The sequence below is a fragment of the Heterodontus francisci genome, chromosome 31 (genome assembly GCF_036365525.1).
Source record: "Heterodontus francisci isolate sHetFra1 chromosome 31, sHetFra1.hap1, whole genome shotgun sequence".
NCBI classification, from domain to species: domain Eukaryota; kingdom Metazoa; phylum Chordata; class Chondrichthyes; order Heterodontiformes; family Heterodontidae; genus Heterodontus; species Heterodontus francisci.
In genome coordinates, this window is record NC_090401.1 from 49,449,947 (window position 1) to 50,581,628 (window position 1,131,682).

Consider the following 1,131,682-nt stretch of genomic DNA (forward strand, 5'->3'; position numbering starts at 1 on the left):
TCATTTTCAGTGGCAGTGGGACGAAAGGCCTCCGTCTGTTCTGGATCATCTTATGATTCTGAGTTGAAAACCAACAATGGACACAGCTATTTAGAACGCATTTCTCAAATAACAAACTATGAAAATTAATCATAGAATAATATAGCAACGAGGAAGCCCTGACCCATTGGGCCTGTTATGGCTGTTTGAAAGAGCTGTACAATTCGTCCCACTCCCCTGCTTTTTCCCCATAGCCCTGCAAATCTTTTCTTTTAAAGTAAAATCCAATTTTCTTTTGAAAGTTACTATTGAATCTGCTTCCAGCACCATAGGCAGTGCATTCGAGATCATAACAACTCACTGCATAAAATAATTCTAATCTTCCTGCTGTTCTTAAAATTATAGCCTAGATTTTTTTGATTAATTAACATTAACTTTTGTTTGCCTACAGAAGATAAGTGATAAAGGAAAGATGATTTTTGGATATCCCCAAATGCCATTTATTCATGAAATTGTATTAAATTTATGATTCAATCTCAAAGGGGCTATTGCCCCAAATATAGTCAGATTTTTAAATAAAAAATTTAAATATAACATTCAGCAATACTTGAATTCGCAAGAGGCAGCATAATAATGATTAATTTTCAAATATTTTAATAGATTCTGCTTTTCCCCAGCTGTCCCAATCATTTTTGATTTGGGATACCAGCTTGTTGTTATACGTTGAAGGTCCAGTAAGAAAAGAACTCTAGCATAATTAAACCACAATTAAATTAACGTGTGCAGGCAGCTTTCACTAGGCATCACTGAAGCAGTTCAGGAATACGCTTTGTGGGTGGCAACTCCATTCTCCCTGTGTTAAGACCCGAAACCATTTTATGCTGTTAAGAATCCCAAGGCCCAATATGGTGAACGTCACTAACATCGAAAAAAGCTGAGGACAGAAGAAAAATTGAGAAAGAGATCAGCTGCACCTAACTCCCATTTACGGGAGGAAGGGGAGACTGAGAAAGGTAATAAATTCCATAGTTGTGACATCTTGGGAAGGAACGTTTGGAGCAACAACAACAACATGCATCTACATAGCGCCTTTAACATAGGGCTGAATTCTATATGACCGCTGTTGGAAAAATGGCAGCCTGTGTGTAAGCACAGCAGCTCATTTAAATAGTTGCCTGTGCGCAGGCGTGACGCAATTTTTAAAAGGCATCAGCCCGACTGGTACATTTAAAGATAGATTAAATTAAATTAAATAAATATATCTCTTTTGCCCCTCTTCCATCCCCCAATAACAATTAAGATTATTATTTGCCCTTTCCCCCCAAAACACTTACCTTACTAACTGACCTTCCCCTCCCCAACTGCACAAACTTTAAACTATAACCCTTCCCACCATTCCTTACACCCATGACGCGAATTTGACCCCGTCCCACCCCCTCCTGCACTGACAAACTGACCTCCGCGCCCCCCACCCCACCCCACCCCACCCGACCAGTGTTGCGTCTCGTTTCCCCTGATGGGGATCCGAAGGCGCGGCAATGCCGGCCGCCAGGGTGAAGCTCGCAGCGCCACATCAGGAGGTGATGGGAGAGTCATTAATTCAGGTATTGTAATTTATTTTAATATTTAAATTGCAGTCCCGTCGCCAAGTGGTTGTGGGGGTGGGGGGCCACCACGAGGTCTCACTGCCACCAGCAATATCGGGCCAGGCCCTGCCGGCGTCAAAGTTCCTGGCAGGCCTCAACTAGGGCCATCTTCAGGCTCCCCTCCACCACGGATCCCAGCATCGAGGGCTCTATAGAATCCAGCCCATAGCAAAACATCCCAAGGCACTTCACAGGAGCATTATCAAACAAAATTGGACACCAAACACCACATAAGGGGCTATTAGGACAGGTGACCAATAGCTTGATCAGAGAGATTGATTTTAAGGAACTTCTTCAATGAGGAAATGGAGAGGTGTAGGAACGGAATTCCAGAGCTTCGAGTCGAGACAGTTGAAAGCACAGCTGCCAATGGTGGAGTGATTAAAATTGGGGTGGGTGGGGTGGGTGGGGCAAGAGGCCAGAATTGGAGGAGTGCAGAGATCTTGGATTGATTGTAGGGAGGAGGTTATAGAGGTAGGGAAGAGCGAGGTTATCGAGGGAGGGAGGGAACAATGAGTCTTGATTTCAACAGTTAGGTTGCAGTGTATGGGATGGCATATTTGTAACTAAGGAGGAAGTTAGGAAGCAATAGCTATAGCAGTAATGATGAAACAAGGTGATAGGTATATTGCAATAGAAAAAGAGATTAGAGGTGAGGGAGAGTTTGCCTGTCAGACAGTTGTTTTTCTGGAATCCTGTCCAGATGTTTAGGAGACGTGCCGGAAGAACGTCGCCAAATGAAGAAGTCATATTTAACTCTTCGGTGCTCTTGGGCTTTATGGGGAGGTGAGTTATTGAGAGGGGAAGAAATGTTTAGCAATTCTTGAGGTCACTTTAGCAAAGGAGAAGTTACGAGAATCAACTTGAGATCAGAGAAGCTCATGAGGCCAAGAATATACATATAGATGACAGGGCACCAAACCGGCAGCCTTCAAAGGTTAGAGATGATAACTGTTCATTGGACTCCGAAACACATCAAGAAGCACTTTTAAGAATATATATCTATGACATACAATAAAACTCCAAAGACATTTTGATTGAAGGTTGCATAAATTTATAACCTTAACATCTCCTTCTTTGTCTGATTACACCTCTTGAGAACATTGGAACATTTTTCTATAGAATGGAAGTTGTTGTTGATGCCCCCAAGTTGACCAATGGAATATAGGCTTCATTATTTGAACAGTCATATCTAAACTGCTGACTGATGGCTATCTGCAGTCTGCGATCAGCCAACAAGGAACTCAGCCCGTCCGCTTCATCCTTTTGTGTTTTGTTTCATTCTCTTTCTCTTTGCTGTTGTGTGAATTTCTCTTTCATTGCTTCATGCGCTCTTTCAGTTCTTCAGTTTTTTTTTACTGGACACACAAGTAGGGGCATGCAGGAGACACCAGAACATGTACAGGGCAGGACAGGCAACCTGTGGTAAGATCTCAGCAGCAGAGAAGAAATGGAGGTGTGATAGAGACTCAGAGAAAACAGCAAAACAGGGTATATCAGTATAGTCAACCAGCATCACCAAAGCAGATTATATGGTCATTTAGTTCATTGCTGTGTGTGGAAGCTTACTGTGCACAAATTGACTGCCGCGTTTCCTACATTGCAACAGTAAACACTTCAAAAGTACTACATTGGCTGTGAAGTGTCCTGAGGTCATGAAAGGTGCTATGTAAATGCAAGTTATTTCTTTCTTTATGATTAAAATGGCCTTGAGGATTGTTGAAGATGCAATTGAGGCCGACCTACTTTCCCTAAGAATCTCAGCAGCATTTTTAGAACTGGTAAATTTCTCACGAAGATATGGATAGGACTATGTTGAATTATCAGATCCCAGTGGTGGACCACTACAATTAGCCTCAATATGCTTCTGAATCAGTATCCGGAGATTTCTGGAAAGCGAACATGGGTGTGTGTGAGTACATGTATTGCCATGTTGTGTGTGTGTTTTTTGTATCAATATGAGTGAATGTGTGTGAGTGCATGCGTTTATGTGCAATACCATTCGCAACTCCTCAAATACTGAAGTAGTCCATGCTCACATGCAGCAAGAGCTGGGCGACATTCAGGCTTGGGCTGATAAGTGGTAAGTAAAATTTGTGCTACATAAGTGCCAGGCAATGACCATCTCCAACAAGCCAGAGAATCTAACCATCTCCCCTTGACATTCAATGGCATTACCATCGCTGAATCCTCCATTATCAACATCCTGGGGTCACCATTGACCAGAAACTGAACTGGACCCGTCATGTAAATACTGTGGCTACAAGAGCAGGTCAGAGGCTGGGAATTCTGTGGAGAGTAATTCACCTCCTGACTCCCCAAATCATGTCCACCATCTACGAGGCACAAATCAGTTGTGTGATGGAATACTCTCCACTTGCCTGGATGGGTGCAGCTCCAACAACACTCTAGAAACTTGACACCATCCAGGACAAAGCAGCCCACTTGATTGGCACCCCATCCGCCACCTTAAATATTCACTCCCTCCACCACCGATACACAAGGGCAGCAGTGTGTACTATCTTCAGGATGCATGGCAGCAACTCACCAAGGCTCTTTCGACAGCACCTTCCAAACCTGTGAGCTCTACCATGTAAAAGGACAAAGGCAGGACATGCATGGGAACACCACAACCTGCAAGTTCCCCTCAAAGTCACACACTATCCTGACTTGGAACTATATCGCCGTTCCTTCACTGTCGCTGGGTCAAAATTCTGGAACTCCCTAAAAGTGTACCTTCCCAACATAGACTGCAGCAGTTCAGGAAGGCAGCTCACTACCACCTTCACAGTGGCAATTAAGGATGGGCAGCAAAGGCTGGCCTTGCCAGCGACGCCGACATCCCATGAAAGAATAAAAAAAGTTCTATGAGTGCTTGTGTCATGTGCAAACATGTCGTGTGCACGTGAACTTCAGATGAGCACATGATCAGCCACTTGAAAACAGTCCTGAAGAACTGTCACCATCTGTAGAACTATATCTCAGCACTGGTCGGTATTGTGACAGATATGTAGCAGTTCTCAAATGGTTTTGATCTTGTAGCTGTTCTTTTAAACCAGGCACAGCGTATAAGCTTTTTAATAAACTTAGCTGCATACTAGATCTATTTTGTTGCATGTTGTTTCGAAGTTTGTTGTGATCGTCTCCCTGGTAATAGGCTCAAGAGGAAATGGCGCACACGATTTTCAAAATGCACACCAACTTCTTTGCTGCTTTAGTTCAGTTTTGAACAGGACGGATTGTTTTTTAAAAATGAGGCTGGTGCTTAAGAATTTCTAACAAGGCTTGGCAACAGAATGAAACCACAAAAGTGGGCTGAATCAAAAAACTGATATTTTTCATAGAAAGACAGATGGATTTTTAGCAAGCTTCCATGGAGTTAAGGAAAAATAAGATGGGGAACTGTGTGCACAATCATAGTTCTTTATAGAGAAGCAGGTCAACATTTAGACTCCTGGCCATTTGTTATTTTTCTTTTTAAGGTACCAAGTGATAGGATATCTAATGTCATGTCATTATTGTTCATCATTTATTTAATAAATTTGCTAAATAGTTTTACCATTACACTGAGTTAGCTGTGGCTCAGTGGGTAGTACTCCCACCTCAGTAATCAGCAGATTGTGGGTTCAAGGAGACTTGAAAGAAAAAACTTTGGCTGCTTCTCCTGTCTAGTGTTGAGAGAGTGCTGCACTATAGGAGGTGCTATCTTTTAGATGAGATGTTAAACCAAAAGTCCTGTCTGCTGTCACAGGGGAACATAAAAGATCCCGTGACATTATTTTGAAGAAGAGCAGGGGGTTCCCCCAGGTGTCTTGCCCAATATTTATCCCTCAATCAAGACCACTGAAAAAACCCTGGATGATCTGGTAATTATCACATTGCTGTCTGAGGGAGCTTGCTGTGCACAAATTGGTTGCTGACATTACAAAAGTGACTACACTTCAAAAGTACTTCATTGGCTGTAAAGTGCTATGCGATGTCCTGAGGTCGTGAAAGGCCTAATATAAATGCAAGTTCTTTCTTTCAAATAGTCTGGTGGTGGCATATGGAGGACTCGAGATAGATGTTGTTGAAACACAAGAATAGTTCCAGTCACTTAAAAAGCTAACAGTCCGGGGTTATTCTGTTCATTGTTCGAGGTAATTACTGAATGTTTACTGAGTGAGCGAAGGTTAGTGAAGACATTCTCAAACGCCTAGGGAATCGGTCCACACCCGTGAGAGTAATCAAAGATAAAAGACCTGAAAAATGTGATGTATAAATGGGGTAGCAAGATCCCAGAAACTATCACCTTCAGAAGAGAAATGACTAGAGCATAATTTATGCATATTGTTCCAGTTTGCCTGTGTACATACAGTTCTTGAATTTGGCACACAATTCCTTTAAGCGTCCTGATTGCTTCATGTCACACTTCATTGTACCTTTGGACTCACCATGAGCAATGCTATGGGAGTTCAGCTAGTACATCAAAACCTGTGGAAAATTAACTCCAGAGTACAATGTAGTGGAAATATGCCTTAATGATGCTGTAACTTAGCAGAAACACCAACAGTATTTGAAAAAGAATCACCACATTTTATTCTAAGAGGCAGCAATAAAATCTACTTTTTCCAGCTTGTTTCCACGTGATTTGAAGCTCATTTGCAAGAGGCACCGCCATGCAGTGACATGTTAACAAACTAACTCTCTGGTAATTATGTGTTTCTGCAGTTCAGAATGTGATTGAGCTCACGTGGCAGTGATATTATTAGGTTAATGCGAGACAGCAATTTACTGAGAAATGGAAGTGGTCCCATTTATCAGTCAGGCCCGGGATCTCTTTTTAAACTAATACTTCTTATATATACAGTGCAGATAGCACAAGCTGGAGGTGCATGGAACAATAGACTGGAATCCAAATACAGTCTCTCAACCTTCCTGGGAATGACAGGTCCACCTTCCAAAAGATTAGTATTGTCCTGAAACCTCTGACAGGTTTAATTTCACACAGCCCTTTGAATGCATATCCTGCTCAATTTACACACTAATTTTGACATTGACGGGTAGTGTAGAAATGTGCAATAACAGCCTGGCCCCTGTTAAACACCTCTTCTGATTTTGGTTTAAAACAAAAATCGGGAGAGGTGTTGGTCGAGCCAAAATCACACGTTTGCACTATCTCCGAAAGTCTAAATTACCCTCATTATCTGCCAGATAAGAAGTTGAAATTGATTTGGAACATTTGAACTTCAAAGGGAAGGGATTTGAATCTACATATATCCATGTTTTCATCCCTATCGAGCATCATTAGAGTTGGGGAAACATTCTTGCAGTGAGCAGAGTTAATTAAAGGGGCATTTCCAATGCCATGAGTTTATTATTAGGTTTTTTTATTTCCAAAATATACTTTGTTTGTAAAAAATACATTACAAAACAGTTCAAAAACAGCACCAAGTCAACAATACAAAGGAGATCAGTTTCCTTCAATACAGGAGTGAGTTGCCTCACAACCCTTCCATTTCATTTTACCTGCCATGTACTTATTGCAGCAAACAAATATTTTCTGGATAGAGCCCGAGGGGTTTTCCATGGATCCAGCCCCTCAGTTCACCTTGGTGGGGGGACCTTACACAGTGGTCTTTCCCCATTGAGTCTTTGCCGCGGCTGCCCCAAGCTTTAGTGCGTCCCTCAGCACGTAGTCCTGGACCTTGGAATGTGCCAGTCTGCAACATTCGGTCATGGACAACTCTTTGCGCTGGAAGACCAGCAAGTTTTGGGCACACCAAAGGGTGTCTTTCACCGAATTGATGGTCCTCCAGCAGCAGTTGATGTTTATCTCGGTGTGCGTCCCTGGGAACAGCCCGTAGAGCACAGACTCCTGTGTTACAGAGCTGCTTGGGATGAACCTCGACAAAAACCACTGCATCTCTTTCCACACCTGCTTTGCAAAGACACATTCCAGAAAGAGGTGGGCAGCAGCCACCTCGAGGGCATTGTGCGGAGGGTGTGAGATTCTGGGAGTGCAGGAAAGATCTGACGAGGAGGGCTGTTCTCACCACCAGCCAAGCTACATCTTGGTGCTTGTTTGAAAGTTCTGGTGATGAGGCATTCCGCCAAATGACTTTGGCAGTCTGCTTGGGAAACCATCCGACCAGATCCACCATCTCCTTTTCCCTTGACGACATTCTGTGCAGACCACTGCCTTACGGATTGGTAGTCAAAGTTGTTTTTCCGCAGAAACTTTTCCATGAAGGATAGGTGGTATGGCACGGTCCAACTGGATGGAGCGTTCCGTGGCAATGTGACCAAGCTCATCCTTCGCAACACTGGGGACAGATAGAACCGCAGCACATAGTGACACTTGGAGTTTGCGTACTGGGGGTCTACACACAGCTTGATGCAGCCGCACACGAAGATGGTCATCAGGATGAGGGCAGCGTTGGGTACATTTTTCCTGCCTATATCAAGAGGTTTGAACATCGTGTCCCTCCGGACCCTGTCCATTTTGGATCCCCAGATGAAGCGGAAAATGGCTCGGGTGACCACCACAGCGCAGGAGTAGGGTATGGGCCAGACCTGCGCCACGTACAGCAACAACGTGAGCACCTTGCATCTGATGACCAGGTTCATACGCACAATGGAGAGAGATCGCTGCTCCCACATGCTCAGCTTATGGTGAACCCTGGCTACTCGCTCCCTCCAGGTTTTGGTGCACGCCCCAGCCCCTCTGAACCATATCCCCAATACCTTCAGGTAATCTGACCTGACGGTGAAGGGGACAAAGGATTAGTCAGCCCAGTTCCCAAAGAACATGGCCTCGCTCTTGCCATGGTTAACTTTGGCTCCCGAGGCCAGTTCGAACCGGTCACAGATGCTCATCAGTCTGCGAATGGACAGCGGATCCGAGCAGAAGACAGCGACGTCATCCATATACAGGGTGGTTTTGACCTGAGTGCCTCCACTGCCTGGGATTGTCACCTCTCTTATGCTCGCATCCTTCCTAATAGACTCAGCAAAGGGTTCAATACAACAAACAAACAAGACCGGGGAGAGAGGACAGCCCTGTCTGACTCCAGATTGGATCAGGAAACTTTCTGATTCCCACCCATTGATTGAGACTGTGCTACTGATGTTTGTGTAGAGCAGTTTGATCCTATTGCAGATTCCCTCCCCAAACCCCATTTTGGAAAGCATGTCCATCGTGTAGGTGTGCGATATCCTGTCAAAAGCCTTTTCCTGGTCCAGGCTGATGAGGCAGGTGTCCACCCTCCTGTCCCGTACATAGGCAATCGTATCCCTGAGTAGCGCGAGACTATCAGAGATCTTCCTGCCGGGTACAGTGCAGGTCTGGTCAGGGTGAATCACCAGCTCCAGAGCAGACTTGACTGGACTGGCTATGACTTTAGACAGAATCTTGTAGTCTACATTAAGCAGTGAGATGGGCCGCCAATTTCTGATTTCCGCCCTCTCCCCCTTCCGCTTGTAGATGAGGGTGATGATGCCTTTCCTCATGGATTCTGACATGTTGCTGGCCAGGAGCATACTCTCGTATACTTCCAGCAGGCCTGGGCCGACCCAGTCCCACAGGGCCGAGTAGAACTCAACCGGTAAGCCGAGTTTTACTCGTCTCGAAGGACTTGACGGCCTTTATCAGCTCATCCAGGGTTAACAGCTTGTCCAGTCTCTCCCTCATGCTGTCATCTAAGACCTCTATGATAGATGACAGGAAGGACTGGGAGGCTCTGCTGTCTGTGGGCTTCACGTTGTACAGCCCAGCATAAAAGGATTTGCTGATTCTTAGTATGTGCTATGGTGAATGTCCCAGTAATTAGAGAGAAGCACGCTGATGCTAAGGAAATGGCAAAATCAATCAATCTTGGCAACTAACATCATGGTCAAGCAATCACTTTTCAGGTGTAGGATTGCACAGATTCAGTTTAAAGCTCCCACTACCATATATACCTTAATCTCAAGATCAAATGAGCTCTCCTCCCAACTTTCTGCTCCAGTGTAACCCTCCCACTTTCCATTACAGTCTAAACTGCAGTGCACAAATTGACTGCCATGTATGCTTAACTAAAAACAGTAACAACATGACAACGAGTTTTAGTGATCCATGAATATTAATTCTTTTTCCATGTACCTCGCTAAGATTTTTCCAATTAGGACAGGTTTTTATTGTATATTCCTTTCCAGAAGAAATTGGATTGAGAATGGACAACTTCATTTCACTTTGAAGCCTCAGTGACCACTACAGAGGGTAGGAGGTTTCCATCTGTCTGGGTTGCATTTGAACCAAGGTTGCAAAAGTGACCATTGCAGCCCCATCCATCCCCTCCCTCGGCATGTGTGCGTTGATCTCCCCATAAGTTTGTGGTTACTTAAAGAAGCAAAGGCTTCATTTCAAGCCCATTGTCCTAAACTCGAATAGGAACATGGAAGGTGATCAGTAGTTTTGAAGCAGCCAACCCACCCAAAATTCACATGTCTTCGATTAGAACTAAAGTCTGAGGAGGAACAAAACAATGAATTTGATTGGTAGGTAAAGTCTCTCGAGGCCACCAGAGAATTAGACATTATCCAAGCTAACAGAAAAGATTCCCTACAGACCCCCAGGTCAAAACAAGGAGAAGGAAGACAGCTTCCTCTATTACAGAATAAGAAGGATTTGTGAGAACAGGAATGTTATGTCAATGGGAGACTTCAACCAACGAAACCTATGACATCTACTACCTAGGTCAGCAGGAACATGGGAACACCACCACCTCCAAGTCACGCACTATCCTAACTTGGGAATACATCACACTTCCTTCATTGTTGCTGGGTCAAAATCCAGGAACTCTCTCCCTAACAGCACTGTGGGTGTACCAACACCACTACAGCAATTCACCACCACCTTCTCAAGGGCATTTAGGAATGGGAAATAAATGCTGGAATGGATCAATTTTAAAAATCAATTAGTTTGGAATCTGAGCTGGTAAACGTAATGCAGGATTGCTTCATGACTCAAAGCATATGGGACCCACAGAGACAGTGCTAACCTTGACCCGGTATTCGTAAATGACTTAAATAACATATAGAAAATGGAAGTTGTAGCATCCCTAGAGGATAGTGACCACAGAATAATCAAGTTTAACATGATCTGGGTTCCACTCAATGAAAAGGACAGGGACTAGGTTTATAACTTTAAGAGAGATGCAATGAGAGTAATTATTTGCAGGAAAACATTATTAAACATTTCCTCTGGTGGGGGAGTCCAGAACAAGGGGGCAAACCTTAAAATTAGAGCTAGACTGTTCCCGGGTAATGTCATGAAGCACTTCTTCACACAAAGGATAGTGGAAATCTGGAACCCTCGCCCCTTAAAAGCTCTTGAGGCCTGGAGGGTCAATTAAAAATTTCAAAACTGAGATTGATAGATTTTTTTTTTATTCATTCATGGGATGTGAGTGTCGCTGGCAAGGCCAGTATTTATTGCCCATCCCTAATGCCTTTGAAAACATGGTGGTGAGCTGTCTTCTTGAACCGCTGGAGTCCATGTGGTGTAGATACACCAACAGTGCTGTTAGGAAAGCAGTTGCAGGATTGTGACCCAGTGATAGCAAAGGAACTATGATATAATTTCAAGTCAGGATGGTGTGTAGCTTGGAGGGGAACTTGCAGGTGGCGGTGTTCCCATGCAACTGCTGCCCTTATCATTCTGGATGGTAGAGGTTGCAGGTTTGAAAGGTGCTGTCTAAGGAGCCTTGGCGAGTTGCTGCAGTGCATCTTGTAGATATCACACACTGCTGCCACTGTTCACTGCGGAGGGACTGATTGTTTAAGGTGGTGGATGGGGTGCCAATCAAGCAGGCTGCTTTGTCTTGGGTAGTGTTTAGCTTCTTGAGTGTTGTTGGAGCTGCACTCATCCAGGCAGGTGGAGAGTATTCCATCACACTCCTGACTTGTGCCTTGTAGATGGTGGACAGGCTTTGGGGAGTCAGGAGGTGAGTTACTCGCCGCAGGATTCCCAGCCTCTGAACTGCTCTTGTAGTCACAGTATTTATGTGGCTGGTCCAGTTAAGTTTCTGGTCAATGGTAATCCCCAGGATGTTGATGGTGGACGATTCAGTGATGATAATGCTGTTGAATGTCAAGGGGAGATGGTTAGATTCTCTCTTGCTGGAGATGGTCATTGCCTGGCATTTATGTGCCAATTAGGTACTTACTGAAACAGCAACAGGCCTTCCCTGGAATTAAGGATCCCGGTGACAGAGGCCCCGCCTGCTGAGAGCAGCTGGCCAGACCGGGACTGGCAACTCTCTTACGTGTAGGCAATGGCTGCTGCAGATAATACACCCACCAGTATCCGTAGATTGATGAGGGACCCAGGCCACAGGTAAGTCAGGCGGGAGGGTTTTTGTGGGGTGGGGATCGCAGGAGAGGGGTTGTATGGAGATCAGCAGCAAGGGAAGGGGGGTGCCTCTCAGCGGGCAGCCCCCCCCCCCCAACTTCCTGATGCCAGGTCCTTTGATCAGGCACTGAGTGCCTTTTAACGAGGAACCCCCCCCCCCCTCCAAGGTGACACTAATAGAAATGAACTGTTTGCTACATTTTTACTAAAGCTATGCGTAAAAAGCTCAAAGCTCTCAGAATGGAACGGCTCAGGCAAATAGCATAGATGCATTTAAAGGTAAGCTAGATAAATGCAAGAGGGAGAAAGGAATAGAAGGTTATGCTGAAAGGGTTAGATGAAGTAAGGTGGAAGAAGGCTTGTGTGGAGTGTGGTGCATAAACACAGACACAGACCAGCTGGGCTGAATGGCCTTTTCTATGCTGTAAATTCTACATAAAACGGCTACCCAATGTCATTTGATCTGCTCTGAGCATATTACTGAAACATGCTGTAGTTCAAATGTATTTCCAAATCTTTTCTTCTGTCTCTCTAACTGAAGTATGCAAACCTTGAATTAGATGTCTTTTTTTCTACACATGCTGATACACCATCACTGTGCTTGAACATAGGAACATTCGATACCTCATTTTGGGGGAAAGGAAGAAAGGATTTTGATTTTTATAGCACTTTTCATGACCTCAGGATAACCCAAAGCACTTTACAACTAATGAAGTACTTTTGAAGTATAATCAATGTTGTAATGCAGGAAATTCAGCAGCCAATTTGCGCACTGCAAGGTCACACAAATAGCAAAGAAATAAATGAACAGATCACCTGTTTTAGGTGTTGGTTGAGGGATGAATATTAAAGGGCACCGGGAGAACTCCCCTGCTCCTCTTCAAATATTGGTGTGAATAGTGCACTGGGACTTTTAACAGCCACCTGAGAGGGCAGGCTTGGCCTTAGTTTAACCTCATCTAAAAGATGGCAGCTTGGACAGTGCAGCACTCCCCCACTACTGCACTGGAGCATCAGCCTAGATTCTTATGCTCAAGTCCCTGGAGCGGGACTTGAATTCACGACTTTCCGACTTGGATGAGCCAACGCTAAAAGGACAAAATTGTCTCTTTTGTTTGTAAAGTGGCTTAGGTCTTTTTGAACAACCAGACAACCTTAATCATTAATGAATTTTCACTCTCGGCTTCTAATAGAAAGCTCACCAAAAATTGTATTATTCTTAAATTATGTTGTTAGGGTTCCCATAAATTGATCATCAAATATTTTTTTAAAAACTAGATTATGGTTTGAAATTAGATGCCATAAGGCTGTTTTCCCACTGGAGAGCCTAGAACTAGGGGTCCTAGTCTCAGAATAAGAGGACTGAGATGAAAAGAAATTTCTTCACTCAGAAGGTTGTGAATCTTCGGGTATCTCTACCTCTCAGGGCTTTGGATGCTCAGTCGTTAAATATATTCGAGACTGAGATTGATAGATTTTTGGACATCAAGGGAATCATTGATATAGGGTGGGAAAGTAGATTAGCCATGGTTTTATTGAATGGCCAAGCAGGCTCAAGGGATCTTATGGTCTATTCCTGCTCTTTAATCTTATGTTTTTATACATGAATTCACAAAATGCAGCATTCAGCAGCTGCTGTTGCTCTGGGGCTGAAACTACTTATCCTTTCTGGCACATTCAGGCTGCAACTCCCCTGGGAGTGTCGTAGAAAGGCACGGGAATTTGGTTGGGACTCAGATACACCAGGCCCTAGTCTGTGCTGGGAACCCTGCTTGGCTTTATAAGAGGTGTTGCCAAGGGTGAGACCAGGCCAGGGCCTCCCGGGAGTTTCTTCACCCCTGGTCTGTCTGAGGCCTAGCATAAGACTGGGAACTGGTGCGCCTGTGCCAGTGAGATGAAGCCTCCGGACTGGTGCAAAATGGCCCATGCCATGGAAGTAACCTAGATACTTGAAGAAGGCTAAGTTCTTTTTTTGTTTTAAATGTTTCTGTTGGTGTCCTTCTGGCCAGATGAGGGTAGATCAGGTCTCTGGTATTTTTGGGCATTGTCAGATGGTGGCCAGGTGTGAAGGCCTCTGTCAACATGGGGCCGGTGAGCACTGGAGAGCTGCCTGTACTAGTACATCCCCAGGTAAATTAGGTCCCTTCCCACAACTTGAATTTAGACAAGGTCTTTCACAATAAAACATCCCAAGGCAGTTCACAGGAGCAATCATCAGACAAAAAATTGACACAGAGCTGCATAAGGAGATATGAGAACACATGACCATAAGTTTGGTCAAAGAAGTAGTTTAAAGAAGCGTCTTAAAGGAGGGAAAAAGAAGTAGAGAGGTGGAGAGGTTTAGGGAGGGAATTCCAGAGCTTGGGCCCCCAGCAGCAGAAGCCACAGTCACCAAAGGTGGAGATATTTAAATCAGGGATGTGCAAGAGGCTAGATTTGGAGGAACGCCGAGACCTTCAGGGTTGTAGGACTGGAGGAGGTTTACAGAGATAGGGAATGGTGAGGTCATGGAACAATTTGAAAACAAGGATGGGAATTTTAAAATCGAGGTATCACTGGACCGGGAGTCAACATAGCTCAGCGAGTACTAGGGTGAAGGGTGAACACGACTTGTTTGCGAGATAGAATATGAGCGATGATGTAAGTTATGATGCTAAAGATCTCAGCCCTGAAATCCCACTAGGGTTCTCCTGTTGCCATAGCTCTGGTAAGAGATGGGCAGAAAGATTCTGTCAGTCTCCCAACAGAGTTAAGTAAGAGTCTGTGGAAACCCCTGCAGAGCTTAGGTTCCTGATCTTCTCTCTTCGTTCAGTCAACTATGTCAGTTTCATGAGTGCCATATTTGATCAAAGTCAATGCATTCCTACAATCCTTTGGATGAGATATTAATCTGAGGCCTTCCCTGCTGGTTCAGGTGGAAATAAACGATCCCATAGAAAAGAAGAACTTGCATTTATATACCACCTTTCATGGGAACATTGGAATGCAAGCAGGCCATTGAGCCCCTCGAGCTGGTTCCATCATTCAGTTAGATCAATCCTGAGCTGTACCTTAACTCCATTTACCTGCCTTGTTTCCATGACCCCTAATACCCTTACTAAACAAAATTTATAAATCTCAGTTTTGAAATTTTCAGTTGACTCCCAACCTTAACAGCATTTTGGGTGAGAGAGTTACAGATTTCTACTACCCTTTGTGTGAAGCAGTGCTTTCTGCCATCACCCCTGAATGGTCTAGCTCTATGTTTAAAGTTATGTTCCCTTGTTCTGCACTTTCATGACCCCCACCCCCCACCCCCAGACATCCTAAAGCACTTTACAGCCAATAAAGTAACTTTGAAATGTAATCTGAGCTGTAATGCATGAAATTCAGCAGCCAATAAGCACACAGCAAGGTTCAACAAATAGCAATGTGATAATGATCTATTTCATGGAAGTTGGTCAAGGGATAAATATTGGCCAGAACACTGGGGGAAAACTCCCCTGCTCTTCTTCGAATAGTATCATGTGATCTTTTACGTCTATCTGAGAGGCCAAATGCAGGTTTAGTTTAATGTCTCATTCAAAAGACGGCACCTTCGACAGTGCAACACTCCCTCAGTACTGTCTCGATTTTGTTGAGTTAGGGCTAACACCTTACAATCAAAGACAAGCAAGGATTTCTTCCCATGTCCTTCAACCAAAGCCACCAGAAAGAGATTAACTGGGACGTTGAGAAGTGGGGGAGTCTAGGACTGGGGATATAGTCTAAAAATTAGAGCCAGACCTTTTAGAAGTAAAATTAGGAAACACTTCTACACAAAGGGCAGTAGAAGTTTGGAATTCTCTTCCGCAAACGGCAATTGCTGCTGGATCAATTGTTCATTTTAAATCTGAGATTGATAGATTTTTGTTAACCGAAGGTATTAAGGGATATGGGCTATAGGCAGGTATATGGAATTAGGTATCAGATCAGCCATGATCTCATTGAATGGTGGAACAGGCTTGAAGGGCTAAATCTCCAACTCCTGGCGATGTTTCTCTGTTTCTAACTGGCCATTCATTTCATTATAAGATCCTACTGTCTGCTAAATGGCTGCTGCTTTTGCCGAAAACAATGAGAGACATTGTACTTCAAAGTCATTCATTATTATCTGTGAAGGATTTTGAGATGTTTCTCAGAGATGTGGCAAGGCACTATATAAATCTTTCTCTTTTTCTTTAACAGTTTTGCTTTTACAATAATTTTATCAGAGGATAGCTTATTATAGGCGAAGTTATCCCTTCAAACTGGGATTTGGAAGAGCGGAACACGTTAAAGGGAGATTCCAAGTTACCCCAGGGATCTGGAAATCCTACATGTGTCTCATCGCAGGACATTTTCTTTCATGCAAACAGTCTAAAGGTTAATTTTGTTAAGACATTGCTAGTGCTGAGAAGCTCTCTACAAACAGGAAGAGATTTTTTTGGTGCTGTTTCTCCTCCACGTATTCTGTCTGGGAAAATGCCTTAGGTAGCTGAATACTACGAACACAGTTGGCTTGATCGACAAGGGAAAAATGTTTTAGCATTGAGCTAAATGCATGCCACAGTGGCTGCTGCTCCCGAGAGAGTTCCCTAGGAAAGAAAATTCAGGAAAGACGTAATAGTCCATGTGCTCGAGGCTAAAAACGAATGACAGCACATGATCTAGTTATAAATGCTTGACTAGGTTTTGCCTGGGAATTGTTCCAATTTCAGAAACTCTGGTTAAGGGGATGGAAGCTCTCAGCTGTGTGATAAAGGTGCTCGACAGAATTTAAAACCATCTAACTCCAGACATTTAGCTGTAGCCTTGCAACAAAGCAAAAGTGAATTTCAAGTGTTGTGGTTCATTCGTGAATGGTTGAGTAAAAGCTGAGCTTCCATTTGGTTATCTGGCATTCACGAAGTCGTGTTCACGGCCAATGCATTTCAACATCAAAAACAGCACAGCAAAAATTATGATGCAAGATCCAATTCCTGTTTACTGTATGTGTAGATAGATGGCTGGAGAGGTGAGGAAAACAGGATTCACTTCCTTAAATCTAGAACACTTTAATCTGATTGGCCAAACAGCAAAATGCAGCTAAGGGCCATATACAGTCTTAAAGCCTGGACAACTCAAACATATTTTCATTTATATTTCTTATTTTATATTTCTTAAGCCTGGAGGCTTGTAAAGGGCTGTTTCGAACAACATTTGCCTCAATGGTGAATACATCAGAAAGGGAAAATGACTTGCTTTTCTGTAGCACCATTCAAAACCTCAAAGCATCCCAATGCGCTTTACATCTAATTAAGTATTTTTGAAGTGTAGTCACTATTGTGATTTAGGAAACAAGGCAGTCGAATTGTCCACAGCATGGTCCCACAAACATCAATGTGATAATGACCAGGTCATCGGTTTTTCGCTGTTGCTTGAGAGATAACTGTTGGCCAGAACATCAGGAAGAATGGCCCTGCTCTTCTTCAAATAGTGGAGTGGGATCTTTTATTTCCACCTGAGACAGCAGGCAAGGGCTCGGTTTTTATGTCTCATGTGAAAGTCGGCAACTCCAACAATGCAGCAGTTCTCTCAGTACAAGATTGGACTGTCAGCTTTGGCTTTGCGCTCAAGTCTCAGGAGTGGGACACGACCCTGTAACCTTCTATCTTGAGGCAAAAGAGTATCCACGGAGCCATAACTGACATCAAGATATGTCTCTGCAGCAGAAAAGTACAAATCAATGGGACTACTGATTTAAATTTTCCAAGTGGTGCCTAAGGTCCTGGCTCTACATGTGCCTATGTGGTCCACAAAGACTAATACGTTTAGTAAGACCTGGATTAAAGATTATGCGCCATATTTTACAGACAAAACAGCAACTGATGGACGCACACCCTGATTAATGTGCAAATCAGCTAACAACTTGAGATAGCCTGTGAATTGCAAATTGCTGTATGTTGCTGGCTGAAATGCACTGCTCCAGTGTTAGGTTTTCAAAAATGCCATTTCACCCTTAACTGCCCTGTGATTTTGATAGAGTTGCTGCATTTGCTAATTAATTGCCCATTTATCAGACTGTTCAGTCTAGTAATTAACAGCGTAAGTACCTTTTTAAAGACATGATAACTGTTAATGACCACCAATCAGCCTCTCTTGCCCAGAAAGTGAACAATTAAAAATCTGGAGTCTTATTACTTCAGTTTGTGAATTATTTAGGACATTTTAAAAATGTCAAGTTTTTAAATGCAACATTTTTTCTCCTACTTTTCCTTGGTCACTTTTTTCTCTCTCTTAATCCAATCTTTTTTCCCGCTCTTTATCTGATTCAATCTGGAATTTACACACTCTAATAGACCCTGCTTCTCAGTCCTTCCTCTGTTTATTTCTCTATGCTTGAATCTCATTGGTTAAGGAGATACACCATATGTTCCATTATTCACCACGGTCTCAGATGCTCTGTTACCTTTGCTGTGCTGTTATAACTTGCACTTCCAGCAATTTTGTGAGCAAAAGATTTTAAAACACTAACCGTTCAATTGTAAGTCTAACTAATGGTTCATGCTGCGAGATTTCCCACTCCAGCAAAAATTTGTCCCTATATTATGTGACTGAGTATAGGGAGATTCAAGCTGATTGAAAGAAAGAACTTCATTTTAAAGCATCCCTCATATCCTCAAGACATCCCATTGTGTGCCATTAATGGCTTAATTCTGAAGTTCAGTCACAATTGTCACATAAGAACGCTATGTTTCAGTCTTCCTGCTGGTAAAACAGCTCTTTTTGCTTTGCATGTCACTGGAATTGTGCAAAGAAGTCTAATGAAGAACAGTAGGGCTTCCAACTGATGAATTCTATCCATGCAGTTCTACACAGATGTCACAGCACTGATCTTGCACAGCAAAGTGACAGATCAGCTGCAATAATCACCGTGGTAAAGAACAGCCGCTTTCCCCCACCATGAGGTTTACATTTGATCAATTGGACCAGATGTTCAATTCATTTGTCAAAGAGAGCAATTGTTCAATCATCCACTTTTTGAGTGGCCGATTCTTCCTATAACATGACTGCTGATAGTCAATGATCGTCTTACTAATAACTTACAAGGGGCAACAATTTAAATATTTTTATTAAAGCAAAGCCTTTTTATAGGTGTAACTGACTTAAAATTAATGGTATTCAGAGGAAACTCTTTTGCAATTTCGATTTTGCTATTTTAAAAAAATTACCTTGTTTAGTATAAAACTCAGTCTAGTCAAATCCAATTGGTGGGTGTCTTTGCATTTTGCTTGGATCAAGCCAGGATAGAAAATAGTCACAAAAAAAATGATGTTTCTGGGAGCCTAGTAGCTTGGTAAGCAAATGTTGAGTTCAGATAATTATCTATGACTCAAATTATCCATCGCTGAGTGTCAAGCATCATGTGCAATTTGCAGTCGGTTTTTTACAGCTTGCTTCTTCCTCCCTCCTCAGAAACTCCCACAAATCTTTCATCAAGGAAGCACAGTTGCCTCTCTCATGACAAACTCATCTTCTTTCCTCAACAAGTCCTCATCAAGTCCAAGGCCATGCAAGACTTGAGTACTGTTCTGAGGTTCCTGACGAACCTCTCGTATGAGGCAGGAGACAGATAAACCCCTCAGGCCCTGATCTCTTTCTTCCCCCATAATCTTATTCTATTTTGTTACTATTTCTATGGCCAGTGCTACTCCTGTCTTATATAATAATAAAAGCAAAATACTGCGGATGCTGGAAATCTGAAACAAAAACAAGAAATGCTGGAATCACTCAGCAGGTCTGGCAGCATCTGTGGAAAGAGAAGCAGAGTTAACGTCCTCTCTTGTTCCTTTCATTGTGGCTTTCTGCACTATAAGACTTGGACATTCACATTTGTGTCTCAATTTGAAAGAAGAGAGTTAAAGGAGATCAAATCCTGCAGTCATGCATTACACGAAGGATTTGCCATGCAGTTCAATAGAAATTGCAGAAGACCCGACTGAAGGACTATTATTAAAATCCTACACAGACTGAAATATTTGTTTTAATTCAATGAAGTAGGTGGAACATACTGATTTTATTATATATAAAGTAAATATGAATTATTAAATGCGTCTTGTTGAACCATACATTGTTATGTGCACCAATGGCTTAGTGCTTAATTCAGTAGAAGCTACAGAATATATCTTCAGCTTGAGGGCTACAATGGTAATCAGCTCTGATTTGCAACATCGCTGTTGGGATGAAACAGCAACAGCCATTCCACAGATAGTGAGATTGAAGGCTTCAAGACAAAGCAGCCAGCTTTGGTCACTGAAAATTTGCAAATAACCTTCAGATACGGTATGCTATTGTTCTATAATGTTGGTAACTAAATAATTGCATAGAATGTACAGTATCAATGTGTGAGTATCAGCTGTGGTTGAGGTGGTGGCAATTTCGGTTCTGAGTCACAAAGTTTTGGGTTCAAGACCCGCTCCAGGGCTTGAGCACAAAAATCAAGCCGAACACTCCAGGAGAGTGCAGCACTGGCAGAGGTTCTATCATTTGGATGAGGCCTTGTCTGTCTGCTTGGGTGGATGTAAAAGATCCCATGACATATATTGAACAGCAGGGAATTTATCACTGGGTGTCCTGGCCAATATTTATCCCTCAATCAACATCACAAAAACATATTATCAGGTCATTATCACATTGTTGTTTGTGGGAGCTTGCTGTGTGCAAATTGGCTTCTGTGTTTCCTACATTACAACAGTGCCTACACTTCAATAAGTACTTCATTAGCTGTAAAGCTCTTTGAGACGTCCGGTGGTTATGAAAAACGTTAAAGGCAAGTCTTATTTTCAGAAACAGGCCACTCGGGCTAAATGGCCCATTCTGGTGTTTGTGCTCCTGATGAGCCTCCTCCCACCTCTCTTCATCTAACTCTATCGGCATAACCTTCTATTCCTTTTTCCCTTATATGGAGCTAGCCTTCCCTTGAGTGCTATTGGTCTGAACTACTCCCTCTATGACTCTAAGTTCCACATTCTAACCACGCTCTGGGTAAAGAAGTTTCTCCTGAATTCCTGATTGAATTTATTAGTGACGATCTTATCTTCATGTCCCCTAATTTTGGAGTCCACTATAAGTATAAGAATCTTTACGCCTACCCTATCAAACCATTTCCTAATTATCAACCATATCTGACCATATCTGTGTTGTCTCTAAAACTAAGAGCGGAATTTCATTGTCTCCCAAGCAGCAAGAATGGAGGCCGACTGTTGGGGGTGGGGGGGTGCGGGGGAGGGGAGACTGGTTGCCGGGGAGGTTTCCCAGTGGCAGGAACGGCAGCGGTTTGGTTGCTCGCTGAACGGAGGCCGGCAGCCAATTTGAATGAATATTGGTGCAATTAAGAGCAATTTTCCCAGACCACTGGCCTTTTGGCAGTGGTGGGAAGCACCCCTTCGCATGGGGAGGCTGCCAGCTGCATGGAGCCAGCCTCCCAGTGTCTTCCCATGATGGCCAATGGAGCCAGAGGCTCAATGCCAAAAGGAGGGGGCTGCCTGCAGCAAATGGCCTCCCCCACCCTGCAACCCAGCCCCAACACTTCTCCGGGCTCTGCCTGCTTGGCCCAGGTAAAAATTTATTTAATACTCACCTTTTCGTGGGTACCTCGGTGCCCTCGCGTTCTCCTTGCTGCCTCACCAGCAGCCACCTCTCTCAGTGGCGCTGCTGAGGCTCCAGATCTGCCGGCCTACTGATTTGACTGGTAGCGCGGGAGATCCACCGGCCATCCTTAATTGGCTGCCTCCCCCACCTGTCCGCTCTTAATTGCCTCATCCTGGCAATATTGTGGGGGAAGTCCCAGCTCATTCCAGATGACTGCACCTCCATTGCCACAGCACAAACTCGCCCTGAGACTCTCACTGTCCCATTTTAAAAAAAATATTCCTTCTTGGGATGTGGCCAGTGCCAGCATTTATTGCCCTTGAGAAGGTTGTGTTCCTTTTTCTTGAACCTCTGCAGTCCTTAACGTGAAGGTAGGTGGGGAGTTCCAGGATTTTGACAATGAAGGAACAGTCGATATATGCATTATTCTAAATGATTCTCTCATATTCACATATTGAAAACCATGACTTGCAAAATTTGGCTGAATGTTTTTTGTACAGTTTCAAAGGATTTTTGCTGAATGTTGAAGTACTTTGCAGACTTACCTGTGTGTGTGTGTTTTCCTTAGGGCAAGGCGGTCTTTGCAGGCTGGTCCAAGTTTGCAATCTCCGTAACAATTAATGGGATCACTCCAAGTTCCAAGCAGCACCTCCCCATCAGCAATGATGTCAGCACAACTATCAAGCAAGGGAACTGAAAATGGCCAATTTCCACCAGGCAGGAAATTTGATTATTTGTTTAATTTTTTTTTTAAGTGTTTTTGAAACAAATTGCGAGAAGTACTCTGAACAAAATTACTTGCACTGGACTTTCTTTCCTCCCTAAGTCTACTCAAACTTTTCAGTTAGATTCCTTAAAATCAAGCAACAACAGCCTTTCACAGTGGCGCAGTAGTTAGCACCGCAGCCTCACAGCTCCAGCGACCTGGGTTCAATTCTGGGTACTGCCTGTGTGGCGTTTGCAAGTTCTCCCTGTGTCTGCGTGGGTTTTCTCCGGGTGCTCCGGTTTCCTCCCACAAGCCAAAAAGACTTGCAGGTTAGTAGGTAAATTGGCCATTATAAATTGCCCCTAGTAGAGGTAGGTGGTAGGGAAATATAGGGACAGGTGGGGATGTGGTAGGAATATGGGATTAGTGTAGGATTAGTATAAATGGGTGGTTGATGGTCGGCACAGACTCGGTGGGCCGAAGGGCCTGTTTCAGTGCTGTATAACTAAACTAAACCCCATCAGATGGATGCCTTCTATTGAGGTAAAGCCTGACTCGGGTATAAAATCAAAACCCGACCTGGGCCTGACCCGACAATAGCCAACCCAAAATAAAAACAAGAAATGCTGGAACCACTCAGCAGGTCTGGCAGCATCTGTGGAAAGAGAAGCAGAGTTAACGTTTCGGGTCAGTGACCCTTAATCGGAACCCAAACCCAACCCAGGCCCGACCCGACAATAACCAACCCAAACCCGAAACAAAACAGTACAGTCCAGTCTGACCCGACCCGAGCCCAAATGCTGGATGCAGAATACAGACCCGACCCAACCTGGACCCAACACATGTAGGGTTTTAGTGAGGTTTGGGTCGGGTAGCCAGGCTTTAATTTGAGGTATGAAAGACAATGTTGTAATTTCATCACCAAGTCATCATTACATTATCTTTTAAATTGGATATTTGCTGAGAGGTTTAGCACCAATGTGAATTGATTTTAGCTTTGCAAACTTGCATGATGTAAATTGGGAGTTCAGGCCTGATCTGACTCCAGTCTAAAGTGACTGAGACTCTCTGAATCATAGGGCAGGATTTTCACTGTGGGCTTCTGAACCCTGCCGTCAGGGTCAAATGGGGGTCAGAAGTTCACACTTTGTGGGGAACTCAGCTGTGATTTTCCAAAATTGACCAATTAGTGGCCAGACGGCCAGCTCACCATCCAATTAAGGATGGTAGGTGGGCTCTTAAAGCTGGGGAGCCAATAGGAGGCCCTCCAGCTAGGAAGGAGCAGAAGCTGGCCTTTCAAGGGGAGAGAGGGCGCCCAAAGATGGAGGCACTCTTTCTCCAACTTTTGTTAAACATAAAATAAAAAATAGATTGAGTAGCCGGGCCACCACAAGGCAGCCTGTGTCTGCAGCTGGAGTCGGGCAGGCAGGAGGGCCTCTAAGCCTGCCTGGAGCACAGACCCACCCCCAGTTTGCCGCTGGAAGCTGCCTCCATGCAGCGACACAGTTTCCCTCTGGGGGCCAACTGGAAATTTCCAGACGGTTTCTGACAATCAGTTTTAATAGACCCTTTACAAGGTCAATTAGCTGCCTGCCATTTGCAGACAGGTAGCTGTACTGCCCCCCCCCCACCCCTCCATCCTGCCTCCAGGAAAATGGCCCAGGATGGAATGGAGCTGGGGAGCCAGCATGCCAGCTGGCAGCGCAAAATTCCATGTCCGCCCACCTCTGTGCCTGCCCCAATTATGGCCTAAAAATCCACCCCAGAGAATCTTACAGCACTTATTTACTTATCTTACTGTGCTCCCTGTGCCAGTTCTTTGAAAGAGCTGTCCACTATAGTCCCGCACCCCAGCTTTATTCCCGTAGCCCTGCAAATTAGTTCTCTTCAAATACATGTCCAGGGAATTTCACTCCACTTCACTCTGTTAAGTCAAGCCCTGAGCCTGGAGAAAGGCTGCATTCATGTTAGTGTTAAGCAAAACTGCTTCATTTCAATGCCACAACTATTGTGTAAATTAACCCTTAACCATTCAGTGAACTCCTCTAACACTCTGAATGGCCTACTCCTGCTCCTATTTCTTATGTTCTTTTTTCTAAAAGTATTAGTCAGAAAATAAATGCAATAAAATCATTAGTATTTAACTAAAAGCATTAAACAACATTTTCATTCTTGTTTTCTTTTTCAAAGGAAGCTAACTTGGCACCAAAACAGGAACAGAAGAAACATTTGGCTGCTTCTGGTCTCTCCAGTGTGAGTGTAGTGAGTGAGCATCACAGATAGATAATTCCATTGCTTTCTCTGCTTTGATTTATCTGGATCAAGAGGTGCTCATGACATACCATTTATCATCGGCATATGTCTCTCATGATGCCCATTGTCTCTGGAAACTAATTGAGGAACATGACTCTCTAAATAAAGTCAATTAGTTATTTCATTATTTTTACAATTGAGGTATGTGCTGTGTATTTGCAATCAGGCTACTGCGTTAAAGAAAAGATTTGCACTTACAGGACATCCCAAAGTGTTTTACAGCCAATGAAGTACTTTTGAAGTGTAGTCACTGTCGTAAGCAGGAAAGATAGCAGTCAAATTGCGCACAGCAAGGTCCCACAAGCAGCAAACTGTTAATCACAAGATAATCTGTTTTAGTGATGTTGGTGAGAAATAAATACTGACCAGAGAACTCCAAATAGTGCTGCGAAATCTCATGTCCACCAGAGACAGCAGATGGGGCCTCAGTTTAACGCCTCAGCTGAAAGATGCGTTATGTATGTGTTCATCTTTTTGTGTTTGAAGGATGAACTTGTTAATTAAAGAAGAAATCAAAGCTTGCGTATTTGATTATCCGATGCCAAGTACCCTTTTAAGCAAAAAACACACCATTCCGAGCAGTCTGCACCCCAAATGTCTCCTGTCAACAACCCTGTCTACATTAAATGGTAAAAGTTGTTGCTTGAATGTGTAGTCATTTTAATTGATGAACATTAATGGAGGTGAGGATCCCAGTGGTTCTGTGGGCGAATACACTGCTTGCTGTGATAATCAGACAAACAGAGCAAGAAAGTCAAAGAAACATAGGAATTGCAAGACAAATCAATCTCCATTATTTTTTATTCATTCATGGGATGTGGGCGTCGCTGGCCAGGCCAGCATTTATTGCCCATCCCTAATTGCCCTTGAGAAGGTGGCGGTGAGCTGCCTTCTTGAACCGCTGCAGTCCATGTGGGGTAGGTACATGTCAGGCATGACTCAGTGGCAGTACTCTCACCTCTGATTCAGAAGCTTGTGGGTTTAACTTCAATCCAGAGATTTCAGCTCATAATCTAGGTTAACATTCCCAGTGTCAGTACTGAGGGAGTACTGTACTGTCAGGGGTGCCATCTTTCGAATGAGATGTTAAACCAGGGCCCCTTCTGCCCTCTCCAATTGATGTAAAAGATGGTATGAGTAGGGGCGTTCTTCAATATTTATCCCTCACCAACATCACATATTTTGCTCATGATCGCATTGTGGGAGCTTGCTGTGCAGAAATTGTCACTGTGTTTCCTCCATTTCAACACTTCTTAACTTTTTCATTGGCTATAGAGGTTTGGGACATGACATGTCTTGAGGTCGTGAAAGGCACTATATAAAATGCAAGCGCTTTCTTCTTAGTCCACTACAGGCCCAAAAAATGACATGAGGGAAACCCCCAGTGGTGGACAGCTTCAAAAGTCACCTTTTCCTTCCCAAGTATGCTACACTCACCACAGGTCATGTCTCATGTCAAGTCCTCGATTTCACCCTGAATTTGTGCTGAGTTACTGGTCTTGGCTAGGGCAGTGGAATTGGCCTCAATGTTCTGGGCTTAGGAGGAAGTAAAACAGTTTTCCCCTTCCTGATCTCTATCCATTGACCCAGGCTGAACCTGCCTGGATAAAGGATAAGGGCAGCATTGGGCTTAAGGGTGTGTTCTCCAGAGTTGGGTAGCCGGCCAATACTCACTAATTAAGCTTGCGTATTGGTCACATTGGAAGGCTGCTTGTATCACACCGCAGCGTGACTAACCATCTTCAGGAGACAGCGAGAGAATTTGCACTCAGGGCTGTTGGTTTACAGGCCAATTATATGTCGACTACATTAAAAAAAAAAATTCATAATGGTTAGAAGGGTTGGTTTATTACCGGGATTTGAACCAATTTGTTCAAATTGTGGTTTCTTTGACTGCTATATTTTTCAGTCTTTCTACACTTCAGATTCTTCTTTGAGTTGTTGGCTCAGTTCCTCTCTCAGCACTTGGCCCAGTAACTGGTTGAAGTTTGTTGGAGACAATTTCAGGCAAGTAAAGTGCCCTGTGGATTACTGATCAAAGAATCACTATTATGTAAAGCAGTAAGATGGATAAATTGAGTTAAAATGTGTTCTCAAATGTATGCTGCCAGGTTAAAATTATTTGGAAATGCAAAAAAAAAAAAGCTCACATTCCTTTTACTTTGTTATTTTACAAACCCTGGCTCTCTTCCTCCTGACTGATACATGAAAGATCACTTCATAGCCGTGAAATCCAATAAAAAGCCTGGGGTTAGCGTAGTTTATTTTCTGCTGATGATGGTGTTGGCCAACCAGCTTTGGGTGTGATGACGAGTTCCAAAGGGGCTGCTGCCCTTCTGATGTCTGAGGCCGAGAGCTAGCTGATTTCTCCACTTTTGGCAGATTCTTGGGCGAGATTTGATAAGATATTCTCTTGGTGATAGTTGGCGAAGCAAGTCTAATGGCCGGGAGTCAGCTTATTCACGAGAGAGGCAAACTGCTGGCTCAGTGTAGACTCAATGCTCAAATCAACCATTCAAGCCAAGATGAAACCATCCTTCTTCATCAGCCTGACTGCATCTTGTGAAACTACACTGCTTTAAACCGACAAGAAAATGGAGAGTCACTCAATTGTTGTAATACTGAAGTATTCCCGATTTGGGAAACTTTGGGGATTTGGCCCTGTGGAGGGTGAGCCAGGAAGATGGTTAGATGGAAATAGGACAGTACTGAGTTAACTTTCACTAGATATCCCAATCAGAAAGGCAACTGCTCTGATCACCTTTGACGGGCCTTGTAAAAATCGTATGCTGGGAGTATTGAATGGTTTTCTTTCTACTTGCACCAAAAAAATGCACCCTTTAAAATAAATCCATTATATACATAGTAAGGGGAAAGAAATTTTGTGTGTGCTTTTATGTAAAAGAAAAGTTGATTGCTTGGCTTATGTCATACATGAAATCTTAGAACACAAAAACACAAGAAATAGGAGCAGGAGTAGACCGTATGGTCCATCAAGCCTGCTGCACCATTCAATACGATCATAGAGTCATAGAGTTACACAACACAGAAACAGGCCCTTCGGCCCATCGTGTCTGTGCCGGCCATCAAGCACCTAACTATTCTAATCCCATTTTCCAGCAATTGGCCCATAGCCTTGTGTGCTATGACATTTCAAGTGCTCATCTCATTACTTCTTAAATGTGGTGAGGGTTCCTGCCTCTACCACCTCTTCAGGCAGTGTGTTCCAGATTCCAACCACCCTCTGGGTGAAAAATATTTTCCTCAAATCCCCTCTAAACCTCCTGCACGTTACCTTAAATCTATACCCACTGGTTATTGACCCCTCCGTTAAGGAAAAAGTGTCTTCCTAATTAACCTATCAGTGCCCCTCATAATTTTGTATACCTCAGTCATATCTCCCCTCAGCCTTCTCTGCTCTAAGGAAAACAACCCTAGCCTTTTCAGTCTCTCTTCATAGCTGAAATGCTCCAGCCCAGGCAACATCCTGGTAAATCTCCTCTGCACCCTCTCCAGTGCAATCACATCCTTCCTACAGTGTGGTGCCCAGAACTGTACACAGTACTCCAGCTGTGGCCTAACTAGCATTTTATACAGCTCCATCATAACCTCCCTGCTCTTATATTCTATGCATCGGCAAGTATCCCAATTGCTTACCTAACCACCTTATCTACCTGTGCTGCTGCCTTTAGTGATCTATGGACAAGTACACCAAGGTCCGTCTGACCCTCTGTACTTCCTAGGGTCCTACCATCCATTGTATATACCCTTGCCTTGTTAGTCCTTCCAAAATGAATCACCTCACACTTCTCAGGATTAAACTCCATTTGCCACAGCTCCGCCCATTTTATCAGCCCATCTATATCGTCCTGTAATCTAAGGCTTTCCTCCTCAGTATTTACGACACCACCAATTTTCATGTCATCTGTGAACTTACTGATCATACCTCCTATATTCATGACTAAATCATTAATGTACACTACAAACAGCAAGGGTCCCAGCATCGATCCCTGCGGTACACCACTGGTCACAGTTTTCCACTCACAAAAACAACCCTCGGCCATCACCCTCTGCCTCCTGCCACTAAGCCAATTATGGATCCAATTTGCCAAATTGCCCTGGATCCTATGGGCTCTTACCTTCTTAACCAATCTCCCATGCGGGACCTTATCAAAAGCCTTACTGAAATCCATATAGACTACATCAACTGTTTGCCCACATCTACACATTTCGTCACCACCTCGAAAAATTCAATCAAGTTAGTCAGACACGATCTCCCTCTGACAAAGTCATGCTGACTATCTCTGATTAATCCCTGCCTCTCCAAGTGGAGATTAATCCTGTCCCTCAGAATTTTTTCCAATATTTTCCCTACCACTGATGTTAGACTCACCGGCCTGTAATTACCTGATTTATCCCTGCTACCCTTCTTAAATAATGGTACCACATTCGCTGTCCTCCAGTCCTCTGGTACCTCTCCTGTGGCCAGAGAGTATTTGAAAATTTGTGTCAGAGGCCCTGCAATCTCCTCCCTTGCCTCACATAACAGCCTGGGATACATCTCATCTGGGCCTGGGGATTTATCCACTTTTAAGCCTGCTAAAACAGCTAATACTTCCTCCCTTTCAATGCTAATATGTTCAAATATATCACAATTCCCCTCCCTGATCTCTACACGTACATCGTCCTTCTCCATAGTGAACACAGTTGAAAAGTAATCATTTAAAACCTCACCTATGTCTTTCGGCTCCACACACAGATTGCCACTTTGGTCCCTAATGGGCCCTACTCTTTCCCTGGTTATCCTCTTGCCCTGAATATACTTATAAAACACCTTAGGATTTTCCTTTATCGTGACCGCCAGTGTTTTTTCATGTCCCCTCTTCGCTCTCCTAATTACTTTTTTAAGTACCCCCCTACACTTTCTATACTCCTCTAGTCCCTCCACTGTTTTCAGTGCTCTGAATCTGCCATGAGCCTCCTTTTTTTTTTAACTGATCCAATCCTCCATAATCCCTTGACATCCAGGTTTCCCTGGACTTGTTAGTCCTACCCTTCACCTTAATGGGAACATGTTGGCTCTGAACTCTCACTATTTCCTCTTTAAATGACTCCCACTGATCTGATGTCGACTTTCCTACAAGTAGCTGCTCCCAATCCACTTTGGCCAGATCCTGTTTTATCATATTGAAATCGGCCTTCCCCCAATTCAGTACCTTTATTTTTGGTCCATCTTTGTCCTTTTCCATAACTACCTTAAATCTTACAGAGCTATGGTCACTATCCCCGAAATGTTCCCCCACTGACATTTCTACCACTTGTCCAGCTTCATTCCCTAGGATTAGGTCCAGTACTGCCCCTTCTCTTGTATGCATTTTAGGAATTCCGCCCCCTTTAAGCCTTTTGCACTAAGACTATCCTAGTTGATATTGGGGAAGATGAAATCCCCTACTATTATTACCCTATTATTTTTACACCTCTCTTGAGATTTGCCTACATATCTGCTCCTCTATTTCTCCATGATTGTTTGGCAGCCTGTAGTACACTTCCAGCCAAGTGATTGCCCCCTTTTTGTTTTTAAGTTCTGCCCATATGGCCTCATTTGAGGAACCTTCTAAGATATCATCCCTCCTTACTGCAGTAATTGACTCCTTTATCAACAGTGCAGTGCCACCTCCTATTTTACCCCTTCCCCTGTCATGCCTGAAGATTCTATACCCTGGAATATTGAGCTGCCAGTCCTGCCCCTCCCTCAACCACATCTCTGTGATAGCAATATCATAATGCCATGTGCAAATCAATGCCCTCAATTCATCTGCCTTACTAGTAAGACTCCTTGCATTAAAATAGATGCAATCCAACATTGCATTGCACTTGTGCCTTAACAGGTCTATATGTGCTCTGCCTTCCAGACTGACTCATTTTCTCTTCTATATTTGACCTCCTACTGTAACTCCACTCTGTATCCCATCCCCCTGCCAAATTAGTTTAAACCCCCACCCCACCCAACAGCACTAGCAAACCTCCCAGCAAGGATGTTGGTCCTGTTCCGGTTCAGGTACAACAAGTCCAACTTGTACGGGTCCCACCTTCGCCAGAAACAGACCCAGTGATCCAGGTAACTAAAGCCCTCCCTCCTGCACCACCTCCTCAGCCACGCATTCATCTGCTCTATCCTCCTATTCCTCTACTCACTAGCACGTGGCACTGGGAGTAATCCAGAGATTACAACCTTTGAGGTCCTGCTTTTTAATCTGCTACCTAGCTCCCTAAATTCTTGTTGCAGGACCTCATCCCTCTTTCTACCTATGTCGTTGGTACCAATGTGTACCACGACCTTTGACTGTTCACCCTCTCCCTTCAGAATGTCATGGTTGATCTTAGGCTTCAATTCCACTTTTCCGCCCACTCCCCATATCCCTTGATTCCCTAAGAGACCAAAAAGGTCTATCCCAGCCCTAAATGTATTCAACGATGGAGCAACCACAATCTCTGGAGTGGCGAATTCCAAAGATTCACAACCCTTTGAGTGAAGTAATTTTTCCTGATCTCAGTTCTAAATGATCGGCTCGTTATCCTGAGACTGTGCCCCTGTGTTTTAGATTCCCCGACCAGCGGAAACAATCTCTCAGCATCTACCCTATCCAGCCCCTTCAGAATCTTGTATGTTTCAATGAGATCGCCTCTCATTCTGCTAAACTCCAGAGAACAGAGGCCCAGTTTACTCAGCCTCTCATCATAAGCAACCCTCTCATCCCAGGGACCAATTTAGTGAATCTTTATTGTACCGCCTCCAATGCAAGTATATCCTTTCTTAAATGTGGAGACCAAAACTGCACACAGTACTCCAGATGTGGTCTCACCAAAACCCTGTCCAGAGCACAGAAGGAGACCATTAGGCCCATTGTACCGGTCCCAACAGTTTGAAACAGCCATCCAGTTCGATCTGCTGTTCATTAACAATGCTTCAATTTGCTTGGTTAAGGAGATACACAGTTGTTTTCCCTGTTCGCACAGGACCCAGAAGCCCGATAGAGGGCACTACGCCATTTCCATTTCCCACAAACAGAAAATTGTCATGCAAAAGCTCTTGGAAGTAAAATGGACAAGGCCGTCCAACGTTTTAAATTTAAAATAAAAGATCCCTTAGCAGGCAGGCCATTATTGTAGAGGGGGAACCCCTCCACAGGGCAGCCTGCAGCTGCAGCTGAAGCCAGGCAGATGGGGAAGGTCTCTGGGCTTACCTGGAGTGCTGGCCCCAGGGCTGCCGCCGGGAGTCCGTCTTCAGGCAGCTACACTCTTCCCAGTCAGCCTCCAATAATGGACATTAATAGGCCATTATCAAGCTGAATTGCCTACCCACTGTTTGCGGGCAGGTATCCCTACCGCAACCCCACTATCCCACCTCTGGAAAAATGGCCTGGGGCTGGGATGGTGCCGCGAAACTGGCATACCAACCAGCAGCGCAAAATTACGTGCACACCCACCTCCGTGCCCACTCCCATCAAGGCCAAAAAATTCAGCCCCTGATCAAAGGCACAGGTTTGGAAATTGGATACTTTCGGGACACATTGCCCAAGGAAAATGTTGGGTAATCAGGTGGAAGGATGGTGACCAAAATTGAGGTAATAACAACAGAGCAAGAAAATTACAACATGAAGGATTACTATTCCATATCTAATGATTGGAAAGCGATGGACAGAGATTGGGCTGGAAAAAGACTTTGGCCGTGTAGCATTAACTGATTGAGTGAACCTCAAGTTCTTTCTGAAGAACTTGCTCTCTTGTATCTGGACTTCTTAAAATATCTAATGTAACTGGAATTTCCAACCCACTTGCTGCATTTTTGGCCAACTTTTTGCATTGTCCATGCTGGTACTTGCTGCTTGTACAGTGCCTGTCCTTGATGACTGATGATATTCACACAAGAATTTTGACTATTTATGTTGTAATTATTGCAACTACTGGTTGATTACTGTGAAATTTAATGTCGCATCTATAGAACAGAAGTATTGCGAACATGGGTTCGAATCCCACCACAGCAGAAGTGGAATTTGAATTCGATTAATAAATCTGGAAGTAAAAGCTAGTCTCATGGTGGCCATGAAACCATTGTCGATTTTTGTAAAAACCCAAAATAAAAACAAGAAATGCTGGAAATACTCAGCAGGTCTGGCAGCATCTGTGCAGACAGAAACAGAGTTAACGTTTCAGGTTAGAGACCCTTCTTCAGAACTGACAAATATTAGAAATGTAAAAGTTTTAAGTAAAGCGGGGATGGGGCAAGAGATAACAAAGGTGAAGGTGTTGACAGGACAGGGTCACAGAGAATAACTGACCAGAAAGTCATGGAACGAAGGCGAACGGTATGTTAATGGTGTGCTGAAAGACAAAGCGTTTGTACAGAGAGGGTGTGAATGACAGTAAAGCACAGAGCATACCAAGCACAAACATAAAAAAACACATTAAAAAAAACCAAAACAGTGGGTAAACAAAGTGGAAACAAACTAAGCAAACTGAAAAACCTAAAATAAAATATCAAATTAAAAAATGAAAAAGAAAAAAAGAAAAAATAACTAAGCAAATAAAGGGGGACCCATCACGCTCCAAAATTATTGAACTCAATGTTCAGTCATTCAGGCTGTAACGTGCCTAATCGGTAAATGAGGTGCTGTTCCTCGAGCTTGCGTTGATGTTCATTGGAACACTGCAGCAATCCCAGGACAGAGATGTGTGCAAGAGAGCAGGAGTGTTGAAATGGGCAGCAACCGGAAGCTTGGGGTCATGCTTACGGACTGAGCGGAGGTGTTCCGTAAAAACCTATCTGGTTCACTAATGCCCTTTAGGGAAGGAAATCTGCTGTCCTTACCTGGTCTGGCCTACATGTGACTCCAGAATCACAGCAATGTGGTTGACTCTTACATGCCATCTGAAATGGCCTAGCAAGCCATTTAGTTGTATCTAACTGCTACGAAGTCAATAAAAAAAATGAAACCGGACGGACCACCTGGCATCAACCTAGGCACCGGAAATGACAACGAAAAACCCGGCCCTGTCGACCTGCAAAGTCCTCCTTACTAACATCTGGGGGCTTGTGCTAAAGTTGGGAGAGCTGTCCCACAGACTAGTCTGACAGAATCATACTCACGGAATCATACCTTACAGACAATGTCCCAGACACTGCCATCAATATCCCTGGGTATGTCCTGTCCCACCGGCAGGACAGACCCAGCAGAGGTGACAGCACAGTGGTATACAGTAGTGGGGAGATGCCCTGGGAGTCCTCAACATCGACTCTGGACCCCATAAAGTCTCATAGCATCAGGTTAAACATGGGCAAGGAAACCTCCTGCTGATTACCACCTACCGCCCTCCCTCAGCTGATGAGTCAGTACTCCCACTTGGAGGAAGTACTGACGGTGACAAGGGCACAGAATGTACTCTGGGGGGGAGGTCTTCAATGTCCATCACCAAGAGTGGTTCGGTAGCACCACTCCTAAATGAGCTGGCCGAGCTCTAAAGGACATTGCTGCTAGACTGGGTCTGCAGCAGGTGGTGAGGGAACCAAGAGGGAAAAACATACTTGATCTTGTCCTCACCAATCTGCCTGCCACAGATGCATCTATCCATGATAGTATTGGTAGAAGTGACCACCGCATAGTCCTTGTGGAGATGAAGTCCTGCCTTCACATTGAGGATACCCTCCATCGTGTTGCGTGGCACTATCACCGTGCTAAATGGGATCGATTTCAAACAAATCTAGCAATGCAAAACTGGGCATCCATGAGGCGCTGTGGGCCATCAGCAGCAGCAGAATTGTACTTAACCACAATCTATAACCTCATGGACCGGCATATCCCCCATTCTACCATTACCATCAAGCCAGGAGACCAACCCTGGGTCAATGAAGAGTGCAGGAGGGCATGCCAGGAGTAGCACCAGGCATACCTCAAAATGAGCTGTCAACCTGGTGAAACGACAACAGAGGACTACTTGTGTGCGAAACTGCGTAAGCAGCATGCAATAGACAGAGCTAAGTGATCACATAACCAATGGATCAGATCTAAGCTCTGCAGTCCTGCCACCTCCAGCCATGAATGGTGATGGACAATTAAACAACTAACTGGAGGAGGTGGCTCCACAAATATCCCCATGCTCAATGATGGGGGAGCCCAGCATATCAGTGCGAAAGATAAGGCTGAAGCATTTACAACAATCTTCAGCCAAAAGTGCCCAGTCGATGATCCATCTCGGCCTCCTCCTGAAGTCCCCAGCATCACAGATGCCAGACTTCAGCCAATTCAATTCACTCCGTGTGATACCAAGAAACGACCGAAGGCACTGGATACTGCAAAGGCTATGGGACCTGGCAATATTCCGGCAATAGTACTGAAGACCTGTGCTCCAGAACTTGCCACGCCCCTAGCCAAGCTGTTCCAGTACAGCTACAGCACTGGCATCTACCCCAGCAATGTGGAAAATTGCCCAGGTATGACCTGTACACGAAAAGCAGGACAAGTCCAACCCAGCTAATTACTGCACCGCCCCCCCCCACCACCGCCCCCCACATCAGTCTACTCTCATCAGTAATCTACTATCATCAGTAAAGTGATGGAAGGTGTCATCGACAGTACCGTCAAGCAGCACTTGATTAGCAATAACCTGCTCAGTGACGCTCAGTTTGAGTTCCGCCAGGGCCACTCAGCTCCTGACCTCATTACAGCCTTGGTTCAAACATGGACAAAAGAGCTGAACTCAAGAGGTGAGGTGAGAATGACTGCCCTTGACATCAAGGCAGCATTTGACCAAGTATGCCATCAAGGAGCCCTAGCAAAACAGAAGTCAATGGGAACAGGGGGAAAACTCTCCACTGGTTGGAGTCATACCTAACGCAAAGGAAGATGGTTGTGGTTGTTGGAGGTCAATCATCTGAACTCCAGGACATCACTCAGGGTAGTGTCCTAGACCCAACCATCTTCAGCTGCTTCATCAATGACTTTCCTTCAATCATAAGGTCAAAAGTGGGGATGTTCGCTGATGATTGTGCAATGTTCAGCACCATTCGTGACTCCTCAGATACTGAAGCAGTCTGTGTAGAAATGCAACAAGACCTGGACAATATCCAGGCTTGGGCTGATAAGTGGCAAGTAACATTTGTGCCACACAAGTGCCAGGCAATGGCTATCTCCAACATGACAGAATCTAACCATCTCCCTTCGACATTCAATGGCATTACCATCTCTGAATCCCCCACTATCAACATCCTAGGGGCTACCATTGACCAGCAACTGAACTGCAGTAGCCATATAAATACCGTGGCTACAAGAGCAGGTCAGAGGCTAGGAATCCTGAGGCGAGTAACTCATCTCCTGACTCCCCAAAGCCTGTCCCCCATCTACAAGGCACATGTCAGGAGTGCGATGGAATACTCTCCACTTGCCTGGATGGATGCAGCTCTAACAACACTCAAGAAGCTCAACACCATCCAGGACAAAGCAGCCCGCTTGATTGGCACCCCATCCACAAACATTCACTCCCTCCACCACCGATGCACAGTGGCAGCAGTGTGTACCATCTACAAGATGCACTGCAGCAATGCGCCAAGGCTCCTTAGACAGCATCTTCCAAACCCGCGACCTCTACCAACCAGAAGGACAACGGCAGCAAATGCATGGGAACACCACCATCTGCAAGTTCCCCTCCAAGTCACACCATCCTGACTTGGAACTATATCGCCGTTCCTTCAAGACACCATTAACACATTGTTTGCCTTTGCTCCGTGACCTTTTGGTCAGCTATGTGGCCTGGTCCAATCTAGACCTCCTTTGTTATCTCTTGCCCCACCCCCACCTCACTTGCTTATAACCTGTGACTTTTCTAATATTTGTCAGTTCCGATGAAGGGTCACTGACCCGAAACGTTAACTCTGCTTCTCTTTCCACAGATGCTGCCAGACCTGCTCAGTGGTTCCAGCATTTCTTGTTTTTATTATCGCCGTTCCTTCCTTGTCGCTGGGTCAAAATCCTGGAACTCCCTTCCTAACAGCACTGTGGGTGTACCAACCTCACATGGACTGCAGCGGTTCAAGAAATCAGCTCACCACCACCTTCTCATGGGCAATTATGGATGGGCAATAAATGTTTTCCTAGCCAGCGACACCCACATCCCATGAATGAATAAAAAAACAGCTGAACAAATATCTAACTAATGTCATTGGATTAATTCAAAATCAGGATATCTTTGGATGACTAAAAATGACCAATTTTATAGACTAGAATCTAAACCCGATTACACTACTCTCCTATTAGTCTACATCACCACAATTAATCAGTCTATAACTAAGTCTAATTAAAATGAGGCTCTTGGGAGAGACATACAGATGTTAGGGGTAAATTTGGAACAAAAGATGGAAATCCAGATGGCCTTGAATGGGGAACTCCAAATTGGGTCCAATCTAAAATAAAAACAGAAAAAGTTTGAAACACTCAGTAGGTCAGGCAACATCTGTGGCGAGATGGTATCAGGAAAGATTGAATAGGCTGGAGCTGTTTTCTCTTGAAAAGACTGAGAGATGACCTGATAAATGTCTTTTAGATTATGATGCGATTTGGTAGAGACAAATTTCTGCTTGTGGGAGAATCCAAAAGTACAGGTCAAAAATATAAGATAGTCACTAATAAATCCAATAGGAATTTAGGATAAATGTCTTTATTCAGAGAGTAGTTATAAAGTGGAATGTGCAACCACATGGTTTAGTTGAGGTGAATAGCATAGATGCATTTAAGGGGACGCTAGATAAGTACATGAGGGAGAAAGGAACAGAAGGTTATGATGACAGGCTTATGAGGATAGGGTTCAATGAAGTAGATTGGGAGAGGCTTGTGTGGAGCATGAACACCAGCATGGACCAAATGGCTTATTTCTGTGGTGTAAATTCTACGTAATTTTTATTACGTAGTTATGCAGGTTTGATTGCAGAGTAGATTGTTTGGCATCAAAAGAGAAATCGGCATGTGCTGCACTTCCAACATGAGACTGGAAGCCCTGCAAATACACAAAAATAAAAGCAAAATACCGTGGATGCTGGAAATCTGAAATAAAAACAAGAAATGCTGGAAATACTCAGCAGGTCTGGCAACATCTGTGGAGAAAGAAGCAGAGTTAACATTTCAGGTCAGTGACCCTTCTTCAGAACTGGCAAATATTAGAAATGTAAAAGGTTATAAGCAAGTAAAGCGGGGGTAGGGCAAGAGATAACAAAGGAGAACACACTGAACCTTTATCTCCAGTAGCACCGCCTCACCTTATCTCAAAGCTGTTCTACTCTGCAGTTTCATTTCATCCTTTGTCTCACCCGAAGGATTAACAAAAAACTTTTTTTCTTCCTTTCAGATGTCAAGGAACGCAAGCTCCCGCAGCTGATGGGGACTAATACCACTCCAGATCCTTCTTCCCCTTCACTTCCCTCTGACCCCACCCCTTCTGATCTGACCCCTTGCTGTGTATCCACTATACCCTCTGACCGTTCTGTACTCAGCAAAGGTCTCAGTTTTATCCCCTTACGTCCCCACCTCAATGAATTTCGCGCTCGGCACGACGTTAAGCTCTTCTTCCGTCGCCTCTGCCTCCAGGCTGACTTCTTTGACCAGGAGTCCTCCTCCCGACCAGCAGACCCATTCACCTGCCTCCAGCATTCTCCCTCTACCTGGACCCCTCCCCCTGGCCTCTTCCCCGCTCTTGATCTTTTCATTGAAAACTGTTGGCGAGACATTGGTCATCTCAATTTCTCTGCCCCCTCACTCACTCTAACCTGTCCCCCTCTGAACTTGAGGCACTCCATTCTCTCAGGTCATCAAACCTGCAGACAAGGGTGGTGCTGTTGTTGTTTGGTGTACTAACCTCTACCTTGCAGAGGCTCAGCGCCAACTCTCAGACACTTCTTCCTACTTCCCCCTGGACCATGTCCCCACCACCGAACATCAAGCTACTGTCCTCAGGACTGTCACTGACCTCATCTCCTCTGGAGATCTTCCCTCTACAGCTTCAAACCTCATAGTCCCGCAACCCCGGACAGCCCGCTTCTACCTCCTTCCCAAAATCCACAAACAGGACTGTCCCGGCAGACCCATTGTGTCAGCCTGCTCCTGCCCCACTGAACTTATTTCTTCCTACCTTGACTCTATCTTTTCTCCTCTGGTCCAGTCTCTTCCCACCTACATCCGTGACTCTAACGCCCTACGTCATTTTGACAATTTCCAGTTTCCTGGCCCCAACCGTCTCCGCTTCACTATGGATGTCCAATCTCTCTACACGTCCATTCCCCACTAGGACGGTTTGAGAGCTCTCCGTTTCTTCCCTGAACAGAGGCCCAACCAGTCCCCATCCACCACCACCCTCCTCCGCTTGGCTGAACTTGTTCCCACATTGAACAACTTCTCCTTCAACTCCACTCACTTCCTTCAAGTAAAAGGTGTTGCTATGGGTACCTGCATGGGTCCTAGTTATGCCTGTCTTTTTGTGGGATATGTCGAACATTCCTTGTTCCAGTCCTACTCAGGCCCCCTCTCCCAACTCTTTTTCCAGTACATTGATGACTGTATCAGTCCAATTCCTGCTCCCGCCCTGAACTGGAAAACTTTATCAACTTTGCTTCTAATTTCCACCCTTCTCTCACCTTTACATGGTCCATCTCCGACACTTCCCTTATCTTCCTCGACTTCTCTGTCTCCATCTCTGGGGATAGGGTGTCTACTAATATTCATTATAAGCCCACAGACTCCCAAAGCTACCTCAACTACACTTCTCCACACCCTGCCTCCTGTAAGGACTCCATTCCATTCTCCCAGTTTCTCAGTCTCCGACGCATCTGCTCTGATGATGCTACCTTCCATGACAGCGCTTCTGATATGACCTCCTTTTTCCTCAACCGAAGATTTCCCCCTTTCCCCCCACTGTTGTTGACAGGGCCCTCAACCGTGTCCGGCCCATTTCCCGCACCTCTACTCTCACCCCTTCCCCTTCCTCCCAGAACCGTGACAGGGTTCCCCTTGTCCTCACTTTCCACCCCATCAGCCTCCATATCCAAAGGATCATCCTCCGCCATTTTCGCCACCTCCAGCATGATGCCACTACCAAACGCATCTTCCCCTCCCTTCCCCTGTCAGCATTCCAAAGGGATCGTTCCCTCTGCGACACCCTGGTCCACTCCTCCATTACCCCCACCATCTTGTCCCCTTCCCATTGCACCTTCCCCTGCAATCGCAGGAGGTGTAATACCTGCCCATTTACCTCCTCTCTCCTCACTATCCCAGGACCCAAACACTCCTTTCAGGGGAAGCAGCGATTTACTTGTACTTCTTTCAATGTAGTATACTGTATTCGCTGCTCACAATGTGGTTTCCTCTACATTGGGGAGACCAAATGCAGACTGGGTGACCACTTTGCGGAACACCTCCGCTCAGTCCGCAAGCATGACCCCGAGCTTCCTGTTGCTTGCCATTTCAACACACACCCCTGCTCTCATGCTCACATCTCTGTCCTGGGATTGCTGCAGTGTTCCAATGAACATCAAAGCAAGCTCGAGGAACAAAGAACAAAGAACAAAGATAATTACAGCACAGGAACAGGCCCTTCGGCCCTCCAAGCCTGCGCCGATCCAGATCCTCTCTCTAAACGTGTCGCCTATTTTCTAAGGTTCTGTATCTCTTTTCTTCCTGCCCATTCATGTATCTGTCTAGATACATCTTAAAAGACTCCATCGTGCCCGCGTCTACCACCTCCGCTGGCAACGCGTTCCAGGTGCCCACCACCCTCTGCGTAAAGAACTTTCCACGCATATCCCCCCTAAACATTTCCCCTTTCACTTTGAACTCGTGTCCTCTAGTAATTGAAACCCCCACTCTGGGAAAAAGCCTCTTGCTGTCCACCCTGTCTATACCTCTCATGATTTTGTACACCTCAATCAGGTCCCCCCTCAACCTCCGTCTTTCTAATGAAAATAATCCTAATCTACTCAACCTCTCTTCATAGCTAGCGCCCTCCATACCAGGCAACATCCTGGTGAACCTCCTCTGCACCCTCTCCAAAGCATCCACATCCTTTTGATAATGTGGCGACCAGAACTGTACGCAGTATTCCAAATGTGGCCGAACCAAAGTCCTATACAACTGTAACATGACCTGCCAACTCTTGTACTCAATGCCCCGTCCGATGAAGGAAAGCATGCCATATGCCTTCTTGACCACTCTATTTACCTGCGTTGCCACCTTCAGGGAACAGTGGACCTGAACACCCAAATCTCTCTGGACATCAATTTTCCCCAGGACTTTTCATTTACTGTATAGTTCACTCTTGAATTGGATCTTCCAAAATGCATCACCTCGCATTTGCCCTGATTGAACTCCATCTGCCATTTCTCTGCCCAACTCTCTAATCTATCTATATTCTGCTGTATTCTCTGACAGTCCCCTTCACTATCTGCTACTCCACCAATCTTAGTGTCGTCTGCAAACTTGCTAATCAGTCCACCTATACTTTCCTCCAAATCATTAATGTATATCACAAACAACAGTGGTCCCAGCACGGATCCCTGTGGAACACCACTGGTCACACGTCTCCATTTTGAGAAACTCCCCTCTACTGCTACTCTCTGTCTCCTGTTGCCCAGCCAGTTCTTTATCCATCTAGCTAGTACACCTTGGACCCCAAGCGCCTTCACTTTCTCCATCAGCCTGCCATGGGGAACCTTATCAAACGCCTTACTGAAGTCCATGTATATGACATCGACAGCCCTTCCCTCATCAATCAACTTTGTCACTTCCTCAAAGAATTCTATTAAGTTGGTAAGACATGACCTTCCCTGCACAAAACCATGTTGCCTATCACTGATGAGCCCATTTTCTTCCAAATGGGAATAGATCCTATCCCTCAGTATCTTCTCCAGCAGCTTCCCTACCACTGACGTCAGGCTCACCGGTCTATAATTACCTGGATTATCCCTGCTACCCTTCTTAAACAATGGGACAACATTAGCAATTCTCCAGTCCTCCGGGACCTCACCCGTGTTTAAGGATGCTGCAAAGATATCTGTTAAGGCCCCAGCTATTTCCTCTCTCGCTTCCCTCAGTAACCTGGGATAGATCCCATCCGGACCTGGGGACTTGTCCACCTTAATGCCCTTTAGAATACCCAACACTTCCTCCCTCCTTATGCCGACTTGACCTAGAGTAGTCAAACATCTGTTCCTAACCTCAACATCCGTCATGTCCCTCTCCTCGGTGAATACCGATGCAAAGTACTCGTTTAGAATCTCACCCATTTTCTCTGAGGAACAGCATCTCATTTTCCGATTAGGCACACTACAGCCTGCCGGACTGAACATTGAGTTCAATAATTTCAGAGCATGACTGGCCCCCCATTTTACTTTTATTTTTGGTTATTTTTCCTTTTTTCTTTTTTATATATTTTTTGTGTGTTTATTTTATTTCATCTTAGTTTGTTCAGTTTGCCTACCCACTGTTTTTTCTCATGTTTGTACTTGCTGCTGTTCAATTTTCAGTCCGTTAGCACCCTATCTGTACTGATGCTTTGTCTTTCAACACACCATTAACATATTGTTTGCCTTTGCTCTCCACCTTCTCCTTTGTTATCGCTTGCCCCACCCCACTTTACTTGCTTTTCACCTTTCACATTTCTAATATTTGCCAGTTCTGAAGAAGGGTCACTGACCTGAAACATTAACTCTGCTTCTCTCTCCACATATGCTGCCAGACCTGCTGAGTATTTCCAGCATTTCTTGTTTTTATTACTGCAAATACACAACATGGCTTGTTCTCCAGTTGAATAATTTATGCCTGGCATCATGAGAACTTCTGGTTTGGCTGTTGTTCTTTAGAACTACACTAAGTGTGATCATAAGGCAGCTTCCCCCACTGTACCTGCTGCGAGGGGTTGTGATAAAGTTTAATCGGTGTGTTGTTCATTCATAATTCACAAAATCGCAGTGTCTCACATTTTTCGTGCTAGTTATGCAATATCCCACAATGAATGAATAAATAATTGATTTCAACTTCAACAAAGGCACTTCTTTGAATTATCTATTGGAAGATTAATAATTTATTCCCATTTATAACAAAAAAATAAATAAGTCCTGGAAGCTTGCCCTCATTAGAGATTTTTGCAGCAAATACATTAGCATGTTTGATGCTATATTGAGCTGTACAGGTGTTTAGAAATAAGGTGGGAACAATGGTATAAGGACCACTAAAGTTCAGGTTAATGATTATTACCAGTGATTGATACTGATAGGTTAACCAAGGCTTGAAGACAACATCTCCATGATTCCACTACCACAAGAGCCAGGAGAGGCAACATACCTGCAAACACTCTTGTTAAGGTTCCCACCCTCTGTCCAGGAAATCATCCATGTCCAACTGGAACTTTTTTTAAAAGCAAAATACTGTGGATGCTGGAAATCTGAAATAAAAACAACAAATGCTGGAAGCACTCAGCAGGTCTGGCAGCATCTGTGGAGAGAGAAGCAGAGTTAACGTTTCAGGTCAGCGACCCTTCTTCAGATACCGACACATTAACATGGAACTTTTTTTGCTCACTATTGAAAATAAACAGAAATGGGGGCACAATCTTAACACTAGAGACAGGCCATTCGGGAGCGAAATTAGGAAGCCACGACGCTTTTTGTGAAGAAATGCTTCACAGGAAGAAGTGCTTCCTGACATTAATTCTGAATGGCCCAGCTCTAATTTTACTACTCCTGTTGTTATGCAAGAGCAGCCAATCACTTGGCTTATTTTGCGACATGAATTTGGCAAAAGGCTTAGCAACAGGAGACATTCTATGCCAACATTTATGCAGCGTCTCAGGGTTGCAAAGGCCATGGTTCCAGTACAAGATTGCTTTCAGATTAGATCAGGGATGAATGGAAATTAAATGTGCCAGGCATGATCCTCTGCCTGACTTGTCGTTGCCCCAGGTGGTATTACATGATGCACACACAAGGCCTTTCATTGTGTTTGAGAAAAAAAGATCAGGCGATATGCTTATGTTAGTCTTTACATCAAACTTATGAAAACTTCCGAAGGAACTAGAAAGTTGTATTTCAAATGGGAGTGAAAAGCATCTCCCCATGATTGAAATTTCCATTTTTATGGTTGACTAGCTATAAAGGTGCAACAGCATGACCCCCATGGTGGCTTACTTGCGCTGGAAAGAAAGTAAGTGAAAGAGAGAAAAAGACTTGTATTTATATAGCCCCTTTCACAACCTCAGGATGTCCCAAAGTGATTTAGAACCTATTTACTCTGAAGCCTAGTCACTGTTTTAGTGATGTTGATTTAAGAGTTAAGTATTGGCTAGGAAAGTGAGGATAACATCCCTCCTCTTCTTCCAAATAGTGCCTTGGGATCTTTTACATCCATCTGAGATGGCAGACAGGGCCTTGTTTTAAATAAAAACAAGTAATGCTGGAAATACTCAGCCGGTCTGGCAGCATCTGTGGAGCGAGAAGCAGAGTTAATATTTTAGGTCAGTGACCCTTCATCAGAACTGGCAAAGGTTAGAAATGTAATAGGGCTTTATTTTAACTCTCATTTGAAAGATGGCACCTCTGACAGTGCAACATGCCCTCCATACTGCACTGGAAAGTTAGCTGGATCATGTGTTCAAGGCCCTGAAGTGGAACTTTAACCCATGACCCAATGACTCAAAGGTGTGAGTGGTACCACTGAGTCACAGCTGACACTACTATATTGGTGTATGGTTCTACAGGCACAAGTAAACTTCTATTTCACTCCGAAGACCCTTCTTTGCAAAGGCTTGGAAAGTAAGTTTTGGTGGTCTATTTTAGCAGAGGCCTTCATGGCTTCCTGTCTTCACTGGGCCTCTACTGTCACTTGGACAGATCAGGAATCAAGACTGCCACTTCCCTCACCTGCATGCTTCGGAACATAAGAAATTGGAGCAGGAATAGACCATTTGGCACGTCAAGCCTGCTCCACCATTTAATACAACCATGGCTTCAACTCCACTTTTCCACTCACTCCCCATATCCCTTGATTCCCTCAGAGACAAAAAATCTGACTATCTCAGCTATAAATATATTCAACAATGGAGCATCCACAACCGTCTGGGATAGAGAATTCTAAAGATTCACAACCCTTTGAGTGAAGAAATTTCTCCTCATCTCAGTCATAGAATTATACAGCACAGAAACAGGCTCTTTGACCCATCGCGTCTGTGCCGGCCGTCAAGCACCTATCTATTCTAATTCCATTTTCCAGCACTTGGCCCGTAGCCTTGTATGCTATGGCATTTCAAGTTCTCATCTAAATACTTCTTTCTTAAATGTCCTAAATGATCAGCCCTTTATCCTGAGACTGTGCTCCCATGTTCTAAATTCCCCAGCCAGGGGAAACAACCTGTCAGTGTCTACCCTGTCAAGCCCCCTCTGAATCAATGAGATCACCTCTCATTCTTCTAAATGCCAGAGAATATAGACACAATCGTAGAACAACCCTCTCATCCCGGGGGCCAATCTAGTTTACCTTCGCTGTACTTATACTGCGAGTATAAGTTACACACTGTTTGTTTAACCACCAACCAGCCAATTCTGGAACGGTTGGGTCAAAACTCAGTAAAATATTGAACATGTTGAATTAGTCTGAACCCATGTTACACTCAAGAGACAGTTTCCCCTCTCATTTCTAGGCAAGTGAGAAAGGGTGTCACTTGGCACTGAGAAACAGCCAAGAGATGCATTTTAACAACGATTGTGAAAATGATTGTGTTTATGACAGCATCAGACACAATGGTGACGAAATAGCAGATTCTGTAAATCAATTCCTGTAGCTAATCATACTTTCTTGTCTGCAGACTAACAATTATGCACCATGAAGCTGTCAACCTCAGGCACATTTAAAAGGTGAGAGAGAGAAAGAAAGCAAAAACACAAAGCAAAATGAATCCCAGAAGCCTGAAGTTGCATAGTTAAGAAGTTCAGGTTTTCCAGTGGCTGCATAGGGCTCTATTTGTTGCAAGTTCTGCAAAGGTAGGAACCTGAGATATCCTTATGGGGACAATTGACAGCATCTGTGACACACAGCAACTATCTCAGAATTAACACTTTAAGAGCCAGCATGTCGCTGCTAGCCTATGCTATCTTTCTAGCTTCCATTTGGCCATGAGGTCATCAGACTCAAATTTCCCAATTTTATATTATTAGCATGGTAGCTGGCCAACATTGAGAACCAGGAATGCTTTGCTATCAAAGGAAACTTCCTCCTTCCACCATAGCTCCATCCTTTTCCCAGTTGACTAAATTTGAATGTAAGGCCGGGGAAACTTGATGAGTGAAATGGATGCCAACTGGTTACCCATTCTCAGCAAAAGCAATGGAGTCTTCTAACACAATAGAGGCACTCACATAGCAGCTCCACCTGGTTGGATGAGTTGGGGGTACATGCGTGTCTCAGTGACTGGGTCCAGGTTTGAATTTCCCCTGACATGAGGCAGGTGGGTGCCAAATATGTGCCCAAAGTAGCATTGGTGTCTGCTAGTCTAATGCAAGAAAGGCCCCCTCCCACTCACCTTACAAAACCCCCCATCGAGGTCAGTGTTGGAAAGCATCAGTTAGCACAATCCAGCCTAATTACCTGGATTGGCACCTGTAGAATTCCAGGGCCAGTGTGTGGATACATCCAGCTTGGGCAGGATTGAGCTCAGCTGCAATTACTGTGAATCTTGCCATCAGTCAAACCAAGATTTACACACAAATAATGGCCACATCAATCCAAATGCTGGAGAGCACTGAGCGCCTGTGTAAGCATACCTCAGTAAGTATTGAGGCCTTCAGGAACCTGGGAGAAAAACTAGTTCAAAAATTTGGAAGAAAAAAAGCACAGTGGCGCAGTGGTTAGCACCGCAGCCTCACAGCTCCAGCGACCCGGGTTCAATTCTGGGTACTGCCTGTGTGGAGTTTGCAAGTTCTCTCTGTGTCTGCGTGGGTTTCCTCCGGGTGCTCCGGTTTCCTCCCACCGCCAAAGACTTGCAGGTTGATAGGTAAATTGGCCATTATAAGTTGCCCCTAGTATTGGTAGGTGGTCGGGAAATATAGGGACAGGTGGGGATGTGGTAGGAGTATGGAATTAGTGTAGGATTAGTATAAATGGGTGGTTGATGGTCGGCACAGACTCGGTGGGCCGAAGGGCCCGTTTCAGTGCTGTATCTCTAAACTAAACTAAACTAAAAGCGCGAATGGAACTCATCTTTGCCTAGCTCAGGGAATCACTTCCTGATCAAGCAGGGCGAAAGGTGTGCGCTTAGTATCAATGTAGGTAGATTTGACTGGGCAGTGATATGTGAATGGGCTAAGTGGGTTAAGTTATGATGGAAGGTCATAGAGTCATTTATGGCACAGAAGGAGGCCATTCAGCCCATCAAGTCCATGCCGGTTCTCCATGGAGCTATCCGGTCAGTCTCACTTCCCCGCTCGATCCCCGTAGCCCTGCAAATCTATTTCATTCAAGTGGCCATCCAATTTCCTTTTGATTGTCTCCGCTTCCACCACCCTTGTGAGCAGTGAGTTCCAGGTCATTCACAGTTGCTACGTAAAAAAGTTCTTCCTCACATTACCCCTGCATCTCTTGCCCAAAACCTTCAATCTGTGTCCCCTAGTCCTTGTACCATTAGTTAATGGGAACAATTTTCACTTGTCTAATTTATCTAAACCTGTCATAATCTTGTACATTTCTATTGAATCTCCCCTCAATCTCCTTTGTTCTAAGAGCAAAGCCAGTTTTTCCAACTTAACCTTGTAACTAAAATACCCCATGCCTGGAATCTTTCTGGTGAATCTCTTCTGCACCTTCTCAAGACTCTCACATTCTTCCTAAAGTGTGGTGAGCAGAATTGGACACTTTGGGGCCTAACCAGAGCATTAGAAAGGTTCAGCGTAACTTCCTGACTTTTGTACTTAATGCCTCTGTTTATGAAGCCAAAGATCCCATATGCTTCACTAACCACACTCTCAATATGCCCTGCCATCTTCAAAATCGATGCACATGCACCCCCAGGTCTTTCTGTTCCTGCACACTCTTTAGAACTGTGTCATTAAGAATATATTGTCTCTCCCTATTACTTCTACCAAAATGCATCTCACACTTGTCAGCATTAAATTCCATCTGCCACCTGTCTGCCCATTCTGCTAACCTATGTCCTGTTGTAGGTAGTTCATATCATCCTCACTGTTTGCCACACCTCCAAGTTGGTGTCATCAGCAAATTTTGAGATCCTACTCTGTAATCCAAGATCTAAGTCATTTATATATAGTGAAAAAGCAGTGGTCCCAGCACTGACCCTTGGGGAACACCACTGTCTACCATCATCCAGTCTGAAAAACAACCAGTTACTACGATTTGCTGTTTTCTGTCCTTAAGCCATTTTTTAAAATTGAATTGGACACTGGCCCTCCTATTCTATGAGCCTCAATTTTGTCAACCTGCCTTATCAAACGCTTTCCTAAAATCTATATAAACAACATCTACCGCATTCTCTTCATCAACCTTCTCTATTACTTCATCAACCTTCTCTATTACTTCATCAACCTTCTCTATTACTTCATCAACCTTCTCTATTACTTCATCAACCTTCTCTATTACTTCATCAAAAAATTCAATTAGATTAGTCAAGCACGATCAGCATTTTACAAATCCATGCTGGCTATCCTTAATTAACTCAAACCTCTCCAAGTGTGTGTTGATTTTTTCCCTAATTATTGTTTCTAAAACCTTACCCACCACTGATGTTAAACTAACTGGCCTTGTAGCACAGATGAGGCTTGTATTCCCCTGAGTATAAAAGATTAAGAAGTGATCTAATTGAAGCATTTAAGAAGATTAAAGGATTTGATAGGGTAGTCAAAGAGAAACTATTTCCTCTGTTGGCGGAGTCCAAAACAAGGGGACATAACCTTAAAATTAGAAAAGCAAAATATTGCAGATGCTAGAAATCTGAAGCAAAAGCAGAAAATGCTGGAAATACTCAGCAACTCAGACAACATCTGTGGAGAGAAAAACAGAGTTAACGTGTCAGGTCCATGTGACCTTTCATCATCTGTTTTTTTTCTCCACAGATTCAAGTTAGGCCATTTAGAGTTGATGTCAGGAATCACTTCTTCCTGTGAAGCATTTCTTCACACAAAGGATAATGGAAACCTGGAACTCTCCCTCCCCCAAAAGGCTTTGAGGCTGGGGTCAATTGAAACTTTCAAAACATATTATCGATAGCTTTTTGTAAGGCAATGTATTAAGGGTTATGGAACCAAGGCATGTAAATGGAGTTGAGACAGATCAGCGATGATCTCACTGAATGGTTAAGCAGACTCAACGGGCTGAATGGCCTCCTGCTGTTCCTATTATCCTAAGACTAATAGACAAGCAGCTAAATAATGAAGCAGCCTTGATAGCTGATCAACTTTTTATCAGTCCCTGCTTTTCATGTTCTTTCATGCTTTTATCTTTAATTTCCAGCCAGTCCCATTATCAACAAATAACCTAAAGCAGCAGAGATGGTGTGTGTGGTTGGGCCAGCATTAATTTGAAAGCAATTTATTCACTAGAAAATAAAATTACCTTGTTCAGATTCAACGCAGTCATAGGCTGCCAAGAGTTGCAGAATATCATAGTGATCATCCGCTATTTTTAGACCACCTTCCTGGGTCCCATCATGCTAAGTCAATGGCCCTGATGGGTATGTCAGACTAACACATCAGTGTCATTTATAAACTGACAGTAAGTGCTGCACACCAGCACTTAGTGAGGTGATTTTCCACCTACGCAGTGACCAAAAGACTAAAGTAGCTCACAAAAACATACTCATTGAATTCTGGTTTACGGAACCATTCTCAAATCTGGAAAGCGTGGCGTGAAAGGGTGAAAAGTTCATTAAATGATACCTGGGCTAAAACGGTTAAATTATATGAGGATTAGTTTCATAGATTCGGCTTGTATTCCCCTGAGAATAGACGATTAAGGGGTGATCTAATTGATGTGTTTAAGATGGTTAAAGAATTTGATTGGGTAGATAGAAACTATTTTCTCTGATAGTGGGAGTCCAGAACAAGGGGGCATTCTTTCTTTCTTTTGGGCCTCCTTATCTCGAGAGACAATGGATACGCGCCTGGAGGTGGTCAGTGGTTTGTGAAGCAGCGCCTGGAGTGGCTATAAAGGCCAATTCTGGAGTGACAGGCTCTTCCACAGGTGCTGCAGAGAAATTTGTTTGTTGGGGCTGTTGCACAGTTGGCTCTCCCCTTGCGCCTCTGTCTTTTTTCCTGCCAACTACTAAGTCTCTTCGACTCGCCACAATTTAGCCCTGTCTTTATGGCTGCCCGCCAGCTCTGGCGAATGCTGGCAACTGACTCCCACGACTTGTGATCAATGTCACACGATTTCATGTCGCGTTTGCAGACGTCTTTATAACGGAGACATGGACGGCCGGTGGGTCTGATACCAGTGGCGAGCTCGCTGTACAATGTGTCTTTGGGGATCCTGCCATCTTCCATGCGGCTCACATGGCCAAGCCATCTCAAGCGCCGCTGACTCAGTAGTGTGTATAAGCTGGGGGTGTTGGCCGCTTCAAGGACTTCTGTGTTGGAGATATAGTCCTGCCACCTGATGCCAAGTATTCTCCGAAGGCAACGAAGATGGAATGAATTGAGACGTCGCTCTTGGCTGGCATACGTTGTCCAGGCCTCGCTGCCGTAGAGCAAGGTACTGAGGACACAGGCCTGATACACTCGGACTTTTGTGTTCCGTGTCAGTGCGCCATTTTCCCACACTCTCTTGGCCAGTCTGGACATAGCAGTGGAAGCCTTACCCATGCGCTTGTTGATTTCTGCATCTAGAGACAGGTTACTGGTGATAGTTGAGCCTAGGTAGGTGAACTCTTGAACCACTTCCAGAGCGTGGTCGCCAATATTGATGGATGGAGCATTTCTGACATCCTGCCCCATGATGTTCGTTTTCTTGAGGCTGATGGTTAGGCCAAATTCATTGCAGGCAGACGCAAACCTGTCGATGAGACTCTGCAGGCATTCTTCAGTGTGAGATGTTAAAGCAGCATCGTCAGCAAAGAGGAGTTCTCTGATGAGGACTTTCCGTACTTTGGACTTCGCTCTTAGACGGGCAAGGTTGAACAACCTGCCCCCTGATCTTGTGTGGAGGAAAATTCCTTCTTCAGAGGATTTGAACGCATGTGAAAGCAGCAGGGAGAAGAAAATCCCAAAAAGTGTGGGTGCGAGAACACAGCCCTGTTTCACACCACTCAGGATAGGAAAGGGCTCTGATGAGGAGCCACCATGTTGAATTGTGCCTTTCATATTGTCATGGAATGAGGTGATGATACTTAGTAGCTTTGGTGGACATCCAATCTTTTCTAGTAGTCTGAAGAGACCACGTCTGCTGACGAGGTCAAAGGCTTTGGTGAGATCAATGAAAGCAATGTAGAGGGGCATCTGTTGTTCACGGCATTTCTCCTGTATCTGACGAAGGGAGAACAGCATGTCAATAGTCGATCTCTCTGCACGAAAGCCACACTGTGCAACACAGGGGGCATTAGAGCTAGGAATTAAGATACAGATCAGCAGTGATTTAATTGAATGGTGGAACAGGCTCGAGGGCTGAATGGCCTCCTCCTGTTCCTATCTTCCTAAATTATAACAATCAGCAGCAATGAAGTCCGAGAGTTGCAAGCAACTCTTAACTGGGACAAGGGTTTGTTTTCCCATCTGTTTGAATAATGCTTACAGCTAGCTCTCGGTGCATACAGGCTGCATTATCAGGCTCTTTGCTAGTTACATGCAAATCTGCATATGCTTCCCCCCCTATTCACAGACTGAAGGTGATGCCGGCACTCCACCCTACTGAAGGTCTTTCTGCTCCTTCTCCTGAAAAAACAATGAACAATGGCGAAAGTGGTTCCAAAAGTGATTATATTTTTACGGAACATTGCATGCTCAGCATCCCTTTACAAACTGGAATACCAGGAAGAATGAAAAAGAGCTTACATTCATGATTTCAGCACATCCCAAAGCGCTTTACAGCCAATGAAGTGCTCTTGAAGCATAGTCACTGTTGTAATGTAGAAAATGCTGCAGCAAGCTCCCACAAACAACGAGATAAACAACCAGATATTCTATTTTAGGTGTTAGGCGAGGGAAAATACTGCCCAGGACACTGGGGAAGAATTCCTCTGCTCTTCAAAATAGGGCTGATCTTTGACATCCACCTAAGAGGGCAGTCAGAGCCTTGGTTTAACACCTCATCTGAAAGACAGCACCTTCAATAGTGCAGCCCTCCTCAGTACTACACTGGGAATGCCAGCCTTGATTATGTGTCTCAAGTCTCTGGAGTGGGACTATGAGCCGACAACCTTTAATTCAAAGGTGAGAGTGCTACCCACTGAGCCACATTTGACACCAGTTGCTAGAATAATGAAGGTAAGAAACACTGGCTGAACAGATGAGTGACACAGCCTACAAACACACTGGGGTGCTCTAATTTTCCTGAAAACATGGTATAGCACTGCACACACACCACTGTGATTAGGCACATCACTCAACTACAGGACCAGGCACAATCCCCATCAGTAAGTAAGCCAGCTCTGGTTTAATATGTCTACATCACATCACAAACAAATTAACTGGTCACTATCATGTTGCTGTTTGTTGGATCTTGCTATGTCCAATTTGGCTGTGCATTTCCTACAGTACATTTGTGACTACACTTCAAGAAGCATTTGATTGCACATAAAGTGCTTTGGGACATCCTGAGGTTGTGAAAGGTGCTATATAGATGCAAGTCTTTTTTTTCCTCTTGCACTGATGCCTTGAGCTGCTGTTAGCATAACAATTACCCGAGAGAAGCACACTTTAGAACAGCAAGGGTGAGACAGCGATTGGAGAAGAGCCAAATTTAATGAGGGGTAAAAATAGTAAATGATAATAATGACAGAACAGTTCCCATAGCAACAGAGCAGGTAAGCTTGGAGCAGAATGGTGGCAAGTAGCTTTGACAAAGATTAATAGCAACGTTAAGGGGGAAAGGCGATTTTCTATCTGTCTTTATTAAAGATCAAAATCACTCAGTGAAATAAACAGCCCAGCATGTGCAGGTGGGACTATGTTAAGAATGAGAACATGCCACTGAATGTATTGAAGACATAAAGTTAAGGGAAAGTAAGTTGAAAACCAATGGTCTAAAGTAGGCGGTTTGGTGTATTTGGGAATATTTGTTTAATTCTAAATAATGTTAAGCGCCAACTGAAAATTGTACCGCATGTTAAATCTAGCAAAAATGGACCTAAGTGTTGCAGAAAAGGAAGGAGGAGACCAGACACACAACAGGGAGTGGAAGAGTGCAGGACTGTGACCAAAGGCACTGTCCAAAAGGAGTTTTTGAGATAACTTCTGATGCAAGAGAGAGATATGAATGGGCAGAAAGGTTTAGGGGTAACTTCCAGACTGCAGGGCCAGAAGCAGAGCGGCAGAGGCAGTATTGCTTGAGATGGTCAAGTCATATATCATGGTGGATAAGCAGGCCCATCATGTGCCAGTGACTCAAGTTTGTAGCCTTCAGATTTAAGGATGAGGAGGGTGAAGTTGTACCAGGAGCAATAATGGGAATGCAATACAATGAGTGATTTGGTGGGGATGAGGGGGTTAAAGTGGATCTATGAAAGTTGTTAAAAAGTGGGGAGCATAATAGGGGAGAATTGATCATTAGAGAGAGGATGCTGATGCGGGAGTTTGGGGTTCATTTTTTCCAATGTGCAGAGAGAGAGGGCAGTGATGATGAAGGTGAGCAGAGAGACGTGAATGTTGAGGAAGCTGAGAAAATGATCAGACATTCGGAGGTGGTAAGGCCTCAACAAATAACAAAGGCAAGGAAGTGGCTGGAGGTATGACTGGGAAACCTAATGAGCAGGGTGAGATTAAGTGAGTTACAGAGGACAGAGAAGTTGGAGAGAAGGGACAGGGGAATTTAGATAGAGGTTAAAATTGCCAAGGCGGAGGAGTCATTTAGTAAAGGACCTAAAGCAAGGAGTATAAGGAGGACCTCTTGTTAGAAAGTTACTGTCCGGTTGGATCAGTAGACAATGAGGCAGGAGAGATGGAAAAGACGGAGGTGCTCAAATAAGGTGAAAATGCTGGGGAAATAAGATCACAGTTAGGAATGGGATTTCACAAAGAGATGGTGGTTTGTGTGGGAAAAGTAGCTGGGTGGAGTCACATGATAAGTGGGGAAGAGTCCCCATCAGTGGGTCAAATTTGGTTAGAAATACATCGCAGTTACAGCATTAAAAACAACACAATGTACCCAGGAACTAATCACATATCCAAGAACTAATCCACAGCATATACACGGGAACATATACACAGCACCTATATACAGTTGTGGATTTGTTCATGTGTATATGCTGTGAATGTGTTCCTGAGTACCTGCTCCTCTGAATGTGTCATTCTACCCAGAATGAACAGCAAGCAAATGGAAGGAAGGAGCCCACCTAATAGTGAAAAACTGTACAATGCCGAGACCTTAACTGTTGTTGGTCCTCGTATAGTACTTTACCTTTCTTGTTGTTATACAAGTTTCACCTGCAGAGTATTTATTTTGAAAGTATTAATTATTAACTTTATCATCACTATAAATATGGTGTTACTTTAAAGTAACAAAAACTGTTTAAATTCACCCCTCAGTGAGGTATTATGGTGCCAATCTAGCTTATAATGGTGGGCCTTGAGTATGTGGGATGATTGTGACATACAAAGTAACTCAGATAGTTCAAAATGACACCAATGAATGTTATTAGTTAGATTATCCCACAACATGGCAAGATATATAACAGAGAATGTGTATTTGCGTGTGTGTGACTGAAGTATAACATTAAACATAATGCTATAATAAAAGCAAAATATATATTATATATTATTATTAAACATAATGCCTTGGTAATGATCATTGTATAAGTGCAGCTCTCACTATGGACTGTGCTTCGGAATTTAAACAGCAACGCAAACCACTTAGTGTCTTGTGAACTGCCACCAGATTTTCTAGCTCCACATCTGTCCAGTGGAGAAAGGCACTACATGATAAAGTACATTGGACAGAATGTTTTAAGGATAGTTCGTAAAGCTTCACACTTTTGAAACCAATGCTGCAATGAAGAGTTTCAAGCCAGGTGAATTACATGGGAAGGCAGTGCACTGGCAGTGGACATGTTGATGACCAATAGAACGAGTGTGAGGATGGGATATTTGGAGGCAGGAGGTCATGTGATGAACCTTCCAGGAATTTGTGTAGGTGACCTTTCACTGGATCCGCTCGGGGTCCTGGTGCAATTGAAGGTAAGGCATGACCCAAACAACTCTTTAATCTTTAGTGAAAGAGATACAGACATGGTAGGGTCTTACCGTGGACTATTCCTTTAAGAGTTAACTTTCCTTTCTGGCTGCATCACCAAATATTCCCAAAAGTAGTTTTGTGCATGTCAGATTTCTTTGCAACTGACATCCCAGACTAACCACAAACATACCAGACACTTCAGTCTAGTCTGGATGCAACATCAAATAGGATAAAATGAACCTGAATTAACTTTGGAGGCAATGCACTCGACTGCCAGATATTGTCAATGGCCACATCTGGACTGTTAGAAAACACTTTTACTGAACAGCAGTAGGTTATTGGTGAAAAATAATAATTGTTAGATTTCCCTGTGCTGAGGTCTCTGGCCAGGGCAGGGGATTGTAACACAATGTGTCACTCCGCAAGCTGCCCAAGATTCCCCAAAAAAACACAAGAAGCGTGGAACAGGCAGAAGGTGAGTGTGTCGGGTTTTGTGTTGGCTGAGTTGTCGTTTATGATGTTTCCAATGATCATGCAGAGTAAACAATGTTAATTGCATATTAATTGTGTTTAATCGTATGCAGGTGGTGGGTATTAACTGAGGATTCACTTGAGCCCTATTAAATAGGCATAGAATAAAACTGTAGTTGTTGGGCTAGGAGATGTATGCTTGTAATGTGTAATTCTGTAAATAAATATAAAAAGTGTGTTAAGATTGGCTCTAATTTGAACCTTCACCAAACTGACTTTCTGGAATAGAACAAATAATACCTTGAATTGGATGCTTACTGGATCTCCAGTCCTGCTGCAGGATTTAAAGGTCTGTAGCAGCATCTTAAGAGGCAAGGCTTTACTTTTACAAGGAAAAAATTTCATTAATTTAATTTCAATATTTGGATGGAGCAGAAAGGTGGGAATGCACATGTCCAAAGCTTTTATTTTTAGTTCTCTGAATGTGGCAAGGCTCAAAATTATAGCAAAGGCAGTGGTGAGTCTCCTCCTGATGCTTCAGGGGATATATTACTGGAACAAATGAAGCAGAGGAAGGTGGCCATCCTTGGCACACCGGGTCAAAAATCTAGGTAGGTATCACAAATTGTATGGCAAGAGATGCTGAGTATATAAGGGCTCAAAACAAGACCCAGAAGATGTGGATGCAACTGATGAAAGGGTTAAGCAACTTTGTTAGGTTAGCCAAAATAGGACTGCCCTCTACTACCTCACATGCACTAGGCATGTAAAGTATGTATAACATGCGATAGTCTATACTTTCCTTTACACTATCTTATAGTACTTTGAATTATCATGTATATTATGCAGGTGGGAAGACTTATTCAGCAATCAGTACCTACAACTCTTCCAATCTTCTTCTTACCCTAACTCTGTCGAAATCATCCCTCTCATCTGAGCATGGCTGTAAATTGAATATACATATTAGCACATCCATCATGATCTGTCACCGTGTGTGCTTCATATAATTGGAACTTCCCATCTCATTCCTTGCATGCAGGAGAAGGGTGCACACAACAGGTGAGAATAATCTCATTGACTTCCAATACATTAACAGATTTTGAAGAGGTTGCCTTTGAGATTGTGACCCGGTTACTTTTAACTTTTTTTTCTAACTTCAGCACAGTGCCAAAACAACTATAACAACAACTTATATTTATATAGCACCTTTAACATAATAAAACGTCCTAAAGCACTTCATAGGAGCATTATATAAAAAAAATGAGCCACATAGAGATATATCAGGGCAGGTGACCAAAAACTTAGTCAAAGAGATAGGTTTTAAGGAGTGTCTTAAAAGGAGGAAGACGAGGTAGAGAGGCGGAGAGGTTTCAGAAGAGAATTCCAAAGCTTAGGGTCGAGGCAGCTGAAGGCACAGCCATCAATGGTGGAGTGATTAAAATTGGTGATGCTCAAGAGGCCAGAATTAAAGGAGCACAGATATCTTGAAGGGGCTCAAGGAGATTACAGAGATAGGGAGGGGTGAGGCCATGGAGGGATTCGAAAAGAAGGATCAGAATGATCAAATTGAGGCATTGCTGGCCATAGGCAGACCTGACAGGCCTATATGAATCTTAACCTGCTCACTAAATGCAGCAAGACCCAGACATCAAACAGAAAACCCTCATAAATGTGCTCCAACTTAGTAAAAGAAATCTCATGTCGCCTTCTTATCTCCTTGTCTTCAGTAGGTAGAAGATTTACTATTCTCAGCATGGTGAAAGCTATAAATCACTAGTAGCATTTATGGAAAATTGCACAGATAGATGAACAGTACTCAGTGCAATAAGTATAATTACAAACTCTACAAATCTTGAAATAAAAAAAACAAAGGAGCTTCCCCTGTGCTAATTCTCAGTATAAAACTCACCCCTGAAACTGTGCACCACCATGAAGTGGGGTAATTGATCCATCCCTTACCTCTACTGGCTTCTCACTGATTGCCAACTTTGTGGAAACTTCTTTGAAGAGGTTTAGCTCTAAACAGCTTGAAGAAGATCCAGAAGAAACAGAATTAAAACTAGCATTTCTTATGGCTACTTGGAGGTTATCAGACATTCACGGGTTGTTTGTATTTGAACTGAATGGTTTGACACCTTTCGTGAGAAGCTCATTGATCTGCTCCAACCTCTCTGAACAACATTGGACTGCAGGAAAGAATAATAGTGCTGAGGCTCTGAACTTAGCATACATTAACATATTAAACTGTCTTTTGTTTCTACAGATACATGTTATTACCTATGAAATAGCCAAGGCAACCTGTAGCTGGCAGAAACAACTAGCAATAACTAATTTTAACTTGAAATGTGGCCAGTAAGGGTAAAAATTATGGGCACAAATGTTTCATAGGATTATACAGAATATACAGCACAGAAACAGGCTTTTCAGCCCAACCAGTCCATGCTGATGTTTATGCTCCACTTGAGCCTCCTCCCATCTTTCCAACTCTAAATCTATCATCATAACCCTCTATATCCTTCTCCTCCATATGCTTGTCTAGCTTCCCCTTAAATGCATCTATACTATTCGCTTCAACCATTCCTTGTGGTAGCGAGTTCCACATTCTCACCACTCTCTGGGTAAAGAAGTTTCTTCTAAATTCCCTATTGGATTTCTTGGTGACTATCTTATATCGAAAGCCTCTAGTTTTGCTGTTCCCCACAAAAGGAAACATTCTCTCTGTGTCCACTCTATCAAAATCCCTTCATAATTTTAAAGACCTCTATTAGATCACCCCTCAGCCTTCTTTTCTCAAGGGAAAAGAAACCCAGCCTGTCAATCCTTTCCTGATATGTATACCCATGCATTTCTGGTATCATCTTTGTAAATTTTCTCTGCGCCCTCTCAAGTGTCTCTATATCCTTTTTATAATATGGTGACCAGAATTGCATGCCGTACTCTAAGTGTGGTCGAACTAAGATTCGATACAGGTTTAGCATAAACTCCTTACTTTTCAATTCTATCCCTCTAGAAATAACCCCTAGTGCTTGGCTTGCTTTTTTATGGCCTTGCTAACCTGTAGCACAGGTGATAGGCGTATTTATACTCTGAGATCCCTTTGTTCTTCTACCCCACCTAGACATGCACCTTCCAAATAATAAGTGATTTCCCTATTCTGCAGACCAAAATGTGCTGCCTCACATTTATCCATGATGAACTTCATTTGTCCATTCTGCAAGTTTATTACTGTTGTCATGCAGGCCCCCACCTGCCAAGAATGAGGAATATTAATTTCACCACATGAACATTAATTTTAAACTGTCACTGGCGTGAAGAAAGAACTGGTTAACAAAAAAACCCACAATGTATCATTGGCTGGAGAGACATTTTTGCATATCAACAGACAGTACTTGGAAAGGACAAAGGGGCTACTCCCTGCTCCAATTTAATCCACAATGGGCTTTTGATTACCAGACATTGAGGGTGGAGGAGCTCGCATTCCAGGTTAACTGCTAAAGTGGCCGAATACACAGAAGATGTGGTCAGACCAGTTTAGTCACGTGATTAACTGTCTGTTGCAGGAATTTGAACTTGTCACTGAGTTTTGAACTCCGAAAGCTGTTTGCTCCTGGACTGAAAAGACCTCTCGTGGCTGGCTTGCCGCAGCCTCTCCTGTCTGCTCATCTCTTTCTCACCAGCTTTGGAATCCATTAAAGACACATGAACCCCAAGAGAGAAAAGTCTCCTGCAGTGAACAAGGTTTAAAAAGAATACTGGGCCCCAACAAAAAGCAAGAATTACCTACAAGCAAGGACTCTACAGTGAGCTCGAAGCACAGTAACAAGAAACTCTTCAGATATTGCCTCAAACCTCTCCACTTTATTTTTCTTCTACTCTTTTCTGTCTCTATTTGCACGTGTAACGCGTATGCATTCTAGCGTGGGCACGTTGTGTATCTGTAGGCGTCAACCGAATTAGAGTTAAAGTTTTAATAAATTTCACCTTTCTTCTTTAAACCTAAGAAAGCCTGTTAGTGCTCATTACTTTACCTTCTCATTGGAAAGTGGTGAACAAAGATTCACAAAGGAGGAGCTAAAAATAGTGTTTAAAAATAAAACCCTGTTACAGTAAGACCAGTTGAAGGCTGAAAGGGACCCCTAGACACCTTTCTCACCTGGTCATAACAAATGTCCTCCTGTAATTTGTTGTAGTCCTGCTCAGTATTGATACAGCCTCTGAAGGCTTTGCAGATAAAATCCTCCTCCAAACACCATCACATCATGTTTTACTTGTTCAGTTCACTCACCCCATCTCCCTGTACAGATAACCAAATTCAATACCATTCAACACTATCGTGCAAGGCTGTGATAACATCAATACAGGCTGAGGGTGAGGAAATTGCTGTACGCCTTATTAGGCAGGAACTGTCTAGTTTATTTTTGTTCTCAGGGTGTGTGTTACTCTGGCAAGGCTGCATTTACTGCCATCCCTAGTTTTCCTGAAGGCAATATGAGTCAACCATGCAGTGTTGGGCTGCAGACCTGGCTGATGTAGTAATCCATTTCCTAAAGGACATCAGTAGGGGTGATTTTTATGACAGTCCAGCTGTTTATTTGGCACCAGATTCTACAGAATTCAAATTCTCATTTGCCATGATGGGATTTGAACTCAGACCTAGAAATGCTCAAGGATTGGTACCATAGCTACTAGGCTACCATACCCATGGCTCACTGCTTCCAGTATCATCCATTCTTATCCACTCAGGCATGATCACAGATACATTCATACTGGGAAAGTTAGGAGGTAATGGATAGAACACAGCTGTGTAGAAGCAGGTGATGTCAATACAGAAAGTGAAACTTTGCCCATTTCCAAACGATGAACTTAGAGACCCCAACCTCATAGAGCCATCATTTAAAAGTATGCTTTCTGACCACAAATCATTGATAGTTACTGGAGTGGCAACCAAACTAGCTGCAACAGGTGAGAGCTAGTGCAGAGAACTCCATTATCTGTATCTGAGCAGTGGTATGGCTCGTAACTCCAATGACATCTACAGCGGAGCTCCCTCTCACAAAAGGTCAATGGCCAAATATTGTAGTCACAAGGACCACTGAAGAACTAAAAAGTGGAATGGGCTGTCTGCCCCAGCTTTAGTTGACTTGGGCATCAGATAGAGAGAACCATGAGTCAGGGACATGGCTGAAATTAGGCATGATTGATGGTGCTGTTCTCATAATGCCAACTCACATGCTAACCAACTCCTCTGACTACAGATATGGCAGAAGGCAAGAAGTTCAAGGGAACAAGGGAACATAGGAACAGGAGGAGGCCATTCAGCCCCTAAAGCCTGTTCCACCATTCGATGAGATCATGGCTGATCTGTGATCTACCTCCATATACCCGCTGTTGACCCGTATTCCTTAATACCTTTGGTTAACAAAAAGCTATCAATCTCAGATTTAAAATTAATAATTGACCTAGCACCAATTGCCATTTGTGGAAATGAGTTCCAAACTCTTACCAACCTTTGCTTATAGAAGTGTTTCCTAACTTCTGTCACAAAAGATCTGCCTCTAAATTTAGGCCATGTCCCTTAGTCCTAGTCTCCCCAACCAGCAGATATAGTTTCTCTCTATTTATTCTATCAGTTCCCTTTAATATCTTGAAAACTACAAAAACTGAGATCTAGGCAATCTGCTGCAACAAAACAAGTAGCTGGGTCGTCTCCAGGCTCAATTCACAGAGGTGGAAGGCCAGCGTAATCCAAAGAGTTTTTTTTTTTAAAAAGGTGGATAGTACAGAGCATCCTCTCTCATTCCAATCTCTGGGGGAATCATTCTAAAAAGAGCATCAGATTAGGTTCACAAAACATTAACAAGAGGCCAAGGGTTCTAGAATGTGGGCTGTCCTCTGCTGGCATGATGTCACTGAAATGGCACAACTCCCTCCCTCCCCCCAAATTTTAGTTGTTCCTCCTCTTCTCCAATAAACATAAATAGTATGTTTCAAGATGGTAGGATGGTTCAAGAATTAAAAGAACAAAATGAAAATGGCAGTTCCAAAATACTTGGCAGAAATATTCACAGTGAGGGGAGGGGGTTCTAAAGCAGCAGTCAGATACTGTTGTACTGTCAGATCCAAAAATATTAATCCAAATTGTTTCCCTTTAAGCTCTCACTGCTTTCAAGACAGAACCTAGCAGCCATAGATACCTGCTTTATAGGTCCATCATCAATCTTGCGTGCATTCTCAGAGGAAGTACATGCCTTCAATAAACGTAACATTTGTATATGTAAATTAAGCCCCATCTGTTGTCAGTAGGAGCTTCCTGCATTCAAGTCCCATCCAACCAGAAATGTGCATGTCACAAATTATGGCTGGAAATCCAGTGACCATGATTTCCACCCTCACCTCCAGCCCCAAACAAAGAACAGGAATAATGTGTTCATTAAAAATAATTTCTACAAATGTTTAGGAATGATGATTAAATAGATTTCGAAGCTGAATAAAATTGAGTGAGCTGACTGAACACTGTACATTTCATTGAATAAATTTAAATTTCTCCCAATTTTCTCCCCCTCCTCTCCTGAAGAAGCTCACTCACGCTAAGGTCCTGTTCTGTGTGTGCTGGGTGCCTCCAAATCCTTTTCCTCAGTGGCCAAACTTCTTGTCCGAGGCTCGCCAATGACCTTCAGCAGAAATTCATAGTATAAAGGGGTACAAAATCACTACCCAATCTGAGTCACCTTCACATCTGATTTTTCAATTCCAGAAGCACTGAAGCTAAACGTAGCACCTGATTTCCAACCATCTGAGAGCACCTAACTCTACACACTCCACAAGTTCAAGCCTGGAATCTTACTGATTTGTACAGCTCACTTCCACACTATACACTGTTAAACTACAGAAAGCTGGTTATGGAAGGATAATGCTGGAGCCTATATCTACTCAGTTTCACATTTATTGTGCAGAGTACAAACATGTAACACCTCACTCAAAACACTCCACCTGTTTTAGTGAGTGTCTGCTTATAAGTGCTCAACTAAGACCCCAATTAACACCTTCATCTGCAAATAATCAAACCATTGATACACAATTAACAGATTAACATGCACTACCCAAACACACCACCAAGGGAGCTATCAAAGGCAATTGTTCAAAGCAATTGAGAATACTTGGTCTAATGGACTAAATCACACAATATTGGTTTAAAGGCTAGAGGAATGTTAAGTACATGTCTCAATTGAAATAAGGTGTTCCATTTTATTACCAAAAAGATATGTTTTAATAACAAGGCCCTGAGTCCACCTGTGTCTCCTCAGATTTCTGGTAGAGCAGGTACAAGAGTCTGCCATTGCCCAATTAGACAACTGCAGAGAGCTCCCCTGATGGTTTAGTGGCTAAGTGTATTGTTGGACTCCACAGTTTGCGAAGGTCTCAGCTTTGATCCTTTATCTGTGATGAGTTAATTGATCCCAGCCAGGGTGTCAAAATCAGGCTCAATGCCCCTGGGCTACGGAGGTGGGGGGAGAAAATAAATCAGCCAGAATTCTTGGTCCTGATTGTTCTCTAGTGCTTCCTACATGGAGGTGAGCTGGGACAGTTCAAGGGTTAAGCTCCCCTTGCTGTTGAGTACTTGGCCGACACTCACTCACTTGATCTTTAAAAGAAGAAAGTCCACCTAGACAACATTCAGTGCTCATGGAGCAATGTTTCAATGCCTTTGGGAGCATTGGGAAGAAAATGGAGGGAAGGGGTTTAAAATTATTAGAAGTACCATCAAAGAATAAGCTTTCCATTTGAGGGGTCAAGGTAGATACATACTTAAATGAAAGGTATTTAGAACAGAGGGCATGAGATACTTCTTTGCACAGACAGTTGTAAGGCTATGGAATTCACTGCCTGGGTTAGTGGTTAAGAAAGAAACTACGTCAACATTCAAGTTTAGATTGGATAAAAGGAGTTGAAGGTAAAAGGAAAGATAACTATGATTGGAACTATTTGTACATGTGGAGGCCAAGCGAAATACCTGAACTGCAGCGACTAAATGGCCTCTTTCCATGTTGTAGCTTCTTTTATTATTTCTATGTATCAATTAAACATTTCAACATACATCTGGAAAACTGCAGGGTCACCTGATAATTTTAGATGGCAGCAGTGAGCCTTGGGCAGGATTAAGCGACGGACACCCTTATTGTTTAAAGATTGCGCGTGGAATTAGTTTACGTTCCAGAAACTGAAGTAAATCTCTTCAGTTGTGAGTTATGATCCACAGAGATAGGACCAGGAGTAGGCCATTTAGCCACACGAGCCTGTTCCGCCATTCACTAAGATCATGGCTGATCTGTATCGTAACTCTACTGAACTGCCTTACTTCCATGACTCTAATACCCTTGCCGAACAAAAATCTATCAATCTCAGTTTTGAAATTTTAACTTGACCCCCCCCCCCAATCTCAACAGTGTCTGAGGTGAGCCAGGGAAGAGTTTGAGATTTCCATTACCTTTTGTGTGTAGAAATGCTCCCTGACATCACCCCTGAACTGCAGAGCTCTAATTTTAATGGTATGCTCCCTTGTTCTAGACTCCTTCAGTAGAGGAATTACATTCTCTCTCACAGGCTGGGGATCCATGTTTAAGGGGTTTGATAGGGTACATAGAGGGAAAGTAATTCCTCTGGCCCCCAATCTCTTCCCAACTCTTCTGATCTCCTCCATGAAGCCTCCAATCTCCACCCCCTCACCCCCGACCCTTCACATCTTCATCATTTTGTTTTTGTTATTGTTCCAATCTATAAAATTAAAATGGCAGATAAATCCTGTAACAATTCTCTGTTTTCTCATTACCTCATTGTCTCTTTTAAAATGGGACTAAAAACAAAAATATTGCAAAGTCTTGTGCCACCTAAAGGCTGAAAGCTTCAAAACAGCTGGCAGCAGCTGCACTCAAACGGACGTATAAGCAGAGTCCAACACTGAGCAGACATCATCATGACTGTAATTTGTGATGGTGTGATTCAAAATGGAGCTTGCCAAGCCTTTTTACATCAGTGCATCAGTGTGAAACAAAAGGAAACCAGACTAAAAGTCTTCATAGCAGCTGTGAAAAAAATCTTCCAGTAACATTCTTCCAATGGTCTTTCAGTACTTTGCTGGTCATTATCGAACTGACAGTCAATGCAAGTTGAGGTAATTCTTTGCAGGCGGGGCTGTCAACTGTTTTGACATGAGAAGATACTGTTCTAACTAAAAGTCCTTTTATATATTTGTTGTTTAAATTAACTGGGAATAGAATGCTCTGCCTAGTCTAATCTAATCCCCTGTTTCAAGAGAAATTCCATCTGCTTTCAAAAAAAACAAAAAATTGAATCTATGCGAAAAGCTTAATAGCCCTAGGGGCTACAGCACTGACTTTCAAATTCAGTGATAAGTGTATAATGAGTCTCAGGGGTTGGTGGTCACTCTAATCACCCTGATGTAGTCAGGACAGATTCGATTGCTTCTCAGCTGTAACATGGTGGAATTTTTTTTTTTAATTGAAAAATGCAACTGAACGATCAAGATGCCACAATATTGAAAAGAGAGATGAGGTAAGTCAGGAAGTAGTCAGTACATGATGTCAAGCTCCAGTCATGAGATCATAAGAGGGACTATATCAATGCAAGTTTGTCCTTTAGGGCAAAAACCAGTTCAAAACCAGCTTTCAAGCCTACAGAACACAACTGTGCTCTGTTACTCACACACAAACAGACCAATGATGCACATCACAGATCACAGGAGTACACTAGAATGGAATTGTTCATTTAGGAATCTCAGTAAAGCTTCTGAATGATAAAACTCACCCAACCCAACTCCCAATTTGTTTCCAAGCTCTGGCAATTTCACAAGTGCAGTGACATGAATGAATAAAAAAGGCTTTAACTTATATAGCAACTTTTGCATTTATATAGCAACTTTCACAACATCTCAAGGCATTTTACAGTCAATGAAGTGCTTTTGAAGTGTAGTCACTGTTGCAATGTAGGAAACACAGCAGAGAATTAGCTCACTGCAAAATTCCACAAACGTCAATGAGATAAATGACTGAATAGTCAGTTTCAGTGATGGTAGTTGAAGGATAAATATTGGCCAGGACACTGGGGAGAACTCCCCTGTTCTTCTTCGAAATAGCACTGTGGGATCTTTTATATCCACCTGAGAGGGCAGATAATTTAATGTTCTTTAATGACGGGTACTTACTATTGCCCATTGTGGAGTATGGTTCAACCTCTCTCACCCTTTGGAATATCTGTGCACTGAAGAATCCTATGGCAAATCCCTGAATACAGCTGCGCAGCTGTTTGAGTCCTGCTGAGGGGGGAAAGATGTCAGTGCCTCCTCGAGGGAAGGAAAGTTTGACACAACACTGGCCCCCACACCGCACACCCCACTCTGCTCAGGTGACTATTGTTGCCTATTGGAAGGAAGGTGAGATTAAATTCCATATTTAACAGTTGCCAGGGGAATTCAGGGACATGTTGGTTGCTACTCATGATTTATTTCTTTGATAATGGTCATGGAATCCATTCCTGATCCAGATGTAGTATTCCAAGCCACTTTCCATTCACTGTCCATGCAGTATCTTTACACATAGTCCCTGATTCTGGCACAATTAAATGCAGAACACCTGCCACTTATACAATGTTCTAGTTTTAACTCTTTTGGCACACTAATTATTTGGCATTGCCAAATAGTGCAACACAGCAGCATATTTTGGGGACTTAAATGTTTTCATGTTTCAGTTAAGTTTGAGGTATTTTTTCATTGTTTTTGCTTAGACTGAGTTGTCGACTGAATGAATTAATGAATGGGCTATGGAATGAGAATTTGCCAACTGGCTGTTTTTATTCCCAATTTGCAGAGGCCTAGATCTAAGAAAAATACTTCCTGGCGAAAGAGCGATGCATCTGTCAAGATTTAAACCGTGCATCACTCTGACCAGTCAAGGAGCAATCTCTTGAGGTTGTGACTGAAGTGCATTGTCAGGTCAGTGTAGGGAAAGGGCAGCTGATTTTGAACATTACCGCACTGTATTCACGCCATCTATTGGCTTAGTGCTAGCACATGTGCTACTAGGAGAGAGAGATTAACCGCAGGGGCCTGTCTTCATTAAGCATGGCTTGATGGTGGTCTATAAAATGATGAAGAGGTTTCATAGCCTACCATGGGGCAAATATTCCATTTGTGACGGAGACCAAAACTAGAGGACACAAATGTAAGATAGTCATTCATAAATCCATGAAGGAATTCTGGAGAAACCTTTTTACCCAAAGAGTGGTAGAATGCATAACTTGCTACCACATGGAGTAGTTGAGGCAAATGGTATAGATGCAATTAGGGGGAAGCTAAATGAGGGAGAAAGGACTAGCAGGCTCTGCTGATAGGGTGAGATGAAGACAAATGGGAGGAACCTCGTGTGGAGCATAAGCACCAGCAGAGACCGTTTGGGTCGAATGGCCTGTTTCTGTGCTGTAAAAAGTCTCATGTACCCTCTTCTCCTGCCACCACATATTCTAAGGTATAAATCTCACTTCATCCACCTCAGAAATTTAACTAGACCAGCCATATAAATACAGTAGCTACAAAAGAAAATCGGAGGCTGGGAATTCTGCGGCGAGTAACTTACCTCCTGACTCCCCAAAGACTGTCCATCATCTACAAGGCACAAGTCAGGAGTATGATGGAACACTCTCCAATTGCCTGGATGGGTGCAGCTCCAACAACACTCAGGATGCTTGACACCATCCAGGATAAAGCAGCCCGCTTGATTGTCACACCATCCACAAACATTCACTCTCTCCACCATTGGCGCATAGTGGGAACAGTGTCTAAAAGATGCACTGCAGCAGCTCACTAAGGATCCTTTGACAGCACCTTCCAAATCTGCAACCTCTACCACCTTGAAAAACCAGGGTGGCAAATGCATGGGAGCACCACCATCTGCAAATTCCCCTCCAAGCCTCACAACATTCTGACTTGGAACTATATCGCCATTCCTACACTGTCGCTGGGTCAAAATCCTGGAAATCCCTCACTAACAGCACCGTGGGTGTACCTATCCCACATTGGACTGCACTGGTTCAAGAAGGAGGCTCCCCACCACCTCCTCAAGGGAAACTAGAGTTGGACAATAAATGCCATGCTTGCCAGTGACACTTACATCCCATGAATAAATTTAAAAAAATAAGAAAAACTGAAAAAGCCCTGCTGGGACTCACACCGAAAACATCCTGGCCCCCATGTTCAAGACTTAATTCTGACTATTTAACCAAACCAGCATGGGACAATGCAAGATTTTTTTACAGCCAATGAAGGAATTTGGAACTGCTGTAATGTAGCAACAGTTTGTGAACAGCAACCTCCCACAAACAACAGTGTGACAATAATACTGCTTTCCAAGATGTTGGTTGATGGATAGGTTTTGGCCAGGCCACCAGGGATAACTCCTTTGCTCTTCTTCAAATAGTGTCACAGGATCTTTTATAACTACCTGAGAGGGCAAACAGACTTCCTTGCAACATCTCATCCAAACGATAGCACCTGCCTCTGTACAGCACTCCTTCCAAATTGTACTGGAGTGTCAGCTTTGATTATGCACTCAAGTATCTGGAGAAGGACTTGAATCAACAATCTGTTGATTCAGAGATGTGAGGGAAACCCACTGAGCCATGGCTGACATTACATCTGTGCCTGAAAATTGTTTACAAGTTATTTTAAAATTGTACTTACAAAGTAGTCTGAATAACCATTCAGAGATCTGAATCACCCTTGAATGTCAATAATTCTCCAACTTTCCTGCTTCGTAGTTCAATTCAATTTGATTTTGTCGTGCACTCAAGATTTTTTTAAACTTTCATGGGATGTGGTTGTCGCTGGCAAGGCCAGCATTTATTGCCCATCCCTAATTGCCCTTGAGAAGGTAATGGTGAGCTGCCTTCTTGAACCGCTGTAGTCAGTGTGGTGAAGGTGCTCTCACAATGCTATTAGTGTGAAATAAGGGATTAGTAATCAGGGATTGAGTGACACAGTGGATTTACCAATTGTCCTATCACCTCTGGTACCTGGGTACAAATCCATGCCACACAGGTGAGATTAATGTCTTCTCCAACACTTGAAGGAAACTTTGCATGAAATGAACCTTGGGTTGTCTCAGCTAAACTTTTAATGGGAAAAAAATGACACTGAATTTCTACAAATGGAAAGTGTTTTAATCACCAGTACAAACACCTTAAACCTTGCTCAGCACAAAATTCACCGAAAGTATAAGCCAAAAGTAAATTTAAAAATTAGAATGAATTTTTTTTACAGTATGACTAACATCAACAAGAAGAAAAGTTAAATTTGATGAATGTGGAAGAGGCATTAATTTCACAAAGAATTCCATCGCCCTCAGCATCAGTTCCTGCCCTTTATGCAGCCTGTTTTAATTATTTTATAAGTTGCTACTGCCTCCTGATTATTCTCCCTTGGGTAACCACCCCCACTTACTTCACCTCTATTCACTTCCCTTGAGAAGGGTTTCTGCAATGTTTATTTTTATTATGAGTTCAGCTTCTGAGAATTTTTGGTGTTGGAGTAACCCTCTTTCAAGTGCTTCCAGATGGCATGCATAGATAAATAGGAACTATACATTACATCATTGTTTAAAACAAAACCACCAAAAAAACCCTCATGATGGGACAACGTCCTTGAAGTTGCTATTCTCTTCGGGACATTCTGGCTGATTTTCAGTGGGACTTTAGCAGCTCATCACCAGGTCCTGGCAATTGTACATGTTGCAAGCACCTTTAATGTGACAGTTGAAATTATTTGTGATTTATATTATTTGAATGCACTTTTAACCCTATCCTCATTACTACATAAGCCTTGGGTGCATTATAACAAGGTGGCTGCTACAGGAATATTCCATTAACAGAGCATCAAATGTTCAGTGGGAACACTGTGGCAGCCAAGGTCCCGGAGCTCACACAACAGTGCTATAATGAACATGTGGTTGTATAATCGCAACCAAACGTCAAGCAATTTAACATTTCAATGGAAAATGTTCTATTTCCAATCACCAACATCTCTCATCTTGTAGATTGGAAGGGCAAGAAAGCTGAAAAATGTTCTACTTTTTCAGTTACCACTCAATGTTTCTGTATAGATTTATCTTGGGACTGGGTGAAGCCCAAGGTTTTGTCATTGACCTTTGACCAGAGTTCAAGTCCAGCCCAGACAAATGGGATTAATGTTTACTGGTTATACGCAATAAATTTCTGGAGTCTTAACCCAATTGTTGATGGGGGTATGCCCACAACACAAAATTGAAATTTTAACTCTCACTCAAAGGCCAGAGTGGAGAGATGGCAAAATATAACAGTAGAAAACACTGTTCTGAGTTTGGTGTTCAGACACATAATTGAGACAAGCTAGAGGACACCCTGGGCCACTCCTCCATCACCCCCGACACCTCGTCCGCATCCCACGCACCTTCCCAGGCTATCACAGGAGGTGTAACACCTGCCCTTTTACCTCCTTTCTCCTCACTATCCAAGGCCCCGAACACTCCTTCCAGGTGAAGCAGTGATTTACTTATACTCTATTCGCTGCTCACAATGCGGTCTCCTCTACATTGGGGAGATCAAACACAGATTGGGCGACCGCTTTGCGGAACACCTCTGCTCAGTCCTAAAGCATGACCCTGAGCTTCCAGTTGCTTGCCGTTTTAATTCACCACTCTGCTTTCACATCCACATTTCTATCCCTTGACTGCTGCAGTGAAGTTCAACGTAAGCTTGAGGAACAGCACCTCATCTTCCGATTAGACACTCTACAGCCTTCCGGACTCAATATTGAGTTTAACAATTTCAGACCATGAGTGCCCATTTTGATTGTTTTTTTACCATGTTCCCATCTTAAATTTGTTTTTCATGTTTTTGCTTTCAGACGGAGCTGTTCATTATTCTGCCATTAACGCTCTCTCTGGATGCTTTGTCTCTTACCAAGGCTATTACTACTATTACTACTCCCTTTGCCTTTTATTCCATGATATCTGTCATTTAATCTCTCCTACCCTCTGCCCTATCACAGACCTTCCCTTATTATTCTTCTCCAACACCACCCCCCTTTCACTTGCTCAAAGTCTATTACATTTCTAACCTTTGCCAGTTCTGATGAAAGGTCACAGACCTGAAAAGCTAACTCTGTTTGTGTCTCCGCAGATGCTGCCAGACCTGCTGTGTATTTCCAGCACTTTCTGTTTTTATTTATTATATATTATATTAGACTATGTTCAGACTGGCCAAGAGAGTGTGGGAAAATGGCGCACTGACACGGAACACAAAAGTCCGAGTGTATCAGGCCTGTGTCCTCAGTACCTTGCTCTACGGCAGCGAGGCCTGGACAACGTATGCCAGCCAAGAGCGACGTCTCAATTCATTCCATCTTCGCTGCCTTCGGAGAATACTTGGCATCAGGTGGCAGGACTATATCTCCAACACAGAAGTCCTTGAAGCGGCCAACATCCCCAGCTTATACACACTACTGAGTCAGCGGCGCTTGAGATGGCTTGGCCATGTGAGCCGCATGGAAGATGGCAGGATCCCCAAAGACACATTGTACAGCGAGCTCGCCACTGGTATCAGACCCACCAGCCGTCCATGTCTCCGTTATAAAGACGTCTGCAAACGCGACATGAAATCGTGTGACATTGATCACAAGTCGTGGGAGTCAGTTGCCAGCATTCGCCAGAGCTGGCGGGCAGCCATAAAGACAGGGCTAAATTGTGGCGAGTCGAAGAGACTTAGTAGTTGGCAGGAAAAAAGACAGAGGCGCAAGGGGAGAGCCAACTGTGCAACAGCCCCAACAAACAAATTTCTCTGCAGCACCTGTGGAAGAGCCTGTCACTCCAGAATTGGCCTTTATAGCCACTCCAGGCGCTGCTTCACAAACCACTGACCACCTCCAGGCGCGTATCCATTGTCTCTCGAGATAAGGAGGCCCAAAAGAAAAGAAATTATATTAGAGAATCCTCTATTCTGGATTTTACCATGTTCCACTCCACCTGGGAATACCTGATTCCAACAGTGGGCAAACAAAATGGCAAGTGCTCCATTCCTCAGGAGCAACATCCCTCACCTTGATATGTGCAAAATTCATTTAAAAATCTACGTTAAAACATTTATATGCTTGAACTAGCTTCTAAATGTATTGCTAAATTCCCATCGAACTATATCAACAACTTGCATTTACATAGCGGCTTTAACATAGTAAAACATCCCAAGGTGCAGGAGAGCTTTCAAACAAAATTTGACACTGAGCCACATAAGGAGATATTGGGACAGATTAAGCTTGGTCAAAGAGGAAGGTTTTACAAAGCATCTTAAAAGGAGGAGGTGGAGAGATTTACAGAGGGAATTCCAGAGCTTAGGGCCAAGGCAGCTGAAAGCAAGTCCACCAATAGTGGAGCAATAAAAATCAGGGATGTGCAAGAGGCTGGAAATCTATAAAAAGCTTTGGGAGCACTCATCAAACTTTAGCTGTCACACTCTTAAAACACCAATTAATTGCAACTGAACAATATTGTTAAGTACACACAAAAAAGGACCTGGTTAATCCTCATTTTTGTAGTAAAGCTTGTTGAGATAACCAGGAGAGGAGACAAACATCTGCCAATCTAGAAAAACTTCCAATGACATTATTCATCCTCTAACTAACCTACAGACCTATTTAGACCTATTTCTTTAGAAAGGAGAAGGCTAAGGGGTGACCTAATAGAGGTCATTAAAATTATGAAGAGGTTTTGATAGGGTTGACATAAGACAATATGTTTTGACTTGTAGGGAGTCCAAAACTAGCAGTTATAAATATAAGATAGTCACCAAGAAATCCAGTAGGGAATTCAGGAGAAATGTCTTCATCCAGAGAGTGGTGAGAATGTGGATCTCACATCCGCAGGAAGTAGTTGAAGTGAATAGCATAGATGCATTTAAGCAGAATCTCAATAAACGCATGAGGGAAATAAAGAATAGAGGGTTATGCTGATAGAGTGAGACGAAGTAGGGTGGGAGGATGGTCATGTGGAGCATAAAAACCAGCGTAGACCAGTTGGAGCAAATTTCCTCTTTTTATGGCGTAAATTCTATGCAATTCTCTGTAGACCAATTTTGCTGCAGCAAATACCAGATTGGCCCATAAAGGAGAAGCCAAGTTTGTAGCTACACATGCACTAGACCACTCATAAGCAACACAAGTAGACATTGGCTAGGCGTTGATGAATTTAAAGGGGAGCAGCCATTCCCCTATTCCAGTAACAGTAACTTGAGTGTAAATTTCAGGATCTCTAGAGTCTATACGCCATTTCTCGAAGAACAAATCAATGAAAATGAAAATTTCGTTGGGCCCTCAAGCCCATTCCCTCCACAACCAGGTGCAATCTGCTGTATCATGGCCCATAGCCAACACAAATGATTGTATTATTTATGTCATGCATTTAAAATGTAGGCACTGCATTCAGAATCCTGGCCACAATTCTACTTCCCCTGATCCTGTACAGAACATCATGTCCTGTTCAAGCCTATACAGTTGATATGAGATTAGTGAGTACGTACACACAGCATATTTTTAGTTTACGTTGACAGCCAATGTCTCCACCAAGACATTTCGGGTATTTATTTCTTGAAATCATTGGGATCACTGGAACTCACTTTTTTTGGGAATCACTCGATCCTGGCGTATGTTTTATATTTATCTTAGCAAACCCTATGACATTTTTTATACAAATGTTCCTTTCCTATTGATTTGGCTCCTTCACAATACATCACTGAACAGAATCTTATCAGCCCCATGGTGGCAGCACCTTTGGAGACTCAAGGGTAGGGAATTTTTGAAAGTTGCGCATTGGATTGTCTACCCGCGCATTCCCACCTCTAAGCGATCTTGTCGGAGGTGAGTCAGTCTGGCACTAGTTACCCACGTAGCTAATTAGTGACAATTAAGGGTCCACTTGGGGGTAGATTGGAGACACTGTCGGGATCTACCCTGCTGAAGCCAAAGCCCGGAAGATGGCTGTAGGCCGCCTCCTGGGGGCAGGCCAGAGGGACGGCGAGGCAGCGAGGGTACCTTTAATTCTGCCCCCACCAACCCCCAGGAGTTGGGTGCCAGAGAGCTACAGCCGCAGTCACAGGCCATCCTGTGGAGTGGTTTCCCCCTCCACAATGATGGCCTGGCAGGTATGGTGGCTCTTATTTTAACCTTTTTCTGAAATCTTCAGAGGGCGTCTCCCACCTTGGGGCGCCCTCACCGTCTCCCACCTACATCGGCAGCTCCAACCTCTGCTGGTGGAGCTGCCGTCCACCCACAACCTTAGTGCTCCACTTGGCCCCTCCCCCACCTGTGGAGCCTGCCATCTATCCCTAATTGGACGGGGCTCCCGGAGGTAGCCTGTCAATTGGCCATCTCCGAGAACATTGTGCAGGTGGGTGGGACTCGGACTCCGTCAGGGTCGGGAACCACATGTGGTCCCAAAGCCTTCTAAATTGATAAGATTCCACCCACCCTGTCTGTCACTCACAGCAGTTCCATGGTTAAGTCTGTCAAGAATGAGATACATCTGCCAAATGTTTCAGATTAACGCTTCAAGAAGAAAAAGTATACTTAAAACCAAAATAAGAATCAAACTGTGTAGATAAAATACTCAGCAAAACTGTGTCAGCTTGGCCTGGTTGGTAATGCACTTACTTCCAAGCCAGAAGGTTCTCTCATTCGTGACTTTGGCTTATGTTGTAGTGTTGCATCGAAGGAGCTTCCCTTCTAAAGAAGAAATGTTGAACCAAGCCACTTTTCCCAGTGGTTGGGGTGAATGTCAAGATCCCAGGGCAATACTCATTGAAGAAAACCAACATTCCTCTCTTAACCAAAACTACCAAGATGACTTTAACTGATGATTGATCTTTTAACTATTTGTGGAAACTAACTGTCCACAAACTGCCTGGCCCGTTTGCTCATTTCACAACAGACACTGCACTGCCAAGTAATTTGTTTTATGTGAAGTGCCTGGAAACATTTCTAAGAGATGTATATAATTACTTTCAGTCATAACTATCACAACTGATGAACACTGTTACATGGGCAGCCTCATTCAGTGATTGCGTATTTATATGGCATGGCCTTTGTCTATTTTATTCCCTTGTCAGAGTGCTCAAGTGAGTTAGTTTTATGTTTTAAATCTAAGGCATTGATATGAAGCCACAGACAGAATGAGCTTTGCAGTTTGGGAGGATTTCCACTCACATTACACAGAGAAAAACTGCTGCAAAGTTCTCGTGAAGCCCAGGCTCCAACTCTCGCATGCACCCCCATGCTCCAAGCATATGAACATACGAATTAGGAGCAGGAGTTGGCTACTTGGCCCTTGGAGCCTGCTCCGCCATTCAATAAGTTCATGGCTGAACTGATTACTCCACATTCCCACCTACCCACAGTAACCTTCCACCCGCTTGCTTATTAAGAATCTATCTACTCTGCCTTAAAAATATTCAAAGACTCTGCTTCCACTGCCTTTTGAGGAAGAGAATTCCAAAGACTCACGACCCTCTGAGAGAAAAAATTTCTCCTCATCTCTGTCTTAAATGGGTGACCCCTTATTTTAAAACAGTGACCCCTAGTTCTACATTCGCTCACAAGGGGAAACACCCTTTCCACACACACCCTGTAAAGACCCCTCAGGATCAACTTCAATCAAGTTGCCTCTTACTCTTCTAAATTCCAGCTGATACAAGCCTAGCCTGTCCAATCTTTCCTCGTAAGACAGCCCGCCCATTCTAGGTTTTCATCTCGTAAACTTTCTCTGTACTGCCTCCAACGCATTTACATCCTCCCTTGAATAAGGCGACCAGTACTGTACACAATGCTCCAGATGTGGTCTCACCAATGCCCTGTATAACTGAAGCATAACCTCCCTACTGTTGTATTCAATTCCCCTTGCGATAAACGATAACATTCTATTAGCTTTCCTAATTACGTGCTGTACCTGCATACTAACCTTTTGCGATTCATGCACTAGGACACACAGATCCCTCTGCATCTCAGAGCTCTGCAACCTCTCACCATTTAGATAATATGCTTCTTTTTTATTCCTCCTGCCGAAGTGGACAATTTCACACTTTCCCACATTATACTTCATTTGCCAGGTTTTTGCCCACTCATTTAACCTATCCATATCCCTTTGTAGCCTCCTTATGTCCTCTTCACAAGTTACTTTCCTCCCTATCTTTGTGTCATCAGCAGATTTAGCAACCATACCTTCGGTCCCTTCATCTAAATCATTTATATAAATTGTAAAAAGTTGAGCCCCAGCACAGATCCCTGTGGCACACCACTCATTGCATCTTGCCAACAAGAAAATGACCCATTTATGCCTACTCTCTGTTTCCTGTGAGATAGCCAATCTTATATCCATGCCAATATATTACCCCCTATACCATGAGCTTTTATTTTCTGCAATAACCTTTGATATGGAACGTTATCAAATGCCTTCTAGAAATCTAAGTACAATACATCCACCTGTTTCCCTTTATCCACAGCACATGTCACTCCCTCAAAGAACTCCTATAAATTGGTTAAACATGATTTTCCTTTCACAAAACCATGTTGACTCTACCTGATTACCTTGAATTTTTCTAAGTGCCCTGCTATAACATCTTTAATAATAGCTTCTAACATTTTCCCTAAGACAGATGTTAAGCTAACTGGCCTGTAGTTTCCTGCTTTCTGTCTCCCTCCCTTTTTGAATAAAGGAGTTATATTCGCTATTTTACAATCTAACGGAACCTTTCCCGAATCCAGGGAATTTTGGAAAATTAAAACTATCGCATCAACTATCTCACTGGCCACTTCTTTTAACACCCTACGATGAAGTCCATCAGGACCAGGGGACTTGTCAGCCCGCAGCTCCAACAATTTGTTCAGTACCACTTCCCAGGTGATTGTAATTTTCTTGAGTTCCTCCCTCCCTTCCATTATTTCTTAATGCCAAAGGGATCAAGGGATATGGGGAGAAAGCAGGAATTGGGCACTGAATTAGACAATCAGTCATGATTTTTTTTGAATGGCAGAGCAGGCCCAAAGGGCCGAATGGCCTACTCCTGCTCCTATTTTCTATGTCTACGTATGTTTTCTACTTCCTGATTTGTTACTTGTATCCTCACTAGTGAAGACCAAAGCAAAATATCTGTTCAATTTATCTGCCATCTCCTTATTATCCATTATTAATTTCCCTGACTCACTTTCTATAGGACCAACGCTCACTTTGTTAACTCTTTTCTTTTTTAAATATCTATAGAAACTCTTACTATCTGTCCTTATATTTCTAGCTAGCTTTCTCTCTACTCTAATTTTACCTTCCTTATCAATCTTTTAGTAATTCCTTACTGTTTTTAATATTCTGTCCAATCTTCTGACCTGCCTCCTATCTTTGTGCAATTATAGGCTTCTTCTTTGTTTGATACTATCTTTAACTGTTTTAGTTAACCATGAATGGCAGGTCCCACCCTTGGAATTCTTCTTTCTCATTGAAATGTATCTATTCTGTGTATTCTGAAATATCCCTTTAAATGTCCGCCACTGCATCTCTATTAATCTATCCCTTAACCTGATTTGCCATTTCACTTTAGCTAGCTCTGCTTTCATGCCCTCATAATCGCCCTTATTTAAGTTTAAAATACTAGTCTTGGACCCACTCTTCTCTCCCTCAAACTGAATGTAAAATTCAATCATATTATGATCGTTCCTACCACATGCATGACCCCTGAATGCAAACCCCATGTGCACCCTATGTTAATCTGTTAATTGTGTATCAATGGTTTGATTATATGCAAGTGAAACGTGTTAATTGGGGTCTTAGTTGAGCACTTATAAGCAGACACTCACTGAGACTGGTGAAAGGTTTGAGTGAGGAGCTACAGGTTTGTAATATTTTTACTTTGCAGAATAAATTTGAAACTGAGTAAATATAGGCACCAGCATTATCCTTCCATAGCAAGCTTTCTAGAGTTTAATACCCTACTGTCCTAAATAAATATGACAATTGAGGAACTCAACCGTAGTAAGGAATACTAAATGAGCCATAAATTGTTCAACCTTATGCTACCAGGTATTGGTCACATATCTGTTCACAAGCAGTAATCAGAAGCCAGGTTCTTGCCTGCAGAGTGGGAGGCAAGACCATCCTGGGATGTGCACATGCATTAAGTCATCATCTGTCTAATTTAGAACCATTGTCTGGAGTGGACTGCAATGCAGTTTGTAAAATACCAATGTCTGTTATCTTTAAATAAAAGTTTTTTTTTTAACCAATGCTATTTATAATATGGAGACATTACTTGTTTATGCGAATAAGGTTTTTAATGAATTTTGCTCTGCCTTGCCATGATCTTAACCCTTGCTCCGATGGGTTTTGGCAAAGTTGACAATTTTACTCATGCATCTACCAGCAGATGGTTTCAGGTGACATTGGCACAAATCTGGGAGTAGGTTGTCCACAAATCTCTTGACTGGAGTTAATGTGCAGCACAGAAGAAGGAAAAATAGTTTTGAAAGTGCACAGGTCCGTTTGTTACAAACATACTGCAGGTACAAAACATAACTGTTTTCAAAATTTTATGTTGAATCTCCTTTGTACTGCAGTGGCACATTTAAATCAAAAAGCATAAGTACTGCCCTTTTATGTTTCCCCTCAAAATTATTAACTCAAAAATAATTTCTTGTTTTTTTGAAATTTTGTAAGTAATATTTTTTCCAACCAGTTACAGATATCAACCAACTGTTGATGTCACAACATTTCGGGTGTGCTCACCACTGCGTGCAAGAAAAAAATGGCTGCCGATGGGAGGGAAGTGACAACTGTAGGGAGAAGGTCAAAGTTCCTTTTTTTTACACTACTAAAAGCCTTTTTTAAAAGAAAAGTGCAACTGTATTTTTTGCTGAAATAAGATAAAACAACCGTTTTTTGTTAATCTAAGTGAAGTTATTGTTCAAAAGTATGACAGAAGGCCCAATGAATTTCTCCTTGTACCAGACACATTTATAATGGAAAGTATTATGAGGTTTGGCCTATAAATGCTGTCTCTCCAGATAAAAGTTTATCAAAAAATACACATTGCTGTGTTTACTTGAAGTGCTTTCTTATGAGTAATAGAGCAATAGACATTTTATATATGGACTTTCAGAAGGCATTTGACAAAGCACCACAGAGGAGGCTTATTAAGAAGCCCATGGAATTAACGGGAAAGTGACAGTATGGCTACAAAATTGGTTCAGTAACAGGATGCAAAAGGTGGTGGTGGGAGGATGTTTTTCAGATTGGGAGATGGTTTGCTGGTGTTTCGCAAGAGTCCGTTTTGGGTCCATTACTCATGCAATTTTTGCAATTTTATAAACGATGGTGCAGCGAGCAGCATTATAAAGTTTGCAAATGATATGAAGTTTGGAAAAGTAGTAGATCATGATCAACATAGTTATAGTATAGCATATAAAATAGATAAGATGGTGAAATGGGCAGAAGCTTAGCTGATGGAGTTCAATTGGGAGAAATGTGAAGTGATGTACTTTGGGAAGACTGGTATGGAAAGACAATACACTGTAAATAGCACGATTTTGAAAAGCGTAAATGAGCAGAGAGACCTTGGTGCCTATATACACACATCCTTAAAGGTGTCACAACAAGCTTTTTAAAAAAGCATATGGTTTACTTGGGATTATAATTAGAGGAATGGAATATAATAATAAAGAGGTCATGCTAAAACTTTATAAATTATTGGTTAGGCCTCAGCTGGACTTCATTAAATAAATGTGGAATAAATAGCTAGTATCTGAAATGGTGACCATGAAACTATCAGAATGTCGGAAAAACCCAACTGCTTCACTCCATGTCCTTTAGGGAACAAAATCTGCCAGCCTTACCCGGTCTGGCCTATGTGTGATTCCAGAACCACAGCAATGTGGTTGACTCTTAACTGCCCTCTGAAATGGCCTAGCAAGCCATTCAGTTTTATCCAAAAAAAACACTAACACTGTGGGAGTGCCTTCAACATTCAGACTGCAGTGGTTCAAGAAGGCAGCTTCCCCACCAACTTCTCAAGGTAGCTAGCAATGGGCAATAAATTCTGACCTTGCCAGTGACGCTCACATTCCAAGAATGAATAAGTTAAAAAAAAACATGGACTGCAGCGGCTCAAAAAGAAGGCCCACTCCCAACTTCTCAAGGACAACTATGGATGGACAATAAATGCTGGTCTTGACAGCAGCACCACATCTTGAGAATGAATAAATAAAAAAAGTGGTCCAAGAAGGTGGCTCACCATCATCTTCTCAAGGGCATGTAGGGATGGGCAATAAAGGCTGGCCTTGCCAACAATGCCTACTTCCCAAGAATGAATTAAAAAACAGCAGAAGAAGCAAGAGAACTATACACAGGAGCATTGTATTAGTGGGCGCTTTCAAGCCTCACTGAAAAATAAGTGTTGCAGTACAGTTAGTCAAAGGAATGAACTCTCAGATATTTACCTTTCATTCTCTTAATTTGACACAATATGTAAAAATGTGCTTGCAGCGTTTAATAATCTGAAATGCGGCCAAAAGCAATAATGCAATATTAAACTGGAACTATCTTCTGGCAGAGTGTAAATTCTTCACTAATGACTGCATGTCCTATTTTTAGACATCCTATTATTCTAATGTCTAGACCTGGCTTCACAGTTCTGAATGATAAGGCTAACATATCCTGGAAGCCATGGTAACGAACTAGGCCCTCAGTTTCTACAAATAGGCAGCACCTCCCACAGTGAATGTGAACACAATTAAACGTGATCAGAGCCTGTCCTCAGTTTTTCTAATTGATGGGGTAAATTCATTCCCTCACTACCCAATCCCACCACCTCTCTCCACATCACCCCACCCCCCAACACCAACCCCCTACCCCCCCCTCCCCCAACACCAACCCCCCCCCCCCCCCACCCCCCGCACCCCCTCCCCACCCCTGCCCCTGATACTTTAAATGCACTGGAAATTGTTGCTCTTGGAGAAACTGATTTAAATTTACACTGTTCTGGAAGAAGGCATCATTAATAACCTCCTGCATTTATCAGTGAATCTATTTACAGTGATCAGGTTGGCTTCATGGTCCTGTTTGCAGGCATCTGGCAATGCAAAATATATGCAAGTTGTGCCAATGTTTTGCACGGGTTATGTGCAGCTTTTCTGTAGCAACACACAAACCCAGTGGTGTGAGGGATCACACTGCTCTCTGCAGCCACAATAATATAAGAAAGCATAGAATGAGAAAGGGACATTCAACTATGAAGGCCACTCCTTTTACAGAACATGTGCAGTCTCATGATGGAAAGTGGTGTAGAAAGCAAGCATGCAGGATGTTCATCCACCATCACATCTCCATCATTTAACACTGACCTTCTGCCCTCCAGGGCTTTCTGCAAATCCCCCTTCTCCCAACTCTAGCACCCAAGGAAGATCAGCTCCATCTCTACCTATCCTTATTGTTCTACAATTCTTATTTGCAACCATATATTTATCCAGCTCCTTTACTCAAGGAGTTAAGCACATAGCCTCAACTGTCTCAACATGACCTTCAAACTGCAGGTGAAAGCATGTCTGCCTCCAGTGCAAGTTGAAGCTTAAATAAAAACAGAAAATGCTGGAAATACTCAGCAGGTCTGGCAGCATCTGTGGAGAGAGAAACAAGAGTTAACGTTTCAGGTTTGTGACCCTCCATCAGAACTGAAAGGCCATCGATCTGAAACATTTAACTCTGGTTCTCGCTCCACAGATGCTGCTAGTATTTCTAGCACTTTCTACTTTTATTTCAGAGTTCCAGCATCTGCAGTATTTTGCTCAAGTTGCGAATTGTTCATTGAAATCTGTAGCCTCCAGTTCTGTGCTTGTACTCTTAATTCAAATAGCCTCCCCACTTCCATGTCATCTCAGCATTTTAAAGTGCTGGATTATGTTATCACAGCCTAGAACATGTCCCTCTTTTTCATTGAAATTTAGTTCTGCAAGCTTTTGCTCGTAACTTGGCCCTGTGTGTTGGAGCTCGAACATCCAGCTCACATTAAGGACAATCTCTGGTTTCACTTCCTCATCTGAGTAAGGAAAAACAAATGGCTTGGATCAACAACAATGTGGATTTGGAATCTCTGGTCAGCAGTTGTGATCTTCTTTCTTAATGCCACTGAATACTCAAGTGGACTCTATAGTGGTGCTGCTCTGCTTGTCTGATGCACAGAAGGCACAGTAGAAGTCTAGCTAGAAAAAACACATTTTCAGGTGTATCTGGGACAGAAGCCATCTGTGGACAGTCACCCTTACTGAATCCCAGGAATGCAGGTTACTCGGGATTGAAAGTTATGAAGTCCATTACATATTAGAAAGAAAGACTTGTATTTACATAATTCCTTTCATGACCTCTCGACGTCTCAAAGTGCTTTTGTAGCCAATTAAGTAACTTTGAAGTGTGATCACTACAGTAATGTAGGAAACACAGCAACCAATTTGCACACAGCAAGTTCCCAACAACAGCAATGTGATAATGGCCAGATAATCTGGTTTATGGATACTGATTGACCAGAACATCAGGATAACTCCCTGCTATTCTTTACATTGGATCTTTTACATCCACCTGAGAGAGCAAACTGGACCTCAGTTTAACACCTCCTCAAAAAGGATAGCACGTCCAGTAATCCTCTGGAGCATCAACCTAGATTTTTGTACTCAAGTATCTTTTGAGACTTGAATCCACTACCATCTGACTCAAAGGCAAGAAAGCTACCAATTGAATCACAGCAAATACACAGATCTATAAACTACTAGCCAAATGGACCAGTCAGCGGCTTGTCAAACAGAGGGTGAAAATGGATTCCACAAGCTTCCAAACACTCCAATCCACATGGCACAGATGAGATGCATAACAGCAGCTCTGGAATAGACATTACTGTGAGAAATATTTTTTAATAGTATGATCTACTTCAGGAAAGGAAATCTGACATTGGCTTTTATTTTAGAAAGTAATTTTCATATTGTCCTGCAATGAAACATCACTAGTGACTTTTGTGGGATTGACTGCATTGTGTGAAGACACTTGGAGGCTGGAGACTGGTGTGGGAGAATGAGGCCAAAGTTGACCTGTATGTGAGAGGGGACTAAGGGACCCTACGGGTTTATTTATGAGCTCAGGGAAGGCACTGTTACCATGTTTTTTCCGAGCATTTAAGTTTCTAGACCTGTCTGCACTATTTGGTCTCTCAGGCTTTGGCACTGTGTTTGTCTGTGCTGCTAGCAAAATGAAGATATCATTTATAAAAGGTAACCTTGCATGCCTACCCAGGAATGAGGTTAAGGAGTCTAGTTTGACTTGCCTTTGGAAAACTACAGAGGAAATTCTGCTTTCCTTTAGTAGATTGAATGATTTGCGTAGAGTCCATAGTACAATTGATTGACATATGGAGGAGTGAACTTGATGCCCTCAATAGCCTTTACACTCATTCCATGTTTTCTTATGTCCTTAACATTGGTTGCCTGAGTAAGTTTTTATCGACAATGTCTTCATTACTTTCTGATCATCCATTGTCAACTTTTCTTTAATTTTTTTTTATCTGTGTTGGGAAGATCAAGTCCTTGATATCACTGATCCTGTCCTTACTCCCAACATGGCTTTCAGCTCTGAGTAAAGTGACTCTTCAGACTTTGTCACAGTGAAAATACCCTTAAAGAAAAAAACTCTCTTGCTTTGCATAAGAACTTGCAAGACAACCTGATACCATGTGCACGTCCACTTCACAACATCACATTATTTTTGGGACCTTGCTGTGTTGGCTGCCATGTGTACAGCCAGGTAAGAAAGGGGTCTAGGGTTCCCTCTTTTTGTCTTCACCTGGTCTTACTGTAACAGGGTTTAATTTTAAACACACTATTTTTCTTAGCTCCCCCTTAGTGAATCCTTGTTCGCTAACTTCCAATTATAAGGCAAAGAAACTAGCCAAGCAGATTTTCTTAGGTTTAAAGAAAAAATGTTGAACTTTAAACTTAAACTCTAATTCAGTTAACGCCTACAGATACACGACGCGCCCACGCTAGCATGCATACGTGATACACACATGCAGATAGAGACAGAAAAGAGCAGAAGAAATAAAGTGGAAACGTTTGAAGCAATATCTGAAGATGGCTTTGGTTACTGTTCTTCAAGCTCGATGTAAAGTCCTTGATTGTAGTTAGGTCTTGCTTTTTGTTGGGGCCCAGTATTCTTCTTAAACCCTGTTCAATGTAGGAGACTTTTCTCTCTTGAAGTTCATGTGTCCTCAGTGGGTCTAGAGGCTTGTGAGAAAGATAGGAGCATAGGAGCAGACAGGAGAGGTCTTCTCACTCCACGAGCAAACAGTCTTTCCTATTTCAAGTTCTTTGTACAATTCAGAAAACCCCAGGTTTCCAAGCAGGTTAGTCACGTGACTAGCTTGTCTGACCATGACTGTTTGTGGATTCTCTTCTCTTAGCCAAGCCTGGAATGTCTCTTCTCACACACAATACCTGGTGCTCAAAGTCCATTGTAAGTTAAATTGGAGCAGCGAATAGCCCCTTTGTCCCTCCAAGCACTGTCTGTTAGTATGCAAAAATGTTTTTCCAGCCAAGTGTCTGATGATTTTTTTACAAGTCCTTTCTTCACTCCAGTAACAGTTTAAAATCAACGTTCATATGACAAAATTAATATGCCTCATTCTTGACAGGTGGGGCCTGCATTACACCTCCATACCCAGTGGAATGAAATGCGATTTGAGAAAAGCACATTTCATTAAATAGGTTCGAGAGCGAAAATATGATACAGGAAAAAGCATGAGTCTCTTTTTCTCAATCATTCACATTCATTCATAAATGCTAAGACTTATTACAGCCTGTCTTTTCTTGGTAGTAGTGTTGCTTTAAACTTTCCTTTTTTTGGCATCCCAATAAACATGTGGTTCTTTGGGGATGTTTTCCTTCAGTTTGCCCATTTCCATGACTGCCTAGGGCCTTTGTTCCTGTTGAGATCGGCAAAGGAGGAGGGTTAGGTTTAATTAGCTCTAAGTTGGAATTCTTTTCCAGGAGAGTCAGTAGTGGGCGGGTCTATCCTGAACTCTCTTTCAATGCTTTGCTGAGTCATGCAAAGACTTTTGACTTCAGGGAATGGGTGGTTCTCTTTTTTTCTGACTGTGGGGGAGGATTCTTTGCTAATCTTCCCTTTGTCCTCTGGGACATTCCTGCCTGCAGGTGTTTGTGCAGACTCTACTGCACTCCCCTGTGGTACTTCGACTCATCACCCTCACGGGTCCTCTGCCCCCTACAGGTCTTTCTTTTTCTCTGCAGGTTCCTGTAAATGCTGTTAGCAACTCTGGTGGCGTACTTCTCGTGTCTGCATTTACACAAGAGGATGCGGGATCTAACTTTTCAAAGTTTTCGGGGTTGGCTGGCCAGACAGTAGGGGTTTTCATCTGGGATTCCTCCCGGACTTCCTTTAACCTGCCCTCTTGGTCACTTTTACCCCTTCCCTTTCTAAACTTTTGCCAGCCTCGTGACTGCTGTCCCCTTTTGTTCTCGGCGCGGGTCCCTTACAGTTCACCAGCCCTCTGCTGGAGGGTCTTCCTAACTCCAGTACAGGACTGAGGGGTGCAGGTTTCATTGTAGGTTGGGGTTTTCCCTCAACCTGGCACATGTGGCAACTCCTGCAGTACTCCACCACAACTTTGTGGAGTTTTGGCCAGACAAACTGCTGTCTTATGTGGGCTTTGGTCTTTCATATACCAGCATGTACAGCCACTGTAAGTTTATGGGCCCTTCTTAATATTTCTCTCCAGTACCTTTCCTCATCAGTACCTCATTCTTTAAATAATAGCAATCAGGGACTCCCTCTGCTTCACTTTCAGTCTGGGTAGCCTGTTCCAACTCTTGCAAAACTGGGTCAGCTCGCTGAGCCTCAGCTAGGGAAAATTTATTTAATTCACTCCCTGGATTTTCTAACTTCCCAAAGAAAGTCTCAGACAGACAGACCTCATGGTCGTCTGCCTGCAGTGCCAATGCAGTCTCCTCTGGGGGAGCTGGTTTGATCATGGCCTGATCCACTATGCATTCAAGGGAACTGCAGGGGACCGTCTCCTGCCACTGCCCTGTCTCTCTGACCTGCTGTGGTCTTTCTTTCACAACTGTGGGAGGGGCTACCACCTTCACCCCCACCAGATCATTACCTAGGAGCAGGTCAACCCCGTCCACAGGCAAACTAGGGACAATCCCTACGGTCACCAGTCCGGAAGCTAGGTCGCACTCCAGGTGCACCCGGTGTACAGGTACAGGCATAGGGCAGCACAGTGGCGCAGTGGTTAGCACCGCAGCCTCACAGCTCCAGCGACCCGGGTTCAATTCTGGTACTGCCTGTGCGGAGTTTGCAAGTTCTCCCTGTGACTGCGTGGGTTTTCGCTGGGTTCTCCGGTTTCCTCCCACAGCCAAAGACGGAGGTTGATAGGTAAATTGGCCATTATAAATTGCCCCTAGTATAGGTAGGTGGTAGGGAAATTGAAGGAAGGTGGGGATGTGGTAGGAATATGGGATTAATGTAGGATTAGTAAAAATGGGTGGTTGATGACCGGCCTTTCCCAATAAAAGGGATCTATTGGCCCTTGTGTCCTTGAAAATTACTATGGGCTTGCTTGCCCCACTCAAGGGGTATGGGGTTACTTTCCCTCCAAACACAAAACCCTGATAGCCTTCAGGAATCCTATTAACTTTTTCTGCACTTGTAGTAGTAAACTTCCTGGGTTGCACTCGTACTGCAGTTAAAGCTACAGTTTGCTCTGCTGTGCTTTCCCTCAGGTTCGCTTTGTTACTGAGCGGATGTGCCCTGATTAACCCTACCGGTTTTCCCTTTAGTTTCCAGCAGTAAGCCTTTAGATGACCTGCCTTATTACAATGGAAGCACACAGGTCTCCGGGTCTCACTCCTGCTCACAGCACCTTGCTTTTTAGCTAAAGGAGGACCCCCTGTGTCTCCTGCTTTTCTTTCTCTCCAGGACTGCTTGGGCTCCTATCACCTTCCCACCCTTTGTCCTTTTCGGATTTGTGGGGATGACGAGGAAAGGTTCTCCCCTGGGAAACTGAATTATAAATTAAAGCAAACTCATCAGCCAGAACTGCTACTTGCCGGGCTCTCTAGACCCGCTGCTCCTCTACATCGGTCTTTATGGAGAGTGGGAGAGAGTGTTTAAATTCCTCTAACAGAATTACTTCTCTGAGATTCTCATAGCTGATCTGTACTTTAAGAGCCCTCAGCCACTGGTCAAAAGCCAGCTGCTTACTTCTCTCAAACTTCAGATAAGTTTGATTAGCTTGTTTCTTGAGGGTTCTAAACTTTTGGCAATGGGCTTCAGGTACTAATTCATATGCCCCAAGGATAGCATTTTTTGTCAGTTCATCATTTGATGAACTCTCATCTGGCAACAGGGAATAAACCTCATGGGCTTCTCCAGTTAGCTTGCTTTGTAATAAAAGAGGCCAGGTCTCAGCTGGCCATTTTAGCTGCCTTGCCAGTTTCTCACACTCCTGACTTGTGCCTTGTAGATGGTGGACAGGCATTGGGGAGTCAGGAGGTGAGTTACTCACTACAGAATTCCTTGCCTCTGACCTGCTCTTGTAGCCACAGTATTTATGTGGCTGGTCCAGTTCAGTTTCTGGTCAATGATAACCCCCAGGATATTGATAGTGGGGGATTCAGTAATGGCAATGCCATTGAACGTCAAGGTGAGATGGTTAGATTCTCTCTCATTTGAGATGGTCATTGCCTGGCACATAACTAAAGTGTGCCAAGTATCCACTTTTAAGTGTGTCCGTATTACCTTGCCCCAAACAAGTCTCCGCCCACAATACTGGCCAGACCATAATACCCCCTAACCCCCAGATCTCAAACACAAGTATCCTCATATTGCACTTTTTAAGCAGTGAAGGTGGGTGGGGGGGAGCTGGGGTGTCAGGATACTGAAAAATTAGTGGAAATTCCAAATTCCAAATGTTGGTGGTTAGTGGATGAAGTTCTTAATAACCAAAGTGCATAATGAATTATTGAGGGTTTTGTGTGACAAACTTTGTCTGAAGCGCTGGAAGGAATTTAGCTATTTTCCATTTATATATAAAGACTGTAATTACAATGGATCATTAACCCATTATTGACTTTTCTGTTAACCACGTGTTAAAAGCAGCAGTGTGAAACTGCTTTTCTAATCTTTACAGATGGTTTGAGATGATGCCCAGCTTGAGGGAAAAAGAAAAATGAAGCTACCGTATAGTCTTTTTTTTAATAAGAAAAAAATGTAATATGAAAATTAGAATTGTGTATATTGGAAATGAAGTGACGAGGTAATTTTTAGAGAATAAAATACTTGCAATTATCTCATCGAAACATGTAAACGTCCTTCACACAGTCAATTACCTTTGGACTATGCTGATTGCCCAATGGGCAAAAAGGGCAGCTGTACTGTGCAATTCAGGACAATGAGATGAGTAACCAATTAATTCATTTGGTATTATTCTGTCAACTTGGTTCACTTGGGAGAGTTCTTGCTTCTGAAGCTGTGGATTCAAACTCCACTATGGATTTAAGCCCATAATCCAGGCATCATCAGGACTGGGGGAGTGCCACATTGCCAGAGGTGACATCTTTCACATGAGATGCTGAATCATTTTTATTTGCGTAAGGTTAATACTACAGTGCAAAAGGTCTTCCTGACGCTTAAGTAGATTTCTTCAAAATAAATTTCTGCAAAATTAGGGCTTGTTTCTGTATCCTTATGCATGAGGTAAAAAAAAAGCTTTAACATCTGAGTGACCCTGACAGCTTGGAATATTCCTGGACCTGACAATGATCTAAGGATTCAGTTCCCATTACGCATCCTGACTCAAATGGATGAAATATTCTGGTTATTCCCAGGCTGAGCTCCCACTCAGCAGAATGAATTACTCACACGACACAATGTAAATGTTTTAGAGTCAGTACTGAATAGTTTGCACAGCAATATGGAAGTTAAAGTGCATTGTTTATTCCACGTAAGGTCGAAACAGGAAATTTGAACACTGAATAATGGGGGTAATTTTGCCTTATTGCTTGAGTGTAAAGTTGGTGATAGCGAGTTGGTATCTCGTTTTGCATCTTTCTCCATTTTATTTCTATTCACTTCATGCAGTCTCCTGGATGCGGTAAAAGGGAAATAGAAAAATATATCCAAGGCCAATAAGGGAAAAAGCTACTCTCTAAAATTCCTCTCTGACCCCTCAGGCAATTGAAAGCAGTCCAGGAGATCACGTGGGCCAAGTGCTGTCCATAACAACACTTAACTCTTCTATGATGTGATCTCAGTCCCAACCAAAAGCCCCTGCTTTCTCCAACTACGTTCATTTTTACTGCACCAAATATTATATTAAAAGTCATAGACATAACTTTAAAGCTTTAGGTGAATGTTTGACATTAACATAGGGCAGGAATCCATAAAGTGATTCATTTTGGTAGGAAGAACAAGGAGAGGCAATATAAATTAAACGGTACAATTCTAAAGGGGTTGTAGGAGCAGAGGGCCTGTGGGTATATGTGCACAAATCATTGAAGGTTTCAGGGCTGGTTGAGAAAGCGGTTAATAAAGCAAATGGGATCCTGGACTTTATAAATAGGGGCACAGAGTACAAGAACAAGGAAGTTAAGATAAACCTGTATTAAACACTGGTTCAGCCTCAACTGGAGAATTTTACTGCCCCCCAATGAGCAGGCTGGTGGTAGGGGGCCGGAAAATTGAGTGGACGGCGGTGGGGGGAGGGTGCCGCTCCCGACGTCTTCCTGCCTCCACTGCAATTTTATGCGGGCGGTGGCGACGGGAAACAGCATGTCCGCCCCAGGCCACTTAAGAGCCACCTCCTGCCACCACAGGTATTTTACCCATGGCGGGCAGGTGGCAAATGCCCCAAGAACACTGCCAGATAAAACCTGGTGGCCTTCTTGCGGGCTGGGGACCTCCAGATCGGGCACCCTGTGCTTCACGGAGGGTTGCCCCCGAAGCCCCAACAGGCCCCAATACACAACACTACCCCACACCTCCCCCAACTGACCCCCCCTTACGTTGCTAGGGCCTGGCCGATTGTCCCCGGGGAGGCTCCAAAAACTCACCTTCTATCCAAGGCCGTCCTTCCTCTTCCTGCTGAAGCTGGGTGTAGTCCCAGTAGTAGCCACTGCTCCTGATGGCACTGTGGGGACAAAGAGATGCCAGCCCACTGATTGGCTGGCAGCTCCAGTAGGTGGGACTTCCTGCCTCAAGGGCTTGGGGTGTGAAAAATCCTAGTTTGCCTCCCCAGGCTCGGCAGAGGCGGGCTCACCACCAACTTTTCAGCTGGTGGGCAGGGCCTCCCACCCTTTAGGAAGGAGGAGAAGGCATTAGAGGGGGTGCAGAGAAGAGTGACGAGAATGGTGCCAGGGATGAGGAAATTCAGTTACCTGGATAGGTTGGAGAAGCTGGGTCTGTGAAGATTAAGAGGAGGTTTGATAGAGGAGGTTTGATAGAGGTGTTCAAAATCACGAGGGGTCTGGATAGAATAGAGAGGGAGAATCTGTTCCCATTGGTGTAAAGATCGGAACCATCAGGGAGAAACTGCTGCAATTTGTGGAAGTATCCAGAACCAGAGAATGTTGCTTTAAGGTGATTGGCAAAGGAAGCAACAGTGCCATAAGGTAAAACTTTTCATACAGCAAGTGGTTAGGATCTGGAATGCACTGCCTGAGAGTGTGGTGGAGGCAGATTCAATCAAAGCATTCAAAAGAGAATTAAATAATTAGCTGGAGGGAAAAAAACTTTCAGGGCTATGGGGAAAAAACGGGGCAGCGGGACTAGGTGAATTGTTCTTGCAGAGAGCTGGCACAGACATGACAGGCCAAATGGCCTCCTTTTGTACTGTAACCATTCTATGGTTCTATGAATATCAGGAGAGCGGATCCTGCACATTAGTACTAGTTTTAGGGGCAAGTAACTGGGGTGTTTGCCCAGGGTGCCAGGTGATGGAGGGACTGGAGTGGAAGGGGAAGGTCCATTAGGCTAAGTTAGCAGTGCAAGTCACCGAAGTGGGGGTGGGAGAAGGAGGGGGAGGGTCCCACTATTCAGCCTCTATCCAGGGCCCCCATGAATCTAACCCCAGTGCTGCTGACCAAGAATATTTAGTTTATAATTGTCCCCACTCAGAAGTTGATGTGCCCTTTTACTGCTTATCGTAAGACACTACTTATGATTCACTCAATTTAGGAAAACAAGCTTTTGATCACAATATCCTCAGTTAATTGGACTGTTTCATTCAATCTATCTGCTAATAAAGCATAAAATTAGTATAAATAGCTAATAGCCCATCACTGAGGGCAGTGTAGACCCAGTAATAATCCAAAACCAATTTATTGCTGCTCATTAGGAGATGCATGCTACAGTGGCTGGAGGTAATATGTGAGAAAACTTTGAAATGACCTCTGCTAAATGACAGGAGTTAACTTATTAATAATAGCAAACGCCATTAAACTTGATATTTCCCCAGCAAATTCTGGGGCCTCTTTTATTTTAAAATTATATGAGGTCGTCTTTTTAACTGAGTGTTTTGACAGATTTTTATACTCATCGATGGGAGGGGCGGTAGTGTTGGGAAATTAAATATTTTCAACATCAATCAGACAAAGATCAAGTCTAACAGAAGCAGGGTTGTCGGGGTTTATCCAGCAAGCCTGCATTTGTCAGACCAGAGGAGAGAGTGGGTTGGAGAATTAGTGCTTCAGTGTCGTTGCCCGATCATAAAACTTTGTGCTGGAAGTGCAGAATCACTGAATATACCCCATGGAATCCCTTCTACTCTGCTTCAATGATATGACTTACCTTCAATCCACAGAAACATCCCCGAGTGCCCATTTTCTGCAACTGCCATCTCCTCCCAGCCCCACAACCCTACAAGATTTCTGCACCCCTCCAATTCTGGTCTCTTGCATGTCTCTGATTTTAATTGATCCACCATTGATGGCCATTCCTTCAGCTGCCTAGGCCAAATACTCTGGAGTTCCCTCCCTAAACCTCTCCTCTTCCTTTAAGGTGTGCCTTAATGCCTACACCTTTGGCCAAGCTTTTGGTCACCCGTCCTAATATCTCCTTATGTGGCTCGGTGTCAAATCATTTTTGCTAACATTCCTGTGATGCGCCTTGGAATGTTTACTATGTTAAAGGCGCTATATAAATGCAAGTTGTTGTTTGTAGTCACTGTAAGCGAGACTGATGATTTAGAGCGAGTTTGTGGTGAGTTGGTGGCTACACTCAAAATGTCTGAAAATCAGTTCAACCGGAAACCCTTACAACTTGCAAAGAAAAGACTTCCATCCCACCAGCTTGGGCTGCAGTCAAACCCAGTTTTAATATAATGTACCCCAGCTCTCCTCCCCAAAATTAGATGGCCTTCATTCAATAATACTTAAGTATTGAATTGAAATATTTCTCAATAATGCACCTCCCTTCTAAGAGGATAGATTGGATCTAATAAAGTCTACTTGTTAAAAATAGCAACTTCCATTGTGAAGATGCCCCATTTTGTTAAGGTGCCATTGCACCAGAGAACAATTACGGCACAGAAGGAGGCCATTAAGCCCATCGTGTCCGTGCCACTCTGTGTAACCAGAGGCTTTTTGCTTTAAGTCATTATTGCTGTTTCTGGGACAATCCCAGATTAGTTGACGTTGAGCACGCATTGATAAAGGAAAATAACTGGTTTTCCTTTCTCATTTTTTTGTGTCACACAGAAGGTTGCACACACATTAAAGTGTCACACCTGAAGAATGATGGGTGTGTCTCAAAGCTTTGCTTTCTCCTTGTTTCCATAGTTCTTCTTGCCGCATTATTCGAGTAGGAGAAACTATCAGGGAGTTTTAAGGAAAAATACTGGATAAAACTCAATAGTTGATCCTAATCTTGAAGCAAACACTATCTAGTCTTCATAGAGAAGAACTCCAAAGGCTGCTAGCACCAAACGTAGCTATGATTTTACACAGAATGGAAAATGATGGTTTTCACTGTTCTAGGAACTGAACCTATGCTCAGAACTCTATTTTAAAAAATAGACGTTTTAAGCATTGCAGAAAACAATAGGAGAAAGCTATCAACACAGGATGTTGTGAACAGGCAATTAATAAACGTTGGATTCTCCTAAACCCTGGTGCCAATTCCTTTCTTGGGGGTGGGAGGGGTAGTGGAGGGGGTCAAAGGTTGTCAGTTAAGCTCATTCGTTGTACTTAACCTCATCTGTTGCCATGTCATCACCTATTTGTTTAAGTAATCCTAGCTACTGAAGTTTACTTGTTGCTATGCAGTATTCTCCATAGCCTTATTGAAAATAATTTCTTGATGACTTTTCCATTCTCCCTAACGTTTATCTTGATGTTTATGTAGATGTTGTGAATTTTGTTCCCAAGGCAACATTGCTATTCAAAAAAAAAATTTTTTTTGCCATATTTCCACGTGTAACGTGAATAAAGGAAATACCTTTCATCTCACGTTGGGGAATTGCTAACCTATGACCAATTGCTGTCATTGTAAAGAATTTTGTTTGTTTAAACTGAAGTAAAGAAAGTAAAGACTATTTCTAGCTTTGGATCCTTGTTTTTATTTAGAGATACAGCACTGAAACAGGCCCTTCGGCCCACCGAGTCTGTGCCGACCAACAACCACCCATTTATACTAACCCTTATTCCCTATCACCTACCTACACTAGGGGCAATTTACAATGGCCAATTTACCTATTGTGGTAGATAACATCACTTTACCAAAACTCAAATGAGTCATTGACATCCTGGAGCCACGGAGGAATGCACCCTCAAGAAACTGAATCACCGAATGGAATCTTATCTTCTGAAAACTCTTATCAGGTTCTGACAAGTATTGACAAGTGATCAAAACAGAAGGCACTGGTACATGATGAATCATGGTGCTAAGATGTCGGGTAGAGCTCCCCAGTGGTTTAGTGGGAACATGCAGTGCTTGGTGTGGCACTCAGCCACAAGGACCAAGAATGTCCCAGATTCCAGGTTCCTGGGATGATGGATTACAATTGCATGGATAGACTGGAGAATCTGGAGTTGTTCTCCCTACAGCAGAGAAGGCTAAGAGGAGATTTGATAGAGGTGTTTAAAATCATGAAGTGTTTAGTTAGAATAAATAAACTGTTTCCATTGGCTGAAGGGTTGATAACTAGAGGGCACAGATTTAAGGTAATAAAAGCAAAATACTGCGGATGCTGGAAATCTGATCTCCCTACATAACTTCAGCAGATCCTCCAGAGAAATGACATAGACATTCGTAGCTGCAAAGATACCAGGCTCAGGTGAAGAGGTGAACAGGCTCTACGGTGATGTCTCCATGGCCAAGCAGCCTTCTGACACTCACTGCTTAGGTCCACCTCCACCACCAGAGGAAAACTGTGGCTGCAGTATATAGGATCTGCAGAACTCACTACAGCAACACAACAAGCTTATTCCAACAGCAACTCCCAGCCTCGTGACATCAACCACCAACAAAGGCAAGAACAACACAATCCTGGGAACACCAACGCCTCCATGCTCCCCTCCAAGTCACACACCATCTTAACTTGCACATTAATCATTGTTCCTGCATTGTCACTTGCTCAATATACTGGAATTCCATACATACCATCATTGTGGGAGCACCATTAGCATAAAGACTGCAGTGGTTCAAAGAAAAAGCCCAGCATCAACTTCTGAGGCCATTTGGGAAAGACAATAAAAGGGTAGCTTTATCAGCATTGTATACATCCCCAGAACAATTAAGCAATAGATAATTTCAGATTTGTGTGATCCATTCTGAATGAACCTTCATTAATTCAATTTAGCGTTAGCCTCCTTAAGCTGATCTACAGCGACTACTGTACAGCTGATGAATGCAACCTACTTGACATCCAGTTAAGAAATAAGGACAGATCTTTGGGAAAAGGAAAGCAGCCATCTTTAGTGGTCGAGTGGAGGGTGACTTATGACCATTCGATAAGGGAAAAAAGTCTAGACAAACCATAGTGCATTCTCCCGTGATAGATGTCATCCATAGACAACTTCATGATACCTTCAGAGGGAAATGGCATTTTCCAATCGAATATCAACACAAAATGTTAAAGATACACCCTCTTGAAGCTCGTTAATGAACTGTGTCCCAAATTTTCTTGTACAACTTCTCAAAGGCTGGCAATGCCTCTTGTTGCTGTGGAGTTCAGCTGATTGCTTTTTGTCCTATTTTGTCTTCTCTCCATTTTTCACAGCTGCAGTCATCTACATGACCATTTCCCTCCTCAGGGAGACTGAAGCCTCATTTGACCTCAGCTGTAAATTTACATTTGTGCCAAATTTACAGCTGCTTGCAATTATAATACGGAGTGTAAATGGTAAATTAATTATCTCTGATCCTCAATCCAAGTACAATGTTTAGTATCCTGATGCTAGTTTAGTATTTACTCAGGAGCAAGTGGATTCAAATCAGGCATCAGTCTGCTAGTTGTCAGAGAGAAAGTGCCCTTTTCTCATTCCATGTCTGCTTTCCCTATATTAATAATGCTTTTGTTGGACAGATAGCATTGTATTAGGTTATCTGGTGAGGATGCTTCATAATTGGATTGAAACCAGGAAATTGAGCATTTTGTGTTCATTCCTTACTGGCTACATCTGTGTTCCAGAGATGTTTTCAAAAAAATCTGCTGCCCCTGTCCGACCTCCCATTCATCCATCGGCTGGAATTTTACACCACCCCAGCGGGTCGGATGGTGGCGTGGAGCAGCGTAAAATTGAGCGGCAGGCTCCGGGAGGGCTAACCGCCCTGATTCCACCTCCGACCAAGTTTACGGAGGTCCGGCGAGGGGGGGGGGGTGCGGTAAGAAGCCGCTCGCCCGCCCAAGGCCAAACAAGACCCTTAAGTGGCCACTTAACGGCCACTTAAGGGCCCTTGCCCGCCTCCACAGGCATTTTGCCGTGGCAAGCGGGTGTCCCGGGGACGTGAAAGGCCACCCAGCCTGAGCTGCCTGCCTTTCCACACCCCGGGGGGGAGCCTGGCAATCGGGCACAGGATGCCCGATTGAGGGCCGCCCCCGCCTCCCAACCGAACCCCAGGATACAAGACGCCCCCCTCCCCCCAAACAGCCACCCTAGCCTCACCAGGGCACGACCAATTCCCCTGGTGAGGCAACCCAAACATACCTTCAGTCCCGGCTCCTTGGTATCCTCCTCGGTCTGCTGGGCTGCAGTCCCAGCATTGGCCACCGCTCCCAGTGGCACTGCTGAGACTAAGAGCTGCTGGCCTGCTGATTGGCCGGCAGCTCACTGAAGCAGGACCTCCTCCCTCAAGTGGGTGGAAGTCCCGCCTTGGGCCAATTAAAGCCCGGGGATCCTTAAAATACAGAACGGATCCCCAGGCTGGGCGGAAGCGGGTTCGGCACCGACATTTACGTCGGAGTCTGGCTCCCATCCGTCCACTGTAAAATTCCGGCCATCATCTCTCTTCTCGCTAACTTATGTTGGCTCCCTGTCCATCAACGTCTCTATTTTAAAACTCTCAACCTTATTTTCAAACCCTTTCATGGCCTTACCCCTCCCTGTCTTTGTAACCTCCTCCAGCCCTTTAACCTTCTGACGTCTCTGTGCTCTTCCAACTCTGGCCTCTGACACATCCCCGATATTCCTCACTCCACCATTGGAGGCCGTGCCTCCAGCTGTCTCGGCCCTCAGCTCTGGCATTCCCTCGGTAAACCTCTCTACTTCTCTATCTCTCTCTCCACCTTTAAGAGGTTCCTTAAAACCTATCTCTTTGGCCAAACTTTCAATTACATCTCCTTCTGTGTTTGATAATCGCACCTGTGAAGCAACTTGGGACATTTGTACCAGTTAAATGTGCTATGTAAGTGCAAGTTGTTGTTATAAATTGCAACACATTCTCATTGGAAACAAAAATTGGGAGATCTCTTTTCGGCCATTTTGGACTATCACCAAAAGTTAAAATTACCCCCACTATGTGTTTGATTAACAGCTTCTGTTGAAGTTAACAGACAATCATTTACATTTACTTATCCCTGGAACCTTTTGAATGCATTTATCATGCAGTTTCTATTTCAAATTGGGCAGTCTGTTTGAAGTCATCAAAGAGAGTTAGCCAAGGGAGATCGTTTCTGTAGAAGAACCACTACATAAGAATATTACCAATTATCGTTTTTCACAGCCATTGTTAACCAATCATTATTTTTTCTTGGATGCTAAACTTAAAAACTACTCTAACATTTATCCTGTGTATTGCTACCATTCACTTGTTCTTTCACAGATAAATAACTTTAGTAGCTTAAATCAATGTGAAATAAAAAAGGAAGAGTTGCATTTATATAGTGCCTTTCATGACCTTCAAACATCCCAAAGAGCATTTACAGCAAAGTACAGTCACTGATGTGATATAGGAAACACTGCAATTGTTGGGTGAATGGGACTTGGTGCGAGGTCAGATATGGGCAGCAGATTTTTTTGAAAACATCTCTGGACCAGAAAATGGTCTGGATGTGGCCAGTAAGGAATGAGCTTGAAATGCTCAATTTCCTGGTTTCCAGTAATCCAATTATGAAGCGCACAACAAGCTCCCACAGGCAGCAGTTAGATCATCTGTTTAATATTGGCCAGGAAATCAGGGAGCACTCCACTACTTTTATTGCTATATTTGCACAGGATCTTTTACATCCAACAGCTGAGACCTCTGTTTAGCATCTCATCCAAAAGAGAGGACCACTGATAATGTAGGGCTGCCTCAGTACTGCATTGAAGTATTGTCCTAGATTATGTGCTCACGTCTCTGGAGTGGGACTTAAACCCACAACCTCCTGATTCAGGGGCAAGAGGGGCAACTGAGCCACAGCTAATACCAATACAAATAAAAACCATACACTCAAGGCCTAGGCATTAATATGAACATCCACTCCAAAGTCCCCACAAACCTTACCTGGGATCAAAGGGTCACTAACTGCTTTCAGGTTATAAAACAATTACATTAAAAGCATTCTTTTTTTTTAAAGCTGCTGGATCCATGACATGCCACATTCTTTTACCTTCCCTGAACACAGCATGAGCAAGAAAATAGCCCTTTTTGTTTCATTGAATTTGATGATGAATAATATGTTGCATTCCTTCATACTGAATGTTGGCCTCTGCTTTTTGCATTCTGGATGTCTGTTTTAGTGTCATTTTGCTGGATCATGTCTGCCATCTTGTGGCACAAAGCCTACCACAAATCGAGAGACTTATTTTTCCTTAACCGTTCCTTCAGACTTAATTAAAGCAACATTTATCATAAGGCTCCATTCAGCCTTTAGGAGAAAGTATTGCGAAGTTAGCATTAAAGAAAATCAGATTGGTGTTCATTCTTGCCTGCCTGAAATGACACCAAATTCCTAAAGTATTAATTACTATGTGACTATTCTTAATCTGAATAAATTTAACGCTGCCTGAAAGATGGGATTTGTCCAAGCAAAAAGAAACTACTGTCTGTCAAAGTTCAAGGAAGAAATTCTATCATAAATATCATGTCTTATCTCAAGTAGAAGAAAAGTACAGAAGCTGCTATTTAATTGCTTATCTGTCCGTGCCTACTTCACCCCATTTGCTGGAGGTGCATTTTTGTTCAGTGATTTGAGGCAACTTGTTCTCCTGGTTGTTCCTTCTCCCTCAGTGTGAGCGTCCACATACATCTAGTCAACAGTTCAAGAACTCACAAATATCATGCTGGTTGGGATTCAGACGTGAACCTTTATTGTCAATCTACTGTGCACTTCTGCTTTGTCTCATTATTTAATTACAAATTAAAACAGGGAAGCAAATTTCCCCTCCCTCAGATACCAAAAATGCACCTCCTACAAATTATAGAATCATAAGGATGATATAGCACAGAAAGAGGCCATTCTGCCCAACATGCCTGTGCTGGCTCTTTGGTAGAGCTATCCAATTAATTCCACTCTCCTACTCTTTCCTCATAATCCTGTAATTTTTTTCTGTTCAAATGTTTATCCAATTCCCTTTGACCGTTACTATTGAAACTGCTTCGACTACTCTTTCAGGCAGTGCACTGCGGATCATGACAACTCACTGGGTAAAGAAAATGTGTTCTGATTTGATCTCTGGTTCTTTTGCCAATCACCTTAATTACTGGTTACCTACCCTTCTGCCACTGGAAACTGTATTTCCTTATTTACTCTGTCACATCCGTTCGTGATTCTGAACACCTGTATCATATCTCCTTTTAATCTACTCTGCTCTGACGAGAATAATCCCAGCTTCTCCAGTTTCGCCAAATAACTGAAGTCCCCTCATCCCTGAAACCATTCTAATTAATGTCTTCTGCACCTTTCTAAGGCTTGATATCCTTCCTAAATTGCGGTACCAGAATTGAACACAATACTGAGGCTTAGCCAGTGTTTTATAAAGTTTTAGCATAACTTCCTTGCTTTTGCACTCTATTTTACTGTTAATAAAGCCAAGGATTCTGTGTGCTTTTTTTTTAAACAACTTCTCAACTCACCTTCAGAAATTTGAGTACATACACCCCCAAGGTCTCTGTTCCTGCATCCCCTGTAAAATGGTTTCATTTTGTTCATACTGCCTCTTCTCCTTCTTCCCAACACTCGGGCAGGGAGTGGGAACAGAGAGATATGAAATTAAATCACTGCTTCTGTAACTTTCCTCTAACTTGAGATAAAACAGATGACATTTGGGTAGAATTTCTCACTTCTCCTTTCTGAGACTTGCAGTCATCGGCTATGTTCCTGAGCAAATCACTTTTGCCAAAAAAAAATCGAAGATGGCAAGCTGCATCTGTCACTTTGGCCAGAAAAACAGCCAAGTGCCTATAATGAAGACAGAGTATATACATTTGTAACAAATTATCGCACTCTTTGTAGCACTTTGCATTCAATGGATTACTTTTTGAAGTGTAGTCATCGTTGTTCTTCTGTGGCAAGCATGGCACAGCAAGATCCCACAAACAACAACTGAGACAAACAACCAGATAAGCTGCTTTTTTGTTCGTCGAGGACGAAATGTCGGCAGGAAAACTCCCTCATCGTCTTTGAATAATGCCTTAGAATCTTTTACAGCCAGCTCAACAGACAGAGAGGGTCTCGGTTTAACTTTTCAACAGAAAGGTCACTCCCTCAGCTCTGCACTGAAGTGTCAGCCTGGGTTAACTGCTCAAATCCAAATTGGAGCTTAAAGGATAAGACAATAAACAAAAGACCCATCATCCCTCTCAATTGGATATAAAAGATCCCATGACACTATTTCAAAGAACTGTAGGGAAGTTCTTCCTATTGTCCTGCCATTTACCCTCAACCAACATCATTAAAACAGATTATCTGGTTATTATTACATTGCTGTTTGTACGATCTCGCTGTGCGCAAATTGGTTGTTGCGTTTCCTACATTGCAACTACACTTCAAAAGTACTTCATTGGCTGTAATGTGCTGTTGGACATCCTGAGGTTGTGATAGGTGCTATATAAATGAAAGACTTTCTTTTTGAACCTACAACTTTCTGACTCAGGAAGTTCTACTAATGAGCCAAACTGATACCATCGCTTGCATGTGAGTAAAGCATAATTCTTGTAACAATCAACAATATATTACACTTTTTGTAATAATGTATTAAACGTCTTGATATATTTTCTTCACTATTTCTTATCCCTTCCTCCAGTCTTCCTCCTTTTTCTTTCCTTCCATCGTTCCTGTATTTCGATTTGTTTCTAAAATTACTCGTTGAATTTCCACGTTTCATCTTTCCACTAGTTAAATGGAGTCATGAACCCATTTATTTCAAAGGGTAACCCCTTCGTTAAAATTGCAGGGATGAATTTCAGACAAACGCATTAAGTTTTCACACTAATATCCCCCTCTTGCAATATTCGGGTCTCAGTCATTTTGCAGTCCACTCAGCTGTGGAATTGGTAAAGGGTTTTCAATTGCTGGCAGAGGCCAATTTCAAACAAGTTCTGGCAGCTGATATCTCAATCTACTCATCAGCTCCTCCACCAACACATACCTAATAAGCCATAGTATTTTATTTTGGTTCATGTGGGGAAGAACAGTCCAACGCCTTAGATTTTTGCCTTCACTGTCTGGACTGGGGGAGGTGGGGTAATCAGGCAGTGTGGACCGTCCGCCCACTATAAAACCCACCTGATTTTCATTCCACTGATTTCTGTTCTGCCCAATTACTCCCCAGCGGGTTGAAGATGAAAATCCACCCGTGATCCATATCCATGTACACATTTGTTGGGAAACAAAAGTGGAAAATAATAGAGATGTGAAAGCGAGATTTGGAAAATATGGAGGGGTGGATTTTGGTCTGGCCACATTTGTGGGACCTTGTGCACAAATTGGCTGCCGCACTTTCTACATTCCAATAGTGACTAGACTTCAAAAGTACTTCATTGGTTATAAAGTGCTTTGGGATGTCCTGTGGTTGTGAAAGGCACTTTATACATGCAAGTCTTTCTTTTCTTTATATTCCTGTATGTATTCAGCATGGGAGGAGAAGAAATTGGGAAGATATATACAGCTTCGATAAGAATAAAAAAGAAATTTTTAGATTGTCATTAAATTAGGAAATGAGCGCTAATTAAGTGGAAATAGCACCAAACAAGAGAGCAGACTTTGACACACCAATAAAATATTACTGTAAAATTTCCAAACTGATACCATCACCATTTTCTGCAGCTCTTTCCAGTTTAAGAATGTAATGGATATATAATTGATAAGGAATGAATTTGCAGGGCTATGAGGAAAGAGCGGGGTGTGGTCATTGGGGATAATTGGTTCACTCTTTCAAAGAGCCTGCACAGGCACAATGGGCCGAATGATTTTGATTCCAAGAATGCTGCAATATTTGAACTTGTGAAGTTTCTGAGATTCCTGATGACCACGGTGCTGACAAAGTGTAACTCCAGTCGGATGATCTGTCAAAACGTGGTGCCAGCAGTCTTGTGTTTTGAATCATTTCTAAGGTTGGCCGACCGCAGAGAATTCAACATGTAAATAAACCAAACAGAGAAGGAATTTAAACAAAGGTAATGAATCAGTGTAACTACACATCCTTCTCCAATGTACAGTATGTGACAGGCCAGGCTCTGCTGATGACAATGCTTTCTGAACTTTCTATATATTATGCAATGAATCACAAGATGTAATGTCTTCTTCTGCTAAAGCCTTTAGCCTGAGGTTCATGAGTCACACCTCGTACATTTATTGCTGTTTTTCTACATCTCTTTGCAGTTTTAGTTTAATTCATTTTCAGGCAATTTCAAGCACTCTGAACTAGTATTTAACACAAGCTTTTCTTGTTGTGATCAATCCTTTGAAGCACCTTGCCCAGCTTCCCATTCCAGTTCTGACAAAGGGGGTGAAACTGATCTTATCTGGTAGTGCCAAATGGTCTCATTGTGAATTGGCAGCCTGCCTTACACCACCACAATGGAAAAGAAATTCAAGACAGAGGGTAAAACCACCTGCTGATTCGCTACAACGCCATTTCGCACATTGGCAAAGACCAATTTCACTCCCTGAGTGTCTCTACCTGAATCATTAACCTGGCTTTTCCCTTTCCATATTTTGATGGAACTGCTGTGTATCCCCAGAATTTTTCACCTCTATTTTGGATATTCCACATTTCCACTTTTGAAAATCTCTCACATTCTAACTAGTCCTTTTCCAGGAACACAAAACTGTAGAACCTTTTACCTTCCTCACTTCCCCCTTCCTCCTAAAATCTAAGGCCATTAAAACCCAAGTTTTGAATCACATAATCATGTTTCTCGATTTATCTCATTATCAGCCTTGGGCTTATCCTGCCCTTCAGGCCTGGACTTCTTAGCTTAGCCTTTCAATTTTAAAAAAAGAGTAAGAATAATTAACTCGGGGAAAGCCAACTTCAATGGGTTAAGAATGGAGATGGGGCAAATAAATTGGAGTCAAAGGTTGGCAGGAAAAATGGTAGCTGAACAATGGGCTACCTTCAAAGAAGATATAGTTCGGGCACAGTCAATGTATGTTCCCTCGAAGGGGAAAGGTAAAGTAAACAAATCCAGAGCTCCCTGGATGACAAAAGAGGTAGAGATTAAGATAAAGAAGAAAAAGTGTGCTTATGACAGATGCCAGGTCGAAAATACTATTGAGAACCAGGCAGAATATAGAAGGTCCAGAGGGGAAGTGAAAGAACAAATAAGAGAAGGAAAGAGAGAGCATGAAAAGAGACTGGCAGCTAACATAAAAGGGAATTCCAAAGTTTTCGATAGACATATAAATAGTAAAAAGGTGGTAAAAGGAAGAATGGAGCCAATTAGGGACCATAAAGTGGATTTACGCATGGAGGCAGAGGGCATAGCTGAGGTATTAAATGAATACTTTGCATCTGTCTTTACCGAGGAAGAAAATGCAACCCAGGCAATAGTGAAAGAAGAGGTGAGTCAGACACTAGAAGGGTTTAAAATTGATAAAGAGGACATATTAGATAGGTTGTTTGTACTTAAAGTGGATAAAGCACCAGGACCAGATGAGATGCATCCAAGTACACTGAGGGAAGTGACGGTGGAAATCGTGGCGGTACTTGTCATAATTTTTCAGTCTTCCTTAGATCTGGGGGTGGTGCCAGAGGACTGGAGAACTACAAACGTTACACGCGTATTCAAAAAAGGTTGTAAAGATAAGCCCAGCAACTACAGGCCAGTCAGTTTAACTTTGGTGTTGAGGAAACCTCCAGAAAGAATAATTCAGGACAGAATCAATAGTCACATGGACAAATGCAAGTTAATTAAAGAAAGCCAACATGGATTTCTTAAGGGAAAGTCATGTTAAACTAACTTGCTAGAATTTTTTGAGGAGGTAACAGAGAGGGTTGATGAGGGCAATGCTGTTGATGTGGTGTACATGGACTTTCAAAAGGCATTTGATACAGTGCCACAAAACAGACTTGTGAGCTGGGGTGAATAAATTAGATTATAGGTTATAGTTCGTGGAATAAAAAGGATGGTAGCAACATGGATACAGAATTGGCTGAATGACAGGAAACAAAGAGTAGTGGTCAATGAATGTTTTTTGGGCTGGAGGAAGGTTTGTAGTGGAGTTCCCCAGGGGTCAGTGTTGGGACCCTGCTTTTCCTGATATATATTAATGACCTAGACCTTGGTATACAGGGCACAATTTCAAAATTTGCAGATGATATGAAACTTGGAAGCATTGTGAGCTGTGAGGAGGATAGTGTAGAACTCCAAAAGGACATAGACAAGTTGGTGGAATGGGCAGACAGGCGGCAGATGAAGTTCAATGCAGAGAAATGTGAAGTGATTCATATTGGTAGGAAGAACATGGAGATTCAATATACAATAAAGAGTACAATTCTAAAGGGGGTACAGGAGCAGAGGGACCTGGGTGTATATGTGCATAATTCATTGAAGGTGACAATATAGGTGAGAGAGCAGTTAATAAAGCATACAGTATCCTGGGCTTTATTAATAGGGGCATAGAGTACAAGAGCAAGGAAATGATGTTGAACTTATATGAGACACTAGTTCGGCCTCAGCTGGAGTATTTGGAGTATTGCATCCAGTTCTGGGCACTGCACTTTAGAAAAGATGTGAGGGCATTGGAGAGAGTACAGAAAATATTCACAAGAATGGTTCCAGGGATGAGGAACTTCAGTTATGAAGATAGATTGGAGAATTTAGGACTGTTTTCCTTGGAGAAGAGAAGGCTGAGTGTTGATTTGATAGAGGTATTCAAAATCATGAGGGGTCTGGACAGAGTAGATAGAAAGAAACTGTTCCCACTCGTGAAAAGATTGAGAACGAGAGGGCACAGATTTAAAGTATTTGGTAAGAGAAGCAGCTAGTGGTTAAGGTCTGGAATGTGCAGCCTGAGAGTGTGGTGGAGACAGGTTCAATTGAAGCATTCAAAAGCGAATTAGACTTTTTTATGAAAAGGAAAATATGCAGGGTTACGGGGAGAAGGCAAGGGAATGGAACTGAGTGAATTATTCTTTCAGAGAGCTAGTGCAGACATGATGGGCCAATTGGCCTCCTTCTGCATTGTAACAATTATGTGATTCTATGAAAAGCCATAATTATAAGTTAAAGATGGATGATTCGTGTTTCCAGTCTTCATGAAGACAGAGCAGACCATCCACAACTCATAATGTAAGTCTTACATTCCTTAATACAGTTAGACACTTTGTAAAGTACAAAGTGAATTTTCCTAAAGCTCTGATGCCTCCTGATTGATCTCCAGAACCAGAAAGGATGCTTTAGAATCATAGAATCTTACAACACGGAGAGAGGTCATTTGATCTATCATGGCAGTACCGGCTAATTGTAAGTGCTTTCCAATCTGTCCCACACCTCCACTCTTTCCTCATAAACTTCTCCTTTCCAAGTATGTATTCAATTCCCTTCTGCAGGTTACTATTGAATATGCTTCCTCCACCCTTTCAGGCAGTGCATTCCATTACACCAGTGACTACACTTCAAAAGGATTTCATTGGCTGTAAAGTGCTTTGGATTCTCCGGAGGTCATGGAAGATACTGTGCAAGTCTTTCATTTTCAGGAGAGGAGGAAAAGATTTAAGTTACATAGAAACATCAAAATCTACAGTGTAGAACGAGGCCATTCAGCCATTGTGACTGTGCCAGCCAAAAAAAGCTATCCAGCCTAATCCCACTTCCCAGCTCTTGGTCCACAGCCGTGTAGGTTACACCTCTTAAAGTCCATATCCAAGTATTTGTTAAGTGTGTTGAGGGTTTCTTCTTCTACCACCCTTACAGGCAGTGAGTTTCAGATCCCACTGCCATCTGGGTGAAAAAATTCACCGCAACATCCCTCTAATCCTTCTGTCAATTACTTTAAATCTATGCATCCTGGTTATTGACCTCTCTATCAACTTTATCTAGGCCCTCATAATTTTGTACACCTCAATTAAATCTCCCCTCTCCCTTCTCTGTTCCAAAGAAAACAACCCCAGCCTATCCAATCTTTCCTCATAACTAAAATTCTCCATTGCTGACAACATCCTTGTAAATCTCCTCTGCACCTTCTCTAGTGTGATCAGAATATTCCTGTAATATGGTGACCAGAACTGTACACAGTGTTCTAGCTGTGGCCTAGCTAGTGTTTTATATAGTTCTACAGTTCTATCATAACCTCCTGTTCTTATATTCTATGCCTCGGCTAATAAAGGAAAGTATCTTGCATGCCTTCTTAACCACCTTTTCTATCTGTCCTGCTACCTTCAGGGGACTGTAGACATGCATTCCAATATCCCTCTGTTCCTCTATACTTCTCAGTATCCTAGAATTCAATGTATATTTCCTTACCTCTTTTCCCTCCCCAAATGCATGACCTCACACTTCTCTGGATTGAATTCCATTTGCCACTTTTCTGTCCACTTGGCCAGTTCATTGATATCTTCCTGCCGTCTACAGCTTTTTTACTCACTGTCAACCACATGGCCAAATTTTGTATCATCTGCAAACTTCTTAATCACACCGTCTATGTGCCTACATGCAACATGCAATCTTTAGCCCTCAGACTCAACTCTTCTACTCCATGAGGAGCATAAAAAGCTGATGTCAGACTGCGGTGCAAAATGGGTCTGGATTCAGAGCAATGTCTTTAAAGGTGTGTGAGTTGTGCACCTGGGATTGCAACACCAAGAATGTTCCACAGGTTTGTATCTTAATCGGGATCTGATGGAAGCAAAATAGTCGCTATAAATCACTTCAAATAAACTGGTGTCTCATCAGATTAAAATCTGGGAAGGGCAACAAAGCCTTGTGTTGGTAAAGGCTTTCCTGTGAAAATGTGAATGACTACAAAGACCAGTCAGAGTTAAGGCATTTCCATGAGGTGAATGGAAGAAAACAAAAGACAGACTCAGAAAAGGGTCAAACCAAAATTAATTTCTTAAAGTTCCATTCTAAGCCTCTTACAAACTTATTTATTAATGAATAAATAGTTTAGTAGGACTTTGGTCTTCTCAAGATTAATTTTTGTTCCTTAATGTTCTCCCAAAGCTCAAGGCTGTGATCTTCCTCACTCACAGATTTCATAAAGTTCAGAAATAAACTGATCTGTGCTAAAATATGAGGCCGATAGGCACTTAAAATTCAATCTCGTCATCAATCTGCTCGTTGATCTTGAGAATGTGAAAAATTTGAGGAGAAATTATTTGATGAAATTCCTGCACCTGTAAAGAACCCAAAAAGGAAAGATACAAATGTTGAAAATCTGAAATAAAAACAGAAGAGAAAGAGGGTCTTTAAACACAAAGTTAACCTGCCCTCTCTCTTTTCTGACAATGCATTTACAGCATTTTCTCCTTTCACTGCAGCATGTACTTAAAATATTACAGAGTATTTACAACACAGAAACAGGCCATTCGGCCCGACTGGCCCATGTCAGTGCTTAGGCTCAATATGAGCCTCGTCCCACCCCTCTTCATCTAACCTTACTCCTTCCTCCCTCATTTGTTTATCTAGCTTCCCATAAATGTATCTATGGTATTCACCTCAACTACTCCCCGTGGTAGCAAGTTCCACATTATAACCACTCTCTGGGTAAAGAAGTTTCTCCTGAATTCCCGATTGGATTTATTAATGGCTATCTTACGGTTATGGCCTCTAGGTCTGGTCTCCCTGCAGGTGGAAACACCTTCTCTAAGTTTACCCTACCAAACTCTTCCATAATGCCAAAGCCCTCTATTGGTGCCCCAATGAGCCAGAGCAAAATCTTTTTGTTTAATCCAATGGGCATGTGCCTTTTAATTTTTTACACATTTTACTTGAGTGGATCAATGTGATATTGACATTTTAAATCAGATATTATTAGCAAAATGCAACTGATTGATGACCCTCTCCCATTTTAAAATGATGTTCTTCCTGAGTAAGAACAACAACTTGCATTTGTATAATGCCTTTAATATAGGGGTGTTCCAAGCTGCTTCACGAGTGTGTAATGAGACAAAAATTGACACTGAGCCAACAGAGAAACCTGGGTAATTCAAAGCTTAAAGAAGTGGGTTTGTGGGTTTTAAGGAGGGGCTTAAAGGAGGCAAGAGAGGTGAAGTAGGTGGAGAGGTCTAGAGCTAAACCTATGGGGCACGGCAGCCTATTGGTACTGTTACTGGATTTATAATCCAGAGGCCTGGACTAATAATCTGGAGATGTGATTTCAAATCTCACCATGGCAGCTGGTAGAATTTAAATTTAATTAATAAATCTAGAATAAAATGCTAGCCTCATTAACTTGTTGCCATTCACTTCCATTGAGGTGAATACCATAGATACATTTATGGGAAGCTAGATTCTGGTTCACTAATATCCTTCAGGGGAGGAAATCTGCTGTCCTTTCATGGTCTGGCCTACATGTGACTCCAGACGCACGCCAATGTGGTTGACTCAACTGCTCTTTGAAATGGCCTAGCAAGCCATTCAGTTGTAAGTGGTTCACCACCACCAGCTCAAGGGCAATTAGGGATGGGCAATAAATGCTGGCCTTGCCAGCGACACTGACATCCTAAGAATGAATAAACAAAATTTCCAGAGTTTGGGGCCTAGACAGCTGACAACACGGATATGCTGCTCCCCATCCTCCCAGTGGTACTGTCTAATCAGCAGATAGGAAGGTGTTTTAGACTTAATGTCCCATTGACCCCATTCTTCCCTGATGAGCTGCACTTCAACACTTAGGGACATTACAGCATGCATGATTTGTGAAGCTTTGTTACCTGCTATCCTCAAGATTGCTTTCTACTATTTAAGGAAAATTCCAGCTCTTGTAATCATTACATCCAGTGCTGTTTTTTGATAATTTTATCAACTTCTCACCTGCAGCACAGCCTTACGCTGCACGAGGATACAGGTCATTGAAAAAGAATAAAACACATATAAGAAAGAAAGAATATTTTCCTGAGCAGATTATCAGTATCAAAAATATTGTAGTTGAATACAGTAACACACGTCCAATCATTGGAGAGTGCAGACTCCTTGTAAGGTATCAGCTTGGCTCAGTTGCTAGCTCTGGGTCAGAGAGAGTGTGGGTTCAAGCCCCATTCAAGGTATTGAGCACATAATCTGGGCTGACAATTCAGGGCAGTACTGAGGACATTTTGTATTGGCAATGGTCCCATTGCTTAGATAAGGGATATGATAAATAGATGTGAAAGGTCCTGTGACATTATTCAATGAATTGGGTTTTCTCCTGGTGCCCTGGCCAACACTCATTACTCTTGATTGATTAACCATTCATTCATCACATTTACTATTTGTGGGGCCTCGCTACTGCACTTGCTGACGGCACAACAATGAACTTCTAAAGTAATTTATTGGCTGTGAGGTACTTTCGGACATCCGGAGGATGTGTACAGTGGTAAATAAATGCAAGTTCTTTCTTCACTTATATCAGTAATCGCCCAAAATGTCTTTTCCCTTTCCACTCAGACCGTCCCTTCTGTTTAAAGTGTATGCCTTACACCACTTGATAGAGACACAGAAGCAACCAATGTTCTTCCAGAGCTGATCAGTATCACAGTTCAATCAGTGAAATCCAATTCTTGGGTTTGTATTTCTAAATGTTCACTGGGTTACCAAGTAAATAACTGCAAAATTATTGGTAGACTAGCATCACACAGGAGGCCCTTGGACTTCATGCTTTGGAGTTATTGTTGGACAAGACTGAGTTTTCTTTTCAATCATTTTAATTGAATTGTTGGATGTATGGAAGTAATAATATTTCTTTTTGGACCCTGTTGTGACATTCCCATTTAAAAATCAGACCTTCTGAAGTAGTTTTGTTTGATCTGGCAAACACTTGCCCTTACTCCCTCTGCCAACCCCCAAACAAAATCCAGCCTATGCCATTGACTTCCAAGAGCTCACATGGGCTATAACTGTTCTAGCTGCCAACACTCACACAAATTAAAATGAGTGTGTTGCCAGAGGTAAGGTTGCCAACTGTCCAGGATTGGTCCTGGAGTCTCCAGGAATTGAAAATTAATCTCCAGGCTATGGCTACGAGCAAAACCCGGGAGAAAGGTCATAGGGACATTTTTAAAAATTGTATGCTTTTTAAAATTTTCTTTGAAAACTTTCCCTTGTTAGTTACAATAAAAGTTGGAGATAGGGGAAAAGGGCTGATTGATTGAAGTTGAGAATCATCCAGTTGGTTAAAGAAGAGTCTATTCGCTTTTCAATTGGCTGTGGGAAGGCTAGCTGCCGTGAGGATGGACATGTCAGGCAACCAATGGCGGGAGGTGGTGCAGGGAAGTGGGAGACGGGAGGTCATGTGATGAAACCTACCAGAATACGTCCACTCAGGGTTGGCAACGCTAATCAGAGGGTACTTGTTGTCCATGCAACTGCATTTGTGACAAGAACCAGAACCTTCAAGAAGCGGAGGACAGAAAAATAGAGAGAAAAAATATTTTAATCCTAAACAGTCAACCCATCAAAGGATTATAGCGGGCTGCCTCAGTTCCTTGCTATAATCTCAGTAAAATGATTGCATTCCAGCCGCCTCTCCAGGCTCAGAAAAAGCATCGAAGGATCAAGTGACTGGGCCTTTGAAACCTTGATGAGATTATGCCACCTCTTTCTAAGGGGCGGTATTGTATACCAGCTAACCATAGGCCAAAGTCTTCCTCTTATTCAAACAGAAGGGCAGGACTTTTGGGTCAATGATTCTGTGGCATTCAGGTTTACAGCAAGCAGCATATTAAAAAAAAAAGCCAAAAAAATCCCAACTGTTGTCTTTCATCTTTTCTTTGGACAGGTAATATTTGCTTTGATTAGTGTAACAGCTCATTTGTACAGTTTTGAAGTTCCACCAGTTCCGTTTTAATTCCTCGATGCTTTCCATGAAATCTTCTAGTTTAAACAAAACCTAATGATCCCCCTCCATTGCATATCACCACTTTCATACCCCACCCAGTGAGTCTCCATTTCAAATGGAGGCAAGTTGCTCCTCTCTCTTCACCACGAGCAGGAGTTAAAATTAGTGGGGCCTTACCCTACGAGGATCAGGTGTACTTCCTAGCAGACTGGCCTGGGGGCTCTGTGATGCAAGTAGGGAACCTCAACAATTGAGAGCTACCCTTCCCCTTTACAGTGTACTGACACGAAACTGGTGTTCATGAGGGCCCCGGTGAGAAATCTTTTCTGCAGCTCAAATCTCTGTTGCCCTGAGCCATGAGGAGGGGAACAGTTGTTGCCAGGAGTGCCACGAGCTGAATTCAAAAGCACATGATCAACATACAAGGTGCTTGAAAGACCCACAGGCAGAGAGCTGGGAGCATTGGCCAGGCAGTGAGACTTTGTATGGAGTGACCATAAGAAATGGAAATTATACAAAACCGTCAAAATACAGTTTCTGTCACAATTTGGATGTTCTAAACTTTGCTTTGACTATTGCAAAAAATCTTTAAACAAAATTTTAAAAGCTACAACATCCAGTGATCTTTTTTGCAAATTCGGAAGCTCGAACTGAAGCAAACAGTGACCTTGCTGGGTCATTTTTCCACAATTTTTATTTGTTTCCCTGTTCAAAAAACATATTTTAGGAAGGATGAGAAGGCATTGGAGAGGGCACAGCAGAAAAGATTTACAAAAATGGTACCAGGGATGAGAGTCATCAGTTACATGGATAGACGAGAGAAGCTGGTGAACTGGGAAGGTTGAGAGGAGATTTGATAGAGGTGTTCAGAATCATGAGGGGTCTGGTAGATAGGGAGAAATTTTGCATCGATGGAAGGGTTAAGAACCAGAAGACACGGAATTAAAGTGATTAGCAATAGACCAGAGGCAACATGAGGAAAAACGTTTTTACGCAGTGAGTGGTTAGGATCTGGAATGCACTGCCTGAGAGTGTGTTGGAGACAGATTCAATCATGGCTTTCAACAGGGAATTGGGTAAGCACCTGAAGAGAAAAAAAATTGCAGGGCTGCGGTGAAAAGGCAGGTGAGTGGGACTAACTGAGTAGCCCTTACAGGGACCTGGCACTGACACGATGGGCCGAATGGCCTCCTTCTGTGCTGTAACCATTCTATGATTCTATGAAATCTTCTTGTTGTCACAGGCTATTCCCACATCTGATCAGTTATCCGGACAGCTGAACCTCTGGCAATATTGGCCTGGCCTGTTAGCCCTCTAAGATACTAAGTGAGTGGCTTGTGGATTTCCCTCTTCCAGGGGAAAATACATTGATGGCAATTTTCAACTGTTTATGCTGGTCAAAATAAAACAATCACCTTCCCCTCTGAATGCCCAATGTGACTTTCAGGTGAGCCTGTGAATGGGTGAACATAGAACATAGAACATAGAACAAACAGTACAGCACAGTACAGGCCCTTCGGCCCACGATGTTGTGCTGACCCTTTAACCTACTCTAAGATCAAAACTACCTACATTCCCTTCATTCTACTATCATCCATGTACCTATCCAAGAGTCGCTTAAATCTCCCTAATGTATCTGCTTCTACTACCACCGCTGGCAGTGCATTCCACGCACCCACCACTCTCTGTGTAAAGAACCTACCTCTGACATCTCCCCTAAACCTTCTTCCAATCACCTTAAAATTATGCCCCCTGGTGATAGCCCTTTACACCCTGGGAAAAAGTCTCTGGCTATCCATTCTATCTATGCCTCTCATCATCTTGTACACCTCTATCAAGTCACCTCTCATCCTTCTTTGCTCCAATGAGAAAAGCCCTAGCTCCCTCAACCTTTCTTCGTAAGACATGCCCTCCAGTCCAGGCAGCATCCTGGTAAATCTCCTCTGCACCCTCTCTAAAGCTTCCACATCCTTCCCATAATGAGGCGATCAGAACTGAACACAATATTCCAAGTGTGGTCGAACCAGGGCTTTATAGAGCTGCAGCATAACCTCGCAGCTCTTAAACTCAATCCCCCTGTTAATGAAAGCCAACACACCATACGCCTTCTTAACAACCCTATCAACCTGGGTGGCAACTTTGAGGGATCTATGGATGTGGACCCCAAGATCCCTCTGTTCCTCCACACTACCAAGAATCCTGTCTTTAAGCCTGTATTCTGCATTCAAATTCGACCTTCCAAAATGAATCACTTCACACTTTTCCAGGTTGAACTCCATCTGCCACTTCTCAGCCCAGCTCTGCATCCTGTCAATGTCCCGTTGCAACCTACAACAGCCCTCCACACTATCCACAACTCCAGCAACCTTCGTGTCATCGGCAAACTTACCAGCCTTCCACTTCCTCATCCAAGTCATTTATAAAAATCACAAAGAGCAGAGGTCCCAGAACAGATCCCTGCGGAATACCACTGGTCACCGAGCTCCAGGCTGAATACTTTCCATCTACTACCACCCTCTGTCTTCTATGGGCCAGCCAATTCTGTATCCAGACAGCCAAGTTTCCCTGTATCCCATGCCTCCTTACTTTCTGAATGAGCCTACCATGGGGAACCTTATCAAACGCCTTGCTAAAATCCATATACACCACATCCACTGCTCTTCCTTCATCAATGTGTTTTGTCACATCCTCAAAGAATTCAATAAGACTTGTGAGGCATGATCTGCCCCTCACAAAGCTATGCTGACTATCTCTAATCAAACTATGCTTTTCCAAATAATCATAAATCCTGTCTCTCAGAATCCTCTCCAATAATTTGCCCACTACCGATGTAAGACTGACTGGTCTGTAATTCCCAGGGTTATCCCTATTCCCTTTCTTGAACAAGGGAATAACATTTGCCACCCTCCAATCATCTGGTACTACTCCAGTGGACAGTGAGGACGCAAAGATCATCGCCAAAGGTACGGCAATCTCTTCCCTCGCTTCCTGTAATAACCTTGGGTATATCCCGTCTGGCCCCGGGGACTTATCTATCCTCATGTCTTTCAAAATTTCCAGCACATCCTCCTTCTTAACATCAACCTGTTCGAGCATATCAGCCTGTTTCACGCTGTCCTCACAAACGACAAGGTCCCTCTCACTAGTGAATACTGAAGCAAAGTATTCATTAAGGACCTCCCCTACCTCCTCCGACTCCAGGCACAAGTTCCCTCCACTATCCCTGATCGGCTCTACCCTCACTCTGGCCATCCTCTTGTTCCTCACACAAGTGTAGAACGCCTTGGGATTTTCCTTAATCCTACCCGCCAAGACTTTTTCATGTCCCCTTCTAGCTCTCCTAAGTCCATTCTTCAGTTCCTTCCTGGCTACCTTGTAACCCTCTAGAGCCCTGTCTGATCCTTGCTTCCTCAACCTTAAGTAAGCTTCCTTCTTCCTCTTGATTAGCTGTTCCACATCTCTTGTCATCCAAGGTTCCTTCACCCTACCATCCCTTCCTTGCCTCATCGGGACAAACCTATCTAGCAGTCGCAGCAAGTGCTCCCTAAACAACCTCCACATTTCTGTCGTGCATTTCCCTGAGAACATCTGTTCCCAATTTAAGCTCCCCAGTTCCTGCCTAATAGCATTGTAATTCCCCCTCCCCCAATTAAATATTTTCCCATCCCGTCTGCTCCTATCCCTCTCCATGACTATAGTAAAGGTCAGGGAGTTGTGATCACTATCACCGAAATGCTCTCCCACCGAGAGATCTGCCACCTGGCCTGGTTCGTTGCCAAGCACCAAATCCAACATAGCCTCCCCTCTAGTCGGCCGATCGACATATTGAGTCAGGAAACCTTACTGGACACACCTGACAAAATCTGCTCCATCCAAACTATTTGCACTAAGGAGGTTCCAATCAATATTAGGGAAGTTGAAGTCACCCATGACAACAATCCTGTTACTTCTGCAACTTTCCAAAATCTGCCTCCCAATCTGTTCCTCCGTGTCTCTGTTGCTAATGGGGGGTCTATAGAAAACTCTCAATAAAGTGACTGCTCCTTTCCTGTTTCTGACTTCCACCCATACTGACTCAGTAGACAAACCCTCCTCGACGACCTCCCTTTCTGCAGCTGTGATACTATCCCTGATTAGCAATTCCACTCCCCACCTCTTTTACCTCCCTCCCTATTCCTTTTGAAACATCTAAACCCCGGAACATCCAACATCCATTCCTGCCCCTGTGATATCCAAGTCTCCGTAATGGCCACAACATCGTAGCTCCAAGTACTGGTCCATGCTCTAAGTTCATCACCCTTATTCCTGACACTTCTTGCGTTAAAATAGACACACTTCAACCCATCATACTGGCTGCAACTTTGCCCTGTCAACTGTCTAACCTTCCTCACAGACTCTCTGCACTCTGTATCTGCCTGTTCAACAGCTACCCCATCCACTGATCCGTAGCTCCGGTTCCCATCCCCCTGCCAAACTAGTTTAAACCCTCCCGAAGAGCTCTAGCAAACCTCCCGCCCAGGATATTGGTGCCCCTCCAGTTCAGATGCAACCCGTCCTTCTTGTCCAGGTCCCACCTTCCCCAGAAGGTATCCCAATGATCCACATATCTGAAACCCTCCCTCCTACACCAGCTCTGTAGCCACGTGTTCAGCTGCACTCGCTCTCTGTTTCTAGCCTCACTAGCACGTGGCACCGGTATCAATCCTGAGATTACTACTCTGCTCGTCCTGCCTTTTAGCTTCCAACCTAACTCCCTATATTCGCTTTTCAGGTCCTCATCCCTTTTCCTAGCTATGTCATTGGTACCGATGTGTACCACAACTTCTGGCTGCTCCCCCTCCCCCTTAAGAATCCTGTAGACTCGATCCGAGACATCCCTGACCCTGGCACCCGGGAGGCAACATACCATCCGGGAGTCTCGTTCGCGACCACAGAATCTCCTGTCTGTTCCTCTAACATTGAATCTCCTATCACTATCGCTCTCCTATTCTCCCCCCTTCCCTTCTGAGCCACAGAGCCAGGCTCAATGCCAGAGACCTGGCCGCTGTGGCTTTCCCCTGGTAGGTCCCCCCCCCACAACAGTATCCAAAACAGTATACTTATTATTGAGGGGAACGGCCACAGGGGATCCTTGCACTGTGTGCCTATTCCCTTTCCCTCCCCTGACGATCACCCAGCTTCCTTTATCCTGTAACATAGGTGTCACTACTTCCCTATAACTGCTCTCTATCACCCCCTCAGCCTCCCGAATGATCCGAAGTTCATCCAGCTCCAGCTCCAGTTCCCTAACGCGGTCTGTGAGGAGCTGGAGTTCGGTGCACTTCTCGCAGGTGAAGTCAGCAGGGACACAAGTGGTGACCCTTACCTCCCACATCCTGCAAGAGGAGCATTCAACTGCCCTAGCTTCCATCCCCTCAGCTCTAAATTGACAAAAGAGATTTTAAAAAAATAAAGGAAAACCTTATTTTACCAAACCCTCCACACAAGAGTCCTTTTTGTTTGGTTAGAGGAGGAGAATGGGTGAGAGACACTACATGTGTAGTGTTTCGGGTTTAGCCACTGCCCGAATATATAAGTTCACTTACCCAGCAGTCCCCGTGTCCACGTCCGCCGAATCACGAGGTAAGTACTTTATAGCTCAACTTACCCTCCCGGCTGCCCCCTGGCTCGCGCTCTCACCACTCCCGCTGCTCAAATGGAAGGGTAACCAGAGATTTCATTTGAAACAAGAAAACTTCAACTCAACTGTGCAAATTGGAGTCTTTCAGGGGTTGAAGGGCACCCGTTTGCAATATTCAGGCCAAATGAGGCAGAGCACGGGTCACACACACTCTGCCTATTGGTACTGGGCCCTCAGCCGAATAAGCAGTGGTCCTTAAAAGGACAGCTGTAGGCCATGCACGCGACGGCAACTGAAAGTTTTCTGTGTATTTTTTGGGGGGGAGATGGGGAAGATGGGTGAGGGTGAGCAGCGGGAATTCTTCTCCTGCCCCCAGAAAGGTAACGTGCCCTGCCGCCGGCTGCTCAATGTTCGAACCTCCCACTCCTTTTTAAAGTCTTCTTCCGGCTTGGCTGTGCCACAGAGCTGCCAGATCGCACACCCATCATTGTTCACTGACCACTCAGCAGATCACCAACCGAATGCAAATGGGTCCCCACCTTGAAAGTATTTGCGTCTCCCACCATAAACTGCCCACCCAACACTAACGATTGTTGAAAATGGCTCCTCATTTCCTCCTTGGAATGTTAAGTTACTGCAGTGGCAATGATGGATGGGTAGGAGGGACTCGAATGGATCCGTGACTTCAAAATTTAAGTCCTGCAAAGCAATGTTGGCAAGGTGTCAGCTGTGGCTCAGTGGATAGCACACTCCTCTCTGAGTCAGAAGGTTGTGAGTTGTGAGCACAAAATTCAGGCCGACACTACCAGTGCAGTACTGAGGGAGTGCTGCCTTGTCGGAGATATCAGTCTGAATTTTACTAGACCCTCGAGGTTGAGGGTCGTGGCTGGGTGGGGGGGGGGGGGGGGGCAGAAAATCCTTCCAGGAGAGGCCCACCAGGGGCCTCAACGCCGGGAAGGCCCCGCCCCATTTTACTAGCAGTGGTGAGGCCTCGGGGCAGAGCCACCACAGCTCGGTTAAAAAAAACCTAATTACCATATTTAAATAAATGATAAATAAAGAATAATTACTTACCTCGTCACGACAGCCATCCCACGCCGATATTCTGGCCGGTTGCCGGAAGTCCCGTGCCTTCGGATCGCCAGGCGTAACACTGGTGGGGGGGGGGGGGGGGGCGGAGCGAAATTTTCAGGTGGGGAGGAGCAGGGAAAACTCCTACTATTGGCTAGGGGGATGGTGGGAAGGGATTGAAAAGCAAAGGAAACAAAGTTCGGGGGTTAAAGTTCATGCTGGGACAAAAAAAAATGTTTGTGTGGATGAGACAATAAATGAAATGTTTGGTCATTGTGGGGTGGGAGAGGGGCTTCGATCTTTTATTAATTTTATAAATTTAAATGTTTCCTCCATTTCACTTTTAAAATTCTAATGACCTGTAAAGGTTTGGAGCCCTTTAAAAATGACACCGGACACCGTTGCTGGGGACAGCGCGCCTGCCCCCTCTAAATCATCGGGGGCGGTCGTTCAACCCCCTCCATATTAATGAGCCGCCATGCAAAATATCGCAGCAGCTCCGCGACGTGCAGTCCTTGGCAGCGCGCAGGTAAAATTCAGCCCATCGTCTTTTGGATGAGACATTAAACTGAGGCTCTGTCTTCCCTCTCAACAACGTAAAAGATCTTATTGCACTATTTCAGGAAGAATGGAGGAATTCTCTCTGGTGTCCTGGTCAATATTTATTCCTCAATCAAAATCAGATTCTCTGGTCGTCATCATATTGCTGTTTATGTGAGCTTGCTGTGTGAAAATTGGTTGCCATATTTCCTATATTACAACACTGACTACACCTCGAAGGTACAATGGCTGAGATACGCTTTGGGATATGGCAGTGAAAGGTGATGTATAAATGGAAGGTCTTTCTTTTCAATTACACAATACACTGGAATATAATTTATAAGATTCCTTTTTACAAAGTGAAAAATACCTGAGGTATTGGAGTCAGAATATTTCAATCAGAATGTGCTAGGTTGTTTTTTTTTTGGGTAGACAATGACTGACCTTGCTGTGCATGTCCTTTACCAAATTTCAGGGTATGGTGACTAAGGGATGCTACATGACACTAATATTTATCCAAGTTTGCTGAATACAGTGAAACATTGGATCATGTGTGATGCATAGTTTACCCTGCAATATGAGGTTGACTCTTAAATGCCCTCTGAAATGGCTGAGCAAGCCACTCAGTTCAAGGGCAATTAGGGATGAGCAATAAACGTTGGCCTAGCCAGTGACGCCCACATCCCATGAACAAATAAAAAAAAGGCCTCAAGTCAGAAGTCTCCTTTGGATCTGAATGATTTTACCTCACTGGGTCTGTCATTTCAACGAAACAAGTTTCAAGTAGGCAACTAGCACGTTGGAGAGATTTTTCACACACCCAAGTCAGCTTTGGTTTTGTCTCACCCCAATTGCTATGACTGCTCATTGACATAAAGGACAATATCTACCTCCGCTCCTGGGTACAACACAAGCCTGTTGCTTGGTAAACAAACTCTAACTCCCATTTCCTCTGTCTCTGTCCCTCACACTTGAGCACAAAAATCAAGGCTGACATGGCAGTGCAGTACTGCACTGTCTGAGGGGCCTTCTTTCAGATGAGATGTTAAACCAAGGTAAGAGCAAAATACTGCGAATGCTGGAACTCTGACATGAGAACAGAAAGTGCCGGAAATACTCAGCAGATCAGGCAGCATCTGTGCAAAGAGAAACAGAGTTAACGTTTCAGATCTGTGACCCTTCATCAGGCGGCACCTCACACAGTGCAGTACTGCACTGGCATGTCAGCCTTGATTTTATATGTTCAAGTGTGCTACCAACTGAGTCATGGCTGTAAGAGACAGAGGAAACGGGAGCAAGAGTTTGGTTATCAAGCAGTAGGTTTGTGTTGTACCCAGGAATGGAGGTAGATATTGTCCTTTATGTCTATGAGTAGTCATAGTAATTGGGGTTAGGTTATCTGATGAAGGGTCACAGACCTGAAACGTTAACTCTGTTTCTATTTACACAGATGCTGCCTGACCTGCTGAGTATTTCTGAGAACTTCCTGTTCTCATTTCATGTTAAACTGCAGCCCCATCTGCCTGTTTGGGTGGATGTAAAAGTTCCCATGGCACTATTTTGAAGACTAGCAGGAGAGTTATCCCTGGTGTTCCGGCCAAAATTTATCCCTCGATCAACATCACAAAAAACTCATTTTCCGGTCACTACTACATTCCTATTTGTGGGAGTTGCTGTGCGCAACTTAGCTACTGCTTATCCTACATTACAACAGTGACTACACTTCAGAATTACTTCATTGCCTGTAGAGCGCTTTGAGATGTCAGGTGATCATGAAAGGTGCTATATAAATGCAAGTCTTTCTTCTTATTTGATTTGATCAATATTATTGTGTTCTCGGATATGGTCTTGTTCCTTCCAAGTGCCAAACCTGCCATTCTATACTGTCTTCCTCTACACCTTGGGACATTTTAGAGGCATTATCTCGCTGTTATTGCATCCTCTAATGTTGAAACCACAATCCATTTTAGTTTGCTCCACTAACTTATTCATTCTCAGGCTATCAAACAATGGAATTCGTACTTCTGTCATTCCTTCCCCTTAAAAATCTTCAGGCTTTTCAAAATCGGTTAATGTCCACTTTCTAATGATATCTACTGTTGGTTTTCTCAATGGAGGGAAGCATAATGGCAATAGACATCCCTCACAAGCAATTTTCTCCTCTTCCCTTCCGCAGGCGTTGACTTTTGCTGGGATATGGTTTCCTGGGCACTAGGTGCATTCTAATACCTCACCTTACTTATGCATGTGTGAACCTTCATAGTGTGCTGGAAGGATGCTTGAATGGGAGGGGAAGACAGAGGCATTAAACCTGAACCAAATCCCATCCCCACTTAGCATTCACACACACCAATGGGGCAGGAGGGGGATTAATTTTAACTGTAGGCGATGATATAAAATGAGAGAAATTAAACTGGCCGCCCATTGTACACCCTGGGAAATTTTTCTTGACACTAATGTCAATAGAAGAAAACAGCAGGCAGCTAAATTGATAGTGCCTATTTTACAGCACCATCCACATTTAAAATTACTCCTCAAGTGTTGCTTGATAGCAACCAACATGGAGAAGCCTGGCTAATTTCCATCTCCCTAGCACGGGAACACGGAGGATACTATAGAACCCAAACTGAGATTGTCTAATTTACCAGGGATAGAAACTAGGATTTTCATTAGGGCTGTGTGGTTCATTCTCACTGGATAAACTTCCTGTGCCACTGTGAGAGCCCAATTTGCATGTATAAAGGCTATCAATCCCCCCAGCTACATAAATAAACCCAGATTCCAATACTCGACTCTTCTGAAATCAGACCCAGCAGTAGAGGAAGTGTGTGCAGCCATCAGATCAGCAGGAACTCAAGAAAGCATTCCTTAGTTTACTGTGGTCCTGTCTCTGGCTATCTCCAGCAATAATTAAAGCAGCACTGTCATTATTAAAAAGCAAACTTGTTTTTCTTTCTTTCTCTTTGAACGCACCTGGCAAGGTTGCAGCAAATCACTTTGCGATCCATTACTGCATCAATTCTATGTAAGTATTCATATTAAATAAGACAGAGCTCTTTTAAGCATAAAAGCAACAGAAATGCAACTGAAAGCTTTTTTAAAGTAAAAAAAAGGCTAAATAATATAGACAACAGTGGCACCTGCTGGCAAAATCCATTGCAGCAACAATATAGAATGAGTAAGGCTTTGCAGCTTATTTGATTTTGCCTTCGAGATCCCAGGCTGCTGTCCCTCTATTCTCAGGGGTGGCATTAAGAGTGTCTGGGGAAGATGATATATGAGGTTAACCCTTAAACATCTGCAACACAACAGTAGACATTAAGCAGTTGTACAATGATTGACAGTATTTCTACGCTTGAGCAATTTCTTGAATAAATCCAGTATCCTGGAAACCTGCTACAGCTGGTGGCAATGCTCTGTATACTTCCATCACAACTCTGAACTTGCACCCTCTTCTATCTGAATGTATTATTTTGGGTTAATTTTCTCAATCCAGTTACATTTATTAAATATCTGTACAAGATACTCTCAAGATCTCTACTTCCAAGGTGGAAGAGCCCAATTTTCAAGTCTTCATAGCTCTTCCCTCTGACTCACGGATCAGCCTTGTTGCTCTCCTCTGGCGTCCTTACATCAAGATAATATGGTTCGAGTTGGACTGCCACCAGATATCTTTCCATGTTTCTTGCTTCCTCTGGAATTAAAGCATTATCTTGTGCACATTGTACCTGTTATTGTAACATGACTGCAGTAAATAGTAAGCCCCTTATGCTGCTGCAAAACAGTATTTCTATTATGAACAGTATTCTCTATTGTTCTTACTTTCTCCAGTTGGCTAATAACACCCGTGTATGCTCCAAATCAGGTTTATTAGCACATTTAGCAAAAGCAATAAAAAAAAAATTATAAAATCCGCTTCAAAATAAAGTATCAAAATGTCTTCTTCTGCTGTAACCATTTACACCTCTGTACCATCTCGTTTCTTTTTGTCCCATTACCACCCTCACTGTCAACTAATCACTCATGCCATACACAGATGGCATCCACAGATCCCTTTGTTCTTTCTTGCCTTTTTCTTCCAAGCTCTATATTTGTTTAAAAGCCGTTTATCTCTAAACTTCTTCCAATACTGATGTGTTATCAACCTAAAACGTTGCTCTCCGCACAGATGCTGCCTGACCAGCTGAGTGTTTTCAGCATTTCTCAGACTCAACAAACTGCCTCAAGAACACATATGCTTCATAAAGGCCAACATCAAGTCATAAGGGCAGAATGTGCCCATGTTTGTAGATACTATACAGAAAATGCTTTTAACGGTGTCCATAGATGATCATCCAGGGTATAGACACAGTAAGCGACAGCAGGTTAATTTCTGACTTTGTGATAGTCACATCAGAATTGCTCACTTCAATTAAAAGATCAAAGAAAGCAGCATGTACTGCCACCAGAAAACTCAAACCAAAAGGCAGGCTCATCTTGCCCAGCATTAAAATGAATCACTATATCTTAGACATAATCAGATTCCAAAGAAATGATTTCAAAGCTCAAGCTCCACATTTGTTGGTTAAAATTCAACCATGTGACAAGATGGAAAAAGATGCAACACGCAAATCTAAAAGAAAAAAATCCATAGCAAGTCCACTTAGCAGCTGAAAAGAGGAAGTCAGGCTAGCATTTCAAAGTGACTCAATCATAACTGCCAGTATTAGCTTAAAACGACAATGTCATTCTGATTCAGACATTCAGATCGATTTGAACAGGAATTTGTGTTTCCCTTTTTATTGTTCAATTAGAATTTCAGCCTTCATCGCAGAAAATCACTGAACTTGGAAAACAAAGTCACACATCAGACTTGGAGGAAAAGAAAAAAGGATCTTTATTGGTAAAGTCCCGTTTAAATTTATGATACATATATTACAAATACACCTATCAGAGAAGGAGTGACTGATCATGCCTACAACTGGTTAAATACATATATTTCCATTTTCCTAATCATTGATCCTATTCCCAAAAAAATGCAAAAACATTAAATCATTATTGCTTGTGACCGTTTTTGAGCAGCCTCCTTCTTTAACAGTCGGCAGTAATACATTGCAGCAAAATGCTTTGAAGAAAGCACAACTATTATATTGAAAAGCCCTTTCTCACCCTATAACTCTTGTTGCAATTACTTTGTGGTGAAACCATCTTTGGGCAAGTGATTCCAAGTGGTGCAACATCTTGTGGCAAATGGACATTTGTACAATTACTGTGTGGATTTCTATGCTTGCAACATACAGCACAATTCGGTGCCTGAATTTTGCATAAAAGATCAGAATGGGGGAGGCGGTGAAAATAACCAATCTCTGAACGGTACGAAATTATTTGCCTTCATTAACAAATGAAATGCACCAAACACAGCATCTTCTGAAATAAGCACAATTGGTAAGGCATATTTTTAGTTTTGAAAACCAACATTAAGTCTCCAGACTTACCATTTTTTACAACTGATTAAAAAACATCCTCCAGGGGATTTTAAACAGAGAAATCAGACAACTACATTAGGTACAACTTTGATTATAAAATGTCAAGATCATTTTACTTTATATAAAAAAAATTTAGATGCCTTCTACTTTTTCATGAGACAGGTTTATAAAGAGTAGATACATTCGTAATTTTGAAGACTTAAACTAGTACTTTTGTGTTCAATACAAGCAGTAGCAGACATTACAAATCTTTACTGCTCTAAACATGCTGCATCAGGTCACAGTGAATCAGATGACTACATAGACAATTACTGCCCAAACACAGACTAGATCACTGCCTCCGAGATTTTCCATTTCACAATGCTTTTAAAAGAATCAGAAATTGACTATTTAGAAAATAATTCCTTTAGTGTTTTACCTCAAAAATAAATAGCAACTTCCCCCACAGTTGCTTCCACATGATTGATCCAGTTTCCTATGACATGTGGAGTAAGGAACACTCCTCTGTTACACCCACATACACAACACGATTAAAAATTCCTACCTCCCAGCATACCCAAAGTAAAGATACTACATAGGAAGCATATCATTCCAACTTCAGAGTTATTTAAAATCTGACAACTCTAACCTATCCCTGTTTTGCTTAAGGGGATCAATGTGGGAAGAGGTATCAATAGAAAATGCCCGTACCTCATCATTGTGCTGTCCTATCTTTTAATGGGTCATCCCAGTCGTAAGCCTAACTGAACCTCGTCATTTTAACGCTCCCACTAGCAACATGCAATAGTGGTACTAGCAGACCATTATCACAATACAAAAGCAGCTGTACTCTTCTAGGTAAAAGACAGCCTTCTGACAGTTTAATATCCTTTCTGCATCCTACGTATTACAAATTCAACTCACAAGTATGTCTTTTTAACTACTGAAAACTCCCTTAAAAAGCTTTCTAACCTACATTACTCCTGTGTTTTCTTTAGAAAAGATACCATAATCACTTCAGCACTTTGCATGCTGTTTCTGTCTTTTATTCTTGTGCTTTATTTGTAAACAAACCTCCAATCCTTGGTTCCATATCTAGTCAGTTTGTCAAAAAGAAAGATCCTTCATTAACCCCAGGTCACAATCCTTCCCCCACAACCTCACAAACTTCTCAAAGTTCACTGACATTCCTCAAATAAATACTGACAAGGCATCAATGATCTCCCACTTTTTAATCAATGATGTGATGTATATGTTTGGTAATATTTTGTGATTAGAATTTTTTTTTTTTGGACAATTTGCAGCTGGCTAAGCTAGACTTAGTTTTTCCTTTTTAAAACCAGGTCATTTCCCATGGCACTGTGCATGGGGAGTGAAGACCAGGTGTAGTCTAAAAAATGAAGCACAGTTAGATGGCAAGAGATAATTGGACTAAGGCACACAGGCATAATTCAGCCCTTTTAAAGTAATACCATCTGCCTTTATATTTCCAATAAAATTGCTATGTGCTCATAATGAAAACTGTCTATGTAAACATGTATACGTTGAATCTCCACTGGCAGGAGGGTGTAATTACAGCACAATCATTTTCCATCGGCAGTTAACATCACAAAATGTGAGCACAGTAATTATGCATGAAAACAGCTGGCCGACCATAAGTGCGTGCAGATGCGATATTTTGAATACATTGTATCAATGGTTTAAAAGAGCAGCTTCAAACACTACTTCGTCAAATAGGATGGGAAAAAAAGGTTTCATTATCCGTATTATCACTTATAGAAGTTCCTGTGCACAGGGATGGGGAAAATGAGCATCAAAAAGTTACAGTGCAATGCATAAAAAGACATCCTGATAGGAAACGACTAGCTCAAAATGGTGTGCTACAGCATTTTTTATAAGTATTAAGTTTCCTTGTAAGTGATAAACCATAGATAACTTTATTTACAATCAAGGCATTGGAGGAATTTAGCCTAACGTAGAGGGTATATAACAAAAAAGGTAAGTGGCCGTAAGCAGTGCCTTTTACTGCTTAGCTGAAGTCACGATTCGACAGAATGAGAGGAGCAATCAGAGTCCACAAGTACAACAGCAGTCCAATCCAGCTCGAGGAGATCTTCACCCAGACTGCCGGCCAGGGACTTTGCACAGTTGAGTAATCAGAGCTAGGGCTAAGATGATAGCACAAGGGTTAATAAGTAAATAAAATTCATATAACTGCCAGTTAATAATCAGTAGCAAGGGATATTAATGCAATACACTGGGCTGACATTTACTCTAGTTCTCAAGCCCATACAATTGAGTTAGTAAACAGAATTTACAATTTAAATAGGTTACAGGCATGCTTACAAGTAAACTGGAAACTGAGAGAAATATGAACAGTAGAATTAACTGAAGCAAATCAAGAGAGTCTGCAGGGGGCAGTGTTAAGTATAAAAAGATCGGAAGAAAAATAGCCTTCCTTTGCTCAGATATTTTCTTTGAAAATTACTAATCTAAAGGCTGAACAAAGCCATGTTTTAGTCCCTTTACAAATTCAAGCAAGTAATATATGGATGAAAGCTGGCAAAACCTGGGGTACAACTCCAGAGGCAGTACCTTCGCTAACTGGCCACCCATCATACAAGGTAAGCATTAGCAGGCTACTTATATCCAAGCCCTATTTTATTCCTTTCAGACATACTTGCATGCTTTCCAAGATGAGTCATTGTACAACAATGAGGAGCAAAAACGGCAGTTGAATATTTTTACATTTTAAATGTCCCCTTAGCCTAGAGCTGCTGAGACCAATTAACTCAGCTGTAATAAGTGAATGGCTGCGATTGCTGACAACTCCACCACTAGGTGGTGCTGCAATGGCACATGCGCAAATGCAGCCTGTGCCACTAAAAGATCACCATCTGTGACGTCAGGCAGCTGCCAGGATTAAAGATGGTGCTGCTCAAATAATCACACGATGGCAACCTAAACACATGGCAGCACACAATGGCCGGAGGGGAGGAAGCGATCGTGGAGGGGAGCGAGCGGGCAGGGAGGTGGGGGGGCAGTGAATGTGCGGGCGGGTGGGTGAGCAAGCGGGCCAGGGGCTGTGGGCGAATGGTCGGGGGGGGGGGGGGGGGGGGGGGGTAGGAGGAGGAGAGCGCACCCGCCACCAGAAAGCTCTTGGGCTGTGCTCTCCCCACACCCGTTCTCTACCAGCTCCCCACACCCCCTTCTCCCCACACCCCTGATCTCTCCGGCCCGGATACCCCCACCATCTACTCGCGTTACGCGATAACTTCATCTGCGCATGCACCAACCAGTCCTGGCACTGCGGAACACAGCGCACGCGCAGAGGGTAGGAACCAATCTGCGCATGTGCGCAGGTTGGTGCAGTCGGATGACGTAAGCTGCCGGCTGCGTTGTCAGTAATCACTTTGTAAGTGAATTGAATATAGAATGCTCTGGGCTGTGTGGCTTAATGCTGTACTGAGTGATGAGAGGAGTAACAAGGCCAAATATGAGCCAGTCATTACAAGGTGGCACTAAGTGGCTTTAGGTAACTGTTCCTTCTAATTTTTGCTCTTTACATCCTTCTGGGCAAATACTTAACTTCTCAACTTTACCTGCCCAGTAAAATGTATTCTAGATGGGACCAGAATCCTGTCTTGAGCAATTAATGGAACCAAACTACATTATGCCATTTCATGGCATGCTCCTTCAGCCTTCTCTCTGAAAACTAAGCCATAGGCTTAAGTTTTATTTAGTATGCAATGTGGTAGAGGGCACCTTTTCTATATTTAGCATTGCCTGGTATTGATCTAACAATGCAAGACATACCGGTACCAGTTTGTAAGTGTCATCATGATGTAGAGGGAGGCCAGGAAGAGGCAAAAATGGAAGAAGGAATAGCTGTAGGTAACTGCATCCTGCTCGTTATCCTCTGCACGATGAAACCCATCTTCACGGGGTGCAGAGAACTCTCCCATCGTCCCTTCGCCTTCTTCAGTCATCAGCAGCTTGTTAACTTGAGCATTAGTAGATGATCGGATACTGCAGGACAAAAAGAAATTGTGCTATCAGGGAAAGTTGTTTATGGTACAGTTCCCTTTGTGTTTTTTATTTCAAAAAAAACTAAAGCTCACAACCAACAAACTTGCGTTTGGCGTATACCTCATTTAACATGATTCCTTTCTCATTCTCTCTCCAATTTTTTCTGATTTAAAGACAACAAGCAACTCCTTTAAGTACATTTCACTGTTCTGATTAAATATCTGAACACTTTAAAATGCAAAGGTTGCTATGGATGGCAATAAAAGGAACTGCTTGGCAAACTAAAGTTGAAGAGTTCAGATGTAGAGCTCTCCAGAGGAAGCTAGGCAAGGCAGCCAAATGGATAGCAAATAATTGATCTGTCTTTACTTCACTGAATTAGTCTCAGTTTCCTGTCCACCATACTTAAATCAATACTTTAAAAAAAACACATAAGAAAGAAAATAATGCACAAGAGATTGTTTGCTCTGAGAAAACAGGAGAGTACAATGCACAGCACAGAGAACTGGCTGGATCAGGAAACAAGGGAATAGTGCACAGGAAATTGGTGGAGGGCCCTCTGAAAGAAAAAAAAATCAACCAACAGTGCAGTGAACTAATATATCTAAATAAAATAATTTTTATTTCACTTCAAAAAATGTTTTAAATCTGGAATGACAATTTTCATTAATGGCAATTTTCATCCCCAGAATTGTGTGCGGTGAGGGAAGGATAGGGAAGACTACAAACACCACTCCCTCCCCATCCCTACAGCTGTCATCTATACCGCTGCACTGCTGACAGGAACGGATATTGTGCGGTCCACTGGTGAGCTTGTTCCCACAGCCGTGAAGGAGACCACTGCCAACAGCATTCCATTTAAATGAGAACCAAGAAAAGGGAACACCTTTTCATCACTAACTAGTTTGCAATTAGTTGAGGCCTGGATTCAAACTCCTAACTTGCTTACTGAACCCCATATCTGTTGTGTTTTTAAGATAAATTTTATGGAGACTTTTATTTGCAGAGGAAATGCTAAAAAAACACAGAAGGCATGCAGATACTGACCTTGCATAAAACACACAAAGGAGGAAGATGATCAATCCTACAATGCTCTGGGCATCCCACCACTGGATTACTGAACTGGAGGGTGGAGCAACAGTTGAGTTGCTGGTTGTTTGTTGGACAATGCTCAGTAGACTGGGGTTACACTTTCTTTCTGCACAGAAAGACAGAAAATACTGTAAAACCCATTATTCCCCAATTCACAAATCTATGCTAAGCAGTGAACAAAACAGCCTTTATTTTTTTTTAAATCTTTGAATGCTTCATTGCCAAGTCCCTTGAAAGCACTCCATTATTGCACCATATGGACCATTTCCATCACCACAGCCAGCCCCCGTGGCAGAATCCACCAGCATCAAACTGCCAGTAAGGTTTATATTGTTGACTTTTGTCAGTGGGATCTGGATTAAGACTGCCCAACTTCATTTCAGACCACAGATCAGAAATAGTGAGACAAGAAAACAATTGCAGGGGAATTCGCACTGTATTTAACCATATTTAAAGATGGCCCTTCTCTTCCTAGTACAGAAACTGATGTAAAACTGCAAAGTTAAACTTACCTGGTTCATTGGTCATGGCTGACCAGGTCACATACATTGTATAGAGAGTAATGATAGAGGCTTGCAGCAAACCTGAATGAGGCTGAGCTTCCTGCAGAAATAAAATGAGAAGTAAAGAATGCAGTAAACAAGTAGGCAAGCTCCCAATTTGCACAAGTGACTAATTATATTAAAATAAATAACAAGTAGCACTCAGGGGTGGGGGGAGGGAGCTGCAAATGTATACATTGTCTACCTACATCTTGAATTAAATTATTAATTGGCTTTATTAATAGAGGAAGAGTACAAAAGCAAGGAAGTTATTTTAAACCTTTATAAAACACTGGTTAGGCCTCAGCTGGAGTGCTGCGTGGCACCATGCTCTTGGATGAAAGGTTGAAGAGATTTATTAGAATGATACCAGGGATGAGTGACTTCAGTTATGTGGAGAAACTGGAAAAATTGGGGCTATTCTCCTTAGAATAGAAAAGGTTAATCACTAATGATGAAAATAGGGGAAAACAGGGGGGACGGTGGCATAGTGGTATTGCCACTGGAATAGTAACCCAGAGACCCAGGATATTAATCTGGGAATAAAAACAAGAAATGCTAGAAATAAGCAGCAGGTCTGGCAGCATCTGTGCAGAGAGAAGCAGAGTTAACGTTTCAGGTCAGAGACCCTTCTTCATAACTGACAAAATATTAAAAATGTAAAAGGTTTTAAGCAAATAAAGCAGGGGTGGGGCAAGAGATAACAAAGGTGAAGGTGTTGATAGGACAGGGTCAGAGAATAACTGACCAGAAAGTCATGGAACGAAGGCGAACGGTATGTTAATGGTGTGCTGAAAGACAAAGCATTAGTACAGAGAGGGTGTGAATGACTGTAAAGCAGAGCACTCCAAGCACAAACATAAAAAAACACATTAAAAAAACCAAAACAGTGGGTAAGCACAGTGGAAACAAACTAAACAAACTGAAAAACCTAAAAGAACCAAATAAAAAAAAAATGAAAAAAATAACCTGAAACGTTAACTCTGCTTCTGTCTGCACAGATGCTGCCAGACCTGCTGAGTATTTCCAACGTTTCTTGTTTTTATTTCAGATGTCCAGCATCTGCAGTATTTTGCTTTTATTATATTGATCTGGGGACATGGGTTCAAATCCCACCACAGCCGAAGGTGGAATTGGAATCTGAATTCAATTAATAAATCTGGAATTAAAAGCTAGTCTAATGATGGCCATAAAACCATCGTCAATTGTTGTAAAAACCTATCTGGTTCACTAATGCCCTTTAGGAAAGGAAATCTGCTGTCCTTACCTGGTCTGGCCTACATGTGACTCCAGACCAACAACAATGTGGTTGACTCTTACATGCCCTCGGAAATGGCCTAGCAAGCCACTCAGTTGTACCTAACCGCTACAAAGTCAATAAAAAAGAATGAAACCAGATGGACCACCTGGCATCGACCTAGGCACCAGAAACGACAATGGCAAACCCAGCCCTGTCAACCCTACAAAGTCCTCCTTACTATCATTTGGAGGCTTCTGCCAAAGTTGGGAGAGCTGTTCCACAGACTACTCAAGCAACAGCCTGACAGTCATACGCACGGAATCATACCTTACAGACAATGTCCCAGACACTCCCATCACCATCCCCGGGTACATCCTGTCCCACCGGCACATCCTGTCCCACCGGCAGGACAGACCCAGCAGAGTGGTAGCACAGTGGTATAAGTTGGGGGCGGGGGGGTGGGGGCGTTGCCCTGACAGTCCTCAACATAGACTCTGGACCTCAAAGTCTCATGACATCAGGTCAAACATGGACAAGGAAACTTCCTGCTGGTTACCACCTACCGCCCTCCCTCAGCTGATGAGTCAGTACTCCTCCATGTTGAACACTGCTTGGAGGAAGCACTGAGAGTGGCAAGGGTGCAGAAAGTACTCTGGGTGGGGAACTTCAATGTCCATCACCAAGAGTGGCTCAGTAGCACCACTACTGATTGAGATGGCTGAGTCCTAAAGGACATAGCTGCTAGACTGGGTATGCAGCAGGTGGTGAGGGAAAAACTTACTTGACCTGGTCCTCACCAATCTGCCTGCCGCAGATGCAGCTGTCCATGACAGTATTGGTAGGAGTGACCACCGCACAGTCCTTGTGGAGACGAAGGCCCGCCTTCACATTGAGGATACTGTCCAACGTGTTTTGTGGCACTATCACCGTGCTAAATGGGTTAGATTTCAAACAGATCTAGCAATGCAAAACTGGGCATCCATGAGGCACTGTGGGCCATCAGCAGCAGCAGAATTATACTCAACCATAATCTACAACCTCATGGCCCAGCATATCCCCCACTCTACCATTACTACCAAGCCAGCAGACCAACCCTGGTTCAATGAAGAGTGCAGGAGGGCATGCCAGGAGCAGCACCAGGCATACCTCAAAATGAGGTGTCAACCTGGTGAAGCTACAACACAGGACTACCTGCATGCCAAACTGCATTAGCAGCATGCGATAGACAGAGCTAAGCGATCCTATGACCAACGGATCAGATCTAAGCTCTGCAGTCCTGCCACATCCAGCCGTGAATGGTGGTGGACAATTAAACAACTAACTGGAGGAGGTGGCTCCACAACTATCCCCATCCTCAATAATGGGGGAGCCCAGCACATCAGTGCAAATGATAAGGCTGAAGCATTTGCAACAATCATCAGCCAGAAGTGCCAAATTGATCCATCTCGGCCTCCTCCTGAAGTCCCCAGCATCACAGATGGCAGACTTCAGCCAATTCGATTTACTCCGCGGGATATTGAGAAACGACTGAAGGCACTAGATACTGCAAAGGCTATAGACCCTGACAATATTCTGGCAATAGTACTGAAGACCTGTGCTCCAGAACTTGCAGCACCCCTAGCCAAGCTGTAACAGTACAGCTACAACACTAGCACCTACCCCAGCAATGTGGAAAATTGCCCAGGTACGTACTGTACACAAAAAACAGGACAAGTCCAACCCGGCCAATTACTGCCCCATCAGTCTACTCTCAATCATCAGTAAAGTGATGGAAGGTGTCATCAACAGTGCCATCAAGCAGCACTTGCTTAGCAATAACCTGCTCAGTGATGGGTTTGGGTTCCGCCAGGGCCACTCAGCTCCTGACCTCATGACAGCCTTGGTTCAAACATGGACAAAAGAGCTGAACTCCAGAGGTGAGGTGAGAGTGACTCCCCTTGACATCAAGGCAGCATTTGACTGTGTATGGCATCAAGGAGCCCTAGCAACACTGAAGTCAATGGGAATCAGGAGGAAAACTCTCTGCAGGTTGGAGTCATACCTAGTGCAAAGGAAGATGGTTGTGGTTGTTGGAGGTCAAATCATCTCAGCTCCAGGACATCGCTGCAAGAGTTCCTCAGGGTAGTGTCCTAGGCCCAAACACCTTCAGCAATGACCTTCCTTCAATCATAAGGTCAGAAGCGAGGATATTCGTTGATGATTGCACAATGTTCAGCACCATTCGTGACTCCTCAAATACTGAAGCAGCCCATGCAGAGATGCAGCAAGACCTGGACAATATCCAGGCTTGGGCTGATTAAGTGGCATGTAACTTTCACACCACACAAGTAACCAGGCAATGACCATCTCCCCTTGACATTCAACAGCATTAGCATCACTGAATCCCCCACTATCAACATCCTAGGGGCTACCATTGACCAGAAACTGAACTGAAGTAGCCACATAAGTACAAGAGCAGGTCGGAGGCTAGGAATCCTGCGCCGAGTAACTCACCTCCTGACTCCTCAAAGCCTGTCCACCATCTACAAGGCACAAGTCAGGAGTGTGATGGAATACTCTCCACTTGCCTGGATAGGTGCAGCTCCAACAACACTCAAGAAGCTCGACACCATCCAGGAAAAAGCAGCCCACTTGATTGGCACCCCATCCACAAACATTCACTCCCTCCACCACTGACGCACAGTGGCAGCAGTGTGTTCCATCTACAAGATGCACTGCAGCAACGCACCAAGGCTCCTTCAACAGCACCTTCCAAACCCGTGAACTCTACCAACTAGAAGGACAAGGGCAACAAATGTATGGGAACACCACCACCTGCAAGTTCCCCTCCAAGTCACACACCATCCTGACTTGGAACTATGTCACCGTTCCTTCACTGTCGCTGGGTCAAAATCCTGGAACTCCCTTCCTAACAGCATTGTGGGTGTACTTACCTCACATGGACTGCAGCAGTTCAAGACAGCTCACCACCACCTTCTCAAGGGCAATTAGGGATGGGCAATAAATGCTGGCCTAGCCAGCGATGCCCACTTTCCATGAATGAATGAAAAAAAAGAAAAAAATAAACTTTTCAGTGGTAAAGGGTCAGTAACCAGAAGACATAGATTTAAGATGATTGATAAAAGAACCAGGATTTTTTTTTTTTTTTTGCAGTGATTTGTGATCTGGAACGCATTGCTTGTAAGGTTGGTGAAAGCAGATTCTATAGTAACATTCAAGAGAGAATTGGATAAATACTTGAAGGAAATAAATTATGGGGAAAGAGCAAGGGACTGGGATTTACTGGATAGCTCTACCAAAGAACTGGCACTGGCACAATGGGTCAAACAGCTTCCTTCTGTGCTGTATCGTTTTATGATTCTATAACATCCATTGATCTTGGATTAAGTGATACTAATACCATGCTTCCGTTAATACAGAGACGACAGATTTTCACTGGTCACAAAGTCAGTCTTTCAGAAACCACACAAATTGAGCTGTAATGAACTGGGTTCCGATAAAGGGTCACTGACCCGAAACGTTAACTCTGCTTCTCTTTCCACAGATGCTGCCAGACCTGCTGAGTGATTCCAGCATTTCTTGTTTTTATAACCCATCTATTTAATTTGTTCCTCAATGAATCCACGTTTGTCAATATTACTGTAACATCCTAGGACATCTACCCACTTGACCCATTTTAATTTATGATTATTTATGTCGATATGAAGTCAGATTTAGTTTATAAAGGATCAATTCCCAGGGTTGCAGTATTTTTGATACCTTACATTATTAAATGCCTGTAGTTACTGGACGAAGGTTGGCTGGGAAATTAAACAAAGTGATTCCTGACAACACAGCCCGCCACTGATGTCATCAGGCTGCGTCGCGGTGCACACATGCGCAGACGGTCTCCTGCTCTCTGCGCATGCGCTGCGTTCCGGCTTGCCAGGACTGGTTAGCTGCATTTGTGCATGTGCCACAACATTGCCCCCTAGCGATAGCATTGTCAGCAAATGCAGTCAATTAAATGAGCTGGCGTGAAGGGAAATGATACAACTATTAACCTGTTTGCTTTTATGTCTGAAGCAGCATTGGAAAGTCAATGAGCATCTCAGCAGTTCGAATGGTAATGGAAGTTTGATTTTCATCCATTGTACATCAACAAAGGGCTTAGCTGAACAGACAAAACTGAGGCTCTGAACTTATGGCCATTAGAACAGTGAAGTTTCTTTTATATAAGTACTTAATGGGCTGTAAAGCACTTGGGAAATTGAGTTTCTGAAAGAAAAAAAGAAAAAGAAAAAAAAGACTTGCATTTATACAGCACCATAAGGTGCTTTACAGCCAATGAAGTACTTTTTAAGTGTAGTCACTGTGTAAAATGGGAAAGACAGCAGCCAATTTGTGCACAGCAATGGGATAAAGACAGATAATCTGTTTTTGTGATATTGATTGAGGAACAAATATTGGCCAGGGACACCGGGGATAACTCCCCTGCTCGTCTCTGATATCGTGCCATGTGATCTCTTATGTCCACCTGTGGGCAGAGGGGGCCTCGGTTTAATGTCTCAACTGAATGACAGCACCACCAAAGTGCAGCACTCCCTCAGTACTGCGCTCTAAGTGTCAGCCTAGATTTTTGTGCTCAAGTCCTGGAGTGGGACTTGAACACACAACCTTCTGACTCAGAGGCGAGAGTGCTACCAACAAAGCCACTGCCGACATGGTCTATATATCTAAGGGGCTATATAAATGCAAGTTTGTTCTTTTGTTTACATAGCATTTCACATATGAAAGGTTAACCTTTCAGATTGAAACTCTATCAGAAGTAAAGGGTTCAGAACAATCTCCATCTGAAACTTCAGCCCAACTTTTTCTCAGATTCTGACAAATACCATAGATTTCCATCATTTTTCTCTTCATTTCAGATATGGTAACTTCTCTTGCTCATGTTAAACCTCATACTATGCTCAATATTTCACTCAGTTTAATGTTTATACACCAAGCAATATCTACAGAGCAGGTAGCTACTGACATTTTTCTTTTTAAAAAGGTGGTTTATGGAATTGTACAAAATTTACTGACAATTGGCTGAGTGATGGCACATCACAGGTTACACCCAGACCTAAATCTGCCGTCACTTGACAATCAGGCACTTTCCAATATGGATCAATGGACAGTAATCAGGAGTGGGAACCCTGGCTGATTTTCACTTATGTAGCCCAGGGATGCAGAGGCCAACTAAAGCACCCAGCTGATATCAGTCAACTCAGCACAGGTCAGACTCAAACCAGGAACCTTCCAGGTCGAGATGATTTACCATACCGAGTAGTGCATTTACCCACAGCGGCATCAAGTAGTTGTGTTTGTTACAACAGAAACCAAAAATCAAGCTTAGATTTATATAGTGCCTTTAACAAAATATTCCAGGACCTGCCAGTGTAGGGTCAGAAAGCCTAGTTATAGAACAGCTGGTGAATTTTTGACAAGTAGATAGATATTTATTTCTGTACCAGTAATGCAGATCATGCTCACAAATTCTTCAGGTCATGTTCTTACCTGAATCTTTGGCAGGATGGACACAATGGAGACAATGATGCAGAAGATGAGGTTCAGACTGATGAAGACCTTATTTGCTGTACAGTCATCAGGCTTAGTGTAAAAAAGATACAAAACCACGACTGCAGCTATTGAGAGGATGTAGTTAAGGGCCGTAAAGAAAAGTAAGGCTGTAATGTAGGAGGGAAGACAGTATAAAAATGTGCACATTGATTTCAGAACTATGTTAATCAGATCAATATAAATAGATATTATAAAAAATGATACAAGGTATTATTTAGGTCAATGATACTATTTGAAGTAAATGACAAACTGGTCCTAATCAAAGTGGAAAATGCTTGCAATATTTTGTCATATTCCTTCAATGCTGTCACTGAGGTGGCACTAAGCATGAATATTTAACACACTCATTCATCATTATGACTATATTCACTTAAATTGTGAAAGACACCTAGCAATACAATGACAGATTTTGCATTTCCAAACTTGGGATGTGCCTGGAGAGCATTTTGGGCAACATAATACCAGGGCAAAGTTCTGATAAGTTACAAGCTTGTCAGTTGCTGCTGGGATCAGAAGAAAATTTGGTCATGCATATCAACAAGGACAGCAAAACCTCCATATTCTGTATACGTTAAAATAAAGTTCACGGAACTGTGAAAATAGGGATTAGCCAGTTTAGGAACTTGACAATTTCAAAAACAAACGTGATTAAATTGACAAACAGCAATAGTAGAGTGCCACTAATCCTGCTTATTCCTGCAAATCCAGCCTATACTTTCTACCACAGTTAGGCATGTGGTAGATTTTCTTGGCTTATCACAAATTTGACACATGTATATTATGTACCATGACATACAGCCAACCAATTTCCTATTACAGAAACTAGTTAACTTGTTTGTACAATAACAAAATACAAAGAACGTCATTGCTGAGTTTATTTAAAATACAGTCACCAATACACAAGAGGGAAGACATTCTTTAAAGCTGTGCAGTATGGTTCTTGAACAATATTAATTCAAAACCTCAAACTACTCCCACTCCTAATTCATCCTAGCATTTAAAAAGCTCCCAACACTCTCCCCATGTGAGACTGAAAGGAAAAGCAACAGTTGCACTATTTGATGTTTGTTACAGTTCAAATGGACAAAGTGCGACAGCTTCATACACTTGCCATTATGCCTTACTGAAATTCTGGTGGTGTCCCTGAAGAGTAAAGACAGCATAATGAATTGGTGCTCTGATCAACAAAGGTCACCAATAGGAGGAGGGTCCACACTATGATTCCCAACACAATGAGTTCTAGATCTCAGTTACTGGATCAAATGCGGTAATTAAAGAAAAATAGCAGGCTAGTCACTCGTGTCCATGTGGCCCACGAGTGAACAAGACAATGGTAGAACTGGAAGAGGCTTTGAACGGATTGTCTCCTTATCCTCTCAACAGCCCATGATTGGCGTGTGAGGCAGGCATCTTTTAAAAGCATTTTCATAGTGGAAACAAGGAGGATAAAAATTGTTGACATTTTTACATACCAGCAAACCAGCATTTGGCATTTCCCTCTTCCATGTTCTGAACCCACGACTGGCTCCAAGAGTGAGCAAAATCGATGAGAAGTATCAGCTGGATGAGAATGAAGCAGAAAGCCCCAACCACACCAAAGTAGAACCACACTAAGAAAATATAAAATATAAATTAGCTAATTAAGACAAAGGACTTTAAAAAATACTAGTGGCCTACTGGGTAAAAGACCTCGCTTCAATTCTTAGTCAGTGCTAAGTTAGTTGATCTGACCAACATCAAATGACCTGCTGCAGTTGGCAGCAGTCAGTCAACAGCAATCCTGCTCCTGATAATGATCTGAAGACTGCTTTTAGAAAGTAAATACGTGAGGATGTAGGGTAAGAACATGACAGGAACATAGGAGCAGAAGTAGGCCATTCAGCCCATTGAGCCTGCCCCGCCATTCAATACAATCATGGGATCTTCCACTTCAATGCCTTTTTCCCACACTATCCTCATATTCCCTTATGTCATTTGTATTTAGAAATCTGTCAATCTCTGCTTTAAACATACTCAATGACTGAGCTTACACAGCCCTCTGGGGTAGAGAGTTCCAAAGATTCACAACCCTCTGAGTAAAGAAATTTCTCCTCATCTCTGTCCTAAGTGGCTTCCCCCTTATTTTGAAATTGTGTTCCCTGGTTCTAGACTCCCCAACCAGGGGAAACGTCTTACCTGCATCTACTCCTGCTCCTATGTTCCTGTCATGTTCTCACCCTACATCCACAGGTACTTACTTTCTAAAAGCATTTTGTAGGTTTCAATTAGATCACCTCTCATTCTTCGAAACTCTAGAGAATACAGGCCCAGTTTCCCCAATTTCTCTTCATAGGACAGTCCCACCATCCTGGGAACAAGTCTGGTGAACGTTCGTTGCACTCCCTCTATGGCAATAATATCCTTCCTAAGGTAAGGAGTCCAAAACTGCACACAGTACTCCAGGTGCAGTCTAACCAAGGTTCTATACAATTGAAGCAAGACTTCACTACTCCTGTACTCAAATCCCCTTGCGATAAAGGCTAACATACCATTACCCTTCCTAATTGCTTGCTGCACCTGCATGTTAGCTTTCAGTGACTTACTGACAAGGACACCCAGGTCCCTTTGTACATCTACATTTTCTAATCTCTTACCATTTAAGAAATATTCTGCACATCTGTTCCTCCTATCAAAGTGGATAACCTCACATTTGTCCACATTATATTCCATCTGCCCCATTCTTGCCCACTCATTAAGTCCGTCCAAATCCCCTTGAAGTTGCTTTGCACCTTCCTCACAACACACATTCCCACCTAGTTTTGTGTCATCCGCGAACTTGGAAATACTACATTTGGTCCCCACATCCAAATCATTGATATATATTCTGAACAGCTGGGGCCCAAGCACTGATCCCTGCGGTACCCCACTAGTCACAGCCTGCCAAGAGAGAATGACCCATTTATCCCTACTCTGTTTTCAGCCAGTTAACCAGTCCTTAATCCATGCCAGTACATTATCTCCTATCCCATACAGGAGTAGGTCATTCAGTCCCTCGAGCCTGTTCTGCTATTATATTAAATCATGGGAGCAGGGAGAGAGAGATGGTGCTGTGAAGGTCTGGCTTTTAACATTTTTCACCAGCTCTTGGCTTCACTGTTAAGAACATAAACCCAGCTCCTGCTGGCAAGCAACGATGCAGCTGAAATTCAACTGAAACGCCTCAATTCTTATACTTACAAAGATGAAAGTGTGACCAAATAGCTGTCCCAAAGGATAATTTTCTTCCATTTAAAAAGATATTCATCATATGACAAGAAATTAAGTTATTCAAATCAGAGCTTATTTGATCCCCACTCTTGAAAGCTGATCTCAGTCAGGATGTTGGTGGGAATGCAACAACTGACCTCAGTTCCATAGGTTTGGGACAGGGAATAAAATCTGCCAACACTTCTACTCTTGTTTCATCTCTGATAGACATTGCTTATTTGGATGTCAGCAGAAGCCAGTGTAGGGGAAACTGGCATAGGGAACCATGGGATATTTGAGGTAACTTAGGTCCCTGTAACTTGAGAAAGCTTGCCTGCAAGAAACACGAATTATATGAATACATATGAATATATGAACTATATTGTATGCTATGGCATTTCAAGTGCTCATCTAAATACTTCTTAAATGTTGAGGGTTCCTGCCTCTATCACCTCTTCAGGCAGTGCATTCCAGATTCCAATCACCCTTTGGGTGAAAACATTTTTCCTCAAATCCCCTCTAAACTTCCTGCCCCTTACCTTAAATCTATGCTCTCTGGTTATTGACCCCTCCGCTAAGAGAAAAAGTCTCTTCCTATCTACCAAATCTATGTCCCTCATAATTTTGTATACCTCAATTAGGTCCCTACTCAGCCTTCTCTGCTCTAAGGAAAACAATCCTAGCCTATCCAGTCTCTCTTCATAGCTGAAATGCTCGAGCCCAGCCGACAATGTGGTGAATCTCCTCTGCACCCTCTCCAGTGCAATCACATCCTTCCTATAGTGTGGCGACCAGAACTGTACACAGTACTCCAGCCGTGGCCTAACTAGCGTTTTATACAGCTCCATCATTACCTCCCTGCTCTTATATTCTATGCCTCAGTTAATACAGGCAAGCATCCCATATGCTTTCCTAACCACCTTATCTACTTGCGTTGCTGCCTTCAGTGATCTATTGACAAGTACACCAAGGTCCCTCTGACCCTGTGTACTTCCTAGGGTCCTACCATCCATTGTATATTCCCTTGCCTTGTTCCTCCCAAAATGCAACACCTCACACTTCTCAGGATTACATTCCATTTGCCACTGCTCTGCCTATCTTACCAGCCCATCTATATAGTCCTGTAATACAAGGCTTTGCTCACTATTTACGACACCAATTTTCCTGTCATCTGCGAACTTACTGATCATACCTCCTATATTCACGTCTAAATCATTAATGTACACTACAAACAGGAAGGATGTTTTGAGCACAAGGAAGATCAAATCTGTAATCTTGTGCCACACATCAACAGTGTACTAGTCCACTGATGAAGCGTTAACTCTGCTTCTCTCACCACAGATGCTGCCAGACCTGCTGAGTATTTCCAGCATTTCTTATTTTTATTTTATTATTATAGCACTAGTCCACATGCTTATCTGCTGACCCACACGGGGATATTGGATAAAATTGTCACATGCAGTTTTCAATGTGACAGGAACGAGACTGAGATTGACAAATCATATTGCACTTTTCATACAAATGTTTCTTTACATAAAGTTAGTATTCACAATACCTGTTGTAAAGGTTCCATCAGGAATGAAGAAAGCACCAACAGTGATTCCCACTAACGCCAGAAATTTGAAAAACCAGAATCTAAACAAACACACAAACAAATACCCGTCATCATGAATGCTTACCCACAGCAGGGGTTACCAAGACATTACGCACTCAACTGAAAATGTGGACAGCTGGTTAGTTCATTTCAAGATTCCTCTTTCACTACTTGGTCAGTTGGCAGTTTGGAGACTTAGCTGATGTCACAGCCTACAGCTGCCCCCTAATACTAAGGGCTAAACAGAAGAAAAACAAAAATCAGCCAGAATTCTGGGCAAAGATCTGGCAAATGGAGTATAATGTGGGAAAATGTGAAATTGTCCATTTTGGCAGGAGGAATAAAAAGCATCTTATCTAAATGGTGAGAGATTGCAGAGGTCGGAGATACAGAGAGATCTGGGTGTCCGAGTACAAGAATCACAAAAGGTTAGTATGCAGGTACAGCAAGTAATTAGGAAAGCTAATAGAATGTTATTGTTTATTGCGAGGGGAATTGAATACAAAAGTAGGGAGTTTATGCTTCAGTTATACAGGGCATTGGTGAGACCACATCCAGAGTACTGTGTACAGTACTGGTGTCCTTATTTAAGGAAGGGTGTAAATGCGTTGGAAGCAGTTCAGAGAAGGTTTACTAAATTAATACCTGGAATGGGCAGGTTGTCTTATGAGGAAAGGTTAGACAGACTAGGCTTTTATCCACTGGAGTTTAGAAGAGTAAGAAATAACTTGATTGAAACATACAAGATCCTGAGCGGTCTTGACATGGTGGATGTGGAAAGGATGTTTCCTCTTGTGGAAGGATCTAGAACTAGGATCACTGTTTAAAAATAAGGGGTCGCCCATTTAAGACAGAAATCAAGAGAAATATTTTCTCTGAGGATTGAGTGTCTTTGCAATTCTCTTCCTCAAAAGGCAGTGGAAGCAGAGTCTTTGAATATTTTTAAGGCAGAGTAGTTAGATTCTTGAAAAGCAAGGGGGTGACAGATTATTGGAGGGTGTGCGGGAATGTGGAGTTAAAGTTACAATAAGATCAGCCATGATCTTGTTGAATGGCGGAGCAGGCCTAAGGGGCTGAGTGGCCTACTCCTGCTCCTAATTCGTATGTTCCTATGTTAATTCCCAAATTGCTATCCAGCAACCCCTGCTCAAAAGCGTGTAGATGTCAAGCAAGGACAGAACTGGTCTTGGCTGCAATGTCCCCATGGATTACCAACACTTGTGTCTGGGCCATTTGGGCGAGTAGGTATCCAAGGGTTGCTGGTGGCCGTGGATGGTACCCCAGCAAGAATTAATGCCATCACAAGAGTTCAGGTGATTCACCATGGGCTTTAGACCCTGTAGTCTTTCCACTATTTCAATACTGTAAGCTCTTCTGATAGTTCTCCCAGTGTTTTGGCCAATATTTATCTTCAACCAAATCCTAAAACAGATTATCTGGTCATTATCACATTGCAGTTTGCAGGACCTTGCTGTGTGCAAATTGGCAACTGCTTTTCCTACAACAGTGACAACACTTCAAAAGTAATTCGTCTGTAAAGCACTTTGTGATATTCTGAGATCATGAAAAATGCAATACAAATGCAAGTTTTTCCTCTTTCTTGCATTAATTTTCTGATCTTTGCTGAAATTTCATTCTACACCCTTGGTTTCCAAACTGGAATAAATTAACTTGAGGTGGGGGTCGCAGGGTGGGAGGTGGGGCTGGGGAGTGGTGTAGTATTCATGGTGGCCCCTATTTCAGAATTTATCTGTACTTTCCAACTTATTAGTATGTTATTTCTGTTTTTGCATACTGGTAAAAAAAAAAAATGTTTTTTGCTGGTGACAACATCTCTATTGATATTAAATCAGGTCTTTCACACAAACCAGAAACTCCTCAAAGCCAGTTTCGTTAATGTTACTGCTCAGATTATGATCAAACAGATATCTTCTATTTGAAGTGGCTCACCCATTCTGCAGTGCGCCCCTTGGGTCTTTGCTGCTCTTCACTTGGATCATAATCAAAGCAAAGAAGAAGAAGAAGGCAGCCAGACCAAAGCACATGCGATACACGGACTTATAACCCACAATGACATCACAGTTAACATGCGCCTGAATGAAGGGAACACCTGAACTTCCTTCACAAAATCCAGGAATCTGAAAATAAGAGATAATAAAATTAATGTTACATGGTAACCTTGGATCATTTTTTATTGTTTATAGACAACCTCCTCCACCACTGAAAACTGCTCTATGAGGGGATGCAACTTGACATTTAAAAAGATAACAGCATTGACTGAGGACAGCTGTAATGCCTCCCATGCTCAAATTGCCAGCTTACAATTCCTCTTCAGGCTCACACATTTATAATGGCTGTTTTGGCTCACACCCAGAGGACCATGCTCCAACATAAGACATACCTTCAAGACGGGGGGGGGGGGAGGGGGAGGGGAAGTGGGGGTTGGCAGGGAGAGAGGGGAACGCAGTAGAAATAGAGAAAAGGAAACTTGGGGGGAAAGAATTAGTCAAACATGCAACTGCTTTCTAAACAATTTAGTCCTTTGAGGACTGTAGCAGTGGCTTTTTTTTTATTAAGTCTTAAGATACTGTGAAGGAGAAAGTAAAGAAGGTTCTAGCCTGTCTCAATAAGTACAAGAATAAAGCCTTTGTAATTCAAATTCAAACATAATAACCTTAAAGGGTCCTACAGTACCAGTTCCAGTGACATCATGTAATAAGAACATGGTTACAGCAATGCTAGACTTGGTATGGTAATCTTTAATTCACTTTATGAATTATTAATTGCACATGTTTAAAGCAGTACATCACAATGAAAAGACTCATTTTCTCCCCAGATGATATTTGATTATCTCATCAAATGCTCAAACACCCTTCAATCTCTGTTGAGTTCAGATGTTGTAACTTTCTTGTAGGAGTGGCACTGGCTAAAGTGTTGTGTGAACCTTTGGGTTTCTACAGCATATGCTGGCACATTTTGGGGGTAAATCATAGCATGGTTACAGCACAGAAGGAGGCCATTCGGCCCAATTGGTCCCTGCCAGTGTTTATGCTCCACATGAGCCTCTGCCCACTTATCTTGATTTAACCCCATCAGCAATAACCTATTCTTTTCTCTCTCATGCCTTTATCTAGCTTCATCTTAAAGGCATCTGTGTAATTTGCCTGAACTACTCCAATTGGTTTTACGTTCCACAGTCTAACCCCTCTCTGGTTAAAGAATTTTCTCCTGAATTCCCCACTGGATTTATTAGCGACTATCTTATACTTACAGCACCTAATTTTCACCTTCCGCACAAGTGGAAACATCACGCCAACTGAAAATTCTCAATCTCTGACCCAAGTTTGCTGCTTCTTAAATTTAAATTACTAATACAATATTATTTTCCAAGAATACATGACTCATGATTTTGACTTCAGCTCAAAATGGATGATTATGGTTGATAAGACAACTAGAAAGCTTCCAAACAATGTCGAAGCCTTATGGTTTACAAAGTCTCCAAACATAGCAAATTCCAGACCCAGTCAAAGCAGCTTAGCCATCTACTTGATTCTCAGTGGCATTGTCAAGATCAAGTGAAGCCTTCAAGTGACGAAGGGTTAGAGGACAGGGTATAATTGAATCATGGTGCACAGAAGTAATTCAGATCCCATTCTGTCATATATCCTGTCCTTATTTTTGTACAACACTCTGACTTTGTACTGAAAAGCAAAACCTATACCAATTTTGGGGAGCTGAGTTGGTTGGAGTTTAAGAATTTCTCTGCATTACAAGTTGAGCTGGAAGATACAAAACTGAAGCACAATAGCACCAATGATAGTGGGGTATAATCACAGCCTGACAAGCAGGCAGTTTCTATTATAAATGGTGGGCATAGGAACAGAAAAAAGATATAGAGAAATGGGAGAATTTACCTGTATTAAAATAGCCAAGAGATTTCACATGAACATGTGAATTAGGGGCAGGAGTAGGCCATGTGGCCCCTCGAGTCATTTGATAAGATCATGGCTGATCTGATGTGGCCACAACTCCACTTTCCTGTCTGCCGCCATAATGCCCGACTCCCTTGTCTACATATTATGCATACATACATTTATATTAAGCAGCATAATTTTGTAGCCACAGTTTAGAATCTACGCTACCAGGACCAAACAGAATATACACCAGGATTTACAGAAAGTCAGAAGAGGCTCCAGGTGAAGATTTCAGGAACTCCATGAATACACAAGTCACACCTCAAGACTGGAGTGTGTAAATAAAATATTTTAAAAAGGAATGAGACATGAATCAGAGAATTATAGGCCATTCAGTCTGACAATGGAAATAAATAAGAATGTTGTCAGGCATTTTTAGGAAGTATCAGTATAGAAGAGATACCAAATGAATATAATCACTAGCAAAATGATTTGTTGTGACAAGAGATGAATTTTAGTGCCTCGGACATTTTAATAGAAAATTATGGTACTTGGCAAACACATTGTGCTACAAACATGTGTAGAAATTCTGTTTTTCTGTCAAGTACACTAAAACTCTCAGAAGACATTTTAAAAATATGAAGGCAATTACAGTTAATGTCAACATAGCCAGACAGACTGAAAACTAAACAAACAGAAAAAACACAGAAGGCTTTGATAAGTAAAGATGTTATTTGTGAGGACAGCTCTTGCTGCTCTACTGCTTACACCAAATATAAAAACAGGAAGGCGATTTTCACATTAAACTAGCCGATGCTATCAAGTATTTTATTAGGTGTTACTATGGAACATACAAAGAGGTCTGTTGAAAATAAACAGACGCACGAAGGTGTGTCAAATGTTGCATAATCTTAAAAATGTAAGGTACACAGGAAACATGAAATCTGTGCTCAGTGGATGGATGCCAACTGGCGAAAATAATGATGATTTGGGTATGATTTCACTGTAAAGATTCAGCTAAAATAAGCTGGCTGTCAACAACACTAATTAATGCTGCAACACATCCCTAGGATATCTGACGACAAGTCAAACAAGTTCTACTCTTGTAGAGCTAAAAAAAATTCTGCTTAGTATACTGGGAGCCATTTCGAGCATCTTGTTTTCAAAAGGAAATTGGTATACTGCAGGAAGTTTAGGGCAAACTGAGTGCCAAGGAAGATTCCAAGACATAAAATGCCAAGCTGCGAAGATCAAACTGGACTTGCTTATACAGAAAATAGTAAAGAGGACTATTATCTTGGCCCTAAATGTTGTGTGTGGATATTATGAACTTTTTTCCTCAAATCTGAGCCCCTCTCTTGAAAATATTGACTTGCTGGGATAGGGTTCCACATGCCAGAATCCCCACCCTTGCATCATTCTTCATGTGCCATGTTGCAGGTCACACACAAAGAATGGCTATTTTCAGTGAGGTATTTGGTAGGCTGCTGGTTTCCATCAAACTATATCCTAGCAAATGAGAGGGGCTTCAGGAGAGAAGATGGACTAAAGTGGAAGAAATATATATATTTAGATAAATTCAGTACTTACCTTCTTCAGTTGGGCCTCTATGCCTGGCGCAATCAAGATACAGGAAACAATTGTTCCGAGAAGCAAGAAGAAGCCGTAGGTGAGGCGAGTCACCACCGAGTTCTTGGTTGAGGGACAACAGCCAGAAAGCAGGCATGGTGCACTTCCACATAGACACGAGGCCTAAAATAGAAAATATAATCAGAATTATAACTCAATGCAACTTCCAATTTATCTTTTAAACTTGTATTTATGGAGGTGCCTTTAACGCAGAAAAAAATACACCCCCATGGCATTTCACAGAAATAACTAAAAGAGTCATTGTTATTTTATACAGACAAAACACAATAGACCTCAAATCTTTTTCATTCCCTTCCTTGCATAATGAAATCAAATTACTCCACTTTCCCAATAATTGCATCCTGATTATGATTGCCAACTTCATGCCACTTCTAAGTCTTAGTGCTTAATCTTGGCTGAGACAAGCCCAATATTGGGAGAAGGGATTCAAGAAGAGAGGAGAGAGGAAAAGTCATGAAAAGATTGACCGTTCATCACCAAAATGTTCCTTTCAAAATATTAGGCCAACAGAGAGCCTTATTTCGATATATAATTCACTTCTTCTTCAAAACCACTGGCCCAGATTTAGTGTTGAGAATAATGGTGAAGCCAACAGCGCGCACTGTTCTGATGCAGTATATTGGACAGCAACTTCCAGAGTAAAGGCCTGCTCAGGTCTGGAAAAAAAAAACCCGACCCAACCCAGACAGAACCACATCGGACCTGCGCCTGACCCGACCACCGGAATGTTCACTTTCTCCAGCTGATAACATTCGTTTTACATCCATAGTGCACTCACTGTAATTACCACTTTGGGATGGATGGAATGGAAGGAAGCTGCAGCATGAGCGCAATGACGTCAGAGATGTTCACTCGCTCACTGCGCAGACTCAGTCTGTGGACTCCGGATGCACGTTTCCCTCCTTGACATCCCGGACTCCCAGCTCAAGCAGGCTTTTCAAATTTTGACGCTTACTTACTCAACTTCCCTTTTCCTCCCAGCAGAGCAAAAGGTAGTACTGTGTGTGTCCAACCCGGACCTGGCCCGACCAGAGTCTGAAAGCTAGACATGGAACGATGACCCAACCCGAACCCGACACATGTCGTCGAGTCCCATCGGATTTGGGTCAGGTAGCAGGTCTTTATTCCAGAGTACCCACATGCACAATTAAACGTGGAAATGCAAGATTGCAGTCCGAGTTATCCTGCTCCTCCACAGGTTGAGCTATAACAGTACCTCACCGAAAGATTCGTGTAGGGGTGAAGGAGCGGTACCCACTAAACAGAAAAAGTTGCCACGCTGAATCAGATGCCCAATGTCAGCAGGTCTCCACTCAAAATCCCACAAAGATTCTATGGGAAGCTGTCAGCATAGTGATGGCGAATGACATTTCTTCTTCACTGACCACAAAATCCAAGCCATTAATTAAGTGCTAGGCAATGATCATCGTCAACAAGAGAGAATCTAACCATTCCCCCCTTGACAGTAAACGGCATCGCTGAATGACCCACCAATATCTTGGGGGTTACCATTGACCAGAAACTGAACTGGACCAGCCTGGTAAATACTGTGGATACAAGAGCAGTTCAGAGGCAGAGAATTCACTTCCTGACTCCCCAAAGCCTGCCCACCATCTACAAAGCACAAGTAAGGAGTGTGATGAAATACTCTCCACCTGCCTGGAAGAGTGCAGCTCCAACAACACTCAAGAACCTCAACACCATCCAGGACAAAGCAGGCCACTTGAGTGGCACCACATCCACCACCTTAAGCATTCACTCCCTCCACTAACGGTGCATAGTGGCAGCAGTGTGCTCCATCTGTAAGATGCAGTGCAGCAACTCGCCATGGCTCCCTCAGCAGCACCCTCCAAACCCACGACCTCTACTAGAAAAATAAGGGCAGCAGACACATGGGAACATCACCACCTGCAAGTTCCCTCCAAGTCACACACCATCCTGACTTGGAACTATATCACTGTTCATTTACTGTCGCTGGGTCAAAATCCTGGAACTCCCTTCCTAACAGCACTTTGGGTATATCTACACCACATGGAGTGATTCAAGGAGGCAGTTCACCACCACCTGCTCAAGGGCAATTAAGGATGGGTATTATATGCTGGCCTTGCCAGCAATGCTCAAATCCCAACAATGAATATATTAAAAAAAACAACCAACTTGGAACAAGCCTGGGAACCTTCTGGTTTGAATGGTTGTTGTCAGTTCTCTTAAACAAACTTATTAACTACTGGGCATCTCAATTGGTTATAACATAACCAAAAAAGCTGCAGAAAGAAAGAGAAAGAATGAAACAAAAATTAAAATTAGTAATATATTTTCACAGGTTAAAAGTTGGAATATTACAGACCACTTAAAATGTATAACTCTCAGTCTCTGGCACTAAGGCCTATTATATTGAATGCTTTTTCAATTCATTATAACACCATGATCATGAATTATGACCAGTATTCTGGAAACAGCAGCATAGAAGAAACATGACAGCATTGTCTGTGGGTTTTTCCATCAATACTTGGAATACATATACCCCCCTCCTCTGTATCACTGTAAAGTCAGGAGAAGAAATGAATAATCTGCTCTCAGCTCTGCCAAAGTTGTTCTCCCACCAGCTGGTATGCACAAATATCCTACTGGAAAGCAGCACTAACACAGACAGGCATGAGCATTTCTGCATCTCTGTGTACATTCTCTATATCAATATTCTCCATTCTGTAGAATTCATATCTTTCCCCAAGGTATGAAAAACAATTCTCTCATCTGGATACACACACCAAGTCCAAAGACCAACAGGTTTATTTCAGACATCTCAATACAAGTTTTTGTTTTCTGCCAGTTCTCTTATCTCCAGAGACTAAATTAATTAAGCACCTGAACAGATGAATAAATAGAAAATCTCATGCATACTTCAACAAACCAACATTTGAACTGCACGAGCTTCAAGTAAAATGCTGGCTTTCTCTTAGTTTAATGTAATTACCAAAAAGTCATTGGGTACTGAGTTTGGATGATCAGCCATGAATGGTGGTGCAGGCTCCAAGGGCCGAATGGCTTACTCCTGCTCCAATGTTTCTACGAATAAAGAACTTGCATTTATAAAGTGCCTCATCATTTCTCTCTCAAGCATCCCAAAAACACTTCATCTACAATGAAGTAGCTATCACACAGCTGATCCATCATCAAAACCACTTTTTCACCTCCAAACTATCACCTACCACCACCCCAAAGCTCCAAGCCATGCTTTTATGACATTCTGGCTAGGCCTCTCTAATCCTCTCCCAGGAATACTAGAGAATCAAGGGACTATCAAGAATGAGGAACTGAAAGAAATTAGTATTAGTAAAAAAAAGTAGTACTGGAGAAATTAATGGGATAGAAAGTTGATAAATCCCTTGGATCTGATGATCTACATCTCAGAGTTGAAAGAGGTGGCTGTCGGGACAGTGGATGTGTTGGTGGTCATCTTCCAAAATTGTATAGATTCTGGAACAGTTCATGCAAATTGGAAGGTCGCAAATGTAACCCCACTATTTAAGAAAGGAGGGAGGGAGAAAATGGCGAATTACAGACCTGACATCAGTAGTAGGGAAAATGCTAAAATCTATTATAAAGGTGTGATAACTGGACACTTGGAAAATAATGGTAGGATTGGGCAAAGGCAATATGGATTTATGAAAGGGAAATCATGTTCAACAAACTGGTTGGGAATTTTTTTTGAGGATGTAACTAGCAGAATGGATAAGGGGGAAACCAGGGGATGTGGTGCATTTGGATTTTCGGAAGGCTTTCGATAGGTGATTAGTAAGTAAAATTAGACCACATAGGATGGGGGGTTAATATACTGGCATGGATTGAGAATTGGTTAATGGACAGAAATCAGTAGGAATAAACGGGTCAGTCTCAGGTTGGCAAGCTGTGACTAGTGGAGTACCGCAAGTGTCGGTGCTTGGGCCCCAGCTATTTACAATCTATATCAATGATTTGGACGTGGGGACCAAATGCAATAATTCCAAGTTTGCTGATGACACAAAACTAGGCGGGAATGTGAGATGTGAGGAGGATGCAAAGAGGCTTCAAGGGGATTTCGACAGGCTAAGTGAGTGGGCAAGAACATGGCAGATGGAAAATAATATGGAAAAATGTGAAGCTGTCCACTTTGGTAGGCAAAATCGAAATGCAGAGTATTTCTTAAATGGTGAGGGATTGGGAAATGTTGATGTCCAAAGGCACCTGGGTGTCCTTGTTCATAAGTCACTGAAAGCAATTAGGAAGGCAAATGGCATGTTAGCCTTTATTGCAAGAGGATTTGAGTACACGAGTAAAGAAGTCTTGCTGCAATTGTATAGAGCCTTGGTGAGACTGCACCTGGAGTACTGTATAGAGTTTTGGTCTCCTTACCTAAGGAAGGATATACTTGCCATAGAGGGAGTGCAACAAAGGTTCACCAGACTGATCCCTGGGATGGTGGGATTGTCCTATGAATAGAGATAGAGGGGACTAGGCCTATATTTTCTTAGAGTTAGAAAAAAAGTGAGATGATCTCATTGAGGTATACAAAATTCTTAGAGCTTGATAGGGTAGATGCAGGAAGGATGTTTCCCGTGAAGTGTGGCTAGAAGGTGGGGGTGGGGTATCTAGAACCAGGGGGATACAGACTCAGAATAAGAGGCAAGCCATTTAGGACCGAGATGAGGAGGAATTTCTTCACTCAGAGGGCCTGGCAGGGTAAATGCTGGAAGGTTGATTTCTCCTGGCTGGAGAGTCTAAAACTTGGGGTCATAGTCTCAGGATAAGGGTTGGCCAATTAAGACTGGGATGAGGAGAAATGTTTTCACTCAGAGGACTGTGAATCTTTGGAATTCTCTACTCCAGAGGGCTGTGGAGGCTCAGTCATTGAGTATATTCAAGACAGAGATCGATAGATTTCTTGATATTAAAGATATCAAGGGATATGGGGATAGCGCAAGAAAATGGTGTTGAGGTAGATCGGCCATGATCTGGTTGAATGGCGGAGTAAGCTCGGGTGACCAAATGGCTGCCTTCTGCCCCTACTTCCTATGCTCCTACATTTGTCATCTTAAAACTTAAATAGCAGCAGGAGTAGGCAATGCAGCCCCTCGAACCTGCTCGTCATTAAATAAGATCGTGGCTGATCGTAGAATAATAGAAAGTTAAGGCACAGAAAGAGGTCATTTTGCCAATCGTGTCTGTGCCAACCGAAAAACGATCCACCTATTCTAATCCCACCTTCCAGTATCTGGTCCGTAGCCCTGCAGATTACAGCACTTGAGATGCAAATTCAGACTCCTTTTGAATGAATTGAGGGTCTCTGCCTCAACTACCCTTTCAGGCAGTGAGTTCCAGACCCCCACCACCCTCCAGGTGAAAAAGGTTTTCCTCATCTCCCCTCTAATTTTTCTACCAATCACTTTAAATCTATGCCCCATAATCACTGACCTCTCTGCTAAAGGTGAATAGACCCTTCACCTCCACTCTATCCAGGCCCCTCACAATTTTGTACATTTCAATCAGATCTCCCCTCAGCCTTCGCTGTTCCAAGGAGAACAACCCCAGCCTATCCAATCATTCCTCATAGATGCATTTTTCCAGTCCTGGCAACATCCTTGTAAATCTCCTCTGTACCCTCTCTAGTGCAATTACATCCTTTCTGTAATGAGGTGACTAGAACTACACACAGTACTCAAGTTGTGGCCTAACCAATGAGTTATACAGTTCCAGCATAACCTCCCTGCGCTTATATTCTATACCTCGGCTAATAAAGGAAAGGATTCCATATGCCTTCTTAACCACCTTATGGACCTGTGGACATTCACTCCATGACCCCTCACTACTTCTACACTGCTCAGTATTTTCCCGTTAATCATGTATTCCTTTGCCTTGTTTGACCTCCCCTAATGCATCACCTCACTTCTCCAAGCTGAATTCCATTTGCCACTTTTCTGCCCATCTGACCAGACCATCAATATCTTCCTGCTGCTTATAGCTATCCTCCTCGCTATCTACCACACGGCCAATCTTTGCGTTGTCTGCAAACTTCTTAGTCATGCCCCCTACATTTATGTCCAAACCATTTATAAACCACAAAAAACAGGGGTCCCAGCACTGAGCCCTGCGGAATGCCACTGGAAACAGCCCTTCAATTACCTTTGTTTCTTGCCACTGAGCTAATTTTGTATCCACCTTGCTGTATTTCCCTGGATCCCATGGGATTCTATTTTTTAACCAGTCTGCCATGTGGGACCTTGTTAAAAGGCTTGCAAAATTCCATGTAGACCACATCAACTGCACTACCCTCATCTATCTTCCTTGTTACTTCTTCAAAAAATTCCATCAAGTTGGTCAAACAAGATCTTCCCTTAACAAATCCAAGCTGACTATCCTTGATTAACCTGTGCCTTTCTAAGTGACAGTTTATCCTGTCTCTCAGAATAGCTTCCAATAATTTGCCCACTACTGAGGTTAGACTGACTGGCCTGTAATTATTCTGTCTATCCCTCGCTTCCTTTTTAAACAGAGGTACATTAGCAGCTCCCTAATCCTCGGGCACCACACCTGTATCCAGTGAGGACTGGAAAATAATCAGACCTTCTGCTATTTCCTCTCTCGCTTCTTTTAGTAGCCTAGGGTACATTTCATCCAGCCCTGGTGATTTATCAGCTTTCAAGGATGTTAATCCCATTAATACTTCCTCTCTCCCTATGTTTATCACATCCAATACTTCACACTCCTCCTCCTTAACTACAATATCTGCATCATCTCCCTCTTTTGCAAAGATAGATGCGAAGTATTCATTAAGAACCATACCAACATCTTCCGCCCCCTACACATAGGGCCCATAAACGTAACCTACTCTCTCCTTAGTTATCCTCTTACTCTTTATGTATTGGGAACATCTTGATTTTGCTTGCCAATAATCTTTCATGCCCTCCCTCCCATTGCTTTCCTAATTTCCTTTTTGATTTGATCCCTCCACTTTTATACTCCTCTTGGCTTTCTGTAGTATGGAGTTCTTGGTGTTGTACATAAGCTTTCCTTTTCTGCCGTATCTTACCCTGTAAGCTCCTTGACATCCATGGGGCTCCAGCTTTGGCCATCTCACCCTTTTTCTTTATGGGAACATGTTTACCCTGAACCTCTTGAATCTCCCCTTTGAATGCCTCCCACTACTCTCACACTGATTTACCTTCAAATAGCTGTTTCCAGTCCACTTTCGCTAAATCACTCCTCAGTTTAGTAAAATTGGCCTTTCCCCAATTGAGAACTCTAACTCCTGTTCTATTTCTGTCCTTTTCCATATTTATGTTAAAAATGACTGAATTCTGATCACTACCAACAAAATGCTCTCCCACAGCCACACCTTCCACCTGCCCATCTTTATTTCCTAAAACCTAGTCTAAAACTATGCCCTCTCTTGTTGGACTTGCTACATACTGCCCAAAAAAGGTTCTCCTGAATGCACCTCAAGAATTCTGCTCCCTCAGTTCCTTTCACACTAAAACTATCCCAGTTAATATTGGAGTAGTTAAAATCCCCTACTATTACTGCCCTATTGTTCTTGCAGTTCTCAGAGATTTGCCTACATGTCTGCTCCTCTATGTCTCGCTGACTGTTTGGGGGTCTATAGTACACCTTAGCTCAATCCATATGGCCTCATTTGATGAACCTTCCAACAAATCATCCCTCCTCACAGCTGTAATAGTTTCCTTAACCAAAATTGCCACTCCCCTTCCTTTCTTATCCCCCTCCCTATCGCATCTGAAAACCCTGTAACCAGGGATGTTGAGCTGCCACTCCTGACCCTCATTAAGCTATGTTTCTGTAATAGCAATGATATCATACAGCTATGTGTTTATCTGTGCCCTCAACTCATCTGCTTTATTTGCTATACTCCTTGCATTGATATAGATACCCTTGAGCAGTGCCACTTTTTAAAAATTTCTAACCTTTCTTTCCTCGGTCTTCCAGACTCACCCATTAATTTTCTGCCTTCCATTTTCATTTCTGATTTTGTCCCAACTGAGTCTACCCTCAGGTCCCCAAATCGGTTTACACTGTACCCAACAGCACGAGCAAAACGTCCCACAAGGAACTCAGTCCCGGCTCTGTTCAGGTGCAACCCGTCCACCCTGTACAGGTCTCATCTCCCCCAGAACCTGTCCCGATGTCCCAGGAATCTAAAGCCCTCCCTCCTGCACCATCTTTCCAGCCACACATTCATCGGTCTTATCCTTCTATTTCTATACTCACTTGCACGTGGCACTGGGAGTAATCCGGAGATTACTACTTTTGAGGTCCTGCTTGCTAATTTCTTACTCCCTAAATTCTGACTGTAGGACCACATCCCTCTTTCTACCTATGTGGACCACGACTGCTGGCTGTTCACCTGCCTCTTCAGGATGCTCTGCAGCCACTCAGACATCCCTGACCCTGGCACCAGGGAGGCAACACACCATCGTGGATTGCAGCCACAGCAACTCCAGTCTGTTCTGCTGACTATTGAATCGCCTATCATTATGGCTCTTCCCGTCTTCCCTGTACCTGCCTGCGCAGCTGAGCCACCCATGGTGCCATGGACTTGGCTCTGGTTGCACTCCCCAGGTGAAGCATCACTGTCCTCAGTATTTAGAACTGAAAACCTGTTGGGAGAGTGAGATGCACTCAGGGGTCTCCTGCACTACCTGCCTGATTCTTTTTGACTGCCTGGTAATCACCCATTCCCTCTCTCCCGGCGTACTCTTAAGCTGTGGGGTGACCACATCTAGAAACGTGCTATCCACTTAGCTCTCATCCTCACGAATACACTGCAGTGTCGCCAGCTGCTGCTCAAGTTCCAAAATCCGGAGCTCAAGCTGCTGCAATTGACAACACTTCCTGCACAAATAGCTCTCCAGGATACGGGAAGCATCCTGGAGCTCCCACATGGCACTGGACGTGCACTCTCGAGGTTGAAGCAGCCCTGCCATTCCTTTATTAGTTGACCCTTTGTTACTGCTAAAAAAGCTTACTGATACGACAACACCTTAGAACTATTAATAAAACTTTATTGGAATGATATATCCTACTAAAAAAACACAGTTCACTAGTTAAAATAAACCTTACTCAAAAACTCAGCTACTCACTTGTTATCCTTATTATTAACACTTACGTTTTACTCTTTATTAGTCTACCAATTGTTGAGACGCTATAACCCAGCTATTTACAACACACACCCTAACAGTGATGCACTAACCCAGCTATTTACTGATACTCCCTAACAGCAGTTATTCACCAACCAATCACCTTGCAGCTTTCCTGTGATGTCACTCTTCACTTAGTTTTCAAACTCCGGCGCACCTAGACTCCTGTCGGTTACTCTTGTAAACTCTGCTGGTCTCACTCAGTTTCGCTCCTTCCCGCTGCTCTGTAAATTCTGCCAGTCATTCTCAGTCTTGCTCAGTCCCACCACCGCTGCTCTTTTAAACTCTGCCAGTCTTGCTCCTTCCCGCCGCCACTGTTCTTTCTTTCAAAATCCACCAGTCTCGCTCAGTCTCTTTCCTTCCCGCCACCACTGATCTTTTAAACTCTGCCCGTCATGCTCCTTCTTGCCACCGCTGCTCTTTTAAACTCCGCCGGTCTTGCTCAGTCTCTCTCCTTCCCACTGCTCTTCTAAACTGTGCCAATCTCATTCAATCTCTCTCCTTCCTCCCCGCTGCTCTTATAAACTCTGCCGGTCTCGTTCGGTCTCCAATCTCTGATCTTTTACTCAACTCCACCTTCCTACCCTATCACCATATAGAATCACAGAATGGTTACAGCAACGAAAGAGGCCATTTGGCCCATTTTGTTCATGTCAGCTCTCTAAAAGAGCAACTCAGCTAGGCCCACTCCCTCATGCTTTCCCTGTAGACCGGCAAAATTCTCTCCTGGGGCTTATCCAATTCCTTTTTGGAAGCCTCGATTATATCCGCTGACACCACACACTCAGGTAGCGCATTCCAGATCCGAATCACTTTCTGCCTAAAAATGTTTTTCTTTGTGTCACCGTTGATTCTTTTGCCAATCACCTTAAATTGGTGTCCTTTGTTTCTCAACCCCTCCGACAATGGGAGGTTTCTCTCAATCTACTTTCTAGACCTCTCAAGATTTTGAACACTTCTAGCAATCTCCTCTTAATCTACTCTTCTCCAAGAAGAAGAAACCCAGCTTCTCCAATCTATCCACGACACGAAGTCTCTCATCCCCAGAACCATTCTCTTAAATCTTTTCTACACCCTCTCTAAAGCCTTCACATCCTTCCTAAAGTACCCGGATTCTCTTAGTGCCCAAAAATTTCAGCCTTGAATATACTTGACAGCACCATAGCCCTCTGGGGTAGAGAATTTCAAAGATTCACAGCTCTCTGAGTGAAGAAATTTCTCCTGATCTGAGTATTAATTGGCCAACCCTTATCCTGAGACTATGACACCAGACTGCGAACATTTGATTCCCCACACATTGTACTTTCTTTGTTAAAAATCCATGGCATTAAAGTACAAGATATGGCCAGACATCCAAGAAACAACAAATAAGAGCAATCATCTCTGCATACTTCCCGAGATACATTTTTTTTTGTGAATAGCTCAGTCATCCAACAAAAACTAAACAAAAATACCACCCGCACTGTACCTCACACAGACAAGCTTATTAAAAATGTCTGAAACTAGGGAGACCTTCTATAAGGCACCATATAGCAGACTCACAACTAACATCAGAACATGTGGAGTCCAGGGATAAGTAGCAGAATGAATAACAAGTTGGTTACAAAACGAAAGAGAGATTATGGCTTAAAGGTAGTTTCCCAGACTGGCAAAAGGTGGAAAGCGATGTTACACAAAGATTGGTGCTGGGACCACTGCTGTTCTCCATTTAAATAAACAATTTGGAAATAGAAATTTTAAGTAAAATTTCAAAATTTGCAGACAGGAGGACTGCGACAAAATACAGGAAGACATTAATAAACAAAACGCAGAATGGGCGTGGAATTGGCAAATGAACTTCAAATAGATAAGTGCGAGGTGGTACATTTTGGTAGGAAGAATAAAGCAGCCACGTACTTCTTGGAAAATAAGTGTTTAAATGGAGTAGAGGAGCACAGGGATCTGGGGGAGGGGCTACTGGTACACAAATCACTAAAAACAGCGACACAGGTTAATCGGCCGTTTATAACATATAAGCACTGGGGTTCAGTTCTAGAGGGATAAAATTGAAAAGCAGGGAAGCTGTTAACCTTGTAAAGAACCTTAGTTAGACCACAGCTGGGAGTATTGTGTATAGTTCTGCATTATAAAAATAATATGGAGACACTGGAGAAGGTTCAAAAGTAGGTTGACTAGGATACTACCAAAATGGAGTGGTTATACCTGTCAGGAAAGCTTGAACAGGTTGGAGTTCTTTCCACTAGAAAAAAAATAGACAGAGTGTGACCTGATAGAGATCTTAAGATGATTAAAGATAAGTTAGATGTAAGGAAAATGTTTCCACATATGGGAAAGATCAGAACTAGGGGTTATGAATATAAAATAGTCACTAATAAACCAAATGGAGAATTCAGGAGAAACATCTTTATCCAAAGAGTGGAACTCACTACCACAAGAAATAGTCAAGCAACTAACAGATGTTATTGAAGGATAAACTAAACATATGAAGGAGAATGGAATAGATGGATATGTTGATGGGGTTAGAAGGGTGGGAGGCATCTCTAACACGGACATGGACTGGTTGTGCCAAATGGCCTGTAAATACTATACACTATTAAATAACATTTTTGGGAACAGTTTGGGAAAACATCCCTATTCAGTTAAATGAATAAATCAGATAGATGGTTCCATATCAATTCTAATTTTATACTGCAAAAAATGAATTTAGTATGATAAACCAGAATAAATAATTATACACTCATGACATACAGGCAGATCTAGACAGCTCCACTGACTAATCAACTAGTCATAGAATCATAGTCATTATGTCACAGAATGAGAGGTCATTCAGTCCATGCCAGCTCTCTGTAGAGCAATCCAATCAGTCCCATTTCCCTGCTCCATCCCTGTAGCCCTGCAAGTGCGCATCCAATTTCCTTTTGAAATCAATCATCTCTGCTTTTACCACCCTCATAGGCAGCGATTCCAGGTCATCACCATCCAGTGTGAAAAAGTTCTTCCTCACCTCCCCACATTATCTCTTGCCCAAAACCTTAAAGCTGTGACCCCTAGTCCTTGTACCATCAGCTAATGAGAATAGTTTTTTTTTTGTCTACTTTATCTAAACTTGTCATAATCCTGCACACCTCTATCAAATCTCCCCTCAATCAGCTTTGCCCCAATCTATCCTTAGAGCTAAAATCCTCATCCCTGGAACCATTCTAGCAAATCTCTTCTGCACCTTCACAAGGATCCTCACATCCTTCCTAAAGCACTGACCGGAACTGGATGAAATACTCTAGTTGTACCCTAAACAGAGCATTATAAAGGTTCAGCATAATTTCCCGGCTTTTGTACTCAATATGTAAAATTATGAAGCCAATGATCCCATATACTTTGCTAATGTGTCCTGCCACCTTCAAGGATCTATGCACACAATTCCCCTATCCGTGCCATTTAATATATACTGCCTCTCCCGAACCCTTCTGCCAAAATATGCCACCTCACACTTGCCTGTATTAAATTTCATCTGCCACCCATCTGCCCATTCTGCTAGCCTACGTTCTGTTGCAGTCATTCTCACTGTTCGCCACATCTCCTAGTTCGGGTTCATTGGCAAATTTTGAAATTTTACTCAGTATTCCAACATCCAAGTCATTTACATACATCAAAAAAGTAGTCCTCGCACTGAACCTTTGAGAACACCATTGTCTACCATCCTCCAGTCTGAAAAACAATTTACCATGACTCGCTGTTTTCTGTCCTTAAGCTAATTTCTTTACCAATTGGGCACTGACCCTCCTATTCCATGAGCCTCACTTTTGTTCATCAGCCCTTTATGTGGTACCTTGTCAAACGCTTTCTTAAAATCTATATAAACATCCATTACATTCCTTTCATCAACCCTCTCTGTTACTTCCACCAAAAAATTCCATTAGTCAAGCACAATCTGCCATTTACAAATCCATGCTGGTTCTCCATAATTAACTCAAACCTCTCTAAGTGCCTGTTGATTTTTTTTACTCTGATTATTGTTTCTAAAACCTTACACACAGCTGACCAGCCTGTAGTTACTAGGAATATACTTACACCTTATCTTGAATAACTATGGGGAAAAAAATTGTTCAAAAACATTAGGCCAGATTGTGATGGGCACAATGTCCTAGATTGGTGCAATGCAGTTTTGATCCTCCACTCCCAAATCCCCAATCTCAGTCACTCAGCTGCTGATGTCAGGCATCCGGAAAAACGGGGAAAAAATGATTAGGTCAGCTGCAACCAAAAGCAATACTTGGTGTTTGTCCTTTGAAGCAAAGATGACCATGTCCATCATCTGGGGTGTTGGTAGGGTTCCGGTGGGTACGTAGGTGACTGCTAAGGCCGATCTGTGCCCGGAAGGTTCTACTGCAAATAGGGCAGGATACAGTGCTGGCTCCGGATTTCCTCGCCTTTTCTCTCTGACTCTGATATGCGCTTGCTTTTGAAGGAGGCCACACTTATTTTAAAAATTTGGTTACGGCAAGTGCAGCGATCCAGGGCAAGCTTATCCCAGGACTCAGGGTCGATAAAACTCCTAAGCAAAGCCTTTGATCGCCACGAGAGCGCACCCAGACTTAAGCTCTCCATAGATGATTAGCTTTGGTAAGCGAGTGTCAGGCATTCTGGCTACATGAGCCCAACTCAGCTGTGACTATCTCAATATGGCTATGGATGCTTGGCATGCCAGCTCGGGTGAGCACCTCAGTGTCTGGTATTTTGTCCTGCCATCTGCTCGAGAAGCTTCCAAAGGCAGCTCAAGGGAAAGTGGTTGAGCTTCTTGGCATGACACTGGTACACAGTCCAAGCCTTGCATGCATAGAGCAGAGTGGGCAGGACTATTGCTCTATAGACTTTCAGTTTGGTAGGCAGACTTACACCTCTTTGCTCCCAGACACAAGAACACATGAAATAGCAGAAGTAGACCATATGGCTCATCGAGCCTGCTCCGTCATTCAATACAATCATAGCTGATCTTGGGCTTCAATTCCACTTTCCCGCCCGCTCACCACATCCTTTGATTCCTTTCGAGACCAAAAATATATCTATCCCAGCCTTAAATGTATTCAATGACGGAGCATCCACAACCCTCTGGAGTAGAGAATTCCAAAGATTCACAACCCTGAGTGAAGTAATTTCTCCTCATCTCAGTCCTGAATGATTGGCCCCGCATCCTGAGACTGTGTCCCGTGTTCTTGATTCCTTCATCAGTGGGAACAATCACTCAGCTTCTACCCTATCAAGCCCTTATCAGAATCTTTTATTACTCAATTAGACCGCCTCTCATTCTTCAAAACTCCAGAGGATATAGGCCCAATTTACTCAGCTCTCATCATAGAACAACCCCCTCATCCCAGGGACTAATTTAGTAAATTTTCACTGCACTGCCTCCAGTGCACGTATATCCTTTCTTAAATGTGGAGACCAAAACTGCACAGAGTATTCCAGGGGCAGTCTCACCAAAGTCAGTACAATTTTAATAAGAATTCTTAATTCCTGTACTTCAATCCCCTTGCAATAAAGGCCAACATGCCATTTGCCTTCCTAATAGCCTGCTGCACCAGCATGTTAACTTTGTGTGTTCCTTGTACGTGTACTCCCAAGTCTCTCTGAACATCAACACTTACCAATTTCATACCTTTTTTAAAAAACAAAATATTCTGCTTTTCTATTTTTACAACCAGTGAACAACTTTACACTTCCCTACATTATACTCCATTTGCCATCTTGTTACCCCCCTCAGTTAACCTGTCTATCTCTTTGCAGCCTCTCTACATCCTCCCCGCAGCTTACATTTCCACCGAGCTTTGTAGCATCAGCAAACTTAGATAAATTACTCTGTCACTTCATCCAAGTCATTTAGAGTGTAAATAGCTAATCCTTGCAACACCCCACTATTCACTGCCTGCCAACTTGAAAATGCCCAATATATGCCACTCTGCTTCCTGTTAACCAATCCTCTATCCATGAGCCCTTATCTTGCCTATTAATCTTTTATGTGGCACCTTATCAAATGCCTTTTAAAAATCCAGGTATACTATATCTACTGGTTCCCCTTTATCTTCCCTGCTAGTTACATCCTCAAAAAACTCTAGTAAAACTATGCTGACTTTTTCTAATCATATTATGCTTTACCAAGTGCAATGTTGAGTCTTCTTTAATAATAGTTTCCAGCATCTCCCCAACGACTGATTTTAGGCTAACTGGCCTGTAGTCCCATTTTCTCTCTGCCTTCTTTCTTGAAAAGCGATGTAACATTTGCCAACTTCCAATCTGATGGGACCATTCCTGAATCTAACGAATTCTGGAAAATCATAGCCAGTGCATCCACTATCTCTGCAGCTATCTCTTTTAGGACCCTAGGATGTAGGTCACCTGGTCCCAGAGACTTGTCAGATTTTAGTCCAATGTTTCTCCAACACTTTTTCTCAGCTGATATCAATATCCTTAATCTCCTGACTCTTTTTAGCCCCTAGGTTACTGCCTGTTGCTGCTATGGAACTTGTGTCTTCCACTGTGAAGGCAGACACAAAATATTTGTTCAATGCCTCTGCCATTTCCTCATTCCCCATGATGATTTCTCCTGTCTCTAAGGGTCCAACATCTACTTTAGCTACTCTTTTCCTTATTATATTCGAAGCCTGCCAAAGGCTACACTTACTTTAACAATTCATACATTTGTCTTGTCAGAGATATAGACAGCTCGAGAGACTGTGCTACGAAATAAGTGAGCTTATCGGCAGCTGACAGGTCCAGGTCATGGGCTGAAACATGTCAGGTTTCAGTCCAAGTAATACTTACAAGTCAAAAACATGCACTTGCTCCACCCAGTATTCCTACTAACTGTTAAGAGCTGTAAGTGTCCCTTTAAAAGGACACTGCCCCAGTGATGCAGAAGATTAAACACCTGACTGTGATGATGCAAATGACAAACTCCATCAGGATCAGAGTGACTCTAAGAAAATTAGCAAGCTCTTATTCGTCCACAAATAAAATACACACACCAAAAAGTGTTTAAACAAAAATAAAATTACAAAAAAAAACAATTTCAAAATGAAGAAAAAAGTTATGAGGAAACGAAAATTGGTCTGACACCAACTTCCTCAAACAGGAAGTGAAAGATGAATTATAAACATAAAAACAACTTCAGTCCAACTGTGCAAATTCCCAGCTCTTGGGGGGGGGGGGAAAGTCGATAATTAAATGCAGCTTTAATACAGAAATGAAAAGGTATTTCTGTCAACATTATGGGGAATGTCAGGTCTGTGATTTACGGTCAAGAAACCCAACACAAACCCACTTAAACAAACGGGCTTCTTGCTAGGCTTGGGAACAGGCCGTCAGGCCTGCTCAGAGGGGGAGAGCCCGGGGCAGGAGAGAGAGAGAGACTAGGCATGGGAAAGGTACTCACACAACTGACCACAGAGCAGATTCCTAGACAGGCTCCCATATTAACCGATCCCGAACTCTCGACCTCGCCACTGAGAAGACTCCGTCACAGCTGCTCACTCTCCCAAGCTCCGGTGACTCTGCCTCCCCCTCGGCTCTTTCCGGAAACACTCGGCCAATCGGAGTTCGGCTTCAATCGTCGCTGCAGCGCCACCAGCAGGCTGGGAGGACCTCTGCCCAAATACTCCCCAGTCAAGGAAAGGCAAATTGTGCTGACTCCACAGTAATCTCCTCATCCTCACAATGTCACAAAAAAGTTTTACTTGAACTCAAAGAAAATTACAAAAAAATAAAATTTCAAAATAAATAAATGAAGGCAGAAAGTCAGGAGGTTGCAGCACTGATGGCGTTAATACAAAAGCAAAATATTGTGGATGCTGGAAATCTGATGAAAGATCACAGACCTGAAACGTTAACTCTCGTTTTTCTTTCCACAGATGCTGCGCATTTCCAACATTTTCTCTTTTCAGTACTGGTGGTGTCCTGTTTTTCATCTGAGACTTTAAACCGAAGCCCTGTCAGCCCTCTTAGTTGGACATAAGGCGCCATTCGAAAATAGCAGGGGATTTTCCCCCCAGTTTCTGGTAAATATTTATCTCTCAAACAACATCACTAGAAAAGAAATATTCTCATTCATTTCATTGCTGTTTTGTGAGAGCTTGCTATGTGCAAATTGGCTACCACATTACCTACATTACAACAGTGACTACACTTCAAAAGTACTTCATTGGTTGTAAAGCACTTTGGGATGTCCTGAGATCATGAAAGGTGCTATGTAATTGCAAGTCCTTTTTGTCTTTCTATTCCACCCTGACAGGTTGGCCTTTGCAGATCATAGAGTCCTAGAATCATAGAGTTATACAGCACAGAAACAGGCCCTTCGGCCCATCGTGTCTGTGCCGGCCATCAAGCACCTAACTATTCTAATCCCATTTTCCAGCACTTGGCCCATGCCTTGTATGCTGAGGCATTTCAAGTGCTCATCTAAATACTTCTTAAATGTTGTGAGGGTTCCTGCCTCTACCATCTCTTCAGGCAGTGCATTCCAGATTCCAACCACACTCTGGGTGAACATTTTTTGCCTCAAATCCCCTCTAAACTTCCTGCCTTTTACTTTAACTCTATGCCCCCTAGTTATTGACCCCTCCGCTAAGGGAAAAAGTCTCTTCCTAGCTATCCTATCAATGCTCCTCATAATTTTGTATACCTCAATCATGTCCCCCCTCAGCCTTCTCTGCTCTAAGGAAAACAACCCTAGCCTTTTCAGTATCTCTTCATAGCTGAAATGCTCCAGCCCAGGCAACATCCTGGTGAATCTCCTCTGCATCCTCTCCAGTGCAATCACATCCTTCCTATAGTGTGGTGCCCAGAACTGTACACGGTACTCCAGCTGTGGCCTAACTAGCGTTTTATACAGCTCCATCATAACCTCCCTGCTCTTATATTCTATGCCTCAGCTAATAGAGGCAAGTATCCCATATGTCTTCTTAACCACCTTATCTACCTGGGCTGCTGCCTTCAGTGATCTATGGACAAGTACATCAAGGTCCCTCTGACCCTCTGTACTTCCTAGGGTCCTACTATCCATTGTATATTCCCTTGCCTTGTTAGTCCTCCCAAAATGCATCACTTCACACTTCTCAGGATTAAATTCCATTTGCCACTGCTCTGCCCATCTTACCAGCCCATCTATATCATCTTGTAATCTAAGGCATTCCTCCTCACTATTTATGACACCAGTAATTTTTGTGTCATCTGTGAACTTACTGATCATACCTCCTATATTCACGTGTAAATCATTAATGTACACTACAAAGGCTCCCAGCACCGATCCCTGCAGTACACCACTGGTCACAGGCTTCGACTCGCAAAATCAACCCTCGACCATTACCCTCTGCCTCCTGCCACTAAGCCAATTTTGGATCCAATTTGCCAAATTGCCCTGGATCCCATGGGCTCTTACCTTCTTAACCTATCCCCCATGCGGGACTATATCAAAAGCCTTACTGAAGTACATGTAGACTGCATCAACTGCTTTACCCTCATCTACACATCTAGTCACCGCCTCAAAAAATTCAATCAAGTTAGTTAGACACAATCTCCCCCTGACAAAGCCATGCTGACTATTCCTGATTAATCCCTGCCTCTCCAGGTGGAGATTAATCCTGTCCCTCAGAATTTTTTCCAATAGTTTCCCTACCACTGATGTTAGACTCACCGGCATGTAATTGCCTGGTTTATCCCTGCTACCCTTCTTGAATAATGGTACCACATTCGCTGTCCTCCAATCCTCTGGTACCTCTCCTGTGGCCAGAGAGGATTTGAAAATTTGTGTCAGAACCCCTGCTATCTCCTTCCTTCTGGTCCTGGGGATTTATCCACTTTTAAGCCCGCTAAAACAGCTAATACTTCCTCCCTTTCAATGCTAATATGTTCAAGTATATCACAATCCCCCTCCCTGATCTCTACACATACATCGTCCTTCTCCATAGTGAACACAGATGAAAAGTAATCATTTAAAACCTCACCTATGTCCTCCGGCTCCACACACAGATTGCCACTTTGGTCCCTAATGGGCCCTACTCTTTCCCTGGTTATCCTCATGCCCTTAATTATAAAATGTCTTAGGATTTTTCTTTATCTTGCCTGCCAATGTTTTTTCATGTCCCCTCTTCGCTCTCCTAATTACTTTTTAAGTACCCTCCCTACACTTTCTATACTCCTCCAGTGCCTCCGCTGTTTTCAGTGCTCTTAATCTGCCATAAGCCTCTTTTTTTCCTTATCCAATCCTCTATATCCCTTGATATCCCTGGACTTGTTGGTCCTACCCTTCACCTTAATGGGAACATGTTGGCTCTGAACTCTCACTATTTCCTCTTTGAATGACTCCCACTGATGTGTTGTAGACTCTCCTACAAGTAGCTGCTCCCAGTCCACTTTGGCCAGATCCTGTTTTATCATATTGAAATCGGCCCTCCCCCAATTCAGTACCTTTATTTCTGGTTCATCTTTGTCCTTTTCCATAACTGCGTTAAATCTTACAGTTATGGTCACTATCCCCGAAATGGTCCCCCAATGACACTTCTACCACTTGAGCGGCTTCATTCCCCAGGATTAGGTCCAGTACTGCCCCTTCTCTTTGGGACTTTCGATGTGCTAGCTCAAAAAGCTCTCCTATATGCATTTTAAGAATTACGCCCCCTTTAAGCCTTTTGTGCTAAGACTATCCCAGTTGATATTGGGGAAGTTGAAATCCCCTACTATTAATACCCTATTATTTTTACACCTCTCTGAGATTTGCCTACATATCTGCGCCTCTATCTCTCCCTCACTGTTTGGAGGCCTGTCGTACACTCCCAGCCAAGTGATTGCCCTCTTTTTGTTTTTAAGTTCTACCCATATGGCCTCATTTGAGGAACCTTCTAAGATATCATCCCTCCTTACTGCGATAATTGACTCCTTGATCAACAGTGCAATGCCACCTCCTCTTTTACCCCCTCCCCTGTCACGCATGAAAATTCTATAACCTGGAATATTGAGCTGCCAATCCCCTCCCTCAACCATGTCTCTGTGATAGCAATAATATCATATTCCCATGTGTTAATCAACACCCTCAATTCATCTGCCTTACTAGTAAGAGTCCTTGTGTTAAAGTAGATGCAATCCAGCATTCCATTTTTCACTTGTGTCTTAACAGGTCTATATTTGCTCTGCCTTCCAGACTGACTCAGTTTCTCTTCTATATTTGACTGTGCATCACCCGCTACTGTAACTCCACTCTGTATCCCATCCCCCTGCCAAATTAGTTGATACCGCCCCCAACAGCACTAGCAAACCTCCCAGCAAGGATGTTGGTCCCGTTCCAGTTCAGGTGCAACCCGTCCAACTTGTACAGGTCCCACCTTCGCCAGAAACAGACCCAGTGATCCAGGAAACTAAAGCCCTCCCTCCTGCACCATCTCCTCAGCCACACATTCGTCTGCTCTATCCTCCTATTCCTATACTCATGAGCACGTGGCACTGGGAGTAATCCAGAGATTACAACCTTTGAGGTCCTGCTTTTTAATCTGCTACCTAGCTCCCTAAATTCTCATTGCAGGACCTCATCCCTTTTTCTACCTATGTCGTTGGTACCAATGTGTACCACAACCTCTGACTGTTCACCCTCCCCCTTCAGAATGTCCTGCAGCCGCTCCGTGACATCCTTGACCCTAGCCAGGGAGGCAACATACCATCCTCGAGTCATGCTTGCGGCCAAGAAACGCCTATCTGTGCCCCTTACGATAGACTCCCCTATCACTATAGCTATCCCACTCCTTTTCCTCCCCTCCTGTGCAGCTGAGTCACCCGTGGTGCCACAGACTTGCTGCATTCCTCTGAGAAGCTATCTCCCCCAACAGTATCCAAAGTAGAAAATCTGTTAGATAGGGAGATGGACCCAGGGGACTCCTGCACTACCTGCCTAGTTCTTCTACTCTGCCTGGCGATCACCTATTCCCTCTCTGCCTGAGCAGTCTTTACCTGCGGTGTGATCCCCTCCCTCGTGCTATCCACGATGATCTCAGCCTCGCAGATGCTCCAAAGTGTCTCCAGCCGTCGCTCCAGATCCGAAACATGGATTTCGAGTAGCTGCAGCTGGAAACACTTCCTGCACACGTGTTCGTCCTGGACACTGGAAGTGTCCCTGACTTCCCACATTGCACAGGAAGAACACTCCATATTGTCATGATCACCACTAATAAAGAAACTGTGCTTCCTGTAATGAAACCTGAACTACTGTCTATGCTTCTTCAGTCTGACTAGAAACTAACTGTGAATATATTGTGACCCAACAAACATAGTCTTCAGAAGAAGGAATTTTCCTCCACACAAGATCAGGTGGCAGGTTGTTCAACCTTGCCCGTCTAAGAGCGAAGACCAAAGTACGGAAAGTCCTCATCAGGGAACTCCTCTTTGCTGACGATGCTGCATTAACATCTCACACTGAAGAGTGTCTGCAGAGACTCATCGACAGGTTTGCGGCTGCCTGCACCGAATCTGGCCTAACCATCAGCCTCAAGAAAACGAACATCATGGGACATGACGTCACAAATGCCCCATCCATAAATATCGGCGACCACACTCTGGATGTGGTTCAGGAGTTCACCTACCTAGGCTCAACTATCACCAGTAACCTGTCTTGATGCAGAAATCAACAAGCACATGGGAAAGGCTTCCACTGCTATGTCCAGACTGGCCAAGAGAGTGTGGGAAAATGGCACACTGACACAGAACACAAAAGTCCGAGTGTATCAAGCCTGTGTCCTCAGTACCTTGCTCTACGGCAGCGAGGCCTGGACAACGTATGTCAGCCAAGAGCGACGTCTCAATTCATTCCATCTTCGCTGCCTCTGGAGAATCCTTCGGGTTCCGAAGAAGGGTCACTGACTCGAAACGTTAACTCTGCTTCTCTTTCCACAGATGCTGCCAGAGCTGCTGAGTGAATCCAGCATTTCTTGTTTTCGTTGTTAATTACAGCCCTGTTAGCCTCCTTCCAATTATAAGTAAAGTGATGGAAGGAGTCATCAACAGTGCCATCAAGCAACAAGTTTTGAAGGTTGAGGGGTGATTTGATCGAGGTGTTTAAATTGTTAAAAGGATTCGAAAGGATAGATACAGAGAAACTATTTGCTCTGGTGCAGGGAAATCAAGAACAAAGAGACATAATCTTAAAATTAGATCTAGGCCTTTCAGTGACAGTGCCCAAAGATTCATCTTCTAATCCAGGAGAGTTGGCAACTCTACGGAAGAGTTACAACTAGTGGGTGCCTAAGATCTCATCAGAAGGAGTGCATGTCCAGCAATGTAGCACTTCCTCAGTATTTTGCTGGATTGCCAGCCTGGATTGTGTGCTTATGTCCCAAGGATCAGAGCAACATAAATTACAAAATCATCTTCCTCAAAAGGGCGGCACAGTGGCGCAGTGGTTAGCACCGCAGCCTCACAGCTCCAGGGACCCGGGTTCGATTCCGGGTACTGCCTGTGTGGAGTTTGCAAGTTCTCCCTGTGTCTGCGTGGGTTTTCTCCGGGTGCTCCGGTTTCCTCCCACAAGCCAAAAGACTTGCAGGTTGATAGGTAAATTGGCCATTATAAATTGTCACTAAGTATAGGTAGGTGGTAGGGAAATATAGGGACAGGTGGGGATGTTTGTTGGGAATATGGGATTAGTGTAGGATTAGTATAAAATGGGTGGTTGATGTTCGGCACAGACTCGGTGGGCCGAAGGGCCTGTTTCAGTGCTGTATCTCTAATCTAATCTAAAAAACATCTTCACAACAGATTATACTGTCAAGACCTTTTGGAGCAGGCAGCCTTCCTTATGTTGGTTTCCCACAATAATTGTTCTCCAAAGGTTTATCTTGGAGGCTTCCGAATCCCAATATAAATATAGGCGTGAAATGGAAACTGTTATGTCTTTCTTACAAGTCATATTATTTCAACAATTGCTAATAATTAACAAGAGGAAAATGGCAAAGGGTTATGAAATGCAAAATTCCACTTGTATGTCAGAAATAATAAATCACAGCTTCTCCAGTTTCAAAATGGATTGTCTTACTTCCAAATATTGGTATAAATAAGGAAGTCAGTTCACAATCCACCTGTACCGAAGGGTGTTCTTTTACTCATACTATATACAGAGGAGCTGACTCTGAGACATTATTGTTTATACGATGTCAGACAGCATTGATTTGTTACCCCTTACCAGCGTAACTCCAAGTTTATTTCCATTAAGCTTAATGGATTTGTTATTTGGTGACATTGCCAAGCAACCCAGGAACTACAGCACAACAGAAGACTTTTCAGCTCCAGCAATAAATGCAAGAGGCCTATGTGTGTCTGAAGAATTCTCTGCATGGGCTGATTAGCAGCCAGTGTAAACAAAGGTCTCAAGCTGTGATCTGAGTACTTCTTGTATAATGATGATTATCAATCATCTTGTGTTTTTCTCAGCAGTCTAGACACTACACTGTCTGTAATCAGTGCAGCACTTCAACACTGAGTAATGAGCTGCATCCAGCTTACTTGTCTCCTTCAATAACCCCCACAGCTATTTATGGGGTAGGGTTTTGCATAAGAGCAGAGGATTAAGGGGAGGAAAAACAGTGAGAAGTCCCACTTCTGATCACTCTCCATTGACTGGGGCTGAAAAACATGTGTGTGTTGGCATTGGTAAAAATAGGATTTGCTGTGATGCACTGTCTACTAAGGCCAAATACCCTGCCAACACTGACTGGGCTCATATGTGAAGATGGCCATTTGAATGAGGTTTGGGAAGGCTGCCGGTGTTTGTGGAATGGAATGCCAACAAATGTCTGCATCTTCAGGAGAGAAAGGAAGAAATTAGGAAACAAACTGGCGCAAAATGAGTAGTAGCTGTTAATTGGTTTGTTGGATCTAATGGCTGCTTCCTCTTTCTAAGAACTTTTATGCGCTATTCTGATTCAGCACAACTCAAACAGCTTATAATCAATATGAAAATTAAAAATAAGGTGAAAGTGCCAAATATTTAAAACAATATACATAAAAGGACCAATTTCCGGATGTTGCACTCAATAAGTGGTCATTCACAGTCGATGTGGGGTCTACAACGTTTTGTTATTTTAAAGACCTAAAATTGAATGCAGTGGGAAATAGGCAAATGCCACACTTTCCCTTCCTTATCTCTTGATTTTGAAGCTTTTTGGATGCTGCATTTTTATTATTGAGATATGGACATCACCAGCAAGGCTGGCATTTATTTGTCCTTGACCGGTGGTGGTGAGCCTTCTTCTTGAACCACTGCAGTCCATGTGTTGATGATATTCCCACAGTGCTATTACGTGGGGAGTTCCAGGATTCTGACTCAGCAACACTGAAGAAACGACGATATATGTCCAAGTCGGGATGGTGTATGACTTAGTGGTGAACTTGATAGTGTTTCCATACACCTGCTGCTCTTGTCTTTGTCCTTCTAGGTGGTAGAGGTCACGGGTTTGGAACGTGCTGTCACTCGAACTATCTGCAATAGCTTGCTGCTGGCTGACTTGGATGAAAGTGAACGTAAGCTGGAGTTTGCATCAACATTTGGTATTCTCGGCTGCATCCCAACTAAATGCCATGGGCTTCTTTCACTAGCTTTTGCTTCTTTTTTATTCCTTCATGGGTTGTGAACATCGCTGGCAAAGCCAGCATTTGTTGCCCATCCCTAATTATCCTTGAGCCATGAGAAACTATCAAGAAGTTGTAAAGGTTTGAGTGCCCTGAAAAGATTACAGCAGCTGAAAATAACATTTATAAATCTTAGATTATTAAAGCTAATATGAATATTGTCACAGTTCTGTCACTTCACGCTGAGTTGTAAAGTCCAAGCAGAATCTGTAACATCATATTTCTTTCTACCTGTGCTCTACGTGCATGGCACTGATGGAGGATGCTGTGCCCACCCTGGGATTGAGCAGGGCACCTGTCCTATCTTAGTCTTTTTCTCTTTATATACATTCTGCTCAGCTTTGCCGATTGATTCTTGTTTCTCTTTGGTGAGTTATTTGGAAAAGGGGATTGCATTGAATATAATGGTTCATTTACAGTGATGGCCATACTTCAGAAGTAATCCATTGGTTTATAAAGCACTTTGGGATGAATTGAACACTTAATGAGGTAAATGCAAGTTCCTTTTCTCATTTAAGTATTTCCACCACATCGTTTGCTGTTTACATATGCAGTTGCATGTTCCTACAGTTAAATGTCTGTTAATACAATTTGCATTTCATTACAGAAAAGGTAAAGTTTTATGAATCTTAAAATCGCTTTGGTGTTTGGGAAGACAGTGGGGTAGAAATTTGTCTCGTGCACAAAACAGGGGGGTATTGGATCGATTGTCCGTTCTATACCGTGCTAAGTAAAAAAAAAAATTTTATTCATTCATGGGATGTGGGCATCGCTGGCTAGGCCAGCATTTATTACCCATCCCTAATTGCCCTTGAGAAGGTGGTGGTGAGCTGCCTTCTTGAACCTCTGCAGTCCAGGTGGGGTAGGTACACCCACAATGCTGTTAGGAAGGGAATTCCAGGATTTTGACCCAGAGACACTGAAGGAACGGCGATTATAATTCCAAGTCAGGATGGTGTGTGGCTTGGAGGGGAACTTGCAGGTGGTGGTGATGTTCCCATGCATCTGCTGCTCTTGTCATTCTACGTGGTAGAGGTTTGGAAGGTGCTGTCTAAGGACCCTTGGTGAGTTGCTGCTGTGCATCTTGTATATGGTACACACTGCTGCCACTGTGCGTCGGTGATGGAGAGAGTGAATGTTTGTGGATGGGGTGCCAATCAAGCGGGCTGCTTTGTCCTGGATGGTATCGAGCTTCTTGAGTGTTGTTGGAACTGCACCCATCCAGGCAAGTGGAGAGTGTTCCATCACACTCCTGACTTGTAGATGGTGGACAGGCTTTGGGGAGTCAGGAGATGAGCTACTCGCCTCAGGATTCCTAGCCTCTGATCTGATCTTGCAGACATGGTATTTATATAGCTACTCCAGTTCAGTTTCTGGTCAATGGTAACCCCCAACATGTTGATAGTGGGGGATTCAGCAATTGTAATGCCATTGAATGTCGAGGGGAAATAGCTAGATTCTATCTTATTGGAGATGATCATTGCCTGGCACTTGTATGGCGTGAATGTTACTTGCCACTTATCAACGCAAGCCTGGATATTGTCCAACTAATTATTTAATACAGTTGACTGCAGTGGAACTGAATATCAGGGGCTGCATATAACAGGCAGGGGCTGATCAAATAATGCCCGCTTAGTGCCACCCCCCGAGATGAACTTCTACCCCAGTATGTTCAGTGACTCCATGTGGAGTGCCACATAAAAAGCTTGTCAGAAAAGTTGAAGCCCATGGAATAAAAGGGACAATGACGGCATGGATATGAATTTGGCTGGGTGACAGGAAACAGAAAGTAATGGTGAATGGTTGTTTTTTTGAGCTGGAGGAAGGTATATAGTGGAGTTCCACAGAAGTCAGTATTAGTACCATGTTTTTTCTTGATCTATGTTAATGACCTAGACTTAGGTGCTCAGGGCACAATTTCAAACTTTGCAGATGACACAAAACTTGGAAGTATTGTGAACTGTGAGGAGGGTTGTGATAGGCTTCAAGAGGACTTAACAGGCTGGTGGAATAGGTGGACACATGACAGATGAAATTTAATGCCGAGAAATATAAAGTGATACATTTTGGTAGGAAGAACAAGGAAAAGCAATATAAAAGAAAGGGTACAATTCTAAAAGGGGTGTACGAGCAGAGGGATTTGTTGTACGTGCACAAATCATTGAAGGTGGCAGGGCAAGTTAAGAAAGTGGTCATTAAGGCATATGGGATCCTGGGCTTGAAAAATAGAAGCAGAGAATACAAAAGCAAAGAGGTTATGGTGAATCTTTATAAAACACTAGTTCAGCCTCAGCTGGAGTATTGTGTCCAATTCTGTGCACTACACATGCACATGAAGGATGTGAAGGCATTGGAGAGGGTGCAGAAAATATTTACAAGAATGGTTCCGGGGATGAGAGACTTCAGTTACAAGAATAGATTGGAGAAGCTGGGGCTGTTCTCTTTAGAGAAGACAAGGTTAAGAGGAGATTTGATAGAGGTGTTTAAATCATGAAAGGGTCTAGAAGGTTTCTAGAGAGAAACATTGGCGGAAGGATTGAGAACCAGAGGACACCGATTTAGGCTGATTGGCGAAAAATGCAAAGGTGACATGAGGAGAAACTTTATTAATGCAGTGAGTGGTTAGAATCTGGAATGCGTGCCTGAGAGTATGATGGAGGAAGATTCAATTGTAGTTTTCGAAAGGGAATTGGATAATTATGGAAAGAGAAAAAATGTGCAGAGCCAAGGGGAGAGGTAGGCGAGTGGGACTAGGTGAGTAGCTCCTACAGGGCGCCGGCACAGAGAGGATGGGCCAAATAGCCTCCTTCTGTGCTGTAACCATTTTATAACATTCTATAACCCAAAAGCAACAGCAACAGTTCTGAGGAAGGGCCTGTATTTGGAAAAATTACGTTGGTATCAACCTAAACAAAAAGAGATCCTATGACTAGAAGAGCAAGCAAAACCTTTAGTTTATTGTTTATTTTTTCTTTTCAGAGATTGATGGAGCTGCTGTGTATTTTCAACATTTTTTTTCTTTTATGACAGGAACCAGAATGTTTTCCAATAAGCTTCACAATGACTGCAGTATTGAGATTCATGACATGTGGCCCCTTCTCCTTTCCTCCAAACTTGCCTGCAGCCAAAGCAGATTACAACAGTTCCATTATACGCAAGGACAGCAGGCAAGGCTTGTTTTTCTAATTTTTCAGTTTAAAGCTTTTCTTTCAAAGATGGAAAAGTAACATAACACTCACCTTAATGAAACACAGTCACACCATACGTCAGAATTACTCAGTTGATAGAAGCCCTTCCAATTCACTGTAACAACTATTTTCAGAGGGAGAAAAATATTTCAATCCAAAAGGAGGCAAACATGGAAAATATGTGATTTTTAGACAGAATGCTTTGGTCGATTATGTTGGCATCAATCTAAACAAAAAGAGATCCTATGACTAGAAGTGCAAGCAAAACCTTTGGTAAGTACCACTGGCATACTCCCAAAACCATTCAAGTCTGCTCTGTGGGTGCACTGGAAGTGTATTTGGGAAAGAAGATGTTTAAGCCTCAGGTTTGATGATCTCAGTTGAAGTGTTGGGGTGTAGGTTCACTCCCAAGACCTTCCATATGATCTCAATCTCAGCGAGATTACCAAGGATTGAAAATAAGCTTCGTCCCACACTTTCTAGATTGGCCTAGATTGGGAAATGGTTAGGTACATGGCAATCGGAGACTTAAACATTGGTTAAATTATAATAGCACTTAATGATGCAGCCGCTTATCCCCATTATATCTTTGAGCCTTTTCTTCCTGTCCCATTCTATATCTGTCAGCTACTGTAGTTTAGACTGTTTATACATGCTGACAGCCTCAAATGTACCTTCACTGCTGCTGATATCCAGCTAAGCTTTGGTAATACGCCAAGGTTAACAAAGAAAACGTTTCCAAAATTTTCTATGACTACTGCATCTATTCAGTGTGTCCACAGAATCCTTCTGATATCTTTGAAATGTGGCAGAGTATCACAATGTAAGAACATAAGAAATAGGAGCAGGTGTAGGTCATACAGCCCCTCGAGTCTCCTCCACCATTCAGTAAGATTAAGGCTGATTTTCTACCATAACTCCACTTTCCTGCTCGATCCCCTTATCCCTTGATTCCATTAGTGTGGAAAAATCTATTGATGTCAGTCTTGAATATATTCAACAACTCAGCATATACAGCCCCTCTGGAGTAGTGAATTCCAACGATTCACAACCCTCTGCATGAAGAAATTTCTCCTCACCTCAGTCGGAAATGGCTGACCCCTAATCTTGAGACTATGCCGCCTAATTCTCGACTCTCCTGCCAGGGGAAACAGCCTTTCAGAATCAAGACTTCATTTAAAACTTTAACTATCAAGCGAGTTTATTGAACTGTTTCCCATTTCTACTGTGAAAATAAATGTGCAGAATCTTTTCAAAGTAAACAGATAGTTACAGATCTACAAGCATGGTTGGCGACTGAATATATTGTGGGTGGAGCTCGGATGAGATTGGAATCCTATTGGATTCATTCAGGCTAACTGGCAGCCTAAGCTGGTCATATTCCATCTATCCCTGTCATTTATTTCCTCCCCTGACTTCTCCCTTTTTCTAAGGGCACTGACTTATTTTGGGATATGGTTCCACAGGCACTGGTAGTGCTCCAGTTCCCCATACAATCAGCCACACCCAGTGAGTGTCAGTAGGTTATTCCATCTTCAGCTGATTCGATCTTCACCCAACATCTGCAAGCTATCCAGCAGAGGTCAGTGTAGATTGATCGGGAAAGGGAGCCATGGTTGAATTTTATGCCCCCACAATCTTGAAGCTGATTGTAGAACACCTACTGCTACCCAATCCGAGACCAACTAATTAATCAGAAAATCTTTAATCCAGTTCTTAACCAGATACTTATCCAGTTCCTTTTTAAAGGAGTTAGTCCTACACTTGATAGTCGGCAGAGGCCAGCTCATGTTATTGGTAAACAATAAACAGCACCACAGTATCCAGATCTCCTTGTTCCTTTCTTCTTCAATCTGTCCAGTTTTGTAACAATGCTCCTTGCATTCTAAAAATTCTGCTGGCTGTTTTATGCAAAACGCATTATATTTGTTTCCACCAGAGCTCTTCCCTATCGGGGGTGGGAGATATCCTAAAGGAGCAACTCCTCAGGAAACCCCATCTCCATGTGGACGATTTCGGTGACTGGCAAAGAGGAAGGCTGGATGTCACTGCATTGGCACACAAGATATCCTGGCATTAGGTCCAGCCTGGGGCTAAAGCAAACCAGGTGCTAAAAAGCTACATTTGGCCCTGATTCCACTGAAGGTGTCAAGCAGGCTTGAGTGTGTGGAGAGGTCCTGTCCGGGCTGACCCCCAATTGGACAGAATTTCTCATTGGCACGAGGCCCTGAAACCTCCCTCATGAGGCTCCACCTCACAAACTTGAGCTGTCTCTCGGAAATTCCCTCCGTGTCATTTCACCACGCTCAGAGAGGTCTCCTGTACAGCAACTCCTGCACACTCCCAATTAACTCACCCTTGTCTTCCATCTGGGCACACCATAGCGTTCATTCCTGATGTCCAACAGAGGTGGGAGGCCCCAGTGGAGGGGTCCTTCCTGCACTATCGGGGATTTTGGGCAGAGAGTGTTGAACAGTACAGACAATACTTTTTCAGGTCACTTAATAGAGTCCCAGGCCACCTGTAACTTTTCCAGCCTGGGTGAGTCCGTGTTTCATGTTTATATGGAGTGTGAGAGAGAGTGCAGCTCTATGAGAAGGAACGGCTGCTCAATTTCTGGTTGTGGTTCATTCCCACACTCCTGATCTTTGGCCATCTGGTACTGAATTGGGCAGGCAAGTCAGAGGTCCTCCTTGTGGGGCTGCTCCTGGGCCTGGCCAAGTTGGCCATCCACAGGTTCAGGTTGGACAAAGCTCATGGATGTTGTATGATTGTCTTAAGTGATGTCCTTTTAAGATCTCAGTATGCTAATGAACTGAGTACCTTGAAGTAGTCATATGACTCAAAGCCAGAGTCACTTTGCAACTGTAGCACCCAGATGAAGGTTCTGTAAATAGTTAGCTCTGTACAGTATATAATAGCTTAGCTTTTAATAAACCTGTTTGAGATCTTCAGCAAACTGGACATCTCATTAATGTTGCATCAGACAACATAAAGGACTCATTACAGTGGGGTTGTTTGCTCTGGCTGCCTGCCGCTCTTCTGTGACTTTATCCACACCCAGGAAGCCCTGGGGAAGGACCATGCTTTGTCCACCAGTATGCTTGTGGAAATCATAGAAATCATAGAAAGTTTAAGGCACAGAAAGAGGTCATGGCCTATCGTGTCTGTGCCAGCCAAAAAATGATCCACCTATTTTAATCCCACTTTCCAGCATTTGGTCCATAGCCCTGAAGATTACGGCACTTGAGGTGCATATCCAGACTCCTTTTGAATGAGTTGAGTGTTTCTGCCTCAATTACCCTTTCAGGCACCCACCTCCCCCCACCCCCCCACCCCCCACCCCCACCCTCCAGGTGAAAGATTTTTCTAATTTTTCTACCAATCACTTTAATTATATGCCCCATAGTCACTGACCTCTCTGCTAAGGTGAATAGGCCCTTCACTTCCACTCTATCCACGCCCCTCAAAAATTTGTACATTTCAATCAGATCTCCCCTCAGCCTTCTCTGTTCCAAGGAGAACCCCAGCCTATTCAATCATTCCTCATACTGCATTTTTCCAGTCCTGGCAACATCCTCGTAAATCTCTTCTGTACCTTCTCCAGTGCAACTACATCCTTTCTGTAATGAGGTGACCAGAACTGCATACATACTCAAGTTATGGCCTAACCAATGAGTTATACAGTTCCAGAATAACCTCCCTGCTCTTATATTCTCAACCTCAGCCAATAAAGGAAAGGATTCCATATGCCTTCTTAACCACCTTATCAACCTGTCCTGCTACCTTCAGGGATCTGTGGCTATTCACTCCACCTTGCTACATTTCCCTGGATCCCATGGAATTTTATTTTTTTAACCAGTCATCCATCTAGGATCTTGTCAAAGGCCTTGCTAAAATCCATGGAGACCACATCAACTACACTACCCTCATCTATCTTCCTTGTTACTTCTTCAAAAAATTCGATCAAGTTGGTCAAACAAGATCTTCCCTTAACAAATCCATGCCGACTATCCTTGATTAACCTGTGCCTTTCTAAGTGACAGTTTATTCTGTCTCTCAGAATAAATTCCAATACTTTGATCACTACTGAGGTTAGACTGACTGGCCTGGAATTATTTGGTCTATCCCTCACTCCCTTTTTAAGCAGAGATACAACGTTAGCAGTTCTCCAATCCTTGGGCACCACACCTGAATCCAGTGAGGACTGGAAAATGATGGTCAGACCTTCTGCTATTCCCTCTCTTGCTTCCTTTAACAGCCTAGGGTACATTTCCTCCGGCCCTGGTGATTTATCAACTTTCAAGGATGCTAATCCCATTAATACATCCTCTCTCCCTATGTTTATCACATCCAATACTTCACACTAAAGGCCTGCTCAGGTTTGGAACAAAAAACCCGACTCGAACCCAACAGAACCACATTGGACCCGAGCCCGACCTGGCCCGAGTCCTTCCATTTTTTCCCACGCCCGACTCGAGCCGCGCCCGATCCAACCCGAGCCCGGCCCAACCCAAGCCCGACCTGACCACCAGAATGTTCACTTTACCTACCTTCCGATTCGGAATCCATTTTTCACTTTTTCAGTTTGTGCAGATAAGCAACAAAAACTGTAATTGGACTTGAAAGGTTGTTTAAAAAGATGAAGATTGGAGCCACAACGTCAGTGATTGTTTGGTCATGAGTTAAACAGAAATCCATGGAGTTATGCCCAGACAGGTTGTGCCACACTGTACCAGTATCTGTACCAGTACCTTTTGCTTAAAATAAACACAGCAATTGCCCGAAGTACTGTACTGTATGTGTGTAGACTAGAATCCTGACAGTGATCATTTTATATTTTTTATATAAATACTGTTTATTTTATAATAATTAATCACTCAGGACCTTCCTGGTCTCTCCATCTCAGCCGCTCACTGGATAAACTTGCAGCAAGTATTTCAACCTGTAAAGCAGGAGTCTAGGTAATGTATAATGATATTCTGAGCCTCTCTAACAAGTATACCGTTTTGGATACTGTTGGGGGGGATGGCCTATCAGGGGAAAACAGCAGCAGCCAGAGCAGTGGCACCACGGCTGGCCCTGTTGTTCAGCAGGGAGGGACAAAGCGCAGAAGAGCAATAGTTATAGGGAACTCTATAGTCAGGGGCACAGATAGGCGCTTCTGTGGACGTGAAAGAGACTCCAGGATGGTATGTTGCCTCCCTGGTGCCAGGGTCAAGGATGTCTCTGAACGGACAGGGGGCATTCTGAAGGGGGAGGGTGAACAGCCAGAGGTTGTGGTACACATCGGTACCAACGACATAGGCAGGAAGAGTGATGAGGTCCTGCAGGGGGAGTTTAGGGAGTTAGGTAGTAAGCTAAAAAACAGGACCTCTAGAGTTGTAATCTCTGGATTACTCCCTGTGCCACGTGCCAGTGAGGCTAGAAATAGGAAGATAGTGCAGCTAAACACATGGCTGAGCAGCTGGTGTAGAAGGGAGGGTTTCAGATATCTGGATCATTGGGTCTCTTCAGGGACAGATGGGACCTGTACAAGAAGGACGGGTTACATCTAAACTGGAGGGGCACTAATATCCTGGCTGCAAGGTTTGCTAGCGTCACTCGGGAGGGTTTAAACTAGTGTGGCAGGGGGGTGGGAACCAGAGCAGTAGGACAGATAGTGAAATAAATGAGGAGGACATAGTAAATAAGGCCAGTAGGACTAAGAGGAAGAGCAGGCAGGGAGATGTTGCTGAGCACAGCAGGACTGGTGGTCTGAAGTGCATTTGTTTCAATGCGAGAAGTATAACAGGTAAGGCAGATGAACAGAGCTTGGATTAATACTTGGAAAAATGATGTTGTTGCTATTACAGAGACTTGGTTGAGGGAAGGGCAGGATTGGCAGCTAAATGTTCCAGGCTTTAGAAGCTCCAGGCAGGATAGAGGGGGATGTAAAAGGGGTGGGGGAGTTGCATTACTAGTTAAGGAGAATATCACAGCTGTACTGCGAGAGGACACCTCAGAGGGGTCATGCAGCGAGGCAATATGGGTGGAGCTCAGGAATAGGAAGGGTGCAGTCACGATGTTGGGGGTTTATTACAGGCCTCCCAACAGCCAGCGGGAGGTAGAGGAGCAGATATGTAGACAGATTTTGGAAAGATGTAAAGGTAACAGGGTTGTAGTGGTGGGTGATTTTAACTTCCCCAATATTGACTGGGACTCACTTAGTGCTAGGGGCTTGGATGGGGCAGAATCTGTGAGGAGCATCCAGGAGGGCTTCTTGAAACAGTATGTAGATAGTCCAACTAGGGATGGGGCCATTCTGGACCTGGTATTGGGGAATGAGCCCGGCCAGGTGGTCTAAGTTTCAGTGGGGGAGCATTTCGGGAGCAGTGACCATAATTCCATAAGTTATAAGGTACTTGTGGATAAGGATAAGAGTAGTCCTCGGGTGAAGGTGCTAAATTGGGAGAAGGCTAATTATAACAATATTAGGCAGGAACTGAAGAATTTAGATTGGGGGCGGCTGTTTGAGGGTAAATCAACATCTGACATGTGGGAGTCTTTCAAATGTCAGCTGATTAGAATCCAGGACCAGCATGTTCCTGTGAGGAAGAAAGACAAGTTTGGCAAGTTTCGGGAAGCTTGGATAAGGCGGGATATTGTGAGCCTAGTCAAAAAGAAAAAGGAAGCATTTGTAAGGGCTGGAAGGCTAGGAACAGATGAAGCACTTGAGGAATATAAAGACAGTAGGAAGGAACTTAAGCAAGGAGTCAGGAGGGCTAAAAGGGGTCATGAAAAGTCATTGGCAAACAGGATCAAGGAAAATCCCAAGGCTTTTTATACATATATAAAGAGCAAGAGGGTAACCAGGGAAAGGGTTGGCCCACTCAAGGACAGAGACGGGAATCTATGTGTGGAGCCAGAGGAAATGGGCGAGGTGCTAAATGAGTACTTTGCATCAGTATTCACCAAAGAGAAGGACTTGGTGGATGATGAGCCTAGGGAAGGGAGTGCAGATAGTCTCATTATCAAAAAGGAGGAGGTGTTAAGTGTCTTGCAAAGCATTAAGGTAGATAAGTCCCCAGGGCCTGATGGGATCTACCCTAGAATACTGAGGGAGGCAAGGGAAGAAATTGCTGGGGCCTTGACAGAAATCTTTGCATCCTTATTGGCTACAGGTGAGGTCCCAGAGGACTGGAGAATAGCCAATGTTGTGCCTTTGTTTAAGAAGGCAAGGATAATCCAGGAAATTATAGGCCGGTGAGCCTTACGTCAGTGGTAGGGAAACTATTAGAGAGGATTATTCGGGACAGTATTTACTCCCATTTGGAAACAAACAAACTTATTAGCGAGAGACAGCATGGTTTTGTGAAGGGGAGGTCGTGTCTTACTAATTTGATCGAGTTTTTTGAGGAAGTGACGAAGATGATTGATGAAGGAAGGGCAGTGTATGTTATCTATATGGACTTTAGTAAAGCCTTTGACAAGGTCCCTCATGGCAGACTGGTACAAAAGGTGAAGTCACACGGGATCAGAGGTGAGCTGGCAAGATGGATACAGAACTGGCTCGGTCATAGAAGACAGAGGGTATCAGTGGATGGGTGTTTTTCTCAATGGAGGAATGTGGTGTTCCGCAGGGATCAGTGCTGGGACCTTTGCTGTTTGTAGTATATATAAATGATTTGGAGGATAATGTAGCTGGTCTGATTAGTAAGTTTGTGGATGACACAAAGGTTGGTGGAGTTGCGGATAATGATGAGGATTGTCAGAGTATACAGCAGGATATAGATCGGTTGGAGACTTGAGCAGAGAAATGGCAGATGGAGTTTAATCCGGACAAATGTGAGGTAATGCATTTTGGAAGGTCTAATGCAGGTGGAAGGTATACAGTAAATGGCAGAACCCTTAGGAGTATTGACAGGCAGAGAGATCTGGGCGTACAGGTCCACAGGTCACTGAAAGTGCCAACGCAGGTGGATAAGGTAGTCAAGAAGGCATAAGGCATGCTTGCCTTCATCGGTCGGGGCATAAAGTATAAAAATAGGCAAGTCATGTTGCAGCTGTACAGAACCTTAGTTAGGCCACACTTAGAATATTGCGTGCAATTCTGGTCGCCACACTACCAGAAGGACGTGGAGGCTTTGGAGAGGGTACAGAGGAGGTTTACCAGGATGTTGCCTGGTCTGGAGGGCATTAGCTATGAGGAGAGGTTGGAAAAACTCGGATTGTTTTCACTGGAACGCCGGAGGTGGAGGGGTGACATGATAGAGGTTTACAAAGTTATGAGCGGCATGGACAGAGTGGATAGTCAGAAGCTTTTTCCCAGGGTGGAAGAGTCAGTTACTAGGGGACATAGGTTTAAGGTGCGAGGGGCAAAGTTTAGAGGGGATGTGCGAGGCAAGTTTTTTACACAGAGGGTGGTGAGTGCCTGGAACTTGCTGCCAGGGGAGGTGGTGGAAGCAGATACGATAGTGACGTTTAAGAGACATCTTGACAAATACATGAATAGGAAGGGAATAGAGGAATATGGGCCCCGGAAGTGCAGAAGGTGTTAGTTTAGGCAGGCATCAAGATCGGTGCAAGCTTGGAGGGCCCAATGGCCTGTTCCTGTGCTGAACTGTTCTTTGTTCTTTGTTCGGGCAATTACTGTGTTTAGTTTAAGCATACTGGTACAGTGTGGCATAACCTGTCTGGGCACAACTCCATGGGTTTCTGTTTAACTCATAACCAAACAAGCACTGACTTCATAGCTCCAATCTTCATCTTTTTAAACAACCTTTCAAGTCCAATTAATACTGTGTGTGTCCGACCCGAGCCCGAAAGCCGGACCTGGAAGAGCGACTCGACCTGACCCAAACCCAACACATGCCGTAGGGTCCTGTCGGGTTCGAGTCAGGTAGCAGGCCTTTGCTTCACACTCCTCCTCCTTAAATACAATATCTACATGGCCTCCCTCTTTTATGAAGACAGATGCAAAGTATTTATTAAGAAACATACCAACATCTTCCACCCCTACACATAGGTTACCTTTATGGTCTTTTGTGGGCTCTACTCTCTCCTTAGTTATCCTCTTACTCTTTATGTATTGATCAAACATCTTTAGGTTTACCTTGATTTTGCTTGCCAATATTCTTTCATGCTGTCTCTTTGCTTTCCTAATTTCCTTTTTGATTTCACCACCCCCACACCAACTCCACCACTCCCCCACCCACCCCACCCCCATCAAATTTCTATACTCCTCTTTGCTTTCTGTAGTATTAAGTTCTCGGTGTCGGACATTAGCTTTCCTTTTCCGCCTTATCTTACCTGTAAGCTCCTTGACATCCATGAGCTCCAGATTTGGCCATCTCACCCTTTTTCTTTGTGGGAACATGTTTACCCTGAACCTCTTGAATCTCCCCTTTGAATGCCTCCCACTACTCTCACACTGATTTACCTTCAAATAGCTGTTTCCAGTCCACTTTCGCTAAATCACTCCTCAGTTTAGTAAAATTGGCCTTTCCCCAATTGAGAACTCTAACTCCTGTTCTATTTCTGTCCTTTTCCATAATTATGTTAAAAATGACTGAATTCTGATCACTACCAACAAAATGCTCTCCCACTGCCACACCTTCCACCTGCCCATCTTCATTTCCTAAAACTAAGTCTAACACTGCACCCTCTCTTGTCGGACTTGCTACATACTGCCCAAAAAAGATCTCCTGAATGCACCTCAAGAATTCTGCTCACTCAATTCCTTTCACACTAAAACTATCCCAGTTAATATTGGAGTAGTTAAAATCCCCTACTATTACTGCCCTATTGTTCTTGCAGTTCTTAAGAAATATGCCTACATATCTGCTCTTCTGTCTCCCTTTGACTATTTGATCTATAGTACACCCCCAGCAGTGTGATTGCCCCTTTTTTGTTCCTTAGCTGAATCCATGTGGCCTCATTTGATGAACCTTCCAACATATCATCCCTCCCCACAGTTGTAATAGTTTCCTTGACCGAAATTTCCACTCCTCCTTGTTTCTTATCCCCCTCCCTAACCTGTCTGAAAATCCTGTAACCAGGGACGTTGAGCTGCCATTCCTGTCCCTCCTTAAGCTATGTTTCTGTAATAGCTATGATTTCATACTGCCACGTATCTATCTGAGCCTTCAGCTCATCTGCTTTATTCATTAATACTCCTTGCATTGTAATAGATACCCTTGAGAACTGCCAAACCTTTTTATTTTCTAACCTTTGTTTACTCTATGTTCCAGACTCATCCATTAATTTTCTGCCTTCCATTTTCATTTCTGATTTTGTCCCAACTGAGTCTACCCTCAAGTCCCCATCCTCCTGCCAAACTGCTTTAAATCCTCCCCAACAGCACTAGCAAAACGTCCCACAAGGAACTCAGTCCCGGCTCTGTTCACATGCAACCCGTCCAACCTGTACAAGTCCCATCTCCCCCAGACCCAGTCCCAATGTCCCAGGAATCTAAAGCCCTCCCTCCTGCACCATCTTTCCAGCCACATTGTCTCATCCTTCTATTTCTATACTCGCTTGCACATGACACTGGGAGTAATCTGGAGATGACTACTTTTGAGATCCTGCTTGCTAATTTCTTAAACAGCTCCCTAAATTCTGACCGCAGGACCACATCCCTCTTTCTACCTATGTCATTGGTTCCGATGTGGAGTTCCATAATAGGTGTTGGTGTAGGGTTGCCAATTCTTGTTCGAGATATTCTTGGAGGTTTCATTACATTGTATCCAGCCTTCCACTGTCCCGTCCCTGCCACTGGTTGCCCAACATAGCCATCCACATGGCACACCGACTTCTGACATCAATTGGCAAGCGAACAGACTCTTTATGACTCAATGTGATGATTCTTTACAGTCTTTTGTCCCCAGCTCCTATATTTTTTATAATTAATGAATAAAGGTGTTCAAAGAAAATGGGAAAAAAACACAATTTTTTAATTCCCCATGTGATTTTTCTCCCTCAGCTTGCTTGCAGTAGTGTCCTGAAGATTAATTTTAAATTTTTGGTGGCTCCAGGATTTTCATGGAGGGTTGGCAATCCTAGAGCAGTGCTGCTTTTGGAAATGGAAAACAGTCACACTGATGCAGAAGCGAAAGCCCTTCTCAAATAGGGGGGGCAGTATTTTAGGGTTTGGGTCGGGACCCCAACATCGGGGCCAAATGGGAGCCACAACCCTGCACTGTGTCAAGAGCAATCACCTGGCAGTTATTTTTCCCGAATAGGCCAATTAGTGGCCAGAGGGTTTGGGGCAGGCTCTCGAATAGGAGGCTCTCCAACTTGGAAGGAGTTGAATGCCATTTTAGGTAAGGGAAAGAGGTTCCCTCCATCTTGAGGTGCCCTCTCAGCAACTTTTAAAACTTTTAAACTAAAATATGGCCACAGCTGCCAGATCGTGGAAGGAGAGCCTCTCCACAGACCTCGAAGCCTGCCTGGAACGCTGCCCTCCCCCCCCCCGCCCCCCGCCACCAGTCTGCTGCCCAAAAGCTGCTTCCAGGTAGCTGGCCTGTTCCCAACGCTAGGGGGGGCCCCACAGGCCGACTGGAAAATTCCAGTTGGCCTCTGGTAACTGGCCTTAATTGGCCATTAACTTACCTGAATTGGCTGTCCACCAATGGCCCGGGAATGGGATGGTGCCTATAAACATGCATGCTGGCCGGCAGTGGAAATTTCATGCCCGCTCTGCCTCCGTGCAATTCTGCCCAGGGTTTCTGGTTCTCATTGGATGTATTCCTGGAAAGTTGATCAGCTGACATTGGATCATATGGCATCTGATCACATGACATCTGATCGCATGACACTTGCGCACAGTTTGCAGTTCTTATCGTGAACGTTGAATGTCTTTGCTCTTGGATGTGTGTGAGCAATTGCAGTGGTGAACCTCCAAGAATGAGAAGGCCGCTCGTGAGTACATGCCAACCCACAGGGGTGCAGCTCCAAAGTAGCAAGTTCCTGGGAAAGAATTCAGGAATCTGGAATTCAGGGGAAACAAGAACATTCACACAACCATAACAGTATTGGAAGACAGGAAAGGACATAATAGAGAATAGGAGGTCAGAGGTAAGATTCAGACCTTTATGTTGGATCCATTCTGGGAGTGTATTAGAGAGGTTGGCACAGGTAGAGACAGGAACTGTTGAGGGGAAACGAATTGCTTAGTATGAAGGGAGATGGTGAGTTTTGGGGCAAGCTGGGAGAGGAGGCAGCTTCAGCAATGCAAATGGCACGAGTGATGTGCGAGTGTCGGCTCATGAGTTTTTGACTTTGTTAGAGTTTGTCATTGGGCAAGGTGAGTGTTAAAGATAGTCTCACTCACTGGTTTTCAGTCACTGAAGTTTTTATTGTGTTTTAGCTGTGGATAGTGTTTCTTCCCACATCCAATTGAACTCCCCCACCTCCCTACCTGTCGCTGGAGCACTTTCTTAATACCAAAGAAACAGCGAGGCCCCAATGGATATCCACAATTGCCTGTGCCCCTGAAACCGCTCTATTTGTTTGGATGGGGTAGTGTTTGTGCAGTATGTCCAGGAAGCTTTTCTGACTCAGTATGTAGACTGCCCGACCAGAGGGGAGGCAATATTGGATTTGGTACTAGGTAATGAACCAGGGCAAGTGATAGAGCTGTTGGTGGGCGAGCACTTTGGAGATAGTGATCACAATTCTGTAGCATTCACTGTGGTAATGGAGAGGGATAGGTATGTGCAACAGGGCAAGGTTTACAATTGGGGGAAGGGTAGATATGATGCTGTCAGGCAGGAACTGAGGAGCATAAGTTGGGAGCATATGCTGGCAGGGAAGGGCACGGTCGAAATGTGGAACTTTTTCAAGGAGCAGATAGTAGGGGCCATTGATAAGCATGTCCCTGTCAGACAGGGAAGGGATGGTCATGTGAGGGAACCGTGGTTGACAAGAGAGGTTGAGAGTCTTGTTAGGAAGAAGAAGGATGCGTATATAAAGTTGAGGAAAAAGGGCACAGGCATAGCTCTGGAGGGATACAAGATGGCCAGGAAGGATCTGAAGAAAGGGATTAGGAGAGCTAAGAGAGGGCATGAAAAATGCTTGGCGGGTAGGATAAAAGAAAACCCCAAGGCCTTTTACGCGTATGTCAGAAATATGAGGATGACTAGGGGGACCGTAGGTCCGGTCAAGGACAATAGCGGGAGACTGTGTGTTGAGCCGGAAGAGATAAGTGAGGTTTTGAATGAGTACTTCTCTTCGGTATTTACGAATGAGAAGGGGTGTATTACTGAAGAGGACGGTGGGAAGCAGACTGGTAAGCTCGAGGAAGTGCTCGTTAGGAGGGAAGATGTGTTGGGGTTTTTGAATAACTTGAAGATAGACAAGTCTCCCGGGCCTGACGGGGTATATCCAAGGATGTTATGGGAAGCAAGGGATGAAATTGCAGAGCCGCTGGCAATGATCTTTTCATCTTCTCTGCTGACGGGGGTGGTACCAGGTGATTGGAGGGTGGCAAATGTTGTGCCCCTGTTCAAGAAAGGGAATAGGAACAACCCTGGGAATTACAGGCCAGTTAGTCTTACTTCAGTGGTAGGCAAGTTGATGGAAAAGGTGCTGAGGGATAGGATTTCTGAGCATCTGGAAAGACACTGCTTGATTCGGGACAGTCAGCACGGTTTTGTGAGGGGTAGGTCTTGCCTCACAAGCCTGATTGAATTCTTTGAGCAGGTGACCAAGCAAGTGGATGAGGGTAAACCAGTGGATGTGGTGTACATGGATTTTAGTAAGGCATTTGATAAGGTCCCCCATGGTAGACTTATGGAGAAAGTCAGGAGGCATGGGATAGTGGGGAATGTGGCCAATTGGATTAAGAATTGGCTAACTGATAGAAGGCAGAGAGTGGTCTTAGATGGTAAATACTCAGCCTGGAGCCCAGTTACCAGTGGCGTGCCGCAGGGATCAGTTCTGGGTCCTCTCCTGTTTGTGATTTTTATTAACGACTTGGATGAGGAAGTCGAAGGGTGGGTCAGTAAATTTGCAGATGATACAAAGGTTGGTGGAGTTGTGGATACCGAGGAGGGCTATTGTCGTCTGCAAAGGGACTTGGATAGGTTGCAGTGCTGGGCTGAAAAGTGGCAGATGGAGTTTAACCCTGAAAAGTGTGAGGTCGTCCATTTTGGAAGGACAAACATGAATGCAAAATACTGGGTTAACGGTAGGGTTCTTGGGCATGTGGAGGAGCAGAGAGACCTTGGGGTCTATGTGCATAGATCATTGAAAGTTGCAACTCAAGTGGATAGGGCTGTGAAGAAGGCATATGGGGTGTTAGCGTTCATTAGCAGAGGGATTGAATTTAAGAGCCGTGAGGTGATGATGCAGCTGTACAGGACCTTGGTAAGGCCTCATTTGGAGTACTGTGTGCAGTTCTGGTCGCCTCATTTTAGGAAGGATGTGGAAGCCTTGGAGAGGGTGCAGAGGAGATTTACCAGGATGTTGCCTGGAATGGAGAATAAGTCTTACGAGGAAAGGCTGAACATTCTAGGCCTCTTCTCATTAGAAAGGAGAAGGATGAGGGGTGACATGATAGAGGTTTATAAGATGATCAGGGGAATAGATAGGGTAGACAGTCAGAAACTTTTTCCCCGGGTGGAGCAAAGCGTTACAAGGGGTCATAAATTTAAGGTGAAGGGTGGGAGATATAAGGGGGATGTCAGGGGAAGGTTCTTTACCCAGAGAGTGGTCGAGGCATGGAATGCCTTGCCCGGGGAAGTTGTTGAGTCAGAAACTTTAGGGACTTTCAAAAGGCTTTTGGATAGGTATATGGATAAAGGAGAATGATGGGGTATAGATTAAATTGTCCTTGACAGAGGACAAAGGATCGGCACAACATTGTGGGCCGAAGGGCCTGTTCTGTGCTGTATGTTCTATGTTCTATGTTCTATTGTGTGAGTCAAGCACACGCTAATGCTCTCTGTGTTGTCTGAGGGAGTAGGCTGTACCGAGTCAGGAAGGAGCAGGAAAAAGAATGAATTGCTCCCCCTTCAGATACAGCAGTGGTGATCAACTGTCCAGCTTACAGATGTTTCTGCTGTGTGGTTTGCAGCAGTTCCCGGAAGATCAATCCTGAAATCCACAAGACTCCAGGACAATTTGGGAGGGTTAGCAACTCTATTCTAAGGGGTTGGTTGAAGACTGAAGTTGACCATGTTCTATCTGATCTGACTCATGCTGTCATCGTGTGCATTGGTCAATGGTCTGTCATGAGAAATTTTTCATTCTGCTTTATTTTCATGATGCTGTATAAATTCTGTTCTTCTGTTACACATGATCACCTGATTAATGTGTTCGCTATGGTGTATACACAGGAGAAAAGTGAAGAGAGATTATTAGAAGCTACACTTTCTACGGTTGGTTGATATTTCCTTTATTTTACAGCACTTGCCAGGAGACTGATATGACATTGTGACATGGGTTATAAAGCTCCATTGATTATCTCAATGATAGAAACACATTTTCTGTGTTCTTTCTTATTTGATGTGTGCAGATGTGATTAATGAGCTAAGAGAAGTTGCTGAAGATCATTATTCAACTTTTACACTAACTCATAAGTTGTCCCATGCCAGGCACCCAAAAGACAGAAAGACTTGCAATCATATAGAGCCTTTCACAACCTCAGGATGTCTCAAAGTCCTTGACTGCCATTGAAGTACTTTTGAGGTGTAGTCACTGTTGCAATGTGGGAAGCGTGGCAACCAATTTGTGCATAGCAAGCTCCAACAAACATCATTGTAGAATGATCTGATCATCTGTTTCTTTTTCAGTGATGTTGGTAGAGGAATAAATGTTGGCCAAGACATTGGGGAGAACTTTTCTGCTTTTCTTCAAAGTAGTGCCATTGAATCTTTTATGTCCACCTGAGAGGACAGATGGAGTCTCAGTTTAATGTCTTGCCTGAAAGGCAGCACCTTCAACAATGCAGCAGTCTCTCAGAACTGTCAGCCTAGATTTTGCACTTAAACAATGACCTTCTGCCTCAGAGGCAAGTATGCTACCAACTGAACCACAGCTAATATCTACCATGGCTTAGTATGATTCTTCTAAAAATAAGTGTATGTATTTTTAATTTTTCCATTTCTGAAGGTGGAGACATCAGCAAGTTGAAATGGAATGCTTCTCTACTTTTGGAACCCAGTGTCAACTTCAAGTACTCCTGAGAGAAGTACAAGACAGGTTATCTGGAGGGTAAGTTGCTCAAATGACAGGGTAGAAATTCCACTGCACCACTCCTGAGCTACAGCAAGTGCATACTAAGCTGCCTGGAAAATTGCAGTCTGGTAGTTTGCAATGTGCACTCCTACCATGAGTCAAGAATGGCAAGTTAAATTTTTATCACACTGTGTTTTGCTCTGCTATTGTGACATTTTCCTTACTTTACACCAGGCAGTGTATGGCCTTCATGAGTGAAATTATAAATGTAATGGTAATTTGTGATAAATTATGGATAATGCTTGCACTGTAAATCTGTGCTGAATAGGGAGTGTGTTAAAGCTGCCCAGCCATTTTTGTAGCTGCCAGTGAGAGGCATCAGTATTAGATTTGATCCCAAGAGGTCAAAGAGCAATATGATAACCTATTGCATCACTTGAGCCTTATACCACTCCTAAAATGTCATCTAATCACTGCTCAATCTCAGCTGTATATTAGGAAAACCAGCTTCACTGTAATAATGTATTCTTTACACTACAGCCTAGATATCTCCCTCAGACACTGATGGAAGAAACACGGCCAGACCTTATGGCCTCTGTTATTGGAATCTCCACCAGAAATCTGTTCAGAGATTCCTGGAATTACCACAGGAACAATGTGGACTGATGTGCTGAGACACCATCTATCAGTTTTACTGGCCAAATTCCATATGCCTCTCAGGTTGGTGTAGACTGGAGACCACATCTTCCCTGCTTATTGTTAACACAGAAATCAGCTCAGCAATGGCTAGTTAGAAAGAAAGAACTTGCATTTATATAACATCTTTCACATCATCAGACTCTCCCTGAATGCTTTACAGCCAATTAAGTAATTTTGAAGCATAGTTGATTATAATGTAGGAAATGCGACAGTCAATTTGTACACAGCAAGGTCCAACAATCGCAATCTAATAAAGAGGAGTTCATCTGTTTTTAGGTGTTGATTGAGAGATAAATAGTGCCATGGGATCTTTTACATATACCTGTTAAGATATTTTATAATGTTGTATTTGAAAAGTTAACTTGTTTGTTTCCATAAATGGTGTGAGTTAAAACTAACCTGAAGTTAATATAGAAACTCAGGTCAGTCTTTGCTCCTGTTCTAGTTTCTTTATGTATTTCTCTGCTAACCACTTTGATTATGCTTTTATCACCTTGTTTGGCGCTTTCTCTTTTTTAAAGTCTTTTTTTTCTTTGTCTGGAGAGTCTGTCAGTCACCTCAAATAGCTCCTATTTCTTTGTAGCAGGCTTGCAATTAGATCTGCATTGATAGCTCAAGGCTGTTCCATAAATGTAATGTAATGTGAACCAGGGAACATTCATAGTGCCTGTGCATTTCTCTCAGTCTATTTTAGAACATTCAGCACCAGGGGCTTGCAAGAATTTTTTTTTTACATGTTACATAAAGGAACAAAGTGCATTATGAAGCTGAAATATTTCAGTGCTTAGACAGTTAATTTTCAGAATTACTCCTCCAAAGTGGTTTCATCCAGTTATCAAATGTGCTTTTTAAAAAAGTATAGAATAATTTTCTTGGGGATTTTAAAGTTATTTTTAAGTGCAATGTTTTTGTGTTCAAGAGGATGACTGATATCACTGTTGGTGTGTGGAAATCTTATTTCCTGGTTTTTGCACTCTGTCAACATGGTCCAGGTCAGGTGTTCCACAGGTAACACACAAAGCAAAATTACATCTATTCAGCCTCAACAACATCACTTACTGCACCAGTGTGACATGTCTTTGATTTCCCCACATGAGCTACTACTTAATTCCATACAAGTTGTCAATTTTGTGTCAATTTGTGCCATTATATTTCTGCACAATTGAGTTCCTTCCAATTGGTTTAGTAGGTTGGGACACTACTGTTTTGCCCAATACAGACACAAGGACTTAACCAATGAATGGGAGTCTCCCACATGGAAGAACGGAAATTGGAAAGCAGGTCAACACAGTCTGTTCCTGCATGCCTCCCAGAGACAGTCACACACCATTATTCTCAGCATGAATGGTGTGTGGTACAGAGACTTAAAAGACTGGAGAAAACAGCAGAAAACTAAGACTCAAAATATTTAATGACTATAAAATGCGCACTGGATGTATTTATCTCGGTCTATGAAGAGGAACATAATTTCACAGATTGAAAGTGCCTGATATTTTTCATCCCCTTTCCTCCTCTATTACTGGAATACCTCACCCAAATGATTATTCTTTATGTGTTAGCTTGATCAATCAGTGTCAGCAGTCAATGCACAGCCAAGTTTGATCTTGTCCTCACCCAATATCCACACATAGGCACTTTTCAAGAGTAGTTGAGGATAGTAGTTGGACTGAGAAGCATGTCTGAGGCCAATAGTACAGTACCAGCTGCTGCCTGGCTAAGATGAGCAAACTCAGCCCAGACACAGGATTGAATTTGGGATGCTCTGGTCTGATAGGCAGATTAGTTTGACTTCGATCATAGCCGAGATGTTGGAAAGAATCATCATAAGAAGTGTTCTGTATGATCACATGAATAGAGAAGGAGCTAGCAGAGATACTCAATATGGCTTTTTTGGGGAAAGAAAAGGTTTGTGTCTTACTAATTGAATTTTTTGAAGATATTACTTGTTCGTGGACAAGGGTAGCCAGTCAGCATCATCTACTTGAAAAATGTTCAGACGAAGGCCACAAGAATGATTTCCAGTTCAGACATAGTTATCCAAAAGGCTTGAAAAGCTGGATGCATATACTTTAGCAATGTGTAGACTCCAGGGTGATTTGATAGAGGTGTTTGAAGGGACTCGACTGTGTTCTTAATTGATAGAATATTTCAATTAGATAGAGAGGAATGAGGGGTTGTGTGTGTAAGTTAAGCAAGGGTAGAACTAGGTCAGATGCCAGGAGGTTCTTCTTTTTGGAAGAGGCTAGTAGACCCGTGAACCAAGTTTCCGGCCCCTACAGTGCATGCTGACTTTCTGCATGCTTTCCAAAGAAAGTTGGACCGTTCCTGGTTAGGACAGAAATCACGGAATATAAAAGGTAGGTGGAATACTAAGTACATGGTCAATATGTTCTTTTGGACTAGTTTTGATTGCCTAAGGAGTTTAGACAGGAATTTTCATGGTTTTTCCCCAAGACTGGCCATGGGGTTTTTAATGTATTTTGCCTCTCCCAGAAGAACACATGGCCACTGTCTGGTGTTGGTTGTTATGACTCATGAATCGGGGCAGGCTCAATGGACCAGCTAGTCTTTTCTTTTCTATCGTATCTGTATGTTTGTATATAAAGAAAGACTTGGGTTTATATAACACCTTTTACAACCTCAGGACTTTCCAAAGCACTTTACAGCCAATAAAGTACTTTAGTAGTGTAGTTACTGCTGTAATGTAGGAAAACAAGGCAGCCAATTTTCACACAGCAAGGTCCCACAAACAGCAATATTATAATGACTAGATCATCAATTTTTTTTAGCGATGGTAGTTAAGGGATAAATATCAGCCAGCACACTAGGGAGAACTCCCCTGCTCTTCTTTGAATCGTGCCATGGGGTCTTTTATATCAAGGGACCTTTATGAAATGTCTTCTCTGAAAGATGGCAACACCTGGCAGGTTTGTCCAGGCGGGGAAGCCATCACTGCTTCCACTTTAAGGCTAAAATGGTGATTATGTCATTGGAGCCTGATTTGCATATTTAAAGAGGACCCTGCTCTCTTAGACGGGTGCCATTGCTGTCTGTAATTTAAAATTGAAGCTGGCCAGCTAGGGGCAGGAAAGGAGTGGGCGAGTTCCTCGCTCTACCTTAACTGCCCCATCAGCCTGGTTTCCACCAAGAGTTCAAAGGAGTTAAAATTAACCCCATTGTATAAAACCTTTGTCGATAGTAATGTACTAATCTTGCAAGTAACTCCCTTTCTCTCCTCTCAGTCTGTGCCATTGTTAAAACTGTAATATTGTGAGCAAGTATAAATAGAATCATTATTTTACGTTCAATACATTTAGTATTCTGAAAATCTTATCCAGGATTAGTCACATAAGAGAACGATATATTCACAGCAATGGGATATGATCATCTGAAGCGGATACATCACAGTTACTTTAACTGTTTTAAGTTTAAGACCTTCTGTGAATTCAGCAAGTTTTTTGCATGGCTAAAAAAGATGTAACTGGACTGGAATCTATTTGTATGGTCAAAATGATTGAAAAGGTTTCTTGCAGATTTATAAATAACAGGCTGGCAAATCATTTACTGACCACATGAGGAACAAGACTGCGACACATCAGCAAGAAGTTCCATCTATTGGAGCATTGTCACAAACTGCTGACATCAAGATTATATTTTATCTGGACATAATTAGAAAAATGAAATGCTTGAGAAAAACTTTCACACACAGTATTGTTTATTGCCAGGCTAAATGGAGCAAGTCAAAGAAAGTATTTGATAACACTATAGGCAAAGGATATTGAACTGCTTGTTTAGAGTTTACAAAATTCTGTCTCAAAAACAATGTGGATAGTGACTGTATTCAAATCTATGGGGCCAAAATTCAACAATGTTGTGCTTTCCTACAGGCATAAAATGGGTGCAATAATAATCAATTTAGCAGGGCAAAGATCCACACCCAAACTACATGGTTGTTGGAGCCATTGCTAAATTGGTCAGGGCCTTTATTTAGAAGGCCATGGTGCCCAGCTAAAATGAGTGCAGGCTTCACTTCAATATTGACATGAGGCTCTTGTGCCTATTTCTGACCCAGATTCCTCATATTGTTTAGAATAGTCTCACTTCAACTAGTATTTCTGTATTTTGAGCTGCCTAACCAGGCCAAGGGATTGCTGAGAAGCCACCCCAAAAAAGGCCCCAAAACTACGTAAAATTTTCTGAGGAAGCAGACAGGTACCACAAAACCATTGCAGGCCACTACCGCAGTTTGCTTGCATTATGATGTTCAGGCCAGAGCACAAAATTAGTTTGATCTGCCCTCTACATTCTAACATGCAGTTGTTGTGACCACCTCAACCCAGTTTGGGCGTGAGCTAATTTAGGCCCCGCTGTGTTAGGGAAAAGCTGCGAGCAACTTTTCTTCAGCTCCTAATGACACCTTTCCAAATGCTCCACTCAGGTGTGCCGGGCTGTAAATTGCCTGGGTGCCGTACAATTGCACTGGGGGGGGGCTCCAAATGTGCGCAGCGGGGATCCCCCCGCCTTTTCGGCCCAGCGCTGGGAGCACCACAAAATTCAGCCCGTTAATTCACTTCTCCTTAGATTCTGCCAGAGCTGCTGAGTATTTCCAGCATTTTCTGTTTTTATTTTATATGCCATTGTAAACTATCATCTTGCACCCAACAACACAAATAGACAAGTATTCTTCCTGTATCGAAGACAGCTTCACACTTCCACTGGCCCGTTTTTATCACTTTTTAACTACAAGCCTGACAAGAGAAACTTGCATTTATGTAGTGCCTAAAGCGTATTAAAACCAAGATGCTTCACAGGAGCGATATCAAACAAAATTTGACATCAAGCCACATAAAGTGATATTAGGACAAGTGACCAAAAGCTTGGTCAAAGACGTGGGTTTTGAAGAGCAACTTAAAGGAGGAAAGGTAGAGTGGCAGAGAGAATTAGGGAGGCAATTTCAGAGCTTAGGGCTGAGACGGCTGAAGATATGTGTGCAAATCATGCAGTGAAGTAAAGCGGGGATGTGCAGAGATCTTGGAGGGTTGTAGGGCTGGAGAGGGCTACAGAGATAGGGAGGAGAGATGCCATGGAGGGATTTAAACACAAACAGGAGAATTTTTAAATTGGTATTGCTGGATTGGGAGCCAATATAGATCAGCAAGCACAGGGGTGACAGTCATGGTACTAAGTGTTCGATAACAAGACTTGCCCTTTCACCTCTGGGACCTGTATTCAATTCCAATTCAAGTCAATTTGCCTCTCTGCTCTCCTGTTGAAAGACTTTATGACAGTCCAGTGCAGTACTGAGGATGTGCTGTACTGTCAGAGTTGCAGTCTTTCAGATGAGATGTTAAACTAATGTCTGCTCTCTCAGGTGGATGTAAAAGGTCCCCTGGCACAATTTGAAGAAGAGCAGGTGAGTTCTCCCTGGTATCACAACCAATGTTTAATCCCTCAAGAAATATCATTTACACGGATTATCTGGTCCTGATCACATTGCTGTTTGTTGGATCTTGTTGTGTGCAAATTAGCTGCCATGTTTCCTGCGTTACAACAGTGACAACACTTCAAAAGTACTCAATTGGCTGTAATGTGTTTTGAAACTTCCTGAGGTTCTGAAAGTCACTGTATAAATACACATTCTTTCTTTCTTCGTGTAAAATGAGTTTGGACAGGAAAACTCAATTCCTAGTGGGTGTGAGCTCATAGTACAAAACCCATTTGCAATTTGCACCAAGAAGCCCCACCTAGATACTGACAAAACTCACCCACAAAATGTTTATTGAATCAAGGTGAAGAATGCTAGTGCATGGGTATGGAATACTTTTCCCATTTTGATGCACGCTGTCAGAATTAACCATGAACAGTTCAGATATAAAAGAGACTAAATATTGTGCCTCAAAAATGTTTTTTCTGCATCATCATTTTTTTTCATTCTCCAAGCTGGACATGCTAGTTAGTTCTGAATAACTTGTCAGTTTTGTACCATAGACCTGTGGCCTCTCGGAACCAGTTTAATATTGCCCAAACTCATTTCAGATAGGATCCTTTAAATCAGCAGAGGGCTGATCTGGGCTGAAGCTCAAGACAGACCCTGGAGTTCCAACAGGCTGTAGCAACACAGGAAATGGAGTAGGCCATTCAGCTCCTCGAGCCTGTCCCGCTATTCAGTTAAATCTGTGATCTGTAGCATACCTGCCTTGGTTCCGTAACCCTTAATACCCTTGTCTAACAAAGACCTATTAATCTCAACTTTGAAATTTTCAATTGATCCTTAGATCTGGGGGAGAGAGTTCCCAGAGAAACAGGCCCTTCGGCCCACCGAGTCTGTGCCGACCATCAACCACCCATTTATACTAATCCTACACTAATTCCATATTCCTACCACATCCCCACCTGTCCCTATATTTTCCCTACCACCTACCTATACTAGGGGCAATTGCTAATGGCCAATTTACCTATCAACCTGCAGGTCTTTGGCATGTGGGAGGAAACCGGAGCAAACCCACGCAGACACAGGGAGAACTTGCAAACTCCACACAGGCAGTACCCGGAATTGAACCTGGGTCGCTGGAGCTGTAAGGCTGCAGTGCTAACCACTGTGCCACTGTAATGCAGGGAAAATCTGTGTAGTTTCGTACTTAGTCTAGTGGCTGTGACCAAAATTTTATTTTGCCCTTGTTCAGGCACTGAGGGAAAGATTTCCACCAGTCAATGTGTGTTCCTGAGATTGTATAATGTAATGTGAAGATCTCCCATGTGTATTATTTCTAGTATTTCGGAAAGGACCTTATTTATGATTTTGCTGGAAATTGCAAACAAATAAATTCTTAACTCTGAGTTTAGGATGTCAGACGTATTGTAACCAGACAAAATATTCCAACAGCATCCCCAGGAGTGATCATGGAACATGTGGTAATGGGAGCGAAGCTGGTTGAGGGACTGATTGAGGAGAGAATGATACTACCACTATAATATAAACAAAAAATGCCAGCAATAGTCAGCAGGTCAGGCAGCATTGTGGAGAGAGAAACAGAGTTAATGTTTCAGGTCGTTGGCCTTTCATCACAAAATAAGAGCTCATAGAATCATCGAAAGTTTATGGCACAAAAAGAGGCCACTTGGACCATCCTGTCTGCTCGGCTAAAAAAAAAAGAGCCACCCAGCCTAATCCCACCTTCCAGCAAAAATGTGGCAGATGGAGTATAATGTGGGAAAATGAGAACTTGTCCACTTTGGCAGGAAAAATAGAAAAACAGTATATTATTTCATTGGAGAGAGATTGCAGAACTCTGCGGTACAGTGGGATCTGGGTGTCTTGGTACATGAATCACAGAAAGTTAGTATGCAGGTACAGCAAGTGATTAAGAAGGCAAATACGTACCAACATACGAATTAGGAGCAGGAGTAGGCCACTTGGCCCTTTGAGCCTGCTCTGCCATTCAATAAGTTCATGGTTGAACTGATTATTCCACATTTCCACCTACCCCCGATAACCTTCCATCCCCTTGCTAATCAAGAATCTATCTACCTCTGCCTTAAAAATATTTAAACACTCTGCTTCCATCACCTTTTGAGGAAGAGAATTCCAAAGACTCATGACCCTCAGCGAAAAGACTTCTCCTTATTCCTGTCTTAAACGGGCGACCCTTATTTTTAAACAGTAACCCCTAGTTCGAGGTTCTCCCACAAGAGGAAACATCCTTTCCACATACACCCTGTCAAGACCCCTCAGAATCTTATATGTTTCAATCAAGTTGCCTCTTACTCTTCTAAATTCCAGCAGATACAAGCCTAGCCTGTCCAATCTTTCCTCATAAGACAGCCCGCCCATTCAAGGTATTAGTTTAGTAAACCTTCTCTGTACTACCTCCAACACATTTACATCCTCCCTTAAATAAGGAGACCATTACTGTACACAGTATTCCAGATGTGGTCTCACCAATGCCCTGTATAGCTGAAGCATAACCTCTCTACTTTTGTGTTCAATTCCCCTCACGATAAACGATAACATTCTATTAGCTTTCCTAATTTTAGACTGTACCTGCATACTAACCTTTTGCAATTCATGCACTAGGACACCCAGATCTCTCTGCATCTCAGAGCTCTGCAATCTCTCACCATTTAGATAATATGCTTCTTTTTTATTCTTCCTGCCAAAGTGGACAATTTCACACTTTCCCACATGATACTTAATTTGCCAGGTCTTTGCCCAATCACTTAACCTATCTATATCTCTTTGTAGCCCCATTATGTCATCCTCACAAGTTACTTTCATACCTATCTTTGTGTCATCAGCAAATTTAGCAACCGTACCTTTGGTCTCTTCATCTATGTCATTTATATCAATTGTAAAAAGTATGAAATGTTGTTGTTTCTTGCAAGGGGAATGGAATATAAAAGTAAGAAAGTTTTGTTACAGTTGTACAGGGCGTTGGTGAGACCACATCTGGAGCACGGTGTGCAATTTTGGTCTCCTTACTTAAGAAAGGATATAATTGCATTAATAGCAGTATAAAAAGGTTCACTCCACTGATTCCTGGGATGAAGGGATTATCTTATGAGGAAAGATTGGACAGGTTGGTCCTAAATCAATTGGAGTTTAGGAGAAGGTCCTGAGGGGACTTGACAGGGTGGATGCTGAAAGGATGTTTCCCATTTGGGAGAGACTAGAACCAGGGCACACAGTTTAAAAATAACAGGTCTCCCATTTAAGACGGAGATGAGGAGAAATGTTTTCTCTCAGACTGTTAGGCTGTGGAATTCTTTTCCCCAGTGAGCGGTGGAGACAGAGTCATTGAATATTCTTAAGGTTGTTAGATAGATTCTTGATCGACAAGGAAGTCAAAGGGTATCAGGGGTAGACAGGAAAGTAAAGTTGAGGCCACAATCAGATCTTATCAAATGGCAGAGCAGGCTTGAGGGGCCAAATAGCCTACTCCTGCTCCTAATTCATCTGCATGTTTGTATAAGTCATTTATTTATACAATTAAGTAATTAAGGTAACCACACTTTAATGAGGTGTGAAGAGCTAATTGAAGCTGCTTGAAAACCAGACTTGACCCAAAACACAGTAACCAGAGCTCTTGGCATCTATGGGACAGGCAAATGGCTATCACTCGTTGTACAGGGTTACCCATAATAACCACGAATGTTTAAGTAATGGGAATAGTATTTCATCCATCCCCAACAGCTAATCTTCTATGTTTCTGTTAATGCATGAGAAATATTTTTTAAAACCGGGACAGAAAGATATCCCATTGGGATTGGGAGTTGGTGGTGCTGTAATAGGAACAAATTGTGCTCCAAATGGGAAAAACTGCTAAGTAAATAAATGAATATGATTCATAATTCTGGCGAGGAATTACAAAATCATTGCAGAGGAGCAGCCTGTCCATAAAACTGTGTAACGTTTCCAAGTTGCATTCCTGGCTTATGGCCAGGTAAAAAGAAAAGCTGGTCATTACCTCAAACAGAATGTTAAGATGCTAAGAGACCAGCCTCCTGGGAAACCCTCTGAAAAACAAAGGGTTGAAAGGTTAAAAAAAAGAAGGGATTGAAAATGGTAAAAAAAAATTAAATCAATGCAATGCACAGCTGTGAGCAAACAAAAGCAAAATACTGCGGATTCTGGAAATTCGAAATAATAACAGAAAATGCTGGAAATATTCAGCAGGTCTGGCAGCATCTGTGGAGAGAGAAATAGCATTAACGTTTCAGGTCTGTGACCTTTCATCAGAACTCAGAAAAGTTAGAAAAGGTTTTGAGAACTTGAAAGAGGAGAGGGTGGGAAGAAGAACAAAAGGGAAGGTCTGTGATAGGGTGGAGGGCAGAAGAGATTAAATCACAAAAGGTTTCATGGTGCAAGGCCAAAGGGAGTGTTAATGGGAAAAGTAAAGAAACGAAAGATGTGTCGAGAGGAGGTGTGAATGGCAGGACAGCTGCCATCTGAAAACGAAGTAAGGGAATTAAGAAAGAAAGGAGAGAAAAAACAAAGTAGCAAAGAAATATGAAACAAAATGAGGGCAGAGGTTATAATCTAAAATTGTTGAACTCAATATTGAGTCTGGAAGGCTGTAAAGTGCCCAGTCGAAGGATAGAGGTGCTGTTCCTCGAGCTTGCATTGAGCTTCATTGGAACACTGTAGCAGGCCAAGGACAGAAAGGTCAGAGTGGGAGCAAGATGGAGAACCAAAATTACAGGCACGCTTTCGGATTGAACTGAGATGTTCTGCAAAGCAGTCATCCAGTCTGCATTTGGTCTCCAGTGTAGATGAGACCACATCGTGAGCAGTGAATACAGTACAGTAAGATGAAACAAGTGCAAGTAAATTGCTGTTTCACTTGGAAGGAGTGTTTGGAGCCTTGATGAGAAGGGACGAGGTTAGAAAGTCAGGTGTTGCATCTAGAACATAGAACATTGAACAGTACAGCACAGTACAGGCCCTTCGGCCCACGATGTTGTGCCGAACCTTTAACCTACTCTAGGATCAAACTACCTACATACCCTTCATACTACTATCATCCATGTACCTATCCAAGATTCGCTTAAATCTCCCTAATGTATCTGCTTCTACTACCACCGCTGGCAGTGCATTCCACGCACCCACCACTCTCTGTGTAAAGAACCTGCCTCTGGCATCTCCCCGAAACCTTCCTCCATTCACCTTAAAATTATGCCCTCTGGTGATAGCCCTTTCCACCCTGGGAAAAAGTCTCTGGCTATCCACTCTATCTATGCCTCTCATCATCTTGTACCCCTCTATCAAGTCACCTCTCATCCTTCTTCGCTCCAATGAGAAAAGCCCTAGCTCCCTCAACCTTTCTTCGTAAGACATGCCCTCCAGTCCAGGCAGCATCCTGGTAAATCTCCTCTGCACCCTCTCTAAAGCTTCCACATCCTTCCTATAATGAAGCGACCAGAACTGAACACAATATTCCAAGTGTGGTCTAACCAGGGCTTTATAGAGCTGCAGCATAACCTCGCAGCTCTTAAACTCAATCCCCCTGTTAATGAAAGCCAACACACCATACGCTTTCTTAACAACCTTATCAACTTGGGTGGCAACTTTGAGCGATCTATGGACATGGACCCCAAGATCCCTCTGTTCCTCCACACTACCAAGAATCCTGTCTTTAAGCCTGTATTCTGCATTCAAATTCGACCTTCCAAAATGAATCACTTCACACTTTTCCAAGTTGAACTCCATCTGCCACTTCTCAGCCCAGCTCTGCATCCTGTCAATGTCCCGTTGCAACCTACAACAGCCTTCCACACTATCCACAACTCCAGCAACCTTCGTGTCATTGGCAAACTTTCTAACCCAGCCTTCCACTTCCTCATCCAAGTCATTTATAAAAATCACAAAGAGCAGAGGTCCCAGAAAAGATCCCTGCGGAACACCACTGGTCACCAAGCTCCAGGCTGAATACCTTCCATCTACTACCACCTTCTGTCTTCTCTGGGCCAGCCAATTCTGTATCCAGACAGCCAACTTTCCCTTTATCCCATGCCTCCTTACTTTCTGAATGAGCCTACCATGGGAAACCTTATCAAACGCCTTGCTAAAATCCATATACACCACATCCACTGCTCTTCCTTCATCAACGTGTTTTGTCACATCTTCAAAGAATTCAATAAGGCTTGTGAGGCATGACCTGCCCCTCACAAAGCCATGCTGACTGTCTCTAATCAAACTATGCTTTTCTAAATAATCATAAATCCTGTCTCTCAGAATCCTCTCCAATAATTTGCCCACTACCAATGTAAGACTGACTGGTCTATAATTGCCAGGGTTATCCCTATTCCCTTTCTTGAACAAGGGAATAACATTTGCCACCCTCCAATCATCTGGTACGACTCCTGTGCTTGCATGGAAAGGTGCTGTAGGAAAGGGAGAGGGTGTTTGGGGTCACTGAGGAGTGGGCCAGGATGTTGCAGAGGGAATGATCCCTTTGGAGTGCTGAAAAGGGAGGGGAGTGGAAGATGTGTTTGGTGGTGGCATCACATTAGAGGTGGCGGAAATAGCAGTGGTTGATCCGTTGAATACAGAGGCTGGTGAGGTGAAAGGTGAGGACAAAGGGAACTGTATCATGGTTCTGGGAGAGAAAGAAAGGGGTGAGAGCAGAAGAGAATGAAATAGAACAGTCATGGTTGAGGACCTGTCAATCATGGTGGAAGGGAATCCTCGGTTGAGGAAAAAGGATGACATTTTGGAAAGTTGCATTATCTGAACAGATGTGACACAGATGGAGAAACTGGGAGATCAGAATAGAGTCCTTGCAGAAAGCGGGGTGTGAGGAAGTGTAGTCAAGGTAACTGTGGGACTCAGTGGGCTTATAATGAATATTAGTTGATAACCTATGCCCAGAAATGGAGATAGATAAGCTCAGGAAAGGAAAGGAAGAGACAGAGATGGACCATGTGAAGGTGAGAGAAGGATGGAAATTGGAAGTAAAGTTGATTACATTTTCCAGTTCAGGGCAAAACAGGGATCAGCACCAATATAGCCATTAATGTACGGGAAGAATAGGTGAGAGAGGAGACCTGAGTAGGGACTGGAACAAAGAATGCTCCACATATCCCACAAAAAGGCAAGTATAGCTAGGATCCATGTTTATGTGGAGGAAGTGGGTGGAATTGAAAGAGAAGTCATTCAATGTGAAACCATATTCAGCCAGGTGGAGGAGGGTGGTGGTGGATGGATACTGGATAGGCCTCCATTCAAGGAAGAAACAGAGAGCTCTCAGACCATCCTGGTGGGGGATGGATGTGTAGAGAGATTGGAAGTCCATGGTGAAAAGGAGACGATTAGGACCAGGAAAATGTTGAAGTGATGGAAGAGTCATGGATGTCAGTTGGAAGAGACTGGACAAAGGGAGTAAAAATAGAGTTGGGATAGGAAGAAATCAGTTCAGTGGGGCTGGAATTGGCTGAAATGATGGGTCTATCAGGACAGTTCTGATTGTGAATTTTGGGAAGGAAGCAGAAGCGGGCTGTTTGGGCTTGGGAGACTATGAGTTTAGAAGCCATGGAGGAAAGATCTCTGGAGGAGATGAGGGCAGTGACAGTCCTGCAAACAATGGCTTGATGTTTGATGGTCGAGTCATGGGTGTGGGGAGGTCGGAGGAAGTGTCAGAGAGCGAGGATAAGGCACTCCTCAGCTTACTTTCCAGTATTTGCTTACGGTTGTAAATGGTAAGCAGGACGGCCCCGTTTCTTTGATACGCTGGAAAATAATCATCATTTAGCTGCTGGCTACAAGCATAAAATTAACTTTGCTCCAGCTCAGAATTTTGCTCCTCAGTAAAACTGCAGGCTACTCATCCTAAAGGTCATTGAAGAACAACAGCTAGAGTTTGGCTAAGTGACGGGCATTGAGACGGCCCTTATCAAAGTTACAAATCACATCCCTTCTGACAGTGACTTTGGTGCACTATTCTTCCTCATCCTTCTCACCCTCTCTACAGTCTTTGACATGGCCAACCACACCATCCTCCTCCAGTGCCTTTTCTCCATTACCCAGCCGAGTTCCACTCTTACCTATCAGTCATAGCAGGAGAATCCCCTGCAGTGATTTCTCTTCACTCCCCAACTGTTATCTCTGGATCTATCCTTTGCACCCTCCTATTTCTCATCTACATGCTGTCCCTCAGCGACATCATCTGACTGCATGAAGAGAGGTACCACATATACGCTGATGACACACAGCTCTACCTCATCAGCCCCTCTCCCAACCCCAACTACTACGTCACTGCTTGTCTGACATCCAGTCCTAGATGAGTCTCAATTTCCTCTAATTAATCATTGAGAAGACCAAAGCCATTGTCTTTGGCCCTCACCACAAACTCCATTGCCTCATTCCATTCTCCATCCTCCATCGATTCCATCCTCCCCCATGACCACTGTCTCAGGAGACCATTGGAATCGTTGAGTCTGGAGATAACAAAAGTGGGAGTGAGGGTATCAGAACAGATAGGCTGAGGCAAGGATGGAGTTGGGCAATGGTACTGAGGTGGAAGTAGGCGGTCTTTTATAATGGAGAGAATATAGGGTTGGAAGCTCAACTCAAGGTCAACTCGGATGCCGAGGTTGCAAACAGTCCAAGTGCAAAACTAATTGAAAGATATTGATTGCTATGATTAGTCAGCATCTCCCTATTGCTGTACATTGCGACAGGATGATTGAAAGCGAATTAGATGGACCTTGCTCTTTTTTCTATCAATTCCAATGTTCCTAGCGAAGGAGTCAGCACATATCCGAGAAGAGAATAGGGGAGGATAGAAAATTGGAGGAACGTTGTTTTTTGATGGTAAGCCAAACATCTGGCACTTCTTAAGAAACTGACTGGTGATTTTTCAAACTCAGACCACAGATCCATTTGGATTGGTGAGTAAAATGCTTCCAACAAACATAAACATCATCAGTTAAGTGGCCGGAAGAATCGTGTGCTGCACTGACTGTTTGCTGAATACAATAATATTTACCACACTGGAGAACATTAGCAGTAGTTCTGAGAACCTGGCTGTGTTATGATTAAATTATGTGGACGGGATTGGGCTGGGTAATTTGTTATTTATTCTCTAAGCTTAGTATTTGTCTAAAGGGGCACTCTCTTCATTACCTGGCAGGGAGAATTGCTGGCCTAGACATGCATCATTTTCATTATGAGGTTGACCTTCACAAGTGGCACTATGATACCTTCACAGAAAAAGGACACGTTTATAAAAAATTCTATTATTGCACCAAGTTATTGATAAACAAAAGAAAAAAGGTTGCCACACCCTTCTAATAAAGACTTCCCCCTTAACGTCTGAAAGAATGTCACATCCTCATGTAGTCTGGATGTTCCAAAGTTCCCTATAGCCAAGGAATTACTTCTGAGGTATAGTCACTGTTATTTTTGTAGGCATATGCAGCAACTAACTTGTTCACAGTGTTATGCCCAGTAAAGAAGATATCATATTCCTACTTCTAAGATATGAACTTTATTCAATGTGGACTCTTTGAAATTAAGTTTTCTTTTTAAAAAAGTGGACACTGTGCTGCAAGAATGGCCACCGAAGGTCAGATGACCTGGTCTGTGTATTCAAAAACTGCCTCACTGTCTCGACAGGACAAACGGATACTTTCCAGACTAAGAGGTGTGATCTACATCCATCCTGAAACCATCAAGAAACATTCCTGAACTGAACGGTCTTCTTCTGAGATAAAGAAGGTGTGAAGGAGCCACATCAAAATAGAACAGTACCCATCCAGACATCCATTTGTAGCCATGGATTCCACATCCTGGTCCATTGTTTGGTCACACAGGGGAGAAGGCCATGTGTCAAATAACAGAAATGCTAATGTGATGAATCTTTACCTTAAAAGCCAACCCTCTGGAGAGACAGAGGAAAATCACACCAACATTACAGAAAGCAGTTCAGCCAGGGGCTGGAAGAAGCCCTGCTACTAATTCTACACTTCAATCTGCTGCAGCAGAGAACTGAAAATGACCACCACCTCCAGTCTGAACTCTTAACCACCAGAAATCTACAACACCTCAACAACTTCAAGACTACAAAGTTAAGTTAACCCAGGCCTGCACCTTTAAAAGAGACTGTTCCCCTTAGAAGATTTGACAGGTTTACTGTTAGTCATGAACACCTACCTCATTTTAAACCACTTATCATTTTCCTCTCTATCTATCTATTCTTGTGTATGTGTGTGTGAGTGAATGTGTGTGCAAGCTGCAAACATTTTGGGGAAGGAATATTGTTTAATAAATAGTTATTTGTCTATTTACCTGACCCTAAAAACACTCAGTGGCTAACTAATAATTTTTAACAAAATATGATTGCAGTCGTTTGGAAGGTGAACAGTGCGAACCACTCACACCCCGTACCACCTGTCTGTAACAACAGCAAAGTTCTGTGAACAACAAATGAAGTAAATGGCCAATTAATCTGTTTGGTGGTGTTGGTTGAGAGATTAATATTGGCCAGGGCATCAGGAGAACTTCCTGCTTTTCTTCAAAAAGTTTCATGGGATTTGTGTCCATCCAGCTAAACAGGCAGATATGTCCACAGTTAAAATCTCATTGCAAAGACAGCACCCCCAGCAATGCAGCATTCCCTCAGTACTGCAAAACAGTATCAGCCAAAATTATGTGCTCAGCTGCAGTAACTGAGCTTGAATACATAACTTTCTCAGAGACAGAAGTGCTACCACTGAACTAAGCTGATATGAATTCTGTAAATTATTTTGATCTACTTATCCTCTCAAGGCTAAACTATAGGTTAAGATAAATTAGGTCAATAGGATTGTGTAGAACTACAAGTTATTACAACTCTATTCACTTATCCAACCTGGATTCAAATCCAAACCCAGATCAATGGGATGAAAAACTCCTGACAGTCAGCTGCACAATTCCTGTGTGAAATTAGGCTGGACATTCATTTAAAAACTCAGCACTAAACACTGTTTATTACAGATGCAAATCACAATCAAAATTAGAGAAACAATAAAGATGGCTGGTGTAGGATGGGATCTTTTACAGAGGTTGCGTCTGAGGTATGTTGTTCGGGAAAAGTACAGGCACTTTATTCTACATCTGGTTGTGTTATACTCAACATTAGAACAAAAATTGTAGGAATCGTTCCCTTCCACTGACACCTCTCATGTGGATGAGCACAAAAAAGTTAACAAAAATAAGTCAGGTTACAAGCTGTAACTCTTCATGATCTTGAACTACAACATCTCATATTTATATAGTGCCTTTCATGTAATAAACCGTGCTTTACATGGGGTATTATAAAACAAAATTAAACACCGAGTCATGAAAGGCAATATTACGACAGATGGCAGGTAGCCACTGCTTAAGTTGCAAGAGGGAGGAGAAGGTGCCTCAATGGTGAGGTCCCCTTGGAAACGAGGTAAGTTTTATTGAGGCAACCAGGGCCTGGCAGGCAGACCTTGGCGATCGTTGGGGGTGGGGTAATGTGGGTGCTATTCTACCAGTGGCACTTTAGCTGTGGGGGCAGCCATTGCCGGCAAGGGGTGAGGCCCTCTGTGGGCCATGGAGTGGCCGTTAAGGAGGATTCCCCCCCCCACACCCAGTGGGAAGCCTCCAGGGTTTACTGCAGCAGTGGACCCTCCAATACGGGCAAAATGCCGGAGAAGGCAGGAAATTGTTCTTAATTGGGCCCTTAAGTGGCTCAATTGGATGCTGTGGCAGTGCCACAGAGGTTCCCACTGCAATATGCCATGGTGACAGGAAGATATCAGACTCCCCTCCCGGCACCTTCACCTGCCATGTTACCAGCCCTGTTACCTTCCAACCATTTCCAAAGGGCTGGGAGAATTCAGCCTATTATATTTTCACAAAAAATTCTCTCAATGGTGTCATAATTGATATATTTTACATAAAAGTACAGAACACAAGAAAGTCTTGAATGAGAAAAAAAATTGGCCATAAAATCCATTGCAATCTCTCCTTTATCTGTTTACCAAATACATTTCTTCTGAGGACATATTCTGCACCATCCAAAATTAAACCAAGATAAACGCTATATTTATGTATATATATATATATATATATGTATGCATATATCTGTTCTTACATTATAATTCTTATACTTCCATTGATATCACATTTCCAATGCGTGAGCATGTTAGAATTAGAATTAGAACATTACAGCGCAGTACAGGCCCTTCGGCCCTCGATGTTGCGCCGACCATCTGACCTACACTATTCCATTTTCATCCATATGTCTATCCAATGACCACTTAAATGCCCTTAAAGTTGGCGAGTCTACTACTGTTGCAGGCAGGGCGTTCCACGCCCCTACTACTCTCTGCGTAAAGAAACTACCTCTGACATCTGTCCTATATCTTTCACCCCTCAACTTAAAGCTATGTCCCCTCGTGTTTGCCATCATCATCCGAGGAAAAAGACTCTCACTATCCACCCTATCTAACCCTCTGATTATCTTGTATGTCTCTATTAAGTCACCTCTCCTCCTCCTTCTCTCTAACGAAAACAACCCCAAGTCCCTCAGCCTTTCCTCGTAAGACCTTCCTTCCATACCAGGCAACATCCTAGTAAATCTCCTCTGCACCCTTTCCAAAGCTTCCACATCCTTCCTATAATGCGGTGACCAGAACTGCACGCAATACTCAAGGTGCGGCCTCACCAGAGTTTTGTACAGCTGCATCATGACCTCGTGGCTCCGAAACTCAATCCCCTACTAATAAAAGCTAACACACCATATGCCTTCTTAACAGCCCTATTAACCTGGGTAGCAACTTTCAGGGATTTATGTACCTGGACACCAAGATCTCTCTGCTCATCTACACTACCAAGAATCTTCCCATTAGCCCAGTACTCTGCATTGCTGTTACTCCTTCCAAAGTGAATCACCTCACACTTCTCCGCATTAAACTCCATTTGCCATCTCTCAGCCCAGCTCTGCAGCCTATCTATGTCCCTCTGTACCCTACAACACCCTTCGACACTATCCACAACTCCACCGACCTTCGTGTCATCCGCAAATTTACTAACCCACCCTTCTACACCCTCATCCAGGTCATTTATAAAAATGACAAACAGCAGTGGCCCCAAAACAGATGTTACGAACCATTGGATTTGATTATCTCAATTATTCTTGCTACGCTCAATCCCAAGTAGAATCCCAATTGGCTTTTTAAAAGGAGGTAAATTGATCCAGTATTAACTTCTCCATCTGGGAATCTATTCTGCAAATGCAGCATTGATAAATCTAAATCATCTTGCTCTTGTCCTATGTGAGACTTGTTAATTTTATACTCATGTCCTCAATAATGATATTCCTAGTAAAACTCATTTTTATATATAGCTTTATTACAGAAAAGCTTTTCACTTAATTAATTACTTTTGAAGTGTAGTGACCATTGTACAGCTTAATAAACTTACAACCTAAGTTAAATGACTTTAACAATGTTTGAATTCAGCACATTGTGTGTACAAATTTGTCAGTCTTATAGTGGGCCATTCCTATGTTTCATAAGGGTCATTCATAATTGTAAAATATTACTCAATACAATTGTAGCTAAGTCATTACAAAAAATAGCCAGTTTAGGGGTTATGGAATCATGGAATTTCCTCCCTAAACCTCTCCGCTTCTTTGCTGGTCTCTCCTTTAAGACGCCCCTCAAAATCTACCTCTTTTACCAAGCCTGTCCTAATATCTCCTTATGTTGCTCGTTGTCAAGTTTTGTTTGATAAAGCTCCTATGAAGTGCCTTGGGATGTTTTACAATGGTAAAAGTGCTACAAGTTGTTGTTGTGAAATATTATAGTGATATTAAGAGGTCTGTTGATTAAGAGATGGTAGCATCAGTACCCTAAACCTATTTAAAATACACCCTTGTAGCATACTTCATTGTCAGTAAGGAACTGTGAGATACATGAAAGTAATCTCACAAAGACATAGCCACAGAGCTCAAATCCTCAAAGTCACATCCCCACAATTAAATTGTTAATATTACTTCAACATTACATGTTGTATTCCTATGTCAGCACAGCACAATCATTTCTGGGGAAAGAAATTTCTTATTGCTTTGAAAGTGTACAACTTGAAAAGCCATTAGCACTACTTCCAGGTCATGGAATGAGCTTCCAACCAAACATGGTGATCAGGAATCATTTGGTCCCTGTGTTAGAGTGACCTTGTAAAGATCTTGACTGAAGGTTTCTTGTGGGTACTTCTTGTGAAATTCTAAACGCGCTCTTTTGGAACTGTTGTCTGAACTTGTGTGATATAATTAGCTGCAGGAAGGGTGGGATGATAGGGGAGGTACTGTTTTGCTGAAAATTGTGTGATTTTATTTCTAATCAAACATAAATTAGATTAATGACACAAACACTTTTAATTGGCATTACATCTCTCTAAAGGAGGCTGCCGTTCCAATAAGGCACGCATTTTATACATAGATTTGAGAGCTGCCAAGTCAGGAAGCACTGACCCAGGGTACAAAACATAAACATGCGTGTTTCAGTGAAACTGCATTTTATCTTGGGGATGGGGGAGAAGTTGCCAAAAATAGTCACTATTCGGAAAGTTTAAAAATTTGGCTTTATCTTTCTCTCCGTGATTCCTTAATCCTCCGTGTCATCTGCAGTCCATTACTGCTACAAAACGTTGAACATGGTCCAGCCATTCAGGGAAATCTGCAGGAATAGTCTCCGAGATCTGCAGAAAGCAACCGCGCCGAGAATCCAATATCAGAACAGTCCAACACACGATCACAGTCAAGACAAAAAAAAACTGGTTCCAGCAGAGATCCCACATCGCAGAAATCCAGCTTTTATTTGATTATTTGCATGCACATTCACAAAGTAGCTGTTTGTTGGTTCCAATTTATCACAGTTGTGCGTGAGGATTTGAACTGCGTGCTTGGTGCTGTCTTCCCAAGTTCCCTTCATTGTCTCCATTTGCTCCGTGTATTGTATTTGGCAACGCGGCTAGAATGCAAATACATGGGGCATTGTTGTGGAGCGGGCCACTTTTTCCAGACAGTAGGGGTGACATCAGATCTAAACATCAAAACCGAGCAAAGAACACTCCCTTTTAGGATTCAACACGAATAACAGTAGATTTTTTAAACAAATAAACACTCACTATAGCAAAAGACGGAGCTCTGCTCAAACCCTGATAAATATCCTGGACAGTAACCGCGCCTCCTCCCCCCGCTGCTGCGATGGTAGTGGTAAAGACACTGTCTTGGTTCCCGATACATTGTGTCACTCGTGAAACCTTGCACAGAATGACGCGATGTGGATGTGTGAATTGTAGGGGGATTCCTGCTTTCTTCCTAACTTGATCTGCACCCAGTATCTTTTCAGCTCAATGATAATTTGTTCCTTGCAGTTTCATTTTCATCACTCAGGTAAGAGATACCGACTACAATACTTCATTTTTTTTAATTGGATGCCAAACTTGCGTGAATTGCATTCAGGGTTATTAATTGTCAGATGCAGGAAGCTGTTTTCACCATTTTTTCCTCCCTATAAATGAAGACATTTCCCCCTCTATTTTGAAAGCCACGGCAGTCTCATAACCGACTTATTTCAGTCGAATTGGTGTCAGTTTCTTGAATTCAGGACAACGGCTCCCTGCTCGGATTAATTTAGAAGCAAGGCTGCGAGTCAAAGAATTACACTTAAATATCAGTGGGCCAACTGGTACTAGTCGAAGTAATTGCAGAAATACAGCGGTGGAGATTTTTTCAATGGCTTTGAGGCAGAAGGGATTCGTAATGTCTAGTTTAAAAAAAACTCGTCGCTCCTCCCCCCACCAACCTCCAGTAAATCTGTCCTGTAGGACACGAAATAGCTCCAACTAAATTTTGAGTTCCCCTTAGATTCGTTAGTGACTACATGGAAATCACATGCATTTGTAAATCATGTGATTGGCTTGTCCCTGAAGGAAGTGTGGCGTGCTGTGCTAACTGGTAAGTGAGAGGATTTACTGCCAAGGGTATTTCAAGATTTTGGGTGAAGTTGTCTCCTCGGAGCAGAGTTATTTAATTTCATATATTTTAACTTGTAATTTTGTAATGGTCCATTCTAATCATAACACCATGTTTAGTTACTAATTTAATAGGTATTTAAAATAATGCTTATAGCAACTGGAAATGAACCTATCCCACTGTTGACGTGTCTTGGTTTTATTGCGTTTCGGAAGTTATTCTCTGCTCATAGTTGGCTTCGCCACTGTTTACATTGAAACTGTAAATATTGGTTTATTCCATATTTCCAGCTGTTTCTCAACTCAAAACGTGTCGGTCTGGGGGTGTTTTTTAATATATATATCCGTTCTTAGGATGTGAGCATCGTTGGCAAGGCCAACATTTATTGGGAATTTCCAGGCAGGCAGAGTTCCTGGAAGACTTAGAATCAGATTTTTCCCATAAAAATTTACAATTTCGAGGTGTTGGCCGGCCTTAGCAGATATTCTCCTGCAGCAGAAATGTACTTGGGCGGTGTGAATCTTTGTAGTGCAGTCTTTTCATTGCTTGCATTAACATGACCCCAATTGGTGCTGTGTATACTTCTAAAAGTTACTGCACTTCAAAATAATTGTATGTGAAGAGCTTTGAAAGATGTGATAAAATGCAAGCCTTTTTAAGGAAGCGGTTTGTAGTGGTGAGTGCAAGGGACTAAAATATGATTTCATCACTAACAGAATGACCCTTTGTGTCTTCTTCTAAATAAAGACTTGCTTTTATATAGCGCCTTTCACGACCCCAGGACGTCCTAAGGGTTGTCCAGCCAATGAAGTACTTTTGAAGTGCAGTCCTTCTTTCAGGAAACTTAGCAGCCAATTTGTGCACAGCAAGCTCCCACAACAGAAATGCAATACTCGCCAGATTCCCTGTTGGTTAAGGGATAAATATTGACCAGGACACCAGGGGTAACTAAATAATTCCATGGGATTTTTTTTATATTTGCATAAGAGGGCAGATATTGCTTTGGTTCGATGTCATCTGAAAGACTTCAGAGTGCAACATTCCCTCAGTCCTGCACTGGAGTGATGGCCTATATTTTAGATGTTGTAATGTGTTTTACAATCTTGCTGTGATGATGCCGCCTTTCAGTATTTCTGGTTCATGAGGGATACATGTAAAGAAAGTTTTCTGTCTCTGTACAACGCAATGTCTCAGTAAGCTTCATATGGAAGTTTATTTTTGTCTTCGGGACTTTCTTTTTTAAAAGGTGGTGTTAAAAGGTCGAAGGGCTTCCTTCTTTTCCCTCTCCCTTGTTTTACCACAGCCGGTTTAATTCTTTTTCTGAAAGTGGATATAGTGGCCAATTCAGTGTTTGGTTCTTGTTATGATCATTGCAAGTAAGTAATCGGACAGGTTGTTGTGAATTTAACAAAGAAAATGGTTAACTTTATTGTACCTAATCGGAACTAATGAAAACAATAAACTACACGCAACTTTCTCACATGCTTGAGGTTTACACACACCCACAAATAGGTTAGAGTGGGGAAAGTAATTCGGTTGAGTTAGTCTCCATAGGGGAAAAAAGGGGTATACAATCTGTGGTGTCTGGTGATTCGGCTGGCTTCTAGCTGAATTCAGTGGCCCTGAGGCTTTTTAGTTTGAAGAGGTAGATGACTGGTTCAGTGGTTCTCTTGGAGACGGGGCGATGCAGATGATTTCCTCGAATGGGGTTTCTGATTGTAGCCAGAGTATGCAAAGGTAATCAGTCAACAGGCAGGATTTGAAAGCTTTAAAGCTGGAATAGAGGTTTTTCAGACAATATATAAATGTAATTTGTTGATGTAAACAACAAATGAAAGAGGTATAAATAAACCCAATAGTCAGCTTTTCCTGCAAACTATATTATAGTGGTATTTGGAGAATATCTTTCCATCATTCAAATTTAACACATCTGGGTAGAAGCCACTATGGAAAGTAGAAGTTGTGGGCTTTTTATTTAATAGGTATTTCATCACATTTTATTCTCTAAAATATTTGTCATTCCTTCCTAGAAGTAGTAAGTCATGAACAGAAAAATGTAGTAGCATGCAGGAGAACAGATTCTTAAGTGGGACATTTTCTTCCTCCAAATTGGTGTTTAGGTAATACTACTAACTGAGATGACTGAGATGGTGGTAGGGAATGCAGTATGTGGCCTTGGTGTCCCTGAGTTAGGGAAATTGTGGGTCTATGATGGGTTTAGCTTTGTCCACGAGCGAGGAATTTCCATTAAAGGCTGCGGCAAGGTTGATGCCCTGACGGCTCAGCTGGTGAAACCAGGGAATATTTGAGCGATACGGAGGAGAAAGGTCCCAGCTTTGATTCTTGGTCTGTGCAGTATCAGCTCACCTCAGCATGGAGAAAAATAGGGATGCTAAACCTGTCCTTGGCTTAGAGAAATTGCAGGTATACATGAAGCTGTCCTCCCTCCTTCCCTTCCTTTCACTGGCTAATTGCCAAGTTGCCTGCTGACAACTGACTGTAAATGTCCACATATGAATAATCACTGGGAATGAGATAGTGGAAGGTGTGTAGCAGAGTACTCAGAGAAACTAGGATAGAAATAAATCTTGGGTAGTATCGCAAAGGTCACCTGTTGTATGCCCTGCCCAGTATTGAGTTCCATCGATTGCTGGAGCTGGATATTGATTTGTGTATATAATGAGCAGGCAATGTAATACAGCCCTATTTGTGTTATTGCCAAAGACACATTTCTACCACAATGACCTCAAAAAAAAAAAGACATCAACAAATGAATAAATAGCTTGGGGCAAGATAGGCTGCCCCAGTAATTGCGGTGATGGACAATGTGTAGAGAAGCAAGTAGTCAAGACTGTGGAAAATCTTCAGGGAAAAGAGATGGCAGGGAAAGAAGGGTGGGGAACATACTTTGGGAGAAATAAAATTAGGACAGCGTTTTAAGCATTTTAATTGTTTTTTTTTGGTTAGGTGTTCTATTCCTATCACAATTGCTGAGTGGTTTTGTACTGTATATTAAGTAAAAGATTATTTAGCTCATCCAGCTTGCTCTATTTATAGCTTCACAGCCAGGATCCATTCAGATAATTTCATCTATTTCCTTTCCAGCTGTTTTTGACAACCTTCATTCGTCGTGAAATTGTGCAGAGGTGGGAGTAGTAGCCTGGAATAAGTGATAAATGAAGCAAAAATTGAACACCACTCTCTGCAAATGTAGTCCACAAACTGAGAGAAATAAAGAAATATGAACAACAGTTGGAAAATCACCTGAGTGATCTTTAGCTTTAACTGGAGTGCTTTTGCTGAATGCACTCTACATTTATAACTCTTCCTGACATCATTCATAATTGCGTCAACACTGTTTGAATTGAATTAGATTTCCTGTGCAATTATGATTGTCCAGAATACCCCCCTTTTTGTATCCTGTAGACCATTCGAATAGATTCACTTGGTATACTGTACTGTCATTTAAGACTCTTCTATAGCCTAAATGGCCTGAGAGGAAGTGCCACAGCCACTGAAAGCCGACCACGAGGTAGTTTCATGCTGTGCCTTTGGAGTTTAGTTTAGAGATACAGCACTGAAACAGGCCCTTCGGCCCACCGAGTCTGTGCCGACCATCAACCACCCATTTATACTAATCCTACACTAATCCCAGATTCCTACTACATCCCCACCTGTCCCTCTAATTCCCTACGACCTACCTATACTAGGGGCAATTTTATAATGGCCAATTAACCTATCTGCAAGTCTTTGGCATGTGGGAGGAAACCGGAGCACCCGGAGGAAACCCACGCAGACACAGGGAGAACTTGCAAACTCCACACAGGCAGTACCCAGAATCGAACCCAGGTCCCTGGAGCTGTGAGGCTGCGGTGCTAACCACTGCGCCACTGTGCCGCCCTTTGAAGTGGCATTGATAACAAAGGTCAGGATGCTGCCACTGATTATTTCCCATTGTGTCTGCCATGTTGATTAAGACCATGAGTGGGTAGTTTTAAAAAAAAAAAGGACCATCTTCACTGGATGGAAGCCACACTATTAACGTTCCATAATAAAACGAGATTGAGTGTCAGCGTGTATTAATTAATCCCTTCAATTCATAATTAGTCTGCTGGGAGATGTATGCGGCTGTTTCAAAGTACATATTTTGATAGTGGCCTCTCTTTTGCCACCAGTGTCATCCATCATAATGACATTGGAATGTCGAGCTCAGGATGTGAATATTCCAGTTCTTTGATAATCCTGATTGCCCTTCTCTAACCAATGTTGGGTGTCATTTTGTTTCTTTAAATTCTTTTGTAAAGAATATAAGAGACTCGAAGAAAGGAATATTTGGTTAATATCTCCTGACCTGCAAATTAAGTTCCCATGGAGACACGATCCTCTCAGAGCTCCAGTGCTAATTTGACATCAAACTCAAAGGTAATTTTTTTTGGTCCTGAATAAATTGAACTGAGAAATGTTCTTGGATTCTGTTGATTTTACAAATTCCACCTATTTTGCTTCTGTTTTGTATCTATTCACTCCAGTTATTTTTCTTGCCATCTACGATCACCCTATGTCATTCTTCATAGGAGAGGGTCGGACAGGTGATCAACTCCTGGACCTCTGCTGCTCTGAACCTGACCAGTAGGAAGTGATCATGAGTGACCTAGGTTGCATCTGATCCATGGGCCAGCCAATTGCTTGGAGCCTCTCCCATTCTACTGGTGTTAGTTTGCCAGAAGTACAGTGGAAGCCCATCTAGCTACACAAATGGGATTTCCACTGCAGTACTGGCAAATAAATGCTAATAGTGTTGGAACAGCTAAGAGGAAATTCCTGACTCAACTAATCGGAAGCTAAATGAGTTTAATGCACATTAATGTGTAAATTCAGCAAATGATGGCGACGAAGAGATGTGCTGTGATTTGCAAATCGCTCGATGGTTTATGCCACTCCACCACTGGCTTTGCAAAAGCAGGAGCTTGCTGTCAACCTTCCCATGATTGTAAAGAATTTGCTGCATTTGCGTTGTTAAAACAAATTGAACATGCTGCAGCAAGTTAGGGCTTTTCATGATGAGAATTGTGTTCCTGCAACGTCAATAATCCTCTTCAGCCCAGAAAGAGAAGAATTTAAACTGTGGAGTCGCATTCCTGCCGGTAAGTTGTTCAAGGTTTCTAAAATTAAATTTTTTTCTTTTCCTTTCTGACTTTTTTTTCTCTGCAATCTTTCTTTCTTTCTTTCCTTCTCTAATTTCTTTCTGTGCTTAATCAGACTCTGATTCACCTTATTACCTTCTCTCGTTGCTCTGTTCCTTTCTTTGTCTCCATATTGAGATTTAAAGATAAACTGTTGGTCCTGTTGCCTGGCATGGTCCCAGATGCCCCATTGACCTTGCTGTTACCAGCTCGCACCTCCAGCGATTTGCTGTGAAAGTACTGTTCCAGCTGAAGAGCAAGGGGAAAAAAATCCAACGAATGGATATGCCGCAAGATGCCTTGCTCCAGCAAATTCTGGGCCATTTTTCTTTCTCCCTCTGCCATCCTGCTACACCCATTTTAAAAACCACTTGAGAACTTCACCAGTGAAACCCTGTTATGACCTCTCCATGCCCCAAGTTTATGGTATGCTGTTATACAGCTGCATCTCCTCTTCCAATGTTTGCAGGGTATTTCATGTGTGTGGATGTCATTATGCTGTTTGACCATGGCTGATTTTTGTTTTCTCATTCTTAGCTTGAGGATATTGTCATTACCCATTAGTACAGTTCACTTCTCCCTTTTTTTAAACAGACATTCCTGGAATGATTTAATTTGTGTTTCATTTATATGGCTAAATTTATTCTCTGCACCTTCCACAGATGAAATATAATAAAGCAATCCTGCATTTTCATGATGTAATACTTCCTACATTACAACTGTGACTGTACTTTTAATGTACTTAATTGGCTGTAAAGCACTTTGGGATATCCTAAGGTTGTGGAAGACGCTATATAATTGCAAGTCTTCCTTTCTTTCATTAAACCAAATTAAGCAGGCAGTTCTTTAAAAGAAAAAACCCTCCAATTTATGCTTTTCTTTTAAGACTTATCTTGAATGAACATAGTACAGGATGGATGAAAGCAAGAGCTTTGAAAATAGATTGAATTAATCATCTGTGCACCAGTCTCCTCACCACCTGGCTTGGAAACAGCACATGAGCAGGACCAACAGCTGAATCATTTGAAAATACACCAAGGTACAAAAGTCTTTTTCATGAAAAAATAAAATCCTTCAAAAAGGATGTTTGCTTTCAACAACATGACTGAAAATAGGCCCCAAGGTATTTAACCCTCCCCAATGAAAACGGTAGTACATCAATTCCCAAAGCAAATGCAGATGAATTCCAACTGTCACATTGATTTTCTTTGGTAATTTTTATAACCAATTTTACCTTGCAGTATTGGCATTATGTCACTGTCGAGTACAGCTTTGTGGCAGCTATTAAAAAATAGACACTCAAGTTTTTATTAACTCCACAATAGGCAGAGATACCACTTGGTTCTAAGCCTGCTCATTGTATGTCCTCAGAAAGAGGACTGTGGTGAAAGAAAGAGTGGGACAGACATGATAGCTGAATTGCCACCTGTGCTCTGATTCTAGAATAAACTTACACTAGAAAATTTACAAAATGCTTGATGATTTACCCTTTGACTGATACCCAAGAATGTACTTCAATGTGTATTTGAGACATTGTCTAATTCCCAGAGGTAAATTGAGTTTATGAAGCTTGCTTCAAGAGGTAACTGGCGCCACTATCTTCAAGCATATGGCAAATCTTATTTGCTTCAAAGGTAACAGACATATATCATTTTTGTGAAGATGACTTTGCACATAACTGATAGTGATGCATTTGACATGGCTAAAAGTAGTATCAACAGAGTCCTGGTTTTCGGCACAGACTGCTGGCTAGTCCCTCTCACGTTGGCAATATCAAAACACACAGCAAACTTCAGGCTTGGCCTTGTATCATTACATCTACCAGCAGAACAATTCACATCTTGCATACAGCAAAAGAACCAACTTGATGGTCCTGACCTTTATGGGGAGGTGGGAGAGACTGAAAAGTGGAGAACCTGGTAAGGCTGGGGACGTGGAAGTCCTGCTGAACTTAAAGCAGGACCTTGGTGTATGCTTTTTTCCGATTTCCCACTTGGTGACCACCTAAATTGACAGACTGGCGGATTGGAGAAAACAGTGGGGGTGGGCAGCCCCAGAAAATTGGTAGGGTGAAAGGTCAGTATTTGGGGGGTGGGGGGGGGAGTAGTTGGGGGAGTGTCATAGGCTGCAATTGGCTAGAGGAGGAGAGACAGACCATTGGGGCCGGTGAGGTGGCAGCAGGCAATGGGGGGAGAGAGGGGCTGTGGTTGGAAGAGGGAGCCTATTGGCTTCCTTGATGGGCTGGGGAGCACTCTTGTTTCTTGTATTGTAGAGCTGTGGCAGCTCTTGCCTCCCTTTTCGCTGCTGGGTTTCCTGACCTCTTGGAACCCATGTTGCATCTGTAAAATGTTAAGTTGGGCTCCCAACTGCACAGTTAAAAACAGCAACGGGTGTTTTACGTGCTGGTTTGGGGTTGCATTCTTGGTATTTTCAGTTTTAACCCCATGACCACCTCCTGCCCATCATTGGGTAGTGGGTGGGGTGTTAATACCTAGGTCAATATGTCCAGTGCTCATCTATCGCACTTTGTGAAAAATATTTTTTAAAAAAAGAGAAAGAAATTGGGCATTCAACCTTGCTGCTTTTGTCCTGGAGCCTGAAATTTACACACCATCCATTGCAACTATTCAGATGTACTAGAAGTCAGCTTCAATGAATGAGATTCCCATTAGGATCTGTTGCTTTGTGCTTATAAAAGGGCAGGATAAGGTAAAGGCTAAACACTACAATTGTACTCAAGACCTCTGATTCCATGTGAGCAAGCCACAGGAGATCTGGTAGCTTCCATATAGCATTTCCCAAAAACAATATTGCTGTCATTAATTACTGCATATGTGTTCCTAATAAATGGAGTAGAATATATAATAAATTAAGAGTAAACTATTACAACAACTTGCATTTGGCTGGCACTTAGGATGTAGAGAAACATTCCAAGATGTTTCACAGACCAAAATGAATAATATATGTTGACACGCATTGTGTTGGGCACAATAGGGTATTTTAGAATCCATCAATTGGTGGCTGTTAAGTCTAATGGCTGGATGTTAAACTGTCAAATAATTAAGGAATTGGGTGTGCAGTAGCTTAGACACTGGCCTGCGACTTCTGTAGTGTGGGTCATCTCCAGCTGAGACTGACTGTCTGAGAGTGTTCTTTCTGCTGACTAGAAATGCCCTGTGTGAAATGAGTTTGCCCAGGCTTAGCCAACAGCACAAGACAGCCTGTAATTTGGTACTAAAGTGATAATCTCCTACAGAGAGGCCACGGGATGTAGGACATCCAAATTGTCTTATGGATGCATTAGTGGTTTGGAACTGAAATACATTGGGGTAAAGTGGAGGATGCCATACTCCATGTCTAACCATGCTGTATAAAGTGTTCTATTCTTTGGCAGTAACATGCTGCATCTTGTTGAGCTTCAAAATTCACAAGGACATTAAGATTAAAAATAAAATTTGTGGGTTATTACATTACAAATTAGGTAGCATTGCCACTTCTGCAGAAAACGAACAGTAACAATTTCACAAAAATAAATTCTAAAGTTCCAAAAAAAATGCATTCACAGAATGAATAACCTATACAGCTGCATTCTGGAATATTCCTTGAATAGTCATATCTCTACAGCCTCCCAAGTAGCATTCTACAGAAATTTAATACCAACAGTAATGGAAAGGACTGAATTAAGTCTGCATATTCAGCAGAGAACTAAGTAGAGTTCACATCCAGATGAGAGGATTAGCTTTATTTAGCACCAACCTTGCTGCAATAAAATCCAGCCAATGTAATAACTGAGGATTTAATATATGAATGAGGTGCAATTATCCTAGAATAACTGCATTAGTATCAAAGCAACTTTCTCATTGCATTTCTAAAGCAACTTAACTGTCTTCTGTTTAACTTGACGTGCACTCAAAGAAACATTTTAATCTAAAATTGGATTAAGGCCGTCTTTTTTTAAAAAAAATGAATTTTTGCCTTTATGAAAGTGTGGGATGCTAGAGCCGGGGAATGGAATGGTTTCCATTTTGGTCACCTCCAGTCAGGTATGAACATGTGAAAATAATGGACAAAAAAAGACAATTGGCCCATCAAGCTTGCCCCACAAAGTAGTGATGCCTTATTAGACCCCCTATACCCACCAGAAGCAGGTAATCTCCGAGGAGCAACAAAACCAGATTAAAACACGAGGCTAATCTGGAAATAAAAACTAATTGAAGATTGCAGCCAGGAGACCATGTTGTCTGTGCTTATAAGGTAGATTAAATACATGATCTCTGCCCCAGCCAGGGATTGACCAGCTCTCTTTTTGAAGCTATGTGTAGAGTCCGCACTTGCCTTGCGAGGCGGTTACCTGTTCCATAGGTCCCCTATTCTCTCGAAAAAGATAGAAAAGCAGGAAAAAAAATGTTATAGACGTTTAGGGAGCGAATTCTAGAGCTTAGAGCCTTGGCAGCTGAAGACACAGCCACCAAAGATAGAGCGATTAAAATCCGGGATACTCGAGGCCAGAATTGGAGGAGCATAGATATATTAGAGGAGATTAGAGATAGAGAGGGGGCGAGGCATTTTAAAATCGAGGCATTGCTTAACCTGGAGCCGACTTATAGGTCAGTGAGTACAGGGGTGACGTGTGAACGGAACTTGGTGCGATTTAGGATATGGACAGTAGAGTTTAGGATGTGTTCAAATTTACAGAGGGTAGAAGTTGGGAGGCTGGCCCGGAGAACATTGAATTAGTCAAGTTTAGAAGTAACTAAGGCGTGGATGAGGGTTTCAGCAGCAGATGAGCTGAGGCAGGGCAGAGTTGGGCGATGTTACGGAGATGGTAATAAGTGCCCTTCGTGTTAATGCAGAAGTGGGAAGCTCATCTCTGGGTCAGTTATGACACTGAAGTTGTGAACAGTCTGACTCCGCCTCAGACCGTTGCCAAGGAGAGGGATGGAGTTGGTGGCTAGGGAACAGAGTTTGTGGTGGAGACTGAAGATAATGGTTTTGGTCTTGCAAATATTTAGTTGGAGGAAATTTCTGCTGATCAAGTATGGACAAGTGATCTTACAAGTTAGAGACTTAGAGGAGGGATTGAGTGAGGTAGTGGTGAGGAAGAGCTGGGTGTCATCAGTGTAGATGTGGAAACTGCTGCTGTGCTTTTGGATGATGTCACCGAGGGGCTAAATGTAGATGAGAAATAGGAGGGGACCAAGGATCGATCCTTGGCGGGGGGTGGGGGGGACAAACTAGAAGTAATGGGAGCTGGCTATGGAACCAGATGATGATGGAGAGGCATTGGAGGAGAATGGTCAGCCATGTCAAAGACTATAGACAGGTGAAGGATGAGGAGATTACATTTGTCACAGTCACATAATATATCATTTTTGACTTTGATAAAGAGCTGTTTTGTTACTGCAGCAGAGGCAGAAACCTGATGGAAGTATTTCAAAGATGGGAGTTCTCTGAAAGATGGGCATGGATTTGGATGGCGATGAAGAACTTTGGAGAGGAAAGGGAGGTTGGAGATGGAGCAGTAGTTCTCAAGGACAGAGGGGCCAAGGTTTTTTTTGAGGAGTAGGGTGACGACAGTAGTTTTGAAGGACAGGGGAAGAGGCCCTGAGGAGAGAGAAGCATTAACAACATCAGCTAATGTGGGAGCCAAGAAGGGAGGTTGGGCAGTGAACAGTTTAGTTGGGAATAGGGTCGAAGAAGCAGGAGGTTGGTCTTGTACAAGATGACTTGGAGAAGACATGAGGGAAGTTAGGAGAGAACTACAGAAAGATGCAAGTTCAGGTTTAGGGCAGGGGGAACCTTCCAGAAAGATTGGCCTGATGGGCCAAGGGAAGGGTAAGAAAGAGGCAGCTAATTTGGTCTCCGTCTTGGTGATTAATGAACTCCTTGCAACCGAGCCATACCCTTGTGTAACTTGTACATGTGTCCCTGTTCTTCCCCCTATTGATCAATAGAAGCATATTCTTATCCTTCATCTATTTTTCTCTTTTTAAAAAAAAAACTTTATCAAATCACTGAGACTACGCATCTCTAGTGAATAGGCTTAAACAGCTGGTCTATCTGCATAACTAAAGTTTTTAAACAATGAAGTGAGATGTAAAGTTAAGTTCCCATAGTTCTGCCCAAAAATGTCTTCAGTTTAAACTGTAAAAAGATATGCATCACAATTACATTTTTCCATTTACCCCATTGGTTATCTGGTGAGCTGCATGAATGTCAACGGTGTCAGTCAGTGCCAAATTAGGAGTAATGTTATGCTATGGCCCCTTGATACAGCAGTAAACGACAATGAAAGGATTAAATGATAAATCTATTGGGTTAATACCTTTTGTAAATTAAGCCACAGGGAGTAGGGAAAAATGTAGTTATATAGATCGAGTTGGGGTAAATTGGATAGCTCTTTCATAGTGCTAGTGCAGGCATGATGGGCTGAATGGTCTCTCTGTGCTGTAAGATTGTAAGACTCGGAATCATCTTAACAGCTTATGGAGAACTTCAACATTAATTCATTGAAGCTCAAACTATCCCAGTGTTGAGAGGGTGGGAAATTGCAAGCCTCCACTGTTACGTGCCAACAGAACCAGCAGCAAAACCTTACTGTTTATTCCATTAATGCCTGTTAAGAATAACTCTGGCTGTGGCTTCTGGCTAACATTACCAAGGAAAGGAAGTATTAATAGAACTGTTATGTACTGTGCCGTGTGATTATTGAAGAGATTTTTTGAGGATTTACTAAAAGGATATTGATGTCCTGGTGAAGTGACTGGAGTTGCTTGGCATTAAACTGGTTGCAAACAAAAATGCACAGTCATGTGATTGGCGATGGAGTAGTATTGTGCATTACTGGTTGAATGTACACTAGAATACCACCTTCTCAAGGGCAGTTAGGGATGGGCAACAAATGCTGACCTCGCCAGTGACACTCACGTCCTGTGAAAAGAAGAATAAATTCATGTAAGAGAAAAATCCCAAGTTTCCACAATGGCTCAGTTGGTAAATCTGCTGAGCCACACAGATAAAGAAGGTTCCATTCTCATTCTGTGCTGAGCTAGTTGATCTGTCAAAACAGTATGAAGGCTTGTACAATTGGTCCTTTTGGATTAGTAGAGAAATGTCAGTGTGGGCCTCCTGGTTCTCATTGCTCTCCTGAGATACTTGTTGGAAAGAGTGCGTATGTAAATATCAGGTAAGGACACCATTTTTGCCTTTTCTCCCCTCCCTGCTGTAGGCCAACACTCATTCCCTATTCACACGAGGCATATGCTGCAGGTGGACAGCGCCTGTGGAACTTTAGCTCTGTGTGCTGTCAACAGATTTAGGGGGAAGGTGGGGAATTTCCACTTTTCTTTAATAAATGCTTGTCAGAACATTTCATTCTAAAGTTACAGCAGGTCTATTGGAAGTGAACTTTCTCAATGGATAACATTGTGGCTGAGAGTGGAGCTGACAAAGCAGACTTATCCTTGCTGGTCCAGGGACTAAATCCGCTTAAAGTTGCTGAAAGTATAGTAGCTTAGTGTTAGATCCCTAACTAATCCATTCATTGACATAACCAGTTATGTGGCTACCTACTAATTCTTTTTATACTTCCTTTTTATTTTTAACAGAACTTGGCTTTTGTTGGCCTCTTTGGCTAATGATCCACTATCATGACTGAGTTTTTGTTGAGTTTCCAGTGGGACTATGCCAGCTGAGCAGTTATCAATTATTCCATTGAATATTATGAGATGAATCTTGTATTTAGTAACTTTAAATCAGCATGAAACTACCAAAAATGCTGTGGTTTCCATATGGAATGTGCTTTCAGTTACTTGTTTAATAATACCTTGCTGTCAAACTATTTGTTGAATTCAGTTTCACAATTTGCCAAGGTGGGTCTTGAAGCTATGACTCTTGGATTGTTAGTCCAGTACTGTAACCAGGTTACTGTACCTGTGAGATGATGATGGCTTCATCACTATGGGAGTACCCATAGGTGGAACCGAAACACAGGGTAGGAATTCCCCAAACCCCACCAACATGCCCATTAACCATTTCATTACTCATTATTGCTCAGTGAGCTTTTCTTACAACAGGTTTATGTTCCAAAAAGCAGCATGTACCTGGTTTTAAGGAACCTAAACATCATTTTGACTTGTTGCTGATACTCCTACACCTGGTTCGAAGAATTTAACCAGTAGCTTCAGTCAGTCTGGACCGGCTATCACACAGCTATCTAGGAGCAGCTGGTCCACGGTTGGCAGCCATCCAGCTGCAGCAAACCACCAGCCATCCAGCTGCAGCAAAATGGGGTGAGGGGAGGAGGTGGGTTCATCTCCTTTTAGAAGAGAAGTACGAGTCAATTGGGTGAGGGGGAGTTGCCAGAATTGGGAATAGGGAGACAGCAGCAACAGCACAAGTACAGTCGAAGTTAATACCAAGCGTCAAACGGCAAAACAGTGCAACGCTTTTTCATTCAACAGAGACACACGAGAGAGAAGAGCAACAACAATGGCAAGCATTTTTAACACCAACGAACATCCCTGAGTGCTTCAAAGAAGTGTGCGAAAATGAACACTGACCCAAACCTGGAGTTATTGGGAAGGGTGAGCAAAATTCTGATCAGTTATAAAGAGGGTTTTCAAGGAGATCAGAGGGAGATCAATTATTTCTCTGTTTTACTCCATCTCCCTAAGCTGATTTATCTTTATAATTCTTTCTTTCTCTTTATGTACACCTGCTGTATCCACCGAATTAGTTATATGAAGTGTGGGGCATGTGGTACAATTGCTACTAGCAGTTCTAAATATTAATAATTCCTAAATATTAATAAAAGCTAGAGCAATGAGCTAGGTTCTGGAGTATCTGTGTGCTTTTGTTCAGTTTCAGTTGTCTCCTATTCTTGTGTTGTGCAATCAGTCACGTGTGAGACTGCTCCAGTTTGAATTTCGTCTGCAATTTCTCAGTCATGTTATCAGCATGGAATTCTTGCATGTTGCCTATACTACAGTGTGTGTGCTCCTCATACCTGGGGCTGGTTTGTGTTTTTACATTGTTAAATGTTGAAGTGTTGCTGCCATTCTGGCTCCTTGTATTGATTAGGATTGGATGTTCGTTGCCTGCTGTTAACTGTACTTCTTCATTACAAAGTTACCTTATGAGGTTGTAGTCTATAGTTTCACCATACTTTTGGAGTTTGTGTGATAAGGCCCAGTATTTTTACTTGTACCTATGTTAGCACAAGATTACATTTTACCCCTTCCACTAAACAGAATAGATGGGGGCTCCTCCTTTGTCCATTGACCTGACCAAGGCCTGCAACACCATAAAACTGTCAAGGTCTGTGGAAGGTGCTGTTCAAATATATGGCTGCCCTGAAAAAATAATCAGGGTTATCTGTTCATTTCATGACTGCATGATGGTCGTGTGAATGGTGCCTTTCCTGTCACCAATGGCACTAAGCAAGGCTGCATAATGGCTCCAGTTCTGTTTGCCATCTACTTTTCGGCCATGCTCTTGTATGCACTCAAAGATCTTGACATAATATACATTCAGTTCAGGACAGATGGCAACCTCTTCAACGTGCAAAGGCTCAAGGCCCACAAAGATCAAAGAACAGCTACTAAGTGAACTCTTGTTTACTGATGACAGCTCTCTTAGCACACGCTCTGGAGGACATCCAGCTGCTTGACCACTTTGCCCATGCCTCAGAACACTTTGGCCTTCCGCAAACCTTCATGGTTTATTATGTTGTAGGCCTTGGTCATATTTTAGAGCCAGCTGAGCATGAGGCCCTGTGCCGTAGGATGTTGCAAACTTGGATACAGAGACATTCTGAAGTCAATGTCTTGGCTGTAAGTTGGACCCCACGACATGCAGTAGGGGTGGGGAGAGAAACAATCATGGACAGTTCCAAAGGAAGATGTCTACTATCAAAGCAATCTCAATATTTTGAGAAGAGTCGGGTCCCTACAGGACAAGTGAGCACACTACAAAGCCAGTGCCTTCACCCAACCCTTTGACAGTGACTTCAGATGTAATATGTGCAATCTGATCTGCAAATCAAGATTTGGTTTAATATCACATTAGATGACACCAATCTGGACAGTGAACGACCACTCTCCTTGCTGAACACTCATCTGTCGAAGCAATGGGAGAATCCCATCACTTTTCGCTCCTCCCCTGTCTGTGGACATTTTGAGACAGGTCAGTGGGGAAATTGAGATATTCAATTTTCCATGGAACATTGGTCGCAGCTAGCAGACAATGTTGGAATGGTATGTTTTGGAGGTGAACAACCCAGGGTTGAATCATGAAGATGTGCATATGGGAGAATATTCTGAAACTTCCTTTCAGGGATTACTAGCATTTTTCCAAAACTGTCCCTCAGGAAGTTAAATACATTGATAGAGAATTGCGTTTATATAGCACCTTTCATGATCACTGGACAGCCCAAAGTGCTTTACAGCTAATTAAATATGTTTTAAAGTGTAGTCACTGTAATGTAGGAAATACAGCAACCAATATGCGCACAGTAAGCTCTCTCAAACAGCAATGTGATGACCAGAAAATGTGTTTTTGTGATCTTGATTAAGGGATAATTGTTGGCTAGGACATCAGGATAACTCCCCAGCTCTTTGAAATAGTGCCATGGGATCTTTTACGTCCACCTGAGAGCAGAGGGGGGCCTTGGTTTAATGTCTCTTCTAAAAGACAGCACCTCCAACAGTGCAGCACCCCTCCGTACTGGAGCATCAACCTTGATTTTAGTGCTCATGTTCTTGGAGTGGGATTTGAACCCACAACCTTTTTTGATTCTCAGGAGAGAGTGTTACCAACTGAGCTACAGCTGCCACCTGATGACTGATTAAAATCATGCTTGGACTGTGGAAAGAGTGGACTTTTGGTCACATGGCCTGTTCCAGCTTTATGTTCATATAGTTGGTAAAACTTTTTTTGTAAAAATCAGGTATAATTGAAATCAAAACATGGCAGTGATCAAACAAAAGGCTGTCCAATTTAACGGGGGTGGGGGGGGGGGGAAGAGAGAGAGGGAGGAGGCCATTTTTAATGTGATTTCAGGTTTCTAGCTGTGTTGGGGTGATGGGTGCCTTGAGCAGATCATGTGTGAATGATTACCTTCTAAGTGGTTTCAGTGAACTGCACTTTGTTAATTAGCATTCCTGTGAGCCCAGGTAGAAAATAGGCTAATCCAGCATGGGGAGCATTGCAGGCAGGTCAACTCCAGTCCTCGGGGGTGAAGAGAGAGGCGGGGTAGGTAACTTTGTAATGGGGAAAATCCCATTGAGATGCCTTTTCAAGGCATTCCAGAATGGTGATGCCCAAATAAGGAGTGTGTAATGTAGGTAGCAGCTTTAATATGACTTGAGTGTTTAGATTTTGGTCGTTGCAAAAGTTTGTGTACTATTGAGTTCATCGTACATTTGTATGACCTAAACAAAATGGGCCATTTACAGGTTTGTTTCCTTGCTTTCATTCTATTTTTGGATTAAGTTTTTATGTGGTATTTATCCCTACGTTGAAGCATTTTTTTTTACTTATTCCCTGGCATGCAGATGCTAAAATAGCTCATAGTGGTGAATTACAGTCTGTATTCCAATTTTTAAAAAAAAATTAATTTTCCATTTTCATACTTGACAACCTTCTGTAGGTCAGTTTCATTGGCATTGAGGCAATTGGTCAGAAAAACAGATGACTGACTTGTGGAAGCTATTTTTCACTTGAAAGAGAAAGCCAAGACCAAAATGAATTGATTGTAGCCTATTTACTCCTTTTCTGTTATTAACCATAACTCCATATTTGACAGTCTCCTGACCATCTGTTAATAGTTCCTGTTTCTTCCAGCAGCGTCTTGTATAGATGTCTGATTTATCGATTCTCTGTATCTTTGTTCCAACATCACAACAGTGCCGACACTTCCAAGTGCTTCATTGGCTATGAAGTGCTTTTGGGCATTGTGTGGTCATGGAAGATGCGATAAAAATGCAAGTTTTTTTCATTACCTATGCAACCTCAGTGCTGCCCTGCAATATGGGCCTTGGCCCTTAATCCAGTGCTTTCCAATTTATTAAAACAAACTTGTCTTTATTGCACTTTTCGGTTAGCAAAAATCTCCAGGGCACAGTGCGTTATTCCTTGTCAGAATGTCACATGCAACTGATCTAGATGCATAACTCTTGCTCTGCTGTGGAAACCAGATGTTTTTTTTAAATGGACAGCACAATTCCAGATAAATCTTTCAAAGACAATGGACTGAATAAGACTGAGAACTTTAGTCTATCTAGCTTGTCCCATCATCCAAGTCATCTTCAGGACCTGATCTGACTTCATCGTCACAACGTTTGTTTTCTGGGAGCGTGATGACAGCCTTCCGTTCCTCACCAGCTGTACAATGCTTTTTGCTTGAAACCTTCACACTAGCAGTCCCACTCCAAGCATCTTAGTCTTACTTAACTACCCATGTGTAACGTGTACACCTCCCACACATTCATACCATTCTTGGCATTTTCTGAGAATAAATTGCATTTCAATCTGTAGCACACATGCTGCCCTCAAATGAGCTTCAATTTAAAAAAAAACTGGCATAGCTTCAGAAAAGTTGTCAACTCAATAAATGGCTAGGTTATCATGCAAAACATGCAGCAGGGTAAAAGCTTTACTGTAATTTAAGTAACAAGAATTTCCAGCATTCCACATGTATAGCTGAAGAAATAAGGGCTAAAGTACACACAAAGCAGTTTGGCGCAGAGATTTGAGGATTACAAATGTCTAAAGGAAATTGGCAAGCACCAAAGGTGCACTAATTTATCTTCTGTTGGGGTTTTGATCTAGGAGCATCTACCCTGAAAATTCTTCATTTTATATTCAACATTGCCTCTGGGGCCATGTGCAGCGAGTCCTTGATTCTGTTTTGTTATTTTAGGTGTGTTTTCTGTTGGAACTCTTCTATGCCAAAAATAACATCCTGGAACAATTGCATTTATTTTCAACAGGAAGTTAGACTTTAATGATTTTACAAGATACAGTTGCTTCTGTCAGGAATTTAACTTCCGATGAGCCTTGCTAATCTGTTAATTTTAATAGCCAGTGCCTACAATATGCCAACCAGTGCCTGATCAGCTCCAATGAAAGCTGAGACTGGATCGAGCCCTGCTGATGTCACTAATGGGCACTAAAATGAAGCTTTTACCCTGCTGCATGTTTTGCATGATAACCCTATATCCAGAGCCATTTATTGAGTTGACAACTTTTCTGAAGCTATGCCAGTTTAAAAAAAAATTGAAGCCAATTTTGAGGGCAACACATATGCTGCAGATTGAAATGGCATTACTAGTATGTCGATGTAAATGTGGCAGTGTATCTGCAGAGAGGGGCTAAGAGCTGAGTTGAGTGTCAGCCTGTTGGTGTGACTGTGACATCCACCTCCCTAGAGCACCTTCATTGCTGCAGTAACTGTCTGCTGTCACAAGTTTACACTGTCAAATTAGTAAGGATGATGCTACCACATTCCCAGAATCCTCCCCTCAAGAACAGATGAGGGTAGTTAACTGTTTCGTTTTAGTCTGAAACCCAGTCTGTGCACTACACTACACTGTCAGAACTTTGTTACTAGGTTTTTATTATACAAATCAATCCCCAATGGTGGCAAACATGTTGGGAGCCATGGAATTGCACCCAGCCATTGCCACTGATGTCTAGGTCCATAGTGTGCTTATGTGTTGCAGAGAAACACACATTGTTCAAGTTAACATGATTTTCCCTCTTCCTTGCCTCCTTTCAACATCAAAGTTTTCAACCATGTGGATCCATAATTCCCAACCCCATTTCGTAACAAATTGGAAACTAGAGCTGCGAGCTATTTTATTTCCCCTGCCTACAAGGCAGACAAGGTATCCAACACAACAGGCCCTGCTCAGTAGACCACCAGTCAACATTTTTAAAAAGATTTTATTTTTATGAACTATTATTTGCTCCTTTTTCATTTGGTTCCCTTTCCCCTCAGGCATTAAGACTGGCTCATGCTCCACCCACTACCTGGGCTGAGATTGGCTAATACAGGACGCTTCTGGTCTGTATACTGAATAAACTCTGATATCAAGGAGGCCATATGTTTAGCTTCACAAAACTGTAATTTGGATATTTAGGATGGGCAGCACTTTGTTTGATTGCAAAAGGGTATATTTTCAAAAGTGGATATGCTTACCAATTCAGTGAGTGTTTTACCATTTACATGCTATGACCATAAAAGAACCAATCAAAGGTTTTCTAGTTTAAACAGAGGTTAGTTTTATTGTACTTGAGGAAAAAACACAACTGGTCTAAGGAAAAGAATAAACTATGTTCCAACTTTCAAGAGCACAAATAGCTTACAGTGGAGAAGAATAGATTGGTTGGATTAGAGTCTGGAACAATAAAAATATATGGTCTGTGGAGTTTGTTAACAGTTGTCTTCCGGCTGAACTTGGTGGTCCTGAGATTTCTGGCTGGTAGATGTGGCCAATGTTTCAGGGTTTTCTTCATGGGATCTCTGTTTGCAGCAATGATGGGCTTGGATGGTTACAGCCAGTAGGCAGGGTTTGAGCTTGCAAGGTGACCTAGAGACTTGTGTCCTTTAATGGTCAATCTCAGTTGCCTGTCTGCCTGCAGAGAGCACAGCTAGTTTCACACACAAGGTGGGTTTGTCACCTGATGGCCCAGTGTATTCTGGCTCTTGCAGCTTAATTAGATCATGTCTAAGAATTCCAATCTCACTCAGGGTCCTATGGTTCCAGTGATTATCCTTTGGGTGGTCCGTCTCCACCAGCATTTTAATATTCCAAGATTACCTTTAATGTCTTGTTAATGAAGGCAGGATAGTTAGCCCATTCAAAATTCTCAGGTCATTGTTCTGATCAGACCCTAAGTCTCCACCTTGATACATTGGAATGTAGGGTATTTTGATGCGAATTGCAGTGGCCATTTTAGCTGCTAGCAGCAGTCATCTTTTATCAGTCCCTTTTTTCTCTTTTTTTTTAAAAAAAAATGTTTAATTCAGGTTTCCAACTGGTTTTTGTTTAAAAAATCATTCGGCATAGGACGTGTTCATGCCAAACCCAAAATACTGGAAATGTGTTTTGAGGAAGGATTTACCTCCTGAAATGTGTTCTCGTCGTTTCTCTAAGATATCGAGTGATCTGTTGTGCACTTCTATTCTATTTGAGTCAGTGATGTGCTGTTGTCTTGGAGTGGGTGGGGGGGAGCGGAGTGTTGTATAATGTTCAGAAACCTGTTTCTTGCTCCCTCTCTCTCTGTACATTTATTGATTTAAGTACAGAGGATGTTAGATGTATATCTTGCAGCTTTTCAGACTCTGTGCTGGAATTTACAGTGTTGGCACTTTGCTCTGTCTTAGCAGTTGGCAGGAAAAAAGACAGAGGCGCAAGGGGAGAGCCAACTGTGTAACAGCCCCGACAAACAAATTTTTCTGCAGCACCTGTGGAAGAGCCTGTCACTCTAGAATTGGCCTTTATAGCCACTCCAGGCGCTGCTCCACACACCACTGACCACCTCCAGGCGCGTATCCATTGTCTCTCGAGACAAGGAGGCCAAAGAGAGATTAATCACTGGGATCAAATGCCAGCATTTTAAGTGCCAGCATAAAATTTCATTTGATTTCTCTGAACATTGTTTTCTAGATCACTCTCTCTGGATTCCTTCACTTTACTCCTATCTCTGCCCTCAAACTATCAGTTCATTTTAGATGCCAGTTTTCTTGACCTGTTTCTTGAGTCCCCATGCACACATACACCTACATATGTCTTCTCATGTGTGCCTGTAGTGCAGGATTGTCCACTCTGGTTAGTCATCAGAGGTGTCATCACATGACTACCTGCTTCCACCCAATCCACCTCTACATTCCTGCCATTGGTTGCCTGAAACCTCCGTAGTCATGATGCACCACCTTCCCATGCCAATTAGAAAGCAAACATCATCTCCATCCCGATTGGATGATTCTTAACTGTTGGTCAGACAGCCTTTTTCCCATGTCCAATATTTTTTTTTTTACAAGCTAAAAAACTGCTTGAAGCAGTTTTCTGGAGATTAATCTTTAAATTTCTTGAAGACTCCAGAGCAATGTTGGCAACCCTACAGTAGTGCTGCTGCCTCAGGCTCAGTAAGGCCTCGAGAAATATGTAAATTTGGGCTGGGCCCCATTGACCAGCTGGAGCACCTGAGCAGTGGTCCAGATACTCAACGCTCATAAAATGGATGTAAAGGAAGCCCATCCCTCAGTGTTGGGGACCATTGCTCCTCAAGTAACTTGATTTGTTTATACGTGCCTGCACTTTTTGCGCATTTTCCCACCTGTTGCACTGCTTCTTTGCTCGCTGTTTCGCTGATTTGTTATTTAGCTGTTTTGCTATAAAGCAACAGAGCTTATTTAAACTACACTTCAATTCCTAGCTAAGCCAGTTTCCTTTGGAATATTTAAGTGTGCCACCAATACAAGTACCCTTCTGGGCATCCCTCTGTAATTGCAGATTTTGGTATAGGATCTGGAGAGGCATTAGAGTTGGCAATCCTCTAGAATTCTCCTGGAGTCTCTAGGAATTGAAGATAGATCTCCAAGACAGGAGAAAAATCCCTATGTTTTATGTTTCTGGGGCAACAAAAAAAAATGTGGTACAAAGGCAAAACACTGAGGATGCTGGAAATCTGAAACGAGCAGAAAATGCAGGAAATACTGAAGTCGGGCAGCATCTGGAGGGAGAAATGGTATGTGTCAAGTCGATAACTTTTCATCAGAAGTGGCAAAGATTAGAAATATAATAGGTTGTGACCAAGTGAAAGGGAGGAGGGAGGAAAGAACAAAAGGGAAGGTCTGTGATGGGGTGGAGGGTGGGAGAGATTAAATGATAAAAGGTTGCAAGGTACGAAGCCAAGTAAAGAAACAAAAGATGGGTCTATTTGAGTTGCAGATGGCTGAATAACAGCCGTCTGAACACAATGGGATTAAGAAAGAAACAAAGTGGGGTGGTGAGGAAGGGATGGTATACAAACCAGTTTAAAAAAAAAATGGGGTTATGATCTAAAATTATTGAACTCGATGTTGAAATTGGAAGGCTGTAAAGTTCCCAGTTGAAATATGAGGGGCTGTTTCTCGAGCTTACATTAAGCTTCATTGGAACACTGCAGCAGGTCAAGGATAGTTCAGAGAGAGAACAAGGTGGAGAATTAAAATGGTTGTGCTTGCGGACTGAACAGAGGTGTTCCATAAAGTGGTCGCCCAGTCTGTGTTTAGTTTCCCCAATGTAGAGGAGACCAGCGAATACAGTATACTAAATTGAAAGTACAAGTAAATTGCTGTTTCATTTGGAAGGAGTGTTTGGGGCCCTGGATGGTGGGAAGGGAGGAGGTAAAAGGGCAGATGTTGCATCTCCTGTGCTTGCATTGGAAAGTAGCTGTAAGAAAGGGACAGAGTATTGGGGATGACTGAGGAGTGGGCCAGAATGTCAAGGAGAGAATGATCCCTTCAGGATGCTGAAAGGGGAGGGGAGTGGAAGATGTGTGAGGTGGTGGAAATGGCAGAGGATGAGCTGTTGAATATGGAGGCTGATGAGGTGGAAGGTGAGGACAAGGGGAACCTAGTGTGATTCTGTGAGGGAGGGGAAGGGGTGAGAGCAGAAGTGTGTAAAATAGATTGGATAAAGTTGGCCGGGGGTGGGGGGGGAATTCTCACTGAGGAAAAAGAAAGGCACGTCGGAAGCGCTAGTATGGAAGGTTGTGTTGTCCGAACAGATGGACAGAGATCGAGGAACTGGGAGAATGGAATTAAGTCCTTGCAGGAAGTGTAGTCCAGGTAGCTGTGGGAGTCCATGAGCTTATAGTGAATGTTGGTTGATAGCCTATCCCCAGAAATGGAGACAGCAAAATCGTGGAAGGGAAGAGTCGGAGATGGACCATGTGAAGGTGAGGAAAAGGGTGGAAATTGGTCACAATTAATTTTTTCTGTTCAGGGTGAGAGGAGGAAGTGGCATCAATATAGTCAATTCACTGTAGGGAAGTGAGGGAGGGGACCTGAGTAGGACTGGAACAAAGAATGTTTGACATAACCCACAAAAAAGGCTAGTTTAGCTGGGATCCATGCAGGTACCCATAGCAACACCTTTTATTTTGAGGAAGTGAGTGGAGTTGCTGGAGAATTTTTTTTCTTCCCCAACTCCGCCTTGTTTCTTAATCCCTTTCCTTTGTGTTCAGATGGCAGCTATACTACATATATCTACACCTCATCCAGATACGTCTTTTTGTTTCTTTACTTGCCTTTGTATCATGAAGCCTTTTGTCCATTTAATGTCTCCTGCCCTTCTCCCTATTACGGACTGTTCCTTTTGTTTTCACTTGCTCAAAACTTATTACAAATAAAGGTGGCATGTTTTCATTTCTTTGAACACTTAGTAATTATAAAAATATTGGAGACGAGACAAAAAAATTAATAGGCATGCAGCAAGCAATTAGAGCTTGTTTGTTTCCAATTGGCACGGGAAGGTAGTGCACTCTGGACAGGTTGAGCAACCAGTGGCCGGGATGGGTTGGTTGGAGGTGGGAGCTCATGTGATGAAACCTCCAGAGTTGACAACCCAAGGTAGCAGCCAGACAGATGTTTGCACGTTCAATTTTGACACTCCCTTAAGTTGCCAGCCGTATGTACTGAACCAGATAGTCATACCTAGACATATCCAAAGGGAGCTGCATGTGGAGTATAGAATTCTCCAAGGAGGTCATCACTGAACTTTGCACAGCTCTGCAGCCAGAACAGAGAACCAATTTCACCAGAGTAACCATTCCGTCAGATTGTGAAGGTAGTAGCTGTGCTTAACCTTTATATCATTGGGTCCTTCCAAACAACAAAAGGAGATATCTGCCAAATTTCTCAACACATGATGCATAAGCCACTAATTTACGTCTTTGTGATTACCACTTTCAGATGCAGGAGGAGTATTTTTAAAATGCTATAACTGTTTTTGAAAATGAAATTATTGGGAAAGTTTAGTTTTTTAAATGTTTTGTATAACTGCTGGTCAAATTATGTATTGACACTTTTTTGAGTTGAGCACACATCCCCAGCCGAAGCTTTAAACCAAATCTATTATTTAACGTGTACTCTTTGGCCATCTGACTGTCCTGCTCAGTCCATGTTAGCTTCCAGTGATCTGATTGATCCATGGGAATCATGTGTTCTGCAACAGTGTGGGTACTCACTGACTTATTTTCTTGTAATGGTGATCACTCTTGTTGCTTCATCTCTTCCCAGCACTGCAACCACCTCTATGCCATCTTTTGGGACTACAGGTATCCTCCTCAGCTGCTGGTCTTGCTCTCTGACCTGTTCAATAAAGAATTTTTGTCATAATTAAAAATGTTATATTCGGCACTCTGCTATATTCACCTGGCATTAAATATAAAAAGAATAGGAACACAGTCTGCCTGCACTCTGATCCAGGCTTGACAACTAGTTCTCTCCAGCTGTGACCTTCTGCTCAATCCTTTCCTCCCACTAGCAACTCCAAGCATTGACCTTCTGCTCTCACCACTCGTGACCTTGAATGATCGGCTCCCTCCCTCCCACAAGTGCTCTGAGACTTGGAGTAGCAAATCGCTGGAGAGCAAGTTGGCCTGGGAGAGGAGCTGAGAGAGCTAGATACTGACCACTGAGCTTTATTGGTGTATTTACTTTTCATAACCAACCATAGAAGAAATTGCATGGGAGATCCATTACCTTTTTGTCTTTTCGATGAATGGGAAACGATATAGTTGCAGCAACTGGGTGTGAGCCACCTATATAGCACCAGTGATTGAGAGTCTGCCTGGTGTCATTGACCTCATGGTTTAGCCTTCTGTGCTTGGCCTCACTTGGAACCAAGCTCGTACACAGCAATACCTCCAGCACTGTGTTTAAAAAAAGACTTATATTTATACCGCATCTTTCACCATCTCCATATGGTCCTTATTTCCCCTTTTTTGGTAATGGTTACAGCCTTATCACTGCCATCCTTTATTGTCCCCTTCCCTCGCTGTTCTGTAGCTCTCTGTTCTTGACTTTAACGCTACAACCCCTCTGCTTCTGCTCTTAGTTCCACTACCGGTGCCATTTGCTTCATGTCCTGGATGTTCCTCCAGAGTTTATGCTTTACCAGATCAGGAGGTCTTGCACCATTGGTCAGTTCTCTTCTCCCTGCCAGCTCCATTCTTCATTTGAAGTGCTCTACTCCAGAATCCCATGTTCACCTTCCCTACCTAGTTGCTTCACTGGTAGTCCTATTCTCTAGACTACCCAAAAGCAGTGCCATGGGAGATCTGCTAATTATTGTTTGCATGACAGAACAGTATTAATGTGTATCTGCAGATAAAAGCACAGGTGTAGGGAGAAAAAGCAAATCCAAGTAAAAGGTAAAGATGATATATTGGGGAGAGGCAGAAAATTGAGAAAAAGCCAGACACACATGCAGAGTCATGGACATAAAGACAAAGACAACAGAAGCTCAAAAATAAGAGATTAAAGACTGAGAAAGGAACAAACGAAGAGTGAGATTAAAACATGAAGACCATAGGAGCTGAAAGAAAAAGAGAATGAGTTTGAAAATGACAAAGATAAAAGCATGGGGGAAAGCTTGTATACAGATAATGAAAATAGTTGCTGTGCAACTCTGCAATGGCACTGCAGAATAACCCATAGTATAGCATGTAATTGGTTTTTGGTAGTCACTGTTAGAATTCTTTAGGGAATGTGTCAAGGTGTTCAGGGTTGAAATGAATTGTTACAACAGGATGAGAAAGGTGTCCAGGGGTCCCTTTTTAGCCTTCACCCGGTCTTCCTGTAACAGGGTTTAATTTTTCAGTGTTTTAGCTCCCCCTTGGTGAAACTTTGTTCACCACATTCCAATTATAAGGCAAAGAAATGAGCACAAACAGGCTTTGTTAGGTTTAAAGAAAAGTGAAATTCATTGAAACTTAAACTCTAATTCGGCTAACGCCTACTTACATGCCGTGCCCCAACTAGCATGCATATGCAAGTGAAAATAGAGACAAGAGAGATGAAAAATAGAGAGGTTTGAGGCAATCTTTGAAGAGGGGTTTTGTTACTGTGCTTTGAGCTCGCTGTAGTCCTTGCTTGTAGGTAGATCTTGCTTTTCGCGAGGCCCAATGTTATTCTTAAACCTTGTTCACTGTGGGAGTCTTTTCTCTCTCGGGGTTCATATGTCTTCAATGGTTTCCGAAGCTGATAAGAGCAGACAGGAGAGAGGCGGCCGCAAGCCAGCCATGAGAGGTCTTTTCAGTCCAGGAGCAAGCAGCTTTCCTGCCTTCAAAAACTTTGTGGCAAGTTTAAATTCAAAAAATCTCAGGTTGCCCAGCAGGTTAGTCATGTGACTAGTGGGTGTGACCACGTCTGTGTATTCGGCTATCTTAGCAGTCAACCTGGAATGCGAGCTCCTCCACCCTCGAGGTCAGGTAATCAAAAGTCCATTGTGGATTAAATGTGTCAGGAAATGCTCTTTTGTTCCTTTTGAACACTGTCTGTAAATATGCAAATGTCTTTTCAGTCAAGGATCTGGTGTTGCCTTCTTTTAAAAAGCAAGTTCTTAATTGCAGTCCATGTCTCCGTTATAAAGACGTCTGCAAACGCGACATGAAATCGTGTGACATTGATCACAAGTCGTGGGAGTCAGTTGCCAGCATTCGCCAGAGCTGGCGGGCAGCTATAAAGACAGGGCTAAATTGTGGCGAGTCGAAGAGACTTAGTAGTTGGCAGGAAAAAAGACAGAGGCGCAAGGGGAGAGCCAACTGTGCAACAGCCCCAACAAACAAATTTCTCTGCAGCACCTGTGGAAGAGCCTGTCACTCCAGAATTGGCCTTTATAGCCACTCCAGGCGCTGCTTCACAAACCACTGACCACCTCCAGGCGCGTATCCATTGTCTCTCGAGATAAGGAGGCCCAAAAGAAGTAATTGCAGTAACAATTTAAAAATCCATGTTCATGTGGCAAAATTAATGTGCCTCATTCTTGGTAGGTGGGGACCTGTATAACACATCCTTTAACATGGTGGCTGCAATTTACATACAACTGGTATCCCAGCATGTGCACTGCAAACATTTTAAACTCCAGATTGGCCGCATTCTTGTTTACAGTTACATTGCCTGAAGCAGTGTTAAAATCTTCTGTGTAACTCTAGAAGTTGGGGATCTGCAAAATAACACTTCACAAACCAGCAACTAACTGCTGCAGGTATTTGACTGCAGGATAATTTTTAAACCTACAAATTTGTTTGCCTTATTTCATAATTGAGGATGCAACAGCTAATATTACCAATGTGTCTGTCACTAATACTAAAGCTGTGCTGTTACCAGAGCACAGGTATCAGTGTAGCTGTATGTTTGTGGATTTTTCATACTTTTGTTGCACACAGTACCTAAAAACAATCAGTAACGTCGGTATTGCTATTGCATACTGAGAGAACAGCCTGCAAACACTGATCTTGGCTCACGCAGGAAGTACAGCCACTTGGGTGAGGTACCAGAGACTTAATAGTGACTGTAAAATGGTACTTGGCAAGGGCTAGCATATTTCGGAATGAAGAGAAAATAAACAACTGAGCAAATGCAGAACATATCTGTGTGGTCACTTCTATGTTCCACTAACAATCTTGCTATCCAACTTTCATTTTTCACAGATTGGCAGCAGTCAATATAAAGATGAGAAGAGTCTAATTTTGGAGTACAACAGATCGGGACAGAGCCGCTTTGGAGAGTGCTGAATAATAAGAGTCTGTGAGGAGGTAGGTTGTGTTTTTTTTCCCCCCAAAATTATTTCGATACTTTGCACCACTGAAGAATCTTCAAAAGATGTATTGATTAGTGCAACAAAGAAAGGGGGAGGAGACAGAAGCTAATTGATATTTTTAGATATGTTTTAATTTGACTGTACGGGCAATTGTGTTGAAATAATCGTCCTGTACTATAACCCTTCTTTCAACAGCAATAACTTGTATTTATATAGCGCCTTTAACATAATAAAATGTCCCAAGGCACTTCAAAGGAGTGAGATGAAGCAAAGTTTGACACTGAGCCAAAAGTGTAGCCAAAGAGAGAGATTTTAAGGAGTGTCTTAAAAGAGGAAAATGAGGTAGAGAAGTTTAGGTAGGGAATTCAAGAGCTTGGGGCCCAGATCGCTGAACGCATGGCCACCAATGGTGGAACAATTAAAATCAGGGATGCATAAGAGGAGTGCAGGTTTCTGAAGGTTGTGGGGCTAGAGGAAATTAGAGATGGGGAGGGGTGAGGCCATGGAGGGATTTGAAAACCAGGGTGGGAATTTTAAAATCGAGGTGTTTAACTGGGAACCAAGTAAGACCATGAGCTCAGCAGTAATGGGTGAACAGGACTTGTTGTGAGTTAGGACATGGGCTGCAGAGTTTTGGATGACGTCAATTTTGTGGTTTTGCAAAGCCTCTGTTAATGGAAGCTGATGCCTTCAAACAATATAAAATCAACTTAACTGTCCCAGGATAGCACCAAACTACATTTTGAACTTCCTGAATACTTGTCATCTTGTATACCAGATGGTTCTAAACAGCAACTGTCCTATTCATTTTAATGAAAATCCTTTCTATTACCTGCACTAAATTTATTTTTTTCTAACTTAAAATTTATGCCCTTTGGTCCTCCTAACTTTTCTCTCAACATTCAAGTACAATATTTTAAGTGATGCTCATTAATCTGCTTTGTGAAGTATTGTTTTTTCTCTTGCTGCTGTGTAATTCAGTGCTTGTGACAGTTTGAACATTCCCTTTTCAGATGCATCAGTGCTGGTCAGTCAATTGCATATTTCTAGGAACATGGGAACAAAGGAAATAGAAGCAGGAGTAGGCCATTCGGTCCCTCAAGCCTGCCCTGCCATTCAACCAGATCATGGCTAATTCCCTACCTCAACACCATTTTCCTGCACTATCCCCATATCCCTTGATATCTTTGTCATGAATATACTCTGAGCCTCCACAGCCCTCTGGGGCAGAGAATTCCAAAGATTCACCACCCTTGGAGTGAAGAAATTCCTTCTCATCTCAGTCTTAAGTGGCTTACCTCTTATTCTGAAACTCTGTCTCCTGGTTCTAGACATGCCCCCCAAAGCCAGGGGAAACATCCTTCCTGCATCCACCCTGTCAAGCCCTGTAAACATTATGTATGCCTCAGTGAGATCACTTTTCTCATTTTTCTAAACTCTGGAGAATATAGGCCCAGACTCCTCAATCTCTCCTCCATAGGACAATCCCACCATCTCAGGGATTAGTCTGGAGAACCTTTTGTTGCACTTCATCTATATCAAGTATATCCTTCCTTAGGTAAGATGACCAAAACTGTACACAATATTTCAGTTGCGGTCTCACCAAGGTTCTGTAGAATTGCAGTAAGACTTCTTTACTCCTATACTCAAATCCTCTTGCAATAAAGGCCAACATAGCATTTGCCTTCCTAATTGCATTCTGCACCAGCATGTTAGCATTCAGTGACTTATGAACAAGGACAACCAGGTCCTTTTGGACATCAACACTTCCCAATCTCTAACCAGTTAGGAAATAATCTACTTTCTGTTTTTCCTACCAAAGTGGACAACTTCACATTTTTCCACATTATATACCATCTGTCATGTCCTTGCCCACTCACTTAGCCTGTCTAAATCCCCTTGAAGTCTCTTTGCACCCTCTTCACAACTCTCAATCCCACATTTCTGTCAATCCTTCTCTTCAGACTACACTTGCAAGGGGCACGATGAAAGTAGTAATGCTCTGGACGGCATGTGCAGCAACATTGTAAATATGTTCCATGGTGACCAAGGCAATAACTTTCCCTACTGCTGCATTTATTTTTCCCACTTGCTGTTATTATAATGTATATTTTACCAATTGATGTTGGCAGTGCTGAGCTCAGTGTAGGAAACCAGTCCTAATCTGCGATTTCCCCGCACAGTGGTTTAAGTACCTTAGCCTTGCCATTTGCAGACATCCTTTCTTGCAGAGATGGAGGAATGTTAAATATTTACATAGAATGTACAGTACAGAAATAGGCTACTTGCCCCAACTTGTCTGTGCCAGTGTTTATGCTGCACATGAGCCACCTCCTGCCGCATTTCATCTAATCCTATGAGCATAACTATATTCCTTTCTCCCTTGTATTTAGCCAGCTTCCCCTGAAATGCATCTATGCTATTCATCTCGACTACTCGTTGTGGTAGCAAGTTCCGCATTCTAACTACTCTGGTTAAAGAAGTTTCTCTGAATATCTTGTATAGTTGGCTTCTAGTTTTGGTCTGCCCTATAAGTGGAAATATCTACCTACGTCTATGCTGTCTGGTCATCCTTTGGCTTTTATTTCCTAGAGGGGGGAAAAAAGCCTCAGCCTGTTCAACCTTTCCTGATGAGTTAAATCCTGAGAGGTTACACCTAAAATAGGTTATTCCCTTGTATATCCTGGTACCTGACCCTAACAGAGTGGGGAGAGACCAAAAAGATTGCATGCATCTCCTTTTGGCTGGGCAGATACATGGTAGGGAGAGGAAAAATTAAATGGAATATGAATGGCAATATGAGACTTACCTGTAAATATCCCAAAGGTAATTATTGAACTGTGCTGCTCTTCACTAGTTTTAATCAAAGTATGTAAAATCCCAAATTAATGACATTTAATGCCGTCGAGTTTAAAGTGCCTTGGGTGCAGTTGCAGACTGTTTGGGGCCACGCAATTGTGATTAGGATGTTCAATATGGCAAAGGCAACCGACTTGTTGGGTGAAATAGTTCGAGGCTAATTCAAAGAAGTTGGGGTAGAAATACGATGGTGCTAGTTTTTGAGCAAAGACAGAAATCCAGCCACAATGCATGTCTGAACTGGGAGGCCTAAGATCTGCCCCAAGTTGGGCCACAGGGGTCTCCTCTTTAAAAAAAAAAGAGAACTGCTGTCACTTGCCATGACCTCATGGGCATCTCGCCCTTCAGATGCTTTGAACTGCAGGCTGCCTACCTAGCCAAAAACAGTCCTCAGCTAAGTGTGGGGGATGAAAGATTAGGAAGAGACCAACGCGTGCCATGAACAGCTTTCTGGAGGACTCCGAACAATTCGGAATGGACCAGCCGACTCTTGCCTCGCTTATTGCAGGCCAGTTCCTAGCAAGTGGGCCCTAAAACAGGAATAACCCCTCATTTTAATGTGTAAGGGACTTGACACCTGTTTTAGGTGGCTGCCAGGGATACCTGAAAATTGACCCAACCCAATTTTGGACCTTTTTCAGACATCATTGGGACTTGAAATTGGGTCTCGTTGCACCCAATAAAATGAGCATAGTGAGGTCCATTTTCTATTCCTGTAATTTGCAGTAGTTGGGTTGAATTGATTTCAGACAAACCTGAGTATTATTTGGGTTGGAGCTAACAGTGCAGTAAATGGTCATACAGCTGAATTTATTATATTTGTGAATACAAGCAGGTAATATTGAAATTCTCTGCATTTTAAGAGTTATAAGGCTTTTTGTTCACTTTTCCATTGTTGCTACGGTGACTGGACTGCTCTGTTTGCACTCAGCGCTCTCACTTGCTGCAGTAGTTCTCCCGACATCCATAGTGTTTTATGATATATCTGACCATGCTCTGTGCCTTACAGGCAATTAGATTATCTCCGTATGTTTGTGTGCCAAGATGATGTCACTTCTGAGTATATTTTTAGAAACAACCAGATATCAAGCAACACTTGTCGAATTTTCACAATTTATGTTCCTGGGGGTCATGGTGTGCAACCAGGTGCTAAGTAGCTAAAATAAAAGCAAATACTGCAGATGCTGGAAATCTGAAATATAAACAGAAAATGCTGGAAATAGTCATTGGGTCTGGCAGCATCTGTGGAGAGAGAAACCAAGTAAACCTTTCATGAGAAGTGGCAGTGAATTAAATACTGCAGATGCCCTGATGAAAGATCACGGACCTGAAACGTTTACTCTATTTCTGTCTTTACAGATGCTGCCAGACCTGCTGAGTATTTCTAGCGTTTTCTGTTTATATTATGGTAAAGAGCTATCATGGCTGCAGTTCAAAAGTGTATTTGTAGTGGTCATAACAAATGCAGCCTTCAATAGATTCATAGGTGAGTCACAAGCTTGACATTGCTTTGATAAGGTGTTTTAAATTGCTATCCTTTTCCACTAGATGGTCAAGCCGATACAAGTTGTTCTACGATTGAGTCAACAGAGTACCAGGGCTTGAAGGGTTAAATTTGAGGCTAGGTTACAAAACCTTGGTTGTATTCCCTTGTGTTTAGAAGGTTGAGGGTGATCTAATTAAGGTATTTAATGCAATTAAGGCATTTGTTGGGATAGATAATTTAAAAAAAAATTAGGTTCATTTCCTGGTTTGTGCTTAGTTAACTGATCTCAATCCGGGCAATGGTGTTGGTGGTACTATAATCTTTCAATGTCATCTGGCGTCGGTCAGGGGAAAATCAGTTATTGAACCTGATTCCTATACAATGGACATCGGGTATGCACAGGGACAGGTTAGAAAATAATGGCCTTCTGTGGTGAGTAACCCACAATCATTGTCCAAGTTCACGTGAAGAATGGCCACTGAGTGTCAAGTACCAGAGGGCTATTGCTGTCTAGAGGATTGTACCACATATAAAGAGGAGGGGGATAAAATAGAAAATTGGTAGGGAAAATGAATGAGGTAAATATCTTTTATGAATTAAGGCAATACCTGATTTCCACCCCCCCCCCCCCCCCCCCAATAATGTTTGATACAAAAATCAAGTAATTTGCAAGGTGAATAGATGCATAAAAATCTGTGAGCCATTATTTTTCTGCAAGCATTAAAACTGTTTTTAAAGATGGGTCTATCACAAATATGAAAGGAAGCTTGTGTTTCACAGTTTGCCTTTATTGTATATCAGGATGAAATATCTAGGGGCTAGATAAATAGGTTTGATATTAAGCTTCTCAAAAGGTGCATTTATTATTTTTGAAATGCTGTGTGGTGTTCAACAAATGTGGGCTTTGTTTTTGAGCCCCTGATGCATGTTGACTTCGCTTCCATATTTTATCATCCGTGTGCTTTATGCAACAGAACAAAATGGGGTTAGACATAAAAGCTTTTCCCCTGCCTCCTAGAGCACTGGAACTCTCTATTGGTTTGATGATCAAAAATCTGGTGAGTAAACACAAACTGGGTCTGTGGGAACGTATTTCTTTTTTCACTGCGCCGGTCAGGGAAAAACTCAATCGATCCCGCTGCATTGGTGTTAGTTCACCAGAAGTTATTGCTGCTTTTTGAGAGAACAGGTGACTCTGCATAGATGCCTTCCTGAATGAATCAAATTATCCAGGGATGTTTGGACATGAGAATTTGAAGTTAAACTTTTGCACTATATAACATACATTCATTTTCATAAAATCCTAAGAAATATCAGCTGGGTCTTGTACAAGTTGGCATGCACTTATTATGTTAGTCATTTGAACAAAGTGCTTTGTACCATTTAACACTTTCTCAAGTTGGCATCTAAATAGCAATGACAGCTCATTGCTAATCAGTCAGGCTGAAATGCCTTTACTTATTGGATAATTGTTAGAACATCAAGAAGCAGACTCAGCATAAGCCACCCTTGGTCATACAGTCCACTTAATTTCTTTAGAGGCTTCAACTGGATTAAAAAGTGATTGAGGTATGTTGAGGATCTTAAGGGTCTATCATCAGTCCAGATACTTCAATTTCCTTTCTTGGATGCCTAAAAACAATTTGGAAATTTTACAACAGTGACATTATTGGAGTATGTTGATGACTGACTTTTTTTCTTTCTCCTATCTGTTTAATGTTTTTTTTCCATTTCTCCTTTTCTGTCATTATTTCTCTGTTTCTTGATGGGTGAATTAGCAAGAAACTTAATTCAAATAGCAATTGCATGCTGGCCAAAAACATGAGAGGGTTGGGGAGAGGGAAAGGAAATCATCTTGGTAACAAATTTACTTTTGGGTTTTAATCAACTAAAAATAATGAGTTGGCAGATTCACCTTGGCTTCCTTTGTTGTAAATTGCATAGGGTGGTGTTTTTATAATGAAAGGAGTACTATAATCATGCAACATATATGTTAGATCCTGTGGCCTTAAAGATATCTAATAGCTATAAATAGGCAATTTGTGAGCTCAGTTGCATGTTAATTGCTCTGTATGTTGGCTGCTAGTTGTAAATCTGTAGCTATTCGTTAAGGTCAAAAATACCAGCAAGAAATAACTGGCTTTCTTTTCTAAATATTGTTTTTTGTCTAATAAAGTGAAAGAGTTTGGAATGTGACCAGACTGGAAATTTTTTAAATATACATTTAAAACAAAATGTTAATTTTCAAAGTGTTTATATATTTGGGATCCTTGTGTTATTGTCAGTGTCCCCTAATGCACTCTACCATTGTGGAACAGCTTAGCTCAGGCATCACTGTTCTACAACAGTGACTACACTTCAATAAGTACTTAATTGGCTGCAAGGCACTTTGGGATGTCCTAAAGTTGTTAAAGACACTATATAAATGCAGGTTCTTTCTTACTATGCAAGAGACTTCTCTTCCTTCTCCTGCACATTTACCTCTGGTGTCCCCAAAGATCTCTGCTTGGTTGTCTCCTACTTCTCATCTACATGCTGCCCCTCTACAATATCATCCAAAAACATGTCAGTTTCCACATGTACATAGACACCCATCTCTACCTCACCATCACCTCTTTCGATTCCTCCACTGTCTCTAAATTATCAGACCGTTTGTCTGACATGCAGTACTGGATGAGCAAAGATTTCCCCCAATTAAATATTGGGAAGACTGTCAGTCCCTGCCACAAACTCTGCTCCCTAGCCACTGACTCATCCATCTCCCTGGCAAATGTCTGAGGCTGAACAAGACCCTTCGCAACCTTGGAGTCGTACTTGACCCCAAGAGGAGCTTCTGACTACATATCCGTGAGGTCACTGAGACTGCCTATTTCCACGGCTGTAACAATACTCAACTCCTCCCCTGCCCGGCTCATTGCTGAAATCCTCATCCATGCCTTTGTTCCCTCCAGACTTGACTGTTCCAGTGCACTCCTGGCTGGCCTTCCCATTCTACCCTCTGTATACTTGATATCATCCGAAACTTTGCTGTCCGTGTTGTAAATCTCACCAAATCCTATTCACCCATACTACTGTGCTCGCTGATGTACACTGGCCCCTGGTTAAGCAAAGCGTTGATTTTAAAATTCTCATCCTTTTGAAATCCCTCCATGGTCTTGTTCTTCCCCATCTCTGTAATCTCCTCCAGTCCCACAACCCCCTGATATTTGCATTCCTTTTAATTCTGGCTTTGTGAGCATCCCTGACTTTAATCGCTCAACCATCGGTCGTTCCTTCAGCTGCCTGGGCTCTAAGGTCTGGAATTCCTTCCCCAACGTAAGCGTGCTGTCTTGCGCTCTTCCCACCCCCCCCCCCCCCCCCCAAACCTTGAAGATGCTGCTTAAAACCTACACCTTTGACCAAGCTTCTGGTCATCTGTTCTAATATCTTCTTGCATGCTTTGGTGTCATACTTTTGCTTTATAATGCCCATTTGCAGTGCCTTGGGAAGTTTTATTACATGAAAAGTACTGTATAAATAGAAGTTGTGACTGTGAATGGTGTGCAAACTATGTAGGTTAGAATGTACAAAATGCAATGCTTTGCATGGAGTAGCTACATCGTGGCTTATACTGTGCAACAGTTTAATTAAAAATCAATAAATGGAAAATTTCTCCAAGTGTTTTGAGTCAAATCACTGGCTGTTCAACAATCATTCTGAATTGAAGCCAATCCCAGACTTTAAAAAAAAAATGATTTCAACAAGGGAGTAACTCTAGATTGCATCATTTAGGTTCATGGGAAACACAAAATTATGGATCAGTTTTGGACCATTTTGTTTCCAGCTTCACTCATCCCTGTCGAACAGTGGAGCAGTACTTGCACTGGGTATTTCTCCGGTGCTGTATATATTAATGAGCAACCTAAAATGAAGTGCCTCGTCCGGTACACCACCATGAAAGAAGAAAATGAGGCAGATCAAGAAGTAGATGTTCGGTAATGCCGAACATGGGTTCTAGGAGAAATGGATTGAGGGAAGCGAGGGGTTTGACAGCTCTGAGGTCCTGGAAGGTGGAGTAAAAGGTAATTTGAGTCTTGATCTCAACATTCTGAGAATGTGGGGAAAGGTTAATGTATTGTAATTGGTGCAATACGAGAGTAAAGATCACAGGAGTGCATCATAATGTGAAGTAGAGAGGTGTTTCCCATCTAGTCACAGGCCTGTAGGTTACAGTTTGTCATCTATTTCTTTGTCTTTTGACTCTATTAGTTTTAAAAAATATCTCTCCACCATATGATGAATTTGAAACATTATCTTCTCATGAAAATTTTCTGCTGTCTATCCTGTTATTTTCCCTAACCTCTTGCTGCCTTGTTTGAAGCATGAGGATACAGCATTGACCATGGTGAATATTGTGGCACTGGCTATCTGTGAGGTACAACCAAAGGCACTGCTAAAATAAACATTGAGTGTTTTAACAGGGGTGTTTATTTTGGCATGTAACACTGGCTTTGAAAATGGCCTTTTTGTAATACCTTAAGAGTCAAACAAAATGACTTGAAGCTTGGCTTTCTGTGAGTATGAGGTTTGCAGCACATAAGTACTCTGATTGATCTGGAGCATGAAAACGAATGGATAGAGGTGTATTCTACTCTAGTTGGGGTTGAGATTCACTAATGGAGAAAATATTTTGGAAACGTTTGTGACATCTGATAGCTGAATGCAAAGTTGAATTTTTTAAGTAAAATATACCCTACTCAAGCTTGGACTTGCTATGTAATATGATATTTTCAAAATAAATACAGGTTACAGAAATGGTAAGTTTGAGATTTTCTTTTCCTGTATGTTTTGAACAAAAATATTTAAATTCAAGTATGTATAGAATCTGTTTTTGCATACCTGTTTGCCAAGAGTCTTGGAATGATGGATTCTTGAATATTTATCTACATTTTATATTTAAAAACTTTTTAAAGTTTGTTTTATTCAAAATGGTTTTATACTGAGTGAGCACTTAATTTGCAGGATATGTCATTCCTCCATTGGTTTCAGTGTATGCATATTGCAAGCAACCAATAAGCATTAAGGTATAATGCATCCACGAAATCTGAGCTGAGTATTTCAATTTCAGTCAATTTGAATTATTTAGTTAGCTGCTTTTTTTTTCTGTGGTAGAATTTGAGCACGCAGCTTTGCTTCTCTTCCTCTTACTGACGCGAGAACCTCACAACTAGGTGCAATGGAAATCTGATAGTACTGCTGTTAGTTGCTAACAGCACTATTTATTTCACAATGAATGCATAAAATGTGAAACAGAGCACAGTGATTTTTTTTTAAAAGACTGAGCTTCCAAAACGCAAACCAATTTGGAATGGATTAATTTTTCTCAACTTTTCTGGGCCTTGATTTTGGTTTTAAATTTTTCGGCATCTGTTTATAGCTGGTATTTGTGCCATTCCTGTCACCTCAGTTATCCTTTAATGTCCTGAACTGTTCGTGTTCCCCATAACTTAGTAACTCCAACCTACCGTAAAATTTAAAACTCGTCTCCTAACAAATTGGCACTATACTATGAAGAGGGTACTTAGACTTGCAATTGCTGTGAGAAAATGTTAAACCTAACTTTAATATTATTCCTTAAAAACCAAACTAACTCCTTTCCAGTGATATTTTTAAATCCGTATGCTGTGTGAAGCATTGAAGTGTATTGAAACACCTATATTTGACATGTGAGTTTTGATTTGTGAGGGTGGGGGGAATGCTTTTTGGGGGAGAGCTGGAGGAGTGTGGGTTCAGTCCTAACATTAAAAAGATTCATGCAGGTTGAAACTTGGATATGCACTGGACTGTAGCTATACTAGTGTGGGTACTGTCATGCAGGCCCCCACCTGCCAAGAATGAGGCACACATTATTTTGCCACATGAACATTAAAAACTTTAAAATGTTGCTGGGAAGAAAAGAGGGTCTATCACAAGGAATTGTCCATGTTGGAAAGACCTTTTTTTTTTAATTCTAGCAGACAGTGTTGGAACAAAGGACCCAGTCCCTGCTTCTCCAATACACACAAGACCTGGTCAGACCAGTTTAGTCATGTGACTAACTGGCTGTTTGAATTTGAACTTGCCACAGAGTGCTTGAAACTCATAAAGCTGTTAGCTCCTGGACTGAGAACTCCTCTCTCCTGTCTGCTCTTATTTCTTTTTCATTGAAATGAAAACCCATTGAAGACACATGAACCCCATGAGAGAAAAGTCTCCTCCAGTGAACAAAGTTTAAGAAGAATACTGGGCCCCTACGAAAAGCAAGACTACTTACAAAAGGACTACAGTGAGCTCTAAGCACAGTAAACAAGAAACTCTTGATATTGCCTCAAACCCCTCCTTTTATTTTTCTTCTCCCTTCTGTCCCTTTTTTCATGTATGTATCGCGTGTGCATGCTAGCGTGGGTGCATCGTATATCCGTAGACGTTAACTGTATTAGAGTTTAAATTTTAAAAAAATTCACTTCTTTAAACCTATGAGCATAAACAGGCTCTTTTCTTTACTTTATAATTGGAAACTGGTGAACAAGGATTCACCAAGGGGGAGCTCGAAACATTGTATAAAATTAAATCCTGTTGCAGTAAGACCAGGTGAAGACTAATAAGGACCGCTGGATACTTTTCTCACCTGGTTGTAACAATACAGTAATCATAATGCAAGACTAATGCAGTCAGCAGTCAAATTGCCTGCTGAGTTATACACTCTTTTATTGTTGGATGCATGTTAGTAAATTCTAATTGTCCTGGGAACCCACCAAAGATAGATTGGCACATGAAGTAGGAAAGGAGAAAATAATAAGGTAGAGGGAAAACAACACGTGCAGGTTGAATTTTGTGCATAGTATTTTTAGGGAAGATGCAAAGACTATGTAGAGCAGAAGAGATTCATCAAGATGAAAGCAAAGGTATGAAGCTTTGAACGAGGCTCGAGAAACTTGGGTTCTTTTCATTTAAAACAGAGAAGGTTGAGAGGAAATCTGATATTCAAAATTGAGGGATTTTCTAAAGTAAATTGAGGGGGAAAATTGGTAATGAAATGCATGAATTTAACACCATCACTAAAATTAAGGGACAGGAAATATTTTTACACAGGGCTGTTGAGACATCGTCCAACAACAGTGGAAATACCATCCATAAAAGCTTTGCAAAAGGAAGGAGATAAATATTTGAGGAAAAGACAGGGGAATGAGACTTGTGGATACCTCATTTTAGAGAGTTGGCACAGCACAATAGCCCAAAGGACAACCGCCTGTGCTTAAAAATTCTATAAAAGTTATCCAAGCTGTGTAGCTATTTTCAGAAAGGCTACTGCTGCAATAGATCGCATGTGATTGAGATTTTTAAAAAATTCATTCATGAGATGTGGGCATCACTGGTTAGGCCAGCATTTATTGCTCATCCCTAATTACCCTTGAACTGAGTGGCCATTTCAGAGGGCATTTTTTAAGAGTCAACCACATTGCTGTGGATCTGGAGTCACATGTAAGCCAGACCAGGTAAGGATGGCAGATTTCCTTCCCTAAAGGACATTAGTGAACCAGATGTGTTTTTTTTTATAACAATCGACAGTGGCTTCATGGTCACACTAGACTAGCTTTTTAAATCCAGATTTATTAATTGAATTCAAATTTCACCACCTGCCATGGTGGGATTTGAACCCATGTCTCGAGAGCCTGGGCCTCTGAGCTACTAATCCAGTAACATTACCACTACACCACTGCCTCCCCATAGCTGCTGGTTAAAGGGCAGCATGTCCCTTCAGTCTGCTTACAAGTTTTGTCACTTCTTGGTTGTCTCACTAAATTGGGTACTGTACAGTGGCAGGATATTCTAGCTTGGGGTTGAGGGACGGGCGGAGCAGAAACTAGAAAAAATATTTGCCAAAGCCAGTTACAAATGCACTGTGTGGGTTGATCACAAGACTGGTGTTGACTGCAGCCAAAGAGCAGTGAGCAACCCACGCTACTGTCTGGCACTGTGCTACTGTTGCAAGGAAAGAGTTAGATGAAAGAATAAACTGGATTATAGTGCAGAACTGTACATATTAATCTTGCTCAAAAATACTTGATGCTGAAGTAAATTATAGTCTTGCTTCCTATGATAGCATACATTAAGTATCATACAATTATAGTGTTATCAGTTGATAGCGATCAACTATTTATAAATTCTAGGTGTTTAGGCTGCTTGGGAACATGGTGAACTTGCAAGTAGGCATTTCTCATTTCACAGTATTATACTGTACTGTTGCAAAACACAAATGGCATGCAGTGATGTGAAGTACTATTTCTGAATAATATTTTTTTTCACCTAGAATTTCATTTCCTACAAAAAAATGACGGAAGGAGATACTTTTGGAAACTGACAGTATATTATCAAACCTTGGTATTCCAGTTTACGGGCTGCCAACAACTTTATACTGGGATAACTTTACACAAATGAAATCATTCTGATTTTAAACTATAGTCTTTGCCAGTTTGCTCTGCTCTGCAGTGCCAGCCCTTAGAAAGGTAATAGTTTTGGCTTCAGACATCCAAAACAAGTGTCCTGGAATCTGAGCTTCGCTAACAGCACGCTTAACAAAATTCAGTACTTACTGAAATTTCTGCTTTTGAAAACATCAGTGTCTGAAATATACCTGTAGTACTGGTGGGCAATAGAAGGAAGAACATTGGAAGTAAATCCTATGAAAGAGAGGGTATGAGTGAGATGAGCTTGGATGGGCTAATTTGTTGTTCGGCACAGACTCGGTGGGCTGAAGGGCCTGTTTCAGTGCTGTATCTCTAAATAAAATAAAATTGACCTTTTCTTGGTCTTATTATGAGTTGAACAAATAATAAGGTGCCTAATTAATCCGAGTGAATCGATGTCATTGTTCACTGAAAGCCAAGAGAGTAACGTGGATGTGATATTTGGGTTTTTAAACATTTTTGCATGGAATTATCCAATAAATGTGCTTGTGCTCAGCTTAAAATTGGATTTTAGCCATTGAATGTACTTGGGGGTTTTACTGCTATTAATCTGGACTCAGCACTGTGTGTAATTGCAGACATTAAGCATTACCCCCAGTAGAAAATCAGCAATTAAACCTCTAATTTGTAATCATGATAGACAAAATGATGTCTGAACAACTTCCTATCAGATTTTGAGCAGGAATAATAGTTTTAATTGCACTCTCTTTAAAATAAAATTTGCTTCTTTACAAATCAGCAGCCAAGCATTTATTTTTACTGCTACACATGAAAGTGCAGTATTTTTAGAATTGAGTGACATTGACTGGGCTGCAATTTGGAATTTGAGGGCTTAGACCCGAGCCTTTTATCTTTGGTACTGAGTTGATAACCAGCTCAGACGCTTTGAAAGACTGCTTGATGTGGGTTGTAAGAAACAGCCTTCATTTAACAGTTTTCAATTTATAAGGCTAAAAATAATCATGCCTTTACCCAGGCAAAATCAAATTCAAAGTCAAATTTGAAGGGTGCCCATTGGAATGATTTGGAAAATGGAAATTGGGGGAGAAATAGAAAACTTGCTGGGTTCACTGTCCAAATTCTGTTATAACCAGATTAAATATTGTATGACAAAATCCAGTGTGTATTCTATAGGGTGCTTTTTCAGGAATCTTGTAAGTTTTACTTTGTTTTAAATTAGATATCTATTGCTTAACTTGCTGTTTACAGCGTGTGTTTTGTATCCTATTATACTCCCATCTGCTTTTGCATGATATCTAAAATTTTCTTTCCAAGTGAAAATTTAACTGCCTTTTTTTTTCTTAGCAGAGGGGTCAATAACCAGGGGGCATAGATTTAAGATGAAGGGCAGGAGGTTTAGAGGGGATTTGAGGAAAAATTTTTTATTCAGAAGGTGGTTGGAATCTGGAACACAGCCTGAGGGAGTGGTAGAGGCAGGAACCCTCAACATTTAAGAAGTATTTCGATGAGCACTTGAAACGCCAAAGCATACAAGGCTACAGGCCAAGTGCTGGAAAATGGGATTAGAATAGATAGGTGCTTGATGGGCTGAAGGGCCTGTTTCTCTGCTGTATAACTCTATGACTCTACTCTGACTCTACAAGCATGAACTAAGTTAATAAAAAATTAATTGGTTTCTTATCATATGGCTCATTTATATAGTGTTCATGAATAGAATATTAAATGTATGCCATTTTTTTGTTTGAAGATGGCCACGGGGATTTTTTCATATCGACAAATTAATCTGAATGTTTTACTGAAATGTGATGTAACCTTGCATTAAAAAGTACCTGTTTTCTTGCCATTTCCCTCCAGCATCCAATATGTGAATCCATGTAGCAAACTCTCTGCTTTTCTTACTACTTTGTCATTCTCCAGTCCTTTTTTTGCAAGTTTTTTAATGCTTTTTTTAAAAAAATGCTGCTGAATAACTATTTATGAAGGTTGCAAAATGTCCCAAGAAACTTCACTAGGGAGGAACCTACTTTCAACTTACATGGACCTCCTGGGTTGGCATTACATTTGCTGTGCCATTCCCCCAACTCCTTGTGGTGTGTATGTGTAAAAAATCTGATCATTAATCGGACCGTTCAAAAGTCACCTGCCTAAATTCTGAGCACCAATATCTACTGATTAGTTTTTTGATGGATGGCACTTGCATCAATTGTCAGTGTTCAATAACAGCTGTATAATGTAAGGACAAGCAAAAGGCCTATGTTAATGAGTATTATAATTGGCAGACAGCAGAGACAAAATGTCAGTTTAAAGAAAAGATAAAGTTTGCTATGTTTTGCTCCTCAAACAATATCGCAACAATGCTACTCCTCCTAATTTTTATGTTCATATAAGTGAGGGGGTGAAAGGTTATTGGGGGTAAGTGGGAATGTGGAGTCGAGGTTACAGTCAGCTCAGCCATGATATTGAATGGCGGAGCAGGCTCGAGGGACTGAGTGGCCGCCGCCTCCTAATTCGTATAATCCTTTTCAGTGGCTTAACCTGAATTTCAAGTTATACTCCTGGACCTTGATTGAAATACATGATTTCTTAGTATACCATTAGTTTAATAAGATACATCTACTTAAGACAGTTGAGGATTTAAAATAGAACCCCTGGGCTGCACATTTTAAAATTTAGCCACTGAAATGATTTTCAGCTGCTGGAGAGTCTATTGAGTAATAAATGTATTAAAACAATTGAAAAGCAGATTAAATGGAGGAAAAACCTTCATTAAATTCACCTCCAGTTATTTAATTCAGACACAAGTAGTGTAAAGCAGTCCCTCTTTGAATTACATAGCAATTAAAACACTGAAATGGAAAAACCAGTCCATGTTGGTGTTTATTCTCCAGATAAGCAATAATCCTAATCCCACGTGCCTGTCCTGTTCCTCTATCCCTCATTTAATGCTGTCGTCTTTTTAGTGGAGTTTTTCAATATTTCCTAGTGGCTGTTGAGTTGCCATTTAGTGAAATCTGCTCTTAAATTGACAAAACTGGACAAATACAAAGAATCAAATAAATTCTGATTCCGAAATTCATCCTCAGTCAATACTTACATGATTTACAAGCTGAGGCATTGTAGCTGTGTATTACTGAATGCAGGTACCTCCTGTTAAAAGCCTGCGTTGGTGGAAGCTATATGGAAAGATGGGAAGTGGCAGTGTTGGAAGAATAGCTCGGGCACTTCGGCAACGGAATGCAAGCTCTATAATTTGTATTATTGACTTCAGGACTAATTTGTTCTCAATTTTTGTACATTTGTACATATACAAATATTTATTTCACAGCTTTCGCAGCAGCTTTGGAGCCTCCTGTTCCAACTGTTGCTTCCTTTTTTTGTTTTTTCTCTGTGTCTCGTGAGAGTCTCTCTTTGCTGCTGTTTGCCACAGTAAAGGAAGACAAGTATATGGACACTGACCCAGTATCCTGTAGGTTGTTGCTTTCACCACTTCAGTTCCTTGTTTTTCCACATTGCTGATTTTTACCGATGCTAATGTCTTTGTCTTTCTACTCATCTGACTTAAGACAAATATGCCATTTTATATTGGTATCAACAAGCCATGTCTCACTTGATGCTTCCTCATGTCACTTCTTTATAAAAAAAAGCCAATATTTAGTTGCAAAAAAATTGCATTTTCAAGCTGTAGTGTAGCTTAATTAAATGTTATATACAGATACAGTGGTGCTAAAAGCCTTCCTGTGTAAATATTGTACTATCCATATTAACCATTTGGAACACCTCTTGAAGTACAATGTAATCAGTATCCCATGTATGGCACTAAACTCTTCTTTCTTGGGTTCTCATCCATAGTTAGTAAAATTCTGGTTGAAGAATTGAGTTCAATGCCATAAGTAAGTTAACTATGTAGAGCTGGTATTGTGATCTGCAGAAATAATAAATCCCCTCCCCAATTTTCTCCCTTCATCTCTCCTATCATAACGGTACTGAATTTTGCTGGGATATTGCCAATTATAGCTTGCAGTACCTCATGGAAGTGGCCATTATTCATTTGTCAACCACAAAAGTGAGTTATTAGCAAATGATTTGACTCAGGAGAGCATCACCGCTCAGTATAATCCAGTTCTTAAGCAGTATCCAAACACAGGAGTTGCTGTGCCTAGTGACCAGGAGAAGGAACTATAACTGTTCTCCAGCCTCCCCCTCCCCTCTGGTACAGGTAAGGTGGCATAGTGGTTATGTTACTAGACTAGTAATCCGGAAACATATGTTCAAATCTCAACATGGCAGCTGGGAAAATAAAGTCAGTAAATTAAATAAATCTGGAATATAAAGCTAGCGTCAATGATGGTAATAGTGATTATGAAACTAACAGATTGTCATAAGAACTCACCTGGTTCACCTAAAGTCCTTTGGGGCAGGACATCTGCTGTCCTTTGCTGTCTTGCCTATATGTGACTCCAAACCCGCATCAAAGCGGTTGCTGCTCTTTGAAATGGCTTAGCAAGGCACTCGGATTAGTGTTTGTTTTTAGTTGTATCAAACGCTACAAAAAAAACGTGGGTGTACCAACGCCACGTAGACTGCACCTTCTTGAGGGAAATTAAAGATGGGCAATAAATGCAGGCATTGTGACACCCACATCCCATGAATAAATGAATTTTTTGAAACAAAAATACAGCTCAGAAATGTAGTCACGAGTTATAACACTCCATCTAACTCAAAGATTCGGACCTTCTGGATGCATGGCTTGGTTCCATACCAGGTAGTACATTTACTCAGTCAACCAATGGAGAGGCCTTTTTCCCTCTTGAGGGATTTGCCCTTTAAATGATTTTGGAACAAATCCAACAAGGTCCCCTCAGCAAGCAGGGGTTTATGACCTTCCTCTAATGTGATCAGTATTTTAAAGAACAATGGGAATTATATTAATTGCTGCACTGTACCTGACTGCAATAGTTCCAATCAAAACAGAAGGGATTATTAAACAAAATAAGCAAATTTTGCCATGATCCAGTTTTCTATTTGTACTACTGTAGCGAATTAGTCTGCTGCCTTAAGCAAAGAGCAGTGAATTCTCAACTGAGTGTTAGCTCAGAGTAAATGCCCTCTGTGAATAGCTGGCTATTCTTTAGATATAAGCTGCCAACTGCTGTGTTACTGCATTTTATTGGCTGATTTTTGAAGAGATGAGGTGCCTGTGGAGCTGCAAGGATTTTGGCAGATGTCTCCACTTCTTATTAAAGTGAACTCATGCAAATTAATTGCATATTGTAGCTTGTTTGGTTGCTGGTGCCAAATAATTTCAGGGAAACTTTCCAACTCTGATTAACCAAATCGCTGAATATTGCAAAGAGTCACTGCAGAAATTGAAGGTAACTTTTTAAAAGCCGCTACAATAGAGGCCCAAATGTGTTCCCTGCCCAAAAAATGTAAACGTGTGTGGGTAATTTGGAGTAAAGAACTGGAGTTGCAAGTTAGGTTGGGAAAGGAAAATAGTCATTTCTATATAAGGGAGCCCAGCACCCCACCCCCACCCACCCACCAAACTGTGGTAATGAAATTAACCTCCGGTTCTTTTTGTTTCTCCTCCAATCCTGAAGTCTGAGGTTTTCAGAACTACAGTTCCACTGGTGCCAGTTGCTTTCTTGTTCATTGTCCATACTCAAGAAATGAGCAATTGGACAATGAGTGCTGGCAAGTTATTCAACTTTGGAGGGCATCACAGCTGAGCACAATCCTATCCTTGTTTGCTTTTCACATCCCAACTGAGATCAACAAATGGCGCTTTAAACCTAGTATGTATATATAGAGCAGCTACTCTATGCTTTATGGCTGAGCCATTTTGGGGGTGGGTGGCAGGAACAGATATCTTCACTTGCCACCAGCAGCTAATTTTGGGTCAGTAAATAGACAGGCATGATGACGCTGCTCTGTCAGATCATCATATCCTTGTTTGCTTTCTGCCTGCACTTAACTCCTGGTGATGCATACTTAATACACACAGAAATGACCATAGGAAAGAACCTGAACATTTCCAAATGCCAGACTTGGTAATTGTAATGAGTTAAAGTCTCAGAGAGAGAGAGAGAGAGAAAAGGCAGCTGGAGCATAAGATTAATTTGTACTCTTAATTCTAATCAGTCCTGAATATTATCCCCTCATACTGGGGAGGGGGGAGGTGGTGTAAGATGGTATGAAATGGCTTGCGTAATTGGACAATCCAGAGATTGGAAACCTGAGCATGAAGTGATATGAGACCTGTGGGGGAGAGGGGATATCAATTGTACTCTGGAAATAATCTAAAAGGACAAAATTGAAGAATTATTTATCACCATGACGACCAGAAGTGGTGATTAGACATTTGGATTCAGTTTTGTATCATCTTGAATGGAACTAAATAAATTTCAGCTCAAATTACTTTCCATTTACACAGGAACATCCGCTAGTTGGGTAGATCATTGAAGTGGATTGTATAAATGGGTTAAAGAAGCAATTACATGTGTTTCTAGAGAAAAGATTGAGGTCTGATGTAAAGGCAGCTTGTTAGAGTTGATTCTCATCAAAATGTGAAAGGCTGTAATAGTCACCTTTTTTATATTCTGAAGAATTCCTGTGTTAATACTTGTGCCCAACCTCAATGGAGGCTTGCTGAGTTTAGAATTTGTGTTAGGTTTGGACATATTTATTCACTAGAAGCACTGAAGTGCGCAAAAGGGGACAACAGAGGTAATGGTACAGGAGCAGGAAGAGAAGATGCTGCAGCTGATACTCCACATACGACTGGGTAGATAAGAATGGAACCAGGCAAATGCAGTTCCACCCAATTGGACAACAGCAGAGGGGGCATTGAGGAGGATGGTGTAGTCAACCGTTTCATAGTTAGGAGACAGGGTGTGAAGGGATAGTTTACCTTTGTCATTGTCACAGAGGATGTGGAGGCAATAGTGCTACCAGTGAGCCATGGCTGACACCTCTGTCAGGTGATCTACCCTGGTAGCAGATGTTCCTGTGTAAATGGAAAGCAATTTGAGCTGAAATTTATTTCGTTCCATTTTAAAGATGACTATCGGTGTCATTTCCTGCTCCCGCCCTGAACTGGAAAACTTTTTAAACTTTGCTTCCAATTTCCACCCTTCTCTCACCTTTTACATAGTCCATCTCCAACACTTCCCTTCCTTTCCTCGACTTCTCTGTCTCCATCTCTGGGGATAGGCTGTCCACTAATATTCATTATAAGCCCACCGACTCCCACAGCTACCTTGACTACACTTCACACCCTGCCTCCTGTAAGGACTCCATTCCATTCTCTCAGTTTCTCAGTCTGTGACACATCTGCCCTGATGCAACCTTTCACAACAGCGCTTCTGGTATGTCTTCCTTTTTCCTCAACTGAGGAGTTCTCCCCCCACCACCTCTCCTCCCCCCCCCCCCCCCCCCCCCCCACTGTGGTTGACCGGGCCTTCAACTGTGTCCAGCCCATTTCCTGCACTTCTGCCCTCACCCATCCCCATCCCTCCCAGAACCACAACAGCGTTCCCCTTGTCCTCACTTTCCACCCCACCAGCCTCCACATCCAGAGGATTATCCTCCGCCATTTCCACCACCTCCAGTGTGATGCCACCACCAAACGCATCTTCCCCCTCCCCTCTCCTGTCAGCATTCCCAAAAGATTGTTCCCTCCACGACACCCTGGTCCACTCTTCCATTTCCCATGGCACCTTCCCATGCAATCGCAGGAGGTGTAATACCTGCCCTTTCACCTCCTCTCTCCTCACTATCCAAGGTCCCAAACAGTCCTTTCAGGTAAAGCAGCGATTTACTTCTACTTTCAATGTAGTATACTGTATTCGCTGCTCACAATGCAGTCTGCTCTATATTGGGGAAACCGAATGCAGATTGATTGACCGCTTTGAAAAAAACCTCCGCTCAGTCTGAAAGCATGATCACGAGCTTCTGGTTGCTGGCGATTTCAACCCCCCCCCCTGCTCTCATGCCAACATTTCTGTCTTTGGCCTGCTCCAGTGTTCCAGTGAACATCAACGCAAGCTTGAGGAGCAGCACCTGATCTTTCGATTAGGCACTCTACAGCCTTGCGAACTGAACATTGAGTTCAATAACTTCAGAGCATGACTGGCTTTTTAAAATATTTTTTTAACCATGTGCCTGTTTTTCATGTCAGAGCTGCTCATTATTCTGCTATTAACACACTCTCTCTGGACTAATGCTCTGTCTTTCACCACAAGCATTAACACGCTCTTTGCCTTTGTCCCAGGACAGCTTTGTTATTTAATTTCTCCTGCCCTCTGCCCTATCGAACACTTGTTTTGTCACTCCCATCACCCTCCCCTTCACTTGCTTAAAACCTAATTCTTTTCTAACCTTGGCCAGTTCTGATAAAAGGTCACAGACCTGAAACGTTAACTTTGCTTCTCTCTCCATAGATGCTGCCAGACCTGCTGAGTATTTCCAGCACTTTTTGTTTTTATTACCTGTCGGGTGATGGATTTCTTCAGCTGTCCTCCCTCAGAGGAATTGCCATTGGGAATATCAGAAGAATTATCAATGCAGAACCCTTGCTAATTTCTTGGTTCTTCATTGTCAACTTAATTTTCCCTTCTACCTTTTTAGTCACTGCCTTGCTTACAGAATTGAAGTCATGCTTGACTGTTGGTTGTTTAAATGTTAATTCATTTAAGCCTGTATAGTATAACAATTTGTTTCTTGCATAGAATTGTGGATGGCTTGGATTGATGAAGGAAAATTTTATCATTGAGGCATACAGACGATATCAACCTCAAATAGATAATTTTCATTTGGGACACTGAGAAACAATTTTCATTGTAGTTTTCATCCACCAATTATATCCCTGTAATTAGGGTTGCCAGTCCTCCTGCATTGATTGGGAGTCTTTAGAGATTGAGGATTGATTTTTATGGGCACTGTTGTGAACAACACAGAAGAATAACTTGGAAACTGGCCTGTTGTTGGAATGGGACAATTTGTGCCTTCCTAACTTGGTTCAACTCCTCCCGCAGCCAGCCCAGAGACAGTCTGTGCACGCATAGCTAGTGCCCTCAAACAGGAGAGCAGTTTCGGTGGTGTATCCATTGTGGGCCAACCTTGTGTCCTCTGTTTTGATATCGGGTATCAAATAATCCGATATTGCATGATCAAACCTTCAGGCATGTCCATGATATCTCCATCTAACCTTATCAGCGTGCCTCCTGGTTTGTTCTGGAATAGAAGATTATTAATCTGAAAACTACTGTGAGAATTGCAAACAAATTTTACATGTTTGTGGTCATTTCATGTTCTCAGCCAGGCGCACACACCTTTGAACTAAAGGCAGCGCTACAATGTGCCCAGGATGTACTCTGCCCTTGCATATGTACACTCTAACCAACAAATGGATAGAGCACTTTCTGGAACTTTTAGGATTATGGATATTGTTGCCATTATTGACTGCTGCATGAGTGAGTAATAGCAGGAACATGGTGGTGGGGTGATTGAAGGTGGAAAATCATATGGAACATACTAAAATATATCTAATCAGGGTTGGCAACTCCATTTGGAGAGTATCACTGGGAATGACATTGCCCTATATCTCAAACTTATCTGTTTAAATATCTGCCTGCAAATATTGACTTACTTATATGTTCAGAAACAACTGGCCTACAATCATATAGAGATGAGAGTGGACGAATGCTCTAGGTGCTTATCTTAAATTTCTCGGTCAGCTATTTCAGCAGCTGCTATGAGTTAACATCTCCGGTAAAATAGCAGAGAGAATTTCAGATGAACATGTGAAGTGTTTGTCCAATAGTAACCCAAAGTATAGTTTCAGGGTCAATGTCAGGTATCCAAAGGAAAATTAAATTATTATACAGAAATGTACTAGCAAGTCAACCGAAACCTAATGACAACTCTATAGCCTATAGGGAGGAAGGGAGAGTGCCAGCATGGACTGGCAGGAGCGGACTGAAGAACCATAATTCGGCACGTGGGCAGAGAGGGCTATCATGAACTGAGGACCTTTTGAGGGAGGGAGAATGTCTCTGCTTTTGGGCTGGTTGGAAGTGACTTGACATAGCTTTGGTGACTTGATTGTCTGATTAGTCTATTTAATACGCAATTATCAACTTATTTTTCCATTTTTCAGTCAATTTATCAATTATAATAGATTATTTGACATTAACTAGTGTGCACTGATTTAATGTAAAACTAACATTTGCCAGGGCAACCTGTTCCCAGACACCTAGAAATTCATGAGCAGTTGGTGCAAGGGATTGGGTCAGGTCAACATTTTGAAGGACAATTCTACCAACAGACTTAGCTAGAAATGGTCAAGAAGGCCAAAAAATTGCAGTGGACAGCAAAACGTTTGTCACAGGTTTCATTAACCATTTTTTAAATTTAGAAAGCACTGATGCCAATGCTTGTTTGTTTAAATGGTTATGTAAAATCTGAGATAGGCTGCATTATTGTGAGTTTGCATTTAAAGGTATAACTGAGTTTCCTCCCTAATCAGTAAACCTGAGTGTCAATTGGTAAAAATCTTGCCCCTAAATCAGAAGCTTGTGGGTTCAAGACTCACTCCAGAATGTGGAATTAGGTTGACACTTGAGTGCAGTACTGGAGTGTTATAGATCCTGTCCCTCAGATGAGCTCTGATTGTTGATGCGATTAAATGTCCATCTGACTCTCAGCAAGTTAAACAGCAGAGAATTCTCCTGGTGTCCTGGCCCAGGTTGCTCCTTTAAAATCTCAATGCTATATATAAGTGCAAGTCTTTCTTGTGAGTTGAGCTACTTAAGCACTTGCGTGTGTGTCCCTGTCCCTTTTTTTTTGTTGTATGTTGCTCTTAAAATCACTGGCTGGAGCTGGTCTGGAATTCTGTCTAGAACTTCCTCGGCTCTACCAAACCCTCATGAGACATCATGAAGTATCTGACCTAGTGATGCCACGAAGAGAAAACGCAGTGCAGCGTCTCCACCCGTGTTGCCATGTGAGTTTTCTACAAAATATCATCTTCCAGGCTCCTCTGACATGGTTCTAAAGGATAATAAAGTAATAATATGTGATTAAGAATTGGTGTCCCTACGTAGAACATGTAAAGTAGTGTCGCAATTTAGAAGCATGTGCACTTCCTCTTTAAGACCATATTTTAAACTTAGTGTTATGATGGTTCTTCTATATTTTGTTTTTTTGAGGACTCTTATTTTAGAATTATGGACGTTGTTTAATTTGGGAAAACTGAAAAGGATTCCATGGCTGTCTTTTTTTCACGGGTTATTGAAAGGACGCTGAGGAGTCTTGTTTGAAAACATTTGCTGGAAGTCACCTGTCTTCAGATAAATACCCACCTGGGGCTTTTTGACTTGATGTTTGCAGAGAAGTGACAGGTCAAGGTTTATACGGGTCAAGAGGCTTGACTCTTGAGATATTGGGCTGAATTTTATTAGCGTGCTACACATAGCGGCGGCAGCGTGCTTTGAAGTCGGTGGCCTTCAGAAACAGAAGTGCCGCCGCTGAGACCTTGCGATATTTTGCGTGGGGTCTGATTTAAATGGAGGGGGTGAAGTGGCCACCCCCCATGTAGTGGGGGCAGCCGTTCCATCCCCGGCAATGGCGTCCGGCATCATTTTTAAAGGGCTTCAAGCCCTTAGCAAAAATTTTAATTTTTAAAGAAAAACTATTGGTCATTTAAAAAAAAAATCAAAAGCTGGAGGCCCTTTCCCACCCCGCGCCCCCTGGGTTTTTTTTTATAGGCCAATATGACAAACATTAACTTTATTCCTACCCCGAACTTCTCTCTCTCTCTTTTCTCCCCCCCCCCCCCCCCCACCCACAAGCAACCTCATTACGTTAACCCTTCAACCCCTTCCCACCATCCCCACAGCCAATAAAAAAAGGTTTTCCCCACTCTCCCTCCCCACCCTGAATTTCAGTCCAGCACCCCTCCCCACCAATGTCTTGCCTTGGAACTCCTTACAAATCGGTGTGGGACAGCCGCTGGAACAAGGCAAGTTGATTTTCATTTCTTAATTAATGTATAAATGAAGGCCCTGCTGCTTGGGGGGGGGCGAGGCGGGGCGCACCGAGGCCTTGTCACTGCCGGTAACATGCGGCGGGGCCTTCTTGGTGTGGGGGAGTTGTGGTGGGCCTCCCCCAAACGAGGGGCTGGTAAAATCCAGCCCATTGTTTTTGGTTTCACTTTGGGCAGTGTGTTGGGGGTATGAATTGTTTTGAAGGCAGTTGGAGAAAACTAGCCAACAGAGCAGTCACCATCGACATCCTGAGAATCAAGTGTAAGAAATAGAGAAACTGATGCTGCACATCCTCCTGATAATCTGATAATTTTGTTTGTTAAAGAAACCTGGTTGGTGTAATTTATTCTGGGATAAAGAGTAGAGTCTATGATTGTCTGTATCGGTAACTGGGTAAACATTTAAATATATTGTTACGACCAGGTGAGAAAGGGTTCTGGGGTTCCCTCTCAGCCTTCACCTGGTCTTACCGTAACAGGGTTTAATTTTAAACAGTTTTTTTTAGCTCCCTCTTAGTGAATCCTTGTTCACTAACTTCCAATTATAAGGCAAATAAACTAGCCAAACAGGTTTTCTTAGGCTTAAAGAAAAAAGGTTTAACTTTATTAAACTTAAACGCTAATTTGGTTAACGCCTACGGATATGTGACACGCCCACGCTAGCATGCATACGCGGTACATGCATGCAAATAGAGACAGAAAAGAGCAGAAGAAATAAAGTGGAAAAGTTTAAGGCAATATCTGAAGATAGTTTTGGTTACTGTCCTTTGAGCTCACTGTAAAGTCCTTGATTGTAGGTAGGTCTTTTCATTGGGGCCCAGTATTCTTCTTAATCATTGTTCGAAGTAGGAGACTTTTCTCTTGAATTTCATGTGTCCTCAGTGGATCCAGAGGTTTGTGAGAAAAAGATGGACCAGACAGGAGAGGTCTTCTCACTCCACAAGCAAAACAGTCTTTCCTAGTTCAAGCTCTTTGTACAATTCAGAAAAACCCAGCAGGTTAGTCATGTGACTAGCTGGTCTGACCATGTCTGTTTGTGGATTCTCTTGTCTTAGCTGACCCTGGAATGTCGTCTCTTGCACACAATACCTTGTGTTCAAAGTCCATTGTGGGTTAAATTGGAGCAGGGAATAGCTGCTTTGTCCCTGCTAGCACTGTCTGTTAGTATGTAAATGTTTTTTCCAGCCATGGCTGATGTGTTTAACAAGTCATTTCCTCACTCCAGCAATAGTTTAAAATCAGTGTTCATATGAAAATTAATATGCCTCATTCTCGGCAGTTGGGGGCCTGCATGACGATATGTTGTGACCTGTGGAGAAGTGGAACTTGAAAAGACTGTGCACTAATCCCACCTCGGTCGTAAAAAGAAAAAATAGTCGTCATAAATCAACTGCACAAGTATTGTTGGAATTAATTCCTGAACTTGTAACTGTTGAAAGAAAAAGGAAGTATTTGAAATGTAAAAATGAGTCTTCCTGTAGTATTACCTTGTGGCTGTATGTCTTGTGCTAGCAGTTTGTGTGCTTTTATGTTGGACCTCTTTGTGCAGCTGTCAGACATAAATTTAATTTTAAAATTTGAGGTTGGTGCTTATTAACGTAAGGTAAAGGATGTTGGTGCTGAGTAATGCAACACTTTTCAATTTCAGGTTCCCAGTCTCTACATCAAGCACAATTATGAGTAAAACTTTTTTCTACTTTGCCTCTACAATGTGCCGCCTCTTCAGCCATAGAACACCCCCTACTACAGCAGTTAATGCCAATCTGTGCCCTTCTGCAAGCAATATTGCCAGTTCATGTCAAATCAGAGCCTGTTCTGTACTGTGGGCTCATGCTTGCTAGAAACTGGATTGGGACTGCCAGAGTTCATTTCATAGAAGATTTGACCAGCCAGCAAATAGAACAAGTGCTGTCCCATTAACTAATCTAAAGTGGATTTAAACACAGGGTGCAAGAGTTAAGATGCCACTGTTTAACCCATTACACAGAGCCCTTTTTGCAGCCCAAATTCCACATCATCCATTTTCAGTGGGGAACATTGGTATATGTTGTTCAGACACAACGGACTAGAGAAATTTTAAAATGTTGGAAAACCACTATTTCCTTTTTATAACAGCAAAGATGCATTGGCGTTTTGCTGTCCGCTTGCCTGAACACAATATAGTACTCTCAGTGATCCGCTTGGTAGTTCAAAATTGTTCGGTTTTACAATAAAAAGCCATTTTAAGGAACAGTTTGTGCCATTTACTAAGAGACTCTGAGAATCTTGCACATCAATTGCTATTGAAACTCGCAGAGACCAAATGCAGTTAAACATCAGTGAGCGTTCAATGGCCAAGCCAGTAACAGAATGACATCGTGCTATAAATGCATTTATCATAGAAACATAGAAAATAAGAGCAGGAGCAGGCCATTCGGCCCTTCGAGCCAGCTCCGCCATTCATAATGATCATGACTGATCATCCAACTCAGCCTGTTCCCGCTTTCGCCCCATGCCCTTTGATCCCTTTAGACCCAGGGGCTATATCTAACTCCTTTTTTGAAAACCTTCAATGTTTTGGCCTCAACTGCTTTCTGTGGTAGCGAATTCCACAGGCTCACCACTCTCTGGGTGAAGAAATTTCTCCTCATTTCAGTCCCAGGTAAGTCAGATGAACTTAGAGCTTGGATTAGTACTTGGACCTATGATGTTGTTGCTATTACAGAGACTTGGTTGAGGGAAGGACAGGATTGGCAGCTAAATGTTCCAGGATTTAGAAGCTTCAGGCGGGATAGAGGGGGATGTAAAAGGGGTGGGGGAGTTGCATTACTGGTTAAGGAGAATATCACAGCTGTACTGCGGGAGGACACCTCTGAGGGGTCATGCAGCGAGGCAATATGGGTGGAGCTCAGGAATAGGAAGGGTGCAGTCACGATGTTGGGGGTTTACTACAGGCCTCCCAACAGCCAGTGGGAGGTAGAGGAGCAGATATGTAGACAGATTTTGGAAAGATGTAAAGGTAACAGGGTTGTAGTGGTGGGTGATTTTAACTTCCCCAATATTGACTGGGACTCACTTAGTGCTTGGGGCTTGGATAGGGCAGAATCTGTGAGGAGCATCCAGGAGGGCTTCTTGAAACAATACGTAGATAGTCCAACTAGGGATGGGGCCATACTGGACCTGGTATTGGGGAATGAGCCCGGCCGAAGTGTCAGGGAAGCATTTCGGGAGCAGTGACCATAATTCCATAAGTTTTAAGGTACTTGTGGATAAGGATAAGAGTAGTCCTCGGGTGAAGGTGCTAAATTGGGGGAGGCTAATTATAACAATATTAGGCAGGAACTGAAGAATTTAGATTGGGGGCGGCTGTTTGAGGGTAAATCAACATCTGACATGTGAGAGTCTTTCAAACGTCAGTTGATTATAATCCAGGACCAGCATGTTCCTGTGAGGAAGAAGGATAAGTTTGGCAAATTTCGGGAAGCTTGGATCAGGCGGGATATTGTGAGCCTCGTCAAAAAGAAAAAGGAAGCATTCGTAAGGGCTGGAAGGCTAGGAACAGACGAATCCCTTGAGGAATATAAAGACAGTAGGAAGGAACTTAAGCAAGGAGTCAGGAGGGCTGAAAGGGGTTATGAGAAGTCATTGGCAAACAGGATCAAGGAAAATCCCAAGGCTTTTTATACGTATATAAAGAGCAAGAGGGTAACCAGGGAAAGGGTTGGCCCACTCAAGGACAGAGAAGGAAACTATGTGTGGAGCCAGAGGAAATGGGCGAGGTACTAAATGAGTACTTTGCATCAGTATTCACCAAGGAGAAGGACTTGGTGGATGATGAGCCTAGGGAAGGGAGTGCGGATAGTCTCAGTCATCTCATTATCAAAAAGGAGGAGGTGTTGGGTGTCTTGCAAAGCATTAAGATAGATAAGTCCCCAGGGCCTGATGGGATCTACCCCAGAATACTGAGGGAGGAAAGGGAAGAAATTGCTGGGGCCTTGACAGAAATCTTTGCATCCTTATTGGCTACAGGTGAGGTCCCAGAGGACTGGAGAATAGCCAATGTTGTTCCTTTGTTTAAGAAGGGTAGCAAGGATAATCCAAGAAATTATAGGCTGGTGAGCCTTATGTCAGTGGTAGGGAAATTATTAGACGGGATTCTTCGGGACAGGATTTACTCCCATTTGGAAACAAACAAACTTATTAGCGAGAGGCAGCATGGTTTTGTGAAGGGGAGGTCGTGTCTCACTAATTTGATTGAGTATTTTGAGGAAGTGACAAAGATGATTGATGAAGGAAGGGCAGTGGATGTTGTCTATATGGACTTCAGTAAAGCCTTTGACAAGGTCCCTCATGGCAGACTGATACAAAAGGTGAAGTCACATGGGATCAGAGGTGAGCTGACAAGATGGATACAGAACTGGCTCGGTCATAGAAGACAGAGGGTAGCAGTGGAAGGGTGCTTTTCTGAATGGAGGGATGTGACCAGTGGTGTTCCGCAGGGATCAGTGCTGGGACTTTTGCTGTGTGTAGTATATATAAATGATTTGGAGGAAAATGTAGCTGGTCTGATTAGTAAGTTTGCGGATGACACAAAGGTTGGTGGAGTTGCGGATAGTGATGAGGATTGTCAGAGGATACAGCAGGATATAGATCGGTTGGAGACTTGGGCGGAGAAATGGCAGATGGAGTTTAATTCGGACAAATGTGAGGTAAAGCATTTTGGAAGGTCTAATGCAGGTGGGAAGTATACAGTAAATGGCAGAACCTTTAGGAGTATTGACAGGCAGGGAGATCTGGCCGTACAGGTCCACAGGTCACTGAAAGCGGCAACGCAGGTGGATAAGGTAGTCAAGAAGGCATGCGGCATGCTTGCCTTCATCGGTCGGGGCATAGAGTATAAAAATAGGCAAGTCATGCTGCAGCTGTACAGAACTTTAGTTAGGCCACACTTAGAATATTGTGTGCAATTCTGGTCGCCACACTACCAGAAGGACGTGGAGGCTTTGGAGAGGGTACAGAAGAGGTTTACCAGGATGTTGCCTGCTCTGGAGGGCATTAGCTATGAGGAGAGGTTGGATAAACTCGGATTGTTTTCACTGGAACGACGGAGGTGGAGGGGCGACATGATAGAGGTTTACAAAGTTATAAACGGCATGGACAGAGTGGATAGTCAGAAGCTTTTTCCCAGGGTGGAATAGTCAGTTACTAGGGGACATAAGTTGAAGGTGAGAGGGGCAAAGTTTAGAGGGGATGTGCGAGGCAAGTTCTTTACACAGAGGGTGGTGAGTGCCTGGAACTTGTTGCCGGGGGAGGTGGTGGAAGCAGGTACCATAGAGACGTTTAAGAGGCATCTTGACAAATACATGAATAGGATGGGAATAGAGGGATACGGACCCCGGAAGTGCAGAAGGTTTTAGTTTAGGCAGGCATCAAGATCAAGTAGGCTTGGAGGGCCGAATGGCCTGTTCCTGTGCTTTGCTCTTTGTCCTGAAAGGTTTACCCCTTATCCTTAGACTATGAGCTCTGGTTCTGGCCTCCCCCACCATCGGGAACATCCTTCCTACATCTACCCTGTCAAATCCCTGTTAGAATTTAATAGGTTTCTATGAGATCCCCCCTCACTCTTCTGAACTCCAGCGAATATAATCCTAACCGACTCAATCTCTCCTCATATGTCAGTCCTATCATCCCAGGAATCAGTCTGGTGAACCTTCGCTGCACTCCCTCTATAGCAAGAACATCCTTCCTCAGATAAGGAGACCAAAACTGCACACAATATTCAGGTGTGGTCTCACCAAGGCCCTGCATAATTGCAGCAAGACATCCCTGTTTCCTGTACTCGAATCCTCTCGCTATGAAGGCCAACATACCATTTGCCTTTTTTACCACCTGTTACACCTGCATACTTACCTTCAGCGACTGGTGTACGAGAACACCGAGGTCTCACTGCATATTCCCCTCTGTTTATAGCCATTCAGATAATCTGCCTTCCTGTTTTTGCTACCAAAGTAGATAACCTCACATGTATCCACATTATACTGCATCTGCCATGCATTAGCCAACTGATTCAACTTGTCCAAATCACCCTGAAGCCTCTCTGCATCCTCCTCACAACTCCTCCTCCCACCCCTCATCAACTCTACTAGTTACATCCTCAAAGAATTCTAGTAGATTTGTCAAGCATGATTTCCCTTTCCTAAATCCATGCTGACTCTGCCTGATTCTGCCACTGTTCTGCATTGCTCTGCTATAAAAACTTTGATAATGGACTCTAGACTTTTTCCCACTACTGATGTCAGACTGACTGGTCTATAATTCCCTGCTTTCTCTTTACCTCCCTTTCTAAATAGTGGGGTTACATTAGGTACCCTCCAATCTGTAGGAACTGTTCCAGAGTCTATAAGAATCGACCACCAATGCATCCACTATTTCTAGGGCCACTTCCTTAAGTACTCCGGGATGCATACCATCAGGCCCTAGTCAAGTTGACTTCCATTTTTAATATTGAATGAAACTATAAATTTGAAAGCCAGCCCACACAAACAAAAAGTACATGCTGTAAATAACTAATGCAAATAATTATCACCTTATGTCTGTGCTACATGTGATTTTGAACACTTAAGACAAATGCCCTTAGGTGAATCTCAGAACATATTTCTCTCCACTTGCCTGGCTATGTGCAGCTCACAACATAAATAGGAGCAGGAGTAGGCCACTCAGCCCCTTGAGCCTGCTCCATCATTCAATTAAGATCATGGCTGATCTTTCTCCAATCTACTTTCTCACCCTATCCCCATATTCCCTTAGTGTGAAAAAAATCTGTTGATCTCTGTCTTGAATACCTCAAATGACTGAACATCCACAGCACTCTGGCTACAGAATTCCAAAGTCATAACCCTCAGTGAAAAAAATTCTTTGCATCTCGGGTACTAAATGACTAACCTCTAATCTGGACATCATGACCCCTAGTTCTAGACTTTCCAGCCGGGGAAACCGCCTCACAGCATCTACCCAGTCAAGCCCTCTCAGAATCTTGTTTCAACACAAATCACCTCATTCTCCAGAGAATTCTGCTCCATATCCCCTTATAGGGCAACCCTGTCATCCCAGGAATCCGTCTAGTCAATGTTCATTGCACCCCGTCTAAGGCAAATATATCCTTCCTTGGGTATGGAAACCAAAATTGTACACAGTACTCTAGGTGTGGTCTCACCAAAGCCCTGTACAATTGCAGCATGCCATACTTACACTCACTCCAACCCCTTGCAATAAAGGCCAACATACAATTTGTCTTCTGAATTTCTTGCTGTCCCTTCAAGTACCCCTACCCCCCTGCAGCCCCCTTCCCAGCTCCCCCTCGCACCCCTTCCTCCCACTGGCATCCACCTATGCCTGAGCAGGGGCCCTAACAACCCCACTGCCATGTGGGAGTCTCGGGAGAGTCCAAGGCTAAGGGAGTAAACCCTAACAGAAAATCCGGAGCGGAATCCCGTAAGCGGTCATGTGTCACCTTTGGCATGTTTCCGGCAGTTCCTGTAGCCATACCGGTGCCAAACGTCGTGCTCTGCACTCCTTTGGATCCCACCAGAAAGGCCGAGAGGGGGGTTTTGACGCTTGGGCAACTCACAACCCCCATACGTTCGCCCAGGCATGTGCCATGGAGAGGTCACTCCATAGTCACCTCACAGCGACCGAAACAACACGGAAGGAGTCTGTCAGTCTAGAATTGGCCTTTATAGCCACTCCAGGCGCTGCTCCACAAACCACTGACCACCTCCAGGCGCTTACCCATTGTCTCCCGAGACAAAGAGGCCAAAGAAGACCTTCAAGTTAACTTTATTTTGTGTACAAGGACACCCAAACCCTGCTGAGCACCAACATTTTAATAGTTTCTCACCATTTAAAAAGTAATGTTTTTCTACAAAAGTGAATAACCTCATTTCCTCAGATTATACTCCATCTGTTGCCATTTTGCCCATTCACTTAACCTATTGTTCTGCCAATGTCTTGTTGAAAATTTTCTTAAATTCAGACCTCCAGTCAGTGGATTAATTTTTTTTGCAAGACCAGCTGCCAGCATAGCCATCCTTTCAGCTTGAGATGATTACCTAATTAGCAACACTTTATCACTATCCTACACTGCAATGCTTGTGAGGAGAGAGGCAAAATGTTTGCATTTCCCAGCAAAAACCAAAATGCAGGAAGTTTAAAGGAGCTACCTGTTATCTCGGCAAGAAGAAGAAATAGTACTCTGCCATGTTTGAATTGGTGTCATGTGACAAGCCCTCCCCCCATCTGTGGTTTTAAGCTGCTGTTTTCTCTGCAGCAGGAGAGAAGCAACTGGACTCTGACACATGCAGACCCTAAGTGAGGTCAGTGTGTGTGTCTGGGGCTCTTGCTCTCTTTTCCTCCGCCCCCCCCCCCAATCCCCCGTTCCAGTTTGAACGCTTCCAGTTTGACCGACAACCTTTGCATACTCTGGATCCAATCAGAAAACCCTGTTGGAGGAAATCACCTGCATCGCAGTCTCCAAGAGACTCACTGAACCAATCATCTACCTCTTCACTAAAAGCCTTAGGACCACCGAATTCAGCTAGAAGCCAGCTGACTCGCCAAGCTCCATAAACTGTATACCCTTTTTTTTCTATGGACTCTAACTCCCCACTGTAACCTATTTGTGAGTGAAAGTTGGCGCATTGCTTATTCTGTTTAAGTACAATAATGTTGACCTTTTTGCTTAAATCAAGAAAACCTGTCCGATTGGTTCTTGTTATAACTAGCAAGTAAGGAATCAAACACCTACAGAATTGGCCAGTACATTCACTTTAAGAAAGAATTAAACCTGTTGTGGTCAAACAGGAGAGGGAAGCCCTTCGACCCCTCCTCACTTGACCGTAACACTATCTATATCCCTTTGCAGCCTCTTTGTGTCCTCCATGCAGCTTACTTTCCCACTTTGTACTGTCAGCAAATATGGATACATTACACCCGGTTCCTCATCTAAATCATTGATAGATTGTAATAGCTGAGTCCCAAGCACTGATTCTTGTACCCCACTGGTAATAGCCTGCCAACCTGAAAATGATCTGTTTATTCCAATTGTTTTCTGTCCTTTTTAAACCATCCTCTTTTCATATTAATATATTTCCCCAACGCCGTGAAGCTTTATGTTATGCAATAACCTTAGGTGTGGCACCTTATCAACTGCCTTTTGAAAATTCAAATATACTACATCCACTGGTTTCTCTTCATCTAGCCTGCTGATTACATCCTCGAAAAAACCTTTTTTTTTTTGCAAACATGATCTCCCTTGCAGTTATACCATGTTGACTCTGCCTAATCATCTGATTTTTTTCCAAGTGCCCTGGTACCATTTCGTTAATAATGGCTTCTAACATTTTACCTAACAACTGGCCTGTAATTCCCTTTTTTTGTTCGTTGTCTCCTTTTCAGAATAGAGCTTTTACATTTGCTACCTTCCAATCTACTGGGACCATCCCAAATCTAGGAAATTTTGGAAGACCACAACCAGGGCCACTACTTAACCACTATCTCTGCAGCCAGCTTGTTTAGAACACTAAGATGTAGGCCATCGGGTCCAAAGGATTTGTTGGCTTTCATTCCCATTAATTTCTCCAGTACTTTTTTTTCTTTACTAAGTACTTTAAATTCCTCACACTCTGTAGACCTTAATGGGCGGCACAGTGGCGCAGTGGTTAGCACCGCAGCCTCACAGCTCCAGGGACCCGGGTTCGATTCCGGGTACTGTCTGTGTGGAGTTTGCAAGTTCTCCCTGTGTCTGCGTGGGTTTTCTCCGGGTGCTCCGGTTTCCTCCCACAAGCCAAAAGACTTGCAGGTTGATAGGTAAATTGGCCATTATAAATTGTCACTAGTATAGGTAGGTGGTAGGGAAATATAGGGACTGGTGGGGATGTTTGGTAGGAATATGGGATTAGTGTAGGATTAGTATAAATGGGTGGTTGATGTTCGGCACAGACTCGGTGGGCCGAAGGGCCTGTTTCAGTGCTGTATCTCTAATCTAATCTAATCTTAATGCTATAGCAGTTAAGAAGCTTGATCCAAGTATCTTGCTCTTTTCAGCTCTTGACCACTGACCTCCAGTGACAGCAATTTTTAGCTCATGAAGTTGATCACAACTTATTAAAATGAATACCCCTCCATATGTCTTTGTTTTATGTGTGACTTTCTGTCCCTTTTGGAATTTCTTGACTGAAGATCCATCATCTGTTGTTAAAACTGCCAAACAATATGTGATGTTTAATTAAACTCTTGTGTGCCATGCCTTGCAGCTTATAATTTGGTGACAGTATAGCAGCCAGCTCTGGGGTCTTCATAACCTTTTGCTTGTTGATTATTTGGATTAGAGAACTTCATGAGACAGACATTCTGACTTTTTTGCTTTTATTCCATCTCGTCTGATTACTTGCATGTTTAAGATTCGGAGGTTGTTTGCAAGAATAACCAAGAATTCCATAACAAAACAATTTTCTGTCGACATCCCCATTTCTCAGAGCAAAGTTCAGGATTTTGTGTTTGTAGTGAGAGTGCCACATCACTGTAGGTGGTTGTTTTTTTTTTGAGTTCTTTGTTTGGAATTTCCTCACATTATTCTGATGAGAAATGAACTCATTCGCTCGTATACAAATCTTTTTACAAGAAAAGCTTAATGAATAACCAGATCAGTGACTGATTTATTGTGCTGGCACGCAGTAATGAGGATTCATCATTGAGCAAAGATTGTCACTAAACAAATACAGTAGTGATTGAAATTAATTTTATAAACTGGTGGGGTTCTAAATGTTAAACTAAGGCTTGATTCCTGAAATATTTTATTAAAATTTGTTTTGTGTTCATCAAGGTTAATGCTCGAATAGAACACTTTCATTTTGGACATCAAGGTGGTGATTCTCTCTCAACCTCAGTCAGCTTTTTGATGTAGTTCAGGGTTGCCCCGTGGAATGTACAGGGAAGGCCAGGACCAGCTTAATTTGTGGCTGTTCCACTACATTCTCACCAGAGTGACAATGCAACTGCACAGACCTCTGGATTCAGCCCAGTTGACTTAGCAACTCAGAAATGATACTCCCTAGTCAAAAACTCTTGAGTTACATGTGAACACCTGCACCTTGGATAAGTCGTTACAAACTTTATGTTTATTGCATCAGGCTGCATACTACATAGAGATTGTGAAATAATATTGCTTACTAGACCATAATCTGTAACTGGGAACAAGAACCAATGCCATCCCATTTTGACTCTGAAATACAGTCACACAAAACTGTGACAGATGATCCAGTGACCGGAAACTACATAAAGAGGAGAGACATCAGAGAAACAAAAACATTCACATTAGAATTTTTCTTGAAGTACTGTGAATGACTGTTTACCTATTAAGAGGTAACTTGTTTTCGTACGATATTAGAAAGATTGTTAACAGGGAAGCTGCTTTATTAATTGCAGACGACCAGTTCTTAGCTGGCAACTGCTCCTCATTACAACTTTTCCATTGTCAGAAATACAATGAGTTCTATGAAAATACCCACAAAAGTATTTGTTATTACTACAAGTTTGAAGACCTCTTAGCTTTTCCATCCCTTCAGTCAAGAACTTGGACAACTGGCACTCTTTTCATTAGAATAGAGTTAGAGATCTGAGGAAGGGGTCCAACATTATGAAGCATTTGGATGAGGTTAATTTCTATTGGCTACTAACTAGTAGATTTAATTTAAGGATATTAAGGGTGAGGTTGGAAAAATGTTTGTTCTCATGCAGAGGATTGATATTACTGGTAGGGCATTCCATGTACTGATACTGGAAGCAGAATCAAATAGCTTTTAAAAGGAATGTGATCAAATATTTGAAAAAAATAATTTCAGATGGGGAATAGGATTTGATGGATAGCTGTTTGATAGATTTGGCACAGGCACGATGGGCTGAGTGATCTTGTTGCAAAATGCTACAATTAAAAGTCCCTTTCTCTTTCTCCCCTCTTCCCCACCCCCCTGCTGTGGTTCAATGCATTGCCTGCTGTACTGTGCCAAACAAACCAATGTCATATATGTCTAATGTTTGCTAAATTGGATCGTAATTAGGGCACCGGTGAGGGTGCTAAATTTGCCCTCTCTGTCCCTGCGTTAGGGAGAGGAAAACAATTGGCCAGTGTTGCTGCTGATTTTTATTGAAAGTGACATTTTATTTGCAAATTAGCAATTCATAATTTTTCTTGATCTTCAGGAAGAAGTATTTAAATAATCTGTTACTAGCAGAAAAAAAATCTGAATTTGTTTTCTTTTTAAAAAAAAAATGCTTGATAAAGGATTTGTCTTATTGACAAGATAATTCAGCCTGGCTTCCAACTCCTCCCTCAGCTACACTTGTTTCCCCAAATTGCACTCACTTCAGTTTCCACTTGGCTTCTTTGCATATGGACAGCTGAAGGAAATTTGAGGTTTTATCAGTTGGGATATAGACTACAAAAAATTTAAGGCAAATTTGTACAAGTCACTAGTTGTTCCACAGGTGGAGTACTGCATATAGTTTTGGGTGCCTCATTTTAGAAAAAGCATTAAAAGCCATAAAGAGCATATGTAGGTTCACCAGGACAATATTAGAATGGGAAGTTGCAGCCAGGAGGAGAACTTGACATACTGAGAGTATTTCAACTGGAGCAGAGAAAGCTTACAGCAGATTTAAAAGAAGTTCTCAAAATTAAGAGTGAATTGGAAAAGACTATTGATCTCCTTTAGCTGGGGAGTCAATGATGAGGGGTCATTAATTTAAAATGGTCACTATTAGATTAAGAGGAGCTGCTAGGAGAAATTTCTTTATGGAGAGAGTTGTTGGAGTATGGAGTGCATTTTCACAGGAGTAGTTAAAGCAGAAAATATGACCTTTTAAGAGAAAAGTGAATAAACTGTTGCTTTGCTGCATTACAAGTTACTATATTTAAAATTTACTTGATTGACCGTAAAGCACTTCAGGACATCCTGACGTTATGAATGGCAAGTTCTTTGAAGCAAAGAAATGTATAGGCTGCAGGGCAATGCAATTAGTTTTGGGCTGTTCAGCAACGAATGGATTTGATAGGCTGAAAAGTTTCCTGTGCTGTAAACTAATATTCTAAATAATTAGGACTTCAAGTTGGATCAGGCCTGAGACCAAGGGTTGTGGTGCCCAATTTTGGAATATTTAATGTTTTTATCAGACTTCCAAAATTAGCATGGAAATCTGACATTTGGTGGCCACACGATTTTGAGTGCCCGAAGTGTAAGTTGAGTTCTGTTTGTGTAAATGAGTTGTGTGGTACAGGATATAGCTAGGGCTGTTAACATTGGTAAAAATCAAATTTACTATCAACAAATTGGAGACAGACTGCAAATGCATTAAACACTGGCGTGGGTGGGGTGGTGATTTTCCATTTGGGCAGATAGTGTACGTAGTGGGTGGGGCAGTTACATCAGTTGTATATTGGGAAGCCTGATCAATTTTGGTGATCAGGGACCTCGTTTATAATATTGGCAAACAGCCTGTAGTAGATGTGAACTTGCGGGTAGCTTGCTGATTGGGCAGGGAGAGAATCTTGCAACTCCTCAAGTTTGCCTGTAACAACTTCTTCCTGGCAAGCCATTAGCTTCAAAGTACTGGGGTATTTCTGTGAAAAAGTATTATTCTATCTCTTAATTTGGTGGTTTGCATCATCGAATCGAACACAAGTAAGGTTGTCTGCATGTGTCTTTTTGAATACTGATTGCATTTCTGCTTGTTGAATAAATGTCTTAATTCCATTTTCTGCATGCAACAAAGAGCCGATTGATTTTGTGCCTGCAGTCTAATTATAGCTCTGGGGTATTGACTGTTTTAATTTTAAACACCTACAAAGCTGTGTTGCTCCTTTATTATAAGCACAGTATCCATTTCAGATTTTTGAAACCGTTCATTGCTACTTTCTGCATATCTGCTGACCCCTAAAATAAAAAGGAAATACAGAATGATTAGCATCTGAAAAAAAAGATGTATTCCATTTCGCAAGCTCTATTGTGTTGACATTCTAAGAATTAAGCACTTGGATTTTATTTGTGATAACTGTACACATTTAAATCCTGTTTACAAAATGAATACAGTTGTCTATGGGCAGAAACAGAATTGAGTGGAGTGCCTCAGGAACCAGCAAATTGTCTCGTGAAGAACCACGATGGGTAGAAGGGTGGCATTTTGATATTCAAGAATCAACATGCATGTTTTATACTTCATCCCATGCGGTTAAGTTGCCACAAAGGCATGTAGGCCTGTTATAGGACACCGATTGCAACTTTCAAATGGGCAGAGCAATCACAGTCCATAATAAAAACAAGAAATGCTGGAAATACTCAGCAGGTCTGGCAGCATCTGTGGAAAGAGAAGCAGAGTTAACATTTCAGGTCAGTGACCCTTCTTCAGAACTAGCAAATATTAGAAATGTCAAAGGTTATAAGCAAGTAAAGCTGGGATGGGGCAAGAGATAACAAAGGAGAAGGTGTAAATAGGACAAGGTCACAGAATAGCTGACCAGAAGGTCGTGGAGCAAAGGCAAACAATATGTTAATGGTGTGCTGAAAGACAATGTATTAGTACAGATAGGGTGTTAACGGATTGAAAATTGAACAGCCGCAAGTACAAACATGAAAAAAAGTGGGTAAGCAAACTGAACAAATGAAGATGAAATAAAATAAAATAAACACAGAAAAAAAATTTAAAGGAGAAAGAAAAAAATAACTAAAAATGAAAGTAAAATGGGGAGCCCATCATGCTCTGAAATTATTGAACTCCGTGTTCAGTCCGACAGGCTGTAGTGTGCCTAATCGGTAAATGAGATGCTGTTCCTCAAGCTTGCGTTGATGTTCACTGGAACACTGCAGCAATCCTAGGACAGAGATGTGAGCACGAGAGCAGGGGGGTGTGTTGAATGGCAAGCAACCGGAAGTTTGGGGTCCTGCTTGCGGACTGAGCGGAGGTGTTCCACAAAGCGGTCACCCAGTCTGTGTTTGGTCTCCCCAATGTAGAGGAGACCAAATTGTGAGCAGTGAATACAGTATAACACATTGAAAGAAGTACAAGTAAATCGCTGCTTCACCTGAAAGTGTTTGGGGCCTGGGATAGTGAGGGGAGAGCAGGTAAATGGGCAGGTATTACACCTCCTGCGATTGCAGGGGAAGGTGCCATGGGAAGGGGACGAGGTAGTGGGGGTAATGGAGGAGTGGACCAGGATGTCACGGAGGGAATGATCCCTTCGGAATGCTGACAGGGGAAGGGAGGGGAAGATGCATCTAGGTGTTGGGCTTAACTGGCAATCCTTAAAGGAATTGCTGGAGGCAATAAGATATTTGTGGGCCCCACAAAACTCTTCCAGCCCATTCTATGGGCTCCTTGCACTATGCTGCCATGATGGGCCTTATCTACTAGCCAGCTGCATGTTGCAGCCAGCCAATTTTCCAGCTTGGAAAACGAGTAAGGTGTAATCATGTGCCTGTTTGCCCCTAGGTCACCAACAAATTGTTAATGTGGCTCAAACTTGAAAGTGGTTCAGGTCGCTCAACTACAGTAAATGGCCAGGACAGCAGGCACATAATTAATAGTAATATCTGTCCCAGGAAATGAAATATATCCACTGGGTGCCCAGATATGATAGACAACAGAAAGAAGATCGACTTGCATTTATATAGCACCTTTTTCTACCTTGGGATGTCCCAAGATACTTTAGAAACAATGAAGTAAAAGCAGAAAATGCTGGAAATATTCAGGTCTCGCAGCAATTGTGAAGAGAGAAAATAGTTAATGTTTCAGGTCAATGACCCTTGATCAGAACTGGGGAAAAATTAAAGATGTCTGATAGGTTTTAAGCAAGTGAAAGAAGGGAGGGTGAAAAGAACAACAAAAGGGAAGGTCTGTGATAGGGTTGAAGGCAGGAGAAGTTAAATGACGAGCATTCAGAGTGCAATGTCAAAGGGAGTGGTAATGGGATAAGTAAAGAAACAAAAGATGTGTCTAGAGGAGGTGTGAATGAGAATTGTGAACAGCTGCTGTCCAAAAGCAAAAGGAGAGAAATAAGAAAACCAAAACCAGCAAAGAGAAAAACAAAATGGGGGCAGAGGTTATGATCTAAAATTGTTGAACTCCATGTCGACTCTGGAATGCTAAGTGCCCAATCAAAAGATGAGGTGCTGTTCCTTGAGCTTGTATTGAGCTTCATTGAATTTGGCCTGCTACAGTGTTCGAGTAGGAGCAAGATGGTGAATTAAAATGACAGGTGACTGGAAGCTTGGGGTCATGCTTGCAGACTGAATGGAGGTGTTCCGCAAAGCAGTCACTCGAACTGTGTTTGGCCTCCCTCGTAGAGAAGACCACATTGTGAGCAGCGAATATAGTATAGTAAATTGAAAGTACAAGTAAATCACCTACACCTGGAAGGAGTGTCTGGGGCATTGGATAGTGAGAAAGGAAGCACAACCAGGTTCCACAAACAGCAGCAATGAGATAATGACCAGATAATTTGTTTTTAAGGATATTCGTTGAGAGATCAAAGTTGGCCAGGATACTGTATATAGCTCCCCTGCTCATCTTCAAAATAGTGCCATGGAATCTTATGCCCACTGGAGGGGGCAGATAGTTCCTCAGTTTCTCATCTGAAAAATACATCTCCCTCGGCACTGCAATGAAGCATCAGCTTGGATTTTTATTGGCAAAACTCGAGTGGGAATTGAACCCACAACCTTTGGATTCAAGAGATGAGTGCTATCACTGAGCCAAACTAATTAACAGACAAACAGTTGTTTAGTAGTACAGAACTTGAGAATTGCTGAAAATAGAGACATGTTGTTGAAGCTTTTTGTCTTGCACTCATCAGGGCAATCGCAAGAATAACCAATGTAAAGGAAAACAACAACTTATACAGCATGAGAGTGCTGATTGGCAAGTGAGCTCTGGTAGAGATGTTGCCATGGCGAATGCGTCAGTTTACAGTGACTGACAGTTAACTCCCAAACTTTGTTTAAAATTTAAACCAGGCGGCTTGACTCTGGTCAAAGCATTGCCCTGAGGAATGAACCAGCGAATAGCTGTCACTTATTTTGTTCAGCTGAAACAGGCGCAATGTGTGTACATGTTCTTTGTGTCTGCAAAGAACAGGGCCCAGTGTATTAATAAATGTAGCTTCCAGTGCGTGCAAATGCGCCACACTGCGAGCCCTACTGACTATCTTAAATTAGTTGTCAGCGTAATTCTCAGCACACTGGATTATTTCGCAAATGTTGTCCAATCGTGGAATCACATCTAATGTTGGACACTGTTTTGAGTTTTGCAAGCATGGGCTGGTTGGGTACGGCCCCTATCTTGCCTGTTGCGAACAGCTGAAGGGACATGCTTAATACGATCTGCCAGTCTTTGGGATGTACGGCCTATATACCTAGCATCACACTGGCATTGAAATTTATATATATCATTACTCATTTATGTGATAGGCAGGACGTCTTTTTGGCTTGATGGCAGCATCCTGTTAGTGGCGAACACCACATGTGTTGCTACTGCATAATAGGAGTGTGAAACGGCTAGCTGTACCTGTTGCTCAAATTTTTGGGATACAGTGCTCTTCCATATCCCTATGTTAATACACAGGGCCCTGTTCTTTGCAGACAAAGAAGGTATGAACATTGCGCTTGTTCCAGCTGAACAAAATCAGTGACAGCCATTCGCTGGTTCATTCCTCAGGGCAATGCCTTGACCAGAGTCAAGCTGCCTGGTTTAAATTTTAAACAAAGCTTGGCAGTTAACCATCAGTCACCGTACACTGGTGCATTCGCCATGGCAATGCCTCCACCAATCAAAGTTCACTTGCCAACCAATCAGCGCACTCATGCAGTATAAGTTGTTGTCTTCCTTTACATTGGTTAGTCTTGCGATTGTCCTGACGAGTGCAAGTCGAAAAGCTTCGACAACATGTCTCTATTTTCAGAAATAGTCAAGCATTTGCTCTGTCACCAGCTGGGGGTGGGGTAATTGATTTCAGTATTCCTAGGTTAGGGAAGGGGGGAAAAATTGGTTAGAAATTTCCCATATTCATATTTTGACCTTGTACAAAGGCAGTTTTAAAAGGATAAGCTAACCAGGACCCAAAAGGGCTTTGGTCTAATTGCTCACAAATTTGTGTTCTCATTAAACCAAAGTGAAACAAATCACATCTGCCCACATTAAGAAGTCAGTTTGGCTTGGGGAACTAGTCATTCTGTACAATAAGACAAACATTTGATTTAAGTTTGAACTTAGTTTATTTTCTCAATATATCTCTCTAGTCTTGCGTGATCAACCTTCTCCAGCCAAGAAGACAGGCTGGATAAGTGAGGCTTCTGCCAACATTGCTGTCTATTTTCTAAGAGGTTCACCAATCTTTCCTCAGATGGTCCTTCAAACTTCCTGCTTTCTCTGCAACACCCTGAGGCTGCCTTCAGTGTTAGATCAGAAACTTGCCATTTAGCTGCATTCTATATCTGTGAGGAATAGGACTGAACCTTCAATTACTGCCATGCAAGTTCTGTACAGCAAAATATCATTTAAGGATGTTTCAGTTTTGAACAATTTTTCAAGATCATCTGTTTACAAATGTTTGGACTCTTAACCTTGTTTAACAATTGTTTGTACAGTTCTTTTCCCAGCTAGAAGTCGTGTCATAGTCAATTTTGATCCCTTTAAAGGGATAATTGGTTGAGTGCTGTGACTTGCCTGATGTAGTCAGTTGTTAAACATCTTGGTTATAGTTTTGAAGGATAGGACTTGACTTGTTTCTAATAAGCTCCTCACTTGAATTGGGATTAGCTTGATGTCTCAAGATTTAGTGGTAAATATAGCAGTCATTTTACAGCATAGGCCATTAGTCCATTGAGTCCATGCTGGCTTTCCACAGAGCAATCCAGTCAGTCCTACTCGCGCTTGATCCCCATAGCCCTACAAATTATTTCCTTCAAGTGCCTATCCAATTTCCTTTTGAAATCATTGTCTCCATTTCCACCACCCTCGGGCAGCAAGTTCTGGGTTGTTACCACTTGCTGCGTTTTTAAAAATAAAAAATACTTCCTCTCATTCCGCCTGCATCTCTTGCCCAAAACCTTCAATCTGTATCCCCTAGTCCTTGTACCATCAATTAATGGGAACAGTTTTTTCCTTTTCTAACTTATCAAAGCCTGTCCATCTTGTACACCTCTGTCAAATCTCCCCTCAATTTCCTTTGCTCCAGGGAGAACAACCCCAGTTTTTCCAACCTAACCTTGTAACTAAAATCCCCCCCATCCCTGGAACCATTCTGGTAAATCTTCTCTGCACCCCTGAAGGACCCTCACATCCTTCCTTCCTAAAATGTGGTGACCAGAACTGGATGCAATGTTCCAGTTGGGGCCTAACCAGAGTTTTATAAAGGTTCTGCATAACTTCCCTGCTTTTGTACTCTATGCCTCTATTTATGAAACTCGAGATCCCGTATGTTTTGCTAATCTCTTTCAAAATGTCCTGCCACCTTCAAAGATCGATGAACATGCACCCCTAGGTCCTTCTGTTCCTGCAGGGTCTTTAGAACTGCGCCATTAAGTCTATATTGCCTCTCCCAAACCCTTCTGCCAAAATGCATCACCTCACACTTGCCTATTAAATTTCTTCTGATAGCCTATCTGTCCTGTTGCAGTTGGTTTGTGTCATCCTCACTGTTTGCCACTCCTCAAGTTTGGTATCATTGGCAAATTTTGAAATTCTACTATTCTCCAAGATCCAAGTCATTCATATATCAATAAAGCAGTGGTTCTAGCGCTGACCCTTGGGGAACACCACTGTCTGTCATCCTCTAGTCTGAAAACAAACCATTTACCATGACTCTCACTGTTTTCTGTCCTTAAGCCAGCTTTTTATCCAATTGGACACTGACCCTCCTCTTCAATGAGCATCAATTTTTTTTGTTAACGACCCTTTTATGTGGCACTTTAATAAACACTTTGCTTAAAATCCATATAGATATCATCACTGCTTTCCCAATAACAATAATTGTTTTAAATTAACTGAACTCTGAAGCTAGCAAAACATTCATTTACTGAAGCTTGCATGTACTTACAAAGAAAAATGCACTGAGCAATTTTTTCACCTAGTTTCTCTAATGTTGCTCTTTGTTCAGTTACTCAGCAGTCCCTTAACCATACCTAATCAATTTTTGTTATCCTATAAGGAATGAGAAAGTTGCAGTGCACTCATCTTGAAATTTCCAACTGATTTTTGCACATTTCAATATGCATTATTTACGCTTCATGACAGACACACTGCAGAATACCCAAATATTTACCAAGACTGACTGACTTATTTATTTAGCTGGAGGAATGAGAAAGCTGCTGGGAGTTTTTAAGAACAGTAAATTCCTGGAATAGCAAGGATAGGCTTGCTTTTAAAAGGATTAAAATCCCTTCTGTTAGCGGTCACAGTGTGTCCGTTCTTCAGCTTGACATTTTACCATTTGGTAAATCCAATCAATATTGCTTCAACTGAGCCAGCAATAAGCATCCTTTGGAGGAAGAAATATTAATGCCAGTTTTACACTATTTCCTCCTCGCCAGCATGGGGAACATTATCACCATCTCACAGATTTAAGGTGATTGGCAAAAGAACCAACTTGGACATGAAGAAAAACTTTTTCTGCAGCAAGTTGTTAGGATTTGAAATGCACTGCCTGAGTGTGGTGGAGACAGATTCAATCGTGGCTTTCAAAAGAGAGTTGGATAAATGCCTGAAGAGGAGAAAATTGCAGGGCTATGGGGAAAGGGCAGGGAGTGAGCCTAGCTGAGTTACTCTTGCAGAGTATGGGCCAAATGGCGGCCTCCTGTGCTGTAATCATTCTATGATTCCATAACGGCTACAACTCAGAACTAGAACTCCAAGAAAGTCTGTCAGACCCCTTCCATTTTGTATTTTAGCCATGTAAACCAGTATCTGCTTGGAGGGAGTCATTTCAGTTTTGTATCACTGAAGCCATTGTTCCGTTAAACTCATACAAATTGTTCCTTTTTATGCATTGTGTTTTGATTGGATCAATTACAATATACTGGCAAATGATTCACTTTTTCCATATCTTATAGGGCAGTAAAGCCATAATCATCTTGTTTGAGAGTGTGTTATAGTGATTTGAAACACTAATCATGGCCTGAGTTTCGTTCATCAGCATTCGGAGGTAATTCAAGGTCCGGGTTCGTGCAAGGAATGGTAGTTAGCCAACTATACTTGATAAGAAAAGAAGGGTGCATTGCCTGAGAACAAGATTACCTTAATGTATGTGTTGTGGAAACAATATAGTGATGTAAAAATCAAGACAAATGTAATTTTTAAAGCAAGAGAAATTTTAGTGTCGGAAAGGAATTGTATTTGCTGGTATAAAGTTAGTATATATATTTTACATGCTATTACTGAATACATTGATAAATATTCCAATAATTTTATCAATTTATTCATGGTACTGTATACAGTATTAACACCTTGTATTTGTCTATTGCCTGTAACACTGTAAAACATCCCAAGGTGCTTCATGGGAGCAATATCAAACAAAATTTGACATTGAGCCACATGAGATATTAGGACAGCTGATGAGAGCTTGGTCAAAGTGGTAGGTTTTAAGGAGCCTGTTAAAGGAGAAGAGAGAGGTTGAGGGAGGGAATTCGAGTTTAGGGCCTAGGCAGCTAAAGGCCCACTTACCAATGTTGGAGCGATTTTAAAATGGGATGCGCAAGAGACTAGAATTGGAGGAGCGCAGAGATTTAAGAAGGGGATGGGTGAGGGATTGGAAAATGAGGAGGAGGCTTGTGTGTGCACGAGCATTTCACTCCTCACCAGTCTGATTCTAATTTGTAGAATAAGCCCCCTAGTCCTAGATGCCCCAACCAATAGAAATTGAAGCTATCTGTACCCCTTAAGCCACCATCAGCAGATGACCAGTAAATTGATTGAAATTAAACCAACCCAAATTCTTAGCATTAAACACAAATGATACAGCAGTGAGTTTTCATTGTGACAATATTTATATATACTAATTACTGATACTATCACTTTGCAATAAAGCTACAAAAATAAGTACTTTTATACTTTTCTGAGTTGCATTTTCTTTATTGCAAGTCTTTGTCCTTCAACTGCAAGCAGCCAGGAGGACCGTCTTTGAGCCATTAGTGTCAGCTGTGGCTCAGGTGGTAGCACTCTCACCTCTGAGTTGCAAGGTTTCAGGTTCATGTCCCACTCCAGGGCTTAAGCACAAAAATCTCCACTGACACTCCAGTGCAGTACTGAGGGAGTGCTGCATTAGTTGGAGGTGCCGTCTTTCAGATGAAATGTTAAGCCAAGGCCCCATCTGTCTGCTCGGTTGGACGCTAAAGATCTTATGCTGCTGTTTTCAAAGAAGAGCAGGGGGAGTTATCCCTGGTGTCCTGGCCAATATCTATCCCTCAACAATATAAAGATCATGGAAAAAAACATTATCTGGCTATTTCACATTGCTGTTTGTGGGAGCTTGTGGTGAATAAATTGGCTGCCACTTTTCCTACATTACAAGAGTGACTACACTTCAAAAGTACTTCATTGGCTGTAAAGCACTGAGACATCCAGTGGTCATGAAAGGTGATTCGTAAATGAAGTTTTTTTTTCATCAATCTCTCCACTGAAGAACAGCTCCTTGATTAGCAAACAGGAGCGATGCCTGGGCTGGGGGAGCAGTTTTTTATTTGTTCAGGAGATATCAGCATCACTGACGAGGCCAGCATTTATTGCCCATCCCTAATTGCCCTCGAAGGGGGTGGTAAGCCACCTTGAACCACTGCATTTCATGTGGTGTAGGTATACCCACGGTGGTGGTAGGGAGGGAGCTCCAGGATTTTGACCCAACAACACTGAAGGAACAGCAATTGAAGCAGCTCAACATGATTGGGCCTAGTACAATACCCTGAGGAACTCTTGCAGTGATGTCCTTCCTGACACCTCTAACAACCATAACAATCTTTCTTTTTGCTAGAGGTCTTTCTCCCTTGAGGGAAAATGTTCTGTTGCATGCAGTACCCCTATCTGGAAACTTTTCTGAAAACTGCCAAACTGGTCCAACAAGGGCAAAAAAAAGTGACAGTCAGCTGCGGGTAGGATTTAAGTTGCTGTGAACTCATGTTTGCGATTAAAAGTCTGCGTGATTACTAATTCCCAGGCATCATCTCCCAGTGGTTTGATTTTTTAAAAATAGGTATTAAATTGCAGAATTGGATTTAAAAAGTATAAACTATTACTAGGTTAACTATTTTAAGTGAACATTACTTGATCAGAATGCTATTTAGTTGATATGTATTGAGGCTAAGCATCTACCCAGTTGCTGTATATATTACTTTACATCCACAGGTGTACAGTAAAATATGATGTAACTTTGCTCTGCTAAACAGGCGAATGTCCAGTCACCAAAATGAGGAAGCCGATGACCGTCGCTGATCCACAACTCTTTTATTGGCAATTCATAGATCAGTCCAAACATCAGTTCCCACTCTTTCCTTCTATATTAACACTCTGTCCAGAGGCAACTCTCAACTGGGCAAAAACCCAGCCCTTAAATACAAAACTATAATGAGCATCACCTGCTCTCTATTAACACTGAAATGAGTCCTGTTTAATTAAAGGGACCAGCATTTTCAATATTGTCATGCTGTCCTATTTCAATGGGAAGTTGAGCCAACTCTGTAGGTTACACAAAAAGGTTTCTGTCATAGACAGACACTCTTTCATATTTTGTTTGTGTACACAATAAGGGTAAGGTTGCATTAAATGTGCTGTCTTTTCCATGCTGTGGTGATTGGGACACAAAAAGAGCAGGAAATCAGAAGAATGTTGGGAGTGTTCTGATAAGAACAGCCATCCAGAGGGCACTTTCCAACCATTTGATTTGCTGTCCTTAAATTTTGATTTGGCGCCATCTCAGTCTTTGTGTTCCTCATAGTGTCAGTTCATATGCTGAAGCTAAATTGTACAGGATGCTGAGATATCCATTTATTTGAATAATGTGTGATGTCTGCTAGCATTTCTGTAGAGCCCAGCCTGCAGACATCTCCACAGATACCACCAGCAACTCTGAGCGATGAACGTTAATTAAGGCTTCATTAATTTTCTCTTCCTCCTCAAACAATCCAGTTGAGACTTACTGAAATTCACTGTTAAGACAAAACCCCCCGCAAGCATTTTAGCCTATGGGATGATTTGAACTTAGCTCCTGCAGTTTGGAGCCTGGTACCCTTTAATTTTGCTCGAGCTTTTACTGAAATGGGGTTATTTTGTAATCAGAAAGCAAACGGGTCGGTTCTACAAAATACTGTACATACATGTGGATGAAAAATGACAGATAAAGTTCATATTTTTGTGTATATAATATTCAGAGCAGACCAGTTAATAATGCAGGCTGACTTCTGTAAAAAGAGGTTAGAATCATCAATCTTTCGCATGACTTGTACTTTGTGTGTTAAGATGATCCAGGTAATTACCATAAACAGCTTGGAGTAATGCAGATGTCTTAAATTAATTATACATAATTTGCAGCAAGTAGTTTAAGTCTAATGACTGCTTGAATCAGAGACAGAACCTCTCCGTACAAGTGGACTAAAAAAGCAGCTTTAGCACTAAAGCAAAAGTGATCACTACAGTTTAATTTCAATTAGCTGCACTTCCATATTATTTTGAATAATCTGTAGTTGGATTGTTACATTGGGGTTTAAATGGACGAAAAGATGACCATAAAGGAAAGGAACCTTGGAAAGTACAGCTATTTTGAATAGGAATACACTTGTATTTTACCTCTATCAATTTTGTCTGCATTGATCACTTTCTATACAGACCCCATGTCCTCGTTATGTACTGAAAGCGATTCAGTAATTTTGACTTTTGTACAGTGCAATTTAATGTAACAAAGTTGGGTTAGTACCAAAAGATATTCAGTGCCTCAAGTCACTACTGTGAGGAACGTTGAGGCTCCTCGTCCATGTTTTCCTCTTTGCATTTTCCATCTACTTGGATTTGATTCTGATTCTTGCTCTGCTTATCACACAATGGGATTGGCTGACTAATAAGTGTTATCTCTTTTCTGAAGGTTTTTGCTTGTTGGTCTGTGTCTGATCTACTGCCACTCCTAATCATAATAAATTATGTAAGACTATGACTCGGCTGTCTTGAAACTTCTCTGATTTTATAGTTGAGCAATGTTTGCTCATGATCTTTTTGATCCCTGGTACTTTGGGGAATAATAAATAGCTTTATAGTAGAATGCATTGCCCCACTACTATTTTAAATTCTGTATCACAGAATTGATACTTGGATGTTGATTCAAAAGCCACTTCCAAATCTGACAAGCAGATGCTGGAAATCTGAAATAAAACAGAAAATGCAGGAAACACTTAGCAGGTTTGGTAGCATTCGTGGAGAGAGCAAGAGAGAGTGTTGATGTTTCAGGTTTGTGACCTTTCATCAGAACTGAGAAAAGTTAGAAATATAATTTTTGAGCAAGTGAAAGGAGGGAGGGTGGGAAGAAGAACAAAAGAGAAGGTCTGTGTTGGGGCAGAGGACAGGACCGATTAACTGACAAGGTTTCATGGTATAAAGCCAAAGGGTGTGGTAATGGAACAAGAAAAGAAACAAAAGGTGGCTAGATGAGGTTTGAACAGTAGAATAGCAACCTTCTGAATGTAAAGGGATTAATAAACGAGAAAAGAAGTATCAGCAAAAAAAAAAACACAACAAAATAAGGCAAAGGTTATGATCTAAAATTGTTGAACTCCATGTTGAATCCAGAAAGCTCTAAATGCCCAGTTGAAAGATGAGGTGCTGTTCCTCCAGCTTGCATTCAGCTTCGTTGAAACACTATCGCAAGCCAAGGACAGAGGTCAGAGTGGGAGAAAGGTAGAGAATTGAAATGATAGGGAAGCTCAGGGTCATGCTTTCAGACTGAATGAAAGTGTTCCGCAAAGTTGTTACCCAGCCTGCGTTTGATCTCCCCAACGTAGAGGAGGCTATGTTGTGAGCAGCAAATGCAGTAAACTACACTGAAAGAAGTACAAGTAAATCGCTGTTTTACTTGGAAGATTGTCTGGGGCCTTGGACAATGAGAATCTGACATGGAGTATTTTAGAACAATCTACAGATGGCCTTAATTTTTTTAGTACATTCTGGAAATCCTGATCTATTCCAATATTTATAAAATCACTTGGCGATCGTAAGGGCAGAAGGTTGATGAGATTTCCTTTGGTCAGATATTACCATGTATTTGTACTTGTATATCAAATGACTGACATACTGTTGAAAATTGAATCATAAATTCTTGCTATAATTACATTCGTAAGCAATCAATTGAACTTTTTAAATATCGTATTTATGAATGTGACTGTTCTAATGCCTAATTTTTTTCACTTTTTTAAAAATTAGAGTGTCAATTAAAGCTAAGGAACAAAAAAGGAGCAATTACATTGCTCGGCGTGGTCGAAAGGCCACCAACTAGTGGAAAGGATGAAGAGGAACAAATTTGCAAGGAAATTAGAGAGGTGCGAGAATTATGGAGTAGTTATAATGGACTTTAATTATCCAAATATAGACTGGGATAGTAGTAGTGTAAAGGGCAGAGAGGGGCAGGAGTTCCTAGAGTGCGTTCAGGAAAATTTTCTACCATGTATTTTCAGTCCAAAGAGAGGGGAGGCACTGCTGGACCTGGTTCTTGGGAATGAGGTGGGCCAAGTGGATAAACATCAGTAGGTGAACATTTAGGGTACAGTGATCACTGTATCATAAGATTTAGGTTGGTTATGGAAAAGGACAAAGAACAATCTAGTGTAAGAATAATTAACTGGGGGAAAGCCATCTTCAATGGGGTAAGAATGGATCTGTGTTGAATAAATTGGAAACAAAGGTTAGAAGGAAAAACAGTAGTTGCACAATGGGCTACCATCAGAGTTCAGACACAGTCAAGGTATATTCCCTTGAAGGGGAAAGGTAGGGCAAATAATTACAGAGCTCCCTGGATGACCTGAGCTAAGGATGAAGTAGAAAAAGTGTGCTTATGACATGTCGGGTAGATAATACAATGGAGAACCAGGCTGAATACAGAACGTTCAGAGGGGAAGTGAGAAGCAAAGAGAGAGAGTATGAAAAGAGACTAGCAGCTAACATAAAATAGAATCTCAAAGTCTTCTATAAGCATATAAATTCTTTTCTTTTGGGCCTCCTTATCTCGAGAGACAATGGATACGCGCCTGGAGGTGGTCAGTGGTTTGTGAAGCAGCGCCTGGAGTGGCTATAAAGGCCAATTCTGGAGTGACAGGCTCTTCCACAGGTGCTGCAGAGAAATTTGTTTGTTGGGGCTGTTGCACAGTTGGCTCTCCCCTTGCGCCTCTGTCTTTTTTCCTGCCAACTACTAAGTCTCTTCGACTCGCCACAATTTAGCCCTGTCTTTATGGCTGCCCGCCAGCTCTGGCGAATGCTGGCAACTGACTCCCACGACTTGTGATCAATGTCACACGATTTCATGTCGCGTTTGCAGACGTCTTTATAACGGAGACATGGACGGCCGGTGGGTCTGATACCAGTGGCGAGCTCGCTGTACAATGTGTCTTTGGGGATCCTGCCATCTTCCATGCGGCTCACATGGCCAAGCCATCTCAAGCGCCGCTGACTCAGTAGTGTGTATAAGCTGGGGATGTTGGCCGCTTCAAGGACTTCTGTGTTGGAGATATAGTCCTGCCACCTGATGCCAAGTATTCTCCGAAGGCAGCGAAGATGGAATGAATTGAGACGTCGCTCTTGGCTGGCATACGTTGTCCAGGCCTCGCTGCCGTAGAGCAAGGTACTGAGGACACAGGCCTGATACACTCGGACTTTTGTGTTCCGTGTCAGTGCGCCATTTTCCCACACTCTCTTGGCCAGTCTGAACATAGCAGTGGAAGCCTTACCCATGCGCTTGTTGATTTCTGCATCTAGAGACAGGTTACTGGTGATAGTTGAGCCTAGGTAGGTGAACTCTTGAACCACTTCCAGAGCGTGGTCGCCAATATTGATGGATGGAGCATTTCTGACATCCTGCCCCATGATGTTCGTTTTCTTATAAGCATATAAATAATAGGGTAGTAAAAGGTGCAGTAGGGCGGATTAGGGCCCAAAAGGGGGATTTATGCATGGAGGCAGGGAGAATAGCTGAGGTATTACATGAATACTTTGCATCTGTCCTTACCAAGGAAGAAGATGCTAACTAGGCCACAGTGAAAGAGGAGGTAATTAATACACTAGAAGGATTTAAAATTGATGAGGTATTAGATGGGCTGTCTATGCTTAAAGTGGTTAAGGCACCAGGGCCGGATGTGATGCATCCAAGGATACTGAGGGAAGTGAGACTGGAAATTGCGGAGGCACGGGCCATAATTTTCCAGTCTTCCTTAGACTCGGGTGTGCCAGAGGAATGCAGTATTGCAAATGTTACACCCTAGTTCAAAAGAAGATGTAAAGATAAGTCCAGCAACTACAGGCCAGTCAGTTTAACTTCAGTGATGGGGAAGCTTCTAGAAAGAATAATTTGGGACAAAATTAACAGTCACATGGACAAATGTGGGTTAATTAAGGAAAGCCAGCATGGATTAGTTAAAGGAAAATCATGTTTAACTTGCTGGAGTTTTTTTTTGAAGAGGTAACATAGAGGGTTGTTGAGGGCAATGCTGTTGATGGGGTACACATGGACTTTGAGAAGGTATTTGATACAATGCTGCAAAACAGACTCAGCAAAATTATAGCTCATGGAATAAAATGGACAGTAGCAACATGGATACAAAATTGGCTGAGTGACAGGAAACAGTAGTGGTTAATGGATGCTCTTCAGGCTGGAGGAAGGTTTGTAGAGGAGTTCCACAGGGGGTCAGGTCAGTGTTGAGACCCTTGCTCTTCCTGATGTATATTAATGACCTAGACCTTGGTGTGCAGGGCACAATTTCAAATTTGAGGATGATCCGAAACTTGGAACAATTGTGAACTGAGAGGGTTAGTGTAGAAGTTGAAAGGAATATGGACAAGTTGGTGGAATGGGTGGTCAAGTGGCAGATGAACTTCAATGTGAAGTGATTCATTTTGGTATGAACACAAATAGGAGCAGAAGTAGACTATATGGCCCTTTGAGCCAGCTCCACCATTCAATACAATCATGGCTGATCTAGGGCTTCAATTCCACTTTCTCTGAACATCAACACTTACCAATTTCACATTTTAAAAAAAAAAAAATTATTCTTCACTATTTTTACGACCAAAGTGAACAACTTCACACTTCCCTACATTATACTCCATTTGCTATCTTGTTGCCCACTCACTTAACATGTCTATATCTCTTTGCAGCATCTCTACGACTTCCCCGCAGCTTACCTTTCTACCGAACCTTTCATCATCAACAAACTTAGATACAGGAGTCTCTGTCTCTTCATCCAGGTCATTAATATAGTGTATAAATAGCTGAGGCCCCAGCACTGATCCTTGTGGCATCCCTCTATTCACTGCCTTCCAACTTGAAAATGCCCCATTTATGCCCACTCTCTGCTTCCTGTCTGTTAACCAATCCTCTACAACAAGTCAGCATTGTTTTACTAAAGGGAGATCCTGTTTGACAAATTTTAGTTTTTTGAGGATGTAACTAGTAGGGTAGATAAAGGGAAACCAGTCGATGCTGTATACCTGGATTTCCAAAAGGCATTCGATAAGGTGCCACATAAAAGATTAATAGGCAAGATAAAGGCTTGTAGTGTTGGGGGTAATATATTAATGTGGATAGAGGATTGGTTGGGACTCTTTTCCTTGGAGAAGAGAAGGCTGAGAGGAGATTTCATAGCAGTATTCAAAATCATGAGGGGTATGGACAGAGTGGATAGGGAAAAACTGTTCCCACTTGTGAAAGGATTGAGAATGAGAGAGCACAGATTTAAAGTGATTGGCAAAAGAAGCAAAAGCATAGAGTCATAATTATACAGCACAGAAACAGGCCCTTCGGCCCATCGTGTCCGTGCCAGCCATCAAGCACCTATCTATTCTATTCCCATTTTCCAGCACTTGTCCCATAGCCTTGTATTGACACTTCCGCTATGGGAAATAGTGTCTTCCTATCTACCTTATCAATACCCCTCATAATCTTGTACACCTCAATCAGGTCTCCCCTCAGCCTTCTCTGCTCCAAGTAAAACAACCCTAGCCTATCCAGTCTCTGCTCATAGCTGAAATGCTCGCGCCCAGGCAACATCCTGGTGAATCTCCTCTGCACCCTCTCCAGTACAATCACATCCTTCCTATAGTGTGGCGCCTAGAACTGTACACAGTACTCCAGCTGTGGCCTAACAGCTCCATCATAACCTCCCTGTTCTTGTATTCTATCCCTCGGCTAATAAAGGCAAGCATCCCATATGACTTCCTAACCACCTTATCTACCTGTGCTGCTGCCTTCAGTGATCTATTGACAAGTACACCAAGGTCCCTCTGACCCTGTGTACTTCCTAGGGTCCTACCACTCATTGTATATTCCCTTGCCTTGTTAGTCCTCCCAAAATGCATCACCTCACACTTCTCAGGATTACATTCCATTTGCTACTGCTCTGCCCATTTTACCAGCCCATCTATATCATCCTGTAATCTAAGGCTTTCCTCCTCACTATTTACGGCACCACCAATTTTCGTGTCATCTGCCAACTTAATGATCATATCTTCTATATTCACATCCAAATCATTAATGTACACTACAAACAGCAAGGGTCCTAGCACCAATTCCTGCGGTACACCACAGGTCACAGGCTCCCAATCGCAAAAACAACCCTCTGCCTCCTGCCACTAAGCCAATTTTGCATCCAATTTGCCAAATTGCCCTGGATCCCATGGGCTCTTGCCTTCTTGACCAATCCGCCATGCAGGACCTTATCAAAAGCCTTACTGAAGTTCATGTAGACTACATCAACTGCTTTACCCTCATCTACACATCTAGTCACCTCCTCGAAAAATTCAATCAAGTTATTAAAAAAGCAACATGAGGAAAAACTTCTTTACGTAGCGAGTGGTTAGGATCTGGAATGCACTGCCTGTGTGTGGTGGAGGCAGGTTCAATCGAGGCATTCAAAAGGGAATTCGACTGTTAACTGAAAAGGAAGAATGTGCAGGGTTACGAGGGTCAGGCGGGGGAATGGCATTAAGTAAATTGCTCATTCGGAAAGACACAATGGACCGAATGGCTGCCTTCTATGCTGTAACAATTCTGTGAATTGCATCTGTTCTTAATCATGCTGCTCTAACACTTTGCTATTTGCAGCTATAGGAGACTTGAAGTTGTCATAAGCTTTAGTAATTTTGGTTGTTTATCCCCCAACTTGGGAAATGCTACAATGGGAAAAACAGTCCAGTCTGTAAAGTAGTCAGGGTGTAATTACCATAATCTGAGAAATATCAATGTTTCTGTCAGTGATGTTTCAATTCTGCAATTTTAATCAAGGTTGCGTTCCACTTGTTAATGATACAACTGAGCTGTTTTTAAAAAAAAAAAAGGATGAAAGAGAAAATTGGAAAACTAAAAAGCATTCCCAAGTATGTAATTAAGGTGATGGAGACATCAGAGTATGTGAAGAAAATATCGTGTTGCATTGCTGACTGGAGTGCTTTAAGATTCATGCTGTGGAACTCGATGGACAAAGTGATGACCACAAGTCTGACATATAGTTGCTTTAAATCCATCCAGTCCTTTTTATAAAAAAAAAAAATGATCTGAACATCACAGTCTTCAGTCAATTAGAAATAATACAATTCGGGGGTACCTGTTTTTCATAGACCCGTCATTTGAATACTCAAATGCCTTTTTAAACTGACAGTTTTCCTGAGTATATAACTTGGAAGGAGGATGATAGTATGTTGGTGAACATAATGGGCATGATTTTCAACTGTCGACCACTCGTTTGTCACTGGGTAGCCAGCAGTTGAATATTGAGTAGGGGGGGAGGGAAGCACCTTGGCCAGCCCATTGGCAACCAGGGCCTGTCTGACGCAGTATTTAACTAGGCCTGTATTGAGCCACAGATAAATAAATTAAATATAGAGGGCAAGCAGCAACAGTACTAGCTTTTCAAGGGAGTTGAAAAGCAACTTTATTCATCTGAAAACATGAATTGATAAGCCGAACCATGTGCGTAGGGTGTGGTTTCCTCACCAGATCTAAACTTCTGAACGTTCAGCTGGTCTGATATTTTGTGGGAAGGTAATGAATGGTTCCTGTTTGATCAAAGCTGGACTGTCCAAGAGAATTTCCAGTTGCTGTCAATGCTGTGTCTGTTTTTGTCTTTAGAATTAATACTAAAACAGCATTAAAAGTAAGTATCATGGACTATGATTCTCAAACATCACCTCTCCTCATATCCCCTCCTTTTGAGTCAGCATCCTTTTTTTGATTGTCTCTAAAGTGCTTTGAGGTGTCTTTCTATCTTGAAGGTGTTTTACAAATACAGATTATTTCTTGCTGAAAATTGGGTCTAGGGGTGCACTTGTATTGCATCAGTGACCTTAGCATGGCATGTGTATGCTCATAGCATGAATGTGATCTGTACTCATCTGTATGCATCTCTTTTTGTTTTTTGATAAAACAATGGAAAATTTTGGGATTTCTTTTCCTCTTTCTGGGGAAATTATTTTTATTAACCAATTTGCCACTACAAAAATAACGTAAGATCTTTAGGAAATCAGTTTATTAAAAAAAAAATGACTTTAAAGATTCTTCCTTTATAAATAACGCACTGTTGTAAATCTTTGAAGACTAGACTGGGAAAAAATTGTAATGGATTCCCAACTCAGGACCATCTTGGGTGTTGCAGAACACTTTGCTGAAGAACGTAAGAATGTTTTAGGGATAACAAAAGTCCTTTGGCCCAAAAAGCCTTTTTGATTGAGGCACCATCAATATCCCATAAAATATCTTTCAATGCCTTCCCTCTAGTGGGAACCACTAATCCTATATGCTTGGATGACTGTTTTACACCACTCTTATACCATTTTTACACCCTTCTTACTCAACTTGAAAATAGTTGTCTTGTATTTTCGGATATTTAAATCGTTTGCCACAGTGACCAATTTGCCTTGCATCAGCAATTTCTAGTGTTCAAATCATCAATTCCAGTTTTTTCCCTCTATTTTGATTCATTTCCCCATACCATACATTTTTTTTAAAGCAAGAATCTGGGCACTCTACTTGCTCCCAGGCCTTGGCTAATCATAGCCTATGAGCTTGTTGCTGGCAAGTAAGCAACATAAAGTGCAACTGACACATCCTCCAGCGATCCCATCTTCAGTTTTTTAAATTCTGAAAAGTCGGGAAGAGCCTAAACCTATTGTATCAGACAATGCCATGGTTGAACAGAGAAGACAAGAAACATCAAAAGGATAGTGTTTAGTTGAATGATACAAAATTTGGATTTTGAAAGTTAGCCTGGACATTTCTGTATGATCTGCTTTGCCTCAGTTCGTGCGCGCACTCTATCAGCCAAGCTAAGACTTGGAACATGCTTTGTGGGGAAGCAAAGTCACATATACCTTCTGCTACCTAGTGGGAAATAGTGCACTGGTATGCCAATGCTTAATGCAAGTGGTTCCCCAAGCCAGAATGCTATTCTCTGCCTCTTCCCTTCTTCCAGAGGCATCAACGGAGCAGTGAACCTAAAATTGGTATGTTGCATACACCAGTTAATAAGCCACTGAGCGCTCCTTTTCATAAAAATCATGGCAAACTGGCAAGGATTCAACATTGACCCATAAAATTCTCAAACAAATTTATGTTTTCATTAATAATGTCAAACATTACTTAAAAACTCTTGGTTCCTCTGACTTCCCAGCAGGATCCCATTCTGCAGGCTGCTATTGATGTCTGGACTGAAAGCAAAAGCCTCAAGTTTTTTGCAATTAAACAAATGTTTTTAAAAAGTTGTCAAGGAGAGAATAATACCACATCAAACACTATACATAATTATAAAAACAGAAAATGCTGGTCTTGGCAGCATCTGTGGAGGGAGCAACAGAGGTTACGTTTCAGGCAAATTAACTTTTATCATGACCTTTTTTATTCATGGGATGTGGACATCGCTGGCTAGGCCAGCATTTATTGCACATCCCTAATTGCCCATGAGAAGGTGGTGGTGAGCCGCCGCCTTGAACTGCTGCAGTCCTTTGGTGTAGGTACACCCACTGTGCTATTAGGAAGGGAGTTCAAGGATTTTGACCCAGTGACAGTGAAGGAACGGCAATATAGTTCCAAGTCAGGATGGTGTCTGTCTTGGAGGAGAACTTGCAGGTGGTGGTGTTCCGATGCATCTACTGCCCTTGTCCTTCTAGATGGTATAGGTCATGGGTTGTGAAGGTGCTGTCGAAGGAGACTTGGTGAGTTGCTGCAGTGCATCTTGTAGATAGTACACTCTCTTTCATCAGACGGTCATCAACTTGAAACGTTAACTCTGTTTCTCTCCACAGATGCTGCCAGACCTGTTGAGAAATTCCAGCATTTTCTGTTTGGATTTCAGGTTTACAATGTCTGCAATATTTTGTTTTTGTACTAGTAAATAATAACCTTTATGTTGAAACTGACAGCATATTGACCTTGTCCTCTTCTATGTAGTATAGAAACAAACAATGAATTGTATGCCCAACTTAGATCAAATACATATCAAATTCAATAAAATATTAAATTCCGCATCAGACTGTAGGGAACAATATGTCATTGTACAAAACTAAGGAAAGTTGGTTGAGTGAGTTCTCTTTTCATGAGCAGAATAATGAACTGGAATAATAGTGTTGTCTTGTGAACTGTGCCACATGTTACTGTAATGCGTCTTTTTAATATTACTATTTAAATTCTAAGCTCAGTTTTGATTCAGCGCCTCCTCATATTATCTGATACTCAGTTTTTCACCACATGATAGCTGCCTTTATAACAAATTATAATGAACATATTGAATCATCAGCTGTCTTCTGTGATCAGGCTTTTGAAACTCAAGCTGGATGTTACCTAACACCACCTTCCTGCTTTATGCTGCAAATCCATCAGGATCTTTAGACAGAAAAGATAGCTTCCTTTATAAGAGCTGGCAAGGTTGTACACTGAAAAGATTAATCTGTCTTTCTGCTTACAAACGCTGATTGATCTGCCATATGTTTCTGGCATTTTGTGTCCTTTTTTTTCCAGCTATGCAGCATTTGCAGTTTTCTTTATTTCTCATGATTTACTGGTCCTTGCCATTCAAACTTTGGGCTCTGTGCTTTGAGGCTGGATTGATAGGCTAAGCTTCTCAATTTAAAAATAAAATGTTGAATATATGTCTCTGTCCAAATGCAATCCATTTCCCCACTGCAGCACTGAAATTTTCTATGCTCCCTTTAGCTTTTGCTCCACTGGACAAAACTTCAGTGCTTGGCTATGTTTTTTTTTTTAAAAAACGCAACTAAATGGGATTACCAATTTTTGAATTACTATTAAGTTTTTCCTTTTTTTTTGAGCCTCCCACTTTTTCAGTAACCATGACAGCATACTGGCTGATCCGCTATCCTGGTGAGTTGCTTGCAGGCATTCCTCAAGATAAATTTTTTGAGCTGGTTGCCAGAACAAGGAAACAATATTCTGAGTTGATTCCTTGATTTGATTTGACTTTTTTTTTCCTCCACCGCCTCTCTTCTTTCAACCCCCCCCCCCCCCCCCCCTCCCACCGGCCCCAAGGTAGCTCACCCTGGCAACTTGGGCCATTGTAATCTGGTTGTTTTGATTTGGCCATGCATACTATCAACAACACAGTACTTTGCACCAGGTGATCATTTTAAAACGTGTCTTCAAAGGGCAAGGCCCACTGCCATTTTCATTGCATGCCTCTTTTAGGGTTTTTTGCCTTGGATGTTTATAGAGCACAACAGCTGATCGCATTAGCAACATGACTGCTGACAAAGCTGGGAAACAGCATGGCTAGATCAGTATCAGTGACAACTCAATTGGTAAATAACACACTAGCTTCTGATACCAAAATGAAAATACTGAGGGGGTTAGGAACAAACAATGGGCTCTAGCTACAAGTAGGTTTTGGGTGAGCGGGTCGTGAAGTGAATTTTACAAAATTGAAGCTTTGGCTATTTTAACTCAAAGGCTTCATTTAGATCCCACTCGCTGACTTCCCACCTAGAACAGCCAGCATCACATAATGGCTAATAGGTGAAAAGCGAAAATTCAGATCCAGCCTGTACCTGGAGCCTACTAGCTTCTGGCTGCCAGAACATCAGGCAGCCTGAATGGTCTCCAGGCTACGAAAATAATAGATCTGGGGTCGTGGATCTGTTCTTGGTTAGGGACCTGCTGTGGTTGCAGCCCAGAGGAACAGTCCCACTCCTTCTGGTCCTGCAAAAATAAATTAAAACGTATCTTCACAGGATCCTGATTTGCATAGTAAAAGCACTTACCACCTGACCGGTGGTACAGCAGCAGTGAGAACAGTGCAGTAAATTTATATGCCACCATTTTCAGTGTGCTATCGCCTCATTTTCTGCCAGACAGAAGGCCTCAAAATCTCAAACATAGATACAAATCTAAGGGGATAATTGTACAAGCCTGTGCATCATTGTTCACATTCAAAATTTGCTAGTGTGCTGTTAACAATTTGCCAGATATCAATTTTATTGTTTGGAAAATTGTGGGCAATATATGCCTGGATTTTCAATGTGCATTGCCTACAGACAATGCTTTTCATCAGGAGAACGAGCCTGTAAAATTACCCCTCAGGTATCTGTCTTAGTGTCTGTATCTGAATATATTGGTTTGTCTGTTTCTTCACCTGTGTGACTTTGTTTTTATCTGTGGGACAAGCAACAGTGGCAGGCAGTAATGCATTCAAACCTTGCTATCTAGCCTGTTTTGTTATTAGTCTTTTTACTGAATATTTTGATATTGGAGAAAAGACTTTACAGGAGGTGTTTACTTCCAGGATGGTGTATAAGTTTTTTTTTCTTATCCTGCTGGGGTAGCTGAAAAAGCTGTCAAAACATAGTGAAATTGCTGCTGAAAGTGTGCAATTTACACCCATTTTCAGAAAGGTCAACAATGAAACACGCTGTTTTTGTCCCTAGTTGCTGATTTATCCGTTGTACAGACTCAAATAATTACCTCCCCAGCCTTTAGTTTTCAGTTTTTAATTTTTGTGTGTGCAGCAGTGAATGTTAAATCAATTTCTGATGACCAATTTGCAGCTAGTAGATAAAACAAAACCTCAAAAGTATGTTATGGGAGCATCACTGGGTTTTGCTGAATTTGAACGTATCTAACAATTAACTATTTCCGTGATATAATTGAGCCAACATCTGTCTATATTTGTGTAGTTGTATTCAGCTGAACATCATTTTGCAGAAATGATGTCAAATCCCCATTGATTATGACTCATAATTATTGGACCATGGAGCTTCAGTGCACTGAGACCAGGATTGATTCGAGCTGGTTCCTGTGATTTGCTCACCAATTCGTTACAATTTTTTTCACATGGGAAGGAATAAGTGGATAAAAGACTAGAGAACGATTCCCCTCCATTCCATTTTGGCCAATCTCGCACACTTCCTATCATCCAATAATGTCATTATTACATTGATAGTGTACTGTCAGTAACGAGAACAATACTTCTGTCAATGGTGGCTGCTATTGATTATTAAGGGGACAGACTCTAACAGCTCCCTGAAAGCTGTTGAGTGCAACATCTGAACCTTCTTCCGACTGACCCCAGAGGAGAGGATAGTGCTCAAATGTGACGAATCTTGACTTTCTCCCCCCCCCCCCCCCCCCCCTTTCCCTGCCCCCCACTCAAAAAAAGACATACTGCCTGTCAGGACTGGAAACACATGAGAACACATAGCTTGCCAATAGAATGCAAATGAGGCCTGATCAACAAAATGGTTCAGGCCATGAATCTAGCAACATTGTGTGGAATGTGCTGATTGTTTGTTTGCCCTACTGCCATTCATGAACGACAGAGATAAAAACTGATTCTCTGATTCCCCGTTGAAAGAAAATCTTGGCTTTTCTTAAATTAACTTATGTGGATTATCCCTGCTCATGCATGGGAAATGCATTTGCAGTAACATTTAGAAGTATTCTTGCTGACACCTGAAAATAGCAGGTCTTGCTGCATATGGACACGGGCTGCTTCAGTATCTGAGGAGTTACAAATGGTGCTGAGCATTGTGCAATCATCAGTGAACATCCCCACTTCTGACCTTTTACGATGGAGGGAACGTCATTGAAGCAGCTGAAGATGTTTGGGCCTAGGACACAACCCTGACGAACTCCTGCAGTGATGTCCTGGGACTGAGATGATTGACCTCCAACAACTACAACCACCTTCCTTTGTGCTAGGTATGACTCCAACCAGAAGAGAGTTTTCACCCCGTTGACTCCAGTTTTGCTAGGGCTCCTTGATGTCAAATGCTTCCTTGATGTCGAGGGTAGTCACTCTCGTCACCTCTGGCGTTCAGCTCTTTTTTTTCTATGTTTGGACCAAGGCTGTAATGAGGTCAGGAGCTGAATGGCCCTGGCAGAACCCAGACGGAGTGTCAGTGAGCAGGTTATTGCTGAGTAAGTGCCACTTGATAGCACTGTAGATGATCCCTAAATCATTTTGCTGATCAGGAGAAGACTGATAGGGCGGTAATTGGCCGGGTCAGATTTGTCCTTTTTGTGCGCAGGACATACTGGACAATTTTCCATATTGGTGTACTGGAACAGCTTGGCTCGGGGTGCGGCTAGTTCTGGAGCACAAGTCTTCAGTACTATTGCTGGAATGTTGTCAGGGCCCATAGCCTTTGCAGTATCCAGTGCCTACAGCTTCAAATATATGTCTGTCTCAAGGTATTTCACCAGGGCTCTGTGTAGAGGAATGCACACTAATTCAAGCAATGATGTGATTTCTGTATTTGCATCACTGGTGTATACAATATATTCATTTCTCCCCACCCACATTTGCTACTGTTACAAAGGTACTTACATTTTTTTAATTTTTTTGAGAATTTGTGTTAAAACTGGAAAGATTCCGTGGATATGTTTCTTTTTATCAAGTTCACTGAAAGAACACTTGAAATGTTATTTGAAAACGACCTGTGCTGGAAATCATGTGCTTTTAAGCTCAATAAACAGAAACCTTGGTGACCTGTGGAAGATGTTTGCAGAGATGCATATCAAGGGTTATGGAGGTCAGGAGGTTGACTTTCTGTTTGGGGAAGATATTGTTTTCAGGTCAATTGGGGTGTGAACTGTTTTGAAGACTGTTGGTGTTTTGCCTGCCAAGGATAAAGAAACCACCCAGCTCACCTCTTTCTCTACCTCTTTAAGAAACCTTGAAATGATGCAGTGTGAGAGCGCTAAAATCCCTGGTGCTGCATCTCTCCTGAGAAGCTGGAAAAACCTGCCAGATTAATTCTCAATGCTGCCTGAAAAGAACTGCTTTGGAAAAGATCCCAATGACTCATCTCCGTATATCCAGATGCTAGACCAAAAGGGACAACAGACTTCCTTCATATCTTCAAGAATTAGCAAGTATTTGGCCAAAGTATTCTTTTTTTGTCTTGTAACATACCTCTGCAGAGAGAATTTCTGTATTTTTTGTGTGTGGGGAATTTTAAAAAGGGAACTTTCATATTTCAATCCATTGATTCTTTGCTTCATTACTGGATAAGTCTTGTTTTTATAATAAACTGATAATTTTGTTCATTAAAGTAACCTGGTTGGTGTATTTTATTCAGGGATAAAAAGTAGAGTATATGATTGACTGAATCTGTAACTAGGTAAACATTTTTGTAATTGTTGTGACCTGCAGAGAAGTGGGACTAGAAAAGACAGTGCACTCTGCGCACCTCGGTCGTAAAACTGCCTTATCTTGGCTCAGTTGGTAGTATTTTTTCCTTTTGTGTCAAATAGTTGTGGGTTTCAGCTCAATCCAAGCTGGCAGTACGGATAAAGTGTTGCATTGTTGGAGTTTTAAGATCTTGTTGCCTGTTCTGATGATTCAGGTCGATGAAGTCTTTTGACTATTTGAAGATATCCAGGGATTAATGTAGTGTCTTGGCCAACATTCCTACTTCACCAATAATACAAAAAGTAAATTAACTAGTCGTTCATCTCATTGTGTTATGTGGGATCTCGTTTTGCACAAAATGCTCCCTTGTTGACATATCAGTCAGTGCATACTTGTCACATGGACTGAACTAAAAGGAGTTTTTTTTTAAATAAGTACATAAGCTTACAAATTTAAAATGTTTTGTGCTCCTATATTTGCCTTGCACAGAATAACAACGCCTTGTTTTATCAGTTTAGATTTTTTTGATCATGTTACACATGCAAGTAAGCTGTAAAATGAAACTGCAAAGGTATTCTTTTTGCCATTTGTCTGAACATGCATGCCTTGACCTAGAAGAAGGCTGGTAGAATTACTGCTCATTATTTGTTAACTCTAATTTATTCAACCTCTGTGTACAGTATTCATTACTCATACAAAAATGTTAGTGATTTGCCAAATACAGAATCTTTTCTGATTTAAAGTTTTTTTTTATTGTACACACAACATTGCAAGTTGAAGAAGGCGCTTCAGCCTATTTAATTTTATTCTTCTGGAATACCAATCCCACTGTCTTCTAGCTCCTTCTAAAATGAGCCTTGTGTCCTAGGTTTAACTACGCCAGTTCTTAATCATTCTGCACATAGGACAAATGTTTGGAAGTTTTCCCTTCACAGGTCAAAACTTGTGCCCTCTTGGCCTCCTTTACTGGAATAGCAAGTTATATTTGTGCAATACATTGACCAGCTTCAAAATAAAAATTTCCACTGCCTCCACATGATCTTCAGCAGGACCACCATTGCCAAATCCTCCAACATCAGTCTGGAAGCTGCCAATGATCAGAAGCTTAACTGGGCCAGTCAAATCAACACCATAGCTACAGAAGCAGGGCAGAGGCTGGGTATTCTAACTAGTTACTCACTTCCTGGTCTACAGGAAAGACTCAAACATCTAAATGACAAAAGTCAGGAGGGTGAAGCATGCAGTGACACAATGCTTGAGAAACTCAAACTAACAAAAATTAGTGGTTGCTTTCCAGAATTTCCAAGATATCCAGAATATTGGAATGTGCTAAGCTTGCCATATCTCTCCCAACCTATTGTCATGGGCATCCTTCCCAATAATGGAACTGGATTGGTATTGAAAATACAGGAGGAATCCTAATCTGCCTCTTCCCTGCCTCCATCAGAGAAGATGGCCAGAAGATCAGAAGTTGAGCACTGGGTATTACTTATGAAATGGACTTTACTATTTTAAGTTTGCTCTAGTGAATTGTCAAATAGTCTTGGAAATGTTGTATAGGCACCTGGATATTTAATCTCTCATTGCCACTTGTTACTGCATCTTATGTTTTGAACTGTTGCTTAGAACTAGTCTAGCAGCAAATAGCTAGAGAGTTATTTTGAAGTGGCATCATGAAATTCTGCTCATGATTATGAATGGAAGTTGTGGGAATATTCACGTAACGCTTAGATTGTAGAGTATTCTGTTTTAAAGCAATGGATTTCTGCTTGTTGTAGCTACAAATAGATATTTGTCTACGTTCCCCTGTCTTGGAAAAATACCATCCTTCATTGTGCTGAAACCCACCCCTCCCCCCCTCTCTCTCTCTCTCTCTCTCATATTTCAAATGTCACTCTTCTGACATCTAATGAGTGTTACCTCCAGCATCAATTCACTTGATCAGTTGCATCTCCAGCTGGCTGGAAACGAGACTGGCTGTAGCTCTGCCCAGATGTGGGGTAGACACAGACTTTTTTTTTAAAAAAGGAAAATCAGGGTTGGGAGTGGAGAGGCTGTGGAGGATTCAAAGCTAGTTTCTATTGCCTCAAATATGGTGACATGTGCACATGAGATCAGCAAACTAACAAAACCAATCCACACACCAAACCACAAAGAATGTTGCTTATAAAAGGCTTGCATTCTGTGGTATGTTGCCACAGATACATGATTACCAGAAATCACAAGTAATGTTGACAAATGGCCAGGAAGTAATTCAGAACATCTGAGGTGGAACTAAAAAGTATCTCTGTTTAGGTATGTTTGTTTTGAGTCTATCACCATGTAATGTGCATCTATTATTTTCTAGCTAAGGAGCACTGTGATTTGCCTGACCTGTTCCTTTTAAGTCTCATTTCAGAGGTTACACTTGATGTTCCAATCCACTTCCAAGTGCCAAAGTATATTTGAAAGAGAAAGAACAGCTATTGTTGATTGCTGATTTTCTGTTGACCTGGAAATTTATAAGCGCTTGCTTACCAGTTAACCTTCCTCCAACAGCAGTTCACCCTTAATTGACTTCTGGATATTCAGGAATTGGATTGTGTGGACTTAAAGGGACAATTGCATATCTTGCATCAAAGTATGTAGGGTTAACATAAATCTACCTGAGCAAATTAATAAATTTGCATTGCATGGTATAACATTCCTGTTATAAGCATCATTCACAACACCAGGAAAGACCTGACTATGCTGTATCTGCTGGATATATATGTAATTACGTGGTATATAACATTTCAATTTGGGAAACCCAACCTGACTGCCTGTAAAATTCATTGCCTCAATGAATATGTCTCGATAGTTATTGTTATGACCGAGGCGGGACGAATGCACTGTTTATTCTAATCCCACTTCTCTACAGGTCACAACATATATTTTAAATTTTCCCATTTACTAATAGTTAATCATATACTCTCTTTCCCCCAGAATAGAACACACGAACCAGGTTTCTTTAATTAACAACATTATCAGTTTATTATAGAATAAGTCTTAACCAGTAATGAAGTAAAGCATAAACACACATTAAAATAAAGGTGACTTTAAAATTTCAACCTTAGCCCCTCACACTCGTACACATTGGTTAACCGGAAAAATAAAAGGGATTTTTTTGGCTCCGAGCTCTATTACGGACAAAAAAAACCAGTTGGACTGAATACTTGCTCATTCTTGAAAACAGATGAGATGTATTGTGTTCCAAAACTGGCATACAGTCTAACTTCTGAGTACACTTAGACAGGTTACTGGGATCTCTTAGAACAGTTCTTTTCAGCTGGTGTTGAAAAGTAATTTAGCAGGCTTTTCTTTAAAGACAGGAGATGAGATGAATTGACAGTGGACTTCTCCGGGGCTTTCAGAAAGTTGCTGGAAAGTGAACTGGGTTGCGGTATTCTCTCCTTCCTTGATACTTCAGCAGCAGGCTAACTTTATCTTATTTCAGAAGGTAAAACACACTGACGCTACAATCAAAGGCTTGTGAGTTTGCTGCCCCCTTAGGTGCACTCTGCTGCTCCCGGGTTTGTCCTATCAAGGGGCATCTGTCACTTCTCTGCCCACATCTTCCCCTGGTTACTGGGTTTCTGTTCTGTTTTTAACTTGAGTCATGTGACAACCAGTAAACATTGTTGCCAAACCAGTTTTTTTGTATCCCTTTGACTCTCTCGGGGGAAAAAAACTGGACCAACATTTCTTCAGTTTGACTATGAATTCCTCAAAAAAAAAATATGAATAATAAAAACAGAAGCGTCTTCATAACAACATGAACAAGTGCTATCCTGAATGATTTAAAAAAAAAATCCATTGGTTGGAAATCTGAATTAAATGTTAAAAACGAAGGGAAGGAAGGGGGGTGGGGTGGTGGTGGTGGGGTAGAAAGAACTGATAAAAGGTGACTGCTAGCAGCTAAAATGGCCTCTGCAATTTGCATCAAACTACCCTGCATACCAATGTATTGAGCTGCAGACTGACAAGGTCTGGTCAATCCCCATCCAGAACAGTGGCCTGGGAATTTTGAATGGACTATATATCCTGTCCTCATTAACAAGACAAAAGCAATCTTGGAACATTGACGCTGGTGGAGATGGACCACTCAAAAGGTAATCACTGGAATAATGGTACCCTGAGAGAGATTGGAATTCTTAGACATAAACTAATGAGGTTGCAAGAGAGTATGCACACTGGGCATTGTGACAGACCCATGATCTGTGTGTTAAGCTAGTTGCTGTCTGCAGGCAGACCAGCAACAGAGACTAACCAGTAAAGACTGTAGTGGGGTGTCTCTTTCTCACTCGCTTGCTCCTTTCCCCTCTCCTTTTCTCTTTGCCCCTTCACCACCTCGCCCTCTCTAGACCACCTTGCAAGTTCAAACCCTGCCTGCTGGCTTTAACCATTCAAGCCTATCATGTCTGCAGACGGAGAGCCAGTGAAGAAAATCTGCATCGCTGTCTCCAAGAAAACCCTGAACCAGCTGGCCACATCTACAAGCCAGAAAATCTCAGGATGACAGAGTTCAGCTGGAAGACAACTGAGTTACCAAACTCCACAGACTGGTGCCTTTTTAAAAATCCTGGATCTAATCCAACCAAAATAAAAGCAAAATACTGCAGATGCTGGAAATCTGAAATACAAACAAAGTGCTGGAAATACTCAGCAGGTCAGGCGGCATCTATGGAGAGAAGCAGAGTTAACGTTTCAGATTTGTGACCTGTTCTGATGAAAGGTCACAATTTATTCTTTCCCACTCTGTAACCTTTGTGTGTGTGTGAAAGTTGGATCTTTATTATTATTTTACTTGGATCGTTTTTAAGTATAATAAAGCTGACCTCTTGTTTAAACTCACAAAAACCTGTCCGATTGGTTCTTTTATGATCATAGCACGTAAATGGTTTCAACACTCACTCAATTGTAAGCATGTCCACTTTTAAAGAAAGAAACCCTGTTGTGATCAAACAAGGCGAGGGATAAGAGGGGAGACTTTTGACCCCTGCTGACCTGATCGTAACATTATTAACTGAGTTCTTGTGAAGTTTTCTAATAATTACTGGACAACTTTGGACATGAAACAATGACTTGAAATGGAAAAAGTATATACTTATTCTTTAATATATGTAAGAATGAATAATAAAACAGCCATTTTTACATCTAGGGTGCAATCTAGTTGTTGCAATACAGATTTAAAATGTCCTGTATTTGCTGAGGACATGCTGTTTCAATAATGAAAATAATTGCGATTTTTTTTTTTTTACACACAGTTAGCGACGACTGAATGTAGACAAATTTAAAGTAAAAGAATTTGTATTTATTTAGTGCCTTTCACGTCCTTGGGATGTCCCAAAGCACTTCACAGCATTGAAGTACTTATGAACTTTAGTCACTTATAACATGGGCAAATATGGCAGCCAATTTTCACACAGTAAGGTCCCGCAATGAGATATTTGACAACAGGATTATCTATTTTGGTAGAGGGATAAATGTTGGCCATGCACTGGGAGCACTTTTTTCATTTTTCAGATATTTTATATTTTATGCTCAACTGAGGGCGCAGACTGTACTTCAGTTCAACATCTCAGCCAAAAGATAGCTTAGTTTTTTTTCTTAAATCTTCATGTTCATATCAGAAAATGGCCTATATATTCTTGGAGAGTTTGCACGCTGACCTTTTATCAAAATTAAAATCTATTTGGCCGAATGTATGCCTGTAAAATTGGAGGCTTCATATCAGGTGGTGTCTGGTTCTTTAATAGATGCTTGCACTGTGCTGAAGAGTCCACTGAAGCAGATAAAAATGACAAGACATCGATAGATTTTGCTGTTATACATGGTAAACAGCAAATTTGTGTTGTGTATGACATACAATTGATTGTTTTCATATGTATAGCTATCAGTCATGATGACCATATGGAATTTTTTTAAACCTAGCATTCTAAACAGTTAGCCACCATCAATGATAACCTGCTATACTAATTCATAATCTTATATGCTGATAGTGCCAGACTTCGGTGTCATTCAGATTTTCAACATCTGGACAGAAGACAGATATAATTTACATGAATGCCCTTTTTACTCTGAACGGTAACTTGGACTGAAAGGAACTGTGGTAGTGGTCCAACTTGTCTTTGTGTTACAAATGGATTTTTTTTAGTTTGTAATTTAGAACCCATTTTTATTTACTGGTATTAAAAGGAGTATTACAAATTAATTTTCTATTGTAATACAAACTGTACAATTCACTTTTAACTTAAGAATTGCATTTTGGTTCTAATGAGCAGGAGCTAAATGAAGCCACATGGATTGCCACCCAAATGCACTTGGATGATATACGGCTAATGGGAGTTTGTCTCCTTAGGTGATTTTCAATTGCATTCGGTCAATCTCAATTAATATACAATCAAGAGTTAGCCAGTCTTGTATTAAAAATGGATCCTGTATCTCATTAATACAAGTTAGCAGAGAAGTGATGAATACAATTTAATATAGAGATATCTGAAATAGTAGGTTTTTGGGGAGAAGATTATTGAAGGGGTGCATAATTTTATATTGGAGAGGTTCTTGGGGCTGCACTTTAGTGGTTGGGTTGTGACCCCGATATCTGCCTCCATTCCAGGTCAGGAACCCGGAAGTGGCTGTGACAAGATGTCTGTCACGATATTCACGGAGGCGGCCAATTAAGAAGCCATCTCTGGGAGCCGCATCTAATTTAAGTTCAGTGGGCAGACCAGGGAAGTTTTTTTTTAATTTCCAAAATCTACTTTATTCATAAAAATCTGTTTTTAAAAAAAAAAAATACATTACCAAACAGTTTCAAATAGCACCAAATCAAAAATTACAAACAGTGGAAAGGAGATCAGTTTCCTTCAATACAAACATGAGTTGCCTCTCAACCCTTCCATTTCATTTGTCATGCCAGATACATTTTTACATTTTACAGCACACAAAATTTTCCCAATACAGTTCGAGGGGTTTCCCATGGATCCAGCCCCTCAGGTCTTTCCCCATTGAGCCTTTGCTGCGGCTGCCCCAAGCTTTAGTGCGTCCCTCAGCAAGTAGTCCTGGACCTTGGAATGTGCCAGTCTGCAACATTCGGTCGTAGACAACTCCTTGCGCTGGAAGACCAGCAGGTTTCGGGCAGACCAAAGGGCGTCTTTCACCGAATTGATAGTCCTCCAGCAGCAGTTGATGTTTATCTCGGTGTGCGTCCCTGGTAACAGCCCATAGAGCACAGACTCCTGTGTTAGAGCTGCTTGGGATGAACCTCGACAAAAACCACTGCATCTCTTTCCACACCTGCTTTGCAAAGACACATTCCAGAAGGAGGTGGGCAACCGTCTCTTCCCCACCACAGCCACCGTGAGGGCATTGTGCGGAAGGGGTGAGACTTCGGGCGTGCAGGAAGGATCTGACGGGGAGGGCTCTTCTCACCACCAGCAAAGCTACATCTTGGTGCTTGTTTGAAAGTTCTGGTGATGAGGCATTCCGCCAAATGACTTTGGCGGTCTGCTCGGGGAACCATCCGACAGGATCCACCGTCTCCTTTTCCCACAGGGCCTTGAGGACATTCCGTGCAGACCACTGCCTGATGGATCGGTGGCAAAGGTGTTTTTCCACAGAAACTGCTCAACGAAGGATAGGTGGTACGGCACAGTCCAACTGGATGGAGTGTTCCGCGGTAATGTGACCAGGCCCGTCCTTCGCAACACCGGGGACAGATAGAACCTCAGCATATAGTGACACTTGGAGTTTGCGTACTGGAGATCTACACACAGCTTGATGCAGCCGCACACGAAGGTCGTCATCAGGATGAGGGCGACGTTGGGTACATTTTTGCAGTCTTATCCAGAGGTTTGAACATCGTGTCCCTCTGGACCCGGTCCATTTTGGATCCCCAGATGAAGCGGAAAATGGCTCAGGTGACCGCCACAACGCAGGAGTGGGGTATGGGCCAAACCTGCGCCACGTACAGCAACAACATGAGCGCCTCGCACATGATGACCAGGTTCTTACCTACAATGGAGAGAGATCGCTGCCCCCATATGCTCAGCTTGTGTTGTACCCTGGCTACTCCTCCCAGGTTTTGGTGCACGCCCCGGCCCTTCCGAACCATATCCCCAGCACCTTCAGGTAGTCTGACCTGACGGTGAAGGGGACAAAAAATCGGTCAGCCCAGTTCCCAAAGAACATGGTCTCACTCTTGCCGTGGTTAACTTTGGCTCCCGAGGACAGTTCGAACTGGTCGCAGATGCTCATCAGTCTGCGCACAGACAGCGGATCCGAGCAGAAGACGGCGACGTCATCCATGTACAGGGAGGTTTTCACCTGAGTGCCTCCACTGCCTGGGATTGTCACCCTTCTTATGCCGCATCCTTCCTAAAAGACTCAGCAAAGGGTTCAGTACAGCAAACAAACAAGACCGGGGAGAGAGGACAGCCCTGTCTGACTCCAGCTTGGATCGGGAAACTTTCCGATTCCTACCCATTGATTGAGACTGCGCTACTGATGTTTGTGTAGAGCAGTTTGATCCAATTGCAGATTCCCTCCCCAAACCCCATTTTGGAAAGCACGTCCATGTAGGTGTGCGAGATCCTGTCAAAAGCCTTCTCCTGGTCCAGGCTGATGAGGCAGGTGTCCACCCTCCTGTCCCGTACATAGGCGATCGTATCCCTGAGTAGCGTGAGGCGATCAGAGATCTTCCTGCCGGGTACAGTACAGGTTTGGTCAGGGTGAATCACCAACTCCAGAGCAGACTTGACTCAACTGGCTATGACTTTGGACAGAATCTTGTCAACATTAAGCAGTGAGATGGGCTGCCAATTTCTGCCCTCTTTCCCCTTCCGCTTGTAGATGAGGGTGATGATGCCTTTCCTCATGGATTCTGACATGCTGCCGGCCAGGAGCATACTTTCATATACTTCCAGCAGGTCCGGGCCGACCCAGTCCCACAGGTCGAGTACAACTCAACCGGTAAGCCATCGCTTCTGGGAGTTTTACTCTTCTCAAAGGACTCGACGGCCTTTGTCAGACCAGGGAAGTGGGAGGCCCAATAGGAGGGCTCGCAGCACCACCAAAAGAGGTAAGCACTGATGGAGAAGAGGGAGACCTGGGGTTGGGGGTAGCACCTCAAAGTGCAGGCGCTCAAAGTCCATCTCCTGCAGCTGAAAAAGAAAGGCACAGTACTGTGAGGGGCCTCGAGGTGGAGGGGTAACCTCTCCAGAAGAACGCCTGCAGAATGCAGCCACTCCTGGACCCCTGTGAGCCTTGCAGCCTAGCAATTTAATGCAGCCTGTGGTGGCCCTCGGCTGGAGCCCGCTCCTGACAGTAGGAACTGCTGACCCCCTCGGAAAATAGCCTCTAAGCAGGGCCTTAATTGGACTAATTGGCTGCTCGCCTCCATAGAGAAGGCTGCTGACTTTGTTCCCAGCCCACCCTGGGGCATTTCCCCAGAGGCGAAAGGCAACAGGAAGCTGTCCTGAAGCGGTTTCATACTACTTTCTTGGCCCCCACCCCGAACCCATCTCCACAGGGCTGGGAAAATTCAGCCTTTAGATTGCAAGAGGAAAAATCTAAAAGGGAAACTTACATGGATCTTCCACAGATGGGAGTGGAGATGGAAAAAAACTACAGAATGGCAACTTTGATTCCAGGTTTCATTGTGTAGGAATGTTGAATACATAAGACAGCATATTGAATTTGTAGGACATTAGTTAGGCCAGGGATGACGTACTATGAGCAGTTCTGGACCTCCTCTCTCCTGCCCGCCCCTGCCCTGAAGGCCTGAGAAAAAGTGACGATTCATTTAAAATGATTCTAGGATTAAGAGGTTATACAGAGGCAAATTAACAAGTCCAAAAGTTATTTCCTCTATGGTCTGTTAGATTCAGTAACTTACTTTTAATTCTGAAAGTATGCTGTGGTTGTTGAGGCAATTAGTAACAAACTAGAAAAGATTGCAGAGCTGATCAGTCATTATTGGTACACAACATGCAGCTATCAATCTCCAAAACCTTTCAAGATCAGTGGGGAAAAGTTAGGAAACTTCCTGTACTTGACTATGGATAACAAGTTACATCAATTATGATGCACTAAGTATTTGAAAGGCAGCTAATAAAACAATTGGAGTGTGAGCTTGGTTAATTGGTAGCACTCTCATCTCTTACTCATGAAATTGTGGGTTGAAGAACACTCCAGAAGGTACACATCATCTAGGCTGACACATGGGCTGGAATTTTCCCATGGACCAAATTGGGGTCTGAACCCGCACTTAATGGCAGCGTGCCTGTCAGCACAACTTTACGTGAGGCAGCCTCCTAATTAGCTGCCAACGCATTTGCCATCCAATTAAGTATGGTGGGAGGACTAGGGAAGCAGGGGGCTCAATAGGAAGGCCCACAGCATGTCTGGCTGGTAGACCCACTGGGAGAGGTGAGCGCTGCTGGAGGAAAGGGAGACCAAAGGGGTACCTCAAAATGGAGGTGTTCACGAAGGCCTTCTCATTCATCTGAAATAAAAGGCACAGTACTCTGAGGGCCTCAGTGGAGGAATAATGCCTCCGGAATGCTTTTTTAAAAATTTATTCATGGGATATGAGCATCGCTGGCAAGGCCAGTATTGCTTATCCCTAATGGGCCCTTGAGAATGTGGTGGTGAGCTGCTGCCTTGAACCACTGCAGTCCATGTGGGGTAGGTATACCCACAGTGCTGTTAAGAAGGGAGTTCCAGGTTTTTAACCCAGCCACAGTGAAGGAATGGTGATATAGTTCCAAGTCAGGATGGTGTGGTGCTTGGAGGCGAACTTGCAGGTAGTGGTATTCCCATGCATCTGCTGCCCTTGTCTTTCTAGGTAGTAGAGGTTGTGGGTTTGGAAGGTACTGTCGAAGGATCCTTGGTGAGTTGCTGCAGTGCATCTTGGAGATGGTACATGCTACTGTGCGCTGGTGGTGGAGGGAGTGAATGCTTAAGGTGGTGGATGGTGTGCTGATCAAGTGGGCTGCTTTGTCCTGGATGGTGTCGAGTTTCTTGAGTGTTGGAGTTGCACCCATCCAGGCAAGTGGAGAGTATTCCATCACACTCCTGACATGTGCCTTGTAGATGGTGGATAGGCTTTGGGGAGTCAGGAGGTGAGTTACTCAAGCAGAATTCCCAAACTCTGACCTGCTATTGTAGCCACAGTATTTATATGGCTGGTTCAGTTCAGTTTCTGGTCAATGGTCACCCCCAGGACATTGAGATTCAATGATGGTAATGCCGTTGAATGTCAAGGGCTGATGGTTAGATTCTCTCGTAGCAGATAGTCATTGCCTGGCACTTGTGTGATACAAATGTTACTTGCCACTTATCAGCCCAATCCTGAATGTTGTCCAGGTCTTGCTGCATGTGAGCACGGGCTGCTTCAGTATCTAAGGAATCGCGAATGGCACTAAACACTGTGCAATCACCAGCAAACATCCCCACTCCTGACCTGATACAGGGAAGGTCACTGAAGCAGTTGAAGATGGTTGGGCCTAGGACACTAGTCTGAGGAACTCCTGTAGTGATGTCCTGGGACTGAGATGATTGGCCTCCAACAACGGCCAATCTTCCTTTTGTGGTAGGTATGACTCCCATAAAGTGGAGAGGTTCCCCTGATGCCCACTGACTTCAATTTCATTAGGGCTCCTTGATATCACACTCAGTCAAATGCTGCCTTGATGTCAAGGGCAGTCACTCTTATCTCTCTGGAATTCAGCTCTCTCTCCCTGTTTGGACCAAGGCTATAATGAGGCCTGGAGCCAAGTGGCCCTGGCGAAGCAGGTTATTACTGAGTAAGTGCTGCTCAATAGCACCGTCAATAATGCCTTCATCACTATGCTGTCGATTTATGAGTAAATAGGATGGTAATTGGCTGGATTGGATTTGTCTACTTTTTGTGGACAATTTTCCACATTGTGGTAGATGCCAGTGTTGTAGCTGTACTGGAACAGCTTGGCTAAAGGCGCAGCTGTTCTGGAGCACAAGTCTTCAGTACTACAACTGGGATGTTGTCAGGGCCCATAGCCTTTGTTGTATTCAGTGCCTTCAGCTGCTTTGTGATCACATGGAGTGAAATGAATTGGCTGAAGACTGGCATCTGAGATGCTGGAGACCTCAGGAGGAGACTGAAATTGATCATCCACTTGACCGTTCTGGCTGACAATGGTTGCAAATGCTTCAGCCTTCTCTTTTGCACTCATATGCTAAGTTCTGCCATCACTAAAGATGGGAATGTTTTGGAGACTTCTCCTCTGGTCAGTTGTTTAATTGTCCACCAAAATTCATGACTGGATGTGGCAGGACTGAAGAGGTTTGATCTGATCCATTTTTTGTGGGGATCACTTAGTTCTGTCAACAGCATGTTGCTTCTGCTTTTTAGCATGCATGTAGTCCTGTGTTTTAGATTCACCAAATTGGCACCTCATATTTTTAGGCATGCCTGTGCTGCTCCTGACCTGCTTTCCTACACTCCTCATTGAACCAGGGTTAGTCGCCTGGCTTGATGGTGGAGTGAGGGATATGCTGGGCCGTGAGGTTACAGATTGTGGTTGAATGCAATTCTGCTCATACAGGGCTGTGGGTTTAATGTGAATCAGTTGAATTTGTTGAACAGATGGTGCATCTAATATTCTGTGGCCGTCGAGTAGCATTCGGCCTAGATTTGTGAATCAGTCCCGTTTCAGTGTGTTTCACCAGTTCCCCAGACTCTGGTATCCTTTGTATCTTCATTCCCTCTGCTTAATCCCAATGGCAGAGCTTTCAGCAACACTCTCCTAAACCCTTCTACTTTACTACTGTTGCTGCCTTCAAAAGCCTCTGAAAACCTTATTACTTTGATTTTTGTATTTCTACCACCTCTTCGAGTCCTTGGTTATTTTTTCCTCTCAAGTGCTTTGGGATGCTTTGATGTTGAAGACCCTAAATAAGTTCAAGTTGTTGAAGTATTACTTTATCATCTACTTTTCAGGTGGTGTAGAGACATTTTGCTGCAATGACTGAGGTGGAGCCTGTGCTGGACTTTGCTACGTCGGGACGGACAGGCCGAAGAAATGCTTTGCCTGACATCCTGGGCTCACCTGCTGGGGTCAGTCCATCAGAACTTCCCATGAAACTGGCAGAACTATCCATTAATGCGGGTATGATCTCTCTTCTGTGAGTTGTTTTGTGTGGTTTTTGAAAGGAATGTACGTAGTTACGGACACAGTTGTTGCACGTATGCGCAAGCTTTTTTTGTATCAATATTCTGTTAATTTGTTGCATTTTATTTGGAAATAATCAAAACATTAATTCAAATGAAAATTCCATAGTTCAAATTGAGCATTTATCACAAAAACAATAGTTTTACAGGCCACTGCACTAGGGAGCAAGGAGCAGCAAAATAAGTTTGCTTCATGCATGAATTGTTTCTCTCTACTCATTTCTATGACAAAATTCCTATTTTAAAAATAAGCTGCTGCTCTTATAAGCACCTTTTCTTTAGGTAGAGTGCACCCCAGTGATTGAAGATGGTATTACTACTTTTACTGTGTTCTAAATTTTTTCCCTATCTTTACTGATGGTACTGACTTTTGCAGTGTACAGTTTCATGCCCTCTGCTAATTGGCCAGCTAGCTATTCTTCTTGGATGAGTTAAGAGGGGCTTCACTAGATTCCTGGCTACAACAGGCAGGAGTCACTGCATAGCTATCTGGATTGGGCCTTGGCTAATTTTTGCCCTCACTCACCAATTGCAATTTCTAAACTTCTGCCCCCAGCTAACCTAGCAGACAACATCTGGTCTCTGTGACCTTAGTATAGAAAGTTTTCTTTTGTAAGTTACATTTACTGTAATATTCTTTATGCTATTAATCATCTTTAAAACAAATGGCTTAAATGCAATTTCACACAGTGCAAAAAGATTTAGCTGTTTTAAAGATGTGTTGCTGTCATGCAAAGTGGCGGTGATCTAAAATGAAAGAATATTTAAAATGGGAAAAGTCCATTAGCCTTTTTAAAAAAAAAAAATTATCCACCCCTACCTAACTTTTCATAATATCCCTCAATCCCTAATTGTTTCTTAAACTGCTTTTTGTTTGCTTCAGTGGTCTTGTCTGGTAGTGTATTTCACAATTCTGTGCTCAGTTAAAATGCTCTGCCTGACTTCCCTTCTGCTCCAAACTTTCTAACTTCTAATATCTATCCTCTGGATAGATTTGAACTTCACAATGAATGATGATTCCACCATGAATAACTATCTAGCATATTGATGCTGATCACTCTGCGCTCACACTGGGAAGAATCTGCCCTGTCACACTGTTTATAACATGGCAGTCAGGAGAGACTTTAAGTGTACATTCCAAGTCAATGATCCAGATAAACAGTTTGTGAATACGTTAGATGTCCATGTACTGGTTGGAATGAATGACTTTTTTTTAATTCAAATTTTTACATGCTTAACCAAGACTATGCACGTATTGATAAATCAGTAAGATTTGATTAAATAAGATATTAAATATGACTTGAATATCTCTCATTTCTTTACAAGTGTTGCGTCACTTCTCTTTTTTTTTCTTTCAAAAATGTTTCCTTACAGTTCACCTGGAGTTTGTTCTATAAGTCTGTACCATAGGCAATTAATATGCCAACTCGAGTAGAATCTCATTTTCCCAGTTGGCCTTTTTATAGTTAATACTTATTTGTTTTCTTGGCATGAGTTAGAACAGCTTCCCTGATGGCTCAGTTGGTAATGGCAAAGATTATTTATTAGGTTTAACAATCTTGACTCGAGCCATATTCCTGGGCTGAGGAAGTTAACGAAGGTTCCTGGTCACTATCCAGTGGATTTTTTGCTGAAAGGGATAACGTACATGTGGGTAAAGGAAAGATGTGTGCTACAGGTGAATAGCCTGCTAACACACGCTGTCTAGGCTCACAAACCAGGAATCACGAGGGAGGTGAGGTACTGATTAGCACTTGTGCCTGTGGAACTAAACTACAGCAAATCAGTACCTCAAGAAAAGTACAGTGGAAATGTCTTTTAAAAATGTTACATGGCATCATGTAAAGTACAGACAGAAGATGCTAGAATTATACTGTTGTAGTTAATATACTTAGACATGCTCATGAATATTTCATGCCCATAATATTTATATAATTACCTACTTAAATGTGTTTGACCCTTGCTGACTCATAATTATAGAAGGCCTTTTGGTGGGATAATCATTATGGAGATTAAAGGGATGAGATTTGGTTTAGTTAGCTAATTTCTTAGTTGGTACAACATGTACTGTATTATTAGCTAAGATGAAACAAACATAGAGATAAGGTACTGGAAACTTTTACATATCTGTTGTCACTGAGTTCTGTAAGGAATCACAATAGAGGAGTTCATTCTTAAGACCTAAATTTCAATTGGACGCTAAAAAATACTTTTTAATTATTCTTACTGTTCTGTTTTGAGTAAAGAAGGAGCAGAAGGAACTCTGACACCATCAACAGAGGTACCACCTGAATCAACAGAGAGTCCGGAGCTGAAAGATGCATCATAACATGTTGAGGAAGGACGTTTATACTAAAGACTGTGTGTGAATAAAGCTTTAAATCAAATGACCTGAAAACTATCCGGATTCCTTGACTCTTGTCAGGTTCACCTGAGTCTGGCGGGTCAAAAGGGAAGGCAAGGTGTGGAGAAAAATTACAGAACTGAAAACATTAAAATAAATCAACGTTATGACTTGGAAAGGAAGCCTGGAAGATGATTAAGATGAAAATGAAATTGAGAAGTTAATCTTCAAGCCTAACATTTAACGAACTACCACCACGGATTAAGCCCTTGAGAATGATAGAAAAGATAGTTTCACAGTTGATTGCCAGCTGTCGGTTCCTGTGACTGCTTTGGTGCAAGTTTTTTCCTTCATGTAAACCTTTATAATCTGTCAATGCAGCAAAGAAACATACACAAGCATTGCTAAATGTATAGCAACCTGTTTTAAAATCACTAAATCCAATTTATGGACTTTTTCTGGCTTTAAGCCACTAAACATGCTTTAGAAGACCACATTTGACTTGCAACATTTTGCCTTCATTCTTAAAATGGTCCATTTTTGTATGTATATCCCTTAGTTAACATTTAAGACATTCAATTTTCAAGCAAGAACTTCATTGGGGGCAAAATTGTGCTAAGTTGTATGAAATTCTTCTATTTCAAACACTAACCTGTTTGAAATTACTGCTTAAGTTTACCCCATGTTGTATTATTTTGTTACTTGTTAGCTAAATCCTGCAGTTTATACTACCCTTCTACCACCCGCCCCCTCCTCCGCCGCCACTGTCTGTCATTTAGTCAATATAGCATCACATCATGTCATTTTGATCTGCTCTACCTCCCTCGATCAAGAATTAAAAATATCTTTCAGCCCAGTATTTGAGGAAATCCAGTAATTCTTAGAACTACCAACATTATGGAAAAGTTGTTGGTGAAATTTATGATCAAAAGAAGTGAAACCAATTATAAAACCATTTAAATACATAAGCTATGTTTATTTTTAAGGAGTGAAATACATCAAAATAGGCTCAATTTCTAAACCAAAGTGAATGAATCTTCTTTGAGTGAGAGTTAAGTTTTTTTTTCTAATATTGTAAGTTGCATATGTGTGTACTGCTCCAACAGTAAGTTTGTTGGTGTCAGTGGAAGCTTTAATTAAGCTTCAACTTTCTTTCGTTCCCCAGCCTTGCACTCCTCTGAAGCTGGTTAAGAACTACTTTGAAACTGTGGGTGGCATTGACACTGAAGTAAGGTAAAACTTACCAGACTGTGTTAACTTTCTGCAAAGTTTTCAGATAATTTTTTTTCCTTTTAAAACTGCCAGAACAGGAAATCATGTCAATGATATCCAGCTGCGCATATTGAAGCATTGTGACATATACACATAGGGTTTGCAATAATGGAATTTCATGGAAATATCCCAGCTGGGTATATCTGAAGGTTCTGGATACATTACAAATAGAGATTTTGAACAGACTTCATCTCTCGAATATATCTAATTTTTAAATAAGTCTTTGTTTTGAGGTTTATGCCCAAGAAGAATAACACTTTGAAATAGGTTGAAAGTCGTGCATTGGGGATTTAATTATGGGCTCTAGATTTAAGATCCTATGAGAATGGGGATGGCTGAGAAGCTAACTATGCTACACACTAAATAAAAAGTAATCTCATACTGTGTAGCTAGTGCACTTCAGTGCCAACCCCTGTACTTTGTACATTGTAAATTGGGTAGTTTATGCCTATAATTGGGAGTTGATAGTTTAGAGTAGAACAACCTGTGTTAAGTACTGCCAGTGCTTCTATCATCTTTCAGTATCTCAAATGCATATGAATGATGAAAATTTATATATTGTACAAATTGTATATGGACCTTGAAACTGCATATAACTCCAATATGACATCTGATCGCTGTACTGTGGTATGTTGTATAAGGTGTATCTAGGCTCTTGTGAATTTGTCTGCAAAAGTGAGTGAGTGTGTGTGAATGATTAAATAGCCTAACAGTGTGTGTGCAGTATACTTTGGATTAAGTTGTACTGCGCTTAAGAGGTACATCCCAGAGTTAAAAACACATGCCGGCATTTACTTTAACGAATCTGTAATTAACAGTAAATCTCAATGTATATTCCAGTTTCAGAGACTCAACAGTAGCAACAGCATTGCTAACTGATTACAGCCCAGATACAAAAGGGGAAAGGCAATTTTTCCTTAATATTTTAAGTTTTACGTTCTTAATGTGAATTTGTGGGTATGGAGTAATGTAAACCCGAGTGTGAAAACAAACCTTTTTTTGGGAAGGGAGAACTTTTCCAGGTAATTTGTAATTCTTGGTCAAATCACTAAACAACCTTTAAATTAGCCTTTGTTTACTTTATTAAAATTCAGAAGTTGTTTCATATTAAATTCATAAGTTGCTCAAAACCTACAATCTTGAAGGTAATGTCCTCTAATATGAAGCATTGTAATTTGATAAGACATTAACTGATTCATGTCAATGATGTGATAACCTGCTCTTATATAATTAAATCTTAATTCAAAATTTAAAAAAACTTTGCAAAAGTTCTCTGCATTTTGGATATTAGCTGTTGCACTGTACAATTGCTCAGTGTCAAAAAGGTCAGAAGTCAGGCAACTAGGGTTACAACATTATAACCTTATATCTAATTCTGCATTCAGTGACACTTTGCTAGAAGTGTAGGGTCGCCATTAGTCCAAATATCTCAATCCCTATTAAAAGGTGGTCAGCGTTTTGCTCATTTCTAATAGTTGATCCTACTCGTGTTGTGGGGTGGGGGCCGTGGGGGAGGAGAAATAAATGCAAAAAAGTCAAGCGAACACTGGTTCAAGCTAGTGAATAGCAAATTCGGGACTGATATCAGGAAGTTTTTCTCACACTGATCAACACATGGAATGGAATGTGAGCTAGAGAGGTAGAGCCCAAAACCCTGCTATCAACTGGCGATTGCAATGGTGGGTGTGGTAGTTAGACCGAGATGAAACAGGATGGTGGAATGGCCTCCTTATCCTTAATCATATGGTGGATTAACTGAGTACAGTAGTGCTAATATTGATTTATTTATAGGTTGCAAAGCTTTTAACTTGTGTTTATGTTCACCCACTTGGCTGCTGTGGGAATGCATGCAGACATTTGAAAAGGAAAGCAGTTAACTGATAATGGATCCAAAAGCAGAGGATGCCCACGAAGACGATAAGGAAAATATTGTTTATACTCTGCTGACTGGAATATTTTCTAAAGTATGATGGTTATATAGTCAAATCAACAAAACGTTGCTTCTCACTCATTCCAATGAATAGTGGAGTGACAGGCTGCAAACAGATGCGGATGGGAATCCTTTCTTCCTTATTCTAGGCATTGGAGCAGAAATCCAATGAATATAAATTTGTAGCCATCAACAGTAATAACTCCATGATTTCAGAGGACTTGTATGAGGCATTTAGGAAGTTTATTTTACATTATTTCCATTTTTCTGGCTAAAGTATATATGGAATATTAGAGCTGAACATTTAATTCTGGTGCATCATTTGAGAATAATACTTTGCTAATTCTCAACATATCCTTTCAGGAAAGGAAAATGTCAATTTCTTAATGCCGTGTCTTTCAAAGTATCCTATGGGGTAGATTCTCATGTCTGCTGGAGTGACAGGCTGGTGCAGTGGATCACACGGCCCTGCCAGATTACAGCGAAGGTAGTAAAGATGAAAATATACCCCAGTAATACCATCACTTAAAAAAACATTTTCAATAATACAAAATTTTAAAAGATGTTTAAGTATCCTTCATGTAGCTATCTGCACCTGGAAATTTCAATTGTGCCACTGTACTGTCAGATGTGGGGCTGGGTGGGACTTCTGCCTATCAGTCTAACCCTGGTGTTCAATATCTCTCAAACACAGGTGGGGTCATTTTCCTAAAGGAGAAGGTACCTGAGCCATTTACGCCATGCCCTGGGTATCTACCAGTGGGCATAGGGAGGCAGCTGCTCCTTCTCGTCATTGCACTTTGCTAATGGCAATTGATCTCTCGGGGAAATAGCACTGAATCATAAAATGTTATAGCACGGAAGGAGGCCATTTGGTCCATGTCTGTATCAGCTCTTTAAAAAAGCTATTCAATTAGTCCCTCTCCCTGGCTCCCCATAGCTCTAATTTTTGTTCTTCAAGTTTTTATTTAGTTCCCCTTTGAAAGTTGCTATTAAATCTGCTTCCACCACCCTGTCAGGCAGTGCATTTCAGAACATCATAACTGGCTGCATTTTAAAAAAAAAAAATCCTCATTGCCTCTGATTATTTTGTCATTCATCTTAAATCTGTAGCCTCTGGTTACTGATCCTTCTACCATTGGAACCAATAAATAATCATAGTTTTGAACACCTCTATCAAATCTCCACTTCACCTTCTGTGCGCTAAGGACAATCCCAACTTGTCTAACCGCATTACTGAAGCATTCCGTCCCTGGTACTATTGTAGTAAATCTCTTCTGCACCCTGGTGGGTCCTCTTGTAGGCTTAGCTCTATACTGAGTGGAACTGATAGAATTTATGGGATTTCCCATCTGAAAACTCTTCCTCACCGTATTGTTTCTTACTGTGATACATGAGTGGGGTGCAGCCTGTGAGGGGAGAAAGTGCCTTTACCTGCTCGATCGGAACTTTTGAATGTGGCCAGAAAGGGGTGGAAACAGGTTCTGCCCTAAATTCCTTTCTTCCCCCGACCCCCTCCACCTGCCTGCATAATCTCTGCACCACCACTGGCAGGAGGGTGTAATTAAAGCATAAAGATTACACAGGTGGTTCCACTAAAAGGTCGACATAGGAACTTACAATACAAATATAAAAATAAGACTATTACTTAGAATAGAGACTGAATTATATCTGCACACCTTTGCATACTAACCTCATGTCACTGAAGATGACACTTGGTTTTGACTCCCCATGCACAATGGCATGGGAGATCAATGCGTGGTCCAATAAATACCTTGGTAGTAAATGGATCTTTAGTGAAGCTGAGGAACTGATTGCCTACTCAGTCAGTTGGAATCAGGTTAGCCCTTGCAGAACCAGTGGTAACTGGGGAAGAAAAGGGGTATTTATTACATTCCCCAAAAAAAGGCAGACATTGCCTTTGAGCAACATAAGCTACAACACTTTTGCTGATGAGCTTTTTTGAATGTGCTTCAAAATTTGTCATGTCCACTTTGTGTCTGTAAAAATCAAGCTGTATTTTTTTTAATGGTAGACAGTGACCTCTGCTGGTGAAATGTTAGTCTAGTATTCTTATCAATTTGTTGGGCTTGTTCCTAATATTTTAAACAAATATTCTAAAAATTTTGGCAATGTATATCCAATTAATTTATATATTTTTAAATTGGCTTTTAATACCTTTTATTTGTATAAACTTACATTGTGAAATGGCTATGTGGTTTTCTATAGTGTAGCTCCCAATAATGCTATCATTTTATAATTGAGAGGCACTTCTGATGGTGGGATGGGGGTGGGGAGAAAGCAATAAAAATGGTGTTGGTGTAGTTTACTAAGTGCATGGGACTTTTATAAAAATTTTCTACTCTCCTGAGAGTAATTATTCGTCTGATGTGCCACATGTGTCTTTTAAGTTTATTTAACATTGTGTCAATTGGATGCTATTCCAATAACTGAAAAGCGTGGTTAAATAACTGAAGTAGAAATTAACTGCCATTAGCTGTACTCACTTGGGAAGATCAAAAATAACTTTGATTTTCCTTTGGCTTAAGCCACAAGCCCTCAATCACATAAATCAGTGAAAGGAAGCTTGGATTGTATTGCTTGGAAATCAGATGAAAAGTAAATTATTTTGGTAAGTAGAAAGATCAGCTGATAGACTATCAAGACTGTACTATCTGACTCTACCACCGGTGCAATCCATAGTGAAGAAAGTGGTTTGTTTTCAAAAATTTTATGAACTTTTATTATATTGATGGAAGAATCACTGATTCCAGTGGACTTGTAGCCCTGAGACCTATCACTTTGATCTGTGCTTGATAAATATTGGATTCATGTGATACATTTGTGATTATTTTCTTTTTGTCAATTTTCCTATGTTGGGGAATGGGATATGGGGCATAATCTGGTTTTTAAAAAAGGATTGTTAGAAATTCTGCAAGCTGTAATTACTGAATCTGAACTGTCACTATTAAAATTTTGGATGAATTTTGTGCTCAACGTGAAGAATTTTGGGGCTGATAAATGGAGCATCTTCCCATTTTTGATTCCCATGTCACCAGCAATTCCTGCCTTACAAAATACAGCCCCCTCCACTCTACCTAATAATTTTCTGTAGGTCACACCTCCCTGTTGTATCAGTGATTTATTTTTCTCCATTTCATAGAGAGAGAGAGAGAACGCCTCACTTTGTCGTTTTGGACTGCATTGAAACTCTGATTCCAGCAGTGAAAAGGATAATCAACTACTGACATTTTGTAGTGCACAGTCTGTAATAGTTGGGCAACTGACTCTGCTCAATTTTGGCAACAAGTTTGGAAAACATTCCATTTGTTTGTATTAAATATTTGACATGGATGTATTGCACAAATATTGCTATAAACATTTATTCAGTTACTTTATTGACCCAAAGACACTAAAATCTTAACGTCTTTAAAATTGTAAATTGATATGTAATGGTATTTTATGTACAGATGGTAATATGATTCCATTATTTCCATGATTTCCCCTTCAAGTAATTGTCCAATTCCCTTTTTAAATTTACTATTGAATTTGCTTCCACTGCTCTTTCAGGCAGGGTATTCCGGATCATAACAAATCATTTGGCAACCATTATACTGATGCAACTCATTACACCAATCAGCTGCCTTTGCCACTTCCCTCCCTTCCCCAGCCAACCGGGGGGAACTTCCTCTAAGGTTCTCTCCTGTCGTAGCCCTGAACTGTATCTTTCTCTAGTTTCTCTCCTCTCATGCCCTTTCTGAACTCATCTTGTCTATGAGATTGACCTCCTGCTCTCGACCTTATTCCCACTAAACTGATCACCCAACTTCCCTACCTCGCTCCCATGTTAGCTGACATTATTGGTGTTCTCTCCTCAGGTTCTGTCCCGTTCTTCAGGTCTGCTGTCACCACCCCTGTCCTCAAAACAACCCTTGACCCCTCCGTCCTGGCAATCTACCGACCCATCTCCAAGCTCCCTTTCCTCTCCAAAGCTCTTGAAGTTGTTGCTTCAGAAATTAGTGTCTATCACAAAGTGCTTTACAGCCAATGAAATACTTTTAAAGTTGTTACGACGGCTTGCTCAAGTCAAAGCCCCCAATCAAAATATACGATTCTGATTGTCCCTCCACAGATTGTCTAACATTTTAAACTTTCTAAATTAAAGAAAGACCCAGCCAAATTGTACTGTCTATTAACCCCTGAATGAGGCTAACCAAACCAGGTGTCTTTAGATTGCTAATTAAACAGTTAATTTGTTAAAACTAAATTCTTAATGGTGTTTAAGATATAAACAACATTTAAAATAGAAAAATTAGTGTCCTTGCGTATTTACGCTCTTGTCGAAGTGAAATCTTCCAATGTGGAATAGTGCAAGGTTGCTTGAAGTCCTCACAGCTGTCTGATGGGGGGGGGGGGGGAAAAAAAGGTTCTTCGACAGAAGAAAAGTCTTGTCTAATTCAGCGGTTGAATTGATGCTCTTCTTTTCCAGTTCAGTTGTTAAAGGAATTGGTTATTTTGTTTGAAGAAATTAATCTGGTTTGACATCAGAATTCTCGGAGTATAATAAATAGGGTTTAAATAAAATGAGAGAAAGCTCTCATTTCCTTCAGTATATGGTGGTCCAGCTGTCTGTCTGTCTCTCGAAAGCCAGTATTTTCAGCTAGTTTTAAACATCCATTGGCAACAATGTATTTCGTGTCCTTGTTCGCTGACAGTATCCCAGTAACGAGAATGCATTTTATTTATTTTTTTAATTTATTTTTATTTAGAGATCCAGCATTGAAACGGGCTCTTCGGCCCACCGAGTCTGTGCCGACCAACAAGCACCCATTTATACTAACCCTGCAGTAATCCCATAATCCCTACCACTTACCTACACTAAGGTAAATTGGCCATTGTAAATTTCCCCATCAACCTGCAAGTCTTTGGCTGTGGGAGGAAACCGCAGGACCTGGCGAAAACCCACGCGGTCACAGGGAGAACTTGCAAACTCAGCACAGGCAGTACCAGAATCGAACCCGGTCCTTGAAGCTGTGAGGCTGCGGTGCTAACCACCGCCGCATTATTTGACTCAGTCGCGGGAGCTTGCTGCCTTAAAGCAGTACTGCTCCTTTTCCAGCCTTAAAGGCACACCGCATTCTTCCTGAAAAAGAAAACTACAGGGTCATAAAGTGTCGTCACTGTTGTAATGTAGGATATGCGGCAACCAAGTTGTGCATAGTAAGCTTCCATGAACAGCAATGCGATAATGACCAGATAATCTATTTTTGTGATGTTAGTTGAGGGATACATATTGGCCAGGACATCAACGATAACTCCCCTGCTCTTCAAAATAGTGCCATAGGATCCTTTACATCCACTCGAGCAGACAGATGGGATCTCGGTTTAAAGTCTCATCTGAAAGATAACACCTCCAACAGTGCAGCACTCCCTCAACATAGCACGGGCAGGTCAGCCTTAATTTTTGAATTCTGTGTTTGAATCCCTCCAATCAGGTTTCTGCCCTGCCACAGTACCAAAACGCTTCTTAAAGTCGCAAATGATTTTGTTTGTCAGCTGTGGCTCAATTGGTAGGATTCCTGCCTTTGATTCAAGATTCCAGGTTCAATTCCCACACCAGGACTCGCGCACAAAAACGAAGGCTGACACTGAAGGAGTGCTGCACTTTTGGAGGTCCCATCTTTCGAATGAGACTTTAAACCGAGGTCCCACCTGTCTACTCGGGTGGATGTACCTATGGCACTTTCAAAGAGCAGGGGAGTTAGCCCAGTGTCTTGGCCAATATTTATCCCTCAATCACCATCACAAAAATAATTATCTGGTCATTATCACATTTGTCATACGAGCCCCCACTTGCCAAAAATGAGGCACATTAATTTCACCACATGGACATTAAAACTTCAAATTGTTGCTGGGAAGAAGAGAAGGCCAATTATAAGGGTTGCCAGACTGGCTGGAAAGACATTTTTGAATATTAACAGACCGTACTAGAAAGGACAAAGGGGCTATTTCCTGCTCCAATTTAACCTACAATGGACCTTTGATCACCTGGTATTATGTGCAGAGGAGACATTCCAAGTCACGACAATCCACAAGGGCCAGGACTGGTTAGTTGAGCTGGTCGCATGACTAACCGGCTGTTGCAGGTTTTTTTGAACTTACCACAAAGAACCTGAACTTGGAAAGCTCTTGGCTCCTGGACTGAAGCAGACATCCTCTCCTCCTGTCTGCTCCCATCTCTTTCTCACCAGCTTCAGAATCCATTGAAGACACATGAATCCCAAGAGAGAAAGTCTCCGACAGTGAACAAGGTTTAACCTACAAGCAAGGGCTCTACAGTGAGTTTGAAGAACCGTAACAAGTCTTCAGATATTGCTGCAAACCTTACCACTTTTTTTCTGCTCTTTTCTGTCCCTATTTGCATGTGCGCATCGTGTATGCATGCTAGCATAGGCGTGGCCTGTATCCATTGGTGTTAACCGAATTCGAGTTTAAGTTTTAATAAATTTCACCTTTCTTAAATGTAAAAAAGCCTATTTGTGCTCATTTCTTTGCCTTATAATTGGAAAGCGGTGAACAAGGATTCACCAAGGGGAGCTCAAAACATTGTGTGGTTAAGATTAAATCCCGTCACAGTAAGACCAGGTGAAGGCTGAAAGGGACCCCTAACCACCTTTCTCACCTGGTCGTAACAGAAATGTGGATACTAGCGTCTGGAATTTTGCCCACAGACAAACGAGAGAAATTGGAAGTGGGAAGCCAAATTGTTCCCAATCAAAAAAAGAGCAAAATTAATACAGATTTTCTTGTGGTTGTGTGTGATTGAATACTAACATATCTGCAACTGAGGCTAGTTGCTCCCCAAGCCAAGGTGAAGTAACTTGGGATAAGTTAAAAGCACTGTCTATGGAAGAGTTGAAGAAAATGGCTGAGCAGTGTGGGATCACTGTACATAGCAAGGCTAGGAAGTCTGAAGTCCTAAGACCAGTGGCCACCCATTTTTCCCTTCAATCTGAAGAAGCAGAAGCAGTGTTAGAAGTAGACCCAGACAGGGTACTGCTAGCAAAGATACAATTGGAACAAAGGAAACTTGAATTAGAAGACAGGGAAAGACAAAGGGGGAGAGAGAGAGAGAGAGGGGCAGGAGAAGGAGAAAGAGAGCGCCTTCCCGAAGGAACGTGAAGAAACAAAGACAGGAGAAAGAAACAGAGAGGCAGGAGAGAGAGAGAGAGAGAGAGAGAAAGATGCTTCCAGAAAGAATGCAAAGAAAGTGAGCTGAAGGGGCTTGAATTAACTAGGGGACAACCGAGTAACCCCAGTGAAAGCATAGCCAATATGGAGGAGCACGATTCAGGGCTGGGTACAAAATTGCTAAAACTCACTCAACTAATTCCAAAATTCAGTGAGGAAGATGTGGAGGTTTTTTTTGTGTCTTTTGAGAAACTGGCAAGACAGCTAAAATGGCCAGTTGAGACCTGGTTTCTTTTGCTACAAAGCAAGCAAACTGGAAAAGCCCATGAGGTTTATTCACTGTTGCCAGATGAGAGTTCATCAAGTTATGAACCGAACAAAAATGTTATCTTTGGGGCATATGAATTAGTACCCGAAGCCTATCGCCAAAAGTTTAGAACCCTATAAAAGCAAGCTAATCAAACTTATCTTGAGTTTGAAAGAAGTAAGCAGCTGGCATTTGACCAATGACTGAGGGCTCTTAAAGTACTATGAGAATCTCAGGGAAGTAGTTCTGTTGGAGGAATTTAAAAACTCTCTCCCACTCTCAATAAAGACCCATATAGAGGAACAGTGGGTCCAGAGTGCCCGGCAAGCGGCTGTTCTGGCTGATGGATTTGCTTTAATTTATATGTTGGTTTCCCAGAGGAAAACCTTTTCTAATCACCCCTACAAATCTGAAAAGGACAAAGGGTAGAAAGGTGATCTCCACCCAGGCAATCCTGGGCGAGAAAGGAAAGCAGGAGATATGGGGGCCTTCCTCCAGCCAAAAAGGAAGGTGCTGTGAGCAACAGTGAGACCCGTGTGCTTCCATTGTAATAAAGTAGGGCATTTAAAAGCTGACTACTGGAAACTAAAGGGAAAACCGGTAGGTTTAATCAGGGCACACCGTTCCGTGTAGAAGAGAACCTGATGGAAAGCAAAGCAGAACAAGCTGTGGCTTTAACTGCAGTAAGAGTGCAACCCAGGAAGCTTACTACGGCCAGTGTAGGAAAAGCTAATAGGATTTCTGAAGGCTATCAGGGTTTTGTATTTGAAGAGAAAGTAACTCCATACCTCTCAAGTGGGGCCAGCAAGCCTATAGTGATTCTCAGGGACATGGGCAACTAAATCCCTTTTACTGGGAAAAAGGCCTGACCTTTCCCCCAGAGAGTTCAGTGAACACCAAAATGGAGGTGAATGGTATTGGAGGACAGTGTATGCCTGTACCTGTACACCGGGTGCACCTGGAGTGTGACCTAGTTTTGGGACCGGTGACCGTAGGGATTGTCCCTAGTTTGCCTGTGGACGGGGTTGACCTGCTGCTAGCTAATGATCAGGCGGGGGGTGAAGGTGGTAGCCCCCCCAGTAGTGAAAGAAAGACCGCAGGAGGTCAGAGAGACAGGGCAGTGTCAGGAGACGGTCCCCTGCAGTTTCCCTGAATGTGTAGTGGATCAGGCCATGATCAAACCAGCTCCCCCAGCGGTGACTGCATTGGCACTGCAGGCATATGTCATGAGGTCTGCCTGTCTGCGACCTTCTTTGGAAAGTTAGGAGACCCAGGAAATGAATTAAATGGATCTTCCCTAGCTGAGGTTCAGCGAGCCACCCCAGTATTGCGAGAGTTAGCACAGGCTGCCTAGTCTGAAAGTGAAGCAGAGGGTGTCCCTGATTGCTACTATTTAAAGAATGAGGTACTGATGAGAAAATGGAGTTCTCCTCACAGACCTGAGAGCAAGGAGTGGACGGTAGTTCACCAGTTAGTGGTGCCACAGAGAGAAATATTAAGAAGGGTCCATGAGACCTCAGTGGCTGTACATGCCGATATACAAAAGACCAAAGCCCGCGTAAGGCAGCAGTTTGACTGGCCAAAACTCAACAAAGATGTGCAATACTGCAGGAGTTGCCACATGTGCCAGGTTAAGGGGAAACCCCAACCTACAGTGAAACCTGCACCCCTAAGTCCTGTACCTGTGTTAAGAGGACCCTCCAGCAGTGGGCTGGTGAACTGTAAGGGACCCCCGCTGAGAACAAAAGGGGACAGGCAGGCACAAGGCTGGCAAAAGTTTGGAAAGAGAAGGGGAAAAAGCGACCAAGAGGGCAGGTTAAAGGAAATCCGGGAGGAATCCCGAATGAAAGCCCCTACTGTCCAGTCAACAAACCCCGAAAAGTTTGAAAAGTTAAGATCCCACATCCTCTTACGTAAATGTAGATTCTAGAAGCACCCCACCAGAGTTGCTAACAGCATTTACAGGAACCTGCAGAGACAAGGAAAGACCTCCAGGGGCCAGAGAAACTCTGAGGGTGATGCCTCACTAGTGAAAGTGCCACAGGGGCATACAGTAGAGTCTGCACACATACCTGCAGGCAGGAGTGTCCCAGAGAACAAAGAGGAGGCACAGACTCGGTGAGCTGAAGGGCCTGTTTCAGCGCTGTATCTCTAAATAAATAAAATAAACAAAGAATCCTCCCCCACACAGAGAAAAAGGGAACCACCCATCCCCTGAAGTCAAGAGCTTTTGCATGACTCAGCAAAGCGCTGAAAAAGTTCAGGATAGACCCGCCCACTACTAACTCTCCTGAAAAAAAATTACCTCAGCAGGAACAAAGATCCTCGGCAGCCATGGAAATAGGCAAACTAAAGAAAAACTTCACCAAAGAACCACATGGTTACTGGGATGCCAAAAAGGGGAAATTAAAGCAGCGCTGGCACCAAGAAAAGACAGGCAATTTTGATAAGTTTCAGGATTCATGAATGAATGGGAATGAATGAGAGAAATGCATGGTTTTCTGTATCTTATGTTTATTTCTCAATCCTTTTCATGAAATGTGCCTTTTTGTCAAATCGTATTTCATTCCTCTGGGTGTGGAGGTGGTCATGCAGGCCCCCACCGGCCAAGAATGAGACACATTAATTTTGTCACAGAGCCATTAAAACTTCAAATTGTTGCTGGGAAGAAGAGAAGGTCTATTACAAGGGCTGCCAGACTGGCTAGAAAGACATTTTTGCATATTCACAGACAGGGCGGCACAGTGGCGCAGTGGTTAGCACCGCAGCCTCACAGCTCCAACGACCAGGGTTCAATTCTGGGTACTGCCTGTGCGGAGTTTGCAAGTTCTCCCTGTGACCGCGTGGGTTTTCGCTGGGTGCTCCGGTTTCCTCCCACAGCCAAAGACTTGCAGGTTGATAGGTAAATTGGCCATTATAAATTGTCCCTAGTATAGGTAGGTGGTAGGGGAATGTGGGGATGTGGTAGGAATATGGAATTAGTGTAGGATTTGTATAAATGGGTGGTTGATGGTCGACACAGACTCGGTGGGCCGAAGGGCCTGTTTCAGTGCTGTATCTCTAAATAAATAAATAAAATAAATAAGTACTTGACAGGAAAAAGGGGCTATTCCCTGCTCCAATCTAACCCACAATGGACTTTTGATCACCAGATATTGTGGTGCAGAGGAGACATTCCAAGGTCTGCTAGGCCAAGCCAACCCACAAGGGTCAGGACTGATTAGGTGAGCTGGCCACATGACTAACCGGCTGTTACAGGTTTTTTTGAACTTGCCACATAGAATTTGAACTCTGAAAGCTCTTGGCTCCTGTACTGAAACAGTCCTCCTCTCCTCCTGTCTGCTCCTATCTCTTTCTCACCAACTGTAGAATCCATTGAAGACACATGAACCCCAAGAGAAAAAAGTCTCTTGCAGTGAACAAGGTTTAAGAAGAATACTGGGGCCCCTACGAAAAGCAAGAATTACATCCAAGCCGGACTCTACAGTGAGCTCGAAGAACCGTAACAACTCTTCAGATATTGCCTCAAACCTCTCCACTTATTTTGTTTTCCTGCTCTGTCTCTATTTGCATGCGTGTACCACGTATGCATGCGTGTGTGGGTGCATCGTGTATCCGTAGGCGTTAACCGAATTAGAGTTTAAGTTTAATAAATTTCACTTTTCTTCATTAAATCTAAGAAAGCCTGTTTGTGCTCATTTCTTTGCCTTATAATTGGAAAGCAGTAAACAAGGATTCACCAAGGGGAGCTCAAAGTACGGTGCGTTTAAAATTAAATCCTGTTGTAGTAAGACTGGGTGAAGGCCAAGACGGCCCCCTAGACATCTTTCTCACCTGGTCATAACACATTGCTGTTTGTGAGACTGTGCTGTGCACAAATTAGTTGCCACACTTCCTACATTACAACAGTGACTACACTTCAAAAGTACTTCATTGGCCATAAAATGCTTTGAGAAGCTACTCCATATTCACCCAGATAGAGATAGCTACATTTTCTGTTTATTTTACTGTTAGCCAGTAATAAGTAACACAGGCCTAACTCAGACTGCTTCTGAATATCCCCGGACCAATAAAACACTGCAGGGTGTAACCTGCCTCAAAATCACAGCAGCACAGGATAGTTCCCCGTAATTATCCCCTGCATAATTTAGAAATTCTGGATTGGTAGGCAAATTGCAAGAATATTGCTTGCCGGGGGTTGCATGATTCTTGCAAGCTGGGTGGGGAATTCCTTGCGGGATTTATTCCTTGCTGGATTGAGTTTCCAGCTCAGTTTTAAGCGTCCGGATTGAGATCTGGGATAAGCAGCTGGAGAGATGATGCAGGGGAACTAGATTTGTTTTCTTCAAACCTTCGATCATTACTACAGTGATGCCAATTGCAGAGATGCAGAAAACTGCAGAGCTTCTCACTCCATCCAGACTCGCCTCTTGCAACCCGACCTTCCCTACCCTGTAACACGAAGCAGGGATTCGGTTCCTTGGAATTAACAGCCCTGGAGTCCACCCCATGCTCCAACTGAAGTTTTTTTAAGGAAATCCAAACCACTAATCTACTGAATTAATGGCAAATCCCAGCCCGCAATATACTTTGTCAAATATTTCACCCTGATCAGTTTAAAGTGCAGCATTTTAACTCTTTGCTCTGACAGTTAACGCCCTCCCACCCCTCTGGAGGCAAAGGTGTTACACAGCCATGAGTGTGTGTGTGTTTTAGAATGTTAGAATAATTTATTAGAAAGCTGTGGAGAATTATGAAGGGTTAAATCTCAGGACTTAAATGACTGCAAAAATACTGTTTAACCCAACTCTTGTGATTTAATAGAGGAGTTCAAAATCATGAAGGGTTTTGATAAGAGTAAATAAGGAGAAACTGTTTGTGGCAAAATAGTTGGTGACCAGGGACAGATTTGAGGTAAATAGCTAATGGGGAAATGAAGAGGCATTTTTCGACAGCAAGTTGGTGTGATCTGGAATGCAAGCAAATTCAATAGTAACTTTCAAAAGGGAATTGGATAAATACTTGGAGAAAAAATTTGCAGGGCTATAGGGAAACAGCAGGGGAGTGGGACTAATTGGGCAGCTCTTTCCAAGAGCCAGCACAGACACAACAGGCTGAATAGCCTCCTTCTGTGCTGCATTATTTATGATAATTCTATGATTGTGGAAGCTTGCTATGCGCAACTTAGCTGCCACGTATCCTACAAGTGACTACACTTCAAAAGTACTTCATTGGCTGTAAAGTGCTTTAAGATGTCCTTTGGCCATAAAGTGTTAAATAAATGCAATCTTTCTTCTTTGCTTGTGTCACAGTCACATAGGATAAACTATCTTCTCTCATCCTTCTTTACCTGTCTGCAGCCTTTGGCATAGTTTGACCATGCCATTCTCCTCCAATGCCTCTCCATCGTCCAACTGGGTGGGACCACACCCACCTGTTTCCATTCTTATTTATCTAATCATTGGTAAAGAATCACCATTAATGGCTTCTATTCCCATTCCCGCATAGTTACCTGGTGTCCTCCAAGGATCTATCCTTGGATCCATACTATTTCTCATTTGCATGCTGTTGCTCCGTAACATCATCCAAAACACAATGTCAATTTCCACATGTATGTTGATGATACCCAGCATTACCTCACCACCACCACCACTCCTCTTGAACACTCCACTGTCTCTTTGATTGCTTATCCAACATCTAGTCCTGGATTAGCAGACATTTCCTTCATTTAAATATTTGGAAGACTGAAGCCATTGTCTTCGGTCCCCACCACAAACTCTGCTATCTGGCCATCAAATCCATCCCACTCCCTGGCAACTCTGGGGCTAAATCAGACTGTTTGAAACCCAAGTGTCATATTTGACCCCCGAGATGAGCTTTCAACCACATCTGCACCATCACTAAGACCACCTATTCCCACCTCCGTAATATCGCCCATCTCCATCCCTGCCTCAGCTCATTTGTTGCTGAAACCCTCATTCATGCTTTTGTTACCTCTAGACTTGACTATTCTAATGCAATCCTGGCCAGCCTCCCACATTCTACCCTCCATAAACTTAGAGGTCATCCTAAACTCTGCTGCCCATGTCCTAACTCGTACCAAAGGCCATCCACCCATCACCCTGTGCTTGCTGCCCACACTGGCTCCCAGTTAAACAATGCCTCAATTTTTAAATTCTCATCAGTTTTCAAATCCTTCCTTAGCTTGGCCCCTCCCTATCCCTGCAATTTCCTCCATTCTACAATCCTCAGAGATCTGTGCATTTCTAATTCTGGCCTCTTGTGCATCCCTGATTTTAATCACTCCACCACTGATGTCCAGGCCTTCAGCTGCCCAGGACCTAAGTTCTTGAATTCCCTTCCTAAACCTCTCTGCTTCTACTTCTCTTTCCTCCTTTTAAGACATTCCTTAAAACCTATCTCTGACCAAACTTTTGATCATCTGCCCTAATATCATTTTTGTAGACATGTGGCTTGGTATCATATATTGTTTTATAATGCCTCTGTGAAGCGCTTTGGAACGTTTTATAACTTTTAAGGCACGACACAAGTTGTTAATATTTTTGCACAGACTGTTTTTATTTTCTGTTACCTTTCCAAACCTACTTTTTCCTGTAGCAATGTGTTTAAACAGATTCTAGGCCAGCAGGAAGTTGGCTTCTCTGATCAGTTAATCCACTGGTAGTGAAATTGCTGCCAATTTCAAGTTTACAGTCAACATTAATGATTAGCAGTCAGTAAGACTTTAAGAGAAATTTTTCAAGTTAAAGCTTTCAGGTATCATTTCATTGTTAAATACTGTCAGTGTCTAGATAAATTAAAAAAAAACATGAAATTGGCTTTAATGCCACCAGCCCAAAACATGTGTTTTCATAGCTACACTATGTTTGCAGCATTGAATTCATGAAAAGCACTGATCATACAGCAGCAAAACATGTAAACTGACATATTTACTCTCAAAACAGAGCTTACTGGCTAACTGCTAACTATAAGGCTTTTTCTCAGGAAATTTCAGTTTGTTCAGATTGCCCTACCTATCTATCCTAATCAAAGAAAATATTAGTTGCTGTTACAACAACTTGCATTTCTATAGTGCCGTTAACATACTACAATGTCCCAAGCTGCTTCAAGGGAGAACAATCAGAAACAATTTGATATGAAGCCAAAGGAGGAGACATTGGTCAAAGAGGTAGGTTTTAAGCAGCATCTTAAAGAAGGAGAGAAAGATGGAGAGGGAATTGGGAGATGCACAAGAGGCCAAAGTTGGGGACATGCAATGTTCTTGGAGGGTTGTAGGGATACAGGTTACAAGAATAGGAAAGGGGACATGCAGGTATTTGGACTTAAGGATGAAGAACAGTGAGGAACTGTTCAGATAGGTCATTGACCTGAAATGTTAACTCTTTCTCTCTCCACAGATGCTGCCTGACTTGCTGAGTATTTCCAGCATTTTCAGTTTTTATTGCTAACTTTCCGTTCCTTGTCTGAGTACACCTAAATCTCTGAACATCAACATTTAAAAGTTTCACGCCTTTTAAAAAAATATTGTCTTTCTATTTTTACTACCAAAGTGAATAACCTCTCACTTCCTCCACAATATACTCCAACTGCCACCTTGCTGCCCACTCACTTAACCTATCTATATCTTTGCAGCCTCTGTGTCCTCACAGCTTACATTCCCACCTAGCTTTGTATCATCAGCAAACTTGCATACATTTCTCTTGGTGTCTCCATCTAAGCCTTAATATAGATTGTACCCCAACACTGATACTTGCAGCATGCCAACTTGAAAATGCCCTGGTTATGCACTACCTTATCAAAGGCCTTTTGAAAGTCTAAATATATTGCATCTACTGCAGGACCCTTATCTGCCCTTTGTTGCTTCTGCAAAGAATTCAATAAGGTTGGTCAAGCCTGGTCTTCCCTTCTGAAGTCTAGGTGTTTTTCTATTACATTGTTGACCCTTTTTCTCTGTAGGGTATCAACTGACGTGACGGACAAAGATACACTGAAACTAAAGTCTCGTACAACTTCACTTTATTAGTACTAAAATCACTTAAAGCATACAAATGCTTATAACAGTTTTATTTAGACACCAAATAAGTACAAGACTCACTTCTTGTACAAGATACTACCCGTCAACACAGAGGTGATCAGTCTCTTGTCACGGTTGATCACTGAGCCTCCAGACTCAGGGTCCTGCCTTCGAGAGTTGTTCCCGGGTTCTCGCCAAGAATACCCTCCAGTGTTAACCCTTATATATTCTTTGAAGGCTCCTTGTTCAACCCATGACTCACATGATCTTGTTTTGCACAAATCTTCAAGCATTATCTCATCTTTGGCAAGCATTAGCCATTTAGCCACCTGGACAGAAGTCCAGACTTGTTTACAATAACCACCGTTCGTTCCCCTATATCTGTTCCTCTTTTATCTATTCTTGTTCAACACTCTAGTCTAACGGTCACATATCCCTAACCATAAACTTCGACATGTCTGTTAACTTACTTCAGCAAGTTCTGCACTTGTCTTTAGCTGCCTTAGAGCATGCTGGGTATAAAGTATTACTTGACCAACTTTTCAGGGCCGACGGTATCTTTGGGTAAGAATTCCATTCTCTTTCCCTCTAGCATTAAGCTAATTGGTCTACAGTTCCCTGGACTGTTTCTGTCTCCCTCTCTAAGTACAGGAATCACATTAGCTGTCTGCCAGTCATCTGGCACTATTCCATTTTCTAATCAATTTTTATAGTCCGCAATAGTGCCTCTATCGCTTTTCTAACTACTTGTAAGATGTGCGGATGCAATCCATCCAGACCTGGGGTTTTATCCCTTCTTAAGTTTGATTACTTTACCAATTATCACCCCTTTTCTATCTTAAATATCTTTTGTCATCTCTTCTAATGTCATGTCCACCATATTAGTCTCCCTGGTAAATACTTTTGTTGTATGTGTACTTAGTGTATGTCTTTCTTCAGTTTGTTTTTTCCCTTATTTCTCTGCCTTTTAAACTGTCGATGCTCGGGGTCGGGGGGGGGGGGGTCCTGCTTTTTAAAAATCATTCTTAATTTAAATAACATGTATTCTAACTACTACCCAGCATATCTAATCCCTTTGCCTCAACGAAGGCCCCCTCAGCTTTCCACTTAACAAACTTGACTGCCCTTGCAGACTTCCTGTTTCAAAAGGTTGTCCTTTTGGAGCTTTTCCCTCTTTCAGCAACTTCTCTCCTCTCTCTTGTCTCTCATTTCACAGACACAGATCAAAGGGATTTCAGCACAATTTTAATGGAGAGCAGGATGCATGTGGCTGGTCAGCCTGCCAGGTTGGCTACAATGGCTTCCTCGCGCAGGCTTCCAGTTAAGAGTGCAACTGGGCCCCGATGACATCACTTGTGCTTGATCTGCATATTTAAAGAAGGAGCTCTCTGTCTTCTGGCAGATTTCCCTATCACCTGCTCAAAAAAGCAAGTTAATAATGGAACCTGAGAGAAGGCAGCAGGATCGGAGGGGGTACAACTTTTAACTGCCAGTCTGCTTGCACAGACAGGGTTAAAATTGCCCTGTTAATGAGTCTGAGGTGATTTTTGATCGCTAGACAATTTCATGATTTTCTTATTGTTTAGTCTGTGGGAGAAATAACTTTCATTTAGCATATTAACCACTTTTCATCTCAGCCTTTTTAAACTTATGGAAATACACTTGTTAAAAAAAGTAATAATTTACAAAAACTTCTTGGAAGAAATGGTTTAAAAAAATCCTGAGATGTGACAATATGACACTGATGAATAAACATACAATCTTTATTGAATAGCAATATAAATTTTAAAGATCGTGCATTCAATTCTGTAAATGATGCTATTCTGTTACTAGAAAAATCAATGTAAATCAGATTCTTTTAAAAATAAAATTACATTCCAGAAAACGACCGAAGGCACCTTACAGGGGCACTTCAATATAAGACTTATTCGTATAAAAAACATATTCAGGGTTTTGACATTAGCCAGCAACTATAATTAGTCAGAGTGCAATTGAAACTGCAATGTGACACGATTTTGTCTTTATACCAATTTTGCAAAATCAGTTCTTTGTTTTCTGGGCACATTTCTGATGCTGTGCCAATTTCACAGTAACACAGTTGCAATAAAAGTAACTGATATTTTCTATGCCAAACTTAGATTTTAGTTTCCTATTTGTTTTCTGAATTCATTTTAGCACCACAAAGGATTTTGACATGTGGATGCAGTACTGTCACACAGTCAATTTGGAATGAAGTATTCAGATGGAATGTCATGAAATAAATAAGCTTGGCTGATGTTCCAAATGCTGGAGCATGCAAGACAGTTAATCCACGCACTTCCTTCAAGTAAAAGGTGTCGCTATGGGTACCCGCATGGGTCCTAGTTATGCCTGTCGTTTTGTGGGATATGTCGAGCATTCTTTGTTCCAGTCCTACTCAGGCCCCCTCCCCCAACTCTTTTTCCGGTACACTGATGACTGTATCAGTGCCGTTTCCTGCTCCCGCCCCGAACTGGAAAACTTTTATCAACTTTGCTTCCAATTTCCACCCTTCTCTCACCTTTACATGGTCCATCTCTGACACTTCCCTTCCCTTCCTCGACTTCTCTGTCTCCATCTCTGGGGATAGGTTGTCTTCTAATATCCATTATAAGCCCACCGATTCCCACAGCTACCTCGACTACACTTCTTCACACCCTACCTCCTGTAAGGACTCCATTCCATTCTCCCAGTTTCTCCGTCTCCGACGCATCTGCTCTGATGATGCTACCTTCCATGACGGTGCTTCTGATATGACCTCCTTTTTCCTCAACCGAGGATTTCCCCCCACTGTTGTTGACAAGGCCCTCAACCGTGTCTGGCCCATTCCCTGCACCTCTACCCTCACCCCTTCCCCTCCCTCCCAGAACCGTGACAGGGTTCCCCTTGTCCTCACTTTTCACTCCATCAGCCTCCATATCCAAAGGATCATCCTCCGCCACTGCCACTACCAGTCGCATCTTCCCCTCCCTTCCCCTGTCAACATTCCGGGGATCGTTCCCTCCGCGACACCCTGGTCCACTCCTCCATTACCCCCACCACCTCGTCCCCGTCCCATGGCACCTTCCCCTGCAATCGCAGGAGGTGTAATACCTGCCCATTTACCTCCTCTCTCCTCACTATCCCAGGCCCCAAACACTCCTTTCAGGTGAAGCAGCGATTTACTTGTACTTCTTTCAATGTAGTATACTGTATTCGCTGCTCGCAGTGTGGTCTCCTCTACATTGGGGAGACCAAGCGCAGACTGGGTGACCTAGCCCATAGCACCAAGACTGCCCTTTTCATGACCCTGGCAACTTTTGTGACAGTGACTGCAGTGTGCACTCCTTCCTTCCATGTCAAAAATTCTTATATTTTTGATCACTAGGAGGTTGGGGGGGGGAGAGGGAGGAGGTGGGTGGGGTGGGGGAGAGGGAAGAGGGAGGAGGTGGGGGGGGGAAGAGAGAGGAGGTGGGGGGGGGAAGAGAGAGGAGGTGGGGGGGGGAAGAGAGAGGAGGTGGGGGGGGGAAGAGAGAGGAGGTGGGGGGGGAAGAGAGAGGAGGTGGGGGGGGGGGAAGAGAGAGGAGGTGGGGGGGGGGGAAGAGAGAGGAGGTGGGGGGGGGAAGAGAGAGGAGGTGGGGGGGGGGAAGAGAGAGGAGGTGGGGGGGGGGAAGAGAGAGGAGGTGGGGGGGGGAAGAGAGAGGAGGTGGGGGGGGGAAGAGAGAGGAGGTGGGGGGGGGGAAGAGAGAGGAGGTGGGGGGGGGGAAGAGAGAGGAGGTGGGGGGGGGGAAGAGAGAGGAGGTGGGGGGGGGGAAGAGAGAGGAGGTGGGGGGGGGGAAGAGAGAGGAGGTGGGGGGGGGGGAAGAGAGAGGAGGTGGGGGGGGAAAGAGAGAGGAGGTGGGGGGGGAAAGAGAGAGGAGGTGGGGGGGGAAAGAGAGAGGAGGTGGGGGGGGAAAGAGAGAGGAGGTGGGGGGGGAAGAGAGAGGAGGTGGGGGGGGAAGAGAGGAGGTGGGGGGGGAAAGAGAGAGGAGGTGGGGGGGGGGAGAGAGGAGGTGGGGGGGGGAAGAGAGAGGAGGTGGGGGGGGGGAGAGAGGAGGTGGGGGGGGGAAGAGAGAGGAGGTGGGGGGGGGAAGAGAGGAGGTGGGGGGGGGAAAGAGAGAGGAGGTGGGGGGGGGAAAGAGAGAGGAGGTGGGGGGGGGAAAGAGAGAGGAGGTGGGGGGGGGAAAGAGAGAGGAGGTGGGGGGGGGAAAGAGAGAGGAGGTGGGGGGGGGAAAGAGAGAGGAGGTGGGGGGGGGAAAGAGAGAGGAGGTGGGGGGGGAAGAGAGAGGAGGTGGGGGGGGAAGAGAGGAGGTGGGGGGGGAAAGAGAGAGGAGGTGGGGGGGGGAAAGAGAGAGGAGGTGGGGGGGGGGAAAGAGAGAGGAGGTGGGGGGGGAAAGAGAGAGGAGGTGGGGGGGGGGAAGAGAGGAGGTGGGGGGGGAAAGAGAGAGGAGGTGGGGGGGGGAAAGAGAGGAGGTGGGGGGGGGAAAGAGAGGAGGTGGGGGGGGAAAGAGAGGAGGTGGGGGGGGAAAGAGAGGAGGTGGGGGGGGGTGAAGAGAGGAGGTGGGGGGGGTGAAGAGAGGAGGTGGGGGGGAAGAGGAGGTGGGGGGGAAGAGGAGGTGGGGGGGAAGAGAGGAGGTGGGGAGGGAGGGGAAGGAGGTGGGGAGGGAGGGGAAGGGAGTGGGGGGGAGGGGAGTGAGGAGTGGGGGGGAGGGGAGTGAGGAGGAGTGGGGGGGAGGGGATTGAGAAGGAGGGGAGTGGGGGGAGGGGAGTGAGGAAGAGTGGGGGGGAGGGGAGTGGGGGTGAGGGGAGTGGGGGGGAGTGGGGGGGAGGGGAGTGAGGAGGAGGGGAGTGGGGGGAGGGGAGTGAGGAGGAGTGGGGGGGAGGAGAGTGGGGGTGAGGGGAGGTGAGTGAGGGGGGGAGTGAGGAGGAGTGGGGGGGAGGGGTGAGGAGGAGTGGGGAGGGGCAGATTGCAGGACCCTGTGCACTGGGTCATATGAGTGAGTGTTTCTGTATTTCCAGCAGTGAGGAAGGAGGCTCCCTTCTTCTCCTGTCTCATTTACCGGCCTGTAATGATGGAGGCGTTTGTGGGCACCTGGAGGCTGGTGGACACCCAGAACTTCGACAATTATATGAAGGAACTGGGTGAGTGGCGGCAGAGAATCAAATCAATAAAGTCGGGAGAAACAGTTAAAAAAATCAAAACTAAACGGCAACAAAAAAGAAAATAAACTGTAATTAAATTAAAAGCCATCAAAAAAAATTGCTCAAGACCATTTGTAAATGAATTCCACGAATAATAAAGATTAAATATCAAAAAAGTTAAATACCAAAAAATATATAGCATCTCAAAGGAGCCAAAGTGCAGTCCAAAATAACGATTTTAAAAAGATGAGGATTGGTAATAAATAAATGAATGAATTTACCTTATCTGTCACGGCTGATGTTATTGATCTTTTATCGATCTGTCGGGGGTCAGTAATCAATCAGTGGCTCGAGCGCGGCACCAACGGTTCTGCCGCTTCCCGCCGTAGGGGAGGGGAGACCGTTAGCTTCCCCCGCCCAACATGCACATCATCAATAACCCTCATGGTCAGTATTAACTACCCTCAGCAATCATGTATTCTCTTAATTCTCAATTTTCAAAAATATGGTGAATTTGTGTGTTTTATCAATAGACATGCTGTTCTCCCTTCGTCAGATACAGGAGAAATGCCGTGAACAACAGATGCCCCTCCACATTGCTTTCATTGATCTCACCAAAGCCTTTGACCTCGTCAGCAGACGTGGTCTCTTCAGACTACTAGAAAAGATTGGATGCCCACCAAAGCTACTAAGTATCATCACCTCATTCCATGACAATATGAAAGGCACAATTCAACATGGTGGCTCCTCATCAGAGCCGAAACCTATCCTGAGTGGCGTGAAACAGGGCTGTGTTCTCGCACCCACGCTTTTTGGGATTTTCTTCTCCCTGCTGCTTTCACATGCGTTCAAGTCCTCTGAAGAAGGAATTTTCCTCCACTCAAGATCAGGGGGCAGGTTGTTCAACCTTGCCCGTCTAAGAGCGAAGTCCAAAGTACAGTAAGTCCTCATCAGGGAACTCCTCTTTGCTGACGATGCTGCTTTAACATCTCACACTGAAGAGTGCCTGCAGAGTCTCATCGACAGGTTCGCGGCTGCCTGCAATGAATTTGGCCTAACCATCAGCCTCAAGAAAACGAACATCATGGGGCAGGACGTCAGAAATGCTCCATCCATCAATATTGGCGACCACGCTCTGGAAGTGGTTCAAGAGTTCACCTACCTAGGCTCAACTATCACCAGTAACCTGTCTCTAGATGCAGAAATCAACAAGCGCATGGGAAAGGCTTCCACTGCTATGTCCAGACTGGCCAAGAGAGTGTGGGAAAATGACGCACTGACACGGATGTCCTCAGTACCTTGCTCTATGGCAGCGAGGCCTGGACAACGTATGTCAGCCAAGAGCGACGTCTCAATTCATTCCATCTTCGCTGCCTCCGGCGAATACTTGGCATCAGGTGGCAGGACCATATCTCCAACACAGAAGTCCTCGAGGCGGCCAACATCCCCAGCTTATACACACTACTGAGTCAGCGGCGCTTGAGATGGCTTGGCCATGTGAGCCGCATGGAAGATGGCAGGATCCCCAAAGACACATTGTACAGCGAGCTCGCCACTGGTATCAGACCCACCGGCAATCCATGTCTACGCTTTAAAGACGTCTGCAAACGCAACATGAAGTCCTGTGACATTGATCACAAGTCGTGGGAGTCAGTTGCCAGCGTGCGCCAGAGCTGGCGGGCAGCCATAAAGGCGGGGCTAAAGTGTGGCGAGTCGAAGAGACTTAGCTGTTGGCAGGAAAAAAGACAAAAGCTCAAGGGGAGAGCCAACTGTGTAACAGCCCCGACAAACAAATTTCTCTGCAGCACCTGTGGAAGAGCCTGTCGCTCTAGAATTGGCCTTTATAGCCACTCCAGGTGCTGCTTCACAAACCACTGACCACCTCTAGCGCTTATCAATTGTCTCTCGAGATAAGGAGGCCAAAGAAGACTGCTGTTTTTAGTGTTATTTCATCAGTGATTATTTTATACATGTAATTTATATAACTGGTTTGGAGTTATAAGATGTATTTGTTACATATCTATTGCTTTGGAAGATAGGAACAGGAGTAGGCTATTTAGCCCCTCCAGCCTGTTCCGCCATTCAATGAGACTCTGACAGTATCTTCCCTGCCTTTCACAGAATCACAGAACTGTTACAGCGCAGAAGGAGGCCATTTGACCCGTCGCGTCAGCACCGGCTCTCCGAATGAGCAAGTCACCTAGTGCCACTCCCCCGTTTTCTCCCCATAACCCTACACATTCTTCCTTTTCATTTAACAGTCTAATTTCCTTTTGAATGCTTCCAGTGTTACACTGTCTGTGTGAAAAAGTTTTTCCTCGTATAGCTTTTGCTTCTTTTACCGATTACTTTAAATATGTGCCCTCTCGTTCTCAATCCTTTCATGAGTGGAAACCGTTGTCCCTATCTACTCTGTCCAGACCCCTCCTGACTTTGAATACCTCTATCAAATCTTCTCTTAGCCTTTTCTCCTCCATGGAAAACAGTCCCAACTTCTCCAATCTATCTTCATAACTGAAATTCCTAATCCCTGGAATCATTCTCAGTCCCATATCCCTTAATATCTTTGGACAACAAAAATCTGTCAATCTCCATTTTAAAATTAACAATTGATATAGCATCGAGAGTTCTAAATTTCCACCACTCTTTGCGTGAAGTGTTTCCTAATTCCACTCCTGAAAGGTCTGGCTCTCATTTTTAGACTAAGCTCCCCCAGTCCTAGACTCCCCAACCAGCAGAAATAATTTTCCAAATCTGTCCTATCTGTTCCCCTTAATATCTTGAAAACGTTCCTTAACCTTTTAAATTCCCTGCAATACAACCCTAGTTTGTATAATCTCTTTTTGTAATTTAACCCTTGGAGTCCGGTATCATTTTGATAAATCTACACTGAACTCCCGCTAATGCCAGTTGCAATTGTTATTTAAAGTATTCGTTTTCTTTGATTAAAACAGATTATTTTATTCTATATATATATCTGGTTTGCAGTTTTAAGATGTATTTGTGCTTGTTGCATATAAATGAAGAATATTTACATATTTATTAGTTTTAAAGTATTAATTTTATTTGATCAGTAGTTCAATACATTATTTTATTAATCTTCTAAGAAGAAAGTCTTGCACTTCCATCACCTTTCACAAACTCAAGACATCACAAAGTGCTTTATAACCAATGTACTTTGCAGCGTAGTCACTGTTGTAATCTAGGGAAATGTGGCAGCCAATTTGCTCGCGGCCAGCTCCCACAAACAGCCTCTCTTCCCCTCCCTTTTCTTGTCTCCTCCCCCTCCCATAGAGCACAGCGTACAAGTTGACCCCATTTTTAGTCAGAATCATTTACGGCACAGAAGGAGGCCATTTGGCACATTGAGTCCATGCAGTCAGTCCCACTCCCCAGCTCGATCCCTGTACCCCTGCGAGTCTATTTTCTCTCAGATAGCCATCCAATTTCCTCTTGAAGTCAGAGATTGTCTCCGCTTCCACCACCCTTGTGGGCATGGAACAATATTTGGAGGTTTCAAAGGTTGACTTGTATGCAGTGATTATATTGTAGCCTGTCTGCTGGTTGAGAAATAAATAATGGCCAGGACACGAGGGACCATTTCCCTGTTCTTCTAAATAGTGCTGTGGGACCTTTTACATCCACGTGAGAGGGCAGACAGGGCCTCGGTTTAACATCTCATCCTAAAGATGGCACTTACATAGAAACACACAAAATAGGAGCAGGAATAGGCCATTCGGCCTTTCGAGCCTGCTCTGCCATTCATTATGATCATGGCTGATCATCCAACAGTAACCTGTTCCTGCTTTCGCCCCATATCCTTTGATCCCTTTAAACCCAAGAGCTATATCTAACTCAAACATACAATGTTTTGGCCTCAACTGCTTTCTGTGGTAGCGAATTCCACAGGTTCACCACTCTCTGAGTGAAGAAATTTCTCCTCATCTCAGTCCTGAATGGTTTACCCCGTATCCTTAGACTATGACCCCTGGTTCTGGACTCCCCCACCATCGGGAACATCCTTCCTGCATCTACCCTGTCAAGTCCTGTTAGAATTCTGACAGTACAGCGTTCCCTCAGTTCTGCACTGGAGTGTCAGCTTGGATCTTGTGCTTAAGTCCTGGAGTGGGACCTAAACCCACAACCTTCTGACTTAGAGGCGAGAGGTCTACTAACTGAGCCAAGGCTGGCGCATATTTATATATGCATGTTTTTTTTTACTTGTGCACAGTATGTGGGTGATGTTGACTAGGCTGCACTTATTGCCCTCCATATTTGGCCTGAGATGCTGGTGGTTCTTGAACCACTGCAGTATTTTCTGGCAATGTTGCTCCTACGATGGTATTAGGTAAGAAATTCCAGGATCTAGACCCATAAGAATGAATGTTAAACTGAGGCCCCGTCTGCCCGCTCAGGTGGATGTAAAAGATCCCACAGCACTATTTAGAAGAAGAGCTGAGGAATTGTCCCTCGTGTCTTGGACAATACTTATTCCTCAACCAGCATCACTGAAACAAGATTACCTGGTTATTATCACACTGCTGTTTGTGGGAGCTTGCCATGAGCATATTGTACCAAGTCAGGACAGTGTATAACTTAGAGGGGCACTCAGAGGTTAAGTGTTGTTGCTCTCATCTTAGTGACAGAAGTTACACTGTTGACAGCTTTTGTTGAATTAATCTTGGTAAATTGCTGCAGTGCAAACTGGGTGATACCTACTGCAGCCAGAGTTGGAGAGGGTGGATATTGGGTCCAGTGACAGTGGTGTCAGTTATAGTACATATTATAACATGTGTTTGTTTATGTAATAATTGCTGTGTTTATAGGGCTTATTAATTGGCTGTCCAACTTAGGCATCCCCTTCTCTAGGTTTGGGGCTTAGAAGGACGTGCTTCAGTCCTTAGTACTAAACTGTTCACATTTTATTTGTGAGCATGTGTTTATAATACTTCTGACTCGCAGCAATGAATGATAACTATATTTATGTAAATAATACATTATGCTTATATTTATCCAACAGTGTGGTGCATTTGTATTTGTCACAAATTTATGATTGCTGTTTATTCAGGATCATGAGTAATGTTCAGTGCTGTTGTTATGGTTTGCACCAGTTGCATTATTGCTATATTTATAGGTTTTTCTGCTTCCTGACCTCAGGAGTGGACTTTGCAACCCGACAGGTGGGCAATGTCATTAAACCCACCTTGGTCATCAAATTGGATGGTGATAATGTTATTCTGCAAACCAAGAGCACCTACAGAAACACAGAAATAATCTTCCAACTTGACAAGCCATTCATTGAGCATACCATGGATGATAGAGACTGCAAGGTAAGGGTATCGAGAAGGATACACTGTCTACTCCCCTTCCATCCCCTTATGCCACTTCATGCTGAAAAAACAAATGTTATGTACTTTCAGAGAATTTTTCTTGCTGCATTCAACCAAATTCATGAACTGTAAAATATTTAGTCTTAATTAAATGCACATGTAAGTAAGATGCATTTGATTCATCTGCACCTATGGCATGTAACATGAAATCTATATTGAAATGAATAATGCACGGATAGGAGGGACAGCAATATCCATGATGCTTCTACAATCATGCACTTTAATTAGCAGCTTGAAAAGAAAGGAACATCTAAGAACACTACTTTCTGTCCAAAGTATTCAAATGTTTTACATTGGAAAAATACATGAGTCTGGTTTGACTGTTTTTTGGAAGTAGTAGTTTTCTGAGTTGTTTTGCTGCTAGGCTGCTTCATGATCTCACCAACAGGTAGTAAGTAGCCTGCGCATTGTGCAATGGTTTTATCAGACAATCAGGGGCATAACTTGAGATTGGTATGCTAGTTGCTGTGGAGCCAGTTGAAACCAGGCATCCAAACAGCAGGCTGGGGTTGCATTTATTTAAATGAAGACATTCTTCTAAATTATATTTTTCCCATTATAGTAACAGAGATTAGACATGGGTAATGCAGTAGGTGTAATTTTTTTTCAAAGTGACTCCTGACAAAGCAGAGCATGTGCAGAACGATCGCGGACGTCATCAATGCATGTGAATGTTTGCCAGCCTGCCAGTATGAATGCGCACATGCGCACGCATGACATCACCACTCAATGACGTCCTCAGCCCTCAATAGCCGTCTCCATTCACTTGTCTTCATTCACCCTAACAGTACCCCTCTCCCTCCCACCATCCCTGCTTCAATCGACACCTCACCCTGCTCGATCCCTGCCATGCCTCAACCACTCGCTTCCCGCCCCTCAGCTACTTACTCCTGCCCTGCTGGTCCCTCTACCCCTCAGCCAATCGCATTTTAGCCTCTCCAGTTTCTACCCGCACCAGCTGTCCCCCCTGAGCCGCTCGCACCAGACCTTGTTACTGCTCCCGTCCCCACGCTCCTCGGCCGATCGTTCCCCGCTCCTCGCTTCCCCCTCCTCCCACAACCCCGCTCTCCGGCCCCTTGCTCCCCATTCACCCCCTGCCCCACTCCAGCCGCTAGCTCCAGGCCACGCCGCTTCCGTCCTCTCGGCCACTCGCTCCTACGTCGTCCCATCAACCCTTGTGGCCAGCCTTGCTTTTTCGGGCGGCGTGCAGAGAACAATTGAATGTGGGAGCGAGTGGCCGACAGGAGGGAAGCGACGCGGCCTGGAGCTAGCGGTGGGGGGTGGCGAGGAGTAGGATACGATTGGCCAAGGCTGGGTGGGGGGGGGAGAAGAGCAGTGGTGAGGTCTGGAACGAATGGCTGGGGGTTGGGGGGGTGGGGAAGCGGGGAGTGAGTGGCTGGAGATGGTGGGGGGGGGGGGGGAGCAGCAAGGCCAGAGTGAGTGGCTAAGGGAAGGCAGCGGGGAGCCAGCAGCGAGAAGACAGGCATGGAAAAGAGAAACGCAATGGCAGGAGGGAGTGTGGGACTGTTGGAGGCGGCAATGGCAGCCATTGAGGGGATTTTCGGGTTGAATTTGTTTCATGTGATAATTGAGCAGTGCCATCTTTAATCTTGGCAGCTGCTTGTAATGTTGCAAACAGTGACGTATCAGTGGAAGAGGCCTCATTTGCGCATATACTACTACTGTGCCACCTACTGGTTGTGTTGTCAGCAAACACAGCCTTTTTTAAAACTCATTCATGGGTTGTGGGCGCCATTGGCTAGGTCAGCATTTATTGCTCATCCCTAATTGCCCTTGAACTGAATGGCTTGCTAAGCCAAGATATCAAATAGGGAATTCAGAATAAATTTCTTTACCCAGAGAGGAGTTAAAATGTGGAATTTGTTACCAAAGGGGTAGTTGAGGTGAATAGTATAGATGCATTTAGGGGGAAGCTAGATAAGTATATGAGGGAGAAGAGAATAGAGGGTTGTGCTGATGCAGCTAGATCAGGAAGGATGGGAGGAGACTCGAGTAGAAAATAAATGCTGGCCTGTTTCTATACTGCATGTTCTATGTAATAGAGTGAGGGAGAGGGCTTTGAACAAAAGGTACTTCCTTCAGACTTTACTATCCCTTCAATCGTGTGTGCGTGTGCTGGAGTTCCTGAGAGATTATTTAGTTGTCTTTTTGATTTAGTTGCAGTCGAGTGATGAGGAAAGTCTTAAGATGGCAGCAGAGTAGGGACAGTTAGAAACAGAGATGGTACACAATAGGCAACAGCAGAGAAACCAGAGAGATGGAATGAAAATGTTACAAAAACTTCAACAAAGGGATAGAAATCTAGAGAGAAAAAACAGTGCAGAGTCACACAGACACAAGAGCAGGAATAAAAAGATGCCAGAGAACAGGAGATAGTTACAAAAACTACAGGGGAGTGAGAATGAGGAACATATGGAAAATATTGCAGAAATTGCAATCTGAGAAAGAGCAAGAAAATGAATGAGAGAAGCTGCTATAATGAGGAATATTACAGAAATTATTTGCTGTCTTTTAACTGGAACAGCAAAGATGAGTCAATATTTTATTTTCTATTTTACATTTAAGAATAACCAACTTGAGGACTTGGCAGGGGGAGACCATGAGAAAAAGGGAGCTATGTTAAGTGGAAGGCAGATATGTTCTGTTTTGTGAGTTGTTGAGAGTGAAAGAACTGGTTATGGCTAGCTCCCTTTTAAAGCAGAGAAAAGAGAGAGGTGTTGGTGAATGAGGGAAGGGTGGGGCTGAAGCTGTTGCTGTCAGAGTTTAACAGACTTGCACTGTAAAACTATATCCCCTCTGACTTATGACAAATGCCACAGGAGATCCACTGGTAGGTATTTTTCAAGAGTGATGTACCATTCTTTTCCCCTTAAAGCTATGATATGAGCAACTTTAAGGAACATCTGCGGAGTACTGACAATGGAGTTACTGATAATTTTGAAATGGTGTTAAGAAATGTAATATACTTGCTGTTCTGTGATTAATGTTGGTAGTTCCATATTCTAATTGCAGTGAATAATCAACACTACATAGGCCCAGATTTTGTGCTGGTAATGGTGGTGAAACTGTTAGCGTTTTCCATGCTTCCTTTACTACAACTGACAGCAACTTCTGGAGTCCACACATACGCAAAATAACAAAATTTCAGAAGTTGCTATCAATGATTCTACACTTATCCAGAGGGTGTGCTGTTGAGACATTCCCTCCCGCTCTCCCCCACCGCTCCCTCCCCCCACCCCATAAGAACATAAGAAATAGGAGCAGGAGTAGGCCATTCAGCCCTTTGAGCCTGCTCCACCATTCAATGAGATCATGGCTGATCTTCTACTTCAACACCATTTTCCTGCACTATCTCCATAACCCTTAATGTTTTTAATATGTAGAAATCTATCGATCTCAGTCTTGAATATACTCAATGACTGAGCCTCCATACCCTCTGGGACAGAGAATTCCAAAGATTCACCACCCGCTGATTGAAGAAATTCCTCCTGATCTCAGTCCTAAATGGCCATCCAGGGGAAACATCCTTCCTGCATCAACCCTGTTGAGCCCTGTAAGAATTTTGTATGTTTGAATGAGATCACCTCTCATTCTTCTAAACTCCAGAGAATAAAGGCCCAGTCTATTTAATCTTTCCTCATAGGACAATCACTCCATCCCAGGAATTAGTTTGGTGAACCTTCATTGCACTCCCTCTATGGCAAGTATATCTTTCCTTAGGTAAGGAGACCAAAACTGCACACAATATTCCAGGTGCGGTCTCACCAAGGCTCTATATAATTGCAGTAAGACATCTTTACTCCTATATGCAAATCCTCTTGTAATGAAGGCCAACATACATTTGCCTTCTTAATTGCTTGGTGTACCTGCATGTTAGCTTCCAGTAACTCATGAACAAGGACCCCCTAGTCCCTTTGAAACTCAACACTTCCCAGCCTGCAATCAATGAATCTTATGAATTGATGAGAACGTTTTCTGTTTGTCTCACTGTAAAAACCTTTGAAAAAGTTACACCTTGGTGAATGAGGTGTAACTGTGTTTTTTACAGCATACTAATTTGATAATTACTGTTAAACATCCTCATCCCTTCCACATTTAAAAAAATAGTTTTTAGAAATGTTTATTTTAATTTTAATTTCTATCTTAATACAATGATAGACATTAATTTCACTATCTGAAAATCTTTTATGATAATAGTTTCTGTCTTTTTGTTTTATTCATTCATGGGATGTGGGCATCGCTGGCTAGGCCAGCATTTATTGCCCATCCCTAATTGCCCTTGAGAAGGTGGTGGTGAGCAGCCTTCTTGAACTGCTGCAGTCCATGTGAGGTACGTACACCCACAGTGCTGTTAGGAAGGGAGTTCCAGGATTTTGACCCAGCGACAGTGAAGGAACGGCGATATAGTTCCAAGTCAGGATGGTGTGTGTGACTTGAGGGGGAACTTGCAGGTGATGGTATTCCCTTGCATTTGCTGCCCTTCTCCTTCTAGTTGGTAGAATTGTGGGTTTGGAAGGTGCTGTCTAAGGAGCCTTGGTGCGTTGCTGCAGTGCATCTTGTTGATGGTACACAGTGCTGCCACTATACGTCGGTGGTAAATGGGGTGCCAATCAAGCGGGCTGCTTTGTCCTGGATGGTGTTGAGCTTCTTGAGTGTTGTTGGAGTTACACCCATCCAGGCAAGTGGAAAGTATTCCATCACACTCCTGACTTGTGCCTTGTAGATGGTGGACAGGCTTTGGGGAGTCAGGAGGTGAGTTACTCGCCGCAGGATTCCCAGCCTCTGACCTGCTCTTGTAGCCAGGATATTTATATGGCTAGTCCAGTTCAGTGTCTGGTCAATGGTAACCTGCAGGATGTTGATAGTGGGGGATTCAGCTATTGTAATGCCATTGAATATCAAGGGGAGATGGTTAGATTCTCTCTTGTTGGAGATGGTCATTGCTTGGCACTTGTGTGGCGCGAATGTTACTTGCCACTTATCAGCCCAAGCCTGGATATTGTCCAGGTCTTGCTGCATTTCTACACAGACTGCTTCAATATCTGAGGAGTTGTGAATCATGCTGAACATTGTGCAATCATCAGCGAACATCCCCACTTCTGACCTTATGATTGAAGGAAGGTCATTGATGAAGCAGCTGAAGATGGTTGGACCTAGGACACTACCGTGAGGAACTCCTGCAGTGATGTCCTGGAACTCAGATGATTGACCTCCAACAACCACAACCATCTTCCTTTGTGCTAGCTATGACTCCAACCAGATTTCCCCTTGATTCCCATTGACTTAAGTTGTGCTAGGGCTCCTTGATGCCATACTCAGTCAAATGCTGATTTGATGTCAAGGGCAGTCACTCTCACTTCACCTCTTGAGTTCAGCTCTTTTGTCCATGTTTGAACCAAGGCTGTAATGAGGTCAGGAGCTGAGTGGGCCTGGCGGAACCCAAACTGAGTGTCACTGAGCAGGTTATTGCTAAGCAAGTGCCGCTTGATGGCACTGTTCATGACACATTCTGTCACTTTACTGATGATTGAGAGTAGACTGATGGGGCAGTAATTGGTCGGGTTGGACTTGTCCTGCTTTTTGTGTACAGGACATACCTGGGCAATTTTCCACATTGCTGGATAGATGCCAGTGTTATAGCTGTACTGGAACAGCTTGGCTAGGGGTGCAGCAAGTTCTGGAGCACAGGTCTTCATTACAATTGCCGGAATATTGTCAGGGCCCATAGCCTTTGCAGTATCCAGTGCCTTCAGTCATTTGTTGATATCACATGGAGTGAATTGAATTGGCTGAAGTCTGGCATCTGTGATACTGGGAACTTCAGAAAGAGGCCGAGATGGATCATCAACCCAGCACTTCTGGCTGAAGATTGTTGCAAATGCTTCAGCCTTATCTTTTGCACTGATGTGCTGGGCTCCCCCATCATTAATGATGGGGATATTTGTGGAGCCACCGCCTCCTGTTAGTTGGTATTGGGATTGCTTAGCTCTCTCGCATGCTGCTTACGCAGTTTGGCACGCAAGTAGTCCTGTGTTGTAACTTCACCAGGATGATGCCTCATTTTGAGGTATGCCTGGTGCTGCTCCTGGCATGCCCTCCTGCACTCTTCATTGAATCAGGGTTGGTCTGCTGGCTTGATGGTAGTGGTAGAGTGGGGGATATGCCAGGCCATGAGGTTACAGAATGTGGTTGAGTACAATTCTGCTGCTGTTGATGGCCCACAGTGCCTCATGGATGCCCATTTTTACATTGCTAGATCTGTCTGTCCGCAATTGTTTGGTTGGTGGGTTGAATTGATGGGTGGAGGGAGCACTTGGAAAGATTATTGGCCACATTTTGCACTGCGAGGGAGGTGAGTTGTGTAAATGAAAACTTTTTTTAGCTTTTAGATTTGGCTCCAAACAAGAGATCACGTCTACAGTGGATATGTTCAAGCTTTTCACATGTACAGTGAGAGGTGAGTTTAGTATGCACTCGAGAGACAATAATATAAAATTGAAAGAGACTGAGGTAAAATTTAATTAATGTTATATCAAATAGAGACTGACGTAAAGGCAGCCCGAGAGCAATGCAGCAGAACTATCAAGATGTTATGACAATTCTAAGAAAATATGTGACGCCGGATTTATTTATTATACTTACTTGCAATCCAAGACGGACCAAACTTGCTAAAAGCATTAAATTTTATCAAGGTGCAGAATGCATGCTAGTTATTGTTTCAAGCGGCTTTCACATGAAACTAGAAGAGCTGCTTCATGATTTAACAATTAAAAATATACTTGGGAAGCCAGGTGCTTTTCTGTATGTAGTTGAATTTCAAAAAAGAGGACTTTCACATGCACACATATCAATAAACTTAGTCAGTGAAGACAAAATACAGGCCAAAGATGATTTCGACAAGATTGTTACAGCTGAATTCCTCGAGCGACAAGGAAGGCTCTTCGAGATTGTCAAAGCAAACATGGTATATGGCCGATGCAATGCTCTCAATCCAAATTCATCATGTATGCAAGATGATCAATGTCGTAAAAAAAATTCCCCAAAGAATTTATTAACAGAAGGGAAGAGAACACCGATGGTTATCCCCGATATAGCAGACGCAATACAAACGTCAGTTAACGTTGGAAAATATGAAATCGATAATCGGGTAAAACTTAACAACCCATACTTAATTTTAAAATGTAACGCTCATTAATGTTGAAGTTTGTTCATCTATACTGTAAAGTACATATACAAGTATGTTTACAAGGGGTATGACTGTGCGAGCATAGAAATGAGACTGCACACGGAAGAAATCAGCGAGTTGGTATGGGATGAAGTTGCAACATATTTAGAAGCTCATTATGTTAATGCCCCCAAAGCGATATGGAGACTGTTAGAAAACAAAATGAATGATCAATCTCATACAATCATCAGAATGCCATACACTTACCTGACATGCAAGTGGTTTACTTTCAAGAAAATCAAGAAGCCATCGCATGAGCAGCAAACAAAAATCCTATGCTGACAGCTTGTTTCAAATTGAACAATGACGATACATCCGCACAAGAGTATTTTTACCATGAGGTATCAAGTCACTTTGAGAAACAGTGAGGCATTTGGAAGAGAGGTAAGCAAGGAGGTAAGTCAGTCAGAGGAAGAATGATTACAGTGAGCTGAAGAAATGAAGAATGCTGTTGTTACTTGTTAAGGGGGCTGTCATGCTAGGCCCCCACCTGCCAAAAATGAGGCATATTAATTTTGTCATGAACATTGACTTTAAACTGTTAGTGGAGTGAAGAAAGGGCTTGTTAAACAGATCAGCCGTGGCCAGAAAAGACATTTGCATATTAACAGACAGTGTTTGAAAGGACAAAGCAGTCATTCCCGGACATACTCAACCCACAATGGACTTTTGATCACCAGACGTTGAAGGTGGGGGAGCTCGCATTCCAGGTTGACTGCTAAGATGGCCGAATACACAAATGGACATGGTCAAACCAGCTAGTCACTTGACTAACCTGCTGGGCAACCTGAGTTTTTTGAATTTGTACAAACAGTTTGGGCAGAAAGCAGATTGCTCCTGGACTGAGAAGTCCAGGCTGGCTGGCTCACCACAGCCTTTCCTGTCTGCCTGCTTCCATCTCTTTCTCACAAGTCTCTGAATCCACTGAAGACACATGAACCCTAAGACAGAAAAGTCTCCTACAGCGAACAATCTTTAAGAAGAATATTGGGCTCCAACAAGAAGCAAGATGTACCTACAATCAAGGACTCTATAGTGAGCTCGAAGACCCGTCACAAAAACTCGTCCGATATTGCCTCAAACTTTTCCACTTTATTTCTTCTGCTCTTTTCTGTCTCTATTTGGATGTGTGTATCGCATATGCATGCTAGTGTGGGCGTGTCGTGTATCCGTAGGTGTCAATCGAATTAGAGTTTAAGTTTAATAAATTTCAACTTTTCTCTTTTAAACCTAAGAAAGCCTGTTTGTGCTGGTTTCTTTGCCTTGTAATTGAAAAGCAGTGAACAAGGATTCACCAAGGGGGAGCTAAAAACAGTGTGTTTAAAATTAATTCCTGTTACAGTAAGTCAAGGTGAAGGCTGAAAGGGAACCCTAGGGCTCTTTCTCACCGGGGTCGTAACAGTGCAAAATCGTTTCAGGATCTGCTGTTACCAAATCGAATGGTGACCAGAAAGTGTATTCTACATTTGAGTATGCAGCAATTGAATGAGCTCTTTTGGATAACGATTCTGAATGTGAAAATACTTTATCAGATGCAATTCTGTATTCACCGCCTTCTCAGCTTCTGATGAAAGGTCATAGACCTGAAAAGTTAACTCTGTTTCTCTCTACACAGATGCTGCCTGATCTACTGAGTATTTCTGGCACTTTCTGTTTTTGCCTTCTCAGCTTAGAACGCTTTTTGCTATTGCTGCGTTTTTGAAATCCGAAAGATCCTCTAGCACTATGGAATAAATTTAAGTGGGCAATGAGTGAAGTGTCAGCTGTGGCTCAGTTAGTAGCCCTCTTGCCTCTGAGTCACAAGGTTCCGGTTTCAAGCTCCATTCCAGAACCTGAGCACACAAATCAAGGCTGGCACACCAGTGCAGTACTGAAGGAATGCTGCACCGACTGAGGTACTATCTTTCAGATGACACGTTAAACCAAGGCCCCATCTGCTCGCTCGGGTGGATTTAAAAGATCTCATGGCACTATTGCAAAGAAGAGCAGGGGAGTTATCCCTGGTGTCCTGGCCAATGTTTATCCCTCAAAGATTTTCTGGTCATTATCACATTTTTATTTGTGGGAGTTCGTTGTGTGCTGTCATGGGTGTGTTTTTTTTCTCTGTTAAAAAACTAAAGGTCTGTGTGCCTTTAAGACTGAGAGCAGTTTTTATATTCTCTGGGAACAGTGTGTTTGCTGCAATCCTGTTTCCTAAGCAAGAGCAAGAGAGAGAGATTACATGCCGTATTGTGTCATTTTGACTGTATGTAAAGACTGGCTAGAACCGGTTTGAACTGGCAGGCCAGCGAAACATGCTCTCCTGAAGGAAGGAAGAATTTGTCTCTCAGCAGAAAATCTATATTGGCCTACAGGCTGTGTTTCACCTAAAGAGGAAAAGCCCCCTGGAAAGGGAAATTTGTATTACTGGAGGTAGCAAATTCCTTTTTACTTCTGTCTCTAAGAAATCTCTGCCTCAGGAGTGACTTTCTGTTGCCTTTTGTGTTCTGGAAGTTCTGGAAACTCAGTAAAGTTTCTACTGATAGTCTGCTAATCCAAAATCCAAATAGACCTGTTGTTATACTCCTTGTCAAAAGATCTGTGTGCCGCCTACTGCAGCCAAAGTATTGTGAACACCTATCCATTACAGACTGTTCATCAGACTTGCCTGGAGACTTTGAATGGCATCTGACTACTCGACTCTGGGGCACCTCACTGAATCAGGAACGTAACCCACCCGTTGTTTTATTATTTCGAAGAAACAGCTCTAATTTAAAACATCATTTTAGAACCGGTTTTTGAATATATGTGTGTGTATGAGGGTTAGGAGGAATAAGAAGTTATAAAGTCTTTTCAGACATAGATTTATCTCAGTATTGTTTAAGATTTAGTTTATTAATAAACAGTTAATTTGTTGTTGTCTAAAGATACCTGGTTTGGTGTGTTTTATTCTGGGGGTTAATAAAGTGTTTAATTTGGCTAATTTCCGGTAGGTAGGAAACTTTAATAATATGCTATGACCTGTGGAGTAATGGAACTGAATTGACAGTGCATTACTCCTGCTTCGGTTGTAACACATTAATTGGGGGCTTGATCATTCGGGACCCAAATCCAATGCCAATTACATGAATTATAAGGGAAGTAACAATTTGAAAGAAAAAAAATAAAAGGAACCAAATTTCATATATAATAGGGTAAAGGCTGTACCATCGGAATGCCATTAACAGTTGCAGCAGTTTTTCTGGGAAGGGAGAATGTGTCCCTCAGTGACTTGACAACTTTAACTAAAAAATAACTAAAAGATTTGGCAGCAAAATTGGGGTTAGAGTTGAAATCAGGTGCTAAAAAAGCAGAGCATTTAAAATTGGAAGAAGAGGAAGAAGAAGATAGTAAGTCAGAGAGTGATGCAGTGGAATTGGCTAAAATTCAGTTAGAAACGAAAAAACTTGAGCAGGAGCAAGAAATGAAAAAGCTTAGGCTTCAACAGGAAACAGAGAAATAAATAGCAATAAGAAAACTTGAACCTCAGAGAGAAAGTGAAAGGGAAGAGAGGGAACTTAGATTAAAAGAGATGGAACTAAGACAAAGGGGTAGTCTTGACTCCAAGGAAAATTCTGGTCAAGAAGAATCTGAATCCAGCCCAGGACGCAGCGAAAAGCTGTTTAAATTCATATAAGCTCTCCCTGAGTTTGAGGAAAGGGATGTAGAGGCATGTTTTATATCTTTTGAAAAGATAGCCAAACAAATGAAATGGCCAAAGGAAAGCTGGACACTGCTTATGCAAAGCAGGTTAATGGGCAGAGCTCATGAAGTTTATGCCATGCTCCATGAAGAGGCTTCTGCAGATTATGAGATCACAAAAAAGGCTATTCTCGCTGCATATGAGTTAGTCCCTGAAGCTTACCGTCATAAGTTTTGGAACTTAGGGAGATTGGCTGGGCAGACGTATGTAGAGTTTAGGAGGGTGAAGCAAATTAATTTTGACCGTAGGATATGGGCATTAAAGATGGAAACCACGTATGAGAGCCTTAGAGAATTGATTTTCTTGGAAGAGTTTAAAAATTCTATCCTTTCAGTAGTGAGAACTCATGGAGATAACCTGAAAGTTATAGAAACTAGGCAAGCAGCGGAAATTGCTGATGATTTTAAGCTTGTGAATAAGCCAAAACCTTTTGTCCGTCACCCCCATAAACCCGAGAAGGATAGAAAGCGGGAGAGTGAAACAAAGGCAAGTAGCCTGGGACAAGAAGGAACAGCTGGGAATGCCTCAGGATCACGTCCTCAGGCCAGAAAAGAAGGTACTGAGGGTAGAAGTGAGGTTCGCAAACCGAAGTGTTATCATTGCCACAAGATGGGTCATCTTGTTCTGAATACTGGAAATTGCGAGATAACCTTGTAGGACTTGTTGGGGTACACATAGCTACTGCAGAGAAAGGAGTTCTGACAGAGTACTGCAGACCAGGCTGTAGCTTTAATGGCAGCTGTAAAACCAGACACTAAAAACTAAAGTGAGTGGAGACATTAAGAATAAGATACCCGAGTGTTATAATGAATTCTTGTCAAAGGGAAAAGTGATTCCATATCCTTTAAGTGAAGCAGGAAAACCTACCATTATACTCAGGGATGCAGGAGCAACCCAGATACATTTGCTGGGGAAAGGTATAATGTTTCCACCAGAGAGTGCACTGAACACTAAAGTTTTATTTAATGGAATTGGGGTGTATATATCCATACCGTTATGTAAAGTACATCTAGAGAGTGACCATAGTTTGCCAGTAGAGGGAATTGATCTACTCCTAGGAAATGATTTAGCCGGATCAAAAGTATCAGTTTCTACTATAATTACGGAGAAACCAAGTGAAGTTAAAGAAATGGAACAACTACAGGAACAAGTTCCAAGAATATTTCCTGCTTGTGTAGTAACCCAAGCAATGGCTAAACAGGATCCATTGTCGGAGGTAAAATTGGCACCACAAACAGATAGCCGAGCACCTGAAACCTTATTTGGGGATTTAGATAATCCAAGTGAGATGTTTAACAGATCTTCTATCATTGCAGCACAGCAAGCTGATCCAGAGTTATACAGAATAGCACAGTCGGCTCTGAAAGAAGCTGAGGTGAAAGGAGTTCCAGAAAGTTATTATATTGAAGATGGGGTTTTGAGGAGGAAATGGAGACCGCCTCATAGACCTGTGGATGAAGACTGGACAGTTGTTGAACAGATAGTGGTACCACCTAAATATTGCCAGGCATTATTAAGGTAAGCACATGACATTCCTTTTGCAGGACATAAGGGAATTCGGAATACAATATCACGTATAAGTCAACATTATTGCTGGTCAGGCCTTACAAAGGTCGTGAGGCAACTTAGGACATGCCATATATGCCAAATGGTGGGAAAACCGCAACCTCCCATAAAACCGGCACCACTAATTCCCATACCAGTGATTGAGGAACCATTTAGTGGGGTATTGATAGGATGTGTAGGACCCTTGCCAAAAACAAAAGCAGGACATCAATACATACTTACTATCATGGATATGGCTACTTGATTTCCAGAGGCCATTCCTTTGAGGACTATTACTGCTAGAATAGTCATAGAAACGTTAAACCAATTCTTTACGAGATATGGATTACCACTTGAAGTTCAGTCGGATCAGGGTTCTAATTTCAAGAATTCATGGGCAATTTGGGTATCAGACAATTGAAATCTTCAGCATATCACCCACAGACACAGAGCTTTAGAGAGGTACCACCAAACTCTCAAAACAATGATTAGAACGTCCTGTCACATATATCTGCATGACTGGGATAAAGGGCTAGACTTTATTTGCCATGAGAGATTCACCGAATGAGTCTACAGGTTTCAGTCCTTTTGAATTGGATTATGGACATGAAGTAAGAGTTCCTCTATAACTCATCAAAGATAGTTTCTTAGAACAAAGGAATGAATCTTCAATACTGGACTATTTTTTTCTGTGTTTCAGGAAAGGCTCACGAAAGCTTGCAGTGTGGCTCAGGAACACCTTAAAGCATCCCAAGCCAATATGAAAAAATGGGTAGCCAAGAATGCAAAGACCCGCAATTTTCAACCAGGGGATGAAGTATTGGTATTGTTACCATTACAGGGTGAACCATTAAAAGCACAGTTCAGTGGCCCATATAAGGTGATCAAAAGATGGGTACGGTAGATTACTTGATTGACACCACTGATCGCTGGAAGAAGAATCGGTTTTGTCATATCAATATGTTAAATCAATATTATCGCACAAGAACAATAAGCCAATACAGGTATGTCAGGTAATGGGGACTGTTGAGTAGGAAAAGAATAGTGCGGATGAGGCCAAAGGAGGCCTAGACAATCCTCCGATTGAACCTGCAGCTATCCGGTTAGCGAATACAGAATGGCTAGGAAAATTGGACAACATGCTTTTGCACTTGGATGCAAAACAACGTGAAGACCCAACCAGGCTTTTCACATTTAAAAGAGTCTGTAGGGATAAGCCAGGATGTACAACCTTAGCCACACATAATATGGATATAGGGGACTCGATTCCTATAAGACAACATCCTTACTGCTTAAGTCTGTACAGACAGGCTCAGGTAAAAGCAGAAATCCAATACATGCTTGTGAGGAAAACCACATTTGCCAAGAATGAGGCATATTAATTTTGTCATATGGAACATTAATTTTAAACTCTTACTGGACTGAAAACATGGCTGCACCTGCATTCTGAAAGGACAGTGGCTGGAAGCATTTGCTTTCTAAGAGAATGGAGAAGACAATGGAACTACTCCCTGATTCAATTAACCAAATGGATTTTGATCAAAAGACATTGAGTGTGTGAAGGTCAGCATTCCAGCCCCCTACTGAAGATGTCTACTAAGATTGAAAGAATCCACAAAACCTCGCCGGGCAGATTTTCCCGAAAAAAAGAGCTAGTCACATGACTGGTCTGCTGGCCCAGGTTTGGTTTGAGTTGTGTTCACAGAACAGTTTGAGGTCAGAATGCAACTGAACCTGAAAGGAGACAGCATCTCCTTGTCTCTCTCTCTCTCACAAAAAACAGAGACTGCAACTCGATTGCAAGAAGATAGAAAACCATCGAAACCTGTTTGAAAGTGTGTACTGGGTCCCAACGAGACAGCAAGATTTAACTGCAACCAAATACTTTACATCGAACTCAAAGGACAGTAAATGAACTCCAGCTATTGCTTCAAACCTTTTCCCTTGATTCTTTCTCCTTTTCTGTCTCTATCTGCATTTGTGTTTATCGTGTATGCATGCTAGTGTGGGGGTCGTGTCACGTATTTTTAGTAGTTTTAACTGAATTAGAGTTTTAAGGTTAATAAACTTACACCTTTCTTGTTTAAATCTAAGAAAACCTGTCTGGTTGATTTCTTTGCCATTACATTTGGGGAGCAGTGAACATGGATTCACTGAGGGGAAGCTAAAAACACGGTGTTTTAAAAATTAAACCCTATTCCGGTCAAACCAGGAAAAGGCTGAGAGGGAACCCCTAGACCCCTTTCTCACCTGGTTGTAACATGCTGGAAAACAACTGAATTGAACTTGGTCAAAGCAGTTGGAGTTCATCAGTAGTTTTAGTGCCTAAACTTGATGGGTCAACCCAACTTTGCATAGACTGCAGAAAAGTCAATGCAGTAACAAAGGCAGACGCCTACCCAATTCCTCGCTTAGAAGACTGTATTGATAGAGTGGGCAGTGCTAGGTTTCTTACAAAGATCAACTTGTTAAAGAGATACTAGCAAGTTCCTTTGACTCCTTGAGCTAAGAAAATATCAGCTTTTGTCACACCAGACGGTCTTTATCAGTGCTGCGTGATGCCATTTGGGCTAAAGAATGCCCAGCCACTTCTCAAAGATTAATGAATCAGGTGGTTGCCAGTGTTCCCAACTGTGTAGTGTATCTGGATGATGTACTAATAATCAGTAACACCTGGAAAGAACACTTAAACCAGCTAAAAACTCTGTTTAAAAAAACTGCAAGTAGTGGACTTAGTGATAAATCTGGCAAAAAACAAATTCGGAAAAGCAAGAGCAACTTACCTCGGACACATAGTAGGACAAGGATATTATTGCCAAGAACGGCAAAAGTACAAGCCTTAGTAGAGTTCCCTATTCCCGAAACTAAATGTGAAATCGTGAGGTTCTTAGGAATGTATAGTTTCTACAGGAAGTTTGTATGGAATTTTAGTGCTGTAGCTGCTCCATTAACCGATTTGTTACAAAAAAAAGTATTATGGTCAGATGAATGCCAGGAGGCTTTTGAAAAGCTAAAGGCAATCTTAACTAATGAACCAGTATTGGCTGCTCCAAATTTTTCTAAACCCTTCAAAATAGCGATTGATGTTAGCGACCTGGGAGTTGGTGCAGTTCGATTGCAGGAAGACGAATCGGGCATAGAAAAACCAGTAGGGTACTTTTCAAGAAAACTAAATCGCCACCAAAAAAAGTATTCCTCTGTAGGAAAAGAAACATTAGGACTATTGCTGGCTCTTAAACATTTCAAATGTATGTCCGCCAAGAATATAAAGAAACACTAATCTACACTGACCATAACACATTAACATTTGTAGAAAAATTTAAAAGTCAAAATGCTAGAATATTCAGATGGAATTTGTTATTGCAGCCTTATCATTTGACGATTGTACATATTTTGGGAATAAACAATATTATCACTGACGCTTTGTCACACATTTAACCTTAAGTTACATGAATAATGATGGTACAAAGAAAAATTCTATTAATTACGAGTAGATTGAATGGGGGCTTAAAAGCGGAAAATATGTTGAGCGTTTTTTCAGTTTCTGTTTTGCATTATACTGAAACGCATTTTAAGAATCGTGTTCCATTCGGCCAAGGGAGGAGGTGTCATGGAAGTGTTTTTTTTTCTCTGTTTAAAAACTGAAGGGGGCCTGTATGCCTTTAAGACTTGAGAGCAGTTTTTATATTTTCTGGGAACAGTGTGTGAGCTGCAAGCCTGTTTCCTAAGCAACAGCAAGAGAGAGAGATCACATGCCGCACTGTATCAGTTTGACTGTGTGTAGACTGGCTAGAACCGGTTTGAACTGGCAGACCAGCGAAGCGTGCTCTCCCGAAGGAAGAATTTGTCTCTTTCAGCAAAAAATCTACATTGGCTGACAGGCTGTGTTTTGCCTAAAGAGGAAAAGACTGCTGGAAAGGAAAATTTGCATTATTGGAGGTAGCAAATTCCTTCTTACTCCCATCTCTAAGAAGTCTCTACCTCAGAACATAAAAAATAGGAGCAGGAGGAGGCTATTCAGCCCCTCAATCCTGCCCCGCCATTCAATAAGATCATGGCTGATCTGCCCCAGACCTCAACTCCTCTTTCATGCCAGCTCCTCATAGCCCTCAACTCACTGATATTTCAAAAACTCTATCTACCTCCTCTTTAAATATTTTCAGTGATCTAGCCTCCACAACTCTCTGGGGTAGAGAATTCCAGACATTCACTACCCTCTGAGAGAAGAAATTCCTTTGCATCTGGGTTTTAAATGAGTGTCCTCTTATTCTGTAACTATGTCCCCTAGTTTGAGATTCTCCCACTACTGGAAACATCTTCTCAACATCTGCCATGTCAAGCCCCCTCAGAATCTTGTACGTTTCAATAAGATCACCCCTCATTCTTCTAAACTCTAATGAATAAAGGCCTAACCTATTTAGCTGTTCTTGATTAATCAACCCCTTCATCCCAGGAATCAGCCTAGTGAATCTCTTTTGAACTGCCTCCAATGCCAGTATATCATTTCTTAAATATGGGGGACTAAAACTGTACGCGGTACTCCAGGTGCGGCCTTACCAACACCCTGTACAGTTGCAACAAGACTTCCCTATTTTGAAACTCCAACCCCCTAGCAATAAAGGCCAAAATTCCATTTGCCTTGTTAATTACTTGCTGCACCTGCATGCTGACTTTTTGTGTTTCATGCACAAGAACACCCAGATCTCTCTCTGCTGCACTTTTTTGAAGTCTCTCTCCATTTAGATAATAGTCTGTCTTTTGATTCTTCCTACCAAAGTGCATCACCTCACACTTTCCTACATTAAACTCCATCTGCCAAGTTTCTGTCCACTCACTCAACCTTTCTATATCCCCTTGCAGATTCCTTATGTCCTCATCACAACATGCCCTCCCACCTATTTTTAAATCGTCAGCAAATTTGGATATATTCAGATATACTCTGCCCCCTCCTCCAAGTCATTAATATAGTAAATAATTGAGGCCTAGGACTGATCCTTGTGGCACTCCACTAGTTACGTCTTCCCAAGCTGAAAAAGACCCATTAATCCAGACTCTCTGTCTTCTGAGTTAACCAATCCTCAATCCATGCTAATACATTATCCCCAATATGCTATTTTCCAATCCGCTGGGACCCTCCCGGAATCCAGTGAGTTCTGGAATATTTCAACCAATACCTCCACTATCTCTGCAGCCACTTCCTTTAAAACCCATGGATATAGGCCATCAGGTCCTGGCGACTTGTCTGCCTTTAGTCCCATGAGTTTGTCAAATACTTTGTCCCTCGTGATAGAGACTGTTAGAGTATCTTTCCCCCCATTAGCTCCTTGCTTACCTGATATCTGTGGGATGTTAATAGTGTCCTCCACCATGAAGACCAATGCAAAATATTGGTTTAAATTATCTGCCATTTCACTGTTCCCTGTTATCAGTTCTCAAGTCGCATCCTCAAGGGTCCCACGCTCACTTTAGCTACTCTTTTTACATACCTGTAGAAGCTCTTGCTGTTTGTTTTTATCTTTCTTCCCAATTTACTTTCATAATCAATTTTCTCCCTTTTTATTGGGTTTTAGTCACCCACTGCTGGTTCCTTAAAATTCCCAATCCTCTGGCCTACCACTAGTTTTCGCTGCTTTGTATGCCTTAGTTTTTGATTGGAAAGTCTCCTTGACTGCCTTTGTTAATCATCGGTGGTTCATCCTTCTCATCGAGTCCTTTTTGACCTGGATAAATTTTTGCTGAGCATTATGAAACATCTGCTTAAATGTCTGCCACTGCTCATACACTGACCTTCCCCTTAGTCTATTTTCCTAGCCCGCTTTAGACAACTTTTTCTTCAGATCTCTGTAATTGCCCTTGTTTAAGTTGAGGACACTGGTTTGAGACCCGAGTTGCTTGCCCTCAAACTGAATTTGAAATTCAACCTTGTGGTCATCGCTACCCCCTCGAGGATCCTTAACTACGATATCTCTTATTAATCCTACCTCATTACACATTACTAGATCTAAAATAGCCTGTTCCCTGGTAGGTTCTGCAACGTATTGCTCAAAGTAACAATGTTTTAACTCTTTATAATAGACACAACGCGCCCCCTTCACGAAATGACGTGGAGGGGGGCAGGATTTCCAGCTAAGCATCAAGTGCTGGGGTCCTATTAAAAGGGCAGTCAGTCCAGCAGTAGTGTTTGAAAGTCTCAGAAGGAAGCTTCAGACAGAAGATATGAAGTTTTGTGCTCCTGAAGAAGATATTCACTTTTTGCACAACCTCAAATACAGAAGATGACAGAGGGGCATTCCAGGGTGGCCCCACAGTTCAGTGATGCCTCCCTGCTCATTCTCCTCCAGGCTGTGCGGGCAAGGCAGTAGGTCCTCTTCCCCAGCGGCGGCAAGAAAAGGCCCTCCCGCCTGATCACGGCAGCCTGGCTGGAGGTGGCAGAGGAGGTCAGTAACGTTGGGGCCATCCTGTGTAACTGGGTACAGTGTCGCAAAAGGATGAACGATCTGCTCCGCTCCACAAAAGTAAGTGGCACTTTGTATCATGGCTCCACTGAACCTGGGTGTGCCCACACAGAGTGGCACATGTGTGTCACTGCCATGCCAAGACATGGAGGTTGGGCAGGGAGGAATGATGTGAAATCAATGACTGTATGCATGAAAGAACTTACCCTTGTCTGCTGGACAAAACATGACACATACTTGAGTGGCTCACTCAGTAGTGCATACCAAGCATCCCCAACCTTTGTGCCCAGCACCTCTCTTGTGACATGTGTCGTATTGTTGGTCTGCCATGCTTATTATCTGTCTCCTTGCTCCTCCAGACTAAGAGGACCCACAATGCAAGGGAGGCAAGCCTGGTGGAAGAGTGCCAGATCTGAGAATGCTCACAGACGCTGAAGAGGAGGCCCTGGAAATTTCCGCAATTCATGTGGACCACTCATTCAGTGACCTGGAGCTCGGGGTCCTGCGTGAACATATAGCCATTTGATATACACAATGATCACTGTGAAATTGTTATTGTTTAAGACAATGCTATCATAATCGTCGCACATGCAACATTAAGACTGACTGTGTTCTTCTCATTGTACCTTGCAGGTCAACGCTCTGAATCGACCCCGGCAGCCAACGACACCTCCCCCACCTCAGAGGAAGGGACATCGTCCGAGGAAGCAGCGTCCCATGACACTTCTGCACCTTCCACCAGCGCAGATACAGTCACCTCAGTGGGAATGTGATCGGCCATAGAGTGTAGTTCACAAGCTGGTAAAAGCATTGCACACGTGCCCGAGCAGCTGACTGAGGCTGAGAAAGCTGACACCGCTGACAGTTGGAGGGTTGTGAGTGGCCAGGCCCATGCTGAGCCCCAGGCTACTGATGACCCTCTGTTGTCGACAGCACAGAGCATGAGCCTTGAGCGGAAGATGGGGGAGTCCATCCAAGCCATGACAGCTGCCATGTCCCAGGCATATGAGCGCATAGCGTCATCCATTGAGAGGATGGTGGCCCTGTTGGAGAGCCAGATTCCAATGATTCACACTGACCTACAATCCCTCGCTGAGGCCATCAGATCCTCAAGTCAGTGGCAAGGCGAGAGAGGGACCACTGGCATGAACACTGTCCCTGCCCCTGGTCCTTCCCAGAAGAGCACAGAGGTTCAAATGAGCCCTGAGATGGAGGAGGTGAGCCTGCGCGCCATATCTAGGGTCCCCCCTCGAGATGATTCCAATGTGGACGCCAGCCCTTCCGCCGCTGAGTCAAGCTCCAGCAGTCACGATGCCTGAGAAGAGTTCTGCATTGATGCAGGATTCCCCCAGCCAGCTGGGGCCCTCCATGCCTCGTGCGCGCAGAGGACGACCGATAAAGTCATCCACAGCCAAAGGACAAGCAGATCAGCTGCCTTCCTCCAGTCAGACTGCTAGCGCAGAGGTGGCACCGCGAAGGAGCACTCGCAAACGTTTTAGAAAAACACCGTGACACAAATGGGTCTGGACGGGTGACATTACACTGTAAAAAGTTATTTCACTAAATGTTCTTCACTAACGTGTGTTGTTTTTACTGTGTGAAGGATGTTAGCACCGCAGCTTCACAGCTCCAGCGACCCGGGTTTGGTTCTGTGTACTACCTGTGCGGAGTTTGCAAGTTCTCCCTGTGACCGCGTGTGTTTCCTCCGGGTTCTCTGGTTTCTTCCCACATGCCAAAGACTTGCAGGTTGCTAGGTAAATTGGCCATTGTAAATTGCCCCTAGTGTAGGTAGGTGGTATGAGAATTGAGGGAAGGTGGGGATGTGAGAGGGAAATGGGATTAATGTAGGATTACTATAACTGGGTGGTTGATGGTCGGCACGGACTCGTTGGGCCGAAGGGCCTGTTTCAGTGCTGTAACTCTCTATGACTCTATGATGTGGGCCAACATGTACCGCTCCTGTCTCTACCCTTTACATCAGAATTGCCAATGTGTGGAATAACATCATTGCCATGCCAGCATTACTCATGTGCGTCTCCACGGATGCAGTAACATGGACAATGCTCAGTATGCTGCCGCCAGTGATAGTGGAGACAAAGATGTTGCAGATGTGGACTGCTGCACAACAAGTGAACGGGGTTGCTGTGTGGCTTGCAGAGCACATGGTGTTGTTTATGGCCTGGAGAGCCTTTGATTAATAAGGTGCTGCCGTGCATCCCTTGCTCGCTGCCCACCCTGCACGCAGCACCTGGATAATCTCTGTCATCCCATGCGTCTTTCCTGCTGTAAATCCTCATCGTCTGAGGGGGAGTCCTGCTGACGTCTCTCCTCAACCTGCAAGGCCTCCCCCCTATTGAGTGCATAGTTGTGCAGAGCACAGCGAACAGTTACAATATGAGCTACCCTTTCTGGTTTGTACTGCAGGACACCACCCGATCTATCCAGGCAGTGGAAGCACATTTGCAGCATGCCGATCGCCTGCTCAATGGTGGCTTTTGTCGTGCCGTGGCTGGCGTTGTATCTCTCCTCTGCATCAGTGGTGGGGTGTCTCACTGGTGTCAGGAGCCATGTCTCCAAGAAGCTACTCCTCGATGTGAGCCAGTTCACTGAACAGCAACAGCAGCTGGGACTGGCGCAGGATGAAGGCGTCATCCCAGCTGCCTGGAAAGCGGGCACAGACTTGTATGAAGCGTTTCCGGTGATCACACACTAGCTGTACGTTGAGCGAGTGAAAGCCCTTCTTGTTTACATATGCAGCTGGTCACCCGGCGGGAGTCTTGATGGCCACATAGATGCAGTCTATGACCCCTTGTGGGAATCCTGTGATGGAGCTGAAACCGATGGGCCTCTGGGCATGGCTCTCAGGATCCATCGTGAAGTGGACATAGTCACCTGCCCTCCGGTACAGGGCATCGATGACCTCCCTGATGCAATGGTACACTGCTGATTGTGTGACCCCACAAAGGTCCTTGGTGGGCTCCTGAAATGCTGCAGAGATGTAAGCCGCTGTCACTTTGAGGGCCACAGGCAAAGGATGTCCACCGAAACCCATCGGCTACAGTTCATTGTTGAACAGGGCACAGAGATGTGTCACTGCCTCTCTCGACATTCGCAGTCACCTCTGACATCTGCAGGTATGTCATGTGGGACCTGTAGATGCGCGGCGATCTGTAGTGGCGCGCTTTCCTTGAGGGCTGCTGCTCTCACGACCGGGGGCTTCTACGTGAGTTGCACCTACCTTTTGGTTTTGCCTGCAGCGCATATGGCTCCTCATGACAAGCAGATCAATGAATATAGGGTGTACCATCCCCATCTTCAAGTTGCAGTTAAACTCTGTTCCTTCACTTCTTCGAAGGTACCTAACAGGGCAAAGAATGATGTTGACTGGTACATCAGGTGCTTTCATGCATTGCCCATCTTAGTTTCCACTAAGAGTGGCACAGCATGACCACATTCAGATTGTAGCAGCTGCATCGATTGGCCCACCAGCCAGATTACCTTTACACGCCTACCATTTATGGCACCCTCCCCACACAAAGGGTTCCCGGAGTGCCATTGCTTCTTCACTCGCACAAACATTCAATGGCGCAGAGTGCCCCCCTTTACGGAGGGAGGGTACGCAGTAGCTCCCTACCTGTATGCAGAATTGTGCCCCCAAGTAAGACCATCCCCCCCCCACCCCCCTACACCTCTGCAGAATTGTGCCCCCAGTAATATCATCCTCCCTCCCATCTCCCTTGATGCCTGCAAAGTTGTGCCCTTGATAATACCATCTCCCCTCCCCAAGATCCATCTCGCAAGACTTACCTTCACAGGCTTCGAGGACTGCAACTGTTGTCCCACCAGCTTTTATTAGTCGGGAACGGGATGGCACGTGATGGACACCTGTTCACCGGAACATGCTGAACTGTTGAGTAATAGGCAGTGAGATCCATAATGAGGCAAGGTAAGTAGCGCTTTGTATATTTAAATTGGGCTCCTGCCGCCAAGTGGTGGGGGGTGTCATTCTGAGGCCTCGCCACCGCCAGTAATATGGGGAGGGGCCTTCCCGGTGTCGGGGAGTGTGGCGGGCCTCTCCCGGAAGCTACCCAACTCAAACCCGACGACGTGTCGGGTTCAGGTCAGGTCTGGCTTTCAGGGTCGGGTGGGGCCGGACACACACAGTAAGTGTTCTGCTGGTAAGTATTAAAAATAAAAAACTTAGCTGAGCTGGGAGTCCAGGACGAGACTGAGTCTGCGCAGTGAGCGAGTGATGTCACTATGATGTCATCACGCATGCGCTGCAGCTTTGTGGAGCTTCCCAGTTGGAAGGCAAGTTGAGGGATGGTCGGGTCAACTCGGGCTCAGGGCGGGTTCTTTTTCCCGACCTGAGCAATCCTTTATTTTCCGGGCCCCTCCGCCACAACCCCCTACGTCAGGGGCTGGTAAAATCCAACTGTATGTATCCATTCTGGCGATGTCATTGACCCATTCTGCAGCTTTACCATCTAATTGCGGCCACTTGCCAGGCTTTCCCCTGTTGGCACTTTTATTCTTTGGCATCTTCATGAACTTGTGAAAAGCTTTCTCTGATCGCTGGCATTCTTCTCTGATACTTTGAATTCTCTTGCTGCCGCACGATTATTCACCTGCTCTGCATATGCGATGACTTTTAGTTTAAACTTTGCTGTGTATTTGTTCTTCCTTGGTGCCATATTGAAAAAATGTGGGGGTACCCCTTAACATTAGGCCTAATTCCTTATAACTTACCTTTTTACTAACTGAAAACATCTTAGATACTCCCTTCTGTGCCCACTGATGTAAGGTAGTAATCTTTATATGACTGGACTACTAAAACTGCACATAGTAACCCACATGGGATCTGCCCAAAGCCTTATGCAGCAGCCTCCTTTAAATTACACTCCATCCACTTGTTCATTTAACCCAGTGCTTTTTTCCCCCCTAATTTTTCTTTTCACTCCATCTAAGTATTGGTTGATTTGATAAGCTGATCCTGACTAACACCTACATTTGTTTCCTGAATGGCATGCTGCCTGGACGTTGCATGTAACATTTTGTTCCCTCTTTTAACTCAGTTTACGAATCACATCTCTACTTTGAAATATATCTGCCACCTACTGGACCAGTTATCTAAAAATGCCACCTCTACTCATTCTAGTTGCACAAAATTGCACAAGCATGTACTGTTCCAGTACAACTACAACACTGGCATCTACTCGACAATGTGGAAAATTGTCCAGGTAGATGCTGTTCACAAAAAGCAGGACAAATCCAATCTGGCCAATTACTGCCCTACTCTCGATCACCAGCAAAGTGATGGAAGGTGTTATTGACAGTGCTATCAAATGGCACTTACTCAGCAATAACCTGCTCACCAATACTCAGTTTGTGTTCTCCCAGGAGCGCTCGGCTCCGGACCTCATTACAGCCTTGGTCCAAACATGGACAAAACAGCCAAATTCCAGAGATGAGTGACTGCCATTGACATCAGGGCAGTATTTGACTGAGTGTGGTGTTAAGGAGTCCTAGCAAAATTGATGACAATGGGAATTGGGGGAAAACTCTCCACTGGTTGGAGTAACAACTAGCACAAAGGAAGGTACAACCATCTTCAACTGCTTCATCAATGACCTTCGCTCCATCATAAGATCAGAAGTAGGGACATTTGCTGATGATTGCACAGTGCTGAGCACCATTTGCAACTCCTCAGATACTGAAGGAGTCTATGCCTGTGTGTAGCAATTCCTGGACAACATTCAGGGTTGGGCTGATAAGTGGCCGGTAACATTCGTGCCACCCAAGTTCCAGGTAATGACCATCTCCACTAGAAAGAATCAAACCATCTGACGCTCAATGACATTATCATTGCTGAATCCCTCATCATTAACATCCTAGGGTTTACCATTGACTAGAAACTTAACTGGACAAGCCATATGAATACTGTGACTACAAGAGCAGCTCAGGCTGGGAATTCTGCAACGAGTAACTCACCTGACTCCCCAAAGCATATCCGCTATCGACAAGTCAGGAGTGTGATGGAATAATCTCCACTGGACGAGTGCAGCTCCAACACTCAACAAGCTTGACACCATCCAGGACAAAGCAACCCACTTGATTACTACCCCATCCACCACCTTCAACATTCACTCCCTCCACCACCAGCACACAGTGGCAGCAGTACCATCTACAAAATGCATTGCAGTAACTCTCCAAGCCTTCTTCAACAGCACCTTCCAAACCCATGACCTCTACCATCTAGAAGGACAAGGGCAGCAGACGCAAGGGAACACCACTGCCTGCAAGTTCCCCACCAACCCATGCACAATTCTGACTTGGAACGCTTTTGCTGCGTTGAAATCCTGGAACTCTCTTCATAACAGTACCTACACCACATGGACTGCAGCAGATTAAGAAAGTGGCTCGCCACTACCCCTTCAAGGGCAATTAGGGATGGGCAACAAATGCTTTCCTTGCCAGAAACACTCACATCCCATGAACTAATTTTAAAAAGACTTTCTCATTAATTTTGGTGTGATCTACCAATTTGGAGATATATTCTTGCAATATCTTTGCCCAGGGCATTTGTACATAGCATGGGGCCCCATTTACTGACTGCAGGCATGCCCCACTTACAAACTCTTTACAACTTGAAAAGTTTCCATTTTTTTATAGCTCCAAAATGTTGTATGGTGGTGGGGGGGGGGGGTGGGGTTGGATTTTAAATCAAAATGGGTTTCTGATGGGACCCTTATTTGTAAAAGTGCATCTGGCCTATGCCCTCTTTAAGCAGGCACCTCAGCAGGTGATGGGAAATGGGTGAATTTTGAGTATGTAACTAACCTGCTCAGTTTTAACTGCTCACTCACCCAGTTTCTGCTGGGCAGGTAGTCTTAAGATCGGCACCATGTTTCCATTGCACATAATATTAAACCAGTGAATGGACCTGACTGGATAACGCAGACGTGACTTAATTCTCTTGATAAATATTGTCCTGTACAAATACTAGACTCTTTCTGTTTGCACTACAGTTCACAAGTATTCGAAATCTGTTGGAAATCCATTGTTGTAGCGCTGCAGAGAGGAAGAACATAGTGATTATTGAGGAATGTCAGTCCATTTGTTTGAATTGCCTTGTCCAATTAGGCTAATGAGGTTCAAACTTAAATTTTACTTGGATGATCTAACAGGTTAGACAGTTGACAATTTTTTGGTTCTGTTCAGAGAAATATCTTTAATGTTGATTAGGGTGAACAAGATCTCAGTGTAAAATTTCTGTAAATGGTTTAATTAACAGCTGTAATAGTTTCTTCATTACCTGTACTGCCTGATCTAATTTTAGTGGTGTTATTTCTGTAATGTTAAATTCAACTAGTTAGCTTTAAACCAGAAGACACAAATCCAGAGTAATTTGGAGTTTTATTTAGCAAATGAATGGAAGCACCATTGTGTACAGTTTCAAAACATTTCATGCTATTGTCATTGAATGGTTCATGGATGACATCGAAGTGGTTAGCATCAAAACAGCTTGTTTATACAAGATTCTGTAGCTTTGAAACAACGTAAATATCCCAGAAAGTCAGTCAGTTGAAAAGACCAATCATTGACAAGCATCTTATGTTAATTATCAGTAAAGAATGTCTGTATTCAGTAGTGATGGTCAACTATTCTGGGTCAATTAAATAATGAGAAATATGTTGTTTGCTCTTGGTTCCAAGGATGGGGTAGGTCCAAGTTGGAATCCTTAATAGCTGACAGCTCAATTGTTCTAAACCCTTGACCTCACAGCCCTGAGGGATGCATTCTCCCTCACGCTCTTGCTCGCACTCTGATGTAGAATGGGTTTGTGAACCTAAGCAGCCCTCTAATGAAAAGCTAGAGCCTATTAATTTTGGAGTAGTCGACTTGAAATTAGATTGTCTTTGGATTGTCATTAATGTCTGACATCTTTTATGAAGTTGGGAAATTGACAAATCTCACTAAAAACTGTATTCTGTTTATTCTTGCATTTAATGTAAAGTAAACCAGTTAGTTATTTTGCAGTTGTGCCTTGTCTTAGAGTGCTTTACAGTCCATTCTCTGTAAAGAGAACGTGGCATATTTCAGTATTGTACTTGGTTCTATATTATGATCTATGGGTCATGTTTTTTGTTTAACAAGATATAGGGCAGTAAAATGTTTACTCTGATCATAGGGCATCCAAGGTCTACTGATGGAAGTGACCACTTTTGCTGAACCAAGAATATTTTGCAGAAAATCCAAAATTTGTGACACCCTGCTGAAATAGTCTTGATTAGAATGACAGTATTGTTTTTGAATTTAGTTTAGATCACAATTAACATTTTTTTCTAAATCTGCCAAATAAGATAGCCTGAAAAAAATTATTATTGATTGAAAAATCTGAGTAAATTTCATGTAGTTGTGAATGGTGTTTTTCAGACTGTAGGAAGGTATATAGTGAGGTTCTCTAGGGGTCAGTGTTGGGACCCCTGCTTTTCTTGCCATATAGTAATGACCTAGACTTGGGTGTCCATGGCACAATTTCAAAATTTGCAAATGACACAAAACTTGGAGGTATTGTGCTGTGAGGAAGATAGCGATATATTTCAAGAGGACTTAAGACAGGTTGGTGGAATAAGCAGACAACTGGCAGATGAAATTTAATGCAGAAAAGTGTGAGGTGATTCATTTTGATAGGAAGAACGAAAAGAAGCAATATAAATTAAAGGGTACAATTCTAAAGCGGATGCAGGAGCAGAGGGACCTGGGGGTATATGTGCACAAATCATTGAAGGTTGCAGGGCAGGTTGAGAAAGTGGTTAATAAAGCATATGGGATCCTGGGCTTTATAAATAGGGTATAGAGTAGAAAAACAGGAAGTTATGATAAACCTGGATAAAACACTGGTTCAGCGTCAACTGGAGTAGTGTGTCCAGTTCTGGGCACCACACTTTTGGAAGGATGTTAAGGTAGAAGAGGGTGCAGGAAAGATTCACGAGAATGGTTCCAGGGATAAGAAACTTCAGTTATGTGTTTAGGCTGGAGCTGTTCTCCTTGAAGATTCAAGAGATTTGATAGAGTTGTTTAAAATCATGGGTATGGACAGAGTAGTTAGGGTGAAACTGTTTCCATTAGCACCAGGACACTGATTTAAGGTGATTGGCAAAAGAAGCAACAGCGTCATGAGGAAAAACTTTTTTTAGGCAGTGAGTGGTTGGGATCTGGATTGCACTGCCTAAGAGCGTGATGGAGCCAGATTCAATCGAGGCCTCAAAAAAGAAATGGATAATTATCTGAAGAGAAAAAATTTGCAGGGCTATGGGGTAAAGACAGGGGAGTGGGACTAGGTGAGTTGCTCTTGCAGGAGAGCTGGCACAGCCATGATGGGCAGCCTCCTCCTCTACTGTAACCATTCTATGATTCTAAATAATTGGGGAAACTTCCTAATAATTGTATGTGCATGTGTGGAGCATCATTGTATGTAAGTAAGAATTATGCCCACTTCTGAAGTTATAAATATTGGACATTAAGTGTGGAGAATCTTTGTGGAATATAGAGAACCTAACCTCTATCAACTGCAGAAGAATAATATGCTGGCTGTTGTTGTTCCAGACAGTTATATCATTGGAAAGTGAAAAATTGGTTCAAGTTCAGAAGTGGGATGGAAAACAATCAACACTTACCCGAGAAATCAAAGATGAGAAACTCATGTTGGTATGTTGAAGAAAGAGAGCAAGATTTGTATTTATATAGCATCTGATCATGAATTACTTTAAAATTAGGGTTATATTCAATATGAGAAACATGAATTACTTTCCTATTAGGGTTATATTCAATGATGAAGCCGGGCACAGGTTTCAAGAATGATTGGTGGTGTCAAGCAACCCCAGTTCAAGGTGAAGCTACTTCTTCGCTGTCCCAGTAATGTGTCTTAGCTAGAACCTCTGAATCAAAGTACAACCTTGCACTTTTTAAAATGAATTTCTGTGCTCATCAAAATGAACACTGGGAAACAACCCAGCGTTAGTTTTAAAGCACTGCAAATCAGGTATAGACCAGTTAGAGCAAAGCTTCTCTTACTAACTCTCGTATTCCTCAAATGTTAATTTCAAGTTCCTATTGCACAATTGTAACAATATTCCATTTCCCACATTATCTATCCAGTGTGTCTCTACATGAGATTGTCAATTTGCAGCCCATTTGGGCCAGCTTTGTTTTGTTGGTCCATGCCCTCTAATTCGATTGACATTGCCAAAACTTATTTTATAGGATCCTTACAACCAACAGACGGGGGACCTTTTTACTCCTCTGAGCTGAGGAAAGTGCATTTTGTATAACTTTGCATTTAAACTAAAAAGTGTGCACACTTTAACTCACCAGATTTTGTTTTCTGACTAATCATATTGTTTTATTTTTCTAGACTCTTATCTTAAATGATGTAGTTTCTGTTCGCACATATGAGAGGGAAACTATATGAGGAAGCTCCTTTCTTCAGATTCCTTTGTTATTTGATGCATCGCCTTGTGTAATAACTTTACATGTAAAAAACTATTGCTTTAAAATGCAGATGTCTTAATACTGTACCAGTGATGATTTATGAATTGTGAAATAAACCTAATTTTTTTCATAACTGCGACCTTCATCATGGCTCATTTGTGACGTGAAATAACAAAAGTCCATTCAGCTCAACAGTCCCAACAACAGATTATATATAAATTCTGTCCTCTGCTCTCCCAACTTGTTTATTCTGAAGCTTAGGAGATTTAAGCCTTGTATATGGAGGGTACTGAATGATTTGACTTTTAGTTCCTTTTCAAAAAAAGGAAAAAAAAAACAATGGCCACATATGTATCCTCAGTAAACAACCAAGGAGCTAAATCAGAGTACACCTACATTAGTGTTATTAACACTCATTGAGCTGCTAACCTGTACTGATACCTGCAAAAGTTGGCAAATTCCCTTTTTATACTGTGTACATCTCCAATTGTTTTTGTTCCATATATCCAAGATGAAAGCTTCCTTGCTGCCTCGTATATCTGGAAAAACAAATACAGGTCCCAGAATATTTTAAACCACTACACAGCCCAGTACCCTAAATACAGATTTTTTTTTTTCTAACTGAAAGAGAAACAACTTGCTGGAACTGAGTTTTGATTTTAGTTCAGAGAACAAAAAGCCATCCCATTAGAATCTGCATGGTTACACTGGCGAAAATGTATCTTTGGATAAGGTGGTGTAACAAAAACATTGAAAATTGTTAACACAGTGCAGTGGACTGGTAATGCAAGGCCTTGGAATTGTGATGTTAGTGTAGGAATGCTTAATATATTGGTCAGTTCCTTTTTCTTTTGCCTAGTATTTTAATGAAGATATTAATTCATTTAAAATAAGCAGTTTCCGACACCATTAAAGTAGCGGGCAAAGGAATTTCATACGAACTGGGTTAAGTATCTCTACGTTAATATCTCAGTGCAATTGCAGGGCCAAAGTATTCACTGAGAGAGCAGCCACTGGTCATCCCCAGAACATCGAGGTGTGCTTAAACTGGAAAGTTTTTAAGAAGGAAAATACATGAACTATTTCATTTTGGCAATAACATTTTGCTACAACAGAATAATACATTGTGTATTTTAAATGTGTTTCAGCCTAGGGGTGAATACAATATATAACAGTCAATTATTCTGAAAAAAAAACACATCCTTTCAACTTCCTTCAGTGTTGGGTTTCATATACCAACAACTTGATCACAAAAAGTACGATTTCCAGTTTTCTACACTGGATAATCTCTCTTTTTGGATTTCTTATGCTTGTGTTTTTTATGTTTTTTCTTCTTGTGTGATTGTTCAATCTTTTCTGAATGCTTGTGTATTTTGGTATCTGCACAGTCCTGCTCACCGTCTGAGTCAGACATCTCAGAAGAACAGGACTCGGAAGAAGATAGCTTGCCTTTACTCTTCTTCCGTTTCTTCTTTTCTTTTTCCTGCAGAAGATCAAACTTTTATTTGCACCAACATTGATAAAACAGCTATTTCCTTTCAGACTGCAAGTTCAGAACTGCAGGACTCTTAAAACAGGGCTATGCTTACTTTTTTTTTCAATGTTATCAGTCTTTCCAACCCTCCAAATCTCACCTGATGTGAGATTAGCATGATTGAATCCTTGAATATTTTACAGGTCACAGTTACCATCACTCATCCACCACATCAGAAACACTTGCATTTCCTCCTTACCTCAAACAAGAATGCAAAAGTTCTGTGTTGGGCACCAGAAGCATCAAATTGGATCAATATTCAGGTGTGGCACTCAGCAATCTCATTTTATAGCACTGCAGCTACTGAACCATTTTCAAAGTATTTGTATGACAGGTTTGAACAATTTCGCAAGATTTCAAAGTTAAATAATAGGCGTTACCATCTTCTGTGCAACTGGAGAAACCTTATTAAATCAGCAAAGGTTAATTACAAACATCCATTTTTTTTTATTCATTGGATTCTTAAGTCACCATGGACAGAAATATTTTCCTTCTAAATTAACTTTAAACCTGCCACAGACTGTGATAATAACATAAATACTATCAATTGAATAAGCCTCTGAACAATCTATATAAATGCAAGTTAGTTTTTTTTTAAAATAATGCATAGCTGTTTTTAAATTTCCTCATCAACATTAGCAGTGTACAATTAAAATTTGTTCAAATACCAGGATGTAATTTTTATGAAAACATTCTCCAAAGGATTTTTATAACATTACAGATATCTTAAATGTAAGTTTGTCTAAATTGGATAATGCAATGTTTTCTGGAAGGCTCCTATATACAATGAGTATGTATGGGAGACATTTTTTCACATATCTGGATAACAAAGTTATTCTGAGGTCTTAATCCAATGAAATGAATGCATATTCCCATGGAAACATAAGCTTCCTTTTGTTAACAACTGCTTCAGAAGTTAGCGGAAATAATTATTTTTACCTGCAAGGAATCCAGCAATAAGTGCAAATTATATGATACAGCTTTTACTTATACTAAACAATAAACCTTAAAGCTGCACTGTACTGTAATGTAATACAGGGTACCTAGAGAATAGAACCAAATAAGCCTACACATGTCATAAAGATTATAGGCATATTATATGTGTATGTGTGCATGGGGAGGCAGGAGGGAAAGGGGATTTAATATCGGCCATTTTATTTTCCCTCTCCAGTTCCCATGGTCAAGGTATTAAAATGCTGGGTGTAGTTCCACGAGGGTTGGCAGTGCTCTAGTATCTTGCCCAAGAGGCCATCCATGCGTGATCACACATAGTGACCACTGGTAGGTTATTTGACTAAAGGGGCATATAGTCAAGCTCAATCCCTTCCTGAACTGATGCATACATACCTTCCAGCAGGGTGTAATGAATAGCAATTAGTGGGAACCCTGTCTGATTTTGCCCTCCCTGCCAAGCAGAATTAGCTTTTTTGAATGTTTTGTCAAAAAAAATCCATCATGATTACAAGTAACAGACAAATATAGGGACCTATCAAACTGCATTCAACCATACTTGATGCTTTGGTAATAAAAAAGATTCAAGGAAAGCAGGAGACTATGCTTGTAATAACTCTTCCAATGCTTTTCCTAAATAAGCACCTCAAATATAGAAGAGTATTACAGAACTTTTTTTTTTTTTAAAAGACTTGTTTAATTCTTCCTCAATTTAACAGCCAGCTGCTTGTTTGAATTACTGCTTGGGTCCGATGTCGCAGAGTACACGTGGTTCATATCACCAATTTGCAAAAGATACCAAATTAATGGTCCTCAAGGATCAGTTAAAGAACCAATCTTTTTTCATCTACATGGACCATGGAAATTCATCTGTGCTGATGACAATGCCTTTGCTCTCTAAGTTTGCACGCAGACTAGTGACTTTTCCATCCTGCAACCCACACCTACTAATGATATGAAACTTACGCTAGAGTCCCAAATGAAATGGCATCTTCAACCAAGTACCACAAAGACTGTGTCCTCTGTCTTTTACTTGCCCAATGCTAATACATCTCATGAACTCACTTACTTAGTTTCATCCTAAATGGTCAGCTTCTGAAATCCTAAATACTAGAGCATCACCCTCGACTGACCGCTAACCTACAAATGATGAACAGAATTTGTGACGACATTATGTTGCCCATTCGCTGATTTGTTCTAATCATTAATCTGGACACCAAAATCTTCCCTGATAGCTTTGACTTTTTCTTAACAATTCACTGGCAAGAATAGAGGACAGCAGATGCTCCTATAAATCACCAGATCATCTCTGACCCTAGGGACCATCAACCAGGATTCAACTGGCCACGTCAGTGCTAGATACTTCTCAACCGCTTTCGAACCGGACAGGCAGTCAATGCACATCAAATCTTCACCTACTTTGTGTGTATGACAAATGTCCTGGCAGACAAATACAACCAAATCCCATGTCATTGAATCACGGCCAATAACTAAACTGTCTTGACGCTTTGCAGGCTGGCGACGATAATGCTCTTAAGATGGCTGGAATTACAGGCCGAGTCTGCATTTGCTGAATAGCTACCTTCTTTTTCTTCTTTGGAGGTTGAAATTCAGATTGGCTGGAGCAGTCCGCTGGTTCCACCTCATCATCAGGAACTAGGCTATATTTAACGCCCCCCGGCTGCATGAAGCAATCTTTGGCAAAATGTCCTGGAAGGAAAACAAAGGTAACCTACCAGTCATTGTGAAGTTGTGTTGCGCTCTTATTCAATGCAAAAGAATTTACTACACCGGTGTCGTGTAATGTGGGTGCAGTTCTCCGTTTAAGACAAAAGGAACAACGTAAACCGGAACACAATGGCCATCGCCACTGGGTCCAATCTTGCCCTTAACCATTGTGTGTGTGTGTGTGTGTGTGTGTGTGTGTGTGTGTGTGTGTGTGTGTGTGTGTGTGTGTGTGTGGGTGGTGGGAGGCAGGTTGTAGGGGGTGGAATGTCGGTCAGTCACTAAATACAATCACCTAACTAATGTTCCCCTTCCGAGCCAGGGAACAGTGGGCCTGCCATTGTATGTGGCGAAGAACTGTGACCTCTATGGTCTGTCCAGCTTAGAACCCCACCACACAGTGAATGGAACCATCAAAGGAGGATTTTTCCACCTTATGTCTTCCTACTAACTTCATCCTCACTCTTCTGCTCCCAACGGCTTTGGTTTATTCTGGAGTATAGTTTCATAGTCACTGGTCTTAATATTCACCAAACAGCTGGAAAAGGAGTCGATGGATAGCAATCAACAGCAGGGAAATGAAGAAGGATTTAAGTACCACAACAAAGAAGAGCTCAGCTTTGAAAGGTTTGCATATTTGATTTTATTGTTTCCCCTCCATCTCCTTTATCTCCTCATACTACACATAATACCCCTAGACAGGGTTGGCATAAATACACACCTCTTAACAATGTTGCTCTGAATCCAGCAAGACATTTCCCCATGTTAAAGGTGCTATATAATGCAAATTGTTGTTGGGAGATATACAGAGTATTCAGGCCCCCTCCTTTTTCTCATCTACATGCTGCCTCTCTGACATCATCCGAAAGAACACAGTGTTAGTTTTCACATGTACACTGGTGACACCCAACTCTACCTCACCACCACCTCTCCCGACTCCTCCATTGTTGCTAAACTATCAGACTGCTTAACTGACACCCAGTACTGAATGAGCAGAAATTTCCAGCAATTAAAAATATTGGGAAGACTGAAGCCATTATGTTCAGTCCCTGCTCCAAACTCCATTCCCTAGCTACTGACTCCATCCCTCTCGCTGGAAAGTCTGAGACTAAACAGTCTGTTTGTAACCTTGGTGTCACATTTGAGCTTCCGACCTCATATTCACGCCATCACCAAGACCGCCTATTTCAACCTCCATGACATCGCCTGACTTCGCCCGTCTCAGCTCATCTGCTGCTGAAACCCTAAATCATGCCTTCGTTACCTCCAGTCTTGACTATTCTAATGCATATTGGCAGGTCTCCCACATTCTAAACTTGAGGTCATCTAAAACTCTGTTGCCCGTGACTTAACTTGCACCAAGTCCTGTTCATCTATCACCCCTGTGCTCACTGACCTACATTGGCTCCTGGTCTCATCCTTGTTTTCAAATCCCTCCTTGGCCTCGCCTCTCCCTATCTCTAATCTCATCCAGCCCCACAATCCCCCAAGATCTGTGTTCCTCTAATTCTGGTCTCTTGAGCATCCCGATTTTAATCGCTCCACCATTGGTGGCCACGCCTTCAGTTGCCTACACCCTAAGCTCTGGAATACCCTCCCTACACCTCTCCACCTCACTTTCCTCCTTTTATACACTCCTTAAAACCTACCTCTTTGACCAAGCTTTTGGTCATCTAACCTAATATCTCCTTATGTGGCTCGCTGTCATATTTTGTTTTATAATGCTCCTGTGACATGCCTTGGGATAGTTTATTATGATAAAGGTGCTATATAAATACAAGTTGTTGTTGGTACCACGCGCAGAGTATCTTGGCCTGACAGTCGTTGCAATTGTTCCCTCTCTCTAAGAAGTGCTCAGCCCCCTTTCAAAAGATTCCACTATCTGAGCTAGCGTTCATTGTAAGGGAAACTACCTGTAAAAATGTTTTAAATTACGACTGCCCCTGATGTCATCACAGTCGAGTTCAATCCTGCTCTAAACCACACATCTTGCTGACAATTCCATGCACTATGCTATCTTTGGTCGATGCCGTCCTCAATCACATAAAAGTAGCAAACTCTAATGTTCAATCATTGTAATCACCATCAGTCCATTCTCAAAGCATCCCATTCCCACACATGAGAAATTGCATGAGGTGGTAAAGATAATGACGATTCCCTGTTAAGACAGTAACACATCTTTCGGACAACTACCACAAAATATCATTCAAACCTCTGTGCTATTGCCTTTTCGTTCGCTGGGGACATCTATATTATCTAAATATACAGTAATGTTTTAAAGCAGGTGTACATCAGCACAACATCACTGCACAACCATTCAACTTTATTTCAAAATGCTAGGTACAAGAGGAACATTTAAAGTTCCTGTACATTCTTATAATCCCAGTTTACAAGTTTCAGAAATATACCAGATTGAGATGATTCAGGACAGAAAAAGGTACATTTGAAAAGCTTCCAGACACTAAAAGGATCTCACCACGTTATGAGCCCTTCCAAGTGTCGGCCACACTCCAAATTAAACCATGCAACACAAGTTTGATTTTCCAAATAATATTCTCTCCACCATCATAAAGCTGACGGCTGACCATAATATTTTAATTTACAGTGGCAGTCGAGTTCCAAGAACTGACAAACAGCTGCAACATCAATTTTTGAACTAGATCACTGGAGAATGCTACTCATCTTTGCTACTTTTCCTCAAATTTATAGCTTTCAGTTATTTGTGCTTGAATAAGACCTGTGGTGTTATCTGCTCAAATTTTATTTGGCTACATTAATTTACTTTCTTCCCTAATTTTGCAGACAATGTACACCCACGCCACTACCTGTATTACGCTTGAGCCAGTGACTCACTGCCCTGCGATGATCCTCTTTCTCTGGGAAAAATAGATTTTCTATACCAGGATTCTAATCCAACAGCAGTCTTGACTAATTCTCTGCAAGGTGAATTCACTGTGCACTGTATGCAAATCCACTGAACCCACTGTTCATCTACCTGTATATTTTATATATCTGCAGCACCTGTGGAAGAGTCTGTCACTCTAGAATTGGCCTTTATAGCCACTCCAGGCGCTGCTTCACAAACCACTGACCACCTCCAGGCGCTTACCCATTGTCTCTCGAGATAAGGAGGCCAAAGAAGAAAAAAAAGCATGGTAAACACTACACTACCTTTTTCCATTCACCAAATTACTTGTTATGACTACAGAAAATTTAAAGAAAAACACTGTGGGAGAAGGATTTTGATATCTGCCAAATTGTCAAAAACCCTGAATTCTGGGAACCTAAGCAATAGATTATAACAGCTCAATTCTTTCGCAATAATCATACTGCATTTTTTAAAGATTGAAGATGATTGACTCCAGACATCACACACCATCCTTTACATTGTGTTGCAGGGTGCATTTACAGACCACAGGTTTTAAGTTGATGCAAAGCTGAAACCACTTTGCATCATTACTAAATTGGAGTGTCAGATTGATGACATTCTGAACTCGAGCTGCAAATACACTATAACACTGCAGCATCAATGCAAAGACAAACTGCTCTGTACCAACACTACAGCTGCAATGCATTTCCACCCATAAATGATTAACAATCTTAAAAAAGGAGAGAAAAAAACATTTATTGCTCTGGAGCTTGAACTTGCAAGCAATTTACTGGCCTCTAATTGACTTCAGCTATAATTTACCTGGATCCCCATAGGGTGAATTTAATCTAGTTTTTTTAATAAACAAAACTTCTAACAGAAAATGAAAAAAATTATGCATGCATTACATACCTTTACATCCACATTTTTTGCAGACTGTGTTTAGAACAGCTTCAAGTGTTATCTTCTGCCCTGTGAAGTCTTTGAACTTGCGCTTTCTTCTCTCATCCCGGCTGCAAACAAAATCACAAAGGTGGAATTAATCCCCCGTGGAAAACTTAAACAGATTCTATTCTATTTGAGGGGGTAGCATCCTCCATCTACAAGAGCTGTGGTCCATTTTTATGTGTAGTGTAGCATGGTAAGTCATTTGCGCAGCGCCTGGCTGTTCTTTGTGCAGTGCTTCTGGCTGCTTTAAGTGCTACGGATGTTAACTCGCAGGGGGCTTTCTTGTAGTTCAACAGTGCAATGCGCTTAGCGGCTATGACAGGTTCCAGCTCTTCAATATGAGATTGAAACCTATGCAGTCATATTCAGCTGGCCTCAGACACCGGAAACATCAGAGGAATGTATGATGGCATTAAGAGAGCTTTTGGGCCAACCATCAAGAAGATCGCCCCCCTCAAATCTAAATTAGGGGACATAATCAATCACTGACCAACGCAGGCAAATGGACCGCTGGGTTGAGCACGACCTAGAGCTGTACTCCAGGGAGAATGTTGTCACTGAGACTGCCCTCAATGCAGCCCAGTCATGGATGAGCTGGACGTACAGCCAACAAAATTGGAACTCAGTGATGCCATTGATTCTCTAGCCAACAGAAAAGCCCCTGGGAAGGACAGCATTACCCCTGAAATAATCAAGAGTGCCAAGCCTGCTATACTCTCAGCACTACATGAACTGCTTTGCTTGTGCTGGGACGAGGGAGCAGTACCTCAGGACATGCGCGATGCCAATATCATCACCCTCTATAAAAAGGGTGACCGCGGTGACTGCAACAACTATCGTGGAATCTCCCTGCTCAGCATAGTGTGGAAAGTCTTTGCTCGAGTCGCTTTAAACAGGCTCCAGAAGCTGGCCGAACGCGTCTACCGAGGCACAGTGTTGCTTTCGTGCAGAGAGATCGACCATTGACATGCTGTTCTCCCTTCGTCAGATACAGGAGAAATGCCGTGAACAACAGATGCCCCTCTACATTGCTTTCATTGATCTCAGCAAAGCCTTTGACCTCGTCAGCAGACATGGTCTCTTCAGACTACTAGATAAGATTGGATGTCCACCAAAGCTACTAAGTATCATCACCTCATTCCATGACAATATGAAAGGTACAATTCAACATAGCGGCACCTCATCAGACCCCTTTCCTATCCTGAGTGGCGTGAAACAGGGTTGTGTTCTCGCACCCACAACTTTTGGGATTTTCTTCTCCCTGCTGCTCTCACATGCGTTCAAGTCTTCAGAAGAAAGAATTTTCCTCCACACAAGATCAGGGGGCAGGTTGTTCAACCTTGCCCGTCTAAGAGCGAAGTCCAAAGTACGGAAAGTTCTCATCAGGGGACTCCTCTTTGCTGACGATGCTGCTTTAACATCTCACACTGAAGAGTGTCTGCAGAGTCTCATCGACAGATTTGTGGCTGCCTGCAATGAATTTGGCCTAACCATCAGCCTCAAGAAAACGAACATCATGTGACAGGACGTCAGAAATGCTCCATCCATCAATATTGGCGACCATGCTCTGGAAGTGGTTCAAGAGTTCACCTACCTAGGCTCAACTATCACCAGTAACCTGTCTGTAGATGCAGAAATCAAGAAGCGCATGGGAAAGGCTTCCACTGCTATGTCCAGACTGGCCAAGAGAATGTGGGAAAATGGCACACTGACACGGAACACAAAAGTCCGAGTGTATCAAGCCTGTGTCCTCAGTACCTTGCTCTATGGCAACGAGGCCTGGACAACGTATGTCAGCCAAGAGCGACGTCTCAATTCATTCCATCTTTGCTGCCTCCGGAGTATCCTTGGCATCAGGTGGCAGGACCGTATCTCCAACACAGAAGTCCTCGAGGCAGCCAACATCCCCAGCTTATACGCACTACTGAGTCAGTGGCGCTTGAGATGGTTTGGCCATGTGAGCCGCATGGAAGATGGCAGGATCCCCAAAGACACATTGTACAGCGAGCTCGCCACTGGTATCAGACCCACCGGCAATCCATGTCTACGCTTTAAAGACGTCTGCAAACGCAACATGAAGTCCTGTGACATTGATCACAAGTCGTGGGAGTCAGTTGCCAGCGTGCGCCAGAGCTGGCGGGCAGCCATAAAGGCGGGGCTAAATTGTGGCGAGTCGAAGAGACTTAGTCGTTGGCAGGAAAAAAGACAGAAGCGCAAGGGGAGAGCCAACTGTGTAACAGCCCCGACAAACAAATTTTTCTGCAGCACCTGTGGAAGAGCCTGTCACCCTAGAATTGGCCTTTATAGCCACTCCAGGTGCTGCTCCACACACCACTGACCACCTCCAGGCACTTACCCATTGTCTCTCGAGATAAGGAGGCCAAAGAAGAAAAAAAAGCATGGTAAACACTACACTACCTTTTTCCATTCACCAAATTACTTGTTATGACTACAGGAAATTTAAAGAAAAACACTGTGGGAGAAGGATTTTGATATCTGCCAAATTGTCAAAAACTCTGAATTCTGGGAACCTAAGCAATAGATTATAACAGCTCAATTCTTTCGCAATAATCATACTGCATTTTTTAAACAAACAAGTCAAAGCCATTCACAAGAACACATACTCAAGAGCAACATTATTTGGATCGAGGTCCTTCCCAGATCCTTGATTGACAGCCTTCATTGAAAGGGAAAGCTTGGCTTTGCCATCCTTTACCTAAAAACAAAAGCTTGGTTTTAATTATAGTCAGTCAATTATCTTACATACACAGGGTTTGTTAAAAAAAAAAAATCTGCTGTAGCATCAAGCATGTAAAGAGCAGGGATTCTACAATATAGAGAAGCACAGACTTATAGTTAATTTCCACGCACCACCCCCCCCACCCCGCCCACCCTTTCCATGCCTATATACTTGCTTAAAACCTGTTACATCACTAACCTTTTCCAGTTTTGATGAAAGATCACCATGCTGAAATGTTAACTTTATTTCTCTCTCCAAGGTTACTGACTGACCTGCTGAATATTTCTAGACTTCTGTTTTTATTTTGGATTTCCAGAGGAAATAGAACAAAAGGGAAGTTCTGTGATAGGCTGGAAAGTAGCAGAGATGAAACAACAAAAGGGATGATGGTGCAAGGCAAAAGGAGATGGTAATGGGACAAGTAAAGAAACAAAAGATGAGTTTGGAGGAGGTGTAAGTGGGAAAAGCAGAAAGATCACCAACAACTGCCGTCCAAATATAAAAGGGCAGGGGTGGCATAGATTCTGATCTGAAATTGTTTAACTCTGTTGATTCCAAAAAGGCTGTAAGGTGCCCAAAAGGGGAGTTGTTGCTCCTCGAGCTTACGTGAGCTTCAATGGAATAGCGTAGGAATCCGAGGAAAGAGAGATCAGAGTGGGAGTGGGGGGAGAATTTAAATGACAGGCACCGGAAGCTTGGAAACACGCTAGCAGATTGCACGGGTGTGTTCCATCAAGTGGTCACCCAATCTGTTTTTGGTCTCCTGCATTGTGAGCAGCAAATACAGTATACTAAACTGAAAGTACGGGGCTGAGAGTAGAGATGTGGGAAGTGGAATGGCTCTTACTCCCTTCCTCTCCTTCCCAGAACCACAATAGAGTTCCACTTGTCCTCACCTTCTATCCCACCAGCTTCCACATTCACACAGATAATCCTCCATTATTTCTGCCACCACCAAACATACCTTCCCTTCTCCTCCCAGCATTCCCAGGGAACTGGTTCCTCCACAACATCCTGGTCCACTCCTCAATCACTTCCACCATCTACCCTCCTTCCCATGTTACCTTCCCACGCAAGCCCAGGAGACTCAACACCTGCCCTTTTATCTCCTCCCTTCTCACTGACCAAAGCCCCAAACACTCCTTCCAGGTGAAACAGTGATTTACTTGTAGTTCTTTCAATTTAGTATTTATTTAGTAATTTATTTGCTGCTCACAATGTGGTATCCTCTACACTAGGGAGATCAAACGCAGATTGGGTCACCACTTTGCAGAACACCTCCATTCAATCCCCAAGCTTCCAGTCGCCTATCATTTCAATTCTCTGCCCCACAACCACAATGACCTCGGCCTCCAATGAAGCTCAATGCAAGCTGGAGGAACAGCACCTCATCTTTCGATTAGGCACTTTCTAGCCTTCCGGATTCAATATTGAGTTGAACAATTTCAGATCATAACCTGTGACACCCCGCCTGTTTTTATTTGGACAGTTTCATGATGATTCTGCTTTACCCATTTACACCTCTAGACCCATCTTTTGTTTCTTTACTTGTCCCCTTTTGTCTTGCACCATCATTCCTTTAGTCCCTTAATCTCGCCTGTCTTCCATCCTATCACCAACCTTCCCTTTTTTTTTTAAGATTAGAGATACAGCACTGAAACAGGCCCTTCGGCCCACCGAGTCTGTGCCGACCGTCAACCACCCATTTATACTAATCCTACAGTAATCCCATATTCCTACCAAACATCCCCACCTGTCCCTATATTTCCCTACCACCTACCTATACTAGTGACAATTTATAATGGCCAATTTACCTACCAACCTGCAAGTCTTTTGGCTTGTGGGAGGAAACCGGAGCACCCGGAGAAAACCCACGCAGACACAGGGAGAACTTGCAAACTCCACACAGGCAGTACCCAGAATCGAACCCGGGTCCCTGCAGCTGTGAGGCTGCAGTGCTAACCATTGCGCCACTGTGCCGCCCTTTTGTTCCTCCCCGCTTCTCCCTGTTGCTGTGCTTGCTTAATACCTGCTAAATATCTAATTTTTTTCCAGTTCTGATGAAAGGTCATTGACCTGAAATATTAACTTTTCTCTCACTCTCTCCACAGATGCTGCAAGTCCTGCTGAATATTTTCAGCATTTTCTTTTTCTATTTCAACAAAAACACATATCAAGAGGTTTTTATCTGCACTATGAGAAACAAAATTGTTAGTCCATTTATAACAAATATCTAATTCTGTTGCATATTGCACATTCAGCAAATCTTCCCCACAGATTATCAGAGGAAAGGAGCAGGGTAAAACTCTCAAAATCACATGCAGCTTTGAGAAAGTCCAGGGATGGCTGCCATACCTCTCTACCAATGACTTTAACCCAAACCTTTTCTCCAACATCAACAATCTCAGACGGATTATCCACCCGACTTGCTGACATGTGCGACTTGTGAACAAGACCTGCAAAATAAAACAAGTATTCAGTGAATTGATCCTAGCTACAGTGCCAACGACCCATGGCTATTGGGTCCATGTAGTCCAGTAACTTGCCCTGCGATGGCACGGCTCTCTGCTCGGTTTCTATTTCTTATTTATACCTCTAAGTTTGTTGTCTTGAACTTGTAAAAGCTAGCTTGGAAAATTCACAATTGGTAGCAAATATTAATCAGGTATTTTGCAAGAGTCACAAAAATAAAAATAAAACATGGCACAAGTTCAGCATTATTCTGTGAATGGAAAGGATTTCTGTGTCTTACCAATAATGCCATCTACATATATTTAAATACAAAACAGTAAGATATACATACTGTGTATAAAACTGGTACGAGACTGTACCTTGTCGTTTGCAGCCAGGGATTTTAATAAATGCTCCATATTCTGTTACAGATGCAACCTGAAAAATTAATTTGAGCAGACTTTTTTCGCAGCCAATAAAAACGGAAAGAAATTTGTGTACATTTAAAGGAAGAATCTGTGTATATGTTGAAAGATATACCTCGCCCTGGAAGATTATGTACATTTCAGGCAAGTCCTCCATCTTTATACAACCTGCAGTACACGAAGGAAAGAGAATAAACCTTGCAAGATTCTTGAGATGATCATATTCCTGGTAAACGTTTATTTCATAGTGTCTTCTTACACTTTGTCAGGAAGATCTAGATGAAGAAATACATACACAATTTAAAGAACACTTGTGGATGTGGTGCAATGCTGGCAAGGTTGCATTTATTGCTCATCCCCGGGTGTCCTGAAGGGGTGGTGATGGGTCTTTCTGAACTGCTGCAGATAATGCAATCTCACTAATGGCAATTAATGTTCCCTAAAGTAAGATATAATTATCCCAAATCAGAAATGTCCTACTATGGTCAGGCAACTCTTATGGGGTAAATAATTGTCACATTACATCAGATCATTTATTTTGCTTTGCTGGCCTTTCAAAAAAAAAAGTTGGAGTGAACAGAATACTCAATGCCTCCTGGTGTAGTTTTTTTAAACTCCCATTCATGGAATACTGTTCATGAATTAGCCAGTCAGCCTCACCGGTTGAAATGAAAGTTGTGACTTTCAGAACTTCACAGGCATTCTTCACCAAGAATAAGCACTCTATCAGTATTGGTAGAGCCACTGGAGTCTCTACTGCAACAGCCAAATCAATTCAGTATTTACAACATGAGTAAAATTGCCCTACAATCTGAATATACATTTGCCTATGTTAACTGGCCATTTTTGTAGATTACTGGCTGCAACATTCTTCTCAAAACCCAACTGATTGATTGTCCCGATGTGCTGTAATGCTAAATTTCTTTCCAATCCTATATACTGACAAAATAGTGAATGTACTGAATTCTGCAGCATGAAAAGGGGCATCATATTCACCAACTGGATACTTCAATAAATGGACAATTAACCAATTAACATCATTGTACAATGTAAAACCAGTAGTGCATTTACTAGTCAGGTGTGCACAAACCCAGATGATTACATTTGTATATAGATGACATCAAAAAACAGACAAGTCTTCAATTAAGTGTATAATTTCACCAATGCATTAAAATTAACACATTCAGGTAAGATTAAGCATAGGGATGAAGAAATCCTCTGGATGCTACATATGGTCATTGCAGGGAATGAGTTTCTGATTTTGCCAAAAATTTTGAAGAAAGGAAATTGTCACAAACACATGATGTTGCCACACACACAGTACCCGAGGAATTCTTAGCCCCATGCCATTCAATTCTGCTGTATTGTCTAAAGTATTTTCATAATAGATACTAAATGTATTATTTCCGTTACATGCAACCCAATACTCTTCAGGCATTTTGTTCATAATTGTGAGTTTCATATTTGCCAACCCATCTCAGTGATAGGTTTGCATATATCTAAGGCTGCAGTTATGTCACTAGTCGTTCTGATATACAGCATCTTTGGTTACACATTGGCCAGAGTTTTTGGTCAGCAGCGAAGAAACGGCACTCACCGCTGACATCAAAGATCTAGCGATCTCTGTGGTATGGCTTTCCTTTTTCCCGATAGCTGTTTAAATCCACCGCCAAGTCAAGGGGATGTCTTGGTGTGCAGCAGCATTGATATCAGCAAGCAAATAAGCAACCAATTACAGTGAAGTATTTGCACACAGTAAGCCAGGAAGCCAAAAGCACGTAATATCCATCACTCTTAATTTAAATCTTCATATAGCAAAATAAATGATTGTGATTGAATTAAGATGGTAGCTAAAATAAAGATTAAACAATTTTTTTAGAAATTTGTAAATTGTATCAACATGGGAAAATCTGGCATTCTACAGTGAAGAAGTGGGCGGCACAGTGATTAGCACCGCAGCCTCACAGCTCCAGGGACCCAGGTTCAATTCTGGGTACTGCCTGTGCGGAGTTTGCAAGTTCTCCCTGTGACCGAGTGGGTTTCCGCCGGGTGCTCCGGTTTCCTCCCACCGCCAAAGACTTGCAGGTGATAGGTAAATTGGCCATTGTAAATTGCCCCTAGTGTAGGTAGGTGGTAGGGAATATGAGATTACCGTAGGCTTAGTATAAATGGGTGGTTGTTGGTGGGCACAGACTTGGTGGGTCAAAGGGCCTGTTTCAGTGCTGTATCTCTAAATAAAAAAAATAAAATATAAAATTAGCTTCTCAGAGTGTTTAGCAGTAATTATGAAGCGAAGACGCTGTTAAAAAGCCAGTTACACCTCCCGAGGTGTAGCTTTTTCAAAGGTTTTTACAGCAAGACTAACTAAGAGTGGAAGTTCTGGTCAATTCCTTAGATTTCCTATTGGGGAAGTGAAGAATCAGTGACCGCAACGTCTGGATTTCAACGTTATTCTGCCCACTCCAGAAGTTGCCAGTTTCATTCGAATAATATCAGTGAACAGTGTAACCGTCATTACCACCGCAGAATCCAGGCCATAAAAGTGAAAGGACAACACAGCTGTCATATCCCAATCGAATATCAAGTGGAGAGAGACTCCTTTAAAGGACCATCTCCCTCACCTGATATAACACCAAAGTGGTGTAACTCCAACCTGATGTGAACTGGTATTTCCAAAGTAGCTCCGGCCTAGGGACTCCTTTGTAGCTGCTGATGCACAGCCTGCGGTATAACTTGAATCCAGTAACTGCACATCGCACTTTACAAATACCTGTTTCTGCAGTATAACTGCAGCCTAACTCTCACATAAAACTGCAGAATAGTTGATCAGAAAATCAAATGAATTGACGAGATAAGGGAAAATAATAATTGAATAAAATCCACAATACATTTACAAACCAAGGCAACGCCATCTTGCAGCCCAGGCAGGAGCCAATGGCGAGAGCCTTTACTCAGCGCGGCACCCACTTACTAGCAGATTGACATCCGTATTGACCAATCGACTTGCAAGAATTGTCCGGTACCGCCCACTGCAGCAGTGATTGACACTAATCAGCCAATAGAAAAAGAGAAGAGGCGGGGTGACGTCGGGCGAGTAAGCAATGAGGAGCCGCGTTGTTGGGCGTTGGATGGGTTGGCCTTAGCGACAAGGCGGCGTGTTAATTTTAAGTTGAAGGTGGAAGTCGCGCTGGCCAGTGGAATACTCACCGCGGGCAGAAATGATCGATCAGAAACGCAAGGCGCAGGAGCTGGCGCTGGTGCAGGCCAAGCGGCCGAGGAATGAGGCGGCGCAAGGGGCCCCGCAGCAGGCTGTGCTGCCGACGGTGAGCTATGGCTCCGGATGACGGATTTGGGCCGGGTGCGGGCGGGGAATGGAGAGTCGGGCTGTCCCCGACATGTCTCCGGTTTGCAGTGTTTTTTCCGCCAGTTGAAGGATCTGAGAGTCCCTGTGACATCATCACCGGGCGCCGGTGTAGCCTCAAGAAGCTAATGTAATCCTGGAACTCAGCACAAACTATTATAGAAAAAAACATGAGGTTGTATAAGATTTAAAAAAAAATAGAAAATGCTGGAAATACTCAGCAGGTCAGACAGCATCAGTGGAGGAGTAAGCCCTTCGGGCCTGCTCCGCCATTCAAAAAAGATCATGGCTGATCATCTAATTCAGTACCCTGTTCCCACTTTCTCCCCATATACCTTGATCCCTTTGGCATTAAGAAATATATCCATCTCCTTACTGAATATATTTAAAGACGGCCTCCACTGCCCTCTGTAGTAGAGAATTCCACAGGTTTACCACCCTCTGAGTGAAGATGTTTCTCCTTACCTCGGTTCTAAATGGCATACCCTGTATCCTGAGACTGTAACCCCTGGTTCTGGACTCCCCAGCCATTGGGACCATCCTCCCTGCATCTATCCTGTCTAGTCCTGTTAGAAATTTATTGGGTTCTATGAGATCCCCTCTCATTCTTCTAAACTCTAGTGAATATAGACCTAGTCGACCCAGTCTCTCCCCATACGTCAATCCTACCATCCCCAGGAATCAGCCTAGTAAATTTTCTTTGCACTCCCTCCATGGCAAGAACATCCTTCCTCAGATAAAGAGACCAAAACTGCAAACAATACTCCAGATGTGGTCTCACCAAGACCCTGTATAACTGCAGTAAGACATCCTTGCTCCTGTACTCAAATCCTCTTGCAATGAAAGCCAACATACCATTCGCCTTCCTAACTGCTTGCTGCACCTGAATGCTTGCTTTCAGCGACTGGTGTACAAGGATATCCAGATCTCATTGCACCTCCCCCTTTCCCAATCTAACACCATTCAGATAATCTGCCTTTCTGTTTTTACAACCAAGGTGGATAACCTCACATTTATACATGTTATATTGCATTTGCCCACTCACCCAACTTGTCCAAATCACATTGGAGCCTCTTTGCATCCTCCTCACAGCTCACATTCCCCTGCCCACCCCCCCCAAACTTTGTGTCGTCTGCAACTTGGAAATGTTACATTTGGCTCCCTCACCCAAGTCATTAATATATATTGTGAATAGCTGGGGCCTAAGCCCCAGTGAATAACTGATCCCTGAGGTACCCCACTAGTCACTGCCTGCTACCCGGAAAAAGATCTATTTATTCCTGCTCTTTGTTTCCTGTCTGTCAACCAATTCTCAATCCATGCCAGTATATTACCCCCAATTCCACGTGCTTTAATTTTGCACACTAACCTCTTATGTGGGACCTTATCAAAAGCCTTCTGAAAATCCAAATGCACCACATCCACTGGTTCTCCCTTATCTATTCAACTAGTTACATCCTCAAAAATCTCCAATAGATTTGTTAAGCATGATTTCCCTTTTGTAAACCCATGCTGACTTTGTCCAATCCCCGTTTATGCTTTCCAGGTGTTTTGCTATCACATCTTTTATAATAGACTCTAACATTTTCCCAACGACTGATGTAAGGCTGACTGGTCTGTAATTCCCTGTTTTTTCTCTTCCTTCCTTTTTTAAATAGTGGGGTTACATTTGCCACCCTCCAATCTGTAGGAACTGCTCCAGAGTCTATAGAATTTTGGAAGATGACCACCAATGCATCCACTATTTCCAGGACTGCTTCCTTTAGTACTCTGGGATGTAGATTATCAGGCCCTGGGGATTTGTTAGCCTTTAACCCCATTAATTTCCCTAGCACTTTTTTTTTTACTAATACTGATTTCCTTCAGTTCCTCCCTCTCATTAGACCCTTGGTTCTCTTAACATTTCTGAGAGGTTATTTGTGTCCTCCTTTGTGAAGACAGAACCAAAGTATGTGTTTAATTGTTCTGCCATTTCTTTGTTACTCATTATAATTTCTTCTGTTTCTGACTGGAAGGGACCTACATTTGTCTTCACTAATCTTTTTCTCTTCACATGTTTATAGAAGTTTTTATGTTCCCCGCAAGTTTGCTCTCATACTCTATTTTCACCCGCTTAATTATCCTTTTTGTCCCCTTTTGCTGAATTCTAAACTGCTCCCAATCCTTGGACTTGCTGCTTTTTCTGGCTATTTTATATGCCTTCTCTATCTCTAATTTCTTTTGTAAGCCACAGTTGAGCCACCTTTCCAATTTTATTTTTGCGCCAGACAGGAATTAATAATTGTTGTAATTCGTGCACACGTTCTTTAAATATTATCCATTGCCTATCCACCATCAACCCTTTTAGTGAAGTTCCCCAAACTTCCATAGCCAAATCACACCTCATACCTTCGTAGTTTCCTTTATTTAGATGCAGGACCCTAGTTTCGGATTCAACTACTTCACTCTCCATCTTAATGAAGAATTCTATCATGTTATGGCCGCTCCTCCCCAAGGGACCCTGCACAACAAGATTGTTAATTAATCCTTTCTCATTGCACAAAACCCAGTCTACGATGACCTGTTCTATAGTTAGTTCCTCAATGTATTGGTTTTAAAAAACTGTCACGTACACACTCCAGGAAATCCTCCTCAACAGTATTATTGCTAATTTAGTTTGACCAATCTATATGTAGATTAAAGTCACCCATGATTACAGTTGTACCCTTATTGCATGCATCTCTAATTTCCTGTTTAATGCCGTCCCTTACATCTCCACTACTGTTTGGGGGCCGATAGGCAACCCCCACCAACGTTTTCTGCCCATTGGTGTTTCTTAGCTCCACCCAAACAGATTCCACTTCATAATATTCCAAGCCAATATCCTTCCTCACTATTGCATTGATTTTCTCCTTTACTAACAATGCTACCCCACCCCCTTTCCCTTTTTGCCTGTCCTTCCTAAATATTGAATATCCCTGAAAGTTCAGTTCCCAACCTTGGTCACCCTGCAGCCATGTCTCCGTAATCGCAACTATATCATAACTGTTTATATTTATTTGCGCTGTTAATTCATCTACCTTATTGTGAATGCTCCGCGCATTAAGACACAGTGCCTTTAGACTTGCCTTTTTAACATTGTTAACCATCTTAGCTTTATTTTGCACTTTGGCCCCTTGAAGGGGCACTTGGGTGCATAAATATTAGCATGGGCTGTTTCTGTGTTGTTAATTTTATGTAATAATTTACAGCATTGAAATGGTCCATTTTGGCCCAACTTGTCTATGTTGGTGTTTGTGCTCCACATTAGCCCTGCATTCTAATACCTCTTCCCACCCTGTCCCCTTTATTTCCCGTGTCCCTCATGTATTTTGCTTCAGCCACTCCATTGTTCAGTGAGTTTCACATTATCACCACTCTCTATGTAAAGAGATTCGTTCTAAATTATTTATTTAATCTGTCAATGGCTGTCTTGTGTTTGTGCCCCTTTGCTGCCCTCACCCACAAGTGGAAACAGTTTCTCCACATTCACCTTTTTGAAGTCCTTCCTAATTTTAAAGACCTCAATCGGTCATTTTAATGTTGTTCAGGGTACTAAATCTCTGACCTTTGAACGATGCCATGGGAACTTTAATGTTGATGTGTGCTACAAGAGCAAATAGTTGGAATGTCATTTAATGTGTCAACTGAAGGGCAAGTACCTTTAAAAGTGCATCAGTCCCACAATACTGGAATGGACTGGACATTAAGCTCAAGCCCTGTACCGTGGCTTGAATCTTCAACCTGTCCTGGCCAACATTTATCTCTCAACCCGCACCACTAAAACAAATTATCTGGTCCTTTTATCTCATTGTTATTTGTGGGTCTTTGCTGTGTACAAATTGCTGCTGTTTCCTATGTTGCAACAGTTACTAAGATTCTAATGTACTTTATTGGCTGTAAAGTGTTTTGGGTCATTGTGTGAATACAAAGGCATTGCATAAATGCAGATTTGTTCTTTTCGTTGTGCTGAGAATGTCATCACCTGAGACAAGCTGAGAGTCAATTTTTTAGTCCTATTGCTTCTATTGTAGGATGTGGAAACATTCATGTTTAAACTTCATAAAGTTTGCAGCTGATAATGCACCGCTGGCATCTAATTGCAGATTTTCAGCATTCCTGAGCTTTCTTTTACTGAAGCACAGTTTGCTGCAGCATTTGCCATTATTTGCTGACTTGGGATCATTGGAAGCTGGCTTTTATTATAGGAATAGTAATTTGGAAGTAAATACATTGAAGTGAATAGTGCTGGGGTTAATGTTTGCACTAATATGCAGCACATATTGCATTTTCATGAGCCTGCTTATTTATTTAGAGATACAGCACTGAAACAGGCCCTTCGGCCCACCGAGTCTGTGCTGATCAACAACCACCCATTTATACTAATCCTACATTAACCCCATATTCCCTACCACATCCCCACCATTCTCCTACCACCTACATACACTAGGGGCAATTTACAATGGCCAATTTACCTATCAACCTGCAAGTTTTTGGCTGTGGGAGGAAACCAGAGCACCCGGCGGAAACCCACGCGGTCACAGGGAGAACTTGCAAACTCCGCACAGGCAGTACCCAGAAGTGAACCCAGGTAGCTGGAGCTGTGAGGCTGCAGTGCTTGCCACTGTGCCGAACTTCCACTTATGTGGAAGTGGCATTGTTCAGTGCTTTGTCGATGTAGCCTCTTCATCAAAACTGGCGTCTAATGAATGACCCAAGATATTAACCAGTTTTCAGGTGTTGAAAAACCTGTGTATTTCCAGCACTTTTTTTCTTTCAAATTTCTTGTATTTTCAGTTTTTAATATTTGTCGTGAAGTTACTATTGGATTGTTGCAGCAATTTGATTATCGCTCAGCATCTGATTTGCTGAGTTGCAAGATGGGTTTTTTTTTTGCAGGTTGGTTGAGTCTCGAACCTTTTGTTTGGTTGTGGGAATGAATTTCACTGGTTATGTATGAACTAGATGAATAATGTGATAAAGTAAGTTCCAACAATTGTTAGTGTCATGCTTTTTATATTTTTAATGGGAAAACCTCCAACACATCCTCTGCTTAATATAGATTATTTACAAATTTCAAACTAGCCAGTCACATGTCAATGCCACAGGAAAAATTGGCTCGTGGGGAGGATTTTATAGTCCTTCCTTCACTCACAGTGACATCTGTGCCTTATGTGGCCCATAACACACGTGCCCAAACTGCCTGTGAACCACGTGCAATGCTTGAAGCCCAGTGATGCTTAGTGGTAGCACTCTTGCATCTGAGTCGTAATGTCATGGGATCAAGTCCCAGTCCAGAGACTTGAACACATAATCTAAGCTGACACTTCAGTGCAGTACCGAGTGAATGCTGCACTGTCAGTGGTGCCATCTTTCAGATGACACATTAAACCAAAGCCCTGCCTGTCCTTGTAGATGAACTATATGATGAAGAGCAAGAGTGTTCCCCTGGTGTCCTGCCTACCATTTTTTAGCACTCAACGCTTAAACCATGTTATCTGATTATTACCTTGTTGCTATTTGTGAGACTTTGTTTTGTGTAAATTGGCTGCCATGTTTCCCAATGTTACAATGGCAACTACACCTCAGAAGTATTTTATTGGCTCTAAAGCATTTAGGGATGGCCTGAGGCTGTGAAGGGCACTATATGAATAGAACTTCTTTATTACTATTTGCTCTTATATTTCTGGTGTGCTGGTTTTCCATGTTTAAATTTTGTGGGTCTGGGAATGAGGATAGGCTTGCTTTTGGCACAGTTGCCTAATTCATGGATAAATCATGAACTGCATCACCAAGTATGTTGGCTTCAGAACTTGTGATAATGAGGTTTAAAGGGAAGATGGATTTAAAATTTATATCATGCCCCAAGGCTCCATTGTATACATCTTTGAGGCCCATAAGGACAAAAAGCTGGGACAATTTTGACCTAATGCTTAGTGTTTGGATATTTTTTGCTCTGCCTCTGGAAATTTAATTTGAGGCATAGTGCAAGTATGGACCCAGCTCTGGTTGTAAAACGGTGATAATTGGGGTGCAGCAGGATGAACTCTGGTTTCTAAATTTTACACTAATATGAATTGGATCAGCAGAATGTGTGTATTTGGTTCCAGTTTTACTGGTGTGTGCCCTATGGCAAGTGTTTACATTTGAGCTGTGTTGTTGTGCTTTTATTTTGGGGTCAGGAAGGGGGAGGGCAGCAATTTTGGCAGTGAGCTTTGCAACAGTTTTATTTGTAAGTTTGGTTTTGAGGGACCTTTCTGATCTTTGCGTGGTTTGTGCAGCCCATGCAAGCTGTTGATCTAGATTCCTCATTTGCTTTTATGCCAATCATTTAGGGTCCCCCAAGAACATCAAGTCTTCAAGCTCCTATAATGCTTCTAACAGGTCACGAGGGAGAGGTTTACTGCTGTAAGTTCCACCCGAATGGATCAACACTGGCATCTGCAGGATTTGACCGACTCATATGTAAGCAAGAGAGTGTTTTATCTTTTTCTGTTTTCAATTGTTTTCAGTCATACAGGCTCAATAAAGTAGTTATAAGTATAATTTAATTGCTTATTATACAATGTCATGATCATTTTCTTAATGATAGTGCAGTTGTTTGCTTCATTATACAAATAGTAACTAAAGTTCAAAGACCATCCTTTGGTGATATTATTGACTAGCCCTTGCAGGGGAGGCTGATTGTCTTCCGTGAGTCCGAAGATGGCTGATGTCATGTAGGGCATTTGTTGTCATGTGGGATGTCTGGTTGTGTATTATTAGTTTGGGTTATGGCTTGTTCTTTTCGCTGCTCTCGCTTTTCCTTTTCATTTTGTTGTCTTTGGGTCTCATTGCTGGGATCCTTCCCACAGACTCTGCCTCCAAAATGTGTTTCTACCGCAGTAGTAGATTCCTCTGGACGTGGCTATCCAGGCGGGAGATGTGAGGCAGACTATGTTTAGGGCACCTTCTCTAGCCCCCTCCCCAATAAGGAGTGAGCAGAGTGGATCCTAAAGAGGGCTGTTCAGTTGCAGTTACAGCTGCTGAGCGGCATCCCTGCCTCATCCAAGTGCTAGATGACCATCTTGTAACTGCTGCCTCCATGCCAGATCATGACTGGAAGCTTCCAGACAACACAGTCCTGCTTCCGTCACCATTTGCTGGTCACCGAAGGGCTTGGAGGGTGTGCTCGGAAAGGAAGTCGCCTGTGCATGACATCTTTTAGCGTTGCACACCAGCTTCGGCACGTATCTGGACAGAACGACACCTTGATCCAATGGCAAAGCAACTAAGACAATTGGGGGGGGGGTTTTGTTCTGCTGCAGCCCTGTTCTACTTGAGATATTTCAGATGGCACATGTTCTTCTGCCTGTTCTACTCTTGAGGACTTGTTTGCCAGTGCCCTGTTTGCTGAGTATTTCTAGGCTTCCTAATAGGCCTTTACGGTAACCAAAGCGGCCCTGGATATAAAGAGTCGTACCGTACATCATCCTGTTTTGATTGACCCTTTCTTACTCATTGCCCAGGTTCCGCGGTATGGAAGAGGGGGTGGACTTTGGAACCCTGATGATATTACAATAAAGTGTAATAGTGGAACTGTGAGCTCATCTGCTCTGAATCCAAGAAAAACAAGTCATAAGACTTTGTTAATGGCAGGCATCCCAGAACTGTGGAGGAGCAAAGGAATTTGGGTTTCTATGTACACAAATTACTGAAAGTTAGTGCACAGCTACAAAAAGTAATCAAAAAGCTAATGGAAAGTTGGCCCTTATCTGAAGGTAATCGGGATTCAAGAGTGAAGTGATGATGCTTCATTTATACAGTGCTTTGGCTGGACCCCAGCTGGAGTATTGTGTTCAGTTTTGGGCGTCACATCTCAAGAAGAATATATTGACTACGGACAGGGTACATCAGGTGAAATACTAGGGTTTTAAATGGTTAAAATATGTTGAATAAACATGTCTTGTGTTCACTTGAGTTTTGACAGTTGAGGAGTGTTCTAATTGAGATGTTTAAATGATAAAGGGATTTAGTGGGGTATGCACAGAGAAATTATTTCCCTGAGGAGGGATTCAATAACATGGGGGTGGGGCACAATCTCAAAATTAGAACTAGTGAGATCAGGAAGTTCTTTTGCAAAGGGTAGCAGGAATCTGGAACTCTCTTCTTTCTCTCTTTTCCGCCCCCTCCTTCCCCCCCCCCCCCACCCACCTCACCCACCCCCCTCCTCCCATAGGCTGTGGATTGTGGGTCAACTGAAATTTTTAGGACTGAGATCAATAGATTTTTGTCATGTAAGGGTATCAAAGAACATTGATCAAAGGCAGGTAAATGGAGTTGAAGTGCAGATCAGCCATGGACTGGCTGAATGGTAGGATAGGCTTGAAGGATTCAATGGTCTGTTTCCCATATTCCTATGATGCATAATATGTTTATGTTCTGTTCATCTTGCACTGTTAAGATACCCAACTGTGCAAGTGTAAGGCTTTCCAAGTTCCTTCCAACTTGGATTGTGTCTGGAGTGAGTATTTTGAACTGTATAATGCTTGTGTGAAATATCCATCATTGGTCATATTGGGACTAGTTTGACATGATGAATTTTGTACCACACAAGCAATGAATTTTGTATCACACAAGCATCTGAGCTGAAATACAATTTTTCCTATAACATATTTGAAGTAAAACATTAAATATCCCAAATGGTAATACTATAATTGTATTGTACTATTCTCTGAACAGTGAGACATTGATCCTGAGCTGGATTGTCAGGGAGTCAATTAAATATTTTGAGGCATCGATCCAGCTTCAGGGCCACACTTCTTCGTGGTATTAATACTGGATGTAGAGGTGAATTCGTTAGCAGCACCTCCTGTACTGTACACCTAATGGTGGGGAAGTAAAAATAATAAATTGGTTCCTGTATAGAAAGAAAATGTTCTGTTAAAATGAGTAAAAGTGTTGTCAGTTGAAGCCATCCCTGATGACTTTGAAATGGCAAAAAAACAACAGTAGCTGCTAGAAATTCAAAAAAAATATGATGGCAACACTCAACAGGTTAGGCAGCATCTGCAGAGAAAACAGAGAAGGTGATGCTACACGTGTGGACCCTTCATCAAAAATTACATTGTATTGACAGCACAGAAACAAGCCATTGGGCCTAGCAGATCAATGCAGGTGTTTATGTTCCACATGAGCTTCGAAGCATTAACCTCTCCACAGATGCTGCCTGACCTGCTGCATTACCAGTATTTCCAGTTTTTATTGAAGTTTAAAATAGCCATTTGTTAAAATTTCTTATCTTACCTTATGCGTATCCTTCCTGGTGGTCCAAAAAGCTTGTGCGAGAGTAGCAACTCTCTTTTGCAGAATATGTTTTTAGTCTTTTCGTGAGATTGTTTGTGGAATTCAGTCAATGTAATCTAATAAAACATGATAGCCTTTGTAGACTTTCAAAATATTTAAAAAGGTTATTTGTGGTTTAGGGTCCTTAATGTTTTTTATCTCTTGTTCTTTCTCTTCAGTGTTATGGAATGTGTATGGAGACTGTGATAATTATGCTACACTGAAAGGCCACAGTGGAGCAGTCATGGAATTGCATTATAACACAGATGGCAGGTACTGTAATATTGTGCTGGATTGTTACTTTTAAAAGAGAACTGATTTATTTTTTGACCAATGAAATGATTGAGTTGCATCACAGTGTATAGTATGGTATGTCCTTGATATTTGGGACTAATTAGATCTTCTTTTCCAGTCCTACATGTGCCTCTATTCCTTTGTGTGAGGAAATGCTTCAATTTTAATAAGACTGCCTTGATTCCATGCCATGAGAAAAAAGAAAGACTTGCACCCATATAGCACTTCTTACGACCACTGGACGTCTCAAAGCAGTTTGCAGTGAATAAAGTACTTTTGAAGTATAGACTGTTGTAATCTAGAAAACATAACAGCCAATTTGTGCAAAGCAAGCTCCCACAAACTGCAATTTGATAATGGCCAGGTAATCTGTTGGTGATGTTGATGGAGAGATAAATATTGACCAGGAAATCGGGGATAGCTCCCCTGCTCCTCTTCAGAATAGTGCCGTTGAATCTTTTACATTCACCTGAGCAGGAGCCTCGGTATAACATCTCATCCGAAAGACAGCACCTCTGACAATGCAGCCCTCACTCAGTACCGCACTGGAGTGTCGGCCTCGATTTTTGTCCTAGAATTTGACTTGAGCCCAGAACCTTGTGACTCAGAGGCAAGAGTGCTACCAACTGAGCCAACACGCCTGACTTAAACTGTTAAGTTTCCCATTTGTAGAATAGTTTTGTGCTCCTCGGAATCGACAAACCAAAGAGACCATCCTACACACTTTCCCTTTCTTATCCTTATTGTGCTGATTTCAGCAGCTCCTGCTCTAGCTCATTCTCTGTGGATCTCAAAATTATAGAACTAATTGGCTTCTGTCTTCCTTGCCTCCCACAGTTTACTGGTTTGTAAAGCCAAAATGTTGTGTAACCTCACCACTCTAATATATATCTCCACTTTTCCACTTTGGTATCCTTGCCTCTACACCTCTTTGAGTATTAATCATATTTGTGTGCTATCTATTCTCATCTTTACCAGTCTAAACATGATACTTACCTGTACGCTTCAGGGAGGTTAAGCTATGGGCTTTGGCTGTGATCAGTAATTGATAAACTGTGTGGTAAATGCAAGCAGACAAAGAGGAAGCAAAAGTAACTAAATTTCACGAAATTAAATAAAATGAAGTAAGCCGCCGAGTTTATGAATTTAAAAGAAACTATTTTCCCCATCCCTGACCCCTAAGTTAAAAGCTGGTTTAATGCTCATGGATTTAATTTGTTGATCTGGTGTTTTGAGGCTGTCTTGCATTTGGGTTAATCTTTCTGCTTTGCCCTCAGCATGCTTTTTTCAGCATCAACAGATAAAACTGTAGCGGTATGGGACAGTGATACAGGCGAAAGAATCAAGAGATTGAAAGGCCACACTTCCTTTGTGAATTCGTGTTACCCAGCGAGACGGGGACCACAGTTAGTCTGCACAGGAAGCGACGATGGAACAGTAAAGGTAATTGCAGTTTAATATTGGTACGTAATGTGTTTCTCGAGCTTAGTGGTTAATGTGGTAAAAACCGAAGAGTTAATTCAGAAATTCTAAAGCAGAAGCTTGCAGGGATGGAAATATCCTGACGAGGACTGAGCAGCTACCACTACAAATGTATTACCCTCTCCTTTGGATAAATGTGTTTGGCAGGGGGTGGGGCTCTGCCAATAGCTAAGTCAGACAGACCAGGAATGTCCCAGGTTCAACCTTGGGTCTGTGCTGAATTTGTTAATTTGAGCCAGGGTTGCAGTTATGTGATCAGCAGTTTCTTCAATGCTAGGGCAAGGGAGGGAAGGGTTGTGCAGGATTTCTGCTCTTGATTGCCATTTAATTACTTCCTGCTAAAAACTATACATCTGTGAGAATGGATTCTGGCTGACTGTCATCTTAAACCCATTGACAACTACTCTCCAACCTCATGCATCAAGAATTGCCATTTGAGCAAGGTACCAGAAGGTTGGTGGCAACTGTGGAGCTGTACCCCAACAAAGGTCAGAAGAGGAACACAGATGAGGCAAATATTTTGGTCTAATTGCATGCACATGTAATATAAATAAAACCTAGACTGGTATCATTGTTGCTGAAATTTGAAAAACATGATGTGAAAAGATAAGGAAAATCATACTTTCAATGGCAATCTACAGTTTGTTCATGGGGAACTGCTCACTGCTGCAAAGAAATATGTTAAAATTGCCAGCTTTCAGCATAGTCCAATATATGTTGCACTTTTTTTTAGACACTAGTTGCTGCTTATGGAAATTCTCTCCCTTCTACAAAACAGACAGGTTGACACTTTGGGCTCTGTTTCTTCCACCTCTCTCCTTTATCTCCCTCAACAGCTTTTTTCCTCCTCCTTGCTCACTCTCTTCTTTACCTCCTTGCTTGCTTATCTTCCTCGCTTGTTTGCTGTCTCTGCTTTCCCTGTTCTATCACTCTTCCCTGTCCATTGTTTCTATCTTCTTTTTGTTATCTCTATTTTCATTAATGTATTTCTACATCTAATATACATTTTTTTATACCCTAGCTATGGGACATCCGGAAGAAGGCTGCTATCCACACATTTCAGAACACATATCAAGTACTAGCAGCAACATTTAATGACACAAGTGACCAGATTATTTCTGGTGGTATTGATAATGACATTAAGGTAAGATACCCCTTAGGGTGAATTATTCATTAACCACCTGAAAGTGTAAAATTGAATTAATTAACAAAAAAAAGGCAGTGCCGAGTTTTAGAATCCATTAAAATTTAAAGCTGCAATTTTTTTGATAAAATGCTGCATTATTTCTTTCCTTGTTTCCCTGGGGTCAATTTCAGGAAGACACAGGTGTGTAGTTGAATTCTGACCTGTGGTCTTTGCCTTTGGGTTTAACAGGTAGGCTTCTTTAGCAAAGGCCTATTTTCTAGCTTGAACTGGTGGTCCTGAGAGAGATGTTTTATATGGATTCAGTTTACAGGCATTAATGCTCTATAAGGGAATGCATATCCTAAAGTTTGTGGACACATTGCAGACACCTCCTGACATATTGATTAACTGATGTTCCAACTTTTTCAGAAGTGTGTCTCCTGGTACCATATCTGCTGACAAAGAACATCACTGATGCAAAATCAGTGAGCAAATTGTTTGGAATCTGTTTTTGATTTTAGTCCCGATTTTCTTCTGATATGATAATGCAGTTGGCACTGAATCATCATTGCTGTGAGTACCTCACCTGACTATTTTGTGGTGGGTATTTTGTAGCAGAGATGTCAAACATCTGCGTGAGTCAGGCTATTGAAAACATTATTTGCTGTTCACTTTCTAGGATAGACGACTCTGAAGTTCTATTGCTCAAGTCCTGAGTGGTAACAATGATCCTCCAGTGTTCTGTTGGAGTGACAATGGTAGTTGTTGCAACTATTGATGATGCCTGGTAGGAGAACCTGTCATTTTTTAGAGGGAGTTCTTCATTTGTTGTTCCCATTTTTTTTCTGGCGGCATTGCCTTTTAATTAAAGTATTTTTCCAATAGCTTGCCCAAGTTGCCATTCTTGATAGCCTACTCAACTGTATCATGCCTCATCCTGTCCTCACCCAGCATCTACATATGAACATTCCCAGTAGGGGTAAGCAGGTAGTGGCCAAGACTAAGAGTTTTTCCTTTTTTCTCCTTCTCAAACCATGGTACGTTTCTTTGGGCAATTGTAGCATACAGCTGAAAGCAACTAAGTCAGCGCAGGCTGGAAATCTCACATGACCTTCCTGGCCTGCATGGTTCAGTTACTCACAGGAGAAATTCACTAAACATTGTGGGGAGCTTAGATGTTGAGCTTTGTGAGGAAATCTGAAAAATCAAATCCTAATAAGACTCTATTTCTGTTTATAATGTTTTATATTCTGCTTTCCTTTTTCAGCCGAGGACTTTTGGGTGCTCTTAAATTCCTTGCTCTGATCATTTTTGAAAAATAATCGCACTTCTGATTTTGACCAGACCGACTTTTAGCCTCAGAATCAGGAAAGTGATATAGATAGAAAGCTTTATTTGATGCCTTCACCTCATTGGATTCTTTCTTGCTGATCACAAGTTAAAATTGGTTAATGCTAGAGATCCACTGCAGCTTGCAGAAACAAACCTTATGGCCCGCTGTATCAGGCATCTGGGGTACGAAGAGTAGTTAACTATATTACTACCTGTTAAATGCAGAGCATTAGACATATTCTGTTTAAAGCAGTGTCCCTGAGAGTTGCCCGGAGCAGTGTCAATTTCCTTCAATCACGAATTGATCTAAGTGGCTGGAACAGAATATTGGGTTTCTCCAGAACAAGCCATTCAATTCAAGCATGCTGTATGATATCCGAGGAGATTTTTAAAATAATATTTGATTGACAGCTGCATCTGAAATGAAGGCGAGCATGACCGCAATTCTCTTTGCACACACTACAGCCAAGTTTCAAGTAGTGGGCTTAAATTTGGCCCGGTCATAAACTCACCACTCAGTCTGAAGCTGTCAAACATGTGTCTAGTAAGAGGACTTTGTAGTAGCCTTGTAAGAAGTAAGCAATTATATTTGAATCCTAGCACAGGATGTACGTCTTTGTTGTTTTGTAACACTTGAGAAGACAATTAAAACTTAAGTGTGCTGAGTACTGTTCTTTTGGTGGTAGATTAGTGTCTGAGCCATGATCTGAAGAGTTATTTTACTGCCTGTCAAAATTGAGGCAATCCATACGATAGCATGGTATATCCAGTAAGCCAAGCATAGTGATGAGAGATCTTTGTTAGATCTCTAGTTCTTGCTACATTTACCTAGCTATCGGGCAGGTAAATGTAACCATTAGTTCACAGGTGATATGAGGATCGCTTATAGGAACGGCCAATGACACTGAACTAGAGGAAAGGGTCTAGGGTTAAAAACCTAAAAATGTAATACTGTGCTCAGTTTTTTGTTCAAATGAACAAAAGGAGTTTCTATTTTTAGGGGTTTTTTTTGTTCAAACAGCAGTAATAATAGGAGATACATTATTCATTAGTCTTGGGAAATGGATTGCTTTGTTGCCAGTTAGCAGGTAGCAGGTTGCTGGCTTAAGTCCAAGGTTGTGCTGCCATTTATAGCCATTTGTTAAGAGCTGCAATGGAGCCAATTTATAACATTGCCACGTGAAGAAATTCTCACTCTTAACTAATATTGTTTAGTAGATCTTCACAAACAATGATATGCTTCTCCAGTACATCAGTCCTTAATGATGATTGCGAGTTTACACTGGGACTCGTACTTCTATTTTGGGGGGGGAATAGCGTAATAATCTCCAGATGGCTCTCTTGATGGCATAGCAAATTTATCCACACAGATCATTGACTCATATGAGAAGGTTCCCTAAATTAATTCCTCGGATGAAGGGGTTGTCTTATGTGGAAAGGTTAAGCAGGTTGGGCCTATACTCATTGAAGTTTAGAAGGATAGAGGTGATCTTATTGAAACATATAAGATTCTGAGGGAGCTTGACAGGGTAAATGCTGAGATGATCTCCCTCGTGGGGGCATCTAGAACTGGGGATATAGTTTCCGTATAAGGGTTCGTCTCCATTTAAGATGGAGATGAGGAGGAATTTCTTCTCTGAGGGTCATGAATCTTTGGAATTTTCACCCATAGAGCTGTGGAGGTTGAATCATTGAATATATTCGAGGCTGAGATGATTCCTGAACTAAAGGAGTCAAGGGTTATGGGGAACAGGCAAAAAAGTGGAGTTGAGGCCAAGATCAGATCAGCCATGACTCTATTGAATGGCAGAGCAGGCTCCAGGGGCCATAGGTTCTTATGACCGGGAAGGTCTCTGTTTCCGACCTTGGGAAATGCTGAATTATCTGAGCTCTGCTAGTGAAGCAGTTTTGGTGCTACATTGGCTTTAAGAAGGGTGTGAAAAGCTAAAGCAGTTTTCCCACTCCAGCACATTAAACAACAACTCATGCTTTTTTTTTATTCGTTTCATGGGATGTGGGCGTCGCTGTGTGTATTATTAGAGAGGAGCATTGAACTTGGTTGTGCATCCTTTACAGTTGATAAGACTGTCGCCATTCACTGTCAAAGCACACACTTGAACAATCGCCATTTGAGTGAGGAACCTTAGAGTGTCCAATGCCATAGAACTGTATCCCTACAAGTAGTCAATGTCTTAGGGCAGGAGAAAATTGGCAATGGAAAAAAATAATTGCTTATCTTTATCATTGGCATTTTCTTAAATATAGTTTATCCTCCCAAGTTTATTTGAGGTTTGAAATAATGGGGGTGGGTGAGGGAAATATGCAAATTGTGTAAGCTTGCTCTTTTAGTCTTAACTTGTTTACCCTTCACTACTGCTTTGAAAGAAAAAAGAACCTGGGGGAAATGGGATGAGTGAAGGAATCCCAGTAGATTACTGGATTTGAAACATCCTAAAGGGGTCACGACCTGTGTTTCTTTGTTGCCCTAAGCTTCATTGTTTAGGACATTGCATGAATCCATTATATGGAGGATAAACCTCATTCAAAGAATGAGATCATACAAAATGTTTGCCAAAAATGATATTGTTTAAGGTGAGTTGACAATGATTGAGAGAGTTGGTAGTATGGATATTTGAGATAGCCAAGGAGTAACCCTATAACGTGCTTGTGTGGGCTTGTAAAAGTTTAAAGAAATTTACACATTCTGACACTAGCTGCACAACTCGGTATAGCTTTTCAAAATGTATAGTGGATATTATAAATCCCAATGTATTAAATTCACTTTGCAGCAGACTCCAAAAATAATTAATAAATCTCTATATTGTATTTAATTTTGGGACTTTAAAAAAAAAATGTACTTAAATATTCTTTGTGGCATGTCACTGACTTGCAATTATTTTTAAAGTTCCGTTTTTTTTCTTCTGTTAGGTTTGGGACCTCCGACAAAACAAGTTAATTTATACCATGCGTGGTCATACAGACTCTGTGACTGGCTTGGCTCTGAGTGGAGATGGCTCTTACCTTCTTTCTAATTCTATGGACAATACAGGTAATAAATGTGTGATATTGTTGGGCAAAGGTGGTTGACTATTGTGCTCTATTGACGACCCTGAGAGTATTAAATAGTAATTCAATGGGACTGGAGATACCATGCATGTGATTCCTTTAGACCTTTTGGAAGAGTAACAAAAAGTGTGGAATATCTATAGTGCCTTATCACGTCCTCTGGATATCTTAAATTCACTTTACATCTATTGAATTACCTTTAATATGTTATCACTGTTAAGATGACAAATGTATTGGCCAGTTAACACACAGGATCCCACAAACAGCAAATCATAGAATGATACAACACAGAAAAAGGCCATTCAGTTCATCATGCCTGTATCAACTCTTTAAAAGAGCTAGTCAATTAATCTCACACCCTGCAGCGGTTTTGTTTACAAGTCTATCTCCAATTCCCTTTGATCGTTACTATTGAATCTGCTACCACCACCCTTTCAGGCAGTGCATTTCTGATCATAACTCTAATGTTTGGTCAGGGCACAGAGTCCCCTGCTCCTCCTTGAATCATCTATGGAAACAGGTGGACATGATGGTGCTTCCAGCAAATACTACACTGAAGTATCGGTTAGATTGTGTGTTGAGGTCCTAGAGTAAGGCTTGAACCTGTCCATTAGATGTTCTAGTACAAACACATACATCAGGGCTCCCCATATATTGGCCACTTTTTACCAGGAGCACTTTGTGTGCCCCAACTGCTGCATCAGCTGAAGACAGCTAACTGCACAGACTGGGAATCATATCTGTAACCTTACAGAATTCTGTGGCTTAGCTGCTCACAAGAACATCACATTCATCTTACAGTGCACCCAAGTTTGTTCCTTACAACATTTTCCCCACCAATTCACTCCCCTTCCTGTCTTCTGCTCTGCTGGCCAATGGCTCCCTCTTTGGATGCGTTCCATTGGTGCCAGTTGTTCTGCAGTATCTTGCACAATTGGCCATTTGCCATATACACACCATGTTATTTGACTATAAGGAGGTTTAGAGGAAGCAATGCAATCTAGGATGACCCTATCTGGATCCAGTATCGACTGGCTCACTCAGTGGGGTTTCTGAATAATGGTAAGGAATGGGAACTGTCATTGAATTTTTTCTTCCTAATGCACAGCTGTAGAGGCCAGTTACAGCTTCACTAACAGTGCCCCAGCTGAGATTGCCTAACTCAACACAGGTCAGGGATTGTACCTAGGAACTTCCAGGTCTGGGTAGTTTGGTTTTAATGAGCTGAACTGTTGGGGCAAGCTTTTCTGTGTTTTATTTTTACCATTGAGGTTATCATACATGAAGCTAATTGAGTGAAGATTGATACAGGCCACATAATAAAGCATGGCATATGAGGCTGATGGCCTTCTCTGATTTGTATTAGTTTAGCCTTTTACTTGTCAGAATGTGTTTCTAAATCAGAAGAAAAAGTAATTGCCAAAACTTTACGATCTTTGTGTTTGGATTTACAGTGCGAGTCTGGGATGTCCGTCCATTTGCTCCAAAAGAGAGATGTGTGAAAATATTCCAGGGTAACGTGCATAACTTTGAAAAGGTAGGGACGTTTATCTTAAATCAAATCTGTGTTTAACTTAGTGAATCAAAATGAACTGAAGGACTTCTTAAAAGATGCAGTGGCTCTTAAATGTTATGCTTGAGAATACTGATTCCCTATGAAGCAGGAATGCAGTCTATGGTGTGAAATATATAGTGGTTATAATAAGTATTTTGTGCTTTATCTGGCAACATAAAGTGAAGCTGAATGGAAAATGAGGACATATTTCAGGTCTTTATTTTATCAAGTGGTTATAGTAGCTTAAATAGGTCAACAAAGATTGTTAATTTCTAAGCTGATAATGACAGAAATGCAGTAGACCAACATGATTGAGTCTTTTAAATGAATTAAAATTAATTATGCTAGTTTTCAGACTCACTTGGATAATGTGTATGGGAAATGTTGTGTTGGTCCAGCAGCGGGTGAGCTTTTGGGTTAGGAGTTGGGGACCAGTGTCACGTTCTCTTAGCATTAACGTGACTTTTTTTTCACCCTTATAGTATGCTGCCCTGTTGTGACAAATTTGACATACAATTTCTTGCAGAACCTCTTGAGATGTTCATGGTCGACTGATGGAAGCAAAATAGCAGCTGGATCTGCTGACAGGTAAATATTGTTTCTTGAGCGTTTGATAATAAATGTGTGATAATATTTGAAATTAATAGTTAATCATTCATATACATTTTGTATATTGATGCAGTCCACTTACTGGTTTAAGTGATCAATTTTATGACAGCTATGAGCTCCATGCTGTATATCTTTGAATGTAATGTCTCCCTATGATAGCTTCCACTAATTTGACTTTACTTAATTGTATTTAAAAACACTTCCACTATTGAATGTCAGGGATGATGGGTGCAGGAACTTGTTAAACACAGATTCTTTGGAACAATGAAATTTACCCTTCAAGAAAAAATATTGATGCTAACTTAATGCCGCAACAACTTAACATAAGTTTGGAATTGTTCATAGCCTGGAAGCATATGTTGTGCTAAAAGTTGACAGATTCTAAAACTGACAGTTTTAAAGGAGGTAGGGGACATGGTAGGGAACAGGGAATGCACTCTGAAAATGATACAGCTGTAATTACTAGGTATTGTGTCTTATTTATTTTTTTGCTGTAGTACAACTCTACATATTTCTGTGGATTACATTAATTTAAAAAAGCACCTTGGAATGCATTGCTACATTAAAGGCACTATAAAAATGCAAATTGTTGAAGGTCATTTAAAGACAAATTAAACTCATCAGCACTAAGAAATTGCATTATTTCTTCCAGATTTGTTTATGTCTGGGATACAACATCACGAAGAATCCTGTATAAATTACCAGGACATGCAGGCTCAGTGAATGAGGTGGCATTTCATCCAGAAGAACCAATTAGTAAGTGTCCTGCTGTGGCCAACAACTTAAAACCCAGGATAGATATATAATTACAACTAACACTTCTTTAGAAACAATAAATGCTGGAATTACACAGCTAATTCAAAACCAGTAAAGGGAAAGAAAGTTTATGACATTTTTGGTGTGTACTGTTCAGTAGGCTGAGCAATAAAGGGTACGCATCCAAAATATTTATCTTTTTTTTTTCTCTTTACAAAGGTTGACTGACTTTTGTATTTCCAGAATTTTCTGTTATTTGTGCATTTCAACAGCATTCTTCATGTACAGATGGATGTCTCAAAATACTTTAGGGAGCAAACGAAACAAGTGGATACCAAACTAAAGGGAAAAGCAAGAAATAAGTTAAGGGATGTAGACAAAAGTATGGTTGAAGACCAAACTCTCAATAGTGGGAATGAAGTTGGAATGGTAGAGATTATGGAAAATGTTCTAGCAGGTGTAATGGCTGAGGAGTATCTGCTGATGAAGCAGAGGAATCATGGGACAAGGAATAGATCAGCATCGAGGTATGAGCAGGTACCTGTAGCTGGTGAAGGTTGGTGAAATGAGCTGGGGCAAAGGTTACTGGACTGTAGATCTACATTATACACTCAAGGCCATCTGTGGGACTTGAACTCGCAACCTTCTAATACTGATGCTGTGCATCCTGTTCTCATAATATAATATTTTCAAAAACTTTGTATTCATGGTTCTTCAACCAATAGGGTTTAAAATCACAGCTGTGCCTTTTTCTGATGTCAAATTACAGAATTAATAATTGTATTGTGATTATAATATACCTAATTTAATTATTATTGGTCATTTATCTCATTTGCTGTTTTCGACATCTTGCTGTGATCTGGCTTTGGAGATCCGATAGCATACTACCTCAGCCAGGATAGCAGCATACTGACTGCCAGTTCAAAACCAAAGAAACTGGAAACCACCTCCTCTGGAGTCCCTAGCCATGCACTTGACATGGGTGGCATTAGGGACAGACTGAAGTTCTGCCCCTTACAAGACTCTGCAGATACTAGCAGTACAGCTTGGGACCTGGCATAGTGTTTTACCCACTATATTGATTTTTTGGTATGACACTCATCTCATTTCTGTTGCCGAAGGTTGAGAGTTCAATTCCCAGAACGGACTTAAGCACATAATATAGGCTGGCAGTTATGTTGTGGTAATGTCACTGGCTAGTAATCCATGCTTTTTCATGCGTTTTTCTCTTTCCATATTTGTAAAAGATGCTGTCATACAAGTAATATGTTATAACACTGCTCAAACCCATCACTTTGCATCATAAGCTGAATTTGATTACAAAACTTCAATTAAAATCCCCATGTAGTACCGTAATTACTATTAAACAAACATGGTTGGGAAAACTAACTCATGACTGATTTGTGGTTTCTGAATATTTTATAGTGGCAGACGTAATCGAATAATGTTAGTGAACATAAAGATGTTGAATAATTAGAGAATTGTTTCAACTTTCTGTTTGTGTTGTATTTGACATTTTGCCAGAGACGCTTCTTTGCCAGTCTCTCTTCTAAATCATAAACCTCAGTAGTGATCATGGGTTACTGAATTGTGGACTTATTACATTAGTCTTGTGGCCCTATTTAATGTCTACAGTTGTTGTAGTGGTCGCCCAGTGGGGCTTTTTTTGCCTAAGCAGGAGTAAGTGAAAGCAGATCAGTAGGTTGGGTGCAATATTTCAGAACAGGCCTGGGATTTCTAATTTAACTATAACTACTTGTAACATCTGAGCTAAAATGTAAATTGACTGAAAGCTACAATTTTTTTCCCCAACAGTTCTTTCAGCATCCAGTGACAAAAGACTCTACATCGGAGAGATACAGTAAAGAGGAACAGTTTGTGCAGATGAAATTGTCTGACTTCAACTGGCAGCTACACAGAAAATGTTCAGTTACCAGAGGAGAAAAGTAATGCTGTTAATTAAAATATATAAGTACTTCACAACTGACCGCACCATGGGTGATTTTAAAGCCCATCTTCTGTTTCATGACTTGGCAAATGAGCCTGGCTGTTTTTGGAGGTCTGGATCAGTTTGTACAGTTACTGTAGAAAGCAAAGTGAGTGTAGAATCTGAATCTATACAGTTTGAGTTGTAAAGTCTAGCCTGTGTTCAGTTTTATATCATGGCTGTACTGTTTTATAGTCTATCGCTTCTTTTTAATATTCAAACAAAATAAATTGACACTTTTGCTTACAACTGTCACTGGAAATGGATGCAGAGGGTATGACTTAGAACACTTTCAAAGCTTTTTAGCTGTTCAGCCTGTAATTCACATTTTGTCTTTTTTTCATCCAAGTATCACAGTTAGATTGATGTATTGTTATATGGGTGACACTTGTCCTCCAGGTTTTTACATTTCTGAATATTTACCAATTGCTAGTTTGAGACTAGTAGTTGAATATAGTCATTGCCTGTTTATTTGTCTGTGCCCAGTGCCGGAAGGAAAATATCTTCATTGTTTCACTCATTTTTAAATTTGACTGATCCTAGTTTAACTTTAAAAATCAAATCTGTGCAGCCTGCTATCTTGTACCATTCCACTGATTTGGTACTTGTTACTTGACAGAAATTCCTTGGGCAGTGATCCCAGCTGTTTTGCTGGCATTAACTCTCTTAGGAATCCCCAACATTGGCCTTGTTATTTCAGTACCCGTGGTGAGTATCTCCAGCACGAAGAGTGCATCTCTGATGCCCACTAGCTCTCAGGCAGGTACATCAGATGCTGCTATTGTCTGAAGTGGGTGCTGGATCCCCAGAGGATTCCAACAACCCCTTGGTCTCCTTGATGGTTTCAGACCCCTATCAATGGAAGAACATTTTTGGATGATCTGGCTTTAGAGATCCAATAGAGCTCCATTTCAGCCAGGATAGTAGCCCTTTCTTGAGTGTACTGGCTGCCAGTTCAAGATCAGGGAGGCTAGTGCCAAGGAAACAGCTGTTGTGGAGTCCTTAGCCATGTCCCTTTGCCAAGGCCCAGCAGCTACTGGCAGTACAGGTTGGGACCTGGCATATCCAAGTCTTAGTTGGTTTTCTAGCCTCTTTACCACGCTTCTGCTGACTTCAGGGACATCCGAGGTATGGATAGCTATATTCATTCTTGGCATAGTGTGTAAACTATGAAGAGCCTTCTAACACCGAGCCAGCTCAAAATGCTGTTCCACTTTCATACCTTCTATTGAATATGCAGGCTAACTCAGCATTTTTTTAATAAGAGTCCAAACTATAGATTTTTTTTTTAATGTAAACTGCTGATGAAACTTAAATATAACCTCAAGTGTTATGAAGAGGAGGCTGGAGAATGATTGGGGAAATTTGGAAACTATTAATTCTCAAAAAAAAAAAGTAACAATTGAAAAGTAACATATAAAGACCAAAAAATTGGAAACCCCAGAGGCAAAAGCCGCGATCAGCAAACTTTGAGGAATTAAAAAGCGACATATTGCAGGTGCTGGAAATCTGAAGTTAAAATTGATGGATAAACACAGGTCAGTTAGCCCCTTTTGAACAAACAGACTAAATTTCAGGACATTTATGAAGAAACATAACCGCTGAATGACCTTTTGTGCTTTGCAAAATTTGAAGGATGCTTGCTGCTTTAAAAAGAAACTTCATGCAGGAACTATGGTTCCAGCTATTTATTTATCTGCTTGGATTATCAGCTATTGCAGTACATTTAAAATGCGAGTTCTTTTTTTTGTTGTTGCATTTTAAACCCAACAAGGTAGAGAACACCTTTCTCTTCGTTGAGCACACTGTTGATGTCCCCAGTTAATGTACTATTTTAGAGCCTGCAAAAATTGTTCAGCTTTTCAAAAGGAAGGAAAGCAGCCCTCAAGAGACCTAAATCAGCAGTATTAATCGTTTGGGGAAAGCAGGTCCTGTGTTTGAAAACAAGAACACAAAGCAAAGTACAAAGTCTGCATTTTAAATTGTACTCCTTACAACTGGATACATGGGGAAGAACATTGGGTAATGATATAAATGGCAGCTATTGCTGCTGCTCCTGCTGGTGTATTCACATTGTCCAAGAGCCTTGAAAAGTGCATCTTTATCCAGCCTCTTGTTTGACAAAGGAGTAGTTTGGGCTGTTCCAGGATTAGTCCCCTTTGCAACAACGTTTGGCATGGCTTGCACCCAGTGTTGTCATTACGGGATCTCTATCTCTCCTCAGTGCTGTATGAGATCAGATGAGAGTCTTGAAGGCTTGGGGAACAATAAGAAAGATTAGAAAACTGCTAGTTTGTTCTTTTGAATGCTAGCAGATCCAAAAGTGATGACCTATCTCTCTAATGGGATCCTGTGCATACCTTATTCGCAAGTCCCTGCTGAAGTTTCATCCTTGATCACTAAGAATATGTGGCAATTTATTGTTCACGGTCTCTCGCACGATCCTGACTGAGAGGATGAACCGAAGGCATTTTTCTCAGCCTTCGTTCTGTTTTATGGCTTGTAAATTATGCGTAGGAGGGCTCTGGAGATGGAAAATCCTGCATTTGTTTGATATTTCTGTTGCACCATAGCAGGAAAAAACAAGGGCCTCACCATTACTCCCCCACAACAGGTGGATTAAAAATTTTAATGTGGCTTAATTATTCCCAGCACGTATCCACAGCCTCCTTTTACAGCAGCTGATCGTGCCCTGCCTTGGAGAGGCGGAACTCTTCATCAACATACTTAAATTGTGCTCCAATAATGCACTTGGGGCCCAATTTAAAATTCACTTCACTGTTGCTGTGTGGGTTCCCAGGTGTCAAGAAATCCAACTGTGAAAGTGAGGCAGAAACTGTCAGCTTCACAAAATAACTGCTTATTCCAGCATGCTTTGTGGGCCAGGAGGAGTTACAGTGCTCCACCAGGCCACAAGGAAGCCTTCAGAGGAGGATAGGACCAGACGTAGACCCCTTGAGCCTGTTCCACCACTCAAGGAAATCATGACTGATCTGTGACTTAACTGCATGTACCTGCCTTCTCCCTCTATCCCTTAATGCCTTTGGTGAACAAAGATTTATCAACCTTAGAGTTAAATTTACAATGACCAGGCATCACTGCCATTTGCAGGAGAGTTCCAAACTTATACCATCCTTTGCATGTAAAAGTGTTTTCTAACTTAACCTTTAAACGATCCAGCTCTAATTTTAAGCTATGTCCCCTACTCCTAGACTCCCCAACCAGCAGAAATAATTTCTCCACCCTATCAGTTCCCCTTAATATCTTGAACACTTTGATTAATCACCCTTTCACCTTCTAAATTCCAGGAAGTACAACCCTAGTTTGTATATTCTCTCCTCGTAATTTAATCCCTAGAGTCCAGGCATCATTCTGGTAAATCTATACTGCACTCCCTCCAAGGCCAGTATATCCCTCCTAAGGTATGGTGGTCAGAATTTTCTCAGTACTCTAGGTGTGCTATAACTAGGGCTTCGTATAGCTGCAGCATAACTTCTATTCCTTTCTAGTCCTAGATATAAAAGCCAGCAGCCTTTTTGATTAATTTCTATACTTCTTCATGATATTTTAATGATCTATATACATGGATCCCCAAGTCACAATGGACCTCCACTGTATCTAACTTTTCACCATTTAGAAAGTATTCTGATTTATCCTCTTTAGGTCCAAAGTGGATGACCTTACATTTGCCTACATTGAAAGCCATTTGCCAATTCACTCAATCTATTAATATCTCCTTGTAAGTTTATGCTTCCATCAACACTGCTCAGAGTGTGTCATTGGCAAACTTGGAAATGTGGCTCTCGATCCCATCAGCTAAGTGTTTCTCCCGCTGATTGTGGTCTCTCTCTTTCTTTCCCTGCCATAATCACCTATTCCTCCTCCCCTCAACCCTGATAGCACTTCTCTACCTACTTCATGATCATTGACCTTCTCTCCACCCCACCCCTCTAATTGATGGGGATTATCTCTGGCTGAAACCTCTTGTCGGTGGCTCTCCCTCCTGGCTGCTCCTGAGACTGTCAGTTTGACAGTCAGGAAACTGAACAACAAAATGTTAATGAGGTCCTGCCATTAAGTTCATGGCTTTGCCAGGTTCTTCAGCCAATTTCAGTCTGCCCTGCACCCTCCCCTTAAATATCAGGGCCAAGGAGTAAACTTTGTGGAAAACTGGAATGTAAAGCTACATTTTACCCTTTCATGGCATGTTGGCTTATTTTTTCTTTTGAACGATTGAGCCACCTGGACATATCTGTAGAGCTACCTCAAAAACTGTGTTGGAAGAGAGCAAGTTGCTCAACAAACTTGTTAGCCAGGGAATGTGTATTTCTTTGGGAAGATCTAAAAAAAAAAATGGGAAAAAAGTTTTAGAAATGTGAAGTAAAATATTTAGGCCTCTATAATATGTTGCCTGTGTTTGAATTGACAGTAGATTGATTTGGCATGCCTTGTGTTAAACATAAATTGATAATGAAGTCAATATGTTGGAAGCGAATAGGATATGATCTGGTGTTCAAAAGCAAGATACTGTGGATGCTGGAAACTTGAAATAAAATAGGAAGGGAATAGAAGGATATGGGCCCCGGAAGTGAAGAAGGTGTTAGTTTAGGCAGGCATCAAGATCGGCGCAGGCTTGGAGGGCCGAATGGCCTGTTCCTGTGCTGTACTGTTCTTTGTTCTTTGTTCTAAAAACAGAAATTGCTGGAAATGCTCAACAGGTCAGGCAGCATATGTGGAGATAGAAACGAAGTTAGCATTTCAGGTCAATGATCTTTCATCAGGACTGGAATATGTTGGAGATACAAAAGGTTATAAGCAAAGTCAGAGGCAGGGAGGGGAGGAAAGAATGAGAGAAGGTCTGTGAAAGGATGAAAGGCAGGAGGTGTTAAATGACAAGGGATGATGGTGCAAGGCAAAAGCAGATGATAATGAGACAAGTAAAGAAACAAAAATGGATGTAGAGGATGTGTAAATGGCAATAGCAGAATCATTACCAACAGCTGCTGTCTGGGGAAAAAAAGAATAGGAGCACAAGGAGTGGTGGGGCTCTGGACAGTGGGTAGAGAGGAGATAAAAGGGCAGAAGTTGCATATCTTATGCTTGTGTGGGAAGGGAGGGGATGTTGGCCGTGATGGAAGAGTGGACCAAGGTAGCACAGAGGTAACAGTCCCTTCGGAATGCTGAAAGGGAGGGGAAAGGAAGATGTGTTTGGTGGTGGCATCATGCTGGAGATGGTGCAGGATAATCCTTTGAATGTGGATGCTGGTGGCTTGGACGGTGAGGACGAGGGGAACCCTATCATGGTTCAGGGAGGGAGGGGAAGGGTTGAAAGATCTGGTGTCAATGGAAATCTGGTTAAATCAGAATAAATGAATTGTTTTTCTACTTGAGACTGCATTGATTAGTCAATGTGTTTTTTGACTGAAATACTTTTCTTAATATAGATGTAATGGAACATGTTTGCTGTTTAAGTGGTTGAATTCTTGCGCTCATTAAAGTGAAGGATGTCAATGCTGGGAAATGAAGCATTTTCCCACTTCATGAATCCCCAATTCATGCATGCAGTGCTGCATCCAAGCACTTCCAAGGCATGTATGGTATTACAAAATACTTACCACACAGAAAAAAGCCATTTGGCCCAATAGATCCATACCGGTGTTTCTGCTCCACACGAGCATCTTCCCATCTTTCTTCAGCTAACCCCAATATATAGTGTTTAGGTGCAGAGTAAACCTCGATCCTTTCTCCCCTGACTCGAGGCACAGAAGAACACCCTGTATGGTCAGGGTTTTTCATTTCCAACAGCAGGTACCCTGTGAAGTTCTAAGTGAAGTTGCCAACTATAGGGGCAGTTTTGAGCTTTGGCCTCATCTCCATAAGGAAGTGAGGTGAGACTCTACAAGCTTATTTCATGTAAGACCCTTACATAGAGAGCAATATTTCATCCCAGCAGTCTGAGGTTTGTTTGAGCTTCATGAACCATAACACCAGGGTTTGAAAACCAGAGATGGCTCTTTGGGCAGTAGTTTGGACACTTGCTGTATGTTACAATGTGGTCCTTAATATACCTCCCCATTTGTAACATATTATAAGCGCACCCAACTTGGTGTTCGCCTCAGGAGTGTTCAGTAGTATTAGCAAATCATATTTTGTCAGCTTAAAGATCTTATGCTGCAATACTGCCTTTTGTTGTGCCATTGCTTAATGTTGGGACACATTGATTTAAGGTAGGACCACCCAGAGGTATGCTGCTCATGCATTGTTCACTTGCATTTCTATAGTGTCTTTCACAAACTCAGGACATCCCAAAGTGCTTTACAGCCAGTGAAGCACTTTTGAAGTAGTGTTATGAAAGTGCTTTTTCAAAAATTTTCTTTTGAGGACTTGTGGTTGAAGATTGTAGAAATGGATTCCTTTGGAGGACTGAAGTGATTCCATTGATGCTGGACTGTTTTTTAAAAAAAGATCACGGGAAGGACTTTGGGACTTGAGCTTTCTGTTTTAAAATAAAACACTTATTGGAAGTCACATGTCTTCAGCTAAGTAAACAACAGGTACCTTCTGACTATAGGAGTTGTTTACAGAGAAGTGATGTCAAGATTTATTGTGGTCAAAAGTTGGTTTCATTTTGAATACTGTTTTGAGTCAGTTGGGTTTGCAGCCTGCTGAGAGAAACTCAGCTCATCTTTTCTTCCCCTCTCTGAGAAACCCTGAGAATCCAGTGTGTGATAGCTGAAACCCCTGATGTCACATTTCTCTTGGAAAGCCTGCCAGATTATTCTCTCCGCCTGAAAAGAACCGCTCCAGAAAGATCCCAGTGACAGAGATTTACGGGTAATTGGGATGCCAGAATAAAGGGATAACTAATATTGTTCCATATCTTCTCCTTTTCCTTCAAGGATTAACAAGTATTTGGCCAAAGTATTCTTTTTGTCTATTTTTGTAAAAAGATCTCTGCAGAGAAAACTTCTTTATTTTTTCTTTAACCAGTGTGTGTGTTGCGCTTAGGTAGAAGGAAATTTTTATATTTCAATCTGTGTGTTAATGCTTTGCATTCAGGAGACTGAATGTCTCCTAATAAATTGATAATTTTGGTTATTTGTTAAAGAAACCTGGTTGGCAGATTTTATTTTAAAATAAAAATCGAGTATATAATTGGCTGTATAGGTAACTGGGTGAACATTTAAATATATGTTATGACCTGTGGAGAAGAGAAACTAGAGAAAGACAGTGCACACCTCCAGCCTCGCTCATAACAATAGTCACTGCTGTAAGAAATGTGGCTGCCAATTTGCGTACATCAAGGTGCCACAAACAACAATCAGAGGATCTGTTTTTAGTGATGTTGGTTGAGGGATAAATAGTGGCCTTAACACTGGGTAGAACTCCCTTACTCTTTGAAGTAGTGCCATGGGATCTTTCATGCTCGCCTGAGAAGGCAAACAAGGACTAATGTTAATATCTCATTCAAAAAATGGCACCTCTGACAGTGCAGCTTTCCCTCAGTACTGCACTAGAATGTTAGTCTGGATGTTGTGTTAAAGTCCCTGGAGTCAGACTTGAACCCACTTCCTTAACCCAAGTATATATGTGGGCATCCAACAGGGCTCTGGCATGTATATATGGAGTAAACCCTACTACCAAAACTTGTCTAAAGATTCTTAAATAACATACATGCACACACCTAAAATTATTTGTGCCAAGTGCCAAATTACACTAGAAAAAAACTATAAAGTTGTGCTGTATCAACTAAAAAATTTATTGCTTCGGAAAAGCGGAGTAGTGCTACGGGAACTTTGCTAGCAATATACGGATGAATAAAATTATGGTAGCCCCGAGCAGTGCAAACAGTGCAACTACTATACAGCTAATTAAACCTACAGTCACTACCAGCTCTTCCACATCAACAGTGCAGTTTGCGTTATACTTGTGGGCACATAAACACCTGCAACCCATTATTAGAACAGAGATGACAAGAGTTAAGTGAGCTGCCAGTAGTATAATGACATCGCGCTCTAGGTGGTTTTGTATTGGGTCCTGTGCTGGTTGATCTTTGTGGATCTCTGTAAAACAAATAAAAAAAGTGGGTCATATTTTCAAATGAACCCAAGTACAACAACAGAATGTAAGATACTTTGCACTGGAATAAGCTTGCAAATCCAAGTTGGTTGCATGCAGTTGAAGGAGGATTTTTCATTTATATGGGGCCTTATCATGAATGATTTCACAGACAGAGAATTACTAAAGATACAAAGAATTATTGAGCAACTTGTTAGGTGGTCAAGCAAATACAGTAGTAATTTTGCATACAACAAAACTCCACAAAAAGCAATCATACTAATGACCATCTGTTTTCAATGGTGCTGATTGAGGAAGTTAATTGGGCAAATGCCCTTTGGTGTCTTGGTTCAAGTAAACATTAAAGATCCTATGTGACTGAGCAATTATGCTGTCAATCAGGAAAATATTCTGCTTTAAAAACAAATGCTGATTTCTGATTCAACATACAAAAAATAACTTCCCACTTACAGACTTCTGATTGGAATTTATATACAAGAAAAATTTGAGAGTGGGGGGGGGGGGGCTACAATTTTTCACATCTCTGCTGCTATCAAACAGGTAAGACATAAAATGAAGTACATAAAATCTACAGTACAGAAACAGACCATTTTGCCCAACTGGTCTATGCCAGTGTTTGTACTCTATATGACCTTCCTACCACTCTAATTATCTCTTGCCATCCTGTTTCTATATCTCTCTATTCCCTTCTCTCTCATGAAGCCTTCCCTTAAATGTGTCAACCATCTCATGTGGCCATGAGTTCCACATTCTCTGCGATCTCTGAAGAAATTCCCCCTAAATTTGATCTATTCATGACAGTGTTGTATTTATGTCCCCTTGTTCTGCACTCAGCCAACAAGCGGAAACTATTTCTCCACATTTATCCTATTTGAACCCCTTCATAAATTTTAAAAATCTCTATTAGTTCTCCTCTTTAAGCTACTCTTTTCCAGAGAAAAGAGGCCTGGCCTGTTCAATCTTTTCTGACAGTTGTATCCTCTCAATTCAACTTCCTTGTAATTTTTTCCTGCACTTCCTCTAGTGCTTCATGCAGTATGGAGACCAGAACTACAACAGTGCTCCAGTGTGGCCTAAGCAGGGTTCTATATAAATGTAACTTTATTTTCCTGTTTTTGTATTCTATTCATCGGCAATGAGCCATTAGGCAAGGGCTGTGATTAACCACAAACACAAGTCCTGTTTGAGGTTTTATGGAGCATTCTGAGTAGTAACAGATTTTGCAACTGTACATGTGTTCAAATTGAATAAACTGATTTTTTTCACGACCCTGGTGAGTTTATTTCGAAGTTAATACTAACCTGAAGGAAAACCATTACCAGCTCTTAAGGTCTCTTTAGGTCTAATGGTATTTGTTTCAAAATTCTGTGCTCTGCCCTCTGCAGTACTGCATTCTCTGGCTTAGATCGTGACCACGTTAAACAACGTTTAGTCTTCTGAACCTCAGATTACCATGAACAATATACAGGAGATCAGCTCATTATAAATATTTTTACGTGTCACAATCTCTTGTGGAAATAGGGTGAGCAACTTTACCCAGTGCATTTATCACAAATATACCCATATTTGTTCAAATCTAATGACATGATCTGCCATTGCAAAACCAGTCAGTATATGTATTTGTGCATAAAATTACCTTTCTTTGTTGATGTGATAGTTTCATGTTTTGTAGAAGTATCTTTATATTCCCCCAGGCTGATGACATGACTGACCTAAAACAAAAAAATGTTTGTATTTAATTTGAGTCATCAATTTTAAGACGAGGTGATGGGGGTAGGCTTCATGAATTAGTGCTCATAGTGCAGAAACTCGTGCAATGGGAGCACGTACTAAGAACTGGTGCCAGAGATCAGTGGGCTGTCGATTTTGCAGCAATTAATTTTACTAGTCAGAAAATTGTATTCGATGTAATGACCTCTACCTCTGAATGGCCGTGTGCACTTCCACCATGCAAACCTCTGCAGCGAGAGTGATAATTTGTAAAATCTACTCCATTACATCTGGTAACTCTCAAATATCACTCAAAACTTTCTGTTACTCATTCCACTCAACATTTCCACAATCCTCATTTTAGTAAGCAGCACACCATTTGTGCTCCAATGTGCCATGCCAGGGAAAGGCAAGAATCTGGTGGGTGAAAGTCATTGTTCTCCTTACAGTGAATTATGGGTTCAGCTTCCAGGAAGCAAGATGCTGCACACAATCTGGGAACACCACCACCTGCAGGTTCCCCTCCAAGCCACACACCATCCTCACTTTCGACTATATCGCCGTTCCTTCACTGTCGCTGGGTCAAAATCCTGGAACTCCCTAACAGCACTGTGGGTGTACCTACCCTACATGGACGGGGATATGCATGGAAAGTTCTTTACGCAGAGGGTGGTGGGTGCCTGGAATACGTTGCCAGTGGAGGTGGTAGACACGGGCAAGATGTATCTTGACAGGTACGTGAATGGGCAGGAAGCAAGGAGATACAGACCCTCAGAAAATAGGCGACATGTTTAGATAGAGGATCTGGATCGGCGCAGGCTTGGAGGGCTGAAGGGCCTGTTCCTGTGCTGTAATTTTCTTTGTTCTTTCTTTGTTCTATTACATGTGAACCCATCCGTATAAGTGTAATTTTAGTGCAGTAACTATCATTGGAAATAGATACGGTTTAGCATTCTCTTCATACATACCCTGAGGCACAGTGTGGCTTTCGTGCAGAGAGATCGACCGTTGACATGCTGTTCTCCCTTCGTCAGATACAGGAGAAATGCCGTGAACAACAGATGCCCCTCTACATTGCTTTCATTGATCTCACCAAAGCCTTTGACCTCGTCAGCAGACGTGGTCTCTTCAGACTACTACAAAAGGTCGGATGTCCACCAAAGCTACTAAGTATCATCACCTCATTCCATGACAATATGAAAGGCACAAGTCAACATGGTGGCTCCTCATCAGAGCCCTTTCCTATCTTGAGTGGCGTGAAACAGGGCTGTGTTCTCGCACCCACACTTTTTGGGATTTTCTTCTCCCTGCTGCTTTCACATGCGTTCAAGTCCTCTGAAGAAGGAATTTTCCTCCACACAAGATCAGGGGGCAGGTTGTTCAACCTTGCCCGTCTAAGAGTGAAGTCCAAAGTACGGAAAGTCCTCATCAGGGAACTCCTCTTTGTTGACGATGCTGCTTTAACATCTCACACTGAAGAGTGCCTGCAGAGTCTCATCGACAGGTTTGCGGCTGCCTGCAATGAATTTGGCCTAACCATCAGCCTCAAGAAAACGAACATCATGGGGCAGGACGTCAGAAATGCTCCATCCATCAATATTGGCGACCACGCTCTGGAAGTGGTTCAAGAGTTCACCTACGAGGCGGCCAACATCCCCAGCTTGTACACACTACTGATTCAGCGGCGCTTGAGATGGCTTGGCCATGTGAGCCGCATGGAAGATGGCAGGATCCCCAAAGACACATTGTACAGCGAGCTCGCCACTGGTATCAGACCCACCGGCCGTCCACGTCTCCGCTTTAAAGATGTCTGCAAACGCGACATGAAATCCTGTGACATTGATCACAAGTCGTGGGAGTCAGTTGCCAGCGTTCGCCAGAGCTGGCGGGCAGCCATAAAGACAGGGCTAAAATGTGGCGAGTCGAAGAGACTTAGTAGTTGGCAGGAAAAAAGACAGAGGCGCAAGGGGAGAGCCAACTGTGCAACAGCCCCGACAAACAAATTTCTCTGCAGCACCTGTGGAAGAGCCTGTCACTCTAGAATTGGCCTTTATAGCCACTCCAGGCTCTGCTTCACAAACCACTGACCACCTCCAGGCGCGTATCCATTGTCTCTCGAGATAAGGAGGCCCAAAAGAAAAGAAAGATACGGTTTAGCGTTCTCTTCATACATAAACTGGTTTATAAACTGAAAAATCATGAACTTACATGAGAAAGCAATTGGACAGTACTGTTCTCAGATACAGCATTAAATTCACTTTGTGAAAATTCTGGCAAAACTTTAGGTGATTAAATAGCTGGAAGATGATGTAAACCGTGGGATTAAAAGATATTGGAAGCCAGTCCAGCAACAAATGCCCCAAGGGCTCTGTGCAGTACTTATTGAAACCAATCCATTTCCCTTAACCTGGAACTGAATTGAAAGAATATTCAATACAGGGCACTTTGGGTGCCTTGTCACAGAATGTGAAATCTGTGTTGTTTGGTTTCAATGTGTGTGTATATAAGCAATACTCTGGGGAAAAAGGCTTCATTCACCTCCAAGAGGATTAATTATTTTTGGCTCTCGTGAAATATCATATTGCTAATTTAAAGTGTTAAATGGAATCTTCCTTTGTGTGACATTTCATTCAATTCAGCTACCTGCCAGCAATGTGTATTGTACATATGTAATATATGACTAGTTTGTTATGGTTTTATAATGTGATTTCTGTTTGTTGTAATTTATTAAAATAGCTAATGGTTACGCCTGAAAGTTACACATGGTGAGTTCCGACTGCACATAAAAAAAAGTCTCTCCATTGTAAAATTGATGGGTTACATTGTTAACAGGTGTCATGGTTTCTATGTCAATTAGATTCCTTTCTTCTTCCAAGGAATTGAGATAAAAGTCAGGAACTTTCTGCAGTTCCTCCATTCTCCCTGGATTTCTGAAAAATATCCCAGCTCAAGAGCATCATGAGCACTCTTAAGTATTCCAAACTCTCTCCTGCAAATGGCAATCGATTCTAGTACTGATTGATAATTTTTTGCGATCTAAAGGTATTAAGGAATATGGGGCAAAGGTGGGCATATGGAGTTAGGTTGCAAATCAGCCATGATCTCATTGAATGGCAGAACAGGTTCGAGGTGCTAAAAGGCCTACTCTTGTTCCTATGTTCCTATATTCCTAAATAGGGGTATGGCAAGATCTCGTTTATTCTAAGAGACTATTTCTTTCCAAAAGACAAAAAAAGAACTGTGAGAGCAACTTGATCTTCTGAGCAGAAATATTGAGTGTATGTATTTTAAGGCTAATTACATGTACTTTGCAGTACATAATAAATATTTTTAGCATGTAATTGTTTCCTCCATCTGATTAAAATGGTAGGGATCTTACACAAATTTCAGTACAAAAATTACCACAATCCAACTTAATGTTAAACCTTGGTTACAGTTTCTCTCCAAAGGCAGGTATATCAAACTATAAGGGACACAATCCACTTATGTAAACTGACGTTGGGCTTGTGTCAATGAGACAAATGATTTTAAGAAGCCAGGATTGCAATGCTCCTTGTATATACCAACCCTGATTAAAAATGAAAGTTCTAGTTAGTAAACTTTTATTTTTGTAGCCTAAAATATTCATAGGTAATTGGAGAAAGATTTTAATTGGAGTTTCAAAAAATAAATAAAAGAAAAACTTGCATTAATATAGCACTTTTCACAACCACCAGACATCTCAAAGCGGTTTGCAGTGAATGAAGTACTTTTGAAGTGTGGTCGCTCTTGTAATGTAGGCAACCTAGCAGCCATTTTGCACACAGCAAGCTCCAACCAACAGCAATGTGATAATGATCAGATAATCTGTTATTTGTGATGTTGGTTGAGGGATAAATATTGGCCAGGACACCAGCGATAACTTCCCTACTGTTCTTCAAAATAGTGGCATGGGATCTTTTACGTCCACCTAAGCGGGCAGACGGGGCCTCAGTTTAATGTTTCACCTGAAATACAACACCTCCTTTAGTGCAGCACTCTGCCAGTATTGCAGGGGAGCATCAGCCTTGATTTTTGTGATCAAGTCCTGGAGTGGGACTTGAACCCGGACATTGTGACTCAGAGCTGAGAGTGCAACCAACTGAGCCATGGTTGACACCATAGAACCATAGAAAAATTACAGCACAGCAGGAGGCCATTCAGACCATTATGTCTGTGCCGGCATTTTAAATGGCATTTATGCTTTGAGTTGAAAGTGATACAAGAGACTAACAATAGGTCTGAAACTGATAAGGTTGAGGCTTTTTCATAACTATGATGAAGATATCCAGGAGTAAAGTTTCTTTTTGAAATTGAATAACTGTCACATTATTGATAGTTTTCCCCCCATCTTGGTATGTTATGCTGCAACTCATAAATAAGAAGTTACTGGCTATAATATCCTGCCTACAAGACTTGTACTAATTATGTGGTAATTCTAATGCTGTTGAATATTGTATTTTTTTCTTTATCCCTCTTAACCTTCTCCCCATTTCTCCTCATAACCTCAATTAATGCAATACAACCAAAAACAATAGTACAAATTCCAGAAACCAGCATACCCTCTGCCCCTACGACTCACTCTTCCCCAGCGCCAACCCTAATCTGGCATCCTCGCGGATTCTAAAGGCTACCTTCTTGCCTTTTGGTTTTGCTCAGTCCTCTCATTCCTTTCGCAAACCACGCTTCTGCTGTTGCCAGTTCTGATAGCAGAACCCTCCTCCAGAAACTCGGCTACCCCTCCACAATTCTCATCTCTGGTCTCTTACTTTCCCTGAATGAGTGACACTCCCCCTCTAATCTTAGGCTGCACTCCAGCCTCAGACTTCACCACTCATTAACTTCCTTCTCTTGCAGCGTCACTCATTTCCTTCCTCCTTTATTAAAAAATTGATTGCCTTAATAAAATAAAATCCAAGATTTATTCACAATTTATGCCATTAAGGTATAAGTACTTCATTAAAAATAGACACATCAATTTGCAAATACACAAAATGGAATTTATTCACAAGTAAACATTTTAATTCAGGAAAAAGTCACAAAAGAATAATTACATTGAGAACAATGTGAAACTGAAGATTGTAAGTTGAATAGTAGAGAAGTACAACATTTTTTAAATTGATGTACAAAACAACTAAAATAATTAGGGGTTAAAATAGTCAATAATTATCATTTTTTAAAATGTTAAAACTAGGCTTTTTTCTCTGAGCATTGCTGCATGAAATCAACTAGTTATTATTTATTAATTTCTATTTCATTTAATACAAATGTTTTTCGGGAAGCGCAATGATTGAGGAACAATTATCTTCCAGTGGCTGCCTAATTACTTATTTTAAAGGAGCATAGTAACGTAGCAGTGTCAATGCAGAAAGAATTTCAGGTTAATTTCCTTCAATTACATAAGTGTTGTATTTTTATTTGATTTAAAAATATATTCAATCAAGAAAGCCCAGTTATGTTTCATGTCTCATATACACTGGATACTGAAAAGACAATGAACAGGTCCATGAAAAAAATTGCAATTATAGGATCATAGGAAATAGGAGGAGGAGTAGGCCATTTGGCACATCGAGCCTGCTCTGCCATTCAAACAGATCATGGGTGATTATCTACCTCAATGCCATTTTTCCTCACATCCCCATATCCCTTCATGTCATTAGTATCCAGAAATCTATCGATTTTTGTCTTGAACATGCTCAATGATTTAGTTTCCACAGCCATCTGGAGTAGAGAATTCCACAGATTTGCCACCCTCTGAGTAAAGAAATTCCTCCTCATCTCAGTCTTAAATGGCCTGCCCCTTATTCTGAGACTGTGTCCCCTTGTTCTAGACTCACCAACCAGAGCAAACATCCTATCCACATCTATTCTGTCACACCCTGTAAGAATTTCATAGGTTTCAATGAGATCATCTCTCATTCTTCGAAACACTAGAGAATACAGGCCCAGTTTCTCCAATTTCTTCTCATAAGACAATCCTGCCATCCCACGGATTAGTCTGGTGAACCTCTGTCACATTCCCTCTATGGCAAGTATATCCTTCCTTAGATAAGGAGACCAAAACTGTACACAGTACTCCAGGTGCGGTCTCACCAAGGCTTTATACAATTGCAGCAATACATCTTTATTCCTGTACTCAAATCCCCTTGCAATGAAGGCCAACATACCATTTGCCTTCTTAATTGCTTGCTACACCTGCATGCTAGCTTTTAGTGACTCATGAACAAGGACAGGTCTCTTTGGACATCAACACTTCCCAACCTCTCACCATTTAAGAAATACTCTGCCTGTTTTTTTCTACCAAAGTGGATAACTTCACACTTATTCACATTATATTCCATCTGCCATATTCTTGCCCATTCACTTAGTCTTTCCAAATCCCTTGAAGCCTCCCTGCATCCTCCTCACAACTTATATTTCCTCCTAGCTTTGTGCCATTGATGGTAATTGTTTTAAATGTATTTGTTTGATGTTTTTCTAACCTTCAGATACCAAAATCAGCTTAATATTTGTTTCATTTCAATGAAATATTATGCATAAAAAATAGGCATTACTGAGGTTTGAAAATGTGATGAACCTAAAATACAAACTGGTATGGGAAATGCAGAGATGCCACACAAGTGCAATAGGAGATGCTCTTTGAAGGTTGGAGATGAAACACCTTGTTGGAGCAGAGTAGAGGGAGCTTTACTCTGCATCTAACAGTTCCATGCTTGATCTAGGAATGCTTGACACTGACAGTGGGTATCAGATATGGAATGTGTTTGATTCCACAATACAAGGAGCCTGATCAGAAAATAAATTCCTCCCAAAAAAAAGTTTTCCAAAGAAATTTGATGACATTAAATTGGGGGACAGTACCCATACATGAAAAAAAAAACAAAAATATAAAATTATTCAGCATTTATGTAACGAAGTCTTAAACTGCGGCTTGCAACAGACAGGTAAAGTGGCAGATGCTATCTATGTAGATCTAAATCACTCTGAAGATTTTGACTATTTGCTCAGCATGTTTGATCCTCTGCAACAGGGACATTGGCAGCTAGATGAATTGTGTCTCTCTTAATTAATATGGTAATTGGAAAAGCTGAAAGAACATGCAAGATAAAACCTTAGACTAGCACTCACCAGCCAGTGACTCCTTGGCCTGTGATCTCATTTATGATATGAAAGTGCCTCTACCCTATAATTTGCTTCTGTACTGCACTGAATATTTAGTTGGTGATTTACTGCTCACCAAAATGAGGGGATGCCAGAATGGAACACTTTTTCATTTTTTGGATACCCAGTGCCAGTATCCTACTCCCAATATGATATTTCTCCAGCTCCTTTCTGAACATGTCAACCCAAACAGCTTTTGCTGTCCCCTGCTCCTTGCTCCCATTTCACTGTTGGAAATTTTTTGTTTTATTCATCTCCAGTTTATTTTGGGGCTTGATATCTTTGAATGTGTCCCCCTAATAGTGGAGTAAAATAGTTTGCTTAAATCTATGCGACTCAGTAAAGACCTGGATCGTTGTTCTTCCCTCAATCATTATTTTTTTTTTCCAAAGGATACGTTTTATTCTGAGCATCTTCACAGAACATAGAGCCTAAAAACTCACATCACCTTTGTTATATCTGCTGTCCATATCCTAACTCACACCAAGTCGCACTCACCCATCACTCCTGTGGTCGCTGACATTGGCTCCCAGTCCGGCAATGCCTCATTTTTAAAAATGCTCATCCTTGTTTTCAAATCCATCCATGGCCTCACCCCTCCATATCTCTGTAACCTTCTCCAGCCCTACAACCCTCCAAGGTCTCTGCGTCCTCCAATTCTGTCCTCTTGTGCATCCTCGATTTTAATTGCTCTACCATTGGTGGCTGTACCTTCAGTTACTTAGGCCCTAAGCTCTGGAATTCCACACCAACCCCCCACCCCCCAATCCAGAAACCTTGCCACCTCTCTATGTCTCTCTCCTCCTTTAAGTTGTTCCCTAAAACCTACCTCTTTGACCAAGCTGTCCCAATATCTCTTCATTTGCCTCAATGTCAAATTTTGTCTGATTACACGCCTGTGAAGCGTCTTGGGATGTTTTACTACATTAAAAGCACTCCATAAATGTAAGTCGTTATTCCTCTCTAGATCTCTCCCCTTTTGAAGTTAGGGTGGCCAAAATTGCACACACTACTCCAAATGCTAATCTCCTCAGTGATATACAAGGTTAGATTAAATTAATCCGGTTTATATTCAGATGTCCTCAAGCGGTTTACTGGAGGAAGGGAAAATATACCCCTCAATTGTGGTGACAGTTGAGGCAGCGTTGCATGGGAAAGGAAAATCAACCAAGGGATTCTGCCCTTAATGGAAATAGAATGGAAAAATAATGCATCTAGATTTAAGACCATGCAGGATCAGACTTGGCAGAGGATGTTTCTGTGGTGTCCAGCCTCACATGTGAAAAGCACATATTTGGCCAGTGCCTGTATTACTTTTTCCAACTGGCACCATTTGCACTGCTGGCATCTTGATCACTGGTACAGTGTACCTCAGCTTGTGCCACTCTTCACCAGTGGGTACTTCCTCTACAACTAAAAGAATTTACATAACCCATGTATTTCTGAACCACATAGGCTGCCTTTATTTCCCACTAGTTACATAATTTTTTTCTTGGGGTTTTTTCCCTCCTGTCTTTAGGTACTGGCTTGCGCTGTGATAGAGTTCCATACATGGCCCTCTGGTTAGACTGCTAAATCTCCTCGATGACAGAATGTGAGTGTTGACAGGTTCAATTTTTTGGGGAGCGCATTGTACTTCTGGACTACAGTTTTAAGAGTCAATGTGGGACTGGAGTCAGATGTAAGAAATATCGCATACAAGTGACAGTATATCAGTGTCCAATAATCCACAACTTTTCCTGGTGTTCAGATTTATCAAATTCTATTTCACACTTGCCATGGTGGGTTTGAACTCTCAACATAAGTGATGCCAGTACCTTAATGACTATGTTTCCATGGCAAGTATGACAGATTACACAGCATCTTCGCTAGCATGGGAGCATTATCGCTGATTGTGATCAGCTAACTCTTGGTTCCCATGACTCAAAGCCTCACAACATGATGCATTTAATTGGTAAGCAATCCTGGGGATGCCAGAACTACTTTCCTTCGCATTTGTGCAAAAACACCAGTGTTTCCACTTGATCTTCGATTTGAATAATGGTTTTAACACAGGTGAGCCAGTAAAGGAATATTATCAATTAGAAAGACTTACAGGCTTTTGAATTTCTTCTTTAACCTCTGGTTCTGTTTTGCATGATACAACAGCCTTTGCTGGACATGTTTGGAAGGTTTCTTCTGACAGCTCATCATTTACGATCGTCTGACACAAGAGGAAAGAAAAGACTGTTAAACTTAAAAGAGCTGGAATACCAGACCTGGCATCGAATTCATTATTTAATCAAAACGGTCGTTATCATTCCCACCCTTACCTTTTAGCTTTTGTGTTTCAAAAGCCTATTCTTAGACAAAATTAATGAAATGTAGAACAACAGAGTGATATCCTTTAAAGCAACACATACGTATACTATTCATTTTTAAATGAGCACTCCTGGGCTCAGCAGTTAGGTATTATGGTACAGGGCTATACAACCAAAAGAGATTTCCCATTCACGGCTCTATATAGTGACATCACTATTCCCTCTCAGAATGGAGGCTGCATTGCGATAAGTGACTGGGATTGATTTCATGTGACTGTCCTCCATTCACTGCATTTTGCTAGAAAAATAACCCTGCTTTTATCAGGACTCATTGCTGCAGTTTCAATCATGAGTTCTGTTTGCTGTAGTTGGTTGATACCCTTTTTAAGTAGACTCTGTAGACTGTTGTAGTGTGCTGTTTAAACAGACTCTGCTAAGTTAATAAACATTGCTTCCTGTGAGTCCAGCCAAAACCCCTGCCTCACCTCCAACTCATTGGCTGTCAGAATGGTGTCAATAGACACTCTGCTCTTTTACTGGTTGGTCTGTGGTAAAATACTGTCGTCATCGGAGATGACGATAAAAGGGCTAGAATTAGCCTCAATGTTCCCATGCTTGAACTGCATAGCACTAGACATCAGATGAGGACCAGATCAGATTAGACTCACCCTGCTCTCACCCTCACCACTTCAGATAAATAGCCCACTGACACTAACTGTACAGACCCACATGCAAAGAAGAATTGCCTCCTATAATGGAGTAATTGAGGGCCTCCTCCAGCAAATGAATTGGTACTTTGAGAGGATAAGGAGAAAAGCCCTGGAAATTGGTGGATAAAATAAATATCAGTAAAGACGATGCATTCTGTAGAAACTTTTCTCAGACCTAACGACATATAGGCTTGTGCCCAGCATCCTCTGCTCAACTGTAGCATTATGAGAGAATCTCAGAGTTGAGGCTAAATGCTCTCCACGAGAATGGAGGAAATATTGAAGAGACAATGTTTCACTTTAGGGTGAAAGCCTTTTTTTAAAAAAAATCTGCCAGGCCCTTGACTGTCATGTTGTAAGAATGACAGCTTACAGTAAGTGAGTTACTAAAGCTATGCCGTCTCTTTAAACAAGTGATACTCTCAAGCTCTCGACCATGGCTTGCAGGAAGGTAACCTTCTGAGACTGGTGCCTCTACAGCAGGGTTGTCCAACATATGGCCCGCGGGCCAGGATTCGACCCACCAAAGGTTTCTATCCGGCCTGTGGGTGTATTTCAGGGATGAGAAATTTTTCATTGCCTTTTTCTTCCAGAGTCTTTTAAAAAAAATTTGTGCAGTCAGTTTCACAGCTGACAGGTGCTGACATTGGGAACAGCGCTTCTGAACTTTGGACAGATTCAGGGTTTTCCAGCGTGTTCCGACTTTTTTAAAAGCCTGCCGGAAAACCAGAAAGCTGCCGTGCTGAGCGTTTCCTGCAACTGTCAGAGAGAGAAAGGGGGGTGGGGAACAGAGAGAGAGAGAGAGGGTGGGGGACAGAGAAAGAGGGGGGACACAAAAAGGGGGAGAAATGACACAGAGTGGGGGGAACACAGAGAGAGAGGGGGAACCCAGGGAGAGACAGCGAGGGAGTGAGAGAGAATGATCAAGTTCAGACATCTATCCGGAATACTTCGCATCGCTACAAGAAGTGTGTGGGCAAACATTGACTACTTGTGCAAGCAAAAAATGCCAGGTATCTCACTAAATCAGTGTCTAACATGGTGATGAGAAAGTAAGTCAATAAATTAATCTCATTTAAAGCTTCTTCACAAAAATGCACATTTGTTGTTGTTTTGATTAATAGTAAGATAAATTTTTAATGCCTTTATCTTTCTTAAATTGTCTCACCAGTCCCCTATGTAAACAAAAATTGTAACGTGGCCCCCCACACGAAAAGGTTGGACAACCCTGCTCTAGCGAATATTTTAGAACAGATTTCTCTGTAGACTTATCAATAAATATCTGGCGATACGAAACAGTGAAAGGACAACGTAGCTCCAACAGAATAGTATTCTGGGCCAAAAAGATATTTGTGGATGGCTTGGAGAGGTGGTGTTAGGTGTGGTTGAGATTCCAAATTGTGTGTATTAAGACATTTGCAACAGTTGATACAGCGCTTTATCCCAGCCTCTCCATCACCCCACCTCCATCCCCCTCCCTTTCCCTGGTCTTGCTGTATTAACACCGTATCATTTGCTTCTTTATGGTAAAATGGTTGGACTTCTTTCTGCACATGAGCAGCGTTAAATAAATGCAAATTGTTGTCACTATCTAAATTTAAAATCTGTAAATTATGAAGAACAGCTGCTGCTGGGAGTTAATTGTGACATTCAACCTGAAGTTAGTTGGAATTATTCAAATAGCTTGCCTTAATGAAGTATTTTCCATATGCTAATCTCTGCTCATTAATGAGACATCATGCATTGGTAATGATAAAGGGTGAAAAGGAAGTTCAGAAGGAAGCAGAATTTGCTGCATTTCACAGAATCTCAATTTGGTTTAACTCACCAAGTGCAAAGATTTTTCTGAGTCCAAACCACCCTATCTACTACAGGAAGCTGAAATTATATATGTACTATAACTGCACTTTTTCCCAATTCAGCGGATGCCACAGGACTGAATAAAATGTGTCTACAGCCTCAAAAAAAGCTGACACAAAACAAGTTTCACTTTAGTTTTCAAAGTTTGCTCAGCACACCAGGAGGTTCAGTTTGACTAATACAAAACTCATATGGTTGGAAGCTAATTCAAGTTGCTTACCCCAAGGGAGAAATCTCAGTAAACTAATACTGAAAAATGTAATTGAAAAGCATTGTGCTTAAAATTGTATCTTAAGTAGGATATGCATATACATCTGTAAACTTGCATGCATTCATTCCTTAAATAACCTGTAGCTCCATCTAACTTGTATCAGTAATTTTCTCCCATTGTGATGTCTGCAGCAGTCTTTCTTCACTATCAGTGAAAATGTACTCTGCACTGATATTTTGCACATTGTCCTTTCGTCTTTACAAAGAAATTGTTTTCATCTTGCCTTAGAGGACAGTGATGAAGCACAGCAGGGCAAGGAATCTGTTCTTTCCTAGCTTTTATTACCCAAGCATTCTGCCAAGGGTGAGGAACTATGTTGAAATAGACCAAAGCCTGATCAAGATCCCCACTGCCACTGTATCCTGTTTAAGAGGAGGGTACCACTAAGACAATATTCTGTTGCCCCCACCACCTCCTGACTCCCACCCTCCCATGTAATCCATGTAATCTTCCGGCAGAGCAAAGAAATAGAGAAGAAACCCAGGACCAATAAGGGAAAAAAATTGTCTGGGTAGGTCCGCTATTACCATTGTTACGACCGACCGCTCAAATCAAAGCCCCCAATCAAAATGTATGATTCTGATTGTGGTGGGAGAAACGCACTGTTGATTCATTCCCATCCCTCCACAGATTGCCTAACTATTCATTTTAAACTTTCCAAATTAAAGAAAGACCCAGCCAAATTGTACCATCTATTAACCCCTGAATGGGGCTAACCAAACTTTAGATCAACAAATTAACTGTTTAATTAGAAAAACCCAATTCTTAAACACTGCTTTGATATAAACACATTAAAATGGAAACATTAGGGTCCTTGCATAGTTACGCTCCTGCCGAAGTGAAATTTTCCAATGTGGAATAGTCCAAGGTTACTTGAAGTCCTCACAGCCATCCGTTGGGGGGAAAAAAGGTTCTTCAACAGTAGAACAGTCTGTAGTCTAATTCAACAGTTGAAGGGATGCTTTCCTTCTCCAGCGATGAATTCAACAATTACAGTTAAGTAGCTAAAGGAATTTGGTTATTTTCTTTTAGATTAATCTGGCTTGACATCAGAATTCTGAACGTATAATAAATAGGATTTAAATAAACCAAGAGAGAGCTCTCATTTCCTTCAGTATATGCTGGTCCAACTGTCTGTCTGTGTCTGTCCAAAGCCAGTTTTTCAATTAGTTTCAAACGTCAATTGGCAACAATGTGATCCTCAGACTCTGAGTGGCTGTATCCTGGGCAACAAGAATGCACTCTTTGAATCACAGTCTCTGAGTGGCTTGTTCTTCGAATGGCTGTATCCCAGCCATGAGAATGCATTCTTTGACTCAGTCTCTGGAGCGTGTTGCCTTAAAGCAGTACTGCTCCTTTTCCAGCCTTAAAGGCACACCGCATTCATCCCGGGAAAAAAAACTACAGGATCATAACACCATCCCAAAGTGTAATTTCGGGTCACAGTTTCTTAATCACTATAGTACTACAGACATTGCACTGAATTTAAAAATATATAACATTGGCATTTACTTGTTGGGCTGTAGGAGAAATAACTGCTGTTTATCATGTTAGTGCACACTCAATATTGATATCTTACTTGGCTGTAATATTTTCTTTATGCTTGTAGTAAAAGTAACTTGTTCTTACTTATTTCCTCAGGGTTGCCTTTACCCCTAGCCAACCTTCACATTTCAGTTCATATAGAAACTGGATCCTGCAGCTTGGTGACTGGCTCCTCTTCTTGGTACAACCAATGGATTTTGGGATGCTCAGCCAAATATAGAATATTCTTTTGCCTTATGGTTCATACTAACATGAACAGGTTCATGCTTGGGGTGTCTTGATTTGTGCCGGATCCAACAGGTTGCTTTTTCCTCCATATATGTTGTAATTACTTCCACATATATTCAGAATATACCCTCACATAATGCACTGCACACCTTTCATTGTACACATTACAGAGTGCACCAATATAAGGAAATATCATCAGTCCACATGAAAGTTATCTCCATGTATCCATGTACATCAGAATTGCATTCACATTTTTTAAAAGAGAAGTAATTTAAGCCTTTTTAAGGAAGAATAACTTTGATCTTTACTCCTCTGGTGTAGGTTACAGTCTGGCTTAAAAGCATAAATGACACCTGTGATGATAGCTATTCAGAACTAGTAGCAATGCAGCCTTTGCATAGCTTCCAATAATTGGCTAACCTACTGAGTTTACTCCATTGATTTAAAAGCTTTACCTCCAGGTCAGAATTTGCAAAACAGCATAAATATCAGTCTGTTGGGCTATTGTGCCTAGACTACCATTTTTTTTTACTGTATTTGGTTTTCAAATTTCCACCATGTGGACAATCATCTCCCATTATCAAGACGTCAAATTTTATAGAATGTTATGGCATAGAAGGAGGCCATTCGGCCCATTGTGCCTGTGTTGGCTCTTTGAAGGAACTATCCAATTGGTCCCACTCCCCTGGTCTTTTCTCATAGCCTTGTAAAATGCTTTCACCTTCAAATATTCATCCAATTCTCCTTAGAAAGTAACAACTGAATCTGCTTCCACCACCCTTTCCGATAGTGCATTCCAGATCTTAATTTGGTCCAATTTCTTACCCTGTTCTTATTTGTTTCAGATGTTCTAATGGAGTTATTGTGCACTCTGCTATAGCTCACTCTTTCCCAACTCTTTCTCAGATTTCTCATTCCTTTAGGTTGAGCACTCTGTATCAACTATTTGAGTTGCCAAAACATCTTTTTCTACAAGGTGTTATGGATCCATTGCGTAATTGAGGATTCCTTATTCCCGAGTAAAGATGCCTCCCTTAATAGTTGAGTGGTAAAAGGTAGGTTTCTAAAATTGTTCGACACAGGCCTGCAGCAACAATGCCAATATTAACACTACAAAACATTAGTAATGTGGCAAACATATGAATCTTGTCCTTTACTCTGACACCTTTGCAGTGCACAACAATGAAAATAACACACAACTCTTCAGATGGAGCGATTTAATTTCCCTTCCCAAAGTAGTGACACCACCTCTTTAAATTAACAATACTGTCTTCTGTACAAAATGATTCCTGTCTGATAGGTGTCACAAAGGAAACTTACATTATTGTTCACTATCAAAATCACCGCTCAATACAAAAGGTTTGGGGGGAAAAGAAGTTGCTACAACTAGAAACAAAATGAATTCCAGGCATTATCAGTGTCTCATCTTCCATCCAGTTTGTGATATCAAACTGTCAATTTAACTTCAGCACCCAATCTGGGTTTTTTTTTTGTGTGTTACTGAACAGTATATCATCAGATAAACCGTTTCCTTTCTTGATGTTTCTCGCTCCGCTTCATTTACCTGCGATGAATATTTCAGATTTTTAAAAACATTCTTATTGTGAGATTATTATGACTTTTGTGAAACCCGAGTGAAAGGCCAAGACCCAGTCATGTTGAAAAATGGGGGAAAAGAGGAGGTCAATTGGGAAGCAGTGGTCACACCAAAACCTGCAGGGTGTAGCAAGAAGGGGCAAAATAATTAGTTAGAATAGGAAATATTATGATTCATCCTGATTTCAATATCGCAGGGGTCGACAGATTTGGAGCAGAGGATAGGATGGCAGATTTGCAACATCAGCGGAGCGAGATTCAGACAGTATTATCAATAAATGGAGACAAGAAAGATTCTAACAGCGAGATTGGAAACTTAAATTAATAGAATTGCCGACTAGACAAAAACTTTATCTTGTATTTTACCCCGAAGTGCAAGGGTGATAGACTTGGGTATCATATGAAAAGAGTTGTTTGGGGAAAAAGATATGCAAAAGAGAAAATTAAGCAAATCCCGATCCTGGAGGGAGCTTTAGCAGAGAAGAACATATAAATTAGGAGCAGGAGTAGGCCACTCGGCCCCTCGAGCCTGCTCCACCATTCAATAAGATCATGGCTGATCTGATTGCAACCTCAACTCCATATTCCCGCCTACCCCTGATAACCTTTCACCCCCTTGCTTATCAAGAATCTATCTACCTCTGCCTTAAAAATATTCAAAGACTCTGTTTCCACTGCCTTTTGAAGAAGAGAGTTCCAAAGACTCACGACCCTCTGGGAGAAACAATTTCTCCTCATCTCTGTCTTAAATGGGCGACTCCTTGTTTTTAAACAGTGGCCCCTAGTCCTAGATTCTCCCACAAGGGGAAACATCCTTTCCACATCCACCCTGTCATCCCCTCAGGATCTTATATGTTTCAATCAAGTCACCTCTTACTCTTCTAAACTCCAGTGGATACAAGCCTACCCTGTCCAACCTTTCCTCATAAGACAACCTGCCCATTCCAGCTTCTCTGAATTGCTTCCAACGCATTTACATCCTTCTTTAAATAAGGAGACCAATATTGTACACAGTCCTCCAGATGTGGTTCTCACCAATGCGCCGTATAACTGAAGCAAAACCTCTCTACTTTTGTATTCGATTCTCCTCTCAATAAACAATAACATTCTATTAGCTTTCCTAATTACTTGCTGTACCGGCATACTAACCTTTTGCAATTCATGTACTAGGACACCTAGATCCCTCTGCATCTCAGAGCTCTGCAATCGATCACCATGTAGATAATATGCTTCTTTTTTATTCTTCCTGTCAAAATGGACAATTTCACATTTTCCCACATTATATTCCATTTGCCAGATCTTTGCCCACTCAATTAACCTATTTATATCCCTTTGTAGCCCCCTAATGTCCTTTTCACAACTTACTTTCCTATCTATCTTTGTGTCATCAGCAAATTTAGCAACCATACCTTCAGTCCCTTCATCCAAGTCATTTATATAAATTGTAAAAAGTTGAGGCCCCAGCCCAGATCCCTGTGGCACACCACTCGTTACATCTTGCCAACCAGAAAATGACCCATTTATGCCTATTCTCTGTTTCCTGTGAGCCAGCCAATCTTCTATCCATGCCAAAATGTTACCCCCTACACCATGAGCTTTTATTTTCCGCAATAACCTTTGATGTGGCATCTTATCAAATGCCTTCTGGAAATCTAAGAGCAGTACATCCACCAGTTCCCCTTTATCCACAGCATGTTACTTCTACAAAGAACTCCAATAAATTGGTTAAACATGATTTCCCTTTCACAAAACCATGTTGACCCCGCTTGATTGCGTTGAATTTTCCTAAATGTCCTGCTATAACGTCTTTAATAATAGCTTCTAACATTTTCCTTTAGAAGATATGGGAGTTTCAGTGTAGGTCAGAGGAGAATGTAAAGTCAGGAATGCCAACGGATGAAGGTCGAAAGCAAGGGGCCAAAGTTAAATTGTGTTAGCTGCTCGTTGTACTTGAGTGATATTAAGAAATTACGGCCATGAAATTATGCTGTGGGATACTAATTGGTGAATGTTTCAAATGAATGCATTAAGACCTCTACTAAGCATTCTGCTGCTAGCCAAAGAATATTTTAATGCTCATATCTTTTGAAAAATTGAAAGAAACAAAGTGTTCACTGTCCCAGCAAAGGGAATGCAGATCAAGATGTAATGATTCAGCCATTATGCTGCTAGAGAAATGGAGGTTATACACACTGAAGGCACACAATCTGAAAGATGTTGATGAATGTAGATTGATTTGGATCATGAATGGAGGTCTTTCATATGGAAGAGGAATAAAGTAGAAGAGCGAACAGAGACCCGGAAAGCCCTAAGTTGAAGGCAAAGGAGTGGGATGAGAAGGCATCAAATACAGCACAAGTTAAATGATTTGAAGGGGAACTAATAAAGGCTTTGGATATGTCTGAGACAATGGCAAATCACAATGCCAAGCAGAATTTCAGACGTATTTAGCATACGCCGAATCCTTTTGGTTCACGTAGCTGATGTGAGTCTTAGCTCTGTGATAGCACCCTTGCCTTGGAGTCAGAAATTATGAGCTCAAATCCCACTCCAGACACTTTAGCACAAAATCTAATTTGGCACTTCAGTGCAGTACTGAGGGAATACTGCACTGTCAGAGATGCTGTCCTTCAGATGAGATGTTAACCCAAGGCCCCATCGGCCCTCGCAGGTGAAAGCAAAAGATCCCATGACACAAATTGAAGCAAAACAGGGAAGTTCACCCAGTGTCCAGGCCAACATTACCCCTCAACTATGTTTCCATTTGTAAGGAGTCATGCACAATGTTCCCTGTAAGCTATTAGTGTGCGTGCAGCAATCGTGAAAGTTCTGCAAAGGCCGCTCACAAGCTGTCTCCTTCAAGATACAGTGTGTGAGTGGCTGCTATGCAACTGTGCAAATAAAATTTAAAGATATCGCACATTGAAATCAACAGGCCACACACAACAAAGCAAATTTAAAGGGATCATTGGTCATAATTGAAAGATGCATTTGAGGGGAAGCTAGATAAGTACATGAGGGAGAAAGGAATAGAAAGATACGCTGATGGGGTTAGATGAAATAAAGTGGGAGGAAGCTCATGTGGAACGTAACAACCAGCATGGACCAGTAGGACTAAATGGCCTGTCTCTGCTATAAGTTCGATGTAATTCTAGATAGCTAACATAATTTATTGGCCTTCTGTTTATTTATTTGGTCATTTATTTCATTGCTGTTTGTGGGACCTGGCTCCATTCAAAGTGACTGCTCCATTACTTGCATTACAACAGTGACTCCAATTCAAAAGTACTTCATTGGCTGTAAAGCCACTTTGTGATGTCCAGGCACAATTAAATGCAATTTCTTTCCTAGGCAGATTGCTTTCGTGCATACATCATTTTAGGTGATAAGAAGAACGGGTATGAAAGCACTGACTAGTGCAGTGTATCAACACACTGCCCTTTCATCTCCAGGATTTATGTTTGAATCTAATCCAGATTTGCAAGATGAAAGTCTCCTCTTCCTGCACCTTATAACAGCCCTACTTAAAATCTCTTTGGTCAGAGTCAACCCAGTTACTAGTGAGCATAGGCTCACACTTTAAAACTTATCTGTAGTTTGGCAAATTTGTCAATTTCATTCAGAGAGCTTTTAAAGAAAAAAATAAAATCACACTTTCTGAAAGGATCTAAGGGCTTCAAAAGCTGAAGCCAAACCATGCTGTTGGAGCAGATGGAGTTTTACTCTGGAGCTGGCTGTTCTATATTTGATCTGGGCATGCTTGATCCTGACACTGAATGGTAAAAGGTGAAAATAAAATGTTCCACACTTCTGGACAAACATCCTTTACCCTGATCAGAATGAAATTCATTCGCGCCGAAACATTTTTCAGGTATAATCTTTGCTGATCTAACTTCCTTTGCTTCCTGGGTTCCCTTTACCCATTGAAAAAGACAAGGTCATGTGATGCAAATATGAACCTCTTTATTCCAGTTAAAATAGTCTTCCCTACACTCCAATAGAATGGTTTAGTTACTTTATTGACAAATGATATCAGGTCTTTTTAAAGATCTTTGTCAATTTTTAGGCACTATAACAGCAACTAATTGTGCTGAAGATCGCTTATGTTTCATTGAATGGTACCCTTAATTTCAGAAGAAGCTTGTTGGTGCTTTTACATTGCACTGATTGCACACCTCACTCTCCATTGGCTGCAATTCACAGCACAAACAAGCCCCAGTTCCAGGAACCTAAGGTATTGTAGACTCACAGAAATGTTTTTCCCCGATTCTTCTGACAGGACTAGGGATCCAGTTTCAGCCCAATATGTTTGCTGTCTCTAAGTCTCTATACAAAAGTCAAGTCCAGGATGCCTACAGGCACTGGCTACACTGTCCGAACGTAAAGGCAGCAAAATGACACACAGAGGTCACTCTCCTGAAGCAATGTGGTGAGAGGACAAGCATAAATGCACTTTATGGTGATATAATTAACAATAACTTAATCGAGTAACATAAATAGCAATGCAATCGACCTAAATAACTAAGAGGATGGGGCTGTAATAAGTTGAATAGACAATAATTTTATAGAATTACATAGAATGTACAGCACAGAAACAGGTAATTCAGTACAACTGGTCCATTCTGGCAATTATACTCCACACAAACCTCCTCCCATCCCTCCCCATCTAAACATATCCTTTTTTTTCTTGCTCCCTCATATGTTTATCTAGCTTCCCATTAAATTCACCTATGCTATGTGCCTCAACTACTCACTCTGAGTTCCTCATCCTTACCATTCCCTGGATAAAAAATATTTCTCTTGAATTCCCGGTTGGATTTATTAGATTCATAGAACCATAGAAAAATTACAGCACAGAAGGAGGCCATTCAGCCTGTCGTACCCGTGCTGGCTGAAAAACTAGCTGCCCAATCTAATTCCACATTCCAACACCTAGTCCATAGCCTTACAGGTTACAACATTTCAGGAGCATGTCCAGGTACGTTTTAAAAGAATTGAGGGTTTCTGCCTCTACCACCATTCCTGGCTGTGAATTCCAGACACGCACCACCCTCTGGGTGAAAAAGTTTCCCCTCATGACCCCTCTAATCTTTCTACCAATCACCTTAAATCTGTGCCCCCGGTAATTAACCTCTCCGCTAAGGGAAACAGGTCCTTCCTGTCTACCCTATCTAGGCCCCTCATAGTTTTGTACACCTCAATTAAGTCAACCCTCAACCTCCTCGATTCTAAGGAAAATTCTATATTTATGGCCCCTGGTCAATGAAAAGGGAAAAAAGAACTTGTGATGATGCAGAGTGTTATCATTTCCTAATGTCCTAAAGTGCTCCACAAACAATGAATTATTGTTTGAAGTGTACTTCTACAGGTAAGTGTAGCAGCTGATTTTGCGCATAGCAAGATTTCACAGATATCAACTGAGCGAATGAGCAGATAATCTATTTTAAGTGACATTATTTGAGAGAGGAATACTGGCTAGGACATGGCGAAAGCTCCCTGGTAATCTTCAAATGAAGCCACGAAATGGGGAAAAGAACAGATCGTGGAATGAATAGAACAATCTCCTCATTGTACTTGTCGAGGAGAAATTCTGAGATTCAGACGACTAGGCTAGATGGGATTGAGGTTCACAAGGAGGAGGTGTTATCAATTTTGGAAAGTGTGAAAATAGATAAGTCCCCTGGGCCAGATGGGATTTATCCTAGGATTCTCTGGGAAGCCAGAGAGGAGATTGCAGAGCCTTTGTCCTTGATCTTTATGTCGTCATTGTCGACAGGAATAGTGCCGGAAGACTGGAGGATAGCAAATGTTGTCCCCTTGTTCAAGAAGGGGAGTAGAGACAGCCCTGGTAATTATAGACCTGTGAGCCTTACTTCGGTTGTGGGTAAAATGTTGGAAAAGGTTATAAGAGATAGGATTTATAATCATCTTGAAAAGAATAAGTTCATTAGCGATAGTCAGCACGGTTTTGTGAAGGGTAGGGCGTGCCTCACAAACCTTATTGAGTTTTTCGAGAAGGTGACCAAACAGGTGGATGAGGGTAAAGCAGTGGATGTGGTGTATATGGATTTCAGTAAGGCGTTTGATAAGGTTCCCCACGGTAGACTATTGCAGAAAATACGGAAGTATGGGGTTGAAGGTGATTTAGAGCTTTGGATCAGAAATTGGCTAGCTGAAAGAAGACAGGGGGTGGTGGTTAATGGCAAATGTTCATCCTGGAGTTTAGTTACTAGTGGTGTACCGCAAGGATCTGTTTTGGGGCCACTGCTGTTTGTCATTTTTATAAATGACCTAGATGAGGGTGTAGAAGGGTGGGTTAGTAAATTTGCGGATGACACGAAGGTCGGTGGAGTTGTGGATAGTGCCGAAGGAAGTTGTAGGGTACAGAGGGACATAGATAGGCTGCAGAGCTGGGCTGAGAGATGGCAAATGGAGTTTAATGCAGAAAAGTGTGAGGTGATTCACTTTGGAAGGAGTAACAGGAATGCAGAGTACTGGGCTAATGGGAAGATTCTTGGTAGTGTAGATGAGCAGAGAGATCTTGGTGTCCAGGTACATAAATCCCTGAAAGTTGCTACCCAGGTTAATAGGGCTGTTAAGAAGGCATATGGTGTGTTAACTTTTATTAGTAGGGGGATCGAGTTTCGGAGCCACGAGGTCATGCTGCAGCTGTACAAAACTCTGGTGAGGCCGCACCTGGAGTATTGCGTGCAGTTCTGGTCACCGCATTATAGGAAGGATGTGGAAGCTTTGGAAAGGGTGCAGAGGAGATTTACTAGGATGTTGCCTGGTATGGAGGGAAGGTCTTACGAGGAAAGGCTGAGGGACTTGTGGTTGTTTTTGTTGGAGAGAAGGAGGAGGAGAGGTGACTTAATAGAGACATATAAGATAATCAGAGGGTTAGATAGGGTGGATAGTGAGAGACTTTTTCCTCGGATGGTGATGGCAAACATGAGGGGACATAGCTTTAAGTTGAGGGGTGATAGATATAGGACAGATGTTACAGGTAGTTTCTTTACTCAGAGAGTAGTAGGGGCGTGGAACGCCCTGCCTGCAACAGTAGTAGACTTGCCAACTTTAAGGGCATTTAAGTGGTCATTGGATAGACATATGGATGAAAATGGAATAGTGTAGGTCAGATGGTTTCACAGGTCGGCGCAACATTGAGGGCCGAAGGGCCTGTACTGCGCTGTAATGTTCTAATGTTCTAATGTACTTCAATTCCCTTTGGCATGGGCTTCTCGAGCAAGATGGCTGCTGTGGGGAAACCAATTTGATGATTGTCTAAATAAACTGTGAAACAGTAATAGAAAAAAAAATGCTGTAGTGAAATTTCCAAACACTGGCTTCCTAATAAGTGCCTTTAAGTAAGTTATTAAAAAAAAAATGAGCACCTCAAAGTAAATATTTAGTTGTAAACATGAAGAATGCCAGCAGAACAAGAAAATTTGCATTTTCATAGGCCAAACATTTTTTAATGTTTTGAACTGACACACTGCGTTGCTGAAACAAACAAACAATTATATATTAAATTCCATGTTCGTTGCACTGCAGGTGGCATTGCGATAGGTATTTTCAATGTCAGAAGTGTGACAATAGCTGCCGTTTTTAGGTCATGGTATATAACCATGACACTGGCAATCTGACCCCTGCATTTCCATTTGTTTTAAAATATTTTGTGAACAATTTTTTCTATCTGTCGTTTTTTCCTCAGGACTGAAATTTCTAATATCAAAAATGAGGGTTTAACCTTGTAACCTTGCCTGGATTTTGTGGTGGTAATGACAGCGAGACTATTAGCATTCGTTGCCATTACTCCTCTGAAACTGACAGCAACTTTGGGAGTTCACACATGCGCAGAATAACACGGAAATCCAGAAGTCGCTGCCAGTGATTCAATGCTTGTCCAGAGGGTGCACTGTTGAGGTGCCCCCCAGACAGCAATCTCGAAGGAATCATGAACTCATGAAAACTTCAACTTTTACACTGTTAGGCTCACTGTAAAAACTTTGTTGGATGAGATGTAACTGGGGTTTTAATGGTGTGCTAACTTCATAATTACTGCTAAACACCCTCACTGGCCCTGAAAAGCTAGTTGTATATTTGTGGAATGTCTCCATTCACCATTATGATTTTTTTAAAAATCCACATGTTTTAATAATTTTTTAAAGCTGGTTTATATAGATATTTTAGCATCGATATAAAGACAATCATAATCGTTTATTTTGCCTCTGAAAATTTAAAAGTGAAGGATAAAATACTTTTAACTTCCTTGTTTGCTATCTGTGAGAACACTTCAATGGGATCAGCTGCTTATCCTGCTTGCTGACATCACTGCTGCTACACACCTGGAGATCCTTTTGACATTGTGCCAGATTTAAACTGCTATTGGGAAAAGAGAAGTTCATGCAACAGAGATTTGTGGGAAGCTTTCTTTGAGGTCAGCAGTGAGTGCTATTGCTTCACGGCTGACTGCAAAACCTAGCCCAACAATTCAAAAAGTTGCATATTTCACAATAACATGATTTTTAATACAAAGAAAGATCAAAAGAAAAACAAATGAATGAACCTGCATTTTATAGCACTTTCCACATTCTCAGGATTTCTCAAAGTGCTTTACAGCCAATGTTGTATTTTTGATGTGTAGTCATCGTTATTGTGTCGGCAAACACGACAGCTAACTTGCACAAGTGAAATCCCAGAAACAGCAATGATACAAGTGATAAGATAATCTACCTCGTTGAAGGATGAATGTTGGTCAGAAAACCATGCGAACTCCTGGGCTTCTTCAAATAGTCTAACGGGACCCTTTATGTCCACCTGAGAGGTCAGAGATGCTTAATATCTTATACAGAAAACAACACCTCTAACAGTGTCGCACTCTCTCAGTACTGCGCCAAAGGTATCCAAAGTTATTAAGATATGTGGGGCAAAGGTGGGTATATGGAGCAAAGTCTTGGATCAAACATAATCTCACTGAGTAGTGAATAGGCTCGAGGGGCTAAATGGCGGTTTCTCTGGAGTCAGCCTTGACTGTATGCTCAAGTTTCTCAAGTTGACCTTGAACCCTGGCCTTTGGACCTTTTTTATATCTTTTAATGTTTTCATTAAATATTTTTATTTGAATGTCTCAGCATCTTCCAAAAGCCTAGGCTTGGACTTGATATCTTTCCCTAAAGCTTGGTACTGTGCACTAAATTTGGATTGTGCAATCTGAGCATATAAAGTGTACTTAATTTCTCAGGATGCATTCAGTCACATGTACTGGTGGAATATTTTTCTTTACCTTCTAGCACTTTCTGCTTCAAAGCTTTTTTATGACTAACTTTGAAAAACAATAGGCCAAATTTCAAAAGCATTACTGAGCTAAAATTTGCATTGAGGTGTTTTAAAAAAGCAAAGAGACTGCGTGGATGTGTGTCAGCATAAGAGAGCGAGAAAAATGAGAGTGCTCTGCTTGAACATCCGCTGTAGTTTATTTTTGTGTTCTGTAAGCTTTAGAAAGTGTATTAAACTGAGGGAGGGCTAAGGTCAGAGAGGAAGAGATATGAGGGACAGCCAGACTGCTACATGGTCAGAGAGGAGGTGAGAGTGTGTGTGTGTATATGTGTCTTTCTTCATGTAATGTTGCTCTCATTTTCAAAACAGCAGTTGAATGTTGAAGCCAACTGCTTACCTGCCTGTGGTTTGTTGAATTTGGAAAAGGTCAATCAATGCTATTTGTGCACATCTGTGAGGATAGGGATTCTAATTTCTCATACCTATGAAGCAGGGGTAGATGTCTCTGTTTAAAAAAAAAAGGTTGAATTTTGAAAACAAACAAAACCTCTGAGCAAAGCAGAAAGGGAGAAATGGCAGGAGGTGGAGGAATAGAGAGAAACTGATTGAGGGTGAAACAGCTTCTGGCCTCTCAAGACCCATCATTGGTGGGGGGTGAGGTGGGGGAACTAATGATATTGCAGAGCGTGGATGGAGAGTTCAAGGTAAGATGTATGACAGTGGAACAAGCACCCAGGCGATAATACATGGTCTTTCACACAAGGAGAGGATGTGATAGAGGTAGTGATGGAAGTGAGAGGATGGTAGAAAGGGGAGTAGGAGGAGGATTCATCAGGAAGGGGGAATGGACGGGAGTCACTGAGGTCCACATTATTCTTGCCACCTCCACTCTAAATGTAACTTCACCCCAAACAAGTCAACACGTCTCATGGAAAGGCAAGTAAAAACACAGCCAGACAGAGAAGAAAAAACATTAAAGGAACAATGCAGCAGAGAAGGGAAGAGACAGACAGAAACACAATGGAAAATCAGCAACACAAGGACATCAGATGGAGTAGGTGGTTAAGAAAAGAATGCAAACTCTTGTAATCAGCATACTCACATCCTCTTCACTATCTTCATTCAAATCTGGCTCAATTTCAATAATTTCCACAGCAGAAAATCCATTCTCTATGGCAGATATACCCGTCTCTATGACAGACAGACCAGTCTCTATGACAGATAGACCAGTCTCTATGACAGATAGACCAGTCTCTGTGGGAGATTCTGCATCGGTTTCCGTTGTTTCTTCTTGTGGTACCTTGTAACAATGAGTAGATGGGGGAAAAAAAAGATTATCACTGCTAAAAGTAAAGGGTTGCAGATCGAACAGTGATCATAAAACGCTAGTTAGGCCACAGTTGGAGTATTGCGTACAGTTCTGGCCACCATATTACAGAAAGGACATAATTGTTCTGGAGAGAGTACAGAGGAGATTTACAAGAATGTTGCCTGGGCTCAAAAGTTGCAGCTATGAAGAAAGATTGGTTAGGCTAGGGTTGTTTTTCTTAGAAGAGAGGAGGTTGAGTGGTCACATAATTGAGGTGTACAAAATTATGAGGGGCCGAGATAGAGTAGGAAGGACCTGTTTTCCTAGTGGAGAGGTCAATTACCAGGGGCACAGATTTAAGGTGATTGGTAGAAGGATTAGAGGGGACATGAGGAAACACTTTTTCACCCAGAGGGTGGTGGGTGTCTGGAATTCACTGCCAGGAATGGTGGTGGAGGCAGAAACCCTCAATTCTTTTAAAAGGTACCTGGACATGCACCTGAAGTGCTGCAAGCTGTAAGGCTATGGACCAGGTTCTGGAAGGTGGGATTAAATTGGGCAGCTAGTTTCTATTTTTTTTTCTTCTTGGCTGGCACGGACATGATGGGCTGAATAGCCTCCTTCTATGCTGTAATATTTTTTATGGTTCTATGGTTGTCTGGTCTAAGATCTAGCTTTTCACTTCAATATGTACAATCTTTAATAATTTCCTTTGAATTGCAGTGACTTTTGTTATATAAGTAAATATGTTCACACAATCCATAAATACCACTGAGCAGCAGATACATGGGAACACTACCATCTGCAAGTTCCCCTCCAAGTCACACACCATCCTGACTTGGAAATATATCACCGTTCCTTCACTGTCACTGGGTCAAAATCCTGGAACCCCCTCTGTAACAGAACTGTGGGGGTACCTACATCACACAAATTGCAGTGGTTCAAGAAATTAGCTCACCACCACCTTCTTAAAGGCAATTTGGGATGGGCAGTAAATGCTGGCCTTTGAGGTATTGATTGAGGGAGGAATGTTGAGCAGGAAAATTGAAGAACTCGCTGGTCTTCATTAGATAGGGCCATGCAATATTTAATATCCACCTCAACCAGTAAAACCCAGGAGCTTCAGTTTAATGCATCATCTAAAGGATCCCAATTCCAACATTGTAACACTCACTCTATACAGCACTGGGCTGTCTCTTTACAGTCTATGCTAAAATCTTGAGCAGGGTTTGATTCCACAAACCTCCGACTCAGCTGAGCCAAGATGGTGCATCAGCAGGGTGCATTAATGTTTGGGAGCTCGGTTTCATGACAGTCAAAGGATGTTTATCAATATTATCTTTCTGGAGATAAGTAGCATATAGCCCATCATAGGGTAGCTTGTACTCAGACTGTGGAAGGAACAGGCTTGATGAATCAAATATTTTAACTTATGCCGTGCTTTATAACGTCCATATTGACACCTGATTACATAAATTATGTTATCAGATAATTCCAGACACACCCAGTCTAACTTTCAACAGGGCTTCATTGGTTTCAAAATATCGTGCTGAACAAACCAATTAGTCAAAAGGACTTCCATTTATATAGTGCCTTTCATGACCGCAGAACGTCCCAAAGTGCTTTACAGCCTTTACCTACTTTTTGAAGTGTGGACACTGTTGTAATGTAGGAAACACAGCAGCCAATTTGTGCACAGCAAGGTTCTACAAACAACAATTAAATAAATTTGTTTTTTTAGTGGCAATGGTTGAGGCATATACTTTGGCCATGATGCTGGGGAGAACTCCCCTGCTCTTGTTGGAGTAGTGCCATGGGATATTTTGCATCCTCCTGAGAGGGTAGAGGAGGCCTTGGTTTAATTTTGCACCTGAAAGACAGCATCTCTGACAGCGCAGCACTTTTACAGTACTGCACTGAAGTGTCAGCTGAGATTATGTCCTTACGTCCTTAAGTGGGACTTGAACACAGAGGCAAAGACTGCTCTTCCCATGTGTGGTAATTTAAAGAATGTGGCATTAAATTAGCAGTTCTATTGTCTGAAGTCAAATATAGAGCCACAGTTATGATACTCTCTTGGCTTACTGGTAGCACTCACGCCTCTAAATCATGTTGTGTGGGTTCAAGACCCACTACTGAGACTTGAGCAAATAATCTGTAAGTTCCCCTCCAAGCCCCACATCATCCTGACTTGGAAATATATCGCCATTCCTTCAGTGTCGCTGGGTCAAGATCCTGGAACTCCCTACTTAACAGCACTGTGGATGTACCTCCAACCCAAGGACTGCAATGGTTCAAGAAGGCAGCTCACCACCACCTTCTCAATAGCAATTAGTGAAAGAAATAAATGCTGGCCTAGCTAGCGATGCCCACATCCCCCAAATGAATAAAAAATGTATGTTTGCCCTTTAATTGGAGTACAAAGGAATAATACGCCATCAGAAGTGCCATCTTCCAGTTGAAACATTGTGAGGTTCCATCTCGTCTTAGATGGATGTAAAAGATCCCATGGCACATTGGAAGAACAGGTGAACTCTCCCAGTGTCCTCGCCAACACCAACTACTCAACCAACACCACCTAAAGTAAATGGTCTAGTACTTTATCGCATTGCTGTTTGTGCGACCTTGCTGTGTATAAATTGACTGCTGCATTTCCCTACAATGGTGAATGTGCTTTAGATTATAGAAACATAGAATAATGCAGCACAGGTGCAGCCCATCGCGCTTGTGTCAGCTCTTTGCAAGAGCTGTCCACTTAGTCCTGCTCCCCATAGCCCTGAACCTTTAAAGGGACTTCATAGGATGTCTGAAAGTGCTTCACAGCCAAAAGTAATGAAAGGAGCTGCATAAATGCAAGTTATTTCCTGGTTCAGATGAATAAGATCTGTTATCACCAGTAAACTCTGTATACAGAAATATCTATTTTATCACAACCGGTCTTGTTGTCCAGTTTAGTTCCTAGCTTTATGTGGCAATGTCTAGTCTGATTGAGTTTTGGAATTCATTGTTGAGTTGTAATGTATAACCCTGTTTGTGTTATCTATGGCACTTAGAAATTGGCATCACTTACTACTTGTGTTGCTCATTCCTTAAATGTCTAAAAATGCAGCATAAAGCAGCCCACTTTGAACTTGACCACAACTCAATAACAGACTCGATGCAAATCTGGCCTTAATGTTCCATTGTTACTTCATCAAGCTCCACCAAATTCAATTCTCTTTGTTGACCAGTCTCCTTGGCTACTTATTGCTCACCTCATACCCAGCGCTGTTCACTTGGATGATTGGACATGGCCGAACTAATTTGCAGGTTTGGAATTGCAAATTAACTGCAAGAGCCAAATCATCATTTTAAGTAACTATGTTTATTGGCTTTAGAGTTGGAACAGTTAATAAAGACTTTATTGTAGATATTTTTCAGGTTCCAATGATTTCCTGTATGTAGAATTTTGCTTAATTGCAATACTATAAAGAATTAAATCATTGTAGTTCCACCCAAGACATCTCGATGAAGAAGCTACAACTGCAACACTTCTTTGGATACTAAAAAATCTTATTCTTCAATTTGCCCACTTGGCAAAAGAAAGATGAGGCAATGATAATGGCTGATGCTTTTTGCTTGTGATGTCAACTGGATGTGGGCCAGGTGAGACCATCTGCTTGACCCAGCTATTCAACTGGATACTGAAGATCCTATTGCACCCACTTGAAGAGAAGGCAGTTATCTTGGTGTCCTGGGCCAACATTTCTCCCACTGTTAACAACGAACTAATTGCTCATTGACCTTTGTGGGATCTTGCTTTGCAAAATGGTGGCTGCAGTTCGAAATAATTATTTGCATGTGAAAGACTTTTACCAAACCTGAAAGTGCTAGATCAATGCAAATCTTCGTAACTCAGTAATAACTATTTTTAGATTTTTTTTTAAGAAGAAAAATCTAATTTATTAACCCCACAAAAATGTCAACCTCAGTACTTACTTCAATCTGAAATTCAAATGCTTGTTTTGCAGGAAGCAGTGCAGTAAAAGGATGATGGATCTTGAATTCAGGTGGGCTTATCCATAGATCCATACTGTTGGAGTCCTTGGGCGCTGCCCAGTTTCCAACGGGCTGGTAGAGTGAACCCAGTAAACACTTGGGGACAACATTGTCTGCAGACTCACTGATGAACAAGTCGTGATAGAGGGCGTTCAGCGAGAAGGTGGCAGTTACCAGAAATAAGACTCCACACCAGAAAGACATTTGGGATCAGTGACTTTTGATCACACTCGTGCTAGACGGCGGCCCATGTTTCGTTTCCCTCTTTTCTGAGTTTTGTAAACCGTTTGATTCTGAGAGAAGGCCACTTTCTAGAGTCACAAAAATATAATTCTGGAATGCTGGAACAAAGGCAAAGAACTTCCTGTGGCACTTTCTGAAATCAGCTGATTCTGAGGATTCCTCAGCGACGTCAGCAGGCATACACGTTTCTTTTTCCACCGGTATTTTTGTGAATAAATAAATCACCCTCATTCTGCGCGTAAAGTGATGACCTTTGGCTGTTTCTTATTTTCTAGATTCCTTCACTACCGCGGACAAAACAGTCACGTTGTCTGTAGCAAAGTCAGCCATTGAAAGGCTTTTAGGAGTTTGCAGTCAGTCAGCGTTGCCAACATGATAGATTTATAATCAACTCAGAAATATCATCAGGCATTTGTACAACCTACAGATTCACAAATGGAGATCAGGCGATTTAAAAATCATCTGAGACAATTGAAATGAGTCAATGACTGCAGAATGTTGTGGTCTCTGTTTTATTTTCGCGGTAGCCCAACTACTGGGAGCATCCTGTTTAAAAGGAAATGTCAATAAACTAAGGAGGACCTCAGGCTTTATCGACAGTTCCTGGTGTAAAAAAGATCTCGGTCTTTACTTAACTGGAATTACACAGCGAAGGATGCAAATGTATTTTTTAAAAATGAAGAGGATGGATAAACTGTATCTCTAACAGAAATGTCTTTAGACTTGTAATGACACTCCTTAGACTGAAGTTCATTGTCGCTTTTCCCCTGAGATGTTTTAAAAGCCCCAATTCGCACTGGAAGTTGAAATTGGAAAATGCTCACTAGAGGTCAGCAGTTACTGCACCGGGAAATCGCTCCGAATCCAAACTGGACGCGAGAGGAACGATCAACAAAATCTTTCCAATTGTAATTTAGATATGTATAATAATGAGTCTTAACATAGAATGAATGACAAGATCGCGGGGCAAATTTGTTCAGAAGGGCACAGGAACCAAAATGAGGAGGGAAAAAAAGCCTAAAGGGAAGGCAGATAAAGATTGACAAAGATGGAAATGCATCAGACTGCATTTTTAACGAGGAACAATAATCAGGGCCATTCCCGTAACAAGAATGTACATGAAATCAAAATATTGGGAGTCAAGGGGAAAAAACGCAACAAAAATTAGATGTCATGAGTTGGGCATAAAGATAAGACTATAAATGGGCATTTACAAATAAATGTGAGTGATTGGGGGAATGGAATAGAGCAGCAGATCTGATGGGGGGTGGGGCAGTTCAGAACAACCCCCCCCCATCATGAATGAAATAAATCGCGGTTATACTCCCACCACAGCCAGAGCCACGTGGTTTGATCTTTTGACTGCAGAGCCCTTATTATCTGTGTTTGAACAGAGCGGCGGCCAGTTAAAGAGAGAAAATCCAACACCCTCATCACCCCGTGTATTCTCACCTCTATCCTGGTGGAGGGAGGCAATGGACATGTTCAGTTTCAGCAACATCACTGTTTAGATCTTGTGTATCCCGGAAATCTACGGATACGCTGCCCGAGAGAGAGAGAAAGAAAGGAAGGAAGGAATGGATAGCAACATCTGAACGCTTTCTTTTGGTATCCGTAGGTGTGGCAGACTGTGGGGAATGACCTGCTCTCTGCTCGCCAGTGGACTATGAAAAGGAAATGAGGAGTGAGGTTGTAAGGGACCCAGTCAGGTCTGCCTAGGGTCCTCAACCTCATTCACCGTGCTCTTGTGTGAATGGTAAACGGAGTATGCTGACCAGAAGCAGGAGTGTTGGGCGTGAGTAAGTGTGAAATAAACCCTCAGCTGTTTCAGTAGAAACCATTTCAGGTTCATCTTTCCTGCTGAAACTGACCAGAGGCTGGAACCATGGGGAGATGCAATGGGCGATGCACCTTAATCGTACTCTGCAGTTTACAACTGGTAAGTTAAGGGATTTCCTCTTTTTTTTTTACTTTCTATTTTTGTACAAAGTGGAGGTGTGGTGTTTTGAGATTAAATGCGGCCGTGGATCCTGTATTGCCCCTTTGGGAGGAATACATTTATACCCCTGGACTTCTAGCTCTCAACGGATACTTTATATCTGTGTGTGTTGAGGTTTCATTAGCCTAGGCTCGCTCTCTCTTCAATGACCTGGATTATTTCCTTTTAAAATCTTATTTTAAATAGTGAACAATAGCGATGAGATCTTTGATTTTAGTTTTCGTATCACGAGCCAGTGTATCTGTTCTCCCCCGGCCGGTACTTTTCAATTCCTGATTCTCAGTAACGAACCTGGTTCAGTCTGTCAGTGTTCAAGAGGCACGGCGCTGAAAGGTTAAGCTTGAATGATTTCAGACATTTAAATTCATTGTAGATGTGTAAGCGCTGCTAACGATACGAGTTGAGTTGCTTTTTCATGCTGCTGGAGTTAGTTGTCTTAGACCAGCTGTCTGGGTTTGCTGCGGGATTAGTCAGGTTACATTTAATGGAGGAGTATATAAATGTTTCCGAAGCGAGGGGTTAAGTCTGTGTTCCTATCAGTTATATACTGTGTGTTTCATTGCAAGGAGAGTGGTATTAATTCAATCTGGCCCTGCCATTCATGTTCAGCTCGTGTGACTATTTCATGCTGTTGGATGTTTAAATGTGTGTTGTAACAGATTTTAATGCTGAAGAAACTGACCAGAAACGTGGAACCAGAAATAGCAGTGTTGGGAAAGGAAAAATATATTCAATTATTACTCATAATGTGAACATGGTTTTTAACACGAGTCAAAATGTAGCCCGGAATGGTTACAAGTTGCAAGACTGCACTTTTATTACATGCTAGAGGTTTCACTAACTGCAATGTAAAGGGGCAAATATTTCATCAGTGGAACTAAAAATCGCCAGGGCGTGTATCAAATATACACCCGCGCGGCGCACTAATCGCTAATTGTTAGTTTGATATATTGATACCCCTAGCCCACTGGTTAAGGTTGAATTACCACAGGTTATCTATGTCAAGAGACAATAGATTTATTGGTTTCATCATGAAAGAATATGACTCCAATCAGGTAATAGGCTGGAATGGAAACTTTTGTGTAAGGTGTGTAACAATTTTGGCACGCCCTGCTGGATATTATTGTCACATTCTTGTGAAAATAGATTGACTTTTTTCCAAGGTAAATTTGAATGTGACCAAGCAGGGACTACTTGGAGTCATTTCTGAATCTTTTATTCGCAGTTGAACAATTTGTAGGCAGCCCAAGTCAGTGTGTGCCAGTGTGTTGTGTAACGCTGCACAATCTGGATGCACAGACAAAGGAACATTTTAGGCGAAGTGATGTTTGTGTAAAAATGTCTGAGAAAAACATCACAACCGTTTTGTGTAGATGTCACCATAATCCACAACTATTGTGTGAGCTGGAGGTTGTCACACTGTGTAGTCTTGTTTGGCAAGTCCAATTGGTGGTTTCTATATGCCGTTGGCAAATGAACTATCTTTGCCTTCCAAAAAGGCATTGTGTACACAACACTTTGAAGTGTTTTGGTGTAAAAATGTAAGTTTAAATGCAATTGTTTAAGTAGAGCAAAAAAGCTTTCAATTGTCTCCTTTTACTCATTCATAGTCAGATTCAGAACAGAATTAGGCCATTCAGCCCCTTGAGCCTGTTTTGCCATTTAACTAAATTTATTATTGATCTGCACCTCATCTCAATTTTCACGTCTTTGCTCCATGTTCTTATTACCCTGACCTTACAAAAGGTAAAGGAATTAAGAGATAAGGAGCAAATCAGTTCAGAACTAAATCAATCAGAAAAGAGAAAAAAATGGAAATTGGAACTCTGGAATTTAAAAAAAAGTAAATATTGGAAATACAAAGGTAAGTTCCACTGAGACTGAAGATCAAAACCCAGCTGATGCGCTAATCTATCTTTCTCAGGTAGAGAAATTAATCACTTGACAAGGAGTGCTTGACTTCAAGTTTTGTAAAAGAGGGGGACAAAGTTTAAAATTTATATAGCGCATCACAGGTTCATGTGGCTCAAAAAATCAGCCCAACTGGATGAAGGGTATTGGGTAACTGCATCCAAAGGTAAGGAATCAAATCAAGGCACTCTCAGGCTCCACACCTTTGTCATTATCCTTGCTGACCTTCCCCCACCCGTTTGTCGATTCCACTGCCTTCGCCAAACCTCATTCATGCATTGTTGCTGACCTTCACAGGCTCCCATCATATTCAATTTAAAATCCTTGGCCTTGTCTATGAATCGTTTCATCGCCTTGCCCAACCCTACCTTTGCAAGGTACTACAGCCCTGGATCCTCTCCTGCAAGTACTGCTCTTCCTCTTCACACAAAGGGTTGTGAAAATATGGAACTCTCTACCCCCAAAAAGGTGTTCAGGCTGGGGGTAGGGGGTGGTGGTCAATGGAAAATTTCAAAACAGAGATTGTTTTTTTTGTTAAGCATGGGTGAGGCAATATAAACTTATTGGAGCAGTACTATAGCGTGTGCAGGAACATAGGAACCTGGGGGTGCAGGACATATTGAGAGAGTGGTTAGTAAAGTAATTGGGATCTTGGGCTTCATAAATAGAGGCATTGAGTACAAAAGCAGGGAAGGTATGCATAACCTTTATAAAGCTCTGATTAAGCCCCAACTTGAATATTGCATCCAGTTCTGGTCACCACACTTTAGGAAAGATTTGACGGTCCTTGAAAGGGTGCAGAAGAGATTTACCAGAATGGTTCCAGGGATGGGGGATTTTATTTACACGGTTAGGTTGGAAAATCTGGGGTTGTTCTCTCTGGAGCAAAGGAGATTAAGGGGAGATTTGATAGAAGTGTACAAGATTATGACAGGTTTAGATAAGCTAGACAATGTAAAACTGTTCCCATTAATTGATGGTACAAAGACTAGGGGACACTAATTGAAGGTTTTGGGCAAGAGGGGAGTGTGAGGAAGAACTTTTTTATGCAACAAGTGGTAATGACCTGGAATTCTCCCATGAGGATGGTGGAAGCAGAAGTGACAATTAATGATTTGAAAAGGAAATTGGTTGGCCACTTGAAGGAAATAAACTTGCAGGGCTACCGAGATTGAGCGGGGCAGTGGGACTGATGGGATTGCTCTGCAGAGAGCTGGCATGGACTCAATGGACAGAATGGCCTCCTTCTATGCCATAAATGACTCTGACTCTAAGGGTATTGAGGGTTACGAACCAAGGTGGGTAAATGGAGTTAAGATGCAGATCACTCATTTAACTGATAGAACAGGCTCAAGGGGCTGAATGGCTGCCTCCTGTTCATCCCTTCCCTTCATTCCACCATTGTTGGTTAGAGTCTTCAGTCACACTCATCTACTGTCTGGAAATTGAAGTAGTTGTTTGTGCAGCAAGATACATTCACATTGCAGTAGAGCTTCCTAATGCTTGGTTCCTGAATAGAATGTTCCCCCCTCGATGGCTCATGCTGATAACCCCCACTGATGTGTTTTCTGCATTAAGCCATACTGGCCTATTCTTATCTATTGAGCAAAGGGAGCCTGAATTAATCAACATTGAAGTGTTTGAGAATATTATAACCATGGAATGTCAACACTGAATGTTGTATTACTGAGGGAAGGGAAGGACTGATGTGGTTTCACAATTAGATTCTTCATTAAGTACAGTTTTCAAATGGTGGTTTTGCTGAATTGTTTACATTATGTATAAAATCATATAACATTTATTTTTAAAAGTAATTTGCCTAATGAGTACACCATTAATTTGCACAGTGCCCGTAGCAATTCTGTGCAAATGTAGAAGATCTATTTGAAGTCTACAACTTGATTCTTAAATTATCAACTGTTAAATATAATTGGGAATTGTCTGAGCCCAGAGTCATCCCAATGGGAGAAGACATACATGGGAATGGGGCAAAGGTCAGCAAACCCTTCCTCCCAATTTATTGTATTCCAGTGCCTGTCATCTTTGTTTCATAATAAGGTTTTTCTCACTGTTAGGTAGAACCCACAAATACAATATTACCAGTTTTTCCCCTATGATCAGTTTGGCTCTTCTGTCTGGCTCAGAAGGTCTTGGATCCAAGGCTCACTCTAGAACCTGAGCATGTAATCTAGACTAATAGTTCAGTGCTGTATTGTTGGAGAGGCCATCTTTTAGATGTGGCATTTTAAACCTATTTAGGTGAACATAAAAAAAATCACATGGCACTTTTGTTTAGGAAGAAAATCATGGAGTTCATCCCTCAACCAGTATCACCAAAATGGACTAACTACTCGTTCATCTTATTGCTGTTTTGTGGGATTTTGCTGTGTGCAAATTAACAAGTGACTGCACTTCAGTAATTGATCAGCCACAAAGTGCAATGGGACATCACGAGTCTGCGAAAGGCACTATATAAATGAAAGTATGCGCATTTATACTGGAACCCTTGAAAATGTAGGACTTCCTTGACGACAGAGCCATTTTCAGTAGAAAAATCAATAAGAATGATGTACCGAATAATATAATCCTGTATTTTGTCTTTTGCCTTCTGCACTAGGACTCTTTGTGCCTTCAGCAAAATTAATTGATAAGACTTTGATTTTGGTTTCTTGAGAGGCAAAGAATTTGACACTTGCAGCTATTGGTATTCAGGGTATCCAAATGTAACAGTCATTTAAAGCAGTATCCTCATACTTAGTACATCAAATATTTCTGACGTAAAATATAATTAATCTTGTCATTTCTTTAGAGATTTAAACTGATGGGTCCAATTAAGAATGCTTAACTTACAGTATTTCTGAATACATTTGTTATAATTCCTTTGATTGTACTCGCTTGCAATCAACATGGGTAGGACAACATTTAGGGTGGGGACGTTCTGTTTACTGTAGTGGTTTTGCTTCACATATCTCCAAATGCTTCCTTCCCCGATGATGCAGGTCAGGGGAAGGGTATGTCAAAAATAAGAGCACGCCATTGGGATTACAGTAGATTATTCTGATCTGGAACAAATGCGATTGCCAGCCTCCTTCTATTCCAGTTTCTATTGGCCCCTAAATTCAACTTTGGAAATGTAAAACGTGTGTGGTAGTGCATTGGCTGCTCATTATACTCAAAATGTGACTTCCCTTTCTAGTGGCTGATCCACTACAGCCCGTTTTGTGTCTGGGCTGAACGTGAACTTCACCCTCTGACTCTGTAGTGAGGCCATTGGTTGAAAGGTCACAGACCTGAAATGTTAACTTTGCTTCTCTCTCCACAGATGTTGCCAGACCTGCTGAGTATTTCCAGCACTTTTTGTTTTTGTTTCAGATTTCCAGCATCTGCAGTATTTTGCTTTTGTATTATTGAAATGGAGTAGGTTGGCCTGTCGTAACTGAACAGTTTTAAAATAGCAGAATGCATGTTGAGTCTGAAGATGAATTTTTGGGAGGGGCAACTATTTTAGTGCAGCAAAGAAGTGATGGTACATTGATAGGGGGTAGACTAATTAAATGTTTACTTTAAGAAGTATGAGGTGATGCATTTGGGGAGGTCACACAAGGCAAAGGAATAACAGTAAATGGAAGGGAAGTTATGTTGAGCTATATCAAACACTAATTAGGCGAGAACTTGAGTACTGTGTGCAGTTCTGGTCACCTCGTTACAGAAAGGATGTAATTGCACTAGAAAGGGACAGAGGAGATTTACGAGGATGTTGCCAGGACAGGAAAATTGCAGCTATGAGGAAAGATTGGATAGGCGCGTGCTGTTTTCCTTGGAACAGGGGAGGCTGAGGAGAGATTTGATTGAGGTGTACAAGATGGTGAGGGGCCTGGATAGAGTAGATGAGAAAGACCTATTTCCCTTAGCAGAGGGATCAGTGACTAGGGGCATAGATTTAAAGTGATTGGTAGACAGATTAGAGGGGAGATGAGGAAAATTCTTTTTTCACTGAGCGTGGTAGGGGTCCTGGAAATCACTGCCTGAAAGGGTAGTTGAGGCAGAAACCCTCAACTCATTTAAAAGGTGTCTGAATATGCACCTGAAGTCCTGTAACCTCCAGGGAAAAGGACCAAGTGCTGGAAAATGGGATTAGGATGGGTGGCTCATTTTTTGGCCAGCGCAGACATGATGGGCCGAGTGGCCTCCTTCTGTGCCATAAATGTTTTATATTTTCTAAATATCTAAAAAGGAGGAGTGTACAGAGATGTGGGGAGGGGGCGGAGGAGTGGCAGAACGTGAGGTGCTCCTTAGGAGAACCAGCACGGACATGATGGGTCAAATGGTCACTTTCTGTGCTGTAATGACATGATTATATTCCTGACAGTAAATTTTCAAAGAGGGAACTTTTTTTTCAAACTGAAACAAATAAATGATTGTGTAGTAGCCAACTTGATCACACGGCTGAAATCTTTCAGTGCTTGGAGATCCAGACAGACTCCACTCACAGGACCAATTATTTTCTGTGAGGTCCCTGACCTGTGAAACCTCTGCCACACACTTTCAGTGTTGAAGCACTCTGTTCAAAGGCTGCCAGGAGTTAGCTCCTGACTCTTTGTCTTCAGCTTATATTTCAATGCCATTGTTGATAATCTGCAGAAAATCTGGCCTCCAAGAGCTGTTATGATTGTGGAGTGGGATGGTGAATCTCTTCAGTTTTGCAATTGACACTGCTGAAAAATTAAACAACAAAAATATAGCTATCGGTTCTTCAATGCTATGTTAAAATAAATGGTATCTTGGTGTTTATGGGGTGACGATGCTGTCCACATTTCAGACAGCAGACCCTTCTCTGCTTGTGTTACTGAAGACAGGTTTACATTCAGACACTGCCATGGCAATACTTCATAATGTCAGATTTTCCCATTAAACTGAAAGGACAATATTGATTACTGTATATAAACACACTTCTCATTATCTGCATATCACATAAAATAATGAAGATATAAAACAATACAGATAGAAGACCCAACCACATTGTATCACAGATGTTAAAGTCAACTCCATGATTACACAACTTGGGTAATTCAACTTCTATTCATCCCACCTCAGGCAATCATGTCATGCCTAAAATCAGGTTGAATACAATTTCTAGAAACAGGAGGGCAATGGACACTAAAACAAGGCTGTTTCTTTTCAATAAATGAATTCCACTACTTCTCAAAATCCCTTCTCCCTCCAGAAATTCATCCAATTGTCTCTTCAATGCATTTACACTGTCTGCTTCAATGGCCGCCTTTGTTAACTTGATTCACACCCTTGCTACCCTTTGGGTGGAAAGTTGTGTTTAACTTTCCCTTTCATTTCTAAATTTCTCCTTTAGCTTGTATCTCTCGTATTTAAACCTGCTCACCACTGCAAACAATATACCTAGATCAATTTTGTAACTGCACTTTTTGCAAACTTCAATTACATCACCTTGAAAGTCTCTCTGTCTGAGTGCTGTACTACTTTGATTTTGTCCACGTCCATGACTGATCGTGTAGAGTTATTACATCGTTGGCAAATCGCTGATTCCTGGATGAAAGATTTCTGCTAATTCCACTCCAATTTAGTCAGAACAAAATCTTTCACCCTTCAAGTCAGGTCTGACCAATGTGTTCAAACTGCTTGATTGAATTCTTGTTCATTTTCTTGATCTTTTATTACTCTATATATTTTTTTAAAAATGCACTAAATTGCCACTTAATACTTTGTTGTAAAGTTCAAATGTTTTGCTTTTTACTCCATTCGCTCTTGAGCTGAATTGATAGCAGTCGACAGCCTGGGTTTATATACCAAGAAAGGCAATTTGCTTTGCCGAATTGAATACACATCAAACAAAGTAGATACCTCAATCCATTAAGAGGGCAGGACAGAAAGCCACCTAGTCTTTTTTCCCCCCGATTGCAATTAAAACTGCCATCAATAAGTAGGGCCAAGAGAGGAGCAAAGTCTTGAGGCCCTTTTTAGTAGTCTCTTGAGTGTGATATTAGCATAGTCCCTGTGGACCTCCAGGCATTTCAAATACTACAGTTGCTGGTAAAACAAAATTACTGTTTTGATAAAATAGCAGTATATTTTGGCTTGCAGCTGTCTCCCTGTCAGTATACAATTCCTGAGAAGGGTTTTCTTTCCATTTCCTTCAATAGTAAGGAGAAAAACAAACACTCCTCCTGAATCTCCTGTGATGTTGCTCATGGGGGGGTCAAAGGAGAAGGTAGTAATAAGTAAAAGGCGTCAATGTTAATGGCCTCTTTACTCCTCTCACCCCCCCACTTTTTTATAAGACCCTTTTTGACCACGCTTTTGGTTACCTGCCCTACATGATCATGTGGTTCGGTGTCAAATTTTGTTTGAACAATCCTGTGAAGCATCTTGGGACATTTCACCATGTTAAAGGTGCTATGTAAATTCAAGTTGATCAATTTTTTTTGTGCTTTGGACACTGTTCAGTGGGCTTCTTTCCTAACGTTCCCTCCCTCCTTATTCATGAAAACTGTCAAAAGGCAATTTTCATAAGTAGCCCCAAACTTCCTATGAAATTTCATCTTGCGCATGAAGTAACTGAGGTAGCAGATCCTTGGATTAAAAACCTATCCTTATAAAGCTGAGTTATACCCCAAAAATTAATGTGGTTACCCACTGTACATTGAGCTTTTTTTTCCCAAACCAGCACCAAGACGTAGCTTGGCTGGTGGTAAGGGCCCTCCTCATCGGATCCTTCTTGCAGCCCCAGAGTGTCTCCCCCTCCGTGCACTTCCTTGAGGCAGCTGCAGTGGGGAAGAGACCATCGCCCACCTCTTTCTGGAATGTGCCTTTCCGTAGCTGGTCCGGAATGAGACGCAGTGGTTTCTGTCGAGGTTCATCCCAAGCAGCTCTGTAAAGCAGGACTCCGTGCTCTACGGGCTGTTCCCAGGGACGCACACAAAGATAAGCGTCAACTGTTGTTGGAGGACCATCAACTTAGTGAAAGACGCACTTTGGTCTGCCTGAAACTTGCTGGTCTTCCAGTGCAAAGAGCTGTCAACAAGAGTGTTGCAGGCTGGCATATTCCAAGGTGCAGGACTACGCACTAAAGCTTTGGGCAGCCACTCCAAAGGCTCAATGAGGAAAGGCCACTGTGTAAGACGCTCCTGCCATAGTATACAGAGGGGCTGGAAATTGTGTAAAACCCCTCTGGCTGTATGTACGAGAGAATGTTTGACGTGAATAAGAACATAAGAAATAGGAGCAGGAATAGACCATTCAGTCCCTTGAGCCTGCTCTGCTATTCAATAAGATCATGGCTGATCTGATTGTAGCCTTAACTCCACTTTCCTGCCTGCACCCCATAATCTTTGTGTTATGGTCAAGTGAGGAGGGGTCGAAGGACTTCCCTCTTTTCCCTCTCCTTGTTTGACCACAACAAAGTTTAATTCTTTTTTAAAGTGGATTTACTGGCCAAATCAGTAGGATTGGTTCTTATTATGATCATAGCAAGTCAGTAATCAATCGGACAGGTTTTCTTGAGTTAGCAAAGAAAGAAGTTAATTTTATTTATACTTAAACCGAACTAATAAAATAATAAACAAGGTACAACTTTCACTCTCTCACACTAGAGGTTTACACATACACAAATAGGTTAGAGTGGGGAAAGGTAGATTGGTTGAATTGGAGTCCATTTTTAAAAAAGTATACAGTCTGTGGAGGTTGGTGATTCAGCTGGCTTCTAGCTGAATTCGATGGTCCTGAAGCTTTTAGTTTGAAAACCCAGATGACTGGTTCGGTGAGTCTTTTGGAGATAGTGATGCGGATGATTTCCTCCAACAGGTTTTATGTTTGTAGCTGGTGTATGCAAAAGTGGTTAGTCAACAGGCAGGATTTGACAGCTTTCAAGCTGGAATAGACAGGGAGAGAGAGAGAGAGGGACCTACACTTAGGGTCTGCACGTTTCAGAGGCCAGTTGCTTCTCCTTTGCTGCAGAGAAAACACCAGCTTACAACCACAGATGGGGGTGGGGCTTGTCACATGACACTCACTGATTCAAACATAGCAGTTAGTACTATTTCCTTTTGCTAAAAAAGAATAAACAGTTCCCTTAAACTTCCTGGATCTTGGTTCTTGCTGGGATATGAGCAGACATTCGTCTCCCTCCTCACAAGCCTTGCAATGTAGGATCCAGTGTTGCAAATTAGGTGACCATTTTAAACTGAAAGGATGGCTTTGCTGGCAGCTTGTCTTTTAAAAATACCTTTTTAAAACAAAATACAAATTTTGATCTCCAGCCAGTGGACCAAAGAAAATTATCCTTCAACAAAACACATTGGCATAACACTTGACTCCCTTGTAGATCAAATGTACATTGGAAATATAACCTGTGAAGTACCTCATGTACTGTATTGAAAGAAACTGATCTGTATTGCACTTCACGTAATGTCAAATTTGAATTGTCATGTAATGTAATTTTACAAAGTTTATGAATAAAGTATATTTTTGGGAAAAAAAAGTCGAGCTATCTAGAAAGTGGAGGAACAGAATGCTGACTGCACATTTTATGGTAAAGTAAAAATTCTCTTTTTATTCCAAAATGTAACTTTTATACCTAAGCCAGCTCACTTAGTGAACTAAGAGTGATGCAGTTTGGAACTGAGCAGTTTCAGCACTACCCTGCTGGCCCACAGAAGAAATTAATTTTTTTTTAGACTTTCTTTCTGAGCCTCTACTGGCCTTTAATTCAGCACCTGGTAGGGAAGCCGCCACTGATTCCTCACTCAGGCCTTGGGCTGCAAAAGCAGACTAGGCCCTAATGACATCAGTGGAACTTGATCCGCATTTACATAGCAGACCCTGCCGGCTTGGCATGGGGGTTTAAGCTGCCTGTAATTTAAAACTGTAGTCGCAGATTGGGGCAGGAGAGGACTGGGTGAGTCCCCATGCCTATATTAGCTGTCAATCCCTCCAAAACCAGGAGTGGAAATTTCAAATGAAAACTAATGTAATACCCCTCACAACCGGGAAAGAGCAGAATTCTTGGATTGCTATGTTTACTGATTTTTTTTTTCGCTTTGCTAAACAAACAGTATAACAAGGATATCGTGAATTTTGTTGCCTTGAATTAGAAACACACTTGTCTTTTTTAAATGGAGTGAATGAATTTATGTCAATACCTGGGTTGAATATGGAGTTGTCCAGCAGTTGACTACAATTAAGTAACAATTGAAAATAAAGCACCAAGTTTCCCTTTTGTAGGAGGGGCAAAGATATTTGGTTGAGAAATGCCTTCAATTCAGATTTATGTTGTTCATTTTTTAATTCTTGGTTGCATAACGTAACAGTTACAGAAGTGTTGAATGCTTCATCTATTCCATGGAAGTTAGTAAACAAAAAAGTGAGTAAAGACTGCAGACCCATCAATGTTTATCCCATCAACAAGACTGTGAAACCTCATTAACTGTTTTCCCAGATAATGATCACCTTTTAGAGAGAGTCAAAAAACAAGCGGACAAATGAATTAGTGGTTCCTTTAACTTTAACGCAACTCCTGAGTTAGCTTTAGAATGCTGTGTGCAGCTCGCTGTTAGTTCCAGTGAATGGTGTTTCCCTCATGTCTCCTCTTAGGCAGTCCCTCGGGATCGAGGATGAATCACTTCCACTCCAATTCGATAGGTTCTTAGATGGCTGATTAGTCCAATGCATGATCTGCAAACTCTGCCACATGAGTGGCGGGTGGTGCTCGACACGTCTGGTAGATGAGTCATTTGGAGGTTTGTGCGCTCCCTCTGACGCCTCGACTTCACTCCGCAGGTTCCCAACAAAGTCCCTCGAGGTGTATGATGCCTTCCTCAATGAGCTTTCTTCATCTAGGATGGTCATGAGCCAGGGGCTCCCATGAGTCCCTGGGGATGTCCGATCTCTTCAGGGATGTTTAGTTTAGTTTAGAGATACAGCACTGAAACAGGCCCTTCGGCCCACCGAGTCTGTGCCGACCATCAACCACCCATTTATACTAATCCTACACTAATCCCATATTCCTACCACATCCCCACATGTCCCTATATTTCCCTACCACCTATCTATACTAGGGGCAATTTATAATGGCCAATTAACCTATCAACCTGCAAGTCTTTGGCATGTGGGAGGAAACCGGAGCACCCGGAGGAAACCCACGCAGACACAGGGAGAACTTGCAAACTCCACACAGGCAGTACCCAGAATTGAACCCGGGTCGCTGGAGCTGTGAGGCTGCGGTGCTAACCACTGCGCCACTGTGCCGCCCTGTGCTTTGAGAACATCTCCAAAGTGTTTCCTGGGAGTCTCCTGCTGTGAGCAATTTCTGAGTAGAACAACTGATTCAGGAGTCTGGTGTCAGGCAGGTGAATGACTTGTCTCGCTCAGTGGAGCTGGTTTTGGGTGATTAGTGCCCCGATGCTGGGCAGGTTGGCTTGGGAGTGGATGCTGTTGTTGGGCTGACTTTCTTGCCACTGGATTTGGAGGATCTTGCAGAGGCACCACTAATGGTACTTCTGCAGTGCTTTTGAGGTGCCTGCCTTCAGTTGTCCAAATCTCCGAAGTATATAGGAGTGCAGGGATCACTGCTGCCTGGTAAACAATGATCTTAGGTTAGAGATCCCAATCCTCAAATACTCTCTCTTCCTCAATCAGCCGAAGGCTGAGCTGGCACATTGGAGGCGATGATGAACCTCGTCATCTATGCCTGCCTTCACCGAGGGGAGGCTCCCACGATATGGAAAATAGTCCACATTTTCCAGGATCTCTCCATTGATCCTGATTGATGGGGGAGGGTGGGGGGGTGCGGTGGTGGGTAAGTGTTGTGCTATGGGAGCTGGTTGGAAGAGGACCTTTTGGTTTTCAGTGTTTAGTGAAAGACCCATTTTCTCATATGCTTCGGAGAAGGAATCAACAATGTTCTGGAGCTCCGTTTCAGAGTGAGCACACGCAAGTGTCATCTACATACTGAAGCATGCCAATGGAAGTTGGAGTGATTTTGGTTTTGGATTGAAGGCAGCATAGGTTGAACAGTTTCCCGTATGTTCTGTAGATTATCTGCACACCTGTGGGTAGTTTGCTGGAGGTGAGGTGTAGCATTGCAGTGAGGAAAATGGAGAAGAGGGTTGGTGCGATGATACAGCCTTGCTTAACCCCGATCTTGACTGAGATAGGGTCTGTGGTGGTTCCTTTGGTGAGAATCTCATCTTGCATGTCATCGTGGTACTCCACAGAGGATGGTGACAAACTTCTCACATTTACTTTATCATTCACTGACGGGGACTAAAAATATTCAAGTATAAAAGTGTAACCTGTGGCTCAGTTGATGGCACTCTTATCTCTGAATCAGAAGGTTGTGTGTTTGTATCCCATTCTGTGAATTGAGCACAGTGCAGTACCGAGGGAGTTGCCGTCTTTCAGATAAGATGATAAACCGAGGCCCTGTCTGTCGCCTCAAATGGACGCGAATGTTCCCATGGCTTGTTTTGAAGAACAGTAGGAGAGTTCTCACTGATATCCTGGCAAATATTTATCCCTCCGTCAACATCACAAACATAGATGATTTGGTCATCATCACATTGCTGTCTGTGGGAGCTTGCTGTCTGCAATTTGCTGCAATTCCTACATTACAACAGTGACTACTGTTATGACTGAAGAGGGAGGAGTGCATTGTTAATTCAGTCCCACTTCTCCACAGGTCACAACATATATATAAATTTTCCCACTTACTGATAAGGTCAATCATATACTCTTTTTCCCAGAATAAAACCCACTAACTTCTTTAATGAACAACAAAATTATCAGTGTATTAGAAAACCAGCCTTAACCAGTAATGAAGTGAAACATAAGTACACAGATTGAAATTCTAAAGTTCCCTTTTTAACCTTAGCCCCTCACACTCAAATGCATCGGTTAACTGGAAAAAAATAAAAGGGATTTTTTTTATTCAGAGCTCTGTTACAGACAAGAAAACACTTGGGCTGAATACTTGCTCATTTTTGAAGAAAACAGCAGATGAGATATGTTGTATTCCAAAATTGTTATACAGTCTGGCCTCCAAGTACATGTAGAGGTGTCACTGGGATTTTTTAGAACATCATTCTTTTCAGGCAGCTTTGAGAATTAATTCAGCAGGCTTTTCTTCAAAGACAGGAGATGAGATGAGTTCACACAGTGGACTTCTCTGGGTCTTTTAGAGAGGTGCTGGAAAGCTGAGCTGGGTTGTGGTCTTCTCTCCGTCCTTGGGAATTCTCTTCTGCAGGCTTGACTCACCATAAACATTCAGCAAGAATCTGGCTTCTTCCTCCGTGACGCTGCTTCAGCAGGTGCTAACTTTATCTCATACATACAACCAAAAGATTGAGAGTCTACTGCTGTCTCGGGTGTATGCTGCTGCTCCTCTGCTTGTCCTGTCAAGGGGCCTGCGACTGTCATTTCTCTGCCCACATCTTCCTTAGTTACCAGAGTTTCTATTCTATTTTTAACTTGCCATGTGACAACCAGTAAACATTGTTCCCAAGCTAGTTTTTTCAATGTGCTCTTGATGACCCTTTTGGGTGAAAAAAAAACTGGTCCAAAATTCCTTCAGTTTGACTGTGAATTCCTCAAAATATTTTAACAAAAAACTAGAAGCACATTCATAACACTGCACTTTAAAAGTACTTAATTGGCTGCAAAGGCTTTGGGACTTTGAGGTCGTTAAAGGCGCTATATAAAGGCAATAGTGTTTTCCAAATAATAGCAATACTGCCTCTTTACTGGCAACATGTTTTTCATAACTCTGCCCAAAGCTACAGATATATTGATGTCACTTAAATTGAGATCTTCTGCTGGGCAAAATGCTATTGTTAGTTCAAGCACTTTTCTCAGCTGTTGGGAGCCACAGACAGACATTATTTTTTCGTGTTTCTCGCAAGATCTAAACTAATGCCTGCAGGGCAGTTTAGCAAGAAATCAACTACACTGGTCTTGGACCACCAAGGTGGTTAGTTCTCCTCTATTCCTGCATTTATTTGGTGTTCGATATAACTATGTTTGAACCAGCATCATGGAGTGGTGACTGTACAGTTGTTTTATATTACTTTAGTTTGTCTGACTCTAGTCCAGTCAGGTTACTGAGTGGCAACACCACAGTGGGCAGTGTAGAAGCTCAAGTTATTGTAGTACTTAGACTGTTGCAATATGATTTGATGCCATGAGAAAATGCCTTGCTTATCAGCAGAGCACCTACTGCAGCATAAACACAAACCAATACGTTCACCTAAGCTAATTGGATGAATTCTACTGATGCTCTAATAGAGAGTGGCGCTACCAAGATTGTCAGGAAGACATACCAGCCAAAAGAAGCAAGGTTTGACTCTTGAGCAGAAGCCAAAGTTGGTTGATTTCAGCTGGAGCAGGAGTTTGGTTGCTAATATTGGCCCTTAATGTGCCTGATGTGGAAATATGAGGGAGGAGTGTGGAAGCAGTCGATGTTTCAGCTCCAGATTGCTGTCCAGTGACTTCTTTTGCAGCGTGGGTATTTGTGGACGTAAGGTGAGAGGAGTGGGCTCCTATAGTTACTGTTGAGCCCCATGCTTAAAGAATGGGATTAGTTGGCAAAGTAATGAAAGTCATGGAACTATCTCTGAAAGGCAGCAGTTTCAAGATGGGATGAAGGGGTAAGGGAACGAGGAAAGGCAGGAGAGGAGAGAACAACTTTGTTTTATTTTGTCACATTGAGTACTGCATTCCAAGTTACCAATATTTTGCTATATAGGTTTTGACATGGGTGAGGGGCAGGTAGGGTAGGGGCTTTTGGAGTTTGTAATATGCAGGGCAGGGAGGGAAACATTCCCACCTCTGTTGGCATGGGTCACAGGCCATTTTAATTTTAGCTTAATTTAAATAGTCCAGCTCTGTCTCCTGCCTGAATGTGCTGATGGTGACATCACAGCTAGAAGGTGGAAGGGAAATTTGGACTTTAGCCGGACGTGTCCGGGGCCAATGGAAATGGTTCATGGCAAGGTGAGTTGAGCAGCAGCAGGTATCTAGGCCTGCCGATCGCTGTCAGAAGGTTATGGGTGAAACCTGGGGCAAAGTAGGCCCAAGGTCTCCCTGTTGAACCAAGAAGAGCACAACTAGATCAGAAGGAACCTTTCCAAAATTCTCATGCACTCTCCACTCTTCTGGCATGAATTTTATGCTCAGAGACTGAGGAGGGTTGAGTATTTGTGTTAAAATTGTGTCGGGATCCGAATTACATCATCAGGCCTAGACATTTCAATATTTATCACGTCATTCGCCTGCCTCAACTCCATGCTCCCCAAATTGGGAGGGGGGGGGGGGAAGTCGGAGTGTAGTTAAAATGGCGGGAGGGAACCCATCGAATTCTACATGGCTGTCATTTTAACCCCTGCCTTCACAGCTCACAGTTAAAATGTCAGGAGTGAGAGCTTTTAACTCTACAGTGAAAGAGGCTATGCCTTGATCATACAGGGTCATTGGAGTTATGTGATTTATTCATATCAATGTTAATCTTTAACAATCAAACATTTGGTCATGTCCTTTTTAATATTTGCCAGAGACATGATGTGGTTCAAGCTGACACAGCAAGCAGTTTTGAATCTTCTCCTTCTCACCAGTTAAGATAGAAAGTCTTGGACGTTGAGTTCAGCTACACTGCAGTGATGTGATTTTAGTGGAGGTGATGTGTGAACAATAAACCTTAGGAATTTTACCCTGAAGGTTGGGATATTGAGGGAAGTTGAGCAGCTGGGTCTGAGAAGAACAGCCGATTAGACTCATCAAACCTTTTGAATATGCAAATGACTCACCTGAATTTAGCAGTTTAAAAAATATTTGCTCAAAATGGTTGCTGAATAAAATACTAAAGTGGTGGGGAGGTGAAGTATTTCATTTTTAAGCTGCAGAATGTCTCCAAAACTGTGCAGTCACATCGTCTTGTCTATACAGGAAATGAAAGGCAAATGGATACGCATTCCTAAGGCTGCTTCCTTTTGAAAAGGTTACCTAATCGGTTATCTGGCTAGGCTTGACAGCCCCATGGCCAACAATGTAAAGCCAATTCTATAATGTATATTCAAGACTTTTTGGTTCATCAAAATACAGCCAAATATTTCGCAAATATAAATTGTGGCCGATGCATTCCAATGATCAGGCCTTTGTGTCTTGGGGCAACCTGCAGCCAAGTCTCTTGAGGAGTCACAAATAATTTGCATAGCTTATATTTGGATTCTGCAGCAAACCATCTAAAGAGGTAATAACTTCCATCATCCAGGAATAGCTTTTACATCAGCCTTAGGACCTACAGCCAGACGTTCTTTCCAGATACCAGACAAAATAATTTTATTTCTTAGGCAATTTGTGACTGTCTTCCTCATACCTTTTCTCTGGTGTTCGACTAGAAATTAAACTTGAAATAACTGATGGTAAAGGAATTGGATTGAAGGTGGCTGAATATATAGCAAGATGATGCTGGTATTGTGTCTAAATATGAACTACTGAAGTGGACATCTCTGTTTTTGAGTTCTTTCAGTTACTTAATGGTGGTTGGTTGGGGGAGGGGATGGGAGGGGATGTCTTTTTTTCTGTACTGAATTTGACCTTGGATGTAACAAAAATAAACAGAATGGGCTCTCTAAGCCAATGCTAGTCTATGCATCCTTGCATCTCCTGGAAATACCATTACCCACACCTTTCTCTAGAGCCAGTGTGTTCATTGACATCAGCAACAATTCATTTCCTGTTGGCAGAAAATTTGGTGCACAACCAAATTAATGAGTTATGGCAAAGCTCTATTTTCTTGCTGGTTTCTTCCTGCTATTTATTCACACCATGTTTTTTTTTAAAATGTAGAATATCCATTATGTATGCAAGACCATAAATTTCATGTTTTTAGTAGGATTGGACTCTGGGTGAAATGGACCAGTGGTAATGCAGCCAATTAAGTGATGCACTTTTTAAAAAATTCTTTCAAGAGATGTGGGCGTCACTGGCAAGGCCAACATTTGTTGCCCATCCCTAATTGCCCTTGAACTGAGTGGCTTGCTAGACAAATTCAGAGGACAGTTAAGAGTCAATCACATTGATTCTGGTGTCACATGCAGGCCAGACCAGGTAAGGATGGCAGATTTCCTTCCCTAAAGGCATTAGTAAACCAGATGAATTTTTCTAACAATTAATAGCTTCATAGTACCCTCTACTGAGACTAGCTTTCAATTCTAGATTTTTGTTAATTAGTTGAATTTATTTATTAATTGCTGCTGTGGTGGGATTTGAACCCTTGTCCCCAGGGCATTAGCCTGTGCCTCTAGATTATTAACTCAGTGACATTACCACTATGCCACCACTGCCTCCTGTGGAAAGTTATTTGCAATTCACAACAGGGTACCCTGAGAGAATCTTCAAAGTAACAAGTTTTACTTCCTCTGTTTCCCACCAGTGGGATAGTAAAGAAACACAAGGATACTTCTGCAGAACAAAATTTTTTGAGTTTTAAAAGAGTACTTTTGGTGGGTTATTTGTACATCTTTTTTTAAATCTTTGTATTTACTTGGGTCTAATCTGTGACTCAGTGGGTGGCACTCTTGCCTCCTGAGCCCAAAGGTGTGGGTTCAAGTCCTTCTCCAGAGTCTTGCTTACAAAATCAAGGCTGACCCTGCAATGCAATACTGAGGGAACACCGTACTGTTACTGGTGCTGTCTTTGGATGAAATGTTAAACCAATGCCCTGTTTGGCCTCTTGGATGGATATACAAAAACCCATGGTATTAGTTAAAAGAACAGGTGAGTTCTCTTTTGTCCTGGCCAATATTTATCCCTCAACCAACACCACTAAAAGCACATTATATGGTTTATCTGATGAAAGATCCCCTTCCTAACAGCATTGTGGGTGTACCTACACCCCAAAGACTGCAGCAGTTCAAGAAGGCAGCTCACCACCACCTTCTTGAGGGCAATTAGGGATGGGCAATAAATGTTGGTCTAGCCAGTGATGCCCACATCCCATGAACGAATTTAAAAATAAAAACCTGAAATGTCAACTCTTTGTTTCTATCTCCAGATGCTGCATTTGACCTGCTGAGCATTTCCAACGTTTTCTGTTCTTATTTCTGTTTTCCAGCATCCAGAGTGCTTTGCTTTTATTATCTGGCCATTATCTCATTGTTTGTGGGAGCTTGTGGTGTGCAAATTAGCTGCTGTGTTTCCCTACATTACAACAGTGACTTTACTTCAAAAGTATTTCATTGGTGGTAAAGCACTTTGAGTTGTGAAAGGCACAAATGCAGATCTTTCTTTCTCCTTTGATATTTGATATTTTTACTGTGGGGATAAAAAAGACGAGTTTGCAATATTTAGCTTTTCTGGTAGCACAGTTCTCCACTAACCAATCTGACAGGTGAACAATACAATTTGATTATTTCAATGACAATGCTTATGAGCCAGCCATGCATGTTAAAAAATTATAGAGTAAGGGCTAAGGGAAATTATTTATCTGTCCAGTTTCAATCTAGTGCAGATAGGTTCACTGCATTCTATTAGTTTCAAAATAAGGACATGAAAAATTGCATTTGTAATGGTTTTCAAAAATAGTTTGAATATGTGGAGCATGAGAAATTATGTCTTCTTTATTAGAAATGTTGTGGATCATTTCCTTTCTGGTTTCTGATGGTGGAGGACTACCAGACGTTGAAGAGTTTTACAGAGACACTGCCTTGCCTGGGCAGAGAGAACATTAGTTTCATCCCGATAATGCATTTCTGTTGAATGGCTTCATTGCACTGTTATGTTTTGCATTGGCCAAACACTTTGTTCTAACGCTGGTGACTTTTTTTTTAAAAAGGTGTGTGGGTTTGTGTGGTTAACAATTTTAACGTAGTGTCTCTGGGCTGGATTTTGTGTGGCCCTATGAGGTGGTATCGGGTGGGGATGGGTGGCAAGCGATCTTCCCAGGGGCAGGATAAACCGACAGCCTTCCCGCCCATAAGTGGCCTATTAACGTCCATTTAAGGGCCTTTTCCCACCTCCGCTGGGATCTTTCCAGCAGTGGGGTGGGGGGGGGGGGGGGGGGGGAGAGGGCCTCCACCATGTGGGGAGGTCGCCTTGTAAAACGAGGCGCCCTCCCTGTGGACTTGGAGTGGGTGGGGGGATCCCTCCTCCGTGGGCAATTTGTGACCCACAGAGGGCCTCCACTGGGAACCAGTTTACATCTCTGGGACCCCCCCTCCTCTGGACTGCAAGACCACCCCCCAGCCCTCCTCACTGGGGCCTTTCTGACTGGCCTCGGGTAACCCTGCCTCATCTACCTCTTTTCAGGTGTTTCAGAGCTGGGCTTGGGTCCGAGGCCTCGGCAGTGGCTGCCAATACTGCTGAGCTGCCAGCCCTTTAATTGGCTGGCAGCTCGTGGAGCTGGGATCCTCATCTTTAAAAGGATGGGGATCCCACCTCCTGAAACTTAGATTTTAAAAAGACTGGAGGATCGCTCCCAGGGGAGGTGGGCATGAAAAGCAGAGGTGTTTTCGGCCTTGCACCAGGAGCCACATCTCCAGCACAAAATCCAGCCCTCTGTTTCAGTGTCAGCCCAGCTAAACAGAAGCTTCTCAAGTTATCGGCTACACATCTTTGTAATCGAGTGCACTCATTGAAAAGCTTCAACTGAAGAACCAGCACTGACATTGGCCTGATGGGTTGAATGGCCTTAAACACTAATTTCTGTGAGGTTTTTCTGCATTAAGGGCAATATATAAAGTGCAAATTGTTGTGGGCCATTCCTGGGTTTCTAATCATGAATGCTGCCTGACTCCATGACTGGTTATTGTCTTGCGGGCTGTTTGCTTTGTTTACAGCTACCTGTTCAACTGATGAAGCAGTTACTCCTTGCTTCATTACGTGCTGTCCTCTGTCTGGTTCTTCTAATCCTATTTACTCTCTTTTGCACGAACAGGAAGGTTAATCATTGGGTGTTAGATTCAGTCTTTTGTACCATGGACTCCTATTTCAGAGGAGTTGAATGTGAGGCTGCCTGCACTCATTTCACTCATCACTCTAAACATTCATCTGAAATATGTTCCACACATTTTCTTTTGTCTGGATTGAAACCTGAGCCCCTGAACGGTGAAAGGATATTATCCTAACATCCTGCACAAACCATTTCCTTGCAGTTGGGTGCCAAAACTTTACGCAATTGGTTTCAATGTCTGTTGCTCAGATGTCTTGCAGATTTTTTTTAAAAATTCATTCTTGGGATATGGGCATTGCTAGCAAGGCCAGCATTTATTGCCCTTGAAACGGTGGTGGTGAGCTGACTCTTGAACCATGTAGTGAAGGTACTCTCAAGGTTGGTTAAATAGGAAGTTCCAGGATTTTGAGCCAGCGACGATGAAGAAATGGTGATATGTGTCCTAGTAAGGATGGTCTATGACTTGGAAGGGTATTTGAAGATGATGGTTTGCCATACACTTACTGCCGTTGTCCTTCTAGGTGTTGGAAATCATGGGTTGGGAGGTGCTGCCGAAGATTTGTAATGTCTTCAATTTAATTGTTCATGCTATAGTTTGGAAGAAAATAGAAATGTTTTGAGTTAGCCATGGTATATCTAAACGTGAAGTGCTGCGCTGCAATGTGTCCACAGGTATTGGATTGGCACAGTAATATAAAACAAATTAAATATACAATAGAGATATGTTAATGTTATGAATTTGCACTGGTGTAATGAGCAAATAGATTGGGAATGGTGATCAGTGATCATTGTATGGGGTGAAATTTATACTGTATTACACAATTTTGCCCTCCTGATGCACTGTTTGTCTGCTTTTATTTGACTTCAGTTACGTTTGACCATTGCTTATGCCCTAATTAAGCCAACCAGCACCTGAAGGATGAAATAGATACAAGTGTTAGCTGTGGCTCAGTTGGTAGCACTCCCACTTCCGAGTTAGAAAATTGAGAGTTCGAGACTGTTACAACTGGGTGAGGAAGGGGTCTCAGGCTCCCCTCTTGCCCCTTTCCTGGTTTGTCTGTAACAGAGTTTAACTTTTAAAATAATTTTTAGTTTCAGCTCAGTGAGTCCTTGCTCACTGCTCTCTCATTGTAATTGTAAATGAACCAACCAGGCAGGTTTTCTTGGGCTTAAACAAGAAAGAATAACTTTATTAGCCTTAACACTAACTCAGTTAAAGTTAGTAAAAATACACGAAGCAACCACACTAGCATGCATACGTGATAAACACACACACAAATAGATACAGAGGAGGAGAAAGAATAAAGGGGAGTGGGGTTGGAGTAGTAAATGGAATTCAGTTACTGTCTTTAGTTTGGATGTAGATTCCTTGATTGGAGTTAAGTCTTGCAGTCCTCGCTGGGGCCCAGTGCACACTTTCAAACTTGTTTTGCTGGTACCAGAAGGTTGAAGAGGTCCTCTGTCTTGAGGCTTAAGCTGCTTCCGTTGGACCCTGGAACTTTGAAAGAGAGGGAGATAGATTCCTTCTCTTTTTGTCTTCAATTTTCAGTCTGCCCCAAAACCTTTCTGTGAGGCACAATTCAAACAGGTTGGCCTGCAGATTAGTCATGTGACCAGCTCTTTGTTTGAAACAACATTGTCTACAAGGAATGTCGATTTCAAAAGTTCTCCAGTCACACTTGTGTGGGGTGGGGTCAGGTGGGGGTGGAGATGGTGGAATGCTGACTCTTAAACAAGCACTATTGACAAAACCCATCTCACTAATTGAATCAGGCAGCACTCCCATTGTCTCTCTATGCAACTGTTTCTAGAATGCAAATATGCAGCCATGTTTTTAGCCATTCAGCTCTGTGGTCTTTTTAAACAAGTTATGTTCCATGTCCAGTAAAAGTTCAAATACTGTTCCATATGACGAAATTAATGTTTCTATTTGGCCGGTGTAGTTTCCGTCACAAGACCCATTCCATGGACTTGAACCCAAAATCTAGGCTCCCACTCCAGTGCAGAACTGAGGCTGTGCTGCACCCTCGGAGATTCCATCTTTCAGATGAGATGTTAAAAGGAGGCCTCAGATGGTCAAAGGCGCTATATAAATGAATGCGTTTAAATGTCTGCTTCGCTCAAGCTTTCTTTGTTCAGCTTTACAAGTGTCCTTTGGGACCATCAGCATTCTGGCTGGCTTTAAATTTACATGTTTTAAGGTGTTTATTGCTTGAGCATTTATTGTTTGTTCATTTCTCATACAATATATTGCTCATGATTTTTACCCCTTGCATTCTCATGCACCTTGTACCATCTGAGAGTCACAGAAAAGTGGAGGCCATTCATATTTTGTAGATGTACCACTGTGAAATAAATTAACTCTGCCCAAATGAAGCCTGCACTGTTGATTTTAGTGGAGCGTAATTGGAAACTTTTAATATTTGTATTTTGTTAGTTTATATTGTCACGTTTAGGGTGATTTAAAAAAATTAGCAACAATAAGTCACAATATGATTTTTTTAAAAACCCTTCGACAAACTCAGGATGTTCATTTGTAAAATGTAATTGTAGCCTGCTCCAATGGAATGGAAGGCTGAACTGACCGTAAAAATGACAAAACCTTCTGACTAAATTCTTCAGTTAGTCACGTTGTATTTTATGGTAGTAAATTTTATTCTCCTAAAGGAACCACATAATTTATGTCTAAATCGCAAGTAATTTTAATGACAATCTTATCTCCTTTTTAAAAATGTATATCTTAAGCCATCACACTCCCTACAACAAATATGATATTCATTCTGTTCAGCCCGATGTTTTTCCTCAGTTACACATGTATTATGTAGTTTGCTAATGTATAATGAAAGCTTTGACAATAAATTGAGGTTTTTTTTTTCTCAACACAAGTTAAAGCAGAGGTAGCACTGTGGAGGGACCTGTATTGAATATAATGATGCAAAGTACATCTCTCTCAGAAATGAGACTATGAAAGCAGAAAGTCGTTTTCAAGATGGATGCCAGTAAGTGCATCATGTGACAATGCTCTCCATTTAACATGACATGTTGAGCTCGTTATTTAACACTGAACAATTGTGAATTTAAAAACCACAATGTGCTTCAAAATATTCCCCCACCCCTTGCCAATGCAGGGCAATAGCCAGGATCAGTTTCTTCTTTACTGAAACACACATGACTGCCTAAAACAAGATGGCTTCCCACAGTTAAGTTAATTTTCTAATTATCTTTTATGGTGCACTTATAATGCTTTTCATTCAACCTTTTCTCTCGTGCTTGCAGTGCTTAGCTTTTCATACAACTCGGGCAGGAAGCCAGTCCCTGAAGAGCTTTCCTGGGTTGCCGCAATGTTTGCTGCAGCCTCACCCGAATCCAGAAGTCAGTTTTACTATTTATCTTCCTTCACATGTCCTCCCCACACAGCTCAAGCCAACTAACCCCTGATGGAATGAACCTCCTGTTACAGTGACATTTAGTTAAGATAAACAAATTTTCCTTGTTGAAGGGTTCTGCTGTAATAATATCCCATTTCCAAATGTATTGCCTTTAATAAGTCTATATTGTATGTAATCTTAATGGACAGAGCACTAGATGGCTGTGACTAAATATATTTCCTGACAAGTTGAAGCACTTTTTCTGTTGGATTGGAACAGCCGAAGGCCTCAGTGTAGATGCTTGCCTCCTTGGGATAGATGGATTCCTTTGTTATATAGTGTGAAGGGTGGTAATGTGAAATTACTTCTCCTGACCACATATTAGGTTAAGGACTGCTTGAAGGGAAAACCTCTTAAGTGTCAGAATTTGCAAAATGAACAGCTGCAAGTGACTCGTTCATCTTTATAATAGTCTGGATGGTTTTTATTTCAGGAAATAGTGTTTTATTGAATTACCTCCACAATCTATTAAACGTGCAAGGGCTGCATGGCTACAGTGCATATCACCTCTCAGGCTATGGCATTTTGCAGAAAATCACAAACTTGGAATAAAATGCACCCTCTTGTAAAACTGCACAACTACCACACACCAGATAATGTCTGTCATACAATACAGAAGGAGGCTAGTCACTCCATTGTGCCTGTGTTGCCTCTTTGCAAGCTATCCAATTAGTCCCATTCCCCTATTCTTTCCCCATAGCCCTGCACATTTATCCTTTTTGTAAAACATTTTTACTATTATATCTGCTTCCACTATTCTTACAGGCAGTTCATTCCAGATCATCATAACTCACTGGGTAATAAATGTTTGGTCATCTCCCCTTTTATTTCTTTTAGATCTGTGTCCTCTTGTCATTGCCCTTCTTGCCAACTGAAACAGTTTCTCATGTATTCCTTCATGACATTGAACTAAAGGCCTGCTCGGCTCTGCAAAAAAAAAAACCCGACGCAAGCCCAACAGAATTACATCCGACCTGGCCCGAGTCCTTCCATTTTTCTTCCTCTCACCCGACCTGACCCGACCATCCGTTAACTTACTTTCCGTTTTTCACTTTCTTGCTGATCTACACAAGCTTAAAATAAATGTGACAAAACCACCTTTCTAGTCCAAAAATTAAATTAACATTGGAGCCACTTACCTGTGAGAGAGCGTGTCTGACCTGACCCAGCCCGAATGCCGGACCCAGAAGTGCAACCCGACCTGAACCTGACACATGTCGTCTGGTCCTGTCGGGTTCGGGTCAGGTAGCCGGCCTTTACATTGAACACCTCTGTTATATCTCCCTTTGACGTTCTCTGTTCTAAGGAGAACAATCCCAGCTTCTCCAGTCTCTCCACATAACTGAAGTCCCTCATCCTTGGTACCATTCTGTTAATCTCCTTTGCACCCTGTGCAAGGCCTTAACTAGAGGCCTGCTACCCGACCCAAACCCAAAGGGACACGACGACATGTGTCGGATTCGGGTCGGGTCGTGTCCATCTTCCGGGGCCAGCTTTCGGTCCTTGGTCGGGCCAAGTCCAGATCGTGTCGTGTCGTGTCGGGCCGGACACACGCGGTAAGTGCTCTGCTGGTAAGTATTAAAAATTTTTTTAAAACTTACCTGAGCTGGGAGTCCAGGACGAAACTGCGCGCAGTGAGCGAGTGACGTCACTATGACATCTCGCGCATGCGTTGCCGGTTCGATGTCAGGAAAGTAAGTAAAGGGATGGTCGGGTCGGGCTGAGTAGTAGTGGTGGGTTTGGGTCAGGTCGAGTAGTGGTGGGTTCAGGTCGGGTCGGGCTCAGTGCAAAATCAGAGGGATGTGGGCCCACTTTGGGTCGTTCGGGTTGGGTTCTTTTTCTTGATCTAAAGCAGGCCTCTAGCCTTAACCCCTTCCTGGGTATCAAGGTCACAAGGTCAACATTGAGGGCTTCCCTTTCAATCTGAAGAACACGTTGGCAGATATAAGCTGAGAAGTGACTGGATATTAACTATTTCAATAGAGATGTTAACCTTGCAGTTCTGAAGAAGGGTCACTGACCTGAAACGTTAACTCTGCTTCTTCCTCCACAGATGCTGCCAGACCTGCTGAGTATTTCCAACATTTCTTGTTTTTATTTCAGATTTCCAGCATCTTCAGTATTTTGCTTTTATTATAGAGATGTTAACCTGTTTGTTTAAATGGATTAATATGTTTGTGAAAATAGCAGATGTAAATATACAGCAGTGAAGTTGGGTTAATTGGATAGCTCTACAAAAGAGCTAGAAGAAGCACAACGGGCCAAATGGCTGCCTCCTGTGCTGTAACATTCTAGGACTCCGAAATGCAACCACAATTGAATACAAAAGTAGGGAGGTTATGCTTCAGTTATACAGGGCATTGGTGAGACTGCATCTGGAGTACTGTGTACAGTATTGGCCTCCTTATTTAAGGAAGGATGTAAATGCATTGGAAGTAGTTCAGAGAAGGTTTAGATTAGATTTAGATTAGAGATACAGCACTGAAACGGGCCCTTCGGCCCACCGAGTCTGTGCCGAACATCAACCACCCATTTATACTAATCCTACACTAATCCCATATTCCTACCAAACATCCCCACCTGTCCCTATATTTCCCTACCACCTACCTACACTAGTGACAATTTATAATGGCCAATTTACCTATCAACCTGCAAGTCTTTTGGCTTGTGGGAGGAAACCGGAGCACCCGGAGAAAACCCACGCAGACACAAGGAGAACTTGCAAACTCCACACAGGCAGTACTTGGAATCGAACCCGGGTCCCTGGAGCTGTGAGGCTGCGGTGCTAACCACTGCGCCACTGTGCCACCCTAGACCAATACCTGGAATGAGTGGGTTGTCTTATGATGAAAGGTCAGACAGGCTAGGTTTGTATCTGCTGGAGTTTAGAAGAGTAAGAGGCGACTTGATTGAAACATAGGGTGGATGTGGAAAGGAGGTTTCGTCTTGTGGGAGAATCTAGAACTAGGGGTCACTGATTTAAAAATAAGGTGTCGCCCATTTAAGACTGAGATGAGGAGAAATTTTTTTCTGAGAGTTGAGTCTTTGGAACTCTCTTCCTCAAAAGGCAGTGGAAGCAGAGTCTTTATCTACCTCTGCCTTAAAAATATTTAGATCCTTTAAGCAAGGGGATGAAAGGTTATTGGGGGTAGGCGGGAATGTGGAATTGAGGTTACAATGAGATCAACCATGATCTTGTTAAATGGTAGAACAGGTTCAGGGGGGCTAAGTGGCCTACTCCTGCTCCTAATTCATATGTTCATACGCATTGGTGGGCATATTGCATTTTGATCTGGGCAATGGTTTTGGTGACCATTTTAAGTTTGATGACCATTACACTTCAAATGAAAGCATTACTGACCTACTAAAGAAATCACAAAGTTAAATTTAAGTAGGTCTTTTTAAAATATTTGTATACATGTGAATAAGGCAGTGTACTATGGTGGTGGTAACAGTTTCAGGTAGGAGGTCACCTTTAGTCCATCAAGCCCACCTATTGACAGTATTCTCTTGGTGCATTTCTATTATCACTGAATCCGCTGACCAGAAGCTGTCTAGTTCCTTCTTGAAACCCATCGTTGGCAAAATTAGGTCTTGTTTTGCCTGTTTCTCGGATGCAAAATGGGGCAAAAAAGCTCCAATTTCACTGGGCTGTGCCATATGTCCCAAGGGAGCCTGGAGTATCTCTCAAATCACATTGGATCGGGCAATACTTAAGCATCCCTGACAGCTGCCTTTAAACAGGTGTTAGCCCCTTGCATATGACACTGAGGGGCCGAACGCCTGTTTAAGGATTCTGTTCTGAAATTGGTCAAAATGTCAGAATGTACTGTGCAAACTCTGACTAATTTCTAGGTTCAGAAGTTGGAGGGACAGTTGGATGGTGCTATAGATAAGGTAAGTAAACTCTTTTTTTTCTACTTGCCTTACAGGTGGAGTTTGGAGGAGCAGTGTGTCCTTGACCCAATTCACCAGACTCCAGAGAGGAGGTGACAGGAGTCAAGGGTCTGCGGGGGTGGTGGGGGCAGGGAAAAAAGAAATATTGGGCTTGGGTCAAGTGCAGCAACTAAAATACATTTGATCAGTCAAAATTAAAATTTGATTTAAAAACTCACTCAACTGCGTATCACATGATATTGTCTGGTGCACAAACCTCTATGAAGAAAGTGCTGAAGATCCTTAAACTTCTGAGTTCTTCTCGTGCTTTTTCTTCTACATTTATCTGAGATTACGTCACCCTTAAAAAAAAACAGAAAATGCTGGACATATTCAGTAGGTCAGGCAGCATCTGTGGAGTGAGAAATGGAGGTAATGTTTCAGGTCAAAAACCCTTTCATCAGAACTGCTTCCTCACCCTCCTGGTTGTAGTCAAGTCTGTTTAACCATTTAACTCTGAAAAATAATCAGTTGGCTATGGGGCAATGTTTGGCTGTTCAGATGGTTTTTACCAGCAGGAAGGCCAGAGTGGGGCAAAATCGTAGCTGCTACCAGTGTTTCTGTCAGAAGTCCACATTCAGCCATGTTTGCTGCACTCTTCGTTTGAAGTTTAGCTTTCCATTTTGTTATTGCAACAAAAAAAAATTGGCGTCGAGTAAAAAGGTTTATTTTTGCACCTGACTGATAACCAGTTTGACTCTGGAAATAACATTTTCACAGACTGATGGTAGCAAAGTGAATCATGAGGGAGAGAAGCCAGCTGGAAAAATAACCAAGAGGAAGAGCAGTGTAATGGAAAATATAATGAATTTGTCTCATCCTATTTTGTTCTTTTTGTTTTTAGAAGGTCAACAACCCCATTTTTGAAACTAAATGGTTCAAAGCTTTGAAACCACAGGGATGTAGCATCTTAAACAAAGGCAGTTTGTTCACTGTTTAATAACACCAAATCCCCAGATAACACTCACATTGAGGTTGCAATTCCAACATTTTGGGGGTTTCTCTTTCGCTCTCTTTTTAATGGCCTTAACATTACCAGACTTATTCTCATAAGTCTATTCTAGTTTCTGATATCGGAGAGTGTTTTCACTTACTCATATAACTAGATAAATCTGCAGTGTGCTCAGGGAATAAACTGAGATCTCATGCCAGTTTATTTCAGCTGCTGGCTTTACCAACCCTGTCTCATGATCCATACATTAGACTTAGGCTTTAACTAGCTATCCAATTTATTAGATGATAAATGAACAAGCAAATAGCAGTAACAAGGCATATTTTACAGTAGTGGTTTAAGCTGGTGGCTTTCAGTAGTGTAGTGGCAATGAGTATAGGATAAGTAACCCAGAGGTTGAGCATTTTAAATCATGCCAAACTGAGCCCAACAAATTGGGCTAGATCAGGGAAAGAAATAAAGACTTGCATTTATATAGCACCTTTTGTGAGCCTGGAGTTTCCCAAAGTACTTTACAGCCAATGAATTATTTTTGAGCTGTTGTCATGTAAGAACATGTGGCATCAATTTTGCGCACAAAGTCCCACAAGCAGCAATATGATAATGGCTAGATAATCCTGTTTTGGTGATGGTTGAGGGTAAATATTGGCTAGAAGGGTGTGGGGAGGGGAACTCTCCTAGTCATCTCTGAACTAATGCCATGCGAACTTTTCCATCCATTTGAGAGGACACAGAGGATCTTGGTTTAACATCTCATCAGAAACATGGCAGCTCTGATAGTGCTACACTCCCCCAGTATTCCACTGAGGTGTTAGCCTAGGTTTTGTGCTCCAGTCTCTGGAGTGGGACTTGAACTCCCAACCTACTGACCTGGAGGTGAGAGTGCCCACTGAGCCACAGCTGGCACCCATGATCCTAAGAATTGGCAGAATATTGTTTTATAACTCAATTCATTAATGTCCTTTGAAAAGGGAAGATACCACAGTGGTGCAGTGGCTAGCACTGTAGCCTCACAGCTCCAGTAACCTGGGTTTAGTTCTGGGTACTGCCTGTGCAGAGTTTGCAAGTTCTCCCCGTGACTGCATGGGTTTCCTCCGGGTGCTCCAGTTTCCTCCCACATGCCAAAGACTTGTGGGTTAATAGGTAAATTGGCCATTGTAAAAAAAAAAAATTGCTCCTAGTGTAGGTAGGAGAATTGAGGGAAGGTGGGGATGTGAGAGGGAAAAAATTGGATTAATGTAGGATTAGTATAAGTGGGTGGCTGATGGTCAGTGTGGACTTGTTGGGCTGAAGGGCCTGTTTCAGTGCTGTATCTTTCTTACTATTATTTGGTCTGTCCTACTTGTAACTCTGGATCTACTTTTTAAAATTATTTGCTCAGGGGACATGGATTTTGCTGTCAAGGCCAGTATTTATTGTCCTTGAGAAGGTGGTGGTGAGTTGCAGTCTGTGTGCTGTTAAGGAGGGAGTTCCAGGATTTTTACCCAGCCAGGTTGAACATGCAAAATTAACTGCAGGAAAATATCAGCTGATTCATCATGCTTGCCTCACATCTAATGGCCGGAGAATCACAACGAGACACCCATTCCCTTTTCCTTCCCACTCTCCCCAGTCTGCTACCCATCTCCAAAATGGCCTACAAGAAGCAGTATGACCGTCTTTTGAGATCAACCAGGGATAGCCAATTAATGTGCTCATGCCAGAATTGCACATATCCCGAGAACAAATTTTTAATAAAGCTCTTTGAGTAGAAAAGTATAGTTTGCAACTTGTTAAAATTAGGATAAAAATAATATTCTTTGCCTTTTCTCACCAGCTATGGAACCCGTCCAGTGAGTTGAAGGCTTCAGACGGTCTCACTGAATCATTAAGATGGACTGCTGAACAGCTTCAGAATTTATATCATGGTTCAACTAAAAAACAGCTCCCAATCAAACACCTATTTGAATAAATCACACAAAACACTTGCATTTCAGTTGAATAGCATAATCCCTACTTTGGATGCCCCCCTCAACAAGCTGACTAATCATTGTGGTAATTGTAACAAAAGGAGAGAACATTTTTTCTGTGAGTTTACATAGAATTATTTGGAAAGTACAGCTCAAACAGGCCATTCAGCCCAACTGGTCCATGCTGGTATTTATGCTCCACATGAACCTTCTCCCACTTTACTTCATCTAACCCTATCAGCATAACCATCTATTCCTTTTTCCTTGATGTACTTATCTAGCTTGCCCTTAAGTGCATCTATGCTATTCACTTTAACTACTCCATGTGGTCACAAGTTCCACATTCTAACCATTCTCTGGGTAAAGAAGTTTCTCCCGAATTCATGATTTGGATTTATTGGTGACTATCTTATATTCATGTCCCCTAGTTCCAGTCTATGCCCAAAACTGGAGATGTCATCTTTTTGTCTACTGTGTCGAACCCTTTTACAGTTGGTTTTAAATCCTTGGTGGCACGATGATAGAATGAAAGAATACCAGGCTAAAACCTAGTTTCATCTTTTGTCACAAATCTGATCCTTTGCTCAACCAGAGGGGATGTCTCCAAGCTTTTGGTTCTTGAATGATTGATTGATTTATGAAGTCCCTGACTTACAGCCAGCATCGATGGTCGGCCATTGCTGTTCATTGTTTGAATGTCTGTTAATTCCATGCTTCAGGGTATGTAATTAATTTTGAACACCATCTCGTTTTGCTTGCAGTTAGCGCTGGAAGCAAGCTCCGAAGTCTCTTGAAGTTCAATGTGTATTAACATTAGCCAATGAATATCTGCTCACAAAATTCAAATGAAATATCTTCTGATGCGTGTCATTTACATGCAACTGATGCAGGGAAGATTACAACAGCTGGTGACAGTCCAAAGATGTCTAAAAACATGAAAGACCATCAACTAAATTAAAAATGTTACTTGCTGCTTGCAGGTGTGCCAATGACTAGGGGTATCGGAGCAGAGGAATCAACTATTTCTTTGAGCAACTGTTGATCAACTTTCTGATTTGATTGGAGCCAATCTATTTGCCAGCTGATTGGCCATGTATCACAGTTTGCTGTGACCTTTCACATCTGATGGGACAGAGGTTTAGTAACCATAAGAGTTCATTGCCGTGACTTGCATTGTCTGTAAGACATTTGCGATGAGCCTACATTTGCAATTGTATTGATGGCACCATATGCATGCAAGTTTTCTAGTTGAACTCCCAGGAGTGGATATTGGAAACTCATCGGCAACAATCTGTCTCTTTTCTCTGTTTTCCTGATGGACAAGGATCTTTGGTAGCAATAAACTGCCAGATATCATTCTTGTTTGTACATCCCCTCATGGCCTTATTCCTTCCTACGTCTGTAACCTTCATCGGCCCTGCAACACTGATATTTCTGTTCTCTTCCAATTCAGACCTGTTGTGCATCCCCAATTTTAATTGTTCCACTGTTGGCGGCTGTACCCTCAGCCACAGAGTCCTAAGCTCTAGAATTCATATCCTTTTTTTAAACTCCTCCTTAAAACCTACCTCTTTGACTAAGTCACTCCAAATTTTCTCCTCTGGCTCCGTGTCATGTTTTTTCTGATTAAGCTCACGTGAAGTGCCTTGGGGGACACGTGCCTACTTTAAAGTCAACTTGTTAATCCATAGAGGCTTGCTAATTTTCTAAATGTGCTTGTGTGATAGGATCCTGCTCTCAAAGGTCAGGCACCCTTGAGTTGGTGCTCTCAGGAGAGTGGGGAAAATTCAATGAAACAGAGGCACAATTTTCTGCTTGAACACTGAGCCACTGTTGGTGCATTATGCCTTTGAAAAATTGTAACAATTCTATACTGGTACAGAGCTGTTGCAGAAAACAAGCTAATGAATCATTTGCAAAGACTCTTTTCTTTTGGGCCTCCTTATCTCGAGAGACAATGGATACGCGCCTGGAGGTGGTCAGTGGTTTGTGAAGCAGCGCCTGGAGTGGCTATAAAGGCCAATTCTAGAGTGACAGGCTCTTCCACAGGTGCTGCAGAGAAATTTGTTTGTTGGGGCTGTTGCACAGTTGGCTCTCCCCTTGCGCCTCTGTCTTTTTTCCTGCCAACTACTAAGTCTCTTCGACTCGCCACAATTTAGCCCTGTCTTTATGGCTGCCCGCCAGCTCTGGCGAATGCTGGCAACTGACTCCCACGACTTGTGATCAATGTCACACGATTTCATGTCGCGTTTGCAGACGTCTTTATAACGGAGACATGGACGGCCGGTGGGTCTGATACCAGTGGCGAGCTCGCTGTACAATGTGTCTTTGGGGATCCTGCCATCTTCCATGCGGCTCACATGGCCAAGCCATCTCAAGCGCCGCTGACTCAGTAGTGTGTATAAGCTGGGGATGTTGGCCGCTTCAAGGACTTCTGTGTTGGAGATATAGTCCTGCCACCTGATGCCAAGTATTCTCCGAAGGCAGCGAAGATGGAATGAATTGAGACGTCGCTCTTGGCTGGCATACGTTGTCCAGGCCTTGCTGCCGTAGAGCAAGGTACTGAGGACACAGGCCTGATACACTCGGACTTTTGTGTTCCGTGTCAGTGCGCCATTTTCCCACACTCTCTTGGCCAGTCTGGACATAGCAGTGGAAGCCTTACCCATGCGCTTGTTGATTTCTGCATCTAGAGACAGGTTACTGGTGATAGTTGAGCCTAGGTAGGTGAACTCTTGAACCACTTCCAGAGCGTGGTCGCCAATATTGATGGATGGAGCATTTCTGACATCCTGCCCCATGATGTTCGTTTTCTTGAGGCTGATGGTTAGGCTCCTCATCAGAGCCCTTTCCTATCCTGAGTGGTGTGAAACAGGGCTGTGTTCTCGCACCCACACTTTTTGGGATTTTCTTCTCCCTGCTGCTTTCACATGCGTTCAAATCCTCTGAAGAAGGAATTTTCCTCCACACAAGATCAGGGGGCAGGTTGTTCAACCTTGCCCGTCTAAGAGCGAAGTCCAAAGTACGGAAAGTCCTCATCAGAGAACTCCTCTTTGCTGACGATGCTGCTTTAACATCTCACACTGAAGAGTGTCTGCAGAGTCTCATTGACAGGTTTGCAAAGACACCCATTAATAATTAAGGTGAGAGTCATGTTTGTAAGTGTACTTGTGTGCCAAGGTTGTTGGCTATTCTTTTGACAAGTGAATTTATTCTTCAATTTGTTGCCACTTTTACATCAGTTTTGTTCCCCACAAGAGGTCTCAGGGGTTTGTAATAGTTCTCAACATTACAGGCTGCGATATGTTGATATCAGGATGGTCTATCTCAGTTTGAGTGAACAGCTCTTTGATTAGGGAAAACTAAAGGCTATGCCAACTGAGACACGCATCTGCAGGTTTCCCAAGACTTGTCAGGGAATAGTGTGGCTAACGGCCTCTCCACAAATGAGCAAGGAGCTTGGAGCATGCTACAATCAACTTAATATTTTCAATAAAGTAGAAGCCTTACCTTTAGAAATGTTCATCATTGTTTTCAAATCCCTCTGTGGCTTTACTCCTCCTACAACCCTCTGAGATCTCTGCACTCCTAATTCTGGCCTCTTATGCATCCTTGATTTTCATTGTTCCATAAATAGCTCTTGTGTTTTTGGCTGCCAAGGCCCTAAACTCTGGAATTCCTTTCCTATGCCTCTCCACCTCTCTCTTTTCCTCCTTTTAAGACACCCCTTATGCCCTATCTCTGACCCCTGTCCTAATCTCCTAATGTAGCTTGGTGTCAAATTTTGTTTGTTAACGCTCTTGTGAAGCACCTTGTGACATTTTACAATGTTAAAGGTGGTATTGTATTCCGTTTAATTTCTAATGGCTACATGAGTTTTGAATTGTGAGGAAGATGTAATCTGCTGCAAGATTTCTAACGGTCTGCTTTGAAAAGTGTTGTGAATGTACCAAGGATGTGTGTTGCTTTTTTCACTGTTTTTGAGAATTGAGGCTTCATCATTTTATCATTCTATAGTTTGTGGCATGCCATAAAGATGAATTCCTTTTTGTGTGAATGATACTTCTGGTTGGTGTTGAATTGTTTTAATATTCCCTTTCACACCAGCGTTCAACCTAAGAAGGGCCATTAGTGCTCACTCTAACTTTTAGGCCCACTGCAATCACAGGAGTTGTTGGCGTCTCAGGTAGTCTGCACACGTTAATAAGGACAATTCTTGGTCTTGTTTCACGATGGTTCATTATTAACCTCTGCATGACTTGTCTCGATGAATATTTTTTCAGTCTTTCCAAGATTTTGGCCATTGCTTGCGACATTTTACTCTTGTCAACAGCATTATGTTAATACAGGTAATAGCTAAAGAAGTTTAGCTGTGGTTATTGTTACGACCAGGTGAGCAAGGGGTCTCAGGCTCTGCTTTCGCCCCTTCTCTGGTTTGACCGCAACAGGTTTATTCGTTTAATGCAGTGATTTTAGCTTACCACTTCAGTGAGCACTTGCTCTCTGTTCCTCTAATTATAATTGTAAATGAACCAGTCAGACAGGTTTTTTTGAGTTTAAACAAGAAAGATGTAAGTTTATTAACCTTATCACTCTAAACTGGTTAAAATTACTGAAATACGCAACCCATCCACACTCTTACTCATACAAGAGGCACGTGTGTGCGCAAGCATGCGTGCACACACACACATAGATACAGAGGGAAGAAAAGAGTTGGGAGGTTGAAGTAAAGTCCATAATAAATGGAATTCAAATACTGAGTTTCCTTGTCCTTCATTGATAAAATCTTGAAGTCCTCCCTAGGCCACGCACAATTCGAGCTTGCTTCTCTGATTCTGAAAGTCCGAAGAGAGGCTTTATCCTTCCTCTTGGTTGTTGCCTGTGAGGGTCTGTAGATTTGAGGTTTATCAGCAGCTGAGGCTCCTCGGGGCCTTTGCTGGAGAGGTGTTCCTTCTAGGAGTTCAGTTACTGTCTTTCTTCCATCTGAGGCACAATTCACAAACTGAGTTACACAGGCAGTTATGTCATGTGACCACCTTTTTGTTTGAAAACACAAGTTTCTGGAATGTTTTTTTGAAGTTCAAAGTTCTTCAGGCATACTTGGTTGGGGGGGGGTGTGGTTTGGCTCTTTCAAAGTCAAAGGGTTTCGATGGCTTTTGATTACCACTATTGACAAAACCATTCTTGTTAATTGAATTGGGAAGCACTGCTATTGTTCTGGCTAGACTGGGTAATTTACCTCTGTCTCCCAGCCAGCCTTTGGCTTCTCATATGCAAATTGTGTGTGGCCACCTTTAGCTGTTCTGCTTTAAAAAAGTTATTTATAATAATGTTAAGTAAAAAGTCTCAGGCAATGTTCCACACAACAAAATTAATATGCTTTCATTTGGCGTGTGGGTTTTCCGTCACATTATTCTAAATGATCAAGCCCCATTTCTAGCAGCAGGGTATGATGACTGTACCATTAGGCAAACTTACTTGTACTTCTCTGGAAGGCATATCAAAATTTGAAATGTAAGGTTGAACATTTGAAATAATTGAGTTTAGATTCCTTTTTCTTTAGCCCTCCTGACCTAGTAAATAAATATACCCATGAGGAGAGCAGCACTTAACTTGCAAGAAAATCAATGCCTTCAATGCATAAGTTCATTGTTGCCATGGAAACAGAGGCCTTGGTCAGATGACTCTCTAAGGAAAACCAATACCAAGAACCACTAAACAATAATGGAACAAAAGCAAAATACTGTTGATGCTAGAAATCTGAAATAAAAACAGAAAATGCTGGAAACACTCTCAGGTCTAGCAGCATCTAGAGTGAGAGGAACGGAGTTAATGTTTCAGGTCGATGACCTGTCATCAGAACAATAATACAAGTTTGGACACCCACCCATCAGACTGTCTGAGTAAACTGATACATAATTCACTGGGCTACACAGCAGTTCTTGTCTTCTGATGATGACTTTCTAATGTCAATCAGTGGACAACATAACCTGATTAGAGTATGTACTATAGAAATGCACAATACTTGGCAATGTTTCAAACACTTGTATGGGTTTCATTTGTGATCCAAACACAGTTGGAAGTCCACATATGTTAGCTTTTGCTTCTTGAATGCCCAGCTTGTGTATGTGGCCCTGCACATTAAACTTAATCTGAGCACAAATAGAAATTGCAATTATGCAACACCATATTGCATTTCTTAGCCATCTGAAAACCTGCGATACATTCCATTTTTGAAGTGTAGTCTCTGTTACGTCTGCCAACCTGATAGCCATTTTGCACACAGAAAGGTCCTACAAACGGCCGTGAGATGACTGAACAACCAATCTATTCAGTGAGGGAAGAATGTTGGAAAGGCGACTTGTGTGAGTGCTGCATAGAATCATTAACATCTGCATGAACCACACACAGGAGGCTTCAATGAGTGGTGGCCCACTAGACATTCAGCGCTCCCAAGTGGGTGGGCCATTGCGATTGCATGGGAAGTGTGCTACTTGCCATTGCTCACTGCCCATTTGAAAATTGCTAAAATCCCCTCAAACTTTTAATTAATTTTCCGACTCTACCAGATGCAAGAATTAAACTTCCATGCTGTCCAGGATCATGATTGGGTTGGTTGCTCAAATTCAGGAGGCTGGAATTTGAGCACTTGTGTTGTCCGAACACTTTCTGTGCTTGTAGATCTTGTGCATACTGAGCGGTTGACTGAAATCTTGATGAGCTAATTTCACACACAAGTCCAGACATTGGTTTGAAGTTGCTGCTAACAACATTTTGAAAATTGGCTCTGTGACCTGAACACAGCTTTCTTTTTCAGCACAAGGTCCTAATTTACCGTGACACCCAATCCCCTGGATTCTGCTACTGTAATAATATAAGATTTACTTGAGGGGAGGGGGAAAAAGGGCTGATGCTAATTTTTGACCTTTTGTGCTGTTCTTACAAATCCAGACAGGTCTTTGCAGACTCAGTTCTCAGATTTAATTCCTTCCCACCTACACATCAACTGTTAATTTTCTGCAGGGTTGCATATGTATGCTGAACTCTGAACATTTAATTATCAGGATTGTGAGCTGGGAACCCTATGTACAAGGTGGAGGGAGATGTGCATCCCAAATTAACCATCCCAATATGTCATTAATCTGCATGGCTGCCAAAGACGAGAGACTTTTTTCAACGCACTCTGAACTAAACGACTTTGGGAGTTGGCGGTACATAGATATTTTCGTCTGATTATTACAGGTTCACTGACCTTTAAAACATCTACCAAAATACTTAAATGGTTTAGAATACACCGATCTTGTTGGAAATATTGAGTAGTGAAAAGCCACTGCTGCTGTTTTATCCTCATCTTGTAAAATGTTGCTATTCTTTGAAAATAGGGGAAAAGTGTGTTATACAAATGGAGTGTCGTCTTAAAGTTTATATTTAGAAATGGATGTTCTTTTTGTTATGACCGAGGCGGGAGGAGTGCACAGTTTATTCTAGTTCCTCTTCTCTACAGGTCACAACACATTTACATTTTCCCACTTACCAATATAGTCAAAGTCGCTATGAAGTCAATAAAAAGGAATGAAACCGGACGGAGCACCCGGCATCGACCCAGGCACCAGAAACGACAATGGCAAACCCAGCCCTATCGACCCTGCAAAGTCCTCCTAACTAATCTCTGGGGGCTTGTGCCAAAATTGGGAGAGCTGTCCCACAGACTAGTCCAGCAACAGCCGGACATAGTCATACTCACAGAATCATACCTGACAGACAATGTCCCAGACACTGTCATCACCATCCCCGGGTATGTCCTGTCCCACCGGCAGGACAGATCCACCAGAGATGGTGGCACAGTGGTATACAGTAGGGAGGGAGTTGCCCTGGGAGTCCTCAACATCGACTCTGGGCCCCATGAAGTCTCATGGCATCAGATCAAACATGGACAAGGAAACCTCCTGCTGATTACCACCTACCGCCCTCCCTCAGCTGATGAGTCAGTACTCCTTCATGTTGAACAGCACTTGGAGGAAGCACTGAGGGTGGCGAGGGGACAAAATGTACTCTGGGTGGGGGACTTCAATGTCCATCACCAAGAGTGGCTCGGTAGCACCACTACTGACCGAGCTGGCCGAGTCCTAAAGGACATGGCTGCTAGACTGGGTCTGCAGCAGGTGGTGAGGAAACCAACGAGGGAAAAACATACTTGACCTCCTCCTCGCCAATCTGCCTGCCGCAGATGCATCTGTCCATGATAGTATTGGTAGGAGTGACCACCACACAGTCCTTGTGGAGACGAAGTCCTGCCTTCACATTGAGGATACACTCCATCGTGTTGTGTGGCACTACCACCGTGCTAAATGGGATAGATTTCGAACAGATCTAGCAATGCAAAACTGGGCATCCATGAGGCGCTGTGGGCCATCAGCAGCAGCAGAATTGTACTCATCCACAATCTGTAACCTCATGGCCCGGCATATCCCCCACTCTACCATTACCATCAAGCCAGGGGACCAACCCTGGTTCAATAAAGAGTGCAGGAGGGCATGCCTGGAGCAGCACCAGGCATAACTCAAAATGAGATATCAATCTGGTGAAGCTACAACACAGGACTATCTGCGTGCCAAACTGCGTAAGCAGCCTGCATTAGACAGAGCTAAGCGATCCCATGACCAACGGATCAGATCTAAGCTCTGCAGTCCTGCCACATCCAGCCGTGAATGGTGGTGGACAATTAAACAACTAACTGGAGGAGGTGGCTCCACAGCTATCCCCATCCTCAATGATGGGGGAGCCCAACACATCAGTGCGAAAGATAAGGCTGAAGCATTTGCAACTATCTTCAGCCAGAAGTGCCGAGTTGATGATCCATCTCGGCCTCCTCTTGAAGTCCCCAGCATCACAGATGCCAGACTTCAGCCAATTCAATTCACTCCGCGTGACATCAAGAAATGACTGAAGACATTGGATACTGCAAAGGCTATGGGCCCTGACAATATTCCGGCAATAGTACTGAAGACCTGTGTTCCAGAACTTGCTGCACCCCGAGCCAAGCTGTTCCAGTACAGCTACAACACCGGCATCTACCTGGCAATGTGGAAAATTGCCCAGGTATGTCCTGTACACAAAAAGCAGGACAAGTCCAACCTGGCCAATTAATGCCCCATCAGCCTACTCTCAATCATCAGTAAAGTGATGGAAGGTGTCATCAACAATGCCATCAAGCAGCACTTGCTTAGCAATAACCTGCTCAGTGATGCTCAGTTTGGGTTCCGCCAGGGCCACTCAGCTCCTGACCTCATTACAGCCTTGGTTCAAACATGGACAAAACGGCTGAACTCCAGAGGTGAGGTGAGAGTGACTGCCCTTGACATCAAGGCAGCATCTGACCATGTATGGCATCAAGGAGCCCTAGCAAAACTGAGGTCAATGGGAATCAGGGGGGAAACCCTCCGCTGGCTGGAGTCAGACCTAGCGCAAAAGAAGATGGTTGTGGTTGTTGGAGGTCAATCATCTGAGCTCCAGGACATCACTACAGGAGTTCCTCAGGGTAGTGTCCTCGGCCCAACCATCTTCAGCTGCTTCATCAATGACCTTCCATCAGTCATAAGGTCAGAAGTGGGGATGTTCGCTGATGATTGCACAATGTTCAGCACCATTTGTGACTCCTCAGATACTGAAGCAGTCTGTGTAGAAATGCAGCAACACCTGGACAATATTCAGGCTTGGGCTGATAAGTGGCAAGTAACATTCGTGCCACAGAAGTGCCAGGCAATGACCATCTCCAACAAGAGAGAATCTAACCATCTCCCCTTGACATTCAATGGCATTACTATCACTGAATCCCCACTATCAACATCCTCGGGGCTACCATTGACCCGAAACTGAACTGGAGTAGCCATATAAATACCGTGGCTACAAGAGCAGGTCAGAGGCTGGGAATCCTGAGGCAAGTAACTCGCCTCCTGACTCCCCAAAGCCTGTCCACCATCTACAAGGCACAAGTCAGGAGTGTGATGGAATACTCTCCACTTGCCTGGATGGGTGCAGCTCCAACAACACTCAAGCTGCTCAACAGCATCCAGGACAAAGCAGCCCACTTGATTGGCACCCCATCTACAAATATTCACTCCCTCCACTACCGACACACCACCTACAAGATGCACTGCAGCAATGCACCAAGGTTGCTTAGACAGCACCTTCCAAACCCGTGACCTCTACCAACTAGAAGGACAAGGGCAGCAAATGTATGGGAACACCATCACCTGCAAGTTCCCCTCCAAGTCGCACACCATCCTGACTTGGAACTATATCGCCGTTCCTTCACTGTCGCTGGGTCAAAATCCTGGAACTCCCTTCCTAACAGCACTGTGGGTGTACCTACCCCAAATGGACTGCAGCGGTTCAAGAAGGCAGCTCACCACCACCTTCTCAAGGGCAATTAGGGATGGGCAATAAATGCTGGCTGAGCCAGCGATGCCCACATCCCATGAATGAATAAAAAAAAAACATATACTTTTTCCCAGAATAAAGCACAGTAACCAGGTTTCTCAAACTGAATTTTTTTTTTGTTCATTACTGGTTAAGGCTTGTTTTATAATTAATGAAGTAAAGCATAAACATAGATTGAAATCTTAAAGTTCCCTTTTTACCTTTGCCCCACACACATGCGCACATACGCATGTTGGTTAACTGGAAAAATAAAAGGAATTTTCGTTCAGAGCTCTGTTACAGACAAAAAACAAAACCCACTTGGGCTGAATACTTGCTCATTCATGAAGAAAACAGCAGATGACATATGTTGTGTTCCAAAACTGGCATACAGTCTGGCCTCCGAGTATACGTAGATGGGTCACAGATTTTTTGGAACAGTTCTTTTCAGGCAGCGTTGAGAATTAATTTAGCTGGCTTTTCTTTTAAACATTCAGGAAGAATTTGGTCTCTTCCTCCATGACACTTCTTCAGTAGCAGGCTCTAACTTTATCTCATTCCAGAAGGTAAACACTGATACTACAACCAAAAGCTCGTGAGTTTGCTGTTGTCTCAAGTGCGCTCTACTGCTCCCCAGGCCTTTCCTGTCACAGCGCGTGACTGTCACTTCTCTGCACACATCTTCCCCAATTACCAGGGTTTCTTTTTTATTTTTAACTTGAGTCATGTGACAACCAGCAAACCAATTCTTTCAGTGTCCTCTTGATGACCTGCTTAGGGGAAACAAAACTGGTCCAACATTTCTTCAGATTGACTAATGAATTCCTCAAAATAATTTTTTAACAGAAACAGAAGCACTTTCATTACACTTTCTCCCTAGCTCCCTGTATTAGTAACATGAGGGAAGGCTTCTTCTCTGGTCCAGGTCTCTCTCTCATAGCTTGTTTTACGGTCCACATAATGCTCCTATTGCACTTCCCTAAATGCCCCACTGTGTTCAGACGGCAGATAGGACAATGGTGTATTTCAAATCGAAGCAGATTTATTCAAGTGTAGGGGATAAGCTATTCACTGGTAGATAGACATACCTATGTTCTTCCATTTATCCTGCAGCCCAAGTAATATGTGGCTTTACCTGAGGGTTAAGTGTTATGCATGGAGGCATTGGCCGGAATTTTACATTGGGCGGGAGGCCCTGCCCACTGGCCAAAAGGTCAGGGGTTAGCCTGCTTCCATGGGCCTGGGGAGCCACGTGGGGATTTTATGCTCCCCAGGCCCTTAATTGGCCTTGGGCGGGACTTCCACCCCTCGGAGGCAGGAAGCCCTACCTAATGAAGCTGCCAGCCAATCAGTGGGCCGGCAGCTTTCAGTCCCAGCAATGCCACCGGGAGCGGTGGTAACTGCTGGGTCTGCACTAGGCCAACAGCAGCGAGGGATGATGGTCCCGGAAAGAAGGTACATTTTTGGGGCTTCGCTGGGGACAATTGGCCAGGCCCTGGAGAGGCAGGGACATCAGTGGGGGCGGTTGGGCTGTTGGGGGGGGGGCGCCTCCATGAGGCACAGGGTACCCGATCAGGAGGAGGGTCTCCTTTTCCCCGCCCCCCGGTCAACAAGGAGGCCGCCAGGTTTTACCTGGAGGCGTTCTGAGGGCCTGAGCTGCCAGCTGGCCGCTACCAGCGGCGGCAGGAGGAGGTCCTTAAGTGCCACTTAATTGGCCACTTAAGGGCCTTGATTGGCCTGGGGCAGGTGGGCCGTTTCTCGCCACCGCTGCCCCTCATAAAATTGCAGTGGGAGCAGGAAGGCGTTGGGAACGGTAACCACCACCTCCCACTCAATTTTCGGGCCCTGTGGGGGGCATATAATCCCGTCCATTATTACCCAAAGACTTGCATTCTGAGCCAATACTGGGTTGTCAGTTTTTCAGTTTGTCCGTACTGATATATTTTAAATTTGTCACCCACCCCCCAATCATAAGCATAACCTCTTATTTGGATCCATCTTCCATTTTGCACCTGCTTTACACATTGCTAGATAAATTTGGATCTTGTCTTTTCCCACATTGCAGGCTCTTTCAATGCATCGTATATCATAGAAGGTATTACAGGCACAACTAGCATCATTATAGTTATGGCCAGAATGGAAGCCTTTTCTAGAGTATCCTATTCCCTGATGGCGATGGGAGCTCCAGCTTCAACTCTTGCCCATAATAAGTTCCATTAATTCAACAATAAACATTTTAGTCAGTGTGATTTGTGGAGTGTAGATTGTTTGTTTCATCTTGAATCTTTGTGCCATGGCATGAAATTGCTGTCAAAACATCAGTGAGGCCAATGGCACTTGCCATCATTTATGCTCAAATGCCACATCAACTTCAGATGTGGGTAGATGTGTGATCGAACACAAATCCAAAAGTTGCTGTCACAGGTGTGCTGTTCTGTTAGTGAAAATGGCATTTCACTGTCTGACTCCCCCATTTAAATGCATCGCGTGTGGCGAGTTCCTGTACTTTCACAGTAGATACATGCTCACAAAGTTAAGTCCAGTCATTTCCAGCTTAAGTACCCTTTCAATGACTGAAAGTATAGAGTTTCATTCCTTTAGGTTTTAATTGTTGGAGAATTTTTCCCCTCCCCCTCCCTTACATTTCCTTCTCAGTCCTTATGTTGTTCAGCGCACCCTGCCATTTCTACTTTGTACTTCCAGTGCAAAGTATCTCAACATCAGCCAGACAAGGGCAGATCTAACGAAGAGTGGGTGATGTGTTGTCCTGCCAAAGGACATTTTGGGCCATGATATATCACACAATTAAAAACACCTTTTTTCAGAAAGTACAACTAAATATACAATTTGATTACAGTGCAAACAGGACCTAAGAAGAATTCTCATTTTGGCTTGAGCATGGAGTCCCATTGTTTAATTTGCCATTGGCTTGTCTGAAAACTGTGGAATAACCTTTCCGATCAATATGAACTTGTGCTTTTTTTTTATCTCCAGTGCATGAGTGCTGGAAATCTGAAATAAAAATGAAAAATTGAGGTTGTTTGGAATCTGAACATAGGTTTCAGGCATGACATAGTCCTGATGAAGGGTCACACCAGCAACATTAACCTAGCTTTCTCTTCCAAAATCCAGCCTATTTTTGTGCAGATTTCCTTGCATTACATCTGTGCTTGCTCAACCAAAAAAAGTATTATATTTTGTTTGCATTAAAGCATCATGCAGCTCCATTTATAATATTTTATCAGTATCTGGCATTAGAAGGGTATTACGTAGCATGTACAGTGCAGAAACAGGCTATTCAGCCCACTGGTCTATGCCAGTGATTAAGCTCCACACAAGTCTCCTCTCATTCTATCTACTTCATCTCAGCCCATCAACACATCCTTTTTTAATAACTTTCCCCATCATGTACTAAGCTATCTTCCCCTAAAATGCATCTATGCTATTTTCCTCGACTACTCCATGTGGTACAAAATTCCACATTCTCACCAATCTCTTAATTCAAGAGGTTTACTCTGAAAATCTTATTAGTGAGAATCTTTATATTTATGGCCTCTAGTTTTGGACTCCCCCACAAGTGGAAACATTGGAATTTTATGTTGCAGCGGTGGCCCCGCCCATTGGCTAAAAGGCCAGGGGCAAGCCCGCCTCCACTGGGCCTGGAATCCGCACAGCAATTTTATGCAGCCCGTGCCATTCATTGGCATTGGTTGGGACTTCCGCTCTGCTGAAGTGGGAGGTTCCGCCCACGAGCTGCTGGCCAATCAGAGGGCCTGCAGCTCTTCAGTCCCAGCTGCGCCACACGGAGTGCTGGCCACTGCTGGGATTGCACCCAGCCAAGACCAGCAACAATGGGCAGCCTGTGGGGCCTCCTCCAATGAGGAGGGCCATCCCACCCCTGGCGGCGGGAGCAGGCTCTTGTGACAATTAATTGGCCTCAATTGGCCTGGGGTGGGTGGGCTCATTTGTCGCCTCCCTCGCCACTGGTAAAATAGTAGTGGGGCAGGTAGGTAATGGGAACTCTGCCCCTGCTTCCCATTTGATTTTACACCCCTCCCGCCTCTCAACTTGCTCTCGGTGTTGGTGGTTGGGGGGGTTGGGGTGGTGGGCGGCTGCTGGGAGGGCATAAAATTCCGGCCATCACCACTATGTTTACCCTATTATAATTTTAAAGACCTCTTTCTAGGCACCTCTCATTCCCCTCTCTTCTAGGGAAAGGAGCCCCTGCCTGTTCAGTCCTTCTTGATACCTCTACCATCTCAGTTCCAGTATCTTCAGTGCTTCTATATTCTTTTTGTAATGTGGACACCAGAACTGTGCACACTACTCCAGGTGTAGTCTAACCAAGGCTCAATACAAGTTTTAACATTGCTTTTGAATTCTATTCCTCTAGAAATGAACTAGTGTTTTGTTTGCACTTTTTTATGGCTGTTAACCTGCATTGCTATTTTTAATGATTTGTGCACCTGTACCCTTTGATCCCTCTTGTAGCGCAAGGGTGTTCAACTTACTGTCTTAGGCTCACACACAGCTCCAACAGCTGGCAATTTGGCCCTTGAAGCTCAAAAACTAGGTTCTATTTCAAACAGGTTGGTTTCCTGCTTGATTATGTTAGCTTAGAGGTTTGAATAGGGCTGCTTAATTGTTAACACATTGGCAGATAAATGCTAAATCAGAACACCAAGATCTGTTGATAGTAGTAACTTGAGATGTGTGCATAACAATGGCAACACTGAGTAAAGGTACCAGATATTGAGACAGCTCCAGAACCAAAAGATTACAAATAAGTAAGAAAGGAGGAATTTGTATTTTTACAGTGCTTTCCATGCCTTTGGGCACTTCACAGCCAATGAATCACTTTTGAAGTGTATTTACTGTTATATAGGCAAACAAACACATGAGGCACATTCATGCAATTAGATGCATGTAAAATTCCCTTGCATTTCATGCTCCATGTCTCAATTCAGAGAAACATAACATTGTGCAAGTATAGAAAACAGCCAAGACTACTGAAACAGAAATACCCCAGGGATATATGGGATCACATATAACTTTTTTTTCTTTCAAAAGGCTTTTTTTTTGCTCAGTTCACTGGAAACCAGAAAAGCAATAGATCGTGTAAGTACTGCTGGAGTAACATTGCCCTGCTGCCAAGTCTTCACCAGAATCACAATACATTCTTGTTGAACATTTGTGTGGAGGTTACTGGACTTGGCTTTGCATCAATAATTGTTTATTGACAGTGTTCAGAGATCCAGTCTTCAGCTCCTAAATGGCATTTGCACAAACATGTTGGCTAAATGGAATGTCTTAGGCAGAATTATTTATTTGCTAATAGAGAATTTTATTGTGATTCATTCAATGCAGGATGTTTTTCCAATTAAAATATACAAGTGATAGCATATTAAACAACCCAGGTCTCAAAATTATGATATCAAAGCTCTGTTAAATACGATTTGCTGAAATTTGTCCCTACAATGAACTTGCAGCCATGTAAGGGGAATCTCTCTCCTCTTTAATTTTTCTATCTTTTTATCAGGTAATGTTCAATATGGTTGAACTTTAAGGATGTTCTTCATGTCAGCTGGTAGGGTTGGTACTGATGCAAGATAGGACTTTCCTTGTTTGCTACTTTTGTGCAGGATGAGGTGCCCAATGTTTTGTATTTGACAACCTGATCATTCTTTTTTTCACCCAGACATGTAGCAGAAGGGGTTCTGATGAAAGGTCTGACCTGAAACATCAACTCTGCTTCTCTCTCCATAGATGCTGCCAGACCTGCTGAGCATGTCCAGCACTTTGTTTTTATTTCAGATTTCCAGCATCTGCAGTATTTTGCTTTTATTTTATGTAGCTTGGGTGCAAATGCTGGGATTTGAACAAGGATATCTCAGTACTTGACACAATGGCCAGGATTTCATGGTAAATCACAGTGAGGCTATGACCGCTCACTCTTTAATAAAAAGAGTAAATCGGACAGCAGCTTGCACCAACTGCACATGCGTTGCTAAACGCAGGAAGTTGCTGTCTAAGTTGCCCTGCCTTTCCAGAAGCTTCACTATAATAGTATCTTGCTGAGGGACTCAGCATTCAAACACATTGAACGGTATGAAGTTTTACAAAAGATACCCTCTAAACATGCCCCCAAAAAGTTAGATCTTGCCCATTTCAGTTTGTGAACTTTTAATATTGTGGTAAGTCTTAATTATTGCCAAACAACCTCTCTGGCACTGAAAATTAACTTTCACTCGTGAGGACTCTCATTCCTTCAGATTTTAACTATTATTGAAAATTTAGTAAAAACTTCTTTCTTTTTCTTTCTCTCCTCTCTCTCTCTTAGCTTTCTGTACATGATTTGGCATTGAATTCAATATTCTATCTTGCGCTTCCTGGTTTAGACTGATTTACCGCAAGTTGTAGCACACCTACAGACTATTGGCTTGTAAGTGTAACAATTGGTAAGTGTCATTCAATTGCCACCAACTGCAAAATCCGGGGCGGCACAGTGGCGCAGTGGTTAGCACCGCAGCCTCACAGCTCCAGCGACCCGGGTTCAATTCTGGGTACTGCCTGTGTGGAGTTTGCAAGTTCTCCCTGTGTCTGCGTGGGTTTCCTCCGGGTGCTCCGGTTTCCTCCCACATGCCAAAGACTTGCCGGTTGATAGGTAAATTGGCCAGTAGCAATTGCCCCTAGTATAGGTAGGTGGTAGGGAAATATAGGGATAGGTGGGGATGTGGTAGGAATATGGAATTAGTGTAGGATTAGTATAAATGGGTGGTTGATGGTCGGCACAGACTCGGTGGGCCGAAGGGCCTGTTTCCGTGCTGTATCTCTAAACTAAACTAATATGATAATACAGTGCAAGGGTCACGTGTCTTTGAGGCATCTGGAGCATGACAGGCCTGTTCATAATGTACACCCAATCACACCTACCGTGAAAGAAAGAGTTGCATTTATATAGGATGGCATCAGGTCATCCCAAAGTATTTTTGAGCCAATTAAGTACTTTTTGTCGCCACTGTTGTAATGTAGGAATGTGGCAGCGAAACTCTGCACAGCAAAGCCCCACAAATGGCAATGTGATAATGACCAGATAATCAGTTTTTAGTGATGGTTGAGAAATAAATATTGGCCTATCTCACCTGGAGAGAACTCCCCTGCTCTTCTTCAAAATGGTGCTGTGGGATCTTCTGCGTCCACCTGAGAGGGCAGACGGGGCCTTGTTTTACCTGAAAGACTGTGAAGAAATCTTAAAATAAGTCGCCTGTTCATTCCTCATTCCTGTGCCCAGAAAAGCACGAGGTCCCGTAGGTATGGATTTATTATGGCGTGAACTCCACTTGATGGCTGCTATGGTGCTTTCGAAGTGAAAAGTTGGAATTATCGGGAAGGATTTCAACTTGTTGCCCAAGTGTAAAGCCAACATTTTAAAATTCTTTGCCGTTTTTGGATGTCTTTGAAGTTTCCGTTGGTTTCAATGGAAATTTATAATCGGGTGGCTTCATTACTGGGTAGCTGATCTGCAATGCCAGTACTATATCCTGGGTAGCAAGTTGAATGCTACCCAAGTAATCTTGGAGCACAGAAGGAGGCAATTCGACTCATTGTGCCTATGCTGGCTGAGTTTAGCCAACCTCAAAGGTGAAAAATTGACTTTTTAACCTTCACTATCATAACAGGACGGACTGTGTTTGGTGTAGTATTGGAATGGGGTTGCCAGCCTCCAGGACACAACTGTGAGCAACTCGGGAGCAAAATGTATTTATTTATTTAGAGATACAGCACTGAAACAGGCCCTTCAGCCCACCAAGTCTGTGCCGACCATCAACCACCCATTTATACTAATCCTACACTAATTCCATATTCCTACCACATCCCCACCTTTCCTATATTCTCCTGCCACCTACCTACACTAGGGGCAATTTATAATGGCCAATTTACCTATCAACCTGCAAGTTTTTTTTTTTGGCTGTGGGAGGAAACCGGAGCACCCGGCGAAAACCCATGCAGACACAGGGAGAACTTGCAAACTCCGCACAGGCAGTACCCAGAATTGAACCCCGATCGCTGGAGCTGCGGTGCTAACCACTGTGCCGCCCTGTAGGGTGTTCACAAAAATTGTTTTCAAAGAAGCTCCTTTAATTACTTTTGTTTACTAGTTATATTAAGCATTGTGGGGGGGGGGGGGGGGGGCACAAAGGCTCTTTGACTGGATGACCCTTGACTGTCAATTGCATATTAGTGTATTCACTTTCCGATTGGTACAAGAAGACTGTACGCCGTGCGGTTGGACATGTCAGATGATGAATGCTGAGAGAATTGGGGGTGGCCAGTTGGAGGTGATGAAGGTTATGTGATGAAAACTCCAGGAATTCATTCAATCAGAGTTGGCAACTTTATGTTGAGACCAACACAAATATCAACAACATGCATGGGCTGAGTAGAAAAAATGAACTTTCCTTAATGTGGTTCAGAATTGTTTTGCTTAAATATGTATAACATTAAAAACGCAAACCAAATTCGCAGTTGGATTGAGGAGGGAAATTGGGTTCCCAAATTGGGTTGCCAGGTCAAAAGGAATTTGGTTTATTTCAAATGGGCCTGATTTATGGAAGATTTGAACTAAATACTCACTTGCTGATTGCTTGCCCATTCCCTATTGGAAAGGGACACACCAACTCATTGAAAGCCCTGCAGCAATGTGAAATATTACCAGCAAGATGTGATTAATCATAAATCGCATGAAGTTTGTGTTAGATTAATCAATAACATTGATTCTGTAGACAGTGCTTTTCAAACCCTCCATTAATAGCTTGCAGTATGTTGGCAAGTTCCGATTACTCGCAAATTAACCATCTTGTCATTCATTTTTCTTTGTTTTGGGAAGAAAAAGCTCCCAGTGGAGCTTTAGATCAATTAATTATCCTGCTTCCTCTGCTAAAATGAAGAATAATTAGGGAGGTAAATGTGGGGTCAACTAACTGGTTTCAGTAAATATTATTAGTAGTTAGACTGTAGTTGATACTGGTACAATACTTGATCTCGACTGAGTTCACAATGCACAGACTCTATACTATTTTTAAGCAAGTTTAACAGGAATTTTATGTTGGAGCACCATTGTTATTTAATCTCATCCTTACTGCCCTGCCTGTCTAGTGTGAGGTAGCAATGGATGAACTGTCTCTACAGCAAAATCCAAGCAAAAATCTATTGAAACTAAACTTCAAATGCTCCTTTCTGTAGTCCCATCATTATCATGGTACAGTCTGCCATGCCCACCCAAAAAGCACTGCTATTACAACTACCTCAACACACCCACACTAAAACCACTAATCAACTCCATCTAACATTGTCTCCCCCAAAAATAATCTGACTTTCAGAAACACTCAACAGTTTGACCCCTGTTGATGTTTCAGACTTCCTTTCTGTTTGGATTCTCCAAGCTCACGGATGATTGCATTTCTTCCTCTGCATTCTTCAGGTATCAGATTGATTCCAGTGCAGTACCAAGGGAATGCCGCACTGCTAGAGGTGCCGTCTTTTGGAGGTTCTCCTCTGCCCTCTCAGGTTAACATAAAAGACCCCATGGTGCTATTTTGAAGAAGAGCATGGAGCTAGCCCAGTGTCCTGGTCAGTATTTAGCCCTCAATCATCATCACAAAAACAGATAATCTGATCATTAACATATTGCTGTTTTGGGTGCTTGCTGTGCACAAATTGGTTGTCCCGTTTCCTACATTACAACACTGACAGCACTTCATAAGTACTTCACTGGCTGTAAAGCACTTTGAGACATCTGGTCATGAAAGGTGCTATATAAATGCAGGTCGGTGCTTTTTTGGTCAGGTGTTATGGATTTTTTTGGATCAACATGCTTTGTTGCGATCTGTGGACTGCCTGCACAGACATTTGGAGATTTTTGATTTGACACTTTGTCTAAATGATTCCAATCTTTGCAGAGCAATCCATACATACTTACCTTGTTTAGTGATGGTAGAGTCCCAACTTGACACCCAGATTGAGACTGAGTCACCAACTGGGATTGAGATTGATCACCTGTTGTGGAAACCAACAGATTTTGAAATCTTCCACAATTCTAGTTTTACACCAGGGTTGCAAGTTGGGAGATCTACTCCTTAAGCACACTGCTGCTTCCTCTCCATAACCTCACCATATCTGAAGCTTTGATGCTTGCATCCATCCTTCTAGATACATTAGTTCCCCTGGGGGTTAAGCTGGTTCATAACATCTGCTCCTACCTGATAGCAAGTTCACAGAAGCTGTTGTGAAATAGGATTAGTGAAAGTGGAATTCTTAAACTTATTTTTCAAACAATTATTGACCTGTAATTTTTTCGTTTGTTTACAAGCTTTAAGCATGGGGTATGCCATAAAGGAACAAAGGATTTGATGGATATTGCAAAAGCAAATTGCATCCCGGCTTAACTTTTCCTAGTGGTCTATGCGGTGATTGTCAAGTTGGAGTTGAGGCCAACTGCATGAAATATTTCACAAAAAGACATCAGCGTTCTTTTTAAGAATTGTGGGATTCTAAACCAATCTCCTCCTCTTTTGGCTGTGTCTGCCAATTTATGTTGGGGGTTTTCATTTCTTCTATAGTCAGAGTAAGTGGCTTGTAGCCAAGGCTTAACCCAGTGATTATAACTTAATTCGCATACACAGATGGAATTCTGTGATTGGTGAAGCACCTTCTTTAGATTACTGACTGTGGCTGGGATTCTATGTTTGGCGGGAAACCCCGCCCACCAGCCAAAAAGTCAGGGGTGAGCCTGCCTCCGCCAGGCCTGGGGACCTATGCTGGGATTTGTCACTCCCCAGGCCCTTAATTGGTCTTGGGCAGGACTTCCACCTCCTTGAGGCAGGAAGTCCCACCTAATGGAGCTGCTCGCCAATCAAGCCAGCAGCGCCACCGGGAGCGGTGGACACTGCTGGGACTACACCCAGCCACTGGAAGATAGAGGAAGGACAGCCCCGTAATAACTGTAAGCTTTTGGGCCCTCGCCAGGGACAATTGGCCAGGCCCCAGAAAGGCAAGGGGGGGTTGGTTGTGGGAGTGTTTTGCAGTGGGGACGTTTGGGGCTTCGGGAGGGGTCCTCTGTGGGGCACAGGGTGCCCCATCGGGAGGGCGCCCCCCCACCCCCCCACCCCGCCCCCAGCCTGCAAGAAGGCCGCCTGGTTTTACCTGGCGATGTTCTTGGGGCTTTTGCCGTCCACCCACCGCAGTGGGAGGAGGTCCTTAATTGGCAGTTAATTGCCACTTAAAGACCTTTATTGGCCTGGGGCAGTTGGCCATTTCTCGCTGCCACCCTGTGTAAAATTGCAGCAGGGGTGGGAAGGTGTTGGGAACAGCCTCCCCTGCCTCTCACCCAATTTTACACACCCCAGCCCCCCACCAGCAGCCCGCTCGTTGGGGGAGGGGGCATAAAATTTAGGCTTATATCTTGTTTTGTATTAATTGGACTCCTTCACACCACCTGACTGTATCAGAAATGGTAAAGTCAACAGAAAATATACTGAAGATGTAAACCCAGATGAAGAAGGGTGTGAGGAAGCTTTTGTGGAGCATAAAGACTGGCCTGGACCAACTGGTCAGAATAGCCCGATTCTGGGCTGTACATTCTAAGGAAAATTTAAAATTGCTAGCTGAGACCCGCAAAACATTTGCGGTCAAATTAGTATCTTTAGTGTAACATCCTTCTTTAAATGCAGGATTTCTGGCTATTCTTTCACCGAAGACTTCACCAGAATCAAAACTTCTCTCTGGAAAAAGGTACATAAGCTGTGCATATGTAAAATCAGGCCTAGAAATATAAATACAAATTTTGTCAAGTTTGGCCAGTGTGACTTGTTGGACTTTCATAATCTCTGAGTATAATCGGGAACTGTTTTCGCCTGAGTTGAAAAGGTTGGTTTTCATCTGAAAGGTTCAATGTTATTTGAGGAATAAAAACCTCTATTTCCTTGAAATTTGCCTGTTATAATTTCAGCATCTATCTTCAAGGAAAATTGCTTCCTAACTACCAATCTTGTACCATGACTAAGTTCCTGTTTAAGATTCAAGTTTCGTTGCAACATTCTAACTGCTTCTTCCTTGACTGTAAGTTTGTGCTGTGGCATCCCCATTGGAATTACAGTGTCGAAACTCTAGAGGGTGTTGACTGTTATCCTCTTTGCCTTTAGAATCTATGCAAAAACTGAATTATTATTGATTCTCTGCAGCTTTTTTCTTAAGGATCCTAATGGTGAAACTTTTCTCTCCTTGTGTCAGTGAGATAGTAGGTTGTGTGTTCAAACCCCACTGCAGTTTGTGTAAGTAGTCTGGTAGCAGCACTGAGAGAGTGCTGCATTGCCAGAGGTTGCATCCTTTGAATGAGATGTTTTGTGGTTGAGATGATGTGAAAGCTGCAATGGTGGAGCTGGGATTTCTGTGTCCTGGCCAACATTTTCCCCCTTTGACCACTACCAAAAACAAATTAAACTACTCATCTCACTGCTGATTTTGAGATCCTGCTGAATGCAAAATGGCTGCTGCCTAACAGCAGTCAGTGCACCTCAAGGTAATTTGCTGTATCAGAGCTTTGAGATATAAGGTGCTAATATTCCATCCAGTCTGATAGTTCTAGAGTCCCACCAGCTGCTGACACAGACGTTTATTCAAAATAAAACACAATCTGTGCACAACTAGCAGAGATTTTAAAGGCTGGGATTCCATTCTGGGATTTAGATAATGATTGCAAATGGACTTGACCTTCACTTGATCTCTAAAATAATCATCGTTTGCAGCTTTGTTGCTCTCTCTGAGGGATCCATAAGATTAATCTTCAAATCAAGTTATTTTTCATTTTGTTGTGATGAAGTCCTCAGACTAAACTCTCTTCTAACTGGAGGCTGTTTAGAGATGTCTGTACTTTTTAATTCCAAATTCCCATTTTATCTTGTGCCCTGTTTTTCCATTGCTCTACATTTTCATGTCTCTCTCAAACACGGCCCCTGATAGGTACTTCCTGCTGTACCTTCATTTCAAATAACTGTTGGGTTAAAAAAAATTAAGAAAATACAATGTTTGCTATATGTACTTTATTACAGTGACTACAGTCCCAAAGGTCATGAAATGCATTTTATAAATGAAAGTTCTTTCCTTATTTCTATATCAATGACAATCCTATTTTGTTACAATTTAAGAAAGTAACACCATAAAAATTCTCCCCCCCCCCCCCCCTCACCCCCCTACACACGACCAAAAACACAGCATATCTTCCCCATACCCACCATGCCCCCAAAAGAGCATCGTATAAATAAATAATTGGAAAGTACACATGGGATTAAGATCGGAACTAAAATATAACTTAAATTCCACATTTAAAATATATTAAGAAATTTGATATTCAACAAATATAAAATTATCTTTCCAGGTCAGTGATGCTCTTACACTGTGATTAAAAACCTAGTTACACCTCATTTCAACAAGATGCAACTTTTTCAAGGGTTTTGACAACGAGACTAAGAGTAAAAGTGGAAGTTCCCAACGGTTCAGTGATCTCTATTTTGATTTCATTCTTGGGGTGCCTCAACAGCGCACCCTATGGAGAAGTGTAGAATCACTGGCAGCAACTTTTAGATTTCCATGTTTAACTGTGATTGTGTAGACTCCAGAAGTTGCTTTCAGTTTGAGAAGTAATGGCAGTCAATGCTGACAGTATCAGCATCATTATTACTGCAAACCCCTGACCAGCGTCTGTATGTGTTGGCTTAAAAAACTGCCTGTTCCTAGTGAATTGCACAATAAAATATCAATCTAGTTCAGTTCCAAGCACTTTATTTACAATTTTTCAGTTCACTTTATTTTTTTGCTGGTGGGGTGAGTCGAGGGCAAGGGGATGTAACCTTAAAATCAGAACCAGGCTATTCAGGAGGGAAGTTAGGAAATGCTTCTTCACACAAAGGGTGGTAGAAGTGTAGAACACACTTCCATAAAAAGCAATAGGTGCTAGCCCAATTAATAACTTTTTAAATCTCGGGTTGGTTGATTTTTTTTTTTTGCTAATCACGAGAATTAAAGGAGGAGCAGAAATTAAATATTGGGAAGACTTAAGTCATTGTTTTCAATCCCTGCTCCAAACTCCTTTCCCTAGTTACCAACTCCATCCCTCTCCCTGGCAACAGTCTGAGATTAAGCCAGTTTGTTCGCAGCCTTGATGTCACATTTGACCCCGAGATGAGCTTCTGATCATGTATTTGTGCCATCACTAATGCTGCCTATTTCTGCCTATGTAATCTTGCCCCTGTCCCGGCTCGTCTGAAATCTTTCTTGTCTTTGTTGACTACTCCAATGCACTCCTGGCTGGTCTCCCATATTCTACCCTCCATAAACTTGAGGTCTTCCAAAACACTGCTGCCTATGTCATAACTCACACCATGTCCTGTTTTCCCCCATCACCCTGTGCTCGCTGACCGTCGTTGGCCCCTGGTCATGCAATGTCTTAATTTTAAAATTCCCATCCTTGATTTCAAATCCCTCCAGAGCCTTGCCTCTCCCTATCTCTGTAACCTCCTCCAGCCCTTCCAAGATGTTGTGCTTCTCTAATTCTGGCCTCTTGAACATCCCCAATTTTAATTGCTCCACCATTGGTGCCTGCACCTTCAGCTGCCTAGGCCCCAAGCTCTGGAATACCCTACTTACATCTCTCCGCCTCTCCTTAACAGGCTTAAAACCTACCTCTTTGACCAAGCTCTTGGTCATCTGACCTAATATCACCTTAGTGACTCGGTTCAGTGCCATATTTTATTTAATAATGCCCCTTTGAGGTGCCTTGGGCTGTTTCATTACTTTAAAGGTGCCAGATAAATATACGTTGTTGTTGATTATGCCAAGCCATGTGGTTGGAATTGAGATCAGCCATGATCTAACTGAATGGCAGAACAGACTTGAGGCGTTGAATGGCCCAACCCTGTTCCTATGGTCCTAATTAAATGAAGAAGTCTGGCCTTTAATTCTTACAGGCACAGAGTTTTTTTAAAAAAGAAGTTGGAATAATAAAGGTTAAACTAACACAGCTGCAGAAATTGAACAGGGATTTAGGTTTTTTTTTAGAGATGCATAACCAATTTACTACAGCTTGTCATCGATGTTTTGTTTTAAAAAGGGTGGGGAGCACCTATTTGATAGAAGTGATTGAGCCTGAGGGGTAACTGGACTGCAGGTTCCATCTTCTTTAAAATTAATGTTGTCTACCTCAGGATTTCAAGGACATCTAGGTTATTAGAAAACAGGAAGGGGAACAAATCTAACCAAGAAAAAGAGTGGAGTAAAACTGCCTGAAGGTGTCATTGATTTGTTTTGTTCCCTGAAAATGGCCCCCATCAGCCAGTTTAAAGTCTTTGGATCTCGAGGCTCCTGCACATGAATTTGATGGCTCTGTAGCACTATGTTATTACAATGTTGACTTTGAAAATGGATGATTTATCATGTACCAGATTTAAGATAAAATGGTGTGCATGCAGCCAAATTTCCAATGCAAAATGATTCATTTATGTGTCTCCTTGGCAACAAGACAGATTCTATGTACTTTACACAATGCTTCTCATCCGTTCTGATTGTCTTCAATGGACAAGTATATATGAAGAGCCATAATCAAGAAACGTGTTGAAGTGTTTGTAAAGATAATGAAGATATTGCTATAAAGAGTCTTGTCGCTGTGCAGTCAAATGGACCGTTATAGGGGATTTGCTGCAATCGGTGAAACAGCAGATCAGCAAGGATCATTTTTGATTTGTCATATTTGTTCCTGCTCCAAGGTATAAATTCTTGCATGGAGCAGTTTGGAAGGTTCTTTTTGTATTGTTCACGTACTGATTGACTACAATACAAAAGATAGCAATCATAGCAGGAAGTATAACTGTCCAAAATAGACAAGAGCTTTCTTTAGCTTCAAATAAGGTTGCTGTGACTTGCTATTACAGAGAATAATGGATATCTGGGAGTGAGTGTACAAAATGATTTCCATCAAAAGGCTCAGATGACTTCTATGCTATGAAGAATGAAGTTTCAATAGTTTGCAACAACAACTGGAAACCCTGATGACAGACATGGAAGATTTTCAAAGCTGTAATCTTTTGCCGTCTTTGTTTGTCTTTATCTCTCCCTGTGTGTATGTGTCCCTCTCTATCTCACCCCCTCCTCGCGCTTGCTGCACCGCACCCCCCCCCCCCCCCCACACTGTCTGTTTGTTTTGTTATGCCTGAAGTGGTTTTCTTGCGTTCTTTGCACTGTAGATGCTAGTATTTGATTTTTTTTGTAAAAACCCTAGTAATGAACCATTTGTAACTTGGAAATAATGTGGATAAATTGTTAATAGATCTGTTACTAAACATCAACTAGGACAAACCTAAGCCACTGGCAATTTGCATGGCCCAAGAACAGGGCAAAATATTGCTTCCTTAAAATGTCAGCTGTGGGTAGTGCACTTGCTGTAGTGTTTGTTTGATCAGTGTTTGATTGTATCAATCTATCCACTTATCTGTGTTCACTATGCTTGATTGCTTAAGCCTCCGGGTGGAGTGGCAGAACAAAAGTGTAACTAGGACTGCTAGAAGCTTCTACAGAACACTGGCTGCTCTGAGAGACATGTACTGAAATCATGTAAGAACTAATGTAGTTGAAAGTCTTATAAATAAACCAATTGGTTATTTAACACAAGTGTAATATCTGCATTGCTCTGAGATAATCTAATATTGAAACTAAGTCCAGTAACCCAGCGTAAACAGAACACTCATCTCTGAGTTGGAAGTTCAAGTCCCACTCCAGAGATGCGAGTATAAAATCTAGACTGATGCTCCAGTGCAACGTTGAGGGAGTGCTGTTTTGTCGAAGGTGCTGTCTTTTGAATGAGATGAAGCCCATGTCTGCGCACTCAGATGGACATAAAAGTTTCTATGGCATTATTTTGAAGAGCTGTGGCATTCTCCTTGGTGTCCTGGCCAATATTTATCCCTCAAACAATGCCTTTTTGAAAAAAAGGCAGTTAATCTGGTCATTATCACATCGCTGTGTGTGGGTCTTTGCTGTGCATCAATTGGCTGCCATGGTTTCCTGCACTAAAGCATTAATTGTGTTTCAAAAATGTTCTTCACTGGCTGAAAATTGCTTTGGGATGTCCTGAGCTTATGAAAGGCGCTATATAAATGCAAGTCTTTATTTGGGTAAAAACCTGTAAATGACCGGCATTGAGTGAACAAGAGGAGGAATAAACCAAAGTAACAGTCAAGAACCTTGGAACTTGCATGTTTCTGCCATGTCGAAATACATAAGTAAAAAGATATTGTACGATTAGTGATGCTATCTCTAAAGGCATCAGTTGTGTCACAACCTTATTGTTTCCTACACTCTGTAAAAACTTGACATTAAATCTGTTATACGAACCATCCAATCACTTGGTCAAATATAGAAATAATCTATTTGTATGACTCTTTTGGATTTTAAGAGACATTTTCTGCTGTAAGTTTAATAAGCATGCAGTGCTCTTTATAAGCAGTAAAGATCTATATATTTAAAAAGTGTGTAAGGCTGTTTTGCACACATGATGAGGCTTAGCCTAATTTGGCAGCTGACACAGTAGGAAATAGTCAGCATTTGTACATTTAAGTCCTGTGAGGACTCTGCTCGAATGGTTATATCCCTGTCTGCACTCTGCCCCTGCCCAATTCTCATACTCGTGCAGAATCTCGGGGCAATTATTCAGTCTCTCATTACAATCAGGCTGGGCATAGTTGCTTCTAGACTTTGCCCCAGCACTCTATTCCCCACCACCATCCCACACTCGCACCACCCCCACCCCCCCCACCCCCCACCCCAGCCCCCGACAGCTCCTCCAGCCCTCTGCCTGCCATTGCTCTTCCAGTTGTTACGAACAGGTGACAAAGCGGACTAGGGTTCCACTTCAGCCTTCACCTGGTCTTACTGTAACAGGGTTTTTTTTTTTTTAAAACAGTGTTTTAGCTCCCCCTTGGTGAATCCTTGTTCACCGCTTTCCAATTATAAGGCAAAAAAATGAGTACAAACGGGCTTTCTTCGGTTTAACGAAGAAAGGTGAAATTTTATTAAACTTAAACTCAATTCAGTTAACGCCTACAGATACACGATGCGCCCACGCTAGCATGCATACATGATACACACATGCAGATAGGGACAGAAAAGAGCAGAAGAAAAATTAAGTGGAAAAGTTTGAGGCAATCTCTTTGAGGAGTGTTTTTTGTTACTGTGCTTCGAGCTCACTGTCGAGTCCTTGATTGAAGGTATGTTCTTGCTTTTCGTTGGGGGTCCAGTATCTTCAATAGGTTTTGGAGTTCCATGAGAAAGAGATGGGAGCAGACAGGAGAGGAGGTCTGCCTCTGTCCAGGAGCAAATAGCTTTCTGCCAATTCAAACACTGTCTCTACAATTTAAAACTCCCCAAGTTGGCCAGCGGGGTCATCACATGATCGACTGGTATAACCACTTCTGGCTTTGCGTGTTGTATTGGAGCAGGGGACTGTTCCAAGCAGTGTCTCTTAATATGCAAAAAATGTCCTTCCAGCCAAGGGGCCTGGCAACTCCTTGTAACAGGCCTTCCCTTCTTCCCAACAACAATGTAAAATTTAATGTCCATGTGGCGAAATTAATGTGCCTCATTCTTGGCAGGTGGTGGCCTGCATGGCACAGTGAATGGTCCTACCATCTCTGATCTCTCAGCTCGGATTTTTAAAAAAATCAATAAGCTGTTAATGTTAAGATATTGATATACTAATCTGCTGTGTTTTCATTACCGCTAAACCACAAAAGGCTGGTTGATAGTTGTTGCCTTTTATAATCAATGAAAACTAGTGAATAGCATCTCCAAACTGAAATACAGGTGGAACCCAGCGGAATGTAGGAACATAGGAAATAGGAGCAGGAGTAGGCTATTCGGCCCCTCAAGCCTTCTCTGCCATTCAACTGGATCATGGTTGATCTTCTCCCTCAATGCCATTTTCCCGCATTATCCCCTTATCCCTTGATATCTTTAATATTTAGAAATCTATCAACTTCTGTCTTCAATATCCTCACTGACTGTGCCTCCACAGCCCTCTGGGGTAGAGAATTTTGTTTTTTTGTTCTCAGTTACTACTGAAAATTAATTTCTTTTTTGAGTTTTTTGGCTCCTGCATTGGGTTCAGAACTTGCAGTGAGATCGCAATAAAAATGATGCCCTACCGATAACTCACTGCCACCACTTCACCATTTTGTAATGAAAACTAAAGAAAGAGCTTGCATTTATATAGTGCCCTTCATGATACAAAGCGCTGTCTCAACATCACTGTTGATTCCTTGCCAGTAGACTCTCACTCTGGCAAGGCATCTGGTTCTTGGTAATCCCAAATGCCCTTGATGCAGTTGGACTAGTATATTGGATGCAGAGTTCCTGGTATCAGGACTTGCTTCCCTTTTGAAAATCACCCCCTGTGATATACCGAGCTCGTCTCGATACGGCCAGAAACAGCATAGACGTTCGATTACTTCCTGTATGGTGCCAGACCATCCTTCCACAATCAACGAAAGGGTAGGGTCACGTGCTACCTCATCTCTTAGTTGCTCACATTTGTGGGGTCCAAAACTCATGAGGTTGATGTGGAGGGCATCCTCAATCTCCGTATCCATGCCGTGGATGCACAAATCCAAGGAGATATCTGCATCTTTATTCGTGTTGGGCAACCTACTCAGGGTGTCCGATGTAACCATTTAGTTGCTGGTTTATATTGAACGTAACAATCATAGCCCTGGACCGCCACCAAGAGTGTCTGCAACTGTGGAGGAGTTCTTGTGAGCAGTTTGTGCCATATGATTAAGTGGCTTGTGGTCAGTATCCAGGGTTAAATGTTCTCTGAACAAGTAAGTGTGAAACCTAGTGATGCCAAAACCAGAATTAAGGTGTCACATTCGATGCTGGAATAATTGGATTGGGTTTGCGAGAAACTTTTCACAAAGGCAATTGCATCATTCAGGAAGGGAAGCCAGATGCCTTATCGCTTCTGGGGTGCGCCTACCTCAAGCCTGGTCTCTTTGGTTGTGTTGTAATACTATAGCACGCTATAGGATACAATAGTTAGCAGAGCTAACTTTAAGGACTCAAACACCTGTTGGTGGTTTTCCTGCCACAAGTAAGGGCTATCTTTATGCAGCAGTTCCCTAGGCACCGCTGCTTGCTCAGCGATTTATTAGAATGTATAGGGCCAAAAAGAGTAACAGCCCTAGACACCGTTGTAGGTCTTCTCATTCCTGTTGAGTTGGCATGGCTCTGACATTTTCAATCTTATGTGGGTCAGGGTGTATTCCCGTTGTGGAATATATTGACCCAAATAAGTTGATTTGCCCAACGTTGACCTGGAACTTCTTGCTGTTAAACACAAGGACCTCACAACAAGCAGCCAGCATTGGTAAATGCAATTTTTGATCATGCTCTGCCTTGGTCTGCCCTATCATCACAATATTGTCAGCTATACAGATACAGCCCGGGACATTTTCTATTATCCTATCCATGTATTGTGAGAAAATGTCTTGCTGACACACAGACCAAACAGTAACCATCTGAAACAGTATCTCCCTAATGGCGTTCTAAAAGTTGGGAGTAGCTGGGATGACTTGGCTAAGTAGACAGACCAGTAGCCAGGTTTCGTGTCGAGCTTCAAAAAATACTTAGCATCAGTAGACTTAGGATTCAGCTCCTCCAGGGTTGGGATTTGATGTGGGCATCTCATGAGGGCTAAATTCAGTTGTTGTGGGTCCAGGCAAGTCCTGAGATTGCCGTCTTTCTTCTGCACACAGGTAACGGAGCTGCACCAATCGGAATGCTGGTGCACTCGGTAGATGACTCCATTGCGATCTATCTCATCCAGCTCCACTTTGAGCTTCTCTTGAATGTGCATACTGCACTTACCTGGGGCATCAATAGTAGGAACTGCATCCTCCCTCATGTGCAATATGGCATCACCCTTGAAATCGCCAATTGCATCAAATCTGTCTGGCTAAAGTAGTTTCAGGTCTCTGACTCAATGCACTTGTGTAGCAACTTTCCGTACCTTCAGTGTGGTGTTGACCTCATGTATTGTGACGATTTGTAAATCTTGGCAAGCTGGAAGTCCTACGAAAACTGGTCCACTTGTGTATACAATATGAAAAAAAAATTATGGTAGCCATTCGGAACTCACATAGCTGCACTATAAGGTTATCATTCCAATTCGCTTGATTGGAGAACCATTGTAGGCAATCAGCCTAGCTGTGGTGGGTTGTACCATAGATTTTCATTTCTTTAAGCATGTGTTCTTCAGTATACGAATGGGCAGCATATTTACACTTGCTCTGGTGTCGATTTTCACTCTCTTCTGCAGACATAGAATCCCGATCATGGTGAATGCCTCAGATTGCATAATAGCATTGACACATTGATCCAAAATTAACTATGTGGAATGCTTGCTCGCTGTTCGCATGAATGCACTCTTCATCGTATCCTCCTGGCAATTTGTCTCTCTGCTGACCTGATGTACCTGCTTGGGTGTTTGTGTGTTGGCATTACCTTTTTTGTTTCGTTTGCCATCCTGTCTTGAAGACGTTTTCTCTGTATGTAATCTGCCACCATTCCTGTGTGCAGTATCTGAGCTCGGCCTTCTGCACTGCCTTGCCCAATGCCCTCGCATGCCATAAGCTTTGCACAAGTCTTGGTACGCTGGACAACGGCAAATTGGGTGAGTCAGGCCACATTTGCCATGAGGCTTAGCAGATTTCTGAGTCTTTGTTACCATACCAATTGTTGTAGCCACCCCTAACATTTGTAACTGTTGGCACCGAGCCATGATGGTTTCAAATTTCCTTCCATCATTGAGTAGTCCATCTATGGTATGTCCTTTTCTTCTTTTCTAGCAGGTCTTTTTGAAAGGTTTCTAGTAGGGTAGATGCGATTACTAGCTCTATAACCTGTTCTGATGATTTAATATCTGCGACGTCACAATATGGATCTTTGTCTCGGCACCATGCAACAAACTGGTCAATGGACTCATCTTGCCTTTGCCGGTAGGTCATAAGATCAAGCCTATGTCCTCGGAAATTTGCCTACACTTTGAGTTGCTGCTCCAGGAATGCCCATATCTTGCTAGGGCCCTTCTGATTCTGAGCTGACTATTCTGACATAATGATCTGTTTCGGGCCCTCGTTGACCAGTGCGATCTTAATATTGGTAGCTTGTTTCTCTGGTTAGCTCACCTTTTGATCGAGGAAACACAGCTCCACTCGCTGTCGAAACAGTTTAAATTCAGACGTTATGTCTGACACCTTCCAGTCCATAACAAGATGTCTGGAAAGCTATTGTCCAATGATCCTGATTTTTTTTTTATATATACAGGTTTTTTTTCACAGGTTTTCCTTTTACATGCACACTTTGTTTCCTTTTAAAGACTGTTTTTTGCAGCCCTGCCCCTTGTAAGAGACTACATCTTTTTTTTCCAACTGAGACAACTTGTTTACACAGCTTGTCCGTTATTTTTAAATTGAGAGACATCAGCTTTTTGTTGACACAGCTGTTCAATTTTTATGAAAACTGTGAGCCGGTTCTTTTCAAACTGAGTTTTTTTTTATAAAAAGAGGGCTGGAACTTGCAGTACTGGCAGCTACCACAACCAGGCTTTCTCACTGTGCTAGGCCTCCACTGGTGCTGTTGGATTCTTCCTGCTCTTTTTAGCTTAGGCCCCATCCACAAAGTAAAAAAAAAAAAAATCCAGGAAGCTAAAACAGCAATGGCTTCAGCTTCTACTTTTCAAGTGTTTTCACCTATTGCCAGATTGTGAAAGATCCAGTTTCCTGGCAAATTGTCTGCTTTACTCAGACTTTCAACACATCCCAGGGTCCTGTCTGTCTGTCGAGCTTGCTGCATGCAGTGTTGTGGGGTCTCCTGCTGACTGCTGTCCAGGATCTTCAGCCACTCCAGGTAGGCAGCCTTCAGTTCTTTGTTTGCTCTTTGGTATGTTTTTCAAAAAAATTCCTACATTGTCATGATGTAATATTTGACAATCTTTAGAAAAAAATAAATCACAAACATTGCCACCATGTAATATTACTTGTTCCTTTGGCATGTGATCTATTGTAAGACTCACAGGACTAGCCAACTCATACAGATACTGGAATGGCTCCATTCACGGTTTACATGTTTGAGTTGAATGTTGCTTGCCCATAGATTTTTTTTTTTTCCAGAACTATTGTGCCTCGTGTATATACAATAATGTCGTCTTCAATAATTGATTGATTAACACTTCAAATGGTGTCCATTAATTTACATTTAATTTTTTAAAAAAGTCTGTTTGCAGTTATGAGTTTCAAGGCTCTTGTCCCCCTTGATGGATGTGGGGTCTGTTTCATAGTTGCAGCCTCCAGGCATCTTCTCTGAATTGAACTTTTTTTTAAAAACCGATTGTCTTTCCTCGGAACCTATGAGCAAAATTCACGTGCAGGTTAATGCCTTGGCTTCTTTCATAGAGATTTTTTTCCCCCTTTGCCTGCTGCTCTGGGAATTGGAGTTTTTGAGCTGCTTAAATTAACCTCAACATTTTCAAAAGGCATCATCTGTAATGTTTTATTGGGGAAAAGGTTTACTCCATTTAAAATGCACTATAAAAAGTAGTTTGATACTTGTTTTTTTTTAATTTAGTTGATCTGAAATGAGTACACCTTCTACATCTCTCTGTCTGTCTCTCTCTCTCTCTCTGTGTGTGTGTGTGTGTGTGTGTGTGTGTGTGTGTGTGTGTGTGTGTGTCTCTCTCTCTCTGTCTCTGTCTCTCTCTCTCTCTCTCTGTCTCTCTCTCTCTCTCTGTCTCTCTCTCTCTCTCTCTCTGTGTCTCTCTGTGTCTCTCTGTGTCTCTCTGTGTCTCTCTGTGTCTCTCTGTGTCTCTCTGTGTCTCTCTGTGTCTCTCTCTCTCTCGCGCTCTCTCTGTCTCTCTCTGTCTCTCTCTCTCTCTCTCTCTCTCTCGCTCTCTCTCTGTGTCTCTCTGTGTCTCTCTGTGTCTCTCTGTGTCTCTCTGTGTCTCTCTGTGTCTCTCTGTGTCTCTCTCTCTCTCGCGCTCTCTCTGTCTCTCTCTGTCTCTCTCTCTCTCGCTCTCTCTCTCCCTCCTCCCGTCTCTCTCTCTCTCTCCCTCCTCCCCTCCCCCCTCGTCTCTCTCGCCCTCCTCCCCTCCCCCTCGTCTCTCTCGCCCTCCTCCCCTCCCCCCTCGTCTCTCTCGCCCTCCTCCCCTCCCCCCTCGTCTCTCTCGCCCTCCTCCCCTCCCCCCTCGTCTCTCTCGCGCTGTTCCTCTTTTACTCCCTCCCAATTTCCTCCTGCGGTGTCCTGAAGATGGTGGTGATTCATACTGGGCTTGGTGCCATGGTTGACAGCTGCCCTCTGCTCTGTGCATTGTTAATGTTAGCACGCTAGTTAGCTCTAGGTAGGTTAGGCATGGCAGCTGATACTGACCCACTCCTTACCTGATGTTTACTTATAATGCTGTTGTATAAGAGGCACTGGATATCTGTCTGTTATACAATCCTGGTTGATACTTCAGAAGGTTACAGTAGTGTAATGCTTGTGTTATTGGAATAAGTCTGGATTATTAAAACAGAGAATGGGAGTTCAAATCCTACAATGCCAATTTGAGAATTTGAAATCAGTTTTTAAAATAAATCTGGAAATAGAGACCATGAAGCTGTTGGACTGTTGTAAAAATCCAATTGGTTCACTAATGTTCTTCAGTAAAGCACATACATATAATATAGTGTGAGAGTGAAATGCTAAGGTAAAAAAGGGAACTTTTAAATTTTAAATGGGACTTAAAAAATTTTAATCTGTGTTTGTTTTACGTCATTACTCGGTAAGACTTGTTTTATAATCTGATTTTGTTCAGTAAAGAAACTTGGTTCATATGTTCTGTTCTGGGGAAAATAGAATAATCAAAAGTTCAAGGCACAGAAAGAGGTCACTTGGCCCATTGTATCTGTGCTGCCCGAAAAATGATCCACCTACTCGAATCCCATCTTCCACCTTTGGTCCATAGCCCTGCAGTTTATGGCACTTGAGGGGCAGATCCAAACTCCTTTTGAATGAGTTGAGGGTCTCTGCCTCAACTACCCTTTCAGGCAGTGAGTTCCAGACAATTACCATCCTCTGGGTGAAAAAGTCTTTTCCTCATCTCCCCTGTAATTTTTCTACCAATCACTTTAAATCTACACCCCCTCGTCACTGACCTCTCCGCTAAGGTGAATAGACCCTTCACCTCCACTCTATCCAGGCCCGTCAAAGTTTTGTACATTTCAATCAGAACTCCCCTCAGCCTTCTCTGTTCCAAGGAGAACAACCCCAGCCTATCCAATCTTTCCTCATAGCTGCATTTTACCAGTCCTGGCAGCATCCTCATAAATCTCCTCTGTACCCTCTCTAGTGCAATTCTCTGTAATGAGGTGACCAGAACTGCACACAGTACTCAAGTTGTGACCTAACCAATGAGTTATACAGTTCCAGCATAACAGTTCTGATGAAGGGTCACTGACCTGAAACGTTAACTCTGCTTCTCTCTCCCAGACCTGCTGAGTATTCCAAGCATTTCGTATTTTTATTCCAGCATTACCTCCCTGCTCTTATATTCTATACCTCGGCTAATAAAGGAAAGGATTCCATATGCCTTCTTAACCACCTTATCGACCTGTCCTGCTACCTTTAGGGATCTGTGGACATTCACTCCAAGGTCCCTTACTTCCTCTACACTTCTCAGTATTTTCCCAATAATCATGTATTCCTTTGCCTTGTTTGACCTCCCCAAATGCATCACCTCACACTTCTCCAAGTTGAATTCCATTTGCCACTTTTCTGTCCATCTGACCAGACCATCAATATCTTCCCGCAGCCTACAGCTATCCTCCTCGCTATTTACCACATGGCCAATCTTTGTGACGTCCGCAAACTTCTTGATTATGCCCCCTACAGTTACATCCAAATCGTTAATATACACCACAAAAAGCAGGGGACCCAATACTGAACCCTGTGGAACGCCACTGGAAACAGCCCTCCGGTCGCTGAAACAGCCGTCAACAATTACCCTTTGTTTCCTGCCACTGAGCCAATTTTGTATCCACCTTGCTGCATTTCCCTGGATCCCATGGGATTTTTTTTTAACCAGTTCTGCCATGTGGGACCTTGTCAAAAGATTAGAGTGTATATTAACCAAATCCATAAGTGGGAAAATTTTAAATATATGTTTTGACCTGTGGATAAGTGGGACTGAGTTAACAGTGCACTCCTCCCACTTCGGTCGTCATAACTAGATAAAGGTTAATGTGTAAAAATAGCAAACAGAAGAATGTAGTGTCAGGCCATGAAATATTTGTATGTGATCAGAAGTTTCCTTGGTATATTTTCTTTCTACTGCTCTGAGGCCATAGACTATATGTGGCCCATCACTGTCACCTTGACTGAAAGTGGACATGTTGGCACATTTCAGGGATCATACCCAGTCCCTTCCTGGCCAAATTTCTCAGTACCAGACCATACAGTATGTTCACCCACTGAGCTGGGAACCCCAAATCGGATCAATGCTTTTGCAATAAAAACAAAATGCGGGAAATACCCAGCAGGTCAGGTAGCATCTGTGGAGACAGAAACAGAGTTAACGTTTCAGGTCGATGGCCTTTCATCAGAACTGGTTTTGACCATGACACAACAAACTGTAATACCTACAAAATTTCAATATTTTAAAGGATAATATTGCACTTGCCATGATATTGTCAAGGTTGATCATTAAGGCAGCATTGTATTTAATTATTTGTGTACTGGAAGTGGTATATTGGCATTTTTAACACTTCATTTTCCTGTTTGTGTGCAAAACAGTTTTTCTAATTTGTGCATTACTTCACTTAGATTGTATTGTATTAAACTGTTCAGAAAACAGGAAAAGTATAATGGCGAATATAGCATGTTGTAGTAATCTGTTATTAAAATAATACTAGTATAATAACATTCATGTTGTTCCTTTGCTTTTTTTTAAAAAAAAACAAAGTGATGATTAGTATTGGCAGATCCATCTTTGCTGCTTGTGGATTCTTCTGTTTTAATACAGGTGCAATCTTATTTATTTTAAAAAGTTAGCATACATTTGCCTCCAAAATAAAAAAGGAAAGTGGATATACCTGGTAGACCCTGCACTGCACTGTTGGTAACCACACAATGTGATGTCATGAAATTGACCTTGAGGGAGAATTGTGGGTCAGGTAAAACTGCATACTCACTTGACTAGTCCCACAGAATCTTCAAGAAGACAGAGGTTTAGTTTAACATCTCCTCTAAAGTTACAGCAGTTCCAACAGTCACAGTTGTACAGCATAGAGACAGGCCATTCGGCCCACCGCATCCATGCCAACCATAATGCCTATCTATACTAATCCCATCTGCCTGCATTAATTCCATATCCCTCTATGCCTTGCTCATTCAAGTACCTGTCAAGATGCTTCTTAAATGTCGCTACTGTTCCTGCCTCCACCACCTCCTCGGGCAGCTCATTCCAGATACACACTATTCTTTGTGTGAAAAATTTACCCCTTTGAACCTCCTCCCTCTCACCTTAAATCTACTGCCCTTGAATATCAACTGAGGTTATGTGTTCAACTCCTGGAGTAGAGTTTGAAACCACAACCATTTGCTTCAGAAACTAGAGTGATACCAACTGAGCCAAGGCAGCTTGGCCACGTGCTTTTTGAATGGTAATCATATAGAGACTGACGTCTTCCTCATGGTCAATGGCTGTTGTTCCATGGAGGACAGGATTTTTAAAAAAATAACTTAACTTGACTTAACCGTACCCAGTATAGTTGGCAGTCACAATCAATGACCTATCCGAAGGGCAGATAAATAAGGAAACAGTCTCTGGGCTATGTGTGAGTGTAAATTTGTGTCATACTATACCTCTACATTGTGCAAATGAACAGTGATCAGTAGGCCTGATACAAGAATAGTCACTGCTCATTATCTCAAAATTGGACTTTGAAGTCTATGAATCCAAAAAGGTAACTCAATACTACTTTAGTAGCTTCTTGTTTTAAGTTTAGAAACTTGCAACCAATGCTGCAGAACTGAGAATTTAAGAATGTTTCATGTCATATAAAGTTTTGCCATGTGCGACCTTTCAGCAATCAATCTCTTGTTGCTATGGTAACCTTTTTTTTTTAGAGACACAGCACTGAAACAGGCCCTTCGGCCCACCGAGTCTGTGCCAACCAACAACCACCCATTTATACTAACCCTACAGTAATCCCATATTCCCTAACACCTACCTACACTAGGGGCAATTTACAACGGCCAATTTACCTATCACCCTTAATGAGTGTAAAGCTGGGCTGTTTAAATTTGGAATCATAGCTTGAGAGCGAGAGAAGTTGGAGTGGAATAGATCTTGAGAAATATTTTGTGTTAACTCACCTATCTCTTTTATTTATAATCCGATTTCTGGAAGAGTGATCCTTGGAATTTGCTTTAATCAGAAATTGATGTGTCACCTTGCTATAAAGTGAGAAGAACTTTGGTAGGGGTTGGACTGATTGTAAGTTCTTTGTAGACTTCATTGACTGTATATCTTTAAATATCCTATATTCAAAGCCAATCCATGTTGGCCAACAGCAAGGCTCCCCAGACAAATGAACACTATAGACTGTGGCCTTTTGTGCACACTCATTTTTATTTTGTTCTTGGGATGTGGTTAATGCTGACAAAGCTACTTTTACTATTCTTCCCTTGTTGCTATGATAGCAATTGTTTTTACAACTGAGTGGCATTGAGTCAACTAAGCAGTATGGAACTAGAGTAGCACATATCCCAGACTGGGCAGGGGCAGCAGGTTAACTTCCTGATAATTGGGCTTTTACATCAGTTCAGCAGTTTTCAAGCTGGCTTTTTTTCTCGTGTCCGCTTAAAAATTACTACACCTGTTAGCATGGTGAGCTTTGAGTTCACAACTTCAAGGCTTAGCGTCTAGTGCTGTAACCATTACAGTACTACATTGCTGTTTGTGGGACCTTACTGTGTGCAAATTGGCTGCCACGTTTCCTACAAGGTAACAGTGACTACATTTCAGAAGAACTTCATTGGTTGCAAAGTGCTGTGGGACGTCCTGAAGTCATGGAAGGCACTATATAAATGCAGATTACTTACTCCGAGGAATGAGGTCTCAGCCTAATTCCAAATTGAGTGACTGAAATTATATTCTTGGTTAAATACATTATTTGCCCCCAATAATGGGGTAAAAGAATGAAATTGGATTTATCTGATGTCTCAGAAGCACAGTTCCTGCTTTAATGTAGGAAACACAGCAGCCATTTTGTGTACAGTGAAGTCCCACTAACAGCAATGAAATAACGACCAGATAATTTGTTCCTTATTTAGTGATGCTGTTTGGTGGTTAAATATTGGCCAGGGCAATTGGAAGAACACTCCTGTTCTTTGGAAGAAATGCCGCAGAATCATTTATGTTCATGTGAGCGGGCAGACAGCCTCAATTTAATGTCTCAGTCGAACAATGACACCTCCGAGAGTCCTGCATTCCCTTCATAATTTAATTGAAGTGTCAGCCTAGATTTTTTTCCCCCCTCTTGTTGATGTCTCAAGTGAGACTTGAACCCATGAGCTTTTGACTCTGAGGCAACTGTCCTTTCAGCTGAGCCATGGCTGTTAGCTGGAGAAGGAACTATATACAGATAATGAGGATGACAAATTAGCAACTCACACGGAGCTCTTGATATTTCATTCAGTAAACGTAATCAGTATGTAAAATAAGTCATTGTTAGCTCACCCAGGACCGAGAAGTAGAATGAGGCTACATGTTGTGCCTTGTAGATGACATGTAAATTTACCTTGCAGTGGAGCCGGCTTCAGAGCAAGTCTCCATGAATAAGTATTTATACAAGGTTTCAAACTGGAATCAGTATTTTTAATAGGGAAAATTTTGGAAGCTTCACACTCTGCAAACAGAACCTCCTTTTGTGAATTGGGTTTTAGAAAGTGCTTCTTTAGATTTGTCCATGTTTTGAGTTGCAAACTGTAATCCAATTATCCAACTATTGCTGATAATATTGGGGCTATATCATCAATTGAAATGAAAGCCTACCTGGACAATACACCTTGGTGGTTATATAATCTCTTGAAATAGTGGTGTGGGGCATCCAAAAAGGCTTTGAGAACATGAGAGCAACACATCAGATATCTGCTGTACCATGTGGCTGTACTAGAGTGGACCAACTTGTTAAGTGTTCAAGGAAGGAGTCCTAACAGGATTCTTGGGTCTTGCCAGAAGGCCACATAGGAGTGGCCATTCAACTCCTCGAGCCTGTTTTGCCATTCAATTAAATCATGGCTGATCTGTACCTCCGACTCCATCAACTAGTCCAGCCTTTCCTGCATGATGCTTGTTGTAATCATCCTTTTATACCATTTCACTCCTAACAGCATCATGAAATCCTCTGAATGATGGCTGGAATTTTACATTGGGCTGCAGACCCTGCCCACTGGCTAAAAAGTCGGGGGCTAACCCGCCTCTGCTGGGCCTGGAAGCCACATCATGATTTTCAATGGCCCAGGCCCTTAATAGGCCTCGGGAAGGACTTCCGCTCCTCTGAGGCAGGAAGTCCCACCTCCAAGAGCTGCCAGCTAATCAGTAGGCTGGCAGCTCTCAGTCCCAGCAGCGCCACTGGGAGCGGTGGCCATTGCTGGGACTGCACCACCAAAAAAGCAAGATGGGCACTGGCCCCGGAATGAAGGTAAATGTGTGGGGCCTCGCTGGGGACAATTGGCTGGGCCCTGCTGAGGCAAGGGAGGGGGTTGGTTGGGCGAGAGGAGGAATGTAGTGCAGTGGGGGCGGCTTGTGCCATGCGGGTGCCCACCTCAGCCTGCAAGGAGGCCGCCAGGTTTTATTGTGTGGCCTCCTGGAGGTCCGGAGCTGCCTGCAGGCCGCTGGTAATGTACCAGCGGTGGCAGGCGGAGGCCCTTAAGTAAATTAATTGGCCATATAAGGGCTTTAATTGGCCTGGAGCCGGCGGGCCATATCTCGCCACAATTCATAAAATTGCACCAAGGGGTGGGGGTGGGGGGGTGGGTGGGGGGGAAGGCAATGGGAACGGCACTCCCCACCACCCACTCAATTATATGCTCCCCCACAACCTCCAGCTTGCACCTGCAGGGGGCGTAAGATTCCGGCTGATATTTTTGAGCACGTGGCGAGTGAGGCTTCTTGCCTGGTCATTACGGGCACTTGATCATTCAATCCTAGGAGATGCATACTGCTGGGCACCAGTAGCTAGCCAATCACACTTAGTCGGAAAGAACAAAGGCCATGACCAAGTACTCCAGCTCCAAGTAAAACACACACTTCTCCAATTTCAGATATTGTTTGCAGTATTTGCAATTCCCAACTGCAGCATTATGTCTGGTGCTGTAACCCAGTGCAGTTGTTCTCATTCCAGTGTTTGCTGTACACTCTGGGTGTATTAGAATGTCAAGACCTTGGGAAAGAGATTTAATAGTGCGGTACGAGGGATGAGGCACTTGAGTCGTTTTGGAGAGGCTAGAGGAGCTGGGAATGTTCTCCTTTGAGCAGGAAAGGTTAAGGGGAGACTTAATAGAGGTGTTCAAAATTATGAAGGGTTTGATGGAGTAGAAAGAGAGAAACAGCTTCCAGTGGCAGAGGGAATAGATTAAGGAAATAGGCAATTGGACCAGGGGTAGAGGAGGAGAACTTTTTACACCGAGTTATGGTCGGGAATGCAGTGCCTGAATCTGCCCGGAAGCAGATTCAATAGTAACTTCTAAAAGGGAATTGGATAAATACTTGCGCAGAAAGTTTCAGACCTATGGGGAAAGAGCTGGGGAATGAGACGAGTTAGCTTGAAGAGCTGGCACAGGCACGATGGCTGAATAGCCTCCTGTGCTGTAAGATTCTGTGATCACTACTTCTCCTGTTCTGAGCAGGGCCACTGTTTTAGGTACTAAACAAAGTTATCAAACAATTACACTCTAGTGTTTTGATAGTTCGTTTTGATAACTTCGCTGCTAGTTTGGTACCGAACTAAGATCAGATGAGTCCCAAGTTCAATTCTAAATCTGTGTTGATTTAGCTGATCTCAGTCAGGGGAGCTACCATTTGTCTTCAGTTGTCCTTGGCTATGAAAAGAAATGTTTATCCAGGGTTTCTGATTTGTTCAGTGACCCTAACCGAAAAGTGAATGGGTGCAGATATTGAGGGGAAGATTTTTGAGGCCTCCGGCAAGATGGAAGTGGGGTGGTAGCAACTTGAAAATGGTGAGGAATAGATTACTGTCCTGTTCCTGCTGATGGTGAATCTGTTCCTTGCTTCCCTGGGGCATACTTCACCTCAAAGGTGTTGGAATTCAAAAGTGATGAAATGATGAGTTTTACAGAGCTTTGGTCAGACGTTTTGTTAGTTTACCAATCCACAGGATGTGGACATTTCTGGCAAGGCCAGCATTTATTGCCCATGACTAATTACCCTTGAAGGTGGTGGTGAGCTGCCACCTTGAACTTCTGCAGTCGTGTGGTGAAGGTACTCCCACAGTACTGATAGGTAGGGAGTTCAAGGATTTTGACCCAGCGACGAGGAAGCAACAGCAGCTTTTATGTATAATATATTTCCAAAACAGGGTGGGGTGCGACTTGGAGGTGGCGGTGTTCCCATGTGCTGCTGCCCTCCTCTTCCTAGGTGGTAGAGGTTGCAGGTTTGGGAGATGCTGTGGAAGAAGCCTTGGTGAGTTGCTGTAGTGCATCTTGTAAATGGTACACACTGCACTCATGGTGCATCCAGTGGTGGAAGGTCCCACATTCAATTCCAAATCTGTGTTGAGTTACCTGCTGGTGGAAGGTGTACATTCAGGTTTAAGCACCAAACCTCAGGTGAAACATATTGGCCTTAGAGGGGGAGCAGCCCAGAAATACATCTGAACTTATACGGTTAAATTATTATGACTGCATAAAATTGGCTCATGTTCCCTTGTGTTTAGATTGACGAGTGATCTAATTAAAGTGCCTCTGGTGGGGCAATCCAGAACAAAGGGGCACAATCCTAAAATGAGAGCTAGGCCGTTCAGGACTGAAATCAGTGAGCACTTTTTCACAGAAAGGGTAGAGGAAACTGGAACACTCAAAGGCTGTGGATGCTGAGGGGTCAAGTGAAATTTTCAGGACTGAGATGGATATACTTTTATCGGGTACAGGTATCAAGGGGCCATGAAGGAAAGGTGGGAAAATACAGTTGAGGTAAATTTCAGCCATGATCTAATTGGCAGCACAGGCTTGAGGGGCTGAATGGCCTCGTCCTGTTCCTAGAACAGCTACAGCAGTGACTCTATCGCTATCAATAGAAACTTGGCAGAGTAACTATTTTGAGGAAGGTGAAAACTTGTGGAGACGGGTGTTCAGCCTTTGACAGACTTCCTTGGGTTGAGGACTCAAAACATATGCCTCTGAAGTGTCCCAGGGTATTTCTGGTAAGCTGAGCGACTAGAACAAAGAAAGGAGCATAATTAATGAGCTTAAAATCTCTCTGTGTCATGTACTTATTGTCAATGTGTTCAGAAACAGGGTATTAATTATCAGTGTAAAGCGACCTTGGTCATTACATCGTTTCACAGAAGCATAATATGACATAGCTATAGAACTTTCCATTCCCTTTGAATAATACTCTATTTGGGCTGTCTTACAGACACCACATCTGTCACATCTTTTGCCTAAATCCTCTTTGGGCTGTTTCTCTGTCTGGTTTGTCTCTTCTAAAACTATAGTTAGAAGTCTGTTCCATAGAACACTGCCATGGGGAAAGGACAAAAAGAGAATTTCTCATGTGGCAGATACTGAAAACAGAGTTTGCTCTATAGAACTAATCAATAGAATTGCTGAAATATGTATTCATAAAACTGAGAGCGAAAAGCTCAGTTTGCATGAATGAAAAATTCATGGCGAAAAATGAACTCCTGTAGAGGCAATGGATGACATCTGGTGAAATGTTTAGCTGCAATTTGATTTGACAAACTAGAATGTTTCTACAGTTGGTTGAAATGATTCTGAAGTTAGCTGGAAACAGTGGACAAAACACGTATAATATTGTTAAACCCATCCTGTTTTATCTAATATTCCTGATTTATTTTTTTTAAGTTGCTTCCCTACCACCTGACTATACAGACCATTGACTATCCTGAGAGTGCAACTGATTCCTAGGCCCTGGCCACTTCTGCTTTGAGGTCATTCAAAATGGCAGGTGTGCTGATTAATTATTTCCTTGCAACCTAATGCCAAGATTGAAACTCACTGCCCTGCCGTACTCTTAACTTCTGTTTTCCAGGACATCAAAGCGGTGGAATGCTTGCGTGTTCTTTCCTGCACGCCCACTTGCATGCTGAAGACTTGTGCTCCCAGAATTAGCCATACCCCTAGCCAAGCTATTCCAGTACAGCTACAACACCTACCTAATAAAGTGGAAAATGGCCCAGTTTACAAACCTGTCCACAAAAAGCAGAACAAATTTAATCCAACCAATTACTAACACATCAGTCTGCTCTCAATCATCAGCAAAGTGGTGGAAGTGAGTTGTCAACAGTGTTGTCAAGCGGCACTCACTCACCAATAACCTTAACGATGCCCAGTTTGTGTTCAGCCAGGACCATTTGGCATAATACCTGAGGTGAGAAGAGAGTGATGCCCTCGACATAGAAAGTTTCATAGAAAGTGTCAGTGTGGCATCAAGTGACCCAATCAAATCTGGAATTGGTGGGGGTGGGGGGAGAAATCTCTCCACTGGTTGGAGGCATGTTCAACACAAAAGAAGATGATTATGGTTACTGGAGGCCAATCATTTCAGCCCCATGACATTGCCGCAGGAGTTCTGCAGGGCAGTACCCTAGGTCCAATCATCATCAGTTACTTCATCAATAACCTTTCCTCCATCATAAGGTCAGAAGTGGGAGAAGTTAGCTGATAACTGCATAATGTTCAGTTCCATTCACAAATCTGCAGATACTGGAACAGCCATGTCTGCATGCAGAAAGACCTAGACAACAGTCGGCATGGGTTGATAAGTTGTAAGTAACATTCGTGCCTTTGCAAGTGCTAGGCAATGATCGTTTCCAACAAGAGAGAATCTAACCATCTCCCCTGGATGTTCAAGGGGGTTACCATGGACCAGAACTTAACTGGACCAGCCACATAAATACGGTGGCTACAAGAGCAAGTCAGATCCTGGGAATTCTGCAATGAGTACCTCACCTTGATTTCCCCAGAGCCTATCTACTCTCTACAAGGCACAAGTCGGGAGTATGATGGAATACTCTCCGCTGCGACAACACTCGAGAAGCTTGACACCATCCAGGACAAAGCAGCCCGCTTAATCGGCACCCCGTCCACCACCTTAAACATTTACTCCCTTCACCACTGACACACAGTGGCAGCAGTGTGTACCATTTACAAGAATGCACTGCAGCAACTTTGATAGCCCCTTCCAAAACTGCGACCTCTACCACCTAGAAGAACAAAAGCAGCAGATGCATGGGAACACCACCACCTGCAAGTTACCTTCCAAGCCACACGCCATCCTGACTTGGAATTATATTGCCATTCCTTCATCGTTGCTGGGTAATAACCCCGGAACTACCCAACAGCACTGTGGGTGTACCTACACCACATGGACTGCAGCGGTTCAAGAAAGTGATTCAGGACCACCTTTCCAAGGGCAATTAGTGATGGGCAATAAATACTGGCCTTGCCAGTGACATTTGTATCCCATGAGTAATTTTTTAAATCTTTTTTTTTCTCTCTCTCGCTGTCTCACTCTTGTGCACACTTGCACTCTCTCTCACTCTTGCAACCTCCAAGTTTGGAAAAGCTATGCTTGATGTTCCCCAAAACATATCTTCTTGACAAATGTCACGTTATCCCTCCTCCTTTTCCTAACATGTATTGTCCTCGACTATAGACCATGACTTTTCACCTGGTTTTCTCCAACTTGAAAGCAAAATGCCTTTAAGAGGGGGTGGTGGTTATGAAAAGACCTCTCCTCTGCCTGGTACCTTCCTACAGTCTTCAGTTCCCTGAAAAGTGAAGATTATAACACGGTAGATGCATAGCTTGAACCCTGTTTCATCGAGATACATCTGTGCTGTGCTGCAAACACTTGAGGTTCTAGATTTTCCCTTTCTCTGGTGTTTTCTCATTAAAAGGTAATCCACAGCCCTGACCATGGCTGACACTGCCCTGATAGATCAATCTGTCACTGGGAGTGCAGATTAGTTCATGTCTGTTCCAGGGCACAACGTCGGTTGTTAAAGTTTTGATGGATTGGTGCATGACCTTGCTGTCTCATCTATCAGCATCAGCCTCTGGGGAAGAAAGAAAAAAGATCTCTCCTCACCATGGGAATCTTGAAGAACTTTTCTGGGAACGCTGCATGGCTAACAGAGTGCATGTCTTGTTACAATTATCAGTGTTAATTTTTTTGTTTGTTTCTTCCCTGTGTTTAACATGGCTTAGCTACTGAAAAAGCAAAGATTCTAAACGTGGGTTTGCAAGTTGGCCTTGTTGAGTTTGTGGGATTGCACAGCACCTGCTGTCTTACACTGACACTGTACTCTAAGTGCAGCAGGTCCTATCCTTGTCATTCACAGTCCTACTTTGTTCCTATTATGTAAAACACAAAAAAAGCCACTCATCTCCTCAAATAATAGAGCCCAACCTCTTGTTAGCAAAATCGGCAGCCCTTGTCAATCAAGCCAAGTGAAAATGAAATGTTATAGTGTGAAATCACAGTGCATCTCTGGTGTGATAACATGACCAGCCTGCAGATAAACTGAAAAACAAAAATTGCAAACAATTGTTTTTTTTCTTCCTTGCAGGCCAGTTTTAAATTGGGGGTAATTTTAATTTATAACCAGTTAAAATAGGGATGATAGCAAAACAGCTGCTTGTTTTATGTGGAAATGGATGACAAAGCAGGACAGACTTACATTAATAATGTAAGAAGCTAAACTGGGACATGACAACTAATTGTACCTGGCAGGATTTGTAATATATGCAGGAACAGTTCACATTTTACTGTACTGTAACTGAAGCAAGTGATTATTTGCATAAAATTATGGAACTTGAAGGCTCTTTAAGTGGAAACTGAAACAAAGTTGAGTTGAATTGTTTAGGGGAAATGTACGGGGTACGATCAAGCAGAGTTTATTTGATTTTCAGGCTGTCGGTCAGAACCCAGTCTAAAGAGTTTGGTTTGCTTTCCCTTTCAGTGTGATTGCTAAACTTACTAACTCATAGACTGCAGTTATACTCACTCGTGCGTTCAGTCACTTTCCTATTGTCCAATCAGGCACCAGAGTTCCACTGTCAGGTCAGGCTGGTCTTCCTCATCCATCTAGGTTTTAGTTGTCCACTTTTTTTTTTGATATAGTGGTTAACTTACATTTTTGCACCAGACCTAATTAAGTCTTGTTTACTTCCTGTGAGTGACATATTTTCCACAAACAGCAATGCTTTCACTGTATTATAGAATGATACAGCACAGAAGGAGGCCATTCAACCCTTTGTGCCAATCTGGCTCTTTTGGAAGAGCTATCCATTGGTCCCACACTTTCCCCATCACCCTGCAAAAAAATAAATTCCAAGTGTATACCAATCCCCTTTTGAAGCTTAGGAAGTATATTACCAGTATCATTTCCAGCAGTGTACTCCATTCTGTAGGACTCATTGAAAGAAAATAAGGTCCTTCACATAATATTCATTTCAATACATTTGACATCTACTGTTCATCACTGAGATTCTCTTGCTCTGGATTTGGCTGCACTGTTATAATGCAGCTGAAGTGGTGCTGGCATGAATCCTACCCAAGAAATATGGTGACCTTTGGCTGGCACTGAACTGATGTACAGAATTAATGCATTTACACGATTCATTGGTTGAATTTAGGAAAATATATCATTTGCCTGTTGGTATAACGATGTGTCGGCTACGTATGAATCTCTTCTCAAAGCTCAATGGGATTCCTAGGGGGACAGGAAATGTATTAATCCCTTGATTGACAGCAAGAGGTGTTGATCTACCTTCTGTTAATGAGTTATCTTTGCCAAAGAGTATCTCATTCCCATTCCAGTTCACAGCCTTGATCATAATCTGCTCACAGTCTCAATTTCTCTTTCTATTTTTTCTAGACACCAAGTCTCCTTCAGTAGTCTTTTGTGCTTTAAGCTACAATGTTGAGTTTGAAGCTGAAGTCGCATTTTTTTTTTAATAAAAGGTTCGCTCAACAGACTAAGTGCTGTGAGAGAAGAAATAATTCAGAAGCAAACTGGAGTAATGTAGTCAACAGTTAATGAAAATATATGTTTGGTATGAGAAAATTCAGTGAGTGCTCATTTGACAGACCTCCTTATTCTTTACTGAAAATTTTGTGATGTCTGACTTTTTTAATAAAATGCTGCAGACAGATTTGTAACTTGGGAATAGAATTATGTTCAAAAATTGCTGATTGAAGTGTTCTCGTTTTGAAGTTTTTTTTTTCTTCATTTGTATTTGTGAATCTGCCTCAAAAGTAATGTTGTCACTGTCGAGTGTGTGTGTATGTGTGACAAAGGGATCAAGAGCACCAGCAGCGATGAGAATTTGCTGGAGGTGCAATCCAACTTGCTTTATGCCCCTCTCGTTTCTTGGTTTGAGATGAGATGGGCAGAAATGTTGCCAAATGTGAGAAAATGAATTTGAATTTTGAAATTTGATTACTGGAGTACAGCAGCGTAAGAGGTTATATTCACCAAAGAGTGGTGAGAATGTGGAACTTACTGCCACGTTGACTAGTCGGGGCAAATGGCATAGATGCATTTAAGGAGAAACTAGATAAGCACATTAGGGAGAAAGGAGTACAATATTCAGGATTGGGTGAGAGGAAGAGCAGTGGGCGGAGGCTCGTGTGGAGCATCAACACCAGCGTGGATTAGTTGGGTTGTGTGGCCTGTTTGTGTGATAGACCTGATTGTAGTTTAATTTGTAAAATGTTGGTTCCAGTTATAGAATGTTCACAGTGGTTTCTGCTCAGTAAATCCAATATTGTTAGGCGCAGTGGTTTGTTTGACTGTGAACAGCTTCCATGTTTGCAATGAGAAGGCTGACGGTACTTTTAAACATATGTTCAGGCTACAGGGCTTCGTGACCGCTACAAGCAGATTGTGAGACCTGGGCAAATTAATTGTGGGTGGTAAGCAATAGTAGAATCATTTTAATGTGAACAGATGGCTACTTGATCAAAACATCCAGACTAAGGGAAACAGCCATCAAAAAAAGCAATCCAACTCTGGGATGTGTTTTAAAATTATTAAACTGTAAATCCCAGCAGGTTATTCTGGTGGGTCATAGGTCGGTGGGGAGTACACTGGGACGTGATAGCACAACCTGCAAAACTGTGGTCTGACTAATGTCGTTGCCGACTAGGGAGAAAGTAGGAAGTCCCCAAATCATATTTAAAGGAAATTTATTTGTTTTTAGGCCACTGCTAACAGCAAGGAAACTAACAATCGATCTCTCCTGGGGTAGGAGTTGAGCATATTGACATTCGACTTAACAACCAAATTAGTGCCATTACCTTACATGGAGAACATTGGATGAATGTACATGGGTCTCTGAGCAGTCTGATGTGGATAGCAATGATGGCTAACATGTTCTATCTGCTAACATCCTCAGCCTTGTGAGCTCTCCATTCATTTATGGCAACAAGAGCATTTCTTAATGTCAACCAGTAAAAACAGTGAAGTGTTAAGCATCTCTACATATAAATCAGCTTTTATCTTTTTTTCCATTTGGAACAAGAAGTCAGTAAAATCAATATAGTATCATAAAATGCCTGAATACATTTTAAATTGTCATGTAGACTGGCATAGACACTAACAGTAATAATCTGATTTGAGAAGCACAAGAAGCTATATGGGAGTTTTGGTCTTTATTATATGAATATCAATAAAGGAGCCTCTTGCCCTCCCAGTTAAGCTTTTATTTATATTGCCAACAATTGCAATTTGATTCAGCAAGGATCAGCAGCCTTATTATTGAATCGAGGCTACTGATGCAGAGCTATTGACCATTGTTGAATCCTGTCAAATCAATGATGGATCTAAAAATGCAGATACAGAATGGGCCCTTGGATGAGGTACTGGAAGATGGCTGTTGCCTGTGGAACCATACCCAAGGGAGGAAGAGAGTAACACACAATAAGCAGAACCTTCCTTCCTTGTCTGAGAACCGGAAAGTTGGAGCTGGTGGGGAAATATTTAACTTTGATTTTTTTTTTCAATTTGTTCATGGGATGTGGGCATCGCTGGCTAGGCCAGCATTTATTGACTATCCCTAATGGCCCTTGAGAAGGTGGTGGTGAGTCATTACAGTCCTTGGGGTGTCCTTACACCCACAGTGCTGTTAGGAAGGACATTCCAGGATTTTGACCTAGTGACAGTGAAGGAATGGTGATATTGTTCCAAGTCAGGATGTTGTGTGGCTTGGAGGGGAACTTGCAGGTGGTGGTGTTCCCATGCATCTGGTGCCCTTGTCCTTCTAGATGTTAGAGGTCGCGGGTTTGGAAGGTGATGTCGAAGAAGCCTTGGTGAGTTGCTGCAGTGCATCTTGTAGATGGTACACACTGCTGCCACTGTGCGTTGGTGGTGAAGGGAGTGAATGCTGAAGGTGCCAATCAAGCAGACTGCTTTGTCCTGGATGGTGTCGAGCTTCTTGAGTGTTGTTGGAGCTGCACCCATCCAGGCAAGTGGAGAGTATTGCATCACACTCCTGACTTGTGCCTTGTAGATGGTGGACAGGCCTTGGGGAGTCAGAAGGTGAGTTACTCACCACAGAATTCCCAGCCTCTGACCTCCTCCTGTAGCCACAGCATTTATGTGGCTGGTCCAGTTCAGTTTCTGGTCAATGGTAAATCCCAGGATGATATTGGTGGGGAATTCAGCGATGGTAATGCCATTGAATGTCAAGGGGAGATGGTTAGATTCTCGTTTGAGATGGCCATTGCTCGGTACTTGTGTGGTGCAAATGTTATTGACAACTTATCAGTCCAAGCCTGGATATTGTCCAGGTCTTGCTGCACCTGGTCATGGGCTGCTTCAGTATCTGAGTAGTTGTGAATGGTGCTGAACATTGTGCAATCATCAGCAAACATCCCCACTTCTAACCTTATGATGGAGTGAAGATCATTGATGAAGCAGCTGAAGATGGTTGGGCCAAGGACATTACCCTAAGGAACTCCTGCAATGATGTCCTGGGACTGAGATGATTGACCTCCAACAACCAAAACCATCTTCCTTTGTGCTAGGTATGACTCCAACAAGCTGAGTGTTTTCCCTGATTCCCGTTGACTCCAGTTTTGCTAGGACTCCTTGATGCAGCACTTGGTCAAATGCTGCCTTGATGTCAAGGGCAGTCACACTCCCTCACTTCTGGAGTTCAGCTTTTTTGTCCATGTTTGGATCAAGGCTGTAAGTACACTGTTCTCCCTTCCTTCCTCATTTCCTCTGCCATAAAAGTAACCACCTTTCAGGATGGTAGTTATTTTCGATCAAGGATTGCGATTTCTCATGGTTGTCAATTACAAGTTGAGTGGGGCTAATTGCCTGGTATTGGTTTCAGGATCTTTGATTTAGATCATCACAGGAATATATAAACTGGATCCAAGATGGTGTTCAATATCCATGCAAGCTCTAGGATAAGGAGCATGAATCGGGTTTAGATGAGCAAATTAATATTGTTACAAATTCTTCAGGTAATTATATAGAAGACCTGACTTGCAAAGGCAGTGGAAGTGAAGGTTCTTATTCCTTTTAGGAATGTTGCATGCAAGCCCTTGACCATCCAGGCTATTGAACAGCACTAGAGATAAAGTGGGGTAAAATGCCTCTGACCTTTAGGCCATTGGATGAGCGCAACTTTCAGCCAATTAATAAGAATGTTTGTTTCTTGTTCCATATAGTCCAATGGTCATGAAGTTATTGGGCTGAAATTGGTGTGAGTGGGTAGGGGAAGGGTATTATGATTGCCAATTTGGTTTAAGAACTGTCAGTTCAAACACTTTTTTCTTCTGAATTGCTGATTTGATTAATACAGAACTTCTTAAAACTCACTCTCACATTTAAACATGAAGTGGACAGTTGTGTAAATTGTTGTATCTAAGTTGAAAGTACAATTTAATGTGCTACAATGCAGATATCCCAAAAAGATCCTGGAGCATTTAGCTTGAGGCAGATGTTATGAACAGCATGGGAAATGGAACGAGATTGCTTTCCTGTATCTTTATTCATTACCCTTCCTATATTATTATTCAAGCTCAGAGACTTGGTACAAAATCTCGGCTGATACTCCAGCGCAGTACTGGGGGAGATATTAAAGCAAGGCCCTGTCTGTTTATGTCCACCCGAGGGGGCAATCAACAGGCACTTGGAGAGGCTTGAGTTAATTTAAGGAGAGCCAGCATGGATTTGTAAAAGGCAGATCATGCTTGACTAATCTAATTGAATTTTATGATGAAGTAGAAGGGAATGTGGGTGGATGTTGTTTATATGGATTTTAAGAAAGCCTTTGACAAAGTACCACATAAAAGGCTGGTTAACAAAATTGAGGGTCAAGGAATTGGAGGGTCGGTGTCAGCTTGCATAAGAATTGGCTTAAGGACAGAAAATAGCGAGTAAATGTTTTTTTCCACAGTGAGGTTGATACAATTTGACTGTAACAGGACACAGGCTAGCAGAATGGGCAGATGAGTGGCAGATGGAGTTTAATAGAGAAGTGAGAGGTGATGCATTTTGGTAGAAGGAAGAGGTAATATAGACTTCATGGCACAGCTCTAAACAATGTGCAGGGACAGAGGGACATAGGGTCCATGTGCACAGAGCTTGAAGGTGGCAGGACACATTGAGATGGTAGTCGGCAAAGCATATGGGATCTTGGGCTTCATAAATAGTGGTATTGAATACAAAATCAGGGGAATTATTTTGAAGCTTTATGAAGCTTTGGTTAGGCCACAGCTAGAGTATTGCATCCAATTCTGGTCACCACACTTCAGGAAGAATGTGAGTGTCCTTGAGAGGGTGCAGAGGAGATTTATTAGAATGGTTCCAGGGATGAGGGATTTTAGCTACAAGGTTCAATTGGAGAAACTGGGGTTGCTCTCCCTGGAGCAAAGGAGATTGAGGGGAGATTTGGAAGAGGTGTACAAGACTATGACTGGTTTGGATAAGGTAGACAAAAAAAGATGCTGTTCCCATTAACTGATGGTACAAAGAGTAGGGGACACAGATTGAAGGTTTTGGGCAAGCGATGCAGATGTGCTGTAAGTAAGAACTTTTTTTGTGCAGCAAGTGATAACATAGATTCGCTGCCCATGAGGACAGTGGGAGCAGAGATGATGAATGATTTCAAAAGGAAATTGGGCACGTGAGGGAAATAAACTTGCAGAGCTACGGGTTTACAGCAGGGAATGGGATTGACTGGATTGCTCTACAGAGAGCCAACAGGAACCCGAGGGGCCAAATGGCCCCCTTCTGTGCCATAATGACTCTGACTCTAAAACCAACATTATTCAAAGAAGAATAGGGAAGTTCTCCCTGATGTCTTGGACAATATTTATCCCTCAACCAACATCACTAAAACAGATTACCTGCCGCTATCACATTTGTTCCCCTTGCTGTGCTCAAATTGTCCACTGAGTTTCCTATATTACAACAGCTGCTCCACTTCAAAATAAAATATTTAATTGGCTGTAAAGCGCTTTGGGTCATCCCGAGGCAGTAGAAGGGGCTATGTAAATGCAATCCTGTCTTTCTGTCTTTTCCTCTCTCGTACATGCTACAATGTGCCTATCTCAATCACCTTGTTGTCTACATTAATCAAAAGCTATACAATGGACTCTGCGGCAGCCATTGTGATGGCTGTCATTGCAAAATCTAGAATGCAATATGTCTAGCCAACTGACGGAATTGCATGTGATACTAAGAACAAATGCACAGCCCACAATGAAAGAAAGTTGATGCCTTTCTTGATCTCAGAAGATCCTAAAATGCTTTTACGGGTATTGTCAATGTGTGACAGCAAGGTTCCACAAACAATGAGCTAATAACCAGATAGTCCATTTTACTAACGTTGGTCGACAGATAAATTATTGGCTAGGACACCAAGGGGATTCCCCTGCTGGGTTCTTTTACATCCACCCGAGAGGACAGTCAAGGCCTCATCTGAAAATGGCACCTCCAACAGTGCAGCACTACCTCAGTACAGCGCTGATTTGTCCACCTAGTTTATATGCTCAAGTCATGGAGTGGGGCTTGAGCCCATAACCACCTAACTTGGGCACAGTGGATAGCACTCTTAGAGCATGGCGACCTGACCCGAACCAAACCTGACGGGACCCGCTGACGTGTCGGGGTCGGGTCGCTCTTCCGAGTCCGGCATTTGGGCTTGGGCCGGGTTGGACACCAGTGACAGTCAGGACGTCAAGGCGGGAAACACTCGCATTAGTCTGCAGTGAGCGATTCCATCCAAGGTACAGCACAACCTCTTCAATAAGGTTGATTATATTCCCGCAGTCGGGTCGGGTGTGGGGAAAAAATGAAAGGACTCAGGCCAGGTCAGGCTCGGGTCGGATGTGGTTCTGTTGGGCTTGGGTGAGGTTTCATTTGCAGACCCAAGAAGGCCTTTAAGCACTCTGACCTCTAAGTTGACATACAGCTGCCAATGGGAAATGATGCTAACTTGAATTGTTACAGCCTATGATTTAAAAAAAAGTAGACCCAGGTCAGTATAATTAACTTCAGTGCCCTTAAACCAGTAGTTTTCATGTTGAAATAATTTTGTTGGAATGTTAATCCCAGTTATCAACTTGAATTTTTAAAAAATGATGGTTAGAAACTAGTGCATTATTTTATCATCCGTAATGTCCCCAGATAAAGAGATACCTTGTGGTTGACTTGCTGTTAACTAGCTTAATCTTTGATTCCCGAAGCTTAAATGTATAATAGCATCAAGAGGTTTAACTGGTTGCTAAAACCTGATCTTGACTCTGGTAAAACTGAAACAGAGGAAGTTTAGTCAAGGGAAAAAGTGTGTTTGTGTTCACAGTTTGCAGATAATTCAGAGATGATAAAGTTGCAAATGCTGCAAACAACTGTCACTTTGCTATTAGCGGTTACTAGACACCTGCTTTGTGTTGTATGTTTGCTGGCATATTATCTTGGAATTAGTCGTAAAAATAAATTGCTATTTATCATTGAATAACAATTCGATCCATAAATAGTAAAGCTTGGAAACCGGCTAGATAAGTACAGGTTGCACTTTTATCGGCCAGTTGCATTCAGCCTTGTTAAATTACTGTGCAACAGCCTTAATTTCAGTGGCAGTCCTTTAAGGTAAAATAAGGTGTTGTTTCTACATCCAGAAATGCTGCATCTCGCCTAAAGCAATCAGCAATAACCGTGTCAGTGGTGGCCGTGCTACCATTTCTCACAGCCATGGGCTGCCTGATCTCTCTCTATCTGCAAGTTCAGCAATGCAATTTAGGAACCTTTCCGAGCAATTGCAGAAGACTTAGCCTCAACAACGGAGCATGTACAATTGGTTGGTTATTCCATAGGTGCATGGTTGGATATTCTGTATGTAGTTGGGTAGTTTTTCCGTCAGCAATAGGTTAACTTTTTATTCCTTGTGCAGCTGGTTGCTGATTGGTTGGTTATGTTATCAAATCTAACCTGCTTTATAACCAAGTACAGAGCCAAGTTCTTCTGGAAGTGGTTCTTTAAGATGGAGTGCATCAAGTGTTTGTAACATCAAGAATCATAGAATGGCCTCTTTCTGTGCTGTAACCATTTGGCCCATCCTGTCTATACTGGCTCCCTGCAAGAGCAACTTAGCTAGTCCTAGTACCCCGCTCTTTCCCAGTAGCCTTGCAATTTTTGTTCTCTTCGGGTGCTTATCCAATTCCCTTTTGAAAGCCAGATCATAAGTTACTTGTGAATTGACATCCACTGCTTTATCCTCCATCTGTACTGGTGTGGTTGAGTTGAATGGAAGTGTTTCACTGACAGTATCAGTGGAACATTTAATCAGAGAATGAGTGGGTGAAAATTACTGTCTGTTCTTGATTACAAATATTAACTAACCATGTCTGGAGTCATGTCCGTATTTGACCAGAATGTGTGCCAATCTGGAACAGCATTTAAAAATTGAAACTGATAGTATTCATTTGTTTCTGGCGTGAACACCGTTGTATACTGGCTGAATAAAAACTTGTGTTTCTTTTAGAAGAGAAAAACTAAGCTGTCTAAAATAGCTGGAGCTCAGGGGTATTTTTCACTCACTCGCAGCTCATTCCAGCCTGAGCTACTTCCTGCTCGTCCAGGTCAGGTATTGAGGTGCAGTTTACATATGTGTGAGAACGTGCTGTAGTCAGCATTTAATGTGTGCAAAATTCACACAAGTGTAGATTTCAGAACCACTTGCTCATAATAACATACAGATGTCTGAGGGTGTTCTCGTGCTGTAAAAGGCTGTCTATAACTCACTTATGTCTGGTTCACGCATAAAAACTGTCATTCGGTAAAAGTTTGAAAAAGGCTACAAAAGTGCTGAACAAGTTTTTTTAGACTCCGTTTTTACCAATGAGGAGATGGGTAACTTTTTTTATTTACTTGATCTGGAAATGGATCTAGAGAGTTTTGTAGAAGTTTATGACACTATTCACTTCACTACCAGCATGTTCACCAAACAGCTTTACAAACTTATAAGTTAATAAATCCTGAGGGCTGGTCAAGATGCATCCAAGGATCCTTAAGGAACTAAGGGATGAAACTACAGGAATTCTGGCACAATTCTTCCAGAAATCACTAAACACTAGAGGTGCCTGTGAACAGGAGAAAGGCAAATTTACTCCAAACAAACGTAGCTGGGTGACCCAGAAAACTATAGACCAGTGAGATTGGCATCTATCGTGGGTAAAGTTATGGAAACCTTTATTAAAGATGAAGCATCTGGATAGAAATAAAAAATAACCAATATATCTTGTCAATCTAATTTACTGATTTTCTTTTGAGGGTTTGACAAAGGAGCTTGGTGGGGTTAATGCAGTGGATGTGGTGTAATTGGACTTCACTAAGGCCTTTTGATGCAGTTCCTATGGAAAGACTGACACTAATACTAAAGATTCAGTGGTAATATTTTAGAATGGATACATATTGGATGGCTGATAAAATCCAGAGGGTTTAGGATGGGAATAAGCCATGTTAGAATGTTACCAGTGGGATCCCACAGTGGATCTGTTTTAAGACAACTTGTCTTCGGCTAGGAGGCACAAGCACATTGGCTAAGCGTGCAGATGATACAAAATTAACAAAGGTGGTAAACGCAACTGCAGAACTGGGTAAGCTACAGGAGGATTTGAATACACTTGGGAATTGAGCAGACAGGTGGCAGATGAAATTCAATGTAGAGAAATGCAAAGTGGGGCTTAAAAATAATCCAGGAAGGGGCTATTAAATGGAGGAAAATAACATGTGTGGAAAATGAAATAGATCTGGGGGGTCCTAACTGGCAGAGCCATCTCAACAACGCTCAGTGGCAGTGAGTAAATCAAATCAAGCATTGGGATGTATTAAATGGTAAATAGTGAGGGAATCCTGACACTATAAGTTATTGTGACTGCACTGACTTGACGGTGTAATGTTCTGGTTGTCACAATACAAAGAGGTTATGACTGCTATTGAAAGGATACAGAAGAGAGCAGCCAGAATGACTGAGGGGATGAAGGGTTTGGGTTATGAGGAGCAATTATGCAAATTAGGCATGATTTTCCAGGAAAAGGGAAGGTGAGAGGTGATGCGATATGCTGTGTTTTAGGATTTGAAAATAACTGGATATTGCAGAACATGCCGAGTTGTTTCACTTTGTGCAGAACAGCAACACACGAGGACACAGCCAATGCTTGAAGGGGTTAAATTCAAAACATTTCCGTGAATTAGTTATTTCAGTGAGCAAAGGGGAAATCTATGGATCAGGGTCCCTAGGGAGATGATACGAACTGATAGTGTTGACTCATTCAAATGCAGATTAGATTCCATTTGGAAAATATTTTGTGAGACAGTAAATGAGTAATTTGAGACATAATGTGAGGTAAGTGTCGCATTCATGGGAGGAACGTGTCGCATTCATGGGAGGAACATCTAACTTTGGACCTATGGTCCCCAAAACTCTCCAATACCTGGGGGGGGTTTCCTTACCTCATGTCTGGGTCTACTGTAAACTAATTGAGAGAGATTGATGTGCTGTGATTAGTCAACAGCTCAATTATGTATTGTATCATGCAACTGTTTTGATGCCGGCAGGCGAATTGGTCAGACCTTGATCTTTCTTTGTGTAGAAATGCCTCTGCTCCTATGTTTGGATTTGCCTTCCTTGCCTATATGGCTCAGTATCACATCTCATGTTGGACTTACCTTTGACCTGTGTGGATCCGAGCACACTTTACAGCAAAGAAAGATAAAGGACTTTGTCCTGATACAGTCTGTCCCGACTTACAGCACACCAATCAAGAAGTTGCACAAAATGTTAGATAAAGCCGCTGTAGCATTCTCCTATGCCTTCATTATTGGGGAATATACGCAGAGCTGTTAATAATCCAATCATGACCTGAAATATGGGCTTCTACAATACCAAGCAGCACTGACACTCTTCAGGTTAGAGGGCAAATCAGACTTCTCTTCATTACTGTCACACAGCTCCGAGTTTGAGGATGGATTGGCTATCTGAACAAATCTGACATCATTCATTTCCAAGTCCCTTATATTTTCTGTCTCTCTCTCTCCCTGGGCTGGATCTTTAAAATGGGGTCAGAAACCAGATGTCAGGTTTGATTTCCAGGTTTCCAACCCTGCGCCTTAGCGACGGTGCCAATGCAACGCGATCTTCAAGTGGCAATGCCCTATTTTAGTGGCACTGAACGCCTGCAGGAGGTGGGAACTGTCATGATGTGGCCTGCTGCCGCCTTGTCAAGGAGGAAAGGGACAACAGAATGAACAGGTGAGGCAGCAATGGTTCAGTAATAATAAAATGTCCCACGCTGAACCTGGCACAAGATCCCCGTGGATCGAAAACATTTCTTCAAACAACAAAGTTAGCCTCCTGCCAGCTGAGCCAACAGCTGTGCACTATCATGTGCCAGACTGGTCAGGCTCGCTGGGTTCCCCTTGGAAAATTGCAGTGCGGACCCCCACCCCTTAGCGAGTTCCTAAAGGAGTTTAATGGCCCCCTCCCTTAATTGGAGGCAAGCAGCTTTCCTGTTCCCTCACCCGACCTCACATTACATAGTGTCTGCACCAGCTCACGACCCCACGGCCCTTTCAAAACCGGTCCCTCTCCCTCCCCCTCTCTCTTTCCCCCTCTCTCTTTCCCCCTCTCTCTTTCCCCCTCTCTCTTTCCCCCTCTCTCTTTCCCTCTCCTTTCTTTCTTTCTTTCTTTCTTCTCTCTCTCTTCTCTCTCTTCTCTCTCTCTCTATTTCTTTCTTTCTCTCTCTCTCTTTCTTCTCTCTCTCTCTTTCTCTTCCCCTCCCGCCTCTCTTCTCTATATCCGCACATAATGCATATGTTGGAATGTACTTGCCATGCAGATTTTCTTCCTCTGAGGTTAAATGATTGTTGCTGTGGCAACCAACGTCCACCTAGTAGGAAAGGCCTCTTGTCTTGATACCACTTGTGGGAGGTGAGGAATAGTACATTTATGTTTTATTTCTCCCCTTCCGAATTGTAGAGTGGGGTTGGGGGGTGGTGTAAGAAATAGTGTATAAATATTCTGTTTAGCTGGTTGTTTAACTGCAGCTTTTGCAAAATGGGTGAATAGCAGCATCTTAAACATGCAAGCAAGCTGACACATTCAATGAATTCTAACACATTGGGAAAGTCGGCATTCCCAGGGAGCAGCTGACTGAGCCAAGGCCAGCCGCCCATAGCTCACGTTTCAAAGGGTTCAGGCCTAATTGTCTTTGGGTGCAGACCTTTCTGCTGCATACAGTTCCACAAGTACAGTCTTAAAACCTAATAATGCAGCCACTTAAAGATGCATGAAAAATGATCACCAAACCACCAGCCACAGAAATCAATTATTGGTTCTTTGTCCTCTTCCCTCCAATCAAATTGAGGTTTAAATTGATGTGTCCTGTTCCCTTTCACCCACATTAATTGCATTTAACTCTCTTGTGAAACTAAATCTATCATCGATACAGTTGGTATTTAAAGAACTGCCTCTCTACTTATTTGGAAGGTCTGTTTTATCAAACTAAAATACTATCACGCAAAGTGGTTCTTGCATCATGTATCCCCAAATGTTACAGTGAACATTGCACTTGAGTCAATAGAAAGTCTGAAGTCCACTGTAAGATCCAATGTATTCTCTCCGTGGCCTCGACCCTCCCTATCTCAGTAACCTCCTTCAGCCCTACAACCCTCCAACAGCATCTCCAATTCTGGCCTCAGATTGCTCTGGAAGGGTAATGTATCCCAAAGATTTGAGCAACAGATGAAACTAGCTGTTTCACGCTGTTAGGCAGTAGCAACACATATGGTGGTTGTCACTAACTGGATGCTGCTGTCAAGCCAAAAAGACGTTCTGCTGATCACACTAATGAGTAATGTGATATATGAATTTCAATGCCAGTGTGATGCTAGGTATATAGGCCGTACATCCCAAAGACTGGTGGATCATATCAAGCAACATGTCCCTTCTGCTGTTCGCAACTGGCAAGAAGCAGGCCGTACCCAACCAGCCCGTGCTTGCAAAACTCAAAACAGTATTCAACATTAGATGTGATTCTGTGATTGGACAACATTTGCTAAATAATCTTCAGTGCTAAGAATGACACTGACAACCAATTTAAGATTGTCAGTCAGGCTTGCACTGTGGTGCATTTGCGCATACTGGAAGCTACATATATTAATACACGGGGCCCTGTTCTTTGAAGCCAGACAGAACATGTACGCACATTGCACCTGTTTCAGCTAAACAAAATAAGTGACAGCTATTCACTGCTTCATTCCTCAGGGCACTGCCTTGACCAATCAGAGTCGAGCTGCCTGGTTTAAATTTCAGACAAAGCTTGGCAGTTAACTGTCAGTCACCAGAAACTGGTGCATTCTCCATGGCAACACCTCTACCAATCAGCACTCTCTTCTCATACAGTATAAATTTGTCACTTTCCCTTACATTGGTATTCTTGAAATTTGTCCTGATGAGTGAAAGACGAAAAACTTCGACAAAATGTCTGTTTTCAGCAGTACTGTCTCAGAATCTTGTGTTGCAATGAGATCACTTCTCATTCTTCTAAACTCCAGAGAATAGAGGCCCATTCTCTTCATAGGAAACCCTTGTATCCCAGGAATCAATCTTGTGAACCTTTGTTTTCCCCCCCATTTAGGAAGAATAATCCTCGCCTTAAGTAAGAAGACTAAAACTGTGCATAGTAGCCAGGCGTGGTCTCACCAAAGCCCTATATAATTGCAGCAAGATGCTCTTACTCTTGTACTCCAACCCCCTTGCAATAAAAGTGAACATACAATTAACCTTCCTAATAACTTGCTGTGCTTGCAAGTTAACTTTCTGTGATTTATGTGCAAGGATCTCTGAATATGAACATTTACTAGTCTGTCACTTTTTTTTTAAAATCTGTTTTTTTTCTATTCCTCCTACAAAAGTGAACAACTTATCCTTTCCCACATTATTCTCCATCTGCCCATTCACTTAACCTGCCTATATTCCTTTGCAGCCTCTTTGCGTCATCCTCACAGTTTACTTTTCCACCTAGCTTTGTATCATCGTTGATATGGATTGCAAATAGCTGAGGCCCTTGCGACACTCATTCAAACCTGCTAACCTGAAAAAATTACCTGTTTATTCCAGCTCTGTTTCCTGTCCACTAACCCATCCTCAATCCATGCTAATAAATTACCCCCAATACCATGGGCCATAATCTTGTGCAATAACCTCTTGTGCAGCACCTTATTAAATGCCTTCTGAAAATCCAACTATACTACATCCACTGTTTACCCCTTATATACGCTGCCAGTTGGACCCTCAAAAAACTCTAACAGGTTTGTCGAATACAATTTCCCTAAGCATATGATTTTCTAAGTGCCCTTTTATCGTAGCCCTAATTCTCACATTTTCCTTACTACTGATGTCAACCGAACTGGCCTATAGTTCCCCATTTATACTCTCCCTCTTTCAGTAGACGAGTTATATTTGCTACCTTGCAATCCACAGGGTTGCTTTTTTTATTTTGTAGTTGATTAGATTTTTAAACCTCAAGAAACCTTTTTGAGTTGATTTATGAGGTCAGTCAGTGCAGTACCTCAAATCAGAATTACAAGGGCTGAAAGCAGGTGGCAACATAATGCAATTGACATGAAATCAAAGACTGAATCTATTGCAAATTTGCTTGCACTATAATTGCCTAAAGAAAACATCAGCCTGGCTAGTAAAAGAAAAATTAAGTGTACCCTTGTGTTCTTAACTGCTCTTAAAATACCATTGTAGATTTTTACTATTAAAGGGTTTATAAAATAGGTAAATGAAATAAGCTACAAGGTTAATTATATTTCTTCCCACCAATTAGGAGATATGATTGGCAAAGCATCTTTTTAAGGAAATCAGCACTTGCTTTCTTAATTTTTTTTTCTCATTTAAACAATCCCTTAACATACTTCAGTTCCTCTGGAACTCCACAGTCCATGTGTTTTCTTGAACAATGTCCAACACATCCATGTCCTATGACTAACTCACATGGCCCGACTGCTGGTTGTGGAACCTTGCTGTGCACAAATTGTATTTCCCTATATTACAATAATGACGGCAATGAAAAATACTTCACGACTGTTAACCATTGTGAGACATCTTGTGCTCATGAAAGCAGCAATAATTGAAGTTCATTTTTTTCAATAAAATTTAGTTGATGGTTTCAGTTGAAGTCATTATTGCCAGCATAGCAACAATAATCAAGAGACTAAATCTCAATGCCAAGGTTGAAATATTTTGGAATAAAATGGAAAATGCTGGAAACCCACAATAGTGGGTCAGGCAGGAACTGAGACAGAAAAATAGGCTAATCTTTCTACAGATGGTTTGATAAACTATCTTTCTCTCTTAGATGTTGACTGACTTGTGTATTTCCAGCATTTTTTTTGTTGTTTCAAAATTCTAGCATTTGCAATATCTAACTCATAATGGACCTGAAAGGGGAGGTTTTCTGCTCCTCGGCTCCCCAGTTAACAATTTTCCACCTGTTTAAAATGTATTGGTGGCTGGGGAGCGCAGAACTAGAAAACTCGTGCCATAATTTGTGTTGGTTCATGGTAAATATTGCAATACTTTGCAAAGAACCTAATTATCAGCCCACTGATCATCTCTCTCTTGCCCAGTAGGCAGGCAGGTGGCAACACTGTCTCAGAGAGAAAACTATACAATGGGTCACTAAAGAATTGTCAAGCAATAATGAAATTTTGCACATAAAATGAATCAACATTATAGAGTCATAAAAATATTATGGTCTATCGAGTTTGTCTTTTACCATCCTGGTAGTTGCATGATCCAATGATAATGGAGTTGTTGACTAGTCATAGCAATCAATCTCTATCAGTTTATTTACAACAGACTGAGATAAAAGGTGAGGAAACCCTCAGTAATGAAGAGATTTGGAAACCCATAGGTCCAATGTCACCTATTTCTCCCAAACATGCGACACTTACCATACATTGTGTCTCAGATACTGCATCCCAAAATATCATGTCATAAAAGGATTTGGTTAAGCAATGAATGTGGAAGATCTTAATCTGGATGAAGGTGGCTGCAGTGGCTGTCTCATTGGTTCAGAAAACCATGATATTAAATGAACTGAGGTAATTACTTTTTAATGCCTCTAATATTATGTTTGGAGGAAGGAATTGCAGAGCCTTGATGTAGGAAGTGGAAGAAGCCTCCAGCAATTATTTAGCTGAATGTTCAAAACCAGCTAAATAAATGCTGTGTGGAGGTGTTGAGGATGCTTTCCAGAAATATTTGAAGATTTCCCGAGTACACAAGCCTAAGGAACTATTTAGCCTTTATTCATCTGCAGTTTGCTGTGACATCGTTTGAAATATTAATAAGCATTTCCAGCCAAAGTTTAGTTTCCAGTACATTCACAAAAAATCCCTTTAATTCTCGGAATTGAATCTGAGACTTGTTAGTTGCCCCCACAGTTAAGCATTGGACTGTCCAGTGTGGTGATCAGGTGTTACAGCTTAGCGACAGCTCCTGTGGCCTGGGAAATGGAAAGATTGAACAAGGCTTTCACCCCCCAGTTTAAAAATGAATGCTTGTGGACATCTAGCAAAGACCAAATGGCCTGCTGGGTTGCCCCCACAGTTGAAAATAATCTGCCAATGGTCACTGACATATTACAAAGAATGGCAATGTAGGTGAGACAACCTCGAGAGGACCAACTACTCTCCATGCCTACTGTCCTGGAGGGAGAAGAAACGAGCAAAAGAATCAAATTAGACTGATTGCAAACTTGTGCTTTTGTTTAAATTTATCCGAAAGAGGTGGCTTATTTTGTAAACTGATCAGTTAGCTGTAGTACAGAAGCATGGTCAGTGTGAGCTCATATATCAGACCAGAAGGACACGTTGAGACTTTAGTTAGACACAATGCTAAATGCTTTCTATTCCCGGAGCCAAAGTCCAACCAGACTTACCCGAGCTAGTTTCACAGGTCATATAGGGACATGAATTTAATATGGTACAGAAAGGAATCTTTCATGTTGAGCTTGTAGGTGGGGGTCTATAAAGTGCGATAATTGTTTTTTGTCATTGCCTTAAAATGGTACAGGCATGAGATCCAGCAGGGGACAACTTTTTAAAAGGAAAACATTTTGGCCTGGAATTTCCTCAGGCCAGCTCCTACTCTGTCGTCATGACTTTTCTAGAAGTGTAATGGGAGTCCCATTATGTGGGCAAGTGGGGTTTTCATCGCACTTCTGGAAAAGATTTTAACGTGGCAGAACAGGCGCATCTCTGATTTTGTAGCAAACTTAAATGTTGCTTCAAGCTGAGCACAAATGGCTTGGCAAAAATTTCAGCAAAGGTCAACATTCCTCTCAACAAATGCTATCAAAAACATTGTTCCTCTCACTGCTGTTTGTGAAATCTTACTGCATGCAAAACAGCTGCCACATTTGTTCTTGGAATAGAATCGTACAGTACAGAAAGAGGCCATTTGGCCCATCATGCCTGTGCTGGCTGTTCAAAACAGCTATCCAATTAGTCCCATTCCCCCTACTCTTTCCTCATATCCCTGCCTTGTTTTCCTTTTCAAGCACTTATCCAATTCCTATTTGTAAGCAATTACTGAATTTGCTTCCACTGCATTTTCAGGCAGTATATTCCTGTTCACAACTTGTTGCATAAAAAAGGAAAAATCCTCCTCCTCTGCCCCCTGATTCTTTTGCTAATTATCTTAAATCGGTGTCTTCTGGTTATCAACCATGCTGTCAGTAGAAACTTTCTCTCTATCCATTTTATCAAAAGCCCTCATAATTTTGAACTCTTCAAATTTCCCTTAACCTTCTCTTCTCCAAGGAGAACAACTCCAGTTTCTCCATTACTCTCCAGGTAAGTGAAGTCCCTCATCCCTGGTACCATTCTAGTAAATCACCTCCATGCCCTCTCCAAGGCCTTGATATCCTTCCGAAAGTGGGATGTGCAGAATTACTCCAGCTAGGGCCTAACCTGTGATTTATAAAAGTTCAACATAACTTCCTTCCTAAGTTAATCACCAATTCCATGATAATTTCTCACTTCAATGATTGCACTCCAAAATATCAACTTGTAAAGAAAATGCCAAATTTTAATGATTTCAACAGTTTTCGCACCAGCATGAACTGGTGATGAAAGGTGCTATAAAAATACCTCAGCATGTCCCAAAGCGCTTTATAGCCAATGTAGCACTTTTTGAAGTGTAGGAAATGTGGGAAACGATTTGCCCATAGCAAGCTCCCACAAACAGCAATGAAATAAATATCCTAATGATGTTTAAGGTGTTGGCTGAGGGTTAAATGTTGGAAAGCTCCCATGCTGCTCTTACAATAGTAGCAGTGGGATATTTTACGTCACATAGCAACAGTTACTACACTTTTAAGTGATTGTATGTGAAGTAGTTTGAGGTGCAGTTCCCACCTGTTTGCCACAGGCAGCCATGTATATCAGGCAAATGGTGTTAACCACTTGTCATCATCACAGAAGTCAATTACAATTAAGAGTTGATCATGCCAACACTTTGGGCAGTTCAGTACTTAACAATTTAAAAGCTCTGCTGATTTCAGGCAAAGTTAGGTCTTCAGGCAGCTTGAATCAATGGTTTGCCCAGTTAACAATTTCAGGAGGGAGATTTCAAACAGCCATGGGCATTCTGTTCATAACCTCTAATCTGTTTGACCCTGAGCTGAGCTTCCAACTGCAGATTCTCTCTGCCACCAAGACTGCCTACTTCCACCTCCGTAACAATGCTCATCTCTGCCCTGCCTCAGCTCGTCTACTGTTGAAGCTCTCATCCATGCCTTTGTTACTGCTAGACTTGCCTATTCCAATGCAATCCTAACCAACTTCCACCTGCCACCCTCAGTAAAATTGACTCATTCAAAGCTCTGCTGCCTGTATCTTAACTGGCACCAAGTCCTGTTCATCCATCACCCCTGTGCTCGATGACTTACAACAGCTCCCAGTTTTACCAATGGCTTTATTTTAAAATTCTAATATTTGTGTTCACATCCCCCCCCATGGCCTCACCCCTTGCTATCTCTCTAATCTGTACAATCCTACAACCCTCCAAGATCTCTGCACTCCTCCAATTCTGGCCTCTTTGCATTCTTGATTTCCATCTCTCCATCATTGGGGCCATGCCGCTCTCCTCCTTTTTAAGATGCTCCTTAAAACATCTCTTTGATCAAGCTTTTGGTCTCCTGTCCTAACATCCTGATAGATATAGGACAGATATGAGAGGTAGTTTCTTTACTCAGAGAGTAGTAGGGGCGTGGAACGGCCTGCCTGCAACAGTAGTAGACTCGCCAACTTTAAGGGCATTTAAGTGGTCATTGGATAGACATATGGATGAAAATGGAATAGTGTAGGTCAGATGGTTTCACAGGTCGGCGCAACATCGAGGGCCGAAGGGCCTGTACTGTGCTGTAATGTTCTTAAAAAAAAAAAAAAATCTCTCTATGTGGCTCAATGTTGATAATGCTCCTGTGAAGTGCATCAGAATATTTTACTATGCTAAAGTCATTAGGCTGGAGTGGTAGATTGTTGTACACATTTTAAAAAATTTACATTTTTAAGATTGCCAACAACAATTCACAACCTGAAGGACTGAGACTCCACACTTAGATATGTTCAATATCTGGATCAGAGAGGTTGGTCTGGCATCCCATTCGCCACCTCAAACATTCACTCCCCCCTACCATTGGCTCACAGTGGCAGCAGTGTGTACAATCTACAAGATGCAGTGCAGCAACTTGACCTATTGGGTGGACGTAAAAGATCCCATGGCACTGTTTGAAGTACAGGCAAGGAGTTCTCCCTGATGTCATGGCCAATATTTATCCCTTAATCAACATTGCTGAAGCTGATTATCTGGTCATTTATCTCATTGAGGTATGTCTGGATCCAACAAACTGGGATCTGTATCCTTGAAGATCATCCATGAGGAATGAGATGGGGACTCAGGGTCTGGGTGGTGTGTATTATTGTGAGATTGGAGCAACACTACAATAGCTGATTGGGAAAGCTGTTCATGGCTTCCTTGCTGTGTCGCCTTCCGTTTCATTTTGGCCAATAGCCTTCGGGGACATTTAACCTCCATTTAAAGTTCCATTTGATATTCAGAGTTCTATGACACACATTGTACAGCAATGACTGTTTCTTCCTAAATGAAAATCAGCCTGGTTTATGCCACAATGGATTATGTAAATGAGAGACTGGAATTTTTTTAAAGAAATATTAAATCGCACATTGCAGGGAACAAAAATCTCAGGAGTTTCTCTGCTGTTCCAGGATCACTGCTTAGACTTTCATGAATATGCAAATTAACACAGATTCCAGTCTCATTGAATAATAGTTTGCTTTTGTGAATTCATCCCTTCCAAAGTACTCTAAGGGAAAGTAAAATGTGAAGCAGCTATTCATTGATCAGCTATACAATGGCCATCTCACTGTGTTGTGTCCTTAATGAAGTTTATTTCTTAGTCTATGCAGATGGTATGAGGAACAAAGCAAAGCATTCTCTATTATGTTGGAGTGTATCTCCAGGTACAGCTGCTCTTGAGAGAAAGCTGCTTTGTATGTAGGCAGAAGCCCTGTCTCTCGCCTGTGGACCAGCTGTGATCGCTAATTCTGTTGTGTTGGAGATCCACAGCTGAAAACCTACATTATATCACAGCAATCTGACATTCAAATCTACTGTGCCATGGAATCTCGTGTTGAAGGGAGATCAAGGTGCACTTTTTTTTGGGTCAGCATTGCTGATTTTTTTTTTGAGGATTGTACACCTGTACCAAGGCAGCAATATTCACGTAGAGCAGATTGGGATGATGGACCTTAATGTGTGCAGATCTGGACATCAGACACATAACATAGACTGCAGCTAATGGAAGGGCTGAACAGTGTCCTCTGGGGAACATTGGCAAGTGGTCATGAACGAAACTTGCTGGTCTTCCAGCGCAAAGAGTTGTCCACCACCGAATGTTACAGACTGGCACATTCCAAGGTCCAGGACTACGTGCTGAGGGACGCACTAAAGCTTGGGGCAGCCGCAGCAAAGGCTCAATGGGGAAAGACCACAGTGTAAGGTTCCCCCACCAAGATGGACTGAGGGGCTGGATCAATGGGAAACCCCTCGAACTGTATCATTAATATTCTCAATGGCTGTAAATGTAAAACTGTAATTGACATGACAATTGTGAAACGGAAGGGTTGGGAAGAAACTCATGACAGTATTGAACGAAACTGATCTCCTTTGCAATGTTTGTATTTTTTGGTGCTGTTTGGAAACTGTTTGGCAATGTAATTTTTACAGATTTTTATGAATAAAGTATATTTTGGAAATAAAAAAAAAAGTGGTCATGAACGAGAAGCACTTGCTGCCTGGTAGAATTTGTGCTTTGAAACAAATTTCACAGGGCAATGAGAATTGTTCAAAGCAGCAAACAGAAACTTTTGAAAATACTGCAATGCTGTCTTTGTACCCGATGATTCCAGGTCAGGCACATTACAACAGTGGCTGAATCGGCCTCGTTTGACATTATCTACCAATGGGAATCCGCTCCAAACTAAATCTCAGAATCGTTCTGATTTGGGCCAGTTCAGGTAAATAAAGGGAAACAATACACATTTTGAAATGGATAGTTTGCTGGCTGAAAGACAATGCAGAAAGTAGGGGTGAAGGTTAGCTGTTCAGAGTGGCAGAGGTGGTAAGTGGAGTCTGAGTTTTTTTTCCCACAGTGTTGCCACTAACAAACTTCAGTATGTTAGAATCATTGGAGACCTGGACTCTGTGACAATTTCCATTATACACCAAAAGGATCCCCTGCATTGTACAGGATAATGGAGGTTCTAATGTATCTGCTCACTTCCAGTTTCCCAATTCATTGATCAGTATTGCTTTCAAAAGGAAACAAAAAGAGAAGAGGCAGCCAGATTTTTATTCTGTAGACTTGCCATTTCAAAAAGAAATTCTATTGAAAGTAATGCTTTTTTTTTTAAGGAAATGAAAGCACATTTCATAGGAATGAACAAATGTGAGTCACCAGGGAGAGGACCAGCAAATACTCTACTTCAACCCTAATGCCTTCCATTAGTTGCAATCTGTGTGCTGTGTCTGAGCTCCAGGTCTGCACTGATTAAAGTACATCATCCAATTTGCTCTGTGAATATTGCTGGTTTGGTACAGGTGTACAATCCTCAAAAAAAAATCAGTAATGCCGACAAAGAAAAGGGCACCTTGATCTCCCTTCAGCAGGAGATTCCATGGCACAGTACGTTTTAATGTCCGATTGCTGTGATATAATGTAGGTTTTCAGCTGTGGATCCCCAACGCAACAGTTAGCGATCCCAGCTGGTCCAGAGCCGAGAGACAGGACTTCTGCCTACGTATAAAGCAGCTTTTCCTCACGAGCAGCTGTACCTTGAGATGCACTCCAACATAACAGCCTTGCTTTGTACCCAATGCCATCTGCAACACTGGTGTGTAATGGAAACTACCACCTAATCCACAGTCTCTGATCCTGCCACATTGCAGGTTGCCAACTCAAGGATCTTAATATATCTATGTGGAAAAACTCTGAATATTGGCACATGCCCATATTTTCCATAAATTGAATGTCTACAAATTTCCCCTATCTGCAAGCAGTTCTTAAGTCACTGATTGACAAAGTGAAGACACTCTAGTGTCAAGGGGAAAACCCCAAGCAATGTAATTCATACACTCTCCATGCATTTTATTATCTCAGACTCTTGGCTTACCTTTTGCTGCTTTCTGCTCCTCCTTCATCATCTTCTTTGGCCTCCTTGTCTCGAGAGACAATGGGTAAGCGCCTGGAGGTGTTCAGTGGTTTGTGAAGCAGCGCCTGGAGTGGCTATAAAGGCCAATTCTAGAGTGACAGGCTCTTCCACAGGTGCTGCAGATAAAATTGGTTGTCAGGGCTGTTACACAGTTTGCTCTCCTCTGGCGCTTCTGTCTTTTTTCCTGCCAACTGCTAAGTCTCTTCGACTCGCCACATTTTAGCCCCGCCTTTATGGCTGCCCGCCAGCTCTGGCGATCACTGGCAACTGACTCCCGCAACTTGTGATCAACGTCACAGGACTTCATGTCATGCTTGCAGAAGTCTTTAAAGCAGAGACATGGACGGCCGGTGGGTCTGATACCAGTGACGAGCTCGCTGTACAATGTGTCCTTGGGGATCCTGCCATCTTCCATGCAGCTCACATGGCCAAGCCATCTCAAGCGCCGCTGGCTTAGTAGGGTGTACAAGCTGGGGATGTTGGCCACCTCGAGGACTTCAGTGTTGGAGATACGGTCCTGCCACTTGATGCCAAGGATTCTCCGGAGGCAGCGAAGATGGAATGAATGAATTGAGACATCGCTCTTGGCTGACATACATTGTCCAGGCCTCGCTGCCGTAGAACAAGGTACTGAGGACACAGGCTCGATACACTCGGACTTTTGTCTTCCGTGTCAGTGCGCCATTTTCCCACACCCTCTTGGCCAGTCTGGACATAGCAGTGGAAGCCTTTCCCATGCGCTTGTTGATTTCTGCATCGAGAGACAGGTTACTGGTGATAGTTGAGCCTAGGCAGGTGAACTCTTGAACCACTTCCAGAGCGTGGTCACCAATATTGATGGATGGAGCATTTCTGACATCCTGTCCCATGATCGTATTCTTGAGGCTGATGGTTAGGCCAAAATCGTTGCAAGCAGCCGCAATCCTGTCGATGAGTCTCTGCAGACGCTCTTCTGTGTGAGATGTTAATGCAGCATCGTCAGCAAAGAAGAGTTCCCTGATTAGGACTTTCCGTACTTTGGTCTTCGCTCTTAGACGGGCAAGGTTGAATAACGTGCCACCTGATTTTGTGTGGAGGAAAATTCCTTCTTCTGAAGACTTGAATGCCTGTGAGAGCAGCGGGGAGAAGAAGATCCCAAACAGTGTAGGTGCAAGAACACAGCCCTGTTTCACACCACTCAGCATAGGAAAGGGGTCTGATGAGGCGCCGCTATGCTGAATTGTGCCTTTCATATTCTCATGGAATGAAGCGATGATACTTAGTAGCTTTGGACATCCGATCTCTTCTAGTAGTCTGAAGAGACCACGTCTCCTGACGAGGTCAAATGCTTTGATGAGATCAATGAAAGCAACGTAGAGGGGCATCTGTTGTTCGCAGCATTTCTCCTGTAGCTGGCGAAGGGAGAACAGCATGTCAATGGTGGATCTCTCTGCTCGAAAGCCGCACTGTGCTTCAAGGTAGACATGCTCAGCCAGCTTCTGGAGCCTGTTTAAAGCTCCTTCATAATGCCAGCAGTAACCTGTTAGTACCTTCTTTGTAGCTGTGACAGGATATAATTTCAAACAAAAATACTGTGCCCCCATTCCTTCCCTCTTATTTTATCAATATGTAGATTTGACAGATGCAGCCTAATTGGTTATGAACTACTTCAATGACTAATGGTTATTAGTACAGTGAATTCTCTCCAAGGCACTAAAAGTTCCCATCAAAGCTAGCATGTTGAGGTTCATGGTTTACTGAAGACAGCTTTAGTTGTCAGGTGTGAAATTGCCCTGCTGAAAAGTCTATGCCTTATTTAAACAAGGGAAGTGCTGAAGACATTAACGTGTTAAAAACATTCTGTCTGTCATTTGCTTGGTACATCGACAGATAACAGACTAATCCAGCAATGTCCACTGCGGTCGCTATCTCTGTAATCTCCTCCAGCCCTGTCAGAACACTTTTAACTGTAAAGCGCTCCTTTAATTCTGGCCTCTTGTGCATACCCAATTGTCATCACTACACCATTGGCAGCTGCCTAGGCCCTAAACTCTGGAATTCCCTCACTAAACCTTTCTGCCTCTCTTTTTTTCCCCTCCAGTTTAAAAAGCTCCTTAAAAACCACCTCTTTGAAACTTTTGATCACCTGTCCTAATTTCTCCTCGCAGCTCAGTCAAGTTTTGTTAATGCACCTGTGCAGTGCCTTGGACCATTTTATTAGATTAAAGGTGCTAATAAATGCAAGTTGTTATATGCCATATCAAAGATAGCATTCTAACTATGTGGGCACAATGGTGGTATCATTTGAAGACTGCAGTTCCACTGCTGTGGGCCTTAACTTGCCAGAATACAAAAGTGGCAATATAGGTTTGGCGCATTGTTACTTAGCGGAGTCCAACCATCTTTCAGTTGGAGAAGTCAGGTCCCCCATCCCAGCTGCTGAGTTCACACCAATGAGTCCAGCTCAAGGGCTGCATACGTTTAAGAGCATAAACAATCGTAGCAGAAATAGACCATATGGCCCCTCGAGCCTGCACTGCCATTCAATAAAATTATGGCTGCTGTTCCATCTCAACTACACTTTCCTTCTCAATACTCATATCCCTCAATTCCCTTTTGTCCAAATGTCTGTTGTTCTCAGATTAGATCAATGACTGATCATCCACAGCCCTCTGGGGCAGAGAATTCCAAAGCTTTGCAGCCCTCAGTGAAGAAATTTCTCCATCTCTGTCCTAAATGAAGAGAGGAAAGAAAGTGAAGAAAGGACTTGCTTTAAAAATAAATTGCCAGATCTTGGCAGGAAAGACATTTGCATATGAACAGTGATTGGAAAGGACAAAGGACCATTCCCTGACACATTCAACCCACAATGGACATTTGATCACCAGATGTTGAAAGTGGGGGAACTCATATTCCAGGTTGACTGCTAAGATGGCCGAATACACAAACCGACATGGTCAAACCAGCTAGTCACATGACTAACCTGCTGGGCAACCTGAGTTTTTTGAATTTGTACAAACAGTTTGGGCAGAAAGCAGAATGCTCCTGGACTGAGAAGGTGTCTCTCCTGTCTGCTCCCATCTCTTTCCCAAGCCTCTGAATCCACTGAAGACACATGAACACAGAGAGAAAAGTCTCCTACAGTGAACAAGGTTTAAGAAGAATACTGGGCCTCAATGAAAAACAATATCTACCTACAATAAAGGACTCTACAGTGAGCTCCAAGAACTGTAACAACTCTTCAGATATTGCCTCAAACCTTTCCACTTTATTTTTTCTTCTCTTTTTCTGTCTCCATTTGCGGGTGTGTATCGCATATACATAGTAGCGTGGAGCACGGTGTGTATCCGTAGGCATTAACCGAATTACAGTTTAAGTTTGATAAATTTCAACTTTTCTTCTTTAAACCTAAGAAAGCCTGTTTGTGCTGGTTTCTTTGCCTTATAATTGGAAAACAGTGAACAAGGATTCAGCAAAGGGGAGCTAGAAACACGGTCTGTTTAAAATTAAACCCTGTTACGGTAAGACCAGGTGAAGGCTGAGAGGGACCCCTAGATACCTTTCTCACCGGGTCTTAACAATGGCCCTTATCCTAAGATTATGACCCCTAGCTTTGGACATTCCAGTCTGGGGAAACAAGCTCTCGGCAACAACCCTGTCAAGCCCTCTAAGAATTTTATCCATTGTTCCTCAGAATTCTGTTGCACAAACTGATGTCTGTTTAACACGCTGCATCACAACACCAGGACTGACAGAAGTACATCCCAACAAGACATGATTGCTCACTCACCCACTTGGGCATCTTCATAGCAACAATATGCTAGTGTCTGGAAGTTTGGTAGCAGCTTCAGAGTTGCATGAATTAAACACAGCATCGTGTGTATCTCTGATCCATGAAACCACAACTCGTTCCAAGGCAGCCTGTTCTCCTGTTGCTATGAGCAGTCTGGCTTCACCCTAAAGTTTTAACAGTCACACAATGTGAAAATATAGTTGTACGAAGACGTCGGAGTCCAATCAGCCATTTTTGTTCTGAGTCTCTTGAGTTTAGAGTCACCCCTCAACATTTCTGCATTGTAGGACAAAAGGATGATTATAATCACCTTGAAAGAAAAGAATCACTTAAAAATTGAGTAACACAATTGCATTTGGCTATTTTTGCCCCCCTATATTTTGTTTGGAGGTGAAAGGATACCTACTAACGGGAGCCAAGTGGTCATCTCCTTGCAACCTGTGTGAACATTTAGTCTAGAACTCGGGGTTACAATCTCACAATAAAAGGTCGGCCATTTAAAACTGAGATAATAAGAAATTTCTTCACTCAAAGGGTTGTGAATCTCTGCAATTCTCTAGCCCAGAGAGCTGTGAATGCTCAGTTGTTGAGTATATTCAAGACACATGTTGATAGATTTTTGGGTACTAAGAGAATTAAGGGATATGGGGATTCGGCAGGGAAGTGGAGTTGAGGTAGAAGATCAGCCATGATCTTATTGAACAGCAGAGGAGGCTCGAAGGGCTGAATGACCTACTTCTCCTATTTCTTATGTTCTTACATCAAACACTCTCAGTTTGCGTTTTGCATGGGCTTGATGCAAAAGTAAGTTTGGCTCTATGTGTGGGGTTTTGCTGTAAGGCAACACGGATCAGAGAGCTAGGTGCAAGATGTTGCCTGCCTGATTTGCAAGCTTCCCTGTTCGTTGCTGATGTAAAATTAATCAATGATGGTTCAGGAATGCTGTGAATTGGCGTGCTGACCTCTGCATCTAATTCTCCAATCTCTGCAGCATTGCCAAACCTCCATGATTGTTCCAGAGTCTCCAGGAATTAAAAAGTAACAATCCTGCAAGCAACCAAAGAGAAAGATCACACAGCATTAACAAAAATATTTTTTTTCCATTTTTGTGGAAAACTTTGTTCTAGTTATAAGAATATTGGGCATAGGGAAATAAACTGACTGGCGGTGGGAAAGCATGGAATGAAACCTCCAGGGAATGCTTCCAATTGGAGTTAGCGACCCTATATCTGCGCTGTAATTGAACCGCTTAAAACCAGAAGCAGTGTAAAGTCAATGGTTCATCTGCCCTTGTGTCAATTTACTTTAGCCTAAACAAATAGTAGACCATTAAACCATTAGGGCAAAATATCTTTCCCTGTCTGAAGATGAGCATTGTTATAGAACCTGCCTTTTAATAAGAATGAAAAATATCTCATTTCTGCTTTCTAATTTGTAGGAATTTTCATATCCAGCAAGAACAGTCTCCGGTAAGGTAACCTTTCACCTCATGGAGCTGTTCTCTAGGGCAATTAAAAAAGAACTACCTTCTGTCTGTCAATTTTTAGTTTTTCTGTTCTTTTTGAAATGTTACACATCTTTACAACGCTAGAAATACCCTGAAGTTACAGAACATTCTGCTCGCTGATGAAGAAATCCAGTGTTTGAGCGCTTGTGGACATCAAAACACCCAAACTGGAAGCTTGTTAGCAAGCAGTCATCCTTTCATCAGATTTGAGCTGCCACACTGAAAAAAGAAAAATCCTTTTTCTTGTCGACCAGTTTTCTTCTTCACACAAACCATTTCCTCCCTTTTTTTTTGTTTCTGTAACGAGGCTCTCGTCTTAGCATATCAAAGCCCTGAGTGAAGCAGCTGAATTGGAACATCTTTTCTGGGTTATACATTATCCTAATTATTAAACGTCTCGCCAGATATTCTACAGGGAATGCAACCTTGACAGGCCCAAGTGCCTCACCAATTTCCATAGTAACCAAATGACATCTAACATTCAGCACAATGATGGCCAACACAGGCATCCGGGATCTCTGCGGGACCTGATTTGTTGATTACAGAAATATGTTATGGTAAAAATGAAGCAGATGAATAAAATGTGATGAATAAAACATGAGCTTGTTTATTGCAGCAGGAGTCTGCTACCAGCAGCGAGATGGACTCAGTTCTGAATAGATTTCTGCAAGTTATTCAAAGACATAGGTTGTCAGAAGTACCCCGTTGCTGTCTTTGTTGTGTCTTTGTCTTTGTTGTGTCTTTGTAGTAAAAGTAATCACTCTGTTACTGCACTGAATGTATGTACGTAAGTGTGTATATATACTACTTCAACTACCATGGCATTGCACAGGAAGCGTTAAGACAAAGACATCTTGTATTTATATAGCGCCTTTTAACATAGTAAAAATGTTCCCAAGGTGCTTCACAGGAGGAGTGTTATCAGACCAACTTTGATACTGAGCCACATGAGGAGATATTAGGATAGGTGACTAAAATGCTCTCTCCAAGAAGTAGGTTTAAAAGTGTCTTGGAGCAGAGAGGCGGACAGATTTAGGGAGGAAATTCCAGAGCTTGGGGCCCAAGCAGCTGAAAGCACAGAGAAGTGGAGGTTAGAAGTGGGGAGATAATTGATCCAAGGTGCACAGATATAATTGTGTCCCAATTGTAAAGTCATACATTCTGCCTTTTTATCTATTTTCCACTAGAAATGCCATCGCAATAATTTCTAAAGGCAACTGCCATGGTAAATTTATCATTCTGCACACCTGTCAACCACTGGTGGTGCTGCTATGCCCCCACTCGAGTCAGGTGATCCATTTTTGCTTGAAAACAATTAAAAACCATCATTATAATTTAAATGTGTGAAGTTGAGTGATGTGGAAGAGCAAAGGCATCTGGAGATTCAAGATTACAATCCATTGGAAGCAGCTGCTCAGTGGAGAAGTCCAGAAAGGAAGTTAGTGGAATGCAAAGTTTCATGGCAAGAGTTTTAGCAGCATAAAAGTTTGAGGTGTAACATTGAATCTACATAAAGCCTTAGTAAGATCACAGTTGGAGGATTGTGTGCAGTTTTGGGCTCCACACTATAGGAAGGATGTTGAGGCAACAACAAAGTTTACAATGCACAATTACTGGGCAGTTGCCCAACCGAAGCAATGCAAATATGAGAAAGACTTGAGAAATTGAAGCTGTTTTCATTAAAACTGGAGAATATAATGTGACTTGATAGAGATGGTCAATGTTACGAAGGGATGGGACAGAGTATATAGAAACACAGTTTCTGATGTTTTGAGAAATCAGAGACAAAGCTGTAATATTTGAGAGATTCAGGCCAGAGAGCAGTAGAAACATTTTTTTTACACACAACGTGAGGCTGTGGCATGCACTTGTGGAGTTAGTGATTGAAGTAGAGACTATAACAACATTTAAGAATAGGTTAGATTGGTGGGTGGAGGAAAAGGGAGTAAATGGTATGGGGACAAAGCAAGCACACATGGTTAGGATGTGCAGGATAAATACTGACATAAAATTACATACATAGACACAGGAGCAGGAGTAGGCCATTCGGCCCTTTGAGCCTGCTCCCCCATTCATTATGATCATGGCTGATCATCCAACTCAGTGACCTGTTCCCGCTTTCTCCCCATATCCTTTGATCCCTTTCGCCCCAAGAGCTATATCTAACTCCTTCTTGAAAACATACAATGTTTTGGCCTCAACTGCTTTCTGTGGTAGCGAATTCCACAGGCTCACCACTCTCTGGGTGAAGTAATTTCTCCTCATCTCCATCCTGAAAGGTTTACCCGGTATCGTTAGACTATGACCCCTGGTTCTGGACTCCCCCACCATTGGGAACATCCTTCCTGCATCTACCCTGTCAAGTCCTGTTAGAATTTTATGGGTTTCTATGAGATCCCCCCCTCACTCTTCTGAACACCAGTGAATATAATCCTACCTGACTCAATCTCTCTTCATACGTCAGTCCCACCATCCCAGGAATCAGTCTGGTAAACCTATGCCGCATTCCCTCTATAGCAAGAACATCCTTCCTCAGATAAGGAGACCAAAACTGCACACAATATTTCAGGTGTGGCCTCACCAAGGCCCTGTATAATTGCAGCAAGACATCCCTGCTCCTGAACTCGAATCCTCTCGCTATGAAGGCCAACATACCATTTGCCTTTTTTACCGCCTGTTGCACCTGCATGCTTACCTTCAACGACTGGTGTATGAAAACACCGAGGTCTCATTGCATAGTCCCCTCTCTCAGTTTATAGGCTGTTCAGATAATCTGCCTTCCTGTTTTTGTTACCAAAGTGGATAACCCCACATTTATCCACATTACACTGCATCTGCCATGCATTTGCCCACTCACTTAACTTGTCCAAATCACCCTGAAGCCTCTCTGCATCCTCCTCACAACTTGCCCTCCCTCCCAGTTTTGTGTCATCTGAAAATTTGGAGATATTACATTTAGTTCCCTCATCTAAATCATTAATACATATTGTGAATAGCTGGGATCTTAGCACCGATCCCTGCAGTACCCCACTCGTCACTGCCTGCCATTCGGAAAAAGACCCATTTATTCCTACTCTTTGTTTCCTGTCCGCCAACCAATTTTCTATCCATCGCAATACACTACCCCCCAATCCCATGCGCTTTAATTTTACACGCTAATGTCTTATGTGGGACTTTGTCGAAAGCCTTCTGAAAGTCCAAATAAACCACATCCACTGGCTGCCCCTCATCAACTCTACTAGTTACATCCTCGAAGAATTCTAGTAGATTTGTCAAGCATGATTTCCCTTTCGTAAATCCATGCTGACTCTGTCCGATTCTACCACTGTTCTCCAATTGCTCTGTTATAAAATCTTTTATAACGGACTCTAGAATTTTCCCCACAACCAACGTCAGGCTGACTGGTCTATACTTCCCTGTTTTCTCCCTACCTCCCTTTTTAAATAGTGGGGTTACATTAGCTACCCTTCGATCTGTAGGAACTGTCCCAGAGTCTGTAGAATCTTGGAAGATGACCACCAATGCATCCACTATTTCTAGGGCCACTTCCTTAAGTACTCTGGGATGCATACCATCAGGCCCTGGGGATTTCCCGGCCTTCAATCCCATCAATTTTCCCAACACCATTTCTCTACTAATACTGATTTCCTTCAGTTCCTCCCTCTCACTAAACCCTGTGTTCCCCAACATTTCTGCTATGATAGTTGTGTCCTCCTTTGTGAAGACAAAACCAAAGTATGCATTTAGTTGGTCAGCCATTTCTTTGTTCTCCATAATAAATTCCCTGTTTCTGACTGTAAGGGACCTACATTTGTCTTCACCAATCTTTTTCTCTTCACATACCTATAGAAACTTTTACAGTCAGTTTTTATGTTTCCCGCAAGCTTGCTTTCATACTCTATTTTCCCCTTCTTAATCAATCCCTTGATCCTCCTTTGCTGAATTCTAAACTGCTCCCAATCCTCAGGTTGTTTTTTCTGGTGAATTTGTATGCCTCTTTCTTGGATCTAATGCTATCTCTAATTTCCCTTGTAAGCCCTGGTTTGGCTACCTTTCCCGTTTTATGTGGAAATTACCACATGGAAACAGGCCTTTTCTGCCTGTCTGTTTATGCTCCACATGAGCCTCCTCCCACCTCCCTTCATCCAATCCTATCAGCATATCCTTCGATTTGTATCTCCCTCATGTATTTATCCCACTTCCCCTTAAATGCATAAAATGAACACTGATGCCCATATGTGCCATAAGCATGGCACACTATTTTACATGTTTTCCATCATACTTCATCTTGCCCTATCAACATATTGCTGCATTCCTACACCTTGCTGTGCCCCACCCTGTGCAGTTTTTTACCCCATGGTGCCATGCTGTGGACGACACTTTTTTTTTCAAGGAGTTGCCACCAATGTTCCCTCTAAGTCATGCGACTGCACAGCAACCTAAAAGTCACTGCAAAGGCCACGCACAAGTTGGACCCTTTTAACTTAACACACATGCGTGGCTGCACCAAAATATTTAAATGGACCTGTGCACTTAAATCGCCTGCACACACCAAAAAATAAAATTCGAAGGAATGTTGGCTGTCACCCTTGCTGTTTTTCAATACTAAAAACCATCTAGTGAGCGCCACGCTTTCCGAGGATTCCTGCACTACCTGTCTCTTTCTACCCTGCCGAATGGCCATCTACTTCCTGCCCTGAGCGCGCGCTCTGGCTGTGTGATGCAGGAAATTCTGAGCCTCCTGTATAGGTTCAGCTCTGTGTGACCTGCATGTTGAAGTGACCAGACTCTCTGCTGAACCCTGTCCGTGCCCTCCAGGCATTTCATGGACTTATTTCTTCGTGCTTTTAAGGTTAGGAGATCACGAGAGTGAACATTCTTTCTCTGTTTTAAAAAAAAAAAAAAATTTACTCAGGCAAGTGTGGCGCTCTGTGTAAGTACTGAGCTATTTCTGTCATTAATGGTACAAAGCACATGCAGCTGTATACTTTGAATCTGTTGACCGTGCACTGTATTTCAGATTCCAGACGCTCTAACTGCAGCTAGTTTTATGATATGGGAGGTAGGTTAAACTATCTACTTCATTGTTTTCAGATATTTGTGCTTGTGTGTGGGTGTGACAAACTAACCCAGCAATTTGGTACTTCATGAATTTAGAGTCCAATATTTACACTGACTAGACTCGAGCAGATAAATGATTAAAGCAGAATAATACCAGAGGGGGAAACAGAACCACTGGAAAGTAATTGCCTTTGTTGTGCCCCACAGAGGTTTGATTCTTAATAGACCTGCTGCTGAATATTGAGTTGGATATAGAGCCCCGGAGACAAGCATATGAACGCAGCAAAATTCACTGGGGACTGGGTTGAAGGAGCACTGTTGCCATTAAAATGTCATTGATGATGTTTCCTTCCTTTGTTTGCCAGTACATGGCATAATGCCTCAAAGATGCAGTGTTGCTGGCACACTGTCTGTGCATGATGACCAAATGATGTATTGCTGTTGAGTCACTGCCCCTGCTGCATAAAAACTATGATCCTTTATATGGAGGACTTTATGCTGCCTTTCTCCCAGCAGGAAATTGTGCTTGGCCGGACCACTGGATGGAGAAGAAGGCATCTGTGCGTCCAAAGGCTTTTCTCTATCCTACACTCCCTTTTTGAGTGCAGCTTGCAACTGGGAACAAGGGATGGTGTTATCTTGCTTTGTAGGGATAAGACTTCCACTTGACCTGTTTATATACAAAGAAAAAAACTCGCTACATCTCAGATCAGTGGCAGCCAGCACGTTTTCACCCTCCTCTTCTCCGCCCCCACCACCCCCCCCCCACCCCCCACCAATCTTCTCCCCTCCTCTCCTGAAATCGCTGACTTGTGTTGGGATGTGATTCCACAAATGCCAGGTCCCCTCCCATAACTCGTCCAGCCACCATTCTTCATACAAGAACTCCGATGGAAAGTCTTGGGTTGTTCAATCACAGAGGATGTTACAGCCAAACCTGACTTTTTTTTCTCCCCCCAAAATCTGAATATGTTCGTTGACCAGCGTGAATCACTGGAGAGCCACGGTGAGTGAGAACCTGGGCTGTTTTTTTTTCACCTCTTCCTCAAAGGTCAACGGATGAGTTGCTGGTGCCAGCTAACTCAACACAGACTGGAATCAAACTTGGCATCTTTGGGGTCTGAATGGCTTACCATATTATAAGAAGATACAAAATAGACAGGCAGCAAAAGACCCACTGGTCCATCAAGACTTCCTCACACATGGCCGGAGCATCATGGCTACACACTTCCTCCCCCCAATTCCATTCTGCCCAATCCACAAGCCCCATACCCATTAAACCATGAAGCAGAGGTGCCTCCACAAGATCCTCCAAATCCAGTGGCAAGGGAAGTGGTCCAACAGCAGCATCCTCTCTCAAGCCAACCTGCCCAGCATCAGGGCCCTAATCACCCAAAACCAGCTCTGCTGGGTAGGACATGTCGTTCACATGCCTCACACCAGACTCCAGAAGCAGCTGTTTTACTCAGAACTTGGTTGTGGCAGGAGACTCCCAGGAGGACAGCGGAAACTCTTTAGAGATCTCCTCAAAGCATCTCTGAAGAGATCAAACATCTGCGGCGATTCGTGGGAGTCCCTGGCTCGTGACCGTCCTTGATGGAGAAAGCTAATTCGGGAAGGCATCGTACACCTCGAGGGACTTCGGGAACATGCGGAGGTGAAGTCGAGCTACCAGAAGGATTGCACAAACCTCCAAACTACTCATCTACCTGACCCGTCAGCACCGCCTGCCCCTCGTGGCAGAGTTTGCAGATCACGCATTGGACTAATCAGCCATCTCAGAACCCATCGAATTGGACTGGATGTGAGTCATCCTCGATCCCGAGGGATTGTTTAAGAAGAAAAGAAACCATAAAGGGAGTAAAATACACATCCTTCATTTTATATTGAGAAACTGAGAAGAACAGCAAATTAAATTAAAAATAAACATTCATGGGATGTGTGTGTAGCTGGTGAGGCCTGCATTTATTTGCCATCCCTCAATGACTTGAGAAAGTGGTGCTAGGCCACCTTAAACTACTGTAGTCTGTGTGGTGAAGGTACTTCCTCAGTGCTGTTAGGGAGTTCCAGGATGTTGTTCAGGCGACAGTGAAGGAACAATGATTTGTGTCCAGGCCAGGATGGTGTGTGATTTGGAAATGCTGGTGTTTTCAGGTGTCTGCTGCCCTTGCCCTACTGGGTGGTCAGAGTCACATTGTGCAAGGTATCCATAGTGGAGCATGGCACTTCAAATGGTTCCAAGTAAAGATCAGGAAAAGCACGAGATAGAGGAATTCAAACCTATGAAGACAGGGACGAGAACCTAACCATGTACTACGCATTACAGTCCGCAGTGTAATATTTCTCCGCTAATTTTTTAACCAAACCAGCACGGTCATCTCATGGCTAATTTTTAAGGATTTCCCCAGCGTCTTGAGCGGGAGCGCATACACATGAAGCTCTACTTTAGTACAGAGTACCACAGCGCTATTAGTATAACTCTGGTTTTCTGGCTCGCATTACTGTGAAGTGGGTATTGGTCTTAAGTTTGCCTGTGGAATGTAAAAGGGACTAAGGTAACCTAATGATCCAACATACAGGTGCGAGAAATAAGAATTCACCTCCAGAAAGATTTTAATAGCAGTGGGGATGAAGGTGGAATATAATTAAATGTGTACCTGCTCAGTGAAGAACCCATTAACCACAACAGTCAGTCAATTTTATTAGGATGTTACTCCTAGATTAGCCAAATGACAAACTGCAGAGATTATTCTATAGTACTATCTTCAGTGGCAGATCTTGCAAAGTCAAACTGTTTCTACCAAAGTTTAATTTGTTGCATTGTGAGAATCGCAATAATAACAGGAAACTTAATGCTTGCTTCCAGTCATAGTCATAGAGTTATACAGCACAGAAACAGGCCCTTCAGCCCATCGTGTCCATGCTGTCCATCCAGCACCTATCTATTCTAATCCCATTTTCCAGCACTTGACCCATAGCCTTGTATGCTATGGCATTTCAAGTGCTCATCTAAATACTTCTTAAATGTTGAGGGTTCCTGCCTCTACCACCCCTTCAGGCTGTGTGTTCCAGATTCCAACTACCCTCTGGGTGAAAAATGTTTTCCTTAAATCTCCTGCCCCTTACCTTAAATTTATGCCCCCTGGTTATTGACCCCTCCGCTAAGGGAAAAAGTTTCTTCCTATCTATCCTATCAATGCCCCTCATAATTTTGTATACCTCAATCAAGTCCCCCATCAGCCTTCTCTGCTCTAAGGAAAACAACCCTACCCTATCTAGTCTATCTTCCTAGTTGAAATGCTCCAGCCCAGGCAACATCCTGGTGAATCTCCTCTGCACCCTCTCCAGTGCAATCACATCCTTTAGGAGGTTAAACTGATAAAATGTAGGGTATTAAGGCGGGTAAGGTTTGAGTACATTTGTGTGCATCTGAAAAGAGTTTGGGAATTTTTGATTTCTAATCACTTTACAAATCTATTGACTGCGAATATATTTCTACGGCTGTGGGACACAGTCATTTGTGATTCCTCATTCTTCACCCGTGGCATTTATCTTATTGCTGCTTCAGTGCAGCTCTGCACCCACTGCCAGGCTGTGGGATGTTGACTGGAGTGAGATTCAGTGCTGCTCTACCAGTACTGAGGACATCCTGCACTGGTGCAAATGTCTTTCAGGTGAGATGTTAAATCGAGGGCCTCGTCTGCCCTCTTATGTGGATGTGAAAGATCCCATAAGGTGACATAAATGACCAGATATTGTGAGTAAGCCTGGCATAAATCATTCTGCAACAATTGAGTACTGGGTCATCCAAAACAATGGAAGAACAGCTACTGTTAAGCTTTCTGTCTGTACTATATGGGGGCCATATTAGCAGCAATGATTTTTATTTTGCAACGGGAGCTTTGTGTTATTGCTCAAATTAATTTACAAGCTTTCTCCACACGGTCCCTTCCCCTAGCAGTGATCTACCTGATGGGTACTTCATTCTCATCTCTCTCTTTTACACACATTGGTTGGAATTTAACATTCACCCCCTCCCTCCTCCACTGGGCAGGCTTGGTGGCATAAAATCGGATGGGATGGCAAGGGGTGCCATGCCTGACACTTACCCGCCTCTGTAATGGGAAGCTTTTTGTTGTCTGATGCAACCGGAATGTGATGCATGGAGTTCAGTTGATTGAAGATTTCAAAATCGGTTTATTACAGCTAACAAGTATAGACAGCGCAGAGCTACCTATTTACAGAACTTGTTTCCTGGTGTTAGTTAGAGTGAGACTGGCATGTAGTCACATGACTGTATCCTGGTACTCTGCTCATTAGCAATACTAAGATCTTAAAGGGATATCACTCTTGAAGATAACCACACAACATCCCCCTTCTTTCCAAAGATAAGTCTCGTATGCTAAAGTAAGAATACATAACATTAGCTAACATCAAAATTATTTACATAGGTATAGCGGTTATGAACTTTACAAGTTTGGAGGCTCAAAGGTCCATATATTGTTTCGGTGGTTTGACAGCTCTTCCAGATCTGGTTACGGTGTAACCTTCTAGGGATGTGGATTTCATCCTTGGCTGTTCTGGGTTTCCAGGCATGTTGTCCGTGCATTGGTTGGTTGCCGTCCTGTTGATCTGTCACACCCCCACCATTGTAGCGTGCTCCCTCGAGTCCGCTGAGCGTAACTGGAGTGCTGCACACCTCTCAGTTGGCTTCATTCCTTCTCCACACTGCTCCGCTAGATGTTGTAGTCTCTTAGGACCTAGGCTCACCGATCTTTCCGGGCACCTACAGGCAACCATGTTTTCATTGTGGGGTGTGTGACCCTGACCTTTTGACCTACATGTAGCTGAGGTAGTTCCACCCCTGTGTGTCAGTGATGCACTATCTTCATTCTCCCCTGCTTTTCGAGCAGTGTCTCCTGCACCTCCAGAGAATTTGGACAGATGATGGCTTGGCAGAGTCGTCCGCACTTGTCTGCCAAACATGATCTCTGCTGGTGACGGTAAGCCCATATCCATAGGTGTACCTCTGAGGTGGAGCACGGCAACACAAAAGTCTTGTTTTGTTGCCCTACACTTTGATAAGTGCTTTGACTGTGCGGACCATTCGCCCGGCAAGACTATTAGACCTAGGGTGATGTGAGGATTGCCGATGCAACATAAATGAGATGCATGGAGTTCAGTTGATTGAATATCTCAAATAAGTTTATTAACAGCTAACAAGTATAGGCAGTGCAGAGCTATCTATTTACAGGACCTGCCTCTTGGTGTTAGAGTGAGACTGGTATGTAGTCACATGACTGCATCCTAGTACTCTTCATTAGCATACTAAGCTCTTAAAGGGATATCACTCTTAAAGGCAATCACACAACAGTCTCCACTGTTATTTTACCAGCAGCGGATGGGCATTTCACCACCTGGGGAGGCCGCCCAGTAAAACCTGGCAAACTCCTGGGGGGTTGGGGTCCCCCCAATTGCGCACCCTGTGCCACATGGAGGGTCCACCCATACCCCTCCCCCCCTCACCGTGGAAGACAATCCCCTGCCCTTGTGATTGAACCCCTCCCCGGGGCCTGGCTGATTGACCTCGACGAGCCCTTACCCCACTTACCTTATTCTGCAGGCTCCATCACTGGCTGTGTCTGGGGCCTTCTGCAGTCCTAGCAGTGGCCACTGCTCCGGATGATATTGCTGGGACTGAAGAGCTGCTGTCCCTCTGATTGGCCAGCAGCATTTGGAGGTGGCACATCTTGCCTCAGAGGGACGGAAGCCATGACCTGAGGCAAAATAGCAGTGTGGCTTTCAGAGCTGGTAGAGGTGGGCTTGTCCCTGACTTTCCAGCCGGTGGGTGGGGCCACCACCTCCTTGTTAATTCCTGGTCTGTGTCTCTGTCTCTGTCTCTCCCTCTCTCTGTCTCTCCCTCTCTCTGTCTCTCCCTCTCTCTGTCTCTCCCTCTCTCTGTCTCTCCCTCTCTCTCTCCCTCTCTCTGTCTTCCCCCCCCCCCCCCCCCCACCCCCTTCCCCTTTTGCACTGTGGGGTATGGGTTCAAATTCACTGCAGACTGGCAGAATGACTACCTGCTCACTCTGAGAGCCTCGAACTAATTTAATGGCTCTGAGTTTATTACCTAAACATGTAACAATCCACTACAAATTTCAGTTAAGTTGGTAACCTTTACTCAAAAGGTGGAAGGACTCATTGGTGCTGTTGTTATAGGGGCTATTGAGAGGTAGTGTTGAGGCAGTATGGAATGAAACTCTTAACTCTGATTCTGGGTGTGCAATAGCTGACCTGGAATACCTGATGCTGAAGTGTCTTGATTTTAATGAGTGCAAAAGTGAGCTAATTTTTTGTTTTAATGTCGTGGACTAGGAGCATGGAAAAAAAACAAAAATCAAAAGGCTTTACACTTGGTCACTTCTGAGCTCAGCTCTGTTCATCCGAGGCCTTAATGCAATATTGTGACATTTTTAAGCAGACAAATGGGAATGATGATGCAGTTCATATATTTATGAAGAATTCTGTGCATTATTGAAATGAAAGGCTGTTTATTCCATTTCATTATTTTGTGACTGCAGCATTGGCTGTCGTAGTGTGTTTAGGTGACTCTTCATCACACAGATTGGTTTCTGAGTATGTCAGTCTGGACAAAATCTGGGAACCATCTCAATTGTGCACATAGAACTCAATTTACACCTTCGCACATATTCTATCTCATCTATCTGCTTTTTCTCTGGGAGAAGTGTTTCATATTTATGTTCACATGTGCATGCGTACACTTTATTTTTAAAAAAGCACTTTGTGTATGAAAAGTAGTGATGAGGAAAGACCGGAGATGATGGGCTATTTCCACTTGAGTAGAGAAGGCAATTAGGAGATTTAATAGAGGGCTTCAAAATGATGACAGGTTTGGATAGGGCAAATAAGGAAAGACAATTCTGTCTGGTTGGGGAGTCAGTGACGAGGGCCATTAATCTAAAAAAATGTCTGAGAGTGAGGGGAGAAGTTGAGATATATTTCTTTCTGCAGAGGATTGTGAGAGCATGGAATATTTCACCACTGAATATAGTTAAATCAAAAACCATTGCATCTTTTAAGGAAAAGAGGGTAAATATTAGAAGCAGAGGAAGTACATTTTTTAAACACGTGATGTGATTTTGAAACAATTAGGCACAAAAAGGAATGAGCAGGGCAGTGAGGTTAATTTTGGAGTGCTCTGGCAAAAAGTTAGGCCAGACACCATGTACTGTGCTATACGCTTCTACAGTTCTAAAATAGTTTGAAGTCATGAAAACAAGGTACATAGCATCATGGTAATGTTACTAGACTATTCATCCAGAGGCCTGGACTAATGCTCTAGAGACATGAGTTCAAATCCCACTGGGGAAGCTGGGGGAATTAAACTGAGTTAGTTCAATTAATTAATAAGTCTGGAATAAAATTCCAGTCTCATTCATAATAATCATGAAACTAGCAGATTGTCATAAAAACCCTCTGATTCACTGATGTCCTTCAGGGGAAGGAAATCTGCCATCCTTACCTGGTCTGGCCTGCATGTAACTCCAGACCCACAGCAATGTGATTGGCTCTTCACTGCCCTTTGAAATGGCTGAGCAAGCCACCCGGTTATAGGTGGCTCACCATCACTTGCTCAAGGCCAGTCCAGGATGGACAATAAATGCTGGCCTTGCCAGCGACACTCGCATCCTTAATTTAAAAAAAAAATGCATTCTAATTCTAATTTTTTGCTTTTCTGTTCATTTCTCCTGCACTTCATAAAGTGGACTAAGAGAAGAGGCTTTTGGACTTTTCCTAAGGTCTTGCAGATGCCAGTCTGGATCTTAAGAGGAGATACATACCTAAGAGAGTTCTGCTTTTTATTTAGTTTGCTTTCTAAAATTGTTATTTCCTCTTCATTCCCATGTCTTTTCCGAGTCTCCCCCACCACCCCCCCCAACAACAACAAATTGCATTTATATCGCATCTTTAACAGAGTAAAACATATCCCAAGGTGCCTCACAGAAGCTTTACCAAATTTCAAACCACATGGAGAGATATCCGGGGAGAAGCGAGCCAAAGCTTGGTCAAAGAGGTAGGTTTTAAGGAGCAAAATCCAAGCTGATATGTACACTTTAAAGGAGGAGGAGAGATGTAGTGAGGTAGAGTGGCTTAGGTAAGGAGATCCAGAATTAAAGACCTAGGCAGCTGAAGGCACAGCTGCTAATGGTTGTGGGTGGACTGAAGGAAATCAGGAATGCGCAAGAGGCCAGAATTGGAGGAGCACTGTGATCTCATCGAATTGTCGGGTTGGAGGAGATATGGAGGGAATTGAAAATGAGGATTGGAATTTTGAAGTTGAGGCATTACCGGACAGTTGGTACAACTGAGATTGTTCGTTCAGGGAGTAGGAATGGGTGGAATGAGTCAATGTCTTGGTGCCACGTGCCACAGACAGACATGACTCTGCCACCCACTGTAAAGATTTTGTTTCTATTCCATCTGATTTTTTTTTTGGTATTGGCAGTGGCTTGGGACTGGGCGATCGGCAGCAGCATTCGCTAATTGTGTTTCCTTGCACACGGTTGCAGGCTTCTGCTCTCATCTCCTATACATCTAGTTAAAATTACTCCACCACCGAATAAACTGTATACTCATTAAACACACACTGTAGACACGTACTTTCCGCTGTAGTTTGTGTTGACTGCAGAAATACACATCCCTATAATTAACCTACATCCGAATTTACTGGAAATGCTTCAACAGTGACTGAAAATAACCCTTTTCCCTGTATTCTGCTGGTGAACAATAACTTTCCATTCTGTATACATAGACTCTATCTATAATAGCACTGATAAATCATGCTAAGTTGTTTTCACACTGCATTGATTATGTAAATTGCTAAGAAGGGTTTTTAGAACACCTGTTGTGACATTTTTAAAACAATTAGGCATAAACATTTTGGATTATCCAGAGACCAGCAATCAAATTGTTCTGGATAATCATGTCTTGGGAAATCTCCCTTAATTCTTTTCTCGCTGCTGCTCAATTTCACTGTGGTGAACTGATTGGACACATTGTATTACTTTAAAGACAATGTGTAAATAAACCACCGCCATCACTCCATATTTATTTTTGTTTGCCATTTTGGCTTGGGTTTAACAAGGTCAGAACACGATTGATGAAGAAAGGTGGCTGACAAGAATGTTGGAATCAGGTCAACATTAGAAGGATGCAACACCAAATGTAACCAGTTACCACTGTTATAAAGGAGGTGACTGCTTGTAGTATTTTCAGCCTGGGGAGACTGTCACATGGTTCTCTTTTTTTTTTTACTTTAATGAGATCCAAAGTCCAAGAATTTCAAATCTCTCAGGTCATTTTGTTTCAATATTTACCCCCTGGAGGTAGTGAATGCTCCAAGATGGCTTCGAATATCTTGCTAATGAGGGTGATACTAGATAATTTACTCAACTGTTCAGTCATTGTCCTAAGTGGGAGCTTTTTAGACATGTGACTCCACTTCAATGCCTTGGAATGTGAGGTATTTCAATGCAAATTGTGGTGGCCATCTTAGCTGCCAGTTTTTTAAAAGTTGTATGTCGGATTCTTTCCTTTGTAAAAGTTTAATATAGGTTTCTAATTGATGAATTAAAAATCCTCATTCAGCATAGCATGTTTTCCTGACATCATAGAGAGCCATAAGCAGTATCACTGAGTGGATGCAGGAACAGTGCACTGACATGCATGGAATGCATGCCACAGTCTGTAGCATTGACTGGTTAGTGGTACAAATAATACAAAGAAGCATGGAGTGGGTGCTAGCTGCGCCCCAGCTGCGCCCCTCCATCAATCGAAGGCACCATGAAAAGGCTGAGGATGCAACAGATGGTGATGAGGGTGCCACCCCTCACCAGGCTCTGATGTCGTCATCTGCCTCTGACAGGCAAAGTATTGGTGGAGTCACGCCATGTGACAGAGGCTGCCCCCTGCAGCGCTGCCAGTACAGCAGCCTTTGGAGGTGCTCCCCCACCCCCCCCCCCCCCCACCCCATCAACCTCCATGCTGCAGCTGACTACCAGGGGTATCTCAGGTCCAGACAGGTACAAGCGAGCAGTCTGCCTCCACCTCATCCTCAGCCACAAGGGGCGGACCTCGTAGGAGTGAGTGTGAGCGCTGGCCACCGCGTCAGTAATGTCATTTTGGGGGTCACTTGTGTGATGTAAATTATAGTGAAATGTTAAGGGATAAAGCATTGAGAATGTTGATGCACTCAGGCTGACTTGTATGTTTCCATTTCATGTTGGCGAGACGCAGGAGAATGGGAAGTGAGGGTTGGCAGAGTGATGGAGTGTACTGGTGAAGTGTGTGTAAGGTGGAGAGTCTGGTGCCATGCTGCCCCTCCATCCTCACCCCTTTGACCCCATTGTCTAGGGGTCTGCCTCTGCTCCAGTGGATACTGCTCCTTATTCCTGGTCGGAGCAAGCTTGGAGAAGCTTAATCCCATTTCCTCTAATGCCCTTCCTTCATTGGCAATGGAATGTGGAGTCTTCCTGAATCCCCTCCCCCATGTCATGATCATGTGAGACACATTAGCAGAAGGACCCATTCTCTCCAAACTACCCCACACCCCCAAATGCCCATGTCAAGAGTGCAGAAATGTGAAAGATAATTCTTCTCACTGAGTAAAACGGGTTGCCTGTGAATAAGGGCCTTCTCTCAGTCTTCCCTTTTCAATGCTGCCTCTTGCTTCTGTCCCGTCATTCCAGTTCATTCCCTGCTGTGTCATCGCCTCCACCTCCCTGTCGTGGTTCTGAAAGTGCATTGAACTCCCACCTTAGAAAGAGAATACCAAACTGGCCCTTTAATGAGCTGACAACAAGCTCGTTAATCGGCTTAATTGGCCATCTGCACAGAGCAGGCGGGTTGCCTCTTCCCGCTCCCGATGCTACCTTTTGAGGGGGAAAGCAGCACGCCCAACCGAGATGTGGGTTTAAGCAAACACACACCCCCTTTCCCGCCCTCATAAAATAATAACCCCGCCCATTTCTGGGGAGTGAGCCTAAGTGAGTTGCTCTTGCAGAGAGCCGGCACAGACATGACAAGCCGAATGGTCGCCTTCTATGTTTTAACCATTCTATGATTCTATGGAATCAAGATAACTTTGGTAAATTTACCACATTGCCTTAGTGTGCGAGATGCTTGCAAAACCGTGGTCCTGAGAAAACCTTTATTTTTGATTCTCTCAAATACCTGTCCAGTTCAATCTGGGATAGGACATGTTTTATTCACCAATTTGGCTCCAGCAGTCACTTTGCAAGACCCTGGACGTCATTAGCATCTCCTTTTTAGACCCTACACAAGTCTCTCAAATGGTTAGGCAAATGCCCAAATACTTCTGTCTCAGTTATTCGATCAGCAAGGCAGAACACACTGGGATAAAGGCGAGCAGATGAGAGTTGGCCAGTTATTGAAGATTTCCATAACACGCTCATGCTAAATTGTTTTTTTTGCAATTTTAACATGGTTTCACCTGTTTAATCCATTAAAATGAGGAATTTGGTATTGAAGTTGTGTTCAAATGAGACTGCACATCTTAATTTCCAGGCATTGTTTTATTTTCACAACTTTTGTTGCAGCGTACTGCTCAAGATTAATTAGGACCCCTCCATTCTCCCCCTCCCACATTTTCCAGAAAAGGCTAAATATAACTCTTATCTCCTGAGTAACACTTTTTTGAGGAACGTACATTTCTTTTCACTATTTTCATCCCAACTCTTGCCCCTGTTCTTGGGAAGTGAGCATAATGCAGCCTTTTCAGAAGGAAGAAAGAATTGCATTTATATAGTGACTTTCACAACCTCAGGACGTCCCAAAGTGCTTTACAGCCAACAAGGTACTTTTGAAGTGTGGTCACTGTTGTAATGCAGGAAATACAGCATCCAATTTGTGCACAGTAAGCTCTTTCAAACTGAAATGAAATAAATGACAAGAAAAGACAAGATTTGTAGGTTGAGGGATAGATGTTGGTCAAGACACCCCCTCTCCTCTTCAAATAGTGCTGTGGGATCTTTTACATTCACCTGAGGGGTTAACAGGGCTTCATTTTAATGTCTCACCTGAAAAGCAGCACCTCTGACAGTGCAGCACTCCCTCAATACATTCCCTGGAGTGTCAGCCTGATTTATGTGCCAAAGTCTCTGGAGTGGGGCTTGAAAACACAATCTTGTCATGTAGCGGTGAGTGTGCTATCATTGAGCTACAGCTGACACCTTTCTGAAGGAAGCTCCTGTTTTGTCAATTAGCAGCCCATCTTTATTCCTAATGGATATTTGGAACCTGTCTTAAACCATTTCCGTTCAAGGCGGTAATTTGCAGAAACAAAAATTCTGAAGGTACCACGGCCTGTCTAATTTACAATAGAATGTTACAAGGCTTAGAGGGGAAGACATTCTGGTCACCAACTGGAAATCTATTGGGGTTGCAAAGTGACCAGAAATAGTAGTGGAAAATTAAAACTGTGGTTTTAAATTGAAAATTAAATTCCACCATTTAAACTGTGGCCACCAAAGTGACACGGGCAGTAATGCCACAAAAGGCTAGTGTTTTTGTGGAGTTCGCACCCAGATCTCTAGGACCTCCAATCTACAACAGCAGTCAGTACTTCTGAGGAGCACAGTGTGTTTAAACTTTTGCCCTCTCATCCCCCAAGACTTAGATTCTACAAAAATAAGCCGGTATTGCTGTGAATGTCACCGGACAGTGGCTCATTAAGGGCCGAGGGTGAAATACTTGCAACAGTCCTTGTCTCCCAGTCCAAATCAGTTCCCAGCACAGTGCTGCCCACACAGTTGATACTAATTGATGCTCTCTCTTAACTTGACAGAGGATACAAGAAATAAATTGTACTGTCTTTAAGTGATGACTAACCAAATGAGTTATTCTAGACTGCCTCAAGGGTGGAATTAAAAAAGCATTCAACTCTTCAAAATGTAATATTCTATTTAATATATTTCATGTTTATTTGAATTTGGTCTTGTTCTCCGTCATTTTCTCTGCAGAATAAGGTGGATGATTTCTCAATGATTATACAAATTAAAAGTGATACAGATTACATCAGCAGCATCCTCTGATTTGTTGCACTTCAGATTTTAGCTTCAACATTATTTTCTCATGTTAACAGCCTTGCTACAGTTTCCGGAAATGCACCATTTCCTTTACATTGAATCTTTCACTTTCTACAACGTGACCTCTAAGCAATGCAATATGACAGGCGTGGCACAGTGGGTGGCACTCTCTTCTGAGTTAGGAAGGTGATGGGTTCAAGTCCCACTCTGAGACTTCACAAAATCTAGGCTGACACTCCTGGTGCAGTACTGAGGGAGTGCTGCACAGTCAGGAGATGCCATCTTTCGGATGAAATGATAAACCGAGGCCCCATCTGCCATCCTGGAAGAACGTAAAACAAAAATCTCATAACATTATTTCGAAGAAGAGCAAGGGAGTTCTCCCCAGTGTGCTGATCATCATTTGTCCCTCAACCAACATCACTTTGGGGGGAAAAAATTGATCGGGTCATTATTGCTGCTGGTAGGAACTTGCTGTGTGCAAATTCACAGATGTGTTCCTACATTACAATAGTGACTACTTCAAAAGTAGTTAATTGTAAAGTGCTTTGGGATGTCCTGAGGTTGTGAAAGGCGCTATTTAAATGCAAGCCTGGTCCTTTGTTTATTACTTAGAAGCGCTCCACATTGATAAGTGAAGGTATCGTGCCCTACCCCAAGGATGGTGACACAGCATAATGGAGGTCCAAGGTTCCATGCTACAGAACGATGAGATGCGTCCGTGCCACCCCTTTCCCGCACAGTGAACTATGGAGAACAGCACAGTGTGAGTCCACGGTCATTTGAGTGCTTCCCATTCTAATTAATCTTAGGGCTGGGATCCTATGTACTAAAACCTCACAATGTCTAACCACTACTTAATTTACTTCCCCTCTCCTGCTGTTCTTTCAACCACTTTGGAGGTTAGCACTATGGTCCTTGGTTGTCAGGTAGAATTACAAAGAAGGTACAGCACAGAAACAGGCCATTCGGTCCCTTTTGGTCTATATTGGTGTTTATGCTCCACACGTGCCTCCCCTCACCCCTCTACGTCTCACCCTATCAGCATGACATTCTTTCTCCCTCGTGTGCTTATCTAGCGTTCCGTTAAATGCATCTATACTGATCACCCCAACTATTCTCATGATAAAGAAACTTCTCCTGAAATCCCTATTGGATTTATTGGTGACTATCTTATATTGATGGTCCCTAGTTTTGGTATCCCCGACAAATGGCAATATTGGTCAGAATTTTACACTCTCCGCAGGAGCCGGCTGGTGGCGGGATGGTTGTAAAATTGAGTGGGGAGCGGGGGAGGGGGTCGCCGTTCCCGACACCTTCCCGCTCACGCTGCAAATTTACGAGGGCAGGCGCGGCAAGAAACAGCCCACCCACCCCAGGCCAATCAAGGCCCTTAAGTGGCCAATTAACTGCCACTTAAGGGTCTCCTGCCACCGCTGGCATTTTACCAGTGGCCAAATGGCGACTGAGGACCCCCAGGAGGCCGCCCAGTAAAACCTGGTGGCCTCTTTGTGTGTTTAGTTTAGAGATACAGCACTGAAACAGGCCCTTCGGCCCACCGAGTCTGTGCCGACCATCAATCACCCATTTGTACTAATCCTACACTAATTCCACATTCCTACCACATCCCCACCTGTCCCTATATTTCCCTACCACCTACCTACACTAGGGGCAATTGCTAATGGCCAATTTACCTATCAACCTGCAAGTCTTTGGCATGTGGGAGGAAACCGGAGCACCCGGCGAAAACCCACGCAGACACAGGGAGAACTTGCAAACTCCACACAGGCAGTACCCAGAATTGAACCCGGGTCGCTGGAGCTGTGAGGCTGCGTTGCTAACCACTGCGCCACTGTGTGCTGGGGGGGCTCTCCTGATCGGACGCCCCTTGCTGCACAGAGGACCCTCCACCATGGCCCAACAGAACCCACTACACAACACTACGCACCCCTCGCCGGAGCTGACCGATTGTCCCCAGCAAGGTCCCACAAACTTACCTTTCTTCCAGGGCTGTTGTCACTCTTGCTGCTGAGGCTGGGTGCAGTCCTATCAATGGCCACCGCACCCAGTGGCGCTACTGGGACTGGGAGCTGCCGGCCCACTGATTGACTGGCAGCTCATGGAGGCGGGGCTTCCTGCCTCAGAGGGGTGGAAGTCCTGCCCAAGGCCAATTAAGGGCCTGGGGTACATAAAATCCTGGTGAGGCTCCCAGGCCCAGCGGAGAAGGGCTCACCCCTGACGTTTAGGCCAGTGGGCAGGGCCTCCAGCTCAACGTAAAATTCCAGCCATTATCTCTGTCTACCTTGTCAAACCCTTTCAGAACGTTGCTGTGGTAAAGGGGATGGAGGAGAGCAGAAAATTGCGTTAACAGCATAGGCCAACTTAAATCTTTCTCTTTCGTTCCATTTTCCCAAACAATTTAAAAGTAATTTTGCAAATGTAAGCAATACACAATAAACCTCACTTTTGTTCTGTGAAAGCTGCTTGCTATTTAGAAAGTGATGCATTTCAACCACTTTACTCGCTGACACAAATTCTTTGCCAATTTCTAAGCAACAAATTGATGGACTGTATTCTAAACCATCTATATTGTTATAGGAGTTGGCCATTCAGCCCTTTGAGCCTGTCCTACCATTCAGCTAGATCGTGGCTCATCTGTATCTTAACTCCATGTACCCGCCTTGGTTCCATTAGCCCTTTTATATCATTGCTGAACAAAAATCTAGCAATCTTAGTTTTGAAATGTTCAATTGACCACCCCCCACCTCCACCCACTCACCCCCCACAGTCTCAGCAGCTGTTTGGGGGAGAGAGTTCCAGATTTCCACTACTCTGTGTGAAGAAGTGCTTCCTGACATCACCCCAAAAAACCTAGCACTAATATTAAGGTTATGCCCCCTTGTTCTGGGCTCCCCCCTCCCCTCCCCCTGCCCACCCTGACAAACAGAAGAAATAGGTTAGGGTGAAGAGAAACATCAACTCCTTTGATGCTCTTAAACATCTCAATTAGATCACACCTTAATCTTTGATATTCAAGGGAATACAAGCCTCATCTATGCAATGTAACCTCCATAATTTAACCCTTTGAGCCCTAGTATCATTCTGTTGAATCTGCACTGCACCCCGTCCCAAGGCCAGTGTATCCTTCCTGAGGTCCAGTACTGTGGTCTAACCAGAGCTTAGTACACCTGTATTATTTTTTAGTATTTGCCACCACAATGGAACAACTGTCCCCTATTTCAGGGCTTCTCAACTGGGGGTCTGCGTGAAGATTTCAAGGGGTCTGCTAGTCGCTCCCTGTCTCCACTATGCAGACAATTTCAAGTAAATTTAATGCTGATCGCCAAAGGTTACAGTATCCAAGGCATAGAATTTTACCATTCTGCCCCAAGTCACCGATCAACACCAGCACAATATCACTTTGATCTCTGGCACTGCACAGGACTTGAGGAAGCAGAAATGGCTACTTGATCCTAGAAGCTCATGGTTATCGGCACAGCGCTATGCTGTTACAGAAACCGTGCCCAGCCTCAGCTGGTCCGTTCCACTCAACCCGTTAGTGACCAACAAGAGAAGCGAGAGCTGGTACAGTTGTGAACATCCTTGGTCTCATCAGCACTCTACCAGCTCCAGTAATGTTTACCAACCCCAGGGAAACCGTCTACTGACGTGAGCATAACTGAGTCAGGATGAACATTGAGCATGACATGCAATGTTGAAGATTCCTCCATGTCTTGATGGAATTGTTGCTCAGCACCAGCAACTAGTTTCACATTAAGTAAAACAAAAATAATATATACATATTTAATTGTATAACTAACTTCTGTACAATAAAAATACTTGTGTTTTTATAGGGGACCTGTGGAATTAATATAACATGAGAGGGCGGACCTCAGAAGCAAAAAGGTTGAGAACCGCTGCCCTATTCTGCAATGAGTTCTGTTTTGCTCCAGTAGCTGGAATTGGTTGTGTTTGGAATATAAATAATATCATCTTCTGTTTATATGCACATTTCTTCTCATATACCATGTCTTTTGAATGCATTTCTGTCTGCCACAGGAATGGACCTAAATGAATATCCCACAGGGAATGCATAAAAGCTCAATAAAATGCTAATCACTGTAGAAGATGGTAAAAAATCAGTCATTCTTTCAGACTGTCCTCAATTAAGTTTGGCAATTTACAATGCACAACCTCATTTATTGGGTTGGGCAGTTTTTACAGCCAATTAGCTCTCCTCTACCATCACCACCCCCCCCTTCCACCTCTACAGCTCCCAATCTCTCACACTTGTTTTGTGGTCAGATCAAAAGACATTCGAGCATGATTATGATATCATCAATATATCTCAATCAAGCTCAGATAACCTTCAGCCAATTTGTTTCCAACCATAATCTCCAGAGTGATTGGATTTACTAAAGAGTATGCAGCCTTGTATTTCAGTGCAAATACATATTTAGTCAATATTTCTGATAAGGCAATGTGATATTATGACATACAGGTTATTGATTGAAGTGTTTTGATTATACGGAGGCTTGTGAGTTTTTTCCCCCCTTTGCTGGAGTCAGTCACCACCTTTAATTTCTGCTAACTTTTGGTGCCATTTTCTATGCACAGCACCTGAATAGTGAAGTACCATTGTACACTAAGCTGGGCAAGAATTAGATGAGAAGGAATCATTTCTGGTACTTTGACAAGTAGTTTTTCTTCCCTTGTTTTTATTCTGTTTACAATCTAGAGGTTTTTTTTGAGGTGATAAGCTGGAGATTATTTGGAGGACGTTCCCTCCCAATGTGGCTTGTGAAATAGTAAATGAAACAGGGTAAGCTATGCAGATGTACAGATTGGGAAGATCCTGAAAGTTGCTGTTGCTACGCTTTCAGCAACCATGCTGGCTGGGAACTTAGCACAATTCGGCTCAGACACACTAATCTTCAAGGGTGGAAGGACAACCTGATAAAGCTGTTTTCATTTTAAAAAACGTATGGTTTTCTAAATATGGATCTATAGAAAAGCACAGAGCTCATATTAAACCTATGGAAATCATTGATTAGGTCACAGTTAGAATATTGCATCTACTTTTAGGTATCTTAATTTAAGAAGGATATCAAGGTCAGAGAGAAACTACAGAAGATAATATCAGGCAGAAGAGGTTTTGGTGAGGGACTAGGAGAAATGGGGGGGGTGGAATTTTATGCTCTCCCCCCAAGGTGGGAAGAGCATAAAATTGGGTGAGATGGTGCCTGGGGGACCCTGCCACCATCCCGCCTCCAATGAAATTTAGTGTGGGGTGGGAAGGCCTGTGAATGGCCCTTAACTGGGTAATTAACCCCTAATTAAGGACCTCTTCCCACCGCAGCTGCAATTATTCATGCGGTGGGTGGCCCTGTGGCCGCATGGGAAGGATGGCACAAAAAACCATGTGGACTGCTTCCTGGCTGCAGGGGGCAGTGGGTCGGGAGGGGGGGAGCCCCTCGTTCAAAGGCACAGTGCCTGAACAAAGGACCCGGCATCAGGAAATGGGGAGGGGGGTCTGCTGAGGTGTCTGGTGTCTGCAGCTACAGCTACCTGCCTCTGGCCGGCAGCTCTGCAAGGCCAGGACTTCCGACGGTGGGGTCTGAAATTGTATGGTAGGCCTGCCGCTGTCCAGTTAAGTGCCTGATTGACACTAAATTCGGTGGGCCTTCCGTACAACAGCTGACACAGGGATCTTGGCGTTGGTTTCCCCGATGTCAAGACCCCCACGCCAGCACCAAATTATACCCTGGAACTCTTTTCATTAGAACAGAGAGGGTTAAGAGGAGAGCTGATAAAGTGTTCACAATTCTGGGAGACTTGATAAAGCAAATTGGGGAAGATTTATTTCTGCTGGTGTATGAGTAGATAACTAGAGGGCATAAATTTAAGATCATCAAAAAAACAAAGGGAGACGTTCACAGAATTTTTTTTAAAGCAGCAGGCTGTTTGGAAATGGAATGTGCCCCATCAGAAATGGTACGTGAAAGCTGAATACATAATAGCTTTTCAAAGGGCAGTGTACAAATATTTAAAACAAAAGATATAGGGAAAGGGAATGAGAGTAAATGCAGAGCTGGCAAAGGTCCATTGGGCTGACTGGCCGCCTTCTGTGCTGTGTTACGGACAGGTAGGCAATGATAGATGTGGTTTCCCTTTTCACCTCTCAACTGACCGCAGACAGTGTTTTATTAGAAATTATGTTTTAATCCTTGAGTGTTTTAATGGTCAGTAAACAGACAAAAGAAAGGTTTAAAGAAAGATAAATGTTTATTATACAAGACCTGAAAATTTGCAATTTTACCCTCACACGCACATGAGAAAAGATAGAGATTAAAAGATGGCGTGCATTTAGGTCTGGCTTTTAAAAAAAGAGTTCATTGTGAAGCCTCGTTTGTTTCCCTGGGAGGAAAATGTAAACGGTGTAGGCTTGGTTTTTCTTTTCCTGGTTCACTGAAGTTAAACTTGGAAAGTTTCAGGTGGATGGATGCATTGCTGCAGACTTCTTTGGTTAAATCTCTCACAGACCAATGGCAAAAAATCCTGTTACAATCTCTCAGGTAGAGTTTCAAAGGTCACCTTTTGTCTCTGCCTCAAGGTAGTTTATAAAATGGTATTCGGGCAGAGTCATCTTCTTTGCTGGAATAGATCTCTCTCAACCTCCTGGTTTCTGGATTTATGTGTCTGCTCTGGCTTTCTGCATAGAAAGGTCTTTTTTAACAAAAAAAAAACTTATCAGGCTTGGTTTCTGTCAGGTGACCAAAGTTGCTCTCCCCTGGTGTTTCATACAATGTCTCTGAATGTATGGCCATTGTTAGACAATGGTGTTTGAATGTTGCTTATCTTGATAAAATGTTGTTTGGTCACACCTATTATCCTGAGTTCGAGTCTGAAGACTCGAGGTCTGCAAAGGTCATTGTTAGTCCAACTGGTTGGAAAAGGTAGCCATTAACATTGAATGAGGCTATTTTCTAATGCTTTTTTCCAGGCTGGTCCAGACATGATCATGGATTCAGTCTCCGGCAGTCACTATGTATATTTGCAGTACAGGAGAGGTCACCTGACCTCTTACTCCATTTTGTCTGATAGCACAAATGTGCCCATTTTTGAGAGGCTAATTCATCAGTTCATTTTTATAGTTCATAATTGCTCCTTGCATGAGTGTGACAGCTGTAAAACTTTATACTCAGGAATCTTTCAAATGAAGTTTATGTTGTTTGATATAAATATGTTGGTTGCTATGGAGAGACAATTTTTAGGAACTCGGGGTTAGTAAAGAGAGAAACTAACCCTCTACTCTGTCCCAGCATTAGAGTAGCTCATATAGCACCAGTGTGGCATTTCCATTTCCCAGACCAACCGTCCTGTGAGCTCTGAGTTAGAAGCTAATTTGGGGCAGCGTTATGCTGTGATTCTGTGCTTACTGAGACTTGGGTTGAATTTTGGGGCAAAGGCAGGTTTTTGCAGTTAGGTCACATCAGCATGATGCCGTTGACTGGAACAGGCTCAAGGGGCTAAGTGACCTCTTCCTGCTCCTATGTTCCTGTGAACTGCCTAACCTCATTTCACATTGGTCTGTTATAGACAGCAGATGGGAGACTTTCATCTGGGTTGGATTCCATCCCAGGTCCCAGAGGATGAAGGATCAGTATCAAACCCCCATGCCATCCAGGCTTCAATATGCTATTTGTTACGCTGTTTGTTAACTGCCAATTCATCCTCATGACGAGAAAGCATCACACAGCAGACAACGACAGCCAGCCTTCATATTCATTGCTGCCCACAGCATTGCATTTGAAGGTATTAAGAACTGAAACTTTATTTCTTTACCTTGGATGCTAATATTTAATGCAATGAAAGACCCAAATCCTTTTCAAATACCATTTTACACCTTTACCTGGTTCAAAATTGAAGATGGTACCAGGAGGCAATTTCTGCTGACATTTTGTTGGCCACAGGCCCTGCCTCCTCTCCCAAATTAGGAAATATTATGGCCTGGAAGCTCAGCAAAGGTTCTCCCGATCTCCTACCATAATTTTGGTGGGAGTCTGACAGGACCCCAAAAGAAATTGCATAAACAGCTAAAAATGGCCACTTACACCATTGCTTTGGGGAATTCCACTGATCTCCCAAAAATGTCAAGGCAACAAGAGCCCTGTGGAATTTCAGGGCCTACATATTATTCTCCAGTCGCATTTCGCAAACCGGACAGAAACAAGATAATGATGTGCTTGGTTGCTGCTGTAAATTTGAATGAAAACCTTATTATGTAATGCCTCTACATATCAACATACTGAAAAAAAATGCTTCTGAAAGCCCAACTTACGTATTCAAGATACCAGAGATTCCACTCAAGAACTGACCTCATATATGTAAACTTAACCCTATGTAGCAGCTCTCCAGGCTTACTTCCATTTCACCTGAGACCATTCGATAGTGATCAGGAAACCTTGCTGAAGGATTTTCCCTTTACCCAACAGGGGACTAATTCTAGTCCTTTCACTGTCGCTTTGCCTGAGATCAGCTAAGTCGACAAGGAGTAGGGGTGGAACTGGGAACGTTCCTGGTCTGTGTAGTTCACCAAGCAATGCCTTTGTCCATTGAACTATTGAAGGAGCTTTCATCTATACGCTCTCTTTGAAATACACATCTTTTGCTGAATTTCATGCTCAACAAGTCGAGAATGGAATCCTTTTTTCATTATTTTTGCAACAAGATCAGGAGGAATTTCTTTACTCAGAGGGTGGTGAATCTTTGGAATTCTCTACCCAAAGGGCTGTGGAAGCTCAATCATTTGAGCATGTTCAAGACAGAAATCGATAGATTTCTGGATACTAATGACATCAAAGGATAGTGAGAAAAATGGCAGAGGTAGATGATCAGCCATGATCTGTTTGTATTGGCAGAGCAGGCTTGACGGGCTGAATGGCCTACTCCTCCTATTTCCTAGTTCAGACATATCCCCCCTGCTGTCATGCTTACATCTCTGTCCTGGGATTGCTGTAGTGTTCCAGTGAACATCAACGCAAGCTCGAGGAACAGCATCTGATTTACCGATTAGGCACACTACAGCCTGCCGGACTGAACATTGAGTTCAATAATTTCAGAGCATGACAGGCCCCCCCATTTTACTTTTAGTTATTTTTCCTTTTTCTTTTTTATATATTTTTTGTTTATTTTATTTTATTTCATCGTAGTTTGTTCAGTTTGCTTACCCAATTTTTTTTTTCATGTTTGTACTTGCGGCTGTTAAATTTTCAGTCCGTTAACACCCTATCTGTACTAATGCTTTGTCTTTCAACACACCATTAACATATTGTTTGCCTTTGCTCCATGACCTTCTGGTCAGCTATTCTGTGACATTGTCCTATCTACACCTACTCCTTTGTTATCTCTTGCCCCACCCCTGCTTTACTTGCTTATAACCTTTCACATTTCTAATATTTACCAGTTCTGAAGAAGGGCCACTGGCCTGAAACATTAACTCTGCTTCTCTCTCCACAGATGCTGCCTGACCTGCTGAGTATTTCCAGCATTTCTTGTTTTTATTTCAGATATAGCAGGTTTGTATGAAGGGTAAATTTCCTCTCATCTGCCCAACATAATAACCTCAAACCTAATCACAGAGCATCCCTTGCTTTGAAAGGGTTTCTGCATGCCATTTTTGAGTGAGGCTGTGATTTTAATACCATTTGGTCCTGAAATGTGGGTAGTTTTGTGCTAAGACCATGTACTACTAGGAGCCAGATTGAAACCAAGTCAGTACTCCGCAGGCACAAGAAACTTTCTATTTGTCAGGGATGGACTCGAACTCGGCTCCTGGAGGTGAAAGGTTAATGTGTTAAGCCAAACACGACCCACAGTCCTTCACTTTGAAAACTTTTGTTCAGTTTGCAAGGATGACCCTAAGCTACTGGTTGCTTACCATTTTACTTCTCTCTGTCCCACTCACACTCTGACCTCTCTGTCCTCAGTCTGCTGCATAGTTCCAAGGAAATCGAGGAACAGTGCCTCATCGTTTGAGTAAGCGCTTCGCAACCTCCCGGGCTCAACAGCGAGTTTAACAGTTTCAGATCAGAGCTACTGCTTCCATTTTTTTTTCAGACAGCAAGTGCAGTAAATGATTGTGCTATTCATTTAATCACTCCTTCCGCTCGAGCAAGGGCCTGCCCTGTTTGTTTTTGCCTCCTCCCTTGCCTGCCTCTTGATGCGGGCCAGGTGGGGGGTGGGGGTGGGGGGGGGTGGGGGGTTGGTCACAGGCTCCCCTTGCGTCCCTTCTCTGGTTTCACTGCAACAGAGTTTATCCTTTTTGTTTAACAGTGATTGACCTTATCACCTCAGTGAGTGCTTGCTCCTGTTCCTCTAATATAATTGCCAATGAACCAATCAGACAGGTTTTCTTGAGTTTAAACAAGAAAGATGTAAGTTTATTATTCTTTACACTCTAAACTGGTTAAAATTACTAAAAATAACGTTACACGTTCACATGCTCATTCACACAAGAGTCACACTCACGCAAATAGAGTACCGAGGGAACAATAGAGTTGGGTGGTCGGAGTAGAGTCCGGAATAAATAAAATTTAAATACTGAATATCAGCCCCAGAGTCCTTGGTTGAAATTGTATTCCTGAAGTCCTTGCTGGGCCACGTGTATGGTGTGGGTTTGCTTCTCAGGCTTTGGAAGGCAGAAGAGGGGGTTTTGACCCTTGTCCCCTAGTTGTTGGTTGTGGTGGTCTGTAGACTTAGCTTTACCAGTTGCAGCCAGGTCTTCTCTGGATCAGTGCTGGAGAGAGAGAGAGAGAGAGCTCCCTGGTGGATGGCTTCTCAGTTACTGTTCTCCACTTTCTGAGTCAAAGCTTAGTCTCTCCAGAGCTGCACAAGCAGTCACATGACATTTCCAAACCTCTTTGTTTTTAATGAGGTCCTTCTGGCAGTTTCTCTGATATTCAAGGCTTTACTCCTCAAACTGTCCAGTCACACTTGGTGGGGATTGGCTCTTTCAAAGTCAATGGGTGTCGATGGCTCTTGATGACCATATTGATAAAGCCATTTCAGGTAATTTAATCAGAGAGCACCCTATTGTTCTGGCTAGGTTGAATCAGTCATCTTGTCTCCAGTCTACTCTGTTGGTGTTTCAGATGTAAATTGCAGTGGCCATCTTGGCTGCCAGTTTTTCTTTTAAAAAGTTATTTGTAACAATTTCCAGTAAAAGTCTCAGGCAAGGTTCCAACTGATGAAATCAATATTTCCCATTTGGTATGTAGGGTTTTCATGACATTCTGTACTTGCATAATAACTACTAGATCTCTAGATTTTGTTTTAGTTCTGATGAAAGGTCACAGACTGAAACATTAACTCTGTTTCTCTCTCCACAGATGCTGCCAGACCTGCTGAGTGTTTCCAACATTTTCTTTTTTTATTACCATAGTCTATTTTTATATCCACAGTCTATCTTGTTCTTTGATTTTATAGTCTCAAGGTTGATAGTTGGTGCTTCGTCCATCCGAGATAAATGTCATTTGGGGTTCAGTCTGAGATTATGGAACTCACTGTTCACAATGCAGTGATCCATAAATGGAAGCAAAGTGCAAAGTAACAGGGAAAGAGAAATCTTAAACCACGCTGAAGAAACAAATATCTTTTTAAATAAACTATAGACTATCTATAACAAATATCTGATGAGTTTAATACAATCATTTAATTCCACTGACATTCATAAACACTGGAGCTAGGTTCTTGGAGCTTATGATGCCATCAGATCCATTGAGTTGAATTGTTCGCTTGGAACACTCACTATCTGCATTTGCTCCCACCATTCTGGGACTTGCTCAAGTGTTGCACATTTTGTTTTCACTGTCCTTTTGGATGTAAAGGAAGAACTTGAGGAAAAACCTGATAGTTTTCACAGTTAAAAGCAGTCATTCCAGCCTTGGAAAGCCAGTTGCAATGAATCGTTTATTCATAGGCACGGCCACTAGTTTCATAGCCTGAAGATTCATCCAATAAACTCCTTTTTGATTGTTTGCAATTGAAAATTGTTAATTATGATCTCTTTTCAGAGGAAATGTACAAATCTTCTCTTCCATCAGCTACAGATCTTTTAAACTATGAATGGCCATCACTCTGTCTTGATGTCCAATTTGATTTGGAACATATATACACTAACTAAATGATGAGGGATGATTGGTTCCATTTTGTTCTGTGGTGGGGGTAGTTTGGATTGTGATCCTTTTCCACATGGTCCTATCCATCACCCCCACCCCACCGCTAGGATCCACACTCAAATTTTTTTTTCCAGTGGAACATAGTTTAATTCTGCTATTTGAGGACTGAAGATTGTGAAGAGTGAGGGTAATGTATCGTACATATGTGTTCCTCCATAGACTGACGCGCACACAATTTTTATGAATACCTAGATTCTGCCAGGGCAGCTGGGAAGCAGAGCCTTGGATGTAAATTCACTCCCACCGCAAACCCCCCTAGATTTGCAGGAAATTGCTCCTTCAATGCATTGACTCCTCCACTCCCAAGCTGCTTCAGACAACTAGCTCCAACTTGCCTTTTGTTAGAATTCCAAGGAAATGAAGACCTATATATTTCTAGTGGTCACAATATTCATGTGGCTGCAGCATATCCACATGTACCGGTATCTAGAAAACTAGTTTGCTGGAGCCAAGGTTGGGGATTCAGCAAGGCAGAGAATCTTGCATGAATCCATATCTTTCAATGGCTGGTATAGTTATGGACTTGGGAATTGAGGAAATAATATCAAAATTTGCTGATGACATCAAATTGAGGCGTGCGGGAAATTAAGATGACAGGAATGTGAAAGAATTTCAAGATATTGCTAAGCTAACAGGATGGGCAGCTAAGTGGTAACTGCAGTTCAGTGTAAATCCAATGAAAAGAAAATACATTTTTAAAACATAAGATTTAAATGGAGTGAGGGAGAAGAGGGACCTCTGTGTAGTCATGAAAGTGGTAACTACAGTAAATAGGGCCATAAAAGAGAAAAAATGATTCTTTGGATTTGTATTGTTACGATCTACTGCTCAAGTCAAAGCCCCCCAATCAAAATATATGATTCTGATTGCAGTAGGAGCAATGCACTATCAATTCAATCCCGTTGCTCCATAGATCGCCTAACATATCACTTTATACTTTTTAGAATTAGAACATTACAGCGCAGTACAGGCCCTTCGGCCCTCGATGTTGCGCCGACCTGTGAAACCATCTGACCTACACTATTCCATTTTCATCCATATGTCTATCCAATGACCACTTAAATGCCCTTAAAGTTGGCGAGTCTACTACTGTTGCAGGCAGGGCGTTCCACGCCCCTACTACTCTCTGAGTAAAGAAACTACCTCTAACATCTGTCCTATATCTATCACCCCTCAACTTAAAGCTATGTCCCCTCGTGTTTGCCATCACCATCCGAGGAAAAAGACTCTCACTATCCACCCTATCTAACCCTCTGATTATCTTATATGTCTCTATTAAGTCACCTCTCCTCCTCCTTCTCTCCAACGAAAACAACCACAGGTCCCTCAGCCTTTCCTCGTAAGACCTTCCCTCCATACCAGGCAACATCCTAGTAAATCTCCTCTGCACCCTTTCCATAGCTTCCACATCCTTCCTATAATTTTTTAGATTAGAGATACAGCACTGAAACAGGCCCTTCGGCCCACCGAGTCTGTGCCGACCGTCAACCACCCATTGAGACTAATCCTACACTAATCCCATATTCCCACCAAACATCCCCACCTGTCCCTATATTTCCCTACCACCTACCTAAACTAGTGACAATTTATAATGGCCAATTTACCTATCAACCTGCAAGTCTTTTTGGCTTGTGGGAGGAAACCGGAGCACCCGGAGAAAACCCACGCAGACACAGGGAGAACTTGCAAACTCCACACAGGCAGTACCCGGAATTGAACCTGGGTTGCTGGAGCTGTGAGGCTGCGGTGCTAACCACTGCGCCACTGTGCCGCCCTGCGGTGACCAGAACTGCACGCAATACTCCAGGTGCGGTCTCACCAGAGTTTTGTATAGCTGCAGCATGACCTCGTGGCTCCGAAACTCGATCCCCCTACTAATAAAAGCTAACACACCATATGCCTTCTTAACAGCCCTATTAACCTGGGTAGCAACTTTCAGGGATTTATGTACCTGGACACCAAGATCGCTCTGCTCATCTACACTACCAAGAATCTTCCCATTAGCCCAGTACTCTGCATTCCTGTTACTCCTTCCAAAGTGAATCACCTCACACTTTTCCGCATTAAACTCCATTTGCCATCTCTCAGCCCAGCTCTGCAGCCTATCTATGTCCCTCTGTACCCTACAACATCCTTCGGCACTATCCACAACTCCACCGACCTTCGTGTCATCCGCAAATTTACTAACCCACCCTTCTACACCCTCTTCCAGGTCATTTATAAAAATGACAAACAGCAGTGGCCCCAAAACAGATCCTTGCAGTACACCACTAGTAACTAAACTCCAGGATGAACATTTGCCATCAACCACCACCCTCTGTCTTCTTTCAGCTAGCCAATTTCTGATCCAAAGCTCTAAATCACCTTCAACCCCATAATTCCGTATTTTCTGCAATAGCCTACCGTGGGGAACCTTATCAAACGCCTTACTGAAATCCATATATACCACATCCACTGCTTTACCCTCATCCACCTGTTTGGTCACCTTCTCGAAAAACTCAATAAGGTTTGTGAGGCACGACCTACCCTTCACAAAACCGTGCTGACTATCGCTAATGAACTTATTCTTTTCAAGATGATTATAAATCCTGTCTCTTATAACCTTTTCCAACATTTTACCCACAACTGAAGTAAGGCTCACAGGTCTATAATTACCAGGGCTGTCTCTACTCCCCTTCTTGAACAAGGGGACAACATTTGCTATCCTCCAGTCTTCCGGCACTATTCCTGTCGACAATGACGACATAAAGATCAAGGACAAAGGCTCTGCAATCTCCTCCCTAGCTTCCCAGAGAATCCTAGGATAAATCCCATCTGGCCCAGGGGACTTATCTATTTTCACACTTTCCAAAATTGCTAAGACCTCCTCCTTGTGAACCTCAATCCCATCTAGCCTAGTAGTCTGAATCTCAGTATTCTCCTCGACAACATTTTCTTTCTCTACTGTAAATACTGACGAAAAATATTCATTTAACGCTTCCCCTATCTCCTCTGATTCCACACACAACTTCCCACTACTATCCTTGATTGGCCCTAATCTAACTCTAGTCATTCTTTTATTCCTGATATACCTATAGAAAGCCTTAGGGTTTTCCTTGATCCTATCCGCCAATGACTTCTGGTGTCCTCTCCTTGCTCTTCTTAGCTCTCCCTTTAGATCCTTCCTGGTTAGCTTGTAACTCTCAAGCGCCCTAACTGAGCCTTCACGTCTCATCCTAACATAAGCCTTCTTCTTCCTCTTGACAAGCACTTCAACTTCTTTAGTAAACCACGGCTCCCTCACTCGACAACTTCCTCCCTGCCTGACAGGTACATACTTATCAAGGACACGCAGTAGCTGCTCCTTGAATAAGCTCCACATTTCTATTGTGCCCATCCCCTGCAGTTTCCTTCCCCATCCTACGCATCCTAAATCTTGCCTAATTACATCATAATTTCCTTTCCCCCAGCTATAATTCTTGCCCTGCGGTATATACCTGTCCCTGCCCATCGCTAAGGTAAACCTAACTGAATTGTGATCACTATCACCAAAGTGCTCACCTACATCTAAATCTAACACCTGGCTGGGTTCATTACCCAGTACCAAATCCAATGTGGCATCGCCCCTGGTTGGCCTGTCTACATACTGTGTCAGAAAACCCTCCTGCACACACTGGACAAAAACTGACCCATCTAAAGTACTCGAACTATAGTATTTCCAGTCAATGTTTGGAAAGTTAAAGTCCCCCATAACAACTACCCTGTTACTCTCGCCCCTTCCTAAATTGAAGAAATCCACAGCCGAATTGAACCATCTATTAACCCCCGGTGAACCAAACCAGGTGTATTTAGATCAACAAATTAACTGTTTATTAGAGAAAACTAAATTCTTAAACACTACTAAGATTAAAAACAACATTTAAAATAGAAAGATTCGTGTCCTTGCAGTTTTATGCTCCTGCCGAAGTGGAATCTTTCAATGTGGAACAGTCCAAGGTTGCTTGAAGTCCTTGCAGCCATCTGATGGGGGGAAAAAAACAAGTTCCTCAAGCATAGGAAACCCAGCAGTCCAGTTCAACAGCCATTCTTCCTTTTCCAACGATGAACACTGATCAACAATTTGTTTTTTTTTAAGAAGAATTAATCTGGTTTGACATCAGAATTCTGAGAGCATAATAAATAGGGTTTAAATAAACTGACGGAGAGCTCCCCATTTCCTTCAGTACATGCTGGTCCAGTTGTCTGTGCGATTGTGTCAAAAAACAGTTTTTCAGCTAGTTTCAAAAGTTAATCGCAACATTGTATATTTAACCTTAGTGTCTGAGTGGCTGTGTCCAAGGCAACCAGGATGCACCTTCTCGATAACTCCTGAGGCTTGCTTGTTCTTAGAGCAGTACTGATCCTTTGCTGACTGAAAGGCACACTGCATACTTCCCAAAAAAAAACCCAACAGGATCATAACAGTATGTATTGGTATAGAATACAAAAGTAGGGAGGTAATGTTGACGTGTACAAGACCTTGGTTATGCTGCAGTTGAAGTTTTAGCTTATTTTTGGGCAGCCCATTATAGGAAGGGCACAAAAGGAGTGAAAAAGGTCCATTGTAGGATGTAAGCAGGATAATTCAGACCCATGAAGGAGTTAGTTTTTTTTTGCAACTGAAAACTTGAAAAGGTTGAGAGGTGACCTGATTAAAGTGTTCAGGATTACACAGTACAGAAACAGGCCATTTGGCCCAACATGTTTATGCCGGTGTTTATACTCCATGGGTGTTTCCTCCCACCTTAATCTCACAGTATCACCATATCTTTCTGTTCCTTTCTCCCTCATGTACTTTTCTCGCTTCCACTTTAAATGCATCCAGGTTGTTTGCCTCAACTACTCTAACAAGCACAGAATCAAGATGATCACAAATAGAATTAAAGGGAGGTTCGGGGAAAATTCTTTGTACGGATAGTAGTGTCACCACAAACTGTTGTTAGAGCAGAGTCTGTAGGTACTTTTCAAAGGATATTTAAATAGCTGCTTGAAAATGAAGAGTATTAAAGGCCTGCATAGTAGGAGAATGGGATTAGTCTACAGGTAGCCTTGGTGATGAATGGGCTCATTTTGTGCTGGACATATGTAGAATTTGAGAGGGTGAAACAAATTAATTTTGACTGTTGGATAGGGGCATTAAAGATGGAAACCACATAGGAGAATCTTCGAGAGTTGATTCTCCTGGAAGAGTTTAAAAATTCCATTCCTTCAGCAGTGAGAACTTGTGTCGATAACCTGACATTTTGAAAGTTAGGCAAGCAACAGAAATTGCTGATGATTTTGAGCTTGTGAATAATCCAAAACCTTTTGTTGTTCACCCCCAATAAACCTGAGAAGGATAGAAAGTGGGAGAGTGAAAGGAAGCAAGTAGCTGGGGACAAGAAGGAACAGCTGGGTAAGTCCCAGGATCACTACCTCAGGCCAGAAGGTGCTGAGGGCAGAAGTGAGTTTCATAAGCCAAAGTGTTATCATTGCCACAAGTTGGGTCATATGAACGTACAAACATGCAAATTAGGAGCAAGAGTAAGCCACTCGACCCCTCGAGCCTGCTCCACCATTCAGTAAGTTCATGGCTGAACTGATTACTCCACATTTCCACTTACCCCCGATAACCTTCCACCCGCTTGCTAATCAAGAATCTATCCACCTCTACCTTAAAAATATTCAAAGACTCTGCTTCCACCGCCTTTTGAGGAAGAGAATTCCAAAGACTCATGACCCTCTGAGATAAAAAAATTTCTCCTCATCTCTGTCTTAAATGGGTGACCCCTTATTTTTAAACTGTGACCCCTAGTTCGAGATTTTCCCACAAGGGGAAACATCCTTTCCACATCCACCTGGTCAAGACCCCTCAGGATCTTATATGTTTCAATCAAGTCACCTCTTTGTCTTCTAAATTCCAGCGGATACATGCCTAGCCTGTCTAACCTTTCCTCATAAGACAGTCCACCCATTCCAGGTATTAGTCCAGTAAGCCTGCTCTGTACTGCCTCCAACGCATTTACATCCTTCCTTAAATAAGATGACCAGTACTGTACACAGTACTCCAGATGTGGTCTCACCAATGCCCTGTATAGCTGAAGCATAACCTCCCTACTTTTGTATTCAATTCCCCTCATGATAAACAACAACATTCTATTAGTTTTCCTAATTACTTGCTGTACCTGCATACTATCCTTTTGCGATTCATGCACTAGGACACCCAGATCCCTCTGCATCTCAGAGCTCTGCAATCTCTCACCATTCAGATAATATGCTTTTTTATCTTCATTCAGAATGCTGGAAATTGAGGTAAACCTATATGACTTGTTGGGGTATGCAAAGCTAATGCAGAGGAAAAGACTCTGAGTGAGAGTTAAGCAGAACGGGCTATTGCTTTTACAGCAGCTGTAAAACCAGATACAAAAACTAAAGTGAGTGTAGAGATTAAGAATAAGATACCCAAAAATTATAATGAATTTTTGTCAAAGGGGAAAGTAACTCCATATCCTTTAAGTGAGGCAGGGAAACCTATCATTATACTTGGGGATACAGGAGCATCCCAAACACTCTTGCTGGGGAAAGATATTATGTTTCCACCACAGAGCGCCTTGAATGTTAAAGTTTTAGTTAATGGAATTGGCAGGGAGTATATACCCATACCTTTATATAAAGTATGCCTAGAGAGTGACTTAATATCTGGGATGGTAACTGTAAGAGTTGTCCACAGTTTGCCAGTAGAGGGTCCCAGGAAATGATTTGGCCAGATCAAAAGTATCAGTTTCTCCTATAGTTACAAAGGAACCAAGTGAAGTTAGGGAAACAGAACAATTACAGCAACATGTTCCAGGAATAGTTCCTGCATGTGTAGTCATCCGAGCAATGACGAAACAAGATCCATTGTCGGAGATAATAATGGCACCACAAACAGCTGGACAAGTACCTGAAACCTTATTTGGGGATTTAGATAAAACAAATGAGATGTTTAAAATAGATCTTCTATAATTGCAGCACAGCAAGATGATCCAGAGTTATACCAAATAGTGCTGATGCGAAAGGAGTTCCAGAAGGCTATTATATGGCGAACGGGGTTTTGAGGAAGAAATGGAGACCGCCTCATAGACCTGAGGATGAAGACTGGACAGTTGTTGAACAGATAGTTAGCGCCTGACATTCCTTTTGCAGGACACAGGGGAATTTGGAAGACCAAATCACGTATAAGCCAACATTATTAATGGCCAGGCCTTAAAATGGACGTAAAGCAGTTTTATAGGGCTCAGGAACACCTTAAAGCATCCCAAGCCAATATGAAAAAAATGGGCATACAAAAACCCATAATTTTCAACCAGGGGATGAAGTATTGATGGTGTTACCATTTCAGGGGGAACCATTAAAAGCACAGTTCAGTGGCCCATATAGAGTGATCAAAAGAGTGGGTAGGGTAGATTACTTGATTGACGCCCCTGATGGCCGGAAGAAGAACCAGTTGTGTTACATCAATATGTTAAAGCAATATTATTGCATGGAGGAGGATAAGCCAGTACAGATATGTCAGGTAATTGGGACTGTTGAGAAGAAAAAGGATCGTGTGGATGAGGCAGAAGGAGGCCTAGACAATTCTTAGATTGAACCTCCAACTATCAGATTAATGAATAATGAATGGCTAGGAAAATTGGACAACATGCTTTTGCACTTAGAGGCACAACAATGTGAAGACCGAACCAGGCTTTTCGCAACATTTAAGAGTCTGTAGGGATAAGCTGGGATGTACAACCTTAACCCCACATGATGTGGATATAGGGGGAACCGTTCCTTTGAAACAACATCCTTACAGCTTAAGACCTGACAAACAGGCCCAAGTAAAAGCAATTTGATCGAACTTAGTCAAAGCAACTGGAGTTCACCAATAGTTCTCGTACCTAAACATGACGGGTAAACCCAGTTTTGTATAAGACTACAGAAAAGTCAATATGGTAACGAAGGCAGACTCCTACCCAATTCTGCAATTAGAAGATTGTATCAACAGAGTGGGCAGTGCTAGGTTTCTTACCAAGAGCGACGTGCTAAAGGGATACTGGCAAGTTCCTTTGACTCTTCAAGCCAAAAAGATATCGGCTTTTGTAACACCTGACGGTCTTCATCAGTGCTGGGGGATGCAATTCGGGCTAAAAAAATGCCCCAGCTTCTTTGCAAGGATTAATGAATAGGTGGCTCCACAAATATCTCCATCCTCAATGATGGGGGAGCCCAGCACATCAGTGTGAAAGATGAGGCTGAAGCATTTGCAAAACAGTCTTCAGCCAGAAATGCCGAGTTGATCCATCTCGGCCTGCTCCTGCAGTTCCCAGTATCACAGATGCCAGACATCAGCCAATTCAATTCACTCCGCGTGATATCAAGAAACGACTGAAGGCACTGGATACTGCAAAGGTTATCGACCCTGACAATTTTCCGGCAATAGTGCTGAAGACCTGTGTTCCAGAACTTGCCGCGTTCCGAGCCAATCTGTTCCAGTACAGCTACAACACCTACCTGGCAATGTGGAAACTTGCCCAGGTATGTCCTGCAAACACAAAGCAGGACACGTCCAACCAGTCCCATCAGTCTACTTTCAATCATCAGTAAAGTGATGGAAGGTGTCATCAACAATGCTATAAAGTAACACTCGCTTAGCAATAACCTGCTCAGCGACGCTCAGTTTGGGTTCCGCCAGAGCCACTCAACTCCTGACCTCATTACATCCTTGGTTCAAACATGGACAAAAGAGCTGAACTTGAGGTGATGTGAGAGTTACAGTACAAGGCAGCATTTGACCGAATATGGCATCAAGGAGCCCTAGCAAAACTGAAGTCAATGGGAATCGGGGAAAACTCTCAGCTGGTTGGCGTCATACCTAGTGCAAAGGAAGATGGTTGTGGTTGTTGGAGGTCAATCATCTCAGTTCCAGGGCATCACTGCAGCAGTTCCTCAGGGTAGTGTCCTAGGCTCAACTGTCTTCAGCTGCTTCATCAATGGCCTTCCTTCCATTATTAGGTCAGAAGTGGGGATGTTCGCTGATGATTGCACAATGTTCAGCACCATTCGCGACTTCTCAGATACTGAAGCAATCCGTGTAGAAATGCAGCATGAGCTGGACAATATCCAGGTTTGGGCTGATAATTGGCGAGTAACATTTACGCTACACAAGTGCCAGGCAATGACCATCTCCAACAAGAGACAATCTAATCATTTCCCCTTGACATTCAATGGCATTACCATCGCTGAATCCCCCACTATCAACATCCTGTGGGTTACCATTGACCAGAAACTGAACTGGAGTTGCCATATAAATACCATGACTACAAGAGAAGGTCAGAGGCTAGGAATCCGGCGGTGAGTAACTCACTTCCTGACTCCCCAAAGCCTGTCCACCATCTACAAGGCACAAGTCAGGAGTGTGATGGAATACTCTCCACTTGCCTGGATGGGTCCAGCTCCAACAACACTCAAGCAGCTCGACACCATCCAGGACAAAGCAACCCGCTTGATTGGCACCCTATCCACAAACGTTCACTCTCTCCACCACCGATGCACAATGGCAGCAGTGTGTACCATCTACAAGATGCACTGCAGCAATGCACCAAGGCTCCTTAGACAGCACCTTCAAAACCTCTGCCAACTAGAAGGACAAGGGCAGCAAATGCATGGGAACAGCATCATCTGCAAGATCCCCTCCAAGTCACACACCATCCTGACTTGGAACTATATTGCCGTTCCTTCACTGTTGCTGGGTCAAAATCCTGGAAGTCCCTTCCTAACAGCATTGTGGGTGTACTTACCTCACATGGCCTGCAACATTTCAAGAAGGCAGCTCACCACCACCTTCTCAAGGGCAATTAGGGATGGGCAATAAATGCTGGCCTCGCCAGCGATGCCCACATCCCATGAATGAATTAAAAAAAAAAAAAGGTGGTAGCCAGTGTTCCCAACTGTGTAATGTATCTGGATGATGTACTAATATACAGTAACACTTGGCAAGACACTTAACCCAGCTAAAAATTATGTTTTAAAAATCTACAAGCAGTGGACTTGGTGATAAATCTGGAAAAAACGAATTTGGAAAAGCAAGAGTAACTTATCTCAGACACATAGTGGGGCAAGGACAGGTATTGACAAAAATGGCAAAGGTACAACCCTTAATAGAGTTCCCTATCCCTAAATCTAAACGGGAAATAATGAGGTTTTTGGGGATGTGTGGTTTTTACAGGAAATTTGTACAGAATTTTAGTGCTGTAGCTGCCCCATTAACCGATTTGCTACAAAAAAAGAAAAACAAAGTATTATGGTCAGATGAATGCCAGGCAGTTTTTGAAAAGTTAAAGGCAATCTTCACTAATGAACCAGTGTTGGCTGCTCCAAATTTTGCTACACCCTTTAAAATAGCGATTGATGCGACTGACATGGGGGTTGGTGCAGTCCTATTGCAGGATGACAAATCGGGCATACAGAAGCCAGTAGGATACTTTTCAAGAAAACTAAATTGCCATCAAAAAAGTATTCCACTATGGAAAAAGAAACATTCGGACTTTTGCTGGCTCTCAAACATTTTGAAGTATATGTCCGCCAAGACAATACAGAAATATTAATATACACTGACCATAACACATTACCGTTTATGGAAAAATTGAAAAAACCAACATGCTAGAATATTTCGATGGAGTTTGTTGTAACAGCCTTATTTGAAAATTCTGCATATTTCGGGGAAAAACAATGTTATCGCCGACGCTTTGTCACAAAGTTAAACATGTTAACTTATATGGATGGCGATGGTACAAAGAAAGACTTGCAGGTTGATAGGTAAATTAGCCATTGTAAATTGCCCCTCGTGTAGGTAGGTGGTAGGAGAATTGAGGGAAGGTGGGGATGTGGTTAGAAATATGGGATTAATGTAGGATTAGTATAAATGGGTGGTTGATGGTCAGCACAGACGCGGTGGACCGAAGGGCCTATTTCAGTGCTGTATCTCTATATTTAAAAAAAAATGTTGTAAATTATCAGTAGAATGTGTGGGTGTGAATGTGAAAAAATGTTTGTGTTTTTTTTTTGCATTGTAATGAAATGCATTTTAACAATGGCATTTCATTTCACCAAGGGCGGAGATATCACAGAACCATATTTATTTTCTCTTCAGATTAAAACAATGTGCCTTTAAGACAGGGAGAAGCTTTTGGATTTCTGAGGCACAGTGTGCCAGATACACATGTTACTTAAGCCACAGCTGGAGAGAGAGGTCGCATGGTATAATGTTTCGATTTGACTGTGTAAAACTGGCAAAAACCGGTCTGTACCAACCACCAGCGAGGCATGCTACTGAAGAAAAGAACTGTCTATCCTCTCTCGAAGAAATTCTACAGGGAAGTACAGGCTGAGCTAATTGCCTAAGGAGGGGAAAAAAGCTCTTTGTTGTATTGTTGAAGGTAGCAAAATTCCTTTTCTTTACTTCCAAGCCAGGAAGTGTTTGCTTCAAGATTGAATCTCTCATGACTGATTGTGTTTGCTGGAATTCAAAATAAAGTTTCGACTAAGAAACTGCCGATTTTTAAAATTCAAGTTGACCTATTGCTGTGCTCATCGTTGAAAGAACTGTTTGATGCCTGCTACAGCCGAAGAGGTTTGAATGCCTATTAAAAATAAACTATTTCATCAAATCCACATGGAGCCTTTGAGTAGCATTTGATTATTTTCACATTAGAATACCTCACCCATTAAGAACGTAACCCACAAAAACTTAATTATAATTAAGAAACAGCTAATTTTGAAAACATCCTATTTAGAAAGAAGCCAGTTAACCGTGATTTTTGAATGTGTGTGAATGGGGGAGTTAGGTTAAAATAAGAAGTCATAAGGTCTTTAGACATAGGTTTATCTGAATAGTGTTTAAGATTTAGTGTTTAATACATAGTTAATTTGTTGTTGTCTAAAGATATCTGGTTTGGTCTGTTTTATTCTGGGGGCTACTAGAGTGTTTAATTTGGCTGTTTTCCGGTTGGGTGGGAAAACTTTAATAATATGCTCAACCTGTGGAGTGATCAAACTGAATTGACGGTGTGTTGCTCCTGCTTCGGTCATAACATATTTAAAGAGGAACATAGGAGCAGGAATAGACCGTTCAGCCCATTGAGCCTGCTCCGCCATTCAATATGATCATGGCTGATCATCCACTTCAATACCTTTTTCCCATATAATCCCCATATCCCTTGATGTCATTGGTATTTAGAAATCTGTCAATCTCTACTTTAAACATACTCAATGACTAAATTTCCACAGCCCTCTGGGGTAGAGAATTCCAAAGATTCACAACCCTCTGAGGAAAGAAATTTCTCCTCATCTCTGTCCTAAGTGGTTTCCCCCTTGTTTTGAAATTGTCTCCCTTGGTTCTAGACTCCCCAACCAGGGGAAACATCTTAGCTGCATCTACCCTGTCTATCCCTTTTAAGTATTTTGTAGGTTTCAATTAGATCACCTCTCATTCTTTGAAACTCTAGAGAATACAGGCCCAGTTTCCCCAATCTCTCCTCATAGATTGCACGTTCTGGCTCTTGATGTAGGATGTCCACAATGGAACAGCAACATTACAAGTTCTGTCAGTGCATTGTGTCATGCCAGGACCCCACCTGCCAAGAATGAGGCACATTAATTTTGCCATGAACATTGATTTTAAACTGTTACCAGAGTGAAGAAAGGACCTGTTAAACAGATCAGCCGTGGCTGGAAAAGAATTTGCATATTAAGAGACAGTGACTGGAAGACAAAGGACCATTCCCTAACACAATCAATCCACAATGGACCTTGATCACCAGGTATTGTGTTTGAGAGGAGCATTCCAGAGACTACTAAGGTGATACAATCCAAGACGTGGTCAGACCAGTTCGCCACATGATTAACCTACTTGGCAACCTGGGGTTTTCTGAATTGTACAAAGAGTTTGAACTCTCAAAGTCTGTTTTCTCCTGGACTGAGAAGATCTTTCCTGTCTGCTCCCATCTCTTTCCCACAAGCCTCTGAATCCACTGAAGGCACATGAACCCCAAGAGAGAAAAGTCTCCTACAGCGAACAAGGTTTAAGAAGAATACTGGGCCCCAACGAAAAGCAAGATTTACCTACAATCAAGGACTCTACAGTGAGCTCGAAGAACTGTAACAAAAACTCTACAGATATTGCCTCAAATTTTTCCACTTTATTTTTCTTCTCTTTTCTGTCTCTATTTGCATGTGTGTATCGTGTATGTATGTTAGCATGGGGCGTGTCGTGTATCCGTAGGCATCAACCAAATTAGAGTTTAAGTTCAAGTTTAATAAATTTCAACTTTTCTTCTTTAAACCTAAGAAAGCCTGTTTGTGCTGGTTTCTTTGCCTTATAATTGGAAAGCGGCGAACAAGGATTCACCAAGTGGGAGCTAAAACACACGGTGTGTTTAAAAGTAAACCCTGTTACGCTAAGACCAGGTGAAAGCTAAGAGGGACACCTAGACCCCTTTCCCACCTGGTCGTAACAATTTTGAGATATCGGAGAATTCAGATATATTAAGTCCTCTGCACTGGGTCAAAATCCAGACCTTGCTTTCCCATAGAAAAGTGAATCATCCCATTCAAGATAGATATAGATTTCTACATTTCTGTGGTGCTCTCTCAGTAATCTGGTTAAAGTGAAGAGCTCTTAGGAAGGAACAAGGGGGCATGTGTTCTCTCTATATTACAATTAGTTAACAATCAATAACAAGGAGTGAGTTGCTGTGCATGATTCCATCTCTGTTTTGATGCCATAATCTGAAGCAGTTTCTGACCATCACCTTTCACATGTTATGCTTGGCCCTGGACAAGTTCATTGGCAAGCAATGTTTGACATCTAATTCTCTTCAATGAGGCCATGAGACTGTCATTCAGCCATAATCTTAAGCACTGCTGCAGGTTCATTCACTAAAATGATGCACCATCGAATCATGCAGTACAGAAGAAGGCCATTTGGTATTTATGCCTGTGCTATCTCTTTGAAAGAGCTATCCAATTGTCACACTTCTTTGCTCTTTCCCATAGCCCTACATTTTTCCCTTTCAAGTATTTATCTAATACCCTTTTCAAATGGGGGAGCTGGTTTTTGCTCATGTCACTTTTGTTCCTCTTACCAAATTAAGTCTGTGCCCTCTCATTCTCGATCCTTTCACGAGTTGGAACAGTTTCTCTTTATCCACTCTGTCCAGACCCCTCGTGATTTTGAATACCTCTATCAAATCACCTCTCTGCCTGCTCTTCTCCAAGGAAAACAGTCCTAACTTCTCCAATCTATCTTCATAACTGCAATTCTGAAAAATTGAAATAATTAACTAGCTAAAGCAGAATGTGAACAGCTAGATGTCCCACTGGCTAATTCATTTATTAAGGTCTTGCTACAGTGTCATTGGGTGACATGTACAGTTTCAGGCTTGTTCGCTGGCATCTACTAATGAAGTAAATAATCAGTTACTAAATATTGCTTTGTTTTGTTGAGGACTTTGAAAAATATCGTCCCCCTCTTTTCCATTATTGATATTCCATTGTCAATGGTGCAGTGTATTTGGTAATACTGTCACCAGATGCTCATTGTTAAAGTATTTAACTAATGACTGAATTGGGAAGTACCGTTATTTTAGATTTTGCAGTGTCCTCCAGCACACTTACGGCTATCCCAAAAATTGTTAACGCACATCTGGACCTGAAGGCTTTGGAAAGGGTACAGAAGAAATTTATTAGAATGATTCCAGGGATGAAGGATTGCAGTTACATGGATAGATTGGAGAAGCCGGCTGCTGGGTTTGTTCAGCTTGGAGCCGAGAAGGCTAAGAGGAGATTGGACAGAGGTATTTAAAATCATCAAGGGCTTTGATAGTTTCTCTTTCATTCTTCTATTTCCGATGGCTGAAGGATCGATGACCAGAGGGCACAGATTTAAGCTGATTGGCAACAGAACCAGAGGCACCATGAAAAGAAATGTCTTTTAATGCAATATGTGGTCAGGATTTGGAATGTACTGTCTGATAGGGTGGTGGATACAGATTCAATAATCGTCTTGTTACGACCAGGTGAGAAAGGTGTCTCGCGGTCCCTTTGAGCCTTCACCTGACCTTATTGTAACAGGGTTTATGTTTAAACACACTGTTTTGAACTCCCCCTTGGTGAATCCTTGGCCACTGCTTTCCAATTATAAGGCAAGAAATGAGCACACCAGGTTTTCTTAAGTTTAAAGAAGGAAAGTGAATTTTATTAAAACTTAAACTCTAATTCGATTAACGCCTAGGGATACACGCCACGCCCCACACTAGCATGCGTATGCGATACGCACATGCAAGTAGAGACGGAAAAGAGCAGGAGAAAAATAAAATGAAGAGGTTTGAGACAATATCAGAAGAGTTTCTTCTTACTGTGCTTTGAGCTCACTGTAGTCCTTTGATAAGTAATTCTTGCTTTCTGTTCGGGCCCAGTATTATTCTTAAACCTTGTTCACTGTAGGAGACTTTTCTCTCTTAGGGTTCATGTGTCTTCAATGGGTCTTCAGTTCTGTGAGAAAGAGAAGGGAGCAGACAGGAGGGAGGTGTTTTCAGTCCAGGAGAAAACAGCTTGGAGTTTCAAGCACTCTTTGGCAAGTTCAAATCCAAACAGCCAGTTAGTCATGTGACTAAACTGGTCTGACCAGGTCTTCTGTGTATTGGAGAAGCAGGGACTGGGCCCTTTGTTCCAACACTGCCCGCTAGTATGCAAAAAAGGTCTTTCTGGCAAAGGGCCTGGCAATTCCTTGTGATAGGTCCTCTTTTCTTCCCAGCAACATTTTTAAGTTTTTAATGTTCGTGTGGCGAAATTATATGTGCCTCATTCTTGACAGGTGGGAGCCTGCATGACAGACTTCCAAAGGGATTTGAATAAATACTTGAAGGAGGAAAAAATTGCAGGGGTTTGGGGAAAGAGCAGGAAAGTTGGACTAACTGAATTGTTCTTCAGAAGAACCAGCAAAAACTCGATGGGCTGAATGGCCGACTTATATGCTGTACTGTTTTATGATTCTATCTCACCTGGGGGCAGCGAAAGGTTGCTATCCAGCACTGAAAGCTTCCGCCATTGCTGGTGGCACTCACCAGAAAATGTGTTGGGGGTAAAGTAAGTGGAGTTGCAGATGTTTGGGACTTCCACCTACTCGCTGCTTTTGGCTGTCTTGGATAGTAATGGGAATCAAGAACCTTGAAAGTTTGCTTGGGTGTGGTGTCATGCAAGACAGAGCCATGGTTTAAATTCTCATCTACAAGACAGCAACTCTGACAATGCAGTATTGCACTAGAATGCCAGCTTAGAACGATGGAATCAACTCCTGGGAGGGAGCTCAAACCCACAACCTCCTAACTCAGAGACAAGACTGCGACCAACTGAGCCAAGAAAGCCACAATGCTTTCCGGTGACGCCAGCATAGACGAGCGAACTCAGCACTGACTGAGAAACTGATGGGACTCATTAAAGAAAAAAAACTCTGCATGTTTATAAATAGAAAAGTTACATTGGGGCACTAGTTGTACCCATGAGAAAATTCTTTCTCCATTGTAAATAGTGAAAATTAAATTGATATTACTTAAAAGCATAGTTGTGCACATGTTATAAATCATGCTTCTGAATGCCTTAAGATGATTTATAATATATTCATAAGTCGCTTTTCCCTTCTCCCTCATGATTACGGTGATAGTACCAACTCTGCCATGAGTTATGTAAGCTCTTTCACTCATTTAATAAATCGATGTCTTGCACGCGTTCATTTCTTATCCTTACTACAGCCAAAAGCAATCAATATTTTGTTCCCTATTTGCCTCTCTGTATGTGTATCTATGTTGTTACGACCAGGTGAGAAAGAGGTCTAGGTTCCCTTTCAGCCTTTACCTGGTCTTAGCGTAACAGGGTTTAATTTTAAACACACTGTTTTTAGCTCCCCCTTGGTGAATCCTTGCTCACCACTTTCCAATTATAAGGCAAAGAAACCAGCACAAACAGGCTTTTCTGGGTTTAAAAAAGAAAAGTTGAAATGTATTAAACTTAAACTCTAATTCGATTAACACCTATGGATACACGCTGTGCCCCAGGCTAGCATGCATACGTGATACACACGTGCAAATAGAGACAGAAAAGAGCAGAAGAAAAATAAAGCCGAAAGGTTTGAGGCAATATCTGAAGAGTTTTTGTTACAGTTCTTCGAGCTCACAGTAGAGTCCTTGATTGTAGGTAGGTCTTGCTTTTCATTGGGGCCCAGTATTCTTCTTAAACCTTGTTCACTGTAGGAGACCTTTCTCTCTTGGGGTTCATGTGTCTTCAGTGGATTCAGAGGCTTGTGAGAAAGAGATGGGAGCAGACAGGAGAGATCTTCTCAGTCCAGGAGCAAAGAGCTTTCTCTGCCCAAACTGTTTGTACAAGTTCAAAAAATTCAGGTTGCCCAGCAGGTTAGTCATGTGACTAGCTGGTTTGACCATGTCCGTTTGTGTATTCGGCCATCTTACTGGTCAACCTGGAATGCGAGCTCCCCCACCTTCAATGTCTGGTGATCAAACGTCCATTGTGAGTTGAATGTCAGGGAATGGCTGTTTTGTCCTTTCCAAACACTGTCTGTTAATATGCAAATATCTTTTCCAGCCACAGCTTATCTGGTTAACAAGTCCTTAACTCCAGTAACGGTTTAAAATCAATGTACGTGACAAAATTAATGGCCTCATTCTTGGCAGGTGGGGGCCTAGCATGACAATGTCGTAATACATACATATATATTTTATCTTTACCTCGCTATCTCTTTTAAAATCAATCCAGAAGCTGTCCATTGATATTCAGCCCAGGTGCAATGTGAGGTGCTGTTTATGATTTAGGCTAGCGTGGAGAAATATTAACTGTCTATCAAATGCACACCATTATAGGAGAGCAAACTCTGAGTCTAAATGTGTGAGAGAACCAGGTAATCACTTCACTGATTAGATGGGCACTTGGTGGAATGTATTAGCTTTTTTCAAGTTTTGTTTAAAATGCTGCAGCCCAGCAGCTGGGGCTGAAGCAGACCATATCTTCCCAAGGTTACCAGCCCTTCACAATTGCCTTGGAGTCTCCAGCAATGAAAGATTAATCGCAAGGCCACTGCTGCCAGCAACACCCAGGAAAAAATCATCGGGGTATGTCACTTCATTCAGTGAACAGTCCCGAGTTTCTTGGGTTTTTCACTAATTTGAAAGGAAGTGGATATTGGATCTTTTGAGGCATTATTTCAGGCACATAATATTTATTAGGATATTCTGTTTTCTTTTGTGAGCTATTCAGACAGATCACCTGTGAGTTGCCGTACCTATGGTTAAATCAAAAAAAGAAATTGTTTCAAAAGGATGGTTTGTCTTTCAGCCACTCATCCTACTTATTTTGTTTCTACTGTGTATTTAATTCTCTTCTGAAATATGTTTGAGGTTTAAGGAATGTTTTATATTTAAAAATTCGTGAAAATGGCATAACCATGATCTTTGTTATAGAGGGCAATTTTTGTAAATGGAATTTTTTTTATGAAAAACGTAAGTTCTGGGATACACTAACTACCCTAAATTTTCCATTACTATGTTGCTGGTAAATCAACAATCTTGCATCAACTAATTTTTAACAAGTAAACAATTTACCCTTGAATTCTTGATGGCAGGAACACAAAGACAGGAACCAGATGAAAACAGGGCATATAGTATGGGGATAGTCAAGGGTGCAAAGGAGCCTTGAGATGTTAGGAGAGGAGGCTGATTGGCAGAAATGAGGTTGAAGGGGTTGGAACCTGATGGTTCAAAAAAAAGCCAAGGGTCTGATTTATCTTGGCCCACAACCCCTCGCAAGGCTGCTGAACTGCATTGAATTTAGAGTGGTACAGTGGCGCAGCGGTTAGCACCGCAGCCTCACGGCTCCAACGACCCGGGTTCGGTTCTGGGTGCTGCCTGTGCGAAGTTTGCAAGTTCTCCCTGTGACTGCGTGGGTTTTCGCCGGGTGCTCCGGTTTTCTCCCACAGCCAAAGACTTGCAGGTTGATAGGTAAATTGGCCATTGTAAATTGTCCCTAGTGGTGGTAGGAGAATGGTGGGGATGTGGTAGGGAATATGGGATTAATGTAGGATTAGTATAGATGGTCGGCACAGACTCGGTGGGCCAAAGGGCCTGTTTCAGTGCTGTATCTCTAAATAAATAAATAATAAGATGATGATTTGCATTTATACAGTGCTTTTCACAACTTCAGAATGCCCCAAAGTGCTTCGAAGTCAATTAAATACTTCTAGTGTTCCCAGACTCTGCAACCTGTCCCAGTGCTATCGGATCCTAGGCCCTCTTCTCATTCACAGAATCCCCATTATTAAGTTGGGTAATGAGACTTGGCGTAACTCCCTTACTCATATGAAACGGTTTTACCATGAGCAATGCTATCAGAAATCTGTTAGCGTGTGCACGGATGAGTATATCTGTATGTATATGCGTATATAAGTGTGTGTATATATAAAGTTTTATTTTGTATGAAATTGCGTCCTTGTGATCAGTAGAACTCAAAGCATTCTAATGCATTCAAATTTCCCAGCAACCAAACAAAAAACACATGAATAATAATTCACTAATCTCCAAGAAAATCTCTGGATACAAGTTCTCTAGGTTGTTGTTCCTCAACATTTTTCTCTTCAGTGAATTCCACGATCTCAAAGGTTTTTGCAATATAGGAACATGTGTAGTCCCGCCTTGAGCCTGTTCCACCATTCAATAAGATCATGGCTGAGCTGTGACCAAACTCCATATACCTGTCTTTGCCCCCATATCCCTTAATACCTTTGGATAACACAAAATCTATCAATCTCCGATTTTAAATTTACAATTGATCTAGCATCAATTACCATTGGCAGAAGAAAGTTCCAAACTTCTACCATCCTTTGTGTGTAGAAGTGTTTCCAAATTTCACTCCTGAAAGGTCTGGCTCTATCATTTAGACGATGCCTCCAATCCTAGACTCCCCAACCAGCAGAAATAGTTTCTCTCTTTCTACCCTATCTGTTCCCCTAAATATCTTAAACTTTGATCAAATCACTCCCTAACCTTCCAAATTTCAGGCAATACGGCCTTTGTTTGTGTAATCTAACTTTTGGAATTCAGGTATCATTATGGTAAACCTACCCTAAGGTGGGATGATCATAAATGCTCACGGTAACTCCAGGTGTGGTCTAACCAGAACTTTGTATAGCTGAAGCATGACTTCTACTCTTTTGTATTCTTGTCCTCTCGATGTAAAGGACAGCTGTCCATTAGTCTTTCTGATTATTTTCTGTACCTGTTCATGATATTTTAATGATCGATGTACCTGGAACCTCACCCCCCCCCACCCCCCCCCACCCCCAACCAAGTCCCTTTGGACCTCCACTGTTCATAGCTTTTCACCATTTAGTAAGTACTCTGTTCTAGCCTTGGATACAAATGGATGGTGTCACATTTACTTACATTGAAATCCATTTGCAACAGTTTTGTCCATTCACTTATCCTTCCAGCTGCACTGCTTACAATGCTGCCTATCTTTGTACCACCTTGGATATGTGGCTTTCTATCCCGTCGTCCAAGTCATTAATAAATACAGTCAATTGTTGAGGCCCCAAGAGAGATCCTTGTGGGACACCATTAGTCACATCCTGCCAATTAGAGTATCTGCCCATTATCCCTACTCTCTCTCTCTCTTGCTGCTCAGCCAATTTCCTACCCAGTTCAGTAATTTGCCTTCAATTCAGTGGATTTGACTCTTAGTGCTGCTCCTGGGTGGCTATTCCTTATTTATTTTTTACTGGCCTATTCACATTCTATTATTTATTTTCTTTCCTTCGACTGAGTTTGGATTATTTAATTACCTCCAGATGGCCAAGAAATTATTTATTTCTATCTGGTCCCACAGTGCCAGTGATTCATCTATACCATCCCATGACCAGCACCATTCACTACATGGCTGGATTTTAACGATGAGGCAATGGTCCACCCAACTGCTAGAAAGCTGGGCGACGGGGTGGGGCAAGCCCACCTCCGCTGGCCCTGAAAGCCACGCTGCTATTCTGCGTGGCCCAGGCCCTTAATTGGCTGCAGCTGCACCTTCTGTCCCTCTGAGGCAGGAAGTCCCGCCTCCAAGAGCTGTTTGCCAATCGGAGGGCCAGCAGCTCTTCAGTCTCAGCAGCGCCACCAGAAATGGTGGCCGCTGCTTGGACTGCAGCCGGCCAGGATCAGCAACAATGGAGGTGGCTCCAGAATGGAGGTAAGTGTGTGGGGCCTCGCCAGCAAGGTGGGGTAGGGGGGGAGGTGGAATGTAGGGTAGGGGGGGAGGGGAAGTGAGTTGTTTCAGCAAGGACGACCTGTGCTGCTGGGTGCGGGGGGGGGGGGCCCTCCATGTGGTGTGTGATCAGGAGGGACCCACCTCCAACTTGCAAGGAGGCAGTCATATAGGCAATCTCCCGAGGTGCTGACCTTTCTGTCCACCACTGGTAAAATAACAGCGGTGGCTGCTACTGCTAAGTGGCTATTAATTGGTCACTTAAGGGCCTCAATTGGCCTAAGGGCAGGCAGGCCGCTACCTCCTCTGTCACTGGTAAAATAGCAGGGGTGGAGGATGATGGACATGGCATCCCAGCCCTGCCTCCCACCCTATTTTACACCTCCCCACCTCCTAGCCCACTCCCAAGTGGCGTAAAATTCCAGCCTATATTTTTAACCATATATTATCAATTGTACAGAATTGTCAGCTTGACTTACAGGTGGCACTCTTGCTTTTGTGTTAGAAGGGTTGTATATTCAAGCCCCACTCCAGGCCTTGTACATGTAATCTAGGTTGACATTTCAATACAGTCCTGGGGGAGTGTTGCACTGCTGGAAGTGCTTTTCTTTTTTGGATGAGTCATTAAGCCAAGACCCAGACTGCCCGGTCAAGAGGATGTACAAGATTCCATGACACTACTCAAAACTGGGCAAAGGAATTCTGGTATAATAAAAGCAAAATACTGCAGATACTGGAAATCTGAAATAAAAACAAAAAGTGCTGGAAATACTCAGGTCTGACAGCATCTGTGGAGAGAGAAGCAGAGTTAACGTTTCAGGTCAGTGTCCTTTCATCAGAACTGGCAAAGGTTAGAAATGGAATAGGTTTTAAGCAAATAAAGCGGAGGTGGGGTAAAAGGGAACAAAAGGGAAGGTGTTGATAGGACAGAGGGTTGCAGAAAATAACTGACAAAGAGATCATGGGGCAAAGGCAAAGCGTGTGTTAATGGTGTAGTAAAAGGCAAAGCGTTAGTGCAGAGAGGGTGTTAAATGACAATAATGAATGCCCTAGCCAAAAGCACAAACATGAAAAAAAAGTGGGCCGGCACATGTTTAAAAAAGAATGAATGATGAAACAAACTAAAATAAAATTAAAATTAAAAATTAAAATAAAAAAGGGGGGCCCGTCATGCTCTGAAATTATTGAACTCAATGTTCAGTCCAGCAGGCTGTAGCGTGCCTAATTGGTAAATGAGATGCTGTTCCTCGAGCTTGTGTTGATGTTCACTGGAACAGTGCAGCAATCCCAGGACAGAGATGTGAGCATGAGAGCGGGGGTGTGTGTTGAAATGGCAAGTGACAGAAAGCTCGGGGTCATGTTTTTGGACTGAGCGGAGCTGTTCCGCAAAGCAGTCATCCAATCTGCATTTGGTCTCCCCAATGTAGAGGAGACCACATTGTGAGCAGCGAATACAGTATACTAAATTGAAAGTAGTACAGGTAAATTGTTGCTTCACCTGAAAGAAATGTCTGGGGCCTTGGATAGTGAGGAGAGAGGAGGTAAATGGCACATGCGATTGCAAGGGATGATGCTGTGGGAAGGGGACGATATGTTGGGAGTATTGGAGGAGTGGACCAGGGCGCTGCGGAGGAAACGATCCCTTCAGAATACTGATTGGGAGGGGAGGGGAAGATGCATTTGGTAGTGGCATCACACTGCAGATGGCGGAGGATGATACTTTTGGATATGGAGGCTGGTGGGGTGGAAAGTGAGAACAAGAGTAATCCTATCGTAGTTCTGGGAGGGAGGGGGAGGGTGAGGGCACAGGTGCGGGAAATGAGCCGGACACAGTTGAGGGCCCTGTCAACCACGGGGGGGAATCCTCGGTTGAGGAAAAAGGAAGACATATCAAAAGTGCTGTTGTGGAAGGTTGCATCATCAGAGCAGATGCGTCGGAGACGGAGAAACTGGGAGAATGGAATGGAGTCCTTACAGAAGGCAGGGTGTGAAGAAGTGTAGTCGAGGTAGCTGTGGAAGTCATTGGGCTTACAATGAATGTTGGTAGACAGCCTATCCCCAGAGAATCTGCACTGCACCCCCTTTGAGGCTAATGTTTCCTTCCTGAGGTGTGAGAATGACATTCAATGTACCAGACATCTGATATACATTGTGGGGCCACTTCTACCACCATATGAATTGGGTATCAATCAATGTTGCCATTAATAGGTGTTGCTAACGTATACGCACTAATCTCACTTCCGTTGCCTTGCAGTCATCTTAAAGCTCGGAGGGAGACGCTGCAAAAATGGATGAGCAAAGTCCAAATATAAATACAGATAGTTTAAAAAATTGTTCAATAAATCTGAAGCTTTTTCCAGATAGTTGTCAAGGGATGGAAGTGAAATGACATCTTTGGATATTAACTCTTGACCAATTACCCTGGTCAAATAGAAAACAGAGTTGGGTGAGTTTTTAAAAAAACTACTGACCCATAAGGAACATCTGATTTATAGGCCTGAAGATCAGTGTTGAATGGTAAAATAGATTGAAGTGTCATTCGTGCACTGCATTCAGGATCAGGTAATTAAATAAGCTGTTGGGCCTGATACAAATGATGCAGTGCCAGCCTTGAGTCAGTAGATACTCATTGCTTAGTCCATGGGCTAGCAAAATCAACTTCCAGGTCAGTAGCAATGGGGAATTATGCATCTAAAGGCTGAAACCTGAACAATTTCTAGTAGGGTTCTGATGAAAGGTCACAGACCTGAAACATTAGCTCTGCTTCTCTCTCCACAGATGCTGCCAGACCTGCTGAGTATTTCCAGCACTCTCTGTTTTTATTCCAGTTGCCTCCATTTAGCTACCAGAAGAGATGATCTCGAAACAAAAAGCATTCATTATTTTTTTAAATGGGCACTAAAATTCAACGAAAGCCTCTGGATTGGTTGCTCTCTTACTGACCTTGAAGGCTAGTCCATGAAAGTGCATGTGTCTGTGGACCTCAGTTGAGGACAAGACCAGGTTTTGCTGCGATGCCTCCAAGTTGAAACCCACTTGGCTCCGCTGACGCAGGAAGAATAGTGAGTAGCGAGGTCGCAGAGGGCACTGGCACCCATGTCCCAACAGGAGTGACCATATAAAATATACATTTTAGCATTTAAAGGGAAGTTAAATAAACACGAGAGAAAGGAATGGACGATGGTGCTCATAGGGTTAGATGAAAGAGGAGTGGGAAGAAGCTCTGTGGAGTATAAACACCCACATAAACCAGTTAAGCCAAATGGCCTGTTTCGGTGCTGTACGTCCAATGGAAACATACTCCATAAACATGGGATGCAACCCTTGGCTCTTGGACTACATGGCCCTGAACCACATCAGGTGGGACATTTACACATCCTGCTGGCAGGGGAGTTCCGACTTTCAGCTTCAATTCGAACAAATGCAGAAAATAGTTACATAGAATGTGCAACACAGAAACAGGTCATTTGGCCCATTTGGTCTAGGCCAGTGTTTATGCTCCACATAAGCCTCCTCCCACACCTCTTCATCTAATCCTATCAGTATAATTGCCTATTTCTTGTTCCCTTGTGTTTATTTAACTTCTGTTAATTGCATCAATTACTTTTTTGGTTACAAAGTCAAGATAATGGGCCAATATAGGAGGACAGCACCAAGCTTGAAAAGAGCAGTTTTGTTGGTGTTAATTCTGCTTAGTTGGTAGCACTGTTGTCCTACTCCAGAGACAGTCTCAGCTGACATGTCAGTACAGTACAGAAGGCATTCTGCACCTTTGGAAGTGCTGTGCTTCCAATGATTTAGATAACATTAAACTGAGGTCTTTGGTGTCTCAGTGGGTGTGAACGTGGCATTGTTGGAATACATAAGAGACTTCTTCTGGTGTGTTTATCAATTTTTCTCCCTCAACCTACAAATCAAAACTGACTAGTCATTCATCCCTTTACCTTACGTTGAGTGTTACTGTGGCCAAAATGGTTCTCGTGTTTGCCTACATAGTGGCCATCACTGCACTTCAGTGAGATGCTTCTGAGATTTTTCTGAGGGTGGTGCTAAGGCACTCCATAAATTCAAGTCTAACGGATGCACTCGATAGGACTAATTCTACAACAAGGAGAACTTTGCATTTGTATGACAGTTTTAACATCCCGAGTTGCTTCACAAGTAGGAAATGGGGGGGAAGAACGGGTGCTGAGCTATTGAGGCGCTGATTAGGAGAGGTGACTGACTGCTTGGTTACAAAAGATTTTTAAAGCAGGATAGAGAAGATGTGAGGTGCAGGATTTAAGGTCAGGAGGTCAAGGACCAAAGGATGCAGAAAGTTGGAGAAGGTTGCAGAGAAAGGATGGGGCAACGCTATGCAGGGATTTAATGAGGATATTGAATTTAATAAACTAAGGGACAGGGAGACGGTTTTTGGTCATCGAGGACAGGGGTGATGGGCAAGAAGTACTTACTGTGGGTCAGGCGGTGGAGCTTTGGACAATTTGGAGTTTAGGCAAGTGTCGAATGGGAGGACAGCAAAGAGAATATTCAACTGGTCGAGTCAAAGGGATTGAAGAATTATCCCTCATTTTTGTGCTTGTGAGAAGGTTCGGGGATGGAGCACATGCACAGTTTGTACTCTTCCCCCTTTAAGATGCTCCTTAAAACCTACCCCTTTGAATAAGGTTGGTCACCTGCCCAAATATGTGGCTCAGTGTTAAATTTTGTTCCCATTTTACTGCATTAAAAGCGTTATATAAATGCAAGTTGTTGTAGTATCCGTGTCAATCACTATCAGACTTGGGCTAGTGTAAATTGATATAGATTAAAGCCCCTGTTTCACTGCCACAGCAATGCACAGGGAAAAAAATGGAACAATTAAGAGTTCAATGTTCCCATTTCTCACAAGAGGCATTTTTCATCAATCTTTTTTTGAGTGCTGCCAATTTGTGTAGAGTTTTTTTGGCAGACTTGTACTATGGACTTCAGCCCAGCAGCAGCTGGGTGAGATTGCCAAGATTCATTTGAATTAGAACTCTTATAACCATGAGAGAGCCCTTTCATCCCAACCCTTATGCTCCAGGTCTGAGGCGACGCACACTATTATGTTCCCACTCCCTCCTTTCTCACCCCAGCCAAATGATTTCATCTTCTGTTGACCCCTTTTGGCCTGACCTTGGCTGCTTAATGTTCGATTTCTGTCCAATCTAATGGAATCTTAAGTATAGCATAAAGGAGCATTCAGGGAACTTCAATTACTGACTAAGCCATTACCCTTACTGCTACTTGGCAGAGGTTTTATGGAAGTTGGTGGGGGCTGGCAGAATTCCTTTAGTGGGCTCTTGGATCAGGTGACTGGTGGGTACTGCTGGAAACAATGCAACATAACAAAAAATTTAAAATAAAGCCAAGAAAATTCATCCATACGTCTTCTGAAAGAGTTTGTGAGGACGCTGTTGTTTCAGCCAATATCCACTGAGAGAGGACTTCCAATATTGTGGGTAACTGAAGGTTATGTTAGATTTTAAATTCAAAGCCTCCATCTTTTTCTTTTTCTCTGAAGCAAAACCAAAATTGGCTGCAGCCTGTGCAAAAGATCAAACAATATATATCTTCTGTCTTTTTTTTACTAATCTTTTATAAATGGATGTGCTGTCTTTGAGGTCTCCAAGCATTGATAATTCAGAATGCAGCCACATAGATAATAATCAACACACTCAATATATCTTTTCATTTTATGCATGAATTGTTCATGTTGATTCTTTTTTTGGTACCATATAAAATTTGTGAAAGAAATTAACTTTTTTTAAAACAATGATCTACCTGATTTGTCTGAATTTTCCTCGCTTGATAAATTCACTGGATGCGAACAGAGGCACTGCGTTGATGGAAAAATAAATTTGTCAGATCTCGCTTTTGCCTCAGGTTGTAGGAATCTAATCCCTGATTTGCATATTTAAACGGGTTTAGCGGTAGGGTTTCAGGCAGTAAAAGTGGCAGTTGGCAGAGTGTGTGCATTTAACAGGAGAATGAATTTACAGACCCCAATTTTGAGGAAATTATGGCTCTGATAAATCTGATTAGGGCAAGTTAAAATCAACTACATAGGAAATTACAGTACAGAAGGAAACCCTGCACCAAATCTAGGAATGCGTTATCCACTTAGTCTCATTGTCATGTTCTTTCCGCCATACCTTTTTAATTAGTTTTCTTTACAAATGTTTGTCCACCTCCTTTTTAAAAGGTCATATAAATTCTGCTTCCATTGTTTCTGATGGGGCATCTCGTACTCATGATCCTCTGTATTTTTTTAAAAATTCTCTTAAGCTTCCCCCTTTTCTTTTGGCTGAATATTAATTTATGCTCTCTTGTTACCGAGTCAATGAGTAGAAATACTTTTTCACAATATATTTATTAAAACCGTCCATCATTGTGGACACATCTGTCAGATCTCCTCCTTACCGATTTTTGTTCTAAAGAAATTAGCCTTATGTATGCCAACATACAGAGGAAAGAAAGGGCTTTGGAAGGCGATGTGCAATCGTCAGTGAACAATGTTCAGCACCATTCGTGACTCCTCAGATACTGAAGCAGTCCGTGTAGAAATGCAGCAAGACCTGGACAATATCCAGGCTTGGGCTGATAAGTGGCAAGTAACATTCGTGCCACACAAGTGCCAGGCAATGACCATCTCCAACAAGAGAGAATCTAACCATCTCCCCTTGACATTCAATGGCATTACGATCACTGAATCCTCCACTATCAACATCCTGGTGGTTGCCATTGACCAGAAACTGAACTGGTGTAAGCATATAAATACCGTGACTAAAAGAGCAGGTCAGAGGCTAGGAATCCTGCAGTGAGTAACTCACCTCCTGGCTCCCCAAAGTCTGTCCACCATCTACAAGGCACAAGTCAGGAGTGTGATGGAATACTCTCCACTTGCCTGGATGGGTGCAGCTCCAACAACACTCAAGAAGCTCGATACCATCCAGGACAAAGCAGTCAGGTTGTAGAAATCTGTAACTGTCCCAAAACATTCACTCTCTCCACCACCACACACACTGGGATCTACAAGATGCACTGCAGCATCGCACCAAGGTTCCTTAGACAGCACCTTCCAAACCGTGACCTCTACCACCCAGAAGGACAAGGGCAGCAGGTGCATGTGAACACCACCACCTGCAAGTTCCCCTCCAAGTCACACACCATCCTGACTTGGAACTATATCGCCGTTCTGTCACATCACTGGGTCAAAATCCTGGAACTCCCTTCCTAACAGCACTGTGGGTGTACCTACCCCACACGGACTGCAGCGGTTCAAGAAGGCAGCTCACCACCACCTTCTCAAGGGCAATTTATATGGAAATGTGTTGGTGGACAGATGGGATTAGGACTACTTGTGAGCAGGGTGGGAAATTGAGGTGGTACTGAAGGTGCGATACTGTCTTTTCACTTCTGGAAGCCATATTTTCATCCAATCCAGACTAATAGGATGGAAGCTTTATCTCTCTATTGATTGCAAGGCTCCAGTGAAGCACACTGGATGGTCTCCTTGCAGTTCCAAATGGGCATGAGCCGAGAGAATAAAACTGCCCATAAACAGAGACTAATTGGCAGTCATAGGGCAGTCTCATTCAGAGAAATCATGAGAATTGTGTATGAAAAGAATCACAGCATTGTATGTGCTGTTGGTCAGGCAGAGTTTCTGACTGGTGGGTACAGTGTGTGGAGCTTTACTCTGGGTTGAGTCATGCTGTGAATGCATGATGCTGTCACTGGAGAAATCAATGCCCTACTGATGCCCTTCACAGACATGCTCATTCACCCAAAAATAACAGTTGTACAAAAAAAATTGGACAAGTTTGTTTTAGATTTTGCTTTTTTTTGTTGAAAAAAGCACAAATTGACTTGGCAAAGTTCTGGAAAAGGTGTTCGTGAAATGTCTCATCTTTAAATCTGCAACTTTACATGGACAATGCTGTTAAATTGTCGGGTGTAAAATAAAATGAAATAAAACATAGCATCATCCAGCAATCAGCAGCTCATCTGACCTGCACTCTTGCAGAAACTAAAGAAAAGTGTTAGGTTTTTAGATTAAAAATTGATAGAAAATGCCACACTGCAAAGGATAGTCAGCCATGACAGATGGGATAATATGCAACTAGGAATAACCAATACTTTCTGCACAGGGTTTGAAAAATAGGTTGTCTGTTGATGCAGGACAATAGTTTGTTATAGCCATAGGTAGACCTGCAAAAGAACCTGGATAACAGAATCTTTAACGGAAGGAAATTTTACCATCCAGTAATATCACACTTTATCTTTTTAAAAAGATGGTTTTATTTTTTCAGTCAGGCCTTGAGATGTCATGGACTAAAATAGTTTCCCACTCCTTGCCTTCACTTTTAGTATTAAGCTGCATGTGGTATGGGTTGGATGTAGGATAAAAACCCTTTTGTTATGCCCCAACCTCAATTTAGGAAAGGCAGCTGGTACCACACCACAATGTAACATTTTAATGTATCTCATCGCTTGTCCTCATGTGTATCTGAATAAGTGCACTCATTTTGTGACACAATATGGACATTTTTGTCTCAGTGGGTGAAGGTTGCATTGAGACTGCCCAGGACTCATTTCATTAATGATACCTGTGTTCTCATGGGACTGTTATCAGAATCCCAAGATTGGATTACTCTGGGCATCTGTGTCGATGATATTGTAATGGCTTTAGTATCTATGTTTCATTTGTGATAAATATTTAAAATTTAAAAGAAATTGAGTATCAAGAAAGAATCATGATTTATTTCCAAAACTGGACACAATCACATCTAGTGGCAGTGAGGTGTGCAATATCCATTTGGATTACTAACATAACCAATTGGCTTGCTATTCATGAGCTGTCAATCATGAGTCACAAGTATGTGCTTTAGGCACTGCCTTGTTTGGGAACTGGGAATGAAAAATAAAAGGAAGAGGCACAAAATTTTAATTCAAGAGTGATAGATAAACAGAAGATGCTGGAAATGTACAGCAGGTTGAGCAGTTAGTGAAAGGGTAAATGTAATTTAATATCTTGGGTTTAGCCCTTCACCAGAACACTGGGAACTCTGCAGTTTTGATGCGGTTTATCGATAAACAATTGAAATGATAGCCATCGGTATCTGGCTAATTTATCCTTCAATCAACATCAGTGAAAAGATTATCTGGTCTTTTATCTCTTTGCTGTTTGTAGGATCTTGCTGTGTGCAAATTTCTCTATGTTACAATGGCAACTGCACTTCAAAAGTACTTCATTGGCTGTAAAGCTGTTCAGGATTTTATGAAAGGCACTATATAAATGCAAATACTTTCTTTCTAACTCTTGTACTACAACTAGGAGACACTCAGTTCTATAATATTAAATAGGTTTTGTGTAGACTATAGAACTCATATTCAGTATGTGTCTTATATGTTCTTTGATACCTGGTTAAGATTCACAATAAGTTCCAAGTTAGGAGGTGCAGTAAGTCGTGTAGGCAGAAGTAGGAAGTTACAAAAGACATAGATTAAGCAAGTGGGCGAAACTGTGGCAGATGGAGTTCAATGTGAGGTTATCCACTTTGAACCTAAGAAAGCCAAATTGGAATATTTTCCTAATGGCGAGGGAATAGGAGCTGTGGAGGAGCAAAAGGATATGCAAATCATGAAAAGCTAATGCACATATACTAAAAATATTCAAAAAAGCGAATGAAATGTTGGCCTTTATCTCAGGGTTTCTGGAAAACAAAGGGCAGGAAGTTATGCCTCAGTTGTACAGAACCTTGGTCATACCCCATCTAGATTCCTGCAGTTTTAGGCAGCATACCTCAAATTGGCTTTGGAGGGGGCACAACACAGCTTCACCAGAATGATACCAGGGCATAAAGAGTTAAATTATGAGGGCAGACTGCATTAATGTGGATTGTATTCCATTGAGTTTAGAAGGCTGAGGGGATGCATGAATTCAGACCTTTAAAATGGTAAAAAAAATTTGATAGAGTAGATACATAGAAAGTGTTTCCTTCTGGGAATCCAGAAAAAGGGGATATAATCTTAAAAATAGAGCTAGGCCATTCAGTAGTTCAATCAGGAAGTATTTTTTCACATAAAGGGTAGTGAAAATGTAGAATTCTCCCCTCCAAAACACTGTGGATGCTATGTGAATTTAAATTTTCAGGATTGAGATCAACAGATCTTTATTAATTAAGGGTATCAAGTGATATGGACCAAAAGCGAGTAAATGGAGTCAGCATACAGATCAACCATGATATAACTGAATGAAAGGCTAGAGGGGCTGAATGACTTACTCCTATGTACATACTGTGTCCAGATTTCCAAGTGTCTTAAATAGAACCAGTATGAATTGATGTAAGAATCCCATGTGTGCATTGATTGCGCAATGTGGTATAGTCAACCTATTAATGGAGTAATGCTGATTAACCTCAGCCTTGAGTATTTTGGATACTTCGGACCGATTACATAACAGAATTAGAGAACAGCAGACCCTACTGTTCCCACAGAGTTACTATCCTTCTATCTATCGCCTCACTCTGAATTTACAGCAAAATATTTTCCTTCACAAATAGCGTGCCTCTCTCCCTCATTCTCTGGTCCTCAAATGCAGACTTTCTCTCTTCCCTCCACTTTCATAGTCTTTTTCTCACTCTTCTCTCTCCGTACTCCTTTCTCCCCTCCCTATGCTCACGCTCTTTCACTCGTGCTCTTGCTCTCTTTTGCTTTCACTCTCATTCTCTGCTCTCTTTCTCTTGCTCAATCTGTCATGTGCTCAATCTTTTTCACTCTCGCTCTTGTGCTTGCTTTCACTCTTGCTCTCTTTCTGTCACACACATCTCTCCACATGCAGACTCTCCAGGGGAATTTTAACTCCCAGGCAGGAAAGCAGCTGGCTGAACAGGTGGCTTGCCCAGGCACGGGCACTTTCCCTTCTACATTCAATCCTTTCTGGCTTGTGCACAGAATAGACGCATTCACAAGCCTCAACAAAATATTGTACACCAGGAAGCAGTTACACAGACTGTAGATAGTGACTCCTCTCTAGTAGGGAAACCCATAGCACAAGGATGTAATGTTATAATTCAAGCTAAACTGATTAAAAAGGAATCCCGGAAAGACTTCCTTATGCAAAGAGAGGTGAGAATGTAGAATGCACTGCTCCAGAAAACCAGAGATGTAAAATCAATTGAGGAGTTTGAAAGGGAGACAGATATTTATTCATTAAGTAATAAGTGATATGGAGAAAAGATAGGACATTGAGAGTAAAGCATTAAAGCTGTCGCAGCTGACAAATTACGGGGAAGTAGATTTGATGGGTTGAATGGCTGACTCTGTTTTCTATTTTTGTGGAATATAGGATGCTGATGGGTGGTCAAACAGAAAATAGAGGACTCTGAGATATAGGGAAAATATAGAGAAAATAGGATACTGGTGAGATATTCAATAGCTAAAATAGGATACTGATCAGATGTTTTATAGATAAAACAGAATACTGTTGAGAGATTGGACAGAGAATACAGAATAATAAAAGTAAGAAAGTTTTCTTCAATAGGCAGTATGACATCTCGCACTGTCCTTTCACCTGACTACTGGTGAGAAGTAAGATATTGGTAAGAGATTACACATGAGAATAATGGATAACTGGGAATCATTGCAATATAGTAATTTTTTTTTCAGTGTTTGAAACTGCGATGACAGTGTAGACACAGGTAGAAGTGCTATATGTGCAGAATTGCGAATCTGCCTCTGAACAATAATGGCTGGAACGAGACTATTAGAATCTCTGAATTGTTCCCCAATCTTCCATTAATTCTGGAGAAGGGCACTTAGTTTTTTGCCGGATTGCTTTTTGAAATTGAGTTGGTAATTGGTAATAGACAACACGTATACAACAGGCACTAATTGATTTCATTTTGACAGGCTCTCTGAGGCTACATAATCTGGACCAATATTTCACACAAGCTCAAGTAGAGAAATAAACGTTACTGCATGTTTTTGTTTGTTTGAATTGAGAAACCTAGGTGAAGGGCCAAGGCCCATGATGTAGGAGACCACTAGGGGTATAAAATTGCAGCAGATAAATCGAGAAATAGTAGTTAAATGAAAGCTCGAGAGGGATTATGAGATATCGATGGAAGGAGGGAAGAGAGAAAGCAATAAAGGAGTCTGGTAACCGTTATATGCCTGAAACAGCCTTAGAAGCCTTATCAATAACCTTTTAAGCACCTGTATGGTGACTATCTCAGGCACTCCAAGTTGCCATGTCGATGAATTATCTACTTTTCTCCCTCAGGATTTATTAATCTATCGTCAGGCATTCATAGTTCCATAATATTTATTTGACTTTGGATAAACTACTGCCATGTGAATTATTTTATTCTGACTGTGCTTAGCTCATCAAAGGCCGACAGTGCTTTCTGACATCACCTGCTATAGGAGTAAATAGCTCATGGTGGTCACAAGTAGGACTGCATCGTGAGACCAACCAATTTGCCCAGCTGGGGTTAATATGCGCAGGACTGCAACGAAACCTGGGAATGTCGCTAAGCTGCTCAGAAAAATATTGTAGTCAGTGGGATTCTTGCCTCTCAGATCATGGGCCCTCAACCTTCCACTCTGTGATTGTAATGTCACATGTGCATTTGCCCGTAATCTTTTCCACCTTTCCTACTTATTCGTTCTGATTGGAGATCATTGTGAAGTTGGAACTAGCTTTTCATCCACTGTGCACATTGGTTCTGGATAATACCTTCCTTAAATTTAACAGTTTTGAAGAACTCAAGATGGTAATATGCCTGATGAATCTCTTCACCTATTATTGTTAGAAAACATTCACCTTAAAACCCGTTACAAAGCAATGCCCATCAGCTTTACATTTAACACTCTCATGTGCAGGATTTTGATGAGGAACCATGGTAGTGGCTTTTCCAAGCCTGTTCCTGCCACCTTGTCTTGAAGGTAGCAAAATTGTTGCCTCTCTTCTTATGCAGTTTTCTTTCTGATCTGCTTCTTGTTGGATGCAACATTATCCAATGTTTTATGCCCCTCTCCACTCCAATTGTTTGAACAGATTGCCAGAGATGGATTAGGGGTCTCATGTCTCTCCAGACCATGCTATTACTTCCTACCATTACTTTCCCCAAGCCCATAGTTCTGTTGTACAAAAATGTCATATGCTCTATAGCTATCGATTGTCGTCTTATATTGCAGCAATCTCTTCTCTTGCATTCCCCTGCTGTGATCAATAGCTTGTGTTTTGAAAGCCTACAAATTTTAATCCTAACCTCAGCAAAATACCCACCTAACTTTATTTAATACTGTATATATGTGTATCCTGCTCTGTATAAAACTAATGTACAATGCACCTATATTATATTTGGGTACTGTCTAGATCCTATAGTTTTAATAGTGAGGCTTTGCTGTTGCGCTCAATTTCGGGCAGTTCTACAGTGACTTCTTGCTGACATCCAGTGAGAAGGATCTGGATAAGACACTGGCAAAGAAGGCAGTGAAGGACAAGAAACCAGAAAAAAGGAAACAGAGAAAGTAACAATATACAGATGATTGCTGTCAATTATTGCCACTTGGTCATTTGCTGCAGGCTTGGACATTGCTTGCTGCATTTTACCAAGTTAATGAGGTGATCGTATTGAAACATATAAAATTCTTAGAGGGTTTGACAGAATAGATGCTGAGATAAAAACAGAAAATACTGGAAATACTCAGCAGGTCAGTCAGCATCTGTGGAGAGAAAAACAGAGTTAACGTTTCAGGTCTATGACCTTTCATTTGCTGATCTTCAGATGCCGAGAGGCTGATTTCCTTGGCTGAAGCATCTAGAACTAGTGGTCTTGGTCAGGATAAGGGGTCGACCACTTAGGACTGAGCAGAGAAGAAATTTTTTGGGTCAGAGGGTTGTGAATCTTTAGAATTTTATAACCCCGGAGGGATGTGGATGCTCGGTCTTTGGTTATATTCAAGACCGAAATTGATGGATTTTTGAATGCCAAGGGATGTGGGGATAGGCTGAGAAAGTGGACTTGATGTAGAAAGTCAGCTGTGATCTTAGTAAATAGCAAAGAAGGCAAGAGGGGCTGTATGGTCTACCTTTGCTCCTATTTCATATGTTCTTTGTGTACAAGATTACACATTGGGTATATAGCTGCTGATGGCTCTGGTGTCACATGGTGGTATAAAAACATAATTCCTCAAACGTGAAGAGGGAGAACGTAGGGCTCAGCAAGAGAAAAGGAATATCATGATTCATCTCCATGGTTTAACTCATGGGAAAGCAGCTCATGTAGTAACTGACTTAACAGCACGACAGTGACATCTTGAACTTGGCTCCATGCGAGTTTCACAAAGCTATTTATACTGCATAAGCACACTGGCAGACAGTGGAATATGTGAGCAGCAGGTCAATTGAGCTTTGGATTTAAATGTAATCTGTCAGTCAAATGGTTCTGTCTGCCACATTACCAGGTTTTAAAGTTCATTTTGGTTTTTTTAAAACTTAACCACAAGTGTTTGGTTTTTGACCTTTACTCTCACTCGATATAAAAGGACCTCATTTTGCAGTTTTTCTGCCAGTGTGAAAATATTGAAATGCAGTGAAAGGATTTTTATCCCATTTCTCAATTCTTTCTCCACTGTACTTTGTAGGGAGCATTGCCATTTTTTCCACGAGAAAATAGATAAATTTATTTGGTTGGAACAAAAATTATTTTTCTTCTGGGTTTAATTGCACTCGTTTTCCCATGACGTGGTTCAAAGGTGTTTAATTTAAATACATTTTATTTTAGAGGTGGGTCATTAACCAGAGGTCACAGATTTAAAATAATTGGCAAAAAAGCCAGGGAGACGTGAAGAGAATTTTTTTTTAATGCGGTGAGTTGTTATAATCTGGAATGCACTGGCTGAAAGGGTGGTGGAAATAGATTCTATAGTAACTTTCAAGGGAATTGGATAAATACTTAAAGAGGATAAATTTGCAGGGCGATGGGGAAAGTGCAGTGGAGTGGGACTAATTGCATAACTTTTTCAAAGAGCTAGCACAGGCATGAAGGGCCCAATGGCCTCCTTCTGTGCTCTATGATTCTAAATGTTCTCTTATTTTTCCAGTTTTTCTCCCCCCCCTTGACCTGCAGTTGCTGACTGCTGCTGGGGTACAGATCCAGAGGCTCAATCCACCCTGTGGTTCCTAAGCAAGTGGCCAATATTCATATGTGAACTTGGAAGGAGAGGTTTGGCTGCAGTGGCTATCACAACCAAGGCTGTTCTAACAAGGATTGGGAAATGTAGTCCGATGGCTCTGAAAGCAATCTCTCTATATTGGTACCATGCAGAGTAATTGGTGTTCCCCCACCCCTGTTAAAAGAAACTGTGGCCTGGATTTTGTGATCAGTGGTGAAGGAATGGCACTTGCCATTCAACACACCTACAGCTGTCCACAGACTTTTTGTGGGCTTTGACTCCTTTCTTCACGGGACCTTCTACAGGGGATCTGTGGTGTGTGTGAGCTGGGCATGTAACAGCATGTCCTTTCAACCAAATGGATTGATGATTCCTCACTGAGGCATGCAGAGTCTAAACCAGGAAGTATAAATTAGAATGTTTAATTCAATATAAACACCATATACAGAAAGCAAAATAAAGTGAGAAAAAGAAAGATGGTGTTGAGAAAGAGGAAAAGAAAGAAAAACTTAAAAGAAAATATTCATTAAAAAAAAACTCCAACAATAATTAAAAGCAAAAGGAATGATACTCCACACTTGTAAAAGTTCATTTTCAGTGCCTGAGAGGTTATTTGGCAGAACCTCGGGGCTTATCACACCATCAAAAATTCACTTATGCTTGAATGTACCAGCCCTAACTTTTTCTGGTGTTTTTAGTAGGTGAATACCATAACATCATGCCCTTTATTTATTTGAATGCCGAGTCTCTTGGTGAGGTTCCAGTGTTGCAAATCTTCTGGACAAGCAAGGCAAAACAGACAGCAACTTTCTGATTTCTGCATTTACTGCGCATGTGCGTACTTGTGTCCATACACGTTGTGGTGTGCTTAGCTTTTGTGATGCGTTTGAGGGATGTGGGCTGCAAGAACAAAGGTGGGGATGGCCCTTATGTATTTATCTCACAGATGAACTTAAAAGCTGAGAGAATCAACAGCTACAACTTGCATTTATATAGCTCCTTTCACGTTATACAAAATGTCCCAAAGGTGCTTCTGAAGAACATTATCAGACAGAAGTTGACATCGAGCCCCACAAAGGGAGATTAGTAGAGGTGACAAAAAGCTAGGCCAAAGACCTAGGTTTTAAAGGATGAATTAAAGGAGGAGATGGAGGTGGAGAGGCTTAGGGAGAGAATGCCAGAGATTATGGCTCAGGCAGCTAAAGGCACAGCTGCCAATGGTGGAGCGCCAGAGGCCAGAATTGGAAGACTACAGAGATTTCATAGAGACAATGCAGTACAGAGGATACCTGGATGTTAATCAAATCAGACAGGAGATGGGCCAAGAGCTATGAGTGTGAGTGATACAGGTGTTTGATATTGATTTTACATGCAGCTTATTTTGGCACCCTCGGAAGTGTCCTGTGCCAGGATTTAAAATGACTTTTCAGTCTCAAGTGTAATTTAAGGACCGGTTTGCTTGAATACTCTTGCTGTTACTCCTGAATACCTCACATGAGTTGAATTGCAAAGTCATAGTGTCACTATTATTAAATTATAGGAGCTGGCTATGGTGGCTGAAGAAGTCAGATTCCAGTTTTCTGACTACACTTGTGGATCACACACTGCTTTGCCTATGGAAATCCAGGATTTTGCCTTTTTTCCTCAGAGTGCATGAATGATACTGTGGGGATAGGTATGGGGATCTGCAGCTTCTCACACACTCCTTTTTATTAATGGGACATGGGGATCGCTGGCAAGGCTGGCATTTATTGCCCATCCTTAGTTGATGTTGAGAAGTTGGTGGTGAGCCGCCTTCTTGAACCACTGCAGTCTGTGTGGTGAAGGTACTCCAACACTGCTGTTGGGTAGGGAGTTCCAGGATTTTGACCCAGCAATGTTGAAGGAGCTGCAATGTATTTCCAAGTTAGGGTGGTGTGTGATCTTGGAGGGGAACTTGCAGGTGATGGTGTTCACAAGTGCTTACTGCCTTTGTCCTTCTAGGTGGTAGAGGTCGTGTGTTTGGAAGATGTTGTCAAAGAAGTCTTGGAGAGTTGCTGCAGTGCATCTAGTAGATGGTATGCACTGCTGCCATGGTGTGGCGATGGTGGAGAAAGTGAATGTTGAAGGTGGTGGATGGGATGTTGATCAAGCAAGCTGCTTTGTCTTGAATTGTGTCAAGCTTCTTGTATTGTTGGAGCTGCGCTCATCCAGGCAAATGGAGAGTATTCCATCACACTCCCTACTTGTGCTTTGTAGATGGTGGAAACACTTTGGGGAGTCAGGAGGTGAGTTACTGCAGCATACCCAAGCTCTGACCTGCTCTTGTAGCCACAGGTGACCTCCAGAATGTTGTTGGTGGGGTTTTGATGATGGTAGTGCTATTGGATGTCAAAGGGGAGGTGGTTAGAGGTTAAACAGACTCCAGAAGCTGGCTGAGCGTGCCTACCCTGAGGCACATTGTGGCTTTCGAGCAGAGAGATCCACCATTGACATGCAGTTCTCCCTTCGCCAGCTAGAGGAGAAATGCCGCGAACAACAGATGCCCCTCTACGTTGCTTTTGCAGATCTCACCAAAGCCTTTGACCTCATCAGCAGACGTGGTCTCTTCAGACTACTAGCAAAGATCGGATGTCCACCAAAGCTACTAAGTATCATCACCTCATTCCATGACAATATGAAAGGCATAATTCAGCATAGCGGCACCTCATCAGACCCCTTTCCTATCCTGAGTGGCGTGAAACAGGGCTGTGTTCTCACACCTACACTGTTTGGGATCTTCTTCTCACTGCTGCTCTCACATGCGCTCAAGTCTTCAGAAGAAGGAATTTTCCTCCACACAAGATCAGATGGCAGGTTGTTCAACCTTGCCCATCTTAGAGCGAAGACCAAAGTACGGAAAGTCCTCATCAGGGAACTCCTCTTTGCTGATGATGCTGCTTTAATATCTCACAAAGAAGAGTGTCTGCAGAGACTCATCGACAGGATTGCGGCTGCCTGCAATGAATTTGGCCTAACCATCAGCCTCAAGAAAACGAACATCATGGGACAGGATGTCAGAAATGCTCCATCCATCAATATCGGCGACCACGCTCTGGAAGTGGTTCGAGAGTTCACCTACCTAGGCTCAACTATGACCAGTAACCTGTCTCTCGATGCAGAAATCAACAAGCGCATGGGAAAGGCGTCCACTGCCATGTCCAGACTGGCCAAGAGAGTGTGGGAAAATGGCGCATTGACACGGAACACAAAAGTCTGAGTGTTTCAAGCCTGTGTCCTCAGTACCTTGCTCTACGGCAGTGAGGCCTGGACAATGTATGTCAACCAAGAGCGACATCTCAACTCATTCATCTTTGCTGCCTCCGGAGTATCCTTGGCATCAGATGGCAGGACCGTATCTCCAACACAGAAGTCCTCGAGGCAGCCAACATCCCCAGCACATACACCTTACTGAGCCATCGGCGCTTGAGATGGCTTGGCCATGTGAGCCGCATGGAAGATGGCAGGATCCCCAAGGACACATTGTACAGCGAGCTCGTCAGTGTGGTATTAGACCCACCGGCCATCCATGTCTCCACTTTAAAGACATCTGCAAACGCGACATGAATTCCTGTGACATTGACCACGAGTCGTGGGAGTCAGTTGCCAGTGATCGCCAGAGCTGGCGGACAGCCATAAAGGCGGGGCTAAAGAGTGGCGAGTCGAAGAGACTTAGCAGTTGGTGGGAAAAAAGACAGAGGTGCAAGGAGAGAGCCAACTGTGTAACAGCCCTGACAACCAAATTGATCTGCAGCGGCTGTGGAAGAATCTGTCACTCTAGTATTGGCCTTTATAGCCACTCCAGGCGCTGCTCCACAAACCACTGACCACCTCCAGGCGCTTACCCATTGTCTCTTGAGACAAGGAGGCGACAGTGAACAAGGTTTAAGAAGAATTCTGGGGCCCAATGAAAAGTTAGAACTGTCTACAATCAAGGACTCTACGGTGAGCTGGAAACACAGAAACAGTAACAAGAAACCCCCTTTGAGAGGCTGCCTCAAACCTTTCCATTTTATTTCTCTTCTCTTTTCTCTCCCTATTTGCATTTGTGTATCATGTGTGCAGGCTAGCGTAGGCGCGTCATATTTCCGTACACCTTAACCGTGTTAGAGTTTAAGTTTAAGGTTTAATAAATTTCACTTTTCTTCTTTAAACCTAAGAAAGCCTGTTTGTGCCCATTTCGTTGCCTTATTATTGGAAAGTGGTGAACAAGGATTCACCAAAGGGGGAGCTCAAAACACAGTGTATTTAAAATTAAACCCTGTTACAATAAGACCAGGTGAAGACAGTAAAAGACCCCTAGACACCTTTCTCACCTGGTTGTAACATCCTGAACATTTGCTTGCATCTGGCAATTGCTGCCAGCTATTTCCCATTATCATAGGCTTCCATTGCAAAGTGCCGCTCAAATTGTATAAAGCGGGTCGGCTATTTCGGACCACATAAGCTACTGATCAAGGCCACGTTTGGTCCACTCCCACTCACTAACTGGTTTACTGTATTTGAATCGCCAATGTCACCCACACCCCCTTATTAAATGTTAATTTCTGAAAGACATTCACTACCTCAACAGCAGCAGTTCAGGAGTTTTCAAATTGACCAGGACTGGTCGGTTTCATTTTTATTAATTTAAAGTGATTCTGCTGAGTGGAATTAAGAGCATGCAGTAGACTGTACAGGTATAAATACCATGTGGTTCACATATTAGGATGAGGAAGCAGCATCAACTCAGTCTTTCTGTTTAGGAATTTGAGAAGGCGTTACTTTTCAACAGTGCGATTTGCAATTTAAGAATAGCTACCATGCTACACCAGCCATCGTGTAAAGCAGCACATCACGCTTGCACCAACGCGCTTGCTGTAAGTGGTGGGGAATGAAATATGGAACGCATAACACTACAACTTATAAACAGTCAGTCTCCCAGTGGTGTTGCACACAAGGAGTCAAGACCAAGTATGGAAACAGAGAAACTTTACAGCACACAAGGAGACCATTTGCCCCATTGTGCCTGTGCTAGAAATGTTTTTGAGGTGCTGGGGGGGGGGGAGGTGTTGGTAGGTTGGACAATGGTTCTTAATTGTATCTGTGCACCCTGGTCCAATGAGTCCCTATTGTAAAGATATAGGTGAAACTCCAGGATTTTTACAAGGTTTTCTAGGAGCCCTGATCTATAACTTTGCCCATTTATCCGTAAATACAGAAAATCAGTGACTTACTGGTCATGTTGGAAAAGGACTGGCATTTCCTTGAATTGAGTTCCTTTGGTTTATTGCGAGTGAAGATTGTAAGTCAAATTTTGTCTTTATCACATTGGATACCAGAATTTTTACTGACTCTGTTTTTCCTTTTAAAACCATAAACTTGTGACCTTAGTTATAGCAGACAGCAAATTTTTGCACTATTTTTAAAAAAAATATCCCAGATTCATCTCTCCTCTGACAAATTGACATTTACTGAATCTCTTGATGGGATTAATGTTCTGCATGTCCAATGTATTTCATTCACTTTTATTTGACCTCTCCTTTGAGCAGGCTGAAGCATCAATTCTCAAGCTAGGAGGGCCAAGAAAGGCTGCCATTATCTACGGCATTCAATTAATTCATTTTTGATAGCTGTATACCAGTCACCAGCTCGTTTTCTATTTTATCAATATCAATATGATCAGGGTTACATTGCACTTTCCTCTCTTGTTCCTCCTCAAGTTGCATTCCACATGTTGTTCTTCCTTCCCTGCACTCTCAATGTGTCCAAATCAAAGCTCGATGCATAGTTTCCTACTCAACTCATTCTTTCTCAGGAGCTCGTAACCATAGTGATTCCTTCCCGTCCTCAATGGTCCATTCCTGAACATCAACAACTTGCATTTATATAGTGCCATTAATGTAGTAAAACACCCAAAGCACTCCGCAGGAACGCTATCAAACAAAGATTTGACACTGAGCAACATAAGGAGATATAAGGACTGGTGACCAAAAGCTTGGTCAGAAATGTAGATTTAAGGGTGAGTTTTAAAGGAGGAGAGAGAGGAATATAAGAACATGGGAAATAGGAGCAGGAGTCATTTAATAAGATCACGGCTGTTCTTCTCCTTCAACTCCACCTTCGGGCGTATCCCCATATCCTTTGATTCCCTTAGTGTCCAAAAGTCTATCCATCTCAGCCTTGAAAATTCTTACTGACGGAGCATCCACAGCTCTCTGGGGTAGAGAATTTCAAAGATTCACAAACAGCTGAGTGAAGAAATTTCTTCTCATTTCAGTTCCAAATGGCTGCCCCCTTATCCTGAGAGTATGAGCTGGATTTTAAGAGCGGTGAGCTCAGAAAATGGTGGCCCGCCCATGCAGGCTGCATGATCTCATGATCTTATTTAAATAGCGGGGTTGGCCCGCTCCCCAATCATGCGGAGGGGACAGGCTGTCTGACCATGGCAATGGTGTCAGCTGCCAGTACGCAGGTGCTGGCGCCATTTTTAAAGGGCAGCCAGCCCTGCTGTCACATTTAAATCTTTAAAGGAATATCCCCCCAAAACGTATTAAATAAATTTCTAATGCCCCCTTCCCACCTCCCAATAACCATGAAATTAACAATTTGCCCTCCCCCCCCCCACCATCGTTTTCCCCAAAAATATACTTTATTCATAAAAATCTGTAAAAAATGCATTACAAAATAGTTCAAAACAGCACCAAGTTGACATTCCAAAAAGTGCAAAGGTCATCAGTATTCTTCGATACAGGAGTGAGTTGCCTAATGACCCTTACATTCCATTTTACATGCTATGCACATTTTACAGCAAACCCATATTTGGTGTATACAGGCCGAGGGGTTTCCCATGGGTCCAGCCCCTCAGTTCACTTTGGCGGGAGGACCTTACAAAGTGGTCTTTCCTCCTCCGCCCCCTCACCCCCCCACCCTCACCTCCCCCAACACTTAACTTTTCAATGTGACTACCACCCCCACCACTGACTGCACAAAGTTTGCAGTTCACCCCTTCCCACTATCCCCTACACCCATTACATTTATATGACCCCGTCCATCCTCCCCAACAGAAAATATTAACTCCTCCTCCCTCCCTACCAGTGTCACGCCACCTTTCCCCAGACAGGGAACTTAAGGTGCAGGAGTGCTGTCCGCCATGCCGAAGATTGCAGCGGGCCCTCAAGATTGCAGGTAAGTCCATTTAAATATATTTGTTTTATTAATTTAAATATTTAAATTCAGGTCCCGTCGCCACAGAGCTTCACCGTCGCTGGGAGGATTGGGCTGGACCCTCCCAGCGTCGAGGTCCATGGCGGGCCTCTTCCAGACCCATCTTCAGGCCACCCCCGCCACAGATCACGACGTTGGGCGCTTGGTAAAATCCAGCCCGAGATGACCCCTAATTCTAGACTCGCCAGTCAGGTACCGTGTCAAGCTCATTAAAACATTTTTCACACATTTCAATGAGATTATCCCTCATTCTTGTAAACTTCAGAGCATATAGGCCCATTCTACTCAATCACTTCTCATTCCAGTAGAGAAGTGGGGAGTTTTAGGGATGGCATTCCACAGCTTAGAGCTTATGCAGCTGAAGGCATGCCCGCCAATGGTTGAGTGATTAAAAACTGGGGATGCACAAGAGGTCAGAGATCTCGGAAGGTTATAGGGTTGGAAAGGTTACAGAGATAGAAAGGGGCGAGGGATCTGAGGGAATTTTTCCAATGGATCTCAGGCTTTTACAACTTGAACTTGGCAACACCGAATCACCACTCCCTGATTAATCTCATCCCTTTTACTCTGCAACTGAGACTAAATTCTGCAGTATGGGCTTTGGCTTTATACTCTGATGTTATAATGATGTCATGTTTCTTGAATAGTAAATAATTAAGCAGTGATTTTGTGAAAATGACAATTGACTTCCAATGCCAAACATCTGGGTAGTTTCCCCAAATCGACCAGACACAATTTTTAGTACCTGGGGCAAAGACGGTACACGTGGTTTCCTGAATCTTTTGCACAATACATTATAGTCTCAGTTCCCAACGGATAGAGAGAGGCAAGAATGGCTAGTCACCCTGCTGGAAACTGTGTGGATGCCAGTCAGGACAGGTTTGAGCATACCCGTGATGACCTGGAAATCAAATAGGCTACAGAAAAGCTGGCGATGCTCACATATTTCACCAAGGTACTGAAGAACCAATAGCATCCCTGGGAATCCCACCCCAGAATGAGTCACCAGATTCAACAGGAACTTGCATTGATATAGCACCTTTAGTGTAGTAAAATTATTAAAGGTGTTTCACAGGAGTGTCATTAATCAGAATTTGATACCTAGACACTTAGGTAAATTTTCAGAAGCGACTTAAATGAGGAGAAAGAAGTGGAGAGGTTTAGGGAGGGATTTCAGAGCTTAGGACCTCGGAAACTGAAGGCACAGCAGCCAATGGTTGAGCAATGAAGAGGGAGAGAAATCTGGGGAAAAGAGCAACCAACAATTGGGGAATGCGGCCTTGTGCTTTTGTGAGCTATCTGCGGCATTTTCTGAAGGTTAATTGGGCAGCAGTTTAATCAAATGAAAAGAGCAACAGTGAATCAAACTGCAGCTCATGTCATGAAATTGTCAAAATGCCGAATGTCCTACCTGGCGAGGGCATGATGCCAGTTGGCTATCTGGAGTAAGACAGTTATTCATGTGGCATTTAAGGAAGAAGCAGGAGGTTTCTGCAAATGGGCCCATGTATTCTCATAAAATGTCAAGGATCCTCCCTGCTGATTTTACTGATGGCACAGCGGCTGGTGTACTCATGTCCCAGTGCAGTTATGTTATAAAAAGGATCTTAACAAGCTACCTCACTGCCTGTAAAAAAAAAAATTATATCCACCACAGATGTAAGGCTGAACATCTCCCTTTTGATTGTCGTCACTTTTCCTCAGATAGTCAAAACTCCTTCAGCTCTTGCTGCCAGGACATTCTATCTACAGGCTTTTAAAACCCGTTAGCAGTCACCAAATGATAGCTGCTTGGTTTTGTCTCCCAATCTCTCCTGAAGTGTGTCAGCTTGGCTTGGTTGATAGTACTCTTGTTTCTAGGACTCAGCAACTGTGGGCTTTGAACCCTTCAGTAAGAGTTTGAGCTAGCAACCCATGTTAATGCTCCAGAACAGTGGTTTTGTCAGAAGTTCCGTTATTCAGATAAGATGTAGCCCTGACTGCCTGTATCCAGGGATTCCACTGCACATTGAAGATCCCATGCTATTGTTCAAAGGTGATCAGGGAGTTCTCAAGCTTCCATAATTACCCCTATCAGCAAACACCACCAAAAACAGATCAACTTTCACTCTCCAAATTTCTATTTGTAGGGTCTTAACTGGGCACTGAACGGCTGCTGTGTTTGCCTCCACAGTGACTGCACTTCAAAGCAATTCATTGTATGTGAAGCCCTTTGAGAGGTTTCTAAGAGATGTTATTAAAGTGCCAGATAAATCTACTAGTGATCCATTCCTGTTGATTTTACTCCATAAAACAAACAGCAAGCTGAACTTAACACACATTAAAGGCTATGCTTTAATTTATCTACTAATGGTGTCATCCCTGGATCCACTCGAATTTGCACCTGGGTTTGTGAATCATTAATACAAGTAAGGTTAGACATGAAAATTGTTTGCTTGCGATTCTGACTGGTCTTAAAGCTCTGCAGAAGAGAATTGTTTTATATCTGAAGAAAAATATCGCCTCCAGTCCTTTGCTGAAGGCGTGTGTCTATCCTGCTTCTGTTTCCTGCAGAAGCTTAGATGACTTGGATGTAATCCAGAAGATCCTGGGGTCAACTTTTAACCCTTGAAATCATCAGCCGATCAAGTTGTTAAGAGTGTCACAGAGATGTAGTTATGGCCTATGTGGAATAGTTTTGTTTATTAGAAAGGGTTGAGGGTCAAACTTTGATGTATATACATAGCAACAGAGGAAAAGGAGGAGGCCATTGTGCCCCTTGAGCCTCTTCTGTCATTCAGTTAGACAATCTGTAAGACAATGTAAACAACAAAAATAAGTGTAGGTATTTTATCGACCCTTTCCTCTCTTGCCTATTCCCATCCATGAATTTCATTTGCTATGGTTGGGAATTGCACTTGTTCAACAACCTGCCCTTGCAGAACTGAATGGCCCAAGGATAACAATGATCTTATCAGAGTAATCTGCTTACTGAATTCAACATTCTCCAATCTCACTTTGGAATAACAGATATTAAACACAGATCAGATTTGACCAGCTTATGTGAAATACTATAAAGTGCATTTTAAAAGTCTGAATTGGGGTTTTAGCCTTTGAAAGAACATTTCGGATATAGAAAGAAAATCTGTAATACATGTTGGAAAAAGTTGTGCGTTAGGAATGTCACATTCTTTCTCTTCAGTTTTCACTTTTTCTATTAGTTCAGCATTTTGACTTGTAATGTAAGACAACCCACGTATGTGGAAATGAACAGAGTATCGTCTGACAAAATACCAGAACTTGGAAAGTACTGCTCCAATGAACAAATTCACAATTTTAACATATCCATCCTTTTGACGTCAGTATTGCGTTCCATTATTACAACTGTATGACACACAAATAAACATGCGAATGTGGTGTTTGATGAGATTCCTATGACCTAATCAGCAGGAAGACACTTTAGCATCTGCTGAGCCCCATACTGCATTAACAAGTTTTCAGACACTGACAATTTGCTCCTAATATGTTCCTTTCAGATTACTGGAGATACCTGTTATTTATATTGGTGCAGCCAGTAGCAATTTAAATCGGTTAACCAATGTGATTCAGTTGCAAAAGTAAACCTTTTTATAACCTCAAATCAGCCATGGTTCGCAATGGGAGAGATTACTCCCTGTTGGAGTCACTTCCACCCGAAGACATTGCGCCTTTGGCATAAAACAAATGTTAGCGTTCCCTGCTCTTTCACCATCAACTAATGCAAATCGAAGTTCATTGTTTCAGGAAACACTTCACAAATGAAGGAATACGCAGTGATGGAGGTGGTCAATGATGTAATGATGTGATATTTTTATTCATTCAGGGATGTGGGTGTCACTGGCTAGGCCAGCATTTATTGCCCATCCCTAATTGCCCTTGAGAAGGTGGTGGTGAGCCGCCTTCTTGAACCACTGTAGTCCATTTGGGGTAGGTACACCCACAGTGCTGTTAGGAAGGGAGTTCCAGGATTTTGACCCAGCGACAGTGAAGGAACGGCGATATAGTTCCAAGTCAGGATGGTGTGTGGCTTGGAGGGGAACTTGCAGGTGGTGGTGTTCCCATGCATTTGCTGCCCTTGTCCTTCTAGTTGGTAGAGGTCGTGGGTTTGGAAGGTCACAGAACAGTTGGCAATTGCCACCAGAATACTTAAACTGCCATTGCATAATAGTTCTGTATGTCCAAGTGTCGCCAAATATTTCACACAATGAGTCAATTATGAAGTAATCATTGCATTTTTTAAAGATTTCTTTTCCGTTGGGACTCTTTTGTGATCAAGTCATTTGAGTAGGGCTTGAACCCACAACCTTCTGATTCGAGTTTTACCCACTGAGCATCAGCTGTTGCCTGCCAAAGTTCTTGGGAGACAAGAGGAAGGGTGATAACCAACAAGGGGAAAAAAAAGTCAATAGTCCCAATTGTGTAGAGAGGCAATTACTGCAACACACTTGAAGAGGAAAAGGAGGCATGGACTGTTCCAGCAAAGTTCCTGTACAGTACTTAAACAGGCGCATCACTGCACTAAGGCATGATGACACTGTGTAGCAGATGAGATCACTGATATTCATTCATAATATATGCTCCAACAGTTCATCTCCATGCTTATTGTAAGATGTATTTGAAACTCTCTTCCCAAATTTTGGAAATATTTGCAGGACAGTGAAGCTATTTCATTGGTGCCAACTTGCCTTCAAAAGAAAATTAGTATGTAAGCAAAGTGGCTTACAGGTGAGGATATAAATCATTTGGGGTTCAATGGGATTCAGGTGAAGGTGCAGAGAAGAATTTAGAATGTCATACCTCCATCATTTGGAATGGAATTCAACCTGGAGACGTGTGTGATGATGCATTTGGGGAGGTCAAACAAGGCAATGGAATACACGATTAATGCGAAAATACTGAGAAGTGTAGAGGAAGTGAAGGACCTTGGAGTGAATGTCCATGGATCCCTAAAGGTAGTAGAGGAGGTCGATAAGGTGCTTAAGAAGACATATGGAAGACTTTCCTTTATTTGTCGAGGTATAGAATATAAGAGCAGGGAGGTTATGCTGTAACTGTATTACTCATTGTTTAGGCCACAACTTGAGTACTGTGTGCAATTCTGCTCACCTCATTACAGAAAGGATGTAATTGCACTAGAGAGGGTACAGAGGAGATTTACGAGGATGTTGCCAGGACTGGAAAAATGCAGCTATGAGGAAAGATTGGATAGGCTGGGGTTGTTCTCCTTGGAACAGAGAAGGCTGAGGGGAGATCTGATTGAAAAGTACAAAACTTTGAGGGCCTGGATTGAGTGGAGGTGAAGGACCTATTCACCTTAGCAGAGAGATCAGTGACGAGGGGGCATAGATTTAAAGTGATTGGTAGAAAAATTAAGAGGAGTTGAGGAAATTATTTTTCACCCAGAGGATGGTGGTTGTCTGAACTCAGGTAGAAAGGGTAGTAGAGGCAAAAACCCTCAACTCATTCAAAAGGAGTCTGGATATGCACCTCAAGTGCCGTAATCTGTAGGGCTACGGACCAAATGCTGGAAGGTGGGATTAGAATGGGTGGATCATTTTTCAGCCAACACCGACACGATGGGCCAAGGGGCCTCTTTTTGTGCCTTAAACTTTATATGATTCAATGATTTGGTGTTTGTCTCCCTTGCTTGGACCTTCCATCTTGTTTCAATCTCTCTCTGTATTTTCTCACTCCCTATATTTTTAATTCTGTCTTCCCTGTTCTCACATCTTCGCTGATGGGATGATCCTTGTTTGTCTCCCTTTTTCTATCATCTCTCTTCCTCGTTGGGCCTATGTGGTAGTCTATTTAAAATGGAGCTGCTCCTTAGCATTTAACAAACTGCTCTGTGGGCTGGACTTTCAAAACGGGCTCGAGAACCTGAAGCCTGAGCGATTTCCAGGGCCCGACCCCACGCCTCAGCTGCATTGCCCATGCAATGCGATCTTCAAATGGCAACTCCCTAAGTGGGTAGGAGGTGATCTCAATGCCCAATTAGTGGCTCTGAACATCTGCAGGAGGCAGGATCTGCCTGCCTGGAACCAGAGGCAAAGGCAAGGGCCGGCCATGATGTGGCCTGCTGCTGCCTTGCCGAGGAGAGAAGGCAGCTCCTCAGAGGGACAGCAGAATGAATAGGTCAGGCAGCAGCGGTTCCTCAATAATAAGAAGTCCCACAGTGAGTCCAGCGCAAGATCCCTGTGAATCGAAAACATTTCTTCAAACAACAAAGTTAGCCCCCTACCAGCTGGGGCCCAACAGATGTGCACTATCGCATACCAGACTGGTCGGACTCGCTGGATTCCCCTTGGAAAATTGCGGTGTGGACCCCCACCCCTTAGCGAGCTCCTAAAGGAGCTTAATGGCCCCCCCTTAATTGGAGGCAAGTGGCTTTCCTATTCCCCCCCCACTCCCTGCCCTCACATTAAAAGTTGTGGACTGTCCCAGTGGCGGTGGGTTCCAGAGATGACCTCCAGGACTGTGATTTTAAAATCATGTCCGCATTGGCTCCCGACCTCACAGCCATTTCAAATCCCGGCCCTGTAACTTTGATTTCAAATATAAGGATCAATGTGAAACACCGGCACCATTGTGAGGAGTGAACTGGGAGGTACTGAATTCTGAGGGGAGAGAGAAGCTAGGATAGTCCTGAGACAAGCCAAAGAAAGACAAAGACTTAGAGAAATGAGTGGGGTAGTTATGCTACAGAATGGTGACAGTATATGTCTATGCTCCACAACATATGTGAAAGGTTCTTCAATTTACATATAAGCAAAGAGCAGAGATACTTCCTCAACTTCAATCCCAGGCAATACAAGCGTTGCCAACCCTCCAGGATTGTCCTGGAATCTCCTGGACACTGCTGCGAGCAACCGGGGGAAGAAAAATCACACGGGCAATAAAAACATTGAGTTTTATTCAATTTTTCTGAACACTTTCATTCATTAGTTATAACAATATTGAAAATAAGGAAAAGGATATTTAACTGGTCAGGGAGGTTGGTGCTAGGAGGTCATGTGATGAAACTCCAGGAATACGTCCAACCAGACTTGGTAACTCTAAGCAGTTTGAGAGTCTTAATACTCACTCTCCATTGTGTAGTTAAAATTTCACTCCAATCTCATAGTTGTCATAGAGTTTTGTTTTTTTAAAAACTAAGAGGTCAGTGCGTCTTTAAGACTGAGAAAAAAAAGGACTTTCTGTGAACAGTGACTGAATGTTGACTTGGTATTTGAAGTGCAGGCTGTCAAACTCGTATCCAAGCAACAGAAAGATTTACAATTGTCTTGTGACTTCACTATTGGAAGCTTTCAGTTTCAGTTCTGCAGTGTGAAAGAAACCAGGGAGCTGTGAACAGCTAAAAACCAGTTGCTGTTAGAGACTAGGGTTAGCAGACCAGAAAAAGAACTCTCCGTGGAAGGAATGCTTGTCTCTCTTGTTAAAAAAAGAGGAATTTTACATTTGAGTTGGGGCTGTGCTCTGCCTGGAGACAGGAAAAAAGAACCTGGAGAGAAAAAGATCCAGAGAAAGAGGAGTTGCTGTTCTCTGTGGAGAAAGGCTCATTTGCTGAGAGGATGCCTGCATTGTTGAAGGTAGCATAATTGCTATTGTCTCCAGTCTCTGAAAAATCTGCCTCAAGAGTGAGTCCTGTTGCCTTTTGTGTTTTTGGGAGCTCTTGAAATCTCAAGTTTCTACTGTTAAGACTACTACTTTAAAATTTAAGTAGACTTGTTACACTTTTGCTGAAAGATCTGTGTGACGCCTGCTGCAGATGGATTGCCTTGAACGCCTACCCATCACAGACTGTTGATCAAACTCACCTGGGTAGATATCAAGTGGCATCCAACTATTCGACTCTAGGGCAACTCACTGATCCAGAAATATCCTACCAGAAGTTACCGAGTTATTTTATTATTCCTATGAAACCGTTCTAATTTAAAACATCATTTTTTAAACCAGTTAACCGTTGGTTTTTGAATGTGTTTGTGTGCATGAGGGTTAGGAAAAATAAGGAGTTTTAAAATCTTTTCATACATGTAGTCTTATCTCATTATCGTTTAAAACTTGGTTTATTAATAAATAGTTAATTTTGTTGTTGTTTAAAGAAACCTGGTTTGGCGTGCTTTGTTCTGGGGATAAATAAGGTTTTTAATTTGGCTAAATTCTGGTAGGTGGGAAACTTTACTAATATGCTGTGACCTGTGGAGTAGTGGGATTGAATTAACAGTGCATTACTCTTGCCTTGGTCGTAACATAGTATTAGCCGTTACAAATATTTAATGTCTGCTAATTTCACGATTTACATTTAAGCTTTGCTCAAAGATAATTTTAATAGCAATAAAGGCCAATATCTAATAATCAGAACATGGACTGGACCTTGTATATACTGAGAATTTGCATATTTTAAATCTGAAATTGATCAGGTTTTTGTTTCCCAAAGTTATTAAGGGATATGGAGTTAGTTACAGATTAGCCATGATCTCATTAAATGGCGAAACCGACTTGAGGGGCTGAATAGCCTACTCCTGTTCCTATATTCCTATTCAAGAAGATTTGATTGTAATCATAATAATGGGCTGTAGATCCTACCCATTGCTAGTCTTCCTCATGTAACTGCTGTTGTATAATCTAACCACAGCTTGTACATAAAACAGGAACATCCCGCAGAGCTGTCAATTACTCCATGTTATCTCTCAAAAGTCCTGTGAGGTGCATTGCTTCTACACAACTTTGAGAGAAGAATTGGTATAACTACTCCTGACGGAGCAGGTTGCACATAATAAACAAGTTCTTTGAGTTTACTATTTGTGCCAAAAATAGCCAATAGTTATAGGAAAGGGACCAGAATGGACTACAACACCTGAGTGCCCGAGATGTAACGCATAAGGTAGACTCTGATCAGTGAGCTTTTAGTTCACCAAGCTCAACTGTATCTTATTATTTGAGAGAGAGAGATAAGGACTGCAGAGCTGGAGTCAAAGTAAAGTGGGTTTCACATTGATCCGAGTTGTTGGGTGTGAGGTCACCTGAAACACACGTACTAAACAGATTTGAGACCATTTCCCGATGTAACAGCTGCAATTATGCAATGAATCCAAAAGTTCCTGGACAACTTTTTAAACTTCATTTTTAATCTTTTTATGATTAGCAGAGGACACCATGTTCAGCCTGTGTTTACTGGCTAGGTTCCATTTTCCTCTGGAAGCAGCCACAACAACAAATTGTATTTATATAGCACCTGCAACCTAGTAAAACCTACCAAGGCACTTCACAGGAGCATTCTCAAATATTGAGCCACACAAAGAGATATTAGGACAGGTGACCAAAAACTTGGTTAGATATTTTACATTTAAGGAGTGTCTTAAAATAGGAGAGATAGAGAGATGGGGAGGGAGGCTTAGGGAGGAAACGCCAGACCTTAGGGCACAGTATAACTTAAGTTTGGTTATTCTCCCACCCTGTTGCAGGGTGGGAGAATAACCATAAGTCTCAGACTGCTTTGTGGAAAAAAGCTAGAAGAAATCCCTTTGCATTTTTTAGTATATAACAAAAATAATTTAACCAGGCATAAAATCTCTAATGTTGCAAAAGGCCGTAGATGTTGGGCTGCTGTCAAATGATGCAATGTTTGGTTTCCATCAGGGTGAATCTTGTGGATTTTGCAGTGATCACTGCCAGAAGAACTCAGTTCTTAGTGGCTGCCTTAAATCTACCCAGGTAAACGATCTGTAACTACTGATGGGTGTTGCCCCTCCAGACATAGGAAGAGCCAAATGAAGTTCACAATCTAATGCTCCTCACCATCCATTGTTCCAGCAACCCCATCCTGGAGCCTGGAGACTGAAGCTAAGATGCAGCTTCCTGCAATCTTGCTAACCCTTTCAACTCGGGTACAAAACAGTGGAGAATTAACATTTGGGGAACACGTTTGCAGAATAGGCCACATCGTCCGGAGCTTCTGAGGCTTGTCGACTGATGGTGCTGGCACAGGTTGTTTCAAAGTATTGATGCAGGAATGGGGTTATGTTGACAGTAACCTGGTGATGTGTAACTGAAGCACAAATGATGGACCTTCACTTCCACTACAAACTTCTGCCTTGAGTCCTGCAATGCTATGAACCTTGGCAGATACAATGATGATGCCAAGGCAGGTGTAGCCTTGTGGTAGGGATGAGTGCAAGGACATGATAGTTGGATAGGCTATCTGAGAGTGCAGATGGTGGACAAGAGAACTTGTGGACAGATAGAGCAGGTTTTCACCAGTATACATATGAAAGCTGATGCCATACCTGCGGAAGATGTCAGCAAAAGGAAGCATATAGATGAGGAGGAGAAGGCCAAGGATAGATCTGATATGATGCTGCAGAGAAGCGAAGCCATTGCTGGAAATGTATTTACTACATTTGAATAAGTATGAGTTGAGTTATGTATGGGTAATCCCATGGTGCTGGACAATACAAGATGGAGGAGGATGACTGTATCAATCTGATGTGATTCACCCAAAAACAGAGAAGAGTGTGACTGGCCGTCAAGACTGCAATTCAGCTTTACAAACCAATGGAATATGATGCCAATGCCGTACAGTTGTATTTACTTTGGCTCATCTCACTCCATCCTTCCTTCAGCTAGTTGGGCTTTTTAAAATTTGTTTGCGGGATGAGGGCATTGCTGGCTAGGCCAGCATTTGTTGCCCATCCCTAATTGCCCTTGAGAAGGTGGTGGTCAGCTGCCTTCTTGAACCGCTGCAGTCCTTGGGGTGTAGGTATGCCCACAGTGCTGTTAGGAAGGGAGTTCCAGGATTTTGACCCAGTGACAGTGAAGCAATGGCGTTATAGTTCCAAGTCAGGATGGTGTGTGGCTTGGAGGCAAACTTGCAAGTGGTGGTATTTGTATGCATTTGCTGCCCTTGTCCTTCTAACTGGTAGAGGTTGCGGGTTTGGAAGGTGCTGTTGAGGTACACACTGCTGCTATTGTACGTCAGTGGTAGACGGAGTGAATGTTGAAGGTGGTGGATGGGGTGCCAATCAAGCGGGCTGCTTTGTCCTGGATGGTGTTAAGCTCCTTGAGTGTTGTTGGAGCTGCACCCATCCAGGCAAGTGGAGAGTATTTCATCACACTCCCTAATTGTGCTTTGTAGATGGTGGACAGGCTTTGGGGAGTCAGGAGGTGAGTTACTCGCAATAAAATTCCCAGCCTCTGACCTGCTTTTGTAGCCATGGGATTTATGTGGCTGCTCCAGTTCAGTTTCTGGTCAATGGTGACCCCCAGGATGTTGATAGTGGGGGGGTTCAGTGATGGTAATGCCATTGAACATCAAGGGGAGATGGTTAGATTTCCTCTTGTTTGAGATGGTCATTGCTGGGAACTTGTGTGGCGTGAATGTTATTTGCTACGTATCAGCCCAAGCCTGGATGTTGTGCATATCTTGCTGCATATAGACATGGGCTGCTTCAGTATCTGAGGAGTTATGAATGGTGCTGAACATTGTGCAATCATCAGCGAACATCCCCACTTCTGACCTGATGATGGAGGGAAGGTCATTGATGAAGCAGCTGAGGATGGTTGGGCCTAGGACACTGCCCTGAGGAACTCCTGCAGTGATGTCTTGGGACTGAGATGATTGATCTCGAACAACCACAAATATCTTCCTTTTGTACTAGGTATGACTCCAACCAGAGTTTTCGCCATGATTCCCATTGACTCCAGTTTTGCCAGGGTCCCTTGATGCCATACTCGATCAAATGCTGCCTAGATGTCAAGGGCAGTTACTCTCACCTCACCTCTTCAGTTCAGCTCTTTTGACAATGTTTGGACCAAGGCTGTAATGAGGTCAGGAGCTGAGTGACTCTGGCAGAACCCAAACTGAGCGTCAGTGAGCAAGTTATTGCTGAGTAAGTGCCGCTTGATAGCACTGTTGACGACCCCGCCCATCACTTTGCTGATGATCGGGAGCAGACTGATATGGCAGTAATTGGCCGGGTTGGATTTGTCCTGCTTTTTGTGAACAAGACATACCTGGGCAATTTTCCACATTGCCGAGTAGATGCCAGTGTTGTAGCTATACTGGAACAGCTCGGCTAGGGGTACGGCTAGTTCTGGAGCACAGGTCTTCAGTACTGTTGTCGGAATGTTGTCAGGGCCCATAGCCTTTTCAGTATCCAGTGCCTTTAACCGTTTCTTGATATCACGCGGAGTGAATCGAATTGGCTGAAGTGATGCTGGGGACTTCAGGAGGAGGACGAGATGGATCATCCACTTGCCATTTCTGGCTGAAGATGGATACAAATGCTTCAGCCTTGTCTTTTGCACTGATGTGCCGGGCTCCCCCATCGTTGAGGATGAGGATATTTGTGGAGCCTCCTCCTCCTGTCAGTTGTTTAATTGTCCCCCACCATTCACGACTGGATGTGGCAGGGCTGCAGAGCTTAGATCTGATCTGTTGGTTGTGGGATCGCTTAGCCCTGACTATTGCATGCTGCTTCTGCTGTTTGGCATGCAAGTAGTCCTGAGTTGTAGCTTCACCAGGCTGAAATCTAATTTTTAGGTATGCCTGGTGCTGCTCCTGGCATGCACTCCTCATTGAACCAGTGATGGTCCCCCGGCTTGATGGTAATGGTAGAGTGGGAGGAAGAGAGGAAGAAAGATTGTAAGATGGGCAAAAAACATCCATGGCTAAGCAAAGAAGTTAAGGAAGTAACATAAAGACGAAAACTAAGGCATACCACATTGCAAAAGCCAGTGGCAGGCTGGAAGATTGGGAAACTTTTAAAGATCAACAAAGGGTTACTAAAAAAGTAATAAAAAGAACAAAGGTAAATTATGAAAGAAAACTAGCGCAAAATATAAAAATGGATAGCAAAAGCTTCTATAAGTATATAAAAGGGAAGAGAGTAGCTAAAGTGAATATTGGTCCCTTGGAGGATGAGACTGGGGAGTTAATAATGGGGAACACAGAAATGGCAGAGACACTAAATCAGTATTTTGCCTCCGTTGTCACGGTGGAGGACACTAGTACCATCCCAATAGTAGCAGGTAATGCAGAGGTTATAGAAAGGGAGGAACTTAGAACAATCATCATCACTAGGGAAAAAGTACTGAGCAAACTATTGGGATTGAAGGCAGACAAGTCCCCAGGGCCTGATGGCCTACATCCTAGGGTCTTAAAGGAAGTGACAGCGGAGATAGTGGATCCATTGGTTCTAATATTTATATTTGTATTTATATTTAGAAATACAGCACTGAAACAGGCCCTTCGGCCCACCGAGTCTGTGCCACCAACAACCACCCATTTATACTAACCCTACAGTAATCCCATATTCCCTATAACCTACCTACAGTAGGGGCAATTTACAATGGCCAATTAACCTTTGGCTGTGGGAGGAAACCGGAGCACCCGGCGAAAACCCACGCGGTCACAGGGAGAACTTGCAAACTCCGCACAGGCAGTACCCAGAATCGAACCCAGGTCCCTGGAGCTGTGAGGCTGCGGTGCTAACCACTGCACCACTGTGCCGCCAAAATATTCCAAAATTCCCTGGATGCGGGAAAGATTCCAGTGGATTGGAGAAATAATAATCTAACGCCCTTATTCAAAAAGGGAGGGAGGCAGAAAGTAGGAAACTATAGACCAGTTAGTTTAACATCTGTTGTTGGGAAATTGTTAGAACCCATTATTAAGGAAGTAATAACTGGACATTTAGAAAGTCAAAACGCAATCCATCAGAGTCAGCATGGTTTTATGAAGGGTAAATTGTGTTTGACTAATTTGCTAGAGTTCTTTGTTTTTGTTTTATGTTTTAGAGATACAGCACTGAAACAGGCCCTTCGGCCCACCAAGTCTGTGCCGACCATCAACCACCCATTTATACTAATCCTACACTAATTCCATATTTCTACCACATCCCCACCTGTCCCTACATTTCCCTACCTATACTAGGGGCAATTTATAATGGCCAATTTACCTATCAACCTGCAAGTCTTTGGCATGTGGGAGCAAACCGGAGCACCCAGAGGAAACCCACGCAGACACAGGGAGAACTTGCAAACTCCACACAGGCAGTACCCAGAATTGAACCCGGGTCGCTGGAGCTGTGAGGCTGCGGTGCTAACCACTGCGCCACTGTGCCGCCCCCAGATGTAACAAGTAAAGTGGATAATGGGGATCCTGTAGATGTTGTATATCTGGACTTCCAGAAGGCATTTGATAAAGTGCTGCACAAAAGGTTAATACACAAGGTAAGATCACAGTGGGTTCGGGGCAATTTATTAGCTTGGATAGAGGATTGCCTAACCAACAGAAAACAGAGTCAGGATAAATGGGTCCTTTTCTGGTTGGCAAGATGTAACTAGTGGTGTGCCACAGGGTTCGGTCCTCGTGCCCCAACTATTTACAATCTATATTAATGACTTGGATGCAGGGATAGAAGGTACTATAGCCAAATTTGCAGATTACACTAAAATAGGTGGGGTAGTAAGTTGCAATAAAGAAATAAGAAATTTACAAATGGATAGGTTCGGTGAATGGGCCAAAATTTGTCAGGTGGAGTTTAGCATGGATAAGTGTGAGGTTATCCATTTTGGTCGGAAGAATAGAAAGGCAAATTATTATCTAAATGGAGAGAAACGTCAGAGTGCTTCGGTGCAGAGGGATCTGGATGTTCTGCATGAATCGCAGAAAACTAGTATGCAGGTACAGCAGGTAATATGGAAGGCAAATGGAATTTTGGCATTTATTGCTAAAGGAATAGAGTATAAAAGTAGGGGACTGTTGCTGCAACTGTACAAGGCATTAGTGAGATGACACCTGGAGTATTGTGTACAGTTTTGGTCCCCTTACTTGAGGAGGGATGTAGTTGCATTGGAGGCAGTTCAGAGGAGGTTCACTAGATTGATTCCAGAGATGAGGGGTTTGTCTTATGAAGAGAGATTGAGCAGTTTAGGTCTTTACTCTGTAGAGTTTAGAAGAATGAGAGGAGATCTAATTGAGGTATATAAGATGATTAAGGGGATTGACAAAGTAGACGTAGAGAGGATGTTTCCTCTGGTGGGGAAATCGAGAACAAGAAGTCATAGTTTTAGGATAAGGGGTAGCAGATTTAAAACAGAGATGAGGAGAAATTACTTCTCTCAAAGGGTCGTGAGTCTGTGGAATTCACTACCCCAGAGTGCGGAGGATGCCGGGACATTGAGTAAATTTAAGGAGCAGATAGACAGATTTTTAATTAGTAACGGGTTGAAGGGTTATGGAGAACGGGCAGGAAAGTGGAGTTGAGGCCGAGCTGAGATTAGCCATGATTATATTGAATGGTGGGGCAGGCTCGAGGGGCTGAATTGCCTACTCCTGCTCCTAGTTCTTATGTTCTTATGGATATGCCTTGCCATGAGGTTACAGAGTGTGGTTGAGTACAATTCTGCTGCTGGCCCACAGCGCCTCATGGATACCCAATTTTGAGTTGCTAGATCTGTTTGAAATCCGTCCCATTTTGCACAGTTGGAGTGTCACACAACGTGATGGTGGGTTTCCTCAATATGAAGACGGGACTTTGTCTCCACAAGTGGTCACTCCTACCAATACTGTCATGCTAGACCGAGTCTAGCTGCTATGTCCTTTAGGACTGGGCCAGTAGTGGTGCTACCGAGCCACTGTTGGTGATGGACATTAAAGTCCCCCACCTAGAGTACATTCTGTGCCCTTGCTATCCTCAGTGCTTCTTCCAGTTGGTGTTCAACATGGAGAAGCACTGATTCATCAGCCGAGGGGGGGGGCGGGGGTTGAGGGTGGTAGGCAGTAATCAGCAGTAGGTTACCTTTCCCGTGTTTGACCTGATGCCCTGAGACTTCATGGGGTCCAGAGTCAATGTTGAGGACTCCCAGGGCAACTCCTCCCGACTGTATACCACTGTGCCGCCACCTCTGGTGGGTGTGTCCTGCTGGTGGGACAGGATCTACCCATGGATGGTGATGGTGGTGTCTGGGACATTGTCTGCAAGGTATGATTCCGTGCGTGTGATTATCTCAGGTTGTTGCTTGACTGGTGTGTGAGACAGCTCTCCCAATTATGACCCCCCAGATATTAGTAAAGAAGGCTTTGCAGGGTCGACAGGGCTGGGTTTACCGTTGTCGTTTCCGGTGCCTAGGTCAATGCCGGGTGGTCCGTCCAGTTTCTATTCCTTTTCTTAGGATTTGTAGCAGTTTGATACAACTGAATGGCTTGCTAGGCCATTTCAGGGGGCAGTTAAGAGTCAGCCACATTGCTGTGTGTCTGAAGTCACATGTCGGCCAAACCAGGTAAGAATGGCAAATTTCCTTCCCTAAAGGGGATTAGTGAACCAAATGCGTTTTTACAGCAATTGACAATGGTTTCATGGTCACCATTGGACCAGCTTTTTATTCCAGATTAATTGAATTCGAATTCCACCATCTGCCATGATGGGATTTGACCATGTCCCCAGAGCATAAGCCCCAGTTACTAGTCTAGTGATATTACCAGTACGACACCACCTCTCCCGGGCAAGGAATTAACTCCTAAACGAAATCTGTAATAATGAAATAATGTCACTCTTAATACATATAATTTTAAAACTAATAAAAATTAAAATTTGGGATAGGTTGGATGGACCAGAGTCTTTTCCTGTCTGTTATTGTTTGCATACGGTGACGATGATTGCCTGCTCAGATTAAACTGCCCTCACTAACTTCTATAATTTCACTGATCCTCGACACTCAGCTTAAGACCTCCCCTATATAGTATGTGAGCATTTACATGGGTTCTTCACTTAAGTTATTATTAGTTTGAGTATGTAATTGAGAAACATTTTCAGAAATTGATCTCTGACAACATTTCACTTGGACAACCAGATGGAGGCGGGAAGCATCAGCTGGAACACAGAAGATGGAGGAGTTGTTGGCAGAGATTTTAAACCTTATTCCATATTGGATTACATACAGCCCTAAAGCAAGTTCAAAAGAAAACCTTTGTTCCCTCTTCTCAGTCTTTATTCATATAAATATATGACGGTTACAACATAGAAACAAATAATTCGACCCAATCCGGCCATATCTGAGTTTACTCTCCATGCCACTTTTTGGCCTGTATTCCCATCACTAAAATACACCTTGCATCACGTTGCAATATGAAGAACACCAACCTAATGCCTTCGCTTCAGATAGCTACCTGCATCGTCAACATTTTTTTGTAGGGTTAAGCTGAGGATCACCAGTTTACAATCAATAACTTGTATTTATATAGTGCCTTTAAAGCAGTAAGATATCCCAAAGGAGCATTATCAAACAAAATTGGACACCAAGCCATGAAATATTTGGACAGGTGACCAAAAGCTTGGTCAAAGAGGTAGGTTTTAAGGACCGTCTTAAGGGAAGAACGGGAAGTGGAGAGGTTTAGGGAGGGAATTCCAGAACTTAGGGTCTAACCAGCTGAATGCACAGCCACTAGTGGTGAAACAACTAAAATCGAAGATGGTCAAGAGGCCAGAACTGGAGGGGTGTAGATATCCTGGAGGATTGTAGGGCTCTTGGAGGTTACAGAGATAGGGAGGAGAGAGATCATGGAGGAGTTTGAAAATGGGGGGTGAGAGTTTTAAAACTACAAATAGTTTAGGAATCAATAAGCCAATTTACTGAACTTGTGGCAAGCTGTTTAACTTGTCCTCTATATTGGTCGCAAGTAATTGGATTGTTATAAAAGCAAATTGACCATGTTAATATCAATATCAATGGGCATCCCTGCGAATCCAAGGACCACTGCACTTTTCTCAGGAACAGAAAATCTGCATCATTAAAATTGCTTTAAGTAATTAAACCTACCATAAAGATTCTTGTCAGTTTATTCTTGCCATCCCCCATAAGCATTAACTTCAATAAGCTCTGGACTTGCTTTAATCAAAGTTAATTATAAATCTGGTGACTTGCTAAGTTGCATTCATTCTGCAGTTTTTGCAGATACAAGAATGCCATGTTTCCATTATCAAAGCTCCTTTGGTTCCCATTTATCCTTTTGATCAAATGATCTGGGAATTTTCTTGTGGGGTTTGCTCTGTGATACTGGAATTGATCAAAAGAATGCTTCATTTTAAAATGGCCTCTACAATCCTCACTATCCCCTAAGCTCTTCCTTATGACTCTTTATTGTTTTCCTTTTGATCTAGTTTGCCAAGTTACTCTTAATTTTTTTCATTCATTATATTTTGGCAGAAGGACCATGACATTTTTTAAAAAAGAAAATGCTGTCAAATACCTTGGAAGAGTCGAGCTGTTTAAAATCCTGCACTCTTCACAAGGATCACTAAGATAGATACAGACACATAAAGCCATTCATACTATCCAGCTCATCCTCGCTGAGAAGCCTGCAACCCTATCACAGTGTCCAACTGCCTTTTGAAAGACTTTATAGATTTTTCATCTAGTTCTAGTAAATCTTTCCAAGTATTGATCAATCTTTTTATGAAGAAGTGCTTCCTGACGTTGGTCCCAGTTTGTCCCCATGTCCAACAGTTGATGCAAAAGATCCAATGGCACTAATCAAAAGAACAGAGAGGTTCTCCTCTGCGTCCTGGTCAGCATTTGTCCCTAAACCAATACTCTCAAAAACTAAGTAGTTGGTCATTTATTACATTACTGTTTGTGGAGTCTTGCTGTGTGAAATTGGCTGCCACTTTTGCCTATATTACAACAGTGATTATGCTTTAAAAAAAATCTTATTGCTTGTCAAGTACTGAGGATGTGAAAAATGTTATATAAGCTCAAATTTATTCTTTCTTTTCTATTAGAAATTTCAGATGCTGAGACTGAGAATAAAATGATGGATAAACATTTGCTTTGTTCCCCAGTTGTAAAACTTGACATAATGCTCCTGTGGGGTTTTCCATTTTAGATGGAAAATGTTAGATAAAAGGGTGACAGAAAATTGTGGAAACAGAAAGGAAGATTTCTAAATGAGAATGTGTAATATTTTAACTGTCTGTCATTTTCTATATCTATCTATTATGCCTGTCTGTCTATCTGTCTCTCTAGTTAAAATTGTGCACATTCCCATCCACAAATCGTCCTTTTGTAGTGGGATCACATTATAAGGGAGCTCTGAATTCTGTCTAACCTCCGCTATGCATGACCTGACAGTCTTAGGCACTGTGTTTCCTCTGTGACTGATGGTCTGAATAACCAATTGCATCTGGTGAGATTTATATCAAATTCCAGTCACTGCTGAGAAACCCTAGAGGAAAAAAATACATTTGAGCAACAACAGATTAAGTAATTGGTTGCAAAGTGGTTGTTAAATTCATTGTGTGGCTAAAACTGGGATCTACCTGGTAATCTGTCTCGTTCTGGCTGCTCACCGTAGAGTGAGCACAAAGATCCAGTCATGTCAGGCATATGTGTGCTGTGCAGAGACTGGTGACAGGGTGGGAGGGGGGGGGGGAGGCTATGTACTTGCATAATTCAGCAGTAAATTGATAGGCTTGTACCTGAATCTGCAAATCTATCATCACTTTATCTCTTGACTAATGCATAAGTCAGCAATACCGGTGGGTAATTTGACAATTTGACTCTTGCTAACTTGATTTAAGCTCCAATTTGTATTTTTTGAGATTTAATGTAATATGCCAGATTTAACTGGGTTATGAATTACAAGAACTTTCAACTTCCAATTTAGCTCTAGCATATGAAATGAAAACAAAATGTTGAAAATACACAACAGAGCCATCATCATCTGTAACATGAAAAGCTGGGTTAATGATTCAGGTGTAGACCATTTGTTGGAATGGTTTTGTGAAACATTAATGTGCCTTTTATCATTACAGAATCTGACTACCGTGCTCTATTTTTAAAAATTCATTCCTGGGAGGTCACTGTCACCAGTTGGGTAGACATTAACTTTCCTTCCCTAGTTGCACTAAGAAGATGGTGGTGAGCTGCCTACTTGATGCAACTGAATTGCTCGCTGGACCATTTCATGGGGTCACTTTAAGAGTCAACCATGTTGACTGAAGTCACATATAGGCCAAATGGGGTAGGGACAGCAGGTATCCTTCCCTAAGAAAACAGACCTCCAACCTTAGGCATACATTCACCCTACTTCGCGATAGTAGCAGTTGTTGTAGTAGGATTGCCTTTAAGAGTGATGTCTCTTTAAAACCTTAGTATGCTAATGAGCTAAGTACCAGGATGTAGTCATGTGACTACATGCCAGTCTCACTCTGTAACTGTAATACCAGGAGGCAGGTCCTGTAATTGGTTAGCCCTGCACTGTATATTGTTACGACCAGGTGAGAAAGAGGTCTAGGGTTCCCTTTCAGCCTTCACCTGGTCTTACTGTAAAAGGGTTTTATTTTTAAACACACTGTGTTTTTAGTTCCCCCTTGGTGAACCCTTGTTCACTGCTTGCCAATTATAAGGCAAAGAAACAAGCACAAACAGGCTTTCTTAGGTTAAAAGAAGAAAGGTGAAATTTTATTAAACTTAAACTTATATGTTAATTCAATTGACGCCTACGGATACACAACATGCACACGCTAGCATGCATACGTGATACACACATGCAAATGGAGACAGAAAAGAGCAGATGAAAAGATAAAATGGAAAAGTTTGAGGCAATCTGAGGAGGGTTTTTTTGTTACTGTGCTTTGAGCTTGCTGTAGAGTCCTTGATTGAAGATATGGTCTTGCTTTTCATTGGGGTCCAGTATTCTTCTTAAATCTTGTTCACTGCAGGAGACTTTTCTCTTTCTTGGGGTTCATGTGGCTTCAGTGGGTTTTGGAGTTCCGTGAGAAAGTGATGGAAGCAGACAGGCAGAGAGGAGGTCTGCTTCAGTCCAGGAGTCAAGTGCTTTCTGCCAGTTCATACACTGTCTCTACAATTTAAAACTCCACAACTTGGCCAGCAGGGTAGCCACGTGACTAGTATAGCCACTTCTGGTTTTGTGTATTGGGTGTGTCAGGAAATGGTCCTTTGTTCCAAGCAGTGTCTGTTAATATGCAAAAATGTCCTCCAGCCAGGGACTTAACAACCCTTGTATCAGGCCTTCTCTTCTTCCCAGCAACAATTTGAAATTTAATGTCCATGTGGCAAAATTAATACGTCTCATTCTTGGCAGGTGGGGATCTGCATGACAATATACTTGTTAGCTGTTTAATAAACCTGTTCGAAATCTTCAATCAACTGAACTCCACACATCTTATTTATGTTGCAATAGACAACATAAAAAGCTTCTCATTACATGGTGGCAGCTGTGGTGAGAAAAAGTCTAAGTCAAAGACCACAGGAAAACAGCTTTAAAAACTACCTACAATTAAATGAGAGAAAGTTAATAAGAATAATGGCCCAAACAGGGAAAGAAGAAAACACTTAACTCAAGTGGTAGAAGACCGAGCGCTGAATGACAGGTTGCAAATCAGCTGCGATGGGGTGAGTCAGTCTGCTGTCCGTAGAGGGATCCCAGTTTTAAAAAAAGCCCTGAAATGATTAAACGGATGAGTTGTTTTTGAAGGTTTTGTTTTTTAAAAAAAAGACAGGGGCGGGGCCCAGTTCCTCTCTCAAGCTGATCAGGTCCACGCCATTACAGGAGGTGCCCAATAACAAAATGCGCAGGAATCCTCCATTCATGCAGCTCACAGCTAGAGCTATAAAAAGAAACCCATTGAATCACTCCAGCGTGAAGACCTTTCATTTAGCCAGATTTAAAAAAAAAATGAAAACCACTCAACTGTGAAGAATTGGCTATTGAATGGCTGTATAAACAAACTCTTTAAAAAAGCACTTGAAATACCTACTGCACAGCTGTATAAACAAACAGACTAGAGCACTGTAAACAAGATAAGCCGACAAGCTGCTCCTGTCAATCAAACCAGCCAGTCTAAAGAACAGAATTTTTTTTAAAGGGAAGCAGTATAGTGTCACAGAACCGGGTCTTAAAGCAAGATTTAAAGCACAAGAACAGCAGGAGCATGCATACCGATTTTCCCAGCATGAACTGGAAAGCCTTGGATATCCTCTCCAGGTTCAAACTGTTCCAACAGAAAATGCAATTATGCTTTACAGATTAAATAATTACAGAACCAGAAAAGCAAGCTGTAAAAATAATGATAGCAATTGGAATCAACACCTCTGGATTATCTGAACAGGACCAGAAAGATCCTGCAAAGATATTAAAATTGCTGGAAGATAAGCTCCAATTGAGAGTGAATTTTTAAATTCACCACCTGGAGTTGATGTCCTGTAGGCAACAGCCACAGGAATCAATAGACCAGTGCATCAGTAGATGCCATAGCAAGGGCAATGAATGTGACTTTTCAGAAGTTGAGCTGTCAGACCAAATATTGGAGCTGGTGATTGTATCAACACCCATTGAAGCATTTCAGAAGGACCTCTTGGGGAAAACAAAAGGTCACAGCATTGATACGCTGCTCAAAGATAGCAGGAAATACGAAGCCATTGTAGCTGGATAAGAGCATCTGCAAGCTCTAGGTGCAACCCATAGTATTGGCACCGTAACCAGGATGAAAAGATCAAGAAAACTGTGTGGCAAGTGTGGTCTGTCCCACTCATGGAGAAATTGCCCTGCATTTTGAGATCTGTGCAAGATGTGTGGTGTAAAAGGACACTGGGCCCTTCTATGCAGGAAATCTGGCTCCAAAGATGCACCAGAAGTCATGGCAGGACACAGGTAAAAAGCAAACAGGGCAGCAGCAGCAAGGAAAGCGCTGAGACCTGCATAAACACAAGCCAGTACATGAGGTCCACAGCAAAACAGACCTGAGACAAGACTCAGAGAGATGTAGTTCTCAGACAGAAGATGAACAGGTGTTCCACATTGTGAACCTGACGCATCATGTTGATGAAGTCCAACAACTGGAAGCTTTCACCAAAATCGACATTATGTGCCCAAAGAAAGCTGGCAAACATACACTCAAGGTCAAGATTGACACTGGCACTAGTGCAAATATCCTACCAGTCCAAATCCTCAAAGATATGTACCGGACTCATTGGAGATCAATGATACAACCAACAACTGCTAAGTTATCTGTACATAATGTGTCTTCCATCCCATGCAGTGGCACATTAACAATGCAATGCAGCTATGGCAAGTCAGCATGGAAACCACAAACATTCTACCTAGTAGACATGAGTGGACCAGCAGTGACCGGACTACCAGTGTGTAAGGACCTCAACATCATAACCATCCATGAGAGCATTGCCAAGGGCAAATATCTAAGGACTGGAACCCGCTCACAGACTTTGACCAGCATTAAACGGTGCAGTCCAGAAACAGGTGCAGCAGCACAACTATGCCACGCCTTCACTTCTGCTATCTAGAGAACAGCCAGCACGATAACAAACCAGAACGGACAGATATCTCCATGAGACTAAATACTTTTCCCCCAACAAGTCCTCGACCTTGAGTCCCAAGCCTTCAGATGTGGAGGATGAGGAGAGGCTAAGGACATGCACTGTCCTGATGAGGCAGAGGAGTAATGAGTTGAAGCATTGTCTGTTGGCTCTTCGAGATGAGGTGCTGGAACTTTCCGAGAATGACAAGGCCCCAAAAGTTGTCATATTGAGAGAAGCAACAGAATATGTTAGCAGGCTGAAGGCAGAACAACAGAGACTGAATGCAGAGAGGGAGAAACTTCAGAAAGAACAGCAACAGATGAGACGTAAACTCCCGAGCAAGAGTTGTCAAAACACTCAGACGATATATGGACTGTGAGCCTTTATATTTGTAAATTTCACAACCTCCATCCATGTGTAAATAATTTTGCTGTTATCTAATTTTGTGTATCTTTTGTCATACAAGACTTATCTTTGGAAAGAAGGGAGATGTTGTGTGATTGCCTTTAAGAGTGATGTCCCTTTAAGATCTTAGTATGCTAATGAGCTAAGTGCCAGGACATAGTCATGTTGCTACATGCCAATCTCACTCTATAACACCAGGAGGCAGGTCCTGTAAATAGTTAGCTCTGCACTGTATATACTTGTGACCTGTTTTGAGATCTTCAATCAACTGAACTCCACGCATCTCATTTATGTTGCACCAGACAACATAAAAAACTTCTCAAAACAGCAGTGTCTATTTTTTTAACTTAAATGCCTGTGTATTATTAAGTTGCGTTCGATCCTTACAAATTCTGAAGAAGAATTCAGAAACACAATCAAAGAGAAATTCTGGCATGAAGAATAAGAAAGGAACCCCTGGCTGAATAAATATAGGAAGAGAGAAGGGAAACAGATCCTCCTCATTCCACATCCTCCCCCCTCTTGTTATTGCTATGAATTAAACCAACAGCCAAATAACAGTTTAAAATCGCTTCAACTGATCACTTTGTTGTAATATCGGAAGATGATTCTATGAAGGTGACCATCAAATTATCTTGTGCCTCCCATTCGATGGTCTGCACTTGACCAGTGATGAACATCACCATGAAATAAGCAGCATGAAAAGAGGGCCATTCCCCAGACAAGTACCTGACTTTAGGCACTGCCATCGAAAATTGTCAAATATTTTGGAATGCATTTTAACTAGGCATGAGCAACCCTCCAAGATTGTTTTGGTGTTTCCAGGAATTGAAGATTAATCTCTTGGCCAGTGCTGCAAGCAAGCTGGTATGAGGTGGCAGTGGGGGTCTATTGGAGATGGGTGGGCGGGGTGGTGGTGGGGGAGGGGTGGTGTGCTGCTATTGCGGGGGAAGGCTTTTTGACTGAGTGAAGCAGTTGGGAGTGGGAGATCATATGATGAAACCTCCAGGAATACGAGGTTGGCAAACCTACTTTGGGCATGTCAACAGGAGAAAATAGAATGCAATCAGAAGGACCAAGCTGCAGTAATGCCGGGGGATATTTAATAACAACTTGGATTTATGTAACGCCTTTAATGTTCTAAGATGCCCCAAGGCGCATCACAGGAGTGTTATTAAACAAAATTTGACACCGAGCCACAAGGCGATATTAGGACAGGTGGCGTAGTTTTATGGAGCGTCTTAAAGGAGGAAAGAGAGGCAGAGAAATGTATAGAGGGCTTAGGGCCTAGGCAACTGAAAGCATGACTGTCAATGGTAGAACGATGAAAATTAGTGATGTGCAAGAGGCCAGAATTGGAGGAGCGCAGAGATCTCGGAGGGCTGTAAATAATTTTATTTATGCCCAGGGTAGACAGTGGGCTTCAGTATGACATCATCTCATTTTGCAACTGATGGAGAGATAAACTGTAGATGGAATGAATTGGAACTTTCATCTTACCTTTTCATAAAAGATTGTGATTAGAAGTGGAAAAGATAGCATCTACAGGAAAGCACCACTCATTTCCTTTAGATGGCCATAAATATATTTTGCCAAGTAGCAAAGCCCATCCCTGGCCCACATCAACTAACCAACCTGATCAGCTCTATATTCAAGATTCATGCACCGTCTGTAAAAATAAACTCTGGTAGATTTTTGCAAACCTATTGTCCTTCAGAAAAGGTCAGGCCTTCTGGTTTATCATGTAGACAATGGAGACATTCTTGTTTCTACTTCTCTATTATTGTAGCTTACATTTCGATTAATCTTCTGACAACTAACAGGTTTTCCAACCCCTTTGATCAAGTTTTAAAATAGGCTCACTATGAAATATGTATGATTAATTTCTTGAAGTACCAACACCTACCACCTTGTTTTTGATGAATACATTAGTGAACATTTATGGCCCCTTGTGTCACACTCGACACAGTTGTGTGAGAAATAGTTACATTGATGATGGCTGTCCACATTGATCACTGAGTGGTATGGTGATTTTTCTTTTCCTTTATGTGAGTGGATTATCATTTATATGCTGGTCGTAGTGTGTTTAACATCTATTCTATACACTTGATTTTTATCTTCCTGAGTCTAATATCTTGGCCAGAACTACTTCTGTTTTCATGAAACAGGTGCAGACTCACAGTTTGAAATGCTGTCAATCAAGCATGTTTCATGTTGATCGCACGTGGCTTCAAAATACTGACCAAACTGCCTTTCCCCTCCAAATTTTGACTTACTCAATGCAAGCAATACTTCCTTTTATCCGCTAACAATAATTGCATTGCAAACACAGTGGGAAAATTCACTCTTTATCATTTAAGAAAGAGGCCATTTTGACCCATTACGTCTGTGTCCTCTTCATTCAAGCTACGCTCTTTCCATACCAAGCTATCCTTTCCTTCAAATCTTTAGCTAATGTTCCTTTAAAAGATACAGTCATCATTGTCTCCGCCACTATCTAGTGAAGCATTCTATGCTCCGACTGCCCGCTACATAAAGAAATTTCTCCCGAGCTCTCTGCTCACTCATTTAGTGACCATTTTAAGCTGATGATGTCTTGTCACTGTCAACCTACCCAGATAATAGGGCCTTCTATGACAGCTACATAACATAATGCTGTCAGAAGGACTTTATTAAGTGAGGGTAACAAGGCAACACAGTGCCCTCTTCCTCAACCCCTACAAATGGCTTCATTAATGGACCTTTCCCAATAAGTATTCAATTGGGTTCTTAGCCCTAATTGCTGGTTGCGAGGATTCTCCTTTATCTGCGGCAGGCTATTTAAAAGTCAATTTTGGAAATAAATTTGTAGATGTGACAATCTTTAGAACAGCTTCACTTTGAATGTCTCCTCTCAGAATTTTAAAATGTGCATGACAGTTTTATTGTCACTAACGGGAATAGTTTGATCATACTGCTCTATTCAGCTTCAACATCTTGCTGTTGATCTCATTTATTTTTCCGTTGTCACCCAATGTAAAAACAAGATTTTATTGAGATTAAATTGCCACCAGTAAGATAATGACTATGCCTATGTATTCTTGTCAAATTATAGCTTTGGACCTTTAAAAGGTAACGTTGATTTTCTATTAGAGCTCTCAAAGCATGGTTCCTGCTCACTTCAGTTACAGAGAGTTACATACAAGATTGAATTTCATGTTGCCGCCGCCGTAATTGGCGACAGCAGTAAAAAATGGTGGCCTGCATGCGTGCTCTTTACTTTGCAGAGCCACCTTTATATTAAACGCAATAGCTCATTTACACGGCCGGAACAGACCGCACCCCCACCCCCCCCCCCCCCCCCCCCCTCAATGACATGGAGGGGGCGGGTAATCTGTCCTCGGCAATGGCGTCAAGTGCTGACGCCATTTTTAATGGGCTTCAAGCCCTTCCATTTCATTTACATGTTTAAAGATAAAGGCATTGTAAATTAAATTTAAAAATTAAATAAATGTTTCTCGCCCCTCTCCCACCATCTCAATTAACATACACTTCGTTCCGTGCCTTCTTTCCCCAAGCCCTCGCAAAATACTTACCTTGTGTACCTGACGTTTCCCCCCGCCCCACCAAAGTTCACAAACTTCTATCTTTAACGCTTCCCACCATCCCCTCCACCAATCATATTAGTTTGACCGCACCCCGCTCCCCACTCCACTGAAATATTTACCAGCTCCCCCTCTCCACCAGTGTCCCACATTGGATCTCCTTTCGGAGATCCGAAGGTGCGGGAGTGCCGGCTAAAGCCTGGCTACCCGACCCGAACCCGACTAGACCCGACTACATGTAGCCGGGTTCGGATCGGGTCAGGTCGAAATTCCGAGCGGGTTGGCCTGGACACTGCCTCCGGGAAGTTACGGGATCAGGCTTATCCATGATTCCTCACAACTCCAGCTGCAGGAATAGGCTGCTGCCGGAAGGGATGAAGGAGATTTGTGTTGGGTCGGGCTCGAAAAAGAATTAAAGGGCTTGGGCTTGGGTTGGTTTTGCGTTGGCTGTGGTCGGGTCAGGCCCGGGTCGGGGTTTAATTTTATACCCGAGTGAGGCTTTAGTGCCGGCCAACGGCTACAATATTGGAGCGGGACGGACAGCAGGAGTCGGGAAGTTCATTTATTTTAATAAATTTAAATAGTTAGATTGTCCTCCCATCACTGAGCGGTGGGGGTGGGGTGGGGGTGGGGTGGGCCCCACCATGAGGCCTTGCCGCCGCCAGCAATATTGGGCTGGGCCTTCCTGGCGTCGAGTTCCTGGTGAGCCTCTCCCGGAGGCTTTTTTCTGGACCCCCCCGCCATGACCCCCGACGTCAAAGGACCTGTAAAATCTAGTCCATAGAGTCATATACAGCATAGAAGGAGGCTGTTCGGCCCATCGGGTCCATGTCAGCTCACCATGGAGCAATCCAGTCAGTCCCACTCCCCCACTCGAACCCCGTAGACCTGCAAGTTTAATTCTTTCAAGTGTTTATCCAATTTCCTTTCCAAATCATTGATTGTCTCCACTTCCACCACCCCCGTGGGCAACGAGTTCCAGGTCGTTACCACCCACTGCGTAAAAAATTTCTTCCTCACATTCCCCTTGCATCTCTTGTCCAAAACCTTCAATCTGTGTCCCACTAGTCCTCGTACCATCATTTAATAGGAACAGTTTTTCTTGGTCTAATTTATTTAAGCCTGTTATAATCTTGTAAACCTCCATCAAATCTCCCCTCATCACATTTCCTTTGTTCCAGGAAGAACAACCCCAGCTTTTGTAACCTAACCACGTAACTAAAATCCCCTGTTCCTGGAACCGTTCTGGTAAATCTCCTCTGCACCCTCTCAAACATACTCACATCCTTCCTAAAGTGCGGTGACCAGAACTGGATGCAGTACTTCTATTTGCGGCCTAACCAGAGCTTTATAAAAATTCAGCAAAATGTCTGGAGATGGGGAGAGCATGTAATTAGGTGGGATGGTGGCGGGGGGCATTCCGCCACCTTCCTGCATCCACTGGAATGAAGTCCGGGACAGGAATGCCTATGAACGACCTTCCTGCCCCGCCACCAACGGAGGCCCTTAAGTGGGAAATTAATGCCCAATTATGGGCCTCTTCCTGCTGCCGTCACAATTAGCCCAATGGCAGGCGGGCCTGCTGCTGCACGGGGAGCTCACAGGAAAAAACATGCGGGATACTTGCAGGCTCTAGGGGTGGTAGTGGGGTGTGGGGGTTCCCTTGTTAAAAGGCACTTAGTGTCTGAATAAGGGACTTGGCATCGGGAAGGGGGGAACCCACTGATAGCCACACTCTGCTGCAGTCAGTTCATATCATCTTCACTGTTTGCCACTCCTGCAAGTGTGGCATCATCAACAAATTTTGAAATTCTACTCTGTATTCCACGATCCAAGTCATTTATATATAGCAAAAAAAGCAGTGGTTCTCACACTGACAGTTGGGGAACACCACTGTCTACCATCCTCCAGTCTGAAAAACAACCATTTAACATGACTAGCTGTTTTCTTTCATTAAGCCTATTTTTTTTCCCAATTGGACACTGACCCATGAGCCTCAATTTTGTTAACCAGCCTTTTATGTGGTACTTATCAAACATTTTCTTAAATTCCATATCGACAACATCCATCGCATTCCCTTCATCAACCCTCTCTGTTACTTCATCAAAAAATGTAATTAGATTACAAATCTGTGGTGGCTATCCTTAATTAACTCAAACCTCTCCAATTGCCTATTGATTTTTCCCCCTAATTATTGTTTCTAAAACCTTACCCACCACTGATGTTAAACTAACTGGCCTGTAGTTGCTGGGACTGTCCTTAACTCTTTCTTGAATAAGAGTGTCACATTTGCCACTCTCCAATCCTCTGGCATCTCCCCCGTATCCAGGGAAGATTGGAAGATTATGGCAAGCCCTTCCACTATGTTCACCCCCACTTCCTGTAGCAACCTGGGATGCAAGCCATCTGGACCAGGTGATTTATCTACACTAAGCATAGCCAGCCTTTCCAGTACCTACCCCCTCTCAGTTTTTACCCTATACATTGCCTCTACTCTCTCCGCTTCCACTGATATTTTGTCAGTTTCCTCTTCCTTAGTAAATACTGATACAAAGCACTCATTAAGTTGTTAAGATCAGGTAAGGAGGGGTCGCAAGGCACCTCTCTTGTTCTTCCTCTTATTTGACCGCAACAGAGTTTATTCCTTTTTAAACAACATATGTGCTTACCACTTCTGTGAGTGTTTTAGCTTTGTTGTGATTGTAAAAGAACCAATTAGACAGGTTTTCTTGAGTTTAAGCAAGAAAGAGTTGAGTTTATTATACTTAGCAATCGAAATCCAATGTAAAAAAAATAAAATGATGCAACACATTCATGCACACACTTGCACAAGAATCACACACACACACAAATAGATTACAGAGTGATGAGGTGTAGATTTGCTCGAGTGGATTCGAGTCTGGAACAAATAAAAATTGTTATGCAGTCGGTGGGGTCGGATGATTCTGTTGTCTTCTGACTGAAGTGTGTTCCTGAAATCTTTGGCTGATAAATGTGCAGTTTGTGGCTGGCCCTCCTGGTTCAGGCTTTTCTTGTAGGCAAAAAGGTGGCTTTCTTCCCCCGGTGTCTTTGTCTTGGACCCAGCAACCAGCAGCTAGGCTTCGCACGTGGTCTTCTGGAGAGAAAGAGAGAGAGAGAGACATTCCTTCTGGCTTCTGCACAGAATGAGTCACTGGCTTGACTGCTTTGTCCGAGCGAACTCCCAGCTTTCACAGAGATGGACAGATGGTCACATGACTGCCTCAGGATGTTAATGTATACACCTGGAAAGGTTGGCCCTTTCAAGGTTAATATGCCACGATAGCTTTGAATGTCCTGCTAATGAACACAATTTCCTGTGGTTCACTCAATCGAGCAAGCCATTGTCTTGGGTACAGGCTCATCAGACATGTGTCTCCTCTTTGAGGCCTTGGAATGTGTAAGGTGTTCAGATGCAAATTGCGGTGGCCATCTTGGCTGCCAGATTTGTTTAAAAAAGTTAACGAGAATTCCAGCTCTTTCTGTTTCATTAAATGTTTCATGTAGGTTTCTAATCGATAAATTAAAAATTCCCCCTTTGGCGGAACAAGTTTTCTTGACAAAGTATATTAGCCTTGCCCTGGGCCTCTAAGCATATATTACCCTCTTTGTCCCTTTTCTGCATTACTAGTCTAAACCTTATGATATGATGATCACTCTTATCCAAGTGCTCCCCCACAGACACTTGGTTCATTTGGCCCACCTCATTTCCCAGCACCAGATCCAGCAATGCATCCTTTCTAGTTGGGCTGAGAACATACTCATCAGGGAAGTTCTCCTTAACACAATTCAGAAATTCTTCCTCCTCCTTTCCCTTTACTCTAAAATGATTCCAGTCGATATTTGAGTAATTAACATCCCTCAATATCATCACTCTATAGTTCTTGTGCATCTGTGTGATTTCCCTGCAGCTTTGCGTCTCTCTCTCTCTCTCTTTGGAGATCTATAGAATACCTCTAGTAGCGTGATCATACAGTGAAAATGGGCATCCAGCCAGGTGGTGTTTTTGCTCCACATGAACCTCCTCCTACCCTGCTTCATTTAACCCTATCAGCATATCCTTCTGTACTTTCTGCCACATGTGCTTATCTGGCTTCCCTTTAAAATGCATCTATGGTACTCACCTCAACTACTCCTCGTGGTGGTGAGTTCACATTGCTACCACTCATTGGTTCACCATGTTTCCACTGAATTCCCGATTGGCTTTATTCGTGACTATCTTATATTTAAGTCCTCTAGTTTTGGATTCCAACCCTGCTGCTACTTTCTCAACCTGCTCCAACAAATGGAAACATTTTCTCTACATCTACCCGATCGACCCCTTTCATTGCCTTCAAGACCTCTTATCAGGTGACCCCCTCAGACTTCTCTTTTTTTGAAGAGGAAAGAACCCAGTTTTTTCACTTTTCTTGGTAAGTATAACCTCACAGTTCTGGTGTCATTCTTGTGATTCCTTTTTTTGTATCTTCTCCAGTGCCTCCAATTCCTTTTTATAATATGGACACCACACCTGCTCACAGTACTGCAAGCGTGGTCTAACCAAGGTTTTATACATGTTCAACATAATTTTTCTGCTTTTCAGTTCTATCCCTTTAGAAATGAACTGTGCTTAGTTTGCCAGTTATGGCCTTAAAATCTGAGTCACTACTTTTACTGATCTCTGCATCAATGCCCCTAGATCCCTTTGCTCCTCTGCCCCAGTTATACTCTTATTATCTAAGCAGTATGTGGCCTCCTTATTCTTTCTACCAAAATGCACTACCTCACACTTATCTGCATTGAAATTGACTTGGCAGGTGGTAGGTTTGCCGTTAGAATTTAAATCAAGGTGGAACCCAATGAGCAAAGTTCAAGCCAAAGATTCAGATCACCGGAATGAAGCTTAAATCAAAAAAAGCAATGTTGTTTAAATCAGTTAACCTCATGCGTGCAATTCTATTTAGTTACTGTGAATGGATATAGCGGATTGTGGTAAGCAAGTATTCTCAAAGGCAATCCTATAAAGTGAAGATGCTGTAGGAGTATAACTTTAGAAATGAAACTTGAGTCACTTTAAAGTCTAGTTCATTTTAACAACAACATCTTGGATTTATATAGCACTTCTAATGTTGTAAAATGTCCCAAGGTGCTTCACAGGAGAATTCTCAAACAAAATTTGACACTGAGCCCTATAAGGAGTTATTAGGACAGGTGATCAGAACCTTGGTGAAAGAGATCAGTTTTAAGGAGCATGATAAAAGAGGAGAGAGAGGCAGAGAGGTATAGAGGGAGAATTATGAAGCTTAGGGCCTAGGCGGCTAAAAGTAAGGTGGCTAATGGTCAATCGGGGATGCAGAAGTGGTTAGAATTGGAGTTATCTTGAAAGGCTGTAGGGCTGGGGGAGGTTACAGAGATAGGGAGAGGTGAGGCTGTGGATGCATTTGAAAAGGAAGATGAAAATTTTATAACTGAAATGCTGCCAGACTGGGAGCCAAAGCAGGTCAGCGAGCACATTGGGTGAATTGGTGTGAGTTAGGATATGTGCAGTAACGTTTTCAGTGAGTTCTTGAGAGAAAGCATGATAAAATGGGTATGGCAGTGTATTGGTTATGTTGTGAGACTTTAGTGAGGAATTACTCCTCATGACATGGGGAATAGATCAGCGTCACTGGATTTGCCTGGTTGGGGTGTCATCTCCTGGTCAAGCTCCATGTTAAACCATTGTGACTTGCTGTATGGATGCGGTAACCCTGCCCTTACTCACTGCGAGCACGATCAAAATATTCACAACATACTGAAGCATGGTAAAATGCCCTCCTTAAAGCTTTCCTTTTTGTTCTAAGGTATTAAAAGCACACTGATTATCAAGGTGGTAGAAGCAAACCTGCAGCTTTTGGTATTATAGGAAAGGGTATCAATTCAGTTTGATCCCCCACTCTCATTTCTACCATTACAAACCGAGATTAATCACAGTGGCAGCTGATGGGAGAGGCCAACTTGTTGAAGGTTAAATTCTCCATAAAAATTGCGTAGCTAGTAAGAACAACCCACAGTAATTGGTGTCAAGCATGGTACTCAGTGGTGCAGTACTAAAATTTCAGAACTATTCCAGGCTACTTTATTGCTCGTGCCATTTGTTGGACTGTGGTGGGATTTCAGCAAGGCATCCAGCAATATTACATGGTTAAATTATTCTATTTATTTCAGGCTGGGTGGGTGACTGCTGTCCGAATATCCCTTTCCCTCGGTACTTAATTGGACCACACTGTGTTATTCTGAGAATTCCATAGATTCGGCAATAATGTATAAATCCAATAGTTCTGTGAAGATGCAGATTATAAATTGAAAAAACGGCTGTCTTTTGCTATTTTGTATTTATGGATAATCAATCAAACAAAATAATTGTTTGATAATAATTGCTTAGCCTATTTCCCATGATTTCACAAAATGGCAGCACAGTGGCGAAGGGTGGCGCAGTGGCGAAGGGTGGCGCAGTGCTTAGCACTCCAGCCTCACAGCTCCAGCGACCCGGGTTCAATTCTGGGTACTGCCTGTGTGGAGTTTGCAAGTTCTCCCTGTGACCGTGTGGGTTTTTGCTGGGTGCTCTGGTTTAGTCATACAGCCAAAGACTTGCAGATTGATAGGTAAATTGGCCATTATAAATTGCCCCTAATATCGGTAGGTGGTAGGGGAATATAGATTAGTATAGGGTGGTTGATGGTCAGCACAGACTCGGTGGGCCGAAAGGCCTGTTTCAGTGCTCTATCTCTAAGTAAATAAAAAGTACTCTCTCTGAAATGAAGCCCCCGGTCTGTCATTGGTGTGGAATTCCCAATGGACACACCTTCATCTGGTCATTATCACTTCCCTCACACACACAATCACCACACACCAACAGCATGTGTCAATGGTAACCTACTAGGAGTTCCAATCCTCCAGGATTATCCTGGAGTCTCCAGAAATTAAATTAATCTCCTGGACACTGCTGCAGGCATTCTGGAAGAACAAAGAGGAGCATTTAAGAAAAATGCATTTTTCAAATTTTTTAGCTCATTCATTTATTAATTGTGAATGAAAAGGTTAGAGGTCATAAAAGAGGCTGTGTGATTGCGTGGGGTGGTTGAAGCCGAGAGATCATGTGTTGAAACCTCCAGAAATATAACTAAACTGAGTTGGTAACCCTATAAGCTACAGACACTCGCTTGTGAATGTTTTCGCATACGATGGGTATGGTTGCCTGGTGGTTATGGTACTTGGCTAGCAATCCAGAGATCCTGAGTTTAAATAACAAGATGTGTAATTGAATTCAACAAACCTATTAATTTGCTGGCTAGCACCAGAAAATGACCATATTTGTGCTTTAAAGAGAAACATTCATTGGCTCACGAATGCCTTAAGAGGAAAGGAACTTGGCAAGCCTATCTGGTGTGGCCTACACTTGACTCCAGCCTCACACTATGCAGCTGACTCTTAATGCCCTCAGGCCAACCAGACATGAGCGATAGAGACTACCTTGCCTGTGAGACCAACATCCCAAGAACAAAGAAACCAGAAGTAGCCTGAGCTATGTTGTGCAGAAGAGGAGGGGAGTGGCGGTATTATAGAACCAAATCAATCTTAGTTAATATATAGATCCTTCTGAATTGTACTTAGGGAAAAAAACAGAAGATGGAAATAGGTGAGAAATGCAGTTTGGCTCACCCCAGTCCATCCATCCAGAAATCATCACAACATCCAGTTGTTAATGAAGTAATTCTAGGTATTAGCTCCATCTTGAAGTCCGTTGAATGTGAAGATCATTTTTTGTGTCAACAAGATCTTTTTTCCTAAACTAGCCTTTCATTAGTTTGTATCAATAATCCTTTGTCCTACCTTCACTGCTTAATTTGAAGTATTATTCTGGATCTACCATTTCTACATCACTAGTTTTGTTAAATAACTCTGATTCACTTTTACTTGCATCCTTTCACAGTTAAACATACTGCTCCTTTTGTGGTGCACCATCAGCCCTTTTGTCATTAAATCTTTCCTGTTTTACAACCTATTACAGACCGTCCCTTTTGTTCTTTTCTTCCCTCCCTCCTTTCCCTGTCTATGTACTTGTTTTAAACTCTACAGATTTACATCTCTAACTTTTTCCAGTCCTGATGAAAGGTCATTGACCTGAAACATTAACTCTGTTTCTCTCTCCACAGATGCTGGCTAACCTGAGTATTTCCAACATTTTCGGTTCAGATTTCCAGCATCTGCAGTATTTTGCTTTTGAACACACACAACTTGCTTTTGCACAGCAATTTCCACTTAACGTCCCAAGGGCACTTCACGATAGGGTATTGACACTGAGCCAAAGGAGGAGATATTAAGAGGGGTAACTAGAGGCTTGATCAAAGTAATAAATTTTAAGGAGGATCTTGGAGGAGAAAGTGGTGGAGAGATTTACAGAGCTTAGGACTTTGACAGATGAAGGCATTGCTGCCAATAGTGGGGCAAAGGGAGTGGAGGATACCCAAGAGGTCAGATTTGGAGGAACACAGAATTCTTGGAGGGTTTTAGAGAAAGTTACAGAAATGGGGAGGGGTGAGACCATGGAGGCATTTGAACACAAGGATGAAAATTTGAAATTCAAGGTACTGGTGGACTGGGACCTAATGTAGGTCGGCAAGTATAGGAGTGATGGGTGTTTGAGACCAGGGTACAAGTTAGAATACAGGCAGTAACGTTTTGGGTGAACTCAAGTTTATGGAGGGTGTAAGACAAGAGGCTGGCCAGCAGAATTTTGGAATGGAGGTAACAAAAGCATGGTTTTTCCAGTCATTCCTTATAACACAATCATCCGATGACAGACATCAATCTCATGGCTTTTCTCCAACTGCCATCAGGCTTGTACATTTCCCTCGAGTTTCAGAATGGTAAGGTCATAAGTGCATACACACTATCAGGCCTGAATGTCCCAGTAGATCTCGTAATGCATTTACCAAATGAGCTGCTCCTGTTAATATGCAGTAACTGGGAGTTTTTACATGTGCATGTATTACATATTACATTATGTATTCTGGGAAAGTGTGAAACAATACTGTAACTAAAATGATGCTGATGCTTAAAGGGTTAAATTACGAGGTCAGGTTGCATAACCTTGGCTTGTATTCCCTTGAGTTTAGACAATTGAGGGGTGATCTCATTGACAATTTGAGATGGTACACAGCGAGAAACTATTTCCTCTGGTGGGTTAATCCAGAACAAGGTGACATAACTTCAAAATTAAAACTACGCCATTGAGGTATGAAATTAGGAAACACGTCTTCATACAAATGGTAGTGCACATCTGGAACACAAATTCTCTTCCAAAATTGAGATTTTTTAGAATGACATCTATAGATCTTTGTTAGATAAGGCTTTCAAGGGATATGGATCAATGGTGGCTAAATGGAATTGAGGTACAGATCAGCTATGATCTGACTGCATGGTGGAACTGGTTGGAGGGCTTGAATGACCTACTCCCATTCCTATTTTGCTATTTGGCATTCAACATCTGCAGAAACCCACCATATGTTTGAGTTTCTGAACCAAGCTATTGAGAAACTTTCACATTTATAATTTTTGTTTGTCAAGTACCGAGTACTCTCCTTATCGGAGTGCATTCCACTTACCCGAGTCCAGCAGGCTTAGGCAAAAGGTGGCAAAGGTGAGGCTTTGGGTGCCTAAGTGTGCTGGGATATTGCTGGGCTTTAACCAACTAAAGCCATGCAGTCTTATCTGTGCAGAGCACTGATACATTTCACAATGTTTGCCTGCCTGAGGACAACTGACTGTTGGGACTGATTTCTTGTTCTGATTTGTCTTGTACTTTAATCATCAGAGTACAGACACATGCAGTTGTAACAATGCAGAAAAAGGTCTTTACTGAGACGTCACACTTTTCGATCCAATATGTGCTCAGGTCTTTAATGAGGTATCATAGACATAATCCTTAATGTGTGCTCAGGTATTGCACTTCATGATTCCATGTGAGTACAGCATATATTGGTTCACATATAACTCATACTAATTCGACCTTTGATCTCTACATTCCATGCATAATGCTACTAAATTGTTACATGCTACCTGGACAATATCCAGGCTTGGGCTGATAAGTGGCAAGTAACATTTGTGCCACACAAATGACCATCTCCAACAAGAGAGAATCTAACCATCTCCCCTTGACATTCAACAGCATTACCATCGCTGAATCCCCCACTATCAACATCCTGGGGGTTATCATTGACCAGATACTAAGCTGGAGTAACCATATAAATACCGTGGCTACAATAGCAGGTCAGAGGCTAGGAATCCTGCGGCGAGTAACTCACCTCCTGACTCCCAAAAACCTGTCCACCATCTACAAGGCAGAAGTCAAGAGTATGATGGAATACTCTCCACTTGCCTGGATGGGTGCAGCTCCAACAACACTCAAGAAGCTCGACACCATCCAGGACAAAGCAGCCCACTTGATTGGTACCCCATCCACCAACATTCACTCCCTCCACCACCGACGCACAGTGGCAATAGTGTGTACCATCTACAAGATGCACTGCAGCAATGCACCAAGGCTACTCAGGCAACACCTTCCAAACCCGTGACCTCTGCCACCTAGAAGGACAAGGGCAGCAGATGCGTGGGTACACCACCACCTGCAAGTTCCCCTCCAAGCCACACACCATTCTGACTTGGAACTATATCGCTGTTCCTTCACTACCGCTGGGTCAAAATCCTGGAACTCCCTTCCTAACAGCACTGTGGCTGTACCTACCCAACATGGACTGCAGCGGTTCAAGAAGGCATCTCACCATCACCTTTTCATGGGCAATTAGGGATGGGCAATAAATGCTGGCTTGGTCACCAACGCCCACACCCTATGAAACAAATTTTAAAAAAATCATGGTGCATTTAAAATACATAAAAGTAGCATCAGGATAACAACACGGAACCAGCAAAATGCACTTAACATTTCTCAATCATTTGTAACCATGGTTATATTGTCCTCACAAACTGTCTCACAAATCATTTTATTACTATAAGCAGTGACCAGATTTACGTCTTCCAGACCATCAAAGATATAGATATGTGAATTTCATCACTCCATTTGCTGCTTTAGCTGAGAAGATACCCTTGCCTTAGGCCTACTTACACAGTGCATCCCATGTTCAGTAGAAAGTTGTTTCAACTCAGTGGCTGGGATTTTACGAATCTCCCGATGTCAGGCTCCATGGCGGGGCATGGGTTGGAAGATCATTTGGACAGTGGCCTGCCACGGAACCTGACACTGGGAGTGTCGGTTCAATCCTCATGGCGGCAGCAAGGCTCCACGGTGGCTGCCCATCACTGGGCGACAGGACCCGGATTAACATATTTAAGTTCATAAAATGAAGGCATTTAAATAAAATCAACAGCGATCTTACCTTCGAGCCACTCACATGCCTTCACTTTACCTTCCAGGGTGGGGGGGGGAAGGGGGAGCTTATGATTTTAGTGCAGTGGGGCGGGGGGAAGTGGGGGGCGCGGAAATAGGCTCTAAAGCAAAATACAAGTGTAGGGGAGGATGGGAAGGGGAGACCTCTGCACTTTGGTTTGGGGGAGAGGGAAGGTCATGTGTTGAAAGTATGTAGATAAGTGTTTTGGAGGGGGGGAGAGGGCAAATATTAAATTTAATTGTTATTGCGGGTGGGAAGGGGCAATAGATTTATCGGTGGTGCATGGGGGGGGGGGGGGGGACGTGTAGCTCTTTAAAAATTTAAATGACCCGGTAGGGCCAGCTACCCTTTAAAAATGGCACCTGAACCTGCCCACAGGTAGCGGACGCCATTGTCGGTGTTGGAGAGCCCGCCCCCTCCATGTGATTGGGTGGGAGGGGTGGCACCCTGCCCGGCTCATTATCATGGCGGCATGGTGGTGCACAGCCTGCGATGTGCGGGCGGCCATTTTTTGCTTGCTGCCGCCGCTCCCGACAACAGAAGAGGAAAATCCAGCCTCATTGTATGCTGTTCCCACAAACAACCCAGGACATCAAGGTATGCAGGTAGTGTGAATACTTGTTCCACACTGCCCAGTTTGGCCTGCAGGGTTATGTGAAGCCATATAAGGGAGTGGGTGGAAATTGCAGCCCCAGTAAGTGAGCCACATTGGCTGGCCAGTTGTCAGTGGGGCCTTGGAATATTGCAGAGCTGTCTGTTATTGCATTACCACGGGTGAGGGCAAGTGCCAAAATAAGCGATTGGAATGCAGGAAGACTGGTCATTGTCATCAAGTGAGCCCATGTAGAATTGCCTGCCATTGCAACAAAATTGTCAGATCGGGAATGAGTATCTTGATGTATCAAAGCTAAATGCTATTGTGTGCTCTAGTTTGGTTTTTATTTCTGCAAATATCGAGCTGGAATTGAAGAGTATTGATTGACAAGGTCAGACAAACCCGCTGTAACATTATCCAAATAGCTATGGGGAAACACAGCAATGGGCAAGAACAAGGCATTGTAAGCAGCTGTCTAGGACGTATGTTGCAGGTTTTTTTAAAATTAAGTTTTGTTTAAATAATTTTATCCAAAACCAGGGATCATAAATACAAGATAATAACTGATAAATCCAATAAGGTATTCAAGAGAAAGTTCTTTACTCAGAGAGTGGTGAAAATGTGGAACCCGCTCCCACAAGGAAGGATTGAGATGAATAGCACAGATGCATTTAAAAGGAAGTAGATGAGGGAGAAAGGAATAGAAGTATATGCTGATAGGGTGAGAGAAGGTTAAAAAAGAAAAAAACTTGCATTTATATAGCGCCTTTCATGACCACTGGACGTCTCAAAGCACTTTACAGCCAATGAAGTGCTATTTGAAGTGTAGTCACTGTTGTAATACAGGAAATGCAGCAGCCAGATTGCACACAGCAAGCTCCCACAAACAGCAATGTGATAATGATCAGATAATCTGTTTTTGTGATGTTGATTGAGGGATAAATATTCGCCAGGACAACAAGGATAACTCCCCTGCTGCTCTTCAAAATAGTGCCATGGGATATTTTACATCCACCCAAGTAAGCAGATTGGGCCTCAGTTTAACGTCCCATCTGAAAGACGACACCTCCGACAGTGCAGCACTCTCTCAAGCCCTGGAGTGAGACTTGAACCTGGAAACTTGTGACTCAGAGGTGACAGTGCAACCAACTGAGTCATAGCTGACATATGGTGGAAGGTGATGGAGCATGAAGCTGGGTCATTGAATTTATTCAAGGCTGAGTTAGGCCGAGTTTTGATGGACAAGGGAGTGAAGGGTTATGGGGGAGTAGACAGGAAAGTGGAGTTGAGACCACAATCAGATCAGTCATGATTTGAACAAATGGCGAAGCAGGCTCGAAGGCCCTACTCCTGTTTCTATGTTCCTGTGAATACTGGCATAGACCAGTTGGGCCAAATGGCTGTTTCTGTGCAGTACATTCCATGGGGAGGCTGTGGTGCAGTGGTAATATCACTGGACTAGTAACCCAGAGGGCCAGGCTAATGCTCTGGGGTCACGGATTTGAATCCCACCATGGCAGATGGTGAAATTTGAATTTAATAAATCTGGAATTTAAAAATCTAGTCTAATGGTGACCATGAAACTATTGTCAATTGTTGTAAAAACCCATGTGGTTCACTAATGTCCTTTAGGGAAGGCAATCTGCTGTCCTTACCTGGTCTGGCCTACATGTGACTCCAGACCAACAACAATGTGGTTGATTCTTAAGTGCCCTCTGAAATTGCTCAGCGAGTCACTCAGTTGTATCAAACCACTATGAAGTCTAAGAAAAGTTATGAAACTGGACGGACCACCTGGCATCGACCTAGGCACTGGAAATGACAACGGTAAACCCGGCCCTGTCGACCCTGCAAAGACCTCCTTACTAACATCTGGAAGCTTGTGCCAAAATTGGGAGAGCTGTCCCACAGACTAGTCAAGCAACAGCCTGACATCGTCATACTCACGGAATCATACCTTACATCACCATCACCATCCCAGAGGTGGTGGCACAGTGGTATACAGTTGGAGGGAGTTGCCCTGGGAGTCCTCAACATTGACTCCAGACCTCATGAATTCTCATGGCATCAGGTCAAACATGGGCACGGAGACCTCCTGCTGATTGCCACCAACCGTCCCCCCACCTCGGCTGATGAATCAGTGGTTCTCCATGTTGAACATCACTTGGAAGTAGCACTGAGGGTGGCAAGGGCACAGAATGTACTCTGGGTGGGGGACTTCAATGTCCATCACCAAGAGTGACTCGGTTGCATCACTACTGACCGAGCTGGATGAGTTTTACAGGACATGTCTGCTAGACTGGGTCTCTTGCAGGTGGTGAGAGAACCAACAAGAGGGAAAAACCTACTTGACCTCATCCTCACCAATCTTCCTGTCGCAGAAGCATCCGCCCATGACAGTATTGGTAGGAATGACCACCGCACAGTCCTTGTGGAGACAAGTCCCGTCTTCACATTGAGGATAACCCACATCGTGTTATGTGGCGCTACCACCATGCTAAATGGGATCGATTTCGAACGCATCTAGCAATGCTAAACTGGGCATCCATGAGGTACAGTGGGCCATCAGCAGCAGCGTTGTTTTCAACTACAATCTGTAACCCCAAGGACCGGCATATCCCACACTCTATAATTACCATCAAGCCGGGGGACCAACACTGGTTCAATGAAGAGTGTAGGAGGGCATGCCAGGAGCAGCCCCAGGCATACCTAAAAATGAGCGGGCAAATCTTACAGAGCCCCCTGGCATCAGGGGTTGTGGCGTGGGGGGGTGGTGTGGGGTGGGGGGCGGGGCCGGAAATTGCCTCTGGGAGAGGCCCGCTACGAACCTCGATGCCAGGAAGGCCCAGCCTGATATTGCCGGTGGCAGCGAGGCCTTGTGGCAGCACACCCCTCCCCCCATCCCACCACCCACCGCTCGGCAACGGGAGCCCAATTTAAATATTTAAATTAATGTAAATAAATGAATTAAGTACCTTCATGCTCCACCATCCATCCCAGTGCTATATTGGTGCCAGTGGCTGGCACACCCATGCCTTCGGTTCCCAGCTGGGGAACCGAGGCGGAGCACTGGTGGGGAGGGGGGAGCAGGTAAGTTTCTCAGTGCAGTGGAGGGGTGGTGGGGGGGGAGCAGCGTCAGAGTCATCTCATTGGTGTAGGGGATGATGGGAAGAGTTAGTGTGGAGTTGATGCACTTTGGGGGAGGCGGAAGGTCAAGTGGATAAATTAAGTGTTTTGCGGGGGAGAGGACAAGTAATTAATTCCATGGTTATTGGGGGGGGGGGGGAGGAAAGGGGCAAGAAAATTTATTTAAATTTTTTAAATCAATTTTTCTTTAAATATTTAAATTAAATGTCAGGGCTGAAAGCCCTTTTAAAATGACGTCACGCCTGCGCAAAGGCAGCTGCAACATTGCCGTGGACGTACAGCCTGCCCCCTCCACGTCATCGGGGTGGGTGATCTGCTCCACTATTTAATATTGCGGCAGCTCCGCAATGTGCGCCACTAAATGGACCGCAGTGGTTCAAGAAGACAGCTCACCATCACTTTCTCAAGGGAAGTTAGGGGTGGGCAACAAATGCTGGCCTTGACAACAAGACCTACATCCCCTGAAACAATAAAAAAAAGTTCTCCAAAGATGTGGGAAATGTCACACTAATCGTAAGACAAGTTCTGAGGATGGATTTGGGGTTTCAGCTGAGGTACCTTATCAAAGCAGTTGGGGGAGATTGCAGTGCCATTTGATACGTCTCTTAAGAAGGAATAACTCCATTGCCAATCACCAAAAAGCACACAATTTTCTCCTCCTTTCCCACCCCCCCAGCCCCCAACGCAGGAAATATCCGAAGCTGCAGTGGTAGTGAAAACCCATTATGTGCCAATGGCTAATACTCATTGTTGTTCTGATTTTTTGTCATTTTGTCATTTAATTGTGTATATTGTGTGTATTGCAAGCATGTCAGCATTTGTTGTCCATCACTAGTTGCCCTTACTGCTGCAGTCCATGTGGTGAAGGTGCTCTGGCAGTCCTGTTCGGCAGGAAGTTTGGCCCAGCGTCAAAGTTGATCCTTATCAAAAAATTGTGCACTTTACTAAAGGACCCAACTCATGAACAACTCCAACTTGCATTTATAAAGCGCCTTTAACAGAACAAAAATTTCCCAAGGCGCTTCGGAGGAGCGTCATCAAACAAAATTTGACATCGAGCCACATGGGAATATATTAGGATAGGTGACCAAAAGCATGGTCAAAGAGGTAGGTTTTAAGGCAACACCCAAAGGAGGAGAGAGAAGTGGAGAGATGTAGGAAGGAAATTCCTGTGTTTTTGGGCCTAGGCCACTCAAGACCTGGCTGCCAATAATGGAGCTATGAAAATCGGGGCTTTGCAAGACTATGCATAATGTTGGGTAGGTATTAAATAAATTGCTACGCATACTTAGTTTTAAGGTTTTGAAGTGCAGTGCTTCCCTCCCAGGTACAAGGGAGTAATAACTTAATTTTTCATCTGCGATTAGTCCAATTTATTCATTCAACCAGCTTCATAATGTTTCCCATCTCTGAGCATTAGGGAGTAGCTGGCAGAATTTGATAAAAGCACCAAGGGATAGGCCACTACTTTCAGACTTGGTTGGCAAAGTTTCCAATCCAACCTTTATCAGTGCTTATGCCAGCAGTGATAAGGCCACTCATTATATACCATATATCCTCGACAAACACTATAGCGTAACTATCCCAAGTCACTTTTTTTCAAAAATAATCCTAGTTACAGGGTCCCTCCATCCATATCACAACTTTAATGTCAAAGGAACAGAAAACCAACCCAGGCTTTAAATGCTCCTCCTCCTCTCAGTCAAGTGTTTTTAGAAAGATATCAAATAGTCATCTGAGAGAGCAAGGCAAAAAAAACCAGCCTAATCCCACTGTCACCAATGTTACCGAAGATATGTTCCCAATAGCCTTTATTTGGATGAATGCAGAGGATTCACAGATTAGCCCTGTAGACTGAGTTACATTTTGTTTTTATTTGTTCGTTCATGGGGTGTGGGCGTCGCTGGCTAGGCCAGCATTTGTTGCCCATCCCTAATTGCCCTTGAGAAGGTGATGGCGAGCTGCCTTCTTGAACTGCTTAAGTCCTTGGGGTGTAGTTAAACCCACAGTGCTGTTAGGAAGGGAGTTCCAGGATTTTGACCCAGCGATATAGTTCCAAGTCAGGATGTTGTGTGGCTTAGAGAGGAACTTGCAGGTGGTGGTGTTCCCATGCATCTGCTGCCCTTGTCCTTCTAGGTGGTAGAGGGCGCGGGTTTGGAAGGTACTGTGGAAGAAGCCTTGGCAAGTTGCTGCAGTGCATGTTGTAGATGGCACACACTGTTGCCACTGTATGTCAATGATGGAAGGAGTGAATGTTGAAGGTGGATGCCAATCAAATGGGCTGCTTTGTCCAGGATGGTGTCAAGCTTCTTGAGTGTTTTTGGAGCTGCACCCATCCAGGCAAGTGGAGAGTATTCCATCACACTCCCGACTTGTGCTTTGTAGATGGCGGGCAGGCTTTGGGGAGACAGGAGGTGAGTTACTCATTGCAGAATTCCCAGCCTCTGACCTGTTCTTGTAGCCGCAGCATTTATGTGGCTGGTAAAGTTCAGTTCCTGGTCAATGGTAACCACCAGGATGTTGTTAGTGGGGGACTCAGTGATGGTAATGCCTTTGAACATCAAGGGGAGATGGTTAGATTCTTTCTTGTTTGAGATGATCATTGCCTGGCACTTTTGTGGAAGCGAATGTAACTTGCCACCAAGCCTGGATATTGTGCAGGTCTTGCTGCATCTGGTATCTTGCTTCAGTATCTGAGGAGTCTCAAATGGTGCTGAACATTGTGCAATCATCAGCAAAATCGCAACTTTTGAACTTATGATAGAGGGGAGGTCATTGATGAAGCAGCTGAAGATGGTTGAACCTAGGACACTGCCCTGAGGAACTCCTGCAATAATGTTCTGGGATTGAGATGATTGACCTCCAACAACCACAACCATCTTCCTTTGCGCGAGGTACAACTCCAACGAGCAGAGAGTTTTCCCCCTGATTCTCATTGACTCCAGTTTTGCTAGGGCTCCTTGATGCCATACTCAGTCAAATGCTGCCTTGATGTCAAGGGCAGTATTTCTCACCTCACCTCTGAAGTTCAGTTCTTTTGTCCATGTTTGGACCAGGGCTGTAATGAGGTCACGAGCTGAGCGGTCCGGGCAGAACCCAAACTGAGCGTCGGTGAGCAGGTTATTGCTGGGCAAGTGCCGCTTGATCGCACTGTCAACGACCACTTCCATCACTTTGCTGATGATCGAGAGTAGACTTATAGGACAATAATTGGCTGGATTTGATTTGCCCTGCTTTTTGTGGACAGGATATACCTGGGCAAATTTCCACACTGTCAGGTAGTGTTGTAGCTGTACTGGAACATTTGGCTAGGGGTGCGGCTAGTTCTGCAGCACAAGTCTTCAGTACTACAGCCAGGATGTTGTCAGGGCCTTTGCAGTATCCAGTGCCTTCAGCCATTTCTTGATATCAAGTGGAGTGAATTGGATTGGCTGAAGACTGCCATCTGTGATGGCTTAGTCCTCAGGTGGAGGCCAAGATGGATCATCCACTTGGCACTTCTGGTTGAAGATGGTCCTAAATGCTTCAGCCTTGTCTTTTGTGCTGATGTGCTGGGCTTCTTCATCATTGAGAATGTGGATATTTATGGAGCCTCCTCCTCCAGTTAATTGTTTAATTGTCCACCACCATTCACGACTAGATGTGGCAGAACTGCAGAGCTTAGATCTGATCTGTTGGTTGTGGGATCACTTATCTCTGTCTATTGCATGCTGCTTCTGCTGTTTGGCATGCAAGTAATCCTGTGTTGTAGCTATAAAAGGTTGACACCTCATTTTTAGGTATGCCTGGTATTGCTCCTGGCATGCTTTCTTGCACTCTTTATTGAACCGGGGTTGATCTCTTGGCTTGATGGTAATGGTAGAGTGGGGGATATGCTGGGTTATGAGGTTACAGATTGTGGTTGAATACAATTCTGCTGCTGCTGATGGTCCACAGCACCTCATGGATGCCCAGTTTTGAGCTGCCAGATCTGCTCTGAATCTACCCCATTTAGCATGGTGATAGTGTGACAACACAATGGGACTTCGGGACTTCTTTCTCACAAGGATTGTGTACTGGTCACTCCTACCAATACTGCCATACACAGATGCATCTGCAACAGGTAGATTGGTGAGGACAAGTTCTAGTAGGTTTTTCCCTCTTGTTGGCTCCTTCACCATCTGCTGCAGACCCAGTCTAGCAGCTCTGTCCTTTAGAACTCAGCCAATTCCGGGCTACAGAGCCACTCTTGGTGATGGACATTGAAGTCCCCACCCAAATTATGTTCTTGCCCTTGCCACCCTCAGTGCTTCTTCCAATTGGTGTTCAACATAGAGAGGTTCTGATTCATCAGCTGAGGGGCACATGGTAGGTGGTAATCAGCAGGTGGTTTCCTTGCCCATGTTTGACCTGATGCCATGAGATGTCATGGGGTCCGGAGTCAATGTTGGGGGCTCTCAGGGCAGCTCCCTCTCGATTATATACCACTGTGCCGCTACCTCTGGTGAGTCTGTCCTGCCGGCTAGACTGTCAAATTAATATTCAAGGTCTTTATTCAGCACCCACTGGATAGAACAGGGCAGAATTCAGTTCAGTGCATTCGAACTTGTTTGATAGTCATGCTCAGATGTAGGCCCTGCTCTGAAGCTGTTTGGTGCTGCAATAGAATTAAACAACCCCTTTCACACACTGCAAAATTTGAGGAGACTGACTGTCTGCTGGTGGGTCTGTGGATTAGATGGAATGTGATTTTGTTCAGCTGGTGAAGAAAAACTAGCATAAACTAGATAAGACAGCTGTGGAGAGAGCCACTGGATGTGGCATCATGAACGATTAATACAGGAATTGAGCAAACACATTGAAGGTTATAAGGTAACAGAGGACTGTTAGCGAGTGCTTGTTGATTGTATCTGCAGTTTCAGGAAGTCTATTCCATCAATAGCTTTCTTGGCAGGCTAAAGCTATAATTGTAACAGCATTAAATTAAACTAATTCACCTTAGCTTATTGATTTATTATTTAATAAGTGGCCAGATAAAGCTGGTGGATAAGACTAAGAATGCGCAGATGTGCCATTCTCAATTTCTATTTCTTGTGCGCTGTATTATTGGGATCCCATGGATTTCCAGGTAGGTTTTACTCTTCTTTGCTGATATTGTGAGATTCCCCTTCACTTGACTCTTGCTGCTCTCACTTCTACCTCATCCGCTGGACTCATACCCTCTCTACTTTTACCCCTCCACTTGACTCCTGTGTTCCCCACTTCTGTCTCATTCCTACCACCGTAAAGCTCCTGTACCCCCATAGCACAGTGTCTGCATCTACAGTGACACAAAGGACAACATGTCAGTGTTGACATTATTTGGGGGCACCATTTTCAATCTCATTGGAAGGGGAGGAAAATCACAGATGTGATGCATAGCTTATTCCAAAGATCAGTCTTAACAATCCCTATCATTGACTCCTCTTACTTAAGACTCACTGATGTTTGCTTAACATCTGGTGAAAGCCTTCCATCATGCTGAAGATGGTCATTCACTGTTGATCTAGCAATACAAGTGCTACTTTTGAATAAATAGGTTTGCCGCTTATAGATTAGAGAGCGTACAAGTGCTTCACAACAGGAAAAGCCATTTGGGCCGCCCAACCTTTTTGAAAACCCCAATCCCATCAACTTGTCTCCTCACCATAGCTCTCAATCCCTTCAGTCTCTACACAGGGAATGAACAAAAAGCTGGAGCATGATTATAAGGATAATATCGGAATTAGGATTGAGTAAAAATGCTCGGGTGGCCACTTCAGGACTCCCAAACATCCTTGTAGAACATAATTGTGAGACTTGGGCGTGGGAGTCCAAAACTACTCACCACATATTTGTATAGAAGATTTTGTTCCCCATCCATTGATTAGACACACAGTGACCATAGAATGATACAGCACTGAAGGAGGTTATTTGGCCCATCGTGTCTGTACTGGCTCTTTGAAAGAGCTATCCAATTAGTCCCATTCCTCTGTTCCTTCCCCAAAGCCCTGCAAATTTTTCCCCTTCAAGGGGAAGGGGGCGGTAGCATAGTGGTTATGTTACTGGACTAGTAATCCAGGCCTGGACTAATGCTCTGGAGACACAAGTTCAAATCCCACCACAGCAACTGGAGAAATTTAATTAATTAATAAAAAGCTAGTCTCAATAATAGTGACCATGAAACTACCATTTGATGGGCGGCACAGTGGTTAGCACCGCAGCCTCACAGCTCCAGGGACCTGGGTTCAATTCTGGGTGCTGCCTGTGCGGAGTTTGCAAGTTCTCCCTGTGACCGCGTGGGTTTTCACCGGGTGCTCCGGTTTCCTCCCACCACCAAAGACTTGCAGGTGATAGGTAAATTGTGATAGGCTGTTGTAAATTGCCCCTAGTGTAGGTAGGTGGTAGAGAATATGGGATTACTGTCAGGTTAGTATAAATGGGTTAGTATAAATAAAAATAAATAATAATAATGTGTTCATCCAGTCGCCTTGTGAAGAGTATTATCGTATCTACTTTCACCACTCTTTCAGGCAGACTAGAAACTCCCAAAGAAAACAGAATTTAGCTCCTGCAACAACTGTAGCATAAGGGGTTGAAAGGGTTAATGTTGGAAAAATTTAAAGAATACCTCCCACCATGATGATGTAAGAGATCGCGTGAGAGAGACTTGGAGGAAGATGCAGAGAGTCATGGAGTTATACGGCACAGAAACAGGCCCTTTGGCCCATCATGTCTATGCTGGCCATCAAGCACCTAACTATTCTAATCCCATTTTCCAGCACTTGGCCGGTAGCCTTGTATACTATGGCATTTCAAGTGCTCATCTAAATACTTCTTAAATGTTGTGAGGATTCCTGCCTCAACCATCTCTTCAGGCAGTGCGTTCCAGATTCCAACCACCCTCTGGGTGAAAATTTTTTTCCTCAAATCCCCTTTAAACTTCCTGCCGCTTACTTTAAATCTATGCCCCCTGATTATTGACCCCTCCGCTAAGGGAAAAAGTTTCTTCCTATCTGACCTATCAATGCACCTCATAATTTTGTATACCTCAATCGTGTCCCCCCTCAGCCTTCTCTGCTCTAAGGAAAAGAACCCTAGCCTTTTCAGTATCTCTTCATAGCTGAAACGCTCCAGCCCAGGCAACATCCTGGTGAATCTCCTCTGCACCTTCTCCAGTGCAATCACATCCTTCCTATAGTGTGGTGCCCAGAACTGTACACAGTACTCCAGCTATGGCCTAACTAGCATTTTATACAGCTCTATCATAACCTCCCTGCTCTTATATTCTGTGCCTCAGCTAAGAAAGGCAAGTATTCCATATGCCTTCCTAAGTATGGCTTCAGAGGAGTCACACAGACTGGTGTAAAGCTGTACAAAGTTAGAATGTAATAAAGAGTTAATGTTCAAAATACTGAAGACTCAGTGGGCTGGATTTTACGTTGGGCGGACGGGAGCTGGCCACTGACGAAACATTCGGTGGCGATCCCACTTCCGCCTCGACTGGGGATCTGTCCCGCATTTTACGGATCCCCAGGCTTTAATTGTTCTGAGGCGGGACTTCCACCCACCTGAGGGAGGAAGTCCTGCCTCATTGAGCTGCCGGCCAATCAACGGGCTGGCATCTATTAGTCCCAGCAGCGCCACCAGGAGTGGTGGCCACTGCTGGGACTGCAGCCCAGCCGACCGCAAAGGAAGACATGGAGCTGGGATTTAAGGTGAGTTGTCGTTGCCTTGCCGGGGATATTCGGTCGGGCCCCGGCGAGGCAAGGGTGGTCGTTTGGAAGGAAGGGGGGCATGTTGGGTACTGGGGGTGGTTGGGGAAGCGGGGGCAGCTCTCCATCGGGCACCCTGTGCCCGATTATCAGGACCGACCCCCGGCGCGAGGAAAGGCCGACTGCTTTTACCAGGCGGCTTTTCCCGGTTCCAGGACAGCCGCTTGCCATGCGTAAAATCCGCATGGAGGCGGGCAAAGGCCTATAGGTGGTCGTCAAGTGGCAACTTAAGGGCCTTGATTGGCCTGGGGAGGGTGGCCAGTTTTTCCCCGCACCCCCCCGCCCTGCCCTACATAAAGTGGGGCGGAGGCGGGAGCTGGTCGGGAATGCCTCCTGCTCCATTTTACGCCACCTCCCCGCCACCATCCGGCTCGTTGGGGTGGCGTAAAATTCTGGCCAGTATCTTTTTAAGTTTGATTAACCAAGTATATTATGGTTAGCAGCAGCATACAGACCAAACATACAACAAAAACTTGCATTTATATAACATTTTACCCCAGATGTTTTGAAAATAGGAAATGAATACTGAGGGGCAACAGAAGAGTTAGGAGAGGTGTCTTGTGTGTCAGGGTGAAAATATAGGAGTTTTCGATGAAGTGAAGTGTCAAGGTGAAACGGTTTGGGGAGGTAGCTCCTGAGAACACTGGCTTATAAGATGATGAAAATCTCCTTCCATAGTGTTTATGTACCTGACAGTTGAAAGTCTTCTGTGTATGAAATCACTTTGCATTTTGATTTAGTAAGGATTTATAATATTTGGGCAGTTTTTGCAATTAGAATTGCAAACAGAAGATAATTGTAATTGGTTGTAATTGGGTGTAATATTGTCACGTTTCCATGGTGTGGGTTGAATGCGAGCCAGTTGAATAAACACTGATCAGTTAGTTAATTGTTAATGAGAACGGGTGTATGAATTTAATTTAGATTTTGCCTTTGTTCAGTATTCCAAAAGAATGATAAATAAAATATGAAAACTGTTGTACAGTTTCTTTTGCTTATTATAGTTTTTGCAATTATTTATCTAAATTTATGTTGTGCTGGGGCCTTATAGTAAGCATCAGTCACATTCTGATATAATGCAGCATGTTTTAAATCTCTGTCAACAAGGAATTAGAGCTTGTGGGCAACTCAACTTTTAAGATTAACACATTTTTCTGTGGTTTATTCTGTGAGCATTCTGCAAATGACCCTCTGCAGAAAGACAACTGCTGAGAATGGCATTTTAGTAGAACAATAAAGCCTTTTGAGATGAGGCCTGTGGAGTTTGATCACAGTGCTACAGACAATTACAATATGATAAGTGAAACAATCTCTGATAACTTTTGAGTCTGCATAAAATGTATGGTTGTCATGTTCTGAATTGCTGTCTGATTGATATCATGTGGTTCACACAGCCCAATCACATGATGAGGAGGGGCTAATCCAATGTGACTCCACAACAAACACAAAAAAAATGGCCATGATACTTCCAGTTCCTAAAGTGAAAATTTAAATAGATGTATTGAAACAACCAAACACCTTTTTAAAGTCCAAGTGAAATCTAATCCATGGCCCAAGTCCAAGATGCTTTGGGCCAGTGGGACTAATTTTATGAACCAGCCCAATCAGGTTTGACTACTGAGGCCTACTCATTTCCAGAAATATTTTCTTAAACTTTTGCCTGTGAGCAGCAGCACTGAACACAACCGCTGTTGTATAAAATGTCCGTACCAAGATCCACATGAAATCAAATTGCTCCGTGTTGGCCACCTTCAGTTTTGTGTGGGGTCTGACCAAAACTAGGGGCCATAAATATAACATGGTTAAGTTACCAATAAATCCAATGGAGAATTCAGGAGAAACTTCTCTCCCCAGGAAGTGAAACTCACTACCACAAAGAGTGGTTGAGGAGAATAGCATATAGAGTCATAGAGAGATACAGCACCTTACAGAGAAACAGGCCCTTCGGCCCAACGAGTCCGCGCTGACCATCAAGCACCCATTTATACTAATCCTACATTAATCCCATTTTTTCCCTCTCACATCCCCACCTTCCCTCAATTCTCCTACCACCTACCTACACTAGGGGCAATTTTTTACAATGGCCAATTTACCTATCAACCCACAAGTCTTTGGCATGTGGGAAGAAACCGGAGCATCCGGAGGAAACCCATGCAGTCACAGGGAGAACTTGCAAACTCCACACGGGCAGTACCCAGAACCGAACCCGGGTCGTGTATATATGTAAAATATATTTATCATTCTTTAAGAGGAAACTAGATAAGTACACAAGGAAGAAAGGGATGAAAGGTTATACTGAGAGGGTTACATGAAAATAAGGCCCAAGGAAGCTCATGTAGAGCATAAACACCGGCGCAGATCAGTTGGGCTGAATTGTCCGTTTGTGTGCTGTACATTTTATGTAGTCCCAACAAATCCAAAATATGACACATTAAGTGATAAACATCCCTGACATATGTGCAAGGTGAACAGAATATAGTTAGCACAGAGAAACTCGGAAAGAGAGCTGGGAGAAATAGTGGGTGCATGACTGTCAATGTCTTGCTATCGAACAGGACAGTGGTATACAGGTTTGCTGAGCTCTTGCTGAGATTATGGAATGCACTGGTTAGGCCACACTTCAAGTACTGTGTGTAATGCTAGCTGTTCTGAAACATTAGGACAGCTCAAGCTCTGCAGGCAATAGAAAGACCGTTGATGAGAGGACCTCAGTGAGGTACATAAAATATTATACAGCTTGTATTTGATAAATCCAGAGCATTACTTTAAAGTGAATGAGTCGAGTAGGACCAGGACTTGAGAAAAGTACATTTAAGTCAAATGTCGGACAGAACTTCATCAGGGAAGGAATGATTGATGTCTGCAATACTCTCCAGGGCAGGGTAGCAGGGACACAAACTTAAGAAGCATTCCCATGCGGTTGGATCCTAGGCTGAGAGAGCTCAGCTACTGGAGGGCTGAACTCCACTGACTGAAGGGCCTTTTGACTTCTTCTATGTCCTTAAGCTCCAGATGTTAATCCTTGGCTGAACTGTTGCCAGCACAGGAGAAATGAATGCCGGTGAGGATATGGTATTGTTTTAGTCCTGGGATTTGAATTCAACCCAGACTTGAAAATCTCCTCTCTGTGGTAACTGTGAAGGTTCTAAGATGAGCTTGTGACAGTCTCAACCCAGTTCCTAATGGGAATAAATTTGCCCATAATTTGGCACTAATTGGCTTTAATTTAGCAGGTGTTTTTAAAGAAGCTACATGGATAACCGGTGTGGGAAATGGAAATGTACACTGGTGCAGTTGGGGATTATCTTGTGATGTGGTTAAGAGAGACCCCTACATGGCATTTGGCCTGAACTTATCTGATGCAGACGATAATTAAAAGTCCAATACTGCCGCCCTTCCTCACTGAGCACAAAATTCAAAGAAAAAAATGCAAATATTATCATTTAAGTGGAAGTAAAATTGTGGCTGTTGGATCCATATTGGAATTAAATGGTAATTTTTTAATGCATTCAGAATTTGACTATTTCTTACTAAAATGTGAAAGTTTATTATAAAAGTAGATATTACGTTCTGTTGTTCAGTTTAAGATCATATTTTCATAATTGAATTTGGAATGTGGAATCACATTAGTCCTCACTATTGATGCATCCAAAAAAAGCGCCAGCCCTGGTTTTATATATTAGGGCTTAATTCTTAAATACACCCAGTTTTATTAATGAGTAAAACTTGCTTTGCTTAACGCCTCTGTGTGTATCTGAACCACCACAGACTCGAAGGCCCCATGTTGGATTCCAGGCATGTGTTGAGTTAAATGATCTCAGTTATGACAGTCATTAAGGCACCAGAATTTAAATGCACCAACCACAGTCCCTGCCCAGATTGTGCGTCAGTGACCCTTGAACATAGGAAAGAACATGGGAACAGGAATAGACCATTGAGTCCCGCAAGACTGTTCCACCATTTCATTAGATTATAGCTGATTAAAAACTTGCTGTAGTTACAGAAAAAACACAGTGGGCTGGATTTTACATTGGGCGGATGGGAGCTAGCCACCAACAGTGGCGAACCCAATACTGCCTAGGCCGGGGATCCGTTCCGTATTTTACGGGTCCCCAGGCTTTAACTGTTCCGAGGCAGGACTTCCACCCACTTGAGGGAAGAAGTCACGCCTCATTGAGCTGCCGGCCAATCAGCGGGCCAGCAGCTCTTAGTCCCAGCAGTGCCACTGGGAGCGGTGGCCACTGCTGTGACTGCAGCCCAGCCGAGGACATGGAGCCAGGAGTCCGGGTAAGTTTGGGTTGCCTCGCTGGGGGTAATCGGTTGGGCCCCGGCGAGGCAAGGGTGGTCGTTTGGAGGGAAGGGGGGCATCTTGGGTTCTGGGGGTGGTTGGGAAAGCGGGGGCAGCCCTTAATCGGGCACCCTGTGCCAGATTGTCAGGGCCCACCCCTGGGCACTGAGAGGCCGCCAGCTTTTACCGGGTGGCCTTTCCTGGCTCCAGGACGCCTGCTTGCCATGCGTAAAATCCGCATTGAGGCTGATGAAGGCCCTTATGTGGCCGTTAATTGGTCGGGAAGGCCTCCTGGAGCTTCCTGCTCCATTTTACGTCACCCCCCATCCCCCCACCCGCCACTATCCGGCTCATTGGGGTGGTGTAAAATTCCGGCCAGTGAGTGAGATTAACTCTTTGAAAGAGCTGGCACAGACATGATGGGCCAAATGGCTGCCTCCTGTACTGTACTTCTGTAATTCTATCTCAATTCAATCTATCCACCTTGGTTTTGCTTCTGAGAATACTCCTGTCTAACAAAAACCTCAATAGCTTTTTGGGGGAGGGTGTTCCAGATTTCCGTATCCTTTGTGTGAGTAATGCTTCCTGATGTCACCCCCTGAACAGCCTAGCTCTAACTTTAAGGTTATGCCCCCTTGTTCTAAACTCCTCCACGAGTGGAAATAGTTGTTTTCTCCCCCCTCTATCTACACTATCAAATTCTTTAATTATTTTAAAACCTTGTGTGGTTTTGTATGGGCTTTGAAGACAACAGTGTATTTAGCTGTGAACATTCACACGCTAGACCAACACTTGGGGAATGCCATGAAAAAAAATAGAGTGATATAAGCCCGAGTTGTGAGGTTGCAGATTGGTGTGTCCTTGCAGACTCCATTACTGATAGAGCATGAAACAGAGTGTAGGGAAATAGTCTGTAGCCCAGCAAGACACAGAATCCTCAGGAGATGAGAAGGAGAGGAGAAAGTTGGAAAATTGCTTTGCTTTGATCACTGCACTGTAGGAGCTTCAGAGGGGCAGCCTGCAGAATCAGGAGAGCCTGTGTTGGAAGACGGAATTATGACTTAACTATGCTTCAAAGTAAAAGCTCTTTGTCTACAATGTTTGTTATAGCAGTCTTGTGAATGACAATATTTGTGCATTAATTAACTGCACTACTGAGTATTCAATCGTGAGCGCAAAGTTGACCTGGTAATTGGAACATGCTCAGTTTGGTCAATGCAGGATTGAGGATATCAAACCCTAAGGGTTTGCATTCCCTCAGACATGTCATGTGTTGCCCCTGCTAGCAAGGAACCATCTTCAACATGTGCTGACAAAATGGAACTTGTAATATGAAACCTGTTGTGAGATTGCACATAAGGAAGGTCAAGTCTTGAAACCTGTGTCATAATCTCCCTCCATTCTCCCCTCTCAATCATTAATGCAGCTTGGCGCAGGGTAAAAGCTCTATCGAAAGGGCTGCATTCAAATGGGGTTAATCTGCCACATCGCTAGTCAATACAGTGGAGGTGCTATTTCCCTTGGGTGGGAGATGTATAATGTCTGAAGCAATGCACAAGGTGCAATCCTAGGTGAGATTTCTGGTGTGCGCTGAGATATTTAATCTCTGCCAGTGTGACAAAACAATTGGCCTCACTTCCCCCAAGCTAAGAAAACACTTGTATTTATGCACACTTTTCACACCCTCAGGACATGCCAAAGTGATTTGCAGCCAATGAATTTCTTACGACATGTACTCACTGTTGTAATGCAGCATACGTGGCAGCCAATTGACGCATGGCAAGGTCCCACAAAAATCAATGAAATCAATGACCAGGTAATCTGTCTTTGGTGTTGAATGAGGGGGTAACTGTTGGTAAGTGCACCGAGGGAACACCCCTGCTCTTCTTCGAGTCATGCTGTGGGATTTTTTACATTTAACGGACATGTAAAAATTAATTGCTTAAGGCAGGTCATGGAGGGGGAAAGACTAACAGAAAACTGCAGCAGACAAAACACTATCGGAAATAAATGAATGCACTGCACAAGGAAGCTTTATTGCAAGTTCGAGCATGATGCATCAAACCAATAGGCCAGGCTTGCTGTATCCAGCACTCCCTTTGTTCCCCTGAAGAATGATACAGTCAGGAAATCATTCTACTGGGAGCTGCAATGACTGAATAATGAATTGACATACAGGGACTCTGTAGTGTTGCTGTACATCATCCAAGAAAGTATTATGGAAGCAGATTTTTTACAAAGGACAGCTCTATGGTCTGTCCCTTCCAGAAACAAACGAACCATAATTAAGAATAAATAGCAAAGATAAATCTTGCACTCTCATGCCTGAATTTGAGGCATGGCCCCTCATTTTTTTTTAAATTGAGAAACTTGGGTCAAGGATCAAGCCCCCATCTGGTCAGAAATATTAGATTGCAAAATTCGATATTCAAAGAAATAATTAAAGGCATCATTCTTGAATATTAAAAGCCTGTATAGGAATAGGAGAAATGCTACAAGAGACTTCTCTGACTTGAAACGTTTGACCTTAACCGTTTCTCAGTTGCATTTTTAATTGGCTGGATAGTTGTATCTGCCCATGTCTTAATTTGCACCAAGTCCCATTCACCCATCACCCCTGTGCTCACTGAGCTACATTACCTCCTGATCTGGCAATGCTTTGACTTTAAAATTTAAAACATCCTTCTTTTCAAATCTCTCCATGACCTTGTCCGTCCCTATGTCTGTAACTTTTTACAGCCTTACAACATCTCCCCTCTCCCCCTGCGATATCTGTGAACCTCCAATTTTGGGCTCTTATGCATCCCTATCACTCCATTGACAGCTGTGCCTTTAGCTGCCTAAGATCTGGAATTCCCTCCCCAAATCTCTCTCTCTTTCTCTCTCTCTCTCTCTCTTTGAAGACACTCCTTAAAACCTACCTCTTTGACCATGCTTTTGGTCACCTTGTGTGGCTCGGTGTCAAATTTGATAATGCTCTTTTGAAGCCCCTGAGGACTTTTTACTGTGTGAAAGGCACTGTATAAATGTAAGTTGTTGTTGTGAAGGTAGAATGCTCCATTTTTGGGAAGGGAAGGGAGGGAACTGCAGGGAGTCCCATCCCAATCTCTCTCTTGCCAGCTGATTTGAATGACATTAATGTGATGGATGGGGATATAATGTGATCTGGAGCAGTGATACAAATGTTCAGGCTCGGGCCAGAAACCCAACCAATGATGTGTGTGAGGTCCACTCTCAGGAGTGCTACAATAACCTACACCATGGAGTGTTGGGACAGATGTCTTTAGCTGTGATTCCCCACACAATGAGCTCCTGATTTCAACCCATGCCATTGTGTGTAGCTACCAAGCCAAGGACATTCACTCCCCTATAGGGAAAAGGTGGAAGAACTGTAGCAAAGCATTCATATTTTAATAAGAGGTTCTTACTTGCTCTGTGGAAACTGATAATTTTGCCTCCTAATAGCATTCTCACTTTTCATTTGCTGGGAAGCAAGAATTAAAAAGAAAATAGAACTGAATTTTAGCTTAGTCAACAATGCACAGCTTGGCAAGGGCTCAATGAAAGTTCATCGAGCAGCATATATATTCAGGATCACTGGAGCAGAGGCTATAGGTCAGAAATGCTCCCCATGCCTCTCCAACACAATTTTTAAAAATTATTCATGAAAGGTGGGCACCTTTCATTTAGCAAAATGTTCTTGGGCACTTCACAGGAGTGTTAGCAAACAAAATTTGACACCAAGCCATATAAGGAGATATTTGGTCAGAGGTAGGTTTTGAGTGTCTTAAAAGAGGGGAGAGAGGTTGAGAGGTTAGGAAGGAAATTCGAGAGTTTCAGGCAGCTGAAGCATGGCTGCAAATGGAGCAATGCAAATTGGAGATCCACAAGAGCCCAGAATTAGAATATCACAGAGATCACAGGAGTAGGGGTAGCAAGGAGGTGTTGTAGGGCTAGCAATTTTTGAGCATCTCTAGTTGCCCTTGTGAAGGTGGCAGTGAGTTGCCTGCTTCAACTGCTGCAGCCTGTGATGTGAAGTTGCTCCCAAAACGCTATTAGCTAGCGTTGCAGGATATTGACCCAGCAATAATAAAGGAACAGCAGGTGATACAGGTGTCCAAATCAGGATGTTGTGTAACTTGGAGGGGAACTTAGAAGTGATGGTGTTCCCGTGTAGCTGCTGCCCTTGTCCTTCTAGGTGGTGGAGATCATTGGCTTGGGAGGTGGTGCCCAAGAAGCCTTGGTGATTTGCTGCAGCACATCCAGTGGATAATATAAACTGCAGCCATAGTGCGCAGCTGGTGGAGGAAATTGATGATCCTGGCCGACTGCAGGTTTTTATACTCGTACCTGCAGTCAGAGATTATAGCATGCCATGTCAGGAGACAGACTGCAAGAAGAAAGGTTCACGTTTTTAGCTCTGCATGAAATCAATAGAATGGAAAAAGCTGTGTGTGCTATGGGATAGTCAACTACAATGAAAAATATTAGCTTTTATGTTTGATTTTTCAGTTCCCACACTGATGGTGAAACCAAACAGAAATAATGGTCTGGATTTTACAGTAGTAATGACAGCAAAAGTGCCAGCATTCATCGTCATTATTCCTCTGAAACTGATAGCAACTTCGAGAGTCTGCGTATGCGCAATTAAAAGCGGAATTCTAGAAGTTGCTGTCAGTGATTCTATGCTTCTCCAGAGGGTGTGTTGTTGTTGTCCCCCAGAATGCAAGCAAGTAGAAATCACTGAATTGACCAAAACTTCCATTTATGCCTTCTTAGTCTTGCTGTAAAATCCCTGAAAAAGTTACACCTTGTTGAATGAGGCGTAGCTGGGTTTTTAATGGTGTACAAAGTTCATAATTACTGCTAAATAGCCTCACTGGCCCTGAAAGAATAATTTTATATTTGTTGAATGTCAAATTTATCTGTTATAAATTCCGCATTTTAAATACTCTGCATTTTAATTTTTTTTTAAGTTTGATATTTTAACTTCTACCTAAATCCCGTGTAAATGTCCCAATCATTTATTCACTATCTGTAAAAGTTAAAAATTAAAAGTGAAGGGATTCAGTGGTTTTTACTTCCTGGTTTACTGTCTCTGAGAATACTTCAATGTGACTGGCTACTTGATGACATCAATGTTGCTGCCTACCTGGAGAGCCCCTTGACTTGACACCAGATTCAAACTGACGTCGGGAAGGGGGAAATGCATGCCACAGAAATCATTAGATCTTTGTGGGCAACTTTCTTCGAAGTCACTGGCAAGTGCTGTTTCTTCACTGCTGACTGCAAAATCCAGCCGACTATAATAAAATCACTCCACTCTCGGGTACAACTCTTAATCTAATGACCTTAATCTCCAAAAATTAGCCAGAAACTTTTAAAAATTCTTCTCATCATCTATTTTTGCCTCACTCTTTCATTCTCCTTGACTTTTAAGTGCAGCCTCAGCTAATTTCTAGCTGATATTCCCTCTCTCTCTCCTATACGTCTGTCCTCTTGTTCTTATCTTCTGCCATTTTGCAGTGTGAGAACTGGCATCTGGTTGGATTAAAACTGTCTCCAATCCTCAGCCAGTTGAGTGATGGCACTCTCGGAACTGCCATAGTAGCTTTGCTGATGTGATACAGACAGATGTTGCTATGTACTGAGTCAGTACTGTCTGCTGAATTACACATCATCCCATCTGTATCACAGATGGGCTAATTACACCTGGATAAGATAATTCAACAAAGTAAAAGGATTATTATTAAATCCACACTCAACCTCAATTCATCATCTAACTCATTGGTACAGATATAAATTCTCTAATTTTAAAAATTGATCCAATTAATTAGTTGCATCAATAATTCCATGTAGATGTAGTTTTTGCCTCAGTGATTAAATTACAGTTTCGTATGGTGGATTCCTTGTCTCCCCCTTATGTTAAAAGAAAGAAGGGAAAGACATGCATTTATATAGTGCCATTGGTGACTTTGCCAATGAAACACTTTTTGAAGTGTATTCACTGTCCTAATGTAGGAAATGCAGCAGCCAATTTGCGCACAGCAAGCTCCCACAAACAGCAATGTGATAATGACCAAATAATTTTTTTCTTTTCAGTAATGTTGATTGAGGGACAAATCTTGAGCAGGACACTGGGAAGAACTCCCCTTGTTCTTCAAATATTGTTTTGGAATCTTCTATGTACACCAGGACAGATGGAGCCTTGATTTAATGTCTCATCTGAAAGGCAGCACCTCTGATGATGCAGCACTCCCTCTGTTCTGCACTGCAGTGCCCGCCTATGTTTTGTGCAGACTCTTGAAAGTGGGACTTAAACCCACAACCTTCCAAATCAGAAGAGAGGGTGCTACCCACAGAGCCACAGCAAATGCCTAAACAAGCAGACAGGACAGCAGTTTCACATTTCAGCTGAGGAAAGCACCTCCAATGATGCAGAACTCTTTTAATCCTGTGTGGGATTGTCAACCCAGATTATGAGCTTAAATCCTCTAGTAGCCCATGAACAAGACTCCACAGTCTGTGTGGACCAGCATCATAGAGGACGAGAGCTTTACACACTGCACCATTGCTTCTGTGGTTTACTGTTTTGAAAGGCCAGCCCTCACAATGGTCAATTTTTAAACAACAATTATTTATAGCAACTGCTGATTTATGTCTTATATCCACCAGATACCTGCAGCACAAGCTTTAGCTGTCAGCATGAGCTGTTTTCACAACAATTGGCTTCTCTATCGCCAGCCACTTGTAAGATGCATCCTTTTAGCTGATCAGCATTCCTTGTCTTGAGAGTCCTGGAAGGTCCAGTAAAGCTCCATCCTCCATGGGCTGGCTGCCTTTTAAATTGCTGATCTCTCAACACTGTGGCATAAAAAGCAAAATACTGCGGATGCTGGAATTATAATCGCAATACTTGAAATACTCAGCAGCTCAGGCAGCATCTGTGGAGAGAGACACAGTTAACGGGGAAGATTTCCAGGCCCTGATGGGGGCGGGCATGGAAATTTGTGGCGCTGGTTCCATCCCACCCCGGGGCATTTTCCCAGAGGTGGGATGGGGGAGGGCAGCAGAGCTACAAGCCCACAAGGGTGGGTAGTCGACCCAACTAAGTAAGGACCTATTAAAGCCTATTGTCATGGGATGACTGGAATTTCCCAGTCAGCCTCCAGGTCCCCGGAGGCATCGGGGAACAGTCTGCCTGGAGGCAGCCTCCTGGCAGAAGACTGGGACAGTGCCAGCACCCTAGGCAGGCTTCATGGCTCTCCCTGTCTATCTAGCTTCAGCTACAGCTGCAGGCCGCCCTGTGCAGGAGATCCCCCTTTTCCCCAACTCCACCCCACCACCCCCCACCCTCAACCTGCCAGCCCCACAATGGTGGTCCAGCTGCTGAGGTCATTTTTTAAATTTTAAACTTTAAAAAGTTGGAGAGAGGGCACCTTCATCTTGGGGCCCTCTCTCCCTCACTTACCTGCAAAGGCATCCTGCTGCTGCTTCCAAGCTGGAGTGCCTCCTATTGGCCCTCCAGCTTTAAGAGCCTGCCCGCCGTCCTTAATTGGACAGCAAGCCCACCCTCTGGCCACTAATTTGCCAATGAGTGACTGTTCCCCGCACTGTGCAGGCTTCTGACCCCCATTAGAGCCTGAAAGGGGGGAAGGGGTGGAAGGAACATAGGGGAAGCTCTGTGATAGAGTGGAAGACGGGAGAGATTAAATGACAAAAGGCATGATTGGCCAAGGAAAAAAGGGGGTGGTAATGGAACAAGTAAAAAAACAAAAGATGGATCTAGAGGAGCTATAAATGGCAGCAGTAGAACTATTAACAGTGCCTAATATCCTATTATTTAGATGCTCATATGTGATTACTGTTATCAGAGTGCTTCTATTTAAAAAAAAAATAAGGACTCATATTTAAATTATGGAAATGGATTCATTTGGAAGTCTGATGAAATGCTGAACTTCATTTTTTTCACTGGGGTCATTGAAAGGACACCTGATTGTGAAAACAATTACTGGAAGAAAATGACTTGGACTAAGGGGAAATGTTTACAGAGAAGCCAAATGTCGAGGTTTATGGAGGTCAAGAGGTGACTTTCTGTTTGGGGTTTGGATATTGTTTTCAGTTCATTTGGGGTATGAACTGTCTTGAAGACAGTTGAAGATCAGGCTGCCAAGGAAAAAACACCCAACTTATCTCTTTCCTCTTGTCGCTGAAAAAACCCTGCATATTCAGTGTGATAACCAAAACCCTTGATGCCACATTTCTCCTGAGAAGCTGGAAAAAAAACCTGCCAGAATAATTCTCGACGCCGCCTGAAAAGAACTACTTCAGAAAAGATCGCAGTAACCCATCCACGTGTACTCGGCGGCCAGACCAAAAGAGACAACTAACATCTTTCTATATGTTCTTTATTTTCTCTTCCAGAATGAGCAAATATTTGGTCAAAGTATTTTTTTGTCTTTTTTTTTGTAACAAAGCTCTGCAGAGAGAATTTCTTTATTCTTTTCAGTGTATGTGTGAGCTTGTGTGTGGGGGATTTAAAAGAGGAACTTTCATATTTCAGTCTGTGTGTTAATGCTTTGCTTCGTTACTGGATAAGTCTTATTTTATAATAAACTGAAAATTTTGTTGTTTAATAAAGAAATCTGTTTGGTGTATTTTATTCTGGGGTTAAGAGTAGAGTATATGATTTACCGTATCGGTAACTGGGTAAACATTTAAAAAATATATGTTGTTTTTTTCTTTGGCCTCCTTATCTCGAGAGACAATGGGTAAGCGCCTGAAGGTGGTCAGTGGTTTGTGAAGCAGCGCCTGGAGTGGCTATAAAAGCCAATTCTAGAGTGACAGGCTCTTCCACAGGTGCTGCAGAAAAATTTGTTTGTCGGGGCTGTTACACAGTTGGCTCTCCCCTTGCGCCTCTGTCTTTTTTCCTGCCAACTGCTAAGTCTCTTCGACTCGCCACACTTTAGCCCCGCCTTTATGGCTGCCCGCCAGCTCTGGTGAACGCTGGCAACTGATTCCCACGACTTGTGATCAATGTCACAGGACTTCATGTCGCGTTTGCAGACATCTTTAAAGCGGAGACATGGACAGCCAGTGGGTCTGATACCAGTGGCGAGCTCGCTGTACAATGTGTCTTTGGGGATCCTGCCATCTTCCATGCGGCTCACATGGCCAAGCCATCTCAAGCGCCGCTGACTCAGTAGTGTGTATAAGCTGGGGATGTTGGCCGCCTCGAGGACTTCTGTGTTGGAGATACGGTCCTGCCACCTGATGCCAAGGATTCTCCGGAGGCAGCAAAGATGGAATGAATTGAGACGTCGCTCTTGGCTGACATACGTTGTCCAGGCCTCGCTGCCATAGAGCAAGGTACTGAGGACACAGGCCTGATACACTCGGACTTTTGTGTTCCGTGTCAGTGCGCCATTTTCCCACACTCTCTTGGCCAGTCTGGATATAGCAGTGGAAGCCTTTCCCATGCGCTTGTTGATTTCTGCATCTAGAGACAGGTTACTGGTGATAGTTGAGCCTAGGTAGGTGAACTCTTGAACCACTTCCAGAGCGTGGTCGCCAATATTGATGGATGGAGCATTTCTGACGTCCTGCCCCATGATGTTCGTTTTCTTGAGGCTGATGGTTAGGCCAAATTCATTGCAGGCAGCCGCAAACCTGTCGATGAGACTCTGCAGGCACTCTTCAGTGTGAGATGTTAAAGCAGCATCGTCAGCAAAGAGGAATTCCCTGATGAGGACTTTCCGTACTTTGGACTTTGCTCTTAGACGGGCAAGGTTGAACAACCTGCCCCCTGATCTTGTGTGGAGGAAAATTCCTTCAGAGGACTTGAACGCATGTGAAAGCAGCAGGGAGAAGAAAATCCCAAAAAGTGTGGGTGCGAGAACACAGCCCTGTTTCACACCACTCAGGATAGGAAAGGGGTCTGATGAGGAGCCACCATGTTGAATTGTGCCTTTCATATTGTCATGGAATGAGGTGATGATGCTTAGTAGCTTTGGTGGGCATCCAATCTTTTCTCGTAGTCTGAAGAGACCACGTCTGCTGACGAGGTCAAAGGCTTTGGTGAGATCAATGAAAGCAATGTAGAGGGGCATCTGTTGTTCGCGGCATTTCTCCTGTATCTGACGAAGGGAGAACAGCATGTCAACGGTCGATCTCTGCACGAAAGCCACACTGTGCCTCAGGGTAGACGCGCTCGGCCAGCTTCTGGAGCCTGTTTAGAGCGACTCGAGCAAAGACCTTCCCCACTATGCTGAGCAGGGAGATTCCACGGTAGTTGTTGCAGTCACCGCGGTCACCTTTGTTTTTATAGAGGGTGATGATATTGGCATCGCGCATGTCCTGAGGTACTGCTCCCTCGTCCCAGCACAGGCATAGCAGTTCATGTAGTGCTGAGAGTATAGCAGGCTTGGCACTCTTGATTATTTCAGGGGTAATGCTGTCCTTCCCAGGGGCTTTTCCGCTGGCTAGAGAATCAATGGCATCACTGAGTTCCGATTTTGTTGGCTGTATGTCCAGCTCATCCATGACTGGTAGAGGCTGGGCTGCATTGAGGGCAGTCTCAGTGTGACCTGTGGAGAAGTAGACTAGAAAAGACACTGCACTCCTCCCACCTCGGTCATAACAGTACATAGATGCATTTAAGAGGAAGCTAGATAAACACAAGGAAGAGAAAGGAATAGAAAGTTATGCTGATAGAGTTAGATGACGTATGGTGGGAGAGGTTCATGTGGAGCATAAATACTGGCGTAGACCAGTTGCACTGGATGGCCTGCGTCTCTGCTATAAATTCTATGCAATTACAAAGTGATGTAATCTGTGTAATACAAAATTAAAGCTATTAAAATGTCTAAAGTAGCTTTATTGCTGAAATAATTTGGTAGACAGGAAATATCTGTACACATAAAATAGAGAGTCCTGTTTCAATCTCACCACAGACAGAGAGAGACTTGTAGCAGGAGGCAATGCTGATCTCGGTTTCTATAACTGATGGCCAGAGGTCTCAGAAACAGTGCTTATGCCTTAAGGCAAACATTGTATATAGTATCTGAAGCCCCCTGCTATATTTGAAATGAAATTTAAGAAATCTCAGCTCTCTATTCTGTCTTGCACATCTGTGATTTTAATCGCCCTTCCATTGGCGGCCATGCTTTCAGCTGCCTTGGCCCTAAACTCTGGAATTCCCTTCCTAAACCTCTCCGCTTCTCTCTCCTCCTTATAACTTACCTCTTTAACCAAATTTATGTGGCTCGAGAGCTTGCTTGATAATGCTCCTGGGAAGTGCTTTGGGATGATTTTAACTACGTTAATGGTGTTAAATAAATGCAAGTTATTGTTGTTAAAGGGGTTCAAATAGAAGGTTGCTGGAACACGGAATGCTTTGTGACAGGGAGTGGTTGGCAGAGATTATTGCGTACTTTCAAAGAAAGTTAGATGAATGATTGAAGTAGTGAAAGAGACAGAACTATGGAAAAACACAAGACAATTTTGGTTTGCTCTGGCAAAGAGGGCACATTATCTAAATTGCCTCCTTCATGCCTCTATGGTTTAAGTGTCAGATTGGTTCAGTCGGCAGCACTCTTGTGTCTTGAGTTAGAAGATTGTATGTTCAAGCCTTGCTACCAGACCTAGGCACGTAATCCAGGCTGACACTTGGTGCATTGTTGAGAGAAAGTCACCTTGGCAGAGGTGCTGACTTTGGGATGAGATGTTAAACCAAGTACTTGTTTGTCAATTTCAGATAGATTTAAATGACCCCATGGTATTATTCAAAAGAAAGTAGGGGTCCCAATGTCCTGGTCAACATTCTTCATCAGCCAAATTCACCAGAAACAGGTCAATGGTCATTTTTCTGATTTACTATTTGTGGGAACTTGCTTCGGGCAAATTTGTTGCTGTGTTTTGCATACACAATAGTGACTATGCTTTAACACCAAACCATTGGTTCTAATGCGCTTTGAGACATTCTGAAGACACAATGAATGCAAGCTCTACTATTTGGTAAAGATAGAAAGACTTGCATTTATATAGCACCTTTCACAGCATTAGGACATCCCAAAATGCTTTGAACTAGTTTTGAAGTCATCGTTGCTGTAATCTAAGGAAATCTCCACACAGTAAGCTCCCACAAATAGTAATGTGATATTGACCAGATAATCTGTTTTGGGATGTTGGTTGAGGGATAAATATTGGCCAGGACACTGGGGATAACTCCCCTGCTCCTCTTCAAAATAGTGCTGTGGGATCTTTTATATCCACCTGAGAGGGCAGGTGGGGCCTTGGGTTAATGCCTCATCTGAAAGACAGCATCTTCGACAGTGTAGCACTCCCTCAGTACTGCACTGGTGTGTCAGCCTAAATTCTGTGCTCAGGTCTCTGGAGTGGGACTAGAACGTACAACCTTCTGACGCAGAGGTGTGAGGGTGCTACTAACTGAGAAAGGGCTGACATATCCCCAATCCCCTGGTTCTCCATCACACCTAATTATCTTCTGATCCCGTTCATTGTGTTAACTCTGATGCCCAACACTGCTAACAAACCTTTATTGCCCTGAATTATCGAGGTTGTGCTTTGTGATGATAACAAATCAGTTAGCATGTTGAAATTGTTTCCACTGGCAGAGGACATAGATTTAAAGTAATTGGCAAAGGAACCAGAAGACGTGAGAAATTTTTAAAAAGTTGCTGTCATCTGGAATGCACTGCCTGAAATGGTGGTTGAAGTAAGGTTGAAGGAAAACAAATTGTAGGGCTATGTGGAAAGATGAGGGAGAGTGGGACTAATTGGATAGTTCTTTCAAAGAGCTGGTACCAGCACAGTGGGCCAAATGGCTTCTGTTGTATGATTGCTTTAAGAGTGATGAGCCTATAAGAACTCAGTGTGGTAATGAACTAAGTACCAACATGTAGTCATGTGACTAGAAGCCACAGTCTCTCTGCACAAGCAACACCCTGGACAAAGGTTCTGTATATAGCTTGCTCTATGTTGTATATACTAGTTTAGCAGTTAATCAACCTCCTAGAGATCTTCAAGAAACTGGAATCCATATACCTCATTGTGTTGCTTAAGATGACACAAAGAAACACATGATATGATGGCAGCAGTGGGATGAGAAAAGATATAAGCTTTCAGACCATGGGTAAAACAGCAAACAAAATTTAAAAGCAATACAGAAAACAGAAGAGAAAATTTGAAGCAACCAGTGAAGAAATTTTAAAACAAGGACCTGAAAAGAGTAAAAGAAAGCTACATACCTTGGAAGGCTGTGAAAATACCGATAACAGTTGGAAATGAGGGGTTATACAAATCAATAAGATTTGAATAATATCTGAAGAGGACCAGAAAGATCCCACGAAGATATGGAAAGTGCTAGAAGATCAGCTTTGGGTAAGAGAGAATTTTAGAGTTCATCGCCTGGAATTGATGTCCTGCAGGCAACAGCCACAGGAATCAATAGATCAATTCATTAGTAAATGCTGTCGTAAGAGCTCACGAGTGTGATTTTTCAGAAACTGAGCTGTTGGAGCGGATAATGGAGCTGGTGATTGTCTCAACGCCTATTGAAGTGTTTCAAAAAGACCTCTTGGGGAAAAGAAAGGTCACAGCATTGATGTGCTGCTAGAAGATGGCAAGAAATATGAAGCCATTGTAGCTGGACAACAGCATCTGCAAGCACTAGCTGCCGCCAACAGTATCGGCACCATAACCAGGTCGCAAACAGCAAGCAAGCTCTGTGGTAAGTGTGGTTTGTCTCACTCACCGCAAAGTTGTCCTGCATTTCAAGACCTGTGCAAGGCATGCGGTGCAAAAGGATGCTGGGCCTACCTTTGCAAGAAGTCTGTCTCCAAAGACGCAGCCGGAAGTCACAAATAAACAGAAGACAGGCGCAGCATCGTGGCAACAGCAGCAAGGAGAACGCCGGAGACCTGTGTAAATGCAAGCTGATACACGAAGTCCACAGTGAAATAGACCAGAGTCTAGACTCAGAGTGGAGCTATTCTCAGCCAGAAGACAAGCAGACATTTCACATTGTGAACTTGACAGATTGTGTTGATGAAGTCAAACAACTGGAAGCTTTTTCTACTATTAATATCATATGCCCAAAGAAACTTGGCAAACACACACACAGGACTGAGATTGACATGGGAGCTACAGTGCCAATATCCTACCAGGCTGAATCCTGAAGGATATGTACCGCGGTTGTTGGAAAGTAATGATACCAACCGACAACTGCAAAGTTAACTGCATACAATGGGTCACTCATCCCTTGCAGTGGCACACGAACAATGAAATGCAGCTATGGCAAGTTAGCATGGAATCCACAAATATTTTACCTGGTAAGCACGAGTCGGCCAGCAGTGGCAGGACTACCAGCGTGCAAGGACCTCAACATCGTGACTATCCATGAGATTACAGCAAAAGAGACCAAGGGTACCCACATTGAGTCAGTCCAGGACTCTCAACAAATGTACCTGGACAGTTTCGATGCCATTGGAAATTTCAAAGGCGATGCCGTACTGCACCTCAGAGAGGATGCACTCCCTATGTACAGCCCCCGATGTCTGATATTGAGTCATAGTTCTTTCAGGGTCTTATGGTTCCGGTTTGGAGAGTATCAGACCCTTCTCAGAGATGCCACACCAAGAGAATGACGATCCAAATTCAGATGATGAAAGTTCTTTATCAACAGGCAGTGTTTCTTCGTGACTCAGAAGAAGAGATTGACATTGTAAGTGAGAAGCAAAGGCTGGCAGTGGGGAGCATTGCCAAGGGGAAATCTCCAAGGACCAGAACCTGCTCGTAGACTCTGGCCAGCAGCAAATGGTGCAGTCTAGAAATCCAGCAACGGCACAACTATGCCATGCCCTCACCACTGCTCTCCAAAGAACCACCAACAGCAAAACGAGCCAGAATGGACAGGTACCTCCTTGAGGCCAAGTACTCCTCCCCCAAAAGGTCCTTGACCTGGCTTTCAGACGCAGTGGATGAGGAGAGGCGAAGGACGTACAATGTCCTGGAGAGGCAGAGGAGGAATGAATTGAAGTATTGTCTGTTGGCTCTTCGAGATGAGGTGCCAGAATTTTCCAAGAATGAAAAGGCCTCAAAAGTGGTCATCCTGAGAAAAGCAACAGAGTAAATTTGCAGGCTGAAGGCAGATCAACAGAAATTGAATGCAGAGAGGGAGAAATGTCAGAAAGAACACAAAATTCTCTGAGGTGCAGGGGACACTGCTTGAAAAACAAGGAAGAAATCCACATCCCTACAAGGTTATACCGTAACAAGAAAGAGTTGTCAAACCACTAAAACGATATATGGACTCTTAAGCTTCTGCACTGATAAATTTCACAATCCCTATTGTTTTACTTGTAAATTTTATCATCTCTATTCCTGTATAACTGATTTTGAAATTATCCAATGTTTATGTTCTTATTTGTAGCGTATGAGACTTATCGCGTTAAGAGTGATGTCCCTTTAAGAACTCAGTATAAAAATGAGCTAAGTATCAGGATGTAGTCATGTGACTAGAAGCCATAGTCACTCTGCACAAGCAGGTTCTGTATATAGTTTGCTCTGTATTGTATATACCAGTTTAACTGTTAATAAACCTTCTAGAAATCTTCAAGGATCTAGAAGCCACATTCCTCATTGTGTTGCTTAAGATAACACAAAGAAACTCATGACAGCATCATTCTGTGCTGTGTCATTCTATAAAATGTTCATTAGCAATTATTTTGCCTGCCACTTTAGCAAAGCCATTAAGCAGTCATTGTCAAAATAATCGACAGGGAGTTGGCTGTAATTGTGCCAAAATATTAGTAAATCTTGAAATGCTAAGATGGGCTTCTACACCAACTGGCGAACCAGCAGAAAGTACTGAAAAATTTACAACAAAGCCTTGAGTGACACTACCAATTTAGTGCCAAATTTCAAGTAGTGTTTGTTTTGCTATGGATTCGAATCTACTGCAGAGAAGTATGTTTGAAGATTAATACCAATCTATACATAGAATTAAAAGGGAAGGAAGTGTTATAAAGCATAAAGGTAAAGCTTCAGACCCGAATCAAATGGAGACCCCCCACCCCCAACTACCATTTGAAGAGTTATTTCATCATTCATTCCATCACTGCCTGCAGAGAGAACTTGTCAGTAGCACCAAGACCTGATAACTTTTAAAATTCATCGTGATCTGACACGGCAAATGTGTGCTTACTGCTTCAATTCATTGAGCAGCTGGTGATATATTCCAAGATTTACTGCTTCCTCCCTTCTAGTTATTAGTTTTGCATTCATCTTCAAATATCTTCCTCCACAGCAGGTTTGGCTGTGCAGTAAAACAAAACTGCTTGTAAATTAGCACTAAATTGGTAGCGCTGCATATGAATTTGTGCTTTTCTTTTGTTATTTTATGCTAGTTTTCCCATTAGTGCAGTTGCCCATTTTGCTTATGTAGCATTCACAGAATGATGTATGAAATCCTAATCAGTATAGTGTTGGTACTTGCCTCTTGTTCAAGGTGTTTTGTTAACAGTGGACACAGTAAGTGGGGGAAGAGATGGCTTGAAAGTAAGTGAGCAGGGGCTACAACAGGGTGACCTTTTTAGGAATTCAGGTCTGTTGTGGGTACTGCCTCAGTTTCAGCAAGTGGTCTGAGCATGTTTCTTTTAAGGGAGTTGACCGAGACTCCTCTATAAGTACAACAACAACTTGCATTCATATAGCACCTTTAAGAAAGAAAAATGGTTCAGGACACTTCACAAGAGCATAATCAAACAACATTTAATGCCCAGACGCATCAGGAGATATTAGGACAGGTGGCAGATAGCTTGGTCTAGGTGCTATATCAATATAAATTGTTTATGTTTCTGATTTCCAGCAGCCACAGTATTTTGCTTTTGTGAGACTGTACATTGCTTTAAAAAGCCCAACATTAAAAGTAATCTTTTATTTTTCTAGATCTTTTCTGTGGAAAAAGACTTTTTAAATAAAATCCTGCAAGATGACACTTCTCTCGAAATGCCATTGGTGCTTCTACTAGTGTGTGGGGGCATGCATCATACACCTCACTAACAAGCCTTTGCATTCACTGTCTTGTTCGAGTTTCAATGGAAGTCTGGAATACCCAAAAACTGGGATAAATTATAATCCTGCTGCCATGAGTGATGTGGCACTGATTAATCCAGTTTACTAATGGCAATGACCTTTGATAGAAAGTGGGCTTTTGAGAGTCCATAGAATGCCTGACATGGAGAAAAGAAAATAGGTACTCATCCAGTAAAGGATGCACTTTGAAGAGGGAATGTAAGGCATGTTGGGTAGAATAGAGGGAACTTTAAAGAAAAAAGGATGACCTTTGATTGTCTCAAAGCACTTTGCAGCCAATGAAGTACTTTTGAAATGCAGTCATAACGTAGAAAATGCAGCTGCCAATTTGCAGACAGCAAGGTCCCACAAAGGGCAGTGTGGTAATGAACAGAGCATCTATTTTAATGATGGTTGAGGATAAATGGCCATGACATCAGGGAGAGCTCCCATGCTCCTCTTCAAAATAGTGCCATATCCATCTTAAGAGGGTAGACAAGGGAGACAAGAAACTGGGAGAATGGGATGGAGCCCTGACAGGAAACAAGGTGTGAGGAAGTGTAGTCAAGGTAGCTGTGGGTGTCGGTTGGCTTATAATGAATATTATAAGACAGCCTATCCCCAGAGATGTAGACTGAGGAATTGAGGAAGGGAAGTGTCGGAGATAGACCATGTAAAGGTGAAAGAAGGGTGGAAATTAGAAGCAAAGTTGATGAAGTTTTCCAGTTCGGGGTGGGAGCAGGGCCTGAATAGGACTGGAACAAGGAATGTTCAACATATCTCACAAAAAGACAGGCTTAACTAGGACCTATGTGGGTACCCATGGCAACATCTTTTATTTGAAGGAAGTGAGTGGAGTTGAAGGAGAAGTTGTTCAATCTAAGAACACGTTCAGCCAGGCAGAGGAGGATGGTGATGGATGGGGACTGATTGGTCCTCTGTTCAAGGAAGAAGCGGAGAGCCCGCTACGCTTCCTCACACCCTGCTTCCTGTAAGGACTACATCCCATTCTCCCAGTTTCTCCGTCTCCGATGCCTCTCTTCTGATGATGCAACCTTCCACAACAATGCTTCTGACATGTCTTCCTTTTTTCCTCAACCAAGGATTCTCCCCCACTATGGTTGACAGGGCCCTCAACCGTGTCCAACCTATTTCCCGCAATTCTGCCCTCACCCCTTCCCCTCCCTCCCAGAACCGCAACACGGGTCCTCTTATCCTCATTTTCCACCCCACCAGCCTCCACACCCAAAGGATCATCCTCCGCCATTTCCGCCACCTCCAGCATGATGCCACCACCAAACACATTTTCCCCTCCCCTCCCCTGTCAGCATTCGGAAGGAATTGTTCCCTCCGCAACACCCTCGTCCATTCTTCCATGGCACCTTCCCATGCAATCGCAGGAGGTATAATATCTGCCCTCATACCTCCTCTTTCTTCACTATCCAAGGCCCCACACAAACCTTCCAGGTGAAGCAGCGATTTACTTGTACTTCTTTCAATTTAGTATACGGTATTCACTGCTCACAATGCAGCCGCCTCTACCTTGGGGAGACCAAACGTAGAGTGGGTGACCACTTTACGGAACCGCTCTGCTAAGTCTGAAAGCATGACTCCGAGCTTTTCAACACACAACCTGCTCTCATGCCCACATTTCTGCCCTTGGCCTGCTGCAGTGTTTCAGTGACCATCAACGCATGTTTCAGAAGCAGCACCTGATCTTTCAATGAGGCACTCTACAGCCTTGTGGACTGAACACTGAGTTCAATAATATTTTTCTATTTTTAGCCTGTTTTTCAAGTAGACAGAGCTGCTCATTATTCTGCCATTAACACTCTCTCTGGACTAATGCTTTGTTTTTCACCACAAGCTTTAACACACTCTTTGCCTTTGTTCCATGACAGCTTTGTTATTTAATCTCTCCTGCACTCTGCTCTATCAAACACCTTCCCCTTTGTCCTCTTCCCCACCAACCAACCACCAACCCCCCCCCCCCCCCCCCACCCCCCTTCACTTGCTTAAAACATTCTTTTCTAATCTTGCCAGTTCTGATGAAAGGCCACAGACCTGAAACATTAAATCTGCTTCTCTCTCCACAAATGCTGCGTGACCTGCTATTTCCCCACTTTCTGTTTTTATTACAGATTTCTAGCATCTGCAGTATTTTGTTTTTACTTTTACCAAAACGTGTTTCTGTTTCTGACACTGACATTTCTCATCTTAACATACACACACAAAAAATGCTTAAAATCAATGCCACTTAATAGATTAACAAATAAGGTGAGAGCATGCAGAGTTAGAGGACAAGTAGCAGAGCCGATAGCAAGCTGGCTTCAAGACAGAAAGCAGACAGTACGGGTAAAGGGTCACTGTTCAGAATGGCAAAAGGTGGGAAGTGCAGTCCCACAAGAATCAGTGCTGGGACCACTATTGTTTACAATATATAACAATAAATGTAACCTTTGGAATCAAAAATGCAATTTCTAAATTTGCAGATGATGCCAAATTGAGACCGATAGTCAATACTGAGGAGGACTGCAACAAATTACAAGAAGGCATGAATAAACTTACAATGGGTATACAATTGACAAATGAATTTCATCATAGATAATTGTGAGGTGTTGCATTTTGGTCAGAAAAATAAGGAGGTCACATATTGGAAAATAAGAATCTAAATGGGGTAGACGAACAAAAAAATCTGTGTGTACAAATATACAAATCACTAGAAGTAGTGAGACAGGTTAATTAGACCATAAAAATAGCAAACCAAATACTGGGGTTTATTTCTAGAAGGATAGAATTGGAAAGTAGAGAAGCTATGTTAAATTTGTATCGAACCTTGGTTGGAACACAATTTGAGTACTGTGTACAGTCTGGTTGCCATATTATAAAAAGGATTGTTGGCCAGGGGCTGCAAGAAATACAGAATTAGTTACAAACTGCTGGGATTGTTTGTGACCTGTAGTAACCTGGAGCTCAGACACTGGCCTGTGCTGTTAAACACCAGTTTGAACTAATTAATTTATTGGACAAGAAAAAGGAGCGATCACAGGAAAAGGGCCTTATTTGGACACGGTGTGATTCCGGGGTCTTTGGGCCTGGGCCAATTAGGAGAAGATATGAACGAGGTGAGCAGGCTTAAACCAACCGGAAAGAGGCAGCTCAGTTCTGGAGAGATAGAGAAGGAGAATAAGAAGAGAGCTTTTTGGGCATAGAGCCAGCGATAAACTCCGGAGATCAACCATCGTGGAAGTGGAAGATCCTGCGCGAGCAACGCGGCGACAACGTAAAAGAGAGAAAGAACAGAACGCCTGGCCAGCATCAACTCTCCCTTTTTCAGGTATTATCCTTTGTTTTCTGTGACTCGGTCAGGGAAAGGTCAGAGGAACCTAGTGGGTGTGCTTATCAATTCTAGCTAGCTTTGTTATTAACTGTATAACTCAGTTTGAGTTGCATGCTTTTCTCTAACTAAGTGATAAGCCTTATTCTTACATTGTGCAACAACGAGAATAAAGTAAGTTGATAGTTAAAGAAAGGACTGAGTTTCCTCCTCTTTGTACTAAGCCATTAACTGTAGCTGTGGATTAAGCTGGAGGGTGGCTCTCCTGTAACCCGATATCCCAAACACCCAGCCTGTGCCTGAATTAAGAGGACTTCAGTCCCACGTGATGGCCAGGATCAAGTGGGTGCAGGGAATAAAGGGGCCAAGGGGGAGTTGACTCCTTTCCACGGTTTACAGCATATAGAGGCACTGGAGAGGGTGTAAATAATTTTACAAAGGTGATACCAGAACTGCAAGGTTATACATATTGGGAAAGCTTGGAAAGAGAAGACTAAAGGGTAACTTAATAGAGATCTTTTAAATTATCAAAGGTTTTGATAGAGTAGACAGAGAGAGAGTGTTTCCATTTGTGGGGAAGAGAAAAACTAGATGCCATCAGTATAAGAAAGTCATCAAGGAATCAAATAGGGAATTCACAAGAAACTTCTTTACCCAGAGACTGATGAGAATGTGGAACTTGCTACCACAAGGAATGGAGATAGATACTAGTGATGTATTTAAGGGAAGGCTGGATAAGCAAATGAGGGAGAAGGGAATAGAGGGTTACACTGATAAGAATTAGATGAGGAAGACTGGAAGGAGGCTCGTGTGAAACATGAACACCAGCATGGACTAGATGGACCGAAAGGCCTGTTTCTGTGCTGTATATTCTATGTAATTCTTTGTAATCAATTAAGTGCTGCCTGATCTTTCCTAATTCCTGGTTTTTTCTTGTAACATTTGAAGCTATGTTACGGCACATTTACTGCAGCATGCTCCTTGTAACATAGCTTCAGGGCGCAGCATCCTGATGAGAGCAGAATGCCTCCGGAAAAGTTGAGTAAATTCATTCGATTAAAATTTATTAGTTTAATTTAGCAAAGAAAGGGATTGTGGCTTTTAATCAGACCGTATGTCAGAGTTTGTGAGAAGAATACAGTGAGTGGGAGAATGGAAAGGCCATGAACTACTGAAAGGGTTGAGATTTAATGCCTTTTTACATCAGACTTTTGCACACACTAATGTCAAAAGATTTGTCTGACTGAGAGCATTAAATATATGTTGAGCTCAGGGTATCGTTGGCACTAGCAGGTAGCAGAGGAATGATTTCAGCATCCGAGCCCAAGCACAGCAGTTATTTAATGAGGACAGGTCTCTTCTTCTCAGTCACTGAGCAACCTGTTCAAGTGATAAATGCCCTCGTTTGTGGCACTCGGCAAAGCTCCAACACACCGCTGCACACATAGCATGGTGACGATAATGGATGGGGCGATACATTCATCATCTGTTACAGCGGTAGAAAAAACAAATGCCCCTGCTGTGATCGGTCATTCCAGAGAGGAAACAGGCAACACAACTATCAAACCCTGATCGGAAACTATTGGATCATATTCTAGCCTCATTATGTTATCTTCAAATGGAATACAGATAGTATTAGGATTAGATTTTTTTTATTATTAAACTGTATGACACATTCAGGATCTCTGGTGCATCTGTTTACTAGGTAATCAAGTTTCCAACAGCAAATAGGTTAGGAAGGAGTTACTAAATAGTAATGTGGTTAAGGTGATGCTATGTAGCATGGGCAATGAGTCAAGTAGTTTGTATCATCTGACCCTGAGTCTGCGTATCCCCATCTCTGTGGTAAAGAGAGAGCTTGCATATATATAATGCTTTATGACACCCTCAGAACATCACAAAGTGATTCACCGACAGTCAATTATTTTTGAAGTGCTGTCACTGCTGTAATGTAGACAATCACAGCAGCCAAACTGTGCATAACAAGATCCCATAAACAACAATTAATGAATGACCTAATTTATTTCATGTGGTTTTGGTTGAGTGAGAAAAACTTTGACTAGGACTGCGGGAGAACAGTTTCCTTCATAAGAAATGTTTGCATTTACATACTCCTAAACATCTCTGAGCACTTCACATGTAAAGAGTTACTTTGAAGAGCAGTGGTTGTTGTTAAGTCGGCTAATGCAGCAACCACCTTGGACATAGCAATATCTTAACAAACAGCAATGAGATGAATAACCTGTTGCCAATGCTATTGTTTGAGGAAGGAACATTGCCAGACACCAGGAGAACTCAAATGTTGTGGGATCTTTAATGGTAGTTCAAAATGATCTCTCTTTCCCCCCCGACCCCCACACCTCAGCCCAATTTTCTACTCTCTGGGTATGGGTCCATGGATGGCAGTTGCCCTCCAGTATTTCGATCAGGTAATCATTCTTCAGTGAAAGTCAGCAATCTGTTTGACCTTGGAGAACATCAGAGTGAATATGAATCCAGTTATCATTCCAATCACTCTGCATCAGCACTTTCCAGAGAGGCTGCAGTTTCACACCTGCCCTAGGATTCCTGAAACAAATTGTAGCACCAAAAAAATCTACCCAAGCTGAAGTCGGCCAAATCAGCATTCAAACTGTGGCATTCATTCTGTGTGGCATAAGGAATAAAGCATTTCATGATTTCGTTTCAGGAAATTAAGTAGGGCAAATAGCTGATTAAAAATTGGAAAACAACTTGGGAGCAGCGATCAAACTTTTGTTTGGTTCAATGTAACAATGGAACAGAACAATGAATCAAAAATAAGGGTGATGGTTTGGGAAAAGTCAAAAGTTCAGCGAGATGAGAAGGAATCTGGCCCAAATAACTGCGCAAACAGTTATTGCAAACAGCTTGACAAAGAAGCAGTGGATATCTTCAGATATGAGTTGGCTAGAGAATAAAATAAATAGATTCCTATAAGGCAAAATGTGGGTGCACCAGAGAATTGGATTCAGTGGATGAACAGAGCTCAAAAGAAAAACTGAAACTTAACAGAATCTAAGGCGGACAAATGGAGTTGAGGTGCAGGTCAATCATGATCTGACTGAATGACAGCATGGCTTGAGGGGCTGAATGGTCCATCCTGTTTCCATGTTCCTATGTAAAAAGGTGTTGGGAGCCAGGAAAGAAGTTCAACCGTGAGCTGGATGGCGACCACGAGTGCAGCGTCAGTCTGAAGGATGCCGACATCGAGGAGGCCGTGCAGCTGTGGGCTGGCCCGCTGACCGGGTAGCGACCCCTGCTGTATGCCTCCCCCTCACCCCCTCACCCCCTCCCCCCTCGCAACCCCACTTCCCTCGGGGTGCTCCTGCATGTATGCATATTTGCATGCATTCTGACAATTCCTTCAAGTAAAACTGACCCTAATCCATTACCTGTTTCCCTCACACCCCTTTCCCAGCTCACCCCCCACATCCCCTTCCCCCTCGCACCCCCTTCCATCCACCCCCTCCCCTCTCACACCCCCTTCCCAGCTCCCCCCTCGCACCCCCCGCACCCACTTCCCCTGCAACCCCTCCCCCTTGCACCCCCTCCCCTCTCACACCCCCTTCCCAGCTCCCCCATCACACCCCCCCCGAACCACCTTCCCCACGCACCCCCTCCTCCCTTGCACCCCCCTTGCACCTCCTTCCCCCCGGCATCCCCCACTCTCCCTTCCCCACCCCCCCCCCACCCCGCGCCCTGTCCCCCCTTCCCTCTCCCTCCATGAAATCACACAGCTTACTTGTTAGGGCCCCTGCTCAAGGATAGGAGCTAACAACCCCACTGTCTTGTGGGTGTCTCGGGAGAGACCAAGGCTAAGGGAGTAAACCCGAACAGAAAACTTGGAGCTCAAGGTCATTGCCCGACAAGTGCACTGTAACACCGCACCAAACAGCACGACAAAAAAAGGAAAGAAGGTACCAGCCCTTCGTTTTGAAAGCTGGAACGTCAGAACTATGTGTTCTGGCCTGTCGGAAGACCTTACACAAATCGACAATTCTCAGAAGACCGCCATCATTAACAACGAGCTCAGTAGACTCAATGTGGACATTGAAGCACTTCAAGAGACACGCCTCCCTGCAAGTGGATCTCTAAGAGAGCAAGACTACACCTTCTACTGGCAGGGTAGGGATCCTGAAAAACCAAGACAGCATAGAATGGGCTTCGCCATCAGAAACTCTTTGCTCAGCATGATAGAGCCACCTTCAAATGGCTCGGAACGCATACTGTCCATCTGACTGCTCACCGCCTCTGGTCAAGTACACCTACTCAGCATCTATGCTCCAACACTCTGCTCCCCACATGAAGTTAAGGATCAGTTCTACGAGGAACTCCATAATATCATTAGTAGCATTCCCAATACCGAACATTTGTTCCTGCTGGGGGACTTGAACGCCAGGGTTGGGGCCGACCATGACTCATGGCCCTCCTGCCTTGGGCGCTATGGCATTGAAAGGATGAATGAGAATGGACAGAGACTGCTGGAGTTGTGTACCTATCACAACCTCTGCATCACCAACTCGTTCTTTCATACTAAACCCTGTCACCAGGTTTCTTGGAGGCACCCAAGATCATGTTGTTGGCACCAGCTGGACCTCATCGTCACAAGGCGAGCCTCTATAAACAGTGTCCAAATCACACGCAGCTGCACTGTGCGGACTGTGACACTGACCACTCCCTGGTGTGCAGCAAAGTTAGACTCAAACCAAAGAAGCTGCATCACTCCAAGCAGAAGGGCCACCCGTGCATCAACACCAACAGAATTTCTTATCCACAGCTGTTACATAAGTTTCTAAATTCACTTGAAAAAGCCCTTCAAAACACTCCGACAGTGGATGCAGAGTCCAAGTGGGCCCTCATCAGAGACGCCATCTATGACTCAGCAATGACCACCTATGGCAAACGTGAGAAGCAGAATGCAGACTGGTTTCAATCTCATTTTGAAGAGCTGGAACCTGTCATAGCTGCTAAGCGCAATGCACTGTTGAACTACAAGAAAGCCCCAGCGAGTTAACATCTGTAGCACTTAAAGTAGCCAGAAGCGCTGCACAAAGAACAGCCAGATGCTGTGCAAATGACCACTGGCAACACCTATGCAGTCATATTCAGCTGGCCTCCGACATCGGACACCTCAGAGGAATGTATGATGGCATTGAGAGAGCCTTTGGGCCAACCATCAAGAAGATCGCCCCCCTCAAGCCTAAATCAGGGGGTCGTGATCACTGACCAACGCAAGCAAATGGAACGCTGGGTGGAGCACTACCTAGAACTGTACTCCAGGGAAAATGTTGTCACTGAGACCGCCCTCAATGCAGCCCAGTCTCTGCCAGTCATGGATGAGCTGGACGAATAGCCAACAAAATTGGAACTCAGTGATGCCATTGATAATCAAGAGTGCCAAGACTGCTATACTATCAGCACTCCATGAACTGCTTTGCCTGTGCTGGGATAAGGGAGCAGTACCACAGGACATGCGCGATGCCATTATCATCACCCTCTATAAGAACAAGGGTGACCGCAACAACTACAGTGGAATTTCCCTGCTCAGCATAGTGGGGAAAGTCTTCGCTCGAATCGTTTTAAACAGATTCCAGAAGCTGGCTGAGTGTGTCTACCCTGAGGCACAATGTAGCTTTCGAGCCGAGAGATCCACCATTGACATGCTGTTCTCCCTTTGCCAGCTACAGGAGAAATGCCGCGAACAACAGATGCCCCTCTACGTCACTTTCATAGATCTCACCAAAGCCTTTGAACTCGTCAGCAGACGTGGTCTTTTCAGACTACAGCAAAGATCGGATGTCCACCAAAGCTACTAAGTATCATCACCTCATTCCATGACAATATGAAAGGCACAATTCAGCATAGCGGTGCCTCATCAGACCCCTTTCCTATCCTGAGTGGCGTGAAACAGGGCTGTGTTCTCACACCTACACTGTTTGGGATCTTCTTCTCCCTGCTGCTTTCACATGCGTTCAAGTCTTCAGAAGAAGGAAATTTCCTCCACACAAGATCAGATGGCAGGTTGTTCAACCTTGCCCGTCTTAGAGCGAAGACCAAAGTACAGAAAGTCCTCATCAGGGAACTCCTCTTTGCTGATGATGCTGCATTAACATCCCACACACAAGAGTGTCTGCAGAGACTCATCGACAGTTTTTCGGCTGCCTGTAACAAATTTGGCCTAACCATCAGCCTCAAGAAAACAAACATCATGGGACAGGACGTCAGAAATGCTCCATCCATCAATATCAGCGACCACGCTCTGGAAGTGGTTCAAGAGTTCACCTACCTAGGCTCAACTATCAGCAGTAACCTGTCTCTCGATGCAGAAATCAACAAATGCATGGGAAAGGCATCCTCTGCTATGTCCAGACTGGCAAAGAGGGTGTGGGAAAATGGCGCACTGACACAGAACACAAAAGTCCGAGTGTATCAAGCCTGTGTCCTCAGTACCTTGCTCTATGGCAGCGAGGCCTGGACAACGTATGACAACTAAGAGTGACATCTCAAATCATATCATCTTCGCTGCCTCCGGAGAATACTTGGCATCAGGTGGCAGGACCGTATCTCCAATGCAGAAGTCCTCAAGGCGGCCAACATCCCCAGCATATACACCCTACTGAGCCAGCGGCGCTTGAGATGGCTTGGCCATGTGAGCCGCATGGAAGATGGCAGGATCCCCAAGGACACAGTGTACAGCGAGCTCATCACTGGTATCAGACCCACCGGCCGTCCATGTCTCCGCTTTAAAGACGTCTTCAAACGCGACATGACGTCCTGTGACATTGACCACAAGTCGTGGGAGTCAGTTGCCAGTGATCACCAGAGCTGGCGGACAGCCATAAAGGTGGGGCTAAAGAGTGGCGAGTCGAAGAGACTTAGCAGTTGGCAGGAAAAAATAGAGAAGGGAAAGGAGAGAGCCAACTGTGTAACAGCCCCAACAACCAATTTTATCTGCAGCGCCTGTGGAAGAGTCTGTCACTCTAGAATTAGCCTTTATAGTCACTCCAGGCACTGCTTCACAAACCACTGACCACCTCCAGGCGCTTACCCATTGTCTCTCGAGACAAGGAGGCCAAAGAAGAGAAGATGTAAAAAGGAAGCATATGTTAAAATATAGGACTAATAGTACCAATGGTAATAATGAGGAATATGGAGCGGTGTAGTAGGTAGTGAAAAGGGAGATTAGAAAGGGAGTATTGCAAAATTTCCAGCAACCATTGGGCTGTAATAAACATATAAAATGGAAAAGAATCATTCAGAGGGTATGAATGCTCACAGGGGAAGGTTTAATTGTACATTATGAAGGTATAGTGCAGATATTAGCTAAACATTGTGCATTTCTTCAAGGTGTTAGCGGAAGTGAGAATGTAGCTGTACTGGCGGAGGATATGAAACAAATGATCGAGCCAAGTATAGAAAAAGGAATCAGTTGTATAATCAGAGGCTGTAAAATTTGGCTCCGCACGCTGACAGTTCTGGCTACGTTTGCTGGTTGAGGTGAAAAATGGCATACGAGCCGCTCCTGCCTGTTTCAGGCATGGCTAGCACTGAACGCCATGTTGTTGAGGCAGCCCGTGATGTCAATCACCATCACTGCCTTCTTGAACTGCTGCAGTCCATGTGAGGTAGGCTAACTCACATGGACTGCAGCGGTTCAAGAAGGCAGCTCACCACCACCTTCTCAAGGGCAATTAGGGATGGGCAATAAATGCTGGCATAGCCAGTGACACCCACATCCCATGAATGAATTTTTAAAAACTTGCACCCCCTGCTGTGGCGTGCAGCCACTCAACATGTCTGGCACTGACCTGCATGCCGCAATCATTCTAATTAGCAGGCAGCATGAAGTTTGCCTGCTCATTGCATCACTTTGAACAGGGTGCAGGTTAATTCCACATCGCAATCCCTGTGCCCGTTTCCTAGGGGGCAATCGAATTCTTAGCCGAGAGAATCTTACAGCACAGAAGGAGGGCACTTAGCCAGGAGTGCTACAGTCCCGGTTTCTAAATAGATTGGGGAGGGTGCTGAGGAAATTTATCAGAATGGTACCAGGAATGAGGGACTTCAGTTCTTTGGAGACACTGGAGAAGCTGGGATTGTTCTCCATCGAGTGGAGAAGGTTAAGGGGAATTTGATAGAGTCGTTCAAGATTACATTGGGTTTTCATAGAGCAGATAGAGAAGAACTATTTCCATTGGCAGGAGAGTCAGTCACCAGACACTGATTTAAAATAATTGGCAAAAATGCATGGGGGATATAAATTGCTTTACACAGAGAGTTAGAATCTGGAATGCACTGCCTGAAAAGGGGTTGAAGTAGATTCAATAGTAAATTTCAAAAAGGAATTAGATATACATTTGAAAAGGAGAAATTTGTTGGGCTATAGGGAAAGAGAAGGGGAATGGACCAATTGAATAGCTCTTTCAAGGAGCCAGCACAGATGCAATGGGCCTAATGACCTCCTCCTGTGCTATTATTGATACATGATTAGCTGAACTGAAGGTGGATAGGTCACTGGGCCTTGGTGGCATGCATCCCAGCATGTTGAAAGAAGTCAGGAAGGCAATACTAGAGGCTCTGGACACAATCTTTCTTTCCTCTTTAAATATGCAAATTATGCCATGTTACTGAGAGTAGCCTTTGTTGAAGGATATACCAGGTAACTATAGACTTGTTAATCTAATGTCAGATAGGAACAAATTTTTAGAATCCATTTATTCAAGATAGAATAAGTGAGCATTTACAGATGTGTGGATTAATCAACGACGGGGGTAGGAATTTGTTCAGGACAAATTCTGTCAACAAATCTTTGAAGAGGTGACTGGCGAGATAAATGGAATACTCTAAATGTAGTGTAGATGGATCTTAAGAAGACATCTGATAGTATGTCTAAAGAGGCTTGTTAGAAAATTTAGGCAGATGGTACGAAAGCAAATATAACCATGCGGATAGAAGGTTGGTTGGTTGGTTTGGGGGTTCCTTGGATTGGTGGATGGTTGGAAGTGGTTGCCACAAAGGTCAATGCTGATTTCACTTTTGTTCTCTGAGCATAATCTTGAAATTTGCTGTTGATACAAAAGTAGGAGGTTTATAAACAATGAGGAGGACCATAAAAGACGTCAGGAAGATTGATTAACAGAACAGGTAAAGAGAAAGCAGATGCAATTCAAGGTGAATAATGATGAAGTAATATAATTTAGAAGGAAGATCTAGGAATGGGAGTATACCCTCCATGGGAAGAGACTGAAAGGTGTAGATGAATAAAGAGATCTAGGCATCCAAATAATTCCCTAAAAGTACAAGTAGATAAAGACATGAAAGAGGCCACAAGCATTTTGAGTTTTATAAATAGGGTTTCCATATTCCTTGAGGTATCTTCATATGATTCTCCTGCCTCTACACTCCCGCCTTGGTTGCCTGACACGTCCATCCTCGTGGTGCCCCGCCTTCAGGACAGACTTTCCTTTACACGGTTGGACGTTTCTTGATGCCAGTGAGACTTGAGCTGTTGGGTCATCTACTGGAGAAGAGAAGGTTAAGTGGGAATTTAGTTAAGATTTTTAAGGTTATAAAGGGTTTGATAGAATGAATAGGGAAAGGTTATTTCCTCTATTTGGGGTCAATGATAAGGGATGCTCAGTTTAAAATTGTTGTTAAGTAATATTGAGAGAGAACAATAGAGTAACAGTTTCAGACTGGAGACGACCTTGGGTCCATTCAGTCCACCTATCCACAGTATTTCTATGGTGCATTTAATAACGCTGAATCCCATTTGTTGACAAGTACCTGTCTAGTTCCTCCTCAAATCCCATTATAGTTTCTTGTTCCACTATGTGTATTGGTAATCTGTTTAGGAGTTTGGAAAAATTTCATTAACAGCGGGGTTTTGGAGAATGAATTGCTCTGCTATGGTGAGTGATTGAGGCAGAGACCATTGCACTTAAAAAGAAACAATAAATCGGATAAATATTAGAAGCAAAGGAAGGTACAAGGCTATACGGGGAAAGAGGGACAATTGTACCTGTTTTGGATTGTTCTGGTAAAAAACCAGCGCAGACACGATGGGCTGAAGGGCCTCCTTCAGTGTTGCAAAGTTCTAAGGCTTAGTATTGCAGGATCAGTGTCTTTACCCAAGGGAGCTAATTAGTAAATTTTGAAATAAATTGTTTGCTTTCTTCTGGAGTGAAGACACCAATATGTTTTTGCTCTCTCATTAGTGGCAAGGACCATGTACACCCCTATTAATAGACAGAGATTCTCATTTTTGCAATAACACCACAACAATTAGGGCTCAGCACAATGCGAATAAAAAAAATTGCACCTTGGCATTTTATCTGCACAGTGACTTGACTTTTTAATATTGGTTGGCACATTCCCCATTAAATGCCACCAAATGTGTGTACTGAGTTTGAAAATGCTGTGCGACAGGGATTCTCAATTATTCTCTTTATAAGGCCCAGCTGTCTCGCTGGCACATACCCCAAATTTCTGGATATGTCTCTCAGTGCCAAAGTGATGGACAATATGTTGAGGGATGGTGGTCGAGTACTCATGATGCAGTACAAAAAACCTCTGCCGTTTTAGACTCAAGCCATTTTTACAACAATCCATTCGTCAACATGAGTAAAATAAAGTGCCTTTGACAATATCATGTACACTCGAAATAATTACTGTGACTGTGCAGAATCTGTCAGGAGCAGTACATTGTTTCACTCCAATAAATAAGATATATATTGATTAATGAAGGAGGTAACATCGCTTGGCCTAAAGCAAAACTGAGACCTGGCCATGCAAAGCAGGTCAGTCCATATCTGAAGGAGAGTGTAGTTCATGTTTCAAGTGAGACCTTTGGCAGTACACAGACCGAAAAAGTCAATTCGTCTGTAATTGTTTCACACCATCTGACTGGATTCTCACTTTTTTTTTTGTATTTTTCTCCTTCAACTTTCTCCCTGATTTTTCCGGATGCTTCAATTATACCATTAGCATTTCACTAGGTTCGCTGGCTCACCTTTTTTATTCTCCTAAGAGACCATGTTGCATGTGTGAGCCGAGACAGTCTGTGCTGATGAGGCATTCAACTGCAGACAGCATCAGAGTAGAGCCCGATAGTGGCCCCGAATTTGCTGAAGTGGGGCACTGGGTCGTGAGTTGAGTTTTTTCCCTCATCCTTCAGCTCCACTTACTTTTGCATCGTAAATTGCTGGATTTGCAAACTGCTAACAATGTGGCGAGGGCAACGGGGCATCTAGGATCTTGGTGAACCACAGGACCAATAGTTTAGCTCCTTAACCAATGAGATTTAAGGACTGAGAAAGAAACAAAGGGAACGACAGAGAAGGAAGTAGGGTGAATAAGAATCAAATTACATACAGAAAGAGAAATAACGAAAGGGATAGAAAGATTGGATTGAGAGAGGAAAAAAAAGCCAAAAAGAAAATAAGATTCATTTAAAAAAAAGTTCGAACTTAAATAACCTCTAACAACAATTAACTACATGCAGGAGTGAGCCTCAACAGTTTCGCTTGTTCCCTTACTCGGTCGCTGAGGTCATGTGGCATTGCAGCAACATAAATCACCCTGTTAACTGTGAAATAGCAGCCCTAACTTTCTGTAGCGAGTTTAATTTTTATATACAGTGTAAATCTAGCAATTTCTTGACAATGGGAGGTTGAAGGCATGCTCCTGTTTGAGATGCTAACAACAGAGCAACGTAAGTCATCCAGGAATTTGTTCCAGTGGACAACTCACATTCCACGACACAAATAACATTTTTTGACATGCACTATTAAAGGCGTACGGTGTGAACTCACCATCATCGTACCAGCAAATTCTGGGAATTTTATCTTCACTTGACGTTTACTTTCAGCCCATGTACTGGCAGAGGGCACCGGATTGTGGCCAGGAGCATGAACCCTGGCTGATATCTGCTGCTTCCCCCTTCAAGCCCAGACGCCAGTTATATCTTGTGAACTGCACTGCTTACAAAGTAACAGCACTTGGTGAGTAACTGTGTCTTGAAAGGGCCTTCGGCAACACTTGAGGATCTTCAATGGTCCATTGCTTGGCCCCTGATAATTGATTGAAGACAGGACCAATATATCACCATTTAATTATATGAACGGGGCATTAACATTATAAACCAGGGAACCTCCTGAGAGCCTCTGCTGAGTGAGACGTACATGCTGCTTTATGTAAATATGTGATTCCATGGGACTACCCAGTAATTAGCAAAAGGGCCCAAAATCCCAGTGTATGAAAGAGACAAAACAAAACTGCTGCCAGTGATTAACAAGACCAAGGCTCAGGAAAATGGAGTAATATGATTTCTAATTAGAACTAGCATGCAATTCAAAGTTTTTATTCCTTGAAAAGTTAATATGACTGCCATGGAGACTGCTTCAAAAAACAAAGCTAGGAACACTTTAAAGAAACTAAGCATCACGACTGAACAAGCCCTGTGGGGCACTAATGTACAAATAGTTAAAATGTTCATCCGAAATTCCTCTGACCCATTTAAAATAAATGAGTTGACGCATCTGATAAATTCTGGACAGAGTTTTGGGCAAACGCTTTAATTTTTGTTTGCCTGCATTCCACAGTGCTATCTACTGGCAGTTATTCACCAACAACTTCCTTGTTAATGGTCAGTTTGGGTTCTGTCAGGACCACCCTGCTCCAGACCTCATTACCTAGCCCAGCTGTTCCAGTCCAGCTACTACACTAGCATCTACCCAACAAAGTGGAAAATTGCCCAGGTATGTCCTGTCCACAAAAGGCAGGACAAATCCAATCCAGCCAATTACCACCCCATCAGTCTATTCTCGATCATCAGCAAAGTGATGGATGGTGTCATCGACAGTGCTATCAAGCGTTACTTAAACCACTCACTGGCGCTCAGTTTGGGTTCTGCCAGGGTTGCTTGGCCCCTGACCTCATTACAGCCTTGGTCTAAAAATGTTCAAAAAACTGAACTCAGTGTGTGAGGTGAGAGTGATTGCCCTTAATATCAAGGCAGCATTTGACTGAGTGTGGCATCAAGGAGCCCTAGCAAAACTGGAGTCAAAGGGAATTGGGGGGAAAAGTCTCCTCTGGTTGGAGTCATGCCTAGCACAAAGGAAGATGGTTGTGGCTGTTGGAGGTCAATCATCTCAGCTCCAGGACATCACTGCAGGAGTTCCTCAGGGTAGTGTCCTAGGCCCAACCATCTTCAGCTGTTTCATCAATGACCTTCCTCCATCATAAGATCAGAAGTGGGGATGTTCGCTGATAATTGTAGATATTCAGTACCATTCGCAAATCCGCAGATACTGAAGCAATCCGTGCCCATGTGCAGCAAAACCTGGACAACATTCAGGCTTGGGCAGGTAAGTCGCAAGCAAAATTTGCACCACACAAGTGCCAGGCAATGATGATCTTCAACAAGAGAGAATCTAACCATCTCCCCTTGACATTCAACGACATTACCATTATAGAATTCCCCACTATCAACAGCCTGGGGGTTACCATTAACCAGAAACTGAACTGAACCAGCCACATAAATACTGTGGCTACAAGTGCAGGTTAGAGGCTGGGAATTCTGCGGCGAGTAACCCACCTCCTGATCCCCGCAAAGCCTGTCCACCATCAGCAAGGCAGATGTCGGGAGAATGGAGTATTTACTCCCTGGATGAGTCGAGCTTCAACAACAATCAAGAAGCTCAACACCATCCAGGACAAAGCAGCCTGCTTGATTGGCACCCCATCTACCACCTTTAATATTCATTCCCTCCACCACTGGCGCACAGTGGCAGCAGTGTGCACCATCTACTAGATGCACTGCAGCAACTTGCCAAGGCTCCTTCAACCGCACCTTCCAAACCTGCAACCTCTATCACCTAGAAGGACAAGGGCAGCAGACACGTGGTAACACAACCATCTGCAAGTTCCTCTCCAAGCCACATACAACATTCGGTCTTGGAAATATATTGTCATTCCTTCACTGTCGCTAGATGAAAATCCAGGAACTCCCTCCCTAATAGCACTGTGGGTGTACCTACACCAGACGGACTGCAGCAGTTCAGAAAGGCAGCTCACCACCAGCTTCTCAAGGACAATTAGGGATGGCCTTGCCAGCAATGCTCACATCCCAGGAAATGAATTTTAAAAAATACCTGCAGTGAGGAGAGAGGGACTGCCCTTGACATCAAGGCAGTGAGTGTGACACCAAGGCACCCTAGCAGAAGTGAAGTCAATGGGGATGGGGGGAAAACTCTCCACTGGTTGTAGTCATACCTGGCAAAAAAGAAAGTTAGTTGTGCCTGTTGGAGGTCAAACATTTTGGCCCCAGGACATAGCTTAGGGAGTTCCTCAGGCAAGCATCCTGGGCCCAATTATCTTCAGCTGCTTCATCAAAACCCTTCCAACATTATGTGATATAAAAACAAGAAACGCGGGAAATACTCAGTAGATCTGGCAGCATCTGTGGATTATGTGATGATGTGATGTCCAAATAAACACTCAAATTAGTGTGATAATAACTCTGCTTTCTTTCCAGGCCCTCCATAATATTTTATCAAAGAATAACCAAGTAGTCCATGATAATGTGCTTATTCCCAAATAGGGTGCCATCTGGTTTTCAGTTAAAATATGCAGGTATCATGCAAATAACCACCCTTTATCCCCACCCCTCTCTCCCTTGCTCCTTCTTCGGACCCTCGCCATCTCTCTCTACCTCCCTTCTTCATGTCCCTCTCTCTCCTTCTCTCTTCCCCACCCCATTCTCTCCCTCCCACTCTCTCTTTGTTCCTATCCTGCTCATACGTTTGATCTTTATCTTTACTTTCTTTTCCGTCCTGTCTCCAACATACACGTTAATTTTGTGTGCAAAGTACAGTAATTCTGAAATATAGGCCAGGAAATTCTTTGACACTGCTCCTGCCAAACCACCATGACTGAACTGGTAATGTGGTGGTTGGTATCCTTCCATTTACGAAAGATGATGGACCTGCAGCAAACAATCCATTTCGATGGGGTGTCTCCTCTTGGTGTACCTTTGCTGATGGCTGTGAAGGCCAGTCCTTGAGAGGTAGGTTCTGCCATAAGTGTTGCACGTGAAGCTGCCAAGTAACGCTGTGAGTTTTTTTTTTGATGTTGACACCTGTTGCCAAGCTGCTGTAGCAACTGGTCATCGTGGTCGTGCAAACCAGTCCACAGGATGTGTCACCATTCCCCTCTTTCGCCGGCCAGTGACTCCCAAGTGCGACAGTCGACATTTAGGGCCTTCATGTCATGTTTGCAAGCATCCTTGAAGTGGAGCTTTGGACACACCACTGGTCATCTGGGCCCAAATACCTCACCATACATAAGGTCCTTGGGTATGCAACCATCTTCCATCCTGTGGACGTGTTTGATCCACCGAAGCTGCCTCTGTTTGATTAGTGCCAACACACTTGGGAGCTCTGTCTTTGAGGGGACTGCTGCATTTGTGATTTTGTCCTGCCAGGATATACCCATAATGCACTGCAGACAGCAAGGATGGAAATTACTGAGCTTCTTTTCCTGGTAGCTGTAAGCTGCCCATGTTTCACAGTCATACAGCAAGGTGCTGAGAACACAGACCTTATAAACCATCAGCTTGGCCCTAAGGGTCAGCTTGGTGTTGTCCCATGCCTGTTTCGCAAGTCGGCCAAAGGTAGTAGCTGCTTTCCCTATGTGTGCAACGAGCTCTGCATCAAGGGACAGATTGTTTGTCACCGTGAATCCAAGGTAGCAGAATTTGCTAATCACTTCCGGTGGGGTGTTATTTAGTGTGATTGGGGCAGAGATGCAACACCTCGTCCCATGACCGTGGTTTACATGACACTTATAGTCAAGGAGAACAAGTTACAGGTACGGGGGAGACAGTCCATGAATCTTTGTAGCTGAGTTTCCATGTGAGTGACTAACGCAGCATCATCACTGTACAGGAGTTCTCTGATCAGGACGTGGTGTTTAAACACACGAGCGTGGTTTCCGCAGCACTTATCGTGAAGCTACCGTAATAGAGGGGAGCATCTCCCAACCACGGTTTGGGTGTTTTGGAGATTTGGGTCACAAGCGAAGCCTCAGTGGAACTGTTGCTATAGAAACCGATATTTGAAATGATTGACAACATAATTTAACTCATACAACACCAAGATTCTACTTGGTTATGGACCTGCTTTCATTCAGGGCTGTTGCATCATTTCTATCCTGTCACTTTATGACAGTACCAAAGGAGTGCTGCACTGTCAGATGTGATGTCTTTTGGATGAGACATTAAACCGAGGACCCAGCTGCCACCTCAGGTGGTTATAAAAGATACCATGGACACTATTCAAAGAGGAGGTAGGAAAGTCCCCCCCCATGTCCTGGCCAACATTTATCCTTTAACCAACATTACTAAAAGAAGAGATTATCTGGTTATTTATTTCATTGCTGTTAGTGGAATCTTACTGTGCACAAATTGGCTGCCACATCTCGCTACATTTACAACAGTGACTGCAAATCAAAGCAGGTATATTGCCTCTGAAGTGCTTTAGGCCATCCTGAGGTCATGAAAAGTGGTATATAAATACAAGATTTTGCTTTAAATAAAAAGAGGCCATTGGGTCCTGTACGTAACTGAATTCCTGAAGGTCTTTCTACAGATTACAAAGCTGAATCCATCCAGCGTCAAATAAGCCTGTTAATTGTAGCATAACTTGTCAGGAGAGCTTTTCATTATTTTCAAGGCTTGAAAAGATTTTGTTTCAGTCGCGGTTTGTGCATCCATCACTTCCTGACAGAAACACACCAGGAATTATGCCACAACAATAAAAATTTGACATTTAATCCATCGGTATAAACATTTCAAGACCCTGTTATTTTTAACAGCGACTTCAAGGTTTCTATCAACCCACTAACCGAAGAACATTTGGCCCTACGCTATTTAACGAGCTTCTCTGTATTGAATTTATTTGATATGGAGACAGGAGCGTGCCAAGGTTCACATGAAAATAGTGAATTGGAGACTCAGGTTAATCAATGCGGACAGATAATTGGGCTTGTGCTGGTCCAGTAGCAGAGGAAACAGCAATTAGGTAAATAGTTTAGTCTAATAATTGCTTGTTGAACAGCTAGATTAGAAATTAGTTTGCATCTTTGACCTATGAATATTTTGTTTTCCCAGACAGACACTGACAAAACACTTAGGCTGGGATTTTTTCAAAATGCAGGGGCAGGAATGGAGGCAGGCGGACGCTTCAACCCGCCCTTTGGGTCGGCGTGCCGGTTTCCTAATGCAAAACCAAAACGATGCAAGTTTAAAAGGCTCTGAGGAGAGCAGGAAGAGGCAACCCACCCGAAATGCATAAATGGCTGTTAACGAGCCTGTCATTGTGTTCAGGGCCAGTTTGGAATTTTCTTATTGAGGCACAGGATCCATGCAGGGTCTCGACCACAACAGGCAGGAGGAGGTGGGAATACAGCAAAAGGCACAAAGAAGGAAGGCTCAGAGAGGGCCCTCGTTCACAGTTGTACAGTATCAGGAGAATTATCTCTAATATCTCTTCACTCTGGACAAGGGCATTTTGGAGGGGACGGCTTTGGGAGTTAGACGGGTCTTTCTGCAGACAAGCTTCACGGTTCATGAGAGAGGGTTTTAGGAAGACTCCACATTCCAATTGAAAGGAAGGAAGGAAGGGCATAAATAGAAATGGGATTAAGCTACTCTGAGATATGAACAACTAGCGATGAGGAGCAGCATCTGCAGGAGCAGAGGCAGACCCCTGGGCAAGAGGGCGCAGGGGTGAGGAACGAGGGATAGGAAGGTAACGAAGGCAATATCCTCAGCAGAGGATCTACCGCCAAAGGAGAAGCTACCTGGACTTGTTGGAGTGTCAGTGTCGCAGAAGGCAGATGGTTGTTGATTGTGTCCCCTCGTTGAGGGTCATCCGAGGGTTTGCAGGAGCCATCATTATGGCCTCCTCATGTCTGTAAAGGTCAGTGTGCCTTGCACATTTTGCAACCGGTTCCTTCCAAGCAGCCGCGGCAGATGTTGGTGGTATCTCACAGGCAGCAACACATCGTTGCATCACGAGTGTAATGGATGCTCTGTTTGAGAGGGTGGGGGATTACATTGAATTCAAGGTAGATAGCGGCACTCGAGCTCAAAGGTAGTGGGATTTGCCTGCTTCGCTGGATTCCCTCAGATACAGGGGATCATTGATTACACCCATGTGGCCATCAAGCACTGACTGACCAGCCTAAGCATTCAGCTGGAATGCAAGAGCTTCATGCAGGTGTGCCCACCATATCCTGCAAGCTGCCATGACAACTTCATCCTCCAGCAAACGCAGGTGCTGCAGCTTTTCATGGAGCCGTCAGAAATCCCTGGATGGCTGTTAGTGGATAAGGCTTATCCCTTAAAGAGATAGCTGATGACTCCGGTGCGTGACCCTGCCACGGAGGCTGAGAGACACTACATCCGATGCCACCTAAACACAAGGACCATCATTGAGTAGGCCATTAGCCTCATGAAGGTGAGGTTCAGATGCCTTGACCGGTCAGGTGGCATCCTCCAGTACATTGCCTCAAGGGTCTCGCGATTTGTGGTAGTCTGCTGCGCTCTCCATAACACAGCTCTCCAGAGAGGTGTGGACCTTGAGGAGGGAGGAGCACTGGAATGGCACACCTCCTCCTCAGAGGAAGAAGAGGCTGAAGGAGAACTGGAGAACAGTTCCTGTGCTTTGCAGGGATGTCGCCGTGATAGGTTCAGAAGGCAGAACGCTCATCAGGATGGCGGGGACTCTAGGACCACTCTGATCCACGTTTCACCTGAGCGAGTGTCAGCCTGCAGGACGTTTGGAGATGAGGGTCTCCTTTTTCATCTGAGCAAGAGCAAGCATCCGTTAAGAACAAAAGTCTGCAACCTTCCAATGGTACAAACATTGCAAGGCTCCAGAGTCTCCACCTGACACACACTTCCCCAACACACTCCTTTACTTTGCTAACCCTTATGGGGACATGATAAAATGAAAACACACAAGTCTGCCTTAATGCAGCAACATGCCCTGTGCTTTATCACGGAACAGTTTGATATTATTTACAAAAAAAGAACACATAAGTGACTCACATAATGACATCACTGATGCGGTGGCCTCCACTCACAGCCACTCCTACGATTTGCTCCACCTATGGCTGAGGATGAGGTGGAGGCAGACTGCTTGCTAGTGCCTGTCTGAGACTGAGATGCCCATGGCAGTCATGTGGAGGTGCCAAGGGGCAGGGGCAGCCTCTGTCACTCTACAAATCCTTTCTCTGTCAGAGGGGCCATGGAGGCAGATGATGATGCCCCATGAAGGATGGCCTCCTCATCACCATCGGTCGTCTCCTCAGCCCCCTCATCGCACCTTTGATTGTTAGAGGGAACCACCAGCTGGGGCGTAGCTGGTATCCACTCCATGCTTCTTTGCACTATTTGCAGCATTAACCAGTCAGTACTACAGACTGTGGCATGCATTCCATGCATGTCAGTGCGCTGTTCCTGTATCCACTCAGAGTGATGCTGCGTAAGGCTCTCCATGAGGTTGGCCACTCTCTCAACGGAGGATCTCATGCACTCAGAGCACTGAGACATTGTGGAGCTCGAGATGAATGGACTCCTCCATTCTCATCCCACGACTCCGCAGTACCTCAGGGACACACCTCTTGCTGATTTTCCAGGTAGAACTGCCTGTTTCATGACTCCCGAAGCTCTGCACCTCCGCTCTACTGCGCAGGGCTGCACCTGTCCTCCATCCTCCAAGGGAGACTGCCTGCAGCTGACTCTAGATCCCCCATATCCTACTCTGAAGTGATGTGGGCTTCACCCTGTGCCACCATTTCTAATACCGCATGAGGACCACTGAGGTGTGATTATCTGCTATAGTGGAAGGTGCGCAAGAAAATGTGATGGTGCAGACTCCGATGCTTTTTCCTCCTCTGACTCCTCCACAACATGTTGGCGGTGGGTTAAATCCTCCCTCCCTGCAGCTAGCCCTGTGGGAGACATAAGAGAAGGTGGTCATGAGAAATCGGCACAATCAACAGCTGCTTCTGATGACAGCTTATGCATTGATAGCTATTGCACGGGGAGGATTGCCATGCATCCCCTGACACTGGAGATGTTGAGATCTTTTCACCCTGTCTACGTTGGACTCCCATTTCTCCAATGTCCTGGTGGCTTGCCACTCTGGCCACATCAAGGGCCAGCTCCTCAAAATGCATTAGCGATGCGAGCTGGGGCACTCCACTGTCCAAATGTGCCCCCTTGCTCTCTCTGGCATTGTTTTTCTGTTTGGCCTGCAAGGTGAAGAAAGATGCCACTAGGACAACACCTTTCTCCCTCACCACTTGCAGCTTTTCATTCGCATAAAATGTTGTCTTCACTGCAGCCTACTGTCCAATCGTGCTAAGGTCATGAGCTATGCTTATGGGTCATCATTGCAGTTGAGCACACATCTCTCCTATGGTCAGGAGAACTTTATGTGGACTCAGAATGCCCCTCATTCTGGTGACTGCTGACCAGGAGACATGCCATCTGGGTCTATCTTTGGACTTACCTTGCCAGACCTAAGCAGGTTATTAAAAGGTTTTCTGCACTGGAGCCAGTTCCGTCTCACCTCTGCTGATCTCATGAGCCACCTCCAGCCATACCTTCTTGGTCTCCCTTGCAGGCCTTCTCGTGCGTCTGGCAGGGAATTGGATATCTCTCTTCCCTTTTATATATTTGTAGAAGCTTTGACTGTCTGTTTTTATATGTCTTGCTAGTTTACTCTCATACTCTAATTTTGCCCTCTTTATTATTTTTAGTCATCCTCTGCTGGTTTCTAAAATTTTCCCAATCTTCTGGCCTGGCCTACCACTAATCCTTGCAGCATTACATGCCTTTTCTTTCAATTTGCTACCATCCTTAACTTCCTTAGTTAGCTACAGATGGTGCATTCTTCTCATATAGTCTTTCTTTCTCAATAGAATATATCTGTTGAGAGTTATGAAATATCTCCTTAAGTGTCTGCCGCTGCTTCTCTACTGTCCTACCTTTTAACTTATTTTCCCAGTCCGCTTTAGCCAACTCTGTCGTCATACCCTTGTAATTTCCTTTATTTAAGAACCAAACTTCTTCGCCTCAAACTGAGTGTGAAATTCTGTCATGTTATGATCACTCTTGTCTCGAGGATCCTTTACTATGAGGTCATTTATTAATCCTGTCTCATTACACATGAGGTCTAAAATAGCCTGCTCCCAGAATGTACTGCTCTAAGAAAGTGACCCTAATACACTCTCTGAACTCATCCTCCAGGTTCCCTTTGCCAATTTAATGAGACCAAACTATTTGAAGATTAAAATCGCCCATGATTGTTAGTTCCCCTGACAACAGTGATGCTGTAATTGACTTCAATTGACTTCAATAGAATAGAGAATGAGACAGGGTGTATAATGTGCTGCCGACTCCCCGTCACCCGTTTTGCACGATGGCCCAAGACCAATTTCACTCCCAAAATGTGAAGAGCACATAATATGGTCTTCCAGATAGTGCAGAGATAGCAACAAAAAAAAAACTCAACTATTTAAGAAACAATTAGATATCGCAAAAGGGGGGATGATAGGGTGTTTTTGGATTGAAGTCCTCATCCATAGCTAGGTTGTGATCTTGTGAACCTATCAGGAGTCTAAGGGTTAAAAGATTCCTCAAAGATAATTTAAGTTATTTATGAGGAAGTCATTAATGGAGAATCTATGAGAAATGGATGTAAGGGAAGCTGAGTATCTCAGTGGCTGACTGTCAAACCCAGTGACAGGCTGAGCTGCCAGCTAATTAAAACAACTTAATTAATCTCTACAAATTACATCAACTGGGCCCTGGCTGCCCTGGAAATTAATGTAGTGTTCACTCCAATAGATACTTCCATTCATACAAAAAAGCTTATGATTGACAGGTGCCAAGCCTAAAATATAGGATTAATATGCAAATATATACGTCAACTCTAAGTCCTTTACAAAACTAAATCCTTATTGATTGTTTTGTTGCATTTGTGGCTTTTATGTTCAACACAATTGTAGCAACTAGAATGACATCAGCACAGCGCAGTACTTTTTTATTCATTCAAGGGATGTGGGCGTTGCTGGATAGGCCAGCATTTATTGCCCATCCCTAATTGCCCTTGAGAAGGTGGTAGTAAGCTGCCTTCTAGAACCGCTGCAGTCCATGGGAGGTAGGTACACCCACAGTGCTGTTAGGAAGGGAGTTCGAGGATTTTGATCCAGCGACAGTGAAGGAACAGCGATATAGTTCCAAGTCAGGATGGTGTTCGGCTTGGAGGGGAACTTGCAGGTGGTGGTGTTCCCATGCATTTGCTGCTCTTATCCTTCTAGTTGGTAGAGGTCGCGGGTTTGGAAGGTGCTGTCTAAGGAGCCTTGGGGCTCTGCTGCAGTGCATCTTGTAGATGGTACACACTGCTGCCACTGTGTGTCAGTGGTGGAGGGAGTGAATGTTTGTAGATGGGGTGCCAATCAAGCAGGCTGCTTTGTCCTGGTTGGTGTCAAGCTTCTTGAGTATTGTTGGAGCTGCACCCATCCAGGCAAGTGGAGCCTATTCCATTACACTCCTGACTTGTGCCTTGGAGATGGTGGACAGGCTTTGGGGAGTCAGGAGGTGAGTTAATCGCCACAGGATTTCTAGCCTCTGACTTGCTCGTGTAGCCACGGTATTTATATGGCTGCTGCAGTTCAGTTTCTGGTCAATGGTAGCCCCTAGGATGTTGATGGTGGGGGATTCAGCGATGGTAATGCCATTGAATGTCAAGGGGAGATGGTTAGATTCTCTCTCGGTGGAGATGGTCATTGCCTGGCACTTGTGTGGCGTGAAGGTTACTTGCCACTTATCAGCAAGCCTGGATATTGTCCAGGTCTTGCTGTATTTCTACACGGACTGAAGGAGACGTTAAACTGACACCCTGGCTACCCTCTCCAGGTGGACGTAAAATTCCTATGGTACTATTTGAAGAAGAGCAGGGGATATCATCTGTGTGTCCTGGTCAGTATTTATCCCTCAGCCAACATGACTAGCAAACAGATTATCTGGTCATTATCTCATTGCTGTTTGCAGGACCTTGCTGTTCTCAAATTGGCTGCTGTGTTTCCTGAATCACAGTGGCGACTATTCTTCAAAGAAAAGTACTTAAGTTGTAAAGCGCTTTGAGATATACTGATGTTGCGAAAAGTTTGATATAAATGCGAGTCATTTTCTCCTATGATTCAATCCTCAGTCTGCCTTAAACTAGTTGCTGGTGATATATTGTTAGATACCAATTTATGCACGTATAATCCCAGGTCCCTCTGCTCCTTTAGAATTGTATCTTTTAGTTTATCTTGCCTTTCCTCATTCTTCCTACCAAAATGTACATAGTTTCAAAATTTGCGGATGACACAGAACTTGGAAGTATTGTGAACTGTGAGGAGGGTAGTGATAGACTTCAAGAGGTGGAATGGATGGACACGTGGCAGATGATATTTAATGCAAAGGAGTGTGAAATGATACATTTTGGGAGGAAGAATGAGGAAAGGCAATATAAATTAAAAGATACAATTCTAAAGGAGCAGAGGGACCTAGGGTTATATGTGCACAATTCGCTGAAGATGGCAGGGCAGGTTGAGAAAGTGATTAATAAGGCAAATGGGATCATGGGCTTTATAAATAGAGGTAGAGAGTACAAAAGCAAGGAAGTTATGGTGAACATTTATAAAATTTTGGTTTGGCCTCTACTGGAGTATAATGGCCTCTTTCTGTGCTGTAACCATTCTATGATTCTGTACCATCAATTCATTGGCCGTTCCTATTATTGCTGGTTGTGGAATCATGCAGTGCTCAAGATGGCAGCGTATAATTCATCCTAGGTGACCATCTTGGGATGTCCTAAGAATGTGATAAGCAGTACTAATTGGTATTAATACCCTTTGTTTCTTTCTTACTCTCTCTCTCCCCACCCCCCATTCTCTCTCTCTTCTCAAGAATCTTGAAACAATTTCAAAGTAAGAATTTTATGTCATATATTAAAATAAAATTATAAGAAACCTTTTGACAATAATTCAACTTGAGAGTTGCTGTTGCAATTTTTAATGAGGCTTTTATATTTTACAACCAAACATTTGGTGCAGTGTTGGAATATATTTTAAAAATTACTAATCAACTGACGGATTTGAACAATAAAAGAATCAAATCTTTACTAAGAGTGGTCTCTTTGAACAGCTAATGAAAAACAATTCTACAGGGTATCATTTGGCCGTGAAAAGGAAGAAATTTGATTTCTTAGATAGAATACTAGCCGCAGCTGCCTTTCCAAGAGCACTTGAAATTTTTAATGAAAATATAAGCCTTCTTTGTAACGAAAGCACCAAACTGTGACCCCCCAAAATGAATTTTTGTTCCTTCCTTGAAACACAGGAATAAAAAGGTTACTTATTTGAGCTGACACAAATCCATGCACAGTTAACCCCTGTACATTTAGCTCTCAGCCTTCTGAATAAGAAAGACATTCACACATTTATCATACAAAATAATGGCTGCAAAGTTTTTTTACTTCCTTTTACTCTGTGTGCCTTTTCTCTACTCCTCTCCTGAAGGTGCTAGGTCATGCTAGGTACACTTCCAAAGCAATCAACTTCTGCTCTTCATTACTTCTCCCAAATGGCTATTTTTCTTGTGTGTCCAAAGTCATAAAGCTTTGCTCCATTTATACCATTCCTATCAGCGCCCTGTCAGAGTCTATCATTTTCCAAATCATCAAGTATCTGTTACAGGCAAGTCTTATTGCAACTTAATGCATCAATCCTTTGCTAAATATTAGGACGTCACTCCAGTCCACCTTCTTCTAAGGTCACTTACCTTCAATCCTGCCCTAGCTCTTTCCACCATTGCTTGCTTCAGCACTTCGCAGTGGAGTGACACTGAAAGGAAATGTGCCCCTTCTTTGGAAAGTGAGGAAGACTATTTTCACCAAGAGGACATTAGCCCTGTGGGCTGAGTTACCAGGGAAATCCACTCAAATGGACAAGGTAATTGGGTTCAAATGTTTCGGGAGAGGGGAGCTAAGCCACTTGGTGAATGGGTGAAGTTGATCAGTTATGAAGAGACAAATTTGTTGGGCAAATATCCCCTTCTTGTTATTAAAATTTCTTTCATTGTCTCCTTGATGGCATTAGAAAAAAAATTGTTTTTATATAGTACTTTATCACAGGCCTCAGAAATGTCCCAAAATCCTCCACATACAATGAATTACTTTGAAGCACTGTCACGTTTTAACAAGTCTAATTCAGCTTTGCTTTCGTCCAAGCTTGGGTGTCTGACCAGGATCCAAGGTCATCTGATCATCTAATTAGTTCCCTAAAATCATTTACAATGTCTTTCTGTTCTCTGAGACCAAGCAATTAGATTTTCCAATTTAATTAGCGACATTTGACCTTTAACCTGTCAAACAGGAGCCTTAGGTTAAAAGCTAACTAAAAGCTACAGACACGTCTAGACCAGAATAAGCTTTTATTCCCTATCTCAAATGGCAAGGGGGAAAGGGCAGAGGAGAGGGGATTGTGGCACAAGATATTGGTGCTAAAGTGCATATAGTTATTTTGGGAGATAGAAGATTCATATGTTCCACTCCAAAGATCCCAATTTCGGCCTGGTCTGAATAGGTAAAGGCTGAGTGGAGGGCAGCTGTTTCCCCACAGTCATTCAATGTGGATTGTCCTTAGTTCCACACAGCTGGTTCAACATGCCATTGACATTCTGAGCCCCATAGACCAGGAAGATGCATGTTTGGATCCCTGGTCTGCGTTGACCTCGCTGACCTCAGTTAGGGTGCTGTTAGAAGTGCTACAGATGCTCACAGTTGGTTAGGGAAGAGGCAATTGGCCAGTGTTCCCACTCCTCATTGCTACAGCACAACCTCTACTTGAAATGCACAGTTGTGAACTACAGGGGAGAGCCAGGATTGGTTGTGATGCCATCCATAATTGAATATGCCACCAGTGCTCACTTATTATAACTCTTACAGGAATAACAACCAGTTGGTTGAGGTACTGGGGGCCACCCACCACCCTGGAATGGTACCCCCACCTTCAAAGTCAGTGCCTTCAGGAAATAAAGGAAGTGAGAAAAGATTGAAAGAGAAAAAAGAATGACACAGGTTTGAGGGGAGTTCGCCTACTTCTCCAACCAAAGTTTTGTAACATAGAATTACTTAGAATGTACAGCACCAAAACAAGTCCATGCTCATGTTTATATTGCACACAAACCTCCTCCTGCTCTTCTTTATCTAATGGTATCGGCATAACCTTTTATTCCTTTCTCCCTCATGCTTATCTAGCTTCCACTTAATGCATCTATGCTAATTGCCTCAACTACTCCTTGTGATAACGAGTTCCACATTCTATCATTGAGTTGTAATGAAAAACATTTAGTAATCCACTATTGTGATCCCTTTCTTCAACACTATGGACAAAAAATCATGGAATATTTATATTCCACCAAGTTTTCTTTTACATTTCAGTGCTGTATTCAAATTAATGTCAGCAGATCAACATAAAATGCTTGGCATCCAAATAAATGAAATTTACCTTGCAAATAAAACTACTTTGCTTGTATCCCAACCAATATTTTTCCTTCAACCAATATCACTGAAACAGAATATCTGGGCATTTACCTCATTGTTGTTTGTGGGCCCTTGCTGCGTGCACATGGACATTTACATTTCCCAACATTACAACCCTTCAAAAGTATTTAATTGTCTGTAAAGTGCTTTGGGACCTCCTGGCGTTGTGAAAAACACTTTATAAGTGCAAGTATGTCTTTGTTTCTTAATTATATGTCATTATAACCTTGTTTTTACACCATCTTCATGAGGTGGTATAATACTGCAGTGCAGATCCTTCTGGTTAAAGTCACCAGTGATGTCCTCTATGGCTGTGATCACAGTGTGTTAACCTTCCTTGGCCATCTCCTTTTCCACTCTGTCTGACACGGATATCATGATCCACATCCTATGGAACTGCCCTTGTGTTCCACTCCTACCTATCCTAATGCCACCAGTGAATGTTTATTAATGGATTCTCTCTCTCTGAATTTCCCTAAGGATCCATCCTTTCCCTTTCCCGGCTTTGCATTGTCTATATCCTGCCTCTGACGATATCCGTAACACAAAGTTAGCTTCCATGTGAATGCTCATGACACCCAATTCTGTCTCCCCACCACTTGCCTTGACTCCATAACCCCCTATGCACTGTTAGGTTGCCGGCCTGGTTAAACTCTCAGATGATCCAGAATTTTCTCCAATTGAACATGTGAAATACTGAGGTGATCATTTTTGGCTTCCTGCAAAAACCATGCATAGTCACGACCAATTCCATCTCCCCACCCCATGAACCAGTCTGTAAACAAACTCCAAATTGTCTGAGGTCCAGCTACCCATATCCTATACAAACATACGAATTAGGAGCAGGAGTTGGCCACTCGGCCCTTCGAGCCTGTTCCGCCATTCAATAAGTTCATGGCTGAACTGATTACACCACGTTTCCACCTATCCCTGATAACCTTCCAACCCCTTGCTTATCAAGCATCTATCTACCTCTGCCTTAAAAATATTCAAAGACTCTGCTTCCACTGCCTTTTGAGGAAGAGAATTCCAAAGACGCACCATCCTCGGAAAGAAAAAATTTCTCCTCATCTCTGTCTTAAATGGGCAACTCCTTATTTTTAAACAGTGACCCCTAGTTCTAGATTTTCCCACAAGGCAAACACACTTTCCACATCCACCCTGTCAAGACCCCTCAGGATCTTATATGTTTCAATCAAGCCACCTCTTACTCTTCTAAAGTCCAGCGGATACAAGCCTAGGCTGTCCAATCTTTCCTCATAAGACAGCCCACCCATTCCAGGTATTAGTCTAGTAAACCTGCTCTGTATTGCCTCCAACGCATCTACATCCTTCCTTAAATAAGGAGACCAGTACTGTACTTAGTACTCTAGATGTGGTCTCACCAATGCACTGTATGGCTGAAGCATAATCTCCCTATTTTTGTATTCAATTCCCCTTGCGATAAACAATAACATTCTATTAGCTTTTCTAATTACGTGCTGTACCTGCATACTAACCTTTTGTGATTCATGCACTGGGACACCCAGATCCCTCTGCATCTCAGAGCTCTGTAATCTCTCACCATTCAGATAATATGCTTTTTTATTCTTCCTGCCAAAGTGGACAATTTCACACTTTCCTACATTATACTCCATTTGCCAGGTCTTTGCCCACTCACTTAACCTATCTATATTCCTTTGTAGCCCCCTTATGTCCTCTTCACAAGTTACTTTCCCACCTATCTTTGTGTCTTCAGCAAATTTAGCAACCATATCTTCGGTCCCTTCATCAGTCATTTATATAAATTGTAAAAAATTGAGGCCCCAGCACAGATCTCTGTGGCACACCACTCATTACATCTTGCCAACCAGAAAATGACCCATTTATGCCGAGTCTTTGTTTCCTATTAGTTAGCCAATCTTCTATCCATGCCAATATCTTACCCCCTACACCATGAGCTTTTATTTTCTGAAATAATCTTTGATGTGGTACCTTATCAAATGCCTTCTGGAAATCGAAGTACAATACATTCACTGGTTCCCCTTTATCCACAGCACATATAACTCCCTCAAAGATCCCCAATAAATTGGTTAAATGTGATTTCCCTTTCACAAAACCATGTTGACACTGCCTGATTAGCTTGAATTTTTCTGAATGCCCCACTATAACGTCTTTAATAATAGCTTTGAACATTTTTCCACTAGAGTCTACCAACCTATCACTCACTGACCTACAGCTTTCTAAATGCATCAAAGTCAGTGATCTCATCCCAATTACCTCTGCAACATGCTCCCACACTCAATCTCTTCCTTTGACCGTTGGCTGTCTAACTCTGGCCTCCTTTGTATTCCCTCCACCCTTTCCTTTCCACTTTTCGCTACCTCAGCCCTACTGAATTTCCGACCCCAAATCTATATCTCTATTTCTCCCCACTTGAGTTTAAAAGCATTCTCAGAGCCAATGCCTTGGATCAAACTTTTGTTCCTTCTCTTCAGACTCTCAAAGACTTGCCATCCATTCCTTTCTACCTCTGTGAAGTCCCTTGGAATGCTTTTGACATTAAAGGCACTCTTTATTAATACGAATTGTAGCTCCAGCAATCAATTTTTGCATTTTGTGTAGCTTAACTTCAAGCAGATTATTCTTACTATGTATAATCCATTGGTAATTCCTCTTTAGGAGTATTGCATGCAATTGTATCCATCTTTTGTTCAAAAGGGCAATGAGACACTGAAGACTATTCAAGGAAGCAGACAGAACTGATCATCTGACCTGTAACATTAAATGGAAGGAACTGCTTGAAATGTATGTATTCTGGAGATGTCATTAAACGCATCTTGGGCTGAATTTTTCCACGACGACAGAAGTCCCGCTGCTGGGGCTGAAAGTAGGAGGTGAGCCCCCATTGGCTGGCGCAATGACCCAGTGGTGGCCAATTAAGTGCCTGGTGCCGGGACTTCTGTCCTTATTAAGGATGGCAGCCTGCCCCCAAGAGCTGCCAGCCAAATCAGGGGGCCAGCAGCTTCAGCAGTGCCACTGCTAGCAGTGGCCATTTCTGAGACTGCACCTGCACCTGCACATCCATGGCCTATGCACATTTGAAAAGTGATAAGTGGGGTCTGGGGATACTGGGGCCAGGAAGGCAGGTCCCGGTGCTCGCGGCTGGTGGTGGGGAGGGGGTCACTGAGGGCAGGCGGTACTGTTGCTGAGGGAGCAGCCATTGCTACCGGAGGTGCCAAAAGGAGGCCCCCATCGGAGGTCACCAGATTACACTGGACTGTATCCCCCCGATACCTTTCTGCACCATTTTGCCAGCCTTCCCACCTCCCAGCCCTCGCCAAGGGGCTGGTAAAGTTCCGGCCCTTAAGCTTCTCGGTGTGGGCGCTACTTTTATTTAATCAATGCATTTTCAGGACTTTGGCTCAGTTCCTGTCAGTCACAATGAGTGATCCAATAGTTTTTAGAAAAACATTCCCATACATATAGTGTCAAACTTCTTACCCTAGTGTTGCAATTCGATCCCTCAGGATCAGGCTTGGGGGTGATACACTCTCTGTTTTAGTATTCTGTCAGCACTGATTGCTAAGGCATGGATATTGTTGGTTTGAATGAGGTGCTAAAGGGTTACCAGAGCCCATGTGACAATAACCCTGCAAAGAGTCAGCACCTTTAGGAGAAAACCTCCAGGGTTAGTGGGTGGAGAGAGGGGAAACGAGGGTTTTTTAAAAAAAGAAAATGTTCTTGTGGTGTGGACAACACTAGCAAGTCTGCATTCCATTACCCATCCCTAGTTGCCCTCTGAAGGTGAGCCTTCCTCTTGAACCACTGGTAGTGATTATTTTTAGAACCGAATGGTTTGATCGGCTGCTTCAGAAGACAACCACACAGCGTGGGAGTCAAATGTAGGTCAGACAAGGTACGGGAGCAGGTTCCCTTCCCTGAAGAGTTCTTGGAACAATCTAACAACTTTCCGAATTTATTTTTTGTGGTACTATTCACAAATTACCAAATCTATAGAATTCAATTTCACAACTTGCAATGGTGGATTTGAGCCATTAAACGACTTTGCCCCAAAGTAGAAATATCTAGACAATGGTTGAAATAAGTGGAAACACTTCATCGGATCACTGGACGTTTTTTCCTTCTCTCTCTCTCTCCTCCTCACTTGAAGTTGCTGACTCCATGCTCAGGGGTCAGTTCCATGGACACTGGGACCTTGACCAAGTGGACGTTTTTGACGTGTGGGCCCAGAAACTAAAGATTGTCAAAAACCTAAATTAGTGGGGAATATCTTACTCCCCACTTCCAGTATTTTCCGTGGTGGTATTTACAGAGTGATCCCACTAATAAAATCCAATAGACGTATAAACATACTAGTCCCGGTGTATTACATCACACCTACATCAATGCATCAGTTTAAAGAGATTAGAACAGAAAATCAATGCAAAGCCACTCCATCAGCTTTCTACTGCAAGACTCTAATTGCCAATAATTTAGTGATGTGTAATTTCTCAAGAATATTTCAACGTGCTTACATTGCCCAAGTTCAAGCAAGGTTTTTTTTAGGCCAATGGATTCATTTAAAAGCTTTAACCATTTGAGAGATTGTTTCAGCAATGACTCCCTTACTGCATTTCTCGGAAGCACCATAAAGCACAACTAATTGGATATCTCTTTCAAAGAGCTGCCACAGGCATGATGGGCCAAATAGCCTCTTTCTGTGCTATATGATTCTAATTACTTTGAAGTGCAGTGACTGTGATTACATCGGACAGCTTGGCTGCCATTCTGCGCATAGCAAGAACCACACACAGCAAATGTGATGAATGAGCTTCTAATCTGTTTCTGGTGGTGTTGGTTGAGGTAACAATGTTCATCAGGACATCAGGGGAGGTCCCTGCTCTTCTTCGAATCATAAGAGGTATCCTCCAAGGTCCACCTGAATCGCTATAACAGGCAAACTGGGCTTCTGTTTACTGCCTTATCAAAGGAAAACACCTCTGTCAATGCATTGTTTCCTGAGTACTACACTGGAATGTTAGCCTAGATAATGTGCCCAAGTCCTGGAGTACAATTTGACCCTATAACCTCAGACTCAGAGTTGTACCAGTTCAAAACATGTTTATTATTTTTAATCTATTTATATTACAGAAAAATTAAGAATATTGCAATTTAAGAAATGCTCTATGAGCTCCACAGTATCCTAGCAGATAAAGGCTGTGCTTGATTTGATAAAAAGCCGGTACTGCCGAGCCCCATCTTTATCTGAAGCCACTGAACAAGGAATGGGAAAGCTGGCTGATTTTCCACTCCCTGCTTCAGGTTCACTGGTTCATTGGTAGCCCTGTTTCTCCACCTTGGGTAAGATCAGGTATCTCAACTATGTCCAGATGTCCCATGTTTAGATGCTGGTGAGTTAGCTGAGGTAGAGATCGGGTGCTCTGGGCTTAGGGAGAGGGCAATCAGCCACGATTCCTGACCTATATAATGACTCATGCAAAGTAGAGGGCAGGTTTTAGACTTTAACCACTGGGCAATGAGCATCACCTGAGCAGAGCGCAGAGAGGAAAATCTGTGTGGGAAGCAGCATACATTAGGGACAGAAGCTGCCTGACATCCTTTCCATTCAAATTGTTAGAAGGGAAATCTGGTGGGTACTGTAAAAGATGTGCAATCCTCCCTGCTGGATTTTCCTTTCTGCGCAAAGCCCAATCGCTAAAAACAAAAATCTAACCTTACATTTGGATGCGATCAGACTTAGCCTTAGAGCGAGTGCAGAGAAGATTTCCTAGAATGGTACAATGGAAATGGGACTTCAGTTATGTGGAGAGTCCAGAGAAGCTGGCATTGCTCTCCATGGATCAAAGGAAGTTAAGTACAGATTAGATGGAGGTGCTCAAAATTATGAAGGCTTTTGATAGAATAAATGAGATACTGGGGCAAATTTTACAGACGCCCCCCCCCCCCACCCCCCACCGAGGCAGGGCTCATGGTAAGGCAGCCACAAGGCCTCAACGCCAGGAAGGCCCGGTCTCATATTGCCAACGGTAACGAGGCTTCATAGCAGCCCCCCCACCATTGCTCAGCGGCGGGATCAAAATTTAAATATGTTAATTTATTTAAAGTAATGAATTAAATACTTACCTGCTCCTACCATCGGTCCGGTGCTATATTCGTCCCAGTGGCCAGCACTCCTGTGCCTTTGGATCTCTGTCCGGATCCATGCGGGACACAGTTGGGAAGGGGGGAGCAGTTACGTATTTCAGTGCAGGAGTGGGGGGTGAGCGGGGTCAAAGAAATCTGATTGGTGTAATGGATGGTGGGAAGGGGTTGAAGTGAACAGTTCATAAACTTTGGGGTACTCAAGTATTTTGGGGGGGCGGTGAGGGCAAGGAATGAACTATATGGTAATTGGGTGCGGGGGGGGGGGGGGTGGGAGAGGGGCTAGAAACATTAAGTTAATTTTTAAAATAAAATTTAAAATATCTATATTTTTAAATACTTAACCTACATTGAAGGACACGAAGCCCTTTAGAAATGGCGTCGGCACCTGTGCAGAGGCGCCCTACGTCTTTGCCGGGGACAGACCGCCTGCCCCCTCCACTTCATCGGTGGGGAAGGCGGGGCGGTCTGCTCCGGCCATTTAAATGAGCCATCACATTTAATAAATTTCAGCCCACTGTTTCCAATGGCAGGAGGATCAGTAACCAAAGGATACAGACTCAAGGAAATTGCGAAAAGAACTGGAGGGCAGAAATTATTTTGTGCAAAGAGTTATTTTGATCTAGAATGTACTGCCTGAAAGGGTGGTGGAAGCAGATTCAGTGATAACTTTCAAAAGAAAATTGGATTTTTACCAGAAAAGAGAAATAAAATTTACACGGTTATGGGGAAAGAGCAGGGGACTGGGACTTATTGGATTGCTCTTTTAAAGAGCCAGCACAGGTACAATGGGCCAAATAGCCTCTAACTGTGCTGTATGATCCTATTATTACATGCTTTCTATGGCCACATAGGCATTTATTGAGATGAAAGATATAACATTGGTTGCTTGTAAGAGACTGAGAGGTTAAGATTACCTGTAGAAATCGATAAACACCCATCACTACTGTTGGAACTCTCAGCATCACAGTATGAATTCTCAATGTCAAAATCTCGTGTCTATAACCTGATTGAGAGGATTGTGAATCATCTCCTACATTTCTGAAATCTCCTTGGAATTGTGTTTTTAAAATACTTGTCATCTTTTAATGTTTGTAATTTTACAAATCAATGTTGCTTCAATATACTCATTTTTTTCACATGCGTGTTTAGTTTAATCATAGACTTGGTGACAGGTTCTGACAGAGGACATGATATTTTTCCAGGTGTACAGTCCTTGCAGACACTTACCCAAAGCAGTTATACCGTATTTCACACTTGAGTCGGGTTACTAGTTGGCATGGCCACAGAAGTGGGAGGTCACAAATGGAATAACAAGTGCCGGAGGCCGTGAGCCCATCTAGCACATTCTACAACCACCTCATGGCATCAAATTGTTCCTGAATGGCTCCACAGTGTTTCTCTCCAGTAACTTCACCCACAACACAGTCCCAGCTATTAATCCTTCTGTGTGTGAGGAAGTGTTTCCTGCCCTCACCCATGATTTTCCCTTTAACAATTGTATCTGGATCTCTTTCCCATCTCCCCAGTGCCCCCCGCCCCCACCCCAAAAAAAGCAGCTGAGGCTAGGGTTAATTGAAAATGTCAAAAGTGAGCAGGGTAAATTTTAGTTAGGCAAAGGTATTAAGGATTACGGAACCAAGATAGGTAAATGGAGTTAAGATAGAGGCATGATCTAATTGAGTGTCAGAACATGCACAAGGGGCTTCCTCCATAAGTAGAAACTTCTTGTCATCTCTTCAATCCTGACGATGCCTTGCAATGCCTACCTTGGCCCTAAAACTAGGGTTCCCAATTTAAAAGAATAGACAGTGGGCAGCCTTCCTAAGCAGGAAGAAGGGACCAGGCTTCAACAATCAGAATTGATACTCCAGGTGCCTTTTCCAAGGGGAAAAATCTCACTCCCCCCACTGCACAAACGCACATAGGAAGGTGACCGCATCCTGCTCGGGATTTCCTAAATAGCACTCTCCATGTGAAAGCTATCTAATTGTGAGGGAAGACTTGTCATATCTACCCTGGTATGATAGTTGCAGGTCCCCCTCCCTAATACTGAGGATGGAATGTTACTCATATATCAGAAGTGATGGCTATTTTTTTGATTCAAACAGCAGTGTGCAGTTAAAAGAACCCACTCATATTATTTTCTAAATGGGAAATCTGGAGACAGGCTGGAGACTAGGAATCCTGTGGCGAGTAACTCACCTCCTGACTCTCCAAAGCCTGTCCACCATCTACAAGGCTTGTCAGGAGTGTGATGGAATATTCTCCACTTGCCTGGATGGGTGCAGTTCCAAAAACACTCAAGAAGCTCGATACCATCCAGGACAAAGCAGCCCACTTGATTGGCACCCCATCTACAAACATTCACTCCCTCCACCACCGACGCACAGTGGCAGCAGTGTGTACCATCTACAAGATGCACTGCAGCAACGCACCAAGGATCCTTCGACAGCATCTTCCAAACCTGCGACCTCTACCAACTAGAAGGACAAAACAGCAGATGCCTGGGAACACCACCACCTGCAAGTTCCCCTCCAAGCCGAACACCATCCTGACCTGGAACTATATTGCCGTTCCTTCACTGTAGCTGGGACAAAATCCTGGAACTCCCTTCCTAACAGCCCGGTGGGCGTGCCTACCCGACGAAGAATGCAGCAGTTCAAGAAGGCAGCTCACCACCACCTTCTCAAGGGCAATTAGGAATGCGCAATAAATGCTGTCCGAGCCAGCGATGCCCACATCCTATGAATGAATAAAAATAAAATTCCCAATGACCCAATCCAACCCTTTCTATGCCGATCAATAGCCACCACTATTAGGGTGGGGAGCGTACTACTTTAGCGAGTTTTAGCTGCTGATCGGAATTCAAAGTCAGGAAGAAGCCTTACTGTTAAAGATGAAAACGAAGACATTGACAAACAGCTAATTTTTCCCAAGTGGTAGTAGAATGATTACTTGTTATAATCTGTCGATTTGACTAATTTTGAACAAATTGCAACAGAGCTTTGTTTTCACCCTATCACCTCTGTAGTGAGATAAAGCTACGTACAGATGGGAGGAAGATGTGTGCTGAACAATGCATCATCCCCTTCCTAGTGTGTTCTTTTCTCCCCTTTATGGAGCACCATTTTCTTCACCCTCCCCTCAGATTTTATCTTGGCCTCTCCTATAGGTACTGGCCTGAACTTCACTGACAGCAGTGAAGCTGTACAATTCCATAGATACTATGTTAAAGGCACTATATAAATGCAAGCTGTTGTTGTTGGTTGTTTGTTTTTTAATTGGAAGCCTGGGCAATGAGTATCACCTGGTTATTTAACCATGAAGAGCATCACACTCAAGCCCAAATCTGTTCCCAACCACTATCTGAAAAGTGCTATGGAATTTTTTTTTTATTTGTTGATGGGATGTGGGTGTCGCTGGCTGGGCAAACATTTATTGCCTATCCCTAATTGCCCTTGAACTGAGTGGCTTGCTAGGCCATTTCAGAGGGCATTTAAGAGTCAACCACATTGCTGGGGTCTGGAATCACATGTAGGCCAGACCAGGTGGCAGATTTCCTTCCCTAAAGGGCTTTAGTAAACCAGATGGGTTTTTACAACAATCGCCAATGGTTTCATGGTCACCATTAAACTAATTTTTTTTTGTTGTAATGTGGGATGTGCAGCAATCATGGCTGAACTAAAGAGCTCAGGGCTGGCAATTCCATTCCTGGACTAGGAAGTGGAATGTCAGTTAAGGTTCTCATTCCTGATCAATATTCAGTGAATAGTTTAGTGGAGTGGCCCCTATCTTCACAGCCTCCTGACACTCATTTTAAAGTAAATAACAGACACGTGAAGCAATGGAGAGCATCCAGTGCTTGCTGAGCTGTGGCTCAGGAAAAAGTCAGCACCCTCAGAAAATCATGCAAGAGGGGAAAAAAAATCAAAACTGTATAGTATTTTACTGTTCATTGTTTTTAAAGAAACAGAACCCACTTAAATTGGCATTGGCTCCAGCATTACTATTCCAAGCACAGTGAAGTACGGGTACACCCGTGGACCCCTGTCCCGTTATGGATCCACAGCTTCAGGCGATGAGGGGAGGGGAGAAGATAGGGAGGAGGTATATGGCAGTGGTATGACCAATATTTAGATTACAAAGCAGTAACAGCACAGAAACAGACCATTTGACTCAACTGGTCCATGCCGGTATTTATGCATCACAGACGTCTCCTCCCACCGCTACTTCATCTCCCCCTTCCGACATAACCTTCTATTCCTTTCTCCCGCATGAACATATCTAGTTTCCCCTTAAATGTATCTATGCTATGTGCCTCAACTACTCCCTGTCGTAGAAAGTTCCACATTCTAACCACTCCCTGGGTCAAGATGTTTCTCCTGAATTCCCTATTGGATTTATTAGTGACTAATATTTATGGCTGCTAGATCTGGTCTAACCCACAAGTGGTCTTCTCTACGTCTACCCTATCAAACCCCTTCATAATCTTAAAGATCTGTATCAGGTCACAACTCATTCTTCTCTTTTGGTTGGCAAAGAGTGGACAGCCTGTCTAGTGCATTTATCTCCATTCTGGTTGCTGCCATCTTCTCTCAACACTGATATTCTTCAGTTATTCCTCATCCCCCAGCTGCTGTGGAGGGTAGTGGGAAGATTATGCAGTGTCCACAGTGTTACCAATGCCACCCGATTGTGAGATATGCAATCAAACTGATTGATATTACCTTTACAAACAGTGGCTGACCAAATTTACAAAACACATCACGTTCATCCATCACGGAGAAGGCTCAAACCATGCTGAACGCTGACCTCTTGAGAACCACTAGAGAGCTTCCTGTGAAAAATCTTTCCTGATGAAATGAGAAAAGCTCCCCTGTGCGCTAAATACATTTGGTCAGAGAAAATGGAAATGTCCAGCTGAGGCAACATAGCTCATTGGAGTATTATTAAAAGCTAAACCACTTTATACTCTTCTCCACGATACTGAACAATTAACAAATTAGCCAACAAAGGCAGCAAAAATGATTGTGTTTAAGAGACATAAAACATATAATTGTCGTTCTATGGAATCTTTTCTTGCTGAATTAAAATATTCTGGTGAAAGTCTCAAATGTTGAAAGATGTATTAAGGTGCACATATTTTGAGGCAATCCAATGGTTTCTGATCATTTGATATATATGCTGACCAGCATTCAGAGTCTTCCCATGGCTTTTGTTCAGTGGGGCTTTAGTTAGCATTGATGTTCGAAATGAAAAGGCCAGCTTTAGGTTTGAACCATTAATTACGCTAGGCTCAATTGTTCTTATGAGGACCCTTCCCTGGATCCCCTTCAATTATGTTCGAGTTTTAATTTCCCCTCCCCTATCATTTTTTATCCCCTCCCCCCTGTAAGCTGAAACAGGCTGGGGCTCCTTTCGGAGAGGTGGCCTAATAATAAAGGCCTTTAAGAAATGAAAAGTATTTGATAGTGTAGATGTAGAGGAAATGTTTCCACTTGTGAGAGATATCAAAACTGGAGCCATAAATACAAGATAGTCACTAATAAATCCAGTAGGTAATTCAGGAGAAACATCTTTACCCAAAGAGTGGATTGAATGTGGAACCCGCTACCACATTGACTTTTCGAGGCAAATAGCATAAATTCATTTAAGGGGAATTTACAAAAGCACATGAGGGAGAAAGAAAAAGAAGGATATGTTGATAGAGTTAGATGGTGGGAGGAGGCTCGTGTAGACCATGAACGCCGACGGAGATCATTTGGGCCGAATGGCCTGTTTCTGTGCTGTACAGTCTATGTAATTCTATGTAAGGTGCTGCCTCATGCTCACATATCGTCTATGGGACCTGCACAGCTCGTGCCTGATATCTCGTCCAAAGATCCATTCCTTGAATGTCAACCTATTGCCAGGCTACTTGACTGTGAGAGGTATCACAATCAAACGGGATCCTGTTGTGCACTCTTGAAGCGGAAAGAAAGTAATTGAATCTCGTGATATCCCACATATATAGAGTCATAGAGAGATACAGCACTGAAACAGGCCCTTCGGCCCACCGAATCTGTGCCGACCATCAACCACCCATTTATACTAATCCTACATTAATCCCATGTCCCCTACCACATTCCCACCTTCCCTCAATCCTCCTACTACCTACCTACACTAGGGGCAATTTACAATGGCCAATTTACCTATCAACCTGCAAGTCTTTGGCTGTGGGAGGAAACCGGAGCACCCGACGGAAACCCACGTGGCTACAGGGAGAACCTGCAAACTCCAAACAGGCAGTACCCAGAACTGAACCCGGGTCGCTGGAGCTGTGAGGCTGCAGTGCTAACTACTGCTAACCATTCCAGGGCTCTTCGTCTCGGTGCATCCAATGGAAACAATGATAAGTATTTAACTTGTAAAAATAATATACTAAGAGTCAGTTTAAAAAGCACTTCAGCAGAGAAAGCTGATTGTCAGGACAGTTTTGGTACGTTACACAAGGGCTTCCAACTGGCTTCTCTGTAATAAATATCATCACCAAAATGATGGCAGCAGCCAAAGACCAACTTTGGAGAATAAAAAGATTTTTTTTTCTAAAGTAAATGTTCATCATTTATTTTAATGAAAAGCTAACAACAAGGAGACATTCATGTGGGATCGTGCTTGCTTCTCATACTCTTCTTTCCCTGTAATGCAGGTTTTCTATGTTAAATTCAATAAATAAAGACTTCAGAAAAGTCAGCTTAAAAATAAGGCCCACCACCCCTATCACTACACAGGTGGGCAAGGAGGGATTTTACATTGCATCTACTCAATATTTCACTGTGGGCTTGTTTCCCACTTACACTGGCAGCAGATGCAATGTATTATGCAGACTAATGTATTCGAAAATACTGTTGGAGTCAAGTACTTTGTGAATAATATGTACCACCTGGGACTCTTTTCACCAGAAAAACTGTCCATGGAGAAGTCTGCAATGACTGAGACAGAAGGCCTGCCTGGAGTGTTGTGTTTACGAGTGAACTATTCAAACTGTTTATTTTCACATCAGTTTCAAGTCTGCCTGTTAACAGAATAAAACCCTTTTCCTCTTCACACTGGACTTGTGAACAGTGGTGTGTGCTTTCACTAAGTGAGACCACATACTGATCTTAAACTTTGAATTCCATCGGTCAACTGTTGACCAGAGTGGGATAAAACATACATTGAACTAGCTTTTAAGTTAAAATTGTAATCTGATAATTAGTGAATAACTTTTGTGGGGGAGTCCAAAACGTAAATATAAGATAATCACCAATAAATCCAATAAGGAATTCTTTACTCCAAGAGTGGTTAGAATGTGGAACTTGCTGCCACAAGGACCAGCATAGATGCATTTAAGGGGAAGTGAGAAAAATATGTGAGGAAGGAAGGAATTAGAAGAGGTAGGGTTGGAGGAGGCTCACGTGCAGCACAAATGCCAGCACAGACCAGTTGGGTCAATTGGCCTGTTTCTGTGCTGTACATTCTATGTAATGTAATTTAAAATAGCTTTATATACAGCAGCTCAGACACTGCTTACAAACTCAACTTTGCAGCCTCCTGGCTAGTGCAGTCTGGAGAAACCAGTTGCCTAAGCGCAAATAATCAAGTACTGTTAAAGGAGTGTCTCCAAATTACATGATCAAACTGACCTGGGATAATTTCCAAATTAAGGGAGCATTTATAAATGTTCATACTCCATCATTACAAAACACATTCCAGGCAATGGTACAATAAAACAACAGCAAAATACTGCAGATGCAGAAAACCTGCAAGAAAAGCAGAAAATGCTGGAAATACTCAGGGGGTCTGGCAGCATCTGTGGAGAGAGAATCAGAGTTAATGGGCTGAATTTTGTGGAGGCGGCAGAGTTCCCACTACCGGAGCCGAAATCGGGAGGCGACTTCTCATTGGCTGGCGGCTGGACCTGGGGTGGCACATTGCCAGTGGCAGCCAATTAAGAGGCTGCCACTGGGGCCACTGTCCAAGACCTGCCAGCCCAGTCAGAGGGCTGGCAGCTCAGCAGTGCCACCACAAGCAGTAGCCATTGCTAAGGCTGCAGCTGCAGGGAGAGGGCACCTCAAAGGCCAGGTGGCCTCAAAGAAAGGTAAGTTGAGTTGGGGAATGCCAGAACCAGGCAGACCCTGACAAATTGGTCGGGCTGTGGGAGTTGCGGAGCACAGTGGCGCTGTTGACGTGCGGGTGGCCATTGCTACTGAAAGGGGGCTCCTCCGTGAGCTGAGTTCCCGGAAAGGAGGGGCACACCCCACCCTGGAACCGACTGAGAGGCCTCCAGGTTTCACTGGGCAGTCTCCTCACGTGGTGGGCAGCCCCAACAATGCAGGCAAAATGCCCGTGGAGGCGGGATGTGCCCCTTAATTAGCTACTTAAGTGGCTCAATTCACCTCCAACAGTTGGCCAATCTGCCAACTTTCCCATTGCTGGAAAAATGGTATGTTGGCAGGAAGATGTCAGGCACCTCCCACTACCCAACCCCACAACCCCCCATGCCTTCCTGCTCCATTTTGCCGGCCTTCTCGCATCCCAGTCTGTCACCAAAGGGTTTGGAAAATTCCAGCCACTGTTTCAAGTTGATGACCTATCATCAGAATAATTGTATTGATCAGGATGTTTGTAACTTAGAATAGGCATAAATTTGCATTTAATCATTTTGCAAAAGTATCATTGTTCAACTTAATGCTTTTTTCAGTTGATTGGTTTAATATGGATGTGCACCTTGTCTTTTAACTTGTACGTGTACATTTGTACAAGGTTTAAATAATGTATTCTTAAACAAAGGTCTCTTGGCAATTGGTCCCTGATGGTTAAAGTTCTGCTTTGGTTGCAAAAAATAACAGTGCAATCGATATAGTTTCACTCAGTGATGTCCACTTGCTTTCAGTGTCATACCACCAAAACTGCAGATTTAAGGGGCTGAATTTTCCTGTGGCCTTCAGGACCCTGATGTCAGGACCAAATGCAAGACCCAAGCCCGTGCTTGCCAGCAGCGGGACCAGTACAGTGATATTCCCAGAGGTGCCCTCCGATTAAAGGCGGCAAGCAAGTCTTCTTGTACTGTCGGCCCAATCACAGGGCTGGCAGCTTTGAAACTTCTGCAGCCCCACCAGGAGAGGTAGGCACTGCTGAGGCAGGTTGGAGATTGAAAGGGTGCCTCAACTTGGAGGGGTAAGTTTAAAATAAAAATTCAAGGGGCCAGGCAGGGCAGGCCACTCTGATCAGGAGAAACTCCTTGGATGGCTTGTTGGGGCCGCAGGGACTGCCTTTCCTGTTACCAACACCCTCTTTATGCCATGGAACCTCCAGCTCCGATGGCCCTCCAGACTGCTGCAGGGTGGTGACCTCCATGAAGTTGTGATCTTTCTGGCATGGCGGGGGAGGGTCATTCGTCACCAGCAAAATGCTGGCAGACCATCTAAACTGCCCCTAATTGGGGCCTGAAATTTTGTAATTGGCTGCCTACCTTACTCCATTCAGTAGGTCCCTGCTCATCCCTGGGAGACATTCCCCTCCCCCCACCACTCCCACCATCCTGGGGCCAGGAAATTTCTGCCCAAGATTTCCATTCTGCATGTAGAATATGGTAATTTTTTTATATTAGTTTGTGGGATGTGAGCATCGCTGGCTAGGCCAGCATTTATTTCCCATCCCTAATTGCCCTTGAACTGAATGGCTTGCTAGGCCATTTCAGAGGGCATTTCTTTTAAGAGTCAACCACATTGCTGTGTGTCTGGAGTCACATATAGGCCAGACCAGGTAAGGAAAGCAGATTTCCTTCCCTAAAGGACATTAGTGAACCAGGTGGGTTTTTACTACAATCGACAATGGTTTCATGGTCAAGCATTAGACTAGCTTTTAATTCCAGACTTATTAATTGAATTCAAATTTCACTATCTGCCGTGGTGGGATTCAAACCCATGTCCCCAAAGCATTAGCCTGGGCTTTGGATTACTACGCCACCAGCTCCGCAATTTTATCAAGATGGAGCAAGTTATGAGCAAAGGACTAAGAGCAGGAGTATATACCAGCTATACACTTGTAGTAAGTTCAACGTCAAATAAAGCGGTGCATAAAAGCCTGCTTTAAGCCCAGTTTCCGCCTGCTAGTTGTATTCTTAGCTGAAAAGATGATTTTTATGCTATTGCAGGTTTTTGAATACCAAATGCAGGAGTTGGATATATACTTGAAAAGGAAAATTTTTCATGGTTCTGGAGAAAGTGCAAAGGGGTGGGACTAATTGGATAGTTAGGCACAGGCACTTTCTGTGCTGTATGATCCTGTTTCAATGAAATGCACATTGAATGATCACAGGTTCTAATAATTAGCCTGCTTTATGGAACAAAATTTTACTTCCCATAGGCCTGTCCCACTTCCATTATGGAATCAATGTTTGATTGCAAGGATCACATTTGATGTTAGTATCTTTGATATTTCACTGCAAGGAATGAATTCGCAACTCAGGGGAATGCCTATTAAAAGCAACTAGTGCTTGACTGAGCTGTCTTGGATATAGAAGTGTGCCCTGCTCGCTGTCCTCACTGGATGACAAGCTTTGCTGATTTTAAATTGCATGAGGATCTCGCTTTGTGCTGCCCTTGGGGTGCAAAGATGAGACTTGCATTTATATGCCGTCTTTCATGACCTCAGGATGTCCATAAGTGCTTTAAAGGCAATAAAGCAATTTTGATGTGGAATCACTGTTGTAATGTGGGGAAGAATGGCAGCCAGTTTGTACACAGCAAGCTCCCACAAACAGCGATGAGAAATGATCAGATAATTTGTTTTTTAATGATGTTGGCTGAGGAATCAATATTGGCCAGTATACTGGGGAGAACGCCCCTGCTCTTTGTCCAAATCATGCCATAGGATCTTTTACGCTCACCACAGAGGGCAGAGGGAGTTTTGGTTTTATGTCTAATCTGAAAGACAGCATCTTCAATGTTCAGCACTCCCTCAGTACTGCACTGGGAGTGTCAGCTTAGATTTTGTGCTCAAGTCCCTACGTGGGATTGAAACACACTACCTTCTGACTCAGAGGTGAGAATGCTGCCCCCTGAGCCTCAGCTGACAATATACAAAATTAGCCAAAGAGAAATGGCAAATCAATTTGACTATCTGTGGAGCATGGCCTCTATCTTGGAAGCAAATAAGGATAAATGATTGGCTGCATTACCAGAACCAAGGTCACAAACACAGATCTAATAGTAAAGAAGTCAGCTGTTGAGCATTCTACCTTAAAATCAGACCTGATCCATTATCTGATTTTGTACATTGCTTTGGTGCACAAAGTAACCAACAACTTGCATTTAGTGCCTGTTGATGTGTGATTGCCTTTGAGTGATGTCCTTTTAAGATCTTAGTATGCTAATAAGCTAAGTATCTGGACATAGTCATGTGACACAAAGCCAGGGTCATTCTGCAACTGTAACACCCAGAGTAAGGTTCTGTAAATAGTTAACTGTACTGTTTATAAAAGTCTAGCTGAAAATAAACCTGTTTGAGATCTTCAACCAACTGGACTCCATGCATCTCATTTATGTTGCATCAGACAACATAAAAGAACTCATTACACCTGTAACATAGTAAAATGCCCCAAGGCACTGCAGAGGAGCGTTATCAAGCATGGTTTGACACTGAGCCTTGAACAGATATATTAGAACAGATGACCAAAAGCATTGGTCAAAGAGGTAAGTTTTAAGGAGTGTCTTAAAAGGAGGCAGAGTGGCAACATGGTTTGGGAGAGAATTCCACAGCTTAGGGCCCAGGCAATGAAAGGCACGGCCACCAGTGGTGGAGTGATTAAAATCGGGGTTGCGGAAGAGGCCAGAATTGGAGGAGTGCAGAGATCTTGGAGGACGTAACAGAGATAGGGAGAAGGCCAGGCACAAATTTGCACGCAATGATCAAATGGATGTGACCATCAAAAACAAAGGTTCCCAAATTGATCATTCAATATAAATGTAAATATAGTACAGTTTAGATTAGCTCATGGAATCTGCTTGATTTGGACCTCCTTTGTACTTGGTGGTTCCATCCCTAATTAGCTGTTGCCTCAGGTGGTGCTTAGTGATATATTGCATTAACCAGACGTGCTCAGATTGTTAATGAAATGGTCCTCTTGAATCCTTGTTTGCTGTTCCTGCCCAGAACAGCTATGCTTGTAGAACAAATCATTTAGCCATCTTGACATCTCCTTATGATTTTTTTGTATTTCTTTTGCAGGACAAGTATTTGTGTGGAGTTTTGTTTTTGCAGTTATTGTATTGGAGAGCTCTGCCTAGCAAAACAGGCTAATTGTTTGTACAAAGCAACTCGATCAATCAAAAAAAGATTATAATCAATTCCTACTCCTGACAAAAAACCATTTAATTCGCAGACTATAACATTGGCATGTTTAAGCTTTGAATACCAAGCAACAAAGAATTCAGGCACACTTAAGACCAGAACAAACTCACAATTATACAGCACCTTTATTATGCTTAAGAAATGTTTCAAAGCATTTCAGACAAATTACTTTTAAAATGCAGTCACTTATATTGGCAAATGCAGCAGCCAATTTGCACCTCAATTTGCAGGATTCCTGTGGAAATTCGGCCCCCGCCCCCAAACGTATTTTTTTGCTGATGTTGGTGGAGGGGTGAATGTTGACCAAGACACTGGAAGTACTCCCTAGTCTTTGTTGAATTGTGTGGATCTTTCAGGTGGATCTTTAATGTCCACCTGAAAAGGAAAGCCAGACTTGCATTTATTTAATGTCATTCGTGACCTCAGGGCATTCTAATCCACTTTACAGCCAATAAAGTACTTTTGAAGTATTGTGATTTAAGAAACATAGCGGTCAACATGCACACAGCAAGATCCCACAAAACAGCAACATAACAATGACTAGATAATCTGTTTTAGTGATGTTGGTTGAGAGATAAATTTTGACCAGGACATCAGGGAGAACTACCCTGCTCAATGAAATAATGCCACGAGATCTGAGAGGACAAACAGTGCCTTGGTTTAGGGTCTTACCCGAATGACAGTACTTCTGACAATGCAGCACTCCCTCAATACTGCACTAAAGTGCCAGCCTGGATTTTGTGCTTAAATCCTTGGAGGGACTATAACCTGTAACCATCTGACTCAGAGGCAAGGGTGCTACCACTGAACCACAGCTGACACCTAAACAGGTAGGTGGGACCTCGGTTTAACATTTACACTGAGGAAAGTACCTCCAACAATGCAGAATTCTTTTAGTTCTGCAAGCGATTGTCAGCCTCGATTATGAGCTCATAGCCCCTAGTGGGTCGTGAACAAGACATCACTTTCCATCCTTGGACTTGAATTAAAATCCAGCTGAGATGCAATATCTTTTCTCTCTCTCTTTCTGAAAACTGATGCTCCAACTCTGACCTCGCTTCTGCAAATCCTGTCAGTGAAAAATCACAGGACACGGATTTATTGCTAATTAACGCTTAATTTGACAATTGTATTCTGAGAGGCTGTAGCTTGGAGACAATAGGAGGTTGGAAATATCACATATACAGAAAATGTTAGGTTTGGATTGATGTGCAAGAGAACACTGCTCACTTTGCCCCATTCACTTCTGTTTCCATTTAACCTTGCTTTGCCCAATAGTGGTTAGTCTGCCTCTATGGATGCAGGTTAAGTGGAATCATTGAAGTCCTGACAGGGGCTGGCTTCAGCTTAGTTTTTGGCTTCTTTCACAGAATATTTTTTAAAGACTGGAAAAATATGACTGAAATTGATTGATGGGCCTTCATGTACCAAGGATATTAGCAATTCCCAAAACGGATGCAGTTTTTTTTAGTATGGAAATTGATTCTTAAAATGTTAACAACATGACTTTTTGACAAGCCTATTTTGCCATGTTTTGCATCAGATATGTGAGGGCAAATGTTTGTAGATCTGTGACAAGTGTCCACACTAACGTATACTGGCTATCTTCTGTTCTGATTGCCACAATACTTGACCTTTTGCTGTGGAGGTGAAGGGCATCAGGGGACATATTTTACCTCAGAACCAGAGGAAGAATAAAATTATACCATTTTTTGTGTGGCTCTGGAGGCAGAGACGAAGTAGACCATGTAGCAAAACATGCAGATGACTGCCACGAGGCAATGATTCTCAGTAAATACCCTCTCACAAACTGGCTACCCTTCATTGTCTGGCAAACCTGAAGCAGTCTCATGGGAAGGTTTGAGAGTCAGTGTCATTAGGGCAAAAACTGCCATGTCTTGCAAGCCACTTAAAACAAGTTGGTAACTGCTCGCATCTCCAATTACACCTTCAATGTAGGATTATATTATTGGATCACTGATGCGTTTCAAAAATGCAAAAATATGCTCTGCATCTGGTGTAGTGCAATCTGTTATTCAGCTGCCAAACTTGGCTTAAGATTTTGGGAAGACTGTTTCTGGCAACTCTAGAATTTAATCTCACCTGGAAAACTACAAGCAGATCAAAGGAGCTATGTGCTTTTACTAAAGGAGGAATTTTTATCTGATGAAGTCACTGGAATGCTTACCCACATTCAGCTTACACACATTCAGTGTGATAGCAAATACATTATGGGATTGTTGCTTGGAATCATGATTCCAAAATTGTGGTTCTAGAAATATTCAAGAGACTGCAGACAAATAGTTTTATTTTAGACAGATTTTAAAGCGAGCAAGACCTGTATCCTTTAAGTGACTCCAATTGTGGCATGCAGCTCGCTCAATGAACAAAGCTCTTTTCACCCAGTGGTTGAGTCAGAGTATGTATGATAGAACTGCAGCAGACAGAGCAGAAGTGTTCCAGATTTGATCCCTTGCTTATGCTGTGATGTTAATCTCAGTCACGGTGGTAATATAAATGTTACAATCAACTTCAGCATTCCTGAGCTAGGGATGGGAAAAATCAACCAAGGTGCCCACTTCTGATTGCTACACAGGAACCTCTGCTGGACAGCGTCAGATAAGAATGCCCATATGAGATAGTCTTCTGAAATGCATCGTCTAGGTACAGATGTGCAGTACAGCCAATTGTGTGAGGTAGTAAAGATTGACTGTCTCTCAGGAGCTGTAATCTGTATGAGCCAGTGACATTGGGATAGAAGAGAGAAAAATGGAACAACCAAAATCAAGCTGAACATCCTACAAGTGCGACTCAGTAATGGTGTGCCACTAGTCAAAATTACCTGGCTTATGAGTGGTATAATTCCAAGGTCTGTTGCCATTCTGTAGCACTGCCGTGCCTTTGGCTGCCTTGGTTTGCACGCTGGAATTCCCTCCTAAGCTTCAGACTCTCCACCTCCCTCTCCTCCTTTAAGACCCTCCTTAAATCCCAACTTTTTGACCAAGCTTTCAGTAATCCCACCTAAAATCTCCTCCTTTGGTTTGATGACCATTTTTTATGCCACAGTGAAGAACATTAGAATGTTTCTCGATGTTAAAGGCACTGTATATGTATAAGTTGTTGTTTTAATGCCAAATCCCAATGTGGGAAAATTCCAGACAAAAGCGCAAAACTTGCGAACAAATGTGACCGGAGTGATCAGAATTCAGCTGTACCTCAGTCCTGATCTCCAGTTTCTCACCCCATTAAATGCCACCTCCTAGCAGGGACTTATACAACATCTTGATTTATTCAATTAAGCCTTTCAAATTGATGGACCTAAATCTATTTATGTGCTTATCTTCTAAAATTGTGACAAGTTAATATGACGGCAGTTGATGAATATGTTCCTTTGGATAGGATTCAACTTGAATGGTTGGAAATGATTGCTTTTCAGGGGAGGGGAAGCAGCGGTAAACAATCAATAGCTGCCTTTGTTTCAGTCACTCACTGCTGTCCCACTTACTGTACCTGTCAATATTTCTTTGGCAGTTTCATGGATTGCCACATCATGAGTCTATTATGGTTTTGTTTGCTGAATAAATGGGACTTCAAGAGCTAGCTTTGTCCAGAAGCTTCAATTGTACATTTCAACCCCACTCATCACACACCTCAGAATGAAAACTGTTTGAATTACCCTGGACAGAACCAATTCTAAGCAGCTCTGAGCTTTCCTGGTAATTAATGACCTCTGACCCTCACCAGTGGTAAAACACAGTGGTGGTGTAAAGGTAATGTCACTGGACTAGCAATCCTTTCCCAGGTTATGCTCTGGGGACATGGGTTCAACTCCCTCCATGGCAGCAGATATAATTTAAATTCTTCTGGAATTTAAAAAAAAAAGCTAGTCTCAGTGATGGTGACCATGAAACCATTGTTAATGGTTGTAAAAACCCACCTGGTTCACTAATGTCCTTTAGGGAAGGAAATCTGCTGTCCTTACCTGGTCTGGCCTAAAGGTGACTCCAGACCCAAAGCAAAATGGTTGACTCTTACATGCCCTCTGAAATGGCCTAGTAAGCTACTCAGGTATACCAAACTGCTAAGTCTAAAAGGAATGAATCCGGAACGACCTAGGAAGTGGAAACAACAATGGCACACCCAGCCCTGTCAATGCTGCAAAATCCTCCTTATTAAAGTCTGGGGGCTTGTGTCAAAATTGAGAGAGCTCTCCCACAGACTAGTAAAGCTAGAGACTGACATAGTCATACTTACCAAATTGTACCTTATAGACAATGTCCCAGATACAACCATCGCCATGACCCACCGGCAGGACAGACCCACCAGAGGTATACAGTCGGGAGGGAGTTGCTCTGGGAGTTCTCAATATTGACTGCAGACCCTTTGGAGTCTCATGTCATCAGGTCAAAGATGGGAACAGAAACCTCCTGCCGATTACCACCTATCGCGCCCTGCTCAGCAAATGAATCAATACTCCTCCATGTTGAACACGACTTGGAAGAAGCACTAAGGTTGGCAAGGGCACAGAATGTACTTTGGGTGGGGGACTTCAATGTCCATCACCAAGAGTGGCTCAGTTGCACCACTACTGACCGAATCCTACAGGACATAGTGCTAGATTTGGTCGGCGGCAGGTGGTAAGGGAGCCAACAAGAGGGAAAAACCTACTTGACCTCATCCTCACCAACCTACCTGTCACAGATGCATCTGTCCATGACAGTATTGATCAGAATGACCACCGCACAGTACTTGTTGGGACAAGTCCCATCTTCACATTGAGGATATCCTCCATCGTGTTGTGTGACACAACCACTGGACTAAATGGGATAGATTTCGAACAGATCTAGCAATGCAAAACTGGGCATCCATGAAGTGCTGAAGGCCATCAGCAACAGCAGAATTGTATTCAACCACAATCTGTAACCTCATGGCTCGACATATCCCCCACTCTACCATTACCATCAAGCTGGGGCACCAACCCTGGTTCAATGAAGAGTGCAGGAGGGCATACCAGGAGCAACACCAGTGATATGTAAAAGTGAGGTGTCAACCCAGTGAAGCTACAACACGGGGCTATGTGCCTGCCAAACAGCATAAGCAGCATGCAATAGACAGAGCTAAGCAATCCCACAACCAACGGTTCAGATCTAAACTCTGCAGTCCTGCCATGTCCAGTCGTGAATGGTAGTGGACAATTAAACAACTGACAGGAAGAGGAGGCTCCACAAATATCCCCATCCTCAATAATGGGGGAGCCTAGCACATCAGTGCAAAAGACAAGGCTGAAGCATTTGCATCCATCTTCAGCCAGAAGTGCCGAGTGGATGATCCATCTCGTCCTCCTCCTGAGGTCCCCAGCATCACAGATGCCAGTCTTCCACCAATTCTATTCATTCCATGTGATATCAAGAAATGGTTGAAGGCACTGGATACTGCAAAGGCTATGGGCCTTAACAACATTCCAGCAATAGTACTGAGGACTTGTGCTCCAGAACTAGCCACACTCCTAGCCAAGCTGTTCCAGTACAGCTACAACACTGGCATCTACCAGACAATTTGGAAAATTGCCCAGGTATGTCCTGTACACAAAAAGCTGGACAAATCCAACCCGGTCAATTACCCCATCAGAATACTCTCGATCATCAGCAAAGTGATGGAAGGTATCAACAGTGCTATCTAGTGGCATTTGCTCAGCAATAACCTGTTCACTGGGGCTCACTTCGGGTTCCAGCAGTGCCAATCAACTCCTGACCTCATGGTCCAAACATGGACAAAAGAGCTGAACTCAAGAGGTGAGGTGAGAGTGACTGCCTTTGACATCAAGGCAGCATCTAGCCTCCCCTTAAATGCAACTATGCTATTTGCTTCAGCCACAGGGGCGGCACAGTGGCGCAGTGGTTAGCACCGCAGCCTCACAGCTCCAACGACCCAGGTTCAATTCTGGGTACTGCCTGTGTGGAGTTTGCATGTTCTCCCTGTGACTGCGTGGGTTTCCTCCGGGTGCTCCGGTTTCCTCCCACATGCCAAAGACTTGCAGGTTGATAGGTTAATTGGCCATTATAAATTGCCCCTAGTATAGGTAGGTGGTAGGGAAATATAGGGACAGGTGGGGATGCAGTAGGAATCTGGGATTAGTGTAGGATTAGTATAAATGGGTGGTTGATGGTCGGCACAGACTTGGTGGGCCGAAGGGCCTGTTTCAGTGCTGTATCTCTAAAACTAAAACTAAACTAAAACACTCCCTATGGCAGAAAATTCCACATTCTTATGGGTAAAGAAGTTTTTCCTGAATTCCCTATTTACTTTCCTGATGACTATCTTATATTGATGTCCCCTCAGGGAGGCCCGCCAAATCTAGAAAAATCTCTAGAATTAAAATTGAGTCACCGAATGTCAAAAGTGTAAGTGCAGCAAGGAACAAGCAGTAAAAGATATTAAAGCAAAGCCATAGGGTGCTACGCTAGAAATTGTGAAGCTCAGTTAATGTGGATGTGATATTAGAAGCCTGAAAAATGAATAATATGCTTTCAATCTTGTAAAAGGGCCAAAAGCATCAGTCTGGGAATTATAGGCTTGTTAGCTTGACATCTATAGTTGGGAAGAACATTGAAGTCAATTATTTTTTCTTAAAAGCAATTCAACAACATCTGGTTAAAATAAAAGTTATAAATCCAAGTGAGTGTGGCTTTATGAAAGGTCTGAGTACCTAATTGATCTACTGGCTTTCTCTGGGGGAGGAAATAGAGTGAATGGATGAAGATGGTAGAAGTGGTGTTGTATATCTTGACTTCCAGAAAGTTTTTGATTAGATACCTCACTAGAGATGTGTGACTAATATGAAATCTTGTGGTATTAAAGAGACTGTTGTAACCTGAATAATGAGCCAACTAGATAAATGGAAATAAAAGCAAGATACTGCAGATGCTGGAAATCTGAAATAAAAACAAGAAATGCCTACCCATTGTTTTTTTTCATGTTTGTGCTGTGGGCCAGGGCTGTTCATTTGTCTGTCCATTAACACCCTCTCTGTACTAACGCTTTGTCTTTCACCGGGCCATTAACATACCATTTGCCTTTGCTCCATTACCTTCTGGTCAGTTATTCTCTGTGGCCTTGTCCTATCAACACCTCTTTTGTTATCTCTTGCCCCACCCCACTTTACTTGCTTAAAACCTATTACATTTCTAATATTTGCCAGTTCTGATGAAGGGTCACAGACCTGAAATAAAGAAACAAAGACAAAGAACAAAGATAATTACAGCACAGGAACAGGCCCTTCGGCCCTCCAAGCCTGCGCCGATCCAGATCCTCTCTCTAAACATGTCGCCTATTTTCTAAGCTTCTGTATCTCTTTTCTTCCTGCCCATTCATGTATCTGTCTAGATACATCTTAAAAGACTCCATCGTGCCCGCATCTACCACCTCTGCTGGCAATGCGTTCCAGGTGCCCACCACCCTCTGCGTAAAGAACTTTCCACGCATATCCCCCCTAAACTTTTCCCCTTTCACTTTGAACTCGTGTCCTCTAGTAATTGAAACCCCCACTCTGGGAAAAAGCTTCTTGCTATCCACCCTGTCTATACCTCTCATGATTTTGTACACCTCAATCAGGTCCCCCCTCAACCTCCGTCTTTCTAATGAAAATAATCCTAATCTACTCAACCTCTCTTCATAGCTAGCGCCCTCCATACCAGGCAACATCCTGGTGAACCTCCTCTGCACCCTTTCCAAAGCATCCACATCCTTTTGATAATGTGGCGACCAGAACTGTACGCAGTATTCCAAATGTGGCCGAACCAAAGTCCTATACAACTGTAACATGACCTGCCAACTCTTGTACTCAATGCCCCGTCCGATGAAGGAAAGCATGCCGTATGCCTTCTTGACCACTCTATTTACCTGCGTTGCCACCTTCAGGGAACAGTGGACCTGAACACCCAAATCTCTCTGGACATCAATTTTCCCCAGGACTTTTCCATTTACTGTATAGTTCACTCTTGAATTGGATCTTCCAAAATGCATCACCTCGCATTTGCCCTGATTGAACTCCATCTGCCATTTCTCTGCCCAACTCTCCAATCTATCTATATTCTGCTGTATTCTCTGACAGTCCCCTTCACTATCTGCTACTCCACCAATCTTAGTGTCGTCTGCAAATTTGCTAATCAGTCCACCTATACTTTCCTCCAAATCATTAATGTATACTCTGCTATGTTAACTCTGCTTCTCTCTCCACAGATGCTGCCAGACCTGCTGAGTATTTCCAGCATTTCTTGTAGATAAATGGAAACGTGGGAGAGTTATCAATGATAATAGTTCTGCCTGAGAAATTAAGTCAGCAAGCTTCACCAGTGATGGTCCTGGAACCATTTGCTTTTCATATTTCTCAATGAACTCAAGGCTGTCATATGACCAGCTGCATGGGGAAGTGAGACATGAGGAAATGGAGGACGATGAAAGAGAATTCTTAATTTTTGAGCAGAATGGCAGACGACATTTGATATATGATTTGAGTGAAGGTGAAACGTACAAAGTTAGGAATCCACAGCGAAATTGGGCCTAACTTTTTCTTTTACACAAAAGGCAATAGATTTGTGGAAAAAGTTTTAAGGCAAAGTTGTGGCAGCAGACAGCATTGATTGGTTGAGCAAGCAATTAGATACATTTATAGAAAAGGGATTGAAATCTTTGGTGAGAAGTTGGGCAGGTGAAGGTGATCTACCAAAAAAGGTGGGCTTGTTGGATCAATTGCCATTTTCTTGTCCCTAAATACTCTTATAAAACCTGAATTAATCTTGACTTTCCTCACTGTTGTCCAAAAATAACAACAACTTGCACATATTTAGCATCTTCAATGTGGGAAGATGTCCCATGGTGCTTCACAGGAGCATAATCAGACAAAAACTTACATTTAGCCAAAGAAAGACTTATTAGAATGGCTAACTGGAACCTTGGTCAAAGTGGTAGGTTTTAAGGAGCGTCTTAAAACAGGACACAGAGGAGGAGAGGTTGAGGGAGTGAATTACAGAGTGAAGGGCCTAGACAGCTGAAGGCACAGCTGCAATGGTCGAGCAAAGGAAATCAGAGATGCACAAATGGCCGGAATTGGAGGAGCGCAGAGTTCTTGGAGAGTTTTAGGGCTGGATGACGTTACAGAGATAGAGAGGAGCAAGTTCATAGAGGAGTTTGAAATATGAGAATTTTAAATTCAAGGTGTTGACGGACTGGAAGCTGATGTAGGCCAGTAAGCACGATGAGGGAACGGGACTTGCTGTAAGTTAGGATACAGACAGCAGAATTTTGAATGAGCTCCAGTTTGTGGAGATCTGTTGTTCATCAGTTTCTCTCACCAATAAAACAACAAGCCAATCATGCTGCTTGGCTGAAAATTGCTCAGTTAGCTTTGATATTGCTCCAAGTTCAAATCATCTATGGTTTCAAATGGAAAGCAAGCATTACACTGTTTGAATCAAAAGAGCATTTTCACTGCAACAAAAATTGTTCTCGTTCTCAATGCAGTCTATTGCAGTAGACAACTTGAAGGACGCCCCCATAATTAGTATTTTTATTTCAGCGACAAACTGGAAGGGAGGGTTCTTTTTTTTAAGATGTTACCACAGTCAGGTACATAAACAATGGGGCACAAAAGAGACTGCAATTAAGCAGAACTGTTTGCTCAAAGAATTACAAATTAGTGTACCATGGAGCAAACTAATTAGGCAGTAATGAAGGAGAAAGTGTGCATTGCTGCACAGAAGGTTTTACTTGGGTACAATCAGCAGCAATTAGCAAAGGAATTGGCTTGCAAAATGCTATCATTTTACCTTGGAATTGGCAACCCAGGAAAGGCACTTTATTCACAGAGATGCAGCATGACAATTTAAATAGATATATAGCAAGAAAAGGTGGTAAAAGCGCACTGATTACCAGGTCTCGCAATGTATTTCATTAACGTTTGGAATGTGACCTTTGATTTAACAATGCAACTGGATGTCTCATTTAACATTTAAAACTACAGTGCCATTATTGCCAAGGCCACTTGTATAAAAGCATTACATATCCTAATGACTATCTGTGTGAGAACAAAAATCGTCTCCAAAGATTTGAGCCCATAATCTAGTCTGAGCCTGCATCACTTCCTCAGTACAATGGAATTTTGGAGGTGCCACCTTTCAGATGATGTTAAACCAAGGCTCCATCTACTCTTTCAAGTGGACATTCAAGATCCCAAAGTACTTTTCCAAAGAAGAGCAGTGTCCTGGCTAATATTTATCCCTCAACCAATTTCCTTAAAAACAGATTACCTGATCATTATCACATTGCTGTTTGTGTGGCCTTGCTGAGTGCAGTTTGGCTGCTGTGTTTTCTACGTTACAATGGTGAATACACTTAAAAAGTATTTTGTTGCTTGTAAAGCACTTCAGGGCAACCTAAGGTTGTTAATGGTGCTATAAAGTTCTTTCTTTCCATACAACTTCCTCTTTCATTCTTCTCATGGTAACCCTCGGTCTATGCATGAAATCAAGTTGAAGCCATACTTCTGGGAGCCCCCCCACAGAAATATACAAGCCAAATCTGATTAACAACAAAAACTTGGAGTCCAGCCTAACTAACATCTGTAAAAGGAAATAATTTTACATCCATCATAATATCACTCATCTCACTTAACCACTTGAAAAGTTATCTCCTCTCCGACATCTATCTCTCTAGTAAAGTTTGATGCAAAGTATTTATTTTGTTGTTGGACTACAGTTCTGTTCCTCGTAGTTTCCCTTTTCAGTTCCAAGTCTGGGTCTCTTCTCTCTGAGCCTGAGAATCATTTGTCCCAGAGCTCGTCTCTTTAGACAAGGACTAAAACAGGCCGCGAAGTAATAACTCTGGATATCAACATTCTGCAGCAGGCAGCCAATTTGAACTCCAGTACATATCACGCACATGAGTGACTTTTGTTACTTCCCTGCCCTTGTCTGGATTCCCACTGGTGTTCCCATTAATTTCAGGAATCCCTATAGATTTGGGAGCACTACTTCCAGTTTGATTCTCAGATAGGTTCAATTTTCTTTTGCTCTTATTTGTCCCATTGCCTCTCTCTTGCATTCTCTCTGTCTGGCTATTGCATAGATCTTATTTCCTTGTGTTGAACTGAGATACTGTGACCAACGCAACACAATATCATCTTGAGCAAAAACCTAAATCCATATCAATGCCTCTTACAAATGACATGCCCAGGGACGGAATTGATTCAAGATAAATATTGTAAGGTGTACAGTTTATTGTGTAGTCTGGAGTCTTGCTTGATTTCCCTTGAGAAGTGGAGGAGAGCAGGAGGAATTTTGCAGAATCTTCCCTGAGGAGATGAAATGTGTTGGATAAAGGACAGGAGAGACTAGATTGCATGTGGTCGATGCAAGTGATGCGTTTGCTGGACGAACCGCATTTCCTAACTTCATGCTTTCTTATGTAGGAACATAAGGAACATGAGTCGGCAATTCAGGCTCTAGGGCCTGCTTTGCCACTCAATTAGATCATGACTGACCTATGCCTCAACTCCATTCACTTGCCTTTGTTCCATATGCACATGAGCACATAATGCAGGTTAATGCTACAGCGCAGCACTGAGGGAGTGCTGCACTGTCAGAGGTGCTGTTTTTGAATAAGATGTTAAACAGAGGCTATTTAGCCTTGTGCATTCTCTTAGTGTCTTTGCCTCACCTTGCACTCCTACGCAGTACTACAGTGGCCACAGCATGGCTGTTGGAAGGTTGCTGACTTTCAGCAGGGGAAAGTGCAGATAGCCTTGCAGGATGCCCGTTGAGCAGCTCTGGGCCTAGAAGGCTCGGATTTGGACTGCACCAACTCAGCATGTTTGGCAGCAGTCTGGGCTGGCTGGTTGACAGGCAACAGCAGGGGCACTGGCAGAGTGACAGTGGTGGGAGCATGAATGCTGTCATCCCTGGGTGACACCTCACCAATCCTGGTAATCTGCTGGAGTGCAGATTGCTGGGCTTGTGTGAGACCCTGAAAGTCCCTTTGAGCACTGATCCGTAGCCATGATGGCAGCAGTCTGAGCATGCATGTAACCAAGCCAAGCTTGCATGTCAACAAGCTGAGACTTCATGATAGCAATCTGAGCTTCTGCTGCAGCACTCAGACATTGGGCAGCTTCCGCTTGTGCTGCAATGGAAGTTGAGACATCAGATGGTGCATTATGGTTGGGTAATGTTCTTATGTAGTTGGACACCACTTCCACACTGGACAGGATGAGCTCCAAGCTCTGGACAAAGCCCTGTGCCAAGTTGGAGTCTGATTCCTCCATGCTCCTTGACAGTGACATCAGGCTTTCTGGCAGGCCAGCCAATGCACCAAGCATTTCTTTGTGCATGCCCATCAGTCTTTTTCTGTACACCACTCCATTGAAGACCTAATCTGTGCCCTCTGCAGCTGAACCCATGTCCGATCTCGCCCCCTGAGGAGCTGGCACCTGGGCTAGCCTTTCCCCCTGCCCTGCCTGTAGGTCACTCATGCCTGGTGACTCACTGGGCTGGATTTTGCCTTAGACAGATGGGAATTCGCCACTGATGTAAAAGTCGAACTCGCTTCCGCCTAGCCCAGGGATCCATCATGAATATTATGGGTCCCCAGGCTTTAATTGTCCCGTGGCCACTGCTGGGACTGCAACCCAGCCGACCTAATGGAGCCAGGAGTCCAGGTAAGTTGGGCTTGCCTCACCAGGGGGATCGGTTTTTACCTGGTGAAGCTGGAATGTATGTTTGGGGGAGGGGGGCTTCTTGGGTCCCCGAGTTGGGTGGGAAGTGGGGGTGGCCCTCAATCGGGCGCCCTGTGCCTGACTGCCATGGCACCGCCCGCCCCCGGGGCGCGGAAATGCCGGCTGCTATTGCTGGGCGGCCTTTCATGTCCCCAGCACGCCTGCTTGCCATGGGTAAAATACCCGTGGAGGTGGGCGAGGGCCATTAAGTGGCCACTTAAGGGCCTTGATTGGCCTGGGGTGGGCGGACCATTTCCGGCCCCTGCCCGTGCTGTAAACCTGACCGGAGGCAGGAGCGGGGCAAGTAGACCTCCCGGAGCCTCCCGCTCAATTTTACGCTGCCTCCACTCCACCATCAGACCCACTGGGGCGGATTAAATTCAGCCCACAATGTGCAGGTCCCACCTCTATGCTACCCTCTAAAGTATTTGCAGTGTCAGGATCTGAGCTGGTGGCTGCGAGCATTCAATCGAGTGACGGTGTTTCCTCTTCACCAGTTTCTTGTTTCTCTTGGAATTTCCGCAACAGCCCTTAACCAGGTGGCAGTTCTTGGGTATCTGAAAGGATAAAAACATAAGGGTAGGCTTGGGCGGTGGGAATGCAAGGTGACTATTAGTTGTCCAACATGACCATCCTCGGGGTTTTTTTTTTTAGATTAGATTAGAGATACAGCACTGAAACAGGCCCTTCGGCCCACCGAGTCTGTGCCGAACATCAACCACCCATTTATACTAATCCTACACTAATCCCATATTCTTACCAAACATCCCCACCTGTCCCTATATTTCCCTACCACCTACCTATACTAGTGACAATTTATAATGGCCAATTTACCTATCAACCTGCAAGTCTTTTGGCATGTGGGAGGAAACCGGAGCACCCGGAGAAAACCCACGCAGACACAGGGAGAACTTGCAAACTCCACACAGGCAGTACCTGGAATCGAACCCGGGTCCCTGGAGCTGTGAGGCTGCGGTGCTAACCACTGCGCCACTGTGCCGCCCCACCTTTCCTCAGCCACTTGGAAAATAAACAGGCTCTTAATTACCTGCTTGACTGTCAGTCAAACAGATCTTTTAATCCCATCTCCAATATTTTTCTAAACAATAAAATGATCAAAGAAAGTGAAAACAAAACATATACAATTTTTTATCACCCCGATGATTGATTGTTCTTCTGGGTTGCTCATAGCCCTGTCCTGCACATTAATTTTCAATTCCTGGAGACGTCAGGACAGTCCTGGAGGGTTGGCAACCATCCTTGGTCCTAATGTGATTTGATTTGTCTTGTCACCGAATCACAGAATTGTTACAACGCAGAAGTAGGCCATTCGGCCCATTCTGTCTGCACTGGCTCTCTGAACAAACAATTCACTTAGTGCCATTCCCCTGCCTTCTCCCCATAACCCTGCACATTCTTCCTTTTCATATAACAGTTGAATTCCCTTTTGAATGCTTCAACTGAACCTGCCTCCACCACTTTCTCAGGCAGCACATTCCAGACCTTAACCACTCGCTGCGTGAAAAAGTTTTTCCTCATGTCGCTTTTGCTTCTCTTACCAAATACTTTAAATTATGCCCTCTCATTCTCGATCCTTTCACAAGTGGGAAGTTTCTCTCTATCTACTCTGTCCAGTCCCCTCATGATTTTGAATACCTCTATCAAATCACTTCTCAGCCTTCTCTTGCCCAAGGAAAACAGTCCCAACTTCTCCAATCTATCTTCATAACCGAAATTCCTCATCCCTGGAACCATTCTCATGAACCTTTTCAGCGCTCTCTCCAATGCCCTCACATCTTTCCTAAAATGCAGTGCCCAGAACTGTACGCAATATTCCAGCTGAGGCCAAACTAGTGTCTTATATAAGTTCAACATGACTTCCTTGCTGTTGTACTCCATTCTCCTATTAATAAAGTGCAGGATACTGTATGCTTTATTAACCACTCTCTCAACCTGTCCTGCACCTTCAATGACTTATACCTAGGTCCCTCTGCTCCTGCACCCACTTCAGAATAGTACCCTTTCTTTTATATTGTCTCCCCACATTCATCCTACCAAAATGAATTACTTCACATTTCTCCGCATTGAACTTCATCTGCCACCTATCTGCCCATTCCACCAACTTGTCTATGTCCTTTTGAAGTTCTACACTATCCTCCTCGCAGTTCACAATGCTTCCAAGTTTCCTATCATCTGCAAACTTTTAAATTGTGCCCTGTACACCAAGGTCCAGGTCATTAATATATATCAGGTAGAGCAAGGGTCCCGACACTGACCCCTGGGGAACTCCACTACAAACCTTCCTCCAGCCCGAAAAACATCCATTAACTCTTTGTCTGTACTGAGTTGGATGATCAGCCAAGATCATAATGAATGGTGGAGCAGACTCAAAGGGCCGAATGGCCTACTCCTGCTCCTATTTTCTATGTTTCCTGTCATTCAGCCAATTCTGTGTCCATGTTGCTACTGTCCCTTTTATTCCATGAGCTATAACTTTGCTCACAAGTCTGTTGTGTGGCACTGTATCAAATGCCATTTTGAGCCCTGTTGCCGTCACCTGTTGGGTGAGACTATATCCAGCAGGCAGACTCATGCAGCTTTACCTTCACGCAGTGCTGTGACCATGGGCAGCATTTTACCAGCCCTCTCGGGACGGGCTGGGTGGCGGTGCAGCATAAAATGGTGAAGGAAGGTGGGGAGAGGAGTACCCATCGCCTTCCTGATGCCATGGAATTTTACCAGGGCTGGGGAAGGTCAAGGATGGCCTTCCTTCCCAGAGACCGATTGAAGCTGTTAAGTTGCCAGTTAAAGCCCTCTTCCCATTGCCGCTGGCATTTTATCAGTCACGTGGGGGGGGGGAGCCCCTCTGCCACATGAGGAGGCCGCCCAGTAAAAGCTGGGCTCGGGGTTGGGTGTGGCACCCTCCTGATCAGGAATCCTGTAGCCCACAGAGGGGCCCCCCTCCAAAGTGGCAAGGCTGTTGAAAGAAACCCCCCTCAATAAAGACTCCACCTCCCCCACCCACCCCCAACTCCAGTTCAGCAGGGCCTGTCTGAGTGGCCCCGGTGAGCCTGACCCCACATCTAAATTCCAGGGCATCCTCCATCTTCCCTGCGCCAGGCCTCCTGCAGAACCAGTAGTGGAGTGGCCACTACTCCCGATGATGTTGCTGGGACTGCTGAGCTGCCAGCCATCTGATTGGCCAGCAGCTCTTGGGGCAGGATCTTGTGCCTTAAAGGGGACAGCATCCCCATTGGCGGGCAGTTAATTGCCTGCCCACTGTTGAATTCGGCCGGGTGTCTGACAAATGGCCGAGGTGGGGGGGTTCACACCCCACTTTCCAGCCTGTCGCCAGGACCCCTGCTGCCATAATAAAATTCAGCTGCATGTGTTTAGATGTTTTGACAGAGTCCTTTGATCTTGGACCTTCCTTTCCTTCACAAACAGTGGGCCTTGAACAATCCAAATACCCTATTGTAATGCACATACCAAATAACCAGACCACACCATATATCTTTCAGCTTTCCAACTTCTAGCCTCTTTCAGCCCTTACGTCTCCTGAACATTCCCTATTATGCTCAGCTGGCTAGGGAAAATTTCATCATTAAAGGGGAGATTCTTAAAGGGGCCACATCTTTATTCCGGGATCAGAGGGCTCTTTAGCCTGCCGCTGGCATAATGGCCCTCAAACACACTGCTACAGTATTCATTCACAAAGCTGAATAGTCCTGAGTACAAAGCTTACATGTTGGTAGTCTGGTTCAGTGCTATTCCACATAGCTTTCAAAGCAGGTAGCAACGTCAAATACTGGCCCCAGTATAACTCCAGCAGTGTGATGCAGCCCACAACTGACCCTAACTGTATATAATGGACTGATCATTTATATGCATGTGAGGATTACTGTGACTGTGGAGTCACCAGTCTTCATGAAGATTCCTTGACGGTGGAGACAATTTGTCTTGACATGTGACAGGGGCAGGACACAGTAGCATTAACAACCGAAGTCCTGAGTTCTGTCATTTCATTTGATGATACTGGGACATGTTTCTTTTCATGATGAAAGAAAAGTGCATGACCCACTACCTACTGTAAGGTAAGGAAGGATATACTTGCCTCGGAAGTGATACAGTGAAGATTCACTGAATTGGTTCCTGGGAAGAGAGGGTTGTCCTTTGATGAGAAGCTGAGTAAATTGTGCTTATACTCTCTGGCATTTAGAAGAATGACAGGTGATCGCATTGAAACATACAGGATTCTGAAGGGGCTTGACAAGGTCGATATTGAGGAGTTGTTTCCCCTGGCTGGAGAACCTAGGACATGGAGGCACAGTCTCAGGATAAGGGGTCGATCCTTTAGGACTGAGATGAGGAAAAATTCCTTCACTCAGAGGATTGTGAAACTTTGGAATTGTCTATCCCAGAAGGTTGTGGATGTTCCATTGTTGAGTATATTCAAGGCTGAGATTGATAGATATTTGATCTCTCAGGGAAGCAAGGGATATGGGGAAGGGGAAGGAACGTGGAGTTGAGGCAGAAGACAACCATGGTAGTATTGAATGGTGGAGCAGGAGGGGCCGAATGGTCTACTCCTGCTCCTATTTCTTTCTCATATTCTTATGTTAATAAGGCTTTTTTCAATCGACAATTTTTGACCCACTCCCTAAACTACACAGAGATATAAGAGTATATTTGCATACCATTAATGTTGATGTGAAGCAGTTTCACACTGTTGCTGAAGTTTTGCAGTGTAAATCCAGAGCTGGACTGAACTTATTCCAGATTGAAGCACGGTGAGCGTATCGACTCCATGGAGTCTCACGCCACCACATTCTTTGAGTCTAATTTACTCCAGATTTACACTCCATCTTCGCCCCATTGTTGGCGCTGTGGTGTAAAACCACCCGAAATGTTGTGGCGTTAAGTGGTAAATTCCCATTCGGGTTAGGCATTATACAACTTTGCGTGCATTTGAATATTGTGGAAGTAAATCGTTCCAGAGCGTAATTTATTCTGTCAAGCTCACGGTTCTACAAGTGAAATCAGCGCTTCGATGTATGTTGTCAAAGCTTTACATTAACGAGAAATAATTGCGTTGATTTACTTTCAGATAAAGAGCATGTTGTGTATTGTGTGGGTCGATATAACAGTAACCTTTTAATACACAACAGGAGCTGCAACTTCCATTTAGAATCAATACAGGATTGTTTTCATTGGCGACAAACATTTATCTGACAAGAAGTTCTGGAGACATTGATGATTTGGGGTTTGTCTTGCAGGAGAACTTGCAGAACTAAACACAATGCTTTTATCGATGAGAAGGACCCAAGGTTCTAAGTATTTTAAACTCGGGGATTATAAATTGACCTGCCTAATCGCCCATTCCACAGACAGATCTCATTGCAAACAAAATTTTAGTACAGATGCAAAACTGATATTTTGTGTAGAATGTCGACTGAGTGGGGTATACTCACTCATTCAGTCATGGGGCTCGTCGGTTGCTTGTGTTTTGAGTGTAGATGGAGGTGGAACAAAACTGAAACAGATGTCTTTATTTTAGTTTGGTTCGATGTTGACTCACTGGGTCGCAGCCTATTTTCTAGCTCTGAAAGTTAAGGTTAGTTGATCATATCTTGTAGATTCAATTGAAGCTTTCAAAAGGGAATTGGATAAGCACCTGAGGATTGAAAAAACATTGCAGGGGGAAGGGCAGGTAAGTGGGACTAGTTGAATTGCTCTTGTAGAGAGCCAGTGCGGACTGAATGGGCCAAATGGTCTCCTTCTGTGCTGTAACCATTCTATGATTCTATTCTATGATTCTTATCCTCATTTGTGGCCAAATGACCTTCATAATTTCAAAACTGTCAATGATATGCCTCTCTTGATCTTCATTATCCAGGATGAGCTAAATTTTCTTTTAAGTAATATATTACATACAATCTGGCTCCTGTGTTAATAAAGTAGATTCTGTTGGTGAGCAAGATTCTCCATGCATTGCAAAAGACTGGCTTTATTTTCCTTTTTAAAGAAAGTTTATCAGAAGGCATTGGCGCCACTTTTTTAATTCTTTCACGGTATGTGGACATCACTGGTTAGGCCAGCATTTGTTCCCCATCCCTAATTACCCTTGAGAAGGTGGTGGTGAGCTGCCTCTTGAACCGCTGCAGTCCATGTAGAATAGGTATACCCACAGTGCTGTTAGGAAGTGGGTTCCAGGATTTTGACCCAGTGACAGTGAAGGAACGGCGATATAGTTCCAAGTTAGGATGGTGTGTGGGTTAGAGGGGAATTTAGTGGTGTTCCCATGCAACTGCTGCCCTTGTCCTTTTAGGTGGTAGAGGTCATGGGTTTGGAAAGTGCTGCCTGAGTAGCCTTGGCACATTGCTGCAGTGCACCTTATAGATGGTACACTGCTGCCACTGTGCGTTGATGGTTGCGTGAATGAATGTTTGTGGATGGGGTGCCAATCAAGCGGGTTGCTTTGTCCTGGATGGTGTCGAATTTCTTGAGTGATGTTGGAGCTGCACCCATCCAGGCAAGTGGAGAGTATTCCATCACACTCCTGACTTGTGCCTTGTAGTTGGTAGACGGGCGTTGGGGAGTCAGGAGGTGAGTTACTCGCTGCACTATTCCTAGCCTCTGACATGCTCTTGTAGCCACTATTTATATGGCTACTCCAGTTCAGTTAACGGTTAACGGTCAATGGTCACCCCCAGGATGTTGATAGTGGGGGATTCAGCGATCATAATGCCATTGAATGTCAAGGGGAGATGATTAGATTCTCTCTTGTTGGAAATCATGCTTGACAAATCTACTACAATTTTTTGAGGATGTAACTAATAGAATAGATAAGGGAGAACCAGTGGATATGGAGTATTTGGACTTTCAGAAGGCTTTCGATAATGTCCCACATAAGAGATTAGCATGCAAAATTAAAGCACATGGGATTGGGGGTAAGGTACTGACATGGACAGAGAACTGGTTGGCAGACAGGAAACAAAGAGTAGGAATAAACAAGCCTTTTTCCGAGCGGCAGGCAGTGACTAGTGGGGTACTGCAGGGATCAGTGCCAGGACCCCAGCTATTCACAATATATATTAATTATATAGATGAGGGAATTAAATGTAATATATCCAAGTTTGCAAATGACACAAAGCTGGGTGGGAGTGTGAGCTGTGAGGAGGATGCAGAGAAGCTCCAATGTGATTTGGACAGGTTGAATGAGTGGGCAAATACATGGCAGATGCAGTATAATGTGGATAAATGTGAGGATATCCACTTTGGTAGCAAAAACAGAAAGGCAGATTATTATCTGAATGGCGATTGGGAAATGGGGAGGTACAGCGAGACCTGGGTGTCCTTGTGCACCAGTCGCTGAAAGTAAGCATGCAGGTGCAGCAGGCAGTCAAGAAGGCAAATAGTATGTTGGCCTGCATAATGAGAGGATTCGCGTACAGGAGCAAGGATGTCTTGCTGCAATTATACAAGGCCCTGGTGAGACCACATCTGGAGTATTGTGTGCCGTTTTGGTATCCTTATCTGAGGAAGAATGTTCTTGCTATGGAGGGAGTGCAGCGAAGGTTCACCATACTGATTCCTGGGATGGCACGACTGACGTATGAAGAGAGATTGGGTCGATTAGGCTTGTATTCGCTAAAGTATAGAAGAATGAGAGGGGATCTCATAGAAATCTACAAAATTCTAACAGGGCTGGTCAGACTAGATGCAGGAAGGATGTTTTCGATGGTGGGGGAGTCCAGGACCAGGGGTCACAGTCTAAGGATAAGGGGTAAGCCATTTAGGACTGAGATGAGGAGGGATTTCTTCACCCAGAGAGTGGTGAACCTGTGGAATTCTCTACCACAGAAAGCAGTTGAGGTCAAATCATTAAATATATTCAAGAAGGAGTTAGTTATAGTTCTTAGGGCTAAAGGGATCAAGGGATACGGGGAGAAAGCGAGAACAGGGTACTGAGTTTGGATGATCAGCCATGATTGTATTGAATGGCCATGTATACTTGAAGGGCCGAATGGCCTACTCCTGCTCCTGTTTTTCTATGTTTCTATGTTTAAATGTAACTTGCCACTTACCAGCCCAAGCCTGAATGTTGTCCAGGCCCTGCTGCATATGGACACGGACTGCTTCAGTATCTGAGGTGTCACGAATGGTGCTGAATATCATACAATCATCAGCGAACATCTCCACTTCTGACCTTATTTAGGAGGGAAGGTCATTGATGAAGCAGCTGAAGATGGTTGGACCTAGGACACTACCCTGAGAAATTCCTAGGGCTATGTCCCGGAATGGAAATGATTGACCTCCCACTACCACAATCTAGGTATGTGCTAGGTATGACTCCAACCAGTGGAGAATTATGGGGAGGTGGTGGTTTAGTGGTAATGTCACGGACTAGCAATTCAGAGGCCCTGGCTAATGCTCTGGGGACATGGGTTCAAATCCCATCATGGCAGCTGGTGGAATTTAAATTCAATTAATAAAGCTGGAATTTTAAAAAAGCTAGTCTCATTAATGGTGACCATGACCATCCCTAATTGTCCTTAAGAAGGCAGTGGTGAACTGTCTTCTTGAACCATGATGACCTCCTTCTTGACTATGGTGACCTGGTCTGGCCTACATGTGACTCCAGACCTACAGCAATGTTGGCTCCTAAATGCCCTCTGAAATGGCCTAACAAGCCACTCAATTGTACCAAACCAGTACAGAAAGGTCTAAAAGGAATGAAACCAGATGGACCACCCGGCATTGACCTAGGCACCAGAAACAACAAAGGAAAACGCAGCCCTATCAACCCTGCAAACTCCTCCATACTAACAAATGAGTGCCAAAATTGGGAGAGCTGTCCCACAGACTTGTCAAGTAACAGCCTGACATAGTCGTACTCACGGAATCATACCTTCCAGACAATGTCCCAGACACTGCCATCACCGTTCCTGGATATGTCCTGTCCCACTGACAGGACAGACCCACCAGAGGTGGCGGCACAGTGGTATACAGTTGGGAGGGAGTTGCCCTGGGAGTCCTCAACATTGACTCCGGACCCCATGAAGTCTCATGGCATCAGGTCAAACATGGGCACGGAAACCTCCTGCTGATTACCACCTACCACCCTCCCTCAGCTGATGAATCAGTACTCCTCCATGTTGAACACCACTTAGAAGAAGCACTGAGGGTGGCAAGAGCACAGAATGTACTCTGGGTGGGGGCCTTCAATGTCCATCACCAAGAGTGGCTCGGTAACACCACTACCTACCGAGTCCTACAGGACATAGCTGCTAGATTTGGTCTGCAGTAGGTGGTGAGGGAGCCAACAAGAGGGAAAAACCTACTTGACCTCATCCTCACCAATCTACCTGTCGCAGATGCATCTGTCTATGATAGTATTGGTAGGAGTAACCACTGCACAGTCCTTTATTTATTTATTTAGAAATACAGCACTGAAACAGGCCCTTCGGCCCACTGAGTCTGTGCCGACCAACAACCACTCATTTATACTAATCCTACATTAACCCCATATTCCCTACTACATCCCCACCATTCTCCTACCACCTACCTACACCAGGGGCAATTTACAATGGCCAATTTACCTATCTACCTGCAAGTCTTTGGCTGTGGGAGGAACCGGCGGAAACCCACACGGTCACAGAGAGAACTTGCAAACTCCGCACAGGCAGTACCCAGAACTGAACCCGGGTCGCTGGAGCTGTGAGGCTGCGGTGCTAGCCATTGTGTCACTGTGGAGATATAGTCCCATATTCACTTTGAGGATATCCTCCATCGTGCTTTGTGGCACTACCACCATGCTAAATGGGATAGATTTCGAACAGATCTAGCAACTCAAAACTGGGCATCCATGAGGCACTGTGGGCCATCAGCAGCAGCAGAATTGTATTCAACCACAATCTGTAACCCATGGCCTGGAAAATCCTGCACTCAACCATTACCATTGAGCCAGGGGAGTAGCCCTGGTTCAATGAAGAGTGCAGGAGGTCATGCCAGGAGCAGCACCAGGCATACCTCAAAATGAGGTGTCAGCCCAGTGAAGCTACGACACAGGACTATATGTATGCCAAACAGTGGAAGCAGCATGCAATAGACAGAGCTATACAATCCCACAACCAACTAATCAGATCTAAGCTCTGCAGTCCTGCCACATCCAGTTGTGAATAGTGGTGGACAATTAAACAACTAACAGGAGGAGGCTCCACAGATATTCCCATCCTCAATGATGGGGAAGCCCAGCACGTCAGTGCAAAAGACAAGGTTGAAGCATTTGCATCCATCTTCAGCCAGAAGTGCCATGTGAATGACCCATCTCGGCCTCCTCCTGAGGTCCCCAGCATCACATGGCAGTCTTCAGCCAATTCTATTCACTCCTTGTGATATCAAGAAACAGCTGAAGGCACTGGATACTGCAAAGCCTATGGGCCCTGACAACATCTGGCAATAGTACTGAAGACTTGTGCTCCAGGACTGGCTGCGTCCCTATCCAAACAGTTCCAGTACAGCCCAGGTCTGTCCTGTGCACAAAAAACTGGACAAATCCAACTCGGCCAATTACTGCCCCATCAGTCTCCTCTCAATCATCAGCAAAGTGATGGAAGGGGTTGTCGACAGTGCTATCAAGCAGCACTTACTCAGCCTGCTCACTGATGCTCAGTTTGGGTTCTGCCAGGGCCACTCAGCTCCTGACCTCATTACAGCCTTGGTCCAAACATGGACAAAAGAGCTGAAGTCAAGAGGTGATGTGAGAATAACTGCCCTTGACGTCAAGGCAGCATTTGACAGAATGTGGCATCAAGGAGCCCTAGCAAAACTGGAGTCAATGGGAATCTGGTGGAAAGCTATAAAAGAAAAATCAAAAATAATCAAATAAACAATAACCAATAATTCTCCACTTAATTAACTGCAAGCAACTTGCTTCAAAATAAATGGGACAGAAAAGCATGACATAGAAAAGTGGCATAACAGAAATAAAATGCACCCACATCTATCGTTTTCATTTTCAAGAGAGAAAGCATTCTGGGCAGAGGTGTTAAAGTAGAATATCTAATTCAGTAGGTGACATGATGCTGTGTAGGAAAGACAGATGTCAGAGGAGAGGTGCAAAGATGAAAAGAGATCACAAGAGACTTAGTAACCATGCAGATGAATCACAAGTGCAATTTAGTAATCCACACATCAGTCCTGAAAAAACAACCAATGTGGTACAAAACTGAAGGAGGTAAGGTGAATTAAAGAAAGAGGCCTCAGTTCAGTGGTTGACTGTTCAATGATTGACTGGACTCAGGACTATAGAAGAAAAAGATGAATTGATCGAGCTTTCTGAGTCTTTCTTCAAAATCGGTGAACTAAAACCCAGCATCCTTTTTTAAAATTGCCCTTCTCTGAACCCTTATGTAAGTAACATTTTGAACCCTTGATGTAGGGCTGATCAGAACAGCTTCACAGAATCATAGAATCGTTACAGTGCAGAAGGAGGCCATTCGGCCCATCATGTCCACACTGGCTCTCTGAAAGAGCAATTCCCTCAGTTCCATTCCCCTCCCTTCTCCCCATAACCCTGCACATTCTTCCTTTTCATATAACTGTCTAATTCCCTTTTGAATGCTTCAATTGAAGCTGCCTCCACTGCAGGCTCAGGCAGTGCATTCCAGACCTTAACCACTCGCTGTGTGAAAAAGTTTTTCCTCATGTCACTTGTGCTTCTCTTACCAAATACTTTAAATCTGTGCCCTCTCGTTCTCGATCCTTTCACAAGTGGGAACAGTTTCTCTCCATCTACTCTATCCAGACTCCTCATGATTTTGAATACCTCTATCAAATCATCTCTCAGCCTTCTCTTCTCCAAGGAAAACAGTCCTAACTTCTCCAATCTATCTTCATAACTGAAATTCCTAATCTGTGGAACCATTCTCGTGAATCTTTTCTGTACTCTCTCCAATGTCCTTCAGCACTTCATGGATGCCCAGTTTTGAGTTGCTAAATCTGTTCGATATCTATCCCATTTAGTCCAGTGGTTGTGTCACACAACACGATGGAGGATATCCTCAATGTGAAGATGGGACTTGTCTCCACAAGGACTGTGTGGTGGTCACTCCTACCAATACTGTCATGGATAGATGCATCTGTGACAGGTAGGTTGGTGAGGACGAGGTCAAGTAGATTTTTCCCTCTTGTTGGCTCCCTTACCGCCTGCCACCGACCAAATCTAGCAATATGTCTTCCTTCCCACTAGCTGGTGACCTATAGACAACACTAAGCAATGTAATTGTACCTTTTTTGTTCCTTCACTCTAGCCAAATTGATTCTGTCCTCGACCCGTCTGGGATATCCTTTTTCTCGAGCACTGCCATGCTCTCCTTAATCAATACTGCCATCCCTCCCTCTTTTTTCCCTTTCCTATCTTTCCTGAACACCCTGTATCCAGGAATATTTAACACCCAGTCCTGCCCTTCTTTGAGCCAGGTCTCTGTTATAGCCATAACATCAAATTTCCACATGGCAATCTGCGCCTGTGCCTCACCAGTCTTATTAACCATACTCCGTGCAGTCACATACCTGCACATTAACCCTGACTCAGACTTTATTACTTTCTCCCTACCCTGACCCCACTTAATAATTTTGCCTACTCTCGTGCTATCTATCTTCCCCAGTATTCTGTGCACCTTGGTATTCCTCTCTGATACTTGCCCCTGGTTCCCACACCCCTGACAAGTTACCAGTTTTGCTTCCCTCCAATCTGAGCTCCCTCTCAGGTTCCCATCCCCCTGACAATTTAGTTTAAACCCACCCCAACAGCACTAGCAAATCTCCCTGCGAGGATATTTGTCCCAGTCCTGCTAAGGTGCAACCCCGTCCATCTTGTACAGGTCCCACCTGCCCCAGAACCGGTCTCAATGTCTCAGAAATCTGATGCCCTCCCTCCTACACCAGTTCTCCAGCCGTGTGTTCAATCGCTCAATTCTCCTATTCCTTTGTTCACTTGCACGTGGGACTGAGATTACTGCTTTTGAGGTCCTGCATTTTAATCTCCTTCCTCGCTCCCTGAAATCTGCTTCTTAAATCAGTCAATGAGTATTTAAAGGGCAGAGGATAAGCTTGTCAACGAGTCGAAATCCCAACAGCGTAGGCACAATTAATAAGTCAGGAACCAGGTTTCGAGCAAAGTGGCTTGAACAATGCTAGAATTTGAAAAATATTAGTGGCTCAGTTGAAGTAATGAAGTTGAAGCGATGATATCAAATCAGCAATTGGTGCTAACCAATCACAAGTTTCTGACATTTCTCATTCTTCTGAGCCTCGGTGTCCATCACCATGGCTTTCAAACTTTCAGCTAGATTTCTCAAAGAAAGCACTTAAAATATATGAGCCTTAAACATGATAGGGAGCAGACAATATATCTCCCCTGTTCATTAATCATTAATGTAATCATTAATGTAATTTATCCAATATAAGACATTATTGGATTATCTAAAATTGTACAGTGGCTGACTGTTGCTCTGGTTGTTCACTGCTGAGTGGAACATGGTGGCTCGTTGCCATGGCTGAACCAAGGGCCTCTATGACAGCTGCCACACCGTGAATCAGAAGACCAAATCCCAGCAAAGACTGTCTGCAGTCAGTTTTATTTGTTTCAAACCATTTACCACCTAAAATTAAGCAACGGCAGATGCAAACTGATCCTCTGCTACTGAGCACAAAATAGCTACCCTATCCATAAACACAGAAAATGCACTTCAGGAGCAATTCAATCGAAGTAAAGCCACTTGGATATTGCTGACCATTGTGAGGGGGTGCCTGCATAAATTCTTTTCCTCTTTCTCTCCCTCTGTCATTCTTTTCTTCCTATCTTCTATCTTTCTTTCCCTTCTCCTTCTCACCTTGCAGCCAACATTGAATGTTAAAGAAAAGAAGCCAGGAATTGTCTGGGAGATTTCATCTTATGCTTTTCCTTCTTTACTAAGAGACTGGTGAGAATGTGGAACTTGCTAACACACAGAGTGGCGGAGGTGAATAGAATCGATGCATTTAAAGGGAAGCTGGATATATACCTGAGGGAGAGAGGCATAGAAGGATATGTTGACAGGGTTAGATGAAGTAGGGTTGGAGGAGGTTTATGTGAAGCATTAACACTGGCATAAACTAGTTAGGCCAAATAGCCTGTTTCTATGCTGTAAATTCTCTATAATTCTATATTAAAGTATGTGGGATGTATAAGCAGATAGCAACAACCCGTAAAGCATTTGTGAGACCACATGTGGAGCACTGAATTCAGCTGTGGTCTCTCAATCCATGTAAAGATATGGACAGCGGAAAGGATTAAGAGAAGGGCAATAAAAAATGATTTGCGTTTTAGCTCGAAGAAAGACTCAGAAAACTTCATCAATTTGCCTTTTTTCATCTGTTGTTCTGGGCTTTGACAATTTTAAAATCTAGTGAACCACTGAATTGAGGTCCCGTTCCTTAATTCACCTTATGTTCCTCATTTCTGTGCCCATTGGCTGTTTTTTTAGGACTGGTGTGTGGAATATTAAGCTCTGTTTGTGATTCATATGCATGGTTGCTGAGTCTCCGTTGAGGCGAATAATACAGCTGCATTTAAGGGGAAGCTAGATAAGTACATGAGAGGGAAAGGAATAGAAGGTTATGTTGATGGGGTTAGATGAAGGAAATAGAGTGCAAGGAGGCTAATGTGGTATAGACCATGGTTGGGCTATATGACCTGTTTCTGTGATATAAAATCCAATGTAATTTCTTGACCTGTAGTTGCTTTGATGCAGGCAGTGGGGTGCCTGGAATAGAAAACAGTTCAATTCCCCCACCCTAACTTCCATCAGCACGATCTGCACCAAAGTTAAGGGGGAAGAAAACTCACAGGACTCCTATGAGAGCCACTGTACTGAATCATCATCCTGGTACTTACAAACTAGTCAAAATTCTGGGGAACAAATGTACCTTAAGTCTTTTACATGTGGAGGATAAATAAGAAATGTTACAAGCAATGTTATGCTGGTAATTTTTTAAGATGCTGCTACTTTATTGATTCAATTCAGATTTATTGTCGATACTGCCAAACAGCTGAGAGGATTTGTTGCCATGAGGTAAACAAGACTCCAAATGGCTCAATGAGTTGCTTTTAACTAAATGAGGTGTGTTTATCATGTTAAATTTCCCGAGGCTCATTACAATATGGAAGAGCAGCATTTCCAATCAGTGGTTATGCCTCTTCCTTCTTTCACGGTCGGCTGATATTATTCACTGAAGGTTCAACTCCTGCAGACAGGAACAGCAAATAAATCTGTATTCATTCAGAAATGGACGCTTAAGCTATCGTCTTAACGAGGACAAGTTCCGCTACAAGCACACGCATTCCCAAAGTCAATTTGCTCATTCATTTTTTTTTGTAAAGCTTACAGCAGCTGCTATTTTAAATTAAACACCATTTAGCCGTTTGCTTAAGCTGCACTCTTGACTGGGGAGAGAGAGCTAATGGTGACTGGAACACTTTTCCACTGGTAGCAGTGTAGGTCTCAAGCTAATGGGCATTCCCGGGGTGCGAAATTTACCCTTGTCCCTGTTTGCTTGCTTCTACAGTGTCTGCAGAACCGTCTGCAAGAGGGACCCTTACAGGTTGCCAAGTGAGTGTTCCCATTAAGAGGTTTCTGTTGTACTAAGCAATCACTTTAAAGTATTTTACCATGCAGGCGATCAAGACAGCAGTTATGAAACATCCTTAAGGTAATCATATTTCATCAATGTTGATGATGAGAGGAGCATTCTAGTAGGTAGAGACATAGATGGATGAATGAATACAGGATGGCAGTCACTTACAAGGCAATAACATGCTGTGAATTGAGATGACATGGAGAAACTGCAAAACCAAAGCTTAAACCACTTATCAAGGTCATTTCAACCTTGAGATATGTTACTAACTTGGAATAAACCAACAGAGTGCATTAAGATAATAGTTGTGAATTTAACAGCTTTCAACGTGGCTTGTATTTTTCTGTTGAGTTCTTTGTTGGTGGGAGTGCCTTTGGAATTATCAATGGGGATAGAAGCAGTACAGCCCTGTTGAGTTGTACAGCAGTGATACTAGAATTGTTTTACAGCAGTATGTTTCGGGGAGTATTACAGCATGTATATATTACTTATAGGATAACTGAAGGATACCACTGAATCATGTAACAATGCAATGCGAGTGACCGGGCAGTAATATGAAGTGCAAGACTGTACTGAAAGTTATATTCAGGCCCATCACCAGAACCTGGATATTAATTATTGCTTTAGATTCACTACCGGAATTTGATAATAGTGCAGAAGTTATTTAAACGGAATACCTCAGTTGGAGCCACGTTGTCCTCATTAACCTCTTGGCTACAAATTCTTCTATTCCTCTCTCCCTCATGTATTTATCTAGCTTCCCCTTCAATGCACTTAAGCTGTTCACCTCAATGACTCCTTGTGGTAGTGAATTCCACATTCTAACCACACTCTGGTAACAAGGTTTCTCCTGGATTCCTGATTGGATTTATTAATGACAGAAGTCACTACAGACCATTCTGTTTGTGATGTGTTGCAGTTGGCTGATTGCTCGGGAGATTGCAAACACAACCATCAACTCTGATAACACAACTGTCAGCTGCAATCTCCTCCATCTCACGACCATTTTGGGTCGCCTTTCGGACTCAACAGCTTTACTGACCTCCACGCAGAACTGAGTCTCCCACCTAACTGAATGAATGGCGTTTGGTCATCCTGCTGAATCTGTGGGTGTGGGTCAATAGGAACTCACTGAGGGATATTGGTTTTGAGTGAGGGCCATGCTTCTAACACAAGTATCAAAATGTGCAAGGGCCAGCTCAGAACCATGCACCTCACACAAGCTTCACGAGATTCTTCTCCTTCTCCAGCTGGACAACTGCTAGAGAGGCCGTAGACAGAAAGACCTCCTCCAGCATTTATCCCGACTTTGCTCCTGCACCCAGCCGTACCGAACACCAGCCCAAGGACTTCTGCTCAGAAAGTACCAAGTAGTCTGATGCCTCTTCTCGGAGGTTCAAACGTTCCATCACTATTTTCAACCTTTTTCCAACTTTTCTAAACACCTGTTTGCTGGGCATTCAACCCATCAACTGCTCCCAGTTACAGGAGAGCTCACATTCCTGGTTCATCACTCCTCTCTGCTCCTCTCTTTCTCCCCCCACACCATATTGTTTTGGTGGAGGTTGCCTTACCTTCCACATTCCAGCACTGGCAAAAGGTTATATCTGAAATGTTAGCTTCTTTTCCTGCCTTTTCTAGTTATAGATGTTGATGAACCAGCTTTAGTTTTTCCAGTAATTTCTATTTTTGTATCCAATTAGCAGTTCCTTTTTAACTTACGACGAGCCTATGGGCGGAACTTATAACGTTGACGGGCAGGAGCAATCAATGGTCGGCTGACCAATTGCCCTTCAGTTCATCCGAAGCACTGCTGCCCATTTCCTATCCTGCAGTGGATACCACGTGTCCATCTCTCCTGTTCTTGCCAACCTACGTGCAGGTTCCCCAACTCGTACAACTTAAAATTTCCATTCTCGTATTTAAAAAACCATGGAAAAGTTACTGCACAGAAGGAGGCCATTCAGCCTGTCGTGTCTGCACTGGCCGAAAAAACTAGCTGCCCAACCTAATCCCACCTTCGAAATCCCTTCATAACCTTTCCCCTCCATATCTCAGTAATAACCTCCAACCCCACAATTCCCCCCCACCCCCCCACCATACTCTCCATTTTTCTGACTCTGGCCTTTTGTGCATTCTCCTCCCCCTCCCACCCCCTGCCACCGTTCGTCCCCACTCCACTATTGGTGGACATGCCTTCAGCCTTCTAGGCCCCATTGTCTGGAAATCCATCCCTAAACTTCTTTCCCCACCTTTAAAACTCTACGTAAAACTTCTCTTTGACCAGTCCTTAGGTCGTTCTTCTAATATCTCCTTCTTTGCCTTGGCATCCATATTTGTCTGAATATGTGTGGCACAGTGGTTGGCACAGTGGTGCAGTGGTTAGCACCGCAGCCTCACAGCTCCAGTGACCCGGGTTCAGTTCTGGGTACTGCCTGTGTGGAGTTTGCAAGTTCTCCCTGTGACCGCGTGGGTTTCCGCCGGGTGCTCCGGTTTCCTCCCACAGCCAAAGACTTGTGGGTTGATAGGTAAATTGGCCATTATAAATTGCCCCGAGTGTAGGTAGGTGGTAGGAGAATTGAGGGAAGGTGGGGATGTGGCAGGGGATATGGGATTAATGTAGGATTAGTATAAATGGGTGGTTGATGGTCAGCACAGACTCAGTGGGCCAAAGGGCCTGTTTCAGTGCTGTATCTCTCTATGTCTCTGTGAATCACCTTGAGGCCTTCTTCTGTGATAAAGATGTTATATATTACAGCAGGTTGTTGTTTCAGGATTGGATTTGCACTTGAAGGGGACTAACCTGTAGGGTCATGGGGAATGGTTGGGACTTAGGGCGGCACAGTGGCACAGTGGTTAGCACCGCAGCCTCACAGCTCCAGGGACCCGGGTTCGATTCCGGGTACTGCCTGTGTGGAGTTTGCAAGTTCTCCCTGTGTCTGCGTGGGTTTTCTCCGGGTGCTCCGGTTTCCTCCCACAAGCCAAAAGACTTGCAGGTTGATAGGTAAATTGGCCATTATAAATTGTCACTAGTATAGGTAGGTGGTAGGGAAATATAGGGATAGGTGGGGATGTTTGGTAAGAATATGGGATTAGTGTAGGATTAGTATAAATGGGTGGTTGATGTTCGGCACAGACTCGGTGGGCCGAAGGGCCTGTTTCAGTGCTGTCTCTCTAATCTAATCTAATCTAATCTAAACTGTACAGCTCTTTCAGAGATCCGGCACAGGCATGATGGGCCAAATGGCCTCCTAGCTACTTTACAGCAGCGACTGCACTTCAGACAAAAAGTACTTCATTGGCTGCAAAGCGCTTTGTGACATCTTGAGGTTGTGAAAGTTGCGAGGTTGTGAAAGTTGCTATATAAATGCAAGTTTTTTCTGTGCTGTCAGATGTTATGATTCTATAATATAGCAGTACAGTGTTTTGAGTGCGAGTATCACAAATTGAGGGCTTAGTCCTGTTGGTGATGTGCCTTGCAAGAACTGGAGACAATTTATCATTCCTTCATATGATGATACAATCAGAACTGTATCTTGCTTATATTTGGTGCCAGGAATTATTTATTTGCAAACCATTGTTTAAATGAAAATGGTGATATGATAAGTTTGCGGCCGTTGAAACACTACGACAGCATAGATTTTCTTTGAGATGAGCACAACACCTGAGCTACGGCTTAAGGTTCTTGGTGGTTCTCATGAGATTTATGTGATGGTCTTGGTTCCTCATTCCCTCCTTCACTAGAGGCATTTATTCCTTGATGTAGTGGGAGACAAATTATGGAAAAGATAGAAAATGTGGTTTTACAGGTCGGTTTTGAGGAAGTTTTTGGAAGTGAGAGTGCTCGCAAGGGGGGAGGGGTTTAAGGGATGTGCTTCACAATTTAGGGTTAGGGCAGCTGAAGGCTTTGCCTCCATTGGGGGAGTGAGGGGAGGACACAGTGCACAGGAGGCCAGAGTTGGAAGAATGCAGAATGTGAACAGGGACAGAGGTCTCGAGGGCGATGGATGACACCTTGGTGAATGTCCGAGTCTAGGATACAAGGGGTTAATAAAGGGATGTTACAGGCCTGATTGATTCTCTGGAGAAACTAGTGTAATATTGGTGTGCTGTTTTAATTCTAATTATGTGAATTTTGTTTGGGCCTCAGGTGAGCAGAAATTGACACATGGTGGAATTCCGTTGTCGAGATTGAACCAGATTTGGGCAACAAGTCGTGTCTCCCCTGACATGTCTAATCTCACTGGCACAAAACCTGAGGCGAACTGTGTACTTAGATATTATACGGGACAGGGGGAGGGAAATATCTCATTTGGTTTTCTTCATTCTGAGAGCAGTGAATCCAGAGTATGTTGTTGCTGTCATACTCAATATATGGTAGTTATAGCAGGCAGTGTGTAACATACAGGAAGACAGAGCTGTAATGTAGTGTGTTGGTGCTGTAGCACACAATGTGTCTGTGCTGTAATATAGAGTGTGTTGGTGCCGTAACACACAATGTGTCAGTGCTGTAATGTGCAGTGTATCAGATTTGTCTGAAAAGTCAATTTCTTTCCATTTTTTCCAGGCAGCTGCTTTGGAGAGACAGATCTTTGATTTCCTGGGCTATCAATGGGTCCCTATCCTGGCCAACTTTTTATACATTATGGCAATCATCCTGGGCATCTTTGGAACCATCCAGTACAGACCAAAATACTTAGTTATGGTAAGTGCATCATTTGACTTGTATTTGCGCTTTAGAATTGAAATAAAAAGCAAAAGAAGCGACCTGAGTGACCAGTGGGTGGCCCTTCCTTCTGGTGTGGTGCAGATAAGGACATTGTGGCCAGAAGTTGTATCCTGGTGTGCTTTGATTTAAATGGACAATGGTGGAGTGCAAACATCGGTCAGTGTTCCACTTCTAATTATTGCCCAATAACCTCGCCACCGTCCCCCCCCCAAAAGGTGATTGTCCATGTGCAGGTTAAACTGAGCAGCCACTGTCGAGAAGCCTCCCAACACTTATTTCTGGAGCCACATTGGTATATTGGCCACTCAGAAGAGGAATTAAAGGGTTTATTGTGCCAATAAATTAATACTACTTGACAGAAGAAAATTGGAAAAAACCAGGTTGGGTAAGAAACATAGAAACATAAAAAATAGGAGCAGGAGTAGGCCATTCGGCCCTTCGAGCCTGCTCCACCATTCATTATGATCATGGCTGATCATCCAACTCAGTAACCTGTTCCCATTTTCACCCCATACCCTTTGATCCCTTTATACCCAAGAGCTATATCGAACTCCTTCTTGAAAACGTACAATGTTTTGGCCTCAAATGCTTTCTGTGGTAACGAATTCCACAGTCTCACCACTCTCTGGGTGAAGAAATTTCTCCTCATCTTAGTCTTGAAAGGTTCACCCCGTATCCTTAGACTATGAGCCCTGGTTCTGGACTCCCCCACCATCGAGAACATCCTTCCTGCATCTATCCTGTCAAGTCCTGTTAGAATTTTGTAGCTTTCTATGAGATCCCCCCTCACTCTTCTGAACTCCAGCTAATATAATCCCAACCGACTCCATCTCTCCTCATACGTCAGTCCCACCATCCCAGGAATCAGTCTGGTAAACCTTCGCTGCACGCCCTCTATAGCAAGAACATCCTTCCTCAGATAAGGAGACCAAAACTGCACACAATATTCCAGGTGTGGCCTCACCAAGGCCCTGTATAATTGCAGCGAGACATCCCTGCTCCTGTACTCGAATCCTCTCACTATGAAGGCCAACATACCATTTGCCTTTTTTACCGCCTGTTGCACCTGCGTGCTTACCTTCAGTGACTGGTGTACGACAACACCCAGGTCTCGCTGCATTTTCCCCTCTCTCAGTTTATAGCTGTTCAGATAATAATCTGCCTTCCTGTTTTTGCTACCAAAGTAGATAATCTCACATTTATCCACATTATTCTGAATCTGCCATGCATTACCTCACTCACTCAACTTGTCCAAATCATCCTGAAGCCTCTCTGCATCCTCTTCACAACTCACCCTCCCACCCAGTTTTGTGTCATCTGCAAATTTGGAGATATTACATTTAGTTCTCTCTTCTAAATCATAAATGTATATTGTGAATAGCTGGGGTCTTAGCACCGATCCCTGCGGTACCCCACTAGTCACTGCCTGCCATCCATGCTGACTCTGCCTGATTCTACCACTGTTCTCTAAGTGCTCTGCTATAAAATCTTTGATAATGGACTCTAGAATTTTCCCCACTACCGACGTCAGGCTGACTGGTCTATAATTCCCTGTTTTGTCTCTACCTCCCTTTTTAAATAGTGGAGTTACATTAGCTACCCTCCAATCTTTAGGAACTGTTCCAGAGTCTATAGAATCTTGGAAGATGACCACCAATGCATCCACTATTTCTAGGGCCACCTCCTTAAGTACTCTGGGATGCATACAATCAGGCCCTGGGGATTCATCAGCCTTCAATCCCATCAATTTCCCCAACACCATTTCTCTACTAATACTGATTTCTTTCAGTTCCTCTCTCACTAAGCCCTATGTTCCCCAACATTTCTGGTATGATATTTGTGTCCTCCTTTGTGAAGACAGAACCAAAATATGCATTTAGTTGGTCAGCCATTTCTTTGTTCTCCATAATAAATTCCCCTGTTTCTGACTGTAAGGGACATACATTTGTCTTCACCAATCTTTTTCTCTTCACATACCTATAGAAACTTTTGCAGTCAGTTTTTATGTTCCCCACAAGCTTACTCTCGTACTCTATTTTCCCCTTGTTAATCAATCCCTTGGTCCTCCTTTGCTGAATTCTAAACTGCTCCCAATCCTCAGGTCTGTTGTTTTTCTTGGCAAATTTATACGCCTCTTCCTTGGATCTAATACTATCTCTAATTTCCCTTGTAAGCCATGGTTTGGCTACCTTTCCCGTTTTACTTTTGCACCAGGGATAAACAATTAGAGTCATAGAATCATAGAGTCATACAGCATAGAAACAGGCCCTTTGCCCACTGCGTCCATGCCGACCATAATGCCTATCTATACTAATCCCACCTGCCTGCATTAATTCCATATCTCTCTATGTCTTGCTCATTCAAGTACCTGTCCAGATGCCTCTTAAATGTCGCTGCTGTTCCTGCCTCCACCACCTCCTCAGGCAGCTTATTCCAGATGCCCACTATTCTTTGTGTGAAAAATTTACCCCTTTGATCCCCTTTAAATCTCCTCCCTCTCACCTTAAATCTATGCCCTCTAGTTTTAGTCACCCCTACCATGGGAAACAGACTCTGGCTATCTACCCTATCTATGCCTCTCATAATTTTATATAGCTCTATCATGTCCCCTCTCAGCCTCCTTCGCTCCAGGGAAAACAGACCCAGCCTATCCAATCTGTCTTTATAACTCAAGCCCTCCAAACCAGGCAACATCCTTGTGAATCTTTTCTGCACCCTCTCTAGCTTAATCACATCTTTCCTGTAATGCGGCGACCAGAACTGCACACAGTATTCCAAATGCGGCCAATTGTTGCAGTTCATCCATGTGCTCTTTAAACGTTTGCCATTGCCTATCCACCGTCATCCCTTTAAGTAAGTAAGAAAGGATGCTCGAGCATGAATGAACCTTGCAATGAAACCCAGCTGCTCTGTGGGCTGGACACGCCACGAGAATTTGCCTCATGACATTTTGTTCAGGTCATCACCCTGGTAACAAGCATCTCAGGAAGCTGACTCATTATTCTCTGCGCACTCTGGGCAGGGTTTAGGCCCATTTGTTTTGCCAATGCAGTGCAGCAAATACTATAAATACCACCATGTATTTTTAATTCATTCAATGTTGACTCTGCAAGAGATGGCTGTGTGATCTTGGTGTATCAACACTGAAGCTTTGACCAAAAGCTGGTCTGCTAATTTAATGGAGGCACCAACCCATTAGTTGATGCATAAACTTTATTTCATCAGGAGTATAAATATGTTGTTTTGAAAAATCCTAAAGGCTTGTTTTGAAGTACAATTCCACTTGCTCACTGTGCCTCACCCAGGGGCTCTATTGTATGGGGCAATGGAAATCATAATGTGGCTTGGAAACCACTTACAGTCTGAGCCTCCTTTACCAGTGACCCACAGGACACCTGTAGTTTGGTGTGTCTCCATTCAGGCCTATGGGACAATGCTGGGATTCAGTATTGTTGCCTCTACTTCTCTTATTATCCAGGCAAAGAAATGAAGGGAAAGTTATTCGGAAATGGAGCACTTGGAAAGGTTCCAATTAATCGTATAGTATCAACTTAATCAAACAATTGGCACTGTTAAACAAAAACAAAATACTATGGAGGCTGTAAATCTGAAATAAAAACAGAAAATGCTGGAAATACTTAAGATCAGACATTATCTGCAGAAAGAGAAACAGAGTTACCTTTTCAGGTTAGTAACAAAAGGTTCGCCGCCTGAAATGTTAACTCTGGACCAAATTTTAAGGTCAGCACTGAAGCAAGGGTGCTTGCCACTGACTTCGAAGAAAGCTGCCCACAACGATCTCGTGACCTTTGTGGCATGCTTTCCCCCTTTCCCGAAGGAAATTTAAATCTGGTGCTAAGTCCTGGGGATCTCCAGGCATCCAGCAGCAGTGATGTCAGCAGCAGGCAGGCAACCAACCACATTGTAGTATTCACACCCAGTAAACCAGGAAGTTAAAAGCACTTAAAATCCTTCATTTTTAATTTACATTTTCAGATATTGAAATAAATATATGACAGTATTAAAATATAAGCTAAAATAAAGATAAACAGATCGTTAAAAAAAGGAAAAAAGGTTTTTAAAAATATGTGGGACTTTTTATCATTGTGGAGAAATTTAACATTCCACACCTATAAAGTTAGCTTCTCAGGGCCAGTGAGAGTGTTCAGCTGTAATTTTGAAGTTAGTACTCTGTTAAAAATGCAGTTACACTTCATTCAACAAGGTGTAACTTTTTCAAGGGTTTTTACAGTGAGACTAATAGCGTAGAAGTGGATGTTTTCATCAAATCATGATTGCAAGGGAGGTAGTAGTCTGTGGGAACCTCTATAGCACACCTTATGGAGGAGCATAGATTCACCTGCAGCAACTTCTAGATTTCTGTGTTATTCTGTGTGCAGACTCCCAAAGTTCCTGTTAATTTCAGTGGAGTAATAATGGTGAACGCTGTCAGTTTCGCTGTCATTACCATCGCAAAATCCAGGCCTCTATTTCTCCCTTCACAGAGGCTTCCTGGCCTGCTGATTGTATCCATCATTATCTGTTTTTGTGTTGGTCCTATAGCTTGCTTCGCCCCCTCGTGGGCAAGTGACCAACCTGCATTAGGAATCTTCTCAGTCAGACAAATTTGAAATCCAGAGTTGGTTGTGTGAGGAATCTTTGCTATAAGCCCATGCTCCATCCTTTCACAGTGTAATCTGTTGGGACATTCTTTGAGAGAAGGCTGTTACGATCGGGTGACGACGGAGTCTCAGGCCCCCCCCCCCCTCTGGCACCTTGCCTTGTTTGGCCGTAACATGTTTTAACTTTTAAACACAGTATATTTAGCTTCACCTCAGTGAGTCCTTGCTCACTGCCCTCTAATTGTAATTGCAAAATGAACCAACCAGACCGGCTTTCTTCGGTTTAAACAAGAAAGATGTATGTTTATTAGCCTTAGCACACTAACTCAGCTAAAATTACTAAAAATATGGGACACAACCATGCTAGCATGCATATGAGATAAACACACACACAAATAGATACAGAAGAGGAGAAAGAATTAAAGAGGGAGGGTTTGGAATAGTAGATGGAATTCAGTTATGTCTTTAGTTTTGCTGTAAAGTCTTTGGTTGGAATTGCGGTCTTGTAGTTATCATTGGGGCCCAATGCACACTTTCAAACTGGCTTCTCTGGTACCAGAAGGCTGAAGAGGTCCTCTGTCTTGAGGCTTAAGCTGCTTCCCCAGGTCCCTGGGACTTTGCATGAGAGAGAGACAGGTTTTCAAATTGCAGTCTGCCTTAAACCTTTCTGTGAGGCACAATTCAAACAGTTCCCAGGTTGGCTAGCAGGTTAGACATGTGACCAGCTCTTTGTTTGAAACAGCATTGTCTGCGTGGGTTGTTGATTCTTCAAAGCTTACTAGACACACTCGCTGGGGGGCGGAATGCTGGCTCTTATACAGTCAATGGCTCTCAATGTCCTTTGATCATCACTATTGACAAAACCCATCTCGCTAATTGAATAAGAGAGCACTCTCATTGTCTCTCTATGCAACTGTCTCTTGGAATGCAAATGTACAGCCATGTTTTAGCTGTTCAGCTCTGTGGTCCTTCTAAACAAATTATGTTCAAGTCCAGTAAAAAGGGTTCAAGCAGCGTTCCATATGACAAAATTAATATGTTTCCATTTGGCCAGTGTGGTTTCTGTCACAAGACTAAAAGTAACATCTTGCATAAGGCCTCAACAGATAATTTGATAACAGCGGTGGACAAAAGCAGTATCATAGGCCTGAGAGCTGGAGATCCTCTTGTTCAGAGACACTAAATAGTTTAGCAAGACCCAGCAACAGAGGAGAGAATGTTAGCTTAACTCCAATACTTGATCATCAACCTGATGGTAGGATTGAGATGAGCAAGTTGGTAGTACTCTTGCCTCTGAGTCACAAGGTTATAGGTTCACATCCTACTCTAGGATTTGAGTATAAAAATCTAGGCTGACACTCCAATGCAGTACTGAGGGAGTGCTGCACTGTTGAAGGTGCAATTTTTCGCAAGAAATGTTATACTGAGGTCCTGTCTGCCCTCTCAGGTGGATGTAAAATATGTCAAGGCACTATTTCGGGGAAGAGCAGGGGAATTATCCCCAGTGTCCTGGTTGATATTTATCCCTCTATCAACAATGCAAAAATAAGGTCATTATCACATTGCTGTTCGTGGGAGATTGCTGCACACAAATTGTTTCCTACATTACAACAGCGACTACACTTCAAAAGTACTTCATTCACTGTAAAGTGCATTGGGATGTCTGGCAGTCATGAACGGTGCTATATAAATGCAAGTTTTGTTCTTTGTAATATTTTGAGGGAATGTTATTGTATTTTGGTGGTTGTCATGTCAGATGTTCTTGACTTTATTTTATTGAGTCTTTGTAGAATCATAAAATCAGATTGATCGCCAGTAAACTGACTGAGAGCAGCATTTTATTACACCTGTATTATTTGGTGGCTCTGCTCAGCATTAGCCAATGGGAAAAAGGGTGGGGCACATTCAGATTAAACATTGCTTGACACAACAGGCACCAACAATATTGTTCCACTGGAGCTTTTGGCATCACACCAGGGGGTAGATGTTGAGTTTGTGCGGTTGAGTAGAATTGGCAGCTTGTTTTACATCCCTCTTTTTGCATTGAAATCAGTGGAAATAAAGATCGGATGGGATATAAAACGGACTGCTAATTGTCTACCAATCCGTTTTAATCTCTCGTGCAAAGTCACGATCCACCCTTCCAGGAGTGTATAGAAAAGGTGCAGCTTAACAATGCCTCATGATTGGGGCAAGAACAAAAAAGTAGAATTGGTAAGAGTTGAATTCAGAAGTGTTAAACTTGTCAGTGCAAGAGTTGCAAGTAGGTTATTGTTCAGATTTATGCCAAGTGGATGCATGCCATTCCTCCTTAATGCTGCCTGTTCAGATATGCTGGGCTGATGTTTACAGTTAATCTATTCAAAGGAAGGATTTAATATTTAGAAGCCAGCTGCCTTGTACTTCTGAATAGAACCCTGTGTTTTCACTTTCAGAAATGGCACTGCAGCCAATGCTGCTGATGATTAGAAAGCACTGGTGAATTGAATGCAAGCAAAGACTTGATTGAGATCAATCAAAATGCTTCTAAAATAAACTAAGAATAAAAAAGACTGTTGTGGGCATACTCTTCTGTAGAAGGGTTGCATGTTTGAACCTTCAACTGATTTGCTTACTGTCATTCACTCCATTGTTACTGATGGAATCTTGCTGTGTGCAAAATGGCTGCTGCATTTCTCTCCATGACCACAGTTACTACACTTTAAAGTGGTTTAACATATCTGAAATGTTTCTAAAAGACATGATAAATTGTTAGATAAATGCAAGGCCTTCTTTCCAACTTAAAGACAGAGGAAGTTTCACCCTTCCTAGTTTGAACAATTTTTACATAATCCCCACTTGGGTAGACACACACTTCCAAAACTCTGGAATTCCCTCCTTAAATCTCTCCACCTCTGTACCTCTCTTTCATTCTTTAGGACAGTCCTTAAAACCCCCTACCTCTTTGACCAAGCTTTTGGTCGTCTTCCCTAATATCTCCTTATATGGCTCGGTGTTCAATTTTGCTTCATAATGCTCCTGTGAAGTGCCTTAGGATATTTTATTTCATTAAAGGCACCATATAAATAAAAGTTAATGTCAGAAATAGGAGCAGGGGTAGACCATATGGCCCCTCAAGCCTGCTCTACAATAATTGTTTTTGTCATTGGAGCAGGAACTTGGAGATGGAGGTGCTTTCATACAGCTGCTGTCCTTGTTCTTCTTGGTAGCGGAGGTTGTGAGTTTAGGAGGTACTGCTGAAAAAAACTTAATGACGAATGTTGCTCCTGATCCTAGTTGAATAAATGTGCTTAGCTGAAGTAAGTAAGACACCTTAAACTTGACTGCTTGGAGCAAGTTTTAAAATAACTATGATCTGTCGATGCAGTTGTTTGAAATGACTTCTATTTTAAGTTACTTTTTTATTGACTGAAACACCAGTCACATTAACATCCAATTACACATGAACAGGCACAATTTGTGGTAATCACACATAGTGTAACGGCTCAGTGGTGTCCTAGCGACAGAACAGAGAATGTATCCTGAAGGAGTAATAATAATTTATGTCTGGAAAGTGAATCAGGGATCAACTAAATGAGTAAGGAGAGCTATGACGTCAAGAATCTGATCAAAGGTGAATGCAATCTCAGCCATTGTAGAGTTATTAAAAGGTGGTTTGTGTTCCTTTCTAACATTTATTTGCTAGAAGCACAAGTATCTAAATAATAGTAGAAATGCATTTATGAGGAAGCTAGATGAGTACATGAGGAAGAAAGGAAGAGAAGGATATGCTGATTGTATGAGATGAAGTAAGGTAGGAGGAGGCTTGTGTGGAGAATAAACACCAGCACAGACCAGTTGAGCTGAATGGCCTGTTTCTGTGCTGTAAATTCTGTGTAATAGCTCTTGTTTATAAGAGACAAAAAGAACTGCAGACATCTACAAGAATGTAAATAGATTTTTATTTGTTTGTGGGATGTGGGCTAGGCCAACATTTATTGCCCATCCCTAATTGCCCTTGAACTGAGTGGCTTGTTAAGCCATTTCAGAGGGCATTTTTTTAAAGAGGCAACCACATTGCTGTGGGTCTGGAGTCACATTTAGGCCAGACCAAGTAAGGATGGCAGATTTCCTTCCTAAAGGACATTAGTGAACAAGATGGGTTTTTACAACAATCGACAATGATTTCATGGCCGTCAGTAGACGAGCTTTTAATTCCCGATTTATTAATTGATTTCAAATTTCACCATCTGCCGTGGTGGAATTCGAATCCATGTCCCCAAAGCAGTAGCCTGGGCTCTGGATTACCAGTCTAGTGATATTACCAGTACGCCACTGCCTCCACTCTACTGTGAGTAGTAGCAGGTGGAGTGGGGCCTATTAGGGATAAAGAGGGTAATATATGCTTAGAGACGCAGGGCAAGGCTAATATACTTAATGAATACTTTGTAGCAGTGTTCACTAAAGAAATGGATGGAATCTGACAAAATATCGGCAGAAGCTGAGAGAGTAGAGACAATGGATAGGGTAAAAATTGAGAGGGAGGAGGTACTGGAAAGGCTGGCTTTGCTTTGGGTAGATGAGTCACCTGGTCCAGATGGCTTGCATCCCAGGTTGCTAAATGAAGTGGGGATGGAGATAGTGAAAGGGCTTGTCATAATCTTCCAATCTTCCCTGGATACAGGGAAGCTGCCAGAGGATCGGACAATGGCAAATGTGATATCTGTATTCAAGAAAGGATATAAGGACAGTTCTGGCAACTACAGGCCAGCTAGTTTAACATCAGTGGTGGGTAAGGTTTTAGAAACAATAATCAGGGAGAAAATCAACGGGCACTTGGAGAGGTTTGAGTTAATTAAGGATAGCCAGCATTGATTTGTAAAGGGCAGATCATGTTGAACTAATCTAATTGAATTTTTGATGAAGTAACAGAGAAGGTTGATGAAGGGAATGTGGTGGATGTTGTTAAAATGGAATTTAAGAAAGTGTGTGATAAGGTACCATATAAAAGGCTGGTTAACAAAATTGAGGCTCATAGAATAGGAGGGTCAGTGTCAGCTTGGATAAAAAATTGGCTTAAGGACAGAAAACAATGAGTCGTAGTAAATGGTTGCTTTTGAGACTGAAGTTAGTAGACAGTGGTGTTCCACAAGGGTCAGTGCTGTGACCACTGCTTTTTTTGATATATATAAATGACTTGGATCTTGGAATACAGAGTAGAATCTCAAAATTTGCCAATGACGCTGAACTTGGAGGTCTGGCAAACAGTGAGGATAATATGACCCGCCTGTAACAAGACATAGATAGGCTAGCAGAATGGGCTGACAGGTGGCAGATGGAATTTAATACCGACAAGTGTGAGATGATGCATTTTGGCAGAAGGAATAGGGAGAGGCAATATGTACTTAATGGCACAGTTCTAAAGAGTGTGCAGGAACAGAGGGACCTCGGGGTGCATGTACATCGATCTTTGAAAGTGGCAGGACATATTGAGAGTGTGGCTAGTAAAGCAGATGGGATCTTGGGCTTCATAAATAGAGGCATTGAGCAGGGAAGCTATGCTGAACCTTTATCTTCTTCTTCTTCTTTGGCCTCCTTGTCTCGACAGACGATGGGTAAGCGCCTAGAGGTGGTCAGTGGTTTATAAAGCTCTAGTTAGACCCCAGCTGGAGTATTGTATCCAGTTCTGGTCACCACACTTCAGGAAGGATGTGAGGGTCCTTGAGAGGGTGCAGAGGAGATTTATCAGAATGGTTCCAGGGATGCAGGGTTTTAGTTACAAAGTTAGGTTAGAAAAACTGGGTTTGTTCGCCTTAGAACAAAGGAGATTGAGGGGAAATTTAATGCAAGTGTACAAGATCATGGCAGGCTTAGTTAAGTAAAACAAGGAAAAACTGTTCCCATTAGCTAATGGTACAAGGCCCATGGGACACATTGAAGGTTTTGGGCAAGAGGTGAAAGGGAATATGAGGAAATACATTTTTACACAGTGTGTGGTAATGACCTGGAACCCGCTGCCCACAAGGGTGGTGGAGGCAGAGAGAATCAATGACTTCAGGAGGAAGTTGGATGGCCACCTGAGAGAAATAGACATGCAGGGCTATGGGGATTGAGCCAGGGAGTGGGACTGACTGGATAGCTCCGTGGAGAGCTGGCATGGACTCGATGAGCCGAATGGCCTCCTTCTGTGCTGTAAATGACTATATGACTCTATAAAGGGACAGGAAATGATTGGAAAGGTTTCCAGGGAGACATAGGCCTGGTTCAGACAGGAAAGGCAAGTATGGTTGAAGGAGGGCAATGCATTAAGGCATAAAAACAAAAAATGCTGGAAATACTCAGCAGGCCTGGCAGCATCTGTGGAGAGAGAAGCAGAGTTAACGTTTCAGGTCCATGACCTATCATCAGAACTTCTGATGAAAGCGATCTCAGAGGGTTGTAGGTCTGTAAGGGGGTTACGGAGGTGGAGAGGTGTGTAGCCATGGAAGGATTTGGAAACTAGGATGAGAATTTTAAATTTGAGGTGTTGTCCAACCATTAGCTGACACAATGGGTATCTGTTGGGAATGATGCACGACAGTTCAGTCCTAGAAAAGATGCATTGAGAATAGGATATAGTCTTGATTCTTGCAACCGTCCTGTTCCGAAAATGATCCTAAGCAAGCAGCTGAATTGCCGTTATGTTTACAGAAAATCTGTCTTACTCTGGAACGAGGGATAAAGAGCTGATTGAAGCATGAATTGAAGCCAAAAGCTTTAATCAGCTCAAGGTCTCTGTCCTAGTATAAACAATGCTTGGGAGGCTCTTCATGACCATTAGTGGAACAGTAACATCTTGAGCTCTGGCAGTTGTTAAATGTAAGCTTTTATTGAGCACTTAATGCTCACTGTCTCAGGCAACTGGATAGAATAATGCTAATAACTCATTTGATTCTACCGTAAATTGTACCAGGTTGAGCTCTTTTTCCTAAAGCTTTTCCTGAAGTGAACAGGCCCAATCTTCCATGAAGATACATCCCCATGTCTCCATTCTCTGTCATATTTGTGTTAATGCATCTCAGGTCTAACAGTTAACTCTAATCTCAGTAAATTACTCAGTGGGCAGTAACTGGGACCACCCTACACCTTCTATCATTTTAGAAGGCAGGAGCTTTGATATTACAAGATCATCTTGCACAGGCTTAACCATTGTTCAGATTTATTTAGAAGTAACATTATATTTAGAAACAAAAGGAAATAAGGCAATATACTATCCTACACAGTTATTAACTTTATTTTATATATGAATTGGGTTAACTGCATTGAATTGGGGTCTGTAGTTCTTCCAGCCTCTCTCCAAAAGTCACAATGGTACTTTGCAGCAATTTTGAAGCTCTACTCATCCCATTTCATGGAGCAGCCTAATGAATAGAAAACTACAGAACACTGGGGTAAAAATAGGACTAGGCACCCATTTTATGGGTGTAAACTGGACACAATGAAGGCCAATTTCGAGGACCAATATCCTGCACCCCAAGAATGCCTGATAAATATCCAACCCAATATTGGGTTGGACTTCATGCACTTCCTTTTATAATGGTCATGGCTGCTCAGAGGTGGTTTGTGTGCACCAGAAAGTTTTGATCAAGAATTAGTCAAGTTAAAGATGATCTTTGAAAGGGGAAGGAGTATTTTAAAGGTTAATCCCACAATCAGGATCTTGACTAGGATGTTTTTCGCATCTGTGTCTGTATATAACATTAGCAGGTGTGGCTGGTCCTTGGCCTGTGAATTAACTGTGAGACCCATACAGCCCTTGGCTCCCATCAGTTCCAAGCAACTGGAGATCCATTGTAACTTGTAGTTAAGAATTGGTTTCCCAACGAGCAGGTTAGATTAAAATTGTGCTCACCCCAACCCCCCACGTCTCCAGGATCACACATGAAACATGACCAGTGGGATGAGCTATCACTTGGCTCCCACTTCTCAGGAAACATGTTGTTTTTGAGGAAAGGTGAGGGGAGGCTGGAGGAAATAAATTTAAACAGAAATGCTCTTTGAGTTGCACGACTAAGTGGAAGCCTGAAAGAATCACTTTGTGCAAGAAGCTATAGGTACATTGATTTGTTTGAACTCCCCTGGTAGAACTTGTGTAGGTATGCCATGCACATGATTGTAGACAAACCACCGTTACAACTGGTTCTGTTCTACACTGCGGTGTTAATGGAGTAGAAAAGTAATGTTTTAAAGTAATCACCTCTTCAGTCAGTGATGTGAGTCTGTTCAGAAGTAAATTTTAATTGTATTTCTGCTCTTCTAAATGAATCATTTTACACAACATTCTGCCACCGAAACGACAGCAGCTTATCTGCCACAATCTTACCTGGTGCTGTCTCGGAGGGTGAAATCACCCTGAGCAATATTGGTAAGCGAACACATTAGCACGTTTGGATAAAATTCTTTTGTCTGCTATTTTAACAACGCATTAGCCCATTATTTTAAACTTTAACATGTTGACTATTAATCGCATGGTGCAAGTTCAGTTGCCAACATGTAAACTTGTCATCATTTGCCAAGTCTAAAAGCAGACGGAGGTAGGAGTTGGAATTTTGGCCTGAGGTCGGCAGACCGATCTAATCTGCTTGCTATTTGGAGCTCTTCTCCATTCCCTGTATACCTGGTATTTACCTTACTCCTCTTAAATCATAGAATCATAGAATGATACACCACAGAAGGAGGGTATTTTGCCCATCATGGTTAAAAAAAAATTTAAATTTTAATAACATTATGCATTCATTCTTTCAAATGATGAGATATAATTGAGTGGAGCAGACAGGATTTCAATTTTAAGGCTTTCACTATCTTTTTTGCAATCCTCTCCCTCCAGATCCATTTGGTTTTGAACTCCTAACTTACAGCTGGGCTGTGTGCAACCCTCCGAGCCTGTTCTGCCATTCAGGCTAATCTGTATTTTAACTCCATCTACCCGCCTTGGCTCCCCAACCCTTAATACCCTTGTCTAACAAAAACCTATCAATCTCAGTTTTGAGGTAGGGCTGATACACATGGAGTATGTAGAACTACAGAGTACTGATAGCCTTAATACCTTTGAAGGTAGGGCTGTCAATCAAATCAGATCCCAGGCACAGTATCACTGATTCTCACAGTATGACATAATGGGGGACGATTTTCCCTGTGCAATTAAGAATGTCACTCAAATTCACTGGACAACTTCATGGATATCAACCACAAGTTGGCATCAAACAACAAGCATACTTTCATGCCTGTCATCAACAAAACATCTTGTAAGCAAAACTACAGACACTCAGAAATGTGAGCTGTGACAGGGTATCAATTTCCACATAGCCAGCTAAATATGCTAATTTAGGATGGAGCGATTGGTCTCATATAATGTTACAATACCTGTCTAGCGATTATGGCTGGAGCTTCAAAAGTTGAAATGATGCGAATTGTACAGTTTGTGACTGGTCCTTAAGATCCTCTGTTTGAGATGTTATTATGAAAAGGAAAAGTCATTTAATTTTAGTTTCTGCTGGTGAAGTCACAATTTTTAAATGTTGCTCCTTTAATGTTGATGAGAGAGTGAGTTATTTGAGTTTGCCTGGAGTTCTTATGTGTTTTGCTTTTGCTAGTTTTCTCGCGTTGTCTTCTAGAGTCGCAATATGACCCGAATGCTGCCTTGCAAGGTAAGTCCGTCCCGTAGGCAAAGAGCCAGTGGGAGCAAATGTTAGCGGCCATTGCTGGATAACAGAGGGCAGCCACCTTGGTCTGACTGTCAATTGCTGGAAACCTTTCCAACTGCAGTGCAGTGGGATTATGAGATTATTGTCCTAACAAAAATCCAGGGTGATGCTCCCAGGAGTACTGCAACAGTGCTGCACTGTCGGAGGTACCATCTTTCACATGAGGCATTAAACTAAAGCCCTGTCAGCCCTTTCTGGTGCATGTAAAAGATCCCATGGTGCTATTCTGTAAAAGAGGAGGGGAGTATTCCCCGGGGTCCTGACATCAACCAATGTCACCAAAACTGATTTCCTGGTCATTATCACACTGTTGTTTGTGACAGCTTGCTATGCACAATTTTGGCTACGCCATTTCTTACATTATAACAGTGACTAATCAAACAGCAGCAGTGGATCGGACACACCCACAGGATGGAAGATGGTCACATACCCATGGGCCTTATGTATGGTGCAGTAGCCGGGGCCAGACGACCAGTGGGGCGCCCAAATATCCTCAAGCATGACATGAGGTCCTAAATGTCGACTATTGCACCTGGGAGTCTCTAGCTGGCGAAAGAGAGAAATGGCGACACATCCCGTGGACTGGTTTGCACTACCACAATGGCCAGTTGCTACAGTAGCTTGGCAACAGGCACCAACATCAAAAACAACAACTCACAACTTCACTTGGCAGCTTCACTTGTGGCAGAACCTGCCTCTCAAGGATTGGCCTTCACAGCCATCAACAAAGGTGCGCCAAGAGAAGACACCCCACCGAAATGGATTGTTTGCTGCGTGTCCATCATCTTTCATAGATGGAAGGATACCAACCATGCCACACTTCAAAAAGTACTTCATTGGCTCTATGCCTTTGGGATACCCTGAGGTCATAAAAGGCACAATGTAAATGCAAGCTCTTCTTACTTCTTTAACCATCAAACCTCAGAGAGAGAAAATGCTCAGGTACCAAAATATGCACATCTGGATCCTATGAAGAATATAATCTGAGTCCTTTTTGCTTCTTTGCTAAATCTGGGTTTTTGTTGACAGTCTTTTGGGATAGTGACACATTAAATGTTGAGGCTCTATAGTTGTGTATTTCTCCTCCAAATATATAACCTCATAAGAACCACTTGATTGTATTACTACCTTGTTAGTTGTCCCCTCCCCAGCCAGGACCAGTTATGATAAACTGTGCTCAGGCACAGGAAGTATTTTTTTCCCACAGAGGGTAATGAACAGCTGGGCGAGTTGTCAGGGAAGTGGTTGAAGACAAGACTTTGAACTGATTTAGAAAGCAGCTAATTCCTGCATTGGGAGGTCAGTAGGACTCGTATTTTCAAAGGATGAAATCACATGTTGAGGGCATGTTGTCACAAAACCACTGAATGCAGATTGCAGTTTTAGAAAGAGAGAACAAACTTGCATTTATATAGTGCCTTTCACAATTTCAGGACATCCCAAATGCTGTACAGCCAATTAGGTACTTTTGAAGTGTAGTGTCATGTAAGAAACGCAGCATCCAATGTACACACAGCAAGCTCCCACAAATAGCAATATGATAATGACCCAATAATCTGTTTTGTGATATTAGTCGGAATTTTACACCCCTCCTCGCCAATCAGAATTGGGCTGGCTGGCATTGGGGGCGGGGGAGGGGTGTGGTTGGGGTGCATAAAATCGGGTGGGATGGCAGGGGCGCCGTGCCATTCACCTACCTGCCTCCACTGGTATTTTACCAGTAACGGGGTAGGTGTTGGGTGGCCCACCTGCCCTTGGGCCAATTGAAGCCCTTACATGGCTAAGAAATGGCCACTTAAGGGCCTCTTCCCACTGCCACTGGTATTTTACCAGTGGGGGGGCGGGGGGGCGGGTGGGAGGCACACACCACGTGGCGAGGCTGACTGCAGGCTTGGTGGAGGTGGTCCCTCCTGCACTTGCACCCTGTGCCCCACAGAGGGTCCCCCCAGTGGAAATGGCTGCCCTGGCTTGATAACCTGTCCCCAACACTTCTTGCTTTTCTGATCATCGCCCACTGCCCCCATAGCCCCGCCTTGCCAGGGCCTGCATGACTGACCCCGTCAAGCCCATCCCACTTAACTGAACTCTGGCCTCCATTGCTGGCTGGGTCTGGGCCTGATGCATCCCAGCAGCGGCCATTGCTCTCAGTGCTCTGTTGAGACTGAAGACCAGATTGGCCAGCAGCTCTTGGAGGTGGGACATCCTGCCTCAATGGGGTGGAAGCCACAACCTCAGGCAATTAATTACCTAACCATGTAAAATTGCGTTGTCTCTTCCTGGGCTGGTGGAGGCAGGCTCACCCCAACTTTGCGGCTGGTGGGCGGGACCACCACCTCGGTGTTAAATCCCAGCCATTGATTAAGGGATAAATATTGGCCAAGACACTGGGGAGAACGCCTCTGCTTTTCTTCAAAATAGTACTATGTGATCTTTCACGTCCACCTGAGAGGGCAGATGGGATCTTGGTTTTAAAGTCTCATCGGAAAGGCTCCACCTCCGACAGTGCAGAACACCCTCAGTGCTGCATTGGGAGTGTCAGCTGGGATTTTATGCTCAAGTCTCTGGAGTGAATCTTGAGCCCACAGCCTTCTGACTCAGAGGCAAGATCGCTGTGATTGGATAGCTGAGAATGGAACCAAGCAAGAGCAGTCCCACTCAGCTGGACAATGAAGGAGAGGCACTGGAGTAGGATGGTGTGGTCAAGCATGTCAAAGGCTACAGAAAATATGCCACAGTTGATAAACAGGGTCAATCTGGTTGAACAAAAACTGGATTCATTTGAAACTATTCCACAACACAAACCAGATATGAAGCATTGAAAGCTCATTGACAAAACTATGGTTGGTGAAGTGAAACAGTTAAATTGGATTCAACTAAAATTGAAACATGTTCTGAATATATCACAGAATATCTCTCAGACTGTGTGAGGTGGGAAGACATGGGGGGTGTATCTGTGTGTGTGCATGCACTAATTATTATTTCACAGTAATGCTTGTCTAAGATGACTCATTTCATTTCTTGAAGTGTTTTTTATATTATTAAGTTCTGTAAGATGTTCAATTTACATGTAAATATTGAAAAACCTGAAAAGCTGTGATTTGCAATGGAAACTTTGCACAAAATGTTGTCATACAGCATTTAATGTCTCTGATATTGTGGAGGAAGTTAAGTATACACGTTAATATGCTAACGGAGGCATCTGAATATTTGCCAGAAGCAAAGGTGGATAAGAAATCTTCTGGTTGAATTGCACGCCTGTTCTGGCCTTTTGTGCATCCCTGATGTCTTTTGCCTTACCATAGGCAGGCATGACTTCAACCATCTGGGCCCTAAGCTCTGAAATTCCCTCCCTAAAGCTCTCTGCCTCTTTTCCTTTCACTCGTCCTTTAAGACACTTCTTAAAACCTCAGGTCTGGCAGCATCTGTGGAGAGAGAAACAGAGTTAACGTTTCGGGTCACTGACCTTTCATCACGTCAGGAGAATATTGAAAATGTTGAGGATTTCTTGAAATGTGAACAAGACCATTTCCTAATAGGGTGGGAAAGGGAGGGGGAAAGGAGATATTGACCCATGTGTTCTCGAACACGGAAGGACCAGTTCAAAATAACACAACAAATGTAATTGACTCCACCAATTCTACATGTCCATCTCACACAAATGTTGAGGACATGTTTTTGCACACACTGCAAAGATATCCATGCATCTTGTCCCTCTAAGTATGGATCCTGGAACTCTCAGAACCACAACTGGCTTCAGAGACCCCAGAAGCACTGCTTGAGGCTAACTTGGTCTCCTACTTAGGGATGCAGGGCTCCCTATAAATTCCAGGGAATTTTAGTTTTTGCCACAATATGAAGAGATGTATTCTTTTACAATGGTGTGATGTAGCTCCTTACCACAATAAACAACAAGAAACAACATGTCTGTGGGATATTTGCGAATATCAACTGGAAATGAACTAAGGGTGAAGTTGGGCAAAAAATGAACTTTCTGTCTCCAACACACCCTATTCCCACCGCCACCCCCCCCCCCCCCCCCCCCCCACCCTCCCCCTCCACCACTGACAGCTCACTAGTCTCACTCTCCTTCTGCCAGCTAAACAAACCTCAGGGAAAGGATGAATGATGGCAACTATAATTCCTTTTAAGCCACCAGGCTGCAAACCCCTGAGGCACTATTCCCTTGCCCTAAGAAGCATGGTCTTTGAAACACCCTGCCTTGTACAACAACCCCCACAGCCTCTATACCCTACTTGAATGGCTGAGATGCCAGTTGTGTAATGTCCTTCAACCACACACAACAATGTCAGTAATACACCTTGATGTATTACTGTATGCCAATGTCAACCTTGGTGCTAACAAGTCTTCTCCATTAGCAGTAGTCATTATACAAGCAGGTCTCCACCATGACCAATATAACTCTGCTACCACCAGACTACACCATTACAAAATCATTTCAAGATGCATATTGCTGCTAATAAACTGGGTTCCAAAAATATTTTGAGGCTGCTACACCTCAAATGCAAGAAAATCAGTGCACACTTTTATGTATGAATCCGTACTGTGATAATATTTTTTAAAATTTGCATACCAAAGAGCTTGACTCTCTTAAGTCTGTCTGCAGTATAAGGTCTGGTCCCACTGAGTTTCATTGAATAGTTTAAGACCATTGAGGACTGATTAGAACTGAGCTCTTTGTGTTTGGGAATCTGTAATAACATACTAACCAGTTACAATAAAGTACATCAAGGGGTCATAGCAGGAGATAAATAGCCTAATTTGATGATCCATATCTCAAACTCATATTGAGTAAAAATGGAATGCATTTTGGACATGAATAAATTAATAAGTAAAATGGCAATTATAATTATTCTTACTGATAACAGCAGTCAATCCTGTCGCATGTGGGTCTAATAATAATGACTATAAACTATCTATGTTGGATCCCCACAACATATTAAACAAATGTCAGTCATGCTCTCTCTAATGAATAAGTGGACTGCTTCACTATGAAATATAATGCATACATCTCAAATCTTTATTGAAAGGCTTTATTTCTTACATTAGCTACAAGACTACAAAGAAAGTGTTTGCACCTATGAATCTCAATCAGCAATTAAATCAGAGCACCTCAAACTGTCTTTTTGCAGTTAACTTATGCCCCATAATAGCATATATGAATATAGCCATTCTTATTTGGTTTTATTCCTTAGTCACTCATGACAGACTTATAAATCTCCTGGAGGGATATTTCATGAGAATGTATTTCCACGCTAATTTGGATTTAAATCATGTTGTCACTGTAAACAGTGAAGGAATCCAAAATGACGCCTGAGGTTAAATTGAGACAAATCCAATTTTGCACCAAATAAACAGTGCTGTCTAATATCAACATTAAAATGCAGCGGTGCTTCACATCCTATTTCACAAAACTAGTAGAGTTCACAGTAAAATGTCTTTCCTCCGCTTGTGATGCAGCCTGGCTGTGTGGCCCAAAAGCCTCTTAACTCCTCCTCGTCAAAATTGTTTCTGTACTTTATAGTTTCCTTCCTTTCAGGCCATATCTTATAATATCAAAATGCTTTGCAGTAGTGAATTACCTTTCCAAGTGCACTAGACAAAAAGTACAGAATGTAGTGGGTAAAATTTGTTGGCTCAATTGGTCTGTTACCACCAGGTGAGGCAGGGGTCTAGGGCTCCCCTCTCAGCCTTTGCCTGGTTTGGCCATAACAGGATTTAATTTTTAAAACACCGTGTTTTAAGCTTCTCCTTGTTCGCCACTCTCTAATTCTAATGGCAAAGCAATCAACCAGACAGATTTTCTTAGATTTTTAAACAAGAAAGCTGTAAGTTTATTGTCATGCAGGCCCCCACCTGCCAAGACTGAGGTACACATTATTTCGCCAAATGAACATTAAAACTTAAAATTGCTGCTGGGAAGAAAAGAGGGCCTATCAGAAGGAATTGCCAAGCCCCTGACTGGAAAGACATTTGCATGCTAGCAGACGGTGTTGGAACAAGGGGCCCAGTTCTTGCTTCCTCAATACACAGAAGAAGTGTTCAGACCAGTTTAGTCACACGACTAACTGCCTGTTGGGAGTTTTTGAATTTGATCTTGCTGAGAAAAAGAAACTCAGAAAGCTGTTTGCTCCTGGACTGAAAAGATCTCTCTCCAGTCTGCTTCCATCTCTTTCTCATGGAACTGAAAACCCATTGAAGATACGTGAACCCCAAGTGAGAAAAGTCTCCTACAGTGAACAAGGTTTAAGAAGAATACTGGGCCCCAACGAAAAGCAAGACTACTTACAAAAGTACTACAGTGAGCTTGAAGCACAGTAAACAAGAAACATTTCTGATATTGCCTCAAACCTCTCTTTTTCTTTGATCTTTTCTGTCCCTATTTGCATGTGTGTATCGCGTATCCATGTTAGCACGGGGCATGGCGTGCATCCATCGGCGTTAACCGGATTAGAGTTTGTTTAAATTTTAATAAGTTTTACTTTTCTTCTTTAAATCTAAGAAAGCCTGTTTATGCTAATTTCTTTGGAAAGTGTAAACAAGGATTCCCCAAGGGGGAGCTCAAAACACAAAGTGTTTAAAATTAAGTCCAGTTACAATAAGACCAGGCAAAGGCTAAAAGGGACCCCTAGACACCTTTCTCGCCTGGTCATAACATTATCAACCTTGAAACTCTAATTTGATTAAAACTACCAGAAATATGTGACACGCCCACGCTGGCATGCATATGCGATAAACTCATACGCAAATAGAGACAGAGGAGGAGAAAGAAGAGGAAAGGTTTAAAGTAATAGCTGGAGTTCAGTTACTGGCTTTTGGGTTTGATGTAAAGTCTTTGATTGCAGTTGTCTTGCAGTTCTCGTTGGGGCCTAGTACATACTTTCAATCTTGCTTAGCTGCAGGAGTCTTCTCTCTTGGGGTTTGAGTGGCTTTTGTGGATCCCTGAAACTTCATGAGAGAGGGAGAGACCTTCCTTCTCTGTTATCTTCAAATTGCAATCTCTCTTCCAACTGTTGTGTGAGCACAATTCAAAACTCCAAGTTGGCCAACAGGTTAGTCATGTGACGAGCCCCTTATTTGGAACAACTGTTCCTGTGTTTTGTGGATTTCAAAGCTCTCGGTGGGGGGGGTGAGGTGGGTGGGGGGAGGGGGGGTGGTAGTAGTGCCGTCTCTTACACAGACAAGATGTGAATCACTGTTGTCCAGACCAATCTTTGTTATTTAAATTGAGCAGTTCCCATTATCTCTTTTTTTTCAACTGTCATTTAGAATGCAAAATATGCAGCCATGTTTCAGTGGTCTTTTAAATCAAGCCATTCTTTTCAGTCCAGCAATAGTTCAAAATTAATGTTCCATATCATGAAACCAACATGTCTCATTTTGGCAGGTGTGGTTTTCATCACACCTCCAGCGGAATGAAATGCGATTATAGAAGAGCACTTCATTAAAAAAAAGAAAGGAGAGAAAGTGCAGGAAAACACACATGCATTTCTCTCATTCATTCAGAAATCCTTAAGATTGTTACAGCCTGTCTTTTCTCAGAAGCAGTGCTGCTTTAAACTGCCCTTTTTGGCATCCCAATGTGATGAACATGTGATTTTTGGGGAAGTTTTTAAGTTTGCACATTTCCATGACTGTCTAGGGTGTCTTTGTTCTTGTTGAGGGCTGCAGGGGGAGAGTTAGATTTAATTAGCTCTCGTGTGAAGTTCTGCTCATGAGAGTCGGCAGTGGGTGGATCCACTCTGAACTTCCTTTCAGTGCTTTGATGAGTCTTGCAAGGGCTTTTCACTTTAGGCGATGGTTGATTCCCTTTTCGCCTGACTTTGGAGGGATTCTTTGCTAATCTTCCCTTTGTCCTCTGGGACACTCCTGCTTGCAGGTATTTGTCCAGATTCTACTGCGCTCCCCTGCGGCACCTCGACTAGGTGAGGCATCACCCTCACTGTTTTTTTCTGCCCTCTTGAGGGCTTTCTTTGTCTCTGTGGGTTTCTGTAAATGCTGTTAGCAACTCTGGTGGGGTGATTCCAGTGTCAGAATTTACATAGGAGGATGTGGGGTCCAGGTTTTTCAACATTTTGGGGTTGGCTGACTGGACAATAGGGGTTTTCATCCAGGAATCCTCTCTGATCTCCTTTTAACCTATCCTCTTTGCCCCTTTCTCACCTTTGCTCTCTGACATTTTGCCTGCCCTGTGCCTGTCTGTCTCCTTTTGTTCTCGGCCGGGGTCCCTTACAGTTCACCAGCCCTCAGCTGGAGGATTTCCCAAAAACTGATACAGGACTTAGGGGTGCAAATTTCACTGTAGGTTGGGGTTTTCCCTTAACTTGGCACATGTGGCAACTCCTACAGTACTCCACCACATCTTTGTGGAGTTTTTGCCAGTCAAACTGCTGTATTATGTGGGCTTTGATTTTTTATATACCGACATGCACAGCCACTGCAATCTCATGGGCATTCTTAATATTTCTCTCCAGTACCCCTGCAGCACCACTAACTGGTGAACCACTGTCCACTCTTTCTCCTTAGGTCTTTGAAGAGAACTCCATTTCCTCATCAGTACCTCATTCTTTAAATAATAGCAATCAGGCACTCCCTCTGCTTCAATTTCAGTCTGGGCAGCCTGTGTTAACTCTCTCAGTACTGGGTCGGCTCGCTGAGCCTGAGCTAGGAAAGATTCGGTTAATTAATTCCCTGAGTCTTCTAACTTTCCAAAGAAAGTCTCAGACAGACAGATCTCATGGTCATCTGCCTGCAGTGCCAATTCAGTCTCCTCTAGGAAGCTGGTTTGATCATGGCCTGGTTCGCTGCACATGCAGGGGAACTGCAGGGGACTGTCTCCTGACACTGCCCTGTCTCTCTGACCTCCTGCGGTCTCTCTTTCACTACTGGGGAAGTTACCACCTTCACCACTGCCAGATCATTACCTAGGAGCAGGTCAACCCCATCCACAGGCAAACTAGGGACAATCCCTACAGTCACCAGTCCCAAAACTAGGTCACACTCGAAGTGCACCCGATGTAAAGATACAGGTGTACACTGCCCTCCAATTCCATTTACCACCATTCTGGTATTTACTGCACTCTCTGAGGGAAAGGTCAGGCCTTTTCCCAGTAAGAGGGATCTAGTGGCCCCTGTGTCCCTGCAGATTACTATGGGTTTGCTTGCCCCACTCAAGGGGTATGGGGTTACTCTACCTTCAGACACAAGATGCTGATAACCTTCAAGAATCCTATTAAATTTTCCTGCACACACAGCAGTATGTTTTCTGGGCCTTACTACTGCTGCAGTTAAAGCCACAGCTTGATCAGCTGTGCTTTCCATCAGGGTCCTTTCATCTTCACCGAGCAGGTGTGCCCTGATTAACCCTGCAGGTTTTCCCTTTAGTTTCCAGTAGTCAGCTCTTAGATGACCTGCTTTATTACAGTGGAAACACACAGGTCTCCGGGTCTCACTCCTACTTACCGCACCTTCATTTTTGGCTGGAGGAGGGCCCCCTGTGTCTCCTGCTTTTCTTTTTCTCCCAGGACTGCTTGGGTTTCTATCGCCTTCCTACCCTTTGTCCTTTTCAGATTTATGGGGGTGACTAAGAAAGGTTTTTCCCGGGGAACTGACTTGTATATTAGAGCAAACTCATCAGCCAGAACTGCGGCTTGCCTTGCTCTATGAACTTTCTGTTCCTCTACATGTGTCTTTATGGAGAGTGGGAGAGAGTTTTTAAATTCCTCCAGCAGAATTGTCTCTCTGAGATTTTTATAGCTGGGCTGTACTTTAAGAACCCTCAACCACTGGTCAAAGGCAGCTGCTTACTTCTGTCAAACTCCAGGTAAGTTTGATTAGCTTGCTTCTTGAGGGTTCGAAATTTCTGGCGGTAGGCTTCGAGTACTAGCTCATACACCCCAAGGATAGCATTTTTTGTCAGTTCATAATTTGATGCACTCTCATCTGGCAAAAGAGAATAAGCGTTATGGACTTTTCCTGCTAACTTGGTTTGCAGCAGGAGAGTCCAAGTCTCAGCTGGCCATTTTAGTCAGTTGGGAAAATTTTAACAAACCCATACACAGCCCTGCACTTGTATCTTCCACGCTTTCACTGGGGTTACTCTGTCGCCCCCTAGCTAACTCAAGCCGCCTCAGCTCTCTTTCCTCATGTTCCTTCTGGAAGGTTCTTTCGTTCTCTCTCTCCTATCTTTCTTTGTCTCTCTCCTGTCTTTCTTTCTCCCTCTCCTCTCTTTTTCTTTCTCCCATCTCTCCCTTTCTCTTTTGCTTTCCCTGACTTCTAATTCAAGTTTCCTCTGTTCCAATTGTATCATTGCTGGCAATACCCTGTCGGAGTCTATTTCTAACCCTAACTCTGCTTCTTCAGATTCAAGGGGAAAATGGTTGGCCACTGGTCTTAGGAGTTCCAATTTCATAGCTTTGGCCCGGAAAGTGATCCCACTCTGCTCAGTAATATTTCTCAACTCCTCCATAGACAGTGCTTTTAACTTATCCCAAGTTACTTCACCCTGGCTTGGGGAGTTACTGGCATCAGTCGCAGACATGTTAGTATTCTAGCACACACAACCACAAGAAAACCTGTATTGAAATCTTTTCTCTTTTTTATTGGGATCAATTTGGCTTCCCACTTCTAATTGCTCATTTGTCTGTGAGTCCAATCCGGATGCTAGCTCCCAAATTTCTGTTATGACCAGGTGAGGGAGGGGTCTAGGGCTCCCCTCTCAGCCTTTGCCTGGTTTGGCCATAACAGGGTTTAATTTTTACAGCACCATGTTTTAAGCTGGCCCTCAGTGAATCCTTGTTCACCGCGCTCTAATTGTAATAGCAAAGAAACCAACCAGACAGGGTTTCTTAGATTTAAACAAGAAAGGTGTAAGTTTATTAACTTTAATTCGGGTTAAAACTACTAGAAATATGCGACGCGACCACACTAGCATGCATACATGATAAACTCACATGCAAACAGAGACAGAGAAGGAGAAAGAAGGGGAAAGGTTTAAAGTAATAGCTGGAGTTCAGTTACTGGTTTTTGGATTTGATGTAAAGTCTTTGATTGCAGTTGTCTTGCAGTTCTCGTTAGGGCCCAGTACACACTTTCAAACTTGCTTAGCTGCAGGAGTCTTCTCTCTCGGGGTTTGAGTGGCTTCTGTGGATCCCTGAAACTTCATGAGAGAGGGAGAGACCTTCCTTCTCTGTTGTCTTCAAATTGCAATCTCTCTTACAACTGTTCTGTGAGCACAATTCAAAACTCCAAGTTGGCCAGCAAGTTAGTCATGTGATTAGCCCCTTATTTGGAACAACTATTCCTATGGTTTGTGGATTTCAAGGCTCTCGATGTGGGGGGGGGTGGGGGTGGGGAGGGAGGTGTGATGTACACAGACAAGATGTGGATCACTGTTGTCCAGACCAAGCTTTGTTAATTGAATCAGTGAGCAGTTCCCACTGTCTCTTCTTTATCAACGATCTTTTAGAATGCAAAATATGCAGCCATGTTTCAGTGGTCTTTTAAACTAAGCTATTTTTTTCAGTCCAGCAACAGTTCAAAATTAATGTTCCATAATGCCGAAACCAACATGTCTCACTTTGGTAGCTGTGGTTTTCATGACAGGTCTTAACTGTTCCTCTATCTCCCTGTCTCTGTAACTTCCTCCAGTCCTATACAGCCAAAACGTTCATTTATATAGTGCCTTTAATGTGGTAAAACGTTCCGAGACACTTTATGACACTGAGCCATATAGGAAGATATTCGAGTAGGTGACCAAAGGCTTGGTCAATGAAATCTGTTTTAAGAAGCGTTTTAAAGGAGGAAAGAGAGGTCGAAGAGATTTAGGAAGGGATTTCCAGAGCTTTGGACCTTGGCAGTTGAAGGCATGGTTGCCAATGGTGAAGTAATTAAAATTAGGAATGTGCAAGAGGCCATAATTAGAGGAGTGCAGATATCTCTGAGGTTTGCAGGGCTGGAGGAGGTTACAGAGATAGGGAGGGAGATGACATGTAGGGATTTGAAAACAAGGATGAGAATTTAAAATCAAGGTGTTGATTAAACAAGAAGCACTGTCGGTCAACGTCCACAGCAGGTGATGGGTAAAGAGCACTTGACATGAGTTAGGTTACAGGCCAAAGAGTTTTGGATGAGCTTCAGTTCATAGGGGTGGAAGACACGAGGCTGGCCAGTAGTGCATTGAATAGTCAAGTCTAGAGGTAACAAAGGCATGGATGAGGGTTTCAGCAGTAGATAGGCTGAGGCAGGAGGGAATTGAGTGATGATACAGAAGTGGAAATCCGTCTCTTACAATCTATGCACTCCTGCAATTCTGGCCTCTTGCACATCTCCAATTTCCTTCACCATCATTGGCGGTCGTGCATTTAGCTGTCTAGGCCCTAAGTTCTGGAATTTCCTCACTAAACCTCTTGGTTTCCCTACCCCCCTTTCCTCCTTTAAGTTGCTTCCTAAAACCTACTGCTTTTTGTTACCTGTCCTAATATCTTATTTGGCTCATTGTCAAATTTTGTCCAGTAACACTCCTGTGGAAGCAACTTGGAACTTTTTACTACTTTAAAGGAGCTATAGAAATAGTCTTTGAACAACTGCTAATCCCCTCTACAATGCACACAAATTAGGTCCATGATAATTCACTCAAGTTTGATCCCTGCTCTATGTTGAGTGAACTGAGCATGACCAAGGCAGCAGCAAGCTACATTGGCCTCTGTGCCCCTAAGCTAGACGAAAGACTATCAACCAGCTCTCCCCATTGCCTCCTGCTGGATTTGTGGGTGATGAACAGATCAGGCTGAGAAATAGTGGCCCCTATAGTCTGACAAAGCTTTGTCAAGGCCTGTGTAATGATAATGGGCCCTTGAACAAGATGCCAGAGCATGGCTAGTACCTATGGAATTGAAGCTTGTGTATCATATTGAGGTATAGTTCCCTGACAGTAAACTGGCCCTTCTTCATGTGTGAATCTGGACAGTGAGGGTCTTCAGATTATTTGACCTTGACAGCAATCGCTCCCATATGATTCTGCCTGCACAGCGAGGGCTCAGTTTCACAGCCACATCCAACAGACACTCGCTTCGTGTTGAATTAATGTGCCAGCTTGTATTATGTTCTGAAGGCTCAGGAGTGGATCTTGAACCCACGGCTTTCTGACTCAGAGGGACAGTACTTCCAAACGGACCTAAGCTCTGTAAAGTTTTTAGTTAATATGAAAATCCTGTGCTCAATGAACAGCCAGCACTTTACATTGCTAATATCTGTCAGCTTGCATCTATGAAATTTGTGGCAATTCGAGTCCTTTGACAGCAGTTGGAACTATCAGGTAATCTCTGCAGTCCACCATTCTAACCTACCAGAAGAAGCATGTCACAAATAGAAAGAATGAAAGACTTGCAATTATATAGAAGCTTTCACAACTTCATGACATCCAAAATATTTTACAGCCAATGAAGTACTTTTGAAGTGCAGTTATTGTTGCAGTGTAGGAAATGTGGTAGCCAGTTTCTGCACAGCAAACTCCCACCAACTGCAATATAAAAAAGACCAGACCGTCTGTTTTTGTGTGGTCGATTGAAGGATAACCATTGGCCATGACATTGGAGATAACACCACTGCCCTTCCTGGGATCTTTTATATTCACCTGAGAGGGCAGATGGGGGTCTCAGTTTAACTTCTTATCTGAAAGATGTCACTTCAAACAGTGCAGCACACACTCAGTACTGGCGCTGGGAAGTTCAGTATAGATTATGTGCTCAAGTCTCAAGAGTGGCATAGTCTGCTGACTCAGATGCTGGAGCGCTACCAACTGAGCCACGGCTGACACAGTATGAAAATGTGTTGCATTGTAACACAACATTTAGAAATTAATCAGATATATTGTGAACAGAGCTTTCAATCTCTAAAGTAATCTTCTTTCTCCTTTGTCTTATACAGTATGCAGGATGGCTGGTGCTGTGGGTGGCATGGAACGCATTCATCATTTGCTTCTATCTAGAAGTTGGGCAGTTGTCACAGGTAATTATCTACCTTATGATCCAAAGAGATGATTGTTAGAGTGTACTTAATCAAAACACGCAACCCAGAACTCATTTACTAGCTCCTTTTTTCCTCAGTTTTCCACATATTAAGATAAAGCATTCACATCACAAAGCTTTTATCTTTATATTTTTACATAACTCCGATTATCTGTGGCGAATAAGGTAAATAATTAGAAACAAAATAAGTTTTCTGAATCCCAATCTCAAGCTGGGGAAAAGACCAAGTATTTCAGTGATAAAACACTCGGCCACAGAGTTTTGAATTAGCTGGAAATTGTCAAGGGTTAGAGGGTGGGGTGGAGGCCATTAGAGAACTTGCCCCTTGAGCTGAATGTGGGGATGAGGGATTGGGAGCAGAGAGAGTGCAGAAGGGGCATAAATGGGTAATGTTCTGGAGAATGTTGTCACTGGGTCAAAATCCTGGAATTCCCAACCTGACAGCATTGTGCGAGCACTTTCACCACATAGACAGCAGTGGTTCAAAAAGGCCCACCATCACTTACTCAAATGCAACAAGAGATGGGCAAGAAGTTTCAGCCTTGCCAACAGTGCCCACATCCCAAGAATGGGGAAAATAAAGATGGAAGGTAGCAGTCTCGATACTGGATGAGATGAGGGGTGAAAACCCAGCTAAAGGCTCAACAGGACATCGAAGTTATGTTCTGTTGGGCTCAACCTGAGCAGGCAAACAATGGGTTTTTGGAGTTGGCAATGGAGGCACTGAAATGCAAGTGAGAGTCAAGTGGCATTGCCAATGTTGACCAATGTTGAATTAAGAATCACCCAGGACTTGATGTTGGACAAGCAATCAGATAGTACAGCAATAACCCTGGAGTCGCTGGTGGTGACAGAGTTGACTGTGCATGTGGAAACTGACTTCATGTTTGCAGATAGTGTAGCCGCTATATGTAAATAGTGTTGAGGATGACATAAAGGGTTTGCAACTCCCCTCTGCCAAAACAACATGCTCCTGGTCTTGCAATGGGAGTTCGTGGGAATGTTTCTGAGAGAGGGGCTATCACAACAACAAGAACTTGCATTTATAAAGCACCTTTAATGTAATAAAGCATCGTAAGCCACTTCACAAGAGAGTTATCAAGCAGAATTTGATACTGAGCCACCAAAGGTGATATTGAGATAGATAACCAAAAGCTTGGACAAAGATGTAGGCTTTAAGGAGTACAATTAGAGCTAGGCGGTTCAGGGGTGATGTCAGCAATTGCTTCTTCACAGAAAGGGTCGTGGAAATCTGGAACATTCTCCCTCACAAAGCTGTTGAGGCTGGGGATCAATTGAAAATCTCATAACTAAGATTGATAGATTTTTGTTAAGCAAGAGTATTAAGGGTTATGGAATCAAGATGAAGTTAAGATACAGAATGAAATGGCAGGACAAGCTCAAGAGGCTGAATGGCCTCCTCCTGTTCCTATGTTCCTAATAATTTGCAGCTGTGAAATTTATGCTCCCTTTGCATAATCAGCAACATACTATGTGACAAAGGTTAACTTTACTGCTGTTAAGCTTGTTTCTGTTCAAGCAAAACCAGCTGTGGAACATTTTTTTTCTCGGTTGGTTCTTTGCCAGAACTCGACCTGAAGGGATTTCAGTGGAAGTGCAGTATTGGCAAAACTGCAGAACAGGTGAGAGTTTGTTGAACTCATTATCCTGAGAAACCCAACACACAAGACGTTCGATGCGAAGCCCAATTTACAGCAGCAGATTTGCTCCTACATTGGATTATTGCTTACGCATGTTGGTGCATCAATGTCATCAAGGTTTTCTGTGCTCAAATAAGTATGATGCTCACTGCAATTTATCACCTTGCTGCTTTTGTATAGCTTTATATATTAGACCTGCTAGTCCAAACAATTACTTACCGGGATATACTGCAGCCCTTATTTACCAGAGAAACATTGACCTGAAGGATTTGATAGTCTCCACTTGCAACTGGCGCAAGGTCTACTTCCTGCAGCAAGTGTCCAAAGCCTTTTGATCTGCAATTTGCTCACAATTTACATCGAGTTGTCAGCACCGAAACAGGCTGTTTGGCCCAACAGCTCCACAAAAGCCTCCTCCCACCTTGCTTCATTTCACCCTATCAAGATATCGTTCTATTCTCTTTCTCCCTCGTGTGCTTATCTAGCTTCCCATTAAGTGCATCTTTGCAATTCATCACAACGACTCCCTGCAGTAGCAAGTTCCATATTCAAATCACTCCTTGGGTAAAGAGAGACCCCACGTCACTATTTTGAAGATGAACAAAAGATTTCTCCTCGGTGCCTGGCAAATATTTATACCTCAACTAATAATACTGAAAAAAATGATCCAATTGGTATTTTATTGTTGTTAGTGGGACCATGCTGTGCACAGATTTTCTGCCACAATTCTATTGTTACAAATTTCTGCCATGCTTTCATAGAAGCCATGTACCAGCAATCTTGCAGGTGGATTCTGGGGTGGGGCCCCTTTAAGCTGTGTATCTAACCCATATTAGCAGCACTATAGTTTCCATCCTGGCCTGGGGACTTGGGTGTACATGTGTGTTTGTGTTTGTATGCATTGTCACTGATGCTGCTGGGAGCTCATTATCCTATATTAAAATGAGCATTGCAATAAATCAGAATGGAAAATACTGGAAATACTCAACAGGTCAAAAAGCATCTGTGGAGAGATGGAGTTAACTTTTCAAGTCGATTACCTTTCGTCAGAACTCAGTCTTCTGATGAAAGGTCATTGACCTGAAACCTTAACTCTGTTTCTCTCTCCACCTATGCTGCCAGACCTGCTAAATATTTCCAGTATTTTACGTTTTTATTTCAGATTTCCCTATCAGAAATACTTTGCTTTTGTATCAAAATTAGGATGATTGGCGCAAGTGTGCCCAGAACCCATGACGATGCAGCAGAATAAAGACTTGCATATATATTACATCTTTCAAAGCTTCAAGAAACCCCAAAGATTTACAGACAATTACATATTTTTGATGTGTAGTCACTGTTGTAATGTAGGAAACAGAGCAGCCAATTTGTGCACAGCCACCTCGCACAAACAACAATGCAATAATGACCTGACTATCTGTTTTAGTGATGCTGGTTGAGCGATAAATATTGGGCAGGATATCAGGAGAACTCCCCTGCTCTTCTACCAAATAGTGTCATGGGATCATTTATGTCCACCTGAAAGGGCAGATAGGGCTTGGGTTTAACACCTGACCTGAAAGGCGGCACCTCCAACAGTGCAGCACTCCCTCACTATTGTACTAGGAGTGTCAGCTTAGATTTTGTGCTTATGTCTCTGGAATGGGACTTGAACCCACAATCTTCGAACTCTGTGGGTAGCACCAAGGATAATTAATGAGTTTAAAGTGGCAGACCTGGTATAATCAGAGACTGGTAGAAGTACTTAACTTTGCAGCCTGCAGCCTAAAGATGTTTTAAGAGTGATTGCTGCCCTAATCCATCTCTACAACCCTCAGAGATCTCTGCACTCCTCCAATTCTGGCCACATGCGCATTTCCTATTTTAATCGCTCCACCATTGGCAGCCGTGCCTTCAGCTGTCTCAGCCCAAAGCTCTGGAATTCCCTCCCTAAACTTCTCCACCTCTCTCTCCTCCTTTAAAATGTTTGTTGAAACCTGCCTCTTTGACCACGCTTTTGTGCATTTGTCCCAATTTCTTCTTACGTGGCTCAGTGTCAAATTTTGTTTGATAACACTCCTGCAAAGTGCCTTGGGACACTTTACTGCATTAAAAACACTATAGGCATTCAAGTTTCTGTTGTTGTGATAGCCCCTCCCTCAGTAACATTCCCGCAGTCTCTCCCAACAGTGAGAACAAGAGTCAATTGGAGTGCATGTTTTCTTTGCAGGCAGGAATGGGTTGTCATTTTACAGAGGGAGACAGAGCCTATGGGAGCGTCAAACCAGGCTTTCCCACATTGCTGTTTCCCCAGCAGACTGTTGTGAAGATTGCAAGGGCAGCCTGCAGGATAAGACTTGCTGCTGGAGTTTAGCAAATGCGGTGCATGTCTTTTACTGTTCCCGAAGCAGAGAAAATCCATCCACACTCAGCATTCAGCTGTTAATATGGAGTTCAAAGAAACAAGTTATGGGATCAATTACCATCAGCAAACAGAAAAAGAGAGGTTACTTTCCTGCCTGGAAGGATGAAGCAGTTCTCACTCATAACTGAGCTGACTTTTGTAATGCAATCTCGCATAGAACACAAAGTTTTTATGGCTCCCAATTTTTTCTTGGAATAAGAAAATAGGAGAGGGAGCAGGAGTAGGCCCTATGGCCCCTTGAGCTGGTTCCACCATTAAATAAGTTCATGGCTGATTTGATCTTGGCCTCAACTCCACTTTCCTGCTTTCCCCATAACCCTTAGTCCCTTGTAGATCAAAAAATATGTCTATTTCAGCCTTGAATATGACTTGACCTCCACAGCTCTCTGGGATAGAGAATTCTAAAGATTCATGACCCTCTGAGAGAAGGAATTCTTCCTCATCTCCATCTTAAATGGACGACCCTTTATTCTGAAACTGTGCCCACAAGTTCTAGATTCCCCGACTAGGGGAAACATCCTCTCAGCATCTACCCTGTCAAGCCCCCTCATCTCTCATTCTTCTTAACTCCAATGAGTATAGGCCCGATCTGCTCAACCTCCGCTCATAAGACAAACCCCTTCATCACAGGAATCAACCTAGTGGACCTTCTCTTAACTGCCTCCAATACGAGTATATCCCTCCTTAAATAAGGAGACCAAAACTGTATGCAGTTCTCTAGGTGTGGTCTCACCAAAGCCCTGTATAGTTGTTGCAAGACTTCCCTATGTTTATACTCCATCCCCTTGTAATAAAAGCCAACATTCCATTTGCCTTTCTAATTACTTGTTGTACCTGCATGCTAACCTTTTGTGTTTCATGTACGAGGACACCCAGATCCCCCTCTACCGCAGTATTCGGTAGTCTCTGTACATTTAAATAAATAATTTGCTTTTCTATTCTTCCTACCAAACTGAACAACCTCACAATTTCCCATATTATACCCCTTTTGCCAAATTTTTGCCCACTCATTTAAACCTATCTATATCCTTTTGCAGACTCTTTACATCCTCCTCGCAACTTACATTACCACCTATCTTTGTATCGTCAGCAAATTTGGCTACAATACACTTGGTCCCTTCATTCAAGTCATTAACATAGATTATAAATAGTTGAGGCCCAAGCATTGAACCTTGTGGTACCCTACTAGTTAAAGTTTGCCAACCTGAACATGCCCCATTTTTCCTGACTCACTGTTTTCTGTTAGTTAGCCAATCCTCTATCCATGCTAATACATTATCCCCAACACCATGAGCTCTTGTCTTGTGCAATAACTTTTTATGTAGCACCTGATTGAATGCCTTTTGGAAATCCAAATTCACTACATCTACTGGTTCCCCTTTATCCACCCAGCTCATTACATCTTCAAAGAACGCTAATAAATTTGTCAAACACAATTTCCCTTTCATAAAACTATGTTGGCTTAACAATGAATTCCAACATTTTCCCAATGACAGATGTTAGGTTAACTGGCCGATAGTTTCCTGCTTTCTGTCTCCTTAGAATAGCAGGTTTGCTGAACAAAATAACACGAGAAATCTTTGCAATCTAATTAAGGCCCAGAAGCCTGATTGTACTCAGAGTTATAAAGTCAAAAGCTATCAAGGTTCACCCAGATAAATTGAGGAGAGTGAAAGGTTACTTGGGGTCATTGGAGGAAAAGGAAATAAATTTTGCAGAGGACAACATAATCAGGAATCATTTGTGCCAAGTACAGTTAAAACTTTGGAAGGTTATTGTGAGGGAAGGACATCAGGGAAAATCAGAACTGAAATAAATTGCTGTGAGATGCACACAGAGCACAAGGCTTTGAGTGATGCAGCAACAAAAATGCCCGAGTAATTATGGTAGGGCACTTCACTGTTGAGTAGAGCGATGTGTAGGGAAGATAAGGTTAATTGGGCAGTTTTATGTTTACCAAAGGCTATGGTGAATGATGTTGTGGAGTCTTTTCACTGTACATTGAAGGATTTGTCAAAGAGTCTTCAGTAAATTTCGGTTATAGTTGTACAGCGGACAGGCACTGAGGTCATAGGCAAGGAAGTGGCATGATGTTAGAAGACAGAAGTGCCAAAGTAATGAGATACGAGCTCCTTCCCAAACTGGCATGTAATGATGTAAAGCTGAGCAGGATAACTGGCTCCCATTTTAATTTGGAGAGATGGCGAAAGGAGAACAGAATAGAATTCATTGAAAATCTTCTTCCTTGGCCTCCTTGTCTCGCGAGACAATGGGTAAGCGCCTAGAGGTGGTCAGTGGTTTGTGAAGCAGCCCCTAGAGTGGCTATAAAGGTCAATTCTAGAGTGACAGACTCTTCCACAGGTGCTGCAGATAAAATTGGTTGTTGGGGCTGTTACACAGTTGGCTCTCCCCTTGCGTTTCTGTCTTTTTTCCTGCCAACTGTTAAATCTCTTTGACTCGCCACTCTTTAGCCCCGCCTTTATGGCTGTCCGCCAGCTCTAGCAATCACTGGCAATTGACTCCCATGACTTGTGATCAATGTCACAGGACTTCATGTCACATTTGCAGACGTCTTTAAAGTGGAGACATGGACGGCCAGTGGGTCTGATGCCAGTGACGAGCTCGCTGTACAATGCGTTCTTGTGGATCCTGCCATCTTCCATGCAGCTCAAATGGCCAAGCCATCTCAAGCGCCACTGGCTCAGTAGGGTGTATATGCTGGGGATGATGGCTGCCTCGAGGACTTCTGTGTTGGAGATACGGTCCTGCCACCTGATGCCAAGGATTCTCCGGAGGCAGCGAAGATGGAATGAGTTGAGACGTCGCTCTTGGCTGACATACGTTGTCCAGGCCTCGCAGCCGTAGAGCAAGGTACTGAGGACACAGGCTTGAAACACTCAGACTTCTATGTTCCATGTCAGTGCACCATTTTCCCACACCCTCTTGGCCAGTCTGGACATAGCAGCAGACGCCTTTCCCATGCGCTTGTTGATTTCTGCATCTACAGACAGGTTACTGGTGATAGTTGAGCCTAGGTAGGTGAAGTCTTGAACCACTTCCAGAGCATGGTCGCCGATATTGATGGATGGAGCATTTCTGATGTCCTGTCCCATGATGTTCGTTTTCATGAGGCTGATGGTTAGGCCAAATTTGTTGCAGGCAGCCACAATCCTGTTGATGAGGCTCTGCAGACGCTCTTCTGTTTGAGATGTTAATGCAGCATCGTCAGCAAAGAGGAGTTCCCTGATGAGGACCTTCCGTACTTTGGTCTTCGCACTAAGACGGGCAATGTTGAACAACCTGCCATCTGATCTTGTGTGGAGGAAAATTCCTTCTTCTGAAGACTTGAACGCATGTGAGAGCAGCAGGGAGAAGATCCCAAACAGTGTAGGTGCGAGAACACAGCCCTGTTTCACACCACTCAGGATAGGAAAGGGCTCTGATGAGGAAAATAGGGATGGGCTTTCTTGGGAATCCTTGAAATGTTTTCTAAGGATTGGCTGCATTCAAATTGATAACCAACCATGAAATTGTAAGATGCTAATAAGCTAAATAGGTAATACAGAACTAGGTGGAAAGCAGAAGGTTACTTTTAAGGGCAATTGCTCGGAGAGGTCGCTGCTACTCATGAATGCAGTTTGGAATTAATTCAGTGACCACTGCAATTCATGATGATCAGTGATCTCATTAGCCTGCCTTGCATTTAAGAGGCAGGCGGATGTTGTGATGGTGGAGGCTTATAGGTCTTTAGCATTGAAAGACTAAGATGGGCTGAATTACCTTCCTTATCTGATGCACTGCAGCAACTCACCAAGGCTCTTTTTACAGCACTTTCCAAACCCACTACCTCTACCACCTAGAAGCAGAAGGGCAGCAGATGAATGGGAACACCACCACTTGCAAGTTCCCCTCCAAGCCATACGCCATCCTGATTTGGGACTATATCGCCATTCCTTCACTATCGCTGGGTCAAAATCCTGGAACTCCCTTCCTAACAGCACTGTTTTCTTTTAGAGATACAGCACTGAAACAGACCCTTTGGCCCACCAAGTCTGTGCCGACCATCAACCACCCATTTATACTAATCCTACATTAATACCATATTCCTACCACATCCCCACAATTCTCCTACCACCTACCTATACTAGGGGCAATTTATAATGGCCAATTTACCTATCAGCCTGCAAGTCTTTGGCTGTGGGAGGAAACCAGAGCACCCGGAGGAAACCCACGCAGTCACAGGGAGAACTTGCAAACTTCGCACAGGCAGTACCCAGAATTGAACCCGGGTCACTGGAGCTGTGAGGCTGCGGTGCTAACCACTGCGCCACTGTGCTGCCACTGTTGGTGTACCTACACCCCAAGGACTGCAGCGGTTCAAGAAGGCAGCTCACCACCACCTTCTCAAGGGCAATTAAGGATGGGCAATAAATTCTTGCCTGGCCAGTGGCACCCACATCCCCCAAAAGAATTTTAAAAATCTAAATTCGTCCCATGTGTTTCCTTGTCAATGCATCTGGGGGGTGTGCGTGAGCAGGGAGGTGCAAGTGGACCTATTGTCCCATGTTGTTTATGTGAAAATAGCACATTACGAACTGGTTCTGAGTATGTTTTTGATTCATTCTCAAGATGTGGGCGTTTACTGGCAAGCCGGCATGTTATTGGCCATCCCCGGTTGCCCTGACAACCATGCCTTAATAAGCCACTTCAGAAGGCAGTTAAGAGTCAACCATGTTGATGTGGGACTGGAATCACATACAGGCCAGACTGGATAAGGACAGAATTTAAATTCACATTCTCTGGATTATTAGTCTGGACCTCTGAATTACTAGTCTAGTATCATGATCTGAAAGTACCGCACTTCATGACTAAAGCCTGCTAGAAACAGAATTTTACTTACATTCTAGTTTCCTGGTTTGTTGACACTAAATGCAAATGCCCAGTTTATCAACTGGTTTTCAGGATGTGTTGACATTGACAAATTCCAAAATGCTGATTAGGCTGTGAGTAAACCACCCACTGACATGACATCACATTATCCAATGAACCTGCTATTAGAATAAATACATAGTTGGCAAAGTCTCTCTCACTACAAGTCCGTATTCCTCAGCTGTTCCTCAGTGGTGGCACTTTTGCCTGAGCCAGAAGGTTGTGGATTCAAGTCTCACTCCAGAGACTTGTGCACATAATCTAAGCTGACACTCCAGTACAGTGCTGAGGGAAGAGGTGCTCTCTTTCAGATGAAACATTAAATGGAGGCCGCATCTGCCATCTCAGATGGACGTAAAAGATCCCATGGCACTATTTCATATAAGAGCATGGGAGTCCTGTTCAGCATTTACCTCTAAACCAACACCTAAAATAGATTATCTGTTCATTATCACATTGCTGTTTGTGGGGGCTTGCTGTGCCCATATTGGCTGCTGCATTCATATATTACAACAGTCACTGCACTTCAAATGTGCTTCATTAATTGTAAAATGTTTTGGAATGTCCGAAGGTCTTGAACAGCACTATATAAATGCAAGTCTTTTATTTTTTTTAATGGCTTCCTGTCAATAGTTTGAATCAAGGTCTGATAAGCAGCCATCTAAGAATTGTGTGGAAAGCAAGCTGTTCACATTAAAATCTTGGTTCCACCAGGACTGTAGACGGGCTCAACATCAAACAGATCTGAGAGTTCGGGGCTATGAGAGATGGCAAAAGGAGAACAGAATAGAACTCATTGAAAATTGGGATGGGCTTTCTTGGGAATCCTTGAAATGTTTCCTAAGGATCGGCTGCATTCAAACTGATAATCGACCATGAAATTGTAAGATGATAATCAGCTAAATAGGTAATACAGAAGTAGATGGAAAGCAGAAGATCACTTTTAAGAGCAATTGCTCAGAGAGGTCGCTGTCCTCTTCTGCATAGATGGTGTAAGGTGTTAATCTGTTAATTGTGTATCAATTGTTTAATTATATGCAGGTGGAGGCTGTTACTTGAGCACTTAGAAGCAGACACTAACTAAGACTGGTGGAGGGTTTGAGTGAGGAGCTATATGTTTGTAATCTTTTTACTTTGCACAATAAATGCGAAACTGAGTAAAGATAGGCTCCAGCATTATCCTTCCATAACAAGCTTTCTGGAGTTTAACATCAGGTATATGTAGAACAAAGAAGGAAACAAGTTTGGGGGTATTAGGTGCAGAATCATTATGAATACAAGAAGTGATATTAAAATATGATTGAAGGAGGAACCTGAGCACATTTGTTAAGTTATAAAATAATCTGTCACCAAATGCCGTAAATGTTGGCTCCATCGAAGCATTCAAGTGGAAAAGAGACAATTCTGGGAGTTCAGGTTTCGCACCAGGGCTGGAAAAGGTAATGAAAATGGGGCAATGTGGATTTTAAAAAATCTTTCTTAGCCTATTGTATTCCAATTTCCTTAACGGGGCACCATGTCCAAGCATCCAAGTCAGCAATGTTTTAATTTTAAAAGAAAAGCAGGAGAAACATTGGGAGTTATCGGGAAATAAAGTGCAGGAGAAGGAGATACCAGGATAGACGTATAGTATCACTGGTGAAATACCAAATGTTATCAACAGGATAATCCCAGAACATTGTTTCATATTTGAGGGGTGACCTAATAAAGGCCCAGAAAATTATGATGGGGTTTGATAGGGTAGAATGGAGTAAATGTTTCTGCTTGTGAAGGAATGCAAAACCAGGGGTCATAAATAGAAAATAGTCACTAATGAATCTAATAAGGAATTCAGAAGAAATTTCTTCACTTAAAAGAGTGGTGAGAACATGGAACTGACTACTGGTCTCACCAAAGCCCTGTACAATTGCAGTAAAACTTCCTGACTCTTGTACTCCAAACCCCTTGCAGTAAAGGTAAACATACCATTTGCCTTCCTAATTGCTTGGTGTAACTACAAGTTAACTTTCTGTGTTCCGTGAACAAGGACATCCAAATCCCTCTGAACACCAACATTTAAAAGTTTCTCACCATTTAAATAAAATTCTGTTTTTCTATTCTTCCTACCAAAGAGAACAACCTCACATTTCTCAGATTATAGTGCATCTTCCACCTTCTTGCCCACTTAACATATCTTTTTTTTTATGCATTCATGGGATGTGGGCGTCGTTGGCCAGGCCAGCATTTATTGCCCATCCCTAATTGCCCTTGAGAAGGTGGTGGTGAGCTGCCTTCTTGAACCGCAGTGCTGTTGGGAAGGAAATTCCAGCATTTTGACCCAGCGAAGTCAGGATGGTGTGTGACTTGGAGGGGAACTTGCAGGTGGTGGTGTTCCTGTGCATTTGCTGCCCTTGGCCTTCGAGGTGGTAGAGGTCATGGGTTTGGAAGGTGCTGTCTAAGGAGCCTTGGTGCATTGCTGCAGTGCATCTTGTAGATGGTACACACTGCTGCCACTGTGCATTGGAGGTGGAGGGAGTGAATGTTTGTAGATGGGGTGCCAATCAAGCGGGCTGCTTTTTCCTGGATGGTGTCGAGCTTCTTGAGTGTTGTTGGAGCTGCACCCATCCAGGCAAGTGGAGAGTATACCATCACACTCCTGACTTGTGCTTTGTAGATGGTGGACAGTCTTTGGGGAGTCAGGAGGTGAGTTACTCGCTTCAGGATTCCTAGCCTCTGACCTGCTCTTCTAGCCACGGTATTTATATGGCTACTCCAGTTCAGTTTCTGGTCAATGGTAGCCCCTACGATGTTGATAGTGGGGGATTCAGCAACGGTAATGCCGTTGAATGTCAAGGGGAGATGATTAGATTCTCTCTTGTTGGAGATGGTCATTGCCTGGCACTTGTGTGGCGCGAATGTTACTTGCCACTTATCAGCCCTGGATATTGTCCAAGTCTTGCTGCATTTCTACACGGACTGCTTCAGTATCTGAGGAGTCACGAATGATGCTGAACATTGTGCAATCATCAGCGAACATCCCCACTTCTGACCTTATGATTGAAGGAAGGTCATTGATGAAGCAGCTGAAGATGGTTGGGCCTAGGACACTACCCTGAGGAACTCCTGCAGTGATGTCCTGGAGCTCAGATGATTGACCTCCAACAACCACAACCATCTTCCTTTGCACTAGGTATGACTCCAGCCAGCGGAAGGTTTTCCCGCTGATTCCCATTGACCTCAGTTTTGCTAGGGCTCCTTGATGCCATACTCGGTCAAATGCTGCCTTGATGTCAAGGGCAGTCACTCCCACCTCACCTCTATATCCCTCGGCAGCTCTTTTGCATCCTTCTCACAGCTTAGTTTCCCATCATGCTTTGTATCATCAGCAAACTTGGATACAGTACACACAGTCCCTTCATTTAAGTCATTGCAAATGGCTGAGGTCCCATACAGATCCTTTGCAGCACCCCACGAGTAACAGCCTGCCAACCCAAAATTGACCTGTTTATTCCTACTCTGTTTTCTGTCCTTTAACCAGTCCTCTATCCATTCAAATACATTACCCCTAACCCCATGAGCCCTTGTCTTCTGCAGTAACCTTTCATAGAGTCAGAGAGTCACAGAGTCATTTACAGCATAGGAGGCCATTCGGCCCATCGAATCCATGCCGGCTTTCCACGGAGCAATCCATGTGGCACCTGATTTGAATACCCTTCAAAAATCCAAATGTACTACATCCACTGTTTCCCATTTATCCACCAGATTAGTTACATCCTCAAAAAACTTTAATAGATTTGTCAAACATGATTTCCCTTTCATAAAACCATGTTGACTGAAACTAATCATATTAGGACTGTCTAAGTGCCCTGGTACCACTTTTTTAATAATGAATTCCAGCATTTTCCCAATGACTTATGTCAGGCTAGCTGGCCTGTAGTTCCCTATTTTCTCTCTCCGTCATTTCCTGAATAGGGTGGGTTACATTTGCTACCTTCCAATCCACTGAGATTGTTACAGAATCTAAGGGAATTTTGGTAGGTTTTTTTTATTGTTTTATTCATTCCGGGGATGAGGGCATTGCTGGCTATGCCAGCATTTATTGCCCATCCCCAATTGCCCTTGAGAAGGTGGTAGTGAGCTGCCACCTTTAACCGCTGCAGTCCATGTGGGATAGGTACACCTACATTGCTATTGGGAAGGGAGTTCCAGGATTTTGATCCAGCGACAGTGAAGGAACAGCGATATGGTTCCAAGTCATGATGTGTGGCTTGGAAGGGAACTTGCAGGTGGTGGTGTTCCCATTCAATTGCTGCTCTTGTCCTTCTAGTTGGTAGAGGTCATGGGTTTGGAAGGTGCTGTCTAAGGAGCCTTGTGCATTGCTGCAGTGCATCTTGTCGATGGTACACACTGCTGCCACTGTGTGTCGTGGTGGAGGGAGTGAATGTTTGTGAATGGGATGCCAATCAAGACGGTTGCTTTGTTCTGGATGGTGTCAAGCTTCTTAAGTGTTGTTGGAGCTGCACCCATCCAGGCAAGTGGAGAGTATTCCATCACACTCCTGACTTGTGCTTATAGATGGTGGACAGGCTTTGGGGAGTCAGGAGGTAAGTTACTCACTGCAGCATTCCTAGCCTCTGACCTGCTCTTGTAGCCATGGTATTTATATGGCTACTCCAGTTCTGTTTCTGGTCAATAGTAACCCCAGGATGTTGATAGTGGGGGATTCGTTGGTCGTAATGCCATTGAAAGTCAAGGGGAGATGGTTAGATTCTCTCTTGTTGGAGATGGTCATTGCCTGGCACTTGTGTGGTGCAAATGTTACTTGCCACTTATCAGCCGAAGCCTGGATATTGTCCAGGTCTTGCTGCATTTCTACACGGACTACTTCAGTATTTGAGGCATCGCGAATGGTGCTGCACATTGTGCAATCATCAGCAAACATACCACTTCTGACCTTATGATTGAAGGAAGGTTATTGATGAAGCAGCTGAAGATGTTTGACCTTTGGACACTACCCTGAGGAACTCCTGCAGTGATATCCTGGAGCTGAGATGATTGACCTCCAACAACCACAACCATCTTCCTTTGTGCTAGGTACAAATCCAACCAGTAGAGAGTTTTCCCCTGATTCCCATTGACTCCAGTTTTGCTAAGGCTCCTTGATGCCATACTCGGTCAAATGCTGCCTTAAAGTCAAGGGCAGTCATTTTCACCTCACCTCTGAAGTTCAGCTCTTTTGTCCATGTTTGAACCAAGGCTGTAATGAGGTCTGGAGCTGTGTTGCCCTTGCAGAACCCAAACTGAGCATCAGTGAGTAAGTCATTGCTAAGCAAGTACTATTTGATAGCACTGTCGACGACACCTTCCATCACTTTACTGATGATTTGAGAGTAGACTGATGGGGTGGTAATTGGCTGGGTTGGACTTGTCCTACTATTTGTGTACAGGAAAGACCTGGGCAATTTTCCACATTGCCGGGTAGATGCCAGTGTTATAGCTGTACTGGAACAGCTTGGCTAGGGGTGCGGCAAGTTCTGGAGCACAGGTCTTCAGTACTATTGCCGGAATGTTGTCAGGGCCCATAGCCTTTGCAGTATCCAGTGCCTTCAGTCGTTTCTTGATAACATGCGGAGTGTAGTGAATTGGCTGAAAACTGGCATCTGTGATGCTGGGGACTTCAGGAGGGGGCCGAGAGGAATCATCAACTCGGCACTTCTGGTTGAAGATTGTTGCAAATGCTTCAGCCTTATCTTTTGCACTGATGTGCTGGGCTCCCCTATCATTGAGGATGGGAATATTTGTGGAGCCACCTCCTCCAGTTAGCTATTTAATTGTCCACCACCATTCACGACTAGATGTGGCAGGACTGCAGAGCTTAGATCTGATCTGTTGGTTAAGGGACTGCTTAGCTCTGTCTATCGCATGCTGCTTGCGCTGTTTGGCATGCAAGTAGTCCTGGGTTGTAGCTTCACCCGGTTGACACCTCATTTTGGAATATGCCTGGTGCTGCTCCTGGCATGCCCTCCTGCATTCTTCATTCAACCAGGGTTGATCCCCCGACTTGATGGTAATGGTAGAGTGCGGGATATGCCGGGCCATGAGGTTACAGATCGTGGTTGAATACAGTTCTGCTGCTGCTGATGGCCCACAGCTCTTCATGGATGCCCAGTTTTGCATTGCTAGATCTGTTCGAAATCCATCCCATTTAGCACGGTGGTAGTGCCACACAACACAAAGTGGGGTATCTTTAAAGTGATGACTGGACTTCGTCTCCACAAGGACTATGCAATGGTCACTCCTACCAATACTGTCATGCAGATACACCTGCAGCAGACAGATTGGAGAGGACAAGGTTAAGTATATCTTTTCCTCTTTGTGGTTCCCTCACCACCTGCCGCAGACCCAGTCTAGAAGCTATGTCCTTTAGAACTAGGCCAGCTCGGTCAGTAGTGGTGCTACTGAGCCACTCTTCATGATGGACATTGAAGCCCTCCACCCAGAGTACATTCTGCACCCTTGCCACCCTCAGTGCTTCCTCCAAGTGCTGCTCAACATGGAGGAGAACTGATTCATCAGCTGAGGGGGGCGGGGGTGGGGGCGGTAGGTGGTAATCAGCAGGAGGTTTCCTTGCCCATGTTTGAACTGATGCCATGAGACTTCATGGGGTCTGGAATTGATGCTGAGGACTCACCCAGGGCAACTCCCTCCCGACTGTATACCACTGTGCCGCCACCTCTGCTGGGTCTGTCCTGCTGGTCGGACAGGACATACTCGGGGAAGGTGATGGCAGAATCTGGGACATTGTAAGGTATGGTTCAGTGAGTATGACTATGTCAGATTGTTGCTTGACTCATCTGTGGGACAGCTCTCCCAACTTTGGCACAATCCCCCAGATGTTAGCAAGGAGGTCTTTGCATGGTTGACTGGGCTGAGTTTGCGTTATCCTTTCTGGTGCCTTGGTCGATGCCAGGTGGTCCGTCCGGTTGCATTCCACAACCAGTGCTTCCATTATCTTGGCAGCCACCTCTTTCTGCCCCCCAGGATGAAGGCCATCAGGTTCAAGGGATTTGTTTGCTTTTAGTCCCATTAATTTCTCCAGTATTTTTCTTTACTAATAATTACTTATAAGTTCCTCATTCTCATTAGATCCTTGTTACCCCAGTATTTCTTTTTTTTATGTCTTCTTCTGTGAAGACAGACACAGAATATTTGTTAATTTCTCTGCCATTTGCTATCCCTTATTATAATTTCTGCTGTCTCAGCCTCTATGGGACCCACACTTACTTTAACTAATCTCTTTTTACAGACTTGTAGAAGCTCTTGCAATTTGTTTTTATATTTCTTGTTAGTTTACTCTCATATTCTATTTTCTCCCTTATTTCAATTTTTGGTTATCTTTTGCTGGTTTCTAAAACTCTCCCAATCTTTTAGCTTACGACCCTTCTTGGTGATATTGTAAGTCTCTTCTTTTAATCTAATACTATTCTAACCTCTTTAATTTGCCACAGATGGGTCACTTTTCCAGTGTAGTTTTTATTTCTCAATAGAATGTATATTCGTTGAGAATTATGAAATATTTCTTTAAATGTTCACCATTGTTAATCTAACCTCATACCTTTTAATCTAATTTCCTAATAAGTGTGGTGGAAGCAGAGACAGTCAATCTTTTCGAAAGGAAACTGGATGGCCACTTGAATGAAATAAAATTGCAGGGCTACGGGGATCGAGCGAGGGAATGGGGCCGATTGGATTGCGCCATTGAGAGCTGGCAGGGACTCGATGAGCCAAATGGCCTCCGTCTGTGCTGTAAATGACTCTACCTTTGCTAACACTCCCCTTGGTCCTATGTAATTGGCCTTATTGACGTTTAAAACTCTAGTTTCGGATGTATGTAAACCACTGCAAGAATTTTTACAATTTAGACCAGTTGAGGCAAACGTTAGGGACTTTTAAAATGCAGCTGGCGCTGTAAAGCAGGAGTTAGAGGTGAGCTTCAGTGGTCCAAATAATATTTTCTTGTCCTTGTTCTTGGCCTTGACAGAAAACACAAAGAACTATTAGGGAAAGTGAAAATAGAAAATACAAGCGGAAACATCAGGACACAAAGCACGAGGAAGTGGTAGGAACCAACAGGGCAAGAATCATAACAGACATCATCAGGGCAGAAAGCAGACCATGATTCTGCACTCTCGCTGCCCCAGTAGGGAGCAGTACTCATGAAGAATGCATGATGGGGTTGGGGGAGGGGTCAACTCGTGTTTTCCCACCACACGCTCCTTGAGCACATCATTCCCCACTGGGAGTGTGGAATTGGTCCTGTTAAGTTTCTCCCAGGTTGATTTGATTTTCAAAATTTACCCATTTTATCCAACAATTGATGACACTCGACCTCTGAGGGATACCCCTGTACATTTTCTCTCCATCTTTCTCTCTCTCTATCAAACTGTTCATCTCTTTTGGTTTGGAAATCTAGAACAAAGGGGCACCATCTTAAAATTTGAGCTAGGTTTCAGGAATGAAAGTAGGAAGCATTTTTTCACATAAATGGCAGTGAAAATCTAGAACTCTCTCCCCAAAGGGCTGTGGATGCTGGGGTCAATTGAAGTTTTCAAGACTGAGGCTAATAGATTTTTGTCGGTAAGGATATCAAGGGATGGATCAAAGGCAGGCAAGTGAAGCTGACGTACAGATCAGCCATTATCTGATTGAATGGCGAAACAGGCTAGAGGGGCTGAATGGCCGATTCCTGTTCTTATATAATTCCATTGCCTGTTTAGTTGATAAATGTTTCAATGATTATGAGATGGTCAGCATGTGTCCTTGTAAACCCCACACCATGGTCTCAAATACTGCACACAGATGGTAACAAAAATTCAATTCAAAAATATATTTTAGGAAAGAGAATATTGCTTAGAGTTTGATGGCCATTGATCTAAAGATGAAAGGGGGATATTTGAATTTTAGCAGCTTTTAAACATACGGCTGAAAGAAGTGTTTGTGTTGCATTTCTTACACTTTCTGACCCAGTGCCACAGCGGTTCTCTAATGCTTTCTGTTCCTTTTTTGTATTTTATTCCATAGCATCTTGTCCAATGATGTCTGTCCCTGTGTCTCATCTTATCTCTTAATCCCTCCCCATACAGCTCCGTGTTTGTTTTAAGCTATCTGTTCCAATGAGATTGGCAATTTGCACCTGAACCTGTATCTCTAATTCTATGACGTGCACTAGTACTTCAAGGCACCTCAGCAGAGTATCATACCATAGAGTCCTAGAGTTATACAGCACAGAAACAGGCCCTTCAGCCCATCATGCCTGTGCCAGCCATCAAGCACCTATCTATTCTAATCCTATTTTCCAGAACTTGGCCCGTAGCCTTGTATGCTATGGCGTTTCAAGTGCTCATCTAAGTACTTCTTCATTGTTGTGAGGGTTCCTGCCTCTACCAGGTTTTGATGAGAGTAACTAAAGAGAAACTGGTGGGATGTTTGGTAACTAAAGGGCACAGATATAAGATAATTGACAGAAGAACCAAAAAAGAGATGAAGAGAATTTTTTTTATGCAGCGAATTTTAGCGATTTGCAATGCGCTACCTGAAAGGTTGGTGGAAGCAGATTCAATAATAACATTCAAAAGGGAATAAGGAAGGACATGCAGGGATATGGGGAAAGAGCAGGGGGAGTAGGACTAATTGGATAGCTCTTTCATAGAGACAAAGTAAGCGCGATGAACCAAATGACCTCCTTCTGTGCAGCAAGATTCTGTATCTCCTTTTTTCGATAGCAGTTTCACCTTTTCTTCAGCTCTCTGCCCTGATGCTTCCCAACACACTCCCATACAGTCTACCATGCTTCCCCCTTATTTTTTCCCCGTTGTTCTCGCTTAGACTCTCTTACTACACGTCACCTTTCTCAAGCCTTCTACTCCTGTGTCTCCAAATATTTCTATTTCATCCCATGTTGTATGATATTGCCTTAACTATGTCATTTCAGCTTTTAGCAGCTTGAAATAGGGGTCCAAACAGAGACCACATGCTACAAGGTAATGTGTGTAGAGTTTGGGAGACTGGGTTATTGAAATGAGAGTCCAGTTTCTCCCATATTGGTTTCAGTGAGCTGTTCTGTTGGCAGTTCTCAAAGTTCAGATCTCATAACGCCAACAACAACCATTTTAGTCTTGTTATTCTGGTCCCATGCAGACATGTTTTTACCTAACCTATTGCTTTTTAAAAATTAATTCAACAAAAGCGTGGGGGACAATAGTTCCCTGGTGCATTCTCCATGGCAACGCCGCGACCAATCTGAGTCGACTTGCCAACCAATCAGCACCCTTTTCTCATACATTATAAATTGTTGCTTCCTTTGAAATTTGGCATCTTTGTGTTTGTCCTGATGAGTGCAAGACGAAAAGCTTCAACAGCATGTCTCCTTTTTCAGCAACACTCAAGTTCTATTCTATTGTCTTCTTCTTTGGCTCAGTGTCTATTTTAATCTGACACGGCTCCTGTGGAGTACCTTGGAATGTTTTATCACATTAAAGGTGCTATATAAATGCATGTTGCTGTTTGGCTGTTAGCTTTTTCCTGGCCGTAATAAAATTGGCAAACGTGATACTGGTTTTGCCACCAGCTGCAGGAAATCCAAGTTTTGCAAACACCTGGCTGAAACCAATATAGAAGCAGTTTGCCATTTTACTTCTTGTAAAAGTGTTTTACATTACTCAAAACGGTAGCATAATGAGCGTTTAAGTAATCGACAAACTCTGTGACCCCGAGATGAGCGGCTGACCATACATCCGCTCCATCACTGCTTCCACCTTTGTAACATCACCCAACTCCATCCTGCCGCAACTCACCTTCTTATAAAAGTACCACAACATTAATAATCAAGAGGACAAAGTTGAAATAAATGTTCTGATGTATTTATATCTCACCTAAAGGGTTAGAGAGACTCATTGCTGCCTGACTCATGACATTGAGCTTAAGTCAGACCTAAATTGCCAAGGGATATTTTAACTTACCTGCTGTCTGATCCCTTAGGGTATGCCATTAATATTGGAAGGTTTTTGATTAAAGTGCTGTTGTCATGCCTCTGGGGAAGGTAAGAAGGTCACTGATTATCATAATGGTTCGGTACAGCTTGAAGCTACTTCAAACAGCAATAACACGATGCAGGACAGTTATCCTTTTGATATTGTTATTGTTAAAAACAGTATGATTTTGATAAGGCAGTGTTTTATTTACTTGTAAGCCAGAAATGCTGGTTTGTAAGTGCTTTATAGTCTTAACAACAACACTAGCTTGCATTTATACAGCGTCTTTAATGTCGTAAAACATCCCAAGGTGCTTCACAGGAGTGTTGTCAATCAAAGTCTGACACCAAGCCATATAAGGAGATGTTAAAACAGGTGACCAAAAGCTTGGTCAAAGAGGCAGATTTTAAGGAGCAAATTAAAGGAGGAGCGAGAGGTTTAGGAAGGGAATTCCAGAGCTTAGGACCTAGGCAGCTGAAAGCAGAGCTGCCAATGGTGGGGCAAAGGAAGTCAATTTTGTGCATGAGACCAAAATTGGAGGTGCGCAGAGATCGCTGAGGATTGTAGTGCTGGAGGAGGTTACAGAGATAGAGAGCTTTAGACTTACGACCTCTGAAGCATCCTGATAGGGAACTCAAGCTGAACATAAAAGATTAATTTAGGTATCAGCTTGGCTTAATAGGTAGTACTCTCGCTTCCTTGAGTCAGATTAGTTGAAGGCTCAAGAGCGCCTATGGACTTGGGCACGTAATCTGGATAGACACATCAGTGCAGTACTGCAGAGATGCTGCATTGTTGGAGGTATTGTATTTCCAATGAGATATTAAACTGAGACCTGTTTAACATTCTTCTCTCAAACAGAAGTAGATTATTTGGCCATTTGCTCTTTATAGGACCTTGCTGTGTACAATTTGGCTACTGTGCTTGCCTGTGCATCAACTATCAGTGCACATCGAGTAATTAATTGGCTTGAAAGTTTAATAAATGCCAGTTCATTCTTTGATGCCAATATCAGTCCCACCGCACTGGAAACCAGCAACTTAAGGTGATGCTGGCACCAGTGACCATGTACAGCATCAACACCAGGGGATTCTTACCAGTGCCTCCAGTGCTAACACCACCTCTGCTGCCAATATAAACCCAAAAGAAGGTTGGCAGTGGATATGACCATATTGTTTAGCCAATGGTAGCCCTTTACAAGCTAGGGGATAGGTTTAGATGGGTGGTTGAAAGAAAGAGGGATATAGGGATGTAGGAATAGGCCGGGCATATAGGATTAGGACTACTGCTGGTGTGGCGGATAAACAGCAACACAGACTGGTTGGGTTGAATGACCAATGTCCATGTTGTAATTTAAGTTTGTTGAAGCAGTTTTACAATCACTCCATTGTGACTTTGGGCACATGCAGCCACAAGCTAAACAGTCACATGCAATGACCTTCCAACAACTGCACAGGTGCAAAACTACATATGTGTAGTTGATTTGAAGAAGAAGTTGCTGTAGAAACTGCCATAACAGGTAAAGAAGGCTGGTGGTGCAGTGGGAGTACCACAACTACTGTTACTACTTCTATTACTATCACTGTTGAATATTACTACTGAATACTCCTATGCTTACTAAATTCCCTTCTGTCAGTTCAGCAGTGATAATGGAGCTGAATGAATTCTGTCTATTGTTGTCAGTTCTGAACCAGCCTGGCCACTTTCGTCATCTGTATCGCTTTCTGTGACAAACCACTCTTGACCTTGCCTATCCAGGGATTCCTTCGTTGCCCTGAGCTTCTCGTGTGGAGGGTCACAAAAGGTATTCTCGCCGTCTCCATGCTTGAAGCTTTTTCAAACTTTTGCAGTCATCATTCTTGGATCTCCTGTAACAGTGCTGTTTCTTGTCCAAACCAAAAGCCCACTGGGATTGGGATCCAGGATTTTGGAGTTGCCTCAGGGAGCACACTGGAAATATAAATCAACGACAGATCATTTAGAATGAGAAAGAATCAAAAAATAAAGTTAAAAGTTATTTCTAAGTGACGAGTACTAAAAAAAACCCTTCATCACTGTGAATGATTTTAGTTTCTCTATTCACAACAGAGACACAAGCTCATGTGAGACATAGCTTCATATAACCAATCGATATATCACTAAATAGAGAATTTGTGGAATGAATGTTGGTGGTAAAATGAGTAATCCAAAAGTAACCCAATTTCTGTAGATGTTGCAAGGTGAGAATAGCACCTATTAAGGGCTGCATTGATGCTGTAATGGATGAGTGGACTACTTGGAAAGAGCAGTTATGAAGATACTTTACAGCTAACAGTAGATACTCCCTTCTCCCTTCATCAGCTGCTCTCTGACTTAGCTAGAGCTGATAGCATTACGGAGTCATAAAAATGTGGGGCCATGAATCTGATGCCGCTGGTTCTTGTAAATTCGGGGGCCGGATTTTCGAAGTGGAGACGCGTTTTTTGATCTGAAACCTGCCTCCTCTGGGAAGCTGATTCAGTTTGCAATTTTCAAGTGGGAAGACCTGAATTGGTATTTGACAGGTTTCCTGTCCTTTTAGAGCCAGTGGGATGAAAATGGCAGTGGGACGAAAATGGCAGTGGGACAGATCAAGTCTGGGGCTCATGTAGACTTCCGCGGCAGCCGTCACGGTGGCTGCTGGTTGTCCTGAGCGAGAGATCTGCCTTCCACAGCACCAGAGCTGGTGATAAAACATTGTGGTTTCATAAAGCCTCTGGTGATGGCTCAATCTCAGGAGCCAGTGTGAGGCGTCTAACCAGAGGCAAACAAGCAGGACCACCAATGGTATGTCCTAGACAGAAACGCACACGGATTTTATAATCACTAGGACTGTGTGTGGACTTCCCCAGCTACTGAAGAAGGCACTAAAACAAGCAAACATTGAACAATTTTAAAGCAGTTATGTAGGGCCAGGATCTGCTGGACTAGAAGACTAGGCTGCCTCAGGAAACTGTCTATAAAATGGCCCCTTTCACTCCAAAAGGTAACTCCACCAGCTCAAGCACCAGAGATTATGATCTGAAAGAGAAAGGCTTACACTTATATAGTAAAATAAAAGCAAAATACTGCGGATGCTGGAAATCTGAAACAAAAACAAGAAATGCTGGAATCACTCAGCAGGCCTGGCAGCATCTGTGGAAAGAGAAGCAGAGTTAACGTTTCGGGTCAGTGACCCTTCTTCGGAAGTTCCGAACAAGGGTCACTGACCCGAAACGTTAACTCTGCTTCTCTTTCCACAGATGCTGCCAGACCTGCTGAGTGATTCCAGCATTTCTTGTTTTGGTACACTTATATAGTGTCTTTCACAACAGCAGGGTGTCTCAAAGCGCTTTACAACCTTATGAAGTATTTTTGAAGTGTGGTCACTGTAGGAAAACACAGCAGCCAATTTACGCAGCAAGCTTCCACAAACGGCAATGAAATAAATGACCAGTTAATCTTTTTTTGGTGATGTTGGTTGAAGGCCAGGATGCTCGGGAGCTTCAAATAGCTCCATGGAATATTTTATGTCCACCTGAGAGGGTAGTTGGGGCCTTGATTCAACATTTCTCTCCCTTCTGTTTCTAAGTTGGTAACTTGTACATCAGTATAGTTCCACTGGCATAGCCAGGTCCCAGTACCTTGTCTGGGTCCATATTCAAGCCTTTAAGTGAGACCGCAAACATGAGGCTATTCATCGATGGACAGTGCATCACGACTGAGCAAATGTTCACACAAGATCACTTCCCAGCAGGGATGACAGTGAGGAATATGAACCTGGTTGGAGATTTTCATTTCATTCTTCAATAGAGGTGAGGTCCTATATAGCACACCACTACCATTCATAAAACTTGCATTTACATAATGCATTTAATGTAATAAACTGAGCCAAAGTGCTTCACAGCAATACTATGAGTCAAAAGTTGACACCAAGGGCATAAGGAGATATTTGGACAGGAGACCATATGTTTGGTCAAAGAGGGAGGCTTTCAGGAAAGTCTTAAATGGGGAGGGATAGAAGGACAGAGTGTTTTGGGAGGGAATTTCAGAGCTTGGGGCCTAAACAGCTAAAAGCACGGCAGCCAATGGTGGGGCAAAGAGAGTGGAGGATGCACAAGAAGCCAGAGTTGGAGGAATGTAGAGATCTTAGAAAAGTGTAGAGCTGGAGGAGGTTATAGACATAGGAAGGGGGGATGGGGCTGTGGAGGGATTTGAAAACAGGGATGAGAATTTCAAAAACAAGGCACTGGTGGACCGGGAGCTAATGTCAGTCAGCGAGCACGGGAGTGATGGGTGAACAGGACTTGGCATGAGTTAGGATATAGGCAACAGAGTTTTGGATAAGTTGAAGTTTATGGAGGATGGAAGAAGGGAGGCTGGCCAGGAGAGCATTGAAATATTCAAGTCAGGAGCCAACAAGCATGAACGAGGGTTTACAAGAAACAGGAGTAGACCATTTAGCCCCTCAAACCTGTTCCACCATTCAGTGGGATCATGGCAGATCTGCAACCTATCTCTATATACCCGCCTTTTCCCCACATCCCTTAATACCTTTGGACAACAAAAATCTAGCAATCTCAGTTTTAAAATTGACAATTGATTGAGCATCAGTTGCCATTTGTGGAAGAGATTTCCAGACTTCTACCAATTTTTGTGTGTAGAAGTGTTTCCTAATTTCACTCTTGAAAGGCCTGGCTCTAACTTTTTGAATATATGCCCCCAGTCCTAGGCTCTCCAACTAGCAGAAATAGTTTTTCCCAAGCTACCCTATCTGTTCTCATTAATATCTTGAAAACTTCGATAAAGTGACCCCTTAATCTTTTAAATTCCAGGGAATACAACCCTAGTTTGTGTAATCTCTTCTCGTAACAAGCCTTGGAGTCCAGGTATCATTTTAATAAACCTACGCAGCGCTCCCTCCCAGGTCAATATATCTTCCTAAGGTGTGGTGCCAAAACTGCTCACAGTGCTCCAGGTGTGATCTAACCAGGGCTCTCTACAGCTGAAGCATGATTTTTACCCCTTGTAGTCCAATGTTGAGATTTGGTAATTTGTCCATAGATCGAGCCTATGACCTTATGACTCAGTGCCACATCAAATACTGAGCCTACAGAGTTGCCAAAGAAGATCTGTTCACCCAGTTAGTGTTTGGAGTGCAGAAACCAGAGTTCTCTGTACTTTCTTTCAAGCGACACATATGGTTCTTCTAAAGATACATGGTCATAATTGCTGTTAATGCAACACTGGGTGAGATCACAGGTTATTTGCTTCTCAGGTTTTGGGTCTGAAAAGGTTTCATATTATAGCAAAAATCTTATCCATGTTTCCTCTAACATTGAAAATGTGATAAATAATGCAGATTATAAGACAGCAGAGTACAGCAGCAATGTAATTATGGGTGTGATGTATGGTATGATTGTGTCATGGGGTTGCTGTTCCCCATCGCTTCCTGTAATTTAATTGAGCTTCCTCCCTTACTCTATGGTGCTCAGTATGGCACCATGTATGATGCAAAGTGACTGAGCTTTTGATCTTCATTCGATTAAGGATCGTGTCTTCATGTGAAGGAAACTTACTTGCTTTATTTTCCATTATAGTCACCCCAAGCGTTTTGCTGCCATACTAGGCAGGCGCAACAGTGTTTTGATTGGTGACTGTTAGCATGAAAGAGACGGATGGTTCAAACAATCTCTTGTTGCCTAGCATAAATTCATCAACATTTATAAAATTACAAATATATGAGAGGGTCCAGCCTTTGAATTATTTATAAATTCAGAAACTACAACCAAAGGATCTATTAATCAGTCCAAAATGCACTTTGCCAGTCACCTGTGACCTCTTCCACTGCAATTACACTGACATTTTTTCTTAAATTGCAAGCCGACAAATGTTCGACAGGTAGAGTGGAACATAAAGCAGTGGGATTCTTCTCTAATTGCATCTTGTTGTGGTAACATTTCACTACATCAGGAATCTTATTATATTCAGTGCTGGCTAATTACAGCAGTGACTTCACTTCCAAGAGTACTCTATTGGCTGTTAAGCCCTTTGGGACATCCTGAGGTCATGAAAGGCTCTACCTAAATGAAAGTTCTTTCTTTTTTAACTGAATTGTGTAGAAAATATGTGTCACAAGCAAGATAGGCATAGAATAAAGGCAGACAGAGTAGGTGAAGATAAATCAATATTCATGCAACAAAGGTAAGCTGTTGGTCAAATCGACAGTGCTTTAGTCAACTTTGTGCTCGTCAAGGTGAAGAATGTTTAAACTGGGAGATGCAATGCATTCTCATTTCAGCCACCCAGTGTCAGCATCAAGCACTCACCCAGCACTGTTCCTCACACAGCTCCAATACAACACACTCTCTAACACTCTGGTCTCTCTCAATGAGGTTATCAAATTAGAGGCAGTGTTGTGCCCACTGGAGCATTGAAATTGCCCAAATCCATTTCACCAATCATACAGTGGGGATGGTCATTCCATCAGCTAACCTGGTATTGCACACGGATCCCAGAGGTGGGACTACAGTGTCTAGCCCAGTCTGCCTGTATTTCCTAAGCCAATGTTAACTTGAGAAACAAAAAGCTTCCAATTTTTAATTACTGAAGTAACAATAGGAAACATGCAAGGTTGTTGAAAGTCCACGGGCTAGAAATTCATCTCGGGTGGTGGCGCAAAACGGGTGGTATTAGATTGCACCCCCCTCCCCCGGTTCTACACACTGCCTGACATTCAGTTCCATTGCAGTCAATGGTATCAATTATCAGACTCTGTGAAGAAAGGCTGGCTGATATGATATCCCCCATTCTGCACCACCGCTCGAGATGAATTTCTGCCCCCCATCTACGTTGTTCAGTCCATTGATGTGAAAATATCATTCCTGTCTAATTTGCTGTCATTCCATTCTGTTGTGTGGATGTTCAAGGTTATAATGTCTGTCTTATTCATAGCCATTTGCTAAATTGTCAGAAAGGAGAAAAGGAAAATGGGTAGTTGTGTAAAGAAAATCAAGTAGAAGCCAGTGTTTGATGAGTGGAAGTATAAGCAGCAAAGTGTAACTGCTTTTGCTTTCTTTTGAAATGAAATTTGGGGTTAACTGATCCCTGCCTTGAGAGTATGGTTTTCAAAAAATAACTACATTCTTGAAAATGAATTCTGAAAGTGCTATCTTTTTTGATCATAAGCTACAGAAAAGGAGCATTGACACTTGAAAACTGCTCAATTACCAATAAGGCTTATGTGATATTTTAAAGCGTTTTTGTGGAGTGTTGTGCGGAGTGACCAAATTGCACAGCCTATTGAGATTGGCTCTATGTACACAATTCAGCATGTGCTTTTGTGCTCATCTGCCACCCCATGACATTGAGGGTATTGTGCTGAGCAAAGGCCAGGCTTTTCTCATCAATCAAGGACATCGCATTTTGGACCCAGACTCACATTCAAGATCAATGCTGGCAAATTGTCAGCATTCCCTGTCATTTGGAGAGTAGCATGTGGTGCGGAAGGCAGGGAAACCAAAAAGCAGGGAGGATTAAACTTTCTGTTTTCCCCCTTTGACTCAACTAGTTAAGGTAACAAGCAGCTGAGCCCATACAGACCAGGGCAATCTTGGGTTCAGTCTCCAGCCTGTGCTCACTTAGCTGATCTCAGCCAAGCAATGGTAGAAATCTTACCTTCGTGTCTGTGGGCAGTGAGGGGGAGAAATCAGCCAGATTTCCCACCCCTGATCGCCATCCAGTGACTCCTGCTGTAGAGTGTGCACCTGCGGACATTGAGTGAGGGCACAGTTGGGCTTGGGCATGACTCCTCCCATGGATGAATATCCAGCTAGTATTCACTGCCTTTGCATGTGGAACCCTGCCAGAACTCTATTCTAGAGTAAGAGAGAACTGGGCGGGATCAAGGGAAAAGAAAGAAGATTGAGCTGAGGTGTACAAACATGCTTCCAAGTCTTTCACAAGGCAGCCCAGGAAGCATTCAATGAACAAGTTCCTAAATTTATATCTTTGAGCCTTGCTGACAGCGGCAGAATTTCAGTCAACAACTTATTACTTGCTGCTCTTTGCTCTAGAAAAGAGATGCACAAAGCTGGACAGAATGTCTCCATCCTGATTAAAAGAAGCACTCAACCTACAGGTCACGCACATCTAATAGAGACAAGACATGTGGTCTAATCACGACAATTAATGGATGTTATTATATCTGCACAGCCACAATCCGAGCAGCTATTGCCCTGACTCTCGTAGGACAATGAAGACAAATGAGGACTCTGCTGCAGATTTTGTTCAGTGAGAAATCTAGGTGATGGGTCAAGGCCCATAGTGCAGGACATCATCAAGGTTAAAAAGAGTGGGAGAAAAGGTGAGGTGAATCAGCAAGGAGTAATTAAAAACAGCTTTGAATGTGCGATAAATCACATTTTTTTCAGACCATCTTTAATGATCAGTGGATATTATCATTTCAAACAATGTGTGAAAATGAATGTTAGTTTTTACACAGTAGATTGCTAATTCTTTCTTACTTCTGTAAAAAAAATAGCAACTTATGGAGCTGGGGAAAAGGCTTGGACCTTTTATGGCAGAGCCTGATAACCAGAAATGCATGATTGATTCTGCCCTCTGACCTTTAACCCCAATACCTGCCAACCGCAGAGTCACGAGGTAGTGGAGAAGATTGGGAAGGGGCCAGTGAGTATGTATGCCTGCAAGATTCTTTTCCACAGTGAATGCTTCACATAGACTGGCTTGCCACCTATTGCTGAATCCAGCCTTGAACAAACTGTCTTCTCCAACTACCACCCCATCTTCACCATCCCTTTCCTCTCTAGGGATGCCTCCCAGCCGTATGCGAATCCCTCTCAAAACTCTGTTCAACTCCCTCCTTCTCACAGTACCACAATGAGTCTAATCAAAGTTATGAATGAAGGTATTCTGTGGATGACAATTACCACCATTGTGACTGTGTTCTTGGTGCATTATTCCAGCTCATCTTTCTTCATGATTCAAATTCAATTGACCCTGCAATTTTTTCTCTTTCAAATACTTCTCCAATTCCCTTTTGAAGACAACTATTGAATCTGTATCCATCAGCCTATCAGGCAGTGCATTCCAAATCTTAATCATGACTTAAGTTCTGAAATTTGCTTTACTGGGAGATGAAAATTAATTAGAAATTTTAATAATGTAAGACATATATAAAGATGTATGTGGTCAGTTCACTTAATATAAATTGTCGAACAAATTCATATGTACTGGGGGTGATCATATGTAGAGGGTCAGTTCGTATTCTTTCCCTCATCTTCTGCCGCTCCCCTCACTCCCCGAAAACCTGGCTTGAGGAGAAACTTGCCCAGAAAATCTAGCCAAGTTCAAATGATAGTAAAGGCTGAGAAGAAGACATGGTGCATGCTCATGTATTTTGTGTATTACACCATCTTCCTCAGCCATGTGCTGTGGATCATGCCCTCTCTTACCTCCTTTCTATCTCAATGACGGTGCTGATTGGATCTGTCATAGATCATGGAACGGAGCCTACTTAAAATAAATCGGAATGGATGAGACTGTCATGTAAAATGAGTCAAATCACTTATAGATTGAGGTTGTTAGGCCTACGGAAAAGGCAAATGAATTGGATCAGGCATGTGCTGAGAGGAGATAGAAGGTTAAAAGAGGTACCAGAAGGACAAATGGAAAGATAAAGACCAGAGGGAGGAGAAGGAGGATGCTTCTGGACCACCTGAAGAATGGAAGATCGTAGGGAGAATTGAAGAGAGAAGTACAGGACAGAATTGTTTACAGAAAAGAGAATTGAGCCTGAAGCTACCTTAGGCTGACAACTGATAATGATGAACTACATACAACTACCATGTGTTGTAAGGTATTCTATCTGAGGGATGCTTATACAGTTACAAATCGTGTGGTCATGGACGATGCTTGCCCTTCAACTGCAGCCTGATTGATTTTGTTTGATTGCTTCTCCTAACTAGCCAAATTGCAGTACAAACAAAATGATCTACAATTAAGCAACATCTTTTTCAGGTCTGGAAGTCTCCTCTGCCCATGCATTTGCTTTTAGATGTCAACACACATGGAATATTAGTTGATAATGCACAACGCATGTACTGTTAAAAATAGAAGCAAGTCTTTATAATTTGAAGTGTCAGCTTGCCTCAGTGGGTAGTGTTCTCCCCTTGAATCAGAGGGTTATGGGTTTGAGCTCCACTCCAGAGACATGAGCACATAATCTGGGCTGATGCTTCAATGCAGTATTGAGGGAGTCCTGCACTGTAGGAAGGTGCCACCCTTCAGATAGAGTGCTAACCCGAGGTCCTGTTTGTCTCTTGAGAAGAACATAAAATGTGGTCATTATTCAGAAAGGGCAAAGGAATTTCCTTCACATCCGCACTTTTTTTTTATTTCCAAAATATACTTTATTCATAAAAATCTGTAAAAATTACATTGCCAAACAGTTTCAAACAGCACCAAAAAATACAAACATTGCAAGGGAGATCAGTTTCCTTCATTACAATCATGAGTTGCTTCACAACCCTTCCATTTCACATTTGTCATGCCAATTACATTTTTACATTTACAGCAAATGAAAATTTTCCAGATACAGTTCAAGGGTTTCCCATGGATCCAGCCCCTCAATTCAGCTTGGTGGGGGGACCTTACACTGTGGTCTTTCCCCATTGAGCCTTTGCTGCGGCTGCACCAAGCTTTAGTGCGTCCTGGACCTTGGAATGTGCCAGTCTGCAACATTCGGTGGTGGACAACTCTTTGCGCTGGAAGACCAGCAAGTTTCGGGCAGACCAAAGGGCGTCTTTCACCGAATTGATAGTCCTCCAGCAGCAGTTGATGTTTGTCTCGGTGTGCGTGCCTGGGAACAGCCCGGAGAGCACAGACTCCTGTGTTACAGAGCTGCTTGGGATGAACCTCGACAAAAACCACTGCATCTCTTTCCACTCCTTCACATCCGCACTGTGATATTTATGCTAAATCAACTCTTATCTCATTAGTTAGTGCTTGCTGCGTGCAGGTGGGTTGCTGCCTTTTACCTACTTAACAGTGACTGCGGTTCATTCAATTCATTGGCAATGAAGCCCTTTGGAACATCCTAAGGATGCAAAAGACACCATATAAATACAAGTTCTTTTTTTCGACAATATCCTGCTGTACTCTTTGTAATATGACCCAAGAGAAATTCTGGGCGCCACACTTTAGGAAGGATGTGAAGGCATTGGAGAGGGTGCAGAAAAGATTTGCGAGAATAGTTCTGGGGGTGAGAGTCTTCAGTTATGTGAATAGGTTGGAGAAGCTGGGGTTGTTCTCCTTAGAGAAGGTTGAGAGGAGACTTGATAGAGGTGTTCAAAATCATGAGCAGTCTGGACAAAATAGATAGAGAGAAACTGTTCCCATTGGTGAAAGGGTCAAGAACCAGAGGGCATTGATTTAAGGTGATTGGCAAAAGAAGCAATAGTGACATGAGGAAAAGCTTTTTTACACAGCGAGTGGTTAGGATCTGGAATGCACTGCCTGAGAGTATGGTGGAGGCAGATTCAATCATGGCTTTCAGAAGGGAATTGGATAATTAACTGAAGAGAAAATTTTGCAGGGCTATGGGGAAAGGGCAGGGGACCAGCTGAATAGCTCCTCCAGAGAGCCAACATGGATACGACAGGCCGAATGGTCTCCTTCTGCAATGTAACCATTCTATGATTCTATAATTCCTGTCCTACCTCTACTGCTGCAGGTAATTTTTTTGATAATCAGCTCTAGGCTATCTCGTAATTATCTTGATGGTTACCTATATCTATTCTCTATTTCTGGAACTTGTGATTGTAATATCTTTGAAACCTTTGAGTGCGTGATTGCTGGGTTTTATACTTGGCTTCTCATCACTTTCAAATCTTCATTTCTCTGGAATTTGCACCGAATCAGATGCAAGATGAAGGCGTCCATACAACTAAGCAAGAAATTGAATCTGTTTTACTTTAAGCTAAAAGAAAGACTTGCATTTATATAGCACCTTTCAAAACCTCAGGACCTCCCAACTCGCTTTACAGCCAATGAAGTACTTTTGAAGTGTTGTTATGTAGGGAGGTCCCACAAACACCAATTAAATAAATTACTACATAAGTACAGGTTGAGGGTTAAAGATTATCCAGGAAATCAGAAGAACTCCCTGATCTTCTTCGAGTAGTACCGTGGGATTCTTTACATCCCCCTGAGAGGGCAGGTAGGGCTTCAGTTTAACATCTCATCCAAAAGATGGTTCCTCCTGACAGTGAAGCACTTCCTCATGCTGGATTATGTGCTGAAGTCTCTGGAGTCGGACTTGAGGTGAGCGTGCCATCACAGAGCCAAGGCTGACAGAGTTCATTACAACCATAAGATCTGATGCAGATGCATCATATGCAAATCAATCAGATGACAATTCAAAATGTCTGTCTTTAGAAACTCTGATCAATCCCGAGTTCTATATGTGACGTTGCAACATCAGAAAGCTGAATTGCTATCAACTCTGACCGAAATTGGCTTAAAAAAATTTGAGCTGAAATTATGCCATACATATCTTGATCATTCTACCTGAGGGGGTTACATCAATATTTACGGACAAATTTTCAATGCACTGACAATATGCATTTTAGGCCAGCTTTGAGATCGAGGCATTGAGGTTGCTTTGCAATTCATAATTCGTTCCCTCAAATATGCACATTCGCCTTGGATACTGTTCTGTAAATGGTCTCAGCGGACAGTTATCCAGAAGGGTGGGGACATGCAGCTGGTGGAGATTCTGAAGTGGAAGAGCTGTTGATATGCACTAGTGCTTGTGTGTCACTAGAATGGTGATGCTCAAACCCACATCCGTCTGAGTCAGAGGCGAGAGTTCTACCTACTCAGCCTCTGACATCTCCAGAGCTTCAGATCCCCAGAACCTATACCGACAGCATCACTAATGCACGCCAAGGGAAACCCAACTTATCCTGGTCGCAGATGGTACACTCGTCTAATATTTAAAATCTTGTTAATATGTATACGTTCTGTCCCAAAAACCTAACTTTCTCTTGACACAATTTTTGAGCAAGGCTTTTCTGTCAACATTTCAAGTCAACAATTCCAAAGTATTACAGCATAGGAACAGGTCATTTGGCTCATTTGGTCTAGCCAGTGTTTATGTTCCACATGCGCCTCCTCCCACTCTATTTCATCTCACCCTATCAGCATATTCCTTTCTCCCTCATGTGCTTATCTAGCTTTCCCTTTAATTCATCATTTACCATAGGAATTCCCTGTCTACCTCACATGAACATCTTAAGGTTCAGGCCTCCAACCAATAGGCAGCCCCATGGAGCCCGTCTCCAACAGCTTAGGTTTTAGTACTGATGTTCCTGGGACGACTCTGTTGTCCTGTATTCCCCACCCACCTTTGAAGTGCTTGTAAGTTCTTAATCTTTGAGGCCCTTCTTTGATATCTCTCTTTGTGTCCTTCAACTTCCACCTCCCATTCTCACTTTCATCTGGAGCTCTAATCTTTACTCAGGGCTTGCTCTTCAACAACAATAACAACTTGCATTTATATAGCACCTTTAAAGTAGTACTGCTTAAGGCATTTCACAGGAATGTTATCAAACAAAATTTAACACTGAGGCACATAAAGAGATATTAGGATGGGTGGTCAACAGCTTGGTCGAAAAGGACTTAAAGGAGGAGAGAGAGGCAGAGAGGTTTACAACGGGAATTCTAGAGTTTAGGGCCCAAGTGGCTGAAGGCAAGGCCGCCATTGATGAGCGAAGGAAATTAGGGATGCACAAGAGGCCAGAATTGAAATATTCATGTAGCATGGGAAGTGCTACAGTTTGTAAAACAATTCCAGCAAATTTTTATTTTATTTTATTTTTTTTTAATTTAGAGATACAGCACTGAAACAGGCCCTTCGGCCCACCGAGTCTGTGCCGACCAACAACCACCCATTTATACTAATCCTACATTAATCCCATATTCTCAACCACATCCCCACCATTCTCCTACCACCTACCACCTACCTACACTGGGGGCAAGTTACAATGGCCAATTTACCTATCAAACTGCAAGTCTTTGGCTGAAAATCAGAAGGATTGCACAAAATGAGTTGCACCAAAATTTCGGTGCCTCAAGCAATAAGGAGTTTAAATGAAGAATGAATTTTCCTGGTTTAGAGGTAGGACAGCCAAATAATGATGGCCCTCATCTGTTGGAGAAGCACGCATGAGACATTCTCGTAATAATGGCACCATACCTGCAAATTCAAATGAGTCTGCAGACTCCTTTTACTGTCTCTTGGGAAGTGGCTTCTGTTGATATGTGACAGCAAACCCTATCCCCATTGGTGTTTGGCTCAAAAACATATCAATATGGAATCTCTTAAATGATCTAACTATAGAACAATGATAAGAGGAGTTGGTGTCTGTATGTGTGCAACTCTGTGTGTGGGTCTATATATGTTCTATGTATGTGTTGTATGTTTGTGCTGTATGTTACTGAGATATGTGTGTTGTATGTATGTGTTGTATGGGTGTGTTATATGTGTGTGGGTCTGTGTGTTGTATGTTTGTGTTGTGTGTATGCATAGCACAGATGTTATACAGGTTACAATACGTTATATCACATGAATGTTTTTCATTGCTCCTTGTCAGTGATGTTGCCATTGCAAGTTCCTTTTCTTCAACTGTTCTGCAATTGTTAGTCATTCAATGACAATCTCCTTGTCTTTCAAGTTCACATCATGTTTTATTTCCCTGCGCTTGGGGCTTCTGGCTGGTGCTTTGCAGTTCAGCTTCACTGGTTTCAAAGGGCAGCTAACCTCATTAGTATCTTCTGTCTTCTTTGTGCCTCACTCCCCTCTCGTTTCCCTTTGTTTCCTCTCCTTTGTTGCTGTTTCCATGTTGCTTTGCTTTTTCTCTCTGCTTGTTTTCTTGCTGCCTTTCTCTCCTCTTTACTCCTTTATTATTCTGTTTGTTCATCTGCTCTGAGGACCCTGCGCTAATCAGCCTGACTCTTTATTCATTCCTTTGTTTTTTACATTTTTTGTTAACATTCTTTGGAGCTTAGGGGAAAGCCTAGAAATTATTGTTCATGAAATCAACAGACGGATAATTAACATCTTCATATGGAATGCCTTAGACCCAGGCACTAACTCATTTAAGATAAACAGTTCAACATCGCCATTAAAGTAGAGCACAACGGCGTTTCTTGCATACATATTAAGAGCATGTCCATTAAATCGCATCTCTAGGCTGTGAAAATGGATGGAGGTTGCTGGTTGAGATTGATTGTGGCGATAATGTGAGAGGGGGGGAAAGTGCATTAAAGAAATGGGACTTAAAGGCAGCCGGAAACTTTCGAACAATTCGCTTAGTCCCACTCTTTGACAGTCAACCTTTGCCTCCTGAGCATCACTACATCATTCAAAAAAAATTCCGATCTCCAAATCCTCCTGACAGACATAACACTGCAGAAACAGTGCCCCTTAATATTCATCAGTACTTCAATAAAAGCTGAGTCCCTGTGTCCCATCTCAACCAATCCTTCAATTTCCAGCGTTATTAGATTATCTGACCTTTCGATGGCAAAGCCTTGCAGGCATCCCAGAAATGTGACAGGCGCCACAGTAACCTTTCACAGTGCCTAAACATTAAGGAGCGTTTCTGACATTGCAGCATTTTTCTCAGGGAGCAGAAGCAGAACCAAACGCCAAGATGTCTCAAAATTATCATCCCAAATGCAACCATTTCAAGCAACTAAGCACTAATTAACTAACTAACTAACCACTGGTTTGTGGGTTTTAACAGAAAAATGCATGAAATCGTGGATCTGTCACCAAAATACTGGTTTAAGAAAAGGTGTGGATTTTGATTTGTTCAGTCATCATAAGCCAGTGGCCCTGCCCATGGGTAGTCTTTGCAATTTGATTTGGGGTGGGAAGAACTAATTGCAGAAAGTTTATATGGTCCCCAGGAACACTGTCCAATTTTTTTCCCCAGTGGCTCATCATTGTTGGGGTACAAGCATGATTTGTTACCATATCAAGGATGACTTTTAAGACTGAGATGGATAGATTTTTGTTAGGTGCAGGTATCAAAGGAATATGGAGCACAGCCAGGTATATGGTCTTGAGGTACAGATCAGCCATGATCTAATTGAACAGCAGAACAGGTTTTGGGGCGAATGTGGGGGGGGTGGAATGAAAGGCATACTCATGTTCCTGTGACTCTGCATCATCAGAAGACTCTTAGGCCTTGTCTTGGATCTGCCCGTTTTCTTGGAAGCCATGGTGAGAGGGCTTCTCTCATCTCACTCAGAGCTGACCCATGGTGAATTTTCTGGATCAATCACACTAGCATTTTTTAGGCAAGCTCCTGGGAGTATTCCCACCTGCATGGGGGAGCCCACCTCAGGGCAGGAGGTGGAGGGCAGTGGGCTGCAGCTGTGGAGTAGGCCCATCTACCTGCCAGGCAGTACACGGGGAGGGCCCTGTCGAGGGTAAAATTTCAAATTCACAACTGGAGGAAATGACTCAATGGCTCCTTGATGGAAAGGGCCTTCTCCCCATCCTTGGCAGCACTGGACATCTGTAACTTGCTAGTATCACGAGCGACAAACATTACTATGGTAGCAATGACAGAAGATGCGATGGGGCATCACTCTCTACCTACTTACATCAGTGTTTGCTGTCACCTCTGTCCCGGAAGTGGCAACAATTAACAGGCAGACAGGAGAATGGCTTGTCGGACAATTTGTTGGCCCCTCCTTCCCTGGTACCAACTGACATCTGGCGGTAATCATGAGGAAAGTCCAGGAGCACACATTCTGGGGTTGGTCACGGGGTCGGTCACGGTGTCAGATAATCTGAGAGCAGCCAGTGGGTCACTGTAGATACTGTGTCAATATTTATGTGTATTTGTGTGTGTTTGTATGCGTGCGTGCTCCTCAATTTGTGCTTCTGTACATATGTTATATATACATGTGTATATATACATATGTATACATATATACATGTATATACACATATATATACATGTGTACATGTGTGTGTTATATGTATCAGGATCCATATCTATTTTCTGCCATCTAGTGGTCTGGAGTGGAGTGAAGTAACTCCTTCCATTGTGACGGTCAGATTTACACTGCAGATTTCCTTTGAATTGAGAAGCCCCCTGGGTGATGCAGTGAAATCCTTAATGCGGGAAGCCTAAGATTAAAAAGAACAAAAGAGAATGTAAGTGGGAAACTCATGATTAAGTGGCGCCAAGCCTGGGTTTTAAATGCCTCAAGATTGTGGGGGGAAGGGATGACTGAGGGAGGATCCACAACTTCTGAGTGCCTGGGGGAGTATGAGAGTTGTGAAAAATACACCGAGTATGCAGGAAGTGGGAAGACTGCGTAGGACAGTTTACGGGAGCTTGGGAATGATGAGAGAGGTAACTTCAGAGGAGCAGTGATCCTAGTGGGATCAACAAAAGAGTGATAAAAAGAAGATTGTGACAGAGCGAGGCTTGGCCAACAATTAGGATGGGTTTAACGTCCATTATGATGCATGCTTGTTTCTATGGAACTAAGTTGACCCCCACTGCGACAGTAATCTGTGCAGGTTCAATATCACTCTAGTGTCATGACATTTGGGAAGATGAGTCTCTGGCCTGCCAAGTTCAGATTCAGTGGTTGCGTACAACAAATTTCCTGTGTCAATCTGGCTTAAATTCATGGTTTGAGAGGGCTGTGAGGCTACACTATCAATCTTACACTGAAGAGTCATTCCTCCAACAATGAATTAATCATCTTACAAAAGGGCACGACATTCTTCTGATGTGTCACACCTGGAACCCCTCCAGTCATTTGGTTCCATTCTCGTGATTTGTGCAGTGCTGGCAGGGATGAGAAAGACGTTTTGAATTAGTTTGATGGGCGAGCGAGGCTGGGTGCTCTTTGTGATTCTTTCACCACTGCAAACTAGACTCGGAATTCCTGTTAGCAGGAAGGGTCCTGTGTGAAATGACTTTCGGCAAGAGACTGGAACACAGAATTATTGGTACATTGACACAAAGTGGCAATTAACTCGGAGTCGGCACAAATGTTGCTGTTGTGTGAAATGGGAAAGTATTGTGGTTGCAGTACAGTGTACTCTCTGAGATCAGGACTTGAGTGCTTTGCTGGCACAGGGTAAAGGGAACTTTGCTCTGCAGTTGGCTGTGCTACAACTCTTGGAATGCCAACAGGGTGCCTGAAAGGGGTCCATTCCCAACTGATTCCTTATTGAATGATCAGAAAGGAAGTTGACCAGGTGAATCAGTGCCAACCAGATGCCAGGTCACTATGTAGGGGTAGGGTCAGGTACTCAGAGTTTTCCTGTCTCATTCCCCCACATGGTCCTTTCCCGTTAATTTTTTTGGCCTTGTAACGGGCAGGCAGAGGTTCCGCCCACACAATGCCATCCCGAATCTTTGGTACATGACTGGGACCCAGCATAACCAGCCAAAGTTAGGGCAGAGTCCCACGGAATGGCTTCAGATTTTCGGGCCATTTGCTTCTTCATTTGTGATCATTAAGTACTGATCACCAACAGGATTCCATAAAGATGTACAAATCAGAATCGCGTTCAACTCACACTCAGTGTTGAGTTAGGTGACCTCAGTAAGGGGATTGTTTAGGGGTGTTCCACGTAACCTCAGAATTCCAAGTTAAGGAGGAGAAAGGTGATTTGTAGCCAGTGAGTTACAACAGATTGTTTGCGTGTTGTGCGCGTGTGGTGTACACATGGACTTCAGCTAAGGATAGGTTCAAGATCAGCTGTGATGCCCTCCATGGTTAATCAATCTAAGACACTCACTGTCCAGACTCACTGATAGCATTGGATGCTGTACATGAGTCTGGATCAGACTAGCTGAGAAGATGGGGTGATAAATCAGACGGTAACTAATTTCCTGCCTAGAGTTTTGGTCAGTTGGGTATCTGACACACATGGAGACTCATCACTGTTAAAAGAACTATAGCTACCAAGAAATCTATATGCAGAATTTAATGTTTGCTCACTCTGGAGTGCAGAAACTCTCTGCTGGGATGCACATTGGCAGACCAGTTTAACCAAGTCAAACCGTACAACTTACCAGCACAGAGCACTGGTGAGCTACCCCCTGATTGGCCAGCACACAGCTTGTTAGGCCAATGGCTTGAGGAGTTACCGAGGGCTGAGTGTGAAATCTCTTACCTCCTTCCATTAATAACAGAATGACAGTACTGACTGGTGAATATGAACAGCCTAGAAGTACTGCAGACCCTGTCTGGTTCAGATAGTGGATTACTGAGCTCACAAGGCAGGGTTGTCTTGATTCCAAACAGTAGGCATGTCAGCCAAGAGTCACTTTGACCCCTGTCATGCTAGGCCCCCATCTACCAAAAATGAAGCACATTAATTTTGTCATGAACATTGATTTTAAACTGTTACTGGGTGAAGAAAGGATTTGTTAAAAAAATCAGACATGGCTGGAAAATACATTTGCATATTAACAGACAGTGCTTGGAAGGACAAAAGACCATTCCCTGACCCATTGAACCCACAACGGACATTGATCACCAGGTATTGTGTGTAAGAGAAGCATTCCATAGACTGCTAAGCTGATACAATCCAAGACGTGGTCAGACCAGTTAGTCACATGGCTAACCTGCTTGGCAATCTGGGTTTTTCTGAATTGTACAAACAGTTTGAAGAGAGTGTCTGTTTGCTCCTTGACTGAGATCTCTCTCCTGTCTGCTCCCATCTCTTTCTTACAAGCCTCTGAATCCACTGAAGACACATGAACCCCAAGACAGAAAAGTCTCCCACAGCGAACAAGGTTTAAGAATAATACTGGGCCCCAACGAAAAGCAAGATCTACCCACAAACAATGACTCTACAGTGAACTCAAAGAACTGTAACAAAAACTCTTCAGATATTGCCTCAAATTTTTCCACTTTATTTTTCTTTTGCTCTTTTCTGTCTCTATTTGCATGTGTGTATCACTTATGCATGCTAGTGTGGGCCTGTTGTGTATCCATAGGCATTAACCGAATTAGAGTTTAAGTTGAATAAATTTCAACTTTTCTTCTTAAAACCTAAGAAAACCTGTTTGTGCTGGTTTCTTTGCCTTATAATTGGAAAACAGTGAACAAGGATTCACCATGGGGGAGCTAAAAACTGTGTTTAAAAATTAAACCCTGTTACAGTAAGACCAGGTGAAGGCTGAAAGGGAACCCTAGACCTCTTTCTCACCCGCTTGGAACCACCCCAAAGAGCCTCCTTCTACCTCTCCCCTCTGCAGGGAAGTCAGCCAACATATAGATAATGGAACAGAATCATGATTACTGAAATTGTATTACCTTCAGCTGTCAAGAGCCACTTTCTTAATAAGCAAGGTTTACAAAGTTTACTTGGCAGTATTAAAGAAGCAATTTAGTTTCATGCTTTACTGTGCTGTGAATTGTAAATTGGTGCAAATCTTGACATAAAACTAATGTACACATTTAGTTGCAAAGAACAGCATTCATCATACTAATTAAAATGGAAATAAACTGTCAGCTCAAACTTTAAGCAGCTTTATACACAATTGCAGCATTAACAGCAGGAGAGTAAATCACAGCGTTATCACGTATGGGGCAGCAATGCGTCTTGTTTTATAAAGTGCTGCGATTTGGCAAGCCTAAATGCAGAGTGGGTTGTCAAGTGGGTGCCTTTATCTGGTGTCTTTTTAAAGGAGTGTTGAAAACTGCCTCTTGTCACCTCTATAGACAAACAAACATGAGCACCAATCTGAATTTCTGTCTGAGCTTTCACAGAATCTCACTTAATGATTGAGGTGCTGCAATTACCTGTGACGTCCTCTGCGCTGAGGCCTTGGAGAGGGTGCAGACGTGGTTTACTAGAATAGTGCCAAGGATGAGGGACTTCAGTTATCTGGAGAGACTAGAGAAGCTGGGATTGTTCTCCTTAGAGCAGAGAAGGTTAAGGAGAGATTTAATAGAGGTGCTCAAAACCATGCAGGGTTTTGATAGAGTAAATAGGCCCATCGTGCCTGTGCCAGTTCTTTGAAAGAGCTATCCTATTACACCCACTCCCTTGCTCTTTCCCTTTAACTCTGCATTTGTTTCCCTTTTCAAGTATTTATCCAATTCCCTTTTGAAAGTTATTATTGAATCTCCCTTTCAGGCAGTGCATTCCAAATTGCCATCAGAGTAAGAGGATGGTGTGTTGCCTCCCTGGAGTGGCTGTAGGACATCCTCCTGGGCAAGGGTGAACAGCTAGAGGTCGTGGTCCAGTTTGGCACCAATGACATAGGTAGGAAGAGGGATGAGGTCCTGAAAGCAAATTTTAGGGAGTTAGGAAGGAAATTAAAAAGGAGGACCTCCAAAGCAGTAATTTCAGGATTTCTCCCAGTGCCACATGCTAGTGAGTATAGGAGTAGGAGGATTGATCGATTGAACGCATGGCTGGAGAATTGGTGTAAGAGGGAGGGCATCAGATTTCTGAGGGGTAGCTCAAATTGGAAGGAAGTAAAGCTGGTAACAGGAGGTAGAAAAGTAGCAAGCGATATTAGAAGGCAGGCGAAACAAAGGCAAGCATCAACTAGGCATAAAATGCAGAATAATGTCAAGAAGACAAAGTTAAGGGCACTCGAGCTGAATGCACACAGCAGTCGCAACAAGGTAGATGATTTAAAGGCCCGAATAGAAGTAAATGGGTATGATCTAATTGCCATAACGGAAACATGGCTACAGGGTGACCAAGACCGGGAACTGAATGTTCAAGGAAATTCGACATTTAGGAAGGACAGGCAAAAAGGAAAAGGAGGTGGTGTTGCACTGATAATAAGGGATGGGATCAGTACATTAGTAAGGGAGGATCTCAGATCGGAAGAACAAAATGTGGAATCTGTTTGGGTGGAGCTAACAAATAGCAAGGGGCAGCAAACATTGGTCAGAGTTGTTTATAGGCCACAAAACAGTAGTGGTAGTGTGAGGCATGGTATTGATCAGGAGATTAGAGAAGCATGTGGCATGGATAATACAGTAATCATGGGTGATTTCAATCTGCATATAGACTGGGTAATCCTAATGAGCACTATTGCTGTGGAGAACGAGTTCCTGGAGTGTGTTAGGGATGGTTTTCTAGAGCAGTATGTTGAGGAAACGACTAGAGAACAGGCTATTTTAGATCTAGTTTTATGTATTGAGAAAGGGCTAATTAATAATCTTGTTATAAAAGAACCTTAAGGCATGAGTGACCATAATATGATAGAATTTTACATTAGTTTTGAAAGTGTGGTAGTTCAATGTTAGATTTGAACAAAGGAAATTATGAAGGTATGAGGGGCAAATTGGCTGAAGTGGATTGGGAAAATACATTAAAAGAAATGACAGTACATAGGCAATGGATAGTCTTTAAAGAAATATTACATAGTTTAAAGCATCTATACATTCCTTCAAGGCACAAAACCCCAAAAGTAAAGGCAGTCAACTGCGGATAACAAAGGAAGTTACGGACTGTATAAGATTAAAAGAAAAGGCCTATAAAGTTTCCAAAAATAGTAGTAAACCTGAGGATTGGGAGGATTTTAGAATGCAGCAAAGGAGGACGAAGAAAGGGAGAATCGAATATGAATGTTAGCTAACAGAAAATATAAAAACAGACTGTAAAAGCTTCTATAGGAATGTAAAAAGGAAATGTTTGACTAAGTCAAATGTGGGTCCATTACAGGCAGAGTCAGGACAATTTATAATGGGGAATAGAGAAATAGCAGAGAAGCTAAATGATCACTTTGTGCCTGTCTTCACTGAGGAAGATACAAGAAAGCTCCCAGAATTAGAGATCCAAGGGATTGGGGGAATGAGGAATTGAAGGAAATTAGTATTAGTACGAAGGTTGTATTGAAGAAATTAATGGGTCTGAAGGTTGATAAGTCCCCAGGACCTGATATTCTACATCCCAGAGTATTGAAAGAAGTAGCTATGGAGATAGTGGATGCATTGGTGATCATCTTCCAAAATTCTATAGATTCTAGAGCGGTTCTTGCAGATTGGAAGGTCACAAATGTCACCCCACTATTTAAGAAGGGAGGGAGAGAGAAAGCAGGGAACTACAGACCTGTTAGCCATACATCAGTCATTAGGAAAATGCTGGAATCTATTCTAAAGGATATGATAAATGGACACTTGGATAGTAATGATCTGATTGGGCATAATCAACATGCATTTATGAATGGGAAATCATGTTTGACGAACCTGTTGGAGTTTTTTGAGCATGTTACTAACAGATTTGAGAAAGGGGAGTTGGTGGACGTGGTATACTTGGATTTTCAGAAGGCTTTTGATAAAGTCCCCCACAGCAGGTTGGTTAGCACATGGGATAGGAGGTAATATACTGACATGGATTAAGGATTGGTTACCAGGCAGAAAGCAGAGAGTAGGAATAAATGGGTCATTCTCGCATTGGCAGGCCGTGACTAGTGGGGTACCGCAGGGATCAGTGCTTGGGCCCCAGCTGTTCACAGTATATATCAATGATTTGGACGTGGGACCAAATGTAGTATTTCCAAGTTCACGGATAACACAATACTAGGTGGGAATGTGTGTTGTGAGGAAGATGCAAAGTGGCTTCTAGGGGATTTGGATAGACTTAGTGAGTGAGCAAGAACGTGGCAGGTGGAATATAATGTGGAAAAATGTGAGGTTATCCACTTTGGTAAGAGGAATAGATGTGCAGAGTATTTCTTAAATGGTAAGAGATTAGAAAGTGTAGATGTACAAAGGGACCTGGGTGTCCTTGTCAATAAGTCACTGAAGATAACATGCAGGTGCAGCAAGCAATTAGGATGGCTAATGATATGTTAGCCTTTATCGCAAGAGGATTTGAATACAGGAGTAGTGAAGTCTTGCTTCAATTGTATAAAACCTTGGTTAGACCACACCTGGAGGACTGTGTGCAGTTTTGGTCCCCTTACCTTAGGAAGAATATTGTTGCCATAGAGGGAGCGCAATGAAGGTTCTTGTTCCTGGGATGACGGGCTTGTCCTAGGAAGAGAGATTGGGGAAACTGGGCCTGTATTTTGAAGAATGAAGAATGAGAGGTGATCTCATTGAAACCTACAAAATACTTAAAGGGATAGACAAGGCAGCTGCAGCTAAGATGTTTTCCCTGGTTGGGGAGTCTAGAACCAGGGGACACAATTTCAAAATAAGGGGGAAGCCACTTAGGACAGAGATGAGGAGAAATGTCTTTATTCAGGGGGTTGTGAATCTTTGGAATTTTCTACCAGAGGGCTGTGGAAGCTCAGTCATTGAGTATGTTTAAAGCAGAGATTGACAGATTTCTATGACATAAGGGGATATAAGGATAGTGTGCGAAAAAGGCATTGAAGTGGATGATCATATTGAATGGCAGGGCAGTATTGATGGGCTGAATGGCCTACTCCTATTCCTATGTTCCTAAGAGTTTCTATAGATATTTAAAAAAGAAAAGTTAACAAAGTGAGTGTTGGTCCTATAGAAAGTAAGTCTGGGGAATTAATAAGGGAAAATAAGGAGATGGCAGATGAATTGAACAGGTATTTTGCATCAGTCTTGACGATAGAGGATACAAATAACATCCCAGAAATAGCTGTAAATCAGGAAATGGAAGGAAGGGAGGAACTCAAGAAAATTACAATCACCAGGGAAGTGGTACTAAGCAAATTGTTGGAGCTGCGGGCTGACAAGTCCCTGGTTCCTGATGGATTTCATCCTAGGGTCTGAAAAGAAGTGTCTAGTGAGATAGCCAATGCGTTGGTTTTACTTTTCCAAAATTCCCTAGATTCGGGGAGGTTCCATTAGATTGGAAAATAGCTAATGCAACTCCTTTATTCAAAAAGGGAGGGAGACAGAAAGCAGGAAACTACAGGCCAGTTAGTTTAACATCTGTCATCGGGAAAATGTTAGAAGCTATTGTTAAAGATATTATAGCAGGGCACTTAGAAAAATTCAAGGTAATCTGGCAGAGTCAACATGGTTTTGTGAAAGGGAAATCATGTTTAACCAGTTTATTGGAGTTCTTTGAAGAATTAACATGTGTTGTGAATAAAGGGGAACCAGTGAATGGACTGTACTTGGATTTCCAGAAGGCATTTGATAAGGTGCCACATCAAAGGTTATTGTGAAAAATAAAAACTCATGTTGTAGGGGGTAACATATTGGCATGGATAGAAGATTGGCTAGCTAACAGGAAACAGAGAGTAGGCATAAATGGATCATTTTATGGTTGGCAAGATGTAATGAGTGGTGTGCCACAGGGGTCAGTGCTGGGGTTTCAACGTTTTACAATTTATATAAATGTCTTGGATGGTTGCTAAATTTGCTGATGACACAAAGATAGGTAGGCAAGTAAGTTGTGAAGAGGACATAAGAAGGCTACAAAGGGATATAGATTGGTTAAGTGAGTGAGCAAAGATCTGGCAAATGGAGTATAATGTGGGAAAGTGTGAAATTGTCCATTTTGGCAGGAAGTAGAAAAAGAAGCATATTATCTAAATGGTGAGAGATTGCAGAGCTCAGAGATACAGAGAGATCTGTGTGTCCTAGTACATGAATTGCAAAAGGTTAGTGTGCAGATACAGCACGTAATTAAGAAAGCTAATAGAATGTTATTGTTTATTGCGAGGGGAATTGAATACAAAAGTAGGAAGGTTATGCCTCAGTTATACAGGGCATTGGTGAGACCACATCTGGAGTACTGTGTACAGTATCGGTCTCCTTATTTAAGGAAGGATGTAAATGTGTTGGCAGTTCAACGGAAGTTTACTAGACTGATACCTGGAATGAGCGGGTTGTCTTATGAGGAAAGGTTGGATAGGCTAGGCTTGTGTCTGCTGGAATGTAGAAGAGTAAGAGGTGACTTGATTGAAACATATAAGATCCTGAGGGGTCTTGACAGGGTGGATGTGGAAAGGATGTTTCCCTTTGTGGGAGAATCTAGAACTAGGGGTCACTGTTTAAAAATAAGGAGCTGCCCATTTAAGACAGAGATGAGAAGAAATGTTTTCTCTCAGAGGGTCGTGAGTCTTTGGAACTCTCTTCCTCAAAAGGCAGTGAAAGCAGAATCTTTAAATATTTTTAAGGCAGAGGTAAATAAATTCTTGATAAGCAAGGGAGTGAAAGGTTATCAGGAGTAGGTGCGAGTCGAGGTTACACTCAGATCAGCCATGATCTTATTGAATGGCGGAACAGGCTGGAGGGGCCGAGTGGCCTACTTCTGTTCCTAATTCGTATGTTCGTATCATAACTCGCTGTGTAAAAGAATCTCCTTATCCCCCTCTGCTTCGTTTGCAATTTACCTTAAATCTATATTCTCTGGTTACTAACCCTTCTGCAGTGGAAACAGTTTCTCCTTATTTGTCAAAACACCTCACAGTTTTGAACTCCAGTATAATGTGGAAATCTCCCTCTAACCTGCTCTGCTCTAAAGAGAACAATCCCTGTATGACCTTTTCATATTTTCTTTTAAATAGGAGCAATTTTTTTTTCAGGTGCAAAACTTAGGACAAAAATGAAAAATGACAGCCCAATATAGTCTCGGAGACAAAAGAAAATAGTGCACACCGTTTTCACTAAAATCATACACATAGATCAGTTCCTCCCTTGCAAAGTTCAGCAAATCCACAGTGGAAATATTGTCACATTTACTTTGATTTGCTGCCCAAGAAAAATGTGACAGGGTGCCTGGGGGAATGCCTGCAATGCTAGGCTGAGAGCCCCAAGTACTCATTGCTTTACTGTTGCGTTTAATGGTGCGCCAAAGGCACTAGCTCCTGATGGATCAGGTCTCATGTAAGGGTCAATGGTAACCCAGGCTCGCTCATCTCAAACTCTGCTGCCCATATCCGACCATATCGCACCAAGTCCCATTCACCCATCACCCCTCTGCTCACTGCCCTCCGTTGGCTCCTGATCTGGCAATGCCTGAATTTTAAAATTTTCATCCTCGTTTTCAAATCCCTCCATCACAAGCCCTCCCCCATCTCTGTAACCTTCTCCAGACTTACAACCCTCTGAGATATCACCGCTCCTCCAACATGTCCTGTTGTCATAGAGTCACTTACGGCGCAGAAGGAGGCCATTTGACCCATTGAGTCAATGCTGGCTTTCCACGGAGCTATCCAGTGAGTCCCACTCGCCCGCTTGATCCCTGTAGCCCTGCCAGTGCCCGTCCAATTTCTTTTTGAAATTGTTGATTGGTTCCGCTTCCATCACCCTCATGAGCAGTGAGTGCCAGGTCATGTGCATCCCCGATTTTATTCTTTCCACCATCAGCAACCATGCCTTCAACTGCCTAGACCCTAAACTCTGGAATGCCCTCTCCACCGGATTCTGCTCTTTTAAGATACTGTTTAAAACCTACGTCTTTGACCAAGCTTTTGGTCACCTATCTTAATATCTCCTTCTTTGGTTTGTTGTTAATTGCTGTCTGATAACACTCATGCGAAGCACTTTGGCATGTTTTACTAGGTTAAAGGTGCTATATTAATGCAACTTGTTGTTTGCATGATGCTTTTATATTTGTACCCTCTAGATACTGACTGACCGAAGGGGGTCGTGTTTTCCCAATTTACTGCATCAAAACCTCTTATAATTTTGAGCACCTCTATGTAGGTACTCCTCTTGACCCACTCTGTTCTGGTGGACCTGAGAAGCAGTGACTGGATGACACAGAAAAACATTATCTGTTCATCCTTTACCTATGAACATTGTAGATGAAATTTTCCCCCAGCGTGGCCAGCTCTTACTTTAATAAACACATTCACAGCGAATAAATCGATCAGTTTAGAAATTTATCCTTAACAGCACAATGCATAAAGTTGTTTTCAGTTTAAACATTTGCTAAAGACGGTTTCGCAAACTGTTGTGTGAAGGAATCAAATTTTAGTATTCAGGAGACTTTGGTGGCAAAATGTCGACCGCCTGTTGATAGGTTGATGTTTTCAGAGAAGTGACAGGGAGAGGAGAGGGTCAAGATAAACCAAGGGTTATTTGCATCAAAGAGACAGCATAGGCAGCTCGTGACAAATCCTTCAAATCTGGGACTCGGGTTCAAGTCCAATCCTCTATCTGCTGGTCGTTACCTGTCCGACAGCAAAAAGTTGCACCAACTTCAAGACTAATTGGCAATTTCACTCAGACAGCCGAATGGATGGCTGACATGGGAAATGGAAAACAAATCACTGGAGTGAATATTTTATTTCTCGTGTGAGATATTGGCTAACAGAAAAATATGGCTTTTGTTTTATTTGTATTTCATCAGATACACACTTTCACTCCATCTTTAAACCAAGCGTGGTTTGCTCAACCCTTTGTTCATGATGATTCCACTTTAAATATTTGGGAATAGGGCCATCCCAAAGATCGCACAGCAATAAATGGTCCTGAGATAATACAGACCAGAACGTCTAGTTAACTGCTTTCCCCTTGCTGGGTTACCAGCCCGGACAGCAGTTAGTATGCTACAGTTAGCCCCAGTGTTCTAGGAATTTGGGCAAAGAACAATTGGCGAGGTTACCTGTGCTTAATTGTCATTCATTGGCTCCCAGTTGTCAGATGAGGGCAGGAGCAGGCTGGCTGTGGCATCTCTCACCCCCTGACCCCACACGCTGTCTGATGATCTGCCACACTGGCTGTCCGTGCTCTCACACAAAGGGCTGAATTTTACCCCAACGGTGGGCATCCCGGTTACCGGCCGGAAAGCAGGGGGCGACCCACCTCAACGCTGTTTTGGACCCCCAGCCAAATTCCACGGCGGGCAGCTAATTGACTGCCTGCCGTTTGGGGTCCCGTCCCTTTAAGGACGGGATTCCGCCTCCAAGAGCTGCGGGCCAATCAGAGGGCTGGCAACTCGGTAGAAATTTTGGCCACTATCGGTACAAGAGGAGGCCTGAGACCAGAACCAGCGCTGGAGCACCGGACCTCGGGTAAGTGAGGCAGGCTTGGTGGGGCCAGTCCGACAGGCCCCGGCGAGTGGACGGGGTGAGGGGGTGGGTGCAGGAGGGTAGTTGTTAAGGGCTGGGGAGTTGTTTCTGGAGGGGTGGCCTTCGCCGCCAGGGGCCTTCCATGGGCCCACGGAGGAGGGCCCCCAGCTAGCCTACAGGGAGGCCACCATGTTTTACTGGGCAGCTCCTCATGTGGCAGAGGCACTCACACCACTGCTAAAATGCCAGCGGCAACAGGAAGAGGTCCAAACGTTTCGATTGGCCTCTAGTCGGGAAGACCGTATTCAGCCTTCCCTCGGGCTAAACACCAAGGGCATCAGGAAGATGATGGGCACTCCACCCCCACTTTCCCACGCAATTTTATGGCACCCTCCACAAACTGCCCCCCACCCCCCACCTCCATTCCTGTCCCTCGGTGATCCAAAAAATTCAGCCCAAAGAATGATCATCAAGCACAACCAAGCAATCAGTGCTTGTAGAACTGTATCCCAACCAGTGGCTGCAAAACACTTTGGGGCAATGTGAAAGGCACTATATAAATGCGTGCTCTTTACTTTCACTCTTTTTCTTCTTTGTCCCACTTTCTTTGTTTATCTTTCATTCTTTACTTTCTCGCTTTCTCTCTTTTTTCTTTCTTTTTTCCGTTCTTTCTCTTTTATTCTCTTTCTTTCATTCTCTCTTCATTTCTCTCTTTCTCTTTCTTTGCTCTTTGTAGTCAAATAAGCCTGGCAACACTTCCTGCCAGGCTCTCACATTAAGAATGACCAGACAGCAGGCCTGGGAGGCCGACTGGTGTAACTATGGAGACACATCCCAGCACGGGTCAGGAGAAGAAGGGGGAAAATTGATGGTGACTGGGAGCAGGAGTGGACTTTACCTCAGACAGCTTTGACTGCATTCAAGTAGAGGGCTTAAACCCTGTTGCCATTTCTCAATTCAATCCCACTCCCTCCTCAGTGGCTTCCTTCTACTGATACCAGTGGAGAACAGTTCAAGCCAATTGAATAACAGAGCAGGTTGAAGCTGTAATTTCCAGTACGATGAGGCTACACTTTACTAAAAGTGACTTAGAATTACTGACAGCACATTGACTCAGTCAACTAAAATACACCATAGAAAAAGCAATCACAAGTGAAAATTAAAGCTGCCTGTATATATACAGTATATAGTTTTTTTCCCCCCAGAAATTCATAGAAAAGATTGATTGACAATCAGTTGTGCTTAGCTGGGTAAGCTCAGGGTTTGGAACAGGCAGATAGGTGCTGTCGATTTGATTCATGATTCAGCTCGGTCGATGTATGTTGGCAATGCTCAGAACTAATTAAGTGTAACAAAAGAAATCTATTTCTAAACTCTGGTCATCACTACAGCGAAGGCAAAGTTGATTTATTCCAACGTCAAGTGCCTGTAACGAAAATCCAATCTGTTTGCCAGTCAGTAACATTCTTGCTATAATCAGTATTGCAGTAGCTTGCTTTTCTTTTTTTTAAAAAAAGGAAAGAAATCTGTCTTTTGTGAAAAATCCAGTCTGTGTTTCAATGTTTATTGTCTATGTCTAAGATAATATCTAGACAATAAGGGGTACTTGGAATGATTATGGGACATTATTCAAAAGAATTTACATGATGTTATAAATTGTGACAGTGAAACTTGATCAGTTTATAGGCTGTTATCTCAATCCAGGATTACATTAGTGCCTTGAAATCACTCCAGTGCATTTGTTACATATTCCTTTTTATGAGGTGGTTTTATTGTTTTTGATCATTTGTCAGTGTCAGCTCCATTTACCACTGTGCTGCCTCCACAACTCTTAAAGACTTGATGCCTACTCCCACATCTGGGGAGGTTCCCTCCTGTTGTACCTCCTGGACAGAATCCAATGAAAAAGCTTGTCATCTGTTAGCTGATCCTTCTCTCACCTTGAGCTTCCAACCTCGCCCTCTCCATCATAACCTTTCCTCCCTCTCTCTCTTTTCTGAGTTCTATATTTCATTGAATGCTCTTCTTCCTTGCAAGTCACAAGTATCTCATCCTACATGCCCTGCTCAGTCCCTACCTCTTCACTGTCTTAAAGTGAATACTCATTGTCCTGCTCCCAGCTCTGCCTTTCTTAGATTCTCAAGGCTCTCTGACCTTTTGCATGCAATCTGCCAGCTTTTAAAGCCAAAGTTTTGTACCAGCTAACTGATACTTCTCTCCTATTCTTTTTTATCTTATGATTCTGTAGGAAACTGGGTGGTGCAGTTGCTTAGAATGGCCCTTCTGGAGTCTTAAATTTGAATTCAGCCCTTACTAACAGGGTAAAAGACCTCTTTTTGTGTTGGATATGAGAGTCACATGTGCAATGTGTTTGGAAAGTCTTAGTCCACTTCCTCGTTGCCCATAACGACATACAGTTTGCATTAAATTGGAAATCTTAGTTCAACAATGGAAAATAAGGTATTCACTTCCATGTTTTAAGTACTGGCATATCTTACGTAATGAGCAGAACGATGCAGCCATGAATATTAATCTTTAATTCCTATGTATACAGGTATAGTAAAGTGATGCATGTCATAAAATCTGCTGTATTTGGTTGCAATGGTATACAAATTATGTTCTAGGTCATCAAGCTGTTAAAAACCTACACATAAACTATATCTTTTTTATGCCAAATGCAGCCACCACATAAGTCACCTACCAAACACCTGAAGCACGCTTTGTCTCACCAAAATACAGTCACTGTTAACACCAATTAGCATAATCATTGAGCACACCAACAGTCAAAGAACAAAGAACAAAGAAAATTACAGCACAGGAACAGGCCCTTCGGCCCTCCAAGCCTGCGCCGATCCAGATCCTCTATCTAAACATGTCACCTATTTTCTAAGGGTCTGTATCTCTTTGCTTCCTGCCCATTCATGTATCTGTCTAGATACATCTTAAAAGACGCTATCGTGCCCGCGTCTACCAGCTCCGCTGGCAACGCGTTCCAGGCACCCACCACCCTCTGCGTTAAGAATTTTCCACGCATATCCCCCCTAAACTTTTCCCCTCTCACTTTGAACTCGTGAACCCTAGTAATTGAATCCCCCACTCTGGGAAAAATCTTCTTGCTATCCACCCTGTCTATACCTCTCATGATTTTGTACACCTCAATCAGGTCCCCCCTCAACCTCCGTCTTTCTAATGAAAATAATCCTAATCTACTCAACCTCTCTTCATAGCTAGCGCCCTCCATACCAGGCAACATCCTGGTGAACCTCCTTTGCACCCTCTCCAAAGCATCTACATCCTTTTGGTAATGTGGCGACCAGAACTGCACGCAGTATTCCAAATGTGGCCGAACCAAAGTCTTATACAACTGTAACATGACCTGCCAACTCTTGTACTCAATACCCCGTCCGATGAAGGAAAGCATGCCGTATGCCTTCTTGACCACTCTATTGACCTGCGTTGCCACCTTCAGGGAACAATGGACCTGAACACCCAAATCTCTCTGTACATCAATTTTCCCCAGGACTTTTCCATTTACTGTATAGTTCACTCTTGAATTGGATCTTCCAAAATGCATCACCTCGCATTTGCCCTGATTGAACTCCATCTGCCATTTCTCTGCCCAACTCTCCAATCTATCTATATTCTGCTGTATTCTCTGACAGTCCCCTTCACTATCTGCTACTCCACCAATCTTAGTGTCGTCTGCAAACTTGCTAATCAGACCACCTATACTTTCCTCCAAATCATTTATGTATATCACAAACAACAGTGGTCCCAGCACGGATCCCTGTGGAACACCACTGGTCACACGTCTCCATTTAGAGAAACTCCCTTCCACTGCTACTCTCTGTCTCCTGTTGCCCAGCCAGTTCTTTATCCATCTAGCTAGTACACCCTGGACCCCATGCGACTTCACTTTCTCCATCAGCCTCCCATGGGGAACCTTATCAAACGCCTTACTGAAGTCGAGAATCACAACCTCTCCCTGCAATGAGGTTGTCCATAAACCTGGCCACTCAGTAAAGATCACTCAAGGCCAGGGGTACCATATATATTGTGCCATGTACAAAACGTTGAAACCAAAGAGTAGTTCCAATTAAAAAGAAATCTTAGCTGGGTGTAATTTTCCCCATGTCTTGCGGAAGTGTTTTGCTGCATTCTGACAGCTTGTGAACAATCACACCAATTTCGTCAGGCAAGGATTGGAATAGAATTGTGGTCTCGTCAGGATGGAATAGTCTGAAAAATAAAATATACAAGCCGAGCGAATCAACACCCATTGAACTGTACGTCAGCAAGAGAGAGTGCCAATAGGAAAGGTGACGAATGGCAGTCTAGTGTTTAAGGTACTGGCATTAAAGACCCAAAGATTGTAAATTCAAATCCCCAGCACGTCATGTAATGAAAATGAAATTCAATAAATTAGTTAATTTATAAGCTGATACCAGAAAATGACCATGAAATGGCAGATTGTTCGAAAAACCCAACTGGTCCACTAATGTTCATCAGGGAAGGGAACCTGCCACCAATGTTCCCTTTACATTTTCTTTGTACTGAGTGAGCTACAAACTCCTCTGAGCACTATTGATTTTGTCCATGGGCAGTTGACGTCTTAAAAGTCATGACGTGCATTCTGCTGGAAGTTGCTCCCGATGCAACTGCTGAAGTTGGGATCAGTTAAGTTGTTTATTTCAATGCGGGATACCGTCCAGATTGCTGTGCGGCCACGTAGGCGAGCATCTCAGAGGGAACATTGCCTGGCACGCCTACGCAGTCTGGCCTCCATGTGACTCCAGTCCTAAACAAGGTGGTTGACATTTAATGCCCTCAAGGAAATTAACTGGGCACTGAATTAATTCTGTCTTGCTTGTGTCGCACACATGCCAAGAACAAATGAACAAAGCAAAGGCTCCAATCTGTTTGATTTCACTGAACTAAGAGGGCAATAAAAACTACAGTAACCCGTTAAAGCCTAGGGTTGGCAACTCTGGACGTATTCCTGAATGTTTCATCACATGACCTCTGACCTCCGACTGCCCCACCCAATCAAGCAGCCTTTGTCCCATTGCTAAATTTTAAATTAATTAATACACAAGAATGTTCAAAGAAAGTGAATAAAAAACACGCCATTATGTTTAAACGCCTCTATGATCTTTCGCCTGGGCGTTGATCGCAGCAGTGTCCAGGAGATTAATCATTAATTCCTGGAGTCCCAAGGACAATCCTGACAAATTGGCTACCCTAATAAAAGCCTCAGCAATTGACAAAAGTTTCTTTTTGCAATGCAATGATAAATGACTTTGACCCAGCGAGATAAATGGTGACCGCCCTGATTTCCAGATGTTCTTGAATGTATTATCTGAGAGAAAAGAGACCAAAAAGGAAATATTTAAGAATGCTAATGTTGTTACGAGCAGACCAATGCAGTATTAGAAAATGCGTCCCTGACCACATGGGATCTGGAGGCTGACAGAGAAAGATAAACATTATCAGTTTAAGCAGATCATTTGTGAAATCCCTCGGCTCACTTTAAAGAGGTTTACCGAAGGGAAAAAAAGCAGATTTTACAATGTAAATATAAGCTTATTATCTGGAAAACTCCCAAAAGCTTGAATGCGACCGCTTTCAGTAATCGCAACAAACCCTCTTGCAGTAAGTAAGCCAGTTGTCATGTTTTTACACCAATGCTTCAGACTTACTTCCTATATGTATCGCAAAGTCTGCTGTTTTGTAGATGCGTAGTATTTTTATATTGAGGACTCAAGCCCCCAGTGACGGCCTCCTGGATGGGGGAGTCTAGGACAAGGGAACAGAATCTTAAAATCAGAGCCAGGCCATTCAGGAGAGAAGTTTGGAAACACTTATTCTCTCAAAGGGTGGTAGGAGTGTGGAACTCTCTCCCATGAAAAGCAGCAGATGCAGTTCAGTTGATAATTTTGTATCTGAGATGGATAGATTTTTTTGCTAGCCAAGTGTATGAAAGGATATGGAGCAGGTGGATGGAGTTAAGATACATTTCATACATGATCTCATTGAATGGCAGAACAGGTTCGAGGGAGTGAATAGCCTGTTTCTGTGTTCCTTTTGGCTGCCCCTTACAGATCCCACCCAATTTTCCTCTCCTCAGGTGGGGTGTATAACAGGCAGCCAATCCACTACAGTCTATTTTGCACACCTTCCGAATTTGGATTTTGCCCCCTTGCCCCACATGGATTCAAGACCCACCCCGGGCCTGCAGCTTATAATATAGACTGGTGATGCAGTGCCAAGGGAGTGATGCATTGTCAGAGGTTCCATCCTTTGAATGAGACAATAAACTAACCTGTACCCTGCTCTGGGGTTCATGTAAATGTTTAAATTCCTATGACCCCATTTGAAGAAGAACAGGGGGAGTTGTCCTGGTGTCTTGGCCATCAGTCCTCCCTCAACCAGTACCAACAGTCAATAGCTGGTCATTCATCTCTTTGCTGTTTGTGGGACCTTGCCTGGTGACTGCAATATTTGCCCACATAACAGTTCATATAATTCAAGAAACATGAAGCACTCTGGGATGTTTCTAGAAGGTGTGACAAGATGTTGTTTAAACATCGAGTCTTTTTTAAAAGGTTGACAAGATTAAGAGCAGAGACAAGCTAATTATGAACAACCAGGTTTGACCCTCCCATTACCTAATAACCTCATTGTTCAGACTCATTGAAGATTGGCCACTTGTGGAAGTACAAGAGCGATGCTTATACTCATGAGATTGTATCCCAGGATAATGGGTGGCTCTGAGACAGAAAGGAGAAAAACTGAAGGTAGAAATTAGCTACTTCGAGCTTGGTCAAAGAGGTAGGTTTTAAGGATTCTCTTAAAGGAGGGGAGAGAGGTAAGAGAGACAGACAGATTTAGGGAGGAAATTCCAGAGCTGAGGGCCTAGGTGGCTAAAGGCACTGCCACCAATGGAAATTGGAGATGCACAAGAGGCAAGAATTGGCGGAGCACAGAGCTCTCAGGGCGCTGTGGGGCTGAAAGATTTTACAGAGATGGTGAGAGATAAGGCCGCTGAGAGATTTGAACACAACAATGGGGGGAATTTTAAAATGGAGGCATTGCCAGACTGGGAGGTCATTGAGCACTGGGACTTGGTGTGAGTTAGGGTACAAGTAGCAGTACAACGTCAGCCACTGTTATGTCACGTTATGAAGGTCATACAGCAAGTGACACACCGCACCTCTCCCTTAGGGTTATTGAACCTGAAATTTGGCTGCAAGCCTCTCTTTACTGCGGCTGGGTTGATTTTAGCGTTTGAATGAATGGTGGAATAGTAATCTAAATGTAGCAAGGAAGAGGCTGTTTAATGCCCTTTCAGTCAATTGACCCATCTGGCAACCATTTCCAGATTGTTTCAAGTTTTAAGCTGGCTTCCAGACTACTTGATTGTACTTTGCTTCTCTGCTGAGTATTTCCAGCACTTTCTGTTTTTACTCAATTATACTGTTTTATATCATATTCAAACTTTGACACATCTCATCTGAAATCTTTAAAACACTATTGTGCTGTTTTGTTTTCCTGATCAAGTGAAAAAGAACCTATTTGTTTTCTGAAGACTTCGAGTCCCAGTCAGTTCAATTTGCTAACTTCCAATTCCATGGAATTTAGAAGGATGAGAGATTACCTCATTGAAACACAAAATTCTTAAGGGGCTTGATAGGGTAGATGCTGGGAGGATGTTTCCCCTGGCTGGGGAATCTAGAACTACGGGCCACAGTCTCAATAACAGGTTGGCCATTTAGGACTGAGATAAGGAGAAGTTTCTTCACACAAAAGGGTTGTTGAAATTTGGAATTCTCTACCCCAGAGGGCTGTGGACACTCGTTGTTGAGTATATTCAAGTCGGAAATCAATAGCTTTTTGAATACTAAGAAAATAGGGGATTGGGGGTAGTGTGGGAAAGTGAAATTGATTAGCCATGAATATATTGAATGGCAGAGCATGCTCAAAGGGCCAAATGACCTTCTCTGCTCCCGTTTCTTCTGTTCTTGAGTATCTCCTGAGGCCGAACAGAAGAGTTCTCACTGATATTATCAGCTGAAACCATGCTCCTGGGCTCATGGGGTTAATGAACTGAGACCACTTGGTGTAGAACTGGGTGACCAGACCATAAAGATCCCAAATTCATACGAATTACGAGTAGGAGTTGGCGACTCGGCCCCTCGAGCCTGCTCTGCCATTCAATAAGATCATGGTTGATCTGATTGTAACCTCAACTCCACATTCCTGCCTACCCCCAATAGCCTTTTATCCCCTTGCTTCCAATGTATTTACATCCTTACCTAAATAAGGAGGCCAGTACTGTGCACAGTACTCCAGATATGGTCTCACCAATGTCTTGTATAACTGAAGCTTAGCCTCCCTACTTTTGTATTCAATTCCCCTCACAATAAACAATAACATTCTATCAGCTTTCCTAATTACTTGCTGTACCTACATACCAACCCTTTGCGATTCATGCACAAGGACACTCAGATCCCTCTGCACCTCAGAGCTCAGCAATCTCTCACCATTTAGATAATATAATATCCCTCATTTGTGCTGAGATTGTGGGGGGAATTTTATGTTCATCCCAGTGGCGGGTTTGGAGGCGGGGAGAGCATATAATCGGGTGGGATGGTGGCGGGGGGATCTGGGTATGTCAGGCTTGCAGTTAAGAGAAGAAAGAATGTGCTTTTCTATACAGTACACTTGACAAGTCCCAAAGTGCTTTCCAACCAATTAAGTACTTTTGAAGTGTAGTCATTGTTGTAATTATTGTAGGAAATACAGTGGCCAATTTGCACACAGCAAGCTCCCATAAACAGCCCAACTGACCAGATAATCTGCTTTACAAATGAACATACAAATTAGGAGCAGGAGTAGGCCACTCAGCCCGTCAAGCCTGCTCCGCCATTCAATACGTTCATGGCTGAACTGATTACTCCACATTTCCACCTACCCCCGTTAACCTTCCACCCCGTTGCTTTTGTTTTGTTTTGTGATGTTGGTTGAGGGATAAATATTAGCCCTTACTCTTCTTAGAACAGTGCCATGGGATCTTTTCCACCCATTTGAAATGGCAGAATGGGCCTGGGTTCAATGTCTCATCCAAAAGATAGCACCTCCAACAGTGCAGCACTCCCTCAATGAGTGTCAACCTAGTTTATGTGCTCAAATCTCTAGAGTGGAGCTTGAATCCACAACCTCTGACTCAGAGATGGGGGTGATAGCTCTGAGCCTAGACTGGCATACGGTCTCACAGTTGACCTTAACCTTCCCTTCCCTCACCAAGTTAAGAAGAGATACCAAGTTCCATTTCTTATTGCATTTGATTACCCATGCTGGAATGTGTGTATATGTACGTATATGCTGACATCCCTCAGATCAGTATATATGTTTGGATACATACACACATGCATACATCCATCAGATGAGAATAACTTCTACCTCAGTCAACTGAACTACCTCAATTCTAGTTCCATGCTCAGGTAGTCCTCTGATTATCACTGCAAAGGTTGACCCATGATAAATGGCCACTTGGATTAGATACTGGAAGATAGGCAATGTCTGCAGAGCTGCAACTCAACATAAAATCAAAGAATCATATAGCACAGAAGGAGGCCATTCAGCCTATCATGTCTATGCTAGCTCATTGAAAGAACTATCCAGTTAATCCCATTCCCATGCTCTTTCCCAAAGCGCTGCACATTTTTCCTTTTCAAGTATTTTCCAATTTCCTGGTGAAAGTTGCTATTGAATCTACTTCAATCACCCTTTTAGCTAGTGCGTTCCAGATCATAACAGCTCACTGTGTATTAAAAAAAATTGTCCTCACCCCACCTCTGGTGCTTTTGCCAATTGTCTTTAATTTGTGCCCTGTGATTGCTGACACACTTCTCTGCATTAAATTTCATCTGCCATGGGTCTGTCCATTTCATCAGTGTGCCTGTGTCCTCCTGAAGTCTGTAATATCCTCCTCACTGTTTACTACATTTCCAAGCTTTGTGTCATCTGCAAACGTTATAATTATGTCCCCTCTCCTCAAGTCCAAGTTATTGATGTATATCAAAAAGAGCAATGATTCCAATACTGACCCCTGGGGAAAACCACTGTACAGTTCCCTCCTGTCTGATAAACAACCATTCACCACTACTCTCTGTTTCCTATCTATTAGCCAATTTCATATCCATGCTGCCATGGCCGTTTAATCCCATGGGATACAGTGCCTTCAGGAGAAATATAGAATCAGGTGGAAAGCATACCACGAAAATTCACCGCATCTGATGTGGTGAATAATTAAAGTGCAGATGGAGCGTAAAGACAGCGCGAGGGTCTCTCTTTAACTCAATAACATCACACTGGCAGCTATCAAGGCTGCAGCACTGCTCTATGAGCAGATTCCACTAATTGCCCTGCGAAAATGTACGGAACATAGAACCTTACAGAACCAAAGGACCCTGGGGTGAAATTCATGGGGTAAAAGCAAATCTGCTTGCATGGTTGTGGTGTTAATGACACTTTGTGCTTATGTTTCAATTACAGGCTTGTGATGACTGATTTGTTAAGGTGTAGGTGTGTTGGTAATACCTGGATGAGTTTCTGCATTCTATGTTTTTTTGCTGAATGTATTCAGTATTAGCTTGCTGCCTGCATGCTCCATTATCACACAAGTACAGACACTGTTCCAATGGGATTAAGGAGGTTTTTCTTTCCCTCCCTTGTGTGAGATGTGGGTGACAGCAGCAGCCTGTGTCTGTGCTTGGCAGATAGTGCAGCAGTGACTGTATCGAAAGGTACTTACAGTGTCCACATTCACCATTAATGCGAGTTAATAGACTTTCAGCAGCAGTTAAAGATTAAAGCATACAGTGTGCATTGCAATTACTTAATGCACTGTACTGCATCGAAAATAAAGCTGTTTTTGGTCACACGCACGAGATTATTTTCTTTTTCTCCTCGGATGTGAGAGACTTTATATTCAATGGACGCTAGGACAGAGGGAGCACTCATCCTTACTGCCATACACACCTTACTTTCATAGCATAGTCTGGCATTGAATATGTGGTTGATATAGACGAGTTTATTTTTGGAAGTCAATTCCCCCCCCCCCCCAAAAACCACCTGAAGGTGTTAACTTTTGTTGGACTGGCAGGCCTCTGCTATCTTCCCTGAGCAGTCGTTCAAGTGTGTGATGCTACTTGACCATGGAGTGCATCACAGAAATGCCTGACCTCCCCTCCCTTCCCCCAGGTCCATATGCATACAACCTCGAATGAGAATCAATGGATAGCAGTCAGAAGCAGGAATTCTGACTGATTTCCTCCATTGATTCCCCACCATCCCCTCCCCACTCCACGCCTAGCCAGGAAAAGAAAGACTTGCATTTATATAGCGCTTTTCACAACCATCAGATGTCTCAGCGCTTTCCAGCCAATGAAGTACTTTTGAAATGTAGCCACTGTTGTAATGTAAGAAATGTTGCAACCAATTTGCCCATAGCATGGTCCCACAACAGCAATGTGATAATGACCAGACAATCTCTTTTCGTGATGTTGATTGAGGGATAAATATTGGCCAGGAATAACTCCCCTTTTCTTTGAAATAGTGCCATGGTATCTTTTACATCCACCCAAGTAAGCAGATGGGGCCTTGGTTTAACATCTCATCTGTAAGACAGTGTAGTGTTTTGAGAATTGCATTGTGTATATTGTTCACTTATGGCTACCATGCACACATGAGCCAGCAGAGGGAGCTGAAAGAGAAAGTGAAACAGAATAAAGAAGACTCCATTATGTTCAGCAGCATGCTGCCTTTGTCTCACATTTCCTACTAAACCTCACTCCAGTCACAAGAACATCACAGACAAAACCTCTGAAGTGTCAGCCTTGATTTTTGTGATCAAGCCCTAGAGTGGGACTTGAACGTAGAACCATGTGACTCAAAAGCAAGACTGCTACCCACTGAGCTACAGCTGGCACACAAGTAACACCTTGTAGTTACACAGGGTTTTTACTGTTGTAAATGTCCCCAGGCACTTCAAGGGAAAGAAATTGACATTGAGTAGTAATGGGAGAGTCCAGGGAGGTGACCATAAGCATGGTCGAAAAGAAGGGTGTTAAGGAATCTTATGAAGATGGAGCAAGCGATAGCGAGAATTTAGGGAGGCAATTCTCAGGGAGTAGGGAAGAGAGAGCTGAGAAAGGAGGAAAGAGTTCATAGAAGGCGAGAGTTGAAAGACTGAAGGGAATGGGATGTAGGATTGGTGAAGGTTGCAGGGATAGGATGGGGGAATCAGCGGCAGGATTTGTAAACAGAGTTGTAAAATTCAATGCATTGGGGGACAAGGGTGATACGTGAGAGAGACTCGGGCAGGATAGAATGTGGGTGGTAAAGTATTGGACTGCCTTATAGGGTGTGAGTTGAGTTGAGCATGGAGATAACGCAGGCTGGCTGTGATAAACTAACTTAGTGCAGTCTAAAGATCAAATCTGGAACTTTCTAAAGGAAAAGACTTGCATTTCTATAGCACCGTTCACAAACCCAGGGCATCCCAAAGTGATTTACAGCCAACAAAGTACTTTTGAAATATAGCCACTGTTGTAATGTAGGAAATGTGTCAGCCAATTTGTGCACAGCAAGCTCCCACAAAAAGCATTGGGATAATGACCAGGTAATGTTTTTAGTGATGTTAATTGAGAGATAAACATTGGCCAGGACACTGGGGATAACTCCTCTGCTCTTCTTCAAAATAGTTCCATGGGATCTTTTATGTCTACCTGTGAGGACGGATGGAGCCTCGGTTCAACATCTCCTCCAAAAGGTGGCATCGCCAACTTTGTAGCACTCCCTCAGTGCTACACTGCGATGTCATCCTGGAGTTTTGTGCTCAAGTCTCTGGAGTGGGATTTGAACCTACAACCTTCTAACTCAGAAGTGAGCGTGCTAGTTTGTATGGCTTAGGACCAGTGAACATAGGAGCTCTGCAGATACTAGCAAACCAAAGCAGTGTGAAGCAGCTTCTTAAAGGCAGAACAATTGCTCAGCCTCCTATAATAAAAGCAAAATACTGCGGATGCTGGAAAGCTGAAATAAAAACAAGAAATGCTGGAACCACTCAGCAGGTCTGGCAGCATCTGTGGAAAGAGAAGCAGTTAACGTTTCGGGTCAGTGACCCTTCTTCGGAACTGACAAATATTAAAAATGACACAGGTTATAAGCAAGTGAGGTGGGGGTGGGGCAAGAGATAACAAAGGAGAAGGTGTAGATATACTTCTTGTACTTGTACTTCTTTCAATGTAGTATACTGTTTTCGCTGCTCACAATGTGGTCTCCTCTACATTGGGGAGACCAAGCGCAGACTGGGTGACCGCTTTGCGGAACACCTCCGCTCAGTCCGCAAGCAGGACCCTGAGCTCCCGGTTGCTTGCCATTTCAACACACCCCCCTGCTCTCATGCTCACATCTCTGTCCTGGGATTGCTGCAGTGTTCCACTGAACATCAACGCAAGCTCGAGGAACAGCATCTCATCTACCAATTAGGCACACTACAGCCTGCTGGACTGAACATTGAGTTCAATAATTTCAGAGCATGACGGGCTCCCCATTTTACTTTCATTTTTAGTTGTTTTTTTCTTTTTTTCTTTTTTACAACCTTTTCTTGCATTTATTTCATTTCATCTTAGTTTGTTCAGTTTGCTTACCCACTGTTTTTTTTTCATGTTTGCACTTGCTGCTGTTCAATATTCAGTCCGTTAACACCTTTTCTGTACTAATGCTTTGTCTTTCAACACACCATTAACATATTGTTTGCCTTTGCTCCATGACCTTTTGGTCAGCTATGTGGCCTTGTCCAATCTACACCTTCTCCTTTGTTATCTCTTGCCCCACCCCCACCTCACTTGCTTATAACCTGTGACATTTTTAATATTTGTCAGTTCCGAAGAAGGGTCACTGATCCGAAACGTTAACTCTGCTTCTCTTTCCACAGATGCTGCCAGACCTGCTGAGTGGTTCCAGCATTCCTTGTTTTTATTATGCTCAGCCTCCTAGTTCCACTGTAAATTTTGGGTTGATGCAGCATGAAAATCACAAGAACTGGGCCGTCAGATGAATCAAAAGGTTTGAGATTTAAAGGATCTGAAGGAGTGGAGAGAAATTGAAACGGGGACAGAGGAACTTATAAATACACAGCACACCACGGTTATGCTGGAAAAGCAAAGTCACTTTTAAACAGCAAATGAAGACATGGAAACAATTTCTTGCTATCAACACACAGATTATAGTCTAATCATTCTGTCACTGACAAGAAATCAGTTTTACAGCTTGTCATTTCACTGCCTGCAATCTTCGAGTCTGAGTTAGGTTTTTAGCCTTGAGGGATTAGTCTGTAGAGGTGGTGATGTGACTGTTGGATGGGAAAGATTCCTCAAGCAATATCATGATACGCTGAGTCACAGTTATCACTGTCTTGGAATCTCATACCAACTGGCAGTATCACAGGTTGTCTATAACGATGCCCCCAGTGAATTATCCAGCCACAAATTGGTCCCATGCAGCTGAAATATGAATCCCCTGCAGTCATTTTATCACATTTCTCCCTCGACTATTCCGTGAAACAGTCAGGCTTCTGTCAACAATCTACAAGTTTGACCAGTTTTCAGAAATCATGGTTTATCCAAGCTTGAGTCAACTGCAGTTTTTTTTCTTTTTTTGCAGGTGAATATTTATTGGGAATGCAAAAACTGTTCCCTTTAAATATGAAGAGGTAGCTAATCCTTTAATCCAAGAATGTTCATTGGGGACAATTGGTCTATGAGCATTGATTGGGCTTTAGTGATCCAGGGGTGTCAATGTCACTAACAGGGGTCAGTTTGGTCACACACAGACTGAAAGGGCACTGGGTTTGATTCTCCATCTTAGCTAGCTTAGCTTAGCTGCCATCCACCAGAGCAGCAGTACAGGCATTAATTGGCCTCCATGTTCCGCCTGCTGTGTAATAAGTGGATTCCTTTTCAATTCATCTTGGATTGCAAAGAATCTCAAATTCAAAATATGAATGTTACTTAATCCTATCATTCTTTGCTTTGTAAGTGTTACGGCCAGGTGAGGAGGGGATCTCAGGCTCCCCTCTCGCCCTTCCTCTTATTTGACCGCAACAGGGTTTATTCCTTTTAAACAGTGGTTTTACTTACCATCTCTGTGAGTGTTTTACCTTTTCTTTTTACTGTGATTGTGAAATAACCAATCGGACAGGTTTTCTTGAGTTTAAACAAGAAAGAAGTAAGTTTATTATACTTAACACTCTAACCCGATTTTTAAAAAAATACTAAAAATGCGGTACACATTCACGCACACATTCACACAAGAATCACACACACACAAATAGATTACAGAAGGGAAAAATAGATTCGATGGGTGGATTAAAGTCCAGATTAAATGGAATTTAAATACAGTCTGTAAAGTGGATGATCCAGTAGTCCTCAGCTGAAGCTGTATTCTTGAAGTTCTTGGTTGGTCAAAGTGTATTTTGACTGGCTTGCTGTGCTCAGGGTTTTCCTGAAGGCAGAATCTGTAGTTGGCTCTCTCCCCTGGTTGCTGGCTGTAGCGGTCTGTAGGCTTGGAGGGTTCCCCATTCACAGATGGTTTTCACATGTTTTCTGGGGAGAGAGAGACAGGGGAGCAGCAGCCTTCTCAACTACTGTCCACTCGGTTACTGCCTGTCTGCTTGTCTGTGTAACAATACTTCCAGTTTCTTCAGAGATGAACAGATAGTCACATGGCTCTCTCACTCCTCTTTGTTTTTAATGAGGTCCAAAGTCGAAAGCCTAAAACTTCTCTTCGATGGGCTCGGCAGTGTTTACCTCCTGGAGTGACATCTCCATTTATGAATGCCTAGAGATGTTTTGGAATGTTCCACTGACGAGGGTGATCTGGCTAATCGACTCCGTTAACCAAAGCATTGTTCTGGCTGGGCTTCTTGTGAGATGTTTTGTCTCCAGTTCAATCTCCTGGTATTTCAAATGTAAATTGCAGTGGCCATCTTGGCTGCCAGTTTTTTAAAAGTTACTGTAGGTTTTTTCCCCCCATTAAAAGTCTAATGTAAGTTTCTAACCAATGAAATTAAATATTTTTCATTTGGCATATCGGGTTTTTCCGGACATAAGTGATAATAGCATCACCTGTGCACTTACTTTGATGAAGAACTGGGCTCAGAGGTGTTGGGGTGGAAAGCTAACAGTCAAAGTTCATTCATTTATCCCAATGAGAGAATGGTCGGCACACAACAAACTGAATCGAAGGGTCCACCGGGGAAAAGGAGTCCGATTCAGACATGTAAACGACAACAAAAAGCTAATGGATGCCAGTCTCCCCAGAGTCCAAATGAAAACAGGGGACCAGCTCAATTATTTTCAAAATATTGGAATTCTGAAGAGGAAGGGGAAATGTGATGAGGAAGGGAGGAGTGTGAAGAAGGAGGGAGGAGTATGAAGATATGGTGCTGAGATCCAGAGGACACCAATTTAAGGTGATTGGTTAAAAAAAAGCAACAGCAACATGCGAGAGATTTTTCTTACGTAGCAATTGGTTAGGATCTGGAATGCACGGCCTGAGAGTGTGATGGAGGCAGATTCAATCGTGACTTTCAAAAGAGAATTGGATAAGCACCTGAAGAAAGAAAAGTTGCAGGGCTATGGGGAAAGGGCGGGGGAGTGGGACTAGCAGAGTTGCTCTTGAAGCGAGCCGGCACGAACACAATGGGTTGAATGGCCTCTTTCTGTGCTGTTAACCATTCTATGATTCTATGAACACAGGAATTCAGCATGGGATATCATAGAATGGTGGAATCAAACAGTACAAGGAAATGGCCATTCAACCCATCATGCCAGTACTAGCTCTTTGAAAGAGCTATCCAATTAATCTCACTCTTTCTGCAAATATATCCTTTTCATGGTGAGCACAGATTGAAATCCATTTGGTCTTTTAATTCCTCTATGTGATTTGTATATTCACATTACCTGACCTTGAGCTCAATCAACTTCTACAAAGCTCGGTGTGCGGCCTTTGTGGATAGATTAATAACAAGCCGATGATGCAGAAACTAGAAAGGTTCAAGAACTACTCTGGGTCTGAAGCGGACGTACTGAGTTGTACTTTGTGGTTGAATTGGTTAAATGATTGCCTGCTTCTTCTATATAATCACTGATTCAAGGGGCGAAGGAAAATATTAAATGAGATCCCAGGCAGGCTTGCACACGAGGGCTGCTGGAATTAGCTCTGTAATATTTTGGAAAGAAGGAATAACATTTTTGATAGTCAGCAAAGCCAACTTAATTGGAGGCTTCTCACCTTCCCAAAGGAGTGGAATGCCCTATCTCCATCAGTCGCCTGCACTCCCCCAACTTCTCAAAATCCAAACTTGCCGTCAGCTAGTCTCCATTCCTTGATTTATTTTGTCCTTTTTTAACTCTTTTCAAGCTTGACTGTTCTGCACTGAACACTTAAGTTTTTCACCAATAATTATATTTATTATTTTTAAATCTCATAAAGAACAACAACTTGCATTTATATATTGATTTTAATGTGGTAAAAATGTCCCAAGTCGCCTCACAGATGCATTATCAAACATAATTTGACACTGAGCCTCATTGGGAGATATCAGGACTGGTGACCAAAAGCTTGGTTAAAGAGATAGGTTTTAAGGAGCATCTTAAAGGAGGAGGAGAGAGAGGCAGAGAGGGATTCCGATATTTAGGGAAGATTATGAGCACAATTCCCCACTTTCGTGCCTATAAGCAGCTGTTAAACTCAGTCGACATTCCTCAAACCCAGAGTAGCGCTTGTACCTTAAATAAAAACAGAAAATGCTGGAGATATTCAGCAGGTCAGGCAGAATCTGTGGAGAGAGAAGCAGAGTTAATGTTTCAGGTCTGTGACCTTTCATCAGAACTGGCAAAGGTTATAAAAGAATGAGGTTTTAAGCAAGTGGAGGGAGGGATGGTGGGGAAGAGAACAAAAGGAGAGGTGTGTGATAGGGCAAAGGGCAGTAGAGATTAAATAACAAAGCTGTCCTGAAACAAGGCCAAAGAGTGTATTAATGCTTGTGGTGAAAGACAAAGCATTAGTCCAGAGAGAGTGTTAATAGCAGAATAATGAGCAGCTCTGTCAACATGAAAAACAGGCACATGGTTAAAAAATAAAATTAAAATAAAAAACATAAAAAAGGCCAGTCATGCTGTGAAGTTATTGAACTCATTGATCAGTCTGCAAGACTATTGGGTGCCTAATCGAAAGATTAGATGCTGCTCCTCGAGCTTGCGTTGATTTCACTGGAACACGGTAGCAGGCCAAGGACAGAAATGTTTGCATCAGAGCTGGGTGGCGAGTTGAAATGGCAAGCGACCGGAAGCTCTGGGTCATGCTTTCAGACTGAGCGGAGATGTTTTGCAAAGCGGTCACCCAATCTGCGTTTGGTCTCCCCAATATTTTTTTTTATTCATTCATGGGATGTGGGCATCGCTGGCCAGGCCAGCATTTTTTCATTTATTTATTTAGAGATACAGCACTGAAACAGGCCCTTCGGCCCACCGAGTCTGTGCCGACCAACAACCACCCATTCATAATAATCCTACATTAATCCCATATTCTCTACCACATCTCCACCATTCTCCTACCACCTACCTACACTAGGGGCAATTTATAATGGCCAATTTACCTATTAACCTGCAAAGTCTTTGGAAGTGGGAGGAAACCGGAGCACCCAACGGAAACCCACGCAGTCACAGGGAGAACTTGCAAACTCCGCACAGGCAGTACCCAGAACTGAACCCTGGTCGCTGGAGCTGTGAGGCTGCGGTGCTAACCGCTGTGCCACCCATCCCTAATTGCCCTTGAGAAGGCAGTGGTGAGCTGCCTTCTTGAACCGCTGCAGTCCATGTGGGGTAGGTACACCCACAGTGCTAGCGGTTAGATACAACTAAGTGGCTTGTTAGGCCATTTCAGAGGGCATGTAAGAGTCAACCACATTGCTGTGGGTCTGGAGTCACATGTAGGCCAGACCAGGTAAGGACAGCAGATTTCCTTGCCTGAAGGACATTAGTGAATCAGATGGGTTTTTACAACAATCGACAATGGTTCGTGGCCATCATTAGACTAGCTTTATTTTTAATTCCAGATTTATTAATTGAATTCAAATTCCACCTTCTGCTGTGGTGGGATTTGAACCCATGTCCCCAGAGCAATACCCTGGGTCTCTGTGTTACTAGTCCAGTGACAATACCATTACGCCACCACCTCTCACCGTGACCGCATTGTGAGCTGTGAATACAGTATACTGAATTGAAGGAAGTACAAGTAAATCGCTGCTTCACCTGGAAGGACTGTTTGGGGCTTTGGATGGTGAGGAGAGAGGTGAGGTGAGTTCTTGTAGCTTTCTAGTTTCTGCATCACGTGGCTTGTTATTAATCTACCCACAAAGGCTGCACACAAAGCAGAAGTTGATTGAGCAGCTGATTGAGAAAGGTGCAGGATTGCAAGCATTTCTGACAAGTCCTCTGATAGCTTTGTTCTGCTGGGCTGTGGATTGAAGGAATGTTCAAGCCTCGATGTGTTCAAGTTACAACATTAGGAGCCATTTCAAAGCACTGTCTTGCGTAAAAATCCAAAACTTTGTTCTTTAACTTCAAACTTTGTTTCAATTTGTTCTAAGGCCTTTGTTTCATGAGGGGATTTCTGCTTTTGCAGTGCCAATGAGTCTTTGCAAACAGGCTGGTCAAGTTGAATATCCAGCACCAGTGGGGAATGGGAGTGGGACTCAACCATTCTTCAGTGACAGTCATTTGAAAAACATAAGAAAATAGGAGCAGAAGTAGGTCATTCAGCCCCTCGATAAGATCATGGTTGACTTTCTACCTGAACTCCAATTTACTGCCCTATCCCCATATCCCTTGATTCCCTTGGATTCCAAAAATCTATTGATCTCAGTCTTGAATATACTCAACAACTGACCATCCACAGCCCTCTGAGGTAGAGATTTCCAAAGATTTACAACCCTCCGAGTGAAGAAATTTCTCTTCATCTCAGTGCAAAATGACTGAACCCTTATCCTGACAAAGGACAGTTTCAAAATGTTTGGATGGTTTCAAAAGTAAATGGTGCCATTTTAATTTTAACTGAAGAATCACAATTTAAAAATGCTCTATACCAAGGGTTGTCGCCTTGTACCCAACTCCACAGCCTAGCAGGGAGCAGATTAAGGATGTAGGAGAGGGCAATCACAGACTGAGTTTTACATTTGCTTTGCTGAAAATTCACCAGCAAGGATCGCTGAAGAATGTGGGGAAAAAATGAGCATCTAAATATTTTAAAGGTCTTTGAACAGCCAGTTTATATTTTCAAGATATCTTGATACTTGGAAGCGAGGCTGTTCAGTTGCTATGGCAACAATGCTTTGGCTGTATTAAGCTTTAAGCCAAGATCATGATGATCCTTCACTTGCCCCATGGGATGGCTTGACACCTCCCGTAAAATAACTTAACCTGTCGGCATTAGCATTACAGAACAGCCTTACTAAAGGCCTCGTTATTACAGAGCAGACAGGCCCTGTTATTACAGAGAAGCCTTATTTACAGGCCCCGTAATTACAGAACAGCCTTACTACAGGCCCTTTTACTACAGAGTTGCCTTACTATGGGTACTATATCGAGTATACAACACAGAAACAGGCTATTCAGTCCAACTGGTCCTCTGCTAGCTTTTATGCTCCACAAGTATCTCCTCCTACCCTACTTCATCAACATAACCTTCTATTCCTTTCACCCTCATGTGCTTATCTAGCTTCCCCTTAAATGGATCTTTGCCTTTTTTTATTCTTTCATAGGAAGCAAGCATCACTGGCAAGGCCGGCATTTATTGTCCATCCCTAGTTAAGGACGTAAGAACATAAGAAATAGGATAAGGAGTAGGCAATTCGGCCCCTCAAGCCTGCCCCACCATTCAATAATATTATGGCTGATCTGCCCCAGACCTCAACTCCTCTTTCGTGCCAGCTCCTCATAGCCCTCAACTCCCCGATATTTCAAAAATCTATCTACCTCCTCGATGAGAATAATTGCCCTTGCAAAGGTGGTGGTGAGCCGCCTTCATGAACTGCTGCAGTCCATGTGGTGTAGGTACACCCACAGTGCTGTTAGGAAGGAAGTTCCAGGATTTTGACCCCCCTCCCGTTAAGAAATGGCGATATAGTTCCAAGTCAGGATGGTGTGTTAATTGGAGGGGAACTTGCAGGTGATTGTGTTCCCATGCGTCTGGAGCCCTTGTCCTTCTAGGTGGTAGAAGTGGCGGGTTTGGAAGGTGCTGTTGAAGAAGGCACCTTCTCCAATGCCTCTGTACCTGAACTGTGCACAGCACTCCAAGGTTCAATATAAGTTTAACATACTAGTATTACAGAACAGTCTCACAATGGAGCATAAAATCAGGTCGGATGTAAATCAGGCATCGATTGAACCTGCCTTGCTTCCTACTGGCAGGTTCAGATCAGGCCTGGAATATGGGAAAGAGTGAAGAATAACAGGCAGAAAGGGAGAAACAGTGAGAAGGTGAGGAATAAAGTGATGGCGAGCAATACATTAAAGAAAAAAACAGCATAAACTGAAAAAGGAATTTAGAAAAAATGTGGAAATGGTTGGAAAGAACGGAAATCAATTAAAATGTACAGCACAGACTGGAAGAGAGATAATTAAACACCTAGGGAGAAAAGTATGGAAGGTGCTTTCATAGACAAAAATGGGAATAAATAACTGTGACAAATGGCTACGAGACTTGAGAGCAGAAAAATAATGAGCTGCATTTTGAGACTCTGCCACCGAAATAGGCGGCAAGCATATAAAAATGAGGCCCACGCACACGGGGACTACGATGCGGAGCCATCGCGATTTCAAACGCAGCAGCTCATTTGCATGGCCGTGGCGCCTGCCCTCCATGATGACGCGGAGGGGGCGGGTGAGTCATCGCCAACAACAGTGTCCAGTGCCAATGCGCAGGTGCCGGTGCCATTTTTAAAGGGCTTACAGCCCTCAATGCACATTTAAAATTTAAAGGGCCAGTTAATGCTAAGTGTTGCAAACATGAATGAAATAACCTTACCATGCATCCTCCCACCTCCCCACAATGGCATTTCGCAACATTCCTGCCCTTCCTCCGCCCCCACCTCCCGCCAGCCCTGTAATACCAGTATTTAAAATTTTACCTTTTCACCCTCCCCCCAAAATTCGGCACCTTTGTCCTTTACCCCTTCCCATTACCCCCCACCCCCAACCAATCTGAGGCTTTCTAACCCCGCTCCCCTCCGTCCCGCACGGAGAAGAAAGTTCCTACCCCCTCCTCACAGGGGTCGCACCAAGTTTCCCCAAACGGGGATTCAAAGGCGTGGCATTTCTGGCTGTCAGAATAAAGATTGGAACGTGATCGCTGAATTACTGCGGCCGACATGGTAAGTAGCCATTAACATACTTTAATGTCGATCCCGTCGCCGAGCGGCGGGGCGGCTGCCATGAGGCCTCGCCGCCGCTACCGAGATTGGTTCAGGGTCTGCCGCCGTCGGGGTCAGTGGCAGACTTCCTCCATACCGATCTTCATTGCCCCCCCAACCACCATTCGCGGTGGCAGAGGGGCTTTAAAATCCAGCCCAATGAATGGGAAGGAGAAGGAAGAGAAAAATGAAGTGGAGATGATACATTAGTTGAGATGACTGGTACCGTAGAGAGTCTCTACTCAATCGCCCAACTCCAATGCACCATCTCCTTCTGCACCTTGAAGAAGTTTTGCACTGACCCCAAATCTGTGGCACAATCTTCTCCCCCCTCTCCTAAAGTTTCTGACTCTCACTGGCGTACATCTCTGTATCATTTTCCTGCCCCACAAGCCTCTGAGATCTCTGCGCTCTTCAATTCTGGCCCTTCACGCATCTTCAATTTTCATCGCTCCCCCTCGGATCATTTCTCAGTGATCAGGAGCTATATAAATGTAAGTCTTTTTCTATGGGTTGGTGACAGGAGCCAACATAAATGGCCAGTCTTGTGCATGGCCTTGGGTTAGCCAGGTCCAACCTCGGCTGCAGTTTTTGGAACTGCTTCTGAATGTAAACGTAACTGGGAAGCAGCTCTCAATGAGCAGGAAGTGACAGAGCTGCACACAGAGACTCAATAGAGGATGTTTTAAGCAAACCCACCCCATTGGAAAACTGGAGGGATTGGGTGCAATGCCAATTTGACTCTTCATTGAAGACAGTGGACAGTAACATTGGGCGGGGGGTGGGGCATTATAACTGGAGTTCCACTCCATCCCATGGGTTTCCTGCCTGGGGAGTTCGGTTAAATTTGCCCTTTGTCAGTAATGTTAGAGCTACAAAGGGGAAAAAAGCATAGCTTACAATTTGTGGATCGCCTGAGAGTTTATTGATTTTTTGTTTACATAATTACATTTAAACTATTTGCTGGGAGCACAATGATTTACAGCAATTGCCAAATAGTAGCTAACTATTGATTAGGCCTTGCTAATGACTAAGTGGGCCAGTGATAAAAATCTTGACTACCATGGGCAATATCAGAGATACCCTGTTACCCTATTATTGAACTCAATGTTCAGTCCGGCAGCCTGTAGTGTGCCTAATCGGTAAATGAGATGCTGATCCTCGAGCTTGCGTTGATGTTCACTGGAACACTCCAGCAAGCCCAGGACAGAGATGTGAGCATGAGAGCAGGGGGTGGGTGTTGAACTGGCCAGCAATCGGAAGCTCGGGGTCATGCTTTTGGACTGAGCGGAGGTGTTCCATAAAGCGGTCACCCAATCTGCGTTTGGTCTCCCAATGTAGAGGAGACCACATTGTGAGCAGCGAATACAGTATACTACATTGAAGTACAAGTAAATCGCTGCTTCACCTGAAAGGAGTGTTTGGGACCTTGGATAGTGAGGAGAGAGGAGGTAAAAGGGCAGGTATTACACCTCCTGCAATTGCATGGGAAAGTGCCGTGGGAAGGGGAGGAGGTGTTGGGGGTAATGGAGGAGTGGACCAGGGTGTCGCGGAGAGAATGATCCCTTTGGAATGCCGACAGGGGAGGGGAGAGGAAGATGCGTTTGGTAGTGGCATCACGCTGGAGGTGGCGGAAATGGCGTAGGATGATCCTTTGGATCATTGAGTTCAATAATTTCAGAGCATGACAGGGGCCCCCCTTTTTATTTTTAGTTATTTTTTTTATTTTTTATTTTTTATTTGTTTATTTTATTTTAGTTTGTTTCATTCTTTTTTTTTTAACCATGTGCCTGCCCACTGTTATTTTTTCATATTTGTGCTTTGGGCCAGGGCTGTTTATTTTTCTGTCATTTAACACCCTCTCTGCACTAATGATTTGTCTTTCAACACACCATTAATATACCATTTGCCTTCTGGTCAGTTATTCTCTGTGACCCTATCCTATCAACACCTCCCCTTTTGCCCCACTCCCACTTTATTTGCTTAAAACCTGTTACATTTCGAATCTTTGCCAGTTCTGATGAAAGGTCACTGACCTGAAACGTTAACTCTGTTTCTGTCTCCACAGATGCTGCCAGACCTGCTATTTCCAGAAATTCTTGTTTTTATTTCAGATTTCCAGCATCTGCACTATTTTGCTTTTATTTATGTAAGGACAACATTGTTCTGCATTGATTTCTTGTTGTTTATTATGCAGTTGCCTCTAATGTACCGATAATTGCCTCTCACATGGTAACAGCAAATGCTGATCGATAGCAAAATACTGAAATCTGTTTGTCAGTCAAATTAAGCTTCTTTTTTTAAGGTCAGAGTGTTCACTGTTTTGTTCCCATGATATGTTTACATCCTCTGTGACATTTTTTCCCCTCTTATAAATAGAGAATTGCAAGCTGTTATTTTGTTCTCTGGTTTCCCGTCCCTCCTTGAAAACGCCACCACTCCTACAGTCCCAGGGCAACCATCGTCTGTTTTCTTTGATTTCTCCTTTCTAGGTGTAGCACCAGGGGATGGTTTCTGTGTTAAAGTGCTCGCTAATGAAAGTTATTGCTGCTGCAGGGGCAGTAGTACTGGTGCTGGTTGTAGCAGCAACAACTGTAGCATCAGCGGTCATAGTATCAGCAGTAGCAGGAGCAGTCAGTCATAGGGTCATAATGACACAGAAGGAGGCCATTCGGGCCATCAAATCCATGCCTGAGCAGGAGTAGTATCAATAGTAGTGATAGCAAGACTCCAGAGATATTACCAATATGGTAATTTTGGTACCTTCACACATTTGTTACCAATATCAAACAGGTCCTCTTCATGATTCTTTTGCTTGGTCCAACAGTCAAATCACACCGGTAACATAAGCAATACCTGAGGTGTGCAAGTCATTGCAACCTGAAGAAAGGTAATCAAGGGCAGCATTTTATGCAGTTACTTCTTGTAAGCCAACTGTTGTGATGCATTGCATTTACAGGAAAAAAAATACAAGGTGCAGTGTTTATCCAGGATGTTAGTCAGCAAGCTTTACTGAGAGGCTTGGGCTGCAAATACCTTCAGAGGCTGACGCTGCGAAGTGACAGTAGTGTTAGATCTTTCAAAGCAACCCACTGAAAAGTGCATTGCACCTAAAGTGTGTATTTATAATGTTTATTTTAAGTTCAGGTATTTGTCTTGTAATCCTCCAGTGAGACATGCACAGTTGTTGATCACCCTGATCACACTAAATAACACCCCACTGGAAGTGGTGAGCAAATTCTGCCACCTGGTTCCATGGTGATAGATAATCTGTCCCTTGATCCAGAGCTCGATGCATGTTCAGGGAAAGCAGCTATCACCTTTGGCCAACTTGTGAAAAGTGCATGGGATAATACCAAGCTGACCTTTAGGACCAAGCTGATGGTTTATAAGGCCTGTGTTCTCAGCACCTTGCTGTATGGCTATGAAACATGGGCAACTTACAGCTACCAGGGAAAGAAGCTCAATAATTTCCATCTTCATTATTGTCTACAGCACACATTATGGGTATATCCTGGCTGGACAAAGTTACAAATGCGGCAGTCCTCTCAAAGGCAGGTCTCCCAATTGGGTTGTCACCAATCAAACAGAGGCAGCTTCAGTGGGTGGGACACATCCACAGGATGGAAGACAGTCACATACCCAAGGACCTTCTGTATGGTGAGGTAGCTGGGACCAGATGACACCCAAGGCCCGCTTCAAAAATGCTTGCAAGTGTGACATGAAGGCCCTAAATGTTGACTATTGCACCTGGGAGTCACGAGCTGGCGAAAGAGGGCAATGTCAACAAACCTGTGCACTACCACGATGACCAGTTGCTACAGCAGCTTGGCAACAGGCACCAATGTCAAAAACAACATACGAGCATATGAATTAGGAGCAGAAGTAGGCCATTCGGCCCCTTGAGCCTGCTCCGCCATTCAACAAGATCATGGCTGATCTGTTTGTGTTTCGAATTCCACACTCCCATCTACCCCTGATAACCTTTTATTCCCTTGCCTGGCAAGCATCTATCTACCTCTGCCTTAAAAATAATCAGTGACCCCACCTTCACCACCTTCTGAGGCAAAGAGTTCCAAGTCACACAGCCCTCTGAGAGAAAAAAAATTCTCCTCATCTCTGTCTTAAAAGCATGACCCCTAATTTTAAAATAGTGCCCTCTAGTTATGGACTCACTCACAAGAGGAAACATTCTTTCCACATCCACCTTGTCAAGACTGTTCAGGATCTTATAAACTTCAATCAAGTCTCCCCTCACTCTTCTAAATTCCAATGAAAACAAGCCCAGTCTGTCCAACCTTTCCTCATAAGACAACCCACTCATTCCAGGTATCAATCTATTAAACTCCTCTGAACCGCCTCCAACGCATTTACATCCTTCCTTAAATAAGGAGACCAAAACTGCACACAGTATTCGAGATGTGGTCTCACCACTGCCCTGTTTTACTGAAGCATAACATCCTTTAATTTTATTTTCAATTCCTCTCATAATAAAGGATAGCATTCCATTAGCCTTCTTTATTACCTGCTGTACCTGCATACTAACGTTTTGTGACTCCTACACCAGAACACCTCGATTCCTCTGCATCTCGGAACTCTGCAGTCATTCTCCGTTTAAGTAATGCTCTGCTTTTTTATTTTCCCTGCCAAAGTGAACAACTTCACATTTTCCCCATTATATTCCATCTGCCAGATTTTTGCCCACTCACTCACCTTTTCTATATCAGTCTGCAACCTCCTTACGTCCTCTTCACAACACACTTTCCAACCTATCTGTGTGTCATCTGCAAATTTAGTTACCATGCCAATGCTCCCCTCATCTAAGTCATTGATATAAATTGTAAAAAGTTGAGGCCCCAGCACAGACACCTGCGGGACTCCACTTTTCACATCCTGCCAATCAGAAAAGGGCCCATTAGTACATACTCTCTGTTTTCTGCCAGCCAGCCAATCTTCTATTCATGCTAATATGTTACCCACGACACCATTAGCTCCTACTTTGCGCAAGTCATAGCGTCACTTGGCAGCTTGACATGTGACACTTGCGGCAGAACCTACCTCTCAAGGATTGGCCTTCATAGCCATCAGCAAAGGTGCAGAAAGAGAAGACACCCCCACTGAAATGGTGGTGTTGCATGTCCATCATCTTTCATAGATGGAAGGATACCAACCCAGTTGTTGTTGTGCCTCTACCCATTTAATGCAGAATCGCTTTACATTTTTTCATGAAATTTGCGTCAGAGTGTGAGATGTGGACAGAAGGGCAGGAAGCAATTACATATGTGAAGTTTTTTCTAATAGTGTGACAAACCTTTTAATGCCTATTTAGTAGGTTTACACTGGCATTGTGTAGACTGTGGTCATCAGTGGACCTGGTGCTAAGATACGACGGCTGCCCTCGAAAGACTTCATTCATAAAAAGAGATAAAAATAATAATATTGAATGGGCATTATTGGGATTTTACAGCTCACAGAGGGCCAGTTAAGCCGATAGTGAACATCAGCAAGTTGTGTAATAAAAGACAGTATATGTGGCTTTAATTATGAGGAGGGAGCTGAGCTCTTTACCATATCCAGCATTCCCTGTTCCAGAAATGATACCTGCTGATCATTCAATACAGTGATTAATCATCAAATTTAAAATTTATCTCTGCTAAACTAAGGGAATCAAGGGATAAGAGAATAGGGCAGGTAAGTGTGTGAGGAGCAGTCATGATCTTATTGAATGGCATCGTAGCCTCGAGAGGCTGTAGGAATACTCCTGCTCCTATTTCTCATCTAAATGTTATTGTTCGACTTTTTGCTGTGGATTGTTTAGATTTCATTTTAAAATATGACTTTGTTCTGCTCCTTGAGCCTTTGCGAATTTATTTTTCAATCTAAAGCTTTATTTATTTTTTTTAAAGTACAGAAGCAACTGTTTAAAATAGGTTCAGACAGAAAACTGAGAAGTCCCAGCTGCAAACTTTGAATATTTTATCAGGGAAATGTTTTAAAATAAAATTGATTAAGGAGCATTCGGCACTGAAGTAGGTCATTTAACCCAGCAAGAGTGCTCCATCATTTTGTTAACCATGGCAGCTCTTCATCTTTTTAAGCCCAATTCCATGTCCACTCTCCGTTATCCCAAAGGGCCTATCTTCCCAAATATTTTAACACCTCAATTGATTCTGTCTGTGGTACGGTGGCCAATTCTCCAGTATGCAGGAATTAAAAATTAATCTCCAGACACTGCTGCAAGCAACACTGAGGAGAAAAATCACGGGGGTATTAAAAAAATGTTTTTAAAATTTCTTTATACATTTCTGTCAGGTCTAAAAATATTGATCATTACAACAAAGGCTGTTTGACTGACAGTCAGGAAACATCCAATTGGATAATGAACAGTCTATTTATTTTCCGATCAGCGTGGGAAGACTTGTTGTTATGAGGATGGAAAAGTCCAGCGATCAATAGCAGGAGGGTGAAGCCGGGTGGTTGGAGGCAGGAGGTCATGTGATGAAACCTCCAGGAATTTGTCCAACCAGAGCAGGCAACCCTAGTCTGTGGCCATCTGGAGCAGTGTACTAAATATTAAAGATCAGCCGGAGTGATCAGAGGCCATTTTCATCCCCAATCCATTGTGACTTAGGGACAATGCGGCTATTCACTTAATGCATATCTAAAATTCCAGTGTGCGGTGCTTGTGTTTCATGTACAACAGCAGGTGGCTGCTGCATCTGGGTTGCATGTGAATGCAATAGGTTCTACCGGGTGGGTTAGAGGCCACAGCAGATTGTGAGAAAGAAGGTGAAACCGATTTAACATATATATTTAAAATAACAATGCTGGTGCCCACAGCAACTTTGTTCTAAATAGTTTACAATGTACAAATACGCACTCAGATTCGGGTTTATTAAAACATCCAGAAGCACATGTGGAGAATTCCAAGTGCAAAGTCTGTAAAGACATTCTGAGCTCCACTGTATGCATACACCTCTTTAGCTTCTACTGGTCTATTAAATAACAGTTAACACTGCAGTGTTTCGGTGATGAATGAGCAATCGCCAGCCAATTAGAAAGTTAGGTTTGGCTCTACCTTACATTAGTTCAAAGTTTATTCTAAATACAAAGTCACTTGATTCAAACTAGCCGATTCAGAATCGTGAAATTCCCACTATGCTGTATCACTTTTTTTTTAAATTCCATCTCGGGAAATGTGCATCGCTGGCAAGCTAACACCCATCCCTAGTTTCCCTTGAAAAGGTGGTGGTGGGCCTTCCTGCAGATCACATAGTGAAGGTACTCCCACAGTGCGTTTTTTTTATTATTCGTTTTATGGGGATGTGGACGTCGCTGGCCAAGCCAGCATTTAATGTCCATCCCTAATTGCCCGTGAGATGTTGGTGGTGAGCTGTCTTCTTGAACCACTGCAGCCCATATGGGGTAAGTACACCCACAGGGCTGTTAAGAAGGGAGTTCCAGGATTTTGACCCAGCTACAGAGAAGGAACAGCAATATAGTTACAAGTCAAGATGCTGTGTGGCATCTGCTTCCCTTGTCCTTCTAGGTGGTAGAGGTCACATGTTTGGAAGGTGCTGTCTAAGGAGTCTTGGTGCATTGCTGCAGTGCATCTTGTAGATGGTATACACTGCTACCACTGTGCGTCAGTGGTGGAGGGAGTGAATGTTTGTAGATGGGGTGCCAATCAAGCAGCTGCTTTGTACTGGATGGTGTCGAGCTTCTTGAGTGTTGTTGGAGCTGCACCCATCCAGGCAAGTGGAGAGTATTCCATCACACTCCTGACTTGTGCCTTGTAGATGGTGGACAGGCTTTGCGGAGTCAGGAGGTGAGTTACTTGCCCAGGATTCCTAGCCTCTGACCTGCTCTTCTAGCCACGGTATTTATATGGCTACTCCAGTTCAGTTTCTGGTCAATTGTAGCCCCTAGGATGTTGATAGTGGGGGATTCAGTGATGGTAATGCCGTTGAATGTCAATGGGAGATGGTTAGATTCTCTCTTGTTGGAGATGGTCATTGCCTGGCACTTGTGTGGCGCGAATGTTACTTGCCACTTATCAGCCCAAGCCTGGATATTGTCCAGGTCTTGCTGTATTTCTACACGGACTGCTTCAGTATCTGAGGAGTCACGAATGGTGCTGAACATTGTGCAATCATCAGCGAACATCCCCACTTCTGACCTTATGATTGAAGGAAGGTCATTGATGAAGCAGCTGAAGATGGTTGGGCCTAGGACACTACCCTGAGGAACTCCTGCAGTGATGTCCTGGAGCTCAGGTGATTGACCTCCAACAACCACAACCATCTTCCTTTGTGCTAGGTATGACTCCAGCCAGCGGAGGGTTTTCCCCCTGATTCCCATTGACCTCAGTTTTGCTAGGGATCCTTGATGCCATACTCGGTCAAATGCTGCCTTGATGTCAAGGGCAGTCACTCTCACCTCACCTCTTGAGTTCATCTCTTTTGTCCATGTTTGAACCAAGGCTGTAATGAGGTCAGGAGCTGAGTGGCCCTGGCGGAACCCAAACTGAGCCTCACTGAGCAGGTTATTGCTAAGCAAGTGCCGCTTGATGGCACTGTTGCTGACATCTTCCATCACTTTTCTGATGATTGAGAGTAGGCTGATGGGGTGGTAATTGGCCGGGTTGGACTTGTCCTGCTTTTTGTGTACAGGACATACCTGAGCAATTTTCCACATTTCAGGGTAGATGCCAGTGTTGTAGCTGTACTGGAACAGCTTGGCTAGGGGCGCGGCAAGTTCTGGAGCACAGGTCTTCAGTACTATTGCCGGAATATTGACAGGGCCCATTGGCTGAAGTCTGGCATCTGTGATGTTGGGGACTTCAAGAGGAGGCCGAGATGGATCATCAACTCAGCACTTCTGGCTGAAGATTGTTGCAAATGCTTCAGCCTTATCTTTTGCACTGATGTGCTGGGCTCCCCCATCATTGAGGATGGGGATATTTGTGGAGCCACCTCCTCCAGTTAGTTGTTTAATTGTCCACCACCATTCACAGCTGGATGTGGCAAGACTGCAGAGCTTAGATCTGATCCGTTGGTTATGGGATCGCTTCGCTCTGTCTATCGCATGCTGCTTACGCAGTTTGGCATGCAAGTAGTCCTGTGTTGTAGCTTCACCAGGTTGACACCTCATTTTGAGGTATGCCTGGTGCTGCTCCTGGCATGCCCTCCTGAACTCTTTATTGAACCAGGGTTGGTCTCCTGGCTTGATGGTAATGCTAGAGTGGGGGATATGCCGGGCCATGAGGTTACAGATTGTGGTTGAGTACAATTCTGCTGCTGCTGATGGCCCACAGCGCCTTACGGATGCCCAGTTTTGCATTGCTAGATCTGTTCGAAATCTATCCCATTTAGCACGGTGATAGTGCCACACAACTCGATAGACGGTATCTTCAATGTGAAGGCGGGACTTCATCTCCCACAAGGACTGTACGGTGGTCACTCCTACCAATACTGTCATGGACAGAAGCATCTGCGGCAGGCAGATTGGTGAGGACGAAGTCAAGTATGTTTTTCCCTCGTGTTGGTTCCCCCACCACCTGCCGCAGACCCAGTCTAGCAGCTATGTCCTTTAGAACTCGGCCAGCTCAGTCAGGAGTGATGCTACCGAGCCACTCTTGGTGATGGACATTGAAGTCCCCCACCCAGAGTACATTTTGTGCCCTTGCCACCTTCAATGCTTCCTCCAAGTGGTGTTCAACATGGAGGAGTACTGAGTCATCAGCTGAGGGAGGGCGGTAGGTGGTAATCAGTAGGAGGTTACCTTGCCCATGTTTGATCTGATGCCATGAGACTTCATGGGGTCCAGAGTCGATGTTGAGGACTCCTAGGGCAACTCCCTCCCGCCTGCATACCACTGTGTCACCACCTCTGGTGGGTCTGTCCTGCCGGTGGGACAAGACATACCCGGGGATGGTGATGGCAGTGTCTGGGACGTTGTCTGCAAGGTATGATTCTGTGAGTATGACTATGTCAGGCTGTTACATGACTAGTCTGTGGGACAGCTCTCCCAACTTTGGCACAAGCCCCCAGATGTTAGTAAGGAGGAATTTGCAGGGTCGACAGGGCTGGGTTTGCCGTTGTCGTTTCCGGTGCCTCGGTCGATGCCGGGTGGTCCGTCCAGTTTCATTCCTTTTTATTGACTTCGTAGTGGTTAGATACAACTGAGTGGCTTGCTAGGCCATTTCAGAGGGCATGTAAGAGTTAACCACATTGCTGTGGGTCTGAAATCATATCTAGGCCAGACAAGGTAAGGACAGCAGATTTCCTTCCCTAAAGGACATTAGTGAACCAGATGGGTTTTTACAACAATCGACAATGGTTTCATGGCCATCATTAGACTAGCTTTTAATTCCAGATTTATTAATTGAATTCAAATTCCACCTTCTGCTGTGGTGGGATTCAAACCCATGTCCCCAGAGAAATACCCTGGGTCTCTGGGTTACTAGTCCAGTGATAATACCACTATGCCACCACCTGGAGAGTTCCCGGGTCGTGACCCAACAACTTAAGTTGTTTTATTCAAATTATTGGATAACTCAAATTTCTTAGCACGAGAAAATTATTTGAATTATCAGAGGGAACAGTACTGAGTGAGTTTGAAATTCCCTATGTCAAGGTGTGCCGTTTGAAATGTTTAGATTAGATTAGATTAGAGATACAGCACTGAAACAGGCCCTTCGGCCCACCGAGTCTGTGCCGACCATCAACCACCCATTTATACTAATCCTACACTAACCCCATATTCCTACCAAACATCCCCACCTGTCCCTATATTTTCCTACCACCTACCTATACCAGTGACAATTTATAATGGCCAATTTACCTATCAACCTGCAAGTCTTTTGGCTTGTGGGAGGAAACCGGAGCACCCGGAGAAAACCCACGCAGACACAGGGAGAACTTGCAAACTCCACACAGGCAGTACCCGGAATCGAACCCGGGTCCCTGGAGCTGTGAGGCTGCGGTGCTAACCACTGCGCCACTGTGCCGCCCAAATTATACCAGAAAGGTAAAACATAAGTCCTTCAATCGCTCCTGTTAAAGGCTTGCATAACTGTTCGAGTTGCTTATAGGCCTTAGACCTTGCAAATTCATCAAAGGCGATTGGTAGTGCACAGATAGTGATGGAATATTGTGGGATTGTTGGGGGAGGGGCGCAGATTCAGTATTCTATAGGAACACTGAATGCACAGTGCAATCCAAAGTTTTCATGATATATTTGACACTATCCATTTCCCCACAGTGCTTATCTATTTAAATGTTTGACTCCCGGGCGCTGTGCTATAATGAGGTTTTACAAAGCATGGGCCAATTTGCTGAGGAAATGATTCTATGAAACTCCACACTGCAGCAATTTACCTCAATATATTTGTAGCCATTCCTCCCAGACTTTTGGGAACCTATTAGAATTGGGATGTATCTGTGGGTTACACTCGGACAGATCAAGGACCAAGAAACAAACTTTGAGATAAGTCACCTTACTCACCCCCATCACCCCCTCCCCAGCTGCCGCAACCCTCCAACTTTATTCAGAGCCAATATTTGTTAATACCCTAGTCACTGACGCCAGAGAAAGCAGCACACAACATGCCACAATCTTTCTGGAATTGTCAATTAGAAGCACACAGTTAGATAACAAGCTTTTTTTCACTGAAAGGAAAATGCCTGTCATAGAGTCATAGAGTTATACAGCACAGAAACAGGCCCTTCGGCCCATCGTGTCTGTGCTGGCCACCAAGCACCAATCTATTCTAATCCCATTTTCCAGCATTTGGCCCGTAGCCTTGTATGCTATGGCATTCCGAGTGTTCACCTAAATACTTCTTAAATGTTGTGAGGGTTCTTGCCTCTACCACCGCTTTTGGTAGTGTGTTCCATATTCCAACCACTCTCTGGGTGAAAAATGTTTTCCTCAAATCCCCTCTAAACCTCCTGCCCCTTACCTTAAATCTATACCCCCTGGTTATTGATCCCTCCGCTAAGGGAAAAAGTTTCTTCCGATCCATCCTATCAATGCCCCTCATAATCATCCTGGTGAATCTCCTCTGCACCCTCTCCAGTGCAATCACATCCTTCCTATAGTGTGGCAACCAGAACTGTACATAGTACTGTCCAAAAGCAAGATTAGTTATTCTTAATGTCTTCCATGTCTACATTTACATATTGTGAATGAACGTTCTGTGTTAAGTGGGGTTCAGCTGGCCTTAAGTTTGGATTTTTATTACAGACTTAATATTGACAGCACTGCATTGGTCAATGAATTGAAGGCAGAGCGGAACTTACAGCAGGACGTATAGCGAACAGAGTCTATGCAAACAGTCTAGAGCAGTCTAATTTACAGCAGAGTCTGTTTTACAACAAACAGAGTTGATTTAAACAAAGCTTATGCACTGCAGCAAACTGAACACATGACCAAAACTACAGCAAAGTCTCCCAATAAAAGCAAAGTTATTGCTCCAGCAAAGTGCAGTGAGTGGAGGACAGTTACTTAATACAATTTATGTGTAAAATCAATCCCAGTCACTTGCAGCAGAGCAGTCTTCAGGTTTGATTGACAAGGACATTACCCAATCATTTACATTCTGACCAGGACCTGTGGTGTCACTATATGCAACCTTGTTATTAAGCCCCTACCATAATACAACAACACCACTACCGCCAGGCATCAGTTATAACTGTTACTAATGCTCACTACACAAACAGGAGGCAGACATGTGCTATCTGTGGATAGACAAGGATTGAAAGTATGGAGATAGTAACCCATTTCAAGTAAATGGAGTTAATGCCTTTATTTAAATAGAACATGATGACGTTAAGAGCTCACACATTGATATCGCAAACAGTGCATCCTGGACTTAAAAACAATTTATCGGTTCATGCAGTTGCGACATACAGAGGTGAAAGTCTTCCTGTCAATTACTGAGAAACAACAGAGAAAATTCTCAACTTTTTTGTTATGGATGGGAGTTATTTCACACCATGTAGCATTTCCACAGATATTTTAATGGCTAATGGATTTGGGTTTTTTTCTGTAGGACAGAGACTTTGTCATGACCTTCAACACCTCACTGCATCGCTCGTGGTGGATGGAGAATGGACCAGGCTGTGTGGTGACCCCAGTGACTCCCGCTGACCAGGCTCCAGAAGACCACCACGTTATCACAGTGACAGGGTGCCTGCTCGACTACCAATACATTGAAGTCACCAGCAGTTCCTTACAGATCCTCCTTGCAGTTAAGTGTTGATCTCAGTTTCCATTCACAAAGAAATTCAAAGCACTGGATGTTGTCAAGTGTGGACATACCAAGTTTAGCTTTTTGCTTTCCAAATTGAGAAGCTTAGGGGAAGGGCCAAGGCCCTTTGTGCAGGAGATCAGCAAGGTTGAAAAGAGTGGGAGAGACGATGGGGGTAAATCATGATCGGTGATTAGGTGATGCCAAGCTTCTGCTTTTGAAAGATTGACAGGTATAGTTTTGCGGTCTTGAGAAAGTATGAGTCAAGTAGGATTTGGTAAATTGAATCTGGACTGGGTTGTCACAGAAAAATGTCAAGAATGTGCATTCCATTCCCACTGGAAAAGAGGACGAATCACCCAGGCTACTTTCCATAACTTCCTACCAACCAACAGGAAAGCAGCATGGGCCAGGGCGATTGTCGACAGTTATCCACCAGCCCATTAGTTAGAACTGTAGAGAAGTGAAGAAAATATAAAAATATCTCAAATGCATACATTTTAAAATGGACTAATTGGAGCTATGAAGACAATTTTGGATTTGGATGAAAAGGCCATCAGCTCAAGAAACCAATCAAACCTTAATTCATTTAAACACTATTCCTCGAAGCACTGTTTGTGTCTAATTTAGAGGAAGATAATGAGTTGATTGTTGGCGACCAATGGGATGTGGTTATTTCTGTTTTTGTGTGATTCAAGATTATGGTACCGGGAGCATTGTAACAGACAGAACTAATCTCGACCATGAAGGGCGCAGTTGTTTAGTAGTTTTGTTCCTGAAGAAACATTGTCGAGGATTTGAATTCAAATTCTACCCTGGCAAGTCTGAAAATGAATTCAATTAATGTGTGAGATGATACCAGGAAAAATGACCATAAAAGCTGCCGGATTGTCATAAAAAAAACCCAACTGCTTCACTAATATGCATTGGGGGAAGGGATTTGAAATCTCTCCTTAGTCTGGCCAACATATAACTCTAGTCTCACACTAATTGGTCAACTCTTAATGCCCCTGAAGGGTCCTAGTACGCCACTCTGATGTGAACAATTGCGAATTAAGAACTTTCTGAACATTCCACCCGAATCCTGAGAACAAATTAAAATAACAACTACGATTGAGCTGCCAGTCAGAATCTGAACATCAATGACTGTAATGGAAGTTTGGTTCAACTCCAGAAAAAATATACTTTTCAGTGAAACTACTTGTGTCATGTGGATTCTGGACACATATTAAACTTTATTTAAAAGTTCCAAATCAGAAGGAGTCATATTTCAAAAAGTTAACAAGGATTGAAACTTAGCAATGTTGATAAAAATCCTGTTTCTCGACGCAAACACACAGCACAAAAATGTGTTTCTTACATTTTGAGGGGTAGCGTATTCTGAATGGATGAAATCTTAATAGTTTTGCAGCTACTCTTTATTACCAGTTTTACATGGTTTTGTGTGACTTAAATCCGATGCAGCTTAGAAGTTAAGATGCCTTCTTGGTTAATTACAGTATCTGTCATGCTACAAGCGTCACAGACCAGAGATATCCATGGACCAGGGGCTGGATTCTTCCTGCAGCTTTCTGAACTTTGCCATCAGGTCAAATGATGATCAGAAGCCCGCACTGTTTTTGGAAACAGTCACTTCCTATCCAAATAAGAATGGGGGGGGGGTGGGTGGCAGGGCAGGGCTGTGGGGGACGGATGTTGGTGGGAGGCAAGCAGTTGGAGGGTACATCAGAGGCCTTCCAGCCTGAAAGCTGCAGCAGGATGCCATTGCAGGTAAATGAGGGAGAGGGCGCTTCAAAATGGAGGTGCCCTCTTTCCAACTTTTCCAAAACATAAATAGAAAATGGCCTTTGCGGCCGGACCACCACTGCGGGGGGGTGGGAGTGGGGGTGGGGGGGAAACGGGAGTTGGGGAGCCTCTACAGGGCGGCCTGTGGCTGCTGCTGCACCCAGACAGGCAGGGAGGGCCTCCAAGCCTGCCTGGAGCTCTGGCCACTCCCGCCACCAGTCTGCCACCGTGAGGCAGCCTCCAGGCAGCTAAACTGACCTCCGGGAAGCTGGAGACCAACTGGAAAATTCCAGTCAGCCTCCTTCAATCGGCCTTAAGTTGCCATTAACCAGCCCTGCCACCTCCCCAACACCCATCCTGCCTCTGGGAAAATGGCCTAGGGGCGGGATGGAGCTGGGGGACCCAGCAAGTAGGCTTGCGGCACGATTTCTACCGCTCGCCCATCTTATGTTCCTGGTCCCAGCAGAGGCTGAAAATCTAGCCCCAGAATTAAAGTTGGGGGAAGTGTATAATGGGCGGCCAATCCTCCACTGCCTGTTATACACCCCCTCGAAAGTTGAATATTCCACCCATGGGCTTTGCTGATTGAGTAGATTTCCTCTGGTTGAGATCTTGGGGTAGGGAGGGGAGGAGAAACAGCACAGGATTCTGGTCCTGAATGCTTTCCATTGATCCTTTCACATGAGAATGTGAGGTGAGCATGCAGAAGGATTGACATCGAGCTTGGCTGTGATGCCTTCGTGGTGGAATGGCCTTGCCAACACACTCTGGCAAGAATAAATGATGAATGGCCAATCATGTGAGGTCCCAGAGGACTTGCTGGCGTGTGTGTGTGGAATGCTTCTAAAGCATAAGTCAGTACACAAAGGAGAAAACAGGGAAAACATAGAAGAAAAAAGGCACAAGCCAACAAGATATCTAAGGGGTAATGTGAAGCTCCCCTCATCACATGGAGCCTCACTAGAAGGAAGTATGGATTGGAGATGGGGCCGTTACACTATAAAGCCCACTCTGTGATCTGTCCTGTCTGGGGAGGCATCACGCTGGAAGTGGGCTCTCGAAAGCTGCCCCTATCCTGTGCGTAAGAGCTTTGTCCCATTTGCCCTACTGTTAGTGCATTTGGGGGGAGGCGGTGGCATAGTGGTATTGTCACTGGACAAGTAACCCAGAGACCCAGGGTATTGCTCTGGGGACATGGGTTCAAATCCCACCACAGCAGAAGGTGGAATTTGAATTCAATTAATAAATGTGGAATTAAAAGCTAGTCTAATGATGGCCATGAAACCATTGTCGATTGTTGTAAAAACCCATCTGGTTCACTAATGTCCTTTAGGGAAGGAAATCTGCTGTCCTTACCTTGTCTGGCCTAGATATGACTTCAGACCCACAGCAATGTGGTTAACTCTTACATGCCCTCTGAAATGGCCTAGCAAGCCACTCAGTTGTATCTAACCACTACGAAGTCAATAAAAAGGAATGAAACCGGACGGACCACCTGGCATCGACCGAGGCACCGGAAACGACAACTGCAAACCCAGCCCTGTCGACCCTGCAAAGTCCTCCTTACTAACATCTGAGGGCTTGTGCCAAAGTTGGGAGAGCTATCCCACAGACTAGTCAAGCAACAGCCTGAAATAGTCATACTCACAGAATCATACCTGACAGAAAATGTCCCAGACACTGCCATCACCATCTCCGGGTATGTCCTGTCCCACCGGCAGGACAGACCCACCAGAGGTGATGGCACAGTGGTATATAGTAGGGAGGGAGTTGCCCTGGGAGTCCTCAACATCGACTCTGGACCCCATGAAGTCTCATGGCATCAGATCAAACATGGACAAGAAAACCTTCTGCTGATCACCACCTACCACCCTCCCTCAGCTGATGACTCAGTACTCCTCCATGTTGAACAGCACTTGGAGGAAGCACTGAGGGTGACGAGGGCACAAAATGTACTCTGGGTGGGCGACTTCAATGTCCATCACCAAGAGTGGCTCGGTAGCACCACTACTGACCGAGCTGGCCGAGTCCTAAAGGACATATCTGCTAGACTGGGTATGCGGCAGGTGGTGAGGGAACCAACAAGAGGGAAAAACATACTTGACCTCGTCCTCGCCAATCTGCCTGCCGCAGGTGCATCTGTCCATGACAGTATTGGTAGGAGTGACCACCGCATAGTCCTTGTGGAGACAAAATCCTGCCTCCACATTGAGGATACCCTCCATCGTGTTGTGTGGCACTACCACCATGCTAAATGGGATAGATTTCAAACAGATCTAGCAATGCAAAACTTGGCATCCATGAGGCGCTGTGGGCCATCAGCAGCAGCAGAATTGTACTCAACCACAATCTGTAACCTCATGGCCCGGCATATCCCCCACTCTAGCATTACCATCAAGCCAGGAGACCCACCCTGGTTCAATGAAGAGTTCAGGAGGGCATGCCAGGAGCAGCACCAGGCATACCTCAAAATGAGGTGTCAACCAGGTGAAGCTACAACACAGGACTATCTGCATGCCAAACTGCATAAGCAGCATGCGATAGACAGAGCTAAGCAATCCCATAACCAACGGATCAGATCTAAGCTCTGCAGTCCTGCCACATCCAGCCGTGAATGGTGGTGGACAATTAAACAACTAACTGGAGGAGGTGGCTCCACAAATATCCCTATCCTCAATGAGGGGGGAGCTCAGCATATCAGTGCAAAAGATAAGGCTGAAGCATTTTCAACAATCTTCAACCAGAAGTGCCAAGTTGATGATCCATCTCGGCCTCCTCCTGAAGTCCCCAACATCACAGATGCCAGACTTCAGCCAATTTGATTCTCTCCGTGTGATATCAAGAAACGACTGAAGGCACTGGATACTGCAAAAACTATTGGCCCTGACAATATTCCGGCAATAGTACTGAAGACCTGTGCTCCAGAACTTGCCGCACCCCTAGACAAGCTGTTCCAGTATAGCTACAACACTGGCATCTACCCTGAAATGTGGAAAATTGCCCAGGTATGTCCTGTACACAAAAAGCAGAACATCCAACCCGGCCAATCACCGCCCCATCAACCTACTCTCAATCATCAGTAAAGTGATGGAAGGTGTCATCAACAGTGCCATCAAGCGGCACTTGCTTAGCAATAACCTGCTCAGTGATGCTCAGTTTGGGTTCCGCCAGAGCCACTCAGCTCTTGACCTCATTACAGCCTTGGTTCAAACATGGACAAAAGAGCTGAACTCAAGAGGTGAGGTGAGAGTGACTGCCCTTGACATCAAGGCAGCATTTGACCGAGTATGGCATCAAGGAGCCCTAGCAAAACTGAAGTCAATGGGAATCAGGGGGAAAACTCTTCACTGGCTGGAGTCATACCTAGCGCAAAGGAAGATTGTTGTGGTTGTTGGAGGTCAATCATCTGAGCTCCAGGACATCACTGCAGGAGTTCCTCAGGGTAGTGTCCTAGGCCCAACCATCTTCAGCTGCTTCATCAATGACCTTCCTTCAATCATAAGGTCAGAAGTGGGGATGTTCGCTGATGATTGCACAATGTCCAGCACCATTCGTGACTCCTCAGATACTGAAGCAGTCTGTGTAGAAATGCAGCAAGACCTGGACAATACCCAGGCTTGGGCTGATAAGTGGACGGCGCAGTGGTTAGCACCGCAGCCTCACAGCTCCAGCGACCCAGGTTTGAATCTGGGTACTGCCTGTGTGGAGTTTGCAAGTTCTCCCTGTGTCTGCGTGGGTTTTCGCCGGGTGCTCCGGTTTCCTCAAGGCTGTAATGAGGTGATAGGTAAATTGGCCGTTGTAAATTGCCCCTAGTGTAGATAGATGGTAGGGAATATGGGATTACTGTAGGGTTAATATAAATGGGTGGTTGTTGGGCGGCACAGACTCGGTGGCCCAATGGGCCTGTTTCAGTGCTGTATCTCAAAATAAATAAAAAATAAAGTGGCAAGTAACATTTGCGCCACACAAGTGCCAGGCACTGACCATCTCCAACAAGAGAGAATCTGACCATCTCCCTTGACATTCAATGGCATTACCATCACTGAATCCCCCACTATCAACATCCTAGGGGCTACCATTGACCAGAAACTGAACTGGAGTAGTCATATAAATACCGTGACTACAAGAGCAGGTCAGAGGCTAGGAATCCTGAGGCGAGTAACTCATCTCCTGACTCCCCAAAGCCTGTCCACCATCTACAAGGCACAAGTCAGGAGTGTGATGGAATACACTCCACTTGCCTGGATGGGTGCAGCTCCAACAACACTCAAGAAGCTCGATACCATCCAGGATAAAGCAGCCTGCTTGATTGGCACCCCATCTACAAACATTCACTCCCTCCACCACCAATGCAGAGTGGCAGCAGTGTGTACCATTTACAAGATGCACTGCAGCAATGCACCAAGGCTCCTTAGACAGCACCTTCCAAACCCGCGACCTCTACCAATTAGAGGGACAAGGGCAGCAAATGCATGGGAACACCACCAACTGCAAGTTCCCCACCAAGCCAAACACCACCCTGACTTGGAACTATATCGCCGTTCCTTCACTGTTGCTGGGTCAAAATCCTGGAACTCCCTTCCGAACAGCACTGTGGGTCTACCGACCCCAAATGGACTGCAGCGGTCAAGAAGGCAGCTCACCACCACCTTCTCAAGGGCAATTAGGGATGGGCAATAAATATTGGCCTGGCCAGTGACTCCCACATCCCATGAATGAATAAAAAAAAAATTTGTTTTTTCCTGAACCTATTTTGCACTTAAGATTATGTTTCATCAAAAATGTATGGATATTTATAAAAGTCTAGACACAGTAGATAGAGAAAAATTGTTCCCTTTGGCAGGAGGCTCAAGAAAACAAAAGGACACTGATTTAAGATGAATGGCAAAAGATGCAACGGCGACATGAGGAAAAAGTTCGACACGCAGTGAGTGGTTAGGATCTAGAACGCACTGCCTGAGAGTGTGGTGGAGGCAAATTCAATCATGGCTTTCAAAAAGGAATTGGATAATTATCTGTAGAGAAAAATTGCAGGGCTGTGGGGATAGGGCAGGGGAGTGGGACTATCTGAGTTGCTGTCGCAGAGAATCGGCACAGACACATGGGTCAAATGGCCTCCTCTTGTGCTGTAACCATTCTACAATTCTATAAGCATATTTAAAAATGATTGTCACAATAAACTGATGAGTCAGTTCCGATAGCATGAATTTAATCAGACAATCTGCTAATTTTATGCAAATATTTGAGTACGTATTATGATTTATGAACAATTATGCAAATAATCTATTACAAATCTGCTGCTAATTGAGGCCCCATTAGCCATTAAGAATGTGGATGGGAGTTCACTCCTTTGACATTAGCAGTAAGTTATGAGGAAGCTCTGGTATTCACTGCACATAATTCTTCAATCTTCTGTCTATATTTTTCCATCATTCAGTGCAGACATTGACCTTCAAAGAGTAGCCATGGCAATAGTGAAAGATGTGTGTCACAAATGGAAATGAAAAAAAAGGCAATCTCTTTCAGTTTTTTAGCACCAATCGTACATAGAACATTTAAACATTTAATCCATTCTTTCACTACCCTCCCAGGAACCTGCAGAATACGTCTAAACGTGACCTTGTGTGTATCAGTTTTGTCTCAGATTCCATTCCTGTTTATTTCTAATGAGCATATAGTTGGTTGGAGATCTTACAGGGTGGGTTTATTCCTTATTGTGTAACAGGCAGGCAGTAAAGTTACTGTGAAATGGTCATCTCTCCACTGGAGGGAGGAATGGTAACCAGAGGACATGGATTTAAAACCATCAGCAAAAAAGCCAGGGGGAGGATGAGGAGAATTTTTTTAATGCAGCGAGTTCTTATGATCTGGAATGCAATGCCTGAAAGGGCAGTGGAAGCAGATTTAATAGGAACTTTCAAAAGAGAATTGGATCTCTACTAAAAAAGAAAAGAAAATTGTAGGGTTATGGGTAAAGAGCAAGGCAGTGGGACTAATTGAGCAGTTCTTTCAGAGAGCTGGCACATGTAAGATGGGCCGAATAGCCTCCTTCTTTGCTGTATGATTCTATGGCTAGGATAGAATGAGGGAAACAGATCTTCTAGAGGAGGGCTGTCCAAACCTTTTAACTTTATGTGCCATTTAGATAGGTACCATGGACCCTCCTGGATCACATACAGATTCCTATTAATTTACATATATCTCCAGTTGCAGATACTGATGGGTTTTGATGTTCTGATTTAGATTTACCAATGAGGTAATGCACCAAGCACAAGCCATTTCGAACCTCCACCTCCACAAAACTCAAACAGGACAAATTCATGAATTATAGACATAAATGAAAATAATAGAATTGCCTGTGCTTTGAAGACCAAATTGCCGGAGCTCAAAGGCTCCGTGTCAAGTTGGATAACTCTGTTGCATACATGCCAAACTAGAAAACTAGCAAAGGCTGGCCAACACCTTTTAAAAAAGCTAAACACCCAATAAAAGTCCGTGACATGTGAAAGCATGTAACTACACTGAAAGTGCAATGGGACAAAGCATATGATGGCACACGCACTATGGGCTGAATGGCCTCCTTTCAGCACTGTATCATTCCACACTAAGCTGATTCCTTCACTTTTAGTGCAGAATTTAAGTGTTAAAGGAATAAAATTTATTTTCTAGGGCCACGGAATCTGGGAACATGCCCTCCCAAAAAATTTTTATTTGGAAATTTTATTTGGCGCAACTTCCAGTATTTCAGAATCTACAGGGGGAGGTCTGTAGATAGAGGACAAGGGGAGGGGCTCACCTTCTTATTGGTTCCATAATGAGGAAGGGACTCCCACCTATTTGAGGCCCTTTCTGCAAAATTGGGTTGCCCTGTATGACCCAGTGTCCAGCCAGCTTCATTCAGGAAAACATGGTCTACAGGCAGCCTCACTCCACAGTGGCAGCCATGGCTCAGTGGTGGTGCCTCGCCTCTGAGTCAGAAGGTTGTGGGTTCATGTCGCAAATCTCGGCTGACTGATGAAGCGCTACTCTCTCAACGGTGCTGTCTTTTGGGATGATAATGATAAACCAAGGCCCCATTTTCCCTTTTATCAGGTGTAAAACAGCCTACAGCACTATTCGAGGAGGAACAGGGAAGTTCTCCCTGGTGTCTTAGAGTCATAGAGTCGTACAGCACAGAAACAGGCCCTTCAGCCCACTGCGTCCACGCCGGCCATAATGCCTATCTATACTAATCCCACCTGCCTGCATTAATTCCATATCCCTCTATGTCTTGCTCATTCAAGTACCTGTCCTGATGCCTCTTAAATGTTGCTAATGTTCCTGCCTCCATGACCACCTCTGGCAGCTCATTCCAGATACCCACTATTCTTTGTGTGAAAAATTTACCCCTTTGATCCCCTTTAAACCTCCTCGCATGGGTAAGGCTTCCACTGCTATGTTCAGACTGGCCAAGAGAGTGTGGGAAAATGGCGCACTGACACGGAACACAAAAGTCCGAGTGTATCAGGCCTGTGTCCTCAGTACCTTGCTCTACGGCAGCGAGGCCTGGACAACGTATGCCAGCCAAGAGCGACGTCTCAATTCATTCCATCTTCGCTGCCTTCGGAGAATACTTGGCATCAGGTGGCAGGACTATATCTCCAACACAGAAGTCCTTGAAGCGGCCAACATCCCCAGCTTATACACACTACTGAGTCAGCGGCGCTTGAGATGGCTTGGCCATGTGAGCCGCATGGAAGATGGCAGGATCCCCAAAGACACATTGTACAGCGAGCTCGCCACTGGTATCAGACCCACCGGCCGTCCATGTCTCCGTTATAAAGACGTCTGCAAACGCGACATGAAATCGTGTGACATTGATCACAAGTCGTGGGAGTCAGTTGCCAGCATTCGCCAGAGCTGGCGGGCAGCCATAAAGACAGGGCTAAATTGTGGCGAGTCGAAGAGACTTAGTAGTTGGCAGGAAAAAGGACAGAGGCGCAAGGGGAGAGCCAACTGTGCAACAGCCCCAACAAACAAATTTCTCTGCAGCACCTGTGGAAGAGCCTGTCACTCCAGAATTGGCCTTTATAGCCACTCCAGGCGCTGCTTCACAAACCACTGACCACCTCCAGGCGCGTATCCATTGTCTCTCGAGATAAGGAGGCCCAAAAGAAACCTCCTCCCTATCACCTTAAATCTATGCCCTCTAGTTTTAGTCACCCCTACCATGGGAAACAGACTCTGGCTATCTACCCTATCTATGCCTCTCATAATTTTATATACCTCTATCATGTTCTCTCTCAGCTTCCTTCGCTCCAGGGAAAACAGACCCAGCCTATCCAATCTCTCTTCATAACTCAAGCCCTCCAAACCAGGCAACATCCTTGTGAATCTTCTCTGCACCCTCTCTAGCTTAATCACATCTTTCCTGTAGTGTGGCTACCAGAACTGCACACAGTATTCCAAATGCGGCCCAACCAACGTTATGTACGACTGTAACATGACCTCACAACTCTTGTACTCAGTGCCTCGGCCGATGAAGGCAAGCAAGCCATACGCCTTCTTCACCACCCTGTCTACCTGTGTTGCCACTTTCAGGGAACTATGTACTTTCACCCCAAGGTCTCTATGCTCAACAACACTCCACAGGGCCCTGCCATTCACTGTATATGTCCTGCCCTGGTTTAACTGCCCAAAATGCATCACTTCGCACTTGTCTGTTAAATTCCATTTGCCATTCCCTAACCCACTTTCCCAGTTTATCTATATCCTGTTGTAACCTTAGACAACCTTCTTCACTGTTCACTATACCACCAATTTTGGTGTCATCTGCAAACTTACTAATCATGCTCCCTACATTCACATCCAAGTCATTAATACATATGACAAACAATAGAGGGCCCAGCACCGATCCCTGCAGCACACCACTGGTCACCGGCCTCCAATCTGAAAAACAACCCTCCACTTCCACCCTCTGCCTCCTATCATAAAGCCAATTTTGTATCCAATTGGCTAGCTCACCCTGGATCCCATGTGTTCAAACCTTCTGGACCAGCCTACCATGCGGGACCTTGTCAAAGGCCTTGCTAAAGTCCATGTAGACAACGTCCATCACCCTGCTCTCGTCAATACTCTTGGTCACATCCTCAAAAAACTCAATCAAATTCGTGAGACATGATTTCCCACGCACAAAGCCATGCTGACTATCCCTAATCAGACCATGCCTTTCCAAATGGGCGGCACAGTGGCGCAGTGGTTAGCACCGCAGCCTCACAGCTCCAGCGACCCGGGTTCAATTCCGGGTCCTGCCTGTGTGGAGTTTGCAAGTTCTCCCTGTGTCTGCGTGGGTTTCCTCCGGGTGCTCCGGTTTCCTCCCACATGCCAAAGACTTGCAGGTTGATAGGTAAATTGGCCTTTATAAATTGCCCCTAGTATAGGTAGGTGGTAGGGAAATATAGGGACAGGTGGGGATGTGGTAGGAATATGGAAATGGTGTAGGATTAGTATAAAATGGGTGGTTGATGGTCGGCATAGACTCGGTGGGCCGAAGGGCCTGTTTCAGTGCTGTATCCCTAAACTAAACTAAGCATATAAATCCTGTCTCTCAGAATCCCTTCCAATAGGTCTCTAGGTCAAGTCGGCATAAGGAGGGAGGAAGTGTTGGGTATTCTAAAAGGCATTAAGGTGGACAAGTCCCCAGGTCCGGATGGGATCTATCCCAGGTTACTGAAGGAAGCGACAGAGGAAATAGCTGGGGCCTTAACAGATATCTTTGCAGCATCCTTAAACACGGGTGAGGTCCCGGAGGACTGGGGAATTGCTAATGTTGTCCCCTTGTTTAAGAAGGGTAGCAGGGATAATCCAGGTAATTATAGACCGGTGAGCCTGACGTCAGTCGTAGGGAAGCTGCTGGAGAAGATACTGAGGGATAGGATCTATTCCCATTTGGAAGAAAATGGGCTTATCAGCGATAGGCAACATGGTTTTGTGCAGGGAAGGTCATGTCTTACCAACTTAATAGAATTCTTTGAGGAAGTGACAAAGTTGATTGATGAGGGAAGGGCTGTAGATGTCATATACATGGACTTCAGTAAGGCATTTGATAAGGTTCCCCATGGTAGGCTGATGGAGAAAGTGAAGGCGCTTGGGGTCCAAGGTGTACAAGCTAGATGGATAAAGAACTGGCTGGGCAACAGGAGACAGAGAGTAGCAGTGGAAGGGAGTTTCTCAAAATGGAGACGTGTGACCAGTGGTGTTCCACAGGGATCCGTGCTGGGACCACTGTTGTTTGTGATATACATAAATGATTTGGAGGAAAGTATAGGTGGTCTGATTAGCAAGTTTGCAGACGACACTAAGATTGGTGGAGTAGCAGATAGTGAAGGGGACTGTCAGAGAATACAGCAGAATATAGATAGACTGGAGAGTTGGGCAGAGAAATGGCAGATGGAGTTCAATCAGGGCAAATGCGAGGTGATGCATTTTGGAAGATCCAATTCAAGAGTGAACTATACAGTAAATGGAAAAGTCCTGGGGAAAATTGATGTACAGAGAGATTTGGGTGTTCAGGTCCATTGTTCCCTGAAGGTGGCAACGCAGGTCAATAGAGTGGTCAAGAAGGCATACGGATGGGGGTGGGGTATTGAGTACAAGAGTTGGCAGGTCATGTTACAGTTGTATAAGACTTTGGTTCGGCCACATTTGGAATACTGCGTGCAGTTCTGGTCGCCACATTACCAAAAGGATGTGGATGCTTTGGAGAGGGTGCAGAGGAGGTTCACCAGGATGTTGCCTGGTATGGAGGGCGCTAGCTATGAAGAGAGGTTGAGTAGATTAGGATTATTTTCATTAGAAAGACGGAGGTTGAGGGGGGACTTGATTGAGGTGTACAAAATCATGAGAGGTATAGACAGGTTGGATAGCAAGAAGCTTTTTCCCAAAGTGGGGGATTCAATTACTAGGGGTCACGAGTTCAAAGTGAAAGGGGAAAAGTTTAAGGGGGATATGCGTGGAAAGTTCTTTACGCAGAGGGTGGTGGGTGCCTGGAACGCGTTGCCAGCGGAGGTGGTAGACGCGGGCACGATAGCGTCTTTTAAGATGTATCTAGACAGATACATGAATGGGCAGTAAGTAAAGAGATACAGACCCTTAGAAAATAGGCGTCATGTTTAGATAGAGGATCTGGATCGGCGCAGGCATGGAGGGCCGAAGGGCCTGTTCCTGTGCTGTAATTTTCTTTGTTCTTTGTTTCCCACCACTGATGTAAGGCTCACCGGCCTGTGGTTCCCTGGCTTATCCCTGCTGCCCTTCTTAAATAAAGGCACAACATTAGCTATCCTCCAGTCTTCCAGTACCTCACCCGTGGCTAACAATGATACAAAAATCTCTGCCAGGGCACCAGCAATCTCCTCCCTTGCTTTTCACAGCATCCTAGGATACACCTGGTCAGGCCCTGGGGATTTATCCACCTTAATGCGCTTCAAAACGTCCAACACCTCCTCCTTTGTAATGTTGATATGCTCCAGGATATTGCTGTTCCCACCCTTGAACTCATTAGCTTCCATGACATTCTCCACGGTAAATACAGACGAGAAGTATTCATTTAAGACCTCGCCCATTTCCCGTGGCTCCACACATAGATTGCCACACTGATCCTTAAGGGGACCTACTCTCTCCCCAGCTACCCTTTTACTCTTAATATACTTTAAAAATCTTTTAGGATTCTCCTTTATCTTATCTGCCAGGGAAATCTCATGGCCCCTTTTCACCCTCCTAATTTCCTTCTTAAGTGTACTTCTACATTCCCTATACTCCTCGAGGGACTCACTTGATCCCAGCTGCCTATACCTGACATATGCCTCCTTATTTGTCCTGACCAGACCCTCAATATCCCTCGTCAACCAAGGTTCCCTAAACTTGCCAGCCTTTCCCTTCCATCTAACAGGAACATGCCGGCCCTGAACTCTTCATATCTCACTTTTAAAAGCCTCCCACTTGCCAGACGTCCCTTTACCTGTAAACAGCCTCTCCCATTCAACTTTTGAGAGTTCCTGTCTGATGCCATCGAAATTAGCCTTCCCCCAATTTAGGACTTCAACCTGAGGACCAGTCCTATCCTTTTCCATAACTATCTTGAAGCTAATAAGAGTTATGGTCACTGGTCCCAAAGTGCTCCCTCAGTGACACATCAACCACCAGCCCATCCTCATTTCCTAAGAGGAGGTCGAGTGTAGCCCCTTCTCTAGAAGGGCCATCCACATACTGCTTCAGAAAACTATCCTGGACACACTTAACAAATTCTTCCCCATCTGATCCCTTAGCACTAAGGCAGTCGCAGTCAATACCGGGGAAGTTAAAATCACCTACTATTACAACCCTATAATTCCTACACCTATCTGTGATTTCCCTACATATATGCTGCTCCAATTCCTTCAGACTAGTGAGGGGCCTATAGTATAATCCCATCAAAGTGATCACCCCTTTCTTATTTCTAAGTTCTACCCATATGGCCTCGCTGGACATTCCCTTGAGATATCCTCTCTAAGTACTGCCGTGATGTCTTCCCTAATCAATAGTGCAACTCCCCCTCCTCTCTTACCTCCATCTCTGTCACGCCGGAAGCATTGGTACCCCGGTACATTGAGCATCCAGTCCTGCCCATCCCTCAACCACATTTCCGTAATAGCTATAATATCACAATCCCATGTACCAATCCATGCTCTGAGTTCATCTGCCTTACCTATTAGGCTTCTTGCATTAAAGTAAATGCAGTTTAGCCTACCAGACCTTCCACGATCCCTGTCCTGCCCCTGCCCGGCCTGCCTACTGAACTTGCTTGCTTTAACCTCTATATTTGCCTCAACTATCTCATCGGAGAGACTACTACTTTGGGTCCCACCCCTCTGCCAGACTAGTTTAAACCCTCCTGAGTAGTACTAGCAAACCTCCCCACAAGGATATTGGTCCCCTCCCAGTTCAGATGCAACCCGTCCCTCTTGTACAGGTCACCTCTGCACCAGAAAAGATCCCAATGATCCAAGTAGCTGAAGCCCTCCCGTCTACACCAACTCTTCAGCCAATCATCATTTGCCTTATCCTCCTATTCCTACCCTCACTAGCACGTGGTACAGGGAGTAATCCTGAGATTACACCCCTAGAGGTCCTGCTTTTTAACCTTCTGCCTAACTCCCTATATTCACTTTGCAGGACCTCATCTCTCTTCCTGCCTATATCATTAGTACCAATATGGACCACGACCTCTGGCTGCTCACCCTCCCCTTTCAGAATGTCCTGCAGCAGCTCTGAGACATCCTTGACCCTAGCACCAGGGAGGCAACATACCATCCTGGAGTCTTGTTTGCGGCCACAGAAATGCCCATCTGCACCCCTTATGATAGAATCCCCTATCACTATTGCTCTTCCACCCTTTTTCCTCCCCTGCTGTGCAACAGAACCCTCCGTGGTGCCACGAACTTGGCTGTTGCTGCTTTCCCCTGGGAGGTCATCCCCCCCCAACAGTATCCAAAGCGGTATATCTGTTTGAGAGGGCGATGGCCACAAGGGAGTCCTGCACTACCTGCCTGCACCTACTATTCTGTCTGGTGGTCACCCATCCCTTTTCTGCCTGTGCAGCCAATACCTGCGATGTAACCACCTCACTAAACGTTTGACAAATGTTTATCCCTTAACGCCACTAAAACAGATTATCCGGTCAATATCTCATTGCAGTTTGTGGGAACTTCCTGTGTGCAAATTTGTTGCCTTATATCCGACACTACTACACTTCAAAAAGTTCTCCATTGGCTGTAAAGTACTTTGGGACATCCTGAGATTGTGAAATGCACTGTAGAAATGCAAGATCTTTATTATTATCCAGCAGTCCTTAATGGTACCAAAAAACTAAATTTCTTATGAAAATACGTATCTGAATGTGGAGCTGAGAGGTGCAACCCCATCCGGTCCCAAAGACCCCTCCTTGGCCTCCTTCTCCCTCCCTTTTGATCGTTGCCTCCTGTACTTCTTTCCTGGTCACCCCTCACAATTAGCCTTGCAGCGACCTGATATTGAAGTCCTCTTCACCAGTGAACTGCTGAGGGTGCCCAATATTCAGGCTCAATATCCAATGAGCCTTGGGCCTAGGGGTCGTTTCTGCGGAAACGGGTAGGCCCGAGAATACAATGGTGGAAAGTCCATGGAAATTCAGGCCCCGTCATTAACTTCATTTGTCCACAGCCCCATTTCATAAGAGCCCCATCAATGAGTTTTAGGAAGGACTGGGATGCTGTTGTTTTATTTTATTTCTGTTGATTTGTTATGATATTGGTTTGCAGGAATGACTGAAACCAGCGGTGTGAATTGGCTGAATGTACAAGCAAAGCTAGCTAATGGCCCAAGACACCTCAGTGACTATTTCTGTGTAACATCAATGAACTTTCACTATTGAACTTGTTACTTACTCAATGTCAGTTCCTCTCTGGTGCTGTCAGCACAGTGTATTTTTTTCACACAAAAAAAATCAATCGAACTGGGCAAGCAAGCGAAGTGGGGGGAGGGAGAAAAACATAAAAGCAAACCATAATTTTCTGTTTGATTTGTTTAAAAACAGCATAAGAAGAAAAATTGGCCCGAGTTTCTGATGGTTACAGTCAGAATGCTTTAACGATGAGTTATGTCCTGAATTCATCAAGCAATATCATAAACAGTGAAAGGTTTTACAGAGAGGAAGTAGTATCTCCGTGGAACCACTATCATTGTGGGAATAAATCATCCTCTCTGAAAATAGAAGTTATTTAGATGCATAAACCATTGCTGCCCCAATTGAGATTTATTTACACCTATTTCACAAATGTCTATTTCTCCCCACCCCCACCCCCATACCACCCCACTCCAATTCTCTCCTCCCCTCCTGTGCTCAAGATGCTGATTCATGCTGGACTCGGGTGTCTCATATCGCAGCAGTGCTCCAAGACAGAGGCTTATAACATAAGTTGATGCCTTCGGGTATCAGCTGTGACTGAGTTGATAGCACAATTTCCTCTGAGTCACTAGATTGTGCATTCAAGTCCCAATCTAATGACTTGATCACACAATTTAGTCTGACACTACAGTGTGGTACTGAGGGAGCATTACACTGCCAGAAGTGCTGTTTTTCAGATGACGTTAAACTTACTTAAGCAAGGATATACTTGCCTTTAGCGGGAGTACAATACAGGTTCACTAGACTGATTCCGGTAAAGGGATTGTCCTATGAGGAGAGATTGAGTTCAATAGGCCTATATTCGCTAGAGTTTAGAAGAATGAGAAGTAATCTCATTGAAACATATAAAATTCTTAAGGGACTTGACAGGATAGCTGATGGAATGATAGATGATGGGGAGTCTAGAACTAGAGGTCAGTGTCTCAGAATCAGGGTTTGGCCATTTAGGACTGAGAAGAGGAGAAATTTCTTCACTCAAAAGGTTGTGAATCTTTGCAATTCTCTACCCCAGAGAGATGTGGATGCTTAAATGTTGAGCATATCCAATACTGAGGTCAATAGATTTTTGTGTACTAAGGCATTTGGGGGTTATGGGGATAGGGTAGGAAAATGGAGTTGAGGGAGAAGATCCGGCATGACCTTATTGACTGGTAGAGCGGGCTCATGGGGCCGAATGGCCTACTCCTGCTCCTATTTCTTATATGCTCTTACATTCTTAAACTGAGACCATGTCTGCCCTCTCGGGTGCATGTAAAAGATCCCATGGCACTATTTCAAAGAGTAGAGCATTGTATCCAGTGTCTTGGTCAATACGGAGGAGTCGCATACAGGCCAGACCGGGAGAGATAAGGTGTCATCTGAAAGACGGGTTGTGAAACTTTCCTCCAACTGTTTTGTGTGTGTGTTTTTTTTAAACAAGAACAGATAGTGAAAGGACAGACATAGCAATGCTCGTTCACTACCACTGACCTCTGCATGCTCATTTATTCAAGGTGGTAAGGAGGCTTATTTGTGATCAACCACATTGGGAAAGAGATGTGCTAGAGGCAGCGGCAGATATTATTAAATGATAAGAGGCTAATTCTGTTAGTACTCGAATATATTAGTTATCTCCTGCTTTTTGAAGCAAGATGTCTATTTTTGCTTTCTGAGCACAGTTTCTCTGACTAATCCACATCACCGTGTCCTTTTGATGCAGGGTGTCCAGTCCTTTCCTCATTCAGATTGACATGACAATATTGGTTGGCTGATCTCCTTACTCAGTAGTTTCCGTTTGACGTTTTTAATCATTTCAATAGATTTCAGAAAGCCATAGAATTGGAGTGGTGAAAGATTCTAATCATCTGTATCCACACTGGACAATCTCTTAGCTCTTTCATATTTAACTTAATATTACTGTCATTCCCACTTGCATCAGTGTTGGATGAATAGACGCTTTCAGAAAAGTGAGTGAAGAATGGAATGTCAAAATCATATTCTACGTGCCCGCTGTTGGCATCTTGTGCCCATCTCAATAGAATTGCTGTAAAGAATTCCATTTATCACCCCCACTACCCCCGCCCCACCCACCAGACCCAGTCTTCGCCCTTTGCTGAAATAGTTGAGTTATGGTAGACCACAATAAAATAAAAGCAAAATACTGCAGATGCTGGAAATCTGAAATAAAAACAGAAAGTGCTGGAAATACTCAGCAGGTCAGGCAGCAGCTGTGGAGAGAGAAATAGAGTTAACGTTTCAGGTCTGTGATCCTTCATCAGAACATTCATCAGAAAGGTCACAGACCTGAAATGTTAACTCTGCTTCTCTCTCCACTGACGCTGCCTGACCTGCTGAGTATTTCCAGCACTTTCTGTTTTTATTTATGGTAAACTACAGTTCATTACAGCTGGCAACCTTCAGGTAGTCCCCACCCTCCCGTCCCACGTAGTCATTCAGAAAGTGTTGTCAGGCCATTCAATCATTGAAGGCATTGCAGCCCTGTTTTCGCTTGATATCTCCACGTCTGCAATGACCCTGGCCAAGGTTTCTCCCCTCTCTAACCCAAAAGCTCTGAAACCAATTATAACCCTGCTGAGTCAGTTAACACAACACCAAGAACCAGGAATTCTTGTGGTCCACCTGCCTCAGTCGCATCCTAGGGAGATTTTGTATCAACTGAGCCATCAGGAAGGCATTTAGATTAGATTAGAGATACAGCACTGAAACAGGCCCTTCGGCCCACTGAGTCTGTGCCGAACATCAACCACCCATTTATACTAATCCTACACTAATCCCATATTCCTACCAAACATCCCCACCTGTCCCTATATTTCCCTACCACCTACCTATACTAGAGACAATTTATAATGGCCAATTTACCTATCAACCTGCAAGTCTTTTGGCTTGTGGGAGGAAACCGGAGCACCCGGAGAAAACCCACGCAGACACAGGGAGAACTTGCAAACTCCACACAGGCAGTACCCAGAATCGAACCCGGGTCCCTGGAGCTGTGAGGCTGCGGTGCTAACCACTGCGCCACTGTGCCGCATGTTCCTCAAGGAGTAAGTTCTAAAGTAGATTTCACAGTCCAGAGTGGGAGATATACCAGCAGAAATTTCCTGTTTGACACCAATCATGTAAAGAAAGAAAGACTTGCATTTAGATAGTGCCTTTCAGGACCTCAGGACATCCAAAGTACTTTTTGAAGCGTAGCCACTGTTTAAGGTTGGAAACGTGGCAGCCAATTTGCACACAGCAAGTTCCTGTAAATTCCAATGTGATAATGACCAGATCACCTGTTTTTGGTGATGTTGGTTGAGGGATAAATATTAGCTTGAACAGGAAGTCAGTCATACACACAGGCTGAGCCCCTGAGTGATGTGAGCAGCAAACTCTACTTTTTCTTGCCTTACCATTCATGACCCATTCATGCTAGTGTGCTACCTTTATTGCTTATATAGATATTAGGTGTCATGATCTAATGATTATTGAACTGCATTAGAAACCAGCAGTTATGAGTTCAAATCTCATTATGACAATTTACGAAAGGGGTTTGAATAAACCTGGTAATTTTTGACTGTGAACGTATAAAAATCCCGCTGGTTCACTCAGGAAGGAAATCACTCCTAAGTGGTATAGCCTGCATGTTACTGTACTCCCTCACTCAATGGGTTAATTGTTAAATCACCCAGGTGGAGTCGTGAGTATGTTATCTGAGTTCAAATCCCACCACGGCAGTTGAGATTCTGAATTTTTTTATAAAACTGATAGTAATATAAGTTAAAGCCTGGCTACCAGACCCAAACCCGACTACGTGTGCCGGGTTCGGGTCGGGTCTATATTCTCTGTCCAGCATTCGGGCTCGGGTCGGGTTGGGCTAGACAGTACTGTTTTGTTTTGTAGTGTATTCTTTTTAATCTTTGATTTTTTTTATGTTTCAATAATATGTTTGATATTTTCGGGTCGGGCATGAGAAAAAAATTCAAGGACTCTGGCCCGGGTCGAGTTCGGGTTGGCTGTTGTCGGGTTGGGCCCGGGTTGGGTTTTTATTTTATACCCAAGCCAGGCTTTAATATAAGAGACCGTGAAGCTGTCAAATTGTCATAAAAACCCAACTGGTTCACTGATGTCTTTTAGGGAAAGAAATCTGCCATCCTTACCTGGCTTACATGTGACTCCATTCCCACATCAGCGAGGTTAACTCTTAACTGTCCTCTGAAGTTACCTAGTAAACCACTCAGTTGTTTCAAACCATTACAAAGATTGGACAATAGGGATGGTCAATAAATAAAGGCATCCAACACCCCAAGAATGAATTTTTTTAAAAGTTGTAAAGTTAATTGCTGTTTTGAGAAGGAGGTCCACCCATCACCTTCCAAGGCCAAGGGCAAGTGGTCAATAAATATGCCCTTCTCAGTGACCCCCAGATATAAATGTACTGAACTCTGTTCTCAAATGACCTGTGACTCATGAAAAACTACCATCATCTTTGAGTCTACAAACCAGACTACAAGTGTAGAATTTCCATTTGCCCAATACATAGTGAAAACTCTCTTCCTTTAAGAACACATCCCACTTACCTGTTCCAGTGAGCTTAAGTGCAATAAAAGCAAAATACTGTGGATGCTGGAAATCTGAAATAAAAACAGAAAGTTCTGGAAATACTCAGCATGTCTGGCAGCATCTGTGGAGAGAGGAACAGAGTTAACGTTTCAGGTCTATGACCTTTCTGAGCATAGGTGCAAGTTGGGCAAACCAAGGGTAAAGCGATACTGCTGGGGTTTAATAGGCTAAAACCATGCAGCTCACCAGTACAAACACTGATGGGCTTTCCCTGATTGGTCAGTCAAGACCACCCTATCCATTAGGGCATTGGCTTTCAGCGATTTTCAATACGTTCTTATGTTGGAATAAGATGTTACAAAGTAAATGCTTTCTGCTCACTGAAAGCAGCCACTTCCTGCTTTGGAAAGGTTATCTGTAGCCTTATCTGACTGACAATGTCTTGCCTCATGACTGAGCAGTAAAGTGCACGGCACAACTCCAAATGTTGACATTATGTTGTTTTCAAATAGGTAGATCTCATTAAGATGTATGTGCTTGTGCGCATGTATGTGTGTAGAATCAATTCTGGGATACTGTGGAACCATCCCATTTATATTTTTCAACCAATTCCACAGTGCCATCATGAATCATCATTTTTTTATTCATTCATAGATGTGGGCATCGCTGGCAAGGCCAGCAGTTATTGCCCATCTCTAATTGCCCTTGAGAAGCTAGTGGCGAGCCACCTTCTTGAACCGCTGCATACAACTCATCAATGGTAAACACAGTAGGCACCGGCCCCTTCTTTGCTTATTTAAATTGATCCAACATAGGGGAAGACGGTGGCATGGTGGTCATGTCACTGGAGTAATCCAGAGGCCCAGGCTAATGCCCTGGGTACATGGGTTCAAATCCCACCAAGGCAGCTGGTGGAATTTAAATTCAAATAATTAATAAAAATCGGGAATTGAAAGCTCGTCTCAATAATTGAGTAATTTAGTAATGGTGCCATGAAACTATCGTTGTCTTGAAAACCATCTGGTTCACGGATGTCCTTCGGGAAGGAAATCTGCTGTCCTTACCTGGTCTGGCCTACATGTGACTCCAGACCCACAGCAATGTGGGTGACTCTGAAATGGCCTCGCAAGCCACTCAGTTCAAGGGCAATTGGGGATGGGGAACAAATGCTGGCCTTGCCAGCGATGCCCACATCCACAGTTATAGAATTCCCTGGTCTAAAACCTGGTTCTACCCCTTTCATGGCTTACCCAAAATGCTGGCCTTTGGGGTTGGTACCATGGAATGGCACAAGGGAAAATCGTCCTTACAATCAGCAGCCATCAAACAGGGGTTAGCTGTTGGACTGCTCTGTCACTTGCCTGCAGATAGAAAGCTTGAGGGTCCTTTCCCTTTATTTTCTACCTATTCCTTCTTAGTCCTTTGCCACTTCATTCTTGGTAAAGGCAGATAATCAATTGAGATCCTCTCCAAAGTCTTGCAAAACTTTGTCGCCCAGTTGTGACATTTCCCTTTAGTTGTATCCACAGCTTTAAATCAGCAAGCAATTTTCTCCTTTCATTGGTACTTTCCCTAAAGCTATCCAAATGAGCTAACAGTGGCAATTTGGAAGCAAGAGCATAATAACTTTCATTTTAGTCTGTTTAGGACTGGCCAGCTTTCAGTCTAATCTACACCAAAAGCAGTAAGTTGTTGACCTCACTGTCAGAAATTGCTTGTGAATAATGAGCACTTGAGCAAGGGGCCAGAGGGCAATCAGTGCTTGTGGACCTGCACCCCAACAAGGAGTCAACACGTTCATGAGCGAGAAAGGGAAAAAAAATATATAGTTCATTTGAAATCCACCGCATTCCTAGAATTGCAGGTTATTGCCGTCAGCGGTGAGTGTGAGGTACCTCGACCTGATAACTAAAGGCTTCTGATGGCCTCTCAACATCCATCATAGACTGTTCTCATAAATTGGAAAGCAACCACTTTGAGCCTGTGGCTTAAAGGATAAAAATTAATTGGCGCTTGAAACTGAATATTGGAGGATCACTGTGTGTATTAAATAAAGAGTGGTTAGAGCCTGAGATCTTCATTCAAAGAGCATGTCTTTGTGTGTGTTTGTGCGCACATGTGCGTGTGTGTACATGTGTGTATATGCACATGTGTGTGCATGTGTTGTATGCTTGTGCGCATCAATTGCCTCTCCTATCTGAATGTCCCTTCTTTAAAGATCTGTACATCCTTACCCGTAAATCCCTCTGTGCTCCTCCACTCCATTAGGAATTTTACTATTTAGATTATACTTCCTTTCATTTTTTTTCCCTCAATAAATTGCATTACAAACGGGTCTCTGCGTTTTCTGAATATAAGGACATTAAAAGAAGTGGTGTAAATTTTCCACAAAACATTTCTTAGGCTATAGATGTAGGCAGTTCTGGGCATCCCATTATAGGAAAGATGTTAGACCCATGGGAAGGAGATAGTGAATATTCATTAGAATGATACCAGGGACAAAAATTTCCAGGTATGAAGAAAAGTTTGAAACATTATTGCTCTTTTATTGGAACAAAGATGGTTAAGGAAAGGGGAGAATGAATAGAGGTTATGAAATAGATGATTGTGAAAAGTATTGGGAGAGTAAGCAGTGAAAGATTGTTTCCATTAGTTAGTGAATTGGTAAAAAGCAGGTACAAACTTAGGATAATTATAAGAACTCTGAAGGGGGGAAATATTCTTATTCTTATTCCACACAGAGGGCAATTTGAATTGGAATACTTTACCACAAGTAATGTTTGAGGCAGGGATGAGAATAATGTTGCAGTGGCAAACACTAAGAAATGCAAGGCTAATCACACGCACCGATTGTTTTGAAAGCTAATTATGTTTTGACAAATTTAATGTACAGTAGAGGCAGATACAAAGCTACGGGGAGAGAGCGGGACATGTGGGATTCATTTCAGATTGCTCTTGCACAAAAGTTAGCACAGACACAATGGGCAGGATTTTATTTAGGCGATGGGGGTCTCAGCCACCGGCCGAAGAGGCGACGAGAGCCCTGCATCACTTCTTTGCAGGAAGGCCCGCCGCATCATGTGCCAATCGGGCACTTAATTGGGTAGCAGCGGGCCTTCCCCAGGATTAAGGACTCGAGTGACTGGGTGCCCACCCACCACCATTCCACCCGATTAAATTCTCTCCCCGCCTTCAAACTCGCCATGGAGGAGAGCATAAAATCCAGCTCACTGGGCCCAATTGCCTCCTGCGCAATAAATATCTGGCTCTAAAGCTTAAAAGAGGCATTGGGTAGATAACTGAAAGGAAGTACATTAAAAGGATATGGGAAAATGACAGGAAAGTGGGATTAGAATCATCAGAGAACTATAGAATGCTGTGGCACAGAAGGCAGCCATGTGGCTCATCATGCATGTGCCAGCTCTTTGGCAGAGCTACCTAATGAATCTCACTCCCCTGCTCTTTCCCCATAGCACTGTCATATTTTCCATTCGAGTGTTTATCTAATTCTCTTTTGAATGTTACTACTGAATCTGCTTCCATTGTCCTTTCAAGCAGTGCATTCCTGATCACGACAGCTCACTGTGTAAAGAAATTGTTCCTCGTGTTGCCTCTGGTTCTTTTGCCAATCACCTTAAATCTGTCTCCTCCGTCTGTCCTGGAAACAGTTGCTCCTTAATTACTCTATCAAAACCATTCATGATTTGAGCACCTCTATTAAATCGCATCTTAATCTACACTGCTGTGAGGAGAACAACCCCAACTTCTCCAGTCTCTCTACATAACTGAAGTCCCTTAACTCTGGTGCCATTCTAGTAAATGCCCTCTTCACCCTCTCCAAGCTGTTGACATCCTTCCTATAGTAAGATGTCTAGAATTGAACGTAATAGCCCAGCTGAGGCCTAACCATTGTTTTATAAAGGTTTAGCATAACTTCCTTGCTTTTGTGCTCCATGCCCCTATTAATAAAGCCAAGGATCTCGTATGCTTTGTTAACAACTTTCTGAACTTGTCCTGCCAGCTTCAACAATGTGTGTACATACACCTCCAGGTCTCTCTGTTCCTGGACCCCCTTTAAATTATTTAGAAAGACCTGCATTTATTTAGCTCCTTAATGTGTCTCAAAGACATCTCAAAGCACTTCACAATTAATTTCATTTTAAAGTGTCGTGACCAGGGTAGCCATTTTGCACACAGCAAGATCCCACAAACAGCAGTGAAATATATTACTAGTTTATCTGTTTTGGTGGTGGGAGAATTATTGGCCAGGATACTGGGAGGTCTCCCTGCCCTCATCTGAATGGTGACCACCTGGGATAAAGAAAGACTTGCATTGATATAGCACCTTTCATGACCACAGCATGTCCCAAAGCACCTTGCAGCCAATGAAGTGGTTTTTGAAGTGTGGCCATTGTTGTAACGTAGGAAACGCAGCAGCCAATTTACACACAGCACGATCCCACCATCAGCAATGTGATAATGACCAGACAATCTGTTTATGTGATGTTGCTTGAAGGATAAATATTGGCCAGGCCACCAGGGGTAACTCCCATGCTGCTCTTCAAATAGGGCCATTGGATCTTCTGCATCTACCTGAGAGGACAGATGGACCCTCAGTTTAATGTCTCATCTGAAAGACATCACCTGTCCCTCAGAACTGCATTGGAGTGGCAGCCTTGACTATTGTGCTCAAGTCCTGGAGTGGGCATTGAACCCCCAACCTTCTGACAGGATCAAGAGTGCTACCCACTGAGGCGCAGCTGACACTTGATCTTTAACATCCGCATGATCAGGCAAAGAAGAGGGTTCTCTAAAGACATTTGTAATGAAGAACGGTGTTCCCGACAATGCAGGGATTCTTCAACAAGCAGCTGTCGTTTCAGTTTATATTATGTGCTCAAGTTGTAGAGTGGGACTTGAACCAATAACCTGCACGTCTTGAGACAAGAGTGCTACAAACTGAGCCAAGTGCTGTGTGTCACCTAAGCAGATGAGATATTTACTGAGATGATGGAAACATTACAGAGCTGTAGAACCCTCTGCTGTTATTACCCTTCCAGACTAAAGCATTATCAGTACCATCAATGTGAATTCAGTGCAATAAAGCTGTCGTGGGCTGTCCTAACTTCACTCAATATATATGTCTGCAAGTATTAACGGTGCATATATGAAACAACAGATACATTGGCTCCTAATCTCCTAAAATTTAAATAAATAAAACAATAGAACAGAATTTCCTAGTGCACAGAAAGAGATGAATAAAACAAAGAACAGAAAAAGGGGGTTACTTATTATTCAGCGTTTTGAGAAGATCCATTATTCGGCTTCAAGCCTTCGAGTTTATTAAATGTGCCACAGGCAAACCTTAAAGAGCATCCCATTATGTTTTGTGATGGTTAATGACATTTTGCTGTAACAATGAGCCTTTGTGATGTGCTGCTGGTCTTTAGCTATGACTTCAGTTGCGTAAATAATTCTGTTCAGTAACCATCACCCGGCTGATTTGGAAATTCAGTTTATAACTTGCTGTGCGAATGTTTAGGATTGATTCATATTTTAAATTGTCACCTGCAGATGATAAAGTCCTGGGTTTGACTGCCGGTTGATGCTGAGTTAGCTGGTCTCGGAGAGATCATAGTTAAAGGCCACTACACTTAGCGCCAGTGGCCTCCAGCTCTCACCAAAGGACCAGTGGGACCCCGTGAGGCTCGACTGCGAGGCACCGCGTGGTCAAATAGCACACCAAAACTCACGGTCTAGGCTTGCTCATGATGAACGGCTCCTGGGGTAATGGATTGGAAGATAGCTGGGACATGTACCCCAGTTTTGAGTCAAAGCCTTCAGCAAAGCAGGGGTAGCGGAGGGGGAAAGAAATTGAAATTGTGGAAAATAATGAATTCTGCTATTTTTGCTCTTTTGCAGCTCTGCGGGTTTGTCTACGCTTGTTACGTCAGCAAAGTCTTTATGGAAGAGGAAGACAGCTGTAAGTGCCTGAAGTATTACTCTCAGGATGAACCTTTTTCTGTGGTAACACTGGAGGAACAGCATGGGGGCAATTTTAACCTCAGTCTCCAGGCGGGAAACCCATGGAATTGACCAATATTGTCTTCAATAGAGGGAATTCTCGGGCAGGATATGGAGCCAGCATTGCTCCCCATCCCATCAGTTTCCCATTGGACGGATTAGGTTAAAGTTGCTCCCCAATGTTTTACCCACAAGCAACACTTTACAGAAGCAATCCTCTCAAAAGTAATCAGAGAAAGAAGTAATAAACTGAACCATTCCTGACAGCCAGCAGGCTTCATTATTGGGCCAAGTTCTTGTTGAAAGAAAGAAAGAACTTGCATTTATATAGCACCTTTCACGATCTCAGGACATCCCAAAGTTCTTTACAGCCCATGAAGTATTTTTGAAGTGTAGTCACTGTTGTAATGTAGGAAACACGGCCGCCAATTTTGCACAAAGCAAGATCCCATAAACAGCAATGTGATAATAAAGAAACCATTGTTTTTGATGAAGTGGGCTGAGGGATAAATAAATGCCAGGACACCGGGGAGAACTCTCGTCCTCAGCTTTGCGCGAGTGCCATGGAATCTTTTCCATCTCACCCAAAAGACGGCACCTCTGACAACACAGCATTCCCTCAGTGCTCTCCAAGTTGTGATATTTTACTGATATTTTTCCAGAGACACACCAGCCACATACGTGAATCGGACCATGAAAAATCGGTTTGTGTCTGCGTTGCAACACATTTTGTACACCAGTTGCCCTGTTGTTTAATATCTGCCCCTCCCCCAGCCCCTTGATCCTGCTTTAACAGTGAGTGCCCTGTAATCCCTAAACTGACCCATTGTATTAGTCGCTGACACCATTTTAATCTTGGTACTCAGTCAATAAAGTTAGTAGATACAGGGTTTGTATAGAATTGACTCGGCAGAAGGTTTTTTGAATGAGATTGAGCAAGTATGCCAACATCCAGAAAAGCCTCCCTCACAGGTAAAATGTTGACTAACTTTGTTGCAATTTTTCTTTCTACCTCGAAGGTAGTAATCCGGATTGCTCCCAGTGCCACACGCAAGTGAGAGTAGAAATAGGAAGATAGGGATGATCAATGCATGGCCTGAAGCATAGTGCAGGATGGTGGGCTTCAGATTCTTCAGGCATTGGGACCCCTTCTGGGGCAGAAGGCACCAATTCAAAAGAGACGGGTTGCACCTCGACAGAACTGTGACCAATGTCCTTGTGGGGAAATTCACTCGTGGTTGCGGAGGGTTTAAACTAAATTGGCAGGAGGATGGGCACCAGGATATAGAAGCAGGAAAGAGGAGTAAGGTGCATAATGTGAGAGTGTTGGACAGTACTAGAGAAGGAAATCGTTCTTTTTTAGATAGGAGCAGCCTGAGAACGGCTACTGGGAATGCAAAGACAGGATTACAATACATGTATGTAAACGCATAAAGTGTAGTGAATAAGGTTGTTGAGCTACAAGCACACATAGCAGTATGGGAATATGGGAATAGCAGCAGCAATAACAGAAACATGGCTTGAAAATGGTGAGAACTGGGTGCTTAATATAAAAGGATATAAAGTATTCAGAATAGATAGAGAAGGAAAAAGGGGAGGTGGAATTGCAGTACTGATTAGGGAAGACATTGCAGTGTTGGAAAGAGGTGATGTCCTTGAGGGGGCAAGGACAGAGTCTGTTTGGTTAGAGTTAAGAAGCAAAAAGGGTATGATCACGCTACTAGGGGTATTCTATAGACCTCCAAATAGTGAGAGAGAGATAGAGGAGCAAATCTGTAGTGAAATCACAGACAGGTGCAAGAACTATAAAATGGTGATATTGGGGAACTTTAATTACCCCAATATCGATTGGGATAATTTTAGAGTAAAGGGAAAGGAAGGGGAAGAATTTCTGGATTGTGTTCAGGAGAACTTCCTTTATCAGTATATTCTTGGCCCAACTAGGAAGGAGGCATTTCTGGATCTGGTGCTGGGAATGAGGTGGGCCAAGTGGACCAAGTGTCTGTGGGAGAGCAATTGGGTAAGAGTGATCGTTGTATCATAAGGTTTAGACTCATAAAGCAGGAAAACAAGGAACGATATAAGGTGAGACGGCTAGATTGGAAGAGAGCTAATTTCAAAGTAATGAGAAGTGATCTAGCCAGGATTAAATGGAACCAAAGACTGACAGGAAAAACTGTAACAGAAAAATGGGTTATCTTTAAGGAAGAACTTCTTTAAATACAGGCTACGTGCATTCCAACAAGGGCAAAAGCTAGGGTAACCAAAAACAGGACTCCTTGGATGACGAGGGAGATAGAGATTATGATGAAACAAAAAAAAGAGGGTGTATGATGCATGTCAGGTGAATTCTTCAAGTGAGAACCAGGCCATATACAATAAGTTGAGAGGGGAGGTGAAGAGGAAGATAAGACTGGCAAAGAGAGAATATGAGAATAAAATGGCAGTCAACATAAAAGGGAATCCAAAAATCTTCTACTGGCATGTAAATAGTAGGTGGGTAGTAAGAGTGGAGTGGGTTGTTTAAGGGACAAAGAGGGTAATATATGCTTAGAGGCACAGGACAAGGCTAGAATACTTAATGAGTACTTTGTATACTAAGGAAGAGGAATCTGACAAAATATTGGTCGAAGCGGAGAGAGTAGAAGCAATGGATAGGGTAAAAATTGAGAGTAAGGAGCACTGGAAAGGCTGAATATGCTAAGGGTAGATAAGCTACCTGGTCCAGTTGGCCTGCATCCCAGGTTGCAAAAGGAAGTGGGGATGGAGATAGGAGAAGTCTTGCCATAATCTTCCAATCTTCCCTAGATGTGGGGGAGGTGCCAGAGGATTGGAAGATTTATTTCAGAATGCATCATTTGGTACAATAGGCCCTTTATAAATACAAGTTCCTGAGGCTGGTGACAGATTCCAGCGTCTAAAGACTATTTACTGAATTCTCTACAGTGACTTTGAGAAGTCATTGTATTCTACCATTCCGTATTTACCTTTGATGGTGTATTGCCTCCCACAAGTCCTTGGGACAAATAGACCAGTTAATAAAATTAATCCATTTCTTCCACTCACCTCTGTGTCCCACAATGTGCAGACATTAATTATTGAGATTCTTAAGAGTTCTGATCTCCAACAAGTCAAAGGGCTGGATTTCAACCTGACAACAGGGGTCCTGGCGACAGGCCAGAAGGTGACCCCGCCTTGGCCCCGTCTTGAACCCCTAGCCGAGTTCCACGGCGGGCAGCCAATTAACTGTCCGTTGTCAGGATCCCCATCCCTTTAAAGACAGGGGATCATAGGGCTGGCAGCTCAGCAGTACCAACAGCGTCACCGGGAGTGGTAGCCACTGCTGGTACTGTAGGAGGCACAGGACCAGTGCTGGAGCCATGGACCTTGGGTAAGCAGGGCGGATTTGCTGGGGCCAGTCCGAAAGGGCACAATGAGGGATGGGTTGTGTAGGGTTGTTGAGAGCAGTGGAGGGTTGTTGTTGGTAGAGAGGGAGCCTTTGCCGCAGGGGGCCCTTCATGGGCCACAGATTGCCCATGCAGGAGGACCACCCCCCCATCCAGCCCATAGGAAGGCCGCCTGGTATTACTTGGGTAGCCTCCCCATGTGGCATCCCCACCGTTGGTAAAATGTCAAGGGCGGCAGGTAGAGGCTCTTAAGTGACCATTAAAGGGTTCGATGGACCTCTGGGCCAGAAGGCTGTCTGCAGCCTCCCCTGATCCTGACAAAATTGAATGGCATTGGGAAGGCGACAGGCAGTCTACCCCCTGCCTTCCTTCACTATTTTATGGCTACCCTCACCACCTCCCTAGAGGGCTGATAAAATTCAGTCCAAATTTTCTGGCCTTCCCATCCTGCCTCTTCTGTATACTTCCTGTGTGCTGTTTTGGGTTTGATATTTGTAAGTTGCAATGAGATCACCTCTTGGCACTTTTACTCAACAAAACATTGCATTTATATAGTGCCTTTAACATAGTAAACCATTGCAAGGTGCATCATGGGAATGATTATCAAACAAAATGTGACACTGAGCCACAGAAGGAGATGTTGGAACAGGTGACCAAACGTTTGGTCAAAGAGGTACGTTTTAAGGAGCATCTTAAAGAAGGAGAGAGTGAGGCAGAGATTTAAGGAGGGAATTCCATGGAATAGGACCCAGGCAGCTGAATAGACACGTAGGGCCAAATGGCCTCCTTCTGTGCCATATTAATCTTTGTTTCTGTGTTTATTTGCTCTGCAACCTATCATGGCAGGATATAGGGATGACAAAACTCCAGCATTAGGAGGGTGGCACATGTTAAATCAGGCTGGTGGCTCCTCTCACCACTCCCTCGTGGCTTTGACTCTCTCCATTGTGTATTGGAGGCCAAAACTGGGCCATGCACTTTAGCGTCCACTGATTACCACACTGGGTGACTCTGCCACTTCTGACAGCTGGTTACACAGCAGCATGGGAGGAAGTCAGCATCGAGTTTCAGACTTGTCCTTTGATCGAAGAATTGTACATGCGGAGGAGGAGATGAAACCAAGTGATAAAGAATTTTTAAAAAGTACTGCAAACTAGCGGAGCATAGAATATTTGTTAGATCGAAATATAATTTTAAACAATTATGACAAATCTGCTGGTGTCGAGGCATAATTATGGCTGCAGGTTGAGAAGGGTTTTGAACAGCTATATACATGCATGCTGCATCTTTTTTTATCATTAATTATATGGTACCTTCAAAAAAAAAAGCCTCGTACTACCTTTCACAGGACATCCCAAAATGCTTTACAGCCAATGAAGTGCTTTTGAAGTGTAGTCACTGTTGTAATGGAGGAGATGCAGCAGCCAATTTGTGCACAGCAAGCTCCCACAAGCAGCAATGTGATAACCAGATAATCTGTTTCTGTGATGTTGTTTGAGGGATAAATATTCTGTCAAACATCATTAAATTTATATGGTGTGCTTTATAGTCCTGTGGTTACAGTATTTACAGAATAATAAGCAATGTCAGACCAGGCCATGAATAATGGTGTTATAAAATGGCCCAGTCCCTTAGGGCTGGGAACCCTAACCTCATTAACTGACCTCATTACTATCTATAACCCCTACTGGAAAAGTCTGAGTGTGTGTGAGCAAGCGTGCCAACATCAGATGAGCAAAAATATTGGGCTCAACTGTGATGCTCCCTCCACAGTGGAAAGGCTTTCTGACATTTCTGAAGCATGGCCACCAAGTGAAGCTCTTGTAACCTATACCTAGGGTAAATCAGGATAAAGGTGGATAAAACTGTGAAGTGGGGCGGGGGGGGTGGGGTGGGGGGTTGTTTGTGGCGGGTGTGGGGAGTGAGGGTGTCAAAAGATCGCAACAGTCTTGTTGCAAGACTCTTGACAGATTGTTTCCAGATGATTACCAGAACATTCCATAACCCACATTTGTTATTTACAGTGTTTATCCATACCTTTGTAAAATAGAACATAAATAATTGTCCTGTAATTTTGGTCCTGTTCGAGCGGGGCCAATCTGGGCCTGTTAGGGAAGGGGATAATCTGGGCCTCTTTCTCACTCATCATGTTCTTTACTCTCTCAAGACGTGAACTTGTTTTTTCTATCATTAATTGGCTGTTGAACTCTTCACTTGTATTGTCAACACACCCCGAATCTGTGCCAGCAACTGTACAAGTCTTACAAGTAACTTGGCCACTGCTGAATGTTCGATTCAAGTACTTGTGTGTTTGTATACATGCGTGCATGTGTGTGTATGTTTATATGCTTTTTGAGTTTGTGTATGTGTGTGTCTATGTATATATATTTATATTTGTGTGTATGCGCTGTTACCGATAGGTGGTAAGGGGTTTGGGTGGTTCCCACTGTTTACCTCCCAACTGACTGCAATCACGTTTTGTTAGAAATGGTGAGTTAGTTCCTGAGTGGTTTTTTAGGGTCAAATAAATAGACAAATGATAGGTTTCCTCATAGGTTAAAAAAATAACGATTTATTTTTACACAATTCCCGAAATGGTCACAACCTTACCCACACACACATTCACTCACACGCGCATACTCAAGAACAGATAGATAGAGAGGAAAAGGGTAAGAGGCTTAAAGTGAGGTAGGTATTCGTGGTTTACAGTAAACCTGTTGAATCTTCTAAGAAGGACAGATTCTTTTAAAGGTGCAGCCCTGGATGTATGTAGTCTTGAACTTGTTTATAGGTTGTAGATTTCTGGTGGTTAAAACTTCAGACTGGAGGTGTTGGTTACTGCAGCAAGTTGAAGTGTAGAATTAGCAGCAGGGCTTCTTTCTAGTTTTGGCTGGATCTCTTTCCACAGCCTCTCGCTGGACTGCTTTCTGTGATATTGTTGTGATCTCTCCCCTCTCTCCAGAGGGCTATCTTTTAAGGTCAAAATCCATCACATTACAGTTTCTGTTCGTTGACACCTGGCCTTCTCCCCTGGGGTGACTGCACAATGGACCAGGATGTGGAATCCATGGCTGGCTATTGATGTCTGGATGGGTACCATTCTGTTCTTATGCGGCTACTTCAAACCTTCTTTGTCTCAGAAGAAACCCATTCAATTCAGGAATGTCTCGATGATTTTAGGATGGGTTTAGTTAACATCTCTTAGTCTGGAATGTATCTTTTTGTCCTTTCAAGACAGTGAGGCAGTTTTTGAATGCACAGGCCAGGTCATCTGTCCTTTGGTGGCCATCTTTGCAGCACATTGTCCACTTTTTAAAAGGAAAAGTCAATTTCAAAGAGTTCACGTTGAATAAAGTTCATATGTTAAAAGTTAGGAATATGATATGTCTTTACTGGGCGTAACAGTCTGTTTGTGCCTGAAAATGATGACAAACATACAGATCCTAGACTTGGATCAGTTTGAAATGGTCCTGTTGTAGTTCATCCTGACCATATATTAATTCTTGTTTATGGAAATTATAAATGTCATTAAAGTGTGCAGATAATGAGAGGAAGAAATGATGTTGAAATGCTCCTTTATCACATCTCTCAGAAATGTCCCAAAGTGCTTCATGTACAATGAATTGATTTTTGAAGTGCAGCCATTATTATTATGTTGGCCAGGAAAACTGGTCAGAATTGTCATATTCTGAAGCCACTTGTCCCATCACCTTCTCTCCGGTCCCGGTCAAAGGTCCGTGACAGAACTAAGGAATTGGTCGATTCAAAATACATAGGGACATCATCAGGGCAGCATTTCTAGCAATGAAGAGCAATACTTTTATTCAATCTCAGGATGTGGGCCTTGCTGGCAAGGCTGCCATTTATTGCCCTAGTTGCTCTGTGAAGGTAGTGGACCGCCTGCTTGGGCAATATTTGCAGCAGCATGATACACCTGAGAAGGCAGCAAAGATTCAACCATGTTGTTGTGGGACTGGATTCAGAAATAGGCCAGACCAACCCCTAACAGGCCAGACCCAGCCTCCGCTAACAGGCCCAGGCCCACCCTTCCCCAACAGGCCAGACCTGGCCTCCCCTAAAGGACATTAGTGAACCAGTTGGGTTTTTTTCTACAGTTTGGCCACTCTTATTGATACCAGCTTTTTATTTCCAGATTTTTAAAATCTGAATTCAAATTCTCAAATTGCCATGCTGGTATTTGAACTAATTGGATTATTAATCGAGTAACATAACCACGTCGCGACCATACCCTCGATTAGCAGTTGCAAAGGTGATGGCAACACAAACATTTCCTTGGATTGCCTCATTTTGGTAATGAAGCTGAATGATGCGGAGCTACCTCCAGCCATTGTCAAGAGAGATTATGGGATAAACCGTTTATTGAACAGACATTGATCAGCACAGCTCAGGGAGATCTCTGAGTCATGTCTGCTCCCTCCTCTGTGCCTGTTGTGTATCTGACTTTAATACTGAATCAATATGGCCTGCATCAATAGGGACACCATCCAGTGAAAAACCTAGAATCCTCACATCTCTATTGAAGGTTACACCAGGATAAGGCTCTTGATCTTTTGAGTTTTCTCATGAAAAACATGGGCCCGTAATAGAATTTCTTTTCGTTTTCTCTGTTTCTGTGTTTTCTTCCCTTCTGAAGGGGTGAGATCGCAAGGTAATGACATAGGAACTCAGCCCAGCCACACAGAAAGAGGCTACAGTCACTCGTGAAGTCACTGACTTCACAGCCGCCAGAAGACTTTCAGCACCTTTGCAAAATGGCTATTGATTAACTGTGAGCCCAGGCAGTGAGTGTCAGCAGAGGACTTGACCATGAGGTACATAGCACAGCTGATTTCATCCACACACCAGTGCTTACATGTGGACTCATACCCACACACACACGTGCTTACTCAGACTCACACACACGTTCATGTGCACTTATGCACACACTCATACTTGCACACGAACTTATACTCACACATACACGCTCACCCGCACATGCACACCTTCCAGCAGAGTTCCTCAGGCTGCAGTCAGGAGCAGGAGCACAGGCTGATATTTCCACTTTCAATTCAGGGATGCTGTGATGCCCACTTGTGTCCCAAATAAATCAGCAGAGACTGCGAATTGAAAAATGAGCCCAGCAGAGACGGGGAATTCAAAAATGAACCCAGCAGAGACTGGGAATCGAAAAACAAACCCAGCAGAGACTGAGAATCGAAAATCGAACCCAGCAGAGATTGCGAATCAAAGCTGGATTGTTTCACAATATATTTCTAGCTCTCTTTCCCTCCGAAAATATAATTATTTCACTAAAATAAAGTTAGGAGGCAGAACCTGTTCCATCCCAACATTAAAAATGAATCCCACCAACACACAGTTAGATGTTAATGAATATCTTTAAGGGGTGCAGATGGTCCAAGTACATGCCAGATCCATGGCAGATTAGGTGCCTATTTGGAATTACTTGCGTATGTCGGAATACTAAGCTATGAGATGCAGCAGCTGCCTTTTGTGAGCGCTGAGGTTTTGAACATTCTTCAAACAGAAACACTGAACTACTTTCAATGCATCTGCTTCACTGAGTTATGAATATTTGTCTTGAATAATTAGCATATTTCGTCTGTTCGGGCGAACGTGAAAGATTCCATTTCCCTATTCCAGGAAGAGCAGGGAATTCTCTCCATGTCCTGGCTAACATCTATCCCTCAACCTACATGACTAAAACCGATCAAATAGGTCTTTTCTCTCATTGCTGTTTGTGGGATCTTGTTGTACACCGATTGGCTGCCATGCTTGTGCACATAAAAACAGTGATTAGGCTTTGCAAAGTAATGAATTGTCTGTAAAGTGCATCAGGGCATCTGGGACACAAAAGGCACTCTTGTAAAATGAATTGTATCTCTCTATCTCTCTCTTTCTCTATCTCTCTCACAAATCTCAGGAAGCCCTTTGACTTGTAGGCTTGGGTTTCAGTTCCATTCCAGAAATGTCCTACAAATCCCTAATGGATGAAGGCAGTGCCTGGTGCGCTAAAACAATGGCACCTAAAAATGGAAACACTATGTATAGGTAGCATGATATTCCTACATTGCAACAGTGACTACACTTCAAAAGTACTTAATTGGCTGAAAAACACTTTGGGACATCCTGAGGGTGTAACCGGCGCGATATAAATGTAAATTCTTTCGTTTTTTTTCCATTGGAACATAGGAGCAGGAGTAGTGTTATGACCAAGGTGGGAGGAGTGCACCGTTTATTCTAGTTCCACTTCTCCATGGGTCACAACTTATATTTAAATGTTCTCACTTACCAATACAGTCAATCATATACTCTATTTTTCCCAGAATAAAACTCACTAACCAGCTTTCTTTAATGAAGAACAAAATTATCAATTTATTATAAAACAAGCCTTAACCAGTAATGAAGTAAAGCATAAACACACAGATTGAAATTTTAAAGTTCCCTTTTTACCTGAGCCCCTCTCTCTCTCACACACACACACACACACACACACATCCACCAGTTAACCAGAAAATAAAAGGGATTTTTTTTGTTCAGAGCTCTGTTACAGACAAAAAAACACTTGGGCTGAATACTTGCTCATTTTGAAGAAAACAGCAGATGAGATATGTTGTGTTCCAAAATTGGCATAGTCTAGACTCCAAATACACACAGACAGGTCACTGGGATTATTTAGAAGAGTTCTTTTCAGGCGGCGTTGAGAATGAATTTAGCAGGCTTTTCTTCAAAGACAGGAGACGAGATGAGTTGATACAGTGGACTTCTCAGGATCTTTTAGAGAGGTGCTGGAAAGCTGAGCTGGGTCGTGGTCGTCTCTGCTTCCTTGGGAATTCTCTGCTCCTTCTGCAGGCTTTTCATCAAGCATTCAGCAAGAATCTGGTCTCTTCTTCCATGACGCTTCTTCAGCAGCAAGCTTTTTAAAGAAATGGAACAGGCTGGGCTGAGCTGGGGTTCCGTCCTGTCAAGGGGCATGTGACTGTCACTTCTCTGCCCACATCTTCTCCAATTACCAGGGTTTTGGTTCTATTTTTAGCTTGAGTCATGTGACAACCAGTAACGTTGTTGCCAAACTAGTTCATTTAGTATCCTCTTGATGACCCGCTTGAAAAGAAAACTGGTGCAACATTTCTTCAGTTTGACTGTGAATTCCTTAAAAAATATTTTTTTAACAAAAACAGAAGCACTTTCATAACAGTAGGCCATTCAGCCCCTTGAACTTGCTCCACCAGTTCAGTAAGATCATGGCTCACCTGTACATCAATTCCAGTGACCTGTCTTTGCTCAGTATTCCTCAATACCCTAATCCAGCAAAAATCTATCAATCTCTGTCCTGAAAAATTCAACTCATCCTCAGCATCGCACAGCCTTTTGATGGAGCTGGTTGCAGGTTTCTCCTAGTCTTGACATGAAAAAGTCCTTCCTGATCTCACTTATGAATGGTCTAGTATCCCCGTCCCAGTTTCTCTGTATCTGCCCTATTGCATCTATTTATTGCCTCGTTTAGGTCATCCCTTCAATTTTCTAAACTCAAGGGGTTCCCAAGTGTAACTCTTCAGCGGGGAGCTGCACTAAGTTATGGGAGATTTCACAGTCCGAGCCAATCCTGTCCTCTGTCACTTTTGCAGTAGGAAGCTGAATTAATATATTTCCCCTTCCCTGAGCACTGAGGCCAATTGTAGTGTCCCTCACTGTCATTCTGAGAGATCAGCATAGTTCGTAAATCGAACCTGTGTCTACAGATCTGAGTGGCTCTGTCATGCACTCTACCATCAGGGCACCCAAGAGCAAAGTGATTTGAAATTGAGGTAAACTTGTGATTGCAAATCGAGCACGTGTGCCTACTTGCAGTTCTTCACTCATTGCCAGTGCTCAGAGATCCAGGTCACGATGTAAGTGAAGCCTTTTCTGGAGCACTGGTGGATTGCGCACAAAGATGCCCCTTGCTAAAACCCAAGGCATGCTGACAGCACCAATTTAAATTTTAAAATTTACAAGGAAAAGAGTGGAATTAATTGGATAGCTCTTTCAAAGTGCTGGCAAAACATATTGGGCTGAATGGCCTCCTTCTGTATTGTACCTCTCTATGATTCTATGACTCTGTGACCTCAAGTATAAAATTCTGATCCTTGTGTTCAAATGTCTCTATGTCCTCATCCCTCCCTATCTCTATAATCTCCTCCATCCCTGCAACCCTCCAAAATCTGAGTGTTCCCTCCAAAATCTGAGTGTTCCCTCCAAAATCTGAGTGTTCCTCTAATTCTGGCCTCTTATACATCCGCGATTTTTATCACTGCACCATTGGTGGCAGCCTTCAGCTGCCTGGACCCTAAACTCTGGAATTCCCTCTCTGCCCCTCTCTCCTCCTTTTGAGATGTTCATTGAATGCTACCTCTTTGACCAAGCTTCAGGTCGCCTGTCCTAATATCTCCTTTTGTGGCACAGTGTCAAATTTGTTTTCTAACACTCTTATGAAACACCTTCGGATATTTCACTGTGCTAAAGGCTCTGTATAAATCCAGGTTGTTGTTACAAAACTGACCTCTTGGAAACATAAGCAACCAAGGCAACAGGAGATGCAGACCCACAAGAAGATAACAATGCTCAGCCCATGGAGAACAGGCAGTGACAATTTACAAGGCCCTGATAAAATACCTGACTCCCACTGAAAGCCAATACCTCAGGCATTTTCCACTCACTGGACAGCTCCTGAACTAAATTGGTAGGAATTACAAAGCGTCTGAACGATGCACTGCCAGCTACCCTGAATGTGACAAGATCCCGACAACATTTATGCCCAATCTTATTTCCAGGCAACTTGGACTGATTAAGCTGGTGTGAGACACTCAGCCATGTACAGTAACTAAATGTGGAGGAACTGTGAGTAAAATACCACATAGTGCGTGCCTCTTCACTCAGCTAAGAGTGAAATCGTGTCGCTTACCCAGAGTTTGGAAATCTAATCAAGAGCAGAAAAAACTTTTAAAGCTAACAGATTATAGAGGCATGAGGGGTAGATAGGGCACAGATTTATGGTAATTGTCTAAAGAAGCAATAGCAGGAGGAAATATTTTTTCATGCAACTAATGGTTAGGATCTGGAATGTACTGCCTGAGAGTGTGGTGGAGGCAGGTTCAATCAAGGCATTCAGGAGGGAATTGGATTGTTACCTGAAATGGGAGAATGTATAGGTCTATGGGGAGAACACTGGGGGGATGGCACTAGGTAAACTGCTCTTTCGGAGAGCCAATGCAGATATGTTGTGTCGAATGGCCTCCTTCTGTGCAGTGATTATTCTGTGATTCTGTCAAATTTGTAGCCAATTTCCTTTTGAAAGCTAGTATTCAATCTGCTTTCACCACCCTTTCAGGCAGTGCATTCCAGATCATAACTCAGTGCAAAAAAATATTTCTCCCCATTACCCCCCTGAATTTTTTGCCAATCATCTTAACTGTGTCCACTGGCTACTGCCCCTCTTGCTAGAGGAAGCAATTTCTCCACATTTTCTCTATCAAAACACATAATCATTTTGAACATCTCTATCAAATCTCCCCTTAACCTTCTCTGCTCCAAGGAGAAACAACCTCAGCCTCGCCACATAAATAAAGACCCTCATCTTTGATGCCAATCTGGTAAATCTCTTCTGTCTCCTCTCTAAGGTCCTTGATGTTATTCCTAAAGATGAACGCGAAACAAAAATGAAACATCTGGTATGCAATATAGGCAGAGATAAAGCGGGTTGAATGCCTTTTTGGATATGTTAAAAATGGTATTGAAATCAAGACTCAGTGAAGATCTATTTCACTGCTCTTTCCTTTGGGGAGAATGCCATTGTGCGCCAACCAGGGCAACGCTCCTTTCTTCACAGCAGGCTTCATGGCCTCAACTGCTGCCTCCTGAAACCTGACTATTCGACCTCATCGCTGCGCTAGAATATTGATGGGGAAAATATCACTAAATTCCAAAATATTCTGGCTGCCAAAAGGATCTTTCTCATGAAACAATGCTGCAGCTCTTTAAACAGCTGCAGCAGCACCAGATATCCACCCTGAATCTGAAGTTCTCATTGCCAATCATTCGATAACTCCTGGGCTGTTCAAGAGAGGCACCACGAAAAGAGAGGCCCCTCACCTGTGTGCATGTTGGGAGAATCAGAAAAAACTTCACCCCAGGCCTCACCCTTTCATTTCCTGTTTCATTAAGCTCCTTTTGCAGAAAGAAAGAGCTTGCATTTATATAGTACATTGTGAAGTCTTCAAAGCATCCCAAAACCCTTTTGCAAATGGCGAGTTACTCTAGAAGTGCAGTTGCTGTTGTTATGTCAGCAATGACAGTAGCCAACTTGTGCACAGCAAGAAACCACAAAACTAATTGATTGTGTGATTAATCTGTTTGTGGTGTCATTGGAGGCCAATGGAAAAGTGTAGTGGCTATGTTATAGAGTCATAGAGTTATACAGCACAGAAATAGGCCCTTCAGCCCACCGTGTCCGTGCCGGCCATCAAGTATATCTATTCTAATCCCATTGTCCAGCACTTGGCCCGTAGCCTTGTATGCTATGGTGTTTCAAGTGCTCATCTAAATACTTCTTAAATGTTATGAGGGTTCCTGCCTCCGCCACCCCTTCGGGCAGTGTGTTCCAGATTCCAACCACCCTCTGGGTGAAAACATTCTTCCTCAAATCCCCTCTAAACCTCTTGCCCCTTACCATAAATCTATGCCCCCTGGTTATTGACCCCTCTGCTAAGGGAAAATGTTTCTTCCTATCTACCCTATCTATGCGCCTCATAATTTTGTATGCCTCAATCAGGTCCCCCCTCAGCCTTCTCTGCTCTAAGGAAAACAACCCTAGCCTATCCAGTCTCTCTTCATAGCTGAAATGCTGCAGCGCAGGCAACATCCTGGTGACTGAGCTAATTACCCAAAGACCGTGAGTTCAAATCCCACTGTGGCAGTTAGAGAATTTGAATTCAGTTTAAGAAATCTGGAAGTGAAAAGCTGATATCAGTAAAAGTGACCATGAAGATTTACATTGTCCTTTAGGCAAGGAAACATGCCAACCTTGCCCAATCTGGCCTATATGTGACTCCAAACCCATGCCTACACAGTTGACTCTTAACTGCCCTCTGAAATGGCCTGGCAAGCCACCCAGTTGTATCAAAGTGCTACAATGTTGGGGTTCAAGAAGAAGGCCCACCACCACCTTCTCGGGGCAACCAGCATTGGCCGCAACACCCACATCCTGAGAAAGAATTAGAATGTCTCTTTGGGAAAGGTGTGTCGTGAAAGAAAGAAAGTACTTGCATTTATATAGCGCCATTCATGGACTAAGGACATCCCAAAGCACTTTACAACCAACAAAATACTTCTTGAAAAGTGCTGTTGTAATGTGTCAAAAGCGACAGCCAATTTGTGCACAGAAAGCTCCCACAAACAGCAATGAGATAATGACGAGATAATCTAATTTTCAGGTGTTGATCAAAGAAGGGGCTTGTTGAGGTGGGGGAGGAGGGCTGGTGGGGGATGTTTGGAGGGTGCTGTGGCACTAGTACAAAGGTGGAAATTTACGAGATGTAACTGAAGTACAAAGCAGAATGCCTCTCATTACAACAGTCTGCAAGCTTTTAATTGTTCACACACTGCAAAATATTAATTGTTTCTCCTGTGTTTCCAGTTGATTTCATAGGAGGATTTGATTCCTATGGCTATCAGGCGCCTCAAAAGACCTCTCATTTACAGTTGCAGCCTCTGTACACGTAAGTGCCTTACATACTGATAAAGGAAATCTGCAATGGTCCCCACGGATTCAGTAAAATCTGCTGTGCTGCTTACCTCTCCAACACTTCATTTCAACATTTAAGCCTTGCTCCGATACTCCGGGGAGTGTTGTCCAAGAATAATAAACCATTTTTTATTTTTAATGCCTGTCTGTGAGAGCATCTTTAATTTTATTACTTTCTCCAGTGTGGGAGCTACTGCTAATTGGCATTCACAGGGGAAAAGAGAATGCTCAAAGCCGGTGGAACTTTGAATATTGCAAAGACAAGTACAGGCGTAGAGGAGTGTTTGTAGGTATTCTGCTCATGTCTCCCGTGACTGTTTAGATCGGCATTGCAAAGAGCTGGGCCTTCAAATGTCACGTTCCCATCACCCACGACCCACCCTTCCAACCTGATGAGAAAACCATCCTTCAATCCCGTACAGACTGGGTAGATCCCAGGTTCAACCCTCAGACTGTGGGGTGGTAAGGATGAGGGTGGCAGAATGTGTTTCACCATGGCAAGGGAGGCACTGAGCAAGGGGAGGGTTGGCCCTCGCCGAGGCACATATTGGGTAGGGGTTGCCAACCCTCCAGGATTGTTCTGGAGTCTCTGGGAGTAAAAAGAAAATCCTGGAGGCCGTCGGGGGAAACCTGCAAGAAAAATCAAAGGAGCATTCAAAAAAGATTGTGCGTGTTATATAATCTTCCGTAAACAATTGAATTTATTACATTGAGTTGCATCGAGTCTACAACACAGAAACAGGCCAAAGGGCCCAATGAGTCTATGCTCATTTATGCTCCACTCAAGCCTCCTCCAACCCTACTTCACCTAAGCCCATCAGCATATCCTACTCTTCCTTTTTCCAGCGTGTCTAGTTTCCTCTTAAAAACATTACCCTGCTGTTTCCCAAAAGCCCTGCAAAAATTTCCTTTTCAAGTATTCATCCAACTCCCTTCTGATAAGGGCATGGAAAGTGACCGCCTGACTGACCTCCAGGCTGAGGGCCTGTCGTACTGGACTCCAGCATGAATTAGACCTTTCAGAAGAGAATCGGGAGAGCAGCTACTTGGGGTATCAAACGTAATAGAGTCCAGTGTTTTCTGAATGAATGATTGCAATGCATCATTTAAGGCTTTGTTTTATTTTTCAATTATGACCTCATACTTGGGCTCATCCTTCCAACAGGTCTCACGTATCTCTCGTCCTTTCCGCCCTAAACCCTGCCCCCCCCTTTCTCCCTTATCCAGGCAAGTTATCCTAGTAAATTGCTCTGCTTCAGAAAGAAATCAGTTTAGCTGCCTGAGCATCTTTTGTCTTTGGTACAATTTAATAGAGAGGTCTTGTTTGAAGCTAAGCCCCAGAGGTGCACACAAGCCTGAAGAGGGCCTTGACTGCAAGTTGGCTGAACTCGAGTGTGCTGAGGGCCTGACTCCATTTCACCAGTTTCGAGTGCCGCTTCATTTGCTTCCTCGCCCGTCAGTTTACTAAATTAAGTCCCAGAAGATCACTGCTGGCAAAACAGGAATACATGTTTTTAAAAAAAAGGGGACAATTTGAAACCAATTGCACATCATCAGAACAATATATATTTTTTCTATTTCCAAGACGATCGGTTGAAACCGGGGTGGTGGGTCTGTGGGCCGGGGTTGGGGGTCTGTGGGTGGGGGGTGGTGGTGGAGGGTGGTGGTTGGATGCCTAAAGGGTGAGGGGCAGAAGTGGAGCAGGGCTGCAGATCTTAAAAAAGCCTATTTAAGGCCTGAGTTCCAGAATAGGAACATAGGATTAAGAGTAGGCCCTTCAGCCCCTCAGGCTATTCTGTCATTCAACTATCTCATGACTGAGCGTGGGTCATCGGTGAAGTTGACCAGGGATGGTGCACTAATAGCCTGAGATCAGTCTGTGTTAAGAAGACTGATCGCAGCTGGGAAAACAGTTGCCAGAGTCGGGGTGGACAGGGTGGGGAGTGCCACTCCTGGCCTCAGTACCTTCTGGGGTCAGGAAAGGGAGAAAAATATCACCGGGAGTTCCTGAGCTCTTTTGGAAAATGCACGTGTAAGGGTATGCGGTGAGGCCACAGGGCTTGGCTACATTTACCATACAGACCACCAACACTCAGTGCTGAGGGTCAGACCAAGGGCGAACTAGGGAGGATTGAAGGTCATCATGCAATCATATCCATGTCAGTCAGGGGAAAGAGGGAGAGTTGGCATAGAAAAAAGGACAAACACATTTTATTGCATCTTTTTCAATCTTTGAACATCAGAAAGGTCTTTGCTATCAGTTAAGTACTTTTGAAGCGTAGTCACTATTATAATGTAGGAAATGCGGCAGCCAATTTGCACACAGCAAGATCCCACAATCAACTGTGAGATAATGGCCAGTGAAGTTGGTTGGGGGATAAATATTGGCCAGGATAATGGGAGAGCTCCCCTGTTCCTGTTCAAATAGTGCTGGGAGATCTTTTATGGCTGCCTGAGAGGGCAGACGGGGCCTCAGTTTAATGTCTCAACAGAAAAACGGCCATGCAGCCCACCCCTTGGCCAAGATTATATGCTCAAATCTTTGGAATATAAAAAGTTAACCAGTCCTCCCAGCCACCGGCCTACATCTAGAAAGTCGGCTTTGCCATTGTAGCCAGTTGCACCTTTGCACTGGCCCACATAGAAGCAACTGTTCTTGAGGCAGGACTTCTGGAGGCTCCCTGCTGCCTGCCCCTGGGGCTCAGGCCCTATTCTTCCTACTCCTATCTCTGTTTTTGTGATGTCTGACCCTTTCTCTTCCAAAGTTCATTGTATCATAGAGTCTTACAGAACTATAGGAAGCCATTCGGCCCATCGTGCCTGTGCAAGCTCTTTGAAAGTACAATCCCATAAGTTCCACAAACCAACTCTTTCCCCGTAGATATGCATTTTTCCCTTTTTAAATATATATCCAATTCCCTTTCAAAAGTTACTATTGAATCTGCTTCCACCACCCTTTCAGGCAGCGCATTCCCGATGAAAACTCACTGAGTAAAGAAATTTCTCCTCATCTCCCCCCGTTTTCTTTTTGCCAATTATCTTAAATCTGTCTCCTCTGGTTACCAACCCTCCTGCCATTGGAAACGGTTTCTCTCTATCTACTCTATCATAACCCCTGATGATTTTGAACACTTCAATTAAATCCCCCCTTAACCTTCTCTGCTCCAAGGAGAGCAATCCCAGCTTCTCTCGCCTTCACACAAAACTGAAATCCGTTGTCATGCTCTGCAGTAGAGTGCGACATAGCAAGCTCAATTAAATGTGAGAGTCGGACTCGCAGTTCACCATTACCAATATATACCCCACCCGACCACTTATTACAAGTACCATTTATCAATAAATATTCTATCCATTGAATGCCTATTAAATCCCCCACCTGTTGTCGCATTCTGATTAATTAAAATTCAGTTCACATATTTTAATCCTTTTGAGCTTTGAAAGGCCCTTTCAACTTGTAAGATATGCACATCTTTACTTTCATATACTGGTTGTAAAAAATATAATTTTGCCAGATATTTCTAATAAAATATTGTGAAATCTTTGAGTCCTAGACACAATTTTTAAAAAAGCCAGATCAGGCAAGAAATAAAGAACTATGTAATCTTTTGAAGAATGAGAAACAGTGACAGACCATATGCATATGTTTATGCATAAATTACCATATTTGAACTCAAACTGGAATAATAAATACCATTTCAAACGAACAATAACATGAAATTAGTTCTTGAATACGAATGTGAAATGGATTTTTCTTGCATCGCAAGCTATATTTTCCCCTTTCTTTCTTACCCAGTCCACCATTAGTTTCTCTTCTCTACTCCCTCGTTCTTTTTTTTCTTCTCTTCCGCTTTTAATTTTCACGGTTGCATGGGATCCTTGGTTTTATAAATGGAGATGAAGAGTGTACAAAGAAGTAACGCTAACCCTGGGCATATCATTGCTTAAGCTACAGTTTGAATACTGTGTCCAGTTTTATAGCCTCCTTACTATAGAAAAAGATGTCAAGGCCCTGGAGAGGGCGCAGAAAAGATTCAGCAAGAGAATCTTCTAATAGAAGAACTATTTCCACTGGACTCTGGGCAGATAATTAGTGGATGTAAATTTCAGATAATCGACAAAAGATGGAAGGGATAGGCGTCTATTCCCAGAGGCTTTCTGTAATGCACCTTGGGACATATTTATATTTACACAGTGACTCCTGACAACGCAGAGTGATCATGACGTCATCAGCACGTGTGTACATTTACCAGTTTGACAGTATGAATGCGCACATGTGCGTGTTGACGTCACCACGGAATGACGTCCTCACCCCTCAATAGCCATAATCGCCGCCTCCAATCCCCCAAACAGTACCCCGCTCCCTCCTGCCATCTTGCTTCAATCACCGATTTCAATTTCCCACCTCCGACTGCTCATCACTCCATGCCGCTTCGCCGCTTCCCTGTTGGCTGATCGCTGCCCGCCCTGCTGCCTGAAGAAGCCGCAGGGGGCAGGGAACGAGCCGCCAGAGTGGCAAGGCGAGAAGTGAGCGGCCAGTGGGTCGGTGTGGGGGGTGGGGGGGCGGAGAGGGGCATGGGAACGAACGGCCAGAGGAAGGCAGCAGCGAGGCGGGGAATGAGCGGTGAGCAGACAGGCGGCGTGGTAGGGAGCGGCGAAGAGAAGCATGATGGCAGGAGGGAGTAGGGTACTGTTGGGGGTGAGATGGAGGCAGCGATTACAGCCAATGTGGGGATTTGGGTTTAAGGCTGCGTTTGATTTTTGTGACAAATAGAGCAGCGCCATCTTTATTACTGGCAGCTGCCTCAGACGTCGCAGACAGTGACATTTCAGTAGATGAGGCTGCATTTGTGCATGTGCCAGTACTGTGCCACCTAGTGGTCATGTCAGCAAACGCAGCCTTATATTTAAGGTGCTATTTAAATGCAAAAAGTTGTTGAGAGGTTAGGAGAGTTTTGTTTTCAAAAAGGTTGTTAGGATAAGAAAAGCCTCACCAGAAACAGTGGTGGAAGCAGAATCCAGTCTATCTTGTCAAAGGGAAGTGGAGAAATATTTGAAAAAGTAAAATTTTTAAAGCGTTTGAAGAAAGGATAAGGGAATAAGCAGAAGAGGACTGGGTCTCCCTAAAGGGCATGGGATTTTCGGGATTCTCATGGGAAAAGGGAGACACTGATAATGCGGCACTGTGGAATTATTCACAGGGGCAGTCGGAAAATCTCTTGATTTCCTATATGGCCAGTCCAGCCCAGGCATGGAACTAAGTGGATAACTCTTTCAGAGAGATAGCACAGGGGCGATGACTGGACTAACTGTCTGCTGTACAGCAAAATCCAACCACTTACTCCCTATTCTTCCCTCACTTTTTTAAATATTTCGCTCTCTCATTTTCTGTCTGTCCATCTCTCTCTCCCTCTGATCTTTCACCCCCTGCCCCTTCTTGCTGCCTTTCTCACTTGGCTCACTGTTTGTGTGTATGTCTCTGTCTCCCTTTCACTTCTCTTGTGGTTTCCTCCTTTACTTCAGTCTCATCTCTGGATTCATTCCACTTGTGCTTTCAGCTTCTCATTCGCTCTCTCTCATTTCTTCCTTTGCGGGTTCCCCTTTCTCAGAATTCTGCTCTCCTCCATCTTTCAGCCACCCAGAACTAAAAATGACTCCCTTTTATTTAACCCAAAGCACATGTTAATTCCAGCCTGCCTCTTTTTGTAATGTTCAATGTGAGGATCTGTCTGCAATGGCCAGGGACTGTACTCTCCGTAACGGCACAAGTTGACACTATGGGTTATCGTACAGTGCAGCTTCCCACACATTGTGCTGTGTTTCAAAAACCAACATGTACAATGCAACAAACACCCAGAGATTTGTGCAGAACAGCAACAACTTGCATTTATATAGCACCTTTAACCTGGTAAAACCTCCCAAGGCACTTCACAGGAACATTAGCAAACAAAACTTGATGCTGAGCCACATGATGAGATATTAAATTGGATGACCAAAAGCTTGATCAAAAAAGTAGGTTTTAAGGAGTGCATTAAGGGAGGGGAAATAGGGGGAGAAGCAGAGAGATTTAGGGAGGGAATTGCAGAGCTTATTGCTTAAAGCACGTCCACCAATGGTGGACTGATTAAAATGCCAAAAACACTTCTGCAATATGGTTCACTTCTACTGGGATAGAATTGGCAAGTAAGGAAGTAACATTGGTTAGACCACACTTGAAGTACTGTGCTCTGTTCTGGTCTCATATTACAAAAAGGATTTTGAGGCACGAGAGCAGGTCCAAAAATTATTTACAATGATGATGCCAGAACTGATAGGTGCTTGATGGCCGGCACAGACACGATGGGCCGAATGGCCTCTTTCTGTGCTGTATAACTCTATGACTCTATGAACTGGGGGGTTTTAGTTACCAGGAAAGGCTACCAGGCTGGATCTCTTTTCTCTATAAAAGTGACTTGATCAAGGTCTTCAGAATTATTAAGCACTTTGATAGGGTGGACGTAGATAAAATATGACTGCTTGTTGGGGGAGTTAAAACTAGGGGCCATAAATATAAGATAGTCACCAATAAAACCAGCAGGGAATTCAGGAAAAACTTCTTTGTCCAGAGAATGGTTGGACTGTGGAATTCACAACCACATGGAGTAATTGAGGTGAATAGAATAGATACATTTAAGGGGAAGCTCGTTAAACATGAGGGAGAAAGGACTAGGTTATGCTGATAGGGTTAGATGAAGACGGGTGGGAGGGGGCTTGTATGGATCATAAACACTACAATGGACTAGTTGGGCTAAATGGCCTGTCTGTGTGCTCTACATTCTTCATAAATTCTACTCAGCCTGGCTCAAATCTGGAATTGAAAGCTAATCTCTGTCATGGTGCCATGAAACAATCATCAATTGTCATAAAAACCCATCTGGTTCACTAATATCCTTTAGGGAAGGAAATCTGCCATCCTTGCCCGGTCTGACCTACATGTGACTTCAGATCCACAGCAATGTGGTTGATTCTTAACTGCCCTCTGAAATGGCCTAGTAAGCCACTCAAGGGTAATTAGGGATGGGCAACAAATGCTGGTCTGCCAGCGACGCCCACGTCCCATGAAAGAAAGAAAAAAGTTGGCAGCACTCTCCCCTGTGAGTCAGTGAAGGTTTGCAGTTCAGTTCCCACTCCAGGACTAGAGCACAGAATCTAGACTGCAATTGCAATGCAATATGGAGGACGTAGTGCCATATTGCAACTCTATCTTTTAGATGAGATATCAGTTGAATGACCATCTGCCTGTTCCAGAGGTTCAGGTAAAGGTTAAGTATCCCATAATGCTAGTTGGATAGGAGGAGTTCTTTTGATATCCTGGCCAACGTTCCTCCCTTAAGCAAACCCAATGCCTTTCATGACCTCAGGATCTCCCGAAGTGCTTTACAGCCAATGGAGTAATTTTGAAGTACAGTCACCTTTATGATGTAGGAAACGCCACAGCCAATTTGTGGACAGCAAGCTCCCACAAATAGCAATGAGGTAATGGCTGGTTTGTTTGTTCAAGTGATGCTGTTTGAGGCATAAATATTGGCCCAGGACACTGGGGAGAATTCCCCTGCTCTTCCCCCAAATAATTTAATTTCCACCTGATGGCAGATGGGATCTCGGTTTAACATTGCATCTGAAAGACGGCAGTGCCATGTTCCCTCAGTACTGCATTGAAGTGTCAGCCTAGATTATGTGCTCAAGTCTCTGAACGGACTGTTGAGCGAGGCCTAGTGACAAGGCTGTTACTGTGTAATTGTTTCCCAGCAAGCAACAGCACCTACAGGGGAGGAAGTGATCTACATTATCTCCTCACCATATCTTTCTTACCTTCTCTTCAGCTGAGAGGGTATGCTAGTTCTAGAAGTAGCCTCCAGGGAGTGTGCAAGAGCTGTATAAAGATGACTCTCCTTCCATACTTCACCTCAGTTCAGCACCATTCGCTATTGATCTGGCTGAGAGCTCAGAACATGATAGGTTGAAGCGCCAAGACATGTTAATGTACACTGTACAGTAGAGGGAGCTGAAGCACTAGCAAATGTTTCCGCTTATGGGTGGAATCCCAAACTAAGAGCTGTGAATATGTGTTAGTTACCAGTGAATTCAGTAAAGAGTTCAGGAGAAACTTCTTTATCCAGAGTGTGGTTAGAACGTGGAACTTGCCACCACGCAGAGTAGTTCAGGTGCACAGCATGGGTACATTTAAGAAAAAGCTAGTTATGTACATCAGGGCAAAAGGAATAGAAGGATAGGCTGAGATGAAGTAGGGTGGGAGGAGGCTCATGTGGAGCATAAGCGCCATAGGAGGAGGTGATGGCGTAGGGGTAATGTCACTGGGCTAGTAAGCCAGAGCCCAGGCTTATGCTCTGGGGACATGGGTTCGAATCCCACCAAGGTAGGTGGTGAAATTTGAATTCAATTAATAAATCTGGAATGAAAAAGCTCATCTAATGATGACCATGAAACCATTGTCAATTGTTGTAAAAATTCCCTTTAGGGAATTAAATCTGCCATCCTTACCTGGTCTGACCTTCATGTGTTCCAAACCTACAGCAATGTGGTTGACTCTTAAAATGCCTTCTGGAATGGCCCAGCAAGCCACTCAGTTCATGGGCAGCTAGGGATGGGCAACAAATATTGGCCTAGCCAGCAATGCCCACATCCCACAAGCAAATAGAAACACAGATCATTTGGGCAGAACAGCCTGTTTCTGTGCTGCAAATTCAAAGTAATTCTATGTGACATCCCACCAAGGCAAGTTTAATGTGTAGACTTCACTGTCTCTGCTGAATTCACCATTTTGCAACCCATTTCCACTGATAAGCTGAGTTATTAAATCTCCAGATTTGTCCAGCATATAAAACATTAAAAAATATTTAAAAACCAATTTTTTTTTGTTACCTACAGCACTTTTAATGCAAATTGACGAGTCACAAAGAGATTAGGGAGAACAATATGTCTTTCTGCTATCTGCAAGAGAGAGAATTCTCTGGGTTGGAACATTGGATTGTGAGTTCAAGCAGAGAAAGTATGAGCTGACAGCTCTGATTAATTATGCACAGGGTGTGGGAGAGCGAAATATGCAATAAAGTGCAATCTTACTAATTATATTTTAATTAATATTTTCAGTGTTATTTACCAACACAATACTTTACAAATAGGAGGTTCGTTTATCACATGGCTCAGTATCTTTGAAAATACCATGTAATTAATTTGTAACCTGCAGAGCTTTTAACGTTGAAGTAAACAGTGTGGGAGATTGTTAGGAAGACTGTGCTTATAGCTGCAGAACTCAATATATTTTATTTACAATTGTCTCTTTTATTCTTCTTGTCAAACTCACCTTTGGCCTGAAAACTTGCAGAAAAACTGTTTGTCTTTGAGAAGATAGATTTCCTACTGTCTGCTACATATATGGAAATACTGGAGAAGCTGGTGTTCTTCTCCTTAGAGTACACAACGTTAAGGGGAGATTTAGTAGAGGTGTTCAAAATCATGAAGGGTTTTGATCCAGTAAATAAGGAGAAACTGTTTCGAATGGCCGAAGGGTCAGTAACCAGTGGGCACAGATTTAAGATCATTGGCAAAAAGGACCAGGGGTAAGATGAGGGGGAAAACAATTTATGCAGCAAGTTGTTATCATGTGGAACACACTGGCTGAAAAGGTGGTGGAAGCAGATTCAATAGCAACTTCCAAAAGGAAATTGGATAAATACTTGAAAAGGAAACATTTGCGGGGCTATGGGGAAAGAGCAGGGGAGGTCTTTAAAAGAGCCAGTACAAACATGATGGGTCGAATGGCCTCCTCCTGTGCTGTATGATTCTATATTTTTTCTGTTTAAAATTAAGCTTGCACTAGCTACTGTGGCACTGAGCCACTTGGACTAGGAATCTCTTGCCTGAAGTGAGTTGGCTGATCTCAAACACGGATGATAAAATTGGTGTCACTGCCCCTGATTTAGCGCAGCCACGTTTCCTGATCCAAATCCATTGACCTTCCAGGAAGTCCTTTGTGTTCAAATTCCTGCATGGCCTTTGGCCAACCTATCTCTGTTATCTCCTCCAGCCCTACAACCCTCTAGAAACCCTGCAGTCCTCTCATTCCAGCCTTTGGCGCATCCCCAATTTCCTGCGCCCCAGCAGTGGCAGCCATGCCTTCAGTTGTCAAGGCCTCAAACTCTGGAATTCCCTCCCTGAACCTCTCCATCTTTCTACCTCTCTCTCCTCCTTTAAGATTCTCTCTAAAACCTATCTCTTCGTCCAAGCTTATGGTCATCTGTCCTCATACCTATCTTTGGGGCTTGGTGTCAAATTATGTCTGTTAATCACTCCCATGAAGCTTATTGGGATGTGGTACTAACTAAAAATGCTATGTAAATGAAATTTGTTGTTGGCTGTGTTTTTCGCCCAATTACCAGCACCTTTGGGATTATATTCGATGTGAGTCAGTGCCCCAGCAGAGGCAGGGAGGAAAATGGGGAACTGCAACATAGTGGTTCAGTGCTGGCCTTTCACCCCTTTGGTTTTGTTTTGTTTGTAGATCAGACTGCAGAAATGAAAGTCTAGTCTTGCTGTAAGCTTCCTATGTGAACTGAGTTTGGCCAGTTTACCTCTATTCTTACCAGGCACAAAACATTCTCCAATTCGGCATTGATTGGCAAAATATTGGTATGCACCTTAGGGAAAGTGTCAGATTGGTGCAGAAGGGTTGGGGTTCAGGCATATTTTTGGGGACAGAAAAGTGGCTGTTTTACTCAGTGTCTGACTATGGTATACCTTACCTGAAAGTGCTTGACTCCGACATTGGGTTCCTGACATACAAGTTCCATCCCTCAGTGCATATCTCTCAACTTGTTGAGTATAACAAAATAAATAAAATGAAATTAGTGTCAAATCAGAAGAAATTACCATTATCTTTTCTGCCACAATCTTTTTGCTACACCAATAAAAGTAGTAAAATTTTATTATTTTTTTCGATGTTATGTCTCTTGGACTCTTGTTAAAGTCTGTTAAAGATGTGTTAGCATCGTACGGCACAGAAGGAGTCCATTCGGCCCATCCTGCCTCTGGCAATGCTTTGAAAGAGCTATCCAATTAGTCCCACTCCCCTGCTGTTTTCCCCACATCTCTGCAAATTTTTTTCCCCTTCAAGTAGCTATCCAATTCCCTTTTGTTTGTGAGCTTTCAGAGGAAGATGTATCACTTTGCCGCTGAGGAGAATTAAACTAGCCAGTAGGTTAAAGACACTATATAAATGTAAGCTGTTGTTGAATTGGCTCACACATTCAGCTCCAGTTAATTCAGCATTCAACGTGAATTTTATTATAATTATTGCATTAGTTGTTCAGTGTTGACATTGGTCGGAGGAGAAAGACTGTGACTGCGGGCTCCACTGATGACTAATTACCCAGCTCACTAACTAGCATGCAGGATTTTGATCAGAATTCAGCGAGGGGCACTTGAAAGAGAAGAGCTGTTAACTGTGGGGAAGCCCCAAAGCGCTACGTAGCTGCACTCATCGCCTTCCCGCACTGCCCCTCCTCCCGCACTATCCCACCCCCCATATCCCTGCCCCCCGCCCTGCCCTGTGGCAAATCACAGGTCTCACAGTATGGGTGTTTGCTTCAATCACCACAGACCAAAAATAGCCAAGAAATCAATTTTATTCGAATTTTCAAATGCAAAACTATGCAATACAAATGCCGCATGGTTCTTCAAACTCGATTTGTGAGGGGCAGTATTAACCTCACTGCATTCCTGGTGGGTATGAAATGGTAACTGTAGTTTTGGCTTTGTTTTGGATTACACAACCCAAAGATTGATTACATTTGACAGGGTAGGGGCAGAGAAGTTGTTTCTGCTTGTGGGAGATCCCAGAACGAGGAGCCGTACATAAAAGATAATAAATCCAATAGGAAATTTAGGCGAAACGTCTTTACCCAGAGAGTGGTTCGAATGTGGAACTTGCTGCCACGAGGAGTAGTTGAGGCGAATAGGGTAGATGCATTTAGTGGAAGCTGGATAAACATATAAGGGAGAATGGAATAAACATATAAGGGAGAAAAGGTTATGATGATAGGGTGAGATGAAGAGGTATAGGAGGAGGCTTGCGTAGAGCATAAGCACCAGCATGGACCAGTTGGACTGAATGGCCTGTTTCTGTGCTGTACTTTCTAAGGAATTCAGAAGGGTAAATATCTTGGTTCCATTTCCATGGATCTATAAACCAGACATTCAACATCAGGAAATGAAGATGTCGGGGAATTGGACTGTTTCTGTTTCCCAGTCCATTATTTAATTGGTTAACTGTTATTTTAGCTACTTGTAATGCACAAAAGTGAGGATTATTGCAAGTGATTGGGCAGCTTTCTGCCTTTGTTACTATTGAAATCAAATGGAATACATTGACCAATCTAAAGGCAAGAGTAATTAGCATTTCTATTTATTACTGTCAAAGCAGACAGAAGATTAAATGATTCACATGCTTCTTTATAAAAGTGAAAAACATCCCCTGAGTCATTCTCTGTGTAGTTCCCTCTCTCCCTTTTTTTTATTCTATTGTGGGATGTGGGCGTCACTGGCAAGGCCAGCATTTGTTGCCCATCCCTAATTGCCCTTGACAACTGAGTGGCTTGCTAGGCCATTTCAGAGGGCAGTTAAGAGTCAACCACATTGCTGTGGTCTCGAGTCATATGTAGGCCAGACCAGGTAAGGATGGCAGATTTCCTTCCCTAAAGGATTTTATGACAATTGATGATAGTTTCATGGCACCATTATTGAGACTAGCTTTCAATTCCAGATTTTTATTTATTAGTTGAATTTAAATTCCATCCGCTGCCATGAGGGATTTGAACCTGTGTCGCCTGGGTATTAACCTGGACCTCTGGATTGCTAGTCCAGTGACATTACCACTGCACCACCATCTCCCATTGATACGTGTTGTATGTTATGACATCGTGTTCATTGTAGTGTTTATTGAAATGAACTTTAAATCATAAAGTTCTCACAAGGCTCCTTTAAGGGATTCTACCATCATGAACATTTATTCAACAAATATTTTTGTCTCTTTGTCAGAGAGCCAAACGTGGGATGACACTTCTCTAAAATATTGTCACATGTAAATGGCATCACAATGGATTTGAAACTTTTTGCATTGTTCCAGGATATTTACAAATAGAAAGAGATTTTTTGCAAAGAATGAGGCCTTTAAAGAACAGAAAGGCTGGAAATTGATTACTTATCCCGAACATTAAGCTGTGATGGTAACCAAGAAAATGATGCAAATATTAAATTTTTTAGAAAGTTCTGAGCAGTTTAACTGAATGACTTACAGAGTTATTAAACAATTGTATTTTTCTTTCAGGATTCCATCCAGGAACACAGGTAGGTAGCCCTCACCTGTCCATTCAAAGCTTTTCACTTTCCCTGCGCTGATTGGTTAGCCAGTGGCTAAGCTGACTATTAGATGCATCAGTAAACAGAGGCTTCATGTCACTTCCATGTATCTTTCACATAGTTAGATAGCAGAAGTTGTCTACAATTATTTCTGTTACAGAAGTAAATATTGGTAAGCTAGGGTCTGATTGGTGAGTGCCCCTCCCATCCCAGGGTGTTATTTCACCAAGGCTCTTGTATATTGAGCATGGAAGAAGGATTTGGGTTCCTGTATCACAGTTCAATCATTTGTTTGGGTTCCAGTATTATAGTTCAACTTGCAGAATTGGTTCCCGTACTTACGAAATCCTAAAGTTGAAGGCTTAGGCTTAAAGTGCATAAGGTGAGGAGCAAGGTGGCGGAAGGGCATCACCATCTATCGCCCTCTGTCGGAAACAGCACGTGGATCTACCTCAGTTGAAGACAGGATCAGGCTCATCTATGATGCCCTCACAGTCAAATAGCCTGCCAGTACTTGCCTTTGAAATGTTCCTAGCTGAGCGAAAGGTGCCAATGGGTAAGGACCTGAAGCTCAGCACGAGTCAGTGTCTTCAATTGAAGAGAGGAAGCACATTTTTTATATATTGCTGCAAAATTTATCTGTGAATTCTCATTAAGTACAGACTATAGATAATAATTTGAATCACTTTAACATTAAGTGGGTTCCATTGTTGCAGTCTAGTGTAAACAAAGTGGATGAATTTCTGCTTCCTGTTGTGTTTCTGATGAGATCTAAGAGGGTGCTTATGGTTTGATTTAAGTAATAATTAGCATAGTTTATAGCGCAAGCCTAGTAAAATTTTATGTTTGGAGTACCTTGATCCTGTAGACCAAATCTGTAAGGGAGGCGATCATTTTCATTTTGTGTGTTAGCGTAAAACAGGTAAAAGCTAGTCGGCACCCCATTTTACATCTCTCCTCATTTTTATTTCGGTTTGCACTGCTCCCTGATATTTTTTGACTGGAGAATGAATTCCCAAATCAATCTCACAATTGCTGGAAGGATTTAGCAGGTGATTCTGCGACCTGGAGAGGAATGGCTTCTGACAAATAACGCTGCCTGAAACATCGTCTCCTCTGTTCTATCTGCAGAGTCTAACTAATCTACTGTCCGTTTACAGCCTTTTCTGCTCTTGTTTCTGATTTCCAGTGTTTGCACCTTGTTGCCTTTTACCTGTATTCTTAAATTACTCAACAGATTTCAAATAACATGTACATGTGTGGGCTGTGTGAGTATATGTATGTGACTATCCATGTCTGCTTCTATAACTGTGTTGAATGGGTGAGTGAATATCTGCCTGTGTGTGGTTTTCATAGAGCCCTGTGTTAATGCCCATGATATGTGCAATACATGTATGTTAATGCCATTAATGTGTGCATTACATGTATATTAATAACTGTTAGTGTGTGCATTACACATGTGTTAATGACTGTTAGTGTGTATGTGCAGGGCACATGTCTTAATGCTCATTTGTACATGCATGATGTGTATATTAAGCGGCACAGTGGCGCAGTGGTTAGCACCGCAGCCTCACAGCTCCAGGGACCCGGATTCGATTCTGGGTACTGCCTGTGCAGAGTTTGCGAGTTCTCCCTGTGTCTGCGTGGGTTTTCGCCGGGTGCTCCAGTTTCCTCCCACAGCCAAAGACTTGCAGGTGATAGGTAAATTGGCTGTTGTAAATTGCCCCTAGTGTAGGTAGGTGATAGGGAATATGGGATTACTGTAGGGCTAGTATAAATGGGTGGTTGTTGTTCAGCACAGACTCGGTGGGCCGAAGGGCCTGTTTCAGTGCTGTATCTCTAAATATAAATTTTTTAAAAATATATGTGGTTTTGAGTGTGTTTGTTTGTATATGAATGTGTGTTTTGTGTGTGTGCATGAGTGTGTGTTTGGTTCTGTGCAAGGGGGTGGAAGGTTATCAGCGGTCGGTGGAAATGTGGAGTAATCAGTTCAGCCATGAAATTTTTGAATGGCGGAGCAGGCTCAAAGGGCCGAGTGGCCTACTCATGCTCCTAATTCGTATGTTCGTATGACTTTGTGTGCATTTGCGTGTGAGTGTATGTGTGCATGAGAGCGTGTTAGTCTTTGTGTGAGTGCATGAATGTACACAGGGAGGAGGAATTCCCGCTGTCTGTCACACACCAAACTCACACATTGCCCAGGGTTATGATCTCACCAGTGACAGTTCTACAATCATTGCTGATATTTGAGGCCTCTTCACAGCCCCACGTTCACCAGCAGCATACACATGGAAATTACTGGGTTGCAGGCTCGGAACAGATTTTCCCCTCTAGTTATTATCTCCTCCTCTCCTGAGGTGCTGATTCATTCCAGTACAATAACAGGAGCATGAGCTGCCCTCTGCTTTTTTGCCCAAGGGGCTTCATTTCACAAGTGACCCAAGACAGTGAATATTGGTGGAATATTTGACCATGGCAGGGTATCACATTGTAGTTCGATCTTCTCTTGTGATATCCACACAACGGCCATGAGATATGAACAGAACAGGGAACTCTGGCTGAGTCTGTGCCGACCAACAACCACCCATTTATACTAATCCGACATTAATCCCATATTCCCTACCACATCCCCACCATTCTCCTACCACCTACATACATTAGGGGCAATTTACAATGGCCAATTTACCTATCAACCTGCAAGTCTTTGGCCCAACACCTCCAGGACTGATTGTCGTGCACTGGCTTGGCTGAGAACGCAGCACAGAAGGGCAATTGAACCTGGGAATACCAGGTCTGCATAGCTCAGTTTCACACCCTCCCTACATCCTTTGGTTGCCAACCCTCCAGGATTGTCCCGCGGTTCCAGGAATTAACGACTATTCTCCTGGACACCGCTGCGAGCAACAGCCGGGAGAAAAATCACATGGTTATTAAGAAAAGTTGTCTGTTCTTTTTTATTTTCTTTGAACACTTTCATTTATTAGTTATAAAACAATTGGAGATGGGGAGGGAAAGGCTATTTAACTGGGCGGGAGGTCATGGGATGGAACCTCCAGGAATATGTCCAACCAGAGTTGGCAACGACTAACCCCCACTGACCCATCGAGGGGGGCTTTGTGAGTTTTAAGGGGATGTTTCAGAGCCAAACTGACATTGTTTTACAGGTTTAATTCACTGCAATTTCTTTTAATTTCCAGGTCAGGGTAAACAGGGGACGTCCTGGTCTTAACAAGGCAGGAACTCAGAACATGAGACATGGAGACAGTCTGCACCAACTCTCAAAATTGTTCGAGGATTTTGTTAAAGAATGCTCCAAGTGGTGCAAGGAGAGAGACGGGGAGAGAGAGAGAGAGCAAAAGAGCAGAAGGATTGTAGGGCATTCAGACAATAAAAGTTCAGTGGTAACTGGTTGTAAATTTCATAGATACTTCACAGAACCCAGAGAATTTGCTATTTTATAGAATTAGACAGGAAGTACACTGGCACCCTCTGATGTTCGCTGTCCATAATGACTGGCTGTATTCACAAAGCAGTTCTTCCACTGCCTGACCGCTCTTTGAAAGGCGAGTATCTAAATTAGACCTGCTTTCATGGAGATGGTGTCACGGGGATGGGGGAGGGGTGCGGGTGGAAGGGTGTAGTTACAGAGTCCTTTTGTTCCACAATCTTTCTGATCCTGTCAAGTAGGCAAATTGGATCCAGTGGTATGAGGGGAGGGTTTCCAGGTGGAAAGAATAATTTGTGATTTCAGTCTCTTTGTTGAAAGGCTTTTGTCCACACTGAAAGCTTACAGTGTTTGCGAAGATCTTGGCAACTCTTCTAATTACAAGTGGTGCCTCACTTTGATAATATAGTGAGCAGCAGGACAGGAACAGGAGGGGCTCATCAAGCCTGCTCTGGTGCCAAGAGGGCATGAGATTGCCTGTGAGCATTCTCAGGCACTGGAAAACAACAAGTTGGTTACATCAGTGGTTACAGCTCTGTACTTGCTTTCCTGGAGTGCGTTCATTGTGCGCTCCTTTTATATTATGTAGGTTCTTTGAAGGGATGCATTGATTCAGTCATGGAACGTTCTACATACGTATGAAAGTTTGCGTCGAAATGTAGAACCAGTCAGTGAACGGGGCCTCAGCCATCACATGGCGAAGGAACCAGTAGTTCTGAAGGTTGTTTGTTTATGTTGGTCTGGAAAGCCATTAATGTGGTTCAATGTGTTGTAAGATTGATAGTTGTGGGGGAAGCTCTAGGGGTAAATGTGAGTGTTATATCTTCAGGCCTTAGGTTGGATCAGGTGGTACAGAGACAGGAGGACCCTTCATGCGATGGTGTGATTGTTAGTAAGGATTGTGTTTTTCCACTTTTTAAAAAGTTTGTTTGTGGGATGTGGACATCACTGGCTAAGCCAGCATTTATTGTTCAACCCTAATTGCCCTTGAACTGAGTGGCTTGCTTGGCCATTTCAAAGGGCACTTTAAAGTCAACCACATTGCTGTGGGTCTGGAATCACATGTAGGCCAGACCAGGTAAGGATGGACATGAGTGAACCAGATGGGTTTTTATAACAATCTATGATAGTTTCATGGCACCATTACTGAGACTAGCTTTCAGTTCCAGATTTATTAAATTCAAATTTTACCATCTGCCGGATTCGAACCTGTGTCCCCAGAGCATTAGCCTGGACTCTGGATTACTAGTCCAGTGACATTACCACTACACTACTGCCTCCCACTAAGACCACTGATATCCGGTTTTAATGAGAAGCATTTTCATCCCTGCTAAAATTCATATTAAATGAACAGGAAACAAATCACACAAATTTATTTTCATTACTAAAATGTGATTGTTCAACGGGTGTCAAATGAAAATTAGTTTCAAAGTGGTCACTGAGAGTTTGCATAGTAATCATATCTTGATTACCTCCTCCAGTCCGACAACCTTCTGAGATCTCTGCACTCCTCCAATTTCGGCCTCGTGCACATCCCTGATTGTTATTGCTCCGCCATTGGTGGCCATGCTATCCAGATCCTAAGCTCTGGAATTCCCTGCCTAAAGCTCTTGTTTCTTCTCATTTCAGCTGAGTCCTTCACAAACTTCTCGAACTTCACTAGCTAAATCCCTCAGACAGACTTGTGGATGTTCGAGACAGCTGGGCTGAGGGGCATTGCTTACCAACCGCATTATCTACGTCATCACTCAGTCTGCCTATTTCCACATCTGCAACATCACCCGACTGCACCCTTGCCTCCTTTCATCTGCTACTGAAACCCTCATCCATGCCTCTGTTACCTATAGACTTGACTATTCCAATTCACTATGGCCAGCCTCCTATATTCTACCATCTATAAACTTGAGGCCATCCAAATCTCTGTTGCTCGTGCCCTAACTTGCACCAACTCCCATTTACTCATCACTCCTGTCTCGCTGACTGGCTCCCAGTTAGGAAATACCTCAATTTTAACATTCTCATCCTTGTTTGCAAATCACTAAATGGCCTCGCCCCTCCTTATCGCAGTAATTACACCTTGGGACGTATTATTATGTTAAAGGTGCTATATGAATACAAATTGCTGTTGTTAAGTTTTCATCCTCCAGATCAAAACTGGTCAGAACCTCTTTATACCTTACCCACAGCCCTTTTCATCTTCCACTGAACCCTGTTGTCTCACCCCTACAACAAACAAGTCCTTAAAACAGTGCCCCATGCACACAGGAACAAGGTACTAATATGGTAATGATTGGAGTTGCAATATATATAGGAAGACTCCTCTAAACATTGTCAGCGTGACCAACTTGTACTTTTGAGTGTGACCATAAGATTTAGCATTGATTTTATAGGTAGACCTGTGAATTTTCACAATGTTTTATGTGTTTGTTAGTTGATAATGTATTATTTTTAGGGATGTATTGGTGGGGTAGGTGGCAAACTGTCGTGGTAACTGCATCTTGGCAGAGATTTCTTTGTTGAGTGGAATGAAGTTGGGAAGAGGATGGACGCTGGGCAGAAAGGCTATGCGTCATGGGACTGGTGAGTAACAAAAATAGAAAATAGCCAATCAACAAGGGGAACAGCACAGAGAATTGAATATTATTAAGGGGTATTCTAATGGAAAAGTTGATCGGGTAGAAAGGAACTATTTTGCCTGGTTGGGGGAGTTCAGAACAAGGAGGCATAACACTAAGATTGGAGCTAGGCCATTCAGGGGTGATGTCAGGAAGTACTTTTTCACACACAGGGTAGTGAAATATAGAACTCTGTCCCCAAAAAGCTGTTGAGGCTGGGGGTCATCTGAAAATGTCAAAACTGCGATTGATAGATTTTTGTTAGGCAAGGGTATTCAGGGTTATGGGACTGAGTTGTGTAGAGTTAAGATACAGAGCAGACCTAATTGAATGGTGGAACAGGTTCAAGTAGCTGAATGACCTCCTCCTGTTCCTATGTTCCTTAACCAATGAGGAATAAGGAAAATGTGTCATGACAATTACACGGTAGAAGGTAGACTCAATAGCTTGATGGTTGTGACATAAATAACAAGCCTTGTTGTACACTGAGGGGTATGAGGTGGGAGGTTCACTGTTTAATTAGCTACTGGTGGGCATTTGGCCTCTGGCCATTCTTTAGATGAATGTTTGGAATGATAAGAGGGAAGTCATCCTTCTGTATCAAACTCTTGGCAGTTTTGTGGCAAGGGCCAACCTTGATTCCCAGTGTTATTTGGTTACTGGTGATGGTGTGGTTGGTGGTGATGTATGGTTGGTGGTAATGATGTCCCTGTTCCTTTATTTTGGCAGTAACTTGCCATTTGTCAGATTCTATTCCACCAGTAAAGATATTTTGGTGTCACCCAAGCAGATTCTACAGAACTCGCTCTTGGTCGAAAAATGACCTTCAAAATTACATGGGCTTCTATATTTAGGTAGACACAACTTTAGTACACTTGTTGACTTTGGTTTGACTCTTGCTCCCCATTGCATCATTATGTCTTGGTAACCAGTGTAGCTGTAAGTCTATATAAAAAAATTAGCTTCACATTCAAGGCCAGTTGGCCAAACATCCTCATTCTTGAGAGGCACATATTGCCCGGGGGGGAGGATAGACAATGCAGGATGTTTAATGTTCAAGGCATCCGGAACACCATTTATGATGCATCCCACAACTTTCTTGGTGCCCATCTTTCCTTATTGTATTTGATGGGCAAATGACTGTCAGCAGTGCCAGGAGCGGGAGTAACCAAGGTGACCTTCTGGTGTGTTATGTAGAGTGTTTGTTTGATCCTTGTCTGTCCAGTGGGAATTGGGTTGGGGGTGGCATCACGTTCTTGATATTTTGGCAATGGTCTGTATGCAGTTCTTTAGGTCTAGTGGTCTTTGTGCTGTTTGACATTTATAGACTATTGGGATGGGGAGGGGGGTGGTGGTTGGCTGTACAGGTATAACCATGATGGTCTAGTGGCTGGTGTGCCTATCTGTTTATTCCAGCAGTTCTGGGTGATTTGGAGAGTCCGGTCTCTGGTTGTTTACTGGTGAATATGTGTCTCTATTCTTGAGGGAGCAGTTGAATGTCTGTGATTCCCATTGGTACCAAGAGGTTCACACATCAGCCTTTAATTGTCAGGATTGTGCTTTGACTTTCCTGAATTTTAATGCTACTGAAGTTCAGCTCCCACTTTCCCCCCTCTTCCCAAAGAGAAGCTGGGTCTGGTAAAATAAAAACTGACCTCTTTGGCTTCCATATTGAGGTGACAGTGGAGGTTTTTGTTGGATTGGAATCTAACAGTAAGCACCTCCCTTAGAGGTTGCTAAGTTCAACAGACTCTCAAGCCTGACTCAACGAGAGAGCTTTTAATTCTTTGAATGCACCATCCCAGCTGGGGGGAGAAAGCTGGGTGAATTATGTCCACCAAGCCTAGCAGGAGATACATAAGTGACCAGAAGCCTCACTGTGGAGAAACATCAGGCCTCCACGAAATATCTCCCCAGAGCTGGACACCTGAAGTCAGCAATCCAGTGCTCAGAACGATCAGAGGAGCTAACCTGGCCCAGAGTCACTCTTGTTGGGGATTGGGGCTGGGGCAGTGCTCGGTAAGCAACAGTTTTAACACTTTTCCGAGGCTTAGACCTGTTATGTGAATACAGCCACTGGTCCAGACGCCTTAAAACTTTTTTTGAGAACCTACTGAATGTGTATCACAGCTTTTCTGCCACACATTATCTTTGAAAAATGTTGCTGTACAAGATTATCATTCTGAATTTTGTAAAGCAGATGGAAAATAAAAAACGGCTGCAGCCAGTTTTAATAGCAGACTGTGTGCTGATTTGAGAAAGCACTTCTGTGCACTTCATTCATGTCTAATTAAAAATAAGCTGTCCAAAGAAAGTCTTGCATTTATGTAGCAACGTCCACAACCTCAGGATCTCCCAAAGCACTTTGGATCTAATAAAATACTTTTTAAGTGTTGGCACTGTTGTAATGTAGCAAACTCAGCAGCCAACATGCACATAGCAAGATCCCACTAACAGCAATGTGATCGTGACCAGATAATCTGCACTTGTGATGTTGGTTGAGGGATAAATATTGGCTAGGACACTGGGCATAACTCCCCTACTCTTCTTCAAAATAGTGCCATGGGATTTTTTTTACACTCAGCTGAGTGGGCAGATGGGGCCTCAGTTTAATGTCTCATCTGAAAGTCAGCACCTCCAACAGTGCAGCACTCCCTCTGTACACTCACTAGGAGTGTAAGCCTGGATTTTATGCTCAAATAAAGAAGGACTTGAACACACAACCTTCTGACTCAGAGGCAAGAGTGGTACACACTGAGCCACAACTGGCACTAGAACATCTTGTGATCTGCCATGAGATGCACAGATCTATTCTCTGGTTGTCTTATGCTCAATGCTGTAGATTTATGATGTCATTGACAGATGAATATTTGTGAAACATGACAGTTTTGTACCATCTGGTGTACCAACTGTTAATTGTTTGCATCAGTGCTCTTACATCTTGGGTAAAAATCCTTATAAATAATCATAAGAAAACGCCACAAAGTAATATGGAATTTAAAAATCTTAGTGGAGAAAAGCAGATGTTGATGTTGGGCAGCCATGTTTAACCTTTGCAATCATTGTCCTTGGGAAGGCTGGATTTCAATGTTCACACTATTAACTAATGCACCACATGTTTGAATATTTAAATAGGACATGATCACAATATTGGTCTGACTGAACAAAATAATTAATATTCCCAAGCTGTTACTGCCCCCGACTGTTTAAAGTGTAACTGTACTTTAATTAAGAGCAGATAAGCTGTCAGTCTGCCTGTCCATGTTAAGAGCTTCCACGATGTCCAAGTTGATAACTGTACTGCCCCATGTGGAACTGTGTAACACAGCCCAGGACGGTCCCTGATTTAATTCCTGGTCTGTGCTAAATTACCGGATTATCAGTTGTGGTGTTGCAATTGGCCGTGGCAGCAGCTTGGTAAGGCAACGAAAAGACTGACATTTATATAGCACCTTTCACAACCTCAGAACATCTCAGAGCACTTGCCCCTCCAGTTCCCCTCCAAGCCACACACCATCCTGACTTGGAACTATATCCCCGTTCCTTCACTGTCGCAGGATCAAGATCCTGGAACTACACCCCCAAGGACTGCAGCGGTTCAAGAAGGCAGCTCACCACCACCTTCTCAAGGACAGTTAGGGATGGCAATAAATGCTGGCATAGCCAGTGACGCCCACATCCCCTGAATGAATTTTTTAAAACTCTACAGCCAATTAAGTACTTTTTGAAATGTTTTAGTGTCAGAAACTTGAAGCCAATTTATGTATAGAAAGCTCCTACAAACAGCTATGTGATAATGACCAGATAATCTGCTTTTTTGCTGTTTATTGAGGGATAAATATTGGCCAGGACACCAGGGAGATCTCCCCTGCTCTTCTTCATAATAATGCCCAAGTGGTTTTGTACGTCCACCTGAGAGATCAGACCGGGTCTCATTTTATCATCTCATCCAAAAGGCGGAACCTCCAACAGCTTTTCCTCCAGATGTTAAACAAATAGGATCAGGGAGGGGAAAAGAAAAGCAGCCTGGAATTGCCACTTCTGATCGCCATTCAGTGATGACTAGTGAACATTGGGTGAGAACAGGATCAGATTCCACTGTGATCTGGTCAAATAGCCTGCTGCTGTTCATTACCCAGCCTTGTGGGATGATCCGCCACTTCAGTGAGATACCAACATCAGCAACAAGATCCTGAGATAGAGTCTGACTGCATCCAGGTAGAAAAGTCCTGTACAATAGTAAAAATCTCAAACTCTCTTCCCCAAAAAGACGTTGGAAGCTGGGGGTCAATTGAAAATTTCAAAGCTGAGATTGATAGATTTTTGTTAGGTAAGGCTAATATGGGATATGGAACAAAGGTAGACAAATGGAGTTAAGATACAAAGCAGCCATGATCAAATTAAATGGTGAAACATGCTCAAGGGGCTAAATGGCCTTCTCCTGTTACTATGCTCCCATCACTGCATCCACCATTTTCGTAGATGATTTTCCGGTTTTCAGCTCCACTACCCACCCAGAAACCCTACTACATTAACCTTTGAAGACCTACTTGTTACTAGTTCTACTGTATCATAATTCACACTAAGTCCCCTTCACCTAAAATTCCTGTGCTCATTGACCTTGTCATGATCCTGCCTTTTTTCCTCGAGTGATTCAACAAATTGGATTAAATTCATGACAGAGCAAATTATACAGCCTGTGAGGAGCCCATGGACCTGATCAGCTGAATGGAGTTATCAAAACAGCAGAACAATAGTAAACCACTCTGTCCTGCTGTTCCATTCTATCAGCTCATGGCCAATCTCTACCTCAACTCCATTTACCTGCCTTAGCACTAGAACCCTTGATACCCTTGCCCAACAAAAATGTCTTGCGTTCTGCAAGGTCCCTTGAACCCTGGATAGAAAGTTTAATAAGCAGTTCCACAGTGGTGATTAGTGTAGGTTCAATAAATGATTTCTTTGTGTTTCAATGAGCTCCCTTGATGGTCTCTTGGATAACGGTACCACCCAGAGGAGTTCTGAGCCAGGTTCAGTCCTCAGTTTGCGTGAGTTAGCTCTCAAACAGAGAGCTACAATTGGCCTCAGCACCAGAGCTTCATGAGTATACATTGACCCCTGCTCAAACATGTACATGTATAAACCTTTTGTTGCGCCCATGCTCAAATAGCCTAACACGCACTGTATCTTGTTCATCAAAATGGCTCCTTTGGGTGGAGTACCAAAAGGCTGTACCGTACAACCTGCAGATAGGGTTGCCAACTCTGGTTGGATGTATCCCTGGAGGTTTACATCACATGGCCTCCGACCTCCAACCTCCATATATAGTGAAACAGCCTTCCTTCCCCGCACCCCCCCTAATTTCCAATACTTTCATAACTAATAAACAAAAGTGTTGAAAGAGTATGAAAAGAAACATCATTTTTTGAATGCCCCAATAATATTTCCACCTGGGTTTGCTCACAGCTGTGTCCAGGACAATTAATCCTCAATTCCTGGAGACTCCAGGGCAATCCTGAAGGGTTGGCAACTCGATTTGCAGGGAAGAGAGGTGTAAAAATAATTCATTGTAAAAGAAAGACTTCTTTCCCCACTCTGTGCTGTCTTCACAGGGGATGTGAATGTGCAATTGGGCAGATGAGCTCTCTGTGTGTAACACTAAATGAAGTCTGGGAACTGTTAGCTGGCACATCTTGAATCAACTCATTTTTGAAACTTTAAAAGGTTTTCATCACAACCAAACATTGTGGAACTCGTTTGTTGTTTTGTTTCAAGGGAAAGTGCTGACAGGGGCTTTTTTGCTGGTGTGTGATGAATTTACTATATACCATCTAGCATTCCTGCTTTAGAAACCAGAGCCTAAACATTTGTTGTTGAACTGCTTTGTGATTTTGAGGTTTTAGATCAGACAGTCTGTGTTTTGATGGAGGGTTTGGGAATGTCTGAAATGTAATCCAAAGGATAGGATTTTAAAATGGAAGTCTGTTTTTCAAACTTACTTCAATGTCTCGCAATGCATCAGTTGTACCATATATTTTCTTCATCAACAGCCTGTTTGCCACAGTATAGTAAACAATAATGTGTCCCAGAGTGTTCCTGTCTGCTATTCTTCACAATTAGCCCTCCCACCTCTGCCTCAGATCACAGGATAGATGGGCTGAATGGCCTTCATTTGTGCTGTATCATTATCTGATTCTGTGATCAGGCTCAAGAGGCTGAATGGCCTGCTCCTGTTCCTTTATCTTTTTACATGTGTGTTTTCTCTTAACATGGTTTTCTTCTCCTCTCCAGAAGGTGTTGTCTGCCTTCTGTTGCTCAGAAGGGAAGGGGGAAGAGGAGCAGAGCATTAGTCACTGGGGACTCCATAGTTAGGGGAACAGATAGGAGGTTCTGTGGGAACGAGAGAGACTCACGGTTGGTATGTTGCCTCCCAGGTGCCAGGGTTCGTGATGTCTCGGATCGTGTTTTTGGGATCCTTAAGGGGGAGGGGGAGCAGCCCCAAGTCGTGGTCCACATAGGCACCAAGGACATAGGTAGGAAGAGAGATGGGGATTTAAGACAGAAATTCAGGGAGCTAAGGTGGAAGCTTAGAGCGAGAACAAACAGAGTTGTTATCTCTGGGTTGTTGCCCGTGCCACGTGATAGCGAAGCGAGGAATAGGGAGAGAGAGGAGTTGAACACGTGGCTGCAGGGATGGTGCAGGAGGGAGGGTTTTGGTTTCCTGGATAATTGGGGCTCTTTCTGGGGTAGGTGGGACCTCTACAAACAGGATGGTCTTCACCTGAACCAGAGGGGTACCAATATCCTGGGGGGGAGATTTGCTAGTGCTCTTCGGGAGGGTTTAAACTAATTCAGCAGGGGAATGGGAAACTAAAATGTAGTGCCAGTGTACAGGATGTTGAGAGTAGTGAGGTCAGGGATAAGGTTACAAGGACGCAAGAGGGCACTGGCAAGCAAGAAGCTGGTTTAAAGTGTGTCCACTTCAACGCCAGGACCATCCGGAATAAGGTGGGTGAGCTTGCAGCATGGGTTGGTACCTGGGATCTCGATGTAGTGGCCATTTCGGAGACATGGGTAGAGCAGGGGCAGGAATGGATGTTGCAGGTTCCGGGATTTAGATGTTTCAGTAAGAACAGAGAAGATGGTAAAAGAGGGGGGGGTGTGGCATTGTTAATCAAGGAGAGTATTACAGCGACAGAAAGGACGTTTGAGGACACGTCTACGGAGGTAGTATGGGCCGAGGTTAGAAACAGGAGAGGTGAGGTCACCCTGTTGGGAGTCTTTTATAGACCTCCAAATAGTTCCAGAGATGTAGAGGAAAGGATAGCGAAGATGATTCTCGACAGGGGCGAGAGTAACAGGGTAGTTGTTATGGGGGACTTTAACTTTCCAAATATTGACTGGAAATACTATAGTTCGAGTACTTTAGATGGGTCAGTTTTTGTCCAGTGTGTGCAGGAGGGTTTTCTGACACAGTATGTAGACAGGCCAACCAGGGGCGATGCCACATTGGATTTGGTACCGGGTAATGAACCCGGCCAGGTGTTAGATTTAGATGCAGGTGAGCACTTTGGTGATAGTGATCACAATTCGGTTAGGTTTACCTTAGCGATGGGCAGGGACAGGTATATACCGCAGGGCAAAAATTATAGCTGGGGGAATGGAAATTATGATGCGATTAGGCAAGATTTAGGATGCGTAGGATGGGGAAGGAAACTGCAGGGGATGGGAACAATCGAAATGTGGAGCTTATTCAAGGCGCAGCTACTACGTGTCCTTGATAAGTATGTACCTGTGAGACAGGGAGGAAGTTGTCGAGCGAGGGAGCCGTGGTTTACTAAAGAAGTTGAAGCGCTTGTCAAGAGGAAGAAGAAGGCTTATGTTAGGATGAGACGTGAAGGCTCAGTTAGGGCGCTTGAGAGTTACAAGCTAGCCAGGAAGGATCTAAAGGGAGAGCTAAGAAGAGCAAGGAGAGGACACGAGAAGTCATTGGCGGATAGGATCAGGGAAAACCCTAAGGCTTTCTATAGGTATATCAGGAATAAAAGAATGACTAGAGTTAGATTAGGGCCAATTAAGGATAGTAGTGGGAAGTTGTGTGTGGAATCAGAGGAGGTAGGGGAAGTGTTAAATGAATATTTTGTGTCAGTATTTACAGTAGAGAAAGAAAATGTTGTCGAGGAGAATACTGAGATTCAGGCTACTAGGCTAGATGGGGTTGAGGTTCACAAGGAGGAGGTGTTATCATTTTTGGAAAGTGTGAAAATAGATAAGTCCCCTGGGCCAGATGGGATTTATCCTAGGATTCTCTGGGAAGCTAGGGAGGAGATTGCAGAGCCTTTGTCCTTGATCTTTATGTCGTCATTGTCAACAGGAATAGTGCCGGAAGACTGGAGGATAGCAAATGTTGTCCCCTTGTTCAAGAAGGGGAGTAGAGACAGCCCTGGTAATTATAGACCTGTGAGCCTTACTTCGGTTGCGGGTAAAATGTTGGAAAAGGTTATAAGAGACAGGATTTATAATCATCTTGAAAAGAATAAGTTCATTAGCGATAGTCAGCACGGTTTTGTGACGGGTAGGTCGTGCCTCACAAACCTTATTGAGTTTTTCGAGAAGGTGACCAAACAGGTGGATGAGGGTAAAGCAGTGGATGTGGTGTATATGGATTTCAGTAAGGCGTTTGATAAGGTTCCCCATGGTAGGCTATTGCAGAAAATACGGAATTATGGGGTTGAAGGTGATTTAGAGCTTTGGATCAGAAATTGGCTAGCTGAAAGAAGACAGAGGGTGGTGGTTGATGGCAAATGTTCATCCTGGAGTTTAGTTACTAGTGGTGTACCGCAAGGATCTGTTTTGGGGCCACTGCTGTTTGTCATTTTTATAAATGACCTGGAAGAGGGTGTAGAAGGGTGGGTTAGTAAATTTGCGGATGACACTAAGGTCGGTGGAGTTGTGGATAGTGCCGAAGGATGTTGTAGGGTACAGAGGGACATAGATAGGCTGCAGAGCTGGGCTGAGAGATGGCAAATGGAGTTTAATGCGGAAAGTGCGAGGTGATTCACTTTGGAAGGAGTAACAGCAATGCAGAGTACTGGGCTAATGGGAAGATTCTTGGTAGTGTAGATGAACAGAGAGATCTTGGTGTCCAGGTGCATAAATCCCTGAAGGTTGCTACCCAGGTTAATAGGACTGTTAAGAAGGCATATGGTGTGTTAGCTTTTATTAGTAGGGGGATCGAGTTTCGGAGCCACGAGGTCATGCTGCAGCTGTACAAAACTCTGGTGAGACCGCACCTGGAGTATTGCGTGCAGTTCTGGTCACCGCATTATAGGAAGGATGTGGAAGCTATGGAAATGGTGCAGAGGAGATTTACTAGGATGTTGCCTGGTATGGAGGGAAGGTCTTACGAGGAAAGGCTGAGGGACTTGAGGTTGTTTTCGTTGGAGAGAAGGAGGAGGAGAGGTGACTTAATAGAGACATATAAGATAATCAGAGGGTTAGATAGGGTGGATAGTGAGAGTCATTTTCCTCGGATGATGATGGCAAACACGAGGAGACATAGCTTTCAGTTGAGGGGTGATAGATATAGGACAGATGTCAGAGGTAGTTTCTTTACTCAGAGAGTAGTAGGGGCGTGGAACGCCCTGCCTGCAACAGTAGTGGACTCGCCAACTTTAAGGGCATTTAAGTGGTCATTGGATAGACATATGGATGAAAATGGAATAGTGTAGGTCAGATGGTTTCACAGGTCGGCGCAACATCGAGGGCCGAAGGGCCTGCACTGCGCTGTAATGTTCTAAAAATTCTAATTACTGTGGGACCTGGTTCCATATAGTACTTCGAAATTATAACACAGAATGATTGTTCGCTGGGGGAATTCACTGAACCTCACGGTGTCATTCCATTGAAAAGCTGCAATCGATATCAGACACGTGGCTCTCTCATTGTGGTCTGCGGTTAGAAATATAAATTTCCCGGTGAACCTAGTTCCACTGGCACTGGAGACCCACCTTACTGTGGGCCTAGCAACCAGCACCCGAATCCGTTGATTCCGCTTTGGAGCCTGGTCGGGTAACCAATGAAATGTAAACAGGGTCGAGCAGTACGGCAAATTCATCAGCGGCCTCCTGAAACCAGCAGCGCGACATCGTCAGGCCATCTTATGCTGCTGCTTGCCTTGAATCGCATTTTAGGAGGTCAGGGTCCAAGAGCCAGCTGTCGGTAAGTATACCACAGAATATGGCTCCAATTTCCCAATGGTGGACGTGAAAAACTGGCCACAACAGGGAGCGTCACTCACAAGGAACACATCGCAGGATATCGTCGTAACATGGGAATTGCATGCCGATAAAAGTTTAAGGTTCAATCTAGTTTGTGTTCACGCTAGTCGCACTATGCAATAATGGAATTATTAACCAAACATGGCAATCAATCTCTATCAATTAGTTCACAACAGATCCGGACATGAGGTGAGGAAAATCCCTAGTGGTGGAGAGCTTTGGGGACCATAGGTCCAAAGGAAGAAAGACTTGCATTTATATAGCACTTTTCACAACTACTGGACGTCTCAGTGCTTTACAGCCAATTATGTACTTTTGAAGCGTAGTCACTGATGTAAGAAACGCAGCAGCCAATTTGCACACGGCAAACACCCACCAACAGCAATGTGATGATGACCAGATCATCTGTTTCTGTGATGCTGGTTGAGGGATAAATGTTGGCCAGGACACTAGGGAGAATTCCCCTGCTCTTCTTCAAAATAGTGTCATGGGATCTTTTAAATCCACCTGAGCAAGCAGATGGGACCTTGGTTTAACATCTCATCTGAAAGGCGGTACCTCCAACAGTGCAGTACTCTTTCAGTCCTGCTCTGGTCAACCTTGATTTTTGTGCTCAAGCCCTGGAGAGGAACTTGAATCCAAAACCTCATGCATTAGAGGCAAGAATACTACCAGCTGAGCCACAGCTGACACCAAAGTCACCTGTTTCTTCCAAACATGCTACGCTTGCTTACCTCACATCGCATCTTAAATTGCTTGTATATTGTATCCCAAAATCTTATTTTAGAATTTGCCTGGTCCACAGATTGACCGCTCGTGCACTGAAATATCATTTCTGCAGCGAGTTTAGAATTTCCCCACCTTAAAGTGCAGCCCATGTCCTCTGGACAAAGTGAGTAGCTCACAGAAGTCCACCTATTAACATCAATGGATAGGAAAACACAGGGACAAGCGTGTGTCATGACCTGAGGTGTTGTCCCTCCGAGCTGGAGCATTGGATCTCAGAATCATCCGTCAGGGGTGTGCCAGTGGGATAAAGGATCTGGAATGAGTTGTGAAGCTGGGAACGTGCTCAAAAGATGTCAGTCTGTGGGAATCCAAATTAAAACAGAAATACCAAGATGTCAACTGGGTAAAAAAAACAATCAGATTAAGGACATAAACCACAACAATAGATTACATTTATACAATGTCTTAATGTTGAAAAGCATCCCATGACCCTTAACAGGAGTGTAATTAGACACAAAGCTATATAAGGACAGGTGACCAAAAAATTTGGTCAAAGAGGTAGGTTTTAAGAAGCATCTTAAAGGAGGAGAGGGAACCAGAGAGGTGGAGAGGTTTAGGGAGGGAATTCCAGAGCTTAGAGTCTCGGCAGCTGAAGGCACGGCCGCCAGTGGTGGGGCAAAGGAAATCGAGGAGGGTTGTAGGGTTGAGGAATGTTCCAGAGATAGAGAAATCGTGCTTTATATTCAACTCTCCTTACAAAATCAGCCTGAGGGTGACAAGCAACTTATTGCTATCGCCTGCATATACAAGAAATTTTAAAGCATGTTTGTATTACTGGAAGTTTTGTTTGTGGAGAGATGAAATAATTTCATGCTACCTAGAAATTAATACAAAGGTTATTGAAACACTTAATCAGTCAAATGACATTTTAACCTAGAACAGGTGGGTTAAAATTACACCTGGATGCCTGCGTCACAGCATTTTCAGACTTCATCCTTTACATTCCCACCCTCTGGGAGGCAACCATTCAATGTCATCATGCTCTGGTTGTGCACATTGTTATTACCTCTTGGTGTTAATGTGTGAATGGAGTAGTTTCCTGCTCTCCCTATTTTATCCTTTTATCTCCTTCCACCAAAGTACAGTTCAATGAGGAGGGAAAGAAAGAAGAAAGCATTTCAATAGCACCTTTTATGACCTCAAGACGTCACAAAGCACTTGGCAGCCAGTGAAGTATTTTTGAAGTGTCGTCGCTGTTGTAAAGTAGGAATGTAAGAGGAATTCATGGGTTTATATAACTCCTTGTCACACCTCTCAGGAATGTCTGAAAGCACTTCACACAAAGAGAATTGCAAAAGAAATAAAGACAAATGAGAGAAGATGAGGGGTGATCTGATCGAGGTGTTTAAACTGTTAAAAAGAATTCAGTATGATAGATGCAAAGAAACTGTTTCCTCTGGTGGGACAATCAAGAGCGAGGCAACATAATTTTAAAAACACAGTTGTGATATTTAGGGGTGAAATCCGGAAGCACTTCTTCACACAAAGGGTGGGGGAAATCTGGAAATCTCCCAGCACATCCCCTCCCACCTCCCCTGTGGATACTGAGGGGCAATTGAAGCTTTCAACACTGAGATTGATAGATTGTTGTTAGGTTAGGATATCGAGGGGAATATTCCCGAAGGGGTTATATGGAGCTAAAGCAGTTGAGGTACAGATCAGCCGTGATCTAATTCAATAGCCGAGGATGTTGGAGGGGCAGAATGGCCTGATCCTATTCCTAGGATCACTACCAGCCACACAAGATGAATGGTATCCTAGACTGAGGGGGTAGAAAAGGCTGTTGCGGGAACTCTCCCCTGGTACTTTGTCAAAATGACCATTTTTGATGTCTGGGCCCAGACAGTGAGTGGCAGCAGGTTATTTGATCACAGTGTTAGGTTATTGTTAAGTCAGATTCTGTTTTTGTGACTCAAGATTCTGAGAATGCTGCCAGTGTTTTGGGGATTGTATACACAAAATACATGGTTTATAATGCCTGTGTTCTCAGCACCTTTCTGTATGGCTGTGAAACAGCTAAGAAGCTCAATAATTTACATCATCACTGTCTTCAGTGCATTATGGGGACATCCTGGCAGGACAAAATCACAAATGCAGCAGTCCTCTCAAAGGCAGAGCTCCCAAGTGTGTTGGCACTAATCAAACAGAGGCAGCTTCGGTGGATCGGACACATCTGCAGGATGGAAGATGGTCGCATGCCCAAGGACTTTCTGTATGGTGAGTTAGCCGGGGCCAGATGACAAGTGGTGTGCCCAAAGCTCCCCTTCAAGGATGCTTGCAAGCGTGACATGAAGGACCTAAATGTTGACTATCGCACCGGGGAGTCACTAGCTGGCAAAAGAGGGAAATGGCGACACATCCTGTGGACTGGTGTGCACTTCCATGAAGACCAGTTGCTACAGCAGGTTGGCAACAGGAACCAATGTCAAAAACAACAACTCACAGCGTCACTTGGCAGCTTCACGTGCGGCACTTGTGGCAGAACCTGCCTCTCAAGGATTGGCCTTCACAGCCATCAGCAAAGGTGCACCAAGAGAAGACACCCCACCGAAATGGATTGTTTACTGCTTGTCCAGCATCTTTCATAGATGGAAGGACGCCAACCATACACAAAGTGCAAAGCAGTAACCTTGATTGGGATCGATGGTATCTCTCATCCACAGCTAATTCTTATTTTCAGCAAGAAAAGCTACACCAAGGTGCATAGTTGTACCTTACAACTCTGAACAATTATTTCAGCACCAACCAAGGAATGGGACCTCAGGACCTTTCCTGGTCAATATCACAAGAGAGCAGCACAACCATGATGGGCTGAATGACCTCCTTCCGTGCTGTATCATTCTCTAATTCTACGATGCTGCTATTCGGGGGATTTGCTCAATTAATTATTGGGTGGGGGGGGGGGGGGTTGTTGTTGCGGGGAGATTTGTGTGTCGAAAATAAATCAAAGTAGTGCTTTCTGAAGTCAGCTGGTGTGCAGATTGATGATCTGAGCTGATCAAAATCAGATAGTTGAGCCACTTCTCTAATGAGTGTAAAAGCAGCCGCTCGTGTAGCACTAAGTCATAAAGACCAGAAGGTTCGTGCCATTAGAGCAATGTGATCAGTAAGAGACAGAATGTTAGCAAAGTTCTGAACTGAGTCCCAGCTTGGCCCAGTTGGTAGTCCTGCCATGTCTAGAATTGAAGATTGTAGGGTCAACTCCCACTCTAAGACTTTAGCCCTTGAGAAAAGGTCTGTAGATGTTAAACTGAGGCCTTGTTTGCTTTGTCCAGAGTTTAGGTGGATGCTTGGTGAGTCCATGGCACTATTCAAAGGAAAACAGAGTTTCTCCAGTATCCACTCCAACACCATCAATAAATAAGGCAGGGCCACTGCAAATTAGGTCAAATCCTGCTTTTATTTTTGTCCAGTTTCAGGATTTAGAACAGAGCTTTGCAGATTACATTCCACAGGTCTCTCTGTTTACAATCGGGGCCACTGATATAGTGAATAAATAAGTCACGTTCTGTTCTTAAGGCCCAGCATTCGGAGCATTTTGGGGGTTTGTGTGCACAAAACGTAAAACAGTGACTTTATTTGGGATCAGTGGTGTCTCTCACAGCTGATGACGTTAAACCTGGGATTCAGATAAAGGAATAGGGTTTACTGCTCTGCCTTCCTCAGCTGACGCATAGTGCCAATGTAAAAGAGAATCATGACCTATTCAACCCAACTTGCCCAACAAGAGAAACTGGAGGTGGGACTGGACTACCAGCTTGCCACAAACACCATCAGACTACGCACAGTTAGCACACGCAGGAAGAAATGCACACATGAATATTTGTGGTGTGGGATGACGGGGACTTTTACAATAATCGGTTGCTGACATTTTTCTCAACATTGATACTGCAATTCAGCTGCTGAACAGGGAGGTTTCCTTGTTGTTTGTTGTGAAGCTGGTTCAGCACAGCTCTGTAGGCTTCAACAAACTGCTGGTGCCTCGCTCTTATTTTTCATTCTTCATGGTGAAATCTTGCCAGGATATTCAACAACAGGAGGCATCGCTGACTTTACCTGACATTCTGACGTGGGGGGGGGGGGTCATCAGATAGCATCATTGAGCAAGATCCCTGGCTGATTTTGTTTCCTCTCCCTGGCCTGGACGTGTTGAAATCAGTCGGACAGATCTTGGTTGAGATCACCATAGATCAGAGACTGAGCCAAGGGATGCGAGGGCAGTAGTCCTGGTCTAAGTCACTCAACACCACAATATTTGGTGGATTTACCTACTGAAACATCACAGAGGAAGGTCAACGTTTGTGTTTGGAAAAAAACGAACAGCCACTTTTACACCAGTGTTTGTCATCCATAATCTGGGAGAATTAGAAGCAGGTACATTTAGATAACAAGAACAACTGGCATTTATATAGCATCTTTAACATAATAAAATGTCCTAAGGTGCATCACAAGGGCAATATCAAACTAAATTTGCCACTGAGCCACAAAAAGAGATATTAGAATAGGTGACCAAAAGGTAGGTTTTAAGGAGTGTCTTCTAAGAGGAAAGAGAGGTAGAGAGGTTCGGGGAGGGATAACCAAGTTTATAACCAGAATTTATAGCCTGGGCAGTTGTAGGCACAGCCGCCAATGGTGAAGCGATGAGAACTGGGGATGCTCACAGGCCAGAATGAGAGGAGCACAGAGTTTTTGGAGGACAGGATGTGGTTGTATGGCTGGAGGAGGTTACAGAAGTGGGGAGGGGTTAAGGCCATAGAGGGCTTTGAAAACAAGAATGTGAATTTTAAAATCGAGACACTTCTGGACTGGGAGGCAATGTAGGTCAGCGAACACAGGGGTGATTGGTGAAAGGGACTTGGTGTGAGTCAGGATATGGGCAACAGAGTTTGGGATGAACTCAAGTTTATGGAGTGTAACAAGGTGGGAAGCCGGCCACAAGAGGAGTGGAATACTTAGGTCTGGAGGTAAGAAAGGCTTGAATACAGGTTTCAGCTGCAGATGAGCTGAGACAGGGACAGAGGTGGAAATAACTGTACAGGAGCATATCCCTTCTATGATATACCAGTGGGTTCATTCACCAATACCCTCACTCCTACTACAGTACTATAACGCACAGGCCAGAATATCCCAGGTTCAGTTTAGACCCCACTGTGCTAGGGATGTTCCCTAATGATTGATGATATTACTCATTCAGAGGAACGTAACCTTTCTTGACACTAAGTCTGGAATGCAGATAACAGGATAACAGTTTAGTGCTCTGGCCAGTCTCGGACAATAGCATAGGTTGGAATCTAATCATCCCACAAACAACACAACTTTCTCCCATGGTGAATGATCTCAGTGAAGCCAATCCTGACCAGACGCAGCACAGGAACAGACTTAAATTAGAAAAAAATGAAGGAAGACAAACCAGCTGTGGAGAAAGATTAGTGAAGCATAAAGCAGTTCAGAAAGAAATGATTAAGCAGACACTGACGTATATGAAATATTGAATAGTACTGATCATTACCTCAGAGTTCACAAGGACAGGATCACAAGACAGAAATGGAAGTCTGTGAAAGTCAATTTCAAACAGATATGAGGTGCAGGAACAGAGAGATCTGGGGGTTTATGTGCACAAGTCTTTGAAGATGGCAGGACCGGTTAAGAAGGTTGTTAAAAAGGCAAATGTGATCCTTGGCTTTATAGTTAGAAGCGTAGTGTACAAAAGTAAGGAAGTTATGCTAAACCTTTACAAAACACTGGTTAAGCCTCAGCTGGAATATTGTAGCCAGTTCTGGGCACCACAATTTAGGAAGGATGTTAAGGCTCTGAGATGGTGCAGAGGAGATTTACTAGAATAGTACCAGCATTGAAAGATAAAAGCAAAATACTGCAGATGCTGGAAATCTGAAATAAAAACAAAAAGTGCTGGAAATGCTCAGCAGGTCTGGCAGCATCTGTAGAGAGAGAAACAGAGTTAACATTTCAGGTCTGTGACCTTTCATCAGTTCTCTTTTACTGGTTGCAGGACACTGGAGTTCTGATGAAAGGTCACTGACCCGAAACGTTAACTCTGCTTCTCTCTCCACAGATGCTGCCTGACCTGCTGAGTATTTCCAGCACTTTTTGTTTTTATTCCAGGATTGAAAGAGTTCAGTTACATGGGAAGACTAGAGAAATTAAGGTTATTCTTCTTGCAGCAGAGAAGTTAAGGGGAGTTTTGATGGAGGTGTTCAAAAGCACGTGATTTTGGTAGAGTAAATAAGGAGAACTGTTTCCAGTGACAGAAGGGTCGATAACCATAGGACAAAGATTTAAGGCAATTGGTAAAAGAACCAAAAGCAACATGAGGAAAATAAACATTTGCGCAATGAGTTGTTGTGATCTGGAACGCGCTGCCTGAAAGGTTGGCGGAATCAGATTCAATAATAAGTTTAAAAAAGGAATTGGATAAAAACTTAAAGGCTAAAAATTTGCAGGGCTATGGGGAAAGAGCAGAGGAGCAGAACTAATTGTTCAGCATTCTCACGATGGGCTGAATGGCCTCCTTCTGTGCTGTATCATTTTATGGTTCTACGATATTGGGAAAAAGTCCTTATTCAAACAGTGGAAGAGTTTACCAAGGCATGTAATGCAGGCAAAACACTGAGGCTTTGGAAGCACAATGAGATGCCATGATGTGTGATGGAGGGACAGGAGTCATTAGGCCAAATGAAGCGAGTGGGCAAAGATTTGGCAGATGGAGTATAATGTGAGAAACGTAAACTTGTCCACTTTGGCCAAAAAAATAGAAAAGCAACATATTATTTAAATGGAGAGTAAGCAGAACTCTGAGATGCAGCGGGACCTAGGTGTCCTAGAACACGAAACACAAAAAGTTAGTATGCTGGTACAGCAAATGGAGGCAAATGCAATGTTGTTGTTTATTGCTAGGGGAATGAAATATAAAAGTAGAGATATTTTGCTACTGTTGTACAGGACATTGGTGAGACCACATCTAGAGTATTGTGTACACTTTTGGTCTCCTTACTTAAGAAAGGATATAATTGCATTGGAAGCAGTTCAGAGAATGTTCACTGGACTGATTCCTGGGATGAAAGGGTTATGTTATGAGGAAAGGTTGGACAGGTTGGGTCTGTATTCATTGGAGTTTAGGATGAGGATGAGGTGTGATTTTATTGAAACACATAAGATCCTGAGGGGACTTGACAGGGTGGATGTTGAAAGGATGTTTCCCCTTGTGGGAGAGACTAAAACTAGGGGCACTGTTTAAAAATAAAGGGTCTTCCATTTAAGATAGCGATGAGGAGAAATATTTTCTCTCAGAGGGTCATGAGTCTGTGGAACTCAATTCCTCGGAGAGGGGTGGAGGCAGGGTCATTGAATGTTTTTAAGGAAGAGGTCAACAGATTCACAACAAACAAGGGAGTCAAAGGGTATTGGGGGGTAGGCAGGAAAGTGGAGTTGTGTCCACAAACAGATCAGCCATGATCTTATAGAATGGCGTAGCAGGCTTGAGGGGCCGAATAGCCTACTCCTGCTCCTAGTTCGAATGTAGGTTTTCTCATCCCCAACATTTCTCTTTAGATGAGAAATGACTTTTGCTGATAATTAGAGGCCATGTTCATAAAATAATCCTTTTTTAAAATTTCTTTTTAATGGGTAAATAGCTCCATGAAAATAATGACCAAAGTAATGTCATGTGCTTTTACACTGATATCATCAAGTTATTTCTAGCCCATTGTGTTCTCCTGGGGTCTGGGATGATATTGACTATTCTTAAATAATCTCTGTTGTCTTTTTGCTACACTGCCCTCTGATACCCTACCTACTGCCCTTTAATACCCACCCACTGCTGCCTAATACTCACCCAGTTGCCCAGACTTCATGCCGAAGTCTCACACTGAGCTCACACACATATTTGTCAGTAGAACTGACTTGGTCACAACCAGCAACGGGACTTTTCCCATCTGTAGCCGGGGCACTAAGACCAGATCTCGTGCTGCCAACTCTCGCCCTGGCTACAGAACTGGGATCAAACCAGGAGCCATTCTTTCCCATCAGACAGAGCATCACACTGGGTAATGTCTTTCTCCCTGAGACATTTGAAATGGCTGCATTCCATCACTATATCATCTTGTGATAACTCACTGTTCTGACTAAAACAAATTAACATTTAAATCTTTTTAAAATTTGAAATAAAGTTATTGGGATTCAACTTGCTTCATTAAGCTCTTTAAAATCTTAACAATTACGCTTGATATTTCAGTTCTCAGAGATTTATGATGGTTTAATGATTATGTGAGAAGCATTTATAGTCATTGCCTTATTCAGTGCAGGAGTCAGCTATGGGGTTTGCTGATAGCACTCTCGTCTCTAAGTCAGAAGGTCTTTGGGGTCAAGTTATGCTCTGGAGCCTAAAATCTGGGCCAGCACTCCATTGCAGTACTGAGGGAATGCTGCACTATCAGAGGTGCTGTCTTTCAGATGAGGTATTAAACTGAGGCCCTGTCTGCTCTCTCAGGGGATGTAAAAGAGCAGGGGAGTTCCTCCTGGTGTCCTGACCAGTATGTATCCCTCAAACAATATCACCAGGACTAATTATCTGGTCATTATCACATTGTTGTTTGCAGTGGCAAATTTGCTGTGCGCAAATTGGCTGCTGCGTTTCCCTATATTACAACAATTATGACAGTTCAAAAGTATTTCATTGGTTGTAAAGCCCTTTGGGACATCCGGAGGTTGTGAAAGGTGCTATATAAATACAATTCTTTCTTTTTTTCAGGGGCAGTTTTTCCCGGTATAGGGTCTGAGCCTTCGGGACAGTATACTGGTAAATCATAGGCACACTCCCATGTGTGACTTTCTGTACTGCATAAAATGGTGCTTGTTGAGAAAATCAGCCCTTAAAGTAGCCTGTGCTGTCTAAACCAAGGACTAATGGAACTGGCAAACACATCTCACTCACACTGCCGTCCTCAGCAAACAAAAGACGAGCACACCACTAACATCATCAGGATGATTATCTCAAAAAATAATCGAATCAGGTTGAAGGGAATGATCAATTTTATACAGTGATTTAATGATGTTCCCTTGCCAATCAGTATTTGATAATGTATCAGTTCAAGAGCTAATTAAGTCTAAAGGAGGGAAGTCTGCAAGGTGGGGTTTGTTATCACGGGTTGAACTGTTCAACACTGCTGTAAACACAATCATGTATCTGTCAGTTACAGTGACACCACTATTCTGGGCCAGAACAGAGATGATCATCCCTGCTGTCATTAACTAATATCATCCTACTTTTATTGGGAGTTGTTGCTGTAATTTCAGTCATGAATTCTGTTCAATTGCAGATGATACAAAGATTGGCCGTGTGCTGGATTACGAGGAGGATCGCTGGAGGCTGCAGGGAGATATTGATGGTCTGGTCAGATGGGCAGAAAAGTAGCAAATGAAATTCAACCCAGAGAAGTATGAGGTGATGCATTTGGGGAGGTCAAACAAGGCAAAGGAATACACGATTAATGGGAAAATACTGAAAAGTGTAAAGGAAGTGAGGGACCTTGGAGTGAATGCCCATAGATCCCTGAAGGTAGCAGGCAGGTCGATAATGTGGTTAGAAGGCATATGGAATCCTTTCCTTTATTAGCTGAGGTATAATACAAGAGTAGGAGGTTATGCTGGAACTGTATTACTCATTGGTTAGGCCACAACTTGAGTTTGTGTGTAGTTCTGGTTACCTCAGTACAGAAAGGATGTAATTGCAAGAGAGAGGGTACAGAGGAGATTTACAAGGACGTTGCCAGGACTGGAAAAGTGCAGCTATGAGGAAAGATTGGATAGGCTGGGGTTGTTCTCCTTGGAACAGAGAAGGCTGAGGGGAGATCTGATTAAAACGTACAAAATTTTGAGGGGCTTGGAGAGAGTGGAGGTGAAGGGTCTGTTCACCTGAGCAGAGAGGTCAATGACGAGGGGGAATAGGTTTAAAGTGATTGGTAGAAAAATTAGAGGGGAGGAAAAATCTTTTCACCCAGAGGGTGGAGGGGGTCTGGAACTCACTCCCTGAAAAGGTAGTTGAGGCAGAAACCCTCAACTCATTCAAAAGGAGTCTGGATATGCACCTCAAGTGCTGTAATCTGCAGGGCTATGGACCAAATGCTGGAAGGTGGAATTAGAATGGGTGGATTGTTTTTCGGTCAGCACGGACACAATGGGCCTTACACTTACATAAGTGCACCTATAGCTTAGTGGAGACTGTCTCTCTACCTCTCTTTCCTCCTTTAAGACACTTCTTAAAACCTACCTCCTTGACCAAGCTTTTAATCTTCTTATGTGGCTCGGTGTCAAATTGTGCTTTATAATACTCCTATGAAGTGCCTTGGCACATCATATTACATTCTTCTTTGGCCTCCTTATCTCGAGAGACAATGGATACGCGCCTGGAGGTGGTCAGTGGTTTGTGAAGCAGCGCCTGGAGTGGATATAAAGGCCAATTCTGGAGTGACAGGCTCTTTCACAGGTGCTGCAGAGAAATTTGTTTGTCGGGACTGTTGCACAGTTGGCTCTCCCCTTGCGCCTCTGTCTTTTTTCCTGCCAACTACTAAGTCTCTTCGACTCGCCACATTTTAGCCCCGTCTTTATGGCTTCCCGTCAGCTCTGGCTAACGCTGGCAACTGACTCCCACGACTTGTGATCAATGTCACAGGATTTCATGTCGCGTTTGCAGACGTCTTTAAAGCGGAGACATGGACGGCCGGTGGGTCTGGTACCAGTGGTGAGCTCGCTGTACAATGTGTCTTTGGGGATCCTGCCATCTTCCATGCGGCTCACATGGCCAAGCCATCTCAAGCGCCGCTCACTCAGTAGTGTGTACAAGCTGGGGATGCTGGCCGCCTCGAGGACTTCTGTGTTGGAGATACGGTCCTGCCACCTGATGCCAAGTATTCTCCGGAGGCAGCGAAGATGGAATGAATTGAGACGTCGCTCTTGGCTGACATACGTTGTCCAGGCCTCGCTGCCATAGAGCAAGGTACTGAGGACACAGGCCTGATACTCGGACTTTTGTGTTCCGTGTCAGTGCGCCATTTTCCCACACTCTCTTGGCCAGTCTGGACATAGCAGTGGAAGCCTTTCCCAGGTGCTTGTTGATTTCTGCATCTAGAGACAGGTTACTGGTGATAGTTGAGCCTAGTTAGGTGAACTCTTGAATCACTTCCAGAGCGTGGCCGCCAATATTGATGGATGGAGCATTTCTGACGTCCTGCCCCATGATGTTCGTTTTCTTGAGGCTGATGGTTAGGCCAAATTCATTGCAGGCAGCCGCAAACCTGTCGATGAGACTCCTCTGCAGGCACTCTTCAGTGTGAGATGTTAAAGCAGCATCGTCAGCAAAGAGGAGTTCCCTGATGAGGACTTTCCGTACTTTGGACTTCGCTCTTAGACGGGCAAGGTTGAACAACCTGCCCCCTGATCTTGTGTGGAGGAAAATTCCTTCTTCAGAGGACTTGAACGCATGTGAAAGCAGCAGGGAGAAGAAAATCCCAAAAAGTGTGGGTGCGAGAACACAGCCCTGTTTCACACCACTCAATATAGGAAAGGGCTCTGATGAGGAGCCACCATGTTGAATTGTGCCTTTCATATTGTCATGGAATGAGATGATGATACTTAGTAGCTTTGGTGGGCATCCAATCTTTTCTAGTAGTCTGAAGAGACCACGTCTGCTGACGAGGTCAAAGGCTTTGATGAGATCAATGAAAGCGATGTAGAGGGGCATCTGTTGTTCACGGCATTTCTCCTGTATCTGACGAAGGGAGAACAGCATGTCAACAGTCGATCTCTCTGCACGAAAGTTACACTGTGCCTCAGGGTAGACGCGCTCGGCCAGCTTCTGGAGCCTGTTCAGAGCGACTCGAGCAAAGACTTTCCCCACTATGCTGAGCAGGGAGATTCCACGGTGCTGTATAAATGCAAGTTGTTGTTGCACTCTTGAAATAGGCTTTATTTGCATTGCCGAGTAAATAAACGCTGTTTGCTGTTAAATAGACAAGTCATCATAAGTTCTGCCCCATCTCCAACTCAAATGGAATGTTGTCGTTTATTGCAAGGGGAATGGAATATAAAAGTAAGGAAGTTTTGCTACAGTTGTACAGGGCGCTGGTGAGATCACATCTGGAGTACTGTGTACAGTTTTGGTCTCCTTACTTAAGAAAGGATATAATTACTTTAGAAACAGTTCAGAGAAGGTTCACTCGACTGATTCCTGGGATGAAGGGGTTATCTTATGAGGAAAGGTTGGACAGGTTGGTTCTATACCCACTGGAGTTTAGAAGAATGAGAGATGATCTTATTGAAACATATAAGATCCTGAGCGGACTTGACAGGATGGATGCTGAAAGGATGTTTCCCCTTATGGGAGAGACTAGAACCTGGAAACACAGTTTAAAAATAAGGGGTCTCCCATTTAAAATGGAGATGAGGAGAAATGTTTTGTCTCAGAGGGTTGTTAGTCTGTGGAATTCTCTTCCCCAGAAAGCAGTGGAGGCAGGGTCATTGAATAATTTTAAGGCTGAGCTCGATCGATTCTTGATCGACAAGGGAGTCAAAGGTTATAGCAGGTTGACAGGAAAGTAAAGTTGAGGCACAATCAGATCAGCCATGATCTTATCAAAGGGCGGAGCAGGCTTGAGGGGCCGAATGGCCTACTCCTGCTCCTAATTTCAGTGTTCATATGTTCATGGCTGAAGCGATGGTGTCAATAGTTACTTTGATAACTGTTTTCCACACAACCTATTGGTTGTTTCAAACATTCATAAAATTAGTCCTTTTTCATTCAATCCGAGATTAGTCTGTAAATAGTTTCACAGTAAGATCGCGACAGCTAGATGTGTAAGGTTTGGGACTTTCTTTGGTCAAACGCTTATCGTCTTGATTTAAATCAAGAAGGGGTCCACTGGGAAGAAGTTTGATTGACATGACCAGGGTACAATTTGCCATTTAATTAGTTCTCACCCTGCTGACTAGTTTGGAACAACATCAGAATAGAAAATGTTGTTAAAGATTGAAATGAAATAATTGTATCTCCATTGAGGAATTTTCGACTAATTGGTCAGCCTGTGGCATAACTTGAGGACAAAAAGAAAATAAGTCATTTGCTCTTCCAATTATTGTCTCTCTGCTACATCCCACTGTAATTCTTTTAACCTCTCAATCTCTCTCTCAATCTCTCACACACAATCTCTCTCTTGCAAACTCTTTCTCAATCTCTCAATTTCTCTCTCTCTCAATCTCTTTCACAATCTCTCTCTCTATCACACACCCTGTCAATTCCCATGGCATTGAACATGATCGAGTGGAGTCTTCACGTGAATTGGGGGTTAGATAGTAGGACATGTAGGTGTAATTCAGTCCCCTTTTTAAATTCATTATTATATTCCCCTATAGATTTCTATGGCAGGACAGTGCAACAAGTTTATGTCGGTAGTTGCCATTATAAATATAATGCATTTTTTGAGCGGGTGGCAGAGAACATATGGTCACAGTGGGGTGTGTGAGCTCTCAAGCGAAGCTAGGGAGAGGAGTTTGATGACTGGAAGCACAACTTGGTGGTGGGTAGTGGGATCTCAGGACCGGTACAAAAACACAGCCACTCTAAAAATGACTGCAAAGGAGGGAGGGAGCAGAGTTGAAGTTTTAGGGCAGGCCTCAAGGGTTAGTGAGGGAGCTGAGCCAGAAATAGAACTGGAAGGAAGCAAGTTGGGAAAATGCTGGGGAGATGGGGAGAAGAATTATTGGGGGTAGGGGGAGGGAGGAGGTAAATGCGGAACATCATAATGACTGAAAATAGGTTGCCTTTTTAATATTATTAATATGATTATTAAAGGTTCACTCAACCCTATTACGATTATGCAAAATTACACTAAACTTTTCATAACTGATGTCCAATGAATAATGAGAGACAGCAGCACCTGATTCTATTAGAAGCATCCTTCTTACTTGACAATAATTATCAGTTTTGACCAATTAGAAGCAATATTGTTACGTGGCGAGATGGTGACATTATATGAAATGTTAGTGTAAAAGCAAATTGTCTCCTTTAATTGTCTTTCCCTGGAGAAATGTATGAGGGTGTGGGGATTTATTTACTATAATATTCAGTATCTCCAGCTTATGGGAACTACAGACTGAAGAAACAGTTTGAAAACTGTTCATTATTGAACCATGATCATATATTCATTGAATCATACAGCAAGGAAGGAGGCCATTCAGCCCATTGTGCCTGTGCTGGCTCTTTGAAGCACTTGTCTGTGGTCGGGTTACAGCAGTGTGGAAAGTGCGCAGGAACATTTATTTAGTGCAAAAGTCACCCTGATGGAAAAACATGAAAAGACCACATTGCAGCACAGTTTTTGTGGACAAATTGGAGGGAAGTGTTTTTTATTCAGCTTGTCTTTCTAAAGTTTTTTCTGCATTATTTCGTCTAAGTTTCATGATGTTGCTGGGTTAGAGTTCCATAGAACCCAGACACACTCCGATAACTAGCATTTGCGCCATTCTTCATGTACAAAATTATTAGTGTGTTTTTGTTATTCGACTGTGAGCAGCGTCACAAATGACCCAGATCCTGCTTATGCCCAACTTACATATACCAGGAGTAGGTTTTGACTTTGTGCCCCACTGTATTACAGATGGTAGCAAATCAACAGCCCTTTTTACGACCCTCCCCAATTTTTATTTCCATTGACGCCATATACACACAAGATCGACTCCAAGCACTTTGCAGCATAGATTGCCAGACAACAATTAGGAGTGACAGTCCAGACTGAACTGTGACCTATGACCTCTCTCCCACCCCACCTGAAACCCCACACAGTCAAATATCCCACTGACACTAACTATCAAGGCCAACAGGTGAAAAACGGGACAAAGTATAGCCCAGCAAAAATCCGAGCTAGCAATTCCAGTACCAAGGGTGTACTGCACAGTCAGCGGTGCCGTCTTTCAGATAAAACAGACTTGTATTTTTATAGTGCATTTCATGACCAGAGCACGTCCCAAAGTATATTCCAGCCAATGACATACTTTTTGAAGTGTAGTCACTGTTGTATAATAGGAAATGCAGCAGACAATTTACATATAGCAAGCTGCCATAAACAGAAAAGTGATAATAACCAGATATTCTGTTCTGTGATGTACATTGAGGGATAAAGATTGGCCAAGACACCAGGGAGAACACCCCTGCTTCTTCTTTGAAAAAGTATTGTGGGTTCTTTTACGTCCACCTGAGAGGGCAGACGTAGCTTTGGTTTAGTATCTCATCTGGAAGATAGCACCTCCACTGTACAGCACTCACTCAGTTCTGCATTGGAGTGTCAGCGTTGATTTTCGTGCTCAAGTCCTGGAGTGGGGCTTAAACCCACAACTTTCTGGCTCAGAGGCAAGAGGACTACCAACTGAGCCGTGGCTAATGAGACATGAAACTGAGGCCCCATCTGTCCTGTCAGCTGGAGTAAACAATCCCAAGACACTATTTTGAAGAGCAGGGGAGTTATCCCTGGTGTCCAGACTAATATTTATCCCTCAATCAACATCACAAAGACAGATTATCTGGTCATTATTACATTTATGTTTGTGGGAGCTTGCTATGCATACATTGGTTGCCGCGTTTCCTACATGGCAACAGTGACTACACTTCAAAAGTACTTCATTGGCTGTAAAGCACTTTGGGGTGTCCTGGGGTTATGAAAGGCGCTACATAAATGCAAATCTTTCTTCCTTCCTTTCTTTCAAGACCAGTGCGATCAGACAAGAAGGGAGACACCTGAAAGAGGGCGTAAAGAAAGAGTGATGTCAGAATTCCACAGGTGTTCATTCAAGGATAACTAAACAATGAGATAATTCTTTCTGTTTGGCATTACAGCATAAGGTTGCGTCTATTTTCAGAACAATCTGCCCCGCCTTTCCTCCAAGGTCAATGAGGCAGCTATTTTCTACCTGTGATGCGATCAGCGGAAGCTGCTTTTATCCTCTTGCCTCACGTTCCCTTCTGCCCCAGGTAAGTGGCTTCCATGGGGAGAAGTCCAGCCATCTGTCTGGGTGCAGGCCTCTGTCGGGACATGTGGGACTACCCCCCCCCTCCGCCCCATATTGAGTCCCTGCACCAAACACATGGCACCAGTTCCCTACATTTACATGACATTCATCCATCCTCTCAAACATGGTCCCCCGCATCAGAGGTGGTGTCGACAAGGGAGGGGTTTCCTTGTTCCTAACCTAATGGAGCTGGTATGCCAAATGGGAATGGGATCCACCTTGAGGTCCAGGTCTGAATTGAGGCATGCCGATCTTCAAAATTTTGGCTGTACTTTCCCGCCCCCTCCCTCCCTTTATAAAGGAGGCCAGTGGGTTAGAGTGCTCATTGTTCCAGTATAGGGGAGTGGTTTCGACCCCACCACTCCCCAAAGGAGATACTGGCACTGGAATTATCGACCTTCTCGGGCAGGCACACACCTGAGATACCTCTTCAGTGTCACTAGGGCCTGTCCATACTATTTAAATGATACCATTCCCTCGACCCAGCCAACCAAAGGTCAGGCCCTGACACTCACATCAGGAATAATGCCCTATGTATTTTCAGGCCCATTGTATTTGAAAACTTTATATTTGTATAATGAAGGGAATTATAAAAAAAAACTTGCTGAAATATGTGTACTTTTTAAAATTATTTTTGGGATGTGGGCATCACTGGCAAGGCCAGCATTTATTGCCCACCCCTAATTGCCCCTGACAACCGAGTGGCTTGCTAGGCCATTTCAGAGGGCAGTTAAGAGTCAACCACATTGCTGTGGAGTAACATGTAGGCCAGACCAGGTAAGGACGGCAGATTTCCTTCCCTAAAGGACATTTGTGAACCAGATGGGCTTTTACAACAATTGATGATAGTTTCATGGCACCATTACTGGAACTCGCTTTGAATTCCAGAATGTTATGAATTAATTGAATTTAAATTCCACCAGCTGCTGGAATTTGAACCCATGTCCCCAGCCTGGGCCTCTAGATTACTGCTTCAGTGACATTACCATTATGCCACCATCTCTCCCCACGTTCCAGCAGCATTATAATAAATTAGTAAAAGAAAGACATGTATTTATATCATGTTTTCACAACCACCGGATGTCTCAAAGTGCTTCACAGCCAATGAAGCACTTTTTGAAGGATAGTCGATGTTGTAATGTAGAAAACGCTGCAGCCGATTTGCGCACAGCTACATGAAAATGACCAGATAATCTGTTCTTTGTGATGTTAATTGAGGGATAAGTATTGACCAGAACACCAGGGATAACTGCCCTGCTTCTTCCTCAAAATAGTGCCATGGGATCTTTTATATCTACCTGAGAGGGTAGACAGGGCCTCTGTTTAACATTTTATCTGAAAGACAGCACACCCTCAGTGTTGCACTGGAGTGTCAAGCCTTGATTTTTGTGCTCAAATCCTGGAGTGGGACTTGAACCCAGAAACTTGCGACTTAGAAGCAAGAGTGCTACCAACTGAGGCATGGCTAACACACGTGAGAAAGTATGGATGGCCATGTTTGTTGTGGGTAGAGTGACATCACCTTCCTCTGCGGAAATGAGCCTCAGGCCATGTTAAAAGGTTATATCAATGCAAACTGTTGTTGAGGAACAGAGTGTTATCGAATAAAAAGTTGACACCGAGCCACATAAGGAGATATTAGGACAGGTGACCAAAAGCTTGGTCAAATAGATAGGTTTTAAGGAGCAATTTAAAGGAGGAGAGAGAGGTAGAGAGGAAAATCCAAAGCTTAGGGCTGAGGCAGCTTGAGGCACAGCCACCAATGGAGGTGCGATGAAAATTGGGGATGGTCAAGAGGCCAGAATTGGAGGAGCTCAGAGAAGTTGGGTTGGGGGCTGGAGGAGATTACAGAGATAAGAAGGGGGCAAGACCATGGAGGGATTTGAAAACAAGGATGAGAATTTTAAAATTGTGATGTTGTCGGACCGGGAGCCAATGCCGGTCAGCTTTGTGCCAAGATATTGATTGCTAATGTGCTGTTCATTGATTACAGCCAAGTGAAATCCTGTCCTCACCTACTTGTGCAGCAGCAGTCAATGGACAGAAATCAGAGGCAGGCACCCTGGATGGCTCCCCAGCCCATTATTCCCACCCCACATCAGAGGTACTAGCCGCAACTGTGCTCACTTCTGATTAGTAACCTCAGCACAGGATGAGAATAGAATCTAACACCTTCCTCATCTGTGCGCCACAGTACCATGCCAGGAATTGTGTTTTCTCATTGGGGTCTCAAAGAGCTCTGTTACCTAATCTGCCATTAAAGAAGATTGAAGAAGCCTGGGAGTCATCACTGCTTCAGGAAACGACTGACCACAGGTGGAGGTTTATGGTAACCTTTATCAGTCTCAGGTTGCTATTGCTCATTGTCCCACTACCAACCCAGTCTATGTTCTTGGTTTTACTCCTGTTATTTTAAGCAGGTAAGATGTTTCTCATCTGTGTGTCCTGCTCATCCTTACTCAAGCCTGAAATTTGGTGATTGGTTACAGAGGCCAGTCCTTTTCTGCCCTGTAATCTACAACAGCCATGTGAATCACTCTGTACAAATCCATCAGCTCCATGCAATAAACAATTCTTATGCAATAGTGGAAAATTTTTGCTTCCCTTTCAAGGAAATGTAGTGTAATCAATAGCCACGTCTTCAGTGTGATGGTACACAGACTGCGAGAGGATTATCACAACAGCTCCCCTTAAAGGGGCATCCGCACCTTCTCACAGATCAAAGCTTTACCTGGGGGAAAGAAAAAGAAAGGAAGAACTTGCATTTATATAACACCTTTTACAACATTTTTGAAGTGTAGTCTCTGTTGTACCCTAGCAAAAGAGTCAGCCAATTTGTGCACAGCAAGATCCCAGAAATAACAATGTGATAATGACCAGGTAATCTGTTTTCAGTGATGTTGGTTGAGGAATAAATATTAATGAGAACACCAGGGAGAACTCCCCTGCTGTTCTTCGAAGTAGCACCATGGGATCTTTTACGTCCACCTGAGAGGGCAGATGGGGCCTCAGTTTAATCCGAAAGATTATTCAATCAGCTAATCAGCTGCTTTTTGTGAGACCTTGCTGTTGCTGCCACGCTTGTCCACAAAACTGTGACCACACTTTATTATCATTCATTGGCTGCCAAACATTTTGGGATGTAATAAGAAATGCAAATTCTTTAAATGAATGACAATATGTATATATGAAACATTTTGTGGATATTGCAATGGTGCAAATTCCAAAAATTGTGGAGGATCTGATTGTGTTTCAGTCAGTATTAGGGCCCTATGAATTTGGCTGCACAATCGGTGTTAACTGGCCTATCAAAGCCCTCGAGATGGCAGAAAGAAAGTGTGTCGCCCTCCATAACGGAAAAGGATGAAAATAGGCGTCCAGGGCCCATGCCTGAAACATCTCTGCCAATTTACTTCTCCCCACCATTGGCAGCCATACCTTTAGCAAACCAGTCCTTAAGGATTCCCTCCCCAAAATCTTCACCTCTCTCTCGTCCTTTAAGACGCTGCTCAAAACCAGGATTTTGGTCGTCTGTCCTAATATCTCCTTGTGTGCTCAGTGTCAAATTTTGTTCAATAATGCCCCTGCGAAGCGCCTTAGTTTTTACTATGTTAATAGTTCCGGATAAATACAAGTTGTTGTTGGATCAAGGACTGAACGGGATAGTTTATTAGTCTCTATTCTACACGTCACTTACCCACTGTTCCAGGATTCAGGACTGGCTAAAAGAAGCCTAATAAAGACGGAATTTTTCCTTTTAATCTAAAAGACTCCCTCTGGCTTGTAGGAACAAGTCCTGTTAACCTCACCTAATTAGCAAGATACCAGACAAAGTAAATTTAAACTCCCACATTTGAAAATTAACTTTGCAGTCACAGCATGGAAAAGCTGTGACTCAGTGGGTCGCATTCCTGCCTTGGTCAGGAAGTTGTGGGTTCAAATCCCACTCCAAAAAGAATCTAGGCTGCTAATCAAATGCAGTACTGAGGGAGTGCTGCACTGTCAAATGCTTTGTCTTTCAGATGAGACATCAAACCAAGGTCCTGTCTGCTGTCTCAGGTGGATGTAAAAGATCCCACAGCACTATTTTGAAGAAGAGCAAGGGGAATTCTCCCTGGTGTCCTGGTCAATATTTATCCCTCAACCAACATCATTTAAAAAAACAGATTATCTGGTCATTATCACGTTCCTGTTTGTGGAAGCTTGCTGTGCGCAAATTGGCTGCCGTGTTTCCTACATTTCAAAAGTACTCAATTGGCTGTAAGGTGCTTTGGGTGTCTTGAGGTTGTGAAAGACGCTATATAAATGCAATTTATTTCTTTCTTTACCTGACAGGTTTTTCTTTCTGCTTGCTACTGTTCTCCTTTCACCTGCCCGAAGGAATTGACTCTTCGCTGCGAAGCTGCTCCATGGATCGTCTCCATTAACTTGCTTCAGCTGTGCGCTGCGACACTGTGCGTTGGCATCTCGAGCCGACCGAGCAACTGGGTTGGACTTTGTAAAATAAATCTAAAGGTTTCAAACAAATATTTTAGAAGAAAAATAAAAATGCATTGTAGGATCAATGCACACTGCATTTTCTGACAATGTATTGTCTTTTCAGAGGCTCTGGAGAACTTGCAAAAATAGATTAATGTAAGGATAATACCAAACTGAGAGGTTACAACTATCAGGAAAAATTGAACAAGCTGGGGCTCTTTTCTCTAGAATAGGGAAGGCTGAGGGGTGTCCTGATAGAGGTCTTTAAGATTATGAAAGCGCTTGTTAGAGTAGATGTGCGGTAGACATTTCTACTGTGGGCTATAAAAGTAAGAATGACTCATACATTCAAAAAGGAAGTCAGGAGAAATATGTTTACCTAGGGAGTGGTTAGAATATGTATCTGGCTATCACATAGAGTAGTTGAGGCAAATAACATAGAGGAATTGAAGATGAAGCAGATAAACACCAGGGAGAAAGGAATAGAAGGTTATGCCGACAGGGTTAGATGAAGCGGGGTGGTGATGGGGGCTGGGTGCATCCTGTGTGGAGCAGGCATGCCAGCAAACACCATTTGGGCTGTAAATTCTATGTCATAAACTTCTCTTTGACCTGATTATGCTCAAACTCTTATGAAGTATGAAGAAGTCAAAAATTGCAGGAAGGGATCAAAGGTCACACAATCTGCTGGATTCCCTTTGTAACGAAATTCACTTTAATTGAGTAATACTTTTATTGCATAAGTCTGCAATCAATTAATTGGGCAATGTTAACAGATCAATAATATTTCAACTATGACACTTGACACTTGGTGAGCGTGGAGAAATAAGTCTGGGTAGACAGTGAAAGGAAGAGATGTTTGAAGTAGCTAATTGTGATGGGTGTCTATCTGTGTGTGGTGTGAGCAAGTAATCAGAAGTGTAACTAATGAGGCACTGCTCAGTGTAGCGTTAAGCCATGCAAAGCTACAAATTGGTATGCATTGCACCCATTATTTTGCATGTAAAACAGGTGCCACGCTGACCAGTTTAACGGTGGAACATCTTGTGCCTAATCTGTGTAAGTATTCGGCTCACTGCTAAATTCCCATTTTAGAAGAAAAATAAAGGGTCTGTTTTTCAAACTTCCTGAGGGACCACTTGAAATAGGCCCTTTAAATACGTTAATTAGGGGCCTAACACCAGTTGAAGGGCCTACCCTGCTCAGGATTTTTCAGCGGCCCCTGTGGCTGCCAACTGAAAGTAAGCTTATTGAAAAGAGACGCAGCCACAACTCCACATTCATCGTGATTTCCAAATCCCCCCCACCCCCCATCCCCCATCCCCACGCCAAACTCCTGTCGCCCGGCAAGTGGTCCAACACTCGACTTGCAATGCGTGAGCTGCCTATGGAGGTACCGCAGGCCCCAGAAGCTCGCGCACAAAACACTAATATGGTCCGAGATCCAATTTCATGCCGGACTCTGGTTTGTGCAGAGTACTGCCTTTGCAACGCCAAGTCAGAGCCCAAAAACCAGCCCTATTAGGTTTAATTTCTATTCTGCACTGGGTGGTCACGTGTGGCGACAGCGCTACAATTGACTCAGTGCCCCTCATGGAGGTGGGAGTCTAGAAAATTGGCTCAGCCTCCCCCTCCCTTCTGAGACATCGAGTGAGGACAGAAATAAAAACTGAAAATGCTGGAAATAGTCAGCAGGTCAGCAGCACCTGTGGAGAGAGCAACAAGAGTTAATGTTTCAGGTTGATAACCTTTCATCAGAATGCAGGAAGTGTGGACAGGTTTCAGTCAAGTGCAATGCGGCCCACAATCAATTAGCCTGTACGGCTTGCCTCACACATTAAGAATGTTGACATGACTGAGTCCCGAGATCTGTGGAGCCTGACCGTGGAGACTACCCTCGAATTCACGAGGGGAGTTGACATTGTTTAATCCATACTGAATCTTCCCATGTGTAAATGCAATAAGTGCAGGGAATTGGTCAATATGCGTGAGAGCAGACTGAGGTACCTGTTTTGTTTTTCTGGGATTTTTCCCCCCTGTGGGATGCGTTTGATACATGCCTGGTTACATGACTCATGCCTAATTAATAGCACAGTGCCACTTTTTGAAAACAGCTGTGCACACTCAAGCTTTTACCCATTGCCTCCCTGCCTCTCCCAACCGCTGGTAAAATTACACCATTTATACTCTGGGTGGGCGACTTCAATGTCCATCACCAAGAGTGGCTCGGTAGCACCACTACTGACCGAGCTGGCCGAGTCCTCAAGGACATATCTGCTAGACTGGGTATGCGGCAGGTGGTGGGGGAACCAACAAGAGGAGAAAACACACTTGACCTCATCCTCACCAATCTGCCTGCCGCAGATGCATCTAGTATTGGTAGGAGTGACCACTGCACAGTCGTTGTGGAGACGAAGTCCCGCCTTCACATTGAGGATACCCTCCTTTGTGTTGTGTGGCACTACCACCGTGCTAAATGGGATAGATTTCAAACAGATCTTGCAATGCAAAACTGGGCATCCATGAGGCGCTGTGGGCCATCAGCAGCAGCAGAATTGTACTCAACCACAATCTGTAACCTCGTGGCCCGACATATCCCCCACTCTACCATTACCATCGAGCCAGGCGACCAACCCTGGGTTCAATGAAGAGTGCAGGAGAGCATGCCAGGAGCAGCACCAGGCATACCTCAAAATGAGGTGTCAACCTGGTGAAGCTACAACACAGGACTATCTGCATGCCAAACTGCATAAGCAGCATGCGATAGACAAAGCTAAGCGATCCCATAACCAACGGATCAGATCTAAGCTCTGCAGTCCTGCCACATCCAGTCATGAATGGTGGTGGACAATTAAACAACTAACTGGAGGAGGTGGCTCCACAAATATCCCCATCCTCAATGATGGGGGAGCCCAAAACATCAGTGCGAAAGATAAAGCTGAAGCATTTGCAACAATCTTCAGCCAGAAGTGCCGAATTGATGATCCATCTCGGCCTCCTCCTGAAGTCCCCAGCATCACAGATGCCAGGCTTCAACCAATTCGATTCACTCTGCGTGATATCAAGAAACGACTGAAGGCACTGGATACTGCAAAGGCTATGGGCACTGACAGTATTCCGGCAATAGTACTGAAGACCTGTGCTCCAGAACTTGCTGCGCCCCTAGCCAAGCTGTTCCAGTACAGCTACAACACTGGCATCTTCAATGTGGAAAATTGCTCAGGTATGTCCTGTACACAAAAGGCAGGACAAGTCCAAACCCGCCAATTACCGCCCCATCAGCCTATTCTCAATCAACAGTGCCATCAAGCAGTACCTGCTTAGCAATAACCTGCTCAGTGACGCTCAGTTTGGGTTCCGCCAGGGCCACTCCACTCCTGACCTCATTACAGCCTTGGTTCAAACATGGACAAAAGAGCTGGACTCAAGAGGTGAGGTGAGAGTGACTGCCCTTGACATCAAGGCAGCATTTGACTGTGTATGGCATCAAGGGGACCTAGCAAAACTGAGGTCAATGGGAATCAGGGGGAAAACCCTCCGCTGATTGGAGTCATACCTAGTGCAAAGGAAGATGGTTCTGGTTGTTGGAGGTCAATCATCTGAGCTCCAGGAAATCACTGCAGGAGTTCCTCAGGGTAGTGTCCTAGGCCCAACCATCTTCAGCTGCTTCATCAATGACCTTCCTTCAATCATAAGGTCAGAAGTGGGGATGTTGACTGATGATTGCACAATGTTCAGCACCATTCATGACTCCTCAGATACTGAAGCAGTCCAGAAAGAAATGCAACAAGACTTGGACAATATCCAGGCTTGGGCTGATAAGTGGCAAGTAACATTCGTGCCACACAAGTGCCAGGCAATGACCATCTCCAACAAGAGAGAATCTAACCATCTCCCCTTGACATTCAATGGCATTACCATTGCTGAATCCCCCACTATCAACATCCTAGGGGCTACCATTGACCAGAAACTGAACTGGAGTAGCCATATAAATACCGTGGCTACAAGAGCAGGTCAGAGGCTTGGAATCCTGCGGCAAGTAATTCACCTCCTGACTCCCCAAAGCCTGTCCATCATCTACAAGACAGGAATGTGAAGGAATACTCTCCACTTGCCTGGATGGGTGCAGCTCCAACAACATTCAAGCAGCTCGGCACCATCCAGGACAAAGCAGCCCGCTTGATTGGCACCCCATCCACAAACATTCACTCCCTCCACCACCGATGCACAGTGGCAGCAGTGTGTACCATCTACAAGATGCACTTCAGCAACTCACCAAGGCTCCTTAGACGGCACCTTCCAAACCCACAACCTCTGCTAACTAGAAGGACACGGGCAGCAAATGCTTGGGAACACCACCACCTGCAAGTTCCCCTCCAAGCCACACACCATCCTGACTTGGAACTATATCGCCAGTCCTTCACTGTCGCTGGATCAAAATCCTGGAACTTCCTTCCTAACGACACTGTGGGTATACCTACCCCACATGGATTGCAGCGGTTCAAGAAGGCAGCTCACCACCACCTTCTCAAGGGCAATTAGGGATGGACTATAAATGCTGGCCTGGCCAGCGATGCCCACATCCCATGAATGAATAAAAAAACAGTAGGTACTTTCTCCTTATGGCCACTGTCTGAGGCTGAACCCGACCATTCACCTCCTTAGGAGCCGATTTGACTCTGAGCTGAGCTTCCAACCCCCATATCCTTAACCACCACCAACATGATCTACTTCCCTTTCTGTAATATTGCCTGTCTCCTCCTTTGACTCAACTCATCTGCTGCTGAAACTCTCTTCCATGCCTTGGTTACCTCTGGAGTTGACTATTGCAATGCTCTCCTGGATGGCCTCCCATCTTCCACCCTCTATAAACTTTAGCTCATCCAAAATATGGCTCCATATATCTTAACTTGCACCAAGTCCATTCACTGAACTCCCCGGTGCTCATAGGCCTACATTGGCCCCTGGTCCAGCAATGCCTCAATTTTAAAATTCTCATCCTTTTTTCTCAAATCCTTCCATGGCCTCAGCCCGCTACCTCCTCCAGCCCCACAACCCTTCAAAATCTCTGAGCTCCTCCAAAGCTGGCCTCCTGCAAATGCCTCATTTTCATCATTCCACCATTGACAACTTTCCCTTCAGCCTAAACCCTTGTATTTCTTCCCTGAACCTCTCCACCTCTCTAACTCTCTCTACTCCTTTAAGAGTAATATCTGCCTTTCGCCAGTCCCCAGACACAAACTGTTTTGAGAAAATGTCAAACCAAGACAGCTCCCCCATGCACTTCCCTGATGATCTCAGCTGTTCATGTGTAATTCAACCAAACGAGTGCTGTTGGCTCAGGTTATTTGGGCCCTGTTTTCATATTCAGGATATGAGTCAGAGGCCAAAGCCAAGAATATACTCCAGGAATAACAAACATATGGTGGGGTGGGTGAGTAGAATACTTGAGCCAGACTGTGGCTACTGCAAGAAAGCCACATCATGGTTCCCACAAAGCCCTTTGCACATTGTCACAGTCAGCCAGCAGTCTGAAATAAAGGCAGGTTAAGGAGGTTGGTTGGCATCCTTCCATCTATGAAAGATAATGGACACAGCAAACAATCCATTTAAGTGGGATGCCTTCTCTTGGTTCAACTTTGTTGGTGGCTATGAGGTAGGTTCTGCCACAAGTGTTGCACGTTGGGCTGCCAAGCGATGCTGTGAGTTGTTGTTTTTGATGTTGGCGCCGGTTTACCAAGCTGCGGTAACAACTGGTCATCGTGGTATTGCACGCCAGTCCACAGGATGTGTCACCATTTCCCTCTTTTGCCAGCTTGTGACTCCCAAGTGTGATAGTCAACATTTAGGGCCTTCATATCACGTTTGCAAGCATCCTTGACGCGGAGGTTTGGGTGTCCCACTGGTCGACTGGCCCCGGCTAACTCACCTTACAGAAGGTCTTTGGGTATGTGACCGTCTTCCATCCTGCGGAGGTGTCCGATCCACCGAAGCTGCCTCTGTTTGATTAGTGCCAACACACTTGGGAGCTCTGCCTTTGAGAGGACTGCCGCATTTGTGATTTTGTCCTGCCAGGATATACCCATAATGCACTGCAGTCAGCAAAGACGGAAATTATTGAGCTTCTTTTCCTGGTATCTGTAAGTCACCCATGTTTCACAGCCATACAGCAAGGTACTGAGAACACAGGCCTTATAAACCATCAGCTTGGTCCTAAAGGTCAGCTTGGTGTTATCCCATGTGCGTTTCGCAAGTTGGCCAAAGGTGATAACTACTTTCCCTATGCGTGATAAGTGAACAGCTGAGTTATACAGACTTATGATACTTGGTGACTTAGTTGGTCTCAGTCACAGTGTTGGTCAGGAGAACTGACACCAGTGCACCTGTGTTCAAGAAAGAGAAAAATTGTCTGGGGTTCCCACTCCTGATTGTTACTCACAAATAAATGGTGTTAGCCACGGCTCAGTTAGTAGCACTCTTGCCTCTGAGTCCGAAGATTGTGGGTTTAAATACAACCCCCGAGACTTAAGCACAAAAATCTAAGCCTGGGGTCTGAAACCTGGAGCTGCATGCATCTCTTCAACATCTCATATGCGGCTCCCAACCGTTTCCAGTTGGATTGCATTAACATGAAAAACGCTAAAAAAAAAATTATGTCAAGAAAACTAAGAGCTGTGATTTTATTGTACGGATAAAAAGCTAATCATAATGCTCTACTCTTTCAAATGATTATTTTAATGAAAAACATCATGCTCTAAATAAACCTGTTTATTTATGTGAGTGGTATAACTACACCATGGTTATAAATAATGCCTTTGATTCACGGAACAAGTTTTAATGGTTGCGACCATTATTGTTTCTAATATAGCTGAGATAATAAATTTTTCTGAATGTGCTATTAGATGCAATTTTTTAATCACGAGAATCAATAGCTGAAAAAATTGTCTTAATTATATGCTGAAGTTAGAGTCTGTTTCAAAGATGACTTTACTGGCAATATTATAGTTAAAAATGTCAAAAAACATAATCATTCAGAGTTAGACCTATTTTAATTTTGATTTCTTTCCATTGATATATAAATTCAATACATGTATTTTATTTATTATATATGCAAATTATGCATTCTACCAGAGACACTTGGCAACTTGCCATGTATTTGGTTTAGAAATGCTAACGTTTCGTCCTGCGGCTCCCAATAGTTTTTATTTTTAGCCAATTTTTTAACAAGTCACTTCAGGTAAAAATGGGTCGCTGACCCCTGATTTGGACTGACACTCCAGTGCAGTACTGAAGGAGTGCTGCACTGTCAGAGGCGCTGTCTTTCGGTTGAGACGTTAAACCGAGGCCCAGTCTGCCTTCTCAGCTGCACGAAAAAGATGCCATGGCGCTATTTCGAATTAAGAAGAGCAGGGGAGTTCACCCCGGTGTCCTGGCCAATATTTATCCCTCAGTCAACATCACAAAAACAGATTATCTGGTCATTATCACATTGCTGTTTGTGGGAGCTTGCCGTGCACAAATTGGCAGCTGTGTTTCCTACATTACAACAGTGACTACACTTCAAAAGTACCTAATTGGCTGTAAAGCACGTTGAGATATCCTGAGGTCCTGAAAGGTGCTATATAAATACAAGCCTTTCTTGCTTTTAACAAGTACAAGAGAGTCTGTGCCTGAGTGTGCGTGCCTGAGTGGTACACGTGTGATGTGCAAGTATGTGGCATGTGTGTATGAGTGTAAGTGTGTGATGGTTGTGTGAGTGCATGTGTGACGTGTGTGTGTTTGGCATTAGTTCAGACAGGACCAGGTTTGTCTGTGATAGAACTCATGAATAAATAGCCTACTCACAGTCTCTCTCAAGCCGAATGCATCAAGAATGAGCCTTCGGGAAAGATTCCTATGGATCTACATCGCGGGATAGAATCAGTACCTGGAGGAAGGGAATTAAGTAGGTGAGAAAAGAAGGAAGATAAAAAGAATGAATTGGGAAATGGCAAGTTCTGGCCCAGTTCTCAGGAAACAGTTCTTCACTAAGCATAATTACATCTGGAATCGTTTCCCAGATAAGTTGATGGAGTCATTCAAGGGACATTTTCAGCTGTGAACGGGCCAGAAAGCTAGATGGCCTCCGTCATCTCTGCCTCAAGAGAGGGAAAGAGCATGTGGGGAATTTTATGCTCTCCCCCAGCACTGGGTTTGGCAGCGAGGAAAGCATATAATCAGGTGGGATGGTAGTAGGGCGGGGGCCCCAGCTATCTTCCGGCCTCCGCCAAAATTAATTCTGGGGTGGGAAGGCCTGTGAACGGTCTTCCTGCCCCACCACCAATTGAGGCCTTTGTAGCCATTTAATGCCCAATTAAGGGCTTCATCTTGCTGCCGCCACAATTAGTTGAGCAAAGGGCGGGCCTGTCACCACATGGGAAGCACAGCAAGAAAAACCATGCAGGTTGCTTGCCAGCTCTGAGGGAGGGTCCCTCGTTAAAAGGCACTCAGTGCCTGACGACGGACCCAGCATCAGGAAGAGGGGCCTGCTGAGAACCACCCCCTTGCCCTTGCTGCCAACCCCCCTAAACCCCTACCCCCGCAACTTCCACCCTTCGAGACCCCTCCCACCCTGACCTACCTGTGGCCTGGGTCCAGTGCCACTCCTCGGCCTCGGTAGGTGCTCCACCGACAGCAGTCACGGCCTCCACAGTGGCACTGGTCAGTTAAGGAAATGCTGGCCTCTGATTGGCCAGCAGCTTTCAGAGGGCGGGACTTCCATCGCTGGGGTCCTTGATCCAATGGAAAGCCCGCTGCTGTCCAGTTTAATGCCTAATTGGCACTTGATTTGGTGGGCCTCCCAAAGAAGGGGCAACACGGGGTTTCCGGCGGTGCTTTTGCTTGAGGTTGAGATGCCCGTTGCCCGGATAAAATCCCAGCCCACAAGTTCACTCTAGTTAGTAGCAACAACATCAACTTATATTTATATAGCACCTTTAACACAATAAAACGTCCCGAGACGCTTTACAGGAGCATTACAAAACAAAATATGACACTGAGCTAAAGGAGATATTAGGTCAGATGACCAAAAGCTTGGTCAAAGAGGTAGGTTTTAAGGAGTGACTTAAAGGAGGAAAGCGAGGTAGAGAGGTGACAGAGTATAGGGAGGCCATTCCGGAGCTTGGGACCTGGGCAACTGAAGGCGCGGCCACCAATGGTGGAGCGATTAAAACTGGGGATGCTCAAGAGGCCAGAATTAGAGGGGCATAGCTATCTCAGAGGGTTGTGGGGCTGGAGGAGATTACCGAGATCAGGAGGGGCGAGGACAGGGAGGGATTTGAAAACAAGGATGAGAATTTTAACACCAAGACATTGCTTGACCAGGAGCTAATGTAGATCAGCGAGCACAGGAATCATAGGAGAATGGGACTTGGCACCAGTGAAGGCAAAGGCAGCAGAGTTTTGGATGTCCTCAAGGATACGGAGAGAGGAATGTAGGAGACCAGCCAGGAGTGCATTGGAATAATCAAGTCTTGAGTTAACAAAAACGTGAATGAGCAAGTGCAGTTCCATTAGGACCTTAGTGAATCAGTACTGGTCTGAGTTTGCAGTATGCTAACAGTAGTTAGTATTCTGATATAAAAGCAAAATACTGCGGATGCTGGAAATCTGAAACAAAAACAAGAAATGCTGGATTCACTCAGCAGGTCTGGCAGCATCTGTGGAAAGAGAAGCAGAGTTAACGTTTCGGGTCAGTGACCCTTCTTCGGAACCCTTCAGTTCCGAAGAAGGGTCACTGACCCGAAACGTTAACTCTGCTTCTCTTTCCACAGATGCTGCCAGACCTGCTGAGTGAATCCAGCATTTCTTGTTTTTGTTTGAGTTAGTATTCTGAAATGTGTAATGTGGGGTGGAGTATGTAACAATGCTCCTGATGTCATTAATGTACAAGTTGGAAATATTTGAAAGAAGGCAGTCCAGTATCTGAGTAACTTGAGATGTAATTTTATGCTCTCCCCTGCAGCAGGTTTGCAAGCGGGGAGAGCATAAAATTGGGTGGGATGGTGGAGTGGGGGGGATCCCCCCACCAACCCGCCTTCACCAAAATTTAGTCTGGGCCGCCACACCGCCAATTGAGGCCTTTAAGTGGCAATTAACCCCCCCCCCCACCCCGCGTGGCAGGTGGCCCTGTCATCGCACGGGAAGCATGGTAGGAAAAGCCATGCAAGATGCTTTCCGGCTCCAGGGACTGGGGGGGAGGGGTGGGGGGTTGGGGTGTCCCTTGTTCAAAGGCACTTTGTGCCTGAATGAGGGACCCGGCATCAACATCCCCTACCCCCCCCATTCCTCCCGCAACCCTCATCCAGTGAGACCCCTCGCACCCTGATATACCGGAGGCCTCCAGGACGATCACCTCCAGCAGCAGTCACCACCTCTGCAGCAGCGCTGCAGCCACTGGCCTCTGATTGGTCGGCAGCTCTCCAAGGACAGGACTTGTTGCGATGGGGTACTAAATCCTATGAAAGGCCTGCTGCTGTTCACCTAAATAATTTGGCGGGCATATCGGAAAAGAGGCAATGCGGGGACCTCTGCCACCAGCATAAAATTCCCCCCAACATGCGGAAAGTGTAGCCTGCTTGGGAGGATCTTTCCGTTATGATCTCTCCGCCTCACTACATCGCCCTCCTCTTATTAAAATACTCTGAAAAACCTACCTGTTTGATCACGTTTTGGGTTATCTCCTGATTTCTCTATCTATGGCTTGGTGTCAGAAAATGCCAAAAATATTTTTATTGATATCTCTTTTGTTCAGCGCCCTGGGGCATTTTACTGTTAAAAATGCGCTATATGAAGGAAAGTTGTCGTCGTTGTGACATTTGGAAAGTATAATGTGCTTGGGAGGAACGTGTGACTTTGAACACATGTTGGGATTTTCCTCATCTTATATCTTGGTCTGCTGTGATTAGTCAGCAACTCCTTTATTGGTGTATCATGCGACTATTAGGATAAGAAGTGAATTAGATGGACCCTGGTGTTTAATGATTCCTATGTTCTAAATGAGGCAGTAAACCAGGATCATTACACCATGCCCTATTCTCCCTTCACCCAATGTCCCTGTCAAGACGACATCCATGAAGGGTCATTGAAGGATCAGCAGTCTCAACCCTGGCTGATTTACATATAGTACACTTTTATCATCTCTTAAAAACAACAATTTGCATTTATATAGCACCTTTAACCTAGTTGAATGTCCCAAGGTGCTTCACAGGAGTGCAATCAGGCAAAGTTTGACACTGAGTCACTTAAGACACTCTTAGGGCAAAACGGCAAAAGCGTAGTCAAAGAAGTAGGTTTTAAGGAACATCTTATGGAGCAGAGAGAGGTAGGGAGGCGGACAGGTTTATGGAGGGAGTCCCAGAGCTTAGGGCCCAGGCCATTGGTGGAGCGATTAAAATCAGGAATGTGCAAGGGAGTAGCACTGGAGAAGCGCAGAGATTTCAGAAGGTATAGAGCTGGAGGAGATTGCAGAGATAAGGGGTGGTGAGGCCATGGAGGGATTTAAAACCAAGGATGAGAATTTTTAAATGAGGCATTGTTGGACTGAGAGCCAATGTAGGGGCAATGGGTGAGCGGGACTTGGTGTGAGTTAGGATGAGGGCAGCAGAGTTTGAACAAATTCAAGATTGCAGAGAGTGCAAGATGGGAGATCAGTCAGCAGAACTGCACATAAACTGCAGTTGAAACTTTAATGCTAATTGACTGCTGGTGGAGATTTAAAGACAGACATTATGATTGAGTTGCCCAGGGGAGCATTTAACAAATGCCTCTGTATTTTAATGCAAATTTTAACTTCTTTAAAATAAATGGGGTACTGATTGTGTTGAAATTCCTGAGAGGAATTTGGGACAACCTCATTTGATTGTAATTTTCAAGCTATACAAATAATTTCCTTGCATTTAACACAGTAAAGAAGGAAGCAGATCACACACAATCCATTCACAGTGATCATTGCTGAATGAGGGTTCCACTGACGTACTGCACACTTTACCACTCAATGTCTGGGATTTTTCCCTTCCTAAGATAAACCACAAAAGCTGCAAGTCTGAAATAAAAACTAAAATGCTGGAAAATAATTAAGAACTTGCATTTATATAGCACCTTTCACAACCTCAGGACATCTCAAAGAGCTTTACAGACAACAAGATAAATGAGGTTGAATTGTTGTCACTGTTGTAATACAGGAAATATGGCAGGAAAGCTGCAATGGGGATATTATAGGATCATTATTTATTTATTTAGAGATACAGCACTGAAACAGGCCCTTCGGCCCACCGAGTCTGTGCTGACCATCAATCACCCATTTATACTAATCCTACACTAATCCCATATTCCTACCACATCCCCACCTGTCCTTATATTCCCCTACCACCTACCTATACTAGGGGCAATTTCAAATGGCCAATGTACCTATCAACCTGCAAGTCTTTGGCTGTGGGAGGAAACCGGTGCACCCTGAGGAAACCCACGTAGACACAGGGAGAACTTGCAAACTCCACACAGACTGGATCATCCAAATGGACAAAATGGCCTTCCTACATAGAAACATAGGAATGGGAAGAGGCCATGTAGCCCTTTGAGCCTGTTCTGCCATTCAATGGCAGATCTATGACCCAAATCTATATACCTGCCTCTGCCCCATGTCCCTTAATACCTATGAATAACAAACAAAAACTACCAGTCTCAGATTTAAAATTTACAATTGATCCAGCATCAATTACCTTTTGCATAAGAGAGTTCCAACCTTCGACCATCTTTTGTGTGTAGAACTGTTTCCTAATTTCACTCCTGAAAGTCCTAGACTTCCCAACCAGTGGAAATAGTTTCTCTCTCTCTACCCTATCTGCTCTCCTTAATATCTTGAAACCTTCAATCAAGTCACCCCTCAACCTTCTAAATTCCAGGGAATACAGCCTTAGTTTGTGTAATCTCTCTTCGTAATTTAACTCTTGCAGTCCAGGTAGCATTCTCCTCTATAACTACATTATGATTGGTCTTGAAGGTGAGTACAATTCCATAGAGACCAGCTGTGCACTGCGTTCTGGCCCAAAGTGGTCACAGTTCACATGTGAACCTTTCCAGCAACATCTTGCATTTATAATGAGCCTTTATCAAAAAAATCTACCAGTCTCATATTTATAGTATACAGAGTAAACATAGTAAAACAACCCAAGGTGTTTCCCTGTCGTGTTATCAGACACAATTTGACATGGAAGAATGGCCATTTCTGTAAGGTGGGGGAAGGGAATGGTACGTGGAGGAGAAGGCAACTGGCATCTGTGGGATCATTCTCAGCAAGGAGTCAATGCAGTTCAGAGAGAATGGGAGGGAAAGAATTAACCAACTGGGAGGAGCAATTCACACAGTGGGGGGAATTTATGTGGGCAACGGGGGACTCGGTCACCGGCTGAAGCACTGGTGAGATCCCCATCTTGCCTCCTCTGGGGAAGGCCCGCCACATTACATGCCAATTAGGCATGTAAGTGGACAGTGGCGGCCTTCTCCAGGATCAAGGACCCCAGCAACGGAAGTCCCACCTGCTGGGAGCTGTCAACCAATCAGAGGCCGGAAACTCTTTCATTGAGCAGCGCCACCACAAAGGCAGTGGCTGCTGCTGGTACTAGACCCACTGGAGGCACTGAACCCAGGCCACAGGTAAGTCAGGGCAGGAGGGATTTTGTGGGCTGGGGGTTGTGGGGGAGAGGGTGTAGGGGGGGGTCAGCAGCACGGGCAGGGGGAGGCCCCCTCATTCCTTATGCTGTGTGTCTCAATCAGGCACTGCGTCTTCTAACAAGGGACCCCCACAACCACCACTAGAGCCGGCAAAGCAACCCACATGGGTTTGCTTGGCGCCTTCCCCGTGTGGTGACAGGCCCGCCCGCCGCTGGGCTAATACTGGCAGCGGTGGGCATTAATTGTTCAGTTAAGGGCCTCAATTGGTGACATGGTGACGGGGCGGGAAGGCCGTCCACAGATTTAATTGAGGTGGAGGCAGAAAGGTGCCGGGGTCCCCCACCACCATCCCACCCAATTAAATACTCTCCCTGCCTCCAAACTCGCCGTAGGGGAGAGCACAAAATTCCCCCCAGTGTCTTCTGAAGCCACATATAGCCATGTCACACTGTGAAGTATTCAACTGCATTCTTTCCCCACGTCATATCTAGTTCACTGGTTGTGAAAGTGGGTTGGAAAGTCCCTTACCTGTAAAGGCTGGATCAGGGCCAGGTGCTTTTCTATTGATGTTCTACCTTTCACCAGCCACAGTGATAACCTGCTCAACCACAGTCATTTGATCGACAATCTTCTCCAAAAACCATTAAAACATCAGTGATAGGATGTGCAGCCGAGGGGAAAGTGCAATAATTACATGCGAAATTAATGCTGAAAACACACTGCAGCTCAGGCAGCATCTGTGAAGTGACAATAGGATTATTGTACCAGGTCAATGCCATTTTGTCAGAGTCCAGGGGCACCCACGCCTGTTCTGCCCAGTGGGTAAGGTTAAAATCCCCCCCATCCCACACATATACAGCTGGTTCTTCAGACAGGTTTCTCTCAAGTCTAACCAACATTGGAAGGACATTGGTGGAGTGATGAAAACTGGGGATGCTGAAGTCTTACTTTTGCTGCCTTCACCCTTCATCCCTTTATGTTGTGACACCCTTGACCTCATTATTACACGTTGTCGTACCGTAACTCACTCTTTCCCAGGAACTCCCCCAAGTCTTCACTTGCTACCAGAGTCTTCAACGTTGTAAAAGCCAAGCTTGGCGTTGATCAATCATTGCTTCCTTATTGACCTCATCATCTCTTTTTGTCTGTCTTCTCACATTGGTGGGGCCCTGCTCCTTGACCTTTCACCCTAAGGTTTTCCTGTGCACCCCAGACATGGCCCAAGGAGATCTTACTTTCCCCTGGACACTTCCAGTGGGAGGAATAAAAATTATCATCACTGGTGATTTTTTTTTTGTCCTCAAGCAGGCACATTCAGCAATGCAGGCATTTTTCTCCACTAACAACAACTTCTGGCATTTGTATAGGCCTATAACATAGGAACATGTCCCAAAGCACTTCACATGGGTGTTATCCAACAAAAATTTGACGTCAAAACACAAAGGGCGATATTAGAACAGGTGACCTAAAACTTGGTCAAAGAGGTATATTTTAAGGAGTGACTTAAAGTGGTAAAGAGGTGGAGAGGTTTAGGGAGTGAATTAACAAAGTTAGGGCCCAGGCAGTTGAAGGACATTGGTGGAGTGATGAAAACTGGAGATGCTGAAGAGGCCAGAATTGGAGGAATGCAGATATCTTGGAGAGGTGGAGGTTTGGAGGAGGTTACAGAGATAGAGAGGGGACGAGGCCATGGAGGGATTTGAACACAAGGCTGAGAATTTCAAATCGGTGGCATTCCTGGACCAGGAGCCGATGTTAACAACAAAATATGGATGCTGGAAATCTCAATTTAAAACAGAAAATGCTGGAAATACTCATCATGTCTGGCAGTATTTGTGAGGAGCGAAACAGAGTTAACAACGCAGGTCAATGAACTTGCATCAGAACTGAGAAGGTCAACAAGCACAGTTGGCGACGGGTGAACGGGACTTTTTGCGAGTTAGGATATGGTCTCAGTATCCCTCCTCTTCTGAATGCAGCATTAAATATGAGGAAAACTGAAACCATTGTCTTTGGTCCCCACCACAAACTCCTCCGATTCCATCCCTCTCCCTAGCAACTGTTTGAGGCTGAACCAGACTGGTCACAAACTCATAGAAACGTAAGAAATAGGAATAGGTGTAGGCCATTCGGCCCCTCAAGCCTGCTCCGCCATTCAATAAGATCATGGCTGATCATATTTGACCCCAAGTTGAGCTTCCAATACATATCTGCACCATCACTATGACCATCTATTTCCACCTCCGTAACATCACCTGTCTCCATCCCACCTCAACTCTTCTACTGCTGAAACCCTCATCCATGCCAATGCTATCTCCAGACTTGACTACTCCAACGCACTCCTGGCCAGCCTTCCCCATTCTACCCTCCGTAAACTTGAGGAAATCCAAAATCCTGCCGCCAGTGCCCTAACTCACACCAAATACTGTTCACCTATTATCCCTGTGTTCACTGACAACACTGACTCCTGATTAAACAATGCCTCGATTTTAAAATTCTCACCCTTGTTTTCCAATCCTTCCCTGGCCTCGCCCCTTCCTATCTCTTCCAGCCCTTCAGACCTCTGAGATATCTCCACTCCTCTAATTCTGGCCTGTTGAACATCCCCGATTTTAACCGCTCCACTATTGGTGGCTGTACCTTCAGCTGCCTGGGCTCTAAGCTCTCAAATTCCGTCCCTAAACCTCTCTGTCTCTATCCCTCACTTTCGTCCTTTAAGACAATCCTTAAAACCTACCTCTTTGACCAAGCTATTGGTCATCTGCCCTAAAATCTCCTTATGTAGCTTGGTGTCATATTTTGTTTTATAATGCCTCTGTGACTGCTTTGGAAAGGTATATTATGTTCAAGGTGCTACATAAATACAAGTTGTTATTTTTGAAGGCTATGACTCCTTCCTGCTGTAGGTTTCACAGGTAGCAGATTCTGTTCAATATGTCGCCCAAATGAGCATTACCTATTTGTGATGCTTGACAGTGAGTGTTGTTTGGCTATCTGACTGTGGAGGGCATCACAAATAGGTAATAGGTATTTGTGATGCTTGACAGTGAGTGTTGTTTGGCTATCTGACTGTGGAGGGCATCACAAATAAGCTGAATTCTGTCCTCATCCGCTCTCTTCCCTTTCAGAAGAGTGTCAGAGTATAACTGTCAGGAGTGGGCATGCTGGCTGATGTCCCCTTTCCAACCCCAGAGCTGCTGCATCCCTTAGCTAACTTGGAACAGGCCTGGAACAGAAATGGCAGTGTGGCTTACACAGCCTTACAGCACAGAAGGAGACCATTCGACCCATCAAGCCTGTGCCAGCTCTTTGAAGGAGCTAACCAATTAGTCCCACTCCCCTGCTCATTCCCCATCGCCCTGCATATTGAAGGGGATTTACTTTTGAGGCACCAGTGCTACTGGCTTACACAACGAAGGATGGTCATCAAATGAACCCCCCCCCCCCCCCCCCCTTTAGTGTAACAGAACTGTTTATAACGATCTGCTCTTTCTGTTATTTCCACCTCCCATCGTTCCTCAGCCTCCTTCAGTAGCCTTGTCAATTAAACCATGCACTCTCATTCCTCAGATCTCAGTGTCTCCCTGCTCCATAATAACAATGTTTAGCATCTACAGGGCAATTACATCCTAAACACACCAACTGCTGCTGAGATGCAGTTCCGCCTTTCTCAGAAGGCCACTAGCATCTAGTTCAAACAGTGGCTGTTCATGAGTGAGCACTGACAGTATAACTACCATCAAATCCGGGATTAGGGTGGAATCAAGTCATCAAACACGTTTTCTTGACTTCTTTTAAAATTGGGTAAGAATATTTCAAACACATTACACCACACTGCCAAATATTCTATCATCCTGCCACTGCCTGTCGTCATCTGGAAAAAACATTCCCGCCTCTTGTCTATTCTTAATTAGTGGTTCGGTTACATTCCATTCTGACTACATATACAATCTTTCCGTTTCTAACATCTGATTGTGAGATGTGTATAGTTACATGCATTCACTGATGTATCACTCATTAGAGATTGTTGAGCTACAAGCCCCTGCTCAGTTTTACTTCTGAACTTCCTGAAAACATTGGCCTCTTGCTGTGCGGTGGTTGTCTGAGGGACATTAAATACTCACCATACACTAAATTAAGTGACCATTCCTCAGAACACGAACCTGGATCGTAATAATGGACAGGACATTCAACTGTGGAAGGAGTCACAGCTAAACATTCAATGTATTCAATGGTTGACCAAACACCTGCCCTATCCTGTGGGGTGAATGGCAGGAATTCAGAGGGGTTGAATTCTCCTCTGAGCTCAGCGACGTGGAGGCCGAATCTCACTAAGTCTGTTTTCCCAACATATATTGAGAGTCAAGAGCTCTCAGAGCTACAGTGAGACTTGTCTGTCCCTTTTCTGTTCAGTGAGCTCCCATTCGAAAGTGATCTTCACTCAGACTGTACCACACTGGGCTTTTCATTATTTTAAGTATTTTCACATTTATTCAATTCTCATTTTTAAAAAAAGCTGCATTTCAAACACAGCAAACAGGTAATTGCACTGAACAAAAAGATTGTTGCAAAGGTATGTTCCTGTTCAGCTTTTGTAGACATTCATTTTGGTCTTTTACATTCAATGTAAAAACAAATCAGTGGTTTACACATTTTTACAAGCAAATAAAATTTAAATAACATATTGAAATAAATATTTTTGTAGCATCTGTACAGGAATATAGTGATGTTTTCATGAGTGTTCGTCCCAGTATGCCCTGAGATCCAGTCCCATGGGTACCAGACACGCTACAGTACCTTGGCCAAGTAACCATCACTGTTTTTGGTGAGAGACACGAAGTGGAATTTCTATAGCACCTTTCACAACCTCAGGATGTCCCAAAGTGCTTCACAGCCAATGAAGCACTTTTTTTTTTGATGTGTAATCACTGCTGTTGTGTATGATCGAGTCATCGGGCTATTCGACTGTAGGAGGCGGCAGCAGAGCCCATTTTAAAATATACCCGCACGGGTACGTGCAGGGGGGATGACTGGATAATGATCAGGGTTGGGTCTTCTCCTGCCTCCTTTATCCAGCTCAGGCGATTAAAGCCAATCATGGCTTCCAGTGCCGCCCCACCTAATTGTGCGTTAAAAAAAAATCAGAGATTTACATCGGGGGTTGCTGTTGGCTACCCAAGACCCACAGTGCAGGCACTGGGCCTTTCAATGCTGCAGCCTCAACATACACCTACCACCCCCCCCCCCCCCCCACACATCCCCCCCTTCCCCCCACAACCCCTCGCCCCAACACACACACACACCCCCACCACCCCCCACACCCCCAAAGGCCAATATGCAGCTTTAGACAAATTAAAGCAAGGATTCAACCTGGAACCTTTGTGGCTCGGTGGCAGCAGTGACTACAGTTCAAAGAAGCTCAATGGGAGCGAGTGGGAAGCACTCGGAACATCCTAAGGGATAAAGAGCCGGGATGAACACAAGGGCTCACGTTCCTTGTCCACAGTGTGCATCACTGAGCCATGAGGCTTGCTTTTGGGGGTAATTTTTAACCCAACACTCCAGTGGTGTAAGAATGAAATTTTAACAGCGACTGATTTGAGTTCTCGAACAGGAGGTAGACTTATCAATAACCAATGGAAAAATAAAATTCACATCAGAAAACCCCATTGTTTAGCCATCAGGTAGAAGCATTGATCAGAACAGATTTGTAGGGTAAAAGCTTGCTTCTCTCAGCCCAGCTCTGGGCTATTTCCAGTAATATTGCCTGAAACTTTCAATCTCCAGCCTGGCCAAGATTTTCTCTCTACCATTCATTTTAATCGGTGGATATTATGACAGTGACACCGATTGGAAAACCCAGGTTACACCCTTCTGTCGAAGGTTAATCGGATCTCAAGTACGTCATGTCAAGATTCAGCCTGAACTTGCCTAAAATCTGAGGCCTACAGGGTTTTTTTTAACCCATCACCTTCATTCCAATTGCTGAAAGCTTTTTTTCCCCCCTGTATCTCTCATGCTAATTCCCTCACCTCCTCTCCCAAAGGTTTTGACACTGGGGCAAGGGGGGTGTTTGGGTGGGGGAGGGGTGGCAGGCGTTCACACAAACCCTCTGTTCCCTCGCCCAAGTGGTCTTCACGCACCCCAGAACCCCTACCCCCCAACCTCCACTCCAGGCGAATTTTGACACAGATGCCAGAAAGCTATTCTGCCGCCAGCACACTCTGCAGCTCAGCCACTGCCCACTTCCATCAGGTAACAATGAACTCTGACTGGTGCCCACCCCCCCCCCCCCCTCCTACTCCCCTGCCTGTCTGACCATTCCCACCCACCCAACCCCAGCATCCAAAGGCTCGGAGGTTAAGTGCAGCACTCCCAGCCCATTGGCCAGTCAGAATCAGCTGATCCAGCGCAGAGCGGGAATGGAAGCATTGCACCAGGTGCCTCCCTGAGCTGTGGGTGGGAGGAGGGAAGGAAGGGGATAAATAGCTCAGATGCTTGGAAACAAAATCCAGTTGGGGCAGTTTGAAGTTTAGACATTAGGTTATATAAAAGCCTGAGTAATAAACTTCCTCTTCCACTGTCTTGAGGACCATTCAATAAATATAATTTCACCTTCACACACACACACACACACACACACACACGAACAAACAATAATAATCACCCTCACAAAGAGCACCTTCTATAAAAAGACTGAAAATTGTACATGTAACAGTAACTCTCCTCCCAGAGGGTTTTGGCAGGCAACTCCTCCCCCCACCCTCACACTGGGTGGAATATTGACTGTCCTCCATACAGTTTAAGTCAGCCCAACTCGAATACGCTGCACGCAATTAAATCACGTTAGAGGAGATTGTCTGACTAGGAACAATGGATCAAGCGGGCTAAACCCCAAAAGCCAAGAGGCTATTTGTAGGATGTACATTAAACCCTGTGTTAATAACCCCACCCTCCTTTCCCCTGCCCGCACATCCATTCATACCACCATCCAGTCAGGGGAGATACAGATAATTACTGAGGTGATCCTATTTTTGTAACACAATCCTGCCCCAAAACTCAGGAACATTTACAATTTGTGTACCCAACACGGCAGCTTCCGATTGTACCTTTCTTCAAAAGAAAACTGGAGCTTTTAAACTCAGGTTGATTGGCACACACAAACAGGAGAGCACTTAAAAGGTGAACCCTTCCTTTCATAGCAGAACAATCCAATCTCTTGCAAGTCCCATGGTTTCTCAAGATCAGCTTCCATTTTCTTACTCCCTGATAGTTTGTACTTTTTTTTCTCTCTTTAGAGCTAAGTTGGCTCTAGTAAAAAGAGTTCTGTCTCTCCGCCCTGGCTTGCTTCGATGTGCCTTTACAACAGGGTGCACGCGCAGTTGAAGCATCCCTTCTGTGAGAACTTCAAGGTGGCCCTGGTGGCAGTTTCGAAAACCTCCCAGACGCCTTCTTTTGTCTTGGCCGAGCATTCTAGGTAATCGTAGGCACCAATCATCTCCGCCATGGCCCGGCCCTCTTCCCACCTCACCGGCTCCCTCTTGCTCCTCGCCAGCTCCTTGCGGACCCGCTCGTTGCTCCGCAGGTCCTTCTTGTTGCCCACCAACACCACTGGCACACCGGGGCAGAAGTGCCTGACCTCGGGCATCCACTTTTCCGGGATGTTGCTCAGGGAGTCAGGGATGTCCACCGAGAAGCACATCAAGATAACGTCGGTGTCGGGATAGGAGAGAGGCCGCAGGCGGTCGTAGTCCTCTTGTCCGGCTGTGTCCCAAAGTGCCAGTTCTACCAGCTTCTGGTTCACTTCTATATCGGCCACGTAGGTCTCGAAGACAGTGGGGATGTAGTCTTCAGGGAACTCATCCTTGCTTAACACAAACAACAAACTTGTTTTACCACAGCCACCATCACCGACCACCACCAGCTTCCTCCTGAGCGTGGACATGCTCACTTCTAAATATACCTGCTCCAATTCCTAATGTGATCACAGCAGACTCTGTTCAGTCACCCGAGTGTGATGCAGTATTTTGAGTCTCAGCAGCAAGGAGGGAAGCTTTTATGAATCAGCACAAAGTTCGACTGCCCAATCAGGTTTTTCTGGTTCTCTGACTCAGCCTCCGAGCGGAGTGATTGGGCCACTTTCAAGTAGCTGATTGACAGCACTAAAATCCCTCCCTCCCGCCCTCACGGAGCACTGAGTTTTAAACTGACTGGGGGCTTTTTATTACTGTTCTGGTACAGCTTTCTTCTGAGCTGATTCATAGCGTCAGACATCACAGAAGGAGGTTATTCGGTCCATCGTGCCTGTGCCAGCTCTCTGAGAGAGCTATCCCATTCCCCCTACTCTTACCCCATAGCCCTGCAAATGTTGTCCTTCTGTAAGTCGAGTATTCTCCAATTCCCTTTTGAAAGTTACTACTGAATCTGCTTCCACCTCCCTTTCAGGCAGCGCGTTCCAGATTCGAATAACTTGCTGTGTAAAAAATTACTCATTATCTCTCCGGTGTTTTTTTTTGCCGAATACTTTAACTCTGTGTTCTCAGGTTGCTGACCCTCCTGCCGGTGGAAATGGTTTCTCCCTATTTGCCCGACTGAAACCCGTCATAATTCTATCCCCCTGCTTTGCTGAATGTGCTGATTCTCAGGGCACCATGAGCTGCTTTCCAGTACCGAGTGACCACTCTTCACCCGTGAGCCTAAGCAGTGGCAATTCAGCAGGCTTTTCGACTGTGAGAGGCAGCACACTGTGGGAGCAAACGACTCGAAAGACAGACGGACTTGCATTTATATAGCGCCTCAGGTCATCCCAAAGCGTTTTACAGCCAACCAAGTACTTTTTGAGGTGTAGTCACTGTTGTAAGGTCGGAATCACAGCAGCCAATTTGCGCACAGCAAGCTCCCACAAACAGCAATGCGATAATAACCAGGTATCTGCTTTTTTTCTATCTCGAGAGTGATCACGACCCATCAGAGTTTGGGTGCTGAGGGCAGTTATAGCTCATGGCACCCTGAGAATCAGCACGGGCTCAAGTTTGAACCCTGGTCCTGGTCCTGGCCCCGAATGGCTCAGACTCGAAAAATCTTTGCACTTACCGTCCAGCCCCGATTCCCTATCCTAATACACAGCTGGGGGAACTGCAACATGAAGGCTACGATTCAGCTGCTTCAAAGTGGTTAACCCTTAACTGTCCTCTGCGGTCCTCAGTTGTGCTGAACCTCGAGCAACAGCTCAAGAAGAGGCGGCACAACACCGCAGCCTCACAGCTCCAGGGACCCGGGTTCAATTCTGGGTACTTCCTGTGCGGAGTTTGCAAGTTCTCCCTGTGACCGCGTGGGTTTCCGCCGGGTGCTCCGGTTTCCTCCCACAGCCAAAGACTTGCAGGTTGATAGGTAAATTGGCCATTGTAAATTGCCCCTAGTGTAGGTAGGTGGTAGGGAATATGGGATTACTGTAGGGTTAGTATAAATGGGTGGTTCTTGGTCGGCACAGACTCGGTGGGCCGAAGGGCCTGTTTCAGTGCTGTATCTCTATAAAAAAAAATTTTTTTAAAAGATGGCCCCGCACCGCCTTCTCACGGGCAACTAGGAAATGGGCAATAAATACCAGCTTTGCCACCTCCTGTGAATGAATTTTTAAAAATACCAGGCGGGAGGTGTAATGGGCAAACAGTACAATACTGCCTGTTTTATGCCACTGTCCAAGGTGGATTTCTACCAAGATTGTGACAAAAACTGCTGGAAACACTCATCTGTGCAGAGACAGAAATACAGAGTTAATGGTCACGATATGCACTGGAGTAGGGTTTTGGAACGGGGGTGGAGTTACAGTCTAGAGATTCAGAAATGCACGTCCATGGCACGTGCGGTTTTTTTTTAAACAGATTCCTCACCCGGAAGCCAGTCTCGCTGGCAGGTTTGGCTCCCCATCAGGCAGGAAATACTCCAGAAAAGGCGGCAGCCCAGGAACAAGTAGTTTATTGGTTGTTGGGTGGGGTAGAGATGGTGGGGCGGGGGGTGGGGGCGGGGGAAATGGGGGAGAGATCAGAGGTGGGGAGTTGGTCGAGGGACAGTAGGTTATCACAGGTTGGGGAAGAGCCGGAGATCGCGGGGGTCAGGGTGGAGATCATGGAGGTGGAGTGGGCAGTTCCCAGCATAAGCTTGTTGGACCTGGGGGAAGCAGACCTGTTCCTCCCAGTGCTGTAAAGGCTGACGGATCTGCCCCTCCTCCCCTCCTTTTAGCTGCTGGCTTTCCTGAGGCCTGGGAAACTAGGCCCAGGTGAGTAAAAAATTAGAAGTCTTTCTAAAATGGAGGCAGGTTGGCTCCCTAAAAGCTTTCAGTGACTGACCCACCTCATGAGAGCAGGTTGGTCATTCTCCCCTCGTCCCACCTCTGTTAAAACTGAAAGTAGGCAGGGCGGGTTCCTGTTTGAGATTTTTACCATTTTAACCTCCCGCCCGAAACCAAACCCGGTTACCGCAGTTGAAATGACCCCCAATTTTTCAGGCCAATGACCTCTCGTGTGTTTATGGATATCCGCAGAGGGGGGACATGCCCACCATGGTGGAATAGTCAGTCGGCACTGACTGTCGAGGCTGGCACACCTCATTTAGGGTGAGGTGCCAGCTTAGTATTTCCGGGAGAGGAACGGCAATGAGACAATGAGAAAGGCAAATAAAACAGTCTTTGACAGGCACTTTCTTGCTTAATGAGGTGGGCACGGAGGACTTTATGGTGCCATATGACAGAGAGTTGCCCCAGAGTCCTCCCTTTAACCAGAACTGCCAAACAAACCATTTAAATTTGCTGTTTGTAGGATCACACTGTGTGGAAATTGTCTGCCCATATAACCAACAATGACTATACCTATACAGAAATAAAATGAATTCCTTGACATATGGTGAGTTCTGAGGCTGTGATAAAGCGATGCAGTGAGTAGCTGGGAGGGACAGCCGGACTGTAATATTTCTGATTGCAGACAGAAATAGTCGAAATGAGGCCCTTATCAATCTTTTATCACCTGACTGCTCTTTGTTTCGAGTGAAGGCACAGCATCAAGATCTCAAGGATAAAAATTTCACCAAATTTCACAATAGTCAATTAATATCTTGTCTATTCCCACGATTTCTTTGGTGTTTAATTTCTTTCTTTTTCAATCTTAGCTTAATGAAACAAAAAATCCTTGCTTTAAAATCCTGGGTTAAGATGTCAGATGGTCTCGCGTTCATACTGATCTTACACCACAAGATGGCACAGCTGAGTCATTTTTCCATTTGATGTCACAGAAGCTCCCCCAGAATCTACTGAGCAGCTCATCCATCCCCTTTCGGTTTTTAACTGTTTTGAGTGCAATTAGAAGTAAATTTTTTAATGATTCAGAAACCATAGGCCAGTTTGATGTGTTTATTGCTTTTGTTTCCGTCTTTTTGTAATCCTTGTTTTCAAATCTCTCCATGGCCTCTCTCCTCCCTCCCTATCTCTGTAACCTCCTCCAGCCCTACAACCCTCCAAGATATCTGAACTCTTCCAATTCTGGCCTCTTGAGCACCCCTGGTTCTAATCACTCCACTATTGGCAGCCATGCCTTTAGCTGCCTGAGCTCCAAGCTCTGGAATTCCCTCCCTACACAACTCCGCCTCTCTACCTCTCTCTCCTCCTCTAAAGTTGCTCCCTAAAACCTACCTCTTTGACCAAGCGTTCGGCCACCTGTCCTAATATCTCCTTATGTGGCTTAGTGTCAAATTTTGTCTGATAACACAACAGCAAATGTGCCATTGGAGGCAACCATGTAATATAACCAGCCCAGCATCAGTGCTGTTGGATTCCCCCCCAGATGGGATGAATTTGTGGGGAGATAAACAGCTGGTCTTGGAAGTCTTTGTGTTAGCTGTGTTATCTTTGCTCTGGCTGACTGATCTGCGCTTTCACCGTCGTTGGTCTGTTCGCATCAAGTCCCTGAGCCCGGGCAGTGCCCCCACCACAATGACAAACCCGCAGGCACAGTGTTGCACCAATAGTGAGGTTATCCTGCTATTTGCGGAATCCACATTACAGTATAAACGGGGCAGATGTGGCCGAAACAGGAGCCAGCATAATATAAGTGGGATGTGATGAACACCTGCTCTTTGGTTGCATGTAGTTGGCACATAGCTCAGGTCCCCGTCCGAATGTCAATACTGAGTCAGTCACTGCAGTGGAAATGTACTGGAGCTAGTGATGAGGCAACTCACAATAATCTGTATGTGATTAGCCAGTCAGTAATCAGACTCATTTTATCTTATCAGATATCCTCCTCATAGCATCCTGAGTTTATTCCACCAGAGGGAAAGAGTTATAATAGGTGTTATTTAACCCTTCAAAAGTACTTCATTGTCTGTGAAATGTTTAGGGACATCATGAGGTTGAGAAAGGCGCTATATAAATGCATTTTCCTTCTTATTTCTTCCTATCGATCTGCTATTTCTGGAATCCTCTTGCTTTGCTGAATTTTATAACCAGTGAGAACACAATAAAAGCAGTGATTGAGAGAAACATGAGGGAAGAGATTCAGACACTAAACTTGTAATCTCTGTTATCTCTCCAAGAAAATGTTCCTGTAAAAGACATTCACACAGACAGTAAGAGAACAACGAATGTGGGGAAACGTGGTCTATTCCTTATTTTGTATCAATATGCAAAGATAGGTTGTACTGATTGAACAAAGTGAATCTAGTTATAACTGCTGCTCTATATGATCACTCGGGGACATACAGAAGCTTTAACAGTTTGTCTCATGGCACAAATTTTGCCTTGGCCTGCCTTCAGAGAGATTGAAGAAACACACGAATATCTGGTCTGGAAGACGAGGTGTTGTGACTGTTATATCGTTGAGTCATGTACAAGTAGATAGGGACAGTGCAGGGCAGCTCCCATACCACTTACATGGCACTGAAACAATGAATTTATAACAATGCCCTTTGTAGTTAAATGGCCTTCCAACCTGAAAACAGACTTGCATTTATATAGCGTTTTTCATGACCACAGGATGTCCCAAAGTGCTCAACAGCCAATGGAGTACTTTTGATGTGTCATCCTTGTTGTAATGTAGGAAATTCAGCAGCCAATTTGTACACAGCAAGCTCCCATAAACAGCAATGTGATAACTACCAGATAATCTGTTCTTTAGTGTGGGTTGAGGGTTAAATGTTGATCAGTTCACTAGGGATAACCCCCCCCCTGCTCTTCAAAATCATGTCATGGGATCTTTGACATCCACCCATGAGGGCAGACTGGGCCTCAGTTTAATGTCTCAACTGAAAGACAGCACCTCCCTCAATACAGCACTGGAGCATCATCCTAGATTTTTTCTTTCAACACTCAAGACGCTAGAGTGGGAGTTGAGCCCACATCTTTCTGATTCAGAGGTGATAGCACTACAAACTGAGCTACAGCTGACACACTACACTGACTCAACTCACACAGGAGGAACGAGGGACTGTAGGATTGCAGGCACCCATGGAACTGAATCCCAGCAGGAGGCAACGTGTTCAGGAGAGGAGGGAGATTTCAATGCTGGGCCATGACGTTTAGACTTGACTTTACTTGTATTTTAGCACACGTGGTGTATCATAGAATGATACAGTACAGAAGGAGGCCATTCGGCCTATCATCCCAGTATGATGCTGGCTCTATGATCTGTAATATTATATCCCTGTTTTCAATCTCACATTGATGATTCCTCTTGGTCCTGGTTTATTCGAGGAAATTCTACCAGCCGCAGGTGGCATTCAGCCCATGGAATTAATTCACCTTTGGCTCAATTACACAACACACCCTCTTTTGTTTATACAGGAAGGTACTGTTTATTCCTCGGTTGCCTGGGGGATTATTGAACTTTACAATCGGGTGCATGCAGTGTGCTGGCATGTGACTTGTTTTCTGGCAATAGGCTGCTTTGGTTCCTCTTCGGCAACTCTTAAGGGCCGATGAGGTGATATGAAACCCTACATATAGTAATAAACTGGAGATAAGCAAAATTCGCAGATAATTTGGTTCTTTTACCTTATGTTAAGCGACCCTGGGGTAGATTTGTGTCCAACGTCTGTGCTATTAATCCGGTGAGGCAGATTGCCAACACTTTATGGAACCCACCTCATGTTTTCATGGTTGACCCAATGGAACAGGGAGATGTCCCGATATCCTGTCCAACATTCAACCAATCCCACCAAAAACAGGTTAACCAGTCATTCATCTCATTTTCTGGCTGTGGGAGTTTGCTGCGTGCAAATCGGCTGACACGTTTGCCAATGTCACAATATTGATGGTACTTTGAAAGGATTTGATTGGTTGTAAAGTGCTCTGAGAGGATATCATAAGGCTCTGTGCAAATCACAGCTCCTGTCTTTCTGATTCTCGTCCCAACAGCTTTCGAACTTAATGTAACGGAACTATGTCAATTAACTTGTGAAAATCGTAAATAAAATTTCACATATCCACTCTGCCCTTGGTTTGGACTTCATCCCAATTTATTTTAGTTTGGACATTGTGTCCTAGCCAATATTTATCCCTCATCCAATACCACTAAAAATGTGGCTGACTCTTAAGGGCTCTCTAAAATGACCCAGCAAGCCATTCAGTTGTCAAGTAGATGGCTCATCACCACCTTCTCAAGGGCAATTAGTGATGCCCTTGCCAGTGATACCCACATCCTGAGAATGAATAAAAAAAGAAATAAAAACAGATGATGTGGTGATTATTGTGCTACTGTTGTGTGTGATGTTGCTGTGCTGCCGTGTCTCCTACAACACTGACTGCATCTCAGAAGTACTTCATTGACTGTAACGCACTTTGGGACATCCTGATGTCATGAATGACGCAAATTCCTTCTTTCTTTCTCTTGGAAATGAGGCACAGACGCCCCCAGTGCTATCCTCATCCAATGTGCACACATGGATATGTCCAGTGGGGGTGAGTAGGGGGCAGAGGTCACTGCACAGTAATTTGGTCCCAATCATGCACCCTCCAAAACCCACCAGTGTATAGACCTTTGATCTGCTCCTCCCATAAGTTTTTCAGGGTTACTGTGTTAACAAACCCACCCAATGTACAGATCAGCCAACCTGAGAATATTTCTATACAGAAACTGGAACAGGCCATTCAGCCCCTCGAGCCTATTCCCCAGTCAAAAGAAAGACATGTACCTTTCACAACTTCAGTACATCCCAACACATTTTACAAACAATTAAGCACTTTTTGAAGTGTAAAAATACAGCAGCCAGTTTGTGCCGAGCAAGCTCCAGCAAACAACAACACAATAACGACCAGATCAGCTGTTTCAGTGATGTTGGTAGACGGATGGATATTAAAACGGAGCATTACAAATTTCGGAGAAAACACTCACAGTACCAGTAAACCCAAGAGCAAAGGGAAGATAGACAGACAAAGGGTTAAAAGGAAAAATTGCAAAACAGCAGAACTCCGAGTTAAGATGCAAAGAAAATGCAGGCAAACGCAGAGCAGGGCATTCAGCTTCTGGAAAGACACAAGGTGGGTGAACATTTTGGGCGGGGTCTCGGATAGAGGAAGGTAAAGAAGATTGAACAGCTTAAAAGATTCCGTCCTCTTCGAAGTCATCTTCAGCCTGTTGATACCAGGCCAGTACGCTCAGTGTCTGCAGACACAAGGAGCTTGTTTGATATATATATATTTTTTAATTGATTGGGGTGGGACAGCAGTCAGTTTTTAACTAGTCTGGCCTGCATTGATAAATTTTATCAGTGGCTCTTAAAAAGTTGTCAGTGATATTGGAGAAGCATGGCCAGAGCACTGAGCTGACACTGGCTGAATGTAGACAGAGGCCTGCTTTGTTTAAGAGTGAAAGCATGGTCCAGACTGAAGAGGGGAATCAGCTGCTCTTTTTCAACTCGAAACTGATGGACTAAATATAGCAGCCAATCGTAGGAAGGAGAGCTTTTATTGTAACTCACTATATCCTGTTTGTACAATGGCAATTTCATCAGGGTGGAAAACACACAAGTTGATGTCATCTCCACAGGCAGGAACCAGCTTGCCAGGATTTTCACGTGAAACGCTAAGTTATTTGACACCTCTCACTGGCAGCAAACCAGCTGAATTATAGCAACAGGAAATTCAGCCCCTCGAGCCTGTTCCTTCATTCAAGTAGATCATGGCTGATCTGTATCTTCACTCCATTGACGCGCCTTAATTCTGTAACCCTTAATACTCTTGCTTAACAAAGATCTATCAATTTCAGTTTTGAAATGTTCGATTGACCCCAGCCTCAACAGCACTTTTTGGGGGAGAGAGTTCCAGATTTACACTGCCCTTTGTATGAAGAAGTGCTTCCCCACATCACCCCTGAATGGGCCGAGCTCTAATTTTAAGGCTATGCCTCTTTGTTATGGATTTCCACTCCCCCATCCTCAATGAGATGAAATGGTTTCTCTCTATCTACCCTATCAAACCCTTTAAACACCTCAATTGGATCACCCCTTAATCATCTATACTCAAAGGTATCAAATGTGGTCCAGCTCCCCCTTTCCCCACTGTGAACAATGGAATTAAGTCAGACCCAAGACTCGAGGTCCTTTCTGCATATGGACTCTAGTTTTGGTTCCGGCTGTGGGAGGCCAGTGTTTGTGTCCCAAACCTTCTTGTGTTTCTGCTGACTGAGTCGCAGGGGCAAAAGAATTCTGACAGAGGAACGTCCTTCTTTTATCATCGTGTTGTGCACTTTTCCTGGTTAAGGAGCTGGAGATGTCTTGGTCGTGCGTGTGGGGAGGCTGGTTGTACCAAAGTATGTCTGCTACCTGCAGGTTTCCTGATGCTACAGTGCATTCTGAGTGACTTCAAATACCGCACTTAAAAAAGTTAAATTATCCACTACTTTGAAACAGTGTAAATAGCACAGCAAACTGCTTAAAAAAATGAAATATGTAATTGTTTGAGTCAAAGGACTTTGTATGAATTGTTTCATGCTCCTGAAATGCTCCTCATTCTTTGCTGCCTTTTTCTCCTTTCTGAACTTTCTGTTCAGCCTTGTCTATTTGCCCAAAAGGCAAAATCTTAGAAAAAAGCAAAAATTACCGACTGTTCTTTGGAACAAGCAGTGACTGTCCTTCACCCAACAGGAAGCAGTATTATCTAACCGCCTCTCTCATCTTCTCTCTCAATGTTTCTTTCAGAGGCTAATTTGTGCTCATTTCCTGATCTGTTATTTCTGTTATTTTCTCTTTCATTCAAAGTAAGCGCTGGGCATAATATGCGATGATAATGGGCATGATCCTGCTGCAGCTGCTAACTAAGGGCAATGTGTGCTGCTGTCATTGGCTGCAAGGGGAAAGCCACTGGAAGCTGGTCTTTCTGTGCCACAGCGGGCACTGCCTTCTCCTTATTGCCAAGGAGCTCCTAATTATAACCCAGACTCTTCCCTTCTTGGCACAGGGCTCCATCCCCTTTCCTGCATGATATTTTCAACGCTACTACTGGCCTCAGGGTCTTGCAGTAGACAAAGGATTCTCCGTTTGCTCACCATGGCTGAGAAAGTCATCAGTTCAAGTTCCAGTCCAGAGACTTGAGCACAAGTTCTAGGCTGACGCTCCCAGACCCGGTACCACGGGAGCGCTGGCCTATGTTGGAGAGGCATTTATATTCATCAAATCAACCAATATCTTTAAAGCAGGTGATCTGGCCATTTATTTCATTGCTGTTTGTGGGATCTTGCTGTGCACAAATTGGCTCCCACATTTGCTACTTTACAACCGTGACTACACTTCAAAAGGACTTCATTGGTTGCAAAGCATGTAAGCACATCCTCTGGTCATGAAAGGCGCCATATAAACTTGCAAATGGAATGTGTACATATGTGGTAACTGAGGGAGGTGGGAACAAGATCTAGCCTGCACATGATGCCTTCTGCAGTACACCAGTCTGCTGATACTCACTTTCAGACTTTGCAAATGAAGGATAGTCAAAGGGTAACTGGCACTCATTGAACGACACTCCTGTGTCGAATTAGCACGTGTTGGAGGAGAGGAAGAAAATTGAGTCGACGTTAATAAACTACTGTCTGCCACTTGTATGCATCTATAGTCTAGAATATGTTGGTAATATGTTACCTGTATGCAAAATGTTTGCATGTATGTCAGTTTTGCATCTTTTAAGGTATCAGCTCAATTTCACATTCATGAAACAATCACACAAAAACATTTAAATAGTTACATCATTGTTTCTCAAAAAATCCCATTCACTAAAAAAAAGTGACCACTTATGTCCCTTGAGCAGACATGATAGGAAAAGAGAAATTGGTTCTCTTGGGGGGCCCGGAGTTGGGGGGAGGAGAAGGTCAAAGAGCAGGCAATTACAAAGAGCTGCTTGAGGCAAAAAGAAGCAAAGTGACCTTATTGAGTGGGGGGTTGGGAGAGGGAGTGCGGCGGAGAGGAGCCTCTCCGGGACCACAAACAAAATTTGAGGCTTGAAAGGCCCATATTGCAACATACCCTGTCCTCTAACTCATTGTGTGCAGGAGATCGACTAATAATAAGGCAAACCTGAGTGTACAGGCAAGTGCACGGGTGCAGCAATATGCTATGCATAGAACATCAGTATGGGCAAACAATGACAGCAAATTCCATGAGCAGTGGCCTTGGCAGAGATCACCAATGGCCGAAGGTGAGTCAGAACAAGGTAACGAAAGAAACAAAAATGCACAGAGCTGTAGAAAATAGGCCGGAGCATGAACAAGTGGCCAGTTTATTCAAATCATGTGCGATAAATGAATCACAACAACAGGCAAAAAGCAAGATTAACAGCACTAAGGTGTATCTGCATTGTTTAAATTTCCAACAACAAAATATCCACTGGGAGAAAGAAGGAAAATCCAGGGAGTTCCTGGCTTGTGATTCCATTGCACTCGAGCAATTAAATCTGACAAGGATGAATTACTGAATGAGGGTGTGTGCAGAATCTGAATTCCCTCCTCTTGTAGATTGCTTTATAAACTATCCCCTGCAGCTGAATCGAAATATTTAATTTAGTGTTACTTTTTCTCCTTTTCCATCAATAGTCTTGCCTCCTGCCCTAAGGGTGTTGTTTCCCTGCTCAATTATGCCTCTATAATTTCCCCACACAAGTGATTAATGTTTGTGTGCAAGCCCAGAAAGGGAACTATTCAACTGCAGAGGCAGCATGTCAGTAAGGTTTTTGCATGGAAGCTGCACGGCTGAGGAGCAGAAAATGAAGTCATGACTCCAATGCCTGAGAGCTTAGACAACACGGCCTCAAAGTCTCACACATTAACAATGGCCACTCAGACACGTAGCTCAAGGGCGGACAACAGCTGTCAGTGGAAACAATTTCTCCCTATTAGTTCCTTATCAAAATCCTGAAGGGTTTTGATGGAGTAAATAGGGAGAAACTCTTTCCACTGGCAGAAGGGTCGGTAACCAGTGGAACAGAAATAAGGCAATTGACAAAAGAACCAGAGGCAAATTGAGGAGATGTTTTTAATGCAGTGAGTTGTTATGATCTGGAATGTGCTGCCTGAAAGGGCAGTAGAAGCAGATTCAATAGTAACTTTCAAAAGGAATTGGATAAACATTCAGAGGGGAACATTTTGTTGGACTATGTTGAAAGGGCAAGGGTGTGGGACTAATTGGGTAGCTCTTTCAAAGAGCCAGCACAGGTGTGATGGGCCAAGTTGCCTCCTTCTGTACAATAAGATCTTATGATTCTATTTCAGTTGCCAGACAATAGCCAGAACACAGGCCAAACTCATGATTTTATAAAGGATTTGCTTAACTTCCTTGTTTTTGTACTTATGCCTCTATTATAAAATCCAGCATCCTGTATACCTTCCTTAACAGCTTTATCAGCTTGTCCTGGCACTTGCAAAGATGCCAAGCACCTTTGGGTAACTTCCCCAACCAGCTTTCTTCATGGTTGAACTGAAACAGTAAGTTGTGGTGGGCTGTTTGACCATGTGGAGCCTCACAACCAAGGCTGATTCTGTCCTTGCCTGATGTCTGTGGACCTGGCACCATCCAGTAAGGATCACTTGTTTACTATCAGGAAGCAATTCTGTTCCCCCTCTCCTAAGTCCACTAAAGATTAGATCAATTACGAAACCCACGCCCCCACCCCACAATACCTCAACCCTACCCAACCACTACCATCAATCTGTTAATTCAGCACAAGTCACAATTTGGAGCTTTCTTGGTCTATATGGTACTACATCTTGCAATGCAATTAACCACTGAGTCATTGAGAGCCTAAAATCCACAATAGATAAAGCTGGACGGTTGGTGCTGAGATTACATTGTTAACTAAAGCTGCAAAAGCATGAATTATGGTGAAGGGACACAGAAGACAATGGCAAAGTGACATCAGAAAGCATGAGTTGCCCTGAGCAATTACCATCCTCCTTTCAGAATGATCTGAAGTTTTTCTAAGAAGTAAAGCCCATCAGAGTTTTCAGCAATATGATCAATTCAGTAAATGACCAAGTTAATTACATCTTCCGATGCAAACCTTCTTTAATCTGAGTCCTTTGTGATTACAGTTACAGAGACAATAATAGGTGGACAAAAGTGTGTTACAAGGCTGTTAACGCAATCACAAAAGTCCAGGATTGGAATGACAAGCAGGTCCTTTGGTCTATTTGTACCCAACCTCCCAGAGGACCTCCTGAGCCCCATATCTATTGCAGCATCTGTCACCTGTATAAATCCGACTGAGGAATTCCGATGATTTACAATTTGAAAATCTCAGTTAGCTCAATAAACCCTCCAATTTCTTCTACAGCCCCCACGAGTGTTTTTGATTATTTGTCCCCTTGTCCCTTTTGGTTATCTGTGCCACACGATTTCTTCATTCATACATACCTACGAATGTACAAACTAGGAGCAGGAGTAGGCTATTCGGCCCCTCGAGCCTGCTACGCCATTCTATAAGATCATGGCTGATCTGTTTGTGGACACAACTCCACTTTCCTGCCTACCCCCCGATACTGAGGCAAAGGCAGCTCTGCAGCCACATCAAAACTGATCGCAAGATTCTGGCGAACATGGAAAACACACTGAAACAACCCACCAGGACATCCATTAGACTGATGCTGGGTGACTCACCAGCTGTCTGATTTTCCACACCTCCCCTTAAAGGCCTGCTCAGGTATGATATTGAAATCCCACCCGGGCCTGACTCGACCACATCCAACCTAAACCTGACCCGGACCCAAGTCCTTTGATTTTTTTTTTCCCGCGCCTGACCCGACCCGACCTAATAAAGTTAATTATATCAAACATGCCTTGTCCAAATGTTGTGATCCTCCGTTCCAGTAGCAGGCTATTCCTGCAGAATTGTGCAGAAGTTCCCTCCCTGAATAAGGCAGCACTATGTCCACATCCAGTCCGACCCAACCTGAGCCCAAATGCCGGACCCGGAAGAGAGACCCAATCCCACCCGAACCCAACACATGTCGTCGGGTCTGCTCAAGCTCAGGACAGGTAGCCATGCTTTACCACCCCTCAGGTGCTGCAAGCATCAATTTGGAGTTTAGTCCGTTTAGACGCCCTCTTCTCTCAGTGATGTTTCATTTTTTCATTATGATTTCCTGCTTTTATGTTAAATTTCACTTCTCCAATCTTGCCTTTGACCTTCTTGTCTTTCATTTACCAATTACAATAATTTTGTCAGCTGTGACTCAGTGGGTAGCACTCTCACCTCTGAATCAGTAGGTTCAAGTCCCACCCCAGAGGCTTCAGCACAAAATCTAGGCTGACACTCCCAGTGCAGTACTGAAGGGGGTGTTGCACTGTCAGAGGTGCCATCTTTTATACATTAAACTGAAGCCCTGCCTGCCCTCTCCGGTGAATGTAAAAGATTCCATGGTACTATTTGGAAGAAGAACAGGGGAATTCTGACCATTGTCCTGGCCAATATTTAACACTCAACCAATATCACTGAAACAGATTATCTGGGTCATGAACATGTTACTGTTTGTGGGACCTGGCTGTCAACAAATTGGTTGCTGTGTTTTTTGGGATGTCCTGAGGTTGCGAAAGGTGCTATATAAATGCAAGTTTAAAAAAAATTTTTGCATGAATGAGAAGTGGAAAGAGTTAAATAGTTGAAGTGATGAATCAGTATTCTCTTACTGAGGCTGTGGCCATTCACAAATGGCGCAACCAATAAATTCGACAAGGGAGAAAAGATAACAGGAAGTGCATTTTGGTTAGACAGTTGAACATCCTGACAAGAAAAGATTGAGATGCAAAATAGGCAGAAGGAACAGTAACAGTCAAACAAAGAGACAGGAGTTACAAGACCATCCCTGAGCAATCCTGTAAATAGATTCAGGACAGGAAACAGGGCTTGAAGAAAATGTTAATTTCCTTCAAAAACACATCATCGCCATTCTTTGTGGGAGCTTGCTGTGCACCATTTGGCTGCCACGTTTCCTACATTAAAACAGTGACTACGCTTCAAAAGTACTTCATTGGCGGTAAAGCACTTTGGGACATCCTGAGGTCACGAAAGGCACTATATAAATGCAAGCTGTTTCTTTCTCCTTGACATCAATCCGAATGTTAGTGGCAGGATAGGAAGTCCATGAGTATGTACGGTGAAAAAAACTTGTGTCTCAGCCTTGTCAAGAGGGACAGGAGGGGGAGGATAGGGGCAGTTCCTCATTGATGCATTTTCTTTTCAACTGGAGCAAGTAAATCGAGCAGTTTTGATGGATTGTGTTAGTCTGTCTGCCTCGGGGTTTGAGTCACCTGACTTCTTGTAATGGCTGCTCTGGAAATTGCTTATTAATTATTACCTGTTGTGTGAAGCAATTTGACCTTTAGCATGAGAACGTGTTGACTCAAGAGTGACTCCGCTCCCTGCAAAAGTGCTAAGTCTTTGCTGTTCTACCGTGGGCAGGTTTGGGGTGTGGACTTCCTGGCAGTTAGTGACAAATACTCGAGGAGAGGTTCTTTTCTAAGGGAGGTGGAGAGAGTGAAGCACAGGAAAAGGGCAACCTTGTTTAGTTAGTGTTTATATTTAGGCACCCCAAACCTTGGGAGGTGGAAAAGCAGCCACTGTCCCCACTGGCAGAAGGCACACCTCCGATTGGATCACTGCTGTGCTGGGGTTTGGGATCAGCGTATTCTCATCATAGAGATGACACCTTGGTCGCAGGCAGAAAAGGAAAATGGGGGGAAAAATGTGAGGAAAAGCAGTCGGATTAAATAGAATAGGCATCAATACTCCTTTGATAGCTCAGTGGATATATGCATTGCCCCCATGTGTAAGTGACCCATATTGGCGAGGGAGACCCTGGTTGAAAGCGAGCTCTGTTATCTGGTCATAGCCTGGGTGGCAATGGAGATGCTACCTTTGGCCACAGTGACTCCTGCTGGGAAATCTATGAATGTGCAGGCATTCAGCGAGAACGTGGTCAGACTCCCAACACTCACCATGTTGGCTCCCAAATGTAGAGTGGCTCCTTGCTCAACACCTTCACAAAAGGAAAATCCTCCAAGACCTACATCTCATTACAGCCTAATTTTGTGTACAACTTGGGCTCTTTACATTCTAAAAACATTTGGTTGAACAATTTAATCTTATGCATTATCCGCCTTAAAAATGGATTCCGTTTGAGCTAATATCACACAACCTTCTGATAAGAAAGAACTTTGGCCTTGAAGTTATGCCATGGGAGAATATGTTGTATGAACATATTAGCATATTCATTCACAGCTCACTCTCGCCTCTGAGTCAGAAGGTTGTGGATTCAAGTCCTACTTCAGAGACTTGAGCACAAAATCCAGTCTGACACTGGGTTGGGGTGGAGTGGGTAGGAGGGAGGTGGGGGAGGTAAATGGTTTTAACAATGCTCTTTCAGTGAGGGGACCTGGGTTTGGTTCTAGGACACTGACAAGAAATTTCTGCTGTTCTATACAAGCAGATCTTGTTTGCACATCTTTTGTCCTGCCTCTATAATACAAGAGAACTACTTTTTTTTAATTCGTTCATAGGATGTGGACGTCGCTGGCTAGGCCAGCATTTGTTGTCCATCCCTAATTGGCCTTGAACAGAGGGCATTTAAGAGTCAACCACATTGCCGTGGGCCTGGAGTCACATGTAGGCCAGACCAGGTGAGGATGGTAGATTTTCTTCCCTAAAGGACATTACTGAATGAGCAAGTGGAAAAGAAAGATGTTTGCCACTGAACTCCTTCCTTCCAGGGGCAATCGTGCAGATTTTTTTGTTTGTGTGCCCTTATTCTCTCTTTCCTTCCTGAAGGCACTGTTTCCATCCTGGGATGAGCTTTCTGGTACCTCATCCAATTGGCTGTTCTTCATGTGCGCATCTTGATAGTGAGTACCAACAGGCTATTCAACTGTAGGAGGCGAGTGCGGGGTGTCACAGACCAGGTCTGATCCTGCTATTGCCTTATATCCACACATGGAGGAGTCACTAGATAACAATCGGGAACAGGAGCCTGGGAATTTCTCCCACTATACCCCAGGGGGCTCTGGCCAGTAATAGCTACTCTTGTGGTGTCCCAACTAAGAATATTAGCTATCTGATGAAAGATGGCAGACCTGAAATGTTACCTCTGTTTCTTTCTCCACAGATACTGTCAGACCTGCTGAGCATTTCCAGCATTTTCTGTTTTTCTTTCAGATTCCCAGCATACGCAGTACTTTATGATTATTAGATAATTCGGTGCAGGTTGGAAATCTAACCCAGGGCCTTCCTGGTTTGCATGGCTCAGCTAACCTCACTGAACAGATTCATTGAATCTATTGGGACGGTGGTCCACCTGCACTTTAAGTGCAACTTGCCTGTGCCCACTGATTTCCACCAGAGTTTGTCATTGTCATGCAGACCAGAATGCCCCCAAGCTTGATTCAAGTCCGTGCTGCACTAGGCACTGCAATTCCAATTGGGACATTTAACTTGTGTTTCATTTCCCTGGGATCAGCAAAGGGAAAAATAATCAGACAGGGTTCCTGCTCCCCATCTCCATCTAGTGGCCTTTGCTGCCCAGTGCAATTTGTGGCTGTCAGTTGAGGGCAGAATGGTGTTACACTGTGATAGCCTACACAGTCGAATAACCCAACAGCATTGTCACACAGGAAGAATTGACAATTGGGAGAGACAATTGGCTATTGGCATGTTTGGAACAATTCTGCAACAAGAGTCAATACCTGGATGAGAATAGGGGATAAAGGGAGAAAACAAAGGAGAAGAAAGCTCAGTTGCAAAATTGCATAATGTCACTACTTTTAAAATGTAAAATGCACTAACATTATTTGATGCTAGTAGTTTAAAAAAAATATAAACAGCATTATTGAAGCGTCATATGTGCCTTTAAGGCTGTAGCACTGACTTCTCTGTAACATCATTTCCTGTGAGCTCATTTCCTTTCTCCCTTTCTTAGCTGATTGTATGTATTGTTGTGGCTGTTTCCTACTTGGTGTCTGTGCTGTGTCCATCTGTTTGTTTGTGCTTCTGTCAAAATAAAGTCTGTGTGTTAGAGGATGCGAGGAGATTCCAGGCCTTGCACGCTTTAAGCTCTGTGATGCACTTCCATCAGTCACATGGTTGATATCATACACGTTCTTATGTCACAAAGTCTTGCTCTATACTGTGTGCACTCACTGATGTCATTCCAGCTGGGTCTGAGACTGCTCTGAATACAGGTAAGTGGCAGGCAAACTTTACAAGGCTTCGTTAAGTGTGTGTTGGGGGTTTGGGGAGATTATAGGCGAACACATGCCAACTTTGCCAGCTCTGGAATGGGTACCTGCAGCCCTCTCCCTCTCTCACCTGGTGCAGTTAATAGCACTGTCTCCCCTCTGAATCAGAAGGTTGTGGGTTCAAGTCGCAAACCAGAGGCAAAATCCCAAGCTGACACTCCCAGTGCAGTACTGAGGGAGTGCTGCACTGTTGGAGGTGCTGTCTTTTGGACGAGACGTTAAACAGAGGTTCCGTTTGCCTTGTTACGTGGATGTTAAAGATCTCGTGGGTACTATGTTGAAAAAGAGCAGCAGAATTACCCTCAGCATCCTGGCCAATATTTATTCCTCACTCAATATCAGAAAGAGATGATCTGGTCATTATCTTATTGTTTATGGGGCCTTGCTGTGCACAAATTGACGCATTTCCTACATTACAACAGCGACTATTCTTCAAAAGTACTTCATTGGTTGTAAAGCACTATGGGATGTCCTGAGGCTGTGAAAGGTGATATACAAATGTACATTCTTTCTATTTGCTGATGACTTAGTGAATTCTCATCTCACTCCCCATTATTTCATCTGAAAAATTGAGTCTTTTGTTTTGGGAATCAATCAGTTTGTGTGTTTTGTTAGTTTTATTATCTTGTACTTTCCTTTATAACTTCCGCCTCTTCCCATTTTATTTGCCTTAGCCTGAAGCCACCAACCCCTTTTTTGTGGGGTCGGCTGCACAAGCACGAGACTCTCTGTTGCGCTTCACTCAAGTGGTTGTTACGTGCGGGTTGCCAAGGTAAATGTTGGCAGACTATTTGACTGTGAACGGCTTCACAATCCCTCCTGTTTTCATTTAGCCGCCAATGAGGCCAAGGGCACGAAAACAGCCCTTTCCAAACCACTGACCCCACAAAATTTAAACAGAAACCAAACGGGATTCTAAGGGCCTAAGGTGTCGACCGTGGCTCTGTTGGTAACACTCTTGCTTCTGAATTAGCAGGTTGTGGGTTCAGGTCCCACTCTAGATGGAGTGCTGCAGTGTTGGAGGTGCCTTCGTTTGGATGAGACGTTAAACTGCGGCTCTGTCTGCCCTCTCAGGTGGGTGTAAAAAGGTGCGATTTGAAGAGCAGGGAAAATGTCCAGGCCAACATTTATTCCTCAATTAATGCCACTAAAAGATAGATTCTCATTGCTGTTTGTGGGAGCTTGCTGTGCAGAAATTTGCTGCTGCGTTTCTGACATTACAACAGTTACTACTCTTCTAAAGTAATTAATTGGCTGGAAAGTGCTTTGGGACATCCCTGAGATTGTGAAAACCAAATTCTGCTGGTTCCATGTTCAGATAAGGATGGATTGTTTTCAATGGTGACATGGAAACTTGGAAAGTTTGTGAAAGGCGCTACATTAATTCACGTTCTTGCTTAATTGCCAGGCTTTGGGGCCACAGAGGTTGTAAACCCCTGTAATCATGGAATTGGAATTTTACCCCACAAAGGGAGGACATTCGGCCCATTGAATCTGTGCTGGCTGTGTGAAAGAGATACCACTTCACATTCATTTGTTTGTTCGCTAAAGCCTTTAAATATTTTCTTTTGCACAAAGCTATCTACTTCCCTTTTCGAAGCTATTATGGATTTTGTTTCCTCCAGAGTTTCTACGCGATCATTCCATGTCCTAACAGCCCTCTACGTTTTCAAAGCTATCTTTCCCTTCGTCCTTTAGTCTTGGAGGATGCTGTGTAGCCGGTATCTTTTAGACCAATTGCTACTTTACAGGGGCAGCGTCTTCAGAAAATATGTTTGGAATGTATTCCATGTTTTGGGAGAAAGTTGACAAGCTCTGGAATTCCCTCTCTGTCTCTCTCTCCTCCTTTAAGAGTCTCTTTAAAACCTACCTCAGTGACTAATCTTTTGGTCACCCTCTCATAATATCTGCTTATGTGTCTCGGTGCCAAATTTTGTGTGAAAACGCTCCTGTGAAGAGCCTTGGGATGTTTTACTATGTTAAGGCGCTATATAAATGCAAGTTGTTGTTGTTGTTTAGAATCCTCCCAGATGTCTGCGCCTTGCGCGCATCCACTACTGTAATCCTCCACCACTGGCGGCTGTGCCTTTAGCTGCCGAGGCACTAAGCATCCCCTCACTAAACCTCTCTGTCCTCCTTTAAAATGCTCCCTAAAATCTAGCTCTTTGACCAAGCTTTTGGCCGCCTTTCAGGACATCATCTTATGTGGCCCGGTGCCAAATGTTGTTTGGTAATGTTCCTGTGAAGGGCTTCGAGACATCTTACTACATTAAAAGTGCTACATAAATACAGATTGTTGTATCACCTTTTCCACTGTAACGTTATACACACTGCAGTCATGTGTCTCCATGTAATTTCCTTTGTTGTGTTGTGGGTTAGTGAGTAAAATGGTTGGTCAAACACAACTTTAGTGAACTGTGCCTCCTTAGGCTATCGAAAGTGATAGTTTAAATGATGTTGTGCAGTTTTTGGGTAGTGTGAATAGAGTCTTTTGCTGGGGATGTCTAGTGCTGTTGAAGATGATTTTTGAAACAACTTTTTGAATTGGAGCTCATGTAACATAAGTTGTAGGTGCAGGAACAGTGCCCTGGGTGGAAAATGTACTCGTGTCAGCTGCGGCTCAGTAGGTCACACTCTCGCCTCTGAGTCAGAAGGTTGTGGGTTCAAGCCCCACTCATGTGACCTGAGCACAAAATCGAAGCTGACACTTCAGTGCAATACTGTGGGAGTGCTACACTGTCAGAGCTGTGCTGTTAAAACGAGGTGCTGTCAGGTAGAATCATAGAATGTTTAAGGCACAGAAAGAGACCATTTGGCCCCTCGTGTCTGTGCCTCTTTTTAAAAAATTCCACCAGTTGCCATGATGGGATTTGAACCTGTGTCCCCAGGACATTGGTTTGGGCCTCTGGATTACTAGTTCAGTACCATTACCACGATGCCACCGTCTCCCCAGGGAGACATCTTATGGCGCTATTTTGAAGAAGAGCAGGGGAGTTCTCCCTGATTCTCTGGCCAAAAGTTATCCTTCGATGAACATCGCTGAAACAAATTATCTAGTCACTTTGCAGCTTGTGGGATCTTGCTGAGTGAAAATTGGCTGCTACTTTTTCTACATTACAACAGGGACTACACTTCGAAGGTACGACAATGGCTGTAAAGTGCTTTGGGACATCCTGAGGTCATGGAAGACCCTAGATAAATGTCAGTCTTTCTGTGGGTGGATGTGACCTATTAGCTGCTGTCAGCCCCGGCATGTGGGAGAGACTTTCAGTCAGACCCCCAATTCCCTTGGTGTTGTGAATAGTGTTGCTGTCGAGGCCCAGGGGTAAAGGATGGACATGGAACTGTGTACCAAAGTGTTACCAGCACTGTGATCCCACACTCACTCCAGCAGGAGACAACACTTCAAGAAGTGGGGTGGAGAGAAAACTGGACGGGCCTGTAGATTGAAATAAAAGCAAGAATTGCTGTAAATACTCAACAGGTCAGGCAGCATCTGTGGAGAGAGAAACAGAGCTCACATTTCAGGTCAGTGACCCTTCATCAGAACTGGCAACTGGCCTGTGGACTGGTTCCCTTTGCCAAACTGAATGAAAAAGTCTCAGCTGTCGATGAGTAGCCAGAGATGCCAGACAAATGTGGGTCACATTTTTGGAAATGAATCATTATTATAATTAGGGCAAAAATTGTTTTGTCAATGTCTCCCCTTCCCCCTCCTCCTCCCCTTGTCAAATCTTACTTGAGAACAGTCCCATGTCCGCTGGCTACCCAATGGGATCTTGTGTAAATGTCCATTCTTCACGTGGGAGGCCTGGCCTTGAGTGTTCAACTGTGGACACCCAGATCCTCACCCAACATCAACACCTACTCGTGAACATTTTCCAAGAGGGATAGCAACTAGATAGCGACCTGGAGGGGAATCACTGATCGTTTTTAAAAAAAATATATTTCTTTTCCCCTCACAGAGGCCTAATGGTGATCCTGGCTGAGCTAATTCCACAGTAACCGGGATTTGAACCCAACACTTCCTCGTTTGTGTGCCACAGACTGTGACTGGTGGTACTGTTAGCCAGTAGGCCATTGGGGAGTGTGAGTTTTATCTTTATATAACCTTGCTTTACCATGTTGTATAAACAGAGGTTGTATTTTATGAGTTCTGAGAAAACAATGAACCTTTATATTGTTTCAGATATTTTGAGCATCAATAGTGTTTCTTATCTGTTGGCTGAACCATTGCACATTTGCACTCATGAGGGCTCATCAGATTGAGGCAGTGCAGAGCTGAGTCAAACAGACCAGGATATAGGTTCCAGGTTTCGTCTTGGCTCTGCGTTGCAGTGCTTGACGTCAGATGTGGGCTGCACTACAGGTTCATAAATTGGTGTCAGGGCCTGAGTTAAGGAAAAAAAAGATCTCACTGCAGCTCCTGTCCAATAACTCGTGCTAGGCCTCAGCTGGAGTATTGCGTCCAATTCTGGGCACCACCCAGAATACACCACCCAGAATAGAAAGGAAGCCAGGGCCGTGGAGAGAAGGTTTAGCAAAATGGTACCAGGGATGAGGGACTTCAGTTACATGGAGAGACTAGAGAAGCTGGGGTTGTTCTCCTTAGAACAAAGAAGGTTAAGATTCAATAGAGGTGTTCAAAATTATGAAGGGTTTTGATAGAGTAGACAGGGAGAAATTGTTTCCAGTTACAGGAGGTTCGGTAACCAAAGGACACAGAGATAAGATGGCAAAAAAGGACATGGGGGAGATGAGAATTTTTTTTTTTTTACACAGCAAGTTAATACTATCTGGAATGTTCTGCCTGACAGGATGGTGAAAGCAGAATCAATAGCATCTTTCAAAAGGAAATTGGGTAAATACTTACATGAAAAATTTGCAGGGCTAAGGGGAAAGAACAGGGGAGTGGGACTAATTGGATAGCTCGACCGAAGAGGTGGCACAGGCACAAAGGGCCGAATGGCCTCCCTCTGTCTTGTTATGATCCTATGATTTTATAAACTGTACCTTTGCGGACACTGGGTTAGGAATGGGCCAAGACTTGGCTTGTGATGCCCTTCACAGCCCTGTTGCTCACTGTTTAGGCTTATATAGGAAGAGTGGGTATGGCTGCCCATGAGACTGTACCCCAGCAAGAGATGGTGTTTGCAGAATGAGAGGACAAATTGAAAATGGATGTTCAGTAATTCCATTGAAAAACCTTACAGAAATGAAATGTGTCCAGGAGGTGTATCCAGCTGCAGCTACTGGCTACCCGCGCTACAGAGCTGGAGCTGCGGGTGGATTCACTGTGGAGCATCCGCGATGCTGAGGACGTCGTGGATAGCACATTTAGTGAGGTGGTCACACCGCAGGTAATGGCTGCACAGGCAGAAAAGAGATGGGCGACCACCAGACGGAGTAGTAGGCGCAGGCAGATAGTGCAGGCGTCCCCTGTGGCCATCACCCTCTCAAACAGATATACCGCTTTGGATACTGTTGGGGGGATGACCTCCCGGGGAAAGCAGCAACAGCCAGGTTCGTGGCACCATGGAGGGCTCTGCTGCACAGCAGGGGAGGAAAAGGGTTGGAAGAGCTATAGTGATAGGGGATTCTATCGTAAGGGATGCAGATAGGCGTTTCTGTGGCCACAAACGAGACTCCAGGATGGTATGTTGCCTCCCTGGTGATAGGGTCAAGGATGTCTCAGAGCTGCTGCAGGACGTTCTGAAAGGAGAGGGTGAGCAGCCAGAGGTCGTGGTCCATATTGGTACTAACGACATAGGCAGGAAGAGAGATGAGGTCCTGCAAAATGAATATAGGGAGTTAGGCAGAAGGTTAAAAAGCAGGACCTCTAGGGCTGTAATCTCAGGATTATTCCTTGTGCCACATGCTAGTGAGGGTAGGAATAGGAGGATAAGGCAAAGAGCTGAAGAGCTGGTGTAGGCGGGAGGGCTTCAGCTACTTGGATCATTGGGATCTCTTCTGGTGCAGAGGTGCAGGTAGGTTTGCTGGTACTACTTGGAAGGGTTTAAGCTAGTCTGGCAGGGGGTTGGGACCCAAAGCAGTAGTCTCTCCGATGAGATAGTTGATGCAAATATAGAGGTTAAAGCAAGCAAGTCCAGTAGGCAGGCCGGGCAGGGGCAGGACAGGGAGCGTGGAAGGTCTGATAGGCTAAACTGCATTGACATTAATACAAGAAGCCTTACAGGTGAAGCAGATGAACTCAGAACATGGATTGGTACATGGGATTGTGATATTACAGCTATTACGGAAATGTGGTTGAGGGATGGGCAGGACTGGCAGCTCAACGTTCCGGGGTACCGATCCTTCCGGCATGGCAGAGGTGGAGATAAGAGAGGAGGGGGAGTTGCACTATTGATTAGGCAGGACATCACGGCAGTACTTAGAGAGGATATCCCGGGGAGAACGTCCAGCGAGGCCATATGGGTAGAACTTAGAAATAAGAAAGGGGTGATCACTTTGATGGGATTATACTATAGGCCCCCCCAATAGTCAGAGGGAAGTGGAGGAGCATATATGTAGGGAAATCACAGATAGGTGTAGGAATTATAGGGTTGTAATAGTCGGTGATTTTAACTTCCCTAATATTGACTGGGACTGCCTTAGTGCTAAGGGATCAGATGGGGAGGAATTTGTTAAGTGTGTCCAGGATAGTTTCCTGAAGCAGTATGTGGCTGGCCCTACTAGAGAAGGGGCTACACTCGACCTCCTCTTAGGAAATGAGGATGGGCAGGTGGTTGATGTGTCAGTGGGGGATCACTTTGGGACCAGTGATCATAACTCTTATTAACTTCAAGATAGTTATGGAAAAAGGATAGGACTGGTCCTCAGGTTGAAGTCCTAAATTGGGGGAAGGCTAATTTCGATGGCATCAGACAGGAACTCTCAAAAGTTGAATGGGAGAGGCTGTTTACAGGTAAAGGGACGTCTGGCAAGTGGGAGGCTTTTAAAAGTGAGATATGAAGAGTTCAGGGCCGGCATGTTCCTGTTAGATGGAAGGGAAAGGCTGGCAAGTTTAGGGAACCTTGGTTGACGAGGGATATTGAGGGTCTGGTCAGGACAAAGAAGGAGGCATATGTCAGGTATAGGCAGCTGGGATCAAGCGAGTCCCTCGAGGAGTATAGGGGATGTAGGACTACACTTAAGAAGGAAATTGGGAGGGCGAAAAGGGGCCATGAGATTTCCCTGGCAGATAAGATAAAGGAGAATCCTAAAAGATTCTATAAGTATATTAAGAGTAAAAGGGTAGCTGGGGAGAGAGTAGGTCCCCTTAAGGATCAGTGTGGCAATCTATGTGTGGAGCCACGGGAAATGGGCGAGGTCTTAAAATGAATATTTTTCGTCTGTATTTACCGTGGAGAAGGTCATGGAAGCTAGTGAGTTCAAGGGAGGGAACACCGATATCCTGGAGCATATCAACATTACAAAGGAGGAGGTGTTGGAGGTTTTGAAGCACATTAAGGTGGATAAATCCCCAGGGCCTGACTAGGTGTATCCTAGGATGCTGTGAGAAGCAAGGGAGGAGATTGCTGGGGTCCTGGCAGAGATTTTTGAATCATCGTTGGCCACGGGTGAGGTACCGGAAGACTGGAGGATAGCTAATGTGCCTTTATTTAAGAAGGGCAGCAGGGTTAAGCCAGGGAACTACAGGTCGGTGAGCCTTACATCAGTGGTGGGAAAGTTATTGGAAGGGATTCTGAGAGACAGGATTTATATGCATTTGGAAAGGCAAGGTCTGATTAGGGATAGTCAGCATGGCTTTGTGCGTGGGAAATCATGTCTCACAAATTTGTTTGAGTTTTTCGAGGAGGTGACCAAGAGGATTGACGAGGGCAGGGCGCTGGACGTTGTCTACATGGACTTTAGCAAGGCCTTTGACAAGGTCCCGCATGGTAGGCTGGTCCAGAAGGTTCAAACACATGGGATCCAGGGTGAGCTAGCCAATTGGTTACAAAATTGACTTGGTGATAGGAGGCAGAGAGTGGTAGTGGAGGGTTGTTTTTCAGATTGGAGGCCGGTGACCAGTGGTGTGCCACAGAGATCGGTGCTGGGCCCTCTGTTTGTCATATATTTTTTTTTAGAGATACAGCACTGAAACAGGCCCTTCGGCCCACCGAGTCTGTGCCGACCATCAACCACCCATTTATACTAATCCTACATTAATCCCATATTCCTACCACATCCCCACCTTCCTTCAATTCCCCTACCACCTACCTATACTAGGGGAAATTTATAATGGCCAATTTACCTATCAACGTGCAAGTCTTTGGCTGTGTGGGAGGAAACCAGAGCACCCGGCGGAAACCCACGTGGTCACGGAGAACTTGCAAACTCCGCACAGGCAGTACCCAGAATTGGACCCGGGTCGCTGGAGCTGTGAGGCTGCGGTGCTAACCACTGCGCCACTATGCTGCCAGTCATATTAATGACTTGGATGTGAATGTAGGGGGCATGATTAGTAAGTTTGCAGATGACACCAAAATTGGTGGTATAGTGGACAGTGAAGAAGGTTGTCTAAGGTTACAACAGGATATAGATCAACTGGGAAAGTGGGCAAGGGAGTGGCAAATGGAAATTAATGCAGACAAGTGTGAAGTGCTGGATTTTTGGAAGTTAAACCAGGGCAGGACATATACAGTGAATGGCAGGGCCCTGGGGAGGGTTCTTGAGCAGAGAGACCTTGGGGTGAAAGTACATAGTTCCCTGAAAGTGGCAACACAGGTAGACAGGGTGGGGAAGAAGGTGTATGGCATGCTTGCCTTCATCGGCCGAGGCATTGAGTACAAGAGTTGGGACGTCATGTTACAGTCGTATACAACGTTGGTTAGGCCGCATTTGGAATACTGTGTGCAATTCTGGTAGCCGCACTACAGGAAAGATGTGATTAAGCTAGAGAGGGTGCAGAAAAGATTCATAAGGATGTTGCCTGGTTCGGAGGGCTTGAGTTATAAAGAGAGATTGGATAGGCTGGGTCAGTTTTCCCTGCAGCGAAGGAGGCTGAGAGGGGACATGATAGAGGCATAGATAGGGTAGATAGCCAGAGTCTGTTTCCCATAGGGGTGACTAAAACTAGAGGGCATAGATTTAAGGTGAGAGGGAGGAGGTTTAAAGGGGATCAAAGGGGTAAATTGTTCACACAAAGAATAGTGGGTATCTGGAATGAGCTGCCTGAGGAGGTGATGGAGGCAGAAACAGTAGCAACATTTAAGAGGCATCTGGACAGGTACTTGAATGAGCAAGGCATAGAGGAATATGGAATTAATGCAGGCAAATGGGATTAATATAGATAGGCATTATGGCCGGCATGGACGCGGTGGGCCGAAGGGCCTGTTTCTATGCTGTACGACTCTATGACTCTATAAACATATGCTGCTCCTCGCAACATGAGCGACACTCCCAGGACTGTAAACCAGCTCTGGTGCTGTGGATGGACCAGCATAATCACCAATTGATTAGTGGCTGGCACTTCACTTGCCCTGATGAAGCAGATAGGAACATAGGAGCAGGCCATTCAGCCCTTCAAGCTTACTCTGCCATTCTAGATCATGGCTGATCGTCTCCCTCAACACCATATTCCTGTGCTGTCCCCATATCCCTTGGTGTCATTAGCAACTAGAAATCTATCAATCTCTGTCTTGAACTTACTCAGTGACTGAGCTTGCACCAGCCTCTGGGAAAGAGAGAGCCAAAGATTCACCACCCTCTGAGTGAAGAAGTTCCTCCTCATCTCAGTCCTAAATGGCTTCTCCTTTATCCTGAGATTGTGTCCCCTGGTTCTCGATCCCACAGTCAGGGCAAACATTATTTCTGCATCTACCCTGTCTCTCCCTTTAAGAATTTTGTGAGTTTCTATGAGATATCCTCTCATTCTTCTAAACTCCAGAGAATGCAGGCCCTGTCTCCTCGAACTCCCCTCATAGGACAATCCCACCATCCCAGGAATCAGCCTGGTGACCTTCTGCACTTCCTCTATGGCAAGTATAGCCAATGCCAGTGTCAGCACCTGCTCAGGCCTACTCTGTATTTGCATATTCAGGAAACGTCTCTGCACAGCACCTTGAGCAGGGGCTTCTAACACGGATGCAGACTAACATTTTTTCTTTCCCCATTCATTACCCCAAAATCATGGCTCAGGGTCGTGAGTACCACACAGTTTCTGAACCCATACAGATCAGGATAGTCTCAAGTCGGGTTCCTGTTCTCACACCTGGTTAAAGGCTGGTTCGGCCACAGCTGGAGTATTGCGTGCAGTTCTGGTCACCACATTACAGGAAGGACATAATTGCTGTGGAGGGAGTACAGAGAAGATTTACAAGAATGTTGCCAGCTTTGAGGAAAGATTGGATTGGCGAGGGTTGTTTTCCTCAGAATAGAGGAGGCTGAGGAGTGACTTAATAGAGGTGTACAAAACCACGAGGGGCCGAGAGAGTGTAGACAGAAAGGACCTGTTTCCCTGAGTGGAGAGATCAATTACCAGGGGGCACATGTTTAAGGTGATTGGTAGAAGGAGGATTAGAGGGGACATGAGGAAAAACTTTTTCACCCAGAGGGTGGTGGGTGTCTGGAATTCACTGCCAGGAATGGTGGTGGAGGCAGAAACCCTCAACTCATTTAAAAGGTACCTGGACATGCACCTGAAGGGCTGTAACCTGCAAGGCTATGGACCAGGTGCTGGAAGGTGGGATTAGATTGGCTAGTTTTTTCAGCCGCGCAGACACAATGGGCTGAATGGCCTCTTTCTGTGCCGTCACCTTTCTATGGTTCTACGTGGACCAGGATACATATTGACCTCCGTATTCTCAGGGAGGGTTGCCATCTCCAGGCGATGAGAAAAGGAAACTGGAAAAACAGGAGAGTGGACAAATGCATCCAGGCCCGATGGATTTGTAATTGTCCCATGTGGAGGTTTGTGGTGTTGTGGTGAGTTACACTGGGTTAGGGTTCCACGGTATTTTGAGGCCCAGGTAGCCATTTGTTACATGTGACCCTGGACAGTGAATGTTGAAGTCTTATTTTGGGGCATTGCAGTCTGGTCCAGCCCATCCTTATTGAACAACCATATGCTTTGCAGCCAGTGTCACTTGATAGCCATCAGGTGTTGGGACCCTGCCTGATTTTTTTTTCCCTCTTCTGTCTAGGATTGGGATTCAAGGGCCACTTTGACCATGTTAAGCGCTGCACTGGCTGAAATCAGCTAAACTCAGTAGAGAGGAGGGATTGAACCTCGGATTTTGTGATCAGTGTGGATTAATTTACATGGAGTGCAGAAAGGGGATCTTGTATTTGGGAGCCATCAGCTGACCTCCTCCCCGCCCCCTCTCTCTCTCTCTCACTCTCTATACACCTGCCCCTGTGTTCTGACATATGACTGATTCCAATGAGGAACAAGTTAACTATCTTCACCGAGCACAAAGAACATCAAGTTTCAAAGACGTACTTTGTAACGAACAAACCATTGTTCAGATAGAGTACACACTGATCCGGGTATAAAACCTTATCAGTGGAACTTATAAATCCAGTTTAATGTGTGACTGTGAGATCTACAAATCTCCTGATTGCCACACCAGCCATTACTTTGGCCACTCTGAGCTTAGAAAGAATGAAGAACTTTCATTTCTATAGCACCTTTTGTGACCTGTGGACCTCCCAAAGCACAGCAAGGTCCCAAAAATGACCAGATAATCTGATTTTTGTTTTTAAACAGTCCCATGGGATCATTTACGATCACCTGAGAGGGCAGACAAAGCCTTGGTTAAACGTCTCGGGTACCTCTGACTGTACAGCGCTCCCTCAGTACTGCACCAAGGGTGTCAGCCTGGATTATGTGTTCGACGCTCTGGAGGGTCACTTGACCTCTCTACGTTCTGGCTCGGAGACTAGTGTGCTACCGACTGAGCCGTAACGTCTGAGCTCATGAGAAGACATAGTTGTGGTATGTGTGCCTCTGTCTTTTCAAGAACTGGATAATGGCTATTCGGCCATAATTGGATGGTTTTAGCCAACAGATATTCGGAGATTATAATCTTGTCAGTTTTGGCTGGATTTGAACTTCAATCTCAAGGTGAAAGGACAGTGCAAATGGCAACAAGATGACTCCGCCTTTCAAATCTTCATGTTAGTGGTTTGTTTGTTTAACAGCGTCATTTTACTTTGTCACTTTTTATTTTCTTGTGAAGAAAATGTGTTGCAAAAACCACATCCTTGAAGGGAAAAAAAACCAGTTTAAACCATTTGCTTTAACCCAACTGTTCATTTATTGGAAGTATTTCACAGCAACACATCCACTGATCTCAACCATTCCCCCATCGTGAAAATATCTGGAATGGGAATGGTCAGAAGGATTGTTGAAGATCCAGATGAAATCCCAGGGAAGTTCCCAGGAAACATGCAGGTGTACATGCCGATCCTGTAGTTTGACCTGGGTAAATGTTCACTGTACATTGCTATCTACTGACCCAATCCAAATAAACAAGCTAATGTTTAACTCTGGCCTCTCCTCTTCTCAAAGGAAAAAAAGTTAAGTGCTTAGTGAACTTAATAAATCATTTTAGTCTCCCCACCCACCATAGCAATGCAGACATGAGAAGAGTGGCTAGGGTACCCACCCTCTCCTCCCAGCAGTCCTCCCTTTCTGTTTTCCCATTTCTTGCCCATTGATTCACTTGCTGCATGTGGGGACCGTGTCAGTGATACAAGTTAGTCTCGCCAGAGGCAGCAGCTTCTGAGATGATTACAACAACTACTGCTGGAGTCTCTCTAACTTTTCTATTGGGCCTACAAGCAAATGCAGCTGATGAGAATCTTCTCCCCCTTATCTGATGGGCCCGCCCCCACCCTCTCATCTGGTGGGTCCTCTGCCCCCCCCCCCCCACCTTGTCTGGTTGTCCTCTGCCCCCCCCCCCCACCTTGTCTGGTTTTATATTCAGCTCAGTGCGTTTAGTTTCAGTTTTCTGCCCTCCTTTCCTGAAGGCGCTGACTCCTTAATGGGCTTCGGTTGGTGCAGACATTTTCCACCCTTTGGCTCAGTGAGTGCTGGCAGGCTGTCTAGCCGGAGGGCAGGAGAGTGATGTCCCTATCCTATCCTATCCTATCCCTGCTGGACACCTGTTCTCCAGCAGTGCTGACCAGATGGTGATTGGGAGAGCGGGCCCTGGCTGGTGGATGTCCTCGCCTTTGCTCGGCAGGAGGGTCACATTTGGTCACTACACCCATCGCTGCCGGCAAACTATCCCAACACAGACCAGGGATGGGTCTTCCTGGTCTGCGGGACTCAGTTCCCCCTTGGCTACTGCACGGAGTTAAGGGAGGGAATGCGAGAGTTGGTGGATTCTTGCCCAGAGCCGTCACCTACTCCCTCTTCCTTGCCCATTTTGAAACCTCCTCAGTGCCTCTTTTCCGCAAGGCTGAGTTCCTGGAACAGCCAGTGCTACATTCCTTGGCAGTTGAGCTGCCACGTAGCAGTAAGTTCAAACCGGCCTCAGATGCTGTGTGCTCTGTGGTGAGAACTAGGATTGTTCTTTTATTTCTCTTCCAGCCCTCGCCCCCGTGCAGTTCCACCTCTTGCCCAGGTGGGCATTCCATGCGTAGGTTGGTGCAGGAGGCAAGTGCCGGCAGGATATTCGACCATGGAGGGCATCGCAGCACAGCCCAATCCTGGTTCTCGCTCAGTGCAAGCACACTTTACAGCAAGGGTGCCCTGTGTAGCACTCAGTGCTGGAGAAACCCTGACTAACTTTAATCCAGTTCACCCCTCCCCCACCCACCCTGTTCAATACAACAGACATTGGGCTAATTCTTTTGCTCAGCAGCTTCTCTGACTGAAATCAGTTAACTCTACACAGACCAGGGCTCAAACCATGAACTGGCCTGAATTAATACAATGCCAATCTCAGTCTTTGCCCTCTGCACAAACGAGGAAGATTAAATCTGATTATATATGAACTATCAATTAGCAGAACGTGTGACCTAATTGTCACAACCTTGCTCACTCTTTCTTTCATAAACAAGGGAAAGTATCCAATGAAACACTGGATATTATTTTCCACTTCCCAAATGCTGGCAAAGAGGAACATGCGAGTATAAAGGCAGAAAATTATTAAAGAGCAGAGAATATACACCTTTTCCTTCATGGCCTATCCCTTTAACAGAAAATGTAGGTCATGAATAAATTTGAACAGTAACTGAACTATAACTTAGTCATCTGGTGTCCTAGAAAATACTTTCCATTTATTTCCTAACAGAAGATGTCTGTATGATTTGAAGCCACTTGGAACATTTGTTAAAAAGACAAAGAAAAACATGCATTTATATAGTGCCTTTTGCAACTTCAGAACATACCAAAGCACTTTACAGCAATGATGTACTTTTGAAGTGTCGTCACTGTTGTAATGAAGGAGACACAGCAGCCGATTCCACACAGCAAGATGCCATAGACAGCAATGAAGTAAATTAACTCCCCTGTTCTTCTTCGCAATAGTGCCTGAGAGGGCAGACAGAGTCTCAGTTTAACTACTCATCTGAGATGACAGCACTTCCAACAATGCAGTATTCCCTCAACTACTGGCACTGAAAGCCTCAGCCTGGATTTTGCGCTCAGATCTCTGTAGCGGAACTTGAACCCACAGCCTTGTGACTCAGAGGTAAGACTGCTAACCACTGAGTCACAGCTAATGTGTTGTTTGAAGAGTGTTCTAGATCCCCACGCGATTCTTATTTCCCCACCCCCACCCCAGTAGAAAAATGTCCTGCTCCGACAGATTAAGATGTTTGTCTTTCTGGTAAAGTTGATATCTTGGTCCTTCCCAGTCCTGTCCTTTTTACATCATCGTGCACGCACAGTTGAAGCATGCCAGCTCTGTGGCATTAAAGGTGGCCCTGGTGGCAGTTTCGAAAACCTCCCAGACGCCTTCTTTTGTCTTGGCCGAGCATTCTAGGTAATCGTAGGCGCCAATCATCTCCGCCATGGCCCGGCCCTCTTCCCACCTCACCGGCTCCCTCTTGCTCCTCGCCAGTTCCTTGCGGACCCGCTCGTCACTCCGCAGGTCCTTCTTGTTGCCCACCAACACCACTGGCACACCGGGGCAGAAGTGCTTGACCTCAGCCATCCACTTTTCCGGGATGTTGCTCAGGGAATCAGGGCTGTCCACCGAGAAGCAGATCAGGATGACGTCGGTGTCGGGATAGGAGAGAGGCCGCAGGCGGTCGTAGTCCTCTTGTCCGGCTGTGTCCCAGAGCGCCAGTTCCACCTGCTTCTCATCCACAATGATATCGGCCACGTAGGTGTCGAAGACAGTTGGGACGTAACCTTCAGGGAACTCGTCCTTGCTTAACACAAACAACAAACTTGTTTTACCACAACCACCGTCACCAACCACCACCAGCTTCCTCCGTACAGTCGTCATGATCTTCCGTTAATTTGATGTCCAAAAATATTTCAACGTACTCTCCTTCCCCAACACTGAGGAGTGAAGTTGTTACAGGTAGTGTTGCCAGTCAGGGTGTAGCCAAAGTGTACAAGCACAGACACATTGCTCAGCTGTAGATAACGTACTCTCTGGATATGTTGCTGAGTTCGAAGTAGGAAAGCAAGGTGGAACTGGTTGGGTTCTATGGGCGGGTTGGAATGTTGACCTCCCAATCACGTTCAACTGGTCATGGGAGTGAGCCAACACTTCACATGAAATAAACAATAAAAGGTGAAATGATTGGCTAGCAATAGTAAAAAAGAATGAACAGCTGAGTATAACCCAGGCTCTAATCTAACTTTGTCAACACAGACTTCTCTTTTGAGGTGGCTTGCACAGTTCATGGTTTTTATTTTTTTAATGAAATTGCAGTGTGTTACTCTTCTCTAAGACCTTGTGCTCTGCTATACAGGAATGGATTACGATACAGAAGTAATGTGGATTCTCCTCGTAACTATCCTCCCCTGTAATTACAGCTGTACACACTGAGAAATCTTTGTTGCCAGGCAAACTTCTTTTTTAACTAGGCCAGAACAAGCCAAGCTCCCTTCTTCTGGTGCTATGGGATCCCAGGCTTATTGGAACTGAAATTGTAGATGCCGTCTGTTTATAATTTGGCTTACTGGTGTTTGGTCACCACACTTTAGGAAGGATGTGAGGGTCCTTGAAGCAGAGATGATCAATGATTTCAAAAGCAAATTGGATAGGCACTTGAAGGAAATAAACTTGCAGAGCTATGGGGATAGAGCAGGGGATTGTGACTGATTGGATTGCTGTAGAGAGCTAGCATGGACTCGATGGGCCAAATGGCTTCCTTCTGTGCTGCAATGACTCTGACTATTTTTCTAGCCTGGATGCTGGAAAGATAGAGCAAAGTGTACTATCCAGGCCTCCAGAATCTGCTGGACTAGATTATTAGCATAGCCTGTTTGCAGGCCTCCCCCCATTCCCCTTCCTTTCAAGGTTTTGTTCCAGGAAATGGAGGAGGAAACAGAAGCCCAGCTGCAGGCCTCGCCCTTGTAACCGCGGCCACTCATTAGTGACGAGGACCAGGAGTCCTGGCGAATTGATGCCTCCCTTAGTCGAGGTGCTGAAGCCCAATGTAGCAGCCCAGTTGCTGCTGTCTTTCGGATGTGATGTCAAACCGAGGCCCTCTTGCCTGGACAGAGAAGATCCCATGGCACCATTTTGAAGTAGAAGAGGGCGTTCTCCCCAGTGTCCTGGCCAATATTTAAACCCTCATTGACATGACTAAGGAAAAATAGAAAAAAGCTGGAAATACTCAGCAGGTCAGGTAGTATCTGTGGAGCGAGAAACAGATAACATTTCAGACCGATGACCTCTTACCACACTGTTCTGACGAAAGGTCGCCCTGAAACATTAACTCTGTTTCTCTCTCCACAAATGTTGCCAGACCTGCAGAGTATTTCTGGCATTTTCTGTTTTTATTTCAGATTTCCAGCATTCTCAGTATTTTGCTTTTGTATCTCTGAAAAAAACACATTATCTGGGCATTTATTTCAGTGCTGTTTGCAGGAGCTTGCTGTGTGCAAATTGGCTTCCATGTTTCCTACATTACAACAGTGACAAGTACTTCATTGGCTGCAGAGAGCTTTGGAATGTCCTGAGATTGTGAAAGGCGTGCAAGATATACAAGTCCTTTCTTTGCTGTAAGTCTCACTCCTGTGCGAGGCGGTGGAACTATGAGCCAGGCCAGTGGGAAGAGTTTTAATAATCTAACTGCCCTGGGGAAGTAATATTTGCTCCACGTGATTGGTAGACCAGCCTGGAGCTCAATGAGGCAGAGGTGTTTGTTCAATCCCCCAATCCCCAGTTCACCCAGACGCCTGGACAGTGTAACCTAACTCTTTGGCAAGCTTTTGATCACCTGTCCTAATGTCTCGTTACGCGACTCGGTGTCAAATGTCTGTTTAATTGACCCTCCTGTGAGGCGACGCGGGACGTTTTACTACATTAACGGTGCTATATAAATGCAAGGTGTTGTTGTTGTTGTATTCCAACGTTTTCCCAGTTCCCTAACCCCAGCATAAGTGCGTGCCTTCAGGGAGAGGGGAGGGCAAATCCTGTCAGAAATAAAGAGCATTTAACATTTTGTAACACAGCCCTCTTTGATATAACTTAACAGTAGCCCGGGTACGGAAAAGGCACTTCTGCATTTGGCTATTTTCTTGCTTGCAAATGGGGAGGAAAAAATGCATACACAGAACCACCAGGGCTTCAAAAGGCAGCATATAGCTACTTCCATTGTGCACTTCCTTTTACTTGGATTCCCTTTTCTCCGTTCAGCTAGACCGTTGTGAAACCTCCAATTGCAGCTCTTGTTTCTGGGCTTTCGTGCCAGGCAGAAATTGTAACTTGCCGAGGTCCTTGTCCCTCCTGTAGCTGACAAAAACGGAAACTTGAGAGGGAGAAAAAGGAAAAAAAAAATCACTGAAGAGGAAATGTCTGATCAGAGTCCAAACCTACCCACCATCACCCCCCACCGCCTTCCCCTCCTCTCCCCCTCCTCTCCCACTCTCCTCCCTTCCCTCTGCCCTCCCCCTCCCCCCACTCCCCTCCCCCATCTCTGATCAGAGCAATGAAGGAATAATGTGACAGGATACTTTGCTGTACTTATCGCTGCTGATTAGGGGACATTTTGAGTTTGTGGGATGTCACTGCCCTACTGCGTGATCTGCTTCTCTACTGTTGCCCTGTGTTCACAACATTGCCTCTCATCTACATGGAATTAAAATGCTGCTAAGTTTTGATCCATTGGTAATGTAGAAATAAGAAATGCTGTAAATCAAGAACAGCTGTGTCAGAATCTGGAAATTGAAAAGATAGGTTAACGTTTGGGGTCCTTTTATTCATGTTTTTTCTCGTGAGGGAAGCGAAATAACAGTTATGATGGAGGCGCTGCACCCAAAATGTTGTTGACCTCTCATTCAGTCATGTTAAAATCAGCGGCCTTGAGCATAAGATGTGTAAAGGGTGTATTCCTTTTTTTTTTAAACAAGCTTCGGTTTTATTCAGAATTTTGCAAAAGTGACTAAACTTCAGGTTCTAAATTTGAATCCAGAACCGTAAACAGCCCTTTCACTTCAGGCCTTTTACCCACCGACTGACCTGTGCACCTTCCAACATTAGCGATTTTTCCTTTTTTTTGTGATCTGTTTCTGCTTCAGATAGTCGTCATTCGTGTGGGCGAACTTGTGGGAAATGAGGAAGGAATGGTGAGGCAACTGCTGTTAATGTGCCACCGCCTTGTGGTTTTCCCCCAGAAAGATTGGACACGATTTGCAAAAATACGATCACCCAAAAATATCAGGCATATTCCCTTAAATCCCCACATCATAAAGAATCTGCTTTGTTGGGTTCAAATCGGTGGTCTTGATCTTAAGGTTTGCAAATGCCTGTTGCTTCATTTTTTTTAAAAAAACAAGTTAGATCAGAGTTCTGCAAAATTACTAAATTCTATGTTTGAATCCAAAAAAAAAGGTAAACAAACGCCCTCGCACCTCGGATCTTGCATCCAGCGAGACATCAAGAAAGGGCTTTTTGTGAATTAAGGGATTTTTTTCTGATTGAAAATGCTTCAAATCAAATAACAACTTGCTCACTCTGAAGAAGTCATGCGTGTTAAATGAAGATTGATGACTTGTGGAAATTCTAAATGTGTTTTTCCCCCCCTCTGGTAAACTGCCAATTAATAATTAATCTGAAAAAGGAATTACAGGGGAGAGGAAAATGCCAGTCTGTCTGTCCCTCACATCACCCCAACTTACTTGCCTGAATTTTGGAGTGAGAAGAGAAAGGTATTTGTTCCCAGAGCAGCATCTGATTATGCCCCTCCTGTCTAAGCCTATTACCCCAGTGTAGTGTTGATCAGTGTTTAGAGGGAGGGGAAGAATTGCATGTGCTGGACAGACCAATGTACAGAAAGCACTGTTGCAAGTGCTTTGTCAGTTAATTGTGATTTCCTGTAGCTCTTGATTAGAGAATTTTCCAGGTGAACTGTACAGCAGGAGCGATAACGTTTTCTTTTTTAGGCCTGTTTTTGTGATGAAAGAGTTAACGATCTGACCGCTTTTCTTTGTTTCACTTGCTTTCTGTTGCAAAGAAAGCCGTGCTAGGCAGTGCCACATGCAGGCCGACTATCTTACTGCAGGCTGCTCCCAGCATTTTGAAGAGTTGGGAAGGCATGAAACCAGCTGAGCCACACTTCTGAGAAAAAGGAATTAGAAAATTATTTAAGATCACCAGATAAATTTGAAATTGTAATTTGGTCTGTTCAGCGATGCCGAAAAAAATTGTGCGTCACCATAGAAAATTTACGCAACGGGCACAAAAGGAGGCCATTTGCCCCTTCATGTCTGTGCTGGCCAAGAGCGAGCCAGCCGAATCCCACTTTCCAGCTCTTGGTCTATAGCCCTGTCGGTTACAATACTTCAAGTGCATATCCAAGTACTTTTTAAATGTGATGAGGGTTTCTGCCTCTATCGCCCTTTCAGGCAGAGTTTCAGACCCCCACTTCCCTCTGGATGAAAAGATTTCTCCTCAACTCCCCTCTAATCCTCTGCCAGTTACTTTACATCTATGCCCCCTGGTTATTGCCCTTTCTGTTAAGGGAAGTAAATCCTTCCTATCCATTCTATCCAGGCCCCTCACATTTTTTTTGTTTCCAATCTCTCCATATCCTCATCCCTCCCTATCTCTAACCTCCTACAACCACCCAGGATCCTTGCGTTCCTCCAATTCTGGCCTCTTATCATCCCCCCACTTCCTTCAAATTCAATTCAGTTTACAGCAAATATTCCTGATTTACCTTTCCCTAACTATTTTATAAACCTCTTGGGGATTTCCTTTCAAGGCTGAAAAGTCAAGCGTGTCTCCAGTTTTTGCTCATTGCTCAGAATGTTGACACTAAAGGCCGGCTCAGGTCTGCAAATGAGACCTGAACCGAGCCCGGCCCGACCCGAGTCCTTCCATTTTTTTCCCGTGCCCAACCCGATCCGACCCGACCATCAGTTAGCCTACCTTCCATTTTTCACTTTGTTCTTTACCTGCACAAGCTTAAAATAACTAACGAAACCACCTTTAAAGTCCAAAAAGTAAATTAACATTAGAGTCACTTACCTGAGGTGGTGATAGAGCGTGTCCGATCCAGCCCGCCCTGACCTGAGCCCGAATGCCAGACCTGGAAGTGCCTCGGGTTTGGGTCAGGTAGCAGACCTTTACTCGACACTACAGGTCAACCATATGGTTCTTCCAACAACAAAAGTTTGCATTTATATAGCACCTTTAACATAATACAATGCCCCAAGGCATTTCACAGGCATGTTATCGCCCAAGGTTTGACACCAAGCCACAGATGGAGATATAAGGACAGGTGAAAGATATAAGATGGAGATATAAGGACAGGACCAAAAGCTTGGTCAAAGAGGTAGGTCTTAGAGGAGGAGAGGCAAAAAGGTTTAGGGAGGGAATTCCAGAATTTAGGGCCTTGGCAGCTGAAAGCATGGCCGCTTTTGGTGGAGCGATTTAAAATAGAGGATTTAAGATACCCCAGGGGTGTAGGACTCACGATGGGCTGAAGGGCCTGTTTCTGTGCTGTATGACTCTATGACTGGAGGGGGTTAGAGAGATGAGAATGTGCCGGAGGCCATGGAGGGATTTGGAAACAAGGGGCAGGATTTTGCGTTTTATGTTGGGACCCCCCAACATCGTGGTCAGATGCGGGTCCCAACCTTAAACTGTTGGAAGCAGTCACCGGACAGTGACTTTGCCTTGATTGGCCATTAGCGGCCAGAGGGCGTGCTTGCCAAACAATTAAGGATGGTGGGCGGGCTCTTGAAGGTGGAGGGCTAATAGGAGGCTCTCCAGGATGGATGGAACTGCAGCCTGCCATTGCAGGTAAGGGAGAGAGAGGGCTCCTCCATCTCGACGCCACTTCTAAGCAACTTTAGCAAATCTGAAATAACAGATCACCACAGTTACTAGACCACCATTGTGGAGGGGAAACCCCTCCATAGGGCGGCCTCCAGCCGCAGTTGTGGCCAGGAACGTGGGGCAGGGGGTGCCTGTCTCTGAGTCAGCCTTGAGTGCTGGCCCCAGAGAAGCCACCTCCAGGCAGCTGCTGATGCCAGTTGGGGGCGGGGGGGAGGGGCTGGGTTCCCTCATGGCGGCTGGAAAATTCATATCAGCCTCTGATAATTGGCCATAATTGGGCTTTAAATTACCTAAAATATCTACCCACTACTTTCAGGCGGGGAGCCATTCCACCTGATCTGGTCTCCAGGATAATTGCTTTGGGACGGGATGATGCCGGCAAACCAGCACGCAGCTCGAAATTACGCACCCACTGTTCCTGCCCCCAATTTGGGGCAAAAACCCTGCCCAAGGATGAGCATTTTAAAATTGAGGCATTAATTAGATTAGATTAGAGATACAGCACTGAAACAGGCCCTTCGGCCCACCGAGTCTGTGCCGAACATCAACCACCCATTTATACTAATCCTACACTAATCCCATATTCCTACCAAACATCCCCACCTGTCCCTATATTTCCCGACCACCTACCTATACTAGTGACAATTTATAATGGCCAATTTACCTATCAACCTGCAAGTCTTTTGGCTTGTGGGAGGAAACCGGAGCACCCGGAGAAAACCCACGCAGACACAGGGAGAACTTGCAAACTCCACACAGGCAGTACCCGGAATCGAACCTGGGTCCCTGGAGCTGTGAGGCTGCGGTGCTAACCACTGCGCCACTGTGCCGCCCTAATGTGCCGGAAACAAACTTAGCTCAGCAAGCACAGTGCTGATGGGCAAATGGGACTTGGTGCGGTCTAGGATACAGGCAACAGAGTTTTGGATGAGCTCAAGTTTATGGTGGGTACAACATTTGATGCTGGCAAGGAGAGCATTGGATTAGCCATGTCTAAGGGTAACAAAGCACTGCCTCCTGCAGGTGAATATCTCTTGTGTCTCCGTGATCAGCCACAGTGTATGATTCGATTACAACTTCCATCCTGCTGTCTTGGCTTTCCTCTTACTGAGATTTTCTTCTCCCCTGAATGTGCGGACTGTACCCAGTCATCATTTGTGAGTCCCGACACAGAGTAGTGACGGGCCATTAATTGTGGAGGGGAAACACAACTGAGCCCGATTGTGCTCATCGGTTAGTTTGGCCTCCATGCCAGAGGAAGGGTGTCAAGTTAATAGAGAGGGTACAGTGCAGATTCGCTCGGGTGCTGCCTAGTGTGAGAAAAGGCAGATTTCATTAGAAGAGATTACAGGGCGAGTTGTTTAAAGTTATGAAGGGATGGCACAGAGGAGATAAAGAGTGTTTCTAGTGTTTGAGGGGTCTAGAATGAGGGGACATGGATATAAGATAAAAATGTAAGAGATTTAGGACAGAGAGCAGGAGAAATATTTTTATACAGGGGGTTTGGAGATTGTAAAATCACTACTGGGATTATTGATTAAAGCAGAGACCATATCAGCAATTAAGAATAGGTTAAAGGAAAGGAGAATAAAGCATTACAGGAGAAGAATAGACCCATGGGATGAAGATTACTGTCATGAGAGGAGGGATAGAGTCAATACAGCACAGAAGGAGGCCATTTGATCCATCATGTCCATGTTGGAAATGTCCTGTTTCCATGTTATAATTTCTACATAATATCTGCACAACAGCAAATTCCAGTGAAGGTGTGTTTGAGAGAAGATTGTGATCATGTGCAGGAATTCTGGCTGATTTTTATTTATTTACCCTTCCTTAGACCAGGGGTACTGAGACCAATTGTAGCACCAGTGTTAAGACTGAGAATGAAACCTGGGATGATTGTGGCCAGTTTGGGTCAGTGATATTATTAGCAATTATTGGAACAGCTTTGTAAAAACAATTATGTAAACATGCAGTGATATAATGGGCCAAATCTTCCTGATTAAAGAAACCGGCGTGTCAACGATGCTTGCTGTTATTAACATGGAAATTAACCAGCAAATTCAGAGGATGAAAAGATAGGCTGAGAGTTTCGAATCTCCAGAACTCTCAGATTGGCGTAAATCAACCAATCATTTGCTTCTCACAAACGGCATCTCGCCCGGAGCTACCCCATTATTTTTAAGAACTTGCTAGATTTGCATGCTAATTGTCCATTAAACTCACCATAGAAACTTAGAACTCATAATTACTAGCATAAAGACCCTTTCAATGATGTGATAATTGTTAATGCAAGTCAACCAATTTCTCTGGTCCATAAAGGCAACAATTTAAATGGTTGGATTTTAGTCCTGTGTGCAGTAACTTGTTAGAAATTTTAAGAAGGTAATTTTTTTTCCTTTTTGTCTTTGTCTTTTTGTCTCTCTCTTAGTCCAATCCTTCTTTCCTTCTCTTTATTTACTGTTCTGTACTTTGCTCTAATACACCCTCCTTTTGTGTCGTTTCCTCCCTTCCTTTCTCAATCCTTAAATCTCATCAGTTGAAGAACAAAAGAACAAGAACAAAGAACAGTACAGCACAGGAACAAGCCATTCGGCCCTCCAAGCCTGCGCCGATCTTGATGCCTGCCTAAACTAACACTTCCGGGGCCCATTTCCCTCTATTCCCTTCCTATTCATGTATTTGTCAAGATGTCTCTTAAATGTCGCTATCGTACCTGCTTCCACCACCTCCCCTGGCAGCAAGTTCCAGGCACTCACCACCCTCTGTGTAAAAAAAACTTGCCTCGCACATCCCCTCTAAACTTTGCCCCTCGCACCTTAAACCTCTGTCCCCTAGTAACTGACTCTTCCACCCTGGGAAAAAGCTTCTGACTATCCACTCTGTCCATGCCGCTCATAACTTTGTAAACCTCTATCATGTCGCCCCTCCACCTCCGTCGTTCCAGTGAAAACAATCCGTGTTTTTCCAACCTCTCCTCATAGCTAATCCCCTCCAGACCAGGCAGCATCCTGGTAAGCCTCCTCTGTACCCTCTCCAAAGCCTCCACGTCCTTCTGGTAGTGTGGCGACCAGAATTGCACGCAATATTCTAAGTGTGGCCTAACTAAGGTTCTGTACAGCTGCAACATGACTTGCCAATTTTTATACTCTATGCCCCGACCGATGAAGGCAAGCATGCCGTATGCCTTCTTGACTACCTTATCCACCTGCGTTGCCACTTTCAGTGACCTGTGGACCTGTACGCCCAGATGAACTGTTGGTGCCTTTGGTCACTGAGGTTCCAGATGCCCAGATGCCCTCACCATGCCATGATAAACTCGCACTGTCAGCAAGTTACAGCGAAAACATTTCTTGACCTGAAGACCCCAGGAAGAAGTCTAACTAACAGGGCACACCGTGAGATGTCCCACTCCCGCAAGATCTGGCCCAGTATTGTAGATCTTGATAACTTTGTTCCTTCTGCAAAAAAACAGCTGCCAGTTTAAGAAAATATTTTCCTAGTTCTCAAGTTGCCCACATTCCCAACCAGTAACTTTCTCCTGGAGAGCAAAGTTCACTTTTGATTTAATGAAATGAGGCAGAGATTTTACTATAAACTGTTTGAATAAAGGCCTCATTTATGAAATAATTTCCCTTCCTAAATTCTCATCATTCATTCCCTAATTGACACTGATCAAGTGCTTCCATTTTATTTGTGTATGTGTGTATATGTGTGTGTGTTTGACTTCATTAGCAAAATGGAAATTGAAGCAATACTGCTTTCTACATTCAGTTTGTGTTTTATATTTTTTTGTGAAATTGCAAAATTCAACTCAAAATGTAAATTACCAGTTAGTCCTGAACATAACAAACTCATTTCCACTACTGCATAGGGACCATGTTTTCAAGTCCCTCCATGGTTTCACCCCACCCTATCTCTGTAATCTGAACCAGCCCTACAACCCTGCTGGGACCGGAAGAAAATAAGCAAGAAAAATGCTGGACTGTCATAAAAGCCCAAATGATTCACTAGTTGGCACCGTACCATTCATCCACCACCTCGCTACTCGCTGACCACATTGGCTCCCAGTCCGGCAACACCTAAAATTCTCATCTTGCTTTCAAATCCCTCTTCAACCTCGCTCCTCCTTATCTCTGTAACCTCCTCCAGCCCTAGAACCCTCCGTGATTCATCTGCTCTTCCAATTCTGCCTCTTGCGCATCCCCAATTTTCATTGTTCCACCATTGGCAGCCATGCCTTCAGTTGCCTTGGACCTAAGCTCTGGAATTCTTTCCTTAAAACTTCTCTGTTTCTCTCTCCTCCTTCTGGTTGCCTATCCTAATATCTCCTTATATGGCTTGGTGCCAAATTTTGCTTAATAGTACTCCTGTGAAGCGCCTTGGGATGCTTTACTATGGTATCGGTGCTATATAAATGCATGTTGTTGTATGGTGTGATACTGAGCCATGCTGACCAGAAGGGCCCTGGTTCAATCCCTGGTCTGTGGGCACTTTTATTACTAGTCTTTTATCATTATTTGGAAGAGTGACTTATTGGTGCTGCCTTTCTGCTGGTGCTGGTCTACATTTAAGGCACTGCTTGCCTGAATTTCTGTTGGTGCATTTTTATGTTTTAGCCTGTTCCCTCCTGCCTTCATGCTACCACTGTCCATGTAAGCATGTCAGAGACTGCTTTAGAGAACAGGCCCAGTAACACAATGTGATATAGTGTGCAGTTTGTGGGCCAGGGAAGGTGACTCAAAGAGGTGACACTGTTTTGTATCTCATTGCAAGTGCACTGAATCTGATCAATGAGTTGAACAGGCTAGAAGAGAAGATCTTTATTTGCAGTCGACCAACAGACTGATAAGAAAGTGGATTTCCACTGCTTTTAGCAAGGACTCGAGCAAGGCATAATTAGCTTATGATGAGCCAGATGAGGCAGTAGTTGTAGCATGGCAGGGGTCTCACCATCCCTTGGCTCTCAGGGGAGTTGACCACCAGGGTTCCTGTACCCGATGACGGTTGTAAGGTAGAACTAAAGCAGTTTTTGAGTGCCTTAGGTATTAACTGTGGCTCAGTGGGTAGCGCTCTTGCCACTGATTCAGAAGGTCATGGGTTCAAGCCCTACTCCAGAGTCTCTTGCATGTAATCCAGGCTGACACTCCCAGTGCAGTGCTGAGGGAGTGCGACACTGTCAGAGGTTCTGTCTTTCAGACGAGATGTTCAACCGAAGCCATTTCAGGTGGATGTAAAAGATCCCATGGCACTAAAGCTAGGGAGATCTCCCCAGTGTCTTGGCCAATATTTAACCTTCAACCAACATCACTGAAACAGATTATCCGGTCTTAATCTCATTTGTTGTGGGACCTTGCTGAACACGAATTGGCTGCTGTGTTTCCTACATTACAACAATGACTACACTTCAAAAAGTACTCCATTGGCTGGAAAGCATTTTGGGAAGTTTCAAGGACCTGAATGGGGCTATATCAAGACAAGTTGTTTTTAAAACTGTGTTCATTCCATTCTATGTAATGGCAACAATTACTCCTTAAGTGAATAAGAAGGTCCTTATTACTTACTGGTAGACTCACATGGAAATCTGGAGGACAATCTCTAAATTTTAACCACAACCCTGCCCTGTCCTCCTGGAATTGCCTGTACTGCCCCTGAAGCCCTCTTTGCACTGTGGTCCCGACCTGGGAGCAGGAAACCTGGGTACTTCCTGATTAACCGGTGAGAAGGCGGGGACGTTATGAGGAAATGTTAAAGTGTGTTTTTAAACAGACATTGTAGTCATGGACTGGAGGGTATTGCCAGTCCAAATGATACAAGGTGGGATCTTGGAAAGGGGAGGGGTGGGTGCTTTCACCTCTTGACGTTAATTCTGTTTCAGACTGAGGATGGGATCTGACTATAGAGTTATACTAGCTGGTCCTCTCGTATCAATGAGCAGCAAATGAACGCTCTGCTTCAACATGAATGTGCCTCCTTATATTTATCATCCCACCCGACTGTTTACTATTTGTACTCTACCCCAGTTCATCCTTGGCTGATTTTTGGCTCTATTCTTGTGTTTATTTACTTCAGCTTGTTACTTTTCCCTTTCATTCTTACTAAATCACTAATTTTGCTCATTGCATTCTCTATCTCTTGCTTTACCCGTCACTGTTTTCCTCCTCTACTTTCTAGTCTTGTTTGCTTTTTGCTAGGTGACCTGATTATGTTCTGTTCCGGACCAGGAAAATTACACAGAATGATCCCACATGTACAATCCTTTACCTCTTCCCTGCCAAAAAAATGTTGTGAAAAAATGGCATCAAGTCAACATATGAAGAGTTCAGGGAAGGAAGTAAAATGAAAGACCAAGACTGGTAAGAGAAGGGAAGTCCTTAATTGTCCATGTTCCCAGCGATGCTATTTTTACACTGCGGACTTGTGTGGATCTCCCCCTGACACTGTTGAAATTCTGTGGCTGAGTACTTCATGGTTTGAGTGTGGTTTTTGAACAGCTTTCCACTTGCAGTTATCTCTGAGCTGCCGTCATAGACTTGAAACTGTGCCATAGCAGGAAGTCAACAATAAATTACATTTATGTAGAGCCTTCAATGTAATAAGGTATCCCAAGGTGCTTCTCAGGAGCGTTAGCAATCAAAATTTGACACATGGCTACATAAGGAGATATCAGGACAGATGACCAAATGCTTGGTCAAAGACATAGGTTTTAAGGAGTGTCTTAAAGAAATCAAGAGGTAGAGAGGTTTAGGGGGGGAATTCCAGAGCATAGGGCCTAGGCAGCTGAAGGCATGGCCACCAGCAGTAGAGCAATTTTAAAAAGATTTATTCATTCATGGGATGTGGGCGTCGCTGGCTAGGCCAGCATTTATTGCCCATCCCTAATTGCCTTTGAGAAGGTGGTGGTGAGCCGCCTTCTTGAATCGCTGCAATCCATGTGGGGTAGGTACACCCACAGTGCTGTTAGGAAGGGAGTTGCAGGATTTTGACCCAACGACAGTGAAGGAACAGCGATATAGTTCCGTCAGGATGGTGTGTGACTTGGAGGGGAACTTGCAGGTGGTGGTGTGCCCATGCATTTGCTGCCCTTGTCCTTCTAATTGGTAGAGGTCACGGGTTTAGAAGGTGCTGTCTAAGGAGCCTTGGTGCATTGCTGCAGTCCATCTTGTAGATGGTACACACTGCTGCCACTGTGCACCGGTGGTGGAGGGAGTGAATGTTTGTAGATGGGGTGCCAATCAAACGGGCTGCTTTGTCCTGGATGGTGGCGAGCTTCTTGAATGTTGTTGTAGCTGCACCCATCCAGGCAAGTGCAGAGTATTCCATCACACTCCTGACTTGTGCCTTGTAGATGGTGGACAGGCTTTGGGGAGTCAGGAGATGAGTTACTTGCTGCAGGATTCCTAGCCTCTGACCTGCTCTTGTAGCCATCATATTTATATGGCTGGTCCAGTTCAGTTTCTGGTCAATGGTAGCCCCTAGGATGTTGATAGTGGGGGATTCAGTGATGGTAATGCCATTGAATGTCAAGGGGAGATGGTAAGATACTCTCTTGTTAGAGATGGTCGTTGTCTGGCACATGTGTGGCGTGAATGTTATTTGCCACTTATCAGCCCAAGCCCGGATATTGTCCAGATCTTGCTGCATTTCTACATAGACTGCTTCAGTATCTGAGGAGTCACGAATGGTGCTGAACATTGTGCAATCATCAGAGAACATCCCCACTTCTAACCTTATGATTGAAGGAAGGTCATTGATGAAGCAGCTGAAGATGGTTGGGCCTAGGACATTACCCTGAGGAAGTCCTGCAGTGATTTCCTGGAGCTCAGATGATTGACCTCCAACAACCACAACCATCTTCCTTTGTTTTAGGTATGACTCCAACCAGCGGAGGGTTTTCCCCCTGATTCCCATTGACCTCAGTTTTGCTAGGTCTCCTTGATGCCATACTCGGTCAAATGCAGCCTTGATGTCAAGGGCAGTCACTCTCACCTCACCTCTTGAGTTCAGCTCTTTTGTCCATGTTTGAACCAAGGCTGTAATGAAGTCAGGAGCTGAGTGGCCCTGGCAGAACCCAAACTGAGCGTCACTAGCAGATTATTACTAAGAAAGTGCAAAAGACCACAATTAGAGAAGTGCAGATATCTTGGGAGGGTTGTGGGCTGGAGGGAGGTTACACAGATTGGGAGGGGGCCATGGAGAGATGTGAAAACAAGGATGAGAATTTTATAATCGGTGTTGCCGGAGCAGTAGCCAATGTAAACCAGCAAGCACAGAGGTGATGGGCCAATAGGACATGTTGCGAGTTAGGATACAGCCAGCAGAGTTTTGCACAAGTTCAAATTTACGTTGGGTGGAAAATGGGAGGCTGGTGAGATGAAAATTGGAATAGGCAAATTGAGAGGTAACTAACTGTAAATTCAAGAAAACCAGGAGTTTTCATATTGTACAGCTGTCTAATATAAAAGCGCCCCAAATTCTTCAGGCTGTTTTCTGAACCTAGCTTTTCTTTATTTAAATGAATTTATTACTTATATAAATCATTCATCTTGGATTCATTGGACAATAGTGTCGTATCGCTCTTACGAGATAAGTAATCCAGAGAATGAGAATTCAGATCCCAGCACAAATTGAACTTTAGTTTAAAAAGAAATCTGGAAATAAAATGTTGTCCATGAAGCTGTCAGGTTACCATTAAAACCCACCTGGTTCAAGAAACCTGCAGTGACCCATGTCCAAGTCAATGTGGTTAACACCCTTCCTGAAGTCTGGTGCCCAGAATTGGATGCAATGCTTCAGTTGAAGCCTTGTCAGTGAATTATAGAGGTTTACCTGATCTTCTGATCGTCATTTAAGAAGCAAGGAGATGCAATAAAGGGGAGAGTGTATTTGGATGAATCAAGATGGGCTGTAATTATCTTGTGATCCTGAGTTTATCTCTGCCAAGGGAGGTTATCGCCACAGAGGATCTAATGGTTCTACATGAGTACTGTGACATGTTGCCAAATCACTGGGAGTGTCTGCAGATTTGCACTTTGATGGCTTAAGGAGCACATATTTTGTCTAATTCTCTTTGCTTGTTTCCTGAATAAGTTGTTGGAAGGTCCATGGCTCTGTCTGTCTGGAGAGAACAGATTTGAGGTCACCTATCATTGCCACACCAACTTCATGGTTGAACAGCCCAGTGACGTTTACTGCGTACCATTTGGATGAGGTACCAGGAGGAGGTGGCCTTCAGGAGAGGAGGCGGGAAAAGACTGCAAGTTTAAAAAAAAAAGTAACTATTTTCCCAACATTTAGATGAGTGCAGCGGTTGGAGACTGGATCTGACTTGGATTGATGATGGTTAGAAGCAAGCTAGTTGTTGCGCCATTAAGGAGGCTAAGAATTTTATTGATTAGGTGTCTGAGTCTGAGAAGAACATTGGGGAAATGGATTTTAAATGACTGAAATTCTGCAACAATATGTTGCATCTTGTAAGCTCCTTTTTGTAGCATACTAACGTATGAATTAGGAGCAGGAATAGGCCACTCGGCCCCTCGAGCCTGCTCTGCCATTCAGTAAGACCATGGCAGATCTGATTGTAACCTCAACTCCGCATTCTTGCCTACCCCTGCTAATCTTTCATCCCCTTGCTTATCAAGAATCTCTGCCTTAAAAATATTCAAAGACTCTGCTTCCACTGCCTTTTGAGGCAAAAATATCCAAAGACTCACAACCCGCTGAGAGAAAAAATTTCTCATTGTCTCTGTCTTAAATGGGTGGCCCCTTATTTTTAAATAGTGACCCCTAGTTCTAGAAAGGGGAAACATCCTTTCCACATCCACCCTGTCAAGATCCCTTAGAATCTTATGTTTCAATCAAGTCATCTCTTACTCTTCTAAAATCCAGCAGATACAAGCCTAGCCTGTCCAACCTTTCCTCATAAGGCAACTTGCTCATTCCAGGTATTAGTCTAGTAAATCTTCTCTGAACTGCTTCCAATGCAGTTACATCCTTCCTTAAATAAGGAGACCAGTACTGTACACAGTACTCCAGATGTGGTCTCATCAATGCCTTGTATAATTGAATCATAACCTCCTAACTTTTGTATTCCCCTCACAATAAATGATAACATTCTATTAGCTTTCCTAATTACTTGCTGAACCCATATACTAACCCTTTGCAATTCATGCACTAGGACATCCAGATCCCTCTGCATCTCAGAGCTCTGCAATCTCTCACCATTTAGATAATATAATTTTTTATTCTTCCTGCCAAAATGGACACTTTCACATTTTACCACATTATACTCCATTTGCCAGATCTTTGCCAACTCACAACCTATCTATATCCCTTTGTAGCCTCCTTAAGTCCTCTTCACAACTTACTTTCCTACCTATCTTTGTGTCAGCAGCAAGCTTCGCAACCATACGGTCCCTTAATCCAAGTCATTTATATAAATTGTAAAAAGTTGCAGCCCCAGGACTGATCCCATGCCAATCGTTACATCTTGCCAACCAGAAAATTACCCATTTATGCCTACTCTCTGTTTCCTGTTAGTTAGCCAATCTTCTATCCCTGCCAATATGTTACCCCCTACACCATGAATTTTTATTTTCCGCAATAACCTTTGATGTGGCACCTTATCAAATGCCTTCTGGAAATCCAAGTACAGTATATCCACAGCACATGTTACTACTTCAAAGAACTCCAATAAATTGGTTAAACATGATTTCCCTTTCACAAAACCATGTTGACTCTGTCTGATTACCTTGAATTTTTCTAAGTGCCCTAATAATAGCTTCAAACATTTTCCCTAAGGCAGATGTTAAGCTAACTGACCTGTAGTTTCCTGATTTCTGTCTCCCTTTTTTGAATAAAGGAGTTACATTGGCTATTTTCCAATTTAATGCAACCTTCCCTGAATCTAGGGAATTCTGGAAAATTAAAACCAATGCATCAACTATCTCACCAACCACTTCTTTTAGGACCCGAGGATGAAGTCCAACAGGACCCGGGGACTTGTCAACCCGCAGCTCCAACAATTTGCTCAGTACCAATTCCCTGGTGATTGTAATTTTCTTGAGTTCCTCCCTCTCTTCCATTTTCTGATTTACAGCTATTTCTGGGACATTACTTGTATCCTCTATAGTGAAGTCCGATGCAAAATTCCTGTTCAATTCATCTGTCATCTCCTTATTTTCCCTTATTAGTTCCCCAGACTCACTTTCTATAGGACCAATGCTGACTTTGTTAACTCTTCTTTTTAAAATATCTATAGAAACTCATTCAATCTGTTTTTGTATTTCTAGCTAACTTTCTCCTGTACTCTAATTCTTCCCTCCTTATCAATCTTTTAGTTATTCTTTGCTGTTATTTATATCCTGCCCAATCCTCTGAACTGCCACCCATCTTTGTGCAATTATATGCTTATTCTTTAAGTTTGATACTATCTTTAACTTTTTTAGTTAACCACAAATGGTGGTTCCTCTGCTTGGAATGTTTCTTTCTCGTTGGAATGCATCTATTCTGTGTATTCTGAAATATCCCCTTAAATGTCTGCCACTGCATCTCTATTGACCTATCCCTTAACCTAATTTGCTAGTTCAATTTAGCTCGCTCTGCTTTCATGCCCTCAAAATTGACCTTAGTTAAGTTAAAAATATTAGTCTTGGACTCATTCTTCTCTCCCTCAAACTGAATGTAAAATTCAATCATAATATGATCGCTGCTACCTAGGGGTGCCTTCACTATGAGGTCATCAATGAATCCTATCTCATTGCACAATACCAGGTCTAATATAGCCTGCTCTCTGGCTCCAGAACGTGCTGTTCTAAGAAACTATCTCGCAAACATTCTATGAACTGCTCATCTGGGCTATCTTTGCCCATCTGATTTTTCCAGTCTATGTGTAGATTAAAATCCCCTGTGATTATCACCATACCTTTCTCACAAGCTCCCATTATTTATTCCTTTATACTCTGTCCTACTATGTGGTTACTGTTAGGGGGGGTCTGTACACCACTCCCACGAGTGACTTCTCACCTTTATCATTTCTCATTTCTACCCAAACCGCTTCTACATCCCGGTTTCCTGAACTTAGGTCACCCCTCTCTAATATGCTAATACCATCATTAATTAACAGAGCCACCCCTCCACCTTTTCCTAGCTTCCTGCTCTTCCTACATGTCATGTACCTTTCAATATTCAGGTCCCAATCTATTTCATCCTGCAGCCACGCCTCTGTAATGGCTATCAGATCATATTTATTTCTATTTGCACTATCAGATCATCTGTTTTGTTTCGAATGCTATGTGCTTTCAGATACCTTTAATTTTGTGCTTTTATTATTTTTGTAACCTCTAGCCTGACTGATTTACTCAGATTTGTACACTCCATCCCTTCCTGTCGCGGTCTGTTTATCATTTCCTATATTACTACCTTTCTCTCTTGCCTTGCTTTGATTTACCACATTTTCCCAAATTTGATCCCTTGCCCCCACTATTTAGTTTAAACCGTCTCTGCTTCCCTTGTTATGCGGCTCGCTAGAACAACAGCCCCAGCACGGTTCAGGTGTAGACCGTCCCAACAGTACAGCCCCGCTTTTCCCACTACTGGTGCCAGTGTCCTACGAACCGGAACCCACTTCTACCATACCAGTCATTGAGCCACGCATTCATTTCTCTAATCTGTCCTATGCCAATTTGCACGTGGTTTAGGTAATAATCCAGAGATTATTACCTTTTGAGTTTCTGCTTAATTTGGTGCCTAGCTCCTCATACTGACGATGCAGAATCTCCTTCCTTGTCCTGCCTATGTCATTGGTACCTACGTGGACCATGACGACTGGATCCTCCCCCGCCCACTGTAGGTTCCTCTCCAGCCCTGAGCAGATGTCCCGAACCCTGGCTCTGGGCAGGCAACACAGCCTTCTGGACTCTCGCTCGTTGCTGCAGAGAACAGTGTCAATCCCCCTCACTATACTGTCCCCTACTACTACTACATTCCTTTTTTCTCCCCCAACTTGAATGGCTTCCTGTACCACAGTACCATGGTCAGTAGCTCATCCATCCTGCAGCCCCCCACTCTCATTCAAACAAGCTGAAAGAACCCCAGACCTGTTGGATAATCGCAAAGGCTGAGGCTCCTGTACTCCTGCCCTCTGGGTCACCTTACCTGCCTCAGCTGCAGCCACAATCTCCTGTTTCTGATCATTGACCAAATCAGCAGACCCCATCCTAAGGGGTGTGACTGCTCGTGCTACAAAGTGTCCAGGTAACTTACCCTCTCCCTGATGTGTCGCAGTGTCTGCAGCTCGGTCTCCAACTCAATGACTCTGAGCCGAAGCTCCTCGAGCCACAAACACTTACTGCAGACTTGTTTGCCCTGGATCACACTGGCATCCAGGAACTCTCACATGCTACTGCCATGACAAATCTACTGTCCTGCCATCCTTAATGTGTTTTAATTAACTACTTAATTATTTTATTCAATTTTTTTTCTTTTTTTATATATTTTATTAACATTACCACCAGTTCCTGTACTATTTTAAACCATAGGACTGGAATATTCACCAAACATCTAGCCTCTTCCCCGAACTCCCAGCACTCTGTTCAAGTCACACACTAAATCCTCTCCTGTCCCGCTGCTTCCCTCTGAGAATGGGAATCATTCTGGATCCAAGTACTACAAAACAAATATATGGGCTGGAATTTTATGCCTCCTCCTCAGAGCGGACTGAAGGCATGGGGGGCGTAAAATCAAGTGGGTGATGAGCAGGGTGCCATTCCCATTGCCTACCCGCTCTCCACTGCCATTTTACCAACAGTGGGAGATGTTGAAAACAGCTTGCCTGCCCCAGACCAATTATTGTCCTCTGGTAGACAATTAAGTGCCACTTAAGAGCCTCCTCCACCGCCGGTATCTTAGCAGAAGAGGCTACCCTGTATAACCTGGCAGCTTCCTTGTGGGCAGGGGAGGGGCCTCCTGATCAGGCACCATGTGCCGTGTGGAGGGTCCCTCCCACGGCACAAGCCACCCCCGCCCTCCTAATCAAACTCCACCCGCCTCGCCAGGGCCAAGCCGATCTTCTCTGGCAAAGTCTGAAATTTGGTGGCGGCATCCCTTTTGCTCCCCTGGCTGGGTGCAGTCCCAATAGTGGCCACCGTTCCCAGTGGCATGGCTGGGACTGAGGAGCTTCCGGCCCTCTGATTGGCTGGCAGCTCCTGGAGGTGGGACTTCCTGCCTCAGAGGGGCAGAAGTCCTGCCCAAGGCCAATTAAGGGCCTGGGTTACGCAAAATCGCTGCGTGGCTTTCAGGCCTGACGGAGGTGGGCTCGCTGCTGACTTTTCAGCCAATGGGTAGGCCCTCCACCACAACGTAAAATTCCAGCCATGAATGGGCCAGTGAGAATAGTGAAGTGATGGCACTGACTGTTTCTTGGGGTACAGCCCACAGTCACTGGCTATTCTCTGGCATCTGTCTGCATCCCTGTGTAATCCTAGACAGTGAGTGCCAGTGGGTATCTGACTGGAGATGTGGGAATATATTTGGGGGTGCAACACAAGGGGGGAAGCTAGTTTGGGTTCTGCTGTGCACCACTGATGTAACAAGTTATATTCTTGGTGAGTTTCTGTCGTGTGACTCTAAAACAGATAATCTAGTAAAAGAAGGAAAGACTTGCATTTATGTAATGCCTTTCACCACCTTAGAACATCCCAAAGCACTTTCCAGCCGATAATGTCCTTTTGCAGCAGGAACTCTCACATGCTACTGCCATGTAATGTAGGAAACTCAGCAGCTAATCTTCACACAGCAACATCCCACAAACAGCAAAGAGATAAATGACCAGAATTATCTAATCTTAATGATGTTGGTTGAGATAAATTTTGGCGATGACAATTCCCCTGCTCTTCTTTGAAATAGTGCCAAAGAATCTTTTATGTCCACCTGAGAGGGCAGACGGGGCCTCAGTTTAATGTCTCATCGGAAAGACAGCACCTTTGACAGTGCAGCATTCCTCTACTGAGAGAGTTGGGATAGATTTAAGTCTCTGGAGTAGGACTTGAACCCAAAGTCTTCTGACTCGAAGGCGAGCGCGATACCCACTGAGCTACAGCTGACGCAGTAGATCCTGGTACTGAGGTCGCTGACCTTGGCTGGGGTACCTGTTGGGGGCTACAATGGGTCTTGCTGTCTTGAGGTAGCCGGGGGCAAAATCAGTCAGGTTTTCTGCTATGGCCTACGAACCCCTGCTAGAAAGTGCACAGACGTGGGTATTGGGTGAAAACAGGAACAGGCACCATCAACGCTTGCGCACTCACGTGGCCATTGGATCGAGGTAGAGGAGGGCTGGGCCGCCCAGCGTGAGTCACTGCTTCAAGGAGAGAAAGGTTAAATGTATTTTCAAAAGGATGTGCTCAGGTGCTTTCAGCCTTCTGATAAAAGCCCCAGTGTTAATAAGTCATGGCACCTCATACCACATGTGGCAGGAAGGAATCTCAACAAATATTAGCATGTCAAACTTATCCAAAGTATTTCTTTGATGCATGTGAAGAATATAATGGATATGGGGCAGTATTCTCATAAAGAGGTCTGGATAATGCAGATATTTATATGACTCCTGAGATAAGGTTAGTCTTTAAACTGTCCTCCTGTATCTTTCAATATATGAATTGGAGTCAATAATGTTACGTTCTTTTAGTCACTGAAAATGATGCAGATTTATCAACGCCTGAAAGAAAACGAGGGTTAAAAATTTTTCATTTTTTTTATTTCTTGGGATGCACGTGACGCTGGTGAGATTGCATTTATTGCCCATCCTGAGTTGGTGGTGGTCCTCCTTCAGCCTGGTCATTGCTGTTACAATTGGCCTACTTCACAAGGCATTAGGAATCATGCAAATAACACAGGACTGGAGTCACCTGTGGCCAGACTGAGCAGGAATGGCAGGTTCCCTTCCCTGAAGGAGATTATAAACCAGTTGGGTTTTCTGTGGCAATCCAGCATTTATTGTGTTTATTAGAAAATAGCAACTTTGATTTTACAAGTTGCCATAGTGGCTTTACATAGGAACATAGGAAGATAGGAACAGGAGTAGGCCATTCAGCCCCTCGAGCCTGTCCCGCCATTCAATGAGATCACGGTTGATCCAAGGCCTAACTCCTAACCTGCCTTTGGCCCATATCCCTTAATATCTTTGCTTAACAAAAATCTATCTCAGATTTAAAATTAACAACTGTTCTAGCTTCAACTGCTGTTTGTGGGAGAGAGTTCCAAACCTCTACCACCCTTTGTGTGAAGAAGTGCTTCCTAACATCTCTCCTGAACGGTCTGACTCTAATTTTTTGACTGTGCCCCCTAGTTCTAGAATCTCCAACCAGTGGAAATAGCTTATCTTTATCTAGCCTGTCTTTTCCTTTTAATATCTTGAAGACTTCGATCAGATCACCCCTTAAACTTCTAAATTCCAGCGAAAACAAGCCTAATTTGTGTAATCTCTCTTTGTAACTTAACCCCTGTAGTCCAGGTATCATTCTTGTAAACCTACTTTGCACTCCCTCCAAGGCCTTCCGAAGGTCTGGTGCCCAGAACTGCTCACAGTACTCCAAGTGGGGCGGCGCAGTGGTTAGCACCGCAGCCTCACAGCTCCAGCGACCCGGGTTCAATTCTGGGTACTGCCTGTGTGGAGTTTGCAAGTTCTCCCTGTGTCTGCGTGGGTTTTCTCCGGGTGCTCCGGTTTCCTCCCACAAGCCAAAAGACTTGCAGGTTGGTAGGTAAATTGGCCATTATAAATTGCCACGAGTATAGATAGGTGGTAGTGAAATATAGGGACAGGTGGGGATGTGGTAGGAATATGGGATTAGTGTGGCATTAGTATAGATGGGTGGTTGATGGTCGGCACAGACTTGGTGGGCCGAAGGGCCTGTTTCAGTGCTGTATCTCTAAACTAAACCAGGGTTTTGTACAGCTGCAGCATAACCTCTGTGTCTTTATACTCCAATCGTCTAGATGTAAAGGCTAGCATTCCATTAGCTTTTTTGCTTATTTTCTGCACTTGCTTGTGGCATTTTAAAGATCTATGCACCTGAACCCCCAAGTCTGTTTGGACATCCACTGTACTTAACCTCTTCCCTTTTAGAAAGTATCCTGCTCCAGCCTTTTTTGATCCAAAATGGATAACCTCACGCTTGCCCGCATTGAAATCCATCTGCCACAGTTTTGCCCACTCACCTAGTCTGTCAATATCTCCTTGCAATTTTATGCTATCATCTAGACTGGATTTCAGATGACAGAAATGGATGGTGCACCCGAGTCTTGGTGCAGGATGATGTCGTCCTCTCTAAAGAATAAAAGAATATGAAGGCGAGTTGGGGACAAGGAAAGTTGATCTGGCCCATCAACGTTCACCCTTCCAGTTCAGGAATGTCCAAGCTTTTTGTTCCTTAGGGTCCTAGAGGTGTGAACCATGGAAATTTTGGGGACAGGGGCTAGGGCTGCCCTTGCCATAAAGTTTAATTTGTGTATATCGGCTGCTAATACAGACAGACCTTGTTCTGATTTAAGATGATCCGCTAATGAGGCAATACCACCATAGAACAGTCTTGTCCAAATCAATAGGCCCATTCTTTTCCTTAATTCACAGGATGTGGGCATCACTGGCAAGGTCAGCATTTATTGACCATCCCTAGAGTCATGGAGTTATACAGCACAGAAACAGGCCCTTCAGCCCATCGTGGCTGTGTTGGCCATCCAGCACCCAACTATTCTAATCCCATATTCCTGCACTTGGCCCATAGGCTTGTATGCTATGACGTTTCAAGTGCTCATCTAAATACTTCTTAAATGTTGTGAGGGTTCCTGCCTCCACCACCTCTTCAGGCAGTGTGTTCCAGATTACAACCACCCGCCGAGTGAAAAATGTTTTCCTCAAATTCCCCCTAAACCTCCTAGCCCTTGCCCTAAATCTATGCCCCCTGGTTCTTGACACCTCCACTAAAGGAAAAAGTTTCTTCCTATCTAACATATCAATACCCCTCATAATCTTGTACACCTCAATCATGTCCCCCCTAAGCCTTCTCTGCTCCAAGGAAAACAACCCTAGCCTTTTCAGTCTTTCTTCATAGCTGAAAGGCTCCAGCCCAGGCAACATCCTGGTGAATCTCCTCTGCATCCACTCCAGTGCAATCACATCCTTCCTATAGTGCGGTAACCGGAACTATGCACAGTACTCCAGCTGTGGTCTAACTAGCGTTTTATACAGCTCCATCATAACCTCCCTGTTCTTATATTCCATGCCTCGGCTAATAAAGGCAAATATCCCATCTGCCTTCTTAACTACCTTATCCGAAGAAGGGTCACTGACCCGAAACGTTAACTCTGCTTCTCTTTCCACAGATGCTGCCAGACCTGCTGAGTGATTCCAGCATTTCTTGTTTTTGTTTCAGATTTCCAGCATCCGCAGTATTTTGCTTTTACCTTATCTATCTGTGCTGCTGCCTTCAGTGTTCTATGGACAAGTACACCAAGGTCCCTCTGACTTTCTGTACTTCCTAGGGTCCTACCATCCATTGTATATTCCCTTGCCTTGTTAGTCCTCCCAAAATGTATTACCTCCCACTTCTCAGGATTAAATTCCATTTGTCACTGCTCCGCCCATTTTACCTATCTCCCTGTAATCTAAGGATTTCCTCCTCACAATTTATATCACCACCAATTTTCGTGTCATCTGCGAACTTACTGATCATACCTCCTATATTCACGTCTAAATCATTAATGTACACTACAAACAGCAAGGGTCCCAGCACCAATCCCTGTGGTACACCACTGGTCACAGGATTCCACTTGCAAAAACAGCCCTCGACCATTACCCTCTGCCTCCTGCCACTAAGCCAATTTTGGATCCAATTTGCCAAATTGCCCTGGATCCCATGGGCTCTTCCCTTCTTAACCAATCTCCCATGCGGGACCTTATCAAAAGCCTTACTGAAGTCCATGTATACTACAATAAAAGCAAAATACCGCGGATGCTGGAAATATGAAATAAAAACAAGAAACGCTGGAACCACTCAGCAGGTCTGGCAGCATCTGTGGAAAGAGAAGCAGAGTTAACGTTTCGGGTCAGTGACGCTTCTTCGGAACTAGCAAATATTAGAAATGTCAAAGGTTATAAGCAACTGAGCAGGGGGTGCGGCAAGAGATAACAAAGGAGAAGGTGTAGATTGAACAAGGCCAGATAGCTGACCTGGAGCAAAGGCAAACAATATGTTAATGGTGTGTTGAAAGACAAAGCATTAGTACAGATAGGGTGTTAACGAACTGAAGATTGAACAGCAGCAAGTACAAACATGAAAAAAACCAGTGGGTAAGCAAACTGAACAAAGTACAATGAAATGAAATAAACAAAAGAAAAAAAATGTAAAAAAGAAAAAAATAACTAAAAATAAAAGTAAAATGGGGGGGCCTATCATGCTCTGAAATTATTGAACTCAATGTTCTGTCCGGCAGGCTGTAGTGTGCCTAATCGGAAAATGAGATGCTGTTCCTCGAGCTTGCATTGATGTTCAGTGGAACACTGCAGCAAGCCCAGGATAGAGATGTGAGCATGAGAGCAGGGGGGAGTGTTGAAATGGCAAGCAACCGGAAGCTCAGGGTCTTGCTTGCGGACTGAGTGGAGGTGTTCCGCAAAGCGGTCACCCAGTCTGCGTTTGGTCTCCCCAGTGTAGAGGAGACCACATTGTGAGCAGCGAATACAGTATACTACATTGAAAGAAGTACAAGTAAATCGCTGCTTCACCTGAAAGGAGTGTTTGGGGCCTGGGATAGTGAGGAGAGAGGAGGTAAATGGGCAGGTATTACACCTCCTGCGATTGCAGGGGAAGGTGCCATGGGACGGGGACGAGGTGGTGGGGGTAATGGAGGAGTGGACCAGGGTGTCGCGGAGGGAGCGATCCCTTCGGAATGCTGACAGGGGAGGGGAGGGGAAGATGCATTTGGTAGTGGCATCACGCTGGAGGTGGCGGAAATGGCAGAGGATGATCCTTTGGATATGGAGGCTGATGGGGTGGAAAGTGAGGACAAGGGGAACCCTGTCATGGTTCTGGGAGGGAGGGGAAGGGGTGAGGGTAGAGGTGCGGGAAATGGGCCGGACACGGTTGAGGGCCCTGTCAACAACAGTGGGGGAGAATCCTCGGTTGAGGAAAAAGGAGGTCATATCAGAAGCATCGTCATGGAAGGTGGCATCATCAGAGCAGATGCGTCGGAGATGGAGAAACTGGGAGAATGGAATGGAGTCCTTAAAGGAGGTAGGGTGTGAAGAAGTGTAGTCCAGGTAGCTGTGGGAGTCGGTGGGCTTATAATGAATATTAGTAGACAACCTATCCCCAGAGATGGAGACAGAGAAGTCGAGGAAGGGAAGGGAAGTGTCAGAGATGGACCATGTAAAGGTGAGAGAAGGGTGGAAAGTTTTCCAGTTCAGGGCGGGAGCAGGAAACGGCACCGATACAGTCATCAATGTACCGGAAAAAGAGTTGGGGGAGGGGGCCTGAGTAGGACTGGAACAAAGAATGCTCGACATATCCCACCCATGCGGTTACGCATAGCAACAGCTTTTACTTGCAGGAAGTGAGTTAAGTTGAAGGATAAAGTTGTTCAATGTGAGAACAAGTTCAGCCAGGCGGAGGAGGGTGGTGGTGGATGGGGACTGGTTGGACCGCTGTTCAAGGAAGAAGCGGAGAGCCCTCATACCGTCCTGGTGGGGGATGGAGGTGTAGAGAGATTGGACGTCCATAGTGAAGAGGCAGTTGGGACCAGGAAACTGGAAATTGTCAAAATGACGTAGGGCGTTAGAGTCACGGATGTAGGTGGGAAGTGACTGGACCAGCAGAGAAAAGATGGAGTCAAGATAGGAAGAAATAAGTTCAGTGGGGCAGGAGCAGGCTGACACAATGGGTCTGCCGGGACAGTCCCGTTTGTGGATTTTGGGAAGGAGGTAGAAGTGGGCTGTCTGGGGTTGTGGGACTATGAGGTTGGAAGCTGTAGACGGAAGATCTCCAGAGGAGATGAGGTCAGTGACAGTCCTTTGGACAGTGGTTTGATGTTCGGTGGTGGGGTCATGGTCCAGAGGGAGGTAGGAAGAAGTGTCTGTGAGTTGGCGTTGAGCTTCTGCAAGGTAGAGGTCTGTGCGCCATACAACAACAGCACCACCCTTGTCTGCAGGTTTGATGACCATGTCGGGGTTAGACCTGAGAGAACGGATGCCTCAAGTTCAGAGGGGGACAAGTTAGAGTGAGTGAGGGGGGGCAGAGAAATTGAGATGACCAATGTCTCGCTGACAGTTTTCAATGAAGAGATCAAGAGCGGGTAAGAGGCCGGGTGGAGGGGTCCAGGTAGAGGGAGAATGCTGGAGGCGGGTGAATGGGTCTGCTGGTTGGGGGGAGTATCCCTCCATGTATACTACATCTGCTGCTGTACCCTCATCTACACATCTAGTCACCTCCTCGAAAAATTCAATCAAGTTAGTTAGACAAAATCTCCCCCTGACAAAGCCATGCTGACTATCTCTGATTAATTCCTGCTTCTCCAAGTGGAGATTAATCCTGTCCCTCAGAATTTTTTCCAATATTTTCCCAACCACTGATGTAAGACTCACCAGCCTGTAATTACCTAGTTTATCCCTGCTACCCTTCTTGAATAATGGTACCATATTCGCTGTCTTCCAGTCCTCTGGTACCTCTCCTGTGGCCAGAGAGGATTTGAAAATTTGTGTCAAAGCCCCTGCTATCTCCTCCCTTGCCTCACATAACAGCCTGGGATACACCTCATCTGGGCCTGAGGATTTATCCACTTTTAAGCCTGCTAAAACAGCTAATTATTCCTCCCTTTGAATGTTAATATGTTCAAATATATCACAATCCCCCTCCCTGATCTCTACACCTACATCGTCCTTCTCCATAGTGAACACCAATGAAAAGTAATCATTTAAAACTTCACCTATGTCCTCCGGCTCCACACAAAGATTGCTATGTTGGTCCCTAATGGGCTCTACTCTTTAATAAAAGCAAAATACTGCGGATGCTGGAAATCTGTAACAAAAACAAGAAATGCTGGAATCACTCAGCAGGTCTGGCAGCATCTGTGGAAAGAGAAGCAGAGTTAATGTTTCGGGTCAGTGACCCTTCTTCGGGGCTCTACTCTTTCCCTGATTGTCCTCTTACTCTTAATATACCTATAAAACGCCTTAGGATTTTCCTTTATCTTGCCCGCCAGTGTTTCTTCATGTCCCCTCTTCGCTCTCCTAATTACTTTTTTAAGTACCACCCTGCACATTCTATACTCCTCTAGTGCCTCCGCTGTTTTCAGCACTTGGGATCTGTCGTGAGCCTCCTTTTATTTTTCCTGATCCAATCCTCTATACCCCTTGACATCCAGGGTTCCCTGGGCCTGTTGGTCCTACCCATCGCCTTAACGGGTACATGTTGGCTCTGAACTCTCACAATTTCCTCTTTGAATGACTCCCACTGATGTGATGTAGACTCTCCTACAAGTAGCTGCTCCCAGTCCACTTTGGCCAGATTCTGTTTTATCATATTGAAATCGGCCTTCCCCCAATTCAGTACCTTTATTTCTGATCCATCTTTGTCCTTTTCCATAACTACCTTAAATCTTACAGAGTTATGGTCACTATCCCCGAAATGCTCCCCCACTGACATTTCTACCACTTGTCCAGCTTCATTCCCGAGGATTAGGTCCAGTACTGCCCCTTCTCTTGTAGGACTTTCTACGTATCGGCTCAAAAAGCTCTCCTGTATGCATTTTAAGAATTCCGCCACCTTTAAGCCTTTTGCACTAAGACTATCCCAGTTGATATTGGGGAGGTTGAAATCCCCTACTATTATTACCTTATTATTTTTACACCTCTCTGAGATTTGCCTGCATATCTGTTCCTCTATCTCTCCCTGACTGTTTGACGGCCTATAGTACACACCCAGCCAAGTGATTGCCCCCTTTTTGTTTTTAAGTTCTACCCAAATGGCCTCATTTGAGGAACCTTCTAAGATATTATCCCTCCTTACTGCAGTAATTGACTCCTTGATCAACAGTGCAATGCCACCTCCTCTTTTATTCCCTCCCCTGTTGCGCCTGAAGATTCTATACCCTGGAATATTGAGCTGCCAGTCCTGCCCCTCCCTCCACCATGTCTCTGTCTTCTTTCTTCTTTCTTTGGCCTCCTTGTCTCGAGAGCACCTAGAGGTGGTCAGTGGTTTGTGGAGCAGCGCCTGGAGTGGCTATAAAGGCCAATTCTAGAGTGACAGACTCTTCCACAGGCGCTGCAGATAAAATTGGTTGTCAGGGCTGTTACACAGTTGGTCTCTCCTTTAACTTCTGTCTTTTTTCCTGCCAACTGCCAAGTCTCTTTGACTCGCCACTCTTTAGCCCCGCCTTTATGGCTGTCCACCAGCTCTGGCGTTCACTGGCAGCTGACTCCCATGACTTGTGTTCAGTGTCACAGGACTTCATGTCGCGTATGCAGACGTCTTTAAAGCGAAGACATGGACGGCTGGTGGGTCTAATACCAGTGACGAGCTCGCTGTACAATGCGTCCTTCGGGATCCTACCATTTTCCATGCGGCTCACATGGCCAAACCATCTCGAGCGCCGCTGGCTCAGTAGGGTGTATAAGCTGGGGATGTTGGCCGTTTCGAGGACTTCTGCGTTAGAGGTACGGTCCTGCCACCTGATGCCAAAGATTCTCTGGAGGCAGCAAAGATGGAATGAGTTGAGACATCGCTCTTGGCTGACATACGTTGTGCAGGCCTCGCTGCCGTAGAGCAAGGTACTGAGGACACAGGCTTGATACACTCGGACTTTTGTGGTCCGTATAAGTGCGCCATTTTCCCACACCCTCTTGGCCAGTCTGGACATAGCAGCGGACGCCTTTCCCATGCGCTTGTTGATTTCTGCATCGAGAGACAGGTTGCTGGTGATAGTTGAGCCTAGGTAGATGAACTCTTGAACCACTTCCAGAGCGTGGTCGCCAATATTGATGGATGGAGCATTTCTGACGTCCTGTCCTATGATGTTCGTTTTCTTGAGGCTGATGGTTAGGCAAATTCATTGCAGGCAGCTGCAATCCTGTTGATGAGTCTCTGCAGACACTCTTCTGTGTGGGATGTTACACTGTTTGGGATCTTCTTCTCACTGCTGCTCTCATATATGTTCAAGTCTTCAGAAGAAGGAATTTTCCTCCACACAAGATCGGATGGCAGATTGTTCAACCTTGCCCGTCTTACAGCGAAGACCAAAGTACGGAAAGTCCTCATCAGGGAACTCCTATTTGCTGACAATGCTGCATTAACATCCCACACATGTCTCTGTGATAGTAATAACATCATAATCCCGTGTGCAAATCAACGCCCTCAATTCATCTGCGTTACTTAAGAGTCCTTGCACTGAAATAGATGCAATCCAGCCTTGCATTTTTCGCTTGTGCCTTACCAGGTCTATATTTGTTCTGCCTTCCAGACAGACTCACTTTCAGTTCTATATTGCCCCCTACTGTACCTCCACTCTGTATCCCATTCCCCTGCCAAGTTAATTTAACCCCCCCCAACAGCACTAGCAAACCTCCCAGCAAGGATGCTTGTCCCATTCCAGTTCAGGTGCAACCCGTCCAACTTGTACAGGTCCCACCTTTGCCAGAAACAGATCCAGGAAACTAAAGCCCTCCCTCCTGCACCATCTCCTCAGCCAGGCATTCATCTGCTCTATCCTCCTATTTCTAAACTCACTAGCACGTGGCACTGAGAGTAATCCAGAGATTACAACCTTAGAGGTCCTGCTTTTTAATCTGCTACCTAGCTCCCTAAATTCTCGTTGCAGGACCTCATCCCTTTTTCTACCTATGACGTTGGTACCAATGTGTACCACAACCTCTGGCTGTTCACCCTCCCCCTTCAGAATGTCCTGCAGCTGCTCCGTGACATCCTTGACCCTAGCACCAAGGAGGCAACATACCATCCTGGAGTCACGTTTGTGGCCATTGAAACGCCTATCTATACCCCATTACAATAGAATCCCCTATCACTATAGCTCTTCCAACCCTTTTTCTTCCCTGCTGTGCAGCAGAGCCGTCCTTGGTGCCACGGAACTCGCTATTCCTGCTTTCCCCTGGGAGGCCATCCCCACCTCCCAACAGTATCCAAAGCAGTATATCTGTTTGAGAGGGGGATGGCCACAGGAAACACCTGTGCTACCTGCCTGCGCCTACTACTCCGTCTGTTGGTCACCCATCCCTCTTATGCCTGTGCTGCCATTTCCTGCGGTGTGACCACCTCTCTAAACGTGCTATCCACGACGTTCTCAGCATCCCGGATGCTCCACAGTGAATCCACCCACAGCTCTAGCTCCGTAATGCGGGTAGTCAGTAGCTGCAGAAGGATACACTTTCTGCACACATGGTTGTCAGGGACACTGGAAGCATCCCTGATTTCCCACATAGCGCAGGAGGAGCATATCACGGGTGCAAGCTCTCCTACCTTGACTTACCTTTAAATTAATTAGTTACTCATTTAAAAAATATTAATTGCACTAGGGGCCTTGTTCTACTCCAAACACTACCCAGTACAATCTAAAGTCTTTAATAAATTACACTAATTAAAAAAATAAACACCCTTTAGTACTACTCACCTTATCACTTGTGTTATTTTAAAAAAAAACTTTCCTTTTTTTAAGCAATATAAATGCACTAACAGCTGTTACTTACCCAGCCAATCACCTTGCAGAATTCCCGTGATGTCACTAAGTTTTTCTCCTCTTTTCGAGTCTCAGCCCACGCCGAGAGACTCGGAGCCAACCACCGCTCCACTCCCAGGTAAGTGAATGAGAGCCTTGAGCCCCGCTCTTTATTTACAGCCGCCGCTCAGGATCAGTTTCCTCGCAGGTCCGCCAGCCTCCGCTCCGCTCCCAGGTAAGTAAGGGCCTCGTGCCCCGCTCTTTATGTACAGCCACCACTCCGGATTAGCTTCCTTGCAGGTCCGCCAGCCACCGCTCCACTCCCAGGTTGCTAATTGTGCTCGAGAGGGTGGTGATGAGCCACCTCCTTGAGTACAAGGCTATTTCAGAGGGCAGTTAAGAGTCAAAAACAACCAATTCAAACAGGATAAGCTAACAAGTAAGAAGCACCAAAAGAAGAGTTTCCTTGGCTTTGAGGGCCTGATTGCCAGGATGGGGGCAGAGGGAGAGTAGAGAGAGAATGTCACCATGCTCCTGCCTTATTTGGCAGATCATTTCAAACGGGCGTCACTTGCCTCTTTGGAAGAGGTAGGCATGGTGTCTCGGTTCGAGGTGGCTCCAAGATGGAAACTCAGGACCGGGTTTTAGACTTAACAGTCTGATACCTGAGCCGGACAGGTCCTCAGCACTACAGGACACCAGATGGCTTGGTTCACGAATGAAATGTGGAGGGTGGACCTGTCTCTGTGGGTTGGTATTCTTTCCACTTGACTTCCGATCGCCTTGCAGCCCAATATGTGATTGCTTTTAGTGTGATTTGACTATCACCAACAATATAGTCAACACTTGCATGACTTGGGATACAGTTATCCTGTCATTTTTATCTTGCTGCCAAGTGCTTTCGGCCCCCGTTGTGACCAGTGGTATGCAACAGTCTGAAATCCCGCCAGTAGACTAAGACACCACTTGTACTTGACATTGCAAGATACAGGCTCAAGGAGCTGAATAGCCTATTCCTGTTCCTATGAGTGTAAAACCAGTTGGGTGTCCAGTAAGGTTGAAAAACTGCTTGGGTGCGTTTTGAACACCCGTTTTAACACCTTGTCAGTGGCAGCACTGGTGGCTCGGAGTCAGATGGTTGTGGGTTCATCGGGCACTTGAGCACATAATCCAAGCAATGACCATCTCCAACAAGAGAGTTTCTAACCATCGCCCCTTGACATTCAATGGCATTACCATCGCTGAATCCCCCACTATTAACATCCTGGGGGTTACCATTGACCAGAAGCTAAAATGGACCAGCCATATAAATACCATGGCTACAAGAGCAGGTTAGAGGCTAGGATTCCTGCGGCGAGTAACTCACCTCCTTACTCCCCAAAGCCTGTCCATCATTTACAAGGCACAAGTCAGGAATGTGATGGAATACTGTCCAGTTACCTGGGTAGGTGCAGCTCCAACAACACTCAGGAAGCTTGACACCATCCAGGACAAAGCAGCCCGCTTGATTGGCATCCCATCCACAAACATTCACTCCATCCACCACCAACACACAGTGGCAGCAGTACAGTGTGTACCATCTACAAGATGCACTGCAGCAACGCACCAAGGCTACTCAGGCAGCACCTTCCAAACCCGCGACCTCTACCACCCAGAAGGACAAGGGTAGCAACTACATGGGAACACCACCACCTGCAAGTTCCCCTCCAAGCCACACACCATCCTGGCAGTAGTCCCTGTGTCTGCGTGGGTTTCCTCCTGGTGCTCTGGTTTCCTCCCACATGCCAAAGACTTGCAGGTTGATAGGTTAATTGGCCATTATAAATTGCCCCTAGTATAGGTAGGTGGTAGGGAAATATAGGGACAGGTGGAGATGTGGTAGGAATATGGGATTAGTGTAGGATTAGTATAAATGGGTGGTTGATGGTCGGCACAGACTCGGTGGGCTGAAGGGCCTGTTTCAGTGCTGTATCTCTAAACTAAACTAAACTGACTTGGAACTATATCGCCGTTCCTTCACTGTCGCTGGGTCAAAATCCTGGAACTCCTTCCTAACAGCACTGTGGGTGTACCTACCCCACATGGCTAGCAATGCCCACATCTCATGAAACGAATAAAAAAAAACACACACTTCAGTGCAGTACAGAGGAAATGCTGCACTGTTATAGGTGCTGTCTTTTGGGTGAGGCATTAAACCAAGGCCTTGTCTGCTGTCATGGGTAGACATAAAAGATTCCCTGAAGAGCAGGGGAATTCCCCGAGTGTCCTGGCCAGTGTTTATCTCAAAAGCAACACTACTTGGAAAAAAAATTTATTCAGGCATTTACTCATTCCTGTTTGTGTGACCTTGATGCGCATTTCCCTTCGCTGCAATACGAACTACACTTCAAAAGTTCTTAATTGGTAGTAAAGCACCTTGGGACATCCTGTGGCTATGAAAGGTGCTTTATAAATGTAAGTTCTTTCTATCTTTTTACTCACAAGTAATGGCGAGTTTTGGCTCGTGTGTCCAACCTCAAAACATTGGCAAGTAAAGGCCTGCGCGTGCTCTAGCCCTGAATTTGCATCTTTAATTTTTCTCCTATCTCCCCTCATGCCCTCTCCAGGACCATCTTGTCCATGAGCGCCAACACCTTCACTGTTGACTCGATCCCACAAAACTGCTGATCACCAAACTTCCCTTCCTAATCCCTGTGCTTGTTCATATTGTAAATGGTTCCCTCTCCTCAGATACTGTCTCCCTCCCTTTCAAATATGCCATTACCGCCTCAGCAAAATGAACGCCCTTGATCCCTCTGCCCTTGCAAACTATAGACCCATCTCCTACCTCCTTTTCATCTTCAAAGTCTTTGTGTGTATTATTTATTTATTTTTTATTTAGAGATACAGCACTGAAACAGGCCCTTCGGCCCTCCGAGTCTGTGCCGACCAACAACCACCCATTTATACTAACCCTACAGTAATCCCATATTCCCTACCTACACTAGGGGCAATTTACAACGGCCAATTTACCTATCACCTGCAAGTCTTTGGCTGTGGGAGGAAACTGGAGCACCCGGGGAAAACCCACGCAGACACAGGGAGAACTTGCAAACTCCACACAGGCAGTACCCAGAATCGCACCCGGGTCGCTGGAGCTGTGAGGCTGCGGTGCTAACCACTGCACCACTGTGCCGCCCCAATTCACCTCCCAATTGTCACCTCCCAATTCCGTGCCCAACTTTCCTGCAACTCCATGTTTGAACCTCTCTAAACCAGGTTTTTCCCTCCTGCTACAGCACTGAAATGGCATCAATCAGAGGCACAAATGAAATCCTCTGTGACTGTGTCCAGTTTTGGTCTCCTTACTTAAGGCGGGATATAATTGCATTGGAGGCAGTACAGACAAGGTTTACTAGGTTGATTCCTGGGATGAAGGGATTGTCTTATGAGGAAAGGTTAAGAATGTTTGGCCTATACTCATTGGAGTTTAGAAGACTGAGATGTGATCTTATTGAAACGTATAAGATTTTTAGTGGGCTTGACAGGGTAGATGCTGAGAGGATGCTTCCCCTCGTGGGGGAACCTGGAACTTTCTTTTTTTTTCTTTTCTTTTGGGCCTCCTTATCTCGAGAGACAATGGATACGCGCCTGGAGGTGGTCAGTGGTTTGTGAAGCAGCGCCTGGAGTGGCTATAAAGGCCAATTCTGGAGTGACAGGCTCTTCCACAGGTGCTGCAGAGAAATTTGTTTGTTGGGGCTGTTGCACAGTTGGCTCTCCCCTTGCGCCTCTGTCTTTTTTCCTGCCAACTACTAAGTCTCTTCGACTCGCCACAATTTAGCCCTGTCTTTATGGCTGCCCGCCAGCTCTGGCGACTGCTGGCAACTGACTCCCACGACTTGTGATCAATGTCACACGATTTCATGTCGCGTTTGCAGACGTCTTTATAACGGAGACATGGACGGCCGGTGGGTCTGATACCAGTGGCGAGCTCGCTGTACAATGTGTCTTTGGGGATCCTGCCATCTTCCATGCGGCTCACATGGCCAAGCCATCTCAAGCGCCGCTGACTCAGTAGTGTGTATAAGCTGGGGGTGTTGGCCGCTTCAAGGACTTCTGTGTTGGAGATATAGTCCTGCCACCTGATGCCAAGTATTCTCCGAAGGCAGCGAAGATGGAATGAATTGAGACGTCGCTCTTGGCTGGCATACGTTGTCCAGGCCTCGCTGCCGTAGAGCAAGGTACTGAGGACACAGGCCTGATACACTCGGACTTTTGTGTAGGGGGCACATTTTCAAAATAAGTGGTCTCCTATTTAAAATGGAGATGAGGTGGAATTCTTTCTCTCAGAGGGTCATTAATCTTTGGATTTCTTTTCCCCAGAGAGCAGGGGAGGCTGGGTCATTGAACATTTTCAAGGCTGAGTTAGATTTTTGATCTACAAGGGAGTCAAGGGTTATCGGGGGGGCACACAGGAAAATGGAGTTAAGGCCATAATCAGATCAGCTATGATCTTATTGAATGGTGGAGCAGGCTCAAGGGGCCGAATGGCCTATTCCTGCTCCTACTTCTTATGTAATTATGTTCTTATGACTGCGATGTGGTGCACAATCCCTCCTCATCCCTCTTGACCCTTCAGCAGCCTTTGACACAGTCGACCATACTATCTTACTCCAACATCTCTCCTCTGCTGCCCAGTGGAATGGGATTGCCCTCATCTGCTTCCACTCTTACTTATACAATAATAGCTAGAGAGTCTCTCGCAATGGCTTCTCTTTCGCCCTTACACCACTGGAGTTCCCCAAGAGTCGATCCTTGGTCTCCTTCCTATTTCTCATCTACATGTTGCCCCTTGTTGCCATTATCTGAAGGCATGACGTCAGGTTCTACAAGCACTCTAATGACACCCAATTCTACCTCACCACCACTTCTGTCAACCCTTCCACCACCTCTGATTTGTTACGCGCTTATCCAACATCGTATTCTGGATGAGTCAAAATTTCCTACAATTAAATACTGGGAATGCCAAAGCAATTGTCTTCAGCCCCTGCTATAAATTCAGCCTCTGATTCCAGCTGCTATACTGTTTGCAAACGCGGCGTCCAGTTTATCCTTGAGCTGAGCTTTCGAACCCTTGCCATATCCTCTCCATCACACAGACTGCTGATTTTCACCTCCATAACATTGCGAAACTTTAAGCCTTCCTTCACCCCACCATTGGTGACTGTGCCTTGAGGTCTCTAGGCTCTAAGCTCTAGAATTTACTCCCCAAATCTCTCCACCTCTCTCTTCTCGAAGCCATACCTTAAAACCTGCCTCGTTGACCAAGCTTTGTCCTAATGTCCCTGTGTTTGACTCTGTCAATTTTGTCTAATTACTCTCCAGGAAAAGTGCCTTGGTCGTTTCCCTATGTCAAAGGTGCTCTATAAATGCAATTTGTTTGCATAAACGCACATCTCCAGAGCTCCCACTTGACTAAGATTGCAAATGTAGAACCATTGGGGCGGGTGAGAAGAAATAAAAACATATTTATATAGTGCCTTTCACAACCACAGGACACCCCAAAGTGCTTCACAACCAGTGAAGTACTTTTGAAGTATAGTCACTGCTGTAATGTAGGAAATGCGGCAGCCAATTTGTGGACAGCAAGCTCCCACAAACAGCAATATGATAATCAGATAATCTGTGTAATGTTGGTTGAGCGATAAATATTGGCCAGTACATCGAAGTGATCCCCCTCCCTGTCACTTTTTTCGCAAGTCTTCCTTCCCCTCTGTTGCTGTTCCAAATTCTAGAATTGTGCTTTACATTCTCTCCCCCCCCCCTCTCTCTTTTATACACGTTTGCACCTCTGGTGAATGTTCAATTTGCAGCCTTTGGTACAATTTGGCTGCTGCTGCAAATCTCACTGTGCAGTTCACTTGACTCTTCTTACCCCTCGCACGACTTGCTCTTACTGGCATGAATGCAACCGCGACATTAGTCGACAATGAAAACCCATCTTTAATTGCATGACAGCCGTCTGTGCAAACACTAATCTGTGTTGCTGAAAACCCGTGGCACTTTTTGCAGTTTCCAGCCTTTTGCTGACAAAAGTCTGTGCACAAATGTGTGACTCAGGTTGCTGCTGCACTTCATTTATTTTCCTGTCTTTCTTTAATTTTCTTCTTTCTTTCTTAATTTAATGTGTGTTAAATAACTGAGGGGTGGTGGTCATGGTGTAATTCCACAATAAGAAAAATTAGGCCAAATTTGTGGTTGCAAGGATTGTATTGTCAGTACCTTCAAAGAAAGGCTGGTGATTTTTTTCTCCTTTTCTACTTTTAAATTGACTTTTAATTTGTAGAAATGAAGAATATTAATATATATATAATGATGAAAGGGAAGGGTTTGAGGGGGTGAGGCTGTCACCTGTTTCTAAGAGACTAAGTCAAGCTGCAAGTGAGACAAAGGCAGAGTGAGTGGGGGAAGGGAGGCTGCCCTTGCCCAGGATGCCTTGCGTCCGAGTGTCCCAGTGTAGCGCCATGTTGTAAAGAAGAAGCATCGGAGAAGGGGCCGCAATCTACTGCAATCTGCCCGCTCTGCCTGTGAGTATCCCCGTCCGACCCCACCAATCGACAGCTTAGACACCCAGCCACCAGCAGAGCCCGATATTGGGGGGCGGCGGGGCGCCGGAGGGGGAGAATTTCTGCGATTTGTTTTCCTCCAGCGCCCCTTTCTGCCCAGTATTTTAGGCTCGGGGGCCATTGTTATAATGTGTGTGTATCGGGGAGAGGGGTGGGTTGTGGGGGGAGGGGCAGGACAAGCAGCATTATAACTAAGGGGGGGGGGGTGCATTTTAGGGGGCTAAAAGGGGTTAATTTTACAGGTTCATCCACCTCTGCACAAAGCCAGATGGTTAAAGTTTGCGAAAATGTGCTGGTCTCAATTATTTCAGGAAACGAGGCTTTTACAATGGGGAAGGAAGGCTAGTTTCAATGCATGAAATCCTGGGGTTGTTTTCATAATTGCAACATCAGTTAAAATATTTGTTTACTTGTTTAAAAGGTTGAAATGTAGATTTGAAGAAAAGCGTTGTGAAATGTGGGTGGTTTGCGTATTTGGTGTGGAGGGCATTGCTCTTGGGTAAAACTAAGATTTGTTGTCTGAAAATGTTTTTGTGTGTGAAATATATGCTGGCACTTGCTACACTTTTGAAATGATTTTTCTCTTGGTGAAGTGAATTATTTGTTTAAGAGAATAAGGTTGCCTAAGATTGGAAAAAATAAACATTTCATTAAGTTATAATTCCCATGTTTTTATTGCTGATAGGGCAAATATTGGAATTGATGAAAGCTAGTTTGTGTGCAGGATCAGTTGCGTTCAATATTTCAACAAGAAAATGAGATCTGGTATTGTCTAAAATTCAGATGTTGAGGATTTTTTTTCTGTAGGTGTTGATGCAGCTCTGCCAGGCCTGTAATTAGGAAAGTTGTATGGTTTCTGCATATGTCCCAACTGTAGCTGTTCCTGAAGCTTACATTGGGTTTAAAAGACAATTTTTAGTTTTATTTTTCTGCCTTGTATATACATTTTGCATTAATTGGTAAAACAATTTTTGTTTTGAATCATCGCTTTTTCCTCAAGATTCAACGAAGCATAATAGTTGTGCACATATTGATTACTGAATTCACTGAGTTTTAAAATATCTCTTCGATGTAATTGTGCAAAGCAAATATTTTAACTGGCACGATGTTTTGTTGAAAGATGTATGAAATACATGGATTTGGTTAGTTGGCTGATAGAAATCCCCTCACCCTATTTTAATATTAAAAATATATATGTTGGGTTCCATGTTCCTTTTTTGATGCTGGGTGTATCAAAAGCACAGTTGTTGAGGGGTGTGAATTACACAAATTAAGAGTCAGGGAAGCTGAATTAAACTGCAGTTTAACACCTTCCAGTCAGTCCTGTTTTGAATTTGTATATTTTTTAATAAGTACACGTTCGGACACATGAATACTAAGATGAGATTGCAGGTTCCTCTGCTATTCAAAAGCATAATTTAAAAAATACTATTTCCATTCAGTTGGGGATACAAAAGCAAACTGGGAAAGCTGGAAGATTTGCAGTAAGAGCAGAATATCCCCTGCCCAGCAGTTCTAGTATTTTTATACCATGTGTATTTCAGTTTCAAATCTAGGCCTGTTTCTCTTTGTTGCATCTATATATTCTGCAGTGCCAAGACACATGGTTGGGGGTGGGGGTGCTGCATGTTCAGTGCTTGTCAAATATAATTTCTGTATTTTGAATTTCCTTGTTAAGTTGTAAACTTGCACGGGCCCATGGAAAATAGAGGCTGGAGATGGCATGGTCATGTGCTACTTAAAGACGTAATTAATAAAAAAAAATACATGTTCTTCCGGCATGTGCCCTGAATTTATGCATTGATTTTTATTTTATGTTGTAAAATAGATTGCAGCACGTGGGATGTATTGAGGGGGATTCACATGCTGTTCAAAGCCATTTTTAAGGAGACCCCTTCCTGTTAAGTTCTATTTTCCATTTGTTAAATGCATACATTGATTTTAAGACCTCGAGGATTTGGGGGTGAATTTGCATGTTCTTGTATTTATTTCTGGAAGTTTTATTTTCAAAAAGAATGGATGCGAAGCTCCTTTCTATTCACAGTCACATTTTCATGCGATCATTTTTCCATTTGCAGTGAAGTATATTCCAACACGTGGAGGAACTTGGGGTGGGACTTGTCTGTTGAAGTACCATCAAAGCCCATTTTCAGTTGTGGGAAGCAACACTGCATTTTATGTTTTTTGTTAAAAAAAAAACTTTAAATTTTAAGATTTTAAATACATATTCAGTAACAAAAAATTGTGTTTTTTTATGCTTTTTATTTCTGCTTGCAAAAATATTTTAAACTATGCTTTATTGTTTATATGTTTTGTTTTGCAGGTGTAGGTGGAATGGTTGTTCCCTGTGTTTTTAAGGTATGAATGAAGTGCTCTGGCAGGACTCCCTCCCCCAGCAGCAGTATCAACAGCAGCCGCCACCTCAGGACAGTTTCGGTAACAGCATCGCTCACAACATGCCCGTGGTGTTAACAGGACCCTCCGCTGCCGGCCCCCAGCAACAGCAGCAACAGCACGTCGCCTCCCAGGTGCTGGCCGCTGCCTCGGTCTCCGCGCAAGGCCCTGGCTCGATGGGGCCTCCCGTGCCAGTGGTGGTGCCAGCGCTTGCACTGGCCGCGGGCCGCTCGCAGGACGATGCCATGGTGGATTATTTCTTCCAGCGGCAGCCAGGGGAGCATCTGGGAGGAGGTGGCGGCAGTGGAGTTGCTGGGGGTGGTGGTAGTGGAGGTGGCGGAGGAGGAGGTGGAGGTGGCGGTTACAATGGGAAGCACCGCTGGCCTACAGGAGACAGCATACACGTTGAACATCACCAGGTCAGTGCCTTTCCTTAGGTTGATGGTGGGAAGTTGCAGTCCAAGTTTATCTTATTTTCACCCAGCATGCACACTTTCTAACAATTCATTAGGTAGCAATCAGGAGTGAAATTTTTTTTTGCTGTGCCTTTCCTTTGTGTACCAAGCATTCAGACATTTCCCAATTGCTCAGCCTTAATAACATACATCCAAGACATATTGTAGATCATAAACATCTGGGTTTGCATTTTGCTGTCGTAACAGTCCTAAATATAAACATATATTCCATAAATGGGCATGAAATTAAGAATGTTTCTTACTTAATCTTGAGTGATCATGGGTTCAAGCCCCACTCCGGGACTTGCATAGAGTTACATCAAGTCGACCAGCACAGAAACAGGTCATTTGGCCCAACTGGTCCATGCCTGTGTTTATGCCCCACACAGGCCTCCTTCCATCCTTTCTTATCTAACCTCATGTGTTTTATCTAGCTTTCTCTTAAATGTATCAATGCTATTTGCCTCAGCTACTCCCTGTGGTAGGGCGTTTCATATTCTAATCACTCTCTGGGTAAAAAAGTTTCTCTGAACTCATCATTGAATTTATTGATGGCCACTAGATTGGTCTCCCCCACAAATGAAAGTAGCTTCTCTCAAACTTATCAAACCCTTTAATAATCTGAAATACCTCTATCAAGTCAGCCTTCAGCCTTAGGATCATAGGAACTAGGAGGAGGTGTAGGCCATTCGGCACGTCGAGCCTGCTCTGCTATTCTAACAGATCATGGCTGATCATCTACCTCTATGCCATTTTCCCCACTATTCCCATATCCCTTGATGTCATTAGTATCCAGAAATCTGTCGACTTCTGTCTTGAACATGCTCAATGATTGACCTTCCACAGCCCTCTCGGGTAGAGAATTCCACAGATTCACCACCCTCTGAGTAAAGAAATTCCTCCTCGTCTTAGTCTTAAATGACCTGCCCCTTATTCTAAGACTGTGTCCCCTGGTTCTAGACTCACCAGCCAGAGGAACATACTATCCACATCCACCCTGTCATAGCCCTGTAAGAATTTTTAAAGTTTCAATGAGATCACCTCTCATTCTTCGAAACTCTAGAGAATGCAGGCCCAGTTTCTGTAATCTCTCCTCATAAGACAATCCTGCCATCGCAGGGATTAGTCTGGTAAAGCTCCATTGCACTCCCTCTATGGCAAGTATATCCTTCCTTAGATAAGGAGACCAAAACTGTACACAATACTCCAGACGCAGTCTCACCAAGGCTTTATACAATTGCAGCAAAACTTCTTTAGTAATGTACTCAAATTCCCTTGCAATAAAGGCCAGCATACCTTTTATCTTTCTAATTGCTTGCTGCACCTGCATATTCAGCCTTCTCTTGTCTAGAGTAAAGAAATAAATTTCTGATAAATACAGTCTTTCTAATCTGGTATTGCCTTGCCAGTCTTCTGCATATGCCCTTTCCAGTGCCTCTAGATCCTTTTTTTAATATGGAGACCAGAACTGCATACAGTTCTCCAAATACGGTCTAACCAAGGTTGATCACACTTGGAGAACTTGAATCCAGAACCTGGACTTCCACTTCAACAAAAACTACTTGCTTTTATATTGCGCATTTAACATTCCAAGGCACTTCAATGAAGTACAGAGGGAGAGGAGCTCTTTTGCATGTGCTTTTTTTTTGAATGAGGTGTTAAACTGAAGTCTAGTCTGCTGTTTAGGTGGACTTAAAAGATTTTGTAGCACTGCTCAAAGAAGAGCAGGGGAGTTCTGAAATCCAGGCCAATAGTTATCCTTTAACCAATACTATCAAAGACAGATTATCTGGTCATTTATTGCTTTTTTAGTGAGACGTCACTGTGTGCAAATTGCCTCTTGCATTTGCCTGTTTAATGGTGCCGAGGTTCAAAAGTGATTAATTGGATATAAAACATTCCCGAAGGCACTGAATCTTGAGCTTGGGGTGGTTTCATAGGTACCATCTAGTACTTTGCCAAAGCAGCAGTTCTTAACGTGCGACACTGGACTGATGGTTGATGGTGGGAAGTTGCAGTCCAAGTTTATCTTATTTTCACCCAGCATGCACACTTTCTAACAATTCATTAGGTAGCAATCAGGAGTGAAATTTTTTTTGCTGTGGTTTTTTTTCTCTCCCATTGTCTCTGGGGCAGAATCCTGAAATACCTGTATAGCATCAGCACAAATACTGCACTTGGTCAAAGAGAAAGCTAACCAGCACGCCCTCAGCAATTAGGGATTGGCAATAAATGCTTGGCATTGCCCACTTGCTGAGAAATTTAAAAATATAGCACATGGTGAAGCTCAGTCCAGTTGTTGTCCCTACAGCGCCACCCTGGTTGAGATCAGCAAACTGAATAGAGGCCAGCGGACACTCGTGGCTGGTTGCATTTTGACTTGGTTAGCACCAGCTGAACCTTTTGAACAGGGCACTTTTGAATACAAACTTAATTTTTCTTTCCTCAATAAATAAGCATTTGTGCAAAAATTTCTTTTCAACTTGGGAGAAGGGCTGCTGGTGCTGTGATCCTTACCTGTAGGAATGCATAAAATAATATTTTTCTCTATCACTGTCACCTCTATTGATCTCCTGAGTTTTTGCCAAATTGAAAAAATATATGTAATGCTGTATTTTGCTCTGTGTGTCTTGCTGCATGGGTTCCTGTTTAACACAGGCTGAGTGTCTAGAAATATTGAGCAGAGGGCAGACCACTCAACATGAATATCTTTGTGATGGGTGGCATGTGAGAGGTTTTTAGTTGTCTACTGTAGAACTGCTTATGTTTGTGCAAGGAAACATTCATGTGGGGCAGTGCACATGCAGTTTTTTCATAACTGGGAAACAAAAGTTTTGCAGCCCTGTGCACTGTGTGCAGGACCATTCCCTTCACTCTTCTTGGCCCATGAAAAGTGCAAAAATAATTTCAACGCTCAACGTAACCATTGTTAGCAGGATAGATTGAGAGAAAATCAAACTTGATGGCTGTTGTGACATTGCATGTTAACTGATTTCATGACGAGAAATAAATAAATAACTCTGATGTTCTAGGGTCTGCTAATAAACCTGAGTTAATTTTATTTAAAGTATCCCAATTAAGATATCTGTGGTTTGAAACATTCTGTTGCATCTTGCATTGGTTTGCAACCCTGCACAGGTAATAGAATGTAGCAGGTTCACACCCAGTTTCTCGTGGTGCTAGTTCCTTCTCTTTCTTTGATGTATGTCTCCTGAGGGATGCTGGGAGACAGACTTGCTTGGTTTGTTTACAAGCAGTGCTGAAGTATAAGGAGCAATGCGATTGGACAACAATCAAGCCAGTATTTGTAGCATAAAATTAGCAAAGGCCAAGCCAACATTGAGTGCATAATTTTCCTTCATTTAAAAAAAAATAAATGAGTTTCTCTCCTCCCTTGCAAGCTGAGCTTTGCTAACGTGCGTCCTGCGACTCACAGGACCCTTATTCAAATGGCTGTTCTTCAGCTGTGGGCCATAAATAGTAACAATTAATGGGTTGTTGGGACCGTAGAGGGCATTACATTCACACCTAATTATCTCACCTGACATCTGCAGGTATGCTTTTTTTCAGCAGTGGTCATTTTAATAGTGGTCAAGTGTGAGAATCATAACTTCCGAGGACAGTTGTAGTGCTCAGCTGAAACCTAACGAAGCACAGGTGCAAAAACAAACCTGAGACCCTTTGTTCTGTGTGACTTAGTACTATGTAGGGTGATGCCTTTATCAACTAAACGTTTGGGGAGTTTTTTTATTTAGATAAAAATAACTTTTCACTTCTGTGTTCCCCAGCCCAGCATCTCATACTGGGGAGCACTACAGTGGGAAAACCCTGGCCACAGTCTCTAAAGTTGGGATTCGTCTTTGTCGGTGAATCAGTGCACTATATGCAGCAGTACTGAATCACAAAGCCCTGGAGAGTCCCATGTTTGATTTCTGATCTGGGGTGAGAGCCCAGCATTGAGAGAGCTCAGCCAGGATTCCATGGGACAGGGCTGAGCAGGGCTTCAGTGTCTCCTATGAGCTGCTATCTGATGTCACCTCTCAAATGCATGCAGACTGGCCCATGGGGCAAAGTATCATGAGGTTGCTGGTCCCCTTAGGATTGACTCGCATGTTCTGCTGCCTCCAGAGGAGGGAGTGAGAAGGAGTGTCCAAACAAAAAAAAAATTGTTGTTTCACTTTGAGAGATCTGGCAAGAGTCATTTTGGTAAGAATACTTAAAATGTAATTTGTACTTCACTCTATGTAGTGGGAAAATAGTTATGGTTCATAATTTACAGGCTTGATGCAGCTGAGACATGCATTTTAGCACTTTAGTCTAGTGTACCCTTTAAATATGGTGTAGCATTACATGCATTTCCAAGTGACTCGCTAAACTGCAAGTAGGCATTTTTGTTGTTTTGTACTTAAAAACCTGTTATCCATGGAAAGTGCCAGATGGAAAGGATATCGCTGAATATTTTGGAAGATATGTTTATCAGCATTGTCGAAGGTTCAGTGTGTTAGTGTTTTCATGCTATGGTATGGAGGTGGGAGGTGGCTGAGAATTAAAATACATATGCATGGAGTACCTTCAAACACCGATGAAACAAGTTATTTTGTTTTTTTAAAACCATTCATCTGTTGCTTCACTTTAGTTTACTTGAATCTATTTTTCTGAACTTGCCTAAAAACATTTCTTTGCACATGGTGTGTTATTTCAATTTGAGGGTATGCAGAGAACTCTTTTAAAGTAAAGATTTGTTTTCTCTTGTGCCAATTTTTCTAAACAGTTTTCTTTTCCCTCCCATTCTTTCCTGAAGGCTCAATTCTAGATTGGGAAACTATTCAACTATAGGGGACTTGTATGTGAATTGGCATTCATGCATGTGCATTTCCTCCAAGCGTTTCATGCTCCTGAATGTAGCAAGAACCCTCACCAATTTCCCACCTCCCCATCCCAATCCAGTGGCACTGAACCAGTTGTGTCCTTGCTGCATCCCTAGTTTAAATCAGTCTCTCCAGACCGAGGATCAAACCCAGGACTTTCCTGGTCCAGCTACTCACCAATATCAAATAGTCTCTTCCGCCCATCACTACTCTCCTTGCTGACCTTCATTAGCTCTGGTCATGCAGTGCCTGTAATGTAAAAATCTCATCCTTGTGCCTAATTTTCTTCATGGCCTTGCCCTTCTCCATCTATACAGCAGATGTAAGGTTCCTCCAGCCTTACAAGTCCCTCCCTACAGACCTCTTCATTCCTGTTTTGCATCCGTTGGCCATACCTTCTTTGGAATTCCCTTTCTAAACCCATCTGACTCTCCACCTCCCCCTTTAAGACCCTCCTTATACCCACCTTTTTAACAAATCTTTTGGTTACCCCAACTAATATCTCCTTTGGCTCGGTGCCAGTTCTTGTCGCGTTATGCCGTGAGTAGCGCCGTGTTGTTTTTTTCTTAAGTTAAAGATGTTCTAAAGATGCAAGTTTGCTATAGATGTTTCAGATGGGAAGAATGGGATGTAAAATTCTTTGAATCTGTGAAAACTAAACTTTGAGACACTGAAACCTTGTTGAAAACAATACTGATCAGTTTTCCAAAACTGGATTGCTATTCCAGCTTGATAACTACAAAGCTTATTGGTTATACTGGACTGGACCATGAAAGCAGCAGGGTTGTAAGAACCCATTTGTTTACTCAGGTCCTGTAAGAAAGGATATCTGGCCTACCCATGCTCTTTTAATGCCTTCTGAAATGTATTTGCAAGCCACTTGGTTAGAAAGCAATTGCTGTCTTGAAAATCCTTAGCTAACATCATTGTGGAGGAGTGACCTCACCAGAGGGGCTGCAGTAATTTGGAATTGCCCGTTGCCACACCACTCGAAAACTAGGAATGGGCAAAAGCAGTGTCACCAATATTGTGGGAACAGATTAAAAAAAGCCCTTGGGATAGATGTTGGAACTGTAGTCTTGTCCTTTGACTAGAATTAAGGAACAAGAGATCACACTAAATCAGTCAGTTTTGTTCTGAAGACTATAAAGAAAATAAGACTAAATGCCAAAGAAAGGACTAAAAGTAAAATTATTTCTAAGAATAAAACTGCTACTCAACCATTGGGACTCAAGTTTTTTTTTGTGGATCATATGTTTTCCAGCACAGCTCAGAAGGAGGCCATTTGACCCATTGTCTGTATCAGCTTTTTGCGAGAGCAGTGCAGGAACTAATCCCAGTGTCTCACTCCATAGTCCTGTATTTTTCTTTGCTTCTAATAGTTATCTAGTTTTCCTGTAAAGGATGTAATGACTTCTGCCTTAACCACTTCCTGTTGCAAAATATTCCATCTCCAACAGCCTTCTGTGTAAATAAATTTCTCTCACCCCCATCTCCTTACTCGGTGGTTGTTTTTTTAAAAAAGGATTGGAACTAAGTCCTCAAATGCAGCAGTGCTTCGCAGTCTTATCCCACCTCTTTTCCAGAGATCTCTCCGAGCAGAATCGACAAAGTAGCTGAGAACTCTGTATAACCCAAGGAGAAAGTTAGTATTGAATTGGGAGTCATTTCACAGAACTGAATGACCAGTTCATCCAGAAGACTGGAGAGGGCTGCTCCTGGAGAAAAGAGCTGAAGTGAAATAAATATTAACAAAACTGCTTTCAGGCTGTAAAGTCTTGGTTTGTTTGGTTCAGCTGGATGTGAAATGAATAAACTGCAGTCATTTAACCCAGAGTTTCCTTTTATCAGAAGTGATGGTTCTTCTGGATGAAGTTCTGTTATATATTGCACTCAGTGTGGTCTGTTTGTTTCTGAAAAGTGGAGAAAGTCTGGAGTTTGATCATAGATCAGCCATGATCTCATTGAATGACGGAGGGGTTAAATGGCCTACTCCTGGTCCTGTTTCCTATGTACCCCCACATTAACGGTTTTTCACTTGAAGTGATGCATAAGTTTTGCTTTTAATCTTTTCCCTTGAAATCTCAGTTGCCTCTTTCCTCACTCTGCAGATCTTACTAATTCAACTGTGGCCTTCGCTTTGGCGTCGCCATCTCTGAATTCTTGCTTGCGTTTCTCCTTTGCTCCTTCATCTGGTTTGTGTATGGAACTTTTTTTTAAAGTCCCAGGTTAAATCCCTTGTTATGTAGTTAATTTAATTGACTTGAGTGTCCCTGGGTGAAGGATGAAAAAAGTGCTAGGATTCTTGCTGCTAATTGATATCTCTTGATTTCTGCAGAAAATGCTTGTAATTGCATGTCACTTGAGGATGGGATTGAACTCAACTGTGATGCCTTGCAATGATGAATATGCTGCTGGTTCTCACTGCCTAGATTAACAGGAATTTCTTCTCTAAACCGCTTCACCTAGCTCTCCTCTTTGACCAGGTTTTTAGTCATCCTTACAGAAGTAGTCATATACTCCTGCTCCTATTTATGAATCCTGCTCATTTGTGTCTGGATTGGTCAGTGTGCCATTTGCTACATGTATGTACCATGAAGCCTAGGCCAGTGCCTTTGGTGGTTTATTGTTTAAGACTTGTGATCTTGGTGATGTTTTGTTATATCACATGATGTCAATCACACAAAATCTTAGTAATGGCGGTGTTAAACTGAATGAAAATGAAACAGAAAATTGTGTCTCTTACACATAAGTTGAGAAGCAGGCAACCTCCCTTCCTTCGGTATTGTTTTTCCCTCAAGTCTTGGGAGAGGCTGGAGAATTGCTGGCAGGATCCTTTGCCCTGTCAAACTCATGATATACATGAATATAACATTATACACTTAACTCTGACAGCTTACTAACTTCAGTCAATATAAAGCCAAGGGGTGCTAGCTTCAATTCCTGACGTGCTGTTCTGAGGTAGAATTGATGTTTGTTGATTGGTCTTGGCTACCCCAAACTAGGAAGTAGAAAATTGACTTGGATTTCTGCACTTGACTGTTATCCACTGATCATTGTTGGAAACTCCACTTATAGCTGTTGGATGAAGTTCATTTGTCAAGCTCTACTGCACTGAACTGACTTAAAAATGGCCGCTTGACAGATGCTGGAGGACACCAACAAGTGTAGCACCTCATCAGAAATCAGCACCTTCAGGGGAACAGAGAGGCGAAATTAGGTTTATAAAATAGGAATGCTAACTTTATGAATATATCAACAGGAACAGTCAAATTAGTCAGCAAGATATTCAAACTTGTTTGGAAGTAAGCTTGGAGAGTGTAATAACTTGACATATTCTTCTGTCATTCTGGAGGATAATATTTATGAACAGAGTTTTAATACTTTTCATTCTCCCACCAAAATATTGATGATTTTGATTTTTTAAAAAAGAGGATTATAATGTTTTTATGGGCTTATCCAGTAAATGTTAATATGGCTATATATTCAACTGGATCAGAAGTAGGTAGTGGCAGGGAACACTTTTTTTTTAAAAAAAGCAGATGCAGTGATTGTTTGAAATTGCTGCCTTTCAAGTGAGTGCTTTTCAATGGGACCTGTGAAATTAACCTCAACAAATCGGTATGTCTAAACTGGTTATTTGAGCTAATGAGAAGAACTTGATCTTGGATTTTTTTTTCTGATATGGATTAAATAGCATGTAATACACATGACTTTTAATTAGATAGACTTGTTTAAAATGTGTAAATATTGGCAAGTTTTTTTTTCTGGAAAAATGCATCTTGAAAAGTTTGCTTCATGCTTTTCTACCAGATTGAGAAAAACCAAGTGAAGGAGTCTGGTCTGGTTTCCCATTTGCTTCAGATCATCAGAGAGCCTCAGGTTTTAATTTGCTTGTGCCTCTGGTTGCATTAAGTGAGATCTGGTTGCAGTGAATAACCGAAGAGATGCAGCAGTAATAAGTTCCACCGAACTGCAAAAAATATTGCTAGTGTGGATTTTTAATGCTGTACAGGCCGCAGGTAGATTATGCCTGTAACAGGCCTCTGAACTTGAAATGCTCCTGTTTGTTTTGGTATTAGTGTAGATAAATGAATAATGGTCAAGTCCTCTTCAATAGACACATTATGGCAGCTAATTTTAAGATATAAATAGCTTGTTTTTCACTGAAATGATGTTATAAATGCTGAGAACTTAGGTGCTGCTTGTAGACTCCCAAGCAGGCGTACCATTTCTGATTCAGTATAATATCTTGTGTGCTGTGAGGTCTTGCAGCAACAGCAGGATCTGAGCCAAATAAAACAGATCTAATGTTGATGAAGGAAGCCACTCATTTATGTTTGGACAGCAGTTAATATACCTTTGAAAATGTGTGTTTTTATTTCAGCTAGATTTCTCCCTGCCCATCTGCGTGTTTTGCTCTTTGCTGTGGTACGTCAAATAGATGTCATGCGTGCACTCCTGGCGCTTCACCCAAATGGCCCTCCTTTGCCGGTAATTCCATATAGTGAATGCTTGCAGGTGGTTCTTTGAGATGGAGTGGGGGGTGGTTTGTGAGGAAATTGAATCAAACTATACTATCCTCACCTGAACCTCACACAGTAAACTCTAATAGGGGCTGGATAGTGATCAGAATTGACAGGTTTGGCGAATCTCTCTTACCTCAGTCCCAGAAACCAAACAAGGTTCACTGAGGCCAGTTGTAGTGTTGTCTCTGGTTTTGCCAACTGAACAATCAGGGAAGTGTGGACAAAAATTCTTCAGCTATATGTTAATAACAGCATTTTATATCTGGATGTTGCACCAATGGATTAGAGTACGTCCCAGACCAGTGTAAGATCAGTATTCTTTGTGTTAAAACTCCATGCAAGCATTTACCAATTACCTTGTAACCTGTTGCATTTTTAAATTTTTGTTGCTTTAATTCCATCTGCAATTAATCCTGATCAGAGCTGCCTCAACTACTTGTTTCAATCAAGTGGTTCATTGATCGTTAAAATAATTTGGACTTTTCTGATCATGTGCTGCACATAGTTGAGAATTTGCGAAAGAAGCCTGGTGCATTCTGATGATCAGGTTACCTGGCTGTTTTATTTCCTCTGTTTGCACTGCTATTGAAGGTCTTCGAAGAAAACAACTCTTAAATGGCCCTGGGTAGATTGTTCCATGAGATGCTTGGAAAACGTGTTACCAATGCCACCGATGCAAGGAGAAATTTAGCAGATTACATTGTGTTTGTCAGTTGTGGGAGCCAACATAGAAATGTCTACTATTTGATCAGAAGATTTGCTCCAGTCAGTTGCCTTCAGAATGAATGAGTCTTTCAGGTTCTCTTCATCAGCGTTGGGATGCATAGACACTGCTGGACAAAAATCTGGCTTTATTTACTGAAGCTCACTAGGGTTGAAGAAGTGTTGAGAGGGCAAGCTGCTATTTACTGACAAAAAAAAGTCACCAGCCTCGCTTTCCTGAAGGATTAGTTGGTGAAAGCACTGAGCACCTGAGTGGAAGGTCCTAAATTCAGTCCCTGGGAGGGAGTAAAAATTACTGTCCTAGAATAATGGGGTTTTTGGTCTGTTAGCTTCATCTTTGCATGATGCATTTCATTTATAGCCTGTTTTTTTTTACATTGACGAACTGTGGTGTAAGGCCAAAGTCCTATTGCAGGGTAACACCAAGGTTGAATGAATAAAGGAGGGAATAAAGTAAATCAGAAAATAGCCATTGAATGACTTGAAGCTTGGAGTTTAAAAGCCTACAGATTGCAAGCTGTGAAGTTTAGCTGTTAAAAGTTGTACGGTTGTAAGAAAGATTGAATTTGAGCATAATTGATGTTGATTTTTGAGGATGCAGACAGAAGGAAGATAGTGATAAAAGTAAAGTATAATTTGGAACTGTAAACATTGTTTAGTTCAGGATAAATAAAATCCTCTTTCCGATGTATATTAAATGTGAAACTTGTGGCACTCAGAGTGCTGGTTAGCAGTGAACTTGTACTTCTGTTGGTAGAAATACATGACTGCTGTCTGCCTCTCTGCTTCCTGCTCTGTTTGGAGGCACCACCTGCTGGTGAACCCTCCATTTTTTAATAGGCAATACACACGGCAGGAAAAAAAAACAGCCAGCATGTAGCTGTTCTCTATCCACCCTCCCAAGTTGCACGTACCTTCACTCTGGACCCATTCTCAGCATAGTGAAGTGGAGCTGGAAAGTATCTTTTATACTGTGCATTTACCAGCATGCTTGTGCATCTATTGTGCCCTAAGCTCATGTAGTTTTTACTTTTTTCCATTTCGTTATGGTGTGAAGAGGAGCCCACTTGAAGGCAAGTACCTCAAACACGGCACTCGAGGGCCTGTTGTGGGCATGTAGTGGTTGTATTTTGCTCACAGCCATGCTTCTTTTCCTTCTCCCATTCTGTTGGTAAATCCACCCTTGCATTGTGCATGGTGTAAATGGGGAAGTTTCACAGGTGGTGCTTTGTGTTTGGAGTACTGGTATGCGGTGTATTCAGCTCTTAACACTGGTTGATAACCCACCTTGAAATCAATGCTACTCTTTTCCAGGTACAGTTGGAGAGTTGTGTAGCACTGAGCAAGACATTGGAATTAATGTAGTCCTGCATCATCACTGGTTTTACTGTGACAATATTGATCCTCTTAATTGATCCTCTTGCTGTTGTAGTAGAGGGTTTTCTGATTTTTTTTTATACTTCTGTTATGTTGGGAAAATGAACGGGACAAAAAAAGTAGCAGTGGGGACAATAGCGTGAGAATCAACATAGCAACAGGCTGGGGCAGACAGGACTGTGGGCGTGTGGCCTGGCCTGTGTTTTATACTTGATAGCAATGCCTCAGTCACTCCTGAATGCTGGAAATCTGATATAAAGACGGAACATGATAGTAGTGCACAGCAGATCAATTTGCACCTTGGAGAGCAAAAGGTGGGTTCAAGTTTTGCGTATAACTTATCGTCATGCAAGGTTACAAACATGTATTTCTCTTTCTCAGATGCTGATTAGTCTGCTCCATTTTCTTGTTTTCATTTCAAAGCTTTTGAACATTATTCTGGTCGCTTTACTGCTGACTTTAGGGAAACAAGATCATTGCCTGTATAACCAAAATTAAAATGGTACAGAAATGTTGGCACTGAAGCTTTTGTGGGTTTGCAACAGTCTTATAATGTAAGCCAGAATGTGATTGAACAAGTTTATTTTTGTTACTAATACAGTTTCTACAATGCCATTAGTTCACGTAGGATCCAAAAATTGTCTGAAGGGGCTTCTTGTTGTTTACTGAGTATAAAAAGATTTTGGAAATGTGATTGAGAAATTTTAAACAACTTTTAGCTGTTGGGTTTGATTGGAAAAATCAACATTTTGAAGATGGCGACTTGTGCTGAGCATTAAATGGTTTAATTGAGAGAATATTTACTGCAAGTAATTATCTGACAACAAACCTCAAATTAATCATTGCTCGTTACGAATTGACTTTTACCTGCCAGACGTCAGAATAAAGTAGGTGATTTATTAAAAGATGCCAGTAATCTTAAAAGAAAAAGGCTTAAAAGACATTTGTTTTCCATTAATTTAAGTCCACTAATGGGGACTGAAGCAAGATTTAAAGCTTTATTTGCAAATCAAACCTGTGATAAAAGATATTTTTAAAAAAAAGATCAAGCAAAAATGTGTTTTGTGCAACAGATTGCATTTATTTGCGCATAACACTGTAAATCTTGCAAAAATTACATAAAACTATAAGTTCTCATTAAAACTGTACAGCACCTCCACCCAACAGGCCTCCATTAACTCCTGCATTACTTCAGATGCCATTTTGTGGTACTTCTCCTGGCCCCAGGGGTGATGCCAGATGGTGTCTATATTCAGTGTTTCTGAGGTGATACTGAATGACATCAGTAAAAATATTGCGCATTTGAAAAGGATTGCTGATATAAATGTGTGCAAGTCTCTCAAGATGTGTGTATATTATTTACATTAAATCAATTTTGAGTGGGCAGAAATCTTAATTCTAATGCTTTGACAAAATAGTTTTTAATCCTAATTTTTATCATTTTGTACTGGATGGCTTGGTGCATATAAATCCTAGTTTTTCATTTTACATTCTACAGAGTCTAATCAAATCTGATTGCAAATAATGTTTTATAGACCCTACTGTTGAATGTAACCAGGCTGTACGTCCGTTTTCAATGAACGTAGCCTATTTATTTGAACATGTGTTGTAGTTCTTGACTCCATTCAGTCCTGATTTCTCAAATGGGGGTCAAAAGAATCCTGTTTGGCCTCGGAGAAGCAAAAGTATGTCACTTGAAGCTGCGTTTTCTTGCTGCTCAACTTTGTAGTCCACATAACAGATTGGGCAATGTTTATATTCAGTGCGGCGAATACTGGCCACTGAAAGTCCAATCACAAAGATCTTAGCAGGAGAATATTTGCTATTATAACTTTTTAGAGAATGGTTTTGCATGTTGCGTTATGAATATTATAGGTAAACAAATATGCCAGTTTTCCATTATACCTGTCTAACACAGTGCATTTCAGGGGCTTGAATTGGAAAGGCGTGTGGTAGTGTTTACATGGTGTTGAAGCTTCCTTTTGTTCACTTAAGAGCTTGGTGTGTTCTCGAGTCTGCTGTTAAGTGGCAGGTGGCCTGTTCCAGGATTTCCTCAATGTCTGTTTTGACCAGCTGCTTGGAAAGAGTAAGCAGACTATAGCCTGTGAGTCAGTTGCTACTAAGTGAACCGTGGCAATCCAACACACAAGGACCAGGCAGTCCATTACTGTGTGTGCGCTTCTGTTAATTGCCAGTTTCCCTGCTTCAATCTAATGAGCCTGGAAGTTTGGAAAAGGGTGTGTTCTTAATACTGGTGTGGCAATGGTAAAGTAAGTGAAATCAGAATGCCAATAGCATTTGAAACTTGAGGTGCATGCAAATTAATGGGAACACCGAGTTACACCTTAATGTGTGGGCTTCAAGACTCCATGGCTTGCAATTAAGTTGAAGAAGACAAACCACTGAGATGTTCTTGTGTGAGGCACCAACAAGACAGGATATCTGATTTCTCTGTTCTTCCCTGTCCCCATTCGCGATGTTGCAGACTTGACTTGGCACATCTCATTTCAGAAACTGAGTGGAGTGGGGAGTAAACTTGGCTGACATTTGTGCTGCAAAACTTGCAAGTGTCTTTGCGTTGGATTATGGAGTTATTTCTATGGTTATGTTTATAGATTATTAGTGGCTTAATCCACAGCCATCAATTAAACCCAGGAAAGGTTGTACCTTTAAGGCGCCGTAAAAGCAGTTAAGGTGCTTTGTGAGATCACGAGGAAGCTACTGTGACATCTCGGGGAGTACTGTGACATCATAAACAATTGGGCATTTTCAGTCTAGAATAAGAATTATGTAAGTTATGAAATCCATGTGGAAGTTTCTGAGTTACATATTCATGCTTGAAAACTGAAAGGTGGGAGTAAGTCAAACAGAGTACCTGTATAGGTATAACAGAGGCACTCGTTTGAGTTGGTGTACCAAGTTCATTTGGTCCACATGCAGGCGATGGCATAATATTGGTGTCTAGTTAATTCACAAACGCCGTCATTAAAAGAAAACTAGGTAAGAGAAGGGAACTTGCTTTGTTCGTGGATTTTGAAAAGTAAGTTTGAAATAAAAATACATCCTTTTTTCCCCATTGGAAATGTGAAACTCTTATCAAACATTTGCATGATTATTTGTGTTTGGTAAACCAGTTTTCCATTTCCATCAAGTGTAACCAGATTTTATTAGTCCTTTCAACAGAATTTGCTCTCTTGTCATTATTTTAAGTACAGAAAGGATTTTTAGGAACAGGAGAGAGGTTGTGTACCAGACAAGCATGTCTCGTTTGCAAAGATCAGCCCTGCCTGTCTGCATCTGTCAGACCCGTCACTCCAGTTATCTCTGGACCCCATCTACTTCCAGTAGTTTTCCCTGGTAACTTGTTTTAAACTCTGTTGCCCAACCTCCCCCTTTCTCCGCTATGTTCCTAATGTTCAAGTGCCCCCTGGTATTTGCATATACATAGTGAAAACAATAATGCATTATTGAACCCGTAGATCATTCTGAACAGCCAGTACTGATAAATGAAGATGATGTTTTGGTATAATAATTCCTTTGGTTACAACACATCGTATAATATATATGTAACAGATCACTGTACATGGTGTAGTACAAAAACATCCAGCTTCCGATTATTAGACCGCCTGCTGCCCGAGTCCTGGAAAGTCAGGCTGCAAAAATGTGTACAGTATTGGCCTCCTTATTTAAAGAAGGATGAAAATATGTTGGAAGCAGTTCAGAGAAGGTTTGCTAGACTAATACCTGGAATTAGCGGGTTGTCTTATAAGGAAAGTTTGGATAGGCTAGGCTTGTATCTGCTGGAGTAAGAGGCAACTTGATTGAAACATATAAGATCCTGAGGGGTCTTGACAGGGTAGTTGCTGAAAGGATGTTTCCCCTTGTGGGAGAATCTAGAACTAGGGGTCACTGGCTATAAATAAGGGGTTGCTCATTTAAGACAGATGAGAAATTTTCTCTGAGGGTCGTGAGTCTTTAGAACACTCTTCCTCAAAGGGCAGTGGAAGTAGAGTCTTTGAACATTTTTAAGGCAGAGGTAGATAGATTCTTGATCAACAAGGGGGTGAAAGGTGATTGGGGGTAGGCGGGAGTCGAGGTGACAATCAGATCAGTCATGATCTTATTGAATGATGGAGCAGGCTCGTGGGGCCGAGTGGCTTACTCTTGCTCTTAACTCGTATGTTTGAATGTAACTCAGGAAACTTCGTCCTGCTTGCAATTAAATTATTTGGTGGTTTGTCTTTGCATTTTATGGATGTGGAGGATTGTTTTTGTGCTTATGTCTCATTCATGAATAAATCCTAATTCAGAACACAAAAATGTGTTGGTATCAACAACTTGAGACATATAAAATTGGTGGAAACATGAATTTAGACTTTATAAATAGCTGCTGAGGCTTGACAGTACACCCCAATATGTGCCACAAAGACACTAGTTTTGGTGGTCTAATGCAGGGGTTCTCGCCCTTTTTGCTTTTGAGCACCCCCCCCCCCCATGTTATAAAAAATTGTTACAGACCCCTTTAATACAACACAAGTATTTTCTGTATAAAAATTAATTACACAATTAAAAAAAACTTTTATTATTTACAGCTTGAGTGCTATCCTCCAGTCTTTCCCCTTCTTGGGCTGAGATTCTGTCTTCACATTCAGTCTGACCAGAGATGTGTCTCATAATTATCCTTCCAATTTTCCAGTTCTTAGTACTTTAATCTGGCACTTTTTAAAAATGCATGTGCTGTATAAATATGGTACTGGGCACAATTCTAATTCCCAATGGTAAAGCTTCAGTAACTGTGGGTGGGTGAGGCAGAGAGTGAAATCTCACAAACTGGGTGGAACAAAGAAGTAGAAACGTGAGGCAAACAGGCATGGAGAAGGTTGCCTACTGATTTGAATCATGTCTCACTTGGGAGATGAGATGAAGCTATAAGTTGCAGCGCCTCTCCCTTATTCTAGCACCGATTCTCAGTGCTATTCCACGGACGAAGATTCAGTGCCGTATCTTTTTGCCCTACATCTCCCCCCCCCGCCCCCTATCTGCACTCCCTTTTGGGTTTTCCTGTTCATTCGCTGCATCCAAACACCAAGTGCCACTGCTACCATGTGTGAGGACTGGCTTGTTTCTTCTCTCCAAATTTCAACCTGTGCAACAGTGACACACCCTGGCTATGATTCACTCTCATTGGACGACATACCTCTATCGACAAGGCAGCATGGCCGCTACTTGTTTGCAACTCTAATCCCGATTGGTCTGTTATCCCGTCGGTCTTTTTCTCCGGCTATTTTTGGCAGACACCTGAACAGAAATTTTACGCGCCCTGCCCCCCCCCCCAACGAGTGGGCTGGCGGGGGTGGGGAGTTCCCAACCCGTGCTGCAATTTTAAGTGGGGCGGTGGCGGTGCCCGTCTCAGGCCAATCAAAGCCCTTAAGTGGCCAACTAATTGCCACTTAAGGCCCTCCTCCGGCTGTGGGTGTTCTACCCTCGGTGGGCAGACAGCAAAGGCCCCAAGAACAACATCAGGTAAAAGTTGGCGCCTTTCTTTGGATTGGGGGGGGCCTCCTGATTGGGCACCCTGTGCCTCATAGAGGGCTGCACCCGAAGCCCCAAACGTCCCCACCACACAACACTCGCTCCTCCCCTCCCCCACCCCCACCCCACCCGATGCCTGGCTGATTGTCCCCAGCGAGGCCCCAAACTACTCACAGAGGCGCTGCCGGCCCGCTGATTGGCTGGCAGCTCCATTAGGCGGGACTTCTGCCTCAAGGAGGTGAAAGTCCCGCACAAGACAAATTAAGGGCATTGAGAGTGAAAAATCCCAGCGTGGCTCCCCAGGCCCGGCAGAGGCGGGCTCGCCCCTGACTTTTTGGCTGGTGGGCGGGGCCTCCCACTAACACAAAATTTCGGCTCTTGAAACCTTTTCATGGACCCCCAGTGAGCTGTAGACCCCTTGTTGAGAGCCCCTCGTCTTGTGTACATGCTTTGACAGTAAGTGAATTTGCCCAAGTGCAGGGTTGTGGGTGTTCCTGGGGATGACAGCTTGAGAGTAGCATTGCTGTTAGTGGGCAGCATGTTTAATTGGTCAGGCTGGAGGCTAGGAAGAAACCCAAGAGTTTGTCCATGTAGCAGTTTGGAGGTCACTATGGGAATGTGCAGGAAGTGGAAATAATTTTCATAACATTTATGCCTGAAGCAACTGTACAGTATCCAGAAGCTACTCTCACCACTTTTCCAGTGTCACTTTCTCCACTGGCATTTAATATCATTAAATTTATGATGTAATCTGCAGACTGTGCAGCAAATGTTACCTATGATATAAAAACAAGAAATGCTGGAAATACTCAGCAGGTCTGGCAGCATCTGTGCAGAGAGAAGCAGAGTTAACGTTTCAGGTCAGAGACCTTTCTTCAGAACTGACAAATATTAGAAATGTAAAAGATTTTAAGCAAGTAAAGTGGGGTGGGGCAAGAGATAACAAAGGTGAAGGTGTTGATAGGACAGGGTCAGAGAGAATAACTGACCAGAAGGTCATGGAGCAAAGGTGAACGGTATGTTAATGGTGTGCTGAAAGATAAAGCGTTAGTACAGAGAGGGTGTGAATGACTGTAAAGCACAGAGCAGTCCCAAGTACAAACATTAAAAAAAACACATTATAAAAACAAAGCACTGGGTAAGCACAGTGTAAACAAACTAACAAACTGAAAAACCTAAAATAAAATAACCAAATAAAAAAGGGTAAAGAGAAAAAGAAAAAAATAACTAAGCATAAAAAGGGGGACACGTCATGCTCTGAAATGATTGAACTCAATGTTCAGTCTAGCAGGCTGGAGTGTGGCTAATCGGTAAATGAGGTGCTGTTCCTCGAGCATGCGTTGATGTTCTTTGGAACACTGCAGCAATCCCAGGACAGAGATGAGAGCAGGGGGTGTGTTGAAACGGCCAGCAACCAGAAGCTCGGGGTCATGCTTACGGACTAAGTAGAGGTGTTCCGCAAAGCGGTCACCCAATCTGCGTTTGGTCTCCCCAATGTAGAGGAGACCTGTAAAATGTTACCTATGTCTTGTTCCAATTCAGTATCTTGCTACAGAATCTCAGGTTGAACATAAGCTAACTTCTGTCTCGGACAGTTTCTACAGGACCTAAAATAAAAGCAAAATACTGCGGATGCTGGAAATCTGAAATGAAAACAAGAAATGCTGGAAAAACTCAGCAGGTCTGGCAGCATCTGTGGAGAGAGAAGCAGAGTTAACGTTTCATGTCAGTGACCCTTCTTCAGAACAGTCACTGACCTGAAACGTTAACTCTGCTTCTCTCTCCACAGATGCTACCAGACCTGCTGAGTATTTCCAGCATTTCTTGTTTTTATTTCTACAGGACCTACTTCACCAGGGCTGAGCACAGTTTGTGTTCAGACTTGTGTTCATTTTGAGAGATGGCTTTTTGCTTTGAAATCTTGACTGGTGCAGTATGACTTGATTCTGGCAGTGAGATGATGATGAGATAAATTGCATGAGCAAAGATGGAGCTTTATAGCAATGTTAGCTTCCTGGCAGATATATATACATAAGCCTTAACCTCTTTAATGACTGTTGTTCATTGGGCATACTGAGTGTGATCACAATGATGTAAGTGAGAAGGTAATGAAGATAGTGATGGAAGAGCTGAAAGAATGGCTTCCACGTAACCGGTCCAAAAATAATGGTTCATTTCTTTGCCATGTTTACTATACCAATGCCTGCTTAAGACAATTGTTCTGCAACGTGCCTCCTGATTCCTCAAAGCCTGTCCACTGTCTACAAAGCACACGTCAGGAGTGTGATGGAATATTCTCCACTTTCCTGGATGAGCGCAACTCCAACAACACACAAGAAGCTCGACATCATCCAGGACAAAGTAGCCCACTTGATCGGCACCCCATCCACCACCTTCAGCATTCGCTACTTCCGCCATCGACTCACCGTGGCAGCAGTGTGTACCATCTACAAGATGTACTGTAGCACTCTAGAGCTGTAATTAGAAACTTTTCAAAGCTTTTTTAATATCTGAATTTGGAATGAATTGAGAGGTGGGAGCCTTAAATCACCTGGGGTTATGTTCTTGGAATTGCTGTTGTCAACTTCAGATGATGAAAGTTATTTGCACCATTTCTGTCTGCTTAGTTATGTTTAAAACAGTTTAAGCCTCTTGAGTGGGATATTTTAAATCTAACTGCGCTTCATAAAGTGAGTATTTGGTAATTTGTTATATGCTGGATATATATAATCACTTAAATTTACAACCCCATAGAACTGTATGGCTATTCTTGAGTAGAGCTGTTTTTCTGTTTCATATTCTTGCTGGTTCAGGTCTTCATCTTGTACCTGTTCACAGCGGGAGTTATGTAATACAGTTTTAGTGCTAGAATGCTCTGGTTTACGGAAAGGCTTTTATTTAACCAAACCTGACTCTTTTTTGGCACAACCTTCGGATCACTTTTGCCTCCTTCTCAATCATACTGGTTTGATTTAGAGTTCTGATGTGATAATGTTACTTCATATTTTGCACCCCAACAGCATGAGTTTTCATATCCAGTTCCGTTGATTAATTGTTCCCATACCATGTGCTTACCTTTCCATTTTGTCTTACTGGCTTACTTATGGGTATAGCTAATAATACTTCTGTTTGGGTTTTAATTGTTTTCTAGTATATTGGATTTAATGAAGTTTTTTTAATTCCAAGTTGATTTGTATCCTTTTTATGGTATATTTCGATTTAATTCATTCTCTCTGTAGGCAGTGCTAGTAAGGCTGCATTTATTGCCCAGGAAGGTGATGTTGAGTCTTCTCCATTAATCACTACAGTCTTTGTGGTGATGGCCCTCCCACGATGATGTTAAATGGGGAATTCAACAGTACTGACTCAGTGTTCATGTAGGAAGGGTGAGTTTTGTCCCAAACCAGAATTGTGTTGGGTTTAGGAGGAAACTTGGAAGTGATGGTGTTAACATGGCATTGGTGCTGTGCTCTTTTTGGCATAAAAGATCACAGGCAGAATTTGCAGCACAGAAACAGGTTAGTCGGCCCACCTGGGCCCTGCTGGTGTTGTTGATCTACATGAACCTTAACCCACCCATCTTTATCCAACCCTCGTCACTCTATCCTCCTTTTCCTTCCTTTTTCATGTATTGATCTGGCATCACCTTAAATGCTATTTGCCTCAACTATATATGGTAGCAAGTTCCACATTCTCAAAACAAGCATGGTGAGTTGGTGCAGTATATTCTAGATTACCTATACTGTAGTTACAGTGCACCCATGCTGGTGAGGATGGTTATCTATTCCAGAGGCAGCAGCACTAATCAAGGGAACTGCTCTGTCTTGGATGCTGTGAGATTATTCAGTGTTGTTGCAGTTCCATCTATCCAAGCAAGGGATTATTTTATCACACTCTGACTTGAGCCTTGTAGATGGTGGAGAAGCATTTAGGGATCAGGTGCTGAGCTTGTTATCGCCAGGCACCTAGCCTCTGTCCTGCTTTATAGTCACTGTGTTGATACAGTAGGTCCAGTTCAGCTTCTGGACCATGATGACACCCAGAATGGTGATGGAGGTGTCATTGACGGTGAAGGAGAACTGTTTGGGCTGTCTCATTCAACATTGTAATTGCCCAGCACTTAACTGGTGCAAATGTTACCTGCCGCAGTTAAGCCCATCCTGCGTGTTGTCAAGGCACTACTGGCACTGGCTGCTTCATGATCATAGGAGTTGTGAATGGAGCTGAACACTGGAATTGTCAGCGAACAACCCACTCCAGACCTTATGGCTGAGGTCATTAATACAGCAGCTAAAAGCAGTTTGTGTGAAGGCATTTACCTGGAGAATTCAGGCAGTTATGTACTGGGCTGCAATAACTGGTCTCCAAGAGCCGCAACTAGCTTAACCAATATAGGAGCTCATCTGACAATGGTACTTACCCCTCAGCTGTTGCATCAGCATCAAGCACTCCCAGATCGAGTGTATTGCACTTGACCGTGGGGATATTTTGGTGCCCAAAATGCCGCCACTAACATCAGTCATGATGTACATTTTCTTGCATGCCAAATAATTTCAGACTCCTACCGCAAGGCATTGCGGTCATTATCTACCCGTCTTGTCTATTGAGTGGTGCTCCATCCCTGATTTTCTTAGTGGAAAGTGCTTCATTCTCTGGTATGTCGCTGAAGTGAAACCTTGTCACTTCGCTGTTCCTGGATTTGGTTGGCAAAGAGTCAAGGGTCAACTGAACAAACTGCAGATAAATTGTAAATCTACAGTTGCTTAAAGTCTTATGGATATATTTGGTTCAAAAGCTGTGGTCAGTGTGGAAGTTGATGACTGTCCCCTGCTTAGCGAGAGCCTGAAAGTTACTGGTGCATGGACATGTCCAAAGTCTTAAAGATTCTAATTCATGAAGTAGACCGCATGAAAATATGTTATTTCTACGTATAGTCTAAACATCATTGCTCCTTTGTCTGCATAGCTGCAACAATCCGAAAAGTGGGGCGGAATATCTCATGTAGACAGACATTCAATGGCATTACCATCACTGAATCCCCCACTATCAACATCCTGGGGGTTACCATTGACCAGAAACTGAACTGGAGTAGCCATGTAAATACTGTGGCGACAAAAGCAGGTCAGAGGCTAGGAATCCTGTGGCGAGTAACTCATCTCTTGACTCCCCAAAGCCTGTCCACCATGTACAAGGCACAAGTCAGGAATGTGATTAAATACTCTCCACTTGCCTAGATGAGTGCAGCTCCAACAACACAAGAAGCTCGACATCATCCAGGACAAAGCAGCCCGCTTGTTTGGCACCCCATCTACAAACATTCACTCCGTCTACCCCGACACACAGCGGCAACAGTGTGTACCATCTACAAGATACACTGCAGCAATGCACCAAGGCTCCTTAGACAGCACCTTCCAAACCTGTGACCTCTACCACCTAGAAGGACAAGGGCAGCAAATGGTTGGGAACACCACCAGCAGCAAGTTCCCCTCCAAGCCACACACCTTCCTGACTTGGAACTATATCACTATTCCTTCACTGTCGCTGGGTCAAAATCCTGGAACTCCCTTCCTAACAGCTCTGTGGGTGTTCCTACCCGACATGGATTGCGGCGGTTCAAGAAGGCAGCTCACCACCACCTTCTCAAGGGCAATTAAGGATGGGCAACAAATGCTGGCCCAGCCAGCGATGCCCACATCCCATGAATGAATAAAAAAAACGTTTAAAATTGTCTTTTTAAAATCCATCTCAAAACAGTGTATTTTTTCTGCACTGCTGGTTTAGAACCATAGAATGTGGCTTACAATGGAGTGTCTGCAATTTAAAATCGCTGATGAGAGGAGTTTGGATGCTTTCAAGATATCAAGTATCTTGTGCTTGTTGAGGGTCTTGCTCTTGGGGACATGTTGCTTCTCAGCTTAGCTATATTCACTCAGCTATATTCCCCGACCTTCTCCCTCCCCCCCCCCCCCCCCCCCCTCACCCCATTCCAACAAAAAGAATTATGCAGACACTTTGGAACTCTTTTCCTCAAAAGGCAGTGGAAGCAAAATCTTTAAATATTTTTCCGGCAGAGGTTGATAGATTCTTGGTAAGCAAGGGGGTGAAAGGTTATCGGTGGTAGGTGGGAATGTGGAGTCGAGATTACAATCGGATCAGCCATTATCTTATTTAATGGCGGAGCAGGCTTGAGGGGCCAAGTGGCCGACTGCTCCTCATTCGTATGTTTGAAAGCTGGCTTTTTTCAAATAATATCTGGCTGGAATTTGTGAAAAATATGGTATTCTAATTTTTTTTAATGCTCTGTTTAAAATTTGAACAGGTTGGTGATTGAAAAAAAATCTATCTTATTAATACGTTGGGGAGGAATTATATTTGTAGCTCACCCAGTCTTCTATCTGATGTTGTCTGTTACTCATTTTCGGATCCTAAATTAAATCTAATGGGCGCCCACTCTTCTGCGGTCATTTACATTTGCAAGATTTATGATTTTTGTGGAAACCTAGATGGTATTGCCGAATTTGCTTTCCAAAACATAGTGTAGCAAACTGATTTTTTTTTCAGTCACTTAATCATTGGCCTTGATCGGTATTTTCATGCCTAGTTTGTCACATTGTTCCTCTCGTTAAAGCTGGAAGAGGGACCCAGCTTACCCAGACCTAATGCATTAAAAAATAAAACCAGAAAATGCTGAGAGCGTTTTAAGTTTCAGGTTAATGACCTTCCATCAGAACATTAGCGATGGAACAGCTTTGAAGCAAGTACAGGGAAAAAGGACAGAAAATGAACAAAAGGGAGAGGTTTGTGATAAGGTCGGGAGGGGGCAGGAGTGATTAAAAAAACAAAAGTGATGATGGTGAAAAGCAAAAGGAGATAATGAGACAAATATAGAAACAAAAGATGGGTACAACAGAATAGCAGCAGTGGGAGGGAACCTTGGAAAATCTGGCAGAGAAGGCTCTTGGTAATGTGGCAAAAGAAAGGTAGGTAGCCTCCAGATGTAAGGAACATCACACCCCCATCCCACCTCCAGTTAACCCTGCTCTGTACCGATTAGGGGATCTCCACACCTCCCCCACTTCCAGTGTCTCTGTTGTAGCCATCCTGCATTACCAGCACCAGCTGTTCGATATAAAACAGTGGTTTTAAGAACGCAAGAGGAGCAGGAGTAGGCCATACAGCCCACTGAGCCTACTCAGCCTTTCAGCAAGATCATGGCTGACCTACCTGAAATCCATTTCCTGCCATTTCTCTCGATTCCCTTAATGCCAAAAGTCTGTTGATCTCAGCCTTGAATATACTCTTGGACTCATCCACAGATTTCTGGAGTTCAGAATTCTAATGGATGATTCACAATCCTCTGAATGACGAAATTGCTCCTTTCAGACCTAAATGGCTGACCCCTTATCCTGAGACTACCCTAGTTCTAGCCTCTCCATCCAGAGGAAACAAGCTCACAGCATTGACCCTGCCAAGCCCTCTAAGAATTTATCTCTCATTTTTCTAAACTGCAGAGAACATACATCAAGAGTCACAGAATTGTTACAGCACAGAAGGAGGCCATTTGGCCCATCATGTCTGCACCAGCTCTCCGAGTCAGCAACTGATTTCGTGCCATTCCCCCTCCATCTCCCATAACCCAGTAGATTCTTCCTTTTCAGGTAACACTCTAATTCCCTTTTGAATGCCTCTATCAAATCTCCTCTCAGCCTTCTCTCCAAGGAAAACATAAGCCCATTCTACTCAATTTCTCCTCATTGGACAGCCCTCTGATTCCATGAATCAATCCAGTGAACTTTCATTGTACCACTTTGAAGTTAAGTATCTCCTTCCTTGGATAAGGAGACCAAAACTAAACACTAAACTATACAACTATTCTCACAGCAGCACGAATTCCTTACTCTTATACTCCAGTCCGTTGCAATAAATGCCAACATACCACTTGCCTTCCTAATTGCTTGCTGTACTTGCATGTTAACTTTCAGTGACTTTCCTCAAATACCAACATTTAATTGTGTCTTAGTTATTTAAAAGTATTCTGGTTTTCCATTCTTCCTACCAAAGATGATAATTTCACACTTCCCCGCCTTGCACTCCACCTGCTGCCTTCTTCACATAACTAGTCTGTAACCATTTGAAGTCTTTGCGTCCTCCTCACAGCCTACTTTTATACTTAGCTTTGTACCATCATGCATTCGGTCATTGATCTAGGATGGAAATAGCTAAGGCACAAGCACTGATCCTTGTTGCAGTCCACAAGTTTGGCCTTGCCATCCCAAAAATGAACCATTTATCCTCTCTCTCTGTCTCTCTGTCTCTCTGTCTCTCTCTCTCTGTCTCTCTGTCTCTCTCTCTCTGTCTCTCTCTCTGTCTCTCTCTCTGTCTCTCTCTCTGTCTCTCTCTCTGTCTCTGTGTGTGTCTCTCTCTCTCTCTCTGTCGCTCGCTCTCTCTCTGTCGCTCGCTCTCTCTCTGTCGCTCGCTCTCTCTCTGTCGCTCGCTCTCTCTCTGTCGCTCGCTCTCTCTCTCTGTCGCTCACTCTCTGTCGCTCGCTCTCTCTCTCTGTCGCTCGCTCTCTCTCTCTGTCGCTCGCTCTCTCTCTCTCTGTCGCTCGCTCTCTCTCTCTCTGTCGCTCGCTCTCTCTCTCTCTGTCGCTCGCTCTCTCTCTCTCTGTCGCTCGCTCTCTCTCTCTCTGTCGCTCGCTCTCTCTCTCTCTGTCGCTCGCTCTCTGTCGCTCGCTCTCTCGCTCTCTGTCGCTCGCTCTCTCTCTCTCTGTCGCTCGCTCTCTCTCTCTCTGTCGCTCGCTCTCTCTCTCTCTGTCGCTCGCTCTCTCTCTCTCTGTCGCTCTCTCTCTCTCTCTCTGTCGCTCGCTCTCTGTCGCTCGCTCGCTCTCTCTCTGTCGCTCGCTCTCTCTCTGTCGCTCGCTCTCTCTCTGTCGCTCGCTCGCTCTCTCTCTGTCGCTCGCTCGCTCTCTCTCTGTCGCTCGCTCGCTCTCTCTCTGTCGCTCGCTCGCTCTCTCTCTGTCGCTCGCTCGCTCTCTCTCTGTCGCTCGCTCGCTCTCTCTCTGTCGCTCGCTCTCTCTCTCTCTGTCGCTCGCTCTCTCTCTCTCTGTCGCTCGCTCTCTCTCTCTCTGTCGCTCGCTCTCTCTCTCTCTGTCGCTCGCTCTCTCTCTCTCTGTCGCTCGCTCTCTCTCTCTCTGTCGCTCGCTCTCTCTCTCTCTGTCGCTCTCTCTCTCTCTCTCTGTCGCTCGCTCTCTCTCTCTCTGTCGCTCGCTCTCTCTCTCTCTGTCGCTCGCTCTCTCTCTCTCTGTCGCTCGCTCTCTCTCTCTCTGTCGCTCGCTCTCTCTCTCTCTGTCGCTCGCTCTCTCTCTCTCTGTCGCTCGCTCTCTCTCTCTCTGTCGCTCGCTCTCTCTCTCTCTGTCGCTCGCTCTCTCTCTCTCTGTCGCTCGCTCTCTCTCTCTCTGTCGCTCGCTCTCTCTCTCTGTCGCTCGCTCTCTCTCTCTCTCTGTCGCTCGCTCTCTCTCTCTCTGTCGCTCGCTCTCTCTCTCTCTGTCGCTCGCTCTCTCTCTCTCTGTCGCTCGCTCTCTCTCTCTCTGTCGCTCGCTCTCTCTCTCTCTGTCGCTCGCTCTCTCTCTCTCTGTCGCTCGCTCTCTCTCTCTCTGTCGCTCGCTCTCTCTCTCTCTGTCGCTCGCTCTCTCTCTCTCTGTCGCTCGCTCTCTCTCTCTCTGTCGCTCGCTCTCTCTCTCTCTCTGTCGCTCGCTCTCTCTCTCTCTGTCGCTCGCTCTCTCTCTCTCTGTCGCTCGCTCTCTCTCTCTCTGTCGCTCGCTCTCTCTCTCTCTGTCGCTCGCTCTCTCTCTCTCTGTCGCTCGCTCTCTCTCTCTCTGTCGCTCGCTCTCTCTCTCTCTGTCGCTCGCTCTCTCTCTCTCTCTGTCGCTCGCTCTCTCTCTCTCTCTGTCGCTCGCTCTCTCTCTCTCTGTCGCTCGCTCTCTCTCTCTCTGTCGCTCGCTCTCTCTCTCTGTCGCTCGCTCTCTCTCTCTGTCGCTCGCTCTCTCTCTCTGTCGCTCGCTCTCTCTCTCTCTGTCGCTCGCTCTCTCTCTCTCTGTCGCTCGCTCTCTCTCTCTCTGTCGCTCGCTCTCTCTCTCTCTGTCGCTCGCTCTCTCTCTCTCTGTCGCTCGCTCTCTCTCTCTCTGTCGCTCGCTCTCTCTCTCTCTGTCGCTCGCTCTCTCTCTCTGTCGCTCGCTCTCTCTCTCTCTGTCGCTCGCTCTCTCTCTCTCTGTCGCTCGCTCTCTCTCTCTCTGTCGCTCGCTCTCTCTCTCTCTGTCGCTCGCTCTCTCTCTCTGTCGCTCTCTCTCTCTCTGTCGCTCTCTCTCTCTCTCTGTCGCTCGCGCTCGCTCTCTCTGTCGCTTGCTCTCTCTCTCTCTGTCGCTCGCTCTCTCTCTCTCTGTCGCTCGCTCTCTCTCTCTCTCTGTCGCTCGCTCTCTCTCTGTCGCTCGCTCTCTCTCTCTCTCTGTCGCTCGCTCTCTCTCTCTGTCGCTCGCTCTCTCTCTCTGTCGCTCGCTCTCTCTCTCTCTGTCGCTCGCTCTCTCTCTCTCTGTCGCTCGCTCTCTCTCTCTCTCTCTCTGTCGCTCGCTCTCTCTCTCTCTCTCTCTGTCGCTCTCTCTCTCTCTCTCTCTCTCTGTCGCTCGCTCTCTCTCTCTCTCTCTGTCGCTCGCTCTCTCTCCCTGGCTCCCTCTCCCCGGCTCGCTCGCTCGCTCCCTCTCCCTGCTGATGCATTATCCTTAACCCCTTAACATTATACTCCGTGTTAAGGCTGCACAGTGCTTAGAAAGACTAGGTGCTGTTCTTGCGCTTCATTGGTGCAGTGTAGAAGACTTAAGGTCAAAGTGGGATGGACAGTTCATCTGGTGAGTGAGCAGAAACTCTGCTTGTACTTGTAGACTGAATGGGTAATTGCTTTGTTGATTACCTCCAGTCTAGCTTTGGTCTCCCTGAAATAGAGGAAACTGCCTCTGCAAATATTAATTTTGTATTAAAATAAAAGCAAAATACTGCAGATGCTGGAAAGCTGAAATAAAAACAAGAAATGCTGGAAATGCTCTTCAGGTCTGGCAGCATCTGTGGCGAGCTTATTTGTATTAACTTGTTTTACTGGTAGGATTTCCAGGACTGGCCCAATGGAGGGGAGGCTGATTATAGTGTGGGTTTTGGATGTTAACTGGATTACTGTGCAGGTATTTTTGATCTCTAAAAAGTTAAGTTAAATGGCCTTTTCTGTATTTAGCACAAATCTTGCTGACACACTAAGGAAAGTTGAAAATCAAGGTGTCCACCCCATCGCTCCTGTCCAACCCCCCCCGAATCAACTTCTGTTCCCAAAGGAATGTCTTAAAATGGAGTCCGATTCTGTGGGCACTGTTTACTGTCCAGTACCTTGTACAAGAAGCCATTCTTCACGTCATTCAGTGAGTGTTGGCAAGCTGTTCATCATGGGGAAATATCACAAGCTAGCTTGATCATTCCTCAAGTGTAATCATGATCAACTTTCCCGTGTCTAACCTAAGTTTGTCGAGACTAAATTGTATGCATTATACCACCATATGGCTATGATTAGCCAGCTGAAGATAAACAGGGGATCAAACCTGGAATCTTCCTCGTCATGCGACTCAATCTCCAAATAAACTCGCTGAGGGTCTCTGATCGACTAGCAGTTATTCCTGTACCAAGGCTGACCATGAGAGTGAAAATGTGTAGAAAATGGAAATGGTTGTGGCAACAATGGTTGTAGGGTTAGTATAAATGGGTGGTTGTTGGTCGGCACAGACTCGGGCCAAAGGGCCTGTTTCAGTGCTGTATCTCTAAATAAAAAAATAAATAAAACAATCGGGAACAGTGGAGAAAAATGGGCTTTTCAAGGTAAGAACTGAGGGGACAGAACGTTAAAACTTGGATACCGATGGTGCACAATGCAACAGAGCAACTTTCATTTGTGTAGCAAGAGCTTGCATTTAATAAACCCCTTTCACAACCTCAGGGCAACCAAGCCATTACAACTAACAACGCCACTGTTGTGGAGAAATGTGGCAGCCAATTTACACTCGGGTCCCACTAACTGCAGTGGGATAAATGTCTGAATTGAGATAAATAACCAATTTAATGTAGAAGACATTCCAAAGTGCTTTCTAGAGTATAAAAGCCTAAAAGAAATGGGTAGTGAGTTGTGGTGGGAGAATTCATAGTTAATTTGAAAGGAAGATCAAGTCAACATATTTTCAGTTCTTCACCTCTCCTGAATTAAATATCTTATTTTAACAACGTTCCTTTTCTGCAGTTGAATCCGTAGTTTCACTACTGACTTTCCAGATCAAAAAATATACATATTTTCAGTTTGCAAATTATTTTTTCAAAAAAAAAAAGTCTCAAACCTTCCCCTTTTTAAGGCACCATTACAACACCTGGCTGTTTCATCTCCTCTGTTTATGATTTACTATGACATTTGTTACAGCGCCCTTCCCAGACATGCAGGCAGTGCTTGGCTCCCAAGAGCGCTGCTCCATAGGTGGAGTGCATTTATTTCCATCTGTTGAATCCCATGCATTCTGCACCAGTATAAAAAGATGGTCTTATCGGCTGTATTCTGATTTCATGTCGCGCCTGATGCTGCTTATAGGTGATGGCTGTTATCGCCTTTCATTTAATTCTTCTCTTCCCATATAGCTTACTTTCCATATAAGTGTAAACTGCCTTTGATTTAATAACATAGGAATAGCCCGGGATGAGAAGATGCCATTTAGCTCATTGAAACACATTCCTCTGGACTTCTTATCTATTTCATCTCTGAGAAGTATAATTTACTGTTTCTGTCAAGATCCTGATCTTAGATAAATACACATTGTGCTAAGTTGCTTAGGAGCCACATTCCAAACTTTCTCAGCATAGCTGTTGAAGAGTTATGCTATTCCTGTGACACACAATGTGGGACCTATCGCATTACTTTAGCTGTCAGCTGTGGCTCAGTGGTAGTGCTCTGTCTTTGAGTCAGAAAATTGTAGGTTCAAGTCTCATGCTAAAGACTTGAGCACTTACTGCACTGGAGTATAAACCTAGGTTCTGAGAGTGCTGCGCTATCAAATGTGTTGTCTTACAGATGAGACATTCAACTTGAGGCTGTGTCTGCTCTCTCAGGTGGACGTAGAAGATCCTTTGGCACTATTTCAAAAAATGCCAGGTGGTTTTCCCTGTTGTCTTGAGCAATATTTAAAATATTACCTGGTTAATTAATGCTATTTCTGGGACCTTGCTGTGTGCAAATTGGTTACCATATTTCCTACAATAGTGGCTGCACTCCAAAGGTACTTCATTGGTTGTAAAGTGCTTTTGATTTTCCTGGGATCGTAAAAAGGATTGTATAAATGCAAGTTCTTCATTTTACTTAATCCAAGTACATAATTAGTTGATCAATATCAACCTTGTCCGTTTTACTCTCATCGAGCAGCTGAAATCTTAATAGTTAATACTTATTCCTACGTTTGAATTTTCATACTTCTGATCATAAACTCTTTGAGGTGGCACCATTGTGGTGAAAACAAATTTTAAATGACAATTGCATACTCAATGTTCGTTGAAACCAGAAATAAGTCATTACTGCCTTGATGCATTATTCATTTCCTAATACACTATCTGAGCTACCAGCTCCATAATAAGGAGAATGTGCTTGGTTTGTGTTGCTGACGTTATAGTTTTGGGCATGATCTGTGGTGGCACCAAGCAGAGACCAGATATCTCTCCAGGAGTCATCAACAAACTAGCTCAAAGTGATAGCGGCCTGGCAGTAGATTGGCTGCCTGCCGTTTCAGCTGCAGGATGTGAATGACTGCGGGGAGCAAGTTTCTAACTGACTACTTTCCCAAGTATCCAGTTGTGACTTTAGTTTGATTGACTGAAACCCTCCCTGACTGGTTCAAGATACAGAAGCAGTTCTTCTTCGTGGAAGAGTGACATTTGCTAATTTCTTTTTTAAAATGTGGTTGAAATTAGAACTTTGTGAATGCCCTTTTAATCCAGCAGCCACATTACTTTCTAATGAACGTGCCAGTCAGTTTAAAAAAAAGTTGCCGTTGTGAATTTCTCATGTATAAATTTTGTGTGTTTCGTCTTGATGCCCTTCATTATATAGTTTTACTTTCCTTCAGGTACGGTCAATGGATGAGCTGAACCATGACTTTCAAGCGCTGGCATTAGAAGGACGGAGTATGGGAGAGGTGAGTTGGTGCTAAAAATGGGCACTGGGGGGTTGGAAACGGTGGCGTGTTGTATACTTATATAGTTATTCAAGTTTTTGGCTTTGCAATGCATGTTACTCCTGTTTCTCTGCCCAGAATAAAAAATTGTCCCACAGAAGCATTGTTAGCAGCGATTTTCTTATTGCTGTTGAACTTCTTGCCTTCATAACAGATTTTGCAGTCAGTTTGGTGAGTTAATGACATATATCAGCTTGTAATTTGTGACTATTACATTTTGATTTTCTGCTGGCACTGTGCTCACTATTTTGCTGTAAAATTGATTTTGCACAATTTTTATGTTGAAAATGAGGTTATTTTTGTCAGCTAACTGAAAGAGCTGACATGATTTTGTCTTTTGACGTGGTTGTTGGACCTTTAATCAAACTTAATGCCTCTGCTGCCAGTAGCTCAAAAGTGATTTAAAAAAAAAAAAAAAATTGGCTTGTTGGAGCTTCCCAGTGGTACATTTGGGGCAAGTACCACCAGATGTGATACTGAACCACATAGATAAGGGAAGCCGTTGTCTGTGTGCTGAGCTGTTTAATTGTAGTAGTAAGGAAACTACAATTAACCTCAGTATCTCTGGGCTGGTGGGTGGGAAAAGACATCAACTGAGCTGCACCATTCCTGTTGGCTATTGTGTGACCCCTCTGCTTAAAAAGTTGCATGTGTCCTACTTCTCAACTGCACACTACTCTTCAGCAACATCATCCAAAAAGACAATGTCAGGCTTCACATGTATGCTAAAAGACACCTAACTCCCCCGCACAACCACTCTCTTGATCCCTCCACTATCTCTGATTTGTCACGCTGCTTGTCTGACATCCAGCACTGGGTGAGCAGAAATTTCCTACAGTTAGATGTTGCGAAGACTGTCTTTGGTCCCTGCCGCAAACTCCGGTTCCTTTACTACCAACTCCATCCCTCTCCCTGGCCACTGTCTTGAGTCTGAAACAGACCTTTTGCAAAAGTAAAATACTGCAGATGATGGAAATCTGAAATAAAAAACAAAAAGTGCTGGAAGTACTCAACAGGTCTAGCAGCATCTGGAAGAGAGAAACAAAGTTAACATCTCAGGTTGATCATTAACTCTGTTTCTCTTTGGACAGATGCTGCCACACCTGCTGAGTATTTCCAGCTTGATTTTCTTTCTGGTTTTTATTTCACACTTCGAAACCCTGGCATCCAATTTGAACTTGAGCTGAGCTTGCAACCCCATGTCCTCTCCATCACTAAAGCCATCTACTTCCACCTCTGTTATGGCACCTTTCTGCCTCAGCTCATCCGCTGCTGAAACCTTTGTCCATGCTTTTGTTACCTTTTGGATTCAAGTATTCCACTGCTCTCCTGGCTATCCTCTCACCATGTACACTTCATAAACTCGAGCTCATCCAAATCTCTGCTGCCTGTATCCTAACTCGTACCAAGTTGCATTCAGGCATCACCCCTGTGTTCACTGACCTAGATTGGCTCCCGGTCTGACAATCCCTCAATTTTTAAAATTTTTATCCTTATTTTCAAATGCATCCCCCCCCACCGCCCCCCACACCTCTAACCTCCTCCAGCCCTCCGAGATCTCTGAGCTCTCCTAATTCTGGCCTCTTGCGCATCCCCGATTTTCCTTACTCTATGCCTTTTGCTGCTTGGGCCCTCAGCTTCCTCCTTCAAGACATTTCTTTAAACCTGCCCCTTTGGCCAAACTTTTGGCCATTTGTCTTAGTATCATCGGGCTCGGTGTCAAAGTTTGTTGAATGACACTCCATGGGACATTTTACTTTGTTAACGGGGCTTTTTTTTAACTCTTTAATGGGATGAGAGTGTCGCTGGCAAGGCCAGCATTTGTTGCCCCTCCCTAATTGCCCTTGAAGGTGCTGTGGAAGGACCCTTGGCGAATTGTTGCAGTGCATCTTGCATGTGGTACACACTGCTGCCACTGTGTGCTGGTGGTGGATGGGGTGCCGATCAAGCAGGCTGTTTTGTCCTGGACGGTGTTGAGCTTCTTGGGTGTTGTAGCCACACCCATCCAGGCAATTGGAGAGTATTCAGTCACACTGCTTACTTGTGCCTTGTAGATGGTGGACAGGCTCTGGGGAGTCGAGAGGCGAGTTACTCACTGCAGAATTCCAAGCCTCTGACCTGCTCTTGTAGCCACAGTATTTATATGGCTGGTCCAGTTCAATTTCTGATCAGTGGTAACCCCCAGAATGTAAATGGTGTGGATGGTTAGATGCCCTTTTTTTTATTTAATCGTGGGATGTAGGCGTCGCTGACTAGTCAGCATTTATTGCCCATCCCTAATTGCCCTTGAACTGAGCGGCTTGTTAGCCATTTCAGAGGCATCCACATTGCTCTGGGTTTGGAGTCACATGTAGGCCACACCAGGTAAGGACGGCAGATTTCCTTCACTAAA

General features: G+C 43.2%; 10 protein-coding genes across 31 annotated transcripts in view; 5 read left to right on the forward strand and 5 right to left on the reverse strand.

The window, feature by feature from the left end:
• Positions 1-122,642: 122,642 nt before the first annotated feature.
• On the reverse strand, positions 122,643-162,878 carry LOC137347241 (serine incorporator 1-like). 2 transcript variants are annotated; one of them, XM_068011530.1, is made up of 10 exons: positions 162,742-162,878; positions 146,056-146,217; positions 142,502-142,689; positions 140,513-140,592; positions 137,205-137,342; positions 135,670-135,839; positions 128,862-128,952; positions 128,305-128,455; positions 127,045-127,257; positions 122,643-125,396 (listed from the first exon to the last, which is right to left on the reverse strand). In XM_068011530.1, the coding sequence occupies exons 1-10, from the start codon at positions 162,769-162,771 to the stop codon at positions 125,258-125,260; spliced, it is 1,362 nt and encodes a 453-aa protein (XP_067867631.1). In that variant the 5' UTR covers positions 162,772-162,878; the 3' UTR covers positions 122,643-125,257. The 2 variants fall into 2 exon arrangements, with proteins under 2 accessions (XP_067867631.1, XP_067867630.1); XM_068011529.1 differs by having other exon boundaries at positions 162,733-162,878.
• A 48,910-nt stretch (positions 162,879-211,788) lies between these two features.
• On the forward strand, positions 211,789-321,809 carry LOC137347242 (cAMP-dependent protein kinase inhibitor alpha-like). Of its 6 annotated transcripts, XM_068011533.1 has the most exons (6): positions 217,416-217,637; positions 218,563-218,715; positions 226,139-226,261; positions 240,384-240,488; positions 318,222-318,390; positions 320,699-321,809. In XM_068011533.1, exons 5-6 carry the CDS (start codon positions 318,246-318,248, stop codon positions 320,779-320,781), a joined length of 228 nt encoding a protein of 75 aa, XP_067867634.1. In that variant the 5' UTR covers positions 217,416-217,637; positions 218,563-218,715; positions 226,139-226,261; positions 240,384-240,488; positions 318,222-318,245; the 3' UTR covers positions 320,782-321,809. The 6 variants fall into 6 exon arrangements, with proteins under 6 accessions (XP_067867633.1, XP_067867637.1, XP_067867632.1 ...); XM_068011532.1 differs by lacking the exons at positions 217,416-217,637; positions 218,563-218,715 and adding an exon at positions 211,789-211,911; XM_068011536.1 differs by lacking the exons at positions 217,416-217,637; positions 218,563-218,715; positions 226,139-226,261 and adding exons at positions 211,789-211,911; positions 304,756-304,959.
• A 22,827-nt stretch (positions 321,810-344,636) lies between these two features.
• Positions 344,637-379,576, forward strand: LOC137347247 (fatty acid-binding protein, brain-like). The gene is made up of 4 exons (XM_068011546.1): positions 344,637-344,709; positions 349,867-350,039; positions 378,676-378,777; positions 379,484-379,576. Exons 1-4 carry the CDS (start codon positions 344,637-344,639, stop codon positions 379,538-379,540), a joined length of 405 nt encoding a protein of 134 aa, XP_067867647.1. The 3' UTR covers positions 379,541-379,576.
• zcchc17 (zinc finger, CCHC domain containing 17) lies at positions 376,466-396,170 on the reverse strand. Of its 6 annotated transcripts, none has more exons than XM_068011540.1 (8): positions 396,102-396,170; positions 393,319-393,478; positions 393,159-393,216; positions 392,683-392,783; positions 390,212-390,303; positions 387,552-387,652; positions 383,628-383,755; positions 376,466-381,043 (listed from the first exon to the last, which is right to left on the reverse strand). In XM_068011540.1, the coding sequence occupies exons 2-8, from the start codon at positions 393,358-393,360 to the stop codon at positions 380,834-380,836; spliced, it is 732 nt and encodes a 243-aa protein (XP_067867641.1). In that variant the 5' UTR covers positions 393,361-393,478; positions 396,102-396,170; the 3' UTR covers positions 376,466-380,833. The 6 variants fall into 6 exon arrangements, with proteins under 6 accessions (XP_067867641.1, XP_067867640.1, XP_067867642.1 ...); XM_068011539.1 differs by having other exon boundaries at positions 396,092-396,151; XM_068011541.1 differs by lacking the exon at positions 396,102-396,170 and adding an exon at positions 395,825-395,927.
• A 142-nt stretch (positions 396,171-396,312) lies between these two features.
• On the forward strand, positions 396,313-427,440 carry snrnp40 (small nuclear ribonucleoprotein 40 (U5)). The gene is made up of 10 exons (XM_068011537.1): positions 396,313-396,526; positions 402,918-403,047; positions 406,086-406,179; positions 407,478-407,643; positions 408,704-408,826; positions 413,069-413,189; positions 414,661-414,743; positions 415,288-415,349; positions 416,023-416,126; positions 417,942-427,440. The coding sequence occupies exons 1-10, from the start codon at positions 396,422-396,424 to the stop codon at positions 417,989-417,991; spliced, it is 1,038 nt and encodes a 345-aa protein (XP_067867638.1). The 5' UTR covers positions 396,313-396,421; the 3' UTR covers positions 417,992-427,440.
• Positions 425,232-458,721, reverse strand: LOC137347245 (uncharacterized). The gene is made up of 5 exons (XM_068011538.1): positions 458,158-458,721; positions 453,973-454,170; positions 437,177-437,284; positions 427,829-427,904; positions 425,232-426,176 (listed from the first exon to the last, which is right to left on the reverse strand). The coding sequence occupies exons 1-5, from the start codon at positions 458,419-458,421 to the stop codon at positions 425,899-425,901; spliced, it is 924 nt and encodes a 307-aa protein (XP_067867639.1). The 5' UTR covers positions 458,422-458,721; the 3' UTR covers positions 425,232-425,898.
• Positions 458,722-459,859: 1,138 nt separating this feature from the next.
• nkain1 (sodium/potassium transporting ATPase interacting 1) lies at positions 459,860-967,813 on the forward strand. 5 transcript variants are annotated; one of them, XM_068011547.1, is made up of 8 exons: positions 459,860-460,399; positions 795,470-795,607; positions 823,920-824,000; positions 908,618-908,815; positions 935,523-935,583; positions 950,724-950,805; positions 964,213-964,232; positions 967,442-967,813. In XM_068011547.1, the coding sequence occupies exons 1-8, from the start codon at positions 460,346-460,348 to the stop codon at positions 967,471-967,473; spliced, it is 666 nt and encodes a 221-aa protein (XP_067867648.1). In that variant the 5' UTR covers positions 459,860-460,345; the 3' UTR covers positions 967,474-967,813. The 5 variants fall into 5 exon arrangements, with proteins under 5 accessions (XP_067867648.1, XP_067867649.1, XP_067867651.1 ...); XM_068011548.1 differs by lacking the exon at positions 964,213-964,232; XM_068011550.1 differs by lacking the exons at positions 459,860-460,399; positions 795,470-795,607 and adding an exon at positions 804,007-804,046.
• Positions 967,814-1,021,980: 54,167 nt separating this feature from the next.
• On the reverse strand, positions 1,021,981-1,023,760 carry LOC137347250 (rho-related GTP-binding protein RhoB-like). The gene has a single exon (XM_068011552.1). The coding sequence runs from the start codon at positions 1,023,576-1,023,578 to the stop codon at positions 1,022,994-1,022,996; it is 585 nt and encodes a 194-aa protein (XP_067867653.1). The 5' UTR covers positions 1,023,579-1,023,760; the 3' UTR covers positions 1,021,981-1,022,993.
• Positions 1,023,761-1,041,052: 17,292 nt separating this feature from the next.
• pum1 (pumilio RNA-binding family member 1) overlaps positions 1,041,053-1,131,682 on the forward strand; it is a 170,673-nt gene continuing 80,043 nt past the window's right edge. For 4 of the 7 annotated variants that reach the window (XM_068011554.1, XM_068011560.1, XM_068011559.1 and 1 more), the window contains exons 1-3: positions 1,094,979-1,095,083; positions 1,097,446-1,097,935; positions 1,129,183-1,129,251. In XM_068011554.1, the coding sequence (XP_067867655.1) occupies positions 1,097,483-1,097,935; positions 1,129,183-1,129,251 (522 nt within the window). In that variant the 5' untranslated portion in view covers positions 1,094,979-1,095,083; positions 1,097,446-1,097,482. Of the gene's footprint in view, positions 1,041,326-1,042,355; positions 1,042,457-1,045,347; positions 1,045,472-1,094,978; positions 1,095,084-1,097,445; positions 1,097,936-1,129,182; positions 1,129,252-1,131,682 lie in introns of those variants that run through there. The other 3 variants (XM_068011556.1, XM_068011557.1, XM_068011558.1) reach the window with 3 other exon arrangements.
• LOC137347251 (rho-related GTP-binding protein RhoB-like) lies at positions 1,054,293-1,056,999 on the reverse strand. Its single transcript, XM_068011553.1, has one exon. It carries the CDS (start codon positions 1,056,790-1,056,792, stop codon positions 1,056,208-1,056,210), a length of 585 nt encoding a protein of 194 aa, XP_067867654.1. The 5' UTR covers positions 1,056,793-1,056,999; the 3' UTR covers positions 1,054,293-1,056,207.

Bases quoted from the DNA above. Each gene is read 5' to 3' on its own strand.
- LOC137347241 (XM_068011529.1), bottom strand. From the start codon at position 162,771: ATGGGAGCCTGTCTAGGAATCTGCTCTGTGGTCAGTTGT. The intron at 146,218-162,732 runs GTGAGTACCTTT...TTTCTATTTTAG, and splicing joins TCTGCTCTGTGGTCAGTTGT to GCCTCGTGTCTATGTGGAAG. The intron at 125,397-127,044 runs GTATGTCTTGCA...CTATCATCTTAG, and splicing joins ACACTTACAAACTGGTACCG to CCCTAGCTCTGATTACTCAA.
- LOC137347242 (XM_068011532.1), top strand. From the start codon at position 318,246: ATGACTGAGGTGGAGCCTGTGCTGGACTTTGCTACGTCGGGACGGACA. The intron at 318,391-320,698 runs GTATGATCTCTC...TTTTGAGTAAAG, and splicing joins AGAACTATCCATTAATGCGG to AAGGAGCAGAAGGAACTCTG.
- LOC137347247 (XM_068011546.1), top strand. From the start codon at position 344,637: ATGATGGAGGCGTTTGTGGGCACCTGGAGGCTGGTGGACACCCAGAAC. The intron at 344,710-349,866 runs GTGAGTGGCGGC...TCCTGACCTCAG, and splicing joins CAATTATATGAAGGAACTGG to GAGTGGACTTTGCAACCCGA. The intron at 378,778-379,483 runs GTATGTTGAAGA...TTATTTTTCTAG, and splicing joins AAGATGAGAAACTCATGTTG to ACTCTTATCTTAAATGATGT.
- zcchc17 (XM_068011540.1), bottom strand. From the start codon at position 393,360: ATGGAGGACTTGCCTGAAATGTACATAATCTTCCAGGGCGAG. The intron at 387,653-390,211 runs GTATGTGTTCTT...TTTTGTTTGCAG, and splicing joins CCAAATAATGTTGCTCTTGA to CCGGGATGAGAGAAGAAAGC. The intron at 383,756-387,551 runs GTATGTAATGCA...TTTTCCTTCCAG, and splicing joins CAAAAAATGTGGATGTAAAG to GACATTTTGCCAAAGATTGC.
- snrnp40 (XM_068011537.1), top strand. From the start codon at position 396,422: ATGATCGATCAGAAACGCAAGGCGCAGGAGCTGGCGCTGGTGCAGGCC. The intron at 413,190-414,660 runs GTAATAAATGTG...TTGGATTTACAG, and splicing joins TAATTCTATGGACAATACAG to TGCGAGTCTGGGATGTCCGT. The intron at 416,127-417,941 runs GTAAGTGTCCTG...TTTCCCCAACAG, and splicing joins TCATCCAGAAGAACCAATTA to TTCTTTCAGCATCCAGTGAC.
- LOC137347245 (XM_068011538.1), bottom strand. From the start codon at position 458,421: ATGTCTTTCTGGTGTGGAGTCTTATTTCTGGTAACTGCCACCTTCTCG. The intron at 454,171-458,157 runs GTAAGTACTGAG...CATTGTTACAAG, and splicing joins CATTTGAATTTCAGATTGAA to GTACCACAAGAAGAAACAAC. The intron at 427,905-437,176 runs GTAAGTCTTTCT...TTTTTGTTTTAG, and splicing joins AAGAAGAAATTCAAAAGCCT to GTCAGTCATGTCATCAGCCT.
- nkain1 (XM_068011547.1), top strand. From the start codon at position 460,346: ATGGGGAGATGCAATGGGCGATGCACCTTAATCGTACTCTGCAGTTTA. The intron at 935,584-950,723 runs GTAAGTGCCTGA...CTGTGTTTCCAG, and splicing joins TATGGAAGAGGAAGACAGCT to TTGATTTCATAGGAGGATTT. The intron at 950,806-964,212 runs GTAAGTGCCTTA...TTTTTCTTTCAG, and splicing joins CAGTTGCAGCCTCTGTACAC to GATTCCATCCAGGAACACAG.
- LOC137347250 (XM_068011552.1), bottom strand. From the start codon at position 1,023,578: ATGTCCACGCTCAGGAGGAAGCTGGTGGTGGTCGGTGATGGTGGCTGT.
- LOC137347251 (XM_068011553.1), bottom strand. From the start codon at position 1,056,792: ATGACGACTGTACGGAGGAAGCTGGTGGTGGTTGGTGACGGTGGTTGT.